This window comes from Microcebus murinus, chromosome 9 (genome assembly GCF_040939455.1).
Source record: "Microcebus murinus isolate Inina chromosome 9, M.murinus_Inina_mat1.0, whole genome shotgun sequence".
Classification (NCBI taxonomy): Eukaryota; Metazoa; Chordata; class Mammalia; order Primates; family Cheirogaleidae; genus Microcebus; species Microcebus murinus.
The window spans coordinates 65,916,421-66,984,020 of NC_134112.1; the positions used below are offsets into that span (position 1 = coordinate 65,916,421).

Genomic DNA, 1,067,600 nt, shown 5'->3' on the forward strand with positions numbered 1-1,067,600 from the left:
AACCTGCATTTGTTTCTCTAGAAAGGCTTTTGAAAAAATCACATGTCATGACTTGAAAGAAGATCAGCTGTATTTTCAGGAAACTACAATGTGATCTTTAAAAACTTGTAAGTATCTGCTGTAAAGAAAGCTCATAAAGAATATTTACAAATGTCTGCAGCATGGAAGAGTCAACAGATAATGTCAAATGTTAACATTTGTCTTATATTTTACTTGTTAATTGGATATAGTATTTGTACACCTGCAAAAGCATGCATAAGTAATATATTTGACAGTGTAGTAACATTTTTTATTATTATAATTTAGTAGTAGAAATAATATTAGCTACTATTTATCAGGTACCTTGTTTCAGGTATAGCTGTGTTAGGCATTATGCCAAATGATTTCTACATTATGTGATTTTACCTTAAAACTTTCCTGACACATGGATATAATTAGCCCTATTTTAAATATTAGGGAAATTAGATACAGAAAATTTAAGAAATTTGCTCAAAGCCACACAGCTGTCTAAATCTAAAGCCTACTTTTAACCATTATCTTATATTACCTCTTAATTGTCAAATATTTTAGGCACAATCAAGTTGTTTAAAATGTCAAAATGATATATTCTTTTAATCCAAGGTTTTCTATTTTATAGGGCCAGTGCAATATTCTAATGTAAACATGCACATTCATATATGCACAGTATCTTTCACATTTAGTCCAGTTTATTCAGTTTATTGGACACATAACATTTATTGGATCTGAAGTGTACATAGTGAAAATTAGCAAAAGTCTCTATGTTCTTAAATAATTTTCAAGAATCTCACTTGACAAATAGGAGCTGGTAATATTTGTATTATTTCCTTATAGGTGTTTTCCCTCTAGGTCAGCATTGTTTTTTGATATCATGTATAATGTTCCTCCCCACTCCCACTCTACACCTACTTCTCCACCTCATCTTTCATTTCTTTTTTAAATTTTTTTTTCATTTCTTTAAATTTTTCTTCTTTTGATGATGTGTCAATTGACGCTCAAGGACTTAAATTTCATGGCTTTGCTTTGTTAAGGGAGAGCCAATTTGGGGTGCCTGTGCTAGTATATGCAGCACATTTTACTGATTCTTTAAAGTATCATGACCTTAAAGGACCCTTATTTGGCTTAGACAGACTATCATATGGTGAGGAGCTTGACCTTAAGATTTTTATCTGTCACTGGCTTGTTTGCTACTCTTTACTAATTAAAAAGCATGACCCGGGGCATTCAGTATGTGTTTAAAGATATAGATGAGTCATTACTCAAGGTCTTTGGCTATTAAAATGGCCTTTATGTTGTTCTGCACAACTTTTGTGTGAGGGAGAGAAATAGCAGTTTGTTGAGTGATTCTCTCTACAGTGTGTCATACTAGTAGCCTATATGGTGCACTCAGGAGAAGCAGAAAATGACATCCTTCCTGGGTGACTGAATTAAAAAGGGACATGGCCCTGTGGACACAGACTTGGAATTCTGATCAAGAAAAGTCAAAGTCACTCTTTTGTCTTTCTCTGGACCAATACAGCCCTCTGCTAGGATGTTCCTTGTGAGAGGACCAAGGGCCAAATTTTAGTCCCTTCCTGATCATTTAGTCACATTTGTTCAGGCATAAACAACTTTAGGTGACAGCCCTTGTGTTAATTATATCTATATAAACATAGATCTTTATATATTTGTATTTGTATACACTTATCTATTTACATATTTAGACATATATAGAACCAAATTATTTTAGGCGATTTTCAAACAAATCAAGAGATTACACCTTAACTGTGGAATCAATCATATGCTTTAGTATTTAAGGTATAACAAACCATTTTTCTTCTAAAGGAAAAGGTGTAGCATTGAGAGAGGAATGAATGATTTAGTAAAATATTATGGGCCTCAGATTTGAACCCAGATTACAGAAGCAATCTGATAACTCTTAATTTGACTAGATGTTTTACCTTTGTATTGAGTATGATATCCTCATACTAATTTTTGAATAATTATTATGTTCAGTAGTCTTTAATATATCAAGAAAATGTAGATAATATATCTTCTCTTCTGAATCTTTGCATACCTTATAGACTCTTTCTTCTGCCTTTACATGTAAAAGACAATTGCTGCAGGTTAAACCACGTCCTAAAATGTTATTTTTTTGAAATATCCTGTTTTATTTGTCATTATGCATGTCATGCTGCAGAAGAACAGTCTAAGGTCCACCTGATTTTTGTTACTTTACAGACAATAATCATTTACTCTGATTCAATAATGGCTTAAATTTTTTTTCTTAATCTTCCTAAAAACTTTTAGTAATATAAGTTTAGGTGTGTAACTCTTCTCTTTGATTTTTATATAAATTATGAGGAGTTCTTTAAGTTTGAATTCTTGAATATTTTATTTGGTTCAGTAAAGTTTTTTAATTGTGTTCTTAAATATTGTTTTTATTACAATTCTAGTTCAGAAAAACCATTACTTTTAGAATGTATCTTTGTTCTGTTCTTCTGCTATTATTGTTTCTATCATGTTGTTAATCTGTTTGTACTTTTCCTTTATATTCTTGGATAATTTCACTTTCATTCTCTACTGATTTTATTTCCAACAATGTCATTCTATTATGTCTAACATAGCTTTTAATTCTGCTATTGCATTTTTTCTTTACAACCTTTCTTCCTTCGCTAACTATCTCACTTTTTTCCTCTTTTTGTTCCACTTTTCACAAATATCTTTTCTCTCCTTTCAGTACACTATTGAAGAAGCAGAACAACATTTTTATTGTTGTTTTTCTAGTTGCTATGTGAATTCTGAAAGTAAATCATTTTCAGTGTCATGTTCTTTTAAATTAACTATGTTAAGATGTGATTCTCATTCTCTTCTGCTGTTGTGGTTGCTGTCACCGTTATTGCTGTTATAGGATCTTTTTATAGGATCAAGTTGCTGTTCATTTATGTGTTTGTTTGTTTTCTATGTACTTATCTGTATACGAAGCAAACTCTGTCCAGAATCTACATTTGCCAGCTGTCAGGATAGACAATTGACCGTGCCTGTGCTCAATACCCCTTTAGGCACTTGTGGAACATCCTTTTTCTGATCTAAAGTCAGAAGACAATTTATGGGCCCAGATTTTTTTCCAATCCTCAATGATTAGCAGACATGCATCTATATATTTCTACTGTGTTAAGTATATTTTTCTCCATGCTTATTTTCTGGATCTGTAAAACCCTGAAATCATGGAGTATATGAAAACTCAAATCCCCAGCATACAGTGCTACCAAGATTTTTATTATTTTAGCCTGTGCCTGCAGTGCTGTATTTGAGGTGGTTACAGCTGCCACAATGCTTATGGGATCATCAGTGTCCCCTACTTCTGATTCTGTTCAGTAGCTGAAATTAATCTCCAAATGGATGTAAGAAGTCTGGAGTCATGAAACAGAGAACAGTGCTCTGGTTACCTTAAAAAGCAGCATCTCTGCTATTAACAGCAGTTTTCTCAGATTTTTGTTTGATTCAATCCTGGCCTATGAATCCACAAGCTATACTGAGAAGGGGAAAGGATGTTCCTGGCTTCTATTAGGTAAGTGGGCTGTTCTCTTTATTAGGCAAAGCCTGGGCATCCATCAGTTGTTTTTCTCTATCCAGTTTTATTGCCCTTATGGGTTAGTGGAAGTGGAGTGAAGCAATCAATTGCCTGTCAGCTTTCATTTTTTGGATTGTTGTGAGTGTTGATCTTTTCTGAAAATTGGCATTTTATTCCTCTGCTTGTTCCTAATCACCAGTCTTATCATTGCTCCAGCTAAGCCTGCTTCAAAAGCCTCAGTTAAGTGTCCTTACTATTTCCAAGCCTTGCTGATGTTGTCTGAGATTCTTCTAAGGTCAAATGATAATCTACTAACCAGAATCCCCCATGACAGAAGCCTGAGGTTGTCAGCAATTTCACAAATAAATAAGTGAGTCACCGAAGCTTATTTCTAACCTTTTCTTAAACATGAAATTCACTTACATATCACCATATGAAGCTATAATAAATCTAGATAATTAGCATGGTGGGGTTGCCGTGCATATGCATATACCCACATGAACACACACCCCCACCCCCTCAGGCATGAACATGCACATGTTGTCATGCATGAACACAAACCTGTCCTTGCACATGAGCATGGTCTCACATATGAGCAAATCTATGCCCTCATACATGAACATGTGTATGCCTTCCCATATGAACACGCTCATTTGTCATTAAGGGACCTAACCCCCCTTGAGCAGGCATTCCATATACGAATGACAGTACTTGTAGGAAAAACTGGGTGATAAAATAAAATGGTTCAGTATAGTTAAGCCACAATTGAGAAGACAACTCAACATAAGGTATATCAAAGGCAGATGAAAGGTATAACTGAGAAGAAAAGGAAAGAAATGATAAAAAATGGATATGTGCAGTGAGGAGAATGATGTATGGGCACTTTACACATATTCTTTGTTATCCCCATAGTAATTTGACAATGAAGGTACTGGGGTTTAACTGAATTCAACTATTTAGTCATAAAATTTATCAGGCATCTACTATGTGCGACACACTGAAATCTAGGCCCAGAAAGGTAGTTACTAGTAAATTATTCAGGGATATTTGTGGCTACCAAATCCAAATCTAACTATAGTGGCCATGTGTTTTCTACTACCCTACACTAAAATGGAGGATTGATTTATTTTCATGTTATTAATATTTTTTCCTAGAACACTATTCTCACAGAAGCTTTTGTCTAGCAAAATCAAATAGAAATATAATATTATTTTACCTAATAAACTTCTGAGTTAGATTTTGAAGGAAAATTTCCACATAGTTTTTCTACATCAGAAATGTTAAATGGAACATATGCTCAAAATAGTAGCTTGGAAAAATGATAATGGTAGCAAAGTTTCTAAATATATATCTGAATTCCACCACCCTCCCTAATGACTGACAGAAAAACTGAATACTAAAACTAAAATCCCAAAAAGTACTTCCACAAAAATGTAGCTGCAAGGTATCCCCCAAACCTGACAGTACAAACTGAGCAATATAAGCCACTAATACAAAAAGACCCATGTGGCATCAGCAACTGTACAAGAGGAAGAAGAAGGAAAACTGGAGGATTGCAAATGACCTTGAGACCCAGAAAACCAACAGCACTAATCAGAATACCCAACATGTAACAGATGTAAAGGTCAGGGAAAGGGCAAGGAAATGTTTTACAGGTTGTCTCTCTAAAACTCTCACCCTTTTTGGGAATCAAAACCTGCATTCCTTCCCAGAGGCCAGTAATCAAAGGGGCAGGAAAATGTTCTTTGCTCTTTGTTTTCTAGTATCTTAAATCACAGGAGATGGCTCAACAGAATTGTTGAGGGTCAGGAGACCACCATCACCAGAGATAAGGTCCACTGAAACCACCAATTACAGTTAAACAACAATAGCCCAAAGCCACAACATGTGACACGGGTCACATAGACCCAAGTCCAGCAGCCCAAAATCTCCCTTTAAAAAGGCCCTGTATTTCTACTTAAAGTCAGGATGGCAGTCTTTGAGACACTAGTCCACCGCCCTCCTCATTTGCTGGCAAATTCTCTTTCCTTTTCCTCAAACCACTTGTCCTCATTTTTCGTTCTCACTAATTCAGCCTTGAGGATAACTACTGAACTTTCAGTGACAAAACAGGCCATGCTGAGTACAGCAGCCAAAAATAGGAACGAAGTCTATGGGCTCCAATTGGTGGGATAATGGAACCTCAAAAGGTCAGATGATGTTGGAGAGGTCTGGGCCTTTTAAACTCTGGAAAGTAATCAGCTGAAGCTTCTCTTTAAGACAAAGTTCCACATTGTGGGGAAAGTACCAGGAGTAGAATCCGATTGAATATGGAAGGGAAACAGAGAAAAAGAAAAGATCCAGATAAAAGCAGAGGTAAGAAGAAGGGGCTCCATATCTCAGAGAGTATAAAGTCATATTTTTTAGTACTGTGGAAATAAAAAAAAAGAAGTAATTCTGAAGTTTGAGGTAGGGAAAGCTATCCTGGCCTATCTTCTCCTCAAAAGAATGGACAAAAAAAATATTTCCACTTAAATATGGGTAACAGAAAAGGATTATGATAAAACATCACTCAACAGTTATGTTTTTAAAAAGTAGAATAAGGTGCAAAATAATTATCCTATGAATATATGAATAAATATCAGAAAGAAATACCTAAAAATATGAAAATTATAATCTAATACTTTAAAATATAGCCATAACAGATCGAGCAAAGAATGAAAGAATAATAACCTAATTGAAAAGACTTGAAAAGATAGCTGCAAAAATATAGGAAATATATAGAAATAAAAGGATAATATTCCAGAAAAAAAGAATGATCTAGAAGAAACACAAGAATGAATAAAAACTCAGGATAAGATATTCAGAGAAATGAGATAAAGGAGAAAAATTCTAAAACTTAAAAGATGAAGACGTATACAAGATTCAAGAGACAATGACAGATATGGAAGAAGAAAAGTAAAGAAAATCATAAACACACACACAAGAAAAAAGGTACAATGCGATAGGACAAATACTAAAGATTTTAAGTCTTTAAAAAATTTAAGTTTTTTTAAACTTTGAAATAAAAACCTAGTTGAACAAAACTTGTAATTTATAACTACAACTAAAACAAATGACAGAGACATATGCTAACAATATAACAAAACTTAAAGAAAAATAAAACAGAATCCACCAGGCAGCTAGGCAAAAAGTCCAAAGACAACCAAAATGACATTATAACTAGTGATGAACATTGAATGAATATTTACCTGAAAAACTAAAGCTAAATGGTAGTCATAATAGAGAAATTATAATATGTAATGGCTATATAGTCTCACAGCCACCAAAAAAGGTGAAGAATGAGGAGAGTATAGGAAAAGTGAACCAAAATTAATGATTGCCTTATTATTATTAACTGAAAAAGAATATTGTTTTAAATTAAATGCTGGGAGAGGATGGGGAGGGGGAAATAGGCTAATAAATGCTGGGAGAGGATGGGGAGGGGGAAATAGGCTATTTGCTACTTTCATGATTGCTTATGGTAGAAAACCAAAAAACAATATTCAGAAAGAAAGGGATTATGGTCATTACGTAAGGATATTAATATAAAATAATCATTAAGACAAAAATATAAACCTTCCTAAAAACCAAATAAAATTCTGATGGAGGGATAAATTAAAAATTTTCAAAGTAATACCTATAGGAGAGGTAAGGAATGGGGCCAAGAGGACAGAGACAGAAGTTAGACTCTTCTGAACATACCTTACTTATACATTTAATGTTGGAACAAAGAAAATATTGTACATAATTTTAATGTTTTTTAAAATGAAGCTCTAAAAGGTTAAAGCAAAGAAAAGCAAATGAATTCAACTATGTGTTGAGTTTGTAGCTTGACTGCCCATAGGAAAGTTATTTTAAGTCACTTTGAAACACAGCTTCTCTACTATATATGCCAGGTGAGATACAACCTAAGTACAAAAAGAACTGCAAAATAAAATATAGGAACTTATTTAAATTTTAGTAATCATATTTTATGGTGGCATGGTGTTTATATTTTATTCTGGGTCCCTAGTGTGTGTATCATGGGATAAAGGTGCCAGTTGATTATATTGGTTTTGGGGGAGAATGGGAGGATCGATGCAGTTAAGTAAATACCCTATAGTATTAAAGGTGTGTAGAATATATTATATGAAGTTGTGATGTAACTTATTAAAATTTAAAAATAAGCTCTGTTCACTGAAAAAGCCAAGATACAATGACCAACCCAATAGCAATAAGTAAGCTTTCACAATAAGCAAATAATAATTCCTAACACCTAGATTGTTACTTTCATTACCATTTCCCAGAACTCTGGAGAAATGACTGATTCCAGGATTGAGTCATAAAATGAGCCTGGCACTTCCTGTCACCCAGAAAATTAAGAAGCTACTGAAGAGTATTAGAGATGGGTCAAAAGGACAGATAAACCAACTTAAAGAGCCTCTAGCTGGCCAAAGATGGGACTCTTTAACATCAATAACTTTAATAACAGCTATGGATAAATGCATCAAATATATTTAAAATGTGGTCGATAATAATACAAATTTGCTGGTCATATTTAAAATATGCTGGGAACCAATTTGTTATTTTTTAAACTAGTAAAGAAAGGGAAAGAATCAAACTATATCTATATACAAACTGTACCTCAGCTCAGGACACCTAAATAGATAGTTGATGAGAAGTGGTTGCTTGTTTGATTTTTTTAATTTTTTCCTTTTTTTTTTGGAGACAAGGTCTTGCTCTATCACCCAAGCTCCTAGGCTGAAGCAACCCCTGAGTATCTGGGACTACAGGTGTGCAGCACCACATCTGGCTAATTTTTATTTTGTCATTTTTTTGTAGAGAGGGTATCTTGCTATGTTGCCCAGGGTGGTCTAAAACCTCAAGAGATCCTCCTGCCTCAGCCTCCCAAAGTGCTGGTGTAAGTGATGGTGTAGCCTACCATTCCTGGCTGGTATTTCTTTACAGAAGTATCTCAGCTAATAAATGAAGTGGGAGTGATAGAATTTTAATATTTTTACATCACAAGTAATGGATCTAAGAAATAATCAATTATTTTAAAAAGTCAACCAGATATTGTATGCTTCCTAATAGGCATACAACATATTACCTGAAGTATTCCTGTCAAAAAATTAAAGCTAAATCTGATCAATTGTCTAGATCTTACTACCAATTTATGGGAAATAGAAAGGACAATGGAACATGTTAATTGAAATAGGAATGCAATTAGCAAAATCCAGACTGTGGGAATCTATATAGGATAAATGACCTGACTTCTTTAGCAAGAAAACAGTAAAAAGAAAACAAAATTAGAGATGGAGAGGAAATCTATATAGCAAAAGAGATTTCAAAGTTCTATCAACCAGCTATAATGTATGAGCATTATTTGAATATAGATTTGAACAAATAATCTTTTTAAATACTGACATACTCAGAGATCTTGGACACTTATTGGCTAACTGAGGTTCTTAAGAAATTATTGTTAACTTTTAAGTATAAAATAAGTCTGTGGTTCTGTGTTTTAAAGAACCCTTATCTTCTAAAGGTACATATTAAAATATTGATAGATAAAATTATAAAACATTGAACTAACCCAAATGAGGACAAAAGAGAGTGAGTAGAGTAGACAGAAAACAAGATTGGGCATGTACTGATAATTGATGAAATTGAGTGAGGGGTACATAAAGATTTATCATCTTGTCCTTTACACTTATATATGTGTGAAATTTTTCATGATAAGATTTTTTTAACTATAGAAAAGAAGCAATCAAAATAACACGCTACTTTGGGGGGAGGGAGTAGGAATCTGCATATTAAACTAAAATGAATTTTTTTTCCAACTGGTATTATAGCATTTGAGTGAAAATATTATGACTCTAAAAAGTTTGAAAACAATAGCCCTAGATTTAACAATAGAAAATAAAAAATAGAGATTGTTAGATCTGTAATTGATTATTAACCTGTTTTGTTTGGGGATTTTTTTTCTGGTAATTTCAAACAAAACACTTTCCTCAAGACATGCAGAAATATAGCTAACTATGAAGCTCATGGTTTATAATTTTGACAAACACCTTTTATCCAAAGAAACAAATTTCTTAAGTATTGTCTGTTTTCTCTTCAAAAGCATGAAGTGCCTCATATAACACACACTTCATTAAGATGGAAATGGACTTTTTATGTGTAATTTGCTTTCACTCCCCCCCCACTGTATTACCTTATAGTCCTTTTATTTTCAAAAGCCATAAAGACATTAAAGAACAGATTTTTAAACAATATAAGATTTCAACATCTCTGAATTGGAATTAAAATATATTAGATACATGGTAACAAATTAAATTAATTTAAAAGTGAGAAAAATAATCATAAACTCAGAAGGCCCTTTATTTTATGCATTCCTGGAAGATTTAACCCACAATTACCGAAAATTGAATAAATGCTCATTTGTGAGTTTATTGCACTGTTTTGAGGAGTCATTAACTTAGCTCAGAACAGCAATGTGTTATGATATGACTGAAGCAGTGATCACAGTGCTTTATGGAAATAAAAGTATCATTACGCTCTCCAGGAGCTATTTATTGCTAATGTAAACAAGATTAAGAATACACAAGCAACAGGGAAGACAGTAAATGATAGGCAACTATCTAATTTAACTATAACATTTTCATGAGAGAATGCTGACTCAGAACCCAAGAAATAGCTCATAAAAGAGAACAAAAGTTTTCAGCTGTATCACATATAAGCAAAAGAGGGGGATGATTAGTAATAAATGTGGACTGATTATACATCTAAGACCTCATCTCCTGTCCAACCCTACGTCTACATAGGTCAGAGAATCCCAGTCATACCATCTTGTCAAGTTTCTCTTGTGACAGAAGCTTCTAAAAGACCTAAGAGTATTTAATATTCCTTAATCATTTTATGAAGCATGGGCATTCCCTTGGTAGAATACAAAAACTGAAAATCAACCACTTTGGATTTGTTCCTAAATTTACCTTTTTGGGAAGGGTGCTTTTATAGTGGATGCTGTATGTGCCACCCAGATCCTGCTTCAGGAATACTAAGGGACTTGTTCTTTTAGCTGCTGGGAGTTCTCCCTTGCTAACAGCCCTCTTAGGGAGTGTGTTTGCTGGAGAGGGCCAACTCACCCAAGGCCATTCCCTGTTCCTGAGATAGCCCTCATCCAATGACTGGTCAACTTGAGGACATGTGGCCTGGGGCCACATTGCTCCACCTCTAGACATCTCTGAAAGACTATCCCACCTCACAGCTGCCTGTGAGCTGGCTGAGAGCTCCTGTATGGCCTCACCACAGCTCAACTTCTCCCTCTACCCAGTCTTGCTTCCTTTCCATCCTTCCCTTTATCAGGTATGATCCCAAGAGAATTTCCTTATAAACTTCCTGCACCCCAATCTCTGAATCACTCTCTGCTTCTCAGGAATCTCTGATGGTGGGCACCAAAAACTTGAGGGGTACAGTATAAAATACCTGTAGATGAGACAACAAAATCCTACAAGAGTAAGGTTGAGATATGCTCAACCTTATCTCAACTCATTAGGTTGAGATATGCTCAAGGTGTCAGTTACACAGCTTTACAGCTTTGAGTGCAAAGAAGTGGGTGACTGGATAATTTGTATTCAGAATGGAAGTCAAGAAAGTAACAGTTATTTCAGTTCCATAGTTGAATAACCATTCCATGCTATACAGCTTCCTGGTCATTGATCATACAAATATAAAGGCAAAACTCCTATTCTCAAGGAGGTGAAGTCCAGCCTAATGTATGACTATATATTAAAATCAGTATGATGCTCTTTAGTGTAGGAAGCTTTCAAAGAAATTTGGTGACTCAATATAGAATATTGAACTTGCAAAATACCACTGGCTAATCCAATTGTGTTGGCCGAAAGATTAAGGGTATTTTTTCTATTTTAAAGGTCCTCACATGGATTATTACCATGTAATATTCTGAAATTAAAAAAAAAGAAGTATTTGGAAAAAGCAAATGAAACTTTGTATTAATAAAATATGGCAATCTCACTCAAAAAAAAAAAAATAAGCAGCTGATATGTACCAATATACACTGAAGACTTGCCATGTTCCAGGAATTCTGGGAAGCATTTTATATAATTGCATCTGTCTTCCCTGCTGGACTGTAAGCTCCTTAAGAAATATATCCAAATATATATTCATTGTGTCCATTTCTACGTACCTCAAGCCTAAAGGAGGACATAGAAATAAGTATTCAGAAACCATATATTGAATGAATGAAATATATAAAGAATCCTCTGAGAGCCCCCAAGATAAGTTTTATCATCATCCTCATTTTATAGATGAAAACCTGATACTTAGGTCAAGACACACAGCTGGGAAGTGACAACATTCCAAACCAACACTGTTAGATTCCAAAACTTGAAGGCTCATCTACTCTGCCTCACTGGTAGATGACTGGTTTGTTTGCCTAGTTTCACAGTAAAGGAGGAAGGGATGGGGTGGGGCGAGGGGAGACATAAGAAAAAACATTCTTTGCTTGAGACACTCTTTTCTTATTCACTTGCACATGCTCTAGGGCTTTTTTTTCCAGCCTCAAATCTTTCAAGAAATCTTCCTTGACCACACAGTTCTTTTTGTTTCTCCTGAACATCAGCAGCCCTTAATGTTCATTAAAAAACCAAAGTTATCCTCAGCTCTCCTGCATAGTTAATTCTTGTTATGTGTGTGAAGTCCTCTAAACTCCCCAAATGCATTATAAGGTCCTAGGGGCAAGGTAGCATATAATTTTTCTTGTTTGTAGAACAGCACACAGTCAGCACAAAACTGAGCACAGGGGTTAGGTTTTCTGTAAATACATAGGTCACATCAGGTAGAGTGACTAGCCAGTGACAGAAATAATACCAGTATTAAACCAAGAACATTTTTCTTCCTCTCATTTGTAAAATTCTTTCAAATGTCACACCTTAAAACTATAGGATTCCTCAACCTTTTCGTGTTCACTTAATCTGAAATGCTGACAGGAAGATGTCCTGGCTGCAGAAAATTAAAGGGAGAAAAGCTGATGCAGTTTTTGCTCCCTCCCATGTATGCTTTGCTTAATTCAGAGAGGATTTGGTTTTCATTTTGTGAGAGATCAAGGACTTCCACTTCAAAAACAACACAGTGATTATGACCAGCAAAATTCCTGTAAAAGAAAACATAAAGAAGCTGCAGAGACATTTAATTGATCTACAGTAGGAACAGGCCAGGATTTTTAGCACTCCCTGGAAGTATTAGGTGAAGCTATAGTTAAAATTATTTATTCTGTTACAAGAATAGTACAAGGCTGTCTTTATGCCAGAGCAATTATCTAGCTAATTGCTGTAGAATTAGTATAAACCAGTTTGCAGATACACTGCACACATTTTGCCAAATGTGACTTGACTTATGCCAGCAACCTGCAACATTTTAACTACAAAAGTTACCAGTGGAGTTAAAGGAGATCCACAAAAGCCTTTGGCAGACCCAAGACTGCAGAGCCAGGAACACAGGGAAGGGAAAGGAAAAGTAACAAATACCAGCAACCAGGACTGAGGAGTTCAGGAAAGGAGAATGAACAAAGGGACATGGACAGAGGGAAAGAGAGTAGAGGAAAATAAATAGAGAGAAATGAAAAAATAAATAAATAAATGTGGTGAAGAACAACAGCCTTCCCATTCCCATTCGCAGAGTACAATACATTTTTGGCATCATAGATGTTATTGCTCTTTTGTGAGAATTAAATAAAATAAAGTATATAATGAGCTAGGCAAAATGCCAGATACATAGCAACAACATTAGGTTTTTTTCTTCTCCCAAAGTGGTATGTGTTTGTGTATGTTTTTATAAGTATACAATGTGGCTAATTAGGATAACAATACTGACAATATTTCTTTAATTACTGGGAGAGCCTGGACTAGTCTGTTTCCAGAAAAAGCCTTGTACTAGTAAATATGTAAAATACTCCACCTACTATCGTAAGTCATGCTGGCACTTCATGAATCATAATGAGTTTTTCATCCTGTACTAAATAAATTTGGAAATAAAAATTTGGAAATAAAGGTTACCCATGCAAAATCCCTCAATGTGTGTAAGAATTATCTATCCTTTAATTCCAAATAGACTCTTCTTTATATTATAGCCATTTTCTGCTTATAAGTTGCAATAGAACATATAAAATAAATGAAATAAGTCCCCAAATGTCATCAAAATCTTAATGAATTCCCAAATTTTATGGGAATCAAAAGGTTTCAGCCTTTTCTCCTGAAGCTCTTTTATCAGGGTTATTACAACAGAGCCAAATCAACTTCTTTCAGTTTCTGTGTTTCTGATTTCCTCAGTCTGAAATACATATATCAATGAGTGCTTAAATGGCCCAAAAGTGACCAGCATGAAGAAAGGGGAAAAATTAAGAAAGCCCCAAACCTCATCAACTATGTATTAATAATTGATCCCTAAATAATTGAGAATACAAATATGACAGATACTGATAAAAGCATTCAGGTCTTAACTGGGAGTTAAAATGGTTCCAAAATGGTCCATCTTGTGATCTTAAGCATGTAATTTGCAAGCCCAATTCACTCATTGTACAAACAAGGGAACTGTTGGTGAAAAGACATTCTGTAACATCCCCACAGGTTCTTAGTGGCTAAACTAGCCCTGGTGCAGTTCTTCTAACGTTCAGGGCTGAGTTTTTCCTTGCATTACACCAACGCTGTCCCAGAGGTAGGAAGTAATTGTTCCTAATCAATTTTTCTCATTATTATTTCTTATTTTTTAAGAATATAAATATCTAACATAGCTATTGGAACATGAATGTCGTTCGATACATGTTAGAACCCTGGCCACCCTTTTCCATTCATGCCCATGGCATCTATGGTGTGGAAGAGAAGCTGCTGCCCCTGGAATTGGTCTGAATCTCAAAGAAGCTCCTTGTGTCTATCCAGAAAGAAGGATGGAGGATTATCTCCATATTACTTGACCAAGATATAACTCTTTGCTGGTGTAGAGTTGGGTACACTTCCCACTCAGAGACAAAGAGACAATTAAGAAAAGGGATTTGTATTAAAGATACCAATGATCAGTTTCTTATTGTCAGCTTCTGCACCTTTTTCTTTTTCTTGGTGCTTGTTTAATGCCATGTGTAGGCAAATGACAGACAAAACCAAAAAGAAAAATGTGAGCCGTTGGCCAATGACATTGCTTAGCAAAAAACGAGAGTCACATCTACAGGCGACTGCACTCCAGACTTCAATTTAATTCACTTTCCACCAGCAACGAGAGTGAGAATAATTTGCTTCAATGTAGGGAGATCAGAGAAGAGAAGCTTCACTGCATTTCGAGATGGAGAATGACTGGATGCGATCACAGCGGTGGCAGGCAATGCCCTTTCACAAGATGGAGAAAGGCTGGAAAATGAAATGGCAGCAGAAAGCGTTTTTTTGTGAGCCAGGCACTGACTTCGATGACCCATCTTGCTGCAAGAACACACATGGAAACCAGCTCTCCACAGGGCCCAACGTGGACAGGTCTCTAACCTCCGGACACCAAGAAATAAGCTTCTTACAGACAGAATCTGGAAAGATGTCTGCCAAGAGTGGGGAAGCATGGACGAGAAACGAGACCAAAGCCCAGCTTTCACTGGTGCGTGTCTGCACAAACGCTCTGCTGACTGACGATAGACAAACGAATTGCAAATACACCGAGAAATGCAAGAGTATGAAAAGTGTCCACGTGCAATTATCCTTTACTCTTATTGTTTATTTATTACTTATTATTTACTAAAACCCTACTTCGTCAGGCACCAGGCCACGTGTCTTATTACGTTATGTAATTAATTTATTCTCCATAACAATTCTTTGATGTAGGACCTATTATTTTCACCATTTTTCAGGCAGGAAAACTGAGGCCTAGAAAAGAAAAGTATTTACTTGCCAAGAAACCATTTTTAAAGAGAAAAGAATGTTATTCCAGAAGAAAACATTTTATCTCTTTATGTGAATGAAATATACACATTATATCAGAGGTGAGTAAAACTGTTTAAGAAAAATAAAGTTGGGATTTATAAGCAGCTGGGCAGGATTCATTTAGATGTTTTCAGTAAAGTTTACATGACGTATCCATTTCTGCGCCTGGAAAAGGAACAAAATGTTTGTTTTCTTTCTTTTGCTTAATATGAACACAAAAGCAAAACAAAACGACAGCAAAAACCACAACTGAAACCTAAGCTTCATCTGCTAGGACCTAATCTGACTTAAAAAAATATTCAGAAAAATCGAATTCTTCCATCACATCATGTTTGCTATCTGCAGTGTTGGGATCATCCCTAGAAACTTCAAGAAAAAAAGTATGCTCCTCCCTCAGGTACTGTTTTCAGAAGTCACTCATCTATTGATTCCTGATGTTGCTGGTTTTAGCAAGATAAGACTCCTAATCCATCCACTGAATGTTACTCTGCCAGAGATGAAATAGCTTTAATGCCAGCAAAGACTACTGTGATGTTAGAGTGGAGAAGATCATGTTGGGACCACAGCATTGCCAGGAACACTTGCCATCTCGTGTTAACGCTACATTGAAGCCAAACATTGACTCTACCTCCCATTCGGTTCAGAAATCCAGGGGTAGAGCAATCACATTCATGGGCTTTTAATAAGCTCTGGGAAAAGGGCTTATTCCCCATTATAAACTGTGGTGATTTTCTTTCAACTGGCCTCTCCCTCACATCATTAACTTACTTAGTTGTTCCTAAGATGCTATCAATTATAAAATGTACCGTGAGCTTTATAAAATAATATCTTTTCAATTTTTTCCAGAGGAAAAAATATTACATTAAATATACAAATCAATGTAAGAAACAAGTTAGTATCAGAAAACATTTTAATGTAGGAAAATATGCATCTTCGCACTGAGGTATATCTCTATATGTATATACCTACCTATACATGTATATAACATGTATAATGTCATAGACATACATAAGTCTACATTTATGCATACATAAACAAGCAACAGGAAAAGGAACAGGTCATGGGGAAATTTTATATTTATGCCTATGTAAATATGCACATCCTACTTTCTTTTTACTCATTTGATGTTAACATAGAGATCATGGCATCTAGGGAATTAAAGTTTATCTCCTACACTGCTTGAAGTAGGAAGATGATAGAAAGCCATCTGCTCACAATACTAATTACTACTACTAATTATTATTTTTTGTTTTTACAAAAAGAGTAACAACACTGGGAACAGAATTTTTTTTTCCTGGTATATCACATAGTGAGATCTCCAAACAAGAAATGCCAGGGCAGATCCAGAATGTTTTAGATAAGCCAAGACATTGGAAAGAGCTCCCCTCAAGGTCTCAGCAGGAAATATCTAATTCAGGAAGCAAAATACAAACAAAATGGGCGTACCCAGCCAAGACAGAAAGTGAAAGTATACACCTTTTAGCATACAGCAGGAGACCCTGCAACCTAACCACAGCAGGGAAATGTTTGAGATGGCCTTCTGCACATTGCATTCCACATGTCTTCTTTGGCAGTTCCTCCAAAGTGCCCTTGGGCCTTCTCAAAGCTATATGATGTCAAATATAATTTGTGCAATATGCAAAGATAAGTAAAATACCCATTACTGTCAAAAGAATTTTACATTATGCTTGTGTGGATAAAACAGTTACACAATCAAGATGATCCATGAAAAGGAAAAATGAAGTCTAGGATAGTTCACCTGAGGAAAGGGTTACAGTCTGTAGGAGAGATCAGGCATGTCTTGATGGGATGAAACTTGAATATCATGAAATACTGTGGAAGGGGACCGTGAGAGGCAAAAAGAACAGCCTGAATGTTACCATAAGGACAGAACCACACAGAGTGTCTCCTGGGAATGGTTCACAGAAACATGCACACACATAGTGGGACATAAAATGGGATTGTAGAGGCTATTAGTGAGCGACTTTCAACACACCTGGGTGGCCAAGAACACAGACCATATTTTAGTGACTAGTAAGTATGCTACTAGTAGTATGCCACTGAATTCTTGATAGTGATAAACAGTTCCAAAGAGTCAAAGTAATGAACCTAGTTAAAATAAGATATTTACTAGAGAGCTACCTTTCTTTTGAAGAATTCTGGCCAGAATCAGCACTCTTACTTATTATTGAACCTTATCTTATTATTGAACTTTTACCCAAGTTTTTTTTTTTTTTTTTAATTTTGGCATATTATGGGGGCACAGATTTTAAGGTTTCAATAAATGCCCTTTCCCCCCTCCCCCCACAAGTCTGAGTTTCCAGTATGACCATCCCCCAGATGGTGCACATCTCACTCATTATGTATATATATACCTCCCCCCTCCCCCCTCTCCCCTGCCCAATACCCTATTACTGTAGTACCTATATGTCCACTTAGGTGCTACTCAGTTAATACCAGTTTGCTGGTGAATATATGTGGTGCTTGTTTTTCCATTCTTGGGATACTTCACTTAGTAGTATGGGTTCCAGCTCTAACCAGGAAAATATAAGATGTGCTATATCACCATTGTTTCTTAGAGCTGAATAGTACTCCATGGTATACATATACCACATTTTATTAATCCATTCTTGGATTGATGGGCACTTGGGCTGTTTCCACAGCCTTGCAATTATGAATTGTGCTGCTATAAACATTCGAGTGCAGGTGTCTTTTTTGTAGAGTGTCATTGGATCTTTTGGGTAGATGCCTAGTAATGGGATTGCTGGATCAAATGGTAGATTCACTTGTATCGCTTTAAGGTATCTCCATATTGCTTTCCAGAGAGGTTGAACTAGTTTGCAGTCCCACCAGCAGTATAGGAGTGTTCCTGGATCATAAGAACACTCACCGACCTGCAAGAACAACTCAATACCCAAGATTTGTTCTCTCTAGAAAAGAGCATCTGATGCCCCTAGGCAAAAATTTCTACACTTGACACTTACACATGCAGGACAGCTTCTAGGGGAAAAACTGTAGGGAATTAGGAAAAGTCCCTTTCTTTATAGTGAAAAGTGAAAAAACACCTTTTCAAAGAAAAATTATCAAATTCACTGATGCAACTTATCTAACAACTAAACTGGCAAAATATGAAGGAGACTTAAGCCAAAGTTTCTTTAACTGAGCCTGGGTTGGTTTGTTTGTTCATTAATGCCCTGCTTTTTAAAATGAATTTAATCAATGGAGGAGTATTATGTATTCATTTAATGAATTGCTATGTATAATCACCCTCCATATGAGGTCCTTTAAGTGACATTCATGCTCCTATGGGGTCCTTAAGGTTGTAAAGGCACCCTGTATAGAAAGGTATAACAGGTTGATCTTTGGAGTAGAAAATGGCAATAATGAAAAGCCTGGGTGTAGAAGTCAGACTTGGGTTTAAATTCCAACAAAGACATTCACTGTTTATACCTACGCAGGTAACTGGATTTCTCTAAGCCTCAGGCCCTTCATCTGTAAAATAGGAATAATAGAATCTGTTTTATAAGATCATTAGAGGAATAAATGAGGATGTTGGTAAGTATACAGACAGTCCCTAGCTTACAGATGACCCAACTGACAGCATTCCGTGTTTACAAACGGGCTTCCAAGACTCCCCATAAGGATAATATACAATTAAATAATTAAATCAATAATCTGGGAACTAGTTTCTTCCATGCATGTAAACAAACACACATGGCATAAGTGGCTCTTGGGTGCAGCATCTTTAAGCTAGCGCTAGTCTCATAAATAGATAGAGAAGCAGCTGATAGAAACCCAAGAACATCCAGAGTCAAGAAAGTTTACCATGAAGCATCTGCTGAAGCCTTTCATCTCATTTGTTTTTTGTGTTCTATTTGCTTGTATTAAAAGAAAGAGCACAATAGCTTCTATAACTTATTATTACAGTATAGGGGTATTATTATTATTACAGTATTACACTGTATTATCATTACCACATGTGAGCCATTATAGTATTGTTGTTGTTGTTATTATTACCCTATATATGCTGTTCATCAGGGATCCAAGTTACATACAAATCCAAACTAAAGACATTTTCAGAAACTTATCTCATCTATAACCTGGGGACTGCCTCTACTCTAGATCACTTAAAACATTGCTTGGCATGTAGTAGGAGATACCTTCTAAAAAGCAACTCTTAATACACTGTCAGGAGACAATTTTCTATGGGTACTGTGCATTTCTACATGTCTTCCATGCGAAGGCGCTAATTGCCCTTCTGTTATGGACTTTCTTGCAAGGATGTTTATATAGTGAACAGCTTAGAAGATAAAAATGGTGTCTCCCTACAGAGCAGAGAGCAGGTCTGCTTCCTATCCAGTCTCATAAAGAAAATATCTCCTTATAGGACAAAGTTTGGGCAGATTTTCTTGAGCCCATTATAAGAGATCTGGGTTCCCTAAGCTCAGGACACCTCTCCTGGCACACAACCTATTGGGTGTGTAGGCATCACCTGGCCCTTGTTGCATCATCTTGTGGGAATTGGGCTTCAAAAAGTAGCACAAGAAAATGATGACACTCTAGATACTGTTGTTCCTATGAATATTGCCATAAAATGTATCTTATAACCTTGTTGTTTGTGTCTGACTCAGGAATCTTGTGTCTTTTGCCAGCTTCTGTGAAAATGTCTTGCAAGAAGGATGAAATCTCAGACTCTTAAGAGTTCTTAACACAGAGCACGCAAAACCTAGTCTATCTCCAAAATATTTTCCCATAGATTTGCCTTGTGGACAGTAATTACTACCACCATAGCCAAAATTTTGATAATTTTAAAGTTCCTATAAATTAGTAAGTATATTAATTCTAAGAGCTATCATGATGAGTCTAATGCCTAATTCCTAATTGGCTCATTGTTTAGTTTGTGAAATACTTAGCAAATTCCAGATATAATATTAAATAAGAGGGTCCGTTTGTACAGAGTTCTAAGGCTGATAGACCCTTTGGCTGGAGAGATTTCATCCTGGAAAACAGTACTGCTTGGTGGCACACATCTAGGGAGCAGAAGAAGGGAAATAGATCAGAAGATATGTTGCTACTTTTCCTCAAGCTCCATTGCATCCCTTAGAAGTAAAATACAAAATCAATTTTACCTTTTAAATATAGAATCATATAATAATGGTAGATTTTTTTCAGTACCTCCATTCATAAGTAATTTCTTGACATTTGTTAAATACCCTAGTAATTGGTATTATCATTTCCTCCCTTAAACAGTGTATAAACTCTACTAGCAGGAAATATAACTTAGTGATTTTGCATCCTTTCTACCCAAATTTTGACCCTTATTCCCAACTTCTTCCCTTCTGAGGCCTGTCACAGCACCTTGCATTAGAGGTACTCAGCTAATACTGTATGAATTGTGAATTATTCTCTGTTAAAAGAAAAAACACAAAATTATGAATTTACACTATTCTGTCAAATTCCAGGAAATCAGAACCTCATAAGCAGTATGAAAAATGAGCCAAATAATTCCAGGCTATGTGCAACATTTAAAAATCGTAAATGTAGTGTTCACAATGTTGAATTAATTCATTTAACATTTTATTAATGGATAATTAGCACTTTTAAACAACCTTGCATTAATCACTTTCTAAGCCAGCCCCTGTGAAGAAAAACCATGATTGTTTCACTTCAATTGTACTTTATCTAGGTAGAAATTATTTAGTTTCTCTTTTGGACTTAATTATGTGATAGATTAGGAGGAATTAAAAAAATGCTAATTCTCTTATTATAGAAGAATTGAAGAGTCAACACACAAAGTCCAAACTGACAAATAATGAGATGAGATGGTGGCTATTCAAATAAATACGATAATGCATGCAAAGCATTTAGTATGAGGTAGGGACTCTGTAAATAGTAGCTATTATTATTTTACCAAAACAGTTCATCCCAAAGCCCTCTTTATATTGAGAGTTCCACCACATGTTGAAAAAATCCATTTGTTTTTTTTGAGATAGAGTCTCACTCTGTTGCCCAGGCTAGTGTGCCATGGCATCAGCCTAGCTCACAGCAACCTCCAACTCCTGGGCTCAAGCAATCCTTCTGCCTCAGCCTCCCAAGTAGCTGGGACTACAGGCATGGACCACCATGCCGGCTAAATTTTTTTATATATATTTAGTTGTCCAATTAATTTCTTTCTATTTAGTAGAGACAGGGTCTTGCTCTTGCTCAGGCTGGTTTCAAACTCCTGACCTTGAGCGATCCTCCTGCCTTGGCCTCCCAGAGTGCTAGGATTACAGGCGTGAGTCACTGCGCCTGGCTGAAAAAAATCCATTTTTAAAAATTAAATACTCAAAAGTTTTCATTAACCTATCAAATATTTAAAGTAGGCTATACTTAATAGTTTAAGGCATCTGAACTGATGAAAACAAAGATTTCATGAATTAAACATAGTGAAGATTTGGGGAGAATATTGATAATGATGCCCTATTCAATCATACAGAATTAAATGTATATATCCCTTAAAATATGTGTGAATTAAAATATGGCCCACTCAAAGTTATACCACCTGAAGAAGATTTGATATAAGAGGATGAAGATGCTGACTTCTTGTAGCTTATGTACGACCCTAGGCTGATTTAGGTGTTTTAGTCCTAATAGTATACCATCTGATTTTTTACCAAAACTGATCTTTCTGGGCCCCCTGACTCTTGCCACACATTATATGTACATCTCTAACTCCATTCAGTACAATTAAAGTCCCCCAGTAAGTAAACCCACATAGTGCAAAGCTTGCTTTCTTCTAACTGTATTAAATATTCAAACCAAACCTCCTAACAAGAGAAATTTATTTTTCTGCATAAGCATTTGAAGAAACCTCAGATATCACAATTAAAGGTAGATGCCTGCAAAGTTCATTAGTACTCCTTAATTGTTTTTCTATTAATATAATGAGTAACAGAACATAATTTCTTGCCTGAGACTGATATGAACTGCAATTGGTATATTCATAAGTTGGACTAAGGCAAGGTGGTATCCACCCTGACATCACAAAACCCAAAAGGCAAATAAGAAAGAGAGAAAGTGAATATCTATAGTATCTTTTCAATTCAAAGGGTGTGTCTCATTTATTATAACAAAAGAAAAATCAGGATCATGAGTTATACAGTTATCCAATCTCTCCCCCTTCCTCCTCACACATAGCCAATATTCAATCCATCCCTCCAGACCAAAAGAAAATCTTCAATCCCAGGCTAACTTCTCCATCTGTGCCCTGTATCCTGTCCCCTTCTTCTTCCTGTACACACTAGTTGTATCAATTATATTTCCTCTTTTCTGTATATTTAAATCCTTCAGTCCTACCAGCTCTCTCCTCTAAACCTACAGGTACATTAAAATATATATGCTTGTTTCTTATTACAAGGTAAGACCCTACACAAACTGTACCGCCCTCTATCCCTTACCCACTTTTGAGTCCAAATTTAGTAAACTACATACATCTATACTTCCTCAACCTTATCTCCCTCTAGAATTTGTTATAATTTTGTTTATCCCATCCCAGATTCTGAACTTATGATTTCCTAATTATCAAACTCAATGGTCAATGGTCTATTTTCAGTCCAGAAGCTTAAGGGGCTTTATTAAAGCATTTTACTGTGTTAATTCTTTTCTACTTAAAAATGTGCCACCTGGGCTTCTATCCTCATCTCTTTCCCTCCTGACTGCATCATCTGACCTCTAGCCCTCATGCGTTCAATGTTGCCCTTTCTCAGGAGGCTGTTCTTTAACCAATTCTCTTTTTATTGAAATCCTTCAATAAAAATATAATAATATGAGTGCTACCACCCAAAACCTACTCCTTCCACTTTCTCTGTCTTTTTTTTTTTTTTTTTTTTTTTGAGACAGAGTCTCACTTTGTTGCCCAGGCTAGAGTGAGTGCCGTGGCGTCAGCCTAGCTCACAGCAACCTCAAACTCCTGGGCTCGAGTGATCCTTCTGCCTCAGCCTCCCGGGTAGCTGGGACTACAGGCATGCGCCACCATGCCCGGCTAATTTTTTATATATATATCAGTTGGCCAATTAATTTCTTTGTATTTATAGTAGAGACGGGGTCTCACTCTTGCTCAGGCTGGTTTTGAACTCCTGACCTTGAGCAATCCGCCCGCCTCGGCCTCCCAAGAGCTAGGATTACAGGCGTGAGCCACAGCGCCCGGCCTACTTTCTCTGTCTTAATCCAAGATAGCACCATCTGTCCAATGACATAAATTTGAGATCTCATTGGCACTCTCGACTTCTCCATCACCATCAACCTCTCAGAGTCAGTATGGCACAAAACACAGCAGCCTTTGAAGTCAGAAAGACCTGATTCTGACTTCAGATTACAGAGGGCAGATTACAGTCTGCCCTCAAGGACTTCAGAATCTTGTGTCTGGTGTGAGAGAAGCATGTAAACTCACATGGAATTAAAATACATGCTTATAGGTGGGTACTTACAAAATGAAGTGGCAGCCCAGGAAAAATTATGCTTTAGTCTGCCCAAGGGGGAAGGTATCAGAGATATTTACTAAGAAAAGGTAGGATTTGGATTGAAATTTGAAGACTGATAAAGAGTTGGATACGTGGAAGGAAGAAGGAGACAGCTGAGAGTAAAGCAAGAGTGAAGTCAGGGAAGGCTGGGGGAGGGGAGGGCAGTAGTGGAGACTGGATGCTGGCAGAGACCATGTAGTGAGAAGCCTGACACTCCAAGGATGATGGCATCCATGTGGGTGCTGGGGAGCCACCAAAGATTCCTGAGCAGAAGACAGTCAAGTTTATATATTAAAAAAAAAAAAGTCTTCATGGCAGCATATAGCTTGAACTGGAGGCAATAAAGATCAGAGTAAGGGAGAATCCACATAAAAGGCTAGACATTACATCTCAAAAAATATTAGTATATTCAATACTATTTATGGATACCACTGGAGAGAAATTCATAGTAGGAATGAGAAAACTTGAAGTAGGAATAGTATCTTCTCGTTGGCATTCATTTTACATAAATATTGAAGATCCTGAGATTTCAATACTTTGAAAAATATATAATTCAATGCCTCTGCCATTCTATTGGCTAGAAGAAAGCTACAAGTAAAATATGGAAGGAGAGCAGGAGAGAGGGAGAAAAGAAAGAAAGAATAATAGGAGGGAATAAAATATACAAAAGTATAGTGGACCAACATGGGATGCAAAATGAGGAAAAAGATAAAAATGGGAAAAAATGGTAGAGAGTATTCTTCTTAAAGTAGCCAAAAAGTAAACAACTTTTTGCCCTCAAGGTTTTGGAAAAAATACAGCCTTTAGACCGTTAATGAGTTCAATATGGTTGCTTTCATCAGCCCATATATTGCCAATATTGGTACTATAAATACATGTTCATTTTACAGGATAGGACAATAAATTCATGGGTCCAGCAGTGATAATGATTTGTCCCTCAGGTTAGTTTTGGTCTTCTTTGATCGTGACACAATTGCTTAATTAAACTACAGTTAAAAGTTTTCTGAGAAAAATGTTCACCGTGGAAAAAAAATTTCTACCTTCTAAAACATATTCAAATTACAAGTGCAAGTGGAAGCTTCATATAAAAAGCATGAGCACCATATTAAGTATTAATGTGTTAGGTGTAACACGCGCGGAGGCATTGCGTTAATAGCATCGCTTAACCTGAATATTTTATTCCACTACTTTAACCTTGATACCAACAGACTTAATATATTCAGTTTTTGTTTTCAATTATCGGTTATGTCCTGCAATGGGTTGATTGGAGACACTGTGAAAACTATTATGACCCCTCAAAGACATAAGGCAATTTTCTTCTCACCAGGATATTTTGAACAAATTACTCTCAGTTTTAACATGAATACGTCTATGAATTTTGTTCCTCAGATCTGAAATAATGGCATGCAGTTATAATTTCAATTATAATTATCATATCACATCAATAAATGGAGATAAAATTCTACAGAGGTGAAAGCTTTCTGTCTTTGTATGATTTTACTTTTTCCCTTTTTCTTTTTTTTTTTTCTTTTTTGGTGCCAAGCCTAGGAAGCACTCTGAAGTGTAATTATTTTGCAGGGTACTTGAAATAGTCCTACCCTTTGAAAAAATAATGTTGTAGCATCTCATCTCTGTTAGCATTACAAAGCATTGCTACAGCTTGCCATAATTAAAGACTGTTACAGTTAAGAATTTTATGATTAGCCCTATTATGGCTCATTGAGCTTAAGTTTTGAAATTTTGTATTGAGTCCAAGATTAAAAGGTTTCTTAGTCATAGAATGCATTTTAAAGATTAATTTGGACATCTTCCAGAATCCTCTTGCTTGTTTTCCCCAAGCTTGGGGTAATACAATGTCTTTTCATAGCATGGTTAGTGGTCATGCTAAAGGTTCAAGCCCAGTATGAACAAATTAGCTTCTCTGCTTTCATGTGGACTCCCCCACCCACCTGAAGATGTTCCCAGCAAGGGGACATCTTTATAAAGTGAGCCTGAGACTCAGCTCAGCTCAGCTGGCAAAGCAATGGCCACAAGCACAGCAAGTCCAATACTAGAAGTTCGGTTGGTTCTACAGTATGCTGCCTCTACAAGTCTTCTGGGCTGAGAGGCAACCAAGCTAAGTTGTTACTACTACTCTAAGAAAATGTAAAAAGATTTGTTCACAGGGTGCAGGCAGAATAAAAGAGACTAGATTCTTTTTTATTTCTTTACTACTTGTTTTAAATTAGATTTCTATATTTTATATATCCTATAAATGAGTTAAGGGAATTGAAGAACTATAGATGAGGTAAGTGAGATTCAGAAAAATAGAGCAACTTAACCATAGCTGCAAGGCCAGGGAGAGGCACACTGGGTATGGACGGAGCAGCCTATGACTCCATATCCCCCGACATTGGATATTCAATTAGTCACAAAATCCCGTCTTTCTATCCTTGCTGACTCCCGGCTTCCAGGATCACCCCTACCAGTATTTTTTCTAGGCAGCAGAGAGATATTTCTAAAGCCCAACTCTGAAAATCTTACTCCCCTAAATCTAATGTGAGACTCCCAAATTAAGAATGTAGAGTAACCACTTGTGTTTATTTTTCTACTTACAGAGAAATTCAGTAGTGAAACAAAACAGCACAAACCAACAAAGACAACAAGAGAGGGACATTGGGCAGATGAAAAATGCCCACAAGTTTCTAAAGGATGGAAGCCGAGCACACAGATAGTAGCTGATGACAGCCTAAAACAGGCGTCCTCAAACTACAGCCTGCGGGCCACATGTGGCCTGCTGAGGACATTTATCCAGCCTGCCAGGTGTTTTTGCACCAGCTGCCTGTCCTGCCTAGCAGCCGACTGGCCCAGGCCCACAGTGCGCATGTGTGGAATGTGCGCAGCACTCTCCAACGGCCCTCCAACAGTCTGAGGGACAGTGAACTGGCCCCCTGTTTAAAAAGTTTGAGGACACCTGGCCTAAAGCATTAGCCAAATTATCTTCTTTTAAGACCCCAACTCACAGAGTGCTCGATGATTGGAATATTCCAAAAATGTGAGAATGCAAAAGTAGAATACAAGCAAAAAAGAAGAAAATCCTTTTTAAAGAAGGAAATGTTCTCACAGTCAGGATTGGGTTGCATAATGAATAATATTTACATATTCCTAATGTCATCAACATAATCAACATAACTAAAGATGATTTTATTACTGGAAAGATAGAGCATGACAAAAGAGATCTATGTTCTTCTTATTGTAAAGAAAATAAAAAAGGAGGCCACAGTTTAGATACACCCCCAAAGCCAAAAGCCCGTAATCACACCACCAAAATTTAAGTCACCCTGATTTCTCCTAAATGGTAGCTCTAATCATAAATGAAACACAAAACATAAGCTTTATGTTCTTACCAGCAAGATTCAGTGAAATTAAACCAATTAACTATAGAAAAATCAGCTTAAACAGCTCTGCTTCCCTTAAAAAGAATGTTAATATATAACAAAAAGAGGTCAAAATACTTCCTCCTTTATGCTTCATAAACTGTGCTGTAACTGCTGTAAGACCAACTTCCCACCACTTGGTTTGGAGTCTCCTAGATGGTGATCCATACTTTCTCTTTTTGTATGACAATAAACTTTTCAAATTTTTCTAACTTGATCTGATTTTATTTTTGATGCTATCCTACCAGGAAATGAATAGATTTCAAAATTTACAAGTCAAGAAATGGCAGTACAAGCATATTCTTTAGAGACATGGAGATTGAACTATCAAAGAACAGATAAAAGTGAGTAGGGCTGAAGAATGGAGAGAAATAGTTAACTTTTATTATAACCCTTCAATATTATTGGATTTTTATTAAACAAGACATTGTTACTTCTAAGAAAAACTTAAAAGCTAAGAAAATAAAAAGAAAGCTCATGTTTTTCATATAGCAAGATGCCTGAGAGAAAAGCAGTCCCTACGTGAAAGCAGATTTATTTGGGTTTCCTTCCATTCTTGCCAGATTCCACTCCTGTGCCCAACTATGCCAGAAACAGAAAACAAATGCTCTGGGACACAAAATTTAAAATTCCTACTGCTATGAGTCTCTTTTGTTTTTTGTCCTTTTGTAGTTATAAGGACATACAACCACAGCCCTCAAAAAACCTAAAAACAAGTAAACAAAACAAAGTATTTCTATATGAGCAGATAGACATGCATCTATATTCATTCATCACATCTTTTCTTCCTTCCACCAAGGTGTTACAAGTCCAATGGGATGCTCTAGAGAAGAGTTATAACCACAGAAGATAAAGGACAGGAAGAAGAGGAGGGTGAAGAATAACATAGCAGTCTAAAAGGGAACAACCCATCAGGCTGTGCAGCTCTGGGACCCCAAAGGAATGGACAAGACCATATAGTTCGCATAATACAACAAAACAAGAGGAAGAGGGTGTTAATTTTTCTCTTCCGTTCTTCTTTCATTTTTTTCTTCAGCTTTATACTTGAAATTTGCTAGGAGGGGGTTCAACTTCTTAAAACAGGATCTAACTATTAATACCTCACTGATAGAAGGCAGCTCATAGTGTAGCCATCCAAGTTCCTAAACTTCGGAGTCAGCAGAACTGAGTTTAGACCACTCCTCCACTTACCATCTTTATGAATATCTTGAGTGACTTTGGGTGACATTCCCTGTGACTATCTTGGGCAAATCTTTGTCTCTAAACTTCATTTTTCCATGTACAAAATGAGGAGATAAAAATAATATCTAACTCACAGAGCTGCCCCACTATCTTGTTAATCAGATCCATACAAACTAATTGAGTTCTTGTATCAAAATTATTAATGGAGAGCTTAATTTTTTATGGAGCTGAACCTAGCTTGGGTTATAAAATTAGGTTGTTTTGAAAGCTATGTTAACACTTTTGGGTCTGTAAAATGTTTGCTTGTGCCCAGCAAAGAATAGCATAATGGTCACCATGGCAAACTTCTATCTCTTTATAAGTCTATGAAATTTAAAATCTATGCTAAAAGTCAATATTAACCTGGATATGTATGTGATCCACATTAGAAAAGAAGAGAGGAAAACAAAGAGAGAGAGAAATATTGAGAGAAGAAAGAGACAGACAGAGAGACTGAAAAAGTTAGAGAGTATTAAAAGTAGTCACCATTGTCCAAATACTTCTATTGTTGATCACCAGGCATGGTTGGGCAGATGGCCCTGCTTATCCTCTCTGCTGAATTAGATTCACCTGATAGAGATTTGTGTGACTTGATGAGATTTTAGACTCCTCCTATCCCACTATCACCCCTATAATTCACACTAATCAAATTCCAAATTGAAGAATTATGAATTCAAACCAGACAACATTCAGAATTCAAATATTGTAAAAAGTTCATTCTTATGGCTTTAAGAAAAAAGACTAAATAATGCTCAGATTGTTATAATTCTATTTCAAATGTGATTTTTAGATATACAAAAGAGTAGTCATTCTTAGAGTGGCTAATGCACTGGACCAGGCTATATTCCATGACATCCCATATAAATGTGACAAGAAAACAAGAGAGAAAGATGACACTAAAACATTGCTGAAAGTGTCTGAATAATAAAACATTATCAGACAAATAAGTTATATTTTACTGCCAAACATATGAGATAGAACTGCCTACCAATTAGACTATATGAACTTGAAGTTTCCTCCCAAATCTCAAAGGTCTAGGGCTCGACTCTGTACATAATGGCATATTTATCTGGGGGCCCCAGTACTTTATGTGGTCATTAATCCAGAGTAGAGTTAGAATAGACCTCATGCACTGAGTCTTTTTTAACCTCTTTATGTTGATCAAATCTGAAACTTTTAGAATTTTATATCAGGATGATAGTGTTATCTTTGCCAAGACCAAGTGTCTAAAAATCTTATAAATAGGGTTTAAATATTTAGTGTAAAAAACTCAGAAACAAATTTCCATTTCCTTAAGCATTTCCTCCAGACCTTTTATAAGGTCTGGTTTGCAAAATAAAATGTTCAGTTCTGTACAATGTGTATTGAAGAAGTATAGACTAAGGTCACGAAAAGTAAAGTATAAGAAAAAGAAAAAAACATTATGTACATTTAGACCTAAAAAATCAGTGCAATTATCCTCTTTATAGACACAGAAATACATAAAAAATTATAGTCAGGTCTTCAATGGAGTCATATATACAATGGGTTCATTCAACAAAAATGGTAAAAAAAAAAAAAAGAATAATTTTGTTTATGTTCTCTGTATTTAGAAAGTGGGATAGCTATATACGAGTATTAAAAATCAATTGACAAAATATACCTAAGCAAAGAAGCCAATGAGGCATGCATTGGCAGTCTAAGGCAGCTTGGTCAAATACAAAGGGAAGAGAGTTGGTATTTATGTATGGGGATAAATATGACTACAGTATTAGGACCATGTATCAGTCTTAGAGCTGGAATCATGGTCTATGGGCTGATATCGGGCCTTATCAGTAAATTTAGTTGTATGTTATTTGTGGTAATGCTGGGCATTCAAAATGCACCCCTAATTGCTCGATGGCTTTGCAAGCTACATAGAAGCCAACTCTACTTTTCTAGAGATCAAGATGAATTCCAGGCAGTATAGCCCATGGTCCATCTCTTTGGAGTCACTTCCAAAATTCACTTTTCTTCCGAATATTTATAAATCTCCAAGCTTTTTGTTTTTTAAAAAAATCAACTTCCATATGGGCTTTTTTTTTCATGGATAAATTGATTACAGACTAAAAAAATCTTGTTCAAAATCTAAGGATTTGAAATCCTAATCTTCTTTAAAATTCTGATAAGAAAACCAACCCCCCTTAAAATTTAGTGGCAGCTATATTTATAATCAATTTTGCTCTCTTTGTTCCCAAATCAGCTCTCATTCATCAGCAAAGAGGTTGCTCTTGGTGAGTCTTTATCAGCTGTACTCTCACCCCAGTGGAAATGGGTCTTTCCCTCCGACCTTAGCATCAATTGTTCTCTTATTTTATGGCACAACCCACTTCCAGACAGTTCCCACCATGGGTGCAGCTCCAGTAAACTGCTGGCACGTGTGAGCTCTGACATATCATATCCTTCCTGTGTCTCTCCCTTCATGGTAGTGACAGTGCTTCCTCTTGTAGCTGAACTGTAGATTGTCTCACAACTTCATATTTGGCTTCCCAGCTCTTTCAACAACCATGAAAACAATTTTCTTTATTAAATCCTCTCTGATTGAAATACCTAGAATGGTTTCTGTTTTCCTGGCTGCATCCTGTCTAACATGCAGAGTTCTGCTCCCCTTCTTGACTGTGAGCCCCTAGAGGCCAATGGGTTTAATAATGTCCTTAGTCTGCCATTCTCTCTCCAGTCTGACCTTGCTCTGATCTATTTTCACAGAGCTACCTGTGTTATCTGTCTAAAACACAAATACAACCAATTCATCATTCTTTTCTAGAAACTTTCAATGGCTCCCCATTGCCTATGACATTTTTTAAATCTCCCTTTTCCTTTGTTTCTCAGTATATTTTATAGTGAATTAGAAGCTGACAAAATATGTTTAATAAAATGGAAAACCATAAATATAAATTAATCATTACTACAGAAAAAGTAAATAAATGAATTACACCAGCAGAAAAGTTGGGAAAGAGACACCATTATAAAATTTGGCTCCAAACACTTCCACGATCATAAAAGGGAGACAGTCAGTTACCCAGTCAGAACCCTAGCAAAGTGTTCTCAGAGCTTCTCTCTGATGGAAATTGCTCATTTTATAAGGAATAAGGGGAAGTCAAGCAAATAAAACTTAAAATTTCATGTAATAAAGGAGTTCAAAGTTATTTGAAAATTACAGTTCTTGAAGTTGGATGAATTGTCTGTTATTCAAATAATCTTTCATGATTACTATTTGTCTCTAAAATTTTAATTGCTATTTGTGACTTGGTGCACAGGCATTCTCTAATGTTACTAAGAACAGCTCCATCTTGCCTAAAGACAAATTAAACAGCAGATGCAGCTGACTGAAATTACCTAATAAAAACTGAGGCAGGTAAATATGACTCTCTCCTGAATATATGGTCTTTCAACATCTTCACTAAATGACCAAAAGAATGCTTTCAGGCAAGAGCAAGATATTCCCCCCAAATTAACAAGTACAGTACAGAAGAAGAGAGTCCCAGACCTATTCTACCATGAATAAATAATTATTCAAGTTCTCAAAACTCTGTAACCAACTGATTTGCTATATGGAAGGTTTTTTAAAATATAAATTGATTAAAATGTATAGACTTTTGCCAAAGTTCTGCCAAATATAATATGTCCAGCTTTAGGATGATGGGTTGAAGCCATTCTTCCTAAAAAATTATAATATAGCAAAACCAATTGTGTTGAGTCCACTTCTGGCTTGAAACAGTAAAAAGTAAAAGTACAAGGATATTTTTTAAATATAATGCCCAACATTAATGAGTGTGTTAGGAAAAGAACACTTTTATAAATAGCTAGTAGGCATGAAATCAATAAAACCACTCTGTTGGGTTGTTAATGAATATCAAAAATCTTTATGTATTAATATATATGCAATATTTGATTATATAAAATCAGTTTTAGGACTTTATTCTTGGGAAATATTTATGGGAATATACAAAATTTCCTACACATATGTTCATTACGACATTGTTTCCAAAACTAAAAAATCTGGAAATGGCCCCAAATAAAATTATTAAATTAACTGATCATATTACCACAATAGAACCACAAATAAATGATCATATTACCACAATAGAACATAAAGTAACTTTTTAAATTATGTACTAGAAAAATTTAATCATATTGAAACTAGTTCTCAATCTATTATACAAAGATGCTATTGTTAAGGAGACTTCCAGTAAAAAATGGCAATGACAGATTGAACACATACATTTAGGTCCACTCTTTCCTGAAAGTCAGTGACAGTGAAGGGCTTTGTAAAGGAACAGACACAAAAAGACAAAGATGAAAGGAAACAGGAACAACATTTTAAATGCAGTGACACATGGTCACTGACTTAGAAGCTCCAAGAGAGCTAAAGCCCCAAGTCAGCAATGTGAAGAACCAGTAAGCAACTTGATTTCCTTTCTATTGCAGAACTTGTAAAAGCCTCTGAAATCCGTGGCATCAGGTACTTTTGAAAGTAGTTGTAAAAAAGGCACTAAACACATAAAGATTTAAAGTTTGATTAAGAAACAGTTAGGAAAAAAATGTTTATTGCCAAAGCAAAAGACAGGAAAGCAATCAGAGGCAAAGCCTCAAGCTCAGTAGGACTCAAAGATTTTCCTCAAAGTTCATTTTCTTCTTTTTATTCATCTAAAGAAAAACTAAAAATGTGTATTTTCAAAAAAGAAGTAGAAGCAGTTGGACACCTAGAGACAATTTCAGATTCCATGCAGCCAGCAACTATTCCTCTACCAGAAGAGGACTGGAGAAGGTCCCATGGAGAGTAAACAGAGCAACTCCGGCACAGTTTAGGGTGAGGGAACTATGGTGAAAAGAGAAATTAAGTGAAAGTTTGCATACTGAACATAAAAATGAAGTCTAAAATTAATAAATGAGCACAAGGGACCCCAAATAACCAAACAATCTTAAAAAAGAACAAAGTTGGGGGACTAACACTTCCCAAATTCAAAATTTAATCAAAACAATGCACTACTGGTATGAGACATCGGTATGAGATTTTATATATATATATTTTATATTTTATGTAAATTTTATATTTTATATATATATATATAATTTGGATGCTAGAAATAAAACTTTGTATTTATTGTCAATTGATTTTCAACAAGGGTCCCAAGACCATTTAGTGGAGATAGAATAGTATTTTGAACAGAGGTGCTGGGATAAATGAAACTACATGCGAAAGAATGAATTTGGACTTCTACCTCAACCATATACAAAAATCAATTCAAAATTGATAAAAGACCTAGATTTAAGTGTCAAAGCTATAAACTTCCTAGGAGGGAACATGGGTGTAAATTTTCTTGAATTAGGGAATGGTTTCTTAAATAAGACCCCAAAGCACAAGCAACCGAGAAAAATAGATAAATTGAACTGCATCAAAACTGAAAACTTTTGTGTTTCCAGGGGCCAAACCAAGAAGGTAAAAATTTAACCCACTGAAAATATTTGCAAATCATATAAGAGACTTGTATCTAGAATACATAAAGAACTCTTGTAACTCAGTAATGAAAAGACAAATAACATAATTTTAAAAATGGGCAAAGGATCTAAATAGACATTTTTCCAAACTGGACATAGGAATAGCCAATAGGAATGTGAAAAGATGTTCAACATCAATAGTCATTAGGGAAATGCAAATCAAAGCCATAATGAGATACAACTTCAATCAACTAGGATACCTAAGTAAAACAAAACAAAACAAAGGGCAGGGGAGCTAGAGGGAATAACCAGTGTCAGTGAGAATATGGAGAAATTGGAACTCTCATACATCGCTGGTAGGAATGTAAACTGGTACAGCCACTGTGGAAAACACTCAGCAATTTCTTGTAATGCTGAACATGCAATTGCCGTGTGAGTGAGTGAGTGAGTGCCAGCAATTGCACTCTCAGGCATTTCTCCCAGAGAAATGACAACTTATGTTCACATAAAAACCTGTACATGTTCAAAGCAGCTTCATTCATGATAGTCCCAAACTGAAAACATCCCAGATGTTCCTCAATGGGCAAATGGTTAAACATATTATGATACATATATACCATGGTATCTTACTAAGGAATAAAAATAAAAAGGGATGGACTATTGATACGTACAACAACTTGGATGATTCTCAATTATGCTGAGAGAAAGAAAAACTAACCTCAAAACATTACATACTTGCATAATTTCATACTTATACAATGTTTATGAAATGATAAAATTTTAGAACTGGAGAACAGATTAGTGGTTGCCAGAGGTTAGGGACAGGGTGGGGGAGAACAGGTAGAAGGGCAGGAGAAAGTGGGTGTGGTTATGAGAAGTGTTTATGTAGTCATAACAGTAGAAACACTGAATTGACATAACCCAAATTAAAATATACCTAACTGAAATGGATGGAGGGATGGAAAGTGTGTATATTTTGTGGCTGGTAAGACATAAAGAAAGAGAACTAAATCCTCAGATTTGGGGGGAATTAAAGATTTCTGTGACATTTGCTCCTATTTTCCCATAAATGTTGAGCAAGTTTCTATTCTCTGCCAGGCAACATGAGGACATCAAGATAAATGAGATTGGCCTCTGTCCATAAGGAACATGTAACTAGTGCCAGAATGAAGAGTATTTAGATACCCTCAATAAAATCTTGAATCAACTTTTGTTCATGATTCCAAAAGGGTTTCTTACAGGAAGAGCAGCTACAAAAGCTCTGAGGGATGAAGGAGAAGATATATCTGGATAACAGATAGCTGCGGTTCTTTGATGTCTCTGCAGACTTCACAATGAGGAGGATTCCAAGTTACTTCAGGCAGGATATATTTCTGGTATTAAAAAGAGAATGTCTTTCTCCTCTTACAGACATAGAAACAACAGTGTCATAAAACACTGAGAACACATCACTCCTTGTTCAGTGTGGAAGCACTCAAAAAGTTTTTGTGATTATATAGGTTAAACTAAAATGAGATATTATTCCATTCTAAGTGAGAAATAATAAATGACCAATAACTAAGGTTTCAGCCAATGAAACCCCTTTCAAATAAAAAGATGATATATGATGGATCTTTGTCTCCTCAGCATATTAATAATCACTATATTATCAATAATATAATTAATATTATTATATTAATAAGAATTAACAATGATAAGGATATATATCATGAGATATTTTAAAATCTTATTCTTTTCTGGATTAATTTTCTTTTTCTTTCTCTTATGGTTTAAATCAATTCTTCATAAATCAAACCCTGCCCCACTGTCATATCAGCAATTTCAACTTAACCAGAAAATTATATTAATTGCTTTGGATCAGATCAAGCATTACATTTTCCCATTTATATATTCTCCTTTGACTTCTCTGACAGTGATGATCTCAATGAATCCTTTTCATATATAATAATAGGCTTCCTCAGCCGAGGGCATAATATCTCCTGGATTTGTCTGACTGACAGATGAAAGTTTGGCATGTGCTTAAGAGGAAATAGACACTTTAATTAGCACAGTTACTCACCAGTGCTTTGGACACGATGCCCCAAAGCTGATGACTATAATAAACGTTGATGGGAGAGTCCTGGTCTTTGACTAAAGAGACTCTTTGAGTCATGGCACTTCTTACCAGAAATGGGAAAATCACGAAAAAGCTCTATATCCTTCAACCCAAGAATCTCAAATCACAGATTTTTAAGCTTTCATTTCTCACTCTGGGCCTGAGAGCTGTTAAACCAGCAGGATGCTGCAAAGGCAATTTAGTGGAGAAGAGATAGATTTTTATTAAGAAATGGAACTAGAACTACTGGAAACTCACATGAAAAAAAAAGTATACATCAATTCATACTTCACATCATATAAAAAAATTAACTCAAAAATAGAACATAGACCAAAATGCAATACCTAAAACTGTAAATTTCAAGAAAAGAAAAAATATTGCTACTTTGAGCAGCGCTTTCTTAGATACAAAAAGAAAAGCATGATTCATAAAGAAATGAATAAATAGGACTTAAAATTAAACACTGCTGTTTTAAAAATCCTTGTTAAAAATATGCATTTACCCATCCCCTCCTTGCCTCTCCCACCTGCCCGACACCTGATGAATGTAACTTCTGCATGTGTACATAAGTGTTGATCAATTAGTATCAATTTGATAGTTTGATGTGCCCTGTCTGGGATGGGCATGCTTGGTGCTCTGACTCTGGTGGTACAAAGGCAATATATGTAACCTAAACGTTTATACCTTATAAAATCTTGAAAAAAAAAAGAAATAAAATGCAAGTCGCAGACTGTAGAAAATATTTTCAAAACATATTTCCATAAAAGAACTTGTATATTGAATAAAGAACATAAAGAACACCTACAACTCAACAGGAGTGAAAGCCTAATTTAAATATAGGCAAAGGATTTCAACAGATATTTTAACAAAGTAAAAGTAAATATGTCAATGGCAGAGAAACACATGAAAATGCTCAACATCATTATTCATTGTGGAAATGCGAATTAAAACACAATGGAATACGACTATATGTGGACGACAGTGGCTAAAATTAAAAAGATTGACCATAAGAAGTTTTAGTAATAATGTAGAGCATTGGTGGCCTTATACACTGCTGGTGGGAATGTACAATGGTGTAACCATTTTAGAAAATAGTTTGGCAGTTTCTTAAAATTTCAACATATACCTACCATATAATTCAGCCATTTTACTCTTATGTATTCACCTAAGAGAAAGGAAACCATAAATCCCTATATAGATTTATACATGAACATTTATAACAGATTTATTTGTAATAGCCAAAACTAGAAACAACCCAAAGATCCATCACCAGGTGAATAAACTATTATGTATTCATACAATGGAATACAACTAAATTTTTTTTGCTTTTGTTATTATTTTGAATTGACACATACTTGTACCTATTCATGGGATACAGTGTGATATTTTGATACATGTATACAATATGCAATAATCAAATCATGAAAATTAACATATCCATCAGCACAAACATTTAACATGTCTTTGTGTTGGAAGCATTCATACACTCTTCTAGCTATTTGAAAATATCCAATAAATTGTTGTTGGTTAGATTCACCACATAGTGCTACAGAACATTACAACTTATTCCTTCTATCTAGTTATAATTTTGTATCTATTTTTTTTCTTTTAGCACTTTGAATATATTATCCCATTCTCTACAAGCCTGTAAAGTTCCCACTGAGAAATATGCTTTTCATCCAATGGGGATTCCCTTATATGTGACTTGATATATTTCTCTTACTGTTTTTAGAATTCTCTCTTTGTCTTTAACTTTTGATAATTAGACTATAATGTTTTTTCAGAGAGAATCTTTTTGGCTTGAATCTATTTTGAGACTTTTGAGTTTCTTGGATCTGGATGCCCGTGGAGTGCTGCAGTCTCCAGCTTCTGCAGCAGTGATCAATGCCAGCGATTACTGTGGGTGCCTCAGTGACCTAGGCTGTAGAAGTTTGTGGCAGCAGCAGCATAGGTTGTTAACATTCTCAGTGGCAAGAGCTTTGGGGGTTATTCTATTTTCTTTCTCCCCAAAATGGGGAGACTTAGCCAAGGGAATCTTTCTCGATATTGGGCCCAACACAGCCTAGAAGCAGCTGCAATGATATCGGGTTCCAGGTGCTGGTTCTCAGAGAAGCTATGGAGCCAAGGTCCTAGGCTCAGGGTCTTGTGGACCTATTGTGGTACCTGGGTCTTGGAGTGCAGGATCACTTTTTGTGTCAATGTTAGATATAGGATGCCCAAAGGGCCAGGACCTGTGACTCTGAGGCACTCCCTAGGAGCATGGGCTTAGGGGGCCATGTTGTAGCTGTGCTTCTGGCCCAGTGCACAGCACTGGTCCCACTCCAAGAAAGAAGAGGTGCATCTGGATGTTTTGTCTTGGAAGCAGGGTATGGATATAATTTGGAAATCACAGCCAATACGTTTCAGTGGCAACTTGAGTCTCAGGGAATGAGGCACCATTCAGTCATGACTCTAGACTCTTGGATGGTGGGACTCAGCAGTATCCCAGACTCTGTGGAGCTAGGTGGCTTCAAGGACCCCAAAGTGGTAGATAAGAGCTGTTATTTGGGCCCTGCACAGGGGCAGAGAGCAGCACAATGAGGTCTCCATCCCTTGGGGAAAGCGGTGTCTCAAAAGCTCAGACTAGCAGGCATCCTCAAACTATGGCTCATGGGCCACATGTCAGTGTTTTTGCCCATTTGTTTTTTTTTACTTCAAAATAAGATATATACAGTGTGCATAGGAATTTGTTCATATTTTTTTTTAAAACTATAGTCTGGCCCTCCAACAATCTGAGGGACAGTGAACTGGCCCCCTGTTTAAAAAGTTTGAGGACCCCTGCTAGGGAGCTAGTCCAGCTACAGGGAAGTAGGGTACTAGAATGGTTTTTCCTGTAGGATGGGGTATCTCAGCTCAGCCCGTGCTCTGTTTTCCTGGGATGCAGGATACAACATCAGTTCAGTCCTGGTATGTGTTCCTGCTCTGTATGGACAAGGTGCCAATTCCCCAGGTGTTGATTCACCATTTCAGCTCAGGCTTACAGGCACAACTGGTCTGGGAAGCCCAGGCTCCATTTTTCTTGGATGCAGGGAATTACTTTAACTTATGTACTGAGGGACATGACTGCTTTCGGAGACCAAGGCACTGTTTTCCTGGAGGTAGGGCATTGCTTAAACTTAGGCATCAGGGAGCCATAACTGCTCTGGGAGGTCAAGGTACTGCTTTCCTAAGAAGAAGGGTACTATTTCAGCTCAGTCTCAGGGGGACATGACTTCTCTGGCAGCCAAGGCACCATTTCCTCAGAATACCAGGCATTGCTTCAGCTGTGACCCAGGTGGCCACAGCAACTGGGAGAGGTACATGGAGCAGCTCTACCAAAGCCATCATTTCCCCAGGAAGGAGTGCACAGCTTCAGCTCCAGTCCCCAGATACAGGGTGCAGCAGTGGCTGGGAGGGGCAGATGGAGCTGTTCTGCCAAGGTACTGTTTTCCTAGGAGATAGTGCACAGCTTCAGCTCCAGCCCAAGGAGGTGAGCAGTAGCTGCAATTAGGCAGAGTAGATAGAGTGAATTCACTGCTGCATAGCCCGGGGAAGTGTGTAAGAGCTGCTCACCATTCTGCTTGTGTCATGCCACCAGGTAGAAGTAGTTTGGAGGCAGGCTAGCCTCAGGGACGAAAGGGTGAGGTGGCTACTTGCCCCCAGTATTTCATACAGTAGTTCCAGTTCCAAGATGGCATAGTGCAGTAGTCATGTGGGCCACAGGGTTTGGGCACAGTGATAACTCCTCCAGGGAGAGCACAGCTATGTGGATGCCAGGCAGCTCCCTTAGCTAGGCGTAGTGCCTGTGAGGACTGCAGGGGTCCCCAGTGGTGAGGACTGTAGGTGTCCAAGTATTGCTGGGGGCTGCTGAGATCCTCTCGCTTACCTTGTTCCCACAGGGAGAAATCCTCCTGGCTCCCAGTTGCTCTTGGCTCAGGAATGGTGTGATGAAGGCCAGATGTTTCCTTCAACTCTCTACATGGCTATCCTGAATTTCTGTGCTCGCCAGGGCTATTGTTACTCCTTTGATGTACTCCAGCACTCTTCTTTAGTTATTTTTGTCAAGATGTAGCTGTTTACTCATCGTTTGGGCTGTCCTTATGGAGAGGACAAGTGCTAGGGGTGTCTAATTTTCACTTTCACTGGCATCAGAATATAATTCAACAAATTTTTTTAAATGAACTAATGAACTATTGAAATTCTCAAAAACATGGATGACTCTCAAAATAATTATATTGAGTGAATGAAGACAGACAAAAAAGAGCATACACTGTATTATTCCATTTATGTAAAATTCTGGGAAATGTGAACTAATTACAGTGACAGAAATCAGATCAGTGGTTCCCTGAAGACGGGTGTTGGCAGCGGTGCAGAAGTGTCAGGTGGGAGAGGTTATGAAGGAAATAAGGCAGCTTTGGGGGATTGTTCACTGTCTTTACCAAGGTGACTATTTCATTGATGTATGCATATGTCCAAGTTCATCAAAGTGTATGTTTTCAATACGTGCAGTTCATTTTATCTCCATCATACCTCACTAAAGTTATTTTAAAAAAATAACTTCTGCAAACTAGTTCAACCTCTGTGGAAAGCAATATGGAGATACCTTAAAGTGACACAAGTGAATCTACCATTTGATCCAGCAATCCCATTACTGGGCATCTACCCAAATGATCCAATGACACTCTACAAAAAAGATACCTGCACTCGAATGTTTATAGCAGCACAATTCATAGTTGCAAGGCTGTGGAAACAGCCCAGGTGCCCATCAATCCAAGAATGGATTAATAAAATGTGGTATAGGTATATCATGGAGTACTATTCAGCTCTAAGAAACAACGGTGATATAACACATCTTATATTTTCCTGGTTAGAGCTGGAACCCATACTACTAAGTGAAGTATCCCAAGAATGGAAAAACAAGCACCAGATATACTCACCAGCAAACTGGTGTTAACTGAGTAGCACCTAAGTGGACACATAGGTACTACAGTAATAGGGTATAGGGCAGGGGGGAGGGGGCAGAGGGATATATACATACATAATGAGTGAGATGCGCACCATCTGGGGGATGGTCATGCTGGAAACTCAGACCTGTAGGGGGAGGGGGGAAAGGGCATTTATTGAAACCTTAAAATCTGTACCCCCATAATATGCTGAAATAAAAAAAAAGAAAAAAAATAATTGCAGCCCTTGGTAATTGAGACTGAGAGTACTTAGCCTCTTGGGAACCTTCATTATTTGTAAATGACAATAATCATTGAGTCCTATGTATCCTCAAGGTTACTGTAAGGATCAAACGAGATGATTTAAAAATGTTCTGCAAACTGTAAAAGAGCCATATTTACAAACTAAAGTATGTTTATGTTGACATGATTATTATTAATTTCAAAAACCCTAGATAATTGACTAACAATTTGTGGCAGGAAAGAGGCATGCAGAAAACTATGAAAGGCATGAGAAACACAAAATTACATTTGTCACTTGAATTCTGAAGAGAGCCAGTGAACACGACCACCCTTGAATCATACTAGTCATTTTCTGTCCTCAACTATGTGCATTAGTCCTTGCCACCTTAATTCATTCAGATTCAAACCTAAGCTGCACTTTCTTGTACCTTCTCCCTTTGTCTTTCTCCAAGGTGGAGTGTGCAGAAGAGGTGGCTGAGATAGTCATGATATGTAAGCAATAAAACCCAGGTGGCAGCCAGGATCCTCCTGCCACTCAAAGCCAGGGCGATTTAGCCTCAGCCCTTCAAACACTCACCAATTCCCTATCGCATACAAATCCAGAGCACACCTCAGCACACTTGCAGATTCTCTCAGAGAATCCATGTTCACAGGCTCCATTGGCTTCTGGACCCTGTTAAGTGGAAATGGTGTTTCTATTTCCACTATAACACTTCAAATAAGAAAGTTTTCCACTAAATATATACATGCATATGTCATGAGTTTAGTAGCTCTTAACTGGAAAATTGGATGTCAATAAGAGTAATTACATTACAGATCCTAAAGCCTTCATCATCTATGCTCCACCTCATACTTCCTCCTTGTTCTACAGTTCTGAAAGCTCCAAAAACCTCTTTTGTTAGGCAGAACAATTCAATTTCCCCCTTAAAAGTCTTGACACTCACCTATGTCCAGGACCTTGGATCTTTCTTCTACTATAAACACTGATCGAGAAATTTTTCTAATAAAGATAATTCCCTCCTAAGAGAATTCTGATACCAGCTATTAAAATAATAATTATTTTAAAATTTCAATTGTCATTATAAGATGTTAAGGCAATTCAGAGTTAGAAATCATATGGTAACATTCCCTAGAAATATATTCAAGACTAGCTTTAAGCCAAATGAAAGAATTTCAAGTTCTTTGCCCTTTTATTAACCAAGTACTGACCCTTTCATTTTTCCAGATGTATTTCTCGTCCCTTCTTCTCTATGTGCATTTCTTAACTCTCATTATTTTTCTCAGAAATTTTAAAGCAAGACTTACAAGTCTCAGGTAAGGAAGGCTAACAATTATCTAAGATACCCCACCTATATTTTTTAAGGAAAACTGTATAGAATTGGCTGCAGAGTGTTTGGTACATATTGGCCAAGGTACCATTGGATCTGGTATATGATTATACCACAGGATCTGAGTATATGATTGTATGAGCAATTTTCCTCTTTATAGTTGTAAAAAAACAATACAATGAATCTCAAGCAGCAATTTATTAGAATCACATATAAGCCAATTCACTCAGTGATCACATAAAAATATATGGTCAGAAAAAGGGTCACTGATGTGCATACTTTCTATTAATATACTGAGATAACTGGAGTCATATGTCCCATGACTAAAAAATCAAATTAAAAAATAATACCTAAGGAAAAATCTCACATTTTCCCCTAGATACTAGCAGCCAAAGATAGGTTGGTTGAATTCAAGGTGAATTAAATTGGTATTTATTTATAGGGAAAAATATGTTTTCATATTTAAGATTATATCATAGAACTGGAATGAATGGTCTATAGTTAGAGGTCTAGCTTTAGCAGTGAGTTTGGTCTAATGTTGTTCATTATTTTAAATGCACCTGTAATTTCTCAGTGTCAATGAGCTATGTGAAAGTTACATAATCTCTGTTTTCCAATTAAAGAAACAAAAGTTTGGGGTTTAGTGGTAGAATTTCTCTTGAAGGTGAGATCACACTCAATACCAGGCCAAAGAATCAGAACTTAGAGGTCACTTCCTAAATTCACCTTTTTTTCTGAAAATTTACAAATCACCATCCAATTTGTTACTATTAATATATTCCATACATAACTTCCATATATTTCTTCACACATAAATTAAATTTGCAGACTTTAAAATCTCTTTAAAAATCTAAATATTTGAGTTTTGGATTCTACAAGAGAAGCAAACATCTTAAAATCCAGTGGCAGCTGTATTTATAATTAACTTTGTTCTCTTTGTTCCAAAATCAGCCTTCATTCATTAGCAAAAGAGGCGACCCTTGGTGGGTCTTTATCAGCTGTAGTCTCATCCCAGTAGAAATGGGTCTTTTTCCTCTGGCTCTATCATCAATTTTTTACCCTTACTTTATGTCATAGCCCACCTCCCTTTACATGCAATAACTATCCTTTGTCTGCTTGAGGCTCAGACTTACACTCTGTCCTGCACCTGCTCTGCCCTGCCAATCTGGGCCATTACATCACCCCTGCTCACTGGCCAACTGGCTTCCAGGTGGGCGTAGCCAGTGGGAGACGCTGAGGTTGGCAGCCCCACAGCAGCAGCTGCATCTTCTCTGTGATCACACAATGAGTCAGACAGCTTCTCCCTCCCTCCATGGTTTGCATCTTCTAGACAGCCCTTACCTTGGGTATAGCCCCAAGTAAATTGTCCTAGTTTCTAGGCTATGGTATCTCCATGAGTAAATGAGTATCTGAGTGGATGGCCTTGAGACATGAACAAATTGGAATCTCTCGAAAAATGCTTAAGGTAAATATCATAAGTCATGTTAATAGCATATACCTTTGGAATGGGATGAAGAGAATGGCTTTACTTCTACGGTCTTCCTCTCCAAAATCTACAACCCTGATCACGACAAATATCACACAAACCAAAATTAGGGGATATTCTACAAAATACCTGACCTGTACTTCTTCCAAATGAATGATCAAAGTATTTTCTCTAAATATTTTGATAAATAAGTATCCACCATTTTATTCCTTAAAAACTATGAGACTATGTAATGAGGCTTAGTTATAATGAACCTTGGAAGATGTATTGAAGATACTATACTTAATATATTAAAGTCTTATTAATTTAAACTTCACTAATTCACATATATGTTCATATCTATGTAACATAAATAATTCATGTCTATGTGTGTTTTCTGGTAGAACTACTTTGTTTCTGCTTTCAAAAGCAAAATAGAATATCATTTGTATTTCAATCCCAACCCAACACAAAAAACATTTTTAAATGAAAATATTTATATATACATATCATTTATTCTATGCTATCATATGTTTTCTCCGAACTTAATTCTCCTCCTGATTACAAGTAACAAACTATTCAAAAGACAAACTGCATATATTGCTTCTATATCTTTACATCCCACGTATTTCTTAATTTTTAGAACTTAAGATGGAGGACGCATTTTTTTAATAATCTAATTTTAGAAGTGACATCCTCCCACTTTTGCCACATGCTGTTGGTCACAGAGATCAACACAGATATGATTGGGAGGGGCCTATGGGAAGCCAGGGTCACCAGGGCCACCTGTGAGGTCAGCTACCCTAGATCAATGGGCTTTTAATATGGGACCCTTTCTTCCCCTATTTACCCCCAGCACCCTGTGTCTATGTGTAGAAGCTGATGTGAATGGATATTTGTTCCATAACTAGAAAGAAAAGGGAAATTCCTTTTGATGGGGCAGGGGCCAGGGGGAAAGATGAGGAAACTGGAAGTAATGGTTTGGCTTCTTTGGTTGACCTTGAGTCCTGGACTGGGTGTGAAGCAACATAATTGAAGGGGCACAGGCTAAAAACCACCACCTCCCATAGTTTCACACAGTGGAAGGATCGATCCATTTGCAAGAAAAACTTTGTACAGTTTTGAGTGAAGGTGAAGCCTAGAAGCTGAAAGGATTCCTAGAGTCTTTGTGAAAATTGTACAAAAGGAGAGGTCATTAAGGTCTGGATGACAAAGCATAGCAAAGTTTGACAAAGAACTGACTCTCACCTGTAGAACTAGGACCTCTCTAGTCCTCATGCTTCTGAGATCAGAACACTTGGCATTTTGTGTGAGTCTCCCTTTGGGGACTCCCAGAAATCATTCCCAGAGTAATCCTCAGCTAGATCCCTGCTTGGGCAGGAGAGGAAGAGATAAGTCATTGTAACAAGGACATAAAAGTAAATGTGAATTGATTTTATAGACTCAGGTAGATGAGGTCAGGCTCCCAGTCTCTATTTTAGGATTCCAATTTCTGTCTTGGGATACTCACTTTCTAAAATTCCAGACCATATGTTACAGTTGACTCTCAAATATGTATCTTTAGTCTCATTCTGTCTTCTAAATAGCATATTCCAAAGTCTACTGGACATTTGTGCCTACTTCCCAGTGGCACCTCAGACACATGACAAGAATCAACATTTGTTCTTCTTCCCAACATTTCTGTTTCTATTAGAGATAATACCATCACTCTCCTGGTTAATTTTAAACTCTAAACCTATTACTACTCCATTTCTACCCAAATTCCCTTGGATCAGTCAGGATGATTCTGGCTGTTAGGAATAGAAACTATGTCTCACCCTTAGACCTGTGTTTAAGTCAACTGTGACTTAAACCATAAGGAAATGATTATCTCATGTAACTGCAAATGCAGAGGCCATATGAAACAGGGGAGAAAAGAAGAGGAGAATCTGATCAACAGTCCAGTGATGTCAACAATGGCTCGTGCTCTTTCAACCTCTGTGCTTTCCTATTTCATCCTAAATCTAGTTCTCTTCGTGATCACATGATGCTTAAAGTGACAATTAGGACAACAACATTCCTTATTCCAGCAGGAGGAAGAAACCACATTCCCATTGGGTTATAAATACTTCCCTTCAATCTGAGCCAGTTTTGTTTGCAATACTGCATGTGGATTCTAAAGAGTTTTCAGATGAAAGCTACGCACTCTCTTTTACTCAAACTAACAAGACTTCATCCCAGGAGGAGAATCATATTCCCCCAAGGTATGTGGGAGACATCTGGATACCAAAGCACAGTAGTGTTTCTATCAGGAAGAAGGTGCGAATGGTTGCAGAGTCGACCAGAGTGATCAACAAAATGACAGAAATCATAGTGAGATTGCTCTCACATTTTCTCCCTACAATGCAAATCTGACAACATCCCTATGACTCTTTGTTGTCTATAAGCAACAGTTAAAATGCTTTTAACTGAATTCATATGTCCTTTTTATCTGGTCTTAACACAGCCTTAAAGCATGAATGTATCTTACACTCCAGGCAAACCAGGCCACTCACCATTCTCCTATAATGCCCTGCTCTATCTTGTGTCCTTGACATTGCGGGTCTCAATTTTGTGACCATTAATATTTACACCTGGAATTTTCACCAACCCCCTTTCAATGAACTTTCACTTATAATTCTAGGACAGCGGCTTTCAAAAGTAGTTAGATAGTATAATCTGGAGAGATTTTATAAAAATTACCTATGGCTGGGATCCATACAGCTTTTGACTTAATTGATCCAGGAAAGGACACAGACATTGGTTTTTGTTTTGTTGTTTTTTTTTTATTTAAATATTTCTAGGTGATTCTGACATTCAGCCAGGATGGAGGGCTACCTTTCCAGAACAATGACTCATTCTCTCACACTCACGGTTGGAGGTAAATCTCTTCTGCTCTTAAACTTCTGTAGCATTCTCATTTCTCTCTTGCTGGCTTTTACTTTAGTTAATGAGTGCCTGACACAACAATGTTCCCAGATTGTACACTCTTTTTGGACAAGGTCCCTGCCATATTACCTACCACAGACCCTAACATATAATAGGTAATAATAATAATTCACGAAAGCACAAATACAAAAACATACAACTATTTAGAGTAAAATAATCCTTTTCAAAAATAGAATAAAGACATATGCTTTGTATCAAGCAGTAGTTTTGTTAGACTGTCAACAATTCCAAATCATTTATCACCACCTTTGGGACCTCATCAAAGAATGCCAATGAGGAGAGGGAGCTTTGCTATGACATAAACAAATTAAGCCTCACTAAACTGTTGTCACATTTGATAGAATCCGTGGGTCCAAAAGGACTTTTAACTTCAAACCATAAGAACAGATTCTCATCAGTATATATATATATATATATATATATATATATATATATATATATATATCAATCTATACTTAAATTTTTTAAAAAAATACAAAGATTCCTTAAAGAAACACAAAATATTAAATGTGTATTCTGTGCTTAGTTTCATGCTAAGCTCTTTTCAAACATTATCTCATTTGGTTCTCAAAGCAATCCTGGGTGACCTGAGAGGCCAAAATAAATACCCCTTTATTAACTAAGATGAACCCTAAGGTTAAGGAAATGAAAGTTACCCATGGGCCAAGGGTTCAGGTAACTTGGCTGGCATGGTAACTACCTAAATTCCTATGACTACAAGAAAAAACACACCATTGCTAAACTCCCTAACCTTAAGAGCTATCAGGCAAATTGTCAGACTGTTCCTAACTCTGATTTACAACTCAGACCACTACAACTCTGACTGGACCAAGGAACAGCATAACAAACACTCTTTCATGATAAACAACTGTAGACCTCAAGCCAGTTTCAGCCAGCTTATGGAGCCTACACACATAGTTCACCTTTTGACATAGAGCCAAATTCCACCACACTAAAACCCCACTCCAAAGTGAACATGGGAAGTATGTTACATAAATGTTTATCCATTGCACATGCACTTGGCCCCCCTCATAAATACATACAGCTTTTCCCCCAAACCTGCCAAATATGTATGAGCATTGTGTAATACAGACCCTGTGAGGTATAAAACCCAATCTTCCCTTTCCCTCTTTGAAGAGAGAGCACCTTCAGTCCATATCAGAGACTGTGTCTTCCCAGTTTGCAAACTGATATCGCCAGTAAAGATCCCTTTCTATCTAGTCATCATGTTGGTCCTTTGGACAACACCTATGAGGAAGATTCTATTATTGCATAGACTACAAATGAGAAAATTGAAAAGATAAGAAACATACATAGGGTCATACAGTTGGGAAATAGCAGAGTTGGGATTCAAACCCAAGTCTGTCTGATTCCGGACCCCAATGTCTACCTTTTCAATCAGAGAATGTTGCTGAATATTCTGAATTTTTCACATGAAACACAAGCTCTTCTGAAACAATTTATTAATCATTTTTTTTCCAAAATGACTTACAATAATAAACCAAATTAGTTATCTCTGGCACAACTGATTTCTTAAAGCAAAGACTTAACACCTAATAAGTTTTGAATCCAGAAAAATGATGCTAGAATTCTATCTCCATAATAGAGTCCCTTCCTTCTCTCAAAACATAATTATGACAGTACAGTGACAGAGCCTGTGAGAATGGTTGAAGGATGAGGCATTCAAGAATCTTCTATCAAAAGAATAATACATAGAAAAGAGCTGACAGGTAGGAACTATCTATCACATTTAATATTGGTAATTCCATTTAGGATTAGTTTGTACTGGTAAAGTTTTCAAGATTTCAAACTAGGGAAAGCTTATTGAACTTTCATTTAATATATATTCCAAATAAAAATAAGTCAGGTTCAGGTGATAGCTCCATGCCACCAAAGAACAAAAATCTTTTTTTTACATAAAAACCTTGTTATATGAGATTCATGAACTCCTTTCTCTTTGTAACTGCCAGCATATTTAGATAATTGATCATGTGTGCTGCCCTTGGGTTCCTACTGACTGTCAATTAAGTTTCTTCTTAATGCCGCTGCATGGAAATGGCTACAAGCAAAGACAGATGACACTGCTGCTTTAGGGTGATAGGATTTGAAAAACATCATGACAAATGCTTCTGGCAACTCACAGCAGAATATTCAGATGTAAATTCCACTTTACATCAACAGTGTAATATTTATCTTTGACAGCCCTGATTGCCTACCATGGAGGTCCTTTTTAGAGATTAGGTTGAATAAAATGCTGGCTTTTAAATTAAAATACTCATAATCAGGAATGGCAATAGTTACTTGATCACTTCATTGAAGTTTTTTTTTTCTTTTTTTAGAATAGTAAACTTATTTGAAAGAAGTAGAATGATGGTGAAAGATATGCTTGTGTACTTGAATTTAAGGATACCTGAAAGTTGTAGCCACTTCATTATTTTACCGAGATGCTGCCTTATTAATGGAATGTATCAGTCATGACTCTCTGTTTCAACCAACTGAATCCCCAAGTGAACCAGCTAAAGTGGACAATGGGAAATCTATGGGCTTATATAATCCATCTGCTGAACAGACAGAGGGGGACCTGACCTCTGCAGCTGAAACCAAGGACTCAAACCCCTTTTTCTGAATACTTGACCTCTTTAATTTTCCCATCAGCTTCTTTCCCTCATATCATATCTGTGTTTATCTGGGCTCACACTCCTAGAGCTTATGACTAGCAAAAAAAAACAACAAAAAAAACCAAAAAAAGGCTTTCTTTTCACATCTTGAATTTGAAAAGTTCTTATACAGGAATTGGATTGCTCCAGCTTAGATCACCTGCCCGTCACTTAGACCAGTCACAAGAACAAGGACTGAAAAATTAGGATAGACACCTCCCACCACCAGGTCAGTGCCACTATCATAGTAGGGAAGTAGTTCTGTTGTTAGAAGAAGGAGAGGTCTGGATAGACAAAAACAAGACATATTCCACTGAACAAAGATGATGTGGTTAATATTAAAAAATCTTACCATTTTCCCATATTATTGCTTATGATAATAGTGAACAGATCATTAATGTATAATAGTAATAGGTGTTTTTTTTTTCTTTTTTAGTAACCGTGTTGAATTGGGTTGAGTGATTCACAAGTTCACTCTTGCTACCTTAACTGAGGGATACTACTTTTAGTTAAGCTACAAATATATAGGATCTTCAGTTTTCCCTTTTTAAAGACAATGTATCCAAGATTATTGTTGGCCTAATGAGAATTACTTTCCAACCAACAAGGGAAAACTGCAATCTTAACAACTTCATAATGGTTACTTTTCCATCCATGGGGTGCCACATTAAAGTTTTACAGATATTCTTGTACAGATTGCAGGCAGGTTGCATGTGTTAAACTATTGCTCAGGCAAGTACACATGTTTGAGATAATTATGCAGTTTTCCCTATTTATTTATGAAGTGTCACATTAAAGTTTAAACTAAGATTTATCATTGAGAGTAGGTATCCCATGCATAGCAAACAGCAGTCGCCTCTTCTGTCTGGTTGTTGAGTGTTAAAGTCAGCTTTCAAAACCAGCTATTGAGTATTTAAAGAGAAATTTAATGAAATTAAACATCACAGAATTTGAAATGAATATAACACACCCCAGCTAAGCGTCAGCTTGAGGAGTGATACTGAATAGTTAACAGAAGAATTGCATAAATTATTCATGGTAAAATGTAGTGTCTGCTTTCTCTATATTTCTACATTCTAGCATTTCTAATGCTGATTCTTCTAATACAAACTTTCTGGGTGGCTGGCTTCTGTAATAATTCTTGCATCCACTGACATATCAGCTTGTGAAATTATGTGAAAATGAAGAGTAAAAAAACAATTCAAAATTGCACTCGTTAAGATGCCAAAATATTCTATTTCATCCTTCACTAAATATTCCAAATCACCTGTTTTTCTTGGTCAAAACAAGTAAAATGTGCAAAACTAAACTTGGCTCATTAGAAAATCAAGCCGGAAAAAAAGAGGAGGTATCTGGAGTTGGGTGGGGCTCCAAGGAAGAGATGTGAGTCTTGCTAGCTCTCTCCAGCGGGAGGTAGGTGCTGGAACAGCAGGTAACCATCAGCTCGAGAAGGAAGGGAACACAAAAGTACTGTACTCAGGTTTGGCGCAGGAAGATGCTATCCAAGTGTGAGTCTGAACTTACAGCTGCAACCTGCTTCCCAGGCTCCAGACTTATTTATTCAACTGCTTGTTTCTTTCAACAAGTACGCACTGAGTACCTGCAATGTGCCAAGAGGATTCAGCGATGAGGAAAACAGATGCACAGGATGCTGAGAGTCTAGCAGGGGCAACACAGATAAATCAAATAGTCAAACAGAAGAAGTGCTCTGAAGGAAAACAAAACAAAACAAAAGGGGATATGGGAGGAGCACTGAACAAAAGCACCTGGGGCAGGGTGGTCAGACAGGAAGCCTTCCCTGACGAAGTGACTTAAGCTGAGCACCAAAGCAAAAGTGAGAGAGACAAGAAAGATTGCTCCTGCAAGAGGAGGGAAGGAACAGAGCACATTGAAGGAGTTCAGACGCCCCAGTGTGACATTCCTTAGGAAGGCATTGCTTAGGAAGAACAGTGTTAAATAAGGATGTAGACAGAATTTCCAGGGTGGACCACACTGATGCTGTAGGATTTTTAAATCTTTGTTCTGGGAGCAATAGGAAACTGTTCAAGCCTTTTAACAAGGAGGTGGGAAGTGGGAGAGTGAGGGGGGATGGTGACACAATTAGATATGTATTTTTTAAAAGTGGCTTTGGTTGCCTCCTAACTCATTTTCATTTATTAGCAGATGCCCTATATGTCCTGTTGCCCAACTCGGAAGGTGAAAATCAACTCCCTGCTGTGTCTCATACCAACACCCAAATGGATTCCTAGTCCTATGGTCTTAGAGTTTGCCTCGCAGAAAGTTGGAGTAAGTTAACTGTTCTTCCTCTGTATAGTGTCTTGCTTTGTTCGTGACCTCGTTACTTCTTGCCTGGATTATAAAAATGCCTCCAAACTGGCTTCCCTACCTTTAGTTCACTCTCTCTCTGACTGCCCTTGATAGTTCTTTAACATAAATCTAATCAAGTTTCTCTCCTGTTTAAAATTCTTCATTGAGTCTCGTTCCCACTGTGTTCAGCAAAGTTCAAATTCCTTATCATGGCACACACATCTCCCGGGGTAATCCTGCTTATGTTACTCTGCTGACATATGGCAGCTCCTTGAACACCCCATGCTATTCCATCCCCCAAAATACTTGCTTTTCTGTTCTCTCCGTTTTAAAGGCGCTGCCTGCCCAAGAACCTGCCAACACACACCCTCACTTGGTTACCTCCCATGCAATCCTCAACAAATCCTTGCATTCTTACAGCCATTTATCGAGCAAATATTTAGATCCTATTGTGAGCAGAGTAGGCCAGCTCTTCCCCTCACACACCTTGCAGTCTACACTAGCACAATTGGAGAGAAATATAATGTGAAACACAAATGTGAGTTGCATGTATAATTTTCAATGTTTTAGAAACCACATTTAAAAAATTTAAAAAACAAGTAAAATTATATTTTATTTAGCCCGACATATCCGAGTAACATCATTTTTATATGTAATCAGTATTAAAAATTATTAATGAGATATTTTATATTCCTTTTTTGTACTAAGTCGTTGAACTTATATTTTACACTTCAGCACAGCTCAATTCAAATTAGCCACATTTAAAGTGCTCAGTAGCCTCATGTGGATAGTGGCTACTATACTGGACAGCATAGCTCTAGACAAATAAATATTAATACATAATTATAACCTGGGCTAAGTCCTCAGGAGATCGAAGCCAGAGATTACAAAGGCAGGGAAATATAATAAAAATTGGAGAGAAGGCAGACCTCTTTGTGAAAGTAACACTCAAACTGACACCTAAAGAATGGCTGGGCATTAAGTGGGCAGAGCGGGCACAAGAGTTTCCCCTGCTGAGGGAATAACGCACAAAACCCCTGAGACAGAAAAGAGCTCAGTGCTTTAGAGAAACCAGGAGAGGGCTGGCCAGGCAGGGATGCATCAGATAAGGAGAGACTTCCGGGGGCTTTAGGGACCACCTAAGGGATTAGATTATCTGCAAATGCAGTTGGAAGCCAGAGGAGAGATTTTAGCCAGTTCACATCACTTTTAGCAGCCTTTTCTCCATCCCCCACCACCCCAGGTGCACAATCCAAATTAAGTCCCTCTCTTCTGGCCTCTGTATTAACCATGCCTTTAGGCTCTGTATTGACTATTTGACCTGTTACTCCTAACCTCTCCGGCAATCTGCCAAATCACAGGGCCGGACTAACGATCAAAGTTGTTCATATCTTCACTGCAAGCTAGCTTTTACAGGTTTGCAAAAGTCGTATTACAATTCCCCCAACTACTGCCCCTGACTTACATGTTTCCACTTCATACCCAATGAGGGCTGTCACCACCTAGTTACTCCTCACTGCTACCGCCATAAAGGCATAGCCCCACTTCCTATGTCTGTTTCCTGATCCCTATATATAGCAGTCTTTGTGTGGCCCTGGTGTGTCACATCTGTGCCTCTCATTTCCGAGGGAACTGTGAGCATTAAAAACCTTCTTTCAAAGCCATTAATGTCTCCATATTGTCACTCAGCTACTGTGATAAATTAAGATGCAGCACAATTCAGCTCCTATATCTGCTTCTCTAATGGCACTCATTGGCCTATGGGCAATTGGCTTGGTGTTGGTTAGTGTCTGTCTTCCTTACTAGACTCTAGCTTTCCCAGGATATGAGTGGCACCTTTTATCACTGTTTCTCCAGCGTGTAGCACGACAACTAGCACACAGTAGGTACTTAATATATTTTTTTAAAAATGAAAATAGGGAATTAAAGGGAGGTAGGTGAGAAATGGGTTGGAGAATGAAGTAGAGGGAGTTCAGTGGGTGGCAACATTGAAAGGGAGTTCTCAGAAGTGTCTAGGGTGTTGGGTTGGGACAGCTGGATATCCCTCATCAGAATAGCTCTTCCCCTGTTCTGTCTCTTTCTCTCTACCACTCTTTATTCCTTTCTCATCTTTCTCATATCCAAAGGAGACAAGAATGCATTTTAAAAATGTATAGCAGCAAGATTTTACTATATGACATCTAGAATAGATAAATTTTACCAGTTCCTATATGCAACCAGCTAATTCATCTCTAAAACTAAAGTAAGAAGGAGAGAGGGTATAGAATAGAAATACTTAATTCTTGAACCACTTTTTGACTGTTTAGCTATGTGAGTCATATAGGCTTCATATATTCAGACTAAACATGACTTGGTTTAAGGGATTTCAATTTCTCTACATATGAGGCTAACTTGATGAAAATCTCAAATACAAATGATCCAGTTCAAAAGACCTAAAGTTGGCCTACTAATTTGAAACATGGTCTTCTTCTCCTAGCAAAATTAATTTTTCAGGATATACTGTGCAATAAAGCATCATAGTATGCATAATGAAGAAATGGTGTCACTACTAGATTAACTACCCAAGGGCATAGTCGAATTTATCAGTAGAGTTTCATTTTAATAATGAAGTTCAGAGGCTAGAGACACTAAAGGTATTTGGATCGTTTGATTTTTAGATCTAAACAATAAATTATTAGAAACAAACACAATTTCATTTATATATGGTCTCTTCAGATCATAACTTGCTAGATCGCAATATCTAAGCAGCCTTCTCCTGACTATACATAATAATTTGTTTACCTCTTTTATGTGTCTAATTTTTCATTACTGTGCCAGTCTCACTTTTTAAATTTAATATGTAATTTCAAAGCAGAAAATCAAATCTAGTTTCTATATTAATTATGGGAATTATTCAATTGCTTTTTAAGCATTGACAAGGCCTGCAATATATTAAACCTTTGGAAGAGCCCCTATCAACTTTGATTGTAATGAAAGGCTATGGTCTTCCCCTGGTAGCTAATTAGTTTTATTCATATAGCCACCTTTAGTCCATGAAACTAAAGAAGAAAAGAAATGTGTTTGAACCCATGTAAGGGCAATGTGATAGCTTCCTGTAAAGACATTATTTTCTGGGTTCTTTTAATGGAATATTAGATGAAGGGTTAGAACTATATTCCTCTGAAAGTTTATTTCCTCCATCCCTTTAAAAATGTTTTGGATCTAAATTCTGACATGAACTAGACTCACTGAATTATATTCCATTCTTATTTGTCAGTTTCCATTTTCCTTTTTTAAGAATATCATTATTAAATAAAACTAGTATAAGCTACCTAAGAGCAAAAAGGAATTTCCAGGGGAGTCAGCAGTGTGTAGAGTATCTCTCATGGATTCCCAAACATGAAACCTCATTGCTTTTTTCACCTGACAGCCCTCTACATCCAGCATCTATTTATCTTTCTTTAAAAAAATATATACACACATATATAAAACTGACAATTCTGCTGACATAGTAGTCTAATGAATGATAGAGGTAAGTAAAAGCATGTGGAAAATATGTGTCTTTGTAAGTGTGCCCTAATGCAAGAAACCCATTTCTTTCATTAGGTAATTGTTTTCTGGTTATTGTTTTGCCAACAGCCAATGCTTTTCATGGAGGGAAACTTGAATACTAACACTTCCCCCAGAAGCCTTAAAAGGGCTAAGAATTATTTTAAAGGACTAAAGAGAAGCTTGAAATATAATCTGACCCCAGCTTCTTGAATCATGCTTCAATGACAGCAGATAAGAAATTATCCTTTGATAGAAATTGGCAAAAATATAGGACACAGCCTCCACTGGCAACTCATATTCCTTTGTAATAGCACAAATGCTCAAGATATTCTTCTCTGTAACTATTTCCAAATCTTCATACCTTAATGTAAGCTCAAGTTCCACTCAGGATCTATGTGTGAGGAAAAAACAACTAGCCGTTATCCTCCGCAAAGTAGCACTTTATGTATTTGAAGATGGCATTTAAATTCAACCCAGCCCCCTCAACTGTGCACAAAATGTTAGCAGATTCCATGCATTTTATTGGCAAGAGATTTTTCCCTGTAAATAATAAATGTCCCTCTTTAGTTTTAAAGAAGAGACATTGTCTCATCTGCCGGGCAGTATTAAAAGCACTGGAATGGTTACTATAACATAACGCTTTTATCTGTCAGACATTTGGCATTGGATCTTTCTCCCCAACTTGGCTAAGCCTTTCCTTGAAGTTAGTGTCCTTATAGCTTCTTTCTCATCTTATTGATAAGGCTGGTTATCCTTGTGCCTCTCCTCAAGAGGGCATTTGAGAATGAGGTAGAGACAGGACAGTCCCTGCCTTTCTTTTCATGAAACAGGAGCTGAAACAGCTAGAAGAGAGACACGTAGAACATTTTTAGGTCATCGAGCATGCGTTCCATATAGTTAAATTTTTCCCAGTCAGAAGAGAATAACTGTCCATTGTTTCTGAATGAAGGGAGAAACCAGCAGCTTTCCAAAAGTTAGGGTTAATGTCTGGCCACTGTAGCTGTTACCAGTATGTAAATCCATCATGTTTCTTGGACAGCTGAGGTTGGCTTTGGCCATTTGCATTATTTAAGGCTTTCCTCTGTAAACCTTTCAGTTGTTTTCTGAAAGAGCTTGTCTCTTTTCCCACTTGCTACTTTAGTTTTTTTTTTTTTTTTTTTTTTTTTTTTTTTGAGACAGAGTCTCGCTTTGTTGCCCAGGCTAGAGTGAGTGCCGTGGCGTCAGCCTAGCTCACAGCAACCTCAAACTCCTGGGCTCGAGTGATCCTTCTGCCTCAGCCTCCCGGGTAGCTGGGACTACAGGCATGCGCCACCATGCCCGGCTAATTTTTTATATATATATCAGTTGGCCAATTAATTTCTTTCTATTTATAGTAGAGACGGGGTCTCGCTCTTGCTCAGGCTGGTTTCGAACTCCTGACCTTGAGCAATCCGCCCGCCTCGGCCTCCCAAGAGCTAGGATTACAGGCGTGAGCCACAGCGCCCGGCCGCTACTTTAGTTTTAATAATACTGAAATGTAACTCAAAGTTTTAGTAGACTAATAGTTGCCTATTAAATCTCTATTTACTGCTTTCTCCAAAGCAACCTACTCCCTTTTATTTTAATGCCTATTTTAAATTTCAAAATACTACAGGGTACAAATGTTTTTGGTTATATGTATCAGTTTTGTAATGCTTAAGTCAGGGTTATAAGTGTGCCCATCACCTTGATAGTGTTCATTGTACCCATCAGGTAGGTTTTCACCCATTCCCTCCTTGCTCTCCCCACTGCTTGATTTCCACTGAGTTTTACTTCCCTCTGTGCACATGTGTGTTCATTGACCAGTTCCAATGTAATAGCAAGTACGTGTGGTGTTTGTTTTTCCATTCTTGAGATACTTAGGATAATGGTCTCCAGTTCCATCAAAATTGTTACAAAAGGCATTAAGTCAACCGTATTCATGGGTGAGTAGTATTCTGTGGTATACAAATACCACATTTGGTTAATCTACTCATGATTGATGGGCACTTGTGTTGTTTCCACATCTTTGCAATTGTGAATTGTGCTGCAATAAACGTTCCAGTGCAGGTGTCTTGTTGATAAAATCACTTCTTTTCCTTTGGGTAAATACCTAGTAGTGGGATTTCCGGATCAAATGATAGGTCTACTTTTAGTTCTTCATTGAATCTCCATACTGTTTGCCATAGAGGTTATTCTAACCTGCAGTCCCACTAGCAGTGTATATGTGTTCTTTCTCTCTGCATCCCCACCAGCATCTATTGTTTTTGGATTTTATAGTAAAAGCCATTTCAACTGGGTCAGGTAGTATTTCATTGTGGTTTTAATTTGCATTTCCCTGATGATTAGTGACATTGAGCATTTTTTCTTATGTTTATTAGCCATTTGTCTATCTTCTTTTGAAAAGCTTCTATTCATATCTTTTGCTACTTTTTAATGGGATTGTGGGTTTTTTTTCCTCAGTGAATTGCTTGAGTTCTTTATAGATTCTGGTTGTTAGCCCTTTGCCAGCTATATAGCTTACAAATATTGTCCCATTCTGTAGGTTGTCTATTTGCTCTGTTGATTATTTCACCCCCTCTTTTGCTACCAAAACTTGCACACCTGTTTAGATACCTAAAGGCCTAAGTGTTTTGTAGACCTGTACCCAGACACAGAAGATGAATGTTTATTATGCCTACATTATGGCTCTTCTAGTACCCTTGCTGGTGACTGGTCTTAGCTCAGGTAGGTAACATATCTCTAACTAATGAAACAATCTCTAACCAATCTGCTATGGGAATTGTGAGAAAGGTTTTCATCCTAAGTTTAATAAGAGAAAGACTCATATTGAGTCTACCATATGAATCTTGAATGGACATGTATCAAATTTATCATGCTAATGATCATAGAACAAGAAAATGGGGGGGGGGACCCAGGTTTTTGATGGTGTCATTGCATTGCTGAATTAACTTCCCTGAAATGCCTTCAGATGGCTTACTGTGTAAGATAATAAACTGTTTATTATTTAAAACAGTTTTAGTTAGGCTTTCCTTTTAATGCATCTAAAGCTCTCTAATTTATAAACAGGCTTTTGCTTACAAAAAAAGACAAATGAAATTCAAACTGAACAGAAATAATATCATGGTTGTACTTCTAGCATGTGATTTAAAGGAACATTTCTAGAACACATACAATTCCCCAGGTATCCAGCTACCCTCTCATAAGAACCCTCTGAAATAGGTTATTTAATGTACCAGGAAACTGAGTGGCAAAGAGATTGAGTAACTTGCTCAAAATGACACAACTTGGAAGTGAAAGAGCTGGGAAACTGAGGCTGCCTGACTAGAGCCTGACCTTCTCTCATACACCATTTTGCTCTTAAGTAAACTGAAAAATTTCATGATGGATATTAAAAGGCTAAGAGACATTAATGCAAACTTGTTTTCCACAGGCAAATATTTCAACAAAGATGAAACAAGTGCTTACCAGAGGCATAGCCGTGCATCTGAATGTTGATCAGTCTCTCCTAACAGTCTGTATCCGGCCTGCTCTTGTCCTCTTGAAGTTTGCAGTAAAAGTGGGAGTAGCTCACGTAAGTCATGCCCATAACTAACATCCTACCTACGTGCCCGCAGGCTTCCTGCCACTCACAAACACTCTCTTCCCAAGCTGCAAGCTCCCACTGGTGTGCAGCTCTCAAGCAACTACAGTGACCGTTGTTGGGAACCTCAAGATCCCACACTGAAGCCACTGAGCCAGGCCAAGTATTTTTGGGAATACATATTTTCTTGGCTCCCACCAGTCACGGGATGTCTGCTCCAATGGTTTAAGAAATGTCTAAACCTTACAACACAAAGAATACATTTCTTGGGTCTAGAAAAATAAAACATTAATGAAAGACAATGCTTAAGGTCAAGTAAAATTCTATTTGACAAGGTTTGAATAATATCAAAGACTGAAATGCTTCCCAGTTGCCATATTCTAACCAGGATGTGCTCTCAAAAATTGTGTACATGGTACTTCCCTTACCATATTAGGATAATATTTTGATACACTTGCAAAAATCATTTGAGAAGATAGTATCAGGAAGGGGGATACATTTTAGTCATCTATCAACTGCAAATTAATACAATTTGGATACATGTTTCTACCTTCAGTATGTGTTCTTAGAAATTTGTTATTATTGACTCTTGGACAGGACTTCTGAAATGCCGAGCAATGGGTTTGATATATAACATCTCATGGCACACCCACAACATTGGATAGTGTTGGTATTGGGATCATTGATCTTAACTGTGGAGATGAAAAATTTGAGTTGTAGATAAGTTTTGTAACTTGCTGGTTATGGTCTACTGACTCCTAATGTGATATTTGGAGATGGGGCCTTTGGGAGATCATTAGGTTTAGATGAGGTGATAAGAGTGGGACTCTTATGATGGGTTCAGTGCTCTTATAAGAGGAAGACAGAGACCACACACCAAGAAGACTGCTTCTATCTACAAGCCAGAAAGCAGGGCCTCGGCCAGCAACTTGATCTTGAACTTCTCAGCCTCCAGAACTGTCTATTGTTTAAGCTACCCAGTGTATGTTATTTTGTTATAGCAGCTTGAGGTGACTAACACATTACCCAACTTTTCATAGAAACTGAATTAGCAGCCAGGTTCTTTGACAGCAAAATACACACCATTTTGAAAATCCCACACTGCTTTGTGTTTCACGTGCAGTATTGGTAATCATAATGCACTAAGCAATGGCATCTGAAGGTCATTGGTCTCTCTTGAGATATCTTTATGGATGAGATGGAAAAGTGTAACAATAAGGGCTGAAAAACAGTGCTGTTGGTAGAGCCTTAGTTGATCAAATGACCTTCACCATGTTTCTCATCCGTTTAGTACTGTCCACTGGAAAATACTTCTTATTTTGTCTACTAAAAGAAAGAATAATTTATCATATGCCAGTTATTCAATATTTAGTGGTTGTGAAATGCTGTTCTAAGTGGTTTACATGTATAAAGTAATTTAATCCTATGAGATTTTTAATTAATAATTAGACTATCAATTAATTAATAATTACCATTATTATCCCCATTTGATAGGTGAGGAAACTACAACAGGAATAGTCAATAATAGCTAGAAGGGCCAGCAAGGATCCGGGCTGGGCTGAGTGAAGGCAGCCTGGCTCCAGAGCCCTCCCGGGGTCCTCCATCTCAGCCACTGCTGTGTCCCTCAGCTCTCTGCCAGTGCCCAAGAGGTGGCTTTCACTCAGTGTTTGTTGAATGAGTACCTAATAGCAGGTTTTATTAGATGAATGCCCCAAATCTGTCACATAAACTTACTGTGCATTAAAACAAAAAAATAACCAGGAAATGAAGCTGAAACCTTGTCCTTTAAGACGGATGAGAGCGAAGTCTACTGGGGAAGGCTGGGTGGGGGTGGGGTGGCTGCAATACCAGAGCAAATAGCATTACTGCATTCGGGTGTTATTTCCTGTCAAACTGATCTACCAGTATTACCACTGGCATTTTATTATTTTTAAGTGTCAGAATTTGTTTCTGTAAAAATCAGAGAATCCATGTTCTTAAAAGCATTTCAAATATGAAATGTATAGATGCTGTCAGATCCCTCCGGCCTCCATGGGCTCCTCTGACTCCCGTGGCCGATTCCCAGGGGCTTCTGAGCTGCAGGCTCTGATGTGCTTGGTCCCCTGGGACTCCAGCACCTTCCTGCCCGGCTGAGTTCTGACAGGGGACTTTTTAGAGGAGCTGCCTCTGGGAAGTTTCTCTGCAAGTACTGGGGCTGGGGGCTCTGAGTCACAGCAGTTTTAATTTCCCTCCCTCACCAGGAAGGCAGCTGGACCTCGGGCTGCCTGACTCCCACTTGTCCCCAGGGACATCCCCACCTGCCTCAGAGGAGCCACCTGTGAGGCCCAGGCTTTTGTCTGTTTGTTGCAGGGAGGAGTAAACAGGAAGATGGGAGCTGCAGGAGTGGAGAGAAGCGCTGGGAGAGGAGATGGTGAAGACAAGAGCCAGGGAAGGGAAAGAGGAAAGGATCAGAGGGCAAAGAAAATTAAATGAAGCCACCGGCTACGTCAGATATAACAAATTACAGTAATAAAAGTATCATATCTGGTAATTAAAAAACCATGTTATACACGAATATACAGGAAACGTGCTACGAAGGGAAACAACTTGAACTACATGTATAAAAGTTGTCACAACCTCTTAGAAAAGGAAATAGATTTTTGTTACTTCAGAAGGCAGAAGAAATTGCTGAAAGGAAAAATTTACACCAGTGTAAAAAAACGTTTGAACAAATAATCCTATCTCAAAATTAATGGGCTAGCTATATGACAGCAAGTTTTCCATAACTTGGGGCAATTAAACAAAACCTAGGTAACTCCTTCTCAGAAATGCTATACTGATAAAAGGCCTCCTAAATTCCTTAAATCAAATGTCCAACATTTCTCTCCACAACTCTAACAACTAGACGATGTTTCTGAAATCCCTCCATAGCAAGAGAATTTTAACACATTAACTTCCATGTGAGTTCTATTTAACTCACAATAGTTTTGAACGCAGGGCCTCATGAAGCGTATGTAACTCAACATGTCTCTTTACGTTGGGAGCTGTGTGGTATGCAGGCAACTCACGCTGTCATGCTATAGTATATGTGTGACCTGATGGGTGGCCCCCTGGGCAAAACTCTGCAGTTGGTTCATAAAAATCTTACTTGTTGATGTTCTGATTGTTACAATTAATGTTGGTAATTTAATTTTTAAAATGTGGATTAAATGAATAGAAGTCAATTCATTTCATTTTTTCCATTTATGTTTACCTTTAAATTACACTTAAGCCTGATAAGTCAAGAAAAACACTTTATCCTTATGAACTATTTTTCAAGTTTTCACATTACATTTTACACTACTAATTTTCAAGTTTTTATATTACTTTTTTATTGAGTAAAACACAGAAAACAATAAAAAATAACAAATTTTTCATTAAATTAGAAAGGATCATTTTGTTCTCAAAGTTTTTATTCTATTTTTGTAATAGAACACTACAGCCCCAAAGAAAAAAATGTCTTTTTCTAGTGTGGCAGTCAATGAGTTAAGTTGAATAACTAAAATCTTTATGGGATAAATAATGTTAGAATAACTAAGGGCATGAAAGAGAATCTTAAAATACTTTAAACATTAGCTGAAACAAAAGCAATAAAGACCCCCCACACACATAGTTAATAAAAATGCTATCTTTACTTTTTATGTAACTAGGGATAATTGGTTCTGAGATGAAATTTTCAGACCATCTTTTGCTCAGAGTCTTCCTTTTTATTCATTGTCAAAGAAATGCTTAGAATCAATTGTGCTTTGCTATAAGAAAGAGTTGTTGTAAGAGTTGTTTTCTTCCACCAGGCCTCTCCTCCAGTCTCCTCTTCCCTCCAGGAGGTCAATGAATTGAATTGCAGTTATTAACTGGGTCTCCCAAGTCCAACTCTGCTGCATGGCGGCAGAATAACTTGGATACTTCAGACGACATGTTGGTGTTACCTTGTTTAGTACGTCTGCGCTAGCAGTAAATGGAGTATTTTTCATATTCACCAGCAGATCCTAGAATGCAGCAGGATTCTAGGACTTAACTCCACCAGCCGGTGCAGGACTCCTGGTTTCAGCTCCTCCCACCACACAGAAAGGCAGTCCTGTGACCTAAGCGACTCTCCCCTGACTTCTTTTCTCTCTGAAAAACCACTGCAATAGACCTCTTCTACTTAGCCACCTGCTCAGTCGCCACTTTCTTCTCCAAATCTCAATTCCTATTTTTCTAATTATCTCCCATGGTGGTCAGTCAATATTTGCTTATTCTCTGAATAAAATTCTCTAGATTGCTGAATAGATATAGAAAAGCAAATTTAACTATGCTAAAATTTTGCTTTAGGGAAATTCATGGTCAGAAAGAAGCTATGCATATATTTTCCCAAAGAGACACATTTCAGTTATGTTCTTCATTATGTTTTTTTTAAAAAATGACCATTCACTGCAAATTATAATTAACTCTTTAGAACAGAACAGTTACTTCTCTTTTTTTAAAAAAAGCTTTAGTATAACTTAAATATTAAAAACAGAAATCATTTCTCTAAATTGATTATGAATAAGAGACAAATAAAAAATATATATACTCATGAGCCAACTTTATAACCCAAGTTTAAAGGTTATATTTAATGGAGGTGGAGGGGTAAAAGAGGGATGAGATTTTTTTGAACAAAACAAATCATTCTATTGAGTTGCATGCTAAAAATTACAATCAGAATTGTAATCTGATTGTCCAGGAGACAGAGGGAGACCCAGGGGGCAAGGAGAGGTGTGCAAGACAGGGTAGTGCAATACTATGGGGGCAAAAAGAAAAAAAGGGGTGAGGAAAGAGGTTGAGAGAGGGAGAGAGATGCATATCTCAGGAAAGAAGACAGCTGTGTCAATGAAGGAAAGGATAGCATGAAGGAACAAGATCAGTGAATTCTACTGGCTATAATGACATGAAAGATGAAAAAAGGATTACCAGGTGTCACCAACAATCCCTTTAGGCAAGCTCACATGTGGCGTCTCATTCACCAATTTGGCATCAGAAGGGTGTCATATACACAGTGGAATATTATTCAGCCATAAAAGAGAATGAAATCCTGTCTTTTAGAGAAACATGGAAGGAACTGGAGATCATTATCTTAAGTGAAACAACTGAGACACAGAAAGGTAAATACCGCATATTCTCACTGTAAGTGGGAGCTAACTAATGTGTACCCATGGAGGCAGAGGACAAAATGATGGACAAAGGAGACTCAGAGGGGTTGGGGTGAGGGGAGGTGGATGATGGGAGGTTGCTTGTTGGGTACAATGTGCATTGTTCCAGTGACGGATGCACCAAAAGCCCTGACTTTACTTCAGTGAAATATATCAATGCAGAAAAATTGCACCTGCACCCATGAATACATACAAATCAATTTTTGTAAAGGGTTTTAGTTTTCTAATCAGATTTGAAAACCTTCATTTCTCCCCAGTATATCACCAGCCTAACCATGTCCTAACACCTAAAATTTTAAGAGGAATTTCACAGAAGGTCTTCGATTTCTCCTAGAATGGAGGACACAGATTTGAACAGATCTCATCCTGATATTACAGGGCAGAGACCTCAGCCCTAATTACTCCTTTTCCAGGTTTACACTTATGTAAATCAACTCCAACTCCTAACTCCAACTCCCTCCCTGTAATTTGCCAACATAGCTTCCCTCAAATTTTTGTTTTAGGAAATTTCTGTTTCCAAGAATCTTGCTCTGCTGAGCAATCTTAGTCTGTTTTTAACTCCTGTCCCCAGAGTCTCTGCCTCCTAGGACTCCCACTGCCAGAAAAACAAACAGTAAAAACATAAGTTCTAATCTCCTCTCCAATTCTGAGTGATCTGCCAAAATTCTTCTCTGCTCTAGATCCTTTTTTCATCCTGCCTTGAGTCGAGCTCCCTCTGAGCCCACAAGTGAACAATAATCCCCACCAAACTCATGAGGTCTGCACCCAAAATAAGCCTCACCACTTAGAACTTAATTCCAGGGTCTGCCCCTCCTGTGGAAAGTGCTGTGGTTCCTCACCTCTGAATGGAGAGACTCCTTTCAAGTATTTCCATCTTTGTCTTAGCTCCACAACTCTCTTCAGAGGAGTAGAAAATTGAATTTATTAATTTTAACACAAGGGGTAAGAAGATCTGATAACATTTCGTGCTCAGTTGAGTAGGCATGATACAGACAGAAAACAGTTCCGAGACACAACAGATCATCTCAGAATGGGCATCAGCTCGGGAAATGGAGAGCCAGTCCATCCTCTGAACCCCAACAGCCAGGCGTGTTTTGGAAGTCAAAAACTATTTTTTGGATTTTAGAATGCCAATATGGGGCTTACAATACACATTACAGAATCCCTCTCCCAACTAGTAATCAATGACAGTACTGTAGAAGCAAGCATATCAAGGTACTACCCTGAAATGTACAGTATTCAAAGTTGAAGAAATAAAGTCTCTAAATAGTCTCTCATCAATTCAGATCTGGTTTTGCCCCTGAATGTGTTCAGGTCAGAAGAGTTTTGCTGCCAAATAGGGAAAATATCAACCATTCAAGCAACCTTCCAGTTTCAGGACATTTTTGGATTTCAGAATTGTGGATAAGGCATCAAGGACCTGAGCCATAAAGAGGAGAATATGCAGGGGAAGCTTCTTTAAAAAAAAAATGTGGAGCAAACAGAAAGAAAACTAGTAAAGGCAAGGGTTGCATGAAGAATGAATGAGTGAAGGAACAATCATCACCTGCGTGAAGGAGGCAAGTGTGACAAGGCAGGGAGGAGGGAGCTACCCACAGTGGGTGTTTCACCCAAGCCAAGAGCATGAGTACTACTAATACCTCAGGGAAGAAGGGCACAAATGCAGCCACTCTGGAGACTGCAGAGCAGCCTGGGGCCCCAGAGTGCTGGAGGAGCAGTTAGGGAAGGTTAGGGGTGGGGAGACTTAAGCCCTGCCTCAAGAAAGGGCAAACAACTGGAGCTAAGAGGCTGTTGGTCCAGGAACTTTCTCACCATTGTAACTATCAGCAGCAAGGAAAGGCGCATTTTAAAGACTCCAGTCTCTCAGTGACAGAAGAGATTTTAGTTTCCATACTTGATCTGTTAACTTAGACTCCCTTATGGGCTAGTAAACTTTCATCTTCTCATCTATAAAAATGATTTATCTCACTGTTAAGTTTTTCACAGTCATCTTCATTCATTTTATACTGAATGCACACATAAGATATTCTGGGTCAGAGACAGATTCCTTATTACCTCACAGTAAATAATAAGTGCATCAGTCCCCCTTTTCTCCAGTCCTTCCCCCCAGAACCATGAGATTAGAGTCAGGTCAATTCCTAAGAGGGTAGCTGGACACTCCATAGGTAAGAGATAAGGAAAAATGATTTTTCTCTGCTTAGAAAGGAAAAGAAGTCTCAGGAAGCTAGGGCTTTTGGCAAGAGCACCCAGAAACCCAGGGAAGTTTTATTTCCTTACACTCACATGGTTTTAATGAGGATTAAATGAGAGTTATGGAAGACATTAACACAGAGACTGGTGCATTTTATTATATGATAGCCTAATTAATTTTGTAGTAAGGATAAATTGAACAAATATTGTCTGTCTTGTCTAACAGGTAGTCCAGGAATGCCAGGACAGTGATGTAACATTCCTTGAGGCTACCTTGAAAAGGTAGAAGACGGTACCCTGACCTAGATGTTATCTTATATTTCTTTAAGAAATTATGTCCAAGTTAATGAGACAAATTGGATTAGATGTGCCCTATCGTTGACTTCACATGTTGAAGCTGCCATAGTGCATTTCATCTGCCATGTGAGGTAAATCACAGGAGTGCTCTTGGTGTCCTGAATGTGGCTAATGCAACTGCAAAGTAAGAAATTAAGCCATTTTTATTAAGGTCAACCTCAACATTACATCTAAATATACTTTATTTGTAGTAATTAGATCTAAGAAAAGTATGCAACTTTCTAAGATAAATACAGGTTAGGAAAGTAAAGTTGTAAAATAGAAGAAAGACAAAGCACTTTTACATTGATGTTCCTACTAATTAGTATATACTTATTACATGGCAGGATAGTAATTGAGTCTAATAAAAATGTTGGAAGTGCTAATTACTTCGCCATTATATTGTTTTACATATTTCCAGTGGTTTCTGATGAAAATACGATGCCATGTAGGAAAACATATTTATTATTCATTTTATGTTAGGGTTATCAAAAATAAAAATCTTCCTTGGGAGATTGGAGTAATGTTGCTATGCAAAGAATGTAAGTTATAAAAATGGATTGATGATGGTTTACTTTTTCTCTTGTTTGTTCAAACATCAGCTAGGCTGCAGCAGTGAAGAAAGCTGCAGTGGACTGAGTCAGGTCAGTGAAGTCTAATGCTGGCTCCACTTCAACCATCCAGTGGCCTTAGTCCTCAGTTTCTCCAACACTAAGCCATATCACATACCTTAGGCCAGCAGGGTAGAAGTTTATTCAGAGGAAATTTAGGAGGAATCTCATCTTATTAATCTTTGCAACCCCAATTTCTGGTGCAGAGTTGGTTCCCAGTATGTATTTGCTTAATGAGTGAAAAAGGAATCAGGAAAGGAGGAGAGGAGGGAGGAAAAAAAAGAAAGAGAAAGGGAGGAAGGGAAGAAAGAAAGGAAGGAGGCTATATCTATGTGAGGAGGAGCCCCATGGGAATTTAGGAAACTTTAATGTTGGTCTCACTTCTAGGTCTTTCATGCTAGGGTCTATCTAGAGTCATTAGCCCACTCTCTATTTTTATAAATAAACTTTTTTCAAACAAAGCCACATCCATTCATTTTTGTATTGTCTATGGCTATTTTCATGCATCAACCAGAGTTCCAGAGTTGGGTAGCTGTGGAAGAGATCACAGGGCCACCAAATGTAAAATATTTACCATCTGGCCCCCTGCAAATAATGTTTGGCAACCCATTATCTAAATATCCCACACGGCTCAGGCCTGCCCTAAAATATGCATTTAAGGAATGAATTATAACAATGAAGACCTCACCACTAGTTTGGATACAGAGCTTTGGGGTTATGAAGGGCACTCCTCAGAAAGCAGCTGCACAGGGGGGCTTTTGAAACTATTACTGACCTTTAAAAACCCAGTTCTTGGAAATCCTGAAAATGTTGAGTCTTTTTAAGGAGCCAGGATATGTCATACACAGCAGGATTGTCCTAATCATGGCTGTCGAACACTTAAGGTTGACCCAGAACACTTTGTTCCCAAAAGTTAAGATGATTATACATCTATGTTAACTCAGAAGAGTTGCCATTTTCACCTCTATTCCCAGTGTAATTGCTAAAGGTGCCCTTCCCACGACCAAATGCCCTGATTTGGAGAATCTATTATATGGTCACACTTTATATGCTTGATCTAGAATTTACTGTGTTTGCTCCTATCAAACTAAACTCTTCCATCTTTGTCATCTTTGAAGTTTCTTGCTGGGTCTCAGAGTATTTGATGCACCTTGTCTGTTGTTTTTCATCATGGTGTTTGTTTGATACTCTGAAGCAGCCTTGGCTAAAAGACCATAACTTTTGATTTTTGACTCTGTTTCTGAGAAAGTTACCTCACCAAGACTTGTATTTGAATGTTCTCCATGCATGACTTTCTCCCAAAGAAGAAGATAAAAATGGAATTCTCTTAAAACTACTGTCTGACTACCACGCTAAAATATTTCTTCCTCAGTTTCTATAAGAGCACTGATCTCTGAGGCATCTAAATCATTGAACTTCTCTTCTCTTGCAGCTGTGTCTAAGAAATCATCTTGAAGTATTCTTTAAAGCCATGTCTGAGAATCAGTGGTCATTAAGATGCTTAAATGTCTCCCCTGAAAAGGGACACTTGAGTCACAGGAGAACAACTCATGTCTGGTACAGTCTTTGCTCACCCCTATGGGAAAGTAGTTGAAACCAATAAGTAGGTGTGCTAGTCAGCTCTGAGTAGACTGTTTAAAAAGGAAATTGATGGCTAGATATATAGAGAGTTTAATCTGAAGCCAATTTCACAACTTATATAGGCTGCAGATTATCTGTCTAAACTGTTTTAAGCATTCAAGTGGCCATGAAAACTTACTCTTGCTGCTAGAAAGTATTTTAGTGACTTTGGTATAGATCTGTGCTGTCTAGTACAAGAACCACTGGCCACATGGTTACTTAAGTTTTAATTAATTGAAATTAAATAAAATTGAACATTAGTTCCTCAGTTGCACCTACCACATTTTAAATGCTTAATAACCACACAAGGCTAGTGATTACAGTATTAGCACAGATATAGAGCATTTCCATCACTGCAGAAAGTCCTATTGGTCAGCACTGAATAGATGAATGGCAAAAAAAGATGATTAGGATAGTTTTGGCTAATTGACCTATAAAAATGCATCATTTTCTTCTAACTAGAAAAATACAATTATTTTTATATTATTATATATATACGAAAAGTACAATTATTGAATTGTTAATGTGTTTGGATTCAATTTATTTATGTATCCATTTTTATATAATACGCCTGTGTTAATGGCTGTGAAGAATTAAGGGAAAAAAATATTGCTATTCAGGGTAGCAGACCTGAAAAACTAGCTGTGGACAAGCAGCCATGTTTGGGTCAGTGGCATGAGAATGAACAGTTAGGCAGAAGGAGAACAGATCAACCACACGCAGAATACCAGGGAGAATGAACTATATCCAATCAGCCAGGATGATGGGAGATGTCTCAAAAGAACAAAATATTTATTTATCCATTCGTACTTTTACAACAGTCTGTGAGGAGGATAGAACAAGGCTTCTCTCCGTTTTATAAGTTGCAGTCAGTGCCTTGCCAATCAGTAGGGGTGATATCAGGATTAGATTGGGTGCCATCTCTACTATATTGCAATCTTATAACCTAGAAGTTTTAGACAGCTAATAAGAGAAGGAACTGTAAATGGTAATAGAAAAATATCAGCTTTATAGAGTACTTTTTTCATCAGAGAGAGAAAGTTTTATTAAGGATACAACTTGAAGTTTCAATTTTCTTCTATTCTAAGATTTCCATTAAATCTAAACATTTAAGGAAAAATATCATTTCCAAAAGTGTTTATGATGCTTCTATAAGTAATACAGTTATGAAAATGAGGTATGTTTATGGACTAGTGATGCATATGTTCCAAAATAAGAAATTGCAAGGCTTACACTGTGCAGATTCTGATCCTAACCTAGAAATGGGGCCGTATTTAGAGGCATCATAATTTGGAGACTGTCCTGCTCAGCATATGGCTGCATTGCCCTTCTGATCATAAAGGGCAGCCTCAGGTTTAGCATCACTATGTATATTTTTATAAGACGCTGGATGATGTCGCCTTTTAAAGACTCACTTAATCTGATAGAGAATGTGAGAGGAAAACAGACTTTGTAAATGCATATTTGTGGTAATGTAATTTCTTTTGAAGGGCATTAGACTAGTTCTGTCTTAAAGGTTAAAGCAATTTTAAAGCATAAATGTTTGAGTGTCAAGTACAAAAGCAGAATAAGAGTTCATTATCCAAATATCTAACAATGTGCTGCAAACCCAAAATGACTTTCTTCACCATAAAAGGCTCTTCCCTTGGCTTTCTGGTGAACACTCTGTAGTAATAGCTCTGTAGTCCTGGTTTATAGCTTCAGGGTGTCCTATTTAGTGTTTTATCTTTTCTCTCCAGGCTATTCCACCCCCCTGTATGAAGCAGAAAACAGTGGCCTTGCAATTGACATCACAAAGAGACCATAGATCTCTGCAAAGAGGAGGAAGAGAAAACTAAAGTCCTGGTAAATAGAAGAGAAAGTAATTAACATGCACTAGTAGGAATGCTAGCATCGCTCATGTTTGGAAGCAAGGATTCTTTCTAGCCTGTGTAATTGGGTTCTGCTGCCTTCCATCTCTTCTTTATAATCAAGTTATTCTCTCAAGACAAAAATGCAAAAATAGAAATAGGACTGACCATATTGGCCACTCATATAGCATCTGGTTCAAGAAGTTAAGGAACTACAGTGTAAGATTTGTTTTAAAGAAGTTTTCTGGAAATTTAAAGATCAGTAAGATATCCAAGAACTAGTATATTTGAGGATTTTTTCAAAAAATATTTTCTTAAATAATTTTCATTTATTTAATTTTATGCTATAATTTTTACATTTTATTGACTAATAATTATACATATTTATGGGATACAATGTAATATATATATATATATATATATATATATATATATATATATATACATTTTGTAATGGTCAAATCATAGTAATTAGCATGTTTAGCACCTCAACCATTTATTATCTCTGTGGTAAGAACATTAAAAATTCTCTCTCCTATTTTGAGATATACAATACATTGTTGTTAACTGTAATCTCTCTACTGTGCGGAACCCCATCTTATTCCTTCTATCAATTGTGACTTTGTACCCACTGACCAACATCTCCACTTTCCCCTTACACCTTCCCCACCCTCAGCCTCTGACGACTAGTTTTCCACTTTCTACTTCCATGAGTTCAGATTTTTTAGATTCCACATTTAAGTGAGATCTTGTGGCATCTGTCTCTCTGTGCCTTGGAAGGGGCTCCTGCCAGTGAAGGACCCTGAAGCTTGAACTGCATTAGCTTCACAGTAATTCTGTCTTTGTACAAGAGAGTGAAAAAGATAATATGGGTGAATATTGTGAAGTAAAAATAATAGCAGAGTTGGATTATGGTTTAGATATTTCAAACTCTGGAGGGCAATAAACACTGGAGAATGGCCCTCATGTTGCTTTTTTAGGAGATGTGTTAGAAATAGGTACAAGTGGGAGAAATAGGAGGACAGAAAAATAGATGGTTGGTGTTCTTTCATAACCAAGAACTCAGTTAAGGCAGTCAGCCTAAGGAAGTCAGGGATCCAGGCTCTTTCTGTGGGTCCTATGGGTCCACTGTACATTCCTTCATTTATTCATTCATTTATCTGAGGCAAGCCCTCTTGCTATGTTGCCCAGGCTGGTCTAAAATTTCTGACCTCAAGCGATCCTCCTGCCTCAGCCCCCCAGGTAGCTGGGATTACCGGCACATACCACCATGCTCAGCCATGCCACCATTCTTAAGGTCAGCTCATGGTCCAAAATGAGTGCGAAAGCTGCAGCCGTTACATCAGCATTCTGGCCAGAAGGGAGGAGGAAGTTCCCTTCGAGCCACTTCTTAGAAGGCACACACACCGCTTCCACTTGCATGCCGTTGGCTAGCACTCAGTCATTCATGTGGACACATCTCACATAAGGCAGGCTGGGAAATGTGGTTTTTATTCTGGATGGCCATATATGCAACTGAAAGTCAGAAGTTTTGTTATTAAGAAAGAAGAATATAACAGAGCTTGAGAAATCAGCCACATTTGCTCCAGAAAAATCACTGATATAGTGTGCCAGAGAAACTGGATAGCTCTGATATCTTAACTCACAAGTTAACTGGAGTGAAAAATAAATAAATAAATACACAACAGTCGGTTTTATATCAATCTATACGTGGTTAGACAGCTGGGAGTTGGAGAGATCTGAAGTTAGGGTCTCTGCTCCCAGAAGCTAATTGCTCTTGCTCTGAAAAAGGCCCCTCTCCACAATCACCTGCCTGAGTCTTGAGTTCTGTACTTGGCATGATATAAGTTGTATGTTTAAGTATGCTACTTGATATGATATAGCAGATAAGTTTGAAGTTCTTCCACTAGTCACAAAGTAAAAACATTACCCAATCTGCTGCAAATGAGTTAAAACTCTCCTGCCCCAGCTTCTCAATCAGTCATCGTGTGAAATCTCATTTTTTTAGGATATTAAGCAAGAACCTCTATGTCCCTTCATCAAAAGCTTGACCAGTAAGTCTCATAGCCATAGGCACCTGGTCTCTTAAGATGTTTTTAGGTCGGGCGCGGTGGCTCATGCCTGTAATCCTAGCACTCTGGGAGGCCGAGGCAGGCGGATTGCTCGAGGTCAGGAGTTCAAAACCAGCCTGAGTGAGACCCCGTCTCTACTAAAAATAGAAAGAAATTAATTGACCAACTAAAAGTATATATACAAAAAATTAGCCGGGCATGGTGGTGCATGCCTGTAGTCCCAGCTACTCGGGAGGCTGAGGCAGGAGGATCACTTGAGCCCAGGAGTTTGAGGTTGCTGTGAGCTAGGCTGACGCCACAGCACTCACTCTAGCCTGGGCAACAAAAGTGAGACTCTGTCTCAAAAAAAAAAAAAAAAAAAGATGTTTTTATAGAGAACAGGACAGGTAATATGAAACATATAGATAGGCATCTTCTCTCTACCACTTTATGAAATACTTGCCCCCTTGGCTCCAGAGTCAGTTCAATCAGTGAGCTGCTTGAAGCTGAAGTGCACAAAGCTAAATGCTTGGGCCTTGCAGATGGTTAATTTTATGTATCAACTTGACTGAGCCAAAGAACTCCCAGATAGCTGGTCAAAGACCCTTTATGGGTGTGTCCGTGAGGGTGTTTCTGGGAGAGAGGGGCATTGGAATTTGCTGGCTGAGTAAAGCACATGGCCCTCCCCAGTGTGTGTGGGCCTCGTGTAATCCATTGAGGGCCTGGATAGAACAAAAAGGTGGAGGGACTCTGCCTGACTGCTTGAGCTGGGACATTGATCTTTGCCTGTCCTTGGCGCTCCTGGTGCTCAGACCTTCAGACTTGGACTGGAGTCTGTATCATTGGTTCTCTGGCTTTCAGGCCTTTGAACCACACCACTGGCTTTCCTGGGTCTTTAGCTTGCAGTTAGCAGGTCAGGAAAATTCTCAGCTTCCATAATAATTTGTGTGAGCCAATATGTTATAATAAATCTCTACACACGTGTGTGTGTGCATGTGTGTGTGTTCTGTTTCTGTAGAGAACCCGGCCCAATACCGGACTTATCTTTGCATGCAAGGAGCTATTATTGTCTCTTCTCCTAACTCAGTCCTGCCTCCTGGTTGCCCTTTTGACCTGGTACAGTATATTCTCCTCTGAGCAACTAAAGGACTATTTTAAGCTCGAATCTAAAGCTCTTCAAGGCTTCAAGGCCCTGTGCCATCTAACCCCTGCCTCTCTCTGTCATCTCTGACCACCGCCTACCCTCAGCTCTAGCCACACTGGCCTCGCTGCTTCCTGAACATGACAAGCTCCTCGTTCATTCTTCATCTTGAAGTGCTTTTCCCTTTGTCTTTCAAATCAAAGCTCACCTCTTCAGAGACACTTTCCTCTTATCAATTCATCCTTTTTTCCCCTGAACTATTTTCCTCTCAAGCACTTGGCACACATCGTTTTAGTTTTGCTCTCTCCCACTAGAATGTGAGCTGCAGGAAGGCAGGGGCTTGATCTGATTCATAGATAGATCACAAGCAACATAAGCAATGCTCAGCCCATGATAAGCACGTAACAAATATCTGTGTCAAAAACTGATAGAATGACAAATTTTTATCACATTCATTTTCCCCATTTTATGTTTTAAGGTTAAGATTTTATCTTTCCTATCTTGTACTATAAAATGACGACTCAGAAATGCAAGTTAAAGGTGACAGTTGGTAAAGGGGAGGGAAGATACGTAGTTCTGTCTTTGATCTATTTAATTCAGGTTGATGATGAGAACTCCAGTTGACCCGAAATGCCTAGGACTATGCAGAAATGGATTTAAGGAAAAATTTCTGGGCTAAGAGAGAAAATTATTTGTGCATAATGATCCATCTGAAGATGAAAGTTAGTCTATCTTTAATTGGGAGGTTTACCAGCCACCTCGTTTTCTCCAGAAAGAATAAAGGAAGTATTTGAGAGGCTTAACCTTTTTTTACTCCCTGTAGGGCACCTTTGTGAGGCAGTCACTAAGGAATTAGAGCCACTTGTTCAATGACATGGTTCCCTGCAGATATGGGTTCTAGAGCCCTAGATTCTGAAGATTCTGTTATCTTTTCCACTTGCTCTCAGACTATCAATGATAAGAAAATCTCATTATCTTTTGAAATCCTGCCTCGTCTTTAAACTTATCCAACGTCCGTAAGTGCTGCCTATTCTTCATTTCTTCTCCAGGAGCATTTTTATTTTTAGCTTTGCTACTTGCAACTAAAAAGTTTAGTTCATTCCCCAAGGAAATGTAACAGCCTTTTCCCTGGGAAGGAAACCTAGAAACATTTGTCCTGAGTGATATACCTCCTGTTTGGGGTTTGCACACAGATTCTACTGGACATTTCTAGGGCATTGTTTGACATTTAGAGGTAACATGTAAAATTGAGTATATGGTACCTTTGTCACACATTAAAGTGACGTGAACCATGCTTGAACTGACAGACACAAGATTTTTGATTTCTCCCATAGCAAAAAATTATATCCTGTAACATGTGCTTGGTAATTACAAATCTTTCTATGGGCATCAGTGCCATATGCATAATACACCCCAGTGGCATCATTTCAAGGTTGCAGAGTCACATTTTGTAGAGGAATCATTTATAATCACCACTGCTACTGCAGCATTGTCTGTCATACTTTGCTCCGCATGAATGTTTCTGTAACGAATTTTTAAATTGCTAAGTGATTTTTTCATAATACAAGTTAATGCTAGTGTATTTGAGATACTTCTTAAGGACTATCACAAAACGTCGTTACACACCTTGGAAAAGGAGTAGGATAGGAGAGAAAAGAGAATGCTAACCAAACCTTTTCATTGACCACTTATCATAACAGTAGAACAATCTTGTAAAAGTTGTAAAGACATGTGAACATTGCTGTACTTCTCTACCAGGCCAGCTGATTTTTTTGAATTATGAACAATTCAGTGAAGTAACACGGCTTAGATATTTTGTTTAGTCCTATTTGCTCACATAATAAGATACATGCATTCATACTTTACTTTTATTTTTTAACTGATCTTCACTGCAAACCTGCCATGTATTGTACTGAAAATAGAATAGCCAAGTGGTTAAGAGCACAGGCTCTCCGAGACTGAGTTCAACAGACCTAGGTTAAAATCCTGGTTCCACTACTTCTTAACTATTGACCCCACCCTCACCGTCACTTAGCTTTTCTGTGGCCTGGTTCTCTCTCTGTAAAATGGGGATGATGACAGAAACTCCTCACTGAGTTGCTGTGATTAAATAATTAGGTATCTGATACATGATAATGGTTCAATATTAGCCATTATGTCTATTATAATCATTTTACAAATGAGATGATAGGTTTAGAGATGTAATGTAATTTGCCCAAGATTATACTGAGTGGTTGACCTGGGATTTGAACCCAGCTCTCTCTGACTCCAGAGGTCTGCTCTTAGATTGACATCATAGGTCAGAAAAGAGGTGGAGAGCAAAAGATAGTTTATTCAGACAGGATGATAGTGAGGCTCACCTACAACATACAATGACAATATCCATGTTGACAAGTATATATAAATTTATAGTGAGCTATTTTGATTATGAAGATTTTAATAGCTTAGGAATCTGTGCTTACTCTAAAATAAGCCCCAGCACTGCTGGAGCAGAAATTGAACAGCTATTTGCTAAACTCATTTCCTTTTCCTCCTAGGCACATAGCCAGACTACACCTGCCACCCTCTCCTGACTTAGTTGTGCCATGTAATATTCCTGGCCACTGGAGTGTGGGCAGGTATGTTGAGCATAATTTCCAGGTATGGTGCATACAAATTTCCCATGTGCAATATTCTCTCTGTGTTCTTTTCATCTTCTACTGGTTGGAAAGGAGATAATTCCAGAGTATGTCTGAAATATACACTGGTGATGGGAATCCACATGAAGGAATGAGTCTGAGTCCTCAAATTACTGCCAAGGGCAGGGCCATCAGCATTTTGAAATTCATCTAAAAAAGAAATAAATCTCTACATGTTTGAGAACTAATATTTTGTGATTTGTCTGTTATAGCAGTTGGTGTTACCTTCATTGGTATAATTACCTATCACCAGCCTCCTTGACTGAGTAAGTAGGTTGTGAACTGCCTGGGAAACATGAGATGTAAGTACGACTTCTTTTACCTCTGTGCTCAATACTGTATACAGTAATCCCCTCTTACCCACAAGTGGTATGTCCCAAGATCCCCAGTGGAGGACTGAAACTGTAGATAATACTGAACTCCATATAGACTGTGTTTTTTTCCTTTATATACATACCTATAATAAAGTTTAATTTATAAATTAAGCACAGTAAGAGATTGACAACAATAACTAATAAAATAGAACAATTATAATATGAAAACATCAATCCTCTTGCACTTTGGGCCCATTATTAAATAAGGGTTACTTGAACACAAGCACTGTGATATTGTGATAGTCGACTTGATAACCCAGACAGTCCTAAGTGACTAACAGTGAGGTAGTGTATATACCCTAGATACACTAGACAAAGGGATGATTCACATCCTGGGATGGCTTCTCTGTCTTTCTATCCCTGAGTCTCCAGGATGCCCTTTATCACCAGATCTGGAACCACCATCTGCGTGGGAGCATGTGAAGCACCTCCTTAACAAGAGGGCCAAAATCTGGTCATGGTGAGGATTTCTTATAGTAAGCTGGTTACGTAAGCACAGTACAGCTACATGACCAGGCTTCAGCTGTACAACCCCCCAGGTTCCACTACAACCAAGTACAAATTATCTGGTTCTCCCTGCCCAAAACAACTCAAAGACTCATGTTATAGAATATCATTTGTCTTTAAGTAACATACTGTATGGCATTGGCCAAGGGGCATCACCATGCTACAGAGCACTAGCGTGTTCGAGGGATAAGGATACATGCATTCAGTACAGCTGAGATGAACTCATGCCGGAAACTCAATGGAATTTCAACTTTCTTTAAATTCTCTAAGAAAGAACAGCCATCTTTTTATTGGGTTTTCTTCAATAGGCAAAATCACCTTCATTTTAACTGACCAAGACAGCCTTAATGTTCCCCTAAGCTTAACTAAATTTTCAACAGGTTTCTTCCTGACTATAGGTCACTGACCTTCCTTTTCTTAGAAGATTTACTTTACAAAACTTTCAATTGTAAATTCGTTCTCTGCTCCTTTGAGCTGTAATATTCTCTCAGGCTCCTGTCAGTTTAACAATCCAGGAATGTCCTTTTCAGGGACCTGGAAGCCAGCTCTTTGAAATGTAGACATCAAGAAAAACCGTGTTCCATCTCCCACTCTCTCTGGGAGGAGGAGCCTAACTTTGATAAGCACCTGTTAGCAAACACAGATGGCCCAATCACACTGACCAACCTCCCTACAGTGTCCTCCAGCACTTCTCTACTAGCTCCCCCTAGTGTTTCAAACCTCTCCTGATTTTTGTTTTGTCAAAGTTAAATTCAATCTCTCTTCCCTATTACAGTAGTCTTGAATAAATTCTTCCCTGTCTGATTAAATCCATCCAGTATATTTTTTCTCTGACATGACAATAACATTAAATAATAAAGGGAGTTTAACTATATACATAGCCATTTAATAAGTGTGAAAATTATTTTAAAAAATAAGTTTGGGAAATTCAAATGTAATGCCTTGTTTTTCTATATTTTATTCTTCAAGAAACTGCTTGATTGTTTTACTAAGGGCGTCTTTGTTTTACTAAGGGCATATAGTCAATGTATAGTGATTTAGATACAAATCTTTAATAAAAATACTTTTAAATAATGGGTATTTCTGTCACAGTGTAGCTAAATTCAGCAAAGCTAACTTTGTCCACAAGTTCTTTACTTGAAGTGATTATAACAAGAGTGATACTATTTTGATAAATAATTTGGTATAACTTGAAAATTTCAAGTGGTACAATTTGTAATATGTTTTTCCACATTAATATTATAGACAATGACCAGAATAATTTAGAAGATTCCAGGTTGAGAGTTGTACTTGTCCTCAAACCACATAGGGATTAGGTTGCAGACAGATAAATGTACATGCTCTTCATCTTGTTAAGTGGGTTTGTACTTTTTGGTAACATGTATTTAAAAGTAATGGTGGTCGATCCAGTGTCAATGATTGTAATCATGGCAGCAATGGGGCTAAAATGATAAAAACTTTGCATTGCCTAAACACTAACTAAATTGTACGCTATCTCTTCTTCACTGAATTTCTGAAATGTCTTCAAATTAACTTTAAAATTAAATGCCTTTTCTTCTAAACGAATGTAAGCCACTGAACAATAGATTGTGAATGCTCCATGAAATACTTCTTATCACTAAATTTTAGCAAATATAGATAAAAATGACATATCGATATGTGTGTATATATATATATTTCTTGTAATTGTAGACTCTGAACAGTAACAATTTTTCTGGACTGAGCAATTAGCAAATTTATGATGAGAAAACATTTGAACCAAATAATATTTTACAAATTTTCATAAATAATCATTACATATTGAAAGTAAAATTCTATCGGAAATGCATCTTTTAATGTGCTATATAAGGTATTTTTCATGTATATATGGACAAATAATATTTATTGCCAGAATGAGGCAAATTTCACCATCAATTCTATTTTTATATTTCATTTTCATATCTGTAAGGCTTAAACATTTTTTTCAGATAAATAAGTAGATGAGAATGGAAGATTTTTTTTTTTTTAACTCCTAACTCTAGACTTAAGAATGGAAGATTTTTTAAATCAGGAGTTTAATTCTTTGAATATCTAACTTGTAGGTAAAATATTCACATTATGACCTATCATTAAAAACAACTGACAACTCAATTAGGTCTTCCTTCAATTTTGTTGAAACCAAAGAATTAGAAATGACTAGACTTGCAAATAGATTTGTACCTTGTTATTAGAGTCATTCATTTTCTCAATACCTAATAATTTCTATTTAAAACATTCTTTGACCTATAGATTTTACAGTGTGTGGGAATGTACCATACTAAGTTAGGAGATCAGTTAAGTATGCTTTTCTTCCATAAGAGGGAACAAGGTAAGAAAATGAATTTTGGAAGATCTAGAATGGAAAAGAATTCCATTAAAACTACATATGCCCCACACCTCCTGGAAAACCTTCCTATGCTTCCAGTGATATCCAAGCCCAAGAATGATGAAAGCAGCTCCTAGAAACTTGGGAGAGAGAACCCCTTGCTCCTGCCTTAAGCACCTCCTTAGCCAAAACCCAGTTGAATAAGAATCCATGATTATCTTTATTTTTAGGAAATGATCCCCAGGAGACTGTGACAATGATTTGAGTTGGAAATCTACTGAAATAAAGAAAAAACAATGTGCTTTTAGAGCCAGATCAACACTGGATTCCCATCTTGGTCCTACCACTTACTAGCTCTGTGACCCTGGGCAAATCATTTAACTTCTGGGAGGCTCAGTCTTCCCACCTGTATCATAGGGATGGCACATACTTTTAGATTAGTATTGCTGGGAAGATTAATTGATATGACATATGTAAAGCATTTAGTACCATGTCTGATACATGGGAGGTATTAAATAAATAGTGGCTGCAATTACCGTCATTGCCATCATCATCACTATAATTTTATTGACTAGAGCTGCTCCTCGGAAGTTGCCAGTACATAGCACCATAATGTCACGAAGGACAAGCAGGTATTAGGGGCCCAACTATTGTTTGTTGTGCTCTACTATGGAGTTAATTGTGGGGGAAAGTCAGACTGATTGGATGAGTATGGGAGAATTCCATAGGAGAGAAAGCAACACTTTAACAAACCTCAATACTTTTCTTTAGAAGAGAAAATTAGAAGTAATGAGAAACCACAAATTCAGATATTAAAAGTCTAAAATATTTAAATTATCTTATCCATTAGACATATGTCAGGCCATCATATGATTTCAGCAATTTGATCCCATTTAGGAGGTTTAATGACCTTACTTTAAAAATCATATAAAAATTAAATTCAATAAAATTAATGTATACTCATATCTACCTAACTTAATGAGAAAAATTAGGTTTGGTTGTAAAGGTCTCCAAAATTGATTTAAAGTATATGTGGCTGCTGCAAGAAAATGGAGGAGATGTAAAAAACCTCTTGATCTTGGGAAGAGCTAGGCCCTTAAATTTAGAGACTAAACGAGAGCTAAGGGAAATCCATTTCTTTAATTATAACCTCATCAAAAGTATGTTAATCAAATGATAGCAGTACATGAAGGATTTAGATCTTTAAATGCCAAAATACAGGATTAATACATATAATCACAGGATTCTTCAGTAACAATTTGTGTGAAGATGATATCTGTTGGTGATCAAACAAGAGCTATAAAAAAACTTTTTAAAGAGAGAAGTAAAATCCATCTGTCATTTGTTTCATTTATTATTAATACAAGGATATTGAATATCCAGATGATAAAGCAATGTAATCCCCTACAATGTAAATTTCAATTAGATTAGAAATGTTTAACTGTCATTCAGTTAGAAACTAAACAGCCAGAGATTTAAAGAGATACTGCAGGCTGACACCGTGGTGATGACTTCAGAGAATAAACCATGACACAATCAATCAGTGATTCGAGCTTGAAAATCAAAAGAGAAATCTCAGAAGCACCCATGTTTTGCAACTGGATGACGAGTATATGAATATAAGTGAGCAAACATAACTTATCAGCTGAATTTTGAATATTATAAAATATGAAATCAAGAATAAATGAGGCCGGGCGCTGTGGCTCACGCCTGTAATCCTAGCTCTTGGGAGGCCGAGGCGGGCGGATTGCTCAAGGTCAGGAGTTCAAAACCAGCCTGAGCGAGACCCCGTCTCTACTATAAATACAAAGAAATTAATTGGCCAACTGATATATATATAAAAAATTAGCCGGGCATGGTGGCGCATGCCTGTAGTCCCAGCTACTCGGGAGGCTGAGGCAGAAGGATCACTCGAGCCCAGGAGTTTGAGGTTGCTGTGAGCTAGGCTGACGCCACGGCACTCACTCTAGCCTGGGCAACAAAGCGAGACTCTGTCTCAAAAAAAAAAAAAAAAAAAAAAAAAGAATAAATGACTATTAAATATATTCTGTCATGATATAACTCAGAATAAGTTTACATGCTTATTAGTCAATACTTCTGTTAGTTACTTTATTTTTGCAATATACCTACAAGGACAACTAACTTATTAAGAAGTAGTAAGTCCCTAAAATGTTTCTCTAATTTTTGTGGTAGAAGAGCTCTATTGAAAACTCTTTCTTCTGTAGATTTAACTGAATAATACTCTCAGGCATATAAAGACTACATACAGTCATATGTATCTTAGACTATAATACAAGTAGACAAACTTTATAAAAGTATTTTATTGCTATTAAAACTTCACAGAAAACAAAGGTTTATTTCTTCTTTAGGTTCTAACCTATGGAAATTTAGAATTATGAGGAAAAAAAGGAAGAGATTATAAATTGGCTTGAAGCCTGCTTCACATGGTGATAATGGAGTTGATAATGTGGCAATCTCTGAAAAGAAATCACATCTGAGTAGGCAAATAACACAGAAGAATGGAGGAAGGGAGTGCAACATGAGGCAAAATAATGCAAGTACAGTGGTTCATTGTGTAATGCAAACAGGGAGGAAAAGTAGCTCATCACTAATCATTCTTGTGAACCTATGTGTATTGAGACACGTTACATTTGCAAGGACTTCTGGGAAGAGGCTAAGTGAAAATGCAACAATGCTGTCCAATTACTGTTACACTCTGCATTATTTTTCTAAAAATCAATAGATTGCAGAACATATTCCCTCTGCATTAATAGATTTCCTGTGATTTCTTTCAATCGATGTTCGAATCACTTAGAATCTTATTTGTTATATGTTATAACACTTATATGTTAGAATCACTTAGAATCTTATTTGTAAGAAGTCTGATGTTAGATTTATAAAACCTAATATATTTTTGTCATTTTTTAAGCAAAATTTTAAAAATACCATTTGATATCTGTTCATGGGTATTCAAAATGTATAAACTATTATTAAAAACATATTTTCCCTTTGAACACAGTATAAAAGCACTAACTTCCACATCCTTCATGCAAAAAGAACCCCCCCCAACCAATAAAACAGAAAGTTCAGTGTTCTAAAATTTTCATTTAGTAAAGGGGATCCTTGAATCTCGCTTTACCATGAGAAGAGAACTAATGAATTGGGATAAGCTGAATAAAAAATGAAGATGGTCCATAAATAAACAATCTGTCCATCCTCTAAATCTAGTGTCCACACTATGTCCACTCTCCCTTTAGTAGGAACTGTGGTAAAGGGAAATAACATATAAGAAAACACAAGAATACAAGACAAATTAAAAATATTAAATTTCAGATTCCATCTTTCTTTATCTCTCCTGACATTTCCCCCAGTGTTCTTAACTATTCACTATGTATTAGTAGTTTCTGGTAGTTAATAAGCATTCACATGTGAATTGAATAAATGATTATTTGATCTGATTTCACATAAAATCAAGGAAATGTGGAATAGAATCAAGTACAAATTTAAGATGATCATGTCCCAAATAAGATTCCATTAGTCATCTAATGGGATATAATGTATATAAACATGTAGTAATTTGAACACCAAATTACATCTAGTTTACATTGTTCCTATAATATAACAGGTAATATATATTAAAGACAAGATTCTAAAATGTTCTTCTGGATTGCAAAATTCTAAAAAAATAGGTACTCAATGTCATGCCAACATATTTACCCTTCTCACCTTTTTCCATAGCCCATATTATACTAATAAGTATCATATAAGATTATAGATCTTGCAATAGCAGAGCATCTTCTTTTGACCACCTTTACTATCAACTACAACTAGAAATTTGGGCAATTTATTTGAGTATTACCAAGGACTTATAAAATCAAGGTTTGGGACATAAGAAAAATGAATGTGTGTATGACATTTGGCTCATTTTTTTTCTTAAGGTATTTGCCAATGTGAGTGCACAGCTGAGAGACTCAGAAGCTATGAAAAGGTTTGGCAGGCTAAAAAAGGAGGAGGGGTCCTGGTAAACATTACAGGTTGGTACTCCAAAGGGCTACATCATGAGAGGGTGAAGAAAATGTAGAAATACACATTGGTAGAAGTTAATACTTACCAAATTATTTCTAATATTATCTCTAAATAGTCTCAAATTATCTCTAAAATTTTTCAAATGTGATTTTTTTTCAAACCAAATTAAAAACATGTAAGTACACAAAATTGCAAGAATTGACCAAACTTCAAGATAAATATAGACAACAGAAACTGACATACTAGAAATTGAAATAGTGATGTGATTTCAATATATAAACACAGTAAAAACATTACTATGTTTAAGAAATAGACAATAAAATGAAGAACTTTTGCAGAAAACTAGGAACTTTAAAAAGAATTGAATAGAAACTAAAGGACTGAAAAATACAATAATTGAAATTAGGAACTTGATGATTTAACAGCCATTTAGACATAACCAAAGAGAGAATTCATGAACTGACAGGTCAGGAAAAAAAAATCCAGATGGAGGCATAGAAAAAAAAATAATTAAAAACAGAAGAAAAATGTAAAGGAGACATATCGACAAAGTTAAAGATCTATGTAATTAAAATTAAGAAAGTAGGAAAAATAGAATGACATAGAAACAAATTTTGAGGAGATAATGGCTAAATTTTTTCCAAAACTGGTGAAAGACATTTAGCTATAGATTTAACAATTACTGAGACTGGCAAGCAGAATAAATAAAGAAAACCATACCTAAATCTCAGTTCCCTTTTGGAAACAGCATAGCAGCTTGTATATACCAACTCTTCTGCAGATAACAATTATAAACTATAGGCATATATTTTAAAACCACTTAAATAATTGTAGAGTAATCAAAGATAGGTCAAAACTGGACTGGGTCAGTCTTTGAAGTAAGGGAATCAAACTAGGTGAGATATACATTAATCTAGCTTTTCCCCTGAGGATATTCTGTAGTCCACATGACATGAGATGGCTAGGATAACACAGAAAGTAACAAGTCTTATTGTCTTGAAATGTCAGAAGATAGAATTGGGCTGCCCAGGTGACTGAAAATTGAAGGGGAAATACTAGAAAGGAGAAGCTCTCACATATGTGCACAATCTCTCCTAAAATCCTTGACTGACCCCTAATGGCACATGGACAGGAGAGATTCCAAGGAGCCCAGGGGATAGCAACAACTTGAAGAGCTGTGAAATCCAAGCAGGCATTTCTGTTGTTGCACACCACAAGGGAGATAGATTTTAGATTTGGAATCCTGCCACATTAGAGGGGCTTAATAAACACCTTTGGCTTTCCACTGAAACTCCAAGACAGCTACATTGTAGGGGAAGGAATGTGTTCCAGGACTAATGGCAAATTCAAAGTAGATGTGCCCTGATAAAGTATAAAACCAAACTACCACACAAATTCAAGGTGATTTTTTAGTAATTTACCTGTTTACCAGAACAAAATCTAATGCTCTTCTCATAAAAACAGCAGAATCAAGAACATCTACAATATATAACCCAAACTTTCTTGTATATCACTAGACATGCAAAGGCACAGACACAGAAAAGTACAGCCATAATCAAGAGAAATAATAATCAATAGAAATTGATCCTGCAATAAACCAGAAAAGTTATCAGAGAAGTTTTTAAGGTAGCTATTATCTATATGGTCAATAAGTTTAAAGGAATGATGGTCATCATATGTGAATAGAAGGAGAATCTGAAGAGAGAAATGGAAGCTATAAAAAATCCTTGACTGAAATAAAAAATTCACTGGATAGAGTTAATAGAAGAGAAGTGGCAGAAGACAGAATCAATGAACTTGAAACAAAACACTATCAACTATCCAATATGAAGTATAAAAAGAAAAAGATTTTAAAAATTGAATAAGTCCTCAGTTACCTATGGTACATATCAAGCAATTAATATATACATAATTGGAACCCCAGAGGAGAAAAAAATGATGAGAAAAATATTTGAAGAAATGATGGCTTAAAAATAGAGAAATTTGGTATAAAGCATAAAATTATGCATCCAAAGAACTCAACAAACATCATATTGGGACTATAAAAAGAAAACCTTACCTGGGCACATGACAGTCAAACTGTAGACCAAAGGCTACAGAAATCATAAAAGCAGACGGAAAAAAGCAGCTTTATTATCATTACAGAAATAAGAAGACTGATTCAAAACAAAGAAACAAAGAAAACTGGAAGATAATGGAATGTTATCTTCAAAGTGATAATTACTAAGCTAGAATTATAAACTCATTGAAAATATCTTTTAAGACTAAATACTAATTACTTTCCAATCCAAAACTAAGAGAATGAATCATTAGCAGACCCTCATCACAGAAAATTCTTAAGAGAGTTCCTCAGGCAAAAGAAAATTAATTTCAGCTGGAGGCACAAAAATGTAGGAAAAAATGAACAGTAAATTTTAAAAATATTGACTGTATGAAATAATACATTGTGGAGTTTAAAATATATGTAATTTTTAAAAATGGCAAAGACGGCACAAAAGGCAGTGATTGCTAAATGAACTTAAAGTGATTTGAGGTCCTAACATTGTCTATATTAGGACTATGCTATGGTCTGAATGTTCAGACCCCACCCCCAACAAATTCATATGTTGAAATTCAGACCCCTAAGGTGATAGTACTAGGAGCTGGGGGTTTTGGGAGGTGATTAGATTATGAGATGGAGCCCTCAGGAATGGAATTGATGCCCTATAAACAGGTCCAAATGAATTTGCTTGCTCTCTTTGCTATGTGAGATTACAGTAAGAAGTCATCTGTCTATGAAGGAAGAGGACCCTCACCAGAGAATAAATCTGCTGGCACCTTGATCCTGGACTTCCCAACTTCCAAAACTGTGAGAAATAAATTTCTCTTGTTTATAATCTACCTAATCTATTTTGTTATAGCAGACTAAATAGACCAAGACAGAATGTATGTTTTCATTAAGTTATGATTAGAAAATGTAGACTTGTATTTTGATTAAAATTTTCTACATAGCTTAATATTCAGTGGAATCTTGTAAATATGTAACATTTGCAGATATATTAAATAATTTGTTTTATGTGTATTAGAGTATGTTTTTTAATCTTTATTTTTTCCCTCTTAGTAATATATAATATATATTAATAGTACATATATGTATATATACAATGTTTGTTTAAGGATAAGGAGTTTGTGATGTGAACATAATAACTACTGCACTATGGAAACTGCTAAGGTTAAGGAGTTTGTAAGGAGTATAGGACATATACAGGACATATTAGTAAAGCTTGGATCATTGTAGTTTTACTTGATAGGTCTGTAATACTTGTCCATTGCTGTTTATTAAAAATAAAAATAAGGCTGAGCACGGTGGCTCATACCTGTATTCCTAGCGCTTTGGGAGGCAAAGGTGGGAGGATTGCTTGAGGTCAGGAGTTTGAGATCAGCCTAAGCAAGAGCCAGACCCTGTCTCAATCAATCAATCAATAAAACATTAAATAAATCGTTCAAGATAGAGTATATTTCTAGGAGCAACCAAGGCTACTCTGGTTCTAAGTGGAGTTGTAGAGATGAGATATAGACCTTGCACACATAGTTAGCCATTGCTTTGGTCCCAGATTCAGGAAAGATATCTACTAGCACCTGAGTTATGGCAACTGGAGTTAAAAAGCTACCCTTTCAGCTTGAAACTCTCTAGCTCCAGAACTGAGACTCCTGATTTCTGAACAGCAGCATAGATAGATCAGCAATCAAATTCAAGTGATAATAAAGACACTGATAGGCACTGAAAAAATTTCTGCATTGTATATTTTTAAAAATCATGTCATAAGAACTTGAAAGAAATTATTTCCATAATGTTACTACTTAAAAAATAGGAGAACTGTAGAAACCAAGTATTTTCTCTCCTTAATGTGCTAAAATAGTATGTTACATCTACTATTTAAGAAAAGGCAAGATAAAAAAGAATATAAATGAAATATGTAAGAAAATAAGTAAAATTAATGTTGGAAATAGTAAAATACATATTCATATTATAGAAAACCAAATTAGTTATAGGAAAGATAAATTTGACAAACATTTCCAGAATGCAGAATAAATTATGAAACAAAGAAACAAAAATAATTTAGAAGAGGATTACAGACATGGAATAAGGAAGTAAAAGATCCAAAAATGTGAACAGTGAGAAAAGTTCAAAGAGAGTAACTAAATAGAACAGAACTGCAGTACAAGAAAGAAGAGAGAATGTGATCTGAGAGTGATGATAGTGATGAGGATACATCAGACATTCTTCTAGCAATTGGAATACAGTTCTGAATAACACGAATTACATACATTTTACATTCCAGTTGGTACATAAATCAACAAATAATGTAGTATAATGACAGTGAGAATACTATTAAGGAAATGTAGTAGTATGGGGGAGAGAAAGTAACAAAGTGGTGGTGGCTGCTTTGGGAAGAATGACCAAAGACACCCCATGAGGAGGCTATTTGGAGGACAGACCTGAATGATGTCATGGGTGTGAACTAGGAAAGGAGTGAGGAAAATGTAGATATTCTTATTCTTGGACTAGTATTATTTGAAGGTGAAATTTTAAAAAACAATTCTACTTATGATTATAGTTGATTATTTGATTAAGAATGTTGGGAGTAAGCAGTGTAAGTTAACTAAGGATACCGAAATACTTTCCAAGGTCCATTTTCAAAGGCCAGTATACACCCTCTCCCAAAAATATTTTCCAGTGAAGTTCTATATCTATAGTGTAATTTAAAATTAAAAAAATTTGAATTTTGACCATTTGAATTCTGAAACTATGTTAAAGACAAAAGCGAGATGCTAATTTGGTAGTAAAATTCTTTTAAGTTTAAAAGTTCTTCCATATATAACAAATTTTTATGGATTTGTTAAAATTGTTTTATATGGCTTTTGCAAAAAGTGAAAAAAAATAATCATAGATCTCAATCTTTCTGGTGTACAATCACTATTTTACATCCTACAAATTAAATATATAAAACATGGGCTGGGTATGATGGCTTATGCCTGTAATCCTAGCACTCCGGGGGGCAAAGCTTAGAGGGTCACATGAGCTCAGCATTTGAGACCAGCCAGAGCAAGAGTAAGACCCCATGTCTACAAAATAAATAAATATTAAAACTTAATACACACCCCCTTAACAGTTCATTGGCAGTAATGTTAAGAGTAGAAACAATTAAAGTGACTCAAATCATTTTATATACATTATTTTTAATTCACAGTGGGGCAACTCTATTCATCCTGTAGAAGGCTCTGCCCAGGCATGTCTCTGGTGAAGACTCCCCAACCCCCATTTTTGCAGGTGGAATTAGATTCATAGCCCTTTCTTTTCCCACAGTACCTACTCCATGCCCTATATCTACTGTTAAATTGTATGATAATTGTTTTCATCTTTATTAGTTCCCCTGACCTCTCTACTAGTAGACAATGAGAATTTTTTATTTGCCTTGATTATTCAATCCTTAACACAGTGCCTAGCATTCATACATTGATTAGACAGAATTTTACTGTCAATTATATGCAATCATATTACCAAGTTGAACAAGATAAACCCTCTCCTAGACTAGACTAGTTCACAGTCTCTTAGGAGAGATAATACGTACATGAATAATTCCCATGCAGTGGTTGATGCACTTGTAAATGTATCCAACAGGTAGCACAGGGATTAACTCTGCCTGGACCTAGTTTTCTAAGGAAATAATGAGTATTCAACAAGCCTTGGGGGCATAGGAGCTGCCCACTGAGATGGTCAGAACAGGGTTAGTGGCATTGGGCCTAGTAGGGTCCTGCAGCTGGGTGTGAGGCAAGAAAAAAGAAAGAATCCCTCACAGGTGAGAACTGGAAATCTGCTGAGGGGGACAATCTCTGTTCTCACTGAGGGGCAGGAGATCCCAAGAGGAGGGATATTGAAATGTGAGTTAGGAGAGAAAAGATGGCTGACCACAGAGACTAGCTGCCAGATCATCTCAGAAAGAAGAAAAAGTTTTAAATTGAAAATTAAAAAAAACTAACTAATAAACATAGATAGGGTGTAATTCTGAGGGAAAAGTGCCAGAACCTATGAGAGATTCCATGGGAAGAAGATGCAGAGCAGAACAAGAAGGAGCAAGATATCAGTAGAGGTCAACTGAGAGGCTTGGAGTCCAGTGAAAGGGTAGGTGTAATGGTTTGTTCCTTTCTCCCTCACATCTCTGGCAGTCAGCAGGCTCCTGAGCTACTGGAGAGTCTTTGTACCCTCATGAGCACAAAAACTGTTGTTGGCAGTGAACTGGGAGCTTCTTGAGGACAAAGCACCAGCTGACAGCCCCCTAGGGCACTTCCTGTCACCACAGACCTGAGAAAAGACAGTAGGTGCCATATCACTTCTCCACCAATCGTGTGGCCTTAGCCCTCCCTAGGGAGCTTCAGCCCCTCATTTTTTGTCTTGCTTACTCCCACACAAACATTTCCCACCTCAGGCCCAGACTGAAGGAGCCACAGGGGGCAGCAGATCCTGGGGGATCTGCCTGACCTCCAAATCTGGACATTCTGGGCAGGCTGCTTTCCAAATAGAGGGACAGAGATGACCAAAGTGCTAGCTTTGCTCCATCCAAACTCTTTTCCTCTCCCACCCATGACTACCAAGAGAGATGACTGAGTCAGGGCTCTCAGGAGCTGCTGCTTCCCCTGTGTTGGTGCATACAGTACACTGGGGCTTCCAAAGAGAGAGAGGCTTAAACCTTACCTCTTAAATACCTGCATGAACTAAGGGGTGCTCAGACGGTGAGCTCCCTGATCACTGTCCCTTCCCATTGCTGCTCACTCAGCTGTTCCATCAGAGCAGGGCAAACCCCAAAGTGGAGGGACATCAAACCTGCTTGAACATCCAATAGGCAACTTCAGACCATCATGCTTCTCCCTGGCATGATCAGGAATTGATCTTCAGGAACCTGGGGACAGGCCTGAAGGCCAGATCCCGTTCCCCAGGACTCAATCATGTTGCTCAAGGGCATGGAGGGGAGATATGTGAACTAATCTTGGGAGGTGAGGGAGCTTATGTGTGGAAAACTGGAAAAAGAGTGTAGTGTGGGACCCGGCTGCAGCACACTCATAGAGTACCCCTCCAACCCCAAGAAGGCCATGCTCTCAGCCAGAGTCGAATCCCAGACAGGGAAACTCCTAGTCTGCAGTCCCATTACTGGAGAGCTCAGCTAGTTTGAGCTCCTGGCCTGCTTGCAGACACTGGAGGGAAACTATGAAGCAAGGAAAGGAGAAGAACAAAACCCAAACCTGCCAGCCAGATTGTGAATTTCAGATGGCCCCTGCTTCCACAAGCAGACTTTCTGGCTGGGTAGGGCCACTTCAGCCCCTCCCTGACAGCTTCCCAAAGAAGCTAGGAGCAGATCTTTGACCACTGTCAAAACATCTACCTTATCAGCTTTTGTAGAGCCTGAAGGCAAGCACACCTAACCCACTCCTGCCCAGCCTCCCTCCCTAACCTGCCTATGCTGTGGCAGAGAATAAGGACTAACTTAGAAGTTCCAGGGCACCACCCAGAACCTGAAACATTAAAGTGCTTCCCCCCTTGAGAGGCTAGAACTGCTCACAAGTCCCAAAAACAACACTTCAGCTTGTTCCTTCTGGCAAACAATACCTACTGACAGGGAGGTCAATTTGCACAGCCCTTTACAGCATTTGCTAACTCAGTCATACAAGGAGTGGTTGGTTCTTACCCACAAGCACCATCCACTGTCTCAGAGATTAAAATGAGTGAGCCAATACAATTCACACTGATAGGAAAACCACAGGGCTGGGGAAAGAGAAAGGATTTCAGACACCTCCATCCTACCTTATTAAAGATAGACATGGAATCTGACCACTGCTACAGCCTACAAATAATGAGCAACTGAAAAAACCACCAAGTAAGGATATATATAACCAAGGCATCTATCCAAAAACTAGACTGCCATCAAAACACCCACAAGCAAAGCCAAAGCTTCTTACCTAACATATGCTACAGACACTCTTTTAAAACTGAGGGGGTGGGTGGGAAGCCCCAATTAAACAAAAGAAAATCCAAAAATAAGAAGTGACAGCTGCCCCAGATGAGAAGGAATCAGGAAAAGAACTCTGGAAGTATGAAAAATCAGAGTGAAAGGACACACCTCAAAGTAAACACCAGCTCTCTAGCATGGATACTAACCAAAATGAAAATACTGAAAGGACACATGAAGAATTCAAAATATGGACTGTAAGGAAGATTAGTGATATCCAAGAGAAAATGGAAAACCAACTCAAAACCAGAAAAAACAATTCAGGTAATTAATGAAAAATACACTAAAGAGATTGAGATATTAAAAAAAACTAAATAGAGCTTCTAGAAATGAAAAATATCATTTATGAAAATATAAGACACCCTGGAAAGTCTTAAGAATACATTAGACAAGGCAGAAGAAAAAATCGCAGAACTTGAAGGCAACTCTTTTGAATTAAATCAGTCAGTCAACAATAAAGAACAGAGAATTAAGAATAATGAACAAAGCCTACAAGAAATATGGGATTATGTAAAATAGACAAATATAATAATCATAGGCATCCCTGAGAATGAAGAAGAGAACACACATGGGTTATAAAACCTATTTGAGGGAATAATTGAGGAAAACTTCCCTGGTCTTGCTAGAGATTTAGACATCAGGTACAAGCAGCTCAATGAACACCTGAGGAATTCAGTGCAAAGAGGCAATTACCAAGACACATAGTCATCAGACTAGCCAAAGTCAACACAAACCTGAGAGCCATGAGGTGAAAACATCAAGTAACTTACAAAGGAAAACCCATCAGACTAACTGCAAAGGAAAATCCATCAGACTAGAATTTTGTATGATGCAAAACTAAGTTTTATATATGAAGAAGAAACAAAGACCTTTCCAGGCAAGCAAACACTGATAGAATTTGTCAAGGTCAGACCTTCCCTGCAGGAAAAACTCACGATTGCATTATATTAATACATGGATTAGCACAATACACACCCACCAGTGTAAAACTCCCTAAAAGCTAAAGCTCAGAGTGCATATAAAACAATAGCATAATACATACAACAAGGTAATAAGGTACTACCCAACAGGATGAACAGTACAAGCATCACACATATTAAGTCTATCAATCAACATAAATGGTTTAAATCTCCCACTCAAGAGACATAGGCTGGCTGAATGGATAAAAAAAGAAAAGAAAACACACAAGCCAAGTATCCCCTGTCTCCAAGAAACACATCTAACCCACAAGGAATCTCATAGACTCAAGGTCAAGGGATGAAAAAAATATTTCATGCAAATGAAAAGCAAAAGAAAACAGGTGTAACCAGTCTCAGATAAAGTAGATTTTAAATCAACACTAGTAAAGAAAGACAAATACGTCATTATATAATGATAAAGGGAGCAATTCAACAAGGCATAACAATCCTAAATATTAATGCACCTAAGATAGGAGCTCCCAGATTCATAAAGCAAACCCTACTAGATGTAAGCAAAAAGATAAAAAGCAGTATCATAGCTGTCAGGGACTTCAACACCCGACTGACAAAACTGAATAGATAAATCATCCAAGCAGAAAATAAATAAATAAACTCTGGACTTAAATCAAATTCTACAATACATGGGCCTAAGAGACTTTTAAAGAATCTTTTACCCCCAAACTACTGAACATCATTAGCACATGGAATATTTTCCAAGATTGATCAAATGTCAGGCCACAAAACATGTCTCAAAAAGTTAAAAAAAAAAAAATAGAAACCATAACATGTATCTTCCACAGTGAAATAAAACTAGAAATAATCTCCAAGAGAAACACTTAATTCTACACAAAGTCATGGAAATTAAACAACCTGCTGCTTGACAATTATTAGATTAATGATGTAATTAACATGGAAATCAAAAGATTCCTTGAATCAAACAACAAAGGGGACAGAAACTATCAAAATCTGTGGGATCCAGCAAAAGCACCCCTAAGGGGAAAATTCATAGCCTTAAATCCCAACATCAAAAAGATAGCAAGATCACAAATCAACAATCTAATGACATGTTTCAAGGAACTATAAAAATAAGAACAAATCAAACCAAAAGACAGCCAAAGATAAGAAATAAGTAAGATCAGAGCAGAACTAAGGGAAAAGGGAAACAAAACAGCAATGCAAAGGATCAATGAAACAAAAAGTTAGTTCTTTGAAAAGATAAATAAAATTGATAGGCCTCTTGCTAGATTAACCAGGAACAGAAGAGAAAGGATCCAAATAAGCTTGATCAGAAATAAGAAAGGAGATAATACAACTGATACCAAAGAAATACAAAATATCATCTGTGAATACTATAAAAATCTGTATGTACATAAACTTGAAAACAAAGGAAATGGACAAATTGATGGAAACATACAACCTCCCAAGACTCAATTAGGAAGAAATAGAACTCCTGAACAGACAATAATTTGCAAGAAGATTGAGGCAGAAATAAAAAAGCATCCAACAAAAAAAGCCCTGGAGAAGATGGATTCATGCCAAAATTTACTAGACCTACAAAGAAGAGCTGGTATACATACTGTAGAAATTATTCCATAACATCAAGAAGGAGAGAATCCTTCCAAACTCATTCTATGAAGTCAGTATTGCCTTGATACCAAAGCTAGGAAAGGACACAACAAAAAAAGAAAACTACATACTAGCATCCCTTATGAATATAAATGTAAAATTCCTCAATAAAATGCTAGCAAATTGAATTCAACAGCATATCAAAAATATAATCCACTGTGACCAAGTGGGCTTAATCCCAGGAATGCAAAGATGGTTCAACATACAGAAATCATAAATGTGATTCATCACATAAGCAGAATAAAATAAACTGTATGATCATCTCAATACATGCAGAAAGAGCATTTGATAAAATTCAGAATGGTTTCATGGTAAAAAAAAAAAAAAAAACCCTCAACAAAGAGAAATACTAGGCACAGAAGGAACATATCTCAAAATAATAAAGCTATATATGACAAACCAAGAGCCAACATCATAATGAAAAAGGAGGTCAAACTGTTGCTTTTTGCTGATGATATGATGTTATATTTAGAAAACCCAAGGACTCCACCAAAAAAACTCCTGGAATTGATAAATTCAACAAACTCTCAGGTTACAAACTCAATGTACATAAATCAGCAGCATTACAATACACCAATAACACTCAAGCTGAGAATCGAATCAAAGAGTCAATATAATTCAGAATAGCCACAAAGAAAATACCTAGGAATATACTTAACCAAGGAGGTGAAAGAATTCTACAAAGAGAACTATGAAATAGTGAGGAATGAAACTGCAGAGGACACAAACAAATGGAAAAACATATCATGCTCATGGATTGGTAGAATCATCATTGTTAAAATGTCTGTACTACACAAAATGATTTACAGATTCAATGCAATCCCCATCAAAATACCAATGACATATATCACAGATCTAGAACAAAGAATTCTACATTTCATTTGGAACCAGAAAAGAACCCACATAGCCAAAGTAATCTTAAGCAAAAAGAACAAATCTGGAGGCATCATATTACCTGACTTCAAATTATACTACAAGGCTATAGTAACCTAAATAGCATGGTACAAGCACAAAAGTAGAGACATAGACCAAGGGAACACAGATAGAAACCAGAAACAAAACCATCCTCTTACACTCAACTGATCTTTGATGATGCAGACAACAATCTACACTGGGGAAAAGAAGCCCTATTCAGTATATGGTGCTGGGAAAATTGGATAGCCACATGCAGAAAATTGAAACAGGATCTATTTCTCTCACTACTCACAAAAATTAATTCAGAATGGGTAAAAGACTTAACTGTAAGCCATGAAACTGTAAGAATTCTAGAAGAAAATGTTGGAAACATTCTTCTAGATATTGGCCCAGGCAAAAACTTTATGAAAAAGACCCCAATATTAATCACAGCAATAACAACAACAACAAAAAAATGGACTTGATTAAATTAAGAAGCTTATTCACAGCTAAGGAAATAATCAGTAGAGCAAACAGAACCTACAGAATGTGAGAAAATATTTGAAGCTATACATGTAATAAAGGGCTAATAACCAGAATCTACAAAGAACACAAGCAAATCAGCAAGAAAAAATAAATAAACAGCTCTCCTAAAAAGTGGACAAAAACAGGAACAAAAACTTTTCAAAAGAATATAGAGAAATGGCCAATAAACATATGAAAAGAAAATACTCGTCACCACTAATCATAAGGGAAATGCATATTAAAACCACAATGAGATATCACCTTACCCAAATTAGAATGGCTTTTATTAAAAAGTCCAAAATAATAGAAGCTGACATGGATGCAGAGAGAAAGGAATGCTTATACAATGGTGGTGGGACTGCAAATTACTATAACTTCTATGGAAAACACTATGGAGATTTTTCAAAGAACTCAAAATAAACCTTTCATTTGATCCAGAAATCCCACTACTGAGTTTTTACTCAAAAGAAAAAGAAGTCATTTTATCAAAAGACACCACTCGAATGTTTATTCCAGCATAATTCATAATTGCAAAGATGTGGAATCAAGCCAAGTGTCCATCAATATTTGAGTGGATTAACAAAATATGGCATATGTATACTATGGGATACCACAGTGAAGAAGAAGGATGGTTTAATGCCTTTTGCAACAATTTGGATGGAACTGGAGACCATTATCCTAAGTGAAGTATCTAAAGAATGGAAAAATAAACAATGCATGTACTCGCTGTTAAATTGGAACTAACTGATGCTTACATGTGCACAGAGGGACGTAAAACTTAGTGGAAATCAAGCACGGGGGATAGGGGAAGAGGGGATGGGCAAAAACTTACCTAATGGGTACAATGAACACTGTCTGGATGATGGGCAGACTTACAATCCTGACTTAAGCATAATAAAATTGATCCTTGTAATCAAAGGCATTTGTACCCCTGTAAGGTTTTGAAATAATAATAATGAAGCGAGCATTAGGCATTAACTGTGCTGGTGACATGCTAGACAGAGAATACAAAATTGAATAGAAAGGGCATTTATCACCTCTCTAAAGATTTAGTCTTAAATAGTTTGAGTAAGAATAGAACAGGTCATCAATAAGGTTGCATGGCTGATATGCAGTTTGCTAAAATGTTGAAATATTGAATTATTCTGTTCCATTGGTAAACAGCAGCTACTCCACACATGCCTCTCTCTGCTCCTTACTCTATCTTCCTTCTGGACTCCCCAAACCCCTCTTCCAAGACTGTTAGACCTTCTCGTGTTTCAGCAAGTAAGGGTCAATATCCTTATGCACTAAATATTTTATGTATAATCCCAGGGCATGCACTTTGCCAAGAAGAAAAAAATATATAAGCCTTGAAATAGCAGATGAGTATTTGGTAATCTGCAGTTAAACAAAAGTGTATAAAGTTCCAGCTGGAGAAGAGAGGAAATGAAATTGAAGAATTGAAACAGGCAATGAAGATCCACTGAAGGATTTTGAGAAGATCTGCTTTTTAAAAACAACAATTTGACCAACATTAGTACATAAGTGATCATAGATGTTTGTTGAATGAGCTATTGTGATGCTAACACTAAATTGTTAGTAGTAACATATGCTCTTAATATGCATGCTTTTTGCTACTGCTCTGTTTCTGCCAGCTAATAATAGGTTAGCATCCCCATTTGCAAGATGGCTAGTCATTATTTTGGATCTTGTCTGTTGGTGAAACAGAAGAAAAAGAGACCAAATGAAAAGAGGGAATTGACCCAGAGGGTTTGTTTCTATCAGCACAAACCTCTCACCAATGGGAGAAAAGAAAGAAGAAAGGCTTCATAAATATAGACTTCTGTGCAGAGAATTTACCTCCTTATCTGCACAAAGTATAGAATTTGTTATTCTACTGCTCCCTCTGCATTTGGTGGTATCTATATTACAGACATGAACACTGAGAAATCATTGGAGGAGAGAAACCAAACTTGTTGATCTAGAGTGAATTTTTTCCATTTCATTCAGAACTTTTTACCAAACAGTGACTGAATGCTGATAAATGGCTTTATTCATTGTGAACAGGCATGAGATCACTCAAAAGTTTTGGATCAAAAAGGACCAAAAAGAAGGGCTTGATTTTATGGAAGTTATTGTTAGAACTAGTTCTCCCATACTTTTTCTGTACTTACAGAAGAGAGAACATATTCATCATGAATGGCTGTATAGGCTAAATGATAACTAAACACTCAAAATAGGAGCTGTACAAATCATTGTTTTATTCTAACATCATAGTTTATTGTAGTTGGCAATTACATTGTAGATACTGTCAATCACAATATAAGTTCTATCACTGTATATATCTTTTTGTTCCATCTTAACAGTTAATGGCAAATAAATTATTTTCATCAAATATTAATTTTCAAATTCTTTCAGCAGCAAGCACCAAAATCAAAACCCAACAATCCACAGAATAAGTAGGCATAACAAATAATCTCAAAGTTATCCCCATTGAGACCCATGGATATAATATTTTCACATTTTCACTGGTCTACACATTTTTGGAGGGGCATTAAACAATAGGGTATTAAAATTTAACACAAAATCAGGTGCCATTTAATACTGTTTAACATTTTTAAAAGTTTTAACAATATAGATCTTAATGTGATATAAATGTTTCTTGCACAGCATCATATTGTTGGAAGTTTTCCCTTTTGGAAGTTCCTTTTCTCTATCCTTCTTCCAGTAATTGGATTTCCAATGCCAACAGCTCAGGTAGATCCATGCAGTCATTCTTCTTCACTCTGTATGAGTAAGCGCTCTGGAGGAAGAACAGATTCCAATTTCTGCCAGCGCTCTGGAGGCCACAGGATATGTGTGGCATGGGCATGCAGAAGTCCCAGGGAAACCTGAAACCATGAGAACCATGAAGAAAGAAAAAAAAGAAATATTTTTACAATGATGTTTATTAATATCTTAAAAACAAAATTTGATCTAGGTCTGACATTCCACGGAAAGGTAATGAGGATTAAAAGTAGTAAACATGGGCAGAGAAGAAAAACATGGCAGAGTAGAGGTGACCTCTTGGCTCTCTGCTCCCAGAGAGGGAGGTGAAGAACTTGGACAGCTACACAGGAGTGGATCACTCCCCACCAAGAACAGCACTGTGAAGCTGCAGAGAAACAGCATGGGACATGCAATGCAGGGGGGAAAAGGTGAATGGCTGAATGGGAGATATAATTGCAAAATATGGAAAGTTCGAGATAAACAGTAGAGAATAGTGTGGGACAGCAGTGCTGGCCTGGCCAGCAAGCACAGTGGGATCTGACCAACAGGAGGAGGCCCAGCTCCCACACTGACCTCCACACCCACTCAGACAGGGACGTGCCTAAAGTCGGTGCAGAGTTGTGGCACAGGACAGTGGGCTCTTGGGAGAGGGAACAGCAGCAAGAGATATCTTGAACTTCCTGGTGCTCTGTGCTAGGAATGCACTGGGTCAGGGAGGGACTGATCTGAGTGATCACTTCCCTCGACCCTGGGAGGGAGTTTGGAGACAGGCACGTCGCCTCTGGTGGTCAGCAGGGCCAGAGCAAGGGAGGTGAACACTGAAAAGGGGGATCTGCCCCTGGAAATCGCTGAGGATTGAATTGGCTCACCTAGGGACAGAAAGAGCAGGACTTTTTGCTGGACAGCTATGAGATGGCGGGACTGTGACATACAAGAGACTGCAGGTGTCCCGTTGATTCAGCCCGCTGAACTGGCATTTGCCAGCTCCTGAGCAGTCACCTCCAGTGCGATCTATCCGCAGGTGGGTGGCTGCCATTTTTGAGGTCCAGAACTTGGATGGTGCAGCGTGCTATTGTTTCGGGTGGCACCGCTCACCCAACCTGGAGACTTTCACGCTGGGTGTGGCAGGTTCTGCCCTTGGAGGTGGGGAGAAGTGAGAAAAGCCCCTAGCTCTGTGCAGCTGGAGTGAATCCGCTGGACATCTGTGACCTGTTGATTCTGCTAGCCGGGGCTGTGTCGGTGGGCGATCTTGAGCACTCCCCTCCAGTGCTAGTTCCCCAGCAGTGGGGAGCCCCCAGCAGTGGGATCCCTGGATTCTGATGTGCTTAGTGATCAGGCAACACCTTTCCCCTTGTCCAGCGACTTTCCTGCAGGGTGTGGGGGGGCTCCACCCTTGGAGAGGGGGAGAAGCAAGTATACCTGCTTCCTCTGTGCCACTGGCATGAATCTGTGGGATGTCTGCGACCCGTGATTTAGCTAGCCAGGCCTGTATTGGTGGGCCATCTTGAACGCTTCCCCCAGTGCTAGTTTCCCAGCCGTGGGATGCCCCCATCAGCGGGATCCCCAGACGCTGGTGTGCTTGGCAGTGGGACAACAATTCACAATTGCAAAGATGTAGAAATAAACCAAATGCCCATCAATATATGAGTAGATTAATAAAATGTGGTATATGTATACCATGGAATACTACCCAATCACAAAAAACAATGGTGATCTAGCACCTCTTATATTATTCTGGATAGAGATGGAGCCCATCTTTGGAAGTGAGGTATCACAAGGATGGAAAAACATGCACCACAAGTATTCACCATCAAATTGGTGCTAACTGACCAACACTAAGGTGTTCACATGGGAGTAATACCCACTGGGTCCTGGTCAGACGGGGAGCATTGTGGGGATAAACCCTCAACTAATGGAAGCGGAACATGCTATATGGGGGAGGGATGCACTTGTATCCCTGGCTTGGGTGGGGCAAACACATTACATGTAATAAAAATGTTTGTACCCCTATAATATCCTGATTAAAAATATTTTAAAAATAAAACATACCTTTCTTGCAATGAAAAACAAAATAGTAAACACATTTTGCAGCCATTGACATACAAAGAAAAAAGTAGTAAACACAGCCTTTTTCTAGAGGCCACATATATGTGAACTCCTTTATTCCTCACAAAAACCATCTGAGGTGCGTTCTGTGATTATCTTCCTTTTACAGATGAGAAAACTAAGCGCAGGGAGGTTAAGGAATTGGCCAAAAGTCATAGAGCTACTGCGTGGTGGAATCTGGCCTAGTGCCAAGCAGGCTAACTCCAGAGTCCACAGTCTTATCATCCACTATCATCGATTGACTGTAGGCACAAACCCAGGACGCACACATCTGGTTTACATTCTCAGAATTTCCTGCAGAGCTCCTACTATCTCAGAGAGACTTTTCTTTATGGACAAATCATAGGGACCAGAAAAAAATGTATTTTGTGAAAAACATTGTGCCACCTACTAGATGAGCAGCCAGAGTTAGGTGTGAGACTGGGTGGGTTGTCTCCATGGAGAGTACACTGAGCCATAGGGAACTAGTCCTCAAGGAGAGAGGTGGAAAACCAAGGGAAAGCCAAACAAGGTGGGATGGGTAGGGAGGGAAAAGAAAAAAGTATAAAGATAATGGCAGATGGTAAAGAACCACCATCTGCAGAGATAAGCAGAGATCCCACAGGATGGAAGAGAAGGCAAGTGGGGAAAGTTTCCCTGGAGCATTTAAGGAAGCCCTTAAATATCTTTACATCCATTTCAGCAACCAGGAAAATGTGGCAAACTTGTTTAAAATGCAGATCCAAGTCTTACCCTCAGAGATTACCCTTGAACAGGTTGGAGGAAGGGCCTGGAAACCTGTCCTTTGTTGTTTTTACTATCGGATAATATTTTAATGGTATTTAGAAGCTTAAAAAATACTTTTCTACTTAGCACCTAATTTTGAGTGCCAGCTATAAAACAGATATTGCATGTCCATTTTATTTTCAAATGTTTTTTCTATAAATTAGACCTCCACAGAGATTAACATAAAACATTGCTTTCATTGAAGCTCTTCTATTTACTATCATGAGCATTCAAAAAAAATCATATTGTCTAGGGATTCAAAGCAGGAGCTGCATGTAGGGAAAGACTTCCAAAAAGATAATCAGAAACACATTGTTCAAAAAAAGAAGAAAAACAACAGGAAGGTAAAAAACAAACAAACAAACAAAAAAATACCTTAAGAACAACTTGAAATACAAATAAAAATAACCCAAAGGGGAGCAAGAAGTCCATGGGCTCAATAAAGGATTTGTTCTTCAACTTCTTATTTTGAAAATCAAACCTAAGAAGATTTGAAAGTGTGGTGCAAGAAAACAGCTCCATCAAAAGTCACCACTTATTTACATTTCGCTGCATTCACTTCTTTCTCATTATATGTGTATATGCACCCATATACATTTTTTTCTGAATTGTATGAAAGTTGTTGACATCATGCTGAATTTATCCCTAAATACTTCAACATGTATCTACTAAGAACTAAAACCTTTTCCTACATGAACACAATAGCATTATTATACACCAGATATTTATTTAATACTGATACAATAATACTACTTAATATACAGTCTACATTCAAAATTTTCCAATTTTCCCAATAATGTCTGTTATGGCCACTTTATTTTTAAAATTTAGGGTCTAATTAAGAATCACACATTGCCTTTGTTGATCATTAGTTTGCTTCAGTTTACATTGTTTAATTTGCCTTGTAAAATGTCCCACATCTGGAATTGCTTGATTTTTTCTTTCATGAATGGACTAAAGGTAAATGTTTTTGGCAACAATACAATATAATTGATATTGTACTCCTCCCTTTCCATCACATCAGGAGGTATAAAAGTCAATTTGTCCTACTGTGATGCTAAATTTAATCACTTGTTAAGGTGATGTTGACCACATTTCTCTGCTGTAAACACATCTTTTTCTTTTTTTAATTAATAAGTAATCTGAGGGATATTTTGAAATAATGTAAGTATCCTATATGTCAACAACATTTTATCTAATGATTTTAACATCCAATCATGATGCTCTCTGAATACATTATTACATTAGAGAGTACAAAATAGTGATTTTTCCAATTCTAGTATTTCTTTTATATTTATTAGCTGTCATCCTTCTCTAAAAAAGTGTTTTCTCTCTCAACCCCAACTACCTCTATTTTAACATCAAAGAATCTTTTTTTTAAGTCAAAATCTGTTAGCATTTGTTTGGTTGGTTGATTGAGGCTCAAATGTCCTAAGTTTGGCCAGAGGGAGCTCTGTGTGTCCTTTGGACATGCCACTATCAGTCTCTAAGGACTTCCTTACGTTTTGGCACCACTAGTTCTTGCAGGTTTACCTTGTACTTTATACCTGTCCACCTGAAATTGGGCATTTCTTTAAAGTGCCTTGGTTTATTTTAACAAGGAATGCTATTAGAAACCAAGATTTGGTACTAGGTGTGCTCATTGTTCCTGGGATATCGATATTCTGTGCCATTTCAGGGAATAAACATAAACAATCTAACAACACAAGGTTCTCTTTCACCTTCCCCATTCTATGTTTTATCTCCTGTCTTTGGAAGTGAGCATCCTGGCTTCCCTACATTAGCAAATCTATTCACTTTCACTTTCTTAAAAAACACACAGAATACTTTCAGGGTGGCTGTACTATAACGACTACCAACAACAAATTTGCCGAGTAAAAAATCAAGATTTCCTTATAATTATTTTGGTTCTTAAAATACCTCTCATTTTAAGGGTGTATTCGCAGAGTCCTATGTACAAAATTTGAATCAATTCTTTTTTTCTCCCCAGTGTAGTTATGTTACCATTTGATATACAGTCAGCTTCTTTTTTTTCTATTTATATTCAATTTTAGAGTTTGCTTATGTTATCCTTTCTTGATTCAATTTCATTTTTGAATTTTTTCAAATATAAATAATATAAATATAAAAAATAAACAATATAAAATATATTTTATAACAAAAATATAATATATACTATATTATATTATAAAATATATTTTTAAAATCTAAAAACTATAAAGAATTTTGTAATTATTTACATGGTTCTCAAGTCAAAATTATTTTTAAAGGGTGTGGTAGGCAGAATAATGCCTGCCCCCCACCTAAGATGTCCACATCCTAATTGCCAGAGCTGTGAATATGCTACATTACAGGGCAAAGAAGAAATAAGGTTGCTAATTGGTTGATCCTAAAATAAAGGGAGTGTTCTGCATTATCTCATTGACCCAAATGTAATCACAAAGGTGCTTAAATGGGAAAGGAGGAGGCAGAAGGGTCAGATTCACAGAGATTTGAAGATGCTGCTGGCTTTGAGGATGGAGGAAAGGGCCAGGAGCCAGGGAATGCAGGTGGCTCTAAAAGCTGGAAAAGGCAAGGAGACGGATTATCCCCCAGAGCCTTCAAAGGGAATGTGGCCCTTTGAGCACCTTAAGTTTAGCCCAGTATGCCCCACTTTGAACTTCATGGCCTCCAGAACTGTGAAATAAGAAATCTGTGTTGTTTCAAGGCACTTAATTTGTCATAATTGATTACAACAGCAACTGGAAACAATACAAAAACTACACACAAAGACGTCCCTTTGCCAATTCCCACTCCTCCCACCTCCACTAAGTAACAGAGTCCATCAGTTTCTGGTTTAACCTTCTTGTGTTCCTTTTTGAAGGAAAAATAAAAAGCAAATATACATACACATTCTTACTTCTTGTTTCTTATACCAAAGGTTGCATGCAGTACAGTCTCCTTTGCATCTTGCTTCTATTCTCAACAATATATCCTAGAAACTACTTTCTATCACTTCACAGAAATAAAGCCTGTGCTTTTGTAAAAAGCCCCACTCCCACCTCACCCCCAGTTGATTCTGCTGATTAACCCAGTTGGGGAATCTAGATCTGTACTTTCCACTTAGCTTCACATTCAGAAAACGTAAAACTAAACAACTTGAAAGAACCCCTTGAATATATTCCAGAACATCCTAAGTAACCATCCCAACCATATTAAATGCCAGGAAGTACTTCCCTAGATCTAAATGATATGTTATACTGCAATTTTTATCTAGTTTTGTTCTTGTCTGGGCTCAGCTGAGTTAGAGAACAGCTGGTTCCCTCCAAAATAGCAGTTTTTAGACTTGATAGCCGCTACTCAGTTGTACCTCAAGCCTTTATTTGCTTTTCCAAGATGTTTAACTTTTTTCATGAGGGTGATTTGCCAGTCTTTTAACACGGCTGAACTCTTGCCAATATATTTGCTTGCTTGCTTAGCTTTGGAGCTCAGTTTTGGACACAGTGATTCAATTCTGTTTTTTTAAATCAACACTCATTTTACCAAAACTAATCTTATAAGTCTTTTATTACAAACATTGATTAAAGATACTTCTCTCACTTCCTGAAAAAAATAATTCATTTTCACAAACATGAATGATGGTCAAAATCCTATCAGATGGATAATATCAACATTGTTTAAAGCATGGTATGGGAATGCAAAATTTCTTTTTTTTTTAAGACTGAGATTAATAGAGAGTGCAAGAGTGCCTATCTTCTCAACTGTCTTACCACGGAGCTTTATTTTTTTATTGATATGTCTACAGACATGCAAAGAATATAATGAATATAGAAAGAAATAGAAATCTAGAAATATGTGAATTTTAAGATTAAAAGTTGTGCTTCAGATACAGTTTTGGCTTCCACACCTGCTATATAAGTTAGGGTTATCCAGAGAAACAGAACGAACAGTGTGTATATATGTAGAGAGAGAAAGAGATGCATTTTAAGAAATCAGTATATGTGACTGTGGAGGTTTGGCAAGTCCAAAATCTGACGGGAGAGGCCGGCAGGCTAGAGATTCAGGAAGGAGTTGCAGTTTGAATTCAAAGGCAGTCTGCTCGCAGACCAAGAAGAGTTTATGCTGCGGATGTGATCGGACTGCAATCTGCTGGCTCCTTCTCTCTTGCTCAGGGGAAATCAGCCTATTGTTCCATGCAGGCCTCAACAGATTGGATGAGGCCCACCCACACATAAGGCAACTTTTTTTACTCAGAGTCCACTGATTTAAATATAAATTTCATCCAAAAACACCCTCACGTCAACATCCAGAATAATGTCTGGCCAAAGATCTGAGCGCCATGATCCAGCCAAGCTGACACATAAAAGTAACTAACCATCATCCCCGACAGACATAGTCCTCCTCCTCCTCCTCTCTGCTTCCTCACTGTTACCCAGTGCATGCAGGACAGGGTTCTGCATGACTTACATGTACTGACCCATTTATTGATAATTCTCACACTAACACATGAGGTAGGAACTATTATTGTTCCACTTCACAGTAGAGGAAGCCTAGGTACAAAAATATATTTTTTGAGCTGAGACTCAAATACATGATCTAGAATGTTTGCATCTGGATGACCGTATAATTTATCATCCAAATGAGACACTTAAGACAGTCAAAGGGGGAATTGTTTTAATTAAGTCAGGATAATAAGCATAGAATGGGACTGTCTCTGGACTAATCAGGATATGGTTGCCCTAATCATAATGCTTCTCGACATTGCTAGGTCCCACCTCCTTTCCTGAAAAAACTAGATTCATCAAAAGTAAATGCACGTGATTATAGGCTGAATTGTGTCCCCCCAAATTATATGTTGAAGCCCTAAGCCCTAGTACCTCAGAATGTGTCTGTATTTGGAGAAATTTAAAGAGGTGACTAAGTTACAATGAGGCCCTTATTTGACCTGACTGGTGTCCTCATGAGAAGAGGAGATTAGGAAACTCCAGGGGCATGTGTGCACACAGAGGAAGACCATGTGAGAATACTGCAGGAAAGTAGCCATCTGAAAGCTAAGGAGAGAGGCCTCAGAAGAAACCAAACCTGCTGATCCCTTGATATTGGACCTCTAGCTTCAGAACTGTGAGAAAATAAATTTCTTTGCTGAAGACACACAGCAAACTAATACATGCATGATGAAAAAGGAACACTGTGCTGGAAGTCAGGTCCATGAGATGCCCCCGTACTTGCTCAAAATAGGGGAACAAAGGAACATGTTGACGGAAAAAGAAGAAACATCTTTATTATTAAAGAGCAAGAGAGGGAGAGATGCAGAAGCACATAGATCCCTTCCAACAGGCTAAATACTTTGACCAACCAACCCAACATCTTAGGAACTTGATGCTCCCCTCTCCTTACTCAGTGGTGTCCCACGTGTGACTGTGTCTCCTTCAATGGAGTCAAGACATTTTTTAGGCATAAGGAATCTACTTTTACATTCAATTCTAAAACCCAACAACAAAAACATATTAAAGGAACCATTGCAAACCATTAGGAGACCATTGTATCTTTAGTATCTACTGAATGAAAAAATAGGTTTATCTACGTGTATTAATGAGCCTCTTACAATGACTCTGTTGCCCCTAAGGGAGAATGGGGGGACACCCAGCCCGCTGATGGGGAATCAATGACCTGAAACATTAGCTACCAAACTGTTCTGATTCTGTATTCTATCAGCAAAAGGTTTCAGAACTCACCCAAATTATTTATGTTAAAATTATATATATTATTATTAATGCACAAAATCAAATGTTAGTAAAGCTCAAATTCTTAATTTTTAGATACAAATAGAAATTCTGATACTTCTTCCTTGCATCCAGTGGATCATTGTACATACCACCTGAATATTCCTACTCCCTACTTTAGGGATCTCTGCTCTAGGAAACACCAAAATTACTGGCTGGAAAGGAATTGAGGCTTATCAGTCAACTGGTTTGTTTTGCCCACATAATGCCAAGGAACCACATGGACTAAATTTACATGGAATTGCCTGCCTTTGATTGAATTGGCTCCACGGAGAAGTTGTTTTGGCATCTGGTAGACACAGCATTTGTGAGCCCAGCCCTTGCCTTCAGATGCCAGGGAGACAGGTGTGTGTTGTTCTGGTCCCTTCCACCCCCTTTCCGTAAACCTGCAGTCTACAGAACACTCCTTCATTTCTTGGCTTCAGGACACCCTCTCTTGAGGAAAGGGCTTACAAGGACAAGATAAGGACATGCAAAAGCAAAAGAGTCCTGAAGTGAGATAGAGAGAAAAACACAGGAAAGAAGATAAGGAAGAAAGAAGACTCTTAGTGGGAACAGAAACCTTTTAAAAAACATATTCAGAATGAGAGCCAGGGTTAGAAGAGGATCAGTATGAGGAATGAGATGAAGCACAAAACTTGTAAGTTCATTTGATTAAAATGTTTCCTAAGTAGGAAAAACAATCTGCACTATTAGCAAATAAAATCTTTTGATGAATTTACTTAGCAACATAAGGAGAAATTTCCACATAAAGCAGTAGTCAGATGATATTTATTCTACAATATTAAATTATCTACAATTATGTTTGAAAGGCAAATCAAACTGGAACAATATCCAAAATTTGAAGGATGTTGTTCTAGAATAAGCACTGATTTCTCAATGCTTAAAGAAATAAGTCAGCTTTCCTACATACTTCTGATTACTGCTGTCCTCCCAGTTTGTAATCCTCTTCTCCAGACTCCTGGAGCTCTCCTGGAAGACCCGTTCAGTCCTAACTCTCTCATGGAGCCCTTCCCCGCCACTGCAATTCATATCCATTTGTTCCTGACCATTTGCATCAAGGCCTGGTGTTAGGTCTCCCCACAATCAAGTTCTTAAAAGAGTGATCAAAATATTTGTGTCAAATATATAAAATAAATGTAGCACAACTCTACTCTTCTTGGCCTTTCACCTTTGGACCCAGGGGACTATACAGCTACAATCCAGTGTTTTCTCTTAGAATATATAAGGATGGTGGTGAGTGCTATTGTCAATGACCACTCTGGGACCATGATCACTATCTTCAGGTCCTTGTTTAAAAGGGGAAACCCAGGGTTCGGGCCTCAACACCTAATTCAAATGAACAAAATGAGCGCAGTAATGGCACATCATTTATCAGGTTCAGTTCTCTCATAGTTTCCCTCCCCCCAGGTGCACCCCTCTTTCATCAGAAGAAGGACCCGGTCCTTCTGGCCCACTTACATCAGAAAACCAACTTTCTTCTCACTGGTTTACTTATTCTAAGTTCCCTTCGTGAGAACTGGGAAACATTATTATTGGGTTAATAAACATATCTTTCTTAGAGGGGCAAAGTTCTATAATATGGGAGCCAAAACATGTCTGAGGTTAGGTTAGCACTAACCAATACAAAGTAATTTACTTTCTTATCCTAGTACTTAACAGCTTTAAAATAAGCTTTGGAAGGGAAGGGCATAACTCTATCCCTTCTTAGGAAGAGGCAAAGATATACAATGTAACCAAAATGTCAAAAAAAAAAAAATCAAAACAAAACTTTTTATTGGGTGGTGGGCAGGCGGTAGGGGGGAGGAGGAAAGGGGTGTATGCTTCCATAACGTGTGTGGCGCACACCACCAGGGGATTGGATACATCGGGGGGAAGGAGGGGGGAAGGGGCAATATTTGTAACCCTAACAATATTTGTACCTCCATAATATGATGAAATAAAAAAATAAAAATAAAAAAATAAGCTTTAAATAAAACTCAAAAATTTTAGATAAATTTGATGTTTCATCTTTTAAAAGATGAGATAATCACAAATGAAACTTTAGAGATCTCCTAAGCATAGCATGACCATGTAATTTAATACCCAAAGTGGGACATTTAAGAGTGAAAGAGATTATTAATAAGCATATTGGGACAATGAGCCTAAACCAGGTTGCTTTAGGATATAAGGTTATCCTACCTATGTGTCATCTCATTCTTTTGACACAGCGAACATTAATTACTTTTATATTATGAATACATTACATACATATGTTATCTCTCTTACTCTTACATTAAACCTGCAGTATAGATATTATTTACATTTTCCAAATAATGAAACACTGGCTCAGAAATACTAAGTAACATACTAAAGTTAATAAGGCTAGTAAGTGATAGAAGCAGGATTTAAAATAGGCATGGTTCAAAATTTATGCTGCTTGGAGACTACAACGTTAGCACTACAATGTGCTGCTTCCCTATGGTATTTTATGTCATGGAAATAATTTATGGTGGAATACTTTATTTATTTATTTATTTTTGAGTCAGGGTCTCACTCTGTTGCCCAAGCTAGAGTGCTGTGGTGTCAACCTAGCTCACAGCAACCCCAAACTCCTGGGCTCAAGTGATCCTCCTGCCTCCCGAGTAGCTAGGACTATAGGTATGTGCCACCATGCCCGCCTAATTTTTCCTATATGTATTTTTAGTTGGCCAATTACTTTCTATTTTTAGTAGAGATGGGGTCTCACTTTTGCTCAGGCTGGTTTCGAACCCCTGACTTTGAGTGATCCACCCGCCTCAGCTTCCCAGAGTGCTAGGATTACAGGCGTGAGCCACCGCACCCAGCCTATGGTGGAATAATTCATGTTTCCACTTCTATAGCAAGGGTCAGCAGACTTTTTCTGCAAAGGGCGAGACAATAAATACTTTATGCTTGCCAGGTCTGTGGTCTCTGTTACAACTACTCAACTCCGTCCTTGCAGCACAAAGCAGCTGCAGACAACATGGAAGTGAATAGAAGATTTGTTCTGATAAAACTTTATTTATAAAAAAAGAGGCAGCAAGCTGTATTTGGCCTGACGGCCATTGTTTACCAACCCTGGGTCTGTACTGTAGACTCTACAACATCTCTGAGTACAGAGGCTGTGTCTTAGTGTTTCTGTGTTAGAAATTAACACAGTGCTTCAAACAAGATTGGGAACTATATCTCAGAAATAAGCATTTATTGAAAGAATGAATTGATTAAGGAGGAAAGCTTAAGTCTGAGAATGCTACATTTAATATCTTGGTATCATAGAGATTCTGTAACCTATCTTAAGAAAAACATCAATAATTCTTTAGAAACCAATATTAAGTAATATGAGGGCTTCTACAATCTCTGATGATGTGCCACAATAGGTTGACAATAATTCACCAATGAACTGTGATACAGTCTCAAAAAATTTTTTACAAGGTACAATATGGAATCTAAAACACATACACTTGTAATGCATAGATTTTTAATTTTCATATTTACTACATATTCTTAAGAATTTGTTTTACTATTTTACAAAGACAAAGAAAATTGTTCTGCATTGCCCCTGGTGACTATCATCTACTTCCAAGAGAAATGAACAATAACAGGGAGGAGAACAACTTATTGCAACTGATGCCCGGTTTCGTGTGGTGGGTCCCAGGTAGTCATTTAAGTAATTGATCGCCAGTCTGGCTATTTGTCGTCTTTTCACACTACAGTTTTCCAGAACACAACATCAATGCCAGTTTGCTCACAGTGTTAGCTGGGAAACACTTTCTGCTAATGCACTGACAAAGTGCTCCAACTCTTTCTGGATTGGGGTACTGGAAAGGGGGACATTGTCCTTGTAACCACTGTTGAGACCATGGCTGGGAGTGGTGCATAGAAAGCAAAGTGAGGTCACTGAAGAGAAAGGCGCCTTTCTGCTCCCACCTCTCTCGTCACCATTTTTTGCTCATTTCAACATTACAATAACAATAATAACATCAACAATAACAATACTAAAGGCATATATTTACAAACAACCTAGAGACTAAGAAAAAGAGAGTGAGAAGAGTAAAATAATTCCTTTAATAGACAGCACAAAACTGAGCTTTCTTATGGATACTGGCAAGACAGATGCACGGTCTAAGTAAGTCAAACAGAATTAGAAATAAAGGCAGGCGACGACAAATGTCACATGGAAAAATGAGCAACCACACTGTTTAAAAAATGTTACCAAGAAGATATTTTTTAAAAAAATACTAAAAAATAAAAATGATGCTACCTACTTTATTTTTAAATATGGATTAACATATCCAGATTTGAATTTTTCATCAATATTTTTTGATACAGTAGACAAGGTTCATAAACAGAGTATTATCAGACTATCGTCTACTTACACATTCCCAAGATTCTTAACTACACAGCACACTGAACATATAAACACAAGTCCTGAAGGACAAGACCTTGTACAGAAGCTGCTACCCTTCTAAGTAAGCATAACTGGTGTCTACTCAGAGATAAATGGATAAGAACAAAGCTTTGGTCTTTTAGGTGAATGAGGTACATGAGCCTCACATGCTGAAGAATTGTGCAGGAGGCAAACAGAACAGCATCAAAATTCCTAAGATCTAAGCTTTGGTGGTGGGAGGGGAGAATGAGAGATAGATACTAATAGGTAGATACATAGATAGCAATGGAGGAGGGGAAGAAGCGGTTCTGGAAAAATGGAGAAGTAGTTTGGGAAGGAGTAACAGATAAGGAAAATGGCATAGAGGCAGTGGTTAAACAAAAGGAGAGCTTTCTTAGTGGGGAATGAAATGCTTCCATTTTTCCCTCTGGTATTACCATTATGCAGGGCCCTTAGTAGCAGCGGCAGTTCTGCAAACAGTTTACCATACAGAAAACCCCACATTGTTCTCCTCCTCCTCCCTGAACTGACAAGAGTCAGGATCTTTGCACCTAGGAATATTTCCCTTAGACGAGAACACCTTCCTTCATAAAGACGTAATACAGGTTCATAGTACCTTACCTGCAATTCTAAAATCTAAAGATCTCAAACAAACAAATAAACAAACAAACAAATAAATAAATAAGGTGTTTTGTAATCTCTAGTAACAGAACATGACCTGACATGAGCTGCTATAAAATTATAGACTGTATTTATTCTGCAGAGAATGCCAATTCATAATTTTGGCTCCAGAAACATTAATATGCTTGATTATAGGAGCTATCTCAGTCTCTGCTGGGAGTATGTTACATATGGTATAGACATTGTTTATACAAACTGTTTATAGACACTGATATCACCTTTCCAACAACCAAAAAGTTTGCATTCTGAAATACATCTGTCCCTTAAGAGTTCATATATTGCATTGATATCTTCAAATACACACAAAGGCGAATATTTGGCAAACAGAGTAAATTTAATCAGATTTATAGGCTCCATCCTAGGTGGGATGGGCACCCTGCTAGACGTTGGAGGTATACAGAAGATAATAAACATGCTCCGTGTCCTCTAGGACCTCACGATCTGGCGAGAAAGACATGTTTAAACAAAACACTGAACTACAATCTGACACGCTAGACATACAAAAGAGCCAAGTGCCCTGGGAGCAGAGGTTGTGGCCATGCCTTGGGAAGGCTCCACTGAACAGATTCGTCTAAGCTTGTTCTAAAGGATGCTGAAGACCTCTCTCTCTCCTAAGGGCTGATCTTCCCCATGATATCCCCTACCAGATTTTTATCTAGAACATTCTCCTAATGCTCCACTAATTTCAAAGAGATAATGTGATAGGTTGATACAATGCAGTATTTTGCAGTTGAAAGGTAAAAACCATATGCTTTACAAAAGATTCAAAATGAGAGACTCTCTCTTTTAAAGGCCTCATTCTAGGACAAGTGTTTTCCTTCATTACCAACAATTTTAACTTTAATCATTTCAAAGCAATTTTCCTGTTCAAGACTTAGCTTTAATCAGAATGCATTTTCAGGTCACTTCATAGCCTCTTCATGATTCTCTCTAGATAACTATAGAATCATGCATAATCATTCTAGTCCCCCCAAGACACCCTCAGTAAGTAGTTAGTTCAACATTTTATGCAAAAATAGATACAAAACAGGCCTCTAGGGGTATCTTCAGCTAATTTTCATGAATTAATTTCCCAGGATTAATGTTTATGCACCAGTCTCTTTACCACATAATCAAATCACTGGAGTTGAAGTGGTCTAACTCCTTATTTTGCAGCTTGATTAAGCAGGTGATGAAATACTTGAATATAATTTGGATAGTTAGCAACTCACAGTATTTACAATAACCCAAGGTGGATGGGTGACATTACGGACTGATGCCTCATTGTTTACTTGTTTTCTATCTAGTAGCTGTTGTCCCACAAGCTATTTTTATGTAGGAGATAAAACAGTTCATATAAATACACGAGGGGGGAGGCGTAAAAGTCTTTATTGTTGTTGACATTGTTTTACACCATATTTAGACCAACTGGGCAGGTGGCTACTGAGGCAGATTAGATTGCCATTGGTCAAGAGAGGATTTGGGATGACAAGGTATCTGATATCCATTGCCAGCCCTGCTGCTGTGCCGGACACAGCCATTCCTCTGCTGAGGTCACCTCTGTTCACTGGGTGGCTGTTTGGCATCCAGTTTCCGGCCTCTCTATCCACTTCCCCTCCCTCTTTTATCTCTTATTTCAAAATAAATGTGAGGAGGGTTACAAAATAAACAACCAGGAAGAAGAGCAGAGAAATAAAAGTGACAACTACAAAGGCCAAGATATTTTGCCAGTGAATAGCACCACACCTGGTACTCAGCTCTCTGACAGCCAAGCGAAGCAGAGACCATGCAACTTACGCTGCTCTTTTATGAGAGGAAACTTCCATTTTTTTTAAAAGAAGCTAAGTTTTTCTCTGATTAAATTTTTATAAGACATTTCTGACATGGGGTCTAGCAGAGGACACTCCAAGTATCACAACGGACAACATCCACAGCAGTGGGTTTCCCCAAAAAAGCAGAAGCAAAATTTAAGCTTCTGGCAATTCGGTGAGTGTTGTTTTGCAAGAGACCAAGGTGATGCAGTCTTATGCATAATCTTCTAGAGATCTAACTTATTCCAATGATAAGAACTTACATTACTTGGAGACGTGGATAGATAGGATACTCTTAAAATTATCTTTTCAAAATACCATTTCTCTCAATTGTGTTTTTGATATCTAACATCTGTTCTAAGCTATTTGTGGCCAGAGACAGTTCCTGATCCCAAACTTTTGCTATAGGTCTGCAATGAGAACTAGAGATCTACTCCACTCTGCTTTTCTCCTCACTGGAATGATACCTCAAGTGGTCAGAGATACAACGGGTTTTTAATTTCCATCGGAAGCTTACCAAAATTCAGAGAACTGTGTTGCTAAAGAAAAAATAAAGTATAATAAAAGGTTATTGACCCTTTTGACCTCTTAACCCAGCAAAACTGGCTCCACTAGATGAAACAGATCTAGCTTCTAGCAAGTGCTTGAAGGTTTAAAGATGCACATGATGAAGCAGGTTGCACTTAAAATAATTATAGGCATGGGGATCCCCTGGCACAATTGCCACCACCAGTCTTTGCAACAGTTACATGTCTGTGCAAGTCTGTGACAGTCAACACCCTCTTCCACTGCATATTCCCCAAGCCAAATGATCCAGATATTCCTTTTCTCCACCCCCATCAGCTAAGGGGAAGTACCTGACCTGGGCTCAGCCAATCAGATACTCGCATCTGTCCCTATGAACAAGGAGAGAGTGATTTGAAGACACAGACACAGAGACATGAGTGCCAAGAAGCATCCAGAAACATCAATTGCCATCCTCCCCTACCCTGCTCCTGTGGAGAGGTGTAGGGGTATCCTTTGTTGCTAACTGTCAAACTCCTGAGCCTGGTTTTCATCCCAATTTATTCTGTAAATTATCCAATATCCTCCTAATGACATCTTTTTTGCTTTAATTAGTTAGGATAAAAAAGACAAAGTCAGAATGGGTTTGGGTTGTTTGCAACCAACATGACTGATTAGTACCCCACTGTGAAAATACTGGTGAAAGAATAATGTTCATAAGGAACATGAAAAATTAAGTCTAATTCCCAATTCCACAGGTGTGAAAACCAAGGCCCACATATGCTGCGCAGAGTGACCCATTAGTTAGAGCTGGGATTCAAAACCTAGTACGGCTCTTAGTGCAGAGCCCTTTTTACTATACCTGTCAGTGAAATGAGGTGTAGAGTCCTGGAAATTGTAATGTTTGGCAAGGGGCTCTGTATCGATGCTTTGTAAGCCTGCTTTTACCCCAGGGAAAAGTGAGGAATTTCATTTATTGCAGAAAAAAGCAAACATTGCACATTAAGGTTTGTACATGGCCACACCACTCTGTTTGGGAACTGTTGCTGACTTGTAGCAGCAGGGCACGTTACAAGCCACTGGGCTGTAAGGAATGCTTGCTGACAGCAACAAGAAAGTCAGTGCTTATTACAGCAACATGGTCACATCGGTGTGCATAAAAGGCCCTGGAAAATACAGAAATGTGGAAAGACTCCTTTTACTCAACACAATAGATATGCAAAGGCCTACTACATGCAAAACACAGGGCAAAAATGTCCTAAATCTACTCAGATGTATGAGACGTAGACTTGGGCCATAGGGAGCTTATAATTCAGAGGGGAAGACAGTCATCATAAACTTGACCCATGAGAGGTGTTTGGTGGAAGTGGAGAAGTGGAGGTTATAGGAAATGAGAATAATCTGGTGAGTAATACATGCCACTGAAGGATCAGGAAGAGAGACAGGTTCTAAACTACAATTGGGGGAGCTGCCTCTGACTGCAATCTACGGAATGGGGAAAAAGTGGCAAGAAAGTGGCAAGAGAATAATAAGGATTTCTTTTTTTTTTTTTTTTTTTTTGCAATGGTGCTAAGAGATATGATCATGTATAGGAAAAAGGGAAAGAAAGATATTTAAGACTGAAATCCAAATTTCCTAGTATGGTATACATAGTCCTTCATAAATGTGCCTCTTGTTTTGCTTCATTTCTATGCACTCTTTACCATGTTCCCTGGATCACTCTTTCACCTCCTTGAAAATGCCTTGCTCTCTCATAGCTCTGGACATTTACACGCACTGCTGTTTCTGCCTCCTGGAAGGCTTCCTCCTGCTCTTTACCTAGGTAACTCCTCTTCATCTCTCCAGATAGTGCTTATATGCCTCTTCCTCCCTGAAGGCTCCAGGTCTTCTTCCTCTTTCAGCAGTCCATGAATATTTATAACTAATAATTATCGTACTTGGTAGTGATGGTCTAATTAGTTCTTTCTCTCTTACTAGGTGTGGGCATATAAATGTGTCATATTCCAAATATATGGCATGTAAGTACAAAGAAGCTCAAAAAATGTTTGTCAGTTGATTAAATAAATCAAACTACAGAACATGTGGATGTAGATTAGATACAAATTGGCAACCGTTACCTAGCTGCACCCATGGGGACGCATGTGCTCGCCTAGAGAAGGAGAAGAAAGCAGGAGTGCTAAGGACAGACACCTGGTGGGCCACAGCATTTCAGAGGCAATGCTGGAAAGCTATCAACCGTATGCAAGAATCAGTAAACTTGTTTGAGCAGTAACACATACACCTCTAGACCAGAGCTCACAAGACTTATGCACACGTAGAGCTGTACTGCTCAGCTTGGAGAAAGGAGAGCATTGAGATTAGGCACAACAGAAGAAAGCAGTCAAAGATGAGGGGAGGAAATGGTCGTAAATCACCTTTAAGACTGCTGCTATTCATTCTTTTGATTAAGTCTTAAAGAGGATAAAAAGATGCAGATAAAATCTCTTACAACTCAGAAAATTATGTTCACGGAGTGTGGTTATACATCTGCTTATATGCCTATGACTCATATAGACTAAACACATAATGTAAAACAACTCAGCAGATTAAAATATCCCTTGTAATGGAAGTATTTTGTTACTTTATAAACACTTTGCTTTCAGAAGGGTAAATAAAATGCTTTCTAAAAATTTTAGCTGAATTTTAAGTGAATTTCATAAGCTCTTAATACCACTTTTGTCAGAAAGAAACAGTGTCTATGTGAAACAAAGATGCTATTCAACGGCCAACATTTACCATTTATGAGAAATAATTGCAAATCTTTTACTTGAAATATGATCTGCTTACTTTTTATCAGGTTAACCACTAAATGAATTAAATCAAAATAAAAGAAATTTAAACTATCATATAGATTTTTGCTACTTTTATTATTTGTAAAGAATCTAGCTGCCTCTTGAGAAGTCATCTTGTTAGTAAAACACAGTTTGAATAATCAACAAAGCAATGCTACTGTGATCATGTTAAAAGTGTATTGGTTCAATGTCAGTCCTAATATTGATGCTAAGTTCCTGAATATATAGACCTCATTGTTGTTATGTTAGGGAGAATTAAGTTAATTGAGTCATTCCAACTTTATATGCTTTCTATTGCCTGTGTGATTTTTTTATTTTTTATTTTGAGTTCCTACAAATAATAGTTATCTTGCTTTAGTACTTTGATTACAGTAGTTAATTCAGAGAAATCTGTTGAGGGTTATTCGACATTCAATCAATAACAAGCTGGCACAAGGCCAAGGCTGGGATGCTCTGTGAGATACTCTCATTTCCATATACTGAAGTTGCTAAGAGTAAATAACATGTATTCTTTTGATTTTCAATATGCCAAGTAATTATTGTCTAAAAGTTAATAACAGATTAAAGTTAAAATTTATAAAGAGATATGGGATTCATGTCAAAGATAACATAGTGGGAATAAAATAAATACTGGTAGGGTTACTGTGAACCAGAAGTTCCTTATGGCTAACTATGGACTATCTGTGTGTAGTTTATTTACAAAAAAAAAAATTATATTTCAAATTGATATTTCCTCAAGTAGACTGAATAATTATACATCACATTTCTTTTCTCTGTGTTGGTTATGTATATGCCAGAGAAAAGGCTGATCATTTTAACAGTAGCCTAACGAAAATATGATAACAGAGGCAAATTGATTTTCTCAAAGTTATAAATAATTTTGAGATTATCCACTGCTATGGATTATAATGACTTTACTCCACTGACTCTGATAATTTAGTGGTGGCTCTAATTTGTAAATTCTCTTAATGTTTTCTAAAACAATTCTGTTGTGTGATATATTTAAATTGATCTTGGTCATGCAAAAGGCTGATGTTGACTGTTAAAACTCTTGATGCGTTATTGGCCTAGAAATAATGTTAAATTGTCAGGGCTCCAGTCTGAAGAGTGAAGTTTGCTTAGCCCTTGTGGCCCTACTGCTACTGCTCGATGGAAGCACTCACTGCCTCGTGGAGAGAAAGAGAGATATGAGGCGATGATGAAAGTTTCATATTTGGCACTCCTGTCTTCATGTATGCTCTGTGCTGTCATCAATCCATTTCCCTACCAAAGTGAAATGGAATAAGGTATGCCTGTAACACCACACATACAATCTTCCCTGACTTTGGATGAAGTTTTTTCATAAAAATTTTTGGCCATATTTAACCCATTGCATCCAGTAATAACTATCATAGGAAACCACAGTTCCAAAGTTTCCTTTTTTCTTCAAATTATTTTAAATTTTTTTTCCAGTTGGCTTCTCTATGTCTTCTTAAACCTGAGCGACAACTGCTTCATTACTTTGAAGAGATTTTCACTTGGGTTGGGGGTTAAGGGAGGATGTCTCAACCCAACTTATTTATCAGTCAAAGAGAACATCTTCCCCAATCATCAAAAATCCTGAGAGTTCACTATCAGTAGCTACAGTGCCCATGCGCCTAGAGCACCAAGATATTAATATACAGATAGTCCAAGGAAGAGGAGTCTGCGTGCAGAGAGCACAGGCTTTTGGGGTCAGAAAACCAAGTTGGAATCCAGACTCTGAAAATTAACAACTGCATCATCTTTATTGTTACTTCATCTTTATTGTTACTTTATTGTTACTCCTTTCAGTCTTACTTTTCTCATTGTCCAATGAAAATAACAATTATCAGCTCTGTAAGGTTGCCACAAGAATTAAATGGTGTAGATTGTCAAGCTCTAGCATGGTACCCTGCTACATACTAGCTGTGATGACAGCCCCACAGAAAGTCAGGTACAGATAAAGTCTGAGGTTCTGTACAGTAATAATAACAAAGAATAAGGTGTTAAAAATATGTATAGTATATCATATCCCACTGTTAACTGTTAATAGTACCAAATTAGGAATTATGACTTTGAGAAAAATTGTATTTGGTTAACTTGTGGTTACTGGTTTACAATGTTTATCATAAGTGTAAAATGATTGCAAGAAATCTTGTCCCCGTAAGTATTCTTCTTAAAAAATCTATCTATAATAGCAATAAAATATGATTGCTGTTATGTTTCATTTTTTGATACAGAGATAAACTTTGAAGGAGCTTTTCTATGTACCGAGATGAGCTCAATAAAATTGAAATCCCTTGGATTAAGGTAACATCCCTAAGAGACTTCTGCCTCTGGTAGAGGCATTTGCAGTAATGAACAAAAGAAAAATGGAAGACTCCACTCTTGCTTTAAATTACGTGTATGACAGATCACAAAGAAACTGCTTTTAGTTAAATGAGCAATATTTTCTTGATTTTTCTCCCAGCTCTTTAATACCAGGTAAAAGGTCCATTGGAAGTATGAATTTTCCTAGGAAAATAACACTGCATTATAAATGGTGCCAGTTTCTGACCACTGACTCATTCTTTAAGTCCTGCTGGCTTCGTTTTTGCTATTCAACAGAACTGCATTCTTAAAAATCACCAATGCCTCCAATGGATTGTCTTCAGTCTCCATCTTCCTCTGCAATATTGCGCATGTTAATCCCTGCTAAAAAGCCCTCCGTGGTTACTACCCTACTTCTCTTCCTAGCACTCTGAACACATGGTGATAATGTTTTGCTGACTTATCAGCATCTGCATTTCCTAAATGTAGCTATATTTCCTGAGTTTTATCTTCTTTTTCTGCCCTCTTTATCTTCTTTCCCTTTGTGAACCCATCCATCGCCATAGTTTCAACTCCTACCATGTTGCAAATAACCCTCAAATCCATATGTATAGCCCTAACCTTTCTTCTGACCTCCAGACCTAATTCTCAGAGGCCAGGAGGATATGGCCAACAGAATGTCCTCCTCATTATGCAAACATGTGCACACAACACATCAGTTCATCTTCGGTTCCCTCAACTGAGTATTGTGCCCTGGCTTCTTGATTTTGGGGTCTCCCCATCACCCGACCTTACCTATAACCTTCGGGCAATAATTGGATTGTCTTCATGTCACCACCCTCATGTCTAATTAGATGTCAGATTATTTATTGCTTGAATTCCTCTGCTCCTTCCATTCCCACTGCCCTCATCTAGTAGGAATAAATTCTCACTTCTTCCTCTCTGAATGAACACAGTAACTTGTATACCAAACTCTCCACTTGCAACCTTGTTTTGCTTCAATTACCATACACCAGATGAATTTTCTAAAGCTTTTTTCCATCAGGTCATTCCCATGATTAAAACACTTCAATCATTCTTCACTTCCTGCTAATATAAGTAAAAGATGCATAGCTTGGCATTCAAGAACCATCACAATATCATGCCCACCTACTTCTCCATTCATCTCTCTGGATATTCTTCTACCATGTAACTTATACAAGCTTCATACAAATTCTCAAGGGTGACTTCAGTGCCCACCAAAGTGCGAGAACTACTGCCCTAAACTACAACCAAAATGAAATGGTTACAATTATTGCTTGGTTATTCTATATTATTCCTGTAAGTATTCTTCATCACCACCTCCCCAGCCTCATCTACTCATATTTTAATATCCAGCAACATTTCCCATAGAGCTCTTTAAAAATGACTCTCTTCTACCTCCAATTCTATAAATATGTTTCTCATTGTTTTCTTTATAGTTATTTATATGCCTCGTCTGCCCTACATATCTATAAGATCCTCAAATGCAGAACCCATGTCCAAATCATGTTTTTATTTCTTGAATTACTAAATATAACATTTTATCCATAATAGGCTCTCAACAAATACCTTCTTCCTAAACAAAATGTTACAATGACATTCTCTTAGACAAAATCACTTTAGGAAGGAACCTCTAAATGTTCATGGCTGGCAACACGGACCTATGTATTAATTTTAGCATCAAATATATTTCATAACATAAATTACTTTAAAATTTAGATCTAATGATCATAGAAATGTACTTTAAAAGAAGAAATTTTTAAAATTTTATAATTTTTTATGAAATAGTCAAAGCATGTATACATAAACCAGTTTGGACTCTAATTTCTCAGTTTAGACTTTCATGCACCACACATGTGGTGTAAATTCACATTATACACCTTTTTTTCCTGGGAAGCTATTTTATTATTGTCATTCAGAGTCCAAGGACAAAATAAACTAACTACTAGTTTCTTTGTAGCTTTGGTCAAGTTTGCTAGTTAGCCTTTCACTGAGGGGTCAGCCCTTTTAGGGTCTAGGGTAGGTTTCTGTCCCAGCACCCTCTTACCTGCTAGCTCACACTGTCCACATCTTCTACCCTATGATACTGGGAACATGTAGCTCATGATAATCTTCCAAACTGTGACAGATTCACATTTTGAGCTTACCTTTCTTAGCCTTATGTTTTCTCTACACACATTTTTTCTTATGTTCCTATTTGTATTTTATTCAACATTTTTAAGCGTTTATGGCAGGAGGAAATCTCACATCAATTCAGTGTGCTATATTGATGGGAGCTTCACATTTCCTTTAATGTTGTTATACTGTTCTTGCAATTAATTGAAAAAAAATCCATTGATTATTAAAAATGGGCTCTACTAAATATAATAACCACATTGAATGTATGGACTGCTAAGTAGAACAGCTGCATTTGATTTTTAGAGCTGAAAATAGTGTTTTATTAAAGAAAATAAATCTCAAACCTTGCTGGTTATTTAAGATTTGTTATTTTATTTTATTTTATTGTGGTATAGATTATAGCCATGGGTATAAATAGCTCTTTCTAGGAGGCATTACAACTCAGAGCAGTTTGAACCAGTGTGAAAACAGCTAGAAGCAGGAAATCAAAATACGGCTTATTCCCACGAAAGGCAAGGGATTCCACTAGACATTGTATGTGTCAGTGTGACTGCTAACTAGAAGAGCATTAGTGATCACTTTATTAGTTGCTAATAATCTTCAACAATTTAGCAATATGGTGCAGAGAAACCAGCACAGTTTAAATAAAGGGCCAAGAGCAGTGTTTTTCAAAATACAGTCCAAGCCATCTACACAAGAATCTCCCAGGGTGCTTATTTGAATCTCCATCTTAAACAATCCCTATTGGTGATGCTTCTCTACATTTAAGTTTGAGATCAACCAGTTAAGTGTATAAAAGCAACAATTTTGGTGAGAAAATATAAATCATATCAAGAGAATTGAAGTTACATTTGAGACAAGGAAGAATGAAAACCAAGGACAACTGACATGAACTATAGGCTATGTATTAAATTGTCTACTTCTTAAGAAAAACAGGGATTTTGTGTGCCTTAATGTAAAGTGATCTCCCAGGTGTAAGAGAATACAAAATAGGAAAATCTCATCTATCCCAACCGCTCTAGTCTGAGACACCATCACATTTTAGCAGGACTATTTCATTAGCCCCCTAATTGGTTTCAAATATCACCTTATCAGCAAAGCTTTCTATGTTCTCCACATTTAAAACAGCACCATCTGATCACTTTCTGCTCTCCTTACCTTGTGCTACTTTTCTTCATTGCACTTATCTCCAATTGATATATTACATACCACAGGCTTATTCATTTGTCCTCTATCTATATCCACTCGCTAGGCTGTAAAACTATAAGAACAAGGACTTTGCTTTTTTAACTGCTGTATCCCCAGTGCCTGGAAGACAGCCTGGCATATGTAGAGGCTCAACAAATACTTACTAAATAAATAAATGAAAGCGCTTAAGCAAGTCCTCTCTTCCTTCTGGCTTATTAAAGAGAATGGAGGATTTCTAGAGAGAATAGGGAAAAAATCCAGAAAGGGTCCAGAGAGGAAGAGGCCTTGTGAGTGTGGAGCAAACCAAACCAGTGCCATGAGTTTGACAGGAAGAAGAACCTCACAGAAAAAGGAAAGAACAGAACTTCAAATCCCCTGGAACACTTGCCCTGAAATCAGTTCCTTGTAACAGAAGGTCAAACTAGTCTTTCTGGAGAAGTAGCAGTAGCAATGCTACAGGGGAGAATCTGGAGACCCGCGCAAGTGGGAGGTCACGTGGTTGGAGATAGATGCTTTCCTTCTGAGAGAACACATCTTCATCAGGTGCTAGTTTCCAACCTAGGATAAAGATCTCAAATACAGGTCACTGAGGGTACAGAACAAAGTACGAACATCTCTAACGACTGACTCTGGAAGAATGATAAAGTCCTAAAAAACAAAACTATCTCCCTGCAGACTTATGAAACTTTGGAATACACAAGGATTATCTTTTTCTTTTTTTACCTTTGAAAAGAGAAAAGATCATCTATAAATGAATAGCTGGCTTAAAAAAAAAAAAAAAAGAGGAAAAGATTGGAATTTGTTTTTCTGGGTGGTAACTTACAATCCTGGAATGACTGTCTCCTGGCAGGGACAGAATGCAATCTTAAGGAGATGAGGAAGAAAATATTTGGCAGCCTTACCTAAGATACTGTAAAGCCAGATAAAATCAGATACAAAAGAGAACAATAGAAGTTATGTAGAAAAAGGAACTATAGTAAAGTAAAGTAAGTCTCGGGAAAATTAAGGTGCAGAGAAATTAAGTCCAGTATTTAAGTCCAATAAGCCTGTGAAACAGAGTGTAAGTCCTGACACAGGAGTAAATGTGATCTCTTGGCTATTATTAAGGTTGGGTGAGAAGGTACTCAGGACTGAATATATGATTGACTGAGGAGGGGGGGTTCCTCAAAAAGTTGAACATAGAATTACTATTGACCCAGCAATTCCATTCCTAGGTATATATCCAGAGAATTGAAAACAGGGACTCACACAAATACTTGAACACACAAGTTCATAGTAACACTGCTCAAAATAGCTAAAAGTGTAAATAACCCACAGTATTCATCAAAGAATGAATGGATAGCTGAAATGTGATATATATATATATGTGTGTGTGTGTTTATATACATATATATATATATATATGCAATAGGATATTATTCCTCTATAAACAGGAATGAATTACTGATACACGAACATGAATAAACCTTAAAAAAATCTTTCTAAGTGAAAGAAGCCAGACACAAAAGATCATATATCATATGATTCCATTTATATGAAATATCCAGAATAGGTAAACCCATAGAGCTAGAAAGCAGATTGGTTATTGCCAGGGGCTGGAGTCAGAGGGGAATGGGGAGTAATTGCTTATTAACAGGTACAAGATTGCCTTTTGGGGTGATGAAAACATTTTGAAATTAGAGACAGTGGTTGCATGCCATTGTAAATATCTTAAGTGACAGAATTTCACTCTAAAGTGGTTAATTTCATTTTGTATCACTTTCACCTCAATAATAAAAAGAATAAATGTAGTCTCAAAGGCTAAAAACATTCTTAAATAATTTTTTTGAAAGACAGAGAGGAGAGGGAAGGGAAAAGGAGAGGGGAAGGGAGGAGGGAGCAGCGGTCCATGATAGCAAGTCACATGCTTATAGGAACAGCCCACACCCAAGGGCGGCAGCATACTACAGGGCCACCTCATGGGGATAACAAGGTAGCGAGACACAGAAGCAACAGAATTGTGAAAGGATGACACAGACAACCTAGTCAGACAGACCATTAGGAACAATGGTTTCCAATTCAGGAGGCAAAACACAGAGACAAAAGAGGAATGATGTACTCCACAGATGACATATACTGTGGGAACTGCAAAGGTTAATAAAGTGAGGTCTTTATCTCCAAAAGCCAACACTCCAATACACCTGTGACTTTCAGAGGAAGGCCTCGTGTCATGGTAGAGGTGATCGTAAATGTCAAGATCATTCAGAAGAGAGAGAAACCACTTTTCAAAAGTATTAAACAGAAACAGAAAAAAGTTTCCTAAACCTTTGCACTGTCCCTTACTGAATGATCACAGATGGGGATGGGGGAAAAGAAGGAAAAGTCATGAAGACAGAGGGTGTGGCTTCGTGTATGCACCAAGCGGCTCCATAGGCAACAAGGCTGGCAAGGAGGACTCTGTCTGGACCAGTGCCTGAATGCCAGGCTAAGGAGTCTGCATCGTATTCAGCAGCTAACGGGGAGCCATGGAGGGTTCTAAGTCACAAGTGACATGAGCTTTGCTTCAGGAAAATTAATCTGGAAGGTATGTGTAAGAAGAAAAAAACACTATAGTTAGGTAGAGCAATTAGAAGTGAATTCTACTAGGTCAAAAGGAATAAGTACATGTGTTTAGATAATTTCCATGGGATCAGGAAAGAGGCACAGATAAAGCAGAAAGCTGATTGGAAGTAGAATACTTCCAAAAAGAATACTCCAAGAATTTGATCTGGGGAGACTGGATGGGTAACTGTGTCATTAGTTTAAAAAGGTCGTACTGTAAGTAATTAGGAAGGAGGTGAATACAGCACATGCATAAGTTCCATTTTAGATGTATTATGTTGGAAATGCTGCAGGAACATCTAGGTGGAGATCCCAATAGGTACCAATAAAGCCCAAGGGAGGATATTAGAAGTCTTGGAGACATCCATAAAGGACTAAGGGTTGAAATTCCATTGAAGTTGGTTATGCAGATGGTCTGTGAACACTTGAGGAAATGAAATCAACCAGAAGCAAGCAGTCTGCTGCCAATTAGTTATACCAAATTCACCTCCATTTCTTTGTGATGAGGTATTTAGGCTATAAATCAGGGAAGTGTTTTAGACATGGTATGGTCTTGATTTTGTGACAGGTATTTTATGATATCATTTCATGACTAAAATGAAAGCATGCTAGGTAACAAAGCAGATGTAGATAGATTCAGAGTTAACTGAATAATCATACCTGAAGCACATTGATTACAACATTGCTGACATGAACACAAACACAGGAGGACTAAAATGTTTTAACTTTACACTAAAATATCCATACTCTTAAAGGAATGGCTGATTTACCTTACTGAGTAGTTGAAGAAACCTCTGATAGAATCACAACAAAATATTTTGTTGGTTTTGTTGGGGCTCAGAAAACAATTCCCCAAAATGAAGGCCTCAGACACAGCCTCAGAAGCAAAAGTTTTTCCCTGACCTTCTGTCCTCCTGTCTCTCAGTCCGTTCTTCCTCTTGGCTAGCCATAGAAACTAGAATCCCTCTTCTCCAAGGCAGGTCATAAAAACCAGAACCTCTTTTCCCCAAAGCCAGTCATAAACCTAAAAATATTATTCTAACTTTCCCTCTGCCCTTCTATGTAAAAACTGGCCATAAAGAAATTATCTGACCTATCTTATTTGACTGTAGGTCATAAGACCCCCATTCCAAAGAGGGTCCTGGCCCACATGCTCAGAGAGGTTAAGAACAACCTAGACAGACAGGCCTTGCTGGGTTTCCCCACTCAGTCTATTAGCATTAGAGCACACCCTTTTTCTACAATCACATTTCTACATAGCTGTCTATACTTTATTGAACCTAAGCATAAACATTTCCCCTTTATCTTTGGGTCTTCATTCTGAAGGCTCCTGGGTACACATGAATACAATTTGTATGCCTTTTTCCCAATTAATCTGTCTTTTGTGAGTTGATTTTTCAGCAAACCTTCTGAGGGCAAAGGGGAAATTTTCCTTTGGCCCCTACAGTCTAAAGTGCTATTCCATGGTTTGGAATTTTAACTAAAACTGACCACAGAAAGAATTCTTAAGAAATTAGCTCAAAAGAACAAGATAAGATTACTTGTGAATATTATCTGGAAGGAAATGGCTAAACACAGCGTGTTGTCTTTGTATAATGTCTACATGTAAGAATTCCCCATTAAACAATTTGGGAGGCTTAAATGTTTTATTGCTAAAGTATTATGGTTAACTGTACATGTCGATATATGCTAATCTTTGTCAAATCATTCATTATAAAAATTATCTTTCAATATTTTAAAGTATCAGCAATTTCCATTTGAAGATTTTATCACTGAAATTCCATGGGGAGGCAGCAGGGCCTGAAAATTAAGTACAAGGGAATATGTGACAGACTGAGCTCCCATCCAAACCCTCCGCCCTACGCTTTCTTGACTGTGAGCTAGCAGAAAGAGCTAATATGTAGCTGCAAACTACTCTGAAAATAAAGAGTTCGAAAAGGACCTAACAAAGATAATGTGTTCTCTCAAAAGAGAAATCAGTCACGATAACTACTACCTAATGGAATAAACAGATTTAGTCATTATTCAGATATTAATGATGTCTCAATATAAAACTTAATTTAATATTATCCCTTTCTAATAATATTTACAAAATACTTACCCCTGAATGTATGAGTCTTATTATTTCATTGTAATTAATCCTTTAGACTCCGGAATTGTAAAAGGGCAGATAGATGGATGAATGGACAGATGGGAAATCCTTTCCCTAGTTTAGATACCACCCACTGTAGGATCAGAGTTTGTGTTATGTGGCACAGACTGCTATGTGTATAATCTACATTTTTTCTCTCTTTCTTATTAATATAACCCTAATTTTCTTCCTGTTGGCAATACGTCAGTAAAGACTATTTCCCTGCCTCTCTTCTTACCAAGGGTGACCCATGAGATGAAAATGGAAGTTACTGGCTCTTTAAAAGGGGGCTGAGAGAATATCCTCTCCCCTACTCCGCATTGCCTTCCTCTTTCATCCTTTGCAGAATTCAGTAGTGATGGTTGGAGCCGAGCAGCAGCCATAGAAACTGGCATAGAAGCTTTACATGCCCTTAGGACTGAAACTCCTTCGAGCTAAGGAAGGCAAGGCTGGAAGACTGGAGTTGCCCTGGACCTCTGAGAGAAGGAGAAAGCCAAACAGATTCTGTTATACACAGTTAAACTTAGCCAAAACCAGTACACACAAGATATCCAGTATTTACCTCCTCACCTTTCCATCACACCATTCTAGTCATAAAATGCTGCCTAATTTAAAACTGTACTATTTGCAAGTCATTCTAAAGTTTTCACAAATATCAAAGTATAGAAAGACCCCAGCACATGCCTGGAGAGTGCACAGCCGTGTGATTATCTGAGATGCTTTGAGCAATATTTTGTATTCCTATTTTCTAAGTAAGTGCTAATGGCATGGTAATTGTCTTCATAGATTTCCAATGAAGGTGAGGTGCTTTGACAGCTGTCAGCAAAGTGTCAAATAGACTGTGGCAGTGAAAGGTGAGGGGATTTAAAAGCCCTTATTCTCGGTGGCTTTAATTTGGTCTTCAGCTAAGCTGCTAAATATTGGCATCCACTGAAGAAATAGTGTTACCCTTCCCCATAACTGCCCACTTCCTATCATGACTCCCTGCCTCAGCTGTCCCAAGCCTCTCTCCCAGACACGGCCCCAGTTTCAGGGTCTGCCCTAGCCCCTGTGCTAATCCAACTGAATAGCAAAGTACTTATGCTTCCTAATATCCAATTTAATGGGACACAGAATATTAAGTCACAGATGTTAGGATGTAGGGCTTGCTACACCTAGGAAGATTACTGGGCTTGCTCCCTGTGGTAGGAGGAATTCTGAGAAAGCTCACATGATACCCACCCACTGAATATAGCCCCCCTCCTCTGAATTATAGGTGGAACCTGTGACTTATTCTAACCAACAATATGGGAATGGTGATGGGATGCCATTCTCAGGATTACATTACGCTACATTATAGAAGAGTGTCTTAGCAAGCCCTGTGGTAAGCTGCCTACAGAAAGAGCCACAGAGTAGGCACCTGAGAACAACCTCAAGGACCTGATGGTGGCCAGACTGTAAGAAGCCAGGGCCCTCAGTTACACAGTCACAAAGAGAGGAAGTCTGTCAATAACCTGAATGAGCTTGGAAGTGAGTATTTCCCTCATTGCCCTGGTCCAGCACCCAGGTAACAACACAGCCCAGCCAACATTTTGAGTACAGCCTGTGAGACCATGAGCAGAGAACCCAAGTTAGCTGTGATTCCTGACCCACAGAACTGTGAGTCAATAAATATGGCTTGTTTTAAACCACTAAATTTGTGGTAATTTGTTAAGTATCAAAAAAAGCTAACAAACGCAAGCCTCCCTGCTGACCTGGGACCCATGGCTCCACTGTCAGTCTTGTCACTGTTCTCTTAATTGAAGACTTCTGAATCCTGAGAGTGCTAGCCCACAGCTCTGAAGCTTCAGCTTTGGTCACCTTTCTTTCTAAGGACCACTACTTCTCTCCTCCCAGGATGCACACACACCCTGCAGTCCTGCATTCTGCCTTCTAGAAATTACCTTGCTTTGGTCAGTCCTATTTTCCCAAGTAGGCCCTAACTACTGCAATCCCAGTAGTCCTTACAAAGATTGGCTCAAAGACTCTTTGACCAGTATTCAGACATCACCCATGGACAGGTCTTCCTGCCAGTAACCACCTGTCAGCCTGGATTTCAAGAAATATTTTCCCAATACTCTCGCATGTCCAATGCCTGGCATCACCATCTCTGAGGATACCTTGTACCTTACCATAAACCCTCCAGTGTTGATAGGTTTACCTAAAGTCTAACTTGAGATTGGATATATGACATTCTTACCTCGTCATTTGTTTCAACTTTTCCTTCCTTCTACATCCAAAAAAATAAAACAAAACCCTATTCATTAATTCTAAGAAATCAAAGCAAATTCAGTATTAAAAGTTTATTTATTATAGGCACTCCTGTGTATTATTATAGTATGTATAGTTGAATTTTTTGTTATGTTCAATTTGGAGGAAACTGGAATGGATTTTAACAGCAAATGAATATTTGCAGTATATTTATATCCATTTTATAGTCTTGCAACAGTTTTTTAGAACAGATATAAATTATCTTTTAACAGATCTAAATTGTTATGAAGGATTATAGTTAGGAAATCTGCTTTGTTTTATGACATACTGTATGTCACACTTCTGATACACTTGAGGCCATCTTAAACAGGACTGAAATGACCATTTATTACAAAATTCATATAGGAAAAATTATCTACTTTAACCTATCATACCCTAGTTTTATAAATGAATCGCAGTAAAAATTGAATATTTCCTATATTGTAGTATATAATGTAGTATATATTATGACATTTACTGTCCCCAACATGAGGTTACTATTATTTTCAACAATAATAACAGTTATTAATTATTTAGTACTTACTAAGTGCCAGGTATTATTTTAAATGTTTTGTATACATTATCTCATTAAACCTGGGCAAACATAATGACAAAGGAATTATCAATTTCATTTTATAGATGAGGAACTAGAAGATTAAAGACACTGTACAAAGTTTAAAAGATCACAAAATTGCTAACCAGGATTTAAATTCAGGCTTTTCTAACACCACATTTCATACCATATTATAATGTACTAGGTCTAATTTGGTTTCTGTATTTGTACAGTCAAAAATCTGTGTTGCTAAATGATTTCTAGAATTTTATTAAAAGGCAACAAATGTGACTAATTTAACATACAAATTTGGATTTTATTTTGGATCATATATTATTTGGCTTTAATACCCACACAGGTGATTCAGCAATTATTTATGAATAAAAAGAAAAGTTAAATACAAAATAGACAATACTTTCAGAAAAATGGCTAAAGCTAATCATTAATATTAAGATCTAAGTTAATAGGATTATATCGTGATCCAAATCATAAATAATTGACATCTTAACAATATTAAGCCTTATTATCTCAGACTTTAGTATATTTTTCTATTTATTTAGGTCTTCTTTAATTTCTTTCAACAATATTTTATAGTTCTCAGAGTATGCTATATACATCTTAAATTTATTCTGAATATTTCAAGGTTTTGATGCTATTAGAAATAATATTGTTTAAAATTTTTAATTTCTAAATATTTATTGCTGGTATACAGAAACATAACTTTTATGGTATATTAACCTTTTATTCTTCACCCTTACTAAATTCATGTATTAGTTCTAATAATGATTCTGTATATTTCTTAGTATTTTCTACATATATAGTCATGTCTTCAAAACTTATTGTTTTCACTTCTTAATCTATATGCCTCTAATTTTCTTTTCTTGCCATATTACACTGTCTAAGACCTCCAGGACAACACTAAATAAAAGTAATGGAATTAAATAGCTTTACCTTATTTTTTATTTCAGAGAGAAATAATTTATGATGCATTAAATTATGAAATTCTTATGATTTTTGAAAGCATTATGATTAACTATAATGTTGCTGTGGGTTTTTATAGATACCTTTTACCAGAATGAGAAAGTTTCCTTATATTTCTACTTTCCTCAGAATTTTTATTAGGAATGAACATCACATTTTATCAAATGTTTTTTCTGTACCAGTTGAAATGATCATATGAGTTTTCTCCTTTATTATGTTAATATGACAGTATACACTGACTTTTGAAAGTTAAACATCCTTACATTCCTGGGATAATCTCCACTCGGTGTTGATACATTATCCTTTCTTACATATATTGTTGTATTCAATCTGCTAATATTTTATAACAATTTTAGTCTCTATGTTCATTGGAATATTGGCATGTAGTTTTCTTTCCTTGTAATATTTTTGTCTACTTTTAATATCAAGTAATCCTTGTTTTATCAAATGAGTTAGGAAGTGTTCCATCATTTATGATTCACTTCCCCACACACCCATCTGGGAAGAGATAATTCCCTTCTTAGGTATTCCCAAACTTCAATGTGTAACTTATTCATATTTTAAAATAGATCAATATACAAAATTAGTCTGCCTTGTAGAAATGATGTTTTAGAAATATGAGCTATAAAAAGCAATGGAGAACAAAGAAATTCAAAATATCTTTAGAAACTAAATACGATATTCAGAAAATAAAACTTTGATGTTTTCAAATAGTTCTGTGTTTGATGAAATATATTTCTTATATAATTTCTAGGTTTCAAAATAAATTGTGGAATATATTCAAAATCTTATTGAACTATAATTATATAGAAAAGAATAATTTTCAAATCACTCTTAAGAGATGATTTTTAAGGATTTAAGAGTTGCCTCCCAAATTTCTAATATTCTCAATTGATTTTATAATTTCTAAAGAAAATTTTCAATGCAACTGTATTTGTTAAATGTGGTTAGTGAGAAAAATCACCAATTTAATGTGTTAATAACAGCCTTTGGATTGCTGAATAAGAAAAATCGAGTTTAAGTTACTTCAGGTTGAATAATTTCCCTTAGGAATATCACTCCTTCCTAACATTTCCAAGTTTCTCTTACAATATAATCATATCTATTAAACAGTACAACTTTTCAATGCAATGTGCAAGTGTAAACTATTCTCAGTAATATTTATAGTTCTCTTGTCCTGACCATCTTGATATGAGGTGAATCCAGCATCAGGGAGAAGCACTACTGTGGCAATGCCTCACACTGTCCCTACCACAAGTCAGGTGACACATGCAACATCAGATTGCACGGTAAGCGATTCATTACACTATTAACTTTGTCTGACCCAGTTTGTCAAGTTTTTGTGTTTTCAATGTCAATTTCTATTCACTTGGTTTTGCTAGACCAAGAAGAAATTACCTTTTTCAAAGAAAAGAAAAGAAAGTAAGACTATCAGGAAAAGTAAACTCAGAAGTCTCTTGGGGGAAAATTAAGTGCTGGTGAGAATCATCTTAAGTTAATTAACCAGTTGGGAGGTTAGTGAGACTCTTTCTTCATCCTGTTTGTCTCACACTTCCTCTCATTTTACAGTTGGCTACTTATCCTGATTCCACAGCATGCGCCAAATCAAACAAAACTTTCCAGTAAAGCATTTGCTTAGACCAGATCAAATCACTTCTTTTTGGAAAAAAGTCAATTCGTATTTTATATTCGAATGATAAAGTGTTAGTCGTCATTTTTGTATGTGATCAGCTCATTATTATTGCTACCAGAAATAACCATAGAGAAGTAAAAGGAGATTAAACTAGAAGTATACTTTCAATGTCATAAGGGATTTAGTGAAGGAATTTACAGCTACTAGCTAAAAAGACAGTTTTAAAGGATCTGTAGGTGTCTTCCATCCATGCTGATCCATTACCAAAGATAATCAGGAGTTGGCTAAAACACCTCCAACACCTCATTAAACAAACAGTCTCATACCTTAGGAGAAAGAGAATGCTAAATGATTTCTAGTACAGTATTTCAGGTGAGCAAAAGGTAAATGTATGATTATATCTCAGACTGAAAAAAAAGTGCAATTTTAAGCTTATTTCATGGTACTTTTATTTATTAAGAAACATATCTGCTTGCTGTGAGCTGATTTGTCTAAGCCCTAAGAGATAGTACCTCAGGTAATTAATGTTGCCATCCTGGTAAAAGGTTACAAAATGCCATGAAACAAATCCAAAGTGTGAAGAGGGTCAAAATATTTTATTTCATAAGTTTTCATGTTCATATCAGTGCAGTCATTTTTTAATCCTGATATTTCTGGTATAAGAAAGGAATGATCAACTCTGGAAAGAACAAATCGTCATTAGAAATGTTAAGGATAAAGGATATATAACCTGCAGAGTTTTTTTTACTAATTAAAAAGGACTGATTAAATGTAATTAAAAGTGAGGGAAAAATAGTCAAAGATAACTCACAGGTTTCTAGTATAAGATGATGGTGTTAATCATTGAAACTGGAAACCTAGGAAAAAAAGGATTTAGAAATATGGAAGTAAAGCTCACTATAGATGTCTGGAACAAAGAAATATTTGAACATCATAAGAACATGGGAAATAATTAGAGAATTTGGGCGAGTCTATGTAGGCGACAACTCGGTATGAGAAAGAAGGCAGAGAATGGAGTACTACTGTCTGTCAATATCTATGGGGTTATTTGAAAGATCAGGAGGCATCTAAGACTATACAGGCAAGTCTAAAATACAAGCAACTTAGAGTGTCCCAGGCGTCCTCAAACTATGGCCCGCAGGCCACATGCGGGTGTTTTTGCCCGTTTGTTTTTTCACTTCAAAATAAGATATGTGCAGTGTGCATAGGAATTTGTTCATAGTTTTTTTTTTAATTATAGTCCAGCCCTCCAATGGTCTGAGGGACAGTGAACTGGCCCCCTGTTTAAAAATTTTGAGGACCCCTGGAGCTCTCGGAGGGAAGGCTCTTGGTATTGCTTGCCATTGTACATATCCACAGCACCTATGACACTACTAGAACACAGTAGATATCATTAGTTTAGTAAATGAACAAGTAAACCAAGAGAGGGATATTATGAAAACCAAATGCAAAGAGGGTTTTAAGAAGGAGGAAGTCATTTACAGTAGCATTGACATGTGACCACTGGATCTGACTATTACAAAGGCATAGAAACCTTCTCAAGAACAGCTGCTGTAGAGTTTTGCTGGTGGAATGCAGATCGGAATGGATTGAGGGACAAATGGATAATGAAGCAGTGGAGATGTTGAAAACTGGTTTCTCCTTCAAATATACTGTCATAGAACAGGAATTATTGAAAGATAAAACTAGAGTAGGAAACATTACTGAGAACATGGTTGTCAGTTACAAGAGACGTAGGCAGGTTTACATGTTGTGAAAGAAGCCAAAGAAAGAAGAAATTGAAGAGGCAAAAAGGGTACAATTGATAAAGTATTGTCTCTGGGACATGGAGGAAATTGGTTCAGGCCAAAAGAGAGATCTGTCCATCTAAAGAGTCATTAAATGCAGATGGTTAGGGTAAAAGAAGAGTCAAGGATAACTCCTGGGTTTCTGATATAGGGTGTTTTGATTTACCTCTTTTCCATCTGTAAGGAGACGAGAATAAGAGGAAATATAGACATGTTTACTGGTGTAAAAATAGGATGTTTGAGGACACTTGCTTCAAATTTCTCAGTAAATATGACGATGCTAACTTTTTAGAAGGGTTTGGGGTCAAAGTCGTTTTGAAGAGAGTAGCGTATATTTGGAGCAAACTATGGCACTTGCTGCTGTCCAACTGAAGAGCTGTTTGTACTATGCTCAATGGTTGGATTTTCCTCAGTGGCATTCAGCAGTCCTAGTTTAAAAATCAAAAGGTGAATAGCAGCTTTAATCCACAGCTGGAGGTTATCAGAAAAGTATGACAAAATGGATAGAAACCAGGGAGTTGAAATTGTTGGGATCCGTGCACTTGGGAGCTAGCCTGGGAAGAGGGTGGCAATAATTTACATTTAAAAGGAGGAGGTGGAGCTGACTGCAGAGTATGAAGGGCAAGGGAGATCAGAGGGACTAAAGGAATATGGGTGTCTCAGGGAGAAGAGGTTAGAGCCCTGAATCATAAAAGGCAGGTTTAGCTGGGTGTGGTTCTAAATTGAGATGAGAACTTCAGGTACAGACATTAGATTAGCTCAGGTGGTTACTTGAGCTAGCCAGAACATAGCCTAGGGCAGTCAAGGAATGCACAGATGCTAACATTTGTCTGCTATACTGGAATGAACAAAGGAGGCTGTCTAAAGCTGTAGGTGACTGGATCAAGGGAACCTACTGCCAAAGTGACGCGATACCCAGACACACCTATAACCCATCCCAACCTATTCCCTGCCTGTGCACCAGGACACAGGACACAGGAAAATTCTGCCTTAGGAAACATTGAAGGCCAAAATAAATCTATTGCACAACTAATGACATAGCTCAGAAAGTTAAGATGACAGATTCAAAACAAAGATAATAAGATCTGAACCCAGGTAAACACTGGACTCGATGTGGGGAAAAAAGAGCAAAGACAGGAATAAAGGAAGAGAGTCTATGACTATTGTTACAAATTGGTCTCATGTACCATATGATGTGGACCTTTTGGTACATAGCTAAGTCAACACAGAAGCAAACATGAAGGTAAAATTTAGAGTCCATAATTTTAGGAATAGATATTTCAAGGTGATAAGATGTAAGGTTTTCTTTCACTAATTTTACCTTCCAATTTTGATTTTAATTACTCATGTAATATATACCCAAGGGTATCACAGAAAATATTTTTTTAAAGGCAATTTAAAAGATGTAGTTTTTAAGGAATGAAATAATTGTGCTCTGAAAAAAAACAAACAAACCCATTGTTAAAATACAAACATTTACTTCTTAAAATGTATACTAATATTTTCCCATATGTCAACTGTACAAATTAACAGGAGATTCTCTTAAGTCTGGGATGCTTATAAAATAACATTTTTGTGTTTCAGTAGGATATAACATGCTTTTTCTTCTGCTTGAATATCTCTAAAGAAACGATCAAAGAAGCAGAATGGCATCTGCATTATCAAATGACCTTGCTCTGTGATCTTTATAGAAAACAAACAGCTTTCAAAGAGAAGAAGCTGTCAATTTTGGCCACATTACAATAACAAGAGCTCATCACATGCTCCATCCTGTGGTTCTGAATTATAGCACTCTTTTATGTAGTTACACTGTAAATCACCACCCACTATTTATGGAATATCTGCAGTTCTAGCCAAAATATCAAGTAAATCAAATTGGAGATGAAATATTTTTGGCTTACACCGATCCAATATGTTCTTGCTCCTGACAGCTGTAAAAATCAAGACTTATTTTACATCTTAGTGTTTGAAGTCTAAAAAATCACAATTTTGGATGACCTGATGCATTCCAATGAAAATCCTGGAAATCTCACAATGTCTGGGAAATCAGCTGAGAGGGGCACATGCAGATCACTATTACTGAATGAAACTCACAGGAGAATCATAGTAAGGGGACATTAACTACAAAGCCAAAAGCAAGAGATCATGAACAATGAAATTTTAAGAGGGATATCCAAATGGGAATTAAGGTGTGGCTGTTAATAGGATGATAAAACAGAGAGATATATATTCTGTTTTATTCTAGAAAGTCAGCTAAAGGATAAAGAGTCAGAGCCCCCGGTTGAGTCTGATAATTATTCTAACAAAATATTCATGTAGGAAGTAATCGCTCTTCTTCAAGGCTGTTGTAACAATTAGTGAAAGAAATAAAAGAGAACTAAAGGGGTGAGCTCAAGCAAGGATATAAACAATAATGGAACTGTTCACCACCACAGGGGAATATTGTCATAATTGCTGGAGGTTTGTAAGTAAAAATGGCTATGTCAGTATTATTATCTTAAAATAATTTAATGAAGCCACAGGATGTCTCATGTATATAAAACAATTTAAAATTTTTGAAAATAAGATATAATCTATTCTTTGCTCCACTACTAATTGCTGAGGAATTTGATGCTTGCTGGGGTCCTTCTGTTGTTATGTTAGCTGTCTTGTGTTCACAGTGTTCATAACAATGTGATCCTTTTTAGGCTCAGTATTTATGCTGCATATTTCTGAAATCTTTTAAGTGCATTTCTCTTAGTGGTTATTGACCACACCTTTAAAATAGCATAAAAATATTTTTGGATTCTTGCCAATGTGTTTTCCCAGTATAGGTAGATTGTCATTCACAGAAAGAATGACATATCTAGGAATACATGTTTCTTCTTCATGACTACAGTACCAAGTGGTGCTTTGGGAGGACTTAGCCCTCTATCTTTCTCTCAGCTTCCTTCACTCCAACCACCATCAAGATTAATAAATACTATGTAAAAGTAGTATGCTTGCTATACAAAATGAGCTTCAGGAAGAATTCTCTTGCTTCCCCTCCAATGGAATTACCATGCTAAAGTGTACTACCAGTTTAATACATGGACTAGGACATGATACAGACTCTCACTGATACCAGAGACAAACAGAGAGACAAACACCATCTCTGTGTGTATGACCCTGGGAAACTTTTAACCTCCCTAAGTCTCAGATTGTTCGGGGTTGTTGCAAGGACTAAGTGAAATAATATACTGTGAAGTGCTTGAGCAATATCTGGCAAGTTGTAAGACGCCAGCCATTTCTAATATTATTGTTATTATTATTACTGTGTTCATGGCACTTTTATCTTGCAAATAGTTTAGCCAATGAAAAAGATAATAATGGAGATTTATAGGAAATGCATATATCATATAGGTTTTTCTTTCTAGTAAGAAAATCCTACAAGCATCCTGTATTCTATTACTTGTTTTCAAGATTTCATTTGTGAGGAATCATAGGATCATAAGTTGTACTATGTCAAGACAGGCTAATTACATAACAGGAAATAACATTTCCTGGTAAATCAATAATTCTGGTTAAAAAACGAGTTGCTATGTATGAATGACCAACTGGCAAAAGAACTGAATATGACAAAAAATATAATCCCATAACATGTTGAATGTGATTTGATTATTTAGAGAACACCTCACTCTCTTATATTACCTCAGGGCTATCAGTATGACCATCAATTTTCATTTTACTAGCAAAGCATGGAAATCCTTGCTATTAGAGAATTCTGGATAACAATTTAATTTAATATGTATTGATTTAATTGTGACCACATGGAAAAGCCCTGCACTTACTTATTGGTGGGGATTGTATGCAGAAGGAGAGGATAAAGATAAGAAAAAGTGTTTCAAATACCTTGCAACATAATGAGAGACACAGAAAGCTGTAAACAACCACAAGATAAGAAAGAATTGAAGTGCTATAGTAAAAGTAAAAATCAAGGTATTTGAGAGCACAACCATGTGAAGGATTGATTTTAACTTGGTAGATTGATGAGGATTCAGTGAGCCAGCACTTAAAAGATGAATAGGATTTCAATAGGTGTGAAGGAGGAGAAATTTACAGGATAAATGATAGGATAACAATATTTTGGAATAGATGGAAAACATAGGGAAGGATGAGACAGTCAAATAAGCAGAATGGGGTGGGGATGGAGCAATGGAAAGCCTGAAGGGCTTTAAATAATGGGGTGAACTGATTATAGTATTAATAGTAATAGCAGTGGGAGAAGTGGCAGGAATTATAGAACCAGTTAAGTAGCTAACACTTATTTAATACTTTTTCTCATTCATTCCTCAAAAAACACTCTTTAAGATTTACACCATCTCTGTCTTTTTAAAAAATGAGACACCAGGTACAGAGAAGTTAAGAAATTTGCTATAGCTCACACAGGTAATAAAGAGAAAAAGGTCTAGATTCAAAGAGATTTGACTCCAAAACTCACCTGACCTGTAGTGAGCTGGAAGTCACTGTCATGTTAGCTAATGCTAGCATGAATTGTTTCTCTTTCAAGTAAAAACTGAGAAATAATACAATCTGTTTTTTCCACCTAATAGTTAGATCCAATGTGTTTTATTTATTCTTTTTTTTTTTTTTTGGCAAATAGATGCTACATATCGCAATCGATGTGAAAATATATACCGATTTTTGTTTCTATGGAAAATGTTATTAAGAATTTAAATGGTATACTTATAACATATATCATTATTTCTGGTGAAGACATCAAGGCCTATCTTCTAGGCCCTTACTACAATGACAAGGATCACAACTGAGACCTGCCTTTCCTATAATTACCAACTGGGATGGTTTGAGGATACTGATGCTAGGAGGACAGAGTAGTGGTATGGAACAAAGAAATATGTGGGTGAAGCAAGGTTTTGAAAATGAAAACTCTTCATTCTTCATTATTATGCTTCTCACAGGTCATAAATATCTGGAATTGGGTATAACCTGGGCAGGAAAAAACTCTAGCTGGGGACCAGACAGCTGTGTCAAAGCTCTCTTTAGGTCTGTGCCCCAATCACCAACTCTTCCTTAGAAGGAAGATTTCCTTGTGCCTAAGATACTGCAGTGCATTTTCTAAAACATACCAACTAGAAGACAAAAAAAAATTTCTCTTGTGTAAGTAATAAAGAATAAGAAAAGTATCATGATACTATAGGCTAAAACTTTGGTCACTGGACCATAGATGGGGATGCCAAGTTGTATTATGATTGGGATTTTGAGGTCTCCTCCAATGGGGACAGAAGTTATGCATGTGTGTAAACATTCCCCTCCAAGCAAGGAAAGTGGCTAGAAGTCACTGTCATACCAGCTAATGGAATAAACTACCACCAGTCTGATGCTAAATCCTGACCCAAGCTTTTGATCCTACAGTTGAGAGGCAGCTGCCACAAGGTGATCATGCTCACAAGCAAATTGAAACCCATGTGTATGTTAAGCGTCTGGTTCTTAATATTTTGAAATCACTACAATTTTCTCTCAACAAGGGAAATAAAAGGTAGCTAACTAGTAGCGACCTATTCTGTGGAATTGATTGTTTTTTTTATCCTTTAAATAAATCCTCACTGGTTAGCAATGATAGTAGTTATAAAAGTCGACTGATATAGAAAAAGACAAAGTCTCTATGTCTGGCAACATGTCTTAATAAAATGCTTTTTGTAACAGAAAAATATACTCACAGTTTCAAGAGATATTTACAGGAACCCTCATTTTATATCCTCTGGTTATGGCCATGGAAATAAATGAATTAGAAAAAAAAAATATATATATATATGTCATGTAACTCTCAGCTACAATTTCAAATGATTCATATACTTAAGAATAGACATTTTAGAACAGTAAACACAAGGAATTTAGGAGGAAATAATGTTCGGGAAATATTTAGCTGAAGCATTTACAAATGCATAGTAGAAAGAGCTTATAAATAATTTATATGTATTATAATAGTAACTTAAATGTTTATGCTAAATTTTTGTATGTAGCTCTAATATCATTTCTAGTTATTTTCTGTTCCTTATGTATTTTTCTTATCAACAACACTGCAAAATATTGTAGAACACTTGGGGCATTTGAACCATGTTGTACCTATGTGTCAAAATATTTCATATTTTAAGCAAGGGTAATATTTTGAGATTTATTTATAAGTATAAAACAGATTTCAAATGATCAACATTTATTTGGTTGGCAATTTAGTTGGTGTGATTTTTTCCGCTGAAATAGGATTATGCTTCTAGTCAAGGACAACAATTAGCTAGATCCTGCCCTGTATCCAACTCTCTCAAACTAAGGAAACTAATGAAGAAAACTATTGTCAGAGTCCACACTTTAACTTCCAAACTGGGCCTCTTCCATGCCATCTTTTGTAAAGCATTCGTATCAGGAAATGTTACTGTGCTGCACTCAGGAACATTCTAGAATCAAATTGTCTGTTTGCTATATTGTAGGAAAGCAGCAGCTGGATACCCTGCTATCACTTCCTTTAGAGTAAAGTTGCAGCTGTCCCAAGGAATGTTGCTTCAAGCTTCCTTAGGATAAGAGAAAATGCCTTAGCTCCTTATTTTTTGCATTAGGAAAGAGATATTTTAAAAATCAGATTTGGTAAAGATAAAAGGGCACTTCAATAGTTCCAATAGTTTTGTAAATATGTTTTCATAAATGTGGTTCTTAGCCCCCAGGTGTTTTTTTTTCTAAATAACTATTAAAGTTCAGAAGAACTAAGGAGCCTCTTCCCACTAAGAATCACCTGTCCCTTCCTCTTCACCCCAGAATCGCCACCATTAAGAGTATCATGCACCTGTGAGTGGCTTATCAGGAATCGGCAGTGAGATGTTAAAATCTTCATGACCTTGACTAAAGTAAAAGCATTTCCAAGTACAATTCATTTAACTACACCATTATGCTGGATGACAGGGCTGAGACTGAGGGAGTATGAGAATAGTAAAGCTCCAAGTCCCTTGGGGTAGACAGATAAAATGAGGCAGTACCTGTCTAAACAACACATTTGTTATAACCAGTCGTGTTGCTTTCAAAGTCTTTGCTCTGGAAACTACACTGATTGCGCCAGAGTTCACCTTATCACTGCTCCCACGAAGGCATTGCAGACATGATCCGGCTTGCCCATCTTGATTGCACATAGAGGAAGCCAGAAATGACGGTTATATATAAAAAGCTGAATCCAGGTTTGCACTTTTCATTAATATGTTCTCAGTGACTAAAGAAATTCTTGTTCTAAATATTTTGATTTTCTACTTTGAGTTTTTTCGTAAATTCTGGCTTCTGTTTCTGACTGTACAAAGTGGAATATGTTTTCTTGGTCTCTTATCCATTGCAAATACATGGCAGACTTTATTAATAGTTATTTAAAAACTCACTCTGTTTTAATTTCCACGGTATTTGCTTTATGCATCCAAATTTTTCAAGGAATATTCTTATTTTATATTATTATTATATCATTCATTACAAATTCATTTTTAGATTTGAAGAATTAGATTCAACCCTTCAACAAATATGAGAGGAAAGAACGGATATTTGCTGACCGTATCTGCTATGTTTAAGCACTGTATCCAGGAAGAAATACAATAACCTTGAAACATTCGCTGGCAAGTGGAGAGGGTAGATATGCCAACACTAACCTTGGGATCCTGTGACAAGGGTCGTCGTAGAGCATTTATTTGTTCTGAGACCACGGATTAGAAGCTGGCTTATTCTGACTGGGACAATGCCAAAAGGCTTCACAAACTATGTGATATTTAAACTGAACCTTAAAGAATGAATACTAGCAGTGGTAGTAATTACAAGTGCAGCTACTGCTGCTACTACTTACATAGCACTTGCTATGTACCAGGCACTGTTCTAAGAGTCTTACATATATTAACTCATTGAATTCTCACAGCTCTATGAGGCAAGTACTATTACCCCCATTCTACAGACAAGAAAAATAGAGGGTCACAGGGATTAAATAACTTGCCCAAAGACACACACGTACTAAATTGTGGAGCTGGGATTTGACCCAGATGGTCTAGCCCCAGATTCTGTGCATAACCACTATATTAAACTGCCTCTCATATAGAAATTCAGCAAGGAGAAACAATAATAGGCCAACCCAAATGGAGGGACTAGTAACATATAAGAGTTATGAGATAAATGATTATGCTATCTTCACTCACTGGGCTCTGTGAATAACTCCTTCACCATCTGAGTAGGTATGTGAAATATATAGCACTCCCTTATTCTTCCCACCATATGGCTCCAATTCAGCTGTCCTGATAGAAGAGAAGCAAAGAGACGGAAACAGATGAAGAAAAGAAAATGCACAAAAGCACAGAAATCCATTTTATCCAGAAGTTAATATTATATATAATGGAATATTAAAATGGAAGTTTTGGCTGAAGTACCGAGACAATAATTAACACATTCCAAAGGAGGTGTTAGCCCATATGTTGAATTTCCAAAGGAGGATTCTGAGAACCAATTACACAATTCTTAAATGCCATACCCATATCAAAGTTCTAGAATCAGAAATTAAGGAGAACTTATTTGGAAAAAGTTATTTATAAGCTGTGAAGTAGACTCTAAAAGATGGGAGATGTTTCTTCTCATCTCAGACTTGGGGAAAGAGACTTCGACAGAACCTAATATGTATCCCCTGTAGTTTCGTGTACATGTAGACTGGTGTCTGACTTATGCATGAGAAACCTTTAGGTCCAAGTGAAAGCACCGTAAGTGGAACAAAGGGCAAGTTGCCAAGTTGGGAATCACCAATTTCCAGAGTACACTGGGTTCATAAAGTGTGAGTGTTTTCTATGAACCAGATGTGCACACTTGATAAGATGGAATCAGAATGGGGTCACCTATGATCATGTCCAGGAAGGCCATATGGAAGGGGTCAGCATCGCAACAAAAACCACTGGAGGGACCACTGACTTTCTTAGCCAGAATGGAAGTGCTTCCCTCTATTAAAATAACCTCAGTGGGGAGAGTATACAAGAAAACGAAGAAAGCATTCACAACGAAGTCAGCTTTGACATCCTCCAAGTCCGGAGAGCAGCAACACTAGCCTAACAGTATGGAATTTGTCAAGGATGCACTTTCCTATCCCTGTTTCCTTCTCTCCCTCCCAATGCTCCAAACCATGAGAAGTAAGAAACTAATCTTAGAAAACTGGGGATAGAGGAATAGGAGGCAAGGTAGGGAAAGAAAAAGGAAACCAACAATCCTATTCCCCATCGCAAATTTCCTGCCTGCAGAAGGCCTGAGTTTGAGAGCTCAAGGGGAGAAGCTTTAACTTTAAATAAAGTTTACAATATTAAATAATACATAGGCTAGATAAATTATTAAATTAAATCTGCATTCTTACCCCACAAGTAATATAGAACATGTTATTGTCAAAAAGTGTCCAGAAAAGTCATGGGACTTGCCCGAACTTGTATCAAGGGGCAAGGAAAGAACTTGCTTCACAGAGTGGATTTAAACAGCCTTAAACTTTTTTTTTTTTTATAATTACATCTAACAAGTTGTGCTTAGTCAACATAACAGCTACACATAACAATTTCTGCACTGAGTACCTGTACACATGTAATTCTACTCACTTCTGCTCACGTCATAAAAGGTAACACAGGAAGCTTCAGAGTCTGGACTCTGGAGCCAGTTTGCCTGAGCTGGCCTCAGTTTCTTCATCTGTAAAATAGGGTTACTAACAGTATATACTTCATAGTGTTGCTGGGAAGATCCAATGAAAGAATCTGTTTCACACAGATAGCATTTAATTTATGCTAGGCCCACAGTAAGCACTCCATAAATGTCATTTGCCATGCTTGTTATTATTATTAATATTATAATATTAATATTATAATAATTAATATTATAATATAGTTATATAATATATAACATATTATATATTATTATAATATATTATATAATTGTTATAATATATTATTATAATATATGTTATATAATATATAATAATATATAAAATAATAATTAATATAATATATGATGTTAATATATTATTATTATTAATATTAAAAGGTCTTTTTTGACCCACCTTACTTGCAAAGAAAAACCAAGGCAGGAAGATCATCACTATTATGTTTTATCTAATCACCTTCTGACTGCATTCAAAGCAACAACCCAAATACTGCCACTGAGACCCTCCCGTCATTCAATGGACAGAAAATAGTCCAGCCTCAAAAAAAATGCTATTAAATGAGTGCCTAACTCCACGCACTGTGTACTATGGTTTCTATGCCTGTTAGCTCATTTATTCCTCACTACATTCTATGAGGTGGCTACTATTTTACTGATGAGAAACCAGGACTTACGTTAAGGCCCTGGCCCATGGTAACACAACCAGCATGTGGTAGAAGAAGGATAAACAGTCATTGTCAATAATTGTGTCAACTTAAGGTAATGAAAATTGTTGTTCATTTTGGGGTTAAATATTTAATATGCCACATGCCTAGGGACTTTGATAAAGGCCACTAATAACCCAAAGCGATATATCTTTTTATAAAGAAGCAATCCTTCTTTAGTCATATCTTGTACGTGTTTAGGGGATATATTGAACATAATGAAGTAAAATAAAACAGATTGACTTTTAATTTCAAGTGAAAGATTTTCATGTTAGAGTACACACAAAACCAAACAGCAATTAAACACATATCACAACTGATGGGTTCACTATTTAATGGGTATGAAAAGAAAGAGGCAGCAATTTAAATAAATTTAAAACATTAATCAGGTGAACTCTTCTGAAAATTATCTTTTACTTCATATCTTTACTTAACTTATCTTAGACTTAGGTCTCTGATACCTAAAATGGGAATTTGTTGTCAGAATTAAAGGAAATCATGTGTGTGTGTGTGTAAAAACTACTTTTTAAATCTATAAAAGTCTGTAAAATATTAGCACTTATGGTTATCATAAGAGTTCTTACTGTACTTTAATATACAGAATATCTTCAAAATCTAAAATATAAATATTTAGCTGCTCAATGGTATATAATGCTTTAACTATAGAAGGTGCTTATTATATAAATACAGCTGGGTGAAGTGGCTCATGCCTTTAATCCCAGCACTTTGGGAGGCTGAGGCAGGAGGATCACTTGAGTCCTAGAGTCCAAGGCTGCAGTAAGCTATGATCAGGCCATTATATTCCAGCTTGGGTGAGAGAGCAAGACTGTATTTGGGTACAAGTGTGTGCATGTGTGTGCATAAATACTGATGCTCTGAGAGCTTTACTGAAAGCAATAATGTACCTAGCACTCAGAAGTGAGTTAAACAGTGACCTCATATATCTGTCATTGCAATCATGAACTCCACCAGCAGCCTCTGTAGTTTGGGGAGACCCAGGAGAGGGCAGCTCTCAAAGACTGTATATAAGCAACAGTCCCAAATCTGGAATTCAAACTCACATCACTGTTTTTGTAGCCTTTTCTCCCTAAGAACATAGGCAAATATACAATTATAACCATGAAAAATGCCATGAAAAATAATACGTTGCAATAATTAGGTAAAGAATTCTTGATGTGCTCAAATTTTACGGTATTTATATCATGAGTCTGAGATTATAAAATCTGTTTGCTCCATTAACTTCAGGTGAAATAGATAAAAGAGCCACAGCTGACTTCATCTATCAATCTATCTAAATAATTTATTCATCATTCCATAGTTGTTGAGTACCTACTAGGTGCCAAGTACTGAACTAGGTGCTGGATTAAAAAAAAAAAAATAGTGGTCCCTTTGTGGAATTTTTAGACTAGTTAGATACACAAACAACCGACCAGCAATTATGAAACAGCATGGTATCTACTAGGAGTGGGGAAGTACTGAAGACTACAGAGCATGCAAGAGAGGGATTTTTCAGAAGAGTTCCTTGTGCATAATGATGTTAAGTGGAGATGAGAGGCAGGGACACTCTACTAGGAGAACATGGTGATGATGTTCAAGGTGCTGAAGAACTTGAAGAATTCAAGATCCTGGGGGAGGAAGAAGGGCTATAGAGTGGGGGTTGAAGAGACAACCAGAGAGCTATGACTCCTCATGTAATAACACTGAATAAAAATACATGCCAAGCATATTCATCTCTTTACCTCTAATGATTATTATTAATAATTGCTAGCCGCTTTTGAAGAAGCTTCAAAATTCAATCAAAAAAGGAAGAGTGCAGAGACCTAAAACAAGCCTCTCTAAATATTTTTCTCATTACAAATAAAGAGCTCTTTGGAGCTGCCTCTCCCCGCTTCTGGCAATGTGCATTATGATTTGAGAACTTGAAATAAATATGATACTGAATTCACTTGCTCTGAGAAAGAATGGACACAGGCAGAAAGATGACTTTTCCCTTGGGCTTATACTAGTTTTGTTTTATAAGGGGTTTTCACACTGTCCATGAACCCTGGGAATTCATGAAAAAATTAGTGCTCCCTAAGCTAAATAACTGACTTTTAGGAAAATGTCAACCATTTTAATTTACTGATAGATAGTGATTTTCTAAGATCAGAATAAGCTACTAGATAACCTTGTTTAGTAAATGATCCAGGCATCTGGCATAAGTAGCTGAATGGAAAGGATGAAGGCTCAAGTACAATAGACTTCAGTTGCTTTGATACCTTATCAGTTAAGATTGGATTTGGCTGCAAGAAATAGAAACCTCTAAAACAGTGGTTTAAACAAGATACAAGTCACAGTCATGCTGTCTGTTTCTAGTATGACAGCTCTACAGGGTTGTCAGGGACCAGTCTCCTACTGTTTCTACCAGGATGGCTGTTATTCCCAAGCTAGCTGTGTAAGTGTCAGTCAATATATCTGGAATTTATGCAGTAAGATGGAGGAAGAACAGAGAAAAGGCATGCCCTCTTTTTTTCCAAGGCATCCTCTGGGAAGTTGTGCACAGTTCTGTTTAAATTTTATTAGCCAAAATTTAGTCACAAAGCTCTACTTAACTGAAAAGAGAGCCAAGGAACATAACTTTTTTAGATATGTGGCAAAGTACCCACCTGAAAAAGTATGCTTTTTTTTCTCATTAATGAGGAAGGAAGAAAGGAAGGAAGGACGAGAAGGGAAAGATGGATTTGAGAAGGCAAGGCTCAAGCTCTGCCATAAGCACACACTCATATAAGTTAAAAAATGTAAGCATGTGTTATGGTTTGAATGTGTACCTCCAAAATTCATGTTGAAACTTAATCCTCAGTGAAACAGTATTAGGTCATGAGGGCTTCACCTTCATAGAAGGGATTAGTATCCTTGTAAAAGGGTTCGAGGGAGCCTCTTTGGTCCCTTTTTACCCCTTTTGCACTTCTGTGAGATGCAGCATTCATCCCTTCCATCATGTGAAATGCAGCATCAAGGTACCATCTATGAAGCAGCAGGCAAGCCTTCACCAGATGCTGAATCTGCCAGCACCTCGATCTTGGACTTCCTACCCTCCAGAACAGTGAGAAATAACTTTCTATTATTTATAAATTACTCAGTCTAAGGTACCTTGTTACAGCAGCATAAACAGACTGAGACAGAAATTGGCACCAGAAGTGGGGTGCTGCTGTAACAAATACCTTAAAATGTGAAAGCAGCTTTAGAACTTGGTAATGAGCAGAAACTTGAAGAGCTTTGAAGTGCATTGCCATGATTGAATTAAATTAAAGGCAATGCTGGTGAGAGCTCAGAAGAAGAAAGCTGTTAAGAGAGACTTGATCTTCTTAGAGATTATTCAAATGGATGTTAGCAGAATGTCTGTAGAAATCTGAGGCCCTTCTGATGAGAGCTTAGATGGACATTAGAACTATCTTATTAGAAGCTGGAAGAACAGCCATCTTTGTTATAAAGTGATAAAGAACTTGGCTAAATTGTGTTTGTGTCCCAGGGTTTTGTACAAGGCAGAAGTGAATAGAAGTCAAATAGGGTATTTGGTGGAAGAAATCTCTAAGCGAAGTGTTGAGGGTCTGGTATGACTTCTCTTTACTGCTTGTAGTAAAATGCAAGAAGACACAATGAACTAAAGATAAAATTCATAATCAAAAGGGAAGCAGAATTTAAAGATTTGGAAAATTCTCAGCCTGGACAGGTCATAAAGAAGAAAAAAAGTATATTTGGGAAAGAATGCCAAGGGTGTGGCCAAGTGACCACTTGATAAGATTAGTATGGATAGAAGGAAGCCAGATTCTATTCATCAAGACAATGGAAGAATGACCCCCAAAAGGATTTTGTATATTGTTAGGGCTGCCACCCACCATCACAGGCCCAGAGTCCAGGGTCTTGAGGTTAGCAAGGTTTCAAAAAAGGGCTCAGGACTCTTGTGTGATGATCTCAAGGCTCACTGCCCAGCACTGCCTCAAGTCTATGTTCTCCAAATTCAGGGGCAGTGCTCCTCAGCCACTCCAGCTGTGGCTCAAGTGGGCCCAGGTGCAACTTGGACTACCCTTCTGGAAAGCACAAGCAGTGAACCTTGACAGTCTCCACATAGTAACAACTCCACAAGTATTCAGAGTGTAAGAGCTGTGGGGGCATAGCTATCTCCATGTAGATTTCAAAGGATACCCCATAGAGACTCTGGGCCCAGACAGACAATAGCTGCAGAGGCAGGGCCACCACAGGAGCCCCTACTAGGACAATACCTAGCACAGCCATGGAGTCAGGGCCACCCCTGAGATTCCAGATCAGTAGAGTCAACAGCATGCAACTTCAACCCAGGAAAGCTGCAGGAGTGCCACACCAGTACATGAGACTTTCTGTGTGGGTTGCACCTAGCAAAGCTAGGGGGCAGAGTGAACTCTGAGGGTTCAACCCCAACCAGTGTGTCCAGAAAGTAGGACATGAAGTCAAAGATTATTCTCAAGCCTCCAGATTTAATCTTGTTTGCCTTATTGGGTTTTGGACTTACTTGGGATCTGTTATTCCTTTCTTCTTTCCTCTCTCTCCCTTTTGGGATGGGAATATCTATCCCATGCCTGTCCCACCACTGTGTTTTGAAAGTACATAATTTGTTTGATTTCACAGATTCACAGCTGGGGAGCAATTTGCCTCAGGAGAAATCATACCTTGAGTCTTACCCATATTTGATTTAGATGATATTTAGATGAGACTACAGGCATTAGACTTTTGAGTTGGTGCTGGAATAAGTCAGAAACTTGGGGCCCATTAGGATGGAATGAATGTTTTTATATGTGAGGTCATAAATTTGGGTAGACCAGGTGCAGATTGCCATGGTTTGAGTATTTGTGGCTGTCCAAAATTCATATTGAAACTTAATCGCCAATGTAATATTATTAAGAGGTAGGCCTTTGGGAGGTAATTAGGTCATCAAGGCAGAACCCTCATGAATGGGATCAGTGACCTTACAAAGGGCTTGAGGGAGTTTGTTTTTCTCTTTTTGCCTTTCTGCCATGTGAGGACACTGTAAGAAAGCATTATCTTTGGAGCACAGCACAAGCCCTCATCAAACACTGAATCTGCTGGTGCCTTCATCTTGGATTTCCCAGACTTTAAAATGGTAAGCAATAAATTTCTGTTGTTTATAAGTTATCCAATCTAAGGTATTTTGTTACAGCAGCCAGAATGGACTAAGCATGTAATGTTTATATATGTATGTATATAAATTTTTTAATTTATAAATCATAGACATGCTCTATTATGCATATTATTTTATAGAAATTATAAAATATGAACAAAGAATTTTGTTAAAAGTAAATTTAGACAAAATTTCCTATGTGCTCTCTCCAATCTCAGTGGATTGTAATAAAAAAATCAATTTGAAGACTGATCTAGGAGACAATAAGTATAAACACTTAGATTCTACTTCTTGAGACTGGCAAGAAAATAGCCATAGAATCTAGAAAGTCTTATGGGTATGAGCTATTCCCTTGTCTATTGAGGAAAAGTCTATCTCCACTGAGGCAAGTTACCACTCAGACAGCCAGACTAATTCTGAGTAATGGCAAGGCTAGAAGCTTAATGTAGCCTCAAGAATTACAACATTAGCATGTGAGAACACCAGTAATGTACAACAAAACTGTGGAAAATAAAAACAATATAAATTAATGGGTATTAGCTATATAAAGACTTTGAGGTTATTCTCATATATTTATTCCAAATGGGAACTTTTTAAAAAAATGTAATTATAGCAACATTTCTAAAAAAGCACAATAGCAGTATTTATCCAGAAGCCTTAAAAATGTTTATATATCATAAGTAAACTTCTAAGAACTTTTAAGTGCCTAGGGAAAGAATCAGATGTGGTGAAAAATTCATAGAGATGTTCAAAAGATGATAATTGTAGATAATTGGTAATAATATAATTTAATAGAAACAATTTATATGTCAAAAATAGGCAAAAATGCTTTAGCAAATTGTAATACAGCCATACAATGAAACATTGTGCAACTATTAAACATTATACTTGCAAAGAACTTTGATGACATGAAAAAATGCCCATGATATAACATTAAGTGGAAGAAGCAACATAACAAATTAAGCCATACACTGCTTTACATGCCCCTTTCTCTCTCTCTCTCTCTGTGCACACATGAACATTTCTACATACATTGCACAGATAAATGCCTAAAAGGAAAAATGCCCCAATTTTAATGCTGTGCACGGAATTATAGTAGGGAAGATTTTTACTATCTTCCTTATAGTTTTCTGTATTTTCCAAATTCCCTAGCACAAATATGTGTTACATTCATATAATAAGAAGTCAATGTTATTAAAAATCCATCTTATTGAAAGTTATCTTGACAGACAATATAAGTATGAAGATCCTCAAAATTAGTAAATATCTTAAACAGCCCTATATGTCTAGTGTTGGGAAATGGAGAGATACATGTCCCTAAGTCTGAGAAACGGAGTTTGAAGGACATTTGCATAGTCAATTTGACTTCATGCAATAGGAAATGTCTAAATTACAATTTAGATGGTAATTATTCACCTTATAGTAACAATGCATTATCAAATAATGCACTTGAATTTGCATTTGCAGAATTCATATCTGTATGACTTAGAGATAATTCTCAGAGTGCTATATAAAAATTAATCAAAAGAAGGTGTGCTATTTATTTAAACTGTTATTTAAACAATTGCCATTGTGTTAAATTCCAGATTAGAGTAAACCTTTTGCAGCTAACATTTAGCTCCCAGAAAATAATTATTTTGCTTAGACAAGCTGCCAGTACTAAACTCCAGTAGCATAAATATGTCACTAAAATAAAAACTTTCCAATAGAGAAACGCTATAAGGATTACCCGGTTTAAGTTTCCAAGTGCAAGTTCAATTTGAAATGATATTGCTAAAAATCTTTGTGGTCTAAAGGATTTTTTTAAAACATCTACAAAGAGAGAGCACAGTTATAGCTTCAACTCACTGATCTGGGCCTTCAGAAACACATCAATACATGCAGTACATAAGAACCAGCTGTAAGAGATTTTTTTTTTTTTTTTTTGTCAATACAAAGCAAGGTCACTACATTATAGGAAGACTCAGCACTCTGTTTATTTCACTTCCATAAAGAGATTGTTCAAGGGCAAATTCTCAAAGAATGAATCTGAGAAGCACTGAAACCCTTGCAAAAACAGACAACTTTGGAAAAACTCTAAATATATCTATTGGGATATTCTTGAATTATGTTGTAAATAGAAGCAAATAGTGAATTTTAAAAAAATTGTTTGCATTTATTTTTATATATTTTTAACTAAATGTTCTTACTCCTTATTTCAAAGCAATAGAAAGAAACATACATACCAAAAAAATAAATAGGTAGGAATCACGATGATTCACTATGGGAAATTCAAGATAACAAATAAGAAAAACTCGCAACACCTAAATGCTGACAAAATTTTAATCTAATTTAATGAGGGCCTGCCCCATGCTAGACACTGTAGGATGTGTAAATCTACTGTTAATGCTTCCTAAATACTGTACTTTCTCTCCACACAGCATATTAATAATAAGGAATAAGGAAAGTGCTAGAGTGAGACTAGTGAGGTCTTTACTTTGGGCACTCAATTTATGGCGGTGCACACACACACACACACACACACACAACACATCAGTAATGAAAATAGGCAATATTTTAATGAATTAATCTTCAAATAAAAATGCAAAAAGCTCACGAACAAAATATCAAAATTTTAATAAAGATCTGTCAGAAAGCATATGCCAAATATCACTTGGTTCCAGTGAAAATGATAAAAATAATTTCATGTTGAAAAATGTTTTGAGAGTGAAAAGATAAGCCTTTTTAGTAGAACATCTTGTTTATTTTTAATACTTTATAATCTTCTTTAAATAATTCTCTCTTGAGACCATCATGAGAAACATCATCCAAAATATTTCCACATTTGTCCCTCATGAAGAGGGAAATAGAGGCAATCATGTGTAAGACATAGGCATCTTTGGAAGAAAGACATTATGGAAAAATAACACATAGGTATTTACAAAGCAAATCTCATTGTATATGATGGATGATTAGAACACGAAAAAAATTTAAAAAGTGAAAAGTATCATGATACTCCTTTAGAGACATATTTAATACTTGGAACACCTCTTGTTTTTTCACTGTCTAGACATTTCAGCTGATTTCCCCAAGCCTTTTATAAACAATCTTCTAGAAAACCAACATGCAAGCAACTCTAAGAGGCCTTAAGGAAATAAGATGAAACATACACAAGAAACAAAAGCAAGAGCGCTAAAGAGAAAAAAGAATAGCCCTGATAACCAGTCAGTGCTCCAGGAAATTTCCTTTGGAACACTGAAACAAGATCTAGCTGTAACATAATAAATTGTAATAAGGTATAGAAGATAGCTGCCCCACAGCCATGACACAGCAAGTTAATAACCAGGAAACTCTGATATTAAATGAACTTAAAGACTGGTTTTTTGAAATCTAGGTTATAGTCTATGAATGCAAATAGCTACTTCTAAATTAAAAGTTTGGTGATTATGTATAACATTAACATATTTTACATTTGTTCATATTAAATGTTTTGAAATTTTAAAAAATAAATTAATACCGTTTTTCAGTAAAATGAAAAAAAATATGAATTATGACTTTAGGTGATTATATTCATCCAGAAAACTTTCCTAACTTCTGAGTAGCTGTATTCTACTTAGAGTCTCATCCGATAAATTCTCATCTCACTTGGCAGAGGAAGATTAATGAAACTGCTGATTCCTACGTTCCACGTTAAATTTTCTAAATCAATATATCTCTAGGGTTAGGACCCCATAGATGGCACTTTTAGGAAGAACTCCCTGTGATGTTTATACCTATGCCCAAGTTTGAGAACAATACGGCTGAGTATAGAGTTTTACTCTAGGCTTTCAGAAATAAGCATGACAGAAATACCTCATTGGTTGGATTTTTAGCTATTTAGTGATACAGAAATGGTCAGCTGTAAAGCTGATCATTATATAGGATATATGATCTCCTCTGATTCAGTCCTATTATAATTGACGAATAAAAATTATAATAGCTTTCTTGGGGTGCATGATTGGACATTACCATGGGAAAAAATATTTTAAAGAATGTTTTAATGTCTTATTGTCTTGGTCTGAAAATGTGTAACCAAAGATTATAGTGGTTTTGTTTTGTCTTTTTAAAATGTGTTAATGTCCTAGATTAAGAGAGTTTATGATTACTAACTTCTCTACATATATATATACACACACAATTTATATATTTAATTATTTTACTGACTATATTTTAAAATCATGGTTTCAATGCTGTTAAACAACAGGAAGTGACTGGGTCACTTGCTCCATTGTTTTCAAGTCAGGAATTCCAGGGCCATTGGAGTCTGTGCCTCTCCATTAACATGGTGGTTCTGACATCATGGAGAGCCTCTGATAAACATTTCCCTACTGTTTCAGGGGTGAGATAGTGGAAACGGGCAGGCCCACCTTCAGCCAATCAAAGAAGAAGAAACCTCCAGACTGTGAAGGGATGTGGGGAAGAGAAGAGAAAACAGCTTCCCTCAAAGAAGAGGAAAGGTTGAAAATACATCTCAACCTATTAGTGGGGAACAGAAAGAAACCTGAATCTGCAGCAAATCAAACAACATAGATTATCAAATATTAGAGCTGGGACAGATTTGAGTGACCAAGGCCCTTCCTTTTACCAATGAAGAAAGGAAAACAGGGAGAGGTTAAGTAAATTGCTGGGTTTTTCAAATGAAAAGATTTCACGGATCACCACGTGGATCTTGTTTATTATGGTTTCCATGAAGTTGCTTTAACCCATAATGGAATACGCAGAATAAGTTTTTTCTCTATAGTAGTCATGCTTTATAGAAAATGTTTGATGTTGGGAGCAGAAAGTAAGGGGTGGTGGTGAAAGAAAAGACTGCAAATGTTTCCTAACTCTGTTGCTTTTTTATAAATCAACAGTTAAAATTTAAATCTCCTTATATTCTTCTACCTCATATAATCTAGTTAGGGAGTCCAATGTCAAACCACCTGCTCAAATAGAAGAATCTACAAAATCTTAGATTGTAAGAAAGGGAATAGAGGGACATATAAAAGACCCCTAGTAGCTCCGTCTCTGACCTCTGTAGATGGGCACAGTGCCTTCTGACGCTTAACTTATAATAAAAATCCCATCTGCTGTTATACTGGATTTATATATACAAGATTTATATATAAAAGCTCACCTTTTAGTGAAATGCTGAACTCTAAACTATCAGAGCATTATCACCATACCTCCATTTTCTAACAACCACACACAGGATTTACCAATATTTTCATGACTAATGGACATTCATATTGGTAGATAGCAAGGACATGATAGAACATCATGTCTTGATTTTTCAAAGGAAAATAGCCAAAGAGAAATGGCTAAGAAGGTAAGAGGCTTTCATTTGAGAGAGAGTCTGTGCGTGTGTGTGTGTGTAGTTAGTAGAAGAGGAAAAAAGATGAAATAGGGAGAGAATGTAGACAATGAAGGGAAATTGTGTCTAAACATCGTGATAACTAGCTGATTCCTTGTTCAGAAGATCCTGAATCACTTTATAATGGATATAGAAAGACAAATGGCGACCCAGCTATCTTTTACTTCTTGTCATAAAGGTTTTGGGGTGTTATCCAAGCTTATAGTAAACAGGTTTTAAATTTCTTTCTAGAAAATCTGGTGTATAGTATGAAACTACCATCACATTTATTTTGGTAACAGAAATTCTTCTGCCTAGCATTTTTTTTCAGTCCTATCTTCAAGCTTACAACATTTCCATCAAACAATCTATCTATTTTTGGAGACTGTCCTTAAAAATGGGGTCAAAAGGTAAAAGATATCAACATTCAAGTCATAGTGCCAGAGAAGTAAAAAGTAATGTAATGGTTTACCAGCTCTTTTTTTCCCTATATTTTACTGCTATTGTAAAAATAATGATAATCCAATTAATTTAAATCAGTGGATACTGATGCTACAACAAGATAAATAATAACTTATTTCAGAGATAACTGGGGTTAGCTAGATGGTTTTGTTCAGAAAGTCCAGATTTAATAGCCTGTAGATGTACAGTTTTTCTATCTATGAACTGCACTTTTTGTAGAAATCTGTCAGCTTTACTCAGCAGCTATCTCTACCCAAAGGCATATCTTTTCTGGATTAAATGTCAGTCCTCTCTTCTCTTCTTCCTGCTTTTCTATGGGTACAGAAATAGTTTATAGAAAATGAAAAGTTATTTTTGGGTCTAGTGATATTAACTTGGATTTTGAATTTTGGAAATTCAATTTAGGATTTAAGTGAACAGATACACATCTGCTTACTGCTTAGTATAAGTCTAATTATAATCAAGCTCATAAAATAATATGTTAGAAAAACTAATATACAAAAGCAAATTTTCCCAGTACCATAACATATTTTCAATAAGAGCCTTTTGCTGGTAATTGGAAGACTCGGCTTTACTCCACTGTTTAATCACCCACAAAATTGTTTATTGCCCTATTTATTCCTCCAACAAGAACATCATCCTTTTAATGTGTCCCTCAGAAAACCAGGGAACATGGCATGGTTACAGCATATTCTAATCTTTTCAAATATTATTGCCAAGTTTTAATCTGACCATCAGGCTCTGATAACACATACTCCAATTCGTCTATATTTGAACTGAAAAGGGTTGTTATTTGATGCAGAATGACACAGACAAGGGATTAAGGCATAAATAACAATATTTGTAACATATACTATGTGACTAAGATATTAACTTTTGATTACATTTGGTTGATCCTCAGTTTAGACTATATAACTGTAGTTTTTAAGAAACTCTTGAAATATTTTGTTCATAAGTGTGTTTGTTGTGTATTTGTATATATTTATGTAGAGCAATATAGTTTTCTTTCTAAAGCTTTTAAAGAAATATAACAATTACAATTTTTACTAATTTGTATTTTAAAAATAACTTTTTCATAGTAATTGGAAAAATAAAACTACCCACTTTTAGTACTTTCTATATAAAATTAAAGTTCATAGGTCATTTATTTAGAATACTGTTTAAAAGACTTTAAAACTTAAGCACATATTTAAAACTAAATGGTGATCATGTAGTTCTAGAACTATGGTTTAAATTTATACACAGATACACATATTGTGTGACAGCCAAGATCTAAGTGTAGCATTTGCCCACCACATATTTATTGAGCACATGATATGTGCTGGGGCACTGTGCTAAGCACAGGGAAACAAGGACAAAAAATGTCTCTTCTCCAAAGAAGTCTAGAAACTAATACTGTGAAAGATATTTAAATGGATTATTCCAATGTTCTATGTAAGGCTACAATGGAGTTGTTACAGGTGCAGTGGGAAATGAGGGTTTGAAGATGAGTCTTAGAGGAGAATCAAAAGTTTGCTGGGTCAATAAGAATGGGAAAAACTTTTCCTGTAAGTATTATGGCCCCAACCCCCCCACCCCACTCCAGTCACAGACCAGTTAGGAACCCAGTCACACACAGCCGGACGTGAGCAGCGGGCAGGCAAGCTAACAAAAATTCATCTGTATTTATAGCTGCTCCCCATCGCTTGCATCACTGCATAAGCTCCACCTCCTGTCAGATCAGCAGCATTCTCAAAGGAGCACAAACTCTACCGTAAACTGTGCATACAAGGGATCTAGGTTGTACTCTTCTTGAGAATCTAATGCCTGATGGTCTGAGGTGGAGCTGAGGCGGTGATGCTAGCACTGGGGAGTGGCTGCAAATACAGATTGTCATTAGCAGAGAGGTTTGACTGCACAAGAAATGTAATGCGCTTCAACCATCCTGAAACCATTCCCTGCCAGCCCAGTTCTATGGAAAATGTGTCTTCCATGAACCTGGTCCCTGGTGCCAAAAAGGTTGGGGACTACTCAGGAGAAACATTAGATACTAAGGCATGGAGGGTTTAGAGGCCATGACAAAGATTTGGTTGAATGAGTACTAGTGCTAAAGTTGCATATTTCTGGAGCATAAATTAAAAAAACATAGAAGGAGATAAATCCTTGAATAATTTTATATGTCATTTAAAGCAGCTCAGGTTTCATGCTATAGGTGAAGAGGAGCCATGGAACAAAATTTTCACAAGAAATACATGATAAGATTTGCATGTAAGACAACCATATTAGCAGCTTTATGGATGACAGATTTAATGGCACAGTTAAAGGCAAGAAGACCACTTAGGGGACCACTGTCAAAATCTAGATTAGAAATGATGAGCACATGAATTAGGACAACAGATGTGGAGATGACAAGAAAGATGCCCATATGAGGGATATTTAGAAGGTGAAAAAACAAGACGCCTTTTGTGGATAATGAGATGGTGGATGAGGAAGACAAAGAAGCCACCGATAACATCCAGGTTTCCGTCGTGGGTCATGGGGGATAAAGATGCTGTACTCAGAGACAAAGCAGCAACAGCAGGCTGGTGGCTGCAGTAGGAGAAGGGAGATGGAGTCACACCCATTCTGAGTGAGCTCTCTATCCCTCTGGGATTTGCAAGTGATGATAGGTAGTAGGCAGTTGGATGTAGCATATACATTTTGAAGCCCAGACAGAAGATACATGCTGGAAATAGTGTTTGTGCCTTATCTGCTTAAAATGTTATTTTGAACCCATGGCTATAGAGTCTACTGTGGAGTCTGCATGGTAAGGAAAGAAGTAGGCCCAGCACTGACCTCTGAGAAGGACTGATTCTCAGGGCAGACCACAAAAAAATATTAGTGAGGTTCTTATTAGGGAAATAAACCTTATAAAACTTTTAAATTATATTCATGGGTACTTTTCTATGCTACATGCCAACTGTTAATTTAAGTTACAGGCCTTATTTTGATTACTGCCTTTATATAGGAAATTGTTAAGACAGATGATCTTAAACACTGACAGTTTTAAAAATTATTCTTTCCAATGGGAGATATTGGCTTGTACATAATGACTAATGAAGAGGAGCGAGTCTGTGGAAAGGGAACCCGATCAGTAAGGGTTTAATATTATCCTGTAGTCTTTCTACCTCCCCTTTTTAGGAGAATGGTCTATTCATTTTATTTGTATATGTTAAAAATATGTATTGCATTCACTATATGCCAGGGAGTATGTGAGGCATTATATGCAACACGCAATGAAAGATATTAAAATCTCTTCCCTGGGGAGCTTAAATTCGAGGGAGGCAGAGAGATAATAAACTAAGAAATTTAAGTTATAAAGCATGTTAGTTAGATTGAGATAGGTATAATGGAGAAAATTAAAGTAGGGAAGAGGCCTAGGGAAACCAGTGTTGGAGGCAAAGGTAAAAATCAGGGCTAGATTTCCACATATGTGACCTAGGTAGTCACAATAGGGCACATTCAGAAGGGCTCTGTGTTTGGTTTAATGCTCAGGGTTGTCGTCATGAACTTTGTAATTTTTCAACAAGTGGCCCCACAATTTCATTTTGCACTGGACTGCTCAAGTGATAGAGTTGATCCTGGTTGTAATTTTAAATATGGTGGGTAACGGAGGCCTTTGTGTGTGATATCTTCACTTGGATCAACAGACATACTCTCTACCTTTCACTGAACTCTGTCCCAGGAGGCTGACCTACATGGACAATATCAGTGAATATCTTTGTCTTCTGGTTTCTGATTTGGTACAAATAATGAGGAGCCCCAGAAGAAGTTCAAAAGGTCACCACTTCTCTCGAAGGCCCTGTCTACCCACTGCTCTCATACTGGCTTCTACAGCTACTTCTACCCATTGTCCATCTACGACCCAATAGTGTTAATAGCTCCACTTTATCAGGCTTGGGATATGTATGTCCTTCCTGGGCTCCCTAGACCCTATCCATACCTTTGTTAAATCTTTCATGAATTTTTCTAATTTGAGTATGCCATATGGGTTTTGCCAGAACTTTGGAAGAGTTTCATTAAGAAGGAAACACTTGAGTAGATTCCTCAAAGTGGGGGGGTGGAAGCCATTCAGCTGTCTGGAGGAAGAGAATTTCAGGCCCCGGAAACAGCTACGGGGAAGGTGGTGGAAGGAAGTGGGATTGGGGATGTAGGGAAAGGAGTAGGAGTGGTATATATTTCATAAGTTCAGTTTCAGACACTGGGAGATTTAAATTTCTATTAATACTAAACATCTGGGTAGATACTAGATAGGAGGAAAACTAAGAGAACATATTGCCCTAGGATTTGGGGAAGAAAATGTTTCAAGGAGGAAGGAAGGAAGGATCCACTGTGCCAAATAGGTCAAATATGATGAGGATAGAGAATGGACCAGTGAAATGAGCAACTTGGAGTTCACAGGTAACTTTCACAAGAGCGGTCTCTGTAAAGTGATATGAGTGAAAGCCTGATTGGAGTGGACTTGAGAGAATGAGAGGAGAGAAAATACAGACTGTGAATAAAGACAACTTTTGAAGGAGTCTGGAAGTGAGGAAAAGAAAAGAAATAGTAAGTTGCTAGAGACAGAGCATAGTTGAGAGTTGTTTTTTTTTTTTTTTTTAATATGTAGAACAAAAAGCAGCAAGTTAGCATGCTGTTAGGAAAGATCTTCCAGACAGGAAAATATTAATGATGCAGGGGAGAGCGTAAGAATTGCTAGAGCCATGTCCTTGCAGGTGAAAAGGGATGGGCTCTAGTAAGTGGAGTACCAGCCTTAGTTGTGAGCAAGCAGAGGTCCCAGGGTGTGTGACACTCAGCTATTTAGTAAATAATAATCAATTAATATTGACTTTCAGTCTTCTTATAATGCAACTTCCTAATACTTTCTTAGGACATTAGTATATAATCAAGATCTTGAAGTTCAACTTACTGTTTTGTCACCAATGAGCTTTAAGACCCCAGACAAAACATCTGACCTTTCTATGACTTAGCTTACCTTTAATTATGAAATGTAGCATCTAATAGTCATTGCAGTGCCTAGAAAATCAATTAGCTATATAAATAAATCTACCCAGGCACTGATGCTTGCTGCTACAGAACTTCATAGAAAAAAAATGAAGGGTGTTTGTAGACACAGATGTCTACCTAGTAACAGCCGCATAGAGATCTTCTCACAGTCCCTTACTATTCCCAATTTGTGAACCTTCTTAAATTTCCCCCAGTGAAAGATATAATTCTCACTATAATTCAGTTTCATTTCTGGGAAGGCTTATCTTTTATATAAACAGCACAAGTTTCATATTCTAGTTGCCATTATTTCCAGGAGAATCTTGCATGTGAAGCTTGATCACAGATTCATCATCCTTGGAGACACAGCTGAAATGTCACTGCCACTGAGAAGCTCTCCTGGGTCGCCCCTAGGGAGAACATCTTCTTGTCCCCACAGTGCTCTGTTCATACCTGTACTGTGACACCAAGCAGGCTGTCTTGTCAATGATCTGTTTACATTTCCATCTCCTCCACCAGACTATGAGCACCTTATCTTACCTTCCTCTGAGTCCTCAGTGACTCGCACAGATATGAGACAGATATTTGCCAAATGAATGAATTCAAATATAAATTTCTGAACAGAGGCTGATCAAATAAAATGGCATGGTATACGAGGAAAGAAATGGAGTATATAATGAGTGAGATGTGCACCATCTGGGGGATGGTCATGCTGGAGACTCAGACTTGTGGGGGGAGGGGGGAAATGGGCATTTATTGAAACCTTAAAATCTGTACCCCCATAATATGACAAAATAAAAAAAAAAAAGAAATGGAGTAAATTGGTACTAACAAAGTTTGTGTAAGTGCTCACAAGAAAGGGAGGCTCATGGTTCATATACTTATCAATTCTGAGTATTTTATAAAGAGACCCTAAGTTTTAGAGGATTGCTATGATAAACAGAATCAGGGAACACTTTCTTGGCTAGGATTTAATATCAAAAGCAGATCTCAGAGCTGTCCTACTTCCTGTCTTGATAACACATACGTACATACATACAGACCTAGAGGATTTCTTGTTTCCTTAGGAAAGTACATAAATGCCCTTGTCCAATTTTTGTTTCTAGGGGAACCAGGACATCAATAAACTACTGAAGCCACAGCTTTAATATTATCAAATAAGAAACGATATAAATGAATTGAGTTTACATTGTGTGAACTTCCTGGCAGAAGTTGTTTATTATTATTAGATTCACTCTTTCCCAACCCAGTTATACTTTTTCCCTTGCTGTGAGGTCTCTATCTGTGAATTCTCTATTAAGCTTTTTAATACACAATCTGCTCCAGTACTTTCTGAGGGGGAAAAATAAGGAAAAAAAAGCTTCCTTTCGCGCCTCCCCCCCCCATGGCAGTTAAGCCTTCCACTTAATATGAAATCAAGTGGAGACATCTGTGCATTCTCATCAAAAAAGGAAATACTTTTATTTTTCTAATTATTATCTACTTATCAACCTTGAGCTAAGAATTCACTTGCCTTCATGCCACTTTGAGAATTCAGTCTTAATTCCCCACATCCAGGCCTGAGATAGTATCACTCCCTTTCCATTAGTGTTTATCTGCATCTGCCTCAGAGAAGTTGTTTACATCCAGTATTGGACTACTTTTATTCTCATAATCTATATAGTCTTCAGGAAACTATAATAATTCAGTAGTAGATGAAAATGTTTCAGAGCTGTGCAGGGCTTTTGAAGCTGATGTTTTTCATCAGTTGCTTATGTAGGTAAATTACATTAAAGGTCAGAAATGAAATGCCCAGATCAACAACTAAGAAGTGGGAGGCTCTCATCTATTACTCACTGCTTTCAGCTTATAAAAAAAAAGTTTTATTGTCCCCAACTCCCATGAGGGCAACTACTGGAAAGGAATGAAGTGCCTAGAATACATCAGCTCATATTGAGAAAGAGCAGAGAAAGTGCTGGTTTTGTTTTCTTTCAAACAAACCACAGAATTGCATTTTTTGTTTGTTTTTTTGGTCTGTGCTTTATTTTTGTTCTACAGTCTGTGTATTTGAAAATCACTTGTAGCACTTGAATACCTGGAATATCTCAAAAGGTTTGCTGACTATTATATTAATAACAATTCTGACTAAACACACATTTCTTATTATGAGTATAGAACACTAGATAGGATCATCATGATAGGAACCTCACAAGGATCATAAATTAGGGCCCAACAAGACACAGGAGCCAGACCATAAATCAAACCAGATTTATAAGTCACATAAATGCTATGGAGAAACGAGAAAGCAAACATTACAATGCAACAACGTCAAGGAACATTGGTGAATTAAGAGCATTTGCTGCCAAATATAGGGCTTGCTGATAAGTAAGGGAAAGTGGGAGATGTTGGTTATATGAGAGTAGTTCTCTCCATGGAATGCTTAGATTCCAATTTAGTCCACCTTTCAGCCAGTCAAATGTTAAACTTTTGGTGTATGCAATTATCTCTAATGTCATGGGATTCCAGAAGGACCTACTAAGTGGTTTCTCAGTCTGAGAAATATGAGCACTCCACCAGAGAAACAATGAACTGCCTTGTACAAATGATGACTTCATGAGGATGGGGAGCGCAAAAAGATAAAAAAAAAAGTGTAGCCATCTCTTTTTATCTACCTCAGATCAAGCCCTGCTATTTAGAGAATAAAGATTTCAAATGATCAGTGGTGTCCTTTCCATGAAGAGTCTTGAACTCTTTACCTAGACTGAGATGTAACACTAGAGTGGAATGAGACCCATCTCCATTTAGACTGGTTATGAGAACACTATTCTGGAGTCCTTCCTAATGATCTCCAAAATCCTACATATTATACAGGAAGATCTATGGTGTCATAAAATTGAAATAGATATGCACCCATAAAGTACCTCTCGGGAGATTTTAAATTTTTATAAAAATAACCATTCATACTTATCAGATGCTTATTGTAGGCTGAGAATGTGGCATGTATAAATGGCTAATCTAATTGAATGTATTTTCTAATTTAATCCTTACAACTATCTTACAAAGCAAATATGATTATGAATCCAATTTCACAGATGAGGAACCTAATGCTTAAAGAGTTTAAACAAATATTTAGCTGTTAATTGAAAGCCTGAGCTCTTAACCTCTATGCCATGCTGACTATAAGTCACAACTTACTCATTTTTCTAACTTATGATCCCTAATGTCATCACGATAATTGTCAGGTCTTTGTAACATACCTCAAATATTCTGTTTGTGCCAAAGCTAAATACTGCCAACATTGCCTCGCTGGTCCACATTGGGTCCATACTGAGTCCCTGACCCCCTCCTGAGCTTCCATCTAAACTAAGGTCCCATAGCAGAAAATGCTTTCAAGTCTTTCTCTAACAGTCATTGCCCTTTACCTTCCAAAGAATCATAGAACTTGACAAATATCTTAACAGCTATTTTAAGATATTTAAAAGATTTAGTTGCAACTCATTACATTTGCCTCTTAATGTGTTTTTGAACTTTATTTTTCCTAAAAGTTTTAAAAAATAAGCACCACATATACTCACCAGCAAACTGGTATTAACTGAGCAGCACCTAAGTGGACACATAGGTACAACAGTAATAGGGTATTGGGCAGGTGGGAGGGGGGCGGGTATATACATATATAATGAGATGTGCACCATCTGGGGGATGGTCATGCTGGAGACTCAGACTTGTGGGAGGAGGGGGGGAAAGGGCATTTATTGAAACCTTAAAATCTGTACCCCCATAATATGCTGAAATAAAAATAATAATAATAATATACAAAATAAATAAATAAATAACTTTTCAGAGTTTTTCTCTGGAAAAGACTTTTGGTAAATGTATCATTTTTGTTTCATCAGTAAGGTGATTCAAAATGCTCTAAATGTACAAAATACTTGAACTACGACATAACTGAAAATTTCTAAATTTCTAAAATTGTGGGTTTGCAAAAACATTAAATCCTGATCACTCAATCCATGCAAGAAAACAAGGTTACAGCCTTTTTGGTAGGATCATTATTGGCTGCAAAGTATTAATAGCAGGTATTAATACTGTGTATTAATTACATGTATATATTAATTAATTATGTGTATGTATTAATTAATAATGTGTATAATGAAGACCTTCATTTGAAGAGCTTATCACATTGCTCCAACATCAAGTCCCCTCCAGACCTGCCTCAGCATCAGGTCTTCAAGTCACCTTTCCTCCAAAATCTTGTATTTATCCTTCACTCTTTTGTATCCTCTTGACCTCCACACAAGCACCAGATCATATTATTTTTTCTTTAAGTAGCTTTGTCTGGCAGGGCACAGGTCAGAGGCAGGATGGTAGGAATGGACTAGTAAAGTCCTATGGAGGTCTCCAAGGAAATCTTATCTGCTGAATTGACTTAATGTTCACTTGTACTTTGGACATATGCCCAGAAGCTAGTGGACAGCAGAATCTTTTATAAGCAATACAATTGCCAAAAACAGAAAGCACAAAATAAAAGGAAATGTTTGGAGAGCAAAAGACAGGGCAACCATAAAAGTGTATTGTACTCCAGCCTGTATTTGATTTTGAAAACATTTTCCCGTTTTCTATTATTATTATTAATCGGGATTTTTTTTTACGTTTAATTTTAACCATTCTCTTTTCGTATAACACTGTATGCAATAAAATCATCCTTTGAGCTGGGGAACAGCTCCATGGAAACAGATTCTCAAACATCAGCACAGGATGGAGCTTTCAGTGTGTGATCACAGTTCAGAAAAGGAAGAAGAGGAGAATGATGAAATCCACATTGGGTTTCTTTCCTTCCTTGGGATGACATCCCGAGAAAAGGAAATCGACAATCTTGTGAGGTTATTGGGGGTTGGGGGGCAGGAAAATGGAGTGAAGTGACAGAAAAAGCTTAAAATGTTAAGAAGCTAATGATGGCATATCAAGGTTTGAAATAAATCTTTTGTTTGAGCTCCCTAAAGAGATGAAAAATGCATTTCCTAGTCAACACAGAAAAAAAGAACTCCCCGATGACACATTTTCCAGCATATATTGAATTAGATTCATTCATTTACTTATTCAACATTTATTGGGTGCCTACACTGTGCAAGCAACCCCCTGTGGTGGGCAGTGAGCTGGGGTCTAGGTTCATGAGCTTTTATAGGATAAGTATGTGTGAAAGATAAGTTAAATGTTTCCATCTCAAATAGCTGGCTGTACCAGAAGCTAGACATCAAAGTCCCACATGAGCACCACTAATTGGGCAGGGGCTTTTCATCTATTTTCTAGTAATCACTATGTAACCCTGACAAACCACCTCTTGTTTATAAAAACTTCATAATTTGCCTGGCAAGTTCAGCCCAACCTCACAAATTTGGAATAACTGGGTTTAAACCAGGGTAATAGTGAATTAGGGAAGTATTTCAAGTAAGGGCCATTTTAAACTCTCATCACTGTTGTTGGACAGAGATCCTGCTTAAAGAAAACTCTGGGAATATATTGTATTTCAAGTTCAGGTTGTCGTTAGGTATATGGGTGCTTCTAAAGTGCTTAAGGGTGTGTAATACCATTTGTTCTTCCAATCTTGTTTGCACTATTAATTTGGTTAATGGGTTAGTAATCCTTTCTTTATAGATAGCAGGAAAGTAAACTTCAGCCCAGCACTTTTCTAAATTATTACATCCTCTGAACAAATGGGATGCAGATTAATGAGGTTTCACTCAAAGCTTTGAATTCACAGGAGCCTTAAATGAAGCGATGCAACCTTGTTTCCATTTAATGAAAATAACTATCCAGAAATGTAAATCTGACTTGAATGCAAGGTAACAGAACTGGATAACTACCTGCCAACACTGAAGTCACCTTCAAAGTATAACCCCTGGCAGATGACAGGGCTCTGACCACCCACTGACAATGCTAACTATACAATCACTTAAAGAACAGAAAGTCACTTATACTCCCGTCTTGGGTACAGTGAGTCTCACAATATCACATAAATATACACAATCCTATAGCACATTAAAAATAAACTAAAGATGGTTTCTGATAGTGAGATCTTTAATTCATTTAATCATAAAATGGTAATACCCCCACCCACAAAAATGCAAAATATTCCTATTTGTATTATTTCACCAAAAATAATTATATGAGACAACATATCACATTTAATATTTTCTACAACATTAGCATATCTTGGTCAACTTATAAATAACTTATTAGTATTGAGAATTCTCTGTACAAGACACAGTTAATTTCAGCAAAACTTGTATTAAAAAATTGTGCACCTGCCAAATCAACAAACATCTATTTTGAAATGATTGCTCCTAAAGTAGCAATTAAAATAATAAAAACATTCAAATGTAGGAGAAATGAATGTGTCAATGAAGGAAAGTTATGACCATAGAGAGGGTCAGCTTCTTTTTTTGTGTTACTAAATTAGTTGGGGAGGGCAAATGTTAGTATTTAAATGCAGCATCATTACTCTGTAAAGCACTACTCATAAATCTATCAAGCTCAAAATAAATGCTACTATTCTTTTACTTCTAATCATCTAACCAACCAAGACATTATTAAAAATTTTAAAAACCATTGAATGTCTATGTGGTTGCTTGTATTGATCCAAGATGATGAAGAGAAGAGTTACTGAAAACTACACCACTCCAGTAAGAGGCTTAAACCTAAATCCCAAATCTTATTTTTTGTGTATGTAAAATGAACAGATACTGCTGACCTAGACAGCAGTATATCCTTATTCTACTAGTATATCCCTATTCAGCAGTCTGAAAGGAAAAGCTTAACATCTAATATAGTGCAAAATCAAAGTACAAGTTATTGTGTATATTTGAAGAGTACATAACTATTATGTAAAAGGAGGCCAAATAGGAGAAACAATTTTCATTTCCTTTCATAAAGTATTATATGCTTATAATAAATCAGATTGCTAGGGTTAATGATGAATAGAAATTTCTAAACATAAATGTTATCATAGGAAATTAAATACTTATAGAGGAAAGTTATAGACATATTTATATCCCAGAAGAGAAGACAAGATTACTAATGAGATTAAAGTTTGCAAAAATTGTGGGCTGAAGTAGTTTTCATGACTCTCGATATATGCACATTAAAAATGATGGTGGGGGGAAAAACAATATGGACTGAAAGGGTCAATATTTTTAAAATGACTTTTTCTTCAATATGACATTACCACTATCACTATATTTAGGACTATAAATTCTAGGAATGGCAATGGATGTCTTTGTCTTCTTTCTGATTTTAATGGGGAGGATCCTAACTTTTTTACCTTAGAATGCTATTTTTTTGTAGGCTTTTGGTACAAACATTTTATTAGGACAACAGAATTCCCTTCTATTCTTAGTTTGGAGAATTTAAATATTGGAGGTCAAATATTATCAAACAAAATTTTCTTCATCTAATGAAATGATAGCATCTTTTTCTCCTTTAATCAATAAAGTGAACAACATTTTATATTTTCTAATGTTAAACTGTTTCATGCTCATAATAAACCTACCTGGTCACATATATATGTGTGTGTGTCTATGTATACATACATATAATGTGTTGGACTTAGTTAACTAATAAGAATTTACTAAGCTAAATGTTTGCTAATAAGAAACTCTATGAAATAAATTTACAAGTAGAAATTTCCCTTATTTTCATACAAGCCAAGAAGACGTTAAAAATAAATTTTGCTGCACTTTTTTCACATCTAGTTGTACCGCTATAGGATGCTCCTCAAAGTATGTACATCTGTATCATTTCAGAAGAAAAAGGCATTAAGAAGATATTTTTATTTCTGGCATGTCTTCTCTTCTATAGAGTTTATGACAGGGCTATTATAGTCAAGTGAAGACTGTAAGGTAAAACTCAAATGATTATTATTTGGCAAAAAGTAATATTCCACTCAGCATACTATTCAGAAATGAAGTGGAAAAGAATCCCAATGATCATTTCTTAAGGTTCCTTTTTGGAGGTTTGGGGTAAAGGTTATGTTATATATAAGCACCTCAAAACAGCTAAATTTACTACAAAAGGAAAGCTTATTAGTTAAATCCAGAGTTTCTCTCCTAACTTCTCTAATTCACCGTAATGAAATGCCCCTAGAGGATCCATCATTTTGGGGTAAAACTAGGACCCATTTGGATGTCTTCAGAGATCCAATCTGTTCCACTGAGAAAAGCCATTGACACAAGGTTGGCCAAGATGACATCTTGGGCTGAAAAGAGGAAACGTCTCTAGGGAAAGACCATCTCTGTAAGGTGAGGAGAGAAAGAAGGCAGTTTTTCATTTCACGGTAATGATATAATATATATTATATCAGCTACCGGGGGAAGCACTTCTCCCACACTGTCTTCTCTTACCTTCCCAACAATGTAGGAGCAGCTAATATTAACAGCCTTGTTTTATGGATAAACAACAGAGTCTTACAAAAGTCAAGTAACTTGCCCCAAACAATCCAGATTGGAAGTGGTAAGAGCCTACATTTAAAACCAGGCATTTTGTCTGCAAAGGTGATACTGTTCATCTCCCAGAAGTCAGAAATAATAAACCAGAGATCATGAGGATAAGACTGTTGTAAGTTTCAGCTTTATTTTATACATCAGGTTGGGCTAGAGGAACCCCAATTAAGGAGAGATGGGGGTTGCTACCAAGGGAGAAAAATGTATGTGTAGGTTTAGGCAAGGGAGGAATAAGGAAGCTAGGCTGTCGGGTCCAAGAAAGAACCAGTAGAAAGGCTCACGGGCAGTTTCCTGGCATTCACAACAATATCTGAGTTGAATTTAATCACATTATGAACGTGGTACACAAAATTACTCATATGCAGTGATGGGCTCTTCTGCTACAACATATTTCTGTGATGTGAAGTCATTCATATGCGACTAGTAAATGGAGGAATGAGGCCAGAAAAACATGGATGTCACATTGTTTTATATGCAAATTTTTAACATTTTCCCCAGCAAGAAACAGCAGCTGAACCCAGGATTCACTGATACATCTGAACACAGTACTGTACATAATGCTGAATCGTCTATCTCATTCAATTCTCCCGGCTCAGGCTGTCCACACTACCTGTCTTGAAAAGGGCTTAATGTGTAGTTCTCCCATGCACTTGCTCATTTTACCTTTATTTCATTTTTGTAATTGAGCAACTTCAACTTTTCCTTCTACCTGGTTCCATCAAGCTATCTGCAGCTTTTCTTCAGTACTATATTTACTATAGTATCCACATATTTATTAAATAGGAATTTAACATATCTTCTTTTTTCTTTTTTTTTTTTATTTCGGCATATTATGGGGGTACAGATTTTAAGGTTTCAATAAATGCCCATTTCCCCCCCCCAAAAGTCTGAGTCTCCATCATGACCATCCCCCAGATGGTGCACATCTCACTCATTATGTATGTATATACCCGCCCCCCTCCCCCCTCCCACCTGCCCAATACCCTATTACTGTAGTACCTATGTGTCCACTTAGGTGCTACTCAGTTAATACCAGTTTGCTGGAGAATATATCTGGTGCTTGTTTTTCCATTCTTGGGATACTTCACTTAGTAGTATGGGTTCCAGCTCTAACCAGGAAAATATAAGATGTGCTATATCACCATTGTTTCTTAGAGCTGAATAGTACTCCATGGTATACATATACCACATTTTATTAATCCACTCTTGGATTGATGGGCACTTGGGCTGTTTCCACAGCCTTGCAATTATGAATTGTGCTGCTATAAACATTCGAGTGCAGGTGTCTTTTTTGTAGAGTGTCATTGGATCATTTGGGTAGATGCCCAGCAATGGGATTGCTGGATCAAATGGTAGATTTACTTGTATCGCTTTAAGGTATCTCCATATTGCTTTCCACAGAGGTTGAACTAGTTTGCAGTCCCACCAGCAGTGTAGGAGTGTTCCTCTCTCTCTGCAACCACGCCAGCATTTATTGTTTGGAGATTTTTTGATAAAGGCCATTCTCATTGGGGTTAAGTGATATCTCATTGTGGTTTTGATTTGCATTTCCCTGATGATTAGAGATGTTGAGCATTAAAGCAGACAAAAACATATGCTGGGGAAAAGAATCCCTCTTCAATAAATGGTGCTGGGAAAACTGGATAGCCACCTGTAGAAGGCTAAAACAGGACCCACACCTTTCACCTCTCACAAAAACCAACTCAAGCTGGATAACAGACTTAAACCTAAGGTATGAAACTATTAGAACTCTAGAGGAAAAAGTTGGAAACACTCTCCTAGACATCGGCCTGGGCAAAGAGTTTATGAAGAAGTCCCCAAAGGCAATTACAGCAGCAACAAAAATAAATAAATGGGACATGATCAAACTACAAAGTTTCTGCACAGCCAAAGAAATAGCATGACAGTAAACAGACAACCTACAGAATGGGAGAAAATTTTTGCATCCTTTGCATCCGATAAGGGACTGATAACTAGAATATACTTAGAACTCACGAAAATCAGGAAGAAAAAATCAAATAACCCCATTAAAAAGTGGGCAAAGGACTTGAACAGAAATTTTTCTAAAGAAGACAGAAGCATGGCCAACAAACATATGAAAAAAACATATCTTTTTAAACTAGGCTAGTGTTTTTATTAGATTTTTAATTGTTTTTGCTAATGCTCTGGTTGCAAACTTGATATGTTTTGAGTGATCTGCCTTGGCCTATTTTTTTTTTTAATAGACTCATTTATTTTTAGTGTGTGGTTGTGTATATTTGGGGTGTTTTCAGGATCACATATCACGTTTCAGCAGAAATTCTATATCATGTGGCTATAATTTATTTGCTATAAAATTATTGGTTCTAATGATTTTATTGAATAGAATTTCTGTGACTACACTGGTTATTGAGTTATTTATGAATAGAATAAATTACACATTTCTAAATAATATAGGAGAGATTTATTAATAAATAGCTTAATTAGTGAAATACAACCTAAAGATAGGTTATTTCCGACTATTTAATGGCTCTTAACAAACTTGTGTTTGAGTCCATTCCTGAAGGACTTTAACTTGTCAAAAACAAGTCATGGCACCTGTCATGGAACAATATAAATGTATGTAACCTAGAAAATAATTTTTCATTTCTTATTTGAGAATAGGAGATTTTCATGGTGGGAATGGGGGCAGGAAATATAATCATCTTTAGTCCCCTTGATCTACATTTCTTTTATGAAAACTAAGAATTTACACTTGTCCTAACTTTTTATTTAAGAGAATATGCTCAATATCTTGCTTTCTAGTCTTCCTGTAAAGAATACAGAATCATGGTTGATTAAAGATTCTGATGAATTGAGAGAGTTGTAATCAGAAGCTTCAGGTAATTAAGTATTAGGGGGTAAAAGCTGGTGTTTGTGTCCTCAGGGCTTCTGATGAAACTTATGGCAATTTTCATGCTTAATTGGGCCACTGGATCCTGTCTGTGTGAGGAGAAAAAAACAAGGTCTTGCTTGTTTGGCATTTAAAATGACTTCATTAATGATTACCTGGAAGCATTAACTTTAGAGTCATTACAATGCTATCAGTGTTTCCTGTTTTTCTTGTTCTAATATTTACTTTGCAAGATGTAAAACTGATCTTTGAGTCTATCATATAAATTATTAATCCTAAGCCATATTATTGTTGCTTGCGAATTGGGCAGGCTTGCCTGAACATAACCTTACCTACCTAAAGAACTAGTTTGTGTTTTTGCAAAATTTAAAAGATCGACCAGAGGCACAAGCAAACAGAACCAGAGACTTCACAGGTCGGAGAAATTATGTTCCCAAATCTAAAATTTTAAATTACTTTAATTTACTTTCAATATTGGTTTAAATTGGTTCGCTTTTTAAAAATTGATTTTGAATGTGTATGTGTATCTCAGGATTTCGATTGTAAGTGTCTCCCAGTCTCAATCTCTCCACTCCCCAGGCTAGGCTCAGACACTTTGGCAGTGTCCTTTGCCAGCCATTACTGATAACTCGCAAATCAAAATCCCCTGTGTACATCTCCCTCTTTACTCAGTTATACAAGAAAAACACCTTGATATCATTTTGATTCCTCCTTCTCCATCCTGCGCCTATCAATTAATCATCAAGTACGATGTATTCTCCATCCACCTCACTCTGTCTCCAGTGCTATTCCCTTGGCTCAAGTCAGCATTTAGGGAAGGGAGAGGGCTGGAAAAAATCTCAAAAATCTCTTAACTAGTCTTCTTGCTTCCACGAAGCCCCACTAAATCCATGTCTCATGCTATGGCCAGGACAGTTTTTCTGAAGCACAGAATCATGATAATGTCCCTACCCTACTTAAAACCTATTGCTTTCGGCATAAAGTCCCTGGCATGACATTTGAGGCGTTTTATGAAGCTGGTCTCTGCTTATTCTCCTATCAGTACTAGAAGAAAATTTCACCGATTACCTATTATGTGCCGAGCACTATTGCAGATGCTGGTAATGTAGCAATAAACTAGCGTGCAGAATCCCTGCCTATGAGATCTTACCATTAAAAGAGGAAGATAGAAAACAAACAGATGAATACATATTTGAAAGGTGCTATGACTAAAACAGATAAGAGAACTTTACAGAGAGTGACTTGGATTGCTGCTGTAATTCTATAGAGGTTGGGGACAGCCTCCAGAAAGAGAAGGCATATGACTGGAGTCTGGAATAGTAAGCAAGAATGTGAAGACGAGTGGGAAGACCCCAAATTTAAAGATACTAGAACAGTAATGACCTTGATATGTTTAAAGGACAGAAAGAAAGGGGGAAAAAAAGAGGCCGCAACAAAGGATGTGGGGTCAGACTGTTGAGAATGGGCCAGATGCACAGGACTTTGCAGGCCATGACGCAGTTTCAATTCTATTCGGCTCCCAGTGGGATGCCACTGGAGGGTTTTAAGTAGAAGAGAGGAATGACCTGATTTTCACATTAAAAGCTTCCCTCAGCTTTCTTCACTTCCCACTCTCTCCTCATGCTTTAGCCATAATGAACTGCATTTGGCCCCACAAAGTTCCATACTCTTTCTCCAGGCTTGTGCACCTGTTATTCCTTCTGCTCGGAATATCTTCAACGCCTCCCTCTCTCCTGGGCCAGATTCCACTTATCCTTTGGACCGCTCAATGCGGACATCATTGCCTGGAGGAACCCCTTTTCTCCCAGGCTGAAACAAGACTCCCCCCTTTCTGCTTTCAAGCTTTGGCATCACAACATTTATTGCAACATGTTATGATTGCTTACTTTTCTATTCCCCCCCACTGAATCATCAGCTTCTAGAAAACACACGTTGCCTGGTTGATTCCCAGAACTAGCCAGAGCCCTGATGTACAGCAGGAAATCAAAACATATTTTCTAAATGAATGAAAGAGGTGTTTTTTTTTTGTTGTTGTTGTTTTTTAAATAATAGTGATCGTTGAGTGTTTACAGGGTAGAGATGGCTTTGTGGAAACATGCACAGAAGTAGGTGTGCTTAAAATTTGTAAGAGAAAATGAACACAGTATGCACCTAAGATCCTCGTACTTCTTTGTCTGATAGCACAGTTTCATATTTTCCAATCTTTTGGTCCAATCCTTTGAATGGATTTTCATTTTCACAGCACATATTCCTTCTGCTACCTTTCTAAATTATTTTCCTGATTGCTGACACTCTTTCCTTGGTATTTTCTTTACCCGCCTAGACTAGTATTTGCTATTTTCTGGTTGCATCTCACATTTTATGTCCAGCCTCTTTAGCTCATAAACTTCCACATTCACTTCAGTGCCATTTTGTATTCATCTAGCGTAACAAGAATGACCTCTTGTACAGAGAACACACATGCTGATGCTTCATACCACCATACATTTGCATGTTAGCTTATAATTTAGTAGTCAACTAATTCTTCATTATTCTGGGATGGATTGTCCAGTTGATAGATTACCTTGTTCTTTCATTCTCCTGCTGTCTTTTAGCCACAGCATTTTTGTATTTTTGCTAGACTATATGCAGAGGTGAAGAGAGGAAATGAATTGCAAATTAATCAATTTTGAGCAGTTCTCCTAAAAATATTTAATGGAAGACAAGGTTAAATTATTGGCTCAACTGAGAATTATAAACTGTCTATGGGTGTCATTTACTCATGCTATTTCTGGTTACCATTTAGCATGAATAATTGGAAAGAAAATAGGCAGAAGGGGAATAAAACAAAAGATCGTGATAAAAAGAAAATAGAGAGCTAAAAGTGAGATAGAAGTTATACTACAACTCAACCAATGAGTAAGTGGAGTCTGCCCTGCATTCAGAGCAATTTCTACTGACTGGGTCTCCTGATGGAAAAAAATGTCCAATTATTGGGACAAATAACCATCCATCTGACTGATTATTTAGCATATCATAGACTAAAAATCTGACAGATTGACTATCTGAACTGTTTGGTTTCATAATGACCTTCTTTGTTCAAGTAGTTATAAGCCACTGAAAACTTCCCAATCCCTGTACACTCTTACACACAGACCCACTCATGTACACACAATATGGCTCATGGTTAGTGCTTTCTTGGCCCCAAAGAGGTCTGAAGAGTTCAATTCTTTCTTAAGAAAATCCAGAAGATAAGTCTAATAGTGCTCTAAAATCTCAGGCACTTGTAAAGCAATAGCTATTTTCTGTGAAGAACTCAGGTCAGGGGATAGAGATTCCACTCCTTAATTCCCTTATAGCTAATGTGAAGCCATCTGCTTTTATGCAGGGTCATTCCTACATAAATGCAATCCTTTGTGTGCAATGTGCCCCTCAATATAACGGCACTCGTTAGTGAATTCCAAACATTTCTGTGAATATATTAAAAGGTTTAACAGAAATTAGCCTTTGTTTATAATTAGAAAACATCAGTGAAAATGTATTTTATTTCGTAGACTTTTCTGAATACATTACAATTAACAATGAAGCACCTCCCAGTCAAACGTCCCCACGGAAGTTCAAATCTTTACATTTCATGCACTGTCTCGTTCCTGTCACAATCCTTTTGATGTGTTTTGTGGCAGTAGATGTTTCTGAGATTATTTTTATCTATACAGTATGGCAAACGTTCCTTTTGAGTATCTCTGCATCTTCACAGGGGGGTACTGAAGGCTGTATTAGCGTGCCAATTTGGGTAACTGTTCCATTAGGGATGTGTAGAGAAATGCAATCATTCATTAAAAGAGGCCTTCCTGAAGGCATGAGGTTATCAGGTGGATATACCCTGGGACAGCTGACCCTCTAAGACATTCTAGGAAGACTTGGGCTTTCTGTGCAGCACATGTCACTTTATGGCAAAAGGAATATCTGTCTGGAAAAATCACCATATAATCAACATTGGCATGGCTCCCATAGAGCTGCTTTGTCCCTGGGGGGATTTATAAGGCAATTGCTCTGTGGGGCCTGTGCTGTACTCCTAGGGTCTGTTAGGGACACCCAGAATTCACCTGCTCACCAAGGCCTGGGCAAGAGACTGAAATGCTAATAGGAAGGAGGGAAAGAAAACTATGACAATTTCAACAGTGAAATAACTTTATGAAAATTAATCAGTGAAAGATTCCAATGGTAAATGATCAGAGTTTCTCCAAGAAGGGATTCCTGCTTTTGTGATTTTGTGGCAGAATTATTAGACTAAAGGAGATGAGACTATGTCAAGAAGGCCTCTCTGGGATTGCCAGTTTGGACGAGAATCTCACTGAGCAGGATCAAGTCACATGTTAGTGTGGATGCTGTTAGTAAGGAGGATGAGGGAGTCACCCCAGACCTTCCTGTAGACGAGAAAAAAGCTAGGCTCATCTTAATGGGAGAAAGCAGGGCTGATTAATAAATGGAAAGGACCTTGGAAATGGAGTTAGTAGAGCAAAGTGGTTGAGAGCAGAGACCACCAGACTGCTCAGCTGCCAGCTTTGCTGCTTTTAGCTGTGTGATCCTGGGCAAGATACTTAGCCTACCTGGGTCTCAGTTTCCTCAATTGAAAACAAGCATAATAAAAGCACCTATCTCTTAAAGTTGTGGTGAAGTTAAATGAGCTAGAATATGGCCACACTTAGAATAGTGTCTGATACCTATTATATATTAAATAAACATATGAGGGTAGAGTTAGTCAAAAGGATTTATCAAAAACAAAAACACAAAACCCAACAACTAAGACTGTTTTGGCACAGAATATATGCCAGGTATCATTCCAATGGCTTTGCACATATAACCAAGTGTGATCTTCATAATAACCCCAGGCAGGTACTCTTTTGATCTCCTTTTATAGATGAGTAACTTGGGAAAGATAAAGGTTAAATAACCTTGCGAACCAGTCTGGACCCAGCACTTAGTTCCGAAATCTCTGCTCTTAACCACTAGGCTAGACTTCCTTTATGGTATCAAGGAGAACTCTTAGTCATGATCTTTTAATAAACTAGGGTTTTGATGGGATCTAACTCTTAAATCACTGAGGAAATTTGGCAGAATACAAAACTTTCCAAAAGCTGCCTGGCCCTTTGTGGGTGATTAGGTCTTAATTGTGAGAGTTGAGGGGAAGCCAGTGGTTCTGGATCATTGATGTGGCAGAAAATGAAACAACCTTACCAGTGGCTCCTGAGGTGACCTTCTCCCTTGAGATTTATAAATTGAGAATGGTGATCCCCATGAGTTGCAGGAATTTGGGAGCTATCTATAGGGCATAAGGCCTCACATCTATGAGTGATGCCAGAAAACAGGCTTCAGTCTTCTTGTCCTTAAGGCTATGCTCTGGTGTCTGGTCAGAGGACTCAGCTCCTGATTGTTACACCCCCAGGGACAGCTTCACTAATACAAGCGGTCACCCTATAGAACCCAAAGCTGCTCCAAGAGCAGCACTATGCTGCCCAGGGGCCCTATTCCACCATGGTTCACATTTCCATGGCGTTATCCCTGCACTGGCCTTGGCCAGCTTGGCTGTGAGCCCTTTCAATGCATGTGATGCTGAGGAGTGGGCCAATCCTCTCTTGAAAGACATGATGCTGCTCTAACACTAGTGGGTTCCACTAGAGGGGACATCTTGTTTAGCATTCCTGGCCTTGGACAAGGCTCAACAAGGCCCATTTGTCTTCAATGGTCAGGTTCCCTTGACTATAAGGAGATAGGACCAAGTTGGTCTTGACCACCCTGCTCAGGTCATTTGTAAGCACCACAAAACCCCTGGGTGTAGAACTCTGCAGAGGAAAAACTCAGACTCCAGTCTTCTCAGTATTACTTGCAGGAGGCCTCAAGCACTGCATTTTAGGGACCAACTGCAGTAAGTGACTTGTACTCAGTAGTGCAGAGAACAAACCAGTTAGAACTGGAAGCACTATTTGCCATATGCATTTTTTCCTATGTCCTTTTCAAATATATATATTACCCTTAAAATAATTACAAACAGTGTAAGAGTGTTCCTGTCTCTCTGCATCCTCGCCAGCATTTGTTGTTTTGCGATTTCTTGATATAGGCCATTCTTACTAAGGTTAGGTGGAATCTCACTGTGGTTTTGATTTGCATTTCTCTGATGATTAGAGATGTTGAACATTTTTTTATATGTTTGCAGGACATTATTCTGTCTTCTTTGGAGAAGTTTCTGTTCATTCTTACACTGTTGGTGGGACTGCAAATTAGTGCAACCTTTGTGGAAAAGAATTTGGAGATACCTCAAACAGCTAGAAATAGAAATACCATTGGACCCAGCAACAGCATTGTTGGGCATCTACCCAAAAGAGCATAAGACATTCTATTATAAAGACATCTGCACCCGAATGTTTATGGCAGCACAATTCACTATTGCATGGTCATGGAAACAACCCAAGTGCCCATCAATTCATGAGGGGATAATTAAAATTTGGTATATGCTCACAATGGAATATTACTCAATTCTAAGAAATGACAGTGAGCTAGCACCATTTATGCTATCCTGGATTAAGCTTAAGCCCATTATCCAAAGTGAGGTGACACAAGACATGGAAAATGGGGCCCACATCTACTCGCCATCAAATTGGTACTGACTGATTAAAACTATGGTTCTCAAATGGTGGCAATGCTCACCAGGGATTCAGGGGTGGGGGAGGGACCCAATCTTAGGGATGTGGCGAGCATTTTGGAGGGGAAGGGCATAACTCGAACCCTTCTTAGGGAGAGGCAAAGATATACAATGTAACCAAAATGTCAAAAACAAACAAACAAAAAAGAAAGAAAAAAACAAAACTTTTCATCGAGCGATGGGCAGGTGGGAGGGGGGAGAAGGAGAAGGGTGTGTACTTACATAATGTACAGTGTGCACCACCAGAGGATTGGACACACTTGAATCTCTGGCACATCAGGGGGAGGGAGAGGGGCAGAGGCAATATTTGTAACCCTAACAATATTTGTACCCCCATAATATAATGAAATAAAAGGAAGAAAAAAAATAATTACAAACTTGGAATTTTTAAAACTAAGTAATCTGAGTTTAACTTTAAAAAGTTGAGGATACATATATATTCCCAAGGCAATATATAAGTTCCAAATAATAAGACCTAAGAAAATTTTCTGGTCATCTTGAAGCAAAGTTTCATAAGAGACTGTCAAGCAGAAAAAGTGGTATTATTAGTTTAGTCAGTGTATGCTAGAAAACCAAGGATTTTCAACTGTACAAACAAATGAAATGTTGAAGCTTTCAATGTTTCAAGGTCTCTATACTGACAAAATGTTCACAACCTGCCTGGGGCTATAATCTTGCAACTGCTTTAAGCAAAGAGCACTAAATCTACCTCCTAATTGGCTGAGACACAGTCACAGAAAATGCAGGTGTTTCAGAAAACAGTAATATTAGATCACTCTTATCTGAAGACATCCTGAACCAGCATCTCAATCTAATATTATGGGTTATTTTATATAAGGGGTCCTGTGTAGAACATTAAAAAAAATCAATGGGCCCCACATCTACTCGCCATCAAATTGGTACTGACTGATTAAAACTATGGTTCTCAAATGGTGGTAATGTTCACCAGGGATTCAGGATGGGGGGAAAGACCCAATCTTAGGGATGTGGCGAGCATTTTGGAGGGGAAGGGCATAACTCTAACCCTCCTTAGGGAGAGGCAAAGATATACAATGTAACCAAAATGTCACAACTAACAAACAAACAAACAAAATCATTCATTTCAAGTGCAGAGATAGATTAAATTTGGAACTCTGGCTAAACAGTATCTAGGAACATATGAGTATACTTATAAGAAAAATGTACCCTATTTAGTGATGGGTGCACTAAAAATCCAGACATCACCACTATACAATTTATCCATGTAACCAAAAACCACTTGCACCTCTAAATCTATTTAAAAAATATGAAAAACCACAATTTTCCTTTGACTACATTTCCCAAAGAGCTATAAACAAACAAACAAAACCAACCACAACAAAACAATTATGCTAATATTACACTACCTAATCTGTTGTTCAGAAACAGATCTAGCAACTTGGCCACACAAATTGAGTTCTAGGTGAGAAGGCACAGGCAGAATTAAATCATTCATTTTATTTGGGGGCTGATCTATCCAGGAGGGCAATCAGGCAAATGCTCAATGTCAGTTAATAGTCTGTTCTTTTCTAGATTCTGAAATAGAATTCTTTAAATTATTTTCTGCCAGAGTTCCAAATTATAACATTGGAAAAAATAATCCAAAAATGTATATAAGTAGCCATTTTAAATCACAGTTGTGTTGTAAACAGGTATATATTCTCTTCTTATATCCTTAGAAATTAAATTACTTCCTTTTTGTCTATGATAACGATTGAGATTGTGTCTGATAACACTTTGGGAAGAGGGTGGGTAAAACAATGTATAAGCATGCCACCTAAAAATACAGTATGGTGTTTTATAGTTTCACCAAAATTCAAAGCTGCTAGTCTACATGACCGGTGGAAAACATACTACAAAGGAAAATATCGTTGAATAAGTGATTGGTAAACCCTCAGTTACCCAGAACTTTTTTATTGAAAGGAGGGCCTCCGTTTGACCATGCTCTTTGATTGGCTAGTAGCTGAAACCGCTGTTCAGTGCTACAAACCTGACCAAGCCAGTGTGGAAAGAGCACAATGAGTATATAAACATGGCACTAAGTGAATTTTTCAGGCCGCAAAGTAAATAGTCATCAATAAAAATACTATTTTATCTCTAAAGGTATTTTTTTTACTACTTTTATCTAGACAGGAAAAAAAAAGCAAATACTCATCAGTAAAAATACTATTTTATCTCTAAAGGTATTTTTTTACTACTTTTATCTAGATGGAAACAAGAACCCCTTCAATACATCATGGAATAAGTTAAACCTGTTTTAAAGCCTTAGTAAGTTAAATTGAAACACAGTCATGTGCTTGCATAATGACATTCTGGTCAACAATAGACTACATTTATGGCAGTGGTCCCATTAAGATTATAATACTGTAATTTTATTATACCTTTTCTATGGTTAGATATGTTTAAGTATAAATATTTACCACTGTGTTACAATTGCCTATAGTATTCAGTACAGTAACATGTTGTACAGGTTTGTAGCCTAGGAGCAATAGGCTATATCATATAGTCTAGGTATGTAGTAGGCTATACCATCCAGGTTTGTGTAAGTACACTCTGTGATGTTCACACAATGATAAAATTGCCTAATGACACATTTCTCAGAACGTATCATCATCGCTAACTGACACCTATGTGTGTGTGTTTGTGTATACACATATATACATCTTTAGATTAAATTATAAGCAAGCTTCCTAAGTGTAAAATGACTGATGAAATGGTTAAATAAATCATAGTAAAGCCAAAAGATGGCATGCTATCTAGCCAATAAAAAAAAATCACACCTTCACTGCTTATTTAGTGATACAGGAAGACAAGTGTAACAGGTAAAATGGAGGATACAAAAGTTTATATGCTGTGTTCCAATTTTGAAATAAAAATATATGCATATAGAAAATATAAGCAGGAAAAATTAATATTTCAAGCATTAACATCTTGATAGTGAGATCATGCATGTTTTCTTATACTTTTCTGCATTTTCCAAATTTTTTACAATGAGAGTATAACACAAATAAGCTGTGTATGTGAATGTTTCTGATCTAATATTAGCTTGTATGTGTATCTTACAGTATGCAAGGTTTCAAAAACAGATCTGGCAGTGGGTTGAGCTTATTGCTATGGGTAAGGTCATCTGAAATAGAAATATTCTATTTAAATTCCAAGTAAATGCCTGATAGCAATTGGAAACCTAATGAGAGCAACTGTATGAGTCTTTTCTAGACCTAAACTAGTAAAGAAAACCATGATGGGAGAAAAGATTGCGAAGATTTCATTCTGGTATTCCAAAATACAAATATATATATATATCATAAACTTTAAAACACACACACATTTGTCTTTGATTCAAAGCCATTCCTAGAGGAACCCTCAAATAAAATACTTTTCATCTCGTCCAAGTGCTATTCTTTCATAATTGAAGGCTCTGAAGAACAATATGTTTTGCTTTTGCTACATCCAATGTTACCCTTCTTTACTCAGAAAACAAAATGTTGAGGGTAAAGTAAGTGTAGAGTGAAAGTCATGCAGCCACCAGAGACAAAGAGCTCTCAGTTTTCTCCTATAGAAAACACCTTGGGAGCTGCTCTTAAACAGGGAAGCTATTTCTCCTGGTTAGTATACCACGCCCACGCATTACCATGGTTCTGCAGAACCCCAAGGGCAATGAAGTCAACTTGCTTTTAAAGAAACAAAACAAAATATACACATATACAGAAAACACCCATGAAAAAATAACTTCTTGAGTTAAAGACCTTATAAACTTCAAGACAGAGTTAAAACATCATATTCAGGACAATAAATCTCCTGTAATTTACATAAAATACTTCATAATAAGCCGTGACAGTGTATGTGTGTAAATTATCTTTAATCTACATCCTGTGTATGTTTAATGAATACAAAAGTCATAAGTAACTTACAGTCCAGGGTAATTAGCATCTAAAGATCATAATCAGGAGTTCATACTCTAGAAATGGTTATGGTTTAAATATTACTACTATTTCTATTTCTGTACTACAGGGTAAATTAATTGAAGTAACATTAAAAATAATCTTTCTTTGATAAAACTAGTGATGTTTAAGGAAAGGGGTTTTCCAGAAAAAATGTATATGTATCTATTCCTTCCATGAATAAGAATCTACCATTCCAATTAGCACTCTAGGTTGAGAATTTTTTTAGCTGTGTGTCTTACTTGATAGAGGACACTAGCACTAGAGAAAACGATATTATTGTTACATATTTTTAATTTTTTTCTAACTTCAAAATATTACAGGGGTACAAACTTTTTTGTTGTTGTTGTTACATGGATTGCTTTTGTAATGCTAGAGTCATGGCCATATATGTGTCCATAAACCCAAATAGTATTCACTGTACCCATTAGGTAGGTTTTCACCAATTTCATCCTCTGCCCCCCCCCCTTGATTTCCACTGAGTTTTACTTCCCTCTGTGCATATGTGCTCATCAGTCAATTCCAATTTAATAGTGGGTACATGTATTTGTTTTTCCATTCTTTAGATATTTCACTTAGGATAATGGTCTCCAGTTCCATCAGTTCAAGTTCCAAACTGTTGCAAAGGAATTAATTCATCTTTTTATATGGCTGAGTAGTATTCCAAGATATAAATACATACACACACACACACACACACACACACACACACACACACACACACATTTTGTTAATCCACTAATGTATTGATGGGGACTTGGGTTGATCCCACATCTTTGCAATTGTGAATTATGTTTCAATAAACATTCAAGTGCAGGTGTCTTTTTGATAAAATAACTTCTTTTCCTTTAGATAGATACCAAGTAGTGGGATTGGTGGAATGAATGACAGGTCTACTTTTAGTTCTTTGGGGACTCTCCATATTATTATTATTATTATTATTATTATTATTATTATTATTATTGAGATAGAGTCTCGCTTTGTTGCCCAGGCTAGAGTGAGTGCCGTGGCGTCAGCCTAGCTCACATCAACCTCAAACTCCCGGGCTCAAGCAAGTCTGCTGCTTCAGCCTCCTGAGTAGCTGGAACTATAGGCATGTGCCAACATGCCTGGCTAATTATATATATATATATATATATATATATATATATATATATTAGTTGGCTAATTAATTTCTTTCTATTTATAGTAGAGACGGAGGTCTTGTTCTTGCTGGTTCGAAACCAGCCTTGGTTTCGAACTCCTGACCTTGAGCAATCCACCCACCTCGGCCTCCAAGAGTGCTAGGATTACAAGCGTGAGCCACTGCGCCTGGCCTCTCCACGTTATTTTGAAAAGAGGATGTACTAATTTGCAGTCCTATCAATAGTATGTAAATGTTCCTTTCTCCTTGCTTCCATGCTAGCATCTATTATTTTTGGACTTTTTAATAAAAGCCATTCTAACTGCGGTAAGGTGATATCTCATTGTGGTTTTAATTTGCATTTCCCTGATGATTAGAGATGTTGAGCATATTTTCATATGTTTATCAGCCATTTGTCTATCTGCTTTTGAAAAGCTTCTGTTCATGTCTGTTGCCCAGTATTTAATGGGTTTTTTTTTCTTGCTGATTTGCTTGAGGTATTTGTAGAGTTTGCAAATGTTTTCTGCCATTCTGTAGGTTCTCTATTTGCTCTGTTGATTATTTCCTTAGCTGTGCAAATGGTTTTAATTTAATCAAGGACCATTTATTCATTTATTTATTAGTTGTTGCTGTATTGCAATGACTAAGACCATAATGGTCTTAGTCTTAAATTCTTTGCCTAGGCTGATATCTAGAAGAGTCCTTCCTACATTTTCTTCTAGAATGCTTATAATTTCATGCCTTACATTTAAGTCTTTAATCCATCTTGAATTAACATTTGTGAGTGCTCAGAGATATAGATCCTGTTACATTCTTTTGCCTGTGGCTCTCAAATTTTCCCAGCACAATTTATTGAATAGGGCTTCTTTTCCCCAGTGTATATTATTGTCAGCTTTGTCAAAGATCAGTTGACTATAGGTGCACTTTTATACCTGAGTTTTCTGCTCTTTTCCATCCCATTGTTCTATTTTTGTACCAATACTATGCTGTTTGGGTTACTATAGCTTTGCAGTATAGTTTAAAAGTCTGATAATGTGATGTCTCCAGATTTGTGTTTTCTTAAGATTGCTTTGTTTATTCTGGCTCTTTTCTGTTCCAGATGTAGAACAGAATTGTTTTTTGTAGATCTGTGAAATGTGACATTCATATATTGGTGGGCATTGCATTGAATCTGTAAATCACTTGGGTATTATAGGCATTATGGGCATTTTGATAATGTTGATTCTACCAATCCATGAACATGATATGTTTCTCCATTTGTGGCATCTGTGATTACTTTCCTCAATATTTCATAGTTCTCTTTGTAGAGATCTTTCATCTCCTTGGCTAAGCATAGTCTTAGGTATTTTATTTTCTTTGTAGCTATTGTGAAAGGTATTGAATTGTTGATTTGACTCTCAGCTTGACTGTTATTGGTGTATAGAAATAATATTGATTTGTGTACACTGATTTTGTAAGCTAAGAGCTTGCTGAATTTATTTATTTATCAATTCCAGGAGTCTCTTGGTGGAGTCTCTGCAGTTTTCTAGATATAAGATCATAACATCAGCAAAAAGTGATCGTTTGCATTATAGAATGATCATCTTTGTCTTTCTTTACCATTGTCAATTTAAAGTCAATTTTATCTGAGAATAGCTACACCTGGTTTCTTTTGGTTTCCATTTGCATGGAATATTTTTTCCCCACCCTTTCACCTTAAGTCTGTATTAGTCCTTTTGGACTAATACAGTGCTTGTTTCCTGGAGACAGCCAGTATTTGGGTTGTATTTTTTCATCCATTCAGCCAATCTATTTCTCTGGAGTGGGGTATTCAGACTGTTCACCTTGACTAATAGGACTGATATGTAGAATGCCGTTCTGGTTAACATGTTCGTACCTTAATGCTTTGTTTTACACTCTTGTGCTATTGTTTTACATGAGGTCTGAGCTTTAGCTTTTAGGTGAGTATCTATTGTGCTGATCTGCATATAATCCAGTTCTGAGTATTTCATGCAAGACCAATGTCTGGTCTTGACAAATTCCCTCAATGTTTGCTTGTCTGCAAAAGTCTTTATTTCTCCTTCACATATGAAACCTAACTTTTCAGGATACAGAATTCTAGGCTGGCAATTGTTCTGTTTAAGAAGACTGAAGATGGTGCCCCAATACCTTCTGGCTTATAAAGTCTTGTAAAGTCTGGTCTGTGAAGTCTGCAGTTAGCCTGATGAGTTTTCCATTGTACGGTACTTGACATTTTTACCTTACAGCTTGCAGGAGTTTCTCCATGTTGACTTTGGCTAGTCTGATGACTATATGTCTTGGTTATTGCCTCTTTGCAGTGAACATCCTAGGTGTACATTGAGATTTTTGTACCTGTATATCTAAATCTCTAGCAAGACCAGGGAAGTTTTCCTCAATTATTCCCTCAAATAGGTTTTCCAGCCATTGTGAATTTTCTTTTTCATTCTCAGGGATATTTATCTAAGATTCTTTGATTTGATCATTTTACATAATCCCATAATTCTTGTAGGCTTTGGTCATTCTTCTTGATTCTTCTTTATTTTTAACTGACTGTGTTAATTTGAAAGTCTTCAAGCTCTAAAATTCTTTATTCTGCACCATCTAGTCTATTTTTAAAGCTTTCTACTGTGTTTTGTATTTACTTAAATGAATTTTTCATTTCCAGAGTTTTATTTGTTTTTTTTTTTATGTCTATCTCTTTAGTAAATTTTTTGTTCACTTACTTGTTTTTCTGGTTTGAGTTGCTCTTCCATTTGCTCTTGGAGTTCATTGAGCTTCTTTATAATCCTATTTGGACTTCTTTATCTGTCAATTTAATATTTTCATTTTGGCTGGAATCAATTGCTATAGAGTTGGTGTGCCCCTTTGGCAGTATCCTTTTGCTCTGATTTTTCATACTTCTGGAATTCTTGTGCTCATTCCCTCTCATCTGGAGCAGCTGTTTCTTGTTTTAGATTTTCTTTTGTTTAGATGCAGCTTCTTCCCTCCACTCACACAGGTTTATCTGTAGCATATGTTGGGTAAGAACATTTGTCTTTGTTTGTGGTTGCTTTGATGACAGTCTAAGTTCTGGATGGATGCCTTGGGAATAGATATCCTTAGTGTGGTCATTTTCTCTGTTGCTACTTGTTTATAAGCTGTAGTGGAGGTGAGCTATGTGTGTGGGCAGATTCTCTGTCTCTTGTTGAGGAGGGAGGATGGAGGTCTTTGATATCCTTTCTCTTTCCCCAGCCCTGTGGCCATCACAGTGTAGATTATACTGGTCCACCAAGTTTAATCTCTGAGACAGTATGTGATACTTGTGCATAAGAATCAACTACACCCTATATGACTGAGTAAGTAAATGTTGCAAAGGGCTGTACAAATTGACCTCCCTGTCAGTAAGTTGTGTTTGTAGAAAGAATCAGCTGCAGTGTTGTTTTGGGTACCTGTGACCATCTCTAGACCCTCAAAGAAGCATTTGTGTGCCCCATATGGTAGGCATGGCCCTGGAATTTCCAGGTGAGTCTTTATTCTCCACGATAGCAGAAGTAGGTGTGAGAGTGAAGCTGGGCAAGGCTGGGTCAGGTGAGCCTGCCTTTAGGCTCCACGCAAGTTGGCAAAGTAGCTGTCTCAGCAAGGATTGAAGGTCCTTTTCAGGCTGCCAGGGACAGCCACCAGGGAGAGGCTAATATGACCCAGAAAGCCAGAGAGGATGCTGGTGGGGGGCAGGGCCATCTAAGATTCACAACCTGGCTGTCAGGAGTGCCTTTCACTCTTCTCCCTTCTCGCCTGCTATATGGTCTTCCTTTGGCATCTTCCAGCAGCTGGGAGCCCAAACAAGCCAATGATGCTATGGGCTGGGAGATTCTCTGTCTAGGATCCCACCTTGGGTTGAGAGTTCAGCCTTCCTGTGAGGGAAGGGATGCTCCATAAGTTCGCTGTGGCTCAGATCCACATTGCACTCTCCTTTCTCACATTGCAGTTCTGCCCAGGTGAGCTCAATCGCCTCCAGGTATTAGTTCATCAATCTCCCGTCCATGCCCCTGAGCACCACAATTGAGTCCTGGAGGTATTGGATGTGGCCTACAAGCCTTTCCCCAGGTCCCTGAAGATCAATCCCTGACCATACCAGGGAGAAGTATGCTGGTCCCATGTTGCCTATGGGATGCTCAAACAGGTTTGATGTCCATCCTCTTCAGGGTGTGCCTTTCTCTGATGGCAGCAGAGCAAGCAGCACCATGGAGGGCTAGTAAGAGCAGGGAGCTCACAGTCCAAGCACCCCTTGGTCCTATGCAGGTTTTTAAGAGGAAAGGTTTGAGCCCCACTCTGTGTGTGAAGGTATGCACCAACAGAGGGGAAGCAGCTGCTTTTGAGAGACTTGGCTCAATTGTTTCCCTTATCATGCATGAGTGGAAGAGTGGCAAGGAAGGAAAAGAGTCTGAATGGAGGAAAGCTAGCACTCTGGTCATCTCTGTCCCTCTCTCCAGAAGGCAGCCTGTCTGGAACATCCAGGCTCTGGAGTCATGCAGATCCCCCAGAACCCACTGGCAACTGTGGCTCCCACAGTCTGGGCCACAGTTGGGAAATGTTTGGGTGGGAATGAGTGAGACAAAAACTGAGGGCCTGAAGCCCCCTTAGGAGGACAAAGGAACACGGTGGATAGAGGAGCAATATGGTGCCTACTGTCTCCGCTTGGGCCTGTGGCAATGGGAAATATCTGGTCTTCTATTTATTCTATCATGCTGCATGAAGTTCAAAAAAGGATTGACTTATTTTTTTTTTTAATGTTTGTCTTCCCCACTGATTGTGTGTTTCTTTACATGTTAACATTTAGAGTAGGAACCATGTAAACTTTATCCCTGTAACTTTTCAGGATAGTACTTGTTATATTCTCAGCTATGAATTTGATAGCAGCTCTATGTTAAATGTGAGAGATGGGAGATGATGAGAATAAAGGCAATGAGAACTTAGTATCACTAAAAATTCCTGGGGATGTCTCAAATCCTCTCCCAGGGGCCTTCTCACCACCATTTAGGAATGTGGACTTCTTAGATAAGACTGCATCTTTGTGCAACTGTCCTAGGACCCCATCTCAGTAGGTATGCCTGACAATCATCTGGACAGGTCATGTCTGGAAAACACAGGCAATAACTAAATAAATACATGAATGCAACTCTTCTGAGATCTGATTGCCCCACAAGCCATTGTTTACCATGGGAGAGAACTGGATTTGTAGCAATATTAATAAGCAAGATACAGTTACGTGGAACAATTTGAAAACAATCAAACCTGCCACTCATACATGTTCCCCAAAGTAATTTTTCCCCCAGAACCTAGTTTTAAACTTGCTGCTCCAATAAGACCCCCTAAAACCGAACAATTTCTTTAGCCCATTAATTTAATACCAACATTCTATTCCAAAAATAAAATTGAGGAATACTGCTGAGAAAGCTGCAGAGCTAGAGAATGAACACTGCTTCTAAATGTCTTATGTTATATAAGCTTCATTCTATAAATATGTTTGGCAGAAGTGTCATTCTGCATTATTTTTGCTACAATATGTGTTATTCTGAGGATCTGCTATAGTGGTGGCTTGCAGATCCACTATATTGAAGCTTCCATATTGACAGTTACAAGAGAAAAAATCATCTTAATACCAAATAAACTGTCAAAAAAGATATAGTTTAGTGGTTATATGTGCAGTCTTATTTTAAAACCAATAAAATTATTTTAATTTTAAGATGCTGAACATAAGTTTTTCCTGTTCTAAGGCTCTGACTTGTTTTTCATTTATTGTTCTAGTCTAAAAAAGGAAACCTAACATTTTGTAACTGATGGACAGCAGTGAATTCCTTTTTGCTGAAACACCCACACTTAAAACTTCTTGGCAGTTTTTAAGGCAGTGCTGGGTTAGGAAGAAGAGGAGAATATGTCAACTTTACTAAGATGAACATCTGGCTTCTAGAGCCACCAAATGAAGCGGGAAATGTAGGAGGTAAAAAATATTTTGTCGTATAAAATTTTCCAGCAGAGAAATCTAATGGACAGAGAGTTGAGAAGATATTTAAATAGCTCTATTTAATATTTCTATTTAATGAGAAAAATAGAATTGATATTTGATGAGTGTTTTTACATATGTGTGTAAATATGGACAATAAAGGTAACAGTGTTTTAAACAAAATACAGGAAGTAGAAGATATGAAACAATCCAGAATATGGTCTTCAACTCAAGAAACATCTACCTGGCATCTATGCCACATATTGGAAAAAGGACAGGGTTATAAAAGTTGTAGGTAATCTCTTAGGATGCACACAGTCATCATCTTTTACTAACTTTTGCAGGTTAGTGAATGATTTTATTCTCATTTAACATTTCTCATGTAACATTACTATTATTAACAGAGTTAAACTTCTTTTTCAGTGTAAAAATTAACTAAGACAGAGCAAAATTAACTAAAACAAGCAAAATTATTTTTATTCTTCTATAATTTAGAAATTTCTAGGGCAGTCAGTGGTGCTCAAATTTTAGCACATAAAATAATTATTTGGACAAAATAAACGTATTGAGAAGGACAAGGGTGGAACCAAAGAAACTGCATGTTTAAATAAGGTCAGCAGAGGATTAGAAACATTGGTGCCATAAGAATCATTTAAGATATGCTACCCTAGAACTGTAACAGCACCTATCTTTAACAAAATTCAGCTATAAGAAGTGACGTGTTGGGTAGTGTTTAACAATGGCTCTTGGTGTGGTGCAGCTCATTTGTAGTATCTGCCTATTTTTGTGGTGCAAATTCTGTCACTATGGCCAATGTCAAGCTACCAGGATGAAGTCACTGAATATACAACTGGGAAGAGATGCTCAGTAGCACACCATTGTGTCTACCATGTACAGTCATAAAATGTAGCAAAATTATCAGAAAGTGATGTCTTAAGGATTGCCTTCATTTTTAATTATAATTAATAAGTTTAAGAATAGAATTTATAATAGCTATATTTTAAAACTTACCTAAAAAACTCCTGAAAATTTAATAATCATCTCGCAGAAGCCAGTGTAAGCCACTCCCAGCACAAACTGGCCATAAGAGTGATTTTATTTTGTCTACTTCCCATCCATTTGATATACAATAAAGGGAAAGATTCTATTAATTATTCTATAGCTCTTGTTATAAGCAAATAAAATTGAATCAATCTTATTGTTTTTATATGCAATGATTATAAGGCATTGTCTTTTTATTCAAACTTCTTATATACCTGAAAGATACAGTAAGTTATCACAAATACATCATAGTGGAGGCAAAGAAAATTTGGGTCACAGGTACTGTTCTTACTAAATTTGAAGAGTGGAGGTTTAGTCACTGAGAAGGGCATGACTTGGAATGAGGCATGGTAAGGGAGAGTAAGGCATTTCTGACTCAGGGGCAGTTTTGGTGATGTGCTAATGTATACAGCTCATTCTTAAACTCTAAGCAGTATATGTAGCAAAATAGTCTACAAAGCACACATAGTGGTATTTCTAGGAATAGTACTTCAGTACTTCCCAACTTCTACTGTGAGCAAGGAAAAACTGTTTAAGAGGTGTTATCACTTTTCAGGGTCCTAGGCTACTGCAGAATATTCTATCAGAGATTAATTAAAGATTACTCAGGTTAAGAGTTGATATTTCTTCTTTCTTTTCCTGGAAGAATCCTACACATTATTAGCCAGCTATGTACTATGGTGACAACAATCATTACTATTCTAATAGTAAGGGAAATAGAGAAGTAGAGTTCCTAAAAAACTGTCTAACCAGGAAGTTAGTAAAAGATTTGGACTTTGAAGTTGATTTAAGAAAAACAAAACCCATGGGTTGGCTCTGAAAGAAATATCTGAAAACACCATTTACTACAAACTTTTTAATATGAGTACTGTCAAGAACATATCTTCCAATGCTAATTAAATAAAATCAGATTTTATTTTTCTACCTTTTGTATTATCTTTTAACTCATCTTTGACACATGAGTTATTTACGTGGCTGGCTGAGGTAAGCATCTCTTGAGGAAGTGCTGTGATCTCCTTGTTCCTTTTTCTACTTCATTATAATTTGAGTGCTTTGCACAAAAGCTTCAAAAACAAGGTTGATCCAAATTGGTATTCAGGAAATTAAGTGTGCTGTTCAATTCCTGTAATTGAATTAGGAGCTGACTCTCTGGATTAGTTCTCTATAAACTAGATAGAGTGTTTTTTGTGTGTGTTTTAAAAAAAAATCAAATGTTACAGTTTACACTGGTGCTGAAAAGAGAGTTGAGAATTCACCATTGGCAATAGATAAGTATTATTAAAAAAAGAGAGAGAGAAAAATTTCCTAAAGTCTCTATCTCTGCAAATGTTCTAGCCCTAACTTTCACATATAAACTGAGAGAGTGTATTCAGAGGTCAACTGTCAGACCTCTGTTGGTTCCACTGTTCTGGACTCCTCCCACCTCTCCTTTCACAAGTCTTCAGGCCCACAACATGTCTGCCCCTTCATAGTACCTCTCTCCATTGCCACTGCCCCTTCCCCAGGCTGCAGACTCAACTCTGTTCCATTCCCACACTGTTTTGTTGTTAATTAGGAGTCAATTAATTCCTGGGAAAGTGTCAGTTGATAAAAAAAGTCTAGAGGTCTTACCCTACAAACTTATCTGTATTTAAATGAGAGACTTTTACTCACCCAAACTCAAAAGTGCATATTTCATTTAGTAAAGAATGCCTTTGCTAAACCCCTCTATTTCCTCTCAGCTGAGGATTAGAGCATTAGTCTTTTCCCTAAGAGTCCCTGTCTGTCTCATTATTTGCATGTATTATCTCCTGAGATCAGAGATTGCTTGAGACAGTAGTCCCACTAGTGTAGGCTTATTATGTATGGATGCAGGCTTTTCAGCAGGGACCTAATTGAGATTTGACCGGAATCCTTCAAGGAAATAGGGAAGCTGTTATTATGGAAGTTAGGATTTTATGTATGTGTACCATTTGTTAACCATGAAAAATTTCAGGATAATTATTGATCATGAGTTTATAACAACTCATAGACCACTGAAAAGGCTTTCAGTTATATATTAATATATACCATGTTTGACAGCAATATGGAGCAAGGCAAAAAGTATGTATAATAATATTTTCCATAGTAATTTATTCATTTTATGCTAAAAATCATATGTTTACTAAACTGTAAGTTGAAGAAATATACTAATTTTTCCTCCAAAATGTAGAACATTCACTACACTGAGTAAAAATTTTTAGCATACTATAACATGGTCCATTGTATATACTGTAAATGGAAACTCTATGCATTCAGATTTTTAAAATACTTCTTAAAGTGAATAAATTGCATTTCTTTTCCATTAAGTTTATTAAAATATGATCTTCAATTTCAAAATGACAAAAAATAAACTACTGAATTTTAATTTGCCATTATGGTATTATTATTTGATTTTTAATAATATCAGATAGCCACTCAATAATGAGTCAATATACAATTTCCAAGATATTTTATATTTTTCCTAAAAGTTATCTACAGAATACATCCTTAAAATGGACTAAAATATTCATTTTCCTATATTGAAATATAATTTAGGAAAGATATAATGAAACTTATCTGATATGTCACAAATTGTCAAAAAATATTTATCTAAAAAAATACAGACCTATGTTAAATATTAACAATAACCTCTGCCTAAAATAAAACTTTAAAGAGATAATAAGGGAAGTCAGTCTACCTAATTATACTCGTTTTAATAAAAATACATATAAAATTTCATTATAATTATATACCTAAAGTGATATGATATATAGCCCTTATACTTCTTTGAAAAATTAACAGGCAATAGACATCAAATTCTCTTTTCCAATAAAGGAGAATGATCACTTTGTTCAATTAATTTAAAGCCTTCTCCTTTGAATATGAAATAGGAGATTAGCTAGTTATCCTAGTTTCTTTCCGACCCAGCTGTGGGTGTAAGAGATGAGATTAACTTAGCCACTAGCTGAGTCAGCCCAATAAACACCTGGAAGAGAGTGTTCAGTCCAGAGCAGGAAGATCTGGGCTCCTATAAGTCTTGCTTCAATATGACTCCTGGATCATCTCTAGCCTTTAATCCAGACATACACAAAAAATAGATTCTGAGACATTCACTGGACTTGTAACTGATGACTGTGAAGGTATTTTAAGCCTAAAATAGACAGGGTACAATTCCAATCCTCAGAAAGACTGTTAAAAAGAAGCAATACATGAGGCTATTTTAAATTAGAATTAACAGTAAGGGGGAAAATCTACAGCACAAGAGTCTAACCTGGTATGTGATTTGGACAGCTTTAGGAAGCCTTACCTTGGCATTGCCAATTTGGCAATTTCATTTTCTGACAATATGTTATTTGCTTAAATATGATAATGGAGCCTTATTGGTGGAGGAGGGAAAGGCAGATGGAAAGGCACCTGTGTGGACCACCAGTAGTCCTTTTCAAAATTTTTTTATTATTGTTTTTGATGATCTGTCAGGGAATTTGACATAGTATTCCATGTAGGTCATGTTTATTTGTACATATTTGGACCCTTAAATTAAAAATATATCAGAAAGTTCAATTTACTCTCATATAAACCCCAAAGCATAAGCTTAATGGCTACTAGGTACTTACTATGTGCTGGGCACTCAGCCAGATAACTCCATGAGAATTTGTCTTAGAGCGCCTGATCCTCAGAAATTCTTTGCTTAGAGGTCAATTAAATCTTCAGCAATGTACAAAACTATCACCAGACTTTGATAGAGAAAGTGGATAGGCAGTGCTTTCAGGAGCATGGGGAATTACTGCCTTCTTGGATTAAAAATAGAGAGGTTCAAAGGACAGGGACATAGAAAGATCAGAAAAGACCCTGAAAATGAAGCTTCAGAAAAGATCACAATTCTGAAGCCCTAGAAAACAAACAAATAAACTTTTAGTGTGTAGGCTGAAGTCATGGAAGAAAAATAAGTAAGATAATTGTGATTTTTCCTGGGAGGATATGAGCTGGAAATGAGAGTTCTTTAGTGCATTCAGGTTGTAGAGCAAAAATAGTGATCCTGGGAAATACACATGGTGACAAAATTATTTATTCTCTATCTTGGATCTAATTAGTTTCAACCCAGCCTTCAGGGAACATATAGAACAAGGAAAACCATAATATGCTAATAAGCTGGGGGTTTTTATTTTGGATCCCTATACCTACTGATAGAGATTGAAGCCTAGTAATAACATTATCTCTGTTAAATTTTCTAGTAGCTTTGTCAGGTACTCAATTACAACGAGGAAACAAAGGTCAGCAAAAACAATTTACTTGTCTGAGGTCATAGAGCTGGTTCTTAAGTCACAATTTAAGCAATCTATTCTTTCCAGCTCAAATTAGATGTTCATTCTAATATAACATGACTAGACATGTCAGTAAGTGACATTATTGAATAAATGTCCACTGTTGAAATATAGGTTTTAAAGAATTGAAGAAAATCCAAGAATATGATAAACAGAAACCTATCTTATTAAATTAAATTAAAATTACTACTGGTATGTGTATGGACATTTTTAGTCAATGGAACATGTGCCATTTAAGCAAAGGGTTTTCACAACATTTTACTTTATCAGGATACTGTGACAAATTCAATATCAAATAATTAAAAGAGACATAAGTCTGTCTCAGATTAAATTATATTTTCAATACAAGAAGAGAAAAAATATATATTAACAGAAGTTCAAAAAATGCAAAAATGTATATAAACTTAGAGAAGCAAGCTATTTGAGGGGCCACAGGTTAACAGAGAACAAGTTAGCTTTGGCATACAATCTAACAAATTCATTGCAGTGTGGAGAAATGAGAACTATGTAACCTTGAGCACATTCCTAAAACTCCTGGAGCTTCAATTTCTCCATAAAAGATGATCCTGCACTAGCCTATCGGTGAGTTCATTATAACAATCTAAAATTAAAACTCAACTGCTAATTCTGTAAGTCTTTTCTGGCACAAATAAATATTTTCTTCATCACTCTCCAATCTGCCTTTTCCTTGGATGACTTACCTTCTAGGTAACAAGAATGAAAGAAGTAATATTCCTCTTTAGTGGTACAATTCCTAAACTCCTATAGTGTTACAGTTAATGATTTAAATACTTGAAAGTTAACTATGGGCCTCTACAGCAATGGAAGGATCTGATTTTACCTTCGTATGTATTTGCATGCACTGGCTCAAAACTCATGACATGCCATAACTATTTTTTTTTTTTTATTTCGGCATATTATGGGGGTACAGATTTTAAGGTTTCAATAAATGCCCATTTCCCCCCTCCCCCCAAAAAGTCTGAGTCTCCATCATGACCATCCCCTAGATAGTGAACATCTCACTCATTATGTATGTATATACCCGCCCCCCTCCCCCCTCCCACCTGCCCAATACCCTATTACTGTAGTACCTATGTGTCCACTTAGGTGCTACTCAGTTAATACCAGTTTGCTGGAGAATATATCTGGTGCTTGTTTTTCCATTCTTGGGATACTTCACTTAGTAGTATGGGTTCCAGCTCTAACCAGGAAAATATAAGATGTGCTATATCACCATTGTTTCTTAGAGCTGAATAGTACTCCATGGTATACATATACCACATTTTATTAATCCATTCTTGGGTTGATGGGCACTTGGGCTGTTTCCACAGCCTTGCAATTATGAATTGTGCTGCTATAAACATTCGAGTGCAGGTGTCTTTTTTGTAGAGTGTCATTGGATCATTTGGGTAGATGCCCAGCAATGGGATTGCTGGATCAAATGGTAGATTCACTTGTATCGCTTTAAGGTATCTCCATATTGCTTTCCACAGAGGTTGAACTAGTTTGCAGTCCCACCAGCAGTGTAGGAGTGTTCCTCTCTCTCCGCAACCACGCCAGCATTTATTGTTTGGAGATTTTTTGATAAAGGCCATTCTCACTGGGGTTAAGTGATATCTCATTGTGGTTTTGATTTGCATTTCCCTGATGATTAGAGATGTTGAGCATTTCTTCATATGTTTGTTGGCCATTCTTCTGTCTTCTTTAGAAAAATTTCTGTTCAAGTCCTTTGCCCATTTTTTAATGGGGTTATTTGATTTTTTCTTCCTCATTTTCGTGAGTTCTAAGTATATTCTAGTTATCAGTCCCTTATCGGATGCATAGGATGCAAAAATTTTCTCCCATTCTGTAGGTTGTCTGTTTACTTTCATGACTATTTCTTTGGTTGTGCAGAAGCTTTTTTGTTTGATCATGTCCCATTTATTTATTTTTGTTGCTGCTGTGATTGCCTTTGGGGACTTCTTCATAAACTCTTTGCCCAGGCCAATGTCTAGGAGAGTGTTTCCAACTTTTTCCTCTAGAGTTCTAATAGTTTCATATCTTAGGTTTAAGTCTGTTATCCAGCGTGAGTTGGTTTTTGTGAGAGGTGAAAGGTGTGGGTCCTGTTTTAGCCTTCTACAGGTGGCTATCCAGTTTTCCCAGCACCATTTATTGAAGAGGGATTCTTTTCCCCAGCGTATGTTTTTGTCTGCTTTGTCAAAGATTAGATGGCTATATGAGGATGGTTTTATATCAGGATTCTCACATCTGTTCCACTGGTCAATATTCCTATTTTTGTGCCAATACCAGATTGTTTTAATTACTACAGCTTTGTAGTATAGTTTGATATCTGGCATATTAATGCCTCCCATTTTGTTTTATGTGTATTTCATCCTTTAAAAATCATGTAACTCATATGTCTTCTTGCAGTATCCTGCATCATGCTGAACCGCACACCTCCTTCTCACCTCCACCTCTACATTCAATATGTAATGAAGACCAGTATCTTCTAAATAACTCTTGATTTCATCTCCATCCACCACCATGAAGCTACCATCTCTGAACTGGGCTTTTGCCCAGATCTGTCAACATTTACATCTACTGTATTTCCCTCTAATCTGTTCTCTGTGCTTTCACCAGAGTGATCTCTTAAAAATATAAATGTGATGACTCCTCCTCTCTATTTAAAACTCTTTAAAGGTTTATCATTGTTCTAGGATAAAAACAAAACACTCAACAAGGCCTCTGATCCACATAGTGGTCCTCATACTTCGCTGCACACTGAAATCACCTGGAAAGCATTTTTTTTCTTTTTAAGTCCCGATGTCTGGGCACATCACCAGAGACTTTTATATAAATGGCCTGGGCAGCCAGATTTTTAGAGCTCCACTTAGAGCTCTCCTGTGGCACCACGGCTGAGAGCCAGTGCTCTAGAGCCGCACTGTCCAATATGGAAGCCACTTACCACAGAGCTTATAATCACTGATGTAAATTTTAAAATTATAATTCCACGTGAAATAAGTTTGTACTTTTTAAACATGACACTAGAAAAACTTGTAAAATATTTTCTAAAACATGGCATTAGAAATTAACTTTATTCAGAAATCAGGTTCCTTTCAACTTATCATCAATTTCATGACATATTACTTTTAGAAAAACAGATTGAGATAGAATAAGTAAATTTTGGAGTTAAAATAACAGCAGGTGGTGGTAGAAGTCAGAATGTTCAATTATGTCTAAAGTTCTTTTTATCAAAAGCTAAAATGAGTGTGTCTTAGCCAGAAAAATATCTTTGAAACAAACCTTACCACCTCACCATCTTCTAAATATTTGCATCAACATAATCATCTGCTTATCATCACTTTTAAGTAATTATTTTTTATTGATTCATTTTCTTACTAAATCTTTCTACTTCTGTTGGTAATGATTCCACATCACTGTGGCTGGACTTAAAAATGGTTCCAGTGAACTTGAAAATCAGAAGATGTTCTCACCCTCTGTGGTGGTAAAGAGTTTCAGGAATCTTTTCCAGTAGTAGGACTGGAAAAATCTTTTCCAGTAGGACCTGAAAAGAATCCTGTATTTTCCAGTAGGAGGACTGGAAAAGAAAAATAAGTGACTTCCTTAAGGCCACATTTGTAGGAAAGGTGAATCTAAGATAGAAGCAATGTCTTCCATCCCCTATTATAACAGTCTTTTCAAGGTAACACTTTGTATCACGAATGACAGGAATGCATATTTATCAACGCAAAGTATTATAAACCAGATCGGCTTACTTTATAGTAGAGATGTTTGATCTGCCCAATAGGCTATATGACTGTATATCTTTTATAAGTAAAAACCTTTAGTAATGGAAAATACTAGAATAAAACTTCTGAGATACTGTGCTCTATAACTGCACCCCCCAACTCCCAGGCTATGCACCAGTACCAGTCCATGGCCTGTTAGGAGCTGGGCTGCACCCCTGTGGGTGAGCGAGTGAAGCTTCATCTGTATTTACAGTCGCTCCCCATCCCTCACATCACTGCCTGAGCTCTGCCTCCTGTCAGATCAGCAGTAGCATTAGATTTTTATAGCATCATGAACCCTACTGTCAACTGCACATGCGAGGGATCTAGGCTGCACACTCCTTATGAGAATCTAACGCCTGATGGTCTGAGTCGAGCTGAGGCGGTGATGCTAGCACTGGGGAGCAGCTGCAAACACAGATCATCATTAGCAGAGAGGTCTGACTGTACAAGAAATGTAATGCACTTGAATTACCCCAAAGCCACCCCCTCCCCATCCCTAGTCCAATGAAAAATTGTCTTCCATGAAACTAGTCCCTGTTGCCCAAAAAACTGGGGACTGCTACCTATAACACTTATTGTTTGTCTCACATAATTTATCAATTGTACATTGATATTTCTTTCTCTCTCTTTCATATGTTTATATCTATCTTTTCAAAGAGATTTCAGCTTCCTTGAAAGAGAGAGGCTATCTTATGTGTCTTTCATGTTTTCTACAAGCCAGCCCAAAACCCAGCTTATAACTGATGCACCATAAGTTCTTTTATAAATAAAAATGATTAATTCAGAAAAGGGACACTTACTAGATTGTCATATTTTCTGTATATTAACAATAAATAAGTCTTTTTTAACTAACAAGTTTTCATATTTTCTCAAATATTCTATGATGGAAACAGCTGCATAAAAAGAAAATAATTAGTTTAGTCTAATGTTCCTAGGATTATTTTTCTAATAAACTTCATCTAATATAATACATGGTTACTTGAATCTAAATATATATCTTTCTATGGAAAACATCAGATGGATTTTTCAGTTGCCCTTTTGCATTTAGAGACATTTAAATGCCAGCAAAACATTATAATTTGCAGGAATATTAAGCCTCTGAAAATACATGAGAGTTCAAATAGGATCTGTTCTATCTTTTTGCAGAGTAAAGATGCTAAAAATAGTGTGGGCTTAAGCTGGGCCACACTTTTGTGAAATTGCTATCACTTCACTAGAAAATGGAGGAAATTAAACCAGACTGTTTTGGGGGGCCTGCTGTAGAAGATGGATTGGCACTCACATACTAGCCCTTCAGAGCTGTTATACCAAAGGCCTTTTACAGCTTATAGCCAAAGTTAACAATAAGTATGATCTAAATATATGGCACTTCATTGTACTTGTATTACAGTATGCAAATATAAATAAAGTTACCACAAATTGGTGAACAATTAATGAGATTCATTGCAGGGATATTTCATCACTGAATGCTGTTTTCCTGCCAACAGAGACATGATGTATTTAATTCTAAATGACACCACCTGCTCCCACCTCTAAGTGAAATGAACAAGCTGCCAAAGGGCATGTTGGGAATTAACTTGCAGGCTTCCTTTTAATCAGGCATTTCTTCATAACACCAAAAGCCAAAAACATAACATAATGAAAAATAACACAGCTTTGTAAGTTGATAGCTGAATTTGGAGTGCTCATCAAAAGAAACTTGGGATATACAGCCTGATATTCTACACAATAGTACTTTTTTCTTGCTGTGAAATTATTGTCTTACTTTAAAGCAGGAAAAAAGAAAAAAAGATGTATAAGAAAATACAATATTATTTGATGTGACAAATCAATAAGAAGTGACTTAAGAGAGGAAAGTGAAGTGAATATTTGCATTTGTCATTACCATGGTAATGGATAATGACACTGTGAACTTACAGAGTACCTTTTATCTGAGAATTTGAAAGTGCTTCCAAATCTTAATTCATGATGTTTCAATACACCTCCTAGTCAAATATCAACATGTTATAGTGCACATTTTCCTAACAGGTAAGATGAGTTAGAATATGGACAGATAAGAACCTTACAAAACTTTTCTTGTAGCTTTTCTCTCTTGATTTTTGGTCCTGTCTCCTAAGCAACTGAAGTGCTACTTGAGTGTGAACAATGGAAGGAAGGGAAGGGCTTACATGGTTGCTTATCTCAGGTATTGTCAAATGAGGATCCATTTTGAGAAGTAGTCAAGTTGATAAGGATAAACTTAGTACTAAACAAAATAAAATCCTCCCAAGTACTTCTTCATCAAGTCCTCCAGTAATTCCCAGAAATCTCAAAATGATGTTCTAATTAAAATGTAAGGTGAAAATCATATTCAAATTGCTTAAATTTATAAAATAATTGTGGAGGGTGCTAAGCCAAAACAAAAAGATTCCTATTCAATTCATTCAGCAGTCATACACTCAAAATATTATTCTCAATACCATTTACATGCCAGGTTGTAGGTACTAGGAATGGGTCAGTGAACAAGACGGGCAAAATCCTTGCCCTTATGGAGCTCATGTTCTGATGGGTTGATAATGAATGAATGAATAAATGAATGGTGAAGTACCATGAAGAACAATAAAACAAGTTAAAAGAATAGGATAGGAGCTTTTACATAAGTAGTTAGAGAAGGTTTCTCTAAGGAGAGGACATTTAGAGACAGATCTGGATGAGGGGAAAAGGGAGCCAAGCAAATGTCTTTTACACTGACTGCCTTTCCCTCCTGCCTGCTCAAGGACTTTGCTCCTGCAGATGTCCTCATCGTTATTACTCCACTTTCTGCTTTTGCCCCACTGGTGTACAAATAGACTCTAAAATATTCCAGCCTAAAAATAAGAAATGAAAAATAAAAAGACCTGACATCTTCTAAAAATCATCTCATGCATCTATTTCCTTTTATAGCCAAACTCTTTAAAATAGGTGTCTACACTCAAAGTCTTCTTTTTCTCTCATTTGTTTTTGAACCCACATGGAGCTGGTTTTGAGCTCTACAACTCAAGGAAATATCTCATAAGGGTCATCTCATAAGGGTCATCAATGCCCTTCATATTACCAGAGTTAATTCTCAGTCCACATCTTCAAATAGTACTTGACACAGTAGATTCTTCTTGAAATGTTTTCTTTTGAAGAGAGGTATTCTTGGCTTCTAGAACACCACTCTTTTAGTGTCACTGGATACTCATCTCAGTATTCTTGGCTGGCTCCTTTTCATCTTCCTGACTCTGAACATGGAACTGCTCCAGGGATCTGTCCTTGGACCTTCCCTTCTCTGTCTACACTCACTCTGTCTCACCCAGGCCCATGTTTTCAAATAGAACAATGACTTCCACATATACCTGTAGCACAGACCTCTCTCAGAATTCACATATTCAACTGCTCACATGACATCTCCTCTTAGTTGTCTAATAGATATCACAAATAAAAAACCTCCAAAATCTAATTATTCATTTTGCACTCCTACAAACACCTGCTACTCCCACAGCCTTCCCTGCTGTGGCAGAGTGTGTATCCAAAGAGGGCTGACACAATATTTCCCATCCTACATGCTTTTCTTATAATGAGAATATTCTCATCGGGTGGTAGTGTGTCTGTCTCCTTGCCCTTGAACCTGTGTGAACCCTTGTGACTGCCTCGTTCAACAGAGTATAGTGGAAGAGACATTATGTGATTTCTAAGACTAGATCATGAGAATGCAATTCCATTTGCCTCTCTTGGGTCTGTGACTCGCAGAAGCTAGCTGCTATGCTGTGCAAAAGCCCAAGTTGACCCACATAGAGGGACACCTGAAGAAGCCCTGTGTAGGCGTTCCAGCTGACATTCCAGCTGAAGTCCTAACTAAAAGCTAGCATCAACTGACAGACATGTGAATCAAGACACTTGCAGATAATTCCAGGTCTCCACCAATGAGTGAAGTCCAGGCTTTGTATCTTCTCAACTGAGGCTCTAGCTATTGTGGAACAGAGATAAGCTGCTCCTGTTCTGCCCCATTTGAATTCCTAACCCATCAAGTCTGTGAGTAAAATAATACAGATGTTTTATGCCATAAGGTTTTTTTTTTTACAATAATAGTAAATGGAACAGATTTACCAGTTGCTTAGAACAACTGGGATTTGTCTTAAACTTCTCCCTCTCTCTAATACCCACATTAAATCTATTAGCAAACCCTGCAAAGTCCAGCTCTTCCTTTGAGATATATCCAGAACCCTATGACTTCATACCACCGTATCTTCTATCTGGAATTGCAATAGTCTCCTAGTCTTCCTGCTTCTACCTTTCCGCCCCATAGTATCTATTCCCAACACAACAGGAAAGTATTTCTCTAAAAGTATAAGCCAGTTCATGTCATTTCAATATCAAAACCATCCAATGGCTTTCTTTGTGATATAGCTTAAAAGCTCATGTCCTTAATGGCCTGCAAGGCCCTTCACGATCTGGGCTTCCACCTCCTCACTAATGTCATCTCCTTATACCCTCCCTGACTTGCTTGTTGTACCCTATGCACACTGGCTTCCTTGCTTTTCCCTAAAAACACCTACCACATTCATGCCTCAGAGCCTTTGTATCACGATTACCTCTCCCTGGGATATGCTTCCTCCAACTAGCCCTATGGACACTCTTTCATTTCCTCCAGCCTTCTGCTCAAGAGTCACTTTGTCAGGTCTTCTCTGAACACTTTATGTATAGTAGCACGCCATAGACTCATCACTCACTATTCTTCTTATCCTGACTTACCATCACCTGAATTATTATACATTTGTTTATTTTCTGCCTCCCTTCTGTAGGATAAAGGCTTTCTAGGATGGAAACTTTGTCTTGTTGAAAGCTCTGGTCCCTAGGCCTGGAGAGTAGTCCCTAGTGCATAGCAGGAATTCTATAAACATTTCTTGCTGTTAAAGGATATTCTAAGCAGAAGGAAGAGCAAGTTCAAAGGCCATGAAATAGGAACTAGCTCTACTTGTTTGAGAAACAGTGTGACCAGGACAGAATGAGAATGGGGGAGAGCGAATGAGACAAGTTTGCAGAGGTGGCCAAAGGCCAGATCATGTAAGCCCTTACAGGCTATGGCAAAGACTGACAGGAAGAAACTGAAGGGCGGTGATGTGCTCTGATTGACATTTTAAAAAGGCATATTGGGATGCTCTGTGAAAAACAGTCCTTATGGAGAACAACAGGGGAAGAGGTGTCAGGGAGACCCATCCAGAGGCTTTTGCAGTAATTCAAACAAGCAAGAGAGGAGGGTGGCTTACACTGTGATGACAATGACAGACGTATCCAAGGTGGTCAGATACAGGATGTATCTTGAAAGTAGAGCTGAACAGACTTATAGTTTTGATGTAAGAATATGAGAGAAATCAAGGATGCCTTCTAGATTTTTGGCCTCAAGTATATGAATAAACAGTGGTACAGTGGTACTGTTTTAGAAGTAGGTTTACTTTAAACAAGGGTCCTATTTTCATATGATGAATTCGCAGTCAGCAAGCAAGCCCCAAAGCAATGTTCAATTGTAGTATGGTATGGTCAAACTGAAGTCCTAAACACCAAGGAGTAAATTCTTTGATTCTTAGGATGCCTAGGCACTGGACACAATACCTACATTTCAATAAAAATATGCAAAGAGACTAATAATGACACCTCACATAATGGAGACCTGTGTGTGCCACTGTCTTGGAGAAGTACCTCTGGGACGTGCACATATAGGGTGTCTGGCTGGGCACCCTGGAGACAGACTTGGCATCTGGCAGGTGACCCATCAAGAAAGTTCCATACACACATACTTCTTCTCATGAAGATATAGCTCTTCAGAACATTTACAGATACTGGGCGGGGAAAGAGGAATAACACTAAAAACCCCAATGAAAGGGTGGATAAACACACCATCCATGTAAAGAATTAAGTACTTTCATGCCTTTCTCCCAACATGCACATAATTAAAAACAAATTTGTGAGATAGCTGCTGACCAGGACCAAAAAGGAGTGTAAGACAATGAAACATCCCAAATATGGCTCTGTAGGGAGCAGCTATTAAAATGGGCTCCACTGGCTTGGTGCTACCCAAGCAGAAAAACAGAGATGCCTCAACATCTCTACTCTTCCATAAACTAATAATCCTTTTAACATGTCTGTCATTCAATTTTCTTAACATATTTTTCCAGGGATTTTTCTCCCCCTCTCCCCCAGAGGCAGAAATGAAAACTATTACTGTACCATCTTTAATAATAGTTATCCTGACATAAATAAATTTTAACATATTGACCCTCTGGGCTTTATCCTACTGATATTTGAGGTTTTCAGGGGCCAGCAAATAAAATGATATTCTTCCCCTGGTTTGGAACTAACTAGGGGTGGAGAAATAGATGATGGAATGTCAGCTTTATTACAAATGAAGCTGATCAAAGGACGTGGCTTAGAGGTACGACCGCAGTGAGCCCCTAATACCTTCTAATACTCCTGGGCTGGATGATTGCCAGCCGCCGTCCCAGTGGAGACCCTGGCCTAAAAGCCCCCTGAATAGAGAAGCAGAAAAGGTATCCAGCAGACAGGAGCCAGAAGGATGATCTGGGCACCATCATTTCCTTCTCCCAAACTCAACTTTCAGAGAAGTCACTCCTCTTGCCCTGGGAAGGAGCAAGCGAGGAGGCAGAGAAAAGCTTATGTATTTTGTCCTCACATGCCTTTCCCTCCTGGAGAGTACAGTAGAAATTATTTCCCTTTATGAAAACGTGAGCAGTTAGGAATGCATGGTCTTGCCCTCCAAAGTTGGAAAAGGGAATTGAATTTTATCTCTAATCAGAGAACTGGATTTTTACCAACCATCTATGTATACTTCATTTTTTTCATAATTTCTCATATATATGAATGAAGCAGCTGGCGGCTGTTGAGTATAGAGAGAGGCAGACAGTTTTGAAACCTGCTCCTTCCGCCTCTAGCTTGTAGAATTTAGCAAATTATCTAACTTCTCAGAATGCAATATTCTTACCTGAAGAGGGATTATACTTACCTCCTAGAGTTTCATTAGAATAAAATGGAAATAAATGTGAAGGGACTGGCATACTAGTGCTGAATTAATACCATTTTTTTTCCTTCTCTAATCTGATTCAGGACAAGTTTAGGGATTAAAATTGGTATTAAATCAAACCCTGTAACTTTTTTCCAGACCCTGCCACTTGGTTGATCTCTTGATAGTCATTGGGACTAAACCTCACACTTATAAGGTTTAAAAAAAAATTTTAAGTAGAATTTATTTTTCTAAGCAAAAAGATTCACAGCAAAATTTAACAGAAAGTACAGAGAGCCCATGTATACCCATCTTCCGCATGCACACAGCCTCTGCCACCATCAACATCCCACACAAGAGTGGTACATTTATTACACTTTGATGAATCTACATTGACACATCACTATCTCCCAAAGTCCATAGTTCACTCTTGGTCTTATGCATTCTACATTTTGACAAACACATAATGACACATATACACCATTATAGTATCATATCAAGTAGTTTTGTTGCCTTAAAGTTTCCCTGTAGTCTACCTATTCATCTCTCCCTCCCCCAATCTCTGGCAACCATACAATGAAATATTGTCCAGCTTTAAAAAAGAATGTCCTGTCACTGTGACAATATGAATAAAACTGGAAGACATTACATTAAATGCAATAAGCCAGACATGAAAGTAAAATACTGTATAATCTCACCTATATGTGGGATGTAAAAAATTTGAATACATAGAAGCAGCAGAGAGGAGGAAGGACGGTTACCAGGGTGGGCCAGTGTGGGAATTGGGGAGATGTAGGTCAAAGGGTACAAAGTTGCAGTTATATACTATGAATTAATCTACATATCTAATGTACAGCATGATGACTATAGTTAATAACACTATTATATGCTGGAAATTTGCTAAGAAGGTAGGTTTCCAGGTGTTCTCACTACACAAAAAGGAATAATAATTATGTAAGGAGATGGATATGTTAACTAGCTTGACAGTAGTAATTATTCACTGTATATATGCATGTCAAAACATCATGTTGTATACTTTAAGTAGACACAATTTTTATTTAAAATTTTTTAAAATGCATATACACAGATGGCAAATAAGAAAAGATGTCCAACATGGTATGTCATCAGTGAATTACAAATTAAAACAAGATACCACTACATATATATTAGAAAGGCCAAAATCCAAAACACTAAAACTCCAAATGCTGAAAAGGATGTGGAGCAATAAGAACTCTCATTAATTGCTGGTAGGGATGCAAAATGGTACTGGGCACTTTGGAAGATAATTTGGTAGTTTCTTTCAAAATTAAATATACTTTTGCCACATGATCCAATGATCACACTCCTTGGTATTTACCCAAATGAACTAGAAACTTATGTCAACATAAAAACCTACATGTAGATATTTATAGCAGCTTTATTCATAATTGTCAAAACACAGAAGCAGCAGGGTGTCCTTTAGTAGGTGAATGAATTAATAAACTATGGTACATTCAGACCATGGAATATTACTCAACAGTAAAAAGAAACGAGCTATTAAGCCAAAGACACAAAGGAAACTTAAATGCTTATTAGTAAGTGAAAGAAACCAATCTGAAAAAGACTACATACTGTGTGATTCCAACTATATGACATTCTCTAAAAGCCACAAACTATGGAGACAGTTAAAAGAACAACATATCATTTTTAGTGATGATAAAAGATTCCTTTTTAAAAAAATTACATCTTCTATTGTTAAACGCTATCAGATATTTGCATTTTTGTCTTAAGATATTTAGGGCATTAAGCTTTTAAAAAAAAATCAATAAAACAATACCACCAAACAAATATCCCCAGCCTCCTGGTGACTCTACCACAGTACATGACTATTACCATTGTCACCTTGGGAGAAAGTTTCCAAGTTTACTAAGCAGGAAATGTGGAAAGCATAAGAATGTTTTGATTATGAAATGAAGAAGACCCCATAAAATCACACATTATGAGTTAAAAGGAACTTTATTATAGTTCCAACCCTTTAATTTTTTTTTGTAACATATATATGGAATCCAAGATAAAGAAAAGTTGCTCATTTAGTTAGTGACTCCCCCTGGTCCAGTCTTCTGACTTGAGGCTCAGTGCTCTTTCCTCTGGATCAGACACACAGAGGTAAAGAGATGGGGAGAGGCAGTGAAGACCCTGGGTAGTCAGGGTGATTTTTGGAAAGCACCAGGTGCTTTCCAAACAGAGAGAATAAGGAAGGGGATGAAATTGGCTGGAACATTCTGAAGACAAATGCTGCCATGTTTGTGATGGGGCCACAAATAAAACATGCTTTAGGATTACAGTTGAGATACTGAGTTTGCTGTTTATACCCCAGCACTGCTTTTTTTCCCTCATCACAGAAGCAATTTAGTACGGTTTCCCTGGCTGTTGACTCAGTATTTGTCACATGATTCCAGATTTTCCTACTTAGTGATAAATAAAATTCCAAAGGAAGCATATCATTTTTTAAAAATCAGTATCCTGCCATGGTTTAAATATGAAGTGTTGAGCAAGTGGGCCAGAAACAAGCAAGGAACTTTCTTTCCTATATCAGTAATAATGAACATTGTCATAAAATTCAAGTTACATTCTCTCTTGAGGGCAAGAGAGTATGCTGACAGTGCTTTTTACTTAACAGCCCTGACAACCAACTCAAGCATAAGCATAGCAGCCATAAAGAAACATCTGCTGAACCAGAAATATGGAGACACATGAAATCTGTGATGAAAAGAGAAGATGGCACTGGATGCATGGTTACTCTGGGATGCAGGTCTATGCCCTGCTTTTTAACCCCGAAGCTGATGCCTTGTGCATTGAACCAGGAAATTATTCTAAGATTTTGGTCATATATCTTGGAATTCAATAGGAATCAACCCACATGTAGGAAGCAGCTACTAAATCCCAGTCTCTGGGATACAGAGAAGGAGAAGGCAATTAACTCTCACGTGGAGTACTACATAAAGAATGCTTTGGCCGGGCGTGGTGGCTCACGCCTCTAATCCTAGCACTCTGGGAGGCCAACGCGGGTGGATCTTTTGAGCTCAGGAGTTCCAGACCAGCCTGAGCAAGAGCGAGACCCCATCTCTACTAAAAATAGAAAGAAATTAGCTAGACAACTAAAAACATATAGAACAAATTAGCCGGGCATGGTAGTGGATACCTGTAGTCCCACCTACTCAGGAGGCTGAGCTAGAAGGATCGCTTGAGCCCAGGAGTTTGAGGGTGCTGTGAGCTAGGCTGATGCCATGGCACTCTAGCCCAGGCAACAGAGTGAGACTCTGTCTCAAAAAAAAAATGCTTAACGTTGCAGCAAGACAGAGAGATATGCACTTAGAACTCATCCAGTGTGCCCTTGCATGCCAAGCTGCAGAGAGGTAAAGTAATGAGTTCAAACAGCAGAACTCTGGGTGCCTGAACCCTGACCCAGGCATCTTTCCAACACACCCATTCAAAATGAGAATATATTTTATTTCACTATCTTTTCTTGTCTTCATTATTCAAAATCTTTATTTCTGACTCTTAGACAAGGATTTTTTTTAGCAAAACTTTCTAGTTGAATATCATTGGAACAAGTTCTCACTTAGCTTAAAACACAATCTCAATTTCCTCCAATTACTGAAAATATACACTGTATTATGTTACACTACAGACTGTACTAAAAAGGAAGAGGAAACAGTTTAAGCTAGATAAGGAAGAACTAGAACAGATTCCCGTTACCAACAGGAATCATGGTGTCACAACCCACAGCTCTGGTCATCTTGAAAGCAAGCCCTGCAAGATCACAGGAGAAAAGATGGGCTTGCTTTTTTCAGCATTTGGTTAATTAACCAGAACATTTACAGGGTGTTACCAGGAAACTCCAGAAAACATCACATTTACAATACATACAAAGTATAGTTAAATGCCTTAACACACATTAGCCAGCCTTTTATTGCATATTGGGAGTGCGGGCAAGTAATGAGTTAATTCACTAAGAGTGAAGACAGCAAAAAGTGAATCAGATCTTTGCCCTCCCAAAAAGAGGTCATACCAGTTTCATTTTCCTCATTCCCTATGAGTAAACAACTCCTATGTAAGTACTAAAATGCAGGATCTATAGAGCTTTGCTTCTCAATTTAAAAGGTAGAGCAAGGTTATCTTTCATGATCCTTTTGCTCAGGGAATAACAGTTTTGTTTTTGCTTCTGTCTGAGCACATACAAAAAAATTTTCCATGAAATTTAAATGATTACTAGCTTATTTCAACAGACTGAAAAACCTGAGTGTAAGAAAATCCTGAATGAAAATTCTCACCAAATTTGAATCCTCACCCAAATCACATGATAGGCCATATTCAAAATACTACAGGAAGTTTGAGGGAGAAACGATTTAGTTTTAAGAAATGGTCCTTTATTCACGAATAAAACATTAATGAAAAAACGTTTTAATTTTTAGGCTGAATTAAAGTATGCTTTTAATGTCATCTTCCCTTCACCCTGCTGTAATTAACCAATTCAGATAGATAAAATTCATCTTATTTTGAAACATGAAAATAAATGAAGCCTGAAAAATAATTAACCAAAAGAGGAGGCAATCAGTTAGACAACACATTTCCGCTGTGCTAGGGCAAGTTCACGCTTGTAAGTGTGAGCACACCAGATTCTAGTATAAGAATATCTGCTAGCAGGGCACAGTGGCTCATGCCTATAATCCCAGCACTTTCGGAGGGAAGCCGAGGCAGGAGGACTGCTTGAGCCCAGGAGTCAGGAGTTTGAGACCAGCCTGTGCAACATAGCAAGACGCTGTCTCAAAAAAAAAAAAAAAAAAGTTGTTGGGTGTTCTGACACTTGCCTATATTCTGAGTCACTCGGGAGGCTGAAGCAGGAGGATCACTTGAGCCTAGGAGTTTGAGTTTAGAGTGAGCTATAATCATGCCACTGAACTTCAGTTTGGGCAACAGACTGAGACCCTGTCTCTAAGAAAAAAAAAAAAAAATCTACCATTCTATACACCCATATTATATAGTGCAAAGTGCTTAGTTTATTCAGCTGGTATTTATTGATTCCCTACTATGAGGAAGACTCTTTTAGGCTTTATGGGAGAGTTAAGAAGTTGTAATAATCCGACCTCCTAAAAGTTGAAATCTACTAACAGAAATAAAACACATGAATGATTACAGTGCATGACAGTATAAAATAAGTGTCATATCAGCATCAGAAAGTGTCAAATAACCTAAAATTGGTTATTTGTTTTGAGGTAAATCTCTGTATTTGCCTATGAAAAATTAAATGATGAGGAAGAAAGTTTAAAGAATACCTATTATATCCAAGAATAACAGAGGGCATGGTTATTAACACAAAAGAAATATCAAAGTATAAGAAAAAATACGTGTTGCACAATTAATCACAAAAGCAAAAGAATCCTTCAGAGGTCATAAGGTTTATGCCTAGTTTTCATTAATCAATAAATACAAAATACTGTGTCCTAATCACACCAGGACACGAATACAGAAAAACAATGCACAGACATTTTAAAGTTTAGGCTCTGTGATTAATTCAGATAGTGAAATTCATCTGATTTTGAAACATTAAAATAAATAAAGCCTTGAAAATAAGCAACTAAAGGAAGAGGCAGTCGCTAAGACAAAAGATTTCTGCTGAACACACTTACTATGTGCTTGGCATCATGAAGGGTACAGAGAAGAATCAAGGGGGAAGCTCCTTGAGGGCAGGGTCTACACCTCGTCCACAATTCTATCCACGGTGCCCAGGACACCCCTGCCTCACAGGAGGTACCCAACTAATACTAAGTGAAGTATCTCAAGAATGGAAAAACCAGCACCACATGTACTCACCAGCAAATTGGTATTAACGGATCAACACCTAAGTGGACATATAGGAGTAACATTTATCGGGTGTAGGGAGGGTGGGAGGGGGGAGGAGGGGATGGGTATATACAACCACAATGAGTAAGGTGTGCAACATTTGGGGGATGGTCATGCTTAAAGCTCTTACTTGAGGGGGGAGGGGGGGCATGGGCAATATAAGTAACCTTAACACTCATACCCCCATAATATGCTAAAATTAAAAAAAATAAAAATAAAAAATATTTTTGTAAAAATAAATAAATAAGTAAGTAAACTTAGAGGAATGAATAATTGAATAAATGAATGAAGGACAAAACCCCCTAACTTTTGGCATTTATATTATTAATAGTAACTTATAGTAATTCTATTTTAGAAAAAAATATATACCTTTGTATATAAAATACTTAAGATTAATACTAAAAGAGAAATTAGAAACCAAATAGCAAGAAAGAGGGAAAAATACTAACACTTGAAGAAAGATGGTAACATCAGTTGAGTATTATATTTATCTCTGAGTTTCCTACCAGTCAAAAGACAAAAGGGAAGCAATTAATTTTTCTGTTCTTACTGTTTAAAGGGAAATGTGTCTTCAGAGAAAGAATAATTTTCTCAGAACCATAAGAGAATTTTCACATAGAAATGTACATATAAAGAATTTAAATATAAGGAGTCTGGTAACATAATGGGTCATGACATCAACAGCCTCTTGTCGATGATGTAGAAAGGCTCTTCATTTGGTCCTTCATTTTGCTCACTTTTGATAAAACTAAAAGAATGGCAATAAAATGTAACTCAAGTAAGGCATTTTTATTGGCAGTTAAGCTTGTTGCTTTCTAGTGATTTATTGAATTATAAAATAAAGTTTGGGGGAAAATGTAAAGGACTAAATGAATGTTATCAATCTCAAATACCAGCTGCCTCCCTTTGATACTACTAGCAGATGCTGGCGAGGAGGAAGTGAAAGGTTGAGGTCTTTACAAGGAATGCTCAGAGTATAGACTCCTGATTTTGCTAACTGGATGCTTACCACAGGTACATCTGGAAGCTTAGAAAATAAAAGCCTGAATTTGAGGATCTTAAAGCCAGCTTTTAAAAGGGGGATTCCTTCACTAAAACCAAGAAAATATTCAATTAAAATTCAAGAAAAAAATAAAAGAACAACTTGGTTTTCTTTTTAAAACTCAAGCCAGGACATATTTGTAAGATTAATTTATTGAGTATATTATAAAAACAATTTTGTAAAAGAAAGAGAATGGAATTATCTTGTTTTTATACTGCTGAACTTGTTTTTGGAAGCATGTCATGCAATGTATGGATTACCGCCTCTTCTGCATTTAATACATAATTGCCCAAAGACTTCAGAAAAGGGGAATATATTAGAGTCCGATTTATTCAAGGAAGTATGGTACATAATTTTTGGAAGAAAAAAAAATCAGAGATGACTATTTGCCATTTTTATTTACCACCAGTCATTTATTTCTCCAAATAAAGACAGAAATTTTTCAGTAGTAAAAACTTCAGGCAAAGTTAAGACACCGTAGACCAAGGTGATAGGTGATTTATTGGCAAAACTGATGGTTTTGTCTGAATTACCAATTCCATTGCCCCAAGAGTCTGTAAGTCTGTACTACAACCAGCTTTGCACTGATGCAGACCAGACCAACTCCACTGTAAATCACCCCATGATAATGAGGGTGAATTTTGAAATTCATTTCCACAAGTGTTCCCTGAAGTGGTGCTATAAATTTTAACACAAAATTGACCTTAAAAATTTGCTAAAATATTAAATTCATGTTTAAAATATTTATTAATCTTTTCTTCATTATTTCAAAGTCATATTTGTTCAAACAGAATTTGCACACTTGAAACACTTGAAAGAAGAATCTAATAGCTTTTTTTTTTTGCATCCCTATTTTCTTGTCATTTATAAATTTCTAGTTTGTTAGGGCTGTACACTCTACAAACAAAGCATCTAACTAATAGAAAAGATCAACAGGAAATGTAAGGAAGTATCAAGCAGGAAGTCTGACAAAACAGACATAGATATATAATAGCCAATCATAACTGCTTTCCATGGTACATTTGGTACAGGCAGAATGCCAGTGATGTAGGATGAAGGAGTAGCTCCCAAGATGAGCCAGCTCTGTTCTACAACTTTAGCCAGCTACCTCCCAAATGGGGCCACCAGCCTGCACATGTTATCTGCTATTTACTTAGCTGCTGTAGTTGCCCCTTTAGGGGTATGGTGCTGTTTGAATATAATATTTTGCTCAAATTGAGCCTTCCCGTATGCTGATTGTCTGAATTTTATTTGAAATGCTCAGATTAGAAATGAATATACACTTTTCAGATCTCTGTCTCAAAACTGGATTTTCCAAATATGTGCTTGACTTATACATTATTTTTTCTGTCATTGTTCTTATGAGGACTAACTCAGTTGACCGAGACTCTGAACAATAAAGATTGCCAAAAAATCATAAACAGTGATGTTATTTAATCATATCCTAGAGGATGGTTAAAAGAAGAATTGACATTCCTCTTTACTTATGTTGCTTATAATTCTAGCTAGAACTGGAAATTGAATGGGTTTATAGAATGTGAAAACAACTTTACTCTTTAATTATTTCAGTTGTGAATCCCCTGATATTGAAAAAGGAAGGTCATAGCTAGTCATGCCCAAAGAAAATCCCAACATGGACACAAATGGAAAATATTAAGGCTATGCTTATTATTAAGGGACAAATTCTCAGTGCTGGAACAACAGGATTGTTAAGGCCTGGAACACTGGGTAGTAGATATCGGGCTAGGTGACACAGCTTGCTGAGTCGTAGAATTATTGCCCTTTTTTGTCTTTGGTGCTGACAGCACTGGGGGAGGACAAAAGGCAGAAAACTCAGTGTTTTAGGATCCTCTTACTTGGCAGAGATAGCTTATTCCACATGCCAGCCAAACTCACCAAACCTTAGGCATGTCTCCATTAAATACATGGAGCCCTGGGTATAAACCTGTAGCCTTGACAACATATATTCTTTGCTGTTTTACGAGTGAACCAAATTAGAACCAAATCCAAGTCATTGATCTTTCCCATCTTTAAATCTAGATAAGACTCCTTGGTCTGGCCTAGCAGAAATAGAAATTATGACAATTAAAATGAAACTTACATTACCAAACATTATCTCTGATATTTTAATGAAATTAGAAGTCCTGAAGTTTACCTGGTAGTATGGATTATATTTTAAAAGGAATTTTTATTTTAAAGACAATTTGTGTGTGTTGGTAAGTATAACACCAAATCTTTTATTATATTTTTCCCACATTGTTAGGTGGCATTTTGTGGTTTACTTCAAATTAATGTTGTATATCATTATGAATTGGTAATTTTATTTATAAATGTACTATAGAATACTTAGATTGTGAAGAACTCATTTTCTTTAGATACTATAAGCATTCAACTATTGAGCAATATATAATAAAATTATAAGAGATGGTGTTATATTCAGAATTAATATTATTAGCATGTTCTTTGTTATGGGCCACAAAACTACTAACTATGATAGGTTCCTTTATTCAGTAAGTATTTATGGAACATCTGCTCTCTTCAAAGCATAGTACTAAGAACCATGAGAATATAACAAAGCCAAAAAACAAAGCCTTGTCCCTAAGGAACTTGTAAAGAGAATGAAGCAGGAAGATACATATGGAAAGCTGATGGAGAAATTACAAGGCAATATGGGCACACTATTTAGCTCAGTGCGATGGTTCAGTACTCTTTTCTGCACTAGTTATTCATTCAAAGATAACTAAAAGTATGGTTCTTGCTCTCAGGGAGTAGACAATCTAAAAGGATAGACATAAACAAATGACCATGTTGAATACCATATGTTGTTATAACATAATAGAATCCTGTGCAAGAAGTATAGATTATAAACACAATTAGAGAATGTCAAAATCAGCTCCATAGTAGTTTATAGGGATAGCTTCTTGACATAGGTGAGTTTGTCACCTAAGAGCCTTGAAGGATGTATAGGAGCAGGACAGGTAAAAAGAGCAGTAATGGAGGGGTCTTTTGGGTAGCGGGTACAAAATCCCTGAGACAGGAATCAATAGTAGGAGCTGTGTAGGGTATGGTGACAATCAGACACCAAAGAAGAGGGGTCTCGGAAGCAGCTGAGAGGCATGAGCTGCAGTGCTTAGGGACAGCTGGTTGATGGCCCACCTTGAATATCAGACTGCAGAACCTGGGTTCCATTTGATCGCTCACAGAGAGACACTAGGGGTATAATCATTACTGTCGCAGTTTGGGTCTCTGGAAAGGGAGACTCCAAAACAGAATCTAGTATTTAGGATGGCTACTAGGGAATGCCCTTGGGATCAACACTTGCACAGGGAAGGGGAGAGGTCAGCTGATTATACAAGAAGCTCTGGAGCTGAAAAAGCCTGGAAGAGTGTCTGGTGTTGGGCTTTATACCTCTGCTGCAGTCAGTCTCTGGAAGTGGACAGTACTAGAAATGGGCATGACCAGACCAGCAGCTCTCTGTAGCCAGGGCAGTCCCCAATGAGACTGACAGGCTGTAGTACTCCCAGTAGCTGGGACAAGTCATTCCTTGAAGGAACATCTGGGAAGTCACAGTTACCAGAGTGATTTAACAATGTAATACAATGGTTTTAAAGAATGATTCAGGAACCAGCAGTACCTGGGGACTTGTTAGATATGCATAATATCTGGACCCACCTAAGACCTATTGAATCACAAACTCTGGGGTTGGGGTCCTTCTAGGAATCTGTTTATCTATCTAGTCTTCCAGGTGATTATGATACATGATGAAGTTTAAGAACAATTACTAAAATGAATATTTGAAAGAGAATGAGTTCATGATCAGTAAGAAAACTAGGGAAGTGCAAAGAGCCTCATTTCCCAAAGCTCTACATCTAACTTCTTATTTTTCTTATTTCAGCATATTATGGGGTTACAAATGTTAAGGTTACGTATATTGCCCTTGCCCCCCAACCTCGAGTCAGAGCTTCAAGCATGTCCATCCCCCAGAGGGTGCGCATCGCACTCATTATGAATGTATATACCCATCCCCCTCCCCTCTCCCATCTGCCCGACACCTGATAAATGTTATTCCTATATGTCCACTTAGGTGTTGATCAGTTAATACCAATTTGCTGGGGAGTACATGTGGTGCTTCTTTTACCATTCTTGGGATACTTTACTTAGTAGAATGGGTTCCAGCTCTATCCAGGAAAATATAAGAGGTGCTATATCACCATTGTTTCTTATAGCTGAATAGTACTTCTTAGTTGTATTGTTTTGAACCCACATATAAACTCTCTTAAAACTAGTAAATAGAAGAAGCACTCCCCGTTTTATTACCCATATGCTTAGTACACTTAGAATCTCCATACACCCAGGATTTGGGTGGTAAACAGTCTGTTTACGATCATGCTGTTGGAGATTTAGTATTTATTTAAATGCTAAACCCTTCTTTCACCTCAGTTACTGTTTTCAGATGAAAAGATATTCTGTGCAGCATTCCTAAAAGACCTTCTAAACACTCAACATCCACATGGCAAAAGATCATATCATAATGAACTCTTTTTGGTCATAGGCTATTCTGAGGCCCTGAGGCAAAACCTTACTACGTAGAGTCTTTGATGTCTAAAAGAGTAATGATCCACCTTATCACTTGTGGGACTGACTAAACACAATCAGAAGCTAGGGTATTCTAGAACTCTGGTTTCTCATGTACATTGAGTCCTGTGACACACTAGTTCTTTCAACGCATTCTCCTAGTCTTGCTGGGCACATGGCAACTCAGTTAGGGACTATATGTCCCAACCTTCCTTGCAGTGTGAGGTGGCCATGTTAGGTTTGGGTCAACAGAATGTGAGAAAAGTGAAGTGTGTAATTTCTGGTTATTTTCAACAGACAATCAGCTTTCCTTGGACTTCCTCCCCAACTCACTCCTACCAGGGTCTGGAATGCTAATGTAGCAGCAATCCAAATTGCCATGCAGATGAGGACAATTTGGAAGATGGAAGAAAAACATGTAAGCAACCTGGGTCTTTAAATAATCTAAAGGTTCAGAGCTACCCTGCCAGTCTAGGCCAGAATGTTATATAAGAAAGAACAAACCTCTAACATTTTTGTTTCAGCCGCTTAACCTTTATACTGACTTAAACATTTATAGCCAGCTGTGTTACAAGAAAGCACCTGACATTAAATAAAGAAATAAAATCACTGATGTCCTTCATGTTCCTGAACTTCTTGGAAAGAAATTGACTTTAATTATGATTATCATCACAGATGCTCCATTTAAGTATTTCTTAATCTTGAACAAAGTACAAAGAATTCATACCAGTTTTAAATGGTAGGTGAGTGATCCAAAAGTCCTATTGAATAAATTAACAGGAGTATTCAGGACGTGTTTCCTCCATTATTTAACGATGTCATGTAAATTAATTAACATTTAATAGAAAACTTAAATTGATAAGATCAAGTCTTACCAGCACGATAAATGGTAACAAGCGACTACTAGAAGGTAAGCTCCAGAAGGGTAATGAATGGCTTAGTTCTTATTAAATTCGCAGAGCCTAGAAAAAATCCTGGCATATGATAGGCACTGAATATAATTATATAATTAATTAATATAATCTCTTTCACCACCCAACATCTGTGAATAATCAGGACATATACAATAATAGTATTGAAAGATTTATACCTATCCTGAAACATTAAACCTTCTCTTCAAAATAAAACAAGATTAACTCAGTTTTAAAAATTAATAAAGACCTGACAATATGATCTTATATTTAGAAAACCCCAAAGATTCCACCAAGAGACCTCTGGAGAATTAATAAATAAATTCAGCAAACTCTCAGGATATAAAATCAATGTACACAAATCAGTAGCATTCCTACATACCAATAACAGTCAAGCTGAGAGTCAAATCAAAGACTCAATACCATTCACAGTAGCTACAAAGAAAATAAAATACCTAGGAATATACTTAAAGAAGGAGGTGAAAGATCTCTATAAAGAGAACTATGAAACACTGAAGGGAATTGCAGACAATACAAACAAGTGGGAAAACATATGATGCTCATGGTTCAGTAGAACCAACATTGATAAAATGTCCATACTACCCAAAGTGACTTACAGATTCAATGTGATCCCCATCAAAATACCAATGTCATATTTCACAGATCTAGAAAAAATTCTATGCTTCATTGGAATCAGAAAAAAGCCCAAATAGCAAAAGCAATCTTGAGCAAAAGGAGCAAATCTGGAAGCATCACATTACCAGACTTTCAAACTATACTACAAGGCTAAAGTAACCAAAACAGCATTATGTTAGCACAAAAATAGAGTGACAGACCAATGGAACAGAACAGGGAATGCAGATATAAAACCATCCATATATAGCCAACTGATCCTTGACAAAACAGATAACAATACACACTAGGGAAAACAAGCCCTATTTAATAAATGGTGTTGGGAAAACTGGATAGCCACATGCAGAAGAATGAAATAGGATCCATCTCTCTCAACATTCACAAAAATTATTTCAATATAGATGACTTAAATGTAATCTCTTGAAATGTATGGCATGAAACCATAAGAACTCTAGAAGACAATGTAGGAAGAATTCTTCTAGATATCGGCCTAGGCAAAGAATTTGTGAACAAGACCCCAATGACAATCACAGCAACAACAAAAATAAATAAGACTTGGTTAAATTAAAAAGCTTTTGCACAAGAAATAATCAATAGAGCAAAAAGACAACATACAGAATAGGAGAAAATATTCACAAGCTATGCATCAGAAAAAGGGCTAATAATCAGAATCTACAAAGAATTCAAGCAAATCAGCAAGGGAAAAAACCAAACAACCCCATTAGAAACTGGGCAATAGACATGAACAGAAGCTTTTCAAAGTAAGATAGACAAATGGCCAATAAAAATATGAAAAAATGCTCAACATGGCTAATTATCAGGAAAATGCAAAGTGAAACCACAATGAGATATCACCTTACCCCAGTTAGAATGGCTTTTATTAAAAAGCCCAAAGACAATAGATGCTGACATGGATGCAGAGAGAAAAGAACACTTATACAATGTTAGTGGGATGCATATTAGAACAACCTCTTTGAAAAACAGTATGGAGATTCCTCAAAGAAATAAAGTAGAACTAAAAGTATACCAACCATTTGATCCGATTACTTTTCCTTTGGGTAAATACCCAAAATAAATAAGTGGGACCATAAATAAGTGGGATTTGGTTAAATTAAAAAGCTTTTGCACAGGAAATAATCAACAGAGCAAAAAGACAATACACAGAATAGGAGAAAATAAATACCCAAAGGAAAAGAAATCATTTTATCAAAAAGACACCCACATGTGCATGTTTATGGCAGCACAATTCACAATTGCAAAGATATGGAATCAACCCAAGTGCTCATCAATATATGAGTGGATTAAAAATATGTGGCATATGTATGCTATGGAATACTATGTGGCCATGAAGAAGGATGAATTAAGGACTTTTGTAACAATTTGGATGGGATTGGAGACCATTATCCTAAGTGAAGTATCTAAAGAATGGAAAAATAAACACCACATGTACTCACTGTTAAATTTGACAGAGGGAAGTAAAATTCAGGGAAATCAAGCAGTGGGGAGGGGGACAAAAGGGGGTAGGTAAAAACTTACCTAATGGGTACAATGAACACCATCTGGATGATGGGCACACTTACAACCCTGACTCAAGCATAACAAAACTGATACATGTAACCAAAAACATTCGTACTCCATAATATTTTGAACAAAAAAGAAAACAAATTACATAAAGAAAAAAATTTTATGATCCTAAAACAAAACTTTTGTTATTGAACTTACTGGTTCAAGATTAATGAGCAATTGTGCTAAGGGAAAATATATTTTTGATGAGTATTACAAATAATGTAGAATATAAAATTGTATTTTACCACACCATAGTACACACAGCAAGTTCCTTATAGAGGAATAATGCTGGGCTTGACAATCCTGGCTTGTCTTATATGTGGCTTTTACTCCACATAGTTAAGTTTCAGCAGTATTTTGAAACTTTTAAAAAAACTATAAACTAATAAGGGCCCCTATAAAGGTGAGGAACGTGCAGCTTTGTGGCCACATGTGTCCTGGATCCTTGAGTGCAGCCTTTTGACTGAATCCAAACTTCACAGAACAAATCCCTATATTAAAAGGATTTGTTCTGTGAAGATCGGATTCAGTTGAGGGGCGGCACTTGGGGATCTGGAGGGCCACATGTGACCCTAAGGCCACAGGTTCCACACCCAATTCTTGCTAAAGTGGGCAAAGCCATTAATTCAATAAATCAATTGGTGGACTAGTTATTTTTGTCCCCTTCTAAGGCCAAAAACTTCAACCTTAATTAGGAGTGCTTGCTATTGATCACAGAGGGAAACTGATAAGTAATAGGATGGATAGGTAAATCCACAGAATTACTAGAAAAACAGTGCAAAGCGTGTGTTTAAGGCAATGAGCTCACATGTCGGTGGAAGTTCAAGAGACTTGGTTCATGTTCTGGTTCTGAAGTTCCTTTCTGCATCATTTGGGGTGAGTCACTGTAGAATTCATTGTACCAGCATTTTTCAATATGTGCAATGCAGGTATTATTTTGCATTCACTTAACTCATGGGAACATTGACAGATTAACATGATAAAAATGTATTAAAATAGAGTAAGGGCTATGGAAGAAAGATATGGTATGGATCCAAGATAGCATTAGACTGATTACTGGAATTATCCATAGTTTCAAAAGTATTTCATGTCTTATTCCCTATTGTCTATGTGCTTTAGGAGATAATCCTATTCATTCCATGTTAAACATGAAGAATTTTTAACAATCTTCAAAAAAAAAAAAAAAACCCCACAAAAACTGGAAAAAAAATGATCAGCTTCAAAAAAAGTATCCAATTAAAGGGATATTGCACACTAAAATAGCAATTAAGATAATGAAATATTTCTGGGCTCAGCTCTGTGACTGCCAAATTTCTGGTTAACTTCCCAATATAGAAATATGATCCAATTCAAATGCTTTTTTTCTTACTCCCCTCTGAAAATTCTGGCATATTCAGAGAATGGTGATGTGAAAGATGAGAAAATCTTAATTATGCCAGAATGTACAAAGGGCTCTCAGAAAGTAAAAAACATTTGAAAAATAGTTAAATATTTCCTTAGGATGAATTGCTCTCGTGATCAAATAGTCTCCATCTCTGCATCATTTCTTGGTCACTGTTCAGGAGACTTGTTCCGGCTCTTAGTTTTAAAATCTTATTAGTGGATAGATTAAAACCCAATATGCTTTCATTTTCTACACTCCTTTCAGATGCTAACTCTGGTTTCCCCTCTCTGGGAAGCTTTGCTCTTCAAGCCAGTTCTTCTAGTCTTCATGGAGTTCTTCATTTTAAAGCTGATACAGTTAGTTCCATTCTGTCAAATATAGAGTATCCTCATTCTTATTCTCAAGCCATCAGGATATTTCTGTGTTTGGCCATTGGAAAAATCAATTTGAAGGTGTATCAGCATTTTTTAATGTGTATTTAAAAAAAAAAACCCTCAAAATACATTTCCAACCTAAACAATACAAAACAAAATAGAGAAAGGGACAAATCACCCCGCCTCTACCTAACAGCTTCCTTTTGTTTGTTAGTGACAACTTTTTCCCAGCCAACTAGACACACAGTCTAATTTTTGCCAAATAAATCTTTGATAATTCGAAATAAATTACTTTGGACTCACATGAAGGCAACTGGTATTCCCAACGCAGTCATTTAAATATATGTATATATATACATATATAAATATATATCAAAAAAGTCTGAAAAAATATTACAACTTTTTGTATAGAAATTTTTAAATCTGCCCTTTTAATACAGTCTCATTAACATTATAGCTATTGAAAGTGGGTGTCATCCTACCTAGGAAACAGCGAGTTGTCAATTCTGTATGTAAATCCTGTCATCCTCTCAAAAACTAGCCCTCAGCTGTCCACCATTGACCACTGTAGACCTTCCCTCAAACCAGACAGAAGTCAGAAGAAATCAGTGTAACTTCTGCCCTAGTTCATGAGAGGCATTGGCTTAATATCCATGTGTTATGGTTACAATGGTTTCTAGAGTTACACATGGCCTGGAGGTTTTTAAGAAAAAGTGAGTGAGTTTGCTGCATATTTTCAAAGGGTTTTTAATTCCACTGTAGCCAAAAAACAAACAAAACAAAACAAACAACAAAAAAAAAAAACACAAAAACATTGTTAAGGACAGAGAGTGGTAAAATGATGGAATTTTACTTTAATAATTACATTTCACCACATGCTCTCAGTGTCTGCTTAAAATATTTATTTGGATAAAGACAAAAGCTATCCCAGGACACAATAAAGACTGTAAAATTCAATTTGAACACATTCTGTTGAGAATAATTTCATTATTATTCTGAGCCAATCCCCTAGCCTACACCTAGGAATTTGGCTTGGTGGCAGTGAGCTACATAAACCAGAGCAGGCACTGTGGGCCCATGATCCCAGTACATCTGCTGTCATCCAGCATTTCAAATCTTCACTCTGGAATTATAATAGGGGCAGGGAATCAAGAGTTTCTTTATTTTAGGCAGCCCTTTATGAATGAATGCAGTCACTAAAAGGCTAATTGTATCTTCTGAGCTATTAATTGACTTAGCTCCAGGAGTACCGTATAAAGCATATGGCACAAGATCCAAGCAACTGTCCAGGGCTGTGCACAGGGGGCATTTGGCTTCTTTTTGAAAAGAAGAACCGAAGGTAATCCCTTTGCAGCTGCAGTGCAGATGGTTTTCTTTACACCATTTCACTGAATACTAAACAGAAACTGGAAAAAGTTTGAAAACATAATAAACAAACAGCTGAGTGTTAGCTTAAATGCTCTCTGCATCTATCAGAGAGAAGCATTCAGAATCTCTGGATGTTTACCAGATAGTTTAAAAGAAACAGAGACGTGGAAACTGAATGAAATGATTTTGAAATTGTACCTAAATATGGTTCTGTGTGGTTTTCTTCAAAGCAACAATATAATTAAATCTCTCTGAAACTTCAATTATGGGTGTCATGATTCATAATCCTCGACATCATCAAAAGTTTAAGTTTCCCTGAAAATATGCTGAGATGGATAAAACTGAAATCACCCTTCTCCAAAGGAGTTACTTGAAAATCACTGCTAACCTTCATTCTTCTTCCTTAGTGTGGCAACCTAGCACCCTGTCATCCTTTCTAAATAAAAATGCACAGTGAAGCTCAATTATCATTTCTATTTAATACTTCACATCATTTATTCTATCCTGGCAGGAAAAAAACATCAAATAAAAGCCTGGTTGGTGGGCGGGGAAGGAGCAAAGTCATATCAATGAAAGGGTTTGGCCAGTTCATATCCTGCAGGTAACAATAATGCATGTAGTCCACTGAAGAAGACTAAGACAATACTAAAAACAAATCAGGTTACGCAAATATGTGTTCAATACTATTCTAGACACTGGGATTGCAACAGAACCAAACAAAATACTTGTCATGCATATAAACATGAATATGCATCATTTCATATATAGCTAGAAAGAAGACCAAAATATTAGCACTTTATTCATTCTGATTAAAGATTATGGCATTTATGGATAATTTTTCTCACCTTTTTTGGTCAGGTGCTAATCTAGGTTTTTCTTAAAACATATACTGTCTTACTTTTATAATGAAAATTATGTAAAGACTATGTTATATATTTTATAAATAAGCAGGATCAACTAATGGATATCACTTTATATGAAATAAATTGTAAATTAAATAATTTCTTTTCACATTCTCAAATCTCCTAGAAAATCAAAGGTTAAAACGAAGTTCTTCAAAATCTGAAATAAACAAACACTGCATTTCTCTCACTGGGAGACTATATGCTTCATCAGTTAGACAGTTCATGAGTTTTAAACAACACAACAGTTCATCAAGCCAAATACATTCTGAAGCCCTACTATCAAATAACATCAAACCCAAAATTATCTAAATAAAGATAAAATCTCCCCTGTCCACTGCTCGCCCCTTCCCCCATTCATGAGTCCCATAAGCGTTTCACACGCTGTGGAAAACAGCAATAGCTTTACATTATGAAAAAGGAAAGACCAAGCATCCCCAAAATGCCAACTCTAGGAGGTTGGTGGCTGGTGTGAAGGCTTCTTTCCTAACTGCCTGCCATCTGGAGCTGGTGTCCTCACTGCTCCGCCTTGCCAGCTTCCATTTCATTCCCAACTCTCAGCTGGAAATGTTGTGCTTATCCCTTGTTTAGTCCTCTTAATTTCTTTCTTCTCACTTGCCTGCCTTTCATTTAACTTGGTAAAACATTACAACGGCTGCATTTAATTCACTTATCAATGTTCAGCTAAGGACTATAACAAAATTCACATATGGCTGCTGATATCATTTTTGGTCCAATGAGTAAAAAGACTCTTAACATTTGAAATCCTCCAGTAAGAAAAGTTCTGCTGTAACACACCGAGGAAATAATTGGTTAAAGTTTGACAGCATGTGGTTTCTAAAGGAGCTAATTCTTTTTTCCCCCACTTCAAACATCTTAATATACTACTAGGAGGCAGAGGACCCCTTTCCGGATATGTCAGTTATTAAATCGCCTAAGAAGAGAGCTGAATTGTTGACATGGGGATGAATGTTTAAGCTGCTTGTCAGTCGTCTGGCCAATGATAAGAGCTTTAACGGGCCTCAAATATCCTTAGGACGCTACTGCTTCTCAGTGGCAGAGCTGGAAGCTCAGGGAGGAAGAGCCCATGGCCTAATTCCGTTTGAAAGTGGGTTAGTCATGAGAGAGACCTGAATTTGTTAAGCAGTCAGTACTGAGATATTATTTGAGTTTCAAATCTGTGGTTTTCTTCAAAATAATTTAATTCAAAATAAAATAATTAAATCTCTGAAACTTCAGTTATGGGTGCCATGACTTGACATCATCGAAAATGTAGGTTTTCCTGAAAATGCACTGAGACAGATCAAGCTGCAGCCATTTCCATTTCTATCAGCCTGGCAACACAGAATACCGCGTCCCTTCCCTGCGATGACATGTGGTGTTGGGGGCACAGGGGATGGACAAAGACTCCCCAGGCTCTGGATTCTGGTACCAGACCCCATGTGCTTGAATGTTTTTGATTTGTTTGGCAGGTACTTGGGTAATGAGACCAGTAAAATTTATTAGTTCTTTGCTGGCTCCATAATCATTTTTCTTAAAGGAACAAACAATATTGCTTTTTAGCAATTTTCTGTTTCTGTAACAATGTAAAATACTTTTTCTCATAGAATCCAAAACCATCATAAGGTTTAATATGTAAAAAAATAAATAAAAAATTGCCCATTCAACGACGACCTTAGTGACTAATAAAGAGGATGTCACAGAAAAGCCTAAAAATCAAATCTACAAGGCCTTCATGCCAAGCATGGGTCTGGTGAGAAATGTGATAAAGGGTAATATATTCATAAACAAATATAAGGGGTGGAAATTTATTATAAATAATAGACCAGGCTTATTCATCAAGGCATCTGTACAGGTGGAGGATGGGTGTACAAACAACTTTCCCTTATGACAGGAGAAAAGCCCTGGCTAGAAGCAACAGTCTCATTTGTGTGTCACCCTCTGCACCGTTATTTGGCGCCTCAGGAGTGCCACAGAGTTTGAAGAAGGAACCATAGCTCAAAGGGTCCTATGGAAGAAGTTGGGCTTGAGAAAAATGGAGACAGAAATGCAGAACAACTCAGAAAAGAGAAACAATGTCATCTGCATCAAGTCTCATTGCTGTCTTCCAGAATCTAGCATCGGAAGGCTTTCTTTCTTTAACAGGAGGACAGGTCCATGTTGGTTCTAGTAAAAATCAGTCTTAGGCTAGTCTTAGAATGAAGTCACAAATCCTGGATCAGGATTGGGAGTTTGGGACTGAGGTATCAATCAACTCACAGAAGACAGAGGCTGGAGGTGAATGAAGACAAGCATTCAAAGAACACTCAGGTCTGAGAGCTGACTTCTAGGGGTGCACTGGCTGTTCATGGGTTCATACGTCAAGTATGTGCATGAGTTGGCCTTATCAAAGCCAAAAACAATGTATGCACAATTATTTGTGCACTATATCTAATTGTGTAGTGCATAAATAATTTCTATATGTCAATCATAGCAATGAACATGTCTAAAAATACCAATTCCTTGGGCTGGAAACTATATTTACTCAATATTCTGAAAGAAAAAATGTACACAAATACACATATATACTATATTGTATATAAATTACTGAAAATTGATATCCCTCACCCTTTACTTCTTCATACTTACTGAAAACTTAAATAATTATTTGCTTAAAGCTTTTTGTTTGCTAGATTTTAAGTTCCTTAGGGAAAAGAATCGTGTCTATTTTATTCTGTAACGTACCCTCAGCACATATGCCATTTTGCTGAATGTATTCATGAGCAGTGATGGATGGGAGAGAGGAAAAGGAAAGAGAGAGGGAAAAGACAGAAGGAATAAAAAAAAAAGGTAGAGGAGAAAGAGCCTATAAAAGAAGAAAAAACCTCATTTCAAAATCATGTACATTATACCATAACAGTATTCCATGAAGCTGAGATCTTATTTTTTTGCAAAGTTCCTAAGGATAGGGCACAATTAGAAAGGAATGAGATTATATTAATAATAGCTTTATTTTGTTTTTCTTCTATATTACCTAAAATTGTATTTATAGATTGTTCTTCCTTATACATTTCTCCCTTCTTAAGGAAAAAAAAAGGCAAGTCAAGCAAATGCTAAGTCTATTTTTATCAAAATATATATACACTCATATAACTGGAATTTTCAAGTGGTATTGCATTTTCTTATGCCAGCTAGTTTGGTTAATAAATACCCCTAGAAGACCTGAAGCAGCATAAAACTAAATAAGAGTTATGAGAAAACACTCTGCAGTAAAATGTTTTCCTCTCTATTTTGGCAATAGCCTCTTTTCTAGGATTAAGTACATTGTGAAAAAGTTGTCATAAAATCAAAATATATTGAGTGGAAAGAGATACATGGAGAAATTTTCTAACTTTTAAATCTTATTTTTGTACTTTATTCAATAACTAATTCCCATTTTAAACTGAAACTCCCTCTCTCATTGAAGTCATTTGAGCACAAAATGAAGTCAAATTGTTTCTTTTTGACTAGGTCATTCTAACAGAAAAAAATTTACTATTTTCTGACATTACTTGAGGTCTACACTGAGTATGAAAATTCTTAATTTCTGTAGATGTAAGATTATTTAAAAACATCAAATTAAAACACTTTTTAATCAAAGTGGAGCTGCCAGGGGGAATGGTAGAAGTGTGTATTACTGTAGTTAATTGTAGATCTGATATAAAAAAAGCTAAAGATTTTATTTCTGAATAAAGAGATCAATAATTTTAAGTAAATACTCCAAGACTTTTAATTTTCTATAGATACTGCCCTAGGCTAAATTAATATTAACTCTCTATTTACTAAAGTAATTCGTACTTTTTTTTTTTTTGGTCTGAGTTAAAATAAAAAGAACACTTTAAAATATACCTAAAAAAGAAATTTTACTGTGCTGTTTCTTCCGGTAATAAAATTTCACCTAAACTAATTTCCCAAATGGAATAATATTTTCTATACTTAACTCAGAACATAGGCTATTTTTTATGCTTATGAGTATATTAACTAAAGACACCAATCCCACCAATCCAGAATGAAACAAATAACACTCTTGATTTGATTGGCAGGATTGACCTCTCTCTGCTAATGAAATTAACCAGAGAATGAATTGCTACATTTCAGTTTTACTCTATTCTTTTCAGGGGCAATTCTAGATAAATAGTTAAGCAACATTCCAAATTCTGTTCCCATTTTTCATCTATGGAGAATTTTTTTTCTATGTAAAATAAATGGTATAAATTGTTTTTTTATTTCAGCATATTATGGGGGTACAGATTTTAAGGTTTCAATAAATGGCCTTTCCCCCCACCCCCCCCAAGTCTGAGTCTCCAGCGTGACCATCCCCCAGATGGTGCACATCTCACTCATTATGTATGTATATACCTGCCTCCCTACCCCCTCCCACCTGCCCAAAAGATCCAATGGTATAAGTTTTTATATACAATTACCATTTTATAATAGATAACAAAATCATTAACTAGGGCCCACTTGAAGTTTATATTCTGATTAGAGTTTTGCATATTTTGGCACCTATATAATATTATTATGACTAAAGAAAAATTGAACAGCATTTGCTTTCAACTTACTCCTCTCTCTGATTAAAATGCATACGACCTTGAGATAACACCAAAGTAAAAACTTTTATAGTAAAAAAGATAGCATCATCAGAGTACACTAATGATTAATAATAGACTAAGAATTAAAATACAGAGTGCTTTCAAAGGTCTAAAAAATATCACAAACCAATTAATTGTTTTGGTTGTTAAATATATATGTCCAATATTTACCAGGACAGCCTGATTTCTTTTTCAAGAAAAACAATTTGTCAAGTATAGAGCTATATATAATTAAAGTTTACTATTATGAAAACCATTTATAATAATTGATTACTCAAAAAGAAAACTTTTAACCTCATTATAAATGGGTATGGTAAGTATAAAATGAACTTAAGATAAATGTGGTCACAGTACTTAACTTGTTAACAGGCATTTATCATGATGTTTAACCACTTGGGTATGGCGTTCACCGGCCAGGAACCCTTGCCCACAGCCGGGACTCATAGTCCACACGATAGTCTGTGCTGTGCATTGACTACGGATCCGTTTTGCTCTTGTGTGATGAGGAAAGCTTTAAAGCACTGAAAGCTTGTTTTACTTTACAGGCAGCTTTACTTGTCATGTAAATCAGAATAGGTAACATATACATATGTGTTTTCATTACGTTATTTTTAAATGCTCACAATTTTATTTTGATAAGTGAAAAATTAGAAAAGTCCTATCACGGCTGTCGGCTAAAGTTGCTGTGCGCGTTCATCTGTGGCTGTTGACCATAGTCGACGCTTGTACTGAAGCGGTTAATCCATCTCCTCCTCACTATGCCAGGGACCATATGGTTTACAGAAATGGAACACGTGGTCTTTTTCTTTTAGAAACAAAATATAATAGAGACAACAGCAAGCCTCATAAAACCACAGTCAACAATAATCTCAACTGTGAGGTGCTCTAGGAATATGATAAAATAAATCAATGTAGCCTGGAGAAGTCAGAAAAGGGTTTCTTTATGAAAGAACTGGGACTTGGCTGGGACCTTGTTGGAAGTCTTGGTACCAATGGGTTAAAGGAGAAGAAAAGCAGCTTAGTGTTTGTCTGGGGAAGTTCAGAGGGCTGGGAGGAAATGAGGCTTAGGTGGAACTGAGAATGACCTTCAAGCCCAAGCAGTTGGTGTGACATGGACATTACCCTACCTGCAAATGTGATGTGTATATTTTGACTGAAGTACAGAAAGGCCCCCTTTTTGAAACCTGTGAAGAGCACCAAGAAGGCTGGTAAAAATGGGAGAGAGGTAAGGAAAGTGACTCCATTAATGTGTTGGTGGTGAGTTGCTTTTCCCCACTTTTCACGCAAACCCAAGCCACCAGGATCACAAAGTAATAAAACCAGTGACCACAGCAACAAGGCAATTGTTACGTACTCACTACGAATTTCTTAAACCACTTAGTATGAATTGTTTTAGTGGAGCTAGGCCCTAGTGTCTTTACTAAACAAAATGTCCCACTGAAGAAAATCATGTGAATTTTAGAGCTAAAGGAGCTCAAAATTGAGAAAAAGAATGATACTGCAAATGAAAAAGGAAGAAGAGGGTGAAATTCTTAGTTAAATCATCATTATAAACTACACGTTCCAAGCAAAACTATAACAATTTCAATGCTGTTCTTAAATTAAAACAGCATAAATGTGTGCTATATAGATTAATTCTATTTTTTCTGTTGATTTCTATATATCTTTTAACTAACAGTTGCTAAACCTATTGTTCGTTTTATTTTATATGATCTTTCATCTTTATCTTGTTTTTCATATTTAGGGCCTGACAATTCAATAACTGTTTGTTTCTGGTAATATTCTCAAATGTTTTATTTGGCACCACTTATTATGGGCAGATGATCAAAATCTATGCTCATTCTTATTACCTCAACCTAACTCCTAAAGTAGACTACACAAACTCAGTAAGAATCCAAACCTACTTATCTTCAGGGTACAATGCAAAAATCCATCTATTTATTCAAGTTTTTGATTACGAGCATGTATATTTATGAAATGCTCTGGGCTTTGCAGGTGAAAAAATTTTATATGAAACTCAAGCATTATTAAATATTCTATGATGCTATCACAATATTTTGTGTGCATATGTGCTAATGTTCAATAACTTTAGCTTGAGGTCTAATATTCATCATAAACTTATAAAATAAGAAAATCTCTTCTTAACATGTGAGTTTAATTTATCTAATAAATCAGAAAGAAAAGTATAAAATTGAAGGAGTATCAATAAAGTGTCTTACCGAATCTTGGTGTTTTGTTTCCAATTGAATACTGGGCAGTCTGTAACTGCTACTGAGAAACTATTAAATATTATCTGAACATATTTATAATATTGTGATTATCTTATGTACACACACACATACACACACACCTTGATAATAGTTCATGCTAAACTTAAACTAGCATCTATAAAGAAAAGAAAAAATTTCTGACCTTTGGCAAGTTAATAAAGGAGGACATTTGCAATTCTATTGTAAGACATCCTAATTATCAATTAAAATAATATTTTTGCTTAACCTGCTCATGAAGTCACAGATCCTGCTTTAACAAAGGTTGGCATGAATACCCTGATCTGAGAGGTGCTTGGGACTCAGTGCTGTCTTTCACTAGCTGTGCGTCCTTGAATGTATCTTTTCAACCTTTCTGGGCTCCCTTTTCTTCTTCTATAAAACCAATACTATTATCTCCAACATCCCTCCTGCACCAAAATCCTGCCACTCCATAAGGATAAATGATCGTGATGCTTCTATTGCCTCTGAAGATAGTGAAAATATCTAGTACACACTTAGAACTTAATGATGCACCAGACCCCATCCTATATGCTTTATACACACTAACTCATTTCATTTTCATAGCCACCTATGTGGTAGATACTATTTGTTTTACAGAAAACGTTAAATAACTTGGCCAAAGCCAGAGATAATAAGTGGCTGATGTTCAAATCCAGGCAGTTTGACTCACAGCCCACACTCCTAACCATTAAACTATATTACAACACATGATCATACTTGACAGTATAACTATATAAACAAAGTCCTCCCCAATAAATTTACTCATTCATTATTCAAACTCATGTTTGCTGGCATTAATTTAAATCTTTAATTGCTAAATCTGTAATTCTCTGCTTGTATATGCAACATGTCAAAGGGATTTCACAAATATCAAAAAATGCAATCCTTAAACTCTGTAAAGGGTGTTGAGTAGGTTTTTTTTTTTTAATCTGCATTTTGTTTAAGAGAAAATTTAGAGATAAGACTCATTTATAAGACTTTCTAAATTACAAAGTTAAGCTTATTTGAATCCCTATAGTGGTCCCCAACATTTTTGGCACCAGAGACGGATTTCATGAAAGACAGTTTTTTCACAGATGGGCAGGACTGGTGGGGGAGGCAGTGCTCAGGGGGTGATGTGAGCAATGGGGAGCAGTTGTAAATACCCATGAAGCTTTGCTCGCTTGCCACCCACCTCCAGCTGCACTGCCTGATTCTTAACTTTCACACAAGACAATTTTTCCATGGATGGGGGAAGCTGGGGAGCTCAGGCAGTGATGTGAAGCCTGGTTCCCAACATGCCACAGACAGCTACCTGGCTGCAGCCCTATAGAACAAGGACAAGCAAAGCTCACTGGTGACAAAGCCAACGAACAACATAGGATACAAACTAGGGATTCCTGATTTCTACCCATCTGAATATTTAGCACTCTCAAATCTTTTCTCCAACCTAGGTCTCTGTCTTGGCTGAAAATTCTGATTTAATATACCCAAATGAAATTCATCATTTTCTTCCCAAACTTACTTTTTCTCCTAAATTCTTTCTTTTGATCAATGACACAAAAATTACATACCTAAACTGGAAATCTGGAAGTCTCCTTTCTATTACCTAAATCTGACATTGTCACTTATTCAATAAATTCTACCTCCAAAATATAGTTCAGTTTCATTTATCTTCATTCCCATTACTGCTACTTGAAGTCCTGAATCATTTTTAGGACATAAAATGTCCTCTGTGATTGACAAACATTAACCCATCATCTTCATTTAAACTCTTTTGTACCCCTAGGCTACAGCCTCACCAAATTATTCACAGTTCCTCATACTTTAGCACAAGTTCCACCCATGCTTCTTTAAATGAAAATTTCTCTGCCTGGAATTCCTTTTGTTATGAATACCTCCTTATCCTAACAACTTCTTTTCCTAACAAATTTTTCCTTACCTGTCTCCATACCCCAAATTAAGCAAGTTTTTTTCTTATACATGCCCATAATATAGTACCTTTCATATTATAGTTTAGGAGTAATAAATATCTCTCATATGATGAGATTTAGTTCCAGGCTCTGTGCTTTGAATGTTTTCTCAAAGCCTTATAAAAGCCATGCAATAAAGTATTATCCCCATTTTACAGATGAAGTCCCTGAAACTTACAAAGGTTAGAAAGCTATATAATTCAGAAGCGGAGAAGATCAGCTTTAAAATTTGTTGACCTCCAAAACCCTATGCTCTTCCCATTTCGCCATTACTTCCTTAATTACTTGTTTACATGTGTGTTGGCTCCATTGGCCATTGAACCTGTAGAATGTAAGAAGTATGTCTTATTGAAGGATAGGGCCTCAGTAATAGGCAAGGGATATGGCATAGAGGAAGCATTCAACAAATGTCTGATGAGTAAAAGAATGAGCCCATGTGTTGTTTGACTCACTAAATAAAATCGTATTGTTATTAACTACCATTTAAACAGAAATGTCAGTTTTATGAACATGACTGATGGTGCTAAAAGATGTGAACAATGTTTATGAGTTTTTAATGTAATTTTTATTGAGTTTTTGTATCCTAACTCATTAATAAAAGAAATAAAGAATAATACTGGTGTGCTTTATCTCCCAACATTATTCAAATTGAATTGGCTTTTTTTCTTTCAATAAGATGCTTGCGATAAATTAATTTCTGTTCTTCCAGAAAGGTCCATCCATTTTTCACACAATGACGTAAGCCCTGCTTTATACAAAAATATTTGCATCTACAGTTGAGATGAGTTTGTCCGTGTATCTTTGTACAATCATACTTTCTGACTCTATAAAAAAACATTATTGGCAATCACTAAATGGTTTTTAAGAAGTAATATAATTAACTCTGAAGTGTTTTTAAGAAGGTAAATTGCATCATTTATCTCATAGCATAAATTTATCCTAAAGATAAGCTTATATTAAGAATGGGGCCTTCTACCACATAAATTCTAGTTTATGAAACTGGTAATTGCTAAACTAGTCTACTAAATTTTTGTCATAACTTTATAAAATACCCTAAGTGCTTCTATCATGGCATAGTATAAAACTAAGTGAATATTTTCCTATTTGGCAGTAGCCCCTTCATACTTGGAGAATAAAATTAAAGGGGAAAGGTGAATGCCCTCAAAACCAATGGATGAAAAAGAAATTTTGAGGATTTTAAAGTTTCTCAGAGAGAAGCTTTGGTAGAAGACATTTGATATAGAACTTCCATTGTCAAAATGTTATGGCTATACAACATTTATAAATAATAGTAGTAGCAAATAATATCAGAATTCAACTCTAGGAATAACATAAATGTACTCAGAGGCAGAAATCTGATTTATGACATTTCTGTCAAGTTATCATTCACTTATTTCTTAGAAAATGCTCTGATGGGACCACACTAATATATGAAATGATCATTTATTTGTTCAACCAATACTTACAATGCATACGTAAGTTACATATACAATGTAATACTTACAACTATTCATCACAGTCCAGAAGATTTATCGTTGCTCAACTAGTTTTCATCATAGCTATAAATATTATTACCTACATTAATTTCTTAAATAAAAGAAAATTGTATATGGAAATAATAAAATATGGGAGGGTATGAAATGAAATCTGAATGCCTCCTTTCACCCTTTTTCAACTCCCAATCATTTTCCCCAATATAACTCTGGCTCCCAGTTTCTAGACATTTATCTCTACAACCAGATAACTAATTATTTACACAAATAGGTTATACTAAAAATAATTTTTACAGCTATTTTTAATACTATAAGTATCTCAGAAAACTATGCATATCCACAAATAAATAACTTTTTAATGTCTGCAAAATAAATACTAATTCAATTTTTGTATATACTTATTTAACCAACGTCTATTGCTGTGTACTTTGATTAATCCCCATTTTCTTCTGTTTTGCTATTATAACTAACATTGTATTGTATTGCTGAATCAATGGGCATATAAATTTAAGTTCTGGTAAATATTGTTAAATTGTTTCCAAAGAATTGGTATCAATTTATGCTCCCATGAGCAATATATAAAAATGCCTGTGCCCCTCACATCAGCAGTTCTCAAATATTAGTATTTTGCTCTTAGGATCCTACCATATATGCTTAAAAATTGAGGACCTCAATGAGTTTTTGTTATATAAGTTGTATCTATTAATATTTTCCATATTAGAAATTAAGACTAAGAAATGTTTAAATGTTTACCAATACATTTAAAATAAAAATTACAGAATTATTACACATTAGTATAAATAAATATTTTCTAAAACAGTGAAGAGACCAGTTTTAAGAACTTTTGCAAATCTTTTTCATGTCTGCCTTAATAGAAGACAGCTGGATTTTCATGTCTGCTCACAACATTGAATCTGTTGTAATATGTCATTTTGCTTGAAGTACATGAAGAAATTTGACCTAACACAGCAGATATGTAGTTAGAAAAAGGAGGTGAACTTTAATAGCCCATTCACATAAAATTGCAGATATTCTTCCTTAATACCACACCAAAACTTGACAGTAGTTTCTTAAAAAGTGGTTGCCATGTGAAATCTGAAATTCTAGCAATAAACTTAATGCAATGACTCTATTACACTATCTTTTCACCTGGAGACACAGCCATACTATCATTTCTATAGTTTTTACCTATGTGCGATTTTGTGACATCATGCATTGGGCATTTGGAAACTATCAGTTCACTAAGTTACACAGATATTCCAAATACTGTCATATGTCATTATATGATAGTGAAAAACACACTTATTTGATCTCTTCAGAAAATTTTTTTAAGTATTGAGAAGCTCTCAAGCAAATGGCAAAGGATACAAGTTTCCCCAAATTAAAAATAACTGCTAAAAATCTTTATTCTATTTATTGTTGGCAACAAATATTGTTGTTTTTCTTGAAGTGATAGGTTCACTTCATTAATTTCTAAGAAAATGTCTTTCAAATACCAGTGTCTCAATAACTATAGTTTGTCAGTCATTCTTTCCAGTAAAAATGATGTTTTTCATGTAAAAAAAAAATGTGGCTAGTTCAGCTGGCAACTGAATCGCACAAGTACTTTTCCTCAAGACAGCCACTGTACTTCAAAATGTAGAATTGACTCATGCATATTTCTCATTTCATCACACAAAACATTAAAAACGAAATTGTATTCAAAGGTTGAAATTTAATAAAAATTAACAATTTTACTCCATCAAGGGCATTCTTAAGTGAAACTGGAATATATTTTTTTCATACCCAGTGGATGATGGAAAACGACGACTACCAGTTCAACTTGGTACTACTGCCTTGATTTGTGCTAAGATACCAGAAGTCTTCCCACCATTACTTTTGTACCATCAATGCCAATATCAACACAGTGATAACGACAAATGTCTTAGCATTCTTATAAAAATTGTTTTGACCTCACAGACCGCTTTAAAGTGTCTGGGGGACAGCCAGGAGTTTATAGGCCACACTTAGAAAACTACTGGCCTATACCATCTTCATTTCAAAGCTGAAGAAACTGATGTTCAGAGATTAAGTGACCTACCCAAAGACAGTTATTAAACAGCATAGCTGAAATGCAAACCCAGGCATTCCAAATCTCAGTTCTTGTCTTTGATGACCAAATACACTGCTTCAGAGACCTTTCTATTGGTTGCCAGTATTGTCACAAAGTCCTCTTTACTGAGGTTTCACTATGGTCCTTGCTTTGCCCTCTGGGATTATAATATACACTCATTCATGGAGCATTTAGAATGTTTCTACTATGAGTCAGGGGATGCCGTGATGGGGATGCCAAAATGAATAAGGTCTTGGCCTCATTTTCAAGGATTTCACAATTGACTGGGGAGACAAATGTGTAAACAACTACTCATAATGCTGTGTGATGAATGCTATAATAGTACTTGTACAAAGTATTAATATTTCAGAAGCACAGAAGAGAGAGTGATTAATTCTGCTCAAAGAAAGGAACAGCCAGGATCAGGGGCTTAACAGCAAAAGTGCATTTTAGTTGGACTTGAAGGATAAATACATCTAATCCCACTTTTTGCAGGATAGTTCTTCACATATTTGAATACAGGTATCTTACACATAAGTTTCTACTACTTTGAATTAAATATCCCCAATGCCCTCAAGAATATATTGTGAAGATGAATATAGGAAACAAATCTCATCTTATGGGAAATACCTCCTGAAAATATGTATTGATCCTTTTTTTGCAAGTGTATGTACACATTTATTAACATCAAGCTAGAATTCATCATGAGAGAGCTGGACAATTTTGCCTAATATCCAAATAGTTTATTCTAAACAACTAAAGATAAGAGTGCAAAATAATGAGAGACTGTTTTTAGTTAACCTTTCCTCTAAGTCAGAGGTCAGCAAATATTTTCTATAAAAAACCTGATAGTAAATATTTCAGGCTTTGTAGACAAGATAGTCTCTTACAGCTATTCAGCTCTGCCCTTGTATTGTGAAACAGTCATAGACAATATGTCAATGAATGGGCATGACCATGTTCCAAAAACACCTTTATTTACAAAAATAGGCAGGGGCCCAAGGATGGCTCACAAGACATAGTTTGCTGATTTTCTCTAAGCCCTCTTTATTCTTGTGTCCTCCCTCCTTCCACAATATAGTAGAAAGAACATTAGAACTTTTAATTCTATCCTTGCAAATCATAAGCAAACTGCTTTACCACTCTGTCCCTCTTTCTTCTGTTGAATCAAGGATCTTGAGATTATTTGATCAATAATGGCCCTTGCTAAATTCGAAAGAGTTACTGCAGAGTATGTCTCCTCCCTGCAATATTCCCAATTAATTCCATCATCAAATAAACAGTGTGAGAGACTGACAAAAAATGAAAGTGATGTTAGGTGATACTAAAATAAATATATATCTCAATGAAGATGGGACGGACCTGGCCCATGGTGTACAGGTCATGGCAAATGTAAATTTCAACTCTGAGTAAAACACTAACAAGACTGTCCAGAGGAAAGCAACCAGGGATCTAAAATATTCCGGAGAGTTTAGAAATTGAGATATGGTTGAAAAAACTGGGCAAAGAGTAAAAAGCAAAAATTAAGTGGGGTTAATATTACTTTTTAAATGCTTAGAATCAAACAAATATTGGAGCCTAAAAAAATATTCTAGGCCCAAATGATATTTCTGAATCCTTGGCTATGATGAAGTATAAGTTCGGTACCTTCTGAAACTTCACAGTATCTTGAGTCTGTAAAGTTATTGCTAATAACAATGTTAGAGGTAACATCATTTCTAATATCTTATATTTGTATAGCTATTTAGAGTTTATATGCTTGTGTATTATATGATACAAGCTTCATGACTCTAGGAGATTGGTAAAGACGAGTATTATTACTGTCTTTTTACAAATAGAGGATTAGAAATTTAAAATGATTATTCTTCACCTAGAAGATTCTTGACTAAACAACATAAAATGAGGAGATAAAGCCAAGTTCCCAAATCAGCTTAGAAAATGTAGACTGAAGACTAAAAACAGACATCACCATATACTTTATAGAATATCATCTCCTTTATAATTCTATGAGGAAGGAGAGCTTGGGGGAGTGGGATATAACAGCTTAGCAGCTTCAAAGCACTTTAAATTTGGAAATAGTTGCCTAGCATTTTGCTTCCACTGTTAGTGTTCAATTTACCTAGTTTCTCTGTTAAGTGCTTCAACCACATGTAAATGCATTATGAATACAGCTCATAAAATGTTCAAGGGGAGGGGGGAGTTCTATAATAAAACAACCCCAACTGGGAAGGATTCTAAAAGCAGAAGATATTCTTTTCATTTGATTGGTTTCAGATAAACGTCTTATTCTTAGAGGAAAAAAACAAAACAAAACAAACAAAGACAAAAATGGGAAAAGAAAAAAAAAAAACCTCAAGCATCTGTGAATAATTCAAATCACTAAATGGCATGAATAGATTAATATTTTAATGTTATACTTGCCTTTTATCCAGACACAACTTTGATCATAATAAATTTGATTTCAGAACTGAAATTCTTAGGATTCTGCATTTGGTTTCTTTTTTTTAATATGTAAAATTAACTTCATGTTTGAAGACTCCTGAAGGTTGTAGAGGGCAGAAGAAATGTATTTTTGTTAAAATGAGCCAATCTGTTGGAGGCCTCCACAGTTTCCTACACAGAAAACTACAAAGAGATTTGAGAAGGAAGAAATATTGAAGCTAGGTTATATCTCAATCAGCTCTTTTTTTCTGGGCACTGAGGGTACCAACGAGGAAACGCAGTTGGGGCGAGTCATGTACATTCTTGGTGTTATTCCCTTTCTCTACCCTCCACATTTTCATTGATTAAATTAGATTATTTATCACTAACATCCCAGGTTACCTTGTATGAGAAAAAGGTTAAAAAAGGAATGAACTGTGGTGTCCTTGGAGAGGAAAAAGGTACATTCTCATCTTGTGTAGAGAAGTTGAGGGAGCTTATGGGCTGACAGAATACACATGAGCCTCCTGCCTTTTTAGCAATAGAAGTGAGGCTCCTTCACTTTCTAGTGGACTCCCTATGGCTTCATTCTAGAAGCTCAGGTTCTCTAAAGGATGGTGGCTGGGAGAAGCAGCATTCAAGACAATGGTGATGGATTTCACATGGGGTTATTTTGAAAAAAATGAGTCCATAGGGTGAAAAATGACCTGCAGTCAAGATACCTTTGAGGATCACTTATATTTTCCTTAAAGTACAGTAGGTACATGGTTTTATATATACAATCCTATATTACAATTATACATACATATGATGTACTCAATAAGTTTATAATAAAGAAAGCCATCTTGTACCAAAAAAATAAAACAAAACATTGAGACATTTTAATTTTAGAAAAACACTCAGTGTTTTGAGATATTAATACCATGAGGTATGCAAGAAGCCACAGAGGGGTCATAATATCCTTAAGAGAAATGGAGGCAAAATTATCCCTGCAGTTTATAACATCAGACCCCTTCTCTGCTCTTTCTTTTCATTCTCTCTCTCTCTTCCTCCTTTTGTCTCTCTTTCTGACCAGCTATAGTCAAAACCAAGTAACCCTGGACACTCTGAGACACTCCAAGGCATTTTGAGCCTTATTGTAGGTACTAGTTTTCTATTGCTGCCATGTCAAATTACCACAAACTTAAAGCAACTTAAATCAAACACAAGCTTAGAACAACACAAATCTATTATCTCACAGTTCAGTAGGTCAGAAGTCAGCATTGGCTGCTCTGAGTTTCCTAAGGCTAAAATTAAAGTGTCAGCTGGCCAGGCTCTGGGGGACAGTTCACGTCCAAGCTCATTCAGGTTATTGGACAAATTCAACTCCATGTGGCTGTAGGAGAAATGAGATCCCATATTTCCTTGATGCCTGTGGACCAGGGGCCATCCCCACCTTCTAGAGGCCACCCACATTCTTTAGCTCCTGGCTCCCTTCCTCTACCCTTAAGTCAGCACAAGTGGGTTGAGTCCTTCTCATGCTTCAAGTCTCTCTGCCTAACTTTTTTTTTTTATTTTGGCATATTATGGGGGTGCAGATTTTAAGGTTTCAATAAATGCCCTTTCTCCCTCTCCCCCCACAAGTCTGAGTTTCCAGCATGACCATCCCCCAGATGGTGCACATCTCACTCATTATGTATGTATATATCTGCCCCCCTTCCTCCTCCCAACCTGCCCAATACCCTATTACTGTAGTACCTATGTGTCCACTTAGGTGCTGCTCAGTTAATACCAGTTTGCTGGTGAGTATATGTGGTACTTGTTTTTCCATTCTTGGGATACTTCACTTAATAGTATGGGTTCCAACTCTAACCAGGAAAATATAATATGTGCTATATCACCGTTGTCTCTTAGAGCTGAATAGTACTCCATGGTATACATATACCACATTTTATTAATCCATTCTTGGATTGATGGGCACTTGGGCTGTTTCCACAGCCTTGCAATTATGGATTGTGCTGCTATAAACATTCGAGTGCAGGTGTCTTTTTTGTAGAGTGTCATTGGATCTTTTGGGTAAATGCCCAGTAATGGGATTGCTGGATCAAATGATAGATTCACTTGTATCACTTTAAGGTATCTCCATATTGCTTTCCACAGAGGTTGAACTAGTTTGCAGTCCCACCAGCAGTATAGGAGTGTTCCCTTCTCTCCACATCCACTCCAGCATTTGTTGTTTGGAGACTTTTTGATAAAGGCCATTCTCACTGGAGTTAAGTGATATCTCATCGTGGTTTTGATTTGCATTTCCCTGATGATTAGAGATGTTGAGCATTTTTTCATGTGTTTGTTGGCCATTCTTCTGTCTTCTTTAGAAAAGTTACTGTTCAAGTCCTTTGCCCACTTTTTAATAGGGTTATTTGATTTTTTCTTGCTGATTTTCATGAGTTCTAAGTATATTCTAGTTATCAGCCCCTTATCAGATGTGTAGTATGCAAAAATTTTCTCCCATTTTGTAGGTTGTCTGTTTACTTTCATGACTATTTCTTTGGCTGTGCAGAAGCTTTTCAGTTTGATCATGTCCCATTTATTTATTTTTGTTGCTGCTGTGATTGCCTTTGGGGACTTCTTCATAAACTCTTTGCCCAGGCCGATGTCTAGGAGAGTGTTTCCAACTTTTTCCTCTAGAATTCTAATAGTTTCATACCTTAGGTTTAAGTCTGTTATCCAGCGTGAGTTGGTTTTTGTGAGAGGTGAAAGGTGTGGGTCCTGCTTTAGCCTACAGGTGGCTATCCAGTTTTCCTAGCACCATTTATTGAAAAGGGTTCTTATCCCCAGCGTATGTTTTTGTCTGCTTTGTCAAAGATTAGATGGCTATATAAGGATGGTTTTATATCAGGATTTTCAGATCTGTTCCACTGGTCAATATTTCTATTTTTGTGACAATACCAGATTGATTTAATTACTACAGCTTTGTAGTATAGTTTGATATCTGGCATATTAATGCCTCCCATTTTGTTTTTGTTGCCTAGAATTGCTTTTGATATTCGGGGTCTCCTTTGGTTCTATACGAAGCGTAAAATTATTTTTTCTATATCTGTGAAGAATGCTGATGGGATTTTAATAGGTATTGCATTGACTCTGTAGATCAGTTTGGGTAGTATAGACATTTTGATGATATTGAGTCTGCCGATCCACGAGCATGGTATGGATTTCCATCTGTTTACATCCTCTGCTATTTCCTTCCTCAGTGTTTCATAGTTCTCCCTGTAGAGGCCTTTTACCTCCTGGGTTAAATATATTCCTAGGTACTTTAATTTCTTTGTTGCTATTGTGAAGGGAATTGAGTCTTTGATTTGGTTCTAAATTTGATTGTTGTTGGCGTATATGAATGCCTCTGATTTCTGTGTATTCTCTGCCTTCCTTTCTGCCTCATTTCTCCTCTGCCTCCTTCTTCAACAGCATCTCTCTAAAGCCTCTTCTGCCTTCCTACTTTGCTTTTATGGGCTCATGTGATTACACTGTATATTGAACACACTTGGAAAAATCCAGGTTCCTTATTCCATTTTAAGGTCAGCCGATTGTTAACCTTAATTTCATCTGCAAAATCCTTTCACAATGATACCTAGATAAGTGTTTGATTAAGTAACTTATGGATACGAATCTTGAGAATACACCTTTAGTATTCTTTCCACAATACTGCAATAACAAATTCTTAGTCTCTCAAACATACTTCCTGATGGCTCCTAAAATATATTGCATATTTAGGCCCAAAGACACAGGGAGCCAAGTTGGTATATAAGATCTCATTTGCAAAATGAAGACCCAGATGAAATCTTATCAAGGAGGCTGTTATGAGAGGTTACAAATATTTAGATAAAACCATAAAGGATTGTAATAGCAAGAATAAAAATAAGCATGCACTAAAAGAAGAATGCCCTGGCCTGACAAAAATACTAGAGGGAAAAAGGCTGCAGAAGCTTCATTTGTTTTCTAGACATTTGGGGGTCATTGATTTATTTAGAGGTGCCCAGGTGTTACTTCTTGCCAGGAGAAGTCCAAAGTGCTTAGTGCTTTAAAACAAACAGTGCTCTGAGACTTGTTACAGGCCTAGGTGAAAGTCCCTAATTGAATCTAAAGATCCCAGCTGGGTTTTGAAAAACTTGCTTCCAAACTGGTTTGACTTCAAAACCACTCTGTCATTCTGATTTTAGCTCATATTTATACTGCACTGTCTTTATCCTAACATATTCATGGGTTTTCCTCAATAACATCTGTGCAAAGTAAGACACGCTGGAGTTTGGGAATTCCCAGTCATTGACACATTCTTTCTCCTCCACTCAGTGGCCAGAGACCACTTTCTTCAGCTGACAAGCTTGCCTCCCCTAATTTTTCACAATGTAAATGGGGTCTGCTAGTGGCATATTTTGTATAAAAGTTTTTCTGTTGCTTTACCTGGTTTGATGACCATTGGTCAACTCGGAACATTTTGTAGCCCAAGTACTGTGCTATGCTCCTTCCCACACAACACACTCAGAACTGAATTTATATCACATGGACTGCCGCGCAAGCCTGGACATTTTTAAGATAGCTGACACAGAAAATAGTGAAAAGTTTATCCCCAAGTATCACCAAGAAACTTAGACTTTTTCATAGGGAACAAAAATTTGTTTCATAGAAACAAAAATTACTGAAAAGTATGAGAATGCGGGGGAGAATTCAGTGTTTTCTGACCATGTGCATGACATAAACATACATGACATGGACACAGAGGTAGTGAGGACTTTTTTTTAATGACCTGAGAGCTGACTTTAGGTAACCAGACCAGTAGGAGAAAATATTTCAGAGAGGTTATTCTGCTCCTTCCACTACATCTCCTGATCCTCTGGGAACTCTATAAGTAATGGCCAACACTGTGCTGCTCACCTACCATAACCCACCTAATACTCATGATGTAATCAACATGCCTTGCATGGCCTTGTTTTTGTTGATGCAAGGGACACAGAAAGTTTACTGCATTGCTAACTCACAATCACAGGAAATATTCACTCCAGAATGAGGAAAAGTGGAGCTCTTAGAAGAGCTCTAATCCCTAATTCAAAGTATTTTTAAATGAGTGCGTCCTGCCACCTGGGGGCATTCTGAGACCATTTGGGGGCAGGGCTGATTTCTAGAGACTTCACAGTATTTTCACTGAGGCAAAGCAATCATTTTTATCCTTAGGCTTTTTCAAAAGTACAATATTAGAAATACTCTTTAAAGCAATGACCATTTCTGTGCTTTTTCTCTAAAATAACTTGCACATTAAACATAGTATTTTATGTTGCAGAAGGCCTAAGAGACCCATGCGATAAGTTTCTCCTGGATTTTAATTCTAGCTCAGGAGTTGCTAAGTAGTGGCCATCCCATCCCAACCCTTTGGTTTTATTTGGCCAGTGAAGATTTTCGTTTCAGCTTGGCTTTAGTTTGAATTCTTTTCAATGGGGCAAACATAAGCTGTACCATTCTCTCTGGTTCACAGTTGGCTACTTCACTCATTTACTTACCAGCCTGACCTGCGAGGGCCCCTGAGATGAATATGAAAGTTCTCTTCAGGTTAACAATAAGAACCAAACTATTTTCTTTTTTGCTTTAGTGGCCAATAACTTCAGAATTAAGTTAGTGCTCATCAACACTAATACATTCATTTGAAATTGTTTCTAACATCTTTTTCCTGTGATTTTATTGGTTGTTCTGAGTTTATTTAGAAGTTTCTACTTTTTTACTATAATTTATTTTTAAAGCTTCCTCAAATATTCTTTATAAATAATAAATCTTAAATGTAGCCCTTAAACAAGGACTTCCACAGAAATACACCAGATGTGTTTACCTCTGAAACACACTCAATTTAGTCTAGAATATTCCCATGTGAGCTCAGCAGTCTGGGTATATACATACATAATGAGTGCAATGTGCACCATCTGGGGGATGGACATGCTTGAAGCTCTGACTCTGGGGGGCAGGGAAGGGAGGGAAGGCAACACACGTAACCTAAACATTTGTACCCCCATAATGTGCTGAAACAAAAACAAAAAAAAGAAATGGCCATTAGACATAAATCAAGCCTTATGTAGCATATGAATAAAAAGATGTTAAGGATTTCAGCATATATATATATACACACACGTAATATTACCTATATATTACATATGTGTATATGTATATATATTTTACATATATACACATTAGTCCCCATCTGTCCTGAAGGAAGTTCCTAATCAGTGTTCTAACAACTGACCAGCAGGAGACTGGTACGAGAGGAATAGGAGACAACCTCTGAAAGGAACAAAGCTTTGTTTTCCATCCTGCCAACTATATCACCATCAGACCATCTTGGAACAAAGAACTAAATTTGTGTGTTTACAGCTTTTACAGCTTAGTATTTATTATATAATCAAAAACTTCACTCTTGAATTCCAGCCAGGTTGAAGAAGAGAAAATTACAGCAAGTGACAGCACAGAGTATGAAAGTAGACGAAGATTAGGGGTTGTCGTCTGCTACAAAGAGAAGCCGGTTTGTAGGGATTAAGAAAAATTTAACAGAAGGCATTAGAAGAATTGATCGCAGTCAGGAGTCGTTATCTTCTCAGAAATTGTGGCCTTTATGGAGCAAAGCACACTATGGTTCTTATGGCACAGATGCTTTTTTCCACCTGACAAAAGGCCACATGCATGCCATGTAACCATCGGCCTCAGAAGGGCAGACTACAGGTAAACATTGAGAGCCATCAGCAGGGCTGGGCTTTAGGTGGAAGCACTCACATAAAACGTTCTCCCCAGAGGACTTGTCAACTGTGCCATCTAGGCTTGTAATGTTACCAGCAGAGCAGGAATAAGTATGTAAAACTCATAAGTAAATCGCCTCTAGTGCTCAGAGCAGGGAAAGCATTTGCTTCACCAAACAATCACCACCACCACCACCACCACCAAATCTCTGCTGCCAAAGGCTCAAAAGAGATTTAGCCCAGGGGCTCATTTTAGGGGACGATGTGAAAGAACATGACTGGATAGTGGGCAGCAGGACTCTTATCACTGTATGCTGAAGAATAAAGGTGTTTATTACCTGAGACCCAAGTTCTGATCCACCTACCTAACACAGAGTATGGCACAAGTTTTTAAAGATTCTGAAGTTTGTCCTCAGATCTCTCAGATTATCAAACAAAGACTCTTAGAAAGCTGCCAAGAGTGTCTCTGGCTCATCAACCTGCTCTCCTCAAACATCCTGAGAGCCCCGTAACCAAAGACAACATAAACCAGAGAAAACAACCAGGAGTAGCCAAGTCGGGAAAATTAAACTGGTCGTAAATTTCAAATGATTTCTCCAAACTGAAATCCTTGCCTTTGTTCCCTGAAGATAGTTTTGTGATGTGTTGTTTTTTCCCTCCCTAAATCTCTTTTTCTTTCTTTGTGGATTCATTGAGTAGAAATGAGAGCTATTATTTTGGCATTTATGATACTGTATTCAATAAATGCTAAGTAGTAGATGATTAGAAATATTTTAATAATCCTATTATTCTTATTGTCTTTTTTCTCTCATTCTTCTTATTTAACAAATCTTTCTCCAAATGCCTCACACTGGGGGACCAGGGCATTGCTATCCATGCAGACGGGTCACTGACTGCGTAAAGCACAGCATATGCTGAATGGAACGTTGTAATTACATTTAGACCCAGGGCAGTACCCAAGTGTTCCCTTTCGTTTGTGGCTGGAAGCACCTACAAATGACATATATTAATGAATAAGATCCTGTGGTGAGTTAATAGGATAACAAATCTCGGTCAGTATTACATAAATTAGGGTGGGGGAGGAGAAGAGAGCTGAGTTCTTTGTAATCATTTGACTTGGTGGGATAAAATTCCCATAAAAGCAATTTAGAAATGATATGGTCCCTATATTCCCATTCCCACTCAATTCATATATTCCAGTGGCTGTTTCCCAGAGTTCCTCTGAGAGTGAAACCTGAACTTACAAGTATTGTTGTAATTTAGGGATACAGGGTACAGTCATGAACATGCATGGCAAAATCTTTTCATGCATCATTAGTTATTATTAAAGAATCCCCTTAAAAACTTCCGTGGCCCTGGGACTTCAGTTTATTGCCCTTTTGCTTTAGGTGGCTGATGTCCTATAATGAAACCTAAAGCATTAATAATGTTCTATTAGATTTTTGCTCATTACATTAGAAAAAAGTTAAAGAGACTTATACTTCCAGTACTAGTAAAGAAGACCAGGGTGCAGGGAAATTCTCATTTATTGTAATGACCATGTGATTGCCACCACCGTTATGGAAAGCAATATGGTGACTTCCATTACAATTTAAAGGTGAAGATACCTTTTGAATTGACAATCTCAGGTTGAGAGGTTTGTCATACAAATTTAAAACAGAACACCTAAAGATTTAAGTACATAGTTGTTTATTGCAGTACTGTTAGTAATGGCACAAAACTGGAAACAACCTGAATGCTCATCCATAGAGGAATGATTAAATAAAATATAATGCATTTGTATTATAGAATATTATACAGCTATTAAACAGAATGAATTAGATCTATAAGCATTGACATCAGGGGAATCTCTATAACACAATGTATAAAAAGAAGCATTACAGAATATGTGTACAGTATTCCAAATTCCAATTTAGGATAGAAGAGAGGGAGGGAGAAAGGAAAAATGGGAGGAAGGGTGGGGAGAAAGAAAGAAAGGGAGAGAGACAAAGAATGGGAGAAAGAAAGAGGTAAGGGTAGGGAATATGCAAAAATCTACGTGTGTGTGTCTATCAGGCATGAGCATGAAGAATGCTATCCTGCAGATAAACATTTTAACACTGGCTAAAGAGGGAGATGAGACTGGAGGAGAGAAGGTGAATTTATTATTAGTTTTTCTTTATATATATATATATATGCAGGATTTTATTTGGTACAGAGAGCATGAATTACTATTGTTACCCACCATTGTTTAAAAATTAATAGCCTAATGAAGAAAGACAGGTTAATGTAGACCATGTAGGGACCTCCAATTACTTGAGAAGAAATCAGTTTTTAGTTCTGTGAAGCTTTGAGATGAATGTGGGGGTGGGGGTGGGGCAAGTGGGGAAGGTTCCATATGCTGAAAGTGTATTTCTGAAAGATGGAGACTAAAAGGTGCTTCCCTTCCTAGAAGAAATTCCAGCATAGTTTGGACATGAAAATGCCCATAAGGCCTGGCAATTAAGTCCTTAATTTCTACCTATAAGTTGCAACTTATATGTTGGGGATAACTATTGAGAGATCAATAGATCATGAAGAACATATTGTTTCTGGGCCTAGACCGGGAGCACCCAATTGGTTTTTGCCTAATGAATCCCAGAAATAATTAAATACTACTGTTCCTCCAGGAAAAGCCTGAGCTTAAGATATACATTTAATATCATAGGTAGAAATAGTAGTTAGAATTTTTAATAGGTTAATTTTTAGCTTCCTAAATAATCAGGCTCAGTCAGTACTTATCTTTGATCATATCTTCCTAAAGAATTTTTGGGCAGGCATTCCAAATAAATGTAAATTTATTTATAAACAATATACATGTTCTACTATTAAGGAATATTTTGACTTAATTTTTATGAAAATAAATAGATGGTGTATTACTTTTTATTAATGCATCCCTTAATGGACTGTTCTTCGTGTTTGTGATGTGTGCACTCCTCTTTGGGATATGGTTTTACAAGTTGCTATGGTTTGAATATGTCCCCCAAATTTCATGTGTGGAACTTAATCCTTGCAGCAGTATTGAAATGGGGAGCCTTTTAAAGAGGTGATTGGATAATGATGGCTCTACCCTCATGAACAGGCTAATCCATTCATGGATTAATGGGTAAATGGATTAATGAGTTATCATGGAAGTAGAACTGCTGGTTTTATGAGAAAGATCTAAACAATTGCGTTAGTACACTTAGCCCCTCACCATGTGACAGGAAAGAAGGCTCTCACTGGAGATGGCCCCTCAGTGTTGGGCTTCTCACCCTCTATAACTGTAAGAAATAAATTCCTTTTCTTTATAAATTATCGAGTTTCAGATATTCTTTTATAAGCAATGAAAAATGGACTGATATACATGTTCTAATGATTTATTTAATGAGTCTAATTATATGTTTCATTAGATAAGTAGAAGTTAATTTATTTGAGTCAGAAATATATACAATGAAGATGAATCTCTGACTGCCATTCAAGTGTTATTCTTAAATGTTTGAAGACCTACTAATTTTATTTTTCATAAACATGCAACATGTTAGATCTGGTAGATGTTCTTATTAATATGATATTAACAGCACAGTCAATATCACTGTATTACTTCACAGATCTACTTTAGGTTAACAGCTCACTTTAGTGTTGTTATTTGACCCCCAAATCCCTTCATTTAAACCTTTTTAATATATGAAAATATGGACTTAAACAAAAAACAAATTAGCAGATGACTCACATAATAAAAAGCTTCTTTTGTTAAGTGAAGGACAGACCTTGGGATACCTATCTTTAAATAGCTCCATTAGTTATTCGCAAAATTATGCTTTTCATATACAATAGTTATGAATAGACTTCAATAGAAACATCAAATGAACAAGTCATACTCATTAGGACTTGTAAACAATGCTTGGATAATCTTGTTTTTGTTTTTTTTTTAAGCCTATTAGACTAATTCAGGTTATGCTGATAGGCTAACTCATTTCCAACAAAGATTAAAAGAATGTCATTCTCTCTCTTGACTGGGTATAGACTTACCAGAAATAATCTTTATAACAAAAAAAGGTCCTTATTGGAGAATGTTAGGTATATATCCCCCAAACAACTGCCTCTGTCTACAGATTACCCCAGGCATCCAAATACATATGTTATATTCTAGATTATTGATTTCAGAGAGGCAATGAAGTTTATTTAAGCATTCGTGTGCCTAAATATATGTCCCTATATTGTCAACTATAATTAAGCAAATATATTTTACTAAGTGAAAACATTTAAACACTTCATCATCATCCCACTCATTTGTTGAACATCTAATAAACCAGATATTCTCTGCTTGCGGAAATCTCTCCCTGCCTTGGTTCTATCCACTCTCTACCTTTCTCCTTCTGTCTCTGTGCTCCTAGGTAAGTCTTTGATGGGCTGTGTTGATAGATTTCTCTAGCATGTGGCTTTTGTTTGGGATTAGCCAACAGAGGGCCAACAAGAAACAATGGCAGAGCATCAGAGAGTCTGTCTCCCTTTCTGCTGGGCTGCAGTTTGGCAGTAGCCCAAGTTCCTGGAAAGGCCACAGCTCCTGCCAGCAGTTCTGTCCTATGGCTATAACCTCAGCTAAAGCTCTTTTTAGGTCCTAGTATCTCTTCCCTTTCCCCCTCAGACCTACAAGTGGTAATAGCTCCTGCTCTTGCTAGCCCAAGAGTGCTTCCCCATTGTTCTCCATTACCCATGTTCATACCTTTGTAAATAGTCCCCTTGATAAACTCTCTAAAATTATACCAATTGAGTGTGCCCTCATCAATTTCCTTCTGGGATTCCGAGTCACAGAATTATATGCAAAGAATCTATTAAGGGCTCTATAACATATAAAAGTAAATTAGAAATTGATTCTGCTCTCAAACAACTTACAGTCTGGTAAAGGAGATAACTGTGGTTCATCTGATCATTGGTTAATGTGTGCTTAGATAAAACTGAAAAGGTGATAGTAGTGTCACATAAATACAGGGGGTAAAAAGAAAGGTAGAAAATTCCATGGGATGACTTGTTCTCTATATGCAAGCTTGAAATAATTTATTTACATATAATAGAATGGAATTGTACTTAGAAACATTTTAATAAGATTTTAAAATGTCTACCTTCCTATAATTTATAAATGTGTAATATATTTGAAAGGGAAATTAAAAATTATGTGCCCTTGCTCCTAATAATTTTATATACATGCCCATTTTATGAAAAATTCTTATTTCTTTTCTACATAGTATTTGTTTTTTAAACTTCTATATATAAACCCACAAATACTAAAATTTTCTTTTACAGAATATTTAAAATTATCTGCTGTTAATGGGCCTAATTATACATTTTAGGAATTTGATAGGGATACAAACTCTATTTTGAAACAACTTAATTATAACAAACAATTGGCTGGGTTTTAGTAGTGAGAAGGTACTGGCTTTGAAGTAAAAAAAAAAGGATACCATTTAATGGCGTTTATTTAAGAGTCCATTCAATAAACTGGAAAAAGTAGCACTTTTACATGAATAGTTAGACATAGATTTCCAAGCCCTATTGGACTATCATATGGATTAACAAATATATAATACATAGTTTTCTGTTTTCCTTTCTTTTTTATTATATGAAGTATACAACATGATGTTTTGACATAAACATTCATAGTGAAGTGATTCCTTCAGGCAAGCAATTTAACATACCCATTATCTGATAGTATCCTTTATTTAATAGAAATTTTACTTCAAAGATTTTAATTGATATTTATATTTTGTCAATATATAAACAATAGATGAGACCAAAAAAAGAGAGAGATAGTTCTTATTCCTAAAATATATGATGGGAAATCTATGCATGAAAATTAATGATAGATTACAAAGTAGGATCATTTCTCTATAGATGTTTATTTTTAGATAACCAGTAAGGCTAATCTAGAATCATTTAGTTTAATTAGAGTTTAACAAATATTCCCACATGAATCCTTGCTTCACAGTTTCCTGGCTTTCTTTTATCCTAATAGATTTGTCATTCACACTGCATTTCAAATCAAATCTTATATGACTTCAATAGATACATTATGGAATTAACAAATATTGAAATACTATTGCTTGAAGTCTTTTTATAAGAACTGGGGCTTTAGGTGAAATTTAATTTTTAGATAAGACCAACTGAGTACAAGTTGAACTATATCTGGACTTGACCAACAAAAAGTGCTTCAGCATTTGCATAAGTAAATGCAAAGATCAATGAGCACATTATCACATTGTCTAAGAACAGACATAAGATTTAAAAACTTGCTTCTGTCCCATTGGTATTGTTTTCAAAAGGGTATAAATATAAATGTGAATCAGTTAAAATAAACACTGGGTCACTAAATCTCAAATTCGTAAAGTACACTGAAAGCTTTGAACTGTACAGCCTCAAGTGATACATTAGCAGTACAGACATACATTAAAGCACTTAGCATGAAAATCATCCACTGCAAAATGGGGCAGAACACACTAAATATTCTTATCAATCTCAAGTCCAAAAGGATTACAATTTGGAACATATGCATGATCAGCTATTCAAAATGGACTCAACAGTTTCTCCAATAATTTCCTAACTATTTGGGGATTTTTTTTTCCCCTTCTACTTTTGAGTCTGCTGAACAGGGAGAACAGAATGAAAATATTTCAATAATTTATTTTTGTTTATTTGGCTAGAATAGCAAATCATGAAACACTTACTGAACATAATTAGCTCCTCTGCACTGCGATTCCAAATCTCTTCGGATGTGGGGCCAGCTGACCAGATGGTGCGCTGTAACATAATGCCTTTGAAACGGAGGCTTGAGTTCAGGTCCACAGGCCACAGGACAACAGAGGCGGATTGCACCCTCGAAATGAAACGTTCAACTCGGAAGGCCTGGGGCTGGCAAGTGCTACTGTACTCTTTGCCAAAGGGTAAACCAAATGCTATCTTCCTCAAGCCTCAGGCTTTATCTCAGTATGTAGCTGCTTATTGGATTTCTAACTTTTTGGGGAAGCAGGGGAGATGTGAGAGGTCGGGAAGACAAAATAGGTGAGACGGAAGGGGAATCAGTTTCCAAAATACGTACAACCTGCTATGATGAGAAAAGAGTATGTCGGCATCTGCAAAAGGACAGGCTCTTCCCCTAAATTACCTTGTATACAAAGGGATTTTCTTAAAAATCTTTTTTTGCTTAATTAATGAGAGCGATTGCCTTATGACTAAGCCCGACAGAGCTTAATGGAAGAGAAGCTTAATTGCAGAAAAAGCAATGGAAGAAATTCATTAGAGAAGTCTTGAAACCTGAAAATTATGGGCAAAGCAGGCTACCCAAATGGAAATTGAGCAATTTAAGATGTCTTAATTAGATTTAAAACCAGGGCTTAGAAAAACTAAATTAGCTATATAGAATCAGATAAAAAAAATCTGAGATAAAATACATGGTTATTATTGGATTACTCAAGATGGTCTGTATAGCTTTGTGCCGGTGGTTCTAAAACTTAGCCTTTATGAGGAATAACGACAAAAAGACAAAGATAGTGAGCATAATTTTTTTTTTTTTTTTTTTTTTTTGAGACAGGGTCTCGCTATGTTGCCCAAGATTGTCTCAAGCTCCTGGGCTCCTCCCATTATAGCTTCCCAAGAAGCTTGGACTACAGGTGCATGTCATCATGAGAGCATGAACTTTTAATAGTATTGCATTTATTCCTAACCTTAAAGGTTTACGATACTCCAACTTATTATTCATTTGGGAGTCAGCAATTTACATAAAACTATTGTGATTTGAAGGTGATGACAGCGTGGGCATGGCGGGGGCCAGTCAATCAACAGAGTGTTATATTTACTAGATAAGTGTGAGGCATTCGAGTTACAAAGAAAGGGAGAGGCAAGGAAGAGAATAATCTATGGTAAGTGCAGTCCTAAAGCTTGCCACTTCTTCAGTCATATTTATTGGGCAACGTGCTGGGATATCTCAGGCAGGGTGCTGGGGATACATCTTAGAACAAAATATACAAGCTTCCTGCTACAATGGAGAATGAAACCTATTGGACAGGATGGATGTTAAACAGAAATAACACAGATAGATATTAATTACACATTGTAATAAACATCATAAAAGGTATAAAGCCATCAATGTGAGATGACATCAGGGAAGTAGGATTTGGATAAGGGCCTTACTGAGGAAGTTACATCCAAGCCAAGATCTGAAGCTGGAGGAAGGAGCTTCCCTTGGCTAACTGGTGGCAAGGGAAGAATGTCCTGGACTTAGGAAGCATGTCTTATGTGGGCACTGTGGGCAGAGAAGTGCCCAGGGTGGCTGGCTAAGGCCCAGGACATGAGGGGAGCATGAGGAGACACGTGTAGAGTAGGAGGAAGGGGCTGGTTCACAAAGACCAGGAAAGATATGCTAAGACTTAGGACCTAAGTGAAGTGGGAGCCTTTGGATAGGTTTAAGCAGACAAGTGACAGTGTTGAAAAATAGAAGTCTCTGTGCTGGTTAGTGTATTCATTTAGCATTCATTCAAGAAACATTTTTCAACATCTACTGTTTGTCAGTTCCACTGAAAGGGAGAGAAATGCAAAGATCAATAAGGCTTAGACTTTGCCTTCAAGAAGTGTAACAAATTATTAAATAAATATGATTTATTAGAGGTATATGTGTATTTAGAGGCATACACAAAATGCTAAGGGACACTAGGGGAAAACTTCACAAAAAAGATAAACATTGAATGAGATCTTGTAAGGACTCAAGAAAAGAGGGAAAATATTCCAGGTAGTAGCAATTGCAATATAATGGAGGGATGAAAGAGCATGATATGGAATGGAGACAGAAGTTTAGCAATAGACCCAGAAAAGAGAGAATACTGCGAAAGTAAGCTTGTGACAAATGGATGAGAGTATTTTCTATGCTATAAGGTATTTGAACTTCATCTTATGGTTAGTCAATGGGGGAGCTTTCATATGAAGTCAAGCCAGATGATACACTGTATTTCAGAAAGATAATTCTAGTCCTTTGTGGAAGACTGACTGGGAGAGGAAAACACTTAGTGGCAGGGAGGACAGTTGAGAAACTTCTGCAGTAGTCCATAAGGAGAGAAGGTAAAGACACAATGTAAAGGCGAGTGTGGCAATGGCAAGGATGGACAGAGTTGTTACCCCAATTCCTTCACAAGTCTTCACAATTCCTTCTCTGCATCTCCCACAACCACCTATGGCCAAGAAATTTACTTGTCACAGGGTTCCAGTATAGTTAAACCAAAGACAACATACGAATCCCTGGAGTCAAGGTACAGTGAGTAGGACTGGAAGAAGAGGCCTAGAAAAGGAAGCCAGGGAGCCCCAGACATAAATTTTCCTATTTCCTCATTTTGTCTAAGAAATCAATGGCTCTTCTATCTCCAACCTCACATCAGCTAAGAAAGATTTAAAAGTGCCATGTGCCATAACTTCAATATTTCAACCTAAAATCTAAGAGAGCAGCTATTTCTGTGCCAGAACACGCTCAGACATTTCCCTCTCATCCTTCCTTTCCTCTTTCTCCTCCATTCATTGTCTTCTATTATTTATTTGCATATCTGTCTTCCTCAGCATCTAGCACAGTGCTTAGCAAGTAGTACACACCAAATTCATATTGGTTAAAACATTAAATATTAATATTTAATGTTTATTTATGAAGATAATTGATGAATGAAAATATATGTTAACTGTTTATCTTTGTTATCCAGTCTGAGAGAGCTTTTGAAAAAGTATCAGCTTCATTCTCCACTTCCCAGATTTTGACTTCATTGTCTAGAGTGAGGCCTGATCATCTGTAGTTTTACAAAACTCTCAGGTGATTCTTCTTTCTAGCCATGCTAAGAATGCCTTATAAACTCCTGTTAGTGCCTCAAGAGCCTGGGATTAAAAAAGTTTATAATTTTATCGAGTTACTACACTTTTATCAGCTATATTTCCACTCGTTTCCCTATGTCATATGCAATTTATCCATATCTCTTCTCTTAATCTACTTCCATCTAATTTCTTGTAACTCATATCTGTTTATTATACTATTCCTTGAATACTTTCCAGCATCTGACCAGATTGTCTGATACTTCATCCCAAACTCTCACGTCCCTTAATTTCATTATTCTGCATTGCTATGATTTGAAGGTTTGTGTCCCTACCTTCCCCCAAATTCATGTTTAAAACCTACTCACCAATATGATGGCATTAGGAGGTGGGGCATTTAGGAAGTGATTAGATCATGACACTGCAGTCATCATGAATGCAGCTATGAGAGGCCTCAGAGAATTGCCATGCCCTTTTCCCACCATGTGAGGATAGAGGGAGAAGGTGCCATCTATGACCTAGGAAACAGGACCTCACCAGACAGTGAATCTGTGGTCACACTGATCATGGATTTCTCAGTGTCCAGAACTGGGAGAAATAGATTTCTGTTGTTTATAAGCTACCCAGTCTATGGCACTTTGTTACAGCAGCCCGAAAAGAGTAAGGCACAGATTGTCCTGGGTAAAGCCCTCTCTCACTGTTATCACAATCAGGTGATTTGTTATCACAGCTTCATCTGATAATAATCTAGCAGTGATGTTAGAGTATATATAGTCTTCCACTCCTATCATTTAACCCACAAGAAAACTGACAGCCTGAGAGCTAAGTGACTTGGCCAAGATAAGATGGGTAGTAACTTCCCAAAACACCAGGTTTATGAAGCCAAGGCCAGAATGCTTTCTACTTTGTTTCACAGCTTCTCTCAAAGCCTTATTTCTAACTCAACCTTGAATATTTCAGTCTGCCCATGGGAAAATTTTACTTGGCTCTCCAGTTTTCACTTGAAAATAAATAAGCACTTAGGCATTCTTAATATATTAGCTGTTATTCAAATCCCTGTGTACAACATCACTATTTCTGTCATTGACTCAATTCCCTCAGTTATCTTAAATAAACAAATCTTATAATTAAAATCCCTTTATCACAAAGCCCTGTTGGTATTTGACATTTATCTTGTCCTCTATTCTACTATTGCTACCACTGGAGTCAAAGGTCTCCTCAGCCTACTTAACTGTCTAAAGTGTCTCTAGTATTTTCCAGATGTCCCCTTTATTCAACCCTGCATCAGTATCACAGTCCAATAACTCCTCTATTATGTCACATTCTCAAATATTGCATTTTTCTATCTCCTTCAATATGGGCCCAAAAAATGTTGCATGTCATAGGTATTCAAAAAATATTTTTTGAATTGTGCTGATTTAAAAAAAAATCAAACTAGACACATTCTCATAAATTAAAGTTATAGGATTATTTTAATAATGTTTAGTAACTCTTAGACCTCATACATTGAAAAGGTTGAAAAGCTTTTAAAAATATATAACATGGCTGGGGGAAAGGTAGTATACCACATGCAAAGCAATTGATTTTCTGTTTGTATTTTTGTAAAAACACTATATACTTTAAAAAATATATATTTCTTTTAGCCTGATGAAAATAAATGTAATAATGCTCATTTGAAAAAATATTCAGATAATATAGAAAGTTTAAGGAGAAAAGTAAAATATCATTTCTTTCTCTAGTTAATCATTGATCACAACTTGATCTGTAGATTCAACATAATCCTAACCAAAAGCAAGTTATGATGTGGATATCGACAAATTGATTCTAAGTTTATCTGGAGAGGCAGAAGATCTAGAATAGCCAACTCAGTATTGAAGGAGAAGAAGAAAGTAAGAGGACTGACATTACCTGACTTCAAAGCTATAGTAAATCAAGACAGTATGGCTGTGGTCCCCAACCCCATGAAACTTAGGAACTGCAGAAGGTAAGCAGTGAGAAAGTGAAGTTTCTTCTGTATTTATAGCTGCTCTCCATCACTCGAATCGCCACCTGAACTCTGCTCCCCCCCATGCCCCCAACACTGGAAAACTGTCTTTCACGAAACTGGTCTCTGGTGCCAAAAAGGTTGGGGAGCACTGCAGTGTGGTATTGGTGAAACAATAGACAAATACATCAATGGAACTGAGTGATGAGCCCAGAGATGGACCCACACATATACAGTCAACTGATCTTTGACAAAGGAGCAAAGGCAATTCAGTGGAGGAAGGATAGTCTTTTCAACAAATTGTGCCGGGACAACTGGACATCCACTTGCAGGGAAAAAAAAAATGAATCTAGACACAGACATTGCACCCTTCACAAAAATGAAATCAGAATGGATCACAAACATAAATGTAAAACACAAAAGTATAAAAATCCTAGAAGATAACATAGGAGAAAAAACAGATTACCTTGGTTGGGTATGGCAATGACTTTTTAAATATAACATCAAAGGCACAATCCATAAAACAAATAATTGATAAGCTAGACTTCATTAAACTTTAAAACTTCTGCTCTGTAAAAGATTATGTCAAAAGAGGGAGAAGACAAGCCATAGACTATGAGAAAGTATTTGTAAAAGAAGCATTTGATAAAGGATTAGTCAGAATACACAAAAAATTATTAAAATTCAACAATAATAAAGTGAATCACTTGATTAAAAATGGGCAAAAGACCTGAACTGACACCAAAGAAGAAACACATATGGTAAGCAAGCATATGAAATGATGTTCAACACAATTTCGTTAGGGAATTGCAAATTAAAACAATGAGATGTCACTATACACCTTTTAGAAATGCCAAAATCCAAAACACTGACAAGACCAAATTTTGGTGAGGATGTAGAGCAAAAGAAAGTCTCATTCACTGCTGATGGGAATACAAAATGATATAGCCACTTAGAGGGCAGTCTGGCAGTTTCTTGCATGACCAAACATACTGTTGGACTGTATGATCCAGCAGTCAAGTATGTACTATTAGGCAAGGATCAAATCTGCAGGTGGCAGATACAGGGCAGGAGTGTGGCTCCTAGGGATGGAGAAGGGGAGGGGGGACCAATCAGGGGAAGGAACTGCAGGAGAATGCAGAACACGTGATAGTAATTTATATAAATCATCTGGTAACATCCCACACCTCCTGTAAGCCCTTCCCCAGACCAGGCCAATATAAGGAAACCATCTTTCTCCACTCATGGAGACTGACCTGTTCCTCTCTCTGAATGTGTTTTTGCTTTGTGGAGCTTCCTTCCTTTCTGCAATGAAAGCTGTTTGTGTGGAATTGCTTCCTGTCTGTGGTCACTCCATCACACTAGCCTGCTTGTGATTTTTCTAAGCAAGGAGCCAAAGAACCAGGACTTCAGTCTGCCAAGAGGCCAGACCTGACATTTACCTAAATGAATGAATTGAAAACTTATGCCTGGAGAAAACCTGCTCATGGATATGTATAGCAGTTGTATTCACGTCTAAAACTTGGAAGCAACCAAGATGTCTTCCAGTAGGGTAAATGGATAAAGTAAATTGTAGTATATCCAGACAATGAAACATTATTCAGTGCTATAAAGAAATGAGCTATATTCAACTGTGGGGCTGGCTAAAAAAAAAAAAAAAAAAAAAAAAGAAATGAGCTATAAAGCCATGAAAAGACATGCAAGAAACTTAAATGCATATTACTAAGTGAAAGAAGCCAATCTGAAAAGGCTACATACTATATGATTCCAACTATATGACATTCTGGGGGAAAACAAACAAACAAACAAAAATATTCACACAGTAAAAAGATCAGAGGTTGCCAGAAGGTAGGGGCAAGGAGGGAATGAATAGGTAGAGCACAGATAATTTTTAGGGTGGTGAAACTGTTTTGTATGATACTACAATGTTGGATACATGTCCTTGTGCATTTGTCAAACCCATAGAATGTACCAACAATGTACATAACCAAGAAAGAACCCTAATGTAAACTATGGTCTTTGGATAATAATGCTGTATCAATGTATGTTCAACTGTAACAAATGTACTACTCTGCTACTAAATATCAAAAGTGGGCAAAGTTGTGTGTGTGTGGGGACAGAGGGTATATGAGAACTCTCTGTACTTTTTGCTCAATTTTGCTGTCAACTGAAAACTGCTCTAAAAATAAAATTTATTAATTAAGAAAACTTTAGAGTGTTCATCTCTCTGACTTCTTGATAAAGAGCAATTTCCAAGAAATGAAAAGAAATCACAAAGGTAAAATAATCAAGGGATCTGACTGTACTAAAAAACAAAAACATATGCATATTTAAAAGTCAAAGTACAATGTAGGAAAGATACTTGTTCCAAATATCACTCATAATCTGATAATGTTCTTATTATATAAATCAATTTGAAAAACAAGTTTCAACTAAAAAAGATTAAGTTCATGAAAGAAAAATTCACAGATGAAACATAAATCACTAATGAGCATATGAGAAAATGTTCTACTGTACTTTTACCAAAGTATAAAATACTGTTTACCACTTATCAAATTAATAAAAATTAAATTAAGTGATGGAACTCAGTGCTAATAATGTAAAAGTGAGATGGATTCTCTTATATACTACCATCGACATTATGTAGCAATAAACCTTTTCTGAAAATCAATTTGTCAATATGATAATATGCATGATGACCCTTAAAGGTGTTCCTACTTTTAACCCATTAATTTTACCTCTAGAAATCTGCTTCATGGCAGTTATCAGAAATGTAGAAAATATTCATTTATTAAAATGATTCTCCCAGCATTATTTATAAATGTTAAAAAATACAAAGAAAATTAGATTATGCCATATAGGTAGAAAATAATTCTGTAATTAAAACTTATGTTTCTAGTGGTTTTATACAATGTTCATAATATATATAAATATATATTTAGAAAAATATTTTTAAAAAATTCAAAATGCACACATGAAAATGTGTAGAGAAAGTGACATTTTAAGAAGACATAAGTATCTATAAAAGTACAAAGAAAATCAATGGAAAAACTAGAACCAGAAAGTAGAATGCCTAAACAGAAAATAAATTCAGAAAAACATACATATGTCAACTATAACAAATTAGAAAATATAATTAAAAATAAGACATGAGGTTTTATGTTCAAAAGTCAGAAACTATAAAGCAAAAGACTGAGATTTTTATGCTCTTTGACAAAAGAAATGACAAAATTAATATAAAAGATAAATAAAAACCAGAAAATACATTTGCAAACTTAGACAAAGATTTTCTATTCATAATCTATACAACAAGTTAAGACATCAATAAGAAAAAGGAAACATGCCTCAACTGAAAGACCAAAAAAGAAACTGAGTGTGGTAGTACATGCCTGTAAGCCCCAGTTACTCAAGAGGTTGAGGCAGTACTGCTTCAGTCCAGGATTTCAAGTTCAGCCTGGGCAACACAGTGAGACCTCATTTTTAATAAAAACAAAAAAACAAAGATGAAAAGAAAGAAAGAGAAATGCAAAAACATGAAAAATAATTTACTAAAACAAAAATGAATATGATTAATAAGCATATGAAAATTTATTCATCACAAAAAAATTAAAGAAACTATGAAAACAAAAAAAAATTATTTTCTTATGCCTATCTGGTATGTTGACTTTCTGATCACTTGGTGAGTATATATGTATATAAATTTTATGGAGAAAAAATAGTAATCTATGTCAATACACAAAATTAAAATATATATATATATATTCAAAGATTGTGAGATCTCAATTCTATAACTTATTTTAAGGATATAATTTGGCATGTGCACAAAGATTTATGTAGATAGGTAAATGATCTTTACAACAAAATTCATGACAGTAAAAAGAAAATCAGACACCTCTTGTAAACCACTTCATATTTACTAAGTCTAACGTAGAAGTAGCACCATCCAAACAGGTGCAGGATGCATAGAGGAATTAAAACTGTATGAACAAGCTTTGACCAATAGGTGACAGGAATCAAAAGACAACTCTGCCTTCCTTCCTTTTCCTGAGACAACATTTATGCCACCTTTTAGAATATAATTTTGCAAGACTGATCAATCAATCATGTTTGATACTCAGCAGTGGTCAGCTCAGTAAATCATCATTACTTTCACTCTCCTGTCATCTTTGCCTCATTTCCCTTTTCATTGCCATTTACCCTCTAGGGTATACACTGACCTATAAAGGTATGGCACAAAAGCCCTTACCTCATGCATTGTTATCTGAGGAATTCCAAGCTAAAAGAAAAGTGGAAATTCTAAATGTCCATCAATAGAAACTTAAGCTATGCAGAAGTTAAAAAGAATGAGATAGATTCATTTGTATTGATATGTGTGGCAGGTTAGATTTTCCAGTAACAGTCTAGCATTATTTCTGGTCTTACATTTTTTCCAGAATCTTTCTACTTTTCTATGAAGAGTTGGAGTCTACTACTTCCCATATCCTTGAACCTGGTTAGGGCTTTGTGAGTGATCGACCAATTAAATCCAGCAATACTGACACAGTATAACTTCTGAGGATATAATATTAAAGATGTTACCACTTCCACCTGTTTCTATTTCTCTCTCAAGACATTTACCTTTAGAACACAGCCACCATTTCATGAGAAAATTATTGTATAAGAAATTGTGAAGGATCTGAGATTTTAACTTACAAGTGAACAATTTAGACTGCTGCAGTACAGATGGATGGATGGATGGATGGATGGATGGATGGATGGATGGATGGATGGATGGAGAAATGCACATATTTGAGGGTCTTAGAAAAGTTAATAGAAAATGCATATTATTAAAAAGAACTATGCATGGGTTCATAAAAATTTTTATACCAAAATAAACTCATACTAACTTGTTATAATAAAAGGATCTAGTTTGAGGCACTAAGGGCAAGGCATCCATTTGAAAAGAGCCCCATCGGAGCAACATGAATTCTACTAAAATTTAAATAAAAATAAACCTCAAATTTATGATGAAGCTTAAGTGGAAGAATGGTGACATCATTGATGCTTTACAAAAAGTTTATGGGGATCATTTCTCAAAGAAAGGAGAAGTTTAGAAATGAATAATTCATTTTAAAGAAGCGACAAGATGATGTTGGGATGAAGCCCATAATGGCAGACCATCCACATCAATATTCAAGGCAAAAATTAATCTTGTTTGTGCCCTAATGGAAGAGGGATGACAATTAACAGCACAAACAATAGCTAACACCATAGACATCTCAATTAGTTCAACTTACACAATTCTGACTGAAGCAATTAAGATTGAGCAAATTTTCCACTTGATGGGTTCCAAAACTGTTGTACCTAGATCAGTTGCAGACAGGAGCAGAGCTTTCAATGGAAATTTTAAACAAATGGGGTCAGGATCCTGAAGTATCTCTTTAAGGAACTGTAACAGGAGAAGAAACATGGCTTTTCCACCAAGATCCTGAAGACAAAGCACAATCAAAGCAATAGCTACCAAGAGGTGGAAGTGTCCAGTCAAAGCAAAAGTGGACTGGTCAAAAGTAAAGGTCATGGCAATAGTGTCTTAGGATGCTCAAAGCATTTTCCTTGTTGGCTTTCTAGGGGGCTAAAGAATGATAACATCTGCTTATTAGAATAATTTTTTTCAGAAAGTAAGCTGAAGCTTTAACAGAAAAATGCCCAGGAATGCTTCACTAGAGAGTCCCTCTCCACCAGGATAATACTCCTACTTATTCTTCTTATCAAGGACAATGTTACGAGAGTTTCAATAGGAAACCATTCGGCACCCCCTTTACAGTTCTGCTTTGTCTCCTTCTGTTTTTGTCTCCTAATCTTAACAAATTTTATCATCAAAGGGCACTCATTTTTCTTTAGTTAATAATATAAAAATGACTGCATTGACATGGTCAGATTCATCAAATCCCATGAAAATAGTTAATCTAGCCAAATGAAATAACATTAGAAAATAATTGTTATGTGAGCACACTAATATTCCAAGATTAGTAACACTTTTAAAAACATATCTCACAGATTCTGAAAATACATAAAAATCAGCTAACGGGGATTTTTAATCAAATGATTAGAACTCAAATCACACATCACCATCTTGAAACAAAATAGTTCACTTGAGTCTGTAGAATTGCCTGCTTGCTCATCTGTCTCCTACTACACTATAATATTCTGGAAGTCAGGGACTGTCCGCATGTAGCTTTGTAGTCTTGCTGCCTAAACTATGTCTAATATACAGCAAGTGTAAAATAAATATTTGCTTTTGAATAAAGAGAAAAGAAAATGATGTTCCTAGAGTTGTTGTTTTTTTTTTTTTATTCCAAAGAATACATGCATCAAGAGCAAGACCCCATCTCTACTAAAAATAGAAAAATCAGCCGGGCATCATGGCACATGCCTGTAGCTCTAGCTACTTGTGAGGGTGAGGCAAGAGGATCACTTGAGTCCAGGAGTTTGAGGTTGCAGTGAGCTATGATGATGCCACTGCACTCTAGCTTGGGTGACAGTGAGACTCTGTCTCAAAAAAGAAAGAAGAAAAAAGAATAGATGTATTATATTCCCAAACCCATCTTAACAACAAAACCCATGAGGCCAGTTCCACCACAATTTAAGAAAATATACCATCAGAGTACAGTCCAAAAACATTCAGTGAATTTAAAAATATGCACTAAGAAGATAACAGACCAGAGCTGTGAAGGATCAGGGACAAATGAAATTTAGAAAAAAATGTTATCTTACATGATTATTAAGGTTTCTGCCCAAGAAGAAATAGCTTCTAATAAAAAAAAAAAAATTGGGTAATCAAAAATACATAAGTTAAAGTTCTCCATGTTAGATACTTTTATCTTCTCTGTGGGACTAAAATGTTTAGGAAAATAGAGATCAAATGCCTATGGAGTGATGTAATAGTGCAATGTAGTGTAAAATGTAATAAAAATATATTCTGTTTGGGAAATTGGGCATTTTGGCTCCACCTCTACCACTGCCACTTGTTTGGCCCTGGAGAAGTCAACTCACTTCTCAGGACTTCATTTCATAAGGCTGATGTGCAGGATGAATTTGATGATCTGCCAAAAATATCTCTGATTCTTTGTTAGAAACTATTCTAGGTAGAAGCAGACCCAACAAAGGAAGGGAGCTAATTCTTCATGATCCTAACAGATAGTATTTAATATACCTATGCCCTTAGCCATCTGTCAATTTATTCAATGTGAATAATTCAATGTGAATGACATTTCTATTTTTCAAATCCAAATTTGTCCTTCCTCTTTCTTTTAAAACTCTTCCCAAAATTCATCTTCTCAGATATTCCTTGACAAACATATCTCACCTTGATTTGATCACTATAATCAGTCCCACAATACTTCAACTAGCTATGCCACTGCTTAAACTTAAAATTAGACATGCACTTGTCAATCTATATCTTAAATTATATATGGGCAACTATCTGGGTAATCTCCTTACAAATTATACTTAATACAGAAACGCTAACTAATCAGTCTGCTCAATGCTCAAACAACATGTTAGACCCAATGGTGGAAAACTGTTATAGTAAAATGAGTTTAATAAAAAGGTTTTGAAAATATGCAAAGCCTCAATTTGCTTTTTCCACAAACTTCTTATAAGGTTTAAACTGTTCATCCACTACAACAACCATTCTTCTCACTCGATATACTTTCTTCTAAACCACCAAATTTGTAGAATTTATAGTAACACTGAAAGAAACACTGAAAACTGTATCAAAACTACTATTTAAATACACTCACTATCAAGTCTTTTCTGGGGAGATAGTAGGGGAAAGGCAGTTTAAAGAACTTAGTCTATTCCTTTTAAGGCAAAGAGTCCTTTTTGTGCCAAACTTTAAAAAAATCCTCAGCTAAAAACATGTATAGATTTTTAGAGGTTGTAAGTACACTTAGTTAAGGGGAGAATAATGTCACTGCCAAGGTAAGTAGGAAAACAATGTTAATGTCTAGAAGGTAAACCAATCACTTAGGACATGCCACCTAGAAATTAAAGCCAGACAAAAGCATCTTGGTGATGTATAATGGAAGTGACATTATCTGATACAAATTCATGAAAAGAGAAAATCAGGCTATTTTCTTATCAAAGATCAAAAATTATTTAAGTGTCTTGAGCAGCTATCAAGACCTGGCATGTCAAATCAATCTGCCACTTAAGAGAAACTGATTTGGAAAAGGGAGAACGTCCACCTTATCTTTTGTTCTTTAACAAAACCATTAGTTATATTTAATGAATGTTTATATCAAGATATACTCTGGAATGCTACCAAGTAACTAAGAGAGACTAAGATCAGTGGCCTTAAATTAATAAGAATTAAAAACTCAATAGTATCTCGCCCTCTTAAGTGCTGATGAGATGGCTTGATGGTAAGTCTTAAGAGACAAGCAGTCCTGGGATACAACAGCTGTTTGGAAGAATGACTCATCATTCCCCCATGATGAAACAAAAACCTCTGCCTCTGTGAGACATTCCCTGACATTCATCTGATCGATATTAAATAGCACCATATAACAGGTCAGTGGGTTCAACTGTCTGGGGGAACATCTAGCAGCTCACTTATCCTGGCAGACCTATCTGGAGACCTGCATAGGATCATCATTAAGGCTTTTTGGAAAGCTATTGTGTGACATAGGTAACTTTTTCTTAAAGATTCTCAAACACAAAACTATCTTTGACTTTTTCTAACTTGATATTTGAATGTGACAGTTATCTAGGTACTGGAGCAAACTCAAAACTCTTTCTTGAGGAATACTCGGCCTTGGCCAGAGGTAACCTATGGTTGTCAGGCCTCTGACTAGCCTAGGGTACTGGTCTGGCTGTATAATTTCCATAATAGAATAAAAGTCTGACCATTTGAGTGATCCCTTATAGATCTGTCCTTAATCAGCACTATAGAATATCTATCCTCTAGGCTGTCTTCAGACAGTATAACATTAAACTAGTCTATCTAATTCCTATGAAAAATTTGACTAACATAAAAGAAATTTGAAAAAGAGAGCCTAAGATGGTGATTTTCAAATGCTGCTCGGACTAGTTACATTAGAATCATATTAGGTACCTGCTAAAAATATAGATTCCTGGATCTCATCTCAAACTGACTAAATCAGAAATTCCAGGAATAGAGTTTAACAATCTGTATTTTTAACAAGAACTTGGAGTTTTATGGGTACTCAAATTGAAAACCACCAGCCTTAAGGGATTCAGAATCCAATTAGTCCTCGAGGCACTTAAGCCTCATCTGTCTTTGGGTAGCATTTAACCTTTGTAGATATTCACTACAACTTCGCCATTTGAAGGATTAGCTCGAATAATATGTTTCAATGTTAAAACATCATATTTTATTTTGATGACGATCACAAAACAACTATGTGATTTCTACTTTTGTCTTTGCCCATAAAAATGTTAAGAAAGACACTGCTAGCATGTCACTCAACATTAACTCTATCTCTTTCTAAGAAACAACATAAAATCTCTTTCCTGATTATAAAATCTATGTATTTCATAATATCTCCACATTCCCCCATGCTGCCAGGAAGCTCAGAACCAAACTAATGCCTAACTACAGCAACATTTTAATTTGCTCCTTTCTCTTTGATTTCTTTCTTCTTCGCAATTACATTTTGTATTCATCTTTTTTGGTAGGTTAAAAATGAATACAAACTTTCAAAGTTCTCTTGGAGAGAGGTAGGATATGAAAAAAACATCAACTAAAAATTATACTGGTTTTATCATTTTTATCCTCTTTAACTTAAAATGATCATCTGTTTTCATTTGGGGATAGGCTTGTTCTATTTTTGCCCCATACATTTGCCTGGACTAAAATGTAGTAGGTCTAGATTTGTCACAAGGCATCCTCAGTCCCTAAAAACTCTAGAGAATTGGTCACTGTTTCCAGATTAAAGTTTTTGGAACGCTATAATTAAATCAAATTCCTTGAATCATAGAGGGGTAGGGGGAGGATCAAAATTAACCACATACCAGTTTGAAATCTATAGACCACTGACAATCTGGACAAATGACTCAGACTTCAGCACTATAGCTTAGAAATATCTGGAACCAACAGCACTGGCTAGAGTAGGTCTACTGGAAATCTATATCAATTTGAAAAAAAATTTAAATTACCCCTTTTTACTTTCTGATCATGCATTTCTGAGATCATTACCCAACCATAATTGGTTTATAGATAGCCCCAAACAGATAAGCAACTAGTTGACTTTTTTTCTTCATTCTTTTTCTTTTCACTAGAAATGACTAGTTGATTAGCAGTTTTGATTGACGTTTAAAAAGTGGATTTGGAATTCTGTAGGACCAAATGACAATTACATGATAAAAGTGAGAGTACTCATCAAACTTCTGAGGATCCCAATGTCTCTCTGAAGCTTTTGACTCAGAGATCTGTATTATTAGAGAATACAGAGCTTTTCAAAGTCTGTTTTGAATCTGACTACGGGCAGTCTAATATCTTTGGGCACACAGGAAAACCTAAATGCAAAAACATTAGAAATTCAGATAAAGACAGTTTTTAGAAAATATTTCAGAGAAAAGTCTGAGACTAAAAAGTTTAGCCCACGTATTGAATTTTTGCCAAATAAAAATCTAGTATGTTTTTTAGGAGTAAAATGTCATGCAAATAAACTTTTAAAATCTGTCTCCTTTGTTAAGGGTAAAATTTTCAGTCTTAAGCTTAGAATAAGCAACATATCAAAGTTATTAGAGATTATCCTTCATAATCATACTCATGAAGAATTTTGAATTATAAATTTATAACTGCATTTTATCTACTCTGGACTTAAATTGATGTCATATTTTTAGTAAAACATTGCTATTAGGAATTTAAGAACCTATCTGCCAAATGCATCATTGTTTAGTTTTGCCATTGTTATAGTCAACATTTAGTCACATTCTGCACTCATTAAGTAGAAACCAACATCAATGGTTAGGATGGTCAGAATAAACATATCAACTGTTGGGCAGCATTATGTCACATTTTGTGGAATGCATAAAATAAACAAACTGAACTGGGAAAAAGAGAAAAATACAAGAGAATTAAACCATCTAAATTATAGATAGCGCATTTTTCATTTATGCTCATATTTTAAAAATACTTTAGTCACTTGAATATACTATGACTAGAGTAATAAATTTCATAGATAATGTTACCTCTTGTTGAGAGACATTTGTATATATAGTACGTTCGTGGAGTTTGTAAGATTACTTAAAAAGCAATGCCAAGTTGAAGGTAAAACCTTTTATTGGCCAATTGAATGTTGACGGATACAGTTATAGAATTTGAAAATGCACTTTATGGAAGCTGAAGAAAAAATGTCTTATTTTCTGCAAACATTTCTGTCAATTACTGTATAGGTAAGGCAAAAAAGATATTATTAGAAGATTGGCGTTGAGATTTATGTAACTAGATTAGTGCTAGCAACATTTTCTATATAATTAAAGAAAAATAATTTATCCTTCATTGATGCTACAACTGTCCTGATAGTTCACTAACAAAGAAATTAAACTTATAGCAGCTCCCCTTACATCTATCAATGGTTTCAAAATCACAAAGTGCTCCCTTATAAACAAGTTTGCAAGTGAATTCACTTATTTCGTGTTTCTCAAACCCATTTAAAAAAAAAAAAAGAAAACCTGAGAAAACGAAAACAGAGGTTAACTAAATGACCTTACTCATTATAAAAAAGCAGAGGAATGCTTTCAATTTTGAAATGACATATAGTTACAATTAAATGGAACTAGTCAAATAATATTAATGAGTAAAATTGTATGTAATGAAGCCAATTATGTAAAAATACTAGCATCAATATTTTCTGATTACAAAAAATTTACAAATTTTTTAAAGGGATTTGTTTTATCTCGAAGCCCAGGGGAAAAAGAATGACTATCACCAGTTGTTTTATTGTGAGTGGGAAAGGGATCTACTATAAGACAAAGAGAAGGCAAATGAACAAAAAAAAAATGTTTGCTAATTTAATTTCCATCAAGAGGAGAAAATGAAATATACTTCCATTAGCACAGTGCTTTCTGGTGGCTAAAGAGAACAATCATTCTTTTAAAATTGGGGAAGGTTTTAGATAACAAAACTTTGGCAAGTCTTTGGAGAGGGGCCTTACCTCTGGAGGGACACAGTTTTCTCACTATAATTATTATTAACAAGAATTTGAATTTTCATTTTTCTGAAAATATAATTCAAAGTTCCTAAAAGTCTGTTAACTATCATAGGCCAGGAAAAGAGTTAGAAATACGCATTTCTCATTTCTCAAGCAACTCTAAAAAGTGTGGCCAAATTATAAGCCTATTTCTAATTTTAAAATATTTTAAGGATAATTCAGAAGGTATATGATTTGTTCATCTGTTTACCAAATATGAGTATTTATTATAATATTTGAATACTGATAGCAGATTCAGAAGACATGGAAAACATACTAATTCCAATTAATACTATTATACCACAAGTATAAATTATGTCTACATGATCAGCATGATTTCTAAAATGTATTTTATGTGATAATATGCACATTAATTTCTATATTAGAAATTTTTGATATCTCCAGTATACTATGTGTCTTCTTAAACTGCCTACATGTATGGATAAAAAACACATACATGTGGATTTTTATGGCCTTACACTTCCCAATGGGATTAGGAATGTCTTTAGAGAAGCAGATTCTTAAAGTGAAATTTAATAGGAAAAGAAAAACACTTTACTTTTTGATTCTCAAAATAACTAAACCTTCTCCATTATTTCAACGCCTATAAAGACCTCTGTCTTCTAAACACATTAACTTATTTTAGACTATCTTCCAAGGACTTTTAATAGCCTTGGAAGATAAAAATATTATTTCCCTCTAGAGCAAATGGCAGGTTTGCTTATAGCCTTAGAAAATAGAGATACCTTCCCCTGGAAGCAGAGAACTGCCATTTATTTCCCCATAAAAAAAGATTCAGATTTCCAAAGTTCAGGGTCCCTCTCCTATAACACTACCCACCGTGTGTGGGGATTTCCCCCTGACCCTCTACACATTGTCCTGTGGAAACTGGGCCTCAGGGAACCAGCACAAATCCCGATACTGGTAACTACTTTCTGTATAAGTAACAAACTGCACTTTTTCTCTGATCCGAAGTCTTGAATTCTCTGCCAGCATCCATGATCCTAGGGCTGACTAACTTATTAGCTTGCAAGCAGGGTAAAATTTCAGACCCTCCACAGCTCTTAACAACCTCTGAATGTCAGGGGCTTATAATAACACCTACTTATTTATCAGTTTCCTCACATTTTGCTCACTTTATGTAGCAGCCAAGAATCACTGGGGATCAGCTTAGCTCTGCCCCACATTTTTTTTCTGGGATCCAGGGTAGGAGATCAGCCCCCACCTGGGACATGTCTGTTCTCACGGTACAGGGAAAAGAGCCACAGGAAGATCACACCATGACTTTAAACATTTTTGCTCAGTCACGGCATACCTCACGTTCACTTACACAGAAGGTGCTTGACTTAACCATGCTTTGACTTACGATTTTTCAACTTTACCATAGTGGGAAAGTGATACACATTCAGTAGAAACTGTACTTTGATTTTTGAATTTTGATCTTTTCCCAGGCTAGCCATATGCACTATGATATTCTCTTATGATGCTGGCAGCAGACACAAGCCAAATCTTCCAGTCAGCCACATGATCACAGGGTAAACAACTGATACTCTACAGCACACTGTGTTGCCAGATGATTGTGCCCAACTGTAGGCTAATGGAAGTGTTCTGAGTACATTTCAGGTAGGCTAAGCTATGATGTTTGATATGGTAGGTGTGTTAAATGCATTTTCACCTTACACCTTAGGATATTTTCAACTTATGATGGGTTTACCGGGATACAACTATTAATACATTATAAGTAAACGAGCATCTGTACTCTATTGGCCAAAGCAAATCACATTGATAAGCCTGTTACCAATGGAATAGAGAAGTACTGTCTTCTCACAGAGAGAATTGAAATATTACCATCCCAAACAGAAAAAGACAGGGATGCATAATCTACTTGCAAGGCAGAAGAGTGAATAAAGGAATAATACATTCTACCACACATATAACATGTGCTTAATAAATGATAGTTATGCTAAGACTAGTTATGCAAGTCATATTAGGACAAATAAAAAATTTAAAAGACCTTCTTCATGTTTCAAAATGGTTTCTAATTGTTTGATATTATATTTATGCTAAAAAAGAATATAACAAATTTAATGATTTTTTTTAAACTTGACAATAGAAATGGGCTCTATTAGATAATATATGTTATACTAAATGTAATACAGTTAGTGTGCATGTTTATATGCACAGAAATAAACAAACATGAAAAAGTATTTCTAAGAGGAAGAAAGAGAAATATTATTGCTACTATCAGTAGAATAAATATATATTTAATATATAATGCAAAGTTTGGACCAAACCATCATTTAATAATTGCAACTAAAGTTCCTAGAATCATTCTTTTAAAAGTATGCTTACCATATCTCATGTTCCCTTTTGAATTTTTATGTTCTGAATTTTTTCAAAATCATCCCCAAGAAATATAGGGTGCAAAAAGGGTTATGACTTCTCTGGAGTCTTTTAGATGTAATCATCCTTTGAGCCAGCTTTTAATCAAAGAATCTCTTTGAATTTGTTACCTGTGCGTTGCTTCATATTAGACATTCTGCATGAAATAAACATGATTTGCTTTGAAGCCAATGAACCAATTAAAATCATCTACTTACTTCTATATGCCTAATTTCAAATCAGAAGCCATAAATTTTGGGATTCTAAAAATCATGATAATCAGCTCCATTCTAACAGGTCTTCCTCTAATTTTCTCTTCAATTTAACAATCCCATGTACTGTGAACCATTGACTGCATCCCCCTTTTTTAAGTGGCTATGTTCCTTAAAGGGATATTTATCTACTATCATGCTGGTCTATCTAATGTTATTCAGGATATTCAAATATTTAACTATTCTCACCCACCTTTAACATAAGTACTTTTAATTTAGTATTTATATATTTAAAAATAAATGTTAGCTATTTTCTCTATTATTTATATAAGATTATAAATGTCAAGAAATGCATACATTTGCACACACACTTTATGCTTATTCATTCATTTTTGAGTTCAATAAGTATTACTTGAATGAGCAAAAAGATGAATTCTGACCAACACTAAATTTTAACCATACTCTTAAATAAGAGACTTTTCTAAATTTTTTTTAAAAAGAAATGTAAATATACTTCCTGTCTTTCAGCTTTTCACATCTTGCCTCTACTCTCCAGTGTCACCGTTCATTTCATTCTTACCAACTACATTCAATCAAGATTTACTCTATTTCTTAATTACAAACAATTGTTTGAAACTCTAGCTATGGCTGATGTATTTTTACCTTACAAATGCTATTCTCTTGAACTTCCTGCTGGAAGAATGTTAGTAACAGATGGTGGAGCTTCTTGAGATATAAAAATGAGACTTTGCATATCAATGCAAATCTGACAAGTGACTTAATCACAAAAGACACTCTCTTTCAAAAAACAATCAGCTAGGCAGCATCCATGAACTCACAGGAAAAAAGTCAGCTTTGATAGAGACCCTTCTGTATTTTTCTCTATTCATTAATTAAGCAGATTAGCAGTTAAGACAGCTTTCCATTTATAGTATTTAACCTGTTTTCAGCTCCATTTTTTAGTGGGGTGGGGGAATAAATTAAGAGCCCAACATTCATTCCCCAAAACTAATTTTATTTTTCAAAGAGGACATGGGCATCAGTGTACTTAAGTATAGGCTAAAAATTGAAACAAAGCAGAATTTCTTCAAAACTCCTTTAGGCATGTCAAAGTGCATCTAGTTTTGGGAGCCACAGGACTAAAAGGATAGAGAGAAGGCAAAAATATCTCTGACTAACATCAATTAGGAGATTCTATCTAGCAAAGAAAGTTCTATGATCTTTGAATCATATTTTACAGATATGATTGACATGTTTTAAAAATTGTGTTTTCTATAGCCAAGCCTGATCACAAATCCTTATCCTTGAATATCTATTATATTCATTGTTTTGGTTCAAATTTTAGGCTCTTTGTTGCGATTGCACTTTAGGAAATTTCTCTTTGGGGTAAACAGAAGACAAAACAGAAAACACTAATTTCAGCAAGAAGCCTGAGTGACAGAAAGGGCAATGGGGATAGGAACAATGTATGAGTCCCATAAATATCTGCTAATTAGTTATAGAGATGGGAGCAAATTTTAAGACATCACAAAAGCAATGGTTTGAGAACAGTCAGATTAGAGGGCAGAGGCAGGGAGAAGAAAGATTTTTAAGTCATAATGATCAGAGAGGCCCAATTATGTTCTCCTCTTGGCATATTCCAGGTACTCAGTGCCAACTGGCTTCCTTTTGCTACCTAAGCTCTCTTGGGGTGCTCTTCCCTCTAATGCTCCACCCTAGTGTGCATAGCATGGCCCACCTTTCCCACCATGAAACCCCCCTATTTTCATCTTCTCTTCTTTAGAGTCTTAACTTTCCTTCCTAAAATAGCAATTTGCTAATCTTAAAAATTAATCCATGCTGAGGAAAATAATGAAGTTTCAATTTACTGCTTTTTAAATAATTTTTACATTTTACCAAGGATTTCCAAGAGACACAATGCTTTGAGCCTAAAGGAATGAATCTCAAACCTTGGGCAGTTCACATGTAGTGATCAGTTCCTGGGGGATTCCAGTGTTTCCTAAATCAAACCATCTACACACAGCTGCATGCGCTGCTGTACACCAGCCAATGCAGCATTTTACAAAATGTTCAAAGAACCCAAAATGCACCAAAAGAACCACAACTTATAGTTACCAACTATAAACACAGTGGCAGATTTTTCATAGAAAAAACATTATGTACTTCTATGTATACTATCATTTAAAAGGAATTTTACACACATGGGATCTTTTTATGCACACCATCCTCACCCTTTAATCATATGATAATTATTGTGTGCGTATATTAATTTCCTTGGACTGCCATAATAAAAGACCATACGATGGGTGGCTTCAACAACAGCAATGTATTTTCTCATAGTTCTGGAGGCTGAAAGTCCTAGATCAAGGTGCCAGCCTTATTAGGTTCTATTAACATTCAAGGTTCTCTGCCTGGGGCTTGCAGACGGCTGCTTTCTTGCTACGTCCTCACGCCGCAGAGAAGGCTCTGGTGTCTCTTCCTCTTCTTATAAGGGCACTAATCCCATCGTGGGGGACCCCATACTCATGACCACATCTAAAGCTAATTGCCTCCCAAAGGCCTCATTTCTAAATACCATCATATTGGGGGTTAGAGCTTCAACATATGAATCTGGGTAGGACACAATTCAGTCCGTAGCAGTGAGAAAAAACTGACCCAATTCCTTAAAACATTTCTGCAATAAGATGTCTGAGCAAAATTGTTTAAAAAATTAAACAATTAAATATATGAGCCATAAAATAACAACACCTTTAAGGTCTGTGGGGAGATGAAAGGTGAGAAATAAAAACACAATTATTTCCAAAGAAACCTCTCATGTATTTCTTTTTTTCTTAATAAGAAGTTTCTGTGAATTTAACTATCCTTAAAGTATTTCTCTTCTTTGCCCTCATCGCTAGATTTCACTTTGGATCAAGTCGAATAGCAGGGCCAGTGCCTTGCATGTAAAAGCAACCACCAATCCAGGCTCCTCCAGGCTTTTGTTTGAAAATTCTTTACTTCAGTAGGTGAGCCTCAAGCTCTTTTATTTCAAAACTAAGCATGACTACACTCACGTGCCATTCTCTGAAGCTAGCTGCTTTCTGAAATGCCTGAACTCATTAGCCTCGCTCGGAGGTTTCTGATGCTGATGTTTCTCAGCTCCTCACATGCTCTGCTCAGTCGTGGTGCTGTCACCACCAAAAGTCCCCATGGGTCTTTGTGACTCCACATAAAAACAATCAACATAGAGAACAACAAAACAGAGTAATTAATTAAAGGCAGCCGACCTTCAAAGAGACACAAGCTAAAACTTTGAAAAGTTTCTATCTGTAGTCCTTTTTATTCTGAAAACAAGTTTCTTGTGAGTTTTTTTTTTTTTTTTTAATGTGTAACCAACTTTAAAATTCAATGATATAGAGAGACAAGCATGAGGTTTTGGATAAGTAAAACTAACTAAATCAAGCCAAGAAAAGGAACACCTGGTGGATATTACTTTGGCTAACGATTTCTTCGTTTTTCTTATTCCCCCAGCCCATTTTCCTGTTTGAAACAAGGGCCATGCAATTTATAGATTCAGTAATTACAGCAATAGTAGCAATGCTGGATCAAGACAACCCTCTGAGCTAGTTTAGCCAAAGGAACCCAAATCAATCAACCAAGTAGGTTATTTTGTCATAACTGTGATCATCAAATCTAGGCCCAGAGGCTAGGTGGTTCAAATCATAGTATGTTTATTACATATTTTATTCCAAGCTGTTCCAGTCTAATCTAGACATTCATTAAACTTTTGAGTGTCAGGCCCTGGGCTAGGCAAAGAAGACAGACACAAAGATCACTAAGACATTTTCTATCTTAAGAAAATCTCTAATATAGAAAATATGACCTGGCATTGGGCAGGCACTTCTCTGTTTACACAAGCAGCCAGCCAGCCTGCGTCTTTAAATGAATGATTGTAATGGGCAGAATACTCCACTAAGCATTGTATTTGGTGCTTTTTACACATATAATTTTCCTTGAATCAACTAGCCTATCTCCATTATTCTTTCTACAATCTAATCAATTTCTAGTTCTGGAAAATAGCCAAGTTTTAACAGTTCCTGAACTGAATACAAAAAGAAATCTCTAAAACAGGGACAAAATTTCTGGGGAAAAAAAAAGAAAAAAAGAGTAAGGAATATTCCAATTGTTTTAATATCCTCTTGGAAAATGAAGCTGTAAGTTTTACTAACACAAGAATATTTCTCTTTAGGGAATGCTATCGCTTTGACTGTGGTGGCCATTTTTACAATATAAAGTTTCTTCATTTTTATTTAGTCATACATAAGCTGCTTAAGTAAATAACAAATAGTGGAATTTCTGCTCCTAGAATTCAGGAAAATCATGTGTATAAAAGCAATTGTATGTGGGGCTATTAGAACTATCTATAAGAGAAAATACATGTTTAATGAACATATGTTTTCACTTCTCCCATTAAATTTCCTAATTAAAAAACTGATTCTGTAAGTTCAGATGATTTGCACATCTGAAAATAATTACATTTTCAAAGCTCAACCAAAAAAAAGGCAGATTATACATAAGTGTAATACTTATAAATAAGTCAATAAAAATGAGAATCTCAAATCTTTAGAATGAAATGTCTCTGAAGTTCCACTGTATCTACCTGACAATTATACACACACACACACACACACACACACACACACACACATACACACACACACACCCTACTTCTTCAGGCACTCAGAATATTTTTGAACTGTGTTTAAGCACAGCTGGGCTCTATAAGCCAGCGATTCTTAAGGCATGGACTGGCCTTGCATTAGAACTGTATGGGTTTCATTTGAGGGACAGTTGCCACAGCACAGTTTCCCAAAATCCACACAAGTTTTATTCAATCAGAATGTCAAAGAAGCTAGGAAACCTCTGTTTTTTAATAAGTACCTAATGTGATTCTAACACACAAGAAAGTTTGAAAAACAGTGTTATAACCATCAGTCATAGATGGCAAAGATTCTGTTTAGAGAGTTTCAGAATGGAATGAGAAGCTTTGGGTCCATCTTTCTTTCCATTGTCCTAGGATTCCTCTCTTTCCATAGAGACTTTTTTTTTTGCCACTAGATTTCAGGCCTTGAAATTGGACTTAGCCTTCTTAATATCCCACTGAAACCTTGACTAATATCTTGTAGTCCTATTGTTGCCCTCTAGATAAGAAAGGCCTTTCTTTTGCTATACCCTTTGGGTGCCCTCTTTGCCACACTGCCCCTCTTCCAGGTTCCAGCCAGCCTATCCACTGACCTGTCACAAAAGTCCCGTGTTCTACCTAAAAGAAGCCCTTTTCCTCGGCCCTGTTTCTCTCTGTCCTGTTTGCTTTGACTGAATCACCACCTATTAATATTTTTTAAGGTAGCATGCATTTCACCCTTTTCCTAGAAGGTACATCATGCCAGAACCTTCCTTCCAACTTCTATCAGACAAGCAAACTATAGTCCCTTTTTCCAAAGATGTCCTCTTGTATACTTCCCACTGACTTCTTATTTCTGAACCAGGAGATACCACTAAACCCATCCCTCATTCACAGAAAAGCAATCTGCTTATCCATTTAACAAGCTGTAGTATGTGCCTATGATGAGCCGGCCATTATTCTAAAAAACAATGACCCTGATATCTCATGAAGCTTAATTTCTATTGGAGAAGAAAAAACAAAAATGTAAAAGCAAATTAAGAAATCAAATAAGATAGTGATCATAGCTATGAAGAAAATGAAGCAGTAATAATATTGATAGCGTGTGTGTGTATGTGTTTTCCATTTCAGATTAGATGCACAGAAATAGTTTTCTCTGAAGTGGGAAAAATAAGGAGCCAACCACACAAAGATCTAAGGGAAGAGAATTCAAAGAAGAGGATCTAGCAAGTACAAAAGGCCTTTGGCCTATTCAAGAAATTGAAAGAAGACCAGAGGCACAAGCGCAGGGAAGAGAGAGGGATGCAGTGGTCACATAGTGTGAAACCCTGACGGCCATGGTCAAGTGAAGCAGAGAAAACTTCTTGGAGGAAGTTTTTAATTCTAGTGGCAACAGAAAGCCACTGAAGTGTTTCATGTAGGAGAGAGCTCTGGTTTTACGATAAGATGACTCCAACTGCCGCATAGATACTGGAGTTTAGAAGATGAAGGGGGGAAGCACTTAGGCCAGTTAGGAAGCTCTTGTGGTGAGACAGGATGATGACTTGAATCAGGGAGGCGGCAGCAGACACAGAAGAAAGCAGATGGGTTTGTGATGTTACTTCTCCAGTTAACAGGCCTTGACGGTGGGTTGCAATTGGCGGTCGATGAAAAGAGAGACCCCAAGGATGCCTCCTGACTCTTTTCCTGGAGTAACTGGGTGGATGGTGGTGCCATCTACTGAAGTGGGGAAATATGAGGAAAGAAGATCGGGGTAGGAAGAAAGGGAATGGAGAGTTTTATTTTAGACTTGCTAAATCAGATGTTTATTGAACATCCACGTGTGGTAAGATCTGCAGAAATAAATCTGAGCACCAGTGCTTATGCATTTATAAACAGGATTTAAAGACATAGGATCCATGTTCTTAGAAAGGGCTTTAAATGCAGATGAAAGTTCAGGATAGAGCTCAGGGGAATGCCTAAATTTAGAGGTCTGGCAGAGAAGCAGGAAAATGCAAAAGAAGCCCAGAAAAACAATGACTCCTTATATGCGTTCAAGGAAGCTAAGAGGAGAAAATTCTCAAAATCTTTTAAAGAGGAAGTGGTCAACCATATCAAATATTTTTGAAAAGCTAAGGTGAATATTTGGAAGAGATCACTCATTTTGGCAATGTGAACATAACTCAGACAAACGCTAAACCAAATGAATGGGTAATCCCTTCAAAGCCCAGGTGCTTAGCTGAGGTGTGAAAGAAAATTATGATAGAAAAGTAGAAAGGTGAAAAGGGAAAAAGAGAATGCAAAGAAAATCTTACCACAGTTTCAGAATTTTAATGGATTTTAATCTAAGAAAAACTACAGTGAAACATACATGTCATACAAGTGTACATACAATAGAATTTTTTTTAAATATGAAATACTATCTGGCATGCATATTAAATCTACCTAAACAAAGATCTTAGAAAGCACAAAATAAGCATGTTATTACTCCTGATTCAGAAGACATAAGGAGATTTTTTTTTAAAGAAAGATTTATAAATAGTAATTTAATAAAGAATAGCTAAGCAAAATCTGCAATTATACTGCTCCTGGGTATTGCTCCTAGGAGTACTTATCACTCCTTCCTCTCTCAAAGCAAAGCTGCCAAAAACCTGATGATTAATACCAATCTCCCATTTGTTAAATAGCACAAATCACCCTCTGTCATTTAAATTGCATTGAATTTGAATTTGCATAGGTTGCAAGTAGAGAACACAATCTTGAAGCCACATAAAATAATCACACTTAGTCTTAAAACAGAATATATTAATCTTTTCTGGCACTGCTCCCCACTGAAACCACACAACTTAACGCTGTTCTTTGAGTGAGTCATGCTGTAAGATTTCCAGTTGACTTACCCACAGAGAGACGGCACTACATGAAACAGAGCCCACATAACTTTGGAGAGAAGTGAGCCTTCACTTCATGTGTTCAACCTTCTGCTTCGCTCTGACTTCAGATATTTACATCAAGACCAGGGCTGACTCCCAGAGCTCTGAAAGCTCCGCAAGGTACAAGGGTGAATGAGGACTGTTTCATACTCAATAATTCTTACACTGGTTTCCTAAATTACCTCTCAAGCTCAGCATTTCTCAGTGTGTGATCCCAGGACATATTTGACTGGTTATTGGGCTTTTGAAAAAATACAGGTTCCCCAAGCCCAAAATATTTGTGGGATGGGCGCAAGCATCTGCATTTTCAATAAGCTCTCCGGGTGTTTCCTAGATACACTTTAGTCTGGGAACCATTGCCTTTATTTGTTTACTGAGGACTAAGCTGCAAGAACTTTGCAGGTTTGGGCTTTTCCACCTTTTGTTTCTTTATTCTCCAACTAATTTTACACAACACTGCCAGATTATTGTTCTTAACTTGCTGTTTAACTATTTGTTTAGCATGCTCAAAAGCCTTCTGTGGTCCTTCGTAGCCTGCAAAATAATATCCAAAATTGTTTTTGTGTGTTCAATGTCCTTAATAATGGCTTCGTACTTTGCCCTTCCCATAGCTGAACTTCTAGCCAAATAAAATTGCTCAAATATGCAATACGCATTCTCAACACTTCCATCTCCATGCTTCTGCTAACTTGCTCTGTACTTCTAGAAAGGTACTTTACCACTTTACCAGAAGTCTGATTCCTATCTTTTCTTCATGGCTGAACTTACTGAAAGCTTTCCAATTCTTTCCTCCTTGATACTCAGTTCTATGAACTTTTTGGTGTTTCACCTGTATCTCTGGCTTTTAAACTTTTTACCTTTTATTATATTATAGTGTTGTCTATTCTTTTGTCTGCCAAGCACCCTGTACTAGCTGGGAACAATAACTCCTTTCCCTATGCTGACATTAGCAAAATAAGGTTTCCATGGAGTTGCCATGCTTTTTATATAACCCTGCCCCTTGGCCAGAATTGCTTGCTCTAGAGGTAGATACCTGATCCAAACTATGGCGACCATAGTATTCCAGCCCTTGACAATGATTGATTGATCCAGGATGGGCATTTATCTCAAGCTAGACAAATCAGTCCTTTTTCATCTGGACTCTGCCTCATTGGACCATGGTTAATTGGTCTAGGACTGGTACCTGACCAAGCTGAGCTTGGATTGAGAGCTGGATTGAGAGCTAAGAAAGGTCAGATCATTCCCTCTCCTACAGCTCAAACTGGGATATATATTAATAACACAGGAAAGCGGTGCATGGCCACAGCCATGGGATTGGGGTTTCCCATAGATTCATTCAGAAGGCCTTGGATAGAAGACACAGGCATCTGGTGGGGGTGAGACTAGATGCCACTCTTTTACCTCTCATGGTTCAAAACACTTTCCAAGCACTATTCAGTGATGGCTTCAGGGACAAGTGAAGTGAATTGTGATAGTTTGGGGAAAGCCACCAACTCACAAATAATGACTGTCTGCTAGCTGATGTCTTCCATTTTATTTATTTTTTTTCTTTCTTGCGGTGATACTGGAGGAGAGAGGTTCATGCTACATTTATAAAAAGTTAAACGAAAGTAACATTTGCAAGAGATGATATTCATCTCTCTCATTTTCTGTGAAAGGTTACTAGATTTCCTCCTTTTGCAAAAAGGTAGAAGAAAAGAAATCTGAGAACAAGAGAGATCTCTCCTCCTAAGGAGGGACTATTACCGTGGGGTACAAGAAATCGGGGGCTGAAAATACAGAATGTAGGATGAGCTTTAAAGACATTGTATTTTACTTTATGCCCAGTTCACCTCAACTAAGTGGGAAGAAATATATATATATATATATATATATATATATATATATATAGTATATATCTGTAAATGATTCAGCTTTGCATGATTCATGAGGTTTCTGGATGATTTGTTTTTAAATAGGATTGGAATTACAGAAAAGCACATTACAGTAGATATACTAATCAAAAGATCATGGTAATAGTCACATGGCTGTTTTAGAGCCTTTGAGGCATTATAAACAGAAAATATTGTGCATAACTTTATTAAAAAGGCAGTATTCTTGAACCTAAAGGATGATAATGTATCAATTTTGGGTAATGCCCTCATACATAGCCATAGCTTATTTAAATCCTTTTCATAAAGGGGCATCTTATTCATAACATTTATTATAATCACGCACTAAATTTCCTTTGATGAGAGAAAAATAAAAGGCATTATGGATGATGAACCTCAAAAGAATGAGAAGTGAGATGGTTAAGGGTAATGGTAGGATGAAGAAGCATATAATAAAATTTCACATTAATATGATAGTTACACAAAATTTATAAAAACTGTAGGAATACTTTCCTGCAACCAAATGGCATTTTAAATAATATTCTTTCATCTAATGGGAAAAATACTTCCATCTAAAGCAAGGTGGTTGCTTATTTAAATTAAAATATAGAGAAGTATTATGTGACTGTAAGAAAATCAAATCAGAACTTACTTTTGAAAACGTATTTAAAGTTCTTCGCAAAGTATACCTATATGACTCAACAGTATAATATTACCTTAGCCCATTTGTGCTGCTATAACAGAATACCACAGACTGTGTTATTTATAAACAGAAATTTACTGGATTATCGTTCTGGAGGCTGGGAAGCCCCATGTCAATGCTCCAGCAGGTTTGGCAATACTGATTCCAAGATGGCGCCTTGATCGTTGCATCCTCCTGAGGGGAGGAACACTTGATTTTCACATGGTAGAAGGCAGAAGGGCAAAGAGGTAAAAGGGGGCCAAACTAATTGTGCTATATTGGTATTAATCCCACCCATGAGGATGGAGACCTTATGGCTCAATGATCTCCTAAACAGTCTACCTCTTAATACTGTTACAATGGTAATTAAATTTCAGCATGAGTTTTAGAGGGTTTTTTCAAATACCACAGTTTAACCAGCAATGTCCACTTGGATAAAGAAGCTATTTAAGTACTGTACACTTTGATGAATGACCTTTAAATGGCCTTGCACATTTTGTACTATTACTTTTCAGTCAGTGCAGGATAATACATTAAATCTAGAAACCACAGCCCAGTGAAACTATGCCTATAGATTTAAAAAAATCATTTATTTAATGGTATTACCCTTAATACCATCCAATAGCTCCCTATTCAAAACATAAATTTTCTTTGTTTGAAAAGCTGAGTAAATACCTATGGTTTTTGTTTCTGTTTCTGTTTTGTTTTTTAATGTCAGAAGAACAAAATAAAGATTTTTATATAGCCTCTGGAGCAAATATTTTAAGAGGATTAGAATTTCTCCTTGACCAGAGTCTACATAATTCCATAATGACTTGTAGAAATAACATAATTTATAATCTCATTAGGTTTTTGTGAAGTGAAACTTAATTTATATGAACAACCTAAATATAATCATGACTAATTTGAGAGGAATGTTTCATTTGCCTGCAGGTTCCCAGTGACTCTAGGAAGACAGAGTTTAAGGCCTCAGTGGGGAATAAGCAGATGCATTTCACAACAACGGAGGTTTAAGTAGCTTTGAAAATGGTTTGGTCAAAGTTCCTCAACTATAAATAAAATCACTGAAGGTCCAAGTAAAAATTCAGCAAAATGTAGTTAGTTGTTAGTCTAATGTACGTTCTAGTTAATAATTATTATCTTTATGAAAATCAGGTTTAGCAATCAAAAAACTAATTTCAATATTCTACGACTTGATGAAGCCTTATCATTTCCCCTTTCCTTCCACTGATCATCTCCTTATTTAAATTCACAATATCAATATACTTATTTTAATACAGGAATTTTTAAAGGGTAGATTTGTTATTAGAAGTCAGAACTAGTGTGTACATTCTACATCATTCCTTTAGTAAAAGTGATGCGTTTTTTGAAAATATTTTAATTTTGAAATATATCATATACTTGTACATTTTAAATAATATTGGAAAAATATAAAAAATGTGCTCTTCTATAAGCCAATTTAACTATCGAAATGTTTACTCTTCCATTATATGCTTTCTTCTCACTAACCTCCACTTTCTAGGAATCATTTACATCTCTTGAAACAAATGAGAACTTTAAAGAAGAGAGCAGGGAAGGCCTATGAAGTGGTGGAGAGTACATCAGTTCACAAGGATGGTACGTGTAACGGATCAGAGCTTTGATGGGCTACTACTTGCCTAGAAGTTTTAATGAGTCATGAAGACTTGATTATAGCTCCTATACACAGGCAAGCAAACTTAATCTTTATAAGGCAACACAGTTCTCTTCAGGTGGCCAAGACTGCTCTTCATGCCTAACTTTAGGGTTTGACCCATCAGAGATGAGCATGAAGGTAGGTCAGTAATGCAGCTAGTGAATTTCTCTAACAGATGTGGTGAGTTAATTCTAGGCAACAGACTATAACACATATCTAACCATTTATTGATTCCTAAGGACACCCACGTCGATCCACTTCTTCATATTTTTATTACTGCCATCTTATTCTAGGGATTGAACAAATACAGTCATCAGATAATTGCATTCTCTACCTATAACCTATTTCCAATCTAATCTTTCATTCATAATTTTCCCAAATCAGTCTTGCCAGGCTTCCTCTTCTAACTTTTTACTCTCTTGTTTCAAAATGTAAGTGACTTTTTAGTGCCTTCCAGATACTGTTTAAATTTCTGACCTTCATATTCAAAGCCAAACATAATCAGTCTTTAATCTTTCTAAAGCTATCTATTACTAATTCACAAGATCAGAGGGTGGCAAAGGTTTTTTTTTGTTTGTTTGTTTGTTTGTTTGTTTTCTGTTAAAGCCAAGTAGTAAATATTTTAGGACTGTGGGCCAGAGGTGTTTGTTGCAAGTACTTAACTCAGTCCTTAGAGTGGGAAAGCAGCCACAGTCAATATGAAAAACAAAGAGCGTGGCTGTCCTCCAATATAACTGTTTTTATACAGAAACAGGCATGGGACAGATTTGGTCCAAGGGCCACAGTTAGCTGAACTAGATGAATCTTCACGTCTCACAAATTGATCATTAATTGTGTCATCAAACAGCTTTTAAACTCTATCCCGGTTCTGTGATACAGGGATACAAGGAAGAGTTCGCTCCCATACCTACCTTGGCAAAGCTCAGTTTTATCTATATTCACAAAATCACTCTGCAATTACACCCTAAATGCTCTGTGGGGTAACGGACTCAGCCAGAAGCAAAGCTTCACATTGGAATAGGTCTGGAAGTGGTCACTCTCCAGACTGAGGGGGGCAGGCAAAAGACAATGTAAGGGAGAGGAAGGAAATGAAAGCATGTGCCAAGATACAGAGATGCAAAACCAAATGGTAGATTTAGAGAAGGGTCAAGGCATAGGCATTCATGGGTAAGGAGGAAAGATGGATGTGGAAAATTTGACTGGAGAATGATTCAAAAGGGTTTTTATTGATGTACTAATGAGTTTAGACTAGTTCCTTTGAGTTATACTGCCCTTGGTCCTAGGCAAAAAGGACTACTTTTTGGTGTCTGTGTTTTTGAGGAACCTGCAGATCACAAATTTTACAAAAAATAAATTTATTAAAGAACACATGGATCCCAGTCTTACTCAAGATCTGGCATTCAGCACTAGCAATGTGTGACATCCTAACCCTGATTATTCATGAAGTATTTACTTTTAACAAACCAACATCATTAAGGATGAAGAAAAATGCTTTTCTAACATCTCTTGTGTTCTAAAAAAATGTTGACTGATTCTAAATGCCATAAGTTTGTCAGTTGATCACAGGGATGATTTCAGCCATGTAAGCACTTAGCTAAGAGAAGCAGCAAATTAAATGACTTGACAAGCTTCTCAGCATGGAGGCAACAGATTCTCATATAACACAGCAGCATTTGCCAGGAGGGCTGAGTGCTTCTGTTCTTATTTCTTTTCGTGTTTCAACTTGTGATTGTAGAAGTGTTCAGGAAAACACAGCATTCACCACAGTTGTGCATGACTAAAGAGGAAACTTTTGTGAATATTAAACAATTCATATTATTCTTAAATTTGTATTTATGTAGTTCAGGGTATAACATGCTGGGAGCATGATACTCTTTACATTGACAGCCACATAGAAATTGAACCCTACACCTGTAAGTATTATATTACATATTTTATACAAATATATAAGACAACCAATTCTTTAAATAGTTAAAAATTTAGATTCATTCAAATAATTTCAATATAATTTTCATGTTAATTAGTAGCTATTCATATTTTGGCTTTTATTTTTTTTGGCTTTGCTTTTAAAAGATATATTTTTATATTTTACAAAAAAATCTTTTTTGAAGGAGTTAAAAAAATTTACTTTTTAACTTTTTACATTTATTTTTCATTTATATTTTGATTAATATATATTCAAATTATCTATACTCTAAATACAATTACATCTTAACTCTTTACATAATTGTTGTCAATGGAATGCAAATTATATGAGAATCTTTATTATAATGACATGATTTTGCTGAAATGGAGGCCAGAAAAAAATTATAAATAATTTATGAATTATATATTTTTATGTTATTACTCTTCCAAACATCACAGACCTTTCAAACAGAATATTCAGACTAATAACAATAATTCAGTGATCTTTGATATGTTTGCTGGTTTTAGCCATATAGAGGTATACTTATCAAATTAAGAAAAAGTAACATATTTCATTTAACACTTGATTTGTAGCTATTGAATATTCAGACGTGGTATATGGACTTCCACGCCCTAATATTAGGGAAAGACCTGAGTAATATAGTCACTGATGCTAACTTTTAATATTTTTACTTATGCAGCTTTGAAAAATATTCTATTATATTATATTTCAGACATAAAAGGTATAAAGCATAATATAATGAATGCCGGTATACTCACCAACTTAATTAAGATATAAGTACAAGTTGTTGTCCCTGTACCCTCCTCCCACTCACATTCACTCCCATCCTTTCCAGAAGTAGCCAATATCCTAAATTTTTATTGTTATTTTAAATGGTGAATTCTTTAAAAGGATGTTTTTTATTTGTTGATGACACCTAGCCATGCTCGAGTATGGATAACTATTAAACTAATAAATTTGCATTAACTGTTTTAACAGTTCTACAGATTACTCCTGGGTTTTCTAAGTGAAGAATATCATACTTAAGAAATATAAAGTTTGGAATCTTCCTCTCCTATTTCTACATCTTTCATTTCTCTTTACTGTCTTACTCTGCACTGGCAATGACCTTTAGCATAATGTCAAACAGAAGTGGTAAAAGTGGGCTTTATTGCTGTGCTTCTGATTTAAAGGGAAGGCTTGTAACATTTCTCCAATGAGTATAATAGGTGCCACAGGTTGATGATATTGTTTTAAGAAACAGAATGCTATAATCAGAGTTCTTTTTGGAATAAATCCTTAGTGATAGAAGAATGGTTTGGAGCAGAATTATCCAGGAGTCATTCTACAGAAATCACTTCTATTTAGTGCAAAAGCCAGGTTGTTTGTGATGCCCTATTAATAGGATATACCTCATGGCTTTGATTTTGACTACCGTGATAAAAAATTGCATTTTTACTTGATCAATACACTAAGTTAGACAAATATGAATATTCCATTATATCACATGAATCTTCCTATGGATAATATCTAAAAACGGAGTTGTTGTGATTTACTATAGGCTTCATAATTGGCTCCATTATACAGAAAATAATCACCCAAGTCACTCACAATCAAACTGATCTTGTATTTCTGTTGCAAGTCATTTCAGTAAATATAACCAATAAGATACTGACTCAGAACAAAATTTTTAAGATTACCCAAGAAGCTTTAGGAAAATTAAAAATGTCCAAGGAATGTTATCTCCCAGAAGTTCAGTCAAAAGCTCACCAAACACATAGTTTGGTGTTTATAAAGTCATTTTCATAGTTTGGTGTTTATTAAGAGAAGTAGAGAGCAAACAATCATTCACCAAACATTTTATAAATACATGTCCATGTAAATGAGGCAATTCAATCTCAAACCCTGAATCACACAGTATGCTTAACAGCAAGGTTCTTTTTATTTCTTGTGGGCCCCAAATATTTTTTATTTTATCTTACAAGTAAGATAAAGGATCTGACTCTACTTAAAAAAATTCTAAGAGCTTATTAAATTGCTAAACTAATAATCCAGCATATATTTCACTAAATCGTGGCTACTTAACCACTGTCAGTAAATATACATTTCTAATAAAACGAACATACTTAATTCTGTAACTAAACGGCCCAAAGGAATAGTATCTGCCATAGTAATGGAGTCTAATGACAATTCTGCTGACATTCTCCTATCAGAAAATGAAATCATGTGGAAAATGATTTTTACACTAGCAGAATAATTAATACAGAGGACAAAATTTGATTTGGTGGAAATAGAAGCTTAGATAATCTCTGGTCTTGGGGGTAGGAGGGACATTGTTTACTTTACCACTATGTTATGCTTCCATTACCTCTTTTTAAAAACATATTTTTTAATATCCTAACTGTACAGCAACAAATCCAACTAATAGAAAAGCTAATCCTGAGGGGCTTTTTGTTTCTTTTTGCTGTGTGGGCATTTCTTGCTCTTAAACATTGCTTTATAGAATGGGCTTTCTTCTGAGACTTAGCTATCTTTGATTATACAGATATTTTCATTAATATGGCACCTCTTTTAATTGGTTTTGATCTTTTTATGAAATGCATGCCTTTGTCTATACCAGTTAAATGAAAATTATATTTAAGTAAAATATGTGGCATTGTGAGGTTCTAGCACTGTTTAAGGTGACTGTGAGAAACAACTGAAGAAAAACACCAAGGTAAGACTTTATGACTTCAAGAACCACAGGATTGGTCTTACCATTATTTTTCTATAAAATATACATTATTTTAGTACCCAACAAAAATTTTTAATGAATAAGCATGTATTACAAGACAATAAGAAACTAAAACCAATTAAAGTCTAAGCAACATTTTTCAAAGAAAGTGTGAATAGAACACTTTATGTGGAGCTTGTCAACACAGTCTAAAGATCTTTTTCTTTATTTGAAAATGGCTGATTTTAAATAAAAGCTACTCTAACTGCTCTTGAGAACTTACACAAGGAAAATATTACACATCAACAATAAATAAAATGAAATGTCAATTTATTCTCATATGTCCACAAGATTATTCTGTACTGTGTAAGCAGAATATGTTCAATGCAGGTGAAACCCCTTACCCACTGCAGGCATAAAATCACTCCATTCACAAAACGTACAGCATCTAGAGTGCCGTAAAATTTTGCCAGATAGTTATTATTCTCACTGATTTTAGAACACTGTTCTACCAAATCCACTGAGGAGGTTGCACAGGTTTTTCGTATGAGTTTGTAGTACACAAATGCTCTACTCCTGTAAAAGGCTCTGCCATACCCCCGCCTAGAGTACTGGTTACACTCTACTGTGATGGCCCATTGTGAGCCTCCCCTCTGTTCTATCCTTTCTGGAGGGTGGGGATTATACATCAGTCACTGTTGTATCTATTGACCCTCTTTACCTGCTCCTTATGGGCATCAGGACATTTTTTTCATACTTGGTGACAGTGTCCAAAGGATTACAAAGACTCACAGGTTCAGTATACACCTTATTATTCATGACTTGAATCTCTGCCCTTATGATCTCTAATTATTTTAAATATTTCCCAAAACTCCATTCCAATTCCTCTCTTTGTTATGTGGTCTAATATCAAATAATCCCTTCCTTTCATCCTTCCTACAACTGCCTACAACTCCAACAATCTTATTCTTGCTGCCCTAGTTAACACATATTGTATTTTTTTAACCAAAAATGCACAACATAGGGAAAAAATTCAAAACAAGTATGACTAGATACTAAACCTCTTACAATGTCCATTTCCCACGTACAGCACCTAATCTAGCAATCTCTCTCCAGTTAATAAAAGTCTTATTCTCCAGATCCCTTCCACCCGTCAGGATCCACAGACCAAAATCAAGGTGGACAAACAGCAGATGCTCAAAAATGTGTCTTGAAGGGATAAATGAAAGGCTTTGCATGATATGAAACCATGAATTTTGCTTTTCTCCTTTGCTTTTTCGCTAGTTTTTAAAAAATGAAAAACTTTTTTTGCACTTCATAAACTTCAAAAGGAATTCTATGAGATTTTAATCCTCATTTTCCATACATTTATATATATCATCACTTTCAGACCATCAGCTCATTTCATTAATAAACAATATTTGTAATGGTCATTTATTATTAAATCTTTCATTTTCTATTAGGCATATTTCCTTCAAGAAATACTCTAGGCAGCTAATATTTTATTTAATTAGGTATCAATGAAATAAGTGATTGAATTAGCTCTTTTCCAAGGGACTTGGAACTAAAAAGATTTCATGTTTAGTATAACTTGCAGTTTCCATTCTCAGATACAGGCAGTATATCATGCATAGTTTCTGCATCCAAATTGTTCAGTTCTGCTTCATGGTCCCTGCACACAAATTGCTCACAAGGTGACACTATGATCACAAACCTAAAAATCAAAATACATTTATACATATTGGAAAGATTATCTTTGCCTTAAAATATTTAAGTCAAAGGTTTTTCTTTTCTAATGTCCTTTCATCAATGTAGTTAAATAAATTATTTAACTAGTAGTTAAAATAAATTATTTATTTTAGATTTATTTTTAGATACCAGGGTTTCACAACTCTGGTAACTATCTAACACAACTATCTAACACAACACAACTAATCACTATGTGAAATAGTGAAAGTATCTCAGTTGTTCGTGACTTAAAGCTAGATAAAAATGATAGAAAAACCTCAAAGTTAGAAAATGTGCAAGATAGGCCATGAAAAGAATTGCATTTGTATTTTCACCAAAAAGAATCAATATCTATGAGAACAGTTCAAATATAAGTACTGAAATGAATATTTATAATAAATGGGAGAAAGAACTGCTGCGTGCATTTTTAATTTGTGAAGAGTTTGCTGATCTGAAGAGGTTAAAAATGACTATTTGAAAACTCTCAGCTAGGCATGCACACATACAAATACAAAACTTGCTTTTTATGTGCTTCCATTTTAAAGCAAGTAGAACATTCATCAACACCTATAATGATCAATTACTTTTGGGTGCTGGCAAAGAACAGCCTGGCTATAATAGAAGATGTATTAATGTGTTCTACATGGAATTAGGGGTGGTAAAAGGAAAGATACTAATTTCTTTCACAAAGCAAAAGAATTACTCAGAGAAACGCTTAGAAAATACTCTGAGCAATTGCAAACCAACACGTCAGAATCATCATACATCTTTAATATAATACATAATCCAATAAAATCTAGTAACACTTCAGGCAATTATCATAATTTTAAAGGAAACTTACGAAAGATATTTTTCATGCTAGAAATCCAAACTAAAGTCATAAATTAGTGAATCCATATTATAAGACGATAAGACATTTTCTACCATTGTGCAATGATGATATATTCAAGAGGGGTAGCATAAGGATATTTCATAGAGATATTATGCATAATGGAAACATTTCATATCCAATCATATCTATGATGAACGAAATAAAATGTCTTTTAGGTAATTTATTTTTACTTTCAAATTGCTACTAAATTTCTTCACAACAGTCACTTCTATACTATAAGTGACCTAGAATTTCCCAAATAGCTTGTCTCATTTTGGGTATTAGATTATATTTTTGTAATAATTATGATTCAAAACCGAGAAAAGGCCTTAGAAGTATTTATTATCATTGTTGCAACTAGCAAAAAGAAGTAGGATTAGTCTCCTAAAATTGTCTGCCACATATCCATACACTAATCTAACCCCAGCTCAATTACTGTATTTTAGCCAAAGGTGAGTCAAAGTGGCTACTCTTTAGTAATAACAATAGTGGTCCCTCAGATGCTCAATCTATACATACGTAACTAGTATAGCTTTAGGAAAATCTAATGGGTGAAGATCCAAGTATTTAAACAGACTAGATAATTAGAAATCAGTTTCCATTACCTAAAAGATTTTTCACTTTATATAATGATACTGCAGGGATTCACAAATAGAGAATTTCTGTATGCATTCAATATGAAAAAATTCATAAAATATCAACTTAGTCACGTATTTTACAGAATATAAGCATGGAATAAGGAATGCCTACACTTTTGCTATAAATTAAATGCTTAGAAAATGTTATTTATGAAGAATGGCAGATTATGCCACCCCAAAATATGCCACTTTGATATAAGAATATCAAATTAAGCTTAAAGCTTAATTACTTTAAGCTATGGGCACTTGAAAAGCAGCAGACACAAGAAGGGGATTCAAATCTTCCCCTTTTCTTTCTGAAAACAGGAGATAAAACCTTTCATGTGAATGATGCCCTCCTTGTACCAAAAGAAAAGAAACATTCTTCTATGGGGAGTAATAGCAGAGACAATTCTGTACAAATAGATCTTGTTAAAATAATTTTTATCTTTCTTTAGCCTCCCCATGTAATTTAGTTACTTTTTCACAATTACCTCTCTTTGTTTGATCTAATACAAAAGTATGTAGGTCTTGCCATTTCTTTGAGTCTTCATTTCTTTGAGGGCTCTGTAAAACTTCTGTTAAATTTGCATGCTTTCCTTCTGTTAATCTGTGTTATGTAACTTAATTCTCAAGCCCAGCTAAAAAGCATCTTTTGGTACTTTGTTGAAGTTTTTAAGTTATTTTCCATGAAACACACACATATGCAAATATAAACATATCCCTTGATACTTTATGTTATATATTTATGATTCTTAAAAGGAAATTTTCAAACATAAACCATTTCACTATAAAATTCATGATCAGTCTTGGCTGACTTACCTGAGCAATCTATCTGACATACTTTCGTTCCCACTTTTGAAATCCAATTATATCAGCAACAAGATAAAAGATGACTTACCGGCCCAAAAGAGTTACTGTCAAAACTGTGTCCATGATGATCACCTTCAACCCAGATGTGACCACGGGGGACTTTGACATACCGATTTTTGTGTCCAATGGTTCTAGAAATAAACAATGTAACCATTGAGATAAGAGCAGAAAGGAGATCAAACAGCAGAGCATACAAACTCAGCAAGGGCAAAAATGTTATAAAGATGTAACAGACAAGTTAACCAGGAAGCGTTTTCGTAACTTCATTTTTAAGTAAGATGTGGTTAGGTTCCTGTAAACCTATTCATGGTATTATTAATGCTATAGATAGGAATTTTGTGCTTAAATAAAATGCATTAGTATCAAATATAATGTGTTGGTGCTTAATTTATTTCATAATATCCTCAATAGGTACTTATGAAATTTAATAGGCCCTAGCAAAATAGAGATCTATTGGATTTTTGACACGTGCTTTTGAGTCAACGTTCAACTCTTCCAACTGACTCATAGACAGCTGCAATCTTCATTGTTTTTTTTAGTCAAACTTTTCAAACCAATGGACAACACTTTCATACTTCTTAATACTTTAAATTTTGGCATATATAAGAAAGAAACAGAAAATAATCTGGATGATCTCTTGTTAGATATAAACTAACTATAAACTAACAATATCGCTGCAAATTTTTGGTCAGCACTAAATTATCCTTAAAAATGAGTAACTTTTTGGCTATTTTGAAGACTAAAGATTAATGATCAATGATACACATTTGGGCCAGGAGCGATGGCTCATGCCTATAATCCTAGCACTTTGAGAGGGTGAGGCAGGAGGACTCCTTGAGGCCAGGAGTTTGAGACCAGTCTGCACAAGAGTGAGACCCCATCTCTAAAAAAACAAAATAGAAAAATTAGCCAGTGTGGTGGCATGTGCCTGTAGTCCCCGCTACTAGCGAGGCTGAGGCAGGAGGATCGCTTTAGCTCAGGAGTTGGAAGTTGCAGTTAGCTATGATGCTGCTGCTGTACTCTAGCCTGGGAAACAGAGGAAGACCCTGTCTCAAAAAAAAAAAAAAAAAGTACACATTTGGCAGAACATTCCAGATTTTTAAAGCTAGCAAGTAAAGGAAGTAAGAAAAGACCCTCTTACATAGTGCTGGTAGCAATGTAAAATGATACATGATACAACTTTTTTGTTATTGTTGTTTTTAGCCTATATTTCCATTTTAGGGCAATTTTTCACAAAATTTTAAGAGACTAAAATGTTCATGCCTTTTGACCTAGTTATTCTACTTGTAGAAATCCATCCTAAAAAATGAGAAATATGGACAAATATTTGTTATCAGAGGAGTCCAACTAAGATTTTTATAGCAAAAATACAAAAATACCCCAATTTACCTAAATATACAACACAGAATTGGTTCAATAAATTATGATACAACTAATTAAATAAATGAGGCAAGATTAGGATAAAATATTATTCCAATCCAAAAATGATATATTCTTTTGGGGGCAGAGACTGCTTTTTTCTTTTTCCTTTTGTTTCCCAAGCACTCAGGGAAATGTCTAGCCTGAAGAAGCTTCTCAATGAATGTTGGCTGAATAGATGAATGAATAAATACTACCTCCAAGGCTATAGACTTCAGAGATTGAACTGGGCGCACTGTTCTTTGAGGTGGTATCCCTCTGAGACCATTTTTGATAGTTATCAAGTTGTATATGTACAGAAGAATACATTAAAAAGGAAAACTACACATAAATTCGTGTTACAGAAATTGAAACTATTCATTATCTAGGATGGTTTTTATTTTCAAGATAATTTCAGTGTTAAATTACTTTGCTTTAGATCAGAAAATCATTCATGCAAGGAAGCAATGTTGAATCCATTAGAAGCCCACACTAAGTTAATGACTGCTGTTTATTTTTAATTACTACTGGGAAGAAAGTTTTCAGCTTTCTAAAGAAAAGCCAAAAACAAGTTGAATACATCTTACCATCACATACTCTGTAATATAAGTGTTCTTCAATTAAAGTCAGTCAATTAGTTCTTGACATCACTACTACTTTTATTATGAGATTGCCTCTAAGAACTAATATCCCACATCCAGTGCTGATGACAGGGAGAAGACCCTTTTACTTGATTGTTGTCAAGGCATACTCTCCAAATAAGTCCCACCTTATTAAGCTGGGTATTTTGGATACTTAGAAGAAAAAAAAAAAAACAATTACCAATTTTGTCTCTTCAAATAACCATTCCAGAATTATAAAGTAAAACCAGCATAAAATCATCTGTGCAATGACATGGTGGGTTTTAAATCAAGCATATTCTTCTAGAAACCAGAAAAATGATATAAAACCCAGACTGAGTTTCAATGTCATAAAATCAAGGAGTCAAGGTAATTGAGACAGAAACTAACATCATAAACGTACCAGTGACAGTTAAATGTTTCCTTGCATTGACTGTCTTGTCTAAAACATTTAAATACACCCTTTATCTCATTATTTTCTAGCCACTTATAGTGCTTTATTTTTCTTTATTGCACCTAACACTTGACATGCATTTATAGATTTGTTTATATTATTTCTCCCCACTAGAATGCAATCTTTAGAATTATGCTATTCTTGTTCACTAGAGTATCTATGGAGCTCAGAAGAATACATTGCACACAGTGCTCAACAATTATTTGTTAAGTAAATGACTAAATGAATGAATGATAAAATATAATGCCACAGTGGCAAAATATAGTGGAAAGTATATAGATTCTGAAAACAGACCTAACCACTTTTAATTTTGACATTATTACTCACAAGTAATATTGTGCAAGTTACTTAATAATCTTTAAAATGGGATTAATAAGACATACCCTAACCAAGATAAGATAAAGCTTATTATTAATAGTTAGATGAAAATATAATGGAGACTTGTTACACAGCATAATCTCTGGAGCCAGCCTATCTTGAAAGGGTAACACTTTCAAGCTTATATGATCTGGGTAAGTTGACAAAACTGTTGTCAATTTCCTCATTTACACAACTGGGCAAATAATAATACCTAACTCAAAAAGTTATTTTACGGATAAAAGTGGCATATATTAAATACTTGGTAAATGGGTTATCTTTTAGTTGAGACTGTTAAGAAAAGCAATGAATATAGTTCTGATATATAGTTAGAACCCAATAAGTGGTAGTTATTATTGCTATTGTCTTCCTTTGTCCCTTATTTTATTTCATTTTATAATTCAGAATGTGTTCAGCCTTTGCTATCTATTAGCATCAGTCTCTTAAAATTACCTGAACTATGCCTCGATAATTTCCTTTCCCCACAGTTGTGCTGTAACTATAGACTATTTTTAATGGTACAATGAATCTTTTTTCTTCTTTTACTCTTATGTCCTTTGGGAACACTCTAAAACTTACATGTGAAAACACTATCTATTTGTGAATATTCAAATATGCAGAGAATAGTAGATGAAAGCACAATCTATTTGTATTTTTACCTACTAGTCTCTTGCATATTTGAATATTGCTATGTTAATCCCAGATACCAGACAGTGTTGAAAGAAGTCTTTGAGCTATGGAACCCTGGTAAGATTCATCCCACATACATAGTGCATATTCTGTATCTCAGGTTTCAATCTAACTTTTAAAAAAATAACCCAAAGTGGCTTTAAAAAAATATGATGTTAAAATATTGGACTAGATCCTTTTAGGACTGCCAAAGAAATATAATGCTCCTAATAGAATTTCTTTAGACAAAGAATTTTAAATAGCTTTGTGCTCTTGAATTCACATAAAAAAAGACAAGATAATCTTTTAGGTGATTTAACAGTTAAGTGAGGTGTCAGCCTACAAGGTTGTATGTATCTATGGCTTGCAAATAATTTTGGTTTTGACAGTCAAAAATGAGTTCTGTATAGTATTCTAACTACCTGTCTAAAAAGGGGCATTTTTAGTACTAGCTTTACCAAGACAAGTTACCTAGGTTTTATAAATGGAATGAAGAATCATTGCCTCCAATTTAATTTGACCTTGAAAACAATATTTTATAAGTCTTTGAATTCTGAATGCCATGAGTTGAATACAAAGTATTGTCCGTGTAATTCTTGATACCACAAGGAGGGAAGAAATTTTTGCTAAAAGTGTTTCCCAAATAAACACACACAGACATACACTCACATTCCTAATCTAGGTACTTCGTATTAATAATTCATAATTGATTGATGGTATTTATTTTTCAAAGCATTCTATTGATTTTTCTCATTATCCAAAGTAGAAGCTGCTCTGAGGATGTGTACTGCTCCCTGGATCCTAGTCTGCTGGCTTTCACTGTCTGGAAGAGACCAGGAGCCAAGTGCTCAGGATCCAAACAGATCAGAAACCAGAACTAAGTCTCTTTATCATCACTAGTACGTGGGACCAGAAAAAAATAATTTACCATGAGGAAAGCAAAATAAAATTTACAATTGCCTATCTGGGGTTGTCCTCTCACAGGAAAAAAGTCTCCCTTGAGAATCTACATTCTGCTCTCAGGGGAGATTAAGGTTCAAATTCACACTACTTGGCTGGCTTGGGAAAGTTAAGAATTAACTTTAATTGGCCCCAGGCATCTCACAGTGGTAAATATAAATCTCTTCAGGGATAATCCCTCAAATCTAGTTTTCAGGTTTTCTATAGATAAGTCCCAGGCAACAGGAATCCATAATCCAAAATAACAGATCTCATGAGGAAATAGCCACCATTAGTGAGTCAGGACAAACAATAAACCAGCACACTTAGATGACCCCCCCAAGGACTTCAAATGCTGAATTAATGAATGTAAATCATACATCTTTAAATACATTTTAAAATAAAAAGAGAATTAAAAACATGAGTAAGGAAGATTACCATATTATTAAGACAGACATTTAAAAAGGAACCAAATAGAACTTTCCCTTGGCCTTGTGAAAGTTCGCTGAAAAATCAACTCGAAAGGCAGATTAATTGTAGACAAGGTAGACAAATGTATCTAATATATATTTCATAGTAAACAGAATGAAGACCCAAAGATACAGGGGAAATTTTCCATTTTTATGCTTAGGTTCAACAAAGTATGTGCAGTTCTATAGAAATATGGTTGGACAAAAAGGGTATGATGTAATGCTAATAGACTGAGTAGAGACACCCAGCAAAGCCTGTCTGTCTAGATTCTCCTTGGCTTCTCTGAGCATGTGGTCCCTCCCGGGTGTGGTGCAAGACTCTTTCTAGAATGAAGGTTTTATGACTTACAGTCAAACAGGGTAAATCAGATAATTTCTTTATGGCTACTTTTTATACAGAGAGGTAGAGGGAAAGTTAGAGTACTATTTTTAGGTTTTAAGGCTGGCTTTGGGGAAAACGGGTTCTGGTTTCTATGAGCTGCCTTGGGGAAGAGGAATGTGAGTTTCTAGGGCTAGCCTAGGAGCAGAATGAGACTGATAGACAGGAGGGCAGGAGAAGGTTAGAGAAAAACTCTTGATTCTGAGGCAGCTTCTGAGGACTTCATTTTGGGATAATTTTTTCTGATTCTTGATATAAATATTTTATCAGATACATGTTTCTGCAAAAATGTCCTCCTAATCTATGCTGTGCTTTTTTCATTTTCTTAAGTTTTTTTTCTACAAAGAATATAGACTTTCAATTCTGATGAAGTATATTTAATCAATTTTTTCTCTTTATAGAGAGAAAGGTTTTTTAAGTTTTTTTTCCTACAAAGAATATAGATTCTCAATTCTGATGAGGTCTATTTAATCAATTTTTTCTCTTTATGGCACATGGTTTTCTCACTATAAGAAATCACTGCCTAATCCAAACTCATAAAGATTTTCTATGTTTTCTTCTTTTAGGCTTGTTCCAGTTCTTAATGGATATGCTTCTAACTTCCCCCCATCCGATATAATGTTGGCTGTGGGTGTGCTGTATGTGGTTTTTATAATTTTGAGGTATATTCCATCTATGCCTATTTTGTTAAGAGTTTTTATCATAAAAGGGTGCTGAATTTTGTTGAATGCTTTTTCTGCATCTATTGAGATGATCATAAGGTCTTTGTTTTTGCTTCTATTCATGTAGTGAATCACATTTGTGGATTTATATATGTTGAACCATCCTTGCATCACTGGGATGAAGCCCGCTTGGCATGGTGGCTTATTTTTTAGATGTGCTGTTGAATTTGGCTTGCTAGTATTTTACTGAGGATTTTGCATCTATATTTATAAGAAATATTGGTTTGTAGTTTTGTTGTTGTTGTTGTGTCCTTTCTTGACTTCAGTATCAAAGTCATACTGGCTTCATAGAATGATTTGGGGAGGATTTCTACTTTCTTGATGTTATGAAATTATTTCTGCAATATGGGTACCAATTTTTCTGTGTAGGTCTGATAAAATTCTGTGAAACCATAATTACTTGGGACTTCAACACCCCAGTGACACAACTGGACAGATCCTCAAAGCAGAATATAAATAAATAAACACTGGACTTTAAAGGGCACTGTAGAGCAAATAGGCCTAGTGAAGATTTACAGAACAGTCTACCCAAAAACTATTAATACATATTCTTTGCACCAGCACATGGAACATTTTCTCAAATCAATCACATCTTAGGCCATAAAATATGTCTCAACAAATTCCAGGAATAGAAATTATGCCATGCATCTTCTCAGACCATAGTGGAATAAAATTAGAAATCAACTCCAACAGAAACACTCAATTCTACACAAAGTCATGGAAGTTAAACAACCTACTGCTGAAATCTTATTGTGTCGAGGAAGAAATAAAGATGGAAATCAAAAGATTCCTCAAACTAAATGACAAAGAGGACACAAGTTGTCAAAATCCATAGGATTTAGCAAAAGCAGTCTTAACGGGGAAATTTATAGCCTTAAATGCCTACATCAAAAAGATGGAAAGATAACAAATCAAAAATCTAATGAATCATCTCAGGGAACTAGAAATGGAAGAGCAAAACAAGCCCAAATCCAGCAGAAAAAAAGACATAACTAGGGTCAGAGCAGAACTAAATGAAACTGGAAAATAAAACAATACAGAAGATAAATGAAACAAAGATTTTGTTCTTTGAAAAGATAAACAAAATTGATAGATCTCTAACTAGATCAACCAGAAATAGAAAGAAAGGACCCAAGTAAGCTCAATCAGAAATGAAAAAGGAGATATTACAACTGATACCACAGAAATACAAAGTATCTTCTGAAAACACTATAAAAATTTCTATGCACATAAACTTGAAAATGTTGAGGAAACAGATAAATTCCTGGAAACACACACCTCCCCAAGCTCAGTCAGGAATAGAACTTCTGAAAAGATCAATTACGAGCAACAAAATTGAAGCAGCAATTTAAAAATCTTCCAACAAAAAAATCTTGGCTTTATATATTTTCAAACCAGGTACAGTTAATACTCTTTCTGCTCTACTTCTTTCCAAACCATTTTGGCTATTCTATGTCCTTTGCATTTCTGAATAAATTTTAGAATCACCTGTCCATTTCTATGAAAAGGAGCCTGCTGAGAGTTTGACTGGGAATGCATTAAGCCTCGAGAGCAAACTGGGTAGAACTGGCATCTTAACAAGACTGAATGGTCCCATTAATGAACACGGCATTTTAAAGGTATTTTAATTTTTTTCTGTTACATTGCATGATTGATAGTGTAACAGTCTTGCACATCTTTTGCTAAATTGATTTCTAAATATTTGCTGTTCTTTTGATATTATTTTAAAAGATTTTTTAAAAAACTTTAAATGTCAATTTTTCATTAGGAATACATAGCAATACAATTGACTTTTCTGTATTGGTTTTGTATCCCACAACCTTCCTAAATTAGGACATCCCTGGCTTGGTCATGATGAATTCAATATTCACTAAGGATGTTTGCATCTATGTTCATGAGAAATATTTATCTGTAGGGCTTTATTTATTTATTTACTTATTTATTGTGTGTGTGTGTGTCTGTGTGTGTGTATACCACCTTTGTCTGGTTTTAGTATGAGGGTAATACTGTCTTCATAAAATGATATAGGAGTGTTACCTTGTCGTTTATGTCTTGGAAGAGTTTGTGCAGAATGGGTATTATTTCTTCATAATGTTTGGTAGAGTTCACCAGTAAAGCAATCTAGGCCTTGAGGAAAAGTTTTATTTCCTTTGTGTTTTTTTTTAAATGATGTCTTGCTATTTTTTGCCCAGGCTGGAGTACAGTAGTGTCATCATAACTCAGTGTAACCTCAAACTCCTAGGCTTAAGCAATCCTTCTGGTTGAGCTTCCCAAGTAGGTAGGACTATAAGCATGCACCACCATGCCCAGCTATTTTTTAAATTTTTTTGTAGATATAGGGGTCTCATTATGTTGCCCAGATTGGTCGTGAACTCCAGGCCTCAAGCTATCCTCTTGCCTTAGCCTCCCAAAATGCTAGGATTACATGCATGTGCCATTTGTGCCTGACCAGATATTTATATTATGAATTTAATTGACTTAATAGATATAGTTTTATTTAGATAGTCTATTACTTCTTTAAAGAACTTTAGTAGTTTGTATCCAAAGAATTCATTCATTTTACTTAAGCTATCAAATTTATTGACAAGAAATTCTTAATAATATATTAAATCTACAATGATGCTCCAACTTTCATGTTCCAACTTATCATGGTACTTTGCCTTCTCTGTATTTTTTGTGACCATTCTGGCTTGTAGTTTATTAATTTTATTTATTTGTTTAAACAACTACTTTTTGATATCATTGATCAACTCTTTTCTTTATCCTTTTCTCATTTTGTTGTTTTCTACTGTTAACGTTATTTCTTTCCTTCTACTTAATTTGATTAATTTTCTTTTCCAATAAATTTGCCTTTCAAATAATGCATTTTTTTACAGAGATTCCATTGGAGTATTTTTTATATCTTTCACTTCTCTCCTTATCACTTTTCTTGTTTTCTTTGTATCCCTGAGCATATTAATAATGTTCATAATAGTTGTTTTAAGGTTCTTTACCACCAGAACATCATCATTTTTATCATTTTTGATTTGTTTCTATTGATCAAATTTTCTTTACATTATAGATCATGTTTTTCTACTTCCTTGTATTTCTGGTAATTTTTTTTACTAGATGTAAACATTATGAAATTTATGTTGTTGAGTGCTGAATTTCACTGGATTCCTTAAAAAATGTTGGCTTTGCTCTAGCAAACTCTTAAGTTTCTTAGGATCAGTTTAATCCTTTTTAAGTCTTGACCTTAACCTTTTTTAGGTAAAGTCCAGAGCAGCCTTTAGCTAATTTACCTTCATAGCTAAGATGATACTCTTCTGAGGACTGTACCCAATGCCCTCTTTTACAGAATCTCCCCATTGGCTGGTGGAAACTCAATTTCCAATCTTCTGTGAAATATGGGAAATGTACAACTTACAGCTTTCAGTTTGCATTTCCATAGTTCTATGAATTTTTACTTTATGCTTGCATGGATCAATATAATGATTTAAAGGAACCCTCCTACAGATCTCCAGAGGTCTAGCTGCACACAGCTCCCTCCTTTAGTACTTTGTTCCACAAAGTACTGTCTTAGCCTCCAGGAACTGAATCTGACTCTTCAATGCTGAGAAATAGTAGGATCTGTTGCAGTCCAGAAGCTACTTCTCACCAGAAAGTTGGGGGCAATCATAAAGCTTTTATTGTTTATTTCCCCTCCCCTAACAGGGTAACAGCCCTGTGTTGACTGTTGCCAAATGCCTAAAAGCAGTTGTTTTATACAGTAAATATCTGATGTTTTAGTTGTTATTTGCAGAAACACAATTCTTATAGCACTTTTTTTCTTGAGTAGAAGAAGAAATTGGCCCTCAGAGTTGTTTGTAAGTGATCTGTGGTAGAGCCTGGATAGTAGGAGATTCAAACGTTCCCCAGATGATTATAGTGTACAATAAAGGTTGACACTAACTTTTAAAAAAACAGACAGAGAGAAAAAGACTTTCAGGAAAAAAAAATCCCTGAGATTTAAAAAGAAATAGTAAACATAGAAACTTGTAAATATGTGCATAAACCAAAAAATAATGTTTAATTTGGGTATAAGAATTATATTATTTATACTAATAACATATAAGAAAGGAGGTAAATGATTGAAGTCAAAGTTTTCTAAGGTTTTTAAATTATTATAGTGAAGAATTGAGATATTATCTTTAACTTTGTTCAGTATACATTTGAAACATTTTAAGAATAATGAAAATATAGTGTATAATTCTCAAACTTGTAGAAGGAAAATAGAATTTAAAAACTTCAATTAATTCAGAAGAATGCAAGAAAGGACAAAAAACACAAAAAGTAGGATCATCAGAAAGCACAAAATAAGATGAAATTGAAATATATCAATAATCATAATAAAAGTAAATAGACTAATCTATCTAATTAAAAATGATTGTACAATTAGGGAAAAAATTCTAGCTGTAGAATTTATGTGCTAAAAGATATGAGACAGATACATAAAAACAAAAACAGACACACAAAGAATTTGATAACAATAATAATAAAACAATAAATCAGGAAAATAACAGCTATTTTTAGGATCAGACAAAATGAGATCAGGTCTCTGAGAGGAGACTAGAGTTTCAACGGCATCTGATCATGAAAGGCCTTAAGTGCCTATTTATCCTATAAGAGAATTTTAAGCAGGTAAGTGAGCCTAAAACTCTTTAATGAATAAATTTAAATTCTTTTAGATCCATGGTCAGAAGATTCTAAAAACTCCTAAGACCCTCTTTCTATCACAACACAGCAACCCATTTTGCTGCTCAATATACTCAATTTTAAGACTAAATGCTGTCAAATGTTTGCTTTGTAACTAAGTATTTCTTCCCTTGTAGTGTATATTGCATTAGAAATGAAGTTTATGTGCCGGATGCGGTGCTTCACCCTTGTAATCCCAGCACTTTGGGAGGTCAAGGGAGAAGGATTACTTGAGGCCAGGAGTTCTAGACCAGCCTGAGCAACACAGGGAGACCCAGTCTCTACAAAAAACAGAAAAATTAGGCAGTTGAGGTGGTGTGCACCTCTAGTCCCAGCTACTAGGGAGGTTGAGGCAGGCAGATCACTTGAGCCCAGGAGTTTGAAGTTGCAGCAAGCTATGATGACACCACCATACTCTAGCCCTGGCAACTGAGCAAGACCTTGTCTCAAAAAAAAATAAAAAAAAAAAGTTTAAGTAATTAATAGACTAATAGAAGGTGTTTTTAAGCAGATGACATTTCTAGGAAGTTGGATTGCCTATGACTAACAGTAAGGGATTATGTTTCTAAAGATCACAGTTGAAAAGATCCTGGCAATGACCTAATTTCTCTTTGTTCAGTTAAAGAAGCAGAGACCAAAAGCATATAAGTCATATGATGATGTAATCTAGCTAGTTAGTGGTAGGGCAAAGACTACAGAAACCAGATTCCATAATTTCCTTTCCATTGTACCATCAATCATAACTATTTGGAATTTCAACAAAAAGGTCTATATTATTTTCTAAATAGACTACAGATGATTGCTAGGTGATCAGAGCAAATCTATTTAGTTCCTTCAAGTTAAAAGATTTATACCTCTTCACAATAAAGTTGCAGAATTAATTTTATCAATTTAATATGAATGAATGCTCTTTATTTTAGTGATAAATATTCTTGATGTACTTTTTTTTCTAAATTTGGATTATAGGACCCTACATGTGACGATTTTATTTAAAATATAGACTATTTTCTCCTGTTAAATATACATTTTAAAATGTCTGTTAGTGTCTATACAAATCAATGCAATTGTTAATGAGAATTTGAGAAATGTGTCAACATTTACTAAGTAACAGATTATATACATGCTATACCAGGCCATTCATGTAACACAGATTTTAACTATGTTGATCAACCCAGGAGTGGGATATACAATTTATTCCATGTTATCTTGTATATTATTGTTAGTTTATGAGACTAAGATTATGAACTCTGTGAGAATAAGCACTGTGATTTTTGTTTCTTGGTATAAATCAACATTTACTGAATGACTACATGAGGCAGTGTAGTTTGTGTGGGTGAAGCCACAAAAAAGAATAAGATCTAGTCCTTTTGATTAAGATTATAACTTATGCCATGATTCAAACCATGAGCAGCAAAAGCGGTAAATGAAATATATATTAGACAGTTTAAACTACCATAGAAAACATTTAAAAAATTGGAAGCATTTACAATAAAATAATTGGTTAAAGGAGGAGGAAATGAATGAATGTCAAACATTGCTAACTGCCTTAGTGTTCAAAAAATAGTACTGTTTTAGGCTAGAATCATCAGAAAAGTCTATGAACATTTGAATCAAGGTATGAAGAACCGATAAAAGCCAAGAACTGATAAGATAAAGAATGCAGTGTGGAATTCAAATCCTGTTCACTTACAGAATGAAAATTTTTTTAGTGCATTATTTTCTTGGGAAAAGCCATTATAAATTAAGGAAAATATTTTATAAGTCATTTTCTAATCAAGATATCCAATACAGAAATATTAAATATATGTAAATTATTGAATTATAAAGGCATTGGTTTTTCTCTTAAGTATTCTATATGCTATTATAATATATCTAATATTAATTTATCATAAATCATACTTAGTCAAATGTTTTAAGTAGGTCAAAATATTATTGTAATTATAGCATAATTACAGATATTCTATTAATATGAGCTGACTGAGTATAGAAAACGTAACTCCACATTGTAAAAAAAAATTCTAACTTGCATATATAATATTGAAAATTGGTTTTGATGAAATGATGGTTGCATGAAATGTTAAAGGTGTAAATACCATAATCAGCTTACCTATTGTTAAACTGGACTTTATCATGTACAAAAATAGTGACTCATGTCATTTTTCATACTTGACTTCCTAGCAAACCAATTCAAATACAATAGTGAACTTTAATGCATAATTTTATTTTTCAAAAAAAATCAGTATTTATTATAAATGGTATTGCTGTGCTTGCTTACAAAATAATTTCAAAATAATTTCCTGTGTATTTTCATCATTCATCATTTAGTTTGTAGGTCTTTCCCCACATGCTAGCTATATAGGGGGAAAAATCACATTTCAGTGGGTTTTTTTTTTTGTAAGGTCTGATAATGTTTAAATACTTAGGGACCAATGAACAATATTCCATCTTTTTGCTTTTATCTCAGTCTTATAACCATAACTGTTTAGCACTAAAGGAAATGTGTGCTATTTCCTACAAACAAAATTAATGAGCTTTTGGATTATTTACTAAAACAAAAAAAAGTATGCCTCAGAGCTAAAGAGTTCACTAAAAAATGACTTCTTTTAAAATATGTCTTCAGAAATGTAAACAATAGGATAACTTTGAAGCGTGAAGGCAGTGTGACAAAGGGAAAAGTAAGGTGGACTTCCAGGGTAGACAGATTTAGAATGAATTCTAGTTCTGATACTTCCTAGTAAGCATGACCTTGGACCGTGGGCCCAGAGGTTCCTCACTGATCAAGTGAGGAACTGATCAAGAATAATATAGTATCTGTTTCATAGAAGTGCGGTGAAATATAACGAGTTAATGCATGCAACATTTTTAGAATAGTGCCTGGTAGAGCAAACCCCAATAAGTGGTAGAGATTATTAGGAAATAAGCTTAGCTATTCTTGTCATATACTAATTAAAGCAGCCAGAAAAACATTCTTCTCTAATTTGAATTCTGCAAGTATTTATTAAGTGTCCACTAGTATCAAGACTTGTTAGACACTAGAGATATAAACATAAATATGACACAGACACAGCCCTGGAAGAATTTTTAGTTTAAATGGGTGAACAGACTATTTTAAATGGATAATTTCAACTCAAAGTGGCAAGAGGACAATGTTAGAGGTGAAGATAGGGTAAAATAGGGAAGCAGGCCACAGATATCCAACTCAGGGTTATAGAAATGGCTTTAAGGACACTTTTGATACATTATGCTCATATTTCTAAAATTATCAACATCCACTGAATTACACAATGGGTATAAATTATCAACATCACTGAATCTTCAAGCTTAAGCCATGGAAAATGTATACAATTTTGCAATTAATTAAAAAAAAGTATTATGAGTAATAATAAAATAATCAGAAAGCTACATGTACAAAAAGGGGAAAGCCTTTTTAAGCAAAACTAGAAAATAAAAGTCATATTGTAAAATAAGATACAAAAATACCTGACAATTTAAAAATTAAAAATTTTTGAAAGACAAAATATACCATAAATAAAGTTAGAAGTCAATACACTAATAGTAACCATGGGAAAATAAATTCTGCACAGGTGACATACAAAGGACTGATAGTTAAACTATACAAAGAGCTCTCTAAAAGTCATGCATCGTGTTCTGTCTGTGGGATGGGCACGCTTGCAGCTTTGACTTGGGCAATGCAAAGGCGATTTATGTGACCAAAGCGTTTGCGCTCCTATAATATTCTGAAATTAAAAAAAAAAAAACACAAGTCATTTATTCAAAAAAACAATCCAATAGAAAATGGGTAAAACACAGGAATGGGTAAGTTATAGATGCAACGTGAAAAACTGCTCAAATTCACTAGTAGTCAGGAAAATATAAAAGAGTAAACATAAGAAACAACTTTATAACCAACAGCTGAAACCTATTGTTGGCATGAGTATAAGAAAAGTGTACTCTTTCATGTTCTGGTGGAAACATAAGGAGTTATGGTCTTCAGGGAAAGCAATCTGGCAGCATCCATAAAATTTTAAATATTTATTTGCTTTATGATCTAGCAATTTCACTACTGGGATTCAATGCCATAAAAATAACTAGTAAGGACACAGGCACAACAATGTTTTTTTACAACATTGTTAACAGTGGCAAAAAAATCTGGAAGCAAAGGTAATATTTTAAAACAGGGGAATGGTTTAATAAACAATGGTATGCCCATACCATGGAAAGCTATACAATCCATAAAAGGAATGAATTAGAGTTATCAATTAACTTGAGAGATTTTTCAAAATGTATCATTGAATGAGAAAAGCAGAAAAGTGTAAGTGATACCTTTTACGTTTTGTGGAGGAAAAAAACAAAATAATAAGGACCAAAGGCCACTATACATGCAAAGAATATGTGAATATAGGAAGCATTGTAGTAGCACAAAGAAAATTATACTGGGGATACACAAGAGGCTGCAGTCATGGGTGGGGGATGAAGGAACTCAACAGGATAAGAGGAAAAAGAAGACTAAAAGGAAGGAAAAACAAACAGCACTTCTAAATAAAGCATTATGATATTACCACATTAATGCCTTTGGTAAATCATATGTGGATTCATATACAAATAATTATAATAGACAAAAATACATTTTTATACATGTATATAAATGCAACATATAAAGAATTAAACTGAGAATGTTTCATAATACTGAAACAAGCCAAAAGTAAAAAAGGGAAAAAATAACCACTATTTTATAAAAGCTAAGGATAATAGCTCCAGAAATCCTCCCCTTGGTGGTCTTTCTTCTTTGAATGAATCAGTAAATAAATGCTGGAAGGCGGAAACAGAGGATGAATCAAGTTCATGGAACTGTCTTTCATTTTGCCATGGCCGCTCACTACACTAAGCAAAAGACTTCTCATAATGCTAGTCCTAACACGATGCCTATTAAAATAATCATTTTTGTTTAAGTAATGATAATAAAATGTCTTCCTAAAAAGTTTACTATTTATTCCATAGATAAGGAATGTAAAAACAAAACAAAAAAGCAAAAACCCTAAAAACCAAAAAACAACAACAAATAAAACATGTTCAATCTCCCCTAGGGATTGATCCCATGTGTAATTAAAATCAGGAGAGAAATATTTAAGAGTAGGGGTACTTGCTGATGGGCTGACTCTACAATGGCGTTTTTGTCGTGTAATTCGTAAAGAATCAGAAGACATTCTCCAGCTAGAAAATCTTTTTCAAAGTTAAAAACTTTCCTGAGTCCTTTTTTAATCAAAGAATTTAGCCCCCATTCTACAGAGCCTTTTTTTTTTTTTTTTTGAGCCAGAGTCTCACTTTGTTGGCCAGGCTAGATTGAGTGCCGTAGTGGCATTAGCCTGGCTCACAGCAACCTCCAACTCCTGGGCTCAAATGATCCTCCTGCCTCAGCCTCCCGAGTAGCTGGGACTACAGGCATGTGCCATCATGCCCGGCTAATTTTTTCTATATATCATTAGTTGGCCAATTAATTTCTTTCTATTTTTAGCAGAGATGGGGTCTCACCCTTGCTCAGGCTGGTCTCGAACTCCTGACCTTGAGCTATCCTCCCACCTCGGCCTCCCAGAGTGCTAGGATTACAGGAGTGAGCCACCGCACCTGGCCTTCTACAGTCTTTAGAATGAAGTTTGTTATCCTCTTCTAGGTGGAAAGCTCAGGAAACCTGCCTTTGTACTCCCATTTCAGAGTTAATAATTTAATGTTTTAAAAATCTCAGGCCTTCTAAGACACAAAGACAACTCTTTAATTGAGACTTATGAGCTGACTGATTTGCTTTCTTTTCCTCTATTCTTTATAGAGGCCTGCAATTTTATTTTTTGATAATTTCACTGTTAATTCAACTCATTTTTTTATTGCCTGCAATGGTTGTGAAACTATTTGATGTTCAAAGTGTAGAATAATGTAGTATCTTTTGAAATAAGTTTTCATTTGCTTTTTAATCACTTTTATAAGTTTTAATTGTCTACCAATAACACTACTATATACAACTACATCAAAAGAACCGATTGAAATTTAGTTAAATTTGAATTGGGATCCTTCTTTTTATATGGCCAATGGTACCAAATTAAAGCTACCTAATGAAAATCATCAGGGCTTAGGTTACTAATCATTATGCATTCTCCAACTACATATTCCTTAATACAAATTCATTTAACAGTTTCAAACAACAGTATTATAGAGAAAGAATACAATGACTTCTTAAAAGCATTACCATACTAGATGACATATTTGACAGCTACAGATTATTCTTCACAAAATAAAAATGTGAATAGGTTTTATAGATTATCAAATAAAGGATCTTGCCAATTTAAGCCCAAATTGCCTCAGCCTATAGGAACCTATATTATAAACCCGCATTATAATGTCCAGGTTACTGGCATTTATACATATTGAGGTGAGTGAACTGTTAGAAGTCAGAAGACATTTTTTCCCTTCCCTGTGTAGGACTATTACATAGTGGCGGAGCCCTTACCTATGAGTTCTGTGGGCTACAAAGCATGAAGGGAGTTATGGATCAGAGTGCCTGTATGTCAAGTGGCTTTGCTATAAGACATAAAGTTCATTTAAAGCTTTTTAGATATTTTGTGACTTGCGTATCTTTGAATATTTGCTATCAATTATCTAAGCCACACATAATTGGAGAGCAATTCTCTCACTTTCCCAGAAATGTGCTCTTGACTATAACCTTGATATTTTTATTATGAAAGAGAAACATTTAGGGAATGTTCAGTAGGGGGAGTTAAATGTCTGACCTACAAGAAATGGCATTGGAGAGGATAAAGTGAGCCTTTAAAAGATGGAATTTCTCATATTGTTGTGAAGATCTAAATTGAAGAGTCAATTCTCTACTGATACATCCCCCCCTTGATACCCTGCCATGTAGGACAACTGTTGTTCTCCTAATGTAAGTTCTTAAATGACATAAACCACCATGTGAAACTTAAATACCAGAGAGAAAACCATAACTAAAAGGAAAAAAGAAATCCAGGATTCACTTTTATTTATCCCTGGAGACCAACCACCACTCCCTTCCTCCTTGGCTCCCACCCTGGTCTAATCTACCAGCATCTCCTTCCAGAACTTCTGCAGTGATCTCCTCACTAGTTTTCCTGTCCCTGTTGTCCTCTACCTTTAGTCATTCTCCGCACAATAGATCCAATCATAGCATCCTCCTGCCCTGTTAAAACATTCTCCGATAGATTCCACCCACACTTAAAATAAAAGACGAATTTCTCACTGTGGTCTACAAACCCTATATCTGAGTTTCCCAGCCTTGGCATTATGGACATTTTGAGCCAAATAATAGTTATTGAGGTGGGGCTGTTCTGTATATTTAGGATGTTTAGTAGCATCCCTGGCTTCCATGAACCAGGGGCCAGTAGCATCCGCTTTGCTATTGTAGCAACCAAAAATGTCTCCAAACATTGCCAAATGTTCCTTGGGGGGGGGGGATCATTCCCTCCCAGGAATTCCTGTCTTACATGAGCCAGCCTGTGGCTATACCTTCAGTCTCATCTCCTCTTGCTCACTCCATTAAACAACACTGGTCCCTCTAATGCTCCTCTAAGCACACCAAGGGTCTTTCTGACTCTAGGCCTTTTCTTCCCTTGCTGCTCTCTGCCTAGAATGTTCTTCCTCCAGTATTATTTTCCTACCTAATTTATGTTCAGTGTTCCTGTTTAAACGGTCTTCTGTTTAAGGTACCTTCTCCTGTCATCCTTTACTCTTTAGCATACTTTTTTTTTTTTTTTTTTTTTTTTTTTTTGAGACAGAGTCTCACTTTGTTGCCCAGGCTAGAGTGAGTGCCGTGGCGTCAGCCTAGCTCACAGCAACCTCAAACTCCTGGGCTCGAGTGATCCTTCTGCCTCAGCCTCCCAGGTAGCTGGGACTACAGGCATGCGCCACCATGCCCGGCTAATTTTTTATATATATATCAGTTGGCCAATTAATTTCTTTCTATTTATAGTAGAGACGGGGTCTCGCTCTTGCTCAGGCTGGTTTTGAACTCCTGACCTTGAGCAATCCGCCCGCCTCGGCCTCCCAAGAGCTAGGATTACAGGCGTGAGCCACAGCGCCCGGCCTAGCATACTTTTCTTTATAGCACTTAATAGTCCTGACTTTATTATCTACCTCACTGTTCACTTGATTTTTTGTCTGTCTCCCTCACTTAACTGTAAAATTCCACAAAGGCAGAGGTTTTCACTGTTGTGTTCAACACTATCTTCCTGATTCCTAAAACTGTGCCAGTCTGTATTTTCAATTAGTGCTCAATAAATACATACTGTTGACTAAATGGATGAATGAGTATGGACTCTGATAGCAGTCCTGGGGAATACCATAAACAATTTGAGGTTGCTACTTCCCTCGTTTTGGTAGTTGCATATAATATCTTAAATTCAGAAATCTTCAGGGAACACAGTCATTTTACAGATAAGAAACTTGAGGCCTAGAGAAGTTAAATATAATGGTTTGTCAACAGTAATAGACTTAGCTTGTGAAAATTGACCTTTAAAAAGCAAAATGATGACAAATAAATTTAAGAGCTTCTTTTTATATTCTTTCTTGTGGGCATTCTACCCATACTGATGAAAGCTTCATTTACAATTAAATTTCTTAAAAAATTTGAACCAAACGTGAGCATAGGTATTAGATATAAGTAATATTATTTAAGAAGGCTACTTGTTGCCATCTGGATAAGTGAGGAGTATTTTGTCTTATATTTTTAGTAGGAAATTCTGTCAGTAACGTATCAGACAATTTTTTAAAAAATTGAAAGAAAATTGTTGGCTTAGATTCTGATTATTAACCAAAATATCTCAAAATACATAAATTAGAGAATATTAATAGATATGCGGCACCAGCACTATGTGAATAGGTTCATTTTATGACCTTACAGACTGATTTGCATCAAAGCTGTAAGACTACACGGGAGATAAATTTTATGGAAAGATACAGTATTTGGATTTACTGTAGTTTATGGTAATTTTTACCATGATTAGTAAGGTACATTCCTATTAATTCAACTCAATAAACATTGATAAAAATAGGCATCTACAATATACATGAGTTTGGAGGGTTAAGGAGGATTAAATTTTTAAGTATGGCAAACTCTCTGACCTCAAAAATCTTATAATATAGCAGAGAGATGAAATAAGTACAGGGAAACACCACAAAGCAGAATGTGATAAATGCTAGATTCAAAATATAATGATGATGACAACCTACTATCTATTGATTGCTTATTATGAAAAAAGTAGTGTACTAAATGGCAGTAAATTAGGCTTTGTCAAAAAAAAAAAAACCACAGTAAAAGATTTGAACCCAGATAACTAAAAGCCTATATGCTTCAATAAAACTCTATACTCCTTTAAGAAAATGATTAATTTTGATTGGGTTGATCCTGATCTGGAAAATTAGAAAAATATAAATATTATCCTGAGTGGTACAAAGAGTAATAGAAGACATATAGATAATAAATGACATTAGTGGTTCATATAAGAAAAACCCAGAGTTTTTTGATTTGGCTGGAATGTGGTTTAATAGAAACTTGTTTATTTTTATTTTTGTTGACTGTTTAGTATTATATCCATGAAATCATTGCCAAGATCAATGTCATGAAGCTCTTCCCTTATATCTCTTGCTAGGAGCTTTCTCATTCTGGGTCTTGAACTTAAGTCTTCAATCCACTCTGAGTTGATTTTTGTGTGGAGGGTGAGATAAGGGCCCAATTCATTCTTTTGCATATGGATATCCAGTTTTCCCAGCACCATTTGTTGAAGAGAATATCCTTTTCCCATTGTGTGTTTTTGGCACCCTTGTCAAAGATCAGTTATACACATGCAATTACTTCCAGGCTCTATGCTCTGCTCTATTCTATTCCTCATCTACATGCTTATCTTTATGCCAGTACTGTACTACCTTGATTACTGTAGCTATGTTCTCATTGAGACCTAATTACGCTCAACTCATCCCCTCGCTTTGGGTGCTCAATATATAAGGATCACCGGGAAGTAAAATTTATAAGTACTTTGGCTTTATGCTCTAGCACATCTTAAGTTAAATAGCTATTTGCCAGTGAAAGTGAGTCCAAAAGAGGCCCATGTTCCCTCTTAAGCACAAAAACCATGTAATTAACATAATCTCTATATCTTCTGATTGAATATCTATCTCATTCTAACAAAAGCAATCCTGTTTCACTCTTATCAAAAATCATCCCACTTAGATAATAAATGCTTATAATTATTTTCTCCTTCTGATTACAAAATACCACTTTGATTAGATGAAACAGGCTTACCATGGAAACCTCTACATCCACCTAAAAAACCATACTTTGCCATTTACTATTTCAGTTATGTGTCCATATTTAGGAATCTGCCCTGCAGTTGCATGTCATTACTAATAGGACTTCTCTTGTAGAAATAATCAGACTGACCATAATACCTTTAAAAACCCAAGTTTTTAGATGTGATCATTCCCAAATTAAAATTTTACATGATTCCCTTGTCATATGAGTTCTATCCCCAGCAACACAGTATTATCATTAATCTTTAAATCATTGTCAAGTCTGTGATTGCCCGAGGGATTTATTCAGGATACTAGAATTAGAAACGTTTAACTTATTACTTATCCTAAAAATTAGATTTTTGAAGACTGTCCTATCATATCTTCCCCAGAAAAGAAAAAAAAAGAAAAAAGAAAAAAGATAGACAGACTCATCTTTCCCCTCCATTTTTAATTATAATTTTTTTTCTTCTGGTTAGTTATTTCTAATAGATGTCTATAGGAACATCCAGCTAGTCTTGGGAAGACTGGAAAAATATTCCAGAACAGGTAATATCTGATACTAAAAATGAATAGAAGTTAGCAAGCAAAGAAGATTAGAAAAAAACATTTTAGGCAAAAGGAGAGAACATGAGAGACCATAAAGTGCATCATAGGTTAATATTAGAAGAATAGTTCTATAGTATGGCTAGAGTGCAGGTGTGATGATACATATTGTACCATATTTCAAGAGATTATAAATCTTCTCATCTAACAAAATCTAGACTAATAATTGTCAGGCCAATTTTTTTAAATTTGCAAAGGCACAGAATTACATAAAAATTATACACTCATGACTTAATCATAACATTGACTTATAAAACATATGATGCACAATTCATTTACCAATCTCATGAGATAAGTAGTCATTCTCTTTGGGCAGAAATCTGTAAGTTGAAGTTGTAGGAATTTTTTTTTTTCATAAACCATGCCCATACCACACTGTTTACAACTTCCAGTTTTAGTTTATTTACATTGGAATGAAAGAGATATTTGTGAACAAAATCTGAGTACAGATCCTTTCTAGATGTTTGACAAATTTTCCCCCAAGCTTTCACAGTTGTCTCATGACATCTGACAGGCATTTAAAAAAGAAAACTCATTATAAGTTAATCTTTCAAAACATTTGAGTGTTTTTTTTTCTAAAGTCGTGTTTCATCATTTGTATATTTAATTAAATTAGATGGGTACAAGAACAGGTATGACTAGCACATTTGGGAATAATCAGTTTTTCTTTTTTAAAAAAACATACATTTTAGCTGGTGGGGACAAAGTGCTTAGTATTACTGGGGAGTAATCTTTTAGTTGTGAACATTCTAGGCCATAGGACTCAGACAAATGCTTTACAGAAGGAACAACAGAGAGAGAGAGAGAGTGCTTGAGTTAATCAAGCTAATCTAGGTAAAGAGCAATCCATTTAAGACAGCATTTGTTTAGGTCAGTGTGGCAGAATCAAATGTAAGATGGACACATGCAACCTTAGTGAAAACTGAGGTTGGAAAAGAGACAGAGAAATGATTAAGCACTCTAAGTCAGGCTGTACAGTTAGGGGGCTTATCTGGAAGACCAGCAGGAGCAGTGCTTCAGAACAGGGACTCTGGTTAGAGTGAGGCTGCCTGGGTTTGAGTGCCAGCTCTCTGCTTATTAGCCACGTGACCTTGGGCAAGTTACTTAACCCCTACTTAGTGATTTGATTAATCTATAATTTTTAAGAGGACATATACTAATAGTATGTATTCATCCAGTTGTTGTTAGAGGAGATGAATTAATATTTTTAAGTGCTTAGGACAGTGCATGGTCAAAACAGGCACTCGATTAATGTCAGCTTTATTATTATACCACAGCGATGACTGATAATAGTTTCTAGATTTACTGTTCCAGGGCATGAGCATGAGTTAATATATGCAAAACACTTTGACCAGTGCTTGGCATATAGTAAAATTTTCATAGTAATTTCTTGTTGTTGCTGCTGTTATCATCAGCCATTTAAATGTTTTAAAGGAAGGAGTGCTCACATTTGCATTTCAGAAGGAACCCTGCCTACAGTGAGAGGGAGGGATAGGGAGGTGGGGAAACGCTTGGGAAGTCACTGATGCTGAGCCAGGGCATTCCCAGGATGGAGAGGTAAAGGACAAGTAGGAGTCAAGACTTACTCATGGGACAGAACTGACAGTTCTTGCTGCTTGGCTGGATATGGCTCATGAGTGAGGGAGGAGTTAAAGACATTTATCACGGATACTTTTTTCTATGCAGCTGCACTCAAATATTACACATCTTTTGGTTTATGGGTAAACTCAGGAAAGTAGTAAGAAAGGCAAAGCAGATAGTTCTAAGAAATTCCCCAAATCAGTTACAAAAGGAGAAAAAGCCTTATCTTTATAAACAGTAGCTCTGCATCCGGCAACCTCAGTGTCCAGAATAAAGTAACCCCTTTCTTATTAAGCTATCAAACTTCTCTCTCTCCTTCAAAATAATTTATAGTTTAGTATCACTAAACCATGTAGGTATTTCTTTGAAGATCCAGGCATGAGAAGCCTTGCGGAATAATTCTTTGAACATCTTTCCTTTAACATGAACTTGCTGGATAACTGATTTAGTGTTCACTCTACTGAGAAAACTCTGTACAACAAAGTCAACTAGTAAAATCATTATGCTCCCTCTATTGAAACGTGAAAGACTTTGAGGATGTTTCAGATTTTTCTGTGTATAACCTTGCCTAGAAGTCAGTATATATTGATACTAAAAATGTATTTAAAGTTTCCCAAACCACACCAAGGGAGGAAATTACCACATCCTTAAAGAACTGTCTCTATTGTATAAAAGACAAATGACAAAAATTAATTTTTGACTAAATAGAGAACTATACGCTTTCAACTATTTATGTTTAGAACCCCTTTCATATGTGTTTGATTTCTTTTGTGTTTTAGAAGATTTAAATAACAAGGAAAATATTAGAGAATAAAGCTGTATCCATGGAATTGTAAAATAATTAGATTCACAAATAAAATTTAAATTCCCAGTTCACTTAATTTAATAAATATTTATTTTGCCTTGTAGATGCCTTGCAGTGGGATACAAAAATGTGCAAGCACAGATACAGTCCACCCTGTTGAGGAACTTCAGATTTCGTGGGAAAGATGAACATTAATCAAATAATTACTCCAAAAATGTAATGACATAGCTGTGCTAAGGACTATGAAAGAAAGGTCCTGAAACCACAAATACTTATAAAAGAGGAATAGGACCTAGTTTGAGAGAGTGGAGAGAAATGCACAGAGAAGAAAAGGGAAGTTTCAGGCAGATTGAGAGCATAGGCACAGTTCCTGTGTTCAGAGGAAACCTAGGGCATTTGAGAAACTGCAAGAAGGGCAGAGTGGCAGAAAAGCAAACAGAGTTGGAAAGCAGTATGAAAGGTACTAGGGGTGGTGAGCAGGGATCAAACCATGCTGTACTTTTCTGGGAGAATTAAGAAACTGAGTCTAGCGATTCCATTTATTTAGTTGGTTAGGTGCTTTCATAAATAGTTTAGTCAAGATAGATGAAATAGTTGCTAACTCAGCCACAAGAGACATGAATTCATTTTACACAGAAATTCAGTGACTGATGGCCCTAAATGAAGTACTGGAAGAGACAGGACAATGTAGCATGGTAGGGTGTAATGAACTTACATGATTTGTACCTATAGATACACGAGAAAACTTCTAATGCATCAAAAGCCAGAGAACAGGGCTATGAAATTACTCTACTTCTATTGCTCAGGAAATATCAGGCTAGGCTATGTTAAGGCAAAATTTTGAAGAAGAAAACATTTATGTCTGGGGCCCATTTTTGTGAATCTACTTCTCTGTCAGAGGATACTTTCTAGGCCTAACACGAACTGTCCCCACCTCCAGGCCCTCCTGAGTTGACAACCTTCCCACTCCATTCATACAGCTGTTTCATCCTCCATCCTTGACCTACAGACACTCAGGGCTCACAAACTCCACCCACCATTCCCGTCACTCGGTAAAGTTTATCTGTACTGTTCAAGGAAGGGAAGGGTGGATTGATTCTTACTTCCACATGAAGTATTAAAAAAGAGAGAGAGAAAAGAGTTGGTACCATTAAAACGATGGGCATGCCAAAGAAGGAGATACTAGTATGGGCTAAAGCTGACTAAAGCAGCTCTTAAGTTCTGAAACTTCAGTTAAGTCTGAGGTTTGGAGAGAGAAAGACTAGACAGGGTAGGTCATTTCAGAGTGAGCAAAACAGGCAAGAAAACAGAAAGGGAAAAATGATGCTTGCTAAGCTTAGGATGAAGCATAAAAAGCTAGGAGAAATTGAAAAGTGGCATAAACGCAACAGAGCATTCACAGTGAGAGCAGTGACAAAAATAAAATTAGGAAAGCAAGATCCTGAAGAGCCCTAATCACTAGGGCTCATCTTTCCCCTCTTGATAGCTGAGACCCACTGGGAATCTGCATACAGCAAAGTAACTTAATGAGAGCTGTATTTTAATAAAATTACTGAAATGAATCTTGTAGTGTTTATCCACTCATTCAAAGAGTAGTTATTCAATTCCTACCATGGCCCCGAACATAGTGCTGAATACTAGGACTGTAGACAAAACCAGGTAGGGAGATATTTCTTAATATAAATGTTGACGTTTGATGTAGGATGGCACCAGTGTGAAAAGAATGGAAGAATCAGACAGACTTTGAAATTTTTATCACAGATTAATCATTTGAGTCAAAAGTGGGGAATCAAAGCTGACACCACAGTTTGAAGTCTGTAAGATGAGGAGGCTGTTGGTATCAAGTATAAAATTGGGTCAAATTTAGGGGGGAGCTGATGACTGTCATCTATGAATGGTTGAGCCCAGAGTCATAAGTGATCTCGTCAAGTGGAGAAGTGCATTGATAGATGCAGTTTATACGTGGGACCTGATAATTCTCTCTTCTCACTCATTATTTCTGGTTGACAATACATAATTCTGAAAGTCTGTAGTTGAGACATATAATATTATGCCTAGCTATTGGGGAAGATACTTTTGATCCAGGAGAAGGCTTTATATCACCATTTTGCCTGCATGTTCATGTTATTGAGATTTAACATAGAAAGTACCTAATGAGAGAATTGTAGGATGTGTGAAAAATCAAGATATGTATTATAATTTACTCTTAAATATATGTAAAGTGTGTTTATGAAAATATATAATCATATATGTATATACATAAATGTTTCTATATATACATACATACACGTGTATGCACATTTCTTTTTACAAAAATATGGATGGTGGAGCTTTTCAGAATCAAGTAGTAGAAGATATCCAAACATTTATCGAAAACACTGTCCAAATAAACCATCGATAAAACCGCATATAAATTTAAAGGGATTTTGAATACTTTATTGTTTAAAGCAAATCAAAATATGGATATTTATGAACAACTAGACATTAGAGTACATAGACAGCCACAGAAAAGAATATTATTCAACCAAGAATTGCATGCTTTCTCATAACCATTTACCTAAGCCATCTTTTATGGTAGGAAGTTCATATCTAAAAGAAGTTATAAAAATGCATGAATTCAAATTCAGCTTTAAAAGGGAAATTAAAAATACATTATGAAATGTAAATCAAAAGGCATTAATTTATGCTAAAATTGCCTTTCCCTCCAAGGGTTTTTAAGCACTCAGCAAACTTTATTTTAGCAGTCATGCTCTAATTTCAATTATGTAGAAATTATTCTGTCTTCATGGACATGAAAACAGAAGGATAAAGAATAAATAACTTGTCCTTGTTTAAACAGTACATCACAAATTGTACAAATAAAGGGCTTCTCGCTCACATGTGTAAATGCTAAGTACTACTAATAAACCAAGTTGTCTAGAAGAGGTTGAAATGGGAGTTTTGAAAAATCCTCTGCAGTCATGTGTCAAATGCATGGCATTGAACAAAACTGCAAATGTTTTCACTTCCCCATCTTGACAGCAATACACCTATTCTCGTCTTTCAGCAACACAAACAAAATATTTTCTCTAGCTTTACCAACATTTATCAAGGGAAAAAAAGACAACTATTACTGCTATCTACTTTAACCTGTCTAATCCTTCAATTTCTATTCAAGATTTACTGGGAAATTCATGTACTTATTTCAGACATTTGATGGCATAGTAAATATGTATCAAAATAATTTCCTCTATGGAAATCACAATAAATACCTTGAGAAATTTCTTCCAAAAAGATAGGCAGAGTTCCTAGAGGAAGAAGGCTTTCTATACTATATACAGTGCTAAAAATATTAGTCAGGCATTTATATTCCAAAAGCATCAGTCTAGCCTTACTGACATACTTCTTCCCAGTATCCAGTTAAAAATGCCAAAGAAGAAACACACAAACAAACCGAAGACAAAAACTCTCAAGCACACTGTAAATGGAAGAAGGCTAAATCACCTCTCTCCCCCTTGCCCATTTTATAATGGACAATTTGGCCATACCTATCAGAGTATTATGGTCAGCAAATTTAGGATTCTACCCAGCAGAAACAATTGCAAAACACGTATGTGCATGAGAATGATTTCTGCAACATTATTTGTATTAATAATAACCAAAAAAGTATAAACAATGGAAATCTTCAACAATAAGTAAATTACTTAAAAATTATGATACATTCAAACCGTGGAATGCTGGGCAGAGATTATAAATAAGGAGTTATATCTGTGATGACATGGACAATATTCATGATTGGATCTCAGACTGGAAATAACAAATTAAAGAACATCCAAGCTCTGAATTAAAAAAGAAAAATAAGTATTCAGGTACATTTGTATTTCTATGAGTAATAAAAATAATAGAAGGAGACATATTTAAATGTTAAGTTTGTTTACTTAGTGGGAGTAGGATAACATGGCAGTTTTAAGAAGAGAAACCCTAGCCTTTATACAATTCAGTATTTGAGAGTTTACAATGTCCATGTAAAAACAAGAATAGAAACAAAAAGTCTGACTAAATGCCAGTGACTTCATGAGAAATAATTGATATTTGCTTTTAGTTTGATAATGATAACTCACAATATGAGAACTTGTTATTTTGCTTCTCCCCAGTGACTACAACTCCCAGTATGCAGAATGGCAGAGAGGACAGACATGGCTAGAGAGGGAATGGATAGTGACAAATGATACTTATAGAGGTGGAGAACATCTCATGTTAAAGAAACCTGAGTGATGAGGAGTCAAGAAGAACCCTAGGAGTAATAAACTTTGGAGGTTGTAGTTTTTCATGTCTTGTTGTCAAAGAAAATACCAAATCTTACTTAGGATTGGTAGGCTATGTCTAGTCTTTCTTATAATCAGGTAAGAAGAAAATGGGAACAGATGTCTCTATTTTGGCCCAGAAGTTTCCAGGAGACTAATAACCACTGGATATCAGACCACAGGTGAGGGGCTATGCACATATCCCCGCCCTTTAGCCTCAGTTCTGACAATAAGACTTGATGAGCACATACAGATCAAAACAAACTATATACCCTGCTGGTTAAATATACTAGTGACAGCTCAAAAATTTTGAGGATGTGAACTTCCTCAAAAATTCACATAGCGAATTGGCATCAGCGAAAACATTCTGTTATGTAAGAGAGGAAAGGGATTGACATCCAAAATATATAAGGAACTCATACAACTCAACAGCAAAAACCATAAATAACCTAATTAAAAAATGGGCAAAAGGCCGTGCCTGGTGGTTCACACCTATAATCCTAGCACTTTTATTTCGGGAGGCTGAGGCAGAAGGATAGCTTGAGGTCAAGAGTTTGAGAACATCCTGGGCAAGAGGGAGACCCCCTGCCCTCCCCTCGTCACTACAAAGAATAGAAAAATTAGCCATACGAGGTGACACATGTCTGTGGTCCCAACAACTAGGAAGGCTGAGGCAGGAGGATCACTTGAGCCCAGGAGTTTGAAGTTGCAGTGAGCTATGATGATGCCATGGCACTCTACTCTAGCCAGACCAACAAAGCAAGAGACTCACACTCTCTCTCTCTCTCTCTCTCTCTCTCTCTCTCACACACACACACACACACACACACACACACACACACACACCACCACCACCAACAACAACAACAACAACCACCACCACCACCCAAAAAAACAAGCAAAGGACATGAAGACCTGAATAGACATTTTCCCCAAAAAGACAAATGGGCAAAAGGTATATGAAAAAGTGATCAATATCACTCATGATCAAGTAAATGCAAATCAAAACCATGCTATCATCTCACACTTGTTAAAATGACTATTACCAAAATGACAATAGATAACAAGTGTTGGTGAGGATAAGGAGAAAAGTGAACACCTGTATACTGTTGCCGGGAATATAAATTGGCACAGGCATTATGGAGAACAGTATCTGAAACAATTAAAATAGAACTATTGTACAATCCAGCAATCCCTACTTCTCAGTATAAATCCAAAGAAAATGAAATCAGTATTTTGAACAGATATCCATACCTCAATATTCACTGTAGCATTATTCACAACAGCCAAGATATGGAAACAACCTAAGTAAGTGTCCATCTATGGATGAGTAGATAAAATGTGATACACACACACATACCCAATGGAGTATTTTCTAGCCATAAAAAAAGAAAAAAAAATCCTGCCATTTGCAATACCATTAGCTTTTTTTGATAAATATTGTTCAAAAATCAGTTTTGAACTATGTTTCGACATTTCATCTTTATTTTTTAATTTCAGCACATTACATGGCTACAGATGTTTAGGTTACATGTATTACCTTTGCCCTGCCCAAGTCAGAGCTTCAAACGTGTCCATGCCCCAGACAGTGCACACAGCACCCATTAGGTATGAATATACCCATCCTCATCTCCCCCCTCCCACCTGTCAGAGACCCAGTGAATGTTACTACTATATATGCACACAAGTGATCAATTAATACCAATTTGGTGGTGAATACATGTGGTGCTTGTTTTTCCATTCTTGTGATAATTCACCTAATAGAATGGGCTCCAGCTCTATTGGGGATAATACAAAAGGAGCTAGATCACCATTGTTTTTATGGGCTGAGGAGAACTTCATGGTATACCATATACCATATTTTATGAATCCACTCAGGTATTGATGGGCACTTCGGTTGTTTCCACACCTTTCCAATTGTGAATTGTGCTGCTATAAACATTCTAGCGCAGATGTCTTTTTTTCAAAGAATGTCTTTTGTTCCTTTGGGTAGATGCCCAATAATGGGAATGCTGAATCAAATGGTAGTTGTACTTCTAGCTATTTGACGTATCTCCATATTACTTTCCATAGAGGTTGTACTAGTTTGCAGTCCCACTAGCAGCATATGAGTGTTCCTATCTCTCTGCATCCATTCCAACATTTATTGTTTGGGGACTTTTTGATAAAAGCCATTCTCATTGGAGTTAAGCGATATCTCACTGTGGTTTTGATTTGTATTTCCCTGATGATTAGAGATGTTGAGTATTTTGGCACTTCATCTTTATCCACCCGTTGTGCCAAATACTTGCAATTGTCAAAAATAATCCATTTTTCATCACATGTAACAATATGGTGTAGAAATGGTTTGCCTTTATGTTATGACAACAAAGAAAGGCAAACTTCCAGATGATTTCTCTTCTGATGCTCATTTTTTAATTCATGTGGAACGTATCTATGAAGCTTTTTTATCTTGTAGATTTGTTTCAAATGGTCCAATATTTTTGAAATAGTAATGTCAAACCTTGTTGCTAATTCACCATACGTTGAAATGGATTTGTTTCCATTACAGCTTTCAGCTCATTATTGTCCACCTTGGTCTCAGGTCACCCACGTGGCTCATTTTCAAGATTACACTCAACAGAACGGAACTTCTCAAATCATCAACATACTGTCTGTTCATTAGCCACATCCTTCCCAAACACTTCATTGACATTTTGAGCTATCTGCACTGCATTGGTTCCATGATGGAACTCATATTTAAAAATACCATGAATTTTTGACTTATCCATGATTTCACAAAAATTGCTCTAAAAAAATTTTGACTGATAATCAAAAGCTAAAATATGTGTTTTTCAAGACTAAGGTTGTGCCTTCACAACAGACATAAAATAAGAAGTGTCAATATGAAATGTCACAGATAATAACTGCCAACTTAATACTTAGGGAAATTGGACATTTAATACTTAATAACTCAAATAATTAATTTGACTGTGGTAATCAGTATAGTGTGTATATATGGCAAATCATCAATTGTACACTTTGAATATACACAATTTTTATTTGTCAAATTAAATATTTAAAAATAAAACATGAAATAATATACTGCAGGAAGAAAGAGGAAAGCATATCACTGAATAGACTTCAGAAAAGCTTCGAGGCAGAAAAATTAAATAATACATTGGAGGCTATGCTATTTGTGAAAATCATGCCACCTCCTGAAATATCCTATCAGAGAGTCAAAGTAGGGAATTTAAAATACTAGTAAAGCATTTCTTAGCCAGTGTGAAGTTAATTGTTTAACATAACCAATACTTTTCTAATTCTGTAAACTAAAACAAAATGTTTATCAAAAGGCTCACATCATATTCAATGGCTCTAGTACTCTACCACCTTGATGGCAATGTAGAGTTTCTATAGGCTAATCAATTGGGGAAAAAAATCAAAATCAGAATTAAAAAGCATTGCTTTTGTTGTATGATTTAGTCATATAAAAATTGCAGGACATTGCAGTCACTATGATGACACTGGGAGATGAAATGTAGCTTTTGACAACAGAAGGTGTTTCTGTCTGAATGCTTGTAATGCAATCAAGAATTTTCCCTCTTAGAAAAGGTGATTCTTTGAAGTAGAGTCATATGGATTTCAAAGAAAAAATTTAACATTTTCTCTGCTTTTTCTGTTCCAAAAGATATAGAGAAAATACATCTGGTGCCTCTATATGTTCCATCTCTTTTGTGCTATCACAGAATGGGTGAGCCATTCTGCTATTATATAAAAGAGGTGAGACATCATTGGTATAGGAAATTTACAACGGAGACTAAAAGGGAATCCTTGAAGATGTGACGAGCCAATTCAAGTTTCTGTTATAAAATAGGAGTAAACCCATTAATACATTCTTTTATTTTTTTCATCTCTGACCCAACTTCCTCCATCCCCAGGCAGATACACTTGTAGAACCAAGGGGTGGCAGAAAAATCACAAGCAAAAATCATGTTTGCTTCTGGTGGGTTATTTTTTTAACCACAGATTTGATAATTTTATATTTAATAGTTCCCAAGTAAACTTTTACTATGTGTGAGTTTGAGCTAAACAAAGTATTAACCAATGTTTCTATATTTGTAATATTATAGTTGATAATACATGAATGGTTCTCAAAAATATATTTTCTGTTAATAGATCAGTCACCACAAGATAAATCACAAAAAAGATTTGTATAGTGGTTTGAATAGTGGCTCCTCAAGAGATAAATACACATTCTAATCCCCAGAACCCGTGAATGTAATGTTACTGGAGAAAAGAGTCTCTACAGATGTAACTAAATTAAGGATCTCAAGATGAGATCATCCTGGATTATCTAGACAGGCCCTAAATCCAATGACAAGTATCATGTAATAAGAGCTAGACAGAGAAGAGAAAGACAGGAAGAGAGGAAGCCATGTGAACATGGAGGCTGAGATTGAGTGACACATTCAGAAACTCAGGAATGCTGACAACCACCAGAAGCTGGTGACATCTCTGGAGGGACAAAGCTCTTTCAACACCTTGATTTCAGACTTCTAGCCTCCAGAACCACGAGAGAATAAATTTCTGTTGTTTTAAGCCACCAAGATTGTGGTAATTTATTATGGCAGCTTTAGGAGACTAATACTACAATTTTTCTTTTCATGCCCTTCTTTTCATTCAAAGTTATAAACAATGACACAATAATCACACTCGCTGAGGTGAGTCACTGTCAGAAATAGTGATACAGTTTTTACAGTCTTCTTATTTAATCTTCCTAACAACCCTGTGAACATATTATTAACTTATATTATTGATGCAGAAATTGGGACTAGGATTCAATTCCAAGTAAGTCTTACTGCAGCCCATACTCCCCCATTAAAAATAGGGAAGAATGGGCTGGGTATAGTGTCTCATGCCAGTAATCTCAGCATTTTAGGAGGGTGAGGTAGGAAGATCACTTGAGCCCAGGAGTTCAAGATTAGCTTGGACAACATAGTGAGATCCTATCTCTACAAAAAATTAAAAAAATCAGGCACGGTGGCATGCACCTGTAGTGCCAGCTACTCGGGAGATTGAAGCAGGAGGATCACTTGAGCCCAGTAGTTTGAGGCTGCAATGAGTTATGATGACACCCCTGCACTTGAGAGCTTGTATCTAAAAAAACAAAAAAAGGTGGTAGGTGGGGAAGGAGGAGGAATGGAGAATATAAAGTAAATAAAAACTTCCTTGCTTGCATATGTATTTAGAGAGACTCTGAATGGAGGGCGGAGAATAGAGAGATGGGCAGCAAGGTAGAAGGGTATCTTCCACTATACTATATTTTTAAAAATTTCTGAACAATGTTAATATATTATCTATTCAAAAATAAATCACAAAAGAAGAACATCAGTGGCCTGGTGAAAATGAAGTTTAAAAATCCCCAAATAGGTAATAAGAAATTAATGAAAATATTATAAATTTATGGAATGAGAAACAATTTTGAGAATATAACTGAAATCCTATTAGACTTAGAAAATATGTCAAGAAATTACTAGGTAACTTCTCATGTGCTGCTCAAATAAAAGCCCCTTTTTATAATATGTCTGAACTCTCCCACCTTCTACTCCACTCATAAGGATCGATCTCACCACTGACAATAGGCCCAGAGTGGAAAACAGTAACTAAACAACTCAATGTTCAATGCACATGTCTCTCCCTCAGGAATTTCTTTCTTTTCCTATTTGTTATAGTCACTGAAAGTCTGATCATTATCAAGCCTAAGAAAGTGTAGGCCATTACATATCTCAAAACACAGATTATGAAATTATTACCAAGAGAGTTGTAAATTTTTATTTTGTTAATGTTATTTAAGAAAATGTAGGCGATTTTCTGTTCTCAGTGATTTGCATTTTGACTTAAAGTTAGAAGGAAATAATTATGACTTGTGCTAGCTATTCCTGAACCTTCAATTCTAAAATTTTAGTACTTTTCACCATAATCCCCTTAACTAAGATGTGGGAGCCACAAAAATACCAAATAGGATTCTCACTGTTACATTAAGTTATTATTACACTACATTGTTATATTATTCTTCCTAAGTCACTTCATCAAGTCACTCCTCTTTAAATTAAAAAATAATTTCTCAGGATTGTCAAAAATGGAGGATTAAAGATGACCTCCTGGCTCTCTGCTCTCAGAGTGGGAGGTGAAGAAAATGGCCTGAATCACTCGAGTGGGTAGTTCTCTCACAGGATCGGCTTCACGGAATTGAAGGGAAGCTTCGAGGGGCAGCAGTGCTGGGAAAAGGAGGAAAGTGACTCAGTAGATTTGCTGTAAAGTTCCAAGAATCCGAGTGGTACAGAAGGGATTGGAGTGCAAGCTGGCTGCGCTCAGTGACCAGCCGAACAGGACTTTGTGATCCGTCCCACAGGGGTACAACTTCTCCTTCACGGACCTCCACACCCACGCAAGCAGCAAAGTGCCTGAAGTCAGCATGAAAAGGTAACACGGTGGTCAGGTAGTTTGGAGAAGAGGCAAGAGTGGAAAGCAATTTGAAATCTACAGTGCACAGAGCAGGGTCTCCTTGGCTGGGAGATCTGTACACACCAGCGGCATATGCCTCACTCATGAAGGGACAGAAAAGTGAGACAGATCGCTCATTTGACTGAGTTGTCCGGTGGACTTGGTGGCCCAAGCACCACTGGCGAGGGGGCAGAAGCGGGAGAGAGCTCAATCCTCCATGGATCCTCCCCAGGGGGCTTCAGCGGCCCAAGTCTCGCTGGTGACACATGGAAAAGGGAAAGTTTTCACTCCTCAGCAGAACCTCTCAGTGGTCCCCAGCTGATCAAGCACTGCTGGTGAGGGAGTAAGAGGGAGGGAGCTCAATCCTCCCCAGACCCTCCTAGGGGGCTTCAACAGCCCAAGCTCCACTGGTGATGCATGGAAAGGGGATAGTTTTCACCCCTCAGCAGAGCTTCTCAGTGATCCCTGGGCAGCTCAAGTGCCGCTGGTAAGGGGGCGGAAGAGGGAAGGAGCTCACTCCTTGGTGAAGCCTCCTGGCAGACCCCAGTGTCTCAAGTACCACCAGGGAGGGGGGGAAGAGGGAGAGAGACTGCTCCCTAGGCAGCGTCCCCCAGTGAGGTCAGGCAGTCCCCCATCCCACTCAGCCACCTCTGTTTTGTGCATAATGAATAGAACCCACCTTAGCAAGGTGGATCTAGGAAAGAGAGCGATTTTCCAACTCTGACTTGGAACAACTGTACCCCCCACACGTTCTGGGGTTTTGAGCTAGGTGCTTCTCTCCAAAACTACAGACTCCATCTCTGGGTGGAGTAGTGAAACAAGCCATTTTGCAAGCTGAAACCAGAGGCTGGACTGCTATCTCGTATTGCTTATTATCCACTGCTGGCCTGCTTTTTACCAAAGGCCCAGATCTCTCCCCTGAAAGGTTTAGTAACAGCTTCTTTAGACTCTACCCAAGCTGAGACTCAAGCCCATCTCCTAGGGGTGACTTGGTAGAAAGGGCCTTCAGCCAAAGGATCAGCTCCCATCCCTGGAAGCACACAGTGGTGAGGGAGTCTGTTTTTAGGGCTAAGGCTCACCTGGGTTGCAGAAGGTCCTTGTCTGTGACCAGGCCACTGGTATTCCATAGGGGTACCATAGGGAAGGACCTGACCCCTCATATGCAGGAGCAGAGTAGCCAGGTAGCTCGCTCTCTGTTCTGTGTCCCTTAGTGCCCCTGGGCAGGGCCTCTTCAACAGCCCTGAGTCTTTAACTTCACACCAACCAGATAAACCCCATCCTTGGAGGGGTGGAGTAAAAGAGTTGATGACCTACTACAGAGAGTTGGTTTGGATCATCTGTTAAAAGCAGAATACAAGGGCTTGTCCTTGGTATCCAGGCAGTTGCTAAATTATAGGCTTGTATTCTGAGAAGGAAAATCGCAACGAGAATCCCTAACAATTGCACCAAAAGACACTTTCCACCAGGAGCTGCCACACATATGCAGCGAATGATCTCTGAATAACTTTTTAGCAGCTCATCTCTAGCCACAGACCAAGTAACCTCTGAAGTATAATCTCTTAAGCTTGCGAGATACCTATTGCTTATCTCACCCCAACTAAATAGGTAACAAGGCCCAAGGATCCCCTGGGAGAGGCACAACACTCCCCAAAGGCTGAGAGTCCTGTTTACTACATTTAAGGGTTTAGAGCTCATTACATAGGTATTGGAATAGCTTGATAACTGACCTCTACACACAAACCACAAGCAACAAAAGAGAGAATAACCTCATAGCTCATCACAGTGCCTCTCTTCATACTAGTAGTTGATAGGGGAGCCACCCTCACAAGAGGGATATAATTCCGGGGAGTCTAAGCCAGGGATCCAATCTCACTAATCTCTATTAAAAAACGGTGAAGACAACAGGTCAAAGATAACCCAACAGGCTCAAACTCCTCTAAGACATTACAGGTTCAGAGCACATTATCACCAGATCTGCCAAGGATCGTCCCTCTGGAATTCCAGATTTTAGCTCATAATCCAGTCCCTGCACCTCCAATCCTCGATAAAGCACCAAGTTGAGAAAGAACCAGCAAAAGTTCACAGGAAACATGAAGGAGCAGAGAGAAAAGTCACCTCCAAAGCAAAATACTCATTCTCCATCATATGACACCAAGTTACATGATATGAGTAAACTGATGGAGGAAGATTTCCGAATATGGATTGCTAGAAAACTAAATGGAATTGAAGAGAATATAGATTCACAACAGAGAAACCACAAGAACAATACAGGAAATGAATGAAAGATTCTCCAAAGAAATTGAGATTACCTAGAAAAACCAAACAGAAATTCTGGCAATGAAGGAAACAATGAAGGATCTCCATAATACAGTGGAAAGCCTGAAGAACAGGATGGATCATACAGAGGAAAGAATCTCAGAACTTGAAGATTATGCCTATGCTCTAAACAAATCAGAGGAAGAAAGGGAACACAGAAACAAGCTACAAGATCAAAGTTTACAGGAAATATGGGATTGTCTTAAAAATCTGAATCTCAGATTTATTGTGATTCCAGAACGGGAAGAGGAACATTCACAAGGGCTGGAAAACTTATTTCACAGAATACTGGAGGAAAATATGCCAAGCACAGCCAGAAATCTTGATATCCAAATACAAGAAGCACACAGAACTCTGGGAGACTCAACATGAAAAGGCAATCACCTCATCATGTGGATTTTAGGCTGACCAAAGTAAACGTGAAAGAAACAATTCTCCATGCAGTGAGACGAAAGCAGCAAATGACCTATAAAGGCAAGCCTATCAGACTAACAGCAGACTTCTCATCTGAAACCTTACAAGCTAGGAGGGATTGAGTGCCTATCCTTAATTTTCTAAAACAGAACAAAGCCCAGCCTAGAATTCTTTATCCGGCAAAATTAAGTTTCATCTATGAGGGAGAAATAAAGTCCTTCTCAGACAAGCAATCACTGAAGGAATTTTCAAAGTTCAGACCATCCCTACAGGAAGTTCTCAGACTCACATTTCTAACCTAACAGGGCAGTAGACACTCCTCAAAATAAAATTCTCAAAGAATTAAAGTTTAGATCTCTAACTATATGATGGCTTAATGAGTGAAACAAAGCAACAAGTCTCCGCCCACTAATATGAATGGTAATATTCCTCCAATTTCAATCCTTTCAATAAATGTAAATGGCTTAAACTGTCCTCTGAAGAGACATAAACTGGCAGAGTGGATAAAAATTCACAAGCCTAGCATCTACTGTCTACAGGAAACACATCTAACCCACAAAGATGCCTTCTGGCTGAAGGTCAAGGGATGGAAAACTATTACCCCCTCAAACGGAAGTCAAAAGAAAGGTGGGGTAGTTATACTATTTGCAGATAACAGAAGCTTTAAAATATCAAAAGTAAAAAATCATAAAGATGACCATTTTATAATAGTGAAAAGGAAGATCCAACAAGAAGATTTAACAATTCTTAATATCTATGCACCCAATACAGGAGTACCCAATTACTTAAAGCAACCCTTGTCTAATCTAAACACCATGTTACACAACATTGCCATAGTAGCAGGGGACTTCAACACTCCACTGAATCATCTGGATAGATCCTCCAAACAGAAAATAAGCAAAGAAATAATGGACATGAACAGAGCCCTTGATCAAAAAAGTCTGACAGATCTCTATAGAGCATTCCATCCAACTAAACTTCAATTTACATTCTTCTCAGCAGCCCATGGATCCTTCTCTAAAACTTACCACAACCTATGCCACAAATCATATCTCAAAAAAATTCAAGAAAATAGAAGTACAATACCTTGTATCTTTTCTGACCATAATGGTATAAAATTACAGTTCAATTCCTATAGAAACACTTAACACCTCACAAAATCATGGGAACTAAACAATCTATTATTGAAAAATTATTGGGTTAAGGAAGAAATTCAGAGGGAAATCAAGAATTTCTTTGAACAAAATGATAACAGTGATACTTCTTACCAAAACCTATGGGATACATCAAAAGCTTACCTGAGAGGAAAACCAATAGAAATTAATGCTCACATCCAAAAACCAGAAAGCTTAGTACTGGCAACCTAATGAATAGGCTCAAGGAATTGGAAAAAGAAGAGAAAATAATTTCCAATCTTGTAAAAGAAATTAAATAATGAAGATCAAAGCAGAACTTAATGAAATGGAGAACAAGAGAACTGTACTAAAAATCAACAAAACCAGAAGCTGGTTTTTCAAAAAGATAAACAAAATTGATGGTACTCTTGCTAGATTGACAAGGACTCAAAGGAAAAGGACTCTAATAAACTCAATAAGACATGAAAAAGGAGAGATCACAACAGACTCCATAGAAATACAAAACATTATATTTGAGTATTATAAAAAACTATATGCCCCAAAACTACAGAACGTAGATGAAATGGACAAATTCCTGGATTCATACAACCTAAGTTCACTTGGGAGGTAACAGAATTCCTGAATAGACCAATATCAAGCTCAGAAATTGGAGCAGTAATTAAACACCTCCCCAAATGGAAAAGTCCTGGGCCAGATGGCTACACTTCAGAGTTCTACTGAACATTCAAAGATGAACTCATACCTATACTACAGAAACTATTCCACACCATTGAGAAGAATGGTATTCTTCCTAACTCATTCTATGAAGCCAATATCACCTTGATACCAAAGCCAGGAAAAGACACAACAAAAAAAGAAAACTACAGACCAATATCCCTCATGAATATAGATGCAAAAATCCTAAATAAAATTTTGGCAAAGAGAATTCAGCAACACATCAAAAAAATAATTCACCATGACCAGGTGGGCTTTATTCCACAGATGAAGGGATGGTTCAACATACGCAAGTTTATAAATACAATTCACTTCATAAATAAAATCAAGATCAAAGACCATATGATTCTGTCAATAGATGCAGAAAAAGCTTTTGACAAAATCCAACACAACTTTATGATAAAAACTTTTAACAAAATAGGTACTGATGGCTCGTACCTTAAATGTATCAAATCCATCTATGACAAACCCACTGTTAATATCATTCTAAATGGAGAAAAATTGAAATCTTTCCCTCTTCGAACCAGAACTAGACAAGGATGCCCATTATCTCCTCTGCTATTCAACATATTGCTCAAAGTTCTAGCGATAGCAATCAGGCAAGAGAGGGGTATTAAGGGCATTCAAGTGGGGGCAGATAAAATTAAACTCTCACTCTTCGCTGATAATATGATATTATACCTAGAAAACCCCATGGACTCATCCAAGAGACTCCTAGATTTGATAAATGAATTTGGTAAAGTTTCAGGTTATAAAATGAATATACACAAATCAGAAGCATTCATATATGCCAAGAACATCAAGCAGAAACTCAAATCAAAAATGCAATACCCTTTACTATAGCCCTAAAGAAAATGAAATATCGAGGAGTATACTTGATGAAAGATACAAAAGATTTATACAAGGAGAACTACGAAACACTAAAATAAGAAACTGCAGATGATTTAAACAGATGGAAAAATCTACCTTGTTCATGGATTGGTAGAATCAATATTGTTAAAATGTCAATATTATCTAAAGTGTTCTACAGAATCAATGCAATCCCCACCAAAATACCACCAGCATTCTTTATAGATCTAGAAAAAACAATTCTTCATTTTGTATGGAACCAGAAAAAACCTCGTATAGCCAAAGCAATCTTAAGTAAAAAGAACAAACTGGGAGGTATCAGTCTTCCTGACTTCAAGCTGTACTATAAAGCAATAATAGTTAAATCAGCCTGGTATTAGCACAAGAACAGAAGCATCTATATCTGGAATAGATCTGAGATACCAGAGATAAAACCATCAGTATACGGTAATCTAATCTTTGATAAAGCTGACAAAAATATACAATGGGGAAAAGAGTCTCTCTTCAATAAATGGTGCTGGGAAAACTGGTTAGCTACATGCAGAAGAGCAAATCAGGATCCCTACCTCTCACCTGACACAAAAATTCACTCAAGATGGATAAAAGACTTAAACCTAAAGCATGAAACCTTAAAAATCCTAGAAGATGATGTTGGGAAAACCCTATCAGACATTGGTCTAGGCAAAGAATTTTTGAGGAAGACCCGCCCAAGGCAATCACCGCAGCATCAAAAATAAACAAATGAGATCTAATCAAATTAAAAAGTTTCTGCACAGCCAAGGAAACTATCAGTAGAGCAAATAGACAACTCACAGAGTGGGAGAAAATATTCGTTCTCTACATCTCTGATAAAGGTCTAATAACAAGAAGCTATCTAGAACTTAAAAGAATTAAGAAAAAATCAAACAACCCCATCAAGAAATGGGCAACAGAAATGAACAGAAACTTCTCCAAAGAAGACAGAATAATGGCCTGCAAACATATAAAAAAAATGCTCAACATCTCTAATCATCAGAGAAATGCAAATCAAAACCACAATGAGATACCACCTAACCCCAGTGAGAGTGGCCTATATCAAGAAATCCCAAAACAACAAATGCTGGCGAGGATGTGGAGAGACAGGTACATTCTTACACTGCTGGTGAGACTGAAAATTAGTGAAACTTTTGTGAAAAAGAATTTGGAGATACCTCAAATAGCTAGACATAGAAATACCATTCGACCCAGCAATAGCATTATTGGGCATCTATCCAAAAGAGCATAAGACATTCTATTATAAAGACATCTGTACCCAGATGTTTATGGCAGCCCACAATTCACTATTGCACAGTCATGGAAACAACCCAAGTGTCTGTCAATTCATGAGTGGATAATTAAAATTTGGTATATGATAACCATGGAATATTACTCAATTCTAAGAAACAACAGTGAGCTAGCACCATTTATGCTATCCTGGATTAAGCTTAAGCCTGTTATCCAAAGTGAGGCGACACAAGACATGGAAAATGGGCCCCACATCTACTCGCCATCAAATTGGTACTGACTGATTAAAACTATAGTGCTCAAATGGTGGTAATGTTCAACAAGGATTCGGGGCTGGGGTGGGGAGACCCACATCTTAGGGATGTGGTGAGCATTGTGGGCAGGAAGAGCATACCTCTAACCCTTCTTAGGGAGAGGCAAAGATAAACAATGTAACCAAAATGTCAAAAAAAAAATAACCTTTTATTGGGTGGAGGGCAGGTGGGAGCGGGGAGGAGGAGAAGGGTGCATACTTACATAATGGGTGGGGGGGAGGGGAGGCAGGGGCAATATATGTAACCATAACAATATTTGTACCCCCATAATATGATGGAATAAAAGGAAAAATGAATAAATAAAATAAATAATTTCTCTAGTAATTTTTAAAACAATAAGTTTTTTATCAAAGTAATGACTCAGTTTTTTATTATTACCAATTAGCATTTTATCCAATCTATATAACTACTCAATATGACAATAGAAGTTGGTGGTACATCTTTCCAAGAGATACATACAAACTCCAAAAGATAACTGAGTAGATTAGAGTGAACACCAATAAAATCTAGGTCAAAGTTAATAACCCTCAAACAGCAGCAGCTACAGCATGTGCTAAATGCACCAACCAAAACCAAGATGTTTTGATAAAGCCAAAACCAGTTCAGACCCTTCCAAGAATGGTACATTTCCATCTCCTGACTTTTGTATGACTTTCCCTTTTCAGTATATTTACTTTTAAATGTAACTTTTATTTCACCACTTTAAATAGAGCGTTTAAAATGACAAGCTGATTACTGGTAATTAACTTTTGATTGGCTTGTCCTATTATTACTCACTGAAATGAACCATAAGAGACAGAAACTGTCTTAGATAGAAAATTGTGGTCAAGGTATATATAATAAACTCACTCACACCTTCAAATAACTAGAATTTCAATATTGGAAATTACAAATAGAACTTACAAAGAGCAGAACAAGCAAACATCTTAACCCAGGCCTTTCTCTACATAAAGACCCCACTTGCTTTCAATATCAGTTAGATTTAATTCTATGGAGCAGTGGGTTTGTTTTCGAGCATCCTAAAGTTAACAAGGGCTAACTGGAAGTGATTCTCTCATGGCTCGCTCCTTACTTGCATCCCAGAGAGGAAATTGAATCAAGATACTCTTACAAAAAAGGTTTTACAATGTGTGCACATTTTCTTCCACAATCACATTCACTGATTCCTTGAAAAAAAAAAAAAATTCTAAGAGTACCTATTGTGAGCTAAGGCATTAGAACAGGTAAACAAAAAGCTAGATTTTTGCCCTGAGAGGAGTGAATCCTAGTTAAGGACACAGAGGAATGTGCTAAGTGCCACAGCAAGTGAGTATGAAGTGTCATGTACCAGGAGCCTGAGGAGGACAGGGTCCCAAGAGAATTAAGAAACATTTCAACTTGTGTGTGTGTGTGGGGGGGGGAGTGGGCCCCCATAATATGCCGAAATAAAAAAAAAAAAGAAACATTTCACAGATGTCTTTAAGATACAAGGTTACTGAAGAGCTTTCCTTTAAAGCTTTTGAAAGTGATTTGACTTTTTTCTTTTTTCAAAAGGAGTATCCCTTAACATACCCTTTATTATTGAGATGATTGTGAGGCTTCAGATAAATTTGAAAGTCCTAATGCTAGATGTTGATCTTATTGTTCCTACACTGATCTTATTGTTCCTACATATTTGAAATAGCATGTTTATATTTAATATGCTTTCCTAAGCTTCTAGATCTCACAATACTTGGACATTTTTTAAAAGCAATGATCACTATGGGGTATGTCCCACTAATAATCATAGCTCTTATTCATACCATTCCTTTCCCCCAATAACTGTGGTGAATTTTTAAAAAATTATTTTGAGATAATTTTAGATTTACAGAGGAATAATAAAAATGGTAGAGTTCTCACACACCTTTCACCCAGTTTTCCCTAACATTAACATCTTATATAACCATGGCATCATTATCAAAACTAAGAAATGAACACTGGCTGAATACTACTAACTCCAAACTTCATTCAGATTTTATCAGTTTTTCCAGTGATGTCCTTTTTCTCTTCTGAGATCATAACCTTTCCAAAAAATAATTTACTGAATAACCAGTTGAGAAAGAAAAAGGAATAGGAATTTCTTCCAGTTCTTAAATTAGACATTCATGTTGAAGAATATTTCTTGTTTTATGTTTTGGAACATTAAAGTTAAGATAAGCTTTGTTCAATGTTATTTTGTATGCTCTCATTCTAGAATGTTGGCTGAACTCTTACACGCAGTAGGTGCTCAAATATACATTTTTCCCAATTCCATTCGCTACACTCTACAGTTTTAAATCTGAAGGTGGTTCTTTATCTCGGGGATGGAAGGTTCAGTTCCATCTGGTGAGCAACTAAAAACAGTAGCATCTATAAGTGCCCTTGTCTAGTGGCAGAGTGGTGGCTGCAGGCACCTACACGGAGATGCTCATCTGCTAAAGACACCAGCTCCTGCATCATCTATTAATAACATCAAAGCGAGAGGTGATTTTTCACTATGACCCCTGCATACTGCTCATTATTCCTCTGCATTATTTCTTATCTAATTAGCCAGTAAACAGCAAAATGCTTTGCTTCAGATTGTCCTCCTTTTGAAGGCTTTCATGGTAAACTGCACATAAGAATTCTAGTAAACTGGGCCAGAAAGTGAAATGCCTGAGATGACCCCCCCACACCCTGCTTATTTCTTCCGTTCTCCTTTTCAGACTGGATGCCTTGGCTGGGATCACATTACATTTTCATCTATTCAGAAATGTGAAAGCTTGGATCTTGGAATAACGAATGTGCTTAACTACCCAAGGCATACCATAAAGCACCATTATTTTGACATGTATATGGAAACTGGAAGTATAAATTGTTCTGGCACTCTCTCTCTCCTAGAAGTTAACAGGAGACCACTCTAACATAACTGGTCAGGGAGGTGCTTTTTAGTAATTCTCCAGAGTCCTTGGCATTAGTCAGAAATGATCTTTTCTTGCAGTATCATGTCTAGTGTCAGTGTACTGCAAATCACTTATCCTACTAGTGGAACTTGTAGCCTTATTATAGATTTGGTTCATTAGCTAGAAAAAAAAACATTAACAGCCACAGTATTTCCTTCAATTAAATAAGAATAAGCTTCAGTCTGTTAGTGTTTTTCACCACTCTCATACAACATTCACAGTGCCCAGATGCTATGAAAATAATAATTTTAATAATTCCACTCTGCTTTGAAAATTAAAGCATTTATAAAATTGTGGAAATAATTGTTACCTATTTGAGATGTTATTGGAAAGCCTAGTGCTCAGGAAAGAAGGTATATGGCAATGTTTGTAAACTGTAAAAAAAAAAAGTATGAAAACAACAGGCTTAAATGTAATTCTACTTCTTTATATCTTCTGCAGAACCTCACATATAAAAATCCTAAGATGTTTGTCAATTATCTGATATATTTGGTCTAAAGGACCTTGGTAGTGAAAATAAATGGCAAAATCATTAATTATATTTAAATAAACCTAGTGGAAACATACATAAAGATATAAAACCCCCAATCAATCTTGCTGTTACTTTGATATAATATTTTAGAAGGTTTTTTTTTTTAACCATCTAAATCCACTTGATATAAGCACTTGCCCATGAAAAGACTTTAAAAATTAAATGACTCAAAACCTGTGATAAATGTTTGAAGCTTTAAAATATTTTTCTTCTCTTCACTTAATCCACTGGTTGGGTTAGGCTAAGGGGACCGCAGGAATTATAAACACCCTGGTCCAATATCATTGTCCTCTTTTATATACATCAAGCTGGACTTACAAGAATGAAAAATTCTTCTGACCACCCATTGTAAGAATATAAAGTTGCCCTATTGCTTCAGATGTCTAGCACAAATAAACTCTTGTTTGGTTTCTTGCTAAATTCTGGATGTAATGTTTTTCTCATCAGATTGATTGCTGAGACCTTCATTTTATGTATAACAAGATAAAACCTGGAAACCAGTGGACTCTGATTGATTTTCTGATTTGCCCCACTGCATGGCACAGCCAACAATTAGATTAGTTGTTTTGAAGCCTTTCATTTCACCAGCCCAAATCTCTACCTAGGAAGAAACAAGCCTGGGGCAGTTGCTGTGGTAACTATACTCATAGCTAGGCCCCCAGGCACAAGCAAACACATCCTGTACTGAGCACCAGTAACATGTATCTTTTGAATTTTACTCCCTTGACTACAAAAAGAAAAAAGAACATATAAACAATGAGTCACAAGTCCTTTACTAATCAGGAATCCACTTTCAATGATGAAGAAACCATGCCTCTAACTATTATTATTAATTTTATTCTCAAGAATAAGTAATTCTTACTCTATTAAGAGAAAACTTGTGTGACTTGACCATAAACACAGGAAGAAGATAATTTCCTGTTAAAAAGCATTGTTTTGTGAATTAATTAGAATAAAGTATTTCATAGGGTCACTTACCCAGGAAATTAACAAAATTAAAGACAAAGGACATATGCATTTGAAGTCATTAATATGAAAAAAGAAAAAAAAGAAACAAAGTCTTAAAATAAAAAGGCAATAAAAAAAGTGAACTCTTATAAAAGGATAAAATGTGAACTCTTGAATATAGCAGATTCTTCCTAAAAGGAGGCTTTACTATATGTATAAATACATTTTACTTTAGAGAAAGATCCTACCCTTTTATTACTAAAACATTAAAAATAAATTGACCAAGCCTATCATATTTAAGCATTATTTTCATAAAATAAAGTTTATCAAATACACTTTATAAATAAATATTCTGGTCTCAGTTCATTATTAGTTAATTGAAATATATTGTCAACACAATTTGATCTAAATCATGACTCAAAGATCTCATTTTTAAATTAGAACATTACTTTCTAGCACTGTGGCATTCTTCTTTTTTTTTTTTTTAGGAATTCCCAGTTTAATTTGAATTTTAGATAAACAATGGATAATCTTTTAGTATAAATATATCTTGTAAATATTTTTATTTCAGCATATTATGGGGGTACAAACGTTAAGGTTACATACATTGTCCTTGCCTCCCCTGGCTCCTCGAGTCAGAGCTTCAAGCGTGTCCATCCCCCAGACAGTGCGCATCTCATTCACTATGTATGTAAATACCCATCCCCTCCTCCCCCTACCACCTGCTCGACACCTGATAAATGTTTGGCTTTTTTAACATTTTGGTTGCATTTTATATCTTTGCCTCTCCCTAGCAAAGGTTAGAGGTATGCCCTTCCCCTCCACAATGCTCATCACATCCCTAAGATGTTGGTCTACCCCTTCTACTCCCCAATCCCTGGTGACCACCACCATCCTTTGAGCACCATAGTGTTAATCAGTCAGTACCAATTTGATGGCAATTATTCTTTATTTAAGCATTCCTTTGAGACAGACTGAAACTGATTTCTCAGAACTCACATTTATGAGAGTGGTATATCTGGATGTCCTGTGGATCGTTTCACCTGCAGCCTTGCTGCTGACATCAGAAGCCCAGATTCACACTGGGAGGAATAGCCCCCACTGATGTATAGGGGAATTAAAAGCCTACCCTCTTCATTGGCCTTTAAGGTAGCATTCAGCTCACCTTGTCACTCAGTGGCAAGTTTATCTGATTGAGTCTAATAGATGATAAAGGAACAGTTCCCATAATTATTGAGAAGTCTGACTTCTATTTAAAACTCACTTTGTGATTTCATATAGAGCACTGCTTTATTTGAATACCTAGCCTTCATCAGCATGAAGTCAGGTTTTGGCCAGGGAGAATGTGGACAGCACTGTATCTCTTTCTCCCCAGTGTATCTCCAATTCCCTTTATTAAGACAAAATTGTGAAGAAGTTTCTGGTGAAAATGTAATTCTTCAGGCAGATAAAATGGTGTGCATAGGGATTAGGATTCATTTATTTTTATTTCTCTCCTACAATAGCCTCTGCAGTTCCATGTCAGCTGTACCTTCGCCAATGGAGTCCTGTAAATGATGTACAGGAGCCCTATCCTTTTGGCAAGTCTACAGGGTCCTCTTGGCTGCAGATACCAGATTTATCCTGTTTCTGTCACAATGGGAAACTGGACTAGCTGGTTTTTAAGTATTGGATATTACAACAATGTAAATAAACTCTAGATAATAATGTCCTCATTTCAGAAACAGGATTCTCAAGTTAGAGAAAAATAAGTAAACAGTTGCCGATGTCTCACTTTTCATTCCCATCGATGTGTTAAAATTATTACTCCAAACTAGAATTGGTATACACAGCTGATTAAGTAATTTGGAAAAAATGCTCTTGTTTCTGTGTCTGTGACCACAATGCCCTAAAGCTTTTCATACATAACATTCAATAAAAGGTTAAGGATATTTTCTGTAAAAGAAAGATGACAAAAAGAGGTACGGAAAACTTTTAACTACATAAAACCATTCATGGCTACACATGATAGCTAAGGGAATAGAAAGATAGGAGTATGGCACGGGAAATGTGGTCTTTTAAAACTTGTATTTCTAGAGTAAAAAAAAATGAATTGTAGCACAAGATGTGGGGGAAGAAAGATAATAACATAGTAGAGCTAAAGAGGAAGGGCCAAGGAAGACCAGCTTTTCTGTACAGAGATACTTAAATATGTAAACCATGTTTGACTTTTTAGTAGGCTGAATGAAAAGAAAATAAACAGGTATACATATTTTTGAATATTTGGTCTTAATAAGCTAACTCTAACTGCAAGAGTATGGCCTCACACATAGACATCAAAGTCGTAGGCATAAGGAATATTGGGGAGACTATTCAAAAAATGAAAATAAACCCTTCAAAGGATCCTCCCATCAAATACTCTCATAGCTCTACTATATACAGTTTTAGATCAATGCTGCATTCAATTTGCCTGTAGACATACTGACATTATGTCTGAGGTAAAAAGATAGAAGACTGCTCCTGTTTCATTAGGTAGTGGCAGGAAAAAAACAACAAGTTTCAAGTATGGATACTTAAATGAGAGAACATTAAAAAGCTGGCTTCCTATTAAGTACACCATGTAATTATCTTTTATTCATTCATTTCACCATCCATGTCCTATATTACTTAATTGCAAAGAAAAGAGTAGACTGCTCATGTGTACACTAATTGCCAAATGCATAAGTGATTGAGTGAATGACCCCGTTCTCAATACATAAAGAAAAAAATATTAGTGAAGACAATACAAAGATGGCAAAAATAGGAGGATATAATCATCAAAATTATATGCTGCCCTCTTAATAAAACATGATTTAAGAACAGATAGTATAAGAACTAGTTTAGATAACTCCTACACTTGATCTTACTCATTGTATTCATGCTCCAAATTTTTAAAAATACATCACACCAGATTAAAACACCTGTAAAAAAATATCAATGATGAAAATTCAATTACTCTAACCATTTTATACATGCAAGGATGAGAGCAAATGCATATTTTCTAAGAGGCTATCACATTAGAACACAAAAACAATCATCTTTAAATGATATGTTTCCTCCTTTATTTATAAAAAATGGTCTGTGTTGATTTATGTATGAAACATAAAGGCTGGAGGAAAAATGGCAGAGTAAAGGGGACCTCGTGGCTCTCTGCTCCCAGAGAAAGAGGTGAAGACCTCTGACTGCCATACATGAGTGGATTGCTCTCCCCCAAGAACATCGTTTTGCAGTTGTAAAAGTGCAGAGAAATACAACACAGGAAAAAAGAATGGTGAATGGGAGATAGGATTGCAAAGCTTGGAGAGTGTGACATAGAACTACCAGTTGATCCAGCAATCCCACTACTAGGCATCTATCCAAAGGAAAATAAGATATTCTATGATAAGAACATCGGCATACGAATGTTTATAGTGTAACAATTTACAATTGCAAAGATGTGGAAACAAGCCAAATGCCTGTCAATACATGAGTGGATCAATACAATGTGGTATATGTATACCATGGAGTGCTACTCAACTACAAAAAACAATGGTGATCTAGCACCTCTTATATTATCCTGGATAGAGACTGAGCCCATCCTTCGAAGTGAGGTATCACAAGGATGGAAAAACATGCACTACATGTACTCACCATCAAACTGGTTGTAATTGATCAACACTAAGGTACTCACATGATAGTGATACTCACCGGGTGCCGTTGAGGTAGGGGGCTTGGGGGCCTGGGGGTTAGAGCGGGTGGGGTGGTAAACCCATAGCTAATGGAGACAGGGCACACTGTATAGGGGAAAGACATGCTTGAGGCCCTGGCTTGAGTGAGGCAAATGCATTTCATGTAACCAAAATGTTTGTACCCCATAATATCCTGAATTTAAATTAATTAATTAATTTTAAAAAAAGAAAATCCTTTTCTCTTTGGGACATTTTAAATTGTCCCATAAAAATATTTTTAGAGTTTACATTAAATTACTGCTTATCAATTTGCAAGATAAAAGAGACATGGAATGGAAATATTTTCTATTGAAAAAAAATGAACACAGATTAAAGTGTTATATTATCAGGTTAGGAAATGTGCTTGACTTCAAAAAGAGTTATGGGATTCACTCATATGTCCACATTTATTTAATGAAATATAACATGCTACTAGAACATTGCTTTCCACCAATACTTTATGCCAGAGTCCAAGAAAAGCTGAGGATTAATAGCAGAGAAAAACACCCCTCCATTTGGCTGAATAAACATTGCACAAACACTGAAAAAAACAAACAAAAAAAGAAACATGGAGAGGAGCACAATTTGTTTCATTACACTAGTTTAAAAACCTAAAGATCTGCCCTTAACTAGCCACATGATTTATTGTTACTCATGGTTCTTGTCAAGGAATATAATCCTCATCTCTTTGATGCCTAAGTCTTTTTAAATATTTTATCATAAAATATAATATTCATTGAGGATCAGTTGAAGGATGTATAATCCATTAATTTTACTATAGTCTTTAAGTTTTTGCCTGGATTCCCTTTAGTCCATCAGAGACCTGTATACTTGGACTAAAGGCTTTAGAAACTTGCAGAATTATTTTTTCCCTGAAACATACTTTGGTGCTAGCACCTAGAAATGCTATAATAAACATCTCTATGAATTTTACCATTGCATTTTTTTGTACAGATATTGGTGATGCCATCATCTTTTACATCACACACAATGCCCTTTTACGAGACTCATGAAAAAAGTTTTATTCACTTGTTATGCCCAAGAAAAGCTGTTCAGGGGACACTGTAAATCTTTTAAGTGACCGTGCTGGTTTTAAAACATGTCTACAAATTGTTTGACACTTCTTCGATCTAATTCCTCTGCATTGAATGTGGCTTTACTTTAGTGACTCAGTTCTAGTGAACAGAATGTGATAGAAGCGATGCAGCAGGATTTCAGAGGATACGATATAAAAGACAACACAGTTTCCACCCATTTCTGTCTGTTGGCCTCCCTCCTCCTCCCTCCCTCCCCCCCACTCTCCTTTCTTCTTCTTCTACCACTTCCTCTTCCTCTCTCTCCTCATGCCTTAAAGATCTGAGCCAACACATGTAAGTTTAGCTACCTGAGCCACATATATAGATGCTCTAGAAATGGCCAGATTGCTTGTTACTTTTATGTGAAAGGCATAGTAATGCCCCCCCAAAGATTTCCATTTCCTGATCCCCAAAGTCAGTGAATATATTAGGCTACATGGCAAAGGAGAATTAAAATTGCAGTTGGAATTGAGTTTTCTAATTAGTTAACCCCAAGAAAGAGAGATTATCCTGGATTAACCAAGTGGGCCCAAGGTAATCATAAAAGTCCTTAAAAAAGGAAAAGAGAGGCAGGAGAGAATCAGAGGGAGATCTGAGCAAAGAATGGTCAGAGAGATGCAACACCATAGGTTTTGAAGATGAGAGAAAGAGACCAGGAGCCCATGGATATGGGTGGCCCCTAGAATCTGGAAAAGGCAAGAAAACAGGTCTTCTCCCAGAAATTACAGAAAGGAATGCAGCACTGCTTATGGCTTAATTTTAGCTTGATAATATCTATGTCAGTTCTCTGACCTGCAGAACTGTAAGATAATAAATATGTGGTAAGTCATTAAATTTGTGATAATCTATCACAGCAGCAATAAAAAACTATATACTCTTGTTTTAAGCTTCTAAGTTTGGGTGGCTTTCTTATACATTATTCTATAAATGTGATCTTATTTAATTCTCAGTTTTGGCCTATAAGAAGCTCAACCTTTTGATCACTTTGTAAGATCTCTTATCTCCACTCTATTCCTTTTTTTGATGTTTCCTCTCTTGTGTCATGTTTATTTTTTAATACTACCTCAAATTCTTTTAGACAAGGGCCAGAAATAAATAAGATTAGCTAAAACAATAGAGATACCATGACCTATCAGAAGTAATGAAGTAGAAGGAATGAAGTTTTTCCGTGTCTACAGTGAAAATGATATAAACTTCTAAAGCAGATTAACAACTAAGGATGGCATCAACTGAAGACAGTAGCAAAAATACATTTATTTTAATATTTTCTAAAAATAGAGCAATGAAGTATTTAACTCTTTTATCTTTCAATTTAAGGACAAGAAATACAAACTTATCTAAAACATAATTAAAAATGTATGTGTGTATGTACATGTATCTACACATAGACATGCACGCACACTCTTTCAACTTCATATTTCATCTGGTTAAGGCAGAGTATATAAAGTATATAAAGTATATCCTCTGTCAAACCAGGGATTGACAGAGACAGAAGGAAAAAGGAGATGACCAAAAAAAAACTTGGATGTACATACACATACACACACACACACTAATGGATCCTCAGATAAACACACAAGTGATAGAGAATCAAATAGGAATACACATAAAACCCATCCCAAAACAGATACGCTCTGAAAGAAAACAAAGACACTTCCAGGAAAAAACTATTATAACAACCCCAGCATGTGCCTTTGGGGTTATTCTTACTGAGGATTCCTGATATTACATTGAGTTTTAATATTCTAAATACTAACAGAGATATTTTCCATCTCTCAGCGATTATTCTATAAACATAGTGAATCCTCCTTCCTCAGGTCTTCTCTGCTGTAGGAACCAAGTCCCCTAAAGGCAGCTCAGCCTCTCTGGGTTCCTGAGCCAGAGGCAGCCACAATGGAGAGTGCACAATAGAGAAAATTACCTGACAACTGCAATCCCTCCTTTTGCTTGGGGTGAGCCTCCTGCACTTGCCTGCCCCACTAGCTGTCATTTGGCTACAATAATCTCTGTGTGGACCATATCCATGTAACCAGGCTTCTGCCTCAGTTCCCCTATTGGGTCAGGTGACCTGCCCTAAAAGCCCAGCTCAACTTTGGGATGAACAGCCTATCAAGTGTGTACATCCGTCCCTTCTATGTAATGCTCCTTAACGCTCCTCGCTGAGTTCCTGCTCCAACAAATATGTATTAAGCAAAGCTGCCGTATGTGGTGACGTAGCCACCGATTCCTGCTGTTGATCTCCACCTGGCCAAACTTTCTGCTCTCTTTCAATATTGCAACTTGTACTTTTGGACAGTTTATTGAAATCACTAGCCCAGTGCTTGCTCTCTTGCTCTCTCTCTCTCTTTTTAAAATCATTTTGGCTTTAAAAGAAATGGCAGAAGATTTCCTTCACACAGAGGCAAAAGCAAATTTACTGTGTCAACTGCAGGCCAGAAAAAAGAGGAATAAAAATGAGGCTTAAGTGCACATATAGTCCCATCCATGCAAAGTCCCTTGACTTAGAAAAGCTATTTGTCTATTGGGAATGAATGTGGCAAGAGAATAAGATGTTGGAAATTCTTAAATATTGTATCTCATACTTCATTATATCTAGAGAATGGTTGGCATTTACTGCTCACGGCACTTAAAGGCTAATGAAGTTGCTCTCATCATCAAAATCAACAAAACATGTCAGTAGTACACAGGATTAAGTAACAATAAGATATTTGCCCCCAATCAAGAAAGCGAGTTCGCCTCTGATCTTGAGCATCAATAGGAAGTCCTCACTATTCTTGGGATAGGTCCACCACCGTCACATAAATGTTACATATGAATTCCACTTTATATCAGTAGAGTGCTTCACTGTTTATAAAGCACTTGTACATTAATCATATAGAATGAAGTCTCTTTCTGTTCAGGCAGTCCCTGTACAAGTACAGATTATTATTTGCAGATACTGTGCTTCACTGAGCCTGAACTGAATTGTTCACGCAACAGCTGTAAATCAAGATTGACTTTTTGAACCTAACTTTGCATAATTCAACAAGCTACTCAACATCTTCTGCCTAAGCAGGCTCATGACTTATAAGAATCTGCAAAGCTAAATAACTACCCATGACTGCCTCAAAATGATTAAATAACAAAAAGGTTTTGCATTAACAAATCACGAATGAGTCACTGACTGATTCTTCCCTGATCAAGAAATGACAGAGAAGGTGCCATTTACAAAGAGAAATGTCATGAAACGATTGAATTGTGAATGTCTTCTAGTTCCCAATAATAAGAAAATGACCACAAAAGGAGGTGGCAGATGGGGGAAGATAACTGCTATTAAAAATTCATCTGTCAAGAGACAAATTTATCACAGTCTTAAAGGTAGGTTTAGTCTTAGCTCAGGAGAAGCAATCAACTCCGCAGCTAATGAGTATACTGCTCTTAATCATTTCATCATATAGGAGACTGAGCAGTGTAAATCAGAAACCCCGTGAAGTCAATACATACAGGGTGCTTTGACATGGCATAACAATGAAACTTCATTCTTGTGCTGAAGCCTTTACTTCCTTTTCATACTTCCTGTGGTATAATGATTTGGAAAGATGGTGACCAGCTTTTCCATCCAGCAGATTCCTTCATTATCTCCTTCTGTTTCTACTTTATTCCACCAAGATCATCCTCTTTCCCTTGTTCTGTGGTTTTGGGCAATAAACCTTGTATTACCTTGTTTTCTCACAACTTGAGCTGCTCCAGCAGCTGACAGCCAGTACCTGGAAACTCACACTGTTTCGAGCACCTAGGCCAGCAAACGAAAATGATGACAGGAAGGAGGAGGACAGCAAATGCTTACCGTGCATCAGATGGTTTTTTCATGCATTTGTCACAATAGCTATATGGGTAAGTTATAGTATTTCCTATTTATTAAGGAGGACAGTGAGGTTTGGAATAATTAATAAGTTGCCCAGGGTCACAGGAACTGGCCTTCTAGATCCTTGAGTATGGCCTTTTGACTGAATCCAAATTTTACAGAAGAAATCCTTTTAATAAAGGGATTTGTTGTGTGAAGATTGGATTTGGTTGAGGGGCTGCAACTGGAGATCCAGAAGGCCACTTCCTGTGACCCCGAACAACTTATTAACTATTCCAAACCTCAAGGGCCCATATGTGTCCTTGAGGCTGCAGGCTCCCCACCCCTAGAACTATGACATAAATCTCAAAGCACTTACTCATCACAGTAACAGTTTGCATCACTAGTGAAGTTTGAAGTCATAGAGGAGAGAATTACCATCACATCACTGTCACTATGCTGACATAATCATACTATGCTGCATGATAAACTTTGATTATCTAATATTACTACTTAGTTTGATTATCTAATATTATTATTTAGTTATTTCATATAAATGTGTTTTATAGCTTCGATTATACTCTAAGTTTATGAAGAGCAACGTTTACGTTTATACAAATTTAAAATTTCTTCTTTAGTGACCAGCACAGTGCTATTCACAAAAATATCAACACAGGATGGTTGAAGCACTTATAAATTGTATGATATCAAAATACTGTAATAGGGACTTGAAAGGCACCCAAATCTAATTTTCTCAGGGGGTGGACAGGAATGAGAGTTAACAAAGGTCCCAGCAAGGACGGGGTAGGGGAAGAAGAGGTGGTATCTGTGCTTAGAGAGCACAGACGGTACACAGACAGTGGAAAGGAGAACATGTCTGGACGAGGACGAGAGCCCTGGGTTGCAGATGCATTAAGAAATGTACTTTACCTCATTCTGTATGTTTCCACAAATGTTTACATGGGAACAAAGAAGAGAGTCAGGGATTTCCCTGGCCTAAAACATATACAGCTCTCATGTAAATGGAGAGATGTCACTAATCCCTGAGAAGGGAAGGGACGCCACCGGCAGCAGCAAAAGTGACCCTTCTTAATTGAGTATAATGTTCAGGTAATTTATGCCTCATTCCCATTGAATCTCATTCCTGCCTACTTGTTCTCCTCTCCACCCCATATTTCCCATCTCAATAAACATGTTCACCAAATATTTAGTTGTTCAGACCAAAACCCGAAGAGTCACCTTGGATTCCTCTTTCTCTCACCCCCTAGTATCTAATCCTCAGTAAGTCATTCGATTTGTTCTTCAAAACATAACCGGATTCCATCTACTATAATTTCTTTCCATTTTCCCGTCACCCTGGCCTAAGAGATGATGGTCAACATCATCTCTTGGCCTGGATTATGATAGCCCCCTAGCTTCCTGCTTCTATTGTTGTCCCCACCCATGACCGTCTGACACATACCAGCCTCAAGAATCATTTAAACATACTTATCGGATCCTGTCACTTGCTTCAAATCTTCTAGTGGCTTCCTATCTTTCTTAAAATAAAATCTAAGCTCTGCATGGCCCACAGGGCCCTACCTCCTTCCCTGGCCTCATCTCCCACAACTCTCTACTTAATACTCTTCTAGAGAACCCTTCTTTTCCTTCCTCATCCATACCAAGCTCACTAGCTCCTTAAGGTCCTGTCATTCCCTCTCCCTTAAATACACAGACCCTATGTCTTTGCAGAACTAATCCTTTCTGCTAACAAGGTCTACACCACCTTCCCTGACTACCTATACCCTCCCTCGTACACTCCTATTCCACTGAATCTAGTCAATGGATACCTCCACAACCTCTTTTTTTTTTCTTCATAGTATGTCATTATCATTTATATATTTACTTGAGTGTGTTCTGTCTTTATGTGTTATTTCTGGCCCCCACCTCCCTGTACCACAGTTGCATACAGACTCATGAGTATAGGGACTCTTACAGCCTGCCTAGAACACCAGCTACATAGGAAGGGCTGAATAACTATTTACAGTATAAATGAATAAATGAATGAATCCCAATAAAAAGTCTTGGTTGCATTAAGCCCTTTCTGAAATCACTGCTTGAGAATTTACTTCCCAGGTGTGTTGAATACCATTATTACACTCCCAGATGATATTCGAGAAAATATTTGATATTTTTGCCTCTGGGGGGAAAAAAGGAGAATATGTCACCTATATTTTCCTTGTACACATAATTTTAATACTGTGGTCCTCCTGTGGGAATCTAACCTTAGAATTATAACGTGAGGATGAAAGACATAATTGAAAAAATAGTGTAAAATATTCCATGTTGTCTTTCTGGAAAAGGCAATAGAATTTTCTAGCAGGATATATTGCTATACACGCCCTCAGTAAGAAGGCGAACATGTGAAAATGTTATTTCAGAATATTACATCAGTGAAGAGCTCTAACTCTCTTCAGTTTTGCCACAGGGTTTTTAAGATTGCTGTTACTGTGCTTACTTGAAACATAATCACAAATAAGAAGTGTGTGGAAACGACAGCTATATTAACTTTATCGTGTACAGTTAAGTATTCAACCCACTTGAAAGCACTGCTCCTTCGTTTTCCTAGTGTACTGCCCAGAGGAACAGACCGGGGAAGGGCCCAGTGTAGACGCGGCTGCACTGAACTTGAACAGGACAGCCAGGTGCCCAGCTGTCAGAGGGGGGTAATGAGACATTGAAGAAATACGCGGTTCTCCGGCTCACTCCACACTGAATAGCCGTGTATGATCTAAGATGTGCCCCAGGCAGATAACCGGAGGGAAGATGTGGGTAAGACCCTGAGGTTTGTCTTTGCATAATTTCCATTTCCTTTAAAGAAGCCCTCCCTGCTCCTCACCTATTTCTCTCTCTACTCTCAGGCACATTTCTCTGATATGGTAAGTACATAACAGAGAATTCAGTGAATTAAGTTTTCTTATGATATTAGAGGAGAGAAATTATATGACGCCTTTATAAAAATGTATGTGCTCTTTTAACACAGGGCTCATGAATATTTTCTTTAAAGTCTTCAGCCTCACTCTATGCTTTTCATTAGTGATGCTCCAGTTCCAGGCTATATGACTTGGTTCAGGAGATGGTTCCAATCTTCCCTCAAATCTTACTCCGTGGATAAGGCCGTTGGGTCCTGACTTTTTATAAGGGCAACCCTGACCCCAGTGGCTTTTTTTTCATAGGAAGAAAACACAGATTTTCACTCTTCAGATGTCTTTTCCTAATTAATGATGAAAACAAACACAAAAAGCAAAAACAATAAAAAAATGGCATAGGGTATGATATGACTATAGATAAAGGCTGGGTATGATGTAACTGTGGAGGAAGGTCCCTTCTCATGCTGTGAATGGGGTAGTAAGTGGGACTCCGGGTTCATGAATGCCCATCCTGGGCTGCAAAGTGTGGAGGTGAAGAGGATTACAGATCAAATGGCTTTAGTTGAAAAAGCTTACATATCTGAGTGTATATTCAGTATACTTCAAACTCTAGGAAGAATTCATAGCTCTAGGGCTTAATGGCGGGAGTCTGCTGAATGATTCCTCCAGTCATTCTAACCCAGATGTCATGGAATTTTTGACATTTTACCCATTTTTAGTTATAACATGGAAATATTATATGGTTCAACCTCATACAATTAGGGGTAAGAATGGGAGTAGGAAAAAGTTCACTTTTGGACTTGTACTTTACAAAGCCAGTTTAGCTTGGCTAATACCAAGTCCTCACTTGTGGAAGGACAAAACCCATTTTGTACATTATGGTATATCCTGGCAGGAGAGGTGTTGTTCTCACAGTGTATCTTGGCCTATGCTGGATTCTCCTCCTTTGATAAATTTTGTCTCAGTTTCAACTGCACCAACATGCACACAAAGACTTTGCTGGTTTCTACAAGAAATTCATATACACCAAGCACCTAAACTTAAAAGAAGACTTATTGTCAAAAGAGTGGGACACATGAGGAGTGGGAGTCAAAGGGAGTGGTCCTGTGTCCCCTGAGTGGCCCTCTTTGTCTTCTTGGGCCCTCTGACCTCTTCCCTCTCCCACTCCTGGTCCTCACAGGCTCCCTCCCAGGCCTCACTCCAGGTTACTCTCCTATTTTGCACATCACTTCAGCTCTTCCTGGCTTTTGAATTCCCAAGTTTGGCTTTATCATCTATCAGGTACAGAGCAAAATGATTTAACAATATTCACCATCCTTAAAAGGCAGCCCTGGTTATCAACACCTGATCCAACACTTGTTTATGGAGTACTGATCCGTGTTCAGCATTATGTAGGGAGGGAAGTATACCAAACAATGGCACCAAACTCTTTCTGCCAGAGGAATTCAGTCGAGGTGGGGAGGCAGGCATTTTATAACAAAAGTGATATAGTTAAGAGATACATAAAAAGGGAACTGGCCGGGCTTGGTGGCTCATGCCTATAAGTCTATCACTCTGAGAGGTGGAGGTGCGAGCACTGCTCGAGGCCAGGAGTTCCAAACCAGCCTGGGCAAGAGCAAAACTTTGTCTCTGGAAAAAAATAGAAAAATTAGCCAGGTGTAGTGGTACACCCCTGTAGTCCCAACTACTAGGGAGGCTGAGGCAGGAAGATCACTTGAGCCCATGAGTTTGAGGCTGCAGTGAGCTACGATCACACCACCGTACTCTAGCCCTGGTGACAGAGCAAGAACCTGTCTTAGAGAAAAAGAAAAGGAGCTAAGCTGAGCTGAGGGAAAAGTGCACTGTGCTGTTTTCTGAGCCAGACTGGACAGGAAATACATTTCTTTATTGAAAATATGCTTCCGATAAACACTTTCATCTAAATGAATTGACGAGAAATCTAAACAGCCCCTCTAAAACTCATTGTCTACGTATGCCGATTACAGCTTACACATTTGAATAAGGTAAGCACTGGTGAAGGTTTTGATTAAAAAGATAACCAATCTTTTTCTGATGGTCACCTAAGGGGAAAAATATCCTTAAATATAATATGCAGCTCCTACTAGAAGATGAAAAAGCAAAGAATGATAGAGATCTTAATGTTAGATCATTTTATATGCAAATCATTTTTCTTGAGTCTATCAGGAACTCTGAATATACCGAAAATGTAAGCTTCCAATAGTACAGATTCTGCCATGACACAAAGGCTTTCAGACCACTTCACACATGAGCATACAAATGATAGGAAGGATTATTTTATTTGCCCCTGAAAAGCTAGGTCTAAATTGCTAAATCCTCTAAGCAGAAAATATTAATAGTGGGGGCTCCTGAAGCTGACTCCTCGAGGTGGAAGCAAGTTTATAGTAGTGGTTTCCAACCATGCTTAGATATTGGAATCACCTAGTGAGAAGGATCCTGGAGCATCATCCCCAGGGATTCTGATTTAATTGGTCTGGGGTGGGGATCAAGCCTTTTGTGTCCCAGGGAATCTTCCAAAAATTACAGATCCCTGGGCTCCATTCCTGGGTATTTCCAACTAAGTTGATTTGAAGTGACTTCCAGGAACCTGCGTTTTTAAAAGTGTCCCAAGAGCCTGTAGATTTGGCCACATTTTTAAAACCACTGATCTAATGCAAAATAAAAACATGTCAGTTCCCAAAATCGCAAAGCTAGCACACAAAAGAGTCAAAAAAATAAATGTAATGAAATTTTTCATGCTGTGGCACAAAGACTGCCCTGGGGCCTGAGGACTTCACAGTTTCCTGGGCCACCTGGAAAATATTGAAACACTATGAAGCAGTAAATGAAGCCCACCTCTTTAACCCCCATCCCTATGAAGGGAGACCGAATGATTTCTACTCTCGCCCCAGTTAAGGAAGATGACACATAATCTTCCCCTAGAAAAGCATGCCCATAATTAAGCAATCATATAAGCAGGCATTAGGGTATAGCTCGGTGGCTAACTTTATCTAAAATGTGGGCATCTCACTATACTCATCGTACCAACAATAGAAGAGTCTAGTAAGCTATTAGAAAAGCTCCCATGTGACACCCTAAAGTGCGAGTGCCACAAAAGAGAACTTACACAGTAAAGACTGTTGAAAGTTCTGACACAGACATGCAAGAGAAAGGAAGTCTCTGTTGTATTTTGCTAAAAGGTGAAACAGATCCTGACATTATAAACTCATGTGGGCAAAACAGTAGTACTATGTTATAACAATACTATTGGCCCAATAGTGTAATGTAGAAATAAGGGAGATCTAAGTCCAGAGATATCACAGTGAAGTAACCATTAAAAACGTTAAAATAATATAAATATTTATGTAATAATACAGATAAGCAGAAATAAAATTTCAAATGTGTGTAATTGGTGGTTATTTATTAGAAATCACAAAATTATAGAATCTCAGGAATAAAAAGGTCTTTAGAGATCTAATTCAACTATTCACCCATCCAACAGAATGCAAGACAATTGCATTGAACTTTATTGATTTCCAATGAGTACTGGCTAATCTAGCTAGACTAGGGGTTAAGAGAGCTGAGTTTCAATCATTAGGTGGAAAATGAAAACTTGGCTATGAAAACTTGGGCAAGTCACATAATTTTTCAGGTCTTAATTACATCATCAGTAACATGAGTGATCTGATCTCAACTTTGGAGATCTGTTGTCAAGTTATGCAAACATATAAAACTTTCTTTTAGTAAATTAGTAATTAAACTAACACAACAAACAGCAACCCGGAGTAATTTACCTGACTCAGGTGTCATGGGAAAGAAAAACCACAAGATTGTATTTTGGTTACTAGATGACTTGGGGAAAGAAATGAAAGAACTTAGAAACTCTTTTTGATTAATATGCTTCTAAGTGGTGATTTAATCATCACCACATCACATGCTGACAGTGTGCTGCATGAAGGAAGCAGGCCTAATAAAATATTTAGGAGACCAATCATCATTGTTGACATTCATCCAGTATGACAGAGTAAATCGCTACTAGGGAGAGCAATAATACTGTCTTTAAAATGGAAATAAGAACCTGCAGAAACCATACCGTTAAGTTGAATACATCTCTTGGAAGAGTGGTTTGTGTATTTTTCATCCCCAGCATAAGTAAAACATTTCAGTTTACCCAGAAACCTACTGGGAGAAACATCCCATTTTCAGGGATATTCTGTTGATGACAGTATTATGACTACACAATATATCAATTGAAGTACCACAAGACAATATGCCATACAATCTGCACTGCTCAGAGTAATTTATTTCTAAATCTTCATTTATCTGCAGCTATTGTGACTACCTGGAAAAATTATGGATTGTCTCAAATAACTTCTTATTCTTTGGTGGTCTTCTGAATGACAGTGCCTATGATCTTTTTGCTTAATTCAAACAAAAGAGATCTCTTTAGTTATGATTAAGTCATAGTTTGAAATTCTTATAATTAAAGTATTTAAGCATATAGTCAATGCTTACTTTGTACTTCATAATTATATTTAGAGAATAAAGTAGGACATTTATTATAGAATGAGAGACAAAGGCTTTAAACTTGTGAATAATTTCAATAAATCACAATTTGGTGTTATTTACTGCGTTCATTCTTAGCAGACTTAAACACCTTTATGCTTTTCAAGTTTTGCCTGAAGGTCTTCCCTATTGAAAAGGTAAAATCTAAGGCTTAATAATGTTCCTTGTTCCTTCACATAGTCCATACACAATAGAACACAAAGGAAAATCATGAACTTAATTCAATAACGGAATGCTTCTGTAAGTTTCTTAGTTTCTGACAGTGTGGCAATAAATTCTAATTCATTAGACTTTTTTGTTCTTCCTCCTTCACAGAATTATGAGTGCACTGTAGAGCTCAATTTTTGTTAAAATGACATAGCCATCCTCTAGTACATTTTTAAAAAATCATAACCTGGTAAGAAGACTATAAGCTTAAAACATCATAGCTGAATATTAAATACTTGATAAATATTTGTTTTATCAGTCTTGTTTTGGTGTACAGAATCTGTCGGTAATCAAATAATGAAAAAAAAAAAACTGGCTGGTTGCTCTGGATTATTTTTGTGACTTAGCTAACAAATTCTATTTCCAAAGTATAAGTTCACCATTTACTTTCATCGATGAATTACATTTTATTCAAAAGTTAAGGTTCTTGCAATAAATATTAACATAATGTGGGAAGATTTTATAATTTTCCAACTGACTAGGAATCCTTGACAACCAAATGCTGAACTTAAATTGTAAAATAACTCATTAGGAAATACGCAATAGCAATGTCAAGATTTACAACAAATACACTGGATGTGTTTTAAAAATTAATATTAAGCTGCCATGTTTGGCTTAATTAGCTTTCTTCTTCATTTACAAAGCATATCTATCTGGTTTTATGAACTTGGTCTCCAGCCCCCTTTCCTACCAACCTGTTTAATTAAAGTTTAACAGCTGTGTACGCTTTAGAAACAGCAGAATGATTTTTCTCCCTTGAAATACTTAATCCCTTCTTAAAATATGATCCTTCTGAATATATATTTAAAAATCAATGGACAAAGAATAATCTTCCGACAGAAAAACACTGACAGCTTGCCTTAGAGCATCAGTGCCATGTACTCAGTGGGTAGACCAAATATTCCCAGGCCACCAGGAAATCTAAGACCTACATGGGGCAGGAGCAGTGTGATACTGGCATAAAAATAAACAAATTGACCATTGGAGCAGAATAGAGAACCCAGATATAAATCCAAGACTTTACAGCAAACTAGTTTACAAGAAAGGTACCAAGGACATACAATGGGGGAAAGACAGTCTCTTCAACAAATGGTGCTGGGAAAACTGGAAACATAAATGCAGAAGAATAAAACTAGACCCCTCCATCTCATCATATACAAAAGTCAAATCAAAATGGATTAAAGACTTAAATTTAAGATCTGAAACTATAAAACTATGGAAAGAAAATACCAGGGCAATGCTCCAAGACATTGGTCTGGGCAAAGATTTATTGTGTAAGACCTCGAAAGCACAGGCAACCAAAGCAAAAATAGAAGGATTACATCAAGCTAGAAAGCTTTTACACAACAAAGAAAACCATAAACAAAGTGAAGAGAGAACCCACAGAAGGAGAGAAAATATTTGCAAACTATCCATCTGACCAGGGATTAATAACCAGAATGTATAAGTAACTCAAACAAATTAATAGCAACAAAGCAAATAATTCGATTAATAAGTGGGCAACAGGCCCAGAGCGGTGGCTCACTCCTGTAATTCTAGCACTCTGGGAGGCTGAGGCAGGTGGATCGCTCAAAGTCAGGAGTTCGAAACCAGCCTGAGCAAGAGCGAGACACCCATCTCTACTAAAAAATAGAAAGAAATTAATCAGCCAACTAAAAATATATAGGAAAAAATTAGCCAGGCATGGTGGTGCCTGTAGCCCCAGCTTCTTGGGAGGCTGGGCCAGAAGGATTGCATAACCCCAGGACTTTGAGGTTGCTGTGAGCTAGGGTGACGCCATGGCACTCTAGCCAGGGTGACAGAGTGAGACTGTCTCTCAAAAAAAAAAAAAAAAAAAAAAAAGGAAGAAGAAGAAGTGGGCAACAGATTGACTACACATTTCTCAAAAAAAGATATGCAAATAGCCAACAGGTATATGACAAGATGCTCAACATCACTTATCAGATAAATGCAAATCAAAACCACAATGAGATATTATGGCATCCCAGTTAGAATGGCTCTTATCAAAAAACCAGGAAATAACAAATGCTGGTGAGGATGTGGAGAAAAGGAAACTCTCCTATGTTGTTGGTGGGAATGTAAATTAGTTCCGCTACTCTGGAAAATGGTATGGATGTTCCTCAGAAAATTAAAAATAGAACTACCAAGAGACTGCTAAAACTGATAAATTCAGCAAAGTCTCGGGTTACAAAATCAATGTGCACAAACTAGTAGCATTCCTATATGACAACAGTCAAAATGTGAACCAAATCAAAGACTCAATACCTTTCACAACAGCAACAAAGAAAATAAAATGCCTAGGAATATATTTAACTAAGGAGGTAAAAGCCCTCTACAGGAAGAACTATGAAACACTGAAAGAGGAAACAGCAGAGAATGTAAACAGGTGGAAAACCATACCATGCTCATGGATCAGCAGAATCAACATTGCAAAAATGTCTGTACTACCCAGAGTGAGCTACAGATTCAATGCAATCCCTATTAAAATACCAACATCATTTTTGAAGATATAGAAAAAATAATGCTACACTTTGTATGGAACCAGAGAAAACCCTGGATAACCAAAGCAACCTTAAGCAAAAAGAACACACTGGGAGACATAGATTTACCAGACGTCAAGCTATCTGACAAGGCTATATAGTAATCAAAACAACATGGCACTGACACAAGAACAGAGATACAGATCAATAGATCAGAATAGAGACTCCAGATATAAAAGCATCCTCATGTAGCCATCTGATCTTTGACAAAGCAGAAAAAGCATACACTGGGGAAAACAAACTTTATTCATTAAATGGTTTGGGGAAAATTGGACAGCCACATGTAGAAGACTGAAACAGGATCTGCACCTCTCACCTCTCACAATAATCAAATCATGATGGATAACAGACTTAAACCCAAGGCATGAAACCATAAAAATTCTAGAAGAAAATGTTAGAAAAACTCTTATAGACATTGACATAGGCAAAGAATTTATGAAGACGACCCCAAAGGCAATCACAGCAACAACAAATGAATGGACCTTGATCAAATTAAAAAGCTTCTGCACAGCCAAGGAAACTATCCTTAGAGCAAATAAACAACATACAGAATGGGAGAATATACTTGCATGCTATACATCCAATAAAAGGCTTATTACTAGAAGCTCAGCAAATATAAAGAACTCAGGAAAATCAATAAGAAAAAAAATCAGACAACCCCATTAAAAATTGGGCAAAAGACATGAACAGAAACTTTTCAAAAGAAGATAGACAAATGGCCAACAAACATATGAAAAAATGTTCAACGTCTCTAATCATCAGAGAAATGCAATCAAAACCACAATGAGACATCAATTAACTCCAGTGAGAATGGTTTTTATCAAAAAGTCCCTGAACAATAAATGTTGGCACAGATGTGGAGAAATGGGAACACTCAGACACTGCTGGTGGGACTGCAAACTAGTACAACATGTAAGGAAATTAGCGTGTGGAGATAACTCAAAGAACTGAAAATTAGATCTTCCATTTGATCCAGAAATCCTGCTACTGGGTATTTACCCAAAGGGGATAAAAGTCATTTTATATATAAAAAACAAAACAAAAAAAAACAAAAAAAAAACACTTGCACTCAAATGTTTATATCAGAACAATTCACAATTGCAAAGATGTGGAAACAACCTAAGTGCCCATCAATACATGAGCAGATTAATAAAATGTGGTATAAGTATACCATGGAGTACTACTCAGCCATAAAAAATGGTGAATTAATAATATGTCTTGTATTACCCTGGATGGAGCTAGAGCTCATTCTTCTAAATGAAGTATCACAAGAATGGAAAAATAAGCAGCACATGTACTCACCATTAAATTGTTGCTAATCAATCAACACTTAATGTGCACATATGGAAGTAACATTCATCTGGGATGGGGCAGGTGGGATGGGGGCAGAAGGCATGAGTAAATTCATACCTAATGAATGTGGTGCACACTGTCTGGAGGATGGGCAAGCTTGTAGCTTTAACTGGGGCAGTGCAAAGGCAATTTATGCTACCAAAGCATTTGTACCCTTGCAATATTCTGAAACAAACACAAAAAATAGAACCATACAATCCAGAAATTCCATTACTGGGTACATATCCAAAAGATAGGTAATCTATACATCAAAGAGACATCTTCACTACCTTTTTTATTGCATCACTATTCACAATAGCCAAAATATGGAATCAATCTAAGTGCTCATCAATAGATGAATGAATAAAGCAAATGTAGTATATATACACAATGGAATACTATTCAGCCATAACTGCTGTCATTTGCAGCAACTTGGATGGAACTGGAAAGTAAGTAAATTAAGGCAAGCACATAAAGACAAATAATGCATGTTCTCATATATGGGAACTAAAAAAGTGAATCTCATGAAGATTGAGAGCAGACTATTGGTTACCAGAGGCCTGGAAGGGTGAAGAGGAGGAAGAAATTGAGGGAGGTTGATAAAATATACAATTCAAAGAAATAAGACTTAGTGCTTGACAGATCAAGTAGGGTGGCTATAGTTTACAATAATCTAGTATGTATTTCAAAACAGCTGGAATATAATAATTCAAATGTTTCTAGCATAAGGAAAAGACAAATATTTAAGGTAATGGATATACCAATTATACTTATTTGAGCTTTACAAATTTTATTGTGTTAAATTATCACTTGTATCCCCCAAAATACATATACCTATTATGTGTCAATAAAAAATTAAAAATCATAAAAATATCAGATAAAAGAATAATAGAAAATTAATAGATGCAAGGCTACAAAATAGTAGCCTTGGAATATTTAGTGGTTTTTGCAAGACTTCTCTAGATACTACTACATACATCCAACACCTAGGAAGTAGGACAAATAAGGTAATGCCAGTTATTTTGATCAGTGACTTGTAAAGTCAGTGTTGTCACTTTGTCATCATACGTGCAAATATTTATTGATTAAACAATGACATATATCTACCATAAAATTTCTGAAATGACAAGAACGAAAGGGCAGGTAAATTCTTGAATAGTATTCCTGTTTTTAACCAGGGAGATTAAAAAATAATAATACAAAATTAATTCAGGAATCAGTAGCTAATTATACTGTTTCACACTATCCCAATTCCAGCTTTCTCTCCTCCAAGGCCTCTCTCCAGCAGTACCAACCTGACCACTGTACAGGAAAATATAATTTGTATTTTTTAGGCCCTTCTGATAGCTCCTTGAAAAGAGAGTCTGACTCAGCCTCACAACCCCTACTGTGCTGTTTCTGTAATATGCTCATTTGATGCGTTGAATACACACATTGTTGCGAGCGTAAAACCACTTCATTTTCAAGCGAAGAACTCTACAGAAAACTTTCACAGTGTATTATTGTTCAAAATACTTGCTTCCGATCCCAAGGGAGGGTTGTACATGCCCTCCCTGTTGATATAAGTCTTGGCCAATGACGTGTGAGTAGAAGTATGTGACACTTTGAAGTAGAAGCCTTAAGATCCCTCCTATGGTTCACCATGCTTTCTGGTCCATCTTCCCTAAGACTATTAAAACCCTGTTAGCCTGAGTCTCTGAGGGAAGAGAATCTGGAGTAGAGCCTCATGCAACCCATGGTGAACACATAAAAGAGTGAGAAACAAGCCTCTGTTAACTTTGAACCACTGAGATTTGGGGGTAGTGTGTTATCACAGAATATGTTAGCCTAAGCTGACTGACACAGGGTCCATTTAAGCCTTTTCAATAATAAACAAGCACTTTCTCATCCCTGTGCTATGAGGGGCAATCCCTGCAGTATTTATGCTGCTGGAGAGAGGAAAGGAAAACAGATGGCTGAGACTCATGTTCTTTACCACTTGCTTTCCTTAACCTTCAGCAACATGAAAAGCTAATGTTCAGCAAATTAGAGTGTGTGCATTTTTAAAGATAAGGACTTGGGATTGTTACTAATTGGACTAAGTTGAAATATTTCCAAAATAAATAGAATCATTTCACAGAGTGATGCTCAGGATTGAAGTTTTATAAATATTGCATAGAGCTTTCTGCAGTCATGGAGTTTCACAAATTCTTAGTGAGCATACTCTCAATATGCTAGATTTCATAAGGCAGGATCGTGCTGGGCTCCAGAAATAAGTCATTCCCTGACCTCAGAGAGCTCACAAAAAGACACGTGTACCGCCGACTCTAATATAATCAGCTGTATTTTATACCTGTCGGATCAATACAGTGCTATAGAAACAGAGACGAGGACAATCATTTCTGTCAGGGTGAGAATATAGGATCTTGCTGGATGGATGGGCATGGAGAAGATCTGCCATACTCGGGATGTAAAGAAGTGTAAAGGTATTTCTTAGTCCAGAACAATATAGCTCTAGCCCACAATGAGTATGCATGTAAGGGGGAGCACACAAGGGAAAAAGATGAAAATGAAAAATTGCCTACTGTGAGTGGGAAATGGCATGACAGGGTAAGCACTGTGTACGGCTGGAGCACAGAAGGTATCCAATCCCAACTGTAGAAGGTTGTATAAAGCTATGCCTGAACTGAGACTTTGGTTTACACACACAAACACACACACACACAATATCTTTTACATATATGCACACATGTACACATATCTATCTACATACATATATACACACATACACATGTGTGTTTATGTATGAGAAAGAGAAAGGAATGTTTCTCAAGGTAGTCCTCAGTAATAAAAGGTATACAGTGGAAAATCTCCCTCACTCTCCTGACCCTCTAGTTCCCTTCTGTAAAGACAAAAGTTACCCATTTACTACCGTGTTTCCCCAAAAATAAGACCTATCCATAAAACAAGCCCTAGCAGGATTTCTAAGCATTTGCGCAATATAAGCCCTACCCCGAAAATAAGACCTAGTGATGGGCTTAGCTACGCAGCGTATCTGCACAGCCCATGCCTTTCCTCGAGGAGTGGTAGAGAAGGAGCAAGCCCTTCTTCTCATCTGCCCCATTGTGACAGCTACTATCCCAGAGGTGACAGGAAAGGTGCGGGCGGCCCCACCAACAAGGTCGGCTCCCCCTATCGGGTCCCAGCCATCCTGTGTGTGCTGCAAGCTGAGGCTTTGAGGGGAAAGTAACACGTCCCCTGAAAATAAGCCCTAATGTGTCTTCTTGAGGATAAATAAAGACCCTATCTTATTTTCGGGGAAACACAGTAATATCTATTTACTAGTTTAGATTTTAAAAGACTAATACTAGTCGTTACTACTATCTACTACTAGTTTAGATTATAAACCCTTTTATTAGTATCTATTTATTCATTTAAGTAGCAAAGAAAGTGAGCGTGAACTCCTAGAAAAATGGCTGAAATGAAAAAAGTGGTCAGGATCTGACACTGAAGTGTCAGATTAACTCATTATTACAGAGACAGTTGACTTATACATAAGCATACCTGTTTTTGTGTTACAGCATACCTGTATGTTTGTATGTATATATAGAGAGAGCTATCCTTTTATTCTTAATTATTGCAATGTATTCTATCTCATAAATATATTTTACTATAATTTCATTAACTGTATTGATGTACATTTTGGAGGATTTCAATCTTCTGCTATTATAAAAAATGTCATAATTAACTCCCTTATACATATTCCTTTGCATTCAGGGGAAAATATGCCTACCAGATAAATTCCTAGAAATGGAAATAGTGAGTGGGAATTAGCCAGGCAAGGCAAGGCAAAACAAAACAAAACAAAACAAAACAAAACAAAACAAAACAAAAGGAGCAAGACAAAGGGAAAGTGCTTCCTACAAAGGCAATGCTATGTGTACATAGCTGCCAAGAAATTGCAAACTACAGGTGAGGCCAGAACACAGTGGGGAGAACGTTGCTGGAGGGATACTCAGAGGCCAGATTACGAAGGGCCATATATCCAGAGCTTCTGAGTATGCGGCGCATAATGAGATTAACATTTAAAAAATATTCTTGTGGAAGTGTGAAGAATGGAGGGGCAAGCATAAGAAAGGGAAGCCAGTCAGGATGCAGCCATAGTAATCCGGGGAGGAAATAGTGAAGGCCTGCCAAACCATCTTCCTGGGCACTGAGAAAGTTCTCCCCTGACTTGTTTCTTGCACTTTCTCCTTCTGGGAGACTTCAAAGGCCAGCATCTAAGATGCTTTACGGTAAAGCATCTGCTATAGAGAATGTCTCAGCTGTGGGATCCACTCCTTTATCATGGATGGGAAACATTCTTCCTGGTGCTAATCCTTCTATAACAATGGAAGTATTCACTGTTTTTCTTTTTTCTAAAGAAGAAATAATTCTCATAGAATTTAAGAGCCAGAAGACCTGTTAGAAATCATTAAGTCCAACGGTCCACAGATTTGTCAGCTGCTTTTCATTTGTCTAAAGCCTTGAGATCACACGGAAGGCAGAGATCGTACAGAAAGTGGAGGTAAATTCCTAGACAGATGAATGGAGCAGAGATGGTGGTCAGGATCTAAGATTTTACGTTAAAGTACCCAAAGGGAAGAGGGAGACCTTACACCACTCTGTGTATTTTCCTACCTAACATCCCAACCAAAATCCCGACACTGGGAGTTTAAGCTTAAGCACAGGGGCAGTGGCAGCCAACTTGAAGACTTTGAGATACGTGATCTAAAATGTTCCAATCAATGCTGTGGGAAGATAGCATCATTTTATGTCTGACTAGATCAAGGTCTAAACAGTTAAACTACTCAGTTCAAATTCAAGCCATTAATTGGTGACAGACCTAATACTAGAACAGGTTCTCAAATTTCAGCGTGCATGAGAATCACCTAGAACAGTGGTCCCCAAACTTTTTGGCACCAGGGACCAGTTTCATGGAAGAAAATGTTTCCATGGACCAGGGGGTAGGGGGATGCTTTGGGGATGATTCAAGCACATTACATTTATTGTGCCAAATGTTTTAATTTCTAGAGTTATACTTCATGGATCTGAAACCATCAAAAATAAGATTAAATGCTTTAAAAATCAGTTTAAAACCTACTTCCTAGGCTGGTCATGGTGGCCCACTCCTGTAATCCTAACAATTTGGGAACCGGAGGCAGGAGGATGGTTTGAGGCCAAGAGTTCAAGACTAGCCTGAGCAAAAGCAAGACCTCATCTCTATAAAAAAAAAATAGAAAAAATAGCTGAGTGTGGTGATACCTCTATAGTCCCAACTACTAGAGAGGCTAAGGTAGAAGGATCCCTTTAGCCAAGGAGTTTGAAGTTGCAGTGAGCTATGAGGATACCACTGCACTCTAGCTGGGATGACAGAGCGAGACCCTGCCCCTGAAAAACAACAACAAAAAAATTACATAAAATTAAAAACTTAAAAAGATAAAAAATAAAAACCTAACCGACTTCCTTAAATAATCTATATGAATGAATAAAACTAAAAGGCAAATCTCAAATTGGAAATATATTTGATCTAACTATGACAAGGAGTTAAAATACTTAATATATTAAAACTGTTAAGAAAACAATATCATTTTTTAAAATGAGCAATTCTGGAATAGACAGTTCTTGGAAAAGGAAACAAAAGGTTACTAAATATATAAAATATTCATTTTTATTAGCAGTAAAAATAATATAAATTAAAACAATAAGAAATATATTTTCACTTTCCATTTTAGCAAAGATTAAATGATTTTAATACTCAATTACTGGCTCTACACAGTGAAATTTTTATAGATTGCTAGGAGAAGTTTCATTATCATATTCTTGATTTCCTTCCATTTTATTGCTAAGGATGTTGCAAGTTTTAATAAAAAATAAACATTATGTTTTTGAAAGTCATGTGAGGATACCAGAGCTCAGAAACATTATAAAGTTCAGAGTCATTTCAATTTCCACCGGCAGTAAGCATTCTCTTGATTTTAATGATACCTGTATTAGATTTAGAATTCAGGCTTGATTTACATAATCCTCCAAAGACAGCCCCAGAAATCGATTAAAGGTCACCTTACTTTCCCATACATATACCAAATTCTAATCTGTTCATTCGTTTCCTTAAAAGCATATCCCATGCTTTTGTAAAGCTCACTGCTTATTATACTTTCATTTCAAATAGAAAATCTTTCCGTTTTGGCTTTCCATCCTACTAACTCCATTCCAGTATGTATTACTTGCTCCTCTTCATGTTATAGTAAAAGATTAAATAGTCATTTACTTTTTGATGTATGTAAATTTGAAACCTGTATTCCAGAAATATTCTTTGGAAGTATCAATACACCTAGAGGTGAAGCTGCGTGGGATGCAGCATTTATCACTGCCTGGTCTGGGCGGCATATTAAAATCAGGTATTGTATAATGGTCAGGGAACAGAATTTATTTGTGTAATGAAAAAAGTATAAAATACGCGTTCGGAGATGTCCAGTTGCAGAGCCCAAGGTTAATGACTTGCTGCTCACCATACCCCAAATATACAGGTTTCATCACACAATTTTACTCTCCTGAAAGAAAATATCAACAACTATCAGCATGAACAATGAAAAAAAAATTAATCATTTTCGCTCTAATTTTCATTTGAATCACAGCTATAAGGATGATAAATTTCAAAATATTAGTTCTCTTAGCACAAACCATTCAGACTCTCACTTTGTAGAAGAAAACTAGACACTCTTTTAATGAAAACTTTACAATTAATATTTCTGTCACACATTTTCCTGTTTTACAAAACAACACACACAGATTTTAGTTTCAACATCAACATTTTAAATTTGGGAATAATTACTGCTTGTGCCTAAGATACTATTATATACATAGGTTTCCCTCACAATAAGTTAGATAATATTTGTATATATTCCTTAATGATGGATAAATTGAGGAACTAAATTACTTAAAAAAAAAATAGATTCCTTAGATTATGAGCTGCTGCTTCTCTGTACTACTGGTTTGGTCGAGCATAGGAAGAATAAACTAAAATAATGGCCAAAAGATAGAGTTCTAATGTTATGGTTATAAAAGGAGCTACATATAGCATACAAGAGTATTCTGATACAGAATGTCCCCAACAGTAAGGTTAATCTTTTTGTATTAAGAAAAAAACTATTTGAGCAATAAAATTTAGTATTTTATTTTGTGAACACTGTGGGTACATTCTAGGTAAGGTGTTCTGCAGTGTTCTTATAATATAACAGCTCTTCTCCATTATGATGTTGATTTTAGGTGTCAACTAGATTAAGAATTACCTAGAGAAATGGTAAAGGATTGTCTATGCAAGTGTCTGTGAGGGTGTTTCCAAAGCAGGTTGGCCTGTGAGTCATTAAACTAGATAGGGAGGATCCACTCTTAATGTGGAGGGCACCATCTAATTAGCTGGGCCCTAGACATAACAAAAAGGCAATTTCCTCTCTCTCCTAGAGCTGGGATATGGCATACACTCTTCTCCTGTCCTTGGACATCAGAACATCAGGCTCTCTGGCTTTGGACCCTGGGATTTACATCAGTGGGCCCCCTGGTTCTCTGGCCTCTGGCCTTGGACTGAGAGTTACACCACTGGCTTCCCTTATTCTGAGGCCTTTGGACTTAGACTGAGTCACACCACCACCATCTCAGGCTCCTCTCCAGCTTGCAGATGGTCTGTTATGGGACTTCTTAGCCTCCATTATTACATAACCCAATTCCCAAATAAATAAATCTCTTATCTATCTATCTCCTATTAATTCTATCTCTCTGGAAAACCCTTTCCGATAAGCCATCAAACTCAAGACAAATACCTTCATTGTCTGCCCATGTGGCAAATTCTTCACTTAAAGTAGCAGCTTAGTATTTACTCTCTCATGCCCTCTGCCTAAGCCAATATATAATCAATGGCACCACGGCTTTTAGGCTAATTCTTCTCTTCTATTTAAATGATTGGCCAAAACTATAAATAAGTTTGTATTTTCTACTGATTTCCAAGTTAAAGGAATGAAAGTAAGGAACATAGACCAAAGGTCAGCAAACTATAGCCTATGGGCCAAATCAAGTCCAACATCTGTTTTTGTAAATAAAGTCTTATTGTAAATTTATTTTATATATTGTCTATGGTCAGTTTAATGCTATCAGAGCTGAATAGATTTCTCAAAGGCAATATGGACTGTAAAACCAAAACTATTTGACAGAAAAGTATGCTGATTTCTACAATAGATACAAGAAAAAAAACCAACATCAGAATTGAAACCATAAGTGCCATTTCTCGTCAACAGGTACCAATATGTGGGAAGAAGCAGGCCAAGATCCAAAAGATATACCAGAGAGCATTTGAGTACATGCAAGGAAAGTTTTAAAAGCATTTTTGTCCAATGTATTTTTGCTTTTGTTGCATGTACTTTTGGTGTCATGTGCATGAAATCATTGCCAAGACCAATGTCATGAAGCTTTGCCAATATGTTTTCTTTGATGAGTTTTACATTTTCAGGTCTTATTTTTAAGTCTAATCCACTTTGAGTTGATTTTTGTGTGTGGTATAAGATAAAGGTACAATTTAACTCTTCTGCATGTGGATATTCAGTTTTCTCAATACCATTTGTTGAAGACACTGTCCTTTTCCTATTGTTCTGGCACACTTGTCAAAGATCAGTGGAGTGTATATGCATAGGTTTATTTCTGGGCTCTATTCTTTTCCATTGGTCAACATGTCTGCCTTTATGCCAGTATACCATTTTAATTACTGTAACTTTGAATACATTTTGAAATCAGGAAAGGTAATGCTTCCAACTTTGCTCTTCTTTCTCAAGATTGTTTTGACTATCCAGTGCACTGTTGGTGGGAATGAAAAATGGTGCAGCTGCTATGGAAAACAGTATGAAGTTTCCTCAAAAACTAAAAATTTGAACTACCATATAATCCAACAATTCTACTTAAGGATATTTATCCCAAAGTATTAAAATCAGGATCTCAAAGATGCTCTTTGCAACACTATTTGTAATAGCCAAGATGTGGAATCGACCCTCACAGTCCATTGACTGATGAGTAGATAAAGAAAATATGGTATATAAATACATGGGAATATTAATCAGTCTTAATTAAAAATGAAGAAAATTCACCATATGCAAAAACATAAATAAACCTTGAGGACTTCATGCCAAGTGAATTAAGCTAGTGACAGAAGGATAAATACTGCATGATTCCACTTATGTGAGGTATCTAAAGTAGTCAAACTCACAGAAGCAGAGGGTATAATAGTGGTTACCAGGGGCTGGCACAGGTTAAAATGTGGAGTTGCTAATCAATAGGCATAAAATTTCAGTTATACAAAATGAATTAGATCTAGAGATCTGCTGCACAACATTGTGCCTATTATTAACAATACTGTATTGCACACTTAAAAATCTGTTAAGAGCATAGATTTCCTATGAAGTGTTTTTACCACAATTTAACATTTAAATAAAGAAAAATTTAAAGTGATTTTGTCCCTCCCAACTTAAAAATTCACAAAATATGGAGTTATATATTAAACTAGCAAGAAAATCAAATTATTTCAACAATGACAAAAAAATTTGATACTTTAAAATGAGCAAGACATTGTGCTAACCTCTGGAAAGGCCAAATAGAAAACTGTTTAATACATACCAGAGGATGGCTGACTAGAGGCACCTGGCAATAGCCTCCTTCACAAAAAAGAACCAGGTGGCCTTAGGGATTAATTTCTGTACCTACTATTGCTGGCTCCCATGCATATCTCCCAGGTGCCTGAGGACTGGCTCATCCAGCATTCCACAGTCACCACCACTGGTCCCTGCATGTGTTGCCTAAGGGCTCAACAGTTGGGCTGCCAACATTACTGCTACCTCATGACATACTTCCTAAGACAACCCACCCACCTGCTCAACCAACCACTGTCACTGCTAGCCCCTGAGCAAGCTGCCTGGAGGCCCAAAGATCAATCTTCCTGGACTCACTAACATTGATGTCTGCATGCACTGCCCAAGAGGCCCACAAACCAGCATGCTTGATCTGCCACTAACACCAATGGGGCCAGAGGACTGACCCACCTGGCATTCCTACCCCTAGCAAAGTCACACCACAGCCTCTACTAACAACTTCAGGCTAAGCCACTGAGAAACTAACAGATGTATTTACAGCTGACTGATTTTCAATAAGGGTACCAAGAACATACACTGGGGAAAGAATACCCTCTTAAGTAAATGATGCAGGGAAAATTGGAGAGGCATATGCAGAATAATGACCCTTATCTCTTACCATATACAAAAATAAACTCAAAGTAGATTAAATACTTAAATTAAGTCCCCAAACTGTAAACTACTAGATGAAAATTCTACAGGACCTAAGTTTAGGCAAAGATCTTATCGCTAAGACCTCAAAACACAGGCAACAAAACCAAAAATAGACAAAACAGCGTTATATTAAACTAAAAAGCTCATGTACAGCAAAGGAAACATTCAACAAAGAGACAATCTACTGAATGGCAGAAGATATCTGCAAACCATTCATTTGAAAAGGGACTATACCCAAAATATACAAGGAATCAAACAACTTGAAAGCAAAAAAACAAATAATCTTATTTAGAAGTAGACCAAGAATGTCAATAGAAAATTCTCAAAAGAAGACATACAAATGGACAACAGTTACATGAAAAAATGCTCAACGTCACTTAGCATCAGGGAAAATACAAATCAAAACCACAATGAGATATACGTTTACCCCAAATACTAACAAAGATGCAGAGAAAAGGCAACTTTTATATGCTGTTGGTGGGAATGTAAATTAGTAGAGGCATGAGGAAAAGCAGTATGGAGATTTCTTAAAAACTAAAAATAGAACTACCATATGATCCAACAATCCCACCATTGTGTATTTATCCAAAGGAAAATAAATCAATATATCAAAGGGATACCTATACCCCAGGTTTACTGCAGCACTATTCACAAAAGCCAAGATATAGAATGAAACTAAGTGTTCATCAACAGATGAATAGATAAAGAAAATGTGGTAGATATATACAATAGAATACTATTAACCCATTAAAAAGAATGAAATTCTGTAATTGGCAGCAACATGGGTAGAACTGGAGGTCATTGAATTAAGTGAAATAAGCCAAGCACAGAAAGCAAATATCATATGTTCTCATTCATACATGGGAACTAAAATAGTTGATATAATGGAGGTGTAAAGTAGAATGATAGTTACTAGAGTCTGGGAAGTTTGTCTGCGGGGCATGAAAAGAAGTTCATTAATGGGTATAGAGAGTTAGATTGAAGGAAAAAATTCTAGTGTTTGATAGAACAGTAGGGTTCCTATAGTTAACAGCAATAGATTGTGTATTTCAAAAGAGCTAGAAGAAAAGATTTGAAGATATGATAAATGTTCAAGATGATGAATATCTTAAATACCCTGATATTTTTCACTAGCTATTCCTTCTAAAATACCCTGATTTGATTATTACACATTATATACATGGATTAAAATATCATAAATATGCACAAATACTATCTATTAATAAAAATACACTAAATTTTGATAGTGTGTTGAAGTTCACAAAGTACTAGTAGACATATTTTTAAAAATATTACTTGGTCTTCAAAATACCCTGAAAAGATACATATAAAAATAAATCAAACTAAGGTCAATAACTTTGCCAAAATCACACAGCTTGTAAGGAACAGAGCTGAAATTTAACTTTCCATCATCTTGCTCCAACTATAACACTCTGCTATATCAAACTACCCTTTATTGTCCACAGACACCTAAAAAAAATCTTTTATACAAAAATTTTTTATAAACATGTAAAAGCATCTATATCAATCAATATCTTGAACATATCTGCTCCCTGCATGAAATTTTTCCTGTAAACATTTTAAAAGAGAAACAGTGGTCAATGTTACATTTAAACAAGGTTAACTGAAATTTGCACAAAAATAGATCACCTATCTGTTCCTTAATTATTAAGTAATTATTCACGCTGAAACATTCTTGAATCTTTCTGGCATGCTTCTTAAGCTTAGTTTAAAAAAGGTATTTTAAAAGACAATCTTTTGAGCTCCCTACTGAGATAATTATATGTCTTTTCAAAATATTTGACAGACTTACATTACTGTAGGCAGAGAAAAAATAAAAATCAATATTTAGTTCAAAGGAATGCACAAAAGTTAGTATTTCTCTATATTTTTACTTGGCGTTCATAACTTTGGAAAGTTATATTACTAAGAAATGCAACTGAACCAGAAGTAGAGAAGGCTAATACACCAATGCACTAAGCAGCTCTAGGTGAGATGTGTTCCTGCTAGACAACATCAGATTTCATTCTCTATCTGTATTGGGGGAAGAGGTGAGGCTCATGGTAAAAGAATGGAGTCAAGTTCCAAGGCCATCCCAATAAAACAGAAAAGTTTTGTTAAAACCATCAAAAGTTAGAAACTGATTAATGTTTTCTGAGAGATGCACAGAGATGTGGATGAGAATATAGCCAGATTAGATCACTCTATTAGGCTCCCTCTTGGAGAGATTTTTCTGAACTGAGCTAAGCCAATGTGTTTCCTACCTAAAGTATCTCAGTTATTTCAGCCCATGGAGTACCTACAGAGGACATAATGGTTCTAATACTACTGTTCAGATGTTGTGGGTTTAATATTGTGAGTTTACTTCATATGCTCAAATACTGTTTGAATTTCCCACACTAAGCATGTGTGACTTTGGCAATTAAGGAGGTTGTAGATCTCCTCATCTCGAAGTTCAGCTGGAAAGCTGTCTCCCAAAACAGCTCAGCTCCTTAGACCAACCAACTGCTCCTCCTTCTCAGCTCCAGGAAGCTTCCATGCATCTCCATCATGAAAATTCTCTTGTTATACTGTATCTCTTTTGTTGACTGTGTTGTCTTTCCACCAGACTATAAGCTTCCTAGGGGTAAGAGCTATATATGGATTTTAATATTTATAATCCCATAACCTGACACATTGTTTAGCACATAGTAAATACCAAGGCACTCAAATAATGATTAAATCACAACCACTACTATTATCCGATATTTACTGAACACATACTTAAATTTTAGGCACGACACTAACAAATTATATCCATTCTTTCATACAATCATCAAGAAAGCTCTATGGAGTATGTACTATTACAATTTCCAATTTACAGATGAGGAAAATTAGGTTGAGAATTAAGTAATTTGGCAAAGTAACACAGTGACAAAGCTAGGATATGAATCAAGGCAGTTTGAATTCACAGTTTGTGCTCATGGTCTCAACACCATAGTGAATAAATGAGTGACTATTCATAAACGAATCAATGAGGAAGATTTTCACATCTAAAGAAGAACTCTGTTCAAAAGACAAGTGGACAAAGGTATAAAATGAAACCATTCAGAAAAACCACTGATGGGTGGGGACAACACTGGTAACAGGTGTCACCCATTATTAGAAAGAGCAATTCAATCTAAATGGTCTATTGGCATTCGGTAACTGTCACACCCTCCTTGATGAAAGTGTACACACTATGTTTGATGTAGCGCCTCCAGAAACCTCCCTGCATTGCTCAACTGATTACAGAAATAATCTGGACTTTTAAAAAATCAACATTTATAACATTTATTAATTTTGATATAAAAATCAAAATCAACATTTCTATATATAAACCTAAGGTGACTGATGGTAGAAAGAAATGGCTATTCCTAAGACATATGGTTTTTATCATTCACTGATACAGCAATAATATGATAAATAATCAACTACAAATACATCAAAGAAAAATATTTCCATAAAGGTATGGGTTGCTTACCAATCTGTAACTCTTTTTTTTTTTGAGACAGAATCTCACTTGTTGCCCAGGCTAGAGTGAGTGCTATGGCATCAGCCTAGCTCACAGCAACCTAAAACTCCTGGGCTCAAGCGATCCTCCTGCCTCAGCCTCCTGAGTAGCTGGGACTACAGGCATGCGCCACCATGCCCGGCTAATTTTTTCTATATATATTAGTTGGCCAATTAATTTCTTTCTATTTATAGTAGAGACGAGGTCTCATTCTTGCTCAGGCTGGTTTCGAACTCCTGACCTTGAGCAATCCGCCCGTCTCGGCCTCCCAGAGAGCTAGGATTACAGGCGTGAGCCACCGCCCGGCCTCTGTAATTCTTTAGTAAGGAAGAATTATAATTCTTCAGCAAGAAGCAGGTAAGAATACCTAGAATATATTAATAATTTCTGAGGGTCACATCAGAGGGAGACTGATTTTTCACAAATGCCTCTTATTTGGTGGCAACTAGATCCTTGAACAGACCCCAAGACACTTAATTTCCCTGCTCAAGCCCTAATTTACTAAATGGCAGAGTTGGGCAGACCTTAAGTATTAAACAAGGATGCATGATGCCATTTTGATTTTGAAAAATTTAGGGTTGACATTAAACCACACTTAAGGGCCTCAGAGATTTCTGAAAACCTGTTAAAGCTACCAACAACTAAGGATCAGTGCATAAGTATCCTCTGTTCTCCAAGAACCACCTATCCAGCTTCACTTAAGAACTATAAAATGAAACTATTGGCTTCCATGATCTGAAACATTTTATTCACCAATCTTTATCAGGGTCCTGGACAGAAATTTCTTTTCATATCTCCTTCCTTTTCAGGATAGAAAGGATCACTAAATCCTAATCTACCAAAAGTGACATAAATCAATGCATGGTCTTCAAGGAGAGTCATATGGGCACATTAGGCTTGTATTATTCTGAGCTACTGCATCAACCATAAAAAAAAAAAAGAAGTTATTAAACAAGAATGATTTGTAGTTTTAGTGGGGAAAACTCAATTTAGTTCTGTTTTTCTTCCTATAAAGCTTCATCATTTGTTGGAACATAATGTGATTCAACCATTTGTGATAGGCTAATATTGATTTCCACATGTTCAATAGTACATTTAAAATCATCAGGCTTTACCAATGTTTAATTTCTAGTGACTCAATAGATTTTTTTTTGCTAATACCAGAAAGTTATTTTTCATAAATTTGGGTGTTTTGACATCTTACCATATAGTTTCTAGACTTGAAGATGAATTATCACTTATTTTACAGTGAGAAAAGTCTCATGATTTTCTACCTCAGACAATTCTGTGATATCAACATGAGTTAAAGTAAGCCCTGCACTGTCTCACAAACACAAAAACAACTGTGCTGTGAGCAGGACACACTTCTTGACAACAGCATTGATCTTTCTGTATCTGATTCCTTCCTGGGGCCAATAAATGATTCTGTTTCCCATGAATATGTTTTGGAATTTACCTGAACAGGGAGGGCCACAAACTAAACAAAATCAGATTTTTTGAATTAAATTATAAAATAATCACTGGAAGGGGTCACTATTTGGCCTAGTTTGTGTCAGCAGTCCCATTTATGCTAATTATCCTAATTTAATAATTAATATCATCCCCTTTTACTGTGAAAGTGTTCCAGTTTAGGTGATAAGTTACATGGTCACCCTCTTCACTGGGGAATAAAGACTCCATCCCTTTGCTTCACTGAGGTTGCTAACTACATGGAGTCCCAGATTTCCAAAAGTCTGCAAAGTGTATTTTACCAAGTAAGAAGTTATGTTGGGTCTAATTTCTAACTAGGCAGAGGAGATCCATGAAACAAAAATACAAGCGTCTCAATAAAAGTGTTGGCCAGGTGTGGTGGCTCATGCCTGTAGTCTTAGCACTTTGGAAGGCCAAGGTAGGAGAATTGCTTGAGGCCAGTAGTTTGAGACCAGCCTGGTCAACATAGCAGGACCATGTCTCTATAAAAAAATAGAAAAATTAGCTTGGCATGGTGGCACGCACCTGTAGTCCCAGCTACTTAGGAAGCTGAGGCAGAAGGAATGCTTGAACCCAGGAATTGGAGGTTGCAGTGAGCTATGATGACGCCACTGAGCTCTAGCCTAGGCAACAGAATGAGACCCTGTCTCAACAAAAAAAGAAAGAAAAAAAACCTGATGCCTTAAAATTTTCAACTGTGGTTGATTCACATTGGCTTGCTGCAGTTTAGTGCTTTATATCCATTTTATGTTTTTCTGAAACAATGCTTCTATATGGATCATAACAAATTAATATGAAAAAGCAAATAACTAGAAAAACATTTTGGTGGACCTAATGAGTATATCTAAATATCACTATCATTAGCTTTTTAAAGTTCAATGTTATAGATAAGCATACCCATTTGGATCAACATTATGAAAGTAAGTACATTGCTAGCTATGAGATCCTGAGAATCAAGCAATTGCCTTGTGATTTAATCAATGCTGACATCGAGGTAGAAAGTTCAGACCTCTAAAAGTCTCATCTTTTACAATCTTAGGAATATTTGGCTCAATTCTCTGAAAAAAATACATCAACTCTACTTTTTACCTTGTCAATGTAATTATGTGACTGTGCTTATAAATAACGTGACTACTTTTATCTGAGTCACTGAAAATAACAAATCAAAGTAGTCATCATGCATGTCATAAACAAGAATACTTAACTTTTTTTACAAGAACTTAAATATAATTTTCTCAAGAGAAAAATTAAAATACCAGTTATTTGACTCAGATTGCCCCTCTTCAGTCTATTCTCCAAGCAGCACAGAAAGAGCGATCCTTTAAAAATGCCAATCAAATCATGTCGCTCCAGTCGCTCTAAAGCCTCTATTGGCTTGCCATCCTACTAAAATAATCCAAAGTCCTTATTTTGACCCACAAGGCTCTGCAAACCCCTTAGATCTAGTCTCTTACCTCCTTCAATTTGCGTCCTTCAATAAGGTCTAACCATGCTTGCTTCTTGCAATTCCTTGAACTTCCCTAGTAACTATCCTGAGAGGTTAGCATTTGTTATTCCTTTGATTTGAATGGCCCTTCCCTCAGATACCAGTATGACTCTCTCCCTCCCTCCCTTGAGCCTGATCAAATATCTTTGTATTACAGAAGTTGTCAATGAATACCCTACCTGAAATAGCAGCCCCAGGCCCTCACCATCTCTCTATACATCTTTTCCTACTTTATTTTTTTCATAGCATTTCTCACCCATGGCATTGTGACATGTGTTATATATAAACATCTGTTTATTGTCTACTTACATCCACAAGAATGTAAGCATTATGAGGGCAGGAACTTTGTCTCTCTTGTTCATTATGTCTCTCCAGTATCAAGTCTACTGCTCATTAAATGGACGGTACTAAGGTCTACGTGGTTAGTTCACGGACTTGATAAATATAACCCGATCATCTAAAACTAATTTTAAAATTTGTGTTAAAATGTTTTAACTTCTGAATCTTAAATCTGTAACTTCCCCATTGCACATGACTTTTGAAAAAATTTTCTCTGAAAAAGGTAATTTCATGCTTTGTTGATAAGAGTATAAATATACACAAACATCTTGGCAGAAAAATTTGGCAATATATATTAGAACCGAAAAATAACAGCAATCATAATTAATAACAACAACATACTTCAACCTAATATTTTCACTTCCAGCTATCTATTCTATAAAATCACACATATGTAAAAAGTTATGTGTGCAAGGATGTTCATTATTTCATTTTGAATTTTAGAAGTTTGTGTTATTTCCGTAATTAAAAACTAAAAACCAAAACAACAAACAAAAAGTTTATCTTACCTTCCCCAGAGGGTAATGTCAAGGCAACTACTAAGGAGAGCAAGTCAGCAGTTGAAAGAGGAGACAGGCAAACACAAAGTGCCAGTAGACAGAGGGCGCAAGTGACAGAAACTGAAAGTCCTGCGGCACCACCTCCTCAGCAAGGCTACGCTGCGGCCTGGCCTATCCCCCTTACTTCCCTGGGTATCTTTAAAATAAGTACTCTGGAGCTATATTTTTCTACATATCTGGTTTCTACAACCTGAAGGAGAAGTGACTAACAGAACATTAAATAGAAGACTGGATTAAGCCTTTAACAGGCTTAACCTCTGAAAAGATTATGGGTCCTTCCCTAACTTCTAGTTATGTATAATTCAAAATAAAAATACTCCCAAACCCACAGGAAGTGTAACAAAATCCTAAAACCCCTGTATTCATTAGCAGTAACTCCTACCCCCCATATTCCAGGCCTCTGGGAACTGCTAATCTATTTCTGTCTCTATAAATTTGCATATTCTGGATATTACAGATGAATGGAATCATATAATATGTTATCTTTTGCAACTGGCTTCTTTCACTTAGTGTGATGTTTTCAAGGTTTGCTAACTCTTCTTTGAATGGGATTTGCATGATATTATTTTCCAATTGTAAAAAGTGTATTTTACATATTTATGGATGCATATCAAATGTTTTTCTGAATTTACTGCTCTTCCTAGTTTCCTACAGAAATCAGAAGGCTGGATAGGCTCTTCCAAAAATAAAAAAAAAGTCACCAAGTTCTTTAAATTTAGAATGCATATTTTATAAGAAACAGTAATTGAACCCTTTTACACTTATATACTTACTCCTGACTTAAATCACAGCATTATACACACACCTTCCTAAAATGCTTACTCTATTAAACTAATCAAAATCAAAGAACACTTTAAGACTCAAAATAAAAAACAGCCCAATACAAAGGTGGGCAAATGATTTGAACAAACAGTTTACCTGAGAAGATATATGAATGGCAAGCATGCACACGGACAAATGTTCAATATCATTAGTCTTCAGAGAAACACAAATCAAAACCATGAGATTCTACCTCTCACTGACTAGCATGGCCATAATGCAGAATACTCACAATGCCATGTGCTGGCAAGGATGCACAGAAACTTCAACTCTTATATATTGTTGGTGGAACATAAAATGGTATAGCCACTTTCTTGAATTGTTTGGCAGTTTCTTAAAAAGTTAAACACATACTTACCATAACACTCAGCATTACTTGTAATACCTAATGCAATGTAAATGCTATATAAATAGTTATTATACTGTGTTGTTTAGGGAGTAACAAAAATGTCTGTACATGTTCAGTACGGACACAACCATCCTTTTTTTTTCCTTCTAAATAATTTCAATACACAGTTGAATCCAGGCATGCTCAACCCACAGATAACGGGAAGCTGACTGTAAACCCAAAAGAAATGAGAACATATTTCCACCAAAAGACACAAATGTTCATAGTATTTACACAAACACCTATTGTATTACTCATAATATCCCCAAACTAAAAACAATCCTGTGTATCAACTTGTGGGAATGGATCAACAAAATCTGGAAGGTCCATACAATGCATTATACTCAGAAATAAAAATGAACTATAGATAACATGCACAGCACAGAGAAACATATAGAACATTCTTCTATGTTAAAAACAAACAAACAAACATAAAGGAATATGTATTATATAATTCCACTTAAATAAAATTTCTAGAAAAGGCTAAACTATAGACACAGAAAGTAGATCTGTGGTTGCCTGTTACCAGGAGTGGAAGCTGAAGTTAAGTGCAAATAGACAGGAAAGAACTTGCAGTGGTAACAGAAGTGTTCAAAAACTAGATTGTGGTGAGGCATGTGCAACTGTATAAATGTATACTAAAATTCTTTGAACTGTATATTTAAGATGGGAGAATAGTATCATATAGAAATTATACCTCAAAAAATCTTTTAAAAGGAAAAAAGGACCAAATATCCATGAAGATAAATCATACAAACCACACCTCAATACAATAGCTTCATTAATATCATGCAGGCTACTAATAAGCAGTTAATCCTCACCTGAAAATTTGTGCCATAGACTCCTATATCAACAAGTTCCCAAAATGTTTGGTCTCAAAACTCATTTATACTTTTAAAAATAATTGAAGATCCCAAAGACATTTGCTTATGTGCATACTAGTACTTACCACATTAGATATTAAAATAAAGAATTTCTAAAAATCTTTATGTATTGATTCAATTCAAATAACAATAAGCTCATGTTAACAAATATATTTTAATAAAAATTGTTCTTTTTCAAAACAAAGGAAAAATAGTGAGGAGAATGGAATTCTTCAGATTTTTCAAATACTGTTAGCGTCTAGCTAAATGAAAAACAGCTCTTACATTCGATCTATTGCAATATCACACATCTGGAAAGGTCCACTGTGCACACACAAGAGAATCAAAGCAAAAAAGGCAAACAATGCCTTAGGATTATTAGGAAAGTAGTTTTGATATCAAAGACCCCCTAAAAGGGCCTTGGAAATACCCCAGGATCCTCGGGCCATCTTTTGAGAACTGTGGGCCTAGATTTTGCTGTAAAACCAACTGAGGTTTATTTTGTTGAGATTGCTTATGTACGATCATTAATACACAAACCTTAGGATTAAGTGTTTTGAGAAAACAGGATAATGAAACTTCTCGAATGTAGTTTTTAAAGCATTTTAGCTACCATATTGTATAGATCTGGCTACACCTTATTTAAATAAAGCAATCAAATTTAGACATGTCATGTCACATAAATATTTACTTGCTGAATCTCAAACATTTATCAGCAATCAGAATAAATAAGATATTATTACATGATGTTTAAATATCTGATTGTTACAATGTTATTATCTAAAGCTTCCATTCCTGTCACTGATTCAGAAGTTTCTGTTTCATATCCTTTGCAATTTTCCCCATCTCTATGATTATAAAAGATTACTCTTAGTTTCTGCGTTAGCTTCTAATAAAATGTTCTTGAATTTTTCTAAAATGAATCTTGACATCACAATCTTAAAATAACTGTACTAATTTTAATATCTGAAAAACAATGATTTAATGACCATTTTAGAGTATGTGGTTAATTTTATTATAGTGTAATTAATATTTCTCCTATGCTTCACAATTAAAGAATGAAAATTTGATCAGTTTATTTATTATAAGCTTATTTAAACTTTACATTCTGAAATGGTTGATGAAGCTCACTAAAGATGTATCAGCTCATCTAGGATGTCTCTGAAGCTTTGGCCCTGTGAACTGAAATGCAGTTCCCAAGTAATGTGAGTTAAAACCAAACAACACTCCAGATGTTTAAAACTTGAACTCAGAAACAACAATTTAAGTACTTACCTTACAATATCCCCTTCAAGAGCAATCACTCTCTTAATAATCTTCTGTTCTGGGTTTTTAGGAGACCTAGAACAATAAGATGAAGTTACCCATTTAGTTATGCCTCTGTTATTTTAAGAAAATAAAAAGAAATGCTATAACAAAGTTGGCTATATTACAGTTATTACAGGCTGGACAAGGGGATTTATGCTTGTAATCCTTGCACTTTAGGAGGCCGAAGTGGGAGGATTAGGGAGGCCAGGAGTTCAAGACCAGTCTGAGAAAGACATAGCAAGACCCCATCTCTACAAAAAATTAAAAAAATTAGCCAGGCTTTGTGGCACACACCTGCAGTCCTAGCTACTGGGGAGGTTGAGGCAAGGGGATCACTTGAGCTCAGGTGTTTGAGGTTGCTGTGAGCTAAGATGATGTCATTACTCCAGCCTGGTTGACAAGATCCTGTCTCGCTCATAAATAAGTAAATAAGTAAGTCATTACAGAACGCTTTGTACCCATGGCATGACATCAATCCTACTTAGGTCCCAAGAGAATGAAATGACCATTGAAGTAATTTTTATTTTAAACTTCTGGGGTAAAAGAATCAATGCTAACACCATAAAAATAAAAAATACAGCAGGATAAAAAATTTTACTGTTCAGGGATAAAAGTTTGTTATTAATCTATTACTGTTATTTAAGATAAGGACTTATAGGAAAGAGGATTAATATATAAGAAAATCATTATACATTTCTTTAAAATGATTATATACTATAGTTTTTAATTTCATTTAAAATTATCAGAAACATTTTATTTAAATCTTCACCAAAAAAAAAAAAACCACTGAAGATGAGAAGTATTTTTAAATGAATTAGAGAATTCTTTTAAACTACATTTAAAAGTCATTTGATGATTATGATATTCAGAGTGTTAAAATAGGGCTACTGACAGTTAAAAGAATTTGACAGTTTTGATATACTTAATGTAGATATCATTTATTTTATGCTACTTAATTATGATAAATTTTTACTTAAAGTAATACTATTTACTTTAAATCCCTGACTTTCCTGGTATATATACTCCATATAGTTCCTTTCTGCATTACAGTAGGACTGATCTGTGAGGTCGAGAGAGTATGGTAAAAGTCATGGCATAAGACTTTTTAGATTATGTTATAAAATAGTATTATACTTCCATCTTGGGGTCTTCCTCTTCTTCTGCCTCCCTTGCATCCTTCCTTGTTCCTCCTTTCTTTCTCAAGACTCTTTCCTGGATCACTCACTCTAGGAGAATTCATGTCTATTCTGAGCAGCCCAAAGGAGAGAGACTCATGTGGTAAAGAACAAATATCTAGTAACACTCATGTAATAGAGAGCTTAGAAGTAGATCCTTCATACATATTTACTGTTATTATATCTCTTGCTGAATTGACTCTTTTGTTAGTATATAATGACCTTCTTTGTTTCTTCTTACAGTTTTTGTATTAAAGCCTATTCTGTCTGATATAAGTATAGCTACTCCTGCTCTTCATTGGTTTCTATTTGCAAGGAGTATCTTTCTCCATCTCTTCACTTTCAGTATATGGATGTCTTTGTAAGCAAGTTTCTTATAGGCAGCTTTTATTTTATTTTATTTTATTTTATTTTATTTTATTTTATTTTATTTTATTTTTTTGAGACAGAGTCTCACTCTGTTGCCCGGGCTAGAGTGCCATGGCATCAGCCTAGCTTACAGCAACCTCAAACTCCTGGGCTCAAGCAATCCTTCTGCCTCAGCCTCCCAAGTAGCTGGGACTACAGGCATGGACCACAATGCTGGCTACATTTTTTAATATATATTTAGTTGTCCAATTAATTTCTTTCTTTCTTTAATATTTGCCAAAAATCTCTATACAACCCAAAGTGATCCAGATTCAATGAAATTCCTATCAAAATACCAATGCCATTCTTCACAGAGATAGAAAAAAAAATGCTCAAATTCATATGGAACTATACAATATCCTAAGTAGCTAAAGCAATCCCAAGTGAAAAGAACAAAGCTGGAGGTATCAGACTACCTAATTTGAAATTATACTACAAAGCAATAGTAACTAAAACAGCATTGCACTGGCATTAAAAGAGTCACATAGATCAATGGAACAGAATGGGGGAACCTAGAATTAAATCCATTCATGAACAGCCAACTCATTTTTGACAAAGATGCCAGGAACATATACTGGGGAAAAGATAGTCTCTCTAATACATGGTGCTGGAAAAATTGGGTATCATTATGCAGAAGAATGAACCTAGATCCTCATCTTTCATCACACATGAAAATCAACTCAAAATGGTTTAAAGATTTAAATGTAAGACCTGAAAGTCTGAAACTACTAAAATAAAACACTGGGGAACCACTACAGGACATTGGTATGGACAAAGAGTTTTCTTAACACCTTAAAAGCAGAGGCAAAAAAGCAAAAACACCAACAGGATTACATCATGCTAAAAAGCTTCTGCACAGCAGATCCTTAAGTTCCAGTCAAGTCTTCAGGGACTACTGCTGTAGTCAACAGCTTGACTGCACATTCATGAGATTCCCTGAGCCAGAACCTCCCAGCTAAGCTGCTTCTGGTTTCCTGATCCTTAGAAAATATGTGAGATAACAAATATTTGTTGTTTTAAGCTGCTGGATATCAGGATAATTTGTTACACAGCAATGGATAACCCTATCAAAATATGGTTACTTTCCTACATGCAACATTTTAAGTCTTTTGATTTAACAAACCCATTTCAAGGAACATCTCATAATTACATAAATTATCATCTAATATGTATTTGAAAATCATAGAAAAATTTTTTTTTCAATTCAAGTCATATTTTGAATTTTTTTTTTTTTTTGAGACAGAGTCTCGCTCTGTTCCCTGGGCTAGAGTGCCTTGGCATCAGCCTAGCTCACAGCAACCTCACACTCCTGGGCTCAAACAATCCTTCTGCCTCAGCCTCCCACGTAGCTGGGACTACAGGCACGTGCCTCCATGCCCGATTAATTTTTTATATATATATTTTTAGTTGGTCAATTAATTTCTTTCTATTTTTTTAGTAGAGACGGAGTCTCTCTCTTGCTCAGGCTGGTTTCGAACTCCTGACCTTGAGCATCCGCCTGCCTTGGCCTCCCAGAGTGCTAGGATTACAGGCGTGAACCACCACGTCCGGCTGAATTGAACTACTTTTAAAAGGAATGTAAATGCACCAGCACTGAAAAGATTAAATACATTCTAAATGTGTACTTTATTGAAAAAAAAAAACACACACAGTTTCAACCAGATTTATATTTCAAACATATCTTGCAGAGAAAATGAAATCATGTCAACCAGTTGCATCTACTTGTGATAATTAGTTTCACAGTTTTCCTCTAAATTATTGATATTCTTTATTTTAAAAGAAAATTTGATCTGAGTTTTGACGGGTCTCTCCCTTCATTAAATTGAATACATATTATATTTCTACAATTTTAGTGTCACTAACGTGTAGCTAGAATAAGGGGTCTAGGCACATTCAAGCTGATGGAATTTGGGTCCTCTGTGCAGTGCTACTTATAGACCTTTAGCAAATGCCCCTCCCACATCTCTCTGTTCAGATAAGTAGAAGTGCATAAAACACTATTCAGCCTCAATGGTCACCAATAAGTCTGTACAGTAAAACTATGAGATACTAAAAACATTTTCTTACCATATTGACAAAGATGTTTTACTACTAATAAAAAAAAACTGTCACTGGAGGTTTAGGGACATGGATACTCTACACATAAACCGTGTGGTCATGTAACATGCCTTTTGTTAAGGCAATGTCAAGATTTTATATTCTCTTTAACATAACCATTCTACTTATAGGAATTTATCTTAATGAAATGATTGTGGATGTATGCAAAATTTTAGCTGTATGAACATAAAAGACAAAATTCAGTAAGAGGAGATTGAGTAAATAAATTATAGTCCACCAACATAATGAAATAATTCATAGTCACTAAAAAGGATGTTATTGAAGATTATTTAATGATATGAAAATATCAACAGAATAGGTGGACTGAAAATGCTGGTCAGAAAACATTATTGGTATCATGACTTCACATCTGTTATTATAGAAAGACAAATGTTCAATCAATGTTACTGGGGAAAGCTTAGGAAGAATCTAAAACAAAGGGGCGAAAAAGTTCTGTGTATGTTGAAAACTTCATGCCCAGATTTTTGGTCCAGATTAATGTGACACCCTTTAGCAGATGAAAACTGTTTGTGTCATAGGACATTATCTGAGAAGAAATGCTCCAAGACAGGGGTAAGACCTTAACTCTTTACCAAGTTTAACCTAATATTGAGGTGAGATTAACATTAATGAAATAATATGAAAAGCAACCCCTATTAGCATAAAAATATTTTATGCCAACAATCTGCAAGCTTTTGAGATGTTTGAAAAGTACTTTACATCTTAAAATAATCTATATTTTAAGATCATGAGGCAAAATAGAATATGCAAAGTGAGTTATCTATATAATTAAAGTCTTATGAATTACTACTTCAAACATATCTATAAATTTTAATGTAATATTAAATTCATGAATCTAATCAAATAATTCAAAATAAAAAAAGCTATTACTAACATTAATTCCATTACTGCTTAAAATCTATATCTATATTTTAATCATTAGGCTGTTGAATGCATTACTTTGATGTAAGTTGAAGTGGGAAGAGAGTTATTACAGATTCATACCATAAAAGTTATTGAACTTCTTTGTCTTAATTTTCTCGGCCACCTAACTCCGAGAAAATGTAAAGAATAACAAGTGAAGGATTATGCCTTACTTTAGGAACATAATGTATGCTGCTCAACAAATATGCTAATTTGCATTTAAGTTTTTAATTTTGGTGTTTTCCTAATAAGTAACATTTTATAATATTTGTTTCTGGGATCTGGGTTTTAAACATTCTGTTTTTGTGCTTCTGATTTAGTTAGGTAAGACTTCTCTGAGGCTGGGACAAAGAGCCTAGAATTGTCTCTATACTGCATGGGTCTCAGCGGATCTGCTTGGTTTGGCAGAGTATGTCTCTAATAGGAATGGTTGTGCAGGGGAGAGCAGGGTCTAGTGTAGACACAATAGGATTTGCACAAGATGATGCTCAGTGTTCTTATTTTGAATTTCACTTCCTATCTTGATACAAATGTTGCAATTTTTATCCATGACCAGCCAAACAGAGCCATGTCTTACTTAGGTCTCATAATCTCTGGTTCAGTATTGGCCCAGATTAGCATAGAATCTCAGGGTTAGAAGTCACTTTAGCCATAGTCTAAAGTAAGCACTGATTGCTCAAAATACCATTGTTTACCAGACACTAATTATGTTGTAAATACCCCACTGAGGTCTAAATCTTAGTGCTTTATTAATGAGGTAAAAGTAAGAACTAATATTCTGGTGATGCCTTTTCTTAGGTAGGCTACCTTCCACTGTCCTAAAGAATAACTATGCATTCAATCATATAACTTTACATCATAATTTTAAAAACATGATTTTTGCTATTGTTTTAATCAACAAAATAAGAGATAGAATGAAAAGGCCACTCAACACAGTTATAAAAAGTCACATCAAAGGATAGCTTACCTCCTTCTCTTTTAAATTTAAATTTAAATTTTCTTTCTCTTTTAAAATTTCAGAAAATTACACGGAGTTTAACACAGTGCTTAGTTAGAAATGGCTTAGGAGTATATCTAGTCCTTTCTCCGCTGCCTTTAATCTTGCCCATTCTCCGTGACCTAAGTTTTCCCCTGGAGAACACATGATGGTCCCCCTGTGCCCTGACGATGCATGGACTGGAGTGAAATGGACCCGGAGTCTGCTGTGAGTGAGCTGCTGACTGAAGGCAAGCTACATGCCCAAGTGAGGTCTCATTTTCAGGAAGATAAGGTTAGATATCAGAGGTCCAAATCAGAAGCCAGACAATCAAATCTACCTTGTGGCAAAGTTTTGTGTGGTCCATGTATTTTCTTTTTTTAAGCTTGAGCTGGTCAAGCAAACTGGAAATTTCATATAAAAATTCTAATTTCTTATTCCTTTAGAAAAACTGGGAGATCCGGCAGCCCTAGGCCCACATTCTTACATGAAAAAAGGCCCTTGTCACTGAGAAGCAGGTACTGAGGCTTTGCCACTGTCCCACCAGTGACACAGTTTCATGAATATGTAGTGACTGAGGGCATTTGAGTCTAGAAATCTTGAAGAGTTCTTCCACCTATAGCGTCATATAACTAGTGAGAGAACACATATAAAAGCTCTAGCAGGAATGCTGGCACATAGTAGGCACTCACTAAATTTTAGGCATCCCTTCTTAAAATAAATTCATAAAGGAGAAATGAATAATTTCATTTTTAGATTCTCCACCCCTGCTTCACCGTCAACAGTGTGAACTTTGTGCAAAGTGCCCCATTTTTAATGATTCATTTTTGAAATTCAATACGGTTTTATGAATTAATACTCGCCAAGTAGAAACCTATGTCAGTATTTCAGCTACCTTTTTCCCTTTGCTGACTTCTCTTTGTATCATGTGAATCTTTTAAACAAAAGAAACTACAGACTTTTGTTGTTCTTTGGATTCATGCTTGAGATGCTCACAAGTGCAGAGCGTTTAACTTCAGACATATTTTCAGGAAAATGATATATGTATATCCAATCCTTAACAATCACTTTTGCCCTGATATCCTGGAAAATGCTTCCATTCAAAGGCCTCATTATTAGCCAAATGACCTACAGATGAGGTGGTAAGAACCCAGGTTAATGTTTCAAATGTGTCTTATTTTCCAGAAGTGGAAGGGGATCCTAGGAAAGGCATCATTAGGCTGGGACAGAGATGGTTAAGTCTGTAGAAGACTTCAACTAGAAGTGAGTAGAATATCAGACACTGGGGCTCATGCAAACTCATTTTTATGGAGGATGGCATAGGGAAAGGATGGTTCATCTACTTTGGCCACTCTCAAAGCATACCCTACCTGAAGCAGGCCACTGAGAAGCAACAATACAATCTTTCAGGGCACCAGAGAGATTCCAGCTAGGTTTCTCATGATCTTAGAACGCAGCAGCAGGAAAAACAACTTTATGGTTCAGACTTACCTTCTACAATTCCTTACACAACTAAATGCATTGTAATAGCGCTGATAAAACAACAAAAGCACAAACGTTAAAGAATTAAACTGTTGCTTATTGATAAAAATTTCTTGGTTAAATGTAAGAGTTGTTCCACTTTCAGCAACTAAGATTAGGAGGAATTTAATAAGCAAATAGTGACAACTGGTCTTATTAGTAAATCAGCCTTGGATTATGTAAAAATCAATTAGTTGTGTATTATGACTCTAACTTCTGTAATTGAAAAGAGCTGCAGCAATTTTGTAATTGAGTGTTTTTGATTCTGAAAAACAAATGTCTCCATATAATAAAAAATCTAAGGAATTTAGTATAATTATAACAATGAATCAATTTCCACCAATGTTTTTTAACTCAAGCATTTCAAAACATAAAACAGTACAATCTTCAGATTTTAAATTACAATTGTACCTCATCGTCTAGAATAGGTTGTATGTAAATATATATATAGCACATAAACATATGGCACATATGTAATATATGTGTGTATGCATGTATTCTACCATGCAATATGGAATCACAGTATTTAAAAAAAAGAAACTCCTTTGATCTATAAAGAAACTCTGGTTATAAAAACTACATTCCCTGAATTATTTATTCTGTAAACCTGGGTTTTTACATCTTGAATATGCTTAAAGTTGAACATATCTGTGGAAATGAAGGAGATGAATACATAACAAATATAAATACTATTTTTTACTATAGACTCTCAAAGTGCAGACCTTCATACAGAAACAGCACTACTCTATTCCCAAAGTCGGACATACATTGAGAAGTGTTTGTTCTTCCTGTAGTCAAGCTAGGTTTCAGCCTTCTATCCACCTGAGTGTGCCTTTGCAACAGAATACAATTTAGGGGCGTGGGATAAAACAATTAACTGGTCTTCAAAGGAATAAATCCATCAATCAAGCCTCATAACCCTAATACTTCAATTAAGCTAACCAGCTTTAGACTTGGTTTTAATCAGGTTGGGAAATATACCACATATTTTCAGTTATCACGAAACACCCTGAAAGAGCAAGCTATGTGTATTTTCTATATCTAACCATATCTTTCTCCATCACTATGTCTCAAAGAAGGCAGACCAACTGAAATGCAAAATGAATATCGGTATACAAAGAGCTGAAGTCAAGATCTTCAAGCCAAAGCCCACATGAGATGTTAGTAGTATCTGTAGTCACCTGGAGAATGCTACTGAAAGAATGGCACAAGAGTCAGTCTGTCCCCAACATGGCTCACTTGCCAGTTTCCCATGACATTGGTCATTTGTAGGGTGTGAGATACCAAGCTTAGGGCAGGGAGTGTCTTGGTAAAAGTGAGGAGAGTGAGAACAAAGGTAATCTTGAGCGTTTCACCTAGAGTACTTGACCTGGAACACTTTAGGCTACCATATGACACTTTTCAGGATCAGGCAATAGATGATAAAGAATCATATGGGAATGGGGGGACATTTCAGTGCCTCCCAGCTGACACTTGGGGGTGTTACTGGGCAGACCTTTACAACTGAGAACCAGACAGACCCACACACCTGTCCATGGACTCCAGCAGGGAGAGGTGTCGACGAGTGAGGTGCAGGATCCCTCCCCTGGCGCCATCACTCTGTAAACTTCACAGGATATACATGCTAGTCTGACAAGATGCAGACCCATAATCAAATTTAACTTGCCTTGAATTGCCTCAGAAAGCTGTTAAGTTTACCCTCTATTTAAAAGAATAAGATTTTGTTTGCAATAGGAAACTTTAATTCAGGAATGGCAAGATAAAGTTATATTTTTGCATTCCTGAATTTTATGGCCTGACAATTTGTACCCATTCTGGTTTTTTTTTTTTTATTCCACTGCATACAACTGTGGATTAATATGCTCTCCAGTGACCACTGTGACATGCATTATTAATGTTTCAACTGTGCTGCTAGATTCAAAATTTCCTAGCAAAATTGAATTAGGTGTATGTGTGGGGAGAGGTGAAATTGTGCATAATCATTGATACTATCCTAATTTCTCTAAAATGCTCACTCCCCTGGAGAATGTCGACAGTGTGGAGGTTAGAACATAAGTAGAATTTGAAGTATTCTGACTCATTTCTGTTCTAACCCTGTTGAACTTATTAATTTTTAAAATACAGTACTATTGTTTTGCACAAGAGTTCTCAGTTAGGTTCCAATAATGACACACAATTTGCTCCCTTGGAAATGTCAACTTTATGCCCCCAATAATAGACTGAGTAGTATTAGCAAATTGTCTCTGGAAAAAAAAATACATGAGGTTTGGGATTTTACAAATCAACTACAACTAGTCACCTCTAAAAACAGCATTATCATTTACTGGCTTGGCTTGATAGCCATTTATATAGCTCTAGTTGCTAACTTATCAGAAATATTTGCCATGTGATTTTTTTTCTGCTATTTATAATACAAGAACTTGTTACTATGATAGTTTATCAATGCTTTAATACTAATAAAAATAACACTGAGATTAAATTAAATGTCCAACTCCTATTCTTAATGGTATGTATATGTTCCCAAGTCTTCTAGTATTACCTGTTTCCTTTCTGCTGGATAAATTACATGGAGCTAGGGAGAAGGGGGGAGAGAGCTAGAGGAAAGGCTTAATTTGGAAAAGATTTTTAGTAGCAGAGAATAAATAAATATCTTTTGGTGAAAGATGGCAAGTTAAGAACAGCAAAAATTTAGGGGTTAAAAAAATTGTGAGAGATTGTAAGAGAACTTTGGAGACAATAAAAGTAAAATGGGGAGAATTATGTACAAGAACTAATAGAAGTTACCTTATTGGGGTAAACCATGCCTGAGAAGTACACAGCCATGACTAGAGAGAAAAACACAGGCAGGTAAGTAAGAAGATAGTGTCATGCCTGAGGCTTTAGCAAAGGTAGCACCAAAGCACTAACCTGGTGAAAAAAGATCCTTGCAGGTGCTACATTTGGGTTCTAGTCATTTAACTGAGCCTCAGAATCAGAGAAAGTTTGGTTAACACACTGTTGCTACTCACAAGTCCTAAGATTGCCCTTTCTCTTAGTAGGTTATTGTAGAAAAGTTCTATTATTTGTAAAAAAAAAAAAATTCAGAGGTCAAATTATTACTAGTCACAGGGAGTAGAGCCCATGGGTTCGAGGGGGAAGAGGCAAAAATGGGGAGATATTGGTCAAAGGGTACAAAGTTGCAGTTAGAAGTTCTGGATAGCTATTGTACAGCCTGGTGACTATAGTAGATAATAATGTACTATCCACTTGAAAGCTGGTAAGAGAGTAGATCTTAAATGTTCTGACCACGAAAGAACAATAAATATGAGGTGATAGATATGTTAATCAGCTTGATTTAATCATGTCGCAATGTATATGCATATCATATGTATACATACGTATTTACACCATAAATACATAGTTTTTGTCAATTATACCTAAATAAAGCTAGGGAAAAATTTCTAGTTCCTAGTGTTCTATCTCTAGAACACCAAAGAAATCTCTTTCCAAAAATCAGAACCATATCTCAACCTGTGATGCATCCTTTCACAAGGCTAAAGATCCTGTCACGCCATTTTTAATTGACAGTACATAGTCAGCAATAGATATAAAATTTATTTAGGTAAGTCTTTTTAATAAAAATACTGAGTATTTTGAGGCCACAATTTGCTGGAAGACCATCCCCTTTCTATCATTCTTTAGAACATACTTACTACAGCCACATTTTTTCTAGTCCATAAAATTTTATTCTGAATAACTGAGTCCCCACTTACGATGGAAACATGTACTTGTCTGCCCACATGTGTTGTTCTTTCCAGGAAGTTTCACTGATTCTAGGTTGAAAGATATTGATTAATGTGAGAAGGTTCACCTGCTTTTCTGAGCGTTGGTCCTCTAATTCTGTACACACACAAAATGGACTCTAATCTCTGCAAATGTCATGTTGATGCTTTTCCTGAGGTGTACATTTCACAGGCTTTGAAACCATTCTACAACCATTCTGCAACTCAAACATGATCAACAGCTTTCCTCAAAACCAGAACAGCAGTGGGAGATTATTAAGTCAAAATGACAGCAAACCCTCATCTTCATGTGTGGACAAAATTCACAGGGAGCCTGATTTCTCTATGGTTCCCACAGCTGAAGCTCAATGAGTCTCTCCAAGACACTGGCATAAGAACCATTCGTAATCCTAAATACCTCTACAATGGAATAAAACAAGGCCAAATAAAATTAAGGGAAATAATCTCCAAGTGGTCTTACAACGCCTATGGATTAAATGCACGAAGGAGGCTTTGATTTAAATAAAAGCAGATTCTCAGAAACATATGCTCACCACCCACCATTCTTCATCTGAAGGTAGAAACTTATGAGTTTAATTTCACTCTAGGATGAGAGCTTTGCCAAGAGACATGAGCACAAACATCAGTGATTAACAAAGATCTCCAGCATAAAATATGTTTGCAGGGATCTAAACCACATTAGAGTGGGTTTTGTAGGTAATGCCACCATGTTTTGGAATGACCACATGGATAAATGTTTTGATTCATATAACATTATTAAACTCTATTTAAAACTTTTCAATAGCCCAACCCAACTCCCTAAAACAAAATGCCTTTCTGGAAAAGATATAGCAAAATCAAGTAAATACTTCTCACAAAAAATCCTCTGATTCAGCTTCATTTTAAAACATAGAGCCCCAAAGCCTTGCTGATGCATACCATGTCTCTCCCACCCTTTATCAGTTCTTTCTCCCCACTGCCATCTGTTTGCCTTGCTTTTTCCAGCACGATGCCCATCCCTCCAGGCTGTTCACTGGCACTCAGATGCCTTCCTCTAATTCTTTACAGCACAATCCAAGAAATGTTCCAGGTCTTTTCTTATTCTTCTTCCCCAAAATTTTCTTCGGCACCACCCCCTGTATATTTTGGAAACTTATCTTTCTCTGAAATTATTTGTCAACTAAAAAGTATGCACGTTTCCTTTGGCCCTTTATTTTAAACACACTTATTTCCTGTTATATTGTTTTGTGTTGTACATACGAGGAAAATTTTCTGCACATCTCATCTTTTACAATTACAACCCCCCAAGGTCTAATAATTCCAGGCTTTAAAAATTTAAATACAATATTCAGGGGAGGCCTATGATGAAGGGATAGCTAATTCAAATGTTTCCAGAAAAGTCATGTTTCACTTTTATTAACTTTTAACACATAAAAGTCTGTACATTCATAGTTATACTGATCTAACTGAATAATCAATATCTTGTTGCAGAATTATTAGTTACAGGTATAAAACAAATGTATAACATGATTTAAAAAAAGAAAAGGAACATAAATGAAACTCAAAGTTTTAACTCTCTATAGAGAAGACAAAAAGGTAAATGACCATATTTGAATCTCATATAGTATCTTTCAAACTATATGACTACCCTTCTAAATTAAAACCTCATTTTAATTAGTTCCCAATGATCCAATCTAGTCACTTTCAAGACAAAGACTCAGCTGTTTAGAATGCAGACTGTATCATTGCCGTGGCCATGTGTACATGACCCCCTGCCTGTTAACAAAGAGACTCAATTAATTATTTGCTGTTTTGAATAGCTATTTCATTTCACCTCCACCTTTTTTTTAAGTGTTAAAAGCCTCAATTGCTTTCACCTTAACCTTAGTTTTGGAGAATGCACACAGAATTTTTTAACTGCCAACTAATAAACTACCTTGATCCAGAAACTTAATTTTCAAGACCATAGCTCCTAGATGTCTTATGCTAGAGTCAGCTAAAGTAACATATTGACCTGATGTCATGTCATCTTCCAAGAGAGTCTCTTTGTCCTGAATGGTGGCGTTAGTGCTAAGCTATTCCCTTAATATGGATCAAGAGACACACTAACACTGCAATGAGTTGTACTGTCACAGTCACAGTACAACACTGGTTTTGTTAAAAATCTTATTACACACAAAAATGGAATACATTCAGTATAAATTGAAAGTATGTAAACTAGTAGTTCATCAGTTTTTCCCATACACTTTTGGCTACATTAACCTTAGCAATATAACTTCACATTTAAATGCTGAAACACCAAACCAGAATAAGAAAATAGCTTTGAGGTAAACGTGAAAATGGATTTTGTAATGTATGGGTACAGTAAAACTGATACCAGTGGTGATCTACGGGTAAACAACTAGCCACAAAGCCAAAAGATAGTCTGAAATTTATCAAGAATTTTACATCTCTTGAACTTTCTATTTTAAAAGTTCTCATTTGCTACACATTTGCTTATCTATTTATATATATTATTTCTGGCTCTATAAGTAGACCATAAGATGACGTGAAGGCAGTGCTACCCTTCTCGATAAATTCAGTCCCAAGTCAGTTACCCACACTTTAAAAAAAAATATTTGATAATAATGAACAGGTCATAGTACATATACCAAGATATTACTCCTCAATATTTCACGTAAGTGGAATCATATAATATTTGTCCTTTTGTGTCTGGTTTATTACACTTAGCATAATCAATGTATTCAAGGCTCATCCATGTTGTAGCATGTATCAGAATTTTATTCCCCAGTTGCCATTTTCATGACTGACACTAGTCATGAATAATTAAATTGATTTATCAACCTAGGAGAAATATCTTAGTATATTTCTTATGATCGAATAACAAAAAAATAAGAAAAACCCTGGCAACTGAGACTTTGGAAAATATTTAACTTCTCATTTCTTTCCAAGAGAATTTATACTTACATGAAAATAAATGATTCTGTAGTCTTCAGTCTATAGATCAGTGGTTCTGAAACTACTTTAAAGCCTAGGGTTGGGCCCTGGGAACCGAGAATCTGCATTTTAACAAGCATCTAGGTGATTCTACTGCAAGTAATCTAGCCTACCTTTGCTAAATACAGCTGTGCACCCTCAAATGAAAAGTCTATGAAATTGAGCATATTAGCTCCCCACACGTTCAATAAAGATATAGCCATTTTAAAAAGCCATAAAAGATTTGCAAAATGAACATGACGAGTAATACTGATTTTAAAACATGTACAAAATTCTAAAATTTCCTACTAAGGAAAAACTCCAATATTCTAATAATTCCATATTTAATGTCAACCTGGAATTAGATCTGTAACTAGTATGGAATGGCATAACTCAAGTAAAAAAAGAGCAAGGCATCCCATTTCCAGGGTTTTTTAGAATATAAAAACTTTGCTGAGATCAGGCAGAATGATAAACTATAATGTAACAGAGAGGCTATGCTATCAGGTACAAAAGAATATCTTTCTTCTTTTTTTTTATAGTCATTAATCATTCAGCAAACAACCAGGTGCCAGGTACAAAATCTTATGGCATGCACTATTTTAGAGTTCAGACCAAAATCCTATCTGTATCACCTCCAGCAAGTTATTTACCTATCTAAGCATCTATTTTGTTATGAGTTAAAAGGATGATGACAACAGTTACTGCTGACTCCCCCTACCCCCACCACTAATGTTGGTGTAGAAATCATATGAGCTACTAAACATAAGCTGTCGGGCATCTGCTTAGCATACAGTGAGTCTCAGAATGAGATAATTACTTATAATAGAGAGCTCCATGGGTCCAATTCCTAAGTAGAAAAGAAGCTATAATCTCTGAAAGTAAAACCACAAAATGAACTTCTCACTACAAAGATCACTATATAACATTCTATGAAGTCTATGTTGTGGTCTATTAGATCCAGATAGCAATTCTACCACCAAACAGTAAGTACGACTCTGCTTCCAAATAAATGCCAAATGTCATGTCTCTCTCTCCTCTCCCTCCCTCTCTCTCTCCCCCCTCTTCAATTTTTCTATTTTTCCTTTTTCCCTTCTTTCCTTCATTCTTACAGCTTTCTTCATAAGACGATTTTAATAAAGATGGTACAGATAGATTAAGCCATTTTTAGGTCCAATAATTTGTTGGTTTTTTTCATTAGTTTATGACCTGTTAAATTTGTAGCTAAATGTATTCTTACTGGGAAATTTAATTGCTCCAGTGAAATGCAAGAGTTCAATCAACCAATTTTGTGTGGAAAGTAAACGGAATATGTTTATCTGTTGTATATTTTAATTAATTGGTTCTCACTTAAAACTAGGTACCAAAGATATTATTTTAAAATACTCAGGAAATACAGCAAATAGTATATAGAACATTTTTGAAAACAAGCACTATTAAAGAAGAACAAGGCCTGAGATACATTCACAATAAGCCACTAGAAAGATGACAGATATTATACCACTTTTTAATCTCATATTCTTTGTTTCAGTGTTTTCTTTCTAGGATAATGGATTGTGCCATTTGTTAGTATATTTCTAGGCTTTTATTCTGATATGTTAAAAATGCCCTGACTTAATTATGGAAATATTTTAAAACAGTGAAATAATGTTACCTATATTTTATAATAAGAAAGGTATTGCCATACACAAATGGATATTTCCCAAAAAGCACAAATCAGATCATTGGAACTGAGACCAGAACTATGAATGTGAGTCTATCCATCTATTACTCAGAACAATACATTATGATTTCTCATGGTGGTTTTCTCATTACTGTTGGCAATGACGGTTTCACTTTAAAAGAAATCAATACAAAGAAACATAAGCAACACCAAAGAGAAATTGATGGTGATACCTTAAAATTATTTTCATTCTAAAAGGCTTTATATCATAATAAATTTTAATGAGAGATAAATGAATCAAACTATTAATTGCTTAAAGAGACAAATCCCATTTAAAATAAGATTATCATCTACACTAGACATTCCCAATTTTTGTGCAAGAAAGAAAAAAAAATTAACTCCAGTTTTAATAGATTAATGATTGATACAAAATCCTGGTAGAACCCTCCAGTTATTTTTCTCACTCTTTGATCTTTAAAATTCTTTGATAAATTTTTCTACGGTGTATACCAAAACCATAAAAACATGCTTAATTTTTAAAACTCCGTAATTTTGCTAAATTCAAAGCATTTTGTTTTAAAATTCATGTGAATTTTAAAAAATAGAAATATATTTTTTAAACATAATTCTTATTAGATATTTATATTATTAGAAATTTACATTAATTAAGATCTAAACATGAAATTGAGGAGGTTTTAGGTTAATCATTAACATTTTACAGTCAACATTTACAGTTAGAGATGATCATGATAGTTGGACTAACTATCTGGTCCAATAAGGTGCTCTTGAGCTCCTTATGTTTTATATACAAATTTTCCAGAATATGTGTACAACATGAATATCCACATGAATAAATATAGTATATGCTAATTTTCTCTGGGGCAGAGTGTATGTACCATGTTTTCTGACTATCACTATAAAATGGTCCAAGTGCTTCCCTAGTACTTTTTTTTTTTCCTAGTACTTTTATTTTCTTACTATTTACGTCTTTATTTTTTTCCAAAATCATCCTAGATCCAATTATAACTGCTAATAATATTTTGGTATTTATCTTTTCTCACTTTTTTCTAACTGTACACATTTTTTAAAGAACATAAAATTATAGGTGATGTTTTATAATCTGCTTTTTTCAAAAATTAATAGTTTGTCATGACAAGTTCTTCTCATTCTTAACTCCCAACAGAATGAGAACTTCCATATAGGACAAACACAAATTAAAAGTGAAAGACTCGTGATTATCTGATGAATTCTATTAATACAGATGGTCAGTGAGATACTAATCCAAATTAGGCCTTTGGGATAATTATTAGGTTTGGCAACAATCACACTGTTAACATTATGTGAGTAATCAACAATTATCATATACAATTAGGTCTATATTGGGCAAATCAAATCAGTTGGTCATACTTTATATAGCATTTAGGAAAACCCTGCTAAACTTTCTAGTAAGAATGGGTCTGATGAATAAACAATGATAACAATACTCCTGAGGCAAGACAAAATGTTTAAAATAAAATTTGAGGGTTCAGTGGTTATCATTAACTTTTCATTTAAAGAAAAAAAAAGAAACTAGTATTTTTGATTATAAAAAAAGATGGAAGTGATAAGTAGTGTTTAGGAGTTGAAAGGATTCCTTTTTAAGATTTTCAAAAATCAAAAATAATTTATTTATTAGAACACCGATTCAGTTACATTTCCAGAACTAAAGAGGAATATCTGGTTTTTCATTCCATTTAAGGAGAAATCTTTTCCATGTTTTTCACTCTCTTGCAATGAAAATGTGCCTCTTTCCCTGAATTTGATCCTCTTCTACTACTTCTGCTTTCCTTAATTTTGCTCCATGGGAACAGGCCCTACACAAAAAAGCAACACCTACCATTTTCTCTGTTTGTGGGGTCAAGACAACACTATGCCAATGTCTGGAATAACAAGTACTTTATCTTAACCTTTGTCATGCCATTTCTTGGAAAAAGGAATGGGGAACTAAATATAAAGGGATTAATTTAAAGAAATGATAGGAGGACATTTTATTAGGGTATTTACGGTGAAACATACATTGCAAGATCCTTTTCAAAGACATTTTCTAATGTTCCAGCAAGGATTGGTTATGCATTAACTGTGTAAATCTATTAATACCTGCTTCTGATTTCAGGTTCTATTAGAAATCTGAGGCAACACACTGGTTTTCCCTGTATAATTCTCATGTTGTCAAAAATAACATAGGTATGCTTGAGCTACTTTCCTCCAAAAGCTAGAGCCTGCTGCGTCAGTAAGTCAAAGGTATAAAACTGAATCAGGTCACTTACCCAAGTACATACCTCTAGGAAGAAGCCACTGATTCAGAGCAATATTTAGAGCAACATTTTGACCTTAGCTAGATCGCTAGTTACTCAAAGTCAAGTAGTTTTAGTTGAGTTCATACTGCATAAGTGCTCATATTAGGGAGAAAAGATATACAGAACATCAAAATTTGCACCTTTGTTGGTGGTCTCAGTAAAAAATCCTGGAATTGAATAGGCATGATGACCTAGCGACTCTCTGATCCCTCAGGTGGTCCTACTGGGTCAAAAATCAAGCAAATTGGTAGGCATCATGAAGGAGCTAACACTACAGGGTCCATGAACTACCTGAAAAGACTCTACTGTGACTGCAAGAATATACTTTGTGAGAACTAATGTATATTTGAAAAGACATGAACAGTATATATCAACTACATATTTATTTTTTCTTATAATTTAAGATTTTCTTTATTACCAGAAATTAAATAATCCAGCTTCAACTACATCAAGTATATAAACATATTTTTAACAGGATCTTGGCAATTCAAATCTGTTGTGGAAACGGTAGCTTGAAAATTTCCTTAAGTCACAAAATTCTTCTCATCTAATTTGGAAAAATCATATGATAGAATCATTAATTATTATCCATTAGTTCCCCAAAACAGAAAGCCATAGTTTAATGATCATTAACTATAATCCCTGGACATTCTTCTACTCCTCAATTTAGGGTATCTTTAAAATTATGCTCATAATTAAACATCACATATATAATTTTTATTCTATTTATAGTCATGCAATTATCAACAAATAAATCCTCCTGGAAATGAAAACCTCTGAGAAATTCCATGTAAATAATTTTTGTAAAGAAATATAAATAGATTGATGAGGTCTGCTATTAAATAGAAGTTACTGGCTGTTATTCTACATAAAACAAAAAATAACAAAAAATAGAGAAGTAAAGTAAGCAAATTATTAGAACCCAGACTTCAAGAAAACCTAACAGCCTAATTGTTAAGATAATGCATATACTAATGAAACAATTTTTTTCCTTTCTAAAAATAATAATCGATATAATCTTAATGGGTTAATTTGGCAGATTGATAATAAACACTGAGTCTGTAAAGTAACTTTTAAAAAATAGGAATTTTCTCAAAATTCACTTAAGAAATCACTGCCTCCACTTATTTCTTCCCTTCCCATTATCATTTAGAAATTTAGTTTCTAGAAATGCAACATCACCACCAAGAAATGGTAAGAAATGCTTTTAATATGTACTATTGCAATTGCTCTCAGTTCCTACATGATACTGAAATATCTATTGGATTCTACCTGTTTTGCTAAAATTGCACAAAGGACTAGAGGTGAAATTCAAAGTGTTTAACAAGTGTTATGGTAAAGCACTGACCAATTAGAAAGAAAGTAGAGCAGAAATGACTAGGTATCAAGTGACTATCTAGTATAAAGTGAAGAAAATGAAAAAAAGAGCTACTCATTGCTATGTATTTAGTTATTAAGATTTTAGTATTTAAACTCTGTCGGTTTTCATCTTCTCAGTACATTAGCACCTACCATCACCTAACAATAATGCACATATGGGCCCCAGATGCAACATTTATACTCTATAGCCCTGTTTCCAGCCAGTCATCGTATGATTGAGTAAAAGTCAAAAGCTTGATATAAACTAGACCAGGCAGATTCTCTCCCACAGGAATTCAGATATGATTCTATCTTTATTAAAAGGATTTGTTCTGTAAAATTTGGATTCAGTCAAAAGGCTGCACTCAAGGATCCAGAGGCCACATGTGGCCCGGAGGCAGCAGGTTCCCCAGCCCTGCATTCTGTCAGTCTTGAAGGTGGAGGAGGTGGACCATAAGCCGGGGAATGGGGGCAGCCTACAGGAGTCCTCACGCGGACCCCATGAGGGTGTTTTTGCCTGTTTGTTTTTTTTACTTCAAAATAAGATATGTGCAGTGTGCACAGGAATTTGTTCATAGTTTTTTTTTAAACTATAGTCTGGCCCTCCAATGGTCTGAGGGGCAGTGAACTGGCCCCCTGTTTTAAAAGTTTGAGGACTACTGCCTGGAAAAGGCAAGAAAACAAATTCTCCTCTAGAGCCTCCAGAAAGAAACTCAACCCTACTGACACTTTAATTTTAGTCCAATGAGACCTTTGTTGGACTTCTGAACTACAGAACTATAACATGATACATTTTTGTTGTTTTAAGCCACTAAGCCTATAGTTAATTTATTACAGTAGTAACAGAAAATATAGGCCAGTTTTCTCAAATTTCTTTCCGTGGCTTACTTGTTAAAAAGGCAGATTCTTTGGCCCTTCCCCAGACCTCTAGGGCTCAAGAATCTATATTATAACAAAATGTGGATTATTGCTATGACATTTAATAATCAGTGTTTGAAAAGACAAGTAAGTCTTAAAAAAATAATAACCGCAAGTTGGTATCACCAATCGAGAACAAAAACATGTAGGTTTTAACTCTTTTTTTTTTTTTTTTTTTTTTTTGAGACAGAGTCTCACTCTGTTGCCCAGGCTAGAGTGAGTGCCGTGGCGTCAGCCTAGCTCACAGCAACCTCAAACTCCTGGCTCAAGCAATCCTCCTGCCTCAGCCTCCCAAGTAGCTGGGACTACAGGCATTCACCACCATGCCCGGCTAATTTTTTGTATATATTAGTTGGCCAATTAATTTCTTTATAGTAGAGACGGGGTCTCGCTCTTGCTCAGGCTGGTTTCGAACTACTGACCTCGAGCAATCCGCCCACCTCGGCCTCCCAGAGAGCTAGGATTACAGGCGTGAGCCACCGCGCCCGGCCAGGTTTTAACTCTTGAACTTCTCTAACAGAATTATGGTTGGTATTACTCTGAGAATATAAATAAAATATAAGTTAATTAAGCTTAAAACTACTTTTAAAATTATGAGTATGTTTTAATGTTTTTGGAATATAAACCTTATGCTTGTTAGGAATAAAGTAATAAAACATTAACAGCATGAAATACTACAGTTCTTAAAAGTTTTTTTCCTCCTTAAGTGAGTTAGATAGAGTATCAGAATCAAAGAGGAATGCAGTTTCTCTCAAAGACAACAAATCTGCATTTTATTTAGTATTCATAGGCAGGAATTGAATGTTAATAAAACTGAAAACTACACTATCACTAAAGGATAAGGCTTATTAGAATGCAATTTTTAAAAGTAAAAACCAAAAACAACTAATCACATTTACCAACCTAATGGCAGTTAATAATTCCATAGCTTATAAACTTGAACAAGCATAGCAAGATCACTGAAAATATAAAAATAAAAGCAAATTATTTATAAGCATAAGCTATCATACTGAATGGAGGGCAGACCCTTTAAAAATTAAAAAATACCAGATAAAAGCAATTTGCTAATTCTTTAAGAGAAATTTAAGCTTTCATAATAGATTATGTATAGGCAAGTCTAAGTTGCTGCCACTTGGCTCAAAGTTCTGCTTTCCAATATTACTGATTCCATCTATCCAAGCAGAATTAATTTCATTTAAAGTATACTAAGCTTAAAAAAAAAAAGTTTGAGCTTTTCCTGTTTACTCTTATACAAAAAGGCATGATTTTAGAACCCTGTTACACCAACCCCCACCCCCTTTCTACCCTAAGGTGTTGCTCTCGGCTCTCTTGGTTAGAAACCAATGTGATCACCTAATCTCTGAGATAAAATGTTAGCCCAGTAGGAGTTTAGGAGAGATTCCTCCAGGCATATTTACTTTTTAACAAGAGGCCCTTAAGACTGAAAAGCCTTTAAGATATGAAGGAGTTTATCTATGTCAAACAGGACAGGTTGTGGGGAGAATAATTTCACTTTCAGAACTCCCCAGGTCTCTTGCAAATCCTGCTTTACAGATTGTCACCTCCTATCCCTGGTGTGAAGCCTGTCCCAGCTAGCATAATTTTTAAAAGATAAAAGAGAAACAACATAATCTAGAGGGGAGAACACAAATGGCAGAGTTGGGATACTCAGTTTTGATTTCTGGTCAATCTCATAGCCTCTCTGGGCCTCAGCTGGCTCATTAATAAAAGAGGATTTTCAACACCCGGTTGGAGACTGTGACAATCGTGCTAAGATGGGTTGAAATATAGGTTCACAATTGGTAAAAAAAAAAAAAAAAAACACAAAACTCAAACAATAACAGAATCCACTTCCATAAAACACCCAAACACTTGCTGTAATGTTCCACATATTTTATCTTCAAAATACTTTTCTTCTTGGAGCATTTATTTTCCTAAAGTGAGACAAAACTGCTATATAATGATATGATTACTATTTCTAGTTGACTCTCATTAAAACAGTAAAAAATTCTTTACCAAAATGACAAGAGTAGAGCAAGAAAAATATGCATCAAACTAGTGGGAAGGGAGAATGAAAATTTAACATATCATAAATATTACTTATCAAGATTACTTCATCGCTTTTATATTTACCTATAGTATATGGGCAGGAACCAAGTGAAAATTCAAGAAAGAGACAGGTTGAACAAATTACCTGAATTAAATAATCTATAATATTTACAAAAATGTCAAAAAAAAATAATAGTTGATTTCTCACAAAAACAAGTGTTCTTGTTATTTTTCAACTCTTGACAGAGGAAAAGGTAATCAGAGTTGACAGGTATTTGCAATGCACTGTATTCCACTCAGTAAACCTGTTTTTGAAAACACAATGACAACTCTGTTTGAACAGAAACAGTTATCTCTTTAGAACTACATGCAAAATTTAAAATAGTCCTTTCCATTTGCTTTTCTCAGTCAATTATTTCAAAACTTTTCTGATGTCCTGGAAAGGCACTTCTCAAACTAGTGTTCTGGAATACTAGTTTTAGAAATGCTGGTTTTCCAAGATATTAATTGTAGGACCTTAAGACAAAAATTCTATGGGAAATTAAAACTTTGGAGATACTGGGTTAGAAAAGGGAGTTGTGTTTACTTACTACAAGGTTTCTCAGAGCCTTTCATATGCTAATATGAATTGTATATTGCCAACAGATGGCTATAGTAGGCAGATTTCCAAAATGTCTTTAAGAATAGAATTGCTTGGCCAGGAGTGGTGGCTCACGCCTGTAATCCTAGCACTCTGAAGATCCCTTGAGCTCAGAAGTTTGAGACCAGGCTAAGCAAGATTGAGACTTGGTCTCTACTAAAAATAGAAAAATTAGCCAGGCATGGAGTCATGTGCCTGTAGTCCCAATGACTTGGGAGGCTGAGGTAGCAGGATTGTGTGAGCCCATGAGTTTGAGGTTGCAGTGAGCTATGATCACACCACTGCACTCTAGGCCAGGTGACAGAATAAGACTTTGTCTCAAAACAAAACAAAACAAGAATAGAATCTTTTTGCCCAAAATCTGTTAACATTTCATAGATGGTATAGGCAACATTGCTCTCTGGTTTAGTTAAGAAGCATTACATTATTTTAAAGATATTAATTAAAAATTGTACCTCCTATCAGCTAAGGCCCTGAATTGCTCCAAATAGTCTACTAAAATAAAAATACTCTTGAGAGAATGGCACAGTATCCCATTATCAATCTAGAACAGCTTAGTTCTAGATCAGTTTAATGGAGAATGCTACAAAAACAAACAGGAGAAAGGAAAAAGATATTTAAGAATTATGACAAGCCAACCATGTAGAGCAAAGTAGAGTCTCAATTCTCAGTCTTTAGAGGCTTAAGGAACAAGATTTAGGGCTTTATGATAAGCATAGACTAATTGTTCTAACAAAGTGAACCAAAAAAAATGTATAATCGCTTAAGCCCAATCAAAGTTCACCGATGACAAAAATAACAGTACAAAGTGCTTCCATTCCGTACAAGCCACAGGACTCTGCAGTTTTACTCTATGATGCGGGAGTCAGGCTGTCAGTGGCTCTTCCATTATCAACACACAGCTGCCAATGTCAACACAGGAGTCACCTCCATCCCAATCAGTGGGAAATGAACAGAGAATAGAGGTACAAACATGGCAGATATTTGAGGGCCAGGACTATAATTGGTGTACATGACTTCTACCCACATGTCTTTGACTAGAATGTGGTCATGTGGCCAAGAAGGAGAACATTCCATATGGCACATGTGGTGACCAATATGTTTTCTCTGTTTTAGTGTCATTGTTCTTCTTAGACACACAAATATGAGAGAGAGAGAGAGAGAGAGAGAGAGAGAGAGAGAGAGAGAGAGAGAAGCTATGAAATGTGGTCCAGCTGATGCACAGGAAAAATGGGAACGCATAGATTTTAGTGAACAGATATCAGCCTTTGCTACATATGCGAAGGGAAAAAGAGGGAAAAATAAGGTCATACCAATAAGGAAAAGTCACAAAGCACAGTGAGGACAGCAAAAACAAAGTATTAGACTTGTTTGAGCCATTTAAAAAAAAAAAGACAAAAAAAACTATTTTTGAAAAGAATAAAAATAATCTAAACATCAAAAATAGAGTAGTTAAATTAATTATAATATTCCTAAAACAGAATAGGATGTACTCAATAAAAATGATGCTGCAGAATAACATCTAATAATTTGGAAGAATTTTCATAATACATTAAAACATAAATATAATGTTTTTGATACGATCTTATTTTTATAAAAAATATAAAAATAAGCATTTAGGAAAAATGTCTGGAAAGACAGACATTAAGATGTTATTTCTGGGTAGCTGTCTTAGAGTTTGGGGATTATAGGTTTAATTTATAATTTTTTATCTGTAGTTCTCATTTTTGAAAATAAATGTTTTTATATATATAACAAAATATTTCTAAATAAAAATATTAATATGTAACTAAACATATACCAATGACAAAATTTGAAACCTATTTTATAATAAAAAATAAACACAACATAAAAAAAACATTTGTCTTTTTCCCTACATATATCTAATGAACTAATTTTTTATTTTTTTTTAAGAGGGTCTCACTCTCTTGCCCAGGCTAGAGTATAGTGGTGTTATCATAGCTCACTGCAGCCTGAACTCCTGGGCCCAAGCAATGCTTCCATCTCAGCCTCCCAAGTACTGGGATTACAGAGGCGAGCCACCCTGCATAGCCTAACGCTATTTAATAAAAGATGAACATAAAATATATAACATATTTTAGCTCTTTCCCCAAACATATCTGATAGACAAGTATTTTTTAAGATAACAGAAAAAAGTTATAAAAGAGATCTTGGTAAAGACAAAGTTAATAACTTCTACTTTAACCGGAATACCTTTCCATTTCATCAAGTAGCAAATAAGGGTCTATAAATCAAAGATTCACATAAATATGACCACAAAGCCAAATAAATAAGCAATTTTAGCAATATATACACCATGGTAATATCTTTAATGCTTTGCAACTATAAATAAATTTTTAATTCCCTCCCATAATCATGAAAACATTAAGTAACATGTAAATAACTATCTTTGTGAACTTCTTTAAGAATATTTCAGAAGTCATGATCATTGCCTCTACAACTAACCCTAGCCCCAAATTCAAATTTAAGTATTCTGATACAGTAGATTGATGGCAAATCTAAAAACTAATTTAAGGCCACAAAAGGACACATCTTTATACCTACATTTACCATCACTGCTGTACTCATAGCTAGCCTCATTCCTCTCAAGATTTAATCCCAATTTTCTTGTTATATCCTAATCAGATGATAAGTATACCAAGATGACAGGACCCTGTCATACCTCTTTTTCATGAAAAAACTGAACTAGTGGAAGGATCAGAGGTATTGGGGTCAGAATGGCTGATTTTAATTTTTGCCACAGAAAGTCTCCTTTTCTCTGTCACTTACCAAGTCCAAGCCTTTATCATCTTGTAGCTGGATTCCTGCATAAACTACCTAACTAACCTCCCTAATGTGGGTGCCAATCTGTTCTCAATTACATTACACCAGGGTCGGCTTTTAAAACACAAGCCTGAGGACATCATTTCTTACTCAAACACCTTTGTTGGTTCTCAAACTGTGTACTATAATATGTAAAGTTAAACCTACTATTAGACCTAACCCTGCTGTCCTGGGCTATACATTCTCAACAACAACGGCAAATCCTAAAGTGTTGCTGGACAAGAGCAAACTCATATTCATAGGAGGCGTCTTTTATTAACAGCACACTTTAATGCTCTTTGTCTTCCTTTGGAAAGGAAAATTTCCTAATTTTCATGCAATAAGATGAAAATGTGGGTTTCATAATTAAAAGTAAATTTCATGAGTTACACTGGATTAGCACAAATCCTATGAACTGTTTACCTAGTACTGGTATTTCAAACCACATCATTTAGGTTAATCAATGCAAAGTCTACAGAAGATTAATAAATGATAATTCTCTGTACATATAAGAAAATGTTATGGCCCTGACAAAGCCTCTCAGAGGTTGAGAAAGGCCCAAGGCACTTCCATTTTTTGAGCTTCCAGCATATTTAAAAAGGAAGAAGTGGTGAAGGCAGACCACAACTGGAGTACATATAGTACAGTTTGTTCTAAATGTTTATATTTAACAGATTATCAAATTCAACATTTAAAAATATAGCACAATTTTATCTTTCACAAAATAATTATAATTCATTATCATCATAATAAACATTGCATCATTTACTAAAAATGGTACAGTCCAGTAATAGCAACAAAACTTGAAGGTTTTTAATGACAGTCTTTTATCAATCTTTTCAGTGTGTCTTTGTCTTTAGGGCAACATCAAAAGCTCTCAGTTTCGGCCTGTTCTGAAAGGGAAGCCTAGGTCCATAGGACCACCCTAGACATCCTTGTGATGGGCAAGGCTCTTTCCCCCCCACAGACCAAATGACTGATCTTCTAATTTTTGAAAGACATACTACTATTAGACTCTACTAATTGCATAGCAAATATATAGCTGGAACAACAATAATAACCACCACCTACAATGGCTTCCTATTATCTATGAATCAAAATACTTGTTAACAGCTTTTTCTGGCCAACACGCTATCCACAATGAACCCCCACGCTCCACCATTGCCCTTCAGGCTTACCTTCTGAACTTGGTCTACCTATTCAACTCCAAGTTCAGATCATGCTCTCCTCTTAGTCTTAGCTTAGGCTGTTTTCTTTGCCTGGAAAACACTCCCCATTTCTGCCTCCCAATCCTTATCCATTGGCCAAGCCTTTTCTTTAGCATCCTCTCTTTTATGAAACTGTCACTATATCAGACCTTTTCCCTTCTGTATTTCTTTAACCTTGATGGTATCTTGTATATTTTTCATTGGAAAAATTATAATATATGCTACAATTATATGTGCATTTTTTTATTTCCCTAGGAGTTTGTAAGTCCATTGACGGTAAAGAAAAACCTGTATTCCTCTCCACGTTCTATGTGCCCACTTGCATAATGTACTGCACATAGTAAACATTTAATAAATATTTATTAATTAGGAATTACAATAGCCACAGATTTAGGCACTATGCTTACTAAGGTAAGTATTTCCCATGGTTTTAGTAACTTAAATGCCAACTATGTATTTAACAGCTGAGTTATTAAATCATATACATCATAATTATAGATTTGCTATTCATTTCAAGCATATCAGACATAAAGAATATAGTTCATAAATATTAAAGAAGTATAATGATAATGCATCCATATTACTATCAGCCCTCAAAAGTAAGATAAATCATAATCACATCTAGTTTTATTTTCTGAACAGAATGTAAGTCATATTTGAAATTCAAATAAAGATGTATTACTTTTTTTTAACTGAGTTCCTAAATGTCTTGGCAAAAGCTTCATAATATACAACAGATTCATTAGGAAACATAATCAAATCACTCAAGCATTTGTTCATATGGAAAGTTCATCCAAATGTATCAAAACTCTTAGCCAATATCAATATAACTATAATTAAGAATATATTCAGAAATAATGCCATAATTAATGCTTATTCAAACTGTCAAATTCTTGATGAACAAATTCATGTTGTCCTTGTCGGACACTTATATTCAGTCCCTAAAGATAAAATAATTTGGCTAGACTCCAACTACAAATCACTCAGGGGGAAAAGATAATTTCTTTTCTCAGGAAAAATAGAAGATAGAATCCCAATACAGACTGCCATGAACTAAGAACATTATTGGGTCCATTGAAGAGGAGAAATAGAATTGGAAGAACACAAGTAGTGAAAGTTAGAATGGGTCATACCAGATGCTAGAACCTAAGCTAAAAGTTATCAGAATTTCCGCACTAACAAAAAATCTTGAGTTAATACATGAACCACACTGAAGTATATTTAGTTATTTAGATATTGATCATATTTGTGCTTATATTAAATAGTTGTGAGAAAACTATTTTCCCCAGATGCTGATCAGCAAGAGATCACAGAAGTGATCAGGGACACAAAATAATTCTTTTCCTTCTTCCCTGAGATAAAGAAGTCCATTGTTTTTACTGAGTTTGGATCCATGACAAGGAGATCCATGACAAGGATCAATGACAAGAAGATCTCAACTTCCATGAATAACTGTTGATATGTTTGTACATAGACTTTGTGTTTCAGTTCATTCCGGTTCAAGCTTCTAAGAATCAGGTGGTTTCCCAGGACTCTACAAATACTGGCAGCATCACAAGTAGCCAAGAATCCCATTAGGGACCCCTGACAAGGAAAAGTCAGGCTAAGATATATTACATCTCTGCCCTAGTTCCTGCTAGTCTCTGTATCTTTAGCCAAATGAATCATAAGTTGTGTGTGTATTTCCTACCTATCTATAATCTACCTGGAATACCAAAACAGCAAAGAAATAAAATTCTACAGGTTAGGTCATTCTCAACAAATCATTTTGTGGCTCATAAAATAACAATGTAAGAAATCTCACCAAATGTAATGCACATACGATACCTTAGAAATTAATGAGATTTAGTGTTAGACAGACCTGGGGTTAAATTCTAGCTTTGCCACTATAGTAGGTGTGTCACTTCAGGCAACTTATAAAATATTTCTAAGCTTTGGTTTTATTCAACTGCAAAATTATGATCAAATAACACAAAGAACTGAGAACCCTGATATAAAACCATTCTCATATAGCCATCTGATCTTTGACAGGGCAGACAAAAACATCCACTGGGGGAAAGAATTCTTATTCAATAAATGGTGCTGGGAAAATTAGATAGCCACATGTAGAAGACTGAAACAGGATCCGCACATTTCACTTCTTAGAAAAATCAACGCACAGTGGATAACGGACTTAAACCTAAGACATGCAACTGTAAGAATTCTAGAAGAAGAAATGTTGGAAAAACTCTTCTGAGTATCAGCTTAAGCAAAGAATTTATGAAGACCCCCAAAGGCAATCACAGCAACAACAAAAATAAATAAATGGGACCTAATCCAATTAAAAAGCTTCTGCACAGCCAAGGAAACTATCACAAGAGCAAACAGACAACCTACACACTGGGAAAAAATATTCACATGCTATGCATCCCATAAAGGGCTGATAATTAGAATCTATACAGAACTCATGAAAATCATCAAGAAAAAAACACACAACCCTATCAAAAAGTGGGCAAAAGACATCAACAGAAATTTTTCAAAGGAAGATATACTAATGGCCAAAAAACATGAAAAAATGCTCAACACCTCTAATCATAAGGGAAATGTAAATCAAAACCACAATGAGATATCACTTATCTCCAGTGACAATGATCTTTATCAAAAAGTCCCAAAACAATACATGTTGGTATGGATGCCGAGAGATAGATAGGAACACTCCTACACTGCTGGTGGGACTGCAAACTAGTACAACCTCTGTGGAAAGAAATATGGAGATACCTCAAAGACATACAAGTAGATCTACCGTTTGATCCAGCAATCCCATTACTGGGCATCTACCCAAAGGAACAAAAGACATTCTATAAAAAAAGACATATGCACTAGAATGTTTATAGCAGCGCAATTTACAATTGCAATTGCAAAGACGTGGAAACAGTCCAAGTGCCCATCAATATATGAGTGGATTAATAAAATGTAGTATATGTAGATCATGGAGTTCTACTCAGCCACAAAAAACAATAGTGATCTAATAATACCTCTTATATTGTCCTGGATAGAGCTGAAGCCTATTCTACTAAGTATCACAAGGATGGAAAAACAAGCACCACATGTATTCACCATCAAATTGGTATTAACTGATCAACACTTAAGTACACATACAGTAGTAACATTCATCGGAGGTCGGGCAGATGGGAGTAGGGAGGGAGGGATGGGTAAATAAATACGTAATGGGTGCCGTGAGCACTGTCTGGGGGATGCACACACTTGAAGCTCTGACTTGAGTGGGGCAAATGCAATATATGTAACATAAACATTTGTACTCCTGCAACACGCTGAAATAAAAAAAAATTAAAAAGAAAGAAAAAAAAAAAAACAACACACACACAAGCATGCGATTCCATCTATAAGTACTACGACAAATCAAAATACCATAGAAATGTGTTACAAGGCTCCTGACCTACTTTGGAAAAGCAGGAAAGAAGTGGTATCACACTTACGATCTGAAGGAAGAAAAGGGTTAAACAGCGGTCAGTAAAAAAGTGTTCTAGGCAAAGGGAACACCTTGGGAAAATGGCTTGTGGTAGGAAAAAGTCTGGCACATTTCAGGAGCTGAAGGCAGGCAACTGGAGCTGAGCGGAGCTTGGTAGAAAATGAAACTGGAGGTGTAAGCATATGTCAGATACCACAGGACAGCGCTAGTCATCATTCAGTGAGGTAGCCGGACAACATGCACAAAGTGCTCGGGAAGTGTTAGCTGTATCATCACGCTGGGAAATGAAATGACACCTGGGCTGGGTAGAACTGCTGATTCAGCGACCAGATTAGAGAGAACTAGACAAGCAGTTCCTCCCTATAGAATAGGATATTTAAAAGCCTTTTTCTTATGATGGAAGGATTGATTAGAAAAAAAAAAAAAAAAAAAAAAAAAAAAAGCCTTTTTCTGAGTGAGCTATAAAAAACACTTGGGCCCTTTTCTTATTTTTTTCAACTTTTTTATTTTGAGATAATTGTAGATTTGCATGCAATTTTAAGAAATAAGATCCTGAATACCTTTCACCCAGCTTCTTTCAAAGGTAACATCTTGCTTAACTCTAGCACAGTATCACAACCAGAATACTGACGTTAATAACCCACTGGCCTTATTCAGATTTTATCAGGTTTACATAAACTTATTTGTGTGAGTGGTTGTGTGTGTGTGTGTACTGGTGTGTATATTGAGTCCTATGCAATTCTGTCACATATGCAGATCCATGTGACCGCCACCACAGTCAATCACAAGGGGCCCTCGTGCTACCCTTTAACAGTCACACTCACCTTCCTCCTCCCCCTCTCTGTAAATCCTGGCAACCACTAAAGTGTTCTCCATCTCTACAATTTTGTCATGTCAAGAATGTGATATAAAATGAGCATTCATACAAAATGCACCTTTTGGGGATTTGGTTGTTTGTTTTTGTTTTGTTTTGTTTTGTTTTTTTACTCAGCATAATCCCTTTAAGATTCATCCAACTTACTGCATGTATCAATAATTCATTCCTTTTTATTGTTAAGTTTATTTAACCATTAAGGATATTTACTGCTTCTGGTTTTAGGCTATTACAAATGAAGATGCTGTGGACATTAATGTTCAGGTGTTGGCGTAAATGTTAAGTTTTCATTTCTCTGGGACAAACATCCAAGCGACAATTGCTGGGTCATACGGTAGATGGAAGTTCAGTTTTATAAGAAACTGCCAATTTGTTTTCTAGAGCAGCGGTGCCATTTGCATTCTCACCAGCAATGTAGGAATGATCCAGAGCCTCTAAATCCTTGCCAGCATTTGGTGTTGTCACTATTATTTATTTTAGTAATTCTAATAGTTGCGCGGTGATATCTCATTGTGGTTTTAATTTGCATTTCCTTAATGACTAATGCTGTTTAACATCTTTTTGGGTGCTTATTTGCCATCTGTATATCCTTTGCGGTGAGTTTTTTTTTCGTTGTTGTTGCTGCTGTTCTTTTTTTTGTGTGTGTGTCTTTTTCCCATTTTCTAACTGGATTGTTTGGCTTCTTTACTGTGGAGTTTTGAGACTTCCTTACATATTCTAGCCACAAATTCTTCCTCAGATATATGGATTGCAAGTACTTTCTCCCAGTCTATAGCTTGTCTTATTAGTGATTATAAATAATAATGAGTATGAAGAATTTAGGGCATCAAAAATATATAACAGGCCGGATGTGGTGGCTCACGCCTGTAATCCTAGCACTGTGGGAGGCTGAGGCAGGCGGATCACTCAAGGTCAGGAGTTCAAAACCAGCCTGAGCAAGAGGGAGACCCCCATCACTACTAAAAATAGAAAGAAATTAATTTGGCCAACTAAAAATATATAGAAAAAATTAGCCGGGCATGGTGGAGCATGCCTGTAGTCCCAGCTACTCGGGAGGCTGAGGCAGGAAGATCGCTTGAGCCCAGGAGTTTGAAGTTGCTGTGAGCTAGAATCACATGGCACTCTAGCCTGGGCAACAGAGTGAGATTCTGTTTAAAAAAAAAAAATATATATATATATATATGTTATGTGAAAGACTCAGAACTTGCAAAGTTCTTTTAATACTGGATCTTGTGAATAAAACCAGCTTCTGAGATGCTCCAGAAATGGAAAATGGAAGTTCTGTAACTTCTGCTTCCCCCCCTCACATCTGCCTATTGTTTATGTGGGCTCTTTCCATCCAGGAAATATAATTATTCTTAATGGGTAATCAATACAGACAACTACAAATCACATATGCAAAACTGACCTTTCTCAGGATATCTGGGTAAATGAGTACCCTACATCACTAGTCATTTGCCCTGTTCCCAGTATGACCTGAAGAGGGTCCTTCCTTCTACTTACTAACCCAAAATCTTTGGTTCTTCTCATTGCCCACAAAAAGTATAAATTTTACAAGCTAGCAATTAAGGATTATGACAGTATAACCCAAGTGGCCTTTCTAGTCTTACTTCTTGTGTCCTAAAATTTCTAGCATAGTCATTTTAATTTTTGCCTATAAATTTTTTTTTAATTCTAAATTTTAAATTCTATAGGCAAGTTCTAAAATTTGCCTATAAAAAGGCTTATGTTTCCCTATAATGAATGCTGTTCTTGCTCTCCTAGCTTGGGACTTTTACTAGAATGAAGAGCATATAAAGTTCTCTAGCACAAGCCACATGATTCTCTTGCTAGGAAATGGAATGCCTCTTCCCTATCTATTTTTTCAAGCAATTATCAGTAAATCATTGCAAATTAGTAAACATTTCATCAAAGTAAATGAAAGTATGCTAACCTGGCAATATGTACTCTACCTTTTGAATTTCATATGGTTAATTTGTTTCTTATGAAAATTGTGTTAATTCAAAGATGACATCACTGACAGCCACTAGGGGATGGCTGGAAAGCTGGGCTCGATAGGGACTGTCAACTAGAGTGCCCAATGGGGCTAACTGAAGAAAAGAGTGCTCCAAATGATAGGCAGTGACTGACGACAGTTTCTTAAAGCCTGGGCTAGGAAATGGGCACAGTGTCATTCCACTGTACTCTACTGGTGAAAGCAGCCATAGAGTCCATTCGATTGGATTCAAGGGGAGAGTATACTATCACATCTCTTGACAGGACAGATGATAAAGAATTTATAGCTTTAATCTACCACACAATTTAGCAATAGATTACGGGAGAAATGTTCTGAGTTTTTGAATATCTAAAAATGACTTCACTCTGCCACTACTGATTGGAGAGCAGATATCATTTTAAGTTGGAAAAGAGATTTTCCCTTATAAATGAAAACAATGCTCTGTCTTCTGGTATGTGCTGCTCCCCTAAAAGTTAGATGTTAATCTGATCTGTGTTCTTTTGTTAAGACATTTTGTTCTTCTCTTGAAGCTTTTATGATCTCATCTATATTCCTTGTGTTCTAAAAATTCAATATGTAACTAGGTGTAGGTTATTGTTTAGGGGAAATCAAATGGCAAATATCCTTCTTCAGGTCTTGTATGATCTTCTACTATTTTCTTGTTAATATATTATTTTTTTATTTTCCATATGTTTTTCTGAGATTCCTAGATTGAACCTCTTTTATTGGCATTTACACTTTATAGCTTTTTTCCTTATATTTTTTATCTATCTGTCCTCTTGCTCTATTTTCTGTGAGATTTTCTCAATGTTGTTTTCTAACTTTATTGATTTAATTTCACCAATCATATTTGTATTCTCTAAGAGTGCTCACTAGCTTGCTAATGGTTCCTTTATCATAGTAACCCTAATTCTTGTTTTATGGATACAATATGTTCTCAAACATTTCTGAATATGTTATATGAATTTTTAAAAAATCAGATACTTGTATTTCTTAACCGTTACTCTTTCTGCTGGGATCAGCCTTCTTCATTTATTTGCTCTTTTACTTCCATGTTCTTGGGTCTCCTCCCAGGCCTAGCAATAACTGGTGGCCCGTTCATAGTTACAAAAGGAAAATGGGACTGACACTGGGTAAGGAGAACTTTGTCTTCAGTGGGAACTGTGACTGGGATATTTGTGTGGGGTAGGGCAGCATAGTAAGGAAAATCAAAGGTAAAGGATAAAACTTTTTAATTTGCAGGTAAAGGCAAAGAGCAGGGAACCATCTGACAAATGTCTCCAATGCCCTTACATGATAGAGTAAGAGGAACTTTACTCCCTTTACTGTGGAACATCAATATCCCCACTAGAAGCCTTAGCTTTCCCAAGTCGATCCATTTAATTTTTGTACAGAAGAGACTTCTGTTTTTATTGCTTTGTTGTTGTTGTTGTTGTTCTTGTCTTTGTTTTAACCAAGCACCTATCAGATAACTTACTCTGGGAAAAGAAATTGGGGAGAGGAATGGAAGTACCCTCAATTAATCCCTGTTTATAGCTGGATTTCCTACCCAAACCCCTAAGGACATTGGTGACTATCAGCCTAGAATTTCTCTGCTCAATAAAGGTTTACCCCTTTTAAAATATATCATGGGGGATGGAAGGCAAGCACATATTCCAAGTCTACTGTTTCTAACCAAAAGTTCTTAACAATTCTTTATATTTACATTCAACTTAGCCATAGTAATAACAGCTCTTGCATTTATAGGTACAAATTTCAAAGGATCATCAGAAAACAACGTGATGTATCAGAAATGACAATTAGGTGATAATATATTTGGATGAGGGGATTCATGTTGGAAATATGTTTTATCATAAATCATTTATAATTTGTTTGCTATGCACATTAAAAAATAGATGATTCCCTGTGGCAGGCTGAAAATATGGAAATTCCACCTGTATATTAGCATCCTCTTGTTTGTTTCACAAATGTAGCAAAAAGATAATTTAAAAAGCTAGAAAAAAACAAAGTAGCAAGAGCTGAGCCAGAAGCGCAAATAGACGTTGAGTAGAGAACAATCTTGATTGGCCAATTCATCCACGTTTCACAAATTGTTGGTAAAGTGTAGACACAGCATCATCAACACAATGCAAGTAAACCTCTACATGCAGAGTCACAGTGTAAGGACTTCAGTGCCACAGAGGATCAGCAAAACGTCATTTTTAATCTTCTATATAGGTGATGAAATGCCTGTCTGTTATACAAAACATTATTTTGCTCTTATAAAATAATGTAATGTTTAATTATTTCAAACATCATTTTTTAGGCCAATCTTCTATGAGGGTCCCAATATAATTAAAAACCCATTGAAGCATAAGTTCAACTTACATATTTTAAGATTTTATATGATTGTACTTAATCCTTCATGAATATGTGTTAAAAATCCAAAGCTATTAAATAAATATGTCCTCAAATAATGTTTTAACAGATTTGCTTTAAATATATTTAAAAAAAACTTGAGGAGAGGTTAAAATCAGTTTTTTTATAGCAAAAAAAATCTGGTTTCATTTTAACTAAGTATTTGAATAACTATTATTATGAAATTTTGAAAGCAGTTAATTATACCTTACATGAATTAATTAAAGAAACACTTATTAAAACCTTACAATTAATAACCTGTCAAAATCCTTCACTGCAAAAACATGATGAATATGATATTTAAATGTCAGGCAAAGTTCACATATGAATAGTTAATAGTAGCATTAGTGGTACACTAAGGTCAAGCTCCAGCTCCCAATTTGTAATGGGCTAGGACTTTTCTTACCGAAAGATTCGGCTGACACCATCCTCAAAAGCAGTCACCAAGAAAAACAGACATACAATACGTTGTGATGTTTGTGAAATGGAAGTGACAGAGGCAGAGAACTCACTACGGCTAAGTAAAGTCTACAAAATTGATCACACCCAAATCCCTTCATCATGCAAATATAATCTAATCATGTCATCCGGGAATTACAAGGGAACTGAGCAAACTAAAATTGAACTTTAGCACCCACTGATATACAAACCATCAATAATACTATAATATAACAACTACAGCTTTTTCTCCTTATTAAAAAGATAACTGAAATTCCTGACATTGCAAGAGTCAAGTGCAAGGAGTATAAATGAAGAGACCCCGTGAGGTACCAGCAGATTTCTGAAAATAAGTTTCTAAAATTAGCATAGAGTAGAAGGTATATGGTTTAGGCAAATGTCACCCTAAAGTGATAGAATGCCTCTTAGGCCCAAATAGGGAAGAATAAGCCTTGCTATCATTCAACCAAAGGTATAAACATCCTTTGTTTATATTAATACCAAGGTACAAATATACCTAGGAGAAGGAATGTGTTAACAACTTAGGATGGTCAAAAAAAAAAAAAAAAAAGAGCATGGAAAAGAATCAGAGAGTAACCAAATCTGCCAAAGATTTATCCAGAAAGTCACCAAGGAAAGAGATGATGAATTTGAGGGAGCCAGGCTACCTTCCATCATTCACTAAAGATACATGTCTGTTTTAAAGTAGAAATGCTTCTTCAGAATTCTCTATGGCCTAGACGAGTGGTTTCAAATCTTAAGCATTGACTTCTTGAAGCAGCTACAGAGGCTGTGTCAGGAAGGGGGACTGTGGCTGGGGTAAGAGGAGACCACAGAGCAGTTCTGTTATACACTTGACCCAGGGGTCCATGTCCTTTTAAGAACAGACAATTCACAGGCTTAGTTGAAATTGTTTCTACTGTTCTGATGACCGGTTCACCATGCAGAGTTCCTGATGCTACTTCACAGTTTCCGTTGCATCCTGACTCCGAAAATTATCCTGACGAGCAATCTTAAGCATATAGGTCACTCAAAAGAAAGATTTCTTTTGGAAATAGCACACTTGCACTCTGTTACGTTTTAATCAGATCTTATGAGTCTGGTGAGGATGAGCCAATCTCCTGTAGGAGACTGAATGCTTTGGGGAATGTGGGTAAAACCAAACTGCACATTCTAGGACCATGGTAATGACACCAGACAGGTAAGGCCTCCCTACATGTTCTTCTCTGGGAGTCCAGAACATTCTCTTGGTGACAGAAATATTGTTGCTGGAACTCTCAAACCATATACACCCTCTGAGAGGATGTTTCCACTAGCATGTCATTATTGTTATTATTGTTACTATTCTTAGGTTATGTTAGCACTTAGTTTATTGTACACCAAATCAAAAAACCTGGTTTGGTCTGGCTCTAAAACTTTTATTACTGATACTCAATTTGACCTTTTTCCTAACTGTATAAAGAGATAATACTCATCCATATCCTCTCCATTTTAGAGACCCATGCTATATAATGGCCAAATACTATATTCTTTATCAAAGAGTATGTAAACTATAAAAATATTTATTTATGATTTACTACATATTCACTTACTCATGTAATCCAAAATATCCCTGCTAGATCTAGAAAAAATAATTTTACACTTCATATGGAACCAGAACAGACCATGAATAATCAAAGCAACTTTCAGCAAAAAGAACAAAACGGGAGGCATCACTTTACCAGACTTCAAGCTATACTACAAGGACAAGTATTGGCTAATGATTGCTATGGTCCCAATTTTCCACTCCTACCCTCCCTGCAAAATGGGTGTTCCAAGATCATCTGAGAAGATCCACAGAATTATCCCAAGAATTAAGGCAATACTATGGAGCATAAAATATTATCAGAGCTGAATAAAATATGGAGCATCTTCAGCCATCTGCCCCTTTTGAGGAATACAAAGCTGTACAGTTTCCGTATGAAGCATGAATTTCTGGTTGTATACTCAGTGGTCCACTATATCTGGGCATGGTTATTCTTTCAGTGTATGCTACATGGATGGTTTATTTATTTAACTTTCGGAACTAAATCCACTAATAAAATAACTAGGCATTTGGAAATACAAATAAAAGGTGGATTTTGAAGTCTCAGGGTAGGTAGATGTACAAAGAAAAACAAAGCTATTCTCACTTATCACAGCGACACTATTAAATAAATGTAGCTAAATTTAATTCAAACTGTCCCAGTTGCAATAAGATCCAATATATAATACAGCTACTAAGTTATGAACAACTCAGGAGTCCACCTAAAAGGCAGTTACTTTTATTATCAGAAGGATTGAAATATTTGAAATATTTGAATTTACTGTTCTAGATTCAACGAACTTGTGCTTGTATTCCTATTTGTATGGCCATCACTTCAGTGCTCTGTTGCTTTCCAAGTTGGTGATGCCATAGAGAATTCTACCTGCCTTACTATAAGTCTGCAAGTTAAACCACCCAGAATGGCTAATGGATCTATACTTAGTGAGAATTGTTTCATCCTTATGCTATCTCCTCTACAGGCAAAAAAAAAAAAAAAAAAAGAGGAAAACCATATACAGTGTTTCTTATGAGCAATTATACATGTCCCACTGTTATATAAAGTAGCTCTTGAAAATTACTAAGGAGTTTGTTTGGACCTATATATAAAACTAAAGGCCAGATTACACAGAGAAAACATACCTTGCAATGATACAGTTTTGGGAAACTACTTAAATCCTCCACATATATCACCAACCTAAATAACAACTATTCCAGCATCTGTTGACCACATGCAATCAGAGTCCTGAATTAACATTTGCCTCAATTAGGCAGATAATTAGTCCACATAGTTCATCATTTACAATGTCCCTGTAAAGAGTCACAGTTGTAAATGACCAGATTCTTTTCTGTTCTGGGGAAGTCTAGTCTCCTGTAATTAAACAGTTACTAAAAGACTGTTTCCTTTTATTTGGGTGTGATTTGGAAGACAATTACTCATTGAAGAGTGGGTAGAGAATCCAAGGATATTCTTTGAAAAGGGGGTGTTCCATTCTAATGGGTCTTCCATTCAGCTTAAATGCTGAAGACTGCTTTCCACCATCAATCATTCTTTCTAGTTTAGGATGTATGGAAACAGGATTAGCGGCTGGAACACTGCTTGGTGAACACAGTAACATGAGATAGACAACAGAAACTAATTTGGGCAAGGCTAGTGATTTTTGTAAAGACACAGACTCCTTGATCAAGAGTAACAGATGAAATCTGAGTTATTCCAGTCCCTCCACAAAGACTCACCCTCCCTGCCAACTCCTAAGGGGCTTATCTGAGTCTGTACATATACCGTGTTTCCCCGAAAATAAGACCTATCCATAAAATAACCCCTAGCAGAATTTCTAAGCATTTGTGCAATATAAGCCCTAACCTGAAAATAAGACCTAGTGATGGGCGTGGCGACACAGCGTATCTGCACAACCCATCCATTTCATTGAGGACAAGCAGCCCTTCTCATCTGCCCCATCCTGACAGCTACTATCCCAGAGGTGACAGGAAAGGTGCAGGCGGCCCCACCAACAAGGTCGGCTCCCCTTGTCAGGTCCCGGCCATCCTGTGTGTGCTGCAAGCTGAGGCTTTGAGGGGAAAAATAACATATCCCCTGAAAATAAGCCCTAGGGTGTCTTTTTGAGGAAAAATAAATATAAGACCCTGTCTTATTTTTGGGGTAACATGGTACACATGCATGCACATGTGTCACACACACATGTGTGACAATACATAAATATGACCTTGAATGCCAAAACCAATCAAAACGTAGTGGCTCACTGACTTGAAAAAGATTCTGAGGACAACTCTTAACACAATGTGAAAATGAGTACAATGATTGATGTGCACTGACAAGGATATAGGACAGGGGAAAAGGATGGCATTTATATCATATTATTTGGCTTCTGTATTTTATAATGTATTATCAGGCTTTTTTCATAGACTTTTCACACTAAAAGTGATTCTAGAAAACAACTAGTTTAATCCCCCGAAGCAAAAGCATATTTTCCCATAACAGCTATTTATTTTAACATTTATTCATTCATAAGATATTATTTAAGTACGGATCTTTTGACAGACAGTATATACTAGGGGGAGCACATTTCCCTGTTTTCCTATTTCTTTCAAGAACAATTTTATCCAATGTCCCAGATTTCAAAGTTTTGAGTCTCAGTATCTGATTGCTTCAGCTGCCTCCTTATTTGAACTACTGCCACTACTACCAGGTTCTCACCTTTTTTTTTTCTATTTCAGCATATTATGGGGGTACAAATTATAAGGTTTCAAATAATGCCCTTTCCTCCCCTCCCCCCACAAGTCTGTGTTTCCAGCATGACCATGCCCTGGAACGTGCACATCTCACTCATTATGTATGTATATACCCGACCCCCACCCTCCTCCCACCTGCCCTATACCCAATTACTGTAGTTCCTATGTGTCCACTTAGGTGCTGCTCAGTTAATATCAGTTTGCTGGTGAGTATATGTGGTGCTTGTTTTTCCATTCTTGGGATACTTCACTTAGTAGTATGGGTTCCAGCTCTAACCAGGAAAATATAAGATGTGCTATATCACCATTGTTTCTTAGAGCTGAATAGTACTCCATGGTATACCTATACCACATTTTATTAATCCATTCTTGGATTCATGGACACTTGGGCCATTTCCACAGCCTTGCAATTATGAATTGTGCTGCTATAAACATTCGAGTGCAGGTGTCTTTTTTGTAGAGTGTCATTGGAGCTTTTGGGTAGATGCCCAGCAACGGGATTGCTGGATCAAATGGTAGATCCACTTGCATCGCTTTAAGGTATCTCCATATTGCTTTCCAAAGAGGTTGAACTAGTTTGCAGTCCCACCAGCAGTGTAAGAGTGTTCCTGTTCTCATCGTTTGAGTCTACTTTTTCTCTAAAACCCCATCACAATCATGTAAGCACTCTGAATCCCTCTTCTTTGGCCTTGTCAAGGAAAGCACTCTAGGAATTCCCTTTGTATCACCTGGTTCATCACTTTCTCCCTCTCTGCTGAACTGTTCCTACAAGCATGGAAATATGCTCTCTTGACCCCATATCTCTGCCTTATTTCTGACTTCTGTACTTTCCTTCCTCCTGTTTTTTTCTTGAACCCATTCCACTTTGGCTTTTGTCCCTAACATTCCATCAATACAGCTCCTGCTAGGGTCAGCATCATTTGACACAGCTGATCACTCTCTCTTTGAAATGTGTATGTCACTGGGCTTCTGAAATACAACACTTTCTGAATTCTCCTTCTGCTTCAACAGCTGCACCTTCTCAGTCTCTCTTGCAGATTTTTCCTCCTCTCCCTGACCTCTAAATGCTGAAATTCCCCAGGGCTCAGAGTTCATCCCTCTCTTCATATATACTTACTCTTTAGTTCATTTCATTCATTCTCATGTGTTTAAATATCATTGATATGTTTATGTACATATGTATGTGTGTACATGAATATATGTATGCATATATATTATTTTTTTCCAATCTCCTCTAAAATTCAAACTCCTATCCGACTTCCTATTTGTTATCTCTACTTGGATATGTCACAGACATATAAAACACAAGTCTCAAACCAAAAGCCTGACTCCACACTTTCTACCCTGTTTCTCAGACAGTCTTCCCAATCTACCCAACTGCGGTTAAGGGCATCTCCATCCTTCCAGGCTAACAACATTAAAGCATTATTGACTCCTCTCTTCATCTCTTAACTACATCTATTGTAATTTATCCGCAACTCTTGTTAGCTTTCCCTTCAAAATACGTCCAGAATCCACTACTTCTCACCACTTCTACCACCACTGGTCTGATCCATGGTCAAATCTCTCCTGAAATACTGTGATAGCCTCCTGACCCTTTTTCCTATTTTCTTGCTTGCCCTTCCCTATTCTCTATTCTCAGCATGATGCGAGGGTGAGCCTTTTACACTCCAGACTGGTAAATAACTTTGCTCACATCCACCAATGGCTTATAAGACGCTACAAAGTATGACTCTTCCAATACTACTCTGAGCTCATCTCCTTCCGCCTACCGTCACCCACTCTACTCTTGATCACACTGGCTGCCTTGCTATTCTCTGAGCACATCAAGAATGCCACTATCTCAGGGACTCTCTACTTTATGGTACCTCTGCCTAAGATCACTCTTACCCTAGCTATCTGCATGGCTCTTTCCCTCATTTTCTTCAAGTCTCTGGTCCAATGTCATCATATTAGGAAAGTCTTCTCTGACAAAAAGACACCCCTCCCAGGCTCCTAGCCCACCCCTTTAGAACCTTATCTTCCTCTACAGCACTGATGGATATGGCTACACACACACACACACACACACACACACACACAATGTTGCTATTGTTTATTTTTCTGTCTCCTCTCTTGCTCTCCCACCCCCCCCCACACACACACAAAAATCGGTAGCTTGCATGTTGACAGGGACTTTAGTTAGGTGGATTAACTGCAGTGTCTAGAATGAAGTGTTGTATGAGTATTGAGGGAAAAGCAATTGTGTGAGAAGGTCCAGCAAAGTTACAACGTCATGATACAATATTGGCACTGGTTTTAAGTTATAAACGATGTTTGCAGGCTCCAGAAATTGAATAGGAAATTCAAAGCAAAAGGAGGGACATACACTGATCTGTGCCACTTTGGGTCATCTCAGTGGTCAGTTATTCATGAAGACAGCCCCTCTCTAGTACCAAGTTAAATTAATTGCTTTATATCTAAATTTGTTTGGCATATATGATCCATAGTACACACTCTAGCATTCGTTTCAATAGCATTTTACTTTTTTTTTTCTGGTTATTCTTCTAATACAATCAATATGTATTTTATTGTTTATCTACTATGTGCCTGGCATAACAATCTGCTGGTATAGCTTCTCTTTAAAAACCATTTAAAAACTTGGTTATCTGGCCTTAACAGATTGTTCCACATAAGGAGATTTGCCACAAGTAACTTCACTGTTGCAATCATTTCTTTAGTTTAGCCAAAATGAATATCTTTGATATTTGGTAAAGAGCTGTAATGGCAATGATTTCATTAGCACTATATTAGCAAGTCAAATTAATTGCAGATTTAATGCAGAACATACATGTATATTTCTCAGCCCATTTTTTTTTCATTTTAGCTTTGGTCTTAACAATTTCCCATAGACTGTAAATTCTAAGAGGGCAGAAAATGTGTTGTTGCTCAGATCTTGTAACACAGCCCCTCACACACAACAGGCACTTTAAAAATGCCAATAGTGATGAAGCATGGCATGAGGAACATCCTGCAGATGAAATATTTCTATTTTAAGTTGTTAATATGAGAAAAATTTAAATTTTGACATATTGAAAATTTACAAGTTAAATATGGTTTTAACCATATTTATTTTTTGTTTCTGTTTTCAGTCTGCCTCCAAGATGAATAAAGAGAGTAAGTCGATCTTTGGCAACACTGTAAGCACAGACCAAAGGCTCACAAAAGCCACTCCCACTCATATTCATATTCTACTCTGGAAAATGGATTTAGGGCTTTTGGTGCATCCTGAGCAGAAGCTGAAAATAAATGCTGTGGTTTTGAGAGTATTGCAAAAGCACTGAAGAGAAATTAAACAAAGGCTCTGAACCTTATTTGTGTTCTGTAACACTGCTTCAAGGCAACATTTTTATTTTTCAATGTATGCCCTCATTTACTCAGGAAATTAAGAAACGAACTCTCCGTGTCAGTGTCCCCGCTACTAAACAACCTAGCCACCGGCTGACTTACAATTGAGTCTTAATTGAACAGTTATGGTTTTAACTATATCAGCGTATCTGCAGGTTCCTTAGATAAATATTCCAAGCATCTCCCATAGATTTTAACAGGCTAGGTGCAGAGTAAAAAGAGTCTTAGAGCAGATAACATTCTGCAAACTACTTGGCATATCACTCCCATTATTTTTCTTGGTTGTATCTCATTTCTGATACACAGTTTCAAAGATTTTCTATTTAAAATATAAATGTTTTCATTAACACCAAATAAGAGGTCTTACGGAAATCATAGAGTCTTATATCTTTACTAATGTAACTGAAATTTTCATTTAATAATTATTTATATGGAGATAGACTAAATCAGTTCCATGAGTTTCTCCAGTGAGTTTCTCCACACTCACTGAACACATCCTCATAGGTATAAGGGGGCAAAACTGGATAGTTTATATTAAAACTACAGAGATTTCATAGTATGACTCATTAGCATGCTTATCTGAAAAAGAATCTTACTACTGATCATAGTTTATAAAATTTTAGAGCCAGAATGGTGTATACAGATCCAGGATGGACGACTAGTTTATGCAGAAAGAAACTGAGGTTTGTAGACATTTGATGAATTTCTAAAGGTCAAAGAACCATCTAGGTCTTCAACTCAGGCACACTGAGAGAAATCAGATAACTGAAGTTCACGCTAGTGTAAAGGGTAAGTTCAGTGAGCATAAAGGAAGGAAAGAATTGCAAGCATAGACCATATTTTGGTCACAGAAAGGATGTTTCCGACCTAAAGACTACAAATGTGGCAAAGTTTTAACTGCAGACAAGTTTCAGGTATGGTCTCAAAGTTTATTACTTAATGAGGCCATCAGAGCTCCTAAAATAAAATAAAAAAGTCAAGGCATTGAAAGTGCCCCCAGGATGAGATGAGTCAGGTGCAATAATCCCGCGGAAGCAAGAGAGTGCTCCAGAGATCAGCAGATGAGAGTGATACTCAGGAAGGGGCTGCAGAAGTGAATGGCACTGTGAGTAGGTAGAGATGTGAGGATAGGCAGTTATCATGGAGAGAAAAAAAAAAGTATCTACTAAAGAGAATTTTCAAATGCCCGGTTTCAGTTGCCAGTGGAAAGAGAAAATAGTGTGCTGGCCTAACCATGTTGAATTATCAAGATTAAATTTTAAATGGACTGCCATTTGATGAGAGCTGTATTCATTAGTATCTGATTCAGTAACACTTTAAGTAAGTGTTGGGCAGACTGTTTACATGGAGAGATACTGCTGTTGCCCTTTTCCTGAAGCCCTAAAGCCGTGTGCACTCAAAATATGCACATATCTACATTATCAATAAACAATAAAGCACACATAAAATGCATACACAGGGACATTTTCCTTCAGAGATGCAGCACATTTGAAAAACCGTTTGCTAAAGAAAAGAGGCCCCTTACTGTGTCATCACTCTGAAATGAAGCCTGGGGAGTGAGGGTAGGCAATAAATGGGAAACCTGTGGAGAAACTAAAGCCTTCTTCTCTGACCAGGATTATTTCCCAGCCAAGACATCTCTTGGGCATGATGTGATAGTTTGCAACTTTGCCACTAGGCCAGGAACGAAATCTGGAGCCCTGCTGTATTGAAGGCTGCAACACCCGACAGTGTCAGTGATTATTTCCACCATAATGAATGAATGAGTGAATAATCAAATGAGCAAAAGGAGAAAGGATTCATATACTTGTGTGATTTTGAAAGGTTATGGATCAACTCTCACTGGGAAGAAAGCGTGCCTTGGGTGGGGAAGGGATGCCATAGCTCGGAAGTGCTATGACTCTAGTAGGAGAGTCAGCCCCAAATTCTCGTGGCATTGCCACTGCCTGTCATGCTGTATTTCCCTCTGGGACTTCACAGCTGGGAAGCATATGACTCACTTTTTCAGAGCCATTTCCTCTCATGTGTAGAGTGGCAAGAGGAGTTGAATAACTCAGGTATTTATTGAGTTAGAGTGAGAAAAGAGGCACAGGCAGAGAGAATTCTATTAGCAGAGAAGCTGAAATATAATCTGGACCAAAGGTACATGAATAAAAGAAATTTCTATGGCTATTTCAGTTAAAATTTGATGTAGCTAATTTTCATATGCACCGTTTCTGATGAGATGTCCAAGCATGAGTTTTCAGAATAAACAATGTAATTATTTCCATTATTATTTTGAATTCATATTGTGTTCTCTCTTTAAGGAGTTTCAGCTCCTCATACAATGCAGCAATTACCCTCGGAAATACCTCACTACAGTGGGAATAGCACTTCATAATAAAGCAGCCAACAAAATAAAAACCAATACAAATTTCACATAGGCAAATAATCGTGAATGCATTCATTTCCTCTACTTTTGTATTTTTTCAGTTTATGATGAAAATATTCACATAAAGTAATGTTTGTATATGGTATTAACCTGGGGAAAATCAAACTGAAGTTGAAAAAGACACACTCTTGATGTTTGGGAAATATAACGAACCTTAATAGAGATTAAATTTTAGAAGGCAAATAAATGCAGATTTAGAACAAATATTTGTACACATATCATATATGTGGTAGCTACTCTAGAGTTTTAGGTAAATTAGAGTAGATATACATGTATAGGATCACAGAACAGAATTTCAGAGATGACCTGGGTCTGACCCTTTAGTTTACAGATTTATTTGTAAAGGCTTCAGCCCTCATCTTGCAGATAAGGAAACAGAAGTTTAGAGGGTTCATTGTGTCTTTTTTTTTTTTTTTTTTTTTTGAGACAGAGTCTCCCTTTGTTGTCCAGGCTAGAGTGAGTGCCATGGCGTCAGCCTAGCTCACAGCAACCTCAAACTCCTGGGCTCGAGCGATCCTTCTGCCTCAGCCTCCCGAGTAGCTGGGACTACAGGCATGCGCCACCATGCCCGGCTAATTTTATATATATATATCAATTGGCCAATTAATTTCTTTCTATTTATAGTAGAGACGGGGTCTCGCTCTTGCTCAGGCTGGTTTTGAACTCCTGACCTTGAGCAATCCGCCAGCCTCGGCCTCCCAAGAGCTAGGATTACAGGCGTGAGCCACAGCGCCCGGCCTATTGTGTCTTAGTTCTTCAGAATTTACTCAAGCTTCTTTGGGAGGCAGAAAATAACAAACACAGTCAAGCTATTGTAAGAAAATTGCAATTAGCAAGAGGAAGGGAGATCCATATAGCCTATGTGTACTGCAGCTTTCATTCATTTGACACATTTTTATTACATGCCTGATGCATTTTACATTGTACTAGGCATTGGGGTTATGGCAATGAGTAAGACTGGTATGATTCCTGACGTCAAAAGCCTCACAAGCCACTGAGAGATACAGGCAAGTAGAGAGACTATTAGAACACCCTGAGATAAAGGTTATAAGCGGAAAAAGCAAGTAAGGACAAATTAGGTGGTTGTAGTAAACATGTGTAAGGCCACAAAAGACCTTGGGAACCATGATTAGTCCTAAGAGCAACTGAGAATCACATGAGGGTTTTAAGTAAGAGGTAGTTATGGGCAAATTATATTTAGAAATATGAATTCAAGAGGGCAAGTCAAGGCAGGCAGAAAAATGAAAGGCTACTGCAGCACTTTGCCGTCAGGCTAGAGAGAAGCAGCCTTACAGGTCGGTGGTAAAACTGAAAGAAATGGGTGACTGGCTGGGTGGGAGGCGTGAGGGAGATGGAAACTGAAGGTGGGCGCTCTAGTTTCTGTTTTAGTAAGTGGTTGAACAGGAAGCCATTCACACATAAAAAAGAACATAGGAGGAGGAGAGGAGGCTTTGAGTGTAAGCAGAATATGTCTACATGTCTAAGGACAAACTAACCCCGCCCACATACAAACTCACATCTAAGCTCCCTGTCTACAAGTGGGAAAAATAATCTATTTTATAGCAAAGTAGCATAGATCCCTATAAACTTGGACATTACTACCGAATAAAATCTTAATTATGCCTACCTTTTTATTCAAGGTTAGCATATCTGTGGCATATCGCAACTGATTAAACATTAAGCAGTCTACTTGTATTTTTTTCTTTCTTAGAAAACAAATCTGGATTACTTCCTTGTATAGCTTGCATCCTACCAAGACAATTCATTGCAAGACAGACATGTAAAAAGTTCCCTCACATCTAGGAGGACTTGACCTTGGGGTTAAGCCAGGAAAACTGGACATATTTTCAGCTTCTTTTGAGTCATATATTCATAGAAAAAACACTCTATTATTTCACTGGCAATTACTTTTCAGAACAGTAGGCATACCTGTAATCAGATATAAGTACAAATTACATTTTAAATGCAAATATAAATGACTTCCAGATTAATCTTTGCTTGAATTATTAAACTGTTTTTATAATCAAAAGTTGACTATGTGTATACATTTATAAAAGGCTTTTGGAATGATTTCTTGGCTATGACACCAAAAGCACAGGCAATAAAAGCAAAAATAGACTAATGGGACTACATCAAACTTAAAAACCTGTTAATCAAAGGACACAATCAACAGAATAAAAGATAACCTACAGAATGGGAGAAAGTGTTTGCAAATCATATATTTGATAAGGGGCTAATATCCAGAATATTAAAAAACCTCCTACAACTCAACAACAAAGAAAACTAAGTAACCCTATTAAAAAATGGACAAAGAACTTGAATAGACATTTCTTAAGAGATGATATACAAATGGCCAAAAAACATGAAAAGATGTTCAGTATCACTAATCATCAAAGAAATGTAAATCAAAACTATAATGAAAAATCATCTCACATCTACCCATTAGGATGACTACTATCAAACAAACAAAACACAAAATTAACAAGTGCTGTCAAAGACGTGGAGAAATCGGAACCCGGATGTACTGCTGGTGGCACTGTAAAATGGTGCAGCCTCTATGGAAAACAGTATGGTGGTTTCTCAAAAAATTGAAAATGAAACTACCGTAAGATTCGGCAATCCTACATCTGGGTATATGTACAAAGGAACTGAAACCAGAGTCTCAAAGAGATATTTTCACATTTCATAGCAGCACTATTTACAAAGCCAAGAGGTGGAAGCAGAGGAATGGATATACAAAAGTGGCATGTACATGCAGTGGAAACATTATTCAGCCTTAAAAAGGAAATATATCCTATCACGTGCTACAACATGGATGAATCTTGAGAACATTATGCTGAGAGAAATAAACCAGTCACAAAAAGACTGTATGCTTTCATTTATACGAGGCATCTAAAGTAGTGAAAATCTTAGATACAGAAAACAGAACAGTGGGTACCAGAGGCTGGGGAATGAAGGAAAAGGAGAGTTGGTGCTTAATGGGTACAGAGTATCAGATTTGCAAAATCAAAAAGTTCTAGAGATTGGTTTCATGACAATGTGAATATACTTAACACTACTGAAAAATATACTTGAAAATGGTTAAAAGGGTAAATTTTATGTCACGTGTTTTCTATCACAAAAAAAGAGGCCACGTATGGTATGCTTTTATTTCTATGAAATACACAGAACAGATAAGACTACAGAGACAGAAAGCAGACTGGTGGTTGCTTAGTGTTGCTTAGGGCTTAGGGAAAATTGGAGGGGTGATTAGGGTGTGGAAGCTGATAGGTTCAAGATTTCTTTGGGGCTGATAAAAATGTCCTGGAATTAAATACTGGTGATAGTTGCACAACTCTTTGAATACATTAAGAACCATTAAATTATACAATTTTAAAAAACAGCTTTTTAATATCTAATGATTGACATGTTTGTGCTGACTCTTATATAGCCTCTCTCACACACCAAAGACTCTTAAGCAATTCCAAACCATTCAGCACCCCCTTCAAACACTCTCAGAAATATTATAAAAGTAATTCCTTCAGATATCATAATCATTATTTTCTTTGAGCCACTGCATTCAGCTCCCTACGAATCCTCAAACAACAAACTAAAATGCAGCATTAATATGTTATGCTAAGAACAATGGCACAAAGCCAGAGAATTTCAAGGATAAAAATATGAAATTTCCTTGCCTGAGATTTAGTGTGCATTGCAAAAACAACTATATGGATCAGCCACCTTGAGTAAGATGTTTTGACATCTTATCTCAACATCTAAAATTAAAACTACATCTTCAATTTGCACTAAAAGCCTTGTGTTTCATCTAGGTTAAACTCAGATAAGAATTTAGAATGAAGGCGATTAGCTACAAGAATGGTTATTTGAATGCTGTCTCTTCCTTTCCCCTCAAATGTGAAAAAAAAGTTCAATAATTTGTATGCATCTTGCAGTAATATAACTGTTTTAAAGATGTTATATTTAAACTTTAATGAAATTTTGAGCAGAAAAAATAAAGTACAAATTTCACTAAGATGACGGGAATCACTTCATCTCACTAGACATTTCATAATGATTATAATCAATGGAACTTCAAATTGTATCTTATAAATATATTTGCTTATTTTTAACTCTATTGCCATTACTTATTTTCCAGCAGTGTCAAAACTCTAGGATAGTAAAATACCTCTTACTTCTAACAGAGATTATTATGTGGGTCAACTGGAAGGAGGGTTATCTATACCATTTGGTAATCTTGTGCCTGGAAAGCCAATCACCACAGCATCAGTGACTAAACACCAGGAGGCTTAAACACCCCAGTCCCAGGGATGGAAACTGTTTTAATCCTCTTTCTTTCATTGCTCCTTCTTCTTACTCCCCATTCAGTTTACTTTCAATATGCCTTTACCTTTGATATAATCGATTCTTTAATCACACTAGACAGGTATAGGTTTCCTTGATGTTGACTCTTTGTGCTGTGTTCACTGCCACCCTCTTTCCCTCTAGCCATGCTCAGGAAGCTTTAGCCAAGCCCCCAGAAGGTAATAGGAGCCACCAGAACACAGCCCACAAGAAACAATGCCAGAGAAAACACCCATTCAGCGGAAAGAAAAGGAAATAAAGGCTCCCGACTTTACAAAAAGATGTCATTCTGAATTATACAGAGACTTATTTTCCGAAAGCAGAAAACCTATTTAACAGTACTGTTTGGAAAAACTGTTAGTCATTTTGGAAAATGAAAGCGATGGGTATCTTTAGTGCATGTGGGCTCTAATATGGAGTATCAATCACATGCAAGTTACAGCTATTTTTAAACTGTCTTTGTTTGCTTTTCTATCTTTCAATTCTAAGGCAGCATCATTATTCTACTATATTAATATTTGAACTCAGGTTATTTCTCAGAAGAAAGAAAAAAATCTAATAATTTCCTATACATACATTATTCTGAAAGGTGGCAAGAGGAGTTTCAGTGCTGCGGAGCCACCCTGGGTGTTCATTACAGTCACCAGGAAGCGTGGTGGGATGCAGTGTTAATGGAACGCAGTGTTAACAGCTCTGCAGAGCCAGTGTTGATACTGCTTGCACAGTGTGCACTGTGGCATACAAAGGAACCTCTGGATCCTTCACTAAAGTAGCATGAAACAGTGGATGGAAGGCAGAGCCCTAAAACACAGGACAGTTTCTAAAGGAAAGAAACATTTTCTCTTGTTCAAGCTAAGCATTTAACTCTAGGTTGTTCCATGGTTAAGACCTAAAAAGTGGACATCCTTCCAATTGTAACTCACATTTGTAGAACACTTTGTATGTACCAGCTGCTGTTCTAAGTACTTTTCATATATTAATCCACAAACACTACCACCAAGGCCAGGCACAGTGGCTCCCACTTATAATTTTGAGGTAGCATTTTGAGGGAGGCTAGGAACATTGTTCCCAAGGTGGGAACGTTGCTTAAGGCCCAAAGCTTGAGACCAGCCTGGGCAACATAGTGAGACTTTGTATCTACAAAAAATTAAAAATTAGCTTGGTGTGGTGGTTCATACTGGTATTCCTAGCTACTTGGGAGGCTGAGGTAGAAGGATTGCTTGAGCCCAGGAGTTTGAAGTTGCAGAGAGCTATTACTAAGCCACTGCACTCCAGCCTGGATAATAGAGCGAGACTCTGTCTCATAGAAAAATAAACAACAAAAAGAAAAAAACTCAACCCTAAGAATCCCAAGAGATCGCTAACATTATTGTTCCCATTTCACATATAAAGAAACTGAGGATTATAGTTAAATGACTTGCCTGATACTACACAGCTAATAAATGGAGAAACCAAAATTTGAACCATACAATTTGGCTAAAGTCCATAATTTAGATTCCAACCAATAAAAATTAGTGTGTCTCTCTTTTTTTTTTTTTTACAAGCAAGTGTTTTTTATGACTATCCATTTCACAATGGCACTGCTTTAAAAAAAAAAAATCTTACACCTACATATGTAATGGTTCAATTTTTCTCATAAATAAACTCGCTCAGTTAACTAAGACAAATCATCAACTGAGTTAGTGAACTTGTTCAAATTAGCTAGGGGTGTAGACAGAGTCTAAATGAGAGAATCCACTGTAATGACTTATTCAACACCTAGATGCTGTGTAGATAATTCTGCTCCTTGAAAGCAGAGATTACTATCTTTATATTCTGAGCACCTAGCACATTGTAAATACTCAGTAAATGTGCTGAACAAAGATAGAAGGCAAATAAATCAACATCCATGAAGGAAATGCCCGGTGGCACCGAGAGGAAGGAACATGGAGAGGGAGGAGGATGGGGAACGAAAGGTGACTGCAAGCAAGCTCTCTGCTGCCTTTGCTCCAGGGCCTCCTTCCTCTTAGCAAAGCTCTGCAGCCCAGGATCTGCATGTTGCTGTGCTGGAAGGGAGTTCAGGCAGCAGGGCAAGGGGCAGGGAGAGCAAAGAGGAAAGTCAGGAATCAGAGAGGGCCCCTCAGCAGGGAAGCTGCAGCGGTGGAAAGTCCCACCTCCACCCTCAGGGGAGCACTGGCAGGAGTGAGGCGTCCAGGGAGGAGACAGAGGGGGAGGCAGGCAGCAAGGGGGCCTCCACCTACTTTTCAAAGAACCAAGAAGTCAAACTGAAAGAAAAAAGGATTTAGCCTCCTCTTACACAGGGTCTTCCGTCTTCCTTTGAAAATGACTTTAGAAAAGAAAAGGCGAGGTTGAAAGGGAACACAAAAGAAAGTCAGATTCATGCCTAGGGAGTTAAAACATGTTGGAAGAGCCAGTGCAAATCAGCAGCTAATGCCAGTGTGTTTGGAAGGGACCTACTACCACGGGGTTCTGGAGCCTGGCCTGCTGACACTATTGCTTGTCCCTAGAAAAACGTTATTGGAACTAAAGGCATAAATTGAAAGGAAGTTCAATGGCCTCCCCTCCTGCCACCTTCATGTTTTTCTGGAATGCAGTACCGCCATACATTTCCACATCATGGCCCAAATGCCACCTCTTTCGTGACGCCTTCCCCGATCACCAGAATGATATGCTATCCTGAGCATCATACCACCCTCCTTCAAAGAGAACTAAAACTGCCCCTGTTCTGCCAACAAATCCTAGGATACTTTATCTAGGTAGCTCTTAGAGTCATTTGTGTCACCTACTCACTTACTCAACAGACATTTATTGCATGTCTGTCATGTGCCCGGTATTTTTCTAGACACTAGTGTGTATGGAAAAGAACCCAAATTCTGTAAAACAATTTAAAGAGGTTTATTCTGAGCCAAATATGTACTACCATGGCCTGGAGAGCCACACCCAAGTAGCTTTGATCAAGTGGTCTCGTCGTAGTTAGTTACAGTTTGGCTTTATACATTTCAGGGAGACAGGAATTCATGTCATAAATCAATACATGGAAGGCATATATTTGGCCCAAAAAAGCAGGATAGCTCAAAGCAGGGCATTATAGGTTATAGGTAGGTTTAAGGATTCTTTGATTTGTAATTGGTCAGATAAATAAAACTTTTTCTAAAAGCTTGGCATGTCTTAATTAAGGAAGTCTGTTAATCAGAGACAAGCCACCAGACATATACAGACATATACCCAGAGTCTAGTGATCTGTTAAGCAAATTGATGACCTGCAGATATGGCTTAAGCTTGTCTTGTGTAGCCTTACGGCTGTTACTGAGTTACAAAGGACATCTCAAAGAAGGGAAGGGGGCATGATGAGGCATGCCTGACCTCCCTTCTCATGACCAGCAGCTCAACTATAGGGGATTTCTGGGGTACCTTTGGCCAAGATGGAGACTATTCAGTCTGCTACAGGGATTAAGATTTTATTTTAGTTCACACTAGGAATATGGCGATTAAAAAAAAGACCCAAATGCCTACATTCAGGGTGTTTACAGTCTTCTGTAGTATATTGTACATCAAATTACAGTTCTGATACTATGTATTACATATTTTATAAGCCTCTTATTGGCTAACAGGCTTGTAATAAACAGCCTTCATATCGCTTAGACCTCTGAATTCCCATCTTTCCTAGTATAGGACAGGCACTGCTTTTAAAAGTTCAATCTTTTAAAATCAATAGGAAATTTATATTTCCACATAGTAGTCAAACATGCTACCTTCAGTGGACTTTCAAGAAAAAATTTCACTTTTGTTTTTGACATAAATGCTCATATTTTATCATATATTCTAGACATGGAAAAGTAGAAAGTTGCATACACTTGGTGAGAGGAAAGGAAGAATTCAATCTCTATTTGTAATGTGATATAATAATAAATTTCAAATTTTGTCAATATTATGAAGTTTCTATTTTGCAAAGGAGTGTTCACTAAAATAAGTTAAGGGAGAGAGAAGGAGGAAGCAGTTATAAAATCAGTGACTGACGTAATTCAAATTATTTCCAAAGGGTTATAATAAAGTGTGTCATGAGGTATTCCTTAAATTCCTGCTCATTTTGAAAAAAAAGAATACCACACTTTTTAATAACTAAAATAGATCAGGTATTCCCTCATTTGACTTTTATTTCCCAAGTAGCCAAGTGTAATGATGAAAACCACAATCTAACTAATAAAATAGTAGTGACCACACTACAGAATTATATTGTTCAATATAGACAGTGGGTCTACATATACCATTATCCACATGAAGAAACCACAGAAAAACACTTAAGGTATAGGTTAGCCACTTCCTCAAGAGAGGTGAAACAATTACCACAATGAAACACGTATTTCTTCCTTTTGTTCTCCCACTTCTCATTCCTTTTCCTTTTACTTAGCAAAATTTATTTTTCCATAAATCTCAGAAAATTATATCTGAAAACAGGCATTATTTATTAATATTCTTCATAATTTGATTCCTCGTTCACCCTAATCAATCAACCACACAAACCACACATTGTAAGTATAACAGAATAATCTACCCTGAGCATTATACCACCCTCCTTCCGAGAGAACTAAAACTGTCCCTGCTCTGCCAACAAATCCTTGTTTGAGGCTACAGATATATTTTAAATCTTTTATTTCCTACCTAAGTACAGGTGAATCTGAGCTTAGATGTCAAATTCCCAAGACTAGAGTATGAATAAGTGTAAGTTGGGCAAAGCAGAAACATAGCTCTCTGGCATCATAATTTCAGGATCTAAAGGGCATCCATAGAACGCAGTCCTACCCATCAACCCAACAAAGAAAGAAAACCCAAGCTCAAAGCTCCTTTTACACTGCCATGATATTCCTACAGATTCAATGTCACAAGTCAGTCCTTACCAGTGTTTTTTCAACCTTGGGGCAAAGAAATGAGTAAAATCTCCAGAGTTGTTAGGAGAGGGCAGGACTCTTTAAACTCTAACCACCTGCCTACCTCCAGACCTTCTGAGATACCTGCTCCATTAGGAATTTTAGAGTGTAGCAGCTGTTATTTGATGGTAACATGTAATACCCGCTACGAGTTTTGGGGTTAAAGAAAAAAAGAGAAGAAAAGACAAACACTGATCTATTTTCACTACAAATTTTGGCTCTCCTGAAGGATGATCTATATCCTACAGCTTTAAGACTAAAAACAGAAGCAGGGAGGTCACTAATTCATGTCATAACATCCGATTGCTGTGTCACCGAATATGATCATTTCTGCAGCCCCCTGTATAACAGACATTTAGATGGCCTTAAGAAACATCCTAGAATTCTGATCAGAAATAAATATCATTCATTTTTAATGCTGACCTTTCTTTTTTTTATGAGAAAATGTTGTGAAACTGAATGAGAAAGACAGCAAACACACAAAGCAAATGCAACTCATTCTTGAGCTATGAGCCAGACACAATACAGAATCACCCTTGCAGCTCTGTACCAACTGCTCAAGACCTCAATAGAAGAAAGTCATACATAATGTAGCAGTAAAACTGTTGACAGGGCTACATGGTCACAGAAGATCCTGTGAATTTGCTGCTGTGGACATGAGGATGCGATGTGCGAAGGCCTGATGAGATTTTGCATTTCTTAATGGTGTCCTGAAGGCAAGTTCTGTTGCTTGCTTAACATCTGCAGTAATGCAAAGGCTTATTGAAAGCAAGCTTTTGATTTCACACATTTTCTGTATCAGCTAAACACACATGCACACACAAAATGACATTTCCTCGTTTAAAGGGATACTTAAATATTCAAGTGCTCATGGTCTTGGTAAATACATAAATAAATCATTTAGACTATTGTAGCTCAAGATGCTCCTTTTCAAACAAATATAAATTTGCAAGTTTATTCATATTGTGAGTTAAGGCTTGTGAATGTTGGGGATGGAGTGGTTAATGCATGGACTTTGGAGGGTTATGGAACCATTTGGAATCACATATACATTGCTAATGGGCGATGACTCCACGACTCTTATCAAATTTTCAAGAGGGTAAATGACTCTGGAAAGGTTAAGACTTACCAATTTAGAAAGATGAGTGGATAGTCCAAGATATATTCACTGTAAGTCTCATGAAACAGGTGAGAGAAAGTAAAATACATCAGATAGCCGTATCATCTATAAGTTACAGCTAACTTACAGATAGCCCTTTTATACATGTAAATTAATAGATATAAAATACTGGCCAAGTGAGTTCTTCCATTAAATTATTAGTTAAGAATTTATTATATAAGGAACTAAAATAGAGAATGCAGGTTGTACCAAAGATGGATAAAATTCTGGGTCAAAATTTTAAGGTGTCCCTTTGCCTTTAAAAAAATAGCTTTATTAAGCTATAATTTATATATGATAATAGCATGTATTTAAAGTGTATGAATGGGTGTTTTGACATATGTATATACCTATAAAACCATCATTGCAATCAACATAATAAAAATAGCTATCATTCCCAAAAGTTTCCTAGTAAATTCTTGGTAATTCCTCCTTCAAATCCTGTCCTTTTAAAGTTCCTTGTCACTACAGATTAGTTTTCACTTCCTAGAATTTCATATAAATGGAGTCACACAGTATAAATGGTTGAATGGTGACCCCAAAAAGATATGTATACATACTAATTCCTAGAACCTGGGAAAGTTACCTTATTTGGAAACGGAATCTTTTTAGACTATGGATTTTGAGATCAGATCATCATCCTAGATCATCCAAATGGACCTTAAATCTGATGAGAAATGTCCTTATTTATAAGAGATACACACAAAGGAGGAAAGAGAGAGACGGCAACATGACGAGAGGCAGAGCAGAGAGCGATACAGTCACAAGCCACAAATCAGGAATGCTGACAGTTACCAGATGCTGGGAAAGGAAAAAACAGTCCTCCCCTCGAGCCTCTATAAGGAGAGCTGTCCTGTCAACACTTTGATTTTGGACCTCTAGTCTTCAGAATCATGCAGGAATAAAGTTCTGTTGTTTCAAGCCAGCAAGTTTATGGATGTGTTAGCCACATAAAATTAATATATATTATTTTTTTGTCTGGCCTTTTAAACTCAGCATAATCATTTTGATATTCATCCATGTTGCATCATGTATGAATAGTTCATTCCTTTCTATTGCTAAATAATATTTAATTGTATGGATATGCCAAATTTTGTTTACCTGTTCACCTGTGAAGGAAGATTTTCTTTCTCTCCAGTTTAAGACTATTATAAATCAAGTTGCTATGAAGATCTGTAGTTCTCACTGTTGAAACATATGCATTCATTTCCTTGCGTAAAAACCTAGCCATGGAATGGCTGTGAAGCAGCTCAGGAAATGTCACTCTTTCCAAGAGTGAATTTTTGGGCATCTTGGAAACTGCCTTCTCTCTGCCCTCTCCAGGCTAAATCTGGAAAATTACCACCTCGGTTTTCTATGAAGAGGCATTAAATTGAGTCACTTTTGGAATAAATATACCATCAAAATTAATAGCCAAAAGATGGATCCTTTAAAAGACTTCTAAATTTTCTTAAAAATAAATTTTAGAGATCTCTTAATCAAAACAATTGCCTTATTTGTATTAATAGATCAATTAGATTAAAAGACAGACACATAATGTTATGGCTAGCCTTAAAAATTCTTGACAAAACTGAAAAACAAGTATTTGATTTAAAACAAAGATAAAAGTCCTTTGATAACTAGCCCTGTGGGAATAATGGCAGAGGTCAATTTTCTTTGTAGCCTAATGGTTAAAGTTCTGTGCTTTCATCTCAACAGCCTAAGTTTGATTCCTGGACACAGAATGAGCCTGTTCTGGTTTGATATTTGTGTAAATGTTTCCATTCATGGTTTTCTTCCCTTCTGTGCAGTTTTTGCTTTCCTGTATTCTATAGAGACATATGAGGCTTTTAGATGCTTATGTATAGTCAGATGAGACCCTAGGAAATATGCCTGGACAAAATGTGGGTTATACTTCATTTATGGCTACAGAAGCTTTTTTTTGAGCTGTTTTTGTGTGGCTTTCCTAAACCTTGTAAAAACTGTTCTCCACCGCTTTAAAGACACCCCTTGCTTCTTTAAATTGTGATCTTGGTTAAGGCTTATTGGTTTCACTTAAAAGGATACTGTAGTTTAAAAGTTCACAAGCAAAATGTCAGCTATATGCCCCATCTAAGTTTCCTCCATTCATCTTCATTCCTTTATAACTCCTTCCTCTTTGCCCATTGTGGAGTTTTGGCGAATCAAAGGCAACCAACTGTTCAAACTATACAGGAGGCAAATGCTGGGCTGTAACCAATCCACAGCTGTTTCTATATCTCACTTCCATTTTCTCTATGTCACTTTCTCTTGCCTGTCCATAAATCTTCTTCAACCATGCTACATCATTAGAATCTTTCTGAACCTGTTTGAGTTCAGCTGCCCAATCTGTGAATTGCTCTTTGCTCAATCAAATTGTTAACTTTAACTTTTATCAAAACTGGGTTCCGAGATAGAGTCCCAGAAACCCCTGGAGCGCCCAGAGTCCAAGCGTGGTACTCGCCAGGCCGATTGTCCTTTTCTCTCTCATTGCAACTGGGGCTTGTGGGTAAGTTCTGTCTCAGATTCCAAAGTGGCACAGATTTGTGTTTTGAGCTTTCTGAGTTTGAGCAATTTTTTAAATCCTATCTGGGTTTAGAAGTTGCAATAGAAACTGAACTAGGTCTAGGATCAGATAGGATCTGATAATTAACTTAGATCCATTTAAAGGCCTCAAATGTCTGACTGGGTCAGGCAGAAACCAAAAGTAAATGGTAATACTATATGGGGTGCAAACTCCAGCTTTCAAGAATTCACAAAGATTTCTGTTTTCTAACCCTTTGTTCCTTTTCTTGTGTGCTTAGGTAAGGAAAAATCATTGCCTAAGTTGATCATGTACCTATGAGAGCCAAAGCCAAGATTTAAGGTAAAAGATAGGATCCTTAATTTCTGAAAAACTGAGTACTTTCTGGCAATGCCTAATGATACATGTATAAATATTAGGCCTTGGAAGCAACAAATGCTTACCAAAATGGCAAACTCTTACTAAAGGTAAAATTGTTGCCTAGCTAGCAATTGCTTAAAACAATAAAATAGGTAATTAAAAGATTGATAATGTGAATAAAAAATAATATTCAAGAGCTGGCAAATAAATTCTTAGAAGGGCTATTAGAACTGCTTCCGTTTGTATGTGTCTCCGTATATGGCATTTGTATGTGATATTTTGCTACCAAATTATACAAAAAGAGCGCTAATTAGCTTGGAATAATAAGCACTTAAATCAAATATTTTATCAAGAAGATAAAGATAGAAACTAACTCAAATGGTTTTTAGTCCACATGACTTTAAGAACACAGTAATTGACCTCTGTTCAACTTTCTTTTGGATTCTATTACACCCTGATTCACAATTTCTCTTTACCTTCACCTTCAGAGGGAGATAGTTAACATGGACCTGAATACCTCAGAAATACTGTGTGTCTTCTTCAGTATTCTCTTTCTCTAAGCTGATTTAGGCTCTGTAACCTTTACCCAGAGATCCACTCTTATGCAATACGTTGATAATCTTTTACTCTGTAAATGGGGTGCTCTCTTAGACTCATTCTTTTAAAGACTATACTGAATGAGGCCATAAATCCTCCATGTCTGGACTCCAGGGGTACAGACAGCTATTACTTACTTAGGACATGAAATATTTCGGGGCACTCAAGCTCACCCCAAAACGCCTTGAGTCAATTTTGTTATACTCCTCACTAGAGCTTGCACAGCAGCAGAAGAAAAAGCTACCACTATTTACACAGACTTCAAATATGCTTTTGGAGTCCGCCATGCAGTTGGCACAATTTGGAAATCTCATTTCCTAATTTCCACTGACATTCTTATTGCCAATGGACCTATAATATCAGAAAGATTATATATTAGGCCAAACAGGGTTTCTGTGTCCCCTTTTAACTTTTTGACTTGCATGTATCTCTCATCACATGAGACAAATGTACAAATGGGGAATAATTAAGGTAAATATATATATATAGTTGATACTGCCCTGGGCTCTACAACATCTCTGACCAAATTATTTCCCAGTGCATTGTTTGTAAATCTCACCAAATCTCTGGAGGAAACCGACCCCCAAAAGCCCAGACTATCCCCTTTTGGCACTCCAAATTTATATACTTACCTCCAGCTTTAGGCTTTTCTCACTGTTTAGTTGTTGTTTACATGATTTGTGGATAGATTAAATACTGACCAACTAGGTGTCCTGACACTACAACAGTGGTAAAGAAATTAGTAACTGAGATTATTCCTCGTTTTGGTATTCCTCTATGCATTGAGTCAGATCAAGGGATTCATTTTAAACCACTTGCTTACAAATGCTCTGCGGCACTCATTAAAATTTCATCTCCCATAACATCCCCAATCCTCAGGGCAACTGGAACATAAAAATTTAGAAATAAAAAGGACTTTAAAAAAAGTCTGTCAAGACACTGGACTTAAATAGCCAGAAGTATTACCTTTGGCCCTTATAAAAATCTGGATTGTTCCAATTAAGAGACGTTTAACCCCTTTTGAAGAAATAGTGTTCTGTCACCCCATGCCTACTGACACCTATAAATGTTCTATTCCTGGGCTAACCACACACTATCGGGATTTAAGTTTGATACCATGACCAGCTACATACAGGCACTGACTACGCTTGCAGCATATCATCCACAGGTGAAAGGAGCATGGTCTCCACCAAGTGACAGGCCTTGTCATCCTGTTTGACCAAGAGAGCACATGTGCATCAAAGAAGTTTTTAGAAGACATGCACCGTCACCTCTCTAGGAAGGCCCTTATAAAGTACTGTTAACCACCTACACTGCCATAAAACATAAAAGAAAAATCCTACTGTATTCATGTGAGCCACACCACCCTACACTGAGACAATTAGAGGATGACCTCTACAGGTGACCTGAAAGTAAGGATTTCCAGGGCCAGTTCCCAGGCCCCCAAAACAGACTTCTTGACAAAGTAGATGTCTTTTTCTAAGATCACAGGTCAAGAAACAACATTTTTCATCCATAAATGCTTTTTTTGTCCTTTAAGCCACCCCCCCCCCCCGAAAATGGTCCTTTTTAAATACTCCTTTTTTAAGCCTTCCCCTTCAAGGCGTGCACACTGGAAGCTGAGTGAGATCACCTCAACCTATCCCAGTCTCCAAGCTTCCACTATCTCTCTTTCAAACTATACCTTGCTCTTACTAAGCCTTACTGTTTTTCCAGCAGTCCAGGCACAGATCCAGCGTCTCTCTCTACCAGTCTTTCAAACCCTGGCCACGCTAACTAATCAACCAAACTGCTAGTTATGCCAACACCTAAATCATGCAAAGGAACCTGAACTCATTTTCCTTTCTGCCAACGTGAATGCCTGGTGGAACCAGTGCCAGAAGACTGGATATATGACAAGATGTGGCATCCACAACCAGAGGAAAAAATACATCATGCTGTTTCTCCTGTTGCTGAGTCAAATGGACACAGAAAAACCTCAGTGAAAGCTCAAAAACTATCTTTTGCTCAGGTAAAGTCACTAGAAAGATCCAGCATCATCCCTCTACATTGAAAGCAAGGATGCTGCTGGATCTTTTCTGGGTGACATACTAGGGCAATATTGTGATCAGACTCCACGGTTTGATTCCACAGATGGCATTCTTGCATCTCTGCTGGTGCAGACACTAACCCTCACAATGTCAACAACTGTCAAATCACCAGATGTTATGGAGAGCTCACAGGCCAGGCCTGTACAACTCTGGGTAGAACACTCACTTCCCTTGTTAAGTTGCCAGATGCTAAAGATTATATATGGACAGACCAAAAGTCCGGACTGACTTGGTTAAGTGACAAAACCAAGCACTGTAACTGCCAGAACCAGAACAAAGGCCTTTAATATCAAATTTTGTAAGCTGTTCTGTTCCCACAGACTGGCAGGGACACATGGACACTGGAGACACGGAATTGCCAATGAGGAAAAAGAGGCACAGCTAACTCCAGACTGGCAGGTCACAGGTCCCAACCTGATCCTATCTGTAAATATTGTATGTGGCAATAAAATATGTAAGTGGTTCCCACCTAGATGGTCAGGAACTATGGACTTGGTTATCTGACACACCTGATACCAGGTACTCCACTTTAAATGTCAGCCAAATTACAAACTTGGGCTCTTTCATTCATAAAGTGGTACCATGCTAATGCACTAGATATGACATTATGAAAAAAAAAATAAATAAAAAGACAGCAACACTTGTATGTCACAATTCTTTTTGGTGCTCAGGACTTTTTGCCTGGCATTTGGAACTCAAGAGATTGAAAAGATAGGTTTGAATCTCTCCAGGGTAATAAAGTAAGAGTTCAATATCACTATGCAAGCATTGGGAGCACTTCAGTAAGAAGTCAACAGCCTAGCCTCCACTGTATTTGAAAACAGCTGCATCCCGGATGCCCTGACAGCCCGACAGGAAGAAGGTTGAGTGGTTATTAGTGAAAATGGCTTACCACTCAGAGTGAGTAGAGACTGTGACCTATACTTCTTAAAAGACAAGATAAATATTCTCCATCAGATTAATGAAGGCCTATTTCTAAGACTGGAAGACTGGTTTAATGGGGTGTGGGGAAATGAACTTAGATCTGTTCTTTTCTACTTATTCTCATTCTGATCCATGTTCTCGTCTCCCTTTTCAGATCTCGTTACTAAACTACTAACCCAATCTCTTTTTCCACAGCTACCTTCTCAGCTTTTTATTAGTTTTTTTTATTTTTGAGACAGAGTCTCACTCTGTTGCCCAGGCTAGAGTGCCGTGGCATCAGCCTCACTCAGAGCAACCTCAAATTCCTGGGCTCATGAAATCCTCCTGTCTCAGCCTCCCGAGTAGCTGGGACTATGGCATGCACCACCATGCCCAGCTAAATTTTTCTATATATTTTTCAGTGGTCCAGCTAATTTCTTTCTATTTTTAGTAGAGACAGGGTCTCGCTCTTGCTCAGGCTGGTCTTGAACTCCTGAGCTCAAACAATCTGCCCACCTTGGCCTCCCAGAGTGCTAGGATTACAGGCATGAACTGCCATGCCCGGCCACCAGCTCAGCTTTTAATGTGTAACTTCTGGGGGAGTTCCAGACAGGAGGAATGAAGGAGGAAATTTCACCCCAAAATATGATTCCTTGCTCTAAAGAATATTTTGAATTAAAGAACATTTGAGATAACAAGAAAACACAAAACAAAATAAACAAAAAACACTGGAAGAGGCTTTCTCTCTATCTACATAAACCAGACTGAACTGATCAAAAGGTCAAAGGGGGCAAATGACTGCCCTTCTTCTCCCTGTTATATCAATATTTTGCAAGAAAGAAGGTCAAGAATGCAAGCAGACCTGGCCCAAGTTATTTCAAACATAATACCTGTCTCTCAGGTTAATTTGCAAAGAGAACAATTGACAAATTAAACTGTCCCCCATCCGTTTGTCCTCCCTGGCACCATTTCTCACCCCTAAACAAAATCACCTATAATCCACATTGCCCCTTCCCTCCAAAAAGACAGGTATAAAAATATCTGAACCTCACTGGGATGTTGAGTAAACACCATGTGATTCTCCCCACGCACATAGTATTGGTAAATAAACCTTTCTCCTATTAATCTGCTTCAATTGTGAGTTGGTGTTTCAGTGAACGTTTAGGAGAAAGGGCAAGTTTCCCCTCACCCCTACAGCTGTATCATATAGTAAAGTGTATGTTTACCTTTCTAAGAAATAGCTAAACTGGTTTTGAAAGTGTATCATTTTACATTCCTACCCACAATGTATGAGCCTTCCAGTTTTTAAACATATGGAATACAACTATAATTGCTTTAATGTCATTGTCTCCTAATTCTAACAGATCTGGGTTAGTTTCATTGGTAATCTACATTTTATAGGGGTTTTGCAATCTGGGATTTTTTTTTTTTTTGACAGATATAGATTTTATCTTGCTGGCTGCTGGATATTTTTGTATTGCTGTATAAAACAGACACAGTTAACTTTCTTGAAAATAGTTTGATTTCTTTGGGTCTTGCTTTTAAGATTTCTTAGGTAAGACTGGAGAGGTGTTCAGTCTGGGCTAATTCTTCTCCATTCTGAAGCCAAGAACTTCTGAATCTCGAGTACCTGCAGAATCATATGATTTCCAGTCTGGCTGGTAGGAACCAGCACTATTTCCAGGCTTGTGGAATAGTGGGCACTGCTATCTCTAATCCTTTCAGATAGTTTTTTCCTTCCAGCCTTGAACAGCTTCCTCCAGTGCATCAGGTGAGTACTCAAGGGACCAGATCTCCAGAGGAGGCCCTCTCTGGGCAACTTTCTTCTCTCTCCTACTTTATCCTATGAACTCCAAATGCCTTGTTCTTCCAGGATGTTCAGCTCCATCAACTCAAGTCCTCTGAGCTCTGCCTGAGTTCCTCCTTTCTATGCTGCACCCTGAAAGGAGCTGGGATAATGGAAAGGCTTACCTTGTTTGTTTCTCATCTATTAGGAAGAACTGTCCTAAATTGCCTGATGCCCACACTCTTGTTTCATGTCCTTTTTTATCTGTTTCTGTCCTTTTTTATCGTTTTCTTTCTTTCTTTTTTTCAGGGAAGGTAAATCCAGATCCTGTTATTCCATTCTGGTCTTTATTCCTTCAATAACTACCAAATAACTAGAACACATAATAGACAAACAACTTTAGCACTGTTTAACTGTGGGAAAAAAAATGGACAACAGAGAGAAGATTTCCCTGATTTTAACTTGTCTATTTTTTCTTATCTTTCAAATTTTCCTTAATCATATCAAACATTTTCAGAGATAATGGTAGATATTTGGAAAATATTACAGAAAAGTACGACTGTAGAGGCTTGATTATGAGAGTATTGATAATAAGCATATTTTGGGGAGAAGAATTTTTGAAATTTTGGTTACTTATAAATAACCCTTATCAAATTATTAGATTCTCCTAATAGGAATGCAAATAGTTCTAAAACCTCACCATTGTGACTTCCAGATTCATCTATCACTTTAGCGCCTTCCTTCACCCATTCCCATCCTCCCACCATAATCCAGCCCCTATATTACTCTGAAATATGTCAGTAATATTACTTTCTAACTGAAAAAAACTACTTTTGAACTCTGAACAATCCAGAAACTCAGGTGCCTAGAGGCACCAAGCAGGTGATGTAAATGAGTAAAAGTGGCTCGCTACTTAATCCCTGTGAGGTTTCATGATCTATAAAATGTGGTTAACAATGTCATCTACTTTTTTTTCACTTTAGTTTTTTTTTTTTAATTTCAGAATATTATAGGGTCGCAAATATTTTGGTTACATATATTGCCTTTGCATTGCCCAAGCCAGAGCTACAAGCATGCTCATCCCCCAAACACTGCATTCCACACCCATTAGTTATGAGTTTACCCACCCCCTCCTCTCCCTGCCACCTGCCTGGCAACCAATGAATATTATTTCCATGTGAGCACCAAAGGAATTAATCGATTAGCACCAATTTGATGGTGAGTACACATGGTGCTTTTTTCCCCCATTCTTGGGATACTTCACTTTGAAGAATGGGCTCTAACTCTACCCAGGATAATATATAAGAGGTGCTAGTTCACCATTGTTTTTTATGGTTGAATAGTATTCTATGGTATACATATACCACATTTTATTAATACAATCATGTATTCATGTGCACTTGAGTTGTTTCCACATCTTTGTAACTGTGAATTGTGCTGCCATAAACATTCTAGTGAAGATGTCTTTATTATAAAATTCTTTTTTTCCCTTTGGGTAGATGCCTAGTAGTGGGATTGCGTCATCTACTTCTTATAGTTGTGAAGATTAAATGAGAAAAAGTTTTACTTTGGTAAATCCTGAAGTTTTACGCCAATATTAGTTATTTTTACCAATAAAAATTATTACAATCAAAACAGCTATTGTTCATGGTACTGACAAAAGATAGCATTGTATCTTGCTGTATCTGACATCTGAAATTCAGGTGAATTGCCCAAATACTAAAAAATATGTTATATGATCTACATTTGAATTATTGATCCTATCATCTTTCTGACTTGGATTTCCTAAAATGGTAAAAGTTACTATGGATATAATAGCATCTTATCTATTAGGAACAGAGCCCAGAATACAAACAAAAAGATCTGTGGGCAGTAAAAATAAATTTAGCAAAGAGAATGCATTTTATTCATAGGAAAAGCCATCTTTCTTTATAAAGGGCCTCTTGTTTAAAATATAACTTTAAGAATTGTAGTAACCCCAGTGATCCTGTGACAATAAACATGGGAGGTTAGAAGAAATGATGGGGGTAGGTAGAAGTTTTACTACACAAGCAGACACAGTGACTAAAGCAAGAAGACGATATATGACAGTGGGGCAGCTGCAAAAGAAATGTAAATACAAACTAAAATGAAGTATAATAATTCAGTCACCTAAGTTATTTAGATATTGGATTACAAGATAGCATAACACCCAAAATCATGATTCTGAAAGCATAAAGAAAGATTATGTCCCATCCTTTATATTTAGGGGTCATAGATTAGAAAGATTTCCGTGTAAAACAGATTTGCTTAAGTGGTTAACTCTTAATTATGTAGATGAAAAGGCGGAATCATGAAGTTCCTGAAAATGGCAAACAGTTAAAATTTTAATGTTGTTTTCATTCCCTTATGTACTCTGGCTTATGGCTCTAATTACAAGGCAGTCCTCTCCAGGAGGGCAAATGAGTTTCCTGCCTACTACTGTAGCTCCCAACATCTAGCCCCGGTGCCTAAGCTTAGTTAGGCATGACATTTCTTGAAGGAATGGGTGAATGGACAGACATACGAATGGATAGCTAGACAGCTGCATGAATAGCAAATCTGATTTTAACTAATTCAGTACTTCATCTTTTTTTTAACATTGTTTGCTCAGGAATGGAATTTGTGAGTCAGGTGCCTAGCAGATTCCTTAAAGTTTAAAGAGTCCATGATTTATAATAGGCATATAACAAGTTTCACAGGTATCTAACATTATTCAATGTTCCTGTCTACCTAGGTGTTTTTGCTAATGTTTTCCAAAGGGGGGGGGGGGGACCACACACACACAAATTAGGAAAAATGTGAAAGAAGAAAAAAACGTTTTGGTATTATTTTTAGCAAAGTCTCAAGTAGCACAAATTTTAAGAAATAAAATAAAATTTGATAAAACTAACTCTATCACAGCTGGAACAATTGTGCAATTTTATCTTCATTTTACTACCTGAAGCAAATAATTTAAATTCCTATTCCAAGTAGTTAGAAGTTAATGATATCTTTCTGTTCCCTTTAAAACCTAGCAGCTCTGTTTAAGATGGTGTGTCACAGAAAAATTCTACCATTTAATCCTTAAAACAAAGTTTCCCTTTCCTTCCCCTTATTGCAAAGAAGAGTGATGTTGACATAAGGATCAAACTATTTGCCCTCAAATGCCATTATGAATGTATACCAGAGAGGGGAAAATGTGCAACTCAGATTAGATTACTGGGCTTCTAGCAGGCTCTCCCTGTGCCAATTACAGAGGACTTTCCATTTACATATAAATAGCTCAGAAATTCCAACACAAATGTACTTGAAAACACTGAATCAGGTAGTTGAGAAAAACATAGATTAGGCGCATTTCAATTTAATTTTAAGATGTTTACAAGAAGCATGCATTTGAGTAAATAAAAGAAATGGAATCAATTTTTATTATAGAAAGCAACATCTTTTTAAATTATTGAAATTATCCCCTTACTGCTCTTAAACCCTTTAGTCAAGATTTCTTTTAGCTATGCTATTAGGGTTTTTTTATTTTTTTTATTTTTTTATTTTTATTTTTTTATTTTTATTTTTTTTGCTGGCACAAAAAGGATTGGTAGTTGTACAGACTTGTGGCGTGATGTTAGGATATATAATGCTGTTTTTTAATTTCCTCTTACATTTTTTCTGTGTAAGTCAGAGATGGCTCTTGAGCTAGCTAGGGTCTTCTAAAAGATATAAATAAAAAAAGCTACACTTTTCCAACACAATTTGCTTTTATCTTTCTAGATAATCTGGTTTAAATTTTCTATCCTTGTCATCTTCTCTCACACTGAAAAATATTTTGGAATGAGTGTAACTTCATTAGCAGTCTCCAACCACTAACCCACCATAGACTAACTACTCTATTTATTGATCTATTGCTTACTAAGAGCCACTTCAACTCCCACTGCAGTTTCACAACTGGATCTGACAGATGGTATAAACAAACTCTGTACAGTAGAGTACAAGGCTGTATATAACCAGGAAGGGCTGAGTTCTGATTTGCTGGATTCACTTTAAGGTCTAGATAGTTATACAGAGAAAAGGAGGCAGGTTTTGCTAACTGGTTATGCACTGAAATAATATTGGTGATCTTTGATATTTTATAAAATACAATTATTTGTTTTTTATAAATAGCTGAAAATATTAGTTCCTTGAATTTCACAGATAAAATGGTGCAAGCTAAAATGACTCCCAATAATGGTGAAGGCAGGGGGGAGAGGCTAATTTTCTGTGAATGAAGCTGCAGACCATCCACTGTAATTAGGATGGCTGGAGAAATTGAGCCAAAACTTCTTGATCTAGGGGAAGATTCTTGACAGGTCATGAGGTAGAAACATTCTTGACTCAGTATCTGCCATGTGCAGGGAAGTCTAATACTGTTTCTGTATATGCTAGGCAATATTCAGAAACAAATCTTGATTTATCTATATGAAGGATAAAAAATATCCTAACTTTGTATTTTATGGGGCAGAATGGTTTCATAATAGGAAGAAATCTAAATTCACAAACTAAAGCAGTATTATCGTTAGTAATCACAAAAGCTTGACAACTTAGAAAGATAGACTAGGAGAAATGATTTCCTAAAAATAAATGGCAAAAGCAAAATGAAACATATTTAATAGAAGATTTGAATACATGGGGTTAAAATAAGCCATGTACTTTAAAGTTTATAGTTTAAAGGTTTATATGCTTAAAATTTAAGAAGTTTAAAAACATATGGCAGGCCAGGCATGGTGGCTCACACCTGTAATTCTAGCACTCTGGGAGGTGGAGGCTGGAGGATCACTTGAGCTCAGGAGTTCAAGACCAGCCTGAGCAAGAGCGAGAGACTCCATCTCTACAACAAATAGAAAAAATTAGTTGAGCATGCTGGCTGTGCCTCTAATCCTAGCTACTTGGGAGACTGAGGTAGGAGGATCACTTGAGCCTAGGAGTTTGAGGTTGTGGTGAGCTGAGATGCAATCTAGCCAGGCAACATGGCAAGACTCTATCTTAAAAAAAAAAAAAAAGCAAATTTTTTTTAAAGGATGATAGTATAAAGAATGTTAATCTTATTTTTTTCTCTGGATATACATCTGAAGAACCCTGAGCAGTAAAACTAATCTTTAATAATGTTCACAAATAAGTTACAAATTCAGCAATGGGAATGAGACTTTCATAACCCTATCCAAAGCTTGGTAAAATAAACTTGCTTTGTCAAGTCTAGTAACCATTAACTTGGTAGCTGTCATATTTTACTAGATAAAGCACACTCCTATTAAACACAGGGTCAGAGACAAACTACAAATACTATAATTGCTTGGTATGTGTCTTTTTCCTTGTACTCTACCACATTCTCTCTCTTCCTCTCTTTGATCTACATAGTATACAAATTAGATTTTGTAATCAGCATAAAGAAATCTCATTATTGCTGAATATACTTAATCATCTCCTTTGTATACAAAGATAACAGCAAAAAGCCATGATGAAATTTTTATGCAATGGAAAGGCTATGTAGTTTACTTGTAATGAAGATGGTACTACTATCTGTAAAACCAATTATTAATTATACCATCAAAAAGGTTCTCTAGAAAAAAATACACTGCAATATAATATGATTGGGTTTGAGGCAGGGGAAAAAAATCTTTTGAGTAGGACTCTAACAACTAAGTTATAAAATAAGATTTTCTTCAAATGGTATTGGAATCTGAATATTCCTCTTCAGAAAATCTGAAATATGCCTAATGAATTAGGATATATATACATGAATTAAAATTATATAATCTTCACATAATATACCTATCAGCTTTGCAAAAACCCCACTATTTATAAAATATTAGAGAAAGCATCCATAGTTATTGCAAAGGGAGCAAATATGATTCTTCTAGTTAGTTACAGTTGATCAGCCACATGACAAAACAGTCACTTATATGAGTTCTCAACAGAGTTAAAACTCCTAGACATTGACCCAATTTCCATAAACTAGTAGCTTAACTCTCTAGGTACAATAGAGAGTTTAACAACTGTGGGACATAGGTCAAGGAAGGTGAAGCAGAGAATTACACCAGAGAAAGATCTGGTTTCGGCTCACTGCTTGCTGGGAGCCATCAAAAAAGAGAGAAGGCAATGTCTTCACACTTTTCCAAGTGCTCTTCTGGGCAGTGGGGTCCTCTAGGGAGGTACTCTCCCCATTTTAGAGGTGCAAATATTAAAACATATAGAAGTCAGTGACATATTTAGATCAAATTAATAGTAAGCAGCTGAAAGGATGTAAGTACCCATTTCTCTGCATCAGGTGGCTCTGACCAGACAGCAATAAATTCCTTTCAAAGACTTGTTTTATCTGAAGATCCAAAGGTTTTATTATCATTGAAGTCATCTAGACTACCTAAATTATCCTATCAATGCCTAGAGTCCATTAGTAATGGTCAAATGCCTTCTGACTCTTTTGCCACGAATCTAAAAAGATATATAAATTGAAGCCTACCATGTTAGAAGAAAATGAGTGTTATACTTAGAAAATAAGGTATTTGGGTATTTCAATGTATTGCTCATCACTTTCCACACCAGCTGTAATTAAGCACTTCGATCCAGCAACACATTTCTGAAACTACTGAAGGAGTGAACTTGATATTCCTGATTTTTAAGAAAGTTATCGTTAGTCAAAGAGAAAAACAACTTTAAAAACAATTGACAGCATAAATGACTTCTGGCAGGATTCCAGATCATGTTTCACGGGCAATGTAAAAAGGAAACAAAAACACTCTAATGGGACAATGACAGACTCACAAGTGACAATCCTAAAACCCAGTCTGCCAGAACTGTTTCTTCACCCAAGTCCCCGATTCCTTCCAGAAAGCCAGACTCTAGGGCATTCCAGCTCATTACCACAGAAGGCAGCCTGGATCCTGCCAGAGGTGAAACTCACCCTGAGAGCCACATGGCAATGAGGCACAGAGTTCACAATTGACCCTAGTGCCTCCAATCGCTAACAGGAAATCAGAGAGCTGAGGCAATTACTTTTTAAACATCAGTCGCTTCCTATAATTTCCCCATCATCTAAAATGAAGAAAAATAAGTGAAAAAGACCTATAATATACACTCAAAATTGATGCTACTTCACAAAACTTTATTTCCTTTCATTAAATAAACTTCTTTCCTTATTTTCCCATTTGATGTGAAAACATATGATCATATTAATATAATATCAATGGATGATATAATTAGTTTTATTATTACACAATTTTTAAAATTTTTTTCTGCATCCTTCATATAGGTTTTGTACAGTTGAAGGCTTTACACAATAAACATGGGGAAGTCAGAGAAGATGTCAGTTTTGACTCTGATTAAAGATTCAGCTTTGCAGCTTCCAAAGGAATCTCACGGAGCTGCTGTCACTAAGACTCCAGCCCAGACAGTCCCTGGGAGTAGGGTTGGGCTACCAAAATTACCCACTATCAGAGGCTGATAAATATGTATTGACTTTATACTAATAAAAAGTAATTAATTACATAGTTACTATGTTTACAATACTGTCAGGCAAAAATGTATATGGTGAGAACAATAAATGAAATCAAAAGCATATATATGTAAAAATTGAAAACTTAAGTAAATGGATGACGTACAGTAGGAACCGGAGTTCTCACTCTTGGTGCAGGAGGTCAGAGGTAAGCAAAGCAGGGTGATTAGAATCATTCATTTGGTAATAGATTAGAGTAGGAGACATGAGTATGAACCCATGTTTAGCTTAGTATAGATACAGATTTCTACATACATGTATTTCTTTGTTCTGCCAGCTAAGAGGGCCTAAAGGCAATCGTATCCCAGGAAGAATGAGCATACCTAGTGCCCTGGTCTTGATTTTTAATACCATTTTCCAATAATAGGTACCTGGGCTCCTTGAGAGAATGGTTGATTCTAGGACAAGGGCAGGGAACATAAACGATGAGCCTGAAGCATTTTATAGTGCCAGAAAATAAAGAAGGGAGAGAAAAAGATCTTACACTGATGTAGATATGTAAAAGGGACACCAAAGCTAACTAAAATACCTCCTAGTGACCAAAGCTGAACAAATTTGAGCAATAAATTAAAAAGTAGTGGACTATAATTCAAAATCTAAAATAAATATCCATTAGCCTATACAGATATAAATAAATAATATATAAATTAATGAGGATGAAGAGGCAAATATCACAAGCAGAAGAATTCCAAATAATTTATATTGGTACTTTGCCCTCAAGGAGGAGGAGAATAGCTCTCCATTCCTTGACTGTGGGCTGTTCATAATGACTACCTTCCAAAGACTATAGAATAGAGAGAAAAAGAGTAACTTTACAATGCAGAAACCTGGCAAACATGACTTCAGCCAGGTGATCAAAGTCAACATCAATAGTAATAAATCATGTTGATAGTAAGGAGCTTTGCTATATAATTTTTACAAGGCACTGTACATCTGTGGTATTGCTCCAAAAACCAATAATCCCATTTGATCATGAGAAAAACACCAGGGAAATTTTAAGACAAGGTAATTCTACAAAGTACATACACACACACACAAACACATCCTGTTGGTACTCTTTATCTGGAGAAGTCTAAAAATGCATATCCCCATCAAAAAAAAAAAAAGAAAAGAAAAGACAGACTGAGGTACAAATCTGAAAAAAAAAATATGTACTGGATCTATATAAGGAAAACAACAAAACTCAGATAAAAGAAATTAAAGATCTACATGAATGGAGAAATATTCCACGTACATGAATAGGAACACTCAATATTGTCAAGATGTCAGTTTTTTCCAAGTTGACCTACAGATCCAACGCAATTCCATTCAATCATAGCAAGTTATTTTGTGGATATCAACGATCTGATTCTTAAGTTTATATTGAGGGAAAAAAAAAAGACCCAGTATAGCTAACCCAGCGTTGAAGGAGAAGAACAAAGTCTGCGGACTGACCCTACCTTACTTCAAAACTTACAATAAAGCTACCATAATCAAGATTGTTAGTACTAGCAAAAGAACAGAAAAATAGATCAAAATAACAGAATAGAGAGCCCAGAAATGAGCCTACATAAATATGGTCAACTGATCTTTGACAAAGGAAGAAAGGCAATTCAATGGAGAAAGGACAGGTATTTCAATCAAAGGTGCTGGAACAACATCCGCTTGCAAAAAAATAGATCTAGACATGGAATTTACATGTTTTACAAAAATTAACTCCAAATGGATCATAGACTTAAACACAAAACACAAACGATACAAGCCAAGAAGATAACATAGGAGAAAAGCTAAATGACCTTGGGTTTGATGATAACCTTTTAGATACAACACCAAAAGCATAATCCATGAAGAAAAAAATTGTTCAGTTGAACTTCATTAAAATTAACAACTTCTGCTCTATGAAAAGCACAATTAATGAAAGGGCAAATCACAGTCTAAGAGAAAATATTTGCAAAACACGTATCTGATAAATGACATATCCAAGATAAAAACATTGCAAAGAACGTTAAAACTCAGCAATAACAACCTGATTTAAAAATGGAAAAAAGATCTGAACAGACCTCTCATCTAAGAAAATATACAGATGGAAAATAAATATATGAAATGCCCATCATATGTCATTACAGAATTTCAAATTAAGACAATGAGCTCTTTACATTACACACTAATAAGAGTGACTAAAGTCCAAATTACTGACAACACCAAATGCTGATGAGGATTTGGATCAAGAGAAACTCTCATCACAATGATGGGAATGCAAAATGGTACAGTCATTTTGGAAGACAGTTCGGCAGTTTTTTGCAAAACTTAACAGACTCTTACCATTCAATCCATCAACTATGCTTCTTGATATTTAATTAAATGCATTAAAAGTTATGTCATTACAAAAACCTGCACAGGAATGTTTATAGTAGCTTTATTCATAATTGCCCAAACTTATAAGCAACCAAGACCCTTCAATAGTAAACAAACTGTGGTACATCCATACAACAAAATATCATTTGGCTATAAAAAAATGTGAGCTATAAAGTCACTAAATAACATTCAGAAACCATTAATGCATGTTGCTAAGTGAAAGAGGGAAATCTGAAGAAGCTACATACTGTATGATTCCAACTATATGACATTCTGATATATACCCATGAGAATTAAAAACATACCTCAATATAATAACTTGTATGTTAATATTCATAGCAGTATTATTTATAATAGCCAAAAACTATACATAACACAAATTCCCATCAAGAGATTAGTGCATGGAGAAATTGCAGTATATTCATATGAGATAATATTACTCATAAATAATATGAAATAAATTACTGATAATACAAGCAAGACATATGAAATTCAAATGCAATGCTAAAAAAGACGAAACTATACTGACATGAGCCCATCAGTAGCTGCAAGGGGCTAGAGGTGGTGGAAAGAGAGTAACTGCAAAGGGGCACAGGAGGAGTTTGGGGACTTAAGGGAATGCTTTTTTTTTGATACAGAGTCTTGCTCAGTTGCCGGGGCTAGAGTGCAGTGGCATCATCATAGCTCACTGCAACCTCAAATACCTGTGCTTAAGTGATTCTCCTGCCTCAGCCTTAAGAGTAGCTGGTACTATAGGCACGAGCCACCAATCCTGTCTAATTTTTCTCTTGCTCAGGCTGGTCCTGAACTCTTGACCACAAGTGATCCTCCTTGACCCCTTACCCCCTCGGTCTTCCAAAGTGCTAGGATTATAGGTGTGAGTCACCATGCCCGGCCAGGAATGCTTTCTATCTTGATTTTGTTATAATTTATTGGGCTCTACAGTTAAACTACATTAAATTTTATTGTAGGTAAATTATATTTCAATAAAGATGATTAAAAGTAAAATAGTAATGAAATTGTAGTTGATGAATGCTAATTCAACAATCATGTATCCAGTTCTTGCACAAAACAAGATGGTATATAGAGGTTGAAGTACAAAGATGTATTAAGACATAATTCTGACTGCCAAGAATGTATATTCTAGTAGAGAAGACAGACATGTACACAACTAAGTATAACATAACTATGGTACATATAGTAATGACACTATAAACAGAATTTTCTAGGCATAGGGGAAAGGAATTAATTCTACAATAATCATAAAAATCTTGCCCCCAAAATGACAAATGAGTTGAGCTTAAGAAATGATGAGGATTTCAGCAAGTGATGTTTCCTAACCAATCATAAGGCGTATTGCACATTTTCCTATATATTTATCTATTCATCCATCCATCTACACACCCATCTATGCCTCATATTTAAATTATCTATCACTATATTTAGATAAACAAAAGAGCTAAATAAGTTTGTATGCTATATTTGCTCATTAATTACTTCCTCCATGGAATTGAGAACATTAAATCTTTAGATTTAGATATAATCAGGATGACCAGCCATTCCACGTGCCCAAGACTGAGGGGTTTCCTGACATATAAGACATTTAGGGCTAAAAATGGAAATGTTCCAGACAAATGGGGGAAGAGTTGCTTATCCTTCAAAAGAATACATCAAGAAAGCTGTTATTGTAGATACAAACTTTATGAGTACCATATCAACCTCTATATATTAGTAATTAGTTACTTAACTCTTATTTGTTTTGATATTATTATATACTTTGTAGATTTTTATAGTTTACTCGGTATATTCTCTATTTTATAGTTTACTCGGTATATTCTCTTATATGATAAGTCAGTTTTTTTACTAGTTAGAACAGAAATTTGTTTAATTCATAGACCTAATTTTTTTCTAATGATTCTGTAACAAAATATGAAGGAAGGACAGAGAGAGGGAGGGACAAAGAGAAAGAGAGAGAGAGAGAGAGAAGGAGGAGGGGATGAAGAAAAGGAAAAGGAAAGAGTTATAGACAAAATTCTATATTTTTAAAGGCAGTACTCAGCACTTAGTTTGCACCATAATTTATATGTCTAATAATTTTATGTCTAACAATATCTGGACAGCAGTTAGAATAAATTTAGGCTATATAACACCAAAAATTTGACATACATTAGCTTCAAGAAGTTAAATCTGATCCTCTGAGAAACTTTACCTCAACAGGTAACCTCGAGTAATAACAGGCTAATAACCACAATGGCACCGGACACACAACCCCACACCTACAACATTACCTCATACTTACTGGGAGAGGAGTAAATATTGTTGAATAAAAACAAAAGAGACAGTTGCTAAAGTTTATCAAACTTCACAGAACTACACATGAAACTGTACTTCCATTATAGACCCTATAAAGTTATAATTTTTTTTTACCATTTTATTAGTCAATAATAGGATGTTAAAAGAAACCAGAGAACATTAAGGAATCTAACACTCCTTTGAGACAGGATAAAATACAGCTCTACTTTGAAAATGGGATCAGCTTCTCCAACCCTACAAAAATCAGCAGTTTCATTTAGAACTACTATTACTACCTCATTCTGTATCTTTAGCACCACTTTGACCAGTAACACCGGGAGATGCCTAAGATATAGGGACAAGAAAGGAATAAAAAGACAGTATTAGTTAACCCCATTCACACCTTCCTGCATAAATCAGCATTTAGTAAACTGAAGTGAAAAAGCTAAATAAAACTTTCTAAAGCAAGCAAGAAATAAAAGATAACACACAACTCTAAACAAAAATATGGGCAATATGAGTTAGTAGTTAACTATAGATGCTTACAGAAATAAGGTTATTTGATTAGAATGAGAACTTAACCCAAAGAATACAGTAATAAACAGTGACTGCCTCTACATGCATGACTGACCACAAGTGAAAAGGGTCGTGCCTTATCGTATATATTCTAACATATACAATCCTAGCAACAATACCTTTGAGAACTATGGACGCAAGCCATGGTTAGACACTTTCAAATGATTATTTTCTCTTGTCAATTAGGGGGAGGTTACAGAAATGTTGCACATCATAATGTCAGACAATAAAGAATTACTATATTATTTTATTATTTTTTTTAATTCTCTTTGGAGAAACCCTTCTTAATTATCTCTATTCCTTAACACAGTAACCTCTTTTCTAAATGGAGTCATGGATTGGGCTGGCCATTCCATGTATACATTCTTGTAACAGTCCACATTTGACCTTGGGCAAGTTACTTCTCTGTGCCTCAGCTTCCTCATCTGTAAAATGGCAATGATAATAGCACTTACCTCAAGTGGTTATTGTGATGATTAAGCGAGTGAATGAATATAAATTGCTTAAAACTGAGCCTAGCACATAGGAATTTCTACAACTTTTAGTCATTATTACTATTTTTAATTATTATTGCTCATATTATTACCTGTACGCTACCAAGCAAAATCAAGAAATATGGAATTTTAGAACTAAAAAATCTTAGAACTGACACAAGAAACACAAATATCTAGATCTAGTTTAATTGATTATGAATTAGCTATTTACAATGCTATTTCCTTTAAGCTCAAGATTTATCTTTTTCCAGAATCCTTTCTCTGCATAAACGTGGCCCCTTCATGACAGTGTAAAACACTGTGAATGATATTCTGGTCCCAGCTCTATCTTGGCCAGCTGGTGAGCCTCAGATAATTCACCTTCTCTTTGGGCCCTCAGCTTACTCATTCCTAAAAGAAAGTATTTATACTTAAGGATTGCTAAGGTCCCTTTTAGTTCTAATATTCTGATTCAATAAATGCTTTAGTGTTCTTTAATATATTTATATGACATTATAAATTTGGCTTTTTGACACTTTAGAATTTATCTCTAGACACTTAAGTGGATTATAACCATCAGGATCCTCTAGGGCAGGATCTTTAGTTTCCTTTTCTTTTCTCTTCATAGCATCTTCCTCCTTCAGAAATTTAGATGATTAGCCAAAAAAATGACCAGTGAGTGAAAAATAAAGGATTAATAAAACCATCAATGCTTCTAAAGGATCTGGAATTTTATTGATGTTACACATCTTTTTTAAATACTACTACTTGATCTAAAAGCTGTTCGATTCTATCATACATTCTTGTAAAAGGGTATTTTTACAAACCAGGTAACTTTACAATTTCTGTAGTTTTGGACAGGTGAATCAGAGGCTTGACATGTTCAAAATGGTGTCACTTATTTTTCTAATGAATCTATTAAGATTATAAATTTCTGCTTATGGAATCACCCAAGGGAGTTTTACAATTAAAAGAAAACATCTTTGTTTATTAATGTCCTAAGGTGACATAATGTTTTGCAATAGAATAAATATGCATATGAATGAAATGTCAAGGACCAATAATGAGCAGTCAGAACTACTAAGCAGATTCCTCACTCCTAGCTAATAACACTGCTGTATAGGATCATTCGCACTTAAAATAAAATTTTTTACAAAGAAAAATTTAATTAACATTTTTTCATCATTGCACTGTTCTGCTGTAAGCTGATTTTCTTCATCAAGCTGTTAGGTGCTTCAATATCCAGAAAGCTAAGATGTCCTTAAAGTACTATGCATAGTAGGGAACATTAATCTTAAGATCTGTGTTTTCAAATTTGTAGAGGTCTAAAGGTTTTCAAAGCAGCTGTAAAAACATACTATTTCTGAAGTTCTGATGTTTCCAAATATCTGGAATGTAACCAATAAGATACAAAGTCAGAGGAAACACAGGAAAAGTAAGCATAGTACAAGAGAATCATAAGTTGTAATGGAGCCCAAAAGCAGAAGTCATAAATTTCACAAGATCGCCTGCGATGGTTTTAAAGCCCACTTCAGATGCATTAGTAGGATATCATTTTCTAATTCAGGAGGAGTAATATCCAACCAGGGCAGATTTGTAGTAAATGAATCCTATAGCCATATTTTGTGAAAAGGGGTCATTTTAATTTCAGGGTCTTTTATTACCCAGTAAGATAACTGACTGAATTGTGAAACAACATTTACAATATAAATAAACTCAGTTATCTTCTCTTCAAGGCAGGTAGTTGTTATTCAAGTATTTACTTTCTGGGTTCTCTCATGTATTGAGATTTACATAATGGAATATTGGCCTTGTTAAATTCAGACATAGAGCAAACTTTACTAAAATGATTTAAGGTAATTAATTATATACAATTTAAAATTATCTGATAAAGGACACAATGAAAAGAGAAACATGAAGAAAAATTTAAAAATGAGATAAAGAGATGGTAAAATTTACCTATCTGTTTCTAGATGACAATTTAAAATGCACTGCATTTTATTAAGAAACAAAAAAACTGTGGTAATATCTTAATGTACTCACCCTACCTGTGCCTAATCATCTATCCATCACGAGGAAACTCTCTCCGATAGGCCAGTATGAGATGCTTAACATACCAGGAAAATATTCACCACACCAGAACTGCCAAATATTGTAATGAAGAACCCTAATTTGAAGTTAAAATATTTTCACGTAACCACTGATAGGTATGGCAGCCTACCCTAACTTAAGACAAAAGCCCATGTCCGTTTAAAAGTACTTACAGAATTTAAAAGGCAAAGAAAAGAGAGTGAGAATCCAATGATTATTCTTATTTTTATAAAAATCTAAATGTAATTATTCACAATTTCTTGGTGGCAAAAGTAAAATGATAAGTGACAGATTGGTGGAGAGCAAACTGGAAGGGCCATGGGAATGGAGTTAAGGCACAGCCTCGCCTGATTTAGTTATTGTTGAGGATGCTGTCCTCCTCGATGACTAGCAATAAAAGGGGGGTTGGGGAGGGCAGGGAGAGAAAGTTGTCCTCTTTTCCAACCTGTTATAGCCAGCTAGGTTCAAAGACACTAACCTGGGTTAGCAAGCTCACCAAAATCCACTGATTCTGAATGGTGCGCAATGAGTGGTCACAATGGCCTAGGCACCAGCATCTAACTAAAACCTAAAGAGGGAGAAGGAGTTCTGATCTGGTCAGTAAAATGAACCCTTGGGCATAAAACTATGCTGCTTCTATCAATTGATGGAAATATAATGAATAGTAAAAGGATATACTGAATATTATTGAGTATTTTGTGGAGGGAAGATACCATTTTCAATACTTCTATGAAAACATTTTATCTGACATAAGTTGAAATGAAGCATAGTTAAAAATCAAAGAGGATCATCTTTATAGATCATACTATTACTGGAGAATAGATTAAGAAATCTAGGAAATAAAATCTTAGGAATCTTCTCAAAGCATAAATAATACTTAAGATCAAATTTAAGGATGATAACTCATTAATCACAATTAAGTTTTCTACTTGTGACTTAAATATAAATAAGAAGGTATAGAAATAAATTTCTAAGCCTTGAAATTCAGGGATTTTTTTTTTCTTTTAAATCTCAGACTTAAACTATTTGGCGAAGACGCATCATTTCCTTCTGCATGTTAATTTCTATTCCAAATTCCGATAACCACAAAGCACAGAATAGGATGTTTGGCATTGGTGCCATGAAGCCTTGATCTCATATTTTTCATCACTTTTAATATATGAGGTCACTGAATCTATTCCAAACATCAATTCAAAACATGTATTTCATTTTAATTTTAGAAAATAAAATCTCAAATTTGAAAACTTAAGTTTCAGAATTTACCTACTATGGCTCAGTTATTCTAATGATGACTGGGATAAAAAATATAGTTAAGTGTTCTATTTAGGGAGCTATGAAAATTTTTGAAACACCTAGTTTATTTTTAATAAAAACAGAATGCATTTTCTAAGGAAATGATAAGCAAATTTATTAACCTTTATGACTAACATAAATATTACATTATGCACATTAAGGAAGATATGTTCAGATGGTATGTATGGTAATGCTTATAAGTAGGTAGATGTCACCTTGAAAATAAAACATTAAATTTATCATCAAGTATAGATAACCCAATTCAAAGAAATTCACATTAATCCAGGTCAATGAACTCTCCCTTCTGTATTCTCTATTTATTAGCCCATGTACTAAAATATTAACATGGTAAATATACTTTTTAAATGGCAAAAAAGTCTATTTTTACTCTATTAATCAGAAGTTCACAAAAATATGAAACTGATGAAGTAAGTCCAGCATCTCCATTCCTTCCTCAATCATGCGCAAATTTTATCTAAGGAATATTTTCCCATCTTTCTATATATTGATATATCATTGGCTATCATTGAACTTCAGTAGCATATTTGTCCAATTCCAATATGTGCAAAACCATCTATAAAAGGGTATGGCCATTACACTAGCCACTTATTTCTAGGAATAAAAAATTAAACCACATTTTCCAAAAATGACTTATCTGAAAAGAATTTTATATTCCTATTAAATAACTATATTACTTAAGGAGCTATGTAGTTACCAAAATGACCAACAGCAGTTTACAGGCTGGGAAACCTTAGGACACACAGAGCAACAATAATAGTGACACTGAAAACTTAATTAAAACAACTTGAATTTTTATTCTTACTGAAGAAAATAACCAGTTTAGGAGATTTTCTCCCCTGGGTTTAATGAATTGCATTATACTAAACAATTATAACAAGACAGAATTTAACCAAATTTATCTAACATTTGATTATGTATCCTGAAATACTTTTTAATCTAAAACTCTCCTATATTTAAAGACTCTATATTTGTTTTCACTTTTTAAGGCATACTCTTCAAGACTGATGTATAACAAAGATGGATAAGACTTTAACTATGGCAATGGACACTATGATAAATAAAGTTCTAGTTACATCGAAAAATATCATAAATTAATATTGATGCTATAACTTGGCTCAAATATTGCACTGAAGGAAAATACTCAAATCATTCATGTTAGCATGCATTCAATTACAAATGCACAATGTCATCATATAATTCTAGCAGTTCTGAATTATGATTCACAGCTAGTATTTTGGTATAATAAATCTTCCAGAAGATAATCCTGCTTAGGGATTAGTGGCTAATTCTTATGGCCATGTACCACCTAAGGAAATTTAAATTATTGTTTTCCTGGGGCTCATAAATTTTTTATATTCCTTTATTGAAAAAATATGTACGTGTCTACAACTAAACTTAGCTGAGTTGTGATCAAAATATTAAGCTTATAGGGAAAAAAAAAGCCATGCAATTCACTGAATTTGTTTCACAAAAGGAGTAATAAATATGCATAAATAAAAAGTCTAAGCATGTACTTATGCTTCCTTAAAATGTGTCTTTGTGGCAGCAGCTCATTCTCTCTTCTTTACTATAAATATCCAAGTCTAGAAAAAGGCAGCAATGATCTCTTAACTGCCAGATCCAGTGGCTTTTTCTACCCTGCATTCTTTTAACCTCTCAGGGGGGCACACGTGAAGTTAAACTCTTGTTGAAACTCTATCTCTCCCTTGGTTTCCAAGATAGCATTTTCCTGAATCTCTTTACCTTCAGTCTACATTTCTGATTGTGCTTTTGTCACCAGTCATTGAAATGTTGCTAGATCCCAGGACCCTTGAGAATCTCCCTGACTCTTTTGGCTTCAAACTGCCATCTACATGCTTAAATTCTGTTCTGTTTTCAGCCCAGGGCTTTCCTATGAATTTCTGACTTGTATAATCCAAGAGGGCACAGACACTGGCGTCCCCAATACGATTATATAGAGATATGAGGCAATCTAGAATAGTTAGTGTTAAGTACATAGACTCTGGAGCCAGAATCCCTGAATGTTAATGCCAAGTCCACTAGATGTGTAAACTTGAGTCGTTTAACCTCTCGGTGCCTCAGTTTCCGTATCTATAAAACGGAAGTAAAAATAATAATCTACCTAATAGGGCTGCCGTAAAGGTGAAATGAGTTTAGAATGGAGCCTGTCATATAATAAGTGCTAAATAAAGTATTGGTTAAAAGAAATAAGTGACACTGTAATTTAAGGTTCTTAAAACATTCTTCAGGTACACTCATTTGTAAAGCCGTATGTCCTGATTTTTTAATATGACCATCATACAGACCATTTAAAGATTTTTATCTTCTGTAAGGATTAACCTACTGGCAATATCCAAGGCACTTGGGGAAAGAATAAACTCAAACAGGAAGCAAGATGTTGGCAGGGGTTCACAGGGTTCCTGGTCAGACAAGAGGAAAGCAAGGAAGTAGGGCAAGCCAGGTGAGAGCTTGATCTATTTAACACCCTGCCTAAGATCTTAGCTCTGCCTAAGAGCTTAGTGAATAGCAGGTCTGCCCTGCCACACAGATGACCAACATCTAAATTGGGATTTCAGGATTCTAAATACACTTATTAAACTCAACCTTTCCCTATTTTCTCTAATCTACGATAATCTTGTCTTGGCCCATGCTCTGGTATTTGGAGACTGGGAAAAATAATAAAGAAAAATGAAAGATGGCTTTAAGTTTTGAAAGGGCAGAAATCATGTCTTGTTCACTGTGACCCAATACCTAGCAGAATGTCTAGCTTATAACTGCAGTTCAGTAAATCTCTCTTGAATAAAAGAATAAATGTCAAAAGTCAATGGGGATCAAGGCACTGTGGCTCACACCCGTAATCCCCACACTTTGGGAGGCTGAGGCCAGAGGATCACTTGGGCCCAGGAGTGCAAGACCACGCTGGGCAACAGAGAAAGACTCCATATCAGCAAAAAAATTTTAAACATTAGCCAGGCCTGGTGGCTTCTGGCTATAGTCCTAGCTTTCTGGGATGCTGATGGAGGAGAATCACTTGAGCCCAAGAATTTGAGGTTACAGGGAGCCATGATGGCACCACTATACTCCAGCCTGGATGACAAAGCAAGAGCCTGTTTGCTAAAAGAAAAAAAAGTGAACAGGGCAAAAGAAGTCAAATTCCTATTTCTATTGATTCTATTGACCATAATTGTCTCAGAAACAACAACATCCTATACCACCACTGTGCCTCACCCAATCCACACACATTCCTGTAATCTCTACCAGGAGCTGATTTCCCAACCTGTACTAACTGCCAAGAGCAATGTATTATACCCTTTTGTGATTTTCAAAATGTGAGAAGAAAAACAAACACAAAAGATTCTTTCTTAAAGGCTCCTCTTGAATTAAACACATCTATAATTTAAGAAAATGACATTTAAAAAAAAAGTATTAATATGGTACATTGATGAGGTATTATAATTAACTCAACCAGGAAGCCTTTAATTTTATGGTTACTTAAGGTCCTACCTTCTTGCCCCTCCTCCTCCCAACATTAACATCTTAACAGTTTATTTATACAGCACCCAAAAATGCCAGTAGGAAAATACATAAACATTAAATGAGATGCAAATTTGACATCTGCCAGTTCAGTCTTGCAGTTTTATTTTCTCCATGTTAGCTGAAGTTGAAAATTTTCTTTAGGTACAAATTATTCCCTTTTAAATACTGTGGGTTAAAAATTAAACATAAAAAAAGAACAAACAGGACAGTAAAAATCTGTGCTTTAGTACTGGAAAAGGGTAGTATTGTAGGATCCTTGATATAATAGTTTTTATCAGTCTAGCACCAGAAATAATTACATCAGTAGCATTCTTCCTGCCATCTCTACAGAGGTGTAATGAAGAAGTCTCAGTTAATATGTACCAACTAAGAAGTAGCATAGAAGAAAATGCTTTTAATTACTAAACATGAGAACCAAAACAGTTGAGGGCAGGAATATTAAACAGAGATCATCAGTCAACCTTCAAATACAAGAGCATGACTAATAATTTCGTCAGTACTTTTGTCAGTAAAGGGATTTGATAGAGATGTATAAGGAAGTTTATAATCCAAGAGGTACTGATCCTTTAACAAAAGTAAAACATTGAGACATTCACTAATTCTTGTCATTTCAGTATAAATCAAAAGACATTATGTCAAGCAACTGTTTTCTCTGAAGTATTTTCAATAGAGTGAACTTATTGTTTGCTAGATGCTTTCTGATCTATTTAGAAGTTTCCTCACCATCACCATTAAAAACATTACAATGCAGTCTCATCTTCACATAGTATGGAATAGGATGAAATGACAAATGCAGAGAATTAAACCAACATTGCCTTTACCTCTAGGGCTTAGAATCTAAAAATGTACAAACTCTGTGATTTTGGATATATTTATGAACAAATCAGATCTACGATTTGTCAAACTATTAATGTCTTACTTCTTAACTACTCAAAATTGGTTGATGAATGAAAGAATAACAACAACAAACTTGGGTAGACAACACTTATGCAAAAAAGGCATTACTGACTGACAAAAAAACAAATCAACAAATTTGATGCTTTTTTATCCCAACAACAAGTTAAGGTATCTGTATTTGTGTCGGTGTTGTAAGTGAAATAATGAATGACAAACTTTAAAGTTTACATATGTAGGTAGTGGGTAATTGACAACTCAGGATGCTATTTGATTATAATTTATTTATGTTTACTTATAATTTATATACTGTCTTGATTTAAGGCAGCTTACAGAATGTGAAAAATGTCATTGAAAATTTTTAAATGAGGAAGATAAAGTAGAAAAAATATAAAGATAGGAAAGTAACAAAGAGATAATAGTGAGATTAATATATAAATTGCAGTCAATGAAACTCTGCAAGACAAAACTGCTAAAAACAGCTCACAGATTTCATTCTTAGCTTTCAGATATGAGACTCACAATAGCTACAAGGTAAGATAAAATCTGTTTCTCTACAGAAGCACAACTATTTGGCTTGCTAGTTAGCCTACTCAGCCAAAACAACAAGAGACATCCTTGATTTTTCCTTTTCCCACATTTCCCAGACTCAAGCCATTAGTAAATCCCATCGGCTTTATCTCCATAATATATCCTCAAAATGTACCCTTCCCTTCATTTCCAATGCTGCTACCCTAGTAAAATATATATGCTGTCTTATCTGGATGATTCAAAGGGAGACTCCTACATGTTCTCCCTACAATTTATTCCCCACATAGTAACTAATAGGATCATTTATTTGGAACCATAAATTGGATCTTGTAACTCCTCTGTATACAAGTATTTAGGGCTTCCTATTGGTACTTTCATTGAAACCCAAGCCCTTTCCTATGATCTTGGTGATATGGACCTTGCCTATCTCTCTGAACCTTTCTCCTAGCATCCAGGTGAAAGCAGGGGGCAGAAGAGTCAGTGTCAGACTGATGCAATCTAGCAAAGACTCCACTGGCCGCTGCTGGCTTTGAAGGCATAGAAGGCCATGAACGAAGGACGTGGGCAGCCTCTAAAAAGCAGGCATCGTCAAACTGTGGCCCGCTGGGTATTTTTGCTGCCGCTGCCTGTCCTGCTTAGCAGCCAACTCATCCCGGGCCCACAGTGCGCATGTGTGGAATCTGCACCACACTCTCCAATGGCCCTCTAATGGTCTGAGGGACAGTGAACTGGCCCCCTGTTTAAAAAGTTTGAGGACCCCTGCTCTAAGGCTGGAAAAGGCAAGGAAACTAATGCTGCACTAGAACCTCCAGAAGGATGCAGCCTTGGCTGACACCTTGACTTCAGCCCAGTGAGAAACACCATACTTCTGATCTACAGAATTATAAGGTAATAAATTTGCATTGTTTTAAACCACTAAGTTTGCGGTAATTTGTTACAACAGCAGTGGGAAACTAACACAGATTGGAATAAGAACCTCTCATAAAAGGTAAGAATACAGAACAAAATTGCACAACAGATTTTAGAAGAGAAATAATATGAGAGAAAAACAATACAATGTGGAGAAGTATTTGTTAGAGAAAAACTGAAAATCTTAATAAAATCTAAAATAATTTGAAATTTAAGGATATTTTAAAAACTCAAAAAGTTAAAAGAAGAAATAAGTTCATAAAATAAAGCATAAGAAATTTAAGGCAGACAGAAATAAAACAATTCCAGGTACAGATTTAAAAAAGAAGCAATTAGAAATATGGGAATAAGGGAATATGGGAAATACGGGAATAGATTGAATACACTGTAAACTTACCATAGTAAAAGAGGGAATTAGTAAATTTTAAACAGCATTTAGCAGATACCCAGAATAAATCCAGAAAGATGACGTAATAAAAAAGGTGAAAGAACAATTAAAAGACATGAAGGAGAGATTGAGAAGATCTCACGTATATCCAGTAAAAGTCACACAGTGCACAAAGAGGGAAAGAAAAAAAAATTAGGAAAAATAATGTATAAGAAATTTCCAGAACTGAAGAAAGATATATGGAAAAGTATACACTAAGGACTAAGTAGGAACACAAAAAATAAATCCACCTGTAGAACCATGACAGGGAAATTGTAATACATCAAGATAAAGAGAATAGCTTAATTGCTACGTGAAAGACAAAAATCATCTACTGAGACGGAAATTACATCAGCAATGGATTTCTCATCAGCAACAGATTACAGAGGACTATTAAATATTATCTTCTAAATGTAAAGGAAATAGAACTCTGTATCAGTTAAACTATTAATCAAGAATGAGCCAAATAAAATATGGGTACCATTCAAAGGTAGATTTACTGTAAGCTAATGCAACTTGATCTTTAGGGCCTTTCATTTGCATAGTCCCCTAAAACGCTGGGTATTGTTGAAGGTTACAGAACATTCCAGAGAGGGAAAGCACATCTATGGGACATTTCTGGTAAACTGCCTGAAAGAGATCTCAAAATGAAAGGACCTAAATCTCCAAAGCTCCAATAATTATTGGATATTTTTCTTCTATTCCCCCCCACCAAAAAATACATACAATTTCAGTTGTAATTTTGTATTTCTTCAAAGACGAACCCAAAATTGTATAAGCTGCAGGCCCTACATCCTGGATCTGCTCTTCTCTTCAGCAAAAGGTAAGTGACCCCAGAGAAAAGAGAGGGATAGAAGGAATATTAATATTAAGCATAGCAATTGGCTAAATGTTTTCAGAAGCTTAACTGATAATAGGGCATAAAAATAACCAAAATTTGTATGAAAAAGATTTTAAAATTATGAAAATATGTGAATTTAAACATTTAAATATGAAAAGTCTTAAAAATTATAGTTAATACTAACATGGGTAGTTTAGATCTACTAAAGCCTTTGTCAGGAAGATGAGAGCAGAAATGTGGAAAATCACTGGCCTGACAAGCCTAGGTTTACAGTTTATATAGCAAGAAATATGAAATGTATTTAGATGGGATAGCTATTGTTTTTTGTTTGTTTTTTTTAAATAATATGAGGGTGATGAAGAATTGTTGCCTTTGCAAGTGATATTTATTCTTGGCTCTACATCCAATCATGCTCACCCAGGGTTGGCAGTAGAGAGCTTGTCAGCAAGGCTCAGCGTCCACTATGAGGAGTGGTTCTTAAACCCTTCACAGGGCAACATATCTTCCCTTGGTGCCTATTCTGCCTAAGATGATAATAGGTGTACGGTATGAGAGTGCACTGCCAGGACTCAGTCAGAGAATGGCCTAGAGGCCCTTCATCTGTTATATAAAGAAAGCTCTTCATAGAACAAAGTCATATATTAGCAACTTCTCAAAGTCTATGTCATTTAGCAGAAAAGACATTAGACTGTAAATAAACTATAAATGTGAGAGAAACTCACATTTCTCTCACATCTGCTACCATCATTTTATGTCCTACTATCCTTATCTGGACAATGAAATGAAGATACCTACATCTCAGAGGAAGTATTGTAAAATAAATTAAATGAGAATCATAAACTAGTGTGAGCCTAGCTCTTCCAGAGAATTTACTTCATTTGCCATTTAAGAGGTATCCAGAAAATGTGTGTGAACCAACATATTAATGGGCAGCAATACATTACCAGTGTTGAGATTCTACTGAAGTCTACGTTGAGACTATGATTTATTCATAAATTGTATTCCCAAGCCTACCACAATACCTGGTACATAGAAGACGCTAATAATACTTGTAGAATTAATGAATAAAGAGATGTGAACCTCTACACAGATTGGTAAAGAAAGGCCATTGTTGACTACGATACATCTAGTTATAGATGACTCGTCGGCTAATTCCAAGGAGAATTTATAAACCTCTAGAACGTCAAGAGATGACAGGGAGTTCAGTAAGAGAGACTACTAGCATCACTATGGTGCAACACAGCCAGTAGCAGGAAAACTCAGGTCTAATTACTTGTTGTCAGTTGTCTTAATGAGGGAGTACTCAGCTATCCCATATTCATTTTCTATCATTTACTTAGAGATAGAAGGAAGAATACACATTTGTAATTAAGTATCAGTTTAGTTAGAATGCTTAGTAAATTAATTCATAAGACCCAACTATTTAGAAACTACTTAATAATTAACTGAAGGCATAATAAACAAGTTGATTGGTTTTATTCAAAGCCTCCATTTTTAGGAATGATACAATTCACACCCTGCACTTGCTACTATTTTAACATTCCTGCCTGTACATTAGAATATTTTAAGAAGAATTCCTGAGCTCCCATCCCAAAGGTTCTGAAATCATTGGTATGAGCTGAAGTTTAAGCAGAAGTATTTTTAAAAGCTGGCTAGACAGTGATTCTCCAAACTGTCTATACACTGGAATTACCTGAGGATCTTTTTAAAAATTCCAAACACAGTCTATATCCTCAAACAATTAAATCACCCTCTTTGGGGGTAGGGCCCAGTAATCAGTTTTTCTTGACACTTCCTAAAAGATTCCAATGTGCAGAAGAGTTTGGGAACCACTTTCCTATAGGGCTTAAATCCCAGTGAAACTGTCCAACCATGTAATCACTAAACTGGTAACTTACCAGAGACCCACTACTCTTCAAATGCCCCCCACCTCAAAAATAATAATGCTAAGACAAGAGTACAGAGCAATTAAAAGAGACAAGAAACATACTACTTAAGTATCATAAAGAAACATTTTTATGCGGTTTCAGTCAACGAGATGGAAATAGGCTTTATATGGGGAGTTATTCTAAATGTTCCTGAAACTTGAGTTTTGGTCATACAGGCATGTTTATAACAGAGGTAAAGGTCTGAAAAAGGGTAACAAAATGCTTTATAAGTTGTCTCTTTAACACTCCCCACCCTTTTTGGGAATTAAAACCTGCATTTGTTCCTGAGGCTAACAATTAAAGGGGCAGAAAAATGCTTTTTGCTGTTTGTTTTCTATTATCTTAAACCACAGGAAATGGTTCAACATAATTGTTCAGACAAGGGTCACAAGATCATAATCACTGGAGATAAGGTCCACAGAAAACACTAATTATAGTTAAACAACAATAGCCTGAAGCCATGACATGTGACACTGGTCACACAGACCAGAGCTCAACCACTGAAACCCCTGCTTTAAAAAGTCCTGTTTTTCTGGTGAAAGGCAGGATGGTGGTCTTTTGAGACATTAGTCTGCTGCCCTCCCCATTTGCCAGCAAATTGATAAACTTATCTTTTTTTTCCCCCTCAAACCACTTGTCCCTGTTGTTTGTTCTCACTGATTCTGCCTTGGGGACAAGTACGAAATTTTTGGTACTGTGTTCAGCATTTAGTTGTAATTCACTACATATAAGTCACTGTTCTTCACTCACGTCTGAAAAGTTGGAACATGAGATGCACTTTATGAGTATTTTACTGGTGCCTATGTGGCATTAATTTAGTTATTTGCAAGGGGTATCTAGATGTCAAAATTCATCCAAGGAAAAGTAAAGAAAAGGAGGTGATAGCCAATAGAGGGAGATGATAGCCAATATCAGAGATGTTGACAAAAGGAACAGGGAAATGAAATGCAGGCATATTTGACTTTACAAGTTGTATGGTTATTTCACTTAGAATAACAGTGAATTGGCATTGACAGTTATCTCATAGCAAGAGCTAAGTGACTAGTCCCATATTAGAAGACCATGAACAACAATCCTGTTTTTGTTTGGGGAACCCACAGGCACAAAGTGCTGGGATAAGGCTTGCCAGAACTCCTTCCTCAGCTTTTGACAGTTAATGGGTTTGCTGATCAGCCTTGATATCCAACCCTAAAAATATACAACCTTGCATGATTGTTCTTGAAGGAGCTCAGGAAATTTCCTCCCAAATATGACTACTTGGTACAAAGAGTATTTTGAATTAAAGGCTCTTAGAGATTAACAGGCCTTTAGAAGAGGCTTTCCCTTTAGCTGCATAAACAGGATTGACCTGACCCAAAGACCAAAGGGGAAATTGACTTTCCTTTCTCTCCCTGTTACCTCAATATATTACAGAACTCAACCAGACATCATTTAAAACATAATACCTGTCTCTAATGTTAATTTACAAGTCAATCTGTATCCCCCATCCAGACATCCTCCCTAGCAACCCTTTCTCACCCCTAAACAGAATTACCTATGCTCCTCATTTTCCCCCATTCCCTCTAAAAGGCATGTATAAAAATATCTGAACTTCATTGGGATACTAGGTAATCACTCTGTGCTTTCTCCCTGTGCACATGGCAATTAACCTTTCTCTTATTAATCTGCCTTAATTGTCAGTTGATCTTTCAGCAAACTTTTGGGGAAAGGGCTAGTTTCCCCTCACCCTACGTTCTGATTTCTATTTAAACTGATAGTCAGCTGCCCCACAGCATAAAGCCCTAATAACTATATCTTCATAGTCTCCCTCCGATTTAAAATTTCTACCTTCTTTATTCCACCATATGTGAAAAAAACACACACACACACACTTTTTTTTTAAATGAGTATGATAATTTGAGAAAGAGAGTAACTTAGGTAGCCTATCAGCCTGTATTGAAGCCTATCAGTTTTGTGAGCTAAAATAAAATCTTAACTACCCTCCTTCCCCACCCAACTGACTAAATGGAACTGCTGTTGGCAAAGGGGACCCAGAAATACCCTAAAACTAAGTTGCTGGCCAAGAAAAGGGAGGTCAGACATGCGTCATGCCCCCTTCCCTTCTTGAAGACACCCTTTGTAACTCATTCATAGGCCTAAGGCTATACAAAACAAAGCTTATACCATACCTGCAGGCCATTTATTTACTCAACAGGTCACTTGAGTTTGCTAAATGTCCAGAAGTCTCTCTCTGATTAACAGACACCCTCATCTTAAAACATTCCAAGCCTTTAGACAAAGCCTCATTCTTTTAACCAATTACAAATCAAAAAGAATCTTTAAATCCACCTATAATCTATCACCCCCCCCACACACACACACACCCACACACACACACACACACACACACACACACACGCCCGCGCACATGAAGATGTCCAGCCTTTTCGAGGCAAACCAATGTATGCCCCCCATTTATTGACTTAGGGTCTTACATGTAATTCTTGTCTCTATGAATGCATAAAGCCAAACTGTCACCCAGCTACCTTGGGCACATTTTCTCAGGATCTGTTGAGGTGATGTACTCTGGGCCAATCACACCCATTTGGCTCAAAATAAATCTCTTTAAATTATTTTACAGAATTTGGGTCTTTTTCTGTTAACAGTTTCTTACTGAAAATGCACTTCTCTAGACACATAGACTTAATCAATTGTAAGCAGCACTAGTTAAAAATGCTGCTTTGAACACTCAGCTTACAAACTGACCTCAAGACCTCCTCTTGCAGAATAAAGTACCCTCTTAGAAAAGCTGGCGAATAAATTTAAGTTTTCTCACAAACCTTTTTAATTCTGCAAAACAAAAAACTTCCTTCTACCACAAATATTACTGTTGCTTTCCATGTCGATCCATGGTAAAAATGCCAAATGAATTTGAAAGCTAAAGGCATAATGTGATTTTTAATCAAAGAGGAAAGTGAGTCACTGGCAGCTTACTTGTCCAGGGTCATTGAACAATTTGAGTTTTTGTTGTCTTTCAACATCCCATTGCAAATAATTTGTCACCCAATGTCCCAAGCCTGGATTAGGAATTAATCTTCACTAGTTTCTATTTTATCTTAATGATGAAATTAAGTCTATATAGACTAGAGAAAGGAAGCAAAGGATGAAATTACAATAACAATAATAATTTACAGTTCAGGGTGTTTACTACTTGCCACGCCTGGTGCTGGGAACTTTGTATCCATTGCCTCTATCTCTCCACTGCTCACTGTATAACAGGTATTGAGCCAAGAGCTTTCTTTACATCATAAGTTAATTTTAAGAATTTATCAGACAGGCATTATGTTAAAGATAAGAAAAGTGAGACTCAAGGAGGCTGAAGCAGTTGTTCACGATCATACAGCTCTTCAGCTCCTAAGCAAAAAACCACCTGCTTACACTTTTGCTGTTCCCTCTGTTCCCTGTCTCTCTGATGGAAACATGTTGTTTCCTCTGCTGGGAATGTCTTATCTCATCCTTCTGGAACTGATTCACCCATCACCTTCTCTGTAAACTCGTTCCTGACTGCCACCCACCAGTTGCTTGCATCCATCTTGTTTTCCCATTGAGCAATGTATTATACCTTAATTACAGTACTTAACATACTGACTCTGGTTATTGTTAGATCTATTTTTAGAGGGTTGGGGGCTGCAACACCACCACAGTCAATAAGTATTTGTTACATAAGTCAACAAGCAAAGTAACATTTTAAAACATATGCTACAATACTATCTACAAGGTCAACATATTGTGATTATTAAAGCAAAGTCTCCAAAGAATATATTATAACTCTGCTTCATAAAGACTCTGAAAAGACAACTTGTTTACAGTAGGTAGGAAGAAGTGACCATAAATAGAGTCACTTAAATAATTTATATTTCCTGAGCATGTATCTTCTGCAAAGCACTCTTCCGAAGTACTACAAAAACATGAAGTTGGTCCCTGCCCTCTGAAGAGAATCTGGCATATCCAAGTGCTACATACATCAGTTTGAAATCTAGGAAAAAATGTTTGTTAATTGGACCCAGAGTCATTACATCAGTATGTTCTCAACCATTAGTAGAGACCAACTTAAATAGATAGCCAAATACCTCCGGGCATCTCTTAAAATTATAATACTAAAGAAACTGCTCTCTTTAAGCTTTGAGCATTGATTTTTATGATACTCTAAAGAGTGTTAAGGGATATTAAGATTTCTGACTACAGTTAAGTGACATTTTAGTTCCTTTAAAATTCCAAATAACTGATCACTCTTTGTAAGAATTTGGTCATTATCTTGGAATGTCTCTTGCCTTTGATCCACCAATTAAATTCTACATTACTTAATGAAATTTCTTCCTTAAAAAAAAAGGGTGTAACAACAGGATATTAAATTAAGTCTCTGTGTCAGATGAACTGGTCATCTGAAACTCAAAACGGTTGAGAACAAAAAACTATGGGTCAAGCACTTTCAAAACAAATTCCAAGCAAAAGCAAAATGCTAAACCACTTTTACAGGACTTGCAAAAGAAATAGTTAAAACAGTTTTACGGTTCAGCATCCACTCTGAAGGAATAAGGGAATTAAAGCAGAAATTGCAAAGAGTAGATACTTAAAGAGAATTGACAGACATGCTGTGAGTCCCACACCTCCCATAAGGGAGGGTAAGAAACTAAAGGACCATCAGAATATGCCATCAGAGAGCACAGTGGTTTGATCCTCACCTAACAAATCTAAGGAGCAGAGGTGGGCTAAAGAGGATTGTTACGTAACTTACCTCTCCCTGGTCAAAGGTTTGAGTTTTAAGATTCTCCTGCACCAGTTGTGGGGAAGATTTATGGGTGTATGTATATACCAGGGGGTGCTGAGTGGCCTGGGAGGTGCAGGGAGGGGGATTAGAGGGGCAGGCATAGTCTCTTATTCTGAAATGTATTTCATTCTAATAATGCTATTAAAGTAAAATGATTGTGCTCCAACAGTTTCTTCCTAAGAATAAAGTATCTAATAGGCATTCATTAAGCACTCATTGGATAATCATAGACTGTCCATTCACAAAAACCTTTTCTAATTTCCCCAGAAGCTTTCACTCCATAGAAACTGATGGAACTGGTAAAGAATCTTATAGATTTTGAAGCCAAATTTACCAGATTACAAATTATAACTGACATTTCCCCCTTATGAAACTTAGGAGAAATTATATCAACCTCCATGGGTTCAGTTATCCCCTCTGTAAAACAGAGGTAATAAAACCTACTAGGAGGGTTGTGAGGAATCAAACATATGCAAAGTATTTACATAATACTAGAAGGTACTGAAAATGCTAGGCCACCCTCTCTTATCCCCTTTGTGTTGATACATTCTTTCTCTAGGTATGTTAATGATATGTTGTCTGGTTTAGGCCAGGACTGGTGGCTCATGCCTGCAATCCTAGCACTCTGGGAGGGAGGCCAAGGCTAGAGGATCACTTGAGGCCAGAAATGCAAGTTTAAGATATGATACTTGGTTTAAAGTGGAAACCTCTTTTTCTGCTTTTTACCTGGCAGATCAACAGTCTTTTAAAGGGAATTTACCAGATTATGTGAATTACCTACCATGTGTAGATTTTAGCAGTGTAAGTGTCTCTGTTTTGTGGGTGACTCAGTGCTGGGCCTAATCATTCCCTATCTATGGATAGCAGCTTAGCAAATATATTCTTTTGGGTTCAACTACATTTGTTCCCAATATGTACTACACCCTTTCAAAAAATATTTTCTCTCCCTTAGAAACGCGTATCTGTGATATCCATGGGCTATGGAAAGGAAATCAGAACTGGGTAAGTTAAAAAGAATAGGATGCATTCAAGTTGTTTTAAGGCGTCAGGCCTCTTGTCTAGAAAATCTCAGTAAAAGCTAAGTAAATTAACAAATGAGAAAGCTGTCCTAAAACTTACTGGCAAACAATGGATAAGAGAAACAATATTCAGCACCCTACAAAGGGAGAGTGTGGTTTAGCTTTTTTTAAATGTATTTAAAGTATTTTTATGCATCTCCTCTCCTCCAAAAATAAAGGTGAAGAGGGACTAGTATGTGACTGTTTATTTCTATATTGTCAGCATTTTTACTAAAACAGTACTTTGTTTTTCTCTTTTGTCTCTAAGTTATTTCGTTTCTGAGACCACTGAGTATTTCCCCTGGGGAGCCTGGGAAAATCTCCAGGAAACTGTCTTGAGTAAACACATCTAGTGAACAGAGTACAGGACAAAGAAACCTGAGAAGACCAGTCTTGGTTCTGTGCCTTTTGAAAAGTCACCTCTGCTCTGATTAGTATCAGAAAATATTTCTAAAGTGCTTGGAAGCCCTTTAATGAAAAATGCTTTATAAATACAAGGCTGCTTATATTAGTATAAAAATTCTCAGAGATTCACTAATAGCTTAAGCTTTCATGCTTACAAATTTCATGGGGAAAAAATATTTGAGAAATGTCTACCTTTTGAGACATACATCAGCTAAAAAAAGAATAGTGGATTCATTCTAATTGTGGCTAATCACAGAAGGCACTATAAAATACTTCAAAGCATTTATATATTGAAACTTCTTTTTTAAATCTTAGGTTCTGCCATTTTAAGAAGAATCATGATTGATGATATCATAAACAGCCTGTTTTTTTTTTTTAGAATAGGTACCAAGAATATTGGTGAGTATCAGTAGCCTGTAGAGAAAGAAGACAAGGATTTTATAGTCTAGTTTTCCCTTCTGAACAGATGCTTCTCCAGCTCTAAGATCTAAATGAATAACCAGCTTCTGTGTTTGGTCATTTCCCTGTTCTTTTCTGTCCTAATAGGTTTCTGTTTTCTCCCACCAAAATCTGGCACCACGTAAGCTTAGCTCTATCTATATCACAGGACAGACAATCAAATATAGTCAAGAAAGAACTCCAAGAAACACATGGGTAGGGAATTCCTTTCTGTGCCAAATGCACCGAATAATCTTCTGATAAATAAGTGTATCTCTGCTGTGTCAATTCCATAAGACTTACCAAGAGGGAACCGTATCAGATTGTAGAATAATAAAAGCCTTAATTGCTAAACAAATTAAGCATTTTGTATTTAGTATTTTAATTCAAATTAATTAAGGTCTTTATGGTAGTGAGGTAAGGTAATCCAAAAAAAAAAAAAAACTCATTTTCAAAGAGAAATTAGATTTATGTGAATCATTACTATGAGAGGAGAATCAGTGAAGTGGTAATTTGCAATAAAAGGAAGAAAAAATGAGTCACCAGGGAAAGAAGCAAATCAGTGCACTAAAATCTTTAAAACCACCATCTTCTTTGTAAAAACATATTTTTAAGACTGCATTTAAAAAGAATTCTACTTGATATATTTTAATATACAGGAATCTACAAATTCATCTATACATTGATATCTCAATTTTCAAAAAAATCTATGCCATTGAAACAGAAGCATTTTTTAATCATTCTGTTGTTTTGACTTTTTAAATGTCCTTTTCTCTCTTTAGCTATTTTTTAACCATGATAAGAGCTCCCCTGTCTTGAAGACATTTAAAAATACTTCATTTTGAAGAAACTATCAAAGGGACATCAACTGGCACATATGCTTGGCATCAGGGCACACCAAATGGCCCAATTAAACCATTTGCAGTCTTTACAAGACACAACTTAAATGTACCCAAGAAATGTCAAATGGTTCCTGATGCAGAATTATCTTTACCAATGAGCTATGTCTCAGGAACTGAGCACATAAATCCCTGCAGAAACCCATGAGGGGCCGTTTGTCTCAGACACACACTGGAGGATGTTAGTTACCGCAGAAGACAAGGGGTTTTCAAGCTGAACATAATGACCAGAAATACCTTCTCGGGAGAGATAGCATGGCCAGAGGAGAATGAAACTGTGCCAGCACCTCCCACTGTTGGAATGTGTATTCCTTACACCAGGCACTAAAATCAGTCTCAGGAGGAAAATCTCTATACTGCTTCCTTTCTGGGCAATGCTTTAACAGTTCAGAATAAGTCTTCTCAATGTGATAAAACTGAAGAACAAAACAGCAAAAGATAGATGACAATTACTAGTAAAGTTACAGGCTCAGTCTATATATTCTCCACTAGAAAACAACAACAACAAAAAATAGCAATAAATTAATAGGAAACAGAATAGTTGGCCTGACTCAAAAGTCACCACCAGGAGCAGTACTGACCTCGCCCTCACCCCTTTCTCTAGTCCTGGAGTTGGCACCTCCCTGAATGTGGTTCTATGCCTTTGCACACTTACATGCAGGAAGCTCCCCCCTCAGAAAGCAGGAGCTCTCATACTTCACTGCCCTTTCTTCCTCTTTGGAAGCTTGTTTCCATTGCTAAAATAACTCTCAGGGATTCTCTTTCTAACTTGTTCACAAACCCTTGCCTGGGCCTCTGTTCTTTTCTTGGTTATCTACCTTTCTCTGCTGGATGCTGGTTTCCAAACTGTTTTGACCCCCACGTGTCTTAGCAAATTCCTTAACTGCTTTCTTAGATTGGACCCTGGGGCCTTAATTCTCTGCCACTCTGCACAAGCTTAATTGCTGTCCTTGGTTAAGAATGGATAATAATGACTGACTGAAAAGGATCCATTAGGCTTCAAAGGACATAGTAGGCAAAGGGATGATGAAATTCAGGAGAGGAGGCAGAATGACTTGTAAGTATATAAAACAAGCCTAATGGGTAAATATACATATATTTGAACATGCCTTTCTATAATCATGAGATATGATGTGGTAAATTCTACTGGCTAGTACATGTTAATATGTTATTTGTTATAATGATGTACGTGTCAATAACATACTCAGGCTAGTACTTTTAGAATTGCCATCTTTAATAAAAACTCATGCCATGTGAAACTGTTTTAAATATTTTACATTAATTATATTTTATCAATTAAAGCCTGATATCAATGGGTTATGTTATTTTAAATTCATCTCTAATTTTATATTTGAAGATGCATTTGAGAATAAGTTATTTAACCAACTAATATATTTCTGAGTATACTCATACCTATTTAGCATGACATAGCATTTAAAACAATATTAAGGAAAATCAAAAAAAAAAAATAAAAAAATAAAAGGAAAATCTAGTAAAAAATAAAGTGAGCAACACGAATACAGGCTTTATAATCTATAAATATTCAATTATATAAAACACTACACTTATGACATCCTGTAGATCATAAAGCTTGACAGTGACTATGACAATTTTGCTCAACGTTATCTTCCTCCTGCCTCTTAAGCCTGGAGTTAAGATGAAACCTGATATGTAAAATGAGAGGGAGAGAAAGCCTTTATATTTACACACTATATTTACTTGGGAAGACATTCGTAGGGTTGAATCCCTTCCCTCTAATTGATACATCAACATCATCAATACTGTTCCAAATAGCTGTAAATTTAAGATATTTAAAATGTTTGATACGAAACCATTTCATAATTCAGGTGACCCTTGAACTGCATGGTTTAGGGGCACCGACACCCTATGTGGTGGAAAATTCCAGTGTAACTCTTGACTAAAATTTAACTACTAATAGCCTACTGTTCACTGGAAGTCTTACTGATAACATAAACACTCAATCGACATATATTTTGTATGCTATATGCATTGCATACTATATACTTACAATGAAGAAAGTTAGAGAAAAGAAAATGTTTTTAAAAATCATGAGGAGAGAAAACATATTAACTAGTCCTTAAGTGGAAGTGGATCTTGATAAAGATTTTCATCCTAGTCATTTTCATGTTGAATAGGTAGAGGAAGAGGAGGAGGAAGAGGAGGGTTGGTGTTGCTGTCTCAGAGGTGGCAGAGGCAAAAGAAAATCCACATGTAAGTGGCCCTGTGCAGTGTAAACCTGTGATGTTCAAGAATCAACTGTATATGAGAACCCCAAATCTACTTAATAGAGTTTATCATATTAAGCTGGATTTCACTTCTAAATGTAATTACCTTGAATTCTTACAATTTTAGTCACAGATACAATTTTTATAAATTATTAATGACATTCTTTGAGTTCATAAAGGACACACCACTTTGGCTTCCAGTGACAATAACTAATTTTAAACTGTTCTCTTATGAATCATACTCCCCCTTCTCTGTAGTTTTCAGAGGCTGCTTCCTACATTTAATTCATTGGCATGCTACTTTCCCCTCTTGTACAAACTGATGATTTCTATGAGATAGGCAACAGCCATCTGCATCTTCCATTCCTCTAGGATATTGGAGGTATTTATATTGTCTTGAGATCTCATCCTCAGAGAAAAGAAGATGGTTTTTAAAATAATAGTCTTTTAAAATTGTAATTCTTATTCATTACAGTCTAACACCAAAACACATCTTCTTTTGCAAGTCTTAGAGAAAAGAAATGTGAGAATTTTAAAAATAATATGACAAGTTATCCCTTGGTTAATATGCTATGGGCATTTATTTTAAAGGTTTAACAATGTTTATCATTCATAGAAAGCTGTATACATATTAAATGCAACTGAATAAATGGTAACCTATGTCAAGATTATCAGTGAAATGACACCTGCCTATGGTACTAGTACTGTTAAATGTAATAATGGTATCTTTTTGGATCATAGACATTAGGCTTAACCATGAGATCAAAATTCTAATCAACTAAATGCTCATTAAGTATTATTTGGTGCTTTCAAGACAGATGAAATGTCACCTTTAATTATTCAGCAATAGAAAAAAAATAATCAAATAATCACTGTAAAAACTTCCTTAATGTTAAATATGAAGTCATTATAAAACATTCTTCTCCATCAGAATTTTTGACTATATAAATATGACATGCACATTTATGAAGCATATATATTGTGTGTCTATATTATAACATATGTATTCAAAATTAAATATTATCCAAATTTTGTTCTACAGGCTCTTTAGCAGAACTCTCATGATCACAACATAAAGGCCCAAAGTAACTAACATCTCCATTTCTCTACAAAAGGCAGAATTTGGTCAACTAAAAATTATAATGGCTCAAATTCCCATAAACACATGAATTTTTCTTCTTTTTTTTTTTTTTTTAAATAAATCCATATAAATGTAGATGCAGGCACTCTACAGAGAGAGTAAAAGCCACATCATTTCTAGTTCAGGCTGTCATCCCAAAGACAATCTCATTATTATGAGCTCACACAAAAGACAATTAATAAAAAAGATATCTACAATTTGTACACCAGGACTATACTAATGTCACTACAAAATTATAATGTGTGTTTTAGTCTTATTTCTGAAATGTCCTGGCTAATCTGTTTAAAATATTCCCAACTTCAGACTTAGAAAACAAGTCTTATAAAATAAGCTTAAGAATTCTTGGTATCTGGTGTTTGTAGGACACAGTTTGTTCCCATTAAATATGAACTAGGAAAAAATTCACAAACACCATTAAAATTCAAGAAAACATGGTTCTTTATATTATAAATTTAAAAAATAAATTTGTAGCATTTATGAAAATGAGACATTTAAGGACAAAAGAATCCATATAGTTCAGTTTACCATACTACCTTCTAACTCATCTTCCCTAAGTATGAAGCTTTAAAAACTCACGAAGTAAATCAGCATATAGAAACACATAAATAGTTATCCAAATTATTGTCACCTTTCCTTACCTTCAGAAAAATTAGCAGAAGTCTTAGGAAAATACTCACTTGGAACGAATCCAGCATTTACAAACTTGAGCCCTATTACCAAATTTCTGCTTTAAAAAAACTAAACCCTTTAAAACAGAAATCATTATCTGTTTTCTATTTAGAAAGCATTATATTTTCTCACATTGAGACTTTCTCACTGTGTTTTTTTTCTTCCTTCTTTATGTCCCTTTTCTCACATCTTAGCTATGGTAGACAAGCACTCAGGACTTTAGTCATATAAAATAGACCATAAACTAAAATGAAATTAAGCACATTGTTTAAAGGATTTGAACTTATCTACTTATATATATGATAGTGAAAAACTTAAGGCTTCTCTAATTATTCTATGGGAAATTAAGCATTTCCCCTCTGTAGTCCACAATAATAGCCTACAGTACCTCAGCTTTTAGTTCTCCAAAATATCTTGTTACTACAGACCTATCTTCTCTGCTAGACTAGACACTTCATGTCGGAAAGATTCTATCTTATTATCAACTCTGTTCTCCCAGGGTCTGAAATCAAACCACTGATTGATTTTTATGTATTTTGGCGTGCATATTTGTCATTTACATATTTTCCTGATCAAGTGGGATAGGCATTGAGCTGCTGCTAAAAATTTTGACAGGAAACCACAAAACAAATTCTCCCCAAGGATAAACTTAATATCCTTGCTTTTTCACCTCAAGTATCTATAATTATGGCACTCTATATACCATGAGAAGGTAGAGCCTTTCATTCAGCATATATATAAGTAAATACATTTTTGACTTTACAGCATATGGTAATAACTTTAAGATTAAATGCGTAATTGTGAAAAAAAAGGACTGTTCTTGCCAGAATCCAAGTCCTGTGAAAGTAGCCAGTGCTGTCTCATTAGTTAGTAAGCTAATGGAAATGTTGCCAGCATTTCTTTCAGTGTCTAGAAAACAGAGCCTGCAATGTGCCAAGTCTTCACTGATTTATTTTTGTAAACAGCAGTGTAATAAACCTAAGGAAGCCAAAAAAGCAAATTTAAAAAAAATAAATATTCATTTGCTATCAAGATGAATATGACCTTTTTAACCAAGCCTATTACTGACAATTCAAAAGACTATGTGAACTAGTCATTCATTTATCTTAACTGCATTTGCAGGTACTACCACAACTCAAGTTTAAAAATGCCTTCAATTTTGCATTCCCACTCTTGTACAAGAAATCACATTATTTTACCCACGTACCTTATTATTTTCTGACCTTTCAGGAAAACCCGATAATATAAATCTACAAATTGAAATAATACTCAAGAATTCCACTCTTGTCCCCCAGCATGCCTGCATATAACCTTCAGCTTTCAATTCACTATATTTGATGGGAATTCCACGAACAGGCATCATAGGGGGGTTTGAAATACGGCACGTGCAGGAGTGCAGTTGGTTGAGTCCTGGCTCCATTACTTACTGATTGTAAGACTCTGGGGCAAGTTATCTCAGCTTTTTAAGCCTCAATCTTAAATCTAAAAGATGGAGATGATTTAGTATTCATCTCACTGTTTTTACAAAACCACTAAATGAATTAATTCATGTAAAATGCTTACGGCAACTAAGAACTCTAGAACAGTTTATTATTATGCATCAGTACAGATACTTATTTAAAAATAAGCTGCTTGGGAAAATGAATATTGTGTGTATTTTCAGAGCTTGCTTTATCTTCCCGTTTTGAGTCAGATACTATCTTAAAAGTTTATATCACTTACATAGATGAATTTCACTCTCACAAACTATAAGAAACCTATTACATTAGGTTACTGGGATTTAGACCAAGTTAGGACAGAACGCTCCTTTTAAAAATATCTCAACATTTCTATAATTTTTTATGCATAAGAAAAAAATAGTCTTGGAAGAGAACAGTGATTCTTTTCACACTTTCATGCTTCTACTTGCACTCTTAAACTGCATGTATGTGAGTGTGAAATCTAGTTCTTTAATCACCTGGGGTAGGGGAGGAGTTTCATGCAGGAGATGGTCTATCAGCTAATTTTCAAAACCAAGTAAGAGTTGAATGGTGGGCATAGCTAAGTCAGGTTCACAGACTGGAGGGAAGTGGGTATGTGATTCAGAGCACAGTGGCTAATCAAGACTGGCTAGTAAACCACACACACTCGTGAAAAGGTGGTCAATAAAACAGGTACTGCCAGGACCAAACCACAGAGAGCTGGCTGACTGGATGAGCCTGGACTTTGTAATCCAGGCAAGGAACATTGTAGGTCTTGCACAGTCTGCAGGAAGCCCAGGTAGCATTGCTTGTAGGAGCTGGAAATGACAAAGCTGTCAATCTATGGTGAGTGTCCTTTGGTTCAAGACTGGTATCAACTGTCAAAAGTGAGGGAGTTGGCCAGAGGTCATGTTCCATTACTCCCTCTCCCTCACTTTCCTTGTCTGCACCCCATCAACCTACCTCCCAATACATCTCGAGTCCATAGGCTTTTCATCATATGCACTGTCCCCTCAAATATCCATGACACCCTCATCTCTTTGACTTGACTGCTCTGATAGACTCTACGAGGTCTTTTGGGTTCTACTTTGTTCCCACCCAGTTTACAAAACACATCAATTGTCCAAAGTGCAGCCAATGTAATACTTATAAGTACAAACTGAATGATTTTTTTTTGCACAAAATCCTTTCATTGGTTTTCCTGTGACACTGCCATTAAAATCTATGTTTTACAGTTCTCATTGCTCTTCACTCCCAATGTTCTAGCCACATGAATATTCTTTCACTTACTCTCTGCACCAAACTCTTTCCTGCTTCAGGAAATACTACTTCTTTATGGAATGCTCTCCCACTGCCACCATCATTTCAGAGTTGGCTCCTTTACATCTTTAGCATCTTAGCTTTAAGGTTCTCTCTTTCCCCATTCAATACAGTCCCACTGCTGTTCTCTAACTCAGTACCCTTTCTTTTCCTTAAAGTTTTTCTATAATTTGGAGCTACTCTCTTTTGTATTTACATGTGTGTGTGTGTGGGGGGGGTAGGCAGGAAGGCTGGTTGGTTTGGTTGGTTGTATTTCATACTAGGCTGTAAATTCTATGAGGACAGGAACCACATCTGTACTGGGATAAAGTAGACATTCAATAAATATTTACTGAGTGAATAAATTAATGAACTAAGAATAAACAAATGAGATTTTAAAATATGATCATCAGTAACTAAAATAAAGGAGAAGGCATAGAAACAAATGACACTTATGTGAAGGATAAGGAGAGAAAGATCAATGAGGCTACTTAGGAAAATAACATTTTAAATAGACAGGGACCATATTCCAGGTAGCACACTAGGTGTTTTTCATTGGTTATTTCTTTTAATCTTAAGAATTAAGTCAATCTCAAAAGTGATGGGCCAAACAGCTAACTTTTGCATCTCCAGATCTACCTTCCCCACTCTCTTCTAGTACAGGATTTTGCCTTACCCAGAATGAGGTCTGGCCTTTGCCCTTGGCTTCTGGTAGGTAATTTCTAGGCCCTTAGAATGTCAGTGTCTCTGATTGCCTGGGGGACTTGAGTCATGCTGGATAGTCTCACAATATGATTTAGGGTAAGGCCTGGACACACCACATAACCCAATAATGTGGCTTAGGGTGGAGGCGTCAAGTCACATAGTATCAGTGTAGAGACTGAGACCAGCCACATGGACAAGTCAGCAATCAATCATGTCTATGTATATGGAGCTCCACTACAAATTCTGAACACCGAGACTTGGTAGGCTCCACTGGTTAGCAATAGTCTGTGCGTACTGTCACACATTTAGGCCAGAAAGGAATGTGTCTAGACTCCACAGGAAAAGGACAATGGAGGCTTCACGACTGGTACTTTCTGCAACCTGCTCTATGTGCTTCTTATATTGGCTGACTTTAATTTGTGTCCTTTCCCTCTGATAAACCACGAGTTTAACAGCTTTCAGAATGTTATGCAAGTCCCTCAAGCAAATTATCAGACTGTAAAGTAGTTGTGGGACCCTCCACCCAAATGCAGCTGGTATCAGAGGTGAGGGCAGTCTTGGGGACTGTTACCTCTAACTTCATAGTTGGCTTACACTCATGCATTTGACATGATCTCTGACCTGGGAGGCTGAACACAGGCTTAACCTTTGGCTTAAGGTTGAGTGTGGACAAGGGGGAGCCCAGATGAGAGGTAGAGAGAGGGAGGGGAGAGAAGTTGGCATCTCTTCATGTGTTTCTCTCCCAGTTGAACTGTCTCAGGCTGGCTGGGCCCCTCTTTGACAGAAAGTTGCTCCTCCTGCACTTCTTCTTTTGGATAATTACATGTGTAATTAAATAAGTCCTTTTATAAATAATCTTCTTCAATTTCTCCTAATCTGACTTTTCTTTTCCTGTTGGGAAAGTCACTGACACAAGAAAGCATTATTTCATGGGGAAACTGAGACCCAAAAAGGTAAAAAGTAACTTGTTTAAAGTTACAATTACATAGCTAGGAAGTGGTAAAAGTGAGATCTGAACCCAGGTTTGTCTAACGGCAGAGAATACGCATTTTCCATTACAACAGGCAGAATAAAAGTTGGCAAAGAGGATAAAGTAAGAAAAGTAAGAGAAATAGGCACTGAACTAGAAAAATGCATAGTTATAGTCTCCAATAGATAAGACAATTTCAGCTAGTGACTATGGATGTGTGCCAAAGATATGAGGTCCTTCAAAGAAGCCTGAGTGCTTAGTAATCCTGGAATTAACCTATGTACCAACAGGATATTTGAAGTGTGAAGCATTGAATACATACACACACACACACACACACACACACACGCCCCCCCAAATAAAATCATACAAATATGCACTAAAGGTCAAATAACAGTGATGAATAGTGTATGTATCAGCATACATATACATGCTCACCTATATACACATACATGTACATATATAAAGAGACCATAGAGAATACAGAATAATAGAAGGAAAGTGTGTGAGAAGATAGGTGTCTAAATTTATTTCATGTATCACTATTTTGTAAAGATATTTACGACTGACAGGCAGCATTTTTCATTGTAGAAAAGAAACATTTCACAATAGATTTCAACAGAGAAAAATGTATTCAGTATGAAATAATTTCTCACATTTCCAAGTTGATATAAATTAATATGCAAGGAGCACCAAAAAAAAATGGTCTTCGTATTTTCATGAAATCAATATGTAGCTTAAAGTTGTCATTTTATACATATTTGCAAAACAGTACTGCTTCACAGTTCTGGAGGGAAAACTACAAACTGCACAAGGTGTGGGCTTTAAAATTTCACAAAGATTCTTTAATCAGACAATAAAATGTTTTGGAGGAAAAATATCAAGTAATAAATTAAGATCATTCCAAGTTATTATTATTGTTTATAATAGCACTATATCAACTTTCAGCAATAGAAAGAAACCCTCTTAGTGCTACCATAAGCCAATTAAAAAGTTCCCTTTAATTTCCGACTAAAATTTAAATATAGAGAATAGCAACATTAAAAGACTATTTATTCTTTGAACTTTAAATTTCCCTGAACGATCCATGAGGTCATTCTATTTTTAGAAAAGACATCTCAGAAGTCTAATTCAAATCCCTTTTGTTATTCTGTCCATTGAATTATTGGGCTAGTCAGGGAATGAAATTAGCTATCTCTTTGCCAATAACAATAAAAAGAGTAATTCCTTGAGAAAGTTGTATTTCAGTCAGTACTCAGTTTGGTACTCACCTGGGCATATAGATACACTCAGGCAAAGTAGAGTAGATAGTCTACCAAGACTCAAGAGGTCTGCTTAGTAAATGATTCCTTTTGTAACTTAAGCAAACACATTATTATTTTTCTTTAATAGCCCCATTTTTAAATTGAAGGACTGTACTAGATCTGGTAAAACAAATAAATTGCTTCCCTGTACAAACTCTTTTTTTACCGGTGATTGCTGGGCGTGAAGAAGGATGCTCAGTGCTCAGTGAGGAGTATTTTATCAATTAGCAATGTCTGCCACAGGCTAGATGCAGCAGAAATGTTGTTTATTTGATATATCTGGACTAGACGATTGTTGGCTCTCCTTTGAATTCAAAACATTTGATCAAATGAGGAATGAAGTAATCTATAATAATAGGCAGAAAAGAACACTGGACCTCAGTTTTTCAGCTATAAAATTAGAAAATTATACTGGATAATATCTAAGGTCTCTTAAAATACAACATTCTATGTTTCTATGCAAAAAAAAAAATTCTGTGTGTCTTTTCATTGCTATTTAGAGATTAGTAATTATAACGGAGATGGATGATTATACTTACTAATGTTTAGTAGCATATGGATTCCAAACACACAAATATACATGTGAATATATGAAGCAGTGAGTCTCCTGAGATCTTCTGAGGTACTGTTCATAATTACCACCCAATTACCATTTGGGGCTGTGATGGGGAGGGGAGATGAGGTCACCTGCAACTGGTCTCCTTCCTGGAGAGAAAGCTAAGGTGGGAAGACAGTGGCACAAACACTAAATAATTGACCCCCAAGGCTCTCTTCCAGTCTTTCTAGAATATGCTACTGAACCAGCTTTCATGGCTAAAGACAGGACAACGTCCTACCAAAAAGTGCTTCTACTATTTGCAAATATATCATCACATAAGCCACACTTCAGCCCTAGGTACAGCCATTCCTGAAGTTTTACATTCAGGGTGCCCTCTTTCAAAGATAGTCCATATATAACGGAAGAAAGGTGATAAATATTATCCAGAACCTCACAACACAGATTTATAGGTTTGAAGGAAAACAGTTTTTAGCTAAAGTAGTTCACATTTTTGTCAGGAATGTAGAACTAGATGTAAAATGATGGTGAGAAAAACACCTGCCAACGTGTAAAGTCCAAAGAAGCTTTGAATAATAAAAAGAAAGCTATAAATTCAATTGGAAAAAATACTGAGCACCAACAAAACTGTAAATGGTTTTGGGCTTTACCTCAAAAGGAAGACTTTGCACCTTAAAATGTCAGCAATCCCATGTGCTCCAAAACATTCCACCAAAGTTTAAATTAGCATGCTTCATGGCTGCATTATGGATGTCATGGCAAATAGTGGTTAGTGCTCAGTTTGTGAATAGTAAACAGGAAAGTAGTTATATATGGAGACAACAGCAAGAAAATAGGTTGGATTTTTTTGGTTAAATAAAAATGTTATCTGTTTAGAAAGGAACTGGTGATCGGACATTTTTGATTAAGAAAATAAGCATAACCAGGGTAATTTGTTTTCAGAAACTGTACATTATAAGTTTGCCAAATTAAGCCTGATCAGGGAAATATTAACTGCATTTAAAATGATTTCCCTAGTGAGTTTAGATTACTGATTCACTGGGGGACTCCAAAATGCTCTGCTGCATCATGATGGCTACATTGAAGGTACATGAGACAATTGGTCAAATATCATATGATTTAACTGAACCCTAGATACATAAAAACTGAACAACCCTACACTTCTCAATTGTATATATATACATAGAAATATCTTCAAATTTCAGTTAATTAAAAGGAGTATCTATTCGATATTTTTCTTGGCAGGATTATTCATGCAAGTCTCTCACTTAAATTTCAGATCAGAAAAATCACAACTTTAAAAACATTTGTACTTTTTATTTAATATGATATTATATGTTACTAAGAGTTTATAGCATATAAAGAACTCTCACCACTTAATAACAAGAAGACAAATAAGCACTTTAAAAACGGGCGAACCCCAAAGGCAATCACGGCAGCAAAAAAATAAATAAATAAATGGGACCTGATCCAATTAAAAAGCTTCTGCACAGCCAAAGAAACTGTCAAAAGAGCAAACAGACAACCCACAGAATGGGAGAAAATTTTTGCAAGCTACACATCCGATAAAGGGCTGATAACTAGAATCTATTTAGAACTCAGGATAATCAGCAAGAAAAAAAATCAAACAACCCTATCCAAAAATGGGCAAAGGACATGAACAGAAACTTCTTAAAAGACAACAGAATAATGACCAACAAACTTATGAAAAAATGTTCAACCTCTCTAATCATCAGGAAAATGCAAATCAAAACCACAATGAGATATCACTTAACCCCAGTAAGAATGGCCTTTATCAAAAATTCCCAAAACAATAAATGTTGGTGTGGATGCAGAGAGATAGGAACAGTCATACACTGCTGGTGGGACTGCAAACTAGTTCAACCTCTGTGGAAAGCAATATGGAGATACATCAAAGTGATACAAGTAGATCTACCATTTGATCCAGCAATTCCACTACTGGGCATCTACCCAAAAGATCAAAAGTCACTTTATGAAAAAGACACCTGCACTCGAATGTTTATAGCAGCACAATTCACAATTGCAAAGCTGTGGAAACAACCCAAGTGCCCATCAATTCATGAGTGGATTAATAAAATGTGGTATATGTATACCATGGAGTACTATTCAGCTTTAAGAAACAACGGTGATATAGCACCTCTTGTATTTTCCTGGATAGAGCTGGAACCCATTCTACTAAGTGAAGTATCTCAAGAATGGAAAAACAAGCACCACATGTACTCACCAGCAAATTAGTATTAACAGATCAACACCTAAGTGGACATATAGGAATAACATTTATCAGGTGTCAGGCAGGTGGGAGAGGGAGGAGGGAATGGGTATATACAAACACAATGAGTGAGACGTGCAACATTTGGGGGCTGGTCATGCCTGAGGCTCTGACGCAAGGGGGGAGGGTGTGCATGGGCAATATATGTAACCTTAACACTTGTACCCCCATAATACACTACAAAAAATGGGCAAAGGACTTGAACAGACATTTATCCAAAGAAGATAAATGGTCAACAAGTATATAAAAGGATTCTAAACATAATTAGTCATTAGAGAAACACAAATCAAAACTACCAGATGCCATTTCATACACACTAGAATTGTAAGAATCAAAAAAAGAAAATAATAAGTGTTGGTGAGGATGTGGTGAAGTTTAACCTTCATATAGAGCTGGTGGAAACATAACACAGTGCAGCTAGTTTGGAAAAACAGTTCAGTGGTTCTTCAAAAAGTTAAATATAGGATTACCATATAATCCAATAATTCCATTCCTAGGTATATACCCCTCAAAATTGAAAATAGTAACTCAATCAAATATTTGTACATGAATGTTCATAGCAGCACTATTCACATTAGTCAGAAGGTGGAAACAACTGAAATACCTATCAGTGGATAAATGGATAAACCAAATGTGGCATAAACAATAGAATATTATTCAGTCATAAAGGAATAAAGTACTGATCCCTACTACCATGTGGATGAACCTAGACAATATCATACTAAAGGAAAGAATCCATACACAAAAGATCACATATTGTATAATTTCATATATATGAAATTCCTGGAATAAATAAATTCATAGAGACAGAAAGCAGATTGGTATTTGCCAAGAACTAGGGGAAATGGAGAACAGGAAATGGTTGCTTAAGGGGGTACAGAGTTTTCTTTTGGTGGTGAAAATGTTTAGAACTTGATATAGGTGGTGGTTGCTTAACACTATGAATATACAAAATGAGTTGGTACATGGTACATTTTTAAATAATTTTATGTTACATGACTTTAACCTTTAAACATTCTTTTTAAATTTTTGAATTCTCAAGACTCAGTTGTGATAATCATCTATAACAAAAAGATGGAATCATGATAAATGAATGAAAAAGAATTTTTAAAGATTTTAAAAGGAAATATTGCAAACTGGCAGATCTGGGACAATTTAAGAATCACAATGATTAATGATGCTAAACAAAAAGAGAGAAGAGAAAGGTCTTTCTTACAGTAAGATAATAAATACAAAAAGAATAACAAAGTTAGAAACAACCATTTTTGCAACATCATAAGAGTACTTGACTCAGGCAAGAACCATCAGTGGATGCTAAAACTATCGCATAAAGATTTACAAGAAAATGAATATTTATACAAAACGTATCACTTAATACCAAAAAAAAGTTAACTCTATAGTGCGGAAACCTAGCAGAAACTACCTCTGCTAATTAATGTCACTAGACCTGGGGCAAACTGGCATCCTGGGCCTCCTGACATGACGTACTTATATTAATTTCAAAATGCATAACCTCAATACATGCATGAGGACACATTAGAAAAACCCAAGAGACTTTGTACGAAACTCAAAAAACGTCAATGTCATAAAAGACAGAGAAAAACGGAAAATTTCAGATTAAAGGAGTATAAAGCGACATTACAACTAAAGGCGATACATGATCCTGGCCTGGATCCTTGGCAAAGACAAAGAAATGGCTATAAAAAACATTATTGAAACAATTTGTGAAATTTGAATATGGAATATATATTACATAACAGCATTGTAGCAATGTTAAAAGTAATGAATTTGATAATTATACTGTAACCATGAAAGAGATAAACTTCTTAGAAAGGATATAGGGCTAAAAGGTTTTCATATTTGCAACTTGTTTTCAAGTGGATTAGCAATAATGATAGTAATAAAAATGACAATGAGTATATATACACACATATAAATACATTCACATACGTATCCACATACATATATGTATAGACAGAGGTGGAGAAGGCGGGAGGAGAAAGAGAGAGAAAGAATAAGTGTACTAAAATATTCTCAATTGCTGAATATTTGGGGATTTCTTGTAGTATTATTACAACTTTTTTCAAGTTTTTCAAAATTAGTAAGTTTATTTTTTTTAAAAATAGTAACTTTGAGATAGTTTTTTTGTTGTTTCATTCAAGCCAGTATGTTTGTATAGATCTTACACTATGTTTTCAGACATATTCTCTCTGGATGGCCATTTTCCTCTTAGAAACATGGCAAACAGAAATGAGAAATCCCATTTGCTAATCGAGTCTATCTGCTTACCAGTGCCAGATTATTCCCTGTGGCATCATATTTACTGCTATTTTGAGTTCATTTTTAGGAGTATCAACTGTGTGGGATTCCACCATTTTCCTTAAGAGGCATCTTCTGTTAACTGTTGTTCTCTGAAATAGAGGTCACCCTTAAATGCTTCCTTAGTTGTGTTACCAATTATGTAGCAGAACTGTGCCATTCAGGAGGATAATACTTATTTCTAATGGTCTATACACTAATTCCTTCAATTATTAACCTTTGGCTTCTTTGTAGGGAAATGCAAGAAATGGATTTGGGATGAACTGCTGCATGTGTGTTTCTGTTTACTGGTCAGTCTTCTTTTCCTCTCTATCCCTTAGCCTGTCCCTAGAATCTAGGACAATGTCCAAGCTCTGATATCTAACCATTCAAATGGAAATCACTTTTGTGCAAAAAATACTTCCTGAATTCTGCTTTGTTACCCAGTGATTCTGACCTTTGAACTACAGGTTCATAGAACATCAGAGCTGGAAGGGACCCTGGAGACAACTAGGTTTAATCCTCTCATTTCATAGATAAAGAAGGTCTAGAAACTTTAAATGACTCAACCAAACTAATATATTAAAAGTGAGGTCAGAGCTAGAATTAGAAACCTGGTTTATTCACTCCCTGACCTGTAATCTGCCCACCTACTATGATGCCTCATCAAGTGATTTGGGGTGTCTCTTTTAACAGCTTATCAATTTAAATGTGTGAGAGAATTTATAGAATACTAATTTGCTTTACATAAACATTACACTCAAAACAAACTTTTAAAGCAAGGTTTATTTCTAGCAATGCTAAAAAAGCTTTATTCTTAGGGTTCAGAGCAAAACCCAGTTAATCTTGGTCCCATGTAAAATACATAGGCAAACGAGGTATATCTTTAGTCCTCTCATTTTTGGACATATTTCTGCCTAAATACTTGTTCCTCTGCCAACTAACTAGAATTCTGTGAGCAATATCTAGATCACTTTGGAGAAAGGAAATTGGCTCACAGAGATTTCATTCCACACAGACACTGCTGGGAACCAACATTCTAATGTTCTTGCTAATAGGGCTTGATTACTACAGAAGAGGGTGCCAGAGTCCCCATTTTTCTTAGAATGCCTTTTTAACTTTCAGAAACATTTGAATACCTGTTTTTGCTTTCACTCTGGTTCTGGCCAAGATTGTAATCACATATCAGATTTCAGCAAATAGGAGTAATGTTGCAGTACTTTTGGCTGTAACCAAAACCCAGAAATGCTGAAAATCTCAAGAGACAAACTGTTTGCACATGGATGGTTAGGTGGTGTGGTTTGGGGACTTTTTGTCTCCACTGGTTTGCTGGGAGCCTGACAGTTCTTTGTAGCTAAATCAGCTTCAACCTCCTGGATGACTGTCATGTCTTCCATTCAGTTTCTAGCTAAGGAACACGCCCACCCTGCTGCTGGGACTCTTTGCCCACTAGCCTACTGTTTCTCAACCCAGCATTTGTGGTTCAGAAAAGCTAAATCTTAGGGAATCCCTCTGCTTATTTTATAGTGTGGTCAAATTGCTATGGCAAATTGTAAGAGTGATGTGATGGGAGAGCAAAGAGGTAATATCTTACTGGACACCTAAGCATGATATTATTGTTTACTTAATGCACCCGCCCACATCCAAGCTAAAGCCACAAAAGGGCACTTTGGAAGACACCTCTCCAACCCCCTCACTCTCTCATCCCTTTTCCCTCCCTAAATATCCTCAGGGCAAAATAAAAGGCTTTTCTTTTCCTTCTACTATATTCTATTTTCCCTCTTTCTGATTGCAGCTAGACCTTAATAGTAGATTGAGTCTCTCCTTCAACTATGGAAAAATTGAATGCGCTGAGTCACTTGGGCTCAGGTGGAATCAGGAAAATGTTAAGATGAAAGCCTGGCTTATTGTATTTGGTCCAGAAATTCACACTTTAGGGCCTTTGTACTAGTTGTTTCTTCAGCTGGTTGCATAATTATATTTTTGCAAAACAGAGCTGTATCTTATACTGACTACTTCTTGGAATTTCTTCTGTTGCAATTTTAATCTCCCTTCAGGGAAATGAATGAGTAGAGCTGATGAGGGCAAAGTTTTTTTGTTTGGTTGTTATTTTATGTTTTACACAGTTAAACAAGAGATCAAAGAATTTTGAACATTTTAAAACATTACCCCTCTATTATATGGGGAAAATAGAACTCTGCTGGGGATGAGATCAACTTGTTTGTTTTTTGTTTTTTTTCTCAGAATCCCACATCTCAATTAATAGCACCACCATCCACCTAGGCAGCACCACTCTCTACCACAGTGTAGGAGTCTTGCTTACATTGTCTTTTTCTATATCCCTTAAAAACAACGTTAGCAGTCCTTTTAGGTCTAAATTTAAAATGTGTCTGGAATCCCACCATCTCTCACCATCTCTTCAGCTACCATGGAAGTCTAGCCATCAGCATCTGTTTCTCCTCTTAACTTCTACCCACCTCTAATCAATTCTCCATACAGCAGCTTAGTGGTTTTTGTAAAATAATGAATAAAAAATTATAAATGCAATAAAATCTCTACCCTACTTAAAACCATCAAATGGCTGTCTACTGCAATTAAAATCTAGTTCCTATCCATGGTTTCCAAGACCATGGGAGATCTCAGGCCTGGTTACCATTCAGGCTTCACATCCTAACTCTTCCTCTTTGTTGGTTACTCTCAAGCACACTGGCCTTTTTCTGTCACTATAAAATGCCAAGCTGATTCCTGTCTTGGGAACTTTCCACACACTGTTCCTTTGCCTGGAACACATTGCCCCTGTTTCTTAGGCTAATTAACTCTCCTTTCAAAGTTCATATCTGTGATGAAATGTGACCTTCTAAGGGTAAGCTGCATTAACACACGTTAACTATGTTAATCATCACTCTTTGTTATGCACTATGCTATTTCCCTGTTTTAATTATTTTTAAATAATATTTACTCATATTTGAAATCATTACTTACTTGCAAGTTTACCATTGCCTATTTATCACCAACCACCTAGATCTCCCCAACAAATAACATTTGTGAAATTGGTGACCTTATTTTTTTATCTTTATATTCCTATCACTTAGAACACCTAGACAGGCACTCATTCTTGAATGAATGAATGCTGGCAAGGGCATGGTAGAAAGGAGACTCATACACTGCTGTGTGAATTTGCTGTGAGCTTTCAGGAAAGCAATCTGCAATACATGTCAGGAGTCTTAAACTGCCCCTATCATTTAATCTAAAAAATCATGTAAAGCAATCCTGACCTATGATATTTACCATTGCATTATTTATAATATAGAATATGGAAAAAACATTTAGAAAAACAAAAGCCCAATATTTGGGGAACATATATATGGTATTAACATAGGTACTAAAATAATGATTCTTTTATTTTTATAATTTTTTATAATACTTTCTATAGTATAGAATACTATGGAATAGTATAGTATAGAATATATAGAATACTATATATTCTATATAGAATACTATAGAATACTATAGTATAGAATACTTTCTATTATGTGAGGACAAAAAATGTGCCAAAACACAGTATAACAAAGTATATACCAGGGGTGGAGACCCTGTGGCTTTAAGGCCACATGTGGCCTTCTAGGTCCTTAAGTGCAATGTTTTGACTGAATCCAAATTTACAGAACAAATCCTTTTATTTTTATTAATATATTTTCAATGGCATTTTACATGTTTATTTAATTTTTAAAACAAACATATTTAAAATACCAAAGTTTCAACAAAATAATCCTCCCAGATTGACCAGCACAAATAGAATATCAGTAAGCTGGAAGGGCTAAACCGACGGCTGCTAAGCTCATGATTTACTTCCAACTTTACCTGCCTAATTGGTGCCACTACCACAGGAGAGGCTGGTTGGTGAGATTTTATGGGGGCCAAGCATGCTGGTCTTATCAGCTTTTGACAATGGTGCACTGTGTTTCTGTTTGAAGTAGAATTTGTGAACGGTTGCACAGCTCGACAGTATCTCTCAATTTTGTCTGCTTAACAGCCCATGTCAAAGAAGAGCAAGAGAACGCTGAAGGAAGAAAACAGATTTTCTAATGAGGATTGGGAATTAAAATATTATCTTGTTTCTGCTAAAGATGATTTGCTTGCTTTGCGATACTTCAATACCAACATTAAATAATTTCATGTTCATCTACATCATAATACTCATAAGGACCACAAATATTTTAAATTATGGGTAGAGATGTGAATGGTTGCATTGTAGAAATTAAAAGATAAAAAGTAAAAGCAAAGACAATTCTTTCAAGCAGCAACAAGACCTGGACATAATGTCACTGCAGCAAATTACAAAGTCGCTTATATACTCAGGAAAAAGGGAAGCCATTCAGTGATGGACAAATTGTGAAATAGTGCATTGTCAGAATTGTAGGTTGCATAGACCCCACTGATATTTGAAAGTACAAATAACTGGCTCTTTCAAGGAGAACTGTAATTTATCAGGAATATGAATTAGCCTTCAACTGAACAGAACTTCATGCTATACTTCAAAAGGAAAATATATATTACTAAATCACTTCAGATGAATCAAATGATACTATTGACTCAGCACAGGTTTTATATTTTATTTCACTCATAACAGAAGATTCTCTTTGATATGAAGAATTACTCATTTTGGGTACTCCTGAAAACAGAGCATGGGAGATATTTATTTTAAAAAACTTTCAAGATAAATGTCATAAAGTTGAACAGAATTTAGTAAATTTAGTGAGTAGATGTACAAATGGTGCATCTTCCATGACAGGAAAACATGAAGGACTTATTGCACAGATAAAAAAGAAAAGTATTAGCAGATCCAGATGTTCTCATTTCTTTTCATTGTAACTTGCATCAGCAAAATCTCTGTGCTAAAGCTACTGTTTTAAGTGACACTTTGCAACAAGTTATAAGTTTTGTTAACTATATTTGCACAAATGCAACCCCACATCATCAGTTTTGTAACATGCTAAAGTTGAATGATGAGATATTCAGTGTAGAGTTGCCACATCATTCTAAAGTGCATTGGCTATTGCAGGAACAGGTGTCAGCCAAAATTTAATCTCTGTGAGAACAGATAGTTAAGTTTTAACTAAGGGTGCTGAATTTTGTCAAATGCTTTTTCTGTGTCTATTGAGAGGATCACATGCTCTTTGTTTTAGCTTCTATTTATGTGATGAATTACATTTATAGATTAGCATATTTTAAACCATCCCTGCATCTCTGGAATGAAGCCCACTTGCTTGTGATGGATTTTCTTTTATAAGTACCTGAATTCAATTTGCTAAGATTTTGCTGAGAATTTTTGTGTCTATATCCATAAGGGATACTGGTCTATAGTTTTTTATTGTTGTTTTCTTTTGTTGTGTCCTTTTCTAGTTTTAGTATCAGGGTGATGTTGGCTTCATACAATGTGTTTGGGATGATTTTTTCTTTCTCAATATTATGGAATAATTACTGCTGGAGAGGTATCAATTCTTGTTTGTAGGTCTGGCAAAATTTGATGGTAAAACCATCTGGTCTGGGTCTTTTATTTTTAAGAAGTTTTTTATTGCTGTTTCAATTTTGGTACTTGATATTGGTCTGTTCAGGAATTCTATTTCTTCCTGATTGAGCCTAGGGAGGCTGTGTGTTTTCAAGAAGTTTCCCAGTACCTCCACATTTTCAAGTTTATGTGAACAGAGGTTTTTATAGTATTCATAGATGATATTTTGTATTTCCATGGTATCAGTTGTTTTCTCCTTTTTCATTCCTGATGGAGCTTATCAGAGTCCTTTCTTTTCTGCTTCTCATTAATCTAGCAAGGAGCATGTCAATTATTTCTTTTTTCAAAGAACCAACCTTTTTTTTCTTAAATTAATCTTCCATATAGTTTTGTTATTGATTTCATTTAGTTCTGCTCTGAATTTTGTTCTTTTCTTCTGCTGGGTTGGCAGTTGGTTTGCTTATCCTTTTCCAATTCTTAGACATGATTCATTAGATTGTTGATTTGTGATCTTTCTGTCTTTTAGATTTAGGTATTTATAGATATAAATTTTCCTCTCAGGAGTGCTGTGGCTGTGTCCCACAGATTTTGGTAACTTGTGTCTCCTTTATCATTTAGTTCAAATAATCTTTTGATTTCCATCTTAATTTCTTCCTTAACACAATAATCATTCAGCAGGTTGTTTTGTTTTCATGACTTTGTGTAGAGATAAGAGTTTCTGTTGAAGTTGATTTGTAATTTTAGTCCACTGAAGTCTAAAAAGATGCATGGTATAATTTCTGTTTTTTCAAATTTATTGAGACAAGCTTTTGGCCTAGGATATGGTCAATCTTAGAGAATATCTCATGAGTTAGTGAGAAAAACATATATTCAGTGGTTTTTGGGTAGAACGTTCTGTGAATGTCAGTCAGACCCATTTGTTCTGGAGTTCTCTTTAAGTTTATTGTTTCTTTATTTTCTGTTTGGAGGATCTGTCCTGTTCTATCAGAGGGGTGTTAAAATCGTTGGCTATTACAAGTGTTGCTGTTTATCATTTTCTTTAGATCAACTGGGGCCCCAGTCTCACTCTTCTCAAACAGAATAATGCTCAGCCTAAATAAACCCTGCAAAACAGTTTTTTATATGAAGGAGAAATAAAGACCTTCTTAGACAAGCAAAGACTGAGGGAATTCATCAAGGCAATAACCTCCAGGAAGTACTCAGAACAGTGTTACACATAGATCAGCACAATAAATACTCACCAGTGTAAGAATCATCTAAAAGCTAAAGTTCAAGAACGAGAGACTACAATTGCTCAAGAGAGAAAACAAAGCAACAAAGTTCAACTCAACAGGATGAGCAGAAATCTGCCCCACTTATCAATTTTTTCAATAAATGTGAATGGCTTGAACTGCCCACTAAAGTGACATAGGCTGGCCAAATGCATAAATATACACAAGCCAAGTACCTGCTGTCTTCATGAAATATATCTAACCCACAAGGATGCATTCAGACTCAATGTGAAGGGATGACAAACAATATTTCATGCAAATAGAAGCTGAAAGAAAGCTGGCATAGCAGTTCTGATTTCAGATTATTTAGTCTTCAAATAAACAAAAGTAATGAAAGACAAAGATGGTCACTATATAATGGTGAAGGGTACAATTGAACAAGAAGACCTAACAATCCTAAATATTTATGTACCTAACTCAGGTGCACCCAGATTCATAAAGCAAATCCTACTTGACCTAATAAACATTTAAAATCCCAACATTTATTTACTTAAATTAGATGGAAGGAATCAAAATCAATATGTATTTCATTTAGTTAAATATGACATTGATTTTTTTTTCCTAAATCCACTCTTTCTAAACATAATATCATACAAATGGGCATCTACTTATATTTAAATTTACTACATTTCAATCAGCCTTACAATGTTATCTTTAATGGGAAGGTAAGTTTTGTCTTGTGACTTAACACAATGTCTCAAGTCACATATGAGCTAACTTCATAATTCAACATATTTGCTTGTGTATGCATAGTAAAAACTAACTTTTCAAAAACAAATAGTAAAAAGCTTCTAACTTTACATTTATAGATATATACTAATAATTTAGATGATAACTAAATTCTCCATTCTTATTCATATTATAATCTGCTAATGGTTTGAATATGTCCCCAGTTTCATGTTGGAATCTTGATCCCTAAATTCGCATGTTGACAGCATTTGGAGGTGGGGCCTTTGGGAGGTAACTAGGATTAGATAAAGTCACCAGAGATGAGCCCCCATGATGAGACATGCTTTGTAAGAAGAGGAAGAGAGATCTGAGCCTGCATGTTTTTGTCCTGTCACTACGTAATGCCCTCTGCCATGTGTGACGCAGTAAGAAGGACTTTACCAGAGGTGGCCCTCAACCTTGGACCTCCCAGCCACCAGAACTATAAAATATAAATTTCATTTCTTTACAAATTACTCAGTCTGTGGCAATCTGTTCTAACAACAGGAAACAGACAAAGCCATAATCTCTTTGATCTGAGAACAAATTTCAGTCTTCTAAACAGGACTTACTTCTCCAAATAAGATGATGCTTGGTGTTAAGTGAAATGTTTGATTGTCACAGTGGACTGCGGATCTTATTGCTGCAGGCTAAAACAGAATTCTAATGAACGTCTGATGTTTCACGGTACCTGAAGACATTTTGAGAGTTCTCACAGTAAGACTGAAATACAATATAACCATGGTAAGCTTGAAACAAAACAAGAGCTGTTAGACTCAATGCTTTCAAGGCAATTTTATCACTTTTATACATATAAATATGTATGTGTATATACATACAAAAAGAATACTTCAAAAAAAGGTTACAGGTGATTGAAAGGACATAGAAAAATTGGATTTTGTTAGCCAAATATTAAAGAAAGTGAAAGAGTTGCTGTTTCCATCATCTTACACTCAATTATGTTAGGCTAAGGGTCACCTATAAATGCCGAGTCTGCTATATTTTTCTCATATCAAACAATTCAGTTCAATTTCTTACCGAATTCTTACTGCATGCCAGGCATTGTGCTAAATACCAGGAATACAAAGATGCAGACATCCTGTTTTCTGCCAAACCCTGACAGGGTAACTTATAAGGGGTGTAATGTATGTTCATTTTAAAAACAGAAACTTCATAAAAAGTCTCAGTGTTAGAAGAATTTTTTCCTCAGCAACCACGATATCTAAACTGCTAAGTATACACTCTAAGTAAATATTCTGTAGACACATCAGATCAGAAACAGCTGGCAGCTTCTGGCCTTCTGGCTGTTCATTTCAAAATGAATTGAAAACCCATAATCAGAACTAGTGAGGATATTATTGACAGGGTAAGTATTTGTATACTTTCACAAGAAAAAACTTTCTTCTGCCATGCTTTCAAATCTAGGGCCTTTTTTAGTGATGTTAGGATACCATATTAAATGCTGGAAAACTACTCAGTTTATCCTGATTCAATACTCCTGAATTTGGCATTTATTAAATTTAGTTAGAAATCTGAAAAAGACATTTATTTGAAATATGTTTATTAAAAATGCATGACTGCCTATATGTGTGTGTGTGTGTGTGTGTGTGTGTATTTATTTCAGCATAATAAGGGAGTACAAATATTAAGGTTACATACATTGCTATTGCCTTCCCCTCCCCCATTGAGTCAGAGCTTCAAGCATGTCCATGCCCCTGACTGCCAATATATTTAAGAGAACTTGAGGAAAAAGGAAAAGGTCTTAAGGAAAAAAAACATAAGACTTCGTCTGACAATGCTGCTGTTGGCTTTTCACATTAACTTTATACTACTAATCTTTAAAGATCCATAAAGGAAATAAACATGCAATTGTTTATTATGCTTGTTTCTACCTTTTAGACACGCTAACACCTCTTTGTAACAGTGGTGCTTCAAGGTGAGATTGGAGCAGCCTCTGCACATAGGCACTGTCCTTAGTGCAGTGCAAAGCTCTGGACTACGAGTCCCAGTATCTCATTTGATCATGGACTCTTGTGCAGAGAGATCATCTAACTGTAATGACTGTCAGCAAAATAGTAAAACAAATAATCTATAAATATGTATTACTTTTTGCATTTGTGGATTGATTAATGTATTGATAAAACTTTTGTTTGCTGAAAGGATTAAAGTAGTTCAAAATATAGGTAACGATGCCTCACTCCCCTGACTTTCTGTATCAGTTTAGTGGCAGCAACTTATGATTGGGTGTCTGCATAGCACTTTATGTACTTCAGGAAAATGTCATTTCTGGATAGATAGATAGAGAGGGAGGGAGGGAGGAGGATAATACAGAGTATGCTATAATCAAAATCGCACAAACCCCGCTTCCCAGGGTGAGGGAGAAAGAAGATCACCTGCTTTTTTAAAGTAGTAGCTATTTAATACTTTCCTTGCTGTGGGTTGGTAAGAGCTGGAGAGTAGAGCAGGAGCCTCCTAGAAGCAGTGTTTTCTCACTTGGAATCTGAATTGAATGCTCATTAAAGAGCACCAAGCACCAGTTTGCAGTAGTCATTCTGAATTTAACAGTGACAATTTGGAGGCTGCAAATCCTGAGGTCTGACTCTGAACATGTGTTTGTTTATTGGCACAGAGATAGCACTACACCATTTAGTTATAAAGCACAATGGAACAAATCTAGATTAATATGAGAATCCATATTTTGTCCTTCCTGTGCTGTATGTCACACTTCTCAGTGAGACCCTAACAAGAGCAGGAATTAAGATTAGGTCAGAAGAACATCTGCTTTTCTTATTTGGATTACGTGGGCAGGCAAAGGAATTTGCTTTTATAACACCAAAATAAGTCGGAATGCGGCAAAAATAAATGCACCTTCTGTCTCAAGGAATGTTATTACAGTACGATGCTTTGTGAATGCTTGGTGGCGTTTTCAAGCATTTTTCATTCCCCTCATTTCTTTCTCGGCTCCATAATGCAATCCTCATGGTTTGAGCACTAGACTTCAAATGAGACATCTATTCAGAGCATGTTCAGACAAAACGAGTGGTTTCCTTAGTAATGGGAACTATGTAAAAGCCTTCAGCTCGGCCCCTCCAGCCCGCCAGGCTTCTCCCGGGCTTACGGTTCACACGTAGACTCTCAGTGAGCCTTATACAGCTGGGGAGCACCCCCAAAGTCCAAACTGGCCAAAGCACTGAATATTCATTGCATTTCTAATAAAATGTACCCTTTATAAAAGGTTAAGGATGTAAGAAGTACCCTTAACAGTGAGGGTTAATTTGCTCTTTTTCTGCATGTCTATGGAATGGAAAGAAAGATAAGTTATTTCACAAAAGAGACACGTGTTGTTCTTTTGTTTGATTATATTTCACAATATTTCCTTACCTTAAAAACCTCTGCTTGTTGTATTCTTGTTCTGTCTATGCCTGAAGACTATTTCTGATTTTCCAGTTTTCTGCATAGCAATAGTCTTTAAAAAAGCTTTGAAATTCTGTTGTTAAAATGGGGTGCAAATTTTGCCTTTTTATAGTCTCAAGCATATATGTATATATACATATATATATAATAGCTTTCCGTGAAGTTTTATGTTGAAGTTTTATATAAATCTATTTATCCATTGGCTTATATATTTTTAGGACAACATGATACTCAGGAAAAGAACTGGTTTCTCTAATTGAGTTATACAATTGTCATTCATCTTAAATATTGATTCTCAAAAGCAAACACAGACAACTATCCAAAATAAAAACCAACATGAAAATTATTTTAAAAAATCTGAGTTGATATAATGCTTGTCTTTGAGGATAATGGTTTATAAATATCTTATCACTATGTCAATCATCCAGTTAGGAGGATAAGAATATATTCAAAAATTCTGGGTTGAGAAAAGTGTGAGGTACAGCTAAATTATGTCAGCAGTCTACCGTGAACATGTTGTGTCAATCTGGTTATAAACAAGCACATACAGGGAACAAAAGTTGGGCTATACAACACGCAAAGAAGAGAATAAGGGCCTTTAGATAATAAGTAGAGAGAAGAAAGTACAGTTTTAAGATTGCTGGCTTTGGAGTCTTGTGTTCCAGCTCTAGCTCCTCACTCACTCGATGACTGCAAAAGTTAACCAACCTCAGGTTTCCTCTTCAGTGAAAAGGGGAAACCCCTCACTCCCTCATAGTTCAGTATTATACTTTAAGAACGAAACGATATGTATGCAGCACTTACTAAGCTTCAGAGTCTTGCATAGAAACTCAACAAATGCCATTTATTACTATTCTAGGTACTTTTATTTCAGCATATGTTTTGCTATGCAAATGCAGAAATTATTTTAAATTGTGATCTATTCCATTGTGTTTTGTGGATAGCTCAAGGAAAGTCATTTGTATTTTCCTGAACAACAGTAATAATAAATATAACAACAAAAATAATAATAGTAAATTTGCTATCAAAAAGAATACTGCTTCCCCATCTTGATAGCTGTGGATTCTTTTTTCCAGAAATTGTGATGGATTTCCCCTCATGGCTCATATTCATCACACCAGTTCTCTAAGTAATTAAGAGCAAATATCTCTGACCCAGTTGGCCATGGATTATGGCTAACTATCTCACATATGTATCAAAGCATAGCCCTACTCTCATTTGTATGAGTCTATATATCCACAATTATAGATTTAAAGATACAATGCTGCTACTTTTAAACAATTTGCCATTTTATTTTCTTACCCATGAAACCTCTACTTAAAATTTATTCATCCATTTATTCAACAAAACATTCTGATCAATTACTCTATATTATGAACCCAGAAGCAAAGCACGGAAAACAGCCTCTCATGTCAGGAAACAGATTTCTTAGAAGAGGAAATAATTGAGCTGAAAATAAAAGTGAACAATGAGTGGCAGCCTTGCTAAAGGCAAATGTGTGCCTCACTGTGCTGTTAGAAGGAGAACATGGACTAGAAGGGATGAGTCTAGAAGCAGGAAGAGGGAATAATTGCAGCAAACAAGGTAAGAGTCCTAGCAGATAGAGAACATGATTCAAGAAAATTTTGAGATAAACATCAGCAGGATTTAGCCCAAGTGCAGTGACTCACTCCTGTAATTCTAGCACTAGGAGGCCAAGGCAGGAGGATCACTTGAGGTCAGGAGTTTGAGACCAGCCTGAATAAGAGCAAAACCCTAATGTCTCTACTAAAAATAGAAAAAAGAGCTGGGCATGGTGGCATGCACCTGCAGTCTCAGCTATTGAGGAGGTTGAGGCAGGAGGATTGCTTGAGCCTAGGCGTTAGAGGTTGCAGTGAGCTAGAGTGCACCACTGCACTCTAGCCAGGGCAATAGTGCAAGACTTCGTCTCAAGAAAAAAAAAAAAAAAAAGAAAAGAAAATGAGCAGGATTTAGTGACTAGTTAAATGCAGGATATGAAGCACAAGGAAGACCAAAAATCCTGGAATTCTTTGGGTAACTGGGTGGTGTTACCACAACAGAAATAAAAATAAAGGAAGGAAAGCTAGTTTAGGGGAGAGCTTGAAAGGTCAGTTTTAGACACATAGAGTCCAAGGTGTCTGAGGAGCTTGCAAGTAGAGATATTTATCAGACAGCTTGAAGAGTATATAGCTAGATATGGGGGAAGAATTTTATTCGCAAAAATAGTGATACAGGTTTCAAAGTAGTATGTAAATAGAAGAGATATAATCTAAGAGAGCATGTGAAGAGCAGTCGACAAAACCACTTAAATACTTAAGAGGTAGACAAGCCAATAATGACAGTAGAATGTGCACACAAGCACGAGAATGACTCAGAGGCTTTGGTGTGCAAGAACAAAATTGGGAAGGCACTGGTTCCCCAAAACAGAATTTCAGTAGCACGGTTGGATTAGAAGCCAGATAAAGGTAACCTGAAAACGTAAGTAAAAGTGATGGTGTAGTTGTAGCAAATGGTGACAGCTCTTTTGAGAAACTTATAGGAGCAGAATAGAGATAGAAAGACCAGGGTTAAAGATTAAAGGAATGATTGTTATCATTTCAGTGAGAATTAAGCTTATCTATGCATTTTGTGGAAATACATCAGTTGCAGGGTAGAATGGAGAGAAAGGCTACTTGGAGACAAATTCCTAACAACACAAAAGTTGATGAATTTAAAGGAATAAAAGGAATGACATAGAGATCGGCAATGAGAAAAAGGTCTCATCCTTTGAGACTAAAAAAGAACAATAATGATGAGTTTGAACAAAGATATATTAGTAGGTCAGGAAGTCGTGAAATTAAGGGAGTTCATACCTAAAGACAGAGTCCAATAAAGTTAAAAGCAATGACATTTTCTTAAGAATAGTCAGTGACTGAGAAGAGATGATAGAGTGCTAAAGTTCAGAAACATCCTTGAAGATCATGAATAAACTAATGACTTAGGACAAAGGAAAGGCTGGGAAGGCACTTCTGAAGACTCAGCTGAGACCTGACACTACCTTTATAGTGGGTAGCAGTGTGTACCACTGCATGACTTCTTCCAGAAACACTCTGCCTCATGGACACAGGAGCAGAGACCCAAGATTACACCATTGTCCAGGGGTCCTGACTGGACAAGGAATGGGGGGTGACAAGAACAAGAGAATCAAGGTGACTGATAAGTACTTTAGATGATCAACTTTGGTACACAGGAAAGGGAGAGATATGAAGACAACCAGGAGAGAACTGGCCTCAGAAGATGTGAAGGATCTGTGATGTCAAAAAGCAGATGTAGGGGAAGCACAGTTGTAAAACAGGCAGATGGATAGAGGGTTAAGGTCAAAAGCAGAAAGCTGAAGTTCAAACTGCTGAGGTGGAACAATTCCTGTCACCAACAACATCGAGGGAGTATCCCTGAGAAAAGGTCTCTGAAATGAAGTGAAAGTTATTTTCATTTAAGGAGTTCTAATAATTTGGGGCTGGTTTTATACATAGAATTTGAAACTTTTGAAGATTTTAGCAGCAATTTAGGTGGAAAAGAATATTGTTCACTAGATATGAAGTCTAGAATCTACTAAGTAGGTAGGTAATAGCAAAATGGGAAGATAAAGAGTGGAATGTGCCATATGGAAAAGTAAAATAATTAATGTATTAAAATTGGTATTGGGAAGCTGGAGCAAGAACAGGGATATGATTCCCCATAAACATGCATGGTCCCAACACATCTAGCCCTAAGAGGTAAGAAAATGAGTGGTCTGCAAGCAGAGAGAGTCATAAAAATTATCAGGTCCTAAAAGCAGATTGAATGTCAGTTAAGGAGAGAAAAAGAAGAACGAGTCTGAGGAGTAGTTAAAATTATGGCAAATCTGCTTTCAACTGAGTAATAGGGAAAAAAAAAGAAAAAAATGGGAGGATTCGTGTAGCCCTAGTAGAATATATTAGGATTGTAAAATAGAGTTGAAGATAATTTTAAGATTTAAAGCTAAAAACTCAGCAGTGGTGTTGATGTGGGCAGTAGCTACGGGAATCTCCCATCCACTCTGCTGTCCCTAATAGCTGCAGTAGGTGGCTTTCATTGTGGAAAACATCTTCCCTACACTAAAAGGAATAACTCCATGAACCATAGCTAAAAAATTAGATAATTTTAGATCTGGGCCTTCTGTATTCTCCATCAATGAAGAAAGAGAATCCGATGAGAATGACAACAGCCACCTTTGTTTTCCCTTCCAGAAGTCAAGTAAAAGTGACATAAAATATTCATGAAAATTCAAATGATTCTTTAAAACTTCTAGATGGTGCAACACAACTCCATTCCTAACCATTAGTATTTTACTTAAAAAAAAAAAAAAAAAAAGTTTGTTTTCTCTTTCTCAGAAATCACTGCCCTGATCTCTTGGTTAAATGTAAACTCATTATTTTCATTAGCCCACCTTTACTAAAGAACCCATGTCAAAGCAAAGAAAATATCAACAAACTTTGCAAAAGAATATTGCACCAAGTACAAATGAGATGTCATCTCATTGCCATTTTGGTTCTTGATTTTTTCCTAAAACTTATATAAACTTACATGCCATCTTGGTTATGGTAGTTTAATTTTTGCCTAGAAGTTACGTGACTCTTACTAGAGTTATATGAACCCAAGTGCATTTAATAAGTACTAATCAAATATGATTAAAAAATGGGACATGATCAGCAAAGAAAAAACCAAGTCAAGAGATACGCTCTATTCTCCCAGAACTAATAGCTCTATTATGAATAATCTCATGCATAACTGAAGTCACCAATCTGATAAAATCTATCCCCCTGATGGGACTGTTTCCATTTAGGTTTTAGGTAAATGATTTTCTGATTTTACTCAAATGTTTGGAACAAAATGAGCACACAAAAGCAAGTAGTAAATTACTCCTTCAGTCACTCAACAACCTTTTAATATGTAAAATGAGCTGTTGGAAATACAAAGCAAACAGGACACATTTTCTGCCTTCAAGTTGTTTACTATCTAGGCACAAATAAACCATAAAGTGAAATAGGTGTTGAAAGATAAATAACAGAAGGTAAATTTAAAATGTGATAAAATAAGGAAAATACTTATTTTCACTTAGAGGAGCCTTCTTAAAGGATGAGGTTTTTGAGCAGAAGCTTTATATAATTGGTATGCTTGTAGAACAAAGAAACATCCAAGAATGCAAAATGCAGGATATGTTTAGGAAATGATGAGGGATTTGAAGTGGCAGAGGGATGGGATGTATTGGGAGAGAGGAAAAGAAAGACTGCACAGCGACATGGGGAACGTCTCAGACTTAGTATACATAGTGGTGACAGACGCCAGCTTTGGCATCAGATACAGGCTTGGTTTGATTGCTGACTCTACCAATGAGTAACTATGTCACTTTCTGCACACTCAGCCAAACTTTCTCAGTTTTCTGATCTGTAAAATGAGGCTAACAGTCATCTAATATTCTAATAAAGAGGACTGAATGACACAATTCATGAAAAACTCTTTACAGACTACTTGGCACAAGACAAGCACTCAAAAAATGTCTACTATTATTGCTGTTACTGTTATTATTGCTATTTTAATTGTTAGATTGTAGATGGTATCGAATACAAAGTTAAGAAGGTTAGATATTTTATTTAACAAGACAGCTCCAATTTATAGAAATAAAATGCTACCCAGAAGAAATTCATGCCTTATTTTGTAAATAATTATTATTCTTATTATAAACACAGTATGTATTGATTATAGAAAACTTGAGAAGTATTTAAAATAAAGAAAAAGAAAAACCACCCATTATCTTCCATGAAAGAAAAAAACTACTGGCAATAGTTTGGTATATTTAAGTTTTTAGTGTATTTCTTTTCAGTCATTTCTGTGTAACTTACAAACAAACTGTGTACCTATCTATCTAGCTATTTTCCTATCTACCCACTGTGCTTTTTAAAAATTTTATTGTACAAATCTGGATCAAACCATGTATACAATTTCTATCCTATACATGAGAGTTAATAGCACACAAGTTGTTTTTTTTTTTGTTTTTTTTTTCCCACATCACTAGAGAAGTGGTAAAAGTCAATGATCTGAAAGAAAGGAATGGACAGAGGCACCAAGAAAAGTCAAGATGAGGAATCTTTTGGATCTACAGAGAAAGACAAAGAGCAACAAAGGGAAGAAGAAGGGAATCAGAGGAAGAGATGGACAGAGAAACAAATCTGTCTCTTTGATTTCCAACATCTTGTTCTTGGTTGTGAATTTCCTGGAGTGGTGAAATTACTTTTATTCTTCAAATGAGTCATATCCTTCAATAAAAATAAGACCTATAGTTAAATAAGGATCTCATTTTTTCCTTCAGTTCTACTTTCCAAATACTTTTGAAAAAGAAAATGAGAACTCTGACCCAACTGGCTTTAGTTCAACATTCTAACAATCAACCAACACCTTACATCATGTTTCTAAGTTAACTAAGAGCTAATCTGCAATACAAATTTATACCACAAAGGACAAAATCACTGAAGACCTTCCTAATGCAATGTCAGCCCCTCACCATCAGTGCCTCATTCATATGTATTTAGCTTTCTGAGCATATAAACTCATCTTTCCCATTAGGCACTGCATTTCTTCGGAGCTTTATTTCTCAAATCGTGACAGCAATAAAATTTCTGTCATCAACACTGAACAACCCTAACTATATAAAAGCATCCACTGTCTAGTGCATAAAATTCATTCCTTTTTAAAAATAGTATTTTATTTTTGGCATTCCTTGTTGCTGACTACATTGAATTGGTTGGCTCAGCCATCCATCAAGCCTTCGTTTATGTTACAAATGAATATTGAGCGCCTTGTGCAGTGGAAAGAGCCTTGGCTCAGAAAAAGAGACAGAACTGAGTTCAAAATCTAGCCCCATTATTTAATAGTTTGGGGACACTGGGCAAGTAACCTAATGTCTTTCAGCCAATGTTTCTACATTGTCAAATGGAGATAAAAATATCTAACTTACAAAGATGTGAAGATTAAACAACTTTTAAAACACACACAGACATATGTTAGTGCTCAACAAATGTTATTTTCTCCATTTTGTATGCATTATGGAGCTTGAAGACGTAATAAGATATATTCCCTCCTCTAGGAGAATCTTACAAGCTAAAAGGAGAAATGGGTAAAATCATAGAAACAATTATAATAGCAAAAAAAATGTGGTAAGTATTAAGAAGGATCAGGAGTGCTAGAGTGGGTCAAATGAACAATCAATCACACCTTGTAAGAGAGCCAGAGAAGATTCCACAGGGAAGGAACATTGGAACTCAAATAATTTACATAACAATAGGTAGACAGTCAAGGGCTTGGAGTAGAAAGCAGAAAGGGCATTTCAAACAAAGGGGAATGCTGGAATAAAACGAAGAACAAGAAGAAAAAGAGCAGGAGGAGGAGGAGGAGGATCACCATGATAACAATGACCACTATTATAGTAATGGCAGTGATGATGAGGTCAAACACGTGTTCAAGCTTACTATGTTTCAGGTACTTTTCTAAGCTCTTGAGTATGTATGAACTACTTTAATCCTCATAACAATTCTAGGAGAAAATCGAGATGCACAGATGATACTTAAACTGAGATGTACTAATGATACTTAACAGAGATGATACTTAAAATGATGCTCAGGGTCACTAGAAGTGGTAGGTAAGGATTCAAATCCAGATAATCTGTCTCCAGAACCTGCACTGAACACACTACCCAGACTACTTCTATAACAAAAACATACAGGCAAATAAAGCCCAAGATTTGATGAAATAGCAATGAACCAGTCACAAGTTAATAACTAAAACCAATGAATACGAAGAAAATTAATGAAAGAGTGAATATAGTAAGAAAATATCACATCCCAATATTTTCTTATTTGATGATGAAGCAAGAACTCTTTCAACATAATTTAAGGGTTGTGATCATTCATTTATGTTTTAAAATCCTTTCAATATATTTTCACTAAAACCAAATATTCATTTTGGAAATCCTAGAGACATTTACTACAATGCAGTTAACACACACATCCATTTAATGTGGTGGATTTGCAATGTGAAATTTCTCTGAAGTTTTAGTGGGTTCTAAAGGAACAAACTTAAGAAAGAAACACAAAAAAGGGAGAGAAAGAGGGAGAGAGAGAGCAAGGAAGACAAAAAGAGAAGGAAAAGAAAAAATAGCAGAGATTTGTCAATTATCCATTAGATGATAGGGTGATGTGGTGGAAAAATATTGGAAGACCTCAGGGGTTCTATTCCTGACTGTCTTGTACCAGCTGTGTGCACCTAAACAAGTCTTCTTGACCTTCTAGAATGGTAGAGTTCTAATATTCCATGGTTCTCATTTGACCACTTACAATTGTATTGATTCAAAAGCCCTAAAATCCTTACCCTATCACAACTGTATGCTTTCATATGGTATTTTCTTATGTAGCTATTATGCCTAAATATTAATCATGTTTTCATATATCTTTGGGATAGTCATCTTTCATATTTCCAGTAAATGACTAAACTCCCTGATAAGTGAAAAAAAAACACCTGAAACACACACTGATAGTAGTAAGCTGCCGATGCTGTGGTAGCAAGATGGAAACTCCACCCTAAGAAAAGAATCCTCATCCTTTCCATACAAAGCCAGAGTTATTTTCTGTCCCACACTCAAATCTCATCTCTGGTGTTTCATGATATTAAATTTGTAACAATGAGTATAAAATCTTTGGAATTTATCATGTGCCTACATTAAAAGGACAATTATAGGAAGAGCAATCTCATCATCTCTCACCTTCCAAAGAACATAATCATTTATAAAACTTCCTATGAAATAATCTAAGAGCATATAAAATACCTATCTTCATCAATTCTAACTAAATTAAAACTTAAAATATTTTTCTTTGATTTCTGAATGACACTGAAATTTAAAATATTAGATATGATTGTTAGTTTCCTTTTAAAACTAAGAAAGTATTAACAGTTTAGTCATGTGTCTGACTGTCACAACTTACTTTCGTTAGGCTGGTGCATTTTAATTGGTTTGATTACTAGATTTGTCAATTATATAATTGATACCAGTCAACCAGAATGAATCACTTAAGAAAGAATGGTATAAAACTAAAATTCCTTTTTCGAATAATTATCACAACTTTAAGATAATTTTTTGATATGTGAAAATAAATACTGCAAGTGTTGAAATTATTTGGAATATGAAAAAAATTAGAGTTGGAGAGAGTAAAATAAAGAAGAATGGGGATAATTACCTTTATAAGTACATTAAATTATATGTAGATATACTTCAACACCATATCCCAACGCTCAACCATAATCCCTAATATCTACAGAATTGACTATGTGCTTTCTGAGCAAACCCTAGTAACTAGTAAAGATTAAAACCTTAAAATAACATTCTGAAATAAGTGTTTTATATTAAGTGAGAAGCTGCTTTTGACTTGAACTACATGAAAGGGATAGAAACCATTTGAATAAACACTTATACAGAAAAAAAAATAAAGCATTTGGAAACTACAGACAACTATAGAGAATATTTAGTAAAGACAAGCCTATCATTTTTTAAAATTTCCTATTATAATAACTGTAAACTATTGTGTATGTCATTTCAATGAACACTTAAGGAACAATTAGATGTGAAGCCTTCCCCCCCCAGTAAATCTAATAAATGTCATTTCTTTTTACTCCACTAGAGGGTAGTCTCTCAAAACTAGGGCTAGAGACATGAATCTAGCCTGCTTTTGACCTGTTGATAAATGAATCCTCGTGTTCCATTCTTCTCAACAAAATGTTTTTCTAGTATGCTGATTAAGGTTACCAAACATGCATTTTTAAAACTGCTGTCTATATTTTCATAGGTGTTTTTTTAAAAATATAAAACTGCTATGCTTTTCTGTTTTCTGTATTTCTGGTAATTCAAAAAATGTTTTACATATATGGTTTATACAGATTATGGTAAATATCCATTCAGAGTTAATAGGACTAATAAGGATAAATCACTTTCTTGAGACTTTATTATAGTTGAAATATTTTCCCAGAGTAGTAAAACACACATCCTAAACACGCACAGATATACACACAAACACCCCTACACATGTACCCACTCATATGTGACTAGCATCACGTAAGAAGTGAGTGAATAAAACTGAAATACACATTTAAAAAAATTATTCCCCCAATGTTATGAATTAGAGAGGCAACTATATCTCTTATTTTAAAAATCTAGTCAGTCCAGTTAAGAAATGTCATTGCTTTAAAAAAAAAAAAAAAGAAAAGTGTTATTTAACAGCAAGCACATATGTTAAATTAAGTAGGACCTGTAGAGAACCAAATGCCACTCAAAACAGTTTCAAGCTGCTCTTCTTAAATAATACAGCCATTGCTGAACTTCATCGAAAGGCAGTCGGAGGCTTGAGCCTCTACCAGGTGTTTTTAATATTTGGGAAATCCTTCATAGCAGCGTGCCCTGTCTATTTTCCAAGTGAAAACATAGTTTCTCTGAATGACTGATAACCTCACAGTGGAAAAACTTGTCAAAAATTCCCAACATTCCCCTGAAGAAAAAGGGAGGGGGAGGGAGAGAGAGAGAGGGAGAGAGAAAGGGAGAGAGAGAGGGAGAGAGGGAGAGAGACAGGGAGAGAGAGAGGGAGAGAGAGAGGGAGAGAGAGAGGGAGAGAGAGGGAGAGAGAAAGGGAGAGAGAAGGAAAATGATACCTAGGAAAATATGCAAGCCTGTTTCATTTATTTGTATCCTAAGCAGCAGTGTCATAGAACAGACAGGTTGTTTCAGCCAACCAGACTGGAGCAGCTGCGAGTGCTACATCTTGGCAGTCTGAAGCGATTGGCTCCTCTCTGGGGAGTGGAGGGTGTTCAGTTATTAATGACCGCTGAGCAGGCAGCACCATGTCAGTGTGACAACTGATCGGGTGAACGATGCACCACTAACCACCATGGAAACCAGGAGAAATAACGCCAGCTCGCAGGATCTCTCTTCACGGGATTGAGAGCCTCAGCCTGCCGACTGAGAGAAAGAGTTCCAGGAAAAAGAAGGAATCCTAGCTGCAGCTTCCTGCCTTCCTTTATATTTTAAAATGCAGAGATAAGCTTGCTTGCATGTGTGCTTATCTATAGTACATATTTGTGGATATTTTATTACACACACACACACACACGCACGCACGCACACACCTATTTGCACCCCGGCAAGAACACAACCATGTGATTATCTCAACCAAGGAACTGAGGAATCCAGCACGCAGGGACACCGGAGGTGGTCTAGCACTGAAACTGCTTTTCAAGGTAAGTTTAAAATACACGTATCTTTTAAAATGTGCTCTATGTCTTGTTTTGTTGATGCTCATGTTTTTATACCTAAATTCTCCTTTGATATTTTCTTCTTGTCTGAATTTTAAGAGCATTTTTCTTTACATTTTACTTTTGAGAAGAAATTCACATGCAAAACCTCGCCGGCTCTGTGTGTGCCTAGCTGTGTTTGTGGGATTCTCCAACATGCATTTTACTAGCTTGAATGCCCATCAGAGGATGTGAGTGGGAGAGAAAAAGCAGTGTTGGGGGGAGGAGAGAGAGGAGGGAGAGAAAAGAGAAGGGAACACTGGGGGAGAAGAGAGGAGGGTGGGTAAAGAGGGAGAGGGGGAGAGAGAGAAGGAGACAGATAAGAGAAAGGAGAGAGAGACATGGGTTGGGAGGGCAATTTTCCTTTTTCTTCACTTAATTTGCAATGAAAGGATGATCACACATTATTATGTGTTTTGAAACCAACCCCCCAAATGGGGCATTTTTGTTTCCTCTCACCCCGTGGATGGAAATTAAGGCAAATGCTGTTTAATATCAAGTGCTAAAGCCACCAGGCAGAGCAGCGGAATGAGCATATCACAAACAGTTATTGAATGTCTGCCAGGCTATATCTTAGGGATTGGGGTAAATGACTTCCCTTTAATAACATCCCCTCGCTGGTCTGAAGGGACAGTGTGAATTTCTGATTGCTAATGCAGCTGGAACTGCCACACACTAGGTAAAAGGATCCCATGAACCAGAAGAGTTCTAATCTTCTTTGGTAATTAACAGGATCACAGCAGGATGGCTTTAAAGTACATTTCCTATTTAAGAAGATTGTTTGTTCAAACCAACTGCTATATTCCCCTTGCTGTTATTGAGCTAGATGGCTTAATTCAGCTCTAATTTATTCATTTTTAACAATATGTCCTTGTTTCCGTGCCTCTAATTTCAGTGAAAGCAGGCTATGAATATGAGTAGAACCTTCCTAATTTACTAAAAAGGGGATAACGTGAAGTAAAGATTCAAAATTATCTACCTAGAAAATAAAGTGCCCTGGTACTCTACTCATATCCTATATTTCTCATCTTTACTTTCAGAAGCAATGCCTTTGAGACAGAATTACTTTCAGTAAACTCTATAGGCATCCATGTAGCAATGATTCATGTAAAGAGTGTGGGTTAATTTTTACTTCCAATCTTGTAAAAAGCAGCCAACTACTTAGAATATGCTTTCAAACAGACAACACCAATTGATGATGTTCATAGAAACGTTCACTGCACCATTTAATGGATCCTGGACAGACATTAAAATAAACCTAGTATTTATATTTCATCTTCTGGAGCTCTCTCCTCCCTTGCCTTTGGTTCAACTAACCAAATAGTTAATGGAGTCTACTTCTTTGAAATTGTGTGTTATTTTTCCCCAACTGTGATTTTAGAGTTATTATTGGTTTCCTAGTTTATAATATTAGCCAAAGCCAAAAGACAATAACCAGCCACTTAGATCCTGCCACTTTCCCATAAACATGTCAAAAAATGAATCAGTTTACAATATGTAATGTAAGAAGTCAATTAATTCCAATGACCTTTGTAAATGATGACAATAAAGCTGCTCTGACAGTATGCCAGTGGCTTCGATTTTCCCTGTATAAAATGAACAAGTTTAAGAAGAGGGTTCCTGCTCAGAGTGAAAAATGAAAGGTGCTGAAGCATCAGCTTGCAATATTGGCAGCCTTGCTCGCTCTGCCTCAAACAGCACATGCAATAAATATATATATATTTATATATATTAATATATATATTTATTACAAAGAGGAAAAGGTGTTTTATTTGCCTTTCTGCTATTCGTTAGAAATGCTGCTTTTGAAATAGACCAGATCTGATATTTTGAGGTACCTCCTAAGTTCCTAAACAAAAGGAAAAGCTTGAAGTGGATATTCAACCTCCCGATTTCCAACTACTATACAATGTAGCATTGCAGTATTGATTTCAGTTTTTCTTAGACCTTTTCCAGGGAAACTTTTCATACCATACACACACTCTCTTAAATCTTACCCAGCCTATTTTAAAATTGCAATCGATGGCATCTAAGAACAGTGGATTCACTCTTTAACCTTAGTAAAGCTCACATACATATTTTGTGGATTACAGAGATCAGTGATGTGCTCACTTGAGTCTGAGAAATACAGTCGCTTCAGGCTGCCAGTGTTGTCTCTTAGTGTGTGCCACTGAGTTTGGTGATTTGATCAGTGTCTACCAATGCCAGATAATGGACATATGTGCATGCCTGGAAGACTTGACCATAGTCTCCCCTAGTCATGTAACTACACCAGAAATAATAGTTTCCTGACAAGACCAGCTTCAAAAGACCATCTTTTTGGGGTGTCGCTTGTCTTAGGCAACATGCTGAGTTTGAGTGCTGATGGATAGGTAGAATTTTTTATTTGAAGGTGGTAGCTGTGTTGTTAATGGATTAATAAACAGCGTTACCAGCGTTCAAGGCCAGCAATTTATGGACCTATGGAAAAGGTGATCAACTTATGATACACCAACTGTATTTCCCTGTTTCTTTGTTCTTTTTCTGTATCTACTGCTTTTGCCACAAAATGGGTTTGATGTTTCACTCCCTCCCCGCTCTAAATTTTTTCTGGTGTAACATTTGTATGTAATGTGGAATTATGACATTTTTAGCAAACTAATTAAGTTGATCAGAAAGGTTTATAACCTGAGTTTTAGAAAAATATATATGTAAATTAAATGTTATTACTTAATTAGCAGCCCCTAAACATAGTCACAGATGAGGTATCTGTTGGTGAATCTGGAAAAGATCACTAAAAGGAAACCAAAAAATGAGTCCCTACTTTTAGCCTCAGTTAGGATACCCTCAAAGAATGATTTAAAATAATGTGGTTCCGGACAATCTTGAAAAACAGTGGACACGTCTGCATCCCATTAAAATGTTCCATGTAGACCTGGTTCTGAGGGTTTAGCTACTTATGTATCACTCTTTGGTACCTGAAACTAAATCAAGCAAGTAAACACTAGGCAAAACAGCAGTACATCTTGTCAGTGCTGTCAAAGATAAAGCTCTCTGATATTGGCCATGCAACCAGTACTTGGGAAAGCTTCACTGTGTAACAACTGAACTCAGGTCCTGCATAGAGCTCAGTGAATTCCTCCTTTCCCCTTCTGATAAAGTGATGTCTAGTTAGACTCCTAGGAAATCACTAGAACATGGTAGCAATTGCTCCTTTAGACACAATGTCAAAGGAAATCAGATCCTAATATAAAGAAAGTAGGTGATATCAGAGGATGGGAAAAAGGAACAGAGAAATCAAAATGTTTTTCTTAAGTTTATGGAAGCAATGGAAGATCTCAGTAGATACAACAGAGGTCATTAAATACAAGATCGGCAGAGAAGACTAAATATCTATTTAGTGCAGTGCCTACCAGGCCTTCTGCTATATTTGTGAAGTTTGTATTTATCTGCTTGCTTTTATGTTAAATCTATCTTTAGGTCATGATAAGTGAGGGCTTTTTTTCTATGGTGCCATTAATAAAAATATATTACACAGCTTCAGCATATGAGAATAAAGAAGGAAAAAATGTTTTCATAGAATTTTTGAATTGCAAGAGACTCTTAGTAGCTAATGTGCTCATTTAATAGGTGGAGAAACTGAGGCCTAAAGTATTTAACATCTTTATAATGTAATATACTAGACATTTTGAATTCACACAGCTATTTATTGGAGAGGCCTAGGACAGAATCCTGTAGGCTGCTCCCCCTTCAGCATTTCATTAAAAGTTTGCCTTCTCAGTCTTTCAAAGATAATAGTTTTTAAAAACTCATAAATATGTACAAAAAAGCCCCCAAACTCAAATATAATCCCCCCAAAAGGTAAGGAAATATTTATCCAGATAATCAAGCACTCTAAAAGCAAAAGCCAACGTTCAGTAATAGAAGCATCAATTATTATAATACCCACATATTTTAAATAATCCATCTTTTTGATATAGTCCACTATATTGTGTAATGAATTATAAAAATTAGAGCTTTACCCTGTTTTTGAAACATCTTAATAGTAATACTACTATCCTTCTCCTATAGAGATTCAGCTAACGACCATCACCAGTAAGTTTTCAGTTTTTTCTAAGAATTCTGAGGAGATTATCCATTCTTTTTTACTTGGTTTCACTATAATTACTTTAAGGCAATGAAGATGTGCCCCTCTTTATATACCATGTCCATTTTCAGGATCCATATTTGCTTATACACTTCACTGGAAAACAATGAATGTAGTCTCAGGAGAGCAATCCCTCTCTCTCTCTCATACTCACTTCTCTTTCTCTCTCTCACTCACTCTCTTTTTCCCTCCATCTACTCCAACCTGCCCACTTTTTCATTTCTGGATTTAGGGTGAGAGCTTTGGAGGTGGAGGCAATTATACCTCCTTAATCTCACAACTCTATTTTTTTCTTTTTAGCAAATTTCTCTGTTCCTAAATGTGCTTTCCAAATTTTGCTTAACATAATAGTAATTAACTGACTCAACAACTTTTGAGAAGGGAGACACAAAAAATAAACATAATAACTGAATATTTTTTTTAGAGCTCAACTGTTTACAGAGCAATTTTTCACCAAAGACTTGCCTCCTCACAACAAGCTGGTAAAGTAGGGCAGGTATGATGATGATGATCACTGTTCTTCTGAGACTAGGGGTTAATGTTCTGTGAGGGTCGAGACTTGCTAACATGTCGAGGAGCAAGGAAGGGTCTTCTGATCCCAAAGAGTAGGAGTTAGCATGGATGCAGCACTGATCCCTGGCATTTTGGAAGTCATTAATAAATAGCTGTTCCCTTTTTCTTGAACTCCCACTCTAGACCTTACCTTCCAAATTCTTTGTTCTTTGTACCATACCACACTATATGTGGATGGATTTTTGCAAATTAAAATGTGTATTTCTTAATTTAAATCACAGCTATTGCTATGCCTGAGTTAAATAAGTAAAACAACTAACATCTATTCTTAGGAAAAAAAAGATTGTGTGTTGTTCTACCTACTCGTCCATATGTTTGTCTGACAGCATTAGCACTTTGATAAAGAGATACTTGGCAAAGGTCTCAAAAACTGGATAAAATGAAATGAGTAAATTATTGAGGGATTTTCCAGGTTGCTGAAAATTATGAACAAAGTTCCCAAAGTCAGTTGAAGAATCACCACTGGATTAAATGTCAACTTAATAGGAACTTCTCTGGCATCTCCTTTCTGATTAATTAGTCTGTTTTGGAGAGACAATGACACACTAAACAAGTCCAAAATATGAGTTAATTTAAAAGTAAACTACTACATTTGTAAACTAGCAAAGTCAGAATGCCAATAAACATTTACATTATTCTGAGAGCTCTGTCTAGGGGAAATTTTGAATTTCAAAAATAATATAATCCTTGAAATGAATAAAGATTCCTATAAAAGACATGTTCTGAAGTTTGTCATGCCAAGCTTTACTTCCAGAAGGAGAACCATGCCACAGACAATCAGCTACTCTATTCAGGAAAGGCATGTGACCATCAGCATTTTTTGCATGCCTACACCAAAAGTTTCACTGAATCAATTAAAGAAAGGCTTAGCATCAACAGGTGATATTTTCTATTTCAGGGAGCCTAAAACCCCTGAGATCCAATTCCCTGAGGAATGAAAGAGGAGGGAGCGTTTCCTGTGTAGTACAAAACAGGGACTCCAGGAATGGGAGAATGTATTCTCTTGGGACTAAGCCCCCTAACACATGCTGTGGGCTAAGCAATCACCTTCAGGAAGGCTCAGGACTCACAGTACTTATGAATGACATTAATAAAAGTGGATATCTGACTACAGAAAATATTTAAGGGGCCTCATTTTCACTACGGTAGAGAGGATTGATTTGGGCTTATTATAATTTTTTTTCTAAAATTACTATATTAATATAATGACTATAAAGAAATAATGGCCAATATTTTTGAAGATTCATTCCCTGGAGTAGCATTTGTTCCATAAACTTACAATCTCATTAAGGCTAAGAGGTTAAGACATTTAAATTACATTGTCACCTAATTTGCACTTTACCTTTGTTAAGGAAAAAAAATGTTAAATACATGTATATATTTTCAAAGATAAAGTTCACATTGGCCTTTATGTCATTAGACTATTTTCTTATCACTATATTCATATGCCTCAGAAATATTTGTCTTAGCATTGTTTGTTAGCAGTGATTTATGGGCTGTAAGTTTAATTTTATTCTTATCAAAACTCAGTCACTCAGAAACACCAAATGCTGAACATGTTCTACAAAAAGTATTCAACATCTGCAGAACACATGGAACCACAGTGACCTTTATTGAAATTTCAATATTTGCAGGGAATAATTTCAGTATAATCTACACAGATTATATCTGATTTTAAATTTAAAGATATTAAGGGGGATACAAATGTTTTTGATACATGGCTTGAGTCAGGGTTGTAAATGTGCCCATAACCCAAATAGTGTTCATTGTACCCCTTTGGTGAGTTTTTGTTTCTTCCCTCCTCCTCCCTCTCTCCCCGCTTAATCTCTTATGACTTTTACTTCCCTCTGTACACTTGTGTGCCCATCGGTTAGTATATTTTGATTTCTACAAAGGCCATGGGGTTAACGGCCTTACACCGCAGGTGCCTGAAGCATTTAGAACACAATATAGAGTAGGCAACGAAGGAAGTGAGTCTAGGTCACAATGCTGTATCATTGAAGAGGAAGTGCAGTGGTACAGAAGGCAAAGACCACGATATATGGAACATACATATGTTCTAAGAACATATAAACCTCAGAAGCTCCATTCATAGTAATTCTTGAATGAAAAACACATGCAATGCCATTAAAAGATATGAGCCTAAACTATATTCAACCAAGTCAATTCGTTATGTGAATAGCTGAACTCATTCACTTACCAAACACATAATTCATATTTGTTCCTCTTACTGTAGTTTATCCCCCACACATTTTTTTTTACACAAACAATATAGCGGTTCAAAGTGCCATAAGGTGATGCTCAGCTAACTTTTTCAAATCAGTGAGGCATCTGCCAAACTACCATTTCCTTCATCAGTACTTTATTTTTAACAAAGAGGCAAAAGCCATGTGGACATCAGTCTCATTTTTACATTTACATTTATGGTATAACATACTGCTGTTAGACAAAATGGTCAAAGAAATGAAGAATTAAAATAAATGCTATGGCATAAATCAATGTAAAGCAGAGACCTTGTCATCTTTCACTAAAGGAGCGATAAATATCAGCCACTCTCATTTATTATATAGAAGCATTTTCTATACCATATATAACATGCATTTTCTTATTTAATCCTCATAAATCAACACATGAAGTAAGTACTATTATTGGCCCCACATTACAAATGTGGAAAATAAGGCTGAGAGAAGAAATGTAACTTGCCACAACTAATTAAAGGCAAACAGGAAAAAAGAACCTAGGTGAGTTTGGCTCTGAAGAACACGCCTTTGTGCACGAGGCAACACTGCCTCCCGTTGGTACCGCCTGGATATAGCTAGTCTATACTGCCTTCCCGAAGTCAGATTCTATATAGCACAATACAGTAACTCCATGTATAATTTTATACGGTACATTCTGCTTATACTAGAATATCGTCTCTTTGCCAGATTGATTCATACGTTTTTCTTTTTTCTTTTCTGAGAAAGGAGTTATGAGTTATTTATATTTGAGTGTTGCTATCCCTTAACTAAAATGATTTTTGCAGTTCAGTTCACAGCTGGACCTGTGAACTGGGGCTTATGGTCCGCTTTCACCATTTTCCACCAAGGAGCATTCAACATGCTTCTTTACCTGAGGTTATGCAGTGTAATAAGTGGCACAAAGAAAAAATGCAAAGCTTAGCTCATGGTCTCAAATTTCATTATTTATAACAATCTTTCCATGGATCCAACTGTAATTTGTGAACACTGTTTTTCTTCATACATTCTCTTTTAAACGATGAAGATGAAAACAGTCTGAATACTATTTCACTGCTAGTATGATCATCAATTTTCAATGTGATTCATCAATCTACCTGAGTATTAATAAGCTTCCCGCCCTGCAAAGTTAATTGATGGAGGCTGTAATTTCGTTTTCAAACTGTGCATGCTGAGCCAAACCTAAAACTTCAGCAGAAGTGTTCTATACCAGCTGTTTGTAAAACTTCAGCATTTCTTGCTAAGTGACCTCCTCAAAGGGCTATCAGGGGAGTCCTTCAATTTGACTGTCCTACATAGAAAAGGCTGAATGTAAAATTAAGGCAAAAATGTTACTGAGGATTCCTGCAATGATTAGAAATGAGGTTTAAGAGAGCTCATGTCAACATACATCTTCTTCTCAAAATGAAGATTTTTTTCAAAATTATAAACAATTAGACAACTGAAAAATGAAATTCAATTTTGAGGTGATAAGATGTTAAAATATATATGCATTATGAATAGCCTAACTCTAAGAGATAAAGAAGGACATGTATAATTTCAAACTATTGTTTGTTTTTTTCTTTCTGATATTTCTTATATTCATATAATACAATGAGGAGGAAGAAAAGAATAAAGAAGAAGAGGGCAACATTTGTTAAATATGCACCACAGCCTAGAACCTTGTTAAGCTCTTTGGACACTTCATGTCATTTCACTTCACAGTTCCATGAGGGAAATGAGGCTTAGAAAGAAGTATTTGCCCAACTGCATTTAGTGGCAGGGTCCTGATTTGAACCTTGAAGGTCTAACTCCAGAGCTCATTCTTTTAAAAACAGTGTTACTCCACCATCACATATTTCTCAAAATATGCATAATATATTTCTCCTTTGGGAAGCATTTGACTTTTTATGCAGAAGCATCCAATAACAGGCTCTTTCTATAGCTCTACGCTGCTCAGCAAAGATCAGTAAGCTCATATATTTATCAAACTTTCTAGTTTTAGTGCATGGTACAACCTGATTAGTATAATCTTATTTCATGAATAATATAATGAACACTTAATTCAACTAAACTAAACTAAAAGTATTACTTGTGGATTTTCTACTTAAACATTCTCATTAATCTGTGTAATTTCAGAAGTGTAATATGTATTAAAAATGATCATGGTTGAATTCCATAAGGACTTGTGAACATCAAAGATCTTTATCATTTCTTAGGGAATGGAAATCAGTAATGAAATAGGGAAAATTTTCTTGACCATATATATCTTGCAAATTGAACCGGTAGAACAGTGTTTCTACCCTTTCCTTTCAGCCCTGAATATTGCTTACCAGATGGCAAAATATTTGAAAAGATCATTTTTCCTATCTAGAATGATAACTCCTCCTCCTTAATCACTACATGCAGGCTCCACTCCTTCCCCACACCATGGTGAAGGTTATATTAACACACTGACTGCCACACCAGAAAAAAAAATATTTCCTCCCCCTGGGGCCACAGTGTTTTTTCATGAAAATAGGATAAAAACTTTGAAAACAAAATGATCTTTTGGAATTTAATGAAACATTTATTATTTTTTTAATTGTTTTCTGCACATGAGTTATATATAACTTGAAATATAGTTCTCGTAGCTCCCAAGTTGAAGAGATGTGTGAGTTATATATGCTTCACGAGGCCCCAGTTCAAAGCTAGCATGAGTTAAATAACTCACATGGCAGTTAATATGTTAAATTCTTAACCCCACATGTGCATGGGGCTTGATTTTTACATCATCATGTTTAATTATTAAGCAATGTTCTGCTCTATAATTTACTTGATAGAGATTTCTATGAGTCTTTGAAGAGACAGATTCTAAGATATTTTGCCACTTACTCATTTAGATGTGTCATCTTATGGTCATTTAATCAATGACCATGGATATATCCATAGTCAGTAAACAGAACTTTGGCATATTGATAAAGAATGATGTGTGTATAACATCTCAAATAAAATCAAATATCTGTAACTCTGATGATCTATACCAAATTCACTTGGGTGCCTACTTTTAATGCAGAATCTCAGAATCTCTGAGAGTGACACCTAAAAATCCCTAGTGATTTTCTGCACAAGGTTTCATAATTGTCAGGTAAAGATTCAAGTCCTTTTTGTCTGTTGTCTGCCATTTTTGTTTTAGATTTAGCAAAAAAATTGTATTTGAGATAAACAATTGCTTGAGTTTATACAGAATATGCATACAATAATAGGCACATTATGTTGCATTTTTCCCAAGACTGGGAATAGGATATTGCTTAAAGGAGTTAGTGGTTTGTATGTAAGGGATTTATGACATTCAAGAGCATGACCTTTTAATATGTAATAATGTAAGACTGTGGTAAACATAACTGCTATCTGTACTTCTCCCAGTCTAAAAAGGTTCACCATCCATAGTCATGACTTGGCTCTTGGATGATGTCTGTTGGGGGTTAGATTATGTACCCTTAGGAGGAACATCTACCAGAAATGGACAAACCTTCTACCTACATGTTCATTAGCTCCAACTTTCATATACAACACCACATTCCATATGGAATTCAACCAAGGGTCACTCAGAAACTGCCACAAACACACAATTAATGAATTCTACATTGCCTGTGGATTTGCTTTCAAATGCCACTGAGTAATACAAAGAGTCAGAATTGGTGTAACAGAATCTCTAAACTGAGACAGAATTTACAGCTAATAAGTCACTTGGTCAATAGGACCCCACTATTTAAAGACAATTGGAACCAGAACCAGGTGATTTAATCCTTGAACAGTGGGTATTTCATAGCACACTGACTGTGTTAATAGAGTTTCAAAAAGATTGGACTGTATGCTCCTATCAAATCATTCTTTTTTTTATCCACCATGATGACCAACAGTTCCCAAACTCAACTCTATAGAGTAACTCAGCAGTGCCTTCCCTGTGAAAGGTCCTTATTTGTACAACCTCTTAGCTGCTGGAGTCTGGCAGAAGCCCAACTCACTATCACCCAGTCACTTTTCAAGATGTCCCTTTAGATTGGCATTTTTTTTTTTTTTTTTTTTTTTTTTTTTTGAGACAGAGTCTCGGTTTGTTGTCCAGGCTAGAGTGAGTGCCATGGCGTCAGCCTAGCTCACAGCAACCTCAAACTCCTGGGCTCGAGCGATCCTTCTGCCTCAGCCTCCCGAGTAGCTGGGACTACAGGCATGCCCGGCTAATTTTTTATATATATATCAGTTGGCCAATTAATTTCTTTCTATTTATAGTAGAGACAGGGTCTCGCTCTTGCTCAGGCTGGTTTTGAACTCCTGACCTTGAGCAATCCGCCCGCCTCGGCCTCCCAAGAGCTAGGATTACAGGCGTGAGCCACCGCGCCCGGCCTGGATTGGCATTTTATCAACAGTACTGTGTTGCTGCTGCTCTGCATCAAGCATGTTAATTACTTGGGTCTGGAGTTTTGAATTTTTGCCCTAAAGTGATTTTAACTGAAAAGTTGTTTTATTTTTTAAATCAGGCAAATGCATAGTAAAAGAGAGGGGAAGAGAAATTATTAAATGAAAACCCGTAAGAAAATGGCAACCATAAAAATAGTTTTATAATTTTCCAAAATGTAAGTAGAATGATCCATCTTCTTTGTGATATTCTATTAGAAACTTGTAAGACTCTTAGACATTCCATCCCAAATTTAAAAGGCTCTGAACACCATTCTGCCCTAACTCTGCTTTGCTAGGGTTCTAAAAGTCTTTATAACACATACAAAATAATTATATTATTTGAAATTATAAATCTCATGACAGTTTTTTAAAACTCTTATTAAAACTTTGTTATAAGTTGCCTCCCAAAAGAACACACTGTATAGAACAATGAGCACTCAAGCCCCTGAGTTGCTAAAATACTAAAATTGCTGACAATAACATGGTCGTTCTTTATGACTACAGAGTGCTCATTTACCATAGTGACTTTACACAGAAAGTTGTCATTTCCCTCATTTGTACTCTCATTAGCACTTCTTGTGTGTACTAACGAACAATTTTTTAAATTAAATTTTAACAATGTCTATGAGGCTTTATTTCCCCCAAGTATAACCACATCTCAAGAAAATGACAACTGCCCAATACTATCAACTCAAAAAAAACACACTGTATTAGCATTTTTGTAGATTTACAGTTAAGAACTTTATTTCTATATGGCTACCTATTGCAATGCCAACAAGTATGCATGCACACATATACATTTTTACACAAATACTAGATTTTTTTGAAGATTTGCCAACTATTAATACTTCTTAACCAGTTTAAGGATATTAAATTAAGTCTAGCCACATTTACTTGCACCTAGTTTCCAGTGACTTCTTTCTTCTTCTAAGACATGCCATATGATTGAGATGACAAATATTGTGGTACATTTTCAGACTAATTTTCATAGAAATGATTGAAAAAAATCTACCAGGCAAGCAAAATTCCACAACTTTTTTTGATAATCAGAGTCAAATGCCATTCAACTAGCTCAGTTTTGCTCTACCACTCTTTCTGGTCCCACATCTCTACCTCTAAACTAGGTTTAAGTTACAACAAATTCTAATCAGTTATTATTAAAATGATGACTACTCTTAATTTGGCAGTGATTAACATTTAGTTAATATTTTATGGTACAGAACAAAGAACTTTCTTTCTACTAAGAACTTATAATGCATTATGTTATTTAATTTTCACAACATCCCTATGTGGTAGGTACTATTATCAGTCACCTTTAAGTAGATGAGAAAAAATGTTACGGTAGATGTAGAGGAAGAACTAGAGTCCATGTTCAATCCCTTAATCACTAGGCTGCTTCTACATCATTCTGAGAGAGCCAGAGAGCAAGAAAGCAAGCATTTGCATTTATTATTTAAGAAATATCGGTGTTAAGTGTGGAACAAAATGGGAAGCCTGAAAAGTGATTCTCCTATAATAAGTGTTTTGGGAGAAAAGCTACATTTTCATATTCACTTCCCCAGTATAACACCCCTCACGTCTCTGAGTGTGGGCCTATTTTCAGGCAACTTTTTCAAAAGCCAAAGTGGCTATAGAAATGAGCCCTACTGTTGAAAGACTCCTTCCGTTTTTTATTCATGCATGCACATACATGCTTCTACTTTTCACATTTGGAGCCAGTTTTGCAAAGTTGGAAATGATAAAAAAAAACCCAGGTAGGGAAGAGACAGAAGCCATACAATTTTCTTTCTCCCACTTCTTCTGTGTCCCATTTTTCCATAAATGTTTAGTTCTGTAATTCACAGTTATTATTTTAGAGAATGAAACAATTTTTCTCATCTGCTTTAGATGACCAAACTCTACCTTCTATTCTAGAAATGTTCTCACTCCTGTTGTTAGTGCTCCATGCATATGCATTTTGAATACTCTTACACTGTCAGTTTAGTAACTAATACCATTACTTCCAGTGATGCTGATATCAATCTTAAAAAAGAATGAGTGACATACTATATATTAAATTACTTAGTATGGTTGCCAGCAATAGTTTTAAATAGTGCTAAATAATAGAAAGTCTTATCACTAATCCTCCTACCTAGTCTTTTCGATTGTTGACATTTTGGAATAAATGCTAAAGAAAAATTTTTAAATGTAGGGAAAGGAAGGTTGCTAGTAGGAAAGGAAAATATGAGGCCTTGCCAAAGGGCCACCAGGAGAGGAGATATTAATGTAATTCCAGTAAACTGTAAGCTGCACTTATTATCAAATTAAAAATATGCATACAGACCAGGCACAGTGGCTCATGCCTGTAATCCCAACACTTTGGGAGGCCCAGGAAGGAGAACTGCTTGAGGCCGGGAGTTTGAGACCAGACTGGACAACATAGTAAGGCCCTGTCACTACAAAAAAAAAAAAATTAAATTAGCCAGGCATGGTAGCATGGACCTGTAGCCCCAGCTACTGGGGAGGCTGAGGTGGGAGGATCGCTTGAGCAAAACAGTTTAAATTTGTAGTGATATATGATCATGCCACTGCATTCCAGCCTGGGAGACAGAGCAAGACCCTATTTCTTAAAAAAAAAAAAAAAAAAGAAAAAGAAAAAATGCATACAAATATCCAGGCTCTCATTCTACTAGGAGTAGGGACAAAATCTATTCAGAGGGTTATAGCTTCTGAAACAGTGAGGAAGACAGAGCAAAGAGAATAGTCTCATACAGAAGAGAGGAAGAAAATAAAAGCAAAGGATTGGGATTGAAGATCTAATAGCTACTAGAGTGAGTTGGGTCTAAAGGGTAGGTCCACTTGACACAACACAGAGAGCAGAGAGAAGCATGACCATAGGCTTTCAGAAGCTTCCAGTCGAGAGATGTTTCTATTTCCACAGCAAAGGTCTGAGATAAAAAATATATTCTTATCTCTGTAGATTGCAAATATGTATTTCCCAATAAAATAATCAAAAAACCTTTTAATGTGCCCTTTAAAAATTAGATTCTTCTCCATGAAATAAACTAAATAATTTCCCTGCCATTAGGCTGAAAAATTCCAAAACAGATGTCAAATAATCTTCATTTTGCAAAAACAATCTTATATGAAGCTGACATCTAGTTATTCCACTTAACATCATGTATAAAACTCAGAAATGGAGATTATGCAGCCAAGGAATGGAATACTAATTCATGACAGCATGTTGCATAGAGAACAAAACACCATAGAAGTATATAAATTGACCAAATGAGACTGCATATGTTACCATCTTCCATGACAACAGAAACTTACGGATTGACAATTTACATCTGGTTTGCTCCTTATCCTGCAAATCACAAAAATGGGTTGCTGTAGCAACTGCCACAGGCTATTTATTTATTTGGCTTACTGGGGGAAAAACACCCTTAAAGTACCTTGTACGATACAAGGTATGTATTTTTACTGTTCCTCCTGCCTCAAAAGAACAAATCTCCTAACAGTAGGTCTATTTTTTCATAGCTTTAAAAAATGGGTTTGCTTTCTGTTGTTTGCATTTATATTATGTATACTACCAATTTATGCAAATGGAGAAAAAGGAAAAAAAATCCATACAAATATGAGATAGATACAGATTGCCTAAGTCACATGAATGTGACAGGCCATAGTCTTTTATAGTATCCTCACTTTTATTATTGACAACTCTTTTAGCCAATTTAATTCCACTGAAGTATGTATTAAATCCCAGGAATATAGTGCAGCTCAGTTCTTAATGTACCACTAAGGGCAAGCTTATTTTTCTGGACCAGAAACAAGAGAAAGTACAAATAGGTTAACTTTCTTGGAAACCTATTCTTAATCTCACGGTAACACATAACATAATCTCTTCACAAGGATGCTACACAGGAACTTAGAACACATAATACCAACACTGGTGTACACTGGAGCAGGCAAATTAACACCTCTAGGCTAAGCAAAATGGGAAGAACACTCATCCTTTACTTACTTCTCTATTGGAACCTAAAAGAAAATAAGCAAAGTATTTGGAACATTTAAGGCCCTGAATATGGACCAATAAAAAGTCAAGTCATTGTTCTTATTCAATGGCAAGTCTGACAACTTTTCAAACTCTCCAGGCAGTGGTCTGACATGGGAACGTCACCCTTTCTAAAAGAACTCAATTATTGTCCTCAAAATAATGTAAGTCTCTTCTCTCTGAAAGATCACTAATTTTGAAAAATCTAAGAAAAACGGTTCACTTAAAAAACATTTGGAAAAACAGCTATGTCTTCCACCATCACCACTACTACCATGTGGAACCTTTTCACCACTCTAAGGTTGAGTGAAGAGCTCACTATTTTGAAGGACAGAATCAAATAGGGCAAGGTTTGGTAAAATATGGCTACTAAAAGACACCAGGGATTTATAATATAAATAACAATAAGATAACAGGAATTAAAGTCTCAGTGTGTGAAAATACAAAGTACCAAGGATGCAGATAAAAACTTCCCTTACCAATCTTGCAGGGAAAAATGCCTGACTGTACACGGTGTTAGTCTTGTGCTACACCGTTTAATCATACCAAAGAAATAGAATCAACATACAAACACTTTTTTTTTCACTGTTCTTGGGCAACAATAGAGAACAATCAGTTTAAAAATAATTGGAGAAATGTGTGGTTTATTAGAAGAGTAAAGAAAAACATTCACTCAACAGTACCACATAGAATCATTTGCTTAATAGCATTTCTAATATGTTATGCATTTATTCAATCTACTTCTTTCTATATTAAAATGCAAAAACAATTACTCTGGATGTAAGTCCTAGAAAACAATCAAAGTTTCTATTAAATCAGAGAGGAGACAGTTAAGCTGCAATGTGATTTGCAGATGCTCATGAACAGACAATACTTAGAATATCTCTCACTAGAATGTGAAAAAGAATCATGATAGATATTCAGAAATTCCCTTCTTTCCCCGTCTTCCCTTCTTCCTTCTATCCTTCCTTTCCCTCTCTTCCTCTCCTTTTAGACACATTTTGAAGAAGAGATTTAAAGTCTAATAATTTAAATGATGTAAACATGTAAAATTGCACCATGTACAATACCAGCCCTAGAGCAGGTAAACTTCCTTTCAACATTGCATTACAAATAATTTACATTCAACTGATCAGTCACAGGGAAATACGGGCAGCTTCAACCTCCTAGCTCCTTTGTCTTAAAAAAAGGGGGGGGGGGTGGAAATTCTGGATAGTTCTTTGTATACTTACATTAAAGCCATTTTGTTCATTAAAAACTCAAACATTTTGAGGAAAAGGCAATGGATTATGAAGCAATGAATAAAAATTCTGTGCATATATAATAAGCATTTTATATTTTACTTCATCTAAATTGAATTTTAAAATTTGCATACTTTTTAATTGGGGAGCTATTGAATAATAATCTCAAATATGAGATTCAACAAGTGTGTTTCATGCTCTGATTAAATGTCAAGGCCACAGATTTGTTATTTCAGATCTAGTGAGCAATAACTTTGTTGGATAATAATGAACTCCCAAAGATTTATTTGAAACACTCAGCTGTCCATTTCAAAGCTCTGAGTCATAATATATTTCCAATTCTGCAGATAATATTATAGAAGCTAACAGCATACAAAGCTTAAATTTTTGAGTAAATTTTACTAGTTTCATATGTGCTGCATGGACTGAGTTCCTCTGCTGAAATTTGGAACAAAAAAAATGTTCCCAGTCTTAACACAGATATTGCTTCGATTTGCACCAACTTTTTTCCTTAACAGAGTACATACGAATTTCTTTACAACATGGGTGTTTTCCTACCTTAAAGTATACTTACTGTCTTCTGTAAGTATCACTTTCCAGTACATATTCTTAACTCCAATCTAGACTTCACTAAGGATGCAAATTCATATTGTTGAGATAATAATTACTTTCCACCTATCAGCTCAGAACAAGCACAGTCTGCGTTCCAGCCACACCAAACCAATTATCTAGCAGTGGTCCCCAACCTTTTTAGCACCAGGGACCAGTTTCATGGAAGACAGTTTTTGCCCTGACAGGGGAGTGGGAGAGGTAGAGCTAGGCATTTCTGTGAGTGACGGGGAGTGGCTGTAAGTACAGATGAAGCTCACTGGCACTCATCTCCTGCTGTGCAGCCCCCACCCCTGTTCTGAAGTTTCATGGAAGACAATTTTTCCATGGACGTGGTTTGGGCCCGGGGCTCGCTGGAGCTCTGCCGGCCAGTAGCAAACTGGTACTGGGGCTCGGAGACCACAGTTAGAGGACTTTTCTCAACACTTAACACTCAGTTATCTTAAAGTTTTTTATTACTCTTTTTGTTGCTGCTATTGCATTTTATATTAACTCAAAACGTCTGTGGCACTTCCAGACATTAAGAACATATTATAATCTAATTTACATTGTTTCCTTTGTTCTCCAAGTAGAAATGCCAGAAATGCTAAAAAAAAAAAAAAAAAAACAACAACAAAAAAATACTGTATACCTACACCCTCTCCACACTATGCTATTACTAAAGATATAGTTGATAAAAATCAATTGAAAGCCACATCTTAAGTGAAAAGATACACAAACAAAATATACCATCTCTATTAGTTTCCTCATAGCAGATTTATTCAGGATATTACGAGGGTAGAAATTAGATTGGAAGTAGTTTTATAATTTTTTTTAAACAATCCGTATTTAATTATACCTTTTTAAACATGCTAATGTTTTTAAGTTTTGTTACAGTTTTGTAGTCTCCTGAATTAAAAAAAAAATACACACATTTATTTCTCAGTTTTCCAAGCTTATATCCTCACTCATAGTTCACTTGCATAAACTATATGAGTAAACTCAACATTCATCAGCAAAACCAAGGGCACAAATGAGCATCCTGTACAGCAAAGTTTTTTTTAAAAAATTATGATGATATCATGGGAATTTATGTTAAGAAGAACTGGTATTCATCCATTCAATCACTCAGTAGCTATTTATTGAACTACAATGCCAGGCACTACTCTAGCTAAGCATTGGAGATATAGTTGTGAACAAAACAGGAAACTAGTCTAATAAAGCTAACATTCTAGTGGAAGTGATGGGAAGCAGGCAATAAATAAAAAGGAAACCATTGTGGTAGTCTTAAATGCTGCATAAGAAAAACAACATGGTGGAAGTGACTAAAAGGGGGGGTACATTAGGTAAAGTGGTCCATAAATAAGGTATTACTGGGTAGAAGACTTAAAAAACAAATTAAAGAACAAACATCAAAAATATCTAAAATAATTTCAGTGCAATTTAACAAGTTCATTGTCAGCTATGCGATCAACCATTAACTTTTCTTCCTTAATTAAGCTTTTTTTTCATGTCAGACAGGTAATGTGTGGCCATCATGACAAGGTTTGAGGGAGACACATCTCACACTTGAGTGTGAAAACCCAGTCTTCATGCCTATGAACTACAAAAGGATCTTAATTAAGTTTTTTTTTTTTTTTTTTTTTTTTTGAGACAGAGTCTCGCTTTGTTGTCCAGGCTAGAGTGAGTGCCATGGCGTCAGCCTAGCTCACAGCAACCTCAAACTCCTGGGCTCGAGCGATCCTTCTGCCTCAGCCTCCCGAGTAGCTGGGACTACAGGCATGCGCCACCATGCCCGGCTAATTTTTTATATATATATCAGTTGGCCAATTAATTTCTTTCTATTTATAGTAGAGACGGGGTCTCGCTCTTGCTCAGGCTGGTTTTGAACTCCTGACCTTGAGCAATCCGCCCGCCTCGGCCTCCCAAGAGCTAGGATTACAGGCGTGAGCCACCGCGCCCGGCCTTAATTAAGTTTTGAAAGAAAGTATCGTTTAATTTCGTTGTGCAAAGAAGAGAACTCAGGGTTGTGTATACTTAGGAAGTGAATAAGACATAGGACTAGACATGAAGGCATTTCATTAACAACTAGTAAGGGGACAATCAAGTACATATGCCTCTGTCACACAAAGCTTTGTGCAGCACAGGCTAACAGAAAGATGACTGATAATGGAGCCATCACTTAGGACCCCTTTCAATTTTGACTGACTCATTAAATCTCTCTGAGCCTCACTTTACCATCTGTACAGTGGGCATAATTGCACATGCTGACGGAATTCTTGTGGGAATCAAATAAGACTATATATGAAAACTGAACTGAATTTTTGCAATGTAGCTCATTATGACTGTGACTACTATTATTATTGTTCTTTGTTGCTGTTGTTATATGACAAAAACCTGAAGATAATGGAAATGACAAGGACCTTAAAGATTCTTTAGGATCTGAGCTATAGTAAAATATACAAGGACAAGTAAACCAAACAGGACTCTATCTGCCCACAGATATTGAGATTAAGTCAGCCCATCAGAGAAAATGATATTTTTCTAATCTATGTTTTGCCATACAATGGATGGGAATCAGTCATTAAAGAAAACCTCAAAACTAGTATTTTTCAACTCCATATTTTTCATTATTCTGACACATTTTAATTGTTATTCTCATGTAGTTAGGATATTTTTTTTTCACTGAAACAATACAATGAATACCTTACCTTCCAAGAAAACCTAAACAACACTAGGAATGATTACAAAGACAACTGTATCTTATTAACTAGTATCATGAATTATAATTAACAGAAATCATGCAAAAAGTTGTATTCTATTTTTAGTTTGGATCTTGAACTTGAAATCTATAGTGGTTTAATATAAACATTACTATATGGCTATCTTAAAATCTATGAAACAAATATAAATATAATATGAAATTATATGAGTATAGAATACAAACTTTTAAGCTTCAAAGAAAGTTTCTCAATAATATAAAATTAATTAATGACTGAGGAATGTGAAATATTCCTACAACAGACATTAATGATAAATTAAATAACTTTACTTCACAAAGTAATTTGTTTTGGCACTTTGGAACAAAGTTAAGTGAATGCCCCATATCAATTTAAAGGATTCCAGATCTTGAATCATGCAACTGTGAAGGGAAAAGTTCATCTCATAACTCAGATCCAATAATCAAACACTGCTCATTTTATCCATAAAAATGTATTAAATCCTACCCCAGGAAGCCGTTATGACATAATGTAAAACCATTTGCTTTCCTTAGCCTCAACTGATACTCTGAAATATAATCTTAAATTATCTAGAGCAAGTTCATCTACGAAAAAATTCTTCCAAACAGATGATTTGTCACTCAGTTTTCACTTAATCCACATAGGAGACGAATACCAGGCTTCTGTGCATAAAGTAAATGCAAATTTACAACTTTGTTTTGAAACAATCCTTTTTCCTCAATAAGATTTAGAATTCCCTTTGATCCTCCAGCCTTGTGCAACCTTGAAAAAAGATGTTTAAGTAGGCATGTTGCCCACACTCCTCATGAGGTATCTGCTGTAAAAGAAGCAATGCTAGCAAGGGCCTATATTGCCCACTAACACAAATTAAAATTTGGTAAGCATCGCAATTATGCTGCTTTTCATTCCAAAAAAATAGCCCTTTAGTATTTTTACTTCCCCTCTTAACTCTATTCAACACTTCTAAGGCAAAACACTTCTTTTTTTATGCCACTGCTTTTAGGGATCTCATATTCCCCAAATGTCCATAACCCAGATGTAGCCTATTCCTTAAATGGTATAGTGGTCAAATATCATTGGAAACATAGTAAAGTAGAATTCACCATAAAGTCCATTATGAGAAGGTATAATGTGTATCAACCCATGTCCCCCTGTGACAATAGTAATTTAAAATAAATTCAAGGGGATTTTATGCAACCAAATCATGCAAGGTCATCTACATAAGGCAGTCCTACATAATTAACTCCAAGTAAAGGTCTACTGTGAGGCTCCTATTAAGTGGCTATAAGTTAGCGGACAGGAAAAAAGGAAACTTAACCTGCATATAGTGTCTTGTATTTCTGCACATGAAATAAATAATAAAGTTCTACTGACCTATCATGCAACAAGAACTAACTTTGCCCTTCAGACTTCTTCAGAGTGCCCCAGGTCATTACACATTAACCATTTAACGCAAGTGTTAGGGAAATAACCCAGGATACGTACAGTAATGAATTTTTACTCATTGAATGATGCACAAACACGCACACAGACATGAAAACTGCCTAAATGTCTTGTTCAAAAGATGACTTTTGAGACTCAAAGCCATATTCAGAAAGCCTTTTGCAAGTTTTCAACAGAATTTTTGTTGTTATATTCTATTTTAAAATCTTTCTCATAGTCTCTGGACACAAATATAGCAATGTTGTTCTGAGCAGATTGTCAAAAGAGAGTAAAATAGGGAAACCAAAGAGCATGAGGGAAGTCTGGCATACTTTTGAAATGAAAATAGGCAAACAATTCCATGCTTATTATAAGGAACTAACAATACAGACCACATCTGTATTGTCCACTCCCTTAGGTACAGTTAATAGGAAAGCATCGTCCATCATTGAACTCATGGCAGGCATGGGCTCGCTCATGGACACCTGAAAATGTGGTGCTATAATTTATTCTCTTGTTTATTGCCTTTGAAGAAGATCTTTGACCATAGTAGCTCATTTTATCTCACTTCCTTTCAAAACATGTTTTATCTTCCCAATTCTTGGTAAAAATATAAAACACTGACATTCATGCTGTTTAACAGCAATGAGAACCAATATTTTATTATATGCAGAACAGAAACTAAACTACCTGGAGACCCTCTACTCTGAGTTCCTGCCAGAGGAATGTTCTTACCTGAAATATAATTTTGAGATTTCTGTATTAGTAACTAAAATATTCATCATTTTCTATGCATAGTACATCATTGGACTCTTGTCCAGAGGCTTCCTTATCTTCTTTACAAACCAATGACTTTCTGTTCTGCCAAACTGAGTTAATCAAGGAGTACAAATGGGACGAAAACCTTTTGGCTGTCATCCTTTTACAGCATATCTCTGTGTCGAAAACCATCTCTCCTGAGACTGGTATAAAAGCCTTTTCTTGTGACAATCAGTATAAAACAAACTTTTTGGGGTGGCATATTTGCCCTTCATGTCCTCCCATGCATAAGACCCAAGGGAGATCATAAAGCACAGGGCAAGGTAGACATGCCTGTCCACAGAATCAATTCAAGCTGGGATCGCTGTGTTTATTTCTTTTCTTCCAACTATACCAGGGAAATGGACAGTCTTCAGGTGATTTAAAGAACAGAGACTTCAAAGACTTAGGATATCTGGCTGTCATCCAATGAAGAAGAAAACAATTTATAATTGATTGAATTATCTGGATAATTACTACAAACTGTTTTCATCTGAAATGTAGGATAATTGGAAGTGGTTCTATATGAGACATGCATTTCTAAACCATTATATTACAAGACATAATATGAGCCTTTCTCCTGTCATTCCATTATGGGCATTTGCCAGAGAAACTATCTCCAAATATAGCTGAAAATTCCTTCAAAGATAAAAGAATGGATCATTTATAAATCATCTCACTGTACTAGCTTCTGAAATAAACTGGAATTGGATGATAACAATGAGATTTTGAAGGTCAAAATGTCAAGGGAATAAATGAAGCGTATTTGGGGAGACTTTTCCTCTTAACACATGTGAAATTGTTAAAATACAAATTAGTTCCTAATTAATCACCCAGAGCACCTATCGATAGGAATAAAAACTGCAACAAAATGGGAAAATTTAGTGCATAAATTTAGTCAATTGCATCCCAGATTTTCTTGAACAGAAATAAAGTATCTCACTATCCTTAGGTATGCACATGTACACATACACACATTTTGCCAAAAGAACAATCATTTCTCTGACAAATGTTTATAAATTATTCCTAACACACAAGTAAAAAGAAAATCTCCACATTTTCAATGAATGTATTTAGGTCCTAAAAATCATTTCATAGACTACTCTTATCTTAGTGAAATTAGCACCCTACCTGTCTCTATGCCTTAGTCTGACACATGCAAAACGTGAATAAATGTGATGAAAACCTGATAATATAATGAAATCTCTGTGTAAATTCTGTCAATATTTATCAAGTATTTTATATTTTGTCTGCACAAAAAAAAAAAAATACTGAAACAGTGTGGGCAGTATTTTAGGTTATTACAAAAAGTATGCAATCACAGAGCCTGAAGGTAACTTTCATTTTAGAAATAAAGTCACTAAAGGTGATGAGGGCTCCTCCTAACTCCTCAGTCTGTGTATTTTCACAGTAACCTTACTGCTAATGTGCTGGTAATTTAACAGAGGGGCATCACCCAAATGGAGATCTACATTTTTTCTTTTTTGAGACAGAGTCTCACTTTGTTGCCCAGGCTAGAGTGAGTGCCGTGGTGTCAGCCTGGCTCACAGCAACCTCAATCTCTGGGGCTCAGCGATCCTACTGCCTCAGCCTCCCGAGTAGCTGGGACTACAGGCATGCGCCACCATGCCCGGCTAATTTTTTGTATATATATTTGTAGTTGGTCAATTAATTTATTTCTATTTTAGGTAGAGACGGGGTCTCGCTCAGGCTGGTTTTGAACTCCTGACCTTGAGCAATCCGCCCGCCTCGGCCTCCCAAAGTGCTAGGATTACAGGCGTGAGCCACCACGCCCAGCCGAGATCTACATTTTAATTATAACATAAGGCAAGTTTGCCATCACTCTGCTTCCCAATTTGGAAAACAAGATGATTATACTTCAATGTAAGATGGGTGAATGTTAAGGATAATGCATAAATAAGTGTTTTTCCTCCAGGGAGGCCTGCATGTGGGACTATACAAATGATAAATAACAAGGTAATGATAAAAGGGAAGTTGAAACAGTAAACAAGGCAATCAAAATCCATTGGCTCTCAAAGAATACTGAGTAAAGTATTGTTATGTCATACTGTAAATTAGAGTTCTTCAACACATGGAGTGATGCTCATAGAAGAAAATAAGCATAAAGAGATAAGTTATGGCTTAACAATATCATTTGTTTTGCTAATCATGTGCAAAAATCAACTTCACATATAATGCTATTAATGAAGTACTCAAGCAATAACTATAATTAAAAATACAAATTAGAACTCTTTCATAATGAAAAATGACAGTATCATAATAAGCAAGTAATTTATGACTATACAAAAATCACTACCTCAACATGAAATACTCTTGGGGTTCAGATTTCATTCCCCACTGTTTAAAAGAAAATTCTAAAAGAGGAATTTCTATACTGCAAACTATCCTTTATGAATTAGAGTTATTCTATAACTATTAATAGCTTCCAAAAATCTGATGTATAGCAATCAATTGTAATTATTTGGAATTACTGCAATCATTCTTTAAAGAAAATTATCCCCATATAGAACAAGCCTCAAATTCTGAAAACAGTAGAAGAATAAAGATTAAAAGTTCAAGATTCCCTCAAAATCTGACCAAAACGTATTTTGAGACTTGAGAGAAGAAAGAATTGTGCTAAATTACTATTGGTTTCTCTAAGAGAACTTTACTACAAGGCCTACATTTTGATCTAAAGGAGTCATCTGAGCTTAGTTTCATGAGGAATGGAAATACATGATTTGTTTATGATCTACATTAATGTTCTCTGGGTTAAAATACATGGTTTTGACTGTGACAAGGAAACAAAATGATATCAAGCCCCCCCCTTTAAAAAATCTACAGCTATTTCTATAATAAGAGAATCTTTAACACTTTGAGAATCTCAAACTATCAGAATCCAGTCTAAAGTCCCTCTAAAAGATAGTATCCATTAAAGAAAAGGGTATGAAAGACATACATTGTACTACACAAATTCTGCACAATAATGAAAAAAATTTTGTGATAAGCAGAATTCTTTATAATGGCAACTACATAAGAAATCTTTGGGATTTGATAGAACATTAATAATCAATTTGAAAAAAATGAAATTTTAGTCCAATCTCCACATTTTGTGGGAAACTAAAACTCAGAGAGCAAAGTGATTTGGCTGAATCACCATAGCAAAATAGTTTTTTCTTATTTTATTCCTCTCACAACACTAAACTGCCTTATAAATTTCATCTGAGTAAAATTTCACTATCAGAGGAAGAAAAACACTCAACAATAACAGCAAAAAAAGCAATGCACCCATACAGTTGAAGGAAACACCTTTCTAAAAAAAAAAAAAATACCAACATGAATGGTGCTTTTTAATAAACATTTGAGAAGTAGAACTTAGTACTTCAGACTGGGCTTTTGAGGCAAAATGATGGGATTTGAATCCATATCTGAAGTTAGATCAATTGATCTATTCCAGACAATTTATTTTCCTACTGATTAGTTTACCTTAATCTGATGACTAAAGTAACTCTCTACTTCATTTACTACTGTGTAGACATAAACATACATAGAAACAATGGCAGGTAATTAATTTGATAGCCTTTTAAAAGCACCATACTGACTAAAATCCACTGGTCCTAACTTGTTAATGGCACAGGACTAGAGTATTGAATATAAACTTGTGATCAATTAAAGAATACAAAGGATAAGATCAGATGAGTTTGTCCACATCCAGTTGTTAGACATCTTTTAAGAAAATCTTTCATGTTCACAGAATAGTATAAGTTTAGAAAATGAAAGGATCTTACATTTAGATCATGCAACCCAATTCTAAATTTTAAAGATCGATAACCGGGGGCACAAGAAAGTGAAGTATTTTGTCCACAATAACAAAATCATCTATTAAACCTGGTCCATATTTCTTAATGCAAAGCAAAATTTCTTTCCCTGTATCACTCTCATTACAAGATTCGTATTTCAAGGATAGCATTCCTTAAACTATTCTAAATACTTACCAATTACCACTATCTACTTCCTGAAAGTTGACATATACATTCAAGTAATCAGATTTGAAAAACTGGAAAATAAATATTCCTTAAGGAAAAAGAGAACTTTTTGGGAATGTAATTTAGCATAACACTACCTTTGGGATACGGAACTTTCGATTAGAACTGAAGAAAGTCTGAGTCTTACAAGGGAATATAAAGCCAGATAATGGGAGAGTGGAATTTATATTCTTTATACAAATGAACTTAGCTAGCAATTTGCCATAGAAGAAAAGGAAAAACTGGGTTTTTATGTAGCCATGGCAATTTTCTAATGTCACCAATTTTTAACTTAAGTATCAAAACGTTTCTCTTCTGCAGACTCTGTAGTCTTTGTAATACACATAATGAGGTACATAGAGAAGGCACACTTTGTTCTTAAGCTTTAACATTGTGAAAACTCATCTAAAAAAATAGTGGATTTTATATATTTTTATTCACGTGTTTCCCCACTATACTCTGGTTGGTTTTTTATAAGCATTACAAAAGACCATAGAACATTCATGTTGCTCCTTTTACAGGACAGAACTAAGCATGCCCTCCTTTGTGCATTCACAGAGCACTGCCCACGGTTTTATTGTAAATCAAATCTACTGTGCAGCATTCCCCTTAGCTATTTCCTACTTTGATAATTAAGAAGTTCGTAAGCAGATACTGTATCTTATTGTCAACTTTCCAGTGTCTAAAACAATGCCTGCTAAAAAGTAGGTGTTCAATCACTGTTTCATAAATGATAAAAAGCAGATGAGGCTAAAGAATGAAGACCTCTTCACTAAGAGCAGCTTTTTCCATAAAAGATTTCACTCACTCTCATATCTAGGGGAAAAAAAGGGATTTTTAGATTAAAGAAATCTGATTATGAGTGTCCACAAGTATTAAAATTGTAATAAAATATAATTCTTAAAATTGTTTTCTTTTAATGGCCTAAACTGTGTTCTAATCCCAACCATCTTTTATTAGCTGTGTGATCTCAGGCAGATGGGTCTCAATACTTTCCATTAAAAAATGGGGATTAAAGTACCTCATAAACCTCCCTCTCTCACAAGGTCATTGTTAACATGGAATGAATAATAAGGATAGACTTTGAAAACTAAAAAGCACTAAGGAGATATTATTATGACTGACTTACTAGCTTGCAAAGAAACCATGCCAAATAGCCTATTAGTGAAAGTATCATAATCATTTCCACAGACATAAGAAAAAAAATCAATATTATAACAAGGAAAGGCTAAATTTCTATATTCTCTATTATGTTTCCCGTACTGACAATTTCTTCCTACAGACCAGGAAAAACAAAATTTTAATTGTTCACTACTATAAGAATTCTCCTTTTAAAAAGCTTCCAGAATGTTTCATCTTTAATATTTCTGATCCTATGGTTAACTTACAGGAGGATATAGACATCTCCTTGCTCCACTAGAGAAAGCAGACCTAACTCATTAATTGGCAGAAGTTATGGTTTTCTCTGTTTTCGGCTGAGTGATTTATGGAAACATATAGAAATGTATTTTGCACTTTGCACCCAGGCTTTTTCTTTAACTGGGCATAAAGAAGCAATGGATTCTTATTTTATTTTTATTCAGGGGACCCTCTTACATGCTTCCATATAAGCTCTCATATGGAATTATAACCATCTGTTTACTTATGCTTGTCCCTCCAGACTGAAAGTTTATCAAAGGACTTAACCTTATCTAATTCATGTTTATATCTTCTAGCTTAATCCAATAACTGGCACATAGAAGGTGTTCAATAAATGTTGACTGAATAAATTAAAGAATAAGCCACAGATATAACAGTAACTTGACTTTTTCTTTTCAAGTTTAATGTCCCTTTGTATTATCCTCAAAACTAATCTTTGGATTTTAGTAACAAAGTAACACAAATTCTGTGTAAGTAAATGGACATATGAAAGTTAAAGCAGCTAAACTTATTGAAGGTAGGAAATTAAACAGATTGAATTGCTTGAATTATATGTAAAAAGATGCATATACAATTTTATTAATCAATAAAATTCATTTATTGGTTCATTTAAAACATTTCTTGAGTATCTACTACATTCTGATTACTATGCCCAAGAACTGGGAATGAGAAATCAGACAAGCATCGTGCTTTCTGATGGTCAGTGCTTGGTTAAGGAACAAATAGAGTAAATGCTCTGATCGTGGTGTGCACTAGGGGCCATGGGACCACTGTGGAGTGTCGAGAGGCAGCTAAGTACATCTGGAGGGAGGAGTTATATGAAAGACTACCCAGGAGGCAGACACTTGAACTAAGGTTTGAAGAAGCAGTAAAAGTTAATTTTTAAAAAAGAAAGAGGCATTCCAGTCAGCAAACAGGGTGAGGCACCTATACCTCTACCAGTAGAGAGAAAGGTGCATGCAAGAAAATGGCAGAAAATGAGGATAAACAGAGAAAAAAAGAGATCCCGGATTATGGAAGGGTCTGTGGGCTAAGAAGGATTTATCAGGCATCTTCACTGAAAAAAAAAAAAAAAAATCACTGTGCTATAGTCTTTCCTCCAGGGGTTTAGAATCTACTTAAAACAGATTTGAAATAATAGCAGAAACATTGAATAAAAAACCCCAAACTTTAGTTCAGCATACAGATAAATGAAAAAATAGCAAAGACACTTGAATTCAAGATAACTTATCTGAACCTCATGATTCAGTGTTCAGATAAAATCCCATCTCTGAAAATAAAGGGTAAGAGGCATAAAGGTATGACTTTGAACTGTAAATGATTTACAATTTTGAAAAAGTCTCTCTGTAGAGACTATCTCCCCAAATATATTTACCATATCTCTGTTAGTGAAAATCCCACCTTATCTTAGACTCAGTCAACAGTGTCATTATCAATGTCAATATTGTGCAGCAATGAAATGGAGGACAATATTGACAGACCAGAACATTATTGCTGGTAGGCAAGAGACCCCAGAATGCAGGGTCTAGCTGCTCTCCAGCTCTCCCATGCATTTGAAGGGAAAAGCTCACCAGCAGTCCAATTGCATGATATATACTCCTAAAAGGAGCATGGTATTTTAAAATAGCACGTATCAAAATTGCAACTTTGTTTTAGAATTGCTTATTTTTCTGTGATAAAGACATCAGCATTCACTTAAAAGAAAAATATCTAAGTGTCTGGTTTGATGATACAAAGTTTTTTTTTTTTCCAGTAAGCAATGGAATGTAAATTATCAAGAAAAAATAAATCTGAACTTAAGTTATTATAATATACAGACATATCTACAGCAAACTAGATTTAATGTCTTCCAAAGACTGCAAAATTCAAGTCACTTTATGCAAAGGAGACTAAGGAAGTAAGTATGAATGAAAATGGGAAACCAAGCTAAATATCACTACTTCTTGTTTACTTAACAATCATTGTATAATTTTGTCTCCAAATGGTGTCGCCTGGGGATCTGAGGAAGCACAGTCTAACTCATGTGGTTGTAACAGGACATTATTTATTTATAACCTATTTAATTTTGCCTCTGTAAGAAAAAAAATCATCATTGAAAACTTGATTTCCTTTTTCCCCCATAACTGTCAAAGAGAATGAAAAATATAATGAACAAAATTAAAAGGAGTAAACAAGATTTAAAGCGACAGAAAAATTGTGGAAATATGTTCGTTATATTTAATGAAACTTTAGCCTTTTAAAGATGAAATTCCAGCCTGTCCAATGTCTAAACCAAGAATAATCAAGGACAATCATGACAAGGATAAGGTCATGAAACCATATTAAAGTAACTGTGAACCTTAGGAATACTATTTATGCATGAAACAATTATAATTAGTTAATGGATATTAATTAGGGTATTTTTCCTTTGTGCTAATTGTTTTTCTCTTTTCTCTTTCTTATTTGATTTATTATATTTAGCAACATGCTACTACTCCTGCAAGTACTGAACAAGCATGAGATTTGAATATTATACTCCTAAATAAATGAATTGCTCAATCTCCTATGACCATCTATACATACTCCATCTTCAAAAAGTACATCAATATTATATCATTAAGGAGATAGTGACCTTCTCTTCTTCAATATGCATAACATTTTTGGACAATGCAATTGTGGCATTGGCATTCATTTCCATGAAGAAAAACTTTGCAGTTCTACGGCATTCATCATTTGACAAATGCAAGTATTTTCCTTATCAATCAGCTATTATTGAACTTAATAGCAGTGCCGGTGGAATCCTTAAGGGGCCATTAAATTTCTGAAGAAGAAAGCTAAGATGAAGGACATGCCACTCCGAATTCATGTGCTACTTGGCCTAGCTATCACTACACTAGTACAAGCTGTAGATAAAAAAGTGGATTGCCCACAATTATGTACATGTGAAATCAGGCCTTGGTTTACACCCAGATCCATTTATATGGAAGCATCTACAGTGGATTGTAATGACTTAGGTCTTTTAAATTTTCCAGCCAGATTGCCTGCTGACACACAAATTCTGCTCCTACAGACTAACAATATTGCAAAAATTGAATACTCCATAGACTTTCCAGTAAACCTTACTGGCCTGGATTTATCTCAGAACAATTTATCTTCAGTTACCAATATTAATGTAAAAAAGATGCCTCAGCTCCTTTCTGTGTACCTAGAGGAAAACAAACTTACTGAGCTGCCTGAAAAATGTCTGTCTGAACTGAGCAACTTACAAGAACTCTATATTAATCACAACTTGCTTTCTACAATTTCACCTGGAGCCTTTATTGGCCTACATAATCTTCTTCGACTTCATCTCAATTCCAACAGATTGCAGATGATCAACAGTAAGTGGTTTGATGCTCTTCCAAATCTAGAGATTCTGATGATTGGGGAGAATCCAATCATCAAAATCAAAGACATGAACTTTAAGCCTCTTATCAATCTTCGCAGCCTGGTTATAGCTGGTATAAACCTCACAGAAATACCAGATAATGCCTTGGTTGGACTTGAAAACTTAGAAAGTATCTCTTTTTATGACAATAGGCTTATTAAAGTGCCCCATGTCGCTCTTCAAAAAGTTATAAATCTCAAATTTTTGGATCTAAATAAAAACCCTATTAATAGAATACGAAGGGGTGATTTTAGCAATATGCTACACTTAAAAGAGTTGGGGATAAATAATATGCCTGAGCTTATTTCCATCGACAGTCTTGCTGTGGATAACTTGCCGGATTTAAGGAAAATAGAAGCTACTAACAACCCTAGATTGTCTTACATTCACCCCAATGCATTTTTCCGACTTCCCAAGCTAGAATCACTCATGCTGAACAGCAATGCCCTCAGTGCCCTGTATCATGGTACCATTGAGTCTCTACCAAACCTCAAGGAAATCAGCATACACAGTAACCCCATCAGGTGTGATTGTGTCATCCGTTGGATTAATATGAACAAAACCAACATTCGATTTATGGAGCCAGATTCACTGTTCTGCATGGACCCACCTGAATTCCAAGGCCAGAATGTTCGGCAAGTACATTTCAGGGACATGATGGAAATTTGCCTCCCTCTTATAGCCCCTGAGAGCTTTCCTTCTAATCTAAATGCAGAAGCTGGGAGTTATGTTTCCTTACACTGTAGAGCTACTGCAGAACCGCAGCCCGAAATCTACTGGATAACACCTTCTGGTCAAAAACTCTTGCCTAATACTCTGACAGAAAAGTTTTATGTCCATTCTGAAGGCACACTAGATATAAGTGGCATAACCCCAAAAGAAGGGGGTTTATATACTTGTATAGCAACTAACCTTGTTGGTGCTGACTTGAAGTCTATTATGATCAAAGTGAATGGTTCTTTTCCCCAGGATAACAACGGATCTTTGAATATTAAAATAAGAGATATTCGGGCCAATTCGGTTCTGGTGTCTTGGAAAGCAAGTTCTAAAATCCTCAAATCCAGTGTTAAGTGGACAGCATTTGTCAAGTCTGAAAACTCTCATGCTGCCCAAAGTGCTCGAATTCCATCTGATGTCAAGGTATATAATCTTACTCATCTGAACCCATCAACTGAGTATAAGATTTGTATTGATCTCCCTACCATCTATCAGAGAAACAGAAAACAATGTGTAAATGTCACCACAAAAGCTTTGGATCCTGATCAAAAAGAGTATGAAAAGAGTAACACCACAACAGTTATGGCCTGCCTTGGAGGACTTCTGGGGATTATTGGTATGATATGTCTTGTTAACTGCCTCTCTCAAGAAATGAACTGTGATGGGGGACATAGCTATGTGAGGAATTACTTACAGAAACCAAGCTTTGCATTCAGTGAGCTTTATCCACCTCTGATAAACCTCTGGCAAACAGGCAAAGAAAAAGGTACATCACTGGAAGTGAAAGCAACTATTATAGGTGTGCCAACAAACATGTCCTAAAAACAACCAACTAAATCTACTTCAAAGAAAAGCTCAAGACTGCAGTTGTGCTTAAAAAAAAAAAGGCAGAGAAACATTACTTTCTCAAAAAGAAGTTTAAGCTTCACCAATGCTGCTTCTGACAAATGGAAATATGTGCAAGTTCAGCATTTTAATTAACTGGCTTCAAGGAGTACTGTGGCAACCAAATAAAATAACTCCATTTTCTAGAACCTTCATGTAACTTTTATGTCTGGACTACAGTTAACGTGGACAAAAACATTTCTGTATTTTTTTTAAGTCTATAAGAGTAGTTGAACTGAGCAATACCTCCTCCTGTGTTGTATTACACATATTAGCCACGAGTTTTTGCAGTGACCAGATAAACTTGAATTGACACGTGGTGTAATAAAATGGTCAAATTCTGTAGAGTAGACACAGTGAGTATGTGGACCTCTTTTATAAGGAAAAATACATTTTGGATTAAAATCAATTGCTTTTGTCTTGTTTTTGTTTCTAAATAAAGAATAATTTCTGGGAAATATCATCTGACCAGGTATCATTTAAATGACAAAGTTTTAAAAAGTGTTTTTCTATAATGGCATTTGGAATGCTAAGAGTAAGACAGTTTTATTAGGTATGTAACTACATGTTTATAATACACAAAATGGATTTTCAAATGCATTTTATCAATATTAAAAGACAATAATAATACTGTATTTAACCCTTTAACTATTGACAGAAACAAATCCCCTAGAAAATTATGTATTCGCTTAAAGATTTTCTTTTCTCAACAAGCAGCTTTTAGAGTGGATTTAATTATTAGGTTCAGAGAACATAAATCCAGTATCTTAGCAACTGGAAGTCTTACTTCAATAATTAGTGGTAGCTAAGCTTTAGGCTATTTGCTTTGCAGAAAAATATTGCCATATTTCAGTAGGACTTATGATCTAGGTATAATGTTAAACCTCTCTGTGATAAACACTTATGAGCTTCACTGAAATAATAAGCAAACAACTTAATAATTTACTATGTTGCAAACATGGCAAGGAAATATGACCCATCTTAAGACTAGGATTTTAGAATTTCACTATAAAATATGTAACATTTATAGAAGTTTATCAGGTTCAAGTTTCTGAAATTCTCCCTTTTATTAAGTTAACCTCAGTATAAAAATAACGTCATTCAGATAATTTTAGAGTTCAATAAAAATTAAAGAGGAAAGTTTTATTAACTAAAAAAAGAGCTTCTGAAAATAATTTAAAGTAAAAAAAAAATTAAGTGCAGTCCTCTATGACTACATTTAAGGCACCTGAATACTGCAGTTTAAAAGATTGTGAATCATTGAATTGAAGTGACAAGAACATTATTAGCTGTTTAAAAGTCTTATGTAGAAAATGTAAGGTTTCACTTGGAAAAAACTAAAATTTTTTTGTGGATTTTAGTCATTTTTATAAACAAAACTCCATAATCCTGCAAAAATAAATGTATTTTTATACAAAAGAAACATCTTGGAACAATTTTAAAAAACCTAGGATAATAAGCCATAGTTTTGCTAGGCAATCACTTATCTCTTCAAAGCTACAGGTTTCCATGTTAATTGTCATTGTGCCTGTTGATAAGTGTTTAACTTTTCTACAGTAGCTTGTTGCATATTATCAACATGTCACTGGCCTACAAATATTTCTAGCACTGTAGTCATATGAATTTATTTAATGTTACACATTTCTTTTTTGATACCATTGACAATTTGTAATTAAATCCTGTTTTTGACAATGTGTAAGGTAATTGTTATGAACTCCTTAAAATGAAAGGACAAACTGTGTTAATTTTAACACAACCAAAATATATAACTTGCTAATTCAATGTGTTTCCCAAACACAAATTTTACAACCTGATGAATCACTATCACACAGAGGCTGACATTAGAATTTATCAGCCAGACATGCTCATACATCATGAGAGGTTTCAGCACCACGGACAGAGCTTTTTAGAGCTCAGCTATTTGTCAAAAATATAGGAGCTGAAATATGACCTATTAGGATGCAGGCATCTTGTAGGTCAGCAAGAACTTGAGCAAGTATCTTGCATGTTTCTATTAAACCTATCTGCATGAAAAACCATCATAAACATACTATAAAACTGAGAATCTATTTCAAGCTACATATTCCTTTTAAATTTATGAAATAAGTACTCTGAATAGACGTCTAGTACTGAGCAATGAAATAAAGTATTTTTGCTATAGCTAAATAAATATAGATGCTTAAAGAAAATCAAGATCCTATTTGATTAAATTTTAATTCAAATTGATGGCAAAAGAGAAAAGACATTTGCTTCAATAATGGGAACAGTATTTCATATTCCCTATGTTACCTCCTGAATCTCACATAAAATTAACTATGCATTGGTCACAATACTCAAACTGTATAGCTTAGAATTCTGTGATACCTTATGGATCCACCTGGTGCAATAAATGAATTTACCTGTAACACATAAAACCATAAAGTTTATTCCTTTATGAATACCGACTAATCTGCTCACCTTGTATGGAAGAAACCACCTTTTCACAAAAATGATTTTAGAGGAATTACATATTTTATAATTCATACTACAAAATAAAATTCAAATTTTAGGAAAATAAGCATACCCAATTGAATAAAAAAATATATAAAAACAGTGTGGAATAAAACTTCTAATTGTCAGTAAAGCCGAGCAGCAACATGTTGTCAGTCACATGCTAACTATTTTGCCTAAAAAGAAATGAAATAGATTTAAGGCACATGCATCGGTCTTTTTATACTTATTTCAGTGCTTAAGTTTTTGTTATAACTAGACAAAAAGTTTTTAAGCAAAACTACATATGAACAAGCATAAGTTGAAAAAGATAATTCCTTAGTTTTTTCATTTGTTTATATTCAAGAAATTTGTATTGGAAGGCTGTTTGTCACTGGAAACACAGGTGAACAAATTACCCACCATCTATAGATGAATATTCTACTGGATTATATTCTGCTTTATTTTCTTTATCAATGTTTTCACAAATAAGTGTGTTTCTTACAAAGTTCCAGCTTTCATCCATATTTTCACAGAATATCACAGAAATTACTCAAAAAAAATCACAAGATTTTTTTTTTCATGGCTACAATGTTTTACTTAACACAATATGTTGACATAAGAAATTGATTCAAATTTATTATTGATCTTATTATGTGTATCTATAGAAGCTAGCCTAATACTATCCTTAGACTAGTTAAATTGAAGACATATCTATTTACCATAAATTATTTCTAGGCATAAAGATGTGAATAACTGTTAGGTTTCCTCCCCTGTTTTAAACTCAGAGAAGTTGGTCACCCAAGAAAATGGGAAGTGAAATTCAAAAAGGTAACCTAACAGCGATGAAACATTTATACATTCTACCAGAAGCAGCACATTACTTTAACCACACTAACTCTCACAAGATCTAATAACTATGAATAAAAACCTTAAAATTACATAGATTGGATTTTTAGATAAAAAAATCAAAAGTTATATGTCAGAAATTAGTAAGGCAAACAAAAACAACTAAAAGTTTAAAAATTTGCTAAAGAAAGGAAAAATTCCACTAAAATATTCCTGCAGCTATCACAAATATCAGGAAATAATTCTAATTGTATATGTCACAATTAGATGGAAAATAATGAATAGTAATTGTGGTTACCTTTTCTTTAATCCAATCTTATTTTATTTTCAAATTTCCGAAGACAAATTATAACAAATTAGCATAAGTTTTTGTGAAGGATATGGTTACCACTGATATGTGGTAACTATATCAAGGACCCCAAATTGCCATTTTTTGGAAAATTAAACAGAAAAGACTACAATGATCTTTTCTTTCAGGTGGTACTTTTTCACCCCTGGTTATACAGCCTCTACCTTCTATAATATCATTTTGCCCTAATGCATTGCTAACTAGGTCGTTGCTGGGGAGAACTGTAGCATTGTAGTGAAATGAATAGCCAAGCCTAGAATCAAAATGCTACAATCAGTATGATGGAGTTCGGGAAAAAGAAAGAAATTGACTCCAGCTTCAACACAGTAGTGGCTGCTTTGATGTGTTCATTTGAAAAGTGAGAACTTTACTGTTAAGAGTGACCACAGTCTAGCTTTATCTTACATCTATGAAACAAGGAGAAAATAAAAATGATATTTTTACACAGGAACGAAGCACAAATTCAGATTTAACACTTATAAACCACACATCCAATCTTAAAAAAAATATTAGGAGAGAAATTATAAAGGAGAATATTCCAGCAAAATAGAAATTATTTCTAAAATCTGGCCTAAAGATTTAATTTTATATATATATACATATATATATACACACACACACACTATACACGCACACACAAAAGTGCTCATGAATTGAGTAATAAGCATTCAGTATTCCCAGGTGAGACAATACCATAGGAAATAGAATGTGATTCCTTTTCATTTGCACTGAAAATAAAGAAGCCCAAAGAGATATAAATTTACCTATTCTAGGTCACTTGATGTATACCTCAGAAGGCTCTTAACTCATCTCTGAAATAAGCCACATAGTGTATACCAAGAGATTAAATGCCTCACAGATACATCAATAGGACTGTCTTTTAAGAGCAAACTGAGGTCTTTGAGTAAGTAATACATTCAGAGAAAATATCATATATGATTTCAAAATGATTGGGAAGTGGCCCACAGTAACAAAGCATAGCAAAAAGAATTATGGTTGACCTTAGTACGCTTTTTAGAAGAATAACCTCACAGTACTTTGTTTGTTTATATTTATCTTTTCTAACTCTTATATATCTTTAAGAAACTAATGGCATTTTGCCACCACTGTAAGAAAAATCTAGCTTCTCATTAAAACATATGGTTCAGTGTCTGTATTTATTGATTCAAAATCCAATTGCGATACCCCTTTATAATGTTTACCAGCCTCTGGAACAAAAATGGAGTAAGCTTGGGACATAAATTGACCCTCCTAATCCTCGCATTGAGAGAATCAGAGTGTAATAAAATAACCTCCCTGTCATTTGTGGTTCCCAACTCAAGGCTGGTAAAGACAGAAATGGTTCTTAAAGCATCAGAGCTGCCATTATTAAAGCAATATAGCTAAACACACCAAAACAGTTCCTCAAAAGAGTACTACATAAAAATTGAAATTCGTTATCAGAACTGGGAGTAAGGTGAGATACTGCTAGAAAACATTCCTTTAATAATGGTTGCAGGGAAGAGTCACGTATTCAATAAAGTACAAGAAATCATGTCTCCAAAATAACTTTAAGGTCCTAAGCTTCCCATCCCTGTTTGCTAGTCAGTTAATCAATAAATCAACATTCTAGTATATAATTTTCTTTTTTTTTTTTTTAGACAGAGTCTCACTGTGTTGCCTGGGTGAGTGCCGTGGCGTCAGCCTAGCTCACAGCAACCACAAACTCCTGGGTTCAAGCAATCCTCCTGCCTCAGCCTCCCGAGTAGCTGGGACTACAGGTGCAAACCACCACATCCAACTACTTTCTTTCTATTTTTAGTAGAGATGGAGTCTCGCTCTTGGCTTAGGCTGGTTTCAAACTCCTGACCTTGAGCAGTCCTCCCACTTCAGCCTCCCAGAGTGCTAAGATTATAGGCATGAGCCACAGCGCTCGGCCCAGTTTTCATATTAAACCATTTATATTATCATGGTTATAAAAAGTATATGTATATACAAAATGCATGCATTTATATAATTATGTGATACTAACAAGCCAATTCAAACTCATGAGAGTAAAAAAATTTCTTCAAACCATGGATATGATGTAGAAAAAGTGTACAAATGGTGAGAAACAAAATATTTCTACTAATGTCCTTATTCATACAAATCAGTAGGAATTAAATGCCTGCAGTGAAAAAAATGAATCACATCAAAAATAACCCGTTGAAGCTAAGGCAAATTAAGTTTTCCCTCCAGCAGATTTTGTGTCACTACAGGATCAGTCCTAAAGTGACAGTGCAATGCTTTAGATATTTTCGTGCCACACAAAGTGCATAGCAATCGATCATTATTAGCCTATTATATTTGAATAAATATGCATTCATATTTACTTGAGTAGCAAAATAAAAACTAGAAAAAAGAGAAAAAACGAAGTAAGGAGAAAACAGTTACTAAATTTTGAGTATGTGCCATGCTAACAATTTGCTATGGTCTTAGGAAATTTACTCCAAATCTATAGGAGAAGGAACATGGGAAAAATAAACATCTACCATCTTACTATGTGCCAGGCATATTGATAGGGATAGTAAATCTCTCTCTCTAAATATACAATATGTAATATATGCAAGTATTTATTATATAAGTCAATTTGTTCACTGCTCGTGAAATCCCAATTAGTTTAGTATTAACATTACGATTTTATCTATGAGTCAGAGAAGTATTTTTCCCCAAAGGTAGCAATAATGATAATATGGAAGCAGAAAAACCAAATGATACAACACCAAGAGAGAGCATAAAACCCAAGTACATTATAAGCATGCCATAACCCACAAAATAACTAATAGGTGATTTTTTGGGAGGGGACAATCCATCTGTAGTACACTAGATTCATTAATAGCACCTATTATCTTCTAATTATCCCCATCAATATGTTCTTGAATAATATTCCTATTTCAGTTTTACATCAGGAATTGGGGATAATGAGAACCCCCATTTGTCATCCTTCAGTTACTACTTCCTTGCCAAAGATAGAGGATTGGTTTGTCAAAAAAGGAAAAGCTATGCATATTTACTAAGTACCAACAGATGCAAGACTAGGGACATTTAAAAGACCTTTTCTGTAATTACTTCCATGGATCCTCCATTTCACTGTCCCAATCTATAAAGCTCTCCTCTCCTCCATCCCACTAAAGAAAAGCAGAGGACATCAATTACCTATTTAACCTGCTTTCTACCCATCAGATTATGTTTATCATGCATAATAACCCAGCCTTAGAAGGCCCATCCTGCATAAAGAGTAAGGTTGGGGAAACAAAACCTTCCCCACCTTTGAGCTCTGTCAACAGCCCCACCCTTGTGAGTACTGACAAAGCAGGTATTGAAAACTCAGAACACTACCTTAACACCAACAGCTCTGAGAGTCAGAAATCACTGTGCTCTGATAAGTTTGTCTTTGTTAGCTGACTTGTCATCTATTGTAAACATTGGGTTCTCAGGAGTTCTAATGTATGAATTTTACACTGTAGTTCTAGAGAACAAAATTATTTAATATAGACAACATGGATTGTGTATTGATAAATGAGGTAGCAAACGTTTGGGGGATGGTTACGCTTGAAGTTCTGACTCCAGCAGGGGGGCATGGGCAATATATGTAACCTTAACATTTATACCCCCATAATATGCTGAAATAAAAAAATATATTAAAAAAGATTAAATAAAAACTTGACACCAAACTTATCCATGTGATGAAAAACTATAGGCGCTCATATAGAAAGTTGGTCATCTATACTTTGCAGAAGAAACAAGGTAGTTCTTTAAAAAAAAATACTTTCATAGATTAATGAGGTTCTATGGAATTAAACTAACATGCAGAAATAACTTTATATGTAAAGAAGTTCTTCAATATTCAATGAGTAGTTATTTTTGCTTGAAAATATTTAAAAGTCACTATACTGGCCCATGTTCTCATTCTAAATGATATGCCATCACCTTAGGTTTTGTTTTTGCTTTTGTTTTCCCAATGAATAATTTGCATGGGAGAGCTTTTTCCAAAGGAAATAACGGCAAAGTTTTTAAGCAGGGAAGGAAGGAGTGAACGATGCTTTATTGACACACTATTTATTGAGGAGCTATGATGTACCAGACAAAATCTTAGCTACTATAGATTCAACATCGACAGTGATAGGCAAATCATGTGATATCATACAACTTATAGTGAAAAGGTAGATACCAACCAATGAATCGAGCAATGCAATATAGGGTAATACAATTATGACAGGCACAGGGGTAGCTTACACATATCTGGGGGATGGAGTGTTATTTTAAAGCAACCCAGAAATTCTTCTAACTCACAACTGAAACAATATTTACACAATATCACCCCCAATTAGAAGGCAGAGAAATGTGAGGAGTAGACTAGAGATGGCATGAAGATGACAATAGGCTGAAGAATTTTATTAGCAGAGTGCTGAGTAACTGGGAGAAAGTTCTGAAGAAGGAAAAAAGAGGAGCTGGCTTCAGAAAGAAAAACAGGAGGATGTGTAAAAACCAAACTTAACTTTTTACTCAACATGGTAGAAACTACAGGATCCCAGGAAAAAATGCTATGCCAAATTTAAAACACCAGAACTAATTTATAAGGCTACAAAAGTTAGTTTTCCATATTTCAATCCAGTCTCCCTCTGTAGTCCAGCCCCATCTTGCATCTAATTCCTAGTTCTCCATAGTTAGGAATATGAGAAATCCAACATAAAAGACAAAAGGAAATAGACATAAGCACACTCTATACCAGGTGTCCTCAAACTACGGCCCGCGGGCCATATGCAGTAATTTTTGCCTGTTTGTTTTCTTTATTTCAAAATAAGATATGTGCAGTGTGCATAGGAATTTGTTCATAGTTTTTTTTAAACTATACTCCAGTCCTCCAATGGTCTGAGGGACAGTGAACTGGCCCCTGTTTAAAAAGGTTGAGGACCCCTGCGTCTATACCCTCTTGGATCTTCCCTAATCTGAAATCACACACACGCACACACGCACACACACACACACTCTCTCTCTCTCAACACCCTCACAGGCATACACTGAGATATATACCCTTTATCTTCAGGGTTATTAAAATAGAATATTTGTTAGATATCCTAATTTAAGGTATTTTAAAAATACATGAAATTAGAAGAGAGTCAAAATGGCATTCCAGTTCTCCACTGTCTCCTCAAAGGTCAAATAAATGAAAGAGATCCTAGGTATTCTGAGTAGTTTTGTATATAAAAACCCAAATGTAATGTAAAATTGTGGCCTGTCTTTGAATTTAAGACTGACCTAGTTCTATTTCCACTGTCAACTATTTCTCTTTCAGAAATTTCACAAATATGTTACATAGAGTTTAATAAGTATATAAGTATAAAAATAGATATGGGAAAACCAGGAAAAAGCACTGCGTTTCATTTCTTTTGGACTATATTTTGTAAAATACCAGATATACTTCTAACTACCTGGATTTTATAAATATCATTTTCTTCAGATAATATAAAAAAATTGTCTCCATTGTGTTTCCAGTTGGGACCTTCAACTCAAGACAACTAAATATAGAAAAGAATATTTATAGAAGTACTAACCCACATAAATAAGATATCCATTCTGCATTTTCTATAGTCTCTCACTATTATACTCCCTTCAAAAGTTTTAAGATTGTCTAATATAAAGGAGTCTAGTATACATGATTAGAGTAATAAGTGTATTGTGTCAGAAGATTTTAAAGCTCAATTTTGAAGATGCATTTCTAAAGCATTCTATCCCCCTTCGATTATAGAAAACATAAAAATTTGGAGAGAGTTTTGCTATTAAATTTTCCCAAGAGTGTTTCAAGGAAATATGGTACAAATATTATTAAAATATGAATTGTTATTTTTCAATTCTTGATTATTATTTTGTTTAAAAACTTTTGAAGATTTTCACCTGAAACCAAGGAGAAAATTCTAAACAAAAAATAAATTGAATAAAAGAGCATCTGTCTTCCTATGCTATTCAAGATACTGGTGTCTGGGTATACCCAGAAAGACTTCTTTAATGTCCTGATGCTAGCTCCTCATTTTGTGGAGAAGATTCCACCTCACCATGGCAGATGTATCTGTTCCATTTCACTATGATATACATAATAGAAAAGAACCATGTAGCCTTTTAGACAAAATGTTTACTATTATAAATAAATGTAATAACAGAGTGATTTCATTTCATTGGTAAGGGAATTCTGCCCTAGCACTAGGCTGTAGTGCTCAAACAAACTACTACTCAGTGTGAATACTCAAACACCAGGTAGAATATGCATGTAACTCGGCACAAACTGTCATCTCATTCCAGAAAAAATAATCATGTTTTAGCTTCGCTGAAGCCAGAAGATATAAAATACCTGAATATCTATGAGACCATCAGCCCCTGATTTTGAAACTAAAATTAAATCTTAAAATTATGAGGACATCATAAAACACTACTGATCACACATCTTAAAAGATCTTTAGGATCTTTTAAAGGACTTTCTTAAAGAACTTTTTAAAGATATACGACTTAAAGGACTTTTTAAAGATATAAGACCTTCTCATATATATCTGGCATTTGATTATATTATTCATACCTAGTTTGTGATATCAGAAAAATTATGCTAACTGACCCTGATGAATTATTGGTCATGAGGAAGGACCTAAATAAAATTATCAAGTTTTCAAATCCAATGAATCTCTCTACTGTTCCAAAATGAGCACTGTAAAACAACTGTGGGTGCCTTTTCAGCAGTGATAGGTCTATCAATAAAGATTTTTGCTATATTGGGAAAAAGCCAGCCCTGTGGTCTTTAAATACTCTGGCTTCAGAAAGGAGTTTTTATATTAAACCTCTTCCAAAATCTCTTTGACTTGAAATCCCAACCTTATCATCATGACATCACATTACTGTTTTAAAATATATTATTTTAAAATAGGAAATAATTTTGATACTATTTTATCTTCATATACTTTATTGTACAAGTAATATGTGTATATATAAAATGAAGATCCAGCAACCCCACTACTAGGTATTTACCCAAAGGAAAAAAGCCATTTTATCAAAAAGATAACTGCACTCAAATGTTTATTGGAGCACAATTCACAATCACAAAGATGTGGAATCAACCCAAGTGCCCACCAATTCATAAGTAGATTAATCAAATGTGGTATATGTATACCATGGACTACTACTCAGCCATAAAAAATGATGAACGAATACCTTTTATAACAACCTGGAAGGAACAGCAGACCATTGTTCTAAGTGAAATATTGCAAGAATGGAAAAACAAACACCACATGTACTCACTATTAAATTGCAACTAACTGATCAGCATTCCTGGGCACACATGGAAGTAAAACTCAATGGAAATCTAGCAATTGGAAGGGGGGGAGAAGGGAAGAATGGATGAGTTAAACCACACCTAACGGGTACAAATGCTATCTGGGTGATGAGCACACTTATAGGTTTGACTTAAGCTGTACAAAAACAATACATGTAACCAAAACATCTGTACCCCCATAATATTCTGAAATTAAAAATAAAATAAAATCAAGAACATACAGAAAAGCTGTATGTTCTATCTCACATTCTCCCTGTCCTCCAAATACACTCTTACAAAAGCCCGTCATTCTGTCTTCAACAAACTTTGTTAAATCTCTGACTCCACTATTTTCACTCTTAATCCATACAAGAGCTGCCCACACTGTGACAGTGGCATCAATGACCACCAATCTCAGACTAAAAGGCATCTTCAGTGATCATCCTGTCATGGCCTAACACAGCCCCCAAATTTCCCAGCGACATGACCAACAAATGTGATCATTCTCTAGGAAGGTCAGTCCCTAATATGTCAGCCTATTACATTTTTGACAAGCTCCAGGAGCAAGCAGATTTTCCCCCCTCATGTTAAACCCAAGACAATTGTTTATTTCTAACCTTTACTAGTTTTATTTTAGGAAGCAAAAAAGAGTAAATTTAATCTATGTCCCATAGGGCAGCCCAGCAAGTTGCTGATTATGCTAGGTTGACCCTAAGCTATCTTTGCTTCACACTGAAGAAACCCATGTCCTTAGAGCAATTCAGGTCACTATTCTTTGGCCATAACCCAAGTAACTAAATCTCTCTTGAAATACAGTATGAGAAACTGAATGCAATCCTCCAGGTGTGCCAATCTCTAATCTCGTTATTTGGTTGGAAAGTAATGTTAACCAAATTCCTAGACTATTTTCAAATTGAAGCAGAGCCAACTCTAGGCAGAGGAAGGTAATTATACCTGATGCCAAATGATGTCATTAAGAGCGTCATCAATGTTATTATCACCATCAATGAATACATGCTAAGCATTAGCAGACATATAAATTCATTTAACCTCTATGAGGAAGACTCTATCAGTAACCCTATTTTATATTATAGGTTAAAAAAAATTAGCTTAAGGAAGTTTAAGGAACTAACCAAGACATCACTAGCAAGTTTTTAGGGGCAGTAGTGAGAGAGATTTGGTTTCCCCGTAAAACAAATTGACAGATTGTTAGCTTGCTAACACCTACTGTAAATCTTGGAATTTCTCATACATATTATTATGACCTCTTAGACAAACATCATTCAGCAGGTAGCAGGGTCTTATGATAACTTCTTAGCATCAGTGATTATCATAAGAGCAAGAGAATTAGGAGTGTCTATAGCTAGAAATCATCTTTCATTGATTACATTCATTCTGAAGTCTGACATAAACTAAGAACTGGAACATGGAGGCAGAACAATTCCACCTCATCAACACCATGGTCATTAGAGAAACCAATAAGGGTACAAAGCTTTCAGTAGCAACCAGAAAGACAACATCAGGTGATAGAAAACAAAACTAGTGAAAGGTATTCCCAGTGACCGCACATCCTGGTTATTTTATTGTTCAAGTTATTAACAGAAGTCAAACACCACCATGAGTTTATAGGATTTTGGGGAGGTAGAATACAGATTAACCAAAATTTGTATTCACCTAGACACTTGGCTTCTAGACCTTTTTTTAAACTAAGTCCCATATTAAAATAAATATAGCACATTACAATACACACACACATTTCAAAAAATAAAATATTCTTACTTTGTACAACGTATGCTGTTTTCTGTTCTATTCTAGTTTCTGATTATTCTTTATGCTCCCATGATCTAGTAATTGATTTCATTAAATACAAATGAGTCATGACCTACAACTTGAAAACATTGAGCATCATCTACTGGTATAATCATGCTCAGAAATCAAAAGTCAAGGAATGACTGTGGGATTGCCATTGAGCTCCTCTTGTCTGTAGTGATTAATCTTAATTTTAATATTGCTTTTATTAACTCCCAGATAAATGGAAAATAGAAGAGAGGAAAAGATGGCAGTAGCAGTTGTAAAGAGGTGTGCCGTGAAGTTGGACAGGAAGGTGAACATGTTATAAGTATCCTGAGGTTTACAGAAGTTGAATAACTTGGCCAACAGGAAGCTATGTTGGGATTAATACAATCAAATATGTGTAACTCAAAGGTTCATAATTTTTCCACAGGTTACAGAATGGCCTACAGAAATCTAATTGATGTCTCTGAAGTCCATCAGTCAAAATTACAGTAAGACTTGCAAAAGGTAGAAAAATCTTAAAATTATTAAATCAGGAGATTTTCAGATAAACTCCTTACGTATTTCTAAGCAAGTGTCTCCATTGGTAGATTCCATGGTTTTCATCTGGGAATGTTCTTGAGCGTCATTTAAAGAAAGGAGTAGAGTATTAGTTTCCCAGGACTGCTTTAAGAAAGTACCACTAACTGGGTGACTCAAGAGAGAAATTCATTCTCTCACAGTTCTGAAGGCTAAAAGTTTGAAATCAAGGAGTTGGCAAGGCCATGCTCTCTCTCAAGACTCTAGGGAAAAATCTTTCCTTGAATCTTCCTAGCCCCTGTTGGTTACCAACAATTCCTGGCATACCTTGGCATCATTTCACTCTCTGTCTCCATCATTGACCCATGGTCTTCTTCCTTTGTCTCCGGGTATCTGTGTCCAAATCTCCCTCTCTCCTCATAAAAAAGCATCAGTCATTTGATTAATTTCAGTATGACCTCATCTTAATTTGATTATATCAGAAAAGACCCTATTTCAAAAATAAAGTCACATTCAGAGGTATTGGAGGTTACAACTTGAATGTTTCTTGAAGGAGTACAAATCAACCCATTACAAACAGAAATGCATAAATCTGGATGTCAGCTATATATAGTCTTTGTTAAGTTGGAATGTTGCAGAGGTATGGTGGGTTAGTTTGATTTCTAGTGGCAAAGGGTTTGGTGGAACTATGATAAACTTCCTTCACCTCAGTTCTTTGGCAGCATTTACAGTGGTATGACAAAAAATAAAATTAATTTTCAAGAGGACTCACTCCATACCCAATTTACACTAATTAACCTGTTGGAAGAACCATTTAGATGCCTTACAAAAATGGTTTGAAATAAAGAATATTTTAATCAGTGTGTATTTTGTTGCTGATGATTCATTTTACCATTTCCTAATCATGGAGAAAAAAGATGATGTTAAGCCAGAATCACAATTTTCTATCATGTAAAACAAAATTTATACAACACACTGGCATATTGGTTTATATACTTAGAAAGATCATTTTTTTTTTCTATTTCACACTTTCAGACCACAACGCTTAAAGTAAGAAAAGGCAAATGTAATCAAGCTTGATAAGCCAAGAAGCAGAGTAAATGATAGGAAAAAAAATAATTTGATTTGAGGGTAAAGATATTAAATTACCACCTCAATGCTCTGAATGATAAAAGCATAGTCAAAAACAGTTCGGCTTCTTAAAACCAAGTTGTATTTCAACAGCTATTTGAAAGAAGAACAGAAATTATTGTTGGTTTGTTGTGAAAAGTTGAATTAGTTAAGAAAATACATATTTTTAAATCTCATTCTGTTAGAATACAGATAGATTCACCCACCTTTGTATAAACATACTTTAAAATACAAAAAGGTATTACATTAATTTTTTGAATATGTTTACTGAATATGGATAATGTTATAGTGCATAGAGCAGGGGTCCTCAAACTTTGTAAACGGGGCCAGTTCGCTGTCCCTCAGACCATTGGAGGGCCAGACTATAGTTTTAAAAAAACTATGAACAAATTCCTATGCACACTGCACATCTTATTTTGAAGTAATAAAATGGGCAAAAACACCCGCATGTGGCCCATGGGCCATACGTAGTTTGAGGACACCTGGTCTAGAGTAATCTTGATGCTTTTGTTCTACTGTAAGAAACAAGGTCCCTTTAGCTAAAGGTTTTCTACTTTTGTCTCCCCAGCACTTGCACAACTAAGGTGACAGTCTCATAAAGAAAATAATCGCAGGCACTCACTTTGTCCACTGACTTGGCGTCCCTCCAGCACCGACACTTCATGCCCTGCATTAAACTCCAGGGACCACAGGATCAAAGTTAGAAGGAAACAGTGCGCCATTCTGTTTAGTTGTGGCAGCTACTTTTTACTACACAGGCAATATAACTCATTGTTTCTTATATAACTGCTTAACCCATTTTAAATTTTAATAGCCATCCACAAACAAACAAATGGCACCACTTGTTCCAAGTTAGGTGTAACTTATAGATAAAACCCTGCAAAATGACTCATAATCAAAATAGTCCTGTAAGAAAAGTGAAGAAGACATTTCTAGAAAATGATTAGATATAAGGTTCTACCCAATATAGTCTCTTATTTTTTAACAAATTCAGCTGAAGTCATATTTGGTTCCTATGAACAAAAAAGTATAGTTGTTTTGCCAAAAAAAATCCCAAAAATTATTTGGTCATTTGCCTGGATTTTCCAGGCATTTGTACATCTTCCAGTAATGTAACTTACTTATAAAACCCTTTAAGGCAACAGACAATTGTTTCCAACTAGAAAGGAAAAATATTGAAAATTAGAGGCATCCAAAGACCACAAATACAAAGGAAAATACCACACTAATACATGTTTTTTTAGTTTACATGATTTTTAAAATCATCTCCATTGATCTCGTTATTTAAAATTCTATTTGGCTTTGTGAGAATAAACTAACAAATGAATATGATGTTCATTTGATATCTATTATTTCACCAATAGAATGGATAAGCATAGAATTTTATCTTTGCCCTACTTACACTGTACAATGAGGAAAAATTTTGGAACTGAGCTAATAAAGCACTAAATTAAGACACAATTTTAGTGTTCTGGGAATCTCAGTGGCATTATTACCCACAGGCAAAAATCCTAAATGATTCTACAAACAGGTAATGAACTATAACAATGGCCAGAGATTGGACCAGGTTGATATTTCTTTGTTCAGTATGTATTTACTAAGAAACTAAAATGTTAGAAAGCTTCAGAGAATACAAAGATACAAAGAGATGCACCCTTCCCTGCAAGAATTTAGAGAATTATCTATGGTGGTGAAAACTATGAAGGAAGAAAGAGAAGAAAAAAATGCTATATAACAATTAAGTAGCTTCCAAACATATTTTTGGTAAATTTCGAAGAGTAATAATTAGGCTAATCCTGATGTGCAGGTTAATAATCTTTTCCATCTAGAAAGTTATTCTATAACAGAATACACATTAAATATTGTCTATTCACTTTATTAAAATACCAATAAATCTCCATTTCTTCAAGGAGAAATAAAATACATTTTCCTCTGAATTAAATATCCTATTTTGAGTTAGGAAAAGAAAACACTTAAAATGTATTTTGCCTGCTGGAAATTTGGTTCACCTCACAATTTCCTAGCAAAAGGAAAAAACTAGGATAATTCTTTCTCTGACAAGATTGCCTATACTGGTGGCAAAGCTACTTCAAAAACTGAACCTCTAATTTTATTTCTACAGTTACTTCCTAGCCTTCTGTTGTCTCATCTTCTAAACCACAGTTACAATTCAATTTCCTACTTACATTATTTTGTTGGAGCTCAATGAATAGGAGTGAAAACAAAACAACAACAACAAAAAAACAGCAGACAAGAAAGAAAGAAGAGAGATACAGAGGAAACCAACCAACCAAAAAAAAAAGTAAAATGGGACTAAAAGTCAAGGTAAGAAAAAACGGACAGGAAAAAAAAAGATTTGGAAAGAGAGATTGAGATTCAGGGAGATTAGAGAGGACAAAGCTGCCTTTTCCCCTTGAAGTGTTAGCTTATTTTCCCTCATTCAATGTTGGCTTGTGTCTATGATCACCTGCTCTCTACTGCCCTGTAAAAAATTGGCTGGCAAGGGCAGATATGACCTGAAGTAACAGTGACCTGGCTAATATGAACCTTTTGGACAAGACCATGTATTCCTGAGCCCAGGTGTGTCAAAACCGCTTGTATATCCAACCTCCAGGGTTATGAAACCAAAATGAATTTCAAAGTAGTGGGTGCCTTTCAACATACTATACTTCATTTAATATTACATTTGTTACTGGACAAACAATAACAATTTGGAACAAAAGTTATGAGAAAACTAAGAAATATAATCGGGCAGGGATAAATAAACTACCAGATCTAAGCCATTTTGGCCAGATGGCGTTTTGCAATTTTGGAAATATCTGAACTTCTCACAAATGTCACAGGGTGTGAGAATTGAAAAACATTTCCATCTGCCCAAACTAAAGGAACTATTGCTCCTCATTCAGGCAAATGATAATCCCATGCTGTTCTCCAAGTTATTAAGACTGGCCGCTTGAGAAGAAAAACTGTCTATTTTCCCCCTGAAAGGGTAATTCTAAAGCCACGTCGATAAATGGCTGAGTGACAAAGCAAATAAAAAATGAATACCTCTGAGAGAGTTGCTGGAAATAGTCTCTTCCTGATTACTCTGCTTAGGAAAGTATCTGTGAGACACAGTACAGAACTGGGTGATAAAATAATGTGAGAATCATGGAATAACATGCATTTTTAAAACTGAGAAATCTATGGTTACTCGGTGGCAGAGCCAGGACTAGCACTGAGATCTTCCGATTGCAATGGTCTCTACCCTGTGCGTTAGTGTATGTTCTCATGTGGTTGAGAAATGAAGAAAAGTAAGAGAGATATAGGTAACATTAACTCAACCATTTCTTTTTCTGGTATTACCACCACATTCCATACCTTTTACTAAAAGCAAAGTAAAGGGATTTACTAGAAGTCTCTCTCATTATCTCCAAATTCTATGATTTTAATATACATATAACTCGGCTGAGGAGCTTGTTAAACTACAGACAATGATTAAGTCATTTCTAACAAGCACCTAGGTGATACCAATTATTTGGGTCTAAGAACCACAGTTTGAGTAGCAATGCTTTAGAGTATATTAGCCCTGCTATAAAAGTGTGCAAACTGGAGGATATGTACTCAAACTAGGCAAATAACCTTAGCATATTTCTTAAGTTTTACAGTCCATGATTTGAACACAAGTTCCTCACTAGAGAAAGCAAAATACCACCCAAAAGGAGAGAAACAGGCATCGCAAGTCAATGCTCTACAAACAATTCATGGACTAGTTGACTCACAATTGACCAGCTTCACTATATCAAATTAGCTGTCAATAAAAAGGTCACAGAGTAGTGGGGAGCTGCAATGCAACTATATTCCAATGCTTCTATTCTGATGCTAATTCCACCTGGCATTTTGCAATATATTTCAATATATTCTGATGCCAACTACAGGGAGTTAGTGAAGACTGCACAATTTAAGGACTGAGTGTTTCACTTCAGAAGCCAGCCTCAAATGAGGTCCTCAGGCCACCAGAATTTCTGTTCAAATGTTTACAAATTTGGGTGCTTTCAAGACCACGCTTGAGTTTGATAACTCAATAGAATGATTCACAGAACTCAGAAAAGTGCTATAATTAAGATTATAATCTTATCATAAAGAATACAAACTAGGTCAACCAAATAAAAAGACACATAGGATAGATCTTGGAAGGTCCCAAATACAGAGCCTTCTGTGCCTTCTCCTCATAAATAAAGGTATGGCCTCCTCCTCCCAGCACATCAATGTGTTCCCCAATCAGGATGCTCCACTGAGCTTCAGTGTTCAGAGTCTTTATGATAGAACTCAATGTCCAGCCCACTATTCTTTTCTTAGCAGTCAAGAGATTGGGCTGATATCATGTGGCTCAAAGCCCCAAAACTCTAATCACAAGGTTGTTCTTTCCAACATGATCAGCCCTTATCCTGATGCTATCAAGGAGCCGACATGAGTCACCTTGTTAACATCATCTCAGGTGTGAACCAAGAGGTTCATGACTAACAAAGACACTGCTGACCATGCCAGGAACCCAGGAAAAAGATTAGCTGCAATGTTTATTACATAGCAGGTTCCATCTATTCTATTTGGTGACTTTCACTGTTTTTTCTTATATTTTAACAGAAAAAAAAAAGATCCTTACTAAGAATACATTCAGAGAGGTAGAGGTCACCAAAGACAGGAAGTAAAACTTAAAACTTGTCTGGTTCTTAAGAAAATTGGCAAAATATATGTGACAAATTACCGTATCTTTCCAGGGTTTAGTTTACTCTCCTATATTAATGAGAGATTGGATTGGATGATCATCTTAGTACTTCCTGGCTCTAACATCCTATAATTCTACAAGTTCAGAAAATCAACATCATTTGCTGAATTATAGAGTGATTTTGTCAGCTGCAAAAATTATCACCTCTTGATTGATAAAAATGAAGATCATAAAAAGTATCTTTGTGGTAATTACAGGAATGTGATAATCCAACAACTGGTCAAATGATTTTTGTGAATAATGGTTATAGTATCAGCTTGTCCTGAGGTGCATATTTTGCTAAGCCCACTTCCCTAAGTTCTCTTTTTTCACTGATTTAAAAAACTAAATATTTGGAGACTTTTTGATAAAAGAAATTCCCACTAGAGTTATGTGACATCTCATTGTGATTTTGATTTGCATTTCCCTGATGATTAGAGATGTTGAGCAGTTTTTCATATATTTGTGGCCATTAGCCTAGTCTTCTTTTGAAAAGTTTCTGTTCATATCCTTTGCCCACTTATTAATGGGGTTGTTTCATTTTTTTCTTGTTGATTTTCCTGAGTTCTATATAGATTCTAATTATTAGCCCTTTATTGGATATATAGCATGCAAATACTTTCTCCCAATCTCTAGGTTGTCTATTTCACTCTAGTGATAGTTTCCTTGGCTATGCAGAAGCTTTTTAATTTGATCAGGTCCCATTTATTTTTGTTGCTGTGATTGCTGATACAAACGCAATATATGTAACTAAAATGTTTGTACCCCTGTAATATTCTGAAATTTAAAAAAATAAATATTACATCAATCTATTAATTAATTATGCAGGTTGTTAAAATGTATTTATCACTTTCTAGGACTTTCTTGCAGAAATTATGAATTTGGAGTTAAATTTAGATTCCATACTCATCTATGTCAATGTAGGCAAAACAATACGAGAATATTAATCCACCAAAAATTAAGGACATGAAACAGGATAGAGCCCTCTAAGCCTAATCATCAGTTATCCTTCATCTGTCTTTCTCATTCCAGCTCTAATTATTTGAACAAATAATTACTTGAAATAATAAACTCATGTATTATCTGTACTATGAGAAGCATAACAAAGCTACCTGCATAATTCCCCATAAATGGGATCATTTCATACATACACATATTGAAGAAATCAGAAAAGGAGCAACAAGCAGGGTTCATTTTGATATTTTTCTTTCCTGAATAGGATAAGCAGATCACTACAATTAACATCTATTGTGAATTTACACCAATTTAGTTAGAAAATAATTCATGTTACACAGAGGTTTCCAACATCATTAACAGAGACTGAGAAAGTGGGCCAGTAAGCAGGAGAGCATAAATCATAGAGGTCATGTGTGTTAATGAGAAAAAGAGCATTTATTAGCTTGCAATTTAAATATAAAGCACTTCTCCCTCAATGTCTTAAAATGGAGCAATATCCTATACCTGAGGACAGGAGAAGGCAGTGCCCTCAATTATATGAACAACTCTCCTGGCCCCAAAACTTCTATTGTTGTCATTGAAATTCATCATTCTGATTTTATTTTTAGATTGTGGTATCTTTTATGCTACGGACAGAAAGCTTGTGAACATAACCTGTCCTGTATTACTGCCTACACTGGAGAGTTGTGTACTTTTTTCATAACTTTAAGAGACACATGTATTCACTTTTATGCAACAGCCAAAATGGCATTATTCCCTGACTTTTGTGTGAGCTCCAGTCAATGTTTTATATTTATATGTTTGTTCTGAGATCAAAAAAAGACAAAAATGTTTGCAAACATAAGGGAAAAAAATCAGCATGTCATTAAAAAGCCAAAGATATCCATCATGAGAAACTGCTATCTTATTATGCAAATAAAAAGGAAACAAAAGCATTTATTTCAAAAAGATGTGACATATTATATAACTATGATATCACATAATTACTAAGAAATAACTTACTTTTCTGATATGTGTTTGAGGAACCAACCCCCACACCCCCCAACCCTGCACTAGGCTAAACAAGTGGGGTAAGCACTCCTGGCACCAGGCCTTGCAGCACTGAATATTGGGACAAAAATTCCAGGAATTTTTGGATGGATTTCCATGACAACATGAGTTATTTTAAAAGTACTGAGATGTTCCCTGTGGAAGGCTAACAATTTTGGGATATTTTTAAGAGAATAAAAATGCCCCATCCACATACATTTTTCTTTAAAAAACCATGGTGGGTCATTTTATAAATATTTATTTATTAGCAATTTATTATCTTTTTTGTTTTGTTTTTTTTTTTACAAATTTTCTATTTCACTGATTTGAAATGGAAAGCGTTCTTTATGGACACTATTTACTCATGCCAAGAGATGGAATAATAACGATACAATAATGAAGATGGCTGTTACTGTGGAAGGTCACAAAAAGTAAATTTAAACCAGAGCCAGGCACTGATTGTTTCATGAGGGCCATATGAGACTCAGGACATTTACTGTGCTGTCTGTCCACTGTGGGAAAACGCATTCTCATTTTAAATGATAACAACAGTCATCTCTTTGTGCCTTGAAGCAAAACCAACCCAGACGCTATGTTCAAAGCTACCCAGATACACAAATCAGTGATTCTAACCAAGGCTTTAAAACAATTGTTGTTTTTTTCTTTTTTAATCATTTCTCATCCTGCCCTGTTTTGAAAGACTTTAAAATACATATTATTTCCATCTTAGTGTCATACGTAATACACTGCAGTCTTGTCAAATGACAAGATTTAGTTTCTGGACTAATATAATATCCATATCATGATTTTACTTGCAAGGTAATCCTACCATATTATTGGTGAAATCTACTATGTTTGCTAGAGAAAAGCAGTCAAAACAACGAGCACAGATATTTTTCTATGCTTCTCCATTACATTGGTGACATAATGTGCAAAATCCCTCTGAATAACTACTTATTCCTTTTTCTATTAATACAATACTTCTGAGTCAGTACATAATATAGCCATATTCAGTTAAAATTTAAAGCTAACCATTATCTAGTTGGTGCCTATTTGCCACTCATAATAGTAAGTTCTAGGGACACAGCAGTGAGCAAGACAGATTCTGTGGATCTTAGAGTTGACACGCCATATATGTTGGGAGTCAGATATCCTTGGAGGGTCTGTTAAGGGAGAACTCATACCTTCCACAGAGAAGTTGATCATAACACTGATTGGTAGAGTAGCTCTAATACAACTTGCCCACCCCTCAGAGCTCCAGGATCACCCTTTCCCTTATACTCTCATAGTTTTTACTTCTTTTTCCCCTTTATTACTATCTAAAACACACACTGCTACTTCTTTGAGTGTTGCTGAGGTAGAATGTATTAAACCCAAGGAGGATGGACCTTCGGGGGACTGGCCATATAAAGATACAGCAGACAACAAAGACACAATTGAATGGGATACCATGAAATAAAATATTAAAAATACAGTTACCATATGACCCAGCATTCCCATCCTAGGTATAAGCCCAAGAGAAATGAAAGCACATGTCTATGCAAAAACCTCTACACCAGTGTTCATGGCAGCATTTTTCATAACAGGCCTCCATCAGATAAATAAATGGAGAACTCTATACAATGAAATTTTATTTGGCAATAAATGAAACTAAGTTCTGACACATGCTGTAACATTGAGAAACCTAGAAAATATTATGCTGAGTGAAAGAAGCCAGTCATAATAGGCTAAATATTGTATGCCTCCATTTATATGAAATAGCAAAAATTGGCCAGTCCATAGAAACATAGAGTAAAAATAGGTAAGTGCTCAACTCACTAGGGCTGGGATAGAGGAAGGAATAGGGAATGACTGCTAGGGGGTATGGGGTTTCTTTTTGAAGTGATGAAAAATATTCTGAAATCCCATAGGGGTAATAACCATAGAACTCTGAATTATGGAGTTCCTATAACCTAAACCGACTGAATTATATATATTAAAAGTGAACTTTATAATATGTGACTTATATCTCAATAAAGTTGTTTGAAAAAATGTTTCAGTAGATGACAGTTTTCACCTGGGGCAAAAATACTACTTAAAGAAGCCATATTAACATGAAATAACTGCAAAAATTTCTGTATATTTGCCTTTACAGTGGTGACTTAGCAGATTTATTTGTTCTCATCTTTATTCATTCTAAAATTACTTCTGGAAGTATGACCTCACAGTTTCAAGAAGTGGATGGCACATGTGTATATATGTATTTGTGTATATGTGAGAGAGAGTATATAGAGTACACTCGAATGTTTATAGCAGCACAATTCATAATTGCAAGGCTGTGGAAACAGCCCAAGTGCCCATCAATCCAAGAATGGATTAATAAAATGTGGTATATGTATACCATGGAGTACTATTCAGCTCTAAGAAACAATGGTGATATAGCACATCTTATATTTTCCTGGTTAGAGCTGGAACCCATACTACTGAGTGAAGTATCCCAAGAATGGAAAAACAAGCACCAGATATATTCTCCAGCAAACTGGTATTAACTGAGTAGCACCTAAGTGGACACATGGGTGCTACAGTAGTGGGGTATTGGGGAGGTGGGAGGGGGGAGGGGGGCGGGTATATACATACATAATGAGTGAGATGTGCACCATCTGGGGGATGGTCATGATGGAGACTCCGACTTTTGAGGGGAGGGGGGGGAAATGGGCATTTATTGAAGCCTTAAAATCTGTACCCCCATAATATGCCAAAATATAAAAAAATTTAAAAAAAAGCTTATTATCAAATGCTTAAACTTATTTAAGAAACACTTAAATAGTTGTTCTAAGTGCTCCACATTGCAGAACTCATTGAATTCTCAAAACTACTCTATGAGGTTGGTACTATTATTAACCCCAGAGAAAAAAACTAAAACGGAGATAAGGAGGCCAAGGTCACAGATGTAGCAAGTTAAATTTGAATCTAGACAGACTGGCTCCAGAGCCTGTGCTTTTAACCACATGCTATGCTGCTGTGGTAACAAAAATTTTTAAAGAGCACCTTAAAGGTAACAAAGTAAGTATCTATCTTGAAGACATCACAACTACCTACCAGGAGGAGGAGGAAAAAATAAAAAACAACAAAACAGAAACACAACAATTTCCTAATATTCTGAAAATAAGTTCTTACATCATAGGATGTAATTCTAGTTATAGCATCATATTGGAAGTCAGCTTAGGAAAATGAAGATGTGCTCTGAAGTGCTATTAAATGACTCAAAAAGTGGTTGTAGTAATGAAATACGCTGACATTGAAGATGCACGTAAAAAACCAAAAGATTCTTCATTGAAGTGGAAGAGCAGAAAAAGCAATGCAGGGAACCTTAAACAACATGGGGTTTAAGGGAACCTATCCCAGTGCAGTCAAAACTGCAGATGTAACTTTTAATTCCCTCAAAACTTAACTACCAACAGCTTACTGTGGACTGGAAGCCTTGCCAATAACAAACAGTTGATTAACACAAATATATAAATAGACCAGTATCTATATTTATACATTCATGACATACATACCTTTTTCTTAATTCTCTTTGATATTTCTAGGCTATGTGGTTCGTCTGCAATTTTTTTTTAAATAGCTTCAAATCTCCCCCAAATTTTCTAATACATTTATGTAAAAAAAAATTCATGCAGTTCAAACTTATATTGTTCAAGGGTCAAATGTATATTTAATAAATATGTGATTTTAAATAATTATAACAAAATAAAATGAAATGTTAAATAGATACTAGAGTTATCAACAATTATGTCTAAGAAAAAAATGGGATCACCTTTTGTTAAAAATTACCTTTCTTTGGGGAATATATGACATACACAACTACTCAATTTTCTATTAAAAGTATCCTAAAACTAATTCCTAGCTATTCTTACACCTCATGAATTAATACATTTGCAGTTTACCAGTAAATCTGAATTATGCTAGAAAATCAAACCTTAGAATTCCATTTTACTTTTTATTTTTGTGCTACTTTGTTTTTGTTGACTTTGTCATACCTGTATTTACCATACAGAGACCTGTAAGAAAACTTAAAACCTCAACCATGACTTGACAACCAAAAAGAACACAATGATCTCTTTGCAGGTTTAACAGTGTATTGTAATTTGACATAGGGGTTGATATAACCCACCAAAGATACATGCTTTCTCTTTTGAATTTTCAAATAAACCCTAATCATTTGTTCAAATAATTCCTTATTTCCCCAACTATCTCCAAAATTCACGGTACTCTCATCCCCAGGCTGTCGGTCAAAGCGGACCTTGTTCTGCCCCCCTGACCATGCCGATCCCTCTCCCCCACAAACGAACTTCCTGGTACTAGACACATTACCTGATATCCTGGTACTAGCACATTACCCGGTATTCCCTTCAAGATCATTTAATAACCACTCATCTTGACAGCACAAACTTGGACCAAACCAAGTTCCCAAGACTGAGTGTGACAGACCTTTGCTTTAATCGGCTGTGCCACTGAGCTGGCTTTGCATTTCAAACACGAAACAAAGCCAACTAAGGAGAAGCAAGCTTGGGATATTTTCTGTGCTTTGATTTTTTACTGATCACTCTAAATACTCATTTGCAAGTAATTTTGCACTCCTGAAATAAAACCAATACCCATATAAAAATGTATGTGTGTCTACAGATATACATATGTGTATACCCATTTTATTGCTATTCTTTTCTCAGAGAAATAATCATATTCCTTCAAATCACTCCACTAATCTTTTTCAAGCTTGATTTTCTCTTTGGGTGATTACTAGCTGATTACTTCAGGTTACCTGCTCATCTGCATGGCTTCCATATGACCAACTGTGCCATTTCATTAGCTACAGTCCATTCCTGATGCCTGAAGAGATTATAAGCACTGATGGTTTTTACTCCTTAGGAAAAGCTGTTTCCCACCAGAGAGCTGCTGCCCACCTGTGTTAAGGTCAAGATGTTACAGAGAAAAGGGATTCTGGAGTAGGGTGGCAGGTGTGACTCCTGTGTAACAGGGAACTATTATAAGTCTATTGAATATAGACTTTGAATTTTACTGATCTGTATAACATTTACCACCTACCAGAGTATGTGAACATACAGAAGGTTCAGTCAGCATTTACTAAACTTAAATAGTAATTGAGAAAGAGAAAGCCTCAGTTCTACTGATACCCATTAGGATATCCAGTTAATTTTTCATTCTTCTTTCCAGATCTTTAACATGCATAGAAAAGGTCTAATGACCAGCTTACATGAAATATATGGCGCAAAGAAATAGATTCGATAACACCATAGAAATTTAATCAGCAAAATCCAATATGCGGGAAACACTGTATACTGCACAGATATCCTGGTTTATTCAATAAATAATTGTAATATGACTGGGGAGAGTGAGGGGGAGAAGAGAGAGATTGACTGAGAGACTGACTTTAAAACATATTTTAAAAGGTTATAAACTGAATACAAAATGTGGACCTGAATTCAACAAACCAAATGTAAAAACATAACATTTGTGAGGCAATCATGAAAATTTGAACACAATATTTGATATTACATAATTATTGAGCAGGTGCTTGTGGTTCACACCTGTAATCCCAAGGACTTTGAGAGACCAAGGCAGGAGAATTGTTTGAGGCCAGGAGTTCGAGACCAGCCTGAGCAAAATACCTGTGATTACACCACTGCACTCCAGCCTTGATGGACAGACTGTCTCACAAAAAACAAAAAGAACCAAAAAAATCAACAAGATTATTGTCAAAGTTTTAGCTGTGACAATGGTGTGACAACAATGTTTTCAAGACCATATCTTTTCTAGACATTGATGGAAATATTTACAGATAAAATACTATCATGTCTAGGATTTGCTTTAAAATAATCTTGGAAGAAAGAAAGTAGGTGGGGTTATTGAAGCTTGGGGATATGTACATGGTGTTTTACTAGACTCTTCACTTGGTATATGCTTGAAATATTAATACGTAATAGTTGTTGCTATACAATTAATTATAATTAAATGTTTTTAAATGTGTAAAGGCTCTACATTTTCCTCTTTCTGAATAATTCATGCTACTACCACATTGCCTTTATTTATATCACCTTGCCTTTTATTAATATGCATTATACAACTTTTTGTTAGACTCAAGTCAGCAAAATTGTGGTGCTCATTCTCTCACTGTATCCTGCACACATCTCTATTATTGCACAGATCACATTTTAGCACTGTGTTTGTTTGTTTCCCACATTGGAAACTTCAGTAGAAAATATTTTGAAAAAGTAAATCTTAATTTACTTGGCCCAGTATAGTAAAACACAAGCTACATATACCCAAAGTTATTCTTTTGTCACCTTCCCTAATAAATGAGATTACTTGCTTAAGCTTCAACTTAGCACATAAAACTCTAGGAGAACACAACAGATGCTAGCAACATGTTGTTTACTTCATCCACAACTCAGCTCTTCCTCATTAAGAGAAAAAAAAAGCCATTATTTCATGTTTTCCAAGAATTTACTATAAAAATCTTCTATTCCTATTTTACTTTCTTCTAACTTCATCTCCTCAATTTCTTTTTAAATTATTATCTCTCTGTAGTAGATTGTGAGCTAACAAAATAGGAACCAATACTAATATTCTTCTTAGGAACCCAGAATTTAGCACAGTACAAGGTAAATAGTGGATAGCATTAAAAAAATTGGGGGGTATTGGCCGGGCGCGGTGGCTCACGCCTGTAATCCTAGCACTTTGGGAGGCCGAGGCGGGCGGATTGCTCAAGGTCAGGAGTTCGAAACCAGCCTGAGCGAGACCCCGTCTCTACCAAAAATAGAAATAAATTAATTGGCCAACTAAAATATATATATACAAAAACTTAGCCGGGCATGGTGGCGCATGCCTGTAGTCCCAGCTACTCGGGAGGCTGAGGCAGTAGGATCGCTGAGCCCCGGAGATTGAGGTTGCTGTGAGCCAGGCTGACGCCACGGCACTCACTCTAGCCTGGGCAACAAAGTGAGACTCTGTCTCAAAAAAAAAAAAAAAAAAAAAAAAAAATTGGGGGGTATGGATGTATAAATATACAGCTCCAAAGTAGTATTTTTTCATTTTTCTAAGTTAAATATAAATGCAAACACCTGCAGTTTTAGTGTAAAGAATTCTAAAGGCCTTTAGGTGTGCCAAAAGAGAATATATTACATCATGAGTGGAAAGGAAGTGTATCTCTTTAAAATAGCATTTTGTCTGTTTGGGAGTACTGCCTTATGGCAAATAGCTAGGTATTCATTTTTTTAAAGCTCTTATCAAAGTAATATTTAAAAATCATCATGACTTTGGAAGTTTTAAAGTAGATTTACCTGTACTCAAACCTCCCTGTCATTAAAATATCAATGCAAGACATTATATATCAACTAAGTTTTTTGTTTTACAGACTAAGACATACTCTAACAATAAATATCTGCCCCCTAGAATTATTATAGTGTTGTAGTTTGATTTACAACATACTCAATAAATAGTGTAACTTTATGTTAGTCAAGATGAGTAATCTTGACTTTGGAACATTTCGAGCTACTAAAGGATATTTTGATTTACAACATAAACTAAACTATGCCTAGCCTCTCTTACTAAGGATAAAAATTGGCTGGTTTATGCATAAACCTACTCATGACTAACAGAAATCAGAATACTCTGGAGCCATGTTATTTTTCTTTACTAACACTCTTCTTAAAAACATAGTAAGAGTGTCTAAAATTACAAATGAAAAATGATTAAACTCTTAACACATATATATCAAGAATAGAAAAAACTCACCTTTTAATGAGAACTATATATTTTCCTTATGGAACTTGTACAATACGCACACAAATCTCCAAAAGTTACCTAGTCTAGGACATTATAAAATCTATTTTTCATTGAGTGAATGCTCATATCCATTCAGCATGAATTATTGCCTTATTAAGTATCAGAGACTTTTCTCCCTAACTGCACACCCCATTGTACCAAATCTAGTTAGATGAAGCAGAAACAAATTCATATTTCCTAACACTTATTCAAAGTCTTTGGACTAGAAAGTGCACTGCAGAGAGTCTTCACATTTCATCAAATTATTCTCACAGTCAGGTTCATACTAACAAGGCTCTCATGTATCAATGCTTTTTTCTTTTTGTGAAAAAGAAAAGGATCCTCACTAATTTCACAGTACAATTATTCATTCATTACTCAATCTTGTTTCTTAGTCTATTAAAATTAAAGATGCATGTGCTCTATTGTACCACACTATTATATTCAATAGTTGGCTAAAAAAATGTTAAAAATAAAAACTACTCTAAAATACCTTTCATGGATATTTCTAAAACCATACTGCCTTATTTTTTCTGATCTATCCTGTACTGACTGACTGCTTATGTCTCAGATTTTCAAACTTCTGCTAGGAACAAATAATTCTAGGTAGATAGGCATTACCACTATTATCCACTGTGTGTGTGTGTGTGTGTGTGTATGTATTTATGTGTGTGTGTGTGTGTATGTATTTATGTATGTGTGTGTGTATATGTATGTATGTGTGTGTATATATGTATGTATGTGTGTGTATATATGTATATATATGTACATATATATGTATGTACATATATATGTACATATATATATGTATATATATATGTATATATATATATTAGGATTTTCCCTGTAAGAATTATTAGCACCACATTAGCAAATAAAATGTTCTTTCTTAAGTACAATAAGAAAAATAACACCAATAAAACCCAAACATCAACATGGGAAAAAAGTCCTTTTTTTCACTAAAATTGTTGTATCTGAATTTCAAATCAATTTCAAAAAGGAGAAAAATGGTGATGGTGAACCAACACTGGTAACAAACACTATTTGAAAGAAGGGATTTTAATTGGAATGTAGAGTCTTACTACGCTGAATCTTAATTGCTGTGAACTAGAAATAATCAATAAACTCCCAAGTAGCAGTTTGAGTTTCCATTTCACACAGAAGACTGCTGCAATATAAAATCATTGTACAATGGTTATTATTAAAACTCTGCTGGTGGGGGAGAAATTCAGAGATGTATGAATGATAATTCGGTCTTTTTCCCCAAGATCAAGAATTTGGCCTTTCTGTCTCTGAATTTGTTTTCAGAAACCGAAGAACACAAAGTTTGTAATGCTTCCTTAAGCAGAGTGCAACTATCATGAGAGTAGTGTGTATATCCTGACTTTGAGGATGGTGAGGCAAGCCCTGGGGGTAACAAGGCAGTAGCAAAGCTGAGTCATAACATTCAACTATGGCCGGCTCTGGCAGTTGTCACTGGCAACTGCTTTTCCACTAGGAAACCAAAGGGCTGAGAAATACTCTGAAATTATTTAGATCTGCTCTGAATAGGCATTTTCCTTCTGTGCAGTTTGAACTTTGGTTAAATAAATTAAGACATCACTCTATTGACCAATCTCTAACCCACCTGAAATGCCAAAGTGGTCGATGAGAATCCTTTCCTATCTGCCTTCCTGTGTATGTATATAACTCCATGTAATTATCCATTACAATGCATGCATATTTTCCATTGAACTAAAATAATATCTACTTTTTAAAGCTTTTCATTGCTGTATAGCATAAATACTGCAAAATGCACAAATTTTAAGCACAGCTGGACACATACTAATAGTTTTATGAAGGGAACATGTTTATATCCACTATCCCAGGAAGTCTTCCCCATGCTCCATTCCAGTCACAGCCCCTTTTTTAAGGCAATAAAAATTTTAAATTCCACCACCACCACAAATCAATTTTGCATGTCTTTGAAATCATGTTGATGGAAATATATAATATGCATCTTTTGTGTTTCACTTCTTTCTTCCAGATTATACCTGTGAGATTTTCCATGTTGTCTGTGTTGTAATTACTTCTTTTTGTTGTTCTACAGAATTTTGTATCCCCACATTATTTGTTGTTTCTATTCCTGACGGTTACCTGTTTCCAGCTTGGGGTTACTTAAAATAATGCTGTCATGAACACTTTTGTACAGACATTTTTGTTGTCCTTATCTACATTTTTCTGTTGAGAATTTATCTAGGACTGGCATAGCTGGGTCACAAGGGATGTTTGAGTTCAGCTTTGGAATAGACTGCCGACAGTTTTCCAAAGTGGTTACACCAACTTACTTTGCCACCAGCACCTTAGTAGTTCTAATTGCTCTTACCTTCCCTCCCGACACTTGGTATTTTAAATTATTTTTAAAATTCTAGCCATACTGGTGGGTAGTGTAGCATCTCTTGTGGTTTTAATTTACAATTCCCTGGGGAATAAAGCTGCTGATTATCTTTTCACATAGTAATTGACCATTTGCATAGATTCTTTGTAAAATGCCTAGTTAAGTATTACTCCGCTTTAATAATATCTTTTTCTCATGGATTTGTAGGAGTTCTTCATTTATTCTGAACTTGAGTGCTTTTCAGATATATAACACTGACATGTATTTCCATTATTTTCCCCATACTTCACTGCAGCAACACCCTGTCAATAAATCAGGTTATCATAAATGAGTCAGTCTATATTTGGACTGTTGTTTTGCTCCATTGACCTCTTTTTCATACTTAAACCACTACCACACTCTATTACTGTCACATAATAAATTTTGTTATCTGGTAGTGTTGGTTCTTGAAGTTTATTTATAAATATTGACTTGGTTATTCTTGGGCCTTTGCATTTCCATATGCATTTCAGAATCAGCTTGTCAATTTCCCCCCCAAAATCCCACTTGGTTTTTAATTGGATTGCACTGACTCTATAATCAGTATATCATTCCATTTACTTAAGTTTCATTTAGTTTTGAAATGCTGTGCATGCAGGTTTTGCAAATCTTTTGTTAGATTTTTTTTCCCGTAAAGTATATGATGACTTTAATGCTACTTTTAATTTCATCTATTTAAAATTTCACTTCCTAATTGTTTCAAGCTAGAACACAAAAATACAATCAATTTTGTGTGCTGACCTCATATCTAGTATTTTTCTTACATATTTGGAAGAATTCATTGGTGAAGTCTTCTTGGTCTGGAATGTTTTCTGTGAGAAGGATTTTATATATGGACTTTATTTAACAGACATGACTGTTCATATTTTCTATTTCTCCTAGTGTGACTTGTTAGAAGTGGAGTTTTTCAAGAAATTTTTCTATTTCACTCAAATTTTTAAATTCTATTATCTTTTAACATTTTCAGAATCTTTAGTGTTGTCTTCTTTTAAAATTACTCATATTGGTAATTAGTACCTTTTCTATTATCCCCTTTGTCTTACAAAAGGGTTATGAATTTTCTTTATCTTTTCAAAGATTTTTTATTTTCTTGTAATTTGTATTATGTACATGTGCTTCTGTCTCATTGTTTTTAACTCTTCCATCTAATTTCTTTGCATTTAATTTGTGGTTTCTTTTCTTCTTTCTTTTTTGGTTCTAGAATTTCCATCTGAGGATTTTTATAAATTCTAGTTTTCTGGTGACATAACATTTTCATCTATTTTCTTGATCATTTTAACCAGTTATTTTAAAGTGTGTGTTTGTTATTCGTGATACCTGGATCATCTTTTGCTTCCATTTTACCGTTATTTATTCATATTAAATGTGCATTACTGGTAATTTTTCAGTGACTGTTAAATGCTATAAAAAATTGTAGAGACTTTGCGTGATATTATCTTCCTACAGAGAAGATATATTTTTGTGGCAGAGAGAGGATATAAAGACAGATAAAAGATGACCTGGGATCCAATGCATTTTTGATTTGCCTTTCTTCCTAAGGCAAAGCCCTTGGACTCTACGAAAAGCCCAGGGTATTAATTAGGACCCCTTCTCCTCCTTGCTGATCCTAAAATCTAATTTTTATGTCCTCAGAAACAGCATGAGCTCTGGTTGCTTTCTGGAAGTCTAAGCCTTCCTCCCCCATATACTCACAGAGAAATGAGTAAGTGTTACAAAAAGAAAGTGTAAGCTAAACATGGGGCTCACTTCCTCTGTGTTTTTTCTCTTCCCCTGTAGCTTTTTCCTCTAAGACCTTTGGGTTCTGGCTGTCTGGGAACCCTATACCTCAATTTTCTGCTGCCCAAGTAGGCATTGCTTCTATTCAGCCACCCTGGTCTATGATGAGACACCAGATACCAGAGCATCTCAGTGAGGAGGAGAAATTTTAGATTAAAATGTGGTACAGAACAAGGAGAAGCAAGGTATCAGCAAAGATCAACTTCTGAGAGGCTTGGAGTCCAGAGTGAAGGGTAGGTGGAGCAGTTTGCTTCCCCTTCCCTGGCATTTCTGACTTTTGGTGGGTTCCCAAGCTGCTGGAGAGACTTCTGGCCACATGAGGCCATAGACTGCTGCCAGTGAGCTAGGAACTTATTGTGGACAAGGCACCAGGTTCCCAGGCCACCAAGGGTACTTCCCGCCCCCACAGACCCAAGCACAGACAGCAGGCACCACACTGCTTCTCCACCCAATTAAATGACAAAGAGGACACAGGTTATCAAAATCTGTGTGATTCACGAAAAGCAGTCATAAGAGGAAAATTCATTGCCATAAATGCCTATATCCAAAAGACAGAAAGATCACAGATCAATAATCTAATGAATCATCTCAATGAATTGGAACAGGAAGAGCAAACCAAACCCATACCCAGCAAAAGAAAAGCAATAACTAAGGTCAGAGCCAAATTAAATGAAATTGATAACAAAAGAATTACACAGAAGATTAATGGAACAAAAAGATGGTTCTTTGAAAAGATGAATAAAATCAACAGGCCTCTTGCTATATTAACCAGAAACAGAAAAGAAAGGACCCTAATAAACTCAACCATCATTCACAAAAATTAATTCATGATGGATAACAGACTTAAACCTAAGGGCATGAAACAGTAAGAATTCTAAAAGAAGAAGTTGGAAAAACTCTTGTCAATATCAGTGTATGCAAAGAATTTATGAAGTAAACCCCAAAGATAATCACAGCAACAATAAAAATAAATAGAACCTGATTAAATTAAAAAGCTTCTGCACAACCACAGAAACAACTGATAAAGTGAATATACAACCTACAAAATGGGAGAAAATATTTGCATGCTGTACATCCAATAAAGGGCTAATAACCAGCATCTACAAAGAACTCAAGCAAATGAACAAGAAAACATCAAACAACCCCATTAAAACAGACAAAAGACATGAACAGAAGCTTTTCAAAATAAGAAAGACTAACTGGCCAATTAAAATCATCAATAAACATATGAAAAAATGCTCAACATCTCTAATAATTAGGGAAATGCAAATCAAAACTACAATGAGATGTCACCTAACTCCAGTGAGAATAGTTTTTAGCAAAAAGTCCCCAAACAACAGATGTTAGCATGGATTCAGAGAGAAAGGAACTTACACATTGTTGGTGGAACTTTAAACTAGTTCCACCCCTATGGAAAGTAGTATGGAGATACCTCAAAGAAGTAAAAGTAGACCATTTGATCCAGCAACTCTACTACTTGGTATTTACCTGAAGGAAAAAATAATTATAAAAAAAGGGACTTGCACTTGAATGTTTATAGCAGCACAATTCACAATTACAAAGATGTGAAAACAACTCAAGTGCCCTCAAACCATGAGTGCATGAATAAAATGTAGTACATGTATACCTGAAGTATTATTCAGCCTTAAAAAATGGTGAACTAACACCTTTTGTAACAACCTGGATGGAACTGGAGACCATCCTCCTAAGTGAAATGTTGCAAGAATGGAAAAACCCACACCACATATACTCCCTATTCAATTGGAACTAAATGATCAACACTCATGTGTACATATGACAGTAAAATTCAACAGAAATCAAGCAGGTGGGGAGGGGAGGAGGGGTTGTGTTAATTCACATCTACCAGGTACAATGTATACTATCTGGGTAATGGACACATTTATAACTTTGACACAGACTGCACAAAAGTAATTCATGTAACCAAAACATTAGTATCCCCATAATATTCTGAAATTAAAAAGGAAAAGAGAAATTCAAAATAATATGGAGAGGAATCATCATCATGAAAGGCTAAGGCTATTCAGTTGCCTGTTGACTGAACTGAAATGCAAAGGCAACACACCTTAGTAGGACTTTGGTTTTTGACATTAATATTTACAGTAATTTACTCTTAGAGATATAATTCATATTCATTTTAAACAAAATTTGGGAAATGCTTAAAAGTCCAAACAAGAAAAATATTAGGCATACTCCTATCCCCTAAGGATAATATATCCAATGTTAAGATTGGATAATTAAGATACTTGTGGTGCAATTTTTTCTCATGTAAAATTGACACCACATAGGACACAGTTATGTTAAGATTTTATTTTATATACTTAGCATTGTATTATACCATTTTAAAAAATATTCATTATTCCAAAGGACAGTATTAAACAGCTACATAGCAATTACATCAGATACTGTCTAATTAAAAAAAAATCAATCACCACATTTTTCTGTGGGTTGTATTGTATCGAACATTTTGTTATTAGAAATAAATGCAACATAAACATTCTTATACAGTAATCTTTGTAAACACCTTTATTTGTATAAAATAAATTTCTAGAATTCAATAGTATTCTTCATATATATTGCTAAACTCCTTTCTAGAACAATTGCACCAATTTATTCTCTCTAGCTTAAGAATGTTAAAAAGAAGTCATCTTGAAATAAAACTTTATGGTTAAAATTCAGAAGATAAAATCACAATAATATTTTACACATTTAGGATATTCTAATCACAAAAAGTTTTCATTCACCTGAAGGGTTGGTCTCATGGACCCCAGATATATAACAGAAGAAAATATCAAACTTTTTGTGCCATGCTAATTGAGCCCCACAGCACTAAAAATATAAAATGACTAATATGTACAAACAATTTAATATTTTGTAACTATACAGCAATGTATTACAGAAGGATGTAAAACTATTTCTTTGCCATTATAAGTAATAAAACAAGTATTTCCTTGTCTTCATACATCACTAAATAACATTCAATGACAAGAATTTTATCTTCTGCCAGATCTATCCTTTCATATTCAAAATGATTCTGAAATATACTGGAATGTCTACGGGGTTTTGAGTACTAAAAATTATTTATAAGAGGTATACAAATGCAATTACAAGAAATAATTAGGAGTGAACAGAACACAGTTTTCCCTATTTGAATTCTCTGCTGGGGGGGGGGACGAAGTGGGCTTTAGTTGTAGAAGGCTGTGCTTCTAAACAAATTAGTAAAAAGCACCCATATTACTGAATGCTGACAAAAGAGTCTGTAATTTTCCATAGGTTTCTCCTAGAGAAAACTGTTTTAAACTCTATTACTAATAACCTTAAGCACCTATTAATGAAATGTGACTTTTCCTGTGTGGCAGAACACACTCCACCAAGAAAGATAAGGTAAAAGTATACAAAGTGATGTATAAAGATGTCTACCTTCTGGTTTTAAAACTGCATTATATTTTAGAATGATAAGCTCCAATAAAAGAAGAAAAACATAATTAAATAATAAACATGTTTTCTGGATACTACTGATTATTACACAATTATATTAACTTATTCTGGTACATGGAAGCACAAACAGCAAGTCTGTCCACAATGGTAACATCATTAAAAGGAACTACTGTCAGTGCTACTTGTCAGAATCTTTATTACAGTTTTTTAGCATGTGAGTGTTCTCTGATAGCATACTCTATTTACATAAAGAATATTTTATTGTATCCTTTTACTAGTCAAGAAGCAACACATTTTGGCATAGAATGAGAAAACTATAAAATGAGATTTCTGCATTTTTTTACACGTTAAAGAAAATTTATTTTAGTATTTAACTCTTCAAAGTACTCTCATTATAGATAAATATAGGTAGTTATAGAAGCACAAAGAGAGAAACAATCTCTAAACAATGTTGCATACAAAATAAACCCAACACCAATAACAGTCAACACATAATTCATAAAGGTGAGATTTTTAAATTGTGTAATATAATCCATTATAGCACTTGCAACTAAATACTGTTCACTTCATACAGAAAGTAGTGGCAATGAAGCTTCGAGGTAATTATGTGCTTTTACAATTGCTAAGAATAATTTCAGAATGAAAAAGTGTTATGAAATGCAAATTTAACTTCCATCCAAAATGTGAGTTTTTTAAGTCACACAGTTTCCAGCTATTTTAGGACACTGCCATATTCACAGGTGCTATGATATTGTTTCTAAACAGGTAAGAAGTTATACTATACACACATTTCTCAAAGATCCACAAATATGTATTTTTTAATGAGAGTTATATATTCCGGTTTTACTGAATTATCAAACTGAAGAAAGAAGAACTTCTTTTGTAGAATAAATTCTAAGCTTCCTTTCCAAACTATTCAGCCCACAGATAACACAAAATCTGACTAGAAATCAGGGACTGTCTAACCTTTCTCGAATAGATTTCTTATGCTTCCACCTAAATTAGACTAGCAATGAAATGGCATGACTAAAATGAGATGGACAGTCTTCTCTCTTTTACAAGCATGTGCTTAATATCTAGATACTTATTTCACCAAATGTCATATCATACCCTTAAAAGTTCTAAACTAGGTCATGTAAAATTATAAACATCTTGAAATTTAAAATGTTTCTGGCAATATTCTACTAAGAAAGGGTATTGTCCATTCAGCTTGGTGCTCACAATGCTTATAATTTAAAACTTTTATCTGGTTCATATATTTTAGTTAAAGAAACAACAGCCTTTCCTGTGATATTTTTTAACTTCAAATTAAGAGAACATTCAGCCAGCAAAAAGAAACTCACTAAACTAAACAAACGGGAACAAAAGAAAATAAATTACTTTTGAAATAAGCCAAGTGCCTTAGACAGGAAATAAGTATATTGTGGTTTGTTTGTAAGGTTTTCAGAAAGGCTTTGTTATGAAGGCTTACATGAAGAAATAAACTCTTAGACCAACATTGTCCTATAGAAATATAAAGTGAGCCATATATGCAATTTTTAAGTTTTCTAATTGCCACATTAACGAAGTAAAAAAATAAAGCTGAAATTTTGCGGCTTTTTTAATTTATAATTTCTTTAATTTTTTTTTTCTGTTTTCTTTTACCTGATTGTCTTAGCTTCCCGGTTTATGAAGCTGAAATTTTGATAGCATATTTTTTTATCCAGTACATCCAAAATATTATCAATTCAACATGTAATCAATATAGAAATTATTAATAAGGTGTTATACTTTTTATATGACTAAGTCATCAAAACCTAATGTGCATTTTACACACAGGGTACATCTCAATTTGGACTAGCTGCATGTCAAGTGCTCCATAGCTAGTGGCACCAAATTGCACAATCCAGCTTTAGACTTTTGGTTCTTCACTTGCTGAATGATATAATTTGTGGAGAGTATTCTAGTGTTTGGTTTGTAAAATTCTAATTCTGGTTAAAACTAATCAATGATAATATGATTCTAAATTCTTCTTCATTTTATAAATATGAGAAAAGAGAATAAATCAGTATTAAATATCTCCAAATAGAATAAAAAAATTAAAGGCAAATTTGACTTACATTCATGAAATTATATAATTACGTTTACATTAGAAAGCTATTTGAAAATTTTAAAAAATTATAATAAAATGGTGGATAGAATTGCCATATATAGGACAAATGATAAATCCCACTAAAACTTGTAAGCAAGGTTTTTGTTTGGATTTATACATATTAGAGTACTCTACTACAATTTCTACATTTCCAAGTTGTGCTTTACAAGAAGTTTGTACTGATACTCAAATTTAAACTATATGTTTTAAGTTTGGTATGGTGAATAAGTAACTTTGCTTATAGAAGAAAGGCTATAAATTTATGAGCTATGTATACAACTGAGGAAGTTAGACAATTAAAAATAAAGATAACTGAAGATGACAATAAAGGTATGGCCGGAAATTAAGGAAATAATAAGGAATGACAAAGTTATTACAATTCTTTGAAAAAACTAAGAATTCAGATAAACATCTGGTGAGTTTGAAAAATTAAAAAAAGAAAAGAGAGAAAAGGATACCCAAATATTAGAAATGCAAAGACAATATAATCAGGGATATAACAGAAGTAAAATATATTGAGAATTAAATGAATAATTTTAGGCTAAAAAATTTTAGCCCTGGAAAGTTGTCAGGATTGCAGTATGTTCTCAATCAATACAGGTTACAGTAGCAAAAATGATTGCTCTCAGCCAATCAGCAAAGATTCAGACTAAAATTTCTGTCATAAGACAGTAATATATTCAGCCCCCCAAAAAGCTCAAGAACCCAACAAACATTATGATGTCACTTCTAGGAATATTGGGTCTCTTCATTATAATTTTTAAATGACAAAAAAAGGTAGCAATTAGTATTTACCTTAGACAAGTAACTTGCCTAGCTAACCCAGGAACTTCAATACATAGAAAAATACAATCTCTATACAGATTCTAGCAAATCAAACTCTAGTCTTTAAACTATAAAATTCTTATCCAGAGGTACAATCATTTTACCAAGTAACTAGGATTCCTCCCACCCAGCTGTGCTTGAAAATATAATTTGCTATACTACCTTATATCCTATTAAACGATATCCTGTTAAATTACATAAAAACAGAGAGAGGGAGGCAGGTTTTCTGCCTAGGATTTCAGAGATCCCTTACGAAAAGGCCTCCACTACCTCTAGGCAGTACAAATTGCAGAACACTTCAGTTGGTTCATTCATGTCCCACAGGTACAGTATTAGCTTTCTAGGACTGCTGCAACCAAGTATCACAAACTGGGTGGCTTACAACAGAAATGTATTCCCTCACAGTTCTGGAGGCCAGAAGTCTGAATTCAAGGTGTCCTCAGAGCCACATTTCCCCCAAAGGCTCTAGAGAACAGTTTTTCTTGTCTATCTTCTTCTCCTGCCTCCAGGCATGCCTTGGCTTGTGGCCACATCACTCCAATCTCTGCCTTTATCTTCATAATGCCTTCACCTCTTCTCTGTGTATCCCTTGTCTCTTTTATAAACACACTTGTCACTTGATTTAGGACCCACCTGGATACCCCAGGATGATGTCATCTTGAGATTCTTTACATTATATCTGTAAGGACTTCTTTTCCAAATAAGATGACATTCACAGATTCTAAGACTTACACACCTTTTGGGGGCCCACCAGTCAACCCCCTAAAAGGGGTCCTCAAACTTTTTAAACAGGGAGCCAATTCACTGTCCCCGAGACCGTTGGTGGGCTGTTGGAGAGTGCTGCACACATTCCACACATGCGCACTCTGGGCCCAGGAAGAGTCGGCTGCTAAGCAGGACAAGCAGCGGCAGCAAAAACACCCAGGTGGCCAGATAAATGTCCTTAGTGGGCCACATGTGGCCAGTGGGCCGTAGTTTGAGGATCTCTGCCACCATGGAAAAACCAAACATTATCACGGGCCCACATGAAGCTATAATATTGAATATCATTTGATAACATTTTACCATTTACTCTGATCTCTAACTTACTTACCACTGAACTGTTTTCCCATCTGAGGGGCTTGATCTGACCATATCGGAAACCACATCTTCCCTCTTCACAGCCTTTTTTCGGGTATTTCCTGTGATTATGTCCAACAATGTGAAATTTCAGCTACTTTAGACTAGATCTCATCTACCTGATTATCACCATGCCCTGTTTCAGACTTTCTTTATTAGTTACCCTGTTGACTTCACTCAGGAATTGCAAATCCAAAACATTTTTTTTTTCCACTGTGAAGAACTGGTCTGTTCTGCCTAGAACCTTGCCAGTTCACTTGACAAACCTCAGGATCAAAATTATATGGACACCCTAACTGGTATACCTCGTCTTCAACCCAAATAGTATCAGAAGGTCACCAATGGCAATCATATTACCCCAAACTGTAACCCCCACAAAAAATGGGTTGGAGAACTCTTCCCAATGACTAAGTGTATCTTTTCCAGGGTAAGATAAAGGCAGAATCAAGTATTAGGCTTATTCTATAATAGCCTTCTAAGCATTTAACATCATGTGCCTAAAGGAGCTGGCCCTGAGAAATCAACAAGAGCCTATGGGTTCTGTATTACCCCACTCAAAATGACCCATAAAATAATGTTGAGAAAGAGAAAAGTATGCTGGCTGTGGTGATTAAGATTGAAGACTTGGTTTCTGAGCTACTGAGTACATGCACTAAGAATTCTTTCATGAATTGGAACAATACCTTCTTTTATCAACTACCCTCCCCCTGTTTGTTTATTATTGTTTTATTATTTTGCAGATCTTCTGCCTGCCACCCTAGGTGTTGTTTTGTTGTTGATGTTATCTTTACATTAAAAAGATGACATTTCTAGCGAGACCCCGTCTCTACTATAAAAATAGAAAGAAATTAATTGGCCAACTGATATATATATAAAAAATTAGCCGGACATGGGGGCGCATGCCTGTAGTCCCAGCTACTCGGGAGGCTGAGGCAGAAGGATCGCTTGAGCCCAGGAGTTTGAGGTTGTTGTGAGCTAGGCTGATGCCACGGCACTCACTCTAGCCTGGACAACAAAGCGAGACTCTGTCTCAAAAAAAAAAAAAAAAAAGATGACATTTCTACTTATTTCATTAAAGCAGTAAAAGTTTTATATGTTAATAGAAATAGTTTTTAATCTTAATAATTTCACTTATTTTATTTTTTAAAAAATATTGGATGTGTACACCTTCATGTTGAAATTTGAAACCCAGTTTTCTCTTGGATATGTTTTCTGTAAAAACGGATTTAATTTTCAGTGTTAAAATCATTAATGAATATCAAGCTACCAAAATGATTGAAAAAATGATTTTCTAATATTATCTAATTATTTGTGATTGGTTTTCACTTGTGGGCTTTTCAATGATTTTTTTAAACCTGAGCCTTTGCTTTTATTTGAACATTCTAAACTCATTTAGCTGGAAAACCAAATTCCCTGTGGTCCCATTAAGTATGTTGCTAAGCAAACCATCTAGCAGCATCTATAAACCGGAGGTTTGGATGTGAGCCAGTCTTATAAGTTGACAGTAGGTCAGTCCATTTTAAACCAGCACATCATTAAAGAAGAAAGGTGTCTTGCGTCTAAGCCAGTTTATATTTTTTTTGAGCAACTGTATACATTTATTGACCTATGCTAAATTTATTTTGCTTTTTTACCCCTGCCTTTGAAGTACCTTCCATATTGCTATATAGATTTTACTTAACAAGGACTTCCTTAATTTGAAAAACAGATCTAACCTTAAAGACCTACTTGTATCCCTTTTGAGTAAGGTTATATAACATATTCTAGCCTTTCCCTACATTCTTTCTATGGGAAATAATTTGTGATAAGTAAATAATCCAGCCTTTAAAAAGGACGGACACTAAAAGTAAAGTTGCTATCTATGGCTTTTTAAAAGGATATTAGATCATCTGTTACCAAATTTAATTGGGATCAGTTTGTTAGGACTACTGTAACAAAGTGTTACAAACTGGGTGGTTTAAGCAACAAAATTTTTTTGTCTCACAGACTGGAAGTCAAACTCAAAGTATCTTCCAGGTTGCTCTCTTCCGAAGGTTGTAAGGCAGAATCTGTCCCAAGGCAGAATCTGTCCCATGCCTCTCTCCTCTTGGCAATGACAATCTTTGGTGTTCCATGGCTTATGGTAGCACAATTCCAGTCTTCACATGGCATTCTCCCTGGGTCTCTATGTCCAAATTTCCCCATTTTATTATATAAGGGCATAGTCGTACTAGACAAGGGCTCACCTTAATGATCTCATCTTAACTTGATCATCTGCAAAGATCTTTCCAAATAAAGTCACATTCGCAGGTACTAAGGGTTAGGACTTCAACATCTTTTAGGGGGACACAATTCGACCCATAACAAGATACATTCATAAACAAGTGTCACAAATACACTGTCACATTATTATTTCCACATTTCTATCAGATCCAGTGGTTCTATTATTTTGTCATCTCCTTTTGTTGTTCATGATGGTATTTTGTTATTTTAACTTTCTACATTAGATTTTAGAAGCACCTAAGTTTATTAAGGTTCATATAATAGATATACAGATATAAAAAGTGATATACAATAACACATATATACTGCTGATGAAATATAATCATAAGCCGTTTTGTTCTATATATATGCAGAACTTATTTCAAAAAGTAACACAGGCTTTAACAGGTGAAATTGCTGAAACTGAGTCAATGTATTTTGGCGCATATTATGGATCAGCATTTGTAACAGCAACAACAACAAAAAATTCCTAGGATCCTTTCCTAAAATGAAAGTAAGGTTTTTTCCTTGTTAGTTTCTGTTAGTTTTTATACCCTCAAGAGCCCCAACAACTAAGTTGAGAAATCAAGGTAACCTTCAAACAAGGGAATCAGGCTATACAGCAAACAGATGGTTTGGCAAGAAGATATAAAGGCCAGTTTAAGAACAGAATTAATTTCTTCTGCAGTAACTCCAGATGATCATGTCTGGGGCAAAAGTCCAAAACAATTGGCAGGAACATAAAGGCCAGAAACTCAGTTATTTAAAAGAAGATTGAGGCCAGAAGAGGATCCCATAATACAACAGTTTAGGCTAATACTCCTTTTTTTTTTTTTTTTTAAGACTAATCAAGTGTGGTAGTGAGAAGGGAGAAAAGTAGTAGAATAAGGAATTCAATCTATAACTGACTGAAGAATTAAGTGAGATAACTCACTACCTTCGAACCAGCCTAAGCTAATAATCTCAAGAACTAAAGCCCATGGCAATCATTTCCAGAAGAAACTGATCACATTGGAAGTAGATCTAGAGAGGTAGAGAATGTAATCTCAAGGCCAGGGTACCTCAAAAAACAAACAAACAAACAAACAAACAAACAAAAAAAAACTACAAATCTACACACTTAATAGTATGTCAAAATAACAAGGTCTAAGATTTCCTGTCATCATCTAAAATTTTCTTAAGTTTAAAGCAATGAATGCAACCAACTTTTTTTCACAAACACTTCTATAGCCCTTTTCCTAAAAAGAAAAGTATGCATGCAAGACACACACACACACACACACACACACACACACACACACACACACACACAGTACATGGTGCATGCCATATGGCATACATTTATATTTAAAATTATCATGAATTAAATTTTCCCATGAGGCCTTTTCAGTATTGTGCTACCTTGAAATTATTAGAAATTCACTAGGGTAGTATAAAACCAATCTTTTGAAACAGTAACCTCAAGGAAAATAATATTTGAGCCTCTTAGTTTTACAAATATCACAACAATCATTTAAATATTTGCCTTAAAAGCCCAGAGAGACAGCAAGAACCATTAGAGAACTGTAAAACATAAATCATTTAAAGCTTTCTCACCTCCATGCCAAAGATTCAAGATTCTTCTGCCTCCAAAGAAAGCATGGTCAATCAAACATTTATGAAAAAAATATATCACATAGAATTAGATATTTAAAGACATCACGTTTAATGTAAAAAATCTGGAGGGAAAAGACCTAAAATCCTGAAGGAAATTTACTGACATCCTTATCAGACTGGGATTGGCTTTGAACATGGTTTAGGATGCTCCTTAGACAAAAAGCAACAGGAAGAATTTTTCTTTTAAATGATAACTCTGTTGCCTCTAAAAGAAAATGAGGTAGCTTACACTAAAAACATATAGAAACGTAACTAAAAGGCCAAGTAACAAGGTAAGGCTATGGGTCAGAAAAGGAATAAGGAAGTAGTACCTAGAAGAAAAGAATGAGTAGAAGATTGTGGGCTTAGTGAAAATTAGGGGCTTGGTGAAAAATAGGGAACAGGCATTTCATAATCTCTTCTCTGATTTAACAGAACAGTGTTAATCTCAATCAGAAAAGTAATCTATGGCCAGAAGAATTTCTTTAATACTACAGACATATGTATGGCTGAGGCTATATTTTTAAGATAAAGAAATCATATATGTCACTTGGTAAACCTGTTTGCTAAATGATATGAAATGGAAGGGAACTTCATAATACAAATATGCATCATGGTGGTGGTTTAAGCAGATGCCAGTCAACTTTGAGTTCTTTAGAGACATGAGAAAGGAAATTTAGCTGATTTATTACTGATATTATATTCAATATTAAATTTAATCTACAAAGTAGAAGGTTCTATGATGAGATTTCTTTTTTGCTTTCATTATTTTTAATTGACACATAATTATACGTATTTGTGGGATATAGTGTGATATTTTGATACATGTTCAGGAAAATTAGCATATCCATCACCTCAAACATTTATTATTTCCTCATGTTTGAAACATTTGAAATCTGCTTTTCTAGCTATTTGAAAATATAGAATAAATTGTTGCTAATTATAGTCACCCTATAGTGCTAGAGAACACAAGAACGTATTTCTCCTGTACTTTTGCATCTGTTAACCAACCTTTGGCAAGCCTCTCCTTTTCCCGACCCTCTTCTGCCTCTATTCAACTCTCTACTTCTGTGAGATCAACATTTTTAGCTTCCATTTATTAATAAGAACACACAATATTTATCTTTTTGTACCTGGCTTACTTCACTTAACATAATGTGCTCCAAGCCCATGGGGACTTGTATATGTCATATTATAAAAGCATTTTTAAAAAGCAACATACCATTAAATTAATTAAAATCAACTTGAAATTGACAAAATGGCAGAGGACGCATGGTAAAATATTGGGAAAACCACTGTGCTGATAATCTATGCAAGCAATGGGACTACTGTTTTTTATATGGCAAAGAGAGAAATGTAACCTGCTGAGGGACTGTTACTGCGCCACATGCTATAGACAAATGAACAATACAGGAAGTCAATAAGAATTCCAGCTAAGAATAACTGACAGTTTAGGTCATAAAAGCCCCAGGAGATTCTCATTTCCTAGAAGTAGGACTTTCTCTCAAAGCATTAACATCACTACCAAAGTGCTGTACTCATAAAAAGAATCTTAAAAACTTGACTTTTCTGTTTTCATAATTTACATAATTAGATGATGGCATCTAAACCTCATTTTCTATGTAAACAATATACAGTTTATCAGGTATTGCACTTTACTGATAAATTAATGTCTTAGTGGTTTTTAAAATGCATTTCTAAAAAAACTTTCTGAATGAATAAAAATTTAAGTATTACCACCACACAAAATGAATTGCCTAAATCATTGAGCTACTTGCCCACATTTGCCTCTCACACCTATTCTGTTACACACTGCTTGTGAGATACTTAGTAAACTTGCTAAAGATGCTGAGAATGTTGAGTCTGCAACTCCATAGCAGAAGAGAAACAATGTTGGGAACATGTATGATTTTGATATATGGCCTGTATTACTTGCAACAACCACAATGGGTCAGGAACTTATATACACTCTTTCTTTTTCCCATGATTAGTGAATAGTTAACTATAATTTGTATATTCACTCTCAGAGAAGGATAGTCAATGCATTTCTGAAATAACAGTGTAACTTTTCCAATCACTAGTGGAATGGCAGATATAACCTGCCTTTTGGGATGTTTACCATATTATCAGAAGAACAAACCAGGACTGAAAAGTAATCCAACATGTTAAATAGGAATAAGATGAGTTGGAGATTAATCTATTACAGGAAATATCTAGAAAATGTAGATCAAATAGAGGAAAGTAGCATGTTTATAAGACTATTACAACATTTAACAGACCTACCAGTAATAGCGTCTGTCATTCTCTGTTTTATCATTTAATGTTCTCATTTCTTAAAAAAGGAAACAAGTCTCCAATTTCAAACTATTGTTCTAAAAATACCTTCTTTAGAGTTAGGTTAGATATACTAATGTAAGAGTGCTTACTTAGTATTTTAAACATCTCTTTAAATGAATTATAAACATCAACTTTTCTCATACATATGCGCCTCCCATGGGCATCCATTTATATGGAATAGCATCCTTCAATTTTCATTACTTGCCTAATATCATAAAGGAAAATTACACACATACACATACTCATGTAAGAATATTCTTTTCAAACTGTAGGGCCCTGGCCTCAGTTTCATTAGAATAATACTACAATCAATAGTGAACTGGTTATAAACACACAGATTTATCATACTACTATATTCCAATTAAACTCTAAAATTTTTCAGTCCTTTAACACAGTTGATCTTATTGTATACTTACAAATGAGATAGACAAGGCAGATATTACAAATCAGAAAACTGAGGCAGACAGAGGTTTAATGAGTTCCTACAGATGGCGAATGGCAAAACAGTCTTTTGACTCCTAATTCAATGCACATTATCACTTATACACACAGGCATATTTACACGCCTTCTGCCTAATGTACATTATATGTTTTATTTTTTGCAGCTACTATACCTCAGTCAATGCAAAACCATATTGCTGAATTTCAAAGTTCAGAGTACTTACAGGAAATATATAGTCTAAATCTTTTGGCCCTTGTTTGCTTATTTTTAAATTTCACGATTACATTCTCTCTGCTTCAAAAAATTCTATTACAGTATGAAAAACTATTAACCAGCCTCCTATTGACTCTAGTAAAACAATTATTGAAAAAAGAACATAGCCCCATAAAGCATGTGCATGGAAACGAATATAATACCTTCCTGGCACGGATACACAAACTCAAATTGCCAAGAAAGAATCTGAAAGATATTTTGAAATCAATACTTGTGCAGTAAATGGTTGAAGAGAAATATGAAAGGCAGTGGAAGTATACATATATAAAGCTCAGCATTAAAAGAATTCCTTTGCGTGAGCTAGACTTTCCAATAAAGGATAAAAAGCCAATAAATCAAAGATAAGTAAGTCCCTGGATAGAATACTATGCATACAGTAGGCACTTAATAATTTCTTACTGCCATAAAGAACCTTTATCTTTTATAAAAGCATATACTGAACTCTATTAAATTGAAAATAATTTTTTTTTTTTTTTTTTTTGAGACAGAGTCTCACTTTGTTGTCCAGGCTAGAGTGAGTGCTGTGGCGTCAGCCTAGCTCACAGCAACCTCAAACTCCTGGGCTTGAGTGATCCTTCTGCCTCAGCCTCCCGAGTAGCTGGACTACAGGCATGCGCCACCATGCCCGGCTAATTTTTTATATATATATCAGTTGGGCAATTAATTTCTTTCTATTTATAGTAGAGATGGGGTCTCGCTCTTGCTCAGGCTGGTTTTGAACTCCTGAGCTTGAGCAATCCGCCCGCCTCGGCCTCCCAAGAGCTAGGATTACAGGCGTGAGCCACAGCGCTCGGCCTTGAAAATAATTTTTTAAACGTATCAGAAATTAAGTGAAAAATCAGAAGAAAGTACTGCCTTTATTTCAGAGTTCTCACTGTATTATTTATTCCGGCTTCATGTAGGAGGATTAGGATTAACTACACAGCACCCTAGTTACTGCCTTGCTTCCATTTCTGACTCATTCAGAATGTGGGCCAGCAGATGGTCAAGGAAAAGGTTTTACTACAGCAGCCAACATATTCTCCATCCTACCTTAGCTGCATTAAAGAAACCAAACAACAGCAATAAAAACCCCCGCAGTACCTACTCACTCTCTCCATTCCTAACTACAAACTTTCCTCACCTGCTCAAAGAGAAGGCAAATTAGCTTCTGTAAGAGCTGTATGTAGGTTCAGGGTGAACTAATACTGATATATCTGGCTTCTAGCAGAAAAACCATCACTCATATTTAAAACACTAAAAATGTTGCTTTAACAAGCAAAAGGAATAAATAGTTTTCCTAATTTTGAATGGGAAAAATTAAACTTAAAAATCCAATTTTCACCTGAGGAGATAGAGCTTTCATTGGAGGTTCTAGTCAGAATAATTAGGTGAGAAAAAGAAATAAAAAGCATCTAGATTGAAAAGGAAGAAGTAAAACTATTTGCAAATGACATGAGCTTTTATATATAAAAAAAAATATCCTAAGAAATCCATCTCAAAACTGTTAGGATTAATTAAAATGTTTAGTTGGGTTGCAGGATATAAAATCAATGTATTTCTAAACACTTGCAATGAGCAATCTGAAAAACAAATTAGGGAAACAATTCCATTTATAGTAGCTTAAAAAAATAAAATACTTAAAAAATAAATTTTGCAAAAAAAATGTAAAATTTACACTCTGAAAACTACAAAACATTTTGAAAGAAACTAAAGATCTAAATGAATGGAAATCTATCCATTCATTGTTTGAAACACCTCACATTGTCAAGATGGAAATACTCTCCAAAGTGATCTACAGATCCAATGAAATCCCCAACAGAAACCAAACTAACTTCTGTGTAGAAATTGAGAAGCTGGTTCCAAAATTCGTACAGAATTGCAAGGGACCCAGACTAGCCAAAACAATATTAAAAACCGAAAACAAAGTAGGAGTGCACACGCTTCTTGATTTTAAACCTATTACAAAGCAATGGTGATAAAGGCAATATGGTGCTGTCCCAATGATAGACATAGCTCAGTGGTATAGAATCAACAGTCCAGAAATAAACCCATGTATCTGTGGTTAATTGATCTTCAACAAAATTCTTTCCCCATTGGGATGGTGCTGGGGAAAGAATCGTCTTTTCAACAAATGGTCCTAGGACAAATGGATAGCCACCTTCTAAAGAACAAAGTTGGTCCAGATACACAATTAACTCTTACAACTCTTTATCCAATAAAGACAAATAACCCAATGTAAAAATGCATCAAGGAACAAATATTTCTCCTAGGATGACAAATGGCCAATAAGCACATGAAAGAACGTTCAACACCATTAGTCATCAGAGAAATGCAAATAAAAACCATAATAAAATACCACTTTACCATCCACTAGGATTTCCATAATCAAAAAGACAGATGATAAAAAGTGTATTAGTCAGCTAGAGCTACTATAACAAAATAGCATAGACTGTGTGGCTTACACAACAAAAATTTATTTCTCACAGTTCTAAAGGGTAGGAAATTCAAGATCAAAGTGCCCGCCAATGTGGCTGATGGTAAGGGCTCTCTTCCTGGCTAGCGGCCGGTCGTCTTCTCACTGTGTTCACATGGCCTTTCACTAGTGCATGTAAGTTTGCGTGCAGGGGAAGCAACCTCTCTCTGGTGCCTTTTCCTATACTGGCACTACTCTCATCATGGGGACCCCACCCCCATGACTTTATCTAACTCCTAAATACTTTCCAAAGACCCCATCTCCAATGCCATCAACATTGGGGGTTAAGTCTTCAATGTATGAAATTAGGGGGATACAAACATTCAGTTCATAACACGAAGAAACTGAGACTCCTCTATTACTTGTGGGAATGTAAAATGGTGCTTCTGTTTTGGAAAACAGTTTCTCAAACTATTAAACAGAGTTATCACATGCAACATAAATTCTACTCATAGATATGTCCCCAGGAGAACTGAATTACTTAACCACAAAAAAATCTATATACCAATGTCCACACCAGGATTAATTGTAATAGCCATAAAGTGGAAACAAGCCAAATGTCCACCGACAGATGAATGATAAGTGAATTGAGAAATCTCTCTACAATAGAATATTATTCTGCCATATAAAATACTAATGCATGCTACAACATAAATGAACCTTGAATACATTACACTAAGTGAAACAGTCACAAAAGACCACATATTATATGATCCTATTTACATAAAATGTTCAGAACAAGAGAATTAATACAGACAAAAAGAATAGTGGTTGCCTAGGGCTGGGGGAGGGGGCACAGGGGCATAGAAGGGTGAAAGCTAACAAGTATGGGTCTTTTTGAGGTGATCAAAATGTTCTAAAATGGATTGTAGTGATGGTTGCACATATCTGTGAATATACTAAAAAACACTGAACTGTACACATTAAAGGGGTAAATTGTATATGTGTACTATATCTCAATAAAGCTGTTGATTAATATTAAGTGAAGATAAAAGTAAAAATAAAGCAATGAGTAACCCTTTCCACACATAATGATCATCAATGCATTATTCCGAGAATATATGCTATATTAACTTAGTTATTTTAAAATCCTTTCATGTGGTTTCTTTTCCTGTTGCATAGATTGTAAACTCAATGAAGTTGGACAAAAAAGTCCATTCTTTTATTTCAACTCCTACGTTATACAATATGTACAAGTGGTAATATAACATGGAGACTAGAAGAGAAATAGAGACTATTGTAGGTTTGTTGTCAAGAGGAATCTATAATCTGTTTATGCAAACATTCATAATACATTAGAAATAACAGGGTTCATAACATCAGAAATTATTTGGAGAAATGGAAAATATATCTGAGATGTAGAGCCTTAAAAACAAAAGTAAATAAGGAAGAATTTTTTCAGGTTTAAGAAACATATTTTATGAAAAGCAGAACACTTGATTTGCTATCAGGAAATATGTTTCTAAACAGATCAGAGGAGAAATGTATTTGCTTCATCATCATTTAAAAGTATCTTTCATTTTTCAAGTATCATATATGTGCTATATTTGAAATGAAGGGTTTGAAAAATTTAGTTTTGGCAAACTGATGTCATTTGTTAAATTTATAGCATTGCATAAATCTACTCAAATATAGACCAACAAAAAGTCATCAAACTTTCCCTTTTTTTCACTCATGAAAATTAAAATATGCTACTTAAGGATATTATAAAAATCATTTGAACCCATTCAAACCGTTAACAAAATTGAATGATCCCTAGTGTGGATTTCTGTATTACCTATGGCTTTTCAATGATCTTCCAGTTACAAAACACTGTTTACTTATATTCTAGTCTATTTTCTACACAGTCAAAATTAGAAAGAAGGGAGAATCTATGCCTCCTAATAGCTGTCCTTCATTCATACAAAACTTTTGTTTCTGAATATACACTTCATTGGATAATACCAATCCTGAAATTCACTGGTGAATATGGATTTAAAAATACGTGAAAAATGAGGAATCTTAAAAAGTACTGCACAAAAAATTCATAACAAAATAGTCAAGGAAAGTTTATCATCAGCACAACAAAAACTTGATGTAATTACTGAATTTAATCCTGCCCTTTTTATTTTTAAATTTCAGAATATTACGGGATACAAACATTTTGGTTACATTTAACGTCTTTGCCTCACCCAAGCCAGAGCCTGTCTAATCATCAGGGAAATGAAAATCAAAACCATTATGAGGTATCACCCAATTCCAGTGAGAATGGCTTTTGTACTTTGTGTTGCCTTTAACAATGTCTTAACATAAGACAATAATGAAGTTTCCCCATTGACTGACTATTCCTTTGGAGAAAGAATTCTCTGTCTCATGTGACAATGCTTGGTAACATTTGACCCACTACAGAATTTTTTCAAAATTGGCGTCAGTCCTCTCAAATCCTACCACTGCTTTATCAACTAAGATTATGGAATATTCGAAATACTTTGTTGTCATTTCAATAATGTTCACAGTATTTTCACCATGAGTAGATTCCATGTCAAGAAACCATTTTCTTCACTCATACATAAGCAGCAATTCTTTATCCATTCAAGTTTTAACATGAGATCACAGCAATTCAGTCACACCTTCAATGTCCCCTTCTAATTCCAGTTCTCTTGCTGTTTCTACCACATGTGCAGTTACTTCTCCCACTGAAGTCTTGAACCCCTCTAAGTCATCTATGAGGGTTGGAATCAACTTCTTCAAAACTCTTGTTTGTGGTGATATTTTGACCTCTTCCTATGAATCAAGAATGCTCTTAGTGAAATCTGGAATGGTAAATCCTTTCCAGAAATTTTTCAATTGACTTTGCCCATATCCATCACAGGAATCACTATCTATGGTGGCTATAACCTTAAAAAATTTATTCCTTAAATAGTAAGAGTTGAAAGTCAAAATTACTCTTTGATCCATGGGCTACAGAATGAATACTGTGTTAGCAAGCATGAAAGAAACATTAATCTCCCTTGTGCATGTCCTTCAGAGCTCTTGGGTGACCAGGTACATTGTCAATGAACAGTAATTTTGAAAGGGTTTTTTTTCCCTAAGTAGTAAATGTCGACATTGGGTTTAAAATATTCAGTAAGCCATATCCAGAGATGACACACATCCAGCACATGAAAAAAGCACATGAAAATCCACGCTTTGTTACACTTCTAGAACATAGGCAGAATAGAATTGGCATAATCCTTAAGGGCCCTAAGATTTTCAAAATGGTCAATGAGCACTGGCTTCATCATAAGGTCATCAGCTCCTTTAGCTCCTAACAAGAGAATCAGCTTCTCTGTTAATCCTTTAGCCAGGCACTGACTTCACTCTAGCTAGCAACATCCCCACATGGCATCTTTTTCCAATAGAAGGCTATTTCCCCTACATTGAAAGTCTTCTGTTTAATGTAGCCACCTTCATCAATGAGCTTAGCTAGATCTTCTGGATAACTTGCTGCTTCACCTGGCACTTTCATGTTAGGAAACCAGCTTCTTTCCTTAAATTCCATGAACCAACCTCTAACTTTTTTCCTGCAGCTTCCTCACCTTTCTCAGCCTTCATAAAACTGAACAGAGTTATAACCTCACTCTAAATTAGGCTTTGACTTAAGGGAATGTTCTGGCTGGCTTGATTTTTCTATCCAAACCACTAAAACTTTGTCCATATCAGCAATAAGACTGTTTCACTCTCCTATCATTCATGTATTCACTTAACTAGCATTTTTAATTTCCTTCAAGAAATTTTCCTTTGCATTCAAAATGTGGATGTTTGGCATAAGAGGCTTAGCTTTCAGCCCATCTTGGCTTTCAACATGCCTTCTTAATTAATCTAAGCTTAATCATTTCTAGCTTTTGATTTAAAGTGAGATGTATGACTCTTCCTTTCACTTGAAAACTCAGAGGCCACTGTAGGGTTATTAACTGGCCTAATTTCAATATTGTTGTTTCTCAAACAATAGGGAGGTCCAAGGAGAGGAGGAGAGATGGGAGAATGGCCAGTTGGTGAAGAAGTCAGAGCACGTACAACATTTATTAAGTTTGCCATCTTATATGGGCATGGCTCCATGGCAGCCCCCCAAAATTACAATAGTAACATCAAAAATCACTGAACACAGATCACCATAATTGATGTAATAATGATGAAACAGTCTGAAACACTGTGAGAATTATCAAACTGTGACACAGAGACATGAAGTGAGCACATGCTGTTGGAAAAATGGCACCAAATGACTTGTTGCAGGGTTCGCTCAAACCTTTAATATGTGCAAAACATAGTATCTGCACAGTATAATAAAGTTATTGCAGCACTATTCAAAACAACAAAGATATGAAATCAAACTAAGTATCCATCAATGGATAAATAGGTAAAGAAAATGTGGTACATACACACAATGGAATACCATTCATAAAAAAGAAAAAAATTATGTCATTTGCAGAAACATGGATGGAACTAGAGGTCATCATCATACGTGGAATAAACCAGACACAAAAAAGACAAATATCCCATGTTATCTCTTACATATGTGAGCTAAAATAATGTGAACATGTGAAGGTAGAGAAGAGAAAAGTAGATAACATAGACTAGGTAGTGTAAGTCAAGGGTAGGTGAAAGGAGGGGAGGAAGAAGAGAAGTGGGTTAAAGGGTACAGACATACAGTGAGACAGAATAAATTTAATGTTGGATAACAGAGTAATATGACTATACTTAGCAAAAATGTGCTGTACTTAGGTGACAGATACCCTAAATACCGTGACTTGATCACTACACATTATATATATATATATATGATAAAATGTCTCAGGTACCCCATAAATTTGTACAAAATAAAAATAAAATGAAGCACAAACAAGTTACCCCTGTAATAAAATTGTGAAGTGAACATACTGTCTAATTATTTTGATTCAATTATGCACACATTGACAATGCCTCTTATTTTTTTCATTTTGTCTCTATATGGCATATGTGCTTCATTTTATAAATTGAAGATAATTTTTACATGCTGTGTGTTAGGTTTCTATGCTATTTCCTGCATAGAAATATGTTATTCCTTAAAGTAAATCTAGCAAAATTAAAATATCATATATTATGTTTAGTTGATGTTACTAGAATATTAACTTCTATAAGCAGCAAATATTTTACCATTATTTCTTTGCTATCTTACTATTATACCATTATTACTATGTTATCCTACCATTATCATTGCTGCATGTAGGCCTATTTAAATATAATTAAGAGTCTACATTACCTGGTATCCTTATTACCATACTACTTTTGTTGCCAGTAGACAATCTGCATAGATGTTTAAGACCCACATAATAGGAATGCTTTAAGATCACTGAGCCCAATTTGCCCCTGCTGTAGTTGGCTGGAGAATAAATAAAGCAGTATCTTCATGTGGCTTTCCAAATTAGGAATAGGTAATATTTCCCCTAACCATACATACCATGAACATGCTTCTAAGAAATAGCCCTTACTTGGGTTGTACTCAATCACCCTTCAGAGAGTTTCTAATTTATATGTGTTTAATAGAACATGAGATCCATGAAAAGAGATCTTGTGTATCTTTTTCATCATTACGTAACTCAGTGCTCTAAATAATGCCTGATATATAACTGCTGAATAAATATATTTAATAAATGAGTAAATCCTGTATCTAAGCCCCTGCCTTGAAGCATAGGCCCTGGTCCCACATACTCAGGTACTAATTGGAAGCACAGCAGTGAGTCTGAACCCAGGTGATCAATAAGAGGTATAAAGGAAGGCTCAGTTGCTCTAAAACACACAAAATTGAACTTTCCAATTTTGACAGTGGATACTGACATAAATGCACAGGTTTTCTATAATCCTAAACAAATGACCAGCATTATCTAATCTAGTTATAAGACACAAACAACAAAAAAATATTGCCCATAACTCTTTTCAGTGGCATGATAAAAGCTAACAAGAATAAAGCACACTAAGGGCTTCTTATCATTGCTTCCACATTACCGATTACTTCTTATAGCTAAAACCAATAGCTATAAATTTTGTAGCTAGTTCATCTGTCACTTTAGATACGCTCAAACCTTGCCTACATGTATAACAAATACTGAATAAAACTGTTTGGCTTTAAAAATAAACATTTCAATACATACAGCCATTTTTTACTTCAATAAAAAGAAATAAGCATAAAAATAAATAAAACACATAAAAAATAGATTTTTAAATTCTCTCCCCTAAGTATCAGAAGAGGGAATGAGTGTGGAATTGATATATAAAATGAAAAACCTTTTTTTTCTCCCTGGCCTTATTCTCAGTGCAGTCAATTCTGCTTAACTGTGCATCACTTTCACTTTTGTAGGACTCGGCTGCTCAGTATGTGCAACAGAACTCTGGGACAGGACTGCCACCCACAAGGCTAATAATAGCACTAATGAAACTACATCTGTAGTTTGTTTTCTATAATAGTTTCTGCTACCGTCAGGTATTCTACTACCACCACGTCTTCTTTGGTCCCATTAGAACTAAGGAAGTCAGAAGCTGTCCTAAGATCTCAACAGGATTCAATTTCAAAGGAGCCAGGCTGCCTATAAGCCTAGACCCCCAAACTCCATGATGCATTCCATTCAAAGGAATCCTCAGAACTCTGAAAAACCCAAGGAAGCAGTCAACTTGGAGTCCAGATAGAGTTTGTCAGTTTATTTATCAACTGAAGAGGGAAAAAAAGGAAGACGGTAAGTTTGAAAAACGAGAATTAGAAAATAGCATACAAAATACCCCTAGAGATTTGAAAAAAAAAGTAGCATAGCAGCATTAAGACACTAAAGAAAATCAACTGTGTTCCTCAGAGAAAATAGCCCTGGAGTGGAGGGTGGAAGTAAGAGTGTGGTATGAAATCTAGGACAGTCATAATTTCAAGAATGAATTTAGTTGCACATAAGACAAAAAAAAAAAAAAGAAAAGAAAAGATCCTACAGATGTATCCAATGTACATAGAAGCAGAGGTATTCAAAAGAAAACATGAGAACTCAGGCTAGTTTTTAAATAGTTCTGATTCTTTCAAGTGCTTATATAAACTGAAATTTGGATGTCAGCAATCACTGATCAAATCAGCCTTATTTATACTATGGCTCAAATGCTACATCTCACAGACATGAATGTACAGTTCTCTCTTAAATTGGTGTCTTGCTGGATTACATAAACTTTTATATTAACAGCTATTTTATACCAAAATTTCAATTATTATTTATATAAAGCATTTAAGATGTATTAAGTATTAATACATGCATCTTAAATGTTTACTTTTGTGGCTGTGTCTAAACCAAAAAGATGAAGAAAAGCTATTATGTTCAGCTTAACCCCATGCTGCCTGCAAACTAGAGTGATATTTCAAATAAGTAATAATGCATAAACACTATGGTTTCATGAAATGCATGTTAAAATTACGTCAATAAAATATCTTCATCCTAGAAGGGAAGTAAACCATTTTGATGTATGCTAATGTAAGCCTTTATAAGGGATATTAGTCATATACTCAAATTTAGTTCTGACTACAAAACAAAAATAAGCTGGAAAGTCCATAAAGATCAAACTAATTAAGGTACTTAATTGCCTCTGACTAATTATGGAAATTGGCAAGCTCAGTAAGGAAACAAGCTTTTTAAAAGAGTTTATATTTTAGGCCATGGCTTCCTCAGCTTCTTATTACTGGGAGTCACTTGTACCATTTCAGATCTGATATTGCAAACTCTGTCCATAGAGAGTTATAAAGGGAAATGACTACATATGCATTCAGAGCTTAACTGGGACAAGCAGAGCTATATTCTCATACTTACAGCCAGAAGTTGGGTTGGCACTTTCCTAGACAGCTATGTTGTACACTGTTTGTCATTAGCATGACTGCTCTCATTTATGAATTTTTTTGTTGTTGGGAGAGTCTTCCACAAGACATATTTGTAGATCACTGAGGCCCTTATAACTCAAAGGAGCAAAATGCCTCCACCAAGTAACTGCAAATCTCTGTGAAATATTTGCCATGGAACAAAAGACAGAATTTCAGGCACAAAACAACGAACGTGGACTCTATAACTCAACTGATAATTTTTTAAAAGCCACTTAATAGTTACATCTGTAAGAACTTGGGAAGTTACTTAATTTCTCTTGGTCTCATTTATCTGCATTTGTAAAATGGAAATCACAACACCTATTTGCACTGTTGTCAAAATAATGGGGAAAAATATAAGGCAACTAGCTCATTTATGGAAATAAAAGATGCCCATAATTGGTAGTTACTATATTTTATATTCAATGAAATACTTTTTTTATATTATGATTCACCATTTATTACAGGTGTGTGAGCAAGCAGTTATGAAGAATCAAAGAGTACTCTGGGGTCTTCCTACGACAAATTATAATTCTGCCTTAGGAGTCTAAGAGAAATAGAGAAGAAAACAATGGAACTAAATCAATAAGTAAATGTTCTTCTATATTCTTTAATCTTTACCTTAAATTACTTGAGGTGCCAATTTCCATATAAAATGACACCCTCAAAGGTACCATTCTTTACAAAAATTATCTTGTACAGAATTATCTATAGCATTCCAAAGTACATATATATCAATAATTTGAAGACACTGACATAATTATAAATATTCAATTTCTCAATATTCTGTTAAACAAGGATGAAATCTATTTTCTCTCTCAAGCATTGAAAGGAAACTTTCCTTACTTTTTCCTTCTCTAGAGCTCTTGGTCTCACACTACTGCTATAAAGACAATTAGGAGCAGCTGTAGCAAGTGGTACCATAAAGGCAGTTCTTCCCACCCCGCCTCAAATTTGGGGTAAAATCATGGTTAAGAGCAAAGTTGCTGTGCTACCTAATGTGAGAACCATGATAGCAGCCTGACTTCTGGTGTTTTGTCCAGCAAACCCCAGACCCTGCCACCCATGTTAGTAAGACATAAAACCTGAATTTAGAAGTATTCAATGTACAGAAACCACTATAGCCATCCCACCCCCAAATTATCCCTAATGGTATTTTTATGAATTTTGTATAAGTCAATAAGTATAAAAAAGTTTTGAATCCAATAAAGATATTGCTAACAAAGATGTTCTCCTTTAGGCCCTATCGGTAAGTATATATTAAAGCAAGAAGTCTCTTTCAAGATGATTACTGTTTTGTTTTTTAAGTAGCTTTATTGCAGATCTGTACATGAATGTCATCACTGAATGGAAGCAGTCCTAGAGACTCCTATCACTCCTGCTAGAAGAGGAAGCTTCAATAAATCTCTAAAGCTATGGCAGTGGTCCAGTCCCTGTGCCAGATGGCATTCCACCTGTCCCAAGAAGTTTTATTAATGTCTTTTAAAGCTCCAAATAAAAACACTGAGACATAAACAATCAAGCCTCCTTTGCAGTTGGATTTTTTGAGCTCTGTGTGATAGTTGCAAAAATTCTCCATGCTGTGCGTGTTAATGAGACCCTCCATAGGCACCAATAATACATAAAAGCAATCACCCATAGCTCACAGGCCTTTTGCTTCTGACTATGTCTGACTGTATTCACTGCATTTGGCAACTGGAAATAAAATCTACCAAAAGAAGTCAGTCTGGATGATAGGCATGATGACTGAAGATCTGAAAGCAACAGCAAAATAAGAAAATCTATAGGTTCTAGGCATATTTTCTCTAAGGATTTATTTCTAAAGGAAACAAGCACTTAAACACAAAAATTTATTAAGATCAATATATAAGTAAACATTACCAAAACTGAAAACTCACTTTGAATATATTCATATGGATTAGAATAGTATTAATAACAGAAGATTAAAATTTCTATAACCTAATGAAAAGAGCAGCAAGGAGATTAGAGCTATTTGCCACATCTTTTTTCGAAGTCCAGCCACTTTGTCATTTAATTCTTTATTTTAATGGATCTAAGCATTTTAGAAGAAATAACATGAGAAGTATAAACAGAAATGAGTGATTAGCTTGCTTAGCTTTTGGACATTTAGGGAAATATACTTTATTCTAAATCCCATGACTTAATCACCAATAGAAATATTATGTGTTTTTATATCATATTCCCATTGTTTTATATATTTTGAAATATTTTTTGCTTTAAACATTTCTTTGAAATTATGATTGTTTTTAGACCCAGTGGCAGATCACATAGATTAAAACATTGTGAAGAGGCCGGGCGCGGTGGCTCACGCCTGTAATCCTAGCTCTCTGGGAGGCCGAGGCGGGCGGATTGCTCAAGGTCAGGAGTTCAAAACCAGCCTGAGCAAGAGCGAGACCCCGTCTCTACTATAAATAGAAAGAAACTAATTGGCCAACTGATATATATATAAAAAATTAGCCGGGCATGGTGGCGCATGCCTGTAGTCCCAGCTACTCGGGAGGCTGAGACAGAAGGATCGCTGGAGCCCAGGAGTTTGAGGTTGCTGTGAGCTAGGCTGACGCCACGGCACTCACACTAGCCTGGGCAACAAAGCGAGACTCTGTCTCAAAAAAAAAAAAAAAAAAAAACATTGTGAAGAAACACATTTATAGAACATCACAAATTTTGAAATATTTTGCTAAATGTATTCAATAAAACTAGTTTCCTAAGAAAAAATCAAATAACCCCATTAAAAAGTGGGCAAAGGACTTGAACAGAAATTTTTCTAAAGAAGACAGAAGAATGGCCAACAAACATATGAAGAAATGCTCAACATCTCTAATCATCAGGGAAATGCAAATCAAAACCACAATGAGATATCACTTAACCCCAGCGAGAATGGCCTTTATCAAAAAATCTCCAAACAATAAATGCTGGCGTGGTTGCGGAGAGAGAGGAACACTCCTACACTGCTGGTGGGACTGCAAACTAGTTCAACCTCTGTGGAAAGCAATATGGAGATACCTTAAAGCGATACAACTGAATCTACCATTTGATCCAGCAATCCCATTGCTGGGCATCTACCCAAATGATCCAGTGACACTCTACAAAAAAGACACCTGCACTCGAATGTTTATAGCAGCACAATTCATAATTGCAAGGCTGTGGAAACAGCCCAAGTGCCCATCAATCCAAGAATGGATTAATAAAATGTGGTATATGTATACCATGGAGTACTATTCAGCTCTAAGAAACAATGGTGATATAGCACATCTTATATTTTCCTGGTTAGAGCTGGAACCCATACTACTAAGTGAAGTATCCCAAGAATGGGAAAACAAGCACCAGATATATTCTCCAGCAAACTGGTATTAACTGAGTAGCGCCTAAGTGGACACATAGGTGCTACAGTAATAGGGTATTGGGGAGGTGGGAGGGGGGGCGGGTATATACATACATAATGAGTGAGATGTACACCATCTGGGGGATGGTCATGATGGAGACTCAGACTTTTGGGGGGAGGGGGGGAAAAGGGCATTTATTGAAACCTTAAAATCTGTACCCCCATAATATGCCAAAATAAAAAAAAATTAAAAAAAAAAACTAGTTTCCTTTTTAATTCTATGTATTTCCATTTTATGCATTTAAAAATGTATTCTGAGAAGATGTCTATAGGCTACAGTAGATTCCCACCAAAGGAGTCCATGCTGCAGACAAGAGTTACAGTCACCTTTTCTAAAGGAAATACCACACAGACACACAGACTGTGATGTCAAAGTATGTGCTTCTGGCACATGATTGTCACATCTATGGTTACAGGCATGAGACTACTTCCATCCTCCTGTCTACTCTGGTCTTCTTTATTCCTCTTTTCTGCCTAATATATATGTGACTATCATTCCACTCAATTGTTTTAAGCGTCAAGGACTATACCTCAACTTTCCTCAGGCAGGTTGATGAGGAAATCAATTTCAATATACAGCCTAAGAATGGTTCTTACTACGCACTTCTTCAAGAGTCTCTGGGATTTGTGAATCAAGGACAAGGTCAGACCAAGGCAACACTGAGAAGAAGCCATATTTGTTTTTTTTAAAACTCTCCTCCTACAAATTTTCTGTAACCTTTCCCTTGTTTTTCAGTTTTAATACCTTCTTATCTCCCCAATGCAATATAAACTAGCCTACTTAGTTCTGGAAGTAGAATTAGCAGTGTGCTTTTTTTCCCCTAAATGAATATACCGTTCTACAGAGAAAAAAGGCTTCAAAAATGTGAACAAAATAAGAGTAAGCATTAATGTCATCTAGGACCACTGCACACATGCAGTGCATGCTACAAAGTAGAGTAAGAGAAGCAGAATTTAGCGCCTTTCTCCTCTGGTCAAGGGGGTTTTAACCCTTCTAACAGTGTATCTGGGGAAGCAGAGTAACTGCACAGATAAGGGATAAGTTCTGCTGCCTGAAGATAGGGCCCCCAGGCTCTAACTGTATCAGGAGCAGCTAACTGTTATCCTGGAACTCTGGAAGAATAACTAGACGCTCAAGGACAGTATTACCAAAGCCCAAGTCACACACCTAACATTCTAAAACAAATAGCTAGAAGCCATTCACATTCTTATATTTCAAACACAGTACTGCGGCAGGAATTTCAACTGCTATATTCCATATAGGTTCTGGCCTTACTCATAGTATAGAGCCTGTTGGCAATGAAACAGATCAAATACTGCGCCTAGCATGTAATTATATTCTTAATATTTTTTGAATGAATGCTGTCACCAAAATTATATTTTGAGAAATAATCATTATCATAGCAACCACTTAAAAGGAGCTTATCATGTAGCATATATTGTTTTAAGTACGTTACAAATACTAGCTCAACTACTCCTCTATAAGGCCCACATGGATTATTTACAGAAGCAGCAACTGAAGCTGAGACACCTTGAATCATCTGCCCCAAATCACTTAGGCAGTAATTGCAGATCTGGGAATCAAATCCAGGCACTCTGGCTCCACAGTCTGAGGCCTTAAACACTTCATCATCCTGCCAAGTCATGGTAAGGTTTACATCTGTATTGATGATATTGTCTCTAAAGGGAAAATGAAAGTATTTTTAAAAAGTGGGCCAGGGGAAGGAAGAAGCTAGGTTGACTTGGGACATGTCAGAGGAAGAGAAGCAATAGTTGGAAGAATTGGACCTGCCTGGTAGGGTCACTCTGGAGAACAGCAGAGGTCAGTGCTCACACTCCCTTGCCAGCTCCTGCCTCTCTTGCTCTCTCCATTGTTCTTGTCAGCCTCTGTCACGGTGTGGCTTAAATTCTCTGTTGCTGTTTTAATAAAAGCTTAAATAAAGGTTGTACCCCACATGTGTCAGGTCAGTTTCATGACGTACCTTAGTTCAGGCTCATAATAATGAAGTATCACAAACTGAGTAGCTTATAAACAACAGAAATTTATTTCTCACAATTTTGGAGGCTGCAAGTTTGAGATCAGGGTGCCAGCATGGTCAAGTTCTGGTGAGAGACCTCTTCCAATTTGTAAACTGCCCTCTTCTTACTGTATCCTCATGGGGCAGAAAGGGGGAAAGAGACCTCACTGGAGTCCCTTTAACAAGAATACTTAGGTAATTAGGGTTCCACCCTCATGATCTAATTATCTCCCAAAGGCTCCACTTTCTAATATAATCATATTGGGGATTTGGATTTAAACACATTAACATGCAGTCCATAACAGCTTTAGATGGCTATGCCTGTAGAAGTTGGGTCCTGTTGTTTAAGGAAAGTACTATTTTGTCCTGGGTGGAGTGAGGAGTCAGTCTCTCAGTGCAACTGATAGCCAGTCACCTGTGCACAATGGAAAGGTACCCAGAGAGTGGTCATTTGACAAACTTGGTGTTACACTCCCCCAAAGCGGGAGACTTAGGTCCTCAGTCACATTAGCTTGTTATTTAGCTATTATTCCTGTACAATAACATCTCCTTGCTCAATATAAAGATTTCCTACCTAAGATATTTTTGAGCCAAAGAACTTATTCCAACTTAGCTAACTTCATGGAAGACCAGACCTATAGATACGGCTTATAATAAAGTTTCTCAAGTTCAAGCACCATTCCGATAGCATCAGCCAGCTCCACTATCATACCCACTAGGAGTATTGCTGAAAGAAAACTGCCCTCAAGTAGCAAACTAGAGCAAGATGTAGAGAGTGGTCTAGATCCACCACAAGCTAAAGTGTGCTACTCATAAGAAGGAAAACCCTTGTGTGCTTTTCTTGTGACCAGTCTTTAATCAAAGCTCTATAGTATTACAGTCTTTGAAGCCAGAGCTTTCAATAATAGTAACAGAACCAATTAGGGAGAAGCAAAAGGACAGAGAGACATCTTAAAAGCAGAGACTTTTTTTTGCCTCTGTGGTCCTAGAGGCCTGAGAGGCCTCTGTATCAATTACAACTGGGAATATCAATGGTTTCATGTCACCCACCTTTTTTAATGAAAAAAAAAATGAAATACTGTAAAGATTTGCCAGAAAAGAAATTAGCTCAACATTAATGACTAGAAAAACTTCATTAATACTTAATAAATATGGCAGTTATTTTCTCAAGAGCTTTCCTTTAATGTTCTTGCACTCTACTCATAGCTTATACTTTAACTTTCCCACCACTGATAACCAGAGGATAGAAAGTAATAAAAAGAAGAAAGAAGCAGGGCAGCCAAGATGGCGGAGTGCAAGCAGCCTGCGCATGCGCCGCTCTAGGAGAGGATGGAAAACCGCAGGTGGATGCTCACCTACAGGCGGACCCTCTTGCACAGAGCACTGCAGCTCATCAGAAAACCGGTGGGAGGAACTCACAGAGGAGGAGACGGGAATGGGGAGTTCCACTCGCCAAGATTGGAAGGTGCCTGGGGGAGAGCCCTGCACATGGGGGAGTGGTAAAGGAGACAGCCCCAGGGCCCCGTGCTTCCCGTGGACACGGGCACTGGCCCTGTGAGGGGCTCAGCGCCACCGCTGCTGGGGGTCTCTGTACCAATCAGGGAACTGCTCGGAGACTGTAAAGTTGCACCGAAGAGTGGGCTCTGCAGGGAACCTCTGGTCTCCGTTCCGGGGTTGTCTGCAGCTGATGCCACTCTGATCTCCCCTGTCCACACAGGGATCAGCTTCACTGCGGCTGCCCCCAGTATCGCCCCTTGCCAGGGCGGGGAGGCAGCGGAAAGAGCAGACACTCTCATGCCCGTGACTGGAAGCCTCACCCCACCACCAGGGAACTCGAACCCAGTGGTCTCACAGCAGCAGCCTCGGCAGGACCTGTGTGGGGAGTGTCTCAGCCATCCAGCAGCCAAGTTCCACGGCCCTGCAAGCCAACCAGTGAAACAACCCCCGCATACCTCACGCCCACTCAGACCCAGCGCCAAGTGGAGATCCACGCAGACCCCTGCGCCAACCAGCAGGCCATGCCCCCTGCGCTGTGCACCATGTGGGTGGCCATGTCCCTGCAAACCCACACACCCTTGGTTCTGTGTGCCCGCCTACAGGCCACACCACTGCGGCCCCCAGCAATGCTGTGAAGAACAAGTCCCCCAGTCCTGCATGCCAGCAAGTAGGCCACATTACCAAGGGACTTCGTGCCACCACACCCATGGTCCAGCGCTCTACCACAGACTCACTAGCCACAAGCTTCCTCCCCCCCTCCGCCCATGTACCATCATTACACCTAGACCTGTGGAGACCGAACACCTGCAGCCCTGACACCTGTGGCCAATGTGTAGATAGCCTTGCCAAACAGCCCTGGCTGCCACTGCGGGGAGACCTGGGAAGAGCAATCTCCAGCAATACCCACTCTAACTGAAGAGGGACACTCACAGCCTGTCCCACTCCAGGCTTCAAACAGCAGCCTACTAACCACTGCTCCACACAAAGATCACCCAGCACTGTCCCAGGTCCCTCGATTTGCCCAAGTACAGGCACTGGCCATGGTCCTGCAATGCACCCACGCAGTTCAGCAACCCACTGGACACCAACGGCAATCCTGTGATTGGCCCAGGAGCCCCACAAAATCCTGCCATCCACCATGCCACGGGTTTCATGCAGTCCCAAGGTATATCCAGGCATCAATAAAAGACCTACAACCCTCACAGGAGCTGGCCAAGGACACATACCTTCCTCCTGTGTAGAGGGACTTTCCAGCTCACTGCCTAAGCTTCCAACAGTGGCCTGGGGACCAATCCACCAATCTGAATGAATATCCTTTAGCATAAGCTTGGACTTTGACAACAACAGGGGATTGAGACAATGCAGGAGAACAGCTGAGTTATAGGTTCTGAGGGCATCCACCCATCTTCCACCAGGTCAATCCTCCCGAGTAAGGAACAAAAGGATTATCTAGGGATCTCTCCTCTTCCTGATTAAGGAGGAGAATTCCCAGAAAAGGAGAATAGGTGCACTGCAAACCTGTCAGCCATGAGCTGAAAGAAGAGGTTTCAGATGAAAAGAAACCAGCAAAAGATTTCTGGAAACATGAAAAAAAAAAAAAAAAAAAAAAAAGCTAGTATGACAAGCCTAAAGGATCACAATAGAGCCACAGCAATGGATCCCAATCAAGAAGAAATTGTTGGAATGTTGGAACTGGAATTCAGAATATCGATGGCAAACAAGATTAATGGGAGTGAAGGGAAAGCTGAAAACAGACCCAAGCCAATAGTGTTTCAGGACATGAATGAAAAAAATGAAAAACTAGCTAAAGAGATAGATAATATAAGAAAGGGTATAACAGAACTAGAAGATATGAAAGAGTCACTTAGGAATACAAAATACAGCAGAAATCTTCAAAAACAGGCTAGACCTTGCAGAAGAGTCTCAGAGCTTGAAAATACAACTATCAAACTAACCCAAAGATGCCCAAAAGAGAATGGATAATCACTCAAAGAAATATGGGAATTTGTGAAATGAACCAATATATAAATTATGGGTATCCAGAGAGAAAAGAAGAAAAGGTAAAAAGAATGGAAAACCTATTTGAGGGAATTGTTGATCCCTGGTATCACCAGAGATTTGGATATCCAGATACAAGACAGGTGTGGAACACTGGGAAGACTCAGCAAAGAGGACATCTCCACGACACATAGTTACCAACCTGGTCAAAGTCAAAGTGAAGGAGAAAATTCTAAAAGATGTAAGATGAAAGCAACACTAAGCTACAAAGGAAATCCCATGAAGCTAATAGCAGACTTCTTAGCAGAGACCTTATAAGAAAGAAGGGATTAGGGTACAATTTTTAATCTTCTTAAACAGAATAACCACCTGCCACAAATTTTGTATCCTGCAAAACTAAGTTTCATAAATGATAGAGAAATTAAGTCTTTTTCAGACAAGCAAACAGTAAAGAAATTTGTCACTACTAGACCTGCCCTATAGGAAATGCTTACTAGTGTGTTATACATGCAACAGCACAATAGATACCCACCAGGGTAAAACCATCCAAAATGTGTACCTCATAGCTCTTATAAAACAATAGCACAAGAAGGAAAACAAAATAATAGAGTATCATTCAATATGATGAACAGAACAGCATCCCACATATCAATACAAACAACATGAACAGTCTGAATGCCCCCTTAAAAATTTAAACTGGCTGAATGGATAAAAAATTAGAATCCAATTATTTGTTGTATTCAAAAAACATATCTAAACCACAAAGATTCACACAGATCAAGGTTAAGGGATGGAAAAAAAATTCCATGCAAATGGAATCCAAAAGTGAATAGGTGTAGCCATTCTCATACCTGATAAAATAGACTTTAAATTGACATTAACAAAAGAAAGACAAAGATGGTCATTATAGAATGGTAATGGGAGCAATTCAACAAGACATAATATTAAATAAATAAGCACCTGACAAAGGAGCTCCCAGTTTTATAAAACAAATTCTTCTAGATCTAAGCAAAGAAATAAACAGTAGCATCTTAACTGCAAGTGACTTCAATATTCATTAAAAAGTGGGCAAAAGATATGAACACAAGTTTTTAAATGAAGATAAATGACCAACAAATACATTAATATGAATAAAATGTTCAACATCACTAATCATCAGGGAAATGCAAATTAAAACTACAATGAAATACCACCTTACTCCTAGAATGCCCATTTATTAACAAGTAAAAAAATAAAGATACTGGCATGGCTGTATGTAGAGAGAAAGGAATGCTTGAACACTGTTGATAGGACTGTAAATTAGTACAACCTCTATGGAAAACTGCATGGAGATTCCTCATAGAAATAAATGTAGACTTACCATTCAATGCAGCAATCCCACTGCTGGGTACTTATGCAAAGGAAATGAAGTCATTTTACATTAATAAAAAAAAAAAAACACCTGCACTCAAATGTTTACCACAGTGTAATTCACAACTGCAAAGATGTGGAATCAACCTAAGTGCCTATCAATTCATGAGTGGATAAAGAAAATATAGTGTATATATATATGTATACATATACACACACACACACACAATTGTATCCCTTTAATATTTTGAAATAAAAACAATTTTTTAAAATAAATGAAACAAAATAATGGTACATGTTACCCCCTGTAAATATAGAAGAAACTATCGCATTCTTCAGCCAAGAACTAGGGGGAAGATGAAGAGAATGATACCTTTAATACTGAAAAGTTTCAGAGAATTGTAATTCTTCATAGCTCTTAGGAACTTGAACTGATTTAGCTTAAGGTACATTCTCTACCTCCAAACCACCCCAGGCATGGGGAATAAAAGAATGGTCGGTCCAGGTGGAAAAACAATGCTTACCATGTCTTTTAAGAGAAAAGGATGCCTTTGCCACTCTAAATGCTTGTTTAGAAAAACTGCTCTCATAAATTAGCCATAACTTATCAAACTCCATGTGATTATAATAAGGTATTGTTTACAGGACAATTTTAAGTATGTTTGGGTAGGAGATGTTGATACATATGTTGAGAGGATCATTTCAGATGTGTTACCAGTGGAAATTAGCATGGCCAGTTGTCAGTGTATCAAAATAAATAAGGCAAAAAGTGTCTGCTGACATATGTTTTCAAGCATCACCTCACACCATTTTTTATACTAAATTAAATGTCTAGCCAATAGCTAAAACCACTGATCACTGAGACTGTAGATGTATGCTTTATCATTTCCTTTTATTTCCCGGGCAGCATGATGGTTATTATATTTTATTCCTCTAAGCTTTCTAAGTACTTTCTCTATTTTTCATGCTCAAGGTAAACAATGGCACCTAAGCAAAAACAAGGTTTTCTCTGATTCTACTAGTCCTTCAGGCTTAAGTTTAAAATTAAATGTAGCATTACAAAAATGTCAAATGTGGATTACAGAGCTTCTTCATCTATCATCAAATATACTTTTATAGACTTGCCAAAAGTGAAAATTATTTTTGTTTTGCATAAAATATATTCTATATATATAAAATAGAAAAATGTAAGTTTGATGGAAATATTTCACTCCTTTATGTACAAATAGAACAAATAGAAAATTAGGGTAAAGTGGTTGAAAGTACTTGAAAGAATGGGAGTTGGAGTCCACCATACTTGGGTTAAAATCCTTTTACTATATATATATGTCAGTAACAACGTGTGACCTTGGGCAGGTGACAATCTCTGGCGATTCAGCTTCCTCAATTAGTCTGTCATAAAAGACCACATCTTCACTACTATGGATATATTGTTTCTCTAATAAAACAGAATTATTAATATGTATATCAGTAGGTAAGGAGATATTTACACATATCATGTGATGTAAATACAATCTTGACTAGGCAGTTTACTAAATGGAGTTTGCAGCTGCAGAAGGAAGGAGAGCTGGTGTCACAAGCTTGACAGTCATCTAAATGAGAATGTATGTAAAACAGCTAATACAAAGTCTGACACATAGCAAACATAAACAATGCTACTTCCTTTTTCCTTTGCACAGGGTTCAATGAGTAGAAATGAACTCACCACTGAGTACCTGAACTAGCAGGTAAGAAGGCATCACAGAGATGGTAAAGGTGAGCCAGCAGCAAAGGCATCCTGCCTCGCTCACAACTCTTTCCAGAGCCAGCCTGGCTTACAAGTCTTCAGTCTAATGTATTAATAGTTATATGACTTAATACAATTTATAGTACATTATTGTATTTTGAATGATATTCTTTGCAATATCCCTTCCCAAAGCTGCAGGTAAGAAAACTGAGGCAAAAGTAGACTATTTTACTTTGCTTCACACAGCAATTTACATCACAGTCACATTTGCTAACAGAATACTTACAGATAGTTTAAATCTGCAGCAAGGTAAAATGCTGCTATTCAAACACACACACACACACACACACACACACACACACACACACACACACAATGACATGCCTTTACTTCTAACAAACCATCTTGACTGGGATTTATTATTAATGCACTCTTACAAGCAACTGTCCTAAAGGCAAATACCTGTATATTACTTCCTCGCAATGAAGTATTTTAGGTCAGTAGCACAATCCACCTTCTAAAGTAAGAAGATGCTAGCATCTTTTATTCTTAAGCCTATCTTAAGTCCAGTTAGTACCTTTAGAAATGAAGTGAGGCCAAAAAGTTGATGATCTCTGAGCTAAGCAAGAAAACACTTTTTTAAAAGGGCACTTCACATTTCATACTCTTTTTATACACATCTCTCCACCTTACCATCCCTTTCTTATTGTCTACTGCTTCTTAAGGATAAATCTATTTATTCTGCAAAAGAAGGCTATTTGGTTCTATTTCTACAGCAGGAACTGTAGCAGAAACAGGGAAAGAGGATGGTTGACAGAAGCAGAAGGTAAGTGAGAGGGGGCCACATGGAAATCTGGTTATCAGGATCTGGCAAAAGATAAGGGGAGCAAACAGAAGTTGCACTTGCACAGAACAACGTGTAGGTTGCCACTGTTACTCATCAGGTATCGCTTAGAGTTTGGCTGATCAACTATGTCTGCAAATGGAAGAAGAAATTTTCTCTCAGACTTACCCAGAAGTCAACAAAAGGAGACTACAACAATACATTTTTATAATGCTCATCAACTACAATCAGATTACCTTATGTCCTGAAAAAATTATGAGGTCCCATACCTCCATATATTATTTAACATTAAGTCCAAATATTTTAAAATAAAAATACTATACCATGATATAAGCATAAGGAACTCAAATACAGTCCTTTGTTTCCTATTGTGACTTTTAAAAATGTCATATGTAAATTTCTTTCAGAGAAATTTGATTTGTATTTCCTGCAATACCAGTAACCCTAAATTTATGTTTAGTCTGCAAAGTGCTATCCAGTAGTACCACCAACCATAATTCCTTTTTGTTTCACTTTGTCCAATAAAACTTAATAAATTACTTAATCATTAATAAATGTAAGTGACGTTTATTTTGAATGAGAGTAGTCTCAATTCTGGTTGACAACAGATATTATAAATCAATACAAGTTTTGGAACATACCAAGTTTGGAGTGCCTGGTCCATCCAAATGAAACCATGAAGCTTGAGCTCAGGAGAAACCTGGACAGGAGCTCCAGATTTGGGGGTCACATGGGCAAGTTTTAATCAAAGACAGTGGGTGATAGTCCCAAAGAGTGCAAAGTATATAAAGAGAAGATCAAATACAGAACTAAAGCCAACACTCACAGAGTCACAGTCACAAGAATAAGGGCTGATGGAACCATGAAGACTGAAAACAAGTCACAGTGCAAGAGGATGGACAACCCCAGAGATTGTGCAGTGATTGAGCACCTGAGGAGAGTCTGAGTTTTACAATTGGGACGCCCTGGGCAACCTTAGTGAGCTCTACTTCAGCAGAATGGATGATTCGGGTACACACCAGATTTCAGTAAATAGAGAATAAAAAATGCAGAAATGGCAAAATTGAGTAAAAATAACTTTCAAGATTAAAGAGAGAGAAAGGAAAAATTTGAGGGGATATTAATGTGAGAGATTTCCTCTTTTGTTCCTTGATTTTTCTTTTCTTTTTTGAAGGATGTGGGGATTTAGCCTGTTTGAGGGCTAAGGGAAATAAATTAAAATACAAAAGAAAACTGATCAGTGATTACTATGTTAGCTCTTGCAGGAAGCAGGGAGTGACAGGATAAGAGCATGGGTGGAAGCTTTGCTCTTGGAAGTTAGATGCTGCTTCCTCCCAGTCTGAGAATAAAGAATGGACGAATGGATAAACAAGCTTAAAGATGCAGTAAAAATAAAATTGAAGGAATTTATGTCTAATGTTGAGAAAGCACAGTAAGGGTTTGGAATGAAAGACCTCTAAAAGTAATTATTGAGATTAAAGAGGGAGGGGTGCTAAATACAGTCCTCTGAATGGGAAATCTTCAATATCCAGAAATTCTGACCAGAGAGTGTTTAGGCCAAATTGGAAAATGCCTCCTCATTTGAGTGTGAAAAACTTAGAAATCAATAAGGGACCATCTCCTGACATGCCTAGTTAAGAGATTCTAGCTCGGTTAGCCATGGTATTTTTAGAAGGCATAATTTAGATCCCTTTTGATAGTGCTTGTTTGTACCTATTATTTACACCACTTTATTTTGGTCATGCTATGGGTAAACTCCCCATAATTTAAACTGTTTCCTACCCATTAATTGATGTTAAGTCTCAAGACTATGTCATGTCTTTTTAAAATAATAGTGATTTCTTATAATTTCTTTTCTCTTCTATGCCAGTCCATTATTAACTCAGTATTCCAGAGGCCAAATAGTTTATACAATCACAACTGTCTCTTTGGAATTTGGCAGTTATACCATGGCGTGGTTGCTTGGCACAAAGTTTCCACAGCACCTTTACTCAACTTCTGCCTGGGGCATAGTCCTTTGTGCATACACATCTGGCTCCTGCAGGACTATGAGCAGGGACCAGACTTTTCAGCTTTCTAATTCTTCAGTAGCTAGAACAGGGACTTGTCTACTATAGCTCTTCAATAAACGTTTTATGAACTGAGTATTGTTCTCCTTCTGTATTCAGTATATTTTTTAATATTAGAGTAAATGTTTACCTAATGGTCAGTCTACCTATGACAACCATTACTATTTGGCCATGGCAATACTCTCATTTATCTTGCTTCAAGTGTAGCTTCTGTGAATGATTCCCGAGATCCCCAGCAGACTCAATCCTCTCTCTGTACCACTACACCTGTTAACAACATTTGTTACTACATACGGTATTATTTGCTTTTAATTCCTCCTCTCTTTCAATAACTATGAGCTCCATCAATGTAAGAAGAAACTCATCTTATTTATCACTAGAGCCACTCCCTGGCACAATGCCTAGTACCTAGCAAATACTCAATGGATGTTTGTGAATGAATATTTATCTCTTCAATCCAATAAACATACATGTAGCTCATAAAAATATGAATCAGTATTTGTTTCTAAATAAAAGAGTAACACATAAAACATAGTATTTCTTTTATAAAATAAAATAAGAAAATTTATATAAATTTTTTATCAATTATTCTCACCAACTCTGAGGCAGGATTTCCAACCTTGTATTACAAATCACAAAATCATTTACCAAGAACATATCTGCCTAGCTCCAGCCAGTATCAACTTCTATAAACACATTTAGCATGCAGACACTAAATTTCAAGTTTATTTTGCTATGTATATACTTAAAATATGTAAAAATATTGCAGTAAAACAATTTTTATTCATCATTTTCATAGATGATTTTCCATAAGGAGAAATATGTTATTTTTTGTAGGTACAAGCTTTGAATAATGTATTTCAGCAAATTGTTGAAAAAAGCTAAATTATTTTAATCTAACACAATTAAAACTGCCAACATTTGGTGTTTCATATGTTAGTTCTTAAAGATATAACACACACCACAGACTTATAAAGATTGAAAAGAAGAATCAAGTAACAGATTTTTGGCTTCTATTTATACTTATATAGAATTACAAAATTTTATTAAATCTGTTAGATTAATACCATTTAAAGTAAATTTAAAAAAGGACAATAGAAACCTAAATTCTATTAATATGGAATTTAGACAGATCAGAAGCTAGAAACAACATTTTTTTGTAAATTTATCAGTTCTGTTTCAACTGATGCCGGTTTATATGATCTCAGTACAAACTGTACTGACATTATAAGTTGCTTCTGAAGACTAATTCAATAAAATCATAAAATTATAAGGAATAAAAACAAGACAGGCCGCAAGAATATAAGAGGTAACACTACAGGGGGAAGTCAATATATTCAAATCAAAGGTCAAAATTCAGTGAAAATTTTCAAATGCTTCTCTCAATTGCGACATTACCTTTTTATCGTGTAGAAGCTTTATTATGAAAAATGTATGTATGTATATATGTATTTATTCATTTTTTTTTGTTTGAGACAGGGTCTCACTCTGCTGCCCAAGCTGGAGTACAGTAACGTCATCATAGCTCACTGCCACCTGGAACTCCCAAGCTCAAGCAATCAACCTGCCTCAGCCTCCCAAGTAGCCAGGACTACAGGTGTGCACCACCATGCCTGGCTAATTTTTCTATTGTTTGTAGAGACAGGGTCTCACTCTTGTTCAGGTTGGTGCCAAACTCCTAGACATAAGTGATCCTCCGTTTGGGCTTCCCAAAGTGCTAGCATTACAGGCATGAGCCACCACGTCTGGCTGGACTTTTTGTTTTTAAAAACAAACACACACAGATATTTTTACTGAAGTTCTACTATGAACCAAGTCCTTCCTCAGTGTGCTTTAGATATGTGATCTCATTTATTTTCATTGTAACTGTGTATGTGTACATTTTTACAAATCTGAATGATTCCAGGTTCCATGTTCTTTCTAGAACATTATGGCTTTAATTTATATAAATTATCAGAAAACAAAATTCATTAAAACCAACATACATGGAAGTTTATCTGGGGTTTCTCCAAGCCTATAAATTTATTTCAGCAGTATGAATAAAATGCTAGAATGTATAATGAAATTTAATTTTTTAAACCAAGTTTATTTTTAGCCTTACAAAAGCTAAGTAATCAAAATAATTAATCTTTTGGAATGAAGTGAAATATTGTATTGTCCTCCCAAAGAAACAAAATGTCGGCAGTCCCAGGTTACCGACAACCCAACTTACGGAGTTCAGTACTTACAAATGAATGCTCCTCATAATCATAATGAAATAATTAAATAATTTGGGAACTAGTTTCCTCTGTGCATGTAAACAAACCCACATGGCATCAGCAGCTGCTTGGCATAGCATCTTTATGCTAGCAGGTAGTCTCATTGTTTATATGGTCGCTTAGGCACAGTATCACATTCATTTTAACTTTTTATTAGATTTTTTGAATCTATGTTTACCCTCATCACCATGCCTCCAAAGTGAAAGTCCACTGCAAAACCAGGGGGAGTCTACAGTGAAAAGAAAAATGATTACAATGGAAAATTAAAGTAGAAATAATCATTCATTGGGAAAGCATCAGTCAAGCAACTATCAGAACAATTATAAGGGCTAAAGTGAGAATAATGGAACGTGTAAAAGTCAGTGCTCCAATGAAATCATCAATTATTACTAAGCAGTATAGAGGATTAATTATTGAAATGGAAAGGTTATTACTAATTTGGTTAGGAGATCAAAATAAGTGTAACATTCTATTACCCTAGCATTGATACTATTTTAGATGAGTAACTTTTAATATTCTTTTTTGAAATTTCTCTCATCTCCTATTAGAACTTTTTACATGAGTTTGTTTGCTTGTTCTGTTTATTTGAATTACAAGAAAGAGCACAATAGTTTTTGTAACTTGTCCAAAAATAGTACAGGGGTATTATTTTTATTATTACAGTGTTACATTGTATTATTACCACATATAAGCCATGGTAGTGTTGTTATTAGTAGTTATTACCATATATGTGCTGTTCATCAGGAATCCAAGTTACATACGAATCCCACCTAAAGATGTTCTCAGGAACTGAGAATGTATGTCATGCATAACCCGGGAACTGCCTGCACTTTATTGTGCTAGTCCTCCATATCATGCCCCAGCCAACGCTCAATCCTGCTCATCATTTTCAGACTCCAACCATAAAATCAAAGTCAGAAAAAAAAAGTAGTGTGATGAATTAACCCCTTCAGCACTATAAGTTTTAAACTAGAACAATGTGGTAATTTCCATAAAGTTTCTTACCATTATTGTAAATTAGAAGATCAAGTTCCATTCAATAAAGGTTATGAAGAATATCAAGAGTCTCTTATACTTTGTTTTCTAAGTAAATGGGAACTTTTATAAAAAGCATTTTAGTTAATAAAAGCAATACACACTCAGTGAGAGAACAATGAAGAAAAAAATTAAAGCACTTCAGTGGAAGAATAAAAATATGAGAATGCAAATCCTTATTTTCCTGTTTCTTTTCCAAGAAGTAACAGTTGTTAATGGTTCCTTAGAAATCTTCTAAAATTTTTAACTGTACATGTTTATTTATGTATCTGTATAGTTTTATCTTTACATAAATGCTTTCATACTATTTGAGGTTTTATGTTACTTTTTTAATTAAAAATGTATCGTAGGCATCTCCATCAGTACATACAAAATTTACTTGTTGGTTTTCATAGTTGTGTAGTATTTTATAGAATGGACATATCAAATTTATGTTACCCTTATTGAGCTTGACTTGAGGTACTTCCAGTTTTCCCTGTTAAGAAGTTGCCCTGAGCTGGGTGCAGTGGCTCAAGCCGGTAATCCTAGCACTTTGGGAGGCTGAAATAGGAGGATCAGTTGAACCCAGAAATTTTGAGTTTACAGTGAGCTATGATGTCAGATGCCAATGCACTCTAGCCAAGTGACAGTGAGACCATGTCTAAAAAAAAAAGGAGGAGGAGGAAGAAAAAAGATGTTAAGAAGTTTCCCTAAACTTCTATGAATTCCTTTGAAACCTCTTGAATTCACAAAGGCACCTTGAAATAATGATATATTATTTTACATGACATGGAGCCCAGGAAATATTGAGTATGTTGAAGAAATACAGCAACTCACACAAAGCCAACCCAATTACTTTGAATATGAACCCAGTATTTACAGGACAGGAAAGCAATTGTTTTCCATGCAAAATAATTATAGTAAGCTGTCGATAAAATAATCATAGAATTAGGCTTCAAAAGACCAAAGAAGAACATCATCAGTTAAAAATGAAAAAAGAAACTTCTTAAATATGAATGCCAATTCTAAGAAACCTTAAAGGTAGTATAAGTGGGAAGAATGAGGAATATAATAATCATATTTTAAAATCCAGCAGAACTATATACCATGTGGTAGCCTTCAATGTGCTCACTCAATACTATTACATTCTATCAAATGATAAATTTGTCTAATTCTAAGGACTATAATTGCAGCTTCAAATGTTTAAAATAATTCTGCTTCTCTAACAATTGCAATTGATGCCAAGCAATTACTTTCACATTAAAAGGTTCTTAATATTTTGAACTTTCTTAGGGATTTACAGGCAAAGATCTGCCTTATAGTAACCAACAAGAAGGAAAAAACATTGATTAAATATAATTTAGAAATTAGTAGAGAGATTATACTGCATAGAGGAATGGAGATTACATAGACAAGCCAGATTTAAAGATGTTTAGGTTTTAATTATAATTTTTCTTCAAGGATTCCAAGGATGATATTTTGAAGCCAAATGTTCTTTTCCTGTTTGCCAGGACACGAGAATGCAATTACTAATGGGAAAATGAGAAGGCCTTTCTTCTATTCATTTTGAAAATAGGAAGACAATGTTCTCTCTAGTGGGCATAAACTGGCTGAACGTTCAACCCGACATGATGATTCCTCTAAATATGGCTCCAGACCTGCCCTTAGAATCATGTAATGAAGAACACAGTTCAGCAAGGCCTGGGTTCATATCTCTGGCTCCATATCCCTGGCTCAACCATTCAAAAGTAGAGTGATTTTAGGAAAGTTCTGAGTTTTGTTTTCCCAACCTGTACACAGAGTTATTTTTACCTCATGAGCTGCTGTGGGGATTCACTGAGATAATGAACTCAAAGTGCCTAACACTATCAGTGTCAGGTCACTCTGGTTAACCATAGCTCTTTATGACACAGTGATTCATATGTTCCAGTGTGTACCTCATGCTACAATCAAACTGGAATCTGTAACTATTCTGTGAACATTCCCTGATTATTTCTGCCTTGATTCATGCTATTTCCTCTATAATTGATGTCTTCTTCCTCCAACATTAGCTACTGAAATCTTATCCTTCTTTAAACAGTTTTGCAAATGCTACTTCCTTTATGAAGCCTTTCCCCCCACCCCCCAATCCTCATCTGTTTTTAGAACCCCTACACTGTAGGACATCATGTTCCCATAATCTGGCCTTGGAGTTGTATATTCTTGTCGTATCTTTCTCTGTGGATTGTACATTCCTAAAAAGAACACTCTTACTTATCTTTGTAACCTCTTCAATATTTACCACAGTGAACACAAAACTACCTATTGAACTGAATGTTTGAAGAGAATATATGCATTTTCAGAGGTACATACAAATGGGTAGAGATCTGGGAAACTATGTTTCAACTCTCAGTGTTCTCCCTCAGTGTGATCCATGTTCCACTGAATTTGACAGATATGTTAGTCATTGTGTTTTGATGTTAGTCATTGTGTTTTGTTATTATTTCCCAGTTTGGCTGTTGATATCATTTGTACCCATTATTTTCTCATTATTTTGCATTTATTTGTGGAGTGTCAAGAAAGGGTTTGGAATAAACACACTTTTATTCTGCCATTATCTACCAGAAACTCTGCCTTATTTGGGGGATCAATACAACCTATGTATAATGCATATTAACTCAAATACTTCAATTCTCTCATTTAAACATGCAAGCATTTCTATTTAATGTTACTTAATTCTAAAAGTAAGAGTAACTGGATAACCTTTTATTTCACTGTAATTTCCTTTTGTACCTTCAAACACATGAGCAATACAAGCATAAGTTAAAATTTTAAAATATGTACATGGAATATGTATGTACATGGAATAGGTATCAATTATGGAATATGGAAAAGTTCAGAACACTGAAAAGCCAAAACTAAAAGAAAACTATTTTTTTAACACATTAAAAATAGCACTATAGATGAAAAAAAAAAAGTCTAACAGTAGTCACTAGAAAGTTGTTATCCTATAACGATGTTAATCTATGTAATTTGACTTGGGTAAGAAGTTTACAAAATGATAGTATGATATAACATACCAATTAGAAGAAGCATAAGCTTTATCTTTCACTATTATTCTGTTTTTTGAAGGAGCTTCAAGTAGTAAATGATTTACTATTGTCATTAACCTGATCTGGGTATGTTATTATCAAAAGCTGCAAACTCTGCTAAAGTAAAAACTCTAATCTTATAACATGAATGGATGTCCATTAGGGATCATGTTAAAACCACCAACCTCATTTCAGTAGATATCTTATCTCACATAAAGTATGGTGCTAGACATAAAGTGTCACTGGTTTACCTCTAAATGATCCAGTCCCTTCAGGAAACTGGGTGTAGTTTTAATAAAATGGGACTCATAAGTTTTTATTACATTTATAATGAATGCTTTTCAGTTTTATAGGCTCTTTGAAGGAGCAATTTAGTTTCTCTATTAAAACATGACTTTATATCCTTCACAACTCTCAGGTTTCAATTTTATGTTGCTACCACTCTAAATATAAATGAAGATATTGAAGTTTTAATAAAGGTATAGAGTTATTTTTACTGGAGTGTATGGGATGCAGGTTTATAAAAATTGCAGGGAAAATACAGAATATTAAAGTCTCTTTTATTTTGATTCCTTCTATATCCTTTCCATCATACAAAACTAATGAATGGCTATATCAATGTATATAACATATTTAGGTATTAATAAGGCAGGATTCATGATATCCCTTTTCCAAAATAAAGTATAATAAAATCTTTTTAAAATGTCTTATTGGCACAGTAGAGAGTGTAATACTGCTTAATTTAACTTGGTGAATCTTTAATCAATCCCTTTATTACATCTAATGCAACCATATAAAATTTTCAGAAAGACTAGCTTTATTTACACCATCAAAGTCTAATTCAAGCCCAACAACAGGGATTATTACAAATGAACTAAAGGTATCTACAGGATATTTTCTGGGTTTACTTTCCCAACTAAAGAACATCTTATATACTGGGTCCTATTTAAGGAACTGATATTTAAGAGTGACTAAGGCAGTATCTCTGCCCATGAGGAACTCACTACCGGCTGGAGAAGAGAAACAGACACATAAATAATTATAATGCATTGTGAGATGACTACAATAAAAAATAGATATAATAAATGTCCATATCCATAAAACAGTAAAGGGCCACTGGGGAAACAGTAATGGCAGCAACCAACTCTGCCTAGCACAGAAAGGAATACTTCATAGAGATGATGTTTCATCTAGAACTTGGAGAATAACAAGGAGCTCACCAAATAGATAAAAGATGAAAATGCATTGATTGCAAATGCTAGGAAGAAATCACATATATAATTGCTAATAAAAATTTAGTAGTTTGCAATAATTACTATTTTCATTGCTATTTACTTTACTCAACAACAATGTCAACAAAATTATAGAGTTATGGTGGAAAACAAAAGAACTTTTCCCTGTGGAAAGTTCTTTTAGAGTAAGTCTTGTACAAAGACAAAAACAGATCCTATTCATATAATCCTGATTCCCATCTTGGCTTGTTTGGATTTTTAGGAACAATTCTTATATTCTTCTAAGAAAGACATATGAAAAATCTAGTATCACACACACACATGCTTGGGCGGTTACTAAAACATCATTTAAATACCAACAATTCCAAAGGAGATATGCAGAGCATGCCTATATCCTACAAATATATAATGAAAATCAATGTGCTGCTCCTCGTCAACACTGATCTTACCAAACCCAAAGGCAATTGCTTCAATTTCAGTAATTCAATCTTTATACAATTTTTGGAAACTATAATATACCTGCTATGGCCTGAATGTTTGTATCCCCCATCCCCCAAATTTCTATGCTGAAACCTAATCCACATTGCAATAGTGATAAGAGGTGGGGCCTTTAGGAGGTGATTAAGTCATGAGGACTCTGCTGTCATGAATGAAATTAGTGTCCTTATAAAGGAACTTGATTGTTCCTTCCACCATGTGAGGAGACAATGAGAAGGTGTCATCTATAAAACAGGCCCTTATAAAAGAGGTCAAGGGAACTTGTTTGCCTCTTCCACCATGCCAGGGCATAGCAAGAAAGGACTATCTATATGGAAGGAGCCCTGAATCTCCTGGCATATAGAAGGCACCATCTATATGCAACAAAACCCTGAATCCCCTGGCATCTTGGTCTTGGACTTGTTCTCCAGAACTGTAAGAAATAAATTTCTGTTGTTTATAAGCTACCCAGTCTAAAGCATTTTGTTAGAGCAGCCCAAATAGACTAAGATATTGACCAATCCATATGAAAAACTAGACACCAGTCTCGAAGCACATATTTTAAGAAGTACCTTCTTTAGTTGACTAAACATGCTTCTAGTTTTATAATGAACACATTGGTCCTAGTATAAACAAGAATTGTCATTGAGAAAAGAACAGAAGCCAAATGAAGAATTTATTTCCTTTGATACCATGTTATTAACTTCCATTATCCCCACTCTTGGCAGAAAAAGTCAATGCAACTAAAATCCATGAATGGAACTTAAATTTGTCTGGAAAAGAAAGCCATTAACTACAGTGCTGGTCCCTAAGTCAAGCTTGCTAACAATCCCCTGATGACAAGTTTCTAGAATAAATATAACTGTACTTGCCATGCACTCATAGATTCCTGTCATATAGAATTCATTTCTATGGAAGTATCTTTCTTTCTCCCATAGAGGCCTATCATTTAAAATTATCTACTCCAAATAAACCCAACGGGGCAAAGATGAGTGTCCTCACAGTTAGTTTCACTCATGAACCCAGCCAGCAATTCAAGTGCCTCTACTTTGTTCTAGGTTGCTGCACTCTAATGATCGACAGTAAAGAGGATATGTAGAATCGACTCTTCACAGAGACTGGCTGAAACAGTGTTAAAATATAACATCAAAGGAAAACATTATCCGAGCAAGAAGGGAGTTTGGAGAAATGGACTACTTCTCTTTAGGAACGGGATAAAGAGATAATAAGCAATTTTACTCCATGAACTCTAGTTGACCTTATACTGATGGATTAGTAGAGTAGAAACGAAGATGAGTGTGCATGGTATGTTGTGAATTTGTAGACAGCTGGACTGTTGAAATCCACTTTGGAAAATGGTGGATAGAAATAAGCAAGAAAACAAGGAAATCCACAGGTGTCCACCATACTGGGAGACCATGCTTAGTACAGATGACTTGAACATTGGTCTCTTGCCCCAAACTATAAACATTAATACTTATGGTAAGTAACCTAACCCTGTGCAAACAGGCCATTGGCTACCTAAAAAATCAAAAGTGAATATTAAAACTTCCCAAACCAGTACTATCTATTCACATACAAATATGAGGAAAAGGAAAAGAGCTAATGTTCAAAGAGATGATATTTTCTTTGAGATAAATTGGTTCTTAAATGCTACCATAAAAAGAACTCAATCATCTTAATTGGCAAGGCATTCTGTTTTGTTTGTTTTATCACATTCATTCAATAAATATTTATTGACGGTATCGTATGTGCCAGTCACTGTTCTTGGCCCTGGGATACAGCAATAAACAAAACAGATAACCAATCCCTGCTATTGTGGAGTTTATATTCTAATGAAGGATGTCAGATTGCAATAAGTGATTTGAAGAATATAGAGAAGGCCAGAGAGAGTACTAGGAAAGGTGTTACTTAAATAAGGTGGTCAGGGAATGTAAGACAGAAGTTCTTAAAAGGAAAAGAAAAGGTAATCTTTTGGAAGATTAGGCTAGGATTATATTACATTAAAAGAAATCAGCGATTTTTTTCTTTTCTTTTTTTAAATTAAAACATGAGGGCCAAAGACATCCAGTGGATTAGATTCATAATGCTACCTCTGTTCTGCTACTTTGTCACCAAACATTAGGTAAAATAATTTTTCTTAAGTTCTTCTTTTCTATTTTCTGGAAGAAGGAACATAGGTTTGATACGAAGAATCATTAAAATCAAATAGATCCTCAGGATATCATGTAGGACAATCAGTAACAGAGCAATGTAATTCCAAAAAGATAGCTCCCAAATATTTGACAAAAAAAAAAAAAAAAAAAAAATCACTGAAATCGAAAACTTCTCTTGGAAATAATTTCCATGTCATTGTAACCATTACATTGGTTACCATTGTCAGAACTTTTTTAGGAATAGTTTAAAATGATTACTTTAATACAAAAGATCTGTCACTATGGAACTGAATAGAGTCAGATCACTCATTCTCTTAAAGTCTAGCCAGGCCAATCTTCACTCAGAAAGGAAATAAATCTCACTTTAGAAAAATCATTTATCACCTTTTATAGGATCTACATTTTAAAATATTATTCTAAAATAATATAATTTCTCCAGTAGATGAGAAATTATGTCCTGTCCAAGAATTTTCAATGACTGAAGACAAATCCTACTGTAGTTGTGAAATTACTTTCAAAATCCACATTGCTCAATGATGCAAACATCCCATGAGAGGCTTATACTTTTAAAACACAACTTATACCTTTCTGTTAAACATAAATTACAATATGAATAGTGAGGCATAAAACAAAAAAAACTAATTTTAGTTTATAATAAAACCCGGAGCATATAATCACCTCTGCATTCCAATACACAAGAAAAATATCTGATAATATTTTGTACAATATTCCATGCATGCTAAGCATTAAATAATGCTCAATGATTGATCTCTATTATGTGTATTAGCATATAAACATAAAGTAGATATGTATGATGGTATTACATGATCTATAAGTTTTTCATGAAAATGTTATACTATACTTTACTAGATTAAAAATGATACATTAAAAAGAAACAACTTCTTGTTCACGACCTATATTTTTGAGGTACTTCCATACTTAAATATCATGTTTAGTACTTTCACATAATAAATAAATCATTAGCCCTTACAATAGCCTATATGTTTTGCTATCTCCATTTTAATATATAAACTATGCCTTAGGGAAGTTAACTGGCCTACTCGATATCACAGAGTAAGAAGATAGGATTGAAACTCCTTTTATATGGGAAATAATGTACAGTCATTACTCAAACATTGTTGGAGGGTGAATTGGGATGTAAGGTGTGGCTATCCAGTAATGAGACTGAATTCTTTTCCAGAAATATATCAGACCTCATACTTTGGCTTAGTCCATTCCTGCTGCTATAACAAAATAACAGACTAATTTCTAAAGAACATAAATTTATTTCTTACAATTCTGGAGGCAGGAAACCCAAGATCAAGTATCGGGTGTCTGGTGAGGGTCTTCTTGCTGCACCTTCCCATGGTGGGAGGGGTAAAAAGGAAAAAGGGACAACACTGTGTCCTCACATGGCAGAGGCAGAAGGGCAAAAAACAAACAAACAAACAAAAAAAAAACCATAGGACATTCCCTTCAACCTCTCATATAAGGTTACTAAGCCCATTCATAAGAGCTCTGTCCTCAGGAATTAATCACTTTCTAAGGGCCCCACCTCTTAATACTACCCCAGTGGTGATTAAGTTGCAACAAATAAATTTTAGGGACACATCCAGATGACAGCATTCATCAAATGAGTGCAATCCTTTACAGTGTTTTCACTTGATTGGCTATATATTTATTTCAAGGGCATTGTCGTTGCTACAAGCACAGAACCTCTCTATGGGGACTGTCACAGAGCCAATTTACCAGCTAATCAAGGAAATCGGTTCCATCAAATGTCACAGGACATTACATAGGCCTAAGGTTTCTTCCACTACCTAAATATATATATTTTCCCTCCTTCCATCTTTACCTCTTTGAATTGATTTAAAGAATGAAATATGCAAACTAACCACATCACTATAAAAAATAACATTAAATAACAAAAAATAGAGGAGTTTTACATATTTTTTGAAAGATTAAATCAGGTACTGTGGGCCATGCCATTTTGCTCCAGCTCTGCTCTGTCTTAGCTGTTACTTTGCAGCTGAGGAGCCTCTGGGAACAAGCTGAGGCTGTTGATGAGGGGGACTTTATTTGATTTACATCAGGAATGAAACTGGCTAGGGCGAGTTCATTTATGTCCTGCTTGCATTAAGTACCATTACATTATAACATGGGTCAAACTGGCTGGAAGCCTTTCTCCATCAGTTAGAAGGACAATCACTCTAAGTAGAGGACTGGCTGCACAGCTCTAGACCCAAGTATACACAGCAATTAAAACATACAACATATGCAGTGTAAAATCTCCAAAGACAGCCCAATGGTATCAAATTTGTTTTCCTGATGCCACACAAAACTGCTTTAAAACACCTCAAATACTATCTTATTCTTACACACTAGTGATTTTTTAAAAAAAGGTATAAATCCCTTCAGATTTCACTATTAGTAAAGACTTGAGATTTTTCATTGTATCTATCTTGAGTACTAGATTCTACTTGCTTTAATGTAAAACTAGTTCCTATCGACCCAGAGAAACCAAACAAAACATGTTTCTTTGAGTATCCCTTTATGCAAGTAAGTCCCCTTTAGCTTTCCAGCTCTAAGCTACTTAAGTCCAGACTTACTAGGCATTTTCCCAGCCTTTCGATTACTTCCCCAAAATCAGCATTTCAAACTGCAGTAAATGTAGAGACTGTCCTTATGTTCTTGTTGGTATATGGTGATCCAATGAGTGACTGTGCTCTACAGATATTTAAAGTGAGAGCACAGACTGATAGCTCATTCTCATCTCCCAAGAGAATTAAAAAATAGAACAAAATAAATAACAAACAATAAGCCTCATTAGAGCAGATTGTTTTTCATTAGGCTCCAGAGGAGCACACCAAATATACATTTCAAATAAGTAGGCAAAGAAACCAAAAATATTATTTAGGACATGAATGAAAAATTCACTAAAGAGATGGATATTTTTTAAAAAACCAGAACTTCTGGACATGAAAGAGTCATTTCAGGAATTTCAAAATAGTGGAAAGTCTTAACAATAGACAAACCAAGGTGAAGGAAGAATTTCAGAGATCGAAGACAAGACTAGAATTAACCCAGTCAGTAAAAAAAGAGAGAGAAATGAACAAAGTCTCCAAGAAATATGGAATTATATAAAACATCTAAACACAAGTATCATAGATATCCCTGAGGAAGAAAAAGAAAAAGAAAAAGTCATGGAAAAGCTATGTGAGTGAATAATGGAGGAAAACATCCCTGGTATCAGTAGAGATTTAGACTTCCAAATACAAAAGATCGAGAAAGTACTGGAAGATTGACTGCAAACAGGACATCACCAAGGCACATGGTCATCAGTTTGGCCAATGTCAAAGTGAAGGAGAAAATCCTACATGCTGTGAGATAAAAGCATCAAGTAAATTACAAAGGAAAACCCATCAGACTAACAGCATATTCTCAGCAGACACCTTATAAGCAAGAAAGGATTGGGGTCCCATCTCTAGTTTTCTCAAGCATAATAACTGTTAGCCAAGAATTTTGTATGGGGCAAAACTAAGTTTCATAAATTAAGGAGAAATAAAATCTTTTCCAGACAAGCTAACATTAAAGAAATTCATCACTAGACGTACCCTAAAAGATATACTCAAAAATGCTCTAAACACCATAAGGAATACTACTTAAAACCAAATACTCAAAAATACTCAGAAGTCAAAACTCACAGTACTTGTAAAACAGTAACACAAAAGGGAGAGTATGAAGCAACTAGGTAACATTAACAATCAACATGACTGGAACAGTAACTCACTTATCAATATTAACAATGAATGTGGCCGGGCGCTGTGGCTCACGCCTGTAATCCTAGCTCTTGGGAGGCCGAGGCGGGCGGATTGCTCAAGGTCAGGAGTTCAAAACCAGCCTGAGCAAGAGCGAGACCCCGTCTCTACTATAAATAGAAAGAAATTAATTGGCCAACTGATATATATATAAAAATTAGCCGGGCATGGTGGCGCATGCCTGTAGTCCCAGCTACCCGGGAGGCTGAGGCAGAAGGATCACTTGAGCCCAGGAGTTTGAGGTTGCTGTGAGCTAGGCTGACGCCACGGCACTCACTCTAGCCTGGGCAACAAAGCGAGACTCTGTCTCAAAAAAAAAAAAAAAAAAAAAAAAAAGTTAAAAAACAATGAATGTAAATAGCCTAAATGCCCTACTTAAAAGATATAGGTTGATGGAATGGATAAAAAAAAAACCCACAACTCAAATATATGCTGTCTCAAAGAAACCACGGTAACTTGTGAAGAGTAGCATAGACTCAAGGTAAAGGAGTGGCAAAGAAATTCCAAGTAGACTTTTAATTAACAGTAAAAATAGACAAAGATGATAATCAAGGCTAAAAGGATCAATTTAACAAAAAGATATAACCATCCTAAATATGGAGGCACATAACAACAGAGCTCCCAGATTCATAAAACAAATACTACTACACCTAAGAAACGGAATCCATAGCAACCTAATAGTGGTGGGGACTTTATCACTCCACTGTTGTTCTGTTGTTGACAGAACAACATCAATGCAAAAAATCAACAAAGAAACACTGGACTTAAACAGGACTCTAGAAAAAAAAGGACCTAACAGACATTTCCAGAATATTCTGCCCAAAAGTTGCAGAATATACATTCTTTTTCATCAGCACATAAAATACTTCCAAGATAGATCATATGTTAGGCCACAATGTAGGTCTCAGCAAATTTTATAAAACTGAAATAATACCATGTATCTTCTCAGACCACAGCAGAATAAAACCAGAAATCAATTCCAAGAGGAATTCTCAAAACTATACAAATACATAGAAATTAAATAATCTGTAGCTCAACCATCTTTGAATAAAGGATGAAATCAAGATGGAAATGAAAAAAATTTGAGTTGAGTCACAATGGTGACACAAACTACCAAATATCTGGAACACAAAAAAGCAGCACTAAGAAGGAAATTCAGCACTAAATGCCTACATATAAAATACAGAAAGACCACAAATTAACAGCCAAATGTCACACCTGAAGGAATTAGAAAAATATGAATAAACCAAACCCAAAGCTAATGGAAAAGAAGAAATAACAAAGATCAGAGCAGAACTGAATGAAATTCAAACAACAAAAATTAAACGGACCAATGAAATGAAAAGTTTGTTATTTGAAAAGATAAACAAAATCTACAAACCACTACCTAGATTAACCAAGAAAGGATTCAAATAAGCTCAAACAGAAATGAAAAAAGACATTACCATCGATACCACAAAAAGACAAACAATTGAGACTACTGTCAATACCTCTTTGTACACAGACTAGAGTATCTAGAGGAAATGGATAAATTTAGGGAAACACACAACCTCCCAAGTTTGAATCTGGAAGAAACAGAAATCGTGAAAAGACCAATAATGAGTAATAAGATTGAATCAGTAATAATAATCTCCCAACAACAACAACAACAACAAAGGCCAGGACTGGACCAGATGGATTCACAGCCAAATTCTACCAGTCCTACACAGAAGAACTGGGACCTCTCCTACCAAAACTTTTCCAACGAGATAACATCTTTCCCCTGTCAAGATAGCATTAAAAAGTGAAAAACAAAACAAAACAATAGATGATGGGGCAGATGGGGTGATAAGGGAACACTTATACGCTGTGGGTGGGAATGTGAATTAGTACAACCTCTATGGCAAACAGTATGGCAATTCCTCAAAGAACTAAAAGTAGCCCTACCATTCAATCTAGCAATCTGACTACTGGGTAGCTACCCAATGGAAAAGAAGTCATTATATCAAAAATACATATGGACACCTATGTTTATTGCAGCACAATTCAAAATTGCAAAGATATGTAATCAACCTAAGTGCCCTTCTACTGATGAATGGATAAAGAAAATGTGACACACACACACACACACACACACACACACACAAACACACAGTGGAATAGTACTCGCCATAAAAAAAGACAAATAATGTCTTTTGCAACAACTTGGATGGAACTGTAGGCCATTATCCTAAGTGAAGTATGTCAGGAATGAGAAAATACTGCATGTACTCACTTATAAATGAATACTAAGCAATGGGTATACACGATCATATAAGGTGGCATAATGGAATTTGGAGACTCAGAAGCAGGGAGTGGGAAGGCAGTTGAAAAATCAAAAACTACCTATCAGGTACAATACACGTTATTCAGGTGATGGGTATACTAAAAGCCCTGACTGCACCACTAACTATTTGCCTATGTATAAAAAATCTACTTGTACCCCCTAAGTTTACTGAAATTAAAAAGAAAAAAAAAAGACCACCAACTGTCATTTATTACTCAATTCTTTTTGAATAAAAAATAATTTTTACTAAAAATATTTTTAAGATTTTCAAGGAGATCTATTCTATGATATAACCTCAAGAACGTCACCCCATGCTTTGGGATATATTGTACACTGTGTTTACTTTCTACAGAGTCCCCTGTCCCTTACATAATGATAGCCATTTGAAAACTGCCATTAACATATAGTCTTGAGTAGAAATGTACTTAAAAGCATCATCTTTAATAAAATGTATCTTCAAGGGGATGTAAAATGGTAGCCAAGCACTGGGCTTTGGAATTGGGCTGCCTAGGTTAATTATCTCAGCTCAGCTGCTAGTAATCTTTGTGCCTCAGTTTCTTCAGGATCTATTCAGAGGGACATAAAGCACTGTAGTTCCTGGAACAAAGTAAGGGCTCAATTACTGCTAGTCATTATTATATTGACTACTAAGTCATTGTTCACCCTCACCATTCCTAGACTTCAAATATATCTTAAAAGATGTAAAAACAACCAATTAATTCCGAGCAAAAGATGGGACCTGTCTATTGTAAAAGATCAATTACACTCTACCAGCTTTCTGATTTGTCCTCAACATTAACTTATCATTCTTTTGTGTTCCAAGAGCTAGCACTAGTTAATCCACCCTCACCGTACCCTATCATTACAGTACCCACCACGTTACACATTTGTCTTCCTCCTACTGCTCTCAGCTCTAGGGACCCCCTACTAAACAAACTATTATTAACCTCCAACACTGAATTCTTGCTGTTTCTTCAGTCTTCAATCAGGAAGTAATGGCCTCAAACAGAGCCCATCATAAAGTTTTATATATTGCTTGTATCACTCAGGTTTGGTTTTAAAGGCTCACAGCAAACAATTTATTTTGACCATATCCAATTTGTTGATATTTCAACAAGGTTCTCTCAGGTGATTAATCGTTCAGGAAAAGAACAATGAAGTAAAATTTGCATTGTTATGGTTTTATTTAATATGTTTAATAGAGCAAGTAATGGGAATGGTGAAAGTGAAAACCATATGTATGTTCATCCATAACACACATAGCTCATTATTGATTATAATTCCAAAATCAAAAAAACCTCTTAATTAATAACTTTTAAATTATTTTATTTTGTGGTTTAATTACCACAGTGATCCTTATTCATTTAATTATGTCTTGGCTCACAGAACTGACATTTTTACTGGCAGGTTATGAAATATTTGCTAAAGCTGTGAAGTCAAATTACAAAAGACTTCTTTCAGAGGCTCACAAAGGGTGGAGAACAGGTAGAAAATGATCTCCCTGGTACCAAAGGAAGAGTTATGAAACAAATGAAAACAAATAAAGAAAAATCAGGTGAATGATACAAGTGTAAGTGGTGAAGAGTACATTCCAGTGGGAGGCTGGGCATAAAATACAGAGCAGAAAATGAAAAGATTGGTCTTGTGTCATCCTTAGGGTCTTTGTAGAAAATGTCATTAATGTGTTTACTTTTGTTTTTCCTTCAGTGGGATTGGCTGTAACTGGAGTTCTACGGTTGCTAATATGTTATCATTACTCAAATAATTAATAATGGAGTGATAGATTTTGTTTAATTAGCTATCTCAAAGAAAGTACCGTTATCATCATCTAATTATCCTTTGAGGCAAGTTATGTACAAGGGTTTTAAACATTCACTACCTTATTTCCATGGGTACTGACTCCATGTTTATAGTTTAAAACTAGTAGCATTTATGAAAACACAATGATGAGAACTTAAAGAGCACAATTTATTTCTTTAGAAATGTGATAATTTCAGAAAGAACACGCTAATTACATTTAAACTCAAAGATGAATATGTAGTTTCAGCTAATAAAAGTGGTAAAACTCATATTCCTATTCAATTTATTCACATACTAATAAAGCCTAAAGTATTTCTTAGCCAACATTCCAAATATTTAGCTATATTCAATCAACAAGATGCTTAGCTAGATAAATAGTCACCACCGTTACCAGGATAAGATGCCCTCCTATGAATAGTATGGTTCAATCAGCCCTTAAGAGTAAATGACTTTTGCAAAGACATAATTGTGTTAAATGAATCCTAGAGTCTCCCCTCGACTATTCTAGCAAGATAGAACAATATTTGAACTATTAAATATAAAATAACTTCATTACTCTTTACTGTATGCACAAATACAACATCAATAATTAGGTGGGTAAGACACTTATAGGTGGACATGAAAGTTTGGATCAGGAAGAAATATCGACTCAGGTGTCCTTGATTTCTAGGCCCCATCCCACATGCCTATCAGCCCCGTTCCTATCCGAGAAAGTACAGTCTAGTGTCCTCCCTGGCCTTTCAGATTCTAAACAAGGTGTTCTTTCCCAAAAGTGAAAAATCAATCTCTTCTCCTTTTCCTGTCCTTTTGATTGTGACTTTGTTTCAAAGTAGCTCCTTGAAACTCCTTTTAGTAGAGTGATTCCTTTCCAGTGAACTCCTTTTAGTAGAGGCTTTGTTTTTGCTTTGATTCCTTGCCTCAACTTAATTACCCCAGCCTCAGCATTTTCCTAGAAAGAGACCCCTGATGTGAAGATTAGTGGAGTTTAGTTGGCATGTTTGTCTTAAAAATCAGAAAGCTTTTTTTTTTAATCTGGAGCACACTTCCAACATAATTTTGTAGCTATCTCTACTTTATTCATCAGTTTTAAATTTTCAAACAGGGTTTGTTTCACTTGTAAACTGAAAGCAGGAAAAACTCGCAAAATTCTACTAAATTACTCTGGTATTTCTAGATAGAAGTCTCTTCAACCAGGCAGATAGGTGTCTCAATATTCTCATAAAACTCTAAAGACTATGTGCAAACTTATTTTATAACCCATTAAGGTATTTTCTCATTGCCATAGGAAGGAAATATTTCCCCTTTCCTATGCCTGATATATTTTTATGAATCAGGCATAAAATCATACATTTTTAAGTGTTTCCTTTTCTAGATTCGCCAACTGGCTAAAATATAAGAAATGCTGCATCCACTTATATTTATATTTTTAATCATAGGACTGCCCTCTAAGGGAGGGTCTTAAAGGAAATGAAAATTGCCCTTGACCATGATAGTAGTGTGACTACTAAAATAAAACCCCCAATTAAGAAACATTAAAATACACAAAGACCAATCTTTTTCTGAGAGAACAGAACTTTAATCACAATGAGAAATTAGAATATGAGATTCTTGCAGCATGTCCCTTAATAGTGTGCATAAGGACAAGGCCTCTGGACTTAACTGGACATACTTTGGATTAAAGGGGAAGGGAAGTAGAATAACAAATTAAGCAGAAAATTATCTGCTTCTTCCTAAAGAGTATATTCACTTCAGCTGTTCTATCCACCAATTCATTTAACCAACATTTCATGAGTCTCTATACAAGACTTCATGCAATCCCATAAAGTACATTTAAAAAAATACAAGAAAACTCTAAGTACTTCAAGGAAATACCAGAGACAGTGCTGAGTAGTTCAGAGGAAAGAAACCACATATAATTAGTCTGTGTAGATATGAATCCATTTCAGGCAGGCCCCAAAGCATGGCACTGGTTTTTAAAAAAGAGATAAGGTAGAGCATCCCAGGAAATGACTCAATGTGCAACTACAGAAGCAAAAGTGTGGAAAGAAGCAAGCAATGGTTTGTTCAGAAAAATATTTAAAAAAAAAAGACAGACAGAAGGAAAACACCTTAAGTTAGTTAGAAGCTGAAACAATTTAATGGGTATAGAAGGGTTGGCAGAATTAAATGGGCAAGTAATGATTTTCTTTTGAAGAAAAATATTTTATAAAAATTCATCATCTTTCACCTTTGAGTGTCCATAATCTCTTCCAAAGGTGTCTTTTCTTGCTTATTTAGAAAATTCTATAGGAAACACTCAAGACAACGTTTATAGTTATAACTCAGTAAAATTAAAGAAATGAAATCAATCATCATTTCCTTTATAGTCCTTCCTTTCCTTTAATAACATGTATATTGTTAGGAACTTTGTTTTTTAACATGATGAAGTAATTTTTTTTTTTAATTCAAGTAAAGGTTTAAATCTCACCTAAATAAAATATTAGATATCAGGAATTTCTAAAATATTCAACATTTAAAAAGAGTCTAGTACAATACAATGTAGATTATCTAAAGCTCAATAAACATTAAGAAAAAGAGATTAAAGTACAGCACCCAAACTATAGCCATAGGCCAGATCTGGCTCGGAGACTTGCTTGGCACACACCACTATAGCAACATCATTTTTTGATGAATTGCTTTCATGTATATAAATGATAAACTTCACTGAAAAAAAATCCAAATTTCAGCCTTCTCCTTATAAACAAAGACTAGAAGTACTAGCAAAACTAGGCCTGTATCCCCACATGTCAACAATCACTTTGAGCTGAACAGAAAACATGCTCTTTAATCTTGATATTCAGACACCATTGGTTAAAAGATAAAAATAAGCCAGTGGTTGCCTCCACAGAGCTACTGTATGTGTACCCAAAAACACAAAACAAACAAACAAACAAAAAAAACAAACCAGAAGAACTATTTAATTAGCATTGTAAGTACTTTCCAGATCATCTACATAAGCCATTTATGTGAGGCCAAAGTAATATTTGAGGCAGGCCAATGAGGAGATCAGCTGCTTCTTCCCACAGAGCCAAGTCCCTAAGATAGGGGTCGCCACAGAGGATAAGGAAATTGATAGGCAACAGAGAGAAATAAAAGAATACACAGAGACTAAGGTATAGTTTATAGGTATATATATATATATGTCAAATATAACAGCGGGAAGTTCCTAGGGGACTGGTGTATCTCCATCAATGCCAGCAATATGGTTAGATTCATACAGGTTTTTATAATCACAGACATCAATTACCAGTTGTCAGGGTAACATATTTGCATATCAGGGAATGCAGTTGCTAGGGGATACAGGTAGTGGGTTAGGGTCAAAAGTCCTCTCAATGGGTTTCTAACCTATCTAGGTGAAAAAACAGGTACAAAGTCTTTCAGGGGCAAACTTCTAAAGAGGCAGTTGTCAATTAAAGGTAAAACAAAAGAGGTACAGTGACTCAATATTTCTTTGATTAGTTATGGTGGACTTAAAGGTAGACAGACAGGAGAGCACAGGAAGCCCATCTCTAATAAAGCAGGTTGTTTATAACCACCATGGCACATGTCTGGGCAGAGTGCACTCATTGTCTCCGGCTCCCATCCTGTGGGCCATATTTGCCTTGTCTTGTCTTTCAAGACACAGGGAAGCTCACAGATTTTTGAGATACTGGGAAGCCTTCCTGGAAAACATTCCTGCCAGAGATTTGCGAGCTTTCCCATGATAGCAGCCTCTAATAACTGAACCATTGAGTCCACACATGCCTTCAGGGCAAATCCCTGCAAACTCCTGCTTCTGTCTTTAATATAGTAATATTGGATTATACAATAGAATAATGATCTTATGAACCACATTTCATTAATTCCTCAATCATATTTTCCCAACAATTTTATTTCTTGGTAAGCTCTCTTGCATACTTATCACCACATCCTTCTGTCTAAAGAAGTTAACTGTTTTGCTCAGAATCAAAAAGCGGCCAATAACACAACTAGACTTAAATGTCAATCTTCAGACCGAAAATCCAGTGCTTTCCCAGCTTTGGCACACTGAATATGGCCAGCAAATAAGTAACAATTATTTCTCCCAAACAGGAATTATGAAGATATTGTACTTCATGTGAATACAGCCACTTTCACATCACAAGATCAAATTTATTACACATAGACAAAATATGGAAGGCACTCATTTAGCCTAACTTAAAAATGATATACACTCTCTCCTCCCGGAATTCTCATCTTATTTTCTTCAACAGTAAAAGAAAGGTTGGATACAAAAAGCATCAGACCACCCACAAATAGGCACCTAAAAAAGAAAAGTATGTCAATCTTCAGGGAAGCCTCAGAAGGAAACTTTGGCAAAACATTAATTTTCTCCTTCTTTCAGAAACTTCTTTGCTCAAATTCTACTTTCATTCTTTCAAACACAAACCTAAGGTTGGCTCTTACACAAAACATTGAAGTCATTCTTTTGTTCCTTCTACATTTCTCATCTGTAAATGTACTCATCAACTTGTCAACTAGACTGTTAGAATTTGCACTTAATCTTCACATTCCCTCTCAGCTGAAATTTTCTGCCATTCTTTAATCATGTCCTATCTTGATTACTATAATTTCTTTTTTATTGTCCTCTTGAAATTCATACTTATTAAGTAATGTATGGCCAGAATATGTAGCTAAAATAACATTTCCCTCCAATTGTCTCTCTCTCACAAATGCATGTTCATTCTCTCTTGGAAAATTCCAATTCACCTCCAAATCATTCGCCTTCAAATCACTCCAATTACCTCACTGTAATTATCTTCTCTGTCAGTAGAATGACTCCATAGGAGTCACACATCATCAATTTTGTCATCTCACTTTCCTTCCGTGAGGTCTCAAGCAAATATTCCTTGAGATTTCTCTTTTCAAGAGCATAGTTTTAAAATGTTGCCTATCAAGATGAAATAGCAGGAAAATATGTAAAGGCATAACTACATCTGTATTTTCTTTCTTCCCTAGACAAAGAAATGGCTCAAAGTGTCCTCCACATTTTAAACCTGCTCTGAATTTTAATTTTTGGAATATAATTTTTTACCATAAATTGATGGCTTAAAATTGCATAAATGTATGGGGTACAATATAATGTTATGATTTATGAATACAACATGGAATAAATCAAACTAGTTAATATATCACCTTCAATACCACTTTCTGGTGAGAACATCTAAAATTTACTCTTAGCAATTTTGACATATATTACACTTATATTATTAACTATATTCACGTTGTACAATAGGGGGGAAAAAAGCATATTCCTACTGTCCAAGAGTTTGTGCTGTTAAACTGGGGTTTCTTCAACTTAAGAAAGTTTAGTTTTATGACATTATCCAGGCAACCACGTAATCATTTTTAAGTCTTTCAGTGGGAAACACAAACATCTTTCATGAGGAGGGGAAGAAAAGAAAAGACAAGACATTTTACCACATGCAGATGATTTGGTCCATACAAATATTTGAAGTGAAAGCCCAATGGCACATTTTAATTTTCCCTTTGTAAATTTCTGCAAAATGATCAATGAAGATGTACATTCTTACCCAGGATGTTTCCCATCTACTGATATCTCTCCCCCCATTACTCTCTCTCTTTCCCCTCCCTCCCTTAATCTACAGTAAGTCTTTATCCTAAAGACTTGAGTGAGAATAAAAGAAGACCTGTCCAGGGAGGCACCATCAACACTACTCCTAGTATCAGTGTGCTTAAGTGGGTAACCGACCCTTTTAACATGAAACAATTAGGGGAAAGAAAGGTAGTGCTTGCCTTGGACCAATTAAGCCCAGTCATAGAACTTTCATTGGGCTCAGCATCTCCTGAAGCATTTGGCCTACAGGAGAGCAGAGAAATTGCATGAAGAAATTAGGATATACTGTAAGGAACAAAGGGACATCAATGCTGAGTACAACTAACAACGTCCATTGGGCCAGAATGAGAGCTGTGACAAAATTACCTTGCCTCTTTCACTTTCTCCTTTATAAATAACAAAACTGGTGTATTATATATTCTAACTAGATCAAATTTCAGTCATTTCAGGAAATCCTCACTTCAAAATTATGAAACTGAAGAATAATCACTATGAATGAAATTCTAGTACAAGAAAAGCTATTAGAAATAAATTGACTATCAATCTTCTCTATATATTCTAGAAATCTTATTTCTACAATATAAAAATTAAGTTTAACATTTTTGAAAAGTTTAGTTCTCTACTATGAATTGAAGACCTTCAGTATCTCTCTAGGGGTGGGTGTTGAAATGCTCAGAAGCAGCAGTATTTTTCATTTTCTTCGCTTTTCAAAATCAAGAGCCACAGAAAATGCTATCGCCTTTTTGTACTTTAATAAGCAGTAAAATTTAAAGGACTCTACTGTGGAAAAAAAAACCTGAATCATAAGCACAATAATTATAATCTTCTCTCCTGACTTTTCTCCCTATGTGTGACAGGTGTAGTCTAGCATTTATGGTCTTAATTTTAAAAATTACCAAAATATAAATACATGTTTCAAGATGGAAACTGAGTGTCTGCTCCTAAAGTCTCTTCTGCAAGGCATCACCAGGACTAATAAACCAAAGTTTTGCAAGCCTTACCAATTTCTGGGCAAACCCTGTTAAGCTTTTCAACTCTTATAAATGTCACATTTCTCATGAAAATAAATGTCTGCCTCCTGAAAGAGCTGCAAATCAAGAATGCATGTAACTGTGCTATTAGATGCTATATTTGCTACTTTTAATAAAGAAAGTGTACACTTTCAATATATTTACAAAAGTTTTATCAGTTGTTTCCATTACAATGTTAAAGCAAACCTTTACCAATAAAACCAAAGCAACATAAATAAAATGCTTCCCATATGGTCTTAAAAGAAATAACAGAAACGTCCAAGGCTTTAACACTCAGCTAGATCTAGAATATTTTCATTAACCCAGTAAGAGTCGTGAAAGTCTATTATGGAAAGATCTACAATTAACCTAGTTTATAATCTGTAAGGTATGAATTCAGTTACTAAATAGTTTATGTTTCTGCGTAATTATTTCAGGCTGACCAGTTGTAGGGCAAAGCTATGTATGTCAAAGTCATTCACTTGGTTAGCAATGACACCGATAGAAATTACTTTCCTATGAAGAGCTCTGGAATCTGGGCCCCGGGCTAAAGCCAGTTATTGCAAAACTGTAATAAATCTTGGAAATCAAGGGCCTGTCTCTTCTAATACAAAATAATGAATATTAACAAAAACCCCAATGTTCTTCTTAAAAACAGAATTACTTTTAAAACCTAGAATTTCTGTACAAGTTAAATTCTCAAAAAGTTGGACTACTAAAATGAGTAAAAGCGTGAAGGAGGTCATTAAAATACTTCAGGAAATAAGCGTATTAGGTTAGAGAGGAAAAGACTACAACATTGCTAACTTACTGGGTCATCTACTGATACACGTTGCGATGGTTGTTGGGTTTAGCTATTCAGCTGTTAACCATCATCAATTATTTTTATATGGAAATTTCTAACTTACTCTACTTTGAAATACCAGACTACTAAAAAATTTTAAGAGCCTCTTTGTACAGTCTGGAATAATGACCCAGTCACAGAAAATCATAGCTTTTTTTCCTTTGTTTGAGGCACTGTTTCTGGAAATGCAATCCCAGAACCACTACCAATGTTCAATACCCGGATTTTCAGGCCCTTCCCAAGACCTAATCTCTGGAAGTGAGGCTCGAGGCCCTAAATTTCAAACAAATGGTGTAGGTATAATATTTTCACAATGGTTTGAGCTGCTGTGTTTGCCACACCATAAATGTTAAGTAGGGCTAGCTCAACACAAACATTAGCCCTATTTATGTCACAAATTTAAGTTACGCATTATTCAAATTAAATGAGGGTCTCTATGCTTGCTTATATATATTTTTATTAAGCTTTCATAACGTGCTTTCTCTTAACAATAAAATCATATCTAATTTAATATGGTTGATTTTTGCTTAGCTGTCAATATTCTTTCCATCTGAAATCAATGTTCAGGCGAATCAAATAGATCGGCAATAATTAAACAGTACTACTAGTACCACTAATTTTTTTCTGCTTTCTATAACAGGAACTTAATCATGCTTTTTAGCTTTTTTGTCTGTTTTTGCCGTGTTTAATTTAAAAAGCTTTCTCAGATTCTTAATAGAAGTAAATGAGGTATAAATCTTAACCAAGTAAGTTCTACAATGATTCAGCCAATAGGAATACCATTTTAACTTCTTCCCTCAGAAGCCAGTAAATGGCTAATGGAAAAAGAAATTTTACAAAATAAATCTGGGACCTAATTTTTAGACTATGAATTCATGCTCACAGTATTTCTCCATGTTCTAAGGAATGATGTCATTTTTCTATTAAATTTTTCCAGTTTAATGTTAAAGAACAAAACACCACACTCTATCCCTATTATACTAAAATAGCATAGGCCCACAAAAGAAAAAAAAGAAATGAATTTTAAAGTTAGAGTTGACCTGCTACTTATAATTTACTTCATATGCATTATAAAGTAAAATATAGTATATGTACTATAAAATGTATTAAAAGATGAAAATCTCAAAATATTGTTTGAGAAGAGAACATCCAAAGTCAGGGTTTTAAAACAAATTTCTTGATGTTTCTGAATATTTCAGAGAAATTTGTTAAAAGATTAGGGAGCATAGAAGCTAGATTTAATTCCAGGATTGCAAATATGGCTCAACATCAGAAAATTTCTTTATTATCTTAGTAAATGTCAGAAAAGCATTTTGTTAAATATTCATTCAAGATAATTGTTTTGAAAACAATTTGGTAGTATTTAGTGAAGTTGAAGAAGCACATACCGTCAGGTCCAGACGCGTAGAGGGCTGTTGTCCCGCCAGTTCTTTGGCACCTTGCTTGGAAAATTCATAAGCAGGGCTGGTGTGATGAGGTGACCACAGACAGGAAGCAATTCCACACAAACAGCAGAAAATAAAGGAGCTATACAAAGCGAGAGTACGTTCTAGAGAGGAACCAATCAGTCTCCATGAGCGGAGTGGAGAAAGAAATTGACAGAGGCTAAGTGGTTTCCTTTCATTGGCCTGGGGCTCCAGGGTAGGATATGGAGGTGTAGAATGTTACCAGATGATTGAGATAAATGATTGACAGGTGTTCTTATAACAAAGTTGCAGCTCCACAGGTGTTTATGCCTCAAAACTTGTAGTTCCTGCTCTTTGCATGTGTTACCTGCAAGTGCTTTTAAATGCATCCCCTTCCTCACCCCCTTCTCCACCCCCAGGAACTGCCCGCCTGGCTGGTATCTGCCAACTGCAGATTTGGTCCCTGCCTAACAATAGCACAAACTTCGCAATTCTACATCTAGGTATATACCCTAAAAAAATTGCTGTCCGTGTTGCAAAAAATTACACATAGCAATGTCGTGACATCACTCCTTATAGCAAGAATTGGAAGGAACCTAGATAGCCATCCATAGAAGAATTTACATGAATTAGCAAACTCATTAGGAATACCGCATATTGTATTTGTAGAGAAGAGCTCCACATGTAAGTATGGTAATATGCAAGTAGATCTACCATTTGATCCAGCAATTCCACTACTGGGCATCTACAAAAAAGATCAAAAGTCACTTTATGAAAAAGACACCTGCACTTGAATGTTTATAGCAGCACAATTCACAATTGCAAAGCTGTGGAAACAACCCAAGTGCCCATGGATTCATGAGTGGATTAATAAAATGTGGTATATGTATACCATGGAGTACTATTCAACTTTAAGAAACAAGGGTGATATAATATCTCTCCTATTTTCATGGATATAGCTAGAACCCATTCTACTAAGTGAAGTATCTCAAGAATGGAAAAACAAGCTCCGCATGTACTCACCAGCAAATTGGTATTAACGGATCAACACCTCAGTGGACATATAGGAATGACATTTACTGGGTGTTGGGCAGGTAGGGGGGGAGGAGGGGATGGGTATATACAAACACAATGAGTGAGATGTGCAACATTTAGGGGATGGTCACACTTGAGGCTCTCTCTTGAGGGGGGAGAGGGGACATGGGCAATATACATAACCTTAACACTTGTACCCCCATAATACGCTAAAATAATAAATAAATAAATAAAATTTAGGAAAAAAAAGCAATGCTGAAGAAAAAATTGTTGCAAAATGATACAGAGGATGCCAAATTGTGAAAAGTACTATATATTTGTCAATAAAAATATGTATTAAAATATAAAAGCATGAACTGTGCAAAAATGAGCAGTAATTTCAGAATAATAATTAACTCTTAGTGATATGGAAGCTTTAATTATCTTTGTAATATTTCATTTCTTTAACAAAAGCTAATATAGTAAAATATTAAAATATAAAATAGATGATGGGTACATAGATATTTGTTATTATTCTCTTTCATTTTCAGTGTTTTAAAAATATTTTCTAATAAATTAAGAAAAAAATGTTTAAGTGTAATTAAAGAAAATGAATTCTAGGAAGCTCAATTCAACTCTCTTGGCCAAAAGGGAATACAACAAAGAAATATAATAAACTAATGTTTAATTAATTTTTATAATATGCAAACACTGTTTGCTATTGTAAACTCTTCAAAGCCCGTTTTCATTAATTCACAGCATGTACTTCAGCCTTTTGTATTATTAATACCAGCATATGATTACAGATTAGTCAACTTTACTTTGTAACATGCGTAATTACCCAGCAAATCTCCAATCTCCGTGTTGTTTTGCTTTAAATTGGCTGTAGGCTTTATTTATATTGTTTCCTGCAGTTTTCTCTGCAGCTGAAATTTTCATACCTGGGTTTGCTGATATTTATTAAGGTTAAAAAGGTATTAACCTTCATGGTTATAACAGAATTCTGAGCAGTATTGGGCCTTTGCTGAGAGGTATGGGTAGTTGCCATTTCTTCAGTTGCACGATATTTTTACCTAAGTTAACAGCCTGTGCAGCAGGCATCTTACAATATGAAATGACAACAGAAACCTGCTACACAAAGTAGGGAGAAAAATATGAAACGTCTTTTAAATTATTAAAAGAAGAGGAGCACTGTACATTGGAGGAAACTGGAGATAGAAACAGAACATCTTAGTTCTGTTCTGCCACTCACTCACTCACTCCTGTAGCCTCAACCCACTTCCCCTCTCTCAACCTGGGCTTACTCAGGTGGAAACAATGGCCCTGTCCTGTCAACCACACAGGATTGGTGTGAGGCCTGATAGCGATGATGTATTTGGAAGTGCTTTGTGAACTAAAATGCATTTGAAAGCCACAAAGTGGGATTGTCATGATTCTGATCCTTTCGAAACTGAAACATGTACTAGTAAAATGAATACATGAGAATTCTTTGAAACAAATAGATTAAGGAAAATTAATCTGGTGGCCTCAGCAAACTATGGTTTGCACATGAGTGAATCAGTCACAGGAAAATTTCCATGAAAAAAATAAATAACTGCTAATGACATATTAGGAAGGACCTCTGTTAAAATTAGGAGTACCCAACGAAGTTGAATAAAGAGGTCTGTAGTGCCATCTTCCAAAATTACTCAAGGACTAAATTAAATAGTGATTGCAATTTGTGTGCAAAAATTAAGGTAGACGCTAGCTGAAAGGGGGTGGCAAGATGCCTAATCCTCAGCGTTGTTGCTTTACTTAAAATTGTATTTCTTAAACTGTCCTCAATGGACTCCTGGCATCCCTGAGAACCTTTCAAAAAGCCATGAGGGCAAAATTATTTTCATGAAAATGTTAAGATGTTATTTGTCTCTTTTGCTGTGCTAATATTTGCACAGATGGTACAAAATCACTGATGAGAGAATTTCTGGGGCTTTAGCACCAATCAAGAACTGACACCGAAGTGTACTAGGAGGCATTGTACTCTTTCCTGGCATGCACTGTCATTAAAGCAAACAAACAAAAAGCCTGTTTTACTCAACACTGTCCTTGATAAAGTAGTAAAAAAATCTTACTTCCATTATATTTCAAGTTTAATTTGTTCTGTTATTCTGTAGGGTGAAATAGCAAATATACAAAAAGCATTTGCTGCATACTAAAGTATGATGGTGCTTTCAAGGAACAGCACACATGTGGTTCTCTCAGTTGCAAGCTGAACTAGCCACTTTTTTTCATGAAACACTACGTCTACCTGAAAAAACAACTGACACATAAACCATGGTTATTCAGAGTTGGGCTTTTGGCAGACATTTTCACAAAAGTGAATGAAGTGAAGCTGTCACTTCAAGGGAAAAAATTGACAGAACTCATTGCCTATGATAACTTTAAAGCTTTCAAGCACAAATAAGAAATTTGAAAAATTATCTCTGTCACTATGACAGCTATAAGAAAAACTTATATCTTCCATTGTAACAGCTTCCCGGTCCAATGATTTTTCTGATTAAATCAGTGGTGACATTAACAAATGGGATTTGTCAATGTCATATAATGAAATGTACCAACATTTGGAAGATTTATATAAATCAGTAAATTGACATTTTCCAAATGACCAATACATGATGTTACAATATTATGCAAGAATAAACGGTTCAAATGCAAGATAGACCAGTGGATTCTGAAGCAACAAAATACACTAATATAGCTTCAGATTCCACATTGTAACTAATCTCTAAGAAAGTAACACTTGTTGATTTCTGGTGTAATATCAAACAATAATGTCTATAATTATCCATCCAAAAGCTCCTCCTTCCTTTTTCCAATCAAAGTAGTGAAATTTGAAGGAGGAGAAGGGGGAGCAGAAAAAGCAAGGAAGGAAAGAAGGGAGGGAGGGAAAGAGGAAGGAAGGGAGAGAGGGAGGGAATGAGGAGGAGGAAGAGGAGGATGAGGAGGAAGAAGAGGAGGATGAGGAGGAAGAGAAAAAAAGAGTGGAGTGAAGTGTGGACTGGAAAGTAAATTCTCCAATTCCATCACATGGTTCCTTAAGACCTGTGCACATGACAGCACATATCGTGTGGCTCATGTTTCAGTGTGATTTTGCTTCCAAAAGACAGCACCTGCTAAATGTTCTGTCTTCAGGCTACTAGAGCCCCTTTGTCCAACTGTGATGAGCATCTATCCTACCAACTCTCCCCTAGTCCTGTGGTTCTTAGTCAATGACTGATAGGAATGAAGTATGAACATTCAGCTCATTTAACTTCGGTTGGAACATATAATTCATGTTCCAGACCTCCCATGAAGTTTACATTAAAGCTATCATTGAAGAGATTTGTCTAAAATCACATCTCTTCTCCTTCTTTTCCTATTCCATCACTATTTAATTTGTTTCTCACTTTCTTAATAAATTATTTGCAAACAAATCCTCATCTCAATGTCTGCTTCTGGGGAATCCAACCTCTGACAGCTAGCAAAGGATTACTCCATTGTTTGATCATTATGGTCTCTGATTCTCTGCTAAATGATGTAATAGGAGAATTAATGTACAATGTCATTTTATAGCAACAAAATTATAGCTAATTATAAAATGAAACAAGGAGAATTTTAACTATGCCAAAACCCTCAAAAATGTTTTATTATAAACTGGGTTCATTTCTCCAAAAGGATATTATCAGGTGCAAAATTTTGAATCTACAATAATTCTAACAGTCTTCTAGGAAACTGGCTAGAAGGAAATGGAATTAACATAGCAACTGTGTGTTAGAATAGAAGGGAGAGAACTACATACGAAGCACATGAGCCTGTTTATGGGTCAAGAAAATAATCAGGGGAGAAAACAAGACTGGAAATGCCAATAAAAAGGGGAGGTGACTAGTGGGTTGATATTCCTGATGAAATTGGAGGGAATAAGAAAAAAAAAATGTAATGGATGAATGGAAGAATGAACACAAAGAAAATGCTAAGGTGGAAAAAAAAAAACAGAGGAGGGAAAGCTGAGCGAGTGACATTCATCGGCTCCAGACATTGTTCTCTGGCATTGGTATCACAGAACACAGCACCTGCCAACTACTACAGCCTTGCAAATAGACAGTGCTCCATTTAGACCCATACACACTTCTCACACAATTCTTCATTATTCCATTACCACTGATTCTTTACCCTCATCCCTTTTTTCTATATTTCAGTTGCTCCCTAAGTCATTACTTTAAGAGACTGCAAACTTCTGCCTGCAGTCAACACATGTTCCCAGAAATCAATAAGCAAAGAAGGAAATAGGATTTATTAGAGAATATCTCCCTGCTTTCCTTTAGGCTTAGACTGTAAGGGCAAGTTATTTTTATAGCACCCAAGAGGAAACACTAGTCACAGAAACCAGTTCTGTATGAAACTACATCTACCTAAAACTGCCTTTACCAGTCCCAAAGGACAATGTTAAAAAGGAATCCCAAGGCATATATGTCAGTCTACAAGAAGTCAGTGCCTATAAAGACAAAAACTGAATAGAAATATTTAATAAAGTTGTTCTTATACGCTGTATAAAATAGAAAGAAACCATTTCTAATATTGTAAGCATGCAAGAAACATCTAATACTTGGTATATATGTCAAATGCAATAGCTTTTAACATTAAAATTTTATCAGTAGAACATTCCTAGGAACAGAATTGTAGCATCTACAAAACAAACAAACCCCACCTGCCCCCCCCATTACATGGTAACCCATTTTAAAATTAGTCCAGAGTGGTATTTATAACATTTCAAGTAAACCAATTCCATACCTTGGAATGATATTTGAAAATTCTTTTCTACTATTAATCTGTTGTCTCATTAGTTGCATTTGTTAGAAAGCATAACATAACAAGTTTTGGGTTCAACAGCATGTGGATATTTCTGAACTGCCTCCATTGAAATCTAGCCCCAGGCCACAGAAATCTGTCAGAAAAAAATGTCAGGATTGGCTTCAGATGTGATAACTAGGAATCCCATCATTAAGTGATTATCTGCTGATGAAATATCTTTATCTTTGTGTTTTAAAAAAAGAAGACAAAATAATTATTTTCCCATATATTCGAAAGAAAGTACCAACTGCAGGGCCCCAGCATATTAAGTAAAGCCACACACCTAAAAGGCTGTGCAGGTAGGGACAAGAGCACTGAGGACAGGTGCTGGAATACAACATGTGTCTACCATTAGAATACTTAACTTGATAGAGCCAAGACTTTTTCTATCCATTGGCATCAGAATATGAGTAGTTCATCATAAAAAAAATCATGCTCTAAAAGAAAATCTTTCATCACAACAACAAAACAAGCCAAAAATCAAAAGGTCTCAAATCTGGAAGGATCTTCCCACAGCCAAGAGACACTAGGCACCAAGCACAAGAACAGAGGTAGTAACTTCCTGATGGTTCTTGGAACCAGATGGCCAAGACCAGCACAATCCCACAAGTCAGCTCTCTCAAGTGTGTGTTGGAATTGTAAGAGTACTGGGGAACAAGTTAAAGTTTATAGAAGTATCCACTCCCAGAAATTGTCAAAATTGGTTGAGATCAGTGAGTTTTGTATGAGATTCCTCTACTGGGCAATGGTTGCCCCCAAAACTGTGAAAAATGCATAAATATTTTATAGTTATTTGCAGAAGGAATATCTATGATTAAATATAGCCTGTTCTTAAGGATATCAATTTTGAGAAAGAAATTTTACAAAAGCCTCAGCCATTTCAGTTGAAAGGTATTTTAATATATGGTAAAAAAATTAATGGATGTTTAAAAACAATGGGTAAAATAATTTATACCTTTCAACAATGACCAATAGTGAATGTTATGGTACAAAGAAAGGTAAATCAACAAGTGCTAGCAATACTAGTTCTTTTGTTTTTAACCACCTACTGTTAATGTCATATCAAACCCTGAGTTTTCTAACAATTTACCAACATACAGTTTACAAACGTTCAGTTCTTCTACTTGATCACCCTTATTACAAGGTAACGTCTTTCCACATTGATGACAGATACAGTCCAATGGAAATATGAATTCCTAATAATTATATTTTATAATTTTTCAAAACTTGATTTAACAATCCTTAATTTCCTCTTGAAAAGAATTACTGAGATTATTTAAAGTATCTTGACCATATGACAGAAACTTAGGATAGTAAATGATATATATACATATCACATATATATATGTGCTGGTTATGATTTTATCAATATTAGGTATCGAAAATCACAATCAGGTGATCAAACATGATCAGTGGTTTTTCTTAGGGCTGGAATCATCCCTAGTTTCTGATAGGAAAGGTACTGTTTTGTTGAATGTGCTACAGCTGTTCCAAAGGTTGCCACACCACCTCACCCTACCCGCATCCCCACCATCCTCTTCCATCTTTCTAGATTAATCGTGTGATTTAAGTGCTTAACTTATTATTGGGAGTAACCTCAACGATAGATAAAATTGGAGTTAGTAAAGAATTTCCAGAATATTTGACTAAAAGACAAAAGGAATTATTGTATACATTTAAATTCTCCATATGATTAGTACAAAACAAGCTTTTAAATTTCAAAGGCAAATGTTTGAAAAGGTTCAATTAGAAGCATTTTTTCACTCTCTATGAAAAATCATTGTCAACTCTGTCTAAATATATGGGAAAATTACATTGGAGAAATGCTCAAAAAAAGCCCAAGTGTAAAGAACTAAAGATTATGTAAGCTTTCGTAAAAACCTCTGTGTTACATTTTCTCAACTCTTAGATGTAATTCCAAAAAAGACCCTGGACAGTGTGGAATGGGCTAGCATACGGTTTATTTTCAGCTTTATGGAACGACAGGGATTTGCAGTCTTTAATAAATTCCCAATGATAACCACAGAAGATCTCTTTGGTCTTCACCAAATAGAAAAAAAAAAAAACAATAAAGAGTTACTGGGGTGACAGGGTCTTTATTTGTTATGATGGCATAGAAAAAGAAATGTGTGCCTAGGGCATTTATTTTAAATGGGGCAGCTAGTGCACAGCATTCTTCATCGCTGAATCGTTTCTACAGCCCATTTAATTAATGTGAAGAACAGCTTCTTATCTTGTAAATAATTCATTTCTTCACTTCCCAAGTACCTACTGAGGCCTGATATTAACTCATACGTTAGCAGGTCTTCTATACTCTACATCACACAGGGCTTGAGGAATAGGGAGATTCAAAGGGAAGAAATGCAGAAGGAAGAACAGGAAGATAAATACTTATTATACCCTTCTGTTTTTTTAAGACAACTTTGATGATAGCATTGATATTCTCATGAGAGTTTTATATATATAATTTTAAAAACTTTAATTAGACTTCATAGTTTATCTTGAAAGAATATAAATGTGGGACAAAGCTAGCTCTGTTGTATAGGAAACTTTAGGCTGAGGCGGTAGCATGCACTTACTTATTCATTCACTCATTCCTTTTTTTTTCACCTATATTTATTGGATCATGCAGGTGCCAGGCACTGTGCCAAGCTCTGAAGATTTGAAAATACAATGATATCTGCTTTCATGGAGCTTTCAGTTTACTGAGTGGGTGTAAGAGCAAGAAACAGTAATTGAGCACTAACAAGTGTGTAATTACAAGTGGAGATATAATCTAAACAAAGGAAGCACAGATCTATGAATATTTGTGACAAAGTAGCCTGTTTTAGGCTTGGGGTTACTGAGGAAAGGGGATCAAAAAACATTTCTTTGAAAAAGAAATGCTTGAGTTGAGAACTAAAGAATGGGTTCAAGTTAATGGGAAAGGAATGAGTTCTGACAAAGGCAACAACATGTACAGAAGCTCTATGATGTATGTGGGACAGGGTGAGAGCAGGACATCATCAAGGTACAAAAATAAAAAGTCAATAAAAGCAGAATGTAGACAGTCAAGTGGGCAGTACCCAAAGAATCTGAAAAAGATGTTCACTTCGATTTATATGGCAGACTAAGACCATTGGGGAGACCTTTCATGGCCATACAAGTAGATTCAGTATTAACACAGTTCCAGTGGTATTGTAAGGAAGATTTCTATGTAGTACGGTAAATATCTATGGGTCGGGGGAGAAACGAAGAAAGACAAAGACAGGGCTGGGGTCAGATACAGGTGGCATAGCTGAAGACAAATCATGTGTACTGAGCAGCACACATGAACCAAGGGATGAAGTGCACCCTGGGTGCAGTTACTAAGCTCCATGCACTATAATCAGGTCCTGGGACATATACAAAGTGAAGCTGACCCTAAGACTCCCTAATTAACCCTAGTCAGTGTTACTTAACAAACAAGTAAAGAAAGATGATGAAAATAAAGTACTCGAGCAAGACAGAATTCAAGTTGTCTTGAGAGAGAAAAACATTCTCAATACATCAGTCAGCACCACTATGTAGAATTTCAGAGGAGTCAGTTTAACAAATGAGTGAAATGAACTAGAATCTGCTATAATATAGTAGGTTATAGTCTTAAATAATGACGTACACAAGGAATCACAAAGTCACAAATGAAATGTGTGCTTGCTTCCAGCAGCTCATTTAGACTAAAATATTTAGGTCAAATTCTTAGTTCAAGGATCACACTCTTCCCACTGTTCCCAGAAACAACGAGACCTGTTCACACACCAAAAAACTATAAGTAAATGTCTTTCACCTCACATTAGCAGATTAGAACAATAATCTTGAAAAAGACTACGGGCTTTCATTTTGCAAGATGACAACTCAATAAAGGAAAAGTGGAAATTGACCTCAACCTGCTTCTTTATTATATAAAGAGAATGAGGCAAATTAATATTGACTTTCATCAACATATGGTAAAATTTCTTTACAGATCAATACCTAAATAAGTAAATGGGATGTGTGTGAACATATACAAAAAATAAAAATATTTATAATACTGAAACCAAGAATTGTATCAGCAATCAGGTTACTTGGATCTTCTCTTACCTTTGCAAGTACTTGGTAACTGATAACAAAGTGAAACAGTGATCTGTCTCCATTTTAATAATGGCTAAATTATTTATATTATAAAAACCGTGATGTATTTTCTACTATAGTTAATGCATGAGCACTTAGCAAATTTCATACTTTTTTGAGAAATGGAAATCATAAAATAGCAAAATCCATCTTGTACAACCGAACCTTCACTCTACCTGCCACAGTCTTCTTTGATTCTTCAGAAAAGCCCAGCTCTTTCTCTCCTGAGGTTATTTATATAGGCTTTCTCCCAGATGTTTAGCAAGAAAAATATTAAATAACTCCTAATCATCCAACAGATCTCTGCTAAATGTTACCTCCCCCATGAGGCCCCCCCTGCTTTCTCATTCTAAAGTAGGCTGCCTCTCTCATATCACATTAATGTTTTCCCTCATACCAGGTGTCAACTCACTATATTTTATTGGTTTAAGTGGTCTTCCCCAACACAGTGTTAAGTCCCATGAGGGAAAACGTTCATGTCTATTTTATGTACCAAGAACAACTGAGAAGCTTAGCAAATATTTTTTGACTGAAAGTGTATGAATGAATGATAACTGAATACTGAAGTAAGATAAAGCCAGAAAACTATGAATGAGTATGTATTATAATCTTCATAAAAAGTTCCGTAAGAGTAGGCATTTTGAAACACCCTTCTGAGACTTTCTCAAGAGATATCATATGATACAAGTGTCAAGTATAATAATTTTTTTCTATAAGGAATACTGCCAAATTTCATTGTGCTATCTAGGAAGTCGATCTGAATTTTAAGATAATTCAAAATAGACAACAGGAAAAACATTCTCAATAATAAAAACCTTACTAAACAAAATTACTTTCACATGCAAAGATTTAATATCATGTATGAAGCAAAAGAAATAATAAATGTGGAATGAATGAAAAAATGTTTGGTATTTCTACAACTGTTTTCCTCACAATTTCAAGTATAATATGAATTTACATATGACACCACTTCAACAAAATTACTCTTATAAAGTTTAGAGAAAAGTCAGGATATAGAATTTTTGCCAAAATATTTATATCTGTGGTTCCAGAGGCAGTTTAGAGTCACATGTGAAAGAATCTTCAATTTAAAGAATTCACAAACACCAATAAAAATAGCCAACAAAGCCCACACAAGTGCCTAATTAATTCACTATATTATTCATTTTGGAGGGATGTTTTTAAAAGAAAAATCATTTAGTTATGTGTGAACTCAGGAGTCATAACCTGCAGTGAGCCCAACTCAGTGTAAAGCAACACAAATACCAGAGATGGACTTCTAAGGCAAGTCCTAAGGTCACCTAGATTTGACTTGCACATTTCCCATTTCCCAAACCAATCATTTCCTTTGCCTTTTTTGTGTGTGTGAACCCACCTTAGATTTTTGACTCTTGAAATGGGAAAAGTACTGATCAATAAGAATTATTAAGGAACTCCATAAAACACTCTTCCTACTTCCATTCATCAATTACTCTTTCATTCTATTTTATAGAATGCTTTCAGAATGACAGTCCCAAAATAAAAATATGATTGGGTCACTTACTCTATAGTTTCTCCTGGCATATAAAAGATAAAGTTAAACCCTATAAAGTATTCTTACTACCTTTACACCCCCACCTTCCAATTCTAATTCATATACCCTGTAAGCCGGCAATTCTGAACACCCGCCCATTCTGTGCCGGGAATGCTCTTCTCAAAGAGTCAACTCCTCTGGGAAGGAGTTCCCTTACACTTCAGGCTGCATTAGAACTACTATGCTATTCTCCCAAAGCATCCTGCTTATAACTTCATCACAGAACATATCTCACTGTATTGCAATTTCTGCTTTGTCAGGCTGCCACCTACCCACACTAGACTGCAAACTGCTTCAGGACAGAATTTGTCTTTCATTTCTGTATTCCCAGTGAAAACATTAAACCTGACTCATCTTAGATGTCCAATAAATATTTTTGCTAAATGAATGTACATCTTATCCAATGAATGTAAATTACATTCAATGCCTGCAAGTTAACCACTTTTTAAATAAGTAATCTCTTCACAGAATGATTAATACGGCCTCTAACATTTAAAATAATAGCTTGTTAGTCCAAAGGTCTTGTATAATTGATTGTTCAGTTATTTTGTATATTAAAAAATGTGATCTCATTTTAAAAATATCAAATTTTACTCCATGCAATAAACAACTTAAATTGCTCTTTAAGTTCAAAATATTCTCTAACATAAAGGAAATCAGCATTTGGGAAAACAGCCCTATGAATGCAGTGGTATTTGACCAATTGACTATATGATTATTTCACTGAGATAATTTCTAAAATTAATAAAAAAGATAATCATAACACAAAATGGTTATTCATTAACCAAGAAAAGAAAAAAAGCACGAATAATTATTTTATTCAGGGTATAAAAGTTACTAATTTCCAAAATACGAATTTTCAATTTAAGAAGTAAAGATTTATAAATATATATTTGTTTGATTACATCAGATCTGCCTTTTATTGGTGTTTGTTGCTGTTTAGTGCTAGCACTGATAGTATGAGCTTGGCAACAGAAGATAATTCTCCTAAAATCTATATTCAACTTAAATGAAAAAACTTAGAAAACTAATCATCAATAGACTAATTATTCTATATCTTTAACATGTCTAATGAAAGTAGAAATATTTAAGCAATTCAAAATATACAATATAATGTCTAAATACCAATTGCTATGTAGTACCATCTTGTAAATTAAATATATTTACTCTGCAGCAAAAATTTCTCTCCACAGGCAGAACTTGCTTGAGAAAATACAAGAAAACAACTCCTTAACGAATAACTTTAAGTAATGAAGCAGGATGGTCATGCTAATAAAATTGATGCTATAAATTTCCCACCAAATACTTTAGCTACATCCCACAAATGTTGATGTGTTTTCCTTTCCATTCAGTTCAAAATACTTTCTTAATTCTTTTTTGATGTCTTCTTTAATCTATGGGTTATTTAGTGTAGGGTCATTTAATTTCCAAGTATGTGGAGATTTTCTAGAGATCTTTCTGTTATTGATTCCTAAGTTCATTCCATTAAACTTAGATAACATATTTTATATGATATAGAATCTTTTATATTTAAGAAGCTTTATTTTACTTCAAGAATATGATCATAGTGAATTTTCCATGTACTTAAAAAGAATGTACATTCTGACGTTTTGGGCAGAGTATTCTATAGATTTCAGTTACATCAGGTACATAGTACTGTTCAAGTCTTCTATATCCTTACTGATTTCTGCCTCCTTTGGCTATCAGTTATTGAGAGGGAATATTTAAGGCTCCAACAAAAAAATGTGGATCTGTGTATTGTTCCTTGAAGCTCTGTCAAGTTTTGCTTCATGTATTTTGATGCTGTTATTAGGTACATAAATGTTTAGTGTTTTATACCTTCTTGATAAACTAACCCTTCTATCATTATGAGATAATCCTCTCTTTCCCTGTATATATGCAATCATGATTGGGTTTGGATTTACTATCCTGCTACTTGTTTTCTATTCCTTCTCCCTGTTATTTTCTCTCCTACTTTTTTTCTTTTTCTGCCTTCCCTTGGGGAGGGAAAAATGCAGGTTCCCCAAAACATAACAGAAACACTGTGCTAGATTGCAGTGCTCTGCAAAATTGTTAAAAAATAGACTAGGCAGGTACCAACATAACTACTGTTTTTTGTTGTTGTTTTTTAAAGGCTCGGGGGACCAGCAGCACCCTCTTGGTGAAACACAGGAAGGTGGGGCTCAAGACACCTGGCTCTGAAGTCTTGGGCTCTACCTAGCTGGCCCCACCCTGAATGGACTCCAGCCACATCAACAGAAGCCCCAAAGGCTCAACTTGGCCTCTGACTCACAGCAGCCACTGACCTTGGCCCTTATAAATGTGAGTCAGCCATCCAGGGAAGGAGATAGGAAAGACCAAACAGAACCTCAAAGGTGGAGAAGGTAGCTTAACAGGCAACCTGTGACCTGTAACAGCAGCCCATACCTGGGCTGGACTGAGCAGGATATCAGAGTGGTCCTTACCACCAACCCAGGTGAAGCTACAGAAGCAACCAGCTCAGGCATAAGCCACTTCTTCCTGAGGAATCCCTGCAGCCAGCAGAGGACACACCCTGGGCTCAGCCTCCCCCCGTTAACAGCCAACCTGGTGCCAACTGCAGCACCTAGAGAAGAGCGGTGACCATCACAGGGAGTCTCAGCCAGTCACTGGGGCCAGATTGGCAAGTGGTGGTGCATGGAAAAGAGATGCTGGTTCAGGGAAAAGTACTCAGAACTTTCTTCAGCGCCTCAGCATTTGCTTGCCTTGAAATGGCTGGCACAAACTGGTCCTGACTGCTTAGAGCTGCTTTGGCTGTCCTGTAGTGCCCTTTATCCAATTCTAACACTAAAGTCCCCACCCGGTGGAAAATTCCAATATCATTAGCATAGCATGGGTTACATGACAACATATTATGATGGTATTGGGCCAACATGATTTGTTTAACTGTGAACAAACAAAGATATGATGCAGGAAGTTGGCATTACTCATTGGGAAGAGGTTTAAAGCAATACCACAAGGTAGGCACGTGCAGATTTTGCTGGCAAGAAGCTCATGTGGATCAAATTCCTGTGCCACCAGGAGCAAGAGCCCTGGTAAGTAACCTCTAATAAACTCATCTAACTCACCAAGCTGGACTTGTCAGAGTCATTCGTTGTCTCTGGGTTCCATCTCAGTTTGGAGGGTGTTTTTTAATACTGTCCTGGGATTTTTCTGAAATACTTAGATTAACTGCATCCCTTATATTATATCTACTTTGACTTATTAGCTATAATTCATTTTACTTTAGTTGTAGTGGTTGATTCACAGTTTATAGTATTCATCCTTAATTTATCATGAACTGACTTCAAGTAATATTATACAATTTCACATATAGTATAAGAAATTTACAACAGTATACTCAATTTTCTCCTCTCCTTGCCTTTATACTATTACTATTATAATTTTACTTCTATATAAGGTCCACCATATATTTTTATTATTTTTTAAATAGTCAAATATCTTTTAAAAAGATTATGAGGGGAGAAAATTACCATTTTCTGTGCTTATTCCTTTGTATAATACAGGTTTCCAAAGGCTAACATTTTTCTTCTGTCGGAAGGCCTTTTATTTTTCTTAACATTTCTCACATTACAGTCCTGCCAGTGATTCTTTCACCTTTACTATATCTAAACAAGTTTTTATTTCATCTTTATTTATGAAAGATATTTCCACTAAATGCAAATTCCACATGGATAATTTCTCCCTGTCAATACTTTAAAAATGTTATTCCATTATCTATGTGTTGGATTATTTTTCTCTTGCCATCTTTTGTTCCAATATAGCTGATATGTTCCTTTTTTCTGCCTTAAGAGTTTCTCTTCATCACTGGTATCAAGCAATTTGATTATGATGTGCCTTTGCATAGTTTTCTTGTGCTTGAGGTTCTTTGAGTTTCTTGGATCTGAGTTTATAGCATTCATCATTTTTTTAATTTTGCCCACCATTTTTTCAAATATTGCTGTCTAAATCCCTTCCTCTTTCTCTTCCTCTTCAGAAACTCCAATAATGTGTATATTGAGCCACTTGAAATTGTTCCATAGATCACAAATCTTTTTCTTTTTCCAGTCATTATTGCTTCTGTGGTTCATCTCTGTGGTTCATTATGAGTAGTTTCTATTGCTATGCTGCCAAGTTCACTCATTTCTTTTTCTTTGCAGAGTCTAAACTGTGATATATGCATCCAGCAAATTTTTCATCTTAGACCCTATGATATTCCTCTCTAGAAACTAGATTTGAGACTTTTTCATATCTCCCATTTCTTTTTGTTTTATTTCATCATATCTTGGGGGTACAAATGTTCTTAAAGTTATATATATTGCCCTTGCCTCCCCTCCCCCCTCAAGTCAGAGTTTCAAGCGTGTCCATCCCCCTAAGTGGTACACATCACACTCATTATGTAAATATATACCCATCTCCTCCTCCCCCCTCCCACCTGCCCAACACCTGATAAATGTTTTTTTGTTGTTGTTTTTTTGACATTTTGGTTACATTTTAAACCTTTGCCTTTCCCTAGGAAGGGTTAGAGGTATGCCCTTCCCCTCCACAATGCTCACCACATCTCTAAGATGTGGGTCTACCCTTCCCTACCCCCGAATCCCTGGTGAACACTATTGCCATTTGAGCACCATAGTTTTAATCAGTCAGTACCAATTTGATGGCGAGTACATGTGGAGCCCATTTTCCTGATCTTGTGTCACCTGACTTTGGATAATGGGCTTAAGCTTAATCCAGGATAATATAAACTGTGCTAGCTCGCTACCATTTCTTAGAATAGAGTAATATTCCATTGGGAGCACATACCAAATTTTAACTATCCCCTCATGAATTGATGGGCACTTGGGTGGTTTCCATGCCCTTGCAATAGTGAACTGTGCTAACATAAACATTCAGGTGCAGATGTCTTTATAATATAATGTCATATGCTCTTTTGGGTAGATGCCTAATATTCAAACTGCTGGATTGAATGCTATTTCTATTTTTAGTTTTTTGAGGTATCTCCAAATTCTTTTCCCAAAAGTTGCACTAATTTGCAGTCCTACCAGCAGTGTAAGAGTATTCCTGTCTCTCCACATCCTTGCCAGCATTTGTTGTTTTGGTATTTCTTGATACAGGCCATTCTCACTGGGGTTAGGTGGTATCTCATTATGGTTTTGATTTGCATTTCTCTAACCATTAGAGACGTTGAACTTTTTTTTTATGTTTGCAGGCCATTATTATGTCTTCTTTGGAAAAGTTTCTGTTCTTCTTTCCTCTACTCTTTTGAACAAATGAAATGTAACAATAACTGTTTTTATGCTTCACCCACTATTTCTATCATTTATCTCATTTCTGTATCTTTTTAAAAATTGATTGATTTTTCTCCTCATTTGGGGTCATGGTTTCCCTGTGTCTTTGCATAACTAGTAATTTTTTTTATTGTATTCCAAACATTATGATTTTTACCTTTTGGGGTACTGGATATTCTGGTGTTCTTATAAACATCCTTAAGCTTTGTTTTTGAATACAGTTAAGTTACTTGAGAACAACTAATCCTATAGAGGTTGGCTTTTAAACTTCATTCAGCAGAACTGGAACAGTCTTTGATCTAGGGCCTGAGTTTGCTCCACTGCCAGGGCAATGTTCTTCTGATTACTCCATCTGATGCCTGATGAATTATGAGGGTTTTTCAGTTTCTGGCTGATGGGAACATAAATCATTCCCAGCCCTGTGTAAATTCTGAGGTTTGTTCCCTGTGTTCTTTTGAAATGATTATCTCTCCAAACTTCTATATAAGTTCTTCAAATGCTGACTGGTACTCAGCTGAGGGATTTAAGAGTGCTCTTTGTTCAGGTTCTTCCCTCCAGTACTCTACCCTACAAACTCTAACCACCTTATCCTCCCACCTCTGTCTTACCAACCCTAAGAGAATTCCAGCTTTCACCTGGTTTCTCCTCCCTGTACTGGGGCCTGGGAAATCTCTCAAGGCAATTAGCTGGTACAATCATAGGAATTACCTCATTTGTTTCCATTGTAAAGAATCACTGTCCTGAACTGCCTGCTAATACCTGAAAACCATTCTTTCATATATTGTATCTAGTCTTTCTACTTGTTTCAGGAAGGAAGGTAACTCCAGTAGCTGTAACTCTATGTAGGCTGATATCATAATATCATAATGTCATAATATCATAATATCATAATATAACTAAATGATCATCCTCTTCTCATAAAAAATAAGAACCTACAATATTAATATTTCTATAATTGAGAATTTATAATAATTTAAAAATGGACAAAGGAAAGAAATAGTTCCCAAAAGAAACCTAAATATCCAATTAAAAGGAATAAATATTTGAATACACAGGCCTGTCTGACACATAGAAGCTCAAAATATATGCTAAATATTGAGTGAATAAATCTTAATTGTAGCTCATAATTTCCTACTTTGATGGAAATTAAAATTAAAAAGGATAATTTATTTTTAAAAAACAACAGAAAAACAGTGCTTTCCTCAGCCTTAATAACTGAATAATTAATTTGATAGCCTATAAGAATAATTCATAAAATTATATAATTGTGTCTTGTTTCAATTTACTGGAAGAGTCTTCAATTTTATGGCGCACTGACACAATATGTTCACATGTATTTCAACTTCCTCTGAATTAAGTTAAATAAAAACTATTGTGTAACTTGTTGCTTTTAAAAAGTTTCTATTTTGGCAGTAGTTTACACAGTCTAAGATTAAACCATATATTACCTTACTTATATAATTTTAATAACCATGTATTTAGTTAAGCAAGATATAAGAATCATAAAATAGAAGAAATGAAGCAAAAATAATTTAAATGAAGCAATAATATAGGCTATATTTCCCTATAATCACAGAAATTATAACTTACAAATGCATATAGTTTCTTAAAAAAAAAAACAACTTTAGGATAATTTCTACCATGATTCAGAATGTTCTGTTAATCCAATCTTCTGTTTAAGATCTGATCTATAGGCTTTATGCAGAGAGTAAGAGCAGTCATCTTAGCTCAAGAACTCTACAGCAAAATAGCCTTAAAGATAGATAATACCTCTGCTAATTACTGATCCTCCCTAAGCTTCAGTTTCCTAATCAGTAAAATGGTGATAACCATAGCTATCCAATAAAGGGGTTGTAAGGATTAATAAAGGAATCCATGAAAAGCACCTAACACAGTACTTGGCACTGAATTGGCTATTATTTTATTAAGTTTAACATTATTCTGCCTAGAAATAAAGCTCTTTTGTGAAGAATATAGATTCCAAAGATGCATTGTCTTGTATACGCTATTCTCCAATGATAGGGCCAGTTCTGGAATGCCAAGCTATAATTTCTAGGGCTGCCATTAGGATTGCTTATGGGAAGATAAGGTCCAATGAGGGGGGCTAAATTTCAGGGTAATCAGAAAACTATCCTGTATCAGGAAGGAGAAGGCAAGTTAGAAGTCTAAACATAAATGATATATCACAAGATAGAGAAACTGAACAACAAGGTTTCAGTCTATGGAACCTGTAAGGCTTTAAATCCCAGCTCCACCAATTTCTTTATGGTTGACTTTTGGCAAGTTACTTGACCCCATCTATAAAATGAAGGCAACAATAATTGTTACTACACATGTTGTTAAGATTGATTGACCTAATACTGTATGTCAGAGCTCTCTACATAGAAAAAACACAATAATTGTTAATATTGTCAAAGCCAGGAAGATTGGACAGCTGAAAAAGCATCAAATACACGCTTATGGAGATGGATGAAACAGGGAAGGACAGAATTCTAGCAGGTGCCTCTCTTTTAAGACCCCACCCGAGTGACATATAAGAAAGGTTTTAGAGTGATAAAGACCTCTTGAAAGGTAAAATATTCATGTCGTGAAAATAGCTTTTATGACATAAGTTGAACTGAAAGCTGACCCAATATAAACCCGTAACACCTTGTAGCAATAATTTTTTTTTGATAATTTGTCATAGAGTGTAGAAAGGTCAAGAGATCTCTAGTTTGAGTCCTTATTTTGCCACTGAGTAGCTGCTTAACCGCAAGTTCATTAAATTCTCTGAACCCTAATTTTTGCAACTTTAAAATAGGCATAACAAGAACTACTTTTCAGCATTGTTCTGAAAGTTACATGACAATGCATGTAATGTACTTGCCATAATTGCAATAATAATAGCTTTCATTATTGGGGTGGAGAAGGATTGTAAAGATCAATCGAAATACACCAACCTAGCTAAGGAAAATGAATCAGGCTTATAGACTCTGTGTCCAAAGTAACAGCAACTTTTTTAATTGCCCTGTTCCAGTCTGATTGGGCCATTATTTTTGTTTTAAGAGAACATCTTCTTCATATGTAAATTTGAACTAATTCTAGGTCTCTGCCAATTAGAACTTGAATGACTGGTTCAATTTCCACATATGTTCAACATTATGCTGTAGCCAATTTGTTATCCAAGCTATAGCTATGAGTAAATAGTACCTACTTTTCCTGAAAATCAGCTCCCTCACTTATTTTCCTTATGCAAATGTCCCATATTTTTAATTCAGTATTGATCAGACCTCAAAAGCCAGTATGTAATCTCCTAGGGCACTAATTTTAACAAAGCCTAACCTATGCTAATTAAACACCATACCATGTTCCACTGTTAATTTTCAAGAACTTTCAATAAAATTTGAATCTAATGTACTCACACTTAATAAGACAAAGATAAATCTGAAAAAAATGTTTTAAAAAAGACAAAGATAAAATACACAAGAATTGTAAATACCTACTTGGTTGAATCCTATCATGTTTACCAAAATCCAGAAAGCAAAAATAACACTCTTTTAAAACAAAGTTTCTTAATTTAGATCTAGTTGATTACAATAGAAAACAGATAAATGCATGATGTAGAATATCAACCTGATAAAACCAACTCTTTTGTAATCTCTTTACCTCTGATGATCTTTTGTGAAATCCAGAAAACTTAATCTTCTCTAACATTCTAAACTGCTTATGTTTTACTGCCAACTCCCATCAATTTGGCAAATAGATGACAGCAATACTCACTGGAGAAAATGTAGGGAGAAAAAATGAGCCAAATCAATTCATTTTGTTTCAATAGTCTATTTAATCTACACAATGAGTAAGCCTAACTGTTCTTGCTAAGTGTAATTAAGTGGTATTTTGTAATTCCTGCTTTAAAAAAAAAGGCTTGTCTAAAATAAAACGCCTTTTGTCCTTAAGGAAAAGTGGTAAAAGTAGATGCTAAGGCAATAATTTGGGAGTACCATCTTATTTTGACAATAATGGATGTTTTGACATTAACAATAGATTTCCTCATTAGCACAATCAAAATTCAATTTCAATAAAGTTTTGGTAGTGGCTTTTAAGGAAACAGAGTGCATCAATAATATAGGATGTTTCCTTAAGGATACACTGTTACTGCTAGTTTCCATTTCTTCTAGTCAAAAATCAATGTCACACTAGGCTCTAATGAATGGCTGCTTGCCAGCTGCACTTAAACTGACTGAAACTCATCATTCCTTTAAAATGTATTCTTATAGGAAGAGTAATTTAATAATTTGACTTATTTAAGTTTGTGATTTGATTAAGACATATAATCTTACTATGGTTTGGAAAGCATTTTACACACACAAAAAAAGGCTGTCTTTATTTGTGTTACAGATGTTTGCAACATAGCCAATTTTTAAAGGAAGGACAGAAATTGCAGTCAATTATTAGCTACATATTCACACCTGTTGTCTGTCATGTTTCAAACCCCTCAGGTGTGAGATTTAGTCAAGGCAAATAAAATGAAGAAGGACCAGCTGCAAAAACTGATTTTGTTCTCATACAGTAATTAAAAGGAAAAACTGTACCATGTGTTGTATCTGTGACAATCCCATTATTTCGTGTGGAGGACAGTGCCATTTTCTTTTAACAGATTTGTGTTGCTGTCAAATATGTTGTAAAGGCTAGTGTTCATAGGTCTAGGCTATTGAGCTAATTTATACTGGTAGTCTGTTCAATTACCTTTGTTAAATTTCTCCCCGAGGCATACTAGTCTGATGTCAGAAAAATTAAACATTTTCATTCTCATTCCAACGCCCCCACTTAAGTCACACTTAATGTGATGTTTCTCAACATCACATTACGCATCAGACCTAGTCAAGCCACATGACTTAGAAAGACTGAGGTGCTATAAACACCAAATGCTTTCAAAATTCAAACTACGGAGCACTTAAAAATATATGTGGTACAGTAATAATAAATGGATACTCTGAACAGAGGTAAATCCTACAGTGTCATGACCACACCTTCTTTAAAACACTTTAAGATAACAATAACTTGAATCATTGTTTGCATTGTAACAACTCAATTATGCTCAAATTGTCCAAATACTTAACTTACATTTGCATTTTATATTTCAAAAACTATTAATTTAATATGCTTTTAAATATTACAAACATGATTGGATATATATAAAACATCTTTAAATCCACTACAATTCATCATGGGTGTGACTCATTCAATGTTAAAAATAGATCTTACCAAAAAAATGGTCACTTCAAAAATACATTCACCACTGGTTTATAGAATGCATAAATTTAAAATATGACTTGTTTTGTAAAAATTTTATTCCTTCACAAGACAACAATAGGCAAAGATGAAAATATATAAGATTTGAAACCAGAAAGACACAGATGAAATTTCTGCATCTATAGTTTACTAGCTGTGTGATTTAGGGGCAAGTCATTTAACAGTTTTAAGTGTTAGATTTCTCAGAGGTAAAAATGGAGATAATATTTATCTCAAATTAAAGTTAAATAATACATATAAATTATCTCACAAAAAATGCTTAAAAAATAATGCCTGAATATTGGAGTATAAAAAGAAAGAAAAGAAAAATAATGCCAATCTAGCCTATTTGGCAAGGACAAACCTATGCCTGAAATGATTCTTACTGACAGAGTAAAATTGACCACAACAGAATTGTTTGAATCAAGGAAGCAATGTGCTACTTGTTATGACATTTGTAGTTAGAACCAAGGGTACAGCCAAGTGTATGTGTATCTTGCACTTTAGTTTTTATTTTTTTATATGTAAGTATAAAGTACATTATATATATATAATATACATATATACACATATATATACACATATACACACACACATGCACACACACATATATACTTCATTGAGGAGGAAAATAGCAGATTTTCTGTCTCCAGATGACTTATGGAACTGAGTAACTTGAAACAAAATGAAGCAAATACACTTTAATGGAATGAAAACATTTTTACAGTCCACGGAAAGAGGTACTTGCAGGTATTGCTAAAGTATCGGCAGCCTCTAGTGAAAATATGTTGTTAATTTTTAAAATGTCCTAATATTGTGTGTAAAAAAATGATTCATTGACTCAACCATGACTTTAACCAATCTATGAAACAGATTTTCTTTCCAGATCATGAAGAATTATTCACTGAGTTTTACATCATAGAGTTGATTTTTTTTAAATGGAGGCTTTAATGAAAACAATAATTCAGAAAATAGAATGTTTGTTTCCCTTACCATAAACTCTGGCTGAGTATGTTTTAGGAAATAGAGACAGCAACCACAGAACAGAACAAGGACAGGTGTATGTTGCTCAGTGATCAGTCAGTTCAGTAATAAATCAGTCTCTTTTAGACACTGATTTTAACATACAGCAGAAGTATATCAGCTAGGAGAGAATCCAGTCTCTTCCAAGATTATTTATGACAAATCACTCCTAACTGAAGTCCAATTTGTTTGTGGAATTGCAGTCATTTTGATGCAACTAAACAATAAATGAATCTGCCTTTCACAGCTCCAACTCCAGAGCATAAAAGAAAACAAAAGGGAACCGCAGAAGAATACTTCACAATCCAGGAGCCTAGTTAAAAGAACAGTGGGAAAGCAGTTTTTAATGTAGTGAAAAATCCGGTGGGCTACAAAATACAATTCATTGACCTGAATCATCCATGTACTTTTTGCATCAGCTGTATTTCACCTAGTGAGCCATTCATGCCACACAAATGAGCTTGCTGGGAACTATTTTTAAAATCCGTCTTCACTCTGAAGGCTTCAAGCATCGCTGAATGCTGGACATCTTAGATGACCACTCTAAACACTCCCCAACTCAACCAAAGCCTATAGCACAACTACATCGTGATACTGATGAAAGAAGAAAAAGTCTGGAAGACGAAAAACAGGAACAAGTTAGAATTGTTTAGTTTTGGTTTTGCTCCCAACCACTTGCCTATGTGGGAAATGATTTATCTAGAAATAGAAACAAATTTATAAGTATTCCTCAATTAATTAAGTTTTTGGACTGTGGACATACTATTATCTCTCATAATGACTCAACTTAGAAACAATCTATTGTCTGGTGGTTCTATAACCAATATTAATTAACTTGTTATATTTACTAAGTTGCATTAATATTTTAACAGGTAATGAAAAGGATACCTTTTTTTTTCTGCCATATAACAAATCTTTTTGTGCCATTTTCTTGTGACCCAAATGTCTGAAGGTGAAAAATACTGTTATTAAAACAACTACCTTACTCAGGGAGGCCGAGGTGGGCGGATTGCTCAAGGTCAGGAGTTCAAAACCAGCCTAAGCAAGAGCGAGACCCCATCTCTACTATAAATAGAAAAAAATTAATTGACCAACTAATATATATAGAAAAAATTAGCCAGACATGGTGGCACATGCCTGTAGTCTCAGCTACTCGGGAGGCTGAGGCAGCAGGATTGCTTGAGCCAAGGAGTTTGAGGTTGCTGTGAGCTAGGCTGAAGCCATGGCACTCACTCTAGCCTGGGCAACAAAGGGAGACTCTGTCTCAAAAAAAAAAAAAAAAACAACAACTACCTTAGTCTTTTCATCCTGAGTAAACACTAGTTGTCCTCAAAAGAAACAACAGGAATTTTGAAAATTATAGCATGATGTTGACTTGCTCACTAGTCATGCAATCATTCCCTAAATATTTATTATTCTGATTATAAAATATTTATATGTTGAATTATTTTTAAATGGAGGCTAAAATGAAAACAATAATTCAGAAAATAGAATGTTTGTTTCCCTTACCATAAACTCTGGCTGACTGTGTTTTAGGGAAATAGAGACAGTAACCACAGAATAGAACAAGGACAGGTATATGTTGCTCAGTGATCAGTCAGTTCAGTAATAAATAAGTCTCTTTTGGACACTGATTTTAATGTATAGCAGAAGTATATCAGCTAGGAGAGAATCCAGAATAAATTATTTATTATGCCAACAGTGTTCTCTATTGCTAGTAATTCTCCATCTAAAATTCTTATAGAATAAAAAGCTGTGATATGTCTGATGCATATTGACCATATTGGTAAATTCCCAAGATGTTAAACTTGATATTCTAACATGGATTAATAATTTCCACAACAGCTATAACTCTTAAAGTCCTTCATGTATTGGGCTGCAATCTTATATGACAGGAAAGTTATATCCTTTATAGAAATAAAGTGTTCAACTCCATACTTCCTGCTTCTTGTTACTCTAACTAAATATGTACAAACTTCTTCTAAGGATATAAAACGTTCCATATGGAGAGGACAGTCAACTTTCTATTGAACTTCCATCTTATGTTTTAAAATATGTTATTTTGTCACCTCTTTCTTGAGTTTTATTCCCCAATACAAGAACTTGTCTGAAGGCCTACCTAATAAACTCTCTTCTAACAAACAATTCTCATATCAGTGAAAACTGTGACATGAACAGAAAAGAGAAACATGTTTTGCTTTAACCAAATGAGAAGATAGCATTTCTCAGAATCTTACCAAAGCATCACTTCTTAAGTAGCTCATTCAGGAGTATGAAAAAAGATGCCCCTCTTTATTTTAAGCCTACATGAAGGATTCTTCTCCTTACGAGTTCAAATGAAGCACAGAATCTTCAGCTGGTGGTACATATGAAAGATAGGCATCCTCAACCAACAAGTGGAAAGAAATTCAAAGTGCATGGATTTGCACAACATGCATATACCCATGCAATGTTTATGTGTGTGTTGGAGCTATTAGAAATATAGCAATGGAAAAAGTTCTGAATTGAGCAGTATAAAATCAGACCTGTCAAAAAGAGTTCACTGATATAAATTACAGCAGATGACCAAGCATCCTAAATATTTTCATAAGTGTATTTTAAATGACTGATATATGATTACAGAAGAGAAAGTCTAGTGGGAATAGTCTTTGGAAAAAGAAAGGGGCAGGGAATAATTTGGGATGGAAAGCTGGGGAGGAAAAGAATATCAGCCTCTGATGAATAATATGTGGCTCCAATATTGCATTAGGCTTGAAGCCAACACTAAATTGTGGTTTTAGAGAATTTAAATTAAAATTCTATAAAGAGAATCTGTGAAGAGTCTATTTAAGATTATCAACATTGGCACAATATGCAGATAATTATTCAGAGATATCTTTTGATATTGTTTCAGATGCATGAACCTGGTTTTCTAAGACCAAAATGGCATTTTGTATTGCACATTCTACTCTTTATAGGGGGGAAGGGGGTAGAGAGAGGATCTTGCTATTGCCCAGGCTGGTCTTTAAATCCTGGCCTCAGGCAATCCTCCCACCTAGTCCTCCCAAAGTGCTAGGATTACAGGCATTAGCTCCAATGCCTGGCCTGCATATTCTAAAACCTTAGAGTTTTGCTTGACATTAGATTTACAAATTACTTGGTTCCCATCAATACATGAGTGGGTTAATAAAATGTGGTATATGTATACCATGGAGTACTACTCAACTACAAAAAAACAATGGTGAACTCGCACCTCTTACATTATCCTGGATAGAGCTTGAGCCCATCCTTCAAAGTGAGGCATCACAAGAACAGAAGAATAAGCACCACATGTAGTCGCCATAAAATTAGTACTAAGTGATCAATACTAAGGTGCTCACATGGAAGTAATATTCACTGGGTGCTGGTCAGGTGGGAGGGGGGTCATGGGAGTGGGTAAACTCACATCAAAAGGATGCGGAGCGCACTGTATGGGGGAAGGGCACACTTGTAGCCCTCACTTGGACAAAGCTAAGGTATTATACGTAACCAAAATGTTTGTAACCCCACAATATTCTGAAATTTAAAAAAATCAGTTACTCAGTTCTAGGATTAATAATAAGTGAAATGTGCACCATCTAGGGGGATGGTTACTCTGACTCGAGAGGGGAGGGGCAATATACATAACCTTAACATTTGTGCCCCCATAATATGTTGAAAAAATTTTTTAAAAAAGAGAAAAAAAAATGTCATTTACAAGAACAATGTCATTTAGAAGAATTAAGATTCAGCCTGTGTCCATATGAAATGATTTCTTTAAAAGTAAAAATGATATGATAAGAGTTAACAAAACATCATAGATTTTACTAATATTGCCTGGGCTTTCTCTAATTTCTAAATCTATCTAAATCTGTTTTTTTGTCTTTTGTTTTGCTTGTCTCAAAGTAAAGTGGATGGTCCTAAGCACTTTGGAACGATCCTAAATATTCTCAATTACATCATAACTATTAATAAAAAGTATGATAAGAATCAGGAAAATGGAAGAGAAAGACTCACTGAAATCTAGTAAAATTTTACATGATAATCGTCTCACCTAGAATATTCATGGGGGAAAACTTGCCCTTCCTCCATTAAAATTAAACACTTCCCAAACACAAACTGCCTAAAGTTCAATGGTATGAGTGAGTAATGACACACAAGTAACACACAAAAAAACACGTAATATCTCTCTACTAAGTGAATACTCACAAGTGCAATTTTAGGTGTAGACCAGAACAAAAGATGGTAGCTACGATGTCTCGAGAAGCTCACATTCAGGCGTGGTGGGTGTGCATCAGAAGAGGGAGCATTGGGGAGAGCTGTCAGGGAAGAGGTGGATCAATGCGTGGACCAGGGGAACAAGGGTGGGAGGGCACTCCAAGCAACAGGACCTGCAAGGCTCAGAGGCGAGAGGAAGTTGCATCTGAATGCTGGGCTGTGGGCAATGCTGGAAAAGAAAGGACTTGAGAGGAAGGTAAGGCCAAAGCCTTGAAAAGCAACATCAAAGACCTAAGGAAGGAATCCTCTCAGGGGTCCTCAAACGTTTTAAACAGGGGGCCAGTTCACTGTCCCTCAGACCATTGGAGAGTGTGCACTGTGGGCCCGGGACTAGTCGGCTGCTAAGCAGGACAGAGAGCGATGGCAAAAACAGCCGGAGGGCCAAATAAATGTGCTAGGCAGGCGGTATGTGGCCTGCAGGCCAAAGTTTGAGGACGCCTGCTATGGGCTTTAATCTGGCCAGTCTAAAGTGCTCGTTGCAGAAAAAGCATGTAAACTAACTGGTGTCAAAGTTTGTTATCAAACAATCACCAAATATGTATCAATGTGTGTTAGAGCTCTCACAATCTGTTACACAGAACTTTAAAGTCAGAGAAGCATTTAGGCCAAGGTTCACACAGTCAAATGCTTACAAAAGCCGGGCAAGTAATAGAAGCAAAGAGCCTGAAAAAACCAGTGCCAGGCAGAGGTATGAATCCAACACATGGCCTGATCAAACATTTATAGAAAACCAGAAATCAAGATTTTTAGGTGAAATATAATGACTTTTCAATAACCACACCTACATCAATGTTTTTCAAAATACTGAAATGTCAAACAAAATATTTGTGGGTATTATCTAACTCCACAGATCACAAGGCCATTTAAAACCAATTCACTAGGACTGAAAAATTTGTGCAATAAGTTACTTACTATTTGAGCTAAACATTTTTTTCTCCCAAATACCCTCATTGAAAGAGATTTCTGAATGTTAAAGGCTTTAAAAACTCTGCTTTGGTTGCTATGAATAGTAGAGTAAAGCAAGTTAACTAGTTCTCATTTAAGCAGAAATCTGGTTTTTGTCTTTTGTTTTGCTTGTTTCAAAGTAAAGTGGATGGTTCTAAGCACTTTGGAATGACCCTAAAAATTCTTGATTATATGCAAATCTGTAAAGTAGAAAGCTTACAAATATGGGCCATAGCAAACACGGAATATTTTTGTTTTCACCTATCAATCTCTCATCTGGTAAAGAGAAATGAACACAAGAATGTGATTTCACGGATGAAAAACTCCTCTACAACAGGGCATTTCATTACCTAATACTGTACTCAAAGTGCTGTTTTAAACCTCAAGTGGACTGTCAGAATACCTTTTATGTAGTTTATTGAGTAACTGATGAATCCAATGTATTAACATTTTATAGGTAAAAAGAAAAAAATCAAATTACATACAAATACTTATCTAGCATGTAGTTGTCCCCTGGTATATGCAGGGGGATTGCTTACAAAACTGCCAGCATGCAACCAAATCTGTGCATACTCAAGTCCCAGAGTTAGCACTATGTACCTTCGTTTATGAAAAGATGGCCCTCTGTATATGTGGGTTTTGCATCCATTGAATCCCCATGTGGTTGAAAAAAAGCTGAGCATTGCAAGACCTACAGAGTTCCAACCCATGTTGTTCAAGAGTCAACTGTATATTCTTTCTGGAAGAAAATCTTCAGCTTATTATCAATGTTAATTTTTACACAGCAAACATATTTGTAACTCTCAAATGTAATTCAATTAACATGATACAGAAGATTTTTTGATTATCCATGATCCCATTCCCAGATTTAACCACTTTATATTTTTAATCTATAGTCCACACTAATAAACCAAGTATTTGGGGCCTCATGAAATTGCCAGTTCATCAATTCCACCTCTACCCCAACCCCACTATTTTAACAACCACCAATAATTCATTTTTTGAGGAATTTTTCCCCACAGCAATCAAAATGGGTACCAATCCTGACAGACTAATTTATCTTCCAAAAAAGAATGCAAATACCATAATTAAGGAAAACTAATAAATCTCAACTATGAATTGAATGCCACCTTTTCTACGAGGCTAGAATGCATTCTCAAATAAATACATCACAAGCACAATATTGACAGATGCAATTTTATTTGTGTGTGTGTGTGTGTGTGTGTGTGGGTGTGTGACAATCATTAAACATCAGTCAGATGCAATTTTAAATACAGTGTTTGAAAACTTCAGAGCATAAAATTAGTGGAACAGAACAATGGTAGGAAGGACAGAAAGAAATGTGGTGCTCATACATGTTATAAAGAAATTATCCACTTAAATGATTACAGGATTTTTTTTGACAGAAAAACCCTCTCTAATAATAGTAAGTGAAATTTTTTGTTACTTAAACATGATAATACAATACTAGATTTAATAATTTAAAAAAATTATTATAATTCAAAACTTTCATGTATACGTCACTTTACGCTAACAAAACCCTATAAATTATGTACTATGTACACCAGTTTGCAAGTGAGGAAAATCAGGCTCAGGAAAGGCAGGTGAGCCATCCAGGATCTAAAAGATAAAGGAGCTGGGGAATGATGAGCCAGCTAGGACTGCACTGAGGTCTACTATTTCCAGATCTCATGCTTTGGTTAACACAAGCATTCTTATAACACTCAAATACAGAGAGTATCCTTTAATGATTCTTTCCCAAACTAAAAGCCTTCACTAAACATTAGAATTCTTTTCAAGAAAAGTTTATTTATCTATATGCTGCTTCTAACCAGATAATAACTCCCACATACTATTATAGCTTTATCTGTATTCTATTGTTCAAAGCCACAATTACCAAGGAATGTTTCTGGAAACAATACATGCTTTTGGTAGTTTTCAATTTTTCAAAGACATTCAATGAGCAATAACATTCTAAAGCCTTGTCGTTCAAAAAAATAAACCAGGAAAAATTCTGTCTCAAAAAAAATGAAAATAAAACAGAGATTTCCATATATTACATATTCTTTCTTTGGAAAGTGAGATCATTTTTATTTAAAACAAAAGAATTACTTATTTGATTTAGATAATATTCTAAAAAGCTCATTTTTAAAAAATCATCTGTTCTTCTCCCCTTGTTTTCAAAGTACTATGCTAATTAAGTGTATTCATACAAAAACAGTTATTACCAAAGTTACACAGTTACAAAATAGCACACATAAATGTAAAATTTCATTTTGCTTTTAAACCAAACAGATTTAAGGCTACACATCTGCAACTGATGCACATATGAACTATAGTAATTTTTGAATTTGAAAAATAATGTTTGAATCTCACATTCAATATTCTCTACGAATACCACTTTGGTAACTACAGAATGCAGATGTCAAAAAAAATACAGGATCATTCCTAACACTAAAGTGTTTACAAGTATGACTCTAGGGACACTTTGGTTCACTATGTAAGCTGGTATATGTTACCTTCTTTCTCTAACTCAGTTTGGAAATTAACTCCTAATGAACAGAATGTATCAGTGAAACATTCCATTAAAGGAGGATTAAGACAGTAAACTATACTCCACACTTACAAATAAGCAGTTTCATTTTTTAAAGATACTTCCAGTTTATCATTCTCAATACACATATTCACTATATGTCCATTGTTCACAGAGCACCATGCTGTCTACAAAGAAAGTTCTTTAAAATAGAATAAAAGGATTTTTCCTGCATCAAAGGACAATTGTAAAATGAGTATCCCTAAAGGGATTTAAGGTGGCTCTCCCTTAATTTAACTCTCTGCCCTGAGTTGCCACATTAAATTACCATATACTGTGAATTCACCACCTCTGAGAAATAACTTTTCAAAATAACTGAACTGTGATGACTCTAAAAGACAGAAAACACAATGGCAAAAAGCAGTTTCAGGTACTTAACTAAAATTATCTAGGTAGATTATCAACTCCAGAGATCTTTCTAAAGATGAAATGAGTCCATCATTTTTGTGGGTGAGCATCTTGAACTACATACAATTTATACACATAGACTAGACGTACACAATTATTACCCAGCCAAATACCAAAACATAGTTTTGTTTCTTTTAAGACATTTACTAGATTATAATGCAAACAGAAGGAAATGAAAAGCTTTCTCATTCTATAAGGGAAAAATCCAACAACAACTTCAGTTGGTTGGCAGTTTCACACAGAACTCATAGTAATTCCCACTGAAAGCTCTCATACTAAAAAAGCTGTCTTACTAAAAAAGAATAATATGAAATAGTACATATTATAAATTAATAGAGGTGAGTATTCAGTTATTTTGTTTTAACTGAAAATTAGTCCAAAGCCTATCATTCTGTGGGACAGATTGATTCAGGTCACCCGTTACTAAATTAAACATTTTCTGCTTTCACTGCATCTCATTAAACATGCTACTGCAAGTTTAAATAACTCAGTGCTTTAATTTGCACAGTCACCCATTTTGTTATTGTTTACAGGAACCTAATTTGGCACATAATAATTCAGGCAGCATTGGTTTCATATTAAACTGAAGTATTAATTTTTAATATAATTGCATTCTTTACTCCAACAAAAGCTAGTTCAGTAGGGATTTTACTCAAGTGATTCTTCAATTATTGTACAAGGCAAATTCTTCTAAGACTTGGTGTCTCTCTTTGCCCTACTGATTCATTTCTCTATAAATTAAAAACTCATTATGAGCTTATTTAAACTAGCTTATTTGCTTAAACAACACAGTGAATGATTACATTGGTACAAAATATATGGCCTATACATCTTTAAACACCTTTTTCTAAAGGATATTTGAATCAATAATTAAGCAAGGCATTTTATGTTTTCCTATCACAATGATATATAATTACTAAACCCCACAACTTTGCATGAAGGCTAATAAAGAAACTCTTGGAACATCAATAAAATAAAGAAAAATAAGAGTTGTTCCTTTATGTCTCCATCACAAATCTGAATGATGTAGATATTTGGAGAAATACATTAAAAGATACCAGTGAACATGCCGTCACTCAAATATGGGTGATCACAAAGTGCAATGTACATACTCAAGAAGAAAAAAGGTGAATTGATTAAAACAAGAAGGTTAAGTGGGAAATATAAAATATGTTCACAAGGAAGTAGGAAGGCCTTAAATTAGTAACTAATTACTTTCCATTTTGTTTACTCATATTTGTATATCTTCTATACAATGGCTCATATATGTGATAGTCCCATTTATTCATAAAATACTGGTTTATAAATAAAACCATATTTTTAAAATGATTTGTTAAAATTACATTTTTCAATATCTATATTTATAATCACTAACAGATAATTAAATAAGGAAACAAAATTATTAATTACAGTCAGGCATCACTTAGGCAATTTTGTTGTTATGCAACATATACTTACACAAACCTAGATGGTATAGCCTAATATACACCTAGGTTATATGGTACAGCCTATTGCTCCTAGGCTACAACCCTGTACAGTATGTTACTGTACTGAATATTGTAAGCAATTATAATGCAATGGTAAATATTTTTATAACTAAAGATATCTAATATATCTAAACATAGAAAAGGTACAGAAAAATATGGTATAAAAGATTAAAGAATGGTATACTAGTATAGTACACTTACCATGAATTCATCTTGCAGGACTGGAAGTAGCTCTGGGTGAGTGAGTTAGTGGTGAGTAAATGTGAAGGCTTAGGATATTACTATACACTACTCTAGATTTTATGAATACTGTACACTTAGGCTACATGAAATTTATAAAAATATTTTCTTAGTAATACATTAACCCTACTGTAACTTTTTAACTTCATGAACTTTTTAATTTTTTAAACTTTTTGACTTTTGTAATAACACTTAGCTTAAAACACAAACACACTGTATGACTGTACAAATATATTTTCTTTGTTTATATCTTCATTCTATACGGTTTTTCCATTTTTAACATTTTTTATACTCTTTTCTTCTTTGTAAGCTTTTAAATTAAAAACTAAGACACAACAAACACATTAGCCTAGGCTTACAAAGGGGTCAGGATTATCAATATTACTGTCTTCCACCTCCACATCTTGTCCCACTGTAAGGTGTTCAGGAATGATAATATGCATGGAGCTGCCATCTCCCATGATAACAATGCCCTCTTCTGGAATACCTCCTGAAGGACTTGCTTGAGGCTGTTTTATTGTTAACTGTTTGTCAAGTAGCACACTCTAAAGTAATGATACAAAGTATAGTATAGTAAATACATAAACCAGTAACAGTCGTTTATTATCATTATTAACTATTATATGTTGTCCATAATTATATATGCTATATTTTTACTGGCAAAGTATTAGGTTTGTTTACACCAGCATTACCACAAACATGATAATGCATAGTGCTACGATGTTATGACAGCAATGACTTCAACAGGCCACAGGAATTTTTCAGCTCCATTATAATCTTAAGGATTCACAGTCACATATGTGGTTCAAAGCTGACGGGCACGTCGTTATATGGTGAGTGACTATGTTTAAATTGTAATTTGAATTCTACAGTATTAGGATTATGCTATACTACCCCCTTGACCAGTTCACTACAGTGCAGAATCTGGTATGAGGCAGCTCATTTTTGGATGTGATCTTGAGAGACTATGTTAAGTAAAAGAACAAAGATTTGAAATTTTGAAATAGCATCTATAAGACAATGTGAAGGCCTATATTCACTATGAACCAAATTCCCAAATGTCTTAGAGATATAAATTGAATAGAAATCAAGAAAGTTGGAGTCCAGTGAATAAGACATATATATGCAAGGGTAGTTATAATGTGTAAATGCTATCACAGACATAGGTACTAGTTGCTACAGGAGAACTCTGAATCCAGACAAAGGAAATAAAGGGAAACATTACAGGAAAGAACCTTAGGCTAAATCATCAAGGAGCTAGCTATTCAGATGACTGAGACAGGTCATTTCAGGCACAGAATCTCAGAAACAAAATTCATTAAGACCTTCAGGAGGAAAGACACGTAAGTATGAGTAAGAACGGGACAATAATGAGGTCAGAAAGGTAAGTAAGGCCTTGGGTGTCATGCCAAGAAATATGGATCTTATCCTGAAGGTTATTGTGAGACACTGAAGAATTTTCAGCAAGACAGAGATGTGACTAGATTGAGTTTTAGAAAGATCACATTGGTAACAGTACATCATCAGTCTGTTAGGAGATGACCATAGTAAGTTAAGTGAGAAACGATGAGGTTCTCTACCAAGGTAGTGGTAGTAGTCATGGAGAGACAAGAATTCATTCCACAAGGTAGAACCTACCATGGTCAGGCACCATTCTTGGCAATAGGAATAAAAAAGTGAACAAAAATATCTACCTACAGAGAACTTATATTCTAATGGCACAAACGATCTACAAACGAGTAAAATAATAGTATTTAAGATAGGGATAAATACAAAAGACGAAAAGGCTGGGAAGAGGAAGGGAATGTATCAGGGATGGGGTTGAAATCTTACTGGGGAGGGTCTCGCCAAGAGGGTAAGTAAAGACCTGAAGAAAGTAAAGGGGCTGTGAGATCTGAGTCCAGAGCGTTTCCATCACAGGGAAGAGCAAGGACCACGGCCCTGCAGCAGGAGTGTGCTTGACAGTGTATTCATAGGTGACATAGTGAGTCCACTTATGATACTCCACATTCAGCTTCAGAACATATATTTAAAAAATCCCCAGTTACATTTCTAACTAATAAAGCATTTAACACATAAAGTGAAATATCAACACAGAAAACCTGGGGGGAAAGCCTCATGTTATACAATTCACTGTTTTTCACCTGTCTCTTCTCAAAATGATGTCATGACCATTATCTGAATATTGGGCTCATTTACCATCAAAATTATCTTGGATTAAAAGGCCACCCCCATCTAAGAGAAAGGATCCAGATTTGGGCCAACAAGCTCGCCTAGCAGAGTCTGGGTAGAAAACATATCTCCAAATCAGAGATTTCTGCTGGAAACAATAGATGAGGATTTTGTTTTATGTTATACATACCTGTTGGCATGGTATGTATACATGCCAAATACATCTCTGAAAAACTTGCCCAGTAGAAACTAATCCTCCCAGCAGAATTTTTTTTAGGTTTCTGCCCTACAGGAATCCAATGTATGGTTAGGAAATTTAGGGCTGGACACCAGCACTATCTTTTAATTGATTACAAACCAGAAACTGAGACAAACCCGGAGCCAACTGACTAGTTATAGAGAAGATTAGACGGTGAGGCTGACATCCAAAGACAATTTGTGGCCAACTGGGAGGCTGCCCCTTTACCCCAATTCCAGGGACGCTAGGGATGGAAGCAGCTTTCCATTTCCAGACTCTGTTCACTACTGAAGAAGCAGCTCCCAGATCTCAGTAAATGTGAATCAGGGGTAGAGAAAGGGCTACATCTCCCAGCGGTGAGTCTTTGGTGCCAAGAGCTGTGCACCACGGTATGCTGTAGGGCAGGAGCCAATAGGCAAGGACAATGACATCCTGAATTGACCCTATTAACTTCCAATCCTTTGTTACCTGAGTCTTTTACACAAATAAGCAAAAGGGTTAATTGTTTGAAGCAAGCTTGTTTACAGATCATTGGAAACAATTATCAACTTGAGCTTTGAAGAGCTATGGGGTAATTTAATACTAATCTAAAGAGATAGACAACATTTCTAAAATGTTGCTTATTTTAGCAGAAAACAGTTTAAGGCAGATTTATTTCCACATGGCTCAGCTGACAGCCAGCTTCCCACATAAATTCACGTGAGTACTTTCTCTCCAACTGTCCCTGAACACAGAATAGGCTATATTACCAAAAGCTACTTTCTGTGTGAAATGTATTCTATTAAATATTTTTTTTCCTATGCCTTGGTTGCATTTCATAAGCAGTATATTGATCCCAAATTGAAATTTCAATATTTTGTTGAGATCTCTGATTCCCAGTGGAATCTGGTAAATATCAGGCAATTTGATTCAACGAACACAAAGCAGTTATAATGTGCCAAGAGCTGTGTTAATGAAAAGATGATTTAAAGACCAATTTTTATCTTCAAGGGTTGAAGTGGGGAGGGAGGGAAAAGGGATCTGAAAAAAATTTAAGGAAGGGACATTATTTGAGGTCTGTGAAACATGGCTAGGGTTTCAATGGGTAGAAGAACTTTCCCTGAAATAAAACACAACAACCAAAGACCAAGAAGGGCTGAAGCATTGAGTGTTCAAGGGCTGAAGAAAGGCCTGCTCAGGAATCACTGAAGCCTTCAGAGTGGCAGAGTGAGATGATCCAGGTTTTATTTCTTGAAAATTAGGCTGGGGCAAGAAAATGGAAGCCTTAAAAATATGAGATAGAAAGAGAAAACATGCATCTGTAGTCAAGAAGAGACATAGTGTGGTTTTTATTTTTACTCAAGGAAATATAAATTCCTGTAGGCATTACAGGAGTAGAGTCTACCTTACTAGGTAAAATGATTATACCCAGCCAGTGAGGTCTCCCCTGACCAACCTACTTAAAGTTGCAGCAGCCCCCACACACACACTCACACACACACACACACACACAACTTTTTGACTTTATTTTTTAAATAGCATTTGCCACCATCTCATATACTTTAAACATATTTAAACATATTAAGGCAGATTTTACTTATTGTCTATGTATCTCAACTGTAATGTAAAGTTCATGAAGACAGGGACTGCTGAATCCTCTATAACTGCAGGTACTTAATAAATATTCATTAAATGAATGAATACATGAATAAAGGCAGAATTGACTGAAATCTGACAGTGTCATTAACAGAAACCATGGGGTCAGGGTTTTTTTTTTTTCTGAGTCATGAGGTTAAGATGATCATAAAGAAAGCATTAGGCAGGGTCAGGGGACCTGGGCTCTATCTCCTGCTCTGGCACTAACATCTGTCAGGTTAGGCAAGTCATTTTTCTCCCAGAAAATGAATTTCCTTCATCTGTAAAATTGGGGTTTACTTGAACTTACACATGCCCACTGTAGGATTAGACCAAGTCTCCAATTTAATTAGCCACGGATGTGGAGTCTCCCTGCCAGATCCATGAAATGGCCAAATTCTTATCATGCCACTGCCCTCTTATGCACGTGGTTAAAACTGCTTATCCAGAAAGAACTTACGCTGCAATTGACACACTTCCATTTAAAGGAATGTTTACAAACAGCAGCTCTTCTGTTTCCTGAATCAAACTCAATATGAGCAAGATCACAGCCTCATCCAGACTGAGAAAGCAGAATCAGAGCCTGGGTATCTTTATCAATCTCTCTGCCCTATCCTTCCAATGATCTGGAAAGCTTGTTTTCCCAAAGGCCACCCTTAACTGATTTAATATCATGTTTTCTGGATGGTTTTGATAATGAGTTTAGTCTGAAGATCACAATTACAAATTCATTTCCTCCCCATGTCCAAGATTTAGTGCTAACAGGCTAAATTCTCATAAAGTTTTATAGGACTTTACAAAGTTGTGGGGCTGATAATATTTCTTCCTTCTAAATACAAATTTGCCAACAGAATAGGTATGGTCCCACCAGACTGACTTTTTTTTTTAAGGATTGAAAAGAAACAGTGATTTGGGATTAAGGGAATTTTAGTTAGTTTGAATGGATAATAAAAAATAATTGTAAAGTCCTTTGGAAATAGAACATTTCTGAGATATATTCAATGCCATTATTTAAACATATCCTGCTTTGTTATTATTTAACATTTGTATCACAGTCAGCCAGCATTATGGCTCATGGGCTGAGGGTGACCGGAGAATCATGCCATCTGCTTCATGGCTAGGAGCACTGCTCTCCCAAGGTCACTTACTGTGATTATAAGCATAGCCTCAAAGGAAACAGTGACTCTGTGCCCTAAGAGGCCACAAGCTCAGATGTCCTTCTCCCAATTCTCTCACTGATTTACTGGGCAACTTCTTAGCAAGACATTTTTAACCTTGAGCTATCTCTTTAACCCAATCTTTAATAGACTTGTTGAAGGCAACATTTTTTTTTCCTTCTCCCAAGCTTTCGAATTGTATTTCATTTTTTTCTATATACTATTCTCCAGAGATAATATCACTTATCATTCACAAAGGTGTTAGCTGGGTTAATTAAAATGATCCCAAGGTAGGCCACACATTGAAATGCTGAACAATGATCATTCCTTCATGTCTACGAGTTCATAAGCCATTGTATAAAAACAGTTCATTCTTTCTATCATTACAGAGTATCTTCTTCAAAGGAGAATAAGTAAATGCTGGCCCATTCAAGACTGTAAATTATCTATTAAAGTATGTGATTCAAGAGATTTTTAATTGGCACTAATTATTAATAACTCCAGCTTTACAAAAAGAACACAGGAAGTAGTCACTTACACATTAACTTCAGAATTAGATGGAAGTATCTGTTCCTAATTTTCTCACTCATCAACCCCCAACAACTATGATGCTTTAAATTCTACCATTAGAGATTTATTCCCATTTGTTATATATTGCTCCCCCAGACATTCTCTTTTAAAAAGCTGTTATCCCGGAAGGGGTAGGATACTAGTATACAACCAATCACTAATACTGCGTGAAGCCCCGATGGCAGGAGGGACTCAAGAACTCAAGAATATCAGGCATTTGGAAGCTGGCAGAAAAGGGAGAGAAAAGGAAGATGTCAGATGTCTAAGACAAACTTCACCTATTCCATGGTTTTGCCAAAGGCAGGCTTACGGTAATAGGTTTTAGCTTTGTGATGGTAGCAATGGGAAAACACAATGGCAAAAAGGAAACTTGCTGGTTACAAAAATGCTTTTGTTGTTTTTCTCAACAAGAACAAAAGTGAAAATTGCATGCCTAGGATAGAGATAGGAGTGAAACTTCACATCTCTATACAAACTATTGTCTTTGCTCCTCCTTGGTAACTTGGAGGCATCTGCAAGTCTTGCCCATTATTTATTGGTTCTAAAGCAGGTAAAGCAAGGCCCAGTGACAACACAGGACACAAAAGTAAGGGGTCATACAGGGAGAGAAAACCCTAGGCTCTGACTGTGCTACCTCTACCTGTAAAGCTGCTAGTGTCCAAGATCACACACCCAGGTGTGATTAGATTACCACGCAGATATGATTTTCGTGCAGACAATGGAGGATTCTGTGTAAAAGTTTCATCAAAAACTCATTTAACAAACACTGATTGGCCAGGCGCAGAGGCTCACGGCTGTAATCCTAGCACTCTGGGAGGACAAGGTGGGCGGATTGTTTGAGCTCAGGAGTTCGAGACCAGCCTGAGCAAGAGCGAGACCCCATCTCTACTAAAAATAGAAAGAAATTAATTGGCCAACTAAAAATATATAGAAAAAATTAGCCGGGCATGGTGGCACATGCCTGTAGTCCCAGTTACTGAGGAGGCTGAGGCAGAAGGATTGCTTGAGCCAAGGAGTTTGAGGTTGCTGTGAGTTAGGCTGACGCCACGGCACTCTAGCCCAGGCAACATAGTGAGACTCTATCTCAAAAAAAAAAAAAAGAAAAGAAACACTGATTATCTGATTTATTTCCTTAACCCAACAAATAATCTGTTTCAAGTTTTTGTATTAAATTGTCTCATCATGCTAAAAAAACTATAAATAAGCATTAATATAGTCCATATAGAAAAAATATTATTCATAGGGGAAAACTGAATGGTAGAATTTTTAAGCCAAATCAAGTACATAATCATCCTGAAATACACGCATGTATGCAAATAACTACAAAATGAAGTAGAAAATAAAACATAACAAAAACTATATGTTTACCATATACTATGTCCTCACTCTTCAGAGAAAATGACACTTATTTCATCTTACAGTTTAAAAATAAGAAGACATTCATTTGAAAGGACTGTTAAATAGTTATTGCATTATACTATGAATCCAGTATTTTCTTCTCTATGTATATGATGTTAAATACATTTTTTTTAAATAAAATACCCAATGTTCACATCATGAAAGAAAAGATAACAAATTACGGAATTATATTACCCAAAGATAGAATTACATGTTTAAGTCCAGCTAAACCCCACTATTCCACATGAAAGAAGACTATGGAATACAAACTCACCACATAAAAATTATTTCTTAAAGCATATAGTCAAAAGCCACTTAGAAATTTACCTGAAGCTGCACCATCATTGGCTACCTGCATCTGTTCTCAGGGGAAGCACAAATCATGTTCTAATTCAAGAATACCTCTCTCCATACTGGCTAACTCTTTCTGTCTTTCAAGATTTGGCTCAGGCAATCATTCTTTGGTAATAGTGACTGGACTGTACTTACCTGTGCAATCCCCAATTCCTATGGTATCATCTTTGTACGTACATGTGTGTACCTTCCCCACTGATCTGAAAATTACCCATTTGCTTTTTCTAATGCCTACGGTGCAGCTGCCCTAATTAAATGGGGGCAGGGAGAAGATAGTTTACCTTCTATTTAAAAAAAAAAAAAACCTATTTCATTCAAAGAAAATGTGTCAAGTGAATGTGCTATAGCATAGACTCCATTACTTGAAAGTTATCATTACTTGCCTCCCATTATGATAAATAAACTTCAGTACCACCTTAAAGAAACCTCTTCTACTGACCTGCTTTTCATTTTTTCATAATGTTCAGTATTATTCTTGAGCATGGTGACAGAATGCAATCCCAAGGCCGAAGAGTCTAAATACATTCCATTTGTCATGAATATTGTATTTAGCAACTTGAATTCTTTTTATGTAGATGTAGTCCATCAATTATCTCATATATTTATCAGAGTTCATTATAAAGGACAAGAATTCTCCTTTAAAAAATGTGATGCATAAGAGAAGAATCCTTATGCTATTATGTGAGCAAATTAACTGTCAAAACCAACTTTAACAGGCTTACGAAATAGCATCCTACCCTTTGGAAAGTAGTTTACAAGGTAAAGAGTTTAATCAGAGTAACTTTCTACATGATACTATATTTAAATAATTTATGGACTGTACGTTGACCTGAAAAGGCCTCCATCTAATGAAAACCCAAGTATTTATCTGCTTATTATCTTCCTTGTAACATTTTTGCCTCAGTCCTCTAGAAAGATATAACAATTGGATTTTGCTTATACATACTAAAATGGCATCTATAAAAAGAGCACTTACCTTACATGAACAGTTTTTAAAATCTTAATGTACAGTCTCAGGACCACATAAGTCCTGCTATGACTGTTACATTCTCCATTAGCATGCACAGCTGATGGAATGGCCAAAAGTAGAATGTCGTATTAATAAAATTCACCACAAATTAAGTCTACTTTTGTAGTAAAATAACACAAACATATTCATGCCCTAGACCTTCTTCTGTTCCTCACCTTATGCTTCTGCATACATCAGAATCACATGGAAGATTGTTGGGTCCCACAAAAAAGCAGGTCTGGGTTGGGACCTAAGAATATGCATGTGTAAATTCCCAGGTGATGCTGAAGTTGCTGGTCCAGGGACCTCATTTTGGAAACCAGTGGCCTAGATAATTGAATCCACTCAGATGCCTGCCATGACTCCAAATTTCCATTTCAATATCAGGTCCATCTATCCAATTGCCCATCTTGGACAGTGCCTGAGTACAAATGGCCTACACTACCCAAAATGTTTCTCAGAAAAAAACATCACCATCATAAAGCAAGATGCTTTATGATGCTTCAAAGACAAAGCTTTGAAGTCATTTTTGACTACTTTTTTCTCTCTGGATACAGCTAATCAATTGGGCAAAGTGTTGCCTATTCTATTCCTATACACCTTTCTATTCTATCCACTTCACTTCATCTCTACCACCACACTGATCTAGGCCAGCATCATACTTGCACCATGGCAACAGCCTCCTAACCAGACAAATACTCCATTTCCACTTTTGCCCCTATTGAATCTACTTTCCACAGTGCAGAGTAATTGTTTTAAAACACAAACACATAATCACTTCCTACAACTTTTAAACAAAGTCTAAAATCCTTAATGTGGCTTCACATAGCTTCCAAGGTAAAGCCCCAACTATATCTCTTCAGGATTATCTTGTATAAACTTTCTCACCTGACCATACTACCTTCAACCACATCTCACTTTATCCCAGCTTAAGGCTTTTGCTTATGCTAATGCCTCTATATACTGTCTACCTTGCGTTTTTAGCAAACTCCTCATTTCTTAGATCTCAGCTTAAATGGCATGTCCAAATGTAAACCTTTCCTGATTCCCCAGAATAAATTAAATCACCACTACTATATTCTCAAAGGCACTGTGCACTGCCCCTTTAGTATGATTAATCACATTTGGAATTACTTAGTTATTGTACATCTACCTCACTAGCTAAGCTCCAAAGGAACCATCATGTTTTATTCACCATTTTACTCCCAAGGCCTTGTACAGTGCTTAACACATGGTTAAGTGTCCCTAACTAAGCATTTATTACTGACACATGGACTAATGTGAAAATTTTGATATATTGATATGAGGAGTGAACAAAAATAGAAAGGGTTAGCCAAGCTCACAGTAATGTCCATCCAGGGTTTGCTGACACAGGACATCTCTGACCTTTTTAGCTAGACTCACTTAGCCTTCTCTTTGGGCTCACACACCCCAGACTCTAGGACCACTCCTAGCCATTGGCAGAAGGATGGAGACTTAAAAATCAGTTTCTCCTTTACTCAGTAATCCTCATGCACTGGCTTAACCATTCTAGGCCTGCTTTACAGTAGACAAGCTTCTACACAGTTGTCCTAGGACCATTTCCCTTATACTCCAACTCTGTGACCCCTCCAAGACTGTAATGTAACTCCCTATTAAGCATCTGTCCTTCCCCAAATGGAAACTTATACAGAACCAACTTAGGCCTTCAATAGTAGTTACACTGCTAGCCCTTATGCCCACAGACTCCTCTCTTAAACTGGAAGATAGCAACAAAATCTTTGCCCCAAAACTCATGTCTTGATTTTACTCCAAGATTCTTACTCCTCACCTTCATACAGCCTATGAGATATTCTTAGTCTCTGTTCTCCCATTCATTCATTCAAATACTTATTGGAATCTACTGTGTGCTAAGTACAATGCTAGATGTTAAGAATACAATAAAGAACAAGAAATTGTTGTTGCCCTGTAAAAAAAAATCACCTCAGATTATAATATAGAAATATGTGGCAAGAGTCCAGAGATTAGCTAATTGATCTAGATGCTGGAGGAGGTGACAATGGAGTCTTGACAGAGGATCTGACATTTACTATGTATTGAGGAAGATTAGTAAAAACATTATAAGAAGAAGGGATACCTTGATCAAAGTTCAGAACATCAGAAGCCTTGTAGTGAAATAAAAATAGCTCAGCAATACTGGAACATGAGGAACGAAGCCCCGAATAGTGGGAATTTGGGCATGCGGTCATCATGAACAGAGCAAATAAGCTTTGGCTTTGAGGATACAGGCAGGTGCAGATACATTGTTGTGGGACTTCAGAGATAGGGGACATTCATTCCACCCAATTGGGGAACACTTTCTGAGGGATCCAGATCTAAAGCAGTCTTCAGATGTGGACACACAGAGGTTGAGGTTAGGAGCATTCAAGGCTCAGGGAGAATCATGGCCAAAACCACAGAGGAGCATGGAATGTTCTCAGAACAATTGTTTGGCTGGAGCACAGTGGCATAAAGGGAGGGAGTGAAAGGGTGTAAATAAAAGTAGGTTTGATCCTAATACTGGGAGTACACAAATACCTGAGTCATCAGTTCGATTTATAACAAACTCCATTCTGTATTAAATACTTTATATACTTCCTGAGATTTCTGGAAATTAATAACTTGCCTACAGTTTCCTCAGCCAACATATAATTTTGAAAGTCTTTTTTATGAGAAGATAATGTGCTCCTCTAGCCTATCCTTTATTTACTTTTCTAAAAACACCCCAAATTATTACTTGCACCTGGGATTTTACTTACACCTGTTTTCCCCAGGAAAAAAAAAATCAGCATAAATCAAAATACAATATAGTAGGTAGCTCTAAAATGTAATTAGTGATAATAATCAAGCAATTCCTACAGGAAAAATTTACAAGTCTCTCATCTGGTAGGATCACCTTTTAAATATAAAAAGTCATCATTACATAATATGAAACATTAAAATTTCCATTAAAAGGAAGGTTAAAACGAGTCTTAAATAAGATGCACTCATACTAAGAATTTTGTACAGTAACTGAAGAGAATCTTAATTATTTTCCTTTACTTGAACCTCTCTAAAAACCTTATTACCAGTAATTTAGGCTGATGAATATAGTCAATAACAAAGAGCCTTAACTTTAACACTCCTCCCTCAAAGCCTATCCCTCTTGTGGTTTTCCGATAGGCTATTGTTAGATTCATTTACAGTAAAATAATTACTAGCTCCCTAAGCAAGACACATAGCAGGTTATCTATTGTTCCTCAGAGGATTGTTGGACTGTTCTTAACAAGCATACTAAATTACAATAGCAGCTTTATTGCAATTAACAAACAGACACGAATCACCAATCCAGTTATATCTCAAAAGAGAGAAGGGTTTTCTGAAGTATACTGCTGTAGTTGTTTCCTGAACAACTGTTTTGTAACCCTAAATTCAAAGACCAGCCTTTAAGCAAATAGGCACATGTCCCAGGAGCAGGGAACACAGATAGCATAGCTTTTCTGGCTATTCCCAACAGAAGGAGTAACACTATAACGATTTAGAGAATTAATAGAGTGCAGACATGAAAAGATACCAGCATTCCCCATCAGTATGTAAAGCACTCACGCTTGATCATTTACAGCTCTGTCTGCTTGACATCTCCCAGTCTCTGATCCCAAGGCAGTAGCACCAAGGCACAACTCTGCCTCTTCATTTACATTGACATTCTAATCTTGAGATGTGTCAAAATTAAAGTTGGCAAGTTTCCAGCCTATTTGAATTCTTTCATGTTTGGAAAAATGCTATTGCACTGAGCATATTCATAGAAATTCCATGGAAACTCCCAGAGGATCTGCTCACAGGGACTTAAGGAATACAGATCAGTGCCTGTAAGTCAATAAGACTACACTGCCCACTAATGGGGAGGGGGACCTCTAATGAGACACGGAGTTGGCCCAAATGCTTCTTTCTCTGCAAATAAAAGTAAAGCACTCATATAAATAATGCTACCGACACATTCAAATATTTCCAAGGGGAATTAGCTTGTTAAAAATGAAGTTTATGTTCTAGATTGAATTCCTAATGGCTTTGGACCAGAATTATTATTCCCCCACTAACATTTTTATACTTGAGCTACTTCCTGTAACTACACCACAGTCCACAAACAGTTGTGGGGGATTAGTGAAGGAAAGCAAGTGATAACACTGCAAATGTATAATAAAAATCCCACTTTTAACAAATCAGATAGACCTTATTCAGTCTGGTGTGTGTGTGTGTGTGTGTGTGTTTATGTATGTGTCTCCATGAACTATTCACAAGGCAACACAATTAAGTATTAACATGTATATTATGTAGTCCTTCTCAACCTTTTCTACCTTGTATCACACAGAGAAAATTATGTTTTTTTGTATGGAACGTAGCAACCATACAAACCTGCTTGTGTGTCAGGAGGTAACTAGCCTGGAGGCTCCAGTCACTCTAACTCTTCATCTCTGCACACCCCCAAACATTTGTGTTTCTAAAATGACACTCTTTCATTGCAAAAAACGCTTCAATCACAAGTGATAATTTTAAAAATCAAAAAATACCTGAAATCTCACCATTTAGAGATAAGCATTGTTAGTGCTTCAGTAAACATCATTCCAGTTATCTTTCTAGGAACATACAGAGATATGAGTTATGTACCCCAGGTGTGAAGCTGGGTAATAAGGCATGATTTATATGTATTTGTATGAAATCTCCAACTACAGACTTTTTAATCTTTAGGCTACAAATATGAAGGTGAGAAAGGAAGGCCTAATAAAGTATGGTCACTTATTAATAACAAATTTTATCATTTTCTAGCTCATATGCATTTTTCTTGCTCTACTTTTCTCACACCAATGGCCTAGTTTTTTTGTTATCAAAGCTGTTGCCTTAGAATCTATACCTAACTTGCACCCAGAGGTTACATTTAAAACTCTACCTTCAGTCCAAATTTCAAGATATCTTATTCTTAATAAAATAAAAAATATTCATTTTAACAGTTTGAGTCATCAAAACAGATTTTCATGAGAATAGAATATTTTTCCTAATCCTTAAGAAATGAAACACGAAAAAGAGAACTTGAACTACCCGAGTAATCAATAAAAGGCAAGGAAAATAAGTAGTCTATTGGGAGTGAGTAAGTCTCCTGTGCTGTTTTTATAATCACAGACATTCAAAAATACCGAGGTATTTGATATTACTTGTTATCTTTAATAACAAATCTTATACAGCAGAGGCTATTTTATGGAGGTAGTGAGGCTTAAGCCAGACTTTCAAAATTGGGTAAAATTTATAAAACATTAGAATTAAATGAAAATTGGAATGAAGTGTGGACTCAGGCAAATAAAAAGACAATAGCCCACTGTAGTGAGAGAATGGTGACCCTCAAAATGATATGCCTGTGTCCCAACTCCCAGAAACTGTAAATGTGACCTTGGAAAGAAGATCTTTGTAATTAAGTTAGAATCTTTAAAAAGTTTCTTTAATTGACACAAAAAGAATTGTACATACTTATGGGGTACATAGTGATGTTGCCATACATCTAATATATACAAATCAGAGTAATTAGCATACCCATCATCTCAAATACTTATAATTTCTTTGCATTGGGAGCATTCAATGTCCTCGTTCTAGCTATTTGAAACTATATATGATTGTTAACTATAGTCATACTACAGTGCTATATAATGCTAGACTTATTCCTCCTATCTAGCTATAATTTTGTATCCTGTAACAAATCTCTATCACCCCCTTTCTCCTACACTTCCCTGCCTCTAGTATCTTCTGTTCTACTTTTTAAAGTTAGGATCTTCAGATGAAAAGTACGGTGAATTAAGATGGGCCCTAAATCCAAAGAAAAGTCCCTAAAAGAGAAAGAGAAACAAATAGGAACACAAAAGAGAAAGATACGTGAAGATGGAGGGAGAGTTTGGAGACCTATTTCTGAAAGCCAAAGGATGCCAGTGATTGCCAGCAGTTACCAGCAACTAGCATAGTGGCATGGAACAAATTTTCTCTCAGAGGTTTCAGGAAGAACTAACCCTGCCAACATTTTGAATATCATTAATTTACCCACTTTTCTCCATCTTTAATGCCACTCTCCTAGAATAAGCTACCAGTGTCACTCACCTAGAACAAGTACCAACCTCCTTAGCAGTCTTCTACGTCTACTTTGCCTTACTCAAACTCTTCTCCAAACACAAGTCATATTTATCTTTTAAAAACAAGTCATCTCATTCCTCTTAAAATCATCAGTGACTTCCCAGTGCTCCTAGAATAAAATCTAAATTCCTTTCCACTATCTAGCAAGGCCCTACATAATCCAGCTTCCACTTCATCATCATCTTATCTCATTATCCCCATCCTTCATTATACTCAAACTCTAATTGTCTCCTTTCTGTTTTGTAAGAATGCCAAGTTCTTCCCTGTCTCTAGACCTTTACACTGGGTGCTTCCTCCTCATGAAATCCTCTTTGTCTGGTTCCTGAGGGATTAGCTTTTCGACATCCTTCAGGTCTCAGCTCACATGACATCTCCTCAAGATGTCTTTACTCATCACCTGCCTAAGGTGCTCTCATTAAGTTATCCCATCCTTGTGTTTATTACTCCCGTAGCACTTACCACAATCTTGCTTATTTACTTGTTTACTATCTATAGCAACACAGAACAGAAGGCTCAAGAGAGCAGGGACCTTGTCTAGCTTCTTTACCAGTGAAATGTAGTACCTAAGACAGTGGCCAACACATATAAAACATTCAGAAAACATTGTGGCAAGCAATAAAGGAAATGTCATGATGCATTGGTATTCTAGGAAATTTGGTCTGGGTAGTAAAGTACAGGATGGCTTCAAAAAAGCACATACTGGGTGGTGGTGGGGGAGCATACAAAAAATTAAGAAGAAAAAAGCACATACCAAAGACAGACAAATTAGGAGGTTCTTACTACAAATTAGTGGTATGTTTAAAGGCTTGGATGAAAACTGAATGAGTGAGAACAGCAAAGAGAGAGTGAAATTTAGAAACCTGTAGAAGGTAGGTAATAGAAACCTGTAGAAGGCAGAATAAAGGCAATAAAATTTAGTGACCCATTAAATACACAGGATACAGAGACTAAAAAATGTTGCAAGTCAAGAAATTCACAAGCTTAGGTTACATGGAAGACTTCCATAGCATTTGGAATCTACACTCCATATACTTCATAATTTAGCTTTTGATTTATTCAATAGTAACCAAACACTGTCAAAGTATCCACCAGAGATATTCAGGAAGCTTAATAAACTTCACAGAGATGCCAACCAATCTGACTCAAAAAATAAGTATGTAGTTTTGCCAAAATTAAGCAAAGATATTATTATATCCATGGTTATCAGAAAGAATGCTGGACTGAACAGGTATACAAATATATTGTATATCAATACTATATATGGGGGTGTTCTGCTGCAAGTCAGGGATGGGGTTGACATCAAGCGTCACCAAAAACGAACAAACTCGATTTCATACAGTTACAAGACAGATCTATCAGGGCAGTAAACAGCTGTCCTCTAAAAGTGACAGGACACCAGAAAGAGACCATAGGAATGACAGGACAACTGTAGTTGTTTGTATAGGCATTATGAGATGCTGTTAAATTGTATCAATAAATGCTTCACAAATGTTCATCTGATTTTTTAATTCCTTCAAGTGTACCACCAAAAAAATTCAGTATTCAGCTGTGTATAAAATAGAAAATGTTTGAGAATTGCTGGCCTGCAATATATCAAGCACTGCACCAGATAGTAGGCAAATAAACATGAATAAAACACAGCCTCATAAGGCTTATGAGATTCACTGCTACTAAGGAAATGGAATGCACACACAAACACAAAATTATAGGAAGAGGCATGACAGATCAACTTCTGCATGACAGAATAAGGAGCTCCACTGCCCTGGTGTCCAGTGAAACTGGTAAAAATTATTTTAAAAAAAAGAAAAAAAAAGGTTGGGGAGGAGGGGTTCATCCTAAGGGCAAACAGAAAATAAAGAAACATCTATTCACAAAAATCTATGAAAATTCTATAAGAAAGGCAAGTGTCTGTAGTATTTGAGCCAAGACTTCTCCCTCCTTCTTCACTCCCAGTTTGGAGATAAAGAGGGAGATTTGTATAGCGATAAAAGGGTTAAACCATTGGGAAGATATAAAAATTATAAAGATATGTATCCAACAAAATAGCATTAATATATATGAAACAAAAACTGACAGAAATGAAGGGAGAAATAGATAATTCAACAATAACAGCTGGAGGCTTCAAAGACTCACTTTCAATACAGGATTGAACAAGTATACAGAAGATCAACAAGGAAATAGGAGACTCAAACAACACTATGAACCAAGTAACTTAACAGTCATGTATAGAACATTCCACCCAGCAACACCTGAATATACACTATTTGCAAGCACACATGGAACATTCTCCAGGACAGACCATATGCTGGGCCATAAAACAAACCTCAGTAAATTAAAAGAATAAAAAGAATAAGCTTTATGTTCTCTGACCACGATGGGATAACATGAAACATCAAAAACAGGAAAAATTTGATAACTGATGGGTCAAAGGAAATATCAAAAGGGAAATCGGAGAAAAAAAAACACAGAACGCTGGGGAAAATGCAAGAATGGAAGCTAGTAAGGAGCTGAAATAACATATCAAGAGTAAATACTAATTCTTCTGGGGAAAATGCAAGAAAGCTCCACAGAGCAGAGGAAGTAACATTTTAGATGGCAAAGACAAGGGGAAAGAAAAACACAAAGCAGCAGCTTACCAAAGAGGAGAAGTATTGAAGTAAATGATACATTCTGAAATGATGAGCAGTTGACAGTGGCTAGAGTGCGGGGACTGTGGTAGGAGGACAGCAGTGGAGGAAGATGACATTGGAAAGAGAAGTTAGGGTCAGATTGTTAATGACCAAGGACACTATTCCAAGGGGTACAAACTTTATGTGCGGTAATAAGATCCAAAAATAAGACCCATTAAAGTTGTAAACAGGGGAGTGACATGATACGATTTGCATATTATACCATATTCTGTCTCACAGAGAAACCGTGTCCCACAGTTAAAGAACCTGGTGACTAACAGGAATTCCTGAGCTTGTCTTACAGGACTACAGATAAGGAAACAGCTTGTTGAAAACTCCCTCTGCTTGCAAAACAACAAAAGTGGTGGAAACTGGGTAGAACCTAGGGCTGACAGGAGTTTGCACAAAATAGACTTACGCACCCCATGGGTGACCTTTTGACGTTACAGCCCAAATTTCCACTGCATATTTCATGCCAACTCCCCTGAATTTCCACAGGAAACCTATGAAGAGATGTGAAAAGGCAACTGCAAATGCTAAGGGACTTTCTACATTTCACCTTTCCTTCCACCAATCACTTGTCAATCCTGAAACCTTAGTCCCAGAATCTTCTGCATAAATATACTGCTTCTAGGCTTGTAGGGAAGACATATCTGAGCTAGCCTCCTGTCTCCTTGCATGACCGCCCTGTAATAAACCTTTCTCACTGCAAAAGACCAGTGCTTTGGTGTTTGGCTTTCCATCATGCACAGGTAAATGGTCTCTATTTGGTTCGATAACAACAGTACTCATTTTCTTCTCAGTATATAACACAAGTTTTTCAAGTCAGTTAAAATACCATGTACCTCCTACAGCCCTGCCACAGTTATTGGCACAATGCTGGAGACACTGCAGTGAACCATCTAAATAAAAGAGTTTCTTTTTTACTGCACAAATTGTATAAAACTTCCAGAGCTATTTTGCCCATAAACTCAAGAATTCAGTTAGTCTTGCTGACTATTCAATATAATTGAACTAATTACAACTGAATTGTATTCCCTTACCCTTTAATGCCACTAGGGAAAAAAGTCTTAAGATCCACATGTAGTAATTTTTAAAGCAACAAGTCTTAACAGGGAATGAGACCAAGTAAGACAACAGAATATTTGTTAATGTTGTTTATATTCATGAGAAGGTAAAACCCATCTGCATCTAAAGATCATAATAAAATCTGCTACACAGCAATGTGCCAGGTATTAAAGTTTATTGTAACTAAACTAGAAAAATGTGTAATGAAATAAAAGCACAATGATTTAGAAGTCTAGCAACAAATTCAACCTGAAAACATAATGCCTTACTACTCTATGGAAAGACTATCTCCCATCTCTCCGGAGACACTAAAATGATCCACATGGGATAGGTAGCATCAGAAATGCATAAAAAGACAGCAGAGCAGAAGGGACCATCCAGTTGAGTTATAAAGATAAAAGTTTTGACTCAATCATCTTGGTTTCATAATTTGCTGAAACAAAACTTGATCACCTGAAAACAAATGCAGACAAAGCAGATGGCTGAGGCACTCCAGGGTTAATGGATAAGTACCGGGAACATCAAAAAGAAATGAATCTTCAAAATTGCTAGTAAAGGCATTGTGACAACCACTAACTGTGGTGGTCAGGCAAGTGAAGACCAGGTTTGAACAGAGAGAATAGGAATTAAGAAATTGGCAAAAAAAAAAAAAAGTTGGTAGTTCATGGAAAGGAAATCTGAAGGAAAATTCAAGATTCTCAGATATGGAACAGTTTGCAGAAGTACATGTGGGAAAGTTGTAGTGATGATGGTTTTGCTTCAAGGTAGCAAGAGTGGAGAGGAAAGGAAGGTCAATAGAACTGAGAATGACTGTGAACCTCAGACATTAAAATTCTCACAAGTAAGAAAAGTACTGGGCACTGAGAGCAACAAGAAAACTGAGTAAGATGCTGCCATAGCGGAAAGAGGGATAATGCCCAGAAGGATAGAAAACAGCAGAAATGAGGCTGGGGAAAATGGGAATTCACAGATGGAGAAGCATTACCATAAGAGAAATTGTTGAATAATCTTGCAGAAGAATGCTCTGGAAATCATAATGGGTAAGGAAAAAATATGACAAACCTCTCCTCTATTTTTATGAGAAGCAAAGGGAATAGGAAAAGTGGCCTCCACTGAAGAGTTTTGAGAGAAGCAGTCAAGGTCAAATGTCAGAAGGTATAAGATAATCATTAAGGTGGAGCAGAGTCTTCCTTGGCTTGTGGATATGGAAATCTAGGCATATTTACCCAATTGGCCATGTTCTAGCTAAGACTACTAGGGAGACATTTTGAAAAAAAAAAACTAATGCTACATATTATTCTAAAACTGCAATTAAATTTCAGCTAGCTTCAGGAAGATAATATAATTTAGATCAATGCTTGTGACTTTAAGGTTCATAGAAATCACATGGAGATCTTGTGAAAATGTAGATTCTGATTCAATAGATAGAGACTGGACATAAGATTCAGGATTTCAAACAAGCTCCCAGGTGACATTGATGCTGCTGATATACAGACGAGTAAGAGTAACAAGAACCTTGATTTCAGTACCTTCCTGACAGCACAATGTGTAGATGCCTTAGAGGAAGGCTCCTCAAACTTTGATGTGCCCATAAATCACTTGGGGATTTTGTTAAAACATATATTATGATTCAGTAGGTCTAAAGTAGAATCGAATATTCCACATTTCTCATTATCCCCAGTGTACAGATGCTGCTACTTTATAACCCACACAGTGAATAGCAAGGGATTATAGCACATACAACTAAACCATATTTTGCCTACCATAATATATGCTGACAGGATATATTTCCTATTATCAGAAGAAAAATTGTCTTCAATTGTCAAAAATTGCTGTCACAACATAAAGGCAAAGAATTTCTATACCATATTGCGACATGCAATGAAAAATAGATTCTTTTTGACACTCACAAGCATTCAGCACAATGGTTGGATAAAGATGAAGCGCCTAAGCACAGTCCAAAACCGAATATTCATCAAAAAAATGCTAATGATGTCTGCTTGGTGGTCCAGCCCTGGGATATCCATTACAGATCCATAAGACCTGGTCAACTGATTACAGTGGATGTCTCTTGCAACCAACTGGATGAAATGCTGAGGATGCCTGAGACTAAGCAGCAGAGATTGTTCAACAGAGACAGGTCAATTCTCTTGCAAGACAACACTCGACCATTTGTCACACAAACGAGGCTGTTCAAACTGCAGAGCCTGGACTTGGACACTCTCTGTCATCCACTGTGTTCACCAGACCTTGCACCAACCAACTACCACTTCTTCCAGGCTTTGGACCACCTCTTGCAAGGAAAAATATTCAATTCTCAACAAGCTGTAGAAAACGCCTTTCATGATTTCATCGGCACTGGCTCTCCCGGATTCTTCACTGCCGGCACAAACCAACTACCATTAAGATGGCAAAACTGTGTTGATAGTTCAGGCACATACTTTAATTATACTGCTTCTTGTCTGAGATAATAATAGACCAAACTTTTGATTTGAAATTGGACATTTCATGTTTAATGAGCTAATAATTGTAAAGGCCAGGCAAATTCGAATTTGGTTAATTGAACATATTACTTATTAGCATAGTTAACTATTAATATCTCTCACCTCAAAAGCAAAGCATTGAATTAAGTCTTACCCTGTTTGAACCACTCACGCCATTATTGCACATCTCTAACCTTAATCCTATCTCTCATATTCTCTTCTCAACATGACACTAGACAAAGAAAAAAAGGACATAGTTCAATTGCTTCTCATGCTCATGGCAATAATTCTACATCATTCTTAATTTTCTTTTATAAGGGTTTTTCTTCAAATACAAAGGTCACGCTATTGACCCACCATCAAGGATCACGTGCATTAAGTGGGCTTTCCAGGAGTGGGGTTGTTGAACCCTTTCACACTCCATTGCTTATTGCCCTTTGCAAAGATTACTCACTATGCAACACACAATATGAATTATAATAAAAAGTACAGAGAAATATTCCTCTAAATATACAGGAGGAAAATAGACTGCTTTATATACTTATTAAACTCTGGTCATATTTATATAGTCATTGGGATGTTTTAAATGCCTTCGGAGGTGAGTTTTAAATATAATTAGTGTTTATTAAAGCATGATTGACTTCTTTTTAAAAAATGATTCAAATCCCATAGGCTCCACTCATCTCAGAGGTCAACAACCTTGCACAAGTGTGTGTGCCAAGCTGCCAATTCCTGTTTCTGACAAGCAAGGGAGAAAGAAAGCAGAAGCCCAGAATAGGCAACTCAGAAACATCTGTGATGCATAGATATGCGAGGCCTTTCTGACAAATCTGCTTCAAATTGAACTTTTGACCCTGTATAATCCCCTTTTTATATTTCATGTTTTCCGATTACACTTATCACTATTTAATTCTTATATACATGTGCACGTGTGTGTGTATGTTTATAATTTTTTATCTACCTTGCAACTAGAATGCAACCTCCAAGAGGGTAGAGATTTTTTTTTCTGTTTTATATCCCTAATGCCTAAACAGTGCCTGGCACCTAGCGGTATTTCAGTAAATATCTGCAGGAGGAAGGAAGGAAGTCTGTCCAAATGAAGATCCTATAGGAGTATTTTATGTGCATTTTATACCTTACCATCACATTAATTACAAACCACTCCCTCCCTTAAAATCTAAATGAGACCAGCAATTAAGGAAATGGATGTCATTTCTAGATAAAAAGGGATAATAAAAAGACACAGATACACCTTATAATTTGGGGTGATTCAATGAGAAAAGAGTTTTTGAGGAACAAGAACAATAAAAGGGAAAAAAAAGAGGAAGCCTTTTCAGAAGACCAGGGGTAGCAGCAGCTCATATCATCTGAGTGTCCTTTTTCTCAAACATCAGTGCATGGCCCACAAATGTCTCAGAGAGCCCCTAAGGAGTTCTACCAAACTGAATGAGACTCATGAAAATACCTGTCATCCAGACTTACTTTTGAAAGGTGCTCTCATAATTTTACAGAGCTTATAGTGAATGAGTTTTAAAAATGTTTACTTTTAACCATGAAAATAAAGCAACTTTTTTCTTCCTTTCAGCCTAAAATCCATCCCACTGAACCCTGGCAGTCTACACACAAAATAGAATGATGGTGACCAGAGGGCGGTTATGGGGAGAGGGAAAATTTTGGTCAAAGGATATAAAGTTTCAGTTAGACAAGAGGAATAAGCCTTCGTGATCAGCTGCACAGAATGGCGACTGCAATAAATAACAATGCCTCGTATACTTCAAAATTGCTGAAAAAATATGTTTTAAATGTTTTCACTGCAAAAACATGATACGTATGTGTGAGGTGATGAATCTGTTAATTAACCAATTTAATCATTCTACATTGTAAACATATTATCAAACATCACATTGTACCTATAAATACATACAATTATTATTTGTCAACCCAAAATAAAACTTAAAAACAAACAAATAAGGCTTTACTGAAGGAATCTCCACCTGCTTCCAAGGATATTTGAAAAGTTCTCCTTAAATCACTCCTGTGGTGACTTAAGCTCTTTCTTGCTGATCCCCTGCAGTGAAGGAAGAACAGCTGCTCATCATCACTGGTATAATATCCTTTCACACACAGTGAAAACCAAGAAAACAACCATATTCAAGAATGCCTGTCAAAAGACAATTCTCCTGGGAACAACTCATGGCCTCTGTGTCTGTGATTTCACTGAACTTGAAGACTATAATTAAGTCCCTATTCAGACTTCACTTCTCTAAGCTAAATAAACCCAATCCTTTAGACTTTCATCACAGAGATTTCTCAAACCTTTTAATAATTTCTGTTGGATTCCTCTGAATTCTTCCCAAATTCTACATAATAAAATCATGACCAGGGCTTCAGGGGAATTGCCTGGCAGCCTCTTAATGTTATATACTCTTGCATTTGTGCAGTTTGTTTTTCCTCCCTATGTGAATTACCCTGCACACATCTCTACTGAGCTACCCTCTGTTTACATTTACTAGTTCCTCCAACTTGCCATGATTATTCTTGAATTGTAATCTCTTTTTTGTTTCCCAGAGTACCCGCATCCTAGCCTGGTTTGAAGATACTGACATACTGTGTGTCACCAGTGAAAAGGAACAACTCCAAGCTAAAGCCTGTGATCTGGAGAGCATTATTCAGAATCCACTTCCACAAACTTCCCAGGATGAGCCTAAAATGATACGAGTCACACACTCATGGGTTTAAATCTCAACTCCACCATTTACTGGTTTCAGGACTGTGGCAAATATTGAACTTTTCTGAGAATAATATTAATAATACCTACTTCACAGGGTTATCCTGAGAAATGAACTGAATTAATAACAGAAAGGATATGGCAGAGTGATATGTGCTATGTCATAATACTGATACGTATTCATTATTTTATCTTCTTCCTAACAATCATCCTAGCCACCATGAACTATTTTCACAGCACAATGGTAAAGGCCAAGCGAGTTCATTCCTCTACAGAATGAAACTCAATGTGAAGGATGAAAGGCTGTTCAGAATAACAGCAATAAGTCAAAGGACTTAACTCTTAGCATATACTCACTACCCCGTTTCTCAGAAAGAACATCAAGCACATGGGATCCAAGCAATGGTGCATGCAACAGAAGTGCAGGGAAATTCACAAACAGTAACCTGGTACAGGCAAAATAAACTTAGAAGCCAACCCTTTGAATTTGACCACGTTCCTCACATATTGATTGAGCATTAGATGAAAAGACTGTGTTCGAGTATAAATTTAGCATTTTATTTTAGAAAAAGAAGAAAATATCTTATTGCTTCAAAGATAATAAAATATTAATGCTTTCCACTTTCTGTGAAAACAATTTTTGATTCTAATATTTCAAAAAGGCATATGTTTTAATGTAAAGAGGATATATATTAAGTTAAAATCAAGATGAAATTTTTTCTATTTTTTTAAAATATTTAAACAAATCCTAAGTAGAACAGGGTAAAAAATTAATAATGTAAATTCTCTCATGACTTCCCTGATATTCAACCTCTTTGTGCGGAATCAACTCACTAGAAAACCAGTTACCTCCTTTACAGGAGTTCTATAAAAACATAACTACTGTTTGACAAAGCACCTATGGATATGCTTCAAGTCTGCTGATTGACAAGAACATAATTTTATCCTTGATTTTAAATGATTTCACAAGAATGTAGTAAATACTTCTAATCTGTTATATTCTATGTAATGTAACCTTAGCAGAAGGAAATCATGTTCATAGTATGAAAAACTAATAAGAGTAGTTAACGTGCAATGAGTTCTTCCATACACCAGGCAATATGCTGACTGCTTTATATAGCTTATTTCATTTAATCCTCAGAACATCCTTAGGGTAAATGGGAAAATCGAAGCTTAGAGAAAGTAAATCACTGCTCAGGGTGACAAACTAAGATTGATACTTGAGAATATCTAAATCACGATGTGGATCTCAACCCAGCCAAATTCTGGTCATGAAATCAAATTAGTAAGTCATCGCCAGCATTTCTTTTAATATGATAGGATAGGATAGAACAGAATAAGACCCAAAATAGTAAAATAGAATAAATTTTTTGAAAGCCACTACTCTTAACCACTATTATACTGGAAGTAACTAAACATCTAGAAACACTGAACTTTAAAGCATTCAAGAATATTCAGACATCATTTAGCCTTAATATTCTATTACACTTTGCAGATGAAGAAACTCAACAAAAGTCTGGGTGATTTTCTTTACCCATAGTCATATGGCTAGTTGGTATGAGGGTCAGAAAAAGAGCCCAGGGCTATCAAAACCATATCGATTTGAGAGATGTATTATAATATATATAGTTTGGGAATGAAAGGGGACGCTATTAATAATTACACTAGGAACATTGGCATAAACCTGACTTGTCGTGGGCAAACTGAAATGAACAGTATATGGCTTCAGAAACGAACCAAAACTTGTTTGCCAAGCAAACATGGTAAGAAAAATTTTTTCTCCATGGAAGTTTTTTTTATATATAAAAAGCAAAGTAGAACAGTTTCAATTTATACATAAAACTATAAGTAACAGCGCTTAAATCTATGTTCTCATTCTTTATCCTTTTTTAAAAAATGTTTAGACAATTTAAACACCAAGCTACCAGAGAAACAGTAAGAAAAATTATACATTTTGAACAACCATAGCAAAAAAAACATTAGGACCTTGTTAACGGTTCACAATGATGTCCCAGTGTGGATACCAAAACTGGTAAGGACAGATTCAAACTAAATTGCTGATACTGTGACATAATTGCTCACCAGATGCAAGCAACATTTAATTTAAGTGACAGTTTCTATAAATATAATTCAAAACTAATATTAATTTTCAAAGAACTTAGCAAAAACTAAAAAAGGGAATATTTCACTTTCATATGTAATTTTCTCAGTCAGTATTTCAGAGTACAGGTATTTCTACCCCAGCTAAGTGTAATGTGGCAATAAGTGGTCTTTTCAATAAGTGAGAAGATAACTAATATTTTAGCCTATGAAATCATTATGTAAATTTAACTGGTTTGTGTTGTAGCCCTTATGACTTGAAACATCTGTTCATTCTAGTTTTTCTTATAATATGTGAAGTTTCAAACTGCATAGTACAGCATTTTTCAGCATATTTATAACATGATGGTTTTGTCCTTTACTAGATAGCAAACTTTCAAGGTGTGACCTGCAATAAGGTACTGAAGTTACTGCTCACCTCACCATCTGCTCATATATATTTTCACCTAAAATTATATAGCATTCATAACTATATTAGAAAATTATCTTCACACAATTTGGCACTTAATTACACGTATTAATATTTCACTTACTTGAGGTCACCAATTCAGTAACACAAAAAATAAAGACCACGGGTGAGAACCAACAAGAAGATAAAAGGGTGGTCAAGCACACAGGAGAAAGCCTGGGCACCAGACTTGTGGTGAAATCCTCAGGCCCTCACTTGCAGCCCATGTACTCATATTTCAGACACAAGACAAACAAGTTGAGGGTACAGGTTTCCCCTTCCACAAAAGATTTGAGTAAGTAAATCAGGAAAGAGTCACAAGACCATCAGAGAGAAGCATGTTGAGAACAGCAAGACATGACATAGAAGTTTGAAAGCAGGTGAAGAGAAGGAAAAATCTTATATAATTATTCACAAGAAGTCAAAATAAAGGAAATACAAACTCTCCTGCCATGCTAGGAGTATAAATATATGCAATGATTACAGATAGAAATTTGCATACACTTAGTGACATTAAGTATATATATTAATATGTATACTTAAATTAATATATATATTTACCTTACCACCAAGAGATACTTTTCTATATATCCACATGGAGCTTTGTATGATGCTATTTCATCAGTATTATTCATGCTAGTAAACCTAAGTAACAATCACTAAGGGGTTCAATAATAAAAATGTGGGGCCAGGTGTGGTGGCGCATGCCTGTAATCCCAGCACTTTGGGAGGCCAAGGCAGCAGGATGATTGAGCCCAGGAGGTTTAGGTTGCAGTGAGCCATTATCATGCCATCGCACTCTAGCTAGGGCAACAGAGTGAGACTCTGTCTCAAAAAAAAAAAGTGGCATATGAACAAAAATTAACTCTAAATGTATCATAGATGCAATGTAAAATCTATAACTATTAATATAAGACTTCTAGGAGAAAACAGAAGAAATTTGTCATGACTTCTGAGTAGGCAAGGATTTGTTAGAAAGGATATAACAAAAGCACTAACATATCCAGAAGTAAAGAACTCCTAACTGTGTGAGACAAATAAACCAACTTAAAAATGGACCAAAGAAAAAAAAGTCTGAACAGATAGTCTGAAAAGAAGATGATCAATAAGCATTCAAAGAAGATGTTCAACATCTTAATGCATCAGAAAAATGACAATTAAAACCACAGTGAGATACCAACACACACAACTACAATGGCTAAGATTAAAAGTAGATACTATTAGACACAGACATTTCATCAGAGAGGATATAAAGATGGCAAATGAGCACATGCAAAGATGTTTGACATCATTATTCATTAAGGAAAAGTAAATTGAAACCAAAATGAGGTATTTTTATACAACTATTAGAATGGCTAAAATAAAAATTAATAGCTAAGTACCAAATGCTGCTGAGGATATGGAGAAACAAGACAAATCATACATATGATGGTAGCAATATAAACTGGTATAGCCACTCCAGAGAATAATTTGACAGTTTCTTTAAAAATTTTGAAAGCAAAATATGACATACACTTAACATATGACCCAGCACTCATAGTACTGGGCATTCATCTCACAGAAATCAGAACGTAAGTCCACACAAAATTATGCATATAGATGTTCATAATAGCTTTTTTTGGTAATAACCAAAAATTAGATACAATCCAAACAGGTAGGTGAATGTTTAAGCAAATGGTGCTACATCCATACTACTCAGCAATGAAATGGAAAGAACTAGAAGTATTGATACATTTAACACAACACCTTGGATAGAAAGGACTTAGGCTGAATGAAAAGGCCAACCTCAAAAGGTTATAGTCTATGTGATTTCCAGGTATACAACACTCTCAAAATGACAATACTATAGAGATGAAGAACAGATTAGTGGGTGCCAAGGCTTAACAAAAGGGGGAGGAGATGGTGAAAAGGCAGCCAAGAAGGATGGGTGAGACGATAAAGGGCTAGCATGTGACAATGGGAAAGCTCTGTATCTTGACTATGATGATGGCGATGAGAATCTACACAGGTGAGACATATTCCGTAGAACTATATGCACACATACATTGAAATGTGTGTATGTAAAACTAGTGAAATCTGAATAGGGTGTATGGGTTTACATGTCAGTTCTCTGGTTTTGATGCTAAACCAAAGTTATACAAGATGTTGCCATTGGGGAAAACTGGGTGAAGGAAACAAAGGACCTCCCAGTATTACTTGTGCAACTATAACTCTTTAATTATTCCAAAATAAAAGGCTTAAAAATAAAAGACTGACGATACCAAGAGTTGTCAAGAATATGGAGGAATTTGAACTCTTATTCATTACTGGTTCAAGTAGTACAGAATCACTCTGTAAAACATTTTGGTAGATTTTTATAAAGATAAACATATTTATCATAAGACCCAGAAATTCCATTCCTAGGTATTTATCCAAGAGAAATTAAAACACATGTCAAAATAATGACTTATGCACAAATGTTCATACCAGCTTTATTCATACTAGCTAAAATCTAAAAATAACCAAAATATTCACCAACAGGTGAATGAATAAACAAATTGTGGTATATCCCTACAACAAAAAATTATACAGTAATAAAATGAAATAAACTAGTAATACAAGCAATAGCCTTAAAAAATCTTGAAAACAAGTATAACAAAAGAAGCCACACTCAAAAAGTACATTCTGTGTGATTCCATGTATACAAAATTTAGTTTAGGAAAAACTAATCTACTGTGACAGAGAGATCAGTGGTTTCTAAGAGCCGAGATAAAACAGACTGGAAAGGGTACCAGGGTACATCCTGGGGTGAAGAGAATGTTCTACATTGGCCAAACTCAGTAAATCATATAATTAAAATGAGATTATTTTATTGTATGTATAACTCAATAAAGTTAATATTTGTAAAATGTGGTATATGCTCATAACAGACACTAAGTAGCAATTAAGATCATAAATTTGATGTACACATGGCAACACAGAAAAGGGGGAAAGAACCAGTGGGACATACAGCACAATATCTCGGTATTAATGGGGAGGAAGCTTATTATAAGGTTAAACATGTGGACTCTAGAGCCAGACAGCCTCTGTTGAAATCCTGGCTCCATACCTGTGAGTTACACAGCCTTGGGCAAGTTATTCACCCTTTCTTTGCCAAGAGAGTTAAGAAAACCTGTCCGCAAGGTTGTTGTGAGAATTCAATAAATTAATGTTGCCAAAAGCTTAACACAGTGTCTCAGATGTAAAACATGCTAAAAAGTGTTTGTTAAAAAATAAATAAAATAGTACAATCTTTTTTCAAGAATATAACATATATCTAAATAAGCTGATAAAGAGCAAATTGTATGGACATGCAATAAATAATACTTAAGGAGGAAGAAAAATGCATGCAGGATTTAAAAAAGTAATAAACTAGAATAAAAGAGGGGCTAATACTGATCCATGATGAGTATCTGCCATAAGCAAACAAATTCTGTGCACTTGAGGCCATAAAGGGGAAAAAGTACAGTCAAGAGGCAAAATTATCTAGACCACACTTTATTTAAAGAACAACCTACATACTTCACTGTTTGTCTTGAATTACCAAAACCATAAATAATAGGTGCATGATTATGACACTGAGACATAAGAAAAAGGATGAGAGACAAAGGCAGAGACAGAAGGCATCAAGCTAGTACACTATTTAACACACACACACACACACACACACACACAAATACCAAATAAATTTGAGAAAGAGTTTCCATCTTGTTCATAAAAAGGATATTATAATAACAAGTCTTGGATAGTTGTCATTGTTTATGTATTGCATCACAAAATTGAAAGCTACATGAATATGGGACTATCGATAATGCCAAGCAGTGCTGGTACATAGCAGTGATCACTAAATAGCTGTTAATTTTATTCAATATCCAGCACTGAATGCCTACTATGCATTCAGTTGTTCTGGTGAGCTCTACATCAAATAAATAATCTTCGAAATGCAACACATAATGCAGTGGCCACTAGAAAACCGAACAAGAGTGTGGCAGTTTCAGGAGCAAATACAAACCTAGCATTAGTGGGGTTTTACCAGATAATTCCATAAAATTATAGCCGAAGCAGAGGAAAAAGCAATGTGTGCTTCTCTACTTTAAAAAGACATAAAGTAGGTCTTGTAGAAAATAAAGTATTAAATGTATTGATGAGGTAACAGTTTACCATGGTTTCTGATCAAAAGCAACATGCACTCAAAAGAGGAATCTTCTATGTGAATTAAATGTTAGGGTTTTTTAAAAATAGAATCCTACAGCTACCATGTAAAAAGACTTGCATGTGTTCTGTTTACATGTGGGATTTTATTGCCCAGCCAGGACCAATTTTAAAGAGAAAGGAAAAGAAAAGGACTAATAGCAACCTGGAAACACAAATAAGCAGTGCTGCATCGTTGCTGACAAAATTACAGTAACTACAAGCAAGGACAGTAATTATTTCAACAGGTGTCTAAAATAAAAGCTGAATGTATGGGGGAGGGAACCATTAGAGTAAAGATTAAACTATGAAGGGAAAATATTAAGATATCTATAGATATTCTCAGTTGAGTGGTTCTCAGTTGAGGATCACTCAGAAGTGACAATGGTTCTCTGGGATCAGGTCACAGACTTGCAGAGTCAAAAGCCTGTAACAAACATCACACAGAACCTAAAAAAATGGATAACATCCTGCACTTAAAAGCCCAGATTTGTTTGCAGCTTTGCAGAGGTCCTCAGTCCTGTCTACACAGTAGAATCACCTGAAGGTCTTTCTAAACGTACGACACACAGACCCCACCAGTTAAATCAAGATTATTAGGGCTGGAGGCCATATGTTCTCTACTGATGAGCCAAAATAACAAATAAAGGTTTTTTTTCTTTAAACTTTTTCATTCTGAGATAACTGTGGACTCCCTTGCTGTTGTAAGAAATAATGCAATCCCATGTTATCCACTACATGGACTCTCCCAATGGTGACATCCTGCAAAATTATAACACAAAATCACAAGCAGCATATTAACATTGACACAGTCAAGTCATAAAACAATTCCATCACCACAAGGATCCCTCCTGTTGCCCTTTCATAGACACAATCAATCCTTCCTCCCCATCACCAACCACAGTCCTGACTCCTGACAGTTTCATAATTTTGTAATTTCAAGAATGTGATATAAATATACACATTCAGTATGTTACCTGTGGAAACTGATTGTCTTTGACTTCACATAATTCTCTGGAGAGTAAGCCAGATTATTTTGTATATCATTCCTTTTAATTGCTGAGTAGGGTTCCAGGTACCTGTATCACAATTTATTTAACTGATCATAGGTGAAGAACATCTGGGATGTGTCCAGTTTTATTTCTAATAAAGGTGCCATGAACATTCATGTACAGGTTTTTGTTTGAACATAAGTTTTCATCTCTCTAAGATAAATATCCAAAAGTACAATTTCTGAGTCACATGGTAATTGCAAGTTTAGATGTATAAGATATTGCCATACTGTTTTCCTGAGTGGCTCTACCATTTTACATTCCTACCAGCAATATATGAGTGATTCAATTTCTTTACATCCTCACCAGCACTGTGGTTTTTACTTTATTATTTTAGATATACTGATAGGCATATACTAAAAGTTTATAGTCATTTTAATTTACATTTCTCTAATGGCTAATGATGTTGAACATCTTTTCATGTGCTTATTTACCATACTCTGGTAAAATGTTTGTTCTTGGCTTTTGCCCATTTTCTAGTTGGACTGCTTGGGTTTTTTGTAGTTAAGTTTTGAGAGTTATTTATATATTCTAGCTACATGAGTTTTTTGTCAGATACGTGGTTTACAAGTTTTTTCTCCAAGTCTGCAGCTTATCTTTCCATTCTCTTAAAAAGAGTCTTTCACAGAACAAATGAAATGAAATTCCTCAGACTTTCCTTCTGGGGATCATGTTTTTGGTATCAAGTCTAAGAACTCTTTGCCTAGCCCTACAGTCCAAAGATTTTATCCTATTTTCTTTTCTTAAAAGTTTTATACTTTCAGGTTTTGCGTTTAAGTCAATGATCTATTTGAGCTAATTTTTGTAGAAAGTGTGAGATTTAGGTAGGTACATTAGTTTATCTCTGAATGTGCAATTGTTCCAGCATGGTTTGTTGAAATCTCTAAGTTTCCTCCACTGAACTCCTGTTGTACCTTTGTCAAAAATTAAATTGGCCATATCTGTGTAGGTCTACTTCTGCATTCCATATTCTAGGCCACCAATCTACGTGTCCATCCCTCCACCAATACTATATTGTCTTTTAGGTCGCTATATAGTAGGTCTTAATCAAAATGTTTTTTAAAATGTAAATTAGGTCATGCCAGTCTCATGCTAAAAGACCCTCTGAAAAATACCCCAGCACAATTAGAATGATATTCTAACTCCTTATCCAGGCCTACAGAGCCCCACAACACCAGATTCCCACCAGCCTCTCAAGTCGCATCCCGCACTATCCAGGCTACTACCCATTAGCATCACTGGCACCCTTTTTGTAGTCTGAGCACATCTTGGAAACTATACACTAGAATGCTCTTGCTCCAAATCTTTACAAGATTGGTTCTTTGTCATCAGCTCTCAACTTAAATGCCACCTTCTTAAAAAAGACTTCCTTGACTACCCAATCTATCCCATCACCTTACTTTAATCCTCTATCCAGCACTTAATAATCCCTGACATTTTTATCACTTGTTATTAAATAACTTGTTGAATTGTCTCTCTGACCTCCCAAACCAAAATGTAATTCCACATGAACAGGGTCCTTGTCTGCCTCATTCAGTATTGTATCATCAGCACCTCAAATAGTGTTTGGCACAAAATGGAGCCTTAATTATTACTTGCTGAATAAATTATAAGCTCTTATTTATCAAGTCTAGCATGAATAACAATAACTAAAGCCAATAATAATAACAGCTCACATCTATACATAGCACTCATCTAAGATCTCAATCTCTATCTCTCTCGATGTATATGTCTGTACAGGTGTATATAGAGGCCCATTCAGTCCTCACAATAATGCTAGGAGGTGCCATTTACTGCCCCTATTTCACATATAAAGAAACTGAGGCACAGAGAGGTTAACCACACCAAGGTCACACATCTACTAAGTGGCAGAATACCAATCATCACACTAAAAACGTAGTAAAAATAAAGAATGATTTTTCCCCCTCTTTGGCTTCTCTAATAGAGATTATGACAATTACCAAAATCTTTATTACCTAGACTCTTTTATCTGATTACTTCTAGCTTGAGTACCAAAGAAAAATACTGCTATATCAGGAAAGGGTACGACATAGAATAGATTTCAAGGAGCAATTGCTCAGTATGACTCATTTGTGAGATAATTACTGGGGTTACAACATCCCTAGCTCTATACTAGGCTCCACTGACCTGAGCCCCCAATATAGCATTCACTAAATGTTCTTCTCAAACATAATTGGATCCTTCTAGCCTCAAGATAGCTCATTACACTGCCTTTTTTGCCCCCATCCTTGAAATTTTAGAAAGCAAAAGATGGCCTTATACAAATAGCATTTGGAATTCTGAAATTGCAGAGATATCCAGGACACAAATGTTTTAAAACCCAAATGCACTTCTAAGTATACATTTTCTCCCTTTGATTGCTTGTTCTGCTCTAAGCATCCTCAAAGTGTTTGATTTTTTTTTCTCTAAGGGGACTATAAAAATCTGAAAAATTAAAACAGCATTTATTACTTACAAATCATCTCATCATTATATCCACTAGTAAATATTAGCAATTCATAAAGCATGAATAGTTCTCAGCCCTTCCTTCAAGAGAAAACCACATAAAAATCAGAGCAATAAATCTTTAGCTAAATAAATTAAAAAGTTCAGTCTCACAATGCAAATTTTTTAAATTTACTTACATGCACTAACAGTTTGGAAGCAACCAATCTTGATTATTTATTTTTGCAATGCTTTTACTTATCTCTATAAGGTACCTTGGGATTTCAGTTCTATGATCATGAATGTAAAATTAGGACATCCTGTATTTTATTCTATGAGACTCCCATCATATTTGTGAAGAAATAAGGTTGATTCACTTGTTTCTTAATATTACAACTGATCCATTTGTCAGAAATAATAATGGCAATAAAAAGGCAATTTTTCAAAACTGAGTTGACAGTTTTTGAATATTAAGCTTCCCAAAGACACGGGCTTCACAAATTTCATTGTGCATTTTCTACAAAAAGGAAACACAAAAATCAATCTCAGCACCTTTACTAGGGTTCTTCAGGGATTTCATAAATGGTTTTTGGAGAGACTTCATCATTTCCTGTGCAGTAAAAGAAAAATGTGTGATGGAAGGAAGAGTTGAGGGAACAACTATTAAAACCACAAACCCCCCAAAAGAACTTTAGTCTGAACAGAATAAAATACCCTATTGAATACTATTACCATCAGTTCCATAGGAAAGGAAAAAAACATAAAAGTTAATCTCATACATTAATGGAAAGTTTATTGCATCAGAAAGAAAATGAATTCCCATATACTATTAATTTCATACACTAAAATGAATTAAAGAAACTAATTATTCAAATTCGAAGAATGGCCTTTGGGAAACACTGCTGCCTTAAAGGATTTAATGGTCAAAGCTTGTCTGGATTATTATCATGAATTAAACTAATAAGAGGTTGAAGGTACTATTAACAGAAGAGAGACGCTCTCCTGAATTGCTAACCTTGCCATTTCTATCATATGATGAGAAATCAATGTCCAAATAAAATTTGTAGCTAAAGCTTCTACAGAAAATAAATGCCACAGCATTTATAGAGATAGCTTTTTCCAAAGCAAAAATACACTAACAATGGTATGGTGGAGAAAGAGAACAATAGTAAATATTGTGCCCCAAATGGGAATGAAATTAACAACCTGAGAATGAATTGAGAAGAGTCAAAATGTAATGTTCAACTATTTGTAGAAATACTGTGAGCCAGTGTGTGTATGTGTGTGTGTGTGTGTGTGTGTGTGTGTGTGTGTGTATGGGGGGGAGGGAGGGCAAGTTGCATGCATGAGCATGCTTAGAAAGAGAAGATTAAACTATCTGAACATCAGTTTCCAAAATGAAGATGACCTACACAGTGCTTTAAAAAGTATAATTAGAAGAGATATGTAAGTTTAAATGTGACCTTTCCTATTTTCCTCAAAAAACAAACAAAAAAAACTAATGTACTCAAAAAGTGACCTACCTGACATTTATCAAAGGAAAGCCCCAGAAATAAGAACTTGAAATTATGACTATCTAAAAGACAAGGTCCTCTGTTGGGGAAGATGTATCCAGATTTCAGGTTTTTAGTTTAGGACTGGATATAGAATAATGGAACTCTTTGACAACTGTAAGAATATAGAAAACATGTTTTTCTTGTTTTATTTGATGAGGGGAGTTGTTTTCTTTGAATTTGCTATGAAATGGGGTTTCTAGAGGGTTGCAAGGGTTTGGAAGAGTATGAAGTTGGGTAGCAGGGAAGAATCAGAGAAGAGTATGAACTGAGCAGGAGAGAGGGCCAGCTGATTGGAAAAGGATTGGCAGCAACCTAGAGCGACAGCAGTATGAAGCTCAGTGGGATCAGCTGGCTTCAGGACTTTAAAACGAAATTCATTTACTTGGGGCTAAACTTCAATGGCAAATTAATAAATAAGCACTCTGATTTATATATCAGTAAAACCATATAATAATATGTTTATGAATGTGTTTGGTAAATCTATCCCAGAAAGACTAATAAATTTTTAAATACTGAAGAATCAGCTTTCGCACCCTGCAAAGCCAATAACCAGATCCTAGAATTTGGTACTCAAACCAACAGCTTCCCTATAAGACTATCACTATCCTGGATGAGGTCTCCGTTCTGTTGCTCTATATGCAGTGCTTGACACAAAAAGTGGCTGATAATGAGGTGAAGCAGCTCCTGAGAAAAAGTGGTGAAAGAAAAAGTAGGGCAGGGAAGAGGATGGTAGATACCTTCTAGAAAAACTATCACAAATTATAGCCACACATAACAGATCTCTAAATATCATGAAATGTAAAATAAGATATCTCAAATTCACAGAGATAATTTTGGTATCTTTGTTTAAATGAAACTGACTTAGATCAAATGTGTGTAATGGGCATCTTTTCATTTTCTTGTTCATTCTAGTCTATATTTCTATATTTTCAACCATGCACATATACAATTTTAATTTAAAAAATTTAAAAATTCACAGAAGATTTTTAGATCAGTGAAACTACTCTATACACTATAATAATGGATACATGTCATTATAAACTTGTCCAAACCCACAGAATGTACAACACCAAGAATGAAACCTACAAACTATGGACTTTGGGAGACAACGATGTGTCAATGTCAACTCATCAATAGTAACAAATGTACCACACTGGTGGGAATGTTGATAATGAGGCAGTCTGTGCATGTGCAAGGACAGGGGGTAAATGGGAAATTTCTGTATCTTCCATTCAATTTTGCTATGAACGTAAAATTGCTCTAAAAACTTAAGTTCTGGCCAGGCGCGGTGGCTCAGGCCTGTAATCCTAGCACTTTGGGAGGCCGAGGCGGGCGGATTGCTCAAGGTCAGGAGTTCGAAACCAGCCTGAGCAAGACCCCGTCTCAAAAATAGAAAGAAATTAATTGGCCAATTAAAAATATATATACAAAAAATTAGCTGGGCATGGTGGCGCATGCCTGTAGTCCCAGCTACTTGGGAGGCTGAGGCAGAAGGATTGCTGAGCCCAGGAGTTTGAGGTTGCTGTGAGCTAGGCTGATATCACGGCACTCACTCTAGCCTGGGCAACAAAGTGAGACTCTGTCTCAAAAAAAAAAAAAAAAAAAAAAAAAAAAAAAAAAAAAAAAAAAAAAAAAAAACTTAAGTTCATTTTTAAAAAATTCTAGCATACACCTGTCCTTATTTATCCAATCTCTGTGTCAGCGAATTTTCAGAAATATTTAAAGGACTTCATTTTTACATATGGAATCACACTGATGATCACTGTCATATGTGTGTGTGTAATTTTTTAATCTAGAAAAGTTATTGACTAGGATGCTATGATAATAAGCCCTCCTGATAAAATAATGCGGCATAACCGATCTTTAGGGACACTTTCAATTGGTAATTGTTTTCTGACTTTTATCTCCTGGGATGAAGCAGGGGAAATAAAAAAATTACCAGGATTTAGAGCTTGATACTGTTTAGAGCCAAATGGGGGTGGGAGAATTGTATGGACTATCAGTATACATTAACATTATACTTTTTACATTTATGCTTATGGAACTGACCTCTCATTATTATTAAAAGAGTTGCTCTGATGTTTAAAGAACTGGTTAATTGTAAGAACTATTTTCTAAATAAATTTGTAGTTCTTAGTTTATCACATCAGTCTGTTTTCCATATGAATAAGATAGAAAACTCAAAAAAGAAAATAAGAATATACCCATAATCTTAAATTATGTTACAAAAGTTAGTAACTTGTTTTTTAACCCTAAAAATTATTTTATCAATATACTTCACAATTTAAGTATTTTAGCTTTGTTGAACATTTGCTTTAAAATGGCACTTGAAATAAGAGACCAAAAATTGATATTTGGCTAATGTTATATAAATGTTACTGTTTATTTTGTTATTGTTATTTTAATAGCATTTACATCAATACTGTCAAGTCACTAGGTTTTGATTTTTGGTTCCATTTCTTTAGTCTCACACTTAGATATTTTAGTCCTGATCTTTGTACTAAATGTGTTTATATATGCCACATTCTATTATAAAATACAACCAAGCAAAAACACTATGATTATCTACCTTACAGTAGGTAAAAATATAGCAGGTTCCAGAGTAACACTCGCTTCCCAAAATTATGCATGCTATATACAATATATAATGTTTACTTTGTATAAAACTTAATGTACCATTATAAAATGCAATTAGACCTACAATATTATTTATTAATTCAAGAAAGTAATTTTCAAGTCACTAAGTGCCCCATAAGTTTTACCATATTGATAATTTACACAGCTTGCTTTTATTCTTTAACAGGATTTTTTTTAACTTGGAACTATTTTCTATATGTTCTGACTGTATTTCTAACTTCATTAGAAATGGCCATAGCAATATAATTTCTATTGGTATAATAGTCTATGGGACACTGTTTCATTGTGTCTAGCAATAAGAAAAAAATAACAGTTCTTTCAAATACAAAACAGTAAAAATCAATAAAATCAGCCTGATATTATGAGAATTGGAATAAATATATAGAATATAATTGAATATTTTAAGGAACACTACGCATTTTAGGAAATAGAGATGCAGACTGAGTTTTTTCAAAAAATAGAACAATTACACATTGGTGTAATTCAACTCAGTCTCTTAAGTAATATCTATCCTCCTGTATCTCTATTTCTTATTTTTCCAATCTCAATTGTATTCCTTGCCTACAAGGTTATTTGTTTATATCAGCCATATATAGAGGAAAAAGTTCCATGACAAAAAGTAGACGTAATGTCTACATATGGCAGTGTCCTACTTCACAGATGTATTGCAACAAAATGTTACCTTCTGAAAATATTATAGTACATTCATGAAAGTATGAAAGTTAAATAAATGTTTAAGGGCAAACAAAACAATGAAATCTGAAGATAAAGTTGCATTTGGTACATTGATGTAAATACAAAACAAGAGGAAACTTTGAGTCTTATTGGTGAGGCAGGAGTCTGGGGGTCGAGGAAGCAGGTGGTGGGGATGAGACAATAGTAAAAAAAAAAGCAGTTACAAGAAATTACTTAAACTTTCCATCTTATTATTATATGCTTTGAGTCAGCCTGTTCATTTGTATATGGAGAACAAAACATTTCTAGGCAGAAAAATATTATAAAATTGAAAATACAAAGCGTGAACAACTGCAATTTTAGAACATCTGACATTTCCTGGCCAATCTTACTTTAATGGTATCATCACACAAAAGAAAGAAAATTACATGGACCAAATGAAAAAAAGTACCTTTGTCATAAACTTTGAAATATAACATTATAAAGAAAAGAATCTCAGGAGAAATTTTGGGGAGAAAAAGATGTATTTTTTGATAATAATTTAACTTGGCCTGAATTCATAAGACTATCCTTCAGCTTTGCAAATTGCCTCCAATTTGCTGAGAACCATTCTTTTATGCCAGCTTAAAATAAGCAAAGATTACACAAGTACCATGTGCCATCCTAAATAAGGAAAGGGGGAAAAAAAAGTACAATATGGTATTTAAACAGCTGTGTGAAGATACTGGTTAAAACAGGAATCATTTTTCAGCTTAGCTTGTTAGGTTTCATTTTGCTTAATATAAACTAGGACATCATTAAATTAACCACTGATTTGTAGAGTAACATACACAGTCCCACCTGCAAATAATCTGACAAACACAATAATTTTTGAAATGCTTGGGAAATTGTCATAATTTGAGTTGAGATTGCAGAGAAGGAAGGACAAAAATGCAGAAATTATTTCATAGCTCTAATAGCCAAAATACAATTGTTTTCTGTATTTGCACTTTTATTTGAGTGGGCTGACAAATGTACAACAAGTAATACATTTGTAAATACCCTAGTAAGAATTTTGTACCTGGCAACTAGGGAAGATTATTGTAGAAAGTCAATCTTTTGGAAAGAAACAAAAATTTTAAATGCTATGTGGCCAGTCTAGTTGGCCATTACAAGTAAATGAACTTGAACCAGTTGACAAAATGGAAGAAAATAGAGTGTAGACTCAAAATGATTTTGCTCCTAAAGATCCTCATGGCACCATTTAGTTTATTAGAAGTTAATTTACTAGGAGGTATCTCATTGATCAAAGAGTTAATAGTTATTTATGTAGACTTAGTCTCTTCCTTTCATTATGTTAGAGGGTTTTCCCCCCATATAGTAAATAAAACATTTGGATAAAATATATAGTTAAGCAAAAATACTCAAAAGAAAATAAATATTCATTTTCAATGTAATTGTGTTATATAAATCAATTTACAACAGAGATTCATTAAGTGGTGTTCATGAACCTTTCCCACACCAAAGAATTCAACAGATAGAATTCAGGAGGTATGGCCCATGTATTTGTATGTAAAAGAGTTCATATGTTTATTTTCACTAACATTTAACCAAAATTTTTAATTTCCCTCCATTAAGAATACAGACAAATTATAGTAGTATTAGCAGTATTTGTGACCAATAGAAATCATAGACATTTTGAAACACTGTTACACTCACTACTAACTCCAAAATTAACATACCTATTAGAAGTAATGTTGCATTCCTATTATTATTGTTATTCATATATTACGATGTTAGAGATTTTAATGTATTTTGATGGCTCTATTTCAATTTATTTCCTTTATAATCCTATGCATAAAGTTTGTGCATTTTAAAACATTCTAAGACTGACTCTCTGCACTGCCAAGGGATCATCACAAAAAGTATTAAGAATCACTGGTTTTTAATTTAGCAAATAAGATAAGGGAATATGTAGGGAGATAAGAAACTCTAAATTTTAAAAGTAATTTTTGTGTTAAAGTTTTGTTTTTGTTTTGCTTTATTTTCAATTCTGGAAGAACAATTATCCTAGATGAAGCCAACCAAATAAATGCTTTAAGCACTAATTAACACTTTCCTCTACTACCCTTTATTAGTTCTAAAAAATGTTTTCTGGTTTAAAATTTTACACTGATAATGGAAAATGTATGACATTTCTTATCCTCACTTAATCATTTTAAAATTAACTCTAATATGTACTAGATGATGATAGAGAGCAGATTTTACATAGCCCTGACAGTAAAGTATAAGGAAGTGGGGTTCAAACTCTCAGTTTTGGATGAGTTCACATAAGTATATTCATTTCAGTTCTCATGGTCCTATGTCTACCATTCAATTCTTATCTTTCATATAAGAAAGCTTGGGAAGCTTTGAATTCAAACTGTACTGTGATTCAATACTTCTCAGGGTTAAATTTTCTTTCTTATTTTCAGCTGCGTCATTGCTGCAATGATAAAAGGTAAGACAATCTTGGGGGACCATCATGGATCTCTGTTTCTCTGACCATCCTTGAACTGAGAGTTTAAAGCCCTGAGCTCATAATTTCCTTTCTGCAAAATATCTAGTATATTCAAAAACATCCAAGACAGCCTAGGGTCCTAGAAGTCATTATTTCCACCATAATAACAGTCAATTACTACATCCACTTGATTTCCCAAAGCTTTGACTTTAATAAGCACTTCATTTCTGGTATGAAAGTTCATAGTTACATAACTAAGCTGCCCCTGCATGCACTGGCAATTTTCCATTGGAACGAGATCCTATTGTGTTCAGTTCCAGTAAGGTGAGATAAACAATCTCATATTCTCAGCTTTGAAGTTCTGTTTCCTAAAACCACTCCTGGTTATTGTCCATTAAGGAGAGCAGAAACTACTATAGGTATTTCCAGCATTGGAAATTTAATGAAGGAAATTGATTATACAGTTGTTGAAGGGGTTAGAAAAGCAAAAGGGAGAAGGGGGACATACTTGGAGGCACAAAACAAAAACAAGGTTGCAAACCAAAGGCCGGGGGCTACCACACTAAGCTGGGGCCCACAAGCCTGCAACCACCGATGAGCTTTTGGAAACACCGCTAACGGGTACCACAGGGACTGCTCTGTTATTGCTCAATAAAGTATGTACTGCCCAGCATCAGGAGTACTGCTACTGATGTTCAAGGAGCCAACGACAATGCTATTGGAACTCACAGCCACCTGTGGTTCCTTCAGTCATCCTCTATTGCATACTGATGTACACCATCCAATAAGAGGAAATAAATAACCACTTCTTTCCTCCCACCTTCCAATCTTTTGCTATTGCCTTGCTTTGGCTGTACATAACAGAAAACTTGCTAGGAATGGAGTCTGGCACACATGGTTCATAGGTTTTCTATCTGTGCAGTGGAGTATAGAAGGGCAGGTATACAGCTAAGAGGTAATAGCACTAGCAGGCACAAAACTAAACTACTGAAAAAATTAAGTATGATCATTTTTATCTTCTCTTACCCATTTAAAGTAGTTAAACTCAAGTTTTATGGTATAATAAGAATTATAAAAAAAACCAAACACCACACATTCAAAATGTCATTTTCAATCTAATGTTAGCTTTCTTAATATTTGACAAATACTTGATGTGTCTATGTACCTGACACTGTGCCAAACCCTGGAGTTATATACGCAAAATCAACTATTGCAGTTTTTACTCTAGTTAGGAAATAGATTCAGAGGGAAGAAACAAAAAACAATATAATAATTACTAACGAGGCTATGTGTACCAGTTATCCACAACTGCGTATCAGAAACAATCACCACTGACAAAAAAAGTCATGGATAGCTTCTGAAAAGTGACTCCTGGGAGAATATTAGGGCTTCTCCAGAACACAGGAAGAAAACAGCATTCCACATCAGAAAAACAGCATGTGCAGAGGCATACAGACATGACAAAGCATGAGATGTCCTGAAAAGTGGCAGAATTGCACATGGTTGATAGATGGCAACTGAGGAGATAATCAGATATTAGATGGAGAACAGGCTATAAGGTTTACCACCTTTTTTACCAATAGGTAAAAGGTGGGCAAAGCAAGATTCTATTAATATATCATTCCTAAAATTGATTGGATAGTGTCATATCTTAAATTTTTAAATTTATATTTTAGAAAGATAACTGCCAGATAAATGGAGGATTGATTACACTGGATAAGATGAGGGGAACAGAAGATCAGCTAGAAAGATAATCTAGTGCAGGGTAATAAAACAAAAGGTGTAATAAATTGAACTAATTCCCATTTGCCCTGTATTCATATTCTAGGAAAAGGCTAGCTCTTCTCTTCCTTCCATATGGAAGTTCTCAACTTCTAAACAATCTGTCAGTTAACCCCAGTTTGAGAACTATTAATATGTTTTCAGTGTCCATTTTAATATATTTCTCTACTAACATTAAAAAGATAAAATATTCCTATAGATATTACTCAACAAAAGATGGAGACCTGTAAAATAGAATTGAAAAGAGTATCTAGTAACAATTTAAAATAAGTTGTGGAATATATTCTATTTTTTGTTTGACTATTAAGTCATGATTGTTTTATAGAAAATCTACATTCTTAATAATATTTTTAATTTCTCATTTAAGTTTTGTCATATAATATGTCAAATCCATACACATTAAATAGAAGAAGTAGAAGTTAATCAAAGTAAACTGGGGGAAATATTTTAAAAGCAAGTGGCAGGCCAGGCATAGTGCCTCACACCTATAACCCTAGCACTTTGGAAGGCCAAGGCAGGAGGACTGCTTGAGGCCAGGAGTTTAAGACCAGCCTGAGCATAGTGAGACCTCATCTCTACAAAAAATAGAAAAATTAGCCAGATATGGTAGCCCACATCTGTAGTCCATGCTACTCACGAGGCTAAGCCAGGAGGATCTCATGAGTCCATAAGTTTGAGGTTGCAGTGAGCTATGATAATGCCACTATATGCTAGCCCCAGCAACAGAGCAAAACCATGTCTCAAAAAAAAAAAAAAAAAAAGAGTATACTGAAAAAAAATATGGAAAAATTCAGATCAATTCTTATTGCTTTTAAGGTGGACCTCCTCTAGAATAGCACTGACCTTTTTTTTAATACCATAATAAAAGGCAATCATTTGTGATGCTATCACAGTCCATTTTATACAGTGAACCAAGAAAAAGTTCTTTTTAATTGCAATCAATAATTTTGTGCTACACTTCTTTTATTGCTATAGAAAATTTGGGCAGTTGGGCAGAGGGAGGTCCAAAGAAGAGATGGCAAGAATAGGAAACTAGCTTTGATATGTGGTAGAACAAATACAAAGAAACTGGTATTTCCTTAGTATCTTGCTTACACTGTATTATAGTACTTACAATACTTTGCTAAAAATTACTTATCTGACTCCTCCAGTAGCCTATGAGTCTGTTAATGACAGAAGATAACTTTAAAATGAATAAATACATGAAAAATCAATAAAGAAAGAAATTACTTAGATTTCTGAAAATATTTCTAAGGCTTTTGGATTCCTTAAAATTTTACATGGCTATTTTCTAGGGAAAAAATGTATCTGTGTACACAATGCAGTTTACTCGTCTAAATTGATTCTACTTCAGGTGCAGAGTTAAGCTCTGTTTAATATAAACCAATAATCATAGTGACACCTTCCTCAAGACCAACTAGTGCTTCAGTAATGAGTTAACCTAAGTCCATTTGTGCAAATGACACACAAGAAAAGGTTTCTTAGAGGCTTCTAGAAAAAAAGCCTTCCTCACTTCTCAACTAATTAAAAGATGAATATTACATATAACAACTACATAAGAATGTAAAAATCAGAATCATCACTCTGGCTATAGTAGTCTGAAAATACGTCATGGAAGAGATTAGGCTTAAACCACACCTAAATAATATGAAAGAACAGTCATGTGTCGCTTAATAACAGGGATATGTTCTGAGAAACATTTTGTTAGGTGATTTTTTCATTGTGTGAACATCTAAGAGTGTACGTACACAAACCTACATGGAATAGCCTAACACACCCCTAGGCTATAGGGTATAGCCCATTGCTCCTAGGCTACAAATCTGTGCAGTATGTTGTTGTACTGAATACTATAGGCAACTGTAACATAACGGTAAGTATTTGTGATTCTCAACATATCTAAATATAGAAAAGGTACAGTATTAGATACAGTATTATCATCTTACGAGACCACCAAAACATCATTCTGCAGCAGCATATGACTATACTTCCAAGAGTAGAAAGGAACTGCAAGTGGGTGGATGGTGTGAGCAAAGCATAAGCAATATAAAGAGTGGAAGGTGTTGGTTATAGCACAAGCCAGCCACCCTGAGTGAAAGATTCATACATGAAGAAAGAAGATGTGGCAAAAAGTAAGTAGGAAAAAGCATCTGAAAACCAGAATATATTTCACTGTGTTAAGAGCCAATAAAATAAAATACCCGATTATGGTCTAAATGCATTATTTAAGGATGAATATAGAGTTAGGGAGAAAAGAAAAATTCTGTAGCCATGAATAAATTAAACCAGCTTCTTATTCTTCTTCAGGACTACATTCTGAAGCAGACTATAGTTTAAAAGACCCAAGCTATCAGGAACTTCACTGTATGAGGTCATTAAATATGAAATGTCCGATTTCACATCAAAAGTTTAGTTTATTATATCCCAAACAAGAAGCTATATAAGTAATCAAAGTATGTGCCTAACCTACCGACACAGTTTTGCCATATTAACAGTAGCTTGCTTACACCAGCAGCAAAGAAGCCTGGAGAGCAAGTGGTAATGAAATCATGAAAGGCATTTTCCACAGCTTGTTGAGAATTGAGTATTTTCTTGCAAGAAGTAGTCCAGGCCAGGCACCATACCTCATGCCTGTAATCCTAGCATTCTGAGAGGCCGAGGTGGGAGGATCGTTCAAGCTCAGAAGTTCAAAGCCAGCCTGAGCAAGAGCGAGACCCCATCTCTATTAAAAAAAATAGAAAGAAATTAGCTGGACAACTAAAAATATATAGAAAAAATTAGCCGGGCATGATGGTACATTGCCTATAGTCCCAGCTGCCCAGGAGGCTGAGGCAGACAGATTGCTTGAGTCCAGGACTTTGAGGTTGCTGTGAGCTAGGCTGACACCACAGCACTCTAGCCCAGCAACAAAGTGAGACTCTGTCTCAAAAAAAAATAAAATAAAAGAAGTGGTCCAAAGCCTGGAAGAAGTGGTAGTTGATGCAAGGTCTGGTGAATACTGTAAATGACAGGGAGTTTCCAAGTCTAGCCTCTGTAGTTTGAGCAGTGTTGTTCTTGTAGCACGTGGTCAAGCACTGTTTTGTAAAAGGATTGGCCTGTCTCTATTGACCAATTTCAGCTGCTTAATTGCAAGCATCCTCATCATTTCGTCCAACTGGTTGCAGCAGACATTTACTGAAATCGTTTGACCAAGTCTCATGGCGCTATAGTGGATAAAACCAGCACTGGACCACCAAACAGACATAATTGGCTTTTTTTTTATGAATATTCGGTTTTGGACTGTGTTTTGGCACTTCACTTTTATCCAATCATTGTGCTGAATGCTTGTGATTGTCAAAAAAAATCCAACTTTCATGACACGTAATAATACAGTGTAGAAATGATTTGCCTTTATGTCATGACAGCAAAGAAAGGCAAGCTTTGAGACAATTTCTCTTCTGAGACTCATTTAATTCATGCAGAACCCATCTATCCAATTTCTTTATCTTGCTCATTTGTTTCAAATGGTACAATATCGCTGAAATAGTACTGTCAAACCTTGCAGCTAATGCACACACAGGTTGAGATGGATTCGCTTCTACTACAGCTTTCAGTTCACCATCATCTACCTTGGTCTCAGGTTACCACGTGGCTCATTTTCAAGATTAAAGTCACCAGAATGGAATTTCTCAAACCATCAACATGCTGTTTATTAGCTACATCCTTCCAAATCACTTCATTAATATTTCAAGCTGTCTGTGCTGCATTGGTTCCACAACAGAACTCATATTCAAAAATACAAATTTTTCACTTACTCGTGGTTTCACAAAAATTGCTCTTAAAAAATTTGAAAGATAATCACAATCCAAAACATGGATTTGAAAGAATGAGGATGTACCTTCGCAAAAACAAAACAAGAAGTGTTAAAGTGAAATGTCAGAGATATTGTCAAACAGTATTTAAGGAAATCGGACATTCCATACTTAATAACCTAATAACGCATACATTCTTTTTTTGTCTTTAATGTCAGTTTATTAATAATAACAATTCTTCTAATTCAATATAACATTTTAATGACTTCCCCATGAGATTCTATAAATTGCAGGGCTAGTCTAAGGCTTAAATTCATGAATTCACTTATTTTCACCTTATATCTCCAGAATATTTTATGTAAAGACTATTCTTTTGGTAGATGTGTTTTGTTTTTTGGTTTTTGTTTTGGCATATTATGGGGGTACACATTTTAAGGTTTCAATAAATGCCCTTTCCTCCCCTCCCCCCACAAGTCTGAGTTTCCAGCATGACCATCCCCCAGATGGTGCACATCTCACTCATTATGTATGTATATACCCGCTCCTCTCCCCCCTCCCACCTGCCCAATACCCTATTACTGTAGTACCTATGTGTCCACTTAGGTGCTACTCAGTTAATACTAGTTTGCTGGTGAGTATATGTATACAGGATTAGAGAAAATAAACAAGTTTTTTAAAAGTAAAGGGAAAATAAACATGGGGGTACATTTGATACTCAACATGTATTGTTTCGTATTTATTCATATATGCTTGCATGAAAAAAATATATTCTCATATTTCTAAATAATCATAAAGGACCATTTACAAAGGACCTCAGATATTAGTGTCTCTTCTAATTCTCACAACAGCCCAGTGAGAGGGATATTGTTGGCTTTCTCATACAGACATGAAAAGTGGTGCAAAGTGGTAAAGTACACATGGAAGAGCCAGATTCTCATCCAGGTGTCTGACTCTGAGTCCTGTACCCAACTCCAGCCTGTCTCATTTCATCCAAGAGATACATACAACACAAAGTTCATTCACTATCTAAAGCCGCTCTGAACTAGAAATAAATGAAGACTTTAAATGTTCATGTATTATTATTCAGACCTAAAGTAGAAACAAAGATTTAGCCAAGCTTAAAATGATTTGGCTGAATGCAAGATTTATATGTTAAGATCCAACATTACAATACTACAAAGAAATACTACATGACCCCCTGAAAATTGAGGTTTATCACTAAAAGAGTCCCTAGATATTCACTATTTTGAAAACAGTATAGTAACAAACCAGAGACAAAAATAAACTTCTCTAGTAATAAATTGTTTAAAAGTCTAAAAATTAAAGGTGAACATTCTTAGCAAAGAGTATATGGGATTCTATTTAACTCTTAAATTTAGAAATTTAAAGAATTATAAAAATCAAAAATTCATCTTCATTCCCTAGGGTCATGGCCCCAGGAGACAGTTATCAGGCCATGGGGGCAGCCTGTCAGTGACTGCTTTCACTTGGTTAGTATAGGGTGTTTACCTTGTTGCTGAATTGCTTAAGGAAAATTTAAGATGCTTAAAGTAAGTTCTTTAAGCACAGTAATAACATTTTTAAAGTCTGTAAATTTAACATTTTATTACTTCCTGAACCTGTCAGAGTTAAATGAAACTTTATCAAAATGTCAGGAAAAAGTTGAATAAAATTTTGTTATAGGTTCCACATGTTCTCATTTTCTTTTACTTTTAAGAAAAATATTAAGTAGGCAGTTATATTTTTAAAATCTACATTTTTCCCAACCTGCCCTTTAATAAGCACCAATTATGTTAAATAAATATTAACAGAACATAAACATTGACTTGTTATGCAATTCTTATGTTATACTTATCCAAACCATGGAGGATTAGGGAAGTAGAGACTATTAGTATATTGGCTTATGATCCAGCACTTATATTTTCCAATAGGCCAAAATCTAAAAAGGTAAAGAGTGAAGGAGGGCCACAGGTGCTGGGAGATGGCCTTTAAGGGGCTTAAACATCAGCGTGATTGAAAGGCTGATAGATTCTGCACGCAAAGCAGAGGGCATCCTTTCCCCAAGATGCTGGGTTAATACAGATGTGGAAGCTGGCAGGGAACTTGGATTCCTTACAAAGACTAGCATAGGGTTTGAACACACAAACGATTCAAGGTGAGTACAAGAGTGTGTGGTAAAGTCTGGCAGTAACAGATTACATTTACATATAGATGTCTAAAAGAATCAGAAAAAGGCAGATCTGAGAACCCATTCCCCATGAAAAGATTTTACCACACAAGTCATCTTAACCACGAAAAAGCCTAAGATCAGATGCAATCTACAGCAGGCCTAAACAGAACTAAACCTCAGACCAAAGTAATTAATTGCAAAAACAGTGGTATGGCTCAGATCAAAGCAGAAATGGATTTTCTAGCTCTGAGGTGCATGGCAAATGTCTAAGTCCAAAGATCCTAGAAGACAGCACTTTGTAAAGGCCATACCTTACACCAAGCCACTTTGAGCCTAAAGAACTAAATAATAACAATTAAGAAAGATTTCTCTTACTTAATAGATTCTTTGAAAAATATTTTAGTTACCAAGTTAGGACTATTAAATAGCTGGTGTCATTTACATTCTAAATATATAAATAACAATTCTTTCAAATCAATTAATGAACAAATATATTGTCTATTCTTCATGAGATTCAGCCTTTAGCCAGACTTTATTGAATAATAAGATTACCTTGATAATTAGCCAGAAGTAAGCCATCTATATCAACTATATCTTTGTTGTCATTACCTTAAATTTTATGCACATAACATAATAATCAAAAAAGAAAATATCTCTTCTGCTATCCATCATGATAATCAGAAAAATCACCATATGGATTAATGTAAAAGTATTTTAGACTTTGGTAGTCTAGTAAATGCTACCAAGAATGCCTGTAGGAGGGCAAGCCTGAGGGCATGCTTATGCTTTCAAGACTTTATGAGGAGTCATTTGTAATCATGTCACACTCAACAAAGTGCTGAGAGCATTCTTTTTCTACCCTCACAGCATCAGGAAAACTGTTCAGTAATATCAAGTCGTGACCCTGATGTTTTATATAGCTTAAAGACCACAAAGTCCTCATAAGCACTAAAAGTCATCTCTACAGAAGAAGGACAATATCCTTCTACACTAATGTGCTACACATTATAGACTTCTCTAATATGTTCCAAATGTGGTATAATGTCATTTCCAAAACAGTAAAAAAAATTTATAGTATAGATCCAAACAGGGCTCCTTTTGGCTGGCAAGATGGGCAGGGAATGGATTGTAATAGGAAAGGGAGGAAAAAGATTCAGGAAAAAAAATGGTAATCAGTTAACTACCAAAATTCTCATCATTCATCAATTTTATGCATTTGATCGCCTCAAAGATCAGCCATCAAAAACAATCCCATAACCTGATTCAATAGGGAAAAATATATTCTAGAGGGATAGGTACTATTCATATTTTAGGAAAGAAATCATTTCATTTCCAATGTTGGCAGTTAAAAACCTAAGTTTTTCTAGAATGCTAACATAGCTTATAGCATAAAAAAAGAAACAAACAGATTAAAGGAAAGCCAGAAAATTGGCTGAAAAATGCACTTTCAGGGCACATTTTTGAATGCCCAAGATCTTTTAGGGGATAACATTATAAGTGCTACATTCAACAGGAGGTGATAACAGTAACTTTATAAGAAACTTATTTCTGTTTTTTGCATTTTCCACTTTAGTATTATTAATCAGAACTCTTTCCTCCCTTGTTAACTATTCATTACTGCATATTGCTTTGCATTAAGATCATTGTGAAAAATATCTTTATCCTCACATCAATCTCCATCCTGGGACAACATCTAGTTGAAAGAGAGGACAAGTCATTGATCCCCAGCCATAAATCATGTGAGGCTTCAACAGTAGATCACATCAGGCTGGGCACTGTTGGGCCGTAGAGAACACCAGGTCAGGCTGTCACTCCAGGACAGAAGCTAATTCTGTAAAACCCTTCAGCTGTGCCTTCTCTTGTTCCTCCATTCCCCTCAGTCAACAGAATCACCGTCCATCCTCATTATCACCCAAACCAGAAGTTTGGGAGTCACCTCTGTCTCTTCCCTCTCTCATAGTCAGTCCAAATTCTTGTTAGCTCTTGAACAGGGCTGGAGAACCTGCACCTTAAGGCCACATGTGGCCTTGTAGGTCCTAAAGTGCAGCCTTTTGAATGAATCCAAATTTGACAGAACAAATCATTTTCTTTTTATTCATACACTTTTGTTCATTTTTTATATATTTTTTTAAAATGAATGTATTTAAAATACCAAAAGAATAAAATAAGTTTCCACAAAATAATCATCCCAGATTGACCAGCACTCTTAGAACATTTTTAAGCCATAAGGGCTAAATTGACAGCTGGTATGTTCATGATTTAGTTCTAACTTCCCCTGCCTGACTGGTGCCACTACTGCACAAGGGTAATTGGTGAGAGTTTCTGGGGGCTGAGTATGCCAATCTATTGTCAGCTTTTGACAACGGTGTACTGTGTTTCTGTTTGAAGTGGAATTTGTAAATAATTGCATAGCTCAACAGTGTTTTTTATTTCCATCTGCTTAATAGCCCACCATGTCAAAGAAGACCAAGAGAACTCTGAAGGAAGAAAACATATTTTTCAATGAAGATAGGTAATGGCAATATTATCTGGTTTCCGCTAAAGATGATTTGCTTGCTTTGTGATACTGCAATATCAACATTAAAGAAATTCAATGATCATCAGCATTATAACACTCACAAGGACCACAAATATTTTAAATTAGAGGGAGAGGTGTGAAAGGTTTTACTGCATAAATTAAAAGATGAAAAGCAAAAGCAAAGACAATTCTTTCAGGCAGAAATAAGATCTGGAAATAATGCCACTGAAAAAAACTTATAAAGTAGTTTATATATGCAGAAAAAAAGGGAAGCCATTCAGTGATGTAGAAAGTGTGAAAGAATGCATTGTCAAAGTTGTAGGATGCTTAGACCCCAATAACATTTCAAAGTACGAACAACTGTCTCTTTCAAGGAGAACCACAACTGATCAGCAGCATAAATCAGCCTTCAACTTAAGAGAACAACTTTGTGAAATACTTCAAAAGGAAAATATATATTAATATTATTCAATCACTTTGAATGAATCAACTGATACTACTTATTTGGCACCGATTTTATACTTAATTTGGGTCATAACAGAAGATTTTCTTTGCTATGAAGAGTTACTCACTTTGAGTACTCTTGCCCATGGGGAATAAATATCTTTGACAACTTTCAAGATAGATGTTGTGAAGTTAGACTGAATTTGGTAACTTTCGTGAGTATATGTACAGATGGTGCACCTTCCATGACAGGAAAACATAAAGGGTTTATTGCACAGGTAAAAAATGTTAACAGATCCAGATCCTCTAATTTCTATTCATTGTAACTTGCATCAGCAAAATCTCTGTGCTAAAGCTACTATTTTAAATGAAACTTTGTAACAAGTTACAACTATTATTAACTATATTGACACAAATGCAACACAGCATCGTCAGTTTCATAATATGATAAAGTTGAACAATGAGGTATTCAGTGTGGATTTGCCATATCATTCTAATGTGTTGGCTTACTGCAGAGACAGGTGTTAGCCAAAATTTTATCTCTGTGAGAACAGATAGTTAAATTTTATGAAGAACAGAATCAGCAATGTGAATTATTGAAAGAAGATTTCTATAGAAATGTAGCATTTCTGTGTCAAATCAAAACAATGAATATTTCTTTGCAAGGTAAAACTATGTCTATATATGATGTGTGGCAAAAAAAAAATCCAAGCATTTCAAAAAAAGCTATCTTTTTTCAAAACACCTATTCTTCAAAAGGAACTTGTGAATGAACATTTTCTCCAGTTAGCAAAGGTCACTGATGAGCAGGATGATATATGTGCATCATTTGAAGAGTTCATAGCTGTTGTAGACCTATTAATTGGAGAATACAATGAAAAGTTCACTGGCTTTGAGAATCATGACACTGCACTCAAATTAGAATTTCAGCCTCACCTAGTTGATATCACCACGGCACCTAAAAAACTACAGATGAAATTGATTAAAATGTCATCTGCTGAGAGCTCAAACTTGTTTTCTGATGCTAAGATCCAAGTGAAATATGAAAAAATACAGTAGAATACCCATGCCTGGCAGCAACATTACCAAAAAATGATTTCTTGCTTTTCAACCATTCATTGCTGTGAATCTACATTTTCCTGCTAACCCAAATCAAGACACCGGTAAGGTCACAAATGACTGATATCCATTTAGAGGATCAACTGAAACTGCGGACCTCCATGTTGCAACCGAATATTCAAATGCTTTCCAACAAAAAGCAGATACAACAAAGTCATTAAAAGGTCAGTTAACTTTAAAATTAACAAATAGTTTTCATTTTTTGAAATTATTAAGTACACAGTAGTTAGATTTGTACAAAATAATGTACATTTTTAAGTGTGTCTAATTGAAGATGCTTGAATGTGGCCTTATTTGATTACAGCTATATAAATGTGGTCTTCCAACATGAAAAGTTTCCCCACCCCTGCTCCTGAATCTATTCATTTCTTTCCCCACTGTCTCGGCATTTACAGAAGCGCACATCATTTTGGATCCAGGTAATTTCATCAGTTTCCTAACTGGTTACTCTATCTCTGACCTATGACGCAAAAATTTATACTCCAAAAATCAGAGTAATCTTCCTCAAACTGTTTAAGGGAAACTTTCCTCCCTCAGGTCAAGTCCAAACTCCTTCCCATAGCTTATGAGACCCTGGATAGCCTCACTCTGCTTACTCCTCATGCCAATCTCTCACCACTCCAACTTTTCACACCCAGCAATGCCAACTATTTGAAATTGCTCGACTGGCCATACTCTTTCAGCACCAGGCCCCATCACTCCTCATAACTTAATTCATGTGTAATCCCCAAGAAAACATTGTTAGACATCTCCTGTTTGGCCAGGTAGCCCACCTACATGCTCCAAAAGTACCCTGTGCTAACAGTCATCATACATACTATACTGTGATGTTTACTTTTTCTCCCTCCCCCTACCCAGACTGTAAGATCCTTCAAAGTAGAAGCAACCTTATTCATATCTGTATCATAATGACTAGCACAGTACTTGGAACAAATGAGATTTTCAATAAATGTTTGCTGAACAAAGAATACATAACTTAAGGGTGGGGGGATTTCTGATGTACACAAATCTGTGCTTTCTCCAAGAAAAAATATCCACCAAAATGTGTATTAACCACCACGTAAGTGCTCTCCAAATCTGCCCAAAGGGGAAAAAAAAAAAATAACAGCTAAGAGATTGTCAGAAATTCCCAGACACTCTTAATGAATCCTGGAAAGTCAACTGATTCAGAGGCTGCAGAGTCATGCTGGTCTTTAGATCTGATGTACCCTTCTTTTCCTCCCCTAATACCAAAAAAGCATCTGTCCACACTGTGAAAGTGTAAGGTGTCAGCAGATTACAACCTCTACTGAAAGAAAATGATTCTAATCAAAATCTTACTTCCTTACATGATTTAATCATTGCACACTGATTAAATAAATGACAGTAATTATAAAGAAAGTTTTCCATCCATTTTGAGTGCTCCTAAGAAGTTCACAATTGATTTAAGATAATGTTCTCAATGTCCTAAATTAAATGCAAATATTCTCAATGCCAAAAATCTACAAAAATCTTTTTTTAAATTATTTATCTTTGAGGTTGAGATTCTCAGGTTTTGCAATGCATCATGGGAGTGATAAAAAAAGGAGTCCTTTAAAAAACTGCAAAATTTTAGTCCTAAATCCAAAGATTGGAGTTCCTGTAATATGTAACTATGCCCCAAATCTCTAAATTCAGAAATCCTTGAATATAGACACATGAATGTGGTTTCAATTTAAATACTCTCAACACTATTTCAATTTAAATACTGTCTTAACACTCTTCAGTCTCTCTTCAAAATCCAAAATGAAAGAAAAACCACATGATTAGCAGTTTATTTAATTAAAAGGTAAAGAACTATAGAGTGATTAGTACAGAAAACTTCAGTATGCCCTTTGAAAGGTCAATAAAATACTTCTAAGACTTTGTTCATCCTTGCCCTTGTGACTAAGTAATGTATATTAAAATACCTTGGGTTGACACAAATCCTTAAACCTAAAATGCCTTATGTTAAAACCCAAAGTATGTTAAACCCCAAAGTATTTTAAAACCATAAGCATAATGTGAACTACCTGATTCACAGCACTTAAGAGTATTTTATTTCATTTCTGAACTTTTATAATTTCTGCAAGAATAAACAATGCCAACAGACATCCTTATAGGAAGTAATATAAGACAATAGATTCCAATTTGTAGTTCTGGCTGCATAATTAATCTTCAACACAAGCACTATGACTTTAAGACTTGATAGCTACTGCACAATTCCTAATAAATAAAAGGCTGTCCCCAAAATTCCCTTATGCCTGTCCATGGGAATAGTATGTGACAGATAACAGATTCTCAATAAATGTTTATTGAGGTTGAATTGATCCCCAACACTGGTCAGCTGCAGAATTTTAGTTTACATCATATAGATACCTTGAAACTGAATTTAACACAAATATAACTTCAGCATAATACTGAATTGTGCAGACAGAGCCATCAGTCATTTTCTGCTCCAAATCAATGAAATGCTGAGGTAGAAGGCAATAACATAAGAATTTTGGTTTATACGGTCAAATTTAAACCAAAAGGAGAGAAATCTCCAGGTACCAAAAAAATGAAAAAGGAATTCAAAGTCTAGGTGGTAGCAGGAACTAAATCAAAAAATTAGAAACATACTAATGTTAGTACATTAACATTAATATACCAATACACTAATCGTGTTCTCAGATCACAATGCGACAATAAAAAAGACCTCCTAATAATTAATAATAATTTAAATGAGAAAAAGACCTTTTCATCAGAAAATTTAAAAGCAGGATATTAAATAGCTAATATTTATGGGTCATTATAAAAGAACTTCTCCAAAGAAAACCCAAAGCATTAAATATTAATACTTAACATAAGTTTTTAAAAAAGAAATGAAATGATTTAAATATTTAAAAAAATTAGAAAAAGACTAACCAAGTAAAACAAAAGCAGAAGGAAAAAGTAACAACAATAAAATGAGAAAGACAGAAGAATTAATAAATAAATTTAAAGGCTGGTTCTCTGAAACACTAAAAAAAATAGACAAACTACTAGCCAACCAAATTTTTAAAAAGGGAGGGGATAAGAGTGAGGTGAATAGAAAGCCCAAACACACAAACTAAAAAATAATAAAGAAAAAATAATCATCAAAAGAGACAAAACCAAAGAAAAGAGATGAAATGAAGCACAAAACTGAAGCAAAGTCCATTTTGTATGCAAATAAATTTGAAACATAGATGAAATAAAATTTCATTCGACAAAACTGACCTTAAGGCCGGGCGCGGTGGCTCACACCTGTAATCCTAGCTCTCTGGGAGGCCGAGGCGGGCGGATTGCTCGAGGTCAGGAGTTCGAAACCAGCCTGAGCAAGAGCGAGACCCCGTCTCTACTATAAATAGAAAGAAATTAATTGGCCAACTAATATATATATACAAAAAATTAGCCGGGCATGGTGGCAAATGCCTGTAGTCCCAGCTACTTGGGAGGCTGAGGCAGGAGGATTGCTTGAGCCAGGAGTTTGAGGTTGCTGTGAGCTAGGCTGACGCCACGGCACTCACTCTAGCCTGGGCAATAAAGTGAGACTCTGTCTCAAAAAAAAAAAAAAAAAAAAAAAAAAAAAAAAAAAACTGACCTTAATAGACTAAAAATGCTATTAAGGAAATGCCTAAAACTTACTCATCTACCTGCAGACCATAACTCATAAGAGAGTCCTTAAATTAAGTTGAGGCATGTCACCTGAAAAGAAAAGACACTAAAAAACCTGAAGGCATGTTTGAGAAAACCACTGAATATTTTTTAACAATAGCTGCAGAATCCAAATAATAAAATCTATTCAAGGTCGTGTGTAATATAATTTTTAATTTAAATGTAATTTCTTTAAGTGAGAAATTTCAAATCTATACTAACAGAAAAATGACTTATTACAGCTAAAAAAAGTAATTAGTATCTGCTCTTTCCATTTAATGTGTTTTTATTTTTAACAAAGCAATAAAATGTAAATAGACTAAAACTCAAAGTGCCATATACTAACATTTCAAAGATGTTTTTTGGAATACTGAGAACTTACTGGAATAACTGCTCAACATTTGGTTGCTTCACAATCTGTTACTTTTTGTTTTATCAAATATGACTAGGATAAGTCTGTCACATCCATAAAAAAATTAACTGAAATTAATATGCAAATTATGGTGCCTGTGTGGGATGCCATTTCATTAATTTCAATTCACTGGCATAATTGTGTTCTTTAAATTTATGAGTTTTGCAAATGCCATCCCATAGAGAATTCAATGTTCAGTGAATATTATCTTACTAGCACTAAACCCAATAATAGGTTAATCCACACCAAAAAAGAAATCTAAGATTTTAGTCACAAAATAATTTGCATACATTTTCATAGATGTATATATTCTTTGAGTTTAACTCTACAGCTTTAAATTTTTTTTTTATTTTTAAAATAACACTGGTTAATGTTAGAAATCTTGGAAGGTTAAAAAAGGTATATCAAAGGGGAATATTTTTAGAATCTGCTATTTTAAAATTCTGAGCAATAATTGTTAGTATTTTGGTATCTTTTGTTACATTCTTCTTGTACCCAATTACATTTTTAAAAAAATATAAATGTGAAAAAAAGCATGCAAAATAAATACAATTTTGTATTCTACCACTTTTACTTCATATTATATAGTAGATATTTTACCACATTAGTAAATAAATTTAAAAATATAATTTTAGGTGAATGTATACTATGATAATCATATAAACATGCCAAAATATTTTTAATCTTTCATTATGCTTTAGAGTTTAGATATTTAAAAAATGTTTTATTATAAATACTTCTATAATGAAGCCCTTCATAAAAGTATTTGTATAACTTTCTATTTCCTTAAGAAAAATTCCTTGAAGTAAAATTACTAAATCAAAGGATATTTTAATATTTATACATATCATCTAAATACCTTCCGAAAAGATTAAAGGATTTTAAATTCCCACCATGGGTATATGACTTCTTCGATTCCCCTGATCTCTTGTCCATATTACACATTATCTTTTAGCATTGTCAATGTGGTAGATCAAAATGGCATCTCATAGTTGATTCATTTGCATTTCTTTATTAGAGAGGTTGCGCCCCTCGTGAAATTTTACTGTAGTAATAATCTGCTGGAATTTTAATTTAAATTATAATGTAGTTTTGCCAATAACGAGTTGTGAGCTATAGTACTATTTATAATTTATTATTGCTTGAAGTCACATAGGTAAAGCATGCTATGCTTAAATTATGTACAGTTTTTTTTTTTATAGTTACATTTCATAAAATCTCCTAAAACAAACCAGAGTAAATTTCTCCTCTCCTCATTTACTTATTACTTTTAGGTCTATAAAGATATAAAGAAAATTATACTTAATAGAGTTTTATACATTTTAGGTTTTTGAAAATAATCAGTTCATCATGATATCTCAAGAATATAAAAAATCCATACCTAAGGGTGAGACTATAAAATATAAACTAAGATGCTTATCAAAGTAATAAGTTTGATCAAAGGTTTTTAAAAATTTTCTCAAAACTACAGAAAAAAAAATTTGAAGACCAAAGATTAGAATTAAAATATTTCTCCATCTCAGACATGAAAATTACAAAAATTCCCATCCTGTGAACATATAATCTCCCTCCATAAGTGAAAATTCCAAGATGGCTCAATGCTCAGTTGTCTCTTACACTACTCTTTTCAGAAATACTCTTTGTTTGCTGATAGTATATTTCCCATTAAGATTCCTCTTTTTATAACATTTCTCAAAGACATACAAATAACCAAGAGGATTATGAAAAGATTCTCAACATCACCAATCATCAAGAATATGCAATCAGAACCACAGTGTGATATCAACTCACACCTGTTCAAATGGCGATTATCAAAAAAGGAAACAAACAAACAAAAAAAACAAATATTGGCAACATTGTGGAGAAATTGAAACCTTATGCACTGCTGGTGGCAGTGTAAAATGCTGCAGCAGCTATGGAAACAGTATGAAATTAAAAAAATAAAAAATATATAACAATGAACTACCATTTTGGTAGTAAATCCATTTCTAGGTGTTTATCCAAAATAATTAAAATCAGGATCTCAAAGAAGTATTTGTATTCCCATGTTCAATGTAGCAGCATTTCCAATAGCCAAGATATGGAATCAAGCTAAGTTTCCATCAATAGATGAACAGATAAAGAAAATGTAGGACCTATACATACACTGGAATATTATTCAGCCTTAAAAAAGACGGGAATCCTGCCACATTCAACAACATGCATGAACATAGAGGACATTATGCTATGTGAAACAAGCCAGTCCCAGAGGGACAAATACTGCATGATTCTACTTAATGTGAAGTACCTAAAATAGTTCAACTCACAGAAGCAAAAAGTAGGAATGCTAATTGGCAGGGGCTGGAGAGAGGAAGATATGGGGAGTTGCCGTCCAAATGGTGTAAAGTTTTAATTAAGCAAGACGAAACAGTTCTAAATATTTGCTGTCCAACACTGAGCTTACAGTTATTATATAACAATATTCTACTATACACTTAAAAATTTGTTGAGAATTTTAGAAAGGCTACTGAAGAAATATTTCTGCACAAAATAAACTGATTTTTGGTTTTCACTTAAAAAAAATTCCTATTTCCCGAATATGGAATAACAGAAGCCAAGGGGTAAAGTATAAAGGAGGAGAGGAACAAAAGGTGGAGAGGACAGAAAAATAAAGGAGCTGGCCATGACTACATCCTCCACTGTGATCCCACTTGGATTGACAAAGAAGGCAAAACAGGGGCTTCAGAATTATCACCACTATGAGTTTGTGGGAAACATTTGCAACCAACTTTTTCTTTTCTTTTTTTTTTTTTTTTATAAAGAAACAATATTCGCTGGAAAAGAGCCACTTCTCTTTTTTTTTACCACCACAGGCACAAACAGAGCACAGGATTTTATTGAAAAAGAGGTATAAGACAGAAGAAACTTGTGAACTTTGATTGGTCCTGGTACCAGGAAAAGAAAACAAACTATAAAAGACATTTTGGGAGAAAATTGTAGGCTATTAGATGGTATTACAGACTTACAATTTTCTTAGGTATGAAAAGGTAATCGTAGTTATGAAGGAGAATGTGCTTTGCTATAAGTAAGGACACTTTTAAGTATTTATCTTTAAATGTTTGATCCCAAACTGCTGTCTTAAACACCAAAATGTAGTTAGGCACACTATTAATATTCAGAGTGTTTAAAATAAGAATTATTTTTTTCTCATATATTTGAAAAGTGGATTAGTATAAATGTTTAAATTAGTTAATATTAACATTAAATACAATGGTCTAGATAATATTAAATTATATGCAGACAACTACAGATTATTGTCTAAGTGAGATGATTTAGAAAAATTTAGAAAGTGGTCCCTCACACCTATATTGTTGAAATTTATAGTTCCTTAATCCTTCTAAATTAGCTGGCTAATGGTAAACATTAGTGAGTTCAAAATGGCATTACAGTTTGAATTTTGCTTTTTATATTTGATGTACTCCTAAACCAATTTAAAAAGAATTTTCTTGTACTTATTATGGACATGGTTTAAAATGATCTACTCAAACCCACTATCCCTTGCCATTTTAGTCATAATCAGATGTTTGTTCAGTAAGTACAACAGCTATTACAAGAGGAGTCACTGGTTCAAATACTTAGGTAGCCCTAAAGAAAACTTCAAAAGAGTCATGTAATTTGCAACTATACAGTTATTATTTTCTTTCAATTAATTTATTTTATACTTTAGAGCATTTTTCTCCTTTTGTTCTAAGATAGTCTTTTTCTGTTAATACAATTGTTATTTGGACAAAACAATAAAAATAATGATTATAACATTAAACTGTTCATGTACCAATCTTATTCACTGACAGTTTTTAGATGTATTTTTTTTCACTTTCTAGTATTTATAACTTCATATTCCTACTCCAAATTTGAAAGTGTGTATCATTTTAGATGATAAATATGTATCAACTAAGAATGACTTCATTGGATAAAGACAGAGAAATAGCACATACCATTCTGGTACCAAAGTCATTTTAACTAAATATTGAAAAATAAATAATGTGAATATTCAGAAAATATACATAAGTAATGTATGGCGGCTGGGCGCGGTGGCTCACGCCTGTAATCCTAGCACTCTGGGAGGCTGAGGCGGGCGGATTGCTCGAGGTCAGGAGTTCGAAACCAGCCTGAGCAAGAGCGAGACCCCCGTCTGTACTATCAATAGAAAGAAATTAATTGGCCAACTAATATATGGACAAAAAATTAGCCAGGCATGGTGGCGCATGCCTGTAGTCCCAGCTACTTGGGAGGCTGAGGCAGCAGGATTGCTTGAGCCTAAGAGTTTGAGGTTGCTGTGAGCTAGGCTGATGCCACGGCACTCACTCTAGCCTGAGCAACAAAGTGAGACTCTGTCTCAAAAAAAATAAAAAATAAAAAATAATGTATGGCATAGAGAAACGCAGCATACAATAGCATCTAGCAAAAATTATCTGACATAGTGGTACTTAGGAATTAGAAAATCTCAAGTGGATTTTGAAAGAGAATTGCCTATAAACCTATGATTCTTCAATAGCTCAAAGTTATAATGTAAACAAACATAGAGTATGATTTTCATTATTTTGCTAAAATAAGAAATATGTCACCCAAAAACTTTAATGTCAGAAATTATCCTATAAATGGTCACCTCTGATAACTACCTACAGGGCAAATGGGCATGTGTACAGTGAGATACAGAAGAATTTCAACCTTTGGGCTTGTAGATTTTAACATACTGTATATCATAACATTCTGTATATCATGAGTAGGCATCTCTTAAACTCAAGTCAGAAAACAACAAAAATGTTTATATCCCCATAATATCCTGAATTTAAAAAATAAATACATTTTCAAGTAAATTTATTTATTAAATTAAGTAAAATTAATTTAGTTAAGTAAATTAAGTAAAAAAAACATAACTAACGTACAGAAAAAGGTGACTAAAGATACTAATTCTCAAAATTTATATAAAAGAAAATATTATCTAAATAGAATGATGCATTTAACTTGCTTTATATGAGACTTCAGTCAATTTAGATATAGATTATCATGTATAAAAAATATAACTATAACAAAATAATTCCTAAGAGTTCATTAGCATGTACTCCACTCCCCTTGCTATACATCTCCATTACAGCTGCTCTTACAAGGTACTGTACTCCAATATTCATCTACCCATCTACTTCATTACACCCCAGAAAGCTGAACCATATCTTGCATGGCATTTGACACAGAGCAAATATACAATATATGCATAAATAAAAGCTAAATAAACATAGGAAATTTTAGCTCACAAACATGCTATTTCAGAATGAAAAAGAAAAAATATTTTTAACTATTTTCAGAAGTGAGAAGCTAGAAAGTAATCTTATGGTATCTTTATAATTTAAATGTTACCATGAAATCCTTTGGTTTAGCCTAGATAAATGTAAAAGTAGGAGAGAGCCATAAATTGCTTGAGGTCAGAAAAGGAACCTGAAAAGCATGAAGCACATTATATAAGGAATTCTGAACTCTCCAGCTTTCTAAATATCAAAAAAGCTCCTGATTTCAGTGTGGAAATGAGAGTTTAACTACAAATGTGATTACCAGGTTTAGGGGAGGAGGTAAATATAGTAGATATATATAATATATGAGAATAAATATGAGAGTAAAGCATTATGAAGTACAGAAACCACTCACATTTCTCCATCCTTTCATTCATTAAGCTGGAAAATATAAATGGTAACTGCAGTAGCCACTTCATGATCTCTCCATCATAATAGAACTAATGAAACTACAATGAACCAATCTTACTCAGAGAATTTGTGTGATTTTTAAAAACAGCACCATTGCAATAGCTCTCAAAGTACTCTCCGAGAAGCTTTTAAAAGTTATTTCGAAAATTGTCAATACAGCTGGGGTGCTTTTCAACTCACCTGCAGGTGACAAAGGAATATTAAAGATGCTTCAAAAATTGATATAATTCAGGAAATATAATTTAAACAATATTACTGCAATTATGACATGTTACAATGAAATCCATGGCAGCCAGAAATGAATAGAAGCCCAAAGAATGATAATTAGAAATGCATTTACATGATTACTTAGTTTTCCCCAGTAGGAAAGTAACTGTACCTTCGTGCTCCCTGGTGGTACAAAACTTATTTCAGGGACCACAGATTCTGAAAGTATTACAAAGCTTGAAGAATATAAAATAAATGGCAATTAGAAAAAGTGAGGATTTATATTTTACAAGCCACAATGAAGCAAAGCTTAGATTTAGTTATATAAACGAGAGGTGTATTACATCTTGAAGTAGGTAACAGCTGGATACTATGCAAAATAAATGTCCATGCCCATGGGTGGGATGTTCGTAATGCTGAAGGGCAAGAGAGAGATGTATAGCTTGGGAAGTGATGTGGATAATTACTTGTCATTAAACAACAGAGTAATTGCTGCAGCAAATTCCCATGTAACTATTCCACACGAAACTTCAACGTGCCCTTGGACTTACTAAACATGCACAGTTGTCTCAGATAATCTTTGCAAAAAGACACCAGTCAATGATGCATCACACTTAAAAAGATGATCACTGCTATATTATTTAGCCTCACAAAACACCTTAGAACTCTAAACATTAATAACAGAGAAACAGATAGCCATCGATTTTTACATTAGTAAGACCTTGGTAAGACCTCAAAGTCTTTTCTTTTAACCTGCTCAGAGTTACGTGTCTGATAAAGCCTACAGTAATTTAAACTATCTTCTCATCTTTTTAGAAGCTTTCATGTATAATCATATGTACTCAAGATTTGAATTTCTTAATAAGCCAAAATAGGAAACATTTAAGTTGCTACAGGATATTGAACGCTATCAATAATGCATTAATAAAGCGGATTCTAGGTAGCTAAAGCAGTGACAGAGGTGTAAATCTGAAAATCCCAAAATATCTAGGAAAGAAGAAAGAAGAAGGAAGAGAGTGAGAAGCAGAAGAAATAAAACTATGCAAAACTCATTGCCTCAATATAACAAGGACCTTCAAAACTTCAAATTACTTCTAAGTACAAAAATATAATAAACATCAAAACCTACCTACCTCTCTCATATACTCCTGCCATCAGCCTTCATGGAGACCAAGAGCAATTCATGAAAAATTACACAGAAGACAGAAGAGAGGAGCTAAGGGCAGTTCAAAACATGATCTAAAACCACAGCTAGAAAGAGAAAGCCCACTCTATATATAAAAAAACTGAAAAGTCAACAGTTAGATCAGAACACTGACAACAGAGAAGAGACTTAAAAAGGCACATGGGACATGAAAAGACAATCTTGTAAAGGTGTCACTTTGGAGAGAAAAGAACTAAAACAAAAGGAGAGGTTTCTTTGGAAACTATACATTTGACAAGTAAAAAAAGAAGGGAGAACATTTAGACTCATGTAAGACAAAAGAGAATTTAAAAATTGAAGGGTATATGACCATTCAAAAGCTATGCCACCCAGTAAAGGACTAATACTTTACTTACAATGACAGAAAAGGGTGTTCTTGAACTAGGTATGTTATAACCATCCCAACCCACAAAAAAACAAAAGGCTAGTATAAAAAGAAAAGTGAAAATGAGAACAATTTAGCTGACGAAGATTCTACCCTCTCACCAAAAAACTGTCCAAACCGAAGAAAACTATAATACTCAAAACTGAATTAAATATCCACAAATCCTACATTTGGGTAGATAAAAAATCACCTTGAAACCAAAATTAAAAACAGAGAAGTGGATGACCAGAAAACTTAAGAAGGAAGAAATAAAATATGAGTTCATTGAACTCAGAAGGAAATAAAAGAAAAATACAAAAATACACCAGAAACGGAAAGTAAATTACGAGATTCCCAAGGGAAAAGAGATTTGAAAAAAAAAATGCCATAGGAAATATTAGAAAAATAGCAGAAAATCAACTAAGTGAATGAAATAGAGAAAAAAGTGAAAAAGGCCAGAGAGAAAGTGGTTGGAACAGAAGACTAGCAAAATAAGATCCAATTTATATATAAAGGGAATTCCTAAAGAAATTTTTTAAATTAAAAAAAAATAGTAATAGTACCAATCCAATAAAGTATTCAAAAATAAGAGACCAGAATCTACACAATAAAGGGGCCAACTGGGCAGCAGGGAAATAGAACCTGCAACTATCAACTCAGAGACATAGTCTAGTAAAACTACTTTACATTCAAGAGAAGAAAAAAATCCTCAGAGTCTCTAGGCAAAACATTTCAAATAAGATGCAAAAATAAAAGAATTAGATTGGAAATAAATTTACCAAAACCAAGGTTTACATCCAAAGAGTTAATATTCAAAAGACACAAGGAGCTCAAACAACTTAATAACAAGAAAACCAAAAACTTAATTTAAAAGTAGGCAAGGCACCTGAATAGACAGCTCTCAAAAAGAAGACAAATGGCCAACAGATGTGAAAAAATGATCAACATTTCTAATCCCTACAGAATGCAAATTAAAACCACAATGAGATATTACCTCACACCTGTCAGAACGGGTATCATCAAAAAGACAAAAGCTAACAAATGTTGGCAAGAATGTGGAGAAAAGGGAATCCTAGTACACTGTTGGTGGGAATATAAATCAGTAAAGCCATTATGGAAAACTGTATGGAGGTTCCTCAAAAAACTAAAAATAGAGTTACCATATGATCCAGCAATCCCTGTTCTGGGTATTTACCCAAAAGATTTAAAATCAGTTTGGTAAAGGAACGTCTGCACTGTGATGTTCACGACAGCACTATTCACCATAGCCCAGTTATGAGATCAAACTAAGTGTCCATCAACAGATGAATAGATAAAGAAAATGAGTTAAATATACAACAATGGAATACTGTTCAGCCTTTAAAAAGAAGGAAATTCTGTCATTTGCAACAGCATGGATGAAATTGGAGTTCACTATGCTAAATGAAATAAGGCACAGAAAGACAAACATCCTATGCCCCACTTAAATGTGGAATCTAAAATAATTAGGATTATGGTTAGGGTTACTTTTTAAATCCAAATATGCTCAATTGATGTTTGAATTTTCGAGTCAAAAATGGTTTCATGTATACTTATATAATTTCATCTTAAGTTATTTTAAAGTTAAGGAAGATATTATTTGTTTAAAATGTTTTAGATACTTTTAGTTGTGATGGCACTTCTCAACCTACCCTGGAGTCTCAACCATATTTTTACATTTTGTAACTATCTTTGATTTTGGGGTGGATTCTGCAAATACTATCTTTCAGTTCGAAAATTCTAGTAGTAAATTTTCTAACGTTTACTTTTCTATAGTGGTGTTTTAATTTCAATGACAACATTTATCAATTCCACAATTTCTCATTAGTTCTTTTTCATATACATACATGTTTCATTCTGTAGGTTTTGTTACATAATTTCTTGTTCTTTCTTAATGAAAGTTACTACCTCATTTATCCTTATGATTAAAACGTATACTTATTCTAAAGTATTCATCCAACATTTCTATTAAGTGAATATTATTCAAAGTGAATTCATGTTTGCATTACTGATTGATCAGTTGTCTTTCTCAGAAGTAGATTTCTTCATTATTTTAAGAATTTTGGTATGAATGCTCATTTATAGTGGATAAGGTAAAGTGGCCCAACAGAAACTAGCCTTCATGAGATAAACCAAATAAGCAAGAATAGTGCCAAACACAGAGTAGTAAGCATTATATATTTTTAATGTTAGTTGTCCCAATCTTGTTTCAACTCCATCTTTAAATTTTAGTCAAGTTATTCAAAGGCAAGCCTACATTTTATTATTTAAGTTTGAATTTCTGGCCTTTGGCATTTCTCCATTACTTTCTTGGTACTGTAAGATTTTTATATTCGGATGAAAATTCCATCTAAATTAACAAGGATCAGTAGCTGTCAGTTAAATGAAAATGTCAGGATTTTTTAAATCAGGGAATCATAAAACTAATATGTTATATTAAATAGTTTATTTTAACTTAGAAACAATGATTTGCAAGTCTTTTTAAGTTATTTGAATATATAAAAATAATTGTTTAGTAATAGCCAAACAGTAATTATACTATAATCATCCCCTATTTGATTTTTTCCCATCTGCCAAACCTCCTAGTACATGTTTTTTGCACTATCTAAATGAATGCACTAATTAAATTATTTGGATGGATGAATGGATGGATTGGATGGCTAGATGAATGGTCAGATGGATGGATGGATGGGAGAAGAAATGAATGAATCAACCATTCAGCAGAAAGAACCAAGTCTGATCTAAAATTAGTCAAACCTGGAGTGTCTTAGTTACCCAAGGTAATCAAAGAAATGGCGAAACTAAGTACCGTCATATAGAAGTAGATTTTCATTCTTTTCATCAACATTAGCAGAAGCAAAAGCGGTAACAGCATCGACAAACATTCACTAAAAGTCTGTCATGTTAAGGACTCTATGAGGCTTACGAGAGATACAAAGAAATAAACAAGACTGCCTCTGCACATGATCCAGTTGGAGAGTTAAGACACATGTAAGAGGATATATTACAATTTAGGGCAGCTTCTGCTAAGTGGAAAGCAGGTGAGGCAGAAAACAAACTGAGACGAAAAAAAAGAAGGTAAGGACATAAGCCCAGTCGTGGTGTACCTTCAAGGACAAGGCAGGACTTCAACTATGGTGGAGAAGAGAAAGTTCTATACAATCAAATGCACAGTGGCCAAGCTGATAGCTGTAGGGCAAAGGTGAGATCAGTTTAGCCGAGGAGAGGGTTTGTTGGAAAGATGTGTAGAAGTACGCATGATTAAAGAATAGAAGCAAATTGTGGAAGGAAAGAAATGCTATTTTATTCCTCCTTAGCATACTCCTTTTTTTTGCTGTGACTGTCAATATTTTAGATAAGAATGTAAGACTAAATAAAGTTCAACCACCCACTCCCACCCTTGTCACTCAAGCTACACTAAATTGTTATGACTCATAAATGAATACTAGATATTCTGAGTAATAAATTACCTTGGTAAAAAGAATTAATGAATATACCATGCATCAATCAGATATAATAAATACACTCAGTAAAAGCTGATGGAAAATAAATTGTCTTTAGTAAGGCAGGAGGCATTTTAGGATCTTATAGCACAATGAAGGAAAGAAAAATTGGTGATCCTTATTTAACACTATTTAGCCAAGCACTGCAGTATATTCTTCTGATTACCATTTCACTAATACTATACACTGTGTGAAGTATTACTCTTGTTTATGGATAAAGAAATCCAGGTTTGTAAGGTTTACCCACTAATGAGAAAGAATGAACAATAGGTCTGATTCCACATTCTTGTGCCTTTGCCCCAAAACTTCATGTGTGTGTGTGTGTGTGTGTGCGTGCATGCACTTATGCAAGTTTTGTAGATGGCAACAAGCTTTACCAAAAATAAATTCAGTCAATGTCCCTATTTACCCTAAGTCTCAAGAACATTGTCCCAGAAGTCAATGACTACCTTTTTTCTTGATCCCACTACACTATAGGTGAGTTCCTCTGAATTTTATTTGTACAAACAATTCTTCCTTCAAACTAAATTACTGTAAAAACACTTACCACAAAGGAAATTGCTAACAAAATCATTATCTACCTCAGTACAAACTAATGTTATTACTTCCAGGAAACAGCAGCAACTGAATTATATAATAGAAATATTAGTTTAAAAGGTCACTGGATGTCAGAATGTATCATTTTACAGAAGTCTCTTGAGACACTATTCATCAGAAATTATAATGCTTAGAACAGTAAATTCAATGCCATGATTCAGCAAATCTCTCTCCTCCCTGGTTCATTTAGCACCAGTTATGAAGCTCTGAAAAGGAAAAATAGTTATTCTTTCTGTGAAATACTCACTTCCACTTGCAGGGAAGAGGGAAAAAAAAAAAACAGAAACAAAAAACAGAGAGGCCCATCTAAGTCTCTCTTTACTAAATTCATCTAATCCCTACATTAACATATAGAACATACACCCAGATACTAGCTTGGGGAGAAGAGACGTGCTTAGTCCTATACCCTTATTTTACAGATAGGGAAACTAAAACTCAGTGAAATGAACGATGTGCCCAACCAACGTTGCAGAAATAGTGATTAAAAGAAGTAGAAGCCTGAGATTTGTTCCAAAATCCATTGTCAGGGTGGGGAAGGAAGGAGAGTTTATAGGCAAAACAGGGTTAGGCAAGCATGTGATAAATGGGTGGGCAATGGGTATGTGGGGAATCATTATCCTAAATAAACCTGCCCTATTCTCTCTTAAACAAACAAACAAACAAACTACAATGTAGCTTATGACAAAAAAAAAAAAAAAAGAAAACTAGAAGAGTAATTAAACAAACTATACCGTTCCTCTCAGCTAGATAAAAGTTATTCAGTACAACTGAACAAACATATGAAAATTAGTGATATTTCATTCCCCTATATCATTTACATACTTTAACTCAACTTTTTTTTTACCTACACTTGCATAGTAAAAGAATGTTGACGAAAACTGAGCAGTTATCCTTCTACAATACACTGAAATACACTTTCTGAACACCACTAAATGGGTCTGAGGCTGAAATAGCATTCAAAAACCATATCAAATCCTGTTTTACAGTGCATGGTGAGACCAGAATATATTCTAAAGGGCTAATTAGGATTAGCAGGCAATTATAATTGTCAAAGAGATATCAGTCCTATGTAGATCACTGATATTACCACTCTTCATACAGAAAACTGTAGACACAGTTCATTGTCTATAATATGTTACATATCATCAAGAGACTCTAGTAAATGGGAAAGAAGAGAACAAAAAAGTATTGGACGTCAAATGAACTGAAATCTGAAAATTTCCTTTTCCTAACTGCAAGTATGAGAGTGACTTATTATAGTATATATAGGGAAGAAAGAATCATTACTACTGGGCAACAAATGCATCTATGTAATTCAGTATGGACCCTGAAAATTTAATTTTTTTTTTTGTTCTGTTACAGACCTCTTTTTACTTTAAGATGACAGCTGCAAGATAATATACTTATCCATTCAGTTTTTTACTCTTTAAAGGAAAAGCTGGGACACAGAAAAGCAGAAAAGACATTAGTCATTTTTAAAAACAAAGTAATTATATCCTATTTAGATTTCTATAGAATTAAAAATGTATACGAGGTCTGTCTGGAAAGTATTCAGCCATGTGAAATGAAAAATAGAGACACTTACTGAAGAACATACAAGATACATGAAACATTGTCCATAGGACAATGACACCTCAGTCCTCTGCAAAGTAGGCACACCTTGGGACATCACACAGTTCTCCCAGCATCTCTTAACCTAACCCATACGTATGGGTTCAACATCCTCAGGTGTTCTGCTTGTTGCAGGTCTTCCAGAACGTGGATCACTTTCAACAGATTCTTGACCATCTTTGAAGCATTTGTGCTGCACTCACTACATCATCCCTGAAAGCCTTCTGAATCATCATAATAATTTCTGCAGAGGAATGTTCAAGCTTAATGTAAAATTTCATATAGATTCGTTGCTCTACTCAGTCATTTTGAGTGTGACAGCCACACAGTACACATGCTCACTCAATGGTGTCTAGCACTCCACTGATTAGGACAGTAAAGTTGTCATTGCTTACACATGCACATTCCTGTCCACTCTCCTTGGCTGCCAAGTTAAGTTGATGTCTTTCCAACCGTTCTCGTTATATTAACAATGGCTGGATACTTTGCAGACTCACCTCATTTATTTTTAGGCAGTATGATCTCTATTTCCTCAAAACACATCTCTAAGGTTCACCATATTTTAAAATATAGAATATAATACAACCACTTTAGAAAACTTTGCAGCTATATCCCCAAGAGCTGTATATATATCTTAGTTCCCAGCAATTTAACTCATATATATATGAGTTAAATATATATATGAGTTTTATATATATATGAGTTATATATATAACTCATATAATGTATATAATATAGTTATAAATATATATATATATATATATATATATATATATATATATATATATATACACACCCCAAGAGAAAGTCACACATGAATGGGAAAGTTCAAGCATTATTTGTAGTGGCCCAAAACTGGAAACAATCCAAATATCTATCAATAATAGAACAGAAATGTAAATTGTGGAATAACCTTACAAAGGAATACTGCATAGCAAAGTAACATTGAACTTTCACTATACACAGCACAAATGAACCTTACCTACAGAATGGTGAGTGAAAGGCAGCAAACACAAGGATACTTACTATATAATTCAATTAATATGCATTTCAAAAACAGTCAAAACTAATCTATGGAGACAAATATCATCTAGATAAAGAAATGACAAGAGGGGAATATGAGGAAGATGGGGTCTCACTCTGTTGCCCAGACTGGAGTGATTCCATCATAGTTCACTGTAGCCCCAAACTCCTGGGCTCAAGAAATCCTCCTGCCTCAGCCTCCCAAGTAACTGGGATTATAGTCATGCCTGATTAATTTTTAAATTTTTTTGTAGAAACAGATTCTTGCTATGCTGCCCAGGCCAGTCTCAAACTCCTGGGCTCAGGTGACCCTCCCGAGACCTTGGCCTCCGAAAGTGCTGGGATTACAGGCCTGAGCCACCATGTCCAGCCCAGAGGTAATATTCTTTATCTTGATCAATGTGTGGTTACATGGGCCACTGCCTTGGAAAAAAGGTTCACCAAGCTGAACGCTTAAGATGTATACATGTTTCTGTTTGCATGTTATACTTCAATTTTAAATTTTCACATAACGTTAAGTGTAAGTTAGAATTTTTCTAAGATTACATGCTGGAGTAGTGAATTCCACGTAAGAGTATTCAGAATAACCAGATTCTAGTAACGACTCTTCTATTCATCAGCTATATAGTCTCTAACATAATTCAAACTCTCAGTGATAATTCTAGTGGCCAATAAATCTCAGAGAGAAGTTCTTAAGATTTTTTTAAAATATTAAATCATTTCTATTCATTTAACAAATATTTATTGTGAGCCTACTATGTAAAGGACACCATTCTTGGCATCACTTATATTCTAATGAAGGGAAATAGAAAACTGTGCAGCAAACATAATAAATATATGAATGAATGTTGCAGATTACAATCAGTGTTTAAAATGTATATACTAAACGAGACTTTCAATTCAGTCTGAACACACTAGATCACATGTAAATACAGAGAGGAAACTAGCTTGAAATAACTATTTCATTATGATCTGAAGTAAAACCATTCCCAGGGTTAAAGCTCTTGCATAAATCTTCATGAATAAGTCTTGGTAACATAGGAAATATTTAAACATATCTTTGAAACCACAGAGGATAGAGCTAGAGCCAAAAAGGCATATTTTTCAAAAAAAGGGATTAGATCAATATTGCTATGGCTTGAATGTATCCCCCAAAAAGCATGTTTTGGAAACTTAATCCTCAATACAGCAGTGTTGAGAGGTAGGCCTAATGAGAGGTGTTCAGGTCATGAGGGCTGCACCCACAAGCATGGATTACTGCTGATTATAAAAGGGCTGGAGGCTGTGTGTATGATCTCCCTCCCACTTTTGCCCTTTCTTTGCCCTACTAACATGAGATGACACAGCAAGAAAGCTCTCATCAGATGCCAGCTCCTTGACCTTGAACTTCTCAGCATCCAGAACCATGACCCAATAAATTTCTGTTCATTGCAAATTACCTAATCCTAGGTATTCTGTTGTAGCAACACAAAAATGACTAAGACAAGAAAGAATTTTGGCCAGTTGTAGTGGCTCATGCCTGTAATCCTAGCACTTTGGGAGGCTGAGGCAGGAGAATTGCTTGAGGCCAGGAGTTCAAGACCAGCCTGGACAACATATCTCTACAAAAAAAGTGAAAAATTATCTGGACATGGTGGCTCATGAATATAGTCCCAGCTATTTTGGAGGCTGAGGCAGGAGGACCCCTTGAGCACAAGAATTTGAGGCTGCAGTGAGCTATGATGATTCCATTGTACTCTAGTTTGGGCAATAAACTGAGATCCTGTCTCAAGGAAGGAAGGAAGGAATATAGGAAAGAAGGAAAGGAAGAAGGAAAAGTACTTTAAGTAGCCAATATTTAAAAAGACAGTGATAAAAGAAAAACTTGATACTAGATTATGGAAAAGAAATAACTTTTGTATTTGGGAAGTAGGTTAGATTTGACATGCAAGACCTTTCTAGAATTTAATTTTATTAATTGGGAGTTTTGAAAATATATTAAAATATTACATTTTTAAAAAATCTTTATTACATATATACAACAAAAAAGAATAAAGGTCATACACAATCTTATATTAATAAACTGACATTGGAATTTCTCTGTATTGTCTTGTAGATCTTTAAAAAGCTATTAGAATTACATAGAAATAATTATAACAGATAAAATTTTGTATCCCTTTTTCATTGAGCATTCTATTAAGTAGTTTAAATATATTAATTTGTACTGTCTAGAGAGGTGAGAATTTTTGTATCAGCAAATATCCAATTTTTCAACTAGAAAAAGATATTAATACAAATTTCTAAAAAGTTACATGGTTTGTTTTAAATGTGTTTTAACACCTTTCTAGCATAAAAGTTGTGCAAAAACCCAGAAAACAATAAAAAATGACTTTTATATATACTAAACTCAAATTGCCTAAAAATTTAAATAATAAAACAAAACAGCAATGAGACTCACTGAGGCCCTGTTTATGTCATTCCTTAACGAATGGTTTCAAATTGTCTCCCATCAGTTAAACCTAACCACACTGAAAATCTATGCAACTATTCTACATATTAGATATATGTAGAATATTATCAACAAATATTTGAGTGGTTGTACCCCTTTCCAATTTATTCTCCACACTATAATTACAATGGTCTTTCTAAAATGGTAATTGTATCAAGTCATGCCACTTCTAAAATTTGTAAAAGGCTCCCCTTCCACCACAAGATCACATTCCTTAAAGTGACTCTTAACATAACATAACATGCCCTGCTTACTTGTGCAATTCTGCCTTTCCCTACTCTCTCTGGACTAAAGTACTCAACTGCAGGGATCCAACTTCAGGTTCTCTGAGCTTTTTAGATACCTAGCTCTGATCACAAGCTGTCACCTCTGCCTAGCACACTATTTTCTGCCCTCTCTTTCTAACTTCTACTCAGCTTTATTCAGCTGAGACATGATCTTCACCCAGAAGACTTTCCTGGTTCCCCAAACACCTAGTGCTTCTCCCCTTCAACAACCACATCCTGCGCTGTGCTGTGCGATGGCCTGTCCTCTCTGCCACCAGCAAGGGAGGGACCATTTCTCTGTGTCACTACTCTGCATTCAGTGACACCTACTGAACTCATTATCTGTTGGATAAATGTGTGAATGATATCAATGCCAGCACTTTGCTGGGTGCTTGGGACACAACACAAAATAAAAATATATTTCTTGTACAGAGAATTTCATAATCTAAGTGCTCATTTGAATTTGGAAAAGCAGGGTGGAAGAGAAAGTGACCTGGTCACCTTAACTTCTTCAAGCTTTATCTTCCTCTTCTGTAAATTGGGGAATCTTCACCTTCTTATTATGGGTACAACCATCCAGTTACTGAACAAACCAGAAACTGATCATGCTCCTTGTCTCCTCTCGCTTCCTGTACTACCATCTCCAATACAACCCAAATAGTCTAAGTATGTACCTCCAAAGAGATATTCCAATCTGTCCACTTTTCTCCATCTTTTCCTCCACGGTAATATACTTTCTCTCTTAGATTTCTTAATGTATTATTTCCATTCTTGCCCCATCTGATTTATTTTAACCTGGAGCTGTCAGATTATAGATAAAACTGTCACTCTACTGAAAATTTTCCTCAATGACTTTTTACTGCCCTATTAATGATCTGAACCCTACTGACCTCTCCAAACTCACCTCGTCCACCTTTACCCTAGTAAAGCTCCAGCCACGCTGGCCCCCTTCTAGATCTTGCAACATGCCAAGTTTTTTACTGCCTCTGAGCCTTCACAGGTGCTATTCACTCTGGCGAGCACACTCTTCTCTTTCCTTTCTTTCAGGTTCACTGTGAAAGCTCTTGAGAGAGACTTTGCATGAACAGCACATTTAAACTGAACCCTCAGTCCCATACTCCTGTCATTCTCTAAACCCATTCATTGGTCTGTCCTTCTTTCCACTTCAGCATACGTCCGAAAAGTAGAGCCATGCCTGGCATACAAAACATAGGCAAAAAGTTTTAGGAAAGAAGTAAAAAAGGAAAAGAAGCTATACACAGATATAACATGTGCAGACTATTTTGATGTGAACACAGGTTCCTTATTTTCTCTAAACTTCACCTTTCACAGCCTAATACCCATCAATAGAGGTGGAAAAAATGCTTCTGTTCTGAAGACTGCTGTTCATACGTAAGTTGCGTGAGATAAATCATGTCTTAATACAGTTGAGGTTATAAAATAGGTAGCTATTATCTTAGGAAGGACAAATAGGAGGATAGAGGAAAAGAAAACAGGAGAATCTTTGTGCAATAACAAGTACACAAAGTTCTGAAAATGACATGGCACCCAGAAAGAAGCCACAATGATAAGGCTTTGGAGGAGAATATAAGGCAAAACAACATGTGAGCCCCAGAAACTCAGGGATGGAACAGGAGTAACACTGGTGGGGACAGAGGTAGCAGCAAACACAAACCCTGATTATTTCACACACTGTTTTCCTTAAAGTATTCCTGTACAGAAATATCAAGAATGAAAATTGGAAATTTCATATAAGATCACATAAAATGTTATTCACATTTTAGCATTCAAACAATCCCTTTACAATCCCCAAGCAAGTCTAATATTGTATAATATGACTAATTTGAGGTCAGGTAAAACTGCCAAGGAGGTGGACTTTTACAGCAAACTGTTTTAGTTGTGCTTAATTAAAAAGCTCAACACAATCAGGTTCATTTCACGTTGGTCACCTGAGGCACAATTTGCTACCCACCACTCTGCAATAAGCAGCTGTTTGCAATAAGCGCCGTGTTGCAGACATTAGGCTATCTCCTGGGGTTTACAGGATGTTGATTCCTAAAGGCCAGATCTAACACTTTGGGGAAATATAAAAGACAGCAAGCAAGCACAGAAGGAGAAATAATGCATGGCGTTTGATTATTTGAGGACTGCAACATATTACAGGAAGTGGTTACCACAGAAACTATGATCTGTAAATGGCCCAGGTGGAATGTGCTGGAAAATAACATGTTGTGTAAAAATTGAGTTGACTTGTAGAACATCAGAGGTGGGTAGCACCATGGAGATTAACTGGCGGGGCTCTGGCTAAAGGATAATAGGTCTCTGTATTCAAAGCACAAATGTCCCATTTGACAACCCTGACTGGTGGATTTCAACCCTCCACTGGAAGCACCTGCTATGTTGTGCAGGCCGTTTTAAGGCAAGTTCTGTTATGGAATTCTTTATATTGAGTGAAAATCTATATCAACTCTTTAATTTATTCCCATTAGGTTATGTTCCTTAGAGACAACAGAATAAATCAAATTCATCTTCAACATCCCCCAAAATATTTGGAAATAGCTCTTACATAGCCTCATACTCAATTTTCTTGTCTTCATATTAAACAGCTGCAGTGCATTCAAATGTAACCTTTATTGTAAGACATAGCATTGAGTCATTCCTATTTCCTAGGCACTCTTCTAAATATGTTGCCATTGCTATATTTCAATAATCAAAGCCAAATGCACTCATCTAACAGTAAGAACCAACAGGTTTACTAAGATCTTTGCATTTGTTATCTCACTAAATCCTAATAAGGAAGAAATTATAATCACCACCTTGTAATGAGGAAGACAGAAATACTTGCTAGAGGCTCTATTGTTAGTAGCAAAGTCAGGAATTGAACCCATGTTGACCCCAAAGCCTATGCCCTAACCCTGGTCCTGGACCACCACAGGGGAGACCTGACCAGAGCAGGGAGCAGACAATGGGGGTAGGAGAAGCTCCTAAACATCTGTCAGATGCAGATTCTGTTATTTAATATATAAACTGACCCAAATACTCAAACTATCTATGTGATCAACATACCAATTACATTTTTCTCCAATTAACTGGAAGAAAAGGCTGGGCAAGGCAAGACTGAGAATGGTGCCTTCCAAATGCTATAGGAAGAACTATGAACTTACCTTAGACTTATGAGGCCATTGAGTTTTTAAGTGATAGTATTATACTTTCGCTAAGGTAATTTTAAAAGATTGCTCTAAAAGTATGTAAGTACAGGTAAACAGAAAGTCACACTTAAGACAGATTGCTCTGACAACAGTCAAGTGAGCCATGACAAGAGTCTGACTAGCTTAGTGGTGTGAGGATAGAGCAAAGTTTATGGATTCAAGAGAGACTTAGAAACCAGAACTGACAGTCCTTGGTGATGATTTAGATTTGTAAGCCGTAGTGTAGTAGTGATTTAGAATGCGGCTCTGGTCAGACTGGGATTGGAATTCCAGCTTCACCACTTCAATTTGTGTAAATGAAGCTATACTTTAGCTTCTGCCACTATAAATAGGCACAAGAGCACCCGACTCATAGAGATGCTGACAAAATTAACTATGATAAGAAGCAGATGTAGAGTCACAAAAGTCCTTGTCGCAAAAGAAACATTCGCTAATGTTGGCGATGAAGATGAGAAGAAAGAGGTAGAAGACAGGGAGAAAAGGTGGTTCAGATTGACTGCCATTGCTTTACTTAGGTGACTGTCAGAAAGGCAGCCTTCAGGAGGAAGTCGTGAGTTCAGTTTTGAACATGATGAGTTTGAAGTGTCTGATTCGTCCAGTGGATTGAAGAATATAGAAGTGTCAGCAGTGGGATCTAGCCCTTTAAAGAAGCTTGGCTACGAAGGAAAGTAGAAAGCACATAAGGGCCAGAGGAGGAGAGTAACTTACCTTGATGCATGGTGAGAGTTTGGAAGAAAAAAGCCTGAAGACAGGGAGGAGCCAAAGGTAAAAAATGATTAAGGGGTTAACTGGGTGAAACCAGTATCCCAGGGGACAAGGTCAGAACTGAACTCATGTTTGACTACAAAGCCTGTGCCCTAACTCCTGTCACAGATGACTTCACAGGAGATCAACCAGAGCAGAAGAGAGAAGAGACAAGCAGAGAAATGGGCCAGAGCACAAGGACGAGCCTTGAGCAGGAACAAAGGGACCTCCCCCTCCTAGAGAGGCAGGAAAAGAGGCAAGGTTGGATGCAGAGAGGAAGCTTCTCTACAATGTCCCTATTTCCCAATAACCTGAAATCAACTCCAAGGGAGTAGAAGTGGGGAGAGGTGGGAAGTAAGGAGACGGACATGAGTATGATGGCAAAGATTAAATACTATTTGAAAAAAAACGGGACAGAGAGGGGCGAGGGAAAGGCATTCCTACAATGAGCTTTTACTCATCTTTCAGTGCCCAATTTGGTTGTCTGTCACCTGTGATATTTTCCTCAGTTGTCCTCTCTCATAAATGAAACTTTTGTCTCTCACACAACATTTGGTTAAAAATTCTATTAAAAGTATTTATTAAGATGATATATATATATATATATATAAATCTTTCCAACTAGATCACATTTTGTTCAGTGCAAAATTCTCAGCTATTCCCTAAAATACAATAGTTGCTTTTTTTTTTCCTAAAAGGAGCAAGCTGGCTGGGCATCATGGTTCATGCCTGTAATCTCAGTACTCTGGGATACTGAGTTGGGAGGATTGCTTGAGGCCAGCAGTTCAAGACCAGACTGGGCAATATAGCCAGTCTCTCTCGAAAAAAAAAAAAAATACTACAAAGTCAGGCATGGTGGCACAAGCCTGTAGTTCCAGCTACTAGGGAGTCTGAGGCAGGAGAATCACTTGAGCCAAGGAGTTCAAGGCTGCAGTGACCTCTTAAGATACCACTCACTGTAGCCTGGGCAACACAGCAAGACTCAGTCTCAAATAAAAAGGAATAAACCAGTAATCAATCCACCTAACTGTACTCTAATACACGTCTTTCACTATCTTGGTATGTTACAAACAAAATAACATAGCTTTTTAGCATAATAAATAAAATGGAGAAAACTTGCAAAATTTTTCTTACGGTAAGTTAATATAAATTTGCCCTATGTATAAGGTCATTGCTTCCCTAAGTTTTAAAAATATGCCCCAATGGCATTATTAGTATCATTTATAGAAGTAGACTAGAGGTAGTCTTTGGACACTGTTCAGATAGCATTAAACTATGTTTCATAGGTCCCTAGATGTTCTCCTTGTAAAATGAACCTCTGCCATTTACATACTAGCTGACTCTAACATCCAAGGGTCTGATATTTAAAAGCAAAGAATATTTCTTCTGCCCTTCTTATGGGTGCATATCATAAACTCCTAAGGACTTTCCTAGAATAAATTTAAACTAGCAAAAAAATATTTTCAGCACAAATCCTTTCAAGTATGTGTATCTTTCCCAAGTTGACTGAGTTCTATGTGTACTGGTTAATACTTTATAAGCTTAGACTTGCATGCCGAACACATCAGAAGCTGTTTTATCTCCAGATACTGTTTTCCTGCAATTTCGTTGTTTGCCATAAGGAAAAATATATATATGTATTTCTGAGCTAAAACCACATTATCCAAACAAAGGAGCCTCCCTGAGCTCTAATTACCAGAATGAGAACATAGGACTATTACCTCAATTCTATTTTTTTCTAAAATTCTGGCAAAACAAAAATTAAATAAAAATTATTTCTAATAGTAGTAACAATAAATTATTTGACAAATATGAACAAGCACCTACATTGGGCAGCTGCTATGTTAGGTACTGGTAACCAAAATGCATGAAACATTATTTCCACCCTCCAGAAATTTAACAAGCAAGTGGGATGGAATATACCCTGCTATGAAAGAAATGAGATAAAAGAAAAAAAAATAGTTTAAAGAGTTTGAGCATGAATTCAACAAACACAGTCAGTTAATTTATATTAGGTGGCTTTCTCTTTAAATTTCAAATGTCAAAAGTCAGCTTCTCCTTCTAAACTTTAATAAAGCAAATAAATATTTCTCGGCTTTCATGGGGGCCTAAGAGCCTGAACTCTGCAATGTGGTTTTCTTTATATGAAATAATAAAAAAGTGCAACAGGCTTTTACTAAGAATGTCTGTAGAGGAAGAGGGTCACGTGGTACCAGGAAGAGGAGTAGAATAAAGTTCCCATCTTGAGAAGAAAAAATAACCTGAATGGAATAGCCACTGAGAGCAGTGATGGAGGGGCAGGCCAGGGGAGATACAACACCTTCTCCCAGCAGGGCCAGACCACCAGCACCAACCCAGCCTTCTACCTTGCCTTCTCTCCTCACGTCTCTCAGCAGGCTCCCTGTGTCCTAATCAAAATAAATGTCCGTTCTCTGATGTAGAAGAGTTAGAGCCCCTGACCCCTCCGAGCTACCATATCATGGCTCTCATCTACTCCAGGTGAGCTCCTTATCATATTTATCAAAACAAAGATGTTCCCCTCTCAAAAAAAATCCTGATGCCAACCATTAAAATAATACATATATTACATATCACTAGACTTGCATATATAGTTCTATTGCTGGACTTAGCTCCATTTTATAATTATTAATGCATTAATTATAAATTGTTAGGCTATGAACTCCTGGAGGAGAGGGTTATCTTAGTGACCACAGATCCTAGAGCAGTAAGTATGTTGTAGTTGTTCAATACATTTTAATGATATAATATTCCTTCGTCAAATAGGAGGGTCTACAAGTTTACTAAGTATCTGAATTTTATATAATCATTCTCCATAAATAACCATAGCCACTCTGGGAGATTTTATCTGAAGTGGTTTATTGATTAAGAGGAGGCTTCCGCTTGACCTCACCACAGAATATTGACTTTTACTTCCTTTCCACAGAGTGTTTTATAGTATATGAAAACAGATTCCAACATCTTTTCCAAAAATAATCCACAACGTTTAATCGTTTATTTACAGTGATCATAAGGATCTCCACCTCTCATCCTTTTGATCTATGCTTAATTGTGTTTGAGTCCCTGCTACTCTGATTTCCTCACAGAGTTTCCATTTACTTAGACCAGAAGGATGAGTACTGTAATTGTTGGGGGTGATGAATTAGTTGAAAAATGGACTCTGCATTTTCAGTCACTGCATTTAATATTATTAGGTTAGACGGCCAACTATTACATTGTAAGAGATGAAAGTACAACACAAATTGATGAGGAAATCATAATCTTAAAATTTTTAACAACAGGCTAGTATTGATTTTAATGTAAAACTAAAAAGCTTACTTAATACATTTCTTGCTCAATTCACTACTGCATGTACAGTGGGGAAAATGGTATCTTTTATTCTACACCAACCCATTAAATCAGAATAAATGAGGGTAGCATCTTTTTTACTTATACTGCACTGTAGATAATTCCCAATTCAAGATGATAACAAGCAACAGGAGCAATTCATCACCAACATCATTTTATCATCATGTTTTTTTTCATTCCTGATAAAACCTATTCCTTTTTTACATATGTAAATTTCAAATGTGTGCTACGGATAAAAATTGTTATATGAATGGCTATGGTAACACAAGGCTGAAAAAACAAATGGCATCCACTCAAAGTTCTTTAGTGTTATTTGATTACACGATCATCATGTTAGACTTCAAGCCATGTGTCTGAAATAAATGCAGACACATTGTCCATCTCAATTTCATTCACGCTGTACCATATACCCAATGTATATCGCTTTAGATTTTTTTCAATCTGCATATTTCAAGACAGCTGTTACACATTACGTCAGTATTTCCTGTTTGATTTACAAATATACAACTTCTCAGTGAAATGATGTTCATCTACTTAAATATCAATTTTATTTCAATAGAATGGCACTTGACAGGGAATATTTCCTTTTTCTGTATGCTTTTCTTTTTAAAGTAGCATTTTCTATCAGTCTGTTTCCCCACAAAGACAACAAATATATACGTAACACCAAGACATATGAGTAAAAGGGATAAATGCAATCAGCCAGATGTTTGGAATCATGGGCACGAACACCAGAGGCATGATAAACCCTACATGAATGCTAATGCTTGGCAAAATATGGGAGACATGTGTTTTCTTTAAACCTATATACACAGTATAAAGGTGACAAAGACTTGAACATGTATGTAAGCAGAGAAAGTTCAAGAGAAATAAAGAATTCAAAATATATAACATAGGGAAACACACACTACACTTAATAAATGGCTGGCTCAAAAAATGCTAGGGAAGGGCAGTCTCATAAATCTATAACTTTAAATTTGTTCATTTTATCTTGGGAAAGAAAACGAAAAACTGTCTCAATCATTTTCTGACTCTGGAATACCCTTCTTAAGACACAGTTAAGTAAATAAGAGAACTGTAGGCTATTTCCACATAGATGTCCCCAGTGACATCTGGAACGTAACAAAAATTCTATCTATCCATGCATCCAATCTTCCATCTATCTAAGAAGTGTTGAGCACTTAGTATGGATAGTAGATTTTGGTAGGAAATATACATATATTATGTCTAATTTTCATAAGTTCTCATAAAAAATTATCTCAATTTAATAAATAAGGAAAGCAGGACTCAGAAAATGTGAAAAACATAACCAATGTCATTCAGCTACCAATCAGATTCCAATCTCTACAACATTCACCCTATATCCTCCAATCCAGCTGTTGGCTTACATATAGCCAATGGCTCTCAAACTTTTTGAATGTAAGAACTTGACATTTTAAAAAATTATTATTACACCAAAGACATTTTCTTTATGTGGGTTATATCTATCACTTATACTATATTAGATAGGAAATTTGACAAATTTAAACAATTATTAATTAATCCTAAAATAATAAACTCATTACATGTTATAACATTTTTTATTAAAATAACTATTTTCCCCAAAAGTTATGAAAATAGTGGTATAATTTTACATTTTTATAGATCTCTTTAATGTCCGCCTTAATAGAGATAAGTAGATTTTTATATCTGCTTCTGAATTAATCTATTGTGATGTCACATGTCATGTAGTCTCTGGAAAATTACACTGTAAATTTGAAAGGGAATTAGAGTGCAAAAGGGCAAATAAATTCTTAGTATTATTATGCAAATAGTTTTGCCCTCATGGACCTCCTAAAAGGGCCTCAGAGATCCGGAAGCATCCTGTCAAAAACACTTTAAGAAACTTTGGTTTCAAGGTATATTATTGATAACTGCACATGTATTATTTCATAACATACAAATTCAAATATGCAAATATAAAACTGTTGTATTTCTACAACGAAACTTGTCTATCTCTCAAGATCCTGTTCCACCTAATATCAGAAAACATAATCTAGTGATTTCTAGATAAACTTACATTACTCTGGGCTTCCTCAGTAATTTCCACATATGCTCAATTCAAAAATTCATGACTTATCTTTCTTCTCCCTAAGGTGAGGGTTGCACGGTTAGGGAAGCTCACACAGCAGTTGCACCGTATCACTGGGAGGCACTGGATCTGCAGTGTCCCGCTTTGGCACCTGTCAAGTCTCTGACCAAAAGCATTAGTGCAATCTAATGCTTCGAGTGAAATATCTGTTGTCTTGCTGGCCTCCAAGCCTGTACACTCCTCCTGCCATTCCTGACTTTATCTCCCCATCTTTACTGTGAGGTCCTTTCAAGCACTGGTCTTGCATCCAGCTTCCCTGCCCTGCCCAGGGACACAAAATGTTTCAACTGCCTCTCTGAGGCCACAGGAGGTTAAGAAGTACCATTCTACCTTCTTTAGTTCTAAATTCCTCTCATAATTCTATCTTACTGACTCGGTGTCATTTTAGTATGGGGCACGTGCAGGAGATTGTTGTTTCACATAAGTCCAGAAGGGGCAGGCTATGCTGCCATCCCAAAGCTATTGTTAGAACATTATGGTTATACAGGGACTTTTACACACAACTTGCTATCCCCTGGCTTTCACTTAGAAAGTGAAGCACAGATCTCCCCTGCTCAAATCTTCGACTAACTGGGGCTTCTATCACCATGCCTCCAGGTCTCAGCCTGAAGAGGAAAGAAAGACAGGGTAGAGAGCCACCATGGCCACTGAATCTTACTTCAACTCTCCTTCCAGCCAAGCAACACTTATTTAACATTATGACAAGATCATCTCACTCATTAGCTAATTTCTCTCTAATCTGTTGTTTAAATTTTAAAAAATAAACGTATGCACTGGTATCTTCAGAGATTTACTTTAAAAACTCAAAATCCTTTTCTATTTCTTAGAGCCCAGCCCCTTCAAACTCAAACACCTTGTATTTCAAGACTATTGCATCAACTATAAATTTCAGCAGCCTACTTAGATCTCAGAAAATAAGAATTTGACTCTTCTTTATTGTGTTAATTCGCTCCTCAGACATAAGATTGTAAAGACAATAAGCTTTAATTTAATGGGGAAAGGGCTATGGGTATTAAAACCATATACATACCCCCATATAAATATACATATAAATCCCTACCTTATATGGAATGCCAAACTCAACAGAATAAATACAACTGTATAGGTACTAGAACAAAATATGAGAGAATAAAGAAAAAGTGAAGGATCTCAAAAGTAAACCATTTGAGGAAATATGCTAATAAATTTAGTCTTCCACAAGTTCATCTTTAGCACCGACATAAATGAAAAACATTTTATGAATGTCCAATGAATACATGATTCTAAACATGATAGTTTTTATTAAACATAAATAATAATACTTTCCTCTGAAAGATGAAATTATTTTCTTTTAAACAATGCTCATATAATGTACATGGCATTTAAAAAAATCAAAATGAAATAAATTTTTAAACATATAATGTACATAATACTAATGCATGAAATCAGTTTGAAGTGTTTTCTTAAATTATGAAAATTAGTAGTTCACACATAAATCTTTAACTAGAGCCACTGTGTAAATACAGAGTGCTATTACTTTTCTACACTTTTTAAAAGCAAACTGTAGTACTGAGCATTATTAATTTATGAAACCTATGTATATCCTCTTAATTAGTAATTTGATACTTTTTCCAAAGTTTAAAAAAAATTATTTCAGATAGATAATAGTTGTGCATAATTACAGGGTACGTGTGACATTTTGATACAAGAACATAATGCAAAGTGATCAAATCAGATCATTGGGAGATCTATCACTTCAAGTATTTATCATTTCTTTGTGTTAGGAACATTCTAATTCCGGCCTTTTAGTAATTTTTAAATATACAATAAATTGTTAACTATAGGCACCCTATTGTGCTACTAAACACTAGACTGCATTCCTTCTAACTGTATTTTTGTAGGCATTAATCCAACCCTGTTTCTGTCCCCCTCCCCACTACCATTCCCAGCCTATGATAACCATCATTCTACTCTCCAATTCCATTAGTTCAATTTTTTTTTTCTTTTTGGCTCTTTCATATTAGTGCCAGTATGTGACATTTGTCTTTCTGTGCTTGGATTATTTCACATATCATAATGTTCTCCAGTTCCATCATGTTTTTGCAAATAACAGGATTTCATTATTTTATGGCTAAATAATAATATTCAATTGTGCATATATATACCACATTTTCTTTATCTAGTCATCCACTGATGGACACTTAGGTTGATTCCATATCTTGGTCAAAATTTCTTGCTTTTCTTCACTTATTTTCAAAATTTCCCACCCAGTTTTAAAAATAACTTTTTAAAAATCTTCTATTCAAAATAGAAAAACAATAAAAAATAGAAAAACCTATGCACTCATAAGATACAGAAATGTTGTTCATAGTAATCTTTTACACTTTCACCTCCATATGAAATGTAATTCATTTTCCATTCTTTTGAGGAATGATCCAAACATATTCAAAGCTTTTTTTAAATTAGGAACATACATACAATGTAGTCTATTTTAATTTTGCTTTCTATTTCAAAGATTCTTGTTTAAGCTTTGTTAACAGTGCTCTTCAAGTCATTTTCCTACCAATAGGTCTTTAAATATATGTATCTGAAAAGTCTAATTCTGTTAGAAATCTTAATGATTTTTAAAATATTTGCTTTCATCAGTATGTATGATTATCTGAAAAGCAAACTTCAAAGGACAGTATTAACCCACATAGTGTTCCACATAGGCAAAACGTAGAAAATTAGATACATACACCTAAACATATATACACACATCCCATATATAGATATATATACACACACATACACATATACAACTATATGGTAAATAAAATATAATCGGCTATAAACTGAATTAATAGACTCAGATTTCTTTTTAGACTAGTAAATTTGACTCACACAACATCTTGAAATATACTCGGCCCTCCATATCCATGTTCCACATAGGTGGAGTCAACCAAGCACAGATTGAAAACATTTGGAAAAAATATTGCGTCTGTACTAACCATGTACAGACTTTTTTCTTGTCATTATTCTCTAAACAATAGAGTATAACAACTATTTATACAGCATTTACGTTGTATTAGGCATTATAAATAATCTAGAGATGGTTTCAACTATATGAGCAGAAGTGTGTAAGTTACATGCAAATACTACACAATTTTATATAAGGAACTTGACTATCCTTGAATTTTGAGATCTAAGGAGGTCCTGGAACCAATCTTCCATGGATAGCAAGGGACAACTGCAATGCCTTACTCGATATTAAATCCTAAATGTGTACTTTTTAATGTAGAATTTACAATTTTTAGAATTCCCATATAAGTGATGCTATTTATGAGAAAATTAGTTAACTTTCTAAATTAGCTGCAATAAAACTCCTGCTGTAGAAGAAAAAAGAAGAACTAACATTTTTAAGAATATTTTATTTGAAATATTTTATTTGAAAAAGCACATATGTACAAACCAGAAGATTATTATCAACTGGTACAGCACTCCATAAACTGCAAACTCATCTTTCCCATGGGATTAATCACTAACTACTTCAAGGAGGAGATGTGGACAGACTGGCCCACTGTGGTATTCAGTTTTTTTTTTTTTTTGCTAAATACACACATCTGTGTCTTTTTATTCAAACTGTCAAAATATAAACACATTCAAAGCTTTTTTTTAAAATATCATGCAGCAATGATCCCTTAGAGGCAGCAACTTTAGATGGTGCTTAAACAATGAATTTTTTCCCCAACAACAACAATTTTCTTTAAATTCATTTACAAAACCTCACCACACAGCATGCGGCATAATTTCCTGGTAAGCAACTATAAAGTAGAATTAACTATCCTCAAATGACTATGAAATTAAGTCAGCCATATCAGATTAAGATGACCATAAATGCAGTTAAAAACATGCTAATTTACATAGCCCCCTAACCATGTTTAATTGCCACATTAAAAACCCTTCAGATGCTGGTCTGTCCTTTTACAATTCAGAACAGTGTGAACTGAATTAACTTGTTTGGTCTGAATGTTACATTTATAAATGTTTTCATTTATATAATATTACTGGTAACATTCATGAGCTCTAGCTATTGTGTCTAAATATTTTTATTAAACAAATCAATGTAATTAAAACCATCAAATTGATTTTCAGGAGGTAAGCAATTCATTTTAAGGAAAAAACTGTCTTAGCCTTAAGCAACATCAGTCATGATGAAGAAATTACTGAAAAAAAATATATATAAATGCTGTTGTCCATTTTTATCTCGTACCTTTAGCCTTCTGGGATATATTCATCTCCACATGAACAAAAAACTGAAGGTACACCAAGGGCACCAGCCAGCCTTGGAATTATCGCTACAATCACTCCTACACCACAATGACCCAACTTCCCATATACTCATAGATTTCTGCAAACCACAAAGACCCAAGCCACCCTAGGGCTATATGGACCTTTTTGACAGGATACCTCAGGTGTGAAAACCCAATCTCTCCACCCGGCTGTCAACTACTCATCTTTCATATTCAGAGTTCATAATCACTTGGCTTGTTTTTGTTATACCTTCTAAGTGTGTCATTCTCTGGAATGAACTATTTGACTTGTATCCCCCCAGCGTGTTGGGATTTGGCTTTCTTTCCGGACTACTCTTTCAGGTTTCCTCACCAACCCCACAGCTTCATTACCTTACTGCTCCCCAAAGATCAAGATAGCACTAGGAGTTGAGAATAAACTATTTACTCTACCAGCTACTAAGGAAATTCCCAATCATTAATGAAAGTATCTTTTCCCATCATATATTGTATAGACTCTTCAGCAAGCAGCAATGCATATGAGAGAAAAGACACTGATTCTGACTGAGGAGGGTGGGGGAGGCAGGGAGAAGGATATCACATTATCTGTGATTATCTTGGTTTCTTCTAGAACACAATACCCTTTGGTTACCATAATGCCCAACCTCAATTAGGAGTTAGAAACCTCAAAACATCCATAGAAGGCAAAACAGGAATGATCTAGAGTGACATATTTGAACATACATACAGTTGTACTGACAGGCTCACTTAACCAATTCACTAGATGATCCTCTACCCCTAAAAGAACTATGCATGGGTGAAATTTCTATAGTTTTAGCACCAGAAGTAAAGTTTACCTCTGGCTGCTGGAAATGACGAATAAGACCAGTTCTAACTGTTGGTCTTATGCACTTATAGCAATCAAGGGAGACATTTGGAATTGGGATAACAGTAAAGTCTCTTTTATAATGTCGAAGATTAACCAAGGACAGAAATCAAAACTGTAAAGGAAGGAGAAAGTGCTGTGATTTAATTTGTCAGAGATAATAATTATCAACATTTTGTTATATAGCATTTTAGTCATTTTTTCTAGGTGTGCAGACTAGTTCCTTCAACGCCATTCCAGTTGCATTCATTAATGCACGCTAAGCTAGATAACTAGAAAAAGCTAAGCTAGAAAGCTAGTTTGTTTCCTAGACTCCCTGACAACTAGACTTCGGCATATGATCTTGCTTTTGCCAAGCAGATGCACTGTCATAACTTTGGAAGGCAGAGTTAACACAGTGAGACAGAGGGCGGCTGCTGTTGCCTCAGCTGTTTTTACTTGCAAAATCAGTCATATAGAAATCTGATTTTTCTGCAACATAGATCCTTATGTCCAAACCTACTTTCACGAATGTCAAGAACCAGGGCCAGGGCATTCAATTTACTAGTTGAATCACGGCTGGCATGATGTGATTCCAGAGCCAGCAGTTGAGAGGTGACCTTCCAATGCTTCAGGTTCTTAGACACAGTGGAAATTGCAACCTCCTCAACTGGCCACCTCTGCAATGAGCAGCCCCTCCTCCAAGTAGAAACCCGCTCATTTGATGTAGCAAGAAATAAACTTTTATTGTGTTTGAACTATTGTATGCTTTTCTGTTATATAAACTAGTGCTTACTCTAGGTGATAAAAAATCCAATGAATATTTATTCAATGAATGTTAGAGAAAGCAGGAATGATGGAGAAAGAGGAATAGATATTTGAGGATCCTGATTTTTTAAAGGATTTATGAAATAAACATTCTGCTAAAGTATAGAATTCTTTGGAGCTATTAAAATTAGTGAATTAATAATAATATATTTGAACTTCTTTGCTACTTTTTTTGTATAAGTAAAACATCTTTTCACAAATAAGTTCCTGTTGAACTTATATTCTGATATATTCCACAATTTTTTAAATATGTTTTCAGGTTCTGATTACAATTTTGCCATAAATGTAATCACACATCCAAAAGTTAGGAAAAGTCCTCCATAATACATGAAGCTAAAATAAATGCAGACATAAAAATAATACATATGCAAAACCTTTACTCCCATTACATACAAATTATGAAAGTCTAATATAACACTTGTTATAATATTTTAAAGCAATGTTTTCATAGTCTGGCCACAAGACATCTGATGGTCCCCAAGAATATTTTAGGGAGTCCACAAGGTCTCTCTTTCCCAAGTACATATCTGTGCGAGGGCAAATTGTCTCCATATACTTCAACCCAAACATTATACACCAGATTGAATGCAAAAGCAGGTATGGGAATCCAGCTGTTTCTATTAAGTCAGATATTAAAGAGATTTACAAATATGTGAAACAGTGCCCCTCTTCTCACTAAATGTTTCTGTTCTGGAAAGTATGGTTATTTTTCATAAAACTATCTTATATTAATATATAATGAGTTTATTATTATTTTTAAATGAATTAATAAACACACATTTTAAATTTTCTAAATCTTAATTTCTAATATGCTAAATATTGATAAAATGAACCCATATTAACAAAAGCTCTTTAGGGTCCTCAATTTTTAGGAGTTCTAAAAAACCATAAAGTAGCAAAATGCAATACCACCACCAAGAATCTTCTTAGTAAACAACGAACTATATTTAAATATAACCAGCTTTCCATATGTGTAACATATTAGGCAGCCTTTCTAACTGCTGCAGTAGAAAGAACATGGTATTGAATAAAGTAGGTTTAAATACCAGCTTCACAATTTATTAGCTGTGTGGGCATCTGGTCTCTATTATTCTCACTACTACCATTACAACAAACTCAACAGTAAGCATGTCAAAACTAAAATTGTTGCATTTTTCAAGCATTCTCAAACATTTAATTACCCAGAATTATATAGAGTAATTTATCCATAATTATATACACTCACTAATTCAATTATCTGGGAGTATATTTTAGAGCTAACACTATTCAGAGTTATACAGTCTACAGTAGTCGGAGCATAACTGAGTATGGCTAAAACAAGCAATTAATAAAATCCATAATTTTTTTCTTTTAAATTATATCTGTTTGTTCTATGGAAAGTCAATAAAATACTTAGTTATTCAAATGTCTGTACTGATCCAAAGATTTCTTTCCCAGGCAAATGCTAGTTGCCTAGGGATATTCCCACCTTTCAACAAAGAAGTGTTCATCTAAGAGAGCTGTCTAGGCCACTCATCTTTGGTAACAGAAGATCATCTTTCTCATACCTGTTTGTCAGGCACCCAAAACCTAGGAATCTACTCTCCATTACTAACAAAATAACAACCTCTCAATAGGTATCATCTCAATTCTTTTTCTCATGTAAATTTTACAAAAAGGCTTGTTGAGGAAAGTTAGTTTCTAAGAACAGAGCTCTAAAACAAACAATAGCTTTCTTTTTTTTTCCTCCATTACTTCTAAAAGAATTTTCTAAAACTCCACAATGCACATCTTTCAGGTGACATCTAAAATTTTTCATCATAAGTTTAAATGATTGGAAAGGATGTGATATAATTCCCAGTATATTATAAATATTGCCATTTTAAATAAAACTGCTACATCATTCCTTTAAGGGTATCAAAGGAATCTAAATTCCAAAGTAATTTAATAAACACCAGCACACATTAAAAAAAATTCAAAAGTTAGAGAAAACTGACAAGGTTCACTTTTTTGCTTAAACTCATTTCCATTCACTCCCCCACAGAATTTTACCCTAACATAATACAGTTTTTATTTCTGAAAGTTTTTAATTGATCACTCTATTATCCTTCTCTACAATAAAAATATTTATCTTAAAACTGAACTTTTCAATTTTATTTCCTAAAACTGATATTCAAACTAAAAAATATATTGGAAATGCTTTTCTTAATGCTTTCCCTTTTGAAAATAGTTCATAGGCTTCTGAATGCTAGTATAAAACAAGGTTTTAGATGAATTTTCTATTTTTTTTAATTTTCTCTTTCTATAAAAGAATTGAAAAACCTTGTTTACTTAAATAAATAGAAGGGAGTTTGTTACAGCAATGTTATTTAATTCCTCAAAATCTCATAGTTTTCATACAACAAAAATTTTTAATAAACTATCAGATGTTAACTCAATTATATCTTCAAGTATGTTGAAACCAAAGAATTAGAAACCATCTGAACTGTACGAGGATTTGTTACCAAGTGTTCAGGTCAATAGCAATACCAATGTTTCTACCTGCTCCTCTGCTCCATGCAAGGAAATTCTCCACCCTGGAGAAATCCACCATAGTAGGGGATGGGTGAAAGATCTGCCTTTCTTATTGTAATATGAGATAAGAGCAATCATGAAAGCGGAGGGAGGAAAGAAATTCACTTTTGCTTTTTCAAGTGGCCCTATTTTAGGAAAGACTATGGACACTGAGGACTTAGAAATAGATTACTTCAAAATCAACTGTGTGTCCCTTGGGCAGTAATCATGTACTACTTTGAAAACCTCATGTAAAAAACATTTATCTCTTGAAGAAATGTTTCCTCCTTCTTGACCATATGAATTAATTACACCTGATGTTTCTACTTTTGTCCATTTTACTAATACTGACCAGTTTATTTCCAAAGACCATGAGGCTTGAACTAAAAAATATATTACAACTATAATATACACACATACACATACACACACATATACAAAATGGATCTTTTCCTCATTATCCTGTACTTCTGTCATGTTATTCTAGCTGTGCTGTCCACCTACAGTCTTTCTTCCCTTCACTCCATCCTTCTCCACAGCTGCAAGAGTAAAATTAACATGACAAATCTGATCTTGGCACTCTCCTGTTTAAAAGTCTTCAAGGTATCTCCAACTTCAAATAAAATATAAGCACATGAGGACAAGATTACCTGGGCTCTATTTACCTATCTAGCCTCATCTTCCAACCACCTCCCATTTCCTCCTACAATTTTTCTTTCAGCGCCTGCACATGACATGAGGTTTTATGTTTCTATTAACTATCCATCATGTCATCCCTTCCTAGAACACCCTTTCCCTACTCATTGCCTAGCTAACACTTACCTGTCCTCAAGGTCCAACTCAATCATCTTCTCTTCCAGGAAGCTTTCATGTATGACCCCCACACACACCTATCCCTTCATACACACAAGAAGAGCTTGCTTTCTTTGTACTCCCACAGCACGTAATCATTTTATATTCAAATAATAACTTTACATCTCTGTCTCCCTATATAGACATTAATCTCCTCCAAGGACTAACAAAATTAACAGCACAAAGCTGGTGATGAATATTAAGAGTCAAATCGAATAAAGTGAAATTTAATTTATAATCATAAGGATTGTAATAGTCTCATAATTAGCATATTTGCTTTTTCCCTGTTCATATGCTTTTGGTATTCTTACGTTACCTGATAGCTTTTATGTTTTGGTTTTATTTTGATATTTTAAAAATAATCTAACTCAATATCTTTTTTTGCAACTAGGCAGGGTATACATACATACATAGAGTATGGCTCTGTGACTTTGGTAAAATTAGAGAATCTGTCTCAATGATAGTTTCTTTATTAATAAAATAGTAATTATAGGATCATATTAAGTAGGTAGGATCAAATTAGGGATGTGAAATATTTCACATAAACTAAAAACATTATGTACATAATTATATAGTAATTAGAATAATATAGTATAGAATAGAATTAGAATAACATAGTATAGAATAATAAAATATGCACAGCATCTTTTTCTAATAATATACATAGTATATCATACATTGCATAGTAATTAATAATATACATAGTAATTATTATATAGTAATTAATAGATATGATTTTTATTAAAAATTATAATTATAGCAAAGACTATAGAGGTTAGAACTCGAAACCAACAGAAAATACCTTCAGAAATAAGATAAACTTTAAATGAGAAGGTCTTAACCTTTCTGCTGCTGAACTTTTAAAATTTAATTCAGTATAAAATTAATATCTCGGAATGGCCTTTGCACAATCTTACATCTCCTTAGTTCCCTGTACTTCATGAAAGATGGAGAAGAAATAAGTGATTATTTGAAACTGTTCACGTACTGAAACATGATCCGCTATCATGAATATTTCATTTCTTGAAAATATTTTCACACTTATCCTTTTCAATAATGCTACATCATACTGCTTTATTTCATCTGCCTGTGACAGACATCATTACTAATCCCATCCAACTGCTTGTTTCATGCCACACTAGAGCAGCTATTGGATTTCCAACAACATGGCAGTCAATCCTCACATTCTTATGAAGAATACTATGATAAATTATAAAGGACTATAAATAAGGCAAAGAGAATTAAAACATCATAGGTTCTGAGAAAAGCATCTTGACTTAAAAGAGAGAAACTCAATAAATAACCAAAGCTTTCTTAAGGATGAAAAGAAGAAACAATCATCAACTGTTTATAAACTCCAATTTAATCTCAACTTACAGAGCCAGTAAACCTAGCACTTAGATCTTGGTTTTTAATGCTATTCCTTGCTGAAAAGAACCATGGCTTCTTGGAGAAATGGCTAATTCTAGGGCTGAGCAGAGTAGGTACACAATTAGTCTGGAGCATCTTGTTTGGCCAAAAACCAAGGAAATGCTCAAAGAATGATAATACCTGTCAGAAGGACTCAGAATTATAAACCACTGTGGAAAAAATGTTTTCAAAATCAAAAAGACAGAAGGAAATGGGGCTGGGGGGAGAGTTATAGAATAGAATGCTGAAGACTGACTGGTAAATGTGGAGGAGCTGCTGGCACTGGTACATCAGAATTTTGCAACCAACACAATAAAGCCTGGTCTAGGCAAGAATTATTAATAGATGCTAAATCAAGAGAAATTTCAATTAGGAGCAGGATATATGCAAGGTCTCAAAATGTCTCCTAACAGATTGCTCACTAATAGCAAGGGATAATTAGTAACTACAAAATGGAGAAACTAGAGAACACCTTGACCAGACAAATATTGAGTGCTTCCAAATATGATGCCTGGAAAAGGAAACATCACTTATACAGTATTCTGGTTGGGAATGCAAAGTCTGAATCTAAATTACGAGAAAACACTAGACAGACCTGAAGGGAGGAGCATTCTGTTTAAAAAGAAAAAAAGAAAGAAAGAAAGAAAAGAAAAAGAAAGAGCATGGGCCCGGTATTCTTAAAATATATCAATGTTATAGAAGACAAAAGAGCAGGCTGAAGAATTGTTACAGGTTAAAGATTAAAAGAGACTAATGAGACATTAACAACCAAATATAATACATGATCCCATACTGGATCCTATAATGAAAAGAAAAAAAATGCTTATAAAGTACATTACTGGGTACACTGATAAAATTCATATATGAATTTTAAGTTATATAATAGCAACATATCAATGTTAAATTTACTAATGTTGGAAACCACACTGTGGTTATGTAAGGAAATGCCTTACTCTTAGGAAATTGTATTGAAATGCTTAGAGGAAATGGAAGGCATCTTACTCTCAGAAGATTCTAAGAAAACACTGAATATATACACATATTCATTCTTTCTATATATTCATTCTCTCAGTATATATGAATATATACACATACATATGTGTGTGCGGGGGAGAGAGAGAGAGAAAACCAATGGAACAAAATGTTAACCAACACTTGGTAAACCTGGTTTAAAAAGTATAGGAGTATTCTTTTTCTATACTGGCAACTTTTATGTAAGTTTAAAATTATTTCCAAATAAAAAGTTTAAGAAAAAAGGCAGGTGAATGATAAACACAAAATTCCATTAGTGAGAGGGACAGAGGGATCAGAGGGAAGGAATGCACAGAAGGATGTGTTAATAATATTCTCAGTGACAGACTCGTGGCTGGTCCTCTTACTATGCTTTAAAACTACGTATGTGTTACATTATTCTTATGTGTGCAAAACATTACATTAGAAAGGAGAATAGGGCAAAAACTGCTGCTCTGTAAATTGATTTAGTAATTCCTTCCAACCTACTAGAAGAATATGAAAAGTCCTCACAATACATGCATGACATAGACTAATAGGTATTTCTGGAATAATCATTAATTTGTTTTTATTCCACTGGGTTCAAAGCATAATACTATCTTGAGTTCTAGTTATCTAGTCATCTCCTTTCTTCCTCAATTCAGCAGTACTTTTTCCCCCTCACCAAAAATGTTTTTTTGTTGCAACATTTTTTAATGCAACAATATAGTTGATTAGAATTAATACAAATGATTATAGCTAATATTTATTGTTTACTAAGTGCCAGGCATCATGCTAATAAGTACTTGATATACATTATGTCTTTTAATTTTCATAGTCACTCATATGACATAGATCCTATCATTTTCCCTCTTTTCAGACTGGGAAAAAACCAGCGACAGAAAGGTTAAGTAACTTGCCTGAAGGTCACACAGCTAGTAAGTAAAAAAGAGTTTTCCAGCATAATACAATCACTTTTAGATGTATTAAGTGGATATATGTCATTTTGTGGCAGCCCATTATCCAGTCCTCTTCCTGACATCACCCACTTCCTTTTGGGGAATGTTCTCCCTGACTATGTAGTATCGGTGGAAGCATAAATTGAAATACACATGCTCAAATTATGAAAACCAAAGGTGTCCTTTGAAGGCTGCTTCCAGAAAACCCTCTGCTCATTCCACTAGGATAGGGAGGTGAACATAAAACTCACATTGTCAATCAGACTCATAAAAAACAAAGGTGAGGTGTATACAAAAGATGTGGTTAGAGTTGATTCATGCCAGCAACAGAGCCTGGGCATTTTTTTTTTTTCCTTTTTTTCCCTGAGAGTTCCTGCTACCAAGACCTTCCAGATCTGCCTAGTTCTTATCTGTTCTAAGCATAACTCTTCCATCTCCCTTGAATTCTGTGAACTCTTCCCATCCCAGATACCTCTAAGAAACTCCTTTTTTGCTTTTAAGTCAGAATCTGTTTCCTTTGCTGGCAACAACAGTAACAACAATGACAAATCTATAGAATAAAATATAAAGACATAAGGGTATAAGATTATATAATCTTATTTAGCATTTTTTTGGGTGACTTTTATTCTTTTCCATTCGTTTGGTATACTGGAAAAAACACTGGCCAAAGTATTTAAAGATCTAGAATCTAATCCAGGCTTTCCATCATCTGGCTTCAACATCTGAAGTGTGAATTCACTCTTGTTCTCAATATTTTTTTATCCATAAAGGAAGACGGTTTGAACTGCAAGTTTTCTTGTATTCATAAAATATTATGTTTTGTAGAAAAGACTAAAGATTCTTAATGATAATGCCAATAATATAGACCTTCTTCCAAAAATTTAGCACATGGATAACGGCTGAATTTAGTATTTCCCATTCTCTTTTAATAATATTGTTTTTCATATAAATAAAATGTTACAGTAATTTCTTACATGACAAACAGGAATCAAATACGTTCAGACTGTTTCCATAAAGGAATGATATTGCATGTCTCCAAGAAATAATTTGGTTTGAAATAATATTCCTTAGTAAACACCCTTACATTTATAAGGTCTACAGGCAAAGCAATGCATGTTCTACAGGGGTTTTTTTCATTTAATTTTTTTTTAATTTCAAAGTATTATGTTTTCAGTCACAAGGATCACTTTTGTAATGCTTGAGTCAGGTTTATAAGTGTGCCCATCACCCCAATAGCGGTCATTATACCTGTTAGGTAAGTTTTCGGCCATCCCCTCCACCCCTTCCCCTTGATTCTCATGGAGTTTTAATTCCCTCTGTGCACATATGTGTTCATCAGTTAGTTCCAATTTATTAGAGAGTACATGTGGTGATTTTTGTTTTTTAATTCCTGAGATACTTCGCTTAGGATAATGGTCTCCAGTTACTTCCATAATGCTGCAAAAGACATTAATTCATCCTTTTTATATCTGGGTAGTACTCCAGTGGTATATATATATACCACATTTTGTTAATCCATTCATGAATTGATGAGCACTTGGGTTGATCCCACATCTTTGTAATTGTGAACTGCTGTAATAAACATTCAAGTGCAGGTGTCTTTTTGAAACAATAACTTCTTTCCCTTTGGGTAAACACCCAGTAGTGGGATTGCTGGATTGAATAGTAGGTCTACTTTTAGTTCTTTGAGGAATCTCCATACTGTTTTCCATAAAGGTTGTACTAATTTTCAGTCCCACCAATAGTGTATAAACATCCCTTTCTCTCTGCATCCAGGCCAGCATCTATTGTTTTTGGACCCATCTTCTATAGGTTTTTATACTTTGGAATACCACAACATTCTCCTGAAATGTGACTTCCTTCATGTTCTCAAATGCTATATAAATACCAGCCTTATATAAAAGTTTCAAGTGCAAAAGAACAAATAATTCTTCTTAAAAATTCATTGATGATGTAGAAGACATATTTTGCTACATGTGTATGAAATTGGTACACTTACTAAAGAACACAGTCATAAAAGTACTAGTGTTTCAATTTTCCTAAAAGGTCTAAAATAACTAATGTCAAAGTCAGCCAAAATGTTGCAAATTGGTTTTAATCATGAATTGGTGAGAGCCTAAAAAATCAGTCGGAGGTCATATCATAAGGTCAGAAAGAGTTTTAACATTGAAACCAAGACATCTATAGAAAAGTACTACCAATTATTTAAATATCAAAAGTAAGCCCATTCTCAAAAAGCCAAATCAAGGCCGGGCGCTGTGGCTCACGCCTGTAATCCTAGCTCTTGGGAGGCCGAGGCGGGCGGATTGCTCAAGGTCAGGAGTTCAAAACCAGCCTGAGCAAGAGGGAGACCCTGTCTCTACTATAAATAGAAAGAAATTAATTGGCCAACTGATATATATATAAAAAATTAGCCGGGCATGGTGGCGCATGCCTGTAGTCCCAGCTACCCGGGAGGCTGAGGCAGAAGGATCACTCGAGCCCAGGAGTTTGAGGTTGCTGTGAGCTAGGCTGTCGCCACGGCACTCACTCTAGCCTGGGCAACAAAGCGAGACTCTGTCTCAAAAAAAAAAAAAAAAAAAGCCAAATCAAGAAGACTAAAAATCATTAAGTTATATCTCTAAGAATAATGATTATTTAATTTTAACATTTATCAAGCATTAAATGTATTTGAAAGGCAATGAGATTTGGCTCCTCTCATTAAAGTTTTATCTCCCTAGACCTAAGCTTTGATATACCGTTTGTTACTACCTCTCAAAGCAATTCAAAACACAGGGAACTCCATCTATCATGAACATCACTATGTTGAATGCTGGGATGGCAAAGATTAATATGAATTGGTCCCTGGTCTTAAGATGTTCACAGCCATGAAATCGACTCAGTATAATGTGATACATGCTTGAAAACGATGGTATCTAGTGCTATCTGTTAAGGAAGCAATTAATTCTGTTCAGGGGCAAAGGAAAAGCTACAGAGGAAGGGTAACATAAACCTTTATAAAAATTCCAAAAAATATGAACACTAAAACTCTCATCTAAATAAAAGACTTCAACAATCGGTAAGATCCGAGGTCAAACTCCAATTCAAACCCCTATTGGCCATGTGAAACTGAGCAAGTTGTTTGGAAACCTAGAATGTAACCCTAGTTCCACTGCTCACTAGCCGTGATTTAGACAACATTTAACATCTTTCAGCCCCGATTTCCTAATCTAGGAAGGGAATCATAGAGTCATGTTCTGTGATCCTTAATATCGACTCTGGTTCTAACATGAATCTATATGTTATATCAAATTAGAGAAATTCCTATCTCTGTTGGATGTCATCATTTAGCATATACCTCACAGTACTACCTACTATGTGTCAGGCATTATTCTAGGTGAAAGGGAGAATTTTTCCAGTGCCTTCCTCACAGTAGCATAACTGCAAACTAGCATGACTAAGCAATTAGAGAGTGATCTTTGCCTAGATTTCTATCTTGTACATGACTGCAAAATAGCATGACTAAGCAACTATAAAGTAACACGTGACTAGACCACTGACTAGACCATGGTCTTGTGCAGACTTTGTAACCATTTGCTTCTGTAACCTATAACAGGCACCATGCTTAGACCCCATTTTGATCAGAATCTGGAGGCGAGACCCCTCTGAGCCCACTGGTGTAATAAAAGCCTGTTTTGCAGAATTCTCGTGTGGCTCTCGGTTTGTTTCCCGGTCCAGTTTGCTGTAACATAGGCACGTTAGGATCTATACATAGGATGTATCAGTGAACAAAACAGGCAAAAGTCTATATTCTCAGGGAGATTACACAGAAAACATCTTACTGGAAAATCTTTAAAAATGCTTTGTTATCTGCTTGCTCAAACATCATTTCCCTGTGCAGTTTACATATGTATTAAAAATAGTTAACACTGGGAAATTTCCAAAAAACTATCAACATTAACACACACAGAGAAATCTATAGGGTGATAATGAAGTATAGCTGGTAACACTAGCATCAAAATCATGTTTCTCTAAATTCACACTGAGTCAGTGAGCCTTAAGTGGCTTGACAAAAAGGCAATATGCTAATGAGGTCCCATAAACCAATTTAGTATATAGCCATCTTTCCTTCCTCGTTTAAACAATTCCATAGTTTCTTGAGAACTATGATACAGCCAGTTTTATTTAAAGATAAATAAAATCTGTACGTGGTGAGAAAATATTAACACAAAAATCTAAAATCTCACTTCTTTTCCAAACATTCCATTTCCATACTTGGTGTTTGTTCAGCCTTATTTTAGGCCATTTCTTTATACAAGGTCTTTATTTGAGAGTTATATATTAGTACTGTTTGAAAACTGATTTATTATTCAATATGCAGTTGTGACATACCCACTCTCAGACACTTCCAAAATAGAAACACGCTCGGAGTGTATGTAAGGTGAAAGGAGTTACTAAAAGGATCTGTGATGAGGTAAGGAAGAACAGGATCTACCTGCCCTCAGAATACACAGCAACCTGAGAGCTCACATGGCAAATCTGACGGCCTTCTGTGCTTGGATTCTTCTCAGTCTGCTTCTCTCCTTTACTCATCTACTAATGTCTCTGCACGCCCCTTCCCATTATGTCATGGTGATATCTTTTTCGTGGTTACTGTAAGCCTCCTAGATTCTGCAGTCTGCCTTCTCTCAGAACATCTGCATCATTCTAAAAAATTTCCCCCCTTTCCTTAGGAGAGAAGCCCCTACTAGGTTATAGGGGCTCTCCTGTATAGAGCTTACCTGTGGAACAGAGTTCGTGTGTTCAGCCTCTTCCAATAGCTGTGTGCCTTTGACTGCTTCTGAATAATGGGGTCACATGATTAAGTAAAAAAAAATAAATAAAAACCCAAATCTTGGTAACATATGCATAAGGCACCCATCAAGAAGACTACAGGACAGCAAGTACCATGAGGTTTCTAAGAAAGACCCATTGTGATGGGCAGGCACTTTCTGTGGACTGTATAGTACATAATGATACAGTATCACCATAAAGACCCATAAGTACAGAAACTGAACTGAAAAGTCGCTCCCGCAAAGTTAGACCATTTCTTTAAAGGCACAAAAGTGAAGTGAACACTGGCAAATATTTATTACATATACTAGAAATTCAAAATTCTAAAAGGTATGAAGATGTGGATGTGTTTATGTGTTTATATGCTTTAGAATAAATAAATTCAGGTTGGGAAACTATTCTTTAAAGCAAAGCAAAACAAACATACAAATAAAACACACTGTAAAAACACTATTTTTAAAGCTGAGCCCGTCAGCATCAAACATGCACTGCGAAGTGGCATGTCTTAAGTTTCAACCATAATTGGTACTCTCCAAGCTGTGAAACTTAGAATATATTGACAAATGGCCACAATTCTGGGTGAGAAAGCAATCATCCTGGCAACTATTTCCCCAAGTTTCAGCATTCCAATTTTACCAGTGAGGAACAGCCAGCATTACACAACTGCTAGTCTGAGGTTCTGTCCCAGCCTCACGCATAAAAATTGCAAGCAACTGCCAAACAAAAAATAAAACACAACAACCAAAATTTGAAATAAAACTTGTTAGGCCAGGCACTATGGCTCATACCTGTAATCCTAGCACTCTGAGAGGCCAAGGTGGGAGGATTACTTGAGCTCAAGAGCACAAGACCAGCTTTAAGGAAGAGTAAGACTCCATCTCTACTAAAAATAGAAAATTAGCCGGGTGTAGTGGTGCATGCCTGTATTCCTAGCTACTGGGAGGCTGAGGCAGAAGGATCGCTTGAGTCCATGAGTTTGAAGTTACTGTGAGCTAGGCTGACGCCACTGCACTCTACCCAGGGTGACAGAGTAAGACTATCTCAAAAAAAGCCCTTGCTTTATGTTGAACACATCTATAAAATACTAGAGCCATATGAAAGAAAAGGATACTCTGTTTTCTTTCTTTCTGATGGTAGGCAGAAGATAACACATATTCCCTTCCCCTCCACCTGCCACCACCCAGATGCCACTGGCTGCCATCACACAACCACAAAATGAGTCACCTTAGAAGAATGCAGATACCTAGGAAGGCAGAGAAGAGAGCTAGAACTGGGGCTTTAGTGACATGGTTAAGGCATTGATCAAGTCTTTCCTATAGCCTGCCCTAGCTCTCTGTTCTTTTCACTTATATTTGCCAAAAAATATCCTTGGCACATTCATACTTTGGATCAGACATCATCTCCCCTAACATGTAGGGCTCAAGCAGCACAAATCAAAGGAACAGCCCAGGAACTTCAGAAAGGACCACACCTCCCCAGAATCTACACAACCACACTGGGAGTAAAAACTGAGATTTCACCCTTCCCTCTCTCACCACAACACTCACAATCTTACCAGGTTTATCGTCCTCAGGGTCATCAAAACTAATCATATTATAATATGTCCTTACTTCCCCTTTTTCTGTTTCTTTCTTTTTTTTCTGTTTCTATTTTTTTATTACTTGAAAAAATTTTTTTAATTTGTAATGTCGTTTACCCAGAACCATGCCCAAGAAGCCTTGAGCAAGTGGACTGCTTATTTCCCCTGTTCATCAGCCCCAGAGAAGCCCAGGACTCCCAGACCACCTAATTCCCACACAACTCTGTGGGCAATGAGACAACCCAAACACACCAAGGTATCCTTCCTTCCGTGACTGCTCTCAAATGGCGGATGCACAATGAATTGTATTTATTGGTTTGTTTCCTCTATTAAAATGTAACCTCCACAAGGGCAGAGATTTCTGTTTTTTAGCTGCTGTATGGCAGTACACAAAGAGCACTCAATAAGTATTTGTTCCATGAAGGAATATCCAAAAGTTATTTTGGAATATCCAAAAGTTGTTTTAAACATGTGTGGAGAGGAAGGGAAAAGGTGGTTTTTTTTCCGAACTTGGCATATTTTAATCTTTTCATATGAGATAAGATTTGGACTCATAAAACATAGAATTAAAATATTAATTTTCAACACATAAAAACACTACCAAAACCTATGTCTATCAACCCTGGAATACTGCTCTGAAAAAAATCTATTTTGGCTTCAATTTATATCTATAAATTACCATATAAAATATAAACATATATTCTCAAGTCAATAACAAGTTTCAAAAACTAATTGCTTCCTCATTATTACCAAAGTGGTCTCCATTGTTCACAATGCACTTTTCAGAATCAAACACATACACTCATCTTAATGAGTATATGTTTTACGGCTTTTATATGGACTATTTTAAAGCTCTAAAATATTCATAGGCATTCTAATTTTCTGAAGTTTTAAAAAGGTATAAGCACTCCTTTTTAAACCAACACAAAGAATACAGGAGACACTGTGTGAGAGTGGTAGGAAAGGGGTTATGGAAATCCTCTGTACTTTTTGTTGAATTTGTATATAAACATAAAACTGCTCTAAAAATAAAGTATTAATTAAAAAAAAAATAAATGTGCAAAGAGACTTCCTATGAGCTTTCAAGTGATCACTGACATTGTCACCTCTTCTGATGAGTTTTTTGGTGTTTTTTTTTTTTTTTTTAGTATAAGCAAATTATGTTTCATAGAAAAAGAAAAGGTAAGAGTGGGGGCAGGGCACATAGAGAAGGAATTTTAAGTTATAAAAGCTATCTCTTTCCGTTCTAGTCTGCTCAAAAGGTCGTTAATACAATGTATAAACAAACTAAGAAACACTAGTTTTACACTACGACACCAAACAAGGAAAGAATGACGTGAGCAATCAAAATTCCTCATCAGTTTCATTTTCCTCTTTCAAGTGCTGTAGATCATGATCATATTCTTACAAATACTCATAAATCCCAAACATTTAAGGTGAACAAATTATCGAGATGAAAGTGAAGATAAAGCATTGATTTAATATTTTTTGTTACCTGTTGGAGGAATGGGGCCTAGAAAATTATCCATTTTTTTCCTTAGGATTAAGCAACTTGCATAAATGATTAAAAAAATTATAGAGAAAAAGAGAGATCATATGCCTCCCACAGAGTAGTTGTTAAATGAAGATTTCTTAAATTTAACTGGATATATCAACGAAGGGAACAAACAAATTTTCTATGAAAAAGAAAAAAATTAGAGATGGTCAAAAAAGTTAACATACTGGAAGGCAGTGATAGTGGCATCTTGAAATAAAGTTTGGTATCACCTACTAGGTAGAGTTGTTTTGAAAACTCAATGAGATGTTTGCAAATATACCCAACAAATGTCAGGCAATAAAAATATTAAAATTGAGAAAAACCACCGAATAAAGGAAAGAAAACTGCTTTCCAATGCTGCTAAGTACGATGAAATAGAAAAGAGGCCATGCAGTTAGGATCCTCTTTCCTGGTTCTTTGATGATCCAGAAGCCGCCACTTGTAAGCTGCTGTGGGGTAGAGATTTTAATTTGTCTGTTTTTCTCAACAACTTTGGTTATAAGCTTTGTTAATGCTTACAAATTCCTATAGGAGAAAAACTGGTTAGTGAGGATTATGATCTAAAAGAAAATACCTTCAAGAATGGGGTGGTAAGGGTAGAATGAATTCTAGTATTATAGCAAAAAGAAGCACTAAGATTTGATTCTACATCTTTTATGCCAAATTAATTTATCCTCTGCTGAGTACAGTAATTCATAAATCCTACTCACTCTGCCCCCTAAGCATGAATGGAGAACACAGGGAAATATATCAGGGATTTAAATGAACATATTTTTAAGTTAAGGAATTCATATTTGACAAGAATGGCTTATGTTTTAGAAAACACTGTTTTGAATCAAATCAAAGTCACAAAGTTGTTTATTTTTTAATCATGAAGAAAAAAATATGCCAAACACCTCTTTCTGGTACTAGGCTTGCCCTGACCCTTCCTATTTCAGTCTGCAGCAAAGACCCCATTCAGTTCCTTAAAAAAAGCCAAACCCTCACCATAGTTACTTCAAATTATGAACTATTCAAGCACAAAGCAGGTGTTTTAAAATTGCTCACAAGAGTTATGCATATAGTGTCATAAATGTCTATAAATGAATACTATATAATGCAAATTGATAATCTGTTAAAAATTCATTTGCAAAAATCAAGTGAATATTCATGTAATAAATTCACAACTAAGCCTTTTATCTTTCCCAGTATTGATCATTCTGTAGCTGGTGAGGTCCTGGATCAGGCTGATGACAGGAGATAACTGGACAGGAAAGAATGGCAACACTAGCAGAATGACTAAGAAAAACCTATAGAACTCTGTGATAAGAAGCTAGTTCTCAGGTGGGAAAAACGCAACATTAGAAGAAAATGACAGGACTTAGCAATTCTATAAAGTGAGCTTTTCCAAGTCCATTCCATCCCCACATTATTACTGTACTTACATCTAACAAGCACTCTGATGCACAACTTATCATCAGGCTCCTGCATTTTTCACTGTATTAAGGCAAGAAATCCATACAGTTCTTATCAAGTTAAAACTGAAGGACAGTCAGATCCTTGGGAGTCAAACAAGTGAAGACATAAGTAAAATGGCTGTGGTCATAAATCAAAAGCTAACAGGGCCTGAAACATGAGTCAGACCCTTTAATAGTATTCTCTCCTAGCTTGGCAACCCAAGTGAGAAAACAAAGTGTTGGGGTTATTATTGCCTGTGCAAAGACACTGGATGTCGCATCTGATATTAGTTGTAGCTATCAAATTGTTCAGAAAAATTCTCACACGAAATCAGGTAAGACTATTATCGCTAAGACCACACTTTTGTTTTCAGAGATAAGAAAACATCCTATATATTTAAAGATGCTATCATGATCTGTCAAGACAACTTGAATATTTTTGGTAAAACCTTATCATTTCTAACAGAGTTTTAGCTCTTTCATAGCACCGGTCATACACTTTAGTGCTGTCTCCCATGTAGGAGGTGCTCAGTAACAGAGTCTTAACTGAATGATTAACTCAGCAGAACTTTCAGGATTGAAACTATAGACGAAAAGTCCTCAAACACTGGTGCCATATTTGCCAAGCGTAAAAAAGTATAGGCTTGTTGAGTGTTGCTACAGAGGGGAGAGGCAAATCAAATGATAAAAGCTACCAGGAAACAGATGGAAAACTAACAAAAATCAATAATAATAATGGTCTTGTAAGATAGTGAGATGTCTGCCACCAAATAATTGCTGGTCCAGCAACAAAAATAAATAAATGGGACATGATCAAACTACAAAGCTTCTGCACAGCCAAAGAAATAGTCATGAAAGTAAACAGACAACCTACAGAATGGGAGAAAATTTTTGCATCCTATCCATCCGATAAGGGACTGATAACTAGAATATACTTAGAACTCACGAAAATTAGGAAGAAAAAATCAAATAACCCCATTAAAAAGTGGGCAAAGGACTTGAACAGAAATTTTTCTAAAGAAGACAGAAGAATGGCCAACAAACATATGAAGAAATGCTCAACATCTCTAATCATCAGGGAAATGCAAATCAAAACCACAATGAGATATCACTTAACCCCAGTGAGAATGGCCTTTATCAAAAAATCTCCAAACAATAAATGCTGGCGTGGTTGCCGAGAGAGAGGAACACTCCTACACTGCTGGTGGGACTGCAAACTAGTTCAACCTCTGTGGAAAGCAATATGGAGATACCTTAAAGCGATACAAGTGAATCTACCATTTGATCCAGCAATCCCATTGCTGGGCATCTACCCAAATGATCCAGTGACACTCTACAAAAAAGACACCTGCACTCGAATGTTTATAGCAGCACAATTCATAATTGCAAGGCTGTGGAAACAGCCCAAGTGCCCATCAATCCAAGAATGGATTAATAAAATGTGGTATATGTATACCATGGAGTACTATTCAGCTCTAAGAGACAACGGTGATATAGCACATCTTATATTTTCCTGGTTAGAGCTGGAACCCATACTACTAAGTGAAGTATCCCAAGAATGGAGAAACAAGCACCAGATATATTCTCCAACAAACTGGTATTAACTGAGTAGCACCTAAGTGGACACATAGGTACTACAGTAATAGGGTATTGGGCAGGTGGGAGGGGGGAGGGGGCGGGTATACACATACATAATGAGTGAGATGTGCACCATCTGGGGATGGTCATGATGGAGACTCAGACTTTTGGGGGGAGGGGGGGAAATGGGCATTTATTGAAACCTTAAAATCTGTACCCCCACAATATGCCGAAATAAAAAAAAATGTATAAAAAATAAATAAATAAAATAATTGCTGGTCAATCCACTTGCTTAAATTTTGATTTCCAGGTATGGTACTCAATTAGCTCATTTGTAAAATCTGGGTCAAGCTTGGAAACATGCATTTTTAACAAACAACCCAGTTGATTCTCATGTAGGTAGACAACAACACACACTCCTGGCTAAACAATCATGCCTTCGCAAACCTAAAAACAGATTTCCTACATTTGGTAAAAGTGACATTTGATGAACTATGAGGTCCATTTGAAAGGTAAGAGTCTTTGTTTCTATGAGATTATGTAGTCAGATAAAGCAAAATAATAACCACAATCACAACAATAACAATAATAATACAAGTAACTTAAAAACATGTATTACTTGATATGTATTATAGTGTCATCATTAAGGACTCGGGCTCTAGATTTAAAATGACCTGGCTTCAAATTACTTAATAGCCCTGTGTCCTTGAGCAAATTACATATCTTCTCTAAACATCAACTTTCTTATGGGTACAGTACTGATTTCACAGAGAAATTATGAGGAGTAACTTTGTGTTAAGTGACATACCTCAAAATTATAAACAATGAAAAGCAATGGTAAGAAGATCTGGACAAATCTGACATGTTTTTAGTTAAAAACATAAATTATGAACATAAAAAGCCTCATAACCTCATATACTTTAAAATATATAGGTGGCCAATAAACACATTAAAAACATATTCAACATCATTAGCCTTGAGGGAAATGCAAATCAAAACCACAATGAGATACTATGTCACATCTACTAGGATGGCAGTAGATAGTCAAAGAGACAAATACGGATCAACACCTAAGTGGACATATAGGAGTAACATTGGGTGTCGGGAGGGTGGGAGGGGGGAGGAGAGGATGGGTATATACAACCACAATGAGTAAGATGTGCAACATTTAGGGGATGGACATGCTTGAAGCTCTTACTCAAGGGGGGAGGGGGGCATGGGCAATATATGTAACCTTAACACTTGTACCCCCATAACATGCTAAAATAAAAAAAATAAAATAAATAAATAAAAATAAACAACAATGTTGATGAGGATGGGGAGAAATGGAAACCCTATACATTGCTGGTGAGAATGTAAAATGCTTCAGCTGCTTCAGAAAACAGTTTGCAGTTCCCCAAATCCTTAAGCATAGAGTTACCATATGATCCAGAAATTCAAATCCCAGCTATATACCCAAGAGAACTTAAAACAGGTATTCAAACAAACACCTATAAATAAATGTTCATAGCAGCATTATTCATAATAGGTAAAAGGCAGAAACAATCCAAATTTCCATCAACTGATTAATGGATAAATAAAATGTAGTATATGTATATAATGGAATATTAAACCATAAAAAAGAACAAAGTACTAATTCATGGTATAACATGATAAACTTTGAAAGCATTATGCTAAATGAATAAAGCTAGTCACCAAGGTCAACATGTTGTATAATTCCATTTATATGAAATGTTCAGAGTAGGGAAATCTATAGAGACAGAAAGTAGATTAGTCATTTCTAAGGGCATAAGGGATTAAAGTAGTTTGGTGATAACAGCTATCAGATATGGAGTTTGAGGATAATAAAAATATTCTGAAATTATTCTGGGTCAGGTGTACACACCTATAATCTCAGCATTTGGGGAGGCTGGGGTGAGAGGATTGCTTGAGGCCAGGAGCTCAACATCAGCCTGATAGGCATAGTTGGAGCCCATCTCTACAAAAAAAAACTTAAAAATCATCCAGGTATTGTGGCCCATGCCTATAGGCCTAGCTACACAGAAGGCTGAGGCAGGAGAATCACTTGAGGTTAAGAGTTGGAGGCTGCAGTGAGCTGTGACCATTCCAGTGCATTCCAGTCTGGATGAAAGACCAAGATTCTGTCTCTAAATAAATAAATAGGTTCTGATGAATGTACTATACCCTGTGAATATACTAAAAGTCATTGTATTGTAATATACTTTAAATGGGTGAATCACATGTGTGAATTAAATCTGAGTAAAGCTGTTTTTTTTTTAAAAAAAGGAATATATGTTATATATTTATAATATATATGTGCTTTCTTCTATTGTTGGATTTTTTTTCCCCTGAGAACTCACTTATTACTAAGTTCTATTGGCTTTTCTTAGTAATTCTCCTAAAATACTATTATTTCCTTTCCTATATGTTCTTTCCTTTCCCATAATAGGTACTTATAAGGTAAGATAAAAGACAGCTAAAAATATATACAAAAAAAAAGAGTGGCATCTTACGCATATATATTATGGAAAGGAAAGAATGGCTATATATATATATATATACTTCTATATATAAGGAACTGCCATTCCCTCTATTCTATGTCATTCTAACAGGGCCGTCAGGCACAGGAAATCACCAAACCCTATTCCTGCCACAGAAACTGCTTGGAAATTTCTGCCACTGAATGGCCTCAGCTGTCTATATTTCCATGCTTCCAAAGAAACCTACTTACTCAGCTTTGCTTTAGATTCTGTGATATATCCACATGAACCAATAAATCCCACCCCCCTTTTTTTTTGTTTCGTTTTTTTTGAGACAGTCTCACTCTATTGCCCAGGCTACAGTACCGTGGCATCAGCCTAGCTCACAGCAACCTCAAACTCCTGGGCTCAAGCAATCCTCCTGCCTCAGCCTCTCGAGTAGCTGGGACTACAGGCATGCACCACCATGCCGAGCTAATTTTTTCTATATATTTTTAGTTGTCCAGCTAATTTCTTTCTTTCTTTCTTTTTTTTTTTTTAGTAGAGACAGGGCCTAGCTCTTGCTCAGGCTGGTCTCGAACTCCTGAACTCAAACAATCCGCCTGCCTCGAAATCCTGCCTCTTAATTTGCTTAGATAATCTCTCAATTTAGGTTGCTTACAATTACAAAACTCTATTAGATATGCACTTTTAGTTGTTCCAATCCTTTCTCCAAAAGTAATTCTATGAACAATTTGCTCTTAATCCTACTGTAGTTTTCTTTATGTATATAAACTACATATCCATATATATAAATGTCTTATCATAATATTACATATAAATACACCATAATTGATTTTATCATTTTTCATTAGTAATTCTCATATCTAACCAAGTTTTATTTATTTATTTTTATTTTAACATCAAGAGAAATAAGGCATATCCATTGAAAATCTATCAAGTTAAAATCCAAAAAATGTTTACTAAATAGATTTGGTGCTGAATTTTTTAACACACTTTTAAATAAGATAAGAAAAAGCTGAAAAATAATTGCTAATCAATTTTTGTTTATAATTCTGTATGCAGATAATATAGAACAATTATAGAACAATTATGTATCAGGATATAAGCAAAATTGCATGACAATCATCTTATACCAGTTGAAGCCATGCAAATTCAATTCGATTCTATTAAATGTCAACTCTATAATGTTTCTCAATGTGCTGATTATATTAGCATTCAAGGCATCCATTAAAAAAGTTTACAGCTTAGTATACTTATAATCCACTTAGTCAACATTTTATATTGTCACAGATATAAAAATTGATAAAATTTCAAGGAAAATTAAATATACTTAGAACAAAAATGTTCATAGACTCATTATTATAATTCTAATAATACTTTTTTTAGTAGCTACTAAGTCTTACTATCTCAATTATTTTTCAAAAACAATCCTATGAGGTAAATATTGTTGTTATAATCATCCAAGGGCATTGTGGTAGCTGTAATGGGCAAATCTGAGATCTGAAGTCAGTTCTTTCTATCTTTAAAGTAACTTTCTTAACCAATACCTCTGTAATATCATAATAATTATTTTAATACTACCTGAAGAGTTGAACTGAAGACTTTTTACAATATTCAATTGTATTATCACATTGATATTAACAAAAAACCTTTAAATAACAAATCAATTTCCTAAATAAGCAAAAGACTTATTAAACCCTAGTTCTTAACTTCTTGGTACGTGAGAAGTTACAATATCAATTTCTTTAGCACTATGATAAAAGTGAACTCAAATTAATGCAAAGCACTTAGTTGATAGACTTTTTATCTTTACAAACACAAAATAGGTTAGTATACACTCCTAATGGCACAGTTATTATGCATAAGAAACAGACACACAATTTCATAAGAATACAAAACAATATGAAATATATCATAATTATAACATTGTTACACTGTAGCTCTTTCCACATTTATGCACATTTAATTAAAATGGTATTTATCAAAAGGCTAATGAGACCATTTTGAAACACATCTCCTGCAAGTCTAATGAGACAGTAGAATACAATCTGTTTATTAACTGAAGAACAAGATATGTTGACATCCATGCCCAGTAAGCAAAGACCAGAATTATCAATAAACTATCATTGAAAGCTCCTCATACACATTACAGTAAAGTCCTATTAGAAACAAGAAAAACGATGTATAATGTCAGCTCCCCATTTCCACAACAGAATTCAAGCTTAAACTGATAGATAAATGAAAATTTGTATTCAAGTCAAAGAACTTACGTGATGAGAGCACATAAATTATATATTCATGATGCAGAATTATAATTGTTACAGATATTTAAATACAAGCCATTTTAAAATTACAAGATAAGTCAAGATGTTTACATGATAAAATAAAACGTCATAACAATGTACCTTAAATGAATCTCACATTAGATTGCTGTACCTCAGAAAAACATTGTTGATATTTCGCTGAACCAAAAACCAATTCCCTTATTATGTGAATATATATTGCCATGGTATTTCAAGTTACCACAATGAAAGGCAAGTGGAAATGCCTGTCATTTGCTCAAATAATAATAATATTAATAATAATAATATATATCTGAAGGCTTTCAGTTTCAAGATTAGAAAATTCCAAAGTGATCAAAAGGGCACATATTGTCAAACTCTGAATAACAAAATTGTTCAACATGTAACTGCCAACATTTGCTCATCAAGTAAACAGGAACTCAGCCTAAGATTAAATAAGAAAAGTAGAAAGTCAGTTTAAATCTGAAATTTTTAGATGAAATAGAATTCTTAAGCAATTTTCTGAACCAGAATCTTGGCTAAATGTTTGCTAACAGTAATAACAGAATTCATACATACATATAAGTTTAGGTAAAAATAAAATCCACATATACATTGCAAGTGGCAACTGTTCTCTACAGCCAATTTAGTACTATAAATTATCTAAATAAAAATCAAGTGAGGCCGGGCGCAGTGGCTCACGCCTGTAATCCTCGCACTCTGGGAGGCCAAGGTGGGCGGATTGCTCAAGGTCAGGAGTTCGAAACCAGCCTGAGCAAGAGTGAGACCCCGTCTCTACTATAAATAGAAAGAAATTAATTGGCCAACTAATATATATAGAAAAAATTAGCCGGGCATGGTGGCGCATGCCTGTGGTCCCAGCCAAGCTGGAGGCTGAGGCAGGAGGATTGCTTGAGCCCAGGAGTTTGAGGTTGCTGTGAGCTGGGCTGATACCACGGCACTCACTCTAGCCTGGGCAACAAATCGAGACTCTGTCTCAAAAAAAAAAAAAAAAAAAAAAATCAAGTGAAATACTAGAAGATGGTAAAAACAGCTCCATCAAAAACTCTTCTGTGCATATTCTTCAACATAAATTAACACTAAATAATTACATCACCAGTAATTTGTCAGGGCAAAAAATGATACTTTATTATAGCACCAAAATAATTTGAAGGCATTCACAGTATTGTGTCTTTTTATTAACACCTATCCAATGGCACATTTATTAGCTGTCATATTAAGATTCTCCCACAAGTTTTTAAACATTTGTTAAGAAACATCCTTTACATTTAAAATGACATTAGACTTAATATCTTTAAAGAATATGAAATAGCAGATTATATATTTATTGATTTCTACAACATACTCCAGCCAGATAATGATCTTTTGTCAAACTCTGAGCAATCTAACCATGTGGTCCTCCTCACGCAGACTGACAACAACACTCAGAATGTAATAAATGCAAAACTATTTACCCTAAGTGGAAGTGAAGGGACAAGTTCTACTCTTCAGATTCTTATTTTTCTTTAAAATTTTAGTCCCTTGAAATTTAACTTCTTGAGTTAATATACCACTATTAGAAAGCTGCAGACTTGTAATCAATACCTTTACTAACAGCTATTCCCCAGGCTCTCGTAAATATAAGCACCAGAGGTATGCAAGATAGAAAATACCCAATTAAGTTTTCCTGGACCAATTTAGCTTGTCCAGCTATTGAATATTTTGACAATAAATATATTCATACTCTTGAGTTTGAGAGAGAAAAATTAGTCCTTTAATTAGCAGTAAAACTGGTTTAGAAATTGGCCATCTGGCTTGTCTCTGATATACTCTGAGATCATATCATGTCATCAGAAATTAAAAAATATATATATACCAGGCATAATTTGCTAACCTCAGAGTATAAACTTAACTTCAGCTTCCTTCTCACTGCTATCTATTTTCCATGTTGCCAGAGTGAGGGAACAAATCTGAGCTCCTCATTCAGATATAAGTAGATCTAAAAAGAAAGAAAACCATGTCATTACCCAGATATCTGTATTTGAGTCAACAAGCACTGAGACAACACTGCACAAACTGCTGTAGCTGACTAACTTGGATGGTTATAATATTGCCCCTGGACCCATGTGAATAGCTCTTCTGGACTTGAGTCATTCAATAGATAATAACGAGTGTTCACATTGCACCAGACACTGTACTTAGCACTAGAAACATAAAGGTTAAAAAAAAAAAAGTGTTAGAGTATGGTGAGGAAATACAAGCAGAAAAAAATATATATATTAGTACAACCTAATAATTGCAGTAATAAATTTATGTATAAATATTGCTGCTAACGTAGACCTGTGTTTTTCAAACTGGGAACTCTTGTAAGCCATAGAATCAATACAGTCAGTCAAAAATAGGATATTTAAAGTAAATTTTTATATAAGACATTAATGTCATGAAATAAAACACTGTTTTGTGAACTCTTGTTCCAGTATAGCTTTAAATACAGACAGAGATTTCAGTAAGCTATACACATAAATATGAGTACAGTATACATATCTCCATACATGTGTGTACTGGGTCACATTCTAAAACATACTTCTAACCAGTTATGGTCAAACAACTTTGAAAGCCACAAGTAGAGGAAATGGAAATTTGCCTGAATAAGTCAAGGCAGTCTTCATGGAAAAAAAAATAGCATTCAAGCTGAGACAATATGAAAAGGTTTGTACAGCAAACGGATAGGAAGCCCTAAGACAAAGGGATCAGAGTACATACAGGTTGAACTCAGCATATTTCTAAGAACTAGATTAGTTTGGTATTAGTGGGGTGCAAAGTACAAGGGTTACAGAGGGAAGTAGAGAAGAACCAGACCATGTCAGACCTTACAAGAGACACTACTGAGCTGAGAATTTTGTCCTATAAAAAGTTGAAAAAGTAGGAGCAGAGAAGCAATATAAGCAGAGGCTGGATGATATTCTGATAGCAATATAGAGTTGCTTTGGCCAACATGGTATCCTCTAGCCAAATTTGCCTATTGAGCACTTGAATAATATTTTAGATAGACTAGGTCAAATGAAATATATTATGATCAATGCCATCCCTATTATTTTATTGTAGCTACTAGAATATGTAATACTATGTATATATGGCTTGAATAATGAATCAATTGGACAGTACTGGTGTAGAAGATGAACTGGAAGGAGGAAAATACACTAGCAATGATGAGACCAAGTTAGGCTATTGCAATTGCCAAGGCGAGAGATCACAGCCTCAACCAGAAAACAGAGAGGATTGGGGGAGAAAGGTTCAAGAGACAAAAGGAAAAACAGAAAAGATGGGACGTGGTGACAGACTGGATGTAAGGAATGAGGGAGAAGTCATTTGTTCATCCATTCATTCATTCAAACAAATCTTATGGCATGTGTAGGATATGCCAGGTACCATGCTGGTTATGCTACAGTGAGCTAAATGGAAATATAAATGCTTATCAACTCTCTGGTTTGGGAAACTGGCAGGAGGCTGTTACCCTCCACTGAAATAGCAAACAGAGGAAAGAAGAATACTGTTGTTATCATCAAATGTATCAAGTATGAAATGCCTGTGGGTTATTTAAATGGAAATGTCTGGGAAGCAACTGGATGTCAGGATCTGAAATGCAAGAAAAGTTCTAAGCTGAAGCTAGAGAATTTGGAGCTGTCAGTATACAATTGGCAGCAGACCTTAGGAGGGGTTTTACTCCAGGAAAGGTGGAAGAATGTTAATGGCCAGAGTCGGAGAAAAAAAACCACACTCAAAAGACACTAAAAAAGAGAAAATGTAGATAGTAAGTCCACTATCAAAGACTAGCCAGCTATGAATGAGAAAAATCCATAAAAGGTAGAATCAAAAAAAATCAAAAGAGAAGGTTTTAAGGACGTAATATTCAATAAGATCAAATACAGCAGGAAAATAACTTCAGAGAAGCATTGAAAAGTAAACAAAATGTAAAAAGTACAAAAGTATTTGGCAAGTCAGAGATCACTAATGACTATGAAGGTGATCCCATGTGGGCACAAGGAAACTCATATGTCCCTCTAGGGTTTTTACTATGCACAGCTGAAGTGGTGGGTATGGGAGAGACTTTCCATCCTACCTGTGTAACCCCAACTAGCTCCTTCTGAAGGAAAGAATCACAGCTATCACAATGAGCTACAGTTTAAATCTTTTGGGTGGAGTTACTGTGCTTTAAAGAGAGGAATCCAAATTCCCTTTTTTGACCTAGACTCTTTCTGTTTCTGGTGGAGGTAAGCACCACCTAGGCAGGACCTGGTCCTCCAGGCAGAGTAGTGATGATAATTTCATATAGTTAAAAAAAAAAAAAAAGAAGAAGAAGAAACGTTGGCCTGGCCATCCTCGTCTCCACTCTGCTCCAGAGTCTCTACCTGCAACTGGATAGGTGAGCAATATGGAGCCTCACTGGACTAGGATTCCTAGGTAAGTCTCCAAACAAAAGCTTCATCGTTCAACACCCATTACTGGAAAAGCCAGACATTGAGTGCTATCTAGTATTTGTCCAGCTATTAAACAACACTTTATTTCACTGTTGGCTTCCATAGCTTTTCATAAATCATACTTTAGTCCAGAACCCCAGAAGGCAAGAGGCATTGGTGGAAGATTCAATCACCAAAACCACCCTTGAAACTCCTTTATCCAAAGCCATCAGCAACAAAATAAAATTTGCACTAAGTTTTTCTGTCTTTCTTTTTCTTTCCCTCAGCCTGACCCCCCTGAAACCCTTCCTCCTTCCACTTTCATATGCTCAAGTCCATGAATATCCAGTTTGTATGTCACCTTCTCAAGGAAGTTTTCCCTGATCTGTCCAGTTACATTTTAATATCACTGCCTCATCTATGCTGTCATATGCCTTACTTGGATCTCCATTAGGCACTTTGTTAGAATTAGTTATTTAATTGTATCTCCACTAGTCAATCAAATAGAGATTGCTAAATTCAACTTTATATTAATATCTCTGGCCTTGAGTGCATTGTCAAGGTTAGTCCCTCCTCCAAGTCACAATTCACCTCTCCTCCTCCCAAATTCCCAGAGCACTTTGTAGGGCAGCAACTGAGCCCAGCTGCAGTCTATCAGAACGGTCCCTCTACTGTTGAAAGACAGAAAGAAGGAGATATTGCATATCATAGATAAACAATCTCTTTTGACTCTTCAGCCAAACACTGTTCCATTTGGCCTGGAGCTAAGGAATCTCCTAATCATTAGGCAAAACAGAAGATACACAGACAGGTGAAAATGAATCATGAAGTCGTACACAGGACAGAGGCCTAAGAGATAGCTGGCACTTGGGGCTGCCCCCCTTTATTTCAGAAGGAGTATTTTACACACATACATTTAAACTGGATAAGGTTAGGAAATACATAAATTGTACTTAATAAATACAGAATTTCAAACTTGATTATGAATGATGGCAAAGCACCTTATAAAGTAAACTAAAGCACACAAAGTACTTCCAAAGACATCCATTTCACACTTGAGGAAATGAAGTTTTAGAAAAAATGGGTGGGTTCTGTAAGGCCTCATTCATCAGCCAATATTGAACAAATGCCTACTATGTGCAAGGCACTGGAATTGCAGCAGTTCTGCCATCATGGAGCGTTTTCTTATGGGGGAGACAGATAATAAATTTTAAAAAATAATAAAAAGTAAAATACGTCAAATGGTGCTACTGGAAAAATAAGGCAGGGTGGGACATAAGGGTATAGTTTTGAATAAGACAGCCAAAAAAAAGCCTCATTGACAAGAATGACATTGGAGCACAGAAAGGCGAGGAAGAGGCATGAAAGGCGAGGAAGAGAGCCAAGCAGTTAGTATCCTAACCTGAACTATAACCGAAATCTTGGCTTTCTATAGTTTATGTCAGCAGTTAACCTTTTTGGCACTAGGCACTGATTTCACACAAGACAATTTGGGGGTGGGAGGTGGAGCTCATTCACTGATGTGAGGCAATGGGGAGCGGCTATAAATACAGATGAAGCTTTGCTGGCTCACCTGCCACTCATCCTGCTGTGGGCCCAGTTCCTAAGTTTCATGGGAGATAATTTTTCCATTGGAAGTGGGGGCGGAGCTGGGGGGAGGCAGAGCTCTGCATCCAGGTTCCTAACAGGCCAGGACTGCTACGTTCCTAGCCTGGAGGTTGGGGGACCTCAGGCTTATGTTCTTTTCAATACAGACATTTGCCTATAACACAGGCAGACCCTGACATTCAGCAAAGTAGCAGGGGAAGCAGTACCCTATTCTCAGCATTTCAGGCACAGTAGGAAAGTGGTTCAAGAAAATCCTGAACAAGACCCAGAGCACTAACCCAAGTGAGTCCCCAACCACACATCGAGATACCCCAAAAGGATGCCAAATGGTCATTTTCACTGACAGGACTAGCAATATCACCCCAAATAGTAAAATGTTAAAGTTGTAATGAGAGAATGTTTGATCATTTTATTGCTATTTTTAAAGGCAAATGTCCTGGGTGGTTCGTTATGGGTTCTATCATACAAAATTCATTTCACTCTACTGAGTTACTTGGCTGTCACAAAACAGAAAATGAGCTGCAACAAGAAGAGCATATCAAGAGGGGGAAAAAAAAAAGCACAAATGTTTGGTCCCATATCTAGGTCACTGTCTTCATCTGAGGCATGATTTATTTGTATCTATACTTCTCAGTTTATTACCCACTTGCCTCTACCAACTGAAGTAAGATTTGGTTGAGTAAGATGGGGTAAAGAAGCAAAGTCCCAACTACTCCACATGATTAATAAACAACCTGATGTAGCCATCTAGACAGCAAGCAAATCTTTGCTGAATAAATGACCTCCACGAGTAATACTTCCTTATGCCAAGTTGGCCCCAGTCCTTAATATCTTCTTCCTTTGAGATTCATCTATTCATTTGCTTAACAAACATGAACTGTGTATCTGCAATAAGGCAAATACTTTGAGTGGTTTCCTATTTGAAAATGGTATTTGTGTGTGTGTTCACATATATATATACACATAAACACACACGATCATACATTACCCCTATGTGGCTCCCACTTAAGAATATTTCCAAGCATGTCAATTAATTAAATTCAAGTGTGAATGTATATGTATTTCTATATGTGAATGAGTGTGTATGTGAGAGACATAGGCAGGCAGACAGAGAAGGGGAATGGGATAAGATGTAAGTAAAAGTATAGGAAAAATCTCAAAAAGTTCATGAGAAAATGCAAACATACATAAAGAAAAAGAATAACATGAGCCTTCACTCATTTCTTTGCCCTGTGCAATCATATTCACTGCTCATCAACTGCTTTGTTTTACCCCATACGCTTCCTGTGTTCCTTAAAGGTTGTATGTAACCAAGATCTGTCTTTAAAGCTATTGGCAAAAATATATGTGCCATAAACTATTAGCTGACAAGTAATTATATTTTACCTTGCAAAAGAAAATTAGGCACAAAACAATCCCACAAAAAGAGTGATACCGTTGTTTCTCAAAAGACATGAGAGAGAGAATGAACCAAGATAACAACTTAAAAGTTTCTATCTTACCAGCCATTAATTTTAAATTTCATTTTGCTTTTTATACCACATAGCACTTATTCAAAAATAGCAGAAGAATCCCTATATCTATTTGTTGTCCTGCAAAAAGAAAAGAAAATACTATTATTTGTATTTCTTGTTCAAACACTCTAAGAATAAAAGAACTGTTTTCAGAAATGATGAGGTTCCTGCAGATAACATTTACCCACAGGATTTGAGGTTTTTTTGTGACATAAAGTGCAGAGTACTTTGAGGATGGTTACAGATGCAATGGCACAGAAAAGGCTTTTAACTTTGGCTCATTTCCTCTGACCACCATGCCTCCATTTTAAATTATAACCTCTCAAAGCTACAGATCCTTTACAACTAGCTTTTAAACTATCTTTTCGTGGTATCATCACAAAATAAGAACACAATGTTGCTTGAAAATAAAAGCACAACATTATTGGACTCAATAACTGTTCTCATTATTGCAAACCAATAAACAAGGCTCAACAAAAAATTGTTTTATCCTAATAGCTATTGCTTATCAAGCTGCCAAGAAATAAATCCAGAAGAAACCAAAGAAAAATATGCCTTAACAATATAGATGGCTTCTTATTCAGAAACTATCTTTAATATCAGAAATGGTTATCACCTATCACAGTGCTATTATCCTCCATAATAGAATCTAAGCTAAGCACTAAAATTCTGTCATTCGCATCTAGAATAATATTTAAGAAAAAAGACAACAAAAATACTAGAGAATCCCATTTTTAATTTAGAAATTTCTTTTATGATATAGCCCATACCAAATGCTACCTGCTCAGCCAAATTACTTTTAAAGTCCATACAGCACTTTATATGCAAAGGAAAATAATAATAGGGCTGGGAAAAATAAGAAGTATCTGGGCCCCTTCCCTTTGGTTGGGGCTGAGGAATTAGCTGGCACAGCCAGCAAGGTTAGGACCAAATGTTCAACAGGTGATTAGGGACAGTAGGGTGAGGTCAAGGAGGTGACCCACAGAGTTGCAGGATTGGTCACATACAGGAGGAATTGGGCAAACAAGTAAACATAGTGAAGATAATGGTAGCCAGGCTTTCCAGTGTTGGAGAAGGAAACAACCAGTATAAAAAGAAGGAGGAAGAATAAACTCTGCTGCTTTCAGTTGGAACTGGAACGATCAGTGGTAACGTATTTTTTTAGAGATCATTCAATCAATAGATAGATGGAGATTGTGTGTGTGTGTGTGTGTGTGTGTGTGTGTGTGTGTGTGTGTATGCACATACAAACCTGTATTTCCTAGGTTTGTTTACTGCAAAGATCTAGCAGCGACAATATCCCAGTAGCAATGGGCTACCTTAGAACCCAGATCTCAGTTTCTAAATATCATTCTCTGCTAAAACGAACCAGAAATCCTTGGTATTCCTAGGGCTGGCGCAGGAAAAGTATAAGATAAGCCTTGATCACCTTTTAACATGATGAACTGAGAACACAAAGTCACTTCTGTGACTTTGACTCTTCATGAAGAAACATCAGATAACCCCAATAGAGAAACACAATTTGGCTGTACTCTTCAAAATTGTCAAGATCATCAAAGACAAGGCAAGACTAAGGAACAGTTCCAGACTGAAGGAGACCAAAGAGCCAGGACGACTAAATACAAAGATTGGATTCCGGACACCAAAAGAACATCACTGGGACAACTGGTGAATTATGAATATGATCTTTAGAATTATCTGGTAATACTGTATCAATATTAATTACTTATTTTGATGATTATATTGAAGTTATGTTGGAGAATGGCCTAATTTTTAGAAAGTAGTCACTGAAGTAATAAGGGAGTTCTGGAGCATCATGTCTACAACTTACACTCAAGCCAAAAAGAAAAAATATCTTGAAAATAATAATGTGTGGAAAGTAAGGGGACAGAGAGAAGAGGGAGAGAGAGTATAAGGCAACTATAACAAAATGTTAATAATGGGAATCTGAATGAACAATACATGTAAGTTCTTTGTTCTATTCTCATAATGTTTCTATAAGCTTGAAATCGTTGTAAAATAAAAAGTTTAAAAAAGAAAGAAATGTTTGGCCTTAAATTGCTCAGATGCTATTAGGAAAAGCCTTAACATTCTATGAAGGGCCACAGTCTGCTATGAATTTTGCAGGAAAAAAAAAAAAAAACATGCTTGTGACTAGAGGCAAAATACAGCCTGTATCATTCTAAAAGCACTCAAACAAAATAAGGATGTTAAAAAGGGTTTTTAACATCAACATATCTAAAAAATATAATCTGTTAATTCTTATAAAGCACTTGGCCGAGGAAAGGTGATGTATTTCAGGTAATTATAGGGTAAAATTGTAGAGAATCTCTGGCAGTCATAAAATACAAGAGCCATATAGACAAAGAGACTTGTCACCCAGAGCCCTCTTCGAGAAAGGACTCACTCATGGCCCGTATGTGGGGAGTGCGGTACGACTCCAGGTCAGTAGACTCCAATACAGCCACCGCTGCAGAGCAGAGAACCATCCTGCCTTGGGGCATTCCACATCCTGTGAGGGAGCAGAGTCCACATGGGGCTATTTTGAGAACCATAGTGTCCCAGCCCAGCTTGGCCGGGCCCGATCAAGCCTGCATTACAATTTGGCTTCCTCACCTGCTGCTCCATCCTGTACCTTCACCCCCTTTCTTTCCCCAGTGGTGATCCCTAACATACATCTCGCACCCCTAACTCCTTCTCAGTGTCTGCTTCTGGAAATCCCAACCTGCCACAGAGCCCACCTTTGTGATTTGATAAATCATAGTTTAATATAGGCACATTCTATAATTTTGTCTTGTGAGTGGGTAACTTTATTTCCAACTCACAAGACAATTATAAATTTTTTCCAGGTAAATTCTGTCTCTAATTCTCATATTTACCTTCTCATGCTGTATGACAGAAGAACTGTACTTTCTTTCCCTTTACATGTCAGTCCAATCTAAAAGATAATCATTGTTTAAACAACAAATTTCCCTCTTATGGTCCATTAGCTCCTGCTGCTTGTTCTCATAGTGCAATTGAAATACAACAAAACAATTTCCATGGCAATAGATAATAATCTAGTAAATGTGAATTTCTGACTTAGCAACAGAATAAAAAAGAGGAAATTATGGGACTGCAGTGAAGCTAAATTTCAATTTCTTTGTGTGTATTTTTAGTATCACATCTTAAAACAAAGAAAGCACAAACAAAGCAGATACATATACATATAACTATGAGACTAAAATTCTAATTATAGGATAAATTTATAAGATTTCAATAGTCAACTTATAATTTCACTCCCTACCTTACTACCAAAATATATTCAACCAACATAAAAAAATCTTACTTTAAGAATTTAAAAAAATTCTTATAATTTTTATTTGAAAGTCTATTATCTACTATAATATCAGATCCAACTACTAATACATCCTGTTATTTTCATTTTTAGTAATAATTACAAATATGGCTTAGATAAAGGAAAGATTTTCCAAGGACTAACCAATCTCTAGAAAGCACAGGAATAGAGGAACTGGAGAGTCTGTGAGTATCAGCAGATCTGCTGTTGGATATTCGGTTAGCTGAGGCTCTCCACTCCTCTTGTCAAATAGGCAGGACAATGCTCTCCTCCAGCAGCCTGTGCAGGCTGCTCTCAACTCTGCACCTGCTCTTCTCCCCAGCCCCCGAGCCGTACTCGCACCAAGAGTCATTGTTCTGTGCCCACACTTTTTACCATTTGTTCTTGTTACTGTAATCGTATAATTTAACTAAATTGTTCACAAACTGATAAAATGGGAGTGCAGAAAAGGGAAGGATTGTTGCATCTAAGGAAAATAAGTACAATGTTTTGCAAAGATTTGATAAAGATAAATATGAGCAAATTGGGTGTGACCAGTGCTAGACTGTGGACAATCTGTGAAAAAATAATTCAAATCTAGAAGAACACTATACTCAGACTGCTTTGTAAGTGCCTTAAACTTTTGCCCTTTTTTATAAACTAAACTGAAAATTGTGGATAATGTATTGTCTGTGCTCTGTACAAGAATGACTGTGCGAAACTTCAAACTTCTTAAAGTAAAAAGCTTCAGCTTTACAACAACAACAAAAACTGCAAACATGGAAAGAGTAAGTGAGACAAGAGCATGAGTTCAAGGAAGCCTGGATAGGACTCTGTATGGCACTACAACCACACCTTTCTTTTATTTGCCTCCATTCTCTAGGTAGGAGGATTCTTTCCCTGCTTGCCTCACTATCCTGTTCCTGCTGTGCATACACGGATTCTTCATTTCCAGCTTGATTGTACTTACATCCAGCATACCGCAATCTGCAAACTGTATTTTCTCTTTGGCTATCTGCTACCCAAGGTAGGGCTCAGACAAGAATTTATTCTTACTCCCAAAGTCACATGGGTAATTACTTACTTGACCATATTCCAATCCTTTTAGCACGTTTCCCAATTGTCCGACCAGGAAAACAGTTACCTGGACCACTCAAGTCTCTTCTCCTATTCTAGTCATCTTTTGATGATCAATGTGCCTGTCCACTGGAAAGGTACAGAAGCTACCATAAAAAAAAATTTCACGCCAACAGCTTTTGTATATTTAGATTCTAAAGCATCTGATCTGACTACTTTCTAATCCATTCTATTGTCTTAACTTAATTAGCTACTACTGAATTCACTTCTGATCAACCTGTGATATCCTTATCTCTCTCCAGTTTTCTAGGTCTTAACTCAATGCCTCCCTAATTATGCTAGAATAAAATCTTTAAAATATTTTGTGATCTCTGGAATCAGGATATATCTTACAGTCAATGATATTATAGTCTAATGGACAATATTTTTTCTTGCTTAGTGGTACATAAAATAAGGCTGCATCTTAGATTCAGTATAGTAGGTTTCTCTCTCAACAGTTTCTGGCCAACCCCAGAGATAATCCATGTAAAGCATCTAGCATCGACTATGGCATATAGTAAGTGCTCAATAAATTCTAATTGTTGCCATTATGCACATCATCATCATGAAGTTTCAGAATAATAATAATAACAACAGAAGTTTCAGAAATAAAGATTAGTCAAGTTAGGGATCTGATGTATTCTCCTTATTCTACTTCTTCTTTGAGTGTATTTTTGGATTTTTTTTGTTGTTGGTTGTTGCTTTTCTGTCCTAATTTTCTAAACTTTTCATTTGTCTCTGTACGAGAAAACAGTAAAAACTTTGATGGAATTGCTAAAGGTTGTGCTAAATGACTTAGCTCAGAGTATTCAAAGCCCAAAGAGGTTGGGATCTTTTCATCTCAAACAACTTTAAGTAACAGTTCCTATCACTAGCCACCAAATAAAAAAAAAGGAATCTCGCTGGATAATAAACTTTAATATAATTCCATGGTTAGACGTTATTTTTGAAAACAACTGTAATCAATCATCTTTTTTTTCAAGTAAAAGATCCAAATCATATTTTCTATTTTTCTTATCATTCTTCCATACTCTGTCATTTGTTTTCTTCTCCACAAACAGCAACCTGAAATGTATTTCTACTTCAATTAGAAAACAATCAATAAAAAATTTTAGCCCAATTTTGTTTTCCTAACCACATATTATTTACTTGTACTCAGTTTTACTTTATACTGTATCATATAGTCATTTGAGCAGAATCATTGTATTTCTTGTAAATGAATGTGCTAGCATAATATCTACATTTCAATGAAAATTATAGCATAACTAACTATAATATTTTTTAAAGTGAGAAAATAAGGCAAACACACTACAGCTTTTTGGTATTTTTATATATGAAATTCTATGTTTAGTCTGCTGTTGGTGGTTTTTGCCTTTCTCCTATTTAAAGAAGTTGATTGAAAGTATAGTATAATGTCATCTCTGTTGCACTAAAAGTACACAACTATCCATATTAATAGTATCCTGTAACGTTCTCAAGGAAAACAATTAGGCATTCAACCTGGACCCTTCCCTAAACAAAGCATTACTCAACAAATTTACTTAAATTATAAAATTCATATTAGTGAATTTTTATGTACCATATTAAGAATAGATAAATATGGTTGGAAAATTATATGTATAAATGTAATATTAGTATAACTCAAGATATACTGCTAATCTACAATTTTTAGTTGTTTCTCATAAAATGAAGCTTCACAAAACAAAAAAGTATTTTTAAAATTATAGAACATAAAATCATTTATAATAAACATATTTATAGTATCTACATAGCTTTCTCTATAATCCTCTAGTTAGTTTGTCTAGTCTTTTATCTCATATGTATATTTTATTTTCAAATATTGAGATTATAGCATAGTCATAACTTTTATTTATTTGACAATATTACAGGAGCATTTTCAATATCCTTGATCTTCAAAAACATGATTTTTGAATGGCTGCACAAATATTCCATCATACATATAGATATACAAAATATGCATAGTTTATTTTGCTGGCCACCACTGTTGAGCATTTATTACCATCATAATGCAGTAGTGAACATCCCTTTCCTCTGGCTTATTTTTTAGGAAAAAAACTTCTAAAAACTGAAAATACCAAGTAAAGGGATGTAAACATTTTCAAGGCTTTTGATGCTCACCACCAAACTGCCCTCTCTTCAATAATACATAAGAGTACAGGTTTACCAGAAACTTCATCAAAATTAAGTGTTGCCGTATGATGGATGTGAAAGTATGTCTCATTTAATTTCACATTCACGAGTAGGGTTAGTACTTTGATATATTCATTTTTTGTTTTTGTTTTCTTTTTTGAATTGTCTTTTCATGACCTTTGCAGCAAATGCTTTTTATTATTATTTTGTAGCTGTTTTTTATACATGAGTGATATATTTGGGCAAAATTATCCATGCCACTTAGAAGTCTTTTGAAAAGTTTGTGTTTATTTCTTTAACCTAGACATTACTGTAAGGGGCATATTTAGAAACAACCCAAACACATGTACTAATTAACTAATACAAGTGGCAGCATAACAAACAAGGAATTTTGTTAATACCATGAAGCCCTGACATACGCATCATATTTAACACTGTTCTAGCTCACCATACTTTATCTAGAAAATAACTGGCCACAAGAATTTATACCAGTGAATCTATTTTCTAAAATATTTTGGAATACAAAGGATATAAATTCATCTGTGTAGATAACAAGCATATCAGGAATTCAATTCAGCATGATACAATTAAAAATGGTCACCACAAAAAGTTGAAATATAAGGAGTGGTCTGTGGAATCACTAAAGAGTTTTTTAGTAAAAAGGGTTTGTCCAACTGCTATTGTAATTACAATGAAAAGTTTTATATTCTAATGATCTCATCTAGAACATGCTGTATTTGACAGACTATAAATAAATGCATTCAAACATAATAGGAGCATAAGGAATACAGGTTATGACTATCTTCTTTTCACAAATTACAAATGACTCTCAAGAGTTTTAAATGCTTTTTGGAATTATCTTTTTCCATTTAGGAATAAGCAGCTGCATATAACAGTTCATGGAAATTCAAACATGTAACTATTTTAGTGAAAAGAGGCAGAAAGAATGTCTATAAACTTTTCTTATGCCTTTGAAAAATTTAAATTTGAAGAAGATGACACTTGATTATTAAGGTTTCTACACACTAACAATAAAATTTATCCTAAATTTTCACATTTGACAAAGACAATAATATCAAACAGCAGCCCACAATTCCCTAAAGGAATGATGTCAATTTGTATGTCTTAAATTAATTCAGTGACCTACAGTAATGTGAGTTCTTGATACATAATGTCTGTCAGCAAGCAATCCAAAAATTTCAGAATCACCTCTGATATCCAAACTCCAAAAAGCAACCCCCAAAAATATATCTAAAGTAGTTCCTTAATTGCTACTTCACCTTGTGTCTGTTGCTTATAGCAAAGTCAAAAAAAGAAAAATTACACCAGGTGTAGATTGCTAGAGCTACAATTCTACAAATTAAATACAGTGTAAGTTTAAACAAGATTTCTGGTAATATCTAATCAGCCATCTTTCTGAGATAAGACATTACAATTCTGTGAAATTCCTTTTACCAACTATGGTACACTGAATTTCACATGTGCTTATATAACTCATTTTTAGTTACTTAATAGAAAATGTGCAATGGCATTCTTTTACAAAGATTTAAAAAGTCTCAAGAAATGCAAATGCTCTGATTTAAAGGAGTTATCTGTTATCTCAGAACTTTCTTCCTCTGCTTTCACTGTTACTGAGTATATAGGTGCTCCCAACACAGAGACCAACTAAAGATTCAGGAACAGAAAACTCCAACTGCACCATCTTGACAAATAACATTAGATTACAAACCCAAAAAATCATATTTGGGACAATGCATTAAAAATTTATGATTAGAACTTCACATTCAAATGTCTACAGACTTTATAAGTATTTACCATGATACTATAATACAAATTCTACAGAATGGTTATTGAAGTCAATATCAGATAAACAGTATGTCTTAAGACCACAGGAGATTAGAGTATTACTTATCTGGATTTTTACAGGAATTATTTGTTCACTTAAAAACATAGGTGAAATGAGGATAAATGTAAACAGTAAGCTAACCACATTCCCTCAGTTTTCCTCCTACGTCACTGGCTACTCCTGCTCATCTCCCTTGCTGGATTCTCTCATTGTTCCTGGCCTCTGAAAGCTAGACTACCCCAAGAGGGGTACAGGCCTCTTCTCTTTCTGTACTCACTGTCTAGGTCAGAGGCTGGTAAACTACCCCTTGCTGGCCAAATCAAGTTTACCATCTACAAATTTTTATAAATAAACTTTTATTGGAATATAGCCACACCTATTTGCTTAACTATTGTCTATATCTCCTTTCAAAATACAACGTCAACATTGAACAGTTGAAATGAAGATCATATAATGTTTCTGACCCTTTACAGAAAAAGTTTGCCAACCGCTGCATAAGAAATCTCATTCAGATGCACAGCTTTAAATATAATCCATATCTTGACAACTCCCCAAATTCTATCTTCAGTCCTGACCCAGACTTGCATTCCAACTTCTCATGCCACATGTATCTTTGGATGTCTAACAGGAATACAGATTTAACATGTTTAAAAGGGAAAAGTTTATTTCCACCATCTCCACCTGCTCCTTTGCCTCTTGGATCTTAATACACAATTTCCACTCATCTGATTGCTTAGGCTCAAGACCTCAGAATCCTGCTTGACTCCACTCTTCCTCTTACACTCCATATCCCAACCATCAAAAAATTATATGCTCAAACTATATCCAGAATATGGTCACTTCTCACCCACTCCAATGCTACCACCCAACTCAAGCCACAACCATTTTCACCTATACTATTGCAGAAGCCTCCTTTTTCGCTCCCTATTTCTGCTCTAGGCCCGTTATACTTTCTATTTTTACAGAGCACCTAGAATGATCAAGGGATCTCACTACTAAAAATACTTCAAAGGCCATGTAGGGCATGACACCTTGTTAAATCCTGCCCTTCTCCCTTTTACTGACTCTGGTCTCTCCACACATGGGCCTCCTTACTGTCAAGCATGGTCCTGCTTGGATTTTTATACTTGCTGTTCTGTCTGGGAAAATTTTCCTCCAGCTACCTAATTGGCTTACTTCCTCATTTTATTCAGGTCTCTGCTAAAACGTTACTTCCAACTAGAAGCCTTCCTTAATCACTCTCTCTCAATTAGTGGCTCCTGCCAACTCTAAATCCCTGCAATACAGTTCAATTCCCAGGGAAATAGGTGCTAAGACTACTGAGATCTGCATGCATTTTGGGGGATGCTCTCAAGAACAACAACTGGAAAGGAGTGAAGGAAGCAGGACAGACAGAGGAGGAAGCTAAAGTGCACTGCAAGTGTAACAAAGGCTTCAGCCACAGGAACTCCTAGAGTAGGAAGAGCACTTCAGAACTGTCCCAGTTCTGGCAAGGTGGCTGGGTCCTTGAGCTGATATATTGATGCATTAGGAGATTCAGGGTACTTCCAGAGTGGGGGTGTGACCTTGGGTAAGATGTGTGACTATGTACTTTGGAAAATGCAAATTGAAACCAAAATAAGATACTACTTCATACACACTAGAATAGCTAGAATCAAAAAGACAGAAAATAACAAATGTTGGCGAGGATATGGAGAAAATAGAACCCTCATACATTGCTGGTGGGAATGTAATATGGTACACACAGCTGCCTTGGCAAACAGTTTGGCAGTTTCTTCAAAAGTTAAACATAAATTTATCACACAAGTCAGCAATTCTACACCTAGAAATGTACCCAAGAAAAACGAAAACATATGTCTACAGAAAGACTTATAAGAGAATATTTGTAGCAGTATTATTCATGATACCTAAAAACAACACAACATAAAAATCTATCAAATGGTATGTGGAATAACAAAAAGGGGTATACATCTAAATAAGGAATAATGTTCAGCAATAAAAGGAATGAAATACTGACACATGCTACAACATGGATGAACCTCAGCAACATTATGCTCAGTGAAAGGAGCCAACACAAAAGACCATTTACTGTATGATTCCATTTAAATAAAATATCCACAAAAGGCAAATCTATAGTAACAGAAAGTAGATTAGTGGTTACTTGGGGTTGAGGGTAAGAAAGGGGGGTGACTATAAATAGCCATGAGGAATATTTTGGGGATTATGGAAACATTCTAAAATTGGATTATGGCAATAGTTATACAACTCTATAAATTCACTATGTATCATTGATTTCTATACTTAGCATGAGTCAAATTTATGAGATGTTAATTATATATTAATAAAGATGTAAAAAATAAAAAAACATCATTGGCTAAGTGTTTCTTGAATTAAGTAAAGTAATAATGAGGATGATAGCTAATACTGAGAGTTTGCTTGGGGTCAAAAACTGCTCTAAGTGCTTTATATGTATTAACTCATTTAATCTTTACCACAATCCTCTAAAGCAAGGACTATTTTATCCTCATTTCACAGATGAGATAACTGAGGCACAGGAAAATTAAATAAAATGTTCAAATTCATAGAATTAAATATACTAAAAATATATTAAATAATTTATACTCATAAAAATAAACCATTCTACCTTAAAATGCTAAGTAACAGTATTTACCTATATTACCAGCAAACCTAGAAGATGACATCATGTATGTATAAATTCCCTATAAGTAGCATATTTCAGATTGTCCAAAAAGTGGCCTACTTGCAACACTTCCAATTATTTCTACTAGCTTTTGAAACCATGATAAATATAACATTCATTATAAAACAGTTTGGTCAATAACTAGTTAATATTCACTAAGAGACTCAATTACAATAAATAAATACAAAGAATGCCCATGATCTAATCTACTGAATCACTATGTTCATATAGACACACAAATATGACAATAGTATATATAAATACAATTTTATTCTGTAAGAGTCATGCATAAACATATATACAGACACTGAATCACTCTTTATAATAAAGATTTTTCTAGTGTATCATGTCACAAAACTAAAGGCATATCATTGCTCCTATAACTGAAGTGCACAATAGGATGAGATGACAATATGTTTTATCTTTTTCATATGAAATTTTAGTAATAAATCTCACATGGCAGTAAACCAATCTGAATGACAAACTTAGAGACACTAAATTCTTGTACATCTCCCAGGAAAACACTCTCAATTTTAGAGATAGGCCTAGATATGAGAACTGATAAATGAACTACCTTGGATGTAGTCAGTATAAAAAAATAAGGCTTATAAATGATCATCTATATTTAACAAAGTATTTTAAATAGTCTAATAAAACACAATGCACAGTAGGGGAAACAGAATGTGTAACTAAAACTATGTTCACCTTCAATACCTTTGCAAGCTAGGACTAAAAAAACCTACATCAGCACCTTTGTCTAAATGATATATTGATGCAAAGCTAGAATAAAAAATGGTGCTTAAAACTGTGCTATTTATAATTGAGAATAAATGTTTCTAAGTGCTGACAAGCCTCTGTCAGTTAAATTGCTTTTATGTAGAAACGTTTTTTCCCAAATGGCTCCTCTACTATTTTTATTGGGAAACTCTATAATTAATTTTTGTTCCAAACTAATAATTAAACAACTTTTTCATGTGTTGGTTATACAAGTTAGTAATATGTATATTTAAGGCACTCATTTAAGGTTGAAATCATTCCATCAGAGAAATTTAATTCCTACCCTTAATTCTCTTAGAATATAACATGTCTACCTAGAAAGCAATGCATCAATAATAAATTTATGACTGAATATAGATATCAGCCCATAGCTAAAAATTTGCAGTTCTATATAACCAAGCATATTGAACAGTCCCCCTGAGTAACACATAATCATGAGTAACTCTCATAATTCAACATGTACTATAGTAAGGAACATTATAACATGTTCATTTTTAGGTCTCAATTCATTTTTAAAATAAGATGTACATGTTATCAATATGTTGAATGAAACCACCAACTTGCACATATACACACACAAAATTAAATGCCTTCAAGGGTATCATCTTGTGAAAAACTTAAGAATTTGGGTTTTTTTACAAAAAAAGATTGATATAACTTTGATGTAATAATCTTTTTGTCTCTATATAAAAAATGCTTTGACCAACACCTAAGTGGACATATAGGAATAACATTTATCAGGGTGTTGGGCAGGTGGGGGGGAGGGGATGGGTATATACATACATAATGAGTTCGATGCACACTATCTGGGAGATGGACATGCTTGAAGCTCTGACTCGAGGGGGGAGGGGGGACAAGGGCAATATACGTAACCTTAACATTTGTACCCCCATAATATGCTGAAAAAAATAAAGAAAAAAAGAAAAAAAAAAGGAAAAAAAAAGAATGCTTTGAAATTCCTGAAAATAAAAACAAACAATAACTTAAGGTTTGCCTCTGAGAGTAACCAGATTCAATATTCAGGTTTAGAACAACATTCATTACAATGCATTTAAGTGGAAAAAATAACTATGCTGAACTGCTATAGAATTGCCTCCCAATTCTGTATATAACTAGAGAAGTGAGCAAAATAAGCTATTTCAGATAGTGGACAAAAGACAGGACAGGCCTGCAATTATTAAGAGAAAGGAAACAAACCAGGCACTATATCTATATTACAACCTAGATGAAAAGTCCAGACTATGATATAGAAATGAAAAATCTATCAAAATCCTCATGGACCAAATAAGCTGAGAAACAGAATGGAGTTTGAGGAGCCTGGAATGTCTGGAATTTGTGGGACACAGGGACAGAGTACAGGTAAAGAGGGAAGTATGAAGAAAGAGTTGTAGTAATTGGCATAAAAATATCCATGAGGCTTTGAATAGGGATCTGTGCTGCAAACAGTGAAATTTCAAGAGGCCAAGTAGAAAACAACTAGCAGGAAAAAATTGATTTTGGGGGAGCTCCTAACTGAACAATTCCCAGAATACAAAGACCTTGTTGAATACCCAGAGCATTCTGTAGAGACTCCAGAAAGCTCATGCCTTGGTAATGAGCCTAAACTAACTCTAGTGCAAGGGTCCTCAAACTTTTTACACAGGGGGCCAGTTCACTACCCCTCAGACCGTTGGAGGGCCATTGGAGAGTGCAGCTCACATTCCACGCATGCACACTGTGGGCCGGGGACAAGTCGGCTGCTAAGCAGAACAGGCAGCCGTGGCAAAAACACCCAGGGGGCCAGATAAATGTTCTCGGTGGGCCCCATGTAGCCTGTGGGCCATAATTTGAGGAGGCCTGCTCTAGAGTAAATGCTACCCTAGATAGTCCTTGAAAAGCATAAAAATGAGCCTTGAAATGGTCAGACTGATCTGACAGTAACTGAACTGTCTACAAAGAAAAGAGTGGATGGCCGGGCGCTGTGGCTCACGCCTGTAATCCTAGCTCTTGGGAGGCCGAGGCGGGCGGATTGCTCAAGGTCAGGAGTTCAAAACCAGCCTGAGCAAGAGCGAGACCCCGTCTCTACTATAAATAGAAAGAAATTAATTGGCCAACTGATATATATATAAAAAATTAGCTGGGCATGGTGGCGCATGCCTGTAGTCCCAGCTACTCGGGAGGCTGAGGCAGGAGGATCACTCGAGCCCAGGAGTTTGAGGTTGCTGTGAGCTAGGCTGACGCCACGGCACTCACTCTAGCCTGGACAACAAAGTGAGACTCTGTCTCAAAAAAAAAAAAAAAAAAAAAAAAGAAAAGAGTGGAGAGGCAAACACTATTTAAAGGAAAACCATCAAATTCAGCTGAACAATGTTTATTACCAGATAAAAAAAAATTTAGAGATGGGCAAAAATGTGCAGAAATGTCACCCAGAACCAGGAGGGAAAAAAATCAGTGAACAAAAACAGATCCAGAATTAACAAAGATAATGAAATTCCTAAAAGGCTTAAAGTCCCTCCCCCATTAAAAAATTTCAATGACCCCCCCCCATAGAATCCTCTCCCTTAACTATTTTGACCTTTTGAGTTGTTTCCTAGAAATAATGGATTTTCTGCAAGACAAAGGAGCTGAGATTCTGAAGGCCCCTGGGCAGAATTCCTGACAAGATTCACATCCAACAACCTTCCTCCAATGCACTAGACCCTTGTTAGTTATATCACAACCTGCCCCAAGGCATGTGGCCCCTGGCCCCTCCTTTAAAAAGCCCATGATCTCTATTAGTTGGAAGGATGGACATGGCACCTCACTTCTCCCTTTCTTGCAAGATGTCTATCATATTAAAAAATTCCTTTCTTTCTTGGCAATCCTCCTTGTCAATAATTGGATCTTTGTGCAATGAGCAGCAAGACCTAGAACAAACCACCCTTGTGGTTTCAAGAACAAAAATAGCTATTAACATAGGTTTAGTTATGTTAAAGATTTAAATGATTAAAAGACTCACAAATCAATAGAGCCTTGAGAACTTGTGGGACAATACTAAATAATGTAACAATAGTGTAATTAAACATTTGTGTAATTAAAGTTCTAATAGGAGAGGAAAGAGAACCAGGTCAAAAAGTATTTTTAAGAATATGCTCCCAATTTTTCTGAATCTAATAGAGATTATAAGCCATCAAATCTAAGAAGTTGGCAGAGGCCAGGCAGAATAATCATTAAGAAAAACCACAACAAATGTTATAATCAAATTGCTAAAAAACAGTAATGAAAAGGAACTCTTAAAAACTGCCAGGAAGCAGGGCATGGGGAGGAGACACCTTATACATCCAGGAACAAAGATAAGAGTAGCACAGATGTCTCATCACATAAGCCAGAAGGAAATGGAATGACACTCTTAAAGTGCTGAAAGAAATAACCGTGACACTGTAATTGTATACCCAGCTCAAATATCTATGAAAAATGAACACAAAATAAAGGCAGAGATGTTATTGCCAGTACACCTGCATTATAAAAAATATTAAAGGAAGTTCTGTAAGTAGAAAGGAAAAAAATATCGAGATGGAAACTTGGATCTACATGAAAGAATGAATAATCCTGGAAAGAATATAAATGTAGTAAACGTAAGACTTTTTCCCTAATTTTAACCTCTTTAAGGATAACTGACTATATAGCAAGAATAATGTGTTGTAGAGCTTACAAATATGTAGGAGTAAAACATATGACCATGATAGTACAAAGAATAGTGGGGGGTGGCAAATAGAAGCACATTATTTTAAGATTATTATATTGTATGTGAAATGGTATAATATTATTTGAAGGTACAGTATAATGAGTTACTAATACATATTGTAAACCCTAGAACAACCAATAAAAAATGAAAGAAGTATAGCCAATATAGTAGAGATAAAATGGGATACAAAATGTACTCTATTATTCCAAAAGAAAGCAGGAAAAGAAGAAATTAGAACAAAAAATGTGACAAAGAAAAAACAAACAGCAAGATGGCAGTTTCAACCTAACCACATAGATAATTACATTACATGTAAATAATCTAAACCACCCTCTCTGTCAGGGCTCCTAGAAAGAATTAAGCCCTAATGCCTTAAGGCATTTATTATATGCAATAAATTACCTTCTTTCTTATGCATCTAGACTGATACTTGCTTTGTCCTATGCTTAGGAAAATTGAGAAAACACCCATTCAAACCATTTTCTATAGGAATTAATTCTCTTTCAGAAGCCTAGCTGAGAAGGGCTAGTAAACATCCTCCTACTAAAAATCACTTTTAAAAGCCGAAGTACAACTAGCATTTATGCCACAACTACAGTCTATTTTAAAAATCGTACAATCAAGAATAAAATGCAAGAACAAATCAGGAAGCAACTTTTAAAACTCTACTTAGGATTTTGAAAATGTTTATCAAGTGATAATTAAAATTTTTTTAATGTTTTTTAAAAATGTTGAACTATATATAGGTTTTGATCCAAAAAAACTGTAGGAACAAAAATTTTTAAATCTGCAAATAAAATATATCATGTCCTAAATTTCTGAACAGGGATTTTACATAATTTTAGAAAGCAGAGCCAAGGTTCATGCTTTTCTATGTGTCAATATCTAGATTAGAAAAAAAAAATGAGGCCCAAACTACTAATACAAGAGATTTAAAAAAGATAAAACCAAAACCCTTTACACCATGATATGAGACATCTTAAGTCACAGATTTTAAAATTCTGGTTGAGGTTCACCATTTAAAAATGCATTATCACTGATATGAGAGGGAATATTGAAAATTTAAGATCCAAAAATTCTTATGGCTTTTTAATGACTGAAAAGGTAAAAGGGGTATTTGATTTTTCTGTTTCTTTTTTCTCATCAAATTAGAGTTTAAAAAATATTAGTCTCCTAGATAGCAAATGTTCTTCTTCCAACCTTATTTATGATTCATCAGATTAAATGTAGGGTATTTGTATTAGACTATCTTATTAACATTGAAAAGTACTTTACAGTGAAGTTCATATATGATGTTTGGCACATGAAAGGGTATAAAAAAATCAATGAGTGGGAATGACAGTGAGGGGAAAAAATGAAATATTGGTAATATTTAAGTAAGCTAAACTTGAGAAGTGTTTGAGTAACTATATATAAATATGTTTATAGTCAATCATGGTTTAGAACGGATTGAGAAAAACTACTGAAAGATGGTTTCAATTATATTTAAAAGCTAATCTAAGTGGATTAATGAATAAGCAAAATGTGATATATGCATACAACGGCATATTATTTTGTATTAAAAGAATGAACCCCATATATGCTAAAATAAGAAAAAAGAAAAAAAAGAAATGAAGAACATGGATGAACCTTGCTAGAACATGGATGAACCTTGAAAACATCATGCTGAGTGAAAGAAGCCAGACACAGGCCACATATTGTATTATTTCATTTATATGAATTATCTAGGATAAATAAATCCAGACAGACAGAAAACAGAGTAGCGTTTGCTGGGGCAACCAGGGAGGGGGAAACAGGTAGTGACTGCTGACTGTGTGTGGGGAACTGCTTTAGGGATGACTAGAATGTTTTGGAACTAGATGGAGGCGACACAATGTTGTAAATGTATTATATGCCACTCAACTGTACACTTTAAAATGGTTAATTATATTAGGTGACTTTCACTTCAGTTTTTAAAAGTTAATCTAATCATTCTAAATATTGATTATATAGATGTATAGAGACCATCTATTCCCAGTTTCTGTCAACACTCAACTATGTAAATAAAAATCAACAGCACTGAACAGAAAATCATTAACTAGCCCATTAAAGTACACATTGAAACTTTATACGTGATGCTTGAAAGGTCACCTGTTCACTGAATTAACAATAATGAAAAATTTCTTCCATGTGCTAAGCATTAATGAATAAAATATGCAAAGTCTTTTAGAAAATTATATGTAATGCTATGCCACAGTGGCAGTTCATATAACTGTACTAATAATATTCATGCTTTCTCTTTTTACTGCCAATTAAATATTCATGAGTTACTGCCAAATACCATGTCATAGCAAGACAGATTTGGCCCAAATTCTGAAATCCGATTTGAGCCACTAGGATTAGAAAACTAAGCAGTGAAATAAAATATTAACCAGGTCAAACAAATAATCCACTTTCCCTTTGTCTTTGGAAACACCTGAATACATTTTCTGAGAGAAAAATAAAAGATAGCATTTCATGCATACGGTTATAACCTCTGCTTTAAGAAGATATTACTAGCTGCCATGTTGGATAGTACAGATATAGAAGATTTCCTTCATTGCAGGAACAGAGCTTGTCTGACAGAGCTGCATGTACCATAAAACTGACGCATCATGAAGCTTAAGCTTCTGGGGTCCTCATTTGAAAAGGCCCCTGTAGGGATCTGAAAGGGGCCTTAGGAATGTGTTCACATGATTATATATTAACTATTTTAGTAATATTTGCAAAAGTAAAATATTTTAACCATAAAATTTCTCTTTCCACTCCCACTCCCCTTCTGCCACACCTCCTGTGTAGTGTGGTGGGAGTCACAGCAAATGACTTGGGAATTGAGCGAAGTGGAAGTTGAGTTGGTGGGACACTGAACTTTTAGTGGGATGTATGTATGTGGTGGTTCTCAGTCATTTCCACGTGTAATTAATTACTACTATCTATTCCAGTATAAGAATGATTTGTAAGAATACACTTTTTCCCCACTGCACTAACTCACCTGAAGCCATGATATGAAGCTGTAGAGTCAGAGGTCTATAAAGAGCTCTGAATGTATGACCTCCGCCATGAATGTGCCCCAGGGCAACTAGAACTAGAGGAATGTGGTAAGTGGGAGAGAAGTAAAGTTTGAAATGTACACAGTCAGAAGCTAGTCTGTGAATAATTCTTCCAATCAGGATATGAAATAGTATAAGCAGATAATTCAGTATTTAATCGATGTTTAGTCAATTAGAAGTTTTCTCTTATTAGGAATATAGTTGATAATGCATATACAATTACAAATGCAGAAGGCATTTCTTTTTTCTTTCTTGAAAGGACACACATGAAATATAACTTCTCACAACCCCCGTGTTTGTAGAGCACAAACCTGTATTTGTTCTGTAAATAGTGAGGATATCTGTGAGTGAAGCTGCATGCTTTTATATAGTTCAACTATCAATAATAAAAACAATATTTTAAAACTATATTACAGGGAAGACTAATTTACCTTTCCAATCACTCTGTAGAAAATTATATTATAAAAACATTGTCACATGAAAAGGCAACAAATACTATTCATCCCATAGACATAGAAAAAAGTAAATTAAAAATGTGATTAGCAGTTTAAAAATGTTATTTTTCTAAATATTATGATGATAATGTCATCAACCATTGTTTTTGGAATTTGTAATTGGTGGTATTTCTTTTCTCATTCTAAAAATATATTGACTGTTGTAGATAAATTTGTGTTTGTAATTTTGTATTTTTACCTTAAAGAAGCCTCACCCCGAATGATCTGCTCCAGGCCTCCAATAAAACTTTGATATGCCCCTGATGCTAGGCAAATTGTATCTTGATTAAAATATATATTCACTAATTAGTAATCTCTACATTTTCATTACTTCATTCCGTATGTGTTACACCACCAATAACCTAGTCACATCATTGTCATTGAATCCCAGGATTTAAAAAGGTTAATCTGAAATACATCCCTTTTGCTCACTCTGTGCCTAATCTAATATCTCTTCAACTTTCAGTACAAAAAGCTCACATCTCACTAGCACTAATACAAATGTCATCCCAGGTAATTAGGTTACATTGAGTGCCTTTGAGCTTTGTAGTCCTAATGCCAGTCAGCTTCTCAATACATTTACAGTTACGGTTATTCAAACCACCAAGGCTTTTCTTTGAGTAAAAATATATTAAACCAAATGCTAGCTTGATAAACTTAATTCATTTGAGAAAATAAAAAATACAAAAAAAATTCTGTCATCTAATTATATTTAAGAGAATGTTCCAAATGATACCTACATTTGCAAAACCACCTTTATGTATTATGGAAATGCACATATAATATAAATATAAAAATGTTGAATAGCTAAATGCCATTTATGAAAATGTTCCCTAAGTTATATTTTATTTATATTTCATTTCATACCCTTTACACTTCATTAAGCCATACTTCAATAACCTAATTTTTCAATATTGTATTGCAAAGACACTCTCAGCCTAAAATTACATCAAATAAATTGTAAATCAAATTTCTGAAAGCCATAGTCATAGGTGGAAATCAAATGAAATGCCTAATTTCACATAAATGGTTAAAGCTTTAAATGGATTATATTTATATAATTGCCAAGGCATACTGCTTCTGAAATATTTTCTTTCACTTGCTGCCTTTTTTAGCTGCAGAGTGTTATTCCAACATATCAACAATATATTGGTAAACAAGACAACAAATTTCAAACTATTAATAAAAATGAGAGGCCGGGCGTGGTGGCTCACGCCTGTAATCCTAGCACTTTGGGAGGCCAAGGCGGGCGGATTGCTCAAGGTCAGGAGTTCGAAACCAGCCTGAGCGAGACCCCGTCTCTACCAAAAATAGAAATAAATTAATTGACCAACTAAAAATATATATACAAAAAATTAGCCGGGCATGGTGGCGCATGCCTGTAGTTCCAGCTACTCGGGAGGCTGAGGCAGAAGGATCGCTGAGCCCCGGAGATTGAGGTTGCTGTGAGCTAGGCTGATGCCACGGCACTCACTCTAGCCTGGGCAACAAAGTGAGACTCTGTCTCAAAAAAAAAATAAATAAATAAAAAAATAAAAATGAGAAATTTTGTTAAAGAATAGAATTTAGACTTAGAATATCCATATTCTAGTAGTTCTGTTTCTCTAATTGAGCCCTGACTGATACACTTACTAAAGACAAAAAAGGAAAAAAAAAATTCTTACCTAAGAGGATTGAGAGAAAAGCAATAATTTACCACCCTCACTCAAAAAATATTCCTCTATTCATAGAGACAGAAAGTAGAATGGTGGTTACCAGAGACTGAAAGTAGTGGAGAATGGGGGCTTTCTGAGTTATTGTTTAATGGATACAGAATTTCAGTTTGGAAAGAGAAAAAAGTTCTAGAAATGGATGGTGGTGATGGCTGCACAACAATAAGAATGCACTTAATGTCATTGAACTGCACATTTAAAAATGGTTAAAACAGTACATTATATGTTATATCCATTTTATCACAATAAAAATGTTTTCATTGTTCTAATGTACTTATATTTACATTTATTTTTTCTCTTCTAGGATTCAGCCTGAATTGAAAAGTACTTCATTATAAATAAGGGGAATTAAATATTTAAGCTGGTCATTCAAAGTCACAGCTAATAAAATGGAGAAAAGAAATCAAATTTTCTGACTTCTGGCTCTGTGGACATTTTATTTTACCACTATACAAATTGAGAGAGCAGCTAAGATATTCCAAATTTCTCCAACCAAGAATAGTTATTTTGAACAAATAAAAAACTATCCATAGAAGCAAATGTACAAGTGAAACATTTTAAAAGAAAAAGAGTTGACCATACTAATGACCACACTGAGCCTGAGAGTTGATGGGTGGGGCATGCTTAACAATAAAGCAAGTCTAGTTGTCTCAGTTGTGGGGATAATAGAATTAAATCAACTTGGAATAATCTATCTTATCACACATACCTGCACATCCTGACTTTCACAAAACCCATTCACAAATTCTAGGATGCAGAACTTATTAAAAGTAATTTCAGATTCATTAGATGTTAATGTTTACAAATCCAAGTAGCATCTGTAGAACCTGACTTACTTTCGACTCATCATAGTATCTCCAGCATTTAACACCATTTTACAAAGTAGGTCCATAATACATAACTGTTTCATTAGCAGGGAAGGAAACAGAGAGAGAAGAGGAAAATGAGGTAGAGAAGTAAAGTGGATAGGTGGATTCCGTAGATTCTTACAACCCATCAGCTAGTACTCAATGTTTGGCAGTAGAATGAACAGAAAGAGAGGCTAGAGACTACAAGTAGTTAATAAACGGCAAGGGTCAGTGGCCAGACTAAGCCACACTATTTTTAGATTTTATTGGTGACCTTTCCTCTACTAAAGTTCAGCATTTAAATATTAATATATTATGTGATGTATATGTCATAAGGTACCTGAATAACATCTGGGACTCATTACATCTATATAATCATATATGCATGATGTATAACAGTGCTATTAAAAATTATATTTTAAGTACAAAGGCTCTTAGTACAAAGTAATTTCAGAAATTATCATACGAAGAAAATTAAAACTGTATTTTCAACATTTTATAATAGATCATTTTGAAGGCCAAACATTAAGCAATTGTATCACAAAAGCAAAACATTTGAAACAATCACCATATTTTAACTTTATAACCTTTCTAAAACATGTTCTTATTTGGGTCATAGAGTTGTGTCACTTTTGCTGACCACCAGGCAAAAACCTCTGTCAAATGACTTTCAGGTTTACATCGTCTGCTGCCATTACAGCAATTACAAGGCTTAATGGAATGCTGGCCGTGTGTACTTTTGACATTCCCCTAAATCCATGTCATTAGTCATTTCATGAAGTCATTTCAACTTTGCTTCATCAATTGCCCACTCAGGTTTTCCAGCTGTCATTTCAGTTGTTCACACAGCAATCCTTCACCTTTCTATGCTTTTCACTTAAAAACTTGGATTCCGTAAAGATGTCATGTTTTGAAAAAAACTAATCTATAGTGAAGGGGAAAAAACTTTTAGAAGTGGTTGCCTGTGAGGCTTTGGGCAAAGGTTGACTGGGAAGGGCCATGAGAGGACCTTCAGGGGTGATGGCAACATTTTATATCTTGATACAGGTTCAAGCGAAACAGTACAGAGATCCCCAACCTTTTTGGCACCAGGGACCAATTTCATGGAAGACAATTTTTCCATGGACTGAGAGAGGGGCTGGCCAGGTTGGGGGGAGGTGGGGGGGAGGAGGGAGTAGGCCTGGAGGGGAGCTCAGGCAGTGATGGGAACAATGGGGAAGTGGTTGTAAATAACGATGAAGCTTCCTTCATTTGCCCACCTCTCATCTCCTGCTGTGTGAGCATGGCTGGTTCCTAAGCTTCATGGAAAACAATTTTTCCATAGACCTTGCGGGGTGGGACGGGCACACAGAGCTCAGGCAGTGACGAGGCCCAGTTCCTAAAAGGCCAGGACCAGAACCAGGCCACACCCTGGGCATTGGAGACCACAGACACAGTATATGAGTATGTCAAAACTCAGCAAATGTTCACCTGAGATTTACGCAGGCCACTGAATTTAAATTTTATCTCAAAAGAAAATAAACTGTAAACTATTATTGTACTCTAGTTGACAATATGCAATGCCGAAAGTATTTAGAGGGAACTGCCTACTATTTACTCTGAAATGCATCATAAACAAGATGGACTGATGGATGAGTAGAGAGATGAATAAATGGACAGATATATAATAGGTAAAATACGAGTGGTGATGTTCACTGGTGCTCACTGTAAATTTCTTTCAACTTCTCTGTATGTTTGAAAATTTCCATAATAAAATATATTTTCAAATTTAAAAGGTAATTTTTGAAAAATCCTTTTAACTTTAAAATTCACTTGGTAAAGATAGAGGAATCAGCAAGTGTTCCCAAAGACTTTGAACCAGGATCTTAGTTACCCACTTTCTTGATCATTTCAGGTTTTTAGAAAAATTGAATTAGAATTCCAAAGAATTAAGACTGGATAAAAAAAAAAATCTTGCTAATTAATGAAGCATATAATTTATTCATCCACTCTTTGATTTATTTCACAAATACTTGTCAAATACATCTATGAGGCAGATGTCTCTAAGTGCTACAGAAGAGAGACAATGTAATTGTAATACAATGTGATATATATTAAGTGCTACAGGAATACAGCAGGCAGGGCATTTTCTGGATCATCCAGAGTAAGATTTTGCCAGATGGGGTACAGGAAACAGAAAGTTCATTCCAGGCTGAGGAAAACTGTGTAAGCTTATAATAAACTTTATTTTACAGCCAAAAAAGCAAATTATATATTTATGGTAGTTGCTTCTTGAATGTGTCAAAAAATCTAAAATAAACACATGTACAATAGATCCCACCTTTTAGTATCTTATATATTGCTATTGGAAGATTCAGCAATCTTTTCAATCAACAATATAATTTAGCCCTCTCTTGTTCACTACTGAATCACAGCTGCATTTATTTCATTTTAAACAATTAAAGGTATTTTCACATTTGATTTTACTACTTCTTAAAGATTTTTGTCCATAAAAAGTTTTACTTGGAAATCACTTGGGAAACAATGCTCTAAAGTTTTGAAATACCAAGAGTGAATAGTCAGGGATTAGAAAGGTTTCCTAAATCAGAAAGCAAATAAAAATGCAAATCTCTCACATAGCAACTCAGCTCAATATAAAATGCACAAAGGACAAATTATCAAAGTACTGTCTAAATTGTCTACACCCTATTTAGATACTTTAAATATTTTATATCGTCCTTTTTTAGGCATGTGGATGGTCACATTTCCTTTGATGAGAAGTTTGCTTTTCTAAACAATCTAGCCAAAATTCTAGTATATGTGGGTTTACTGTAATATATCTTTTTTATTTTCTGCAAGATGTGGATATTATTATATACCTCACATGCTTAATATGAAGGTTAAATGAGATGTTTGTTTAAAAAAAAATGAAAATCAATCAGTGCTCGGTGTTTAATAAATAGTAGTAATTAATAATAAAAACATTTACCCACATACATATTCATGCAATTGCACAACCATGCTTTTTAATCTCGGCCAGGAGCTAAGGTGAGCTAGAATTCACCGTATCTTTTGAGTGTAGTTACAAAGTCCCAACTCTTAGTCTCATTGCATTGCTGACCACTTTAATGTCATGATAGTTTTTTATTTGCTCCCTTTCAGATCCAAACTCCTTACTTCACTGCTCAACCAAGACTGGTACTCTTTACACAGTTCACTAGCAAAGACCTTAGAATTCTTTCATCATTTATCTGTTAGTGGCTGAGGATAGAAACATCACTAGACCTTCACCTCAAATAATCCTCTAAAAAATTCCCAGTGAGTTGGGCCAGGGGTTCAGACTCAAGATGCTTTGTAATTTGTTTCAAACCATTTTCTATAGGTACTTTCAAATGATCCCTAGGCTGAATGAGATGTTTTGTTCTGAAAGTCTTTAAAAAAAATAGTTAAGAAAGGTAACATTAGGGCACTTCTTAAGACTGAACAGTGTATTATAAAAGAAGATGAACATTCAAACATTCAAGAAAAAAGATTTCTAAAACAAAAAAATTAAATAGGAAACCTAATTTCATCTGTTAGTACATATAATAATGTTACTATTATCACATTGAGATAGAAAGAAATGGAGAATTTAAAGCTATAACTTTGACATGCAATTAAGCGATCCAACTCAGTAAATCTTAAAAGAGTAGGGAGCATTTCTGCAGAGTACCAGAACAGCGTAAATTTGGAAACAACCTTGCAAAATGATCTTGATTATTGATCAGTTTATTAATCTCTATGCTGTATTAACACCATGCAAAGAAATTAAGCATTCTTGATATTTACTACAGAATTAAATTATAAATCTAGCTCCACATATCATAAAGGTTTAAAAAGCTAAATCTTTAACGTCATAAGAACAAATAACAGAGCCTAAGTCTCAGTTCTATTAGGTAAATTCAGGACACTGATATTCTCTTTCCATGAGACACACTGAATTTAAGATATAGGTATGAATCTTGTTTTGCTAGAATGCTAATTATACTCATTAAAAAACCTGAGTGCTATTAGTAATGACTTTCACTTTTTCATCTTTCATGATATGCTCTTGATACAAGTATAGACTGCATAGCAACCATATTCATGCTATATTCCTCATTGGCTAGATCCTGTCAGCAGATTGTATGCATTTGAATCTTTATGTTGCCTTTTCTTTATTTGCAATATTCTAAGAGAGTGATTTTCTTTATTGTTCCCTTATCTTATATTTCAATCTTCAAGAAAATTATAGAGCAATTAGAACCTTATTTTGCAATTAAGTCACTCTTCCTTGTCTTAAAAAAATAGATTTTCTGTTTCATACATAGATGAGAAAGATTAAAGCAGTAGAAAAATGAATACTTTAGTATTCAATATTTTAATGTCAAAAGAAATAGGCTTCAATAATAATTTTTAAAGTAATAAGGACTAGAAAAAACAATATGAAAATCTGAATAATTAAAAAATAGGTGAATCCCTACTGTCCTAAAAAAATACCTTAACAAGATGATTCATATGTGAAATAAATAAACCTGTCAATTCAGAAAGAGAAGAGAAATTTTGGGGGGTAAAAGGAATAAAATCGACATTAAAAACTTAAAAAAATTACTTTGATAGAGTACCTTTCTAAAGAAATAGTCAGGTATCCAACCATTTTATTTTCACCCAAGAAAATCTGATTCTACTTTACTGACAATGTGCTTTATTTAAAACTAGAACAGTAAAAAAAATTCAAAGAAAGATTTTTCGAATTATAAAATGAGCCTAAGATAAACCACGCCACAAACTATCTATGCCACCTTCCCAAATCTGCTAATGCTCAAAAGTATATCACTATACAACCACAAACAAATATGTACATACTCTCTACTTAAATTCCTTCATAGTTGCCATTCATTTTCCACGAATACTTATAGAGCAGTACAGTTCCTGATTTTAAAAGGAAAAACAGAGAGAAAGAAAAAAAGGAAAAGAATAAAAATAAAACACAAAGAGTTTTGACAAATAGAAAACACAACACATGTATGGAAAGATGGATGAATCGTTAGATGGGTGGATGGATGGACGAGTAGATAGATGAATGGATGGATACACAAGCAGAAGAATGAATAGATACGTGAATGGGTGAATATGATGCTTTCTATCAAAGAAAAGAACATGCAATTTTTTTTCTCATTTAACTAACACTTGTATAAATTCTTAATCTGTGAATTGCCCAAGAGCTTCAGGAACAGGTTCAGGAATCTCTGGGAACTGTAAGGAGGGAGATGCATGGTGACATGGGTACAAGCATGAGTTGAGAGAGTGAGGATTGGGGGTGAATGTGTGCAAAGGCATCCACACAAAAATGGCCCCTTCTTCTAATCTCCAGAAACAATTAACCTACTCTGTTTCAAATCTCTACTTTGCCAGTCTTTCACCTGTCATCAAAAGAAGCAAGGCCGAGTGAAAAGTATGAAGCTTGCTCTGGTTTGGCAGCCTGCACAAGCAAGATTTCCACATGTAGACCAGGGAAGCTTCAGCACTCACAGCTGGTGTTAGGGATGGGGTTCCTGAATGGAGCAGCAGAATAATATCTGTCTACCATATAATAAAAGGATTAAAAATTAGCCTTAAAAAAATCAACATACTGTCACTAACTTCATATTTATGATACGACATCCTATCACAATAGCATAGAAGAATTAAATAAAGAATTTAAAGATTCACATATAATTGAACTACAACTCAGATGAAACAGGCTGTGTTTCTTAAACTGAGACTCCAACAGCTACATTTTACCTTTCAAAGGCAATAGTATTTTGGGAAAACTTCCTAGTGATCCCTTTGAGGTTCTCACAAACATTTATCATGTTCGCAAAATAATTTCTTAAGTTTCTTTATTGGACATGTCAGCCTGTACTTTGAAAAATGCAGACCAAAAATCAAAATCAAATCTGGAGACAAGCAACACAGTATTATAGGAAGTATGCTGGACAAGAATCAAATTAGAAGACTTAAGGGCTTGATTCTAAAACTAGCTGAATGGACATGAGTTTCTGTGCAAGAATGATCATAATGTAGTTGCCTTTCAGTGGCTATTGATACATGTATACAAAGCAAACATAAGGAAATGCATTAATTCTTGAAGCACTATATTTCTTGTCCATCTGGTTTTGCCTTATAAATTACAAATCCCTGTTTGAGACCGATTATAATATTATGATTGGGGGAAAAGGCAAAGTTGGAGAATGCAGAAAGTCAGAATATTGGAAATTAATAACAAGTTGAAGAAATATGTTTGAGTTTTTCACAATTTCACAATTTCAGAACGCATATTGCATGCGTCCTGAAAAGGTAAATGGTCTATGTCTGAAAACTACTACTATGGAATCTAAAAATAACAGAGACTAAACTATTATTCCTTTCCTTTCTGATAGGAAAAATAAAAGCACATAAATTTATAAATTTCTAAGAAAGCTAAAGATACTATCAAGTATGCCTTTAAGCCTGCTCTAATATTTTTTTTTCAAAATCTGAATTTGTAAGAGAGCTACAGTTCTGAGAGTATATATTTCTGTTGTTAAAAGAGGTAAATAAAATTCTTGAGCCTCCTTAATTTATCAGACTCTCCATCCTTAAACCAAAATCCTTACTTAAGCAGGGCAAGTAAAAGTAATCACCTAGAAAAGCAGTGAGATAACTGTATTAAACTATCTTTTTAAAAATAAACTTCTTTTTAAGACATCTAAGTAGTGTAAACAAATATTGTCCTGGATGCTGGGTGCACAAAGACTTTATATTGGCTCATGAATATTTGTATTGTTTTCTCCTTTACTCTAGGAGGTAAATAAACAAAAGACATTATTAAATGTAAATACACTGTACCTTTTCTTAATCTTTTTTAAAAAAGTACTCCATATCAGTAATAGATATGACACATGCAGCACTTCCATATGGCCAAGATTTGTATCTCTTTTGTTAGATAATGGGTTCCAGATAAACCTAGAGAGTAAATACAACCCATCGTATGATAACATCCATCACCAGTGCATTCTGCACTTCCTCAAGATTTCACTGGTAAATTCGAATGGAAATTATGCATACTCATGAGCAAGTCATGTTGCTTGCTAGGTCTCAGTCTTCTCACATATAATAAAGTATTTTATTTATTAGTTTTATTAATCTATAAACTCTGTAAGCAAAGACGATGGTACTCTAACAGCTACACAAAACAGGTAGCTAAAAAATAATGTGCAGAATACAGGATTACAAAAGTTCTTTCCAGCCTACTTACTCTTCTATTATATATATATATTTAAATCTGATACTTGGGTGGCTAGGTCCATAAAATACAGTAAAACTAATAAGAGGGTAAGTCAGTCCACAAAAATGTGGTAGAACAAACTGAAGACCACAAGAGAAAAAAATAATTTGCTATAGTGAAAGATTATCTGAAGAATTGTCTCCTTTTATCTTTTATGTTATTAGAAATAAGGTTTCAAAGAGAATCCTCAAGACAGAAATTAAGAGACAAGAAGATAAATTCACATCAGTTAAATCTTAAAATTGTCTTTCGTAAATGTAAGTAATTCTAAGCTTTGATTACTTACTTTATTACAGAGTGGCTTCCATCAGATGTTACCAAAACTCTAGCAAAAGCTCTAATTCTAAATATTATGGAAAAGTCATAGAAGTCCAGTTTCTCTTTCAGAAGTAATGGCTATTTTCTTTGTTACTTCCAATTTCAATCTTTGTTAAATGTCTAAATATAATTTGAAATAACCATGATGTCAAACCTTCCCTAATGTTTGTGCTGTTTGGGCAACAAAAAAAAATTAAAACTTATAAATTCACATTTGGACAATCTATCTTAATATTCCAAAATATAGAAAAGCTATAAGCTATAAAATATCTGTTACAGAATTGTTTATAACTGTAAAACTCCAGAAAAACAAAAAATTATTAAAATAAGGAAATGATTATATAAATTATGGTATACCCACTTGACCTTCTATTTCAAAGCCATTAAAATGATGAACATAAAAACCAAGTTGGCAACATAGAAATGTTTTGTTGAAAACAAATTGACATTAGGCTAGAAGAACACTATCCCCTAAAAAGGAATTGTTTTAACCAAACAATGTAAGAACACAAAAACAAAATTGTTCATCATATTTCATAAAGAAACTAGAAAACTTAAATAAGATGCATTTTTAAGACAGCTCTGAGTTGCCTTCCAAGTCTTTTCTTCTTATGCTTAGATATATATAATCACTGAATACTTAAAAAAGAATTTTTCTTATTATGTAAAAACCCAAATAAAGTAACTCAAAAATTTTTAAGCCTTAAATATTTGATTACACTTGGAATATTGTCACTGAGTTAAACTCAAAGAATTTAACACAAGGTCATTACACAAAACTGCATTTATTCTTTTTTTATGAAAATCAGCCAAAATAGATCTTTAAAAAAAAATACATCCCACTACTATAACAGTTTTAAAAAATCCAAAGTGAAAACAAAGAACTGTGTCAGACTGAGTTTCTTTAGCAATAAAATATAAAAATGACAAAGTCTAAAAAGATGTATATAAAATAATTTTAATTATAACATTTATTAAAGATTTTATTTTTAAATTAACATTTCTTACCACTTTATTATTTCTTCCTGACCATCTAATCCAAACTAGTCATCTGGCCTCTACCACATTACACTGTTTTAATTATTTGTACAGCACTATGTTTATCTGATATATTCCTATTTTATGCATTGATTATGTATCTGGCCCACTAGAACGTAAACTCCTGGAATAAAGGAATGTTTTCTGTCTTCTTCTCTCCCAGAGTTATCACATACAGATATATAGGTTTTACATAAGTGAATAAAACATAACTACAGTTTTGCAGTACACAATCTGCACAACTGAATATGGAAGGTGCGGCTATGAACATGTAATAAAAGGCCAGAGAGCTCAACAATGCTACGCCCCTACTGGTGATGCAGCCTCACTCTGGGCAGGCATATCAAAGAAGCTATTCCTCAAAGTTTTCAATTCCTAAATTTCATTTAACATTATTTCATACAAGCATACATGAATTATTTCTTCCTTGTTATTTCACAAAATATATATAAGCAAAATATTTCTCAGGCAGAAACCAATCCAAAAGAGTTACTATTAAAGGCCAATATGAACAAAATTATGACAGCAGTAAATTATTTTTTTAATAATTTTCAACCAAAAACACTAACTTGTTTACTATTGGGTATATATCACTTATTTTTTAAATAATATTCTAATGGTTTCAAAGAACACTATAATGGATATATACTCATATATCTGTAACATAATCCATTAGAAGTTTAAGCACAGAAAAAGTTCTTCTTAAACATTAAAAATTATAGAACTACATTTTTTTAAAAAAACTATCATTTCTTTTTCATAAAAATAAGAAGCTTTGAGTTTAAATTATTATTAAATTCAGGAGTACTATACTCAATGTTTCCAAACATAGCTCTTTTTATAATAACTTCTGACAATCCTCTAGAGAACAAAAATTCAGTTTTAATAGAAGCTTGAAGGCTAGAACTATTTCCTGGGAAATCTAATTCAAGGTAAACAACCTACTTGAGATTGTTCTATTCACACAAAGCTTTATTGTTAGAAGAAATGATAATGAAATATAAAACCTTACTCTTCTAGGTTGTTTGCAATCTGGACAAAGCTGATGGCCAAAAGAAAGCATGCAGAGGCCCACGTGAAAGGAAAGCATGGGGATAGCCATCCTTCTTCCTACAAGACAGATGCTGACCAGTAAAACTACCTGTTACTAAACAATAACTCTGTCACTTCCGCACCCCCACACACCTCCTTAAAAAAGAAATTACAACCCCAATTACCTACCTGGCAGGTATCTAGAGTTTAAAGATATAGGTCATCACAAATATGAATTAAATTCAACAAAATTTTGTTTGTCTGCCATATGCTAGGCACTAATAGGATAAAGTATAACTACAAAACACTTGCCCCCAGAGGAGCTTCACACTCATGAGAATGTCACTCTACAATGAAGGAGTGTTGATACAATGTCAAATCAAGGTCAGGCCCAGCTGTTAGAAGACCATTCTTTGATTACACCAGGGGCAGACTAACTTGAAACCATCCTGTCCTACAACCCAGTATCCAGCCATCTTCTAGAAATGCTTCCCCAAAAGTTTCTGTTCCTGCTTAGCTATTCCGCACATATACTTCAAAACTAATCCATTAATCTCTGCTTTTCAAAAATGGCTCTTCCCAATCTCCTCTTCTAATCCCCACCCCACAACTCTACTATCCCAGTCTCAGGCATTCTCTGTCCCACTCAAATGCTCTCATACCTTCTCAAAACTGTACTTCTAGTCCTAAAAACCTGGGGAGAGGAAACTTGTGCCCATGCTTTATACTGAGGAGAGAAGTACATGGCATACCTTCACGGTATGGCCATGGCAATATCACGGTTCAGCTCCAGACCAATGCAATAAAGCAAATATGACAATAAAGCAAGTCAAATGAATTTTTTGGTCTCCCAGTATACATGAAAGTTATGTTTACAGTATTCTGTAGTCTATTAAGTGGCAATAGCATTATGTCTAGAAAATAATGTATACACCTCATTTTTAAAGCACTCTATTGCTAAAAAATACTAATAATCATCTAAGCCATCAGTGAGTCATAATCTTGTTTCTGGTGGAGTGTCTTCCCTCAATGTTGATGGCAGGTGACTGATCAGAGTGGTGGTTGCTGAAGGTTGGGGTGGTGGCAGCAATTTCTTAACATAAAATAACAACAAAGTCTGCTGCACAGATGAATGTTTTCAATGTAGCATGCAATGCTGTTTGGTAACATTTTACTCATAGGATTTCCTTCAAAATTGGAGTCAGTCCTCTCAAACCCTGCCACTGCTTTATCAACTAAGTTTATGAATATTCTAAATCCTTTGTTGTCATTTCAACAATATTAACAGCATTTTCCCCAGAAAGATGAAGAAATTTCCATCCCAAGAAAATACTTTCTTTGTTCATTCATAAGCAGCAGCTCCTTATCCATTATTTTATTATATTAAAATAATGCAGTCACACCTTCAGCCTCTATTGCTAATTCTATAATAATTCTCTTGCTATGTCCACCCAAATATACAGTTACTTCATCGACTGAAGTCTTGAAGCCCTCTAAGTCATCTATGAAGGTTGGAATCAACTTCTTCCAAACTCCTGCTCATGTTGACATTGTATCTCTTCCCAAGAATCACTAATGCTTTTAAGGGTATCTAGAGTGATCAATCTTTTCCAGGCGTTTTTCAATGTGCTTTGCCCAGATCCATCAGAGGAATCACTGTCTATGGCAGCTTTAACTTTACAAAATGTATTTCTTAAATAATAAGACTTGAAAGTCAAAATGGCTCCTTGATCCATGGACTACAGAATGGATGTTGTATTAGCAGGCATGAAAACATTAATCTTCTGTAAATCTCCATCAGAGCTCTTGGGTACCCAGGTGAATTGCCAATGAGCACTAATATTTTGAAAGAAATTTTTTTTTCTTAACAGCAGGTCAGTCTCAACAGTGGGCTTAAAATATTCAGTAAACCATATGTAAGCATCCAGGCTTTGTTGTCCCATTTCTAGAGCACTGGCAGAGTAGATTTAGAATAAGTCTTAAGGGCACTAGGATTTTTAGAATGGTCAGTGAACACTGACTTCAACTTAAAGTCACCAGCAACATTAACCTCTAACAAAACAGCCTGTCCTCTGGAGCTCTGAAGGCAAGGATTAACTTCTCTTCTCTAGATAAGTCCTAGATGGCACCTTCTTCTAATAGAAGGCTGCTTCATCTACCTTGAAATGTGTCATTTAATGTAGCCACCTTCATGAAAGATCTTAGTTAGATCTTCTGGATAGTTTGCTGCAGCTTCTCAACATCAACACTTGCTGCTTCACTTTGTACTTTCATGTTACGGAAACGGCTTCTTTGCTTAAACCTCATGACCTAACCTCTGCTAGCTTCAAACTTTTCTTCTGCAGCTTCCTCACCTCTCTCAGACCTCACAGAATTGAAGAGGGTTAGGGCCTTGCTTCAGATTAGGCTTGGGCTTAAGGGAATGTTATAGCTGATTTGATCTTCTATCCAGACCACCAAAACTTTCTCCATAACTGCAATAAAGCTGTTTTGCTTTCTAATTTGTGTTCACCAGAGTTTACATTCACAACTTAGCTAACTGGTACAAGAGGCCTAGCTTTTGGCCTATCTTGGCTTTCAACATGCCTTCCTCACTAGGCTGAATCATTTCTATCTTTTATTAATTGACCCAATTTCAACATTATTGTATCTCAGGGAATAGGGAGGCCTAAGGAAAGGGGGAATGGCTGGTAGGTGGAGCATTCAGAGCACACACAACATTTATTAATTAAGTTCACAGTCATAGGAGGCATGGCTTGTAGAGTTTCAATAACAATTACAGGAAGCCCATGTGCCTGGCTTCTGGCCAGGGCTCGGCCTCCCAACTTGTTGGAATGGCCACCCAGCAGTTTGCTACCCTCTATGGGAAATAAAGCTCTCCTTTATCCAAAGGAGAATAAAAACAACAAACAAACAAACAAATAAACAAAAAATTATAATAGTAACATCAAAGATCACTGATCACCATAACAGATATAATAGTCATGAAAAAGTTTGAAATATTTTAAGAATTACCAAAATGTGACATAGAGACATGAAGCAAGCACATGCTATTGGAAAATGGCACTGATAGACTTGTTCAACACAGATTGTCACAAATCTTCAGTATCTGCAAAGTGCAATAAAGTGAAGCACAACAAAACAAGGTATACCTGCCAACAACTAGCTGGAAAATAAGGCAATATGAAAACCATGTGAAAGAGGCATAGGCAATGTAGTCTGGAGTATTTCTCATAGAATGTCCAAAGCCATACATTTAAGTGTTCACATTTAAGTGTTCCTTTTTGGGAGGCACCTACCATGTCCCACAAATTGGTTCCACAATAGTCTCAGTATAACTATACTAACAGTAGTTCCACTTCCTTGGTGAAACTACAGGAACTTATAGCCAAAAACTATTTCAGATTTTTGGCTTTTCAAAACTGGTTTCAAACACTGGAAGCAGCTAAAGAGACATGTATCTAAGAACTTCATCATTTACAGTTGACTGATTTTCTAGACCTTCCAAATACTGGATTTTACCACTTAATGACCCTTTGCTCCCAATATAAACTTCTATCAATGCCAAGATATTGTATGAAATAACCTTGAACCAGTCATCATATCACGGATGGCTACAAGGTACATCTCTAACCTTCAGTAATGGCCTGTGCTAATGAGAAGGCCCAAGTGTTTGTTGCAGTATGTCGGTATAGCTACCTCAGCTACCAACAAAAAACACTCTGGTACAAATAAACCAGGACTGAGTACAGCTAATAAAGCACATGACACTATATATATGCTGACAAAATTTTCTGAAATTCTGTGCCAGGAAGTCCTTTGTAAATCACAAGAGAATAAGTGTTTTTAACATTACATTTCCCCATATAGTTAAGTGCTGCTGCACAAGCAAGTTCTGTGAATTGAAAAACCAAACTGCATTGGTTTGGACCTAGTTATAATTACCATTTAAACAGAACAAAAGCCTCTATGTTGACAGGGACAACACCAAAGTACAACACAGGCCTCATACAACCATCTAGAATCGCTTTCACATTTGCTTTAGAAATACTGAGGATTTTACATTTCACTTTTTCTTTCCAGAGCATCCAACACAAACTTTTAAAATCAGTTAGTAAAAACATATACACATAATAGCATAAGTTGGCTTTATTTTTTTAATATAGAGATTTAAAGATTATCTCATTCAATCACCTTCATTATCAAGATGAGAAAATGAAGCCCAAAAAGGGCAATTCATACATGGCCATACAATAGATCAGAGACAAGAATTTCTGTTAATTATTTATACCTCTGCCCCACAAAATAGCCCATTTTTCAAATACAATAAAATAAGTTATCAATCTAACAGAGTAACTTGCTACTTTCAAGACAACTGGAGTGTTAAGACCAGTGCCTTAAGAGGAGGAAACTGGAGTGGGCTAGCAAAAGATGCAGAGGAGGACAAAACTGTAGTCTCCCTTTAATTCAAAATGAACTCAATTCCCAGAAAACTGATAAACTGGAAGTGATCTAGTACAGCTAAGCACACAGAGTTCGAACATTTATCAGTTTCCCTGGAGAGTTCTAAATACGGGGACATATCGGTGTGCTGTTTACATTCCTTCCCAGTCCAGGCTGTACAGAACAGGACTTGCCTCAAAATATCCCAGAGACGCTTCAGATCCATTTTTTCAAATGTTCTGACACAACACTGAAATGGTTGAAATTATTAAAACCTCAGAACCTATTACATTTAATTCAAAGATGTTCAGCTGCTACCCATTTGTCCTCCTATGTATTTTTAAATGCAGGGCTCACTGTAAATATTCTAAAACTTAGTATATTTTCAATTTCTTATACACCACAATGAAAAGGGGTCGCAACAGAAAAGGGGTGGGAGTTAGAAGGGAAGGAATTTGATTTTTATAAAGGGAGGAAAAGTTTAAATGGTGTAGATGTGAAAATTGAACTGTAAAGATAAAATGTGTACATCTTGATAGCATGCAATTTCAAAAGGTAAAAAATGTTTAAATAGATTTTAAAATTATTTATCTGTAAGCATTGTAAAACATTAAATGTATAGGCTTAATTCCCATGAAAGTGATTTTTCAATGCTGTGTTTTTATTTTAAAAAATCACTTCCTTTGTCACATGGGAGAAGTTTATTATTATTTTTCTATTAACATTTTCCCCTATTATCAAACTGTTAAATTTATGTTTTTCTCCATTAATTACAATGTCCTTCCTCTTATGTTTTAAAATATTTTACATATTCATATACCCTGATATAAAGATATTTATGGTCTAGCTCAGCTAATGTATTGACAAATATGTATTAATACATATATATATGCATATATATATATATATATATATATATATGCATCTTCTATAACAAGAAAGATGACAGAGTGCTTAAGGCTCTCTCTAGGGTAAGACTGCTTGGTTCAAATTCTGGTTCCACCACTCACAAGTTTGGACAAATTTCTTAACCTCCCACTGCCATAATTTCCTCATCTTTGAAATGAGAATAATAATAGTAACCTCTTCTCAGGGTCTAAATATGACTAAATAAAGATTTTGTATTTGTTAAGTAATTAGAATAATGTCTGGCATTGTTAAGTGTCTGTAATAATTGTTGAATTTTTTTTTTTTTTGAGACAGAGTCTCACTTTGTTGCCCAGGCTAGAGTGAGTGCCATGGCATCAGCCTAGCTCACAGCAACCTCAAACTCCTGGGCTCAAGCAATCCTCCTGCCCCAGCCTCCAGAATGGCTGGGACCACAGGCATGCGCCACCATGCCCGGCCAATTTTTTTTTCTATATGTATTAGTTACCCAATTAATTTCTTTCTATTTATAGTAGAGACGGGGTCTCGCTCTTGCTCAGGCTGTAATTGTTGAATTTTTAATAATTATTTTTAACTTTCCCTTTCTTCTTTTTCCTTCTCTTTTCCTTCCTTTTCTTCATCACTATTATTTCCACTGCAACATCTTTATCAAGTGCTTAACTATAAAATTCAGCATTACAGATAATATGTATATACTTTCTACCCTCATAAAATAGGCAGCTGTTATCCCTGATGATGATTTCATATCTAACACAAAGAACAGAGTAAAAATAATAACAATCAGGGACAGAAACTATAGGGCATAATGCAGTGGTCTTCAAATTGGAGTACATACACCACTATACTCTAATTAGGTGAAGATTTTTCTAAGGGTAGCTAGGCATACAAATATATTTCAGGGAAAAAAATTTCCAGATCCTCAACTTCCATAAAAACTCTATTCTAAAACAGACCTATGTGCCTCTTAAGTAGGAAATCCTTTCATCTCCTTTCCTACAACTACCCTTCTCCTGCTTTATAAAAGTTCTGTTCTAACATATCCCTAAGAATATTATAGGACATTGTACTTGACAGAAAAACCTTGGGGCACCAAAAACAGAACATCTCATGTATTTTGCGAGTATAGGCACTCTCAGCTGAAGTGAACAAATATCCTATCCTCTTTTTCCCTTTCTATTAATACCAATTTATTCCCTCCCTTTCGTGAAGAATGTAGAAAAAAAGTGATAGACACATACATTAATACATACGTACATATGTTAGTTTAAACTGCTATGGTCTTCAAAAGAACAAAACCATACAAGGTCATGATAAATAATAAAGAAGGACTCATATGAAGATTAAGAATAATGAAACTTGAAAGTACAAATAGAGAATCAGAGTTCAAGAATGTTTTCTAAGATGTTATGATAATTCTCAAATACACTTTATAGTTCAGATTAGATGACACTGTTTGTGGAGTGCTGAAAAGGTAGTTGGGAAATAGGATTAATTAAAGAACAAGAGAACAAAGGAAAGAAAAGAGAGAGGAGCAAGGCAAACTGACTTAATAGTGTAGGAAAAAATCCTTTCAATTTCATAAAGGCCACAAATAGAGAATAATCAGTAATAAAAATCCCATATTACCAAAATAAAATGTCTGAATGCTACTTAGACAATAAAGAGATCCTACATTTTCTCTGGACATATAACTAGAAGTACCATATGCAGGAAATCAATACATACTTTTTTTAAAAGAAAGTCTTAAGTAGATAAGAGAAGATATACAAGTTACAGAGAATATAAAATTAATGGTATCTTTCCATACTGACTTAAAACAATTCTAGATACAAAAGGGCAATAGGGCTGGAAGAGGGAGATATCTCTAGAAAGTATAACAATATTCAGTGATACATGAAATAGTTTAGACATAGCTTTTTCTAGTAACAATTATATATTAATCAAGATGCAGGTTTATAGTCTAATTTTGAGCCTTAAAGTTCTTATCAGCAACAATCTTGTATAATCTACCAAGACTATACATATGCATCAGGTTTTAGTAAGGCAATTTATGATACAGTCTGCATATTTGAAATTGAAAGCCAGAAGCTATTATTTTAACAAGCTGTCAAGATATGTACAGTTTTGCCAAAGAAACATTGATTATACTGGTCTTTTGAAAAGTAGATAAAACTTAGAATTCCCTAAGCAAACTACAGTTACACAAAATTGTCATAAAATTCCTATGAAGCATATGACTCAGATGCTACCAAAATTCTTCATAAGATTTATTTCCAATAAATACATCTTTGTTTTAAAACTCTGATAATTTGCTGCCCATTTTCCTATACCATTTTTTATTATTTTCTATGACTAAATAGAAAAGAAATTAAAGAACAAAAAGAACATCACAGATTAAATATCCAAATTTTATTACAATCTTGAAAAATACACATCTGTTCCCGTCCTGTTCCTTTGCCACTAAGCTCTCTGAGAAGGCCCAACTTCTAATTCCCTGAATTTGTAAGGGAAGAGAAAGAAAACTAAACAGAAGATTGCTACAACTCTCCAATTCAAAGCCAATTATTACTCTATTTAATACAGCAAACTGCCACAGTCTCCTCCTCCAATACTCCTGATCCCCTTGACACAATTATTTTCTGTAGCACTTATCTGCTAACATATTATATAACTTACACATTTATTATATTTAGTATCTGTCTCTTCCTGCTAGAAAGTAAGCTTCAAAAGGGCAGGGATCTACATCATTTTGTTCACTGACCCATCCCAATACCTAGAACAGTGCCCAACACAGCAAGTGCTCAAAAATCGAATGAATGAACTCTTACTCTGCCTGTACCAAACTCCCCACCTGAGGTAGCACTACCCAAACTACATATTGTTTCATCTGTAATTACTTAATTTGCATGTGATTTTTCTCACTCTCATGTCACTATGGTGGGTAAGAGTCCATTACTACAACAACTGGAAGTGATCCATGCACAGTTCAACCTTTATTAAAAGCTTAACAATACTTCAGTTCTTAGCTGACTTCATTTTATGGCCACAAAAACTCAAAGCACCCCATTGTTTACCTTGTTTTTTTCTCCCTCTTGAGGCAATGTCTTCATAGAGTTTCCTGCTCTTAATATCTTTCCTATAAATTCCTACTTTAATTCATTTTGGGTACATTGTCTTTGATGCCTTCTCCCCACCTTAATAGTAGATTTCTCATTTTCCCCTGAACAACATCATCCCTCAGCAACCTTCACAAAAGCTCCTATAAACATTCGTGAATCTATTTAACATGCATTATTGTAAAAGTATTCATCTTAAACTGCAGCATTATTTGATGTCAGTATCTTGCCTTAAACTGAGCACATGCAGAAATGCTACCAACAGGACAGGATGAAACAGAAAATCACGTTGATTGTTAATGGGGAATAGTTTCAGAGCTTAACTATCTGCCCTTGAATCAGTGAGAGGAAAGAAAAGACAGAATGAAGGGGCCTGCCACTTAAGCACAGGATGACTCTGAGCAGTCCAGGTATTAAATGCCTGGCTATCCACCACCAGTGTCTCAAACTAACCCAAGAATCACTCTTACACAGCAAAATACAATCATTCCTATTCTTTTAGTTGTGGCAAGAGAAAGCTTCCTAAAATAACATGCATTTATAAAATGATCAGTACACAATAGGCATTCAATAAATATTTGCTAAATAAATTTATGAATCAATGAGTATTTCCCTATGACCTGAGATGTTCAGCTCAGGTTAAATAGCAGACTTTTAAATGTAAAGGGTTATATCTCAAAACTGTATTTTATCAGCTTATAAATATAACAACACAAATAAATGTTATCTGCAAGCCCAGTAAGAACTTTATGCATTCATATATTCAACACATCATCAAATCATTGTGACAACTTTATAACAATGAATTGAAACCATATAAACACTTGACTGGAATCAGTTAATTCAAGTGACAATTTATTTGCATCCAAAATAAATAGGTAAGAACAAAGTAAAACCAGGCACCATGACTCATTTCCTATGATCCCAGTCACTTGCAAGGCTCAAGTCAGAGGATTGCTTGAGGCCAGGAGTTCGAGACCAGCTTGGACAACATAGTGAGACTCACCTCTTAAAAAATAAAAAAATCAGCCTGGCACGGTGATGTGTGCCTATAGACCCAGCTACTTGGGAGAATGAGGCAAGAAGATAGCTTGAGCCCAGGAGTTTGAGGCTGCACTCCAGGCTGAGCAACAGAGCAAAACTCTACCTCTAATAAATAAATAATAAAAAACCAAGTAAAAAATTAATTTTAATTTGCTCACAATTTTGAAGAAATAAACATTTTGTTATAATAGCTTTGGTTCTGGTCGCCATAAAATACATTTCCAATTCACCCATATTTAACCAGATTAACCACATTCTAAAAATGGGAAATGTTTCATTCTTAACTCACTAAAGGAAGTTGAATAGGTATTAAACAGAAAGACAGCTAGTTTCGTTAATAATATTCACTGTTTATATCATTTCAAAAACACTGCTTAAAAATGCTGCTGGGATTCTTTTTTTAATTTTTACAGTTTCATTATTAAGAATTAATTCCTGGGATAATTTATTTAAATTAGCTGGCCTTTTATAAGATATGTGATTAGTAAGTGTGAGTAGATTCCTGATTTTGAAATATTTTTAAAATTTTGTTCTCTACCTAAAAATACAATCTGGATTAAATTCAATTTACTGACCCAAAGATAAAAAATGAGAAATTCAAAACCAGTAACACTCTAATACAGCTAGATAGAATGATGAGTGTTGGATGGAGAAGCCCTAAGAGAAGATCAGGGAATGCTCTTCCTAGTATGGTCTGAATGCAGTCCTTCCTATAAAATAGAAGTTTGACACAAGTTTTATCAGGAAACCTTCTTTTTCAGAAAAAAATTGTGAAATACTGAAACAGGCACATACACAAAAAAGTATTAGTGAATGTTCTGTCTATCATACCCTTCCAGATCATCTGATTCAGTAAGAGCTTCAGTTTTCATTCATTCTCTTCTGGCCACTAGTTGTAAAATACATAATACAAATAATTATTTTCCATAAAAATGCAAATAAAGTTTTTCCAGTGAGATGGAATGGATAATCTCCCTGTGAATATTGGCCAGTTTTATAAATGTTGTACATTCATTTTAGCATCTTTGATCATCTGTATACATTGTATGCTCTTATAATTCTCCTTTGAATAACTTATAACATCTTACTGGTCCCTCATTGATTAATAAGCTAAATAAAATCTTGAATATCTGTTCATTCTATATTTGAATAAAAGTCATGACTTTAACTTTTCTTAAAAAGTATCCCTTAACAGAATCAATACTTAAAATATGACTTTTGAAATAATATTCACCTTCCATGAATACGCTTCCTTAAAATTTCTACTAGGTGGTCATAAGTCATGCATTTAAATTACTCAAACTAGGCCAGGCGCAGTGCTCACTCGAGTGACGGCACTCTGAGAGGCTGAGGCGGAAGGATCGCTTAAGCTCAGGAGTTTGAGACCAGCCTGAGCGAGAGTGAGATCCCTTTTCTACTCAAAATAGAAAAAAGTAGCCAGGCATGGTAGCACGCACCTGTATTGCTTAAGCCCAGAAATTGGAGGCTACAGTGAGCTACGATGACACCACTGCACTCTAGCCAGGGAGACAGAGTAAGGCTCTGTCTCCAAAAACAAAACAAAAAGTTATTCCAACTAAAATATTATAGCATTCTTTAATGAACCCAAAGCACCATAATTATATGATGTACCTTTATTGTTTATATACCATTAAAAAGAAAAAGACTATGGCATAATGCTTTTTTATCATTTAGCTTTTTTATAATTTTATATATATTTATCATATATTCTACTGTTCTGCTCCCATGCCTTCATGCATACACAACTTATCTTTCCAAAGCCAAATTATAGGATCTGTCAATTATTATAGTGCCTAAAATGCACATAACTCAAAGTTTGACATTATGACCACATTCACAGATGCACAGACAATAGCAACTACTTCAAAACCACCACCTGACCTACATGGACTTTAATAGGCCATCAATTTAAATATGCATCCTCATTTAAGATGTGTTAAAATAGGAAGGAAAATATGCATCCTAGAATCCATAAAATACCATCATTACAAATGCAAATACATATAGCAGGATTATAAATACCAAATAGCCTACAATCAGAAATCCTATCACTAGATGGTCATCATTTGCTTAAATAGTGGAGCTAGGATAATCCATATAGACTGCTAGAAATTTACAAATCTTAAAACTGAGAGCCAAAATCTCAATGAAGCTAAATAATTCTTAAGGGTAACAAAAGGTGAAGTCCTTGACAAAACCAAGGTTATTCAATCTCTTCTTGTTGACTAAAAGAATAGTAATGGTTGTTTGGTTTCTAGTAAAAGGGCAAGAAAGATGGAAGCACAATGGGGCTGGCTTAAAGCAAAACAATAAAAATGAAAAAAAAAAAAACACCCCCACTGCTCCTACTCCTGAGAAAATTATCTTGCTACTTCTTTTTTATGTATTGCTGACATTCCTTTCCTCTTTTCAATCCTAGATTAGATATATAAAAGCAGCTTATAAAACTGCTGCTTTTATAACAATAATCTCAATCAATATATCATAAGGCTTTTGCCTAAAGGATTCTCTCTCCAACCAGTTGTAATCTCCTTGAAGACAAAGGAGACAGTAGTCTCTCTGAAGACTAAGGTCTTTTCCAAATTAAAAACCTAATATTCTAAAGAGTTATCAATGCTACCTATTAGATTTCCTATTAAATATTGCTTCATAATTTTTAGCCTTTCACAGTATAAAAGTTTTAATTGTCTCTTTATGTCTGGAGTCTGCAATATTGCCCAGCACATACTAGTAGCCAATAAATGTTGGTAAACTAGAAATTTACTTTCTCACAATGGCCTTGAATTTCACAATTAACCTATGAAGTGGGGTAACAATTATTAGTCCCATTTCATTCATAAAGAAACTGAAGCTTGGAAAATTTAGGATTTTCCCCCCAAATCACACAGTTAATAAGTGGCATTGTTAAAACTGAATCCCAGGACCTCTGACTCTGAGTCCACAATAATTCTTACAATAAGAGACCAAATGTTCCATAGTTAGGAGCTTTCCTTCCCTTTCTCTTCCCTCACCTACCAAAAGATACTTGACCCAGGGATCTGCTTGCTGAGTTATTGAAACCACATCAACAGTGAGTTTAGTATTATTATTATTTTTTTTTTTTTTTTTTTTTTTGGAGACAGAGTCTTGCTCTATTGCCTGGGCTAGAGTGCTATGGCGTCAGCCTAGCTCACAGCAACCTCAAACTCCTGGCCTCAACGGATCCTCCCTGCCTCAGCCTCCCGAGTTGCTGGGACTACAGGCAGGCACCACCATACCCGGCTAATTTTTTATACATATATACTTTTAGCCATCCGGCTAATTTCTTTCTATTTTTAGTAGAGACGTGGTCTCGCTCTTGCTCAGGCTGGAGTTAAGTATTATTAATAAGGCAATTCTCTACTCGGTTACATTTGCATTTTAGCACTGATATTGTAAAATTAGGTACACTGAAGACCACTGCTAATAAACAATATTAACAATCATGTAGCCCAGTTCTAGTAGGACCAGAACACTTTATTTTCCTGTGCCTCAACTTGTTTGTCTGCAAAAGCAGGTGAAATATAGATGATCTCTAAGGTCTTTTCCTAATTAATAACCTAATATTCTAAATACTTATTATCAATGATATCAATCAGATTGCCTGCTAAATTTTACTTCTTAATATTGGACTTTCATAATGCATTGGAAGAAAAAGAGGAAACTATAGAAACCTAGCTGTTAGATTCTACAGTGGGCCAAAAACATAGAATATATAAACAGAACTTTAAATATATTCTAACCATACTGCTTGACTAAGGACACTGTCTGTACCAATATAAAACTAAAAGGTTTTGAGTATAATGGAGATCTATACAGGCACAATTGCCACAGCAGTCATTCTAGGTATACAAGATACTGTTATATTTTACTGGCCTATAACATACTTTTTTCAGACATGGCAAAACTATACTTTTCTCATAACAAATGCCCTAGGTCTTCCCATAAAGTTATTGTGAAGTCTCCAAATGTCACTAATTTGTTCCTTAAAGCAAACATATAAAATAGTCTGTGACATACGAAAAATGTTCACTGTGTCCTTTAGTTGCTTCAAGATATAGCATATAAATCACTGCATTTCTAAACAGAACCATACTACCTAGATATTTCTGTCTAAAAGATATAAACCGTAAATTTGCCACATCTTTTCTTTTTCTCCTTTTCAGCTTTCAGGTCACTTAACCTGCTTCAATCTCTAACCTATAAATTATTTTTTCAATAAGTGAATAAATAAAACTGGTATTTTTGACTACTTGGTTAGCATAAATATTTTTGAGCTAATTTTCTTGGTATGAGTACATTTTTTTGCATGAGTAGAATTCCTATTAAAAATGCTAATTATTTCCACTTAATCTATCAATTGAGCCTTTAACTAAAAGTAGTTTTTAAATGGTCAAAAGACTTTGATCAATTTTTATAGAATGTTATTATTCCATCAATAACATCCATGGTATGCTTTCCATTTTAACAAATGAGTAACCTATCACTACACTACCCTTAATTATCGGTGAAATTATTCCTCTAATCTTTCTCCTTTGCCTCTTTGCTCTATTTCCCATCAAAAAATTATTTGCCCCATGACTTCCAAAAATAGCAAATTTTCCTTATTCTTCCACCTATCTCATCTTTCTATCCCTTTCTTCAGGATCCTTTTCCTCTTTCTCCCACCAGCATTCCTCTTTGGTTCTCTGCCTATATCTCCTTCATATTGATTTACTTCTTCACAGCTCATCTGCTTCCACAAGTTCAACTAACATTTCCATACTGATGAATCCCCAAAGAATATTTTTAGCTTTTATTTTTAACCAGTCTCTGATCCTATATTTCCAGTTGCCTTTAGGATATGTCTACTTGAATGACTTGATAGGCTATTAGAATTCAAAACTTCCAGTTTCTCTACATCCTCCTAATCCCCTTGAACATAAACTCATACTCCAGGACATGTAGTTCCCCTAGGTAATCCTAAAGATCTAAAATCTTCACCATTTTGCCAGTCTTCAAGCCCAGAATGAACTGTTACCACCGGATGCTAAAATGTTGCTGGAAATAGCCACTAAAAATGAGGCAACTGTTTCCAATACACACTGATGAGTACATAATATTCTGTGAATAAATATAATATAGTTCACTCTATTTCCCTACTACACATTTGTTTAATTTGTCAATATTTCAAAAAACTGCAATCTTTATGATCACATGTATTTTTTCATATTTAATAACATCTCTTTAGCAGTCCCAAAGTGGAATTAATTGGTCAAATGATGTAAGAATTAAGCTGGCATGGTGGCTCACACCTGTATTCCCAGCACTCTGGGAGGCTGAGAAAGGAGGATTTCTTGAGACCAGGAGTTTGAGACCAACCTGAGCAAGGGCAAGCCCCCGTCTCTACAAAAAATAGAACAATCAGCTGGACCTGGTGGTGCGCGCCTGTAGTCCCACCTGCTCGGGAGGCTGAGGCAGGAGGATCTCTTGAGCCAGGAGTTTGAGGTTGCAGTGAGCTATGATGACGCCACTGCACTACAGGTAAGGCTACAGAATGAGACCATGTCTCCAAAAAAATTAATTAATTAAAAATAAATAAAAGATATAAGAATTACTAAGGTTCCTGATTAATGCTGACAAGCTGATTTCCAAAACAGTGCAATCACAACAATATTAGAGCTCCATGAGTACAGGAATCGTGTCTGTTTTGTGCATATAATAGGCACTGGTAATACAACAATGAATAGTAAACAGTAAGTGCTCATTAAATTTTATTTAGATAAACAGATGACTCAATCAACCAATCAGACCTATGAAATTATTTATAAATACTAACCAAACATTCCTTTATAGCCTTGTTGTATCTTCATACTACATTCCCTTACTCCCCTTTAAGAGTGGCCATGTCATCTGCTTGCTTTGACCAATCAAATATGAGTAAAACTGGAATGTGATACTTTCTGTCAAAAGTTTTAAGAGCCATTTTTCATGTTCTTTTTCCTCTGTCATAGCAACCGAAATAAGAGGTGAAAGTTTCTGGTATTATTACTTATCATCATTAATTTCTTACAGCAAAATGTAGTTTTTCCCTTAAAACTTATTTTTACTGAGCAGAAATTCATGGGAAACTCCCTTAAAAGGAACTCAGTGCAAGAGGGTCCTTTAGTAGGAGGATTAAAAGCATACAGTAAGATCTCTAAGAAATAAAATGAAGCAATAAAAAAAAAATTGCTAAAGTCTGGAAAGCATCCTTGGGATGCTGTTTGAGATCAAGCTAACTTTGAAAATCAGAGAATACTTTAAATCAGAGAATTCTAATAAAGTTTTGTTAGATTTCAGCAAAATAAAAATGCTTCATAAAGCAGCTCTAACATAGTCTTATTGCAATTCTAGAGGCCCCCAAAGACAACTAGAAACCAAGCAAGGTGTTTCACTTTGAAATTCAGCTGTGTGAGCTAAGATATCACCCTAACATGAGGGTAAAGGGGTACAGAAAAGAGGGTAGCCAGAACCTCAAATATAAATTGTAACTGAGACTTAAACTCCAGATATTTGCATGCAATAAACAAACCAAACAGAATAAACATATAAAGATCTGGGCACTCAAAAAAAAAAAAAAAAAAAAAAGATCTGGGCACTCAAATTGAGTTTCTTAAGAAATTTTAGGTGTTATTATCTAAATCCTATTAGATAGGGAATATTTCTTTTATAAATACAGCTTAACATATGTGTTTAACAGTTGTAGCACAAATTCTAAGAACTAAAAGAAGAGGAAGTCAAATTAGAAATGAGAAGCTACTTTAATGCCAATCAATTAACATTTCAGAAAGTTACAAAGAAGGGCAAGATATTTTATTATTATTTTCATATTTCATAAGCAAAAGTTTTTATGGGAGATTTTTAAACAGATGTTTTCCTAATTTGTTTGTTTTTTTTTAAGTGGTAAACAAAGAAAAGTTAACTAGGGGAAGGAAGGAATAAGAGCAATTATTTGAAAATTTTACAACCAGGAGAATCCTATCAAAATCTTTCCTTGATATTGTTTGGCCTTATAATTAGTTCTCACAAACACCAAAAATGAATAGAGCCAGGTTGCATCATTATCTAAAGCTCAATATGATGTTCTATTCTATCACAATTCAAGTTTATTGCATTTTTCCTATGATGAGACTAATTCATGGTCAATACAAAAATATGGACTATACTGAATAGCAGACAAAAGGAAAAAAAATAAACACCCACAAGACTGTGACACAACTAAATCATTATGCCAAATTTCAGTATCTTTCATTATATTTTTCCAAGTCAAGTTTTTGCTTATTTGATTCTATATACTTGCTTAATCTTCTTGCTTATTTAACATAACAACATAAGCGTTTTCCCATGTTACCATAAACTCTTCAGAAGTTTCATTTTAAGTATAGAATTTCATCAAGTGGACATTCTACAATTTATATTTTTCCTTAGTGTTGGATAATTTCTTTCAACTTTTATACAATTAGAAATAATTCTATAAAGAACTTATTAGACATAAGTTTTTCCAATATTTCAAATTCTTTCATTAGAATACATTCTTGACAATTGCAGTACTGTATCTCAAAAACAATAATCAAAATGAAAAGCCAATAAATATAACATCTGGGATTTGGCACAAAATAATACAGAGTGGGAAAGGAGACGGGAGTTACAGATGAAACAAGATGTTTAAATTTTTCTAAAATAAAACATTCAAACAAAATATTATAGGCAAACATCATCCTCAAAAGATAAAAAACTATATATACATGCATACACACACACACACACATACACACACACACACACATGCATGCATACATTCTAGCAAAGATAAAAGTTTTTTATGGCTCTTGCTACACATTGCCAAATTGCTTCCCTAAAGGGTTGTAATCATTTTTACTCCCAACAAACATATTGCTTAAGGTTTATTGTGAAGGTTTCTTTAACTCCTCTTTTCTTGAAGCCTTTGTTTATACATTGACTTTGGCTTATCTCTCCAACCTACTGCAAATTTTTTCTATTGAGATATGCTCCTGAGTTTTCACTTCATTCTGGACACTGGCAATTGCTTCTATAAAGCTGTTTTCATCATGCAAACATGATTCCATGCAGAAGAATTGGATAACAGTATAATGTTTTACCTACAAGGATGTTTATCATATTGTTGTTTACAAGGCAAAAATACATTTATTGTAATGTTATTTAACAAAATTGGAAAGAATCATTTCTATATAACTTTCAGGGGCTGAACAGCATTCCTTCAAACTGAATTTACTGATATGGAAAAAGTTCAGTTGCCATTATATCACTGAGTTTTAAGAAGTAAGCTATAAAACTTTATGACATAGTTCCATTATATATAGATTATACATACACATACACACATGAGGAAAAAAACTGGACATGTATATACAAAAAATAGTAACTTCTTAAGAAGTTAATATTGCTGGTGATTTTTCTAAACATCTTTATATGTTTTAATAAATATTCTAAATGTATACATTTTTTAAAAATTATCAACTAAAGCAAGTTTCAAAGCATAACCAGTCATCATTTGAGCAATTTATTATATGCACATGTCAATTTCCAGTTCAATTATATAAATGATCTCCCAACTAGATACACTTTAGTGAATTTATAATTACTAAACAATCTGATAGATAACATGATCATCACTTGAATAACATCAGTTTTTCTCTAAATTTTCAAAATAGACTTTTGTAAATAAAGGTTTTCCAAAACTACCTCATATTAACAAGAAAATTTTGGTTCAAAGTAGAGATTAGGAAAATTAACAAGCCAATGAGGCATAATTAACATCCAGAAATTAATGATTAAGATATTAACACCCATAAATTTACAGTGATAAAGCTTTTCTTAACTAAAAGATCAGCGATAAAATGCACTTATAGGCTTAACTGAAACCCTAACATGTCCACCTCTAACAATTCTAATACAGTTTGCTACAGGAACCCAGCTCTGCCTCTGCCATTAAGGTTGTGTGACCGTAGGCAAGGCCCTTTTCTCCAAATCAGTGTTTAACATCAACTGATTTCTAAGGTCTTCATGGCTCTATGATTCCATATACACATCAAAAAAAAAAAAAAAATTGAAAGCTAGTCTGATCAATAAGGAGGTTTTTCATGATATATGGTATGTTAGTTCCCTAGGGCTCCCATAACAAAGTATCAAAAACTAGCTGCCTTTGAAGAACAGAAATTTATTCTCTCTCAGTTCTGGGGGCCAGAAGTCCAAAATTAAGGTACCAGGAAGGCCAAGCTCGCTCTAAAGGTAGGGTCTGTTCCATGCCTCTCTCCTAGTTTCTGGCAGTCTCAGGTGTTCCTTGACTTGCAGATAGCCATCTTCACCTTGTATCTTGTCACATCGTCTTCCGTGTGTGTGTGTGTATGTGTGTGTGTGTGTGTGCGCGCCTGTGCCCCAATTTCCCCTTTTTATAAGGACACCAGTCATTGTAAATTAGGGACCACACTAATCACACCTCGTTGTAACTTGATTGCCTCTGTAAAGACTGCATTCCCAAATGAGGTCACATTCTGAGGAACTAGGGGTGAGAATTTCAACATATTATGGGCTTTAACCTTTCTGGGGGTACAATTCAACCCATAACATGTAGCATTCTGGTTAGTCTCTGTTGCCTCCCAGATCCATTCTCTGTTCTTTTCATATCTAACCCAGATGATAACCACTGTGAACTGCACCAAGTTTCCTTGACTTCTAGCTTCCAGATGAGTTCAGAAAATGTGAAGCCCCTATAGGAAATCACAAGCTAATACAAGAGAGAAAGTAGAGTACTTATTGCCACCCCCTATCCCATACACCAGGCTATTGTTTTGGTAGTAACTACATTCAGCCACCCATGGTCCTGAACCTTGTCCACAAGCCCCTCTCCCATGATTCCAGCTCTAGCCAGGATGGGTAACTCCATTCCCTCTTCTTGTCCTTTCTGGCATAAGGCTATGATAATCTCCCGTTGTCGCTAGTCCCTGGGCACTTCACTATCTCTTGAGTTTGCTGCATCCTACATTACTGCCCACCCCTCTGTAAAAAGTTCCTTCCTTAAACTCTCTTTATTATCCCCATTGAATGTATCATCTGTTTTTCACCAAGGCCTGTCTGGTATACAAGGATATGCCAATTTTTTACTTCAGATGATCTATACGATTTGTTTATCAAAACTCCAAACAGAAGTTTAACCTGAAGCACGGCTGCCTCAAATTGAGTCCTGAAATAACTGGTAGTAAAGGCATCACTCTCTATCACATATACATCCATTGCTCCTTTTAGCTCCTTTTAGCCTCTCACACTTACATCTTCATCTAGAAGCATATGGTAGAGGTCAGGAGCATGGATTGAGAAAGCAGGTAACTCCACTTTGAATCTTGTCTCCACACTAGACTGTCTCCACACTAGGCTGTGTATTACTTTACCACTTTGTATATCAATAAAATAGGCATAAAAATAACAGCTATGAGCATTAGAGATATTATTAATTTTTCCTCTGATGATTTGCCCTTTATCTACACTTTAAGTCAATGTAGCCTCAATCATTTTATGTGGAATCTACCTGCCCAACCAAATGTATGCTAGGAATATACAAAAACACAGCCAAGCCTTTAACTTTTACCATCTAAATGACCTATTGTTAAAAAGGTCAATAAGACCTGTCACTCCTACTATGCCTGGCTCTCTGACTCCCATTTGGCAGTACATCTTAAATCCTCAAAAGTTTTATTTGCTTACAACTCATTTTTGATGACTTTGCTGTTAGACAAGATTCTGATATGCATCAATCCCCCTAGCTGATATGCATCAATTCCAGCTATATGTGAGATACTACACTCCCACTTGCTTCCCCAGGGTCTATATTCAGGCTTTTAAAAGGGAGTTTTCAAAGCCCTCCCGTTAAGCGAGAGAAATGGCCGTTAATAGTGATTTTCCTCCCGAAATATGTGTACTTGATTATGTTTAATTGGGGGGGGAGGTGGTGTTTGAGCCCAGGAGTCACAAAAAAAAAAAAAAACCATGAAAAATAATCAAATTTAGTAGCTTTCTAGTAAAGAGTGAGGAGTTGGAGAGAGAACGCGGAAAAAGAAACTCTCATCAATCTCTGCAAATCGTAAGTCTCCTTTTTAAATTAAAAATAAATGAAAACTTTTTTAAAAAATTCCCTTATTTGGCTTAGCAGAAATAATCCTTATCTACAATAATTATAATAAACAAAAAGTGATTATTGTTACTGTATAAAATGGCTGTGAGGTGCAGTTACATATGCTATATTTGTGTATTTATATAAACACATTTATCAATACATCAGAAATATCTAGATCTCAAGAAAGGTGTAATTTAGAAATGAGAGTACAGTTGGCCCTCTGTATCTGAGGGTTCTACATTCATGGATCAACCAACAGCAAATAAAAAAAAAATTATGTCTATTCTGAACAAGCACAGACTTTTTTTCTTATCATTATTCCCTAAACAATGCAGTGTAACAACTATTTACATAGCATTTACATTGTATTAGGTATTATAAGTAACCTAGATGATTTAAAGTATATGCAAGAATGTGCATGGGTCATATGCAAATATTACACCATTTTATATCAAGGTCTTCAGCATCCTTGAATTCCTCCTCAAGATGTCCTGGAATCAATTCCCCATGGATACCATGGGACAACTATGCTAGGTATGAATTAATAGTAGTAACTAGAGAGGTCATTAGTAGAAAACCAGTTCGACCTACAGGCAGATTAAATCACTGATTAGCAGAAGAGGTAATTGGTAAAAAGCACAGCCTTTGAGGTGAACAGGCGTAGGTGCGAATCTTCACTCCAGCACTTATTGGGTGGCTTTGGGCGAGTTACCCAATCTCTATGTGCCTCAGTTTTCTCATTGTATAATAGTAGTTCTTACCTCACAAGGCTTTTGGAAAGGTTAACTGAGGTAATAGAGGCAAAGTGTTTAGAACAATTCCTGACACATAGTCAGCCCTCAAAATCCTTTAGTTCTAAAATTTCCAATTCTCTATATAGTCCAGAATTATATACAGTTCTGTGAAAGATGGTAATCATTTTAAAAGAAATATTTAGTTGCAGTCTTTGCCTTTTTTTCCCTCCTACTTAAATGAGTCACACTACTCACACTCATTTAAGCACAATATAAGTGATTTTATAGAGTAAATGTTCAAAGATCCACTGATGTTTATATTGAAAACAATATGCCAGATCCTAAGTTCATGTCTAGACATCCTTGCAATTACAGAGATAGTAAGGTTAATTATCATTTTAAATATGATGATGGGTTATTACCTTGCTTTCCTTTTGATAAAAGGGCAAAATATTACTCTATGCAAAAATATTCCTGTTGACAATTTATTCTTTGCTGTTTATGACCTCTAGTTTTCTTTCAAATTAAGCAGTTAAGGTTTTAAACAAAGTAGAAGCAAAAATCACTTCCTCAGCCTACTTAGTACTTCTTAAAGGTGTCCAAGAAATAATATACTCCAATTAATATTTATCCTCTTCCTCTTGGCATCATACCATCGATGCTCACATTGCCTATGGGAAGCCTGCTGCCAGCTGAGGCAAACAAAGTTAACAATAACACGTTTTGGCTGGAAGAAAAAAATGTGTTGCATTTTAAAGAAATAACATCTCATTTCACTAAAATATGACATGAGAATAAAGAGGCCAGGAGACAACCAATTGAAAAATATTAATGAATAGATAACAAAGTCATTTTTTCTCACCACGACTAGATACACTAACTGTCACAGTTACTTTCTACTCACATTAGTATTACCTCAGGGGATCTATTGTTTTCCTATAAAAGTCATCTGACCTGTACAACTTAACCAGATAGTCCTCTATATTAGTTTCCAAGTATAGAAAGCACACCTATAAATAAAGCATATATTTCATTGTTACCTGGATGTTATTAACTCTTGCTTCCTAGGGACTGAAATATCTACACGGGGATTCTTTTGAAGAGAAACAAAAGAAATCTGCTCATTAGTCTAATTATGGGTATCACATAAATACACTTTATATTTGTCCATCTATTATGAGCATAGGATTACTTTACTTTCTACACTTGATGGCTAATTTCCTCCAGTAGCCATCAAAAGGCCTAAAATTTCATCATTTGAAATATTTTTAAGTCTTGACTTTTAGAGGAGAGAGAACTATAAAAGAGAGTCTCCAGAGTTAAAGATAGAACAGAAGTCTAGGACTTATATGCAATGTAAGAAGAAAATGGAATCAGCAGAAGTTCCATGCAGGAAAGTGATATTATCCAAATTACGTTGGAAATAACTCTGGTAGCAATGTGGAAAATGTACTAGAGGAAACAGTCAAAGAAAGAGAGATCGATGTGGCAACTGAAGTTAAGCATTACAAAGAAGAAAAGAAAAATATTTAATAGATATTTTTCAGGTAGACTCAAAAAAAACTGTGTCTAATTGGATAAAGATGGTAAAAAAAAAAATCTACGGGTTAAGGATGAGGTGCAATCTCTAACTTTGACTTATGACTAAGTATGATGGTACCAAGAATTAAAATAGTAATCAGAAGACGAAAACAAGTTTGATAGGGGAGAGAAGGCTAGGTTGAGTTTAAGAAGTCTACAAAAATACCATCGTATAGATATATTCAGTAGACAGCTAAAAATATAGGAATGATGCTTCAGAAAGAAATCAGGTAGGCAAGTAGTCAAGAGTAGCAGGAAAAGGGAAAAGAGAAGAGGGCCAAGAAAGAAACCAGCAAAACAGAGCTAAAAAAACAAAAAGAAAACCAAGAAAAAAGAAGGGTGTAATATACCATAAGGCCCAAGAAAGCTTCAAGGAAGAAGTGTTCACCATGTCCATTTCTGCTAAGAGATCAAGAAGCATTTGTATTGTGGTCATTGGACTTAGCAACAAAAAGGGTGAGAATTTTTCTAGAGAATGTCTATAGAATATTAGAGATAAAAGTCTGATTTCACTGTGCTAAGACAGTAAATGACTTAAGGAATTGAAGAAAATTCACAGACTACTCTTTCCAGATGTTTAGAAATAAAGAACAGAAAATGTACTGATCTAGCTCTAAATCTTGACAGATTCTAGGGAGTGCAAGTCTCTGTCATTACTGGATAGAGGAGGAGAAAAGACCAGGCGTGGTGGCTCATGCCTGTAATCCTAGCACTCTGGGAGGCCGAGGCGGGTGGATTGCTCCAGGTCAGGAGTTCAAAACCAGCCTGAGCAAGAGCGAGACCCCGTCTCTACTATAAATAGAAAGAAATTAATTGGCCAACTCATATATATAGGAAAAACAATTAGCCAGGCATTGTGGTGCATGCCTGTAGTCCCAGCTACTCGGGAGGCTGAGGCAGGAGGATTGCTTGAGCCCAGGAGTTTGAGGTTGCTGTGAGCTAGGCTGACGCCACGGCACTCTAGCCCAGGCAACAGAGCAAGACTCTGTCTCAAAAAAAAAAAAGAAGAAGAAGAGAGAAAACAAAAGGAATTAAAGCTAACTCTGAAGTCTCTAAATTTGCTTCATGGGTAGAGATATGAGGATGCCATGACCTCAGCTGTAAGGTCCAGTACAGGTCCAAAAGCCACGTGTGTTTACTGAACACCTGAAATTCAGTCCAAATTGAGATGTGCTGAATGAAACTCACATCGGATTTTCAAGACTTTGTATTCCAAAAAAATGTAAAATATCTCATTGATATTTTAATATTAATTACATGTGGAAATAATATTTTGGATTATTGAGTTAAATAAAATATATTTTTAAAATTAATTTTACTTATTTTTTACTTTTTTAATGTGGCACTAGACAATTTAAAATTACATATAAGACTCACATTATATTTCTATTGGACTTCCCTGAGCTAGTGAATAAATGTAGATTGAAAGGAGAACAGGATTCAGAACAGTTCCATCAGAGCCGGCCCTGTGTATCACATTAGGGTAGAAGTTAATGAAAAGGTCACCCAAGGACAACTTCATTTATAGTTTAAGAAAATAAGGTCCTAACTGAGTAAGTGGTTTACTCAGGTCACCTAGCTAGTTAGAAACAAAACCCAGACTAGAACACAGTCCATTATTAATAATCTATTATTCCACCACTTGAAATTCAGTGAAAATTTAACAGTTTAAATTAAAAAAGATAGTAGCAACTGTCACACATCTTATTCCATGCCACATTTAATAAAATGACTTACAAAAAAATGTAACACTCAGATATCTTAAAATAATGACCTCAATAAACATAGAGTATCCTTTATCAATCTATCTGTAATTTAACTAATAGTTTATGTCCACTTGTGATTTATTTTGGTTTAGTTTTACTTCAGGCACACATATAGGGGCTATCTGGAAAGTATCCAGCCATCGCTAATATAATGAGAATGATTATGTGGCTGGATACTTTCTGGACAGCCCCCATACCTGTTGAGTTTATTTCAACCCAATTCCACACTAATTTTAAGAGAATACCATCCATTTAAGTGCATATCTTCTTAAAAATAGTTGCAAGAAAACATAACTGGAAAAGTTCAAAGAATTTATTTTGCAACTCTTGTGTTTATCTGCCATTTGAGAGTGATAACTGACTAAGAATTCACGGTGCTCATCAGTATATACTCACGGAAAATTAAAAGTCACAAAGTTCAAAATATGGCTAGAGTACATAATATATCATATTTCAAATTTGGGCAAAATTTAAAGTCCTGCTTTGCCCAGTGAAATCTTCAATGACCTTATATTGTAGGTCAACCACAATTCCAGAATCACCAATTATGACCAATTCTAACCAATCAAAATATTTGTCTGCAATTTCTCTTCCAAGCTACTATAAATCTATTTATATTTCCCATGTAAGAAAGGGCACAATAAAAAAAATTAAATTGTATTTCATGCTAATTTCCCATGTGAAATTGAAAAATAAACATCACTTTAAACTGTACATAGTACTTAATTTTGTGAGATAGATTAATAAGCTAGTAACTGCCAAATCATGGTAGTTATCTTCTTTGAAGAGCTATTGCTCCAAAATACAGTGTTGATAAAAAATGAATAATTATTATTTTATTAAACAGCATGCTTATTTCATTCTACATATATGCCCTATATTTACTTTAACAAAATTAACTACTATTGGCATTCTAAAATGACATTATTGAGAGTAATAAAAATAAAGAATACCAGCTGCACTTCTGGATTATCTGCTGCTATGTCAATGTAGTACATGGAAAGGCTGATGCAAATCTAGCAAATAGAGTTAGATATGCCCAGGGTGACCATGCCTTCCAAAGAGGAGTTTTCAGTTTTGATCTACATGTTTTCTTTTCTTTGCCTTGTCCCACTGACATCTACTCTTATTAATAGTAAAGCTCAATCCAACATGAAGTTACAGAGAATCACTGCTTCTTCACTGCTGGCAGATAGAATCACATTTTGGTGTTTATGCCAACCTACTTCATAGGAAGAATAACTTGACAGTGAACGATGATGGAATTGCATAAGCATTTGTGGTAGATTCAATATCGATATTCTAGAGAATATTTCCCAAAAGCAACATTTGATAGGCATTTAATTTGGTATAATGTCTAAAATTTGGTTTAAAAGATTTTATTTCCTTAATTCTCAGAGCATTACTAAGAGATAAAGATACAAAATTCAATGACAGTCTTTGATTTCTTTTACTATCAGTGAAAATATGGCTGTGTTTAGAACTTTTCTGGTGCAGGCTAATATGTAATTTCGGGTTTTTGTCTTTATCAGTCGACTTGACTAGTATGTAATTTATATACCGTTACACCTATGTGAGGCCAAGCTTAGACACCTTGTTCAAGACCAACAAAGCTACCTGCGGCCTCTTCCATACAACTGTTCACTTGTGTCTTGAAATTTTTTTACATGCCATGTCTAAAATGATCTTGCTTCTTCAAGTATGTACCACCTATCTTTAAAATCTACTTTCAAATTCACAACCATTTTTCTTTCAGCCCCTCTACCTCCAGTAACTCATTTGTGTCAGTATCATATCAACAGCTGCTCAGGTGGCTTTAAAAATTCATTGCATAGCCATGTGTCTTTGTCTCGCCTCTACTTTGATCATATGACATGCATGAGTAGAAACTGTCTGCAATTTCTGTTGTGCCACCTGACATTTACCACTGCATGCTGTTAAACTAGTTAAGTTAAACAATCAAACAAACCAACCCCGATGTGTAGTGTTTGGCAATTTTCATGGTATAAATACTCCCACCGTGACTGATTTCAAATTAGCAACATGATGTTACTGAATGCAGACTTGGGAAGAGATGCTCAGATTGACTCTTGAAAACCAATACAAACCACTGTACCATGCTTGACACAATTGCTGATTTACTGAACATGACGCTTCCCTACTAATATGCCCTACTAATATGCCCACGTGTCACATTTTTGACAAGTTTCAAAAATCTCTATTTTCAATTTTGTCTTATTCAAGACACATCCATCCACTAGAATAACAAGTTCTATGAGGAGAGGTTGTCTGTTTTCTTTACTGTTGTATCACCAGTGGTTAATTCTGTGCACAAAGTAGACACTTTGAAAATATTTGCCAAAACAAAAAATTGTCAACATTTTTAAATACAACACAATATTACACAGGCATCCAGTAGAAACTGCAATCTGCCTCACATTACAAAATAAATTTAACCTATGCATGTGGAAAATAAAATAATCACAGAGAAAAGAGCTTTCAAGTTTAAGATACCTTAGAAGTTACCAGATACAATCCCTTCATTTTACTAGAAATGAAAATTGATCCACAGAAGTTAATACACTCAGTGCCAAAGTGAGCCTAGAAGCCAGGTTTCTTGGTATCTGGTTCAAATCTTTTTTAGCTATATAATCATTACTGACCCTTAAGTTATTGCCTATTTGAGCAAATAACCTGTGACAAAGCTGTTAACATTTTGGAAATTAGACTTTTTCATTGGTTTTTAAGCACTAATATACAATGCAGAACTATATTCGATGTAATATCTAATAAAAGCCAAGCCAAGCTAATTATAAGAATATCATGACAAAAAAGGATACAATTATAAAGAATATTTTTGTATATATCAGATGGCCTTTTCCTTAACATAACAGCATAGGAGATGAAATGAAACCAAATGTTTTTTCATGCCATCTTTAAATTTGGAATCATCTCTGAATTTAATTATCTTAGTTACTACCTCCTCTATCTGATCATTAGTACAAAGATCACATAAAATTAGACTTTTTATTGATTCCAGAAACAATTGCCAAGATCATCCCACAATTTAAGATTTACAGATGGAAAAGGCATAAACTATAAAAATAGTCAAGAAGCTATTATCATTATAATACTTTAATAATGATATATAATTTAATTAATTAGAGAGAAGAAACAATTTGTACATAATATTTAAGATTTTCAACTGTAAGTTTTCAATGAGCCCTAAATTGAGATAAACTTATAAGCATCATAATATCCTATATTGAATTTCTTTTAATGGTTCAATTATGCTGACAAACGTGTTTCTCTTATAAAACAGATGAGTAAAACAGAATCCAAATTTAAAGAACTAAGCTGGGCACAGTGGCATGTGCCTATAATCTCAGCTACTTGAGAGGTTGAGGCAGGAGGATAGCCTGAGCCCAGGATTTGGAAACCAGCCTGGGCAACACAGTGAGACTCCCCCATCTGAAAAAAATAAAATAAGCCAGGCACAGTGGCTCATGCCCATAATCCTACCACTTTGGGAGGCCAAGGCAGAAGGATTGCTTGAGCCCAGGAATTCATGGTTGTAGTGAGCTATGATGATGACACTGTACAGGCAACAGACTGAGATTTTGCCTCAAAAATAAATAAATAAATATAAAAGAATAAAAGAACTGATCAGTAACTCAAAAAAAAAAAAATCATCACTAACATTACAGTATTTAACCAGTTAGAGATGACAGATATCCTTCTCATAAATTATTTTTCACCATTTAAAAATCCACAATATGATAAATTGTGCTAAAGAATCATTCTTCCTTGAAAATAACTAAAAATACTACTTCCTCCAGTTCTAAATCAAAAGTGAATATTCAAAGATAATTGCAGGAGGTTCAGTTCATTAGCCAATATTCCCCTAACACCTAAGGCAGTTTTCTGATTTTTTTCAGTATGATCTTATTACTGCCTAATTATCCATATTGCTTTTCTTCCTTTTTGTTAAACTGAAATTCACCCAAGCAGTTTAACCTTTCATTTAGAATCATTAAATATACCTCCCTCCTCTACTGATAATTGGCCTCTTTCTTTATTAACTGATTTCTCCCCTTGATTTATTACAGATCTTTTTTGCCAAATTTGGATCCATTCTGGTAATACAATCTTTACCTTCTTTCAACTCAATTAACACACTGTCACTATTACCAAAGCGTTTCTATTATTTCTTCAAGTTCTTATTGCTCCTTAAAGATCCTCTAGTAGAATAATGAATTTTTAATAAACCTGGAATATTTTAATGACTCTCATTTAATCCTATAGTAAAATTTACGTGAGACATACTATTCTTCACACTGAAATGTGCCCTGCTGTATTGTCATAATACTATACGGTAACTTTCCAAATCCAAATATACAAATCTTTGCTATGTAGTAACTTATGACCTCTAAAAGCATGGAAAGCCATATTATAATTATCGTATCCATAGCAAAATCAAACTGAGTTAGCTTCTCCGTCAGCAGTTCCAGCATCCGTACAGTTTTTAATAAAGTCAAACCTCTACTTTCACCATCAGTAAATATTAATATAACCTCTGAGTGTGAGTAAACCTGCCACTAGATTATGCTAAGGAGTAACCTTTTATAAGATGAGGCACTGAGATTTCTCATTGATGGAAATAAGCAATTTTTTTTTTAAAGGTATTCCGGTTCTCTTCTTGGAAAGAAACATTTTCCTGAGCTCCAAAGCACTGATAAAATTTGGTGGCTGTCGCTTTAAGCCCTTTCCTTTCTTATCAGCCACAGACACATTTCCCAGCAACTGCCACCTCCACTCACCAAAAACAGTGCCTTTTTTTTCCTAAAAGGAAGAGAAAGATGGGATGGTAACTACTGACCTTGAATCAAATACGGTTGTGTTTAAGTTTAATTTTTGAGATTTCTTCCACATTTTTAGGACCTAAGCTATGAAACAGTATCAAATGTAGCATCTTTATTTTGCAAGAGCAAGTGGACAGAGTGTTTACTGATAGGAAATGCATCTTAAGTTGACAACACAAATGGAGATAACAAGAACACATTTAACCATTAAAATCTTAAAAAACTCTACTCCCAGAATAAATTACAAAGAATAAAGAAATGTAAGTTTTCTATAACTTTCTTATTTTGAATAATTTTAAACAATAGGAAAGGATTTTGATCTCTTTCTCCTGTAAAACACCCACTTACCAACTTCTATGTTTTCAATTTTCAATAATTTCAACTGAAGACATAATCTTGATGACCATGCATTCATTTAATACCTTTAACTGACAAAGATGTGGTGTTTAAAGTCTCCTATCTGTTCCAGAATTTGTTTAATGTGTCAACATGCTCTTTGTCTTCAAAAAATTTCAAATCACTTTTACCTCCAACTTCAAAAGCATAAGTTTTTCTGACATTCTGAAGGACTGATTCTTATGTCCAGCTTCCTAACAATTCTACCTTGATCCCTAAAACTATTTTCATGCAAATTTTTAAATGCAACAAACTTTGGAGATCAATTATTCTATACTTCTTTTTTTGCAGATGCTAAAATTGGCCCAAGGAATAGTTACAATAAGATAACCTGTCCCAGGTTACTCAACCATTTAATAAGTGATGCAACTGAAAGTAAAAGCAGTATTTCCCAAAGCCTCGGCCCATACTTCTGCCCTGCAGAACAGGTAGACACAGGCTTTTGGATTTTTTTCATGGAAAAGAAAATAATAATTTTTAATTAGTTAGACAATTACTTAAATAAAATCAGTGTTTTTCAAACACTTAATAATCTTTTGTAAAAGTTCCTTGAACATATTAAAGGTAGTTTTAGAACTGTTTTGTACTTTTTGTTGCTTAACATGATTTTCTATTGCCATTGCAACAAATTACAACAAATTTAGCAGTTTAAAATAATACCCATTTATTCTCTCTCAGTTCTCCAGGACAGAAGTCTGGTGTGTTTGGCTGGGTACTCTGCTTAGTGTCTCACAAGGACAGTATCAAGGTGATAGCTGGTCTGGGCCTTATCTGGACATTCTAGGAGAATCCATTTCCAAGTTTACTAGGTTGTTGGAAAAATTCTTTGTGGTTGTACGACTGAGATCCTTGTTTCTTTGCTGGTCTTTAGCTAAAGGTCATTCTTAGCCTCCTGAGGTAGGCTGCTTTCCTCCACTCATGGTTTCTAAATCTTCAAAGCCAGTAATAGTGTGTTGAATTCTTCTTGTGCTTTGGATCTCTCTGACTTCTTATGCTGTGTCTCCCTTACTTCCACTTCTGCCTCTACTTTTAAAGGTGATTACATTGTGCCCATCTGGATAATCCAGTATAACCTCTCTATTGAAGGTCAGCTGATTAGTAACCTTAATTACATCTGCAAAGTTCCTTTGGCAATGTAAGGTAACTTATTCAAGGACATAATATCTCATCATATACACTGTCCTGAGGATTAGAATATCCTGGGAACCAAAATTCTACCTATCATACTTAGCACGTATTTTATTGATGTTACCTTAAGGAAATGTGACTGGTTTTCTAACAAATCATATTGTTCAAACTCTAACAAAAAAATAACTTACCACCCCTAACATTTATATATCCATCTCCCAGGAATGACTTTGATTGGCCAGGTTTGGTCCAGTGCCCACCCCTGCACCAACCACCAGAGCTGGCTTCATGGGGATGGACCAGCACAGTCACACATGGGCCTGCGCTCAGAAAGGCCCTACACTTGGGGCTTAATGCTCTGAACTTGCCATCTTGAAATTCTAAACACTTTAAATTTGCTTTGTAAGTGAAGCTCAGGAGGACAATTGAGCATGTACTGAAGCTTGTCTGAAAAAAAAAAAATTATTTCTCTCTCATTTTTAAAGAATATTTGCAATAGGTACAAAATTCTAGGTTGAGAGAATTTTTTTTCCTTTACCACTTTAAAGATGTCATTCAGTTCTTTTCTGTCTTCTATCAGTTGAAAAGTTAGCTAAAGTTTTGTTTCTTTGAAGTTAATACATCTTTTTTTTTCCTTTTAAGATTTTTTCTCTCTCTCTCTCTCCCTTTTTCTCTCTCTCTCTCTGGTTTTCAGTAGTTTGACTAACTTGTACTTTAAATGTAGTTCCACTGTATTTACACTGATAGTGCTTTTTTATTCTTTGAGTTGATATCTTCCATTAGTTTTGGAAAATTCTTGACCTTAATCTATTCAAATATTGCTTACTCCTCATTTCTTCTTTCCTGTTCTTCTGGGACTCCAATTAGATGGTTGTCAGCCTTTTTCATTATTACACTAGTTACACTGTTGTGTGTTGAATTCATTTTTGCCCCCATACTCCAATCTATATATTTTCTAACTGACCTATCACCCAGTTCACTAATTCTCTCCTCAGCTGTGTCTAATTTGCCACAAAACTCATCTACTGAGCTCATTTCAGTTACAGTAGCTTTCATTTCTAGAATTCCTTTGAATTCTTTTTATAACTTCTCATTCTCTGCTGAAATGATCTTTTCACCATTTTTAAAATATATTGATTATAATTATTCTATAGTCCATATCTTATTATTGCAATATCTGGATCACCAAGAGATTGTTTCTATCATTGATTGTGTTATTTTGTTTTTATCCTAGCTTCTGATATTTATCATATAATTTTTTATTAAATGTCAGGTGTTCTGTACAAAAAAATTACAGAAACTCTGCATAAAGTCTCTTGATTGTGGCATCACCAGAGAGTTTAAAAGTTTAAGGTAGATCACCTTAGAACCAGGATTTAGTTTATCATAGGCTGCATTTCAGTTTTTATAAGTTGTGATCTATTTCTAGTTCTCTCTAACTCCTAGGATATAATCCTTCAGGGATCCTAATGAAAAGCTTAGAGTGTTTTACCAGGGTCCCTCCCTGAATTCTAGCCTCTGACTCCCTAGCACTGTGAAGCTGCCAAAAATTGTGCTCTCTGTCTCACCATCTTAGCTGCTACTACTTGGCTTCTCAACCTAATGGTTCACTTCAGTGTGTTTCCCTTCATTCTTAGATCTTTACTCCTTCATAGTGCTCCAGTGCCTTTAGATTTTTTAATTCAGCTTTCTCATTTTTCTCAGTATGGGCCTTAGTTTGAAATAAACTAGTCCATTATAGCTGTAAATGGAAATCAGGTTCTGAGTGATCTTAGTGGCCTATCTGTATGTATGCCTCTATAACCTACAGATTCCAAAAGTATTTTAGATAGGTTGGCATACCTATGTGATAGCTTACTTGCCTTGTGTTATATTTTGTGCTTGAAACCTAAGCTGTTTCCTGCTCCAAAATCTTCATTAATTCTGTTATCATTATTAAACATATTCAAAATGCTTCTCCCTAACAGCTCAATAAATATGACTCCTTACATAAAACATATAATGTGTATGTGGGAGGTCCTTCTTTGTAAATGCTGTCTTGCACTTGTTTTTTTAAAATATAAGTAACAGTGTTCTCAGAGACTGCATTTTTTCAGGTAAAAATAAACACAGTTATAAATAAATATAAGTACTCACTATTTTATAGAATGCTGCCTGTATAACTTTGTTCTTTGGTAACTTCTAGTTACTTCTCAAAGGATGCAAGATTTATAAAGTGGGATGAGCAGAAGCAATGGATATCTCCTACAGTAATAGTACCATAAAATCTCAATAATTCAAAATTGAAATTTATGATCACTGAAACATTTCTAAGCTGTAATTTGTTTCTGAACTAAGAAAATGTTTTACTACATAATTAAATGTATAAACATTGTGAAGGCAGTTTATCCTACTCAAGAAAACAAATTGCCATTAAGGACTGCCTTAGGACACCAACTTTTTGTATGCCTATGATATATTTTTAATAGCATTTAAAAAATCAGTTGATTCTAAATCAAATAAGAGCATTTTATATAAAATACCTCATTTTAAAGAAAAAGTATCATTTGTAGATATACTTAGTAATGAATGCAAATTACTATGGATAATTGAAAGTGCCAAAAACTAAATCTCTTCAAAATAAACTGAAACACAAGATCTCCTTCCCCAACATTTTACTGTCAATTAAAAACAAAACAAAAAAACAAACAAAACCTAGAAACCTAGGCACTTTGTCCTGTCTATAGACTCTTTAAAAGTCATGGTCTTCCTATATTTGTGTTCCTAAATGTATAATATTACCTACAAACTCAGAAAAATATTTGGCCCTAAACAAAAAATTGGGGAATGAGTACAGATAGAACAGATAAGTATACACAATTATATTTTCCTAGCTCAACTGATAACTGGCTTTTAATACAATTAAGGGTCATTATTCAGCATTATCATTGCCCTGGGCATTTCTTTCAAAACATGAATTTCCTTTGTTAGCAGGCTGCAAATAATTTCCCTTGGTGGGTCAAGGGACCTTTATATATTTATTTACAAGCATAAAAGACACAAAGGATTAGCACCTTTCATTTTTTCACAAAGGCTCTATTCTATTTTATCTATTTCCCTGGCTCAAATCTTCATAATTCCTTGCTCATATTAACTGCTAGAGATGTAGCCATCACACTGACTATTTGTCTGAAGGTGGCAATTAGTTTAACCTGCCACAAACCAGCTTTGAAATTACATGCATACTATATGTTTATAATAAAGTATTATTGCTATTAATGAACAGACTACTGTACATTTCAGGAACCACTATATCAGAAATTTGATGACAGAAATTGGAATAAGAGATGACATACCAAGGCCAGCATGACTTCTTTGCTGAGAATGGGTAAGTTGCTCAACCACACCATCACACCACAATATACAGAGGCATCATAGTATGATCGCTGAGAACATAGCTTTGGTGTGAGGTATTTCAAACCTTTACTCTGCCATTTATTTACCATGTCCTTAAGCAAGTTACTGAACCTCTATGCTTCAGTGTTATCATCTATAAAATGGAGATAACAACAGCATGTATTTTATTGTATCTTTTAAAAAATATGAATAAAAGTAGATTTAGAACTCTTAGCTCAGTGGCTAGAAAACAATAATCAATAAATATTTTTAAAAACTACTATGGCTATTTTTTTTCTCTCTCTGTTAGATTATTTATCTTTTCCCCTTTGTCTTTGAATCTGATCACTCCAATATTTTCCCCAACCAAGTGACTAACTGCCTTTGGAAGTCTACTTTTTTTTCTTAGCAACTACCTTAGTGTGTCCCACCTCAGACTTTGGCATTTCCTCTTAGTTCACCTTAGACACACTCCAGGGAAGCAGCAACACATAATGGAAAAAGGTTTAGATATAGCATTCCAATAGAAATATAACACATGTCACATGTTTAATTCTAAATCTTCTACTAGCTACATTTAAAAAGGAAAAATAATCAGGTGTAATTTTAATAACATATTTATTTTCCTGAAAATATCCAAAATGTTATCATTTTAACAAGTGGCAGTATCTACATTTCAAGTACATAACAACTACATGTGCCCACTATATCAGACAGTACAGGTTTAGAGTCAGATGGACCTAGGTTCAAATTCTGGCTCTACTATTTATTTGCCATTTACTTACTCTGAATCTCAGTTCCATGATGTTAAAAATAACTATCTTCAAACACAAGAACTAAATAAAAATGGCATACCCAAAGTACTTAGCACAATGCCTGTATCCAAGATGCTTATTATATGATAATTCCTTCACCCTGAACCTTCTACTCTGGAACTAAACGCTGATTCAATATAGCGAAATCTGTGATCTAGCCCTTTTTCTTTCCCTTCTATCTTTACTATAAACTGTGGCCCTACCCCTGCCCCCTCCCCCACCTGCACAGCTCTCCTTCATTGCTTCCTAGCAGCTATAAATTTGACTAGGTAGACTTACTTGTAGAAGGCATGGGCCCTTTTAGCCATGGCACAAGTATGTCAAAAAACTCAACAGACCTGTGCCTGAAAGGGAGACCCTATAATCTCCTCCTCCTCTGGCCCTGTCTCATCTACCTCCTCTGCTGGCCCTGCTGCCTACTCAGCAAGAGTTTCTCCCTCATTAAGCTACTACCACTGCTGCAGCCTTCTCGGCAACTGCCATCATCATTGCTTCTCCATTTAAAGAAGAGACTGGCCTCAAACTTTAAAGAGGTTGAGCAGCATTCTGCAAAATAACCAGCCAGTACCCTTCAAAAGTGTCAAGGTCACAAAAGAAAAAGAAAGACTGAGGAACTGTCATAGATTGAAGGAGACTAGAGAGACACGAAAAATAAAAATGAAATATGGGATCTTAGGTGGGATTATGGCCCAAAAAATGACACTTAGTGGGAAAATTTGAGTTAGGTCTAGAGATAAGCTAATGATATTGTATGGATGTCAGTTTCCTGGTTTCAATAACTGAACTATGGTTGTGTATAATGTTAATATTAGAGGGTCTAGGGGAATTCTCTGTACTACTTTTGCAACTTTTCTTTAAAAAAATAAAGTTAAAACACTTTTAAATGTGATTATTTGGAACTTTATTGTGAAAGAACCTCTGTCCCAATGGACTTGTTGAGCAGTACATATTATTGTGAAACAGTTCTACTTGTATATTAAGCCTATTGCAGTAAGACCATCACATAGGTTAATGAAAAGTCAATTCTAAGGTATAGAAAATCCACCTTAATCACCACTATTAGTTTGTAAATCCACTAAGAGAGAATGAGGCCTCAGTAAAGCCTCAGTAAGGGCATACTGAGGACTTCATGACAGCAAATCATGTTTTTTACAACCAGCAATGTTATTTAATAAATATATCTTTCCAATTATCATTACCGAATAACATGCTTAAACAGTAGCCCCACTGTGACCAAGTTTTAACAGAAAAACAGAGACACAATAAGCAAGAGAAGCAAAGAAACATATCCCAATATGCATCTACCTCTCTCTCCTAGACCTCTCATGCTTAAGGAAACAGAATTGGTCAGCAAGCTTTAAACAAAACCCTTTGCAATAGAAGAGAAAGTCTGTTCTGCAATAGCATGTGTTTCTGCAACGTGAATTATCATTAACATAACAAGTTAACATAGACAACTGGTAAATGGAAAAAAGATTTCAATGTAATGCAGAAGTTACATTAGTTCATATGTGATTTTTCCCCCAAATCATTAATGTTTTGCCTCATTAGCAAGAGCAACTGAAGGCCAAGTACACTAATGGCAGCAAGCCAGGAAGGAATCTGTATTATACACTCGACTCTTCTCTTAGAAGTGCTTATTGCAAAGTTAACCCACCCTGATCTTTGTTTAAAACTTTTCTTTATAAATAAGCAAATAAAACATGTAACACAAAACAATGAGCAAAAAATACATCTCTGTTGTCAGCATATTTTGTACAAAGCTTAGAAGCTTTTTCCTACTTGTAACTTCTGATTATAATGTCTCTCTGTCCTTTTATCCATAGTTAGCCTCATCCCTTCCCTACATCATCTACAATCAGGCTACCCTCACCATTTATGTTTTAACCAAAATGTTACTTTTACTGTAGTTTATTTATCAGAAATTTCACGTCTTAAACTGTTAGTTTTTTTATTGGGATTGCTATTGTTTTCATTAATGCTCTGGTTATAAAGTTACATAAGCCCTTCTAATTTAAATATGGATTTGCAAACTGTAAATTTTCCAGAAATGTATACATAATATTATAGTAGAAATGCTATTAATATATTTTCATATATTCTGAATACATCAAACACCATCCCAGGATTTTTTTAACATAAAAAGGTCACACTACTTTGTTTCCAAAGATTACTTATGTATCAATGAAGCATTATTAATGGTAATTTCTAAACAAAATGATAAAGTACATTCTATATTTAACTTTATATTCAACAATCACATATGCATTTCTGCATTAGTCACTTATTTATTTAATATACAGGATGTTCCAATATAGTAATGAAAATTATCATCTATGTTAAAACCAGACATGCATTTTTGTAAGAAAAACAAATCTTCAATGTTGTTTGACATGAATTAAATGTATATTATGAACTTTAATCAAACCAACATCAATCTTTTAAAATAAAACAGTCTATAAATTAAGGATAAGTTAAGGTTAATATAAGGATATGTGTCTAGAAAGCATTTTTGCTCATAAACTAAAGAGATACTTTAAATAGTGGTTTTATAGTATTGCATCATGCTAAAGAAGAATTTAGTATCAGACTTTTTGTTTCTTCCTCAAAGAAAGCACAATATTGTTTCATGATTATTTGTTGTTAAATAATATAATAGCAGTAACTAAGCATTCTTTTATGTAAATGGCTTCTACTAGCAACATGCATTATAAAAGAAAGTTTGTTTTTTATATATAACAACGATATAGCACATAATTGACTCATTAAAAATACAGTTCACCTGGAATAGCTGTAATTTATTATATAAATCCCAATATGAATATAACATTTTTAAATTAGCTATATAATAAATATAAATCACTTTATTATTTACATAAAAGTATAGCATTTCTCTTAAACATAATCCATGATATGGTAGGGTACATTTATGGGCTCATGTAACCTTGAATTTCAAGGAGCTTTTTAAGATTTTTTAATTACCTATTCAACTTTACTTGCTTAGAGATAGTTAGCATGTTTCTCATAAAAAAAAAAAATACCACACTATTGTTTGCATATAGTATGACCTCTTTCACTTGAATAGGTATCCTCTCCATCACCGACTAAGTGAGGATGTAACCTTGTCAAACCAAAGGCAAAAGAATAATGAGCATACGACAGACTAACCCAGCATGGAAAGGTTGTTAAGGAGGTTGCAAAAATAGTACTCTGGATGACAAAATAAAAGTGCACTCCAAAGAGCAGGTTAATATTAAAGAAAGCACTTAAAACCTGAGAAGGATTTAATACCCATTCTCACATGTCTGCCACACAAAATTCCACTTGAATTTGTTTACTTTATTAGCTACTAAGTAGATTTGGTTAATATGTTTTCAAATGAATCCTGATAAAGCAGTCTTCAAAAAGACATATTTATAGAATATCTGTTTCCACAAAGCACTAGCCAAAGGTAAGTATGAACAAGTAAATAATGTTTTGCTTTTACCAAACAATTATAAATTATCATCCAACAAGAAAGAAAAAGCCATTCCAACTCAAGAATCAGAAACATAAATTAGAAAAGTCTACCCAACAGTAGGTTTTTACTAGAAGTAAAACAAATGGCAGTAACACTGCTACATGAGTTGCTACCCCAGTGCACTAACTGGCATAAGAGGGAATCATAGTAAAACATTTTTATAAGTAGCTGAAACCAAAAGAAATTAGGCAAGTTCAGCCGCAGTCTTCCCAGTGTGAATTTACTTTTAAAACAAACAAAAATTTCAAATCTAAACCATTCAAGCATGTATTAGGACTATGCATTATATCATCATGTCAGTTACACACACTTTGACACTCCTTTTCTACATTAAAACTGGAATAAAATTTTTGTTTCTGACCAGTCATAACATTTTAACAGAGAAACAGTGCCACCTTTCGGTCCCAAACAGAAGCCTCCAGTGCTAGTCCCAAACTTCCTTTTTCATTTAAACTTCTGATTTATATATAAATGTCAGGGAATTTCATGTCATAATCATCACCTTCTAGCAATACTTTTGAGCTACACAAACATTGGAGTAACAAAAGTTGCTTATGAAGATGTACTTTCAAAATATTCTAAAGTGAAATGAAATGCATGTATTTGGGATCAGTATAATAATTCTAATGAACATTTCATTGAACACATTAAGCCAAATCCAAAATCCAAATATGTCAATCGACTAATATATTCTACACATAAAAGAAAAAATTCTCTTTTATAGCACTGTTACGTTTCAAAATTGATTTTTAACAAATACATTATATTTAAAATATTTTCATTAATTTAATAATTGGCAATATAATATTAACAATGGATTACCAGTTAAGTCAGCCTAAGTATAAATAATTTTGTATACAAATAGAGTATGTTCTGAATTACTTACACCAATGATACAATGTCACCACGTTGTACTTCAAAATTCCTCACTTTCCAGTGGTTCAGCAGTACCACATCAGATGACTGGCTCCCCCCAGGATTCAAAGAAGGCTAGAAAATAAGGAGAAAGAGACACATCTATCATTTGTATTTTTCAATCTTCATGGTTCCTTGCACTTCATAGCTTGAGTGGAGTGCAATAAAATACTTCTAATATAGTACCTTTCAATAAATTGCTGTTCTAAAGTAACTGCAAATGATGAGTTTTCAAAAAGGCTCCTCAGGATTCTTCACATATGAGCCAGAAAAAAATAAATTACCAATACTTATTTGAAAGGAAAATGTGCTAGATATTTAAATCTTTACTTAATTTCAATAGAGAGGTATGGAAAGCTTTAAGAAGAATTTAAAAGCATGAGGAAGAAGTGAGTCAAAGCTTCCAACACAATATTCAGATAAGATCTAATTCCACAGCAGTACACATCATTTTTCCAACTGAGCAAATGAGGACATAATCTCAAATGAACCAGAAAAACACCCATAGGAAGAACTGAAGGGAGCAAAAACCTCAGGTGGTGGGATAATCATAGAAAATGTAGGGATTTCCCACCTTGACCTCCCTTTTCTCGAGAAAGCATGTACCAAGGATCCTGGTCCCAGTTTGAGCCTAATACATGGCCTTCCTCCTAGGATTCAGACAACTCTAGCTAGCTGTGCCTGAGGATTAATGGAGCAAGAATTGAGAAACATTTAAACACGTAAGAATTTATCTGAAGGCCGGGAATTTTATAGGCACAAAAGTTTGGGAAACCATGAAGCCAACATATCTGTCATTTGGACAGGAGCGTAGACAAAGCCAATGGAAAACAAATCTGACACCCGAGGTGAGAATGGTAAGACAAAATAAATAAATAAATAAGAAAAACTAAGAGACTGTCTTTTGCTCTTTTGGGTAGACACCTAATAGTGCTATTGCTGGATCTAATGGTATTTCTATTTTTAGCTCTTTGAGGCATCTCCAAATTCTTTTCCACAGAGGTTATACTAATCTGCAGTCCCGCCAGCAGTGTAAGAGTGTTCCTGTCTCTCCACATCCTCGCCAGCATTTGTTGTTTTGAGATTTTTTTGATAGAGGCTAATCTCACTGGGGTTAGGTGATATCTCATTGTGGTTTTAATTACCCAAAAGAGCAAAAGACATTCTATAAGAAAGACATCTGCACTCGAATATTTATAGCAGCACAATTCACTATTCCAAGGATGTGGAAACAACCCAAGTGCCTGTCAATTCATGAGTGGATTATTAAAATTTGGTATGTGTATACAATGGACTATCATTCAATTATAAGAAACAACAGTGATCTTGCACTGCTTACATTTGCCTAGATTGAGCTTGAGCCCATTATCCAAAGTGAGGTAAAACAAGATAGGAAGAATAGGCTCCACATGTACTCGCCATCAAATTGGTACTGACTGATTAACACTATGGTGCTCACGTGGTAGTAATATACTCCAGGGATTAGGGGGTTGGGGAGTAGACTCACAACTAAAGGACACAGTGAGCACTGTGTAGGGGAAGGGTATGCCTCCAACCCTTGCCAGGGAGAGGCAAAGATATAAAATGTAATCAAAATGTTTGTACCCTCATAATTCCCAGAAAAAAAAAAACTAAGAGAGTTTTCTCATTATTGACTTTCCAAAGATGCCCACCCCCATGGGAAGCAGTAATTTCTGTGGCGATGGGAAAGGTGCTAAACTGAGGCTTTCTGCCTCCAGTGAGGTGTTGATGCAGCAGCAAGTGGAGACATAACCACAGCAAGCTGGGCAGAAGTGAGGAACACAGTGTATGTCAGGCAACAGCCACTCCCTGGAGCAGTAGTGACATTCCCTTTTGTGAAGATTCTTAGAATTATTTGTAGATTTTCTACAAAGCAAGCATGGGTAAAAATGTCAAAATTCTGTATGGAAGCTAATGATGGCCAAACATATTAAATATATACTTATTTTTGACTCCTCAGATTTTATGGCCAAAAAAAAATACTGATTATTCTTGGACATGTCAAATATTCCCAGAACTTCTACCAACTTCTTTATATGATAATGCCTAAATCTCTTAGTTTTGAATTCCCTGCTAGAGATTTCACATGATTATGGTCACTTGACATAAAATTCAACATGATTACAATGGATGTCATCATGTCCTTCCAAATAAAAAGTTTTCTTCCTCATTTTCTTGTATCCTATTTACCTTTTTCCTAGTCAATCAGCTTAAAATTGTAGTTATCTTTTTATTTCATATCCAACCAGTCATAAGCCAAAGGGTTTTTTTTTTAAATCATCATGTCTTTCATCTACAGCACATCTTCTCTCTCCTCTCTACAGTGGTCATATCTCAAGCACCAATCATCATATAATTCATGATATATCTACAGTAATCAGTCTCTCACCTCCAACTCAGAAAGAAACCATTTCTTCACAGGTATACAATCTTGAGCAAGTTACTTAACTTTATTATGCCTTTTTTTACTAGTAAAATGGTGACAATTAGTAACTATTAGCTAGTAATTAAATATTAATAATAACCAATACCAACTCAGTGCTTACCATGTACATTGTTCTGAAAATAATGTCCAGACGTACTAAGTGCTTATCATGCACAAGACCCTGTTTAAGGGTTTTACAAATACAGTTGACCCTTGAACAACAAAGGTTTGAACCACGCAGGACCACTTATACACAGATTTTTTTCAATAAACATTACACTAATATGCCTGTCTCTCCTACCTCCCCTTCCACCTCCTCCACCTCTTCTGCCTCTGCTACCCCGAGACAGTAAGACCAACCCCTCTTTTTTCTCATCCTCCTCCACTTAATGTGAAGATGATGAGGAGGAAGATGTGACCCTTATGATGATCCATTTCCACTTAATGAATAGTACATATATTTTCTTTTCCTTATGATTTTCTAAATAACATCTTCCCTCTTTTTTTTTAATAAGAGGTGCCACTATATAATAACATTTTCTTTTTTCTAGGTTACTTCATTGTAAGAATACAGTATATAATACATAAAACATATCAAATGTGTGTTAACTATTTATGTTATGAGTAAGGTGGATTTTCAACTGGGGGAAGGGAGTGTCAGTGGCACAACCCTCTCATTGTTCAAGAGTTAACCGTACTCATTTATTTGGTGAGATCATTCATTTGAAGTGCTTATATTAGTTCTTGGTCCATAGTTAACCTCTCAATAACTTCCATTATTGATATTACTACACCACAATTTTATTTATGGGCAATTTTGTATACTTTCCCAGGTTCCTCCTCAGGCTCTATATCTAATGAGGAACAGAGCTGTTACAGGACAGTAAGTCCAGGGGCTTTACTGGGTACTAGGCAATGGAGCTCTTGTCACCACAATAGTAGGGTTAGACTAAAAGTTGAGCTTCCACAAGGGTTTATTCTCTCTCATTCACATTTGTCATTTATATTCTCTATCTCCCTCTTCTTCTGGATCTCTGAGTTCAGTATCTGCAGGTACTCTTCCTTATGTCTTTGTATTCTTCCTCCTGCGTTATTGATGCAGTAAAGGTGGCCTAAGGGGAGACCATCAGGGTCCTAAACTATAAAGAGAAAAATCTCCTTCCCATTGCACTTGCACTGTGATCATTGTTTTCTTTGCCATCAGAAGAGTGAGGAACAAAGGTGATTTAATTATTCCTGACTGAGCCGGGGTGCCTTGGCTCATGCCTGTAATTCTAGCACTCCGGGAGGCCAAAGCAGCAAGATTAATTGAGCTCAGGGGTTCAAGACCAGCCTGAGGAAGAGTGAGACCCCATCTCTACTAAAAATAGAAAAAAGAACAACAAACAAACAAACAAACAAATTAGGTGGGCGTGGTAGTATGCACCTGTAGTCCCAGCTACTCGGGAGGCTGAGGCAGGAGGATTGCTGGAGCCCAAGAGATTGAGATTGCAGTGAGCTAGGCTGATGTACCCTAGCTCAGGCAACAGAGCAAGACTCTGTCTCAAAAAAAAAAAAAAAAAAAAATTATTCCTGACTGCTCTTCCTTGGCATATATTATTGGTGTTTTCCAGAAGTTTGTGACTACAACCCGTAATAAGAAATGCATTTTACACTGTACCTGGTACACATATGCACAAAAAAATGAATAAAATTTCACAATAATTAGCTTTAAAACATATTTTCTGATACTTTCTATTCACTCTTAATCTGTGTTTTTAAAATTCTGCCTATAACCAACCATATTGATTGCACATCCTCTATATTGATTTTGCAACCTACTAATGGGTTGCAATCACAGTGTTAGAATCATGGCTTTAAGATGATTTTTCTTCTATGCAAGTTGCTTTTCCCCAGAATTCTACTTGCAGTTCTTTCATCTGTCTTTAAATTCTCTCTCTAGAAAATTTTGTGGATAGTCTCAGTTTCGAATGCCATCCATATACCCATGACTCCTACATACACAGTCCCAAATCATTTCCTCTTCCTCTATATGCAATTCATAGCACTGCACACAACACTTAACATACTGTAATGTGATTTTTGTTTACCTGTCTATATTCGCGACTAAGTAGGAAGGACTTTTTATCCATTATTGTTAACACCCTAGTTAAATTTATACTCCAAAACCAAGTGCTTTTGTGATCTTCAAGCACATATATCCAATTGGTTACTGAGCACCACATCTGATCAAGTCATTCCCCTGTTTAAAATCCTTATTAGCTTCCTACTACCTTTACTCTAAAGACTGTTTTTAAGGTAAAAATAAAAACACACATTATCTTCAGGAACCTCTCAATACCCACTTAAATAGTTCTGCTAGTTAAATGCAACAAGTACTGCCCTTTACTCAGGTTATTTTCTCACACCTCCAAGGTGTCATATAAACATATTTCTGCCTGAAGTGTTTCCCTCTCTCTCCACCTTCCTGTCACCTGGTTAACTGATACTTCCAAAGAAAACCTGAATCACAGGAGGCAAACTCATAGGAATTCTGTCCTAACACTCCTCATCTTCCCATTCCATCCTCAGTCTCAATTAGGTGATTAAAAAACCCAAGTCCCCATCATACCCTGTGATTATTTCTATCAGAGCATATTTAAATGTGCATTATAATTATTCCCTTGTCCTTCTTTCCAAGAGTCTATAAGCGTTTTGAGAATACATTCTTATGTCTGTGTTCCTAAGGTCTGGGCATTTTGCATTAATTCCATTAATGCAATTTAATGGAAAGAATAGAAAAATCGATTAGTAAAATTCCTAAAGATTCCTCAAATTAACATGCCCAAAACAGAGATCCTATTCCATCCTCTCCAGCCCCCAAATATACTTCTATATTCCCTTCCTTGGTTAAGATTAGTACCATTCACCCAATCCCCCATACTAGCTCTTGAGTCAGCTTCAGTTTCAAAGTCTCTCTTTGAATCTCTCATCATCAGACTTTCCCTCTGCCCATAATGCCTTTTCCGTACTTGAAAAATTCTATTCATCTCTCAAAAGCCCTGTTCAGATGGTGCCTATTCTACAAAGCCTTTTTTAAAAAAATGCAGTTCCCTTGAGGAAATTAGGAAATTACATCCTGTTGCTCCTAGACTGAGGATAGAAAAATCCCTATAGCCCCAAATTTTAACTAGTATGATCATTTTCATTTACCCAACTTTTCTAATGATAATTGTCAGAACCAAAAGGTAAGGCAATATAAACAATAGATTTATACAGGAGTAAAAAACCTAGAAGGAAGCATGTCAAATTTCAAATACAGAAATATTAGAATCACCAGTCAACAGCTCAATGACCTTGCTTGATTTTATAAAGGAAGCAATAGCATTTTCTTTACCTTTCCTCTCCTCCACAAGGTTAAATTAATTATTCTCCCATGTGTGCTCCTACAGCAATGCAGGTAAACTTCAAAGATAGTACTTAATAAGTATCTCCCTACAAACAGACTCTTTCACCCCAATGTAAGCTCCTCAATTGCAGGAATCATGTCTTATTCATTTTTTGTATGTCTAATCCCAGAACAATGGCTGGAAAATATTATTTCTATATATTAAAGTTTAAAAAGATTAAAAGTTTTTTTAAAGCATATTTAAATAAGATGGTTCCTAGCAATATATATTATCTAAACAATGTATACCTCTCTTTCAATGAAAACTAGACGAGCAAGTATAGTAAGAAATTTTTGTGTCTCAACAACTTAGGCAATTTAAGCATTAGGAATAAGGCTGAATAGAGCTAATCACAACACAATAAAATAACTATCTTTATTGTTCACCTATGAATATGAATAATAACATATCATAAAGAAAAACTTTCTTGAATTGGGAAGCTGTTCCTATAGCATTATAAAATACCAGTTCTTTGTATTTAAAAAAATATTAAAAAGAAAAAAACACCTTAGTTTTTGAGTTTTCTAAAATTACTTTTAAGAGAAGTAGTGTACTAAATTCAAAATGAAAATTTTACATGGGAAATTAAGAAAATCTAATTTGGATGATGTAATTTTAGCAAACTTAGTAAACCATGTTATTACCTAGAAATTTTACATCTTGTTCTTCCTTATAGGAGTAACAATGTATGCTTGAGACAGAGAAAATAATCTTTTCAAATCCAAGAAGTTATACACATCAAATCAAAATTCAAAGTTGTAAACTTTGATAATATGATGTGATCAAAGAATTTATATTTTCTTTTTATGTTGTTAATATTTTAAACCCTAGATTCCCAGAGACTATATCAAAATTATAACCAACCTAAAATGATAAAGTTTTTGAAGAAATCTCAGAGAATATACAATCTAGGAGTGTTCGCCCATATCTCAAACTATGTAACTATATCAGATATTCCTGCTAATAGTCGAGGTGATTTCCAGCAGTAAGGAGAAAAACACTGATAACTGTTGGGATTATCAAAGAACAAAACTGTTGGGATTAACAAAGAATAAAAGAAGCCCAACAGCTGCCAGTCTTTTCTTCAAAAATTTGCATTCTTACACTCAATCTATTTCTCTCCTTCTACCATGGACCACTAACATTAAAAATCAAATGTGGAGAAGTCTTTTGAATAGTCCTTACTCTAAACAGAAAATTGTGTTCAAATCCTGTCTCCATTTCCTTACTAGCCATATTATATTAAACAAATTATTTAACCTTTCTAAGCCTCACTTCCTCATCTATAAAATGGAGATTGCAGTAACAAACACCAACCTCATAGGGTTGCTCTGAGAATTAAATGAGATGATCTACAAAAGGTTCCTATTATAGTGCATGATACAGAGTAGCAGTCAACAAATATGACAATGATGATGGTAGCAACAACAGAATAAAGGGAAATAAAATCAAGTATAGTATTTTTCCACAAGATTCAAGAAAACTTAATCCCTTATATATTGCCCTGCACGTTTCCCATTTTAAAAACTAAACTGAAGTCTTCAGACAAAAAATTCTACCCCTCATTTATAAATTCTTATTGGAGTGTTTCTTCACTTCTTTTAAGCAAGAAAAGTAAGCATGTTTTTATTTTGGGTCTTTATTGTTCTGCCTCTAGAAATTAATCCAAAAAAATTTTAATATACATAAAAATTTAGTTATAAATATCTATAAAAATATTATACCCATTATTTTCAATTTTTATTTTTAAAACATAAACACATACATACACATATAAAAAGATATACACTGAACAGACCAGTAACAAGTAGAGAAAATGAATCAGTAATTAAAAATCTCCCAACAAAGATATCCGAGGAGCAAATAAATTCACAACCAAATTCTATCTATCCTACTGAAATTGTTCCATAACAGCAAGGAGGAAGGCATCCTCTCTAACTCAATCTATAAAGTCAGTATCACCCTAATACCAAAGTCAGGAAAGAACACAACAAAAAAAGAAAACTGCAGACCAATATTCCTCATGAACATAGACACAAAAATCCTCAAGAAAATACTAGCAAACTGAATTCAACAGCACATCAAAAAAAATAATTCACCACAATGGAGTGGGCTTCATCCCAGGGATACAAGAATGGTTCAACATATGCAAATCAATAAATGTGACTCACCACATAAACAGAATCAAAAACAAAAACCATTTGATCATCTCCATCAGTGTAGGAAAAACACTCAGTAAAATCCAGCACCCCTTCATGATAAAAACCCTTAAGAAACTAGGCATAGAAGGAACATATTTCACAATAATAAAAGCCATATATAACAAACCCACAGCTAACATCATAGTGAATGAGGTAAAGTTGGAAGCATTCCCCTTAAGAACTAGAATAAGACAAAAATGCCCACTGTCACCACTTCTATTCACCATAGTACTGGAAGTCCTAGCCAGAGCAATCAGGCAAGAGAAAGAAATAAAGGACATTCAAATTGGAAAAGAGGAGGCCAAACTATCCCTGTTTGCCAACTGTATGATCTTATATCTAGAAAATACTAAAGACTCTTCCAAAAAACTCCTAGGATAAATAAATTCAGTAAAGTTCCAGGTTACAAAACTAATGGACACAAATCAGTAACATTTCTGAGAAATGTTGAGCATCAATCAAGAACTCAATACCATTTACAATAGCTGCAAAGAAAATAAAATACCTAGGAATATACTTAACCAAGAAGGTAAAAGATCTCTACAAGTATAACACTGATGAAAGAAATTACAGATGACACAAATGGAAAACATCCCATACTCACAGATTGGAAGAACCAATATTATCTAAATGTCTGTACTGCCCAAAGTGATTTACAGAGTCAATATAATTCCTATCAAACCAACATCATTCCTAAAATTAGAGAAAACAATCCTAAATTTCACATAGAATCAAAACAGAGCCCCAATAGCTAAAGCAATACTAAACAAAAATAACAAATCTGAAGGCAACACATTACCTGACTTGCAATTATGCTACAAACTATAGCAACCAAAACAGCATGTTACTGGTATAAAAGTAGATACACAGACCAATGAAACGAAACAGAGAAGTCAGAAATAAAACTATACCCCTATAACCAACTGATAGTCAACAAAGCAGACAAAAACATACAGTGGGGAAAGGACACCCTATCCTATAAATGGTGCTGGAAAATTGGAAAGCCACATGAAGAAGTATAAAACTGGATACCTGTGTTTCACGATATATAAAAATTAACACAACATGGATTAAAGACTTAAATATAAGACCTGAAACTGTGAAAATTCTAGAAGAAAATGTAGGAAAACTCTTCTAGACAATGGCCTTGGCAAAGAATTTATGAATATGACACCAAAAACAAGAACAACAACAAAAATAAGTAAATGGTACTTAATTAAACTAAAAAGTATCTGCACAGCAAAGGAAATAATCCAAAGTAAATAGGCAACCTACAAAATGGGAGAAAATATTTCCAGACTGTACATCCAACAAAGAACTGATATCCAGAATCTACAAGGAATTCAAGCAAAGCAGCAAACACACATACACACACACACACACACACACAAACAAATAACCCCATCAAAAAGTGGGCCTAAGACACAAACAGACATTTTTCAAAAGAAGGTAAACAAATGGCCAACAAACATATGAAAAAATGTTCAGCATCACTAACCATCACAGAAATGCAAATTATTTTAAAACCACAATGAGCTATCACTTTACCACTGTCAGAATGGCCATTATTAAAAAGTCAAAAAAAAAAAAAAAAAAAAAAACCAAAACAATAGATGTTGGTACAGATGTGGTAAAGAAGAAACACTTATACATTGTTGGTGGGACTGTAAATCAGTATAAACTTTATAGAAAATATTATGGAGATTCCTCAAAGAACGAAAAGTAAACCTACCGTTCAATCCAGCAATCCCATTATTGGGTAATACCCAAAGAAAATTAAGTCATTTTATCAAAAAGACACATGCACTCATATATTTATCACAGCACAATTTACAATTGCAAAGATAGAGAATCAACCTAAGTGTTCATCAACTGGTGAGTGTATAAAGGAAATGCTGTGTGTGTGTGTGTGTGTGTGTGTGTGTACATACACACACCATGGAATAATACTTGGCCATATAAAAAGAATGAAATAATGTCTTTTACAACAACTGGGATGGAACTAGAGGCCATTATCCAAAGTGAAGTACGTCAGGAATGGAAAAACATATACCACATGTACTCACTTGTGAGAGCTAAACAATGGGTATACATGGTCAAACAGAGTGGTATAATGGGCTTTGGAGACTCAGAAGGGCAGAGGGTAGGGGTGAGGGGTCAAAAATTACCTATCAGGTACAATGTACACTATTCAGGTGACAGGTACACTAACAGCCCTGACTTCATCACTATACAACTCATCCATGTAACAAGAAAACACTTGTCCCACCTAAACCTATTGAAATAAAAAAATTTTTTAATTTTAAAAATAATAAAATGTTTATGAGGAGAGTGAAAAAATATACATTAAAAATCTAAAAGTTCCTACTTCTGGTTTATTAGATTATGACTTTCCTTTCTTTCCTTGTTTTTTTTTTTTTGTTGTTGTTGTTGTTGTTATTCAGTTGCATTTCACATGTTGTCTCTTACAACAAACATGTACTTATTTTGTATGCTTTGCTATGACTTATGTACTATATAGTTTACTCTAAAAAAGACAGCATATTTTACCCTAAGAAAGTCATCAGATTTCAACAGATCTTAATAAATTATGCTAAAGCTAGAAATAGCTTGTATCAAACCTGGTTTTGGAACATGTATAACACAAAAGTTGGGCTTTAATGTTTTCTTTGATCAAAGATGATGCTGAAGGATTTTTATTCCTCCTACAAATATATATTATTGTCTAGGCATCCTAAATCCTCAGCTTGTATCTAACTTCAAATCATATGACAGTGTTGGGAGAATTTATGTTTTGATTTAGGAAAATAAAACCCCAGTTGAGAATTAAACAGTTACAATAGATTTCTTACCTTGTAAAACCTAACTGAAGCCATTCATCAATAAATGATATTATTCTATTTATGTTTTCCTCTGAATTTCTCATTCATTTTTTAATTTAAAAATAATTCACAGCGTATGATTCACTGCCTACAGTCTACCAACCAAGCCTAGTTTTAACCTTACTTCTTTGGAAGCAAAGCTTTCAGTCCTTTCTGGCCTATAAAAAGCACTTACCACACTGGCTATATACAATCTATAATATTTAAATACCAAATTTTATGCTTTTAAATGAAATGGTTCCCGGTAGCAGCCATGAGGAACCAACAGTGGCCCTCAGAATTCTTTTGACGAACCATTACTCTAGGGACATGATTGAGAGGAAACTAAATCATTTTAAAAAATAACAGAGAAGAAACAGAAATAGTACTGTTGGTTTTAAATTTCGTAACACTGCAGCACTGGCCAAGAAGCATAAAGTACAGTTAAAATAAATGTATATTCTGATTATAGAATTATTATTAGATGTCACATTTTTAAAAGAATGTGGACAAAACGGTCTAGACTGCCATCTTTCTGCCCTTGCTATTCAGGGGCCTATAGCAGTTGCACGGTGTCTAGAGTGCTTAGATTTGTCTAATCAGTAGTGCATAATAAAATGGACTACCTGTACCCAGTTCTGTACAAGCTTTAAGTTAGAAATGGAACATTCCTCTCACATAAAGGGTATTTATGACCAGTACCACCTTGTGATAGTTAAATGTAGGTGTCAACTTGACTAGATTAAGGGATGCCCAGAGAGCTGATGAAGCATTAATTCTGTATATCTGTGAAGATGTTGCCAGAAGAGATTGGCAAAAGAATGGACTGAGTAAGAAACAGCCATCTTTACCCAGTGTGGGCAGGCACCATCCAATCAGCTGAGGGCCCACATAGAAAAAAAAAGAAAGGCAGAGGTAATTCTCTCTCCTCTGGAGCTGGGACACCCCTCTCCTCCTTCCCTTGGATGGTAGAACTCTAGGTTCTCTGCCTTTTGACTTGGGACTTGCACTCAGTATCCCCCTAGCTCTCAGGCTTTTAGCCTCAGACTGAGAGTTACCCCATTGGCTTCCCTGATTCCGAGGCCTTTGTACTTGGACAGAGCCCAGCTACCAGTTTCCCTGGTTCTCCAGCTTGCAAACAGGCTATATGGGACTTCTCAATCTCTATAACCACATGAGCCATTCCTCTAATAAATCACTTCTCATATGTACATGTATATATACTCCTATTAGTATTGGTCATGACTCTGTGGAGAACCCTGACCATAATTTCTTAATTTTTCTTTAAAAAACAAGTATTTAAAGCTATATTAATAAAATAAAAGTAAAAAAACATCACAATAATTTGGAAGTATAATACACTGAGTTGCTAATTCTTCATTCTCTGAATCGTAACTCTGTGTTCTACTACAGAGTTACACATCAACGTGTTATAGGCACTCTCACATATTGCTTGTAGGAATGAAAATCTTTACAAACTATCCACAAGATAATCTGCCAAAATGTATTTAAAGTCTTTAAAGTATTCTTATCCTTAGACCTGGAAATGTCACACTTAAAAAGTTGTCCTCCAATACTCAATATATCCCATAGTTTAAAAAGCAAAAACCATTGTCCTAATAATCAGAAATAGGCACAAAGATTGTATGTACAAAGATGTTCATCATCATTATTTCTAATAGTGAATAACTGAGCCAACCTCAATATCAATAAAAGAGAACTGATTAAACCACGGTTTAACAATGGTTAAACAATATGCATATGAAAAACAAAAGTCACATGCAGAAAAATATGTACGTATATTTGGATATGTTTGGCAAACAAACGAAGTGAAAAAATGTTATAAATAAAAAAAATTGGTATTTAGAGAAGGATTGAAGGGAGGGATGGAGGGAAGGGAGGGAGGGAAGGAGGCAGGAGGGAGGGAGTTCATTCTATTTCCCCCAAAAACTATATCTGTTACTCTTTTTGAACCAGACTTTTCTCTACTTTGGAAGTGTCAGGCTATTGTAGCACAAAGCCCTTAGGAGACTTACGATCTATTTTGTCTAACTTAAAAAAGTCTACAACAAATCACCTTAAATCTTTCTGAGGTCTTAACATAGAGTCTTCCAGGCCTCATGTGATCTTTACCTCAGGCCATGTCTTACTTTGAGAATCTTTTGCCTGTTACAAGCCAAGAACGAAAACACTTTTATTTTCTAACCCATAAAATTCCTCTAATTTCTGATTCAAGTTTATTTATCTCTCCCCATGCCTTATACAAAGCTATAAGAAGCCAACTGACAATTTCAATATTCTGCCTGGAAATCTCCTTAGCCAAATTTACAAATACATTAGGCATATTTTCTATTTTCCAAGTTCCTGCAAGTGACAGTTTTTTAAATTGTTTCAGTACCATAAAACATGGGTCACCATCATTTCAGTCTGCAACAACAGCTTCCTTACCACTTTTCTGTTTCCATAAACGGTGGCTTGTCATTTGTCCAGCCCCTGCCAACAATCCCTTCACCACTCTGCCAGCCTCTATGCCACTCAGTCCCAAAACCAATGCCACATATTTTAGGTTTTTGTTATGGCAGCATCTCAATAATAACACCAATTTTTGTTTCAGTTCTCTATCATTCCATAACAACCCACTCCAAAACTATGTGTATTAAAAGAAAAACTAAAATTTATCTGCTCATGGTCCTACGACTTAGGTTCTCTTCAGCCAGGAAAGTCCTCTGCTGGTCGCTCTTGAGGTCACTCATGTGGGGCTCAGCAGGGGCTGGACAATCCCAGAGGGCCTCGCTGACCTGTCAGGCACTCAACTGGGGCTTGCTGACCAGGATGCCTCGTGGATCCTCCAATATCTCCTTAATCAGAATAGCCTGAGTTCTCACATGTTCACGAGTACTTACCAAGCTTATAGTTGAGGAATATTTGCTGACATCCCATTGGCCAAAACAAGTCATACAGCCAGAGACAATGTGGAAGGAAACTATACAAATCAATGAGGGAGGCCCGATTCACTGAGGAGTCTTTACTGTAAAAATCTACACATCTCCCTTGCTAAAGTGACGGGCCTTTCACTCAGCTGACACTCTTGTGCTTGTGCTTCCTGTTGGTCATTTTAAAAGCCACAGAAATAAAAGACAGCTTATCTGTTTTAAAAGAGGAAAAATATTCACTGGTAAAAAATAATAAATAAATAACTTCTAAAATTGTAAAGATACTTTTAAAAGCAAATGATAATCTAAAAAGTATACAACAGCATTTTAAAAATCCAAATAAAATAAAAAATAATGGAAAATGAAAATTAGGAATAAAAATAAACTTCATAAAATAGAAAAAAAATTGAAGTTAAAATTAAAAAAACATTGAAGTAAAAATTGAAGTTAAAATGACATAAATTAATATAATAACATGAGTATATAGAAACAATAAGCTAAAAACTATGTAAATATACAATGAATAATCTAACAGACAAAGGGAAGGGAAGTAAAATTTTTTTTAAAGGTATGAGTAAGAATTCAAAAGTTTAACAAAGACAATCAGCATTTTTCGAGCAAAAACAACTACTGTGTCTAACAAACTCCCCAACAATTTGCCCTCACCTGAGACTTAGGACTATCTGTAAAAAAAAATAGTTCTCAAATTGTAATATTTACAGAGCTTGTTAAAATCCATATTCCAAAAGTCCTTAGAAAATATTTCTAATTTCATAGATCTGGAATGGGGAGAATGGGGCTCATGAACTTTTGTAAGTACTGCAGATGATGTTCATATTATAAAAAAAGACACAAGGGTCACAGTGACTACAAAAGGGTTTTCTCAGACAAGGGACAGATGATGGACCTCCTTAGCCTTTACATTGCACCTATTGCTTGAAGCCCTTATGATGAGGCCACATTTAAAATTTCAGAATCAAAAGTTAACATGCTCCATTCCCTTAGTTATAGCTCAATTGCAGCTGCTTCACCCTTTTATGCCTCCCTCCAGCAATAAAACAGCATTTTTCAAACTACAGGTCATGATCAATCTGTGAGTCATAGAATCAATTTAATGGGTTGTGACCAGAACAGAAAATATCAGAGGGCATTGCACATAATGACGGTAATTACAGCTTAAGTATTGTTACATGAAACTTTTGCTTCAGTTGTATGTGTATATAGTGCAAAATTACATTACTTAATATGAGTCATGGGCAAAAAGCCTTGAAAATTTCATAAAGAATAGGATAGATTCATCAAGAAACTAAAAAGTTTTCAGAATAATGGTTCGGAAACACCCTCAAAGTCTAAGAAAAAAAATTAATGATGATAATTTCATTTACACACATTTCTGTGGGGTTTAATTATTTAGAAACATCAATGCTTCAAAGAACAAATTTAATATGCATTTATTCAGCATCCTTCTAAACAGGTATGGTAAAAGAAATACAGTTCCTTTCTTTTAGAAGCTTACAAATTAGGGTTAATAACTAGAAATAACTAGAGGACAATACAAAAGGATGTATGATCACAAGTTAAATTTATAGTGCTGTAGGATTTCAAATAAATAAATGACAGAATTAAGGAAAGTTGTATAAAGAAGATAGAACTTGAGTGTAGCCTTAAAGGAAACATATTAATAAGATTTTAAAAAGCAGAGAGGAAAAGGCATGGTAATGAGTCTTGTTATATAGTCAAAGTAGGCTAAATGCTGATAAAAAGAATTCCAAAAGCTCAGAGGCATAACATTAAAGTGAGTGGATCAGCTCCATACAGTAATTCAGAAACCCAGGTTCTCTGAATCTTGTATATTTTGCACATGTGTATATATGCGTGTATATGTGTGTGTGTAGTATATTATGATGTTTTGACATCTTAAAAAAAATCTTTCTAGGCCGGGCGCAGTGGCTCACGCCTGTAATCCTAGCACTCTGGGAGGCCGAGGCGGGCGGATTGCTCAAGGTCAGGAGTTCAAAACCAGCCTGAGCGAGACCCCGTCTCTACCATAAAAATAGAAAGAAATTAATTGGCCAACTAATATATATATATAAAAAATCAGCCGGGCATGGTGGCTTGTGCCTGTAGTCCCAGCTACTCGGGAGGCTGAGGTAGGAGGATCGCTTGAGCCCAGGAGTTTGAGGTTGCTGTGAGCTAGGCTGACGCCACGGCACTCACTCTAGCCTAGGCAAGAAAGCGAGACTCTGTCTCAAAAAAAAAAAAAAAAAAAAAAATCTTTCTGGCTAAGGAGAGACTGCCCCTCCCCACAGCAGTCCCCTTTTGAGCACTAGAGATTGGTTTTCATGGAAGACAATTTTTCCATGGGATGGTAGTGGGTGGGGGGAGGCAGGGTAGCTCTGCATCCCAGTCCCTAACAAGCCACTGACTGGTAGAGTCTGTGGCCTAGGGTTGGGGACCACAGCCTCCCAGGGTTAGTCAATTCTTAGAGATAGAAAAGGCTCAACCAGAAGCATGCCTTTGATATGCAAACTAACCAATCCAGAACCACATCTCCTCTACCAGGCCAGCATACCCCAAAAGACAATATTCCTCCATCTTAATCATCCCAGGGCCAGGTACCGGGCAACTAGGGACAAACTATATGGCTTAGAGCCCATCAAAATTATTCAAACTAGCCAATCCTAAACTGTTCACCTCCCTCTGCCTTGCCCTTCCTGCCCAGAAACCCAAGTAAAGGCTCTTGCTATCAACTTCGGCCTCCTGAACACCCTGATGTCTTTCCCATGTGACCCTACATGCCCTGCTTTGCCTCCTGTCTCTAGGACTTGTGAGTATAATAAACTTCGTTTCCCTGAGCCTCTCTTCCGGCTCCTCTAGTAGCCTCACCTTACTACTCAACGCCTAAAAGAATACAAAACATCTGCATCTAGCCAGCAGACAAAACAGAGAGTATGGAGGATCACAAAGAAGGTTTTGAAGGGCCAGGCCTGGAAATCGTACCTTATTTCTCCCATTTTCCACTGGCCAGGACTCAGTCACATCTGATATTAGGGAAGATTTAAAAAATAGAGCCAAAATGGAGAAATTCCATTGATCACTACCCCTACCTTATAACTAAAATATCCTGAACAAAACACAACAAACAAATACAGGAAGATCTGCAATGTGGAAAGAAGAAAGACTAGAGGGTGGGACCTTAAGACTTGAGGAATGACACCACAGCAACTCCCCCAGATATTCTTTTCACTTCCCATATATCCTAGATTAAGCACTGGAGAAGCCTGAAACAGGCCAGAGAAAAAATGCCTGAAGAAAAGCCTACTCTCTCTAGCCAAAGGATGGCCTAGCAGAACAGACAACAGTTTTGTTAATAACCATCCTACACCAGTCAAACACCAAAGGCAAAAAAGCTGGACTTCTAACCCTACCATAATGAGATGGTGCAAGTAGACCCTTTACTTCCCCTATTAGGCAGCAAAAAGGTAGAATGACAGACAGCATGAGAAGAACAAAGTTAAAGGCACCAAACAACTTGATGTCAAAATATACTACCAAGCTATAGTAATCAAAACAGTATTGTATGGGCATAAAAACAAACATGGAACAGAATAAACCAATGGAACAGAATAGAGAACCCAGAAATAAATGCATACATTTATGGTAAATTAATCTTCAATCAAGGTACCAAGGACACCCAATGGTGAAGGGATAACCTCTTTAATACATGGTGTTCACAAAACTGGATATCCACATGCAGAAAAATAAAATTGGACCCTTATCTCACACCATATAGAGAAGTCAACTCAAAACGTATTAAAAGATCTGAAACCACAAAACTACTAGAAGAAAACATAGAGGAAAAGCTTCATGACATTGGTCTGGGCAATGATTTCTTGGATATTATTCCAAAAGCACAGGCAACAGAAGCAAAAATAGACAACGGATATTTCATCAGATTGGAAAGTTTCTGCAAAGCAAAGGAAACAACCCACAGAATGAATCTATGAAATGGGAAAAAATACTTACAAACTATACATCTGATAAGGGGTTAATATATAAATATATTAGGTACTCAAACAATTCTAAACCTCAATACACCTGTTTTTTTAAAAAAGTAGATGGAATAGTATAATGAACCACCATGTTACCCATTGCTTACAGTCAACAAGTATGAACTCATGGCCATCTTATTTCATCTCTACTCTTCTTCCTCCCATATTATTTAAGAGTAAATTTCTTAAGATTCATATTGTAATGATAAGGGTTTTTGGTTTTTTTTAACACAACCATGATATTATTACACCTAAAAAAAATACACAAGTGATAAGATTAGCACTTTACTTGGACATTTTAAATAATGTTTTGTTGCTTTCTCCTATTCTGTTAAAAATACTATATTTAATACCTGATAGTTCCAACAGCTAAAGCCTTTAAGATTTGGTTCTGCTAAAGGTTGCTTCTGAGTCTCACTTACAGTGCTCATTTCCTCCTGTGAGTTTTACTATGAGATCATGGTCATCAAACTTTATCATTGGGATTCTACAAAGCCTGGCTGCAAGCCGCATGTGCCCAGGGAGGGTTGATGCTAGCTTCTTCCAGGTGCCTGTGGCTGCTCTAAACACAAGGCCACTGTACATTAATATCTCAGTTCACTGTTTTTCAGTTGCAGTGAAAGTGAATCACAACCTTAATCCCACATTAGAGGTTTCCCCCACTACTCAGAGCCTAGAAAATATTTCTTGCATAACAGATTTTTGTTTTAGTTTATCCATTTCCTAAAGATATGTCTCTTCCATGGTCCTTATTTTATTTAGAATTTCTGTTCCAGTTTTCTACCTGGCATGAGCCCAGGGCTTTGTCTTCCAATCCTCATGTGGCCACTAAAACCAAAAACTCTAAATTACCTGGAATTGACAAATGTCCACAGCACAGCAACTGCTGGCTTTAATGCATACTTACCACCCTGAAAATATATTCTCCCTTATTGTGGTCTCTGAACATTTCCCTTGCCTCCCTGCATAGTCAGTTATACATTTTTAAAGATTCTTAATGTTTTAATTTCTTAAGAGTTTTGCATTAGGATATTTCAAGATGTCTAATCTGTCATAGTTCCAGAAACTGAAGTCTAATCCTTCTTATAAAGTTTATAATGTTTAAACTTTATAAGAAAAGAGTAGGCCAGATGCAATGGCTCATGCCTACAATCCTAACACTTTGAGAGGTCAAAGCAGGAGAATCACTTGAAGCCAGGAGTTCAAGACCAGCCTAAACAACACTGTCAGACTCCCATAGCTACAAAAAAAAATTAGCTGGATGTGATCGTACACACCTGTAGTCCCCATTTACATGGGAGGCTGAGGGAGGAGGATGGCTTGAGCCCAGGAGTTGGAGGCTGCAGTGAGCTATGATGATGCCACTGCACTCTAGCCTGGGCAACAGAGTGAGACCCTGTCTCAAAAAAAAAAAAAAAAAAAAAAAAAAAAAAAACAAAAGAGTATCTTCCATCAACCTTAGCTTCAAAGGTTAAAATCATTTCTCTACCACTATAAGGCTTAATTTCCATATGTGTTTAAATCCTAAATACGCTACAGAACCATCCCAAAATTACATAACATACTAATTATACCATTCCATAAACCACAATAAAATGAAACAAAATATCACTGAGAGAAGGAATAGAGAGGCATCCTAACAGTGATAAAATATGACTTTTATTAGTTATTATTTAGTAAAATGGATAGCACACTCAGACTGGCTCAAGCTAGAGCTATATTAATAAAATTTATATGACTATGTGAGCTTAGGTAAAATACCTCAACTGTCTGAGGCTCAGTTTTTCAAATGTAAGGTTTAGAACTTGAGTCAACATCCCTTCATTTATCTAAAGCTCTACGTTACTCTGAAGAAAGTATTCAATTTATAAATCAGCTAAAGAAAAGCATTACTATACCAATCAGCAAGTATCATAACTTAGAAGGAAAAGTATATAGAATTATTAAGTGTTAAAAGGGAATTATGTATGCAACTTATTTCAAATAGTTCCAAAACACAATGTTTGTGTGCATACATACATACATGTGTGTATATACATGTATAAATATGGGGGTCAGGGGAGGAGAGGCAGGGAAGGAGAGAGAGAATAAAATAAATTTGCCAAAATATTACAAACTGGTATATCTGAGTAGAGAACCCATGGGAGTTCTCTGTACTACTCTTGTAACTTTTGTGTAAATCTAAAATTACTGTAAGAATCATTTTAAAAAGCATAATGAAGTCAGTGTTTAAATAACAGACATAACCCTAGATATATAAAACAGTAACATACAGTGTCTAACATGGGATGTGAAGAAAAATCCACAAAGGAACATTATGAAGTTATTACTCGCCAACTGTTTTAGGATCACATATGTTTGTTGCTATAAATACAACAAACCCTCTATTAATGACATGTTACAGATCTACACAAAAATCATAACATCCTAAGGGGTGAAAACCTCAGGTGAGATTTCTGAGCCAAAGGTAATGCAGGAAGAAAGCACACAAGTAAGCCAATAAAGCATTCCAACATTAAATCCTGGCTTCCTTTGACGTCAGCCCCAGCCGGCCAAGGTGAGCGACAACACAGAGGAGTCAGCACAGGAGGAAATGTGTGCCAGGTGGTTCCCAGCATCTTGGAAGTGCAAATTCAGCAGGTAACATAAAACTCCCTAACTGTACCTTAAATGCTGGTATATAAATCACAAATGTCTCTTTTCTTGAGAGTCTATTTGTAATCCAGCTCCTCAGAATGTCAAAATAACAGCTACAACCAACAATGACTGTTGAGTATTATTAAGCCCTCTGCAGGTTAAAAATTTTTTAAATAAAAATAAAGATGGAGAGAGAGTGTCTCCCTGCTTGCTTTTTTTTTTTTTTGTCAGAACTTTTAATTTCAAACTCAGTAGGAAACATGGTAATAACTGCAAAGAACCAGATAGGAATCGAAGAGGTTTATTACAAACCAGTTTCTTCAGGATCATACACAGGTAGCTGAAAGTCAAGACAATTTCAAACCAATGCATGTGTGTTATTGATGAAAAAAGATCTCAATGTTGATTAAATTCTGTGTTTTCTCATATTATCTAAGTTCCTCATATATTCTGCATATACATATCTATGAAGGCTGAGCTGGAGAGACAGTATTGTGTAGTAATGTTTTCAAGCATTTTCCCCTCTGGCTACACAAAATAGAAAAAAGAAAATACTATATTATATGAAAATTATGTAGCAATTGCAACAAAAATAAAACATCTAAATTATTTCTTTTACTTTTTAAATTCTTAAATCTTAATTGTAAATGTGGAAAGCATGCACCTTTCATCAGAACCAATGACCCTGCTGCAGGCATTCTCCATCAAATAAAATCTAAAACTTTGGTGTGAGGTCATTAAACTATTCCCAGGGCACCCTTTTACTCTAAAAGCTTCTGTAAGCGATTGAAGTTCTAATTTGAATAATTGCATTCCACCTACATAAATTCCCTTTGTAGTTTCAACTGTATGCAATATCGGTCTTCATTTCCTGAATTAAATTAATGTCATGTAATGTGGTGCTCCTCTTTAAAAAAAAAAAGTGCATCTACTTTCATAGTAACCTTTCACCAACCAGTAGAAGAGATGCATGTGCACTAGTGGGGAATAGGTCAGTATGAATAATCATTAACCAACAATTTGTGCCAGTATTCATTGTATGTTCAGCGCTGCAAAAGGGACATCTTGCCCAATAAAATGGATGTAGCTATAAAACTGTATAAAAAATCAAATGTTTTATAAACTCAATCCTATTTTCCATTGAATTACATCAATGTACCACTATAAACTTTATGTTCATTTATGATTTACCTTCAACTAGCTGAGACTCCTCATGTTTGATCAACCCTATCCTTCTAGTCAGATACTCAATGAATTATAAATTAATACTGAACAACCTAACCTAAAAAAACAACCACTGAGTAGTGTTCAAAAAGGAAAGAATTCTTTCTCATAAGAGGGAATTCTGAAAACAAGTTTCCCCTAAATCGCAAGCCAATAGAATTTTTGAAAGACCTAAAAACAGTTCTTACAGTAAAATGTGTTACTCAAAGTGAATTTTTCAGTGTTGCTGTAATAGTACTTATTCAATAAACCCAAAGGACTGGTATTAAAGGAGATTTGATCTTTCAATCCTTGGATTTCCTTAAACGACACATCTACAAGTTGCTGAGTGATCTTCCAGAGTGGCTTTTCTCAGAGTCAAGAAAAACAGTGTGTTCCCCGCAGGATGCTCAGGGACTTCCAGAGATCTCCACGCCCCGCCAGCTATTTCAGTAAGTAAGTCATTAGAGAAATTTAAAGACAAGAATTTATTCCAACTGTCAAAAATTCTGCTCAGCCCCATGATCCAAGCATGTTTAGTTCATCAATGCTGTAGAGTAGCAAAGATGTCTTCAAATATACTCAATTAGTTAATTACCAAAGCTCATCATTGCAATTTCTGCTCCTAAATAATTTTACCTATGATTCAGTGATATCTAATGAAACTATAAATGAAATTATCTGTTATACCTAGAGTTAGTCTCAAATTCATAAAATATACACCCAAATGTAATAAATATATATTTTTCCTTTCTTCCCAGGATATCCATTTTTATTATAGGGATAGGGTCTCTCTATATTGCCCAGGCTGGTCTCAAACTCCTGGCCTCAAGTAATCCTCCTACCTCAGCCTCCCAAAGTGCTGGGATTACAGATGTGAGCCACGGCACCCAGCCCAGAATATCCATTTTGCTTTTATTCAGAAAATAGCATCCCTCTTCCTCTGGGAGATGTCACCTGTACTCCACTCCTAACTCCCACATAACAACGTGGTTCAAACAGACATTGTCATTTTCTTACAGATCACTCATCCTAGCCACAGACTAGTTGTATGCACCTGTCCAAAGCTAGACCAATGATGGTTCCCATCCTGATAGCCAAAGTTGATCTAGTTATTTCTATATTTAAGGGAAAGTGACCCAAGCTGAATCAACCACAGTCCTTCTCTCCAAGATTTTTCAAACTAAAATTAAGACAAGAGGAGTGATCTCTCTCAGGTGGTGATGAAACTGGGCATCCTAAGGCATGAGAGCTGCCAGCAGCCATGTGCCTTGCCATGTGGAGAAAGCTGCTCTGAGAAAACTAAGCCAAGATGCAGACAGAAGCAGAACTTAGAAACGGAAGACCGAACACCCTGGCAATGTTCAAGTCCTGGTTCCAGTTGTCCCTGACAACTGCCATACTCCTGTCTTCCTCATGGGTACATAATAAGCCTTCCAATAAATACTGCTTCAGACCAAAGTTAATTTGAGCTGTTTTTCTATAACCAGTAGCCAAGGAAACTCTATATAATAAACCAAACAAATTTCAAGGTAATAAATTTGACTTCTTAGGGATGAGGCTCAGGAATACTACAAGAAATTCTAATGCATCTACAGATTCTAATGCATCTAATGCAAACCCAGCTTTAGTCCATGGACTGCATTTAGGAATGACATGATTTAACACTTTCTTCACTGCCTTCTTCATTGAAGATAAGCTTTGTCCTTTCATAAGACAATCGATTTCTTGTGAGCAAGAACCATATATTTTTAATAAATTACCTTGGCTCTTAGAATAAGCCATGAACATAGATGTTCAATAGGAATATACAGAGCTAAAAATATGAAGATTGACATACTATGATTGCCACGTGATCCTCTGGATCATCAGATCCAAAGTAAAGAGGTTATGTGGTCTGGAAAAATCCTTCTCAGGATAGTGAGGGCTGTGTAGCAAAACAGCACTAAAAAAATTGGAGAAAATCATTATTAACCTGATTATTTGTTACCCATGGATGGATTCAAAGGAATCCTCGGGACCAAAAGGGGATTTGGGTGGCTGTGTAGAAGACAGTTTTAATCTGAAATGAAGACTCTAACTCAAAAGCTCAGCAAAGAAAGCCTACCTTTCCCTAAGGATTGAGTCTAAGACAAGGCAGGCTGCTAGGAACTCAAAATTAAAGAGGCAGGAAGTATAAAATCCAGTCTATGTTAAAGGTATTAAACTGTATTTAGAAATAAAGCCATATACCTGTAAATCTCTCTTCCAATGTTTACTGTATCCCTACATTAAAATATTTTTTGCATTCAAAGTAAATGACCAGTTTGGTTTAGGCTGGTGACCCCCTGTGAAGAGAACATGAAAGACAAAGATAGAGCTCAGACCCTCCTGCCCAGGAGAAGGCCCTAACTACCCTCAAGTGATGGAAGTAGAATATAAAGGCAGCCCTGCTTTAATCCTTTATCTTCACCCTAAAAGCACAACACCCTAAGGATCTGCTGGCCTTCCTTATCTCGCTGACTACCAGGACTCAGGAAGAAGCCTGGTTTTCAATACCATAATTACAATAAATAAAGCAAATTCATTCTAACTCCTTAAAGCTGATATATATGCCCTTAACTAGTTCTAACACACACAAAAAAAACTAAGGTGGTTATTATCTGTATAATTTTAATTTCTTAGAAGCTTATATATTCATTTTAATTGTTTTACACAGCTATTTAGCATGATTCATGAACTTAATGCATGCCAACAAGTGAAAAAAACAAATCATATTATGAAATGCAAATTCTGTTTAACTGCAAAAACTTACTCAAACAGCTAGGTTTTAGACATCAACTTGAGAAAATCAAAATTTCCTCTAAGTTATTCCAGAAGACTATTTGCGTATAACTTTCGGAAATTTCCACTCCAAAGTACTTCCACTATAAACTGCACTTAATCTTTTCAATCAGCAACATGCTTAAAGAACACACTAGAATATCTTGGATCAGTGATCTAGACTTTTCTACAAACTAAAATCATGCAGCTATATGATGTAATAGAGTAAATGAATTTGACTCAAATCTATCCTGCAACTGTTCTAATATTTTGGTCTTAAAAGGATATTCAAATATGGCCATATTCACAGAAAATGGGATCAGTTAGCAAAATTCCTTTAGAATCTCTATTCACAATTCTCAGAAAAAAATCAACCCAGTGGGCTATCTGATAGTTATTTTTATTCACCTCTACTCTGATTATAATATGACTACATTAGAAGACCTTAAAAAGAAATTTAGTAAAGTGAAATTTTAGTTCAATGCCTTTTTATGCCCTTTCAGTTCCCAGAGTAGACATAACTAGAACTCTCATTTCTAGTGCTTGAGAAACAATGAAGCATGTGCTTTAAAGAATGAAGGTGTATTCATTTTCACCTGCATTGATGCTCCTTCCACTCTTGCTACACAGGCGACCCGATCCAAGAAAGTCACGGCCACAGGCACTGCCACAAAGAAGCCTTTACAAAAGGCCTTGAAGGATCTTTTCACCCACCCTTGTGACTGTGCCATACCTAAAAATACAAAGAAAACAAGTAGGTGATTAGCCTCCAGAAAGGTGAAAAACAAAGATACAGAAACAGCACAAGAAAAATGAGAAGAACAACCTTGTCTCTTAATATATTTCATACTCGTCCCTGTAACCATTAGAATACATTTGACTTAAAGTCCCAAAGGGAAATACATTAATTCAGGTTAACTCTTTTAGGTAACTTGATAATATCAGTGAAAAATCTCTCCCCACAAAGCAGTAAGAAGCTAGAAAAAAATAGGCATTCCAAAAGTAAATTCTTTCCTGTTGCTGAATATTATGGTGGGGAGTTTCCTTATACCCCGATGTCTGTTCTCTTCTACAGCAATAGAAGTTTTAATGAGACATGTGGCTGGCTGCCCAACTGAAGACTATCTCCCAGGCTCTCTTGCAGCTGAGTGTGACCATGTAACTAGGTTTGATCAATGGCACAGGAGCAGAAGTGACATACTTCTAGATTATACCCTTAAAAGGAGCATGCCCTCCCTTTTCCTTTCCCCATTCTATAACTGTAATAATAATGTTGTGGTAGGAACATGAGTAGCCATCTCAACTATGTGATAAAAGCCTTAAGTAAAGATGGCAAAGCAGCAAAATAGAAGGATCCTAGATCCCCAGCACCATGGAGGCACCATAACTATCCTGCATTGCTTACACTAAGATTGTTAAATGAGAGATAAATCACCTTCTATCATGTTTAAACCGCTGCTATAGTAGCCAAACTGATCCTAACTAATACAACAATGACATCATAGACTGGGGGGAGAAAAGCACAATGTGTGAATTAAATACATATAATTACTAATTCTCACTTAGCCCTGTAACCATTTGATCTATTTTTAAGATTTTCTAAGGATCAGGAGATCCCTTAACTGTCTCATGCAATGAAAAACAAAATATAGTTTGATATCTGGCATATTAATGCCTCCCATTTTGTTTTTGTTGCCTAGAATTGCTCTTGATATTCGGGGTCTTCTTTGGTTCCATACGAAGCGTAAAATTATTTTTTCTATATCTGTGAAGAATGCTGATCGGATTTTAATAGGTGTTACATTGAATCTGTAGATCAGTTTGGGTAGTATAGACATTTTAATGATGTTGAGTCTGCCGATCCACGAGCATGGTATGGATTTCCATCTGTTTACATCCTCTGCTATTTCCTTCCTCAGTGTTTCATAGTTCTCCCTGTAGAGGTCTTTTACATCCTTGGTTTAAGTATATTCCTAGGTACTTTAATTTCTTTGTTGCTATTGTGAAGGGAATTGAGTCTTTGATTTGGTTCTCAATTAGATTGTTGTTGGCGTATATGAATGCCTCTGATTTCTGTGTATTGATTTTGTATCCTGAGACTTTACTAAATTCATTGATCAGTTCCAGGAGTTTCTTGGTTGAATCTTGGGGTTTTCTAGATATAATATCATATCATCAGCAAACAGTGAAAGTTTGATGTCTTCTGCCCCTATTTGGATACCTTTAATTCCATTTTCCTGTCTGATTGCTGTAGCCAAGACTTCCAGCACTATATTGAACAGAAGTGGAGATAGTGGACAGCCTTGTCTGGTTCCAGTTCTAAGTGGGAATGATTTCAATCTTTCCCCATTCAGTATGATGTTGGCTATGGGTCTGTCATATATGGCTTGTATCATTTTTAGGTATGTCCCTTCTATGCCTATTTTCTTAAGTGTTCGTATCATGAAAGGGTGTTGAATTTTGTCAAAAGCTTTTTCTGCATCTATTGAAAGAATCATGTGGTCTTTGTTTTTGCTTCTGTTTATGTGGTGAATTGCATTTATAGATTTACGTATGTTGAACCATCCCTGCATCCCTGGGATGAAGCCCACTTGGTCATGATGGATTATTTTTTTGATAAGCATCTGGATTCGGTTAGCTAAGATTTTGTTGAAAATTTTTGCATCTATATTCATTAGGGATATTGGTCTGTAGTTTTTTTTTGTTGCATCCTTTCCTGGTTTTGGTATCAGAGTAATATTTGTTTCATAAAAGGTGTCGGGGAGGTTTCCGTTCTTCTCAATGTTGTGGAATAGTTTCTGCAAGATAGGTACTAGTTCTTCTTTGTAAGTGTGATAAAATTCGGGTTAGGAGCCCGCCCCCGCCGCCTGCACAGAGCTGTGGGCTGGCCCAGGTGCCCAGGACGGTGATGTCCCTGAGCTCAGTCCAGTCGCCCTGAGGGTAACCCAAGGCAGTGCATGCTGGGGGGAGCCCTGCTTCAATTTGGGTTTGATCTGAACCCAGTGTGTGTCTTCCCTACCCTCACCTCCTCTCTGCTACAGGTCTGACAGCATCGACACCTGCCCAACTTCTGCCCAGCTCCATGCTGGTTGCTTCCCCAAACCAGCTGGGCTTCCTGACCCGACTCGGTCTGGTGGAGAATAGAGATGTGCACCATCTGGGGGATGGTCATGCTGGAAACTCAGACTTGTGGGGGGAGGGGGGAAAGGGCATTTATTGAAACCTTAAAATCTGTACCCCCATAATATGCCAAAATTAAAAAAAAATAGTGAAAGATTGAGCCATGTTACCCAACCAGACCAAATGGAGCCAAACATAGTCCAACAGATAAAGAACTCTCCTAGCTAAGACCAGCTTGTTCCCTGTCTAACTTGGGCAAGCTCCATGTACTGCTCAAGACTGGAAGGAGTGGGTAAAGTAGGAAGAGGGCAGGGTGCGTAAGAGAGGGTGTGGAATACTGAAGTCTCTTAACTTCTCCCCTTTCTTAGTGTGTGAGACTAGATCAGAGCAACTGAAAAATTCCTTAACATAATCACAAGGTTTGTTCAGCCCTACAAAACCCACAAACCCCACAGGTCAGTTGGCTTCCAAATGATGCAAGATTTCTTGTTCTCTTGAGAGCAGGTCCAGAAGGGTCCAGAAATGCAATTCAGACCAAGTATTTGCCAGAAAGGCATACAGCAGAATATTATGACTTACCAAGTTCCCAAAAGTCACATTACCAATAAGAGCATTGTTGTGACAATATTAATATCACAGAAATGAAAAGAAGCAAAAATAAGTAAGAACATGGGAAGGAAAGTAAAAAGACTAAGAGCTATAGTCATGGAAAGAAAAGAAGAAAGAGGAGGAGGGGGAGGGATAAAATAAGTAAATATAAAAAAGGAGACAAACTATAGTCAAATGCTGTCCAGATACTCATTTCTGAAGACTTTGTCCAGTGAACTATATAATTTAACCTTGAAATGAGAGCCCAGAAGAACCTATAAAGAAAGGGTGTTACTACCTACATGACACACAAATTATTGTAGTTACAGAACCACTTACAAAGAATTTCATCTAAAAGAGTCCACTTCTCATTTTATTTTGAAGGACTCTTTCCTTTTGAAGACACATACAGGAAAGGGTGACATGGTAATGAGGAATACAGAGTTTTCTGACCCTGACAAAGCCAAAGAATTCTCTAGAATTTTCAATCTAGAACAATGGCTTTCAAACATTTTTGACCATATACCACATGAAAAAATACATCTTATATAGCAACCCACTACTCATTCATACAGACACACACACACACATACACACATACATATACTCACCTCACAACAAGAAGTAACTAAAAAGTTTCACAAAGCAATACTTATCCTTACTATATAAGAGGCTATAATTATAGTCTAGTGTATTTCATTTTTAAAAGAAACTGCTAGTGCTCAAATCACTAAGTTGATTTTTGTGATCCACTAAAGGTTCTTAACCTGCAGATTTATGTAAACAGACCTCAAAATACCCCAATTAAAAACTGGACATCCACATGCAGAATGAAATTAAGCCCTTATCTCTCACCATATAAAAAATTAACTCAAAATGGATTAAAGACAAATATAAGACCCAAAACATGAAAATACTATAGGAAAACATAGGGGAAATGCTTCATGAAGTTATTTGGCAAAAATTTGGGGGGTAAGACCTTAAAAGTACAGGCAACAAAACCAAAAGTAGACAAATGGAATTATATCAAACTATTTAATAAAAAGTTTCTCCACAGCAAACAAAACAATCAACAGAAGAGACAACCTACAGAATGGTAGAAAATATTTGCAAACTACACTTCTGAAAATGGGTTAATACCCAAAATATATAAGGAATCCAAACAATAGCAATAAGAGAAATAACCTGATTAAAAACTAGGCAAAAGACATAAGTAGGCATTGCTTGAAAGGAGACATACAAATGGCCAACAGGTATTGAAGAAATGCTCAACATCACTAATCATCAGGAAATGCAAAACTAAACTACATGAGGTATCATCTCACCCCAGTTATAATGACCATTATCAAAAGGCAGCAAAAGTGCTGATGAAGATGTGGAGAAGAGAGAACTTTTATACACTGTTGGTGGGAATGTAAATTAGGACAGCCATTATAGAAAACGGTATGGAGGATCCTCAAAAAATTAAAAATAGAACTATTAATAACATATGTTCCAGCATTCCTGCTCCTGGGTATAGATCTAGAGGAATTGAAATCAGTAAATCAAAGAGATATCTGCACTCCCATGTTTATCATAGCACTATTCACAACAGCCAAGATACAGAATCATCCTAAATATCTATAAATGGATAAATAGATTTTAAAATGTTATATATATATTATATATATATATAATTCCATTATATATATATACATATATATAATGGAATATTGTTCAGCCATAAAAAAGAATGAAATCCTGCCATTTGTAACAACATAGATAAACCTGGACAACATTAAATGAAATAAGCTAGGCACAGAAAGAACAATACTGCATGATTTCACTCATATGTGGAATCTAAAGAAGTTGAAATCATAAAAGTTCAGAGTAGAATGGTAGTTACCCCTGAGGTGGCTAGGGAGGAGAAGAGGATGAGGAGATATTGCTCAAAGGATACATAATTACAGTTAGAAGGAATAAATTTCAAGAGGTCTATTATACAGAAAGGTGACTATACTTAATGATAATATATTATATTCTTGAAAAACATAAACAGAGTGGATGTTATGTGCTCTCACCCCAAAAATAATTATGTAAGATAATACATTTTTAATTAGCTAGATTTAACCATTCCAAAATGTATATACTTCAAAACACATGTTGTACATAACAAAAATAGACAATGCTATTCATCCATTTAAAAAAATAAATGAAATAAAAATAAAAAATATCCAACTACTAATTCCCTCTAAAATGTTAAATATATCACAGAAAAAAGATGGATAATAACCTGAATTGGTTAATTCTTGTTGATCTACTGTAACTGACATCAATGAGGGTTACATATATGCATGGTAAGGAATAAAGATCAGTAATCCTTTTTTCTTAAGCTTTATCAACATATAGAGCACATAACATAACATTCACCCAAACCAGTAATCCTTCTATGTCTAACTAAAATAAATGAAACTGTAGACTAGCTTCAGAAAATAAGCAATTTAAAAACATGTTCATTCAAACTCATCTAACAACTACAATCGTAAGTTAAAGTGTTTAGACATGCTTAATAACGAAGATCCCCACCCTCACTGAGACTTTCAAAATCAAACCCTTCAGGTGATTCCCTTAATTGAGCAAGTTTAGAAAATACTGATCTTTGGATGTTTACAGGTCAGATGTTTACTCACTGTCTCAGGCTTATTACTGTCTCAAAATGAGAATGGGAGAAAACTTGAATGTCTTCTCAAAGTTACATTTAGTTTTCCTCCTTACTAGATCAAGAAAGAAAGTGTCTGAAGAACAAACCTTGTATAGAAAATAACTACCACCAGATCTTGCTTTCTAACCTCTACCTAGTTCCATCAGAAAATGACTTCCAGAGGACTCTCTTTGCCCCTGCTAAGACATTTCAATCACCCATCCACTCATTTACCCATTCATTTATCCCCTGGCTCATTCATTCTTACAACCAATTGTGGCTAAGGGCCTTCCACAAGCATTGTGCTAGGCACCAGGGAATCATAAAACAGTGAGCAAAGCAAGCCCAGTCCCTGATCTCAGATTTTACAACCCACTATGGAATAATAAATGTCAATCAGAAAAATCACATAAACACATACAATTATGTAGAAATAGGTGCTATGAGAGAGATACAGAGAGGTCAGAGAAGGCCTCTAAGGAAGAGGAAGGTACTGAACTAAAAGAGGAAGAGGGGTTGCCTAGATAAAGGATTGTGGGGTAGGGAAGGGCATTCCACAGAGCGGCCACATGATGGTCAAAGCCCCTGTAGCAGGAGTGACCATGTTGTGACGGAACAGCGGAAGGGAGGCTGGTATAGACAAAACACAGAGAAAACAGGAAAGGACAGTGGGATATGAACCAGAGGAGGCAACGTAAATGCCAGAGCTGCTAAGACCTCATAGGTCTTGGAAGGATTTTGTGGCAAATGAGAAGTACTTGAAATATTTTAAAAGAGAGGTGAATGATCACATCTGCATTTCAAAATGACCATTCTAGCTGAATGACTAGATAGGGCAAGAATGGATATAGAGAGACCAGAGTATTCTAGTGGTCCAAGGAGAGAGATGATATTAGGTTGGACTAGGATGGTATTGGGAGATGGATTCGAATGGGAAAATTTAACATACATATTTTGGAGGTTAAATTGATAGGCTCTGTAAACAGATGGGTAATAATGGGGGAAGGGAGGAGATAAGAGACGGAAGTGTCAAGAGAAACTGGTGGTGACCTGCTAAAGTACTGCTATTTTGTCATTCCCCTGAATTACATGCCAAAGTATTAAAAACATGCTCATAATTCCATTCCTCAAACTTTTACTCAATGAACAAGATGTCTTCCTTGCTCTCAGGAAGTTACAATGTACCAGGGAAGACTGCCCTTAAACAAGTATTTCTAGTGGGTGAGCATTAAAATGGGACAATGGCCCTGAAGCATGAGAGCGTGGAGGAGTCTATTCATCAGAAAATGATCAGGGAATATGTCCCCCCAAAATGGCAATTGAGGTAAGACTCGGGAATTTCAGGCAAAAGAAGTAGTATATGTTAAGGCCTAGGGCAAAATAAAATGTGGCTACTTAAGAAACTAAAAGAAGTTCAGTTTAGATGAAGTATTAACATATATAACATTTATTATGTGAATTTTTACTTCAGTAAGCATTTATTTATTGTAAAGCATCAATGCTAAGTGTAGAAGATATAAAGAAGGCTAAGCCTACAGAATAATACCATTTGAAAACTCTAACAATACTTCATATTTTCTATGTAAATTTATATATGCATATAAAAGTATTTTAAACGGAATATTATTTGTATTGCTTTAATTATTGAATAAACACCCATGTGTCACTTGTATAATTATTAAAATTAGAGAAAGAAGGAAAAAAATCAGCATCAAAATGTTAACAGTGGTTAATTCTAGATGCTAGGAATGGAGATAATGACCATTTTCTTCTTTGAACTTTTGTTGATTTCTAACATTTAAAAAAGATAGTCCCTGCCCTAAGAAGTCACTTTGATATACAATTAATATGAGGCAACACTCATCTTAATCTCTTTCCCATCACACTAAACAAACTACACTTTCTCAGCCCAGTTTATCTGCTACTTACTCTAAGTAGTACAAAATACAATGAGCAAGATTATTCTCTATTTATACAGCAATCAATACACATAATGGACTACAATGTTTTTATGCAACCAATGCAGGGTATGAAGGAATACCACACATTTTAAAAACGTTTTGAGAGTTCTGTCAAATATTTGCTACTTTTATGCTGAGAGTCACAGAATGAAAGCATGTGTTCTCTTTGCTGTTCATCATGCCCTGAAGGTAAGGACCTTCACAGAACAGCCAGGGACACCTGCAGAATAGAAACTGGGAATGCTTTACATAGGATACCACAGCCATACAGTGATAAGGGGGCATGCTTGATTAAAAGGTAAACTAATGGGGAAAAAACACATTAACATAAGTTGCATTAAATTCACATTCCCAGAATTTTGAGCCTCCCCTTCTTTACTAATAATGCCCTCCTAGATACTCCTACTCCATTCAGTCCCTGGTACTCAGGAAGGAGCACCACAGTGAGAGTCAGAGCCCCGAGGTAGATTTCTCACTCAGCCCGTAACTAGCTGTACAACTGTGAACAAGTCACTTCTGGGCCTCAGTTTCCTCATCTGTAACAAGAAGGGGCTTAGAGTTATTTCTAAGGTCCTAACGACCAGCATTCTTTATTTCTATATTTTTTTATTGTTTTTTAAGTGTTTCTCCAGGGCTGTGGCAGATACTAAGACAAACACTCATGTTATTATGGACTCAGAAAAGATAAGAAGTTCCCTTTTAAGTTTGAGATTTGATTTTAAGTGCTGAAAAGAAGTTAATTTTTATTAAACAACCAGTTTAAAAAGGCAGCAGACAAGAAGCTGGAACCAATGCAGATCATGTAAAAGAACACTTTAAATATAGATAAAGCCATGAAAGCTGCTACTCTTTCATTTCTCATTTCCACAACTCCACTGCTGGCAAGAGCACCGCCACCATCCCGTGCACAACAAAGTCAGGGCAAGTAGGTTTTTTTACTGAGAGATTATAAAGGAACATGTGGGAGGTGTGCCAATCTGATAGCGTGCAAATCTTGCTCCAAGCTAAAGGAGCAAGGGAAAAATAAAAGCTACTCTGCAAACAAGGTACAAACAGCTGCTATTTTCAGAGGCTCAAAAGAAAAGACTTAATTCAGCTCTATCCTACCTGAATTGTGAAGCCTATCTATATATTATAATAAAACACTATTCAAAGCTTCCAACTATCACTTAAATACTAAAGAAACCATACATAAATGAAGGAATGAACATTACATTTCTATGTCAAGTCATATCAAATAAAATTTTTGAAGTTCCATGGCATTCACATTTTGGTAGGGTTAATATATTTCCTTGTCTATATAAATTGCCAAAGAATCATTCAGATAATCTGATTTTTTGTTCACACCTTAAATGTTTAAAACCACCATAGTAATAAGCACCTATCCCTTGCTTCCTCTGAGAAAATTTGTTTAAGCAATAACAATGAGGTACTAAAATCAACCCCGGCAAAAAGGGAATAATTGTTATCAGTTACCTCATTCTTCCAGTAACTACGTAAGTCATTTAGGTTCAGAACATTGCTCCTGAGAAAATTATTATTTAAGTAGTTAGCCTGCCTGGTTCATTGTGGAAGTACTTAAGCTAAGAATATTTTTAAATAAGCTTTCAGAATCAGTTGAAATCATATTTGTCACCTGGTAGCACCTACAAGTTAACATTTCCTGGTGATACTGACCTCAGCCACATAACAACACACACTGTAAACAACTCTCCTTCCCAGAACAACTTATGGCTTGCTCATGCATGAATTCATCTAAAATTGTTCTTAAACCTGTTTATATTTCAGCCTGTACAAATCACCAATCACTCATCCATAGCTAGCAGGTGGATAAATCCACCACAAGTCATCCTAATTATAAAAACTATTTCAAAGTTGTGTGGGAGGTTTGAAGGTAAGAGGAAAATAATTTTGTAAAGCAGTATCTTATGTAAAATGTAACCTTTCAATCATCACAATAAGCCTACACATTTGGATACCAAAATCAAGATTTTATTTATAAAGAGGAAACTATCAAATCATGAAAATCAGAGAACACAAGAGCAAGGATCCAAGCAAATCTGACATGCAATCCCTGAATCATTCAATACATATATATTTGCCATGCATAATAGAACTGGCTAAGGGACAAATATATTAATACAATGTAGAACAAGGCTAGCATGGTCCTTGCTCAGGTGGAGTTTGCATTTCTATTCTTTCAACATTAAGTACCTGCGTTGTTTTAGGCACTATGTTAAGACTCCAGATTGAGCAAGCCACAGTTCCCCCCCAAAGGGACCTGTGACAACATCACAAGAAACAAGCAGATGACCACATATAATCAAGGTATTCTCTTCCATGGATCTTTCTAGCAACTCCTGGTACCAGTAACCTGGCTCTACAAACAGAATCTAAGAATGTGAGAAACCAGGAGGCATTTGGATATATCTGGACTAATACAAGGGAAAAAAGAATAACAACTGGTGAATTAGAATAACTTTGGTTCTATGGAAGCAGATCTGGCCAAGTAATCTACAAAAACCAATTTAAAAATTTTTTTTCAGGGCCACCTTTCTCCTTTCACATTATAAACAAACAATATGTTATAAACAGACACTTACCACTCTTTAGAATATGAATACTAGTACAAATATCTTATCTCTTAACTTGTCTGACTTAGCAGTTCTCACTCGAAAATTCTCAGAAAGGACAAAAATGGCAACAAGAAAAAAACAAGACAGAGGAAGAGAAAAGAATGAATGAATGAAACCAGCCAAAAATAATGAAAGGAAAAATATAATGGGGTAAGGCATAAAGTGAGTCATGTTCTGGCAAAGATACCAAATAAAAAGCTAACACTGGTACAAAGAAGTAGCTAAAGGCCCTCTATCTTGACCTAAACTGTTTCTTTGATAGAGGTAATTGTAATTCTCTATTGGTAAATTGCTAAGCACCTGTATAGTAAGAGAAGGGAGATTAGAACTTACATATTAATTTTAAGTCAGCAATATTTTAAAACAAATGAATTTCAAGGTCATACTCTAGTAAAACTGGTATAGAGAGAAAATACTGCCAGGGAACAACTAGGACATGGAAATTCATAAAGGCTTTCTCAGTTTTTAGTAAGGACTCCTTCAACTTGCAAACATCATACACTTATGCACACCCTTTCCTCTACTTCAGTGGAAGAGCAGGCCACACCCTGTCTCAGGTGAGTCTAGGAGTGCTCTGCAGAAGCAGCATCAGCGAAGAGGGAAAGCCAATGAACAGGTGGTGGGCTTTGAATCTAATAGTTTAAATCAAAATTCATTCGTGCGACTTTGGACAAAATCACTTCATCTCACCGAGCCAAATGTTTTCATCTGTGATATCTTGCAGGGTTTTGGGAGGTTCAGAATGTTTACTAGAGTGTGTGTGTGTGTGTGTGTGTGTGTGTGTGTGTGTGTGTGTGTGTGTGTGGTGTGTGTGGTTTTATTTAGGTAAGCATTTGCATGAAGAAAAAAATAAACCACCCACATAACTAGTATCTGAATATATTTTATGTAATGTATTCAAAGAACAACGGTCAGTTCAAATAAAAGTTGTTGTTGTTGTTGTTGTTGTTAGATAAAAGCACTAGCCATGTCTAAGGAAGAGGACTAGCAATAACAAATCAAAAAAGGATACAGAATTAAGGATGTCCATTACATACAATAAACCATACAGCCCATCTAAGTACACCTAATACACAGACTAATCATTTTGTTCTTCTTTGAACCTTATCCTGTTCTAAGATTTGACTGGTCAGGGGCTTCACCAATGGAACACATTGATGAGAATGTGTTCAGCACCATCTTAGGTGTTTTAAGATTTTATTTTTTAAAAAAAGGAAATGTATGACTAAGTGCCAGAATTGGACCACAGGAATAAATTATATTATATAATAGTCATGGAGGGAGAGAGGTAAGTAAAGCCTGGGATTGCAAGGAAAAAATTCATGATGAAAAAAGCTGAAAAGAAAAAGTGATTTAAAATGTAAGTGGTAGGTTTAAGAATGTTCACTATAAAATTCTTAGAACTTTTCTGCATGTTTAAAATTTTTCATTAAAATGTTGGAAATAAAAGAAGAAATTACATTTGGTAAATCTCTCAGATAAAAGGAAAATATAATCATAAAAGTAAAGGTGTATATGGCCTATTTGAGATAGTGAGAGTGCTGGCCAGACCTAGGAACAGAATAGGTATTAAGAGAAGTAGGAATAAGACTGAATTTAATACTAATTTTTTGATTTGCTTTGTTTTGTTTTTTCCTTAGCAATATGGAAATCTTCATGGCTCCATTGTTTTTGGAAACCATATGTTATAAATCAAAAATTGATAACAATACACTAGGCCTCTCTAAGAACTGGATCAGGCTACCCTCATCCTATAAATTATCCTTATACTATAACACCAAATAGATGCCATTTGATAGCACTAAGTCCCAATCTCAAATTTCAGTTATTAAAATTCCATAAATTCTGCAAAAATAATTAACCATAAAAATTAATAATACAGTGAATAGCTTATTATAGAATGAGAAAAATCATATTAAACAATAACCATTAGGAAAGAAAAGCTTGGTAAGCTTTAAACCCTAATAACCACAAAATTTGGATTTCAACACTGCACTCTATATGTTTTTCCAATTTAATATAAAAGCATAACTGCTATCATTAAGTAGAAGCCAAAGGCAATGTGGATTTTAAGCTAACAATGTGGCAACTTAAATACATGTGTAAATGAAACAAACCAGGTACTATCCACAACCCAAACAAAGCAATTAGAGGATGCTGGACTATTTTACCATAAGTCTATTTATTCCTAAAGCAATAATATTTTTGATTAGTAAAAGAATATATTTCTAGTATCAAGAATACTTACTGAGTAGCTACAAAGAAAATAGTGCATTATTTACCATTTGAGCTATGTGTGAAATTGGCTTTAAAAAATTAAGAAAGCCTGTAAACAGAAAAGGCACCCTTCTCAAAAGTAATCTCAAAAACCCTTCAAAAATCAAAACTAAGAAATAGGAATGAGACAGGGAAAATAAGAAAAAATAACATTCAGAACCTAAAAAATGAAAGGCACAAAATAAGCAAGAAGAATATTAGTGAGCATCAAACAATAACATGAGTAGTGGGGGAAAAGTCACTAGCTCACAATAAGTAGAATAAAAAGATTTTTTTAAAAGAACATGATTTCAGAATTCATTAAAATCCTATCCTGATCCCTACTCTTCTTGTCTCAAATATGTTGTTTACCAGAATACAAATGCCTGTAAGTAAATATAACATATCAACTCAAATTCACACCAACATGGCTTTTCCCTTTGATGAGGGTTGGGAATGAGTAGGAACATTTCTCAAAACAACTAAGCCCACTAGACCCCAAAGGGACAAAGATGGAAAGGTAAAGTCACAAAAAAGTAGGACTGAAAAATACAATTTAACCAGCAAACTTAAGGCCAGTCCAGGGATTGTAACTACTCTTAATGGAACAATAAATATGAAAAATTAGAAACAGTGGCTCCCCCAGCAGGGAAGCACATTAAGGCTCTGATTAGTCTGTCAAAAATAAAACCTGTCCAAACTATGGCTGGAAGATTTGGAAGGCTGCCCACAGCCCATCTATGGCAGCTGCAAGTCCATGGGGAGCGCAAACAGCAATGGTGCAGGCTCAGTAGTAAAGATGCAAGCCAGATGAAGATTTATGCAACTTAAGGTGAAAGTAACAATAAAAAACTCCTTTGGAATTGTTGTCCTTTAAGCTTGTAAGCCCAAGCGTACATGTGCACACACAAACAGGCACATGAAATTGCTGAATAGCAACAAAGGACAAGCTGTCAGTATATATTTAAAAAAAAAAAAAAAGTAAAAATAAATAAATAAATAAAAACAGCTAAGAAGAGGTCAGAGTACAAAGCAGCTTACACTTCGTAGCCTGGGGACCAAGGCAGATGGAGCACAGCACTACCCGGACTCAAGTGTCTGCTGCATAGAAAGTCCAGGGATTATAATGAGCCTCTGGTGAGTATTACAGCATATGGAGCAGAGATGCTATTTAGATTGCTCCACACTTAAATGCCTTGTTTTAATTTTGCATACTTGCCTATACATTTGAAGATACTGTTTCAAGATAACTACGAAATTTCATCAACATGTAATGCCCTTAAGTTACTATGTATCTGCCAATCAAAACATCCAAAATTACTCATGGAAACATAAAATAGTGTGAAACAATTTTTTTTTAAATACTGTAAGCGAGAATGTGCAATAAAATACAATAATCTATGTGAGATGATAAATGTTTTAAGCCACTGAGTTTTGGGGTAATTTGTTTTGTAGAAGTAACTAACACAATACTGAATCCACAAAAAGACCCAAAGACACAAAGAAACTCGGTATAAGATAAAGTTGATACTCACATTGGGAAGAGAGGGAGTTGAATTAATAAATTATGTTAAAACAACTAGCCAAAATTTGGAGGAGGAAAAAAAATGAAAGCTAGCTATTTAATTAATTCATTATAAGAAAATAAATTCCAGAGAAGTCAAACATTAAATGTAATTAATAAAAAAAGAGTAGTCAAACATTAAATGTAATTAATAAAAATAGAGTAATAAAAGAAAATAAATGCAAATGGTCTTTTAAGGATTTCCAGAAAGAGGCCTTTCTGAACATTTTACAAACCCAAAAAACATGACAGAAAATTACTGATGGATTTCACTACCTAAAAATCAAAGCATACCATAAAATAAGGTTAAATGATAATGAGATTTAAATATTATAATATATATTAATCACAAAGGCTCAATATTGCTAAAATTATATAATTCTTATAAGAGACAAAAGTTATGAGAGATTAGGGATTAAAATACATGGAAGGGAATTTCACTGAAACAAAATAAGGATACTATATAAGGATATAAAAAGATGTTCAATCACACTAATAATAAAATGAATACAAATAAAAACAAGATATACCTTTTTTAGCCTAACACACTGTCAAAGGTTTTAAAAACTGACAGTATCCAGTAAGGGAAAATAGAAACTCTCATGCTCACTTGAGCATAAATGGATACAACCTTTCTTGAATATAATACAGCAATATGTACCAAAATGTTACATGAACACACCTTCTAATGCAGAGGTACCTCTCTCAGGAATTTGTTTTATGTATGCAAAGATATGATCAAGGATTTTCAATATACCATTATTTATAACAGTGAAAAACTGAAAACAAGTGAAATGCAAAGATAATTTCCCTTGTGTTTAGAATAAAATAAAATTGATAGATCGACACCCCGGAGCAGATTTTTAACTGTGATGAAATTGTTCTGTGTTAGAAGTGGATGACTTTAAGGACCTATAACAAAGGAAGAAAACCAGGGTTTAAGGTTAAGATTGATTGTGATGCTGAGTGCAAATGCCAGTAGGGACTTAATGGTGCTGTTTTTATTACAATTGCTACTTCTTTAGGCCTGTTTACAAAATTCCACTGGTTTCAAATAATCTGTTCTTAGTCCTATTTTCCTTATAAGCCCTATAAATTTTAGGACATGATTTTGCATAATTAAAGATTTTCAGGAATGCTTACACGTCATTAATAGCAGAAATGCTTCTACTATTTTAAAATACAATGAGGTAGAGGAACAGTCCATAAGAAACACGGAGCAAAAAAAACAAAAAAGAGAAAAGGCAGGAAGAAAAGTAAAAGAAAGGAAAATCTTTATTTTGCTTCAGTGATAGTTGCTAATGAAAGGTATTCGATGCAGGTCAAAACAATCCCACTAATTTTTTTTTATTTACACCACTCATTTTTATTTATATATAATTTTTGTCACACTTAAAATCTAAACAAGACAGAGAATTATAAACAGCATCAACTATGGGGGAGAGGGACTAATCCAACCAACTCCTCAACATAGTATTGGATTATATACCCTGGGGTTGGAGGTGAGGGGAAAGAAATACAAACAATGAGGGAAACAATTCCAAAACTATTATAAATACACTGTAGGACTGAGCAAATGAGTATAGGCATTAGTTGGGAGCAGGGTGCTGACTGTGGAAAAGGGAGATAACAGGCACACAAGCAGAAGCAGAAGTCAAGAAGAATGCTGTGGGGCTCTAGAAATAAAGACACTATTTTAAAGAAATGACAAATGACAATGTGTACATGTAGTACCTAGTTCTTGGGTTCTAGGACCATTCCCCATGATAAGGAAACATGGCTCTTCAGAGAAAGGGTTGATTCCAGGCTGGGGTAAGGAAAGTGTAAGATGAGTGTGGAACATTTTATTAGGCCACCAAGTAAAGAAGTCCTCAGAAAAATGATGGAAGTACATCAAAAGGACACAGGAGCTTGCCAGGTGATCCCAATGCCTAAATAAGGGAAAATTTGATCACCTAAAGTCATAAATGATTATAAATCACTGAAAAATCGTTTTGAATTTGCTTATTTTCTGAATGTGGGCAATTTAAAACTATAGGCGTTTAGCTTCAAAAGGTAGATACCTTAATTTCATACAAGTAATATATCATGAAAAAACTTTATAAACTATTAATATAAAATATTAAAGTTAGTTCCCTTTATGACTATTCTCAGAAGCATATTAAAAAAAAAAAAAAAAAAGAAGTTCCCAGCGGGGCACAGTGGCTCATGCCTTCAATGCTAGCACTTTGGGAGGCCAAGGCAGGAAGCTTGCTTGAGGCCAGGAATTGGAGACCAGCCTGAGCAAGAGTGAGACCCTGTCTCTAACAAAAAACAAAAGAATAAGAAAGAAAAATTAGCCAGGCACAGTGGCACACGCCTGTAGTCCCAGCTGCAGAAGAGGCTGGGGCAGGAGGATTGATTGAGCTATAATGATGCCACATTGCAATTCAGCCCAGGCAACACAGCAAGACCCTGTCTCAAAAAAAAAAAAAAGAAAAGAAAAAGAAAATTCCTTTGCAAGTACAAAGAAAATTTTTCAATTCAAAGATGATCCTTCTACACTAATTTCCAAAAAATAAATGTGAGCTGAGTTCATTTTTCACTGTTCTTTGATTATTAACATATCCAACTATTAATTGAATTTGGGGTCCAGTAGTAAAACGAAAGCTTGTGAATTTAAAGACTATTTAAAATGTACAATGTTTCATTAATTATCATTACTAGTACACAATGGTTGGTTGGACCCTTGTGGGATTGTTAAGCAACAGCTAACACAGAAACCATCTCAGCCTAAAGGATGTGTTAAGAGGAGCAAATAAATCATTATGATGAAAAGAATTCAATTGGTATCTCTTTCGTTGATATTTATTCTTTTTACATAAATGAGCATTTATGAATACCTGCTATGTGCCAGGCATCATGCCAGTTTCTATACTGAAAGAATGAAGACATATCTATGTAGTATCTACCTAAATACCGAACATTACGCATTGTTCTTTTGAATTATACCAGCTTTGTGATAAGGTTAGGAGGGCCTTAAATAACATGAAGAATATTTTATAAAGAATAGAGGCAATTGGAGATGTTATGGGAAGACAAGCTATACACTATTCTATAGTCTTTGGTCCTTCCTCTTTCAGAGAATGACTGTTACCATCCAAACAGCTGACCCAAGGTCAACATGGTAGTTAGCCAATGTGCCCCTCATGAAATCAGTAAAAATCCTTTCTCCTGCTTGAAATCCTCCAGTAACTCCCCATTTTCTATAGCATAATATCAAGCTTCTTAGATTTGGCATACAAATCTAATTCTGATTAGATTCCCTAGTATTGCTACTCTTCATTAGCACATCATGATCCCACCAAACCCAGCTGCATGCAATTTTTGGAAACTACCACACTTTTACTTGTCTTTGGGCCCTTATAAAGATGCTCTCCTGTATACATCACTCTTCCTACCTTTCTTTGTTCTTGTCAGCTCTTATTCATCCATCAGGTTAGCTTAGATGTCACTCTACCGGGAAGTCTATCCTGTCTCTCCAAGTCTGAATTAGCCACCTTTCCTCTACATTCCCATAACACTCTATGCGTCCAAACCTGATTTTCTCATCCTTACCCCTAATCAGCTGTGAGTTCTGTGAGGGAAGAAACATTTTGTTCACTGCCATACTTCAGTGCCTGGCACTTAGGTGTTCAACTTTCAATACAGTTTTATTGTAGAAAGTAATAAATCACTTCTAATAATTTATTATAAAAAATAATTTGTGAAAGTATTTTGGTAAGCTAACCTTACAATTTCCTGTCCACACAGACTGTCTACATCATATTCAGAAGGTAATGTATATGCCCTCGTGGCACAGATTGAGAGAAAGGTATTGCCCAACCACATCCAACAAATTGTGTGCATGTGTATGCGTGTGTGTACACACCACGTGCACACAAGTAACTATCTCCATCTCTCACCTAAGTTTTACCTCCCAATTGAAGGTATTTATGAATAAAGTGACTTTTAAATGAAATTATAGATATACGCACATATATGTGTATACTGTTAATATATTTATATTCAACTTTGGGGAGATTTTTTTGTGTGTGGCTTGTCAATAAATCATAGCATGGCACTCATGTCCAAAGGCAATAAAGATGTGTAAGAAGGATCAAGTAACTTTCATAACCCATTCAACTACAAGGCGCTGAGAATTGCTTTTCAATTAACAGCTTATTTTCTGGAAGTATTTAGTTTGTTTTTCCTTAAAAGTAACGTTTTTCAATCTGTGACATTCTATGGTATCCTAAGAATTCACTGGAGGAGCAAAGGCCAGGGGTCACAGGCACTAAGCAAAGAGAGCTCTGAGCCCCAACTCCCGTGGCTCAATCAGAGCCACTCTGCTTTTATCTGTTGGTTTCCTTTTTATAAAAAATAATGGAATTCCAAGCATGATTTCCTGTGAAAGATTCAATACATAAAAAGAAGAAGCAAGGAAAAAGTTTAAAAAACACTACCTTAAAGAATCAGCAATGGCTTGAGGTTTGCACTATATAATTCAAGCCTTAATGTATTTCATATTTCTTGGTTAGACTAAATTCAACTCTGTCAGGTTTATAGGCCCTTATTTGTGCTAAAATGAGAAATACTATTTGAATGCAGAAATATCCAGGTAGAGGAAAAATAATATGAGTTTTGAGGAATACATTTATTCTCTGGTGCAGCTATTTCTAAATTGATTTCTCTTATTATGTTTAATGGCATTATTTATGTACCAATCTTCAAGTTAATGATTCATAACACAGAACACCAAAATAATCTAATTGAACAACAGAAGCCCACTGTACATGCCAGCTGCTACTGTTTCATATACTGTAGACAAATTTCCCATTTCACTTTAATAGTTTCTTGGTAGAAAGATCACCTTAAATGGAAAGATCCAAAGTCATAGTTAACTAGAAATTTTAGCTATTTTGCCAATGAAGGAACAAAAGGGCACAGGGTAACTGAAACCAAGGGGGACTCCATCATGCAACATCCGAAAGAGCAGTGTGGAGAATTTGATCTGCTGGTGAACACACTGAGGTACGGGCAGAAATGGGATTCCCTCCAACAGAAACCTCCTGCCAACCTGTGCAAAACAGTACAAAAATGTGAAATTTTGGACTGGAACTTGACTGCAAGTCACAGAAACTCTTGCAATCAAGTCCCAGCTCTGTAACTTAACAAGTTAGGTGAACTAGAAACCTCTAGAGCTGAACACATAAAATTATTCATAAGATCCACTGAGCTGAGAAGAAACAAACCTAATTCTCACCTCTTCTGGGAAAACTTACATGAGCACTCTAACCCGCAGTGCCCTCTTCTGCTTCCAGACTCCCCTGGCATTCACTTAGCCACACCCTCACTTGGCACCCAAGATTCTTAGTTAATGTTTACAGGTATGGCCATTCTCCTCAACTAGACTGTAAGCCCCTAATGGGCAAAGACAATGTCTCACTCCCTTCCTATATCCTAAATTCTTAGAATTGTGCTAAGCATTTACAGGTGCTAAATAAATGTATCTTGACTGCTTTCATAATTGTAGATAATATTTATATTACCACCCATGGACAATGTTGATAGAAAGTCAGATTCATATGGTTGTGTCAGTTACTCCATTCCTGTAAGTGCCAGCCAGAAGAGTAAGGGAGAAAATCAGTGGCCAGGTCAGGCTGTTTAGAGAGCCACGCAGGCCACCTAATATACCTCCCTCCGTGCATGTGTCAGTCCCAAAGAACCAAGTGCCCCCCCTGTTCTAAGGCTAAATCTTTTCTCCTCCTCCCATGCTCTGTGCCAAATTAGAAATCAGAAGACTTGGATTCAAGTCCTAGCTATGCCAATGAGCAAAAAATTCATTTATTTGAACAGACTACTTCTAAGGTTCTAGCTCCAAGTAGCTTATGGTTCTATGAGTCTAACCTCAGGCTTTTACATTCCACATCAGAATTGCCCCTTTCCTCTCAGTACTATAACATCTACCTTCCATGATGTGTCCCACCATCATCATCATTGTGCCCATGCTCCAAGACCACTTCTGATTTCTGCTGCAAGGTCAACACTTCTAATGATAACACTGTTTAATTTCTTGTCTGAACTTTACTTCATACCTGTCCTTATTTAATAAATACTTGCTGAGTGGCTGGCTGGGTGATATGGGAAAATATATACATTTAGGGAAGCTTCCAGCTTTCAGCAGCAAAGATAAAGAATTTGCAAATAAACACCAATAATAATAAATAAAACTAATTATTTTTATACTGGTCGCCAATAAAAGCTGTTTTCATCTTCATCAATAGCTTAGTAACCCTGAGAATAATCGCCTGACCTCTCCCATTTTGTAAGAAACTTATTTTTATCGTCTCATCAACAACACTACTAATGGTATAGACAGTGTTGCAATGGCTGTGACAGTAAATGACTTAGAAAGTCCAGTAACAATTTTGATAGGTTCTAAGGAATATATGAGCTAGAAAAAATATATATGAGCCAAATAGAAATTTGAAGTAATTTAATAACAGTTTTGAATAATGAAGTTTTTCAGAACCTAATGTACCTTTGTTCTGCAAAATAAGACTAGGTGTATCACACAAAAACCTTTCCCCAGCCGGCTAATTTGTCATCTAAGTAATTAAAAAGAAAAATGGCAATTTCACCTCTTCATATATGTCAAGCAAAACAGCCATAATAAAATCACAGATGACAGATTGTTTTTAAAAGTTAGATGTGGGTAACAGAATCCTCCAGGAAATAGTCAAAAGCTTATTTTTCCTTGGCCAAAATTATACCAACATTTTGCTGTATTTTGGGTATTAACTTCAGTACAAATATTAAACAAGTACATAAAAAATTTTGACTAATGGTACAGTAAGGTTTTGTTTCATTTTTAATAGAGTGATTAGCCATTCACAAATCAGTCATAATTACTCTTCCACAAATTATGATCAAATCTACAAACTCTAAAGAAAGTATTAATTGGGAAAAGAAAGAAAAACTGTAAACAACAATTTTTTTGGTTTGGGTTTTTATTTATTATTTTTTTAAACTTTTTTTTTCTTTTTTTTTTTTTTTTTGAGACAGAGTCTCACTCTGTTGCCCAGGCTAGAGTGCCGCAGCTTCAGCCTAGCTCACAGCAACCTCAAACACCTGAGCTTAAGCAATCCTCCTGCCTCAGCCTCCCAAGTAGCTGGGACTAGAGGCATGCGACACCATGCCTGGCTAATTTTTTCTATATATTTTTAGTTGGCCAATTAATTTCTGTCTATTTTTAGTAGAGATGGGGTCTTGCTCTTGCTCAAGTTGGTCTAGAACTCCTGACCTCAAAGGATCCGCCCACTCGGCCTCCAGGAGTGCTAGGATTACAGGCGTGAGCTACAGCGCTTGGCCTGTAAATAACAATTTTATTATAGAACCAATGAAAGAAAAATTTCAGTCTAGCAAAGGACTGTATAGAGAGTTCATTGTGTGTCTAAAATATTGTATCACTGTATTAAAAATAGTAAAATAAAAATTTTTGTTATCCTAATTACTTCAATCTTTGCATTAACCCTATTTTGATCCCCATTTTAAAAGATATAAATTGATCCTGAGTGTTTAAGGAATCTTCTCAGGGTGATACAGACAGTAAATATCAGAGCTGAATTCAGATTACTTGACCCCCTGGCCTGTATATTTAAGCACTATGCTATGCTGCCTCCCAGTTACTCACCACTCCCAATAAATATTCAACACTCCAATAAAACATGGGGCAGAATGAGTTATTGATTTCATAACTGCTACTACAGCATTCAGATGCAACTTACTTGGGAAAAGTGTTCTGAATACACAATTAATTCAATCCACTATGTAAAAGGTAAATGTCCAAGTCTCATTCAAATGGGGAAGGGTGGAAAAGGAAGAAAAGACAAAGTCTATGTGCAGCATCAATTAATAGAAAAATATAATTAGAGTTGTCTTTAGACTTAACAAGTACTGAAGGCCCTTATTATCCTGCTGTCTTCTCAGCACTCTCAATTGCCTCTCAGGATTTGAAATTTCACTGCTGAAACAAAAGATGAAAGATATGTGCATACCAAAACATGTGCCCTTTTGCAATTTCCCTTCTACGTGTATTACCTGGATCTTTAAACACTCAACTAGGAGATAAACCAATTCAACCGTATGTATAAAATGTAAAATTGAAAATGCCACAAAAATCAACGTGACCTTTCAAGTATAATGTTTCCCACAATTGTTTAAGTTAATACTAGGAAAACACTTCAGTGTTTAAAGCATAATCTTCATGTGTAATATTTTCAGCAACTATAAAAGCAAATACAGAACAAAGCACTTAAAGATCAACTACATTTTAAACTAAAACTGCAATTAATTTTAAACTACTACTTTTTCTGCAGTAGTTCATTACCTATGTGTTAAACATTCTGTATTAACGTGCTCTACTTTTCAAATGGGAAGCTAATGTAACTACCACCATACCACCCAAGTCACCTCCTACAACTGGTAAGGGCCTATTAGTGTAACAAGCTTCCCACCAAGTTACCCGTATCACTTTGCTTGAGAACAAAAATATGTGTTGGCCAAAGGGCTAGGATAATCCATCTCTGTGCGCCAAAACCACTCTTGATTAATCCTAAGGTACTGGTTCAACAGCATGTTTTCTAACCAATCAGATTCTTTAGTCAAAAATAAAGATAAAAATTAGACAGTCAGCCGGGTGTGGTGGCTCACACTTGTAATCCTAACACTCTGGGAGGCCGAGGCAGGCGGATTGCTTGAGGTCAGAGTTCAAAACCATCCTGAGCAAGAGCAAGACCCCATCTCTACTATAAATAGAAAGAAATTAATTGGCCAATTAATATATAGAAAAAATAAGCTGGGCATGGTGGCGCATGTCTGTAGTCCCAGCTACTTGGGAGGCTGAGACAGAAGGATTGCTTGAGCCCAGGAGTTTGAGGTTGCTGTGAGCTAGGCTGACGCCACGGCACTCACTCTAGCCTGGACAACAAAGCGACACTCTGTCTCAAAAAAAAAAAAAAAATTAGACAATGATATTACCACAAAATTAAATGTTGTATGATAGCAAACGTATAGTTTTTATATCTTCACATCCAATCATATATTTGTTAAAAGATACACAAAACTTGCCCCAAAAAAGAATCACACTTGAGATAAACCACAAAATTTTTTTTATTCCATAATCGAATAAAAATCCTTGAGAATATATCTGTCTTTCCCCTTTGACTACTTTAAGTCTCTCCAATAGAAGGTCAATAGAAAATACTTTTTCTCAGACTTTTTTCTTCACCTTTTCTAGCAGGAAAGAAAAATTAGCAAGACAAATGAATTCACAATCTACCCCATCTACCTTCATTGAATGGTGTGGATATATATATATCCCATTGGCTTTAATAGCTGAGAATTAGGGAGGAAAAAAAGAGATAAAAAAGTTAACTGAGCAATGTAATGCCTGGTGAAAGGACAAATTCTATCCTTAAAATTGAGTGTGGTTCCTATCAACTCTTAAGAATTCAGTTCATATTTCTTTAATGCAACAAGAGAAAGGGCAAGGTTATATCATGAAGAGACAAAACAGCAAAACATCAACAAAGCAACTAAATTAGATACTTCACCTGTCACAGAGAAAAATCAATAAAGCCCAATGAATTTACTTATGGAAAAGCTTTAGAATAAAACATCTTCACCTTTTGTATACTAGACATATTCTGCTCCACTGGCTGGGAGATAGCTAGGAGAAGATGGCCTCTGTGGCAGAGGGCAAACGGGACTCAGGCTTACTGTAACAGCAGCAAAACAAGGTGAGAGAAAGCAGTTGGGGAGCAGAGATCTACAATCAACATTCATAAAATAATGTTATACTGGTTTTTAAAATGGGAAAAAGAATGTAACTGCCCAATCTAAGAATGAAACAGGCAGAATCAGCATGGCAAGGGATAAAACAGAAGGATTAAAGGGGAGTGGTTTATACCTCAAACAAAACAAAAGTGAGACAAACTCAAGTAAGAAAAAGACAAAAACACCCCAACTGAGACAAAACCCCCAACCCTCTCTCTTATTCTGAGAGACAGAATTAAGATACAACACCCAGAACAAAGGTAAGTGCAAACAGAAGTCAGGTTCACACACACACATACTCTCAGAGCAGAAAGAGAAAAAAGAACAATGTATTTTACAATATTAAGAGAAAACCAATACAATTATTATATGTCAATTTAAAATATTGTTTTAAATGAGAGACAAAATCAAGAAGAAAACAACTATGTCTAGTTGGTCATCTTTGCTCACAAACACTTCCAAAAAACTCCAGAGAGTCTGTCATCCCAATGGGTACCAGATAGAATCTCACTGTGGTTTTGATAGGGATTTCCCTAATGATTAGTGATGCTGAGCATCTTTTCATGTGCTTACTGGCCATTTTTATACATTCTTTGGAGAAATGTCTATTCAAGTCCTTTGCCCCTTTTTCAGTAAGATTGTTTCTTGTTGAGTTGTAGATTCTATATATTGTGAATAATTAACCCCTTATCAGATATATGAACAAGAGGATTCTTTTATAATTCATTTTTATTCCCTAATTTCTCAGAGTTGGCTATATGTAATACAGAAGTACATTTTTAGTTGAATATGTTTCACCTTTTTAAAATTTTTGTATAATACAAAATTTTAAATACCCAAAAAGAGGTATACAATGGAAAATAAGATTCCCTACCAGCCCTGTTCTCAAGCTACCAAGTTCCTATCCCCACAGGCATTTTCCATTTTCTTATAATTCCCTGCAGAGATATTCTATGCATATACAAGAAAATACATCTTAGTCTCCTCTGAAATAATAACCTACTAATTAATACCCATTGTTCCACACTTTACTTTCTGACTTAATGATATATCTTAAAGATTATTCCACTTCAGTATATATAAAACTGCCTTATTCTTTTTAACTATTAAATATTCCACTAGAAGTACTATAATTTATTGATCCCTCTAAAGATGGGTATTTGTCTCTAATTGCTGCCAAGAATATCCTTAAATATATATTACTTCACGCAAGTATAAAACCTATAAGATACAATCTAGTAGAAGAATCAAAATGCTATGTGTATTTTAAGTTTTGATTACTATTTCCAAATTGTTCTCAATGAAAATTATACAAATCCATACTCCCATTAGCAGGAATCATACTGCCTAGTCCCCTATTCCCTCAAAGACACTTTATGTTTTCAAAATTTGCTTATTTGCCAATTAGGTTTAAATAATCCATCTCATTAAAGTTTTATTTTACATTTCCCTTATTATGAACTATTCATATTTTTCATCTTTGTTCATTTTTCTATCCAACTGGCCTTTTTCCCCTGGAGTTGCTGTTGTTCTTTACATATTTATAAAATTAGTCTTTTTCCTATACTATGAATTGCAAATCTTTTTCCTGCTTGTCTTTTACTTTGTCTTTTCCTTTCTTGCTTTTTTGATACACTATGTTTTCTTTCACTCTTTTTTAGCAATACAGAATTTTTATGCAGTTATGTTTTATTACTCTTTTCTCTAATGGTTTCAGAGCATCTCTTATCTTCTATTCCCACAATCGCCATAGTGAAAATCCTTACTACCTTGCAAGTAAATTAGTTTCACGATTAGTCTACTTTTCATCATCCCCTCTACTTTCCAACCAGTCCTATATACTTGTCATATTATTCTCCCTAAAACACTGCTTGCCATATGGGTCCCCAGTCAAAAATTCTTAAATTATTCCTTCCTTAATGTTTATAAACTATTAAGTGTACATTGTTCATAAATAACAGGGTCTAATATTTAGGTCACCCACAATCTAACTTCAGCTTGTATGTCCCACAACCCCTTACTGTAGCCAAGTGGTTTACTCATTGATGTTAAATTTAGGAATTAAGGTACTTCCACTATGTCTTTGTTCAAACTGTACCTCCTATTTTGAATGTTCTTCCCTTCCTTCAAAAGTCTGTTCAAGTTGATGTCTCTGCTCTCTCCCCAATCACTCAAGATCACCTTGACTCAACAATTGTTTAGTGAGGGCCTACTACATTACACAAAAGTCGACAAACAGATCTTCCAACGAATTTTGTGCTATGGCAGCACACAGCAAGGAGACTGGATAGAAGCCTCTAAATCTTTAAGCTATAACCTGATAAAATGAGAAGATAAGACTAGGCCAAGGTAAACAGTAACTTATTTCCTATATGTTAGTCTGACTCAAGTGCAAAGTGCTAATGCTGGAGTGAAAAAAAGAAAAATCTGGAGAGGCAAGTGGGGCCAAGTAAGATAGGTCTTTTAGGCCAACTGAAGCAAGTTTCTACCTTTAATCTAAGGACAACTGGAACAGAACCACAGAACCATTTTAAGCAGGAGAGTGAGCTGTTCAGAGAGGAATTTTGTGAAAATCACTGACTACAATCTTAAGTTTAACCAACACTTAAGTATCCACATTTGAAATTGATCCAAATATCAAATATACTCATTTACCCAATAAATAAATTTTAAACTACTATGAAATAGAATGCTGCAGAAATGTGGAATAATGTAACATGCTGTTCTACTTCTTTGACTAAGGACTTAGAACAATTATTCTCTCTAGTTAACTTCAAACAACCAAACAATCAGACCAAGTTAAAGATGAGACTCCTGATGATAAAAAATCGTAGATGACTTGCCCCACATTTTTTATTACTATAAAATCCAAAACAGAAAAGCATGGACCTCACACTGTGCCATTCACTAAACAATTTCACTCTTATTTCTCCATTTGAAGTAGAAACAGACTGTCATATCCCTTTTATAACCTACTTTCAAGATCTGGGATTAAGTGTCCAGGAAGATTTCATGAAATGTCAAGATCATTGAATTTCCCCACATTTAACCTGAGTAGTGAGAAACCAGTTGCAGGAAGAGAATATTATCTATCTCATCACACAGTTCAATTCCCTAAAGTGGCATTCTATGTGCCTGCTACAAAGAGAAGTTGTTCCAAACACAGACATTAAAAAAATGAAAAGTCTGTTCCACTGCATGCTTCTCTAAAATTCCTGTTACATTTTCTTCTCCCCATTCTCAATATCATTGGTCAAACAACACTTAACAGGAATTGTTTGTACCCTTTTTTGTTTGCTGGTGACAATTCCTTTTTGATTTCCCACATCCACTTTAGGAGTAAGTGGTTGAACAGTCACTCTTAATCTTCGGTCCACAGGATATTCCATCATTCTATCTTTGGCCATGTGATGATTTTCAAAGGTAATAAAAGAAAGTTACTTTAAGTTATTAGAAATACAAAAAGTTAAGATTACAACAAACATGTCAATGTTATTAACAGGAGATGACTTTTTTCTTGAAGTATCATACATAAATCATTCTCAAACTCAGAAGTATAAAGTTTTCTCTAATTTTAATTCATCATTATGTCACTGACAATTCCTTTCTAAGTGTTCTAAACTACAGGGACATTTTTATTGAAACTATAATTGTGTTTAATATATCACCTCCCTTGGGAATTCAAATTCACAAGGCTATTTCTATTCTTTTCCCCAGAATCTTTCTATCTAATTCCTCCTTGCCCTAGTGGCCTGAACCACATAGAGACTGGTCATAAGATCTTAGAATCTAGTCTTTTCTTTCCAAAAATAATAAATTATGTGTCTCTGACTCCATACAGAATGTGGCAATATAATTCATGCTATTGGAAGGAGGACTAACATCTAAAGCTGACAACTAGGTAATAAATATGATTAGGAGCCAAGCACACAAGCAGAATACCCCAAAGTGCATACCTTTCACAGGAAGACACAAGCAGGCTTAATCAATGAGACATTTTCAGTAAAAAATACAGTCATTTTTTTTCTCAGATACATATAAATCACCTTCCTTTCAGCAGTATTGCCTTGTTAGCCCCAAATCATTATTTCCTTTCTTTATTGTCTACAAAACTAAAAAAAATTTAAAAGTTGATTACAGTAACCAAGTCTGACTCATAAACCAAACAATTCCTCACATTTCTTTATGAGTTAAAATTCACACGGTTCTCAAACAGCTCATATAGTCCTCAAAAATAACCTATGAAGTATGTGTTACCTCCATTTTCCCAAAAAGAAAATGAAGTTCAGAGACAAAAAATGACTTGTTCATGTTCACACAACTGGTAGCAGAACTAGCACTTGAATAAAGGTCTTCATACTCCAATTCCATATCCTTTTCACTATATGTCACCACTTTATTATCTGGAAACTTATATTTAATGTCTATTTTTCAAGCCTTAATATTTAATGTCTGTTTTTTAAGCCTTAATATAAAGGTTTTAACTGAATGCTTACAGTATTAATATCACATAGTCATATACACCAGACAGGTCTCAAGCAATTAGTCTTCTAATGCAGCAGTCCCCAACCTTTTTGGCACCAGGGACTGGTTGCATGGGAAACAATTTTTCCACGGACCAGGGGGGTTGGGCAAGGTTTCAGGATTAAACACGTTACATTTATTGTGCACTTTATTTCTATTATTACATTGTAACATATAATGAAATAATTACACAACTCACAATAGGTTGGGGACCCCTGTTCTAATGTATTGTCATAACTCATGTGTTCAGACTACAGGACTTCTCTTACCCATGAACTTGTACTCATAAAAAGTACAAGCTAATTCATTTATAAAGTTCTTCAAACTACCCTTACATAATAACAATGCTAAATAGTATTTAACAAAACTAAATTACTAATAATTACTCAGTCTCTAATCTGACACTAATAAAACTCTTACTCAAGCAACTATCAAACAAAATAAGCTGCTGGAAAAACACCAAGATACTTTGTAAATAATCTACATCAGGCAAACTAAAAATAAAGGCAAAAAAGGCTCCATACTGTATGATTCTATGACATTCTGGAAAAGGCAACACTTTTTACTGGAGATAGTAAAAAGATCAGAGGTTTGCCAGGGCTAGGGGAAGGGAAGGATGAATAGGCAGAACATGGGACTTTTAAGGCAGTGAAAACACTCTGCATGATACTATAATGATGGATATATGATCATTACACATTTGTATAAACTCATAGATTGCACAACGCCAAGAGTGAACCGTAAACTATGGACTTTGGGTAACAATGGTGAGTCAATATAGGTTCATCAACTAACAAACATCACTCTGTTGAGAGGATGTTAATAGTTGGGGAGGTTTTGGTAGGGGGCAGAGGGTATATGGGAAATCTCTGTACCTTTTACTCAATTTTGCTATGAAATGAAAATGAGCTAAAAAAAAAAATAAGTCTATTCAAAAAAAGGCAAATATCTGTGGCAACTTTAATCTTTTTCTAGCAATCATCACTTCAGAGTTCCCCTATTAGCTTCTCAGTAAGGAGCAGCCTAAGCTTCAGTGCAACTCTCCTTTACACCCCCACTGCTCATGCCAACACCTGCTCTGTCCCCTTTGTAACCTACCCATCTTCTGTCATTAGTATACTAAGTCCAAAGACAGGAAAGGAGTTAGGTTCAGACAAGAGTCCTGGAGAAGGCAGGTAGTGACACTAAGGAAGCAAAGGATTCCTAAAGAAGGAAATCAGCAGGACAGTCTGCGGGAGAGAGCAAAAAGGAGAAAAGAATCTGAGTTGCTCTGAATTTTTTTGTTCTACGTAGTGGGAAAATCATATGAAATGAAATTATCCTAAAATACAGAATGTGATGACATTACAAACATTTCCTTTCTTTAGACAACGTCTTTGCAGTATGCAATTTCAAAGCTAGAACTTGACGTGTTTACAATGTGTCCTCCAGCTACAAGCAAGATGATTTTTCAAAAGGTGACTGTAAATGCTACATTTTTCAACAGAAAGATATATAAAAGTGTGTGTGTCAAAGTGCCATTACAAAGGCCCATCTCTCAAAATAAACTTGCAATAAATTGCAAAGATTAAATTTTTATGATTTATTACATGCTTGTACCTTCTGGGTATTTTTAATCTAAGAAGTCAAAAACATGCTATGAGTTACCAAACTGAGCAGAAAGAGTTCAACAAGATTTTCGAAGTCACATACGAATAACTGTTGGGGGCGGGGGGTTGCTCGCTTGCTTTGGTCATCAGTGAGGAAGCCAGAATAAGCAACTAGCAGTCCAAACATCTGAGTCATTTAAGACAGGCCAGGGCTCCAGTGGCAAACCAGGGGCCCATAAGACAGATTTAAAGATGGTTCCAGCAGGATCTGCCACCACCATCATCACCATCACCTCAGCAGAACACAACCCTCTTCATCTGCAATTTCAGGGAGGCACAAAGGTTGGAGTTCTTCCAGCAACACAATTCAGTTCACCACATACTGATTAAGCACCATGAGGCAGAAAGCATTTGTGCTAAAGGTGCTGGGGGACATTGAACAACAGTAACATGTGGCCCCTACCTTAAGAAGTTTCCAGTTGAAAATATGGTGAAACTGTAATCCAGGCAAGGCAGAGGAAGTACCAAAAGAAAGGTACAAAGAACAAGACATTCAGAGATTTTATCAAGATTCTCTAGGGTGAAACCTGAGGACGTTACTCCGGTGACCAACAGGTTCTTGCTACAGTCACTGCTTGTATTTATAATTTTCTCCCATTCAACGTACTACTTCTAACACCAGAAGATGTTAAAACCTGAAAAATACCTTTTTGTTCTAGCTTATTATTAAAGGGAGGTATTTCTTGAATATAAAATATGTTAAAGATATAAGATAAAATAATTTTTAAAAAAAAGAAGGAAAAGATTGGAGGCCAAGGGTGAAATAATGCTAACATGACACAAAGCAAAATAATTCAACTTCCATTCAGACTCAATTTTATTGGTCTAGGAGAACAGTTATCACTTTTATATCACCTTTACATGCTGCTTTAATGGTTTACAAAGGACTCACATAAATTCTTAAATGAAACTCGAAACTATCCTACACCAGGTAGACGCTGTTATTATCTCAGGTAGCTGACCCTCACAAGATAACCCCTATTGGTCCTTGCCTCTTCTCCTTATGTAGTCCCCTCCCACACTGAATCAGGGCTGGTCTGTGAGACCAATGATATACCTCAAAAATGATAGTGTGTAACTTCCAACTTCCAAGGATAGGTCATAAAAGGCATTACAGTTTCCACTTTGGCCTCCTGGATCTCTCTCTCTGGGGAAAGCCAGCTCCCATGGCATGAGGACAGACCCATGGAAAGCCCCTCGTGGAGAGGAACCAGCTTACAACACCAACTTGCCAGCTATGTGAGTACACCACCTTGGAAGTGAACCTTTTAGCCCTAGTCATGCTCTGATAACTGCAGCTCCAGCTGACATCTGACAGCAACCTCAGGAGATCCTGAGCAGGGAGGCACCCCAAACTGCTGTCCCACAGCAACCATGAAATGACAAACAATGAGGGTTTTCAGCTACTAGGTCTTTGATAAGTTACAAAACAATGAAGAACTAATGCATCCCAGTTTTACATACGAGGCTCAGAAAGGTTAACTCCCCTAACTATCATATGGGCATGAGCAGAGAAACCAGGTCTAGAACCCAGTCTTTAGGCTTTAGGTTCAATTTTGTCATTAAACAATACCACTTCTCAATCAAAATAAGGCCTAAGGATGATCACTCCTATATGATTATATGACTGACACTAATACCCAGGCTTCCCACCATACACAGACATAGCATATGTCCTTGTATTCTTAACAGACATAATGGGACATACAATATAATTGAATTTTTGGTGCTCCACGGTACTCTATAGAGTGATTACCAGCTTCTAGAAATTTACTATTTTTTTAATGCATACATCTTCAAAATAAACACCTAACATGTTTATAGAATTTAAATACTAAACAATTACATTACTGACATTGAGAATATTCATACACTTTACAATCTTAATTACAATAAACATTTGTGTAATTTTAAACAGTTAGAATTAATGTGCCACACTGGAAATGCTCAACTGCTGATTGTTTAAGGATTTGCTTTTTTGATTTAGTCTTCAACATTTTTATAGCAATATAAAAATGTAGTAAAATATATCAAAATTCTCATAATGATGAAATATTACATCTAAATCCATAAAATCATTACTGTCTTGCAGAACAAGGTGACCAGCTCTTAGCCTGACCACTTCTAAAGAAGGTCAATTTTTCTTCCTTTTAGAGACAGGGTCTCACTCTCAGGCCAGAATGTGGAGGCAGGATCATAGCTCACTGTAACCTTGAACTCCTGAGCTCAAGCTATCCTCCCACCTCAGCATCCCAAGTACCTGGGACTACAGGTGCCCATACCACACCTGGCTAATTCTATTTATTTTTTTTTTAGAGACATGGTTCTGCTCTGTTTCCCAGGCTGGTCTCGAACTCCTGGCCTCAAGCAATCCTCCCACCTCAGCATCCCAAAGAGCTAGGATTACAGGTGTGAGCTATCACACCTGGCCCAGAACATTTTATTGTTATAACCACATCTGCATATGATATTCCTTCACATAAATCTCCTCTTTTGACCCATATAACTTTGCAAGACATGAAGGACAGGTATATTACCCACCATCCTGTCTTCCACCGAATGATGGGCTTAGTGAAGTTGAGGTAACTTAAACTAAGTACACACAGCTATTAAAAGGAATTAGAAGAATCTAATTTTTTAGTTTTCAATCCCAACCTTTTCTTCTAAACCATGGTTTAGCCCAGTGGTTCTCTACCCTGACTGCCATTAGAACACCTAGGATGCTTTGAAAAATATCAGTACCTAGAATTCATCTCCCAGATATTGTGATTTAATTGCTCTGGACTGTGTTAGCTGTCTAATACATAAGAAACCAGTGGTGATAAATTCATAGAAAGTTTATGCCACAAAGGGAGAAAAATGCTGATATTTCTATATGTAAGCTGAAACATCTTTATCCCTTAGGAACTCACTCGAGGACAAAATTACCTTGCAATAAAATAAGCAAAACAAAAAGGAAGAGGAGGTGAGAAACCTAAAACCCTTTTGTTGCTATCATGGGGCCATCAAGGAATACTTTACTCACCTAATCTCACTACCTAAACTTCACCACACCATACTTCAAGCTGTAGCTTAAGCACCACCTCCTCTGTGAAGGCTTCAGGATCACACAAAATAAAGAAGTCCGTTTTTTTGCACCCATCCTACCTCGAACTCTACCTCTTGATATAACAGCATACATTGCATCTCAAGCCATTTCTTTCTTTATATATCCATTTCTCTCACTGCCCTGAGGGCTTCTTAAGAGCAGATCCCTATCTTATTCAATCTTCCCATCTTATTTATCTTTAGATCCAGGGTCTCGAACATAGCAGATATTAATAAGTCTTAGCTACACTTAATGATTTTTGTTTGGTATGGTTATTTCCCCTATTCTCCTAGTAGACACTCCTGTGAAATTGTTTAACTTTTAATGAAGGAAAGTGGACTTTTTTCCTCACAACCGGATTAGGTTTGAGAATAATGTATGCAAAAAGGCCAACATGGTGAGAGCAAGACAGCAGTGGAACTCTGGGCCAGGAAAGAGTAGACTGGACAGGACATTTAGGGGTGGGGCCAGATATGAATTTAAAAAGCAGGGAAGGATTAGGCAAACAAAGAGGCAATAACCTTATTTTCATTCATAAGAAAATATGATAAACAAGGAATCTAGAATACAAGCAACTGTATTTTCAACATCTCCCTTTCTATGGGGTTCCTTCCTTGCAGCATATAAACATGCCTCTCCTCAGTGCTTCTCATTCTTGGGCACATAGTAGAATCCCCTGGCAAGCTTTTTAAAAAACCCAGCTGATATCTTTACAAGGTGATGATTTCATTTCCTTTGGGTATAACCCACAAGAGGGACTGCTGGATTATATGGTTGTTCTATCTTTAATTTCTTTAGGAACCTCTATACTTTTTCCGTAATGGCCATACCAATCTATATTCCCACCAACAGTGATCAAGTGTTCCCTTTTCTCCACACCCTCACCAACATTTGTTATCTTGTCTTTTTGATAATAGCCATCTTAATCGGTGTAAAGATAAGAAAACAACCTAAGTGTCTGCCAACAAATGAATAAAAAAAGAAACTATTGTATATATGTATGTATATCTACACACACACACACACACACACATATACAATGGACTATCATTCAGCCTTAAAAAAGAAAGAGATCCTGCCATTTGCCACACAGATGAACATAGAAGACATTATGCTAAGAGAAATATGCCAGGCATAGAAAGAAAAATACTACGTGATCTCACTTATATGTGGAATCTTAAAAAAAAAAAAAAAAGTCAAATATACAGAGATGGAGAATAAAACAGTTATGGGAGAAAAAGCAGGCAATGGAAAGAAATAGGTCAAAGGATACAAAGTAGCAGATATGTAGGATGAACAAGTCTAGAGATCTAATGTACAACATGAAAACTACAGTTAAGAATATTGCATTGTATTTGGTATTGCATTTGAGATTTTTGCTAAATGAGTAGAAGTTGGCTACTCTTATAGCACACACACAAATGGGTAACTATATAAGATGATGGATGTGTTAAAATGTTTCACTTATCTTAAATAGTAACCACTTTACTATCTATGTATGTCCCATAACATCACCATTGTTACTTAAATATACACAATCAAATTTATTAATAAGTAAATATCCTGACTGAAGAACACTAAGTCATTATGTCCTAGGAGGGACCCAACCATGTCTACTCTCTATCCTCACCTCCTGTTCACTCCTCTACCCACGGCAGTTTAGCTCTGCCACTCCAACAAAATCAGTGACTTCCAACAGACACGACTTTCATCATACTTGATCATTTGTAGCATTAAATTTTAACTGGGTTCTACTTCTTAAAATTCTCTCTGCCCCTGGCCTGAAAAGATTCCTTTTCCCTTTTCTCCCAACTTCTATGGCTACTCTCCTTAAGCATCCTTGCATCTTTCTCTTTCATAGACTAATTTCAATAGTCTCTAAGACTTATTTTTAGCCCTTTTCTCTTTCTCTACCATTCCTCTAAGCACTTTTATCCTTACCCATGCCTTTAACTACTCTCCATATGGTAAGAAATCGGAAATCTGTATCTCTGGCCTCCACAATCGCTTGTGAAGTTCCAGGATCCTATATTCAAGCCTTCTAGACACCTCCAACTTGCCAATGATATGCTTTGCAAGCACACTAAACATGTCCAAAGCTGAACTCATTCTCTTCTCCCTCATACATGCTTCCTCTTCTCCTTCCCCACTCACTACCCAGAAACCGGGGAGGCATTCTAGCATCCTCACTCTTCCATACCTTTTACATTCAGTCACAAAGACCAGCCAATTCTCCCTCTTTCTACTTTTCCTTAACATTCTCACTTCTCCTCTATCCCTACCACTTCCACCCTTGTCTGAGCTCTCAACCTCTCTTATCCATACTGATGCACCGTCCTCAATGGCCTCCACTCTTGCCACATCCCATCTCCTACTCTAGTCCACCCCCAATCTACCCAGCACACTGCTTCACAGTCATCTTTCACGCCACTCACAATTCTCCATGGCTCACTACTATACATGGGATAGGAAGGGCACCCTGAATTAGCCATCCAGTTTTACTTCTTTTCACTCCTGACCTTGCCCTTCACACTTTAATATAACCGATCTATATATAGTTCCCAGAACTATGTTCTCATAATGCCACACAATTACTCATGCTATTAGCTCCACCTGGAAATGCTCTGTGCTGCTTGTCAACATGCCCACTCCTACTCAGCTTTCAAGTCTCAGCTCAAACACAACCACTACTAAAACCCTTGTCCAGCATTCCTGGCAGGGATCAAAAGCTCTTGGAAGGTTTCCTTTGCATTTGTACGTACCTCCATTATGGCAAATAGCACCCCGTATTTGACCTGTTGGTCAAGATGTCTATAGTCCTGCTAAACTACAAGCTCCTTGTGACAATGCCTTTTCATCTTTATATGCTCATCACTAGCTGAATGCACATAAGCATGTAATAAAAAAGAAGAGGGTGGTTAATGAATGAACTATAGGCCAACAAATGGGCAAGAGAATCAACTGGGTTTTGAGTACAGGGAAAAAAAAATCTTAAGAAAATACAGACAACTACTATTAAGTCCTACTCATTAAAAAAATAGAAAAATATGGTATGGTGGTGACTCAGGTAGTATCAAGGTGACAAAAAATCTTATTACTGGACTAAGCAAACAATAAGAAGGTAAGCATTTCCAGTGCAACAGTTGACATATGATCAACAGAGAAGCCAAAGAAGACGGTTCTATGATACAAGTAATTCATTGGCCTAAGTCCATAGACTAAGAAAAACACTAGCACCTTCCTCTCTCGGTTCACTATTGTTCTCCTTTGCCACTATTCTGCATACCCCTTTCCACTCCCCACTACCAAATCCCAGATCCCATGGGCAATTCCCCTCCATTGGAGCCACATGTCCTGGGCCAGTGGATTAGTCTGGATGTAAGTGGAAGGGAGAGGCAGAGGGTCTTTTTTCTCATGGCCAGGAGTTCCAGGGAAAAATAAAACTACTATTTACTGTGGGCCAATTTTGTGGCAGATATTATGCTAATTTACAAACACACTCACTGAATCTCACGGGAATCATAAATAATTATCCCCTTTCACAGATGAAGAATTTGAGTCTAAAGTCACACAGCTAAGCAATGACAGAGCCCTCCTGAAAAATTAAGATTGACAGGCTTTAGAGTTTTCTATACCCCTCACTACCTCAAAATGGAGGGGGATGTGGTCCAGCCATTCTAGGTTGGAACTCAGAATATATTTACCTCCAAAATACTGTTATCAATGTTGGCTAGAGTCTACAGTACCACTAACACATAACGGGCACACTATGAGTTTAAAAAAGCTTTGGGGTTCAAACCTGGAAATCTAAATACTATTTGTTATTTTATTCCTGTAAGTACACTGTTAACATAACAAACAATAATAGACTTAAAAATGAACTTCTGGAATACAATGGGTTATTAAGTGAGGCTTTTCTTTAAGAATATTTTTGCTTCCACAAAAACTCTTAATGTAAAAATCACCAAGGATAGAAACTATTTCGCCTTGTTAACTTTTAAGAGCAGTGACATTGGAAGACACCTGTGGGAAATGTGCTTATCTGACCAGGTGTTCGTTTTCAGTGTGCTGTCATTTGAATAAAACATACTAAACCCTACAGAACAGAGCTTAGGATAGAAATGCCACAAACTACAGCAGTACAGTTGATATGCCTATAATCTACTGACAGAAAGTACTCCACAGCAAAGTGAAACCAGATGTCTGGTGTGAAATCAGATGTCTGTGGACTTGTCTTTCTCAGCTTCCAGAGCAGTATTAGATACACTAAATACACAGCTTAACCGTATATTAAACCCACAACTTGGCAAAATCATGACAGCTTGGACATGAAGCATCAGCATTTTTATTGTAATTCTTATAAACCAAAGACATTTCTGAAATAGAAATCCTAAGTTTAAGCACTCATCTAAATGTGGTAGTATGTTCTTCTCACCTTGTGAACAGTATCAGAGCTTTTAAGACACATAGAAACCCTTTCTCTTCATTTTTCAAGCTGACACCCTTTAGGCAGGACTACGGAATGATCTGATAGGAGTAAATCAAGCCACACCAGGTGTCAGTCCTTGTTCCAGAAATTCTAGGATCAGATACAGAAGGTCCCTGTGAAAATGCAGATACTCTGGAGCAGGAGTGCTCAAACTTTTTAAACAGGGGGCCAGTTCACTGTCCCTCAGACCGTTGGAGAGTGCACACTGTGGGCCCGGGAGGAGTCGGCTGCTAAGCAGGACAGGCAGCTGCGGCAAAAACACCTGATGAGCCTGATAAATGTCCTAGGCAGGCGGCATGTGGCCCACAGGTCGTAGTTTGAGGATGCCTGCTCTGGGGGCTTAGCACCTATATTACAAAGTAAGCTGCTTTACACAATCAAAAGGAAGATCATAATAAAGTGATGGGTGACCAAATAAAGAAATTAATATTGAGAATCCAGAGGCCAGGCAATGTTTTTCACACATTCTTTTTTATATTCTCATTGTTCTTTTTTGACTGGTGAGAAATCAAGGAGCAGAGAATTTTAGTTTGCCAGAAGTGACACAGGTAATAAGAGCCAGAATTCAAGGTCATATCTAAAGTATGAAAGGCATACTACTTCTACATGAAGATTTGGGGTGGAGCAAGGAATAGTAGTAAATAGCCAGGAGTTGGAGAAAAGGGAAGAAATACACAAAATAACAATAACATATATACACATATATTATATTCAACATATATTCCATATATATTAATATACAATTACGCTATACGTATGTTTTACATATAGTTAAGCTGTATATTTAGTGTTTATATGTGCATACATATATGGAATAAAAAGTTGAAGGAATAAATACCAAATTGTTATCAATGATCTTCTGACAGTGGACTCACAGAAGACTCACTTTCTACCTTTCATATCCCTGCAAGATTTAATTCTAAAGAACTTTGTTTTGACCTTATATTACTCTTATAACCAAAAAAAGACAAAGGAACTTTTCTAGCTCAGAGTTTAAAAAATGAGATTAAATGTACAGAAACCTATATAACGGTCTACTGTATTATTTATTTTCCTAAGTGCATCATCTTTAATTAATGGTCTCCATATTTTCTAATATTAGTTCCTTCTTGTGGAACAATTCAAAAAGTCATCCTCAACTAGTATTATACTTGTACACTGAAAAGTGACTATGTCACTAATCATTACAGGACACAAATCACCATGGTTGGTCATCCTTGCAAGTTTATTACTGCAAATACTAGAAAGACTGAATAATAACATTTCTCACACAAAACTGCATGAACCTGCAGACCATTAAGATCAGTAGTATAGGGAAGGTCTTGTCAATTAACACATAACTATTCAGAAAATCCTCAAAAGACTGGTGAAAGGCCTGCTCCAAAATGGCAATCTCCAGCAGTCTCATCACTCTCACCATTCTACTTTCATCACAGTGCTCAGCACATGGTAGGAAGAAAGTAACTATCTATTGAATCAATGAATGAACCCATCATCAATAGACAACCACTTCCTGGATTTTCATAAAATAAATTACGTGGTCACTCACCACTTGAGCACAAATCAGAAGGCAGGTTCAGGACACAGCTGCCAATGTAAAGATGGAGGCAATTCTAATTTTCCTGGGTAAGCATCCAAGAACGTGGTTTGCTACATTCCTGCCTGTAGCTATCCTGGATTTTACCTAATTTAAAACGTGTATTTGTGTATGACATATAGGATCCATAAGGGATTTCCAACCTTGTGAGAAAAGCTGTGTTTCATTTCACCGTATAAGGGAGAGGGAAGCAGTGTTCTGAAGTGATGGAAAAGTCCCAGAGAAGAACCCATGAAAGGACCATGCTGTAAATCACAGCGAACCTCCAAGGACTTCAGTGTACTGTTTGGCAACTTTTCACAAGTGAACAGAATGCTTGTGTGGAGGTATCAAAGTGAAAGCCTAGAGAAAAACGCCCAGCCTGGTCATTTCTCTCCCTTCAAAATGCCTTCTTCTATAAACTTGAGAAGATCTCAAAGAACTTCAAGATTTGCGATATTGCTATTAACTAACATTACGTTTAGGGGTTTCTACAGGATTTTTTCAGGAATTCCCTTTTAAAATGTAAAGATCTCTGCAGGAAATTCCTGTTAATTATCAAGCAGGACTTTGATTCTTTCATACTGCTGTCCCAGGGATTAGTCAAAGCTGGCTAACAAGATATGGGCCCAAGACAGACAACTGTAAGACCAATGTTCCAAAGTTAACAAGAGGTGAAGGGGCAAGAACAGTTTTCTGTCAGGTCAAGTGGCTAAAAGGGATCTAAGCCCAAGCTGTTACAACTCCCAGCCAATTCGACCCACACGGTAAGTTTGGAAACAAATCCTGGGTTTGGGGCCTGTGACCTTTGAAGGTGGGCCTCTTGTTCCTAATGAAAAGGTAGATTTGGGGCCCCAGCTCCCCAGAGGGCAGGTCAGGATCTAGCCCTTCTCTCCCAGGCTCAGGCCTCAGGACACAGGCGCTCTCTCGGGATGAAGTCCTAGCTCCTTCCACCCCTGACCAGTCCTTACTTACCCTTTCTCCCGCTCTTCCTCGGTGAGAAGGGGTAAGTGGCTATTTTGTGCCCTCGCCCAATTTGGCCAAAAGCCTAAAAGTAAAAAAACGACAGAGACAGGCATGTGCTTTAAAATCCTGTAGTTCAAGCCCGAGAACTCCCACCACCTGCCCCGCACTTCCAGGCAGAAGGCAGCGCGTCCCCACAGCGCTCCCTCCTGGCCAGGGCTTGGGGCCGGGAGTCCCCTCGGCGGGGACTCGGAGAGGGCGCGCTCTGGGGGGCCAGCTCGGCCGCCGGCTCCGGGCAGGTGCGGTCGCCGCCCCTAGGCGCCGGTTTCCCACCGGAGTTCTCCAGGAGGCGGCCGCCGCGGGCCTCAGATAAACACGCGCACGCACACACGCTCGCAGTCCCCGCGGCCGAGCGGACCCTCCGCTTCCCGGCAGCGCCCACCCCGCCGGGCCGACCCCCGGAGAAGGGTCCCACACCCAGGAGGCCGCCAAGGGTTGGCGGCTGCGCACCCGCCCACCCCAGCCGGCCTCACAGCCCCACACCCGGCGCCAGACCCCCGCCCTCCGCACCCGCAGCACCGCTCAGCCCAGGGGAAGTCCCCGCGCGGACCCCGCCCTCCGCCGGCGGCAAGCTCCGCCCCGAGCCCCCGCGAGCGGCGGCAGCACGAAGCTCCGCCCCCGGAGGAAACCGGCCCCTGGAGCGGCCGCGCAGGTCAGGCTCAAAACCCGGCATGGATCTGCAAAGGATCAGAAACAACAGTCATTCAGAAAGCAATTATTGAGCGCTTGCTCTAAGCTCAGCACCGTAATAAAGGCTGGGAAGGCAACAAACAGCAGAAAAATGTATGAAACTGTGTCGACAGTTTCCCTCCCCCCGTTTTCACAGGTAAGGAAGCTGAGACCCCACGGTTGCTTACGTGCATAGCTTTAGTGGTAAAGCACCTCACTAGCGACTCCTTCTGGTTTTTCTACTTGTATGCACACAGGAAAACAATTTTGCTACCTCAGGGCAAGCCAATTGGAGTAACTCAGAACAGGTAGTTTACTTAGGAGAAACTGGAATTTCCTGCTGAAGCTTTTGCCCTCAAATGGTACAAACTCTTAACTGGGTTGTTACAACCTACAAAGAAAGTGGAACCCAAAATTACTAAAGAGATATAAAATGTTTTTTTCTCTCTTTTTATTTCTGTCTTTATTCTATTTCTAAGAACTGCCAAACTACTCTGTGCACTTTTGAATCACTCAATACTAATTTAAATTACAGACGTTCTGGTACTTTCAAAATTTATTCTTAAAAAAAAAAAAAAGAACAAAAGAAAAAGAGGGATGAAGTCATTTTTAAAAGACCAAAAAGAAAACAACAAAAAAAGGGAAAAACAACAAAAAAAATTTATTCTATAGTTTTAAGAATCTACCAGAGTTAAATGGCCTGATAACTAAAATACCAAGAATCTCTTAAAGAGAACAAAATTTGTAAAAGGGATATGTGCCAGTTTTTCGTATTTGTCATGGAAATAATTGCTGTAAAGGATGCTGTGTATTTGTGGGGTCCAGGAATACACAGGAACTCTGTACCTTCTTCTCAATTTTGCTCTGAACTTAAAACTGCTCTTTAAAAAAAATATTTAAAAAGCAGCAGCAACAGGCCGGGCGCGGTGGCTCACGCCTGTAATCCTAGCTCTCTGGGAGGCCGAGGCGGGTGGATTGCTCAAGGTCAGGAGTTCAAAACCAGCCTGAGCAAGAGCGAGACCCCGTCTCTACTATAAATAGAAAGAAACTAATTGGCCAACTGATATATATATAAAAAAAATTAGCCGGGCATGGTGGCGCATGCCTGTAGTCCCAGCTACTCGGGAGGCTGGGACAGAAGGATCGCTGGAGCCCAGGAGTTTGAGGTTGCTGTGAGCTAGGCTGACGCCACGGCACTCACTCTAGCCTGGGCAACAAAGTGAGACTCTGTCTCAAAAAAAAAAAAAAAAAAAAAAGCAGCAGCAACAGAGATCAAGCTTCAGAACTTCCCATTTGCTTCAAATTCATCAATTAAATTCTAAGCTAAACATTTGGGTTATGTATCTAGTTGAAATATAATGATTTGTCTCCTCCTGTAGTAAACAGACCTCTTGAGAATTAATACCATTAGGGAAAAATGAATCATATACTCCTAAGGTACAAATTTAAATTATGGTTAGACATCTAATATTGAGGGAGAAATTTAAGCAAAGTTAACTTAAAATAATTAAGTTTACAAATTCTATGATACATATATGTTAAAATCTATTCCTATTTATACATACTTAGAATCAATAATAGTGCAAAATATCAGAGTAGCAGTTCTCAAACTTTTTATTCTCAAGATCTCTTTACATTCTTAAAAAGTGATTGAGAACTTTAAAGACAATTGTTTGTGTGGGTTTTGTATGTCCATATTTACTGTGTTAAAATTTAAAACAGAAACATTTTAGGTATGTTTATTTTAAACCCATTACATGTTACTTTAAAGTTCATTTTTATGAGTAATGACTATATCTTTTTTAAAAACTTACAATAGTGACTTTTTTTGCATTTTTTGCAAATCTCTTCACTACCTTTACTTTCTGGCTTAATGGAGACAGCTATAGTCTCATATTCTGCTTCTGCCTTCAGTCTATTGTGTCATGTTGATACTTCAGGTACTATGAAGAAAACTGGCCCTCATACAAATTTATTGTTGAAGAAGGGAGGTCGTGGCAAAGCCCCAGAAAGAGTCTCAGTAACCCTTGGGATCTTTGGACCTCACTTTGAGAATTATTGCCAAATTGCATTTTGCATTTGTTTAAATGTCATGCATTCCCATGTAGGAGTTTGCTAACACCCAAAATTATAGCCTTTCACTTATTCCAAGCTAAAACTCAAACTTGACAGCTTGTATCAAACAAGCACATTTCTAAAACTTTTTCAAAGCTATTACTATAGCAACTCTGATAACATTGATATTCTTATTTGAATTGATATGAAAACATTTGCGATTTCCTTCATATCCTTCATTTCAAACTTTTTGGGAAATGTTGAACGTAAATTGTACCATCTGGGAAAATGAAACATTGGTATGAAATTATTAGTCCAATTTTAGGTGAACTTATAATGAATAGTGTACATCTCCTTTTATATAGATAATTCAAAAGTGAGATTAAAATAAAAATAAAACAACCAATTTTATTTATTACCTAAATACTTGATTCTAAAGTGACTGCCTTAGAATAAGATTTTAGATACATAAACTTTCATTTTTATTACAAATAATGTGAGTCATCAGTTTTTGGTGTTAAAACACAATTTCCATCTAACATAAACAATGGCTGCCCAAAGGAATATCTGACTTCAGGTCTGGGGCAAGATATATATGTGAGTATAGGCTATCTTGTGCCATAAAGTAAGGAATCCATTAACAACATAGAAGAGTGTTGGCCAGGCATGGTGGCACATGCCTGTAGTCCCAGCTACCAGAAGGCTGAGGCAGGAGGATCTCTTGAGCCCAGGAATCTGAGGTTGCAGTGAGCAGCTATGATGATGCCACTGCACTCTACCTGGGGTGACAGAGTGATACTCTGTCTCCAAAAAAATAAATAAAAAATAAGAATGTCAAAGGGACATAGGAAACAACATCAAGGTCAAAGATAGAACAATTTAATCATCATAAAAAAGCTATGACTACTCAGCCATAAAAAAAAAATATGGTGAACTAATACCTTTTGTAACAATCTGGAGGGAACTGGAGACCATGAAGTATCACAAGAATGGAAAAGCAAACACTACATCTACTCACTATTAAATTGGAACTGAATGATCAAGACTCAAGTACATATGGTAGTAAAATTAAATGGAAATCAAGCAGGTAGGAAGAGGGAGGAAGGGATGGGTAAATTCACACCTAATGGGTAAAATGCACACTATCTGGGTGATGGGCACATTTATAACTGTGGCTGAAACTGTACAAAAGAAAATTATGTAACCAAAATGTTTTTACCACCATAATATTATGAAACAAAAAAAAAGCTATGAATGCAGTTGTTTAAAACATACTGAATATACAAAAATTCATGATTAAGAAACAATGCTCCAAAGAAGGAAAGACAAAAATAAGACCAAAAAAATTCACTGGATACTACTGCAAGTAACCAGTGCTAACTCCTTACTCTAAAATTGTCAATTAAAAGAAAATAATTAGAACTTACTTTTTCTGATTTGCCTTCCCTGATTGAATTATATTTCAAGAAAACCAAATAGTTGTTTGAGGGAATTTTTTTATAATAAATGTGAAAAAAATAACAGAATTGGAAAACTACCATTTAGCAGTCTTTCGTGTCATAAATGATTCAGGCAACAATCTTCAATGGATGAAACCATTAAATAAAAGGTTGATAAAGTACTTTACAATAGACATCAGACTGTCACTGCCTGAACCTAATAATCTAAGTATCACTACAAATGGGACTCCAGACAGTGTGTGCTTCCTGATCTCATGCCATCTGAAGTACTTAGCACAGAACTATAAAATGTTCTTGCCAAAAAACAAAAACAGAATCTAATCAAACCCTAAAACTGACTTCACGCTTACAGATTTATAGGAAACATGAGGATTAGGGGAACAAGTTAAATGATACCACAAGAAGGAAACAGATAAAGCTAGGCTGTGGAGCACTAGAAGACAACTGATGTCGTCCCTAACAACAAAATAACAGACAAAAAGGACAGGGAAGGGGTCTGGAAAGCTCTAGATTAAAGAAATACAGCAGCAAAATGTAAGATGTGAAACGTGTTTGGATCCTGATTCAAACATCACAACTATAAAATGACTTGTAAGACAATTGTGGATTTGACTATGAACTGGTGTTAGAAATACCAAAGAAATATCATTTCATTAGGTGTAATAATGGCATTGTGTTTCTGTAGGAAAACATGCATAATTTTTGGAGAGACATTCTGAAATATGGTGAAGTTAAATGACATACTTCCTGAAATTGGCTTTAAAATATTTCAACAAAAAAAGGAAGAAAATGGAATAAATGACATATGTGACATAAATGGATGAATTTTTTAATTTTTTAGACTTCTCACTCTATTCCTCAGGAGTACAGTGGTACAATCATAGTTCACTGCAACCTTGAACTCCTGTGCTCAAGCAATCCTCCTGCCTCAGTCTCCCAAGTAGCTGGGACTACAGGTGCCTGCCACCACGCCTAGCTAAATTTTTGTTGTTTTTGTAGAGAGGGGGTCTTGCCATGTTGCCCAGGCTAATTTTGAACTCCTGAACTCAAGCAAAACCCCACCTCGGCCTCCCAAGTGCCGAGATTATAGGTATGGGCCACCACACTGGGCCATAAGCAATTTTTTTTTCTGGATTCTTCCTGCCTGCTGAATCTCATTCCTCAGTGTTTATTCTATAAATCAGGACAAGCATGTGGAGAAAAAGGTAGGGGGACAGGAGAATGGAAATGGAGAGGCAAATGACAGGGGCTCATGAAGTGACTGAGATGTATTTATCCTCACAATTTAGGATTTAAACCAATCAGTGACTTTCAGGTTTAGTGAAGACTTTATTATTAATAATTTAACCTCCTTCAACTGGAATAATCATTCTGCTTAATTTTCTCTTAATGTCAAGAATAATTTATTCAGGCCAAAGTCATTACTTTTGATTAACAAAGTCACAGTCACATAAAAAGCTGCAGGGACTAAATACAGGAGAGTGGCTCTACGATAGTGCCCTGCGCTTCTGCACACCTTGCACATCTCCGCATAGGCTATGTCAGCAAGGCTTGACAGCAGCTCATCTAAGTCACAGTGGACTGCTCTTTGCTTCTCCTAGAACATGAAACCTTGGGAAGCTTGTGAGGAGCTTCCACAAGGCCACTTCTCATTCTCCTCCCAGTTTCTCATTGCCTCCTGTGTTCCAATGTTCTGAAGCAGTACAGCATTATAAAACTGCTTCGCTGTCATGCTTCGCTGAAGCGTGACATTGTCTCCTCAGCAACAGCGTGTCCTAGTACCTAGGCTGTGATCATCTGGCCGTTTTTGCATCAGTGTCATTCTGTGCAAGAGACACTAGATCTGGCACCTTTGGCTACTCTAGCATTTGCTCTCCAAGTAAGTAATAAAACTATCTGAATCTAAAAAAATGGCAGCTCATTGCTTCCTTACTGCCTGAATTTACCAGACTTGCCTTACCTTGACAAATTATAAGCAAGAAATTTTCACTTTGTTTAACCCTAAAGAGATCCTTTACTCTTTCCTCTCTGCCCTTTGCTCAGCCTATAGAGTGGATAGTCAGTAACCACTACACAGACCAATCAGAGTATGTGCAAGACTTAGATTCACATTTTCAGAAACAGTAACTATTTTCTAGTGTTGTAGGATAATTTTTAGCCAATGATCAAAGGAGCCTTCCTTCTCCTTGCCTTGACTTCAAATTAATTAATAGGTTATTCTTACAAGGTAGATCAAGATTCAAACCTCCAGAAAGATGAGGATCAATCAGAAAGGTCCCTTTATTTGCTACTCGTGCTTAGACGTTATCAATGTTAGTATTCAAAATTCTGGGGAAAACTAAAATTAGAAAGAGAAGCATCAAAGATCAAGCTCCATGGACATGCCTTACTCACCATTTCACAGGTAGGTGACCTGCCTCTATTTTTATTCACAAAGTGATTGACAATGATGTTAACCAATTATAACTTTATTTTTAATTGGTACATTGAGAGGCAGGGTTTCTCTATTCTTTTATAGGAATATAATAAAGTAGCAAACAAAAGAAAAGCATGAGGACAAAATATAAAGGTTAAAGACTATCTCATCTGTTTTGTTTCTTTCCTTTTTCACAACATATGTAAACTTTTCTCAGTAATGGAAATACAGAAGCCATGCTAAATGACTACCCCAGTAACAGCTGACCAAATCCTTAGATCCATAAATGAAGGAAGTAGTTACATAGGAGACCCTAGCCTGCCTCATACTTTGTGCAAGGGTTTCCTGGTACTCCACAGGGGTAAAAATTGGAGTTCTTTCATTGCCTTTTGATTAATAATCCTGAGATAATCAAAGGAATTGCATAAGTTAGCTAATGAATTCACCAGGTAATAATTACAAACCAGCAATTCATAATAACTAGTAATGGGAGAAACAATTCAAAACTGCACATGGCAAAAATTTGTTAAACTAATAAACCACCCAAGATAGCTATAAAAACTAGCTATCTTGTTGATAGCTATAAAAACTAAAAACACTGAAATAGATTTAGTTGTAATAATCAATACAAAATAAGGCAGCAACAGCTAGGCCTGTACACGTGTAAAAGTATAATTGACTGTAATTAACAAATTCTCTATTTTCCTTCATCTGAGGTTGTCTTTATTTCCCATGCATTTCTGAAGGATATTTTCACTAGAAATAGAACTGACGGTTCTCTCAGCACTTGAAAATGTTGTGTCACTTCCTTCTGGCCTCTGTAGTTGCCAGATGAGAAATATGCTCTCATTCAAGTTGGTGTACCTCTATAAGTAATGTGCTGCTTTCAAAATTTTTTTATTTTTCTATGCTTTTAAAAGTTCAGTTAGGATGTCCGGTCATAAAATTCTCCAATTTGGGGTTCACTCAGCCTCTTAAATCTGTAGGCTTATGATTTTTGCCAAATTTGGTATTTTAACAGCAAATTATTTCTTCAAATACTTTTCAGTCTTATTCTTTCTCTTTTACTTCTGAAACTCCAATAATACAAATATTGGCAGTTTTGTTATGTCTCACAGTTTTCTGAGACTGTTCTTTTGTTGTTGTTCCAGTTTATTTTCTCTCTATTGTTTAGGTTGGGTAAATTCCAATGATGTGTCCTAAAGGTCACCAATTCTATCTTTAGTCATCTCTTTTCTACTATGGAAACCAGCTAGCAAGTTTTTAGTTATTATATTTTATAGTTGTATAATTTCTATTTGGTTCTTTTATTGTAATTTATTTATTTGCTGCGATGTTCTCTTTTTTCATTTGTGTCAAGTGAATTGATAATTGCTGGTTAATGTATTTTTATGATGACTGCTTTAAAATCCATGTTGGGTAATTCCAACATTTGATTCATCTTAATTTTGGAATCTGTTATCTTTTCTCATTCAAGTTGTGATTTTCCTAGTTCTTGGTGTGATGAATGATGTCCAATTATGTACTAGACATTGTGGATATTGGAAGACCCTAGATCCTATTTAATCTTTCTCTTTAATCAGGTAGTCCTCCTGTTGAGGTAAGTAAGGCCAGGTGATTTTGCATGTTCAGTCTGTCAGTGGGTCCCACCAACACCATCTAGGCAAAGGTGGAGTGCTTACTCACACTGTCTTGATGCCTCTGGGTAGGGTATTCATTTTCTAGTGCTGCCATAACAAAATAGACTGAGTGTCTTGAACAACAGGAATTTATTTTCTCATAGTATGGAGATTAGACATCCAAGATCAAGGTGTTAGCAGCGTTGGTTTCCTCTGAAGCCTCTCTGCTTGGCTTGCAGATGGGCACCCTCTCACTGTGTCCTCACATGATTGTCCCTCTGTGCACAAATGCCCCTAATGTCACTGTGTCTCCTAATCCCTTCTTATAAGGACATGAGTCAGAGTGGTTTAAGCCCACCCAAATCGCCTCATTTTAATTTAATCACCTCATTAAAGGTCCTGTCTCCAAATACAGTCACATTCTGATTAGGGTTCTCCACACACTGGGGATTAGAGCTTTACCATATGAATTTGGTAGGGGGAGCGGGGGGAGCACAATTCAACTCATAACATGTGGGGTAGAAGTTTAGCTGCCCCTCAGCCCTTCCCAGTGAAAGTGGGGTACCCACTTATATGATCTCGATGCCTCTGGGTGGAGGTGCAACCAGAAATGGGAAAAGCAGACAGCTGATTCACGCCATCCTGTTGCAGCAGGTTTAGGGTGGAAGTTCAGTTCCCAACTCTGTGCTGGGCCTCCCTGATGACAGAGGAGAGGAGAGGGGTAAGTGGAGTACCAGCTTACCTCTTATGGTGCCAACTATCCCTGTGTCCAACATTTCAGTCTGTCTCATTGATGCCAGGTGGGAGTGGAGGCTTAGCAGCCCACTGGGCCCTGCTTCTGAGTGCCGATAGGTGGGAATGCTGATTAGACTTGTATCACGTGTACTTGTTCCATCTTGTTGATGCTGAATGAGAATGGGGACTCGGCTCCCTGTTGGGCCCTACTGAACTGAAGCATGGCCGTGACAAGCCCTGGATCCCAACATCTCATTAAGTCTCATTGCAGGCATAGGCTCTGCTCATTGCTGAACCCTCCTGACACTAGGCAAGGGATGGAAGATCAGCTCTCTGCTCAGCCAGCCAAAGCCACCCTGTGGGGAATCAGAATGCTTGCTTCCAGTGAGTTGGGTGAAAAATCAACATCCTGCCTGGCCCCACCTTGAGAAATGGAGAGACAGAAACCTTGAGACACGAGACACGGAGGGGTGCAGTTTTTACATTGGCGTTTGGCTGGGGTAGGGCAGGGATTGCCAAAAAGTTTTGGCTGGGGGGAATGAACAGGCTTGTCTTGGAGCATTTTTTGTGTATGTGTGTTGGTGGTTCCAAGTTGGAAGCTTCTGCAGTGTTCTGTCTGGGATACGTGGGAAGCAGTAACGAAGTCCAGGGAACTCAGTGCCATGTCATTCCTTGGGCCTACAGGTTCCTAAGTAGTTCACCTTCTTCTTTTCAACCTTCAGAATCTTCCTGTGCTTGTTTGTTGAGTTAAGCCCACAATATTTTAGTTGTAAGAAGGAGAACCTGGGAGGAATGGGACCACTTCCATTTGCCCAGAACCAAAAGTTCTCCTTGTAAATACTTTAACACAGGAAATGCAAAGAAAATATAAATTTGTGGAATATTCCGACATGAAATCAGAAACTGATCTAAAATCTGAATTATCAAAAAGAGTATCAATGTCTAAAATCAGGGTAAGCAGGCAAAATAAAGAAATAAATGGGCTGGGTGCAGTGGCTCACGCCTGTAATCCTAGCACTCAGGGAGGCCGAGGCGGGCAGATTGCTCGAGATCAGGAGTTCAAAACCAGCCTGAGCAAGAGCGAGACCCCGTCTCTACTATATATAGAAAGAAATTAATTGGCCAACTAATATATATAGAAAAAATTAGCCTGGCATGGTGGCGCATGCCTGTAGTCCCAGCTACTCGGGAGGCTGAGGCAGAAGGATCGCTTGAGCCCAGGAGTTTGAGGTTGCTGTGAGCTAGGCTGATGCCACGGCACTCACTCTAGCCTGGGCAACCAAGCGAGACTGTCTCAAAAAAAAAAAAAGAAAGAAATGAACTTATTTTTGAAGGTGTGTGTGCTGTAACACTTAACTTCAAGGTGCTTTTGGATGAACCCTTAACAGTTCAACTAACATCAACACAAAAAGAAATTTTTCTACATTTGGAATATTTGTCACAAAACAAAAAACAAGCCTTCAGATATGTATTTCATGCTTTGTATATTTAAAATTTTTATTTTAAGATTGATAACTTTTAAATATTTGTATTTAAATATTTGTATTATTTTAAATATTTGTATTCTTTGTATTATCTTTCAATTTTTAGCCAGTTTTATTTGGAATTTCCTTAGTGATGATTTTATCTTCTTTTAATTTTTTCTATTATCAGGTAGAGATCATTTTTATGTGTTATTAAAATACATATTAATTGCATTTTAAATTGCTCATTAAATGCATTTAGGATTGTATCTTCTTACAGTAAACCTCTGAAACTTTTAATATAACCCTATCACTAAAAAAAGATACACTGATTATTATAGTCACTCAATATTTAAAAACACATAGTGTTAAAAATACAGAATAACTTATGATTTGAGAATTCCCCAGAATTTCTATTTTTTTCCCTGAATCATGAAGACATCTGTCAGGATTTTAGAAACACTATAAAAAGGTAAATGCTACAGCCAATTGCCTTATTAACAAGGCATTTTCTTTTTCTTTTTCAATGATCAAGCCTTAATCAAAATTTTTTTTTGCTCTCCAACTCATATTTCCAAACTTAGTTATTCCAGGCACACTGATGCAGGGAAATCACAACATGTTTTTTAACTATCTCAAAATATTCAGTGTATAGAAGAAAAGAGTTAGGTGAGAATTTAATATCTGTCTTTATAAACTTTAAGGGTTGTCCTGAACAAGAGATTGCATTTATTCTGTGTAACTCAAGAGGAAAGAATTAGGATAAATGAGATAAAGTTACAGGGAAGAAAATTTTGATTTACTATATATATTTAATATGTAGTAAACTTTCCAGCAACTAGAGAACTCTGAAAAGAGAACAGGCTGCCTCAAGATATAGTGATTTCCTGTGAAGGTAAAAAGCTAAACAACTGCTTATTGGGGATATTATCATAAACTCTTAGGAGTTTATGATTTTTTTGTCTCTATTATCTCATTTTGTTCTCCAAGTGAGATACATAGGACATGTATTAAAATTGCCATTATGGATGAGAATAATGAAATTCAGAGAGTATATTAGGAGTCCTTGTAAATTATAAAGCAACTTGAGCTAGCCTGAGCACAACCAAAACGCAGTATAAAAACAAGTGGTAAAAAATAAAAAGAACAAGTGGTATTTCACAGAATCTAAGGCCAGTATAATGCACCTGGGCTCTATCTAGGATGGTACTTAAGTCATCAGAACTCTCTACGTATTCACTCTATTTCTCTCTGCACAACTGTTTTGTTCTCTATTTCTAAGGATGTATTTCCTACATTTCCTAACCACAGAAGTTATTTACTCCACAGCTTCCTAATTTACATCTTCATCATGCAAGAGACCAGTCCACAATGATTGGGTGCCTCGGTTATTTTAGATATTATGCAGCCAATTAATCACATCATTCCTCCTTCTGAATGCTAAGCCAATGAAGAACTAGTCACAGTAAAACCAGAGCAGAGAATGTGGGTTAGACTTGGAGCCAGAATGTAGTTTTCTACACTTTTCTTTAAATTGAACTGCAGGCAGATAATCCAGCAACTGCATTTCTTGCATCTCAGGAGCAGGCCTGATTTGATGAGCTTATCACATGAGGAAGACATCCAGGAGGTGAGCACATTCCACTTGCACACATGCAAAAAGAGAATAAAGGGCCTGGTCAGACATGACCCTTTATCAAACTTACTAACTGACTCACTCCACCAACTCCCATAGGGATGAACTGCTAAAAAATGGGAAGAAGGGGCGAAATTTTCTCCATAATATTTCCAAGAGAATAGGAATTTTATATGATGGACTAAGGCAGGAATGTGGAGATGGAAAGAGAATAGCCTTCTCTTTACCAATTACCAATTCTTATTTCTGGAAATAGAGAAACTAATTTGCCTACTTTGAGCCAGTTGTTCACCTAGGTCCAATCAATTATGGCTTCAGCGAGTTTCCCAATGGAAAAACAGCACTGCCAAGGAGGTATCATGATGGACAGGACAGGCAATTCCTGGTAAAAATGGCTAGGCTGATATCCCAATAAGTACACTCAGAACATATACACTTCTTCCTTCTTATTATACAGATATTCACGATCAATACAATCCAACACCCCATGTTCAAATGCAAATATATACACATATGCACACAATCACTCACACCTGCTCTACAGTGGAAGACCACCCAAAGTAATGAATGCATAATCCATTACATTCAAAAGTGATGTTGGAGCTATTGCTCTTCTTATGTACATTTCTGGGTGATACTCACTTCCTCTCTAATCCAGTGCTAATTCTATCCTCATTTTCTTGTAATTTAAGAATTAAGTTATAAGTTTAACCACCCCCAACATATCTTATGTATAATACTTAGGGAAATGCCCATGTGAAGAAGTTAAATGGGAAGAAAATTCCACATAATGGGCACTGGTCTAAAACATGTGACTTCTGCTGGACATTGGCAGTTTGAAAAGCTTAAAAGGACCAGTGACATGTATAGGCATAATTTTGACACACTCCTTTGACAAATTTCTTTACCTACCAGTGAACTTCTGTCAGGGTGGCAGTCTACCCTCCGTTCTTGGTGTGCTCTTGGCTGAAGAATGACCAGACACACCAAAGCGTCAAGTCCAGACCATTATCCTTGTCCTCTGACTCCTTGTTTGGAAAAATTACCAGTAGGGCCAATGCAATGAGTAACCCCAGGCAGAAAGCACTTTCACACGGGCAACTCTTTACTGTAGAACAAAATAGGTCTGTCTCCCAGAGCAGAGGGAAAGGGCCTGACAAACTGATTCCTTCACTCACTCCTCGGATTGTTTCCTTTTATTAGCCCAGTCTAGAGGAGGGCTCTCCGGAGGTGTGGGATGTTATCAAATGATCAACAGGTGTCCTTAAGATTTCATCTGCATATATGAGCTCCCTCTAAGAAAGCCCACCTAGGGGCAGGAGATGGGTAAGCCACAATGCAGATTCAAGCTGATGGCATAATAATTACCCTTAGGTTACTCTAGGTCACTTTCTAAATGCTATTATGCCTGGGCTGGGGAATTCCTAGGTTAATAAAGCATTCCCTCCTTCCGCACACAAGCGTAGCAGTTCCTTGGGATAGGATTAGGGTGGGGCAACACAAAAATGGAGTGCCCACCCATATCATTCTTCCCAGGTGGAGCAATTGCTAAAGATAACACCAAAGCAGGGAACCCTTCTCCCAAGAAGACCAGGAAATCCTATCTGCCTAATGCTTTCCATGTGGTGATGCTTTCCTTTGGATTGTGTCTGAAAATTTCCTGAGAATTACATCTGCCTTCTTTTCTGGTTCGAGTCAATGGTGGGCCTCTTTCACCAGGTTTAGTATTTTTACTGGCACTTTGACTCCTATAAGCCCTTTCTGGCTAGCTGTCACATTCATTTTGGACTCCATTGGCTAAAACCCAGCACCACAAATCTTGTTAGGTCATGCCCTGAACTGAATAGCCAGGATTTGTCCACTCTACTCAGGCCTGTTTTGTTTCTTTGCTTGATTTTGAAGCAACTCTGAAGGTTTTGCCATCCACAGGGCTCTCTCTCACATGAGTTAGAAACTCTGGCCTGGTGTGAGGTAGCCAGAGTAGCAGAATCCCTTCTTTTCTAATCAGCTATGGACCATTGTCCCTGTTCTCCTACTCCAGCTAGTGAGAGGACTTGGAAAGAAGACGGCGGGAGGTAGAGGTATGTTAGTGTTTCCTTATTCTTCTGCTTCTTCCAGGTTACTCCCATTCGGGTTTCCAGGATCCTGCACTTTCCCAGTCAAGATATTTATCTTATCTACACAAGGGGGAATCCATCCAGAACTTGACTACTGCAATTCATATCTCCTTGATTTATTTCTTCATCTGAACCTCAGCAATCTATTTGGAAGCTCAGATTTTCTCTATGTGATTCCTGTCAAGCAAATCCAACTTGATTTTTTTTCTGTTGCTGTACTTTATAGTGACAACTATAAAAAAAATAGATATATACTAATATTTTCTACCAAGGTCCCCCGATGGCATGGTGGACAACGGTCTGAGTTGTAAGAGACTGTAAGCCATTTTCACTAGTGACTTCAATACTCTCTAAAGACTGATAAATTTGGGGTGGGTGGTGGGTGTAAAAGGCTCTTCCCTACCCCACGCCATGCCTTGACCTCACAAATTTCATTTTTCCTGATTAAGAATCTTACTCAAAACCATACCACATACCACAGGTACCAATTTTTGTATCAAATAAAAGTCTTTGCTGCCCCAAGCTGTATGTAATAGAAACTGTCTTGATTCTCGTTAATACAGCAGTGAGTATTAATTACAAAAAAGGAAAAAAGGCCAGGCGCGGTGGCTCTCGCTTGTAATCCTAACACTCTGGGGGGCCAAGGCGGGCAGATTGCTCGAGGTCAGGAGTTCAAAACCAGCCTCAGCAAGAGCGAGACCCCGTCCCTACTATAAATAGAAAGAAATTAATTGGCCAACTGCTATATATAGAAAAACTTAGCCTGGCATGGTGGCACATGCCTGTAGTCCCAGCTACTCTGGAGGCTGAGGCAGCAGGATTGCTTGAGCCCAGGAGTTTGAGGTTGCTGTGAGCTAGGCTGACACCACAGCACTCACTCTAGCCTGGGCAACAAAGTGAGACTCTGTCTCAAAAAAAAAAAAAAAAAAAAAAAAGGAAAAAAAAGAAACGATATTGAGCCAGCCTAAGCAATAAGCAATACAATAATTTAAGAATAGAGAAGGGCTTTCAGGTCTGAGAAAGGAGCTGAAAAGTTACTAGATCTTTCTTCATCTCTCAAATCTTCTTCTTTGCTTCATCTTCCTTTTTCTAAAAATATGCTTTCTTTGCTTCTCTGTCCACTCAGCAGCTCCCAAGTTCATACCACATTTATTTGAGAGACCAAGAATGGTATGCTAAAATCATTGGTTTCATTCAGGTAAGTCCAGGGAGAAAATCTGATTGACTCAGTTTGTCCTTTCAGTGAACCTTCATTGGTAGTGTGTGTCCAGCATCCAAACATCTTTCTCATTATAGAGAATCTTGAATTAGGTGGGCAGATATTCTAACTCTCAGCTCTTCAGTTCCTAAAACACGTGAGCTAAGTTCAGCCAATCTGATGCTCTTGCCTGGAACTTTGAATCCAGAGCAGATAATACACACAGTTTGGATTTTTTTCTATAGCTATGGCACCAATGGCAGTGGCATCTAGTTCTGGTGGCAATCGTGCCAATAACAACTTCCAGTGTCTGCTCAGTGGTGATTGCTCAGCAAACACAGCAGTCACATCTGGTTATAACCACATTCTTTCTGCAGAACAATTTTGGCTATCCTGGGATATGGCCTCCCTTTTTTCCAAGCCTGATTTTCAAGTCTTCTCACTGATCCTGTGAGCATTCCTAAATTCTTCCAATAATTTTTCTTCTTGAATATACCAGTCACTTTCTGTTGTTTACAACTAAAAACGTGCCTGTATTCCAATCAGCTATACCAGTGAGTTTGGCCCTAGTAGCGGAAACCTGATGGTCAGAGGTCTACCCCTATGAATAGGAGGCAGGGAAGGGAGGATGGGCAGATACCCTAAAAGGGTCTTTTTGCATAGACATTTAGCAAGTTGCCCAAACCATAGAAGAGTTTTAATATCAGAACTGTAAGAACCAGAGCATCTTACCAATCAACATTGAATTTATTCTTATTGGATTAATTTGTATTTGTGAATTAATAACTAATGGAGAGACCTAAGAGTATGAATAGAAAGGCTAACCTAAGGCTTTCAAAATCTCAATAATTCACTATTCTACCAAACTTAAAGACCAATTCAGAAGAAGAAAAGACTGAATTCAATTAAACAACTTAGTTCCTTCAAAGTATTTCATTAAACTATGCTATTTCCTTAAACTTTGTAAACCTATCCTAAACACTGCTATGCTTACATGGAGCAGAGGAATGAATTACTGATAAAACTCATAATTAATTGAAAATCATATTTAAAGTGTTTTAATACTTTCCACCACATAATATAAAATAAAACTATGTGATTGACGTTTTATCCCATTTTGGGGCTTGTTTATTTCTGTAAAAGAGCTTCAAAATTAAGCAAAAATAAAAAAGAAAGGGAAATGATTTGGATAATCAGTTCCAAGTAAGAGTTACTAATTGTATTTTACTTGTACACATTAAGATTAGATTCAAAAACTTAATAAGGTACACTGGATATGATGCACAGAGATTATTCTTGAGCACAAATAACTAAAACTAACTGAATTTTAAACAAACCAAGGACTCCTACACCATTAAAGACATGAATGAGGATATTAGAATTCCATAAAAACTATTCCCTCCTCTTCCATTAGCAATGGCAGTAAGAGATCCTAAGAGAGCAATGTTTAAATCATTAAGAATATATGTATCAATACTGTTGAAGACACCAAGTAATATTTTTTTTAAATGAATTAATAAGTTATCATATACTTGCAATACAGACTTTGGCTTTTTTATAGTAACTAGCCAGACAACATCCATCCTTCTGAGAGCTGGTGTGTGAAAGAATTGTAGAAGGAATGAGAAAAATGGTTAGTAATCATATACGGCTTCTTGAGACGGCAATTGTATAGCAAATAGAAACTCAGACAAGCATCAGTGATGAGGACAGATACATTTTACTCTTCAGTTCATGTTTAGGAAGTGTGTATAATTTAGCTTTCAAATAAGAGAGTAGATACATACAGTATACTCCCATGGAATTATGAAATTTTAGAGGTGAAAGAGACCTTGGTGAATTGGTCATCTATTGCTGTATAACAAGCCAACCCAAAACTCAGTGGCTTAAAACAACATATATTTTTGCTCACATGCCTGTAGATTAGCTGGGAGTTGGCTGATCTAGGCTGGGATCAGCTGGGGTGATTCTGTTCCATATGTTTCTCATTCTTCCTCAATCACAAAGAAAATAATATTTTTTAAAGTTGCCACAGGAAGCCTTACTACGTGCTAGCTTCTGTGCTAAATAACATTTAGCATATCATCTCCTTTAGTTAGCATATTATCTCCTTTATTTCTCACAAAAACACTATGAGGTAGGGACTATTATTATCCTACTTTACAGATGAAGAAACTGAGGAGTGTTGCCAGTCTCATGAGGCTAGTGTATAGTGGACCTGGAACACACAAGCACAGGTCTGCCTGACACCAAACTTTATGTTCTGATCTACTCTGATATACCCTGTTTCATGAAATACATTATTCTGTTTTCAGAGAGTTCTAAATGCTAAAAGGTTCCTCTTTTATATTCATTGAAAGTATTTTCTTTGTAACTTTCAGTCACTGATCTTAATTTGGCCCTTGGGCACACACAGAATAAAGATAATATTCATAAATTAAACGATATAGTAAAAGTGCCAGGCAAACAGAATGTGTTCAACAAAGATTAATCTAAATCATCCTCACAATAGGCATAACCGTCATTGATAAAATATTCAACCAGGCAGGGCCAGCACTAATTGCAGTCTTACCCAGTTGGCACTTACCTTATTATACAGAAAACTATCAGACAAAGATAAATGTTTAAGTTTAAGCCTAATGTTTAAGTCCAGATATACTGTGTCCATAACATTTCTTTAATTGACCAGCCGGGTGATCTTGTCAAAAAAAGAAATGAGCCCAAGATTGAATAAGCAACAGGCAGTTAGAATTTGGTGAGGGGATAAGGGAAAATTAAATAATGCATTTTAGAATTAATAAGCATATTTTATTAATAACCAAGTAGGCAAAACCTACTCAATATTGACTTTCTTTGTAACTGGAAAAAAATTGAATTTGTTCAAAGGTAAAGTGTTGCTTAAAGATTTACCTAAGATGACGTGAGAATTGAGTACATAATCACTATTGAGGATAATAAGTTGTTAAAGGATAAATCTCTCAAAATGGCAAAACACAAATATTAAATGAGCATATGTAAGGGATTTTAACTCATTAGTTAATGAGGGAACTTGTAGGATATTACAACCTGTTCAAAAAGAACACGAACAGTTATAGGTAGGTAGTCAGGAATGCTGAAGCAAATTTGCTAATAGATGTAAAACAATAGAGCCTAGAGCAGGTGTCCTCAAACTATGGCCTGTGGGCCACATGCGGGCCACCTAGCACATTTATCTGGCCCTCTGGGTGTTTTTGCTGCCACTGCCGGTCCTGCTTAGTAGCGACTCGCCCGGGGCCCACAGTGCGCATGTGTGGAATGTGCACCACACTCTCCAAAGGCCCTCCAACGGTCGGAGGGACAGTGAACTGGCCCCCTGTTTAAAAAGTTTGAGGATCCCTGTCCTAGAGGTACTAAATTATAATGTTTGGAATAATCTTTTCTATACAGAGGAAACCAATTGTATCTCTATGCTAAAATTCATTAGCATATCTCTAAAAAGAATATTCTGTATTTTACTATCAGTCAATTTTCTACAACTTCCTAAGTTGTAAAAATAGGTCAGTCAAGAACAATCCAAAGCACAGGTCCCAGTAGAATCAGATAACCTCAAAGGGTAAGCCAGGCAATGTCAGACATTCCACAGAAAGAACACCCAGTAATTATGCCCATTTCAAAATCTTTCATAATCTTTCCTGACAAGGTTTCTAGAAAAACGTCAAGCAGAAAAACTGGGAAAACCTTGCTGATTAAATGAAAATTTATAATGTTGGAAATATTTTATAATTTAAAAAACATTATATGAGAACCTATAAGAAAAGGAATAATCCAGGAAAATCATGAAGTTATTTTCTTAGATTCTTCTTTGTCTCATTCTTCAAATAAACTTCTTAATCACTATACACAAGGTCAGATAGGACCAGGAAAAAAGAAAAAGAAGAGAAAAAGAGGAAAAATTAATACATTATTTTCATATACCTTCTCATCCATCTGCCAAAAATTGTATTTAAAAGCATTGTTATATAATTAATGACATTTTATATAACCAGATGATTGCTAACAAGCTGACGATAAAAATTTCCCTGATCTTGTTTGTATTAAAAAATCATTGATTGAATGATATAATATTTTATCTAGCATTTTTATTTGTTTATAGTGGGAAGTTTCTCTGTTCTCTATGTTGGTGAATCAGAAGGTCCTGGATCCTCTTTACTCTTCCCTGAGACCATGAAGAAGAAATGAGGAGTCAACTAGCTGCTCTCCACTAAGAATCCTAGCAGTGACAATCAAGGAATAACATTCTCCTCCAGCCAAAATCCCCGTGTGACTTAAGATCAGTGTACATTAGAAATGTGACAACTTGTAAATGTCATATAAAATTTTTTTAAAAATCATTCAGATTCAAAAATAGTAAAAGAAAATATAATAATGGCCAATAAGCATATAACAAGATGTTCAATATCACTAGTTATTAGGGAAATGCAACTCAAAACAATAGGATACTACCTTATATCCATTAGAATGATAATTATTGTTTTTTTAATTGCAAATAATATGTATTGGTGAGTGTCATAGTCTGTTTTGTGCTGCTATAACAGAATTCCACAGACTGGATAATTTATACAGAACAGAAATTTATTCTCTCACAGTTCTGGAGGCTGGGAAGACCAAGATGTATTTACGTAACCTGTAGGCCAGTTCAGTGCCTAGCCTCTCTGCTTCCAGGATGGCATCTTGAGTGCTGAGTTCTCCAGAGAGTAAGAATATTATGTGATCATGTAGCAGAAGAACCCGAGAGAGAGCAAACCTGTTGCAAGCCTTGTTGATAGCAGCATTAATCCATTCATAAGGACAGAGCCTCATAACCTAAATACGCCTACTGAGGCCCCACCTCCCAACACTGTTGCACTGAGGATTAAGTTTCAACATGAGTTTTGGAGAAGACAAAAATATTTAAAGCATAGTAGTGAGGATGTGGAGAAATTAGAATTATCATGTATTGCTGGTGGGAATGTAAAATGGTACAGCCACGGTGGAAAACAGTTTAGCAATTTCTCGAAAAGTCAAACATAGAATTAACCACATGTTTCAGCAATTGCACTTCTAGGTATATACCCAAAAGAATTGAAAGCAGGGGCTCAAGTAGGTACTTCTATACCGATGTTCATAGCAGCATTATTCACTGATGGGGTTCAGGACATACTGCCCCAAAACACTTCAAGCTGAAAAAATTTAAGACAACAGCAGAAGCAGGAAGGTTACTCTCACCTTATCCAACTCTTCTTCCCTGAAGCAGGTCATAAGACCTAGGAAGGATTTTCTGACCTTCCCCTGAAGCAGGCCGCACAACCCTCATATGAGAGGTGGCCCTCTCCACCTAGAGAAAAGGAGCCAAAGACACAGAGATACAAACCAAAAAAATCTGAACAAACAAGGCTTGCTAAGTTTTTGCCTCAGTTTATTACAATTGGATCACACTCCCTTTGTCCAATCCTATTTCTCCATGTCAACTTCTTCATCAAACCTAACATAAAAATACACAAGTTTAACCCATTTCTTTGGGTCTTCATTTCCTCACACAAGCTCCCATGTCACGTAAATCTTACAGTGGATACATGTATATGTTTTTCTCATTAATCTATATTTTATTATAGGGCCCTTAGCCATGAACCTAAGATGGATGAAAAGATATTTCTCTTCTCCTCTTCCCCTCCATCACAATAGTCAAAAGGTAGAAACAATCCAAATGTCCAACAACAGATGAATGGATAAACTAAATAATATACATATGATGGAATATTATTCAGCCTTAAAAGAGAATGAAACTTTGATGCATGCTACAATGTGGATTAATCTTGAGGCCATTATGCTAAGTGAAATAAGCCAGGCACAAAGGGACATATAATCAAATTATATGATTGCATTTATATGACTCAAATTTGTAGGGACAGAAAGTAGATAGAAGTTTCTCAGGATGGAGAGGAGTAAGGATGGGGAGTTCTTATTTAATGGGCACAGTGTTTGTGTTTGGGATAACGAAAGAGTTCTGGAAATGGATAGTGGTAAGGGTTGCACAACAATGTGGATGTACATAATGCCACTGAATTGTACATTTTTAAAAGGTTAAAATGGTAAATTTGATGTTGTATATGTTTTATCATAATAAAAAAAAATTGGTCAAAATTCAAAGCTTTAAATCTCTTCCAGAGCTCCAAACACTTCAAACTGGCTTCCATTTTTATTTTCTCTTATTGTACCAATTAATTAATAAGCATTTATTGAGAGATTTTCTATTAAACACTGTGCTAGGCACAGCAGAAAATTCAAATTAATAAGGTACTTTCTCTGAAATCCATCATTTAGCTCTTTCTAAATTGGGATTAAGGAAAAGCTGTTTAATTTTTGTATGGTTTTGTTTTCTTTTGTTGGGAAGGGTTGTTAATAGGTGTACTGAGGGGAAAAAAATTTTTCCTCTTTACAAATAAATGTGTCTTTAATCATTAAACACAGGTAAATGGATTTTTTTTAACTGCAGAGACTTCTCATAACCTTTAATATGCTAATGTGTATTTTGAATCTCCTCAACAGGATTTAGTAAATGGCATTCCTGAGCCTATTTGATCAGGAATTCTTTGTTCTCTTGAAGCCCAATTAATTAACATCTCCCTTTGTACTGTGCCTATAGAAGCTGAGCTACATGGGGGATTCTTTTTATACAGGGCTAAATATATTACGCAATCTGTAATTATGCTATAAATATGCAGTTTATATTATCCCTACATGTTCTAGAATGTGTACATGATTCTTTGAAACGTTTTTAAAGTTTAAAAATGTAAATTCAACATTAAATGGAGACAACAAAGTAATTTTCTAAAGTAATTTCTTACCTTAATTTATAATTCTTTATCTCCTTTCGATAGCATTTACTATTATAGAAAAAAGAATATTCTCACTTTGGGGAAAGGACTTGCTAATGGAGACTTTGTAGAGAAAATTGTGATGCTGCCTTTGTCATACGTAACTTGTAAACGTTTTTAATAAGAAGAAACGAATGCCAATCCTCATTCTTTTCTTAATAAAAGAATTCCTACCAAATTGTATCCAATCAATAGCTTTAAAAACCTGTGATTTTCTCTCTGCCATTGGATAGATGCAAATTTCTGAGGCTGATTCTTAATCCATAACTTTAAATATGTACCCATTTTCCCCATTACTAAGCCTGGACTTTAAGTTACAATTTACAACAACATACAGACGATCTCAAATTTACCATGGTTTGACTTACAATTTTTTTACTTGATGGTGCAAAAGCGATATGCATTCAATAGAAATCATATGTTGTGTACCCATATGACCATTCTGTTTTTCACTTTCAGTAATATAGTATTCACAAATTATATGAGATATTCAACACTTTATTATAAAATAGGCTTTGTGTTAGATGATTTTGAAACCAACCTTTGTGAAATTAATAAAGGGCCACAAGGTGGGAACTGTAGTAGGGGCCTGAACTCTGCAAAGGTATGGGCATAGTTAAAAAATATATATATAACCAACCATTGTTCCCTGTCTTGTTTTCCTATAATTGCTTACTACTCAGGAGTCATATAGCTGATGATCATAAAGATTGTTAGCTTTCTTCATTATTCCCATAGATAACATCACCCTTATGAAACCTAAGGCTAGTTTTTGAGCAATTTTCCAGGCCCTGCATTCTGATGGATGGGCTGATCCACCCAGACCAGTGGCCCATACCAAGGAATTGATGCAACTAATCTTGTGACCCCCCACCCAGGAAATGACTCAGTACAAGAAGAGAATTTCTACATCCCTATGATTTTACCCAAACCCAGGCAATCAGTAGGCCCAATTGCCTAGCTAGCCCTTTGCCCACCAAACTATTTTTAAAAACACTTTCTCCCAAATTCTTGGGAAGACAAGTTTGAGAAATTTCTCCCATCTCCTTGAATGGTACCTGTGATATTAAATTGTTTCTCCATTGTAACTCCTGCTGTTTCAGTGTATTGGCTTTCTCTTGAGCAGCGGGCCATGAACCTGGTTGGCCTGTAGCAATTTTGCTTAACTGTAGGCTGATGTAAGTGTTCTGAGCCTATTTAAGGTAGGTTACACTGATCTATAATATTCACTAGGCTAAGTGTAGTAAATGCATTTCAACTTGCAATATTTTGAACTTATGATGATTTATCAGGACGTAACACCAAAGTATGTGAAGGAGCATCTATATTCCTGTATTTTCTACATATTCTCTAATTTTGTACTATTTCTTCAAAATTAAACATGGTAGACCGATTTAAGTATAATGAATATCTGATTAAAGCTAAAGATACAGCAAATTTGAACCCAGTTCATGATTTGAATGTTGGCCTCAATTATATTTTCATTAGTAGTATCATTTTCATGTTTCTAAAATATCAAAAGTAAAATCCATTAGAACATTGAAATAATTGCACAAGTATTACAAAAGGGTAGAAATGATGAAATTGCCAATATCAAACAGCTGGCTGTCAGGCAAAAGCACCCTGTGATAGTATGAAGTATTTGGTTACCAGTAAAGGATGAAAGTCTAGATTCAGCATAGGAAAGATAATTTAGATATGGAAATAAATGTACATTGAATAAAGGTACAAGTTATTCTTAAAGGCTAGGGCTGACTGATAGAGAGCAACAAAAAACATAGTATCAGAATTCAAGAATTCATTCCTACTGCATGACAATTAAGGCCTTCTTAGAAAAAAACACATTAGACTGGGTTCTAAGGAGTAAATAGGATTCCTAGAAATTTTTCCAGACTAAGGAGAGAAGCTGAGATGTGAAAATACAGTGTCTGTCTAGGAATGTAATTTTGTAGTGCAAAGTATAGACTGCATGAGGGATATAGAAGTAAATGAGACTAGGAAAAAATAGATTGAGGCCAGATCATTACTACTAACAAGTTTAGACTTTATTCTCTAAGTAATTGGGAGCTGAGGAAAGTTTTTGAGCAGAGGGCATGATCTGTGTTTCAGAACAATTACTCTGAGTGAGCCCACGGGGAGTAGATGAGACTGGAATGAGGCAGGGACAGTAATTAGGATGTTATAATTGTCTAGTGAGGAATGATGAAAACTTGATTGACTGGATGGGAAGCAATAAATAGAAGACATTTCAAAAAGAAAATTAACTGAGCATGGTGAGTAAATCAATTAGAAATGCATTTGAATGCAAGAAACAGAATTTCTTTTGAACAGGGCTTAACACAGAGGGGCTTATTTTACTCAAGTAGATGTAGGTAGGTGGCTGCTGGAATTGGTGCAGAAGCTTGAAAATATCAGTGGCAGCATTTCTCAGTTCTTTTGGTTTTTGTCTCACAATACCCCAAAGTATGGCACCTTGGCATGGTGAGCACTTTGAACTGAAGGACTTTAGAAGCAAGGTCTTTCTAACTTCTCTCACCCTCCTGTCTCCTGCTCCTCTTTTTTTTTCCCCCCAAATCCAGTCATAGAAACCAGAATTCCTCTTCCCCAAGGCGGATGATAGGAACTAGAACCTCTCTTCCCCAAAGCAAGCCATAAAATCTAAAAACATCACTCTCTCCCTTCTCCCTTGAAGACTGTGTTTCCAGAGGGGCCCTACCCCATACCTGGGAGGAAGAAATACTACACAGAGAGGCCAAGAGGTATCTGAACAGACCGGCTTTGCTGGGGTTTCCCCCTCAGTCTATTACCAATAGTGCATACCCTTTTGACCGATTGCATTTCTACATGGCTGTCCCATTCTTCATAGAACCTGTGCGTAAAAACAGTTTTTTCCTGGGTCTTTGGGTCTTGATTTCTGAGGGCTTCTGTGTCTCACAAAATTTCAGTTAAATAAATTTGCTGTTTTTTTCTTGTTAACCTGTCTTTTGTTAAGGAGTGTCAGTGGTGACCCTTATGATGGGTGAGGAAAAATACCACACCTCTCACCCTGTAATATTAATACCTTGGGTTGAACTTGCTGACTATGAGACATCTGGGAAATACTCATATGGGGTGGCAGGCAAGAATAGGCATTATGGCTTCAGAATTGAGGAATGAAGCAAAGAATAAAGAGGAAACAAAAGTAAACTTCATCAAACAATAGTTAATGTAAAATAGGCTAGGTGCAGTGGCTCACACATATAATCCCAGAACTCTGAGGGGCCAAGGTAGAAGGATTGGTTCAGGCCAGGAGTTTGAGACCAGCTTGGGCAACAGAGAGACCTTGTCTCCACAAAAAAGTTTTTTTTAAAAAAATGTAAAATAGAATATGATTTAGTGCTTAATAAACCACTTCAACATAATTATTTCCCTTTCATTTCCAAATTTTATTCCTATGTGACAGGAATAGGGTAAAAAGCTAACATCAATGAGGGTTAATGAATTTGGCCTATAAGGGCCATTGAATATCTGCAAACTAAGTTTGGAAAAACTCATTAGCAGCACTTTGATTTCCCATTTGCCTTAGTAGCAAATTTAGCAGCACTTTCTAAACTGCCCCATGGATTACTGTCTCTATTAATTTTTTTTTAATAAGAAAACAATAAACATTTACATGGCATTGCTATATCCTCAGTGCTCCTAGTATAATTTGTTCATATTTCTAGTATTATATTTATTCCACTGCATTCTAATTATCCTTCTGTCTCTCCCTTTAGACTGTGAGTTTCTTGAAGGTAATGCACCATTTTTATTCTTATTTGTATTCAATTACCTGGCAGAATATTCAGCACTTAAGCAATTTATGTAATAACTATTGGATGAATTGCAATAACAATAGTGGTTAAGGGCCCAAGCTTTCTAGATAGACTAACTGGGATAAATCCTGGTTTTATTGCTCATTAGCTTTGTGACCATAGGAAAATTGCTAAACCTCTCTATTGCCTCAGTTTTCTCATCATAATGTGGAATAATAAAGACCCGTGTCTTGGTCATTTCAGACTACTATAACAAAAACACCATGGACTAGGCGGCTTAAACAACAAACATTTATTTCTCACAGTTCTGGAGGCTGAGAAATCCAAGAACAAGATGACAGCAGATTCAGTGTCAAGTGAGGGCCCTCATTCTGCTTTGCATGCAGCCTCCTTCTTGCTGTATCCTCACATGGCTGAGAGAAAGAGAGATTATCTCTGTTGTCTCTTCTTAGAAGGGTACTTATCCCATTCATGAGGGTGCCACCCTTATGAACTAATTATCTCCCAAAGGCCCCATCTTCAAATAACATCACATTGGAGATTAGTATTTCAACACATGAATGATGGGAGGATATAAACATTTAGTCCCTAGCAACTCTCATCATAAAATTATTGTGATGATTAAAAAATTATGTTCAGAACACTTAGAAGATTAGTAACCATATAGTAAGTGCTCAATAAGTGATCAATATACACAAATATGTCATTGAGTTATTAAATAGAATAAAGCCTTCAGGCATTCCATACTGCTATCCAATCCTACTTTCCTTGTTATTTTATTTTACATCTTCCTATTTATTTCCCTCATGGCAATTTCATAATTGCCATAATATGCCAATTTCATAATTGCCATAGTTTGGTTTCTTTGACCCTTCCAAATCTCATGTTGAAATTTAATCTCCCATGTTAGAGGTGGAGCCTAATGGGAGGTGTTTGGGTCATGGGGGTGGCTCTCTCATGAATGAATGAGTTCTCACTCTATTAGTTCCAGTGAAAGTTGGTTGTTTAATAGGGCCTCCCTCCCCCTACCCTTCTCAATTTCACTTTCACTCTCAATTTTTATCAATTCCTCTCTCACCATGGCATCTCTGCACGTGCCAGCTCCCCTTTGCCTTCCACCATGAGGGGAAGCAGCAGGGAGCCCTCACTAGAAGCAGATGTTGGCACCATGCTTCTTGCACAGCAGAGCTGTGAGCCCAGTAAACCTCATTTCTTTATAAATTACTTAGTCTCACATATACCTTTATGGCAACACAAATGGACCAAGACAAAAATCTAGACATTCATTTACTTAACTACTGGCCAATAAATTTAATGAGGGCAAGAACTTTGTCGAATTCTCCACTCATTCCATGCCTAACACAACATCTATACACAGTAGAGATTAGTAATAGTTTGTTAAAGGAATAAATTGATGGATGATCCATTTTTACCTTCTGTAAAGTCCAATTTAATCTTTCTTGTATTGCTAACACTGAAACTTCTAGTTCACAGTTAAAAGAAAAATAAGGCATAGTAACAACAGACTTTCAGGAAGATCTGGGAAAGAAGGACTTCATATTATTTCTAGGACAAACTACCTAAAAGTAGGATAATACCTTGTATCACTACATTAACATACTCATTTTTATAGTCCTCTGTTTCTGAGGATAATGATTCTGATCTCACACCTTCTTTCCTGACTTAGATTTCCTATACTATACTCCTATACTCCCAGTGTTTCAGGGCAGTTTTGACATTGGAATAACTAACAATAATGTCATGTTCTTAAGAAAGACTGATCTACTCGCTGGAATAAGGTTAAAGGTTATTTCATGTCAATTGTTCAATATGATTTATATAGAGAGAGAGTCGATGTTGAAGAATTGGCTACTTTTAAATTGATCCCTCCATTGTAATACTAAAAAGATTTGTGAAATGAACATTAACAGAATATACATTAAAGATTTCAAAATGAAAATGCAAAATACTCATATTTAACATAAAGCCCTTCACATTGCTTTGATCTGCCATCCTTCTATACATTTGCCCAGAGAGGACAGCAACAAAGAAAGAATATGTAAACACTTTAATCATTTCTAACTTGCCATCTGTGACAATTCACTATGCCGAAATCAGAAAGGATGGAATCACTTTTCCATTTCCTTAAGGTCACCAAGGACAGACAAGCTCAGGACATACTGTATTTGTCAGAAGCAAAAGAGATGACTGGTGAGGTGGCAGTGACAAATCTGTCCTAGGCTCAGCTCATTTTACTGAAGAATGTGTGTCCCCTTCTGACATTTATCAAAAGAAATTCAATTTTATAAAAAGAAGGATGTCAAATCATAGCACATTGCTAACACTCATTTTGTTGCTGTCAGAAGGGCAGATGGGGGCACAGAGGGAAAAAGGTGGATGCAAGAGAAGGTTATTCTAGCAAGAAACAAACAAGGTCAGGCTAATAATATATTTATAGGCTTGAATACATTTCTAATTAAATCACCTAGTTTTGAGATCCATGTTAGTGCCTGATTCACACTTTAGAATACCAATTTCATTTTCTCCAGACATAAGGAATGGCACAGAGTGGGTTTTTGTTTTGTTTTGTTTTGTGTTTTGTTATTGTTTTATTCCTGTTCTGCTGAATCAGGGAAGAAAGCTAATGAAACCTGGTAAAGCCCCACAGCACCAGGTACAATGGCATGCACCCTGTGGGCATGCAATCAATATTTCTTATGGTGGTGATGATGATTTTTCTCTGGCAGAAAAGGATGTTCTGGGTCAAAAAATAAACCAAAAATTGTGACAGAGGTAGTAGAAAAATAGAAGTCAGATTATGATCAAAGGAAGAAATTCTATCAGGAGACTAATAATGAAGTTGACAAAATACTGTAACAAGTAATAGAGTTTTACCCTACTGCATAAAAATATTGGATTAAGGTACAAATTAAATCCCTTTCTCAGTGAGGGGTTTCTTCAGGACATAAGCAATTAAGCTGCCTCCTGGAGAAGACAGGAAATTTGATTAACACATCCAAAAAGACAGCTAAGGAAGATAGGTTTAGCACTAGGAGGTGAAACACCAACTGTTATGCAAATTGACTTTTCCCAAAATGTTGGATAATTTCAATCAGGAACTGAAATATACTTTTTTCCCCCCCAACATCAATGTTCTCAGGTCTTAAACTAGTCATTGGGTTTAGCAATAAGAGCCAAAGGAGGTTCTTATTAAATAAATGCTACTGTTGCATTATATGGTCCAGTCACAAGTCTCCTGAGGTGGGTATGAAGACACTACAGAAAATTTAAACATGAAATAGGGTTTTGCTTCCTTGCAACAGGTTTCAAATATCAGGAGGTGCCTTAGCTAAGTGCAGCCGAGCAGGCAGCTTGTGGTACCTAGTGAAGGGTACAGTAGACAACAGCAGTAAAGTGTTGGAGTGTGACCTATTCTGAGCCCTAAAGTCTCTGTAAGGTGCCAAACTGATGCAATCTAAGAGTCTTATTTAGAATAGGGACTCTAAGAAGCTGCTAAAATCAGGCAAAGAAAAATCACTTCCATGCATTTTTCCTACAAATGAGGTACCGTGCTAAGCCCATGGGTATCAAACGAGGAAACCAGTAAAAACCAAGGCTATTGTACTCAATCCCAAACTTTGCTTATTGACTTTGAGATTTTCAAATCCAAGGTCCTAAAAGTTAGACAGAATATTTAAAAATGTATCTGTTATCAAGCATTTTTCATTGAATAAAAATAAATCAAACTCAACAGCACATAAACCAGTTCTTTCTGCTCCTTCTTGGAAGATTTTGAGAAGAATTAATGTCATGGAGATAATCTTCTTCAAGGTATTAAAATAGTCATCTTCACAAGCAATATTACCAGTACAGTTTTCAAGATTTGAAAATTTACATTGGGCTGGTCTTAAGCATTTGCATAAATCTTTTTGAATATAGAGAATAAATAATAAATTTAAAATATAAGTTCACATACAAATTTTTAACCGTTTTGAGAGGTGGCCTTACTAATAACCTATCTAAAAGAGGAAAATAAACTAACAGAAAGTAAGAGAATCTCACAGCACATAATTACACCTTTAAAGAGAAAGCTCACAACACAACTAGTCCCTTTGTTTTGTTTTAATTAAAATACCTGTGGCCTAACTCATTATCTCTAGGAGTTTCATTTTCTCAGCCTTGAAGAACCCTAAGTGGACAGTTGAGGTGCAACCCCCCCCCCTTTCCAGCCCTCTCAGTTCCTACAAAAACCACATCCCAAGAACAAACCTTGGGGAAGAGAAAGCGGAAGTCAACTCACCTACATCTCATTCTGTTATCAGTCTGTAGCAAAGAAAAAAAAACCACCATTTTACCTTTTATAAGCTGGAGCAGTTTTTCTTCAACTGCTGGCACCTTTCCACTCTCCTTCTTGCTGTGCCATTTTCCTTCTCTCTCTTTTTTCTTTCTTTCTTTCTCAAGAAGGTAAATAAACTTTTTACTTTTATATATCCTAATCTCTCCATGAGAAATCTTTCTGTACCCGTGGCATGAGCACCTAGTGAGCTTTCCATGCTTGCACCTTTAAATTAGGGGTAGGCAAACTTTTTCTATTAAGATTCAGACAGTAGGCCAGGTGCAGTGACTCATGCCTATAATCCCAGCACTTTGGAAGGCTGAGGTGGAAAGATTGCTTGAGGCCAGGAGCTTGAGACCAGCACAAGGGCAACATAACAAGACCTTGTCTCTACAAAATAAAATTATCTGGTGTGGTGGTGCACACTCCCAGCTACTCTGGAGGCTGAGGCAGGAGGATCATTTGAGCCCAGGAGTTTGAGGCTGCAATGAGTTATGACTGAGCTCCAGCTTGGGTGACAAGGCAAGATCCTAGCTCAAAAAAAAAAAAAAAAAGAAAGAAAGAAAGAAAGAAAGGAAGAAGAAGAAGAAGGAGGAGGAGGAGGAGGAGGAGGAGGAGGAGGAGGAGGAGGAGGAGGAGGAGGAGGAGGAGGAGGAGAAGGAAGGAAGGAAGGAAGGAAGGAAGGAAGGAAGGAAGGAAGGAAGGAAGGAAGGAAGGAAGGAAGGAAGGAAGGAAGGAAGGAAGAGAAAGGAGTCAGATAGTAAATATGTCCCATTTTGCATTCCTTACACTCTTACAACTATTCAACTCTGCTACTGTAGCACAAAAGCAGCCATAGACAATATACACACAGATAGGGGTGGCTGTGCTCCAAAAACATTTTCTTTACAATAACAGACTTGGGCAGGGGGCTTCAGGCCATAGTTCACCTACCCTTACTTTATATTGAAGGAATTGAGAAATATTTTACTCCAAAATATGGCATTTTGGCATTCTGGACTGTCTGAAGAAGCCTCAAGTTCTCTTTGACTTTCCCCTACAACCAACGCCATTGACTCCCCCCAAATCATTGAAGTTTCATTATCTGCCTAAGATCTGGACCCACTTAGGAGAACAGTTGTCCTTTTTTTCCCATCCTTTTATGACCAGGGGTGTGACCACACCTAAACATTCTCTTAGAGAACATAATGTTCCATCTCTCAGACTTATTTAAACTCCAAGAGGGAACTATACTATTACCAGTTAATCTTCCTTCTCAACTCACTAATCCTCCCTGGTGGTCCTTTGTTATCCTTAGACAGAATTCATCTTTTTCCCCTTCCCTTAACCCATTTTACTAGAAAGGCGTGTAAGTTTCTGAAGCCTCGTTTCCTATGAGTTCCCATGTATATGTATTAAATAAATTGGATAACTTTTCTCTTATTAATCTGTTTTATTGTGGGTTGATTTTTCAGTGAACCTTTCAAGGGCAAAGGGGAAGTTTTACCTTCACCCCCACAATATCATCATCCCCCCTTTCATTTCTTTCATTGATCTTCTATCATAGTCACAACCCTGCACTCAAAATGCAGCAGAGCTATGGCTACCCATTAAATTTGGAAAGATTGCAAGCAGTGTAAGAAATGGAAATTATAAGAAAAGCTCAAAGCCAACAGCTTATTTTAGCTTCTGTCCCCCCAGCTTGCTTGCTTACAATATATAGCTTAAGTGAAGCCATGACAGCCTTCAGCAGGTGCTGGGCCTCAAAAGGCGGTAACCGCAGGTTATTTCCTGATAAGAGGTTGAAAAGCCCCAGGATGGTGGGAGGGGGCCAAACACCGGATGACTCTGCAGTAAAATGCTGAAATAAAATGCAGAGGGAAAGCCCTAACGCCAGAACCAATCAGCTGGTAAGAGGAACCAACCAGAGTCAACCAGAAAAGAGATGAAATAAACTGCTGAAGAAGACTGCGGGAGGGGGGAGGGGGGAAAACTACTTAAGGGATACCAGTAACCCAAGCTGGGGTCCTTGTCAGAATAGAGGCTACTACTGCAACTGGCGCTCTGAGACTTGGATCTTAGCTCGAGCTAGTCAATAAAACTCCTTTTGATGATTTCAGCCTCAGTGACTCTGTCTCTTTGTTCTGTGGTACTGTGGTTTCCCGCTCTAACAGGAGAACCTGAGAATCAGTTAAAATTCTGTGCTAGATCATTAACGACATATATACTGGGAAACATTAGCATTAATAAGCCATTCCCCATCCTGCTGCCTCAACCATCTTTCTAAAATGCAAAGCTGAGCTCCCTACCTTACAATGCTTCACCTATACAATAGAAAGCCTTGGTTCTCTAGCTTGTCACAATAGGCTCCTCTATGGCTGACACTGCTTTCCCCGCCCCCTCCTCATGTCTTGCCATTCCTTCCTTCTCACATGTTATGCTTCAGCTACATGGAAGGACTTGTAATTTCCAGAATCATACCTGCTCCCTTGCCTTTCCACCTGTGCACCTGTTACTCTCTCTGCCTGAAACACTCTGCCCCACGCACCTCTGGCCTTGCTAACCCCTTGAAAGCTGAGCTTAGGTGTCTCAGGTGACTTTGACTCTCAAACTGTGCCCCTTAAGACACGCTCTGCATACCTGTATTATGATATTCTCACCATTATCTGTAGATGATTATTGCTGTAGGTAAATTTAAAATTCTTGAAAGCTGAAACTATTTTTGCAAAGCATGGTACCTGACACATTGGGCATCATCTAAAATGATTATTAAATTAATCAATCAGTTATTTCATTAATTTAATAGGCTTCTGGCTCCTCCATTGCAGCCTATAATTTCATTTGTACCCAGCTGTGGGAAATTTCTTTTATTTTGCATGTTGCCTATAACTGATATCCAAACAACTAATAAAATTTTTTTTTCTAAATCAGTTAAACTAGTAATTCAATATCAAACTATAGCAGAGGAAAAATAATTTTATCTCTATCCTTCATAGTTCTTAGCTGTGACTCCCTGTTAAAAAAGACACATTAACTAGAGAAAAACAGACTTAGGTTTAGTAATATGTATACCTCTCATATACATGAGAGACACTCAGGGAACTCTCCAGTGGTAAATCTCAAGAGTAGATCTCAGAAGGTGGTTTAAACTTCAGGCTTCAGTACCATCCTTTGTTGAAACAAAAGGAGCAGTGTCTGGGGAAATGCTGGTTACAGGAGATGGTCAGGAAAAGTAAAGTCAGCAAGAGCAAGGTGTGTTATGTAGGTTTAAGTCAATGCCTTCTTCAATGATTGAGTCTCCTGTGTTTTAGTCATCCTTTTCTTCCTGGTGCTGAGAGAGAGATACCCATACAAATAGAGATTTCCTTTATATTACAGATATAAACTTCTCTTACCAAAGGGGTAACATCTAGTTCTCAGAGCTTCTCCTATAACTGCTGTTTCCCAAATAATCAGCCCAAAATAATTCTTATGCCAAAGAGGCTTATTTGAAGTGGAATATTCTGGTCTCCTACTGTCATATTTTTAGATGACATGTCCTAAACCTCACTAATATAAAGAAAAAAGCTTTTTAATTCAATTAAAAATTTTTTTCAGATCGAAATTAGACATGTAGCTTTATGTTGTTATTATTGTTTTGTTTCTTAAGAGACAACCTTAAGGCCAATTGCTGCATTATCCATCAGCACTAATGAAGTTGCTTTGCATTTACCCTAAAAGTAGGAATCTATTCTCAACTAGTCATTTAATAGCCAGGTTTTATTTGAAAAGCAATTAAACATTGATGGTGTAATAGAGGTAAAGGTCGGAAAAAGGGCAATGGAATGTTTTAAAAGTTGTCTCTGTAAAACTCCCACCCTTTTTAGGAATTAAAACTTGCATTCCATCCCAAGGCCAGTGATCAAAGGGGCAAAAAAGTGTTCTTTGCTATTTGTGCTTTATTATCTTAAAACAGGATTTTCTGGACAAGGACAGGGACCACAAGGTCATAGTCACTGGAGATAAGGTCATGATGGCCCAAGACCCAAGACTAAAAACATCAATTATAGTTGAGCAACAATCGCTGGAAGCCGTGACTTGTGACACTGGTAATGCAGGCCCGAGCTCCACTGCCGAAAACCACCGTTAAAAAAGCCCTGTATTTCTGCTTAAAGGGGGGTTGTTAGTCTTTGCGACACTAGTCCACTACCCTCCTCATTTGCTGGCAAATTAATAAACTTCTCTTTCCTTTTTCCTCAAACCAGTTGTCCTCCTTCTTGGTTCTGATTATTCGGCTCGGGGACAAGTACCAAACTTTTGGTAATGATGGGGTATATAAGAGACATGAACAAATGCTACATAAAGAAGTAAAAAAAAACAGACTATAGGAAAAATGGACAACTATGCATTATCTACACACAGCATACCCTTCTTGGTTATTAGATTCTAACCTTTCATAATCTTTGAACTATGACTCTCCTCTTTTTTGACAAAAAGAACCCTCTTTTTGACAAGGTCTCACCCTTAGGCTCTGTTCTTGGCTCACATAGTCCAGTTTTAGCAAGAACCCTGCTCAATCAGTTTGGCAAAAGTCCCCCACCCTTGGTATCTGATCACCCTTGATAGTTAATCAAATTCCTCTTCCCTCACCCTCCACATCTTATCACCCTGGCCTGCCTTCAGCAAGAATCCTGTTAAGTCTGTAACCAAGTCCAAGCTCATACCACTCACTGTATGGCAGCCAATATGTCTAGAGATAAGATGTTGGGGCAAAGAAAGCGACTTTTGGTTTGGGAAGCCAACAAACTGCAATGGCACTTCTAGTGTCCCAAAGAACCATCTTAAGTTAGGATGAACTTTAGGCTCCATTTTAAGTTAAGAGAAGACAGAAGAGAAGGGGGTTGCAAGAAGTAACTGATGACTACAGTCATCTGGGTATCAATGAGGGTCTCGGGAGCTTGTGAAAATTCTTTGTTTTTGGTCAACTTTGGATGACATAGGTTAGGTCAGGGATGTTCCTATATATTAACATAGCATTGTTACTGTGTGTACACTTTCCTTATCTTCCCAGGAGTTAGTTTTGGGAAAGGAACGATTCTCATCTTTCTTCTAGAGTTGAACTACAAAGTAAACTCTTCCTGTAATTAGCTGTCCTGCATGCAGAGATAAGCAGGAGCATTAAACCTAAAGGATGCTGCCACAGGAGGTAAGACACAAAATGGAGCTAGTCATGCTAAGCCTCCCTTCTGCTGTTACAAGTCAGTCTAGCAATAACCTCCCTATTCTTGATGTTTCCTCTTAGCAATTTTCCATCTAATGACCTCCACCCTGTTCCTTGGCTATAAATCACCACTTTTCCTTATTGTTTTCAGAATGGAGTTCGATTCTATACTGAGATCTCTTTTCCCCTATTGTAATAGTTCCTGAATAAAATTTGCCTTTACCATTTTAACTTCTGTCTGGCTCTGATTTTCTTTAACAATAGACTTGCATTTTCTGTCTTGTCTGGTAGAGTTCAATTGACTTCCCATCCCCTATGGGGGAAAAAAAATTAGTTTTGCCTCTGTTTTTAATTCTATTCCTTTACTCCATAGAAATTTGTGCCTTTTGACTTTTTCTTTAAATGAATTATGATATCTTCTGGTTCCCTCATTGAATGAGTAAAATAAAATCTTTAACATACGTTCATTTTTAGATCCATATAAGAATCATGATTTTACCTTTTCTGGAAAATTGTCTTTTAACAGTTTTGGAGATTAAAATGCCCAGTGGATTTACCTACCAGAGCCAGGTAACCTTCACAGACAGAGAAGTGCACTTCATGAGCAGTGTAAGCCCTAGTGGTTCTTTTCTTGATTCACAGAGGTGAATCCAAGGTGGCAATAGAATTTTGCTCATTCTCTGTTTTTCTCATTTTAATTTTACCTTGTACTAATTTTATATTTTAAGTTTTGGTTTTGGTTTGTTTTCAGTCAATAAGTTATTTCCCATTGCTGGCAGTAATGGTTGAGAATTAGGTTTTACGACTTGATAACTTGATGATACCTGTAAATGGATTAATGGTTTATAGAAGTCTTCTAGGTAAGAGATGGCAGAGATCTGGTGTCTTAGTCTTTTCTTGTTTGTCTATTTTGAGCTATTGCAGAAACCAATTCAGAAATGTTTTAATAATTCAAGTTTACATAATTTAGGTAAATCTTTGGCAAATGAGACAAGTTTAATATTATTAGTTTAATAAAAATTAGCTATGTGAGAGGCAAGCTGGCTGACTAGAGGCATCAGTCACCAGATAGTCCCAGAAAGAAGAAAACGTTTTAATTGAACAAAAATATGGCTCAGGTGAAACCATGAGGGAAAAGTGGCAGAACCTACCGGAGATTCCGCAGGAAGAAGTTGCAGACCAGAACAAAAAGGAGCAAGATTTCACTAGAAATCAGACCCTGAGAGGCTTGGAGCAGCAGAAAGGCTGCTACCCGCACATCAAGGGCTCCAGGCTGCACAGCGGATGCTGCACCGAGCAATCCACAGTGGAGCCACGTGAGGCTGCCCACACCCAAGCCCGGGCACCACCACTTCATGACACCGGTCCCCAGACAAGCTGCCACGACAGGGAGGGAAGCCAGTGCCAAGCAAGTTGTGAGCACGCCTCTCCATCCAGAGAAAGCTTCCCCTGTGTTTGCTGGCAGGAGTAGGTGTGGGATCCAGCTGCCACTGCTGAGTTTATCCTGAAGCCACCATCGAAAGGAGAACTCAGAAGGGGGAGAGATGGTGGCCTAGAAGCAGCCCACGAGCCTGCAGCACTCAAGGAAAGAAAACTGCAAGCAGGTGCCTATCTATGGACAGCTCTTCTCTGCAGAAACATTGTGAAATCACAGAAAGGCAAAGCGGGACACTCAGTGGGGAAAAGAAAAGGTGACGGATGCTTGACAAGATCCAAGTATGTGTGGGGAAGAATAGGAATATGGAGTACTGGGGCGCCACACCCACCCCGCAGGCGCCGTGGCCAAGTTGTGAGAGGGCTCCCTCCACCGCCACAGACCCTGCCTGGCCAGACTGCGGACCTGCCTGGAGTCTGCGTGGAATCAGTGCACCAAACAACAGGTGCTGGGGATGGGCCAGCCGCTAAAGCCATCCCCAGCTCTCCCGTGCTTGGCGCCAGTTCACCAAGGGACTCAGTTCTGCAGTGGCAGCTTTCACACTGCCCCCACCAGGCTGTGGAGGGACTAACCGGAGGCTCTTCTAAGCCATACCTGGTGACTTGGAAGTCAAATGCCCCTCCCCTACAGTGCGGTGGGATCTGAGCTTGGGAATTGACTGGGGCACTATAGGCTCCAGTCTGGGAGCCTTTGTGTGACAGCTTGGTGGGTCCTGACCAGGGCAGGGAGAATTCCGTAGTCCCTGGGTCACTGGAATGGACCTCTGACTGGGTGACTTGGCATCTGCACCCACCACCTGCTCAGCCCTGACTCCATCCTCCAGGTCCCAACTGAGTGCCACCTGCTTAGCCTGACCATGCCCTCCAGGTTGGATCAGCCCCACCAACCACACAGCTCTGCTTTCAGCTCTGAAGCACTGCTCAGAAGCCCTGCCTCTGGCTTCTCCCCAGTCCTGGCTCTGAAGCTCTGATACCTAAGGCCACGGCTCTGCCTCTGTGCCTCTAGACCACCCACCAGGCCCCGGACACCACCCCAAGATTCTAGCATTGCACCTGGGCCTCAAGACCCCAACCCAGAGCCTCCACCACTGCCATGGGGCTGGTGGAATTGCTCCAAAGTCCAATGCCTCACAAGGGACCCTCCAGCCTCAAGCCACCGTTACACTTGAACCTTGTTTGAGCAAATGCCCACAGCCCAGGAACACATGAACACTGACTGGATAGCCTCTCCCAGCTGCCACTGTAACTTCTGCAGGGTGACCCTGGGCAGAGCAATCGCCACACCAGCCTCAGTGAAGAGAGTCTTGCCCAGCTCCCAACTCAAACATCCTACAACTATCTGGTGAACAACCCAACATCCAGCACAAACAGCAGCCAGCACAGGCTGAAACAGAGGCAATCACAGGCAAACAGAATAAATCAGAACAGCTGCATTACAGGCTTCTAATGCACACACCCCTCCCCTGCTGCATCAGTGTTCCAGAATAGGAAAAAATTCATCACCTAGGGACCTCCCCTTCTAATTAAGCAGGAGAGTTCCCAGAAAGAACAGGTGACCTGCAAACTTATTAACTCTGAGTCAAGAAAAGAAGTTTCAGATGAGAAGAAACTAGCAAAAGAACCCCAGCAACAAGAAAATACAAAACAGATTGACACCCTCCCACAAGGGATCACAATGGATCTACAATAGTGCACTCCAACCACAAGAAACTTATCGAAATGTCAGAAATGGAATTCAGAATACAGATGGAAAATAAGATGAATGGAATTGAAGAGAAAGTTGAAAACCAAGAAAAAGAAGCCCAAAAAACTTCAGGAAATTAATTAAAAAGTCACTAAAGAGCTAGGCTACATAAGGAAGGATATAATAGAACTCAAAGAAAGGAAAGAGTCATTTAGGGAATTTCAAAACACAGCAGAAAGTTTCAGCAACAGACTAAACCAAGTAGAAGAAATAATCTCAGAGCTTGAAGACAAGACTCTCAAGCTAACCCCATCATTTAAAGAGGAAGAGAACAGAACAGAAAAGGTGGAGCAATCTCTTAGAGAGATATGTGACTATGCAAAGTGAACCAGCATACTAATTATAGGTATCATGGAAGGAGAAGAAAAAAGAGCTAAAAGCATGGAAAATCTATTCAAGGGAATTATTGAGGAGAATTTCCTGGTATTGTCAGATATCCAGACATCCAGATACAAAAGGGTCATCAAACACCAGGAAGATACATGGCAAATAGAACATCTTCAAGACACATAGTAATCAACCTGGTGAAAGGCAAAATGAAGGAGAAAATTCTACAAACAGCTAGATGTAAGCAAAAACTGACCTACAAGGGAAAACCCATCAGGCTAACAGCACCCTTCTCACTGGAAACCTTACAAGCCAGAAGGAGTGGGGTCCCATCTTCAATCTTCTTTAACAGAACAACTGCTAGTCTAGAATTTTGTATCCTGCAAAACTAAGTTTCACAAGTGATAGAGAAATCAAGTGTTTTCCAGACAAACACTGAGAGAATTTATCATGACCAGACCTGCCCTGCAAGAAATACTCAGAACTGCATTATACACAAATCAGCAAAATAGATACCCACCAGTGTAAAACCATCCAAAAGTTAAAGCTCACAGCCCGTATAAAACAATAGCAAAACTGGGAAAACAAAATAATAAGGTACTACTCAGTATGATGAATAGAATAGCATCTCACATATCAATTCTATTTCTTAACATTAACAGTTTAAATGTACCACTCAAAAGACAGGCTGGCTGAATGGATGAAAAAACACAACCCAAACATCTCTTGTCTACTCATGTAGACACATCTAAACCTCAAAGATGCACACTGGCTTAATGTAAAAGGATGGAAGAAAATATTACAGGCAAATGGAAATCAAAAGACAGCAGTTGTAGCCATTCTCATATCAGAAAAAAACTGACTTTAAATCAACAATGGTAAGGAAAGACAATGATGGTCATTACATAATGGTAGAGGGAGCAATTCAACAAGAAGACATAACAATGCTAAATATATATGCACCTAACACAGGAGCTCCCACATACATAAAACAAATTCTACTAGAGCTAAGCTAAATAATAGCATCATAATTGCCAGGGACTTTGACACCCCACTATCAGAGCTGGACAGATTATCAAAGTAGAAAATGAATAAAAAAACACTGGACTTAAATGGGACCCTAGAACAAATGGACCTAACAAATGCTTACAGAATGTTCTAACAAAAACTACTCAATATACATTATTCTCATTAGCAAATGGGACATTCTCCAAGACTGATCATATCTTAGCCAACAAAACATGTCTCAACAAATTAATAAAAATTGAAATCATATCATGTGTCCTCTCAGACCATAGTGGATTAAAACTAGAAATCAATTCTAAGAGTAACACTCAGTTCTACACAAAGTCATGGAAATTAAACAACCTGCTACTGAATGATTATTGGGTCAATAATGAAATTAGGATGGGAATCAAAAAAATTCCTGAACTGAATGACAAAAGGGACGCAAACTATCAAAATCTATGGGACTCAGCAAAGCAGTTTTAATGAGAAAAGTCAGTCTGGTTTTTTTTATTATTTTATTATTTTTTTATTTTTTTTTTTATTTCGGCATATTATGGGGGTACAGATTTTAAGGTTTCAATAAATGCCCATTTCCCCCCTCCCCCCGCAAGTGTGAGTCTCCATCATGACCGTCCCCCAGATGGTGCACATCTCACTCATTGTGTATGTATATACCCGCCCCCCTCCCCCCTCCCACCTGCCCAATACCCTATTACTGTAGTACCTCTGTGACCACTTAGGTGCTGTTCAGTTAATACCAATTTGCTGTGAGTATATGTGGTGCTTGTTTTTCCATTCTTGGGAAACTTCACTTAATAGTATGGGTTCCAGCTCTAACCAGGAAAATATAAGATGTGCTATATCACCATTGTTTCTTAGAGCTGAATAGTACTCCATGGTATACATATACCACATTTTATTAATCCATTCTTGGATTGATGGGCACTTGGGCTGTTTCCACAGCCTTGCAATTATGAATTGTGCTGCTATAAACATTCGAGTGCAGGTGTCTTTCTTGTAGAGGGTCATTGGATCTTTTGGGTAGATGCCCAGCAATGGGATTGCTGGATCAAATGGTAGAATCACTTGTATCGCTTTAAGATATCTCCATATTGCTTTCCACAGAGGTTGAACTAGTTTGCAGTCCCACCAGCAGTGTAGGAGTGTTCCTCTCTCTCCGCATCCACGCCAGCATTTATTGTGAAAAGTCAGTCTTAACTGCCCACATCAAAAAGTCAGAAAGATGACAAATTAATAGCCTAATATCACATCTCAAGGAACTAGAAAAGGAAGAGCAAACAAAACCCAAAGCCAGCAGAAGAAAACAATAACAAAGGTCGGAGCAGAACCAAATGAAATGGAAAACAAGAAAATAATACAAAAGGTCAATGGAATCGCTTCTTGGCCTTGGCTAAGATCAAGTGTAAAAGGTCAGTGAAACAAAAGTTGGTTGTTTGAAAAAATAAACAAAATTGGTAGTCCTCTTGTGAGATTAACTAAGACTAGAAGAGAAAGGAACCAAGTAAATGATAAAGGAAATATTACCACTGATAGCACAGAAATAAAAAAGCATCATCTGTGAATACTACAAAAATCTCTAGCACATAAACTAGAAATGACAGAGGAAGTGAACTAATTCCTGAAAACACATAATCTTCCAAGGCTCAATCAAGAAGAAACAGAACTCCTGAACAGACCAATAATGAGCAGTGATATTGAAGCAGTAATAAAAAGTCTTCCAACAACAAAAAAACCCCCAGACCAGATGGATTCATAGCCTAATTCTACTGGACCTACAAAAAAGAAATGGCACTCATACTGCAGAAATTATTCTATAACACTGAGAAGGACAAAACCCTCTCCAACTCATTCTACCAAGCCAGTATCACCTTTATACCAAAACCAGGAAAGGACATAACAATAAAAGAAAAAGAAAACTATAGACCAATATCCCTTATGAATATACATGCAATAATCCTCAATAAAATATTGGCAAACAGAATTCACCAAAACATCAGAAAGAATAATCCACCATGACCAAGTGGGCTTCATCCCAGGGATGTATAAAGATGGTTCAACATACGTAAGTCAATAAATGTGATTCACCACATAAACAGAGGCAAAAACAAAGACTATATGATCATCTCAATAGATAAAGAAAAAGCATTTGACAAAATCCAGCACCTTTTCATGATAAAAACCTTCCACAAACTAGGCATAGAAGGAACATCTCACAAAATTATAAAAGCCACATATGATGAACCTACAACCAACATACTGAAATGTGGAAAAGTTGAAAGTATTCCCACTAAGAACTGGAAAAAGGCGAAGATGCCCATTGTCACCACTTCTATTTAACATAGTGCTGGAAGTCCTAGCCAGAGCAATTACACAAGAGGAAAAAATAAAGAGTATCCAAATCAGGAAAGAGGAAGTCACACTATCACTTTTCACTGATGACATGATCTTGTATCTAGAACACCCCAAAGACACCACCAAGAAACTCTTGGGATTGATAAATAAATTCAGCCAAGTCTCAGGATATAAAATCAATGTACACAAATCAGTAGCATTTCTATATACCAATAATAGTCAAGCTGAGAGTCAAATCAAAGACTCCACACTATTGACAGTAGCTTCAAAGAAAATAAAATACCTAGGAATATATTTAATGCTTAACCAAGGAGGTGAAAGATCTCTACAATGAAAACTACAAAACACTGAGAAACTAAATTGTAGATGACACAAACAAATGGAGAAACATATCTTGCTCATGGATTGGCAGAAATCATCATTGTTAAAATGTCCATACTACCCAAAGTGATTTATGGTTTGTTTGGAACTAGAAAAGAGCCTGAATAGCCAAAGCAATCCTAAGCAAAAAACAAAAGCAAAAAACAACCAAACAAAGCTGGAGGCATCACATTACCAGACTTCAAACTATACTATAAAACTATACTATAAGGCTATAATAAGCAAAACAGCATTTTACTGGTACCAAAATAGAGGCACAGATCAATGGAACAGAATAGAGAACCCAGATATTAAACCATCTACCTACAGTCAACTGATCTTTGACAGAGCAGGCAACAATGCACACTGGGGAAAAAAACTATTAAATAAATGGTTCTAGGAATATTGGATAACCACATGCAAAAGAATGAAACAGGACCCCTATCTCTCACCACTCACAAAAATTAATTCAAGATGGATAAAAGAATTAAATATATGGCATGAAACCATAAGAAGTCTTTAAGAAAACATATATAAAACTCTTCTACACATTGGTCTAGTCAAAGAATTTATACCTAAAAGTCATAGGAAATCAAGCAGGGGGCAGAGGAGAGGAGGAGAGGGAAAAAAAAAAACCATCTAACAGGGACAATGAACACTATTTGGGAGATGGGCAGATTTATATCTCAGATTCAAGCCATGTTTCAAAAAATCTGTATCCCCTTAATATTTTGGAAAAAAAATACATATGTCTTCTGATTTATCAGCATATATGAATAATATAAGTGTAGATATTTATGCTACTTGGATATGTTCTTCCTAGTCTTAAGCAGTTTAACTGAATAAGCTTATCTTACTTTTACTTAATGTTAAATATTATAAAAAATATAAATTTGTGTTTACCCAGATTGAATCATTATTCTGATGAACTTTATTTCAATAGTAATCATGTTTTTCTTATGTCAGCTTAAAGATAGTTTCCAAGATTTATAGATAACTTAAAACCTTAGCATCCAAGGACTGGTGCTAAGCTGAGTTAATGAATGGACAATCATTAGCAGACTGTAAGATAGTATCTCAAGATAGTAAGATAGAATACTGAAACGCTCATTTCTATTCATAACTTTGAGTTTATGTCCTTTTGCTTCTCATTTTTATGGGGCTATCTATTTGGGTCTATAATGAATGTGCTCATTTCTGCCACTTTGAGAAGTGTATAAAAATGATGTGTGTGCTTGAGGAAGGCTGTGTTGTGTGTATTCACAAGTTCTGCTCGTCTGTTGCAAAATGCCATTGTGACAGTACACAATTATCCACTCCCCACTTCTCTTTGTGAAATAGAAGTGTGTTACTTTCACTAAAAGTCATCATGATATGTGTCTTAGACTGTATTTAGGAGCCATAGTTTCAGAGAAATATAGCTGTCTATTTCCATTTTTTTGAGGAAAAGAATAGTTTTGTCCTAAAGGAGTGAAATATTGTCTCTAAACCCCTTTGTGCTCTCCAAGTTGATTGAGAACCCAAAAGGAATAAAATTGCCTTTGAGATTTCCAGAGAACCTCCTGTAAAGTGACAGAGATTTATTCTATCATCTTACAAAAAGAAAGGTGATAGAAGTAATTAGGTGAATTTGAAATTGTTGGGGCTCAGAACACAATGCTCAGCTTTGACATGCTGAGTACTTTGAACTAAGGCAGCCTTAGAACCAAGGTCTCTCCAACCTTTTCCCACTCTCCGGCCACTGACCTGCCTCTCCTAAAGCACAGGGAGTGACATTCTCTGAAGTTCCCTTATTTGACTAAAGTAAGTTCCTCCAGAAGGAATGCAATTGTCTTGGGCGCCTCAAACAGAGAAGAATAACTCCCAGGAAGGAAGACTAAAGTTGCCACCATACTCAGCCCAGAAGAACTTTGTCACAGGCTATTTTCTGTTTTTCCAGCTCATTCATCTCACCTAAAAATCATTTACTCTTCGTCTAAAATTGCCTACATCCTCCACTGTCTCTCATGTGAAGAGGGTATTTAAGCTTCAACCATCTGGCCCTTCTTTCAGTTTCATATTTTGTGTGACTGCCTTGCGCATGCATGTTAATAAGTTGGCATGCTTTTTATCCTATTTATCTATCATCAGTTCATTTAATAAACCCAAATTCTCAATCCTTCAAGGAGTGGAAGAAAAGTTCCTTTCACCACTACAATATGTTATTATTAATGGGTTACACGAAAAGAGTTGTCAAATCAGAAAAGTTGCTTACCCTTTCCAAGTTTAAATTTATACAGGTAAAATCATTACAAACAGTTCAGAAACTTAAGTCTATATGTGAATTTCCCAGAGAGTTCTCAATGCCCTCATTCCCATAAATTGTTTCTATTTATCAGCGTTCTGGTGAAGCTTTGATAATAGATAATAGTATACTATTGTCCGTCAAAATTTTAGTTATTTTTGTGTGCCAGCCTTATTGAAGTATAATTCACATGCCATACAACTTAACCACTTGAAGTGTACAGTTCAATGTTTAACATATGCAGAGTTATTCAACCTTCAGCACAATCAATTTTAGAATATCTTTATCACCTTATAAAGAAATTCTGTACCCAGTAGCAGACATTTCCCCACTAACCACCAACCCAGGTTTGCCTGTTACAGACATTTTCTGTAGAAGGAATCATACCACATCTGATCTTTTCTGACTAGCTTCTTTGCCTTAGCATAATGTTCCAAGCTTCATCCATGTTGTACCATCTATCAGTACTTCATTCCTTGTTATTTGCAACTTTTATTCCATTGTATGGATATAACTCATATCAGTTGATAGGTATTTGAGTTGTTTCTACTTTTTCACTATTATGAATACTGATGTTATAAAAATTATTTACAAGTTTTTGTGTGGACATATGTTTTCACTGGATATATACCTAGAAGTAGATTTGCAAGATATGATATGATATCATATGATAACTCTCTTTAACCATTTTTATGGCAACACTTTGTTTAATTACGAGACTGTTTTTCAAAGCAGCTACACATTTTACGCTCCAACCAGCAGTGTATGAGGGCTCCAATTTCTCTATGACATTGACTATACTTGTTATTATATGTCTTTTTGATTATGGCTAACCTTATGGGTATGAAGTAGCATTACCTTGTGATTTCTTTTTGTGTTTCCCTGATGGCTAATGATCCCGAGTGTCTTTTCTTGTGTTTGGGGGTCATGTGGATATTTTTTTGGAGAAATGTTTATTTACGTATTTTGTTCATTTTGTAATTGGATTATTTTATTATTGAGTTGCAAAAATCCTATATATTCTAGATATAAGTTCTTTAGCAGAATAACATATGAGATGCAAATATTTTCTCTCATTTTATGGGTTGTCTTCTTCTTCCTTCCTTCCTTCCTTCCTTCCTTCCTTCCTTCCTTCCTTCCTTCCTTCCTTCCTTCCTTCCTTCTTTTTCTTTCTTTCTTTCTTTCTTTCTTTCTTTCTTTCTTTCTTTCTTTCTTTCTTTCTTTCTTTCTTTCTTTCCTTCCTTTCTTCTTTTTTTCCACTTTCTTATTATATATATATTTTTGAGACACAGTCTTACTCTGTTGCCAGGGCTAGAGTGAGGTGGCATCAGCCTAGCTCACAGCAACCTCTAACTCTTGGGCTCAAGCGATCCTCCTGCCTCAGCCTCCCCAGTCGCTGGGACTGCAGGCACGCACCACCAGGCCTGGCTAATTTTTTTCTATATATTTTTAGTTGTCCAGCTAATTTCTTTCTATTTTTAGTAGAGACAGAGTCTCACTCTTGCTCAGGCTGGTCTTGAACTCCTGAGCTCAAACAATCCACCTGCCTCAGCCTCCCAGAGTGCTAGGATTACAGGCACCAGCCACCATGCCCCACCTTCTTTTTACTTTCTTGATGGTGTTTTTTGAAACACAATTGTAGTGAAGTCCAAATTATCTAACTTTTCTTTTGTCATTTGTATTTTGGTGCTACACCTAAGAAGGCTTTGCAAAACCCAAATGTCACAAAGATTTATGCCCTACATTTTGTTCTAAGAGTTTTGTTTGAGTTCTTAACCACTTCGGGGTTAAGAACTTATAGGGTTCTTAACTTATAGGGTCTTATAAGATGAGCCTTCCAGATGAGCATGGAAGGTCACTTTCTGGTAGGGCCAAGAATCCAAGAATCTTAGCATATTTGGGGGACTCAGAAAAGGAAGGAATTTGTCCAAATCTGTAGGAACTGAAAGTGAAATCTGGTGATGAGTTCTTACCTTGGTTTCTTAGCCTCGGGAGGACACATAAAAAGAGATGCTTTATATATGGATGGATGGATGGATGGATGGATGGATGGATGGATGGATGGATGGATGGATAGATAGATGATAGATAGATAGATAGATAGATAGATAGATAGATAGATAGATAGATAGGGTCGTTGTTGCCCAGGCTGTCATACAGTGGCACAATTGTTGCTCACTGCAACCTTCACGTCCTGGCCTCAAGTGATCCTCCTGCCTCAGCTTCCCAAAATGCTGGAATACAAGTGTGAGCCACCACCCTGTGCCAACAAGAGGCTTTTAAAAGTCCATTCTGAGATTACTTATGAAAACTTCCAGCAAAGCAAACTTAAGAAGGTCTATGTGATATAGTAATATTCTTGCTGTACCTATTTGAATAATCAAGCCAAATCTACTAACATCAATATTATTTCATGATCAAGAGTAATCTTTTGAGATTATTTTTGATCAAAAGGGAAGACAGGATATATGCATTATCTACAAACAGCATATCTTTCTGTGTTATCATATTCTGTACTTTATAATCTTCAAGCTGTTTTATAACTCGTTGTAAATTGATAGACATATACCTTCTATCTTGTCTGATAAGAGTTTTATTCCACTTTCCTCCCCTCTTGGGGAAACAGCAGTTTTGCTTCCATTTGCAATTCTATGCCTTTACTCTATAAAAATTTGTACCTTTTGACTTTTCCTTTAAAGCAGTATAACCTCTGCCTATTTTCCTCATCAAATGAGTAAAGTAAAATCTTTAATGTATTCATTTTTTATCTTTGTGAGTCATAATTTTACTTTTTTTCAAAAAATTGTCTTCAACAAGACATTACAAAATGAAATGGAGATGAAATTAGTTAAGAGAGAAAGGGATTCATGAAAATGCACAGGTTTTATATGTAATTCATTCAGACTATATTGAATAGTTGCTGGATGATGAATTAATGCCAAATTATCTGAATATACATCATATAAATAATTACTTATAAATAAACATAATTCAAATGGAATTTATGTACTTTAAAAAGTTATTTGTAGAGTTAATTGATTTAAAACTTCATGTACTTCTAAATCAAAATAGGCTAATTTGAAGTAGAGTCTTTAGCAGATACATAGCATATTATTAAGAATTTAGATCTTACACTAAAATTCTATAGGAAATGGATTTGATGAGGCAATAAAACCAAGGTTCACTATCAATAAATACCATGTCAAATAATAATAATTAACATTTACCACAGTCTTAGTGCATAGAAATCAATTTTGTAAATTGTGCCTCCAAGCAACCTAGTGGGTTAGGTAGTGATTACCCTGGTTTAACTGGCGTGGCGGGTGGAACTTGAGGCACAGAGTAAGAAGATGACTGACTCTAGATTTCCAGGTTACCCAGGAAGTCAAAGCCAATGTGCAGACCGGGATCTTAGAAGACAGCTTCATAATATTTTTAGTATTTATAAAACAATTTTGGAGAAGTAAAACACACGCATACACATATGCAAATCTATCTTAGACTATTCAGGCTGCTGTAACAGGAATACCGTAGACTGGATGGTTTGAACAGTAAGCATTTATTTCTCACAGTTTTGGAGGCTGGGAAGTCCAGATGAAGATGTCAGCAGATTTGGTGTCTGGTGAGGACCCACTCCCTGGTTCATAGACTGCTGTCTTCTCATTTTGTCCTCACATAGTACTGGTGGGCAGTGAGTTCTCTGGGGCCTCTTTTATAAGGGCACCAAACCCATTCATGAGGGTTCCACCCGCATGACCTGGTCATATCACAAAGGCCTCATTTCCTAATACCGTCACATTTGGCATTAGAATTTCAACATTTGAATTTGGAAAGGGGGGAACATAAATATTCATTCCACAGCAAAACCTTTCAGTCAGGCTGTGTGTGTACACTAGATAACATGAACTTGACAGGTTCCATCCCAGATTTATTTGCTATTCAATAAACATAATTTCTAACTGCTTTCTATATGCCATAAAGCTAAAACAAGATGAAACAGGTGTATTATAGAACAAAAATCACACAAAGAGACTGTTTGAACTTCTTTTATTTTCTTTTATATTGGTATATAATATTTGTATATATTTATAAGGTGCATGTGATATTTTGCTACATTCATAGAATGTGTAATGATCAAATCAGAGTATTTAGGTTATCCATCACCACAAGCATTTATTTCTGTGTTGAGAATGTTTCAACTTCTAATTTCTAGCTATTTTGAAATGTACAATACATTGTTGTTAACTATAGTCACCCCACTCTACTATAAAACTTTAAAACTCTTCCTTCTATTTAACTGTATATTTGTATCCTTTAACCAACCTCTCTTCACCCATCTCCCCTGCCACACCCCTCCCAGCCTCTGATAACTAATATTCCACCCTCTATCACCATAAAATAAAATTTTTTAGCTCCCACATATGAATGAGTACATGTGTTACTTGTTTTTCTGTGTGTGGCTTATTTCACTTAACATAATGGCCTCAAGTTCCATCCATGTTGCTCCAAATGACATTGTTTCATTCTTTTTTATGGCTGAATAGTATTCGTGTGTGTGTGTGTGTGTGTGTATACATATATTCCATATTTTCTTTATGTATTCATCTGTTGATGGACACTTAGGTTGATTCCATATCTTTGCCACTGTGAAGAGTGTTGCAATAAACATGGAGGTGAAGGCGTCCCTTTGATACACTAATTCCCTTTCCTTTGGATAGATACTCAGTAGTGGGTTTGCTGCATTGCATAGTAGTTCTCTTTTTAGTTTTTTGTCTCAACTCCTCCCACCTTGGCCCCCCAAAGTGCTAGGTCTTTTTAGTTTTTTGAGAAATCTCCATGCTGTTTTCCATAATGGCTATTTTAATTTACATAAATTAAATTTATGTAATTTATTAATAAAAAGTTATTAATTTTCATAAATTTCCATAATGGCTGTTTTAATTTCCCATACATAGTATATGAAAGTTCCTTTTTCTTTGCATCCTATCCAGCATCTGTTATCTTTTGTCTTCCTGATAGTAGCCATTCTAACTGTGGTAAGAAGATTGCTCATTGTGGTTTTGATTTGCATTTCCCTAGTGATTAGTGATGTTGAGCATTTTTTCATATACCTGCTGTCCATTTGTATGTCTTCTTTTGAGAAATGTCTGTTTAGATCCTTTGCTCATGTTTTCATTGGATTGTTTGGGGTTTTGCCATTGAATTTGAGTTTGAGTTTCTTGTATATTCTGGATATTAGTCTCTTGTTGGATGAATAGTTTGCAAATATTTTCTCCCATACAACAGGTTGTTTCTTCATTCTGTTGATTGTTTCCTTTGCTGTTCAGAAGCTTTTTGGTTTAACACAGTCCCAGTTGTCTATTTTTGTTTTTGTTGCTTAGGCTGCAGTTGTTAGTGGAGGCTGGTGGTGGCAGGAGTGAGCCAGGAGGGTGGGTGAGTCTTCCAGCTCCTGAGCAGCATGTGTGTTGCCTGGGTAGTAGCAGTGGTGGGACAACCCTCGGACTTCAAGGTGGCATTCACTGGTGTTAGCCAAGGCTGCAACGGGCTTTGCTGTAGCTTTCTGGGACTTGAGGGATGCATGAGATGCACTGTGAGTGCCCCCTCTGAAGCACTGCAATCCGAGGGATCTCTCACCCTTCCCCCCACTCCCCCACCCTGTATTGAGGAGCTTCTCCAAGATCCTGGTTGATCCCTGCTGGGCTGTTCACATAACCTCCCTCTTCTTGAGAGCCTCAGGTGTTTCCTGTCACTTCTTTGCTCAGTCCGTCCCTGACACGTTCTATTGAAAGTGCCATGACTCACTATTTTTGTTCTTTGTGGCACAGTGGAGAGTCCTATGCGTCTGGTCAGCCATCTTGACTAGTCTCTATTCAAACTTCTTGACTGTGGTCGGGTTTAGCTTTGTTCTCTGTGATCTAGCTCTTCTCACATTGCTTAGGCTTGGGCTCTAAACAGAGTAAACAAACAAGTGGATGCTATTAAGACACCAAGAAGATTGGAATAGGTCACAAAGGGATATTGAAAATTCTATTACCAAGGAGGTCCTCAGTAAATATTTATCCACCTAGAGTGAATTATTGATAGTGATGCCCTTGAAGCTAGGACACTAATTGGTGGCACCATCAGGACTGAAAATAGGAAAATATTTTTTCCCCTTCATGGTTGGTTATAACATTAAGTAGTTAAATGCAACTTCTTTTGATATGGTACTTGTCTGCCACCCTCTCTTTTAGAGAAACTGATTTCTGAATAATTTCCCTTGTACATGCATTTTAAAGGTATGTAATTAACTTGTAACAGGTTGTTAGGTAGCTGATGAGGTGTGAACCAGCCACTAATTTGTTTTCTTTATTTACAACTTTCCTTGCACTTGAAGATGACAGCATGGTGTTTTTCATTCCCTGCTTACTTCACCAGATTAAAAAGTGATTTGTGAAGCCATTTTTAATTCCTCAAATTCCATTAAAAAGGAATATCCAGGGGAGTCTTAATCAAGACATAATAGGCACTAAAATGTGACCACACAACAGCACTTCGAATATGGCCCTATTTTAGCTATAATGTTAAGGGTTTGCCTGCACTTAACTGAACTCAGCCCTAACACTGACCTACAACTGCTGAAATGAAATAGCCTCTATGTAGTTGGCACTGGCTTATTGCAAATGTTTGCAGCTAACATACTTTATTGCTTTAGAATTTATCATATAACCCAAAGGAATAATTTGTTACACAATGATTATTATTGTATTATCAGTAAAATAGTTTGCCTCCCCCTCAAATTGCCTTGCCTCCTGTTTAATAGTACATTTTTTTAAAAAATCAGTTTAAGAAATTAAAATGGAAACATAATGAAATGAGAATTGCTAAAAACACAAGACTAGAATATTGAAAATGCAGCTGAAACAGAAAGGGCTAAATGTAGAATCAGTATGTAATCAAAAGAGGTAATTTGAAACCAGGGAGCATATTGAGTTATTGGATGAGTTTGAAAAGAGAAATGAAAATTAAAACTTTATCCTTGCATTTTAAAAAATATAACCAAAAGTAAGCTACAGAATGTGTAAAAATATAGAATGTCCAGAACTGCCCACAACTATTGGATAGAGAGTTAACCAAGTCTCTACGCAACTCTATGCAAAGAAGTACAAATGTTAGTTAAGTAGCAAGTTTCCTTTCTAGCTGTCTATACTTCCATCTAGAATGCTGTGACCTCCAGGATACTATTTTCCAAATGCAAATATGTCTCCAGAAGTTGCTATGCTGAATGAACACTTTTCTGTGATAATAATAACTGACTTACTGAGCTCTAGATTTATAGTAAGCACTGTTTTAAGTGCTTTGTAGTATTAACTCACTGAATCTTCACAATGACCTTATAAATCCTGTTAGGACTCTAAGAATACTATTAGAATTCTTATTTTATAGGCCAGGGAACTGAGGCCCAGTTTTACAGTTAAAAATAACTTGCCTAAGGTTACATAGTGTTGGGGAAATTAGAAACAATATCTCCCCACCTCTCAACAGAGACAGAACAGAAACAAAATAGTTTTATTACTGAATAAGTGCTAAACCAGAATGTGATACACATCACAGGCCATATGCTAAGATATTGCAAAGACGAAAGAAATATAACCCTTTTATGTAGCAATATAGGTACAACCCCTTACATAAATGTTTTCAAGATAAACAATTAGAGTAAAAGAACTGCTAGCACAATTTCTCACATAGGTTCATGTGAATTTTACTTGGTAATTGTGGTATTAGCTAATTGGCTTCATCCAGAGGAAAAACCAAGCTACTCATATCTTTATGATAGAGTAGTTTTATAACTTGGAGCAAGGTATCTACCAAAGTTAGGCTCCTGCCATCCCACAAAAGATAGGGCACTATCTCCCTAGATTTTTACAATGCAGAGAGTTGGCTCCCACATCCCTGAGAAAGATAGTCCTGCCTCACAAAGTTGACAAAAAGCCTGTCTAATCTTCAAATGGATTTACATACATTTCAAAGACAGGAGGAAGTCCTTACAATTAGGAGTTTGCTAAAGTAAATGATTTAAGAAAAAGAAGGGGAAGGAAATTTCTTCCCTTACTTTCAACTGGAAGAATTAAATCTCTTATTTTTACTTTGTATTTGTTCTTACAATAGCTAATAAGTGGTGAAGTTAAGCCCAGATAGTCTGGCTTTAAAGCCCTTTAAAAAATCATGTGATATGCTGTCTCTGTAAGCTTCCTACTTGGAAACCACTTTTCAGAGGTGATGCACTAAGGAAATTGATATACGCACTCAATCCCTGTGTCCTGAGCACCTACTATACATCAGGCATTTTGCTAGGCGTTAAAAATGTAATTATAAATAAGAGAGACAATCATTTTTCCTCATGGAACTTAAGGTCTAGGTGGAGAGACTCATATTAAACAAATAGTTTTTCAAAGCCATCTAACAAAATTAGGGAAATTGAGGAGAATGAAAAGTACAAGGTGTTTTAAGAATGCATCACAGAGGAAATCTGAACTAGCCTAAGTGATCTAGAAGGCTATTTAAACTGTAAATGGGAGTTTTGATGGAAAGCAAAGGAAGATAAAGGGATAATTTGAGCTTTGAGGTATTAAATAGATTGAGAAGAATGATCTTAAAAAGTATATATGCCACAAACTTTGAATACTTATTCTGCCCAATTGAAAGAATAACTTTTGATAGCACGTGTAGGAGTGGAAAGGGGGCGAACTCTTTTCTCCCATCATAAAGGGTCACGGCTGACACCCCATTTGGGACTCAGAAATGGATACTTCAAAGTATGGCACTTTGACATGCTCAACTAAAGAAGGGCAGGGTGGTGGGGGATGGAAGAAAGACTGAAGTCTGTCATCACACCAGGATAGATTTCTGTCACAAAACACGCTTTCTCTGTGGGCCCAGCAGACTTTGTCCCAGGCCATTGTATGTTCTTCAAGCACATTATGTTATTGTCCAGAACATTTTTCTCTCTACATATTCAGAAAATGCTCTACAGATTTTTCTCTACCAGGTTCAATGCCCACTGCTCAAAAGAAAGTAAATACACTGAGATAGCCGGGATTTCCAAAGGCTAAGGAAGTGGGTCTGCTGATTGGCTGGGGATGAACTTATAAGGTTGGGAAGTAGAAATCGCCTTCTTGGCAATGAGTCAGTTTCCAGGCAGATGATGGTAGGACCTGTTGAGTCAGTTCCTAAGTATGGCCACGGGTCTGGTTGGCACAGTCAGTGCACCAGCATGCAGAGTCTGGAAGATATCTCAAAGACCAGTCTCACATTTCATAATGGTGATGTTATCGTTGGGAGATATTAAGAAAGCTTTTACTTTTATGAGCATAGCACAAGCTAGGGAACGATGGCTGGTTTTATATAAAATTTTGCCTATACGTTTGCAGAGTTCAGGCCGCTGCCACAGTTCCCACCTTGTGGCCCTTTATTAATTTTATAAAGGATGGTTTCAGCTGAAACTCCCTAAAAATCTTTTACTAGCCCCCTAAAATCGTCCACACTTCCCCATGTCCTTTTCCCCTGAGAAGGGTGTATAACCATCCATACCCCATTGCGTGGTGGAATAATAATCACTCAGAGATTTTCTCCTCATGCACAGTAATAAATTTGTATGCTCTTTTCTCCTGTTAATCTGGCTTTTGTCAGTTAATTTTTCAATGCAACTTCAGAGGGCAAAGGGGAAGTTTTCCCTTGGCCCCTACACCCCTATAACAAAAGACAGATTAATGAGAGAAAATCATAACAGATTTATTATGCAGAGGAAAAGGAAAACTTCCCCTTTATCCCCAGAATGTTCATTGAAAGATCAACTCATTATTAATGAGAGAAAGAGATTACAAATTTATTTACCATGAGCATGGGAAGAATCACAGAGTGATTATCCATTATCCCATTGAGTCCAGAAGTTTATATATCCTCATTTTAGAGGGTGGGGGGAGATAAGGAATATAGGCAATTCTGTTTAGGGGCAATAAATGGTTACTAGGGAGGATGAATAGATACTTGGGAGAATGAGTGGATGGGTAGGAAACAAATTGCCTTGTAAATGATTCTCTCTGGAAATTAAATTAAAAACATAGGCATTATCTTCAAAATGGGTTGGGTTGCATTCTCGATCTTCTGCAGGTCTGGTTGCCTTCTCGATCTTCTTTTCTACCATATATTGAGATAACAGGAAGGGAAAGGAAAGATAATTGTTCTTTTTGATGGGTCCGTCTGGTTTTATGCTAGATAGAGGGAAACCCCCTCCCAAAGCCTGTTAATCTCTAAGGGCCTTGAATTCAAAACACTGTTTATACCAAGGAATCATATTTTGGGGTGAAATTCCCTGAGCTCCTCAACTACTTGCATACATGTGCATGAGAGTCAGACAAAATATGAACTCAAATGAGGGCCAGATGGTTGATGCTTAAATAACACTTTCACTGGGGAGAGGGCTGAGGAGGGGTGTAGGACTAAATGATTTTCAGAGGAAATGAATGAGCCCAAAGAACAGGGACCTGGGACCAAGTTGTTCTGGGCTCCAGGGGGTGGTATCACAGGTTGTGGGTGAGTAAAGAGAGGAGAGCATGTCAAGCAAAGGCTGTCTTGTGATTCAGATGAAAATACCTCAGGTAACTTAGAGCTGCATTCAGAATGAACAGAAGGTAGCTTGTGGTTGAGTTAACTTTTCCTAGATCCAGATAAGAGACGGGTGCTTCAGAGAAAGCCTGGCTGTTTATTTCACCAAGGTAGATTTTTCTCTACAGATATAAATTTCCTCCAGAAAAGGTAGCTTTTCAGGGCTATTCCTGTCTTAAGGTTCTCTGGATATCCATTTTGAAACATGTCAAAGAAGTATATTTTGGGATAAAATAGTTTTAATTTTCTTTACACACAAAAAATAATGTATCCTGTCTTCAATTAATTAGACAATTTTACAATCTGTAGGGAAAGCAGTTAAATTGTAGAAAACAGATGACAGTGCAAATGTTTCTTGTCCATAGTAATGCAAATTATTTTTCCCATAAAAATGCAAATATATTTTGTCTGGCAGAGTTATAATTGATTTCCACCTTTTAGAAAAAATAATCCCCAAACATTACATTTTGAGACCTATAGAATATTAACCACTTCAGTACGAGCGTCAACTGTAGTCGATAGCCACAGATGAACACATACAGCGACTTTAGCCGACAGCCGTGATATGACTTTTCTAATTTTTCATTTATCAAAATAAAATTGTGAACATTTAAAAATAACATAATAAAAACATATATGTATATGTTACCTATTCTGATTTACATTACAAATAAAGCTGTCGGTAAAGTAAAACAAACTTTCAGTGCTTTAAAGCTTTCCTCATCACACCAGAGCAAAACGGATTCGTCATCAATGCACAGCACACACTATCGTGCGGACTATGAGTGTGGGCAGGGTTTCGAGGCCGGTGAGCGCCATCCTGAAGTGGTTAACTAGTTGGCATCTATTAACAAGTTGATTTCAACATTTCTGGTAGCCTATATGTATGATTGTTCTTCAAATTTTTCTTTGAACTGTTATTAACATTTTAATAGTTCTGTTATTAATTAATATGTTAAAGAAAATACTTCTTTAAAAAAAGAAAATGCTTGATATGTCTTCATTTTATATTTGGCAAGAGTTATAATATTCCTTTTTGAAAAATATAGTTTTTAAGTGTGATGTAAGGTCTGATATCAGACATTCAGGCAAGTGCTCTTCCCAGTGTGACAAGAATAAAAACAAATCTGCGATCTTATTTCCATTATCCTCCTTCATATAGATGTCATGTGAAATGATCAACAATACTTTCAACTCTCACTCCAAAAATCTTACTCCAAGAACCATTTTTAGGCTTATTTTAATTCTAAAGAAAATTTAAATTTAACATGACCCACGGGGAGAAAAAAATGTAAACCAAAAAGAAAAAACAAACTATACAAAAGAACATGACATAGGCATAAAGGGCGGGCTTTAAATTTCCATGAATCAGTCAGATTTTAGCTAGATTTGAGAGAGATTACTATTATTTGGCTTATATCCCTTATATCCTGTTACTTTTCAGGTATTCCCTCACCCAAACTTTTAAGATTTTAATTCAAATCAGTTCAGTGCTTGTCTTCCCCATCTTCCTCTAGCAAATTATTCCACTCCTAACCCTCATACTTTTCGTGAGTCACACTGCATTCTTGGGCTTGTTCCAAGTAGTTTTAAACAAAACAAAACAAAATAAAACAAAATTAAAAGAGCACTGGAAGTCCAGCTCATCTTCTCTAGTTCTGATTCATTGCTCATGGGAAGAGGAGCAATCTGTTCATTGTTGGTACTACTCAGGTTTGCATTTTCTGAAAAACATCTGGATTTAAGACAAATAAAGCCATTATAAAATATTTTGAATGCTCGGAATCACAGTGAAGCTCTGGAATGGAGTAGACAAAAAGTAAGATAAAATATACCACTACTAGGCCAGGCGTGGTGGCTCATACCTGTAATCCTAGCACTCCAGGAGGCCAAGGTGGGAGTATCGCTTGAGGTCAGTAATTTGAGACCAGCCTGAACAAGAGCGAGACCCCTATCTCTACTAAGACATAGAAAAAATTAGCTGGGAACAACTAAAAATAGAAAAAATTAGCCAGGTGTGGTGGTGCTTGCCTGTAGTCCCAGCTACTTGAGAGGCTGAGGAAAGAGGATTGCTTGAGCCCAGAAGACTGAGGTTGCTGTGAGCTAGGCTGATGCCATGGCACTCTAGCCTGGACAACACAGGCTAGAGTGCCTGTGTTGAGTCTCTCTCTCAAAAAAATACATATATATATATATATATATATATATATGAATAAATAAATATACACACATACCACTACTGTCTGAGTCCTTTCAAGGCATTTGTATAATGGGACCGAATGGCTTACAAACAACAGAAATTTACTTTTCAGAGTTCTGGAGGCTGGAAGTCCAAGATAAAGGTACCAGCAGATTCAATGTCTGGTGAGGGCCTGCTTCATGATTCATAAATGGTTCTCTACTCACTGTAGCCTCACATGGTGGAAGAGTAAAGGATATCTCTTGAGCCTATTTTGTTTTATTTTTTATAGAGACAATGTCTCCCTCTGCTGCCCAGGCTGGAGTGCAGTGGTGTAGTCACAGCTCACTGCAGCCTTGAGCTCCTGGGCTCAAGTGATTCTCCTGCCTCAGACTCCTGACTAACTGGGACAACAGTCGTGTGCCACCACGCCTGGCTAACTTCTCTATTTTTTGCAGAGACAGGATCTCACTATATTGTCCAGGACGATCTTGAACTTCTGGCTTCAAGTGATCCTCCCATTTTAGCCCTTGGTCCTCTTTTGAAAGGGCACTAACCCTATTCATGAGGGCTCCACACTCATGACCTACTCACCTCCCAAGGGCCCCACCTCCTAATACCATCACCTTTGGGGTTAGGATTTCACCATATGAATTTTGGGGGGACACAAACATTCAATTTATAGCAACTATGAACCACTTGTGTAAATAAGAAATGAAATAAGACATTAAAGGAATAAAATAGAACATAAAAGGAATAAATAAAATAGAACATAAAAGGAATAATTAGAACAAGAAAGAATTTAAAATATTAATCAGGAGTGGCTAACTTTAACAGTATTTTAACTTTGGCAGTTAGTATTGGCATGTTAAATAACTTATTTTAAAGTGATTTTTCTCCAAAATTTGAATTTATTATCTCTATAGTTTAAGATCCTTCAAATAGCTTCCCGTGATATGTTAGACAAATAATATAAATTTTAACAGAGTTGGCCTACTTTTCTAGCTTTATCTTATACTCATTGTCCTTGTTCCCAATTTGAAAAGTGGAAAAATGGGGAAGAAGAAGGCAAAAGATGCATCAACAGTAGATTACATCATTTCACTGCCCCATCCCTGTCTCCTCCCAGGACAGCATCATAAACAGGTAAATGTCGACATATGGGGTGGAACTCTCAAATTCTACCTCTACTCCCTTCAGGAAAGTGACATTCCCTACCTAGACATCAGCCCTGTGTTCTGGAGCTTCTTGTTGTGTGGGTTGTTCCAAGGTTTGTTTCTCTTTAGGGAAGCCTTAGTCCACTGTGTGAGTCTCTCGCCAACAGGTAAAATCACACATCCATGTCTATGGGAGGGAGTAGGCATTTGCCTCTTATTAAATGGAAAGAGTATCTCAAAATGTTGCCATACCCAAGCTATCCTAATTCCTAGTATTGAAATCAATCCTATTTTTAAAAGGTAATCTGTTTTAAAATAAAATAGATTTCACTTTGGATATACTTTAATGTAAATTTATTGACCCATGGATAAGCCTCAATTACTTTCTTAAGGCCACGAGGCTTTGTTTCTGCTTCTACCTGTTTCTGATTCCACAAGGCAATCATTGCAACTCTGCCTCTACTTACTCATTTTCAATGGGAACAAGAAGTAGAAGCCAAGGTCACCTCTCACCCCCCACTCCTGATACACACGTGTGTCGTGGGGTGGTTTAAAGAACTGCTGTGCTCCCAATCTGATATGCTTTGCCAGAAAATGAATCCCACTCTTACAAATTTCTAATCTCTGAGAGTAAAAGCCGAGAGAGGAACACATGGAATTGGGGAACGTGGGGGGCTTGTGGTCGGCGAGAATAGAGGAAAAGGACTTTAAGATACGGTGCTGCTCAGAAACATCAAGCCTGGACAGGACGTCAAAACAAGGGGACTTGATGGATGCTGGAGCCTGGGACGGGAGAGGCAGTTAGAGAGCAAGGCCCGTGCAGAGACAGAGGCATGCAGAGTGTCACAGATAAACTTAGTCCGCTTTACATTTCCAACCAGAGCAGGTGTTATTCACTCCCAGGGGTGTTCTTAGCCTGCCGGAGAGCAGTTCTGTGAACGTAGATGGGTGGCAGGAGGAACCCTGTATCGTGCTGCGTTTGAAGCAGCTCCCAAGAAGGGGGATCCGCAGGCTTTACCAGACTGCTAAAGGGACCAGTGCCTCAAAAACTAGTTGAAAAGTCCATGAGTCTTAGCCATTTTCTCATTATTGTGTACTTCCAATGCCACTTTTTCTTCTTATCAACAATCTCTCTAAAAACTTTTCCAATTTACTCTTTGGAAAAAACTTCTTTATATCCTTGTGGATCTCTGATACTGTCCTTAGATGCACTTCTTTTTGCAAAGTCTGTCCTGGTTGGCACGGACTTTGAAAGAATGGACTACCTGGAGAGAAATATTGGCATATTAAGGTGTAGCTAAGGTCAAGGGCCCTATTTCAGTTGACAACATTGTAGTGGACTTGTTGGGAGCATTTACCGTGCATTTAAAATCTGCAAAATATTTTACCGATGCATCCACTGGCTTTTGTTCAAATGCCAGACAAGAAAGAAAAAGAAAAAATGGAGGCATTATAAACATGATGGTGTGCAGTGTCGCTACCATTTATCTCAGGGTGCTCAATACTAACCTCAATTCATCTTCTCCCAGGAAGAAGTGTTTGTAAATTGCTTCAAAATGATTCTGGACTATCAGGAAGGGTGTTCTGCCTAGACTCCTGGAAGCAGTTAGAGAAGCTCTCATTTGTAATGTCATGTTGGTTTCTTATTCTTTAATATGTCAGCCAGGGGAAAATGCCCAGATATTTGTGCTTATAGCACTATGTGATCACATCTTTTTTGTATGAAGGATTCTAAGAGGGTGATGATTACTTTGAAGTGCCTGATTATAAAAAAAAAGGTGTGTGTCTGTTATCAAGAGCTCATAACTGTATGCTTCCTTAACTTTATGCTGCAGATGTTTTAAAGCATACTACTCCATATTATTCCAGTTGTTTAGGTTCAGATTTTAATGGAAAAAGCACAGTTCAAACCACATTAAAATATTTTTAGTGATTAGAGAGCAAGTTTAAATTCTGTCTATCTATGCATTTTGGAAATGCTAGTAAAATATAGTGATTTATTCTCTTCAAGACTGTTTCCCATTCCGTCAAGAATATTCAAGAAGAAAAAACAGTTTTCTTTTGTTTCTGAAAAATCAAAAAATGACTGTTCATTTATTTTGTTTTCTATTCTATTATAAAAATATATAAACTGGGCTAAAAAATATCAATGCAAAATGCATTTTGATTTACCATTTTTTATACTTCTCTAAACTTTTTCATAGTTAATTATATCCTAGGACATAAATCTTACTTGAGAATACAACAGTTCTTCTCCATTATTCACATTCTTTGGTCTATTGTTATCTTTGCTTTATTTATTGACAGGTGGCCAAAATTTGAGAAATGTTTAAGAATTTAAAACACCCACAGACAAGAGGCGATTAAGTTTTTCCTCTCTAGTGTTGCACTAACTCCTACAGGCTAAGAGAATCCTGTTTTCTAGATTGCCTTTTCGAATAGACTTCCCCATGACCCTAGAACACAGGTTAGTGACATTTCAGAGAGTGAACAAGAACATTGAGGAACATTGTTAGAAGTAAAAAAATTAATCAAGAAATCACTCACTCTTGAGTTGTCAGGAAAGACATTGGAGTTCAGCCAAAGCCTGCTAGGAAGAAGCCAGGAGGTTGCTCTCTTTTGAGAAGGGTGTGATTCTTTTCTAGGACAATTTGATACGGTGTATTAAATTATTTGATTGGAAAAAGTCAAACTCCTCAGCTAAAGTTCCTTTGAATAATATTCTAAAGTGAAGGAAAGTTTTGTATCAGACAATATTCTTATTTTAAAAGAGTGGTATAGACCAGCATGGTGGCCTGTAATCCTAGTACTCTGGGAGGCCAAGGCGAGAGGATTGCTTGAGCCCAGGAGTTTGAGGTTGCAGTGAGCTGTGATGACACCACTGCACTCTACCCAGGGCGACAGAGTAAGACTCTATCTCAAAAAAAAAAAATAAGCAAATAAAAATAATAAAATAAAAATGGTGGTATAAATATTATATTCCAAAGTTTTAAGTTTATGGGGGCTGGGGTGGGAGTAGGGCCTAGGACATGGAGGTAGTTGCCACTTATACCTAACCAGGCAGTTTAGTGATTCAGTTGGGAAATGTTGTTTTATGTATTTCCAGGGACCATAATTAAAATTTTAGGATGAAGAGAAGGTAGAAGAATGTCAATAGGCAGGCCCAGTCACCCAGCTCAACATACAAACTAATTAGAATATTGAAACTTAGCTACCTTTTTCAATACCTGCTCTTTTTCGGAAAGCATTAAAATTATCCCCCCTACCAAACCCCAGGAAAATATTGTGTTGCTTGGGGAAGTTTCCACCTCCTTCAGAGAAAATCACCTAAATGAAGAAGATAAAGTATTTTTTTTAATCGTTTCCGGACAAGAGGATTTTATTAGGCTTTATTTTCTATAGTTCACATTTTAAAAACGCTGGTGTTTGGGGGGGGTGTCATTTTTTAAATATAAAGTTATAACATTGAATATAAAATACATGTTTTTAAATCCCCTCCCTACCATTGTATAAAGCAAAACAAAAGATGAGTATTTCTCTACCAACTGACTTTAGAGCCTGAAATTTCCATATTAGTCTAATCTTTGGATGAAAGCAACAAAGGGATCTTACTCCCATGTAATTCTGCTACAGATAACTTTTACAGATGTAGTTTATCAGATTGGTCCAAATCTGTAGTAGAGTTAACATTTGAGGAGGAAACCAGGATCCATGCCAGGTAGGGCTGCTGGGTGAGGGCAGCCTCAGATGAGGCACCACCGAAGAGGGTCACAGGCAGCTATAGAAAGAATATTAGGGAGCCCCCCAAAAGGGATGTCTTGTGCCTCTTTTTATTTTACAGCTATTACATTTGTGCAGTGCCTTGAAGGGTTAACTTGGTTATACCTGACAGACTTTTCTTCTTGTTCCTGAGGGCTCCAAAACACGTCATCTGTGATGGAGAAAGTGGAACTAACTGATTTGGATTTTCAACTCACTACAAATCTGGCTGGCTCTTTTTTGTGCTGTTGGATATGTTTCACTAAGTCAGTTTTCTAGCAGATGTGTAGCATGAGGGGCTGACTACTGTTTTTGCCAACATGTTTCCTGCCTTCTTATCGACCACAAGAGTTACAAATGTCAATGGGCAGAGAAATGGCAAATAGTATGCATCAGAATGCAGAGAATTGACTGCAGACCCTTCCCGAATTCCTGTGTATCCTACTTTGCATAAGAAAATATCTTGAAAAGTTTAAAGACAACCACATATTTTATATCAAATAATATTCTGCCATTGACATTTTTTAAGATGTATATTCCCATATAACATAAATCTTAAGTTCAAACATTATAAAGATCTGTATTTTTAACAGAAAAAAAACTTTCTAAAAAAATAATAGCATCAAAAGGTTAAATTAAAAAAAATATATAATTGCTATACCAAATGAAAAAGTGACTGCTGTCAGTGAAGAATAGGAAAGAACACATCAAATGTTTTAAAGGTTCTCAAAGAACAATTTTTCACAGTGTACAATTTATTGTCCCAGTTTATTTAAATGATTGGATTTTTTCCAGGAATTTTTAAACTAGAGCAATGATGGTCAACAATAACAACAAAAACTCAAAACAAGCCCAATAACAACACATTGCCTTCTCTGAGCATTTGCTCTATACAAGGCACTACATTAAAGATCTACATGGATTATCTAATATTATTCTTACAACAATTTACTATTATTGTATCGCTGGTGCAGACATACATAGGAATGACTTACAGAGGAATGAATTTGAAGTACTAATTGGTTGCTCTGCAATAATTCTCAAAGAATATTGCTCAGACCACCTACACCAGAATCATCTAAGACTGTTGTTAAAAATTCATCTTCTTAGTCACCCAGTGCTCAGAGATTCTAATTCAGAGGTTTGAGGTAGGAATCTGGAATTTATTTTTTAAGAAGTACTCAGGTGATTCTGGTACACAATAAAGTTTGAGAATTACTTGTGAATATTCATTTTTAATACCAATTTTATACATAGTTTAACATAAAAAATTATACATAGTTTATACTTAGATTTTTTAAAAAGTATAATCATCATTAAGTTTCTTGTTATTCCCCAGAAAAATGTTAGCATTTATGTGCATATATTTTATATTGTGTATAGAAAGTGAATCATGCATGTTTCTTTTTAAAACATAATTCATATAGCTTGAGATCTCTCTCTGTAAAGCATACAGAGCTCTATCTCATTCTTTTAAACTGCTGCGTAGTATTTCATTAAATATATCTAATAAAGTACATAAACATATAAACACAAACATATAAAGTACGTAAACATGTGCCAAGTCACTGAAGAATATAAGCGGGGTGGGTTAGAAACCAAGGTGCAGCTCATGTTGCCACATGGAAATGACAAGGTGAGAACTGCAGGAGTGGGAGATGAGACTAGATAGGAGATGGTGCTGCATAGGGACATGGGACCAGGTCATGGAAGGTCTTCTTTGTCATGCTAGGAAATTGAGATTTTTATCCTGTGAACATTAGCGAGCAGCCAAGAATTTTGAATAGGACTCTGACATAATCAGATTCACATGGTAAAACATCCTCTGGAGACTGGGTAGAGAGCTGAAATAATCTAGGTCACAGATGCTGAGACCCTGGTGAGCTACAGCAGTTCTGGCACTAGGCCTGAGGATGAGTGAACTCTTCAGAGGCAAAACCAGCAAGTCTTAGCAATTGATTGGATGGTGAAGGGAGGCGGAGGGAGCCATTTATGACATGGCCAAAATTTCTGGATTGGGCAAATGGGTGTCTGGTGGTATCATTCTTTGAAGTAGGAATTAATGAAAGGGGAACAGATCTTTCCAGAATCTCTTTCAGATGTTCTTTACCCCATCAGACCCAATATACCCTTTTACACAAAAGGAATTTGTCACATTCCCTTGACTACACTAAAAATTTATAAGTAATTGTCAAGCATGGTGGCTCATACCTGTAATCCTAGCTACTTAGGAGGCTGAGGTGGAGGATAGCTTGAGCCAAGGAGTTGGAGTCCAGCCTGGGCAACATAGCAAGATGCTATCTCGCTCTAAAAAAAAAAAAACAACAACAAAAATTGTAGATAACATAACAGACTTACATACATATTTGTAACACTTTAATGCTATGGCTTAACAGCAAGACAAAGTATAAACAAAGAAAGGAAATTGAGGATAAAAATATAATAAATATATAAATGTTCAGGCATGACTACGTAAAAGTATAATGAAGTAGTTCAATGTCTGGACCTAGATGGGAAGTTATTGTCAGTGACCCAACCACACATGCAAACTAACATACCCCTGTAATGCTTGTCACGAAATCTTGGAAGAGAGTCCATCTTGGTTGCGGTATTGGAGAAGACTTCATGATACTCATGATGTTTCAGCTTTGCTTTCAAAGAGGCATAGAATTTTGAAAGGTAGAACAAGAGGAAGAAGAAAAGGGTATTGCTACTACCAAGAACAGAAAAAACATGGGCTAGACAAAGGAAAATACAGGGTAATCTTTCACTTTGACTATGACAGAGACTACATGTTGCTGGTGTACAAACTGGAGAGGTATGTTCTAGGTAGCATGGAGAGGGCCTTGAAAATCTACCAAAGGCCGATTTGGTGCGGTGGCTCACGCCTATAATCCTAGCACTCTGGGAGACTGAGGCGGGCAGATTGCTTGAGGTCAGGAGTTCGAAACCAGCCTGAGCGAGACCCTGTCTCTACTAAAAATAGAAAGAAATTAATTGACCAACTAAAATGTATATATATACAATATATACAAAAAATTAGCCGGCTACGGTGGCGCATGCCTGTAGTCTCAGCTACTCGGGAGGCTGAGGCAATAGGATCACTTGAGTCCAGGAGATTGAGGTTGCTGTGAGCTAGGCTGATGCCACTGCACTCACTCTAGCCTGGGCAACAAAAGTGAGACTCTGTCTCAAAAAAAAAAGAAAAAAAAGAAAATGTACCGAAGAGTTCAGATTTAATAATCCCTTTTGAACACTTAACTTGCTTTGGTAAGTTATTTGCATTAATCATCATCATGAATAATTCTATTTTCCCATAAATATTGAACAGATCATCTTTAGGCCATCCCTGCCCAAATTATCTCAAATTCTAAAGTGGTGACGTACAAATTAATTAGATTTTATTGTCCAAATTGATAAAGCTGCATTAAAGAGCGCTTGAAAGTAATGAGTGGATATAAAAATAGATTTCTTTTCTTTTCATATAATGTTGGGCTGGAAGGAGCAAATGAAGTATTTTGTGCTTTTTCATTTGGATAATAATCTGAGAAGAGGACATTCATGATCTCTCCTGGCAGTGATATCAGGAGTAGAGTAAAAAGTATGTAGATGATCGCACCAGGCTGAGAGAAGAGAATGAATTCCATTGAACAACTTCTTAGGAGAGGGCCCATGTTAACTTTCTGTCATTTAAATCACAAAAGTTTTCCTTTCAAAGCATAAAGATGCATTACATAATAATATTTAACAATCCTAAGAGATCTGTTCATTATCTTTGCATAAAAACAATGAGAGATAAGTTTCACTAAAGCAATATTCTTCTGAGAAAAATTCATCCCCCCCCTCTTATTTTATTTATTTTATTTTAGCTTGAAGTGTTCCATTAGGCTTTCAAAGCCTTATCTACCTGGCTAAGGAACCACAGAAATCAGGACTACTTCATGCATTTTAAATCTCATAAATAATTGAAATATAGTTGATGGCTGCTAGGCTGTAGTCGAATTCCATTTTATCCTATCCCATTATAATGTAATTTAGGTTTGTTTGGTTGTTTTTTCTTTTGGCTTCTTTTTAATCCTACGGGGAAAAGCTTTTGATCACTGAACTGCCATATTTAATTGTAACTATTCTAAGGCAATGACTTTGAGGTATTTCATGCCATTTCTTTTCATATCTTCAAATAAAAGAATGTATAGAATTCCCATGCTGGCTACACCACTGACAAAGTTAAAGACAATGAAAATGAGTGAGGCCTGAAAGTTGCTCTCTTGGGTCCCAAAATGACTCTTAACTTTGAGACACTCTAAGGAGAGGGCACTAAAATAAGTTAGATCAGCTCCTCAGGTGGAAATCTACAACAGGTGAAGACTCAACACTGAAATATTGTAGCATCTTGTCCTTTTAGGCCAGGAACACCAGCAAGGTTCCATCTTCAGATGGCAACTCTGGTGGCAGGTAACTAGAGCAGGGACCTAGAGTTTATAGCAGGCAAACTACAAACCAAAGTCCATGGACCATATCCAGACTGTCACCTATTTTTGTCAATAAAGTTGTGTTGGAACACAGCCAAGTTCATTCATTCTGTATTGTCTATGGCTGTTTTCACCCTACAACTGCAGAGTTGAGTATAGTATGCAACAAAGACTGTGTGGATTGCAAAGCCTAAAATATTTACTGTGTGGCCTTTTACAATAAAGGGCTGCTGACTCCTGGTCTAGAATATTATGTTGTGAAGGCTGCTGAGGACTCAACTAGTCTCAGAAGAAAAGAATGCTATGATGGAGTTTTTTATGCCTGCCACATTCATGGAGGAAGAGCATCAAATATTTATCAGCCCTATGTTTTCATTCCCTTTCCAGAACTAAGAGCAGTATAACGGGAAATAGGAGATGTAAAAGAATAGATTCAGCATCAAAACCAAAGCCTAATTATCTCCACCAGGAACATGAGGATATTGAATAGTATTTCAAAAATGTTGGTGGCAAGGAGGTAGGAAGTGATATTAGGGAAAAGAGAGGAATTGTCACTGGGATGATTGAAAATTTGTCAAGCCAAATCTATCATTACAAATGTAAGTCATTAAGTTTAGTTTTCTGTTCTATGGATTGAATTATACTCACTGGAAATATAAAAAAATGTAGAGGCAAGCTCTCTCCCTTTATGAACTAATGGGAAGGAAAGAAGACATGGTGGTAGGCAAGAACTTACCTTACCTTGAAAAAGTGTGGCTCTCTCTCTCTGCATTGTCTTTCACACACATACACAGACACACACCTAATCCTCCCTATCACACAAAGCTGTTGATCTCCTGGGATTAATGATACCTCTTTGCACTACAATGTTGGAGTCAGAACTGGAATAAAAAGACAACTCTTATCTAGTGGTCCATAGTTATTTGTTTTAAGTGAGCTTAAATACAGCACTTGCGAATGGACAAGGAGAATATTTTCATGACCCTTTGGATGCTAATGGCATATTCCTATACCTCATAGAATTAGAATAGAACCTAAGAAAAGACAATCTAAAAGTGTCTTAAGATTTTTAGAATATAGTGTTAGGGATGCTTGTTAGTTGACATACAAAATCTCAATTTGTGGGAATGTAAAAATGGTACATTGATTAGCAAATGAACAAAATAAGAGCTTTTGGGTGGTCACCAACCTGCCTTGAGAAAGAAACCAGCTAAACAAATTTAATTTCTTCCTCTGGCACACTGACAAAGGGGAAGAAATAGATATAATAGACCCAGACTTCAGTTAGGCTTTTGAACCATTTCACATGACATTTCTTTTCAGCAAGCTAGTAATACATAGCTTGGATCACAGTGCTGTCAAGTGGCTGAAGAGTTGCAATCAAAGAGTAGCTATCAGTGACTTCTTGTCATCCTGAGGACATTTATCAAGGGGTGTCCATCCATAAGGGCTGGTTGTGGGCCAGAGTTATCCACAGGGTGATGGAAGTGAGAGCAAGTTCAATAAATTTGCTGATAACACCAATCTGGAGCAGCTGCTTACACCTGGCAAGATGGGAATAGCTTTCAATGACCTTGATTAAGTTGGGCTGGTAGAGTGAGACAATCTCAGAGCCAGGACACCAGGCCAAGACACAGTGGGCGAATTTTCCATTCAGAAAGGCTGATGGCACCTTGCAGTAAAATCGGGCAGTGTTTTATTTCGAAAAATTTCTGAAGCACTATAATTAATTAACAACTCTCCATGATGCCAGGTAGTTTAGAGCCACTTTTATTATACTAGTTTCCTAATTTGTAAAATGGAGACTCAAAGATCTGCCTCACAATAATCTTTTAAAATTTAAATAACCTCTGGAAAGTGCCTGACAAACATTATGTGCTGAATGTTAGTTCCCTTCCTCATCCCTATTTTCCCACCTTGTTCTAGAAGGACCAGCACTGGGAAGGAAAATACAGAAATTCAAAAGGGAAAAAAAAAATCTTCCAAGAAACAAAAATATTGTCATTGAACCTTAAGCCACCCTCTGGCATACGAAAATATTGCCACTTAATTAATAACATTTTAACCATCAAGTAGAATACTTTTGAAAGGATGTTTCAAAGTTATACTAGGGGGTGTAAGAATTTTAAGAAGTTCACCTTCAGCAATAGTGGAAAGCAGACAATTAATGCTTCCTTTACATTGTGGTTCCTACAAAAGATTAATTTCATGCATGGTGGGTACTCAACAGCTGCTTGTTTTATCTTGTTGGTTGCTAGAAGGAACGGATTTTAAAAATCAGCACTTGGTGACAATTCTAAAGCAGGTGTTCTTAAACCATTTGGGGATTAGATATTCCTTTGAGAACAAGAAGGGAGCAGGAAGAGCCAGTGCAACATTTAGAACACAGTTTTACTCACAAGTCCTTATCTAAGTCTGGGTAGGTTTATTCCCATTAGTCAGCTGACGGGACTGACCCTGGTACTTGGAGCAGCAGAGTGGCAAGTTAAGTAATGGGAAAGCTGGCTGATGGTCACGGCCAATCTTTTTTCAGAAATAAACTAAAGGATGTCCTTTGTTGTAAATATCTTCTGCTTAAAGAGGATGACATGAAAAGGTTCTTGCTCCAAATGCCTTAAACTCAACCGAGGAAAACAGAGAATCACGGTCAGAAAATAAAGTTTCTGGCATTTAACACCTCCTCTGGTCCTCACTCTTGGCTTACTGCTTTTATTTCATTGAAATCAACTGACCCTTATCAATCAGAAAGTGCTTCCCCCACATTCCCAATACCAAATCTACCAACCTAGGTCCAAAACTTTGTCTTTTATCCTATTAAATCCAACTTTGGACAAGGATTCTATTCCCTCTCATCCCTGCTTTATCAATTCCCTGCTCTGTTGGATCTTTTCCATTAACAGACATGTATGTTCTTAAATCTCTAGCCTGTTGGAATGGCTGGATCCTGTAAAAAGCAACAACAAAAAAATCTCTAGCGTGAAAAACAAAAACTCTCCCTAGGCCCCTCACTAGCTAACATTGCCAGCACTTCATCCTTGACTGCCTTTACTTCAAAACTCCAAAAAGATTTGCCTATATATTTGACTACACTTCCTCTTGTCTATGTCACTCTTGAACATACTCTAATTAGTCTTTTGTTTCCTCTACTGCACTCAAACTCCTATTTGCAAGATACTAAGAACTGTTGGTTAAAGCCAATGATTAATTCTCAGTCCTTATTTTGCTGCACCTGTACATAGATCACATCCTGCTTATTTGAACCCCTCCCTCACTTGTCTTCCGAGACCCCCATCTTCTCTGGGCTTTTCTTCCACCTCGCTGCCTGTTCCTCTGCCATCTTCTTTGCTTGATGTTCCTCCTTTCTTTTTCTTTTTTTAACTACCTTTATCAGAAAAAAGCAAATCCATCACGAGCTCAGCCAAAGACCTCTTCTGAACTCTAAACACTGGAGCATCCTAAGACTCTGTCCTCAGACTTCTCCTTTTCAATTTTTATATTTACTCTGTGGGAGATTTTATTCAGTCTCTTGACTTTATAAACCACCTATTCGCAGACAATTCTTAGATACATATTGTTGGCTGAGACCTCACCCTTGAGTTCCATACTCATTTATCCAACTACCTTCTTGACGTTTCCACTTAGATGTCTAAGTGACATCTCAGATGCAACATATCCAAAGCCAGATTCTTGATCCATATCCCTCTTCCAATTGCTCCTTTCCCAGAATTTTCCATCTCAGTAAAGTAAATTTCATTCTTCTAGTTGCTCATGTGAAAAAATAGGGAGTCATCCTTGACTTCTCTATTTTTCAGTCATGTTGGCTCTACTTTTGAAATATATCCAAATCTACTGCTCCCACTATCATCATTTCCTGGTAGGATTTTGTAGTAGTCTTCCACCAGTTTTTCTCTCTAACCCCTGCACCCCACCATACACACACACACACACACACACACACACACACACACACACACACGTCTACAGAGCAGCCTAAGACAATCTAGTAAAGATTAAGTTAAATTATGTAAAACCTCTGCTTAAAACACTCCATTTGTTCTCTGTCTCATCCAAAACAAGATTCTCTCTTTCCTCTGATCCACACGTCCCCACACAGTCCAGTCCTGGGAACTTCGTGGCTTTGTCTTCACTCTCTGTCAGTCATTTCCAAACACACTGCCCTCCTTGCATTCCTCTAACACCCTGACAATGCCTCTGCCCCAGAACCCTTGCTGCTCTCCGTGCCCAAAACCCTTCCCATTCATAAATCTTCATGACGCTTTCACCTCATTTAGGTCCCCACTCACATGTCACTTACCCCAAACACCCTATGTAAAATTGCACAGGCCAGGGGCGGTGGCTCACACCTGTAATCCCAGTACTCTGGGAGGCCGAGGTGGGAGGATCTCTTGAGTTTAGGAGTTTGAGACCAGCCTGAGCAAGAGCGAGACCCTTTCTCTACTAAAAATAGAAAAAATTAGGTATGCAACTAAAAATAGAAAAAAAAATTAGCTGGGTGTTGTGGCAAGTGTCTGCAGTGCCAGCTACTCGAGAGGCTGAGGCAGGAGGATCACTTGAGCCCAGGAGTTTGAGGTTGCTGTGAGCTTGGCTGATGCCACGGCACTCTAGCCCGGGCAACAGAGAAAGACTGTCTAAAAAAGAAAAATCAATCAATCAATGAATAAATAAAAATAAAATTGCACAAACCTTCCTCATCTCATCCTTCCCTATCCTGGAGCAGGATAACTGTGCTTTAGTTTTGTTCTTAGCATTTATCACCATCCGACTAGCATAAATTTGTTTGTTTTCTATCTCCTTTGAACTCCATGAAAGCAGGGATTTTTGTCTCTTTTATTCATTGCTCTATCCTCAGCACTTACTGCACAGAATAGGTACTCAAAAAATATTTGCTGCATAAGAGCTGCTGATTGCAATTGCTTAGAGCAGAAACTTTCACTTTAGAAGACTGAGCTGAAACTAGAATTACCTGGAATACTTTAAAAATCAACCTACAACAACCAAATTTATACCTGGAATAATCAAGAATAAAATTGCAAAATAAATGGAAGTTCTTGACCAAGACTTTTTGCTGTAGATGTTACTTCCAAAATATAAAAATGGCTTGGGTAGTGTGTTAATCCAGAAAAACAAAACCAACAGGATGTGTATATATAGAGAGAAATTTATTTTAAGGAATTGACTCATGTGATCGTAGAGGCTTGCTGAGTCCAAAGTCTGCAGTGTAGACTGTCAGGCTGGAGACTCAGAGAAGAGTTGCAGTTTGAATCCAAAGGCAGTCTATTGGCACTTTCTTGCTCAGGGGTGGCAGAATTCCTTCTTGCTCAGGGGTGGTCTGTCTTTATTCTATACTATTAAGGCCTTCAACTAATTAAATCAGGTCCTTCCACATCTAGACAGAGGGCAATCTACTTTACTCAAAGTCCACGGATTTAAATGTTATTCACATCCAAAAAAACACAGACATCCTTCACAGAAACATCAAGAATAATGTTTATCCAATTATCTAGGCACCGTAGCCCAGCCAAATTGACACATATAATTAGCTATCTCACTTGTAGGTTATTTCAAATACACATATTTTGGATTTTCCTACTTTGTCTCTTCACTTATCTATAAGCTCCTTGGGTATGCTAGTTTGTAGGAGAGTAGGTGATAAATGCATGAGGTAATTTTCCTATAAGGAGGCAAAGGGAATATGATGAGTGACCATCAAAAATTACTCTTACCATTAAAGGTCTCCATTATATTGGGGAAACTGAGAAATTGCTCAATTTCTTTACTAAAATAAGTCATATTCAATTATTCACATGCTTTAAACAAGCTAAGAGGTAAGCATGAAAGATCTCCCAACACCACCACTTCTACTAGAGGTGGCCTAAGAGAATCTGGGATCTTTGAATGGTAATGGCCTAGAACATCAAAGTTATATATGGCCTTGCTGAGCTTGGAGGAAAATCTGAAGCCATTAAGCATTGGGCAAAAGTCTCAAGCCCCACAGAAACCCCACAAAGAGGCCTGTGATCATTACAAACTGTGAAAGTTTAGCAACTGTTGTGATCAATACAAATGACACAAGTTTGAAGATCATTGTAAAACATGTAGATTCCTATAATAAGAGGAAAGGCAAAATATATATATATATATGTCATATGTATTTGTATGGGGTATATGTGAGTGTACATATGTATGTGTGTGTATATGTATATGGTGGGCATATAGGTATTTGTATATATGTATATGGTATATGTGTGTATATATATATATGGCAGGCATGTGTCTTTCTATTATATTTTATTGAAAACAGTGCTCTTGAATAGTGAGCTTTGACACCATGTAGTATTTTGTAGTTAATCTCTAAAAGGTGAGATGTCATGGGGTAAGGCTATGGTTTATGGTTATTTAACGTGCCAGCATAGATTTGGAAGTCAATAAATGCCTGACAGTAAAAGACTAACTAAATAAAAAATTTTAAAGTCCTGATGCGAGAAAACCTAATGGCAGCATTCTCCCGGCAGTCAATATGGTGTTTCAACAATGGCTGACTTTTATCAAGGAGAAAAGTTCAGTAACCTTTTAATGGACTTGACACTAAATACTCTATTTTTAGTATAGATTCAGCAAGAACTATTGAAATATGTGGTCAGGAAAAGACCAGCAATTAGAATACAAGTATTCTAACAGATTGACACCAATAGCTCTAATTTTATATTTCCATTTTTTCACTTGGATCCCTAACAAATTGTAATCCAGATATCAGCTGAGGTCACCCTGCCCTTTCAGATTGAAGTTGGCTTCAGTCTCTTTGTCATCTGTCCTGTGGGAAGTATAACGCTCTCCCTGGTGATACTTTCACCAAGTTCTTAGAGCTCATATTTCTATGGACACATTTGCTCAGAGTTTCCACTTCTGCTGACCTCTTAGTTCACTCTTGTCCGACCCCTGTGCTAGACAAGGTTCCCCAGAGAGACAGAACCAATAGGATATATATAGACACGTGAGAGAAGATTTATTAGGAGACTTGGCTCACACACCCGTGGAGGCTGAGAAGTTTCATGACACGCCGTCTGCAAGCTGGAGCAGCAGGGAAGCTGGTAGCGTGGCTCAGTTCAAGTCAGAAGGCCTCAAGCACCAGGGAAGCTGATGGGAAACTTTCTATCTGAGGCCACAGGCCCGAGACCTTTGGGGGCTGCTAGTGTAAGTCCTGGAGTCCGCAGACCAGAGAACCTGGAGTTCTGACGTCTAAGAGCAGAAGAGGAAAAGCGTCCCAGCTCCAGAAGAGAAAGAGAATTCACCTTCCCTCTGCCCTTTTGCTCTACCTGGGATGTCTGAGGATGGGATGGTGCCCACCCACATTGGGTGAAGGAGGATTTTCCTTACTCAGTCCGCTGATTTAAATGCTGCTCTCAAAACCATCTATATTAAAATAATGTAAAGCTGTGAGGTATAAATAGTAATCAAAGTCTGATTTTTATAAAAAGCATAGATATAAATAATAGCCAGAAGTTAACCAGCCATTGTTCTCTAACATCCTTGTGGCTATAACTACTTACTCCTTAATTCACTATCCTCCTTGATAGGCACAAGTTTTGTGACTTTTCCCACTACTTCTACAGATAACATTGCCATACGAAAGCCCCAGACTTGTGATAACATTACTACTGTAAAGCCTAAGGCTGGTCTTTGAAGTATATTTCAGACTCTGTATCCCAAGGAGACCCACTAATGCCAACTGGACCCGAGGATAGGTATAGAGAACAGAGCCAACAGCCTTGAGACCCTCCTACCCAAAAAATTTCCTAACTGAGCAGAAAAATCTCTGTTTTACAACCCTATGGATTCATCTCCCCACCCCCCAATCAGCAGACCCAATTCCCTAGCCCTTTGTCCACCAAACTATCTTTAAAAATCTTTTCTCCCAAATTCTCAGGGAGAAGGACTTGAGAAATTCGTGCCATCTCCTAGCGTGGCTGGATATTAAACTCTTTCTCTGCTGTGACCCCTGCTGTCTCAGTGTATTGGCTTCCTCTTGAGCAGCGGGCTATGAAGCCTGGCAGGGCTGTAACAATCTGTTTCCTACATACCCTCATAGACATACGCAGATATGATGCTATACCAGCTCTCTGGGCATCTAGTCAGGTTGACACCTAAAATTAACCCTCATAGCCCCTCACCCTCACCCTCTGCTCTCGTCTTTGCTGTGTACTGATTCAGATGTGGACTACAGTGCCCTTTCTCTCTTGAGAAAAATCACGTGGATGAGGTTTTTAGGTTACGTGTAGCAGATTTTGTTAAAGACTTGGGAAAACACTCAAACCTCCAGGTATTGTGGGGGAAAAATGATTTGGGGAGGTAGTGATTAAATCATAGCAAGGCAAACAACTTAAAATACATATGGCTCCAGTCGCCTGTCAGGGCTCTCTGGATACCCCACCCACACCTTGGCTCCCTCCCTTCTCTGCTTTACCTCACTCTCAAATTCCTCTTATTTCTTATTCAGAGCAGTTCTGTGTTTTCAGAGATGATACCCCCAGGGTCTTATCTTCCTTCTGAAATGGACCTTTCAAAGTACAGTCTTAAAGCAATGACTGCAACACAGTCAGTTGTTAAAATAGCTTTTTCATCTGGTGTCTGAAAAGCTGACACTGGAAGTTCTCATTCCCAACCTCCCTCAACGTGGATCAAGTACCAAAATACTAAAGGACCTCCTGCAGTTTTTTGCAATTTCATCTTATTCTTAATTCCCTAAGCATCCCCTTTTAAGGATTGAACATCATCTTAAAAATTCTACCATGATATTCTTATATGTGTAAATAGATGGTGGTGTAAACTCTTTGTATTAAGAAGCAATTAGTGTGTTTGGGTAGATTTATCAATAATAGACTTTTATTTCCAAAATATTATCTATTCTATTGTCAAAAATTTTCTGCTTATATTATTTAAATTATTCCATATCCAGAGAACTAGAAAGCAACATCTCAGTGTCATATTGGAAAATGCCAGAGGTATCAAAATATAAATTAAAGATGATCAAATTTGAACATCCCTCAGTAGGTAAGGACTGTTTGGGTACCTTCAGCAACATCATTAATACTTATTAGTAAATCCAAAGACCTCAGTTTAATAGTAGCTCAAGATAACTCCTTTTTGTTGCAGTAAAAAGTACATTTTAAGAAATGTCCCGGTGGAACATTTATGTCCACATTGAGCTATCAGTTCTCAGAGAATTCATTTCCTTTATTTCAGCCAAAATTCCTTTAAACGTTTGTTGCGTGCCAAACATACTGGTAAGTTATACATGAATTAAATAATTTAGTCCTTCCCTCTACTCCATGAGGTAGCTATTTTTTATTTCCATTTCACATATGAGAATACTGAGGTCTAAGGAGGTTAAATAATTCATCCAAGAGCACAGATGATGGCACACCGAGGTGTATCAAATACAGCCCTAGCAAGACAAAGCTGTCACACTTAAACAGGGTAATTGAGGAGAGTTTAATGAGGGAAGTATTTGTCAAGATGTGGGCAGGAATAAGTAGCACCCAGGACTAGCGCCAGTGGGAGCCAGGCCTCCCAGGACAAGGGGAGGAGCAGTTACTGGAACCAGAGAGGTCTACAGCTGTGGGAGAGGAGATAGCCTACAGAATACGTCCTCTTAGGTGGAAGAAAGCAGACACTGACAAATTATGGTCCAAAAGGAACTGACAGAATAAATTCCTTGAGCAATTTCTTATCACACCTATTTTAAATCATGTGCTGGGATGGGGTCTTACTGTGCTGCCCAGGCTGGTCTTGCACTCCTGGCCTCAAGTGATGCTCGTGCCTTGGCCTTCCACGATCCTGGGATTATGTCTGAGGCACCAGAGCCAGCAGTCACCACACATTCTGATCTCCTACTCATGGCCCATGGACCATGCTCAACCCAAAGGCAGAGGAGGAAGAAGCCTGGCTAATACAATCCATAAAGGTGAGCCTCCCTAAGCAAAGGGCAGGACAAAGAAGGTTGGAGAGTGTGTCTGGAGGAGAAACAGAAACATTTGGCACTCTGGGGTATCACCTGTGAATATGGTACCTTACATGGCCAGAGGGACTCTGCAGATGAGATTAAGGTTAAGGACCTTGAGATGGAGAGAGTATAAAGGATTATCCCGGTGAATCCAGCACCTACTTACTGAAAGGACAGTCAGTCTTGCTAGTGAAATAACAGAAAAATGAGCTCTCTGCTCTCTCCCCCTAGTTGACAGGCACCCTGTAGGGTTCTGTTTTCACATCTGAAAAGAGCTCAACAGACAGAAAGGAAATGTAAATCTTTCTCTTTATATCCATCAGCTCACTACCTTTTAGAATTTGTTTTATACCCTCAAGGAATTCCTGAGAAGTTCCTGGGAGGACAGTGCAGGGTGCAAACTCCAGGCCTCAGTTTTCTGTCCAAAATCATATCTCAGGGCCGAGATAACATCCCCAGTGATAAACCTGACTATATTTCTGAGATAAGCAAGACTCCAGAAGCAGAAAAAACAGGAAGGACACACAACCTGATGTTTTGTAGCTGTCTCCTGCTAATTACTCCACAGCCGCTTCTGTTATCAACTGACAACAATCACTATTTCTTTTTCCTTTCTCTTTGTCCCCATAAAAACAGAAGTCACCTGGCCTCAGTGCACACACCTCCCTTCTCTTTTCTGTGCAATGCCATCCTTCTTTTTCTGTCTCATCACTCAACTACCCTCTCTTTCTCTTTATTTCCCTTTTCTCTCCCCCACTCTTTCACTCTTTCTTTCTCTCTCTCTCCCCTTCTAAAAAGATAAAATAAATTTTATACTTTTATATCCTGATCTCTGTGTGGAAATTATCTCCACCTGCATGGTGACCACCACTAAGTTTTCCACCCTAATACTTACATGAGTCCTGAAAAGCACAGAGCCATTTTCAGCTGCAGAAAGCCAGAGACATGGCAGCTTGAAAGGCACCCAAACCCTGTTGCAGGCTTTGAAAATGGAGAAAGGGGACCATGAGCTAAGGAATACAGGCAGCCTCTAGAAGCTGGAAAAAGCAAGGAAACAAATTCTACCTGAGAGCCGCCAGAAAGGAATACAGCCCTGCCAACACCTTAATTGACACCTATGCCAGACCTCTGACCTACAGAACTATAAGATAATTAATTTGCATCCTTTTAATCTGCTGAGGTTGTGGTAGTTTATTATTGCAGCAATAGAAAACTAATACAAAGTTGTTCATCTTTTTGTTTCAGGGTAAGTGAGCATCTCAGTCAGTATATAAATTTCTAGATATATGATGACTGACATCAAAGTGTTCAACAGGTTCCAAACATGAAACTATAAGCATTGGATCTATTCAAGTTCTATGGTAGAAGCTGTATTCAATTGCATACAAGTGTTGCTTATGAGTAGATTTGTGCTTCACACTGTTGTTTTCTTAACATCTCTACCTCACCACTAGAAAATGTTTTGTTTTGGATAGCAGTAAAAAAAGTAAGGGGAGAGTAGCCCTCAAAGAGGGTCCCAGAACTAGCAAACTAACTTCTGGCCATGTGTAAGTAGAAGAACCAAAAGTTTTTGAAAATCATCATATCAACCATAGAACATGCAGTATATGGTTCATCATTTCTGCACAAGTCATTGCTCTGGTTGCACACAAAAATGTCTGTGGGATTCCTGATCAACCCGTATTCACCATGGAGGTTATAAAATGCTCACGTTCTTCAAATACCAGATGACTCTGCTTTAGGTAGCCATTTAGGTAGCCATATAGGAAGTGTAAATTAGTGAGTTGTTTCAAGCTCAAGCCACCTGTGCCTGAGGACACAAATGATTAAAATGAGAGGGGTTTGGGGAAGACCCAAGTTTTAGAGGTTTTTACCTTAGTTCTCTTCTTCGGTGTGTATATGTGAATGCACGCCCGAGAGCCACAAGTGTGTTGAGAGGTAATAATCACAAGAAGGACCCTTCTATGCTTTGGCAACTGCAGAACCTTCAAAGCACAACCCACCCCACAGAAGAAAGCTCATTTCCAGATCCTTCTTTCTGTTTCGCAAGTGGCACCACATGAGGGAGGATGAAAATCGGCCTTTGTGTTAAGCTTCCTTTGTCATTTCTGCTTCAGACGTGATTTCTGAGTTTGAAGTCCCTGGATTTTAGATAAAAAGAATTTTAGAGTTAGTTAAGGGGAGGTCACTATGTGAGAATGCCTGTTTCCAATCTCACAGGGTGCCCACATGCTGAGTGGCTGATGAGACAAAGGCCAGAGAAAGAAAACAGGAAAATCAGCGGCACTGGGATGGGGGATTTGAATTTTATTGTGCTTGACATCTATTTATTTTTTATTTGTAGTCAGTTTCCCGGGGGAGAAAGGGGAAATGTGTGCCCTTACCCCAAACTTGTAACACCCCTATCAGGGCAGATTGCAGGAGTATCCTACAGACGAAAAGAGAAGCAAAACCTATAAGCTGCTGATTTTCTCTGCACATGATGTTGTATTTATATTTCATTTCATTACCCCTTCAAAAACTTTTGGTAACAAGCATCCTTTTCCCAACTGTGGCAGGTAGACTGGAGACCAGCCCCTCTAAGCTTGTTGGGACTCAGAAAACAATACCGCAAAATAAAGTCCTCAAAAGCAGCCTCTTGTTTTTTCTCTGACCTCCTCAGGCCCTCCTGTCTCTCAGTCCCATCCTCCTCCAAGGCCAGCCATAGAAACTAGAGTCTCTCTTCCCCAAGGCCAGTCATGGAAATCAGAACCCCCTTTTCCCTAAAGCCAATCATAACACCTAAAAATATTCTGTTTAAAAACTGGCCATACAGAGATGATCTGACCTACCTTGTTATAAGACCCCCATTCCAGAGAGGGCCCTGCCCCACGCCCAGAAAGAAGGGCCACATGCTCAGAGAGGCCAAGGAGCATCTAGACAGACAGGCTATTACCCAAAGCTTGGTACTTGTCCCTGAGGCTAAATCAGTGAGAAGGAAGAATGAGGACAAGTGCTGTAAGGAAAAGGAAAGAGGAATTTTATTAATTTGGGGGCAAATGAGGAGCGTGGCAGACTAGAGTCTCAAAGACCACCATGTTGCCTTTAAGCAGAAAAACAAGGCTTTTTAAAAGGGTGGTTTTCAGTGGTTTGGTTTGGGTCTATGTGACCTTTGTTACATGTTCTGGCTTCAGGCTATTGTGGCTTAACCATGATAGGTGATTTCAGCCTTGGGTTATCTTGACCTTATCTCCAGTGACAACAGTCCTGTGACCCTTGCCCAGACAATTCTATTGAGCCATCTCCTGTGTTTAAGATAATAGAGAACAAACAGCAAAGAACATTTTTCTGTCCCTTTGATCAGTGGCCTTGGGAAGGAACACAGTTTTAATTCCAAAAAGGGGTGGGGAGGTGAAAAAAAACAGCTCAAAAAACATTTCATTGCCCTTTTTCAAGCCTTTACCTCTGTCACAAGGCCTTGCCAGGTTTCCCCACTCGGTCTGTTAACATTAGATCATACCTTTTCTGTCCCATCATATTTCTACATGGCTGTCCATATTTTGTTGACCCTAAACAGAAAGATGGAGAATTTTTCCTGCATCTTTAGGTCTTCATTCTGAAGGTTCCTGTGTAAACACATTAAATAAATTTGTGTGCCTTTTCTCTAATTATTCTTTCTTTTGCAAGTTGATTTTTCAGCACAGCGGGCCAAGGGCCTTGGCTTATGCCAAGTATTTTTGTTATCTCTCCTAAAAATGGCTTTTATTATCTCCAAAAAATGTATTTACACCAGTCCACGCCTGTTGATGATTTTCTCACACTTTTGTCAAGTATGCTTTTTGATTCAACTCAATGTCTAATATCACAAAAACCTGACACTTTAAAACTTCAGTTTCTACCAAAGGTATAATTCTTCTTTAAAAAAAATTCTGCCTAGTGTCACCCCACCCTCCCCAGTATATCAGTTAGCATGTTCTCAGCAACAAACATCAGAATATCCAAAAAAAAGTAGTTTAAAGAATAGGAGGAGTTATTGCCTTTCAAACCAGGAAATCTACAGGTGACTTCAGGTGGGTTGAGAGGCTCAGCCAAGCCTCCGGGCTCATCCATCCTTCTGCCCTACTATCCTTTACACACTTGCTTTGCAAAAGCTGTAGGCATCACACTAGGAAGTCCTACCTCTGCATGTCTTCCTTTTCTCAGGAGGATAAGAAACTGTTTCCCAGATGGTCCTAACAGAGAGGTCTTCTTTTAAATCTTTTATGAAAAATCAGTCCCTAAACCTACCCCAGGGAAAGAAACTGAGATGACCTGGTTTGTTTTATATTGATCTTGATTGACCTGCTAGGCTTGGGCACAATTTTCTTGAGTATCTCATTCCCAACAGCAAAGCAATAAAATCAAAATTCTACTAACGAGAAGAGAATGGCCCTTGTGTAGACAATTAACACTGTCTTCCACATAGCTGAGAGAGCTTTATTCGTATGCGTTAGAAACACCTAGCGTTGATTCCAGGTGTAAGACATTCTGATTCCAGGTAGTGTCCAAGAGTCTGCATTTTAACAAGCACCCAGATGTCTTGAATCTAGTTATGCACCAGCCACGGTTTGAGACAGTGTTCTAGGGGAATGAAAATAGGCATTCCTCATGGGGAAAAAAAATTCTTCTATTAATCAATTAATAAATATTCATTCTTAGTAACTGGTTATTACTGATCCACATATAAAGCTATTGCCAAGAAATAACCATTTTTAAGCAAAACTAAACAGGGTCATTAGAATAATGTCCAAATGCACAAGTAAATGCACAACTTCTTACCAAGCTGAATCAATAGCCTAGTGTTCTGGAGTCCCAATTCAGGATTCAGACTTTCTAAGTTCAAATCTAATTTCCCTTCTATATTAGCCATGTGACCCTAACAAGTCATTTAATCTCCCTAACTGCCAATTTAATCTGTTAAAACAAAGATAAGAATAATAATATGTATATCAAAGGTAGGTAAAAGATAATGACATGATGCATATAAGGTGCTTAGCACATTGCTTAACCCAGACTATTTAATAAATAATAACTATGAAATGTGCACATGAAGCCATTACAATTTTTTTTACCCCTCAAACATTTTTCTTTTGCCACTAGATCTTTACATGATTGTCTTCTGCTCAAAGGACTCTGCTTACAATGTCAGTTCCATGGAGAGTATGCCACATATCACTATTTGAAATTATATTATTTGCTTACTTGTTTCTTTTCTGTTTTCCTCACTGATTATCAGCTCCACAAGGCAGGGTTCTGTCTTGTTCATTCCTATTGCTTATGGCTCAGGTCCTGGAACACTTGTTTAAGTGTGTTTTTCAAAAGTTTTTAAACAAGACACTTGTCCATGTAGATATAATCTATACTACTACATGCAACTAAATTATTTTAAAAAGTCAAAACATGGTTGCTTTTATCAAAATAGCTTGATATAGGAAGTTAATGTGAACAGTCTAAGCGAATTGATAATGACTTTAAGAAACACCAAGAGCCAGTGCCCAAGTAAATCTTCCCATTGACAACTTGTTAATTCTGAAAATTACATATGACTTTGAAAAATTGAAGTTACCCAATTTCTTGGCCCTAGTTGCTGTTAGCTATGATTGTGACTGGAATCCCCAATATAAGGCATGCCTATGGAATAATTATTAATAGAATTGGGCTTTAGGTATTTTAATGTGTATTCCTTCTGCAAGTAGTTCAGCATCATGTTGAAACTTTTATGTTCTAAACTGGTGCTATCTGATAAAACTTTCTGTGTTGATAGAAACATTCTACATCTGCACTGTTTATTATGTACTATGTGTGGCTATTGGGCATTGGAAATAGTATGACTAAAAAACTGAATTTTAAATTTGATTTTAATTTTAGTATCCACAGAACCGTATTGAATGGTGATGTCCTAGGCAGTTTTTCAGCAAATGTGCAAAATGTATGGCAACATCAGAGCTTTAAATTTGAAAATGGATTTTCTCATCATCTCTTATTTCCTGTGACTCCAATTCCCCCTTTTCACTTTTATCCTACAGTCGGTGAACTGCTTAGCTACGGGCTCCAAACCTTTACCGCCCCAAGAGTGATGCCAAAACGTTTCATAGTAAAGGCAGTAAATAACATATATATTAGAGATAGTCACTGCCTTGGAAATTAATTCTGAGATGCAACAGAACACAAAAGGAGGCAGGAATAAATGGCAAGAAGTTGCCTTGATATGTTCCCCTGTGAGTTCAGTCAGCAAATTTATTGAGCACCATGCCAAGTGCTAGGGGCAAATGGATGGGAATGTGTACAGATGGGTAAACTAATGACCACAATGCGAAGTGATAAACAGGTAAGTACAGGGCACTGTAGAAATCCATAGGAGGACAGATACCTCAGTCTTTGGAGGCAGGGGAGGAGTGGGTGTCATGAAAACAATAAGTGACATCCACGCAGAAACCTCACAGTGTGATGTCAGCCAGATTGGGTGGAGGAGATAGTAGAGAAAGAGGGAGAAGAGGGCTGGGGACAAACGGAAAGTGTAAGACTAGAATATACAACCCCAAAACTTGCCACTTGGGCACAGGGATTATTTTGAGCTGAAGGCAATTGCGAAGAAGCAGATAGAAGAAATGTTCTCTGTTCTCCCTGTTTGCCTAAAAGCAGGACATAAACTTACAAAGGCAAAGGTATCCCTCCTCCCTTCTTTACCAGGAAGAACACAGATTTATCAGCAAAGACAACTTTAGACCCTTATCAGCCTGGAGATAGCACCAGAGGAATATATATAACAAAATCCCACTTTTTTGCCTTCCTACAATTTATCACCCCTAGAGACTCAAAGTCCTTTTCCTTTGTCTTATCACTTCTCTAAAATTTATTTTTCTTTGTTAAAATGCTATATGCTTTGGTTTGTATGTGCCCCTCAAAGTTGTGTTGGAAACTTAATCCTGAATCCAGCACTGTTGAGAGTTGGGACCTTTAAAAGGTGATTGGGGCCGGGCGCGGTGGCTCACGCTTGTAATCCTAGCACTCTGGGAGGCCGAGGCGGGCGGATTGCTCAAGGTCAGGAGTTCAAAACCAGCCTGAGCGAGACCCCGTCTCTACTATAAAAATAGAAAGAAATTAATTGGCCAACTAATATATATATATAAAAAATTAGCCGGGCATGGTGGCTCATGCCTGTAGTCCCAGCAACTCGGGAGGCTGAGGCAGTAGGATTGCTTAAGCCCAGGAGTTTGAGGTTGCTGTGAGCTAGGCTGACGCCACGGCACTCACTCTAGCCTAGGCAAGAAAGCGAGACTCTGTCTCAAAAAAAAAAAAAAAGGTGATTGGGTCATGAGGGCTCTGCCCTCACAAATGGGTTCATGTTGTTGTCACGGGAGTGGGTTATTTATTGCAAGAATGGGTTTAGCCCTCCTTCCTTGCCCATGCCCTCTTGCCCTTTGACCTTCTGCCATGGGATAGGGCAGCAAGAAGGCCCTCTCCAGATGCCAGTCCCTTGATTTTGGACTTCCCAGCTTCTACCACTGTAAGAAATATAAATTTCTTTTCTTTATAAATTACCCAGTGTGTGATATTCTGTTATAGCAACACAAAATGGACTAAGACGCTATATAAGCCTGAATTCAAAGCCACTCGTTGAGAATTACTCATGGCCTGGGTATCTCCCATGTATGCATGAGGTATACATGTTAATAACCTGTTTGTTTTTCTAGTGGGAATCTGTCACAGGGATCTGTCCCAGCTAAGAACTATGAAGAGTAGAGAGAAATTACTTCTTCTCCCCTACAATGCAAAGGGCCAGAGGCAAGAAAGAACCCATGGTCTTCAGGGCACTGCAAGTAGCATGAGTGGAGGGTAAGGTAAGAGGAGGCGCTGTTGGGAGAGGGGGTGTGGTCAGGCTGGGGAGGGAAGTGCTGGCCAGGTCATGGAAGGCAAGCAAAGCAATAGTAAGCAGTTGAGGCTTATTCTGAGGGCTCTGGTTCAGAACATAGGACACATCAATTTGTAAACACCCAGAAATTTGTGAAGTCAAAAGAATTTATTGGAAAATTTCAGGGAGGAAAAATTCCCCCAAAATCTTTTTCTTTTTAACTGAAAACACAATAAATGCAAATTAAAACTCTCTCAAATTGCTATTTTTAAGTGATTTTTAAATGAATGGGGAAAAATATAGTGATTAGTCTTAAAGTTTGTGAGGGTGTCATGAAGTGGTACTCTCAAACCTAGCTGGTAAGAGTGTAGACTAGAACAGCCTCTTTGGAAAGCAATTTGGAAACTTATATCATATACCCATAAAGATGCCCATATTCATTGGACAAGTTCTGGATCTTATATTTTAAGAAAATAATCTAAAACATGGAAAAGGCTCTAAGGTTGTCCATTACAGTATTGATATATCTATAGTATATTATTAAATAATTAAATTAAAGTCAATATTAAGACTTCTAAACAACATGAAAAAAACTTAGGATATTGGGATATTTACAGCTTTGTGATAAATAAGCCATCAATCATGGGGAAACATCAGACAAACTGAACTTGAGGGACATTTTGCAACATAACTGGCTTAAATCATCAAAAATATCAGTGTCATAAAAGGTAAAAAAAAAGAGAAACGAACTGTCCACATGGAAAGGGGCTAAAGAATGTCACCATTAAATGCAATATGCTATCCTGGATTGGATCCTGGACTAGAAAAAAAAATTGCTATAAAGGACATTACTGAGATCATTGGGGGAACTGGAATATGGGCTATAGATTAGATAATAGATTTGTATCGGTGATAATTTTCCCAAATTATGCTGTGGTTATGTAAAAGAATATTCCTGTTATTAGGAAATAACACCCTGATGAAGGGACATGATGACTGAAACCCACTCTAAGAAATAAACTGCATGGAGAGAGGGAGAAAGAATGAGAATAAGGCAAATAAGCAGCAAAATATTGATCGTCAGAAACTCTGGTGTGCATACCAGAGTTGTTTGTACTCCTCTAGCGACTTCTTAGTAAGTTTGAAATTGCATTTAAAAGTTATACACACAATAATGAAATGAAATGCAGCCAAGTCATTAACAGTGACAGTGTTAAAGTAGTGGGTTTATGGGCAGTTTTTCTCTTTCCACCAATTTTTCTGAAGGTAGTTATAGTCATTTCATTATTTTATTTTGACATCGTAATTTCTTTTCAGTATACATACATATTGCGTGGGAATGTAATCTAAATCAACTACCCTCTAAGATTACTCAGGTTTTATCTCATCTCCACAGTAGAATCATATGGTACACATCTACATAATGGTCACCCAATCTCAATTTTCACTGGGAAACAAGTAAGGAGGTCAGCCAAAAATGTATTACCTAAAAGCAGGATGTCAATATAGAACATCTTGATTAACTGAGGACGAAACGACCCAAATTATAAATTGGCCACATAGGCATGAAGCAGATAAAGTTTTCCCAACTTATCATTAAACTCAACAGCTGTTCACATTTAGAAAACCTATTTTGAGGTTTTAAAAACTCCCAGTTCCAGTGTGAATACTGAAAGCAAGTGGAAATTATTATAGATAACCCAAATGGGTAAATGTGACATTATTAAGGGCTTCCATTTGAAAACCAAGTTAGGAGGAAGTGTGCACAATAAATCAAAGGTGCATTTAGATTTAAAATATTAATTACTTAACAGATTTAAAAATTAGGCACAATGCTTCTTACATTTTCCCTAAGATTAAGTTGGCAATGAGATCTGTTTAAAAACATGCTCACCTCTAAAAAAAAAGTGGAATAATTTTCAGCTAAAGTAATATATCCCGTTCAGAATTTTTGCTGTATATGTGTATTACCAGTTTTATTATCTCTTTAAATCAACACATATTATCTTAAACAAATGTAATTTATAAAGAAGCTTTACATTACCAAAACAAATTTTAAAACATTATTGCTTGTTATGAATAAAAGATATCACATAAATAAGTACAAATGAAAACAAAGGTACAGTCTTAAATTCTACCTGATTACCATTGCTCCTTAAATGTTTTGTTAAAAAAGAGATATCAAGTGCCAGAAAAATGTTTAAGACTCACGAACAACAAACTGAGACTTCTATTTCGGTATAATCAGAAAGATTAAAAAAGAATAGAAAAGAAAATCATTTTCTCATTTTGATTCTACATCTGCTTAATGCAGTTTCTGTGGCCTCAAATAAAACCATTAGGAATATCAAACCCAGCCAAAGCACAATTCCTTCTTTCCCACACAATTAATAGCGCATGTCCTCCTTCACTACATCCATGTAGAAAACTTGTCCTATCAAAAGATTTAGTTAGAAAATAGGAAAAGTGAAATGTCTTTCTTTGCTAAATGCTGACCAAGGTGACATATTTGCAGTAGTCCCAGCTGACCCGTTTTGCAATATTTCTGCAAACTATATTTGTAATGTATATTCCTTGACTCACTGGGCTATATATTTTCACAGCATCTGCCTTCTGATCATCAAATCTGAGTTCATTCCCCTCTGTAATACTTCTTTGGCTTAACATGGACTGTAGCCACCCAAGCCTGGAGTATCATCCCACAAGCAGCCAGCCTAGTGCGAGATGGGCACTGTGCCAAGGGTGACAGCCTGGCAGGAACACCATTGACCTCAAAGGTGAGAACAGGTTCACCTCAGCCAGCCCCTCCCCACCCACTGGCCAGTGTATCAAGCCAGCAACCAGGTACTTAGGACATGAGAAAGATGGCAATCATAAAAGGCAATTTGGCAAGGGCGAAAACTTTATAAGTTTCTTTTTTTGCAGAGGACTTCTCTTAGAATTGGAGGTCCCATAGCCATTACCTTGCAGGAAAGGCTGGGCTACTTCACTTGATGCCTAGAAAGTTCCACAGCTGCTCCCCGAGGGGCATTAACCAGGGCTGCAGATAGCAGTCACTCATTTAAAATGCCCACAGTGGCCTCATGCCCAGAGATGGTGTTTTAATAATACGGGGTAGGGCCCTGCTGCAGAAGTATTTTTGTACAGCTCCTCAAGTGGTCAGGAGGTGCAGTCAGGCCTGAGGCCCAAAAAGGCATCATACTCAGCAGACCTTTCCCATTACTGGAGAGTCTGTGGCAGGGACTAGAGATGGTGACACAGGATCCTCGGGGTTAAATGCCAAGACAGCGTTGGTGGCTTGGTTAGGCCTGCTCTGTGGTCAGTATGCTGGGAAGCAGGCAGTTTACATTGCTGTGCCAGAAGTGATCCCTATAATCATTTATAAGATAATGTTTTAAAGAAAGGAGCTTTAAAAAAAATCTCACATAAATTTTAACTTAGCTTAACAGAGCAAGAATCTGTTAAGCCTCAAGCGTCTTGATCTCTCTCGGTCATAGCTCATGGCTAGAGAGGAGTGGCCAGTTCTTCCAGCCAGATCCTTCCTGTCTTCATTTCTCTATTTGCCTGTTGTTTGTAAGCTAAAATTTTATATTTGTACACTTATCCCACTTAGAAGGTGGGATAAGATCCATGTGTGTCTAGAAGCGAACACCTCTCCAACTAAGTTCTGTATGATAATTTCTCATTTTTCACTGGTTAGTTACATAAAATTTAGAGCTGCTAACATAATATTTATGAATACAATAGGATAGATAGAACATTAAATTAATTTCACAACATTAATTTAATAAGCATCAGATCAGTTATTCAGGCTCATAGATAAAAATATCTTTTCACGCTCTATAAGAGAGCGATTTCTTCATAGGAAAAGTCACTCCATTTTCCTCAGTTAAAACAAGCAGCGACATTGTGGTGTCATTTGTAATTCTGGCAGAATCAGCCCATGCTCTCCTCCCACAGGCTGGAGCTCTATGTGCTGAGTGACAGGAACAAATGTCATTCCGACCACCAGCACAGCATGAGGGAGACTCCTGAGTATGAAGCCGGCCTTCTTTCTTGCTGGGGTATTGCAAAGCTTAATTAATGTTTGCAAAACACTTGGAGGACCTTATATAGACATTACTATGTAATTGCAAAAGATTGCTGTGAAGGAAAATGCTAGTAAAATTTACTGGGAGATGAGGAAGATTGGATTGGTAAATCTTATGCTTTACTTTGAAAATTATGCCAGACAGAAGTAAATTGACTTTGTAAGTGCCAAAGGACAAAGGGAGTTAAGTAGAGTGGTCTATAAATTCAAGGTATTATTAAGTTTCATGCTCAGTTTCATTTTCTTTAAATTCATAATAATAGTACAAACCTAAGCAACTACATTATAGCTATTTGTTACAGAGATTAAAATCTTCAGTTGATATGATATCTGTCTCCTAAGAAATCCCCATGCATAAGCATCCTTGGTTTTCTGTGAAGTTCAACCAGAAAACACACCCCAGCCACCTAGATGGTAATTGGATTTACTTTGATGCATTTCCAACTCTACATAGCTTTTGGATGTCTTGTCAAACCTGCATATTAACTTTGTTGGCTCACTTCTTGGGAAACTTCAGCAACATTAGTAATGTTTTGCATTTTATTAGTTTTTGTTTTTTTCTGAAGCAGAACTTCTGAGCTGAGCTTATCTGATAACATAATTTCATAGTGATGTAATTTGTAGTGTTTTTTTTTTCCCCTAGTACATCTTCTAGTACAATGTTAAACTTATCTCATTTCAGAGGTAATGGATTAAGCAGAATCATTATTCTAACTTATTCATAGGAGCCAAGGTTTGCAAACCCCAATTACAGTTGACTGAGGGGTGACTGCGTGGCTTAAATGCCCAGGGGTTGAGCAGCTCAACTCAGGGCTGAGCTTGCTCACAGGTCCAAAGCTGGAGTTTAGATCACAAGGACCAGCCCTTCCCAGGCTGTGGGACAACAACCTACCTGTAGGGGGAATAGCTGAGTTCCAGCAGCAATCCAGGGCTTGCCAATAGCCTTCCTTACCAGAAAAGCCTGTTCATTCAAGACATTTCCAGTGTGATTTAGGGGCTGTGACCAGGTATCAGATCTAAATAGTCTGGAGGGGAGTGAAGAGACAAGGTTCTCTAAGAAAATGGGCCAAAGCACAATGTTGATCTTGTTAGCAGTTGTCGTCTAGGCTATGCTCAAGCCTCAGGGCACAGGGTAGGAACTTGAGACTCCTTAGTTATCAGACTAAGACAGGATGCTTGGACTGGGATCCAGGGGACACAGGAATGGAAACAAAGACAAAACAGGGGCATGTGAGAGGCCAAAGGTAAGTTCTCCCAATGGGAGCAAGTAAGTGGTAGCAGCTGCTTAGCACAGACCATTGCTCTATGATGCTAATCTGATTAGGTCAAGTCCCTGCTTAAAAATCCTCTGTACCTTGAATATCTTCTTTGGCACAAATAAGAGAAAGTCCGAGAATGTTGAACTTTATCTTATCTCCACGCTAAGAAAAGCAGCGATGGGGACGAGGGTGCCAGCCCCACTCTTTGTGACCCTTTCGTGTTCTGAGACAAGGCTAACTGTAAAAGACCAGCCTGTCCTTGCATATTTCCAGGTAAGACCCACTTCCAGTCTTTCTCAAGACTCCCTTGTTTTACAAAACCTCCTTTTCTCCCTCTCTTTGAGACAGTTCTCATTAATGACCATTCTCCCTATGTAGCCTGATTAAAATCATCTCCTTCATTGTCTGATGCATTTTGTCTTTTAGAAATCCAAACTTCTCAGCATTTCACAGAAAGCCCTTTGCATTCTAACTCCTGCCTACATCTCCAGACTCCCCCCTTGTCATTCCTCCAGCAAACCCTGTACTCCAACCTCACAGTCTATTTTCATTTTACCATTAGTACTGCAGGGAGGAAAGGTGTGATACCATTCCTCACTCACCATAAGGGTATTGGCTGACATTCCCTGTAACAAAGACCAGATAACAAGAGAAAAGCACAACAATTCTATTTTTTTGTTTTGTTTTGTTTTGTTTTTGAGACAGAGTCTCACTCTGTTGCCCAGGTTGGAGTGCCGAGGTGTCAGTCTAGCTCACAGCAACCTCAAATTCCCGGGCTCAAGCAATCCTTCTGCCTCAGCCTCCCTAGTAGCTGGGACTACAGGCATGCGCCACCATGCCCGGCTAATTTTTTCTATATATATTTTTAGTTGTCCAATTAATTTCTTTCTATTTTTAGTAGAGCCGGGGTCTCGCTCTTGCTCAGGCTGGTTTTGAACTCCTGGCCTTGAGCGATCCACCCGCCTCGGCTGCCCAGAGTGCTAGGATTACAGGTGTGAGCCACCGCGCCCGGCCACAACAAATCTATTTATCTAACCAAAATTTTACAGAAGCCTTTAGAAATGAAGACCCAAAGACCCTGGGAAAACTGTGGATTTTTATGCTTAGGTTCAATGAAGAATGGACAGCTATGCAGAAATGTGACTGGACAAAAGGGTTTGATCTAATGGTAATAGACTTAGGGGGAAACCCAGCAAGGCCTGTCTGTTCAGATTCTTCCAGGCCTCTCTGTGTGGCATTTTTTCCTTCTGGGTATGGGGCAGGACTCTTCTAGAATGAGGGTCTTCAAGGGAAAAGGGAAAGAGGGACCTGTCTAGGTTATATGGCTTGCTTTGGAAGAGAGGGGTTGTAGTTTCTACGATCTGCTTTGGAGAAGAGAAATTCTGCATAGAGGAAGACAGAAGGGTGTAAAATAGGAGAACTGGAGAATGTCAGACAGAGCTTGCTTCTGATGCCCCTCCAATGTCCATCAGTTCAAAGTGCCATCCTTTGAGGTATTCTGAGCTGCGACAGTACCAAGTTCTGCCAGGGGGTGTCTCTGCCTTTGCATAAACTACTCCCACTGGGCAGAACTCACCACCCTCCTCCTCTTCCAGGTAGGTCTGATCATCCTTCTAGACTAAGCTGACCTATCTATCTCCTTTCTGGAAGCCTTCCTCAGCCTCCTCCACAACTCATAGCATTGCGTTCGCCTATGTCAGAGCGCTTACCGCACCGCATTAGTTCTGCTGTTGTCGGGGCTCTGGATATGAAACCCCAAAGTATGGCGCCTTGGCATGCTGAGTGTTTCTGAGCTGAAGGAGACAGGAGGGCCTTAGAAGCAAGGAAGTCTCTCTGACCTTCTCCTGCCCTCCTGTCTCCCACTCTTGTTTCTCCCCCAAGCAAGCCACAAAACCTAGAATGTTCCCTCTGACCCACCTCCCCTGAAAGAGGGTAATACGCACCTGTGTAACAGGTGTCCTGTGGTACCCAGAGGAAAGGAAGGCTGCACAGAAAGGCAACAGAGAATCTGAATGCACGGCCTTGCTGGGTTCCCCCATCAGTCTATTACCATTTGATCATATCCTTTTTGTCCAATCATATTTCTCCACAACTACCCACTTCTTTTATCAGACTTAGCATAACAATACAGTTTTCCCTAGGTCTTTGGGTCTTCATTTCTAAAGGTTTCCATGTCATGTAAAACATTGATTAAATAAACTTGTTATGCTTGCCTCTTGTTAATCTGTCTTTTGTTATAGGAGTGTCACGCCGTGACCGTTTGCAATGGGCGAGGAAAAGATATTACCTTTTCGCTCCTACACTGTGTTACAACTCTCCCATTTACTTACCTTAAAACAGGTAAAACCCCATTAGACTCTGAGCTGCACAGTTCCTGGTGAAAAGGTACTTAATAAGTGTTTGCAGGGAAAAAAAAGAAACAACTGGCTGATTAATGACCATAGATTGAGAGTAGACCTTCTATGGTAATAGCTGCCTCTGTGCTGTTTATGTGGAAATGAGCATTGCTGCTGCTCTGATTTGATTGATAGCACTCACCCTTTACAGATTGGAGGCCCTAATTAAATGTCAAAAGGGACTAAATTGCAAAGCGTGAATTGTCTTTTAATTAAAGGGAGAGAGCAATCAAATTAAATGTCTGGTAATTGTTTAAAGTGACCATGCTGAATCCTTAGACTCACCGGCAGTTCCTTTCTCCTGGGTGCTGGACTGCAGCCTGGGGCAGCCATCACAAGGTCAAAAGCAGGGCGGTGAGAAGGGCACCTGGGGCTACCTAGATGCGGGGCTCCCTCCTTACTTGTTTCCTGTTACATACCCTTCTCTTTCCTTTTTTCTCTTTCACACTTTAGTCCACTCATTCCCAACTTTCAGTCATTACCACACAAGGTGTTTTTTTAATTCCTGCCATGTCTACTTATCATTAATATGTGTATGTGCTTCATGTTTTATTTTATTAATGCACCAAGAACAAACTTTATATGACTACCTTAAACAATAATCAGTATTATTTTTCATGAGCCTAATAAGTTCTTGTCCTCTAGCCAGCTGGGAACGTAACTCTACCTCTACCCAGCAGAAGAATTCAGAAAGGGTCCCAGTTTTGTACCCTAGCTGCCTCTACTTGACCCTAGTTGGCTCTTCCCTCTTGATTATCTGCTCTGTATGAGTTGAAAGGCTGCGTTCGAAATTACAGTCCAACTTGGGTCCCATGGAAAGCAAAGCAGCTAGTATGGCCCAGGTGATAGACACCAGGCACCACCACTGATATCTGTACTGTACTTTGGACAACATTGCTCTGGTTTCCAGTCTCCAAATAGATGAAAATGTCTTGTTATGATGTAGGTCATTCTGTGTCAAGTAGAAATTCCTGATTTTCATTTATGTGCCACAAACAATTCTGATTAACATCTTGATTTTATTTTTCAACGTTTTTAACCTCTTCAGATGCTTTGCTCTAGGAACCACTTTATGTCCCTTTAAAAATCATGCAGCTAGAATTTGGAGCTGACATTTAGCAAGCACCTATTTTAGGGTTATTAATATGGGTCTATCTCTATTAATCTTCATAACAACCTTAAGAAATAGGTAACATGATTCCTATTTAACAGACATGAAAATTGTGCTTAATGTTACAGAGCTAACAGTTCAAATTGTCCATTCATTCACCCCAGCTTCATGCTGCATCCATGAATCTGCTGGAGTTTTTGCAATAGTCACATTGTGGTTGAGCATCACAGCACATTGTCTTGAAATTCTCACTTGCTATATTCCTAGTGATATAATCAAATCAGCTATGCTCACGACTCATTTTTAGTTCGGGATCACTATGACCGTTTCATCTGCATGCCAATGCATCAAACAACAGGCAGAAGCTGCCTGGAGTCCTGCATCTGGAGACTGCTGCTAGGCTTGGCAGAAAAAGATAATTAATTAGAAATGCCTCCCATGGGCCCTGGAGTGGGGAGTGACCGCACAAGTACGATGCATTTGCTATGCTTAGTGTACTCTTTCATGGAATTGCAGTAGTCCCCTTATCCACAGTTTTACTTACCCCGTAGTCAACTGTGGGCTGAAACTATTAAATGGAAAATTCCAGAAATAAACAAATCATACATTTCAACCTGCATGCTGTTCTGAGTAGCGTAACAAAATGCTTCACTGTCGCACTCTGTCCCTCTCTGGACATGAATCATCCCTTTGTTTGGTGTTTGTGTTCACGCTGTGATGTAGAACCAAATTCAGGCTCACATACCCGACGCATAGCCACAGGCAAATGCTGTGACACTGGTGCACGGAGAGAAAGTTTTCTTTGATTTGGCCAAAGTGAAAAGACGGGAGCAAAATCTCTCAGATCCATCTTCCCGAAGAGATGAAGTGTGGAGGTTTTACGGGGCTAAGTGGGTAGGTAAGAGAGGGAGATTTCAGGGGACTGAGGGTGAAGTCTGTGTTTCTTCAGTTTCAGATAACATCTGGAGTGACCAGACTTCTAGCATCAGCAGCTAACTTCTTCAAAGGCATTCATTGCTTCTGCAAAACCAACTTGTGCATTTTTCTTGTGACCTAAAGTTGTCTCCTCCAGCTTGACAAAGAAACAGTACACCGGCAGTTAATGATTATTGTGAGAACAAGCAGTAATGGGCAGGAAACTGGGGAGTAGTTACAAGGTGCATGAAAACAAAGGCCTGGTCAGAATTTACATTATGTTTGTCACCTAAAATCCTGGGGCACTGAAATCTCAAGGGGACCAGCTACGTCTATACTACCTGCCCATTAATCACTTAGTAGCTGTCTGGGTTATCAGACTGACTGTCTCAGTATTGCAGCACTTGTGTTCAAGGAACTCTTATTTTACTTAATAATGGCCCCAAAGCACTGGAGTCCTGAGGTTGGCATATAGTTATAATTGTTCTATTATCAGTTATGTTTTTAATCTCTTACTGTGCCTAATTTATAAATTAAACTTTATCATAGGTTTGTATGTATAGGGAAAAACATAGTATTATATAGGGTTTGGTACTATAGGCCTCTCTTGGAGGTCTTAGAATATATCCCCCTCAGATAACGGGACACTACTGTACTTATATGGGTTTAGTCATTTCCCAGTAAGCATTTACATACTCTATATTTTCTCTTTTATTTATGGCTAGCAGTGGTCCTTTTGGTTTCATATTACTTCTCTGGGCTACCACAGTTTTAAAATTTAAATCTAATTGTGTGAAGGTACCTGGAAACATTGTTATTTCTCTTTTTTATGTAACCCAATATTGTCTATATTCCTAAGGTGAATCAAATAAACTAATACAGGTGCTTCATAGAAACAACCAGTAGGACTGGATGTCTGCATTAAATTTTATAATCTGTTACAAATAAATTTCACAAAATACATAATAAGGTTTTACCAATTCTCGTGCTTGTGTTTGCTAAATCCAAAATCGTTTGCTCTGACTGAACAAGTTCAATATTAAATGGATTATATAATCCATTTGCAATTTCATAGATAAAATTTTCCCAAGTTTGAAGACTCGCTTAAGGGTTTAAAAACAACTTGGGTTGTTTGTCTTAAGAATTTCACTGTTTAACTCTTTGGCTAGATTTCAATAAAAGTGATTTTTTAAATTTATCTATGGCTTTCAATCCCTCCAAAATAATTTTTTCTTTCTTTCTAAACTGAATCGGCTCCCAGATGCCAGTTTATGAATCAACTTCTGAAAAGGCCATGTTTTCTGATATATATACAAAGAAAATATAGGAAATCCTTTTTGCTGAAATGATAGTTTTCATGTAAGTATAGAATGTGTTTGGCAGGAAAGGAGTGAAAACATACACATACAGATGCTCCTCAACTTATGATGGGGTTATGTCCCAGCATGAGTCAAAAATGTATTTAATACACCTAACTGCTGAATATCATGGCTTGGCCTAACCTACCTTAAATGTGCTCAGAACACTTACATTAGCCTAAAGTTGGGCAAAATCACCTATAACAAAGCCTATTTTATAATAAAGTGTTGAATATCTCATGTAATTTATTGAATACTGAAAGTAAGAAACAGAATGGCTGTACCGTTACTTGAAGTGTGCTTTCTACTGAATGCCTATCACTTTCACACCATCATAAAGTCAAAAAATCCTAAGTCAAACTATTCTAAGTTGGGGACCATCTGTATTAAGGTTACAATTAAAATTCTCAATTTATTGTGTTCTAGAATAAGGAAAGCAGTATTTTCTTCCTATAAAAAAATTCTTACACATAATTTAAGAGGATGAAGTTCTGAGAACTATTTCATCTGGGTGAGTCATTCATAATTAGAATATTTTATGCATAGCATTTGCATATGATTCTTGGTGAAAAGTGTTGGTTCTGTATACTACATTTGCTTGCTTCAAATTATTTTCTTTGAGAGTTTCACTTTGCTCAAGTACCTCAACTAAGGCACATGAAATAAGAGAGAGCACAAGTCATGTGCAGCCTCAAGAGAATATTTATTTTAATTGCATTGATCTTACTTCATAAGGTTAAATACAATTGTTCCCCAAGTTATATATCATTTTTATTGAGGTTAATGTTGAGTCAAGATCTCATTTCAGCAGCTTCTTAAAGTTATTTGAACCATTTCCCCCAGCTACATCATCCTTGTTGTTCATTTGAAATTTCAATTCATAATGCCTTACTCTACTCATATACAGTCGGATATACTTTTAATAAATATGGTGGTTCAAAATAGGAGTATGTACTAGTTAAGAAACTTCAGAAGACTTTCATTTCTGAATATGGAAAACTTGATAACATAAAAAGACTGGAAGATTGCTTGATAAACATGGCCTTGCTTTCTTTGACACTCCTCCCATCAAGAGGTGAAGTCCTCCTTCCCCTTGAATTTTGGCAGGTTTTGAAGCCTTCAACAATAGAGCTCAATGGAAGTGACAACTAGACGATCTATGATGCTAGGACACAAAGACCCATGCAGTATTCTGCTGGAATACTTGCTCTTGAAGCCCTCAGCCACCATGTAAGAAGCTCAGCTGCCTGGAAATCACCCTGCTAGAAAGGCCTCATGTGTGGTTTCCAGTGGACATTTCTGCTTGAGGCCAGCCTTCCTGCTATCCCTAGAAAGGCACCAAGAATAAATGAAGAAACTTCCAGATGATTCAGCCCTTTGCATCACCTCCAGCTATTCAAGATTTCTTAGCTGAGAGGCCACAGATGTCATGGAACAGGGACAAGCCATCCTCACTGTACCTTGTCTGAATTTATCACCCACGGAACCCATGAGCACAATAAAACAGTGGTAGTTTCATGCTTCTAAGTTTTGGGGTTGTTTGTTATTCAGCAACAGACAACTGGAACATAACTTGGTACCCAAAAAGGAGTGCTTTCATAATAAGACCCGGAACATGCGGTGTTGATTTTGGGGCCATGTTGGAGGTAGGAGCCTGACATACCTTGAGAAACAAGAGGTGAAGAAGTGAAGGAAATAGACATGTTAGGGGAAGTTGGAGAAAAGAGGACGCTTATTAGCATTAGTGAAAAGTTTGGTAATGCTGTCACCGGTGATAATGTGGAAAATAGGAAATATATCTAACAAACTTAACAATCTAGATAAAGAGATTTCTGTGCAGAATATTAAAAGTGTCTCCTGGCTTCATCTATGTGCCTATAATAAAATATGAGAGAGCAATGCACTAAAGAGCAGAGCTTGTATAAAATGAAAAGGGTACAAGTGAGTTTTCCCAACTTGTAAACATCTCCAAGTAAGAAAATACCTCAGGGAAAAGGTCAAGTCCTAGTTGCTGTCAGGAAAAGGTAGTTTCAGGGAAAAGATGCAGCCCAAGGTGTGACCTATCAACCTCTATTTAGACTTCACAAAATTTAAGGTGGGGGTCTTTTCAAACAAGCAAAAGTCTTCTAAGGATCTTAAAGGTGTGCTGTGCAGACATTTTTCATTAAACATATGCTTTCTAAGAAAGACAAATGAACAGACAAATTTAAGGTCTTTAAGGGCATTTTTCCATATCAGACCCAGAGGTAGCCCAAGGGAGAGAAAGACTTTATAGGATAATTTCCTAGGTATGTCTAATAAAATTATAAATGGATCAGCAAGAAACTTGCATCATTTTAAAAGAAATTGTATCAGCTTCAAATGAAAGGGACAGAAACAGTATAAAATGAAAGGAGGTCTTTTGATCCCTGAATGTCTATTGGCAGGGGTTTTAGGAAAGGAAGGATGACACAGGAGGTGAAACCAAGAACCCGGAGCATGGAGCCTAGAGTCATTGTGAACCATTCTAGAAAGTCCCTTATCAAGGAACTAGCAGCATGGGCCTGACTGATTTCAGACTTGCTATGGACTGGTGACTGCTGTCTGCCTCTGGTTCCCCCTTTTGAAGCCGGAGTACCTATTGCAGTGATCCATGCCTGCCTGTACCTCATATGTTGGGTGTGGGGAGGAAGCTTGTCTCTTTAGTTTACAGGTTTTTAGATGAAAAGGAATCATATCTGAGGAATTATATCCCAAAGTCTTATCCACATCTGGACCTGATTTAGATAGCAAGATCCTAGACCTCAAATCTGAGCTTGCTATTGCAAATGAATGGGACTTTTGTGGGTTCTTGTCAGAAAGTGGGTATATTTTCCATGATGGGAGAATGTAAATGTTGTGGCTAGTAGGACAATTGTGGCAGTTTAAAAGCTTGGCCATAAATTCTTTGACACTTTTCTCATCAAAAGGTGAGGTGCTATAGACTATGTCCTCCAATTCCTATATTGAAACCTAATCCTCAGTGTGATGGTATTTGGAGATGGGACCTTTGGGAGGTAATTAGTATCCTTAGAAGAAGAGACATCAAGGCTCTCTCTCTGTGTGTGCACACACAAAGATGAGTTCATGTGAATCCTCAGTGAGAAGGCGGCACCTATAAGCCAAGAGAAGAGGCCTCAGAATGAAACCTACTTTGCTGGTACCTTCCTCTTGGACTTATAGCTTTCAGAACCATGAGAAATAAATTTGTGCTGTTGAAGCCACCCAATCTATGGTTTTGCTATAGCTGCTCTTGCAGACTAAGACATGGTGGTCAGGAGGTAGCACTGGGTGAAGTTTCCCTGGCATGGGGGCTGGGGCTGGTGTGAGCTTCCCACCAATGGCAAAGGTGACAGCATCCAGGCTTTCCTATTAGGTTGCCCAAACGTGGGGCAGCATTGGAAGGGAGACATGGTAAACATGAAAGCCATCCATAGTCAAACATCAAAAATGGGGCAGACTCTTTATTATTAAAGTTTGCTTAATAAGGAAACCATTTAAGTCAAGAATAAGATAAGGATATCCTGTGCTTTGACTACTTCTATTGAATCTGTTTAATATTAAACTGAAGGTCCTACAAAAGGCAGTTAGACACTTCCTCACTGTCTTCCCCTCAACCCCTGAAAAATATAAAGATTGAAATGGAAGAAAAAACTGAAAATTTGCAAGTAAGTAATTTTGAAGACTAGGGAGGTGAATTTGTCTTACCAGTTATCATGAAGCTATGACAATTAAGAAAATAAATAATTATTACAAATTATTAATAATAAGAAAAAGACAAAGGACTCAATAGAGAACGACAAAGGATTTGAACAGGGGATTTACTGAAGTGGAAGCAAAACAAACAAAATGTGACAAGATACTCAAACTCAGTAACCAGGCAGTGGATAGAAAACCATATGGCATACCATTTCATACCTATAAGCTTGGCAAACAGTAAAGTTAATAATAGACTGTGAAGTGCAGTGAGGATATAAAGCAATAAGAACACTCAAATCCTACCTGTGGAACTGAAATTAGTGCATTCCTTTGAAGGGCAATTTCATAATCCCTAATACATCTAAAGATATATGTGCCAAGATTTAGTGCTTTTATTATTAGATAAATGGTCTGGATAAAGTCTTTCACCTGTGCACAAAGAGACACAGAGAAGAATGCTCATTGTACCATCGTAAGAGTAAAAACTTGGAAATAATTCAAATTTCTGTGTTTCCATCACAAATAAAATGAATAAATAAATTGGGTATCTTCTTGCAATGGAATTCTAGTCAGTGCTTAAGATAAATGAATGAGCTACATGTATCATGATATCATGTATCAGATATATATCAAAAAACACAATTGAGCAAAATAAGCAAGGTGTAGAAGGATACCTACAACATGATTATCAAGTATATATAAAATGTTAAAACATGGGAAATATTCAGATGATGAATTTACCTGTTCAACTGCTGAATGATACAGACATGAACCAAAACTTCATTCTGACAGAATAAAAACCCACGGGAAATAATACTATATCTTGTTTGTAGAGATAGACATGTTATAAAAGGATAAAATATGAATGGAAGTGCTAAATGCCAAATTAAACACAGGGGTCACCTTTGCAGAAGGAGAGAGGGTAGGGTATCTATTAGGGAAGGGAACACAGGGAGTTTCTACTACAAATTTTTGTTTCATTTCTTGTAAATATATCTGAAGCTGAGGTCTGAAAAAGCTGGATAGTCAGTACGTGATGCTTGCTACTTTATTCCGTATGCTTTCTGCAGGTGCAAAGTATTTCATAATACAAAGGGAAAATGACATGGGATAGCATTATAACTTGACTACAGTCATTCTAAATGACTATTAAATAAGCCATTTCTTGAATATAAATAACTATAATATTTATAAAAGTTTACCCCTCTTCCCCACCTAAGATTCCACAGCAATGCAAAATATCAAAAGATATTCTCTATTTGTGAAATACTGATAATACTAGAGTGCCAGTGTTACTATACACATATTCCTTTTCTGCCAGCTAAAACAAAGGCACAAGTGGTTTTTGTTCATTCACTAAATATTGAGAGCATCTACTAAGTCAGTTACTGTGATAGATTCTGGGCACAAAATAATGAGTTAGACATGGCCCTGACTTTCGGCACCTGACAGTCTGGCACCGACTTGCGCAGACAATAATTACATATCTGTGATAAATGCTGATGGAGCTTTGCACAAGGTGCTCTGGGAACAGAGTCAAGTAACCCAGCCTCAGGGAGAGGAAAGAGCATCTGGGAAGACTTCTGGAGGAAGGGAGGGCCCTGTGAATTGAGTCCTGAGAAAGGACAAGTAGGAAGTAGGCAGAGGAGAAGGACATTCATGGCAGAGGCGGCATCACATACAAAGTCATAGTTGTGTGGGAAAGTATAGCATTTAAGGCCCCTTCCTAGGGGCCTGGGGTGTCTAGAGCCCAGGAATCCAGACAAATGGAACCGACAGAAAAAAAAGAAGGATTCAGGTTTCAGGTCACAAATTTCATAATGTGCAATGCCATGGAGTTTGGAAAAAAACACTAAAGGATTTCCGGCAGGGGAGAAACATGATAATAACAATGGTTGAGCACCTACTAAGAAATCTACCTGTGTACGTGGCCTGTTGTTTGAGCTGGACTCAAATGGTGCAAGCAGAAGAGATCTTTGTAGTCTTCCAAACCTTTTTAGTCACCCTGCTCTCTGTTGAAAAACACCTTCTTCTGCCCAGGACAAAATATTAGGTAGGCTTCACAGCTTCCTTGGTCACCCTGAAATAATAATACCTCCAGTCAGTCTAGTAATTCTTTAACTCCAAAGTGAATTCCTCCTTGACTCTTACAGCTGAAGTCCTTAAGCCACCTCTTTTCTCAGTCATACCTACTGCTTTGGATCCTTCCAGGGCTACGTGCCAGAGGGAAGGAGTTGAAGTAGGGTCCTATTTGACTGATGTGGTTGTTTGAGGGTGGTGTCCCCTGGGCATGGCAGGAGTCCAAAGCCAGCTTTCTGTCGCTGCACATTCCCCAGAGGTTCCCTGCCAGGGCCTTCACACCGCGGTTCACTTGTCATGGGTAGGGCCCTTCTTACAGCTGGCAGCAACTTCCCCCGTCAGAGGAAGTGGTAGCTTCCGGTTTCTGCCATGCACCCATCTATTGGGGTCATAGTGCATGTTTAGCAGCCCTTCTGGGCAGGGCTTTTTTTAAGGACGAGCCCAGGCAAGCTCTCTTTTGAGGTATCTGACTTTAGTCCCCTGGAAATGAACACCTTTAACTGCGGGAGAAGGAAGAGCAGCTGTCTCCCAGGGCAGCCTCGTATCTCTGTTCTGCTGCCTCATGCACATCACAGCTTCTCGTCTTTAACGTTTCCAGACATGAGTCAGTCATGAGTCACTCCTACCTTCTCTGCATTCTAGAGAACACTTGGCAAGCTCTTTGAGCGGTATCCTTGACCTGCTCTTGCCGAGCCTAGCGTAAGAGAGAAGCACCTACCCACCACCCAGTTGGTTATATACTAACACAGGAACACACCAGCACGTCCACAGCCACCCATAGCCGTCTCTAGAACCTTTGCACTTCAGTTACCCCTTTTGTAACCTCCAGGGAGGTGATGAGTTTATGCCGGCGAAACTAGTTTTACCATCTCTCAGTATGACTTGCTTGCATGGATGGTCTAGAACAAGGTTTGTTAAACTGTGGCCCACAGGCCAAATCTTGCCTGCCACCTGTCTTGGTAAATAAAGTTGTAGTGAAGCACAGACCTGCCCATTCATTTACATATTGCCTGTGGCTGCTTTCATGCTACAATGGCAAAGTTGAGTAGTTGCAACAAAGACCAGATGGCTCACAAAGCCTAAAATATTTACTATTTGGCCCTGTGCAGGAAAACTTTGCTAGCTCTTGGTTTCGAATTGCATTGCTCAATATGATAGCCACTAACAAAGTAACTATTAAAATTAAATTAAAAATTTAGTTTGTTAATTCCATTATCCACAATTCAAGTGCTCCATAGCCACATGTGCCTAGTATTACTATATTGGGCCATGGATATATTTCCATTACTGAAGAAAGTTCTGTTGGACAGGCTAGTTTAGAACATTGCTTTAGTATGTAGAGGTATTTGGTGTAAGTGGTGTTTTTGTTGGCCTTTTGGCCCTAACCAAAACTAAGACAGGAAAAGTCTCATTTTTAATATATTGTTATACTTTTTTATTTGTAAATCCTCCCTGTGCTCCTATGAAGTAGGGCTCCTATTTACAGATGACAAACTAGAGGCATGGGAAAGTTAAAGAGCTCTTTTAGAAAAGGGCACTTTGGCAGCATTGTGGAGAATGAACATGGAATGTGAAACTGAAGGCAGAAGACCAGCTAGGATGTTATATTATAACAATCTAAGCAAGAGATAATAAATGTGTAATAATTTCCTAGGGCTGCCATTAAAAAAGTATCACAAGCTACTTGGCTTAAAACAACAGAAATTTATTGTTTTATAATTCTGGGGGCTGGAAATTCAAAATCAAGGTGTTGGCAGGGGCATGCTTTCTCTGAAGTCTCTAAGGGAGAATCCTTCCTTGCTTCTTCTAGCTTTTCGTAGTTGCTGATATTCCTTGGCTTGTAGCAGCATCTCTGCAGTCTCTACGTCTGTCATCACATGGCCTCTCCCCTGTGTGTCTTTGCATCTCTGTGTCCACGTTTCCCTGTTCTTATAAGGATACCAGTCTTGGCTCGGGGCTCACCCTAATCCTGTATGACCTTATCTTAGCTTGATTACATCTGCAAAGACTTTATTTCCAAATAAGATCACATTCACAAGTACCAGGGCTTAGGACCTCAACATACTATTTTGGGGGGAATAGTTAAATCCACAACAGAAGGCAAGAACTTGTACAGAGGCAAGGCAGATGGAGAGATGAGCAAGTGAAGTTTAAAAAGCAGATTAGCTGTACTTTATGAGCAGCTGTGAGACTTGAGAAGCCTAAAATAATTTGTAGGTCTGGGGCTAGAATGACCAGCAAGAAAGAGAAACCAAAAGAAAGAGAGAGAACACTCTGGGTGACAAAATAATGGTGATCAATGCCTGGGGGCCACCTCAGCAGAGCTTTTCATCCAGAGAAACATTTAGGATAGAGATCCAGATTCGGGGATGAGAGTGCTCAGCAGGGGTGTGAACAGTGAGGCAGAAGGGGGAGAAAGAGTGAGCAAACCTTGGGGCACGCAGATATGTAACAGATGGTAGAGAAAGAGATGCCCATGAAAGGTACTGAGAATGAGAAATCAAGAAAGCTAAGGAAAAAAACCTACAGGAAAGAATGTTATGGAAGTTAAAGGACAAGCGTATTTCCAGAAGAAAGGATTGGTTGACAGTGTTGTATGCTTATATTATTCCAATTAATAGAAGGAATGAGAATGTCAATTGGACTTGGAAATTCTGAAGTAATTGGCAAGACTACTGGGGTCAGAGGCAGATTGAAGTGAATTGAAGGGTTAATGGAAGGGGACCCAGTGGAAAAAGTGAACGTAACCAACTCTGTCTAGAAGCTTGTCTATGAAAAGCGTTTGAGTGATAGCTATATGGTGATGTAAGAGCAAAGGAGATTTTTGTGTTTTTGTGTGTGTGTGTGTGCATGTGTGTTGCTTATTTATGATGGTAGATATCTGAGTTTATTTAGATGCTCAGAGGATGGAGTCAGTAGATGAGAAAGATAGAAGACTCTGGAACAAATGGGGATTGACGATGTGTAGTAAGTCTCTGCGGAGAAAAGAAGAATTCAGAGAATGGATTTGGACAGGAGGAGAGACACAGTTTCCACTGAGACAGGGAAAGAGAGCCAGACTGGGAAGAGTTCTGGTAAATTTAGCAGGAAGGGGCAGAAAGTCAAAGAGGTTCTGACCTGATGGCTTCTACTTTCTCGTCAAATATAAGCCAAGGCCGTCAAGGACCAACAACAAGTTTAAAGAGTTCCAAGAAATATTTTTCTTCCTTTATGTCAGTGATAGATTTATCCTTTCTGATTAAATTTATTTCTATTCTCAACCTTAACAACATGAGAAACTGTATAAATCATTCTGGTTTGATCCTGAAATTCACCGCCCAATGTTTTCTGTCCAAGAGATCTGCCTCTGTCCTTTTTGTTTGTTTGAGTTACTATTACTGCTATTGCTCATATTAGAGACAGGGGACTAAAATCCAGGGAGGTTAAAATGATTATGGTCATCCACAGATTTCTGGGAGGGCTGGACTTTCTCACAAGTGATGGTTTTAAATTTGCCATTAAATGTCTTAATGATACATCCCCACTAGAGACTCTTAGAAAAGCAGGCTCTGTCCTGTTCTAAATTTTTATCAACTAATGAGATGAAGATATTAAAAGTTATGAGGGGCAGATAACATAAAAGATGACAACATTATGACTTAAAATATTCTCAGTGTGCTAAAATAATAGCCCAAGTAAATAGGAGGAATTTTGAAAGGCATGAATATAAAGCTTTGCATTTACTTTTCAAAATAGACAATTCCCAGAGAAATATATGCCTGACATGCATATATTATAGAAGAGAGAGGAAGGGCTTACTTGTGGCACTGGACACAAAAACTTATTATAAAACCATATTAAGCAAAATAGTATGATACTAATGCAGGCAAGGAGAGACAAACAGCCTAATGGAACAGAATAGAGCCCAGAAACAAACCCATCCATGTATGGAACTGTGATGTGTGATTGGACTGGCATTATAGATCAGCAAGTAAAGAAGGAATTCTTCAATAAATGGGACAATTGGTGGTCTGGATAAAAAAATAGAAATGTATTTTTACCTCCATTTATATGCTCCAGATGGATATCAGCTCCAGATGGATAAAATATTTTAATGTGAAAGGCAAGTGAATTTATTTGAACACTACAAAAGAATAGCTCCATAATAGAGATACAGAAAGATTTCCTAAATAAAATTAAAAATGTAAAGCATTATGAAAAAGACTAATAAACTTGACTACACTGAAATTAAAAAATTAAGATTATCAAAACCATTCTAAAGAGAGTAGAAAATACAAGGTATGCACTAGAAGAAAATAGATGCAATATATTAAAATGACAGATTAACATGCAAAATATGTAAATAAATCCCAAAATAAGAAAAGACATTTCAACTCAATAGAAAAGGCACAAAGAAGAATTTCACAGGGAAGATACAAGAACAGCAAATAAACAAATAAAATTATGTTCAGCCTCATTAGTAATCAAGGAAAAACAAATTAAAATCACAGTGAGGTACCCTTTTATCCCCATTATATTGGAAAAACCAATTAGTTTTACAATATTAAGTGTAGCAAGAATGTGGAACCACAGACCACCTACACACTGTTGATGGGATTACATATTGGTAAAAGGATATTGGAAAATGAACATTTTCTAGTAAAGATGACCATGTACATACTCTGTCACTCTCTAGGTATGTACCTTAGAAAAATTCTTGAACATGTGCATACCGAAGCACATGCCAGAATCTTCATTAAAAAACTTTGTAAAGACATAAAACTAGAATCAACTCAAAACATCCACCATTAGGGAAATGGTTAAATGAAGCACTGAAAATTAACAAACTATTGCTACATGCAGAATTGTAGATGAATCTTTAAAACAATGTGGAATTAAAAAACAATCAGAGAGACAATAAACATGATTCTATTTATATGAACTTCAAAATGCAATAATATTATATTGTTAAGGATATGTATTATATAATAAAATGATAAGAAAAAAACAGGCAATGATAAACACAAAATTGAGAATAGTAGCTCCCTCCAGGGAGAGGATGAATGCAGTCAGGAAGTGGCTCACAGTCGGCTTCAAAGATGTTAGAAATGTTCTGTTTTTCAAGCTGGTTAATGAGGAGTTTGGTGTATACTTATTTATTTTTATTTCATGACTGCCCAAGTACACAACATAGACCTTTTAGTATATGTATTTCACAACTTAAAAAATAAGCAAATAAAAATATACTTTTATGTGTAGGATATACTTCACAATTTTAAAAATCAGTGTATTAAGTGGAATCACACAGTATTTGTCCTTATTATGTGAGTAATTTATTTCTTAGCATGATGTCCTCAAGTGTCATCCATGTGGTAGCGTATGATAGGATTTCCTTCTTTTTTATAGCAGAATAATTCCATTAGGTGTCTATGCCACATGATTCCATTTATATTAATATGTTGTCTCTAAAGTTATTAAACTCCTAGAAACAGAAAGGAGAATGGAGGTTGCCAGGCACTGGGGAGAAGGGGATATGAGAAGTTGCTGCTCAACAAATCTAGAGTTTCAGTCACACGAGATAAAAAAGTTCTAGAGATCTGTTGTACAACATTGTGCTTATAGTTAAGAATACTATACTGAGGCCGGGCGCTGTGGCTCACGCCTGTAATCCTAGCTCTTGGGAGGCCGAGGCGGGCGGATTGCTCAAGGTCAGGAGTTCAAAACCAGCCTGAGCGAGACCCCGTCTCTACTATAAATAGAAAGAAATTAATTGGCCAACTGATATATATATAAAAAAAAAAAATTAGCCGGGCATGGTGGCGCATGCCTGTAGTCCCAGCTACCCGGGAGGCTGAGGCAGAAGGATCACTCGAGCCCAGGAGTTTGAGGTTGCTGTGAGCTAGGCTGACGCCATGGCACTCACTCTAGCCCGGGCAACAAAGTGAGACTCTGTCTCAAAAAAAAAAAAAAAAAAAAAAAAAAAAAAAAAAAGAATACTATACTGTACACTTAAAATTTTTGGTAAGAGTATAGGTCTCATGTATTCCTGCCACAATAAACATAAATAAGTAAATGAAGTCAGTGCGTTAAGAAGACGGTGTTAGGGCACTCTAAGCTGCACGTATGTTTGGAGTTCAGATCATTGTAAATAATAGTTTCTCCCTAAAATGTGTTCAACTGTATCTGATACCCCAAATCCTCTCAGAGTACACTGGAACCTCACTTTTGGTTCTAAGCACATTGCAGGGGAGAATGGCTGCTAGACCCTGTCTCAGGGTCGTGGGTGATCCTGAATGCATGTCGTACGGAATGTTTGAAGGAATGTTTAGTCTGACACAAAGCAGACTAAGCTGTCTGCAAATATATGATGGGTTGTTCTTGGGAAGAGAGAGATTTACATTCCAAAGAACTAGACTTTAGCAGGCAAATGTTGCAGCAAGAAAGCAATTGGCCTCATCAAAGTGTCCCAGAGCTCCTCAGCAAGAGAATCAAATGTCTCATGAGGAAGTGAGTTGAGTCACACAGCAGCAGGGTGAGCATCTGCTAGGGAAGTCATAAGAAAGTCCCTTCCAGCTCTGAAACTCACTGACTCAATGACAACACTTACCAATGACATTAACAAATAATTCTAGGTTAAGCACTGAAGTTTCAGCAAGGACTCCCTCTACTTATTCTCTGCTCTGTGATAAACATTAGCTGCGACTCAGGACTTGAGAAAACTGTTGCAACCTTCTTTCGAGATCTCCATGTGAGAATCCACATGGTGCCCTGATGCTCTGGCTTCCTGGTCTCCACAGCTGAGGCCATGTGACCTCCTGCTTGGAGAGCCAGGCTCTTGCGTCTGTGAGTCATAGAAAACCACCTCAAGCCACCATAAGAAAAAAATGTGGGATTTATCTTAAGATTTAACAGAGCTATTTCACAAAATGCGAGGGCAGGAAGCACAGCTCAGCCAGATGGATGCAGACTGGGAAACCGATCCGGCAGCCACTCTCAATTTCTCTCCACCTCTTTGCTTCTCTCTGAATTTCTCCATCTATGTGGCCACATGGTCTCTATACTCTTAGCCCATCAGCTTCATTCTTCTCTCTGTAGGGGAGCTTTCTTGGCCTTTCCACGTGCAGTGCTGCCTCACAGGTCTATGTGCAAGCTTCGAGCCATTTCCAAATCTCTAAATTTCTAGCAGTGAGTCTTGACTGAACTTGGATCAAGTGCCCAGGTCTGCTCTGCATGATCAGTTGTCAGTGGCAGGTGGTAGAAATGTGGTCTTAGGGTTTGTCTCTATAGGGAGAAGGCAGAACTCAGAGAAATGGAGCAGCTAATAAAACAAGCAGATACTCCAAATGTTTCCAAACATCTAACTCACTGGGTGATTAGGAAGATTAGCTATTGTAAGTGACAGAGCATGTGGCCCTTAGGCACCCGGTTAATGTTAGGCTCCTTCATTTCTGAGCCTCAGTTCTTTTTAAGTGAATTAGAAAACAATATCATGACTCTTTTGGTGTTTTTTGAGGCTCATAAAGATAACATATGTGAAATGATTTTGTAAACGTAAAAGCAAAATATAAACATAAGTTAACTGTTATGCTTGACTCTGGCCTGGAAACTCCTGGCACCCACCGCTGGGGCTCCCCGGATCTCTACTATTGCCTTGGTCTCCTCCTGTCACCTGCCTTACCTCTATGGAGATATACTGTCTGGCTTGGTCACGGACTGGGTCGTAGGAGATCAAATTACTAATTTTCAAGTCTGAATCAGTATAATTTATAAAGTTTGGTTTTAGCCTGATTTTCTTTGCCCTTGTCTCGACAGCAAAATCAATGGACAAAATGAAAGTTCAGCTATGTCTATACAAGTGGCCAAATAGGACTATTCTGGAAATTTTGGCTCTTTCATGCACATCAGCCTCCAACAGACAGGCAGTTGATCATACTGCACACTTGTTTTGCTATTTCAGCCACTTTAATGACTAAATTGGACCAACCATGTACTTATAAAGCCACTTATTTACTCATTTTTCTATAGATAAACAATGATGGAGCTAGAAACTGTTAATTCAGCTATGTGAATTAGACAGAGCCTCTGTGTCAGTTCTTCAGGTAGTCTCGTACTACATAAAGTACACTATTCATATTGGAAGATGAAAGACAAAATGCTGGCTGCTAGGACTTCAACCCAATAAAAATACTAAATAAAATAAAATCATGAACCATGAACATATCTGCATTGCATTTTTTTTTTTTTGCTATTCCTAATCAATAATCACAACTTTAGTAATATTTTTTATCTTGGCATTATTGGAAATGAGGTAATATATATAGATGAATTTCCCTAATAATTTCTACTTCCTCTTTCAGTGCCATGAAAAAAATATTAAGCATGTTTAAATGGCAGTTTTTCTAAAAGATATCATCACATACATTTAAAGCAATTAGAAAACTTAAGCTAAATACAGCACACCCTGGGCATTTGTAAGACTCTCCCTGAGGTTTTTGCATGCCCTCCAGGATTGAAGCCATGAGAATGTTTGCACAGATGCTGGACTTTTTCATGGGTCACATTCATCACATAGTTTAACTTTTACTAGTGTTTTCTCCTCATATAATGGTCATGGCGGATAAAGAAGCACAGTCTATAGTGCTGTGGGAGTCATGTCGGACGGGATTCTGAATGCAGTGACAGTGTGTAGGTGAGGTGAAGAACACAGGTCCTGGAGCCGGATTCCTGGGGTCAGACTCTGACTTTTCTCTTTAACAGCTTAGTGACCTTGGGCAAGTTACCTGATTTTTTTCATGCCTTCCTTTCCTCATTTATAAAAGAGGGATAACAACAAATGCCTTGCCTCAGGGCATTATTAAGAGGACATAGTGACAGAAAGTTTTATCACAGTACCTGGCACAGAGTAATTGCTAAATAAATGTTGGATTTTAAATTAATTACAGGCTGGTCCGAGTGCAGTGGTGTTTACAACTAATTGATCACAACCAGTTATAGATTCCTTTGTTCCTTCTCTGCTCCCACTGCTTCACTTGACTAGCTTTAAAAAAATTATTGCAATTATAGAGAACAAAAAATCTGACTTGAGATAGGGATTCCAAAGGGGGTGGGGAAGGGTGTAGGCTCACATACTAGCAAGGTACATTGAAACTCATGGAATTCAAATTTGTGTTCTAGAAAAGTTCCAATTTATTGCACAAACTTAGAAGGTCACAATTAATAAGTCAAAATTGTGATTTTTCAAACTCAGTAATATCATAAATCTATTATAATTACAATATTTCTCTCCTAAACATCCCACTTGTAAAAAGTAAAAATAGAAATAAAAAGGCCAGGGATTCAATATGCAGCTCCTACGATATGATATTGATTTGTGGTCAAATAATACAGGGTTTGTATTCATTCACTTGTATCCATTCACTTGAACATTTCAAATTTGTTCCTATAGAGTGACCCCCCCCAAAAAAAATAATTAAAAGCAACAGGAAGAATTTGTTTAACATGTTACATTTTTGAAGTCCTTCTTAGAAAGTATTAGGTAATACTTTGATACTTTCCTTGAAATCATCCATCACTTCTCAATGAAACTTTCACTAGGAATATCAAAAACATCCCAGTCGGGTTAAAACAGGCCCAGAGGCTAAAAAAGTTGCTGTCTGAGAAAATATAATCTATGGAGCTCTAGCGTCTGAATTGGTATGATTTTATATAACAAAGCAAATTACAGGCATATCCACTATCTACTTACTGAGAGCTAATTCAAACTAACATCATTTCACATAATATTCCTTGACAACTAAATCCTTTGCTTCTTAGGGAAGTAAAACTCTTTTTTGACTTCAAAGGGAGTTTTGCCAACCTTAGAAACCAGCTCATGTTTCTAGTCACATTATCCTTATAAGATCTCCCTTTTCTCTATACTTCTTTTTAGTTCCTTGATGTCTGAAAATTCTGATGGACTATATATTAATAGATAGGTGCGACTTCCACACTAGTTTGCATTAATGTCTCTCCCCTCTGCCTCAACTGCTTAAGTAGCTTTTAAGAGAAATTATGTTAAAATGCTCCTGAGAAATTGCACATTGTAATGGATATAATTATCTTAAAAATGTACCAATATGTACTTAAAATACAAGGGAATGAGTTACATAAGAAAATATTATAGTTCATAGCACTAGTATGATGGACAGAAACCTATATTCTGTTTTTGTTCTTTTGTACTTCTTAGATGCATGTAAAGGTCATGTAAGAAAGTAGAGAAGCTATACCAAAGAACTTCAGCAATTATTTGATATTTTAAAAAAATGATGAAATATAGCCCATTGGTTCTTCCAATTCCTCTCAAATGAAAACACTTAATCTGTCTTCCTTACTTCTCTGAGGAGTGAGCAGAAATCAGGCTTTTTCTCTTGGCAACTCAAGGCTACTTTCATTCAATGGATTTATGCAAATTGATATTTCAGATGAAGATGTCTCAAGGAAAGGTCAAGAGAGGGCCTCAGACAAAATTTGGTTTCAAAGGCCAAATAGGAACTCTAGACTCATTTGTTTTCATCAATATTTTGCTGCACCCATGATACCCAAGTGATAATCAAATTCAGCCTGAGGGAGAAGCCTGACCCCAGCACCCCGATTTGTGGTGGTGCCTGGCTCTGTGGCCAAGACATGGTCATATAACAAACATGCTCTGTTCCCCTCATTGCTGTCAATCATCACTGCATTCCAGTTTGGAAAAGCAATGCCAAGCTCCGTTATTGGAGATGTGTTCTTAATTAATTGATATTAAGATTTTGGCAGCAGAGGTTAGAAGAGACTTATTAATGATGATCAATTATGACCAGGTGGACTTTCTGACAGCTGATTTTTACCTGACAATATGTGTAAAGGCTTTAATGAGATAAGTAGAGCTAACAAGCTGACCTCACCATCTGCTGTCATTTCTCTTCCTGGGTAGATCATTTCATTTGTTGCATATGAAATTTTTAGTTCTCTTCAGAGCAGAATCCTTTTCATCTAACCTGCACAGAACTTTCAGTTAATCTGTCAATATAGCCAGTGGTTGAGTGACCAGAAAATAATTTTCCAAAGCCAGTTGATGAGGATCTAAACAATTCCATTCTTACATGAAACAAAAGGAAATAAATTAGGACATTCCATATAGATGGAATCATACACTATGTGGTGCTTTGTGACTGGCTTCCTTCACTTATGTTTTCAAGGTTCATAATGTTGTAGCATTATCAGTACTTCATTCCTTTTTGTTGCCAAATATTATCCTGTCGTACAGATATACCACATCTTACTTATTATTCATCAGTTGATGAGCATTTGCATGTTTCCACTTTTTGGCTATTGTAAGTAATGCTGCTATAAACATTTGTGTATCCATTTTTGTGTGATATACATTTTCAGTTCTCTTGCATATATACCTGGGAGTGGAATTGCTGGGTCACATAGTAACTCTATGTGTAGCCATTTGAGGAACTGCCAGTCTGTTTACCAAAATGGCTTCACTATTTTACATATCCACCACAAACAGGGGCTGAGGGTTCCAATTTCTCCACATCCTGAATAATACTTGTTATTGTCCATCTTTTTATTATGGCTATTCTAGTCGATGTGGAATAGTATCTCATTGTGGCTTTGATTTGCATTTCCCTGAGGTCTAATGATGTTGAGCATCTTTCCGTGTGCTTATTGGCCATTTGTATCTCTTCTTTGGAGAAATGTCTATTCAAATCTTTGGCCAATTTTTATATTGGGTTTTTTATCTTTTACTGTTCAGTTTGTAAAAGTTCTTTATATATTCTGGATACAAGTTCTTAACTAGACACGATTTGCAAATATTTTCTCTCAATCTGTGGGTCTTTTCACTTCTTCAGGAGTGCCCTGTGAAACACAGAAGTTTTTAATTTTGGTGAAGTCCACCTTATCTATTTTTAATTTTGTTGCATGTGCTTCTGATGTCATTGTCAACTGTGCTTTGAATGCTTCTGAGAGACGGGGTAAAGTGAGGACAGAGAAACAACCACAGGTTTGGTGACAAGGAAGTAATCTGTGAACTTGGAAGATTTATAGAGAATTAAGGTTGGATTCTTAATGCAGTAAATTGTGAGGGACTAAGAAGAACATGTAAGTCAACTCCTGGTCCTGAGGTATGGATATCGGAGAGAGGACAGCCTCCACTGGAGAGGGCTGTGACTTGCAAAGAAGGGGTTCTCGGAGATGGCAGCTTTTATTAATAGGTAGAGAAGGAGATCAAGAGAATGTTCGGAAAAGAGGTTAAAGACATAGAACAGTTTATCAATCGGTGCTTGGGAGTCAGAGAAGGTACAAGGAAGGGTTGGGGCTGGTGTATGATTGGTAGAGTAGGTCACTTTGGGGACCTGCAGCACATTCTTATGATGCTTTGTCTTTGCATCACTATGGCAAGAGTCAAAGTTCTGAGATGATGCAGCCAGCTAGCAGCCCCTGGCTTCCAGGGAGCAGAGAGGAGCAGGGGCCAGCACTCTTGGCTTAAATGTGAGAGATTGAGTACTGCCTCCCACCACACTACCCACAATGAGGCTTACCCCAAATGGCAATGGGGATTCGATTCTGGGTAATAACCTCCCTCCCCAAAACACAAAAATCTCCTACCTAGAGACTGTTTGTTACGTTTGTGTCTACCTTAAAAGAATTTTTCAGATACAATTCTCTAAACTAGGTGACAGAGATTCAATTTTCTGTCACTTTTAATGTGCGTGTTTGCTCTGGGTGGTTTGAGATATGAATTTGATCAGCTTAGATATTTTGGGAGAGTGTAATCTTCAAAAGTATTTTTAAGGCATCATATAATCCTTAAGTATTTTCAACACATGCACATACTCTCTGCCAAGACTCATTGAAAAGTCTTTCATGTATATGTAAAAATACACTAAGCGTCTGCTTTGATTTATCCCATTCTACCTATAGCTGCTTATTGTGGCACAAAAATTTAACAGGAAACCCTTGCAAATGTGATTTAATTTTATTGACACAACTTGTTTCAATTCTATATTTCAATTCCACTTGTATTGGTTAGGGTTCATTCTAACCTGCTTAAATAGTATGGATTAAATTTGATTGAGCTCCCGACCCTCCACCTATAATAATCTAAAAGTTCTAGAATGGATAAATGGCCCAGCTCCATGACCTGGGATCTCTGCCTTCAATGCATGGCTTCCATCTCTAGGCCATAGGCCTTAGTTGTAGTTCTTCCCATTTCCAGCTGACGGTAAGGGGCAAAGGCTCTAGTCCAGGCAAGCAGCTTGTCTTATATGAGTTGTCCCATAATTTGCATACATCACTTATGATCACTTCCCTTTGGCCTGAATTTAGTCACATGGCCATTCCCAGTTTAAAAGGAGGCTAGAAGATGTAGTCTCTGCCATGAGCCCAGCTAACAGAGGAGTCCTAGCACCAAAGGAAGAAAATGGATACTAGGGGTTTAGTGGTCTCCGCCCAATTGGGACAGCTGATGTGTGCATATTTACTAGTTTTTCCATAGTTAACTCCATCCTTGTTTCAATGAAGCACAGACAGGAATGTCCTATTGAATAAGCAACTTCTTTCTGTGTTCTTCTTACAGAGGAGAAAAGCAGTAGGCATTAGATAGAGTTAAGAGTACAGGAACTACCTGGGTTCATAATCCAAGCTTTGATATTTACTGGCTCTGTGACTGTGAGTAAATGACTTAATTTTTTCTATGCTTCAGTTTCCTTCTTAGGATGATAGGGATGAAAGTAGTTGGAACAGTGTCTAGGTTATAGCAATCACTTGGTTAATCTTTATATATAAGTATATACCTGCAACCATTGAGGGTATTAGCTTTTTAGCTACTATTTTTATTTATTAAAATAACCTGAAATTGTTACTTGTATTGTTCCAATATGGGTAGTATTATTTAAAGAGCAACCATGGCCCTATTTAATTGACTTCATTTCTCATCTTCTATAACTCTTCTTCTTACTCCTCTGAATTTCCCTCCATTCCCAGCACCTTGCTGCTTCCTGCCTTGGCTCATTCTATTTCTTCCCTTCAATCCCTTCCAGACAATTCCTACTCAGAGTTTTCTCAAAGTCTCATCTCAGATCCCCACCGGAGCAACTCCTGTTCACTCCCACTGCTCCTACATTGTAAGCTCCCCTACATTTATAGATGCCCATTTTATCATCTTCTCTTGTACTGGCTGACACGGCGCTCTGTCTCTCTGGCAGACACTATTAATTACCTCCCAAATATCCATTGTCCCTTTTTGCTTGCTATTAGAAACCCAATTTATTCAAGGCAGCGATATGTACAACTCTGGGTAAAACAAAACAAACTTTCCCAGCCTGCCTTTCTTGAAGCTAGGGATAGACATGTGACCGTGCCAGCAAAGAAGGTGTACTGGTGTCTGTTTAGGGGTTTGGGAAGGTTTTACTTTAATAAAAGAGGAAGCCATTGTTAAAGAAAAAATTATTCTGACACTTGTTAAAATGGTAAGGAAGACTTTATTCAGGAGTGTTGGTGTCAAAAGGCGTCAAGACTTTTCACAATGGGGGGGCCAGATCAAGCTCCCCTCTGGGGACAGTGAAGGCTCAGTGGGTGGGAAACCACCCAGAGGAGACGTCACGGGGAGGGGGATTCTTGCTAAAGTAGGCCAGGCTGATCGGATGCCTAGCGTGGGTGATGAGGACTTTGATGAGACTTAGATATCAAGGGTGGAGGGATTCTCACTAAACCGACTTAGCAGGATTCTAGCTACAACTGGACCAGGCAGGTGGACAAGACAGCTCACAGGATCTTTGTCAACACGGCTGTATTGCCCCTTCTTCTTCCCTGTCCCCCACCCCGTGTTTTCTTATAATCGGTGTATGATGTCTGAATTTGTAGCAGTGATCTTGTGCCCATGAGGCAACACACAGGAGGAAGAAAGCAAATCCACTAAGGATGGTGCAACAGAAATAAAGAGCTGGGGTTCTTATCAGCATCGTGATTCAGCTGAACCAGCACCAGCAGCCACCCAACTCTTCATTCCTCTGGTCATTGTCTTCTCCGGCTACCCACTGATAAATCCAAACTTTCCACTTATTTCCTGTGTCCTTCCCAGCTCAGGTGAAAGATCTGTCCTATTCAGTTCCAGAGTTACTTACTTTCAATTTACTCCTGCTTCACCTCGCACCCCCTGACTCTAGCATTGACTCACTCTACCAAGTAACCAGACCTGGCATGGGGTTGCCCTGCACCCTTCATGAGGCTCTAGAATTGTGTCCTCAGTGTACCTGCTTCATCTCTCATCTGAGAAGTGGGATCCCAGGGACAGAGATGGTATGCTTCTCAATTTCTCTGATACAGGTCATGCCCACCTCTTACCTGTTCTTTTACACGAATAAGCTTCTGAGGCCGGGCGCGGTGGCTCACGTCTATAATCCTAGCACTCTGGGAGGCCGAGGAGAGCGGATCCTTTCAGCTCAGGAGTTCGAGACCAGCCTGAGCAAAAGTGAGACCCTGTCTCTACTAAAAAATAGAAAGAAATTACTTGGACAGCTAAAAATATATAGAAAAAATTAGCTGGGTGTGGTGGCACATGCCTGTAGTCCCAGCTATTCAGGAGGCTGAGGCAGAAGGATTGCTTGAGCCCAGGAGTTTGAGGTTGCCGTGAGCTAGGTTGACGCCACAGCACTCTAGCCGGGGGAACAAAGTGAGACTCTGTCTCAAAAAAAAAAAAAATAAAAAAAAAAATAAGCTTCTGAGTCTTTGTTTTAATCCCAAGCCTTTCAAGTGAGTGTCAGCTTATAGACTGGGCTTCTTTCTGCCCATCCTGCCTCCTGGTTAGAAGCCTGCTGGGCATTTGCTGCCTCTGACCCTGGTCTAGAGGCTGGCACTCTGCTCTCCTTGAGAAGACCTAATAGACAACAACGTCAGCCTCCTGAGCATCCGTGGCCCTCTGGTTTCCCCGTAGAGCTCCCTTGCCTGTCTGTGCGGCGCCCTGTCTTCTCACCCTGAGCTCCAAGCATGGATCAGCCATGCGTAAGCCATGACTGGAGATGTCCTTAAGATTTGGGCTTTGTGCTTTTCTTGATCCAGACTGTGCTCAGCTATTAGCTCTTACAAGCTAATCAGTAACCCCAGCAGCAGGTTTGACCTGGTAGGTGAGTCTAGTGCCACGCCAGTCTCATTACAAGAAAACTGTCACATCTCAGCCGCAAATCCTTTGGTATCTTGATAATAATTCTAGTTCCTAGGGATTTGTGATTTGTCCTTTCAACAATACCATTGAAGTCTGGAGGGTTAGTGAATTCTCCTTTTTAAATTTGAAAAAATGAACTCTGAGAGGGTATTTATGAACATATAATAGGCTCACAGTAATTGTTGAATGAATGGATAATGAGTCACTGAGGCCAGGGAAACCTGTAGGTCAGACCAACAATAGTGCTTTCTTTTCATATTTCTGTCTTCTGGACAGCTTCAGGGAGTTCGGCCTGGTTGTAATTGATAAGGAGAACAGGAGTTTTTAATTCTTTCCAGTGCTGTCTTATTTGATTAGCACCGTGATTTATGGCCAGTAGTTAAATGAAAAAAAAGAAATGTTATCTTGGCATTTAAGCTAGTAATTCCAAATGTGACACAAATGACCTGGACACTTCTTGTAGCAGAAAACACGAAAAAGACTTAATGCAAAATACAAACTTTGAGGCCTTTTGTGGCCACTTCTGCTACTCAGCATCCACTCATGCCTGACGGGCACCGTTTCCTGGTTTTAATCTACACGTCTGGTTCACCAGCTGTTTCTTGGCTCATTACATTTGATGAGGTTCCCAAGGCTGTGAAACTAAGCCTCCTTGGCATTTTTTTTTAACTAGGGAGAGGAAAGAAACATTTTCATCTTCTCATTGCAGTTTTTAATGGAACGTCAACATTTTTTTTCCTTGTTATATGTGAAGTGAAGTGATGACTAGTCAGTGATAAAATACTGGAGCATGAAGAAAAAGCATGAGAAAAAAATAATAGAAAGGTATGTCAAATAGCCATCTAGAGAGTAATACACACACATGAGAGGCTCACTTAGGACCAGTTAATGAGAAAGGATATCTCAGAGGCTATCCCTCCATGGGCTCGAGTCGATAATTGTTTATTTGGCTCATTGTCACTTCTTTGGAGAGAGAAAAATGTTTGAAAATCTGGCTCCTTTTTATTACAGAAGAGTTTCTGAGCCATACCAAACATGGATCTTGGAGTCCAAAGATTCCTCTGATGAAATCTACCAAGGCATTAAACTGAAGCCTCTAAAATGAAGGTTCAGGTCTGGAGAAATCTACTTTACACTGTGGGTCAGTGAGCAAGCCAGGACACTCCACTTCACCTATTTTATTTTTCTGTAGATTCTGGCTCTACAGAGTAAGAGAAATAATTGAGTATTTTCAATCAATGGAAAAAAAGGTCACTAAGGACATAAGCAACAGAATATTTTAGTGTAAAAAGTTGTATTCATCTACAAATATAAAAAAACAGGTAAAATAATAAATACATGGATTCCGGCCGGGCGCGGTGGCTCACGCCTGTAATCCTAGCTCTCTGGGAGGCCGAGGCGGGCGGATTGCTCAAGGTCAGGAGTTCGAAACCAGCCTGAGCAAGAGCGAGACCCCGTCTCTACTATAAATAGAAAGAAATTAATTGGCCTATATATATATATATATATAAAATTAGCCGGGCATGGTGGTGCATGCCTGTAGTCCCAGCTACTTGGGAGGCTGAGGCAGAAGGATTGCTTGAGCCCAGGAGATTGAGGTTGCTGTGAGCTAGGCTGACGTCACGGCACTCACTCTAGCCTGGGCAATAAGCGAGACTCTGTCTCAAAAAAAAAAAATAAATAAATAAAAAAATAAATAAATAAATACATGGATTCCAAAGAATAATGCATGAAGGGCCATCACAAACATTTACATTACAGCAAATATTATGGTTATTTGCTGCCCTGTGTTTTGATTTCTGACTTTCACCTCCCCTCAACCTTAGCATCTCACTTCCATGGAACTCTCTGGGTTACTGATCACCCAGAACAGGTCTAAAATGATACATGACACTCCACACTTGGCCCATCGCTTCCTCCATCTAGCACTTATTCCTTCCACATCCCCTCTTTGGCTTTGTCCAAAGCTCCAGTCACCTTCCTCCAAGTCTATCAGAGCACCACAAGGTCTGAACCAGGATAAAGGTGACCTTCAGGTAGATACCCTCCTGGAAACTAGTCCTTGGCCACTGAATGCTGTTAAACAGAGTTGCAAAATTGCACCAACTGGTGCCATTGCAAAGTCATAATTGCTAATCTCAGATGGTCCTCCACACTGTCCAGAAATTCTTGTAAATGCTTAGACATCATTAACTCTGACAAATTTGACCCAAACTTCACAACTCTTCTCAGACCTATTTTTACCAGTTTGTTGTCCTTACTCTCTGCAAATAATTCTCCTCCTGCTACATGGATAAAACAGGGTCCCTAAGAGTGAACTCTTTAAACTCCTACTGCATCACTAAAAAAAATGCTCATTTATATTTAACACCAAGAGCTCCTGAGAAAGAGGCATCTCTCCTCTGGCTCAAGAACAATCCCTTTTCTGTTGCCTGGATCCTATTCCCATTCTCAGGAACATCTTCATCCACCCTATAGGCCAACTCTTTCTGTCCTAGACACATCCTATTATTTCTATTGCACATAGATGTCTTAAATTTGTCCTTCCTACTTCTCTGCTACTCTGCCTTTAGTCAGATCATCTTTACTTGCTGGTCTTCATGCCTCCTCCATTCTTTGCTTATTCCAATCCATTCTCCACATCACTTACGAGTGATCTTGCACAACAATCTTTCTAAAACATAAGCCTGAGCAGTCTTGTCCCATGCTTAAGATCCTTTAGAGGCTCCTTATCACCACTAGGAAAAAAGTTTAAAATCCCTGGCATGGCAGGTTATGCCCTTCATAACCTGGTCTTCCCCCACCTCTCTAGCTCTATCTCTCTTACAATCATGACCCTCTTCCTCTCCCCTAAATACTGCTAGCTTCCAGGTCTCCTCTTATGCAGGTATCTCTTCCTGAAATGTCTTTTCACTGTCTTGTCATTCTTGATTGTTCTTTAAGTTTTTGATAAAGGGCTACCACCTCTTTGATGCCTTCTCTACCTCACTTCACCTATAACTCCCCACTAGGCTAAATGCCTGGGCATTCCCATAGCATCCTCCTTATGATTATTTTCAGTCCTTATCATGCATTTATCATTTACTCATATATTTAGCTATTTACTTCTTTATACAAATGAACTGTAGAAAAATTCAAACTATGCTTAGACAAAGAAAGAGAAAGAAGAAACCCAACCTATATAATTCCTCTACCCAGATTTAATCAATACTAAATTCTTGGCACATATTCTAGTATATATTTCTAAGTATGTATATATAAATATATGATTTCTTGATAGTATGTTTATAAATATTGTTTTGTCATAAATTTTTCAGTTAGCAGCACTGTAAATATATCTCTATGCCAATAAATATACATACACATCATAATTTTTAATAGCTGCTGAGCATTACACTGCATGGATATTTTATTAAAGCCATTCTCTATTGTAAGCCATTTAGAATATTTCAAGTTGTCATTATTATAATCAATGCTTCAATGATTATGCATAAATATTTGTACACATTTTTGATAAGGATATTTTCATAGAATAAATTTTTAGAAGTAGAATTTCTGGGTCAAGAATTTTAGAGTGTTGGTAGATACTTTGCCCCATAGGAGAATCATCCTGTATTTAAGTGCTGGTCTGTTTCTCTTCCTTCCCATTAGTCTAGCCTCCTCCAAGTTGGAAACATCGTGTTGTCACTTGCTATGTCCCTAGGACCACACTTTAAGTATCACTGCCTCACATCAGAGTCAAACATGTCAGAGATTCATGCCATCTGGCTCACTGCCCCCTCTAGGAACAGGGAAACATAAAATAGGACATCAGGATCATCAGCCCCATACAAACTTAGTTTTACCATTTTCAAGAAAATAAATCAACCTAACAACGTGATTAAGCAGAGTGTTTGGACCTATGTCTTGAATGGGTATGTGTCACATGAAGCCAGCATTTACGGGCTGTGTCACTCCTGTGGTGATTCATCCACTGTTCTTGTGACAGCATACACATATCATCTCCACTAGATAATATACATAACTTTATTTTTCTCAATTAAAAGAAAATTAGCGGAAAATGGCAATGATTATGCTTCTTTGTATAACTACAAGTTTGTGCTGTTAGTAAGCCCTCAGTAAATGGTTTTTAATCACCCAGATGAATCTAGTCTTGATCACAAAACTACGAGGAGAAGGGACAGGGGCCTGTCCTGCTGATGTTTTCAGCCTCTGATACAAGACTTCATAAGGGAATTAGCTGCCATCTATGGTGAGCCCCTGGCACGCTTGTAAAATACAGCTGGAGGTGACTCTGCTCAGCATCACTCACAGGTGGCAGTGAGCGGACAGTTTTGGCTGAGGCAGCTGGTGGGTGTTGTTAGGAGTCCCATGTAAGGTCAAAGGCCATTTCAGCACCTGGAGTAACCTTTGCAGTGCTCAGTTCCTTGCAGCACTGCGTGAGTGTAATTTGAACCAATTTTCTGAATGACACACAGCTTCCCATCAACTTTAAAGAATGTCAGAATTTTCTTTAAAAGCCAGTAAAAGGAATATGGGAGAAAAAGGAATTAGTGTCTGGGATACATTACCCACTCACCAGCATGGCTCAAGTACTTTCTACTTGAATTCTGCTGCAATCAAGCACTCAAAGCTCAAGGTTCAAGATGAACCTCCGGCTCTTAGCCTAGAAAGTCTGAAATCACCGCTGAGCACGGTGAGATGGAGGGGAAGGAATGGAACCGGTTCACACTTAACTAAATGACATAAAATTACTACTAAGAAACTTGAAGCGAAGGGGATAACTAATCAGTTCATATCTGTAAAATATTTTGATTCTTTCAGAGAACAGTATTAAAAGCAGTTCCTGCTAATGTTCGGTCTTGTTGCCTCTAGAGTAACATATGCCAGGGCCCAGGCTCTGCCCGTCACCGGGATGCGTTCTGAAAACTGAGCTTCCATCTCTTCTCCCTCCCCGGCCTCCCAGCCTGGAGGTTTCATGAAGCAGCACAACGAAAACAGTGGGGGCAGCTGTAGTTATCAACTTTTAATTGTCAAGCAAAAATATCAGGAAAAAGCCCTCTCCTCTCCTATCACTATTATTAGTTCAAGAAGAGAGAACACTAGAACATACTAGAAAGATGAATGCAAATTCTTCTCAACTTCAGACAATTAGGAATTTAAGACAACATACATATATCCACGTGGTATTGTTCTGACCTTTCTCACTTCACGAAAAAAATGTGTGCAAACTTCATAATGGAGCAACGCTGGCCTTTCGGAAAGGCCCCTTTAGTCTACCAGACCTCAATACCTCGTTCCCCTTTTCCCAAGCGCTCACCTCAAAGCGCGGCCTTCTGTTTCTGTCTTTCCTCTCTCCTCCTGGGCCTCCCTGCGCTTGCCGGCCTGCTCGCCCTCCTCCTCTTTCTCTTCTTCCTCCCGCTGTCCAATCTTTTGGCCCCACGGAGCTCTGATTCCATTGTGGCCGACACCCCTTTTCTTCTTATCTCTATTTCCCTCCAGTCCTCTCCTTTTTGCTGTATCCGGATATCCTCATCGTACCCCATTCCCGGGGGCTCAGCGTTAGTTCCCGTCCCCAGCACCTGCTCTGGGAGGGGTTCACCTCATCCCCGCCTGAGGCTGCCCCTGCTTCTCCTTGCCCAGCATTTCTAGAAAATGCTTTGACTTGGCAGTTCCTTGCCCACCTTTTCTCTCCATTTCCATTACAACTTGGGTGTTTTTTTGTTTTTTAAATTATAACACTGATGTAACTATTTGGCCAAAAATAAAGAAATTATCGCCCATATTTTTACTACTTAAAACAACTGCTGTAATCACAGTGTACATATATTTCAAATTTTGCTTTTTCCCATTTCATATATTAGTTTTTTCACCTTGTTACACCAGTCTTCAAAATATTCTTAAATACCATGTTAACCCCACTCCATTGATTGAATGTATCATATTCTATGTAAGCCATCTCTATATGATTAACATTTCTATTGTTAGGCAGGGGCCAAATCTGCAGGTGGCAGATACAGGCCAGGAGGGCGGATCCAGGAGAAGGGGCGGGAACCAATCTGGGGAAGGGACTGCAGGAAACCGCAGAACACCTGACAATCAAGCGTATCAATCATCTGGTAACACCCCATGCCCCTGCGAGCCCTCCCCCAGGCCAGGCCAATAAAACAAAACCACCTGGGAGTCCCTAAGGTCTTTCAGCTCTAGTGGAGACTGACCCCTTTCTGGAACCTATTCTCACTTTGTGGAGCTTCCTTCTTTTCTGCAATAAAAGCTGTTTGTGTGGAATTGCTTCCTGTCTGCAATCACTCCATCACAGCAGCCTGCTCCAGCTTGTGATTTTTCCAAGCAAGGAGCCCAGGAACCGAGACAATGGTCACCTAGAGGCTGGACCTGACAGTGAGCCTTGAAATTTTTGCCTTTTGTTTCTTCATGTACTCACGTCCCATTTCGAGGTATTTTCTTAGGATAGGTTTTCAGTAATGGAATTATATGGCTCAAATGACATAACCATTTTTTAGACTCTCGAACCATATTGCCAAATTGTGTTCTGACAAAGGTATCCTAATTTAGTGCCACCGGTTACATCAATGAGTAAAACTTTCACCATAGTCTTCCTGTAATTGGGTGCTGTCATTTTATGCATTTACTTTAATAAGGAACAAATGTTCCTTCACTATTCTATTTTTTTTTTAAGACAGTCTCACTTTGTTGCCCCAGCTAGAGTGCCATGGCTTCATAATAGCTCACCGCAAACTCAAATTCTTGAGCTTAAGAGATCCTCCTGCCTCAGCCTCTCAAATAGCTGGGGCTATAGGCATGCACCACCACATCTAATTTTTCTATTTTTTGTAAAGAGGGGGTCTCATTGTTGCTCAGGCTTGTCTCATACTCCTGACCTTAGCCCATCCTCTTGCCTCAGCCTCCTAGAGTGCCAGGATTACAGGTGTGAGCCACTGCACCCACCCAATGTTCTATTTTTCTGATTAGTAGAAAGGTTATTTTACCACTCTTAGTTCATCTTTTGTAAATTATATGTCCATTATCATCCTTTCTCCATTCCTTTCCAATACTATACATCTTAATAGTGTCTTAAGTTTGCTCAATTTGGATGAGTTCTTAATAAAGACATTAATCTTGTCATAATTATTGCAAAAGTTTTTTTAGTCTCATTTGCTCTTTTATTTTAGCTATCTTTTTCTTTGACTTATACAGAAGTTTTGTAATTTAATAGTTAATTCTGCCTACTTTTTATGAATTCTTAAGTTTAGAAAGTTGACTAACCAAAAGAAATAAAAAAGACAGAAAAAAATTGTTGTCCGGATGTAAATAGGGTTAGTAAACGTCCAGTTATACCTGTTCTGGTCTTCATGCCCAGCCATCAGATCAGCTCAATGAATGGGGTCAAAGGTCACAGCCAGCTCCCCTTACTTCCTCATTAGTGAGGGAGGACTGAGAGGAGGTGATATGAGATGGGATTGATGCATGGGTAGAGAGTCTGACCCTGAGGAGGAGAGCACCTCTTCCTCTGGGTTTGGAACAAGGGTTTGGGTAAGTTGGGTGGTGAGGAAGGAGGGTGGCGTGGTGCCATCTACAGAAAGTGAGGGCAGGAAGAATGGGTGTGCCAGAACACCCTCCCCAAATTTCTTTATTATAGACCTGAGCCCTCTTAACACTCACCTTGCATTTGCCGGTTTTTTTTTTTTTTTTTTTTCTTCTTCTTCTTGAGAAAATAACCTGGGGCTTTTAACTGCTGTTCTGGAGCAAGTCATATCAAGAACTTTGTGTGCTTTTATCACAATGAGAAAATTCACACTATTGACACAAAAGGAACTTTTAAACTGTTAATGCCTGTAGTGTTCCCTTTCAATCTCTGAGACCATCCTCACAGGGCTAACAAGAATTACAAGCCAGGCCTCAAGTGACCCTAGTGTTAGCCATTAACCAGGGTGCACTGGTGCACTTTGACCCACTTCCTTGCACTGAACTGAGAATCACATAGTGTGCTGAGCACCTGCTTCTCCATTGTTCCTGTGGGCAGGATCACTGATGGTAGAATCATGAGACCTTTGTTTAAGCATTGTTTAAGTTATTTTTCAGATCCTGAACTCCAGGAGAACAGCTGATGCCAACCAGTCTGAAGACCCCCACCAAGGAACTGATTCTGCACAAGAATGTGGTCTCTTCATCTCCCTGTCTCATGACTTCACTCCTAGCTTCTTGATCAATCAGCAGTCTCTCAGTTCAGCCCACCATCTTTCCCACCATCCATCCAGATCCCTTAAAAAACCTTGTCCCCAAACCTCTCCAGGAGACAGATTTAAGGTTTCATGTTTCCTCAATCACCAGCCCTACAATTAAACATTCTCTGCTGCAACCCTTGGTGTCTCAGTGTAGCCACACATCAGGCAATGAACCTATTATGTTACAGCTCTCTGTCTAAAAATTGTTCCTATTTGCTGCTTACTGCTGCTACTGAAGAACAGAGGAGACTTAAACCCATCACAAAGAGCTTAACAAGGCCGAGTGAGGTGGCTCACATATACCTATAATCCTAGCACTCTGGGAGGCCAAGGTGGGAGGATTGCTTGATGTCAGTAGTTCAAGACCAGCCTGAGCAAGAGCAAGAATCCATCTCTACAAAAAATAGAAAACTTAGCCAGGGAGGTGGTACATGCCTGTAGTCCCAGCTACCTGGAATGCCTCAGCAGGAGGATCCATTGAGTCTAGGAATTTGAGATTGCAGTGAGCTATGATGACGCCAGTGCACTTTACCTGGGGGAGACAGAACAAGACTCTGTCTCAAAAAAAGAAAGAAAAAAAAAATGGGGCTTAATAGGATAAAAATTGGCTGGTCTCTCTGCCAATCACTTCTGCTCAGGAGGAGTTTCATATGGGTCCAGAAAGTCCTCTGTCTTTACCTCCTCCTACCTGCTACACATACTAATTCAGTAGACACCTGTTTGCAAACCCTGCACATACTTCTCAAAGAGGTCCAGATCCTGATTTGGTTTGCGATATAAAGGAGGCAAAAAGTAAGAGAAGTGAAACCAGTATTGTGGTATCTGAATGTTGTATAATTTTTCTCACTCTCTTAAAATGCATCACAGTCATGCTTACAAGCCATTGCAAAAAAATAGAAGCAAACATCCCAGGCCCCAAGCCATTTTCACTCCCAAGAGGCAACTATTTTCAATTTTTAAAATTATTTTTTAATGTTTAACCTGCTATATCTAAGTAAAAATGTTTCTTATATTGCTACTTTCGATTGCCATTAAGTTTTAGGCATTATCTACTGACATCCCTTTATGGAAGATGAGAATTTATTTTATTCTCCACTCACACAAATTCCTGTCTTACCCTCATCCTTCTAATAAAATTACATTATAATTTTGGGCTAGATCAATATATAAATTTTATGTTTCCATAACTATGTTAATATTATATGTAGCTGACCCACATGGTATGTTATAGTTATGTTTACTTTCTTATGAAAAAATTTTTTGTTCTCTCTGGAGTTATTTAGCTTTTTTTTCCCACTTGCACAACTTTCCATGTATCTAGTTAATCCATCGCTCAACTCTCTTATGAAGTGTTAAGTTTCCCTTCAGTAAGTACAAACACATCAGGCACTTCATCTACTTCATCATCTTGGAGCCAGTTCCCTGAGTGAGCAGACTGGGTCAAGATTCCCCTTTTTCTTTCCTTTATCAAGATATCAATGTCCTTAGCCTGAGATTCTGTAAAATACTTAATTGATATGTTCTCCAACTTTAAGGCAGCAATTTTCTTACCACATATTAATATTAAGTTAGCAAAAAACAAAGAAATGAAATAGCACATCGATATCTAATCTTGAAAAAACTGCCATGAAAATACATTGCTGGTGGCACTAAAATTGACATAACACTTTTGCTCCAATATTCTTATAGGAGACCAGAATATACTACCCTAACATATGTTCCTCTGGAATAAGGATTTTTTGAGTAAGGGCAGACACAGGAGAAGCTAATACCTGAAAACAGGGTATTAGTTACCCTTTTGTAAGAGAAATTGACATCTATAAAGGAAATCTCCATTTGTGAGGGTAGCTCCTTCTCTGAGCTAGGAAGAAAAAATGACTAAATCACGGAAGACTCTTCTCATGGAGAAAGCACTGACTTGAATCTGCATAACCACTCATACTCTGGTTTACTTTTCCTGATCACCTCCCCACAAATGGCCTT

General features: G+C 36.1%; 2 protein-coding genes and 2 non-coding genes across 6 annotated transcripts; 2 read left to right on the top strand and 2 right to left on the bottom strand.

Annotated features, from left to right (window-relative positions):
• Positions 1–98,469: 98,469 nt before the first annotated feature.
• Positions 98,470–939,645, bottom strand: IMMP2L (inner mitochondrial membrane peptidase subunit 2). 2 transcript variants are annotated; one of them, XM_020289762.2, is made up of 7 exons: positions 939,590–939,645; positions 939,032–939,104; positions 898,664–898,800; positions 873,476–873,579; positions 381,742–381,807; positions 294,311–294,413; positions 98,470–99,105 (listed from the first exon to the last, which is right to left on the bottom strand). In XM_020289762.2, exons 3-7 carry the CDS (start codon positions 898,796–898,798, stop codon positions 98,986–98,988), a joined length of 528 nt encoding a protein of 175 aa, XP_020145351.1. In that variant the 5' UTR covers positions 898,799–898,800; positions 939,032–939,104; positions 939,590–939,645; the 3' UTR covers positions 98,470–98,985. The 2 variants fall into 2 exon arrangements, with proteins under 2 accessions (XP_020145351.1, XP_075862663.1); XM_076006548.1 differs by lacking the exons at positions 98,470–99,105; positions 294,311–294,413; positions 381,742–381,807 and adding an exon at positions 791,048–796,706.
• Positions 516,454–553,970, top strand: LRRN3 (leucine rich repeat neuronal 3). 2 transcript variants are annotated; one of them, XM_012745696.3, is made up of 3 exons: positions 516,454–517,038; positions 546,465–546,608; positions 547,172–553,970. In XM_012745696.3, the coding sequence occupies exon 3, from the start codon at positions 547,530–547,532 to the stop codon at positions 549,654–549,656; it is 2,127 nt and encodes a 708-aa protein (XP_012601150.2). In that variant the 5' UTR covers positions 516,454–517,038; positions 546,465–546,608; positions 547,172–547,529; the 3' UTR covers positions 549,657–553,970. The 2 variants fall into 2 exon arrangements, with proteins under 2 accessions (XP_012601150.2, XP_012601143.2); XM_012745689.3 differs by lacking the exon at positions 546,465–546,608.
• LOC142873227 (small nucleolar RNA U13) lies at positions 535,818–535,921 on the bottom strand. Its single transcript, XR_012921267.1, has one exon. It is a non-coding gene; the product is annotated as a small nucleolar RNA U13 (small nucleolar RNA).
• A 100,204-nt stretch (positions 939,646–1,039,849) lies between the features above and the next one.
• LOC142873218 (small nucleolar RNA SNORD5) lies at positions 1,039,850–1,039,921 on the top strand. Its single transcript, XR_012921258.1, has one exon. It is a non-coding gene; the product is annotated as a small nucleolar RNA SNORD5 (small nucleolar RNA).
• The last annotated feature ends 27,679 nt before the right edge of the window (positions 1,039,922–1,067,600 follow it).

Coding starts and splice junctions, on each gene's coding strand:
- IMMP2L (XM_020289762.2), bottom strand. CDS start 898,798: ATGGCACAGTCACAAGGGTGGGTGAAAAGATCCTTCAAGGCCTTTTGT. Junction 873,580..898,663: donor TGGAAGGAGCATCAATGCAG/GTGAAAATGAAT, acceptor CTTATTTTCTAG/CCTTCTTTGAATCCTGGGGG. Junction 381,808..873,475: donor GGTGACATTGTATCATTGGT/GTAAGTAATTCA, acceptor TTATTGTTCTAG/GTCTCCTAAAAACCCAGAAC.
- LRRN3 (XM_012745696.3), top strand. CDS start 547,530: ATGAAGGACATGCCACTCCGAATTCATGTGCTACTTGGCCTAGCTATC.